Source organism: Xyrauchen texanus, chromosome 8 (genome assembly GCF_025860055.1).
Source record: "Xyrauchen texanus isolate HMW12.3.18 chromosome 8, RBS_HiC_50CHRs, whole genome shotgun sequence".
Taxonomy (NCBI): domain Eukaryota; kingdom Metazoa; phylum Chordata; class Actinopteri; order Cypriniformes; family Catostomidae; genus Xyrauchen; species Xyrauchen texanus.
Genome location: NC_068283.1, coordinates 17,544,241 through 18,669,660, shown reverse-complemented (window position 1 = coordinate 18,669,660; position 1,125,420 = coordinate 17,544,241). Strand labels below are relative to the sequence as shown.

At 39.0% G+C, this 1,125,420-nt stretch overlaps 19 protein-coding genes, 3 long non-coding RNA genes and 1 pseudogene across 33 annotated transcripts; 12 read left to right on the top strand and 11 right to left on the bottom strand.

Annotated features, from left to right (window-relative positions):
• Positions 1-26,907: 26,907 nt before the first annotated feature.
• Positions 26,908-30,899, bottom strand: actb2 (actin, beta 2). Its single transcript, XM_052131227.1, has 6 exons — positions 30,792-30,899; positions 29,103-29,232; positions 28,726-28,965; positions 27,996-28,434; positions 27,715-27,896; positions 26,908-27,614 (listed from the first exon to the last, which is right to left on the bottom strand). Exons 2-6 carry the CDS (start codon positions 29,223-29,225, stop codon positions 27,471-27,473), a joined length of 1,128 nt encoding a protein of 375 aa, XP_051987187.1. The 5' UTR covers positions 29,226-29,232; positions 30,792-30,899; the 3' UTR covers positions 26,908-27,470.
• A 27,287-nt stretch (positions 30,900-58,186) lies between these two features.
• On the top strand, positions 58,187-59,866 carry LOC127648019 (uncharacterized). Its single transcript, XR_007971125.1, has 3 exons — positions 58,187-58,603; positions 58,868-58,971; positions 59,310-59,866. It is a non-coding gene; the product is annotated as an uncharacterized LOC127648019 (long non-coding RNA).
• Positions 59,867-72,584: 12,718 nt separating this feature from the next.
• Positions 72,585-81,662, top strand: LOC127647636 (fascin-like). Its single transcript, XM_052132001.1, has 5 exons — positions 72,585-73,560; positions 77,112-77,268; positions 78,227-78,348; positions 78,475-78,642; positions 79,712-81,662. The coding sequence occupies exons 1-5, from the start codon at positions 72,738-72,740 to the stop codon at positions 79,915-79,917; spliced, it is 1,476 nt and encodes a 491-aa protein (XP_051987961.1). The 5' UTR covers positions 72,585-72,737; the 3' UTR covers positions 79,918-81,662.
• A 7,945-nt stretch (positions 81,663-89,607) lies between these two features.
• On the bottom strand, positions 89,608-122,723 carry rnf216 (ring finger protein 216). 2 transcript variants are annotated; one of them, XM_052133117.1, is made up of 17 exons: positions 122,219-122,723; positions 121,281-121,425; positions 120,986-121,116; positions 119,232-119,825; positions 117,278-117,354; positions 117,087-117,189; positions 116,537-116,698; positions 116,253-116,367; positions 115,229-115,365; positions 115,036-115,086; positions 112,370-112,507; positions 111,761-111,909; positions 110,948-111,026; positions 95,635-95,732; positions 94,174-94,396; positions 91,508-91,583; positions 89,608-90,155 (listed from the first exon to the last, which is right to left on the bottom strand). In XM_052133117.1, exons 2-17 carry the CDS (start codon positions 121,345-121,347, stop codon positions 89,866-89,868), a joined length of 2,490 nt encoding a protein of 829 aa, XP_051989077.1. In that variant the 5' UTR covers positions 121,348-121,425; positions 122,219-122,723; the 3' UTR covers positions 89,608-89,865. The 2 variants fall into 2 exon arrangements, with proteins under 2 accessions (XP_051989077.1, XP_051989076.1); XM_052133116.1 differs by having other exon boundaries at positions 119,232-119,831; positions 122,219-122,722.
• A 4,284-nt stretch (positions 122,724-127,007) lies between these two features.
• On the bottom strand, positions 127,008-128,355 carry LOC127648108 (urotensin-2 receptor-like). Its single transcript, XM_052132714.1, has 2 exons — positions 128,231-128,355; positions 127,008-128,152 (listed from the first exon to the last, which is right to left on the bottom strand). Exons 1-2 carry the CDS (start codon positions 128,241-128,243, stop codon positions 127,008-127,010), a joined length of 1,158 nt encoding a protein of 385 aa, XP_051988674.1. The 5' UTR covers positions 128,244-128,355.
• A 10,251-nt stretch (positions 128,356-138,606) lies between these two features.
• LOC127647718 (E3 ubiquitin-protein ligase SMURF1-like) lies at positions 138,607-217,155 on the bottom strand. 3 transcript variants are annotated; one of them, XM_052132148.1, is made up of 18 exons: positions 216,891-217,155; positions 174,095-174,133; positions 170,428-170,536; positions 169,749-169,882; positions 169,524-169,589; positions 169,280-169,355; positions 165,529-165,767; positions 157,698-157,782; positions 154,572-154,718; positions 153,812-154,013; positions 151,410-151,513; positions 151,026-151,140; positions 144,760-144,938; positions 144,055-144,192; positions 143,597-143,717; positions 142,421-142,622; positions 142,112-142,196; positions 138,607-141,205 (listed from the first exon to the last, which is right to left on the bottom strand). In XM_052132148.1, exons 1-18 carry the CDS (start codon positions 216,943-216,945, stop codon positions 141,106-141,108), a joined length of 2,196 nt encoding a protein of 731 aa, XP_051988108.1. In that variant the 5' UTR covers positions 216,946-217,155; the 3' UTR covers positions 138,607-141,105. The 3 variants fall into 3 exon arrangements, with proteins under 3 accessions (XP_051988108.1, XP_051988109.1, XP_051988110.1); XM_052132149.1 differs by having other exon boundaries at positions 142,112-142,187; XM_052132150.1 differs by lacking the exon at positions 154,572-154,718.
• A 9,728-nt stretch (positions 217,156-226,883) lies between these two features.
• On the top strand, positions 226,884-230,649 carry LOC127647691 (actin-related protein 2/3 complex subunit 1A). Its single transcript, XM_052132111.1, has 10 exons — positions 226,884-227,056; positions 227,711-227,800; positions 227,901-228,005; positions 228,132-228,354; positions 228,467-228,574; positions 228,672-228,884; positions 229,020-229,095; positions 229,709-229,902; positions 230,020-230,110; positions 230,247-230,649. The coding sequence occupies exons 2-10, from the start codon at positions 227,737-227,739 to the stop codon at positions 230,283-230,285; spliced, it is 1,113 nt and encodes a 370-aa protein (XP_051988071.1). The 5' UTR covers positions 226,884-227,056; positions 227,711-227,736; the 3' UTR covers positions 230,286-230,649.
• A 6,193-nt stretch (positions 230,650-236,842) lies between these two features.
• Positions 236,843-240,312, top strand: LOC127648107 (actin-related protein 2/3 complex subunit 1B-like; annotated as a pseudogene).
• A 1,968-nt stretch (positions 240,313-242,280) lies between these two features.
• On the bottom strand, positions 242,281-252,812 carry LOC127648017 (WD repeat domain phosphoinositide-interacting protein 2). The gene is made up of 12 exons (XM_052132576.1): positions 252,581-252,812; positions 251,482-251,564; positions 250,141-250,310; positions 249,951-250,047; positions 249,630-249,727; positions 249,437-249,529; positions 248,946-249,016; positions 248,718-248,825; positions 248,353-248,517; positions 248,116-248,223; positions 245,895-245,992; positions 242,281-245,788 (listed from the first exon to the last, which is right to left on the bottom strand). The coding sequence occupies exons 1-12, from the start codon at positions 252,652-252,654 to the stop codon at positions 245,676-245,678; spliced, it is 1,278 nt and encodes a 425-aa protein (XP_051988536.1). The 5' UTR covers positions 252,655-252,812; the 3' UTR covers positions 242,281-245,675.
• A 3,267-nt stretch (positions 252,813-256,079) lies between these two features.
• LOC127647690 (monocyte to macrophage differentiation factor 2-like) lies at positions 256,080-277,095 on the top strand. 2 transcript variants are annotated; one of them, XM_052132110.1, is made up of 8 exons: positions 256,080-256,427; positions 263,455-263,536; positions 272,556-272,598; positions 272,729-272,889; positions 276,036-276,110; positions 276,224-276,325; positions 276,617-276,686; positions 276,866-277,095. In XM_052132110.1, exons 2-8 carry the CDS (start codon positions 263,511-263,513, stop codon positions 277,067-277,069), a joined length of 681 nt encoding a protein of 226 aa, XP_051988070.1. In that variant the 5' UTR covers positions 256,080-256,427; positions 263,455-263,510; the 3' UTR covers positions 277,070-277,095. The 2 variants fall into 2 exon arrangements, with proteins under 2 accessions (XP_051988070.1, XP_051988068.1); XM_052132108.1 differs by lacking the exon at positions 272,556-272,598.
• Positions 277,096-277,152: 57 nt separating this feature from the next.
• On the bottom strand, positions 277,153-295,259 carry LOC127647689 (AP-5 complex subunit zeta-1-like). Of its 5 annotated transcripts, XM_052132103.1 has the most exons (18): positions 295,145-295,259; positions 294,856-294,993; positions 293,847-294,033; positions 293,628-293,772; positions 293,071-293,183; positions 292,795-292,963; positions 292,603-292,644; positions 284,179-284,319; positions 284,026-284,063; positions 283,318-283,480; positions 283,057-283,235; positions 281,812-281,954; positions 281,405-281,557; positions 281,139-281,250; positions 280,869-280,966; positions 280,527-280,659; positions 280,218-280,432; positions 277,153-279,630 (listed from the first exon to the last, which is right to left on the bottom strand). In XM_052132103.1, the coding sequence occupies exons 1-18, from the start codon at positions 295,183-295,185 to the stop codon at positions 279,360-279,362; spliced, it is 2,481 nt and encodes an 826-aa protein (XP_051988063.1). In that variant the 5' UTR covers positions 295,186-295,259; the 3' UTR covers positions 277,153-279,359. The 5 variants fall into 5 exon arrangements, with proteins under 5 accessions (XP_051988063.1, XP_051988064.1, XP_051988067.1 ...); XM_052132104.1 differs by lacking the exon at positions 292,603-292,644 and having other exon boundaries at positions 277,155-279,630; XM_052132107.1 differs by lacking the exon at positions 295,145-295,259 and having other exon boundaries at positions 277,156-279,630; positions 293,071-293,178; positions 293,847-293,939; positions 294,856-294,956.
• A 7,600-nt stretch (positions 295,260-302,859) lies between these two features.
• On the bottom strand, positions 302,860-328,696 carry LOC127647945 (forkhead box protein K1-like). The gene is made up of 9 exons (XM_052132475.1): positions 328,220-328,696; positions 324,177-324,374; positions 315,206-315,362; positions 314,525-314,671; positions 314,194-314,387; positions 308,615-308,781; positions 306,806-307,060; positions 306,424-306,612; positions 302,860-305,858 (listed from the first exon to the last, which is right to left on the bottom strand). Exons 1-9 carry the CDS (start codon positions 328,624-328,626, stop codon positions 305,659-305,661), a joined length of 1,914 nt encoding a protein of 637 aa, XP_051988435.1. The 5' UTR covers positions 328,627-328,696; the 3' UTR covers positions 302,860-305,658.
• Positions 328,697-331,942: 3,246 nt separating this feature from the next.
• Positions 331,943-342,240, bottom strand: LOC127647565 (cytochrome P450 3A27-like). The gene is made up of 13 exons (XM_052131888.1): positions 341,975-342,240; positions 340,479-340,572; positions 340,302-340,354; positions 338,868-338,967; positions 338,621-338,740; positions 338,341-338,426; positions 337,468-337,616; positions 337,250-337,374; positions 337,059-337,146; positions 336,778-336,938; positions 335,733-335,959; positions 334,303-334,465; positions 331,943-334,173 (listed from the first exon to the last, which is right to left on the bottom strand). The coding sequence occupies exons 1-13, from the start codon at positions 342,040-342,042 to the stop codon at positions 334,084-334,086; spliced, it is 1,524 nt and encodes a 507-aa protein (XP_051987848.1). The 5' UTR covers positions 342,043-342,240; the 3' UTR covers positions 331,943-334,083.
• A 3,796-nt stretch (positions 342,241-346,036) lies between these two features.
• LOC127647329 (protein sidekick-1-like) lies at positions 346,037-820,660 on the bottom strand. Of its 4 annotated transcripts, none has more exons than XM_052131502.1 (45): positions 819,494-820,660; positions 607,803-607,962; positions 603,261-603,367; positions 601,761-601,908; positions 546,111-546,244; positions 494,531-494,642; positions 492,763-492,953; positions 479,949-480,032; positions 476,788-476,982; positions 467,779-467,895; positions 466,424-466,591; positions 464,827-464,929; positions 463,422-463,595; positions 458,565-458,701; positions 451,413-451,560; positions 441,160-441,300; positions 439,854-440,035; positions 432,352-432,467; positions 427,923-428,118; positions 426,238-426,336; positions 421,319-421,510; positions 419,980-420,101; positions 416,569-416,678; positions 410,834-410,984; positions 409,303-409,540; positions 408,241-408,356; positions 406,770-406,959; positions 401,098-401,196; positions 380,258-380,452; positions 378,776-378,977; positions 376,092-376,195; positions 373,054-373,124; positions 372,266-372,398; positions 370,792-370,848; positions 370,210-370,311; positions 361,235-361,350; positions 360,348-360,534; positions 358,696-358,833; positions 356,850-357,011; positions 356,493-356,618; positions 354,101-354,265; positions 350,669-350,806; positions 350,041-350,161; positions 349,794-349,923; positions 346,037-348,568 (listed from the first exon to the last, which is right to left on the bottom strand). In XM_052131502.1, exons 1-45 carry the CDS (start codon positions 819,867-819,869, stop codon positions 348,296-348,298), a joined length of 6,726 nt encoding a protein of 2,241 aa, XP_051987462.1. In that variant the 5' UTR covers positions 819,870-820,660; the 3' UTR covers positions 346,037-348,295. The 4 variants fall into 4 exon arrangements, with proteins under 4 accessions (XP_051987462.1, XP_051987461.1, XP_051987463.1 ...); XM_052131501.1 differs by having other exon boundaries at positions 349,794-349,926; positions 819,494-820,659; XM_052131503.1 differs by having other exon boundaries at positions 349,794-349,926; positions 350,041-350,155; positions 819,494-820,659.
• On the top strand, positions 437,595-438,079 carry LOC127647332 (uncharacterized). The gene is made up of 3 exons (XR_007971046.1): positions 437,595-437,727; positions 437,858-437,934; positions 438,024-438,079. It is a non-coding gene; the product is annotated as an uncharacterized LOC127647332 (long non-coding RNA).
• Positions 812,375-814,923, top strand: LOC127647331 (uncharacterized). Its single transcript, XR_007971045.1, has 5 exons — positions 812,375-812,435; positions 812,695-813,352; positions 813,901-814,056; positions 814,147-814,229; positions 814,394-814,923. It is a non-coding gene; the product is annotated as an uncharacterized LOC127647331 (long non-coding RNA).
• A 24,566-nt stretch (positions 820,661-845,226) lies between the features above and the next one.
• Positions 845,227-887,139, top strand: LOC127647729 (caspase recruitment domain-containing protein 11-like). Its single transcript, XM_052132170.1, has 24 exons — positions 845,227-845,324; positions 856,675-856,891; positions 859,148-859,285; positions 859,879-860,204; positions 862,470-862,649; positions 862,752-862,898; positions 870,648-870,773; positions 870,866-871,060; positions 871,361-871,510; positions 871,607-871,658; positions 872,420-872,547; positions 872,641-872,744; positions 873,167-873,219; positions 873,319-873,454; positions 873,638-873,836; positions 873,920-874,046; positions 874,470-874,710; positions 875,424-875,508; positions 879,203-879,298; positions 879,404-879,515; positions 879,917-880,099; positions 882,338-882,462; positions 884,597-884,712; positions 884,883-887,139. The coding sequence occupies exons 2-24, from the start codon at positions 856,687-856,689 to the stop codon at positions 885,085-885,087; spliced, it is 3,429 nt and encodes a 1,142-aa protein (XP_051988130.1). The 5' UTR covers positions 845,227-845,324; positions 856,675-856,686; the 3' UTR covers positions 885,088-887,139.
• An 11,305-nt stretch (positions 887,140-898,444) lies between these two features.
• On the top strand, positions 898,445-947,939 carry LOC127648236 (guanine nucleotide-binding protein subunit alpha-12). The gene is made up of 4 exons (XM_052132817.1): positions 898,445-899,225; positions 914,516-914,731; positions 943,823-943,873; positions 944,632-947,939. The coding sequence occupies exons 1-4, from the start codon at positions 898,905-898,907 to the stop codon at positions 945,199-945,201; spliced, it is 1,158 nt and encodes a 385-aa protein (XP_051988777.1). The 5' UTR covers positions 898,445-898,904; the 3' UTR covers positions 945,202-947,939.
• A 4,181-nt stretch (positions 947,940-952,120) lies between these two features.
• LOC127648445 (eukaryotic translation initiation factor 3 subunit B) lies at positions 952,121-982,053 on the top strand. The gene is made up of 19 exons (XM_052133118.1): positions 952,121-952,339; positions 952,717-952,909; positions 955,018-955,137; positions 955,226-955,283; positions 959,178-959,306; positions 959,406-959,563; positions 960,129-960,260; positions 966,311-966,377; positions 966,468-966,514; positions 967,893-968,103; positions 968,197-968,269; positions 968,359-968,481; positions 968,575-968,653; positions 968,746-968,884; positions 977,080-977,205; positions 977,299-977,376; positions 977,480-977,588; positions 981,383-981,495; positions 981,582-982,053. The coding sequence occupies exons 1-18, from the start codon at positions 952,237-952,239 to the stop codon at positions 981,481-981,483; spliced, it is 2,046 nt and encodes a 681-aa protein (XP_051989078.1). The 5' UTR covers positions 952,121-952,236; the 3' UTR covers positions 981,484-981,495; positions 981,582-982,053.
• A 4,419-nt stretch (positions 982,054-986,472) lies between these two features.
• Positions 986,473-992,973, top strand: LOC127647696 (carbohydrate sulfotransferase 12-like). Its single transcript, XM_052132116.1, has 2 exons — positions 986,473-986,565; positions 988,734-992,973. The coding sequence occupies exon 2, from the start codon at positions 988,817-988,819 to the stop codon at positions 990,101-990,103; it is 1,287 nt and encodes a 428-aa protein (XP_051988076.1). The 5' UTR covers positions 986,473-986,565; positions 988,734-988,816; the 3' UTR covers positions 990,104-992,973.
• Positions 992,974-1,007,781: 14,808 nt separating this feature from the next.
• LOC127648106 (neuropeptide SIFamide receptor-like) lies at positions 1,007,782-1,009,071 on the bottom strand. Its single transcript, XM_052132713.1, has one exon. The coding sequence runs from the start codon at positions 1,009,069-1,009,071 to the stop codon at positions 1,007,782-1,007,784; it is 1,290 nt and encodes a 429-aa protein (XP_051988673.1).
• A 2,552-nt stretch (positions 1,009,072-1,011,623) lies between these two features.
• LOC127647261 (grifin-like) lies at positions 1,011,624-1,016,260 on the bottom strand. The gene is made up of 4 exons (XM_052131406.1): positions 1,016,178-1,016,260; positions 1,014,479-1,014,558; positions 1,012,137-1,012,299; positions 1,011,624-1,012,031 (listed from the first exon to the last, which is right to left on the bottom strand). The coding sequence occupies exons 1-4, from the start codon at positions 1,016,187-1,016,189 to the stop codon at positions 1,011,867-1,011,869; spliced, it is 420 nt and encodes a 139-aa protein (XP_051987366.1). The 5' UTR covers positions 1,016,190-1,016,260; the 3' UTR covers positions 1,011,624-1,011,866.
• An 83,834-nt stretch (positions 1,016,261-1,100,094) lies between these two features.
• LOC127648080 (beta-1,3-N-acetylglucosaminyltransferase lunatic fringe) lies at positions 1,100,095-1,110,919 on the top strand. Its single transcript, XM_052132679.1, has 8 exons — positions 1,100,095-1,100,645; positions 1,107,433-1,107,481; positions 1,107,761-1,107,863; positions 1,107,968-1,108,121; positions 1,108,601-1,108,686; positions 1,108,790-1,108,955; positions 1,109,117-1,109,202; positions 1,109,303-1,110,919. Exons 1-8 carry the CDS (start codon positions 1,100,217-1,100,219, stop codon positions 1,109,364-1,109,366), a joined length of 1,137 nt encoding a protein of 378 aa, XP_051988639.1. The 5' UTR covers positions 1,100,095-1,100,216; the 3' UTR covers positions 1,109,367-1,110,919.
• Positions 1,110,920-1,125,420: the final 14,501 nt, after the last annotated feature.

The following is a 1,125,420-nucleotide window of genomic DNA, read 5'->3' as shown; positions in this document are numbered from 1 at the left end:
TGAAGTTTCCCAAGCGCAGCGTGGCGTACATAATTCTTAAATGGAAGAAGTTTGGAACAACTAGGACTCTTCCTTGAGCTGGCTGCATGGCCAAACTGAGAAATCTAGGGGTTGGCAAGAGGGGTGACCCAATGGTCACTCTGGTTGAGTTCATCACTGCAACACTCCACCGATCTGGGATTTATGGCAGAGTGGCCAGGCGGAAGCCTCTCCTCTGTGCAAGACACATGAAAGCCCATTTTAGAATTTGCAAAAAAAGCTCTTAAAAGACTCTCATACTGTGAAAAACAAGATTCTCTGGTCTGATGAAACAAAGTCCAGGACTTGAACCCAATCAATCATCTCTAGAGAGACCTGAAAATGGGTGTCCACTGATGGTCCCCATCCAACCTGACAGAGCTTGAGAGAATCTGCAGAGAAGAATGGCAGAAAATCCCCAAATCCAGGTGTGCAATGCTTGATGCATCATACCCAAAAATACTTGAGGCTGTAATCGCTGCCGAAGGTGCTTCAGAAAAGTGTTGAGTTAAGGGTCTGAATACTTATGTGATATTTCAGTATTTCTTTTTAATAAATCTGCAGAGTTATGAAAAATCTGCTTTTTGCTTTGCCATTAGAGTGTAGATTGTTGTGGGGGAAAAAAATATTTAAAGCATTTTAGCATAAGGCTGCAAAATAACAAAATATGACGAAAAAAATGAAGGCACTACAAGTAATTATGTAATTTTTAAAGTATTGTAAATTAAGTAATTTTTCTCACCAAAACCTACCTTATGTCTTCAGAAGACCTGGAATATGATTCACGAGATACATGGATTACTTTTGATTCTTTTGGCTGCTTTTTCAAGCTTTAAAATGAGTCGCCATCAACAGTCATTGTATTGAAAATTGGGGCAGGGAAATTTTACACTGTAATTTCTGCAATTTTATGTTTTTTGTTTAACGAGTTTTAAAAAATTATCACAATAATGCAGTAATCTTTTTACTTCCTGAAACATCGTGACTGTCACTGACTTAAATCTGAACCCATTTCTAAAATGAAACCGCATGAGAGAGACCCAGCGTGTGCTCCATAGACTGAGAAGGACCTGGCATTTCAGAAAGCTACTGTAAGGTTTGCGTGCGGAGACTGAACGGCAGCCAGAGAAAATAATAGTTTTGAGATTTTAAACTTCAGCAAATTAAACTTAAGCATTCAATTTGTTTTATATCTGTATGCATTGTCTCTAATAATGCACTGGCAATGTACACTTCAGTTTCTCTTGCCAATAACATTTTATGTTTTGAATCTGCACATTTGATCCTATTATAAAAATACAAAAAGAAAGTGAAAAACTGCTTTTTTGTTTTTTTCAGATTTTGCCCAAATTGAAATTTCAACATGTCCACTGATTTTATGGCATGTGTAGGCCTGTTAAAATGTGTCTAATAAAGGGAAAGTTATCCCAAAAATGAAAATTCACTCATTTACTCACCCTGATGCCATTCCAGATGTGTATGACAGTCTTTCTTCAGCAGAAATGAAGATTTTTAGAAGAAGATAGATCTCTGTCAGGTCCTTATAATGCAAGTAAAAGGGTGCCAGCACTTTGATTGTCCAAAAGTCACATTTAGGCAGCATAAAAGTAATCCACATGACTCCAGTTGATCAGTGAATGTCTTCTGAAGCAAATCGATATGTTTATGTAAAATACAAGTCGATAATTAAAACGTTTGTAACTTTAAATCGGCGCTAACATCTTCATTTGTGTTCTGCTGAAGAAAGACAGTCATGCACATCTGGGATGGCATCAGGGTAAATTAATAATACGAGAATATTCTTTCCTTTAACTCTACCCACAAAGAAACCCACAAATAAATTAGTTCTTTGAATCTTTATGATGATTTGTTGTAATGCATCATGTACCATAATTTAATTAGTTTACAAATTTAGTAATAGATTCACATGCCTGTTGAAAATATATTCATTGAAATACATAGATAATGTTCTCCTTGAGTTCCAGGTTTAGAATGACATACGGCTGAGTAAATTATGAGTATTTTCATTTTTGGGTGCTTCACAACCTGCGGTACTGAATTGCATATATAACCCACATTGTACTTGTATCTGCGTTAATTCGGCTGGACAATTGAGTGGCTTTTATTACAACCTGATGAGCTTTTCAGCTCCTTTCATTTACGGTGTAAGTGCTTCTCACATGCTGTTTTTATTGAGGTGGGCTGTGCTTTGAGATGGCCGTGAGAGCCAAGCAAAAAGACTTATAGTGTATAATTCCATCCTCCATATGACCATCATCATACTCAAATCCACAATCATGGGCAAATTGGTTATCTTTCTGTCATATAACAGCAAGGTGCTTCTATGTGGATTCACCCTACAACATGCTCTGTACTCTGTGAGGAAGTTGCATATTGATGGTCCACATAGAGGAAAATTAATGTTGTCCTTTTAGAAAAAAAAATAAAAAAAATTGTGGTACGCTACAGAATGAATGTTATTTGTGTTATGGTTGTCCTTGAGCCATTTAGCCAGCAATGGAATGTTTATTCCCCTCCTTTAAAAAAATTCCATTTCTGAAAGGCTGTTTTCAGCATACGTGATGATTCATTGTACTCTATGTGCTATTCACAGGGGTGTAATAGACTGAAAAGGTCACCAGGGTGTTATGTTAGGGAAGACGTGGTTTCTGAATCTCCCTTGTGAGCAATCATATTCATCAGTATACCATTTCAGCGCTTCCTGGAACAATTTATAGCAGCTGTAGTTGCATTGAACTGAAGCGGAGTTTGTTTCATCAAGAACGCGATGAAACAATAGTTCGATGTTGAGCTCGCACTTTGTGAATTCTCCACTCACAGCCTGTGAAGTTTACATTCATCAAAATTTTGGTTTTGTAGCTTTAGTCCATGTCTGTTATAGCTTTGATGCCATCTGTATGCTGGTGTACTTTTTTTTTTCTCCCCAATTAGGAATGCCGAATTCCCAATACGCTCTAAGTCCTCGTGGTTAAGTAGGACGAATCTCATTTGCCTCAGATTCTGAGACCGTCAATCCTTGCATCTTATCACGTGGCTTGTTAAGTACATTGCCATGGAGACATAGCGCGTGTGGAGGCTTCACGCTATTCTCCATGGCATCCACGCACAACTCGCCATGCGCCCCACCGAGAGCGAACCACATTATGGCAACCACAAGCAGGTTACCCCATGTGACTCTACCCACCCTAACAACCAGGCCAATTTGGTTGCTTAGGAGACCTGGCTGGAGTCACTCAGCATGCACTGGATTATGCTAGAATACTATTAAACAAATGAACTTTTAGCAGAAACACACATTTAAAATGTTCTGTCTCTTTTCTAGACAAACAGGCCACAAATATTGATGACTCAATGCTCTGGCATATGCTTCATTTGAAAGCAAAGAACAAACGGGTGTGACGTCGTTTAGGACAGAAACTGGTCAAAATGAAGGTGTTTTTGATTTGAGTGAGTGTAATTTGTTTTGTTCACTCCGTTTACCTTTCTTAATTTAGTTTTTTTTCTGTTGTTCTTTGTTCATATCATTGTCATTCATTTATTTTAATGCCAAGGGGCTCAGGGATAGTGTGAAATGGAAAGCTTTATTTAATTTGTATTTTTTTCTTTCTCCTTCCTTCAGGTATGTCATTCACATAAAGATGATTACAAATGGTGGAAATCACAGTAGGGTAATGAAATATGGAGTCCACATGGCACTGAACTCTTGAATATTAGGCATTTTTAGAAACAAATTTGATGGGGATATATTAGGGTCAGACTTGGTGGACATTTGGAAAAAGACTCCCTAACAATTTTTACCTGAGTTTACCTGGGCCGACAAGAGTGGGTCAAGGCAATCTCTTATTGATTAATAGCTCGTATCAAAATGCATGTCCGGTTATGACCTATCTGATGGCATTCAATTTATTTCACAAAACAATCTTTATTAATGCCTCTTTCACAGCAGATTATGCTCCAGGCCATAGCAAAGCCTCTTTGTAGAAGCTTAACAGTTTACTTTTAGAATTACCAGAAGTTAAGGAAAAAAATTAATGAGTTAATCGCTAATTATTGGGAATCAGCCGCTATTCAAAATTCTTACTGTACTAATTGAGAGTTTCAATTTGAGATTGGAGTATATTTAAGAACAGTAGGGGGGAATTTGGCCAAAACAAGAAGCACTTTAAAAGATAGCCTCATCCTGAAATGATCTCAAACACGTAATTTTGATGTATGTCATTGGAGAAATCTGAAATTGCAGCTTTGCAGACGAAATGGAATGATATATACTTAATGAAGGCTAGCGGTGCATATGTAAGATCCAGGAAAAATGGCTGGAAGAACTCCATTCTTATTTTTTTAGGCTTGAAAAGCAGAATTTTGTCCTCAACAATTGAGCAGCTAAGGAAATAGCTCATTTTTGTGCCAAGTTTAAGAAACATCTTTATTGTTCCAATCGTTCAGAGCAGATGACAACTTATTTTCTTAATTCAGTTAATGTTAAAGTTATTTCTGATAGTGATAGAAATTTCTGTGCTGTTCTGTTACTCCTGAGGAAGTACAAAGCACAATCAAGAGTCTGAAAAACAATAAATCCCTAGGATGTGATGGGCTTGCTGATGAACTTACTCCAATTTTGACTAATGTTTTTAGAGAGCCTATTAATAAGAAAGCTCTGCCTCAACAATAACACATGGTATTATCACATTAATTCCCAAACCATGGAAAAATCTCACCAATTTGGTCAATTGCCATCCCATCATACTCGATAATGATAATAACATTTTGGCCATATTAAGTATGCTTGGATGGCATTATTGATTATACAAAATCTGAATTCATGCGGAGTCCGCACTTTACAACAATAGATTAGTTTTGGAATTACTTGATTATAGCGATTTGATTGAACATAACAGGTTTATTCTTTTCCTGGTTTTTATAAGGCTTTTGATTCTGTTCAACACAATTTCATTTTTAAATCACTGCAAAAATGTGGTTTTGGTGAATATATTTTTAAAAGGTAAGACCACTATTATGATTGTAGTCATTCAATTAAGTTGAAATATGGCACTTCCCCCAGAGTTTACTTGTAATGTTGAATAAGACAATATCCCTCTTTTTGTTTTTATTTGGGTTACAAATATTTGCTTCATAGATTTCAAAAAGTGGTCTCCGTAGTATCTCTATCTGACAGATACTCCTCAGTCATTACAGTGACGATACCTCTTTCTGTTTTGCAAGATGCTAACCAAGTTCCTTTATCACTAGAGTGTATCCAGCAATTTTCCAGGCCTATTTTTGATCCAATCAAAATGTGAATTCATGTCCCTCAAAGACTGTAATTTTTCTGAAATATCAGGTGGCATATTAAGTTTCATATTTGTCTTTCTGAATGTTAAAATACAAGAAAACTGATAGAATACTCCTTAACTTTGTATGGAAAAATAAAACTCAGTTTGTAAAAACATCTGTAATAATGAACAGCACTGAGGATGGGGGTTAAATGTATTGATTTCACCACTTTGAACAATACCTACTAAGTAAATTGGATAAATAACTTTATCAATAATCCCTCCTCTATTTGGAATCTAATCCCTAATGTTATTTTTTCCAAACTAGGAGGTTTGAGATTTTTATTAATATGACAAGTAAAATCTGGGAAATTATAATATACTGTAATGAAAATCCCTATCAAATTGTCCCTCTTTCATAAGCAAATGTTATTGCCTGGTCCCTCATTTTTAAACAGTTTTACGCCTCACACATTCCCCATTTGGAACAATAAGGACATATTGTATAAAAACAAATCTCTTTTCTTTGATAGCTGGTATTCTTCTTGTATCTCAACTTTTCCATCAAAATTGATCCATTTGTAAGTTCTTAAGCTTTTCAAAGGGGTTTGTCCTGCGACGCTCTCTTCAATAAGTGGATCTGTGCAAAACATTTGTAGTTAAACGATGCTTTTCTTCTCAATCAAAAATGAATACGAAAATCAGAGCTTTGTTTCAGGAGGAACTGGTTTCTTTTCCCTATTTGATTTCCTATATTGGAATGGCATTTGAAGGGAAATTCCCTGGAGGAAAGTATGGTCTACCTCCCAAATACCTTGTAACAAACAAAGTGAAAGAAAAAGCATTTAAGCTGATTCATAGAGTTTATCCAGAGAGTGCTCTCTTAAAAGACGTAAAAATGACATAAATACAAATACATCTTTTTGTTTAGAGAAGCCTGAAATGTACATGCATCTGTTTTGGAATTAGATCTATACTGTGACATTTTGGTGTGACATTCTGGATTTCATTCAGTGTTATGTAAATCCCAATTTTGTGTTTACTTATAAAAATGTCATCTTTGGTTTTCACGAATGTGAAAAAAAGAAATGATGCCTTTATCATAAACCTTATTTTTCTGTTAGCAAAATACCATATCAATAAAAGCTAATTCTTCAAAAGCAACCCACTCTTTTTGAGGTTCAATCATAAAATAAAAATGTATTTTGAGTCTATTGAACTTTCAATTGTTTTTTGAAAGCAACAAGAACTGTGTCTTTGTATGCGTACATGGGACTCAATTTGGAATGAAATATTTATATATGTGTTGTCACAATGGTATTTGTTATGAACATTTGATTAAAAAAGTAAAGTTGTTTTTGTAGTTCGTTTCGGTGGTTTATAACAGCTTGATTCGCCATCGCAAATTTTCTGTAAAAACTTCATAGCAGCTGCTAAACACCTTACTGCTATTGGTCCACGTCATCGGTAGATGTGACCTGGAGATCAGTCAACATGAACACACCGGTGTGCAGAGTTGCTAGCTGGTGGGAACTTGCCTACATCTGTACGATTGTTCGAATGTCATGTGATTTTTCATGTTTGTTTGTTTTGCTCACAGATACTGTTACATCATACATCAGTTTCTGTGAGGATATGTGCATCCCTACTAGGACATTTTTGTCATTCAACAATGATAAACCATGGTTCACAGGGAAACTCAGACAGCTTCGTCATGCCAAAGAGGAGGCTTACAGGGGTGGGGATAGAGTCTTGTATAATCAGGCCAGGAACACACTGAATAAGGAAATCAGAGTGGCTAAAAGAAGCTACTCTAAGAAGCTGAAAAGCAAGTTTTCAGCTAACGACCCTGCATCATTGTGGAGTGGCCTGAAACAACTTACTAATTACAGGACTCCTACCCCCAACCCTGTGGCGGACCAACGACTGGCTGACGACCTGAATGTGTTTTACTGCAGATTTGAAAGGGCCGATTTCACACCCCACATGCACTCGGACCTTCATTTCACACAACCATTAACACCTCCTGCAACCCCCGCTACACTACCTGCACTCAAGATCTGTGAGGACGATGTCTGCCGTGTCTTTCGAAAGCAAAGGACAAGGAAAGCTCCAGGACCAGATGGCATCTCACCAGCTTCCCTTCGTTCCTGTGCTAACCAACTGGCCCCCATCTTCACTCAGATCTTCAATAGATCACTGGAGCAGTGTGAAGTCCCATGCTGCTTCAAATGCTCAGTTATTATCCCCGTCCCTAAGAAACCTAAAATCACAGGTCTTAATGACTACAGACCTGTCGCCCTGACATCTGTGGTCATGAAGTCATTTGAGAGACTGGTGTTGGCCCACCTGAAGGACATCACTGGACCCTTTCTGGACCCCCTTCAATTTGCTTATCGAGCAAACAGGTCTGTGGATGATGCAGTCAACATGGGTTTGCATCATATCCTGCAACATCTGGACCGGGGACATACGTAAGGATCCTTTTTGTGTACTTCAGCTCGGCTTTCAACACAATCATACCAGATATACTCCGGAATAAGTTAAACCAACTCCCTGTTCCCACCTCTACCTGTCAGTGGATTACCAGCTTTCTGACGGACAGGCAGCAGCTTGTGAGGCAGGGAAAATTCACTTCCACCACCTGTACCATCAGCACTGGTGCCCCCCAGGGATGTGTGCTCTCCCCACTACTCTTCTCCCTGTTCACCAATGACTGCACCACCAAGGACCCCTCTGTCAGGCTCCTGAAGTTTGCAGACGACACCACTGTCATCGGCCTCATCCGAGATGATGATGATGAGTCTGCATATAGAAAGGAGGTTGAACGGCTGGCTTTCTGGTGCAGTCAAAACAACCTGGAGCTGAACACGCTCAAAACAGTGGAGATGATTGTGGACTTTAGGAGGAACACCCCAACATTGTCCCCCCTCACCATTCTGAACAGCACTGTGGCAGCAGTGGAGTCATTCAGGTTCCTGGGCACTACCATCTCACAGGACCTGAAGTGGGAGACACACATTGACTCCATTGTGAAAAAGGCTCAGCAGAGGTTGTACTTCCTTCACCAGCTGAGGAAGTTCAACCTGCCACAGGTGCTGCTGAAACAGTTCTACTCAGCAGTCATTGAGTCTGTCCTCTGCACTTAAATAGCTGTCTGGTTTGGTGCAGCTACGAAATCAGACATCAGAAGATTTCAAAGGACAGTTCGGTCTGCTGAGAGGATTATTGGTTGCCCCCTGCCCCCCCTTCAAGAACTGTACACTTCCAGAGTGAGGAAAAAGGCTGGTAAAATCACTCTGGACCCCACTCACCCTGCCCACTACCTTTTTGAACTGTTGCCTTCTGGCCGGCGCTTCAGAGCTCTGAACACCAGAACCATCAGACACAGGAACAATTTTTTCCCTCAGGCCATCCATCTAATGAACAATTAAATTGCCCCATTGAGCAATAATGATGTGCAATACACAGTTTAATTTTAATTTTAATTTATATTATCCAACATATCCACTTCTGCCATTACTTACATTGCTCTGTACATAATATACAGGTTTTTGTTCTTTAACAGATTGTATTAGATTTGCACTACGTGTGTGTATGTGGGTATGTATGAAGGTGAGTGTATGTACGTATATGTATAATTAATTATTTTGTGTTCTTTTTTGTTTTTAATTACCTATGTCTTGCTGCTGTTTTTGGTATTGTTTGTATTGTTGTTGACTGGAAGCTCCTGTCACCTAGACAAATTCCTTGTATGTGTAAGCATACATGGCAAAAAAGCTGATTCTGATTCTGATTTAATTAGTCTACAAAAGGAATCAAATCTACTCAAAAACTCTTAAGTGCCCAGTCACTCATTTGCCATCTGTACCCAAAGGGGCAATTAAAGTTACCAAGGGAGTCATGTGTGCTTTGTTGATAATCCATAAACGATTTCTTCGAGTGGAAATGAGGCCCCTCTCTTCCAAAAAAAAAAAAAAACTGTTTCACGTACACATTGATCCACCCTGGTGACACAGAGCTAAAGTGCTCTATTTGGAGAAAACTTTGTCATTTGTGGGCTGTTCTGACTGACTTTACTGTTTGAAACCATTTCAGCTACTTTTAAACTGTTCCACCATCTTAGTAAGAAAGAGACAAGCATTTTAAGTGCTTGTGAAATCAGAAAAAATGCTTTCGTTGTCTTGCCACAAATCATGTTGAATTGAAGCCACTTCCTTGGCATATTTCTTCTCCATCAAAAGGGCAACTTCTCAATTTCCATTAACAGTGCAGATGAGATTTGAAAATGCATCTCTTTGATTTCGCTTGTAGTGGCATAAAATTAGCATAATGCAATCTAATGGAAGTGCTTTTTAATTTTATTAGTGACAAAATGCATCTACATATTCAGCTACACATCATCGATTCTCCTATATTTATTTTAATGTACTTAATAAGAAAAAACAATGTTTGTGATTAACAGACATGACTGCAAAACAATTTTAATATCAAACATTTCTCCCTTAGCTTTGAGATTTGGGTTATATAAGACCGTTCAGCGGGTTTTGTGATCCTTCAGTTTCATGGCTCACTTTCATAAAGTCAAAGGGAAACAAATCCCTCCCTGTCTCCACTGAGAACACATTCACCTATGCAAAGACTGCAGAGTTTAACTAAAGAGGTGCTGCAAATCCATTCACGGATTCAGATTTGTTTGAACCCAGTGCTTTGTCATTTTGCAACTCTCTAGTCAACGCATCAGAATGCAGGCAGGTTTTGTGTCAACCACTTATATATGCCAAGGCATCACGTCAGAAAAGCTGTTGTTTAGAGACCTCTGCATGTCTTTGAGCCCACAATAATTTGCAACAAAGTGGAATCTGCTTCAAAACTTGCCTCATGCCTGTGACATTATTCAGCAACATTCATCATGTGTTTTTTTTTTTTTTTTGGTGTAAATAGTATTTAATCAAAACAATGTATTCTTTTGGATAACCATTCTTTTGGATAATGTCATTGTCCAGCAATGAAAACGTATTGGCCAACAAGATTTGAGCTTTTACTCATGTGTCCCATCTTAGCCACTGCTGCTACACCATCCCTCGCAGTGGTGCCAATTATGCACCAAAAGCTGTGTGGAAAAGCCTTTCACAATGACACGTCCTTGTGTTCATCTGAACTATTTTTAAACTGTTGGACTGTGTAGACATCTACTAGATTAACATATTTTATTTTCGCACAGTGTCATGCCGCTTTTTCTGCATTTTGAGCCATGAGTGCTGTTTTAAAATGCTGGGTTAAGGGACCGTTCACGCAAATGCATTTTTGCATCTGTCTGCACTACTTTTTAATTGTCTTCCTATATAACACATGCTAGATGGATGTCTTTGACTCTTTTGCCACATATCACTGTTTTCCAGCGTCTCGCACTCCGGCACCATATTTTTCAGATGATTTGTCAAGTTAAAAAGAAAAAAAGAAAAATGGGTCTCAAGGAACCTGCTTTCTGCTTTATTCGTGCCCATGTGTCTAGCTTTTTTAAGCGCAAGGACACAGGCGGTGTGAACAGCCCCTAAATAGTTTAGTGCTGCACTGCATATAGCTGTTTTTGAACTCAAGAATGCATTTTGTGTGAATGGCCCCTTACTCTAATGATTTTCCATTCTCTGCTTGTGCTTTTTGCACACAAGAGAATTCCATAGTGCTCTCACATGTGATTCAAAAAATTATTCCGAGGTGTATCCCCTCTGAGTTAGCATGGAATTTCATTAAAATAAATGAGAGAACGAAAGCTCTAGGGCAAACGAAACTCCAGCTCAATAATGTGCCCTGAGTAATCAGTGGCTCCCACTTTTGCAAAAATGACAACAGCCAAAAGAGATGCATTTGTTCACAGGGACCACATATTTATACTTCGTGGCAGGGCAAAAGAGTGAATTGTCATGGTGGGTATTTTTAAGAACAACGCTACAGCCTTGCAGCATTCAACCACTGCTGTCAAAGCTCATAAAAACCAATTAAATCCTCCAATAAACCCACCAAAGGCCAAAGTCTTTCCGTCCCTAGACTAACCATGATCCTCTGTCAGAGGGAGTCACAGTGCAAAGCACAGAATCATTATGCTAATAAGACAAAAAAAACAAAAAACAAAGCAGCCATGCAATATTCATACCCTCCATCATGATAAACTATTCAGGAGTCATTTAGCCAGAATGCTCATTTAACGGACTGAGGCGTGAAACAATTAATGTGTACAGTACAATGCAAGCGTACCCTGATGGAGAGTATGATGTCAACTCAATCTCTATCCAGGGATGCCATTTGAAGTTCTACGTTCTAATGGTCGAGTTCTCTCTTGCACTTTTTCCTCAGTAGCTAGGGTCCATTTTGTGTCTTCCATCACCAAGGTCACCATAAAATGGCATCCAAATGGATCAATGGGTGATTTTCACTGTTACCTATCACTGGTTAACATGGGTTGCATTGAACTGGAGATATGACTGAGTATTTGTTTTAGGACTGCATTAAACATTAAGATCCTCAAAGCAAGAATTTTACCATTTATGACCCATTAAAATGATTGCCATATAAAAACAAACATTTACTGGCAGGCTTGCTCCATCAGTATAAAAGACAAAGTGGAATTCAGAAGTGAATGCAGGGTGGAAAATGGCTTCATTTCACTGAAGCAGTGCTTTGACCCTCTGGGCTCTGTGTGTATGGGGAGGAGGGCTGTTATAACATTCACAGAGTGCTGTGCAGTGGACTCGCTTACTCGCTCTCAGCAGCACTGGTCTCAGTCCACAGCTTTTACCCTGCTTTATTACTCTGTGTGCTGACAGCAAGCAAGCTGATCAGCATTGCTCTGGGCCGTAAGGCCTTTGTCATGGCTTTGAGGCCCAGGACCTGGTCCTGTCACAGCCCATATTGCTCTACCTACCAGATTGCTTCCCTTCAACAGGAACAGGATTTATTGCAGTATGCAAGTGCAGAGGAATAGATGCATGTCTGACTGCCCTCACCACCAAACTGCTTCAGGGAGGGCCCTGTTCATATTGTAATCTCAAGGGAATAGCAATCACCGCCTTGGCATTAAGACCAAATGAGTACGTATGTGTGTGTGTGTATGCGCATGTGTTAGAAACTAACCAAGAAAATGTGTGCAGTGTAGCACAGCTCCTCACAGGAAAGCTATTTGCCTTGTTGTTCCAATATCCTGCTGTGTGGATACATTAGTGGCCAACTCCCCCATTCCCACTGTCACTGAATGTCTGAGCTCCCATTGCAAAGAGTGAGAGAGAGAGAGTGACCCACCCAAATCTCTGATAATATCATGTCAATTTGCCTGGTAATCTTCCATAACCGAAGCTATAAATGACCAGTTGTATTGTGTTTTCAAACATTAAAAGCTGTCTTTGAATGGCCTGTTTGAAATTGTATATGTTTTTTTTTGTAAAATTACAGAGTGAATTTGCATTATGGTAGCAAATCATAGTATCTGTGTGTTATTCAGCCCTCACAGGATTTAACTTATTGTCAGACTTCATAATGAAATCTGCAGTCAAGCGGTTCCAATTTGTGTAGCATTCTTTATCGGAGACAAGCATTTGTTTGTCTACATACTGAGATGCGTTTACTCTGATAGCACGACTTTTATGTCGGCTATCTAGTGGTGGCATATACTTTACAGCGATTTAAGCGGGAATGTAAATGTATAGCAAAATGCAGCTCATAAAATGAAATTGGTTTCCCAACTTGCTTTTCTGTTACATGGCAGGCTGTGGTCAAGTTTCTCATGGCCATGTCTGTACTCAAAGTTGCATATTGTATGATTAATGCTGCATGCAACTCACATCAATTATTTCACCACCTAGTTGCATATGCTTTGCTATTGATTGCACCAACAACATCATCAACAGCACAGGCAATAAACAGCATGCATGCCAAGGCTGACTTATGGAGGGGAAAATACAAGGTGAAAAGCCAAGCTTTTTCAGCTCAGCTCTTTCAGGGCGACCATGTGTGAGTTCAAGCCAGACAGCCTGAAATCAAAGTGAGGAAAGGGGGGTAATTGCTGTGGTTGGATCAAGAGCCATTATGTTCTCCAAAATGGGACCTTCAAATCCTGCAGAGCACTCTTCTCCAAGATTGCCAAAGTGAAAAAAACTCAAAGGAGGGAAGATGGGGAAAAACATACAGTAGGATCATCACCGGGAGGTTTTCTTTTCTCACAAATTTCCTAATACTTCCTATCAAGTCACCATTAACAAATTACTGCAGATCTGTTTGAAATTAGCAGTTGGGTCCCTGACTGTGAGGGTGATAGACGGAGGTGTTAATAAGTTGCTCTCATCTAGCTGTGGCAAGTGAGGAGGAGGGAGCTGAACAGTAATCAGTGATAGGCCACCTACACACCGGCAGCAGAGCGAATTCAGTGACCACAGGATCAGCAAGCGTGACACACACACACCTGGGAGGCCTGTCTTTTTGAAGAGGGACATTTAACAGTAATTCTGGGTCTGCCTTGCGGAGAATGGTTTGACATCGGCAAGGGAGAAGTCTACAAACGCCCCTTCAGTTTAGGAGGAAATCGGCTGGATTGTTACCTTGTGTCTCAGAGTCCACAACCCATGCAGTCAAGGGCTAGTTTCTCAAACATCTATTAAGGCTAGTCTCCGAATGAAGTGTTTTACACAGGGAATCACTTCAACTCCGTTCCAACTCAGTTGGAAATTATCTCCAACTCCATCCAGCCTAATGAACAATTCAGCATTTTGTCTGTTTTAAAAGAAAGAATGTAATGAAGCTCTGCTCAATTGCCAGCATACACTGGTGGCTGTCTTGAAAAATAACTTTCACAAATTAGTGTAGATGCCATTACTTTCTGCCTTAAAGCAATATCAGGGTTAATTTAGCAGCTATGAGGCTGTAGGTTCAAAGCAGTGATTTCCAGATGGTAAACCTTGCAAAATTCTTATTTGGTTAGGATTAAGAGAAGGATTGCTGATTCTTGTGAAACTTTTTGCTGTACGAGTGTTACCATTTGGACAACCATTCAGTCCTTACTATGAGCATAGATGTCAGGGGATCATTTTCCTGCTGCTCCAAAGTGATTAGTCACATGGCATTTATGGCTCAGGTGATTGTATTTACAAGTTGAGAGCCACCAAAAAGACGTAATTACAGTGAGAAACTCTGTATCTTTAAGCTCGACACTCTGAGTTGGGGGTTTGTCAATTAAAGAATCATGGCGGAAGCAAATTGGTTTTGTTCATAATTGTTTTACTTGTGGATTTTGACTGTAGGATTCTTGAGATAAGGGAAAAAACATGTCTTACACAAAAGTCCTCTATGAATTTCTTGTTTTTTTAACATCATAATAAAAATACTGGAAAAGTTCAATCTAAAAGAAAATGTGTATACTCAGGGCATTTACAACTTATATTTTTAAATCATTTCATTACACTTTTTTCAAATCCATGCTCTATACTTGTAACTTATACGTGTAACTTTACGTGTCCTCAGCATGAGGTCACAATTTTAAACTGCCAAACAAAGTGTTTAAAAATACAACAAATTCTCATATATATATATATATATATATATATAAATATCAAATGAAAGGTACCGATTTGTAAGCTATCAAACAATACATAAAGTTTAAATTATATTTTCCATTGAAAAATGAATATAAAAGTAGTGTCCTCAACATGAGTCAGATTTTTTTATAATCCTGAATAAATCAGACAAATTCATGGTTAGCTATAACTCTTGAGTACCGCTTTCGCACTTCCTGCTCATGTTGGATACAACAGTAGGACATGTGGTCTGGTAAGGATAAGATTGTTTTAGATTTTTAAGTGTCTGCGGTCACGGCTTCAACATTTCAACTCCGTCATTCCCATTATGATCATTTCTGTTAAGAATTGTGGAATAGTTTTGGCATTTTAGTTTAGGATATTGAAGCAGCTTCAGCTGAAGAAAAAAAAATGCCTTTAATGTATAACACATGGTAAAGATGGAAAAATATTATATTTTGTATACTTTGTATTTTTGGTAGCTGTTTTGTCTTGCACAAGGCAAGTCTTGCTCAGATTTTCAAAGTATACTCTTTAGCCCGCTGGTGCACTACAACAGCTTCACGATACTCTTTATTACAGTCCACAGCAGGCACGTGCGCCAATGATGCGCACAGACTGTCCGTGCAGATTGTGCTGATGAGTACATTTTTGCACACTGCGCACCGATAAGCCGATACGTAACACGGATAACCGAAGTATGCTTCCGGCTTGAGTGTTGTATACTTTTGTTGAGCATGCTCTAGCTAAGAAACTGTCATTAAGCTCTGTAACGGATAGCTCTTTTAAGGGATTATAGACCCACTTTTGTACAAACAACTCTCAGTGACACAGGTTTGTTTGTGTTTAGCATTAGCATACAGCATATCTACCATATTTAAGATTAGCACATAAAACTACATTATTCTCAATTAATAGCTCTAGACTCTGAATTGGGGTGACAAAATGATTCCATTTTTATTCCATCTGAAATCTTTTTTTCACCTTTTTCTCATTTCCATCATGTGTCATTAATTGTTTTGATTGTGTGACATTTTCTTTTTACAGCTGAAGACTGCTGTATTCTCAAATGGATCACTATCTACTAGTTATTAATCTGACAAAAGCATCACCAGCAAGACCAACTGAAAAAGTACTTGCAGTGCAGCTCCTTTGCCAGTAATAACAAAGAGCACATTTTTAATATGCAGACTGTGAGTGCATAAGCAGTTCGCACTCAGGAAATGGTGAGATGCTTTTGAATTTTAATCATATCAAGGCACATGCTTCATGTAAAAGTGAGCATGTGACGTGAATGGTCTGAAGTTCTGACATACCAAGGTTCTGAGTGCTCTCACTGCATGCTAACATGCCAACATGCCATGCATTCATCTGCTCAAAGAGGGGCATAGGAGACCATTGATCAATGTTGCCTGAAGGGGGTTTGAGTCTCCTGCATCTCCAGCAATGTTCCCTCTATGCTGTGTAGATGTATGTTCATGCTTTTTTGTTCCTGCACAGATGGGGGAAAAAACTCTTCTTCTTCTTTTTTTTTCTTTTTAATTATTTGTCCATCCACTCTGGAAGATATAGTATTTGATGTTTACTGTATAGTTGTGAGGAGTGGGATTTTGGACAAATGAGAGTTTATAGTGGTCTGAAATACCCTCCAGGACTCACAAAGAAAGAGAAACTATAAGAAATTGTCAATCATTATTTGTTGCGGCTGCCGGCTGGTTAGGACAAAAACGACTTGCATGGAAGAGATAGCTTTTATTATTAAGCATTTTCACCAGTACTGCCAAAGAAAAAGAAGTTATTTTAAACACACATTAACAGTAAATCTGTGCTTGCATTAAACAGCCTATTACAGGCTTTACATTAAAATTGTATTCAGCAAAACGTAAAACAAATATAAGGCACAAAATTATTCATGAAACTACAAAAATATCAAAACATTGTTTGACCAACAAATACTGTAATTGATCAATTATAATAATAAATAAATGTATGCCATTTAAAACATAACCTGCTACAAATGTGAAAACATACCCCAATTTGTATTTTTTTAAATACCTTTAAAAAAATCTTTAGAGTGAAATATAATGAAACGTAATGAAATAGTCATAATATAGTTGACCCTTGAATAGAATGTATGCCAGTGTGGTTTGATCATGTTCGCTTGTTTAGCTCTAACAAAAACATGAAATGTACTTTGGAGGTAGAATTCACAAAAATTATTCTAATTATAGAGGGTTTTGAACTAGGTGTTAAAAACCAACATTCAAAACCTCTGCTAGAGAAAATGCACATTTGTGCAATTGGACTTCTGAATCCAAATTTTGTTTCTGGGATATAGGCCTTGTGACCACTTCACCATGTGGTAACTAGCCCCGGTCTTCTCTATATGTTTCTGCTCAGGTGGCCAAACTTTTCGCCCTTTAGATATTGGAAGAAAAAAATAGGGGAACATTGGTCTCCAGTGCTGCAGGATTTGGTGGGTCTGGCTCAAAGATTCTGACAGGAGTCCCAAATGGAGTCCCCACTGAACATTTCAACCCCAGCAACCCCACTGAGCTCTCCCATCTCAGGGCCACCGCACCCCTAAAGAGAACAAACAATGAAGAAGGAGCTTGTCAGCACATAACCTGCCTGGGGGTTCTTCATCTCCTTGCATTAAAAGGTTATGTCTACTGTAAACACACCTGAAGCACAGCTTTATTCTCTAAACTGCGTGTTGAAAGCAGAGTTCACTCCCCGATGACTGACGCCAGGATGTTGAAAATAAACGCTATTCCTCTTTTTCTTGCAGCTGCCCTGTGGTGCCAGGCCTGCAGAGAGAGGTGGGTGGAACTGTCTCTCTGCTCCCTGCAGGCAGGTAGACAGCCACTGTGATGTTCAATCAGGCCTTGCTTGTGCAGCTCTGCACTTTCTAACATGAAAAGAATCTAATTCATCACAATCACTGTTGCATTTCAGTATTGTACAGAATTCACAGGCACTGCACAGAATGTATAACAGCTGTACCTGTGGTAAAATCCATCCAGCTACACTTGTAAAAAAGTGGTTAGCAACACTAAAAGCTAACTAAAACCATATTAATATAATGCAGTGGTCACCTACCCTTTAAAAATACAGAATATATTCACCTTAAAGGGTTAGCTCACCCAAAAATGAACATTCTCTCATCATTTACTCACCCTCATGTCTTTCTTTCTTCTGCTGAACACAAACAAAGATTTTAGAAAAATATTTCAGCTCTGTAGGTCCTCACAATGTCAGTGAATGGCTTCCAAAATGTTGAAGCTCAAAATCCACATAAGGGAAACATAAAAGTACTCCAGATTACTCTGGTGGTTAAATCCATGTCTTCTGAAGTGATATGATAGGTGTGAGTGAGAAACAGATCACTTTCACTTTCTCCTCCTGTTTTTGGTGATTTACATTCTTCATGTATATCACCCCTCTACTGGGCAGCGAGGCGAATTTATGACAAAAAAATGACTTAAAAATGTACCTGTTTATCACCCACATCTATCATATAGTGTCTGAAGTCATGGATTTAATCATTGGAGTCATATGGATTACTTTTATGCTGCCTTTATGAGGATTTTGGAGCTCAAATTTTGGCACCCATTCACTTGCATTGTATGGACCTACAGAGCTGAAATATTCTTCTAAAAATCTTCATTTTCTTCATCTCATGTGAACGGGCATTATTTTATACATATGTTAAAAAATTGCAATTCCTTTTGGAGTAAAATATTTGAATAGGGAAAAAATAGCTGAATACACCTTTAAGTGGAAAACATTTTCTCAAACTGATAATTTATTAAAAATAAATAAAATACCCTATTTGGACAAGTGGCCAATGTTGTTTTTTGCAGGGACATCTGTTCACCTTAAGCAAATAAACTATTTTAAAACTAACTACGTTTAAGCAAGGGTGGAAGGCAATACATGTTTAAATATATTACTATTAGATGCTATTAATTCTTTCCATTTTTGGTATGGGCAGTTTATTTTTGTTTTATTTTTATTTTTTCAAAAGATAGTAGCAAAAGCAATATAAAATAATATACACCATTGTTCAAGAAATATTTACAATTATTCATAAGAGCAGTGGTGGGCCGTGCATTTACAGTCTAGGCCTTCAGTGTGATTCATGCCATTAAGGAAACACAGTTTCACAATGAATAAGACACTGTATGCCTTTGGACATCATACATTATGTGGCAGTCAATTAATACCAACTGATATTTTAAAAACACGTCTATGCACGAAAGCCAGAACTTGAAACGACACTTATCAATCAAGGATTCTTACTGGATAAACATTTCGTTTTTCTCTATTTGTTTGTAGATTAATTAAGAGTGGAAATTGATTAAGAATACATAGGCAAAAAAGGTGACTGAGAATGAAATGATAAAAAATATTTATTTATTTGGCATGTTAGGCCAGCAGAGAAGGCTTCGCTGGCCCTGAGAATTCGCCACTGCATAAGAGTAATCACACTAAACAATTCTTCCAACAAGTAAAATAGTTCACTTGTTTTTATTGTTTGAATTCAATTGCTGTATGTGCATATCAGCTAGTTTACAAAGGCTTTAAATATTGCTCATCCAATATATTTCTTTTGCCAAATCTCCCTATCCTAACCCTTAAACCCTAAACCTAACCTATAGTGTCATAAAAAGCAAATGTTTTGTTTTGTTCTTGCGGGGAAATTTGGTTACCCTATGCAAAATATATATTTTTTTAATTTAAATATATATTTAAATATATAACGATTAGATACAATCTTTTTACTTTGCAAACCGTACAGCAATAAGGAGTAAAGCAGTAACATGTGAGGGAGATATTGTACAAGTCCTCATACAATAAATTAATGAAAAAAGTTGAAAGGTGATTTATTTTCATCATTTACACGCTTGGTTTCAGTATCATATTTTATCAGTAGCATCATGCTACATGGCTACTCATTGGAAAAAGGTGCTGTAACAAAACAGCTGTTGTCATGCTACAGAGGTACGTAACATTGCTACTTTTAGTTTAGTGACTCCCCAACAAAACAATAACTTTTCTATACATGGTGCAAACTCCACAATTCACAATACCATGTCCCTGGCTCAACCAGGTGAGTGGGTGGAGAGAGGTTCAGTGTTCCATCAGAGCTCATTAGATTTGTTCTTCATCCAATGTTCTTAGAGATTGATTGATGACCTTCATGTGTAAATCACAGCATCAGAGAGCAGCAGGCTAGCTGTGATTGTGCTGCAGCTCAGGGTCCATTAAGCGTGGTGTCCAGCTGCTCTTGTGGGGTTTACAGTGTGTGACCATCGGCGATTCGGATTACTTCCAATGTCTGGAACATTTCTGCAGCTTTTAGCAGCTTAACTCTGTGAGTCATGTAAACAGTGGCAAACTACGTCAGAGGCATACATTACATCTGCTCAAAAGCATATTTAAAGAGAAACATGTTTTATCTATTTAGCATTTAGTTGATCTCAACTGGAACACTATGCAACAGGTGTCGGCAGTTGAGAGCTAGGTTACGCGCTTGGATAAGTGATAAGACGCAGGATTTTTGTTTTCATTTTTATTTAGTTTAATTTCTATTTTACGTTCAATATGCTCCTGCAATTTAGATTCCATTAGTTTTCAAGTGGTGATTGTTAGTTTAGTTTTAGTTTCAGTATTTTAGAGCTGCAATACTCTGTTGACTGATATCATTTAAATCTGATTATGCTGCTAAAGTTTCTCATGGTCATCTAGGGTTTTCGCTTTCTAGTGGCATTTTCAAGATTTTTAGTTGCAGTTTTCGTTAACTATGTAAAAAAACTTTGCTGTGATGTTTCCCACCTCTTTAAAGACACCAGTATTTACCTGATAGCTTCTGTTCTGTCATTTTTTTCAGCAAATGTCAGGCAGCAAGGGAATGACAAAAAGGCTATGACCGCCAGCCAAAGACCGCCATTTTTTGTTGCCTGAGAATTCAGCCTTCCTATCTCTTAACTGAACTGTAAATGTCTTGGATGGTGCTGGGAGATTCCAACTCTGATACAAAACCTGAATGTCACCTCCAGCTGAGCTCATGCTGTATTGATTCAGAGTGACTTCTGCTGTGGCACTGATGGGTTTGGGGGCAGATGCTTAAATAATAAAACAGTGAGATACCATGGTACAGTGGTGTATCAGATGGTAATATCATGGTACTTTGATGTATATAATTGTACTGAATGATTACCATTTTCATATACCATACCATGGTATTTACATGACGATCTAAGACACTTAAAAGAACACATGATATTACTATAGCTTTTGTCCAAAACATTATGTTGCAAGTGTGACATGTCCAAAGAAATGTGTTGCCTGGACATATATCAGTTCAGAGCTGGAGCAAGGAGAAAAGCTCCCCTGACAACACATGCAAACAGAGCACAGAAGAGTTGCTGTTACTCACTTGTGTGTACATTATATTGCAGTCTCCATCACAAGTCTGTGCTGAAATGGAAACCGTTTTAGTCAATGGACTGTAAAGAGATGAGTCTGAGGATTAGTACATACAGACGATTTTCCTACAAGAATATTCAGGTGTCAGGCAACATAGCCTCTATGTAATCAAATCAAAGTTTCTCAATAAAGCAATAAGCCATGAAAACATGCATTGCTGTGACGTAATGAATAAGGGGGTTATAAGCACAATGTGAAGATGATGAGTACCAACGAGAGCTTAAATCCCCCTTAACTATGGTAAAATTGCTGTAAATCTCAACCTTCAGTGCCCTCACAAAAGTTCTGTCAAACTCGCCACTCATTATTTTCACACGCAAATGTGAAAATAATACAAATTAGCAAATGAGCTTGCTATTCCCTACATATGTTTGCCAGAAGTTTGCAGCTCTTCAACGGTAGTGGTGAACCTGCAGTAAACCTTTGACGACAATAAAGAGTTTGAAAATAACAAGTTTGCGGCAATTCTAGATTTTTTTGTAAGGGTGGTTTAATTTATTCATAAAATAGTAGCATAAGTAATAGAATATAATGTACACCAATGTTTAATAAATATTTTAAATGATTCATAAAAGTAATCACACTAAACAATTCTTCCACCAAATAAAATAGTTCACTTGTTTGTATGGTTTGAATTCTACTGCTTTGTGCTCACAGTGAGTTTACAAAAGCTTTAAATGTGGCTGGCGGCATTTTTACCAAATGATATGTCATGTTTCGTTACATATATCATGGAAGTTTCGAAGTGAAATGTCCACTAAGTGGCGCTTAAAGTGAGTAAAAATGTTTCCCAAAAATATTAGGTTTTTAATGTAAATGCTCAGTCGAGTTTTAAATCAACAAAAATCTCCCAAACCTAACCCTCAACACCTAAACCTAACCTATATTGTCATAAAAAGCAAATGTGACATGAAACTTGCAAAGCTTCAATGACACTTTTGACTCACGTGTCGACTCGCGTGAAAAAATGTAAGCGTAGTAACATGTTTCTGATTAAGGAGCTGTTTTCATTTTCTCTTGAATATAGTTAAATGGCATCAATTTATGGAACTGTACTTAGTAATAAACAATCAAATGCATTGCAACATATTTGTAAAGGAAGAAAAGTGTGGATTGATTGAAGAAAGTGAATAAAAAGTAAGAAAAACATTTGTTAAGTGGTATTATGGTGTGTGTTATACAAGTGAGAGCATGTAACAATTATCACAATACCTTGACTTTGTGTTGTGTCAGTGTAGAGCAACTTCCTGAAAATCACTCAGTGGGATGCAGTGCTTGTGCTGAGCTGTAATGAAACCGATGATGAATGTGACATCCAGTGAATAGGGACATTGTATAGAATCCCTCTGATGGCTCCGAAAGCCCCTAATCCACAAGCAAATTGAACTTGGATTTAAAATATCTATTTATTTGCATGATTTGATTTATTATACCAAGACTAGAAGATGAAATATGAGAAATTAGTTATTACAAACGTTTAGTGTTCCCCAAAGTATTATCCATCACCTCAGACAAAATCTTTCTAGATTTTCTCAACTGCAGCAAATTCCCGATGCTTTTAAAAATATATTTTCATTTATATTGGGGTTAGGTGACATGGCAGATTTGTTTCATTAAAAAAAATTTACAAAAAAAATTAAGAAAAGAAGTTTGGGGGGGTGCTGGGTAGCTCAGCGATTATTGACGCTGACTATCTGCCCTGGAGTTGCAAGTTCAAATCATGAGTGATTCCAGCTAGGTCTCCTAAGTAACCAAATTGTCCCGGTTGCTAGGGAGGATAGAGTCACATGGGGTAACCTCCTTGTGGTCACGGTTAATGGTTCTCGCTCTCAATGGGGCGCGTGGTAAGTTGTGTGTGGATTGCGGAGAATAGCATGAGCCTCCACATGCTGTGAGTCTCCGCAGTGTCGTGCACAATTAGCCACCCGGATTGAGGTGAGTAACCGCGCCACCATCAGGACCTACTAAATAATGGGAATTGGGCATTCCAAATTGGGAAAAATGGGGATAAAAATCAAGTTAAAAAAAAATCAATATCAAAAATAAAAATGTGTTCAAAGCAAACGAGAACATTTTCTTGCTCCTTTCTTTTTAATTTTGTTCCTGTGTCCTTTTAGAATAGCAATTCTTTTTGTGACATGCAGTAATTGAATCACCATATTTCATATGAACTGAAATATGTAGAGCAAAATGGAAACAAAGATTAATCAAAGAGGCTTCTCATAAGCACTTTAACATATTGCAGAAGTGTCTCTTAATGATAAGTTACCTGCCATTATTTCTGTCCCTTGGGCTCTGCAGGAAATGGGGCTCTGTACTAAAAGCAGAAGACGCTCTGTTAAAACTAAACTTTACAAGGACACTGTAACCAATAAATTATAATTGAACAGATGATGAAAAGATTTATTTCTTGAAGTTATTAAAAGGCTAGATCATCACAGATATTTAGCATCTGGCAAACCAGATGTCTTATAGTCATAAATGAGATCATTTTTACACTCCCATGATTCAAGAATCAGGGCTGACAGAAGGCTTGTCTTGGAGCTGACATGGCCTGTGAGCAGACTCAGAGCTTGTCCTCGTACATAGTCACCACAAAATTGCTCTGAGACCTCCAGTACTCATTTGACCATAACTCTAGATGTGCCTCTGTAACACAATGGATGTAAATGCACTAAAGTTTGTCCATCTGACAGATATGCCATCTCCAACAACACCCCAATCTCAGTGCCTTGTTTGTATACATTATAAAGTCAAACCCAAATTAAAACATTCCAGAAGGATTTTTTTTTTTTCATTAAGCAATCAATCATACATGTTAATGTTTGTGGGATAGGACTAAATGAGTCTCTTGAATAATTGTGCAATCAATGGAAAATAGCTCTGTGAATGCCAGTGTTTGTGTCGCAACGTGCACACTTATTAAAGGCTTGTTTCTGTGTAATGTTTTCATCATGAATGGAGGGAACAGTTGTGCATGTGCCCTGCATGTGCAAACCCCACCACAATAAAGAGACGCAGGCGTTTGCTAGGGCACAAGTCCCCGCGGGATGTGTGAATGTAAGCGGGAGGCTATGTTGATGGGAAGATTGACTTTGTCTGCTTGTGTTGGGGACTGGGATAGAATTCAGATTAAGTTGGTGGAATCAGATTCGCTCATATCATGCATTTTAGATTATTTGTGCTTGCAACATTTCAATTTCATGTGGCTTTATTTCACTGTGTATTGATATGTAAATGAAATAGGTAGCACTTTACAATAAGGTTTTATGTGTTAAAATTAGTAAATGCTTAAGATATCATGAACTAACATGGACAATATTTTAACAGCATTTATTAAACTTGGTTAATGTTAATTTATACATTTGCAATTGTTTGTTTGTTTATATTAGTTAATAATTTCTTATTACTTCTAATTAAAAAAAAGTGAAATCTTGAAATGAACATAATCCAAGATTAAGAAGTGCTGTAAAAGTGTTTTTCATTCTTAGTTAACTAAGGTAGAATGATAATGTAAAGGGTACAACCTTGTTGTATCGTGTATCAATTTCAAAGCAAGTTAACCTGATTTAACAGCTTTTGTGACCTAATGTTTATTACCACAAAGATAATTCTGACTCGTCCCTCGTTTATTAAAAAAATAAGTTGTAACAGTAAGGCACTTACTGTACAATGGAATTGAATGAAGTCAGTCTATAAATACTAAAATACACACCATTTCATAAGTATAGCTACAAGATTTCAATATGAAATGTTTTAACATAAGATAATTTACTAACCTCATCTGTGAAAAGTTATATGATATCCAATACTGAAAAAACAGGGTTACCTAGTAATCAGTTGTAATATTGGATATAACTTTACACAGATGAGGTTAGTAAATTATTTTATCACACTAAAATCACGTTAGCACTTGTAATGTTTACGTATTGTGGCTATACCTTTAAAACATGTGTATTTTAATGTTTATAGACTGGCCCCAATCACTTCCATTGTAAGTGTGATTATTTCTTAATTATGAACGAGCCGAATAATTTTTTTGTGGAAATCAACATTATGCCACAAATACTGTCGATTGTGCAGTACTTGCATTGAACCTTGAATATTCCTTTTACTCTAAATTGAACATGCAGTACTGTGAAAGTTAGAAATGTATGCCATTTGAAAATTTATTGATTTATTTTTTAAATGAACTAATATACAACTTGAACACAAAGCTTGCAACTACTACTAATAAAGTACAATACTTATGTGAATTTGTATTATCCTCTTCACACAGATGCACACAGCTCAGCAGGAAAAGCTCTTGATCATTTTTCATCAGCTGCTGTCAGACAAGGAGCAGCTTGCAGTAAATCATGCAACTAGGGCACACTTATATTTATCACATATCTACAACATCAGTAAGAAAAGCCCAAACACAACAGGATCCACCTAAAAACAAGCATTTATTAGTGTATATTGCAAGCACAAATTGGATAGATGCCACTTTCACTGAAAAAGACATCTTTTGATTCCTCCCAAGAGAAACACTGAATCTTTTTAGCTATTAAACAAAACTTGTCATATGTGATTCATTTGCTACGAAGTAATAAAGCTGGGTGAACATCCTCGAAGTGTGATTTCATGATTTGTGCCAGGGGTAATACTGTTGGTTTCAGTTTAGAAGTTTCCTCAAAGGAAATCAACAGAATTTAGTCGCCTGTGTGCGTGTAGCGCCATCTGCTGTCATGTTGTATGCAACACATTGACATGCAGCGCCAGTCCGTTCATGACCGAAGAGGCTTGATGTTCAGAATAATCAGCTTTACCAAGGTGCACCGATCTCATTTCACAAATTTAAATGAGCATGCACACCAAACCCTAAAAAGACTAACTTCAGACAAGTATAGTGCTAGTAATTTGCATGCTGTGCATCATCTAACTGTAGTAATCATTGTGGCAGTAGTGCATTAGTTCTCACATTCAAATGTTCTTAATGCTTTGGCACTAAATTACTTCATATGGTTTTTAAATAAGCCATGTCAGCCACACTGGCTAACATTTATGGCCTCTAATAATATACTTCAATCGGACCAAATGAACGCTTTATTCTTAACTTCTGTGACCTTAATTTTGAAAGTACAAAAATCAGGTTTGTTCTTACCATTAGAAAGGGCACAGGTTGAGAAGTTTCTTTATATACACAGCAATGAAAGTGAAAACTTTAGACACTGAAAATAGCAAATACTTAGTTCTGGTCACTTGTCAAACTTCAAAATGACAAGAAATATTTCCAAAGTTAAACTTGGTCCATGTATTGTCAGGGAGCTCTTAACCATGCTCAGCATGAAGTGGGCAAGTGAGCCAAACCTTGTCTAATATATTGTAGATGCCCAACTTAAGTTCTTATTTGAAAACTAAATGCATCTGGGAGGTGTTCTGTAATTGTAGGTGAAATAAGTCATCCACACACACACTTTGCCCTAAACTTTAGGAAACTGCAGTTAGTAAACCAAACAAAACCCTATATGCTAATTTTTGACACAGGAAATGACAAGAAATTAGGAGGTCTTAACACATGTGCACTTTATTGGAATTGAATTAGTCAGTGTACAGGTTGGCCCCACCAAATGTCTGGCACCGCCACGTTCCACACAGCTTTTACAATTGCCCAGGGGGAATGGAAACCTTTACATCTTGAATGGTAAAGCTTCATTTTTGGAAAAAACAAAAAACCAAGATTAAGGCTGAAAGTACAAAAACCCAGACATTGTTTTGTTACATAAATTTACATACAATACTACAATGTTAAGTATGCTCCCAATTACTGGGCAGCCTTCATAGAGGCAAATAAGTTTCGGAACAATGCATTTAACAAACATTTGGAATGACTAAAAGAAAAAAAAAAAAAAAAAGAAAATACATTGAGTCCTCAGATGCTTTGTAGAACTTCGGGGATGCTTATTTGACAAAAAAAACAAAACAAAAAAACATTGCAGTCACCTTCACCGTTCCAGTTTTTAGATCCTGAGTCAAGCGCCAAAAATAACAAAAGCCATGCCAATGTCGTCGTTTGAAGTTTTTCTCTGCGCGGTTGAGTCGGCATAAAGTGGTAACAGTCCGTTTAGAAGCATTTGCGGTGGACAATGGATGGTCCAGATTCATCGTACTCCTGCTTGCTAATCCACATCTGCTGGAAGGTGGACAGGGAGGCCAGGATAGAGCCTCCAATCCAGACAGAGTATTTACGCTCAGGTGGGGCAATGATCTGTTGAGACAAACAACATTAGTACAATGTAAAGTTGATTAACACTTGAATTATTCACTGGGGTGGGAGAGGTTTTGTTCTAAGTATGAACCATGCTCACCTTAATTTTCATTGTGCTAGGGGCAAGGGATGTGATCTCCTTCTGCATCCTGTCAGCAATGCCAGGGTACATGGTGGTACCACCAGACAATACGGTGTTGGCATACAGATCTTTACGGATGTCCACATCACACTTCATGATGGAGTTGAAGGTTGTCTCATGGATACCGCAAGATTCCATACCTGCGAGGAGGAAGAAAAATAGTTAGGCAAAGTTCTTCATCTGTCCTCTGATATGTGAGGAGTCTTGACTGTTAGGCAATGATTTTCAAGACTACTTACCCAGGAAGGATGGCTGGAACAGGGCCTCTGGGCACCTGAACCGCTCATTGCCAATGGTGATGACCTGTCCATCAGGCAGCTCATAGCTCTTCTCCAGGGAAGAGGAGGAAGCAGCAGTGCCCATCTCCTGCTCGAAGTCGAGGGCAACATAGCAGAGCTTCTCCTTGATGTCACGGACAATTTCCCTCTCAGCTGTGGTGGTGAAGCTGTAGCCTCTCTCGGTCAGGATCTTCATGAGGTAGTCAGTCAGGTCACGGCCAGCCAAGTCCAGACGGAGGATGGCATGGGGCAGGGCGTATCCCTCGTAGATGGGCACAGTGTGGGTGACACCATCACCAGAGTCCATCACGATACCAGTGGTACGACCAGAGGCATACAGGGACAGCACAGCCTGGATGGCAACATACATGGCGGGGGTGTTGAAGGTCTCGAACATGATCTGAGAAGAGAACGAACACATTATTTGGGAGTCAAATGGATAAAGCACACCATCCACACATCCATGCAGAGGTTAGTTGGAAAACCGGAGTAAAACACAAGTGCAGAAACAGCAAGATTTCAGAAGAAACTGCAAAACAGGCAGGCAAAGTATAGATAACCTGCTGCTTCCAGCAAAAGATGAGAAACTCAGGAACTCAGGACACAAAGCCTAGAGAAAGTAAATGAATAGAACTTGAAAATGAGGTAGAAGTAGCAGCACTGAAGACACTGCAGAGGCACTTCAACCAACCTGTGTCATCTTTTCCCTGTTGGCCTTGGGGTTCAGGGGGGCCTCTGTGAGCAGGACGGGGTGCTCCTCGGGTGCGACACGCAGCTCGTTGTAGAAGGTATGATGCCAGATCTTCTCCATGTCATCCCAGTTAGTGACAATACCGTGCTCGATGGGGTACTTCAAGGTTAGGATACCTCTTTTGCTCTGAGCCTCGTCACCAACATAACTGTCCTTCTGTCCCATACCAACCATCACACCCTATAATATTGAAAAAAAAAAAAATAAATAAAAAAAATACAAAATAAATAAATAATAAAAAAAAAAAAGTAAAAAAAAAAAATCTGGAAAACATCAAGTTATCACAGACAGTCAGAAAGTATTAAATCATCCCTCACCTGATGTCTGGGGCGACCAACAATTGATGGGAAGACAGCACGGGGAGCATCATCTCCAGCGAATCCAGCTTTGCACATTCCAGATCCGTTGTCAACAACCAGTGCGGCAATTTCATCATCCATGGCTGAACTGCAAGAGAAAACCAGGGGCGTTAAGGGGTTGTGATTTCACTGTTGCCATGGCGCAACGTTGCAGTGAACATGTGACCACGTGGAGTCAACTTCCTGTTTCGTGGTGCATTCTGCAATCCGGCCACTAGAGGGTGTTAGACAATGCGCGCCACATATGCGCCAGACAAAGGAAGTCCCTCTGCATTCTCTCATCATTACCATAAAAGGCAATGGTTTAAGCAGATTTGCTAACATATTAGTCATCCATTCCAAACAAATTCACTCCAAATAATCGGAAACCCCTCATTCTTTAGAGGACTAAAATCCCCGATGCTCAAAGTTTAGAAGACTATACCATTTAAAAAAAAAAAAAAGGGCACTGGCTCAATTTATTTAGGCAACACATAACACTACATGCTGTACACGCTGAATAAAATGTCTGCATTAAAAACACATCCAGTATATCACGGCTCGGGAACGTTTAAATCCATTTAATCCTCTACGTTATGATGTCCGTGACGTCAACGCGCTACAGTCCGCAGCGAGGAACTCTTGACTGCCGGTGGTGTGGCGTTCAGCCAGAGTTGCAGGGTTCAGTAAAAGGGAACAGATTGACATTTTACGCCGGGGCCACTCCCTGAATTCTACAAAAGTAGTTCTACATCCTCATCCATCTCCGCCTGCCGAATTTCGACAGGTCTTCGCCCAACATTACTGCGTCACAGATCTGCAGACGCTCGTCATTTCGTTTCAATGACTCCTAATGATTTTGACTTTCAACATTCGAAACTCATAACCTAATCTTTTAACGAGACATATCAGAAGGCACCTCTTTCGAGACCGTTACAGAAGCAACAATTACATCCAACTCGAATGCTTCAGCAATTGATCTGAAAAATGGACCACACCTCATCTAGTAAAGACAAATAGAAGTAAAAATAAAAAGGTACTTTATAGCGAATATTGAATCACCCAACTCATTTTCAGTCTTTGAATAGCTCCTGTACGCATAAGTGTTTGGATTCAAAAAGATCGCTTAAAATGTTCTAAAATCGAACGAGTTGGCCAGTCCCTCGTCATTCTGCCATCAAATGAATGAATTTGAAATTCAAATCTAGATGAACGTTGGTTAGCCTACTAGCTAAAATAGGTCACACCCTGCTGCAGCAGTGCCTGCACAAAGAACTTCCCATGCCGGCTATCAGTCAACTGTGCAACACGCTTCGACCAACTGACAGCCCTTAACTGTCGTTATACTTGCAGGGATTTCAAAGAAAGGTCTGAACCATTTTGACATTATTCCACACTGGCCCATTTGATCTCGTGCCACCAACTGACATTTCCACTAGATACTAAATTCACTATAATAAATCAGCCACATACGAACCGTAATATCAATCTTATGTTAAGGACAGTAGCTGTTTTGAAGCACATTTACCACAACATTGCAATAAAGAGCGGTCATTCTACCTCATCACTTTCTCCGTGCTTATTTATGCACACGGTTTAATTACACAATTTAATATTTACCAATTAAATAAAATAAACAAACAGCTTTAAAAGCTCAAATTAACTCACCTTAGGTTTGGGGGTGTTGTCGACTTAAGAGAATGGGTTACAATCAGATGATATTCCGCACTAGCTGCGTGTGGAGGAGCTCAAAGTGAGGCTGAAAAGCTGGGCGCACGTTTTTATACGACGGCAAATGCCCGTCTCGAGCCATAAAAGGTAAACTTTCGGAGCTCTGCGCTCTGATTGGTCCAGCGTCACACACCCGGCTGTCGCGTGCATATTGCTACACTTGCTGCTTGCAACTTGAGAGTAAAAGAAAGGGAAGAACGAGGCCTAGGCAGTTTTCATGAAAATGATACTTCAATAGTTTTACTGCTAATTGTTCCGTTATGGCGAGTTTTGTTGCGATAACTTCACTTAGGGTCTCTTTAATAGGTCAATGTTCGTTTTAGGTTACAAATTATCGGTGGACACTTCCTCGACGATGTGTTTACATTTTTACCACAGCAGTGGCTCTGTAGGTATTTTACCCTTTGTTGTATTCACAGATATACCAGAATACATCTGTGTGGGGAAACTACTGCTGAAACACCATCCTGGAATGCCATTTAATAATTTAATAATAAGGAAGCACACTTTTCTTTAAAGTGACACCCTATGTAGTGACAATAACCTAGTAAGATGACTGGTGTATCTTGCTATACAAATAATTATTCTTTAAGAGTCATACTAACAAACTGGTCTGAGCTCATTTCACAATATTGGCAAAGAAAGTTAAATGAAACTTGGACTGAATAGAGCTTGCATTCCTGTGAATGAGTTGTGGCCTATGCAAAATTCACAACGTTTAGTGGTAAAATTTACATTCATAGGTGTGTGCAAATTAGATAATGATTAGTAGGAAGGGAGTGAATGTACTCTTTTATCGCTGTGACCTAACCCTGGTTTTTAAGTAGACGTGATGTTGATTGTCAGCTCAAGCCTTGACTGTTTAAATGACTTCAGAGCTAACTGGCAGGCAATTCTGGTTTATCACTCTAAAATATTTTCTTACACATTACCGATGTGCAGTATCATCGATACAGACAATTTATATATTTTTTCATTTTTGGTGAGCTTTATAAAAAATAATAGGTCTTGAGAACATTGTTTCTTGGAGTTGGGGTGTGGTGAGGTGTGTTTTCAATAAACTTCATTCAATTTAAAAGTTTCCTACTGTTTTAAGAGATCAATAGAGTTTGGAAAAGAGATAAGGCTTTGCTTGAGTAGCAGTGATGTTGGCAAGCTACATGTGACTTCTTAATATGTAACTTATGAGTAATGCACTTGGCCCTCACTCAAGACATTTGTGAATGGCAGTTATAAACAATAAAAAACAGCTGACTATGCTAAAGTACCTTGCAGATACCAAGGACAGTGTGGTTTTGTGGCCTTAGTAATCAAAATGTTTTTGTTTTTTGTCTTCCATACATTTACAAAATATTTGAAATGTAAAAATTGCAGGCACTTTTTTAAAGCCAAAAAAAGCGTTTCTTCAGATTTTACGCTTAGATATAAAGTCTACTATATAAACATTTAGCTGAGTATTAAACTGAACGTTTGACTTTATCATGTATAAACAAATTCAGAATGACTGGAAATTTGTAGCAACAGCAATCAAACCAACGAGTGCTAGATGCTGAGAAAAGATAATTGTGGTTCACATAGGATTGACAGACCCTTGCACTGAAATATAAAAGCGCTAAGCCTTTTTCATCTATTAGATCTTCTGCAATAAGGTCCCTTCCACCCACCCCCAACGCATTTTAAAGAATGCCAAGCATCCACTACACTTATAAACACACATGTAGCTCTCAGATTAGTCAACAGTAAATATGCACTATACAGTTAATGTGATGTGAAATACATCTTGCAGTGTTGTCATTTTTTATTTAAGTTTGAATGAACATGCTTCTCATTGTATCTTTTGTTTTCTTGACACAGCAGATGTGCTTTTGTGGGTCCAGAGTTCCCCTGAGGACCACCACCCTTCCCTGATGGTGTTCAAGCCTGTCTTCCCTTGCTTCAGTGTCTCCCATTCAACTCTTAATAAGGTACTACTATCCTAATAATCCTCAGCTTTGCCCCATGACATAATAGGTATCAGAGCTCTAAAAATGATGTTGTGGCTTGTCACCATGATAAAAATGTCTTTGTCCTTGAGAGTGCCTGTTTGTTATCTCATTTCTGATTTAAAGCTTTCCACACTTTGCAAGATAGTGATATGAAAAGAATCTATGAAATTCATCTCAAAGCTCCACCTCCTAGGTGTGTTGTTTTTGCAAAAGCTATTGTAATAGAAGTTTGTTATCTCCCATGCAACTGCCCACAGTTCTACAAAACACTGAACTAGCCCATTCCTTTGTTCCTCAGCATTTGTGAGCATTGCACAGCAGCTCCCTCCCTAAAGCAGTTTTTTCCAAGCACCCTATCCCTGCATTGAAGCCAAGCAGAAGGCCACCATTTAACACCCCCCACCCCCGAAGGTCCGCCGATTGATCTTAGATTCACTTATACTTGCTTGCTTGAAGGTGAGTAAAGCCAGTTACTCATGCTAAAAAGAAAATTCTCTCCTCATTAACTCACCCTCATTCCATCCCAGATGTGACTTTCCTTTTTCTGCTGAACACAAACAAAGATTTTTAGAAGAATATTTCAGCTCTATAGATCTATATGTGTTAAAGGGTGCCAAAACTTTGAAGCTCCAAAATGCATGATAAATTCATGTCTTCTGATACCAGATGTGGGTGAGAAACAGATCAATATTTAAATCTATTTTACCATAAATTCTCCTCCCTGCCCAGTAGGTGGCGATATGCATGAAGAATGCAAATCACCAAAAACAAAAGAAGAAATATGTAAAAGTGGAGAGTGGTAGAAAAAAGGACTTATATATTGAACTGTTTTTCACCCACACCTATCATATAGCTCCAGAAGTCCAGCTTCAGATTTAACCACTGCAGTCTTATGGATTACTTTTATGCCGTGTTTATGTGTATTTTGGTGTGTCAACATTTTGGATTCACTTGCATTTGTAAGGACCTGAAATATTCTAAAAATCTTTGTTTGTGAAAAGAAAGAAAGTCATACACATCTGAGATGGCATGAAGGTGAGTACATGATGAGAGAAGTTTCATTTTTGGGTGAACTATACCTTTAAATTAAATCGCATTACAGTCCTAAACAAAACAAAGAAATGGTTTGTGCCTCCAAATATGCTGTTAATAAACTTGCAATAGGATATGATACTGGCCAAGAAAAAAACATGGTTCCTTGTTTGTGTTCCTCAGCTTAACTGTGGTTACTGTGTCCTCTCTAACCATTCCAAAGCTACACTTCCTCTTAACAGTGATAACTGGGAGGAGACCACATGTTCCATTTATATCTGTTGTATGGCTAACTGGTTGCTAGCACTTAGATAGGTAAAGCTGTTGAAGATTTGTCATGGTTTGGAATAAGACCATTCAATGCTACATGTGTTGTGGCATCTTTTTCTGGTACAAGACATGGATGATACATACTATTAAAGTGATTCTTACTACAGTGCTGGATAATCAATGGAGATCAGTGGTTTATTAGCATCCCAGTGGTTTATTAGACAGCTGCTAACACACTGACTCATTTGGCCTCAGTCCCTGTTACTGAGACATAAATAACTCATATTGTTAGAAGTTCTGTTATATGCTGCTCTACTGTTTGGGTAAATATCAGATTTGACTGGCATTATCAATGCATGCTTATCATAATTTGTCAAACTGGAATGTACCTTCAACATAAATGGCTACTTTGGTTCCAGTATTTTGTGGCCTGTAATTTTGCTGCTCTTCATGTTTTGGGATTTACCAGAGTTTAAGGATGTAAGATGTAGGAGTAGTCTAATGGGTTAGTTTCTAGCAATATCTTCTTTTCTACCAGGACTCTAGGCCTGCTAATCTACCCTCCACCATCTGCTCGCTAGAGGAGGGCTCAGCAGAGATTGGCCCTGGAATGAGTCAGACGTGCACATCCTCACTCCAGACTCAGTCAGCCTTTAAACCAGCATGGGAGAGATTACTGTGTCAAGCAGCATTTCTTGAGCAGACCACAGGAAGTTGAGTAATTCCAGCAGGAAAGAGAGCCTCCATCATTACATAATTTTATATATCAGAGTGCAATTTCAACATCCATGACCCTTGAGCAAAAATTTATTTTATGCAGTGATGAAGTATGATCAAGTTTGAAATGAGCCTTTAAGAATATTTGTTTCAGTTGCAAGTCATCTCAGACCCTGAATAGCTCATTTTCAAAACCCCTAATCAGTGTTATACTTCAGCCCATAAATCAGCCCATATATTGTGCTAACAATATGAATTGTACCTCACATTTTGTAGCTTGTTAAGAAGATGTGCTTGAAACCGTTAAGGATGGGCAAGGAGAGGCGGGAACCAGCTGAAGAGTAAATCTAAAGTTTTAATGTCAAACTTTATACTAATAAACTAATAAACAAACACAGACACACATTCAACATGGCCAAATGAGTCTCTCTCTCTCTCTCTCTTGAACTGGCACCTCTTGCTCCCCTCAGCTGATTCAGTGCAGTCCATGCACCATTCCGGCCCGGCCACACCCTCCTCGTCACAGTGCTATTCATTTTCGAATCAACCATGCCACATCTAGGGATGAAAATATAGACTTGGGCTGGGCTTTTTCACTTTTGGGTTTATTTGACCCAGAAAACTCTAGCAACCACAGAGAACATCCTTGTAACTGCATAGCAATGTTCTATCAATCACGAAGAACACCTTAGCAACCACAGAGCTCCACCCTGGCAACCACCTAGAACACCCCAGTAACAAGGCAGTGAGTTTTACATGGGCAAGCACTACTCACATTTTCTTCAGAAGATGTAAAACATATTGTAGTTTGTCAGACTTGCATCTTTAAAGCTTGCCCAGTTTGTTGAGGACTCCAAAGCCTTTATAACTGGCTGATTGGGTTTGATTGGGTCATAAACAGCAAGGAAAATACAACACATCTAACTATATTATCATGCATAGTGAATATAGCAAAATAAAATTGAAAACAATGATCAAACATTCCCATATCTTTTGTCTGTCACACAGATTCATTTTGGCAGATGCCAACATAAACAAATTGTGTGACATGGGCACATCATCAAAATTGTTTTTACTGTAATAGACTGATAATTCAGATTTAATTAGTTGTTTATGGTTTATGGAAATCAATTACCTATTGATGGAAATTGAGCCAGTGCAATTTGAATAATTTTGCATATTATTCTGTCTGTGCTGTTATATTATTATAAAATAAGAAAGGGGTACTGTATTGAGTCGCCACTTGATATCTAATGTAAAATATGGGCCCTGAAGCTAAACCAGATGTAAAGATTGGCAACATTTTATAATTTATTACCCTATTCTTTAGACCTTCTTTTCTTAGTTCCTTAGTTATATTGCCTCATGTAGAGGAAATGTCTGACATTTCTTAGTGGTGTCTGTGAGTCAATGTGAAGAAAAAACCTTAAACATGGCAAATCCAACATCTCTTGCAGTAATGACTAAGTTTTACAAAGGTCAGGCTCCAACATCTAGGCGGTGGGCCGGACCTTGAAATTATGAATTTAATACTTACCTCACAGCTGTGTAAGTCTTTTTTTGCTGAGGTCATGTAATAAAATCGTATAATTTCTACAGACATTGTTTCCAACTTTGTTGTTTGCACATTTGACGCAAAATGTCCTTACAAACTCTTACTTTTTTAAACCGGCAAATAAGCAGGAGTACTAATCATAACGTTAGAAAACCTCCCGTTTCCTTGACAACCAATGTAAATAATGAACACAGATGACCAGGAAGCTGCGTTCTTGAAATTACAATTTTGCTGTAAATCATAAAAAATGTAAATTTAGTTCTGTAGTTCAGTAATACTGAGGTAAAAATGAGGTGTTTTATCCATTTAGCCTCAAATGTAAAAAGCCCTGTAACCCCCCTTTCCCAGACAAGTTGGGCAAAGATTGTTCAATGTACAAATTTATCGGTGAACCTGCAAACCACAGAGAGTACAGTAGCTGAAAAAGCCGTATTGGCATTTAACTTAAATTTGGCAAGTGATGCATTCATGACATCCCCAAAATAAAAAGGTTGCTGCTCAGAAGTCATTCTGAATATACACATAACCAACATATATTTAGAAAGCCATCCCTTGAGAGTTTACATTTCAAGACTCAAAATTAACCAGACTTTTATTAATATTGAGATATATAAGCTCAAACATAGAAACAAAAACAACAAATATTAAGAATATATTTATAAAATGTATAAAATATTATGTGAATTTAGGATTGCAACTTATAACCACAACTAAAACATGGGGATTTTTAAAGACAATCATCCCGCACATCCTATTCAATATTCTATAATAAAATCAACTAATTGAATATTCGAAAATCGTGACTCATCCCTAATTAATATAGTATTTCAGTGCAAGTGGATGACATGACAAGTAGCAAAAGGCAGTGCAATATGTGTGTAAGTGGGGTCAAATTTTCATAGCAAATTTTAAAATAAAAAAATAAACCAATGTAGCAGCATCATAGTGTAAACTACCAGTGTATTTGTGCAAGAGTCAATCAGCTGCCCTTAGGTTATTGGAGGGTGGGGGTGGAAGGAAGAGGCTCTCTATGATTCCCCTATAGAAAGTTAAGAGGATGGATTTGTGGGAGATGAGCCTTCCTCAACTGTGGGAGGAAGTGCAGAGGTTTTTGGACTTTCTTGGCCAGGTTCTGTTGGTGGTGTCGATAGATCAAGATGGGTCATCTGTGATGTGGATACTAAGCAACTCCGTGATCTTGACCTGCTCCATTCATGGTGCTGTTGATGTGATGATTGTCAACGATCACCTCTGTAGTCATTTGGGTGTGGAGAGATATGATGTTGTCCTGTCCGTGTCTGTGTGTTAGATAAACAACTGAATTATATTCAGATAAATAAACACAGAAAGCACACATTACTAGATAATTTTAAATCACATTTTTCATCTTGACATTTGTATTAAGATGCTAACCATCTTAAACGAGCTTGAAAAGACTACTGCAGTTCTGACCACAAATAATTTTGTTAAATAGCTCAAAAACAGCCATCTTTAAATAAAATATTTTTCCACCATATGTGCATAAGCTACCATGCACAGAATTGTGTCATTGTATAAACTGTGACAATCAACCATAAATGGCTTATATAACTCCATGACTACCACTATAAAGTTGATTTGAAATAATTTCTTTGTTTTGCTTTGCACTCTTTTTAGCTGATAATTAGTCTAGCTTACTTGTAGCCTAGGTAGCTTGCTATAAACCAATCCAACCTTGACATACCTGTCAAATTATTTCCTACTGTCTTCCCGTTTAAATATTTACCCGTAATTATCCCGTATTTGAATAATCTTTGCTTAGTTCATTGTGTATGTACCAAATGATTTGGATTAGCCTAAGCAACATACCGTTAGACCTAGCTTTACTGCTCCACTACCAACATTCTTTCGTGGCTACTGTTCTCTTACGAGAGGTTCTCTCGTATTGCGTAAGCTAGCTTACGCTACGGGAAAGATTCATCTTTTCTGAGATATTGAAGCCAAAAAATTATCCTTAATTTTTGTATCCATTGTCAACGCAGTGCGGCAGCTGCAGACCTTGAGCGGGCTAGCTAGCGAGCTCATAGGTTGCTCTGCGGCAACTGCTGCAGCCTATAGACGAGCTTGGGCGAACTCGCATCCAATGAGAGGCGTCCGCGCGCTCACTGCAACAAAGCCTGCCAAAATGGGCGTGACTAGAGTGCATATAAGCGTAGTTCGTAGGCTGGAACCCTGATTTTCATCTCTTCAGCGAAGCTCTTCGCATCTCTGAACTGGAAGCCGCGTCGCCGTTCGAGGGGCATCAAGCAAGCGTGGACAGCGCTCGAAGAAGCCGGCCGTCTTCGCCACCTTCAGCCATCCTGCGAGCTACGCCATCCGGCGACGTATCCTTTTTAAAGCAAGCTAGTTCTTATGAACTTCACAAAAGAGTACGAGCGTCTTTTTAAAGATGCCTCGCTCCACTTGCGCCTCATGCCGCGCCCTTCTCAGCACCGGAGACCGCCACGTCATCTGCGCTCTCTGCCTGGGACTGGGGCATGCAGAGCTCACCCTCGCGGTCTAAGCTGGTGCTCCCGTCTAAGGCCTGCAGAACTACTTCCGCCTGTGTTGGCCGCGCCTATACCGCCGCCGGCCAAGCCGCATCTGCTCTGCATTCCATGGCCGTCTTACAGACAGAGGCTGTTTCAGATCTGACTAGCCGACTTGGGAGAAGCTGAACGCACTACGCGCCGCTCTCTCTGTCCGGTCTCTTCGGTTCCGCGGGGAGTGGCATTGTTGACCGCTTCTCGAAGCTCAAGCCATGAATCTCTTTCTGCCTCGTCGCGCTAGCTCCTCTGCAGGCCGCCCACGTGACCAGCCTCTTGCACGAGCCTCTTCACAGCACCCAGCTCAACAAGCCAGACTTCTCAGCGTCGACAGGGCGGCCGCCCTCGATCGCGCTCAGACAGCCGCCGCAGACCGCTGCCCCCCTGCGGGCCTCGGCCTAAGATTGTACTGAAACCTGAGCAACCGAAGTCCTCCTAGCGTTGTTGAGAAAACGACGGCTCAGTCCCGCCACGGCTCACCGTCAAAGCTTCGCCCCCTGTCAGTCCCCTTCTCTCAGGCTACTGCAGTGGTGGATTCAGCAGCCAACAAGCCGGTGATACTACCCGTTTGCCTGCACTCAAACGCCGTTTTCACGGCGACCCAAAGAAATCTTGTAAAGAGTAAACATGCCTTATGTGTAGAAAATGTGCCCACAATCCAGTGCTCACCCCTACACACAAGCATTACACATCCCGTGTCCCTATCAGAGCACACTCACATAAGCGGTTCACGACCCGCTCGAGTGTTAGAGTTAATAAGCGCGCCCACGAGCCAGTCGCGCGCCCCTCCTCTGCCCGCTCTGTCACACGGCCAGCTGTATGTAAGTCCCGTATGCCCCCTGTCAGTCCCCTTCTCTCAGGCTACTGCAGTGGTGGATTCAGCAGCCAACAAGCCGGTGATATTACCCGCTTGCCTGCACTCAAGCGCCGTTTCCACGGCGACCCAAAATAAAGCCTTATGTGTAGAAAATGTGCCCACAATTCAGTGTTCACCCCTACACACAAGCATTACACGTTCCGTGTCCCTATCAGAACACACTCACATAAAGCGGTTACGACCGGCTCGAGTGTTAGGGTTAATAAACGCACCCACGAATCCGTGCGCGCGCCCATTCTCTGGCCGCTCTGTCACACGACCAGCCTTATGTGTAGAAAATGTGCCCACAATCTAGTGTTCACCTCTACACACAAGCATTACACGTTCCGTGTCCCCATCAGAGCACACTCAAAAGTGGTTACGAACCACTCGAGTGTTAGAGTCAATAAATGCGCTCACGAATACGTGCGCGCACCCATTCTCTGCCCGCTCTGTCACACGGCCAACAAACACTTCTCTGTATGTAAGTCCCGTGCCCGTGGCTATGCTTGCGCATCACTTAACAGACGTGACTCTTTCCCCATTCACCTCAATCGGAAGTCACTCACAGAACAGCCTGTCCATGCTGTCTGCGAGCAGTCCAGCATAAGCACAGTAAGCGCGCTCACACATTCTGTTCAGCGCGCTGTGTGCGGCAATCAGAGCGATTTGGCCATTCACCCTCTAACATTACGCTTCAAAGCGTGGGAAGATATTCCAGGGATATCCGAATGGGTGTTAAGCACAATAAAACAGGGCTATTTGCTACAGTTCGTTCGCCGTCCTCCTTGCTTCAGAGCGCGGCTCGAAACTACTTTGAACACGGAAGCAGCGTGCATGCTTCGTTCAGAAATAGCAAACCTTCTGTGCAAAAGGGCCATAGAGAGAGTGCCGCCTCCCTGAGCTGAGTCGGGGTTTTACAGCCGTTATTTTCTTGTCCCCAAGAAAGACGGCGGCCTCAGACCAATATTAGATCTCAGGGTTTTGAACAAAGCGCTTGCAAAAGACTGTTCAAAATGCTTACAACCAGCAAACTCCTCGCGCATGTGCGCCAGGGGACTGGTTTATTTCTCTCGATCTGAAAAATGCATACTTTCAGATTCAGATAAATCCCGTCACAGGCCATTCTTGAGATTAGCCCGACGGCCAGGTTTATCAATACACCGTCCTTCCGTTCGGCCTGTCCTTAGCACCCGTACTTTCACGAAGTGCATGGACGCTGGCGCTCGCACCCCTGCGGAGTCAGGGTTTGCGAATTCTGAACTATTTGGACGATCGGCTGATTTTGGCACAATCACATACGGAGCTTCTGTCTCACAGGACAGTTCTCCTCAGTCATCTGAACAGTTTGGGCCTTGCAGTCGATTGGACCAAGAGCTCACTACAGCCCAGTCAGGCAATTTCCTTCCTTGGAATAGAACTAGACTCAGTGGCAATGACGGCTCGCTTATCTACACAGCGCGCGCGCCGTGTGGAGCGACTAGCCGCGTCATTTCAGATGAACAGCCTCACACCTCTGAAGAAATTTCAGAGAGTGCTAGGCTACATGGCCTCAGCCGCAGCAGTACTTCAGCTGGGTTTACTGCACATCGCCCGCTTCAGCATTGGCTAAACACCGCGCGTCTCGCCGGGCTTGGGCCACAGGCCGCCAGCCCATCAAGGTGACTCAGACCTGTATTTCAGCTCTGCAGCCCTGGACAGTGGCCGAATGGTATCAGCGGGGAGTGACAATGGGAGCTGTATCTCGCCGAAAAGTCATCTCGACAGACGCGTCCAACACGGGTTGGGGCGCGGTCTCGCGAGGGCTCTCCGGTTTTCGGCCTATGGTCAGTTCAGGAAAAGCTCCTTCACATAAATTGTCTGGAAATGATAGCGGTCGATGCGCGCTGCGTGCGCTTTCTCCCGGTCATTCAGGGTCACCACGTCCTGGTCCGTTCGGACAACAGATCTGTGGTATCCTACCTAAACCGTCAGGGCGGTGTCAGATCCAGGAACCTCTTCCATCTGACGAAACGCATACTGAGTTGGTCCCAGTGCCACCTGCGCTCGCTGAGGGCGACGCGCGTGCCAGGCCACCTGAGCGGCGGCCCGGACAGACTGTCCAGAGACAATATTCCCCCAGGGGAATGGTCCCTGCACGCTCAAACAGTCCAGGCGTTATGGCACCTATTCGGCAGAGCGGAGATAGACCTCTTTGTGTCCAAAGAGAACTCTCACTGCCCAATATTTTTCTCGAAGCGAGGACACGCTGGCCCAGGACTAGCCCAGGCGCCCGCTTACGCCTTCCCTCCTGTCTCGCTATTGCCACAGATAATGCAGAGGATCAGGGAAGCGCGTCACTCGGTGCTCCTCATAGCCCCACGTTGGGAGAATCAGACATGGTTACCGGAGCTTACGCAGCTGTCACTGACAGCGCCGTGGCCCATCCCAGTGAGAGCAGATTTCCTCTCTCAAGCTCGCGGCACAATCTGGCATCCCCACCCAGAGCTGGGGCTGCATGCGTGGGTGATCAGCGACTACCCGTCGCTCTGCCAGAAGGAGTAATAAACACCATCATACACGCTAGAGCCCCTTCCACGAGAAGACTCTATGCATCAAAATGGTCTGTGTTCTCAAAATGGTGCACCGACCGAGACCTGGACCCGCGGACATGTGGGGTGTCGTCGCTGCTCGTATTTCTACAAGAGCTGCTGGATAAGGGCAGATCCCCATCCACGCTCAAAGTGTATGTGGCGGCCGTTGCGGCATTCAGCTGAACCCCTGCACGGCCAGTCATGGGGTAAAAGCGAGCTGGTCATCCGGCTTCCTCAGGGGAGCTAGAAGGATGAACCCCCCGTGCCCCCATCGGTTCCTATCTGGGATCTTTCTATAGTTCTCGAAACTATGAAAGCCCCCCTTTCGAACCACTTCAATCCGTGGATTTGAAATACCTTTCACTCAAAACCGTTTTTCTGACTGCCCTGTCATCAGTCAAGCGTGTGGGAGACCTTCACGCGCTGTCTGTCAGCGCTGCGTGTCTTGAGTTTGGACCAAGTGACTCCAAGGTCATTTTAAAGCCTAGACACGGCTATGTTCCCAAGGTGATCGGTACTCCTTTCAGAGCACAGGTCATTTCCCTATCGGCGCTGCCAGCATCCGATAGCTGAACGCGACGCCAATCTCCTTTGCCCGGTCAGAGCACTGAGATTGTATACTGCGCGCTCCGCCGCTTTCAGGCGCTCTGAGCAGCTTTTCGTTTCGTTCGAGGGCGCACCAAAGGTCTCGCCGCCTCGAAACAGACACTATCTAGATGGATAGTGGACGCTATTGCTGCTGCATACGCGTCAAAAGACCTGCCATGCCCGTTGGGCATTAGGGCTCACTCCACTAGAGGCATGGCATCCTCGTGGGCATGGTCCAGCGGGATTTCCATTCACGACATATGTGTGGCAGCGGGATGGACTTCCCCCTCCACCTTTGTCAGATTTTACAATATGGAAGTGCCCGCTCTGCAGGCAAAACTACTAGCGGTTTAATACGCTACAGCTCCCCTAGTGAGCTGCACTGATGGGACACATTCCACACAGACGTCTGTCGTTCCCTTCCCACTATGTGCTTATGTATTACACAATCAATGACCCGCATTCTTGCCGGCCAAATATTATTTCCCCACTCATAAGGGCTCCCCCGGGTCCCCCCTTAATTCCCTGGGGCTCATACAGTGGATGCTTGGCGCGCACGGCGTTGACAATGGGTTCCGTGAGCGTAAGCTAGCTTACGCAATACGAGAGAACCTCTCGTAAGAGAAGCGTATCGGTTACCTAACGTAACCTCGGTTCTCTCTAGATGAGGGAACGAGTATTGCGTAGCCGGCCGTGCTTCAGCGCCACGCGGCGACTTTTCGCTTCAGTCAATGAAAACCAGGGTTCCAGCCTACGAACTACGCTTATATGCACTCTTGTCACGCCCATTTTGGCGGGCTTTGTTGCAGTGAGCGCGGGACGCCTCTCATTGGATCGCGAGTTCAGCCCAAGCTCGTCTATAGGCTGCAGCAGTTGCCGCAGAGCAACCTATGAGCTCGCTAGCTAGCCCGCTCAAGGTCTGCAGCTGCCGCACTGCGTTGACAATGGATACAAAAATGAAGGATAATTTTTTGGCTTCAATATCTCAGAAAAGATGAATCTTTCCCGTAGCGTAAGCTAGCTTACGCAATACTCGTTCCCTCATCTAGAGAGAACCGAGGTTACGTTAGGTAACCGATACGTTCTCATCAACGACAACGCATATATTCACGATGAAGTATAGCTTGCAGTCTTAAATACAACTTATATGAAAAGCAATAAGATATAGGGGGTGTATAATCATTGTAAAACAAATCTTACCTTGACGTTGTCTTGCAGAGACACACCGGTCTCTCCAGGTTGGGTTGTAGACTAATTTGGCTTCAGACTGACGCGAGTCACGCGATGCCGGTTTAACGAATAACGTAATTGGCCAAATCAGTTCAACAAGGTAACAACACAAGCGTTGATTGGATCTCACTCCGGCCAACGTTTGTGATCAGCTAGTGAAATTAAATCTATTTTTATACTTTAATGTGCAACAATTGCCGTTGGAAACAATCGGTAATCTTTTTGTGAATTATTCATACAGACAAATAAAAAAAATGAGCCAGACAGCTGCTGGGTAACTATCAAATCAAAAACTAAACGAGATAGACGGACTCGGCCCACCGCCTAATCAGTATTGGTATAGACCTATATTAAGATAATCTGTGCAAAATCTATACACCAAACTTTTACCCACCTTTAACATTATCAGCTGAGCATAAGCATAATAATAATTAGTAAAAAAAAATTACACCCTTTTTTCTTAACTCATTAACTGCGTTAATTTCAGCATATCATGATTTGATCCGATTAATTAAATATGTCCAATTAGGGGGCCTGTGTAGCTCAGTAAGTAAACATGCTGACTAACACACCTGGAGTCACAAGTTCGAATCCAGGGTGTGCTGAGTGACTCTAGTCAAAGCAATCAATTTTCCCAGTTGCTAGGGTGGGTAGAGTCACATTGGGGTAACATCCTCGTGGTCTATAATGTGGTTCTTGCTCTCGGTTGGGGCGCATGGTGAGTTGTGCGTGGATACCCCCCACCCCCCCTTAAAAGATAGAAATTCCACAGCATGAAAGCCATGGCCTCAAACCAAAGGCCATTGATAGTTGCCAAATAAGGGAATGGCCTATGCATGTCATACAGGAAGTGATTTTTTTAAGGGATGCCATTCCTTCTGCAAGTTTGCACAGGAAATCACATTTAAATATTCTGGTTTGGGAGAGATCTTTGCCAACTTAGGAATGTAAAGCAGTAGTATGGAACTACTGTTTCTCATCATGCCCAGCAATGCCCGCTTGTCTCTCACTGATGTGTAAAAAGACAACATTACAAAATACAAACAGGAAATTTTAATTACTTTGTAAACAAGCACCTCACCTGGGTGCCTTATTACTTAATCCAGTACTAGTTTTACAGTAAAGACCATTTTTATTGTCTAATTATATTTATTAGGACACTCCATTCCACCAAAATATCATTTTATTTCTTTATTCATTTATTTCTTACTGTATTTCCAAATCAGCAGTAATTAATGTAATCCTATATAGTAGCAAAATAAAACGTTATTTAAAAAAAGGCCCTTTTACCTGGCTTAACATTTTTGAGGGGTTGAGAGGTTGTCTGTGGTGTGCTCTGTTATTTGTAGAACAAATCTGTTGCCATTTCTTCATTCATGACAATAACTGCTGTCTGTGAGGTGAGAAGTAATACATAAGACAAGTCCTTTCTTGCAGAGCAGTTTGGGAGCTTTTTTGGCTCAGGTGTGGCACAGAGTTCTGAATCATGCCCAACGGAAAGGGTGACTTTTTAAAACTATTTTTATGGAGATTCAGCCCTGTGTAGCTGTGAAGCTACAAAAACAAGTGTTAGAGAAACCCTCAACAGCAATTTGAAGAATTTAGATGGAGAGAGATAAGATATAGCAAGCAATCCTGTTCTTTAAGACTGACATGTGCCACCATTCCTTTTTTTTTCCACGAAAGGATTCTTCATATTTATTTCCTCAAAGGCTTATGCTCTAGACCGTTTGTGCACTTTGGCTGTGTGAGGCCTCGCCCTCTGGTCGATTTAACAGCAACCACCATAAAAGGAAATCTGTAAGTGTGTCACATGGTAACAATGTCAAAAATTCAAGGCCCTTGTCACATGGGAGTTTCTCATGGAAATCAGATTGAAACTTTGAGGCCCAATGGATGAAGTAGTGCTTGCTCAGATATCCAGGGGAGTTTTAAGCAAATAAGACTTTACTTCTGTTTCACTGCAGTTTTAAACTCATATATCATAGCTCATATATAATCTTTCCTTTAACCTTTATAGATACTTGCATATTTGTGTGTCTTATATAAATCCAGAAATGTTCCTGCTATTTGTTTATAGTATTTCCTTTAGGTTACGTTTTGGATTGTAGAAGCAACAGTGTTCCTCATTCATTTCTTTAGTGAAAATGGTTTGCCTACAATCTGCCACACTAAAACTAAAAAGGAAGTGGTTTTAAAAAATGACAGCATGGTCATATCCATATATAGTCAGCCTTAGCAGAGCAATGATGACTGATGGTGTTTCAACTTCAGATAGCCGATTTTATCTCCATGTTTTGCTGTCATATTAACATCACAATTTTACACACTTACTTAACGCAATCCATCAAGTCCAGATATAATATCAAAAGTCTTTCAGTCCTTTCAGACCAGTCTCTAACTCACTTTCTCTCTCAATCCATCTACCTCTCTCTCATACACACACACACACACACACACACACACACACACACACATTCTTATATTTGCACCATCACTCCCATGCTCATCCCCTCCTTACTCTGTTTAAACAGCAAACGATTACTAGTAGAGCTGGTGGGCGGAGCATATTTTCATCTCTAGCTTCTCAGGCTCCATATATGGAGAGGACTAGCAGGTAGTGATCACCAAACTTAGTCATCAAAGCATGCCCATTCATCACAAACTTTGCTTGTGTTTTGCTGGATCTCTGAAGGCGTGAGACTCTTGCCTTGTAAGCTCTGTCAGCTCAGTCTCCTCTCTGTTTTGGCTTTTTCTATGCAAAATTTCATGACATAATATGATATTGGATTTTCTCAGCTGCCGTGGTCTTAGTTAAAGGAATATAGGGGTCACTTGTCACTTCCTTCAGCTGGATTTTCGAGAGGAAATTGTATTTTCTTGTAACAGAAGCCATGTAAATCTTCAGAGTTGACTTGTGGATGTGGCCAGAACTGCTTTTCCTCAAGGTTACGAGGCAACAAATTACTCTCAACAGATTGTTATATTGCATTGTTTATTGACTGAACAAGTGCGTGCCATAGACATGTCATGATTGAGGGGCACAAAAGATTTCCCCTGTCCCTCTGGTCAAGAAAACATTAGCGAGTGACCACATTTGTCAATAAAGATCCAGTTCGAGAAATGACTAATTATATTTATGTTTTTGCTAGTTTGGTGCCCAGTCCCATGATTGTTCCTTTGAGAGGAAAATTACACACTGTGCCCATAATTTTGACTCTTCAGTTTTTAGAGTGGGCATGGTTGAACCCAAATGTGTGGTAATCATCAACTTGATATTGTGGAATGAAACCGTGGTTTATGGGTGAATGGTTGGTTATGCCAAAATCTACTTTAACAATTTATTTTCTTTTTAAAGAGGCACGACAAGATGTTCCTTGGGCGACCACTAGAATTACCTGCTGCTTTTATGTAACTAAACCTTATTGGCTCATGGAACGTAGACCCTGATGACCCTATAATTAAGGGTGAAGCACTTGTATCAGTCAACAACCACTCAAATGTGCATTAACCATTTAAAGTCCATGAGAAAAATTGATTAGGATTCAGAAACATGTTGGAAATTATATTTGAATCAGATAATTCTTCCACTAAAGAAAAAAAACTAAAACCTTCACTCAAATCACATCTATCGGATTCCTGTCATTTGATTTGGTAAACAAAGAGTACTTCACCCTTCCTATTTTCTGAACAGGACAAAAAAAAACTAGCACAAAAGAAATGGCACATTCCTCAAACTGAAAACAACATCTAATTTTTGTATATCTAAGACCATGTTTAGGTGTCTAAAGACAGACAGAGGACTCCCATAGTTCATGATATTCATCTCTCTAGGCATACCAGACTCACGGAATGTAGGTGAGGAATAACATCCCTCCATCCCCATGTTACATAATGCAAGTTTTGCACTGCTGGAAACCCAGGCCTCAGTTAACCATTTAATGAGGCCTCAAAGGCTGGTGATATTAGAGGGATTTAAAACTCAAGAGTCATCATTCAAGTGAGGGCTTAGCATTTTGAACCAACTAATTTGTATCAGGTTATTCAGGATTTAATTATTCATATGTAACTTTGTTAGAGCTGCTGTTGAATCTTACATATCATGACCTACTTTTTGACTGTACTGCAACAAGACATTCAGTGAGTGAGTCCAGACTTCTCTGTTAAGCATGAGATTTGTCCTTCCTCTTCCCAGTGCATGAACAATTAAAATGGGGGGAGGCAAGCCTGCTTTTAGAGGCTCTGCACTTTTATAGGGCATTGAAATTGAGATAATTAGTATTCTGGCTGTCCCTTTGCCTGGCCTCCCTTTCATTAGCTCCACCTCTGCACTGGGAAGCCTCTCCTCCCTGATCACCTCTCTTTCAGCAGCATTTCATTCTCTCTCTCCCACCCTCCCTCCAATCAAACACAGCCAAGCCAACTGCTGCAGGCAGTGGAGGGTCAGTCAGGGGCCCTTAAGGGTAACTGTGACTGCAGCAGTAATCTTGCTAAGCTTTGAAAGAAGCATTCCTGTTCCAACATACCGAGTCTGAGGGTTTGCATTCATGCCTCTGCACCACTCCTGACTACACGTCCTGAACTGTCTATGTCTGCCTCTCTGGCTAATGCTCTGTTTTCTGACATGAGCGCTGGCATTACTCTGCCTCCTTCTGGTTCTGTGTCTGTAAAAGTATTTTTCTGTAATTGTTGCCATTTTGGAAGTAAAACTACATCCTGGAGTAGTGTGGATGGAGGTCATGAATGATTCAATTAAAGTTTTATTTGCAAGGTCACACAAGGGAGTCAAAGAGAAGAATGTTAGTCTACCCTGCTTGAACACCAACATAGACCAGCATGTATTTCCAAGCTAGTCTAGTCTGGTTTTGCAGATTAGTGCTGGACTAGCTAGTTGACCAGCAAAAGGTAGCTTGAAAACACCAGTTTAGACCAGCATGAATTTCAATGTTTGTCCAGCCTGTTTTTTTTTCTGGATAGTGTGGGTCTGGTGCTGGTCAAAAACTTATCTTGAAAACAGTATATTAGGGAGAGTCGTGTGGCACCATGCGAGGTTCTGACGTGTGAACGGCAAGCTCCATGCACTTTGCTAGTTTTAATACTTTTTATCTCATAAACCGGTGAGACTCGATACAATCTGATACTTAACTGTTCTTGGAAGACAATATGTCAAAGAATTCAAAATCCTCGAGCTCTGGAGACATTAAAAGACACTTACTTCCTCAAACTGAAGTCCCCGAGCAACAGGCTGCCAGCCCAGGAGTCGATTTGACCGGTGAGGTGAAGGAAATTCAGTGACAATTGATGAACGTGTTGACAATGCTGACGAAGGTCATTGCTGACTTGGAGGAGCTTGTTGTAATACGTAGATCAATCACTGCCATGGAGACAAAAATCACTGAGATGGTTACAAGAGTGGCGGATTTTGAGAAACGGATAGATTATCTGGAGTCATTGCAGAGGGAATTAGCTGCTAATACCCTAGCGACCAAGATGGACTTGGAGCGTGTTTAGGAAAAGTTGGAAGCTATGGAAAATCGTAACCGGCAGAATAACATCCGAATTGTTGGAATTCCTGAGTGAGCAGAGGGTCAATGTGAGCAATATGGTGGAAATTATGGACGGGCTCTTTCCGAGTCTGCTCGACATAACAGGCCATAAACTAGAAAACGAGTGAGTTCATAGAGTTCCGACTTGGCGATCCGCTGAGGGAGACAGGCCCGATCAATTCTGGCCAAATTTCTAAAATCATCCAATAAAGATCTTGTGTTAGGCAAGGTGAGGAGTAAAGAAAAGCTTTCTTGGACGAACCACAACATTTTCTTGTTCCCAGACTTTGCGAATTCGACAAGAGAGAAACTTTGAATGGGCTGGTTCCGCTAGCGGATGAAGTTTGTTTTGTGGAGGAACACACCCTTGACAGTTATGTGTATGAATCTACATGTTCTTTGTGTTTATCCCACCTATTGGGTGGAGTTTGTTTTATAGATTTTCTTTTGTTATGTAATTTTATCACACAAAGTTTTTATAGAAACACCGGACTTGAGCAATCCGATGGCAAAGTTTTTGCAGAGGATCTTGTAGGCGTACATGAACTGTTTGAGTTTAGAGGGATGGACGCCGGTTGGCACTGTTGTGCGTGGGGTTAATGCTTTGGTTCTGGGGGAAGTTCAAGGTTTAATTGTTGCACTAAAGTTGGAATGTGGTCTTTATAATTTTGTTTTTGACACACAATCTATTTTTTTCTAATATATGAAAATGTCAATTGTTAGTATAAGTGGAATATCTCTCCCCACATGGAATGTGAATGGGTTGGGGCATCCCATATAAAGTTGGAAGGTTATTTATTTTCTTAAACGTAAGAAATATGATATAGTGTTTTGTGGAGCGGAGGGGGGCGGGGCCGGGTCGGAATATCACGCGCCCGGTCCCCAATCGGCCTGATGAGGCACGCGAGGGATAAAGGCGGCCGGCGACGATGGTTCGAGAGAGAGAGAATTACGGGCATGTCCGTCGTGTGTGTGTTTGTTTAATATTTGTGTATTTTGAGTTCAGTTTTCATTAAACGATTATTTATGTTGACAAGCCGGTTCTCGCTTCCTCCTTGCCCATCTTGAACTGTGTTACATGTTTCTTCAAAAAGATGCATCAGGCTGGAGGCTGTAAAATTTGGGAAGATATGGGCTGGGCATGTTTTCTTTAGTGCTGACACCAGTAAGAGCAGGGGAGTCATTACATTGATAAGTAAACAGCTACCATTCAAATGTCTCAAATGGAGTAAAGATAAATTAGGGAGAGTCATTATTGTTTTAGCAGAAATTCAGGGGCAAAGGTTGATTTTGGCTAATAATTACGCACCTAACGCTGATGATCAGGGCTTTTTTATATATCTTGAAGGGATGTTGCAAGCTACTGGCACCCCTCATGATATAATATTTAGAGGAGTGTTTAATCTATTGATGGACTCAGTCCTTGATCATAGTGAAGCAAAAGTGTGTAAGCCAACTACAACAAAGTGATGCTTCACAGGATGTGTAAAATCTTTTTCTTACAGAGATTTGGAGACTTTTGAACCCATCGGGTAGGTACTATACATTCTTTTCATCAGTTCATAAGATTTATTCTAGAATAGACTGTTTATATATCTAAGTCCCTCATTTAATTTGTTGTTGATTGCTCAATTGGAAAAATCTTCGTTAACAAATGTTTAAGGCTGAAATCAATGTTTATATGAGACCAACTGGGCCTCAGTATCCTCTGTGGGTGTGGCTTGGGAGGCACTTTTTTAGGGGTCATACAGTATGCCTCATTTATCAAAAAATCCAAAGCACGAGAACTTGTGGAGTTGGAAGGGAATATTAAAAGTGCTGAGGCAGAGCTGAAGCACCGAATGTTGTCTGATGGGCTCAGAGAATTGACCTGATTGAAATACAGATATAATACATAGTTTTGACTATTCAGGCCAAGACAATCATACTTTGCATCGGGGGACAAAGCAAGGAAGCTTTTGGCTAGGTTGGTTAGAGACAGTTTTTTTCCACCATTCCCTCTGGTGGTGAAGTTTTTACCTCGGCCATTAATATTAATAATGCTTTTAAAGAATTCTATCTTGATATGTATAGTTCCACATCTTTGTCTACTGATGAAGATATTACAAATTTGTGGAACCATTAGAAACTACCTAAACTGACAACTGAGAAAAATAATTTTCTTGATTTTGAGACGACCTTGGAGGAGCTTGGTGAGGTAATTAAGGCCTTACCCACAGACAAGGCTCTGGGGCCAGGTGGTTTTGCCGCTGAATTTTTTAGATTTTATGCTACAAAACTGGCTCCACTTTTGTTAGATGTTTATACGGAATCATTAAAGAACGCAAAGCTTCTGCCAACCATGACAAGAGCCTGGATCAGTCTGATTCTTAAAAAGCACAAAGATCCAAGCGAGTGTAAGAGTAAAAATATTGTAAAAAATGTTGGCTAACTGATTAAGTAAAGTTATGACATCTCTTATACGTATAGTTCAGGTGGGGTTTATTTGGGGCCGTAGCTCTTCTGATAAAATTAGGCATTTCATCAATATCATGTGGTCAGGGGCAAATGATCAGTATCCGGTCGCTGCCATCTCACTTGACGCTGAAAAGATATTTGATATGGTAGAATGGCATTATCTTTTTAAGATTTTGGAAATATATGGGTTTGGGAATACTTTTATTGGGAATTAAGTATTTGAGCATTTTATTCTCAAGTCTGATTTAGTTAGTTAATTTTGACCCCTTATTAAAATGGTTTTCTAGCGTTGTTGGCAGATGGGCTTCATTACATTTATCTATGATATGGAAGGTTAATGTTGTTAAAATGAATTGTATTCCAAAATGCAACTACCTGCTACAATCCTTGTAGATGTCCCCCTCTCTTATTTCAAGCAATTTGATAGCTTGGGGGACCTACATTTGGAATGGTACACATCCTAGATTACATTTTAATAAATTACATAGGCTGATTGACAAAGGTGGGTTAGGCCTACCCATGATTTAGTTTTATTATTTTGCATTCGGTCTCCTAGACCTTTTGCTTGAACCTGAGAGAGCCCCTCCCTCCTAGAGATGCAAGGGTTCACCTCATGCAATTCAAGTTTTTACATAGATTCTACTGGACCCCCTCTAGATTTTATAGGCTTGGTCTTAAATAAACACCCACCTGCTGGTGATGCCAATTAGAAGATGGAGACACATCCCATGTTTTTTGGGGGGGTGTTAAGATCCAAGAATTTTTATTGAAGGTTCTGAGTTTTATATGTGACGTTTTGGGCACTCAAATTAAATTTTGCCTCAGACTCTGTATTTTGGGCGATGGGGCGGTCATAAATTTTGGGGATAAACACATGAAAAATTGGGTTCTGAACAGTATTATGATTAGCAGGCAGATTATTTGAAGGGGATGGTAGTCAGATGGAGCGCCCTCATTTACAGAGTGGTGTGCGGAGATTGGGAGGGTGGCAGCTTTTGTGGAGTGTCAAGCAGAAGGCTGGGTGTTTGGGATTTGTTTGATAGGAAATAGGGCAATTATTTTGTGTTTTTGGGGACTCTCGGGAGGGGCTGTAGAGAGAGAAGTTTAGTTTTAATGATATATGATTATTATCCAATCACCTTTTTATATTTTGATTATTATCCAATTATCTTTTTTTTTTTTCTGATATTCTTATTTGTGACCACAGGGGTGTTCCTTGGGGGTCAGGGTGAGGTTGGTGATTGGGGAGGGGTAATAGTGGGGGTTAAATGTTGATTCAATGTATACAGTATATGTTGTGTATTTTCTTTGTTATATGTCTATGAATCAATATAAAATATGTTTAATTGAAAACACCATCTTAGACCAACATGGATTTCCAAGCTAGTCTGTTTTTTGTTTTTTTTATGAATAGTGCTGATCTAGCTAGTGGACCAGCAAAACATAGCTTGAAAACACTACATTAGACCAGCATGGATTTCCATACTGGTCTAGCCTGGTTTTTGCTGATTATTGCTGGTGATTTATTTATTTGGTGATTATTTAGATCAGCTGATTATTTAGACCAGCAAATTTTAGCTTGAAAGCACAGTCCATCTTAGACTAGCATGCATTTTCATGCTAGTCCAGTCTGGTTTTTGCTGGTCTGGTGCTTGTCTAACAGGTGGACCTTGAAAACACCAGCTTAGACCAGCATTAATTTGCTTGCTGACCCAGCCTGGATTTTGCTGAGAGTAGTGCTGGTTAACTTGCTGGTTAACCTTATGAAGCCTGCTGGACAAGCCAGCACACAAGCAACCCATGCTGGGAACAGCTATGCTGGTCTTTTTGGCAGGGTTAACACAAATATAAAAATGACATTAAATGCCCTAATTGTAATAAATGTGTGATGTTATGTATCACTCTACCATTTGGTAGTGGGTTGGCTGTTAGAAACAAGTAATAGACTTTGATAGAGTAACACTGTGAATGGAATGGGAAGGGAAGCAAGGGGAATCCATAGCTGCCTGCTCCTGGCCTGTGACAGCTATGCCCTTAGAAGGTAATCCAATCTGGGAGAGATGGGAGTGGTGCCAAAGAGAGAGAGAGAGAGAGGTAGGAGCTCAGACCAGGTGTCAGGCCAGGTATTGACAGATTATCCTCCCTCTTAGAGCCAGTAGTCTCAGTCAATTATGTGCCACCTTCCCTTGCTTTATGACTGTTTCAATTGAGCTGGGAAAAGCCACAATCCCCACAATCTCGTTAGCTTTCCTACTCTGTTTACTACAGGTAAGCACTGTCCTTTCCCCACCTATGCCTTCAGCACATGCCACTTTGCCTAAATAAGGCCAGGTTTAAGGATGACAGTCGGCAATTGGCAACACTTTGATAATTAAAATAGTCTCTCTTTTTTTTGCTTTTATAGTTTTTCTATCTCTCCCTTCCTTCTTTCTCACTCTTTGTTCCAGCAAGATAGTGGAGCCATACCCTACTATTCCAAACATATAAGCTTCTAACTTGAAATCATATTTGCATAACTCTGCTGGAGTTGTGTGGATTACTTTTATCATTGCATTATGTGCTTTTTGGAGCTTCAAAATTTTGGCACCCATTCACTTGCATTGTGTGGACCTACAGAGCTGAAATATTCTTCTAAAAACATTTATGTTCAGCAGAAGAAAGTCATGCACATCTGGGATGGCATACAGGTGAGTAAATGATGAGAGAATAAAAAATTTTGGGTGAACTATCCATTTAAGAGCAGTTGTAAACGATATTGTATAGTGAGAATGTTTAAAAAAAAATAATGCCATATATATATATATTTATATATCAATTAACTTCATACAAAGTCCAGTAAACATAAAAAACTAAATAAATATTTTGCATAACCACCCAATGCCTTTAAAACTGCACCAATTCTCAGGTAATCTTGGGAACAGTTTTTCAAGGTGGTTGGCAGATAGGATGTTCACAGCATCTTGGAGAACTTTCCACAGTTCTTCTATCTATTTATGCTGTCTCAATTGTTTCTGTCTCTTCATGTAATTCCAGACTGACTCAATGTTGTTGAGATCCGGGCTCTGTGGGGTCTATACCATCTGTTGCAGGACTCCTTGTTCTCCTTCTATACTATTTGCAAAACAAATGTTTGGAAATCTAAAACTGATATTTCCTGACATGCAGAGTAAATAAAATTGACAAATGTTTTTGTGAAACACCTAATGTGCCTAAGACTTTTTACATAGTACTGTATGTGAATGTAAAATTCATATCTATGAAGGGAAATTATATCTTAGTTCCTGTAACTGTTAACCAATTCTTTTTGTTTTTCACCATTTTTAATAACCTTTTTCTTCTAGCTTATTCATTTTAAATGTTCCTGCAGTGCGATAAAATACACAAATAATCCTTGTGGTCTCTCAATTAATATGAGACCATTAAGCTTGCTTAATAATTATAAAAGAATTAGCAACGTGCATTTTAAAATAGTTTTGGATGGACTGTAGTATGTCACAATGCAGGAAGTCAACTTTCCAAAAGTATTTTTGGGTCAGACACCCATATTCAAATATCTCTTGCGTTTCCTTTAATCAATATCACGAGGAACACGGAGCTATCTGGTGAGATTTTTAAGGGGGAATTACTTAGGAAGCTAGCATGCTGATTTGCAACAGTCTAATTTTGTCACTTAGGGAGTCAAGTTGTATAACAACTTTGGGAGTCAGCATAGGGTTATTAATTAATACATTATTTAGTGTTAGTGCAAATGTAGATTTAGTACAAGGAAATATAACTGATACAATCCTAGCAATAACTTGTGCCCTAGTTCCACTGAGCATAAATGTGAATTGTTCAAAGCCGTGTTAACATGATACAATATGAACTTTCTTTTTCACTTTCAAGTTGTTTAGACTCCACACCCCATCTGGCTTAGTGAGCACATTTGCAGTAAACTCTGGCACTTTCAATGCTCCACAGATAGATGGCAGAATTCTGTTTTGGGAACATTTATCCCATGTTTCAGCCCAAATGGTTTGCTTTGTATGACCTGTATTTCAAAAACAGTCATTTTGGAGGAAAGAAAACTGGCTTTGCAAGTGGTGAGCTCTTGTTTGCTTAGCAACTGGGTATTACCCTTAGACAGTATATAATATATCTGATGAGATATGGTGAGAACTCAGATGGACAAGAGCCAGGTAGATGTGTGCCAGTATGGTGAGTGCCACAGGGAGCAGATTGCAGTTTGACTAATCAATGAGAGAATGTGTGTTTTTGGGGGCTGGACAGATGGGCAGTAGTAAGCCTGGATCTCACATCACAAAGACCTGGCTCAGCATGACATGAGAGGGTGGTGCTACAGTAAATTGATCAGATTTCTGAAAAAAAAAAACAGGGACATTTATAGTTCAGTGGTAAATATGTCACTGAAATTTCACATGCTGCTTATCTATGATTTAAAAAAGGGGTACAATTCAGACATTTTGTTTTAGTCCCTGATTTTGGCAATGGTGTAATGTGATGAATTATGGTATATCATACTCTGTCGAATATGTCTCAATGAAATTTCGATACAGAGGAAAAGTTCATTGTTTTTAATTGTGTTCAGTTTACTTGAGTTAATTCTTTTAAGCCTTTTTATAGGATTAATACCTCTGCAATTTATGTTAGACTAAAAAGTTAAGGGAGCTGTTTTCTTGAAGCCAAGAACTTTGTCTCAGTTTCACAGTAAACATATAATCAGTGCACAATAGCCTGTCTACCAGAAAGAAACAATGGAGCTGAACCCTACATACAGTACTGTGGTATCAGTTGTGTGTGTATCAGGCCATCTGTGCCAGATGTTAATGAAACATCACTCTGAACAGATGGTATGTGTCCAGATATGTAAAAGGGTTAACACCTAATAAAGGACTCTGACTGGCATCAATGTCAGTAATAATGTAATTTTCATTCATAGTTGTGAATTATTTTTTAAAAATGCTAAGAGAACAGCTTGAATGGTTTTAAACTAAAATGGTTGGATTCTCCTTTTGAGCTGATGTAATCTTGTTCTTAAATATTTTATTTTATTTCATTTCTAACAACTAGACCAATCAGTGTTGAGAAAGAGAGCAAACTGCTGGTTTCGGATGGTCTGTGTGAGTTCTAAAGAATCGGCCCTCCACATGAGAGCTGAGGCTCTTTGTTGGACCAAAGCATATCATTAGCATATAAAATACCTTATTTATCCAGAGGAGACAGAGAACTGTATGAGGACCGGGGGAGGGAAGCCAGAGGGAATCATCAGACAAGCACATGATAAGAAAAGTTTCAGTTTCAATACAAATAGTAGATATCATCCGAAGTCCTCTGCATGAAAACTAGACAATGTTAATGGCCTTGAGATTATAAAATGAACATGCAGTTACAATTGATACAATTGAAGTGTATATATAATTTTACACAATACAAAAAATATGTATATTTTTGAATATAACAAAGTATGAAACAGGTTATTTAAATTGTACAGCCAAAAAATATATTTTATTTGAACACTTCAGCCACACAAATGTCTCAATATCATTGCAATAGAAAACAAAATGATGCTAGACATTTATCTTCAATTGTCTCTGTCATTTTTGTATTGACTTTTAACCAACTGGTCTCAGGGTAATTTTAGTAGGTGTAGTTCATCACATTAACTATAGACATGCCCACTAATTTGACAATCAGAAACTGTCTTAATACGTTGTCTTAATTTTGAACAGTACATTTATTGTTATATAATTTAACAATTATGTTTATGAAATGTTTTGAAAACAGTGCTCATGCTATATTTCCTTGAAAGAAATGCCACATGGTTTGGCATTTTTTTATGTAATGCAAATGCAAAATAAATGTGTAAGTGTGGATTAGTGTCCACTTTTAATGCAGACATGTGGTCTACTAGTCTAGTAATTGCCAGTAGATGGCGCAGCAGAGCCCAGTCAGCCCCAAATGCACATAGGACTGTTGTGATTGCACCCAAATAGAAATCATGTCAGTGTGCTAACTGGCATTGTCAGATGTGATTGCACTGTAATTTAATGTGATTAATGGAGCTTAGCCTAATGTCTATTCATTATTTCCTATAAATGGTGACAAATTGTGCATCTACAAACTTTGTTTGTCTCACTGCCAGCCTGACCTTGAGCTCTGTCATCTCTGTCTCAGCAGCTTCAGGGACATGTATCCCTGCTCCTCAGATCTTGTTCCCCATCCACCCGACACACTCTGCACTTGAAGATCAATGGAGCCAAGGGCACATGTAAGGTGATCCAGGGCTGAGGAGAGCAGAGTTGGTTTTATTTGTTCTGTGGTACAGCTCTGTTTGATGTTGCCCTCTCCCGTTTCGTTCATCCGGAAAACCTGCTGTGTGAGTAAAAACTGGGGGAGTGGGTTTCACCTAATACACAGGGCTAATGAGAAACTGCCAGTCATGTTCAGAAATAGTGTTTTTTGCATTCAGAATAATAGGTCATAACATTCAATTTATTAGAAAAGGAACTTGTAGGCCAGTGGTCAAAAATGGGTTGTAGGTCTGCTTCGATGGTCACAATAGGGATAGCAAAAGAAATAGATTATCCATTTCTAAAACGGAGGGTGAAATGATTCCCATATCCTTTGTTGTTGACGTCAGTTGCCGTGCATCCAAACTACAGTATTTTGGTGTACATCCAAATTTGGCAGATGACAACATGGACAGGGTGATATCTGTGAAAACCATGATCAAAACTTCACAAGGTAAAAGATAACACAACCACAAATACATTAAATATGGGGTCCACTGAAGATAAACATGGTTTGTGCCAACCATAATATATTGTGTTTGATGAATTATTGGCCCTGTTGTTAACTGTCCTGAAATCACATTGATATGTTTGTGCACTTAATAGCTTTACATTTCTCATATTCAGTCAAATACAATATTCGGCCCAGTGTTTGGTCCATGTGTTTAGCTCACACTTATGCTCTTGTTTATGATTTACAAAATTATCAGTGAATGAAAATTCAGTCAATATTGACTCGCCCCTGTGTAGTTAAAAACCTGTAAGACTTTCTTTCTTTTTCTTAACACAAAGGGAGTGTGACGAGGAGGAGGGCATGGCCGGGCCGTGAGGCTGCACGGCCAGCACTGAATCAGCTGATCAGCGGGAGAGCGAGATAAAGGGAAGCCGGAGACGCCAGTTCCAGAGAGAGATGCACGCAGCCGCTGTGTTTGTTTGTTTTAAGTTAAGTTTGATATTAAAACTTTGTTTACAAAGCCGGGAGGGGGGAGGGCTGCGGTCATCTACTTGGGGACGGAGGGGTCGCTGCCAGCCGCCAATAGCCGGAAGAACCGTTGCTGTCTGTCAAAGAAGGGGAGGAGCAGTTCCGTCCACCAGGGAAGGAGCGAGCTGGTGTCCACCAGAGGGCAGAGGAGCGATTGAGGACCGGACGACAGCATGTCCGGAAGCCGGCGAGCAAGTTCTTCTCTCTCCTCTTTCTGTGTAATTGTTTGTTTTAAGTTAAGTTTGGCATTAAAACTTTATTTACTGTTCAGCCGGTTCCCGCCTCCTCCTTGCCCATCCTTGAACTATTACAGGGAGAAATTGTGAAAAATATTTGTGCTCAGTGATGTCATACAATGGCAGTTTATGGTGACCACTACTTCAAGCTTCAAAAAGTTGAAAAAGATTATTCATAAGTCTTATAAATTATTGTATGTGACTAATGCCTTGTTCTGAAGTAATACTATAAGGTTTGGTGGGAAACAAATCTAAATATTATGTACTATTTAGTAAGTATATATAAGTAAAAAATTGTGGTTACATTAATGCACTTACAATGTACATTAATGAAGCCAGTCCATAAACATAAAAAATACACTGTTTCAAAGGTATAGCCACACGATGTAAACATTTTACTTGTTAACATTATTTTTGTGTAATAAAATCTGGGATGTTCCAGCATTTACCAGGTTAAATGAAAAAACCCCATTGAAAAAAAGTTTTTAAAATAAACCACACTAAGTTTTGCTGTATTGATGCTTAAATGCTAAAAAACTAATATTCAAGATATATTATCTAAACAACAAGCTTTAATTTCTCATGCAATTTTGCTTCTCAAGTAAATATATCTAGCTTTTAGGATGTTTTGATATTTTTACTGGAAATCAATACAAAATATTGATTAAGATAATGATTTTTTGCAGTGTAACTCTAATCGACACCATTATAACTCCATATAAAATTATACCAATTTTAGCACTGAATCATTTTAACACGCATAATGTTTATGTCTTGGCTCTAATTTTGAAACTATGTGTATTGTAACATTAATGGTCGGGCCCCATAACTAGGCTGTACAGGATCTTAAAAGGGCTGTATTGATGTTTCAAATGTTTTTAGATATTTTTTCATTGAAGAAATATCTTTACAAGAACATTTGAGAAAAAAAACTCCAGAAAACATGAACTGTGGAAAATCAGATGTGATCTAGGAGCTTTATACAGCTCTATACCATGCATGCCACTAAAGAGAGGGTAAGTGTATCCCTCACTGCCTCACTTTTATTCTGTTAAATCAATGATGGCGCTACACTGAAGGTTTATTCACTTCCATTTTAAGTGCCTTACTATATTACTCTCTGGTTTTTATTTGTTATTTTTTTTTATAAATGAATAATAAATAAAAAAGGGATGAGTGAAAATATGTGTATTGCACCTGGAATATTCCTTTAAGGACATTTTAGTTCTTGATAAATTATTTTGATACTGTGTTGGTTCGCCATTTGATCTGGGACTGAAAGAAAAACCAATTGAGAAACACTGGTGTATGGCATATGAGGGGTGTTACCAGTCAATAACAGTAAAGTATAATTTTAAGCTTTAAATTGATAAATGCAGGTATTGTGAATAATGGGGTTTAACTCTCAGAGATACACATGAGCTTTATGTGACTCCTGAATAAAACCACATTTGAAGTCTTTTCACCAGGTTCAGAAACAGAAAACAGAGCATGCAAAATGAACATTAGTTTGGGGTGTCCGAGTGAATTGTAGTGCATTGTGCTTGTTTAGACATGACAGAGATATTGCTCAAATCCAGCCTTAGGCTTTCCTGTGTGCTCATAATAACTCAACAATGTGGGATCAGTTCTAATCTGAAAGAGCACATTCAAAAGCTTTCATGTGGGGTTTCTAATTGGTTCTGCAGGTGGGGGGTAACACATTTGTTTATTGTGCAGAAGTAAACAAAAATAACATTAAAATGAAACCTTGAAATCTATTGTTATGAGCCAATTGTGTATTTATTTTATTTGTTATATTTGCAAAGTTAATAAGTCACTGAACTAAACATATTTTGGAACATGGTTCCGAGTGAACATAGTCTTGGTCATATCTTCAACATTTTCTATTCATGGTTTGCGATTATGAGGGCATGTCACGCAACCTATTCATGTTGGAATCTGTGTAATTTGTAACAGATACATTTGTGCCAAAATATTATAGATTTTGATGAAATGCTAAATATGCAAAATTATATGGTTTGTTTAGCTTTTGATATTCGTTTAAAATAGATTTGACCCTCCTGTCCATGACCCTATCTGAACAGACATGAGAGCAGTTGAGAAATGCTGCTTTATCATGTCTACACTTAGAAATGTGTGGTGGGAAAAATAGTCTTACCATTGATTTCCTCTTCCCTTATCTATGGTAATCATTTCACTGCCAATGTTTCACTTAGTATGTTTATTTGGATACAGTAAGATCACCGTATATCTCACTCCATGGGTTCCACTTTATCTCACAAAAGGCATCACATTTATCTGTAGGAATGCAATGCTACTTAATTCCTTTATTAAGTCAGCATGATTATAATATGATATGTGAGTGTAGCAGCATCAATCCACATAATGGTAACAAAAATAAAAAAACAAAAAGCTAATTTCATTTGAGAAGATGGCAGAAAAGAAATCAATCAGTCTGGCAGTGTTTCAGTTCAATAATGCAGCAGTGTACAATGTTTTCTATCTGTCGTATCAGACAGTGTGTCAGAATCCTTTTATAGCTCTATTTGATCAGGTGATGCAGCGCTGTAATCCAATGCAACTTTTGTATGTCATGAAATTTCATTTACTGAGCTGGAGCAGGATCTGTAAAGGTGATTACTATGCCTGACAACACTGTCATAATGAAATACCTCTGCATGCTGAATCTGGACACTGTTTTCTGGGCTTTAACATACAGATGTGCTCATAAGCTTACACTCTTATAGGAGCCATAAGATGCTTTGCTTTATTTTTTAACCATAAGATCCTAAAATTACATTAATAAAAAGATACAAGTAGTTAAAGATTCTCTAGGAGGCAACATACGATATTAAGAACCATGGGGATGTAAACTTTGACCCTCAGTGATTCAGCGTAGCGCAATTACAACTTTACAGCAATTAAACAATGCCTTTTTTTTTAAATTTTTTTTATTAAAAATGGGTTTAAGAAACTACACGTAGCAGCAGCTGACACTCTGAACTGTATCACAACAAAAAGTCACACAATAGTCACTTGAAAGCTAAATGTGCTAAAAAAAAGACTGTCATTCAAGTGACTCAAAATGATCCCCAAAACAAAATATGCTTAAAATCTTGATTTTCATAATAGGTGGCCTACTGATAACATGTCCAAGCAGGAAAAACTAGATTTCCTTGGTCAGCCTCAGTGATTAAAAAAACAATAATGCAATTTTAAAGGAAAAATAGAAATATCTTGCAGAGGTATGTATGTGAGCAGAACGCCTCATGCATGTATACTAGTTCCTACAGTCAGTGGTGCACACTGCAGTCACCCCTCCTCTCATTCTCTCCATGCTTCTGCAGTATGTCTGCCCCCCTCCCTCACTGCTCTGTTTCAGGGCCTGACTGACCTATATCTGCCTTCTCTGAGTGTAATCTCCAGCACTCTCATGGTGCACTCTGCTGCCTGCTGTCTCAGAGCTGACGGGCTCAGATTCACTCATTCCACACTCTGAGCCTAGGAGCCCCTGCTGCAGATGTAGGGCAGCCCTGTCTGTTATTCAGCACTTCAGAGGACTGCGAGTGCACTACTGCAGTCTGGGTGGAGGGGTTAACCCACTGCTGCCGCAGTGATGGATTAACCAGGACACTCGCTCCCCGCCTCTCCCCTCAGAGAAGCCCACTTTTTTTCTTTCGGCTCTGCTGCTTTTGGCTCAGGCAGAGCAAACCGTTTTCCTGTCGGCATAACAATGGCGGGAGGGGAAGAGGAGGCAAGCACTCTAGCAGACTTTGGCCTCCACAAAAACAAGCCTTTGACCTCTCACCCAAGCCCCTGGAATGGGGTGGAGAGCATTTCCATTGCAAAAGATCCCCAATGATGTCAGGCATGGCCTTTTGTTGAGCAGAGGAGGCCATGATGAAAGAGCTGCAGTGGTGAGGCAGTACCGCAGGAGTGTCGTTCTTCAAACCAACACTGCAAATAATCATTTTCTTAATTAGGATTTTTGTCTTGTTTTCCAGTAAAATATCTAAACATCCTTTAAACAATATAAATATACTTGAGAAGCAAAACTGTGTAAGATAATAAGAGTTGTTTTCACAGAGAACGTCTTAAGGGCATTTTTCTCACCCCATTGAAAAAAAGTTTTTAAAATAAACCACACTAAGTTTTACTGTATTGATGCTTAAATGCTAAAAAACTAATATTCAAGATATATTATCTAAACAACAAGCTTTAATTTCTCATGCAATTTTGCTTCTCAAGTAAATATATCTAGCTTTTAGGATGTTTTGATATTTTTACTGGAAATCAATACAAAATATTGATTAAGATAATGATTTTTTGCAGTGTAACTCCAATCGACACCATTATAACTCCATTCAGAATATGTGGCTGTGTGGATTATTTTTGACTTTGTACATGTAATGAAATAAAGCTGATGCAGATAACGAAAACAGTAGATTTGGAAGGGGTGATACCTTGTACCATGAGTTGAGGATACCTTTTTGCTTATTTCTGCTCCTCTCAGCCCATCCCTGCACCCCTCTACTTCTTTCTGTGCCCAAAATGACATTAGTTCAAAGGTCTCTAGCATTTGGAACAGTCATCAGTGAAGGTTACGTAATGATACAGCACACCCAAGCTCACATCAGAGCTTTACCGCAACATTCAGATCTGCTCATTTTCACGAGAAAAGAAGAAGAAATTCATAATAATCTCTAACTTTTCAACAAGCAATTTAAAGGGTTGAAACATTTTACTACAGAAGTGTGTTCTCTACGTAGTCACAGCTGTCTTGAATACTTGATTATGATAGGTCATTCACAGCATTCTGTGGTCAAGTATTTTGTATAATGACCTCTGACCTTGTTTTCCCCACAGCAACCGATTTCCTACATAGCTGTTTTAGATTCACCTCTCTTGTATCATAATACAATTTGTTCAGAAGCTGCTAAAATAATATATAATCAGATGCTCAGTGTCTCAAAATAAACCCAAACAGGGTGATCCAGACACAGGTGCTATAATGATCGTCAACAGTACATTATCCCTTATATAATTCGGTCCCTTGAGAATGGATGGTATTCTAAGCATTGTTAGTTTAATTTCCTGCTGTAGGTTAGTACGTGCATAATTTCCTGTGATGTAAGTTTACCATATTATTTATCTATGTATACTACAAGGCCAACAAAGTCTGGCACTCTAGCAAACCTATTGCCCTTATTATAAACACTTAAAAAAAAACACTTAAAAAAAAAGTCCAACCAATTTTACAATTTTACAGGGCCAAATGATCATATATAGGTGAGAGGCAATTGCATTCAATGCCTGACCTACAAAAACTATCAATGTAGGTCAGTGAGTCAGTACAAATGTTCCACAGAGAAGAGGTTCCTATCTATTCAGATCTGTTGGAAACAGTGGGACTGTCAGTGTTCAGCCAGCTGAGAGGAGGAGACCAGGAGGAAAAATAGCATTATTATAAGAGCATTATTTGGGCTGGTGACTTTCTGATGTGTTTCTGTCTGATTTGCCTGTATGTATCACCTTACCAGTGTTAAGAGGAAGTGTGGCGGAATACACGCCCATGCAGGAAATATGCCTGAACATCCTCTTAGATTCTTCCACTGAGGGTTGGTGTCCAAAAATAAGGGCTTTTGAACCTGAATCTGATTTAGGGTTAGGAACAGGTTCATAAAATCAAATATGTAGCCATGCAATCTCCTAAAACAAGCATTTTCAGTTGGATGGGGTGTACCAAAGAGTTCATGTGCTTTCAATGCATTTCTGTTATTTTAGGATGCCACCAGTTAACAGAGTCTGGTGTGGAAGAACTTGACTGGCCTGCACAAAGCCCAGACCTGAACACCTCTGAACACCTTTGGGATGAATTGGAGCACTGATTGCGAGTCAGGCCCCATCGCCCAACAACAGCGCCTGACCTCACTGATGCTTGTGTTTGAATGGGAGCAATTGTCCACAGCAATGTGTCCAAAATCTAGAAGAAAGCCATCCCAGTAGAGTGGATGCTGTTGTAGCAGCAAAGAAAGGGTCAGTGTTGAAATGACATGTTCAACAAGCTAATATTGGTGTGATGTTTAGGTGTCGACATACTTTTTTAGTGTACATGTCTGGTGTGAGCTATGATTGATATGTTTTTAAGCTAATATGTTGTACTTATGATTGTATTATTTTCTTGGTGTTTTCTGGGATAACTACCTTACATTTATGACTTTTGGACAAGCATTTAATTACTTTTGATACATTGCAGCAAGTTTGCTTCACAGTAACAGGTGTCTTTCACAAAATCTCACAGGAAGGCATAGGCCTCTCATTAGTATGCACTGATAAGTTTGTAAAATGTACCAATTATGTACTTTATTGGTATTGTTTTTGAATGTTCTTCAGATTACCACATCCTTGTATGTGTATTTTTCCGATCTAATGCTAAGTCCTGGTATGAGAGGGGCTGCCTAAAACCTAGAACCTTAAATATAATGCTTACTATAGGAATTTTGTAATGTTAATTTGTAATTCTGAAGCGTATAAAGACTTGGGATTTCATTCTAAGAATGCTTTTGGCTCCTGAAATGCATGCAAAATATATTTTAAACCCAGGGCTCTAGACTAAAACAAAATGACTTAGGAGCCATTGGCTCCTTAACTGAAACATTAAGGACCCAAATGGCTGTTTTTTAGATGCCAAATCATATAATTGCTGTTCAGAAACAAGATAGAAAGAAGAAGAAAAGGAAGACAGCTGATAACCCATTAATCGAAGGTTTAATAAACAGTATATATAGTTGAGAAGATATGTACATTTGCATTCCCCTTTTGTCTCATAAATGTTCACACCCTTTTCATAATTTATACAATATAAGAGATAAAGTTTTTTTTTTTTTTATCTAGTTCAGAATCTACATAAGCATATATTTACATAAAGCATAGTATGTATAGTGTGTTGCCTTCTTGAGCATCAATGAATGTTTGCTCCTTGTGTAATAGTTGAGTCCCTCAATTGTCCTAAGTGTCTGAAGCTGGATCTCATATATATATGGTGCAGTGGTGCCAGACCTTTAATTATAAAGAAGCCCGAAATACGCTTGGGACTCTTATTTTGAGATGTCTGCACTCCCTGTTGTGATCTCACTGATGTATGTTTTGCTGAGAAAGTGACTCTGATTCAAACTGCTAACCATGTGTGAATCTGACAGCTGATTAATTTATGTTACTCTTTTTGTTACACATCCTATCAATATTTATACAGAACAAACATGACTGGACCAAAGAGGACCTGGCAACAGGTCAAGATCAAGACTCGGGAGTCATGGACTGAGCCAGGCCACTTTGCCTCGATATTGCTGAAGATGCAGTCAGCATCACAGATCATCTGAAGCAATAAGTGTTGAGGTCATTTAATGCACATAATAAATGTATGTAGTTGATAGTAGGTCTAATCATAACCCACTCTTACCTGAACATTGATACTATGAAAGGATTTTCTGTTAACAATATCACCTTCATGTGCACCAGAGGGGCGTTTTATCCTAATGTGTGTGCAGTCCAGCGCACCAATAACATTACGGAATCCTGTATCAAAAAAGGAAAGAAAAGTATTCCACCTGTTCTAAAGTTTATTTTGTGATGTGTAGCCTAATTCATGTTACCTGCAATGTTGTAGAATCCCTCCTTGATATAGACAATAGCCTATTAAAGACCTATCTGTCAAACTTAGAACAACAGCAGTCTTCAAAAACACAATTGAACAGTAACAATGCCCATATGGATAATTATTATTAATAATGGTAGGCTACCATCATAATGTTACAATAATAATAGTACTTGACTGAATGCCAATATGTATCTGAGGTATTTTAATGCAGGCTGATAAAAATTGCGCTGAACACATAGATGACAAAACGGAATAACTGACAAAACACATTGGTTTCTGATCGGCGAGACCACTGACTGAACAGATAAGGCACCAGGATTGACTAAGCCTGGCTGTTAGCCTGGTCTGGAGCAGGCTAGCTGCACAGAATAAATCGCCATGGTAATTTATGTGCTACTGCTTTCGTGAAACCGAGTCCCGGCTTAATTCAGCCAGGATATCTGGAAAATCCCGGCTTAATCCGCTATCTTGGTTTTGTGAAACAGCCCTCTGCTCTCCTGAGTTCAAACCCTCAGTTCTTTTCGGGTGATTCATGAAAAAGATCCGGTTCAAAAGAGTCATTTGGTCACGACTCTCTCACTCTGTGTTTGTTGTTGTGTGCGGTGCAGCGAGCTCGTCTTCACAACAGAACAGGTGAAAAGCGGCACGAGACACATTGGTTGTGCGTGCTCTAAAGATGTATTCAATAACTCACAAGATGATATTTGATGAAACCGCATATGAACACACAACCAACCTATCGCCTATTGTGGCGACTAAATTTAAAATTATTGTTGCAATCAATTATTTTTGGTCACATTTGTGACCATTTTAGTCACAGTCTGGAGCCTTGCAACCCTTTTTATATATTTTTTTTACTTCACTAAATTTTGATTATGAGATTTTGAAATACACAAATACTTTTTTTAAATGTATTTTTTTTTCTCCTTTTTTATCAAAACTTATTGCCTCTTAGTCTTACTTTTTCTGCTTTAGTGATTCCTTCCTCCCAATTCTCTAACTGCTGATGACTTTGCAATATTTTTTTACTGACAAAGCATCGTGGCATCAGCCACCAATTCTCTTCACCTGAATACTCCGTATTCCTCTTTCTCTCCTCTCTCTGAGACTGGTGTTCCTCAGGGACCAGTGCTTGAACCCCACCTCTTCTCGATCTGCACTACATAACTCAGACCTATCATTAAGGCACATGGTTTTAACCACTGCAACGCAGCTGATACGTAGCTCTACCTGTCGTTCCAGCCGGACGACCCCACCGTCTCAGAATGTATCTCTGCCTCCCTCTCTGAGATTTCGGCCGGGATGAAGGAACGACACCTTCAGCTCAACCTTGCCAAGACAAAACTCCTCATGATCCCAGCCAACCCGTCTGTTGACCAGAACTTCACTATTCATTTTGGTTCATCTATGCTAACGCCAACCAGGACTCCCGGAACCTGGGAGTGGTGATAGATGACCAGCTTAGATTTGCTGCCCACATCTCATCAACCACCAGGTTGCAGGTTTGCGCTAAACAAGATCAGAACATTCAGCCTTTATATGTGCTGCACAGCTCCTGGTCCAAGCTCTGGTCATTTCAAGACTGGTCTACTGTAATTCTCTATTGGTCGGCCTCCCAGCTAGCACGATTAAGCCACTGCAGATGGTCCAGAATGCAGCACCACATCTCACATAACCCAACTGTTGATTTCACTCCACTGACTGCCAGTACCAGCACCTGTAGCAAATTCAAGGCTTTGACTCTGGCCTTAAGGACACCCAATGGAACAGCACCCTCTCACTTTAATTAACTCCTCCAGGTCTATATCCCAACTCTCTCTCTGCGGTCAATAAATGAGCGGCACCTAGTGGTCCCTTTGCAAATAGGCACAAATTCTATTTTCCGGTCGTTCACTTTCTCTATTCTTCTGTGGATTGGAATGAGTTTCCAAACGCCACATGATCTTCTGATACCATTTCATCATTCAAGAACCAACTGAAAACACATCTGTTCCATGAGCACTTCAATCCACACTAAATGCACTTACTATTTACCAATTTAAAAAAAAATCCTTGTCTGTCTCTTTCTTCTATGCTAGCATCTTTACTACTCCAGCCACTGTGAGAACTTGGTAGTGTGATACTGAAGATATTGTTGACTTTTGAATGACAAATTGCTTGTGTTACTTCTTTGTAAGTCGCTTTGGATAAAAGCATCTGCTAAATGTAAATGATTGGCTGTTGCAGCAGGAACTGCAAAGTCTCTACACATGTTGCACTAATGTTTGCCAGTGTTGTGTTGAAAAAGTACATTTGGAGAACATGAGTTTTTTGATGCCCTTGTGCTGGATGGTAACCCAGTCACTAATGCTATTAGGGTGAATGCCAATGAGCACATGCACAGACAAAACTGGTCACATTTGTTGCACTGTAACAACTGTTTTACTTGCTCTGTCTGCTTGTGAACAATTATTTATTGTCCAGGAGGTAAATTTGTTGTTTAAATGAGAAATTACTCATTGTTAATACAAAGGAGCACTGTAATGCAATGACTCAGTCAGAATCTCTGCCGCTGATTGCTTCACTTAGAGGGTGAGGCTAAATGAGTCTGTGTAAGTCAGCAGCACTCACTGATTTGCTTGGATCCAAAGGTGTGTGTGTGTGTGTGTGTGTGTGTGTGTGTTGTGTGTGTCAAGGATGCAGCCGCTGGAGGAGCCTGCATCTGCTCAGACGGCTGCCAGGTCACATAATGACGCAGTGCTGCAGGCATTGATATTCTGGGCACTTAATCTCTTCATATTCTTCCTCAAAGAGAGAGAGAGAGAGAGCAATGAAAAATAGCGAGTGATACAAATTAACAGATTTCCATAGGGAGATCTGTTGTTTGGAGAGAAAGAGGGGTTTGAATGAGACCAAGTGTTTGGCCACACTAGGGTTTGTGTGCCGTTGCCATGTTGTGTGGCTTCAGGCATCTGCACAGTCAGTCTCACATCACCAGCCGCTGCCACATCACACCCACAAGACAATCTCAACACACAAAAGACTCTGTTTGGAAGAGTCAGAACATTACACACAGCAGGAACACAGTCATTTTCTTGAGCTGCTGTGCTTATATAATAGATGTATATGCTTATTCATGCTTAATCATTGTCTGGATATTTCCTCCGTACAAGTAAATTACATGACATGCATGCTTTATGATATGAACCTCCATTTAAAGAACAAGGTCAGCAGATAATTTGGCCAAGATGTTGTCAAATATCTGGCAAAGTTTTTGCAGATTCTCTATAAGAATGGCTGAAATGTCTTGTGTTTGCATTGCTCTGATCAGATTGTGCTGCCACTGCAGACCTTGTGATTTTATTTTAGAACAGCAGATTGGAGCGTCGTCTCCATGGCAATTGCTCTGGCTTCACACTGTTAAAAAGGTTGCTAACACTTGTGAAATGCAGATAGATTCCCACCCATTTAGAATCCAACACTCTAGATATAGCTTTAACCAAAATATTATTTGAAGGATTAAAGTGAAATTCAGTGTGGTAGACATAAAGTGATTTGCACTTAATCTCTTTAGGCTAACAGCTCTCTGCACAAATGTCACGACTGTCCAGCGTTATAAACGAGGACCTAAAAGGTAGATGGCTTTGCTAAATGGGAATTTCCTTTTACATTTGAATAAAAAAGACGACCATTTCAACTCATTCATTATCTCAGATAACCCAGGAGGCTAAATTGCAGTTGAATGAAATCTCTCACATACACATTCACTCTGTCTGTAAATCTAATATGCATCAGAATCCACTACTTTACATTTCAGCAATTACCTGTGGTATTTTATCACTGTTTAATCATCGGAATGGCTCCATCAAAATAAAACTCTATAAATAGATTAAGTAATTAACTATATATAAAAACTAAATAAATATACCAATGTGTTTGGGGGACTTTCCATTCAAACACCCTACATTTCTAATACCACAATTTAATCTGATATGGAAAACACTGGTGACTCATGGTCTGATCCAGTTACACTATATGCAAAGAAACTTTCTTATGCATTTGCCCCATTAAATAAACTCTAACTGTTATGGCTATTTTGACTTAATGTTCTAACAGTATTGTTCTTGAAATTACTTCCATGTGTCTGTAAAAAATAGTATTCATATTATTATTATAAAAAATAATTTTATTTTGGTTTCTTATCTCTCAAAAAGCATACAGCTAGTTGTACATACATGTGCATCCAAAAACATACATATACATACATACCTATAAATACACATATACATTTTAACTAATATATCTATACTTCAGCAACTCAACTCATATGCAAAAACTGTTCTTCTATAGTTACATTTTGTAATTAAATTCCTACCTTCCCTCATGTGACCCATACATATTCATTGTTATGAATAGGTTTTCTATGAAGACCAGTGGCAGAAGCCAAAAGTAACAAAAAACAAACAGAATAAATAAAAATAAAATGTATTAATCGGCTTGAGAAACATTGTTTTTCTTTAGCAACTTGAAGGGCATTGAGCCAGGAATCGATTGTATGTTGTTTGGCCATATTCTTGACACAGAAATCTCCATTGATAAAACGTGTAATAATTTACATATCCAGTGGTTTAATGAAAGCCACTTGTATACTTCCACGATTTACCTTACAGCTAACAATACATTTGCTGCAGGACAACCTGCAAGCCAGATTGACTGGACCTTCCTGAAGCCACTGACCAACATGTGCAAACTATGAATAGATCGTTGTGCAGAATAAACACTCAACATTTTGTTCCCCATCCTCTCAATGACCATTGAAGTGGGACTCGTCTTGAAGTTAAGCAAAAAACAGACTTACTACGGAGCGTGGCCATTATGTAAATGTTTGTTTCTTTCCTATAGCATGCACTGTGAAGTGATTTGCAATGGAAAAAATATGCATACAAAATCCTACTGTTGGTGTGATGATTTTTGTACTAGTATTCTGTGCTACAAAACACTGAAGTGCGCACGAGAGATCGACTTGTCTCAAATGCGCGAGGAAAGAGGATGCGCTTACCCAATCCATTTTTTCTGAAAAGTAATCACTGAAATATATGTATCTAGTTATCAATTCTGTGTTCCCAAATAATTTGGGGATTTTTGAGTGTGCTGAAGGGAGGCGGGACGGCTCGCGTGACATCACTCATCTGTATAAAACCCACAGCTGTGTCTGTGCACTCGCGCTGTGAGGCTACAGAGAGAGAGAAGCGCGCGCACGCTCCTTCAAACAAAGAGCCCCATCAACATCATCCCCAGAACACCAGCAGAACTCACTCCTCTCCATTTTCTACAAGGCCAAGGCGTCATCCCGAGCGAGCACCATGACTGCAAACGGAACCAGCGACATGCTCAAGATTCAATTCGGTTTGATCAACTGTGGGAACAAATACCTCACAGCTGAAACGTTTGGCTTCAAGATCAATGCATCAGCAACCAGTATGAAGAAAAAACAGATCTGGACCTTGGAGCAGAATGGTGATGACTCAAACATGTTCTACCTGAAGAGTCATCTAGGAAGGTACATCGCCGCTGACAAAGACGGGAACGTCACGGGTGAAAGCGAGACACCAACCGAGGATTGCCGGTTTGCAATCACTGCCCATGATGATGGGCGCTGGTCTCTGCAGTCTGAGCCGCACAAGCGGTACCTGGGTGGCACCGAAGACAGAATCACATGCTTCGCCCAGACCATCTCTATCGCAGAGAAATGGAGCGTGCATATCGCCATGCACCCCCAGGTGAACATCTTCAGCGTCACCAGGAAAAGATACGCGCACCTCAGCTCACAGCAGAACGAGATCGCCATTGACAGGGATGTCCCATGGGGCGTCGATTCTCTCATCACCTTGGTCTTCCAGGACCAGAGGTACCACCTACAGACCTCCGACAACCGCTTCCTGAAGAATGATGGAAGCCTCTCCCAAAAGCCTGACAAGACCACTGGATACACTCTGGAATTCAGGTCTGGGAAGGTCGCGTTCAGAGACTGCACCGGGAAGTACCTGGCTCCCTCTGGTCCCAGTGGAACCATGAAGTCCGGCAAGAGCTCCAAGGTGGGGAAGGATGAGCTTTTTGTTCTGGAGCAAAGCCACCCTCAAGTTGTGCTCACCGCTGGCAACGACAGGAATGTGTCCACCAGACAAGGTGAATGCTGTGATTTATTATTACTTTATGGTTGAGCTATGCAAATGCTATGCAAAAACAATAGCTTGTATTCTGATAAACATATATGGGCATCATCAGTTAGGGTTGGGTTCCTATAGGCCCTATATCCTGCGTAATTATCTAGTGCACATTCTAAATTATAGATATCCTCCTCTTTTCTCTGTCTTGCGGTCCTTGTGTGGATATGGGCAGAGCCCAGGGGTGGATCAGTGCAATGGAGGAAAAGGAAACATTTGGCTGATGCTTGTTTAGTTGGTTCTGCTTAAATCATACGCTTTACACTTGTCTAATTACAATCATTTCCATTTCTGATGTCTAATGACTCCCTGTGGGTTACAGTACACTGACACTTTTGTTACAATAAAGATCTGCTAGCTGAAAATGAAATCGGTCATCAAAATTGCAGACATCATGCCTATGTGTGCTGTTTTGTACAATCTTTATTTTGTAAATTCCATAACGGTTGTATTTTGGAGAGGCTTGTGTACTGTAATTAAGTTGAGAGAGAAAGCAATCATTACTGTAAACGCCCACAGGAATTGACCTGGACAGTCAGACTAAAATAATGGATCAAATTATGGAGCACTTCATGCTGAATTGGGCATGCATGGTATTTTGTTGCTTTTATCCTTCATGACTGCTGAAAATGAAATGAGATGGTCATCTATTTTTAACAACTCTTGATTAGACTACATACATTTTTTTAGAGATAAATGAGGTTATTAAGAGAAAATGTCTGGGATTTTGTTGGCAATTTGATTGTCCCAATTCCAACTCTGGTTTACCAGCATTGATAGAAGAGACAGATAGTGCCAGGATGCTGGGCCCATGCCAAGAGGCACGTGGTCTACAGGTCATGATGTAGGAGAAGATTGGCTCTTGTGTACTGCCTTTGTTTCTCACTGAGACTTTGGTTTTTTTATGTTTATGACTTGAAAGACTGCTATTTAGCTTTGTGGTAGAGCAAGGCTTCTTCATCTCTCTTTAAAGGGAAGGGTTCATGCTATTTGTTCACATGAATCTGAACCAAATCTTGTGTGTTTTATCTTACTGCACTGAGACCCTCAGCTGTGGCCTCCCTTTTGATATTTTGGATCAAATTCTCTTGCCCTAGATCAAACATTTGCTTTCCTTACAGTCCTGTAAGGAATAACGTTATCATGTTCTTCCTCGGAAAATTGCATGGTTTGTAAGGGGGCAGTGATTGCAGGTGTGTGCTGAGGGGTGAAAGAGAACAAAGACAGCGTGCTCTGGGCCCCAGCTCATCATGCAGCCCAGCTGCTGAGAGTCTTTAGGCAGCCTAGCTCACAGAACAATGGGGCCTTGCTATGCGCAAGTTTAGCCACTTTAGCAAACACAAAAAACACTGAATACACAAGGCAAATTTTCTGCTGGCATGGTCTCTCACTTAAATGACTCGGTCTTAAAGGATTAGGAGTTTCCCAGACTTGCTGGTCTGCTCTTCTTTCCGTTATGGCAGGGACATCAGATGTCTGTCATTCCATAAATGCCTCTATGATTTCCCAATCTCTTGTGCCATTTGTTGTATTTTTTAGAGCATTGTTTGTCCAGACAGAATGATAGCAGCTGCTGGACACTAGTGGGCTCTTGATGAGCTCTTTTGAGTGTTTGTCAAGCATTTACATTCCCTATAATTGTGAAAGAACTCCAAAGTGTCTGCCTATGCTAAATATTGCTGCCAAGGTTAAAGGCTTTTCACTGGGGAATAGCAGACCTCCTTCAACGCACCAGTTGTCAGTGCAGAAGAATCAACCATTCGCACTTAGACGTCAAGCGATGGGGGTTGGGGGGTGTCTGCTGGTGTCTTAAAAGATCCTCCCAAACCATTTAAATGCTGGGTGACACTACACACCTCCCTAGAATGATGGAATGGGTTTTTCCCCCATCTTGCCTAAGACTGATTTAGAGCTTGTCTCTGAGTGACTTAGTCATACTCCCATGCAGATCTTCCATTTGCAGCCATGTGTTTCTCATCTTGGCCATTTATTTTCCAAGCTCATTCAGGCTTGCATATTTCTGGGGAAACTCAATCTGCCTTCTAGAGGCCAAACCACTGCGTGCTAATACGCAATTTTCCTGTAGATGTATTAGGAGCTTGGAGAAACAGGAACATGAAAGCAGTCATGGTGAATTGCATATGTAAAATATAGGTGACGTCTGACCATGTAGATTGTTTTAAATAAACCCACAATGATTCTTTAAGATTCTTGATCTTACAAACTCTTAGTATGAAGATCTGAGTAGAGATTAAATAAACTGTAGAGGTGTTCAAAAGTCGGATATTTGAAAATTTGGGATTCAAAACGTGTAAATAAACTAAGTTGAAGGATTTTGTCAAATGTAAAACAAAGGAACATTGTGACGTAAAACGAATAAGAAAGATTTAAGATTCTGCAATCTTTATAAGTCACTAATCAAATAAGCAATTGTATGACATTGAATATTTTAACTATTTTATGTGAAGGTCAGATTTCCTTGATCCTCTTTAAATTATAACATTCACAAATTATGCTGAGGTAACATGGATCATCAGGTTTTGCACAAACTTGCACAGTCTATGTAAGCCTGAATGCATGCTGTCATCAAAACAAAAGGGTGACATGCCAAATATTAAGAAATTGGTATAGAAACATTTTCACAATTGGTCTCAGGCATTTGGACCCCAGTTTTATAGCTCTACGATGTCATCTCATTAAGTTCTTGTATGTTTGTCTTAATGCAACTATAATATCTCCTTCCAAAAAGCATACATCAAGTTACCATTTATTCTCAAAGGTTTTTTGTTGTTGTTGCTATAAATATGACTGATCTGATGACTGTGTTTCTAAATGCATACAATGGAGTTTAATTAGATTTCCTGCAGGACAGGACTGGTGGTCTGGTTTTTCACAGAGCAGCATGAATCCTAACTACTAACCTACAAACCGGATGCATTCACTATTGTTTTCCTGAAGCCTCCCACCAAGCATCCTGGTGCATATGACTGTCCAAAATTCCAAAGGAGATTAACTCTCTCTCTGTGTGTGTGTGTGTGGCTGGATTGGGTGGTTTATGAGGATATTTTTTTTAGGTTACAAACTGGTAATTACAAGGGTATTATGCTATAAATATGGTTTATGAGGACATTTCTAGTGTTTCCATAATTTAAATCGCTTAAAAAACAAAAAAGGCTATTTATGTAACGAAAATTTAAAATGTTTTGAGTTTTTTGTGAAGGTTAGGGGATAGAATCTATAGTACAGTTTAAAAATCATTGTCTATGGATAGCTGCACCAGGGTGTGTGTGTTGGGGGGGGGCACAGACATTGCTTTTTACACAACCAGTCTGAAAGGGTGACCACTGCTAATCTCAAAGATCACCATCCCTCAACAGCTGTTAAACACACTCTCTGCCTATTTAGTTTGGCTGATCCAGATCAAAGATACATTACAGGCTCATATTGATCAAAGGCAGGGATGTGGTGATTTTGATAATGGGGTTTACAGTATGATGCTCTTCTGTTTGTCAGGCATGGACCTCTCTGCCAACCAGGATGAAGAGGGCGACCAGGAGACTTTCCAGATGGAAATCAGTAAGGACACAAAGAAGTGTGCCTTCAGGACCTGCACTGGGAAATACTGGACTCTCACAGCTAATGGTGGCCTCCAGTGCACTGCATCTACTAAGTGAGCTTCAATCCCTGTGGTTTGATGTATGGCATTGCCATAATAAAAAGTTTTATGATTTTATTTTTAATTTTTTTTAAATCCCCTTTTCTCTCAATTTGGAATGCCCAGTTCCCACTAGTTTCTGGCACACAGTCCTGTAAAGAATAAGGTTGTCATGTTTTTTGGTCCTCGTGGTGGCACGGTTACTCACCTAAATCTGGGTGGGGGAGGACAAGTCTCAGTTGCCTTCACTTCTGAGGCCGTCAATCCGTGCATCTTATCACGTGGCTTGCTGTGCATGACTCTGCGGAGACTCACAGCCTGTGGGGGCTCATGTTACCCTCCAGGATCCATGCATAATTTACCACACACCCCATTGAAAGCGAGAACCACCAATGGCGACCGCAGGGAGGTTACCCCATGTGCCCTGCCTAAAAACCGTGCAAATTTGGTTACTTAGGAGACCTGGCTGGAGTCACTCAGCATGCAGTAATATGAGTTTTTAATATTCCTTAAATTAATATGATAGTTAATAGAATCTTTTCTGTATACTAATGGGCCTTAACGAACTTAACGAAGGAGGAAGTAAAAGCAGTTTTAAAAGTGAGAAACAACACTTCAGATAATCTACAACTTGTATTCTTTTTTTGTGTTCATCAGGAAGACTTTTAGACCTTTTATTAGTACATTTTTTATTTATTTTGTGCCCCACATCATTGGAATCAGAACACAAATAACAAATAATATAATTACAATTTAGAATCTTATTCCATTAAAAACATAGATAAGAACTCTGATAAGGTAAAAATCATCTGCTGCTCTATACTTTTTAGTTATTTTTGGTTCATAATATGTAAATCTTTGTTTTGTGAGGTGTTTTTCTGTCACTCTCCGAATAAGATTTTTATTATCTTGATTAATTGGAGTATTATTATGAGGATTTCATAACTTTAATAATGATAATCTCTTTACCCAGATCTGCTAACTGCTACTTTGACATTGAATGGCATGGGAAGAAGATTACTCTCCGCGCCACCAATGGGAAATATGTGGCCGCCAAAAAGAATGGACAGCTCGCTGCCACTATTGACTCGGCAGGTAGGGTGTTGTATTGGAGCACACTACTTGCTTTGTTTCAATTTCTTGTTTCGCAATTTTGAGACTGAAATTGTCTGATGGGTATTCTGTGTTTTATGTCTGAGGATTCCTGTATTTGTTTTGCAGGTGAGACTGAGGAGTTCCTGATGAAACTCATCAATAGGCCTCTCATTGTGCTGAGAGGAGAACATGGCTTCATTGGCTGCAGGAAGGTGACTGGCACCTTGGACTCCAACCGCTCCTCATATGATGTCTTTGGACTGGAGTTTCGAGATGGAGCATACAGCCTTCAAGGTTTGTTTGCACTAGACTCTGTAGTGCTATACTACTCAAGTCTTATTTCTGACCTTAACCTCATCAAAATCAAAATGAGCATTTTGTGGCTTTTAGGACATGTGTTTGCTTTGAGTCCATCTATATGCTAGTGTACTCCTATATGTTGACAAAATTCACTTTTAGATGATAAGCACATTTTACAGACTTCTGGGAAATATTTTTTGAGCAAAAATATTGACTAACCTTGCACTACAAATGTTTATCCAATCAGATGTTCTCTAGAACAAGAATGTCAGTCCCCTAAATACCACATACCTCTTTAGTCAAGTTTTATTTTTTACATATTTTTTGTGTATAATATTTGATACATCAGGCTTTTAAAGGCTATTTTCCTTCTTTCCCTTTGCCCATTACATGCCACATGAGTAAATCCTGGGCTTTTCAGAGACCAAAGGTTTTTGAGTTCAATTCAGCACATAAAATAAATATGAATCAATTTAAATAAATATAAATATTGTTGTCAAACTATTTGTTATATGGTTTTAATGCACCAAAAAGTATGTTCACATTTAAAAAGGTGAAATTGTAAAACATTCTCAGGAGGTAATGTCAGTATTTTTAAAGCTCTGTGTTTATTGTGGTGGACAGTAATGTAATGATGATTGGGAGATATATCTCAAAAGCCGGTTGAATCATATTTGATGCATTTCTATTTTTTTTTATCAAGCATAAATTGCTTTAAACTCAGCAAATATGCATTTTGAAATATCAGTATAATTATAAGCATTATTGTTACTTTTACTTTCAAAATCAGCAAAGATTTCACAGCAAAATACATGCGCATCACAATTCGATGGCGGACATGATATTACAAGGTCTTCTACTTCCAGAACAGAATGGAAACTTTAACCAGGAGGCAGTAGACATCTATTGCATTGCAAACACCACTTTTTTCAGCAAAATATTGATCATGTTGATGATGTAGAGGCTTTGGAAAATCATGCATCAAATATGATACACACAGTTTTATAGGTTTAATTAAGTTGTCCTTTCGAAACTTCCCTTGACCTCTTCGATCTCTTTTCAGACTCCACAGGGAAATACTGGATGGTGGGTAGTGAATCGAATGTGCTCAGCAGTAGCGACGCCCCTGTGGACTTCTTCCTCGAGTTCTGCGACTACAACAAAGTAGCCATCAAGTCGAGTGAAGGGAAGTATCTAAAGGGAGATCATGCAGGTGTTCTGAAGGCCAATACCGATGAGCTCGATGGCTCCACTATGTGGGAGTACTAAAAGCACTTAACCACTGTGGCTTTTTCTTTGCAGTTTCATTTTCCTTTCTGTTACACATTTTTAATTTTGAATATGAGTGAGCAAAAGGGCAAGTGGCAGAGAGGAACATTAAGGTGGAGGGTTTTACTTCTAGTCCCGTATATTCTCCATTCTGTCTATATAATTCCGCAGTCGAGTGCCATGACGTTACTGCAGTGTTGTGCAATTTTCATTGCTGATGACAAGTGGCCAAAACTGGGACTTAACTGGCATCCAATTTTGTGTTGTGTGGTTAAAAGCATGTCTCATTTCATCTCTAAATCTGTCAAAGTATTTCCCTGGCATTCAAATGAGTCCACTCTTTGGAAGAGTGAGTAGGCGATCGGTCATTTGCTTGACACCACACATAGAGCCACAGGATTGTTTTTAAAGTATGAGTTTGATGTACTGAAGTGTACTGCGATCACCCTCCCTTGTCTTTGCACAGTCCAGTATGAGCCTCACTCTTGTTAATATTAACACATAGCAAAATATGTAAAAGAAAACCTTGTGTGACTGTTTGCCAATGATGATGTAATGCCTCCCCCTGCTCTGTCATTTATTGCCAGTTATAAACGTCCTAATGAGCAGAGGACAATGGCAAAATTTTACAGGTAAATGTATGAATGTTGATATTTTTTGAGTTCTGAAGGAAGTTCTCGGACCACTGAAATGGTGACAAGAGCTTCACTTTTTTGTTGTTGTTGTTTTTGTTTTGTTTATTTGTATTTGAAGTATGGCAGTGCTCTGATGTGTAATCCAGTATGTACTGCTTCTATCTGTGCCATTAGACTTCATTTTAATGCTTATAAAAAGGGGAAAAGAGAACTGGATTGGTACAGCACTGTACAGTCCCTCATCTCAAAATTAGGGTTACAACACCTGGAATTGTAAAAGGGGAAAAAAAGAAATATAGATTTTAAAACGGAAATCGTTTTCTGCAACTGGAAGTGATGTCATCGTTACATTGTGTGTTGGTAAGGTGTGATGTTACCGAGATGAGGCATGTTGTTGCAGGTTCAACACGATATTTATAGTAAATGTAACCACTTTCCTCTTAATCCCAATAAATCCCAATGGAATAAGGGTATTTGTTGACAGGACTCATGTAATGGTCTTATCTGGAAAAGTTTTTTGTTTTAATAAGGCATAAACATGATCATAAACCGTATTCCATTCTACACATCTTAGTACATTAGCCTCTTGTAATATCTGAAAATGAATGAAAAACCAAAATTAAGGCATGTATAAAAATGCATTGTTTTTGTTTTTTGTCCAACAAGCAGCAGATAATAGATCATTTAACAGAACTGGACAGAAAGCCATAAGTTTGGCTCACCAAAATGTGAGTGCTCTATGTTTAGAGAATTACTGACTGCTTAAACCTGAGCTTAATCTTCAGCTGTGCATCAAATTAACAGTGTCACTTAGAACATATCTGTTCTTATGAATGGTGTATCCTGCAGTCTGAATATCATCTTGCTTAATGTACAAGTAATTGTATTCACACTCATGATAATGATCTCCATTACTAAGGGAATGACAATGACTGTGACTTAGAAGACCATTATAAGAAGAAGAAAAAGAAAAAAATGACATTCCACATCGATACTTTGTAAAACTTTACAAATTTCTTTTTTTTTATATATTGTTTTGATATGGTTATTTTTCCTCATGTACCATGGGTACAAATGAAATCAGAAAATAAATACAGTTTGTATATGAAACTCTGTCTGTGAATTTGTCATTCATTTCAAGAAACTATGTTCTAGAAATGCATAAGGTGATGGCATTGTCTTGCAGTATGACATAATTACAGTATGACAAACAAATTTAAATGGAATTTTTCTAATTGTATAATTATCTTTTATAAAAACCTCATTTTATTTGAGCAACGTGGAGTATTTGTTCTTGTGGTGAAAAAAGAAATAACCAGTCACAGTTCCTAAAATATACATTATCTCTTAACACTTCCTTGGCCTTGCTGAACTTTCAAACCCATTTATAACTATTTGAAAAATGGTTCAAAATGACCTGCAAGACCAAGGTATGGTTTAACATTAGGCTCTATAAACATTTATATTCTAAACTAAAATCGTATTGTTGAAAACAAAATGTATGGACATATGTGAATAATCAATAAAGGTTTTATTTATTTATATTTGTCAAAGTGGCACAGTGATTGACAAAATGTTTCTAGTAAAGAATTGAATATGGCTTAATCTAACTACTTGTCACAAAGATTCATCAGAATTCAATGAAGTGTGGCCGCAGCTCCCAAGAGTTTGTTCTGAAAGTCTACTCCGCTGCAACAGCACTCAAAATGAGAGTTGTGCTTTCCACAGAAATTACTTTTCTCCTGAGACCTCTCTCCAGTTTTTTTCTATTCTTCAGCCAGCAACCACTACATCAATGAGGCTTTTGTGCTGTGTTATTGCTGGGGCAGCAGTTTGCAAAAATGATTTCGATCCCATCCACAGAGTTGTCGAAACAACAAAAAGATCATTTATAAAAGTTCAAGCACTCTAGGGTCACTGAACTGTAGTGACAACACACAATGCAGGAACTTTAGTGACTGTAAAATTCAGCCAGAAATACGAATTGAAAGTGTGATCCATGCTGCAATTCTATACAAAGCTTAAAAACCCTTTTTATTTAAGAAGCATCCTCTTATTGCCTGCCAGAATAATTTGCTAAATCTAAGCGTTTTTCTGGTTCTCAAAGCCAGACAAAGATGCAAAGATGATGGTAATAATGGCCAATTTCTATAGTCTTAAACAGGATGTGAGAACAAAAAATAAAGCCTGTCTAGACCAGTGCAATCCATGTATCATTCGTTCATTTCACATTCAATTTGGAATTCAAAATCAGAAAAACAAAAATGATTGTATTTCATTATTCGTGTACAAAACCAATACGAAAAAAAAATAATGACTTGTTTTTGATCATTTTATCGTTTACTATAATAATCTCACCTGTTGTAAATCAGCCTATCTACTGGCAATTTACTACAACCTTTAGAATGTGTAATAAAATGTTGGTGCATTGAGTTATTTATTTTAAATAATCTAATACTGTATTCATATTGTTCGACTTACTGTAAAAAGCTCATTTGTAGTAGCTCAGTCTATTAACTGGTAACCTACTACAACATTTGAAATGTAAACGTGAACATTTCATGTTTTATGTTTAGCTTGCGCTTCAACTGAATGGGTGATTGGACACCGCCTGTGTTTAAGAGTGAAAGTTTCAGACAGTCCCTTAAGTACACTAAGCAATGAAAGCACATTGGAGCATTTTTAATAATATATATGTATGTATGTATGTGGGGGTGTGTGTGTGTGTGTGTGTGTATCTTGTCAATTGCTTCACGTGGCAATGACTGTCCTAACACTGAATCGCATGAAGATGAAACACTGTCTGCATTCAGTGAACATTTTAGTGTTTTGTGTAGACACTGTGTCTCACTATTTGATGAGAAAGATAGCTCAGCTGCAATACACGTGGAGGTTTGGAGAATACACTGTAAATAATGTAATAGTAACCGAGACGTATTTATCTGATCAATTAAACAGCAGAGAACATTTATTCTGTCTCACGGCATTGAGAAGATGACGGTGCAGGTTGACCAATCAGAAGAAAGGGACATTTCAGGTCCACCATAGGTGCGAATCAAATATTCAATGCTATTTGCAAATGATAAAATTAAACGAACCATATAATCTTGCTTATTTATAAGAATAAATAAACAAGCTTATTAACTTTTAAGAGAAAACTGTTTCCTTGTCTTTTGTTGTTGATGCCACAGGTCGTGCATCCAATAAAACGATATGGTATTACAGGACAAATTCTCACACAGAAGCTAGCCAAATTAGTTCGATGTCACGATGGACAAACTGCGTGAGATACCTCATCCAAATCTACACATGGTTAAAGAAAATACAATCTAAACTACATGAAATACGAGTTCATGATGGCTTGTGCCGACAAATGTTTTGTGAGGTAACTTGTTGGCTTCCGAGCACATTAAACCATCAAAATTGAAGAAACATTTAGACAACAAAAATGTCAATGTTTCTATCAAGCATTTGTCATGTTAATTGCGCACATTCTTTGGGCTATGCAGGTTAAGGCAATATTAATGAATTTCTGTTTCATTTAAGGATATTTTTGTTTGCTTTTGTATGATTCACATTTTGAATTTGTATTGGGTCCTCACTTGATGTCTAACATAAAATCTTGGCGCTCAAGCAAAACCAGGTGAGAACCACTGATCTAGATTACCTGAGGATTGTTTGTAATTACATGACAAATTAGGCCTGAATAGCAATATTTGAAGACAATGTCATGAACATTTTCATTCAGGCTCAAAGGGACTAAGAAAAGAGACTGAAAGGGTTTGATTATCTCCAGCCCGACTGCAGACCAATGTTTCCATGGCAACTAAGACCATGTGAATTGAAGGGAGATCTATTGTGGGGGAAGGTCTAGAACTGCAGCAGTGTTTCAGGTGGGCTGGCAGAATATTTTCATGTAGTCATCATTTCTATCAGCTTCAAGCAGCATTTGTGGTCAGGAGAGACAGTTGGAATGATTTCAGATTCAGTCTGGTTTGACCAGCAATTGAATATTTGAATAAATGTGCAGTACAGGAGCAGCAGGGCAGCATTTGCACACGTGTTCAAAATGTTCTGTTGGAAAAAGACCAATGTTTGCACAATCCTCAATGTGTGGACATTTTTCTAATTCAGTTGCTTTAAATGTTGCATGTATTTGCATTTTCTTACAAAGAAAGTAGGCTATTTGCTTTTTGTTAAATCTCTTGAGTACATGCTAGAGGGAAAGTACGGATGTGTTTGCATGTTAACTAACTACTGTTGGTTGAACTGACCAGCAGAATTCAAATGAAGATGATCGATGCATACAGAAAATGTTACACTGGAAGCTGGACACACAATGGTTTAACGCTGAATTCCAAAGACAATACAGTGAGCTGAACAGCTGAAAAAACATGAGGACTGTTTCTCAAAAGCCAGACAGTAGTGCACTGAATACACTAGGTATTGTATGTTAATATATGCAACAAAATACAGTAAGTTTAGATTCGAGGGCATTCAAAATGTGGCAATGTGTTTTTAAAAGAGCTAGTAGTAAACATAATAACTACTACTATTTTAAAATAGAATTAAAATAGATTTCTCCTCCATTGTAACAAATAATGTAGTCTTTAGGTTCATATACTGCAAGACTTAATGAGTTAATAAGACAGACAGCAGCTGCAGCTGTCACATGACCAGCACTGACCCAAGGAAAATGACTGAAAATGTTTGACCCTTGCTATGTTTGACCACTGCCTCAGGCATCATGGTGGGGGATGATGACACTCTCATGACTATGAATTGAGCCCGTCATGCTAGGGGTTGATTAAGACTTTAGCCAACGCAAGGAAAGGGAAGATTTATATACAGTGTGTGATCCATTCAGGCTGATGGGCGTTTTAAACTGACTGTAACATCTGCAAATAATGGCATTTTCTAGTATCTGATTTTGAAGTGAGGATGAGGAATTTTAATCCATCCTCAGGTAAAGCACATGGGACAAAGAACCTGAGACGTTTGCTTTCATTAGAGGTGAATGCTAAGGCAAGTATTAAACTTTGGTGGGTAACATGTTGTCAGCACCGTTTGTGCTACTGACATGAGAGATACATCAAATACATTTGCTTGCTGATGTGCAATGTACTGATTTGTAAGTGACTGGACGATTGGTTTTTCCCTGCCCTGACATATAAACTGGCATCAAAAATGGAGGACCATAGTGCCATATCTAGGGACCTAATATGTTTAATCTAGGGAATATTTACATTTCAAAAGCATTGATTTAGATACGTTTACACCTCTCATTCAAACTTGAATTGCATTTTCCTGACCACATACTTTGTAAAACAATGGGAAGTGTTGGACATATTACTATGAAATGTTCTCCATTACTTATTACAAATTTCAAAACTAAAATTGTAATCTGTAACCAATTTTAAGATTACATTTGTAGTCAATCTACTTATTGCATGTTTTGATCGATCTAATCATTCATTTTAAATGTATTAGGTACCAAATGTATTAACGGGGTGCAAATAAATACAGAGCTGTCTGTATTTGCACCCCGTTTCAAAAATAAACGTGAATGCACTTTGATCTTTTGCACCATGCAACTTCACTGCAACCCGTGCATCAGGATAGCACAAAAAGTTCCAGCGCCATGTTGAATTTTTGACAAATGAAAATGATTCAATGGAATGCATTGTATAAAGCTCCTAGATCACATTATTTTTGGAACTTAATTTAAAACGGAAACCAAATGCCCATTTGTGTATTGTGGGTTGTATTACTTTCAGTGCAGAGTATCAATTCCAGTACATGTACACATGGCTAGATCATTATTTACACATTGCTACATAATTAAAATATTTTATACTTTTTATGATGATTGTATAGCTTTATATTTGAGAACCTCAAACTAATTCTGAAGATGTGGAGTCTTTCACAATAGATATATTTTTTGTAAGGCAAAGGTTGCATTGCTCAGTTATATCCTCCTGTGTCTCTAGAAAGATATTTTTGCATGTAGTGCTACCGAGCTAGACCTATCGCACATATTTAAGGCTCGGGCTCCGACTGCTCTTTTAAAATGTAGGTGCATTATCAGTAAAATACATACTAGACTAGTTATTGCCGTTGGCTGATTGGTAATTCATGAATGAATGTTACATTTATGTGGTTCTTTTCTGACACTACACTCAAAGAGGGGACTCTCCTCAACCACCACTATTGTGCAGCATCCACCTAGATGATGCGATGGCAGCAATAGTGCGCCAATATGCTCATCACACCAGCTGTTGGTGGAGAGGAGAGAGTAGAATGATACAGCCAATTAATGGAGGGGGATTATTAGAAGGGCATGACCAGGGTTGCACCCCTACTCTTAGCAAGAAGTGTTTTTTAATGACCACAGAGAGTCAGGACCTGGCTGTAACGTCTCATCCAATGGATGGTGCTTTTTTTTCAGTCCAGTGTCCCAGTCACTATACTGGGGTGTAAGGTCCCACACGGACTTCAGTTTGAGCACCCCCTACTGGCCTCACTAACACCTCATCCAGCAGCAACCTTAATTTTCCTCAGGAGGTCTCCCATCTAGGTACTGACAAGGCACAACCCTGCTTCGCATCAGTGGGAAACCAGTTTAGAGCAACAGATTGATTTGGCCGCTACCAACGAGTAATCAAAAATGTAATCTTGCATTACATAAAGTAACTAAGCACATTTTAAAATGTAATGCAACCAAGTACTTGACATAAGTAATCTGATTACATAATACAGAGTACATGTAATACATTACTGCCCAAAACTGACAATGACTGAAATTGTTTTTAAACGAAAATAGATTTTTGTGGACACAGCCTTTGGGGAGACTCTTTTCACTTTGGCCAGTAAGTGACCCTCTAGCAACAACAGCAATGCCCCAGCAACAACCAACAAATCCAGAGCATTGTCATGATGAGTTTTGCACATAAATTTAAATATTTACTTCATTGTACCACTGCACTCACACAATTGTTTGCTGCTTCAATTTCAAGTGACCGCAACAGGATCTGTGATGAAGAACAGGCATGTAGGTCTTGGGTGTGGAAGTCCTCCACTCAGTATCCCCATCATTGTTTTGTCTGGAGCTTGAGGCTGAAGATTTAGGAGCACAGATCCAGTTTCAGAAACCACTTAAGCTGTGGGCGGAAAGTGAGCAAGCTGCCAGGGTCAGCCCTTCACACCTGTAGTCATACAGGCTGGAACAAATCCTCCATCTGCTTGGCCATTAAGGGGTTACAATGTCAAACTGAGTCACTGCCTGCACCGTAAGTGTCAGGTCTGGGTAAACCTGTGCTCAAAAATTCCACAGACAATCAGATTGAGCAAAGCAGATGGGAGAAGGAAGTAGAAGCCCAGATCATCCTGAAGTGATAGTCATTTTACGGTTGATTGAGAGATGGTCTCCCAATGGTTTATTGTACAGTGCCTTCACCATACCACAATCCTGTTTCATTACTCCTGAGAAAAAGGTTTATTTAATAGCCTTGCTGGCTCTGCAGAGGGCAAGTTATGTGGTTTCAGAGGCATGAGGGGACTAAATAAAGCCTGAGGCAGGAGGGCTGGTGCCAGTGGGGAGGAGAGCTGGACCACTGGGATGGAGGTGTGGATCCATTAGTGGGTAAGAGCAATGGCTCTTTGTTGAAGCTCTGGGCAAGAGGAGACATCTCTGCAGTACCTTAGACACAGCCAGAAACTTCACAAACAATGCAGTTAAGTGATACAACACAGGGCCTGTTACACCATAAACTTCCCACTCTGAAGGCATTATGGCTAAAGTGGTGAATCATAACAGTTAAGCCTTTTTAACTTAACATTGACTATGAATTGATCTTTTGGCATTTGTGTCTAAATTAAGCAGCTCCATTACAAGCATGGCTACAAAAGCACCAATTTCTGAATTCTTTTGTCCTACGTTCGATGACTGATTGATTGTCCCACATGGAATCTGCACCCACAGAACACTGCAAGAAGCTCCGCAGAATTGTAATGCTCTGCACGTGTCCCACCCATTCACTGGAAACATTTTATATTATATATATATATATATGGTTTTTTTTTTTTATATTCTTGCCAATAAAGATGAATATTTTTGATGCAATAATAATTATTATTATATGTTAACCAATTAATTTATCATGCAGGTAAATCCATTGGTGAATGTTCATGATGATTTTAAATGTTGATAATATTTTACAAGTCTCTGTAGTCTTCATAGCTACTGTATGTAGCAGTTGAAGTATAAGTTAACTAGCAACCTTAGCAAGCCAGCTTTACTAAGATTGTGAACCAAATAAGCTATTCGATACGTTTTAGTCAATATAATAGCTATTCTGGTTAAAATTTAATGGAAAATTATGCGAGTTACACAAAATGTTTTAAGCAGCTACCAAAATTATAGCTGGGTGCCAGGGATGTACTTATATTAACAGAAAACTTGTCCAATGTGCCACGTCCAATTTGCGACCCCTTTACTGATTGGTTCAAATACAGTTCACCTTTAAAGTGTAAACAAAACCCACACATTTGAACACCAAAAGCAACGGATTATAATACAATTTGTAAGTATTTCTCAACTGATCCAAATTTCAAAATGTCCACGAGTATGGGAGGTTTCCATTGAGGATGAAACAGAACAAACAAATGTCTAATTCATAATTCAATTTGAATAGTCCCTTTCCTGACTTGTACCTCTGCTCATGCTTTTCTCTAATCATTTCCCTTTGTGATGAAGATCAGATAAGACATGAAAGATTTTTACATCCCTGCAACCCACCAAACCTGATAATCCAGACGTTTGCATTTCCTGAAGAAAATGTATCAAATAACACTGAAATCTTGGTTTAAAATGGTCCAAATGTTTAGTTTGTATGCAGAATGTTGTGAACTCAGGCAAGTGCCAATTTCATTGAATACCTCATGGGGATATCATTGGAAATATCAGCCATGACCCCCAAAACATTTTTATTTCAAAAAGTAGCCTATAATTAAAAAAATTTGCAACACGAATCTTAAATGTTTAACAAGACTTTTGTTTTTATTCAACTGAAAACTAACATAATTTTGCATTAATCAATCAATCTGTACCTCATTCAAAACATACTTTCAACTGAAGGGGCAAGAGCAACAGGCACTCTGCTGCATTCTTAAGCACTCCAGAAAAACAGTTTGGATCCCATAACAGAATATGTTGAAAACAAAAAAAAAAAAAGGAGCAAAGGCTAGCAGTTTAAGACAAGAAGTCTGAAATTCTTTAAATAGTTCGAAGATGGCTCTCTGTACCGTGGAGTCCTCAGATAGGTCTGAAGAAGCGATGTGGTGGTCCATAATGCATTGGCATGTTGAAGTCAAAGTTCACGTTACGTGGGTTGTAGTTTATTGGGGGGAGGTTGTGCAATGGGGGCACATATGGGGCTGGAATGGGCTGAAGAAAAAGATGCTGTGGCCCGGGCAGCATGACCTGGGGGATGTGCAGTGGGGCGCGGACTGCCTGAGGAACTGCGTTAGGGGCCTGCGGTGCAACACGAGGACGCTTTGCAGGGATGGGCTCTGGAGGAGGACCCAATCTCTTCCCTGTGGTTTCTGAAACAGAGACCACAAAAACAATCAGAAAAAACTAAGGTTTAGCTGCCATACAAAAGCAAAACGAAGGAACACCATCAAAAATAAATATAAATAAATAATACATGAAATGTTTTTTATTGTAGAGCCAAATGTGTTGTACATACTTGGGTCAGACATTTACCAGGACTGGGGGCAAAAAACAAACACCAAAAGCAAGAAAAAGGCCCAGTATATAAAAAATGTGAGGCAAAATGGTCCTGTAATGAATTCCTTTGTGTTTTATCTGTTATCCAACATTTGATATTTTGTGTTCTTTATAAACCTTTATAAATGTGAAGAAAAAAAACATACCTAAATAAAGATAATTTCTTTTTTTTTTTTTTTTTACCCTGAATCAATTCCTGGGGGCAAATATCACCCATAAAAATAATGATAAAGGAATGCAAAAAAGCTAATCCCGTCAATCACATGCTAGATCATTATCTATTTTTTCTTATACCAGCAACATTGCCTACAATTAGATAACAACATTAGAACTTAAATATTGCTACTTTATTAAAAGTATATAAAAGGGATAGTTCACCCAAATATGAAAATTCTCTCATCATTTACTCACCCACGTGCCATCCCAGATGTGTATGACTTTCTTTATACCAGAACACAGTTGAAGAAAAATAGAAAAACAAACTGCTGCTGACCAGAAATGATGATTTATAGTTAAAAAAAAAAAGTACTTCAATATTGACCTTTTTTTGCACCTAAAGCGATAGTATCACTTTAAAAGACATTAATTTAACTGCTGGAGTCATATGGATGACGTTTATATTGTCTGTTCTTTTTGGAGCTTCATATGTCAGATCACCATCCACTTACATTTTAAGGACATACTGGGCTAAGATATCTTTTATATTTCTTCAACTGTGTTCTGGTGAAGAAAGAAATTCATACACACCTGGGATATCATGAGGGTGAGTAAATGATGAGAGAATTCTCAATTTTGGGTGAACTATCCCTTTAAACATTTTTTGGTAACCTTTCTCATTGAAAGGTCTCTCATCTCTTTTTTTAGCTGCTCATTGTTAAATATTCCATTGCCTGACATGTACATTTCTTAACTGAGAGGTTTGAATTCCATTTGTCTCGCTGTTAAATTGTGATTGTGTTATGTGCCTCTGTCTGATTCGTTTCCAAATGAACCTAGAAAATGTCCTTATCCTTATATCTACAAGATATATTACTATTATGTACTTGGTAAATACATTTTTAAAGTTAATTAACACAATTCTGATGAAATGTGTAATTACTGCATTTGCTCAGCAGTAAGGTTATCAACTAAAGCTAAACTTAGCTGAATTACAGTGAAAACTGACCTGACTGATTGCTCTTCTTATTTAACTCTGCTTCACCTTCCTTTTGAATCTCCTGAATGATTCGCTCATCATCTTGCTGCGATTGAAAGAGAAAGAGAGAGAGAGAGAGAGAGAGAGAGAGAGGGGGACAGAAAAGATCCAAAAGGGGAGAAAACAATAAAGTCTTTCAAAAATGGCATGACAATTAGGAACTCCAATTACTGTTCATTTGTGTGGAAATACCAGCAGACACTGCCAGCCACAATCTGATGCCAAACATCGGCGTCAGACCACAATCTGGGCAAAAAAATTGAACATCAGATGAACAAGGGGGAAATATACTTTGTCGGTCAAACACAAAACAGCTCAAGTTCACCAGTCAGCCTTCAAAACTCACTCTCCCAGAACTGGCATACAGTGCCAGGTGATTAGGCATGGCTCTGAATGGAGGGGTAATTGTAGCCCCCCGGCTGCCAGCAGGACAGCTCTCTGACTGCGCTCTTTACAAGAAAACAGGGATTTAAATGTCTTTATTTGATTATTGACTTGCGCATCCAACTCGTAGTTTTTTGACAGTTGTATGTGAGGAATGGGCCGAAATGTAATCTTAAACACTTATATATTTTTTTTTTATTTATCTTAAATGAATAATCCTTGTGATTGAGTGCTTAAACGTCCTGTGCTGCTTTTATGATTAGAAAAGGGAAAAATTTAGCAGTGTTGTAAATAATACATGAGTTGCAGAGCAAATTGTTCTTTACTCATTGTAAACTGAGTGCTAAACTGGGTGTTATCTTTTGTATAGCTTAAGGCTAATGCATGATCATTCACTCTGGTAGCTGCAGTATTCATGCAGAAGACCGCTCCAGATTCAGAACTTTTCACAGCTAATCCAAAAAGATCCATGAGACACTGAGAGCACCACTAAAGTACCAGTCATAACTCAAACTCTGTAAGAGTCCTGTATACAAAACAGACATAAAGCCGTAACAGACACCCTAAATGACTTGGGTGTTTATTCAAAGACTAAATGATACTTACAATGAACAAACCATAGATGTATCACATTACATGTTCACAAAATGAGGACCAAAGACAAGCAGCATGGAGTACCTCGGGTAACAGAAATGCTTGCCCTAGAGCAAATACCCTCTGGGTAGTAAACAGAGGCCATGAACAGGTATTACTCTAAACCAGGAGGACTAAACTGTAGCAAACTGAGAGCAGACACACAGAGCAGTGTTTACATGCATGTTTCAGGGCTGACCTTACACTGACGATGAGCATGAAAGAAGCCTCTCAACATAAGAGGCAAACATACTGTAACCATGTTAATACATTAGCTGTGTACACAAACGGTGCATTGTGGTCTTCGTTTCGGAGTCTAACGTGTTTTGAAAACACAAGTAATTCAATTCAGTGTCTTGATATCACTAGCTGCTTTTGATGCAATTGTAAAAAGTTATAACAAACAAAATTAATTGCAATCAATTCACAGAGCTCAACAGTAAGGAATATTTTTGGCTGGTCCAGTTGGCCAGTGGTTCTGATTTTTCCTTGCTCTGCCAGTGCTCTCTCTCCTCACCACAATTAAATTATAAATAAATTATGCATTTCATTTTTAGAAATGTATTTTTACATAAAATAAAAAGGTTTTCTATGAAATTTCTTTTCATATTTTACATAATGTATAAGATATTATAATTATATACTGTATAAAACATAAAATTAAATTATATTATTTACTACATCTTTAGTTTTAATTTGCATAATAATAGCAATAATAATTCTTATTAACAACAACAATACCAAATAAGTTTCACAATTTCAAAACACTCATCTACATTAGCCAGGCCCTTACCTTGGTGACATTTTCAAATCAGCAGAATTTCAAATGTTCAGTATATAACAGAAAACCAAATATTTACATTTACATGGCATAAAAACAAATGTTTAACATTAAGGAATGTAAGACATATGACTTACTAAGACCACATTAATTCAGGTAAATCTGAAAACAGTGTTTTCATTTTGAAAATGCTCTTCTTCCACACTGCCATTTTAAAACATTTTCAAAAGGTTGCTCGTCCACACTGAAACGTATGAAATCACTTAAATCCCCTTACTACACATGCGTAAAATCACCATTCCATGTATGGTCTGAAACGCAATTATCCTGGTGTTCCAACGCCAAACACCTATTCAGAGTAAACTTAATGTAACCTTTGAGGGAATGCAAGGTTAAAGGTGTACAAGGAAACATTTATCTTTAACAATGCTATCAATGTGGATACCAGGCACAGGCCGTCATTTTGATCGTTTTGAGTTGGACGGATCACATGACATCATTGTTTTCCAATGTCTCATGTCTTCAAAAACCTCAGTTTCACTAGACAAAAACGCTGTATCATTGGACAGAAACAAAAATGCATTAGTGTGGACGTAGCCTTAGTAAAAATGCAGCACTGGCCCGATGGAGCAAGTGACAATTCTGACAAAACCTCTCTCCCTGGGCCATCATTACTGTTGAGCCCTAATTCATAATTTTATAATAACAGCCGTTCAGCCCAAAACTGACTTTTCTGCAATGAAAATGTGTGGAAAATTTCCAGATCGGGCACCAGCCCTGGCATCAGCACCCTATTGGTGGAAAAGAGGCAACAAAGGGGGATGGTGTGAACATTTACCGTGGGGTCCGTCCACAGCGAGCACTTCTTGCAGTTTCGGCAGGGAGCTCCTGGCGAGCGGGCGTGCTGGCAGAAGTGGTTGTAGCCGTTGATTGGCTCCCGGCAGAGGTAGCACATGAAGGCGCCACAGCGACACGACATTCGGTTGCAGCCCTCAGACTTCACCAGACCAGTGGAACACTTGTGGCACTTCCTCACGCGGGCAGCTGTCATCTTCTCCTCACTGTCAGAACAAAAATAACATATGGGTTATGTAAACATATTATCTCTGTTCCAAAACCTACAGCTGCCTACCAAGACAGCATTTTAAGGTAGAGGCGCTGCCAATGCAAGGGCATCTTCTAAAAGACAGGCTGGCAGCAACATTTTATTATATTATATTATCCAAGATACTTTGTTTTAGCCAAATTTTAATAGCTGGGTACTGAGCGCAAGGCAATATGCAATATTGAACATTTTATTTTGCCTCATCATTTTAAATCACATTTTGTATTTTTCAAAATGTACAAAATTAATTGTCAAACAAATAATTGCGATTATGATGATTAATTGCCTGTTATAGGGCTATGAGAATTAATAGTCTGTTTTAGGTCTTTCACGAATATGACAATTAATTGTCATACAAACGGTCATTTGGGCTTCATCCACAAAGTCATTTATACAAATATAGCTTGGGTCATATTATAATAAAATAAGGGTATATGATTTCATGTTCAGGCTTCAAAAACAAATGAACGACAATCAAATATAATAGTGTACATTTTAAAAGAACTTTTAAATATTAAAATATTTATAAATAACTAAAAACAGAGCTATAAATGTTCATTTTGTCATCATTTACTTCTGTCTGTTCCACATATTGAAAGCATACTAGCATTGAAGCATTACAATAAGAGGTTATCTTGCTGTAAAACTGTAGAAAACTTTCAATGATAAAAAAAACAAAAACAAAAAAAAAAAAGTAGGCCTGTGACACCATGTTTAATTTAATCCCTTGGTTAGGGTCAGTATCCTGTCTCTATACATGCAGGCTAGAAAAAAAAGGTCAAGGGTAAACAGGATACACAGTCTTTGATGCTTGTGTTTGCCCCATCCAATGAAAGGAAGGAAACCAGTTTATCACATCCTGTCCAGACCAGAGACTGACCAAGACGATAGTCCATTTTCTCATTGAATAAATTTATATAGGCACCAGCGCTCCATCACAATTCCTCATGAATACCTCCTGTGCATAGAAACAGCTTTGGCTGATGTGTATTTGCAAACTTAATACACATGGGAATGGGTCAAATACAGTGTGCTAAAGAGTGCCATGAGAAGGGCTTGGGAAAAAGGCTTACTCGGCATCAAGGATACTAATGATCTCCCGTGAGTTTCACTGCACTACAGAATACCCACAATACTCCACGCATGAATTATTAACATGCTCTAAACTTGAAGAGTTTTCAGCAGAGCACTTACAAGGCCACCCGCATTCGGATCTCATCTCTCTCGAGCACCTGCTCACAGGTCTTTCCTGCGTGCTCCTTCCACACCACATGGCACTTCCTGCAACTCTCCTGAGGAAGAGGACACAAACAAGCAGCTGTGTTATTGATCACAGTTGAAATGAACAGTGAAAAAAACACCACCTGGACAAAAATGTATTCCTCCAATGGCAAATAAGGGTCACATTTCTGTTGCTCAGCGACCTCTGTTTGTGCATACGGAAACAGCTTATGTTCCCTGAATTTATTTGAGAGTTTCCTTTTTCCATATTACTTTTTACTGAAAAATCTGGAAGCACAGTAATGTGCAAAAGTCTAAGGTGCATGATATTTTTTACAAAAACATTGTATTAAAACTACTATTTTATATAATCAGTGGGAAATAGAATTGATTAGTTACAGAATATAGTAATAGAATATAGACAAGGAATCCTGCAACAGGTGCTATGGCCCCACAGAGCACAGATCTCAACATCGAGTCTGGGATTACATGAAGAGACAGAAGCAATTGAGACCTAGACAGTTCTCCTAAACAGATAGAACTGTGGCAAGTTCTCCAAGAAGGTTGGAACAGCTTATCTGCCAACAACCAAGAAAAACTATGTCCAGGTGTATCTAGGAGAATTAGTGCGGTTTTGAAGGTAAAGGTTGTCACACCAAATATTGATTTGAATTTGTATGACGTTAATTGATAAATGAAAACAATTTATGGCATTATGTTTTAAGACATCCTCACTATGCAACATTTTTCACAAGTGCTTAAAACATTTGCACAGTAGAATATACTTTGGCATTAACCCCTTTGGGATTAACTACACACAATTTCTACATTTTATTTAAAAAATCATCAAGGATGTCTGTGTACATTGCTGCATTCATTTTTCCCTTGATCCTGACTAGTCTCCCAGTACCTGCTGCTGAAAAACATCCCCACAGCATGATGCTGCCACCACCATGCTTCACTTTAGGGATGGTATTGGCCAGGTGATAAGCGGTGCCTGGTTTCCTCCAGACATGAGCTTGCCATTGAGGCCCAAGTGTTCAATCTTTGTTTCATCAGACCAGAGAATTTTGTTTCGCATGGACTGAGAGTCCTTCAGGTGCCTTTTGGCAAACTCCAGGCCTTTTACTGAGGAGTGGCTTCCGTCTGGCCACTCTACCATACAGGCCTGATTGGTGGAGTGCTGCAGAGATGGTTTTCTTCTGGAAGGTTCTCCTCTCTATACAGATAAACGCTGGAGCTCTGTCAGAGTAACCATCGGGTTCTTGGGTCACCTCCATAACTAAGGCCCTTCTCCCCCGATTGCTCAGTTTGGCTGGGCAGCTAGCTCTAGGAAGAGTCCTGGTGGTGCCAAAATGATTCCATTTACGGATGGAGGCCACTGTGCTCATTGGGACCTTCAATGCTGCAGATTTTTTCTGTACCCTTCCCCAGATCTGTGCCTCGATACAATCCTGTCTCGGAGGTCTACAGACAATTCCTTGGACTTCATGGCGTGGTTTGTGCTCTGACATGCACTGTTAACTGTGGGACCTTATATAGACAGGTGTGTGCCTTTCCAAATCATGTCCAATCTACTGAATTTTCCACAGGTGGACTCCAATCAAGTTGTAGATACATCTCAAGGATAAGTCGAAACTGGAGGCACTTGAGCTCAATGAGTGTCATGGCAAAGGCTGTGAATACTTATGTACATATGATTATTTTTTTATTTTTTTTATTTTAATAAATTTACAAAGATTTCAAACAAACTTCTTTCACGCTGTCATTATGGGGTATTGTTTGAGGAAAATAATGAATTTAATACATTTTGGAATAAGGTTGTAACATAACAAAATGTGGAAAAAAATGAAGCGCTGTGAATACTCTCTGGATGCACTGTAGATATGGTTCGGGTGGAGCCTGACCTCCTGAAAATTGCATGACTGTAAAACATTTTTGCTAAATGATATTATGTGGTTCATTACACAAATCTCAGTAGTTCCGAGGTGAAATGTCCACTGTGTGGCTTTGGGAGAAAATGTTAACTCTCCTTTAAACAGATGAGTTTTTTTTAGGAGTTTTAAATGAACAAAACCTTTCAACCCTAAACCTAACCGATAGTGTGACAAATCAAATGAGAAGAAAAATGCAATTTCTGAACCAGCCAAATTTTTGTGTGATGCTTCTATGACACTTTCTGGACTCGTACCCTGGCCTTTTGCATTGCTCTTTCAGTTGAAATAACATGTAATTGGTTTGCTCTTGAACAAGCTTGAATGTTGTTGGTTATGATATGCAAACGTTAAAAAGTATTGCCTTACAAGTCACACTATAGTAAAAGTGTTTGATGTCATAAGATAATTTTGTGAGGAACAGTTCGAAAAAAAAATCAGCTTTTATAAATTGATAATCTGTTGGTTTACTTGTGTGAAAGGGAACAAAAGTAAGTGCTGTCGATGCGCCTCTAGACTTTATTTCACAGATTTTCATCTGTCAGGACAATAATCTTAAATCAGATCCAGTTGAAGTCAGAAATTTACATACACCTTAGCCAAATACATTTAAACTCAGTTTTTCGCAATTCATAGAAAACATTCCCCGTCTTAGGTCAGTTAGGGTCACTACTTTATTTTAAGAATGTGAAATGTCAGAATAATAGAAGAGAGAATTATTTATTTCAGCTTTTATTTCTTTCATCACATTCCCAGTGGGTCAGAGGTTTACATACACTTTGTTATTATTTGGTAGCATTGCCTTTAAATTGATAAACTTGGGTAAAACGTTTTGGGTAGCCTTTCCTCAAGCTTTTTACAATAAGTTGCTGGAATGTTGGTTCATTCCTCCAGACAGAACTGGTGTATCGAGTCAGGTTTGTACGCCTCCTTGCTTGCACACTTATTTCAGTTCTGCCAACAAATCAGATTAAGGTCAGGCCTTTGTGATAGCCACTGCAATACCATTTTGCCACAATTTTGGAGGTATACCTGGGGTCATTGTCCATTTGGAAGACCCATTAGCGACCAAGCTTTAACATCCTGGCTGATTTCTTGAGATGTTGCTTAAATATATCCACATTATTTTCCTTCCTCATGATGCCATCTATTTTGTGAAGTGCACCAGTCCCTCCTGCAGCAAAGCACCCCCACAACATGATACTGCCATCCCCATGCTATACCCCTCACCCTTTTTCCGCCAAACAAAACAATGGTAATTATGGCCAAACAGTTAAATTCTTGTTTCATTAAACCAGAGGACATTTCTCCAAAAAGTAAGATCTTTGTCCCCATGTGCACTTGCAAACTGTAGTCTGGCTTTAAGGCAGTTTTGAAGTGGCTTCTTCCTCGCTGAACAGCCTCAGGTTGTCAATATAGGACTCGTTTTTACTGTGGATATAGATACTTGTCAACCCGTTTCCTCCAGCATCTTCAAATCAAATCCCTTCATTGTCACTCAACCAAATACACAAGTGTAATAGTGGGTGAAAGTCTAGGGTGCAGATCGGAGCAACATAGCAGTCATGACAGTGATGAGACATATACCAATTTACAATAAACATCAGATTTACACAGCAGAATTTACATATCTAATATACACATAATTACACACAACACAATATACAATGTACAGTATACAATACACATAATATAGAATACACACAATATAGAATACACAGTATACAATAAAAATATACAGAAGGTTGTATTGTGCTGTATTGACATTCAGGCTGTCAGTTGATAGTCAGTTGCCATTGTGTTGTTGACAGTCCAGTGCGAGATAATAAGATTAATAAAAAGTGCAGATACCTCGGTCGAGGTTCCAAGTGAGCTGAGCAGATACTAAATGTCACGTCACAATCCTGCAGATCAATGATTGGTCAGAGAGAATTGTCACTATCAGAGTCACTTTCGAATTGTAAAAGGAAATGGCTGTGCACAAAACCATGCTGTGGTCAATAAACAAGGTGCAGACATTCCACTCGTTAGCGACGAACGAAACAAAAGGAAAAAGTCTTTCAGGAAGTGTCTCAGCTGTTGGCCACACACAGCTACCACCGGACCTACCAACATGTGTAGAGAAAAGTAAAAAAAAACTTAAGTGACTATAGAGCCATCAAGGACCACAACAGCCGGAGTGGTTCAGAAACAGAAGAAAGTGGTTCGACCAAATAGACGCAATCTATGGCAATAGACTGGCGAGTAATGAGAGGAAGAGTGTATGGAGGATGGTACGTTTTGTGTTAACTATTATTCTTCTAATTATTCTTAAAGCTTCACTTTATTTAGTTAACCAGCAACTGGAAAGCTTGCTTCTAAAACAACCAGGCCAATTTATCTGTTACACTTGTGTAAAATCACCATGAAACAACTGCTTTATGCAGCACAAGGAGCTATTAGCTAACAGCTAGCGGTCATTTTATTGTTTATGGTCAGTAATGTTAGTGTCGTATTTAAGATGATGTCACTGCAGTAGAGGTGGCGCAACTATGACAATCAGCCAATAATCCCACCCATGTTGAGGCGGCACTAAACTGCAGTGGAAAAGCAAGCTCAGAAAAGTACAGTTGAATTAACAGAGTCTAGTCAAACCATAACGTGCAGTGGAAAAGGTGATGATAAATTATATGTGGTAAAAAACAAAATCTGTGGAGTGGTTACATTTTTTTTAACGACTTCAATGACTTGATTTAAACTTCTGACTTCAACTGTAGCTTAAAAAAGTAATAGCACATCATGTCCAAAGGAAAATGGGTAAAGTTAAAATTTTTGTCCCAACATTTAATACTTACGGTTTGGGGTAAAAACATTTTTTAAGTAATTCATACTCATTTTAAGCAAGCAAATAGCTTTGATTGACAAAGTAGCTACAGTAGACTGAGTGCACGCAGTCCCCAGCCCTTCCCTTTGGATGCGAGTCATCGTCTGTCTGGTTGCCTAGAAACAATTTTTCATCTGTTCCATTTTAGCAATGCATGCCCACAATGCTTCGCCTTTCAGCTGACTGGAAAGGACATCTGAGTGCGACATGCAGCTAAAACTGCTAAATTCAAAGCGTGAAGTTTGCTGTGCTAAGACTGTTTACATGGCACAGCCAAAATCATGCTCTGAATTTTACATATATAAATATATATAAATATATTCCAACAGATTTGAACATGTTAAACGCAACTTGATTCTATATAGTCTCAAACAGCTTCGCCCACATTCACTGGCTGCTTGTCATCACATTTACAGAATGAGGAGGGGATTTATTTTGAGTCAGCACACTGGCACATGGCCAAGCTCCTTGTATTATTAAGATAAACATTAGCCGTTATTTTCATGAAGAGATAAGTGGGCACAATGAAATGGCAGCTGAAGATCCAACCCCTTCCTCCACAGTCTTCAAACCAATCAGAGAAAGAGAGATGAACTGATGGAGAAGGAACACACATGGCCACTATACACAGAGAGAGCTCTCTAATGCCATAACTGAGTGTTGCCAGGTAACCGTCCCCATGGTAAATTCCATTAGCATAAATATTTAAAGCTAATGGTGAATATTAATGACAGTGACAGATGATAAATGACAACTTGGTGTGGCTTAAAAATCTTCAAAACAATTGCTCCTGGCCCCTGGGTGTCATCCTAAGCTGGATATTGCAAGACATACTAGCAAAATAACAATGTCTTTCAAAAGTGTATGCCAGGGAAATATACTTATGAAAACCAACATTCTGCTTCAGGCTCACATATTGTTCAAGTTGTACAATATTTATGAGCACAATTGTAAAGATTCTAGAAACTGTACCGTTTTAAAACTAAACTGGGCATTGGTGTAAAAACCAAAGCATACAATAGCCATGTGGCATCAAACATGTAGATGTGAACTTAAAGCACTACTGTAATAATGCATCGCCTCCTAGTGGAGAACAACAGCACAGCATGGGAGGGAGGACAAGCTAAGGAGCGTCAATTACACGCAAGACTCTATGGAAGCTGTTAGAAAAGCTATGGAAGTCATGTTAAGATTTTTTTTTTTTTTCATGGCTAAATTTGTAATTCTGACAAATCAATGCACCAGTACACCACCAGCACTTTATAGATTATATAGAGATCATTCAAAACACTACCAGCATATGTCTACATTTTCTTATGTAAAACAAAGATAAGCTTACTGTGAATGTAAAAAAATAAAAAAAATAAAACAAGATGAAGTGTCATTTAAAACTATAAATCTTTTCAGATAAGTAAACTTAACAACAACAACAACATTTTAAGTGTAGATGCCCATAAATGGTGTATCTGCATATCAACAAAGAGATAACAAGAAGTGAATGCAGCGCTCTCTAAAGGTGACTCTCACTCTGAGAAGTGTGAAAGCACAGTGGTACCTTCATTTATATATGCGACTAAAAATACAGCAGTGACATCACGCTGACATCACTTGAAACAGTGCTTCCTGGTTCAAAGCATACCTTGCAAGGCCAGGCTGACACTTCCTGATCAGCAGAAAGCATGCATGGAAACAGAGCAGGCAGACTCAGATACACACAGGTCTCCACTATTACGTAAAATCTCTTATCTCTGTTCTGGCAAACAGTGAAGATTCCTTCAAGAACAAACAAGTATTTGATTTATGAAGCTAAAAAAAAGAAAGAAATGTACAACCCTATGGACATTATTCCTTCATGCTTGAAAGGATATTTCAGCCAAAAATATGGCAAGCCTTTTTAACACTTAAAACACTGAAGTCACTGGATGCATAAGTTAGGCATATGTGGTATCATTTGAAAGCTTAGAATCTGAACTTTGCAGAGAACCAAATCAATTATCCTTTTATTCATTTACAAAAGATAACAAAATAAGGCCTGAAAACATTTGTGTTGCAAATTGACCCCACCTAGAGGTTAACTTGTAGAATTGTTTTTTTAATAAATATAAAAGTTCACATAACACTTAAATAGACAAGACATATATCAAATGAAAGCTCTCATTCTCAGGAAGCAGTCTATATTTTGTTGCTATAATACCACAGTTTGAAATATTTAAAAAATATCACCACGTGAAATTTTATTTTGATAAGGCATAAAATGCCTCTTTTCTTTGCTGACTACTGATCAGTAAGCCCCAAATAGCCCCAAACATTATAATAAATCTTACCTTGGGTTGTTAGCTTTAAAATGCATTGTTTGTTAACTTTCTTGGGTGAATAATCCAAAGTTGTGTCAAAAATGTTTCAGAACAAAATATGAAACAAATCATCAGCAAAATAGGTTCTCATCTACAGAAGATTAAATGTTCACAAACACATCATTGTAAAGCTAGGATTCTCTGCTTTCCAATGACACATAGATTGGGGTTATAGACAACTCAGCAAAGATATTTAACAAAACATTTGGGAAGTTCTCAGCACTTGATTTGTTGTCTATAGATGATGGTTAAAATGCATTAGAGCACCACCTACATTTCAGTCCAGTATAATGTGATGGAAGGTGATAGAGGAAAATGGAATAAAAGACTATTTGCTTGAAAATTGAGGACACAGAACTAAAATGGCATTCTTTAAAAAAAAAAAAAAAAAACGTATATCATAAAATTGTACACACAATTTTATTGATTAATTATAGGATTAACGTCTTAATTTAGGAGGTTATCTGTAAAATGAGACTTTTTTTATGAAATTAGTCCATGTGTGTGAACCGGGAGCTTTCAAATGAGTGAAAAATGTCAGGCGGAAGACAAATGATCCTGTGTAAGTGGTTAAGTTTTGTTTGTACTGTTTTGTTGTATTGTTTACTTTATCTGTTAATAGTAATGCAATTGAACTACATAGTTTTTGTGCACAACTCCAAATTAGAAGGATCCTTGAATAATTTACAGCTTATCAAGAAATTAATTTCATATGCAAGCAAAATGGACATAACGACTGCATCAGAAAGCTTTGGCGGCTGCCTTGCTGCTTAGGTTTGGAACAACTTGAGGATGAGTAAATAATGACAGAATTTTAATTTTTGGCTGAAATACCTTTTCAGCTGGCCCTTTCAACCAAAAAGAACAATTAGCGTGAGCAAAGAAATGCTTAAACTATAAAGAGTGAGGTAACGTTCTCGCAGGCAAAGACTTCAGTCTAGTGTGCCATAAATCACAGTAAGTGCTGCAAGGGGGGTGATACACCTAATGTGCAGAAGAAATGTGACTGCAGACGCCGTTACAGAAAACACTGTTGCACAAGAGCCACAGGAACCTTCAACCCACACAGGATGTGTATGTGGCGTTCGTCTGTACCCGAGAGGGCCTATTTGGTGTAATGAATATATAAAAAATAGCTGTCATCTAGCATAGTGAGCTCAGTAGTACCAAAACAAACTGGAAAAACAACTTCACAACACAAGGAAAACGGCTTCAACGGCAAGTCTTTATCTCAACAAAACAAGCCCATTGGTTAAAAATTGTGGTTTCACCACATATTCTTGTAACTTGAATCTGATACAACAAAACTAGCAACCCTGCATTTCCTGTTAATCACTGCATGTCATTTAAGGTGAAACCTAAATAACCGGAAACCACAGCTCCAGCCAGTCAGGCTAGTTTTATCAGGACTGAGTGTATTTGTGTAAACGTAGTCCACTCATCTTCAGGACTCAGTTTCACATTATACTGTATACCAGTTCATTGTGTACCTTGTTTTCAAAAAAGGCGCTTGTCACACGTTGATGAATTCTCATTTACGTTATTGTATGAATATAAAGTCAGGTTTCTAAAATCCAAATAAGTTTAATCGATACAGAATCATTTACACAGCATCATATAAACTTGCCATGATAAAATAAATCTCTAAGTGTAACTTTCATCTTTAACATTCACTCCATAGTAAAGATGACATGTGAGAATTGCACGTTACAGAGTGCCTGCACACAGACATGTAGGAGCCTGAATCTTTATTTCCCCCAGAAAAGCAGTTAATGTCAGAGGACAGTGAAGCAATAATTTGGGCAAGTGCAACGCAATAGCAGGCTTACAATGTGTTTAATACTACTACATTTTATTTGTGAAGTACCAAGTAGGGTTTAACAAAGTGCTTTATTATTTCAAGGCTTTTGAAAGCACAGAAACACTGCTTTTGACATAACCACATCATCTAGGTTGAGAAGCCACCGGCCTCTGGCATGAACTACTCAGTGTTCATAAACTTGTTAGAGAGTGGGAACTGTTGCAACATCTGTTGAGGCAGCTTTCTGCTTCTCTCCTGAAGCAGCATGTAAGAGTGTTCAGCAACAGCAGGCCTTATAAGGCAGAAGAACAGATTTAGAGAGCATCCGATTAGGGTGCTGCTTGTTTTGGAGGATCACAGTCCTGAATGAGCCTCAGGCAGAGAGCGATGCACCTACAGCATGTGCGAACACAAATAAAAACGTCTTTAGGCCAGGGTTTGATATCCCTAAGCTATAACACAAAAGGTGTTTTTTTTTTTTTTTCAGTATTCAAAGGTTTGGCTCATGCAGCTCATGATAAGTGGTTAGCGGGGAGTGCTGAGGCGGGGCTGATGCCTTTTGAACAAAAACAACTCCCTCTACACTCATCTATGGTGGATTATGCAGCATGTCAGAACAACGGTTTGATTGTTTCCATTCTATGGAATGCAACTTTTAGATGTGCTGGGCTATATGAAAGTTAAGAGTATAAAAACTATAATCATGAGGGTACTGAATATGTTGTTATACAAAACATGGGTGCAAACCATGCGCTATAGAAAACAGTGCAGCTGTTGCTGTATATCAACATGAAACAGAGAAACATGGGTACATGGAAAATAAACAATGTGAACATAAGCCAGTACGCAGAGCCAAGGAGTGGGGAAAGTTGGCCTGTGAAGGCCACTCTAATATTCAATAGCTGTTTAAAAAAAATAATAATAATAATAATATCTGGGTCAAACATGAACTGTACCAAAATTCAAATGTAAGGGATCGGGTTCTGGCCAATGAGGGTCCTGGACACTGTGAGGGGTGGAGCCAAAGAAGCAACGCAGGGGAAAAAAATTTGTCAGTTATAGAACTTTCATCTTCACCAAGGGAAAAGAGGGGAGGCATAGGGTAGAGCATGTCTTCCCTCCTCAAGACAGGAACTTAAGGGCACATAACACCACAGACATACAGGACATCAGATAGAGAGAGGACAGAAAATACTTGTGTGCTGAAACATGAGTATCAGTGTCATTAAAGGAGCACTGGGATTCCAGAGTTTCTAACTGACTGTTCTATCCATGAACAAATGAGGGTTAGAAAGCTGCAAACATCTTCACTGCTCAAACCATTAAAAATCCTCATTGTTTGCTGTAATCATGATACACTCCGAGACATGTCCATTCCGACATATCCAAACAATATGGCTTTTTCAATGACCATTCCTTAAAGTTTTCCATTTGGTCCTACCTAATCATAAATATTCGGTTACAATCTTAGATGTGAGGCTCAGTAATGTGGCTCGGTCAGTACATTTTCATGTGCAGTTAAAATCGGTAATTATCGTTGCGCGCATCATCTTTGTCTTTCAGGTCATGTGCGAAACACAGAGGTCCATTTGTGGTCCGATTGACGTGTATACATGCTGGACATAGCCAGCTGTGATTTCTTTTAAGTCACTTTTAAAAACGCACTTGTTCTCTTTGGCCTACAAATAAGGTGCATATACGTGTATATGTATGTGTATATGTGTACATATATGTGTGTGTATGTATGTGTATGTATATATATATATATATATATGTATGTGTGTGTATGTGTATGGGTGTTTCTATAGATATATTTATACTTATATATTTTTTTCTGTCTATTTTATATTTCTCTCCTTCGAGTATGATACTAGTATTAAACCCGTTACTGTTTTCTCTGTTTTTATTTTCTACTACTGATAGTCTCTGAGACTGCTTGGACGTCTCCCGTTTTAAGGTGTTCTTAACCTTGTTGTACTGTTTTATGATGTGCTACTACACATGGTGTTGGTGTCTTTTAATTCTGTAGTTCTGTAAAGCACTTTGGTCAGTCAGTGGCTGTTATAAAATGTGCTATATAAATAAAATTGAACTTGAACATAGCCAAAATACAAATAGCATTATCAAGGCATGTTATTCTGACATTGGGCTGGTATGATTTCAGTCCGAATAAAACGGTCATTTTTAGAAGTCATATTATTTTAGTCTGAAATCAAACTTTGTGGGTTTTTTTGGTCTATTTGTGAATCTGTTTAAGAACGTTATAGTGAAAATGACTGTAGAGTAATTAGTTTGACTAATTCTGACTAAACTAATTTGTCATTTTAGCTCAGTGGTTCTTTACTGGTGGGTCTCAACCCAAAAACAGGTTCCTAAAATCTGATCTGAAACTATACTAAAATACAAATAATAAAAGCAACTAACCATTTGAAAGCTAATAGGTAGGAGAACAAAATAACTATGCTTATCTTTAGAAACTGAGAAAAAAAACTTGCTATTCTTTTGTTGGTTATATCGCAGGCCATGCCTCCAATTATGTCCTATGGTATGTTGGCCCAAATTAATTTATCACTTGGTAGAAGCAAGTCAACATGCGCTTGTCTTATGAAAACATTGAATCAGACCATGTTAGTGTAACAGTAGCCATCTGGTACGTGCTGTGCAGTGTGTGTAAACCTCACTCCCTTGGCCTAAAGAGTCGCATTAGTGACTGAAGCTAGAGTCTGTAGCCTTTAGCCTCCTTGTTAGCGCCCGCCTCCCATGCCAGAGACCTCTGTTCAAATCATGCTCAGAGCGGGTGAGCAGGACCAGTGGTGCCGTAACCCAAATGGGAGTGAGGTTTAGGGGGGTGAGTGTAACAGTAGCCAGCTGGTATGTGCTGTGCATTGTGTGTAAACCTCACTCCACTGGCCTCAAGAGGCGCACTAGCAACTGATGCTATAAGCCTTAGACTTAAGCCTCCTTGTAAAAGTGCGCCTGCCTCCCATGCCCGGAGACCATGCTTCAAATCCTGCTCGGAGTGGGTAGGCAGGACCGGTTACATTAGGAAAAATGCAATGAGCCAGACCACATAAAACAGACGTTCACCAAGACTTCATTGTGCTGACAACAATGATGGGCTGCCACTTTGTCAAATGTGAAATCTGGGTCCTACTGAGAAACACTGATTAGCTGACACTCTTATCCAAAAGCAACCCACATTACATTATACACAGGGACAATCATCCAAGAGCAACCTGAAGTCTTTTAATCATAGGCACAGTGCTGACAGCTCCAGGAACAACCCTTTAAGCATTTGAACCTACAGCCTTTCAGTTACCAGTCCAGATGTATAACAACCCCATTTACTTGAGACTCTAGATCTCCTGTTGCTTCAAGTTCATGCATCTATCAAAGATCCATACATGATCCATAGATCAATTGCCAAATATATCTAGATTATCTACCCCACAAATTTGTTCCAGAGAGGATCAAATTTGTTAAAGTCCTCGTAATGCTGGCCAAGTTGAGCACTATGCTACACAAGAGCCCAGTTCTCCATCTTGATAGGAATGCCACGATGAGAGACAAAAAGTGGGTCACATTATGAAATCATACTACACGTCTGTTCTCAATTTCCCTGCATCCTGTACTGTGACTTAGCCAGTAGAAAGAGAAATAGGAGGGGAAAAAAAAATGGAGGCCCTGCCTGATGATGGCACTTAATCCATCATCAGTGCAGAGAGGAGGGCCGAAGATGTGGCCGTTTGAGCGGCTTCCCCCACCTTCCCTTTCCTGGCATGCTGTTATCTATCAGCAGCAGATGTGTAGCAGAGTAATACAATTCACTGGTATTATAGAGCAACAACGCCATCTAAAGGACAACTGGTATAAGACAGAAAATACACAGAAGTGCCAAGCACTGTACTAATAGAAATGCCTACCATAATCAACCCTTTCATGAAGATAAAGCAAGCAGATTTTCCTAGACTACTAATACTACTAATCACTCCATTCATTCTTCAGTTCAACATAAAAAGCTTCAAATTTAAAGAGCACTTCATAATGTTACTCATATCATAAGCAGTTGCCATTTAAGTGTTTAACATTGAATCACCCATCCTCTCTCAATATTAGGGTTGGGGTCAGTGTCCAAAAAATAGCCTATGCCGGTTCTTGAGTTTTTCTTTTGTTTTTGGCCAATTCACATTCTTTGTGCATATTGCCACCTACTGGGTTGTTGTGCAAATATGATTTATTTGTTTTTTTCTTTGATTTATTTCTCCCTTTTTGCCCAGTAGGTGGCTAAATGCACGAACAATGCGAATCAGTAAAAACTCACACCAATCTAATAAATTCTGAAGACATAGATTTAACCACTGGAGTCATATGGATTACTTTAATGCTGCCAAGTTGAGCTTCCAAGTTCTGGTCACCATTCACTTGTATTGTATGGACCTACAGAACTGAAATATTATTAAAAAAAAAAAGAGAATTTTCATTTTTGGGTGAACTAGCCCTTTAATTAATAATACATATTAGGTAATGAATACATGTAAACACACGACACATGACAAGGAGGCCTGTGGTATCACGACACAACTTTATAGCGCATTGCATGCCCAGTATTAGCTCCAGAATGCATGCTCACAGATGGCACAAAGACCGTTCACCGACCTATGATACATATTGCAGTGCACAAAAATGGTTTCAGTCTGGCTGGCATTACGCAGCTTCCCAGAGTTGAGGGTGCACAGGTTTTTAATCATTCTGCTGGTAAAAAAACATCTTGCCAACAAGCTATTAGGCTGCAACAGTAACGTGAACTACCGTAACAAAAACTTGAATGATAAGCCATTACTTGTGAATAACAAGCAAATTTCATTTCCTATTATTACTTTAAGATTCAACCTAACCTGGGAAATTTTAACTATATGACAGGAATTCAAAATATACTTGATAATGACAACATGTACATTTATCCTCCCTGAGCTTTAGTTTGAAAGAAACTCATGACCACAGCCCTTTTAAATGCATTTACTGTGATAAGTGATGGAGACAGAGACAAAGAGAGATAAATGGAAAGTGACAGAAAAATGTAAAGACTTGACAAACTGCAGGGAGCTCTAACATTTCTCTCAGGGCTGTTGAGAAAGTGGCTGTTAGTTCAATGTCCTTGACATGCTCTGCATGTCAGCTGAAATCCAGGCAGACAGCCCCCTCACTCCTGACACTGCCTGATACATTTCACACAGCATTACACACAACCACCCACCACTGATAAGACAAAAGCAAAGGGCATGACAAAACATTCCTCTTAAAATTCAGCCCATACAGCAGGGTACAAATGTCTGAGTCCACTTGTGATAATATGTCTATTTCCCTGGTTTCACAGATTTAAGCAAGCTTTATTCACAAATGAGAAAAGCTGAATTGAAACATTAACATGACTTTCAAAATGTCTTGGTATTGTTGTTACGCCCCTCTTTTGTTTTAATGACAGCATGGACTCCACAAGTTTATGCAAAACCTGATGATCCATGTTATCACAGTATGATTTGAGCTTTAGCTGTCTCAAAAGAAGCAAGTAAATCCTTTTGTACAAAGTAGTTAACATGGTCACTAACATGTTTTTTAATTAGTGACCTAAAAATTGTGTAGAATTGTACATATTTGCATTAATTTTACGTCATAACGTTTCTTTGTTTTACATTTTACAAACTCCTAAAACTGTTTATTTCCATATTTAAATTAGATTTTGTATCCCAGATTTTCAATGTAGACTTTTGAACTCCACTGTTCTTAGAGAGACTGAACTGATAATGTCTACTCAAGCCTGTTTTTCAAGACCTCACCTTTTGCAAACATGGCACAAGCTGTGGTTTGTGATCCACATAGCGAGGTTATAATCAAACTTTTCCCCTTTATCATTTACCAAACATCATGAGACAGTGATATACTGGAATACTGATTCATCAGGCTGTGGTGAACTCCTCAACCCCTGTTAAGCTCCGTTTAGAGTTCAGAGTGCTGCATATTTATAGCAGACATGATGAATGCCTTTCTCTATTCTTGCCATTACCCGACAAATTCCAGCTGACTAAACCCTGCCAATGCAAAAATACCATTAGTTTCACATCCCCAAACACTGCATATCACAAGGCCCTTGACTGCAAAACACTGATTCTGCTGACCCTTTCCCATGGCGCCACCAAGTGACTACTTGGTGACTCCGATAGAAGTGAACAGAGAGAAAACCAAGCCAGATCAGGATAGAATTTTTTATAAAAGGAACCACTGCAAAAAGAGATGTCATTGAATAATTACATGCATTCAAACAGGGAAACAGACCAACCTTTCTGCAGCGAGGGTTTGGGCAACTGAACAGAGAAATCTCTTTGTCCAAAAGTGCTGGGAAGTTACAAAATGGACACCTTGAAAAGAAAATGAAGAATTTTTTTTAATGAATTATGATGGTGAGGTCCACTTATGTTTTTATAGACTTTTTGCACCAAATACAGTCTCTGACCCTTAAAATTAAATAGGCTGTCAAGATTTTAAATGAATAAAGACTAAAATTGTGGTTTCTCACACAAAGATTTTGAATGGCTACATAAGACTTGAAATATAGAGCTAAAGTCTTGACTAATTATTACAAGACATTCTGGAATACTCCATTCTGATTGGTCAATGGTGCCATCTAGCAGTCTGATATTTATCGGTATCAACCGCACATCCTTGTATCAGACCACTCCTCCAGGTATTTCGAGCCATCTTTTCTACATTCTCGGATCACTGTACAATCTCTACAAGTAAGCTAATAAAATTATTTTTACTCTAATAAATGTTTCATGAGCATTTATTTATTTGGCCAGTAGTCTTGTAATAGGCTGTAAAAGTCAGATGTATATTTTCACAAAATAAACATCAACAGATCTCCGACGCAAACCGGAGGTGTGTTTCAGATGTTCAGCTATTTATTTCTTCTCACATAATTACACAGTCAATGCAAATCAATATTTTATGTCCATTTATTTATTCATCCATTATTTAACAGTTAAATATTTTTTTGTTCCATGAAAAAAAAAAAAGAATGTTTCGGAATGATATGAAGTGAATAAATTATGACAGAATGTTCATTTTTGGGTGAACCACTGCCTTAACTCACCTGACTAGTTCGTCAGCACAGGTGGCCGCTACAGCCTCCTCTGCCTGTCGCTCATAATACTTAAACAGAATGTTCTCAGGTAAAACTTTCTCCAGTTCACTTGTAGGGAAGGAACATGTGCAGTTGCCATCCATACAGCTCAACTCTGACTGCAAACAAACACAAATCCCAATTTTCACATATTCTTACTCAGAACCAGCATTTTATCACTTAAAACCTAACAAACTTCTTTTTGTGAAATGTTTTGCTTGAAAAGTTATCTTTCTTTGCCACTTGGCTTGACATTGTATTATTTAATGTATTCATATTCGTTCACTTTTAAGTGTGCATTTTTTTGGGGCCACTATTCGAGTAACAGAACCATCCAACAACAATTCATCTTAAAATGGAATGTTATTCATATCAGGAGGATAGAAATACAAGGAAGACAGGAGCGAAACTGGAATGCAGATAAAAAGCATGGGGCTGAAATGAAACCAAAATACAAGGGGCTTTCAAAATATGTGTTTCCACAAACATGCTGTTTGAAAAGAGTTGTGCACTGTAGATGCAGCTGTATCCTAACTATCAACGCTCTATTGCTACAATTATCCTCTAGGATTGGCTTACCCGTCCTGAACCAAACACTGCCTCCTGGGCATACTTCACCAGGCATTCCTTGCAGAAGAGATGGCCATCCGTACACTGGGTCATCTCCTCAAAGGCAAACTCCCCACAGCAGCATCCACACTCAATCAACTGCCCGTCCTTAGATCACATAGAAGACCAAAATCTCATTTTTATGTCATCTTTTAATGCTCTGAAATCACAATGTTTAGCTTCCAAATCAATAACGCATAATTATGCCCCTGAGACCGGTCAACCATTTCATTTTAAAAGCACATAGGTTAATACACCTGCTGTGTGTAACACACAAATCACTGCAATACACAGCTTTGAACGACTTAATGCTTTCAAAAAACAATGGCAATACAATAAAAGAGACCAATCAATATAGACAATTATTTACTAACGTAGTTACAATGTAAATTAATAAATTGATGCCAATAATTAATGTAAATAATTCACCCTTAAACGCATCCCTCAAGTCTTTAGTGACCGGGACCTCATTCCAGCCCCTGTACCTCATCCATTTTTTTTTGAGTTGTGCCCACACATCTTTAGTATTTCTCAACTTTTCTCTTATGAACAGTGACAAATTAGACTAAAATTGCAACAAAAAAAATACAGATACAGATATATATATATATATATATATATATACATACACACACACATACATACATACAGTACACTGCTGCTTGTATATTTCGCAAGCAGCAGTAGCATGCGGGATCTTTAATAAACTTTTCAAATAAAGTTAATTTACTTAAGTGTTTTTTCCTTCGCACTTGCTGATAATTATCAGATACGCTGCCTTTTGTTCTTCTTTTTTGTATAATTGCTTAAGTACCAAAAATGACCATAGGTTTGTAATAATTTCACTTTTTCTTTTTACGCTTCCATAAATAATATTTTTATCTAGTTAAGTTACTATCATAGGATATCTATATGTTTTTTTTTTTTTTAAGAAAATTTTGTACTAATATAGAAATAAAGTGACTGTGAATTTTTGGCAAAATGGTGATTAATTATTATTATTCCAAATGCATGTACAAATAGATATTATACATGCTTTTTCCAAGGTTGGGCAGAATACTTTAAGAAAGAGCACTTTAAGAATGTATTCTGGAATTAATACGATATGCTCTCTTAAACGTGTTCAGTATTGCAATCCGATACATCACAACATATTTATTTTTTTTGTGAATCAACTTATATTTTTTTTTTAGAAATATATAAAAAAAATGCCTGTATGTTACAATACCCGTCACACTGAATTAACCACACATGTCTATAAGCCACATGTTTAGAGTAGCAATTTACACTTTTTCTACTTCTAGTCCTTTTCCTATTTTAGTCCATTCATAGTATTATTGTCATTAATAACTGCTATTTCTTCATTCTATTAGTTTCTGATGTGGACGTGACTCGGCAAATGATTATAGAGATCTGTCAGTATTTCCTTTGCCTTTACACAGAAGCCGCAGCTGCATGAATGTATTTGCACAGCAACAATCACGGGAAACAATGTGTCAAGCATGCGAATGTTATATTTAAAAAACTTTGCCCTGGCTGTATTGATATTGGTGCACAGCTGACAGCATACTGAATGCAAAGACAATGGTGTGGCGATGCGGTTGCCAGATATTCAATCCAGGTATATGAATAAGATGTTGAATTTTCAATCTTAAGGAACAAACCTTATGGAGACGGTGGTTCATTTTTGGAGTATCCCAAAACTTTGTGATTTTTCACATCTGCCCTATTTTGTATTCATTATAAAAGTATTCTAAATTATTCTAACAAAAAGTTATTTTAGAAGTATCAAAGTATTTTCTGAATACAGGCGCTTGTTAACGTAAAGGGAGCGGAATACAGTTACTTCATTTTTGTATTCAGAATAGGTAATGCCGTTACATCCCAACCCTGGTTATTTCTTACTCAAGGTGGCACTGTTGTTTCAGTGATTGACTTGATTTACATTTGACATTGCTATGTGATGTTGAAGCAACGTGGAAGTAAACTATAGCAAGTGAAACACATGAACAGCATGATTTGGCTACCGTCATTCTGAAATTATGTAGGTTGTGCATCTATTTAGACTCAATAAGTGCTTGAGAAAATACATACGTGTAACCTATGTGTAGCTCAGAAGGTTTTTGTCCGTCAGTGGCGTGTCATGGAATTTTTCTCATTTTGATTTGTCCTAATTTGATGCATCATCTCTTTGATATATGAAAAATAAAACAAATCCGACTATATTCTATTATTTTCTAATTGTCTTGAAAATTTGACTACCTGGGCATTTTGTAGATCCATTTGTCATAGATATATGTGCCGGGACTCTAAAGAACCGAATGTCATGTTTGGTGAAATACCCATGCATTTAAGAGTTAAGTTTATAAGTTTTTAACTTAGTGTGCTATTTTATAGCTTCAAATTCATCTAATCCACTTGCCCAAAACTAATTAGTGGACAGGAACTAAATGTTGTGTAATAATGGCATAAAAGAGAGGCTCACTGAAGTAAAGAGCTGAAAACATAACTCTTCTGCTCAAAGCTGTGGTTGAGGCACATAGAACAGCAGCTAAGAGTACAGCCTATGATTTTTATCATAATGTTTGACATGTCATTACAGAAGCCTCTAAAGTATGCAAACACTTCACACCCACCTTTTGATACTGCTCCTCGTTCACTTGCAAAGCCAAAAGGAAATCTTCATGCTGAAAGTGGGTGGTAAGAACCACACAATTATTGAACAATTAACAGCCTGTTAGCTTGATTCATTCAACACAACGCTATTTCTTTAGGTTATTACTGGAGGAAAAGAAAAAGTCAACTAAAGAAATTAGCTTTGTAAAGTACCTCAGCCATTTCCTTGGCTTTCTGCTCAAAGAACTGAAGCTCTTTCATAAGAGATGGCTCCAGTGTAGTCTCATTACCTCGGCTCCATCTCCGATTCTTCTCCAAAAAGAACATCTTTCTCTCCAGTTTAAAGGAACCTGAGATGAATTAGACAAAAATTAGCAAAGTCAAAGTCTTTGCATTTTTGTCTGATTGTGTTTTGATGTACTTTAAAAGCTACAGCCCGTTCACACAGGATGCACTCTTGTATTTTACTGTGCTATTTTTCAAATGCTGGTCTAAATATCCAGTTGACATGTGCACTGTATTTTCTAGACACAATCAAGTTAAAGGAATAGTTCACAAAAATGAAAACTTTGTCATAGTTCAACATAGTTTCAACCCTGCAAGATTTTATTTATTTCATGTAACACAAAAGACGACATTTTGTAATGCTTTTTCCATGCAATAATAACAAATGGTGAATCAGGTTTCAGAAAAGGACTCAAAAGCACCATAAATGTATAATAAAAGTGGTCAATTCGCAATGTTCCCGATATCTTGATATATTATACATTACATATTCTGATATCATATGATAGCTTTGTATTTTGAACAGACTTAAATTTTAGTCATTATTCACTGACAATCTAACTCTCTAGAGAGCTGTTAATTACGGTGACTAGAGTCAATGTGAACTAAATATATGTCTGATTAAAAAAACAAAACTGGTTCGACCATTTCATAAAAAAAAAAAAAAAAGATCAGACTAAAAAAAAAAAAAAAGTTTTGTACACAAATCGGACATCCAAGTAGAGCTAAAGGAGAGGGTTTTCAGTGAATAATGATGTGAATTTCAGTCTGTTCCAAACACAATGCTATTACATGGCTTCAAAAGTCTTTTAAACAAGTCGTGTGATCTATTTTCATGATACTTTTGCATGCTTCTTTAATTTTTTGGTGAACTATTCCTTTAAAAACAGTTTTGAATGCAAGAGTGAGTCCTGTGTGAACGACCCCTAAGGTGAGGAATACATGTAGTCACCCTGCTCAAACTTGAAGTCTATGAAGGCGCGCTCATTGGGCTCTCTCCTTCTCCTCTTCTTCCCTGAGGGGTCAGTTGAGTTCTCTTGCCACTTCTTGAGGGCTTCGAATAAGGCCTTCAACAGACACCAGAGGTATTAATACCATACACCTGAATTCAACAACTTTTATCAATACTTTAACACGACCACTCAAACACATGATGACACTAATGAAGATGCATGCCGTTAAAACCCCTTGGCATTAAAGGCTCACAGAAGAACTGAAGTACATATGAAGGAGCACCTTTCGGGTGATTGCATAGTGTCCTTTGAGGCAATTCAGAGCCCATTTGATATCCTGACAGCTCAACATTTTGAAGTCACGCATCAGCATATCTGCAGCTTGGACTACAACCTCTGGGCCAACAGTCTTTAGTTTGAAATAATCAAAATAATTTTCACTTTCCTGCACAAACAAGAAAAAAAAAAAAAGTTTGAATTTAAAAAATAAACCAACATAAGCTTCTTAAATTAGGTTTGTCACATATTTTGTCAAATTACATTTTTGTGAAAACTGGATAAGGATTTATAAGAAATGTATAAAGATACTCTCACAAGGATTGTGATATTATGATAATCAAACAACCATGACAAGAAAACGAGAAAACACTCACTGCTCTTGACTGAATAACTTTAGTAGCTTTAAAAAGTATTAATGCATTTACTTTTAAACAACTTTTAAACCTGTTAAAAAAAATATATGATTTTTGCCATAATTGAGCAGAGCTATACATGGCTATCTGAAAGACATAATATCCATACTTTCCACATGATGAAAATAAGCATGTGCAAACCTGTGTCTCAGAGTCATTAGTCTCGAGGAGCACACTACTTTGGGTCAAAACGGAGTTGGCTTTCTTCGGATACTCAGGATGTTCCAACAACAAATTGCATATTCTGCAATAAAGAACACAAAAAATGTTTCACAACATTTCTTATGTGAAGATGGCATGTGACAAATGAGTAGAGAAAACCTTGGACTTACATATTTAAATCTTTCAGCTCGCCTTTCTCTATCAGCTCTGCTAAATATGCTTCCTGCACATCTGGGAAAAGGTCCATCTGGAAATATGAGCCAAAACAAACCCAACCCTGCCATTAATGGAAGGTAATATGAACAGTGTCAAGTAAATTCTATAGACTGTTGTGCGTGAAAATCAGAAATACTCAAACAAGCCCTTCTGGCACCAACAATCATCCATGCGATTATCTAATCAGCCAATCGTGTGGCAGCAGTGCAAACAATCATGCAGACACGGGTCAGGATCTTCAGTTCACGTTCACATTAACCATCAGAATGGGGAAAAATTGCAATCTCAATGATTTGGACCGTGGCATGATTGTTGGTGCCAGAGTTTGAGTATTTCTGTAACTGCTTATCTACTGGGATTTTCACACACAACAGTCTCTAGAATTTACTCAGAATGTTGCCAAAAACATCCAGTGAGCGGCAGTTCAGTTGAAGGAAATGCCTTCTTGATGAGAGAGGTCAACAGAGCATGGCTAGACTGGTCTGAAATGACAAAGTCTACGATACCTCAAATAACCGCTCTGTACAATTGTAGTGAGAATAGAATCTCAGAATGATATTCTGAGATGTGGGTTGGCACTGTTTTGGTGGCACAATGGGGACCTACACAATATTAGGCAGGTGGTTTTAATTGTTTAATGAAAGATTACTAGTTCTAAAGTGATGTTTTTGAACTAGCAACGAAGGCTTGTGCTGTATCAAAGTAAGATGCTGAATTCAATGGTGGAAGAAAGTAGCTCCACTAACAAAAGTGTTTTACCGATCACAAGTGTGATGAAAACCACAAAATGTCTTGACAAAACCCTGAACGATGTCTGAAGGTGTGGCATCAGTGGTATTAGCAGATTAACTTTCTCCGGCCTATTGAATTATTGAAAAATAATGCACACCCAAAGTGCGCTCTGTTGTGTATATTTCAATAATTCATATATATATATTTATTGATTTTTTTTCAGGCTGTCAATCGATTAATTTGATTTAAAACATTTTAATCGCATATACAAATATTTGCTGAGAAAGCCCCTCATATAACAATAATTCAATATATAATGATGAAATAATTATACATGGATATATTTAACAATTATATATATATTCAGATAATTAAAATGCATTACATTCTTTTGGCAGAAGAGTTAATCATTGATAAGACAATACAAAAAGCGGCTTTAGAATACAATGTATTGTTTACTACCATATTATTGATCATAAGTCAATCATTGGCACACAGTTCACAGCAATCCATTTCACAAGTGAATTTGTCAATCAGTTGGAGATTTATTATGAGGGCTTGTTTAAGAACCCGTCAATTTACATCAGCGTCAGACATGCTTGTGTAGCGTCTAGGGTGCGTTGCATCATAAACATAAAATGTTTAGGTCACTGTGTCAAGTGAAATATAGTTTAATACTTAGAACACATCTGTATAAACTGAACGTTGCTCATCCAGCTGAAGTTTCACTTAATGCCCTCTGGAGCAAACAGGTGATACTACAAGCTTGCATTTCTCAGGAATCTTCCTTATACAGGGGCATGCGTTTAATTGCGTTAATTTGTTAACACGTTATTTATTATAAAATTAATCGCACTGAGTTAACGCGTTAAATCGACAGCCCTTTATTTTATACAAACATGCATATATTGTTTTTTGTATATCATCAATATTTTTGGAAATGTTAATGGGACATTCATACTGAAAAACTAAATGTAGCAATTATAGGCTACACTTGTAAAATGTACATGAATTTCTATAAATTTTAACCCATTTAATTTTAATTTCAATTCAAATTTGAATAACAACTCTTCATCTTGTTTGCTACCTTAATTCAAATTCAGAAATTCAAATAGAATTGAATAGACAATCTCAATTAAATTCTGAATGGTGGACAACCCTTATCATCAGACTTACCACTCCCTTCACCAGGACATTCAGGGCAGTCTGATCAGGGGCCTGCTGTATTAAGGGCTCTCTGGGCACTGACGGACCAGGCCTCTCATTGTCAGCAGGTGCGAGGAATCGTGCAGGAGCGAGAGGAGCAGCCACTGGCTGCAGTTGCGGTTCATCTCTTCTGATTTCCACCAGCACACCCCCCTGTGGTGTCAGAGGCCTGTCTGTGCTCTTTTCAGTTCTCTGCCGGATGACCACTTCAATTGTGTGGCCCATGACTGATGGACCCGATTCAGTTGCAGGTGCAGTTGAAACAGAATTGGCCTGATTTTCTGAGTGAGCACTGAGTAAAGGGTCCTTTTGAGGGGGCAGTGAGTCCACAACAGGCAATGGAGGTCTGTGCAAGGCATTTTCTCTAGACGTTGAGGGTACAGCATTCTGGTCCGTGGTTAAGACACCTATGGCTTGGTTTCCTAATGTAGGATGTACAGCGGCTACGGGAGGTTGACGGGTGTGTGTGTTGGATGGATGTCTGTCAGATCCAGATGCCTGGCTTGGAAAGGACCTTGCACCCCACTTTGAAGCTGGTCTGATCAGTTCACGATAAGGAGAGGGCTGTGGCTTCAAGAGAACAGATTATCACTTTTCTTTTTATAAAATAGATTAACCAAGAATGAAGAATGTCTAATTTTCATTAACTTTCTTGAAATAGAATTTTAAGAGACAAATAACACCATAAATGAGATACCGTGACTCCAAAAAGTATCTGGACACTAATGCCTTTGCATTAGATAACATAAAAAAGTGGCATTTATTTTCAAGACAAATAGCATACTTTTTATTTTTTTATTTTTTTATCCCATTTTGGAATGGCCAAGGTCCTCGTGGTGGCACGGTTACTCACCTCAATCCGGGTGGTGGAGGACAAGTCTCAGTTGCCTCCACTTCTGAGACTGTCAATCCATGCATTTTATCATGTGGCTCGTTGCGCATGACACCACGGAGACTCACAGCACGTGGAGGCTCATGATACTCTCCGCAATCCACGCACAACTTACCACGCGCCCCAGAGTGAGAACCACTAATCATGACCACAAGGAGGTTACCCCATGTGACTCTACCCTCCCTAGCAACCGGGCCAATTTGATTGCTTAGGAGACCTGGCTGGATTCACTCAACAACTATATTAGAACTCAAAACTACAGGGGTGTCAAAAAGCATACTTTAAGCAAAAATAAACGTTTTAGATTTTAAATAATTATACTGTTAAAAATAGGATAAAAAAGTATTTGAACAAATTTCTGAGTGTTGTTAAACACTCAGAAATTAGCCTAAGGCTATAATCTGACATATTTACATTTGTGAAAATGTTCATTAATATGTATTGTCCCTTTTAAGAAATTAATTTAATTAATTAAGTTCAAACATTAGTGGAACATGTCCATAGTCAAAGCCATGAACCATGAAGCCATGTTGTTACCTCTGCTTGGACACCTGTGTGAATCGGAGGGGAAATTACTTCATACATCTTCTAAAAATCACTTTTATTGTTTAAAAACAGTTGGTTAAAAGTAATTGATAAAATGGCTAAGAAAAGTTAATTCTAAAAAAGGTCTGGCATCATTTATTTTTTCTACAGATGCCTCTTAGTTTCACATTTTGTATCTCAAACAATTCAATAAAAAAAAATAAAAAATTAAATAATAAATTAGTGTGGCTTACTGAGTCCACTGTATTCACAAAAGCTCATTATCAATTCAAGGTAAAACCTTCACCTCTAAGATGCTCACTTCCTCTTCATCATCCCTGACCACAACAGGGACATTTGGTATGAACCTGACCGGTTCATCATCAGAATCCGACGATGAGGATATGGTTATGTAAGCCCTCGTCCTAAATCTCTTAGCTGACAAAACCACATAAAACAAAACAAAAACCGGGTCAGACTCAGGATGTCCCTATTACAGTACGGTTTATAAAATAGGTAATAAGACCAGATAAATCAAAATATTGTTCACAAGTTCACAATGTAGGCTGGCACAAGTATGTGAATTTTTGGGCAGCAACAACCTCGATTGCGAAGGGGGTTGATGCTTGCCAGGTGGATGACATCATCATCACTGGACCCGTCAGCCATGATAAGACGCACAGACTCCCTGAGTCTTCCACCTTCGCTCTCTCTCCCACACACAAACACCCATGCACATGCAGGAACCTGAAATCAAACATACATTGAACCACATTCATCATTTCAGATGGTAGATTAATTATGGTTATAATGAAAATATACTTCCTAAATGCCATGCAAATTCTTCAATTTCCAAGGAACTACTGTGGTTTCCAAAAATGACTAAGAACTTTTAAGCAGCCAAGTCATATTAATGAGGTCACCGTCTTAATTATCATTCACACAACATATTAACATTTAATTTACAACCCAAGAAGAGTTGAAAATAGAGAGTGATCCGAGAGTTAAGAGTTCGTGTTTTATTATCTTGTCACTGAATGAAACTGAGCACTGAGTAAAAGTAAATACTCGGGTGTATTTTATGCTTTAGGTTTATGTGTTATGTTTCAAATGCGTGTGAGATGCCCAAACAAGCTGTCTATGTAGAGTGCTCACTGGGTTTTGAGTCACAGCCTCTAAATTTAAACGAAGATTGTCAGAATGTGAAACATTGTTGGTGTTATGCTCAATTAGTCCTTTCTTTTTAAAACTCTGACATCCTTGGCATATATTTCACATATTGTGGTCAATTCATACTGTGACAGAGAATTACAATATCAAGTAACACAAATCAAAGAAACAAACAAATCTGGACTCGCTAAAGTCCCCTAGCAAAGCTCAGCTAGCTGTTTGGCGTTTACCCTTTAAAGCGCCAGCTGACATGACTTAGACGAGCCAGATTTTCATACTAAGGCTGATATTTCATCCTTAATTAATGACGAGAAAAAGAGCCCTGTAAATGACTAAAGCAGACGGAGAATGTTTAATGGATTACACGTACCTCTCAGTCACAATGTCCAGCACATCGACAACGTTTAATTTGGCGGATATCGAAACAAACGGCCAAAACAAGCGAGTGTGACGTCAGACGCAGGTGCGTCAAGCTGTGGCGGAGCCGTGGGCGTGGATGTATGTTGGGAGTTGTAGTTCTTCTCCACAGACCTTGTTCACGCTAGCGCCATCTTTGAATATTAATGGGGATGACAATGAGGCTGTGAGGGATTAGTCTCTTCAACGGGCTTTACTGCTGTTTAAAGTGTTTTTGGATTGTTCCACTGACAAAACATTGATAAAATATCTGTCCAAGAACATTCAGTATACAAAGAACTCCAGACAACATGAATTGTGGGAAATAAGATGAGATCTAGGAGCTTTATACCGTTCGTGCCATTGAACAGATGGTAGTGTCTTCGCTCTCATTGGTAGTCGCTCGTCATTTTCATAAAGTTGAATTTTTATAAAGTTGTCTTGTCTTGTCGCTTCCCACGGCGAACTCTGTCGCCAACTGTCGCGACAGCTCGTGTCGCCGGAAGTCGCTGTGCTCTCAATGAAATGTAATGGGATGGTGTCGCTTGCGGTGTGAACGGTGCTTTAAGGTCTATTATTGGTTGGTCTTATGGTACATTCTGTATTGCCACTAGATGTCCCTGTTTTCTTTGGTAATTCAGAAGGGGTTAGAAAAACATTTGACTATCATGCAAGTTCATGATTTTGGCGCAAATAAATAGGTAGTTATTTTAGTTTGTTGACAAATTCTTATCATAAACATATAAAACTTTTGCTGACATTTCTTGTTACCCTACAAATAATGACCCACAAAGTCGTTTTTAATTAGTTTTAAAGAGAAATCCTGGATCGATGAATATGGACGAATGGTTGGATGGATGCATAGATAGATAGATAGATAGTCTAGACCCAGTAGTTGTCTCTCAGATTTGGAAATTACCTGTATCATAGCAGGAAAATGGTATTGAAATATCAATCATTGAAATCATGCCCCTGCAATTATGACTGCCAACCCACTAAAATTGGTAGATGGCAATTCTTTGCTGTCTCTATTACCTAACCTAAAAGTGTGGTGGTGGTGGTGGGCTAAAGCACTGAACTGGTAATCAGAAGGTTCCTGGTTTGATCCCCACAGCCACCAACATTGATTGTGTCCTTGAGCAAGGCACTTAACTCCAGGTTGCTGCGGGGGGATTGTGCCTCTATTAAGTGCACTGTAAGCCGCTTTGGATAAAAGCGTCTGCCAAATGCGTAAATGTAAAAGTGTTTTTGATCTTTGGTTTCCACCCGCCCCCCTGAGCCTTCCGCGGTTCCGCCCGATCCCCCAGAGACTCCTCCTTCAGCGGTTCCGTCTGCCTTACTAATGACTCCTCCTACAGTGGCTCCATCGCCTGACCCTGTCCTGTGGCCGCCTCCCAGGCCTCCTGACCCAGTCCCTGTCCTGTGGCTGCCTCCCAGGCCTCCTGACCCAGTCCCTGTCCTGTGGGAGCCTCCCAGGCCTCCTGACCCTCTCTCGCACCTGTGACCGCCTCCCAGGCCTCTTGACCCTCTCTCGGCCCTGCAGCCACCTCCCAGGTCACCTGTCCCTGTCCTACGGCCACCTCCCAGGTCTCCTGACCCATTCCCTGTCCTGCGGCCGCCTCCCAGGCTTCCTGACCCAGTCCCTGACCTACGGCCAGTCCCTGTCACTCTCTGTCTGTAACTATGTAATATGGCACTTTTCGTACAAACGTCTCCTTAAGATGATTCGCTTATGTTTTCCTCTTTTGTGAGTCGCTTTGGATAAATGCATCTGCCAAATGAATTTATGTAAATGTAAATGTACGGCCGCCTCCCAGGCTTCCTGAACCATTCCCCACCTTGAGGTCATCCCCTTGGTCTCCTGGCCATCCCCCGGATCTGCTCTGGTCTCCTTTCTCTCCTGGCTGTCCGCCTGATCTGCTCTGGTCTCCTGGCTGCCCGCCTGATCTGCTCTGGTCTGCTCCGGTCTCCTTGGTCTCCTGGCCGCCCGCCTGTTCTGCTCCGGTCTCCTTGGTCTCCTGACCACCCGCCTGATCTGCTCCCTGACCTTGCCTTGTTCTTCTGCTCCCCTTGTGCCCCTTGAACTGCCTGTTTGCCCCAGGTGCCCCCTTGAACTGCCTGTTTGCCCCTGGTGCCCCCCTGAACCACATGTTTTCCCCTACACTCCATGGACAATTTGCCTTTTTTATCTGTCACATAATCCCTGTTGTCTTTTGTTTTTGTGCTTTATTGTTGAAATTCTTGTTTAGTTCCTGTTAGTTTTTGTAGTCCTTTTGTAGTTTCATTTTATGATTGGTTTTCCCCTGATTGTTTCCACAGGTGTTCCTCATTCCCTTGTATATTTAAGCCCTTGTTTCCCAGTCAGTTCTCACGTGTTATGTTCTGTGCCTGGTTTCCTGCATTTTATTATACTCTATACCTTGTTTATCTTTTGTTTCATTAAAGCTGCACTTGGATTCTCATTCTTTGCCTGCCACTTCACAAATACAATGTAATTTGTTTCTGTCATGTATTTGTTCATTTAAACTTGTGTTCATCCTCAAACCCAAATAAGACCTAAAAATTTCCTCTTCATGTGAAATCAGTTTGAAAGCTATTGTAGGATTACAATATAACTCTTATGTTTTCACTAGATAATGCAAGCTCACACCACAAACAAACAAAGGTTTAAACAAAATAGCTGGGAGGCACTTCATAAATGTTGACGTATCCAGTTGTTTCTTGAAAAATCACAAGACATTACCAGCTTGTTATTCCAAATCATGCAATTATTTAAATGGTCCTGTTGTTGCTGAATCCAAACCTTATTCTGTCAACAGATAGGCCTGTAGTTCTTTAAATATTTTGGCACAGTACAACTACCAAATAATTAACACTCCATTTATGTGTCTACTGTTCTCTTGGTCAATCCTTTTTGACAGTAGCTTTGTTTGCACATTTGAAGGTAAGTCAAGAAGTCAAGAAGGATTGACCAAGAGAATAATAGATGCATATATGAAGTGTTAATTCTAGAAACAACTGGATACTTCACAAATTATGAAGTGCTTCCCAGCTATTTTGTTTAAACATTTGTTTGTTGGTGGTGTGAGCGTGCATTAGCTAGTGAAAATGCTTTAACGCCTCACAGCACATAAGCAAAGTTAACACATGCCATGAATCTAGTCTAATATCTCATTCACTGCAAGCTGTGGAAATGCTTAACCAAGAGGGTTTAAATGAGTTTCCACAAGGGGCTGAATGACAAAATGTGGGCCATCTTTCAGCAAATGAACAAATACTGTAAAAACAAACAAACTCTTTGGTGCAAGAAAAAAGCAAGTCATTTTCAGGACAATTCGTTTTTGTAGGTTTGTTTTTCAGTGTTGACACTGTGAAAAAAGTGCTAACCTGCAATGCTTAACTCAAGGATCTTTCTACTTGATCTAATACAGAAAAAAAGAGAAACAAAAACCCCATATATATATATATATATATATATATATATATATATATATATATATATATATATATATATACTTTTGTTGGTGTAACATATTTGAGGTTTATTTAGCCATCAAATTTTGACTTGAATAAAACCAGTTCATTTAGATGTTTTTTTTGGTTTCCTGAAAAAAGTTGCACTGTAAAAAGCAATACAGTTAAAGTAGCTATCTCTACATGATCTAACCATTAATTTATATTTATTTTAATGCAACCTAATTTATTCAGTTTAATTCAGTGATGTGAAATAATATTTTTAAAACCTGCTCATTTCGATGTTACCACATGCATCATATTCAAGTTAACATTTTTTTGCAAGAAGATTAAAAATAATAGGATAACAAAAGATAATAATGCAATTTTTTTTAAACTAAAACAAGTTTCTCGGTTGCATTTAGACCATTTATTAAAATAGACCACATCATACAATATACGGAGGTGATGAACTAACACAAAATCCAATATTCCAGGCATCTGTGCTTTAAAAGAACATGAGATATTTTCAATTGTGGTAACATTCTGGTATGCTGTCATTTGAGCAGTTCAAACAGATTGTCTGCACTCAATCCTAACTCCATTAAACAGCATGCAACTGACAAAATCACAAACTGCAATAGTCTTTAACTGCAATATAAAGCATTGAAGTACAAAATATTTTATGTGTAAACTAGACTACTGCACATTCAAATATAATACAAAAACCATTAAATGCACATGAACCCCTCTATTTATGATTGCACACATTTCATCATAATAATCTGGCGAAAAGAAAATGATTTTTTTTATAAACATTCTTTTCAACCCTGCATGTTTTTATGTTCCTTGTGTTCAGAACAACATCTACCTCACATTTTACTAATATCTAAATACTAGGTCAGCAATGTAAAACATGTCTCTTGATGCACAACGTGAATAGAGCAAAATGTTAACATTCATATAAATGCTATAATATTGTGCCATTTTTTAAAGCTATACGGAGATGGTCTTTTGATGATTAGTGGAAAATAAAAATGTTCTACAATTAATACAGTCCACGAATTTGCTCTTTTGATTAGTGACCTTGAAATAGTACAGGATCTCCCATATAGCTTGCTCGCTTTACATCAAATCATTTCTTTGCTTCAAAGTTTTACATTCTCAAAACAATCTATTTATTCTCCAGGTTTAAATTAAAAATGTAAATTCCTGTTTTTCAAATCGGACACATGCAGACTTTAACTTCTATGAATCAAAGACTTCTAATCAATTGTAACACTGCAAATGCTGCAATTTTAAAGTTTGCTTTAAGTATCCAGGGTGCCATTATGATGCGTATTAGTCAAAGTATTGCAAAACTGCTGACTCCCAGATGACACGGACCTTTGAGATGAATGTCTGAGCCTTTTCTTAAAGGTCATGCTGCTCCTTTGGCTGTCCCTCACATATTCCTGATAATTGCTTGTTAACAAAGTGTACAAGAAAGGGTTGATACAACTGTTACTGTATGCCAAACAAGTCACAACAAAGTTAATGTATACAACTGTACTGCTTGACAGCCCCCCATGCCCAAAATAATAGATACTTAATAACTGCCATAACCAAAAGGGTAAAAAGCATGCCCAATAGGTAAGAACAATACCAAATATCAGATACAGGACCTTTTGCTTAGGACACGTATTCATTTTTCTGGATGAGAACACAGAGGTTTGTGATACCCAGTAGGTCCTGGCTAACTTCAGATAGAGATAGCCAATGATGAAGCCAGGAGCCAAGATGCAAGTGTTGAACAGGACAGTCAGGTACACCTTGTACGCGGAGATCTGCAGAGTCGGGTGGCACATGCGTTTCTCTACGCCGTTGTGCACGTCTCTCTTCAGATCAATCATGATCATGGTCGGTAGAGACAGGATAAAAGAAATGAGCCAGACCATGCAAGTGACCGCGCGTCTGTAGCGCCTGGAGCGACCGAAGGTGTCCAGCGGATTCACCACAGCGAGGTATCTCTCCGTGCTCGTGATGGTCAGGATAAAGATGCTGGCGTGCATGGTGAGGAAATCCAGGCTGAACAGAACACGACACCCGATGTCGCCGAAGTACCAGTCCTTGACAAAATAGGTACAAAGCACAAACGGAATGGTGGAGAGGTACAGCAGATCCGCAAGTGCCAAGTTTACAATGTAAACATACATGGATCCAGTCACTCGGACGGAGATGTTAATGATGATCAGAGTGTAAAGGTTTCCGATCACACCAACCAAACACATGCAGGTCAAAAGTGTGCCGAGTATAGATGTTATCAGGATGTCAAAAGAGGACACGGGCGCATCTTTGGAAGGTCCTGTTATAGTTGGTGATGCGTTGGAAAAAACGTTTGAAGACATATTCACCTGAATGCGCAATCCAAGTGCAAAATTATCATCTGTCCCCATTTCAAAAAATGTGTTGTCCTCTGTAAAAGAATTGCATTTTAATATTAAAAGGAGCGTCAAAAAAGTAAGATAGGAAAAAAGTAGTTATCTCATGTTACCTGACATTGCCATGTTCCAAAAACCAAATGCGTATCCCAGAAAATCTTAATAGCTAATTAACGTGCAAATCCAGATAACGCACTCAAATGTGCATACAGTCCAACCGTGTGTAGCCCTAATTTGCAAATAATTACGGCCAGAATGTATTTCACTTTGTGCCGCGTTCTCATCATCTTCGCGTAATACTTCTCAGACTGCGAGTATTTCATGAAGTCAAGCTGGAGTAATATTGTCACAATGGTTCTGGTCAGGAGGGTGGGATCAATGGCAATCGGTTTGGTGTTGTGAGTAGCTACTGTACCACATTTAGGACAATGAAGTATTTCTAGAGCACAACGCAACCGTGTTTGGATGCGCACTGCGCACAATTACCTCATGCTTCAGGTCTTTCTTTCTTTGTTCAGAATTATCAACAACATAAGAGAAATATAGATCTGTGAAGACTATTCCCGATCCACAGCAAATCAATCCACGAGTAAAACAAAGAGTACAGTGATGACAGTGCACTCCGCAGCCTTTGATCAAGAGTCTTTATTGATAATATCATTTAAAAATGTTTTTTGCAGCTCAGATATTATAAGTTTTTCCAATGTATTTAGGATTATTCGTGACAGCTAAATCCTCTGTATTATGACCCATGATCATTATATGCAGGGTTGGGAGGGTTACTTTTGAAAGGTATTCACTACAGATTACAGAAGACATGCTGTAAAATGTAATTTGTAACGTATTCCGTTAGATTACACAAGGTCAGTAACATATTGTAAATAATTTGGATTACTTCTTCATCACTGGTAGATTTTTTTCATTTGTTCTGACTTACTCTTCAGTAACAAATACACATGTTACAAATACATTCTCTGAAAAACCTAAATATCTTATGCAGTGTTGCTTCTAAAATAATATCAATGAAATTGATCTTGTTTTAAGGATTTTTTATATATATTTTTACAGGAAAACAATACAAAAATGATTATCAAGAACAATATTTTTGCCCTAATATCAAAGATCTTACTAGAAGAAAAAATTATGATCCAACGTGAATTTTCTTGATAAAGAAATATGATCGTGTCTGGTATGTGCATGTAAATTGGCTAAAAATAGCATTTTAGCTTAGCGTAAAGCTGACAATTTACACAAGGTTTATTTCTATTTCTTCTGCTCCAAACTTACTTCAAACTTATTTCTCTGTCTGTTCATATGAATGTAACGCATCATAAGAAAGTGTTTCACTGCTGCTCAAATGCACTTTGGATCACATCATTTATATGTATAAATGTTTTCCATCTGAAAGAACTAAATATTAAATGAAACAAATGACAATGTAACTGTATTCTAATTACCAATTATTTAAATTGTAACAATAGTGGAATACAGTTACTTATATTTTGTATTTCAAATACGTAATCCTGTTACATGTGTTCAGTTACTCCCCAAACCTGTATATATGTGCATATAAGTATAAAAAAAATCAACATGTGATTTATTGTGATTTACCCATCAATATTTGGACTAAGGTCTCTTTTATGTCACAGGGATTGATTTTTTAATAAAACTAACAGATTTAAACTGTTTTCTTTTTGTAATATGAAGGTGACATTAAAACATCTCATCATGCATTCATCATACTTTTCATCCTCATTTTATGCATGGATTTGATTGTTTCAGCCTTGTCCAGAGTCCAGACCCAGACTTTCAATATACTGTATCAGTAAACTATGAGAGTCCATTATAAAAATAAAACTGATTACATGTTTATAATTATGACAATCTAAACAAAGAGTGATAAACTTAAACTGTTACTACTGTGTGAAAATTATTTCTATCAAATATTTAAAAATTACAACTGGCATCATTACAAAATTACAAGTTGTGGCATAATTTACAACACAGATAAAGTATATTTCAAAAGTTGGTGTACTTTATATGTTGATGAAATTGTCAGTGAAGAGCATGCTTGTGGGGAGAAACAACCTTTTAAATTGGAATTCATATATTGGATTTTCAAAGAAGTCTAAAATGCCTAACAAGAATTTGGGACATTATTTTGGAAAAGCCTCAAACATTCTAAATAAACCTCAAACAAAGAAAGCATTTTTATTGCTAATTTACATTTCTGCTTGTTTCTGGTGGATCAGATTTGTCTACATCCTAAATGTTGTTTCAATGTGAATGCTGTATTTTAATTCTATTGATTACACTGCAGTCTTTGGCATATTTGCCCTGTCTATAATTCACTTTATATGCCCTTCATTGTATTGGCAAATTGACAGCAACAGAGAGGGGACATTTTTCTCTTATCTGCAAATTAATCTGAACTAAAGTCTATTTTATCCACCTACTAATGTGATCTTAAAGAACAAAAATAAATTAAATATGTACCTAATCATAATTTAAACCTGAAATTAACTAAAAAAGTTTGAATTGGGATATTGTCTGCATAATCTCAGATTTCATTCACAGTGCACTGACACTATGCTAAAGCACACATATTGTGCACTAAACTTGAGAAAATCCTCTTTCCTGGTCTCATTTTCAGCTGTCAATGAAAAGAAAACCCTGACAAGCAGTTACCCATTCAAACATGGTTTAATAGGGTGGGATTTTCCATACCACCAAACAGTATCCTAGTGAGACATAAATCTCCTTTTCATAGGGCAAACAGAATTGGGGAGAAATGGACTACATGCATCATGTAAAATGTATTACTTAATCAGGTGGCATAAATCAAGTTGTAATTACAGACAGTAAATTTTCAAATGTGCATAATCTGATTAAAGTCACCTTTATATATTATATGATTACATATCGACTACTTTACCTAACATTCTTGACTCAGAGACTGACAGATTTTTAATGAAAGTGTGTAAAGGAGAAAAATTCAATTCTAAAAATGATGTTACTGATTACAATTTTAATTGTGCAATTTTTTTTTTCAGTACTAGATTACATTTTAGAAATACATTATTCAAAACTGATGACAAATACAATATGTAAATATATTTTTTTAATTACAGGATTTAAAAAAAATGCAGTTTGAAACAAAGTTAATTTTACTTCTATGAGCCATGTTATGTATAATAACAAATACAGTCAAGTCAAATCAAAAAAGTAGTTTTTATTGTCGTTCAACCATATACAGTTAGTACAGTACACAGTGAAATGAGACCATGGTGCTACACAAAAACAACATAGGACATACACACATGAGACTACACAGACTAAATAACATTCTACATAAATTGCACGTGCAAACGTCACAAAAAGTAAGGACAGTACAATATATTACTAAAAAGAACAGGACAATAGGCACAGTAAGAGACAGTGCAGCGCGACCAGTACACATTTGTAATAGAGTAGTGCAAAAAGATGACTATTTCTAAAGATGCCAAATGTAAACATAACATACTATGAAATGGTGTTCTATGGACATAGCATTTATTGAGGTAGCAGCCAGGTATAAAGTGACAATGACTTAAAGTGCAACTCTGGACATTTGCGAAAGATGGATGGTGTAAAGGGGGTGTGTGTGTGTGTGTGTGTGTGTGTGCGTGTGTCAGTCCAGTCTTTGATTATTGAGGAGTCTGGTGGCTTGGGGGAAGAATCTATTACACAGTCTGGCCGTGAGGGCCCGAATGCTTTGGTACCTCTTGCCAGACGGCAGGAGGATGAAGAGTTTGTGTGAGGGGTGTGTGGGGTCGTCCACAATTCTGGTTGGTTTGTGGATGCAGCGTTTTTTGTAAATATCTTTGATGGAGGGAAGAGAGACCCCAATGATCTTCTCAGCTGTCCTCACTATCCTCTGCAGGGCTTTGCGATCCGAAACGGTGCAAGTCCCAAACCAGGCAGTGATGCAGCTGCTCAGGATGCTCTGAATAGTCCCTCTATAGAATGTAGTGAGGATGGGGGGTGGGATATGTGCTTTCCTCAGCCTTTGAAGGAAGTATAGACACTGCTGGGCTTTCTTGGTAATAGAGCTGGTGTTGAGGGACCAGGTGAGGTTCTCCACCAGGTGAACACCAAGTTAGTTGGTGCTCTTGCCGATCTCCACAGAGGAGCCGTCGATGTTCAGTGGAGAGTGGTCACTCTGTGCTCTCCTAAAGTCAACAACCATCTCTTTTGTTTTGTCCACATTCACTACACCAGTCCGTTAGCCGCTGCACCTCCTCTCTGTATGCTGACTCGTCGTTCTTCCTGATGAGACGCACCACGGTCGAGTCATCGGCGAACTTGACTATGTGGTTCGAGCTGTGCATTACTGCACAGTCGTGAGTCAGCAGAGTGAACAGCAGTGGACTTAGCACACAGCCCTGGGGGCCCCCAGTGCTCAGTGTGGTGGTGGTGGAGATGCTGTTCCCAATCCGGACTGACTGAGGTCTCCCAGTCAGGAAGTCCAGGATCCAGTTGCAGAGGGAGGTGTCCAGGCCCAGTAGGTTCAGCGTTCCAATCAGGTGTTGATTGCTGAGCTGAAGTCTATGAACAGCATTCGAACGTATGAGTCCGTTTTATCTAGGTGGGTGAGGGCCAGATGGAGGGTTTTGGTGATGGTGTCATCTGTTGAACGGTTGAGACGATACGCAAACTGCAGTGGGTCTTGTGAGGGGGGCAGCTGGGTCTTAATGTGCCTCATCATGAGCCTCTCGAAGCACCTCATGATGATGGGTGTGAGTGCAACAGGACGGTAGTCATTGAGGCAGGACACTAAAGACTTCTTTGGCATGGGGACGATGGTGGTGGCCTTGAAGCACATCAGAACGATGGCGCTGCTCAGAGAGATGTTGAAGATCTAGCAGATGTAAGAACATCTGCTAGCTGGTCTGCACATCCTCTGAGCACTCTGCCAGGAATGTTGTCTGGTCCAGCAGCCTTCTGTGGGTTGACTCTAGAGTTTCTTCACATCAGCCATGGTAAGGTAGTTGGGAGGAGGGGTGGAATTTGTTCAGCACATCTGGAAGGGAGGCATCTTTGTCACAGGCAACTGATTCTCTGGGCGTGTGCATGCTTTGCTTCTCTGATGGCCCAGTTCAGTTTGGCCCACGCTGTTCTTAGGGCAACCTTGTCGCCTGCTCTGAAGGCGGAGTCTTGGGTCCTCAGCAGTGCACACACCTCCGCAGTCATCCACGGCTTCTGGTTGGAGCGTGTGGTGATGGTCTTGGAGAAGGTGACATCATCAATGCACTTGCTAATGTAGCTGGTCACTGATGCTGTGTATTCCTCCAAGTTGGTAGAGTCGCATATGTTGCAGCCTCCCTGAACATGTGCCAGTCAGTACACTCAAAACAGTCCTGACTATATAAATTCAAGCTTAATTATATATGTCAGTCCAAGTTTTTGAGATAATTGTATTTAAATTATGAACAAAAATATTTTAATTAATGTCTTGTCTGGTAGGTTTTTGGTATGAAGTTAAAAGTAGTTCATACACCATTTTTATAAAATGAATGATAAATAGATTTAAATAAATCAGTTCACAACCAAACTTTCTCTATAAAACTTTTGTCTATTTAAACCATGTGTGGCAGGGCGGAGGGCGGGCCGGGTCGTGATCATACACAACCGGTCCCGTATTAGGCTAATGAAGCCTCCGAGGTATAAAGGTCGACTGCAGGGTGTCGTGCGGGAGAGAGAGATCGTTTACGGACATGTCCGACGTGTGTGTGTGTGTGTGTGTGTGTGTGTGTGTGTGTGTGTGTGTGTGTGTGTGTGTGTGTGTGTGTGTGTGTGTTCTTTTAAGTTTACTATTAAACTATTATTTATATTGAAAAGCCGGTTCTCGCCTCCTCCTTTCCATTGATCTCTTTACACCATGTTAAAAGACTTTGTTAACTATCACATGGCGAAAAATGTCCTTGGATCTATCTGAAAGTAAAGTATGCATTGTTCATTTATAAATAATGAGAGATAATTATAAATAATTTGAGGGAATGGTCCATACAAAAAATAAGATCCAGAGGACATGTCAAGCTTGTCTTTTAAGTACTGTGGCTGTGTTTGATGTGCTTTTGCCGAAAGGAATCTGAGACTGAATGCCATGCACATACACCATGTGATGCCTTGAGTCAAAATGCTGCGTCACATTTGGGGGAAGCTGGAGTAAAATTACACCCCCAGTTAACAACTCTCAAACACTGCTAATTAGAACATTTTTCAGTTTCATTCCAGGCAGATGAGTGTAAAATGAGAATTAATTGTGATTAATGGGCCACCCAAAACTATTATAAACACTGAGGGAGATTTTATTTAAATGGGGTTTTCAATGGCCTATCGTGAAACGTTGATCATTTATGTAGCCATGGCAATAACACAAAGAATTCACAAGTCAGCCACTTAAATATGAAATATTATTATGTCAAATATCCCGGAGAAGATATAATGTGAGAGAAAGCAAGAAGGTCACAATCTTTGGAAAATGGTCACCATTTTTTCCTGGTTGTGATTATTTTTTCCATTTAACACGTTCATACTGATTAACAATGATGTGTCCAGCTGCTCCTCCTAACCATACCTTCTCCAGTCGGAAAAAAGAAAGAGGAAAGTGGAAAATTATGCAGTGGACCATCAGGTTATGAAGAAGAATTCTTAACATTAAAAAGTGAAAATGATTGGCTGCTATTAGAATCCACTGATATTTTCAATTCTGAAGAAGGTGATTTACATTTCCAAATAAAAAACAGGCTATCAGTGTTGTCACTAGGAACATCTGGTATTCTTTAATATAAGTTTTTCATTGGATGTTTTGATTGGTAAACTCGACAAGAGGACTCATTAAGTGTAGCTTCTCTCTCCCTCTCTCTGGGAGTATAAGGATCAAATGCTTTTTGGTTAATTGTGTCAATGACCCACTCCTGCTGTGCTCCACAAGTAAAAACTGTGAGCAATAAAATGTCTCTTAAAAATCAACCCTGGCTGGAAATAAGGTACTACATTTCTTCATTCTAGGTTTGACATTTTTAAAAACAAACAGAGTGGATGAAATAGAAGATGTACGCTTGTTACAAAATAATTTAAAATGTCCTCCTCGAACTGTCATTTAAATACCACTGGTGTTTATGAAATGCAGCTTGTTCTGCCTTTAACCCTCATGTTCTGGTTGTTTGGAATCTGAGAGATAGTTCAAAAACATATTTAACATTTACCACGTGGATACTTCACGGCTTTTCCTTATCATATGAGAACTGATTATGAACAAAATTTCAACTTGATTACACACTTCAGATGTCCCTCATGAAAAATATGAAAATAGGTCTACTTCTATTTGTTGTCTCAGAGACATAAACAAATGCGATGAAATTGAACATGCCATCACCAGTCTCTGTAAAAAGAGGTAACCTCCAATTGTAACCATGAGGAGCTATTTCTGCTTGAACTAATCCTTAAAATGAGTTTTGTTGGTTTAACCTTTTGTATTCAGGTTGATACAGTGTTGTTAACTCATATATCTGACTTGAATCAGACCGGTTCATTTAGATAATACCACATTGTGACAGGGTAAGGGATGGGCAAGGAGGAGGCAGGAACCGGCTAAAAAGTCAACGTAAAGTTTGATGACAACTTAAAACAAACATACACAAACACATTTGTTTGCCAATGTGTGAACGGCTTGTAACGCAACATAAAAAATGAGCCCTTCTCGGACTTCCTTGGTTGCCTATTAAAGCCTGTAGGCTGATTTTCATTCCATTTATTTATTCATTTGATTTTCATTTTCAAAATCCAAAGGATGTGACATGTATGCATGCTACCGAGAGCCTTGCCTCAGACAGTAATCTCTTCTCTTCCACTATTCAACAGCAACAACAAACTGCTAATGTTATCTTGAAGATGAAATCCAGCAAACATCCGGCATTCATGCTGTGAATGTCCCGCTTTTCCACATCCCAAAAGGTGCTCTATTGGCTTGAGATATGGTGACTGTGGAGGCCAATGGAGTACACTGAACTCATTGTCATGGTCCTGGAGCCAGTTTGAGAGGACGTGTGCTTTGTGGCATGATGTGTTATCCTGCTGGAAGTAGCGATTAGAAGATCAGTAGACCGTAGTCATTAATGGATGCACATGGTCAGCAACAACACTCAGGAAGTCTGTGGCATTTAAACAATGCTCAGTTGGTATTAAGGTGTCTAATGTTTTCCAAGAAAACATTCCCATTACACCACCACCTCCAGCCTGAACCGTTGACTCAAGGCAGAATGGATCCATGGATTACTTAATTTTATGCAAAATTCTGACCCTAACATCTCCATGTCTCAGCAGAAATCAAGATTTGTCAGACTAAGCGATGTTTTATCCAAACAACTACCATCCAGTTTTGGTGAGCCTGTGCCCACTGCAGCCTCAGTTTCCTGTTCTTAGCTGACAGTAGTGGTACCCAAAAGGGTCTTCTGCTGCTGTAGCACATCCGCCTTAATGTTCAACATGTTGTACGTTCAGAAATGCTTTTCTGCAAAGAACTGTTGTAACGCGTGGTTATATGAATTATTATCACCTTCCTGTCAGCTTGGACCAGTCTGGCCATTCTCCTCTGACCTCTGTCATTATCAAGCCATTTTTACCCTCAGAACTGTCACTCAATAGATGTTTCCATTCTGAGTAAACTCTTGATACTGTTATGTGTGAAAATCCCAGGAGATCAGCAGTTACAGAAATACTCAAACCAGCCCATCTGGCACCAATGATCACGCTACGGTCCAAATTTTATGATTTTATGCACTACACTGCTGCCACACAATCGGCTGATTGGATAATCACATGAATATGTAGATGTACAGGTGTACATAATAAAGTGGCCGTTGAGTGTATAATCAAATCAGTCATAATATTTAATAAACAAAGTTACACAGGGTGGAGGATGTGTAGAAATTTGGTGAATGACAATTCTGTGGGAATCTATGGAGATTCCGCTTGGGCCTGATAATCGTCCAATATTTTTAGAGCAAATTGATACTCTCATTTTACTCATAGTTTTAGACTGATTGGAACACAATAAACCACCATGAGATATTTAAAAAGCATATTCTTTTAGGCGGTTCTTATCAGTACTCAGCAATAAGAAATTTATATTCTGTTTCTCATTCAGCCACAAGATGCATCCATCCATCCATCGTCAACCGCTTATCCTGTGTACAGGGTCGCGGGGGGCTGGAGCCTATCCCAGCTAACATTGGGCGAAAGGCGGGGGACACCCTGGACAGGTCGCCAGTCCATCGCAGACCACAAGATGCAATGATGCACAAATATGTCCTGACAAAAATAAATAAATACAAAATAATAATAATAATTAAAAAAAAATCCAGTAAATCTTAACTCTTACAAATCTGACATAAATCTTAAAAATAGGCTAAAATATTTTATGGAGTGTAGGAAAGTATGATGCACAACCATCCAGCTTTGATCTTATCTTGCTTGTCAAAGCTCATTAGAGTTCCTAAAAAGTGAAACAGATGGACCTCTTGCCTTATTTTCTGTGAGCTTGTGAGGACAGACTTTACTCTTACAGGATAACGGCAGCACTGTCAGGGTGTCTCATCTGGTTTCTTTTCACTCTAGTCTAGATATCGCTATAAAAATGTTCTCAGCGAAACCTAAGAAGGGCAGAAAAGACCTCAGAGGATATTGCAATTATTTCTTTGGTTGGGTTATTCATGGCTTATGTCATGGTTTATGTCATCTACTCACTTACATTTTCCACACATATTTAATGGTGGAAAAGCCACAGCAAATTTTAGTCGAGAAAGATAATTTAATGATGCATTCTTAATTCCTAAACTTTTTACTACAATTTCCATATTAGGCAATCAAAAAATCATAACTAAAGGTAATTATTTATAGGCCTGTGTACATTTGCTGTTAACACTTTTAAATTTAGTTTAGTTAACAAGAACAATGAACAATACTTTTCAAGCAATTATTAATCTAAAAGTTTAATATTCTGTACTAATAATTGCTTTATTAAAGGTAGTTTTTTATTCAAATTAAAACATTAATGCATTATGAATTAGCATTTTCATATATTACATTAACCAAGATTAATACATGCAATAAAAACCTTTTTTTACAACTGTTAATTACAATATATTAATACAGTTTTCTAATGCAAATGGATCATCAACTAGATCCCAGATAAAAGGCTCAGCTTGTGCTCTCAGCACAGATGCCAAAGGACATTATGTCCTTAGCCATATTTTACACACACAACCCGTTCCTTTAGCATAAAGAAAATGGAAGTGCATATTTATGCTCATAATTGAGAGAAGTTGATTTGTAGCTCAGGAATTAAAAAATAAATAAATTCCTAATACAATTCATTGGCAAAAACTCTGATCTCATAAGTAACCCAAGAAAAAAAGAAAAAGGAGACAATTTGCAATTTAGTTTCTTTAATATAATCTTATTTACACTGAATTTTTCAGAAATGTTTAGTACATAGTAAGTTACATTACTCTTGCATCGAATAAACAATGACACTCAGGACCTAATAATTGTACAATGTGATGATACTGGTCACATTACTTGGAAAATATTTTTCTTAGAGAAATATGAAAACAACTGTAACTTCAGGCAAAGTTCATACTCATCTTCAAGCTCACTAGCCATTCCCACAATAACACAACATTTAAAGTCACCTCTTTTGTGTTTATACACGTTTAAAAATGGTTCGCCACTCTAGGCATTCAGGGTCTTTTTGGAAAACGAAGTCAAAAAGACAAACATTTCTGACCAATCTGATACAAGTGTGAAAAAGAGACGTTTTAAGACAGAACCAAGAATATAAATGTGATGGATTTATTGCATATATCACAAATATGAACATGACCACCAGGGCCCAGCCTACATCATTTGCTAACTCCATCCAGGTCAAAGGTCAGGTTTCCCAAACCCATAACCTCTTTAAGAATTAGCAGCAAGTTTAAATACTTTGATTCATACATAGAATAAAAGAGATTAGTGAACAGCTTTCACAAGAACTCTGCCTTCTCGGAAAACTGGGGAATAATGGAAATAGCAGCAATACTTAAAATGACATTACATGGTAATAAATAATTGGTTAAAAAAAAAAAAGTGGTTGAAGACACACTGAGGTTGGCTCATTCTTTACATTTACAAAGAATAATCTGATGCCATGCACACAAAGCACTACATAAAGTAATTTGAAATGCCTCCCCGTTCTTTCACTACAACATAACCTGAACCTAACCTGGAATAAACACCTCCCGTACTTCAGAGTCTGAACCCAGTCACAAAGGACAAGATGTTCCACTGCAGCTAAGCAGAGCCGAGAGGCATCAACACATCTCTATGGAGAAGCGAACACTACATGTCTGTCTGTAGAATAGAAATGAGGGGTGATTGTACATGTGCCAGTGAAAGTGCTAGATTATGGTACTTTAAGCATTGGTTTCAACAGTTTCAATTACAAAGATGTGTGAATAACAGTCTGGAGGTGAATTTCATAAGCACTCATGTCAAGACAAGTTAAAACAGTTAATGCTATGTCACCATCAAATAACGGCAATATTAATTTGGGGGAAAATTAAGGACATAGAGAGCTTTTTAAAAACATTTACAATCTTTAAAACAGTTTTCTTTGCATTTCTTCCACAACTAAGGTTATGAGTCTAGTTTAGGTCTGTTAGATCACAATGGAACAGAAAGTTGTTCAAGAGAATGACACAAAAGTTTAGTTGCTTTAAAATCTGCATATAAAAACAGATTCATTTTACATTACTTTTAAAAAGTAGGTTTTTTGTTGATAACGGAGGTACGCTCACTGGATAAAACAAAGTAAAAAAAAAATAAAGTGTGAAAAGATTTCATTGATGAAAATACTGGCTTAATTGGGATAATGATGACACGAGAACTTCCCAGGACTTTCGGTCCTTCTCTCCACAGCACAGCATTTTTGTGCTTCAGGTGAGAAACTTTAACTCACGGGCACTGTTACACTGACAGCTCCCAAAAGAGGTCTTACCATTAAGCTTTCATGTTCTTGATAGTAAAAAAATACATTTCATTAGTACATTTCAAGAAATCGAGTAAAAACTTCTACAATGAGAATGGTGAAGAGTACAAATAAAATGGATACCACTGAAATGCCACCCTATAGTAATGAAAAGGATGCAGGGAGATCAAGAAAATTATGAAAATAAGTGGAGAATTTGAGTACATACTGAGCATAACAATGAAGACCCCCTGTCTACCTGTTCCTTCAAGACACATTTGCTTTAGGTAAACTGGTTTTATCACAGGATGTGTATGTTAAAGGAGAAGTGGGAGTGGCCCAAAAAGGAAGATTTTGTCATAATTTACTCATCCTTGTGTCGTTCGAAACCCATACGACTTCTGTGGAACACAAAAGTAGATGGAATAGAATTGGGTTGGGTAAGTGATAACAGTTTTCATTTTTTGGGTGAACTATCCCTTTAAATTATTCCTCCTAGACTAAATCATGAGCTCTACTTCAAGTAGAAGCTCAGTGAGGCTCTGCTTACTGCAGCTAAGCAGCACAAACTTAACTAGACAGACTCTTAACTATCAACCCCACCGTTTCAGTGACAAAGACAATACAAACTGGACTGTTTTAAGAAACCAAAAAACAAACGAGGAGAAATGTTGATCAGAGTTCTCTGGAACTTTATGGTAATGCAAAAACAATTCCCGAATCACACCATGAGGGAATAGTCTTTCAAGAGTTCCAGCCCTTGGGTGGTTGCTCCCCTCTGTTGCAGTCCAGGGATTCAGACTGGCAGGTGATGCTAAAGTCTGTCAGGAGACACCAGTCTATCTGTCCTGGAGAAAGGAGGGAGAGAGAGGGTTGGACCGGGCTGTTGTTTGGTGAGTTTGCTGCCATTGCTGGCTGGCTAGACAGGGCACTCGCTCACTCCACTGCAAAGCCACAAGTCTCTTCCACTGCCGTCAGGAGCTTCTCATAGAGCTTCTCATATGACTCGTAAGGCGGGATGTCAATCCGGTTAAAGCTGGGGAAATATGAGGGAAATAGGGTTCTGTTTTTACATCAACAACCAAGGTATTATTTCTAAGGAAATGCTCTGGGTTAAATACACGTTCAGCAAAAACGACAGAATCTGTGGAATGCTGTGGATTACCACAGAAAATTATTAAATGTCTTTTAAAAACAAACAAAACTTATTTACAGTAATTAAAGAACAAAGAAAGTCTATGGGGCAAGATATTCAGGGGGTTTAAAAGCAGAAATGTTCAGAAGTGTTCATTTGAATTATTTTGTATAAAAATGTGTTCTTTGAGCAGTAAAGTTGTGAAAATCATCCTTTTGTCAGTGAAGCCATGCGGCTGAACTTCTGGTTTTGGTCTGCCAAAGTAATTCATGAGGGTTGATCCATGTAAACCGTTCCATTCCTGTATCCTTGCACACATCATGTGACAGTTACTATATTTAGTGGTATTTAGCTTTATAGTGTTAAATGATTGGATACAACTTAGCAACGACAAGGTTAGTAAGTGATTAAATGATCACACTAGTCTCATATTAACACAAGATGTTGATTGATATTGGATTTCTGCCGATTATTAGGGTGTTGGATGAAAGCAGATTACTGATTAATCGGACGACAGTTTTTAATGACTGTGTTAAAAAAGTATTTCCTTATGGTGACCGGGTGGCACAAACAAACATGGAGGCTAACAGGAGTCTATATAGGCAATAATTTTGAAACAGTACATATTATACTGTTTATTCCAGCGCAATCCTCCATTAAATTCCAATGTAAGAGCATTACTGTAACACATTTCTGTAACATTTCTTCAACATTGTTTTTAATGTAGTAATCAATGTATATTAAATCGACAACACAACTTCAACAATATCCTGGATTAGTTTTAAGTGTTCAGAAGCTACATCTTACCATGTGTGGGCTTTGGGCAGGTTCTCTGTGTTGGCATCAATTAAATGAATAGTGAAGAGTCTTGGTCCTGCAGAACCTGTAGAACCTTACAAAGATACATTCTAGTTATCACTGTTCTCCGAATAAACATGCTCAAATAAAACTGAGCCGGCATTATTTATGCTACACAAACTACTTTTTAAAAGTTGATAAGGGACTTTATAAATTGACTTAAAAAAAAAGACAGACAAGGATGTTTAACATTTCAACAAGTTCTATGTGTCATATTTCTAGTGTATTGAGAGTACACATGGCTTATCCATTAGCCACCTTGCAGTGCTTTGAAGCCTTGTAGTGGGACACGTGTGGAGCCTGTGACGAACTGTAGCAATCTGCCTCTCCTCTCCTCCTCAAATGATTCAACGGCCTGCCAGAACCACTTCACTATGTTACTGTCAGCCACACAGTGCTTCAGTCGTGTATTGGCCTTCCAGTCATTCAGATCGATTTTCCCCAAACCACCGATGATCAGCTACAATGCAAAGATGTACATAAACACATTTACAACCCACTCATTTTCTAAATTGTCTTTTGGGCTTTTTGCCATTTTCTATTTAAAGTGGATGACAAGAGATGTGGGGAAACTATGAAGAGAACAAGGGCAAACAGGATTGGGAAATAACTTGGGTCAAACCCTCGTCTACCATATGAACACCACAGCTCAATGAGTCAGTAGTATGTGTGCTACCTGCTAAGTCACGGCTCTGACAAACACACATTTACAATACAATATTACTCCAATCCGGATGAGTCCGGACACAAGTGCAAACTCACTGTAGTCTGGTTTCAATCCAAGTTACACGTTTCATTTATGCAGAAAAAATATCAGAATATCGCAAAAACATTTAGTGAATAAAGCAGTGTTTGCATCCCAGGTGTTCAAGACACAAAAATCATTAGTTGACGGTTCTTTTATGTAATAAATCACTTGCGGTTTAGAGAGCACAGACAAAATGCTCTGACAAACTTCATGTTTGCTAGCAATCGCCAGTAGATGTCTTATGTCTGGGGGAGACAGATCTGAGAGGTAATGGTAGCCAATCATTTTGATAACCAGCTTTGGCTCTGGAATTTCAAAATGAATAGAGCAACATTTTAGATGCTATGTGATAATATTGGTCCACTGGTTAGTTCAGTAATAAGCAAATTATTCAGTAACATACTTTGTTGAGGGCAAGTGACATGACTTTGATGCTCGTTTAGAAATTTATTAAATTCATGTGTTTTCATCATAGTTTATATGCAAGTCTTCTTACAAAATAAAAGAGATTTCAGAAATTGTTGTGTCCCAAAAATGTGCATAAAAATATGTGGATGTTGTTGCGTGGTTAAACATTCCAAACTGAAGTAAACAGGGTGGGAAATTATTATTATTCAAAAAAAAATTTCCAAAAATAAATCAAATTAAAATAATAATAAAAACCATTGATTAAATGACTGGAGTACCTCAAGTTCCTTGTTGTCAAAAGGCTTGAGCAGATGCTGTAGGATGAGCTCATTAAAGCCCTTCTGCAGGGCAAGGAACTGGGCCTCAATACCTCGCATGAATCTCCAGTTGACATACAGCCTGAAAGAGACCCAATCAATCATTAGAGAAGCTTAATGAAACCTGGAGAACGACCGCAGTCAACTGTGCTACGTCAGTTCTCCATTAACAGCCTCTGATCTGAACATTTCTATATGGCAATGACTGTCAGACAATAAAATGCCATTATAATTGACCTTCCACTGACATGTTTGACCAGTAGCTTCATACATCCAGGGTTCACTCAATCAAATTTAGTGGAAAAAACAGTGAGGTTTCAAAAACCCCTGCCAAGCTCCAGTATCCAGGATGACTGCTGCCCTCTGGTGGAAAACAAATTAGCTGTGCCTGGTTTGTCCACAATGTTTGCATCTCATACCTGACATATTCCTTCTTGTTCTCCTCTGTGACTGAGATGTTCTTGCCATTTGGTTTCAGCTCATGTTGAAGAAATTTGCCAAAAGCATTATGTTCTACGCAGAATGTATGATCCAGAACAGATGTGATGTCATTCTCTCTGCAAAGCACAGTTCAAATAAATTATTTTGTTGCTTAAATTTAACAGCCTGCTGATAAAACAGCACAGAAGAACTTATACTTTCCCAGTTAGTGTGCCGTACAGCAAACTGTGTGAATCCATTTCAAAACAACAGCATAAAATGGTCCAATTATATCAATTATATCCAATATATCCAATAATTATATCCAATCAGAAAAATACACAAGCAATATCCCTTGTTGTCTGTCAACTTAGGTGGCTTCTAATTCAGCATACAAACCAAATGGATACTCATAAGTGACTGATTTGAAATGTTCTACTTTGGCATCAACTCCAATAACGTTCAATCAGGCATGCCACACACACAGCGATTCTCAACTGAACTGCATGAGACATCTGACTATTGCTCATGGTTGATTCTAATAGAGTCTGACATCAACTGTTGTTAAGCTAACAACTCTATATTGTGATAAGCACAAAAATAAGCATTAGCTGCCTAGCTAGGCAGTTCACTTGCTCATGGAACAGAAACAGAATTCCTCTGAGAACACTTTATATGATACAGTGAATAATCTGTGGTCTCACAGGATCCAGACGAGGCTCTTATGCAGCTCTGGGTCCACAGTCTCAAGGTCACAAAGCTGGATGGGCTTCCCCAGGAGCTGCTTGTAGAAGGGCAGCGTGAAGCCGCCATTGATATAATGCCCGTGGAAAACAGCCAGACCCATAATCCGCCCAACAAAGTGGAAGTATGACAAGTGGTCCTGGAAAGAAAAGAAAAAAAAAAAAGTTTAACAATACTCTGCAGAAGCACAGAAAGCCTTGGACAAACCTTTAACACATATATGATGACAATGTGTAGTGAGGTAGAGGAAGCAGACCCCATGGCTCAACAATAAGGGTGGCCTGGTGCCAGAGCCCTAGTGTTTTGGGACCAGTGATGCATTGTCATCACATTTTACATTTATTGATAAATAATGTGTGTTTTTATACCCTGCAAACAAACATTTCATTTTGTGTTGCACATTCTGATGATTTTAATATCACAAAGGTAATGTTATTTAGCAGGGACAAAAAATGGTTCTAGAAACGAAAATAAATGAACTTTTTTGCAAAACGTAACAGAAAATCGGAACAAAGTGACTTTCAATTGTTCTGGAGTGAAAACATTATTTTTATATGCTGTTAACCAATTATAACCGGTTATTTTCATTTCAAATTTTTTTTTCATGAAACTAAAGGCCAAAAGGGTTTAATCACAGTAAGTTTTTCGAATTTCACCACTTTTTGCTGCCTGAAAAAATAAAACATGTGCTTTGCTCCTGAAGGAAACTGTTGCATTAGACATTTCTTTGCCTAATTACCTACTGTGGATGTCACATTCAGTGAATGAAGACCCCCCACCAACCAACCCCCAACCCCCTTGTCTCTCAAAAGTCATCCTGGTGCTCTAATACAAAATAACACCATACACCCATATAAACAGACATACAAACCAGAAATACATAAAAAAATACAAAATTCAACAAACAGAAAAAAAAGAGCAAGTTCCACAAATAAATTTAAATAAACTGTCTAACTGTCTAATATTGTCTCCCTCCACTGGCCCTCGCTAAGAGCCTTCCAAATGAGACAAATAATTGCCCCATTTCCTGCCATATATTTACCCAGCAATCTAGAAGTCATCTCCTCAAATACCGCCACTCTACCCAACTTGGTGTACTACTCACAAAAGGAGAGTGCATCAGTTAACTTCTATCCCATGAGGATTACCTGTCTGCCAATCATCACGCTGGTTAGGACCCAGCTTTTTATATATTCATCACCTATATTCAGAACCACCCCATCACCAAAAATACACAGTCTTGGGACAGAGTGAGATTTGAGGGTCCAGGACCTCACAGGTAAATCCTGGACTTTCTTGAATTTTGGCACAGAACCAGAAAGCATGGGCCATATCCCCCTCCACCAACTGGCAGGTGTATCCTTCAGACCAAGAGTAAAAAATCTAGAGGGAGTCCAGTAAAAGTGATGTAAAATATTAAATTGGATAAGATGGACCCCTGCATATCTAGACATTGTCTTAATGTTCTTAAAAATTCTTCCCCACTCCCCATCCTCAGCACCAAATTCAGATATTTTTCCATAACTTTTTCAGAGATGCTACGGTCCCTTCCCCAAGACTCTGAATCAACACGGAGTAGTACACTGTTGCTTCGTGACCCTTTCCAAAGGCAGTAATCACCACACGGAGGATGTCTGCATCTTTAGGGGGCTGTATACTACTCCCAAATGTAGCACAAAGGAGATGGCGCAACTGTAAATATCTGAAAAATTGAGACCTAGGAACCCCAAATTGTTGAACTATATTATCAAAGGATCTCAACAATCCACTCTCATATAGGTCACCTGTGCATTGACCTCCCTCACAATCCACTCACAAAGGGGACTTATAAATACATAATTTTGGGTTCAGACATATGCTCGAGGCAACATTTAAATAAATGTCCGAATTAAACACACTGGACACTTTTGTCCAAACTGAGTGCAAATGCGGGATAACGGGGTGCAACTTAACTTTTCTGATTTGTTTGATAGAAAGGCTTTGCAATGGCAAAATATGGGCAAGAACTTACTGTTCAATACAAAACCAGGGAGGGGCTCTCTCAGATGGAAGCGACCAATGAGCAAAATGTCTGAAACCGAATTCATAATAATAAAACAAAATCTTGGGTAGGCCTAACCCACCTTTGTCAATTGACCAATGCAATTTACTGAAATGTAGTCTGGGACTTTTACCATTCCAAATGACGGACTTAACTACATTATTAAATTGCTTGAAATAAGAGAGGGGTACATCTATAGGGAGAGACTGTAATAACATTAACCTTCCCAATAATGGATAAATGTAATTAAGCCCACCTGCCCACATTGCTCGAAAACCTTTTAAAGGGTCAAAATGAACTAACTAAATTACTTACATTTTCTGGGAATAAAATATCCAGATATTTAATACCGTTTGAGCCACTGGAAGGCACCCAGCTCAAAAGCCTTTACCGGGCAGTACGCTGTCAGTGCCAAAGCTTTGGATTTAGACCAATTAACTCTGTATCCTCTGTATTAATAATTCTGTGGAGGCAAGGCATAGATCTAGTAGGGTTGGAGACGAATAATAAAACCTGTAGAAAGCAAAAGCTTATGCGCCACACCTCCCGCCGCCACCCCTGGAATACCTATCCCTTTTTTTATCATTTTCTTTTTTTTTATCCCCTTTTCTCCCATTTTGGAATGCCCAGTTCCCACTATATCATAGGTCCTCGCAGTGCCACGGTTACTCACCTCAATCCGGGTGCTGGAGGACAAGTCTCAGTTGCCTCGGCTTCAGAGTCTGCGTCAATACTCGCTGAGCTACCCAGGACCCCTATCATCTTCCTTTCTTATCATGGCTGCTAATCGTTCCAGGGCAAGACAGAACAATAATGGGGAAAGAGGACAACCCTGCCGGATGCCCCTATCCAGAGTAAAATAATCTGAAATTAATCCATTCATTTGAACCACCGCTACTGTGTGTCTATAAAGTAACTTAATCCAACCAGTAAAAGAATTCCCGAACCCAAACATTTCCAAAATCTTAAAAAGATAATCCCATTCAACTATATTAAACGCCTTTTCGGCGTCAAGTGAGATGGCAGCGACCGGAGTCTGATCATTCGCCACTGAACACATGATATTGATGAAATGCCTACAGTTATCAGAAGAGCTACAGCCCTGAATAAACCCCACCTGATCTATATGCATAAGAGATGTCATAACTTAATCGGTTAGCCAAAATGTTTGACAATATATTAACGTCTAGCTGGATCAGGGAAATTGGATGACAACTCTTACACTCCCTTGGATCTTTGTCCTTTTTAAGAATCAGACTGATCCGCGCTGGTTGGCGGAAGCTTTCCATTCTTTAATGATTCCGTATAAACTTCTAGCAAAAGTGGAGCCAGTTCTGTAGTATAAGATCTAAAAAAACTCATCGGCAAAGCCATCTGGCCCGGAGCCTTGCCTGTTAATTCCCTTGCCAAGCTCCTTCAAGGTTAGCTCAGAATCAAGAGAATTTTTTTGCTCAGACGTCCGTTTAGGAAGTTATAATGTTTCCACAAAGTTTCTAATATCCTCATCAGTAGACCAAGATGTGGAACTATAGAGATCAAGATAGAATTCTTTAAAAGCATTATTAATAGGTAAATAATTCACCACCAGATTTCACTGAGGGAATGGCAGAAAAATACTCTCTTTTTTTTATATATATATCTAGCCAGAAGTTTTCCTGCCTTGTCCCACGACAATGACTGTATGCAAGTATAACTTGAAAGTATGACTATGAAAGTACGACTGTCTTCCCCTGAATAGCCAAAACTCCACCTTCCAAGACAAAACAGTATTATACCTGTATTTCAATCGGGTCAATTCTGAGGCCACCAGATGACATTCAGTGCTTCAGCTCTGCCTCGGCACTTTTAATATTCCCTTCCAACGCCACAAGTTCTCGTGCTTTGGATTTTTTGATGAATAAGGCATCCGGCCCCAAAGAACCGCCTTAAGTGCCTCCCAAGCCACGACCACAGAGGATACCGAGGACCAGTTGGTCTCTATATAAACATTGATTTCAGCTTTTAACATTTGTTGGAATTCAGGATTTTACAAATGGGATATATTAAAAGCACCAACTATATGATTTATTTTTCTCTGTATGTGGCAACACCTCTAAATTCACCAGAGCGGGATCTGAGATGAAAATGTTTCCAATTGAGAAATCAACAACAAATTAAATGAGGGACTTCAATATATAAAAAATCTATTCTAGAATAAATCTTATGGACTGATGAAAAAAATCTATAGTCCCCACCCGATGGGTTCAAAAGTCTCCAAATACCTGTAAGACCAAGATTTTTACACATCCTGTGAAGCATCAATGTTGCTCTAGGGGACTTGCACACTTTTGCTTCACTATGATCAAGGACTGAGTCCATCAAAAGATTAAAGTCTCCTTCCAATATTATATCATATCCAATCAAAATCTATAAAAAAGCCCAGATCATCAAGGTTAGGTGTGAAAATATTAGCCAAAATAAGACTTTGCCCATGAATTTCTGCTAAATCAATAATGATTCTTCCTAATTTATCTTTAATCTGTTTGAGATATTTGAATTGTAGAGGTTTACTTTATCAATGTAATGACTCCCCTGCTCTTATTCGAGCAAGCACTTAAGAAAACATATCCAACCCATATCTTCCCAAATTTTGCAGTTTCCTGTGGAGTAAGACGCGTTTTTTTGAAGAAACACTATATCATATTTCTTACGCTTAAGAAGAGAAATAACCTTCTTTTATGGGGTGCCTCAACCCAACTTGGGGTTAGCATGAGCATGTAAGTGTCTTTTAATGTCTCCAGAGCCTTAGTATTTTGAATTATTTTAAATATTGTCCTCCTAGAACAGTTATGGAACAGAGTGTAACGAATCTCACCGGTTTATGACATTAACAGTATTAAAACTAGCAACGTGTGCAGAGCTCGGCGTTCACACATCCAAACCTCGTATGGCGTAACGTTACTGCTCCAATGAAAACAGTATTAAAAGGTAAAAAAACATTTTCACTTGTTTCCAAGTATTCACTGAATTATTGTTAGATATGATGCATTAATACAGATTTTGATGCTGACGGGTTTGTAATTAAGCAGTTCTGTAATTAAAATTATACTTATAATTAACTGTATGGTTATGATTTCAATGCTGACAAATTCACCACACAGGAAAACCTTTTATTTCTTATTTTTGATTATTTTGGTGAGGCAAGTGGCTAAATTTGGGCTCGTTTTTCAAGACCTGGTTGCTTGTTTCTCTTGCGAGATCTGGCAACACTGTAGTGTGTATTTTAAACACCTTTTAAGCCCAAAGTATACATTGGTCGGAACATCTAGTTATCAGCAGAGCGCTAGAGCACTGAACGCATGTAGCCAGATTTTTCTAATTGTGTCTTTTTGAACGCGCAGAATGCGCATGCGCCTGGAATTATTTGCACAAATTAATAGATCCACAAGGTGGCAATACTCACATTTGAGCAGTTGCTGGCACAAAGAAATGCTAGAAGACGTAATCGCCAGTAAATAACAGGAGACGAAAGTAGATATTCACGTCAAGTGTGTGTGTGTGTGTGTGTGTGTGTGTGTGAGTGAGTGTGTGTGTAAGGAGGTCACGAGATCCCTGCATTTGTATAACTTGAAACTGAAGGAATACAAAGACATATTAATGAGTCTAAACTCCTGAAGAGAAATGAAAAACTTTCAGTTTTTAGTCCTTGTTATTTAGCTCACTAACATAAATTAGGTTTTGTTAAAATAGCAAGAATGGAATGTGATTGTCTTTGAAGCAAAAAAAAAAAATCAGTAAATGTTGCACTATATGCCATCGTTTTCTAACAAGTGTATGAATTCATTGCTTTCATGGAGTTGCATAATTTCCAGTTAATTATGCAAATAAACAAAAAATATATATTCAGTATATACCGTTTTTTCACATTAAATGGAATATATAAATATATTATTTTCTTACATATTTACATTGTGTATATATATATATATATATATATATAAATAAATAAATATATATATATTTTTTTTTTTATGGTAGGGCCAGAGAAAATATTGACAAAACAAGAACCAATTTAAATGACTGACCCAACAAAGACAACAGGAAAAACACCTGTTAAGCCCTAGAACCTTTTAATTTATTGTATTCTTTATGTAATGATTTATAGAGAGGGGTCTTGTTTAGGAATGGGGTTGCTGCATCACTTACAGGGTTGATAGATGAGTCCGGATTGATCTGTAGTGTGTAGATGTTATCTGTCGAGTACTGAAACAGGCCATAGTATGGATTCAGCATCTCGTGGCAAAGGAGATACAACCATTCTCTGAAAAAACGAAGACAGGAAATCAGAAGTCACATTTTTGATAAGATGCTAATTTCTGGGCCAAACTAGCTGCAGTTCAATCTTACGTCTTTATACAGCAGGGGAATTCTTGCAATATAGTGAACATGATGCACTGCATTCTGAAAAGTCTGTCTGAGATTCAGGTAAATTGTTGAAATTATAAAGCCATGTCTGGTCTAGACAAGGGAATAACTGGGCACAGGGGAAATTAATTAATGAGAACCTTTGGTAAGAAACAGACATGTTACCTAGCAACACCACCATAGTCCAGCCCCTCCTCTCCTCTGAACTTCACCATCAGACGTTTCTTCAGGTCTTTAGGTCTCATCTTCATGATCTGTCTATAAGACTCCTATAAAACAGATATGAAGCCATGCAGTGACACCAAATGTAAATATACAGAATACTACAGTATATTTGGTATCAGTGTAGTTAGTTAATAGATAAAGTCAACATGAAACCACATTTACAGCCCATTTAAATTTCATAGTTTCAAGTGATATTCTACATTGAAAACATGTAGGATGGGGCTTTTTATACATTAGAAACTGATTGGATAATGTTTTTCATTTCAAGGGCATTCATGGTTTTATTATTTCAGAATAAAACCATGAATGCAAGTTTGCAGTTGACTGTGGACGACTACGCCCATCTGAAACAATGCTAGCAGCAACTTGTGAGGTGGCTTAATGGCAAAGCTTCTTTTTTTAAATCTATCCTTATTTGCCTTTTAATTAAAGGGTTAATTCATCAAAAAATGAAAATTGATCATGATATCCCAGGCATGTATGACTTTTTTTGACGGAAGAGCAGCGCTGTTTACCACTGTACAGATGCTTTGTTGGTTTTGGTTTAGATCTGTATTTGTATCTGATTGTTTACTCACAATGGTGCATTTGTGTGCTTATCCTGGATGTCTCAACTGAAAGAAAAGCATGAGATTACGTCTGTAACATGCCAAGGTTAATACTCCACCACTTGAGCTCTGCCCTCTCATGAACGTATACTGCTGCTGACCGGAAGATGGTTTATAGCTTTAAAAAGTACTTAAATATTGATATTTTTCGCACAAAAGGGATCGTAACGCTTTAGAAGACATTAACTTAATCACTGGAGTCGTATGGATGATGTTTATGCTGAATGTCTGTGATTTTTGGAGCTTCAAAAGAGAAATCTCCATTCACTTGCATTTTAAAGACCTACTGAGCGGAGATATTTTTGTAGCTTTCTTCAAATTTGTTCTGTAGAAGAAAGTAATACACACCTGGGATATCATAACGGTGAGTAAATAATTTTCATTTTGGGGTGAACTATCCCTTTAACATCAACCAGCATTCAATTACTACGACTGCTGTTGGCAAGACTTTAGATGCATTGCCAGCAAGAGTAGCCTAAAACCATAGCTAAATAACTATTTGGCTATAGGTTAACTTTAAAGAATGGCCCGTGTGGACTATGTGAAGCCAGTATGTCAGTCATACTATAAGGGTTTTGTCAAAATCTCTAAAACGAGACCAAAATTTCAAACTCCTCCAAGAGCTTTGAAAGCTACAACCACCTAACTTGACTAAAGGGGGTTGCACACCGGACTGGTGGATGACATGGCGCATTCTAAAAGTAGAAACAACAGTTTTCAATGAAAGTAGGCACGCCCAGCTAAAATTCTATAGGTTGCTCAAATTCCAGCTGCGCCACAGAGAGCAAATCGTATATTTTCCATTAAATTTGACCCAAATCATTATCAAAGGACACAGATTATTTACTCTAGCATTGTTCATTCTCGAAGAAGGGGAAAAACTTGGTAACTCCGCATCGGCGTGCCCTGTGTTTGATACCTGTGCAGTGTCCTAGCCGTGATGCGGCGTAGCGCTTCTCGTCTGGTGTGCGACAACCTTTAGTGTGCGATTCTGATTCTAACCGATTAGATTTACATTTTTGGACAGTAGACTGATCAAAAATCAGAAAAGTCCAATACACTGACATTGACTGGCCAAACAGGACAATGGAATAATTGTTAATTCAAACTCTTATCTGTCAAAAAATGTTGATGTAAACAAACCCACAAAAGGCCTTTGATCTGCTCTACCACTATTTCTATTCACCTATCTATCTGACTATCTATGTGACAAAGTGTCAGACTATCTAGATAGCTAGCTGTTTGTCTCACTGTAATGTCTGTATAACCATGAAAATTCAAATTTTTTAAGCAAGTTTAAACTTTCAGACAAGACATTTTCAAGCCAAAATCAAAGTTTGTCTTGACAATCTTTACCTATCTGGTTACATTTTAATGATAGATTATGAACCTTTGGAAAAAAGTCGAAATCGTGCACAACAAGACCAGGAATGTGTATTAAGAGAGTAGGTCAGTTTTGAATTTGATGTTGAATTTAATGAATACAATAAACACACTTTCCTAAAATTATACAGTTACCGAATATTGCAGCACTACAAAAAATACTGATATTGGTCTTGCTCTGATGTAATGGTACAAGTACCAAAAGGAAGTTTCAGTAAGCAAACTTGCTGATCACCTAAAAAAAAAGTGGTATTGATCAATTCCTAGGCATCAAACAGCTCCCTGTCAAAAATTACAAAAAAACAAACACACTGCTTGAAGGGTATTTTTCAGCTTTATGACTGTAAGTACCTCAAAGATCTCCTCACGGGACACTTCTATACGGCAGTGTCCAGCCTGAGGCTGTTGCAAGGAGAGCTCATGGCGGAGAACCTTGAGCTTCTGGACCAGATCTCTCTCATAACGTATCGGTAACTCCCCATCACCTTCCTCCATACCAACCTCCATCTGCACGGGCAGAGCCTGACTCGACTCCTTCACCTGAGACTGTTGGCTGCTCACCACGAGTACACACAAACAACACACAATAAGTCATTATCAAATATCAAGTTTTATTAAAAGGGATTGTTCACCAAAAATTTAAATACTTTCATAATTTCTTTAACATGGTGTCATTCCTCTCATAATTTCTTCCGTGGAACACAAAAGGTCAGGCAAAATGTTAGCCTTAGTCACCATTCACTTTCATGGTGACTGAGGTCAACATTCTGCCTAACATCTTTTATGTTCCACAGAAGAAATAAAGAGGCACGGGGTTGGAACAACATGAGTGTGAGTAAACTATTCCTTTAAGCACTGGGCCATGAAATTTTCATTCATCATTTGGGTTACACCTCACTAGGGACAATTAAGGATTAAATGTTGAGAATTAAATTATTAAACCCATATGAGCAAGCAATTATCATTACTATCAACTTTAATTACACAAGGCTGATTTTTTTCATTGTGTGAATAATTAACATGATCTGATGAGGGATAATTTCCATGGGGGTGAGATGGGGTGAGTAATCAGATGTTATGAGCGAAGCCGCAGTGAAGCGTGGGGGTTTACCTCATGATGTGGTGTAACCTGGGGTCGGTGAATTGTGTGGTTCTATTATTGTGGTCGACAAAATAAATTCTTCCTGACACAGTGCTCCTGATCTCCCAGCCAGGTGGTAGAGGGCCCAGCTCCTCACAGCTCACGCTGTTCAGATCCCTGAAGGAGCAAGCGCACCCATCACCCTGCTGCTCAACACCATCACTGGTCACTAGGGGTGTAACGGTATGAGATTTTCACGGTATGATAACCGTCACAAAAAATACCTCGGTATTTATAGAATACGGTACTAAGGTGCATTGCTATTATTATTAGCAGTTTAATATTTAGTTCTAGCTAAATCGAGACTAAAAAAAAAAAAAAAGACATTCCCTACACTGCAATTTAATTGCATGCCATAATATCAAACATCATTTTTGAAAGCTTATTTTAAGATTTCTGAAATTAAATTTAGCAAATAAATAATAAATAATTTTTTTTTTAATAATTATTGCCAAATTCTGATAAACATTTAATTCAGTAAATTACATTTGTAATTTAGCTTGATCCTAAATAATACCAATTGAAAAATAAATAATTTATTAGTTTATTTTCCAGTACTAATTTTCTGCTACAGTATGACTTTCCAATTCCTTTATGCCTATTGTCACTTTTTTTAGTAGTTCTTTAGGCATACAGGAAACCTTCTTTAGTTGTTTTAAAGGGATAGTTCAACCAAAAATGTATATTAATATTCTCTGATATGTTTGACTTTCTTCTGCAGAACACAAAGATTTTTAGAAGAATATCTCAGCTCTGTTGGTTCATAAATTGACTGGTGACCAAACCTTGAATTTCCAAAAAGCACATAAGTTAAAATAAAAGTAATCTATACGACTGGTACATGGTTAAATCCAAATGGTCTAAAGCGTTACGATAGGTGTGGGTGAGAAACAAATCAAAATGTAAGACCTTTTTTCTTTAAATCTCCACCTTTGACTAGCTCAAAACAGCAGGTGGCGATATGCACAAAGAATGTGAATCGCCAAAAAACTAAATAAGAAATATAAAGTGGAGATTTTGTGTAAAAAAGGACTTAAATATTGATCTGTTTCTCATCCACACCTATCATAATGCTTTAGACTATTTGGATTTAACCACTGGAGTTGTATTGATTACTTAAATGCCAACTTTTAGATATTTTGATATTTAAATTTCTGGTCACCATTCACCTGCATTTTATGAACCAACAGAGCTGCGATATTCTTCTAAAAATCTTCATTTAAGTTCTGCAGAAGTAAGAAAGTCATACACATCTGGGATGGCATGAGGGTGAGTAAATGATGAGATCATTTTCATTTTTGGGTGAACAATCCTTTCAAAAACACTGTAGGCCTACTGCTGCACTTAAGCAAATCTGTTTGCTGTGTTAGTGAGAGTAACAGAAAGCACAAACATAACACTAGCCTACCAATAAATCTAACGAGTCATTGCAAATCATGTAAAACTGTACTGTATCTGGTGTTATGAAAAGGGGTCTATAATTTATCATCATATATACTTTATTTCCACTTAGATTCATTTCTGTAAATTCTGTGGGATGATGCCTTCAGCTTAGAAATGTTTTCTGCCTGAGCCGACAATTTTTTGCATCAAACCTTACAAACTGGGCAACTGAGAAAAACTGATTGTGCCTTGTGTGTCTTGTGCAGGGCATTGGCTTCTTTGTGGGACATACATATTGCTTTTGTGGAGGAAATAATGGTTCAGGTTCCTACATGTCGGTGTGCTGACACTCTGTAATGTGCCATTCACGCATATCGAATGTAAAATAAGGAAGATGCAATTTAGAGATTTATTTTAATACCACAAGTTTGTATAATGCTGAGTAAATGTATCTGATTCTGTATCAATTAAACTGATTTGGATTTTAGAAACCTGACTTTTCATGCAATAATGTGAATGAGAAGTCATATAAAAGGTATGTTTTAAAACCGAGGTATATCATGAAACCGTGAAACCGTTACATCCCTACTGGTCACAAATATAATGGTGCCCCAAAACGCTGCCTCTTTACCCTCTCCCTGGGTGGGAAATTAACGTTTTTTGCCCAGCAGCCACAGTGGCTGGTGAATGCTTAATTTTACCAACAACTAAACCATTTTAATTGAAATATATAAAATTATTCATTATACAGTGTCTCAAAAAGTATTTGGACACTTTTGAACACCTAAGGCACACTTACAATTGTTACATTGAATAGATACAAAAATATCAAAAGAAAGTGATATCTGCAAACAAATTATGCTAGAGCATTTCTCAAAAAATCTTTAGTGAACTTTTGACGTTAGTACCTCTAAAGTTTACACAGGTGTACTAGTAGAGTAACCACAGGTGTAGCATTACATGTTACACATGATCCACTAATGTCTGACAACAACAGTGTGTTACAGTGCTTTTTGTCTTTATTTGGAAAAAATATATATTGTTTTATCATTTCAAAGCTAAAAAAACTTTGAGAAGGCATATATGCATTTTAAGTGTGGCTTAAGTGCCCAAATACACATTGGGCCACTATATATGAAAATAAGCAATCAAGCAAAGCATAGCAGTCTTCTGAAATTATTTCATTTCATGATTTCATTTTGCCTTACATATAAGGCCAAATTCCAGTGAACTGTTCTGGGACCCGATAACTAACTCAAACAGAATATACAAAACAAACAGCCAATAAGATATGCCTTGCTAGTTTTATTCGGCCTGTTCTTTTAGGTAGGCTCAAATGCATGTGTTGAAAAACTAGCGTGTAATTGATTCCGAGCAACTTGTCTGAGGCCAATCAGAGAAGTTTTAGGTCAGGCAAAATTACCAGGTACTATGTGAAAAGCAGCCACACTTGGCTGGAGGCAGACTTTAATTTCCCACCCATCTCTCCTCATGAACAGACTTCTCAGTCTCACCTCTCACGCTCATGAGGTCATTATTGTGATGTAAAGAGAATTATTATCTTGAAATGTCAACAGTGAGATTGTTTATAATCAAGTTAGCTGATTGTAGAAATTAAAGAGCTATGATTAGGGTGGCATCACAATCGCAGTGAGGAGCAATCAAATAGGGCTGATCATTATTTCAGCAAAGGCGGGTGGTGACTGAACCTACCGGGGTATTCTGGGATCATGCCAGGTGCTCACGCCAGTCTGTGTGTGCAGAAAATAGACTTGGCCCTGTACGGTGGTCCTTTGCTCTGTATTAGAAAAAAAGAAGAGGGAGATGTCAAGATTGGGGTTGTCAGCATACCAAAATTTCAGTAAGATACCAATACCATTTATTAAATGAAAGGAATAGTTTATCCACTTAGTTCTGTTCCAAACCTGCATGACTTTTTTTTCCGTGGAACACAAAAGTTGTTCAGCATAAAGTTAAGAACCTATTGCCACAATTGAAATTCACTTTTATAGCATCTTTACTTCATACAATGAAAGTGAATGGTGACTGACACTGAACATTCTGCCTAGCATCTCCTTTCGTGTTCCATGGAACAAAGTTGCACTCCAATATGAAGTTTAATATAGCCAATCCACTTGTACAATGCAGGCTGCAGCAGCAGCAGCAGCACAGCTCTGCAGAAGCAGTAGAGCCGGAGTGAATAGACTCCTTTGAGAGATCAGACTGAGTCTCTCCAGTTCACTGCACTTTAGTAGCATCTACCCCTGAGCTCTAGGCTATATTAATCTCAATGGAAGAACTCTAGCAGTAACTGTGGGTAAGAGATCATGAGGCATGCACACTTAGGAGGTGTAAAACTACATCTTTTCAAAACCAACTAGTTTGCGTTTTGTCTAAAATAGGCCCTGTATAATGGTTGGTTTGGGGCCAGCATTTAGGTCACAAGTTTTATTGCCAAGCGCAGCCTTTCAATAGCATAACTGTCAGACATTCAACAAATAAAAAGGTTAAGTAAGGTAAAATGTAGCCAGTCATCATGGAAAAATAAACCCTGACAGTACTTCAGATCTTGTGTCACCCTGAAGGGCATTTTTGTGTTGTCATGGGGTGATTCTCACGAACCCTGTTCTGGTCATATTTAACCTAAAATCGATACAAAAAAACTTGACATTTTATTTTGCATAAAGACAATTAAGACTACATTTAGGACCGTTAAGAATTTGTTTCTTTTGCTGTTGTTGGAGTAAAATAGGACCAAGTTATTTTCTTGACTGGTTGTGAGAATCACCAAATAACTTGCCGATTATACTTGATCCCAACTACTCCAAGGCTTCTTACATAAATAGGCATGAAATATTGATTAGAGTGTAAATTATTTTAGTAAGCAAGATGACAAAAATATCCGACCACAGAATACCATGATTGACCAATCAGAATTACGTTTTTTTTTTTTTTTTTTTTTAGAGCAGTGCAATAAATATCTAGAACCTTTTGCTGCACAAAACAATCACAGTACTCACTAAAAACAGCAACCAATATATAATGCATAATGATGGGGAAATGGCTCACAACATGCAATTGAAAGTTCAATAGTAAGTCTGGAAGTGAATTACCAACAAAAGCTGTGCTTTAAAGGGGATTTAACTTTATGAAAAGGGCTAACTATTGGTTCTCTTACGAGAGGTTCTCTCGTATTGCGTAAGCTAGCTTACGCTACGGGAAAGATTCATCTTTTCTAAGATATTGAAGCCAAAAAATTATCCTTAATTTTTGTATCCATTATCAGCGCAGTCGCGGCAGCTGCAGACCTTGGCGGGCTATCTAGCGAGCTCATAGGTTGCTCTGCGGCAACTGCTGCAACCTATAGACGAGCTTGGGCGAACTTCGCATCCAATGAGAAGCGTCCGCGCGCTCACTGCATCAAAGCCCGCCAAAATGGGCGTGACTAGAGTGCATACAAGCGTAGTTCAGTAGGCTGGAACCCTGATTTTCATCTCTTCAGTTAAGCTCTTCGCATCACTGAACTGGAAGCCGCGTCGCCGTTCGAGGGGCATCAAGCAAGCGTGGACAGCGCTCGAAGAAGCCGGCCGTCTTCGCCACCTTCAGCCGTCCTGCGAGCTCGCCATCGGCGGCGTATCCTTTTAAAAGCAAGCTAGTTCTTAAGAACTTCACAAAAAGTACTGGCGTCTTTTTAAGATGCCTCGCTCCACTTGCGCCTCATGCGCGCTCCTCTCAGCACCGGAGACCGCCACATCATCTGCGCTCTCTGCCTGGGACTGGGGCATGCAGAGCTCGCCCTCGCCCGGCGGATCGCGATCTCTGCGAGGAGCTGCCGATGTCGACCCTGCGGGCTCGACTTCGAGCGCTCAGGACCGAAGCCGCCGCGCGCCTTCCGTTCAGCAGCGCAGTAAAAAGCGCCGCTCTCAAAGGCTGCGGAAACAATGGTAGAAGCGATTGCCTCGCCGGAGCCCATCCCTCGAGCATCGCCTTCACCCTCCCGCCCACCGGGGCCGCGCAGTTGCCGCCCGGCGGCTGCTCTGCTGCCATCTCGGACGAGAAGCGGAGGATAAGGGCTGTTCCATCATGGCTTCGGTCAGCGAGGAGTGGTCAGGCTCACGCGCCTCCTCCTCGGCCCAGGAATCCAGCAGGACCTGCGCCGGGTCGAAGGGAACTAACACGCCTCCTCACACAGGCCGTCGACCGCCTCGGGCTCGAGTGGTCACCGCCCTTGAGCAGGCACCCAACAGACTTGGCGGCCGCTTTCTACAGAGCCGCCGCCCGCTCAGCACCCGCTACCGGGCGCTCCCTTCCTGCGGAACTCCACGCCGAGCTTTCCAAATCATGGAGCAGCGCCTTTCCGGCCAGGGTCCGATCCACGTCTCCACCTCTCTTGCTCGGTGGGCGGCGCCACTGAAAGAGCTACGCTTCCATCCCTCCGGTCGAGGATCGCGGTAGCAGCACACCTTTGCCCGCCCTCCGCGAGATGGCGGTCTAAACCAGTGCTCCCGTCTAAGGCCTGCAGAACAACTTCCGCCTGTGTTGGCGGCGCCTATTCCGCCGCCGGCCAAGCTGCATCTGCTCTGCACTCTATGGCGTTCTACAGATCCTCCAAGTGGACCTTCTGTGGGAGTGGGATGAGGAAAGTAGGCATCCAGAGGCGGTTGCAGACATACGGAGTGCTCACGGACCTCGCCCTCCAGCTACCAAAGCTGCAGCCCAACCTATAGGGAAGTGCATGGCGGCTGACTGTGACCGAGACATCTGTGGTTAGCGCTAGCCGACATGGGAGAAGCAGAAGCTCTCGTTCCTCAACGCACCGCTCTCTCCATCCGGTCTCTTCGGCTCAGCGGTGAGTGGTATCATTGACCCGGTTTTCAGAGGTCCAAAAGCCACACAAGCCATGAATCTCTTTCTGCCTCGTCGCGCTAGCTCCTCTGCAGGCCGCTCACGTGATCAGCCTCCTGCACGAGCCTCTTCACAGCGCCCAGCTCAACAATCTCAGACTTCTCAGCGTCGACAGGGCGGCCGCCCTCGATCAGCTCAGACAGCCGCCGCAGACCGCCGCCCCAGCGGGCCTCGATTTCAGGTAGCGCTGAAACCAGAGCAACGAAGTCTTCCTAACTTTGTTGAACAAGCGGCGGCTCAGTCCGCCCGTGGCGGACCACCGTCAAAGCTTTGCCCCTGTCAGTCCCCTTCTCTCAGGCTACTACAGTGGTGAATTTAGCAGCCAACAAGCGGTGACACTGCCCGCTTACCTGCACTCAAAGCGCCGTTTTCACGGCGACCCAAATAAATCTTGTAAAGAGCAAACATGTCTTATGTGTAGAAAATGTGCCCACAATCCAGTGTTAGCCCCTACACACAATCATAACACATCCCGTGCCCCTATCAGAGCACGCTCTCATAAAGCGATTACTGAACGCTCGGCGTCAGAGTCAATGAAGAGCCCACAAATGCGTCGCGGCGCCCATTCTCTGGCGCTCTGTCACACGACCAGCCCTATGTGTACAAAATGTGCCCACAATCCAGTGTTCACTTCTGCACACAAGCACTGCATGTCTTGTGTCCCCACCAGAGTACGATCACATAAATCGGTTCACGAACAGCTCGGCGCTAGAGTCAATAAATCGCCCACGAATACGTCGCGGCGCCCATTCTCTGCCCGCTCTGTTACACGGCCAGCAAACATTCCTCTGTGTGTAAGTCCCGTGCCCATGACTATGCTTGCGCATCACGTAACAGATGTGACTCTTTCCCCGTTCATTCCAATCGGAAGTCACTCACAAAACAGCCTGTTCATGCTGTCTGCGAGCAATCATGCATGAACACACTAAGCAGCTCACACATTTTGTTCAGCTCTGTGTGCGGCAATCAGAGCGAATTGGCCATTCACCCTCTAGCGTTACGCTTCAAAGCGTGGGAAGCTATTCCAGGGATATCCAAGTGGGTGTTAAGCACAATACAACAGGGCTATTTGCTACAGTTCGATCGCCGCCCTCCTCGCTTCAGAGTGCGGCTCGAAACCACTGTGAACACGGAAGCTTAGCGTGCATGCTTCGTTCAGAAATAGCAAGCCTTCTGTGCAAAAGGGCCATAGAAAGTGCCACCCTCTCTGAGCTGAGTCGGGGCATTACAGCCGTTATTTTCTTGTTCCCAAGAAAGACGGCGGCCTCAGACCCATATTAGATCTCAGAGTTTTGAACAAGGTGCTTGCAAAAGACCGTTCAAAATGCTTACAATCAGGAAACTCCTCGCGCATGATGCGCCAGAGGACTGGTTTATTTCTCTCGATCTGAAAGATGCATACTTTCAGATTCAGATAAATCCCGTCACAGGCCATTCTTGAGATTCGCCTTCAACGGCCAGGTTTATCAATACACCGTCCTCCCGTTCGGCCTGTCCTTAGCACCCGTACTTTCACGAAGTGCATGGATCGCGGCGCTCGCACCCCTGTGGAATCAGGGTTTGCGAATTTTGAACTATTTGGACGACTGGCTGATTATGGCACAGTCACATATGGAGCTTCTGTCTCACAGAGCAGTTCTCCTCAGCCATCTGAACAGTTTGGGTCTTGCAGTCAATTGGACCAAGAGCTCACTACAGCCCAGTCAGACAATTTCCTTCCTTGGAATAGAACTAGACTCCGTGGCAATGGCGGCTGCGCTTATCTACACAGCGGCGCCGTGTTCAGCGACTAGCCGCATCATTTCAGATGAACAGCCTCACGCCTCTGAAGAAATTCCAGAGAGTGCTAGGTTACATGGCCTCAGCCGCAGCAGTACTTCAGCTGGGTTTACTGCACATCGCCCGCTTCAGCATTGGCTAAACACCAGCGGCGTCTCGCCGGGCTTGGGCCACAGGCCGCCAGCCCATCAAGGTGACTCAGACCTGTATATCAGCTCTGCAGCCCTGGACAGTGGCGAATGGTATCAGCGGGGAGTGACAATGGGAGCTGTATCTCGCCGAAAAGTCATCTCGACAGGCAGCGTCCAACACGGGTTGGGAGCGGTCTCGCGAGGGCTCTCCGGTTTTAGGCCTATGGTCAGTTCAGGAAAAGCTCCTTCACATAAATTGTCTGGAAATGATAGCGAGTTCTCCCGGTCATTCAGGGTCACCACGTCCTGGTCCGTTCGGACAACAGATCTGTGGTATCCTCCCTAAACTGTCAGGGCGGTGTCAGATCCAGGAACCTCTTCCATCTGGCCAAACGCATACTGAGTTGGTCCCAGTGCCACCTGCGCTCGCTGAGGCGGCGCTGCGTGCCAGGCCACCTGAGCGGCGGCCGGACAGACTGTCCAGAGACAATATTCCCCAGGGGAATGGTCCCTGCACGCTCAAACAGTCCAGGCGTTATGGCACCTATTCGGCAGAGCAGAGATAGACCTCTTTGCGTCCAAAGAGAACTCACTGCCCAATATTTTTCTCAGCGAGGGCAGCTGGCCCAGGACTGGCCCAGGCGCCCGCTTTACGCCTTCCCTCCCGTCTCGCTATTGCCACAGGTAATGCAGAGGATCAGGAAACGCGTCACTCGGTGCTCCTCATAGCCCGCGTTGGGAGAATCAGACATGGTTCCGGAGCTTACGCAGCTGTCACTGACAGCGCCGTGGCCCATCCCAGTGAGAGCAGATCTCCTCTCTCAAGCTCGCGGCACAATCTGGCATCCCCACCCAGAGGCTGGGCTGCATGCGTGGGTGATCAACGACTACCCGTCGCTCTGCCAGAAGGAGTAATAAACACCATCATACACGTTAGAGCCCCTTCCACGAGAAGACTCTATGCGTCAAAATGGTCTGTGTTCTCAAAATGGTGCACCGACAGAGACCTGGACCCGCGGACATGTGGGGTGTCGTCGCTGCTCGTATTCCTACAAGAGCTGCTGGATAAGGGCAGATCCCCATCCACACTCAAAGTGTATGTGGCGGCCGTTGCGGCGTTTGCTGAACCCCTGCGCGGTCAGTCATGGGGTAAAAACGAGCTGGTCATCCGCTTCCTCAGGGGAGCTAGAAGGATGAACCCCCCGTGCCCCCCATCGGTTCCTATCTGGGATCTATCTATAGTTCTCGAAACTATGAAAGCCCCCCTTTCGAACCACTTCAATCCGTGGATTTGAAATACCTTTCACTCAAAACCGTTTTTCTGACTGCCCTGTCATCAGTTAAACGTGTGGGAGACCTTCACTCGCTGTCTGTCAGCGCTGCTTGTCTTGAGTTCAGACCAAGTGACTCCAAGGTCATTTTAAAGCCTAGACACGGCTATGTTCCCAAGGTGATCGGTACTCCTTTCAGAGCACAGGTAATTTCCCTATCGGTGCTGCCAGCACCCGATAGCGAACGCAACGGCAATCTCCTTTGCCCAGTCAGAGCACTGAGATTGTATACTGCGCGCTCCGCCGCTTTCAGACGCTCTGAGCAGCTTTTTGTTTCGTTCGGAGGGCGCACCAAAGGTCTCGCCGCCTCGAAACAGACACTATCTAGATGGATAGTGGACGCTATTGCTGCTGCATACGCGTCAAAAGACCTGCCATGCCCGTTGGGCATTAGGGCTCACTCCACTAGAGGCATGGCATCCTCGTGGGCATGGTCCAGCGGGATTTCCATTCACGACATATGTGTGGCAGCGGGATGGACTTCCCCCTCCACCTTTGTCAGATTTTACAATATGGAAGTGCCCGCTCTGCAGGCAAAACTACTAGCGGTTTAATACGCTACAGCTCCCCTGGTGAGCTGCACTGATGGGTCACATTCCACACAGACCGGCACCGCCGCTCTGTCGTTCCCTTCCCACTATGTACTTATGTATTACACAATCAATGACCCGCATTCTTGCCGGCCAAATATTACTTCCCCACTCATAAGGGCTCCCCGGGTCCCCCTTAATTCCCTGGGGCTCATACAGTGGATGCTTGGCGCGCACGGCGTTGACAATGGGTTCCCGTAAGCGTAAGCTAGCTTACGCATATCTGAGAGAACCTCTCGTAAGAGAACGTATCGGTTACCTAACGTAACCTCGGTTCTCTCTAGATGAGGGAGCGAGTATTGCGTAGCCGGCGATGCTTCGCGCCACGGCGACTTTCACTTCAGTCAATGAAAACCAGGGTTCCAGCCTACGAACTACGCTTATATGCACTCTAGTCACGCCCATTTTGGCAGGCTTTGATGCAGTGGCGCGCGGCGCCTCTCATTGGATCGCGAGTTAGCCCAAGCTCGTCTATAGGCTGCAGCAGTTGCCGCAGAGCAACCTATGAGCTCGCTAGATAGCCCGCTCAAGGTCTGCAGCTGCCGCACTGCGTTGACAATGGATACAAAAATTAAGGATAATTTTTTGGCTTCAATATCTCAGAAAAGATGAATCTTTCCCGTAGCGTAAGCTAGCTTACGCAATACTCGTTCCCTCATCTAGAGAGAACCGAGGTTACGTTAGGTAACCGATACGTTTTCCAGCACACTCTCCATGAATTTGTCTCTCCAAAATCATCCTGTTTAAAAATAAAACAATAAATTACTAGTGGAACATTCTGACCCATCGCTATCATGCATCCACTTACCATAACCCTCAGGGAGGTCAGGGGACTGGTGTCCATGTGGTCGATTTTGGGGTGTGTGTGGATGCCCTCGGGAATCCTGATTTCTGTTTCTTTGTGCTTGAAGCCTCTGCTCCTGACTGGGTGACTCGAGTGCTCGGCAGTTGCCACCACCAGCCGCCCCTGTGGGATCTGTGTAGGGCATGGGCTCCTCCATGAAGCAGCTGAGAGGCCGCCCGGGCCCCGAGTCATCAAAGACGGGCCTGAAACACACAAACAGATCAGGTGATAAAACACACACACAGCTATAATATCTGCACACAGACACACAAACACTACTAAAGGCAACATGACATCAAAATGTACCTATTATCTAAATAAATGTCACATCTTATTGTACATAATTCATGAAAAAAAATCCTCCACATGCAGCAATGACAGCTTTGCAGATCCTTGACATTCTAGCTGACAGTTTGTCCAGATCCTCAGGTGACATTTCACCCCACACTTACTGTAGCACTTGCAGTAGATGTGGCTGTCTTATCGGGCACTTCTCACGCACCTTACAGTCTAGCTGATCCTACAAAAGCTCACTGGGCTTAAGCTCCATAACACTCTTTTCCAATTATCTGTTGTCCAATGTCTGTGTTTCTTTGCCCACACTAACCTTTTCTTTTTGTTTTTCTGTTTCAAAAATGTCTTTCTTTGCAATTCTTCCCATAAGGCCTGCACCCCTGAGTCTTCTCTACTGTTGAACATGAAACTGGTGTTGAGTGGGTAGAATTCAGTGAAGCTGTCAGCTGAGGACATGTGAGGTGTCTATTTCTCAAACTAGAGACTCTGATGTACTTATCCTCTTGTTTAATTGTACATTTGGTCTTCCACAACTCTTTCTGTCCTTGTTAGAGCCAGTTGTCCTTTGAATTTCAAGACTGTAGTAGTGTACACCTTTGAATTAAATCTTTTTTTGGCAATTTCAAGCATTGTATCCTTCATTGAAATTGACTGACCAGTTTCTAGAGATATTTATTTTTAGTCATTTTTGACCTAATATGGACTTTAAGACATGGCAGTCAGTCATTTTCTGTATTGCATACTGTGGATACACATACTGTGGATGGCATACAAAAACAAATTTATGTTAAGCTTCATTCAACGAACCAAATAGCTTTCAACTGTGTTTGATATAATGGTGATTTTCTAGTACCAAATTATCAATTTATCATGATTCTGGCCTGTTACTTATTCCTAAAATATCAAAACCCACAAAAGGAGGTAGATCCTTTTCATATTTGACTCCTAAACTATGGAATATTCTCCATAACACTGTTCGAGATGCAGACACTCGTTTAAGTCTAGACTAAAGACTCATCTATTTAGCCAGGCATGAACTGTGATGCACCTCACTAATCTCTGCCTGCATCACCTCGGTCTATTGATGGACTACACTCTTGAAATGGAATACATAGACTATCAATTAATTGCATCTATGTGAACTTCTGCAGTTATTCTAGGATGGACTACAAAGACATTAGTCATTAATCTTACAGTTCATAAAAAAAATCTTTGTTTAAACACTGATCCTTAGTTACACTTACTTAGTTTAATAATTTAAAACTATGAATTGCACTAGTAATATTAGCATTATATTCATGATGTTAGCCAGAGGGGAACTGGCCCCCACAGTGAGTCTGGTTCTCCCAAGGTTATTTTTCTCTAGTAACCAACATTGTGTGTTGTGAAAGGCGCTATACAAATAAACATTACTTGACTTGATACCTCAAGAAGTTGGTTGAGAAAATGTCAAGAGTTCATTTCTGCAAAATCTAAGCAAAGTGTGACTACTTTGAAGATGCTAAAATATAACGGTTTTAATTTATTTGAGATTTTCTTTAGTCACAACATAATTCCCATATTTCCATTTCTATTATTCCACAGTAGTGATGACTTTACTATTATTCTAAAATGTAAAAAAATAAATAAAGAATGAGTAAAGGACCCTAAACTTTTGAACGGTAAATTTTATGTATATACATACATGTACACTCACCTAAAGGATTATTAGGAACACCATACTAATACTGTGTTTGACCCCCTTTCGCCTTCAGAACTGCCTTAATTCTACGTGGCATTGATTCAACAAGGTGCTGAAAGCATTCTTTAGAAATGTTGGCCTATATTGATAGGATAGCATCTTGCAGTTGATGGAGATTTGTGGGATGCACATCCAGGGCACGAAGCTCCCGTTCCACCACATCCCAAAGATGCTCTATTGGGTTGAGATCTGGTGACTGTGGGGGCCATTTTAGTACAGTGAACTCATTGTCATGTTCAAGAAACCAATTTGAAAAGATTCGAGCTTTGTGACATGGTGCATTATCCTGCTGGAAGTAGCCATCAGAAGATGGGTACATGGTGGCCATAAAGGGATGGACATGGTCAGAAACAATGCTCAGGTAGGCTGTGGCATTTAAACGATGCCCAATTGGCACTAAGGGGCCTAAAGTGTGCCAAGAAAACATCCACCACACCATTACACCACCACCACCAGCCTGCACAGTGGTAACAAGGCATGATGGATCCATGTTCTCATTCTGTTTACGCCAAATTCTGACTCTACCATCTGAATGTCTCAACAGAAATCGAGACTCATCAGACCAGGCAACATTTTTCCAGTCTTCAACTGTCCAATTTTGGTGAGCTCTTGCAAATTGTAGCCTTTTTTTCCTATTTGTAGTGGAGATGAGTGGTACCCAGTAGGGTCTTCTGCTGTTGTAACCCATCCGCCTCAAGGTTGTGCGTGTTGTGGCTTCACAAATGCTTTGCTGCATACCTCGGTTTTAACGAGTGGTTATTTCAGGCAAAGTTGCTCTTCTATCAGCTTGAATCAGTCGGCCCATTCTCCTCTGACCTCTAGCATCAACAAGGCATTTTCGCCCACAGGACTGCCGCATACTGGATGTTTTTCCCTTTTCACACCATTCTTTGTAAACCCTAGAAATGGTTGTGCGTGAAAATCCCAGTAACTGAGCAGATTGTGAAATACTCAGACCGGCCCGTCTGGCACCAACAACCATGCCACGCTCAAAATGGCTTAAATCACCTTTCTTTCCCATTCTGACATTCAGTTTGGAGTTCAGGAGATTGTCTTGACCAGGACCACACCCCTAAATGCATTGAAGCAACTGCCATGTGACTGGTTGATTAGATAATTGCATTAATGATAAATTGAACAGGTGTTCCTAATAATCCTTTAGGTGAGTGTACATATACATATATACATACATACACACACACATTTATACACACACATACATACACATATATGCACACACACATATATATATAGTGTGTTCATAATATTGGTAAGAAATTGAATAACCTTAACATTTTATTTATTTATTTTTATATATATATATATATATATATAAAAACACACCCCTGAAACAACTTATTATTTTTTACATATATCAGTCGACTTCTCAAAATGATACAAAATATGGTACATAAAATCAAGTCCAGCTCTGCATTATTTACTACTGTTTCAATTATAAATATTTAATATCAAAGAAATGAAATGCGTTGAGAATGCATTTTCATCATTCATGTTACACAGAAGGGGCCAAAACTAGTATTGGTTTTTACAGTCAAAACAGAAACTAGATCTGACCATCTAAGACCATTAGGAAGCTGACAAATATTGATCCTTTCATGTGACCTGCATCCAGTCTGTGCCAGTACAAAACATGCATTCTACGTACAGAAGTTGACTCACCCTTCATTCTCTACCAGTCCTCTACAGTCCACCACTGGACCTCCACTGCCAATTCTGTCTCTAGTCTGCAGACTCACTACAGATAAAGAAAAGGGTGAAAGGAGGAACTTCACATTGCAAAATTATGTTGTTCAAAGCATCATCATCTACCAGAAAATACTTATTCATCAGTTTAACCAACTGAAAATAGGTTTTATATACGCAACAGTCTGTACATGCTCTACATTTACTGTTCAGTACACACCAACGATTTGTCCACGGACAGCATCACTGTCAGATGAGTTCAACTTGCATAAGTCTAAACGCTGGTCTGATGGTGAGAGCAGAGAGACATTACATAAGTATTATGTATGAGATGACCAAATCTATACAGAGTGCAAAGAAACACTATCAAGCATTTAATGAATATCATAACTCTGATATGGTACAATGAATAGATTAGGGATGGCTATAAAGAGACCCTACTCACAGCCTGTGTCTTTGAGTCTGCTAATGGCATTGGACAGGAGCCGCACACAGCCCAAGAAACCCGCACCTTGCTTTTTATGGATCTTCTTATGGTTCCAGACACTAATGGTGATGGAATCACTCTTCCCAATATACCTGCAGAGAATCTTTATTAAGCAAGTTCCATGCTGTGAAGTACTTTTTTAAATCAGTGTCAGAAATTAACTTTAGTAAGGGGCAATACTTTCCCCCTGGAATCGATTTCCAGGGGTATTTTTACTTGTCCCTATATAAGAGCATATTTTTCTAATATGTTACACACAGCATGTGGTCGGATTATGAAAAACACTTCAATTGAATCAGTTAAATGAAATGGCCATTACGGCATCAAGAATAGGATATTATTAAATATCTCAAATCTTAGATAACAGATTAAAAAAACAGAGAAACTCACTATGCAATACAAGGGAATTTTTTCCCAACATTTAAAGAGCTGAGACATTTGTCACTTTTTGTGACATTTTGTCCCGTGCCTTGGTTAATTTCTGACCCTGGTTTTAACGAATCAGCTTATGTTGCTTCCTTAAACAGTATAAAGATTAACCAAATGACCGAAACTGCACAACATTATGAATACCACAGAGAACATAAAAGGAAATTAGTCATCAGTAAATCCAAAAACATTGCAGGAATTTGCTCACAGGTCATAATGCTGGTTCCACTTGGGGTCCAATGTGCTTTTGACCGTGTCTGTAGAGTGGCATTGACCCGAGCCATCCACCACCACTTTGGCGAAAGGATCAGGCAACCCTACACCAGAAAGACATCGTCAAAGGAAGACAAATAAACAATAGAGAACTTAACTCAGGTGTCACTGCAAAAACACGATGGATAACGTCCTCACGTTGCCCTCTGAAAGACTGGGTACAATCTGGACAGCTAAGCAGCTTCCACAAAGACTTTAGACAGACTGAATATATTTGGCTTGATTTGTTTTGGATTTAGACTTGGCAATGCATTTTGCTCAATGTTATTGAAAGGACAGTCTCGTGCCCTGAGGACTGTTTATTTAGTGGCGAAAAGCCACCCAACTAAAACACGTGTCTGTGGGGGAAAAAAAACATTCTGTATCAGGAGTGACATACAGTATTGTATAGTTATAAAATATTTGATAGTTTGTTGCTGACAAAATTAATCAACATCAAAAATATTGCCATGATAATGTGCATTTTATTTGGCATTTAAGTTTTTAAAGAAGAAAATGACAATAGACTAGTTTCATGCCAAAGAGTGTAAACGGAGATGCAGTTTTGTCTGATTTAAACCTCAGTAGCACGAATGTTCATTATTGGAAAGTTCAATTAATTTCCTCAGAGTCACCCTGAGTTCTTTTAAACTGCCCAATTCAATGAACCAGATCAAAATTGTTCATGAAAGTCCACACAAGGCATTTTACAAGCTTTAAACTGTTTTAGCAAAACTTAGGTTAATATTGCTGTTTAGTACTCAGTATTGTTATATTGGTGCATATAGATGAAATTATTAAATATAATTATGAGAGAATATATCTTTATTCATTATGCTCATTTATTGAAAAAAAGTTTCCGGGATTTACATTTACATGGTTTAGTGGTGCTCCGTCACCATGACAATTGAGTTGAAATGCTGGAAACTTTAAACAGACAAGGTAAGCTATTTTATAACACTAGAATCTCTTTAACACATTATTCTTAAATATTGTGGCTATACTTTTGAAAAACAGAGTGTATTTAAAAGGAGTCATTCCATGAGGAATCACATTTTCCTTGATATTTTGACATGTAAGATTTTTTCCTTTAGAATAAGAGGGATGAGTCGAAATTATATAACTTGTGTCAAAACTGGAACACTCCTTGTAAGAATAAATATCTATGAATTAATGTGATGGTTTGGAGGGTAATATCTGCTCCAAGTGCTGTTCTCACATCATTGTCAAAAGTTTGAACAAAACATCCAAAACCTTTAGGTATATTTACAAACTGTTCTATCATCTTCAAACTTTTGTCCCATGATTGACAGACAGTCCAAAACTCTTTTGTTTTCAGCTCCACTCATTGTGAGAAGTTCAGCCATATCTGTTGCGAATGCGTTTTGGAAGTAGCTCTTGACCCCCTCCCATCTCCCGTCCCCCAAACCACTTAACCCTCCACATTTTTACATATTTTCACACCAATAAGTCTTTTTTCAGTATGAGGTGTGAATGAATGCTGAACTAGGGGGTTTGAACAGACTTGCTAACTCCTTTAGAGATCCAAGCATTGACATTGATGATGTATTCTCTGATGCATTTTCCTCCTTGAAAGCGTTTAAGAAACCACTTCTAATAAAAATACAGATTTTTAAGCATATTTTGTTTTGGGGTTTTTGTGTGTAGTAAGTTTTGACATTCACCAGCCAATTTCTCTTCCATCAAAACTATTGCTTTGATACAGCTCAGAGTGTCAGCAACTGTTATGTGTGGTTTCTTATCATCCCCAATACAAATAGGTATAATTTAAATTCCTTTAAACAAATGTTGCAATGCCGCTACACTCTGAGGGTTAAACAATTTAAATCAAGGTTTAATTGTTTAGCTAGGCTACATCACCCAGCCCTATTCTGTTTCTATGGGAATATGTTGTGGCTCATGAGTACTTATAATTTACTGTATAATTATCAGGGACAAATGGTTTTGTTTTGCCCGTCTTCGTCACACATTCTCATTCTCTTTTGTTATGTGAGAAGGATAAATGGCCATGGCACAGAAACAGGATCTATGAATGACGCACATCAGTCATTTGAATAATATGTGGGCCATGCACTGAGGAGGCCAGTAGGGCAAACAAGCCTGTCAGTCAGAGCAGCTGGGATAGAGATCCCAGACTCAGACTGATTCCAGAACAGTGTTAGTGTGCTCTCAGTGATGTGGGTGGAATCTGATTTGGAGCCTTGAATGAGGATGTGAATTCCCCCACTGATAAAGGCAGCCAGCAGTGGGTGGCTATAATGCATTCAAGGGGAGAGGCTCTAATGTTCCATAGCTACAGAATCATTAACGGTTTCATTCAATTTCAATGTCTGAAAAAGTTAAAAGTCTTTAAGGAATAGTTTACCCAAAAATTGTAATTCGGTAAAATTTTGCTCACCATCATTCCAACCCAACGGCTTTCTTTTTTCAGTGGAACACAAAAGACTTGGTGTGTAGAGCCGCTTTGTGTAAGGTTTGACACCAATGGTTCCTGCCTATGATGTTTGCGAATATAATGCGCTAAGTTTATATGTAAATAAGTAAATATGCAAAAGCGTGAATGAGATTTGAGAGCTTTGGTGGAATACTATATTCTCAGTGAATGACTTAAATTGCAGTCCCTTCCTAACAGAAAGCTATCTTATGGCCAGAGTTTCCGCTAGAAAAAAATGGTGCCGGTCAAAGTGACCGGCAGAGGTTTCGTTTTACGGACATTTTGATGATATGCCGGTCAAATATATCGCCTCTTAATTAGTCAAGTTGAGGAAAACTGGAGGCAGTCTATGTAACTTAAAAAATGACATAATCAGGCCGTATAGAATGCAACATATTATTATTAGCTTAACTTTCAAATAGACGAAAAAAAAACATGAACGTCCGATTGGCGTCAATCAACGCCAATTGTTTTTTACTGTGGTTTCACACACATTCACTTTTTGAAACATTGAGGCACGGATGTACCTAATACAAATAAATAAAACATCTCCAGTTAACTAGCAGATCATTCATTTAGTCCGTTATTAAATAAGAGATCTAGCGCTAAAATCTGTTGTTTTTGAAATCAAGCGGCTTCGTGTCCGCTGCTATCAGTTGCATGGACGACGGCTGCTGCGAGCTGCGCAATCTTCACTAGGGCAGCGTTTCAATCTATCGCCGTTGCGGAGACTCTCTATTAATTCGGTGAAATCACAAAATAAAATGCACACAAACGTGTCCCTGCTTGATATAGACTGTAACCATGCACTGATGAACATAGGCTATTCAGTTTTGATGATAGAGAAAAAAAACTGCATTATTAATTTTTTTACCGGCCAATGTCCGGTAATTACCGGACAACGGAAACCCTGCTTATGGCTTTCAGAAGACTTTGAGTACAGTCCATGTGACCTGTTGCTTTTGGAGCTTGACTATATGCATTTTTTGTATGGAAAAGATCATCATGAACATCCTTCAAATATCTCCTTTTTTGTTCCATGAAAGAAAGGGAAAGTTTGGAATAACATGAGGGTGAGTAAATAAGTTTACATTTTTGGACAAACATTTACTCTAAGGTGCACAAATAAAGGACAGAGACACTGAGGAAAAAAGCAATGTATACTTACGGAAGAAGTCTTTCTTTGCCAGATTCTTGGCACATAATACTGAAAGAAAAGAAGAAAAAAAATCCATCTTTATCATCACAAATCAGTTCTACATGTCAACACAAGTGCCATTCATTTTGGAATGTCTGACAATGGAAAACTAATTGAACACTTGCATTTGATGCTTTTGCAATCTGATGCATTTGAAATGAACACAAGGGTTGCTGCTGATGTGTGGGAAATGAAAGCAGAATTTATCTGCAGAGACAGGTCTAAAGAGAGGTCTGAGCCTCATTCCACTAACTGACTGAAATAATCAGGATCCCCTTTCCTCTAGTTCCCCTAAGAGGGGCCACTGGGGCCGTCCCAGCACAGCCTGTACAGAATAAATCAGACATGCTTCCTCTCGACGCTGTTAGCCAGCACCCCAAATCCACAGCTTTCCCCTGGATATTTAAGGCTTAAGCTGCCTGACTTAAAAGCTTTCTTTCTTGGCTAGCCTTCACCTAATGTGAAAATATCAAAGGTCATTCTGTGTTAGCCTGCAATGCGATTTTATGCTTTTCAATGAGATTTGGAATTCTTAAAAGAAGCAGCGTTTGTGAAGGTTGATGTCGGCTCATGTTTGGCACGCTGTGGCCTGAGACGGAGCAGGTGTGGTCAGCAATATCCAGCTTATCAAAAATTCTAGACAAGTACACAGCAGGCAAGGAGAAAGCAAACCGATGATCTGTAACGATTAAAACAAGAAACATGCAGATCAGTGCAAGGGATAGTTCGCCTACAAATGACAATGCTTTCATTTATTTACCCTTGTGTTCTTCATGGGACACAGGAGGAGATTTAAGGCAAAGTGTTAGCTTCAGTCACCATTCACTTTCACTATAGTGAATGGAAACTAACACTTTGTGTTCCACAGAAGGAAGAAAATCGTATGGGTTTGGAACAACACAAGAGTGAATAAATAATGACTGAATATACATTTTTGGTTGAACTATACCTTTAAAAGAAGCAGAGTGCTGTGACACAATGCAAAAGCCTTTAATGCAGTGCAGACACAGTACATCAGGAAACAGTACGGCATCATATATAGTACGGCTTGACAATGGCTGATTCTGAATTGTGTGGACTGATTCTACAAGCACAGGGGTTTTTCATTCTCCTCTCTCCTGTTAATTCATTCATGCTTGCCGTCAGAATAGGTGCAGTAAAAACGAGTGTCGTCCAGCACATGACAGTCTAGCAACCCTCCTATTTACAAGCATAATAAATCACAACTGATGATTACTATCTCTCCCTCTTAACAATTCCACAGTAAGACATCAGCAATAACAGTTTAACCTACAATAATAGCACCGCTTCATCACGCACCGGCTTAATAATTAGTGATCTTGCATAAAGCCAAACATGGTAAACAAATCATAGCCTCGATGATGAATGCTTTCTCAATGGAGCAGTTTTGGAGCTTTACAATAGATGTTTTTTTTTTTTCATGGTGCTTAGTGGTTGCCAGCATGTCACAATAATCTTTAACAGTGAAAACAGAAATATTCATAATAGTTTTCAATATAAATAAATGTTACCATTTAATTTTACAGTGTGAGGCATTGCCATAACTGCAGCAAGTAAACGCCAAACATTTTTAATTACTTTCTTACAAATATGTCTTTCTTTAAACGCTCTAAAAGAATAATTAATGGTACTGTAAAAGAAACTGAATTATTAAGAGGAATCAGAAACCAGAATCTCTTCCCATCCCTATTCTCAAGGCACTACATCCTGCTTATTAGATATTGGCATCAGCAATCATCACTAAAACATGGGCATAAATGTTTACTTTATCTATTCAAATGAATAATACTTTCAGTGAAGATAATGGAAACACAAAGTAAAAAAAGAGTGAAGTCCGCATGTGAGGCTTCAATGTCATGAATCATGTAACCAGAGCCAGTGCTAATTGGTTTACGCTGAGGTTTCATGCTGTCTCAGTGCTCGGTATGGTTTATGCCCTAATAATGAGCTGCAAGGATATGATCTTGAAAAGGTCAGAGCACTGGAAATGTAGCGCTCTGGACAGAAGATCCAAGCGGCATACCTCTGTTGCCACCCGCTCACAGATCCCTCAATCAAGCAGAGCACTGCCTCATTAGCCCTGAGATTCATCTTTGCATTCGAGGGAGATGGAGAGTGGGGTGGGTGGTGTGGTTCCATAGTCCGTTACTTCTAGAGCCTCAAGACTGTCCATTACCATGCATAAGAGCCACAGATCAAAGTCCACAGGTAGGACGATGCTGAGAAACATCCCTCAGCTACAGCAGTCACAAAGTAATCAAATAAAATGAAGACATTTCCAAGCTTTCCCACCCTAACTTCTCTTTAGGACCTTTCCACATATGTAGCCATGCAAACAAACTAGGAGGTGGAAACTTTGCTGTCAGACAGAAGTCAAGTAATTAATTCACAGACAGGTTATTTTAAATACAGGTGGATATTTTTTCTGTTTACGATTAGTGGAGTGTAGGGTTGCAGCGGTATACCGGTTTCACGGTATACCACAGTTTGAAAATTAATGGTTATCATACCATGTACATTTGCTTATCTATGGTATTGAGAAAAAAATGCAACCGGATGGAGAATCTCACATGCACTTGCGGATCTCCTTTCCTCCTTGTCTGCCTGTCAGACTCGTTATCTTGCGTCTCACACACACACACACCCACACACACAAATGAGAAAATGACAGAGAGAAGCGAGGCGGTCTGACATGAGTGTGTGTGTGTGTGTGTGTGTGAGTTAAAGTAGTGTTTCTCAACTGGTCTATTCGGACTGGGTCGCGGACAGCAGGGAAAGAGCAATGCCATGCTTCTCCCATTGAAGATATTTCCGCAGCCGCCCAAGTGATAGACTATTTAGGACTGCCGAGGCAGATTTAATGATAATCTAGCAAACAGCTAAAGCAGACATGGGCAATTTACAGCCCGCGGGCTGGATCAGGCCCTCCACATGGTTTAACGTGGCCCGCGGCTCATTTATCGTAAAAACGTTTTTATTTTTCATTGGATATTTCAGTTAACTTGTATTGGGACATAACACATCTCCACAAGCGTTTACCATGCTCACGGTTGCCAGATAAGAGATGCAACACCCCCAAATTGCGCAAATTGGAAAAATTCTGCCTAATGTTATACTTATTTCGTGCAATCTGGCAACCATGCACGCGAGTGCGCTATTTATATCTGGCTTTCCCCTTTGAACAAATTTAGTGATCTGTAGTGCAATATTCTGCTCAAGGAAAAGTGTTATAGGGCTACTCTGTGTCCATTCTTGAGGCTGCTTGTGATGTTTGGTGCTACTAATTTTGCAGGTAAACATTCTAAGTGATTCAATTAAATATAAAAGCAGATCTCGGCATCATTGACACACGAGCAAAAGCAAGCCAGAGACAAATATGTATTTATTATTTGTGCAATTTAGAAATGTTGAAGTCCCTTCACGCCTGTATGTTAATCTAACACTTGCAGTAATCATTTATCATAGTCATGCAGCCTGTGTTATTCAGTTGTGTGCTGAAATAAAAATAATATCACATGATGCATCTCCTTGTACTGAAAATCCATGAACAAAACTATGCAACATAAAAGGAAATGCAATCCAGGATACATTAAATACAGGTTAGGTTTAATCTATGGCAGGTCACCACTTGATGTTCTATGTAAAATCTGCATCCTGAAGCAAAACCAGTTGAGAAGCACTGAGTTAAAGGTACAGACAAGAGCAGTCTGGCCTCACTGTCGTGCACTTACAGTATGTTAACTGTTAATAATCATAGGACATTACTTCAAAAGCTCACACAGCTGATGTTATTTTTCATTTAGTAGTTAATTTAACATATAAACTAACATGTTTAGTTATATAACATGTTATAGTGACATGCTATTTTTTATCATGTTTATAAATCGATTTATTATTATAATTCTGTTAGCTTTCTTATTTTTTCTATTTATTCTATTTTCAAAATGGAGACTTTTTTTTTTACACATATTTCAATAAAATAAATGGTTTTAAGTTTCAATTACAATAAATTATTTGCTCAAAAATAAATAAATAAAATAACCCTTCGGTTTTCACTGATAATATTAATTGTGTTATACCGTATACGGTGATCATACCGTGAAAATCTCATACTGTTGCAATGTCAACTTCAACCAATGGACCTTAATCAGAGTAGACAAAATGTGTACATTTTACACAAATGTGCCATCAGACCTTAAGGGGCCGTTCAAAATGAACGTGCCCTTGCTCTAAACAATCTAGACGCAGTGGAATAAGTATAAATTGAAACTGCATCTACAAAACTCCTCCTGTATGAGACGCTCTCAAAATAGAGAGATGAGGCGCAACTCAATGTTTGCAAACACAACTGAAAAACATTGAAAAAGCACTCAGTATGAATGGCCCCACGTCAATAAAACTAACTGAACATTCAGTAAAAGTCTATCCCTCAAAACCTTGTTTTCATTTGTATCAAATTAAATATGACATCCACCTTGACTAAGAGAGGTTGATAAGACTTTCCCCTACATGTTGGATCTACTAGCTCAGTTAATGCAGCAATGTTTAAAAATCCTGAATGCTTGAAGGAAAAAAAAAGATGATAGATAACATGAAAATTACTAGCAGAAAAATATTTGAGTTGGCGTGCTGTTCTCAAACAGCTGGCAGGGATTCTCTAAATGAAGTTTAAGAGCAGTACAGACTGGAGTGAACATTTAAAAAATATTTGTCCTGTTGCTTTAACTTCTGTCTTATCTCAGTGGGTGACTGGCAGAACAAACACACACAACACTTCAGAGTTACTGCCACCCAGCTGCACAAACCGACAAACAACCCACCCCACCCCACCACACACGTAAACATAGTCTGTTCAGCTGGTGTTATTTGCACTGTGTTGTGTGTGGAGAACTGACCGGAGCTGTGCAAACACCACTGCCCATGCACTTTCATTAAGCCCTTAGATAGGAGGCCAAATAGTCTGGTATGGTGTTATCAGGCATGGGAGATCATCCATCGTCTTAACCATTTCATTACAGTGGTTTAGCAGTGAGACAAAAGTTCAAAAACCTTTGTTCCGCCAATTAGGAGTCCGAAATAGTCATGGTGGACTCTCTATTTTTACATCGTATTAAATTGCAAACTTTCACTTTTGCAAATAGCATATTCCAAAGTGTTACTGAATTTCTTCTGCACTGTAAAACATGTCAGTAATTTTAACAGTAAAATACTTTAAAAATGCTACAGAAATAAAATTAATTGATTAACAAATATTAACTGTAAAATATACAGTAAAATGTTTTAATACATTTTAAAAGAATGGAAAGAAAAGAAAGAAAAATGTACAAATTACATTATTTAAATGTAAAAAGTACGATTTTCCTGTATAATTAATGGTAAAAAGAACAAGAGTACATGTACTTTTTTACAGTAAATTATTGTTAAAATTACAGTAAAAAAAAACAGTAATCTGGCATTCCCACAATTCCCTGCATGACCCATTATATTTCATAATATTTTATGGGAATAGTCGTTTCATCATATTTTTAATATCAGTTACGTACACTGGGGTGTTCTGTGTTATATTTGATGTAATTTAGTTCATGTTTACTGCATTATTTAAATCTCACATGTGTTGCCATGATGGTGTTTAGTGTTTGTGTGAGTGATATTGAGCAATGTCTCTATATGTTTAATAGTCATTGCTCCTGGAAGAGCCACTTCTGATGAACTTCATGTCATCATGTGCCCTTCCTGTAGTTACTACGGTGATTAACAAATATCTTACAAAGTAAACAACAGATTTTTACAGTTTCAGAAGGCATGTTTATGATTTTCTTTTACTGTAGATTTAACAGATTTTTTTTTTTTTTTACAGTGCCAGCGTGTAAATTACAACCATTTTAGACCGTAAAATGTACAGGTTGTTCTGTAAAGTGGTTTACATTTAACTGTATTTTCTACATAATTATTCTGGCAACCACAGCAGCCAGATTTCTTTTACAGCTTTGCATCCGCAGAAGGAGAGTATGTTTGTATTTGGGCTGAGTATTGCCAACTACCTCACAATAGGATACACATATGCAATATGAAGGGTGTGAATCATTGGGTTAAAAGTGATTCATTGGTTCAGAAAGATTTGATTCGATACACAATAAAATTTGATTTGATTAACTATTCTGTTCCATGTTTGTTTTTTGAAGAATCCTATAAATGCATTTTTAAATACTCCCCTTAAAGTGTCTTAGGCAAGAAAAATACAAAATACTTAAGATAGTTTATTCCAGATGAGACAGAAGAGGCTCTGTTCTTGGTTTCCCAACCACTTATTCACCAACTTTAATATAAAGCACTGCATTTATAATGTGTTTATAAATGCTATGTTTGTGTGACTCATTTTCCAGAGTTACTGCATTATGTCAGCTCTTCATACAAAGTCTTAGCCTGCACTGTGGACCGCACTCGAAGCACCTCCTGAAAAGAACGTAAAGATTAAACCCTTCTGAAGTGCTCTGAATGAAGTGCTCTGAATGAAGTGCTCTGCAGAGGCTCGAGGCAAACTCACAAAAATATAAACAAGGATTTTAAAGTGACCGCAAAGCACTTGTTTCCTTTAATGTAACGATTGTGTAATTGCAAATGTTCTTGGTCACTATAAGGTTCATGCACACTGTGTTAATGTCAGTGGCAGAGAAGTCGCTTACTCAATTTCTGTCGAGATGATAGAAGAAACACATTTTCAAATGCTCACAAAATCTCAAAGGTCGTCCTTCATGCAAAGAAAGGACTCGTGGGTTTAATCAGAGACAATTTTTTATTGCATAATACAGTATACCATCATATTAGGGCTGAAACGATTAGACGATGTTATCGAAGACGTCGACAATTAAAAATGACGACAATTTTAATCCTCTCCGGGAACCAGCACCTTATCGTGGTGGAGAGGTTTGTGTGCCCTTATGATCCTGAGGGTTGTGTTGTCTGGAGCCATGTGCTCCTGGTAGGGTCTCCCAAGGCAAAGTGGTCTCAGGTGAGGGGCCAGACTAAGAATGGTTCAAAAATGACTCATGGAAAAAACGGCAAGAGGAGGAGTTACCCTGCCCGGAGGAAGCCCGGGGCCCCTGTCTGGAGCCAGGCCCAGATGGAGGGCTCGTCGGCGAGCGCCTGGTGGCCGGGTTTGTCACGGATCCCGGCCGGGCACAGCCCGAAGAAGCAACGTGGAACCCCCTCTACATCCCTTGGGCCCACCACCCATTGGAGGAACCGCGGGAGTCGGGTGCGCTGCCATATGGGCGGCAGTGAAGGCCGTGGGCCTCGGACGGACCAGACCCGGGCAGCAAAGGCTTGCTCTGGGGACGTGGAATGTCACCTCACTGGGGGAAGGAGCCGGAACTAGTGAGGGAGGTGGAGCGTTACCAGTTGGATCTGGTGGGGCTTACATCGACGCACAGTTTTGGCTCTGGATCCGTACTCCTGGATAGGGATGGACTCTATTCTTCTCTGGAGTTTCCCAGGGTGTGAGGCGACGGGCGGGTGTGGGGATACTCACGAGTCCCCGGCTGAGCGCCACTACGTTGGAGTTTACCCGGTGGATGAGAGGGTCGCCTCCCTACGCCTCACGGGTTGTGGGGAAAACTCTGACTGTTGTCTGTGCATATGCACCGAACAGCAGTTCAGAGTATTCGGCCTTCTTGGAGACCCTGAATGGAGTCCTGAATAGGGCCCCAGTAGGGGACTCCATAGTGATGCTCGGTGACTTCAACGCACACGTGGGAAATGACAGGGACACCTGGAAAGGCGTGATTGGGAGGAACGGCCTCCCTGATCTGAACTCAAGTGGATGTTTGTTATTAGATTTCTGTGCTAGTCATGGATTATCTATAACAAACACCATGTTCGAACATAAGGATGCTCATAAGTGTACGTGGTACCAGAGCACCCTAGGCCGAAGGTCGATGATCGATTTTGTAATCATGTCGTCGGATCTGAGGCCATATGTTTTGGACACTCGGGTAAAGAGAGGGGCAGAGCTGTCAACCGATCACCATCTGGTGGTGAGTTGGGTCAGGGGTGGGGAAAGACTCTGGACAGACCTGGGAAGCCCAAGCGAGTAGTGCTGGGTGAACTGGGAACGTTTGGAGGAGGTCCCTGTCCGTGAGATCTTCAACTCACACCTCCGGCGGAGTTTTTCAGGCATCCCTCGCGGAGGTTGGGGACATTGAACCGAGTGGGCAATGTTCAAAGCTTCCATTGCCGAAGCCGCGGTGGAGAGCTGCGGCCTCAAGGTTTTAGGTGCCGCAAGGGGTGGTAACCCTCGAACACCGTGGTGGACACTGGTGGTCAGGAAGCCGTCCGACTGAAGAAAGAGGCCTTCGGGATTTGTTGTCCCGGAGGTCTCCGGAGGCAGTTGCAAGGTACCGAAGGGCCCGAAGTGCTGCGGCCTCGGCCGTGAGGGAGGCAAAGCAGTGGGTGTGGGAAAAGTTCGAGAAGCCATGGAGAAGGACTTTCGGTCCGCACCAAAGTGCTTCTGGAAAACCGTCCGCCACCTTAGGAGGGGAAGCGGGAACCATTCAAGCTGTATACAGCAAAGATGGGACGCTGTTGACCTCAACCGAGGAGGTTATTGGGCGTGGAAGGAACACTTTGAAGAACTCCTAAATCCCAACACGCCCTCTATGGTAGAGGCAGAGCCGGAGGATGATGGGGATCAGATTCTATTTCCTGGGGAGGTCACTGAGGTAGTCAAACAACTCCGCGAGTGGCAAAGCCCGGGAATTGATGATATCCGACCAGAAATGCTGAAAGCTCTGGATGTGGAGGGGTGTCATGGATGACACGCCTCTTCAACATTAGCGTGGAAATCTGGGACAGTACCTAAGGAGTGGCAGAACGGGGTGGTGGTTCCCTCTTCAAAAGGGGGATCAGAGAGTGTGTGCCAACTACAGGGGTATCACACTTCTCAGCCTCCCTGGTAAAGTTTACTCCAAGGTGCTGGAGAGGAGGGTTCGGCCGATTGTCAAACCTCAGATTGAAGAGGAACAATGCGGTTTTAGGTCCTGGTTGTGGAACGACGGACCAGATCTTTACTCTGCAAGGATCCTGGAGGGGGCCTGGGAGTATGCCCATCCGGTCTACATGTGTTTTGTGGATCTGGAGAAGGCGTATGACCGGGTCCCCGGAGAGACTGTGGGAGGTGCTGCTGGAGTACGGGGTGGGGGTCCCTTCTTAGGGCTGATCCAATCCCTGTACGTCCAAAGCGAGGGCTGTGTCCGGGTCCTCGGCACAAAGTCGAGTTCATTCCATGTGGGGTTGGTCTCCGCCAAGGCTGCGCTTTGTCACCAATCCTGTTTGTGATATTCATGGACAGGATATCGAGGCGTAGTCGGGGTGGGGAAGGTGTCGCGATTCGGTGGGCTGGGGATCTCATCGCTGCTTTTTGCAGATGATGTTGTCTTCATGTCATCATCGGTCCGTGACCTTCAGCTCTCACTGGATCAGCTTGGCAGTCGAGTGTGAAGCAGCTGGGATGAGGATTAGCACCTCTAAATCTGAGGCCATGGTTCTCAGCAGGAAACCGATGGAGTGCGTACTCCAGGTAGGGAATGAGGTTTTGCCCCAAGTGAAGGAGTTCAAGTACCTCGGGGTCTTGTTCACGAGTGAGGGACAATGGAGCGGGAGGTTGGCCGGAGAATCGGGGCAGCAGGGGCGGTATTGCACTCGGCTCTATCGCACCGTTGTCACGAAAAGAGAGCTGAGCCGAAGGCAAAGCTCTCGATCTACCGATCAATTTTCGTTCCTACCCTCACCTATGGTCATGAAGGTTGGGTCATGACCGAAAGAACTAGGTCAGCGAGTACAAGCGGCCGAAATGGGCTTCCTCAGAAGGGTGGCGGGCTTCTCCCTTAGAGATAGGGTGAGGAGCTCAGTCATCCGTGAGGAGCTCGGAGTAGAGCCGCTGCTCCTTTGCGTTGAAAGGAGTCAGTTGAGGTGGTTTGGGCATCTGGTAAGGATGCCCCCTGGCCGCCTCCCTAGGGAGGTGTTTCAGGCACGTCCAGCTGGGAGGAGGCCTCGGGGAAGACCCAGGACTAGGTGGAGAGATTACATCTCCACACTGGCCTGGGAGGGGTCGCCCAGTCAGAGCTGGTTAATGTGGCTCGGGATAGGGAAGTTTGGGGCCCCCTGCTGGAGCAGCTGCCCCCGCGACCCGACTTCGGATAAGCGGTTGAAGATGGATGGATGGATGGATGGGATGGATGGACAATTTTAATTGTCGAATAGTCGTTTGATCTTATTTAACGTAACATGAGATCACATTAAACTCCAATGATGACATGCGAGTGCAGCACTGCAGTTCACGCAAGACTGAGGAGAGGAAGAAAACTCAGATCACAGATGCACTCTAAACTTTTCAAACAGCTTCAGGTGATGTAGATCACAAAGTATGAGGGAATTATAATGCAAAAATACCACTCTCATTGTAGTATGTGTGGAGCCAGAGCTTTTTAAAGGAAACACCTAGGCTTTACATCTTAAATGCAGTTATATTTAATGCATTATCTATAGCTTTATTAAAGTTCAAATAATTCAGAAGCAGATCATGTAAATAATTACAAACTCAGAAACTGGCATTTCTCTGTGCGGTCAGTGCCTCTTCTGACTTATGCAAAATCCTGATCTAAGGGGGAGAGATTGAAACTGCATCCGGCTGATGCACACTCATCTCTCGAGCGCACACAATGCATATCATGATGGCTCGCAACTTACTGAATCATAATATATGTCACTGTGCATTTCTTATCGTGAAGAAAATTGGCAATATGCAGCTTTATTAATATGAGAGACTTTGTTTTTTTGTGAGTTAAAGATGGATGGAAGTGAACAGAAAGGTGAGAGGGGAAGTCATCGCCCCATTATACATAATTTTGTTTTTCTTTGGCTTGTTTTCCAATATAAATATCAAAAAATCCTTTAAAACAACATACAATTTCTTTACCAGCTATACTGCAGAAGAAAAAATAGTTATCTGAGAATGTTGAATATACAAAAAATATATATATATAAAAAATATTAAAATCCTTTAAAAAAAGATGCATTCACCTGAGAAGCAGCATATAAGATATTTAGGCTTACTGTTAGAGAATAAATCTTGAATATACGTATATTTTGTCTCTACTGCACTCGCAGAATTATAAACAAGTGAAAAAATACACCTATATAGAAAATACATTTATTTTTAAGATACATTCTCTGAAAACAATACTTAACATCTTATATGTTGCTTCTCAAGTAAATGTATTGTGTTTTAAGGATTTTTAGATCATTTTAAATGGAACACAAGCCAAAAACACTTAATAACGATAGGATTTTTTGCAATTTCTTTCACTGAATTAAAGGGAAAAATACTTTTTTATTAAGTTTAATTCAGTGAATGTCATTTAGAGGTATTTCTAAAAGATGATTTTGTCCTCTTTATTGTTAGTAAGCACGTTTAATACAACCTTTTAAGTCAGGACACAAGCTGAATAATCGGTTAAGAGATACTGATTATTTGTTGCAATAATCATTAGATTAATACATTTTCAAAATAATCGTTAGTCGCAGGCCTATATAATATACTATAATATAATATGCTATTCAGGTTGGCTGGGTTAAAAAACAACAATATTATACATGTCAAATGGACCAAGACTAAAGTTGACCAAAAAAGAGAGACATATTTTAAGCATTTGGAAACATAACTTAAAATATTATTTACACTTAAATATCATGTCATCCATAAATTTGTAAAGCTTTAAAAGGAAATCGTACATCCCTAATTTATTAAACGATTCCAAATGTGAATGAAAGACTTTGTGTATGAAGAACTTGGCCATGTTCACACAGCAGCAGAATACTGTTTTCAGTGCTTAATACAGTTACATTCACACACAGTTCGGTTATTTACAAGAGCGACAAACGCATTCTATAACCTAATTGACACCAGCTAATTTTTTAGGTCTCACAACCGCATTTTCGACAAACCTGTGCTGTGTAAAAGGAACTGTACTAGACAACTAGTCTGTCACGTCATTTCACATGAGAGAGCCACACTGCACTACACGTGCATATCCTACGAAGATCTTGCTGCTGTCTTCCACTGGAGCTGCTCGTGGGCATGAGTCGCACGACATAAATGCTGAGTGCACCCAGTAAAAAAAAGCCTTTAATACCGCTGTGTGTTAATTATGATCTGATGGATGAAGTAGCACTTTGATTGGACTCGTTTATTTAATAATGCTGTGTCATTTGTGATAAGACATGCTGGTGTTATTGAAGTTACCATCTAGTCACTGTCACTTTTGTTACAGCTGTTAGAATATGGTTGTGGGGGGGTTTAATGAATTTCAAAAATCTGGGCAAAATTATTTATTGAGGAATTCTGAATGAAATGACTGTCTGTCATGTAAACACGGAAATACAAATTAAAAAAAACATTGAACTCAAGTGTCATCATGAAACAAATAAAACAAACACTGCGCTTTAACATCAGCAACATCCAATCAAATCACTCCTTGTGACTTTGAGCATGAAATTCGCACCTTGCCGCCTACGTAGTCTACGTAGCCTACTGCAGCTCTCTACGTTCTTTTACTGTCTATGGTTGCAATGAACAGCCAACAGGAGCTGGCTGCAGGACGGCAATGAGCAATTTTTAATATTCTATCACACTATAACTACTCGAGAGTCTGCTCTTGAGACTTTGTTCTAATTTTCGGGACAATTAGGGCAGGATTCGGGATTCGGGATACAGACAGTATTCAAACTGCTACAGTAAGTAAATACAGTTGTCATTCCCAAATGTAGCCTAAAGAGGCATGACAAATATAGGATAATTAATCGTCATAATTGTGAAAGATCTAAAACAGCCATATTAATCTCGCAATCATTTGTTTGATAATGAATCATCAGCCAAATGTCATGATCGTACAGCCCTAATCCTCAGTATTACACAGGAATGGGTCTCAGGTGAGTGGGTCTGCAGATGTTTGCAAGGCAAGTAGTTTGCTGATATATGAGGTTAAAGCTTGAGGGCACTGGAAGCTGACACACAGGGAATGGGCCAACAGTTACTTATCTCTGTACTTAATCAATATGAGCAGAGCATTTGATGAGGAAAGCCTTTGCAGGGATGGAGGATAAGGCAGGTGCATAGTGTGGGTAGCAGGAGTGATATCTCCCAGTCTGTGTAATGCAGGTATGATGTGACAAGATTCCAGTGACACAAAAAGTTTGTCCACCCAGATCATGAAAATGCTGCATGATGCAACAAAATCACAGCCAATCAAAACAATGCTTGGATGAGTTCTCCCTGTTTGCAGTGTGGGAATATTATAGTTATTTAAAAAGACCGATGAGGAATCCCCACAGGTCCCCTAATTTGTAAACCTTTTGAGAAAAAATGTTCATCAAGAGTTCATCAAGATCAGAGCAGCAGCACAGCTCCCTCCCTCTCAGCCTCTCGTTCACACACTCACGTTCGCGTGCCTCTGTGTCAGTGTGTGTGTGTGTGTGTGTGTGTGTGTGTGTGTGTGTGTACGTACATGCACGGGAGGGGACATGTCTTTTTCACTCTTTGTATGGTGAGATTCAATAACCATCGTAGCTCAACAAGATCACCCATGAGTGCAACAACAGCATGAAACGTGAACACCAGCGAAGCAGTAGTTACTTCATTTTAACGTTTTTAGAAACTTGCCAGTCAGACACTTGTGGATGCACAAGACAAACAGTGCATCAAAATTATCAAAATTAAATTTTTTACCTCAAATGGAAATCTGTATATTATGTGAAAACACGCAAAGAGCATTTTGTGAAGGTTATCGTTCTGTGAACATTTACCGTTACACCTCTAGTCAACAGAGACAAACTATTAATGCGACCACAAAGGGACTCAATTGAACTTTAATCTTCTAGTAAAGGTATTGTCTTCTAGTGTTATATCATCAAAATTCATCAAAATTCATTTAAAATTCAGTCTGACAGACTCATTCAATGAGTCATAAAATAGTTCTATTAATATGAATATAATTTAGCTTTTTTTTTTTTATTACACGTTTGTTCGTTTGATATTAGGATTACTTAACTGTTTTTTTTAACCTCTATTTGAGATAAATTTGCATCACATGAGCCAGTTGCTGTCTCTACATGAAACTGCACTTGTCATAAACACACCAAGACGCATCTACCCACTATCACGTTCAAATCATAATAATTGACATGTGATTTTGTTCCACATGTTTTCAGATTTTACATATGCCCATGTAATTCAGAAGACGTAAGTTGCAACAGATATTATTAGTTGATGGTTATATATCATTTGATTTGCTCATATTGCTTATAACGTCAACAAGCATTAGGACATCATTCTCGAAATACTAATTTAACCATGTATTATGCTGCAGTTCCTAAAAATCTTACCTGCCAAATGGTGAACTGTTTCCGCAAATTGCTTTACAATAGATTTGCGAGAATAGAGCAGCATATATTTAAGAGTGTGCGTCCCGTGTTATGCAAGTGCAAAGGAAATTCACGCTGATGCAACCAGTACATGGATATGCTCTTGCATGACATGTACTCGACATTTAACAGTATTAAAACACAATAGAGGTGAACTATTTCTATTAAGCATTTAATTTTCATTTATCTTAACATGCTCTGGCGCCCCCCAAGTTTGAAAACTGTAGAACTAGACTAATCAACATTTCTTGTTTAGTCTAGATAAGTCCAGGACAGTTTAAATGATTAACAGATTAAGTATTAGCCAGAGGCTGCAGATCATTGCCAATTTGACAAAGTCTTGGCTACTCCACTAATTTCCTGCCAGAGTCAGAGATGACACAAAGCACTCCTCCCATTCACAGCTTAGTTTTGAGTTACAGAAGCGTGAGGAATGAGGGATATGAGAAAGGCTGTCTTGCACACACTTTTGCTAAGCCCTGTCATGCTCAGGGCTGAGACACGAAGCCAGACCCCAGCACAAATGAAATATCAACAAGCTTTTCCGGCGTTATCCTCCACCCTTCCTCCTGGTTCTTTGTTTCTTTCTCCCACTCTCCATGGCCAAATCCTTGCTGAAGATTTTTTTTTAAAAACATCCCGATCCAAACATGTATAAATCGGTAGCAAGCCAGGAGGGTATATAGGAATGTTAAAAATCCCCATGTCCATGAATTGACAAGACACTTCCTAGAGCACAGATACAGTAGGTCAGCCAGTCATACTTCCACGTGGATACGCCTAACTCCCCTAGGAAGAGAAACATCGACAGGGAGAGGCAGACAGACTTCCCATCACTGAGTCACCGGGTGTGGAAATGAAGGGAAACCTGAGCCATACCTTGGGGGTGAGTGGTTTTAAACACCGTATGGAGGAATTGAGAATCTGTCTTTTTCAAAACCAGTTACATAAAAAAATAAAATAAAACAATTACCAGAACCAAACAATTTGTGAGTCTGTTTCATTCACAATTCTATAACGTGAATTCTTCTGCTGTAGTAGTCAGAAGACTATGCACTACTTATTCTGCAGCCCAATCCGTGTAGTCTGATTCCCATGCAAGTGACATTAGGGAGTCAAAAAAAAGATAGCGTGACCAGTGCAACCCAATTCTCGAACAAATAATTCCAATCATCCGGTTCTGGTGAATAAGTCAGAATATAATGTGAATGTGACCACATTTTTGTTTGCTCAGTATTTTTACTTAATATACTGTAGACTTGGTCCAATTATTGGATTGCATATAAGGCATCTCTAAAAAGTATGTGAAGTGTTTAAAAAGTATACAAACCTTTTTTTGCAAGAAATTAATTACATTTTATGGCTGGGTATTGATACATATTAAACCAATTAGATATTTTTCTTATTCACTAGCTCTCAATTTCACTTGATTCAGATTTCAATTCATATGGGTATATTTCAGATATAATGTCCATTTTATATATGAAAGAAATTCTCTTAGCTTGTGCTGTTAAACATACATGCAAAAAAGATATTTTTTATCATTAGTTAAAATTTCTCACATTTTAGCTATTTTGGCATTTTATGGAACTAAATAAAAGACAAAAAGATTAGAATTTTGTGAATTAGAATTTTAGACATGCAGCATTTAACAACATTTTTATTTTTAAACAGCATATATTTTATAACAGCATGTATTTTCTGAATTTATTTTAGAGGCAAAATTAGCTATAAATATTCAGATCATAAAATTACAGCTGAAGAAGAAATTCAATATTCTAAAACTCAAAACTTAAAAAAAGTGGCCAGAGGTCAAGCATCCAGGTTCGACAGGGAAAAGTAGAGGGTTGCGGAGAAGATGAATGGAGCATTTTGGCCAATCACAGGGCTACAATGGCAATTCCAGCATTTGCAGTGAAAATATAAAATGTAACACATATCAAGTACCCAAGACCAGTATGTATCAAACCATTTCAATGAATTATCATAGACACAGGTCTGCAGATAGAGTACAGACATAAGGAAATGTTCAGCCTAAACTAGTTTTCTTCCACTTTAGATAGGGACATGAACTTATGATAAGCGATACACACGTGACTAAAGTGGACATAAATAAAAATTTTGTGTATTAAAAAAAACACAATCCAGAAATAATCCCAGCCACATAAAGTAGAGGGGTTGTCACTCCTAAGAACATGTATTAATTATTTTATATTAACTGCTGTTTTCACATAAATTAGGAAAACCCTTTGATATGGGCATGACAGTTGTGAAAGCGGCACTTACTTGAGAGAGAAAACAAAACACTAAAACTTGTAACTTTGATCTCGGAGACATCTGTATGATATAAACATCAAGGCTGCATGATGGATTTAAATAAGATTAAAATAGTGATATGGTCTTGCACCAATACAATGCTGCTATGGGCTGCATTTTAAAAAATGTAGTCTGAATTGACCCTTTCAGAAAGTGCTGCTTGAGAGAATGGCACCTGTCGGGATTAAAAGTGGAACACGCAGAGTAGTGCAGCAATTCTAATCATATTTTAATTTAACATGCTATTAAAAAATTTTTTTTAATGGAGATTAAAAAAATGTGGATGGTAGGGATGTCCCCGAAGCCCAGTGTTGGGGAGTAGCTAACTTCAAGTAGCGACGCTACTAACTTTACGCTAAAACTTTTCAGTAGCTTGAAAGTAGCACACGGAGTAGCTTTTCCAGTAGCGAGCAACTTGTTCCAGCAAGTAGTGGTGTAGCGCAACCAACGCTACATCATGTTGGTCCGATTATAATTAATAGCCTGCTTTATTGCGTAGAAGCCAAACTTCTGCTGGCAAAATGTCTGACGATCTTACTGTGTATTTCTGGCTGCTGCTCAGAATCAGACAATGTCTGTCTTCTTTTGTATTGGAAGCTCAACTGGCATTCATGATATCATGATCATCATGATAATTCCTATCATGCATGACTATTTGATTTCTCAATTTCTTAGCATTTAATTAACTATTACTTTCATGTAAAACAAATACAATTATTGTCTGACTAGGAGGCGGCCGTGGCCTGGCTGTGATGTAGCACAGCTGACGCTGAATCAGCTGATCATTGGGAGAGCGAAATAAAGGGCAGCCGTAGATGTCGGTTCAAGAGAGAAAGACGCACGCGGCCATGCTGCATGTGTGTCAGTGTTCTTTTATGTTAAGTTCTTTTATATCATTAAACTTTAGGTTGACTGTTCAGCCAGTTACCCCCGCCTCCTTGCCTGTCATTGAACTGGTAAAAGAAATAACTTATTATGCCATGTATTATGCAACAATCTAGGGTGACCAAACATCCTCTTTTTTGGACCTGAACAAAGCAAACAAATATTTGTAGAGCAACCTCTGTATGTGACCTCTAAAGCTGGCACTTGTGTGTCAATGGCAGAAAAGTCAGAAAATACAATGAAAATGAACACAGGTGAGGGGAGAAACAAGCCCTGTGTCTCTCTATTCATATATTATCCATACTAAATATTATATGACAAGCAAAATGCATCAGCCCAAGGAGAGTTTGTCATAAAAATTAGATTTTTAGGGAAGCACACTACACCTGACCACAGCAGGACTGAAAAGTGTGAAGTATAGTATAAACATTTAACTGTTTTTTTATATATTTAATTAATACATTTATTAATTAATAAATGTTATTAGTGTACATTTTGTTATTAATATTATTGGTTTGACAGTAACATTGTAAAAATGATTACCTCATTAAGTAACTTCAATGTATCTAGCTACTTTTTGATAGTAACAGGTAGTGTAAAAAGCAACATTTAAAATAAACAAATCCAAAATTACAACAAATTTACAGTTGAAGTCATAAGTTTACATACGCTTAGGTTGAAGTCATTACAACTAATTTAACCACTCCACAGATTTCATATTAGCAAAGTATCATTTTGTCAAGTCGTTTAGGACATCTACATTGTGCATGACACAAGTAATGTTTCCAACAATTGTTTACAAACAGATTTTCACGTTTAACTGACTGCATCACAATTCCAGTGGGTCAGAAGTTTACATACACTAAGTTAACTGTGCCTTTAAGCAACTTAAAATTATGTCAAGCCTTCAGGCAAATAGCTTCTGATAGGCTACTTGGAGTTGTACCTGTGGATGTGTTTTAAGGCCTACCTTCAAACTCAGTGCCTATTTGCTTGACATCATGGGAAAATCAAAAGAAATCAGCCAAGAACTCATAAAAACATTTGTGGACCTCCAAATCTGGTTCAACCCTGGGAACAATTTCCAGATGCCTGAAGGTATCACGTTCATCTGTACAAACAATAGTACGTGAGTATAAACATCATGGGAACAACAGCAAAGAAACTTGTGAAGATGCTGGAGGAAACAGATAGACAAGTATCTATATCAACAGTAAAAACATGTCCTTTATTGACATAACCTGAAAGGCTGCTCAACAAGGAAGAAGCCACTGCTCCAAAACAGTCATAGTTTGCAAGTGCACATGAGGACATAGAGCTTACTTTTTGGATAAATGCCCTCTGGTCTAATGAAACAAAAATTCAACTGTTTGGCCATAATTACCATCATTATTTTAGGCTTGCAAGATGAAGAACCCCATCACAACTTTGAAGCATGGGGGTGGCAGCATCATGTTGTGGTGGTGTTTTGCTTCAGGATGGACTGGTGAGGAAGGAAAATGATGTGGATACATTGAAGCAACATCTCAAGACATCAGCCAGGAAGTTAAAGCTCTGTTACAAATGGGTCTTCCAAATGGACAATGACCCCAAGTATACCTCCAAAGTTGTGGCAAAATGGCTTAAGGACAACAGAGTCAAGGTACTGGAGTGGCCATCACAAACCCCTGACCTCAATCTGAAAAAGCATGTGCGAGTAAGGAGGCCAACAAACCTGAAGTTTGTATCTTTAAAGTTCGGTCTGGAGGAATGGGCCAATATTCCAGCAACTTATTGTGATAAGCTTGAGGAAAGGCTACCCAAAATGTTTGACCCAAGTTAAACAATTTAAGAGCAATGCTATCAAATACTAATAAAATTAATGTAAGTTCTGACCAACTGGGAATGTGATGAAAGAAATAAAAGCTGAAATAAATAATTCTCTCTACTATTATTCTGACATTTCACATTCAGTAGTGATCCTAACTGTCCTAAGACAGGGAAAGTTTTCTATGATTAAATGTCAGGAATTGTGAAAAACTGAGTTTAAATGTATTTGGCTAAGGTGTATGTAAACTACTGACTTCAACTGTACGAGTCTGTGAAGCCAATATTACTCAAGTGTAAACCTGAAAGAAAATGTGCAAGGTGTGATTATAAATCTAATGGCCGCGATCTATACTCTGCATATGGCGAGTCTACAGCTTGTCAAGAGTAACTTCTTGAAATGTCTATATTAATGTATTGCACAAGTCACACGTAACATTTCCCATGAATTCATTTATAAAACAAACCTGAGCGCAATGTTAAATTGCGCGATGATGATTTCACAGCAGAGTTTGTCTATCCCTCTTTTAAAGTTGAACGCATTTATTTCCACTTCAGCGTCTAAGGTAATTATCTAGTTAAGACTTTATTCCAAAAAAAGTAAAAATGCTTCCTGAAGATTTAAATGCTCTATAGAGCAGTGTTTCCCAACCTTTTTTCTGCCACAGCACACTTTTTACAACAAAAAAGAAATTATACGGTACAAAGGCTAACCATCGTCATTGTTTTTCCAGAACTTATTTCAAGAACTTATTTCAAGAACTTATTTCAAGAACTTATTTCAAGAACTTGTTCTCTGTCCATCTTAGTAGCCTGTTTACTTGTAATGTTTGAAATTCGGATATGCAAAAAAAAAAAAAACACATAGGTAGGCTATGCTGTGTGAGGTCACAGATGGCAAGAGCGCTAAACTGGTAATGAAAAAAAAAAATTGCTATTCACAATCACAAAAGTGACCGATTATGGTTTAAAAACAGTTTGGATCCCTGAAATTATCATTTTTTTTCTTCATGCATTTACTTATTTTGTGGAATTTGATCATTTTCCACAGCACACCTGACAATCTAGTGTGCTGTGGCACAGTGGTTGGGAAACACTGCCATACAGTGTATATCTATTAAAAATATTCCTGCTCATGTGATGTGAAGAAACTGAAACATGCTCATTCTCATCCAGCTTTTATTGGGGCAGTGACTGGATGAAGACTTCCTGAATCTGATGAGTGGTGCATTAATCACAGCAAAGAGACTGAAACATTATGGTGACAATGACCACAGATGTCTGCCTGTGTGGGCTCTTAACAGCTTGTCTGACACCATCAAAAGTGCTTCAAACAAGCATACAATAATGGGCTGTCTTGTCTGTTATAAGGAGCTAGATGGTTCCAAAATGCACAATTAACACAAAAAGAACCTGCAAGAATTGGCCTAAAACAAGATTGAAAAGAAACAGGCCATTTATGTCGGTCAGTTCAGAGAAGGTCCTTTGGTCAATTGGCATCCAACATTTCTACTTTTTATTCTATTTTTCTTTATATTATTATCTCTGTCTTGTTGTATTGTTTGTGCACTGGAAGCTTCTGTCACCAAGACAAATTCCTTGTATGTGCAAGCATACTTGGCAATAAAGCTCATTCTGATGGACATCTGTCTTGCACAGAGATGAGAGCAGAGAGGATTGCTCACACAGAAGAGAAAACCTAATATCACACTGGCCTACTTCTGTGTCCCATCAGTACGTGAGAAACATACTGAGGAGTACAGTCTCAAAAGTCTGATGGGTTGAAATAATCCCTGTGTTTAGTAGTATCCGTGTTCGGCAGTGTCCTGGGGAGGTGGCTGCGTGACCCCTAGGTGTTGTGCAGTAACCTAAATCCAAATGGGGTACGTGGGAGCTGACCAGGCTGCTGAGGGAGGCTGAAACCACCACATCATCCCATCTGGTGGCCCCACAGACTTACAGCACTGTACAACATGGCAATGTCTGTAGCTGACCACAATGCAGTCTCATTCACACTAACAAATGCCTACCACATCAAACATTTTAATCAGGGAAACCGAATGTAAACTGCATGACCTCACATTTTTAAAATATTTGTGGGAATGAAGTGAGTTTGTCTGGTAAGTAAAGAAAAAAGGAAGACAGGACAGGGTATTTCCGCTGTCAAAAATGGTCTTCGGTGGTGGCTGATGTACACGTTCATCACTATGCAGTTTTTGTGTGTGTGCATAATTGCAATTAATATTAGGGTATGTAGTTTCCTTTCATGTTTGTAATAAATATGATTTATTTTTGCTCATTGGAGCATCTAGAAACTTCTGAATTCAACAGTTTTTTGTAAAGGTGTTGTGGGAAATCAAACTTACTTGACACCTTATTTCTATAGGGCTAGTTCTACTACTCATGAGTAAACCACTTGAGATTTCCTTTTATCAGACTCTTAATGATTTGGGGAATAATTTTGATTCTTGGAATAGCTGAAGCCAAGCCATGCCAGTTTTTTTTCCTAATCTCAAACATCATTAGAACAAGAAGCATATTACAATGTTGCACATGACTTTCTTCAATTTGTAAAGGTCCAGACTTTTATTCTATATTGTAGCCTACAGTATTTGCCTTTGTGTTTACCATAGTTGGCTCCTTAGTGGTTAGTTAGGTTGTCCTTCTTAAAAAAAAAAAAAACAATTTGTTATGGAAAAAATAACAGCCTAAACACATTTAAATTGTAACCGTTGGAATTAAACCGCCACAGCTGTAATGAAACATTCTGTTACAGTTTACTGCGATAAAGGTAAGGGTGTTGATGTGTAGATGTGAAAAGTTTTGTAATTGATGTTGGTGTAGGTGTTTTCTCTTACCCTCATCAGTGCTGTAGCCATTTGAAATGGTTGAATTTCTCCATAGCGCTTTCTACATGAGAAAAAAATTCTCATGTACAAATCAAACGGGTTGCATATGTTTTGTTGTCTCCGCCACTATCTTGAAGGAAGGCCAGTTCAGTTGATCCGCTCTGCGCTATCCTGTTACCGGCGCTCGCATATCAAGCAATGGAAGCGAGAGATTCAAGATGGATCGAGCAACGCTTATTGGGTACCAGTCTTCAATCAGCCCGCGCACATCTGCACACCACATGAAGCATATTTAGCGCTTATAAAGTGCCAAAAGCAACATGAATATCACAAAATTGGTTTAGGCGACCTGAAATTTTTGCTTCAGCGGCCACTGTAAAACTTTCAATGCAGGAAAACCCCTGCAGAAAACATATTTCAGCAGCCTAAATCTGCTTTTGGGTTCGCATTTCTAGCAAAACTACCTGTAATCAAATATATACTGGGATTTTATACAGAACACTAAGTAACTGACAGCTGAATATATTAAAAAATATATATATAATTTGCTAGCTTTGTCTTGGGGCTGAATGCCAAACATTGAGCGGCGTACAAGTACAGCGTTTCCCAAAAGCATTGCAAACTTAAGTTGATAGTATAGACCATTGATGCCAATGATTTAAGGCTTACAATTATTTAGGAAAGCAGCCCTGGTCAGTACTAGTACTATTGTTATCATAAGACTGCCTGTTGTTACTCTGTGTGAATGTCGCCAATAAGTGAGAAAAGTCTCAAGTTCCATATGGACTCTAAATCCCAAAGGAGCACTTTCCAATTGAAAGTGAAATATTACAGTATTAAGCCCTATTCGGACAGCAATTGTTTCTCAAGGTGATGTCTGTAAAACAAAATTTTGATGGCTCATCTGTAATAAACATGTGTTCAGATGACAATTAAATTACGGGGGGAGACTTGTTGTCGATCACATGATTGCAGTTGCACTTGTTATATGGACAATTAATGAATCCACAAACTGTGTCCTCTGTATTTACGTTTAAATATGTTTGGAATTATGCTAAAACAAAAATAAAATGTTTAAAGCATGAGGGAACCATGCTGCAAAGCGCTGCAGACATTTATAGTGTATATTTTCACATAAAAACGAAGAAAAAAATTCTTGCTAAGAGCATAATATGCACGTTTCGTCACCCGCAACATTTCGGATTCAGATGGCAATAAAATCACTGACTACCCCCTGTAAATGCTGGAATTACCTCACGTCAACATGTAAAATATCTGCTATCCGAATAGGGCTTTATATGTATTTTAGGCATTAAGTGTTTTCACGGTGCCAGAATTTCAGTACTTAGTACCGATACCAGTGAAATTTCCCGGTTCTCTGTACCAATTACGATACCACAGCAAAATATGCAAATATGCTAATAATGTTCTATTGAACACACCAGTTTAGTTATTTTTAATAATTTAGTAATTATAGTTTAATAATTATTATTTTCCAGAACATTTTTTAAAAGTTTAATTTAATTTCATCATCTGAAATTGATCATTTTCTGATCAATACATTCTTAACTTTTAACAAGTGAAACCAAACAGCTTTTTTTTTTGCCAAAAACTGTCTTGCTTGTGATATATTGCTTAATTATTAATATTACTGTGAATATTAAATTTTATTGTACAGTTGTTATACATTTCTGTCACAATTTCGTAAATGACAGGCATCTAGATTTTATTTTGCATAGTGCTTTTATTATGATGTGCGTTTTTTGGCCGAAGCTTAACTTTTCCAGATAAACAGTTCATGTCACGGCTGAAATCTCATCTGTTTACAGTGCACTTTGAGTCTGACAAAAGAAATGTAGGAGTAAAGTTTTGGAGTGTTTGTATTTTAGATTACTGGTATTTGTGTATGTGGTGAGTTTGAATAGCTATGCTGTAAATCTTATCAAGGTGAACCACTTTGGTCAATTCTGTTGTTTTAAATGCTAAATAAAGTTGAGTTGAGCTTAAATAGCAAATGTTGTGACTTAATTATATAAATATGCAGTTTGCTTTATCATCTCCTGTAATGTGAATGATTCTCAATGTCTGTAGAGTTTCAGTGTATGATTGGTCTGCTCACACATTCATTTACAGTACGCAGCAAATCAAGAGTAAGATAGCAGCCTTTAGCGATTTAATAAATCACACTAGTACATGTTACGATTTTAATTTGATTCATTGTCCATTTCAGTGTAAAAGGAGAAACAGAGCATGTGTTTTCACTATTTTTAGCTAACCTTCACGTACTGCGTAACATTTGAGCGCTACTCACAAACAACATCTCAGGTATAGATGCTCAAAAGTTTTGTTCACTTATCATATGCGTTTAGAACGGCACCGGAGGTGCATTTTACCAGAATTTGAATAAGCTAATTAAACTACTGTGAACTTTGAAAACAGACACAATTACAGAACTTCCTGGAGACTTCAGAATGTCAAAATAAAAGGTTTAAAAGTTAAAGGTGCACAATTGAGATGTATTACTAAATATTACTACTATAATATATTATTCTTATCATTTTTTTACAAATTATAATAATATTTAAGATGAATGGGTTCCAAAATAATAACGGTGAATGAAAAGTTAACTGATGTCTTACACCTAAATTGAAAAAAGAGATCTGAATCCTTTAAAGTCCAGATAAAGCTGAAATCTACTGATGACTTATACTAAATCTACTTATTATCCAGTATACTAGTTAATAATAATGTGTTTCTTTATGAACTATACATTTATATTGAAATAATGTGTATTTAGAGGTTTGTGTTTCTTTACATATTAAATAGTACTCCAAATAGATCCACACAATAATGTAAAGATATTCTAAACTGATTATGCAAAAAAAAAAACAATACTGGTATCAGATCGGGATTGGCCAACACTGAGATTTCCGATATCGGAAGAGTAAAAGTAGTATCGGTGCATCCCTAATTGAGTTAAGACATCATGTGAAGTTAAAAACTTTAAAAATAAAAAACTTAAACTGAAAAACCCCTGTTCAATTTCTGATGCTCTCCATCAAGCCATTTATGAATGCATCATGTGTGAACACCGCATCAGGAATGTGTCTGATTAGTGTCTGGCTGGCATAAACAAGCCTATTTGTCAAGAGAGACAAGTCAGTTTTGACGATACGTAGTTTTGCACATCCCTTGTCTTGAAAGAAGCCTTTATTTTTTGTCACACATTATACATTTTGAACATATACTGTGAAATTCTTTTTCCGCATATCCCAGAGCGCAGGGTCAGCCATGATACGCTCGGCTCCCCAGGAGCAGATAACAGTGTCATCTTGGCGGTGCTGGGGCTTGAGCCCCCGACCTTCTGGTCAGTAACCCAGAGCCTTAACCGCTGCCCCTGCCCCTTATTTGTGGCTCACCACCTTGAATAGGGTGAGCCACAAATAAGCTCACTGCCCTTCGTTCTGAAACGTCATTGCTGTGGTTTATATTTAACCCAGTAATAAAGATCAAATAATAGAGGTTAACTGGTTCAGTCACAGTTGACGCTAAGCAACTTACTTACAAATTCTCAACTAATTAGCCAGCTATGCAAGTCTACAGTGTAGAACATTCAGTTCAAGGTATAGTGTGTCAGACAAACTACACTATATAAACAGTGAGTCTATTATAACATACTGTACAAGGTTAAACGGTGATTTCAAGTACATAATTCCCTTAACAACTGTGTGACAAATCCTTGAATCAAGAACAGTAGTGCACAAATTGTTTATTTTTTAGGCAAAAATAAAAATATTAGCTGTAAATCAATGTACATGCTGCAATGGCTTGAGTCACATATGCACTGAGAACAGAATTTCCATGAAAAAGCAACATAGGTTAAACTTGTGAAATATGTCTGGAAGAGAATGATAACATAGTTAAAACAAGTGAAATCTATCTGCAAGTGTATGGTAATGTAACAGTGGATAAAATGCATAAACCGATTTGTGTTAAACGTTACACATTATTCGTGTTAACGTGACTTCGGTGTGACAAAATTCACTTAAAGGTTTCCCCTCACAGGGAGGACTAATAGCACCTAAACTCTGAAAGTAAACAAACACACAAACTCAAGAACACTTCCTCTCTATAATGACAATCTGTGGTTTTCATAGCCTATGCTTTCCATAGAGGCATTTAAAATGCATTCAGAAAGTATTTTTTCAGATTTTGTTATGTTGCAGCCTTAAATGCTTTAAATATAGGGCTGCACAATTCTTCTGAAAACTAAATCGCAATTACAGTTAAGGCTTCCACGATTATGTAATTGTGAAAACACACTATTACAGCATTCAATTTAAATCTGCTCCTGTTGCATCAATGGTTTCGATTTACAACATGTTTTTGCAGCGGTTGAGTATTCTAACCAATCACTAACATGTCCGTTGAACAATGAAACTGCAATGGCCAATCAGAGCCGCTTGGATTAGTCCTCCATCCTATCTGTAATGACAAATGATCAAGTTTGAATGCCCAGATGCTTACTTTATGTTCTAGCTCTGTTGGTACGGCACAGAAAAATTAATACTGAAGAAACATCTTTTGACACTTGAAAAGAAGCTATAGAACAAGAGCGAAAAGCACTCTGTAATTATTTTGGATTCATTGCATATGGCACCGCTCGCTTTAAACTTAGATGTTAAATACACTGCAAATGAGCAACATGACAAAACTAAAACGATCACGTTCGAATCAAGGCACAGACGCGATGTAATTAATTTATTTATTATGCCGATTAGACAGCTTTGTTTTTAATGAGAGCATTCGTGAGAGTGCAGAACATTGTGTGGAGCGTCACTGCGCTCGCGTCTAAATGCAGGTCTCAAACAGTGTAAACCTGCAGTCATTGTAATGGGAGAGTTTGTTGCGTTGCTCGATTTGTGTACAATTTATTAAAAATTTTATAAGTTTTGTTTTGTCATGTTAATAAGTTGGCCAATGTGAATTTGATTTGTACAAAATAGCAATAAAATAATTCAGCTTAACTGTTCCAAGTGTGTTTTGGAGGTGTAGCCAACATAACGAATATGGCAAGAATAGCATATTTCAGGAATCTGCTCATCTGAATCATCTGCTCTAATAAGACCATTTGCCACGCAGCTGGTATTGGTACAGTAGATTGAACTTTTTCACGAATCGCACAAACTCCGATCACAAATTACTGTTTTTAATTTCCAAAGTGCAACCTCTGAGGCCAATAAAGATGATCTTACATGAACAAGATCACCATTGAAGATCTAACGGAATGAATGGTCCCCTGTCTAGGCACCTAATGGCTAACTGAACGCATTAACTAGGTCAATTTAAATCAGCTGTTAATAAGTTTAAATAATATGGCATATTCAATATTCACTGTATGTGGACTAATAATTTAAGCAGTAATATAGCAATAATTCAATTTATTCTATACCATAGATATCAATTTACAATAATTTAATTTGCCTTACCTTAAAGAACATTATTACAATATAAAATACAATACAATTTAATGCTTAAAAGAAACCATTGCACAGCTCATATCCACCAATGAAATCTGATACCAGAACCACACATTTGCTTGCCTTGTGACGTCACGGTAATAAAAAAATGTAATCGACATTAATAATCACAATTACAATATCAAGAGCAACAATCGACAATTATGATGTTTGCAATAATCGTGCAGCCCTATTTAAATATATATTTTTTCACATCAATCTACTCTCCATACCCCATACTGAAAGCAAAAAACAGATATTTGATAAAGTTGGAAATGTATTAAAAATAAAAATCTGAAATATCACATTGACAAGTATTCACACCCTTTGCTATGACACTTGAAATTTAGCTCAAGTGCGTCCCATTTCTCTAGATCATCTTTGAGATGTTTCTACACTTTGATTGGAGTCCACCTGTTGCAAATTCAGTTGATTGGACACGATTTGGAAAGGTACACACCTGTCTATATAAGGTCTCACAGCCGAAAATGCATATCAGAGCAAAAAACAAACAATGAGGTCAAAGGAACTGCCTGCAGCACTCAGAGACATGATTGTGTTGAGGCACAGATCTGGGGAAGATTACAAAAACAATTTCAGCTGCATTGAAGATTTTCAAGACCACAGAAAGAGCATTAAGAGCATAATTCTTAAATGGAATAAGTTTGGAACAACCAGGATTCTTCCTAGAGCTGGCCGCCCAGCCAAACTGAGAAATCGGGGGAGAAGGGCCTTGGTAAGAGGGGTGACCCAATGGTCACTCTGGTTGAGTTCCAGAGATCATGTGTGGAGATAGGAGAAACTTGCAGAAGGACAAACATCACTGCAACACTCCACCGATCTGGGATTTATGGCAGAGTGGCCAGGCGGAAGCCTCTCCTCTGTGCAAGACACATGAAAGCCCATTTAGAATTTGCAAAAAAGCACTTAAAAGACTTTCATACTGTGAAAAACAAGATTCTCTGGTCTGATGAAACAAAGACAGAACTGTCTGGCCTCAATTCCAAGCATCATATCTGGAGAAAACAAGGCACCGTCAATGCATGGTGGTGGTAGCATCATGCTATGGGGGTGTTTTTCCAGTGGCAGGGACTGGGGGACTGGTCAGGGTTGAAGGATAGCTGAACACAGCAAAATACAGAGATATCCTTAATGAAAACCTGGTCCAGAGCACTCAGAACCTCAGACAGGGCTGAAGGTTCACCTTCCAACAGGACAATGACCCTAAGCATACAGCGTAGAGAAAACACAAAAGTGCTTAGAGACAACTCTGTGAATGTCCTTGAGTGGCCTAGCCTGAGCCCGGACTTCTCAGGAGAGACCTGAAAATGGCTGTCCACTGATGGTCCCCATCCAACCTGACAGAGCTTGAGAGAATCTGCAGAGAAGAATGGCAGAAAATCCCCAAATCCAGGTGTGCAATGCTTGATGCATCATACCCAAAAATAGTCTGGCTGTAATCGCTGCCGAAGGTGCTTCAGAAAAGTACTGAGTTAAGGGTCTGAATACTTATGTCAATGTGATTTCAGTTATGAAAAATCTGTTTTTTGCTTTGTCATTATGGGGTATGGAATGTAGATTGATGTGGGAAAAAAATATTTAAAAAGCATTTTAGCTAGAGATGCCCTGATCGATCGGTCGGCGATCAAAATATTAGTCTTAAATCTGTGATCTGCCGATCATGCCTAGATTTAGGGCTGATTTGTTTTTGCAGCACACAGGCAATCACACATACACTGCTCCTCTAATGAATGAGTGCTTTCTCAGCCCTTGAAGCATGAAAGAATGGCCTATGGAGGGTGAGTTGTTAGCAATTCTAAGCATTCACGAATGTAAACTTTCAGACATGATGTAATTGAGATGAATATGCCGGTTTGTTTTAAAAATGTGTAAGAATTAAATGTGTATGAATATTAATTTGCCCATTTTCTAGAGTCCTCACGGTAATTATTCAGACTTGTTGCACAGTGAACAGGAAGAGGATGCTAAGGTTTAAAAACAAATTAAACAACAAATAAACATGGAAATACACGATGTGAGTTGTGACAATCAGACGTTGTGTTGAGTGATCGAAACTGAGCAATCATGAGCGTTTTTAGCTTTACTCTCTTTAACATGAGCACTCTGTGTTAATCAAAGACGTGCACTCTTCAGGTGCTCTCAATATCTCATCAGTCACTCATTCCAATTTAAATCAGATTAATGTTGGTCACAATAACTCTAATAATAAATATAACTGTTTAACCTTCAATAACGACACCGCGTCTTCGTGCATTTGCTTAATTAGTGATTTGTGTTACAGCAAAACTAAAAGGCAGTAAACAGACCATAGATATTAATGATTTCTCACTGGAGCAGTTTTAGAGCTTGTTATGAATATATTTTTCTTCTTTTTGAATGAATCTCTGCAGTGTGTGATGCTTTCATGGTTTTTACTGGTTGTCAGTATGTCACAAAAGCATTTTGATATTGACAACAGAACTAATAATAATGGTTTCATTATTGTTGAACTTGGGCCTGTTCATGTGTAACTGTTTAAGACACTTTTAAGTGGAATTGTGAAATTTTTTATTAGATTTATAGAATACATTTTTTGTTGTGACTTCAAGTCAAGCTGTTTACACCATTTGTAAGTGTATGTAAGCTTTCCATTCATCCATACAAAACAATTTTTGTACCTGAATATTAAAGTTAAAATAATCTTTTACACCATTCAAAGTAGAAGTTGATTTGATATGTGAGTTTTATAAAAAAAATGCTAGCTGCACTAAGTTAAATGTATTAAGCTGAAGACATCCTTTAGTTACTTTGTTTACTTAATTATTTTTTGTAAACAAACAAAAACAGTCTGCAGCTCTATTATCTAGGCAAATACAAGTATCGGATCGGGACTCTGTATCGGCAGATATTTAATATTTAAATATCGGATCGGGGGCCAAAAAAGCTGATCGGGACATTCCTAATTTTAGCATAAGGCTGCAATATAACTAAATATATTAAAAAATGAAGGGATCTGAATACTTTTTGAATGCACTGTATTTACACGGGACGGGTTATGGCATGCTCTGTTCAATAGTGTCAGTTTAAAGTACAGCACATGATAAAATTAAACAGTATCCCCCTACAAACCCCCAGATGGACTCCACATCAACATCACGCACAGGAATGTCTGAGAAGCCACATGCTCCACATACCTACACAGCCTTGAACATAAAACACTCACGTGCGAGTGTGCAGGAGGAGGGGGGAGAAAAAAAGATAAAGAGAAGAAAGAGGCAGAGGAAACAGGCAAGCAGGCTGCACGTGACAAAGTAAACAGCAGACTGGTGCAAGTGCTCCTTAATGAATAAGCAGGATTCAGCAGTACCACAGGCTCACAGAAGCAGGAGCAGAAAGCCTCTTTCTGCACTACTTGTCGTGCCGGATACCTGGCACATTAGCTGGCAATGCCATGTTATAGTTTTTTAACATAAAAGCATGAAAGCTTGAAATGGGCTGCTGCCTAGAAAAAATACAGGAAACAAATCAGAAAAAGGCATAGAAATACAAGAAAGTCATGCTTTTGGTCATTCAATTATGGTGAGCGCTGTGTACTCAGAGGTTGCATGTACAGGGGATATGGGATGTCACATATATCATTCAGTGTTTACTCTAAATTCAGATCTGCATGTTAACAGGTAAACATGGAAACACTAGGGCTGGACGATATATCATATATTCACAATTTCACGTTGATTAGGCTGGCTATACAAAATTAAGTAATATCTTTTTATTTGGCCACTATGTCTCCTGAAGATTGCTTCATTACACTAATTTCACGATCCTTCAGGGAGGGCTACACAATTAAGTGAATGGCCATCATTCGTTTGCATTGTGAGGACCCACAAAGCGGAGACGTTCTTCTAAAAATCTTTGTTTTGTGTTCAGCAGAATGAAATTCTGAGATGGCATGAGGGTGAGTAAACGATGAGAGAATTTTCATTTTTATATAAACTATACTTTTAAGCAGCAACTTGCTACTTGAGTCACTTGACGATCACCACTTTAACAGAAGCAGACAGGCTATCTCATGCACCCATCCTGGACCAGCAACCTCTAGTTGTAGTTATAGGGGTGTAACGATCACCATTGATGTGATGTCATCAATTGAACGCATAAAAATTGTTGTCTATTTTTAAGATGCACCTTTATTTTTGACATTTTCATGCCAGCCACGTCTGCACGCATTTCAGTCAGGAAACCTGCTTCTCATGTGGGACACAGATGTGCGCAGAGTGAAAGAGCCCTGAAGTTGCGATGTGCTCTATCTGTGCATGCCCGTCAACAGGGCTGTGAGCTCCTGTGACAGAATAGAGCAGCGCGGCTCACATGCGCGATTAAATCGGTCCTTCCTTCGATATCATGGCGCATTTTAATTCAGCATGAGAATTTTCTATTTAAAAGCACTATGGCGCAATTCAAACGTCTAAACAGCTGACAGGATGCAGGGCCCTATAAAATCAGTTTTATTTTTTCCCAAATTCCGTTTTATTTTTTCCCAAATTCCGTTTTTTCCGTTTTAATTTTTGAAAATTCCGTTTTTTCCGTTTAAATTTTTGCGAATTCAGTTTTTTTACCCTTTACTGTTATTTCAGTCGTAAAAAGAGTGTGCTTTTAATGTTAATGATTAAAATGTACACAAATAAAACAGGAATGACCTTAAATGGTGTTTAGGACGCTGCAGTTTAGGACTTAGGACTTAGTTTAGGAGATGTTTAGGACGCTGCAGTCTCTCGCATCAGTAGTCTCATCCACAACAACGGAGTACTTTTTCCCATGGATCTTTTTTAGCACAGAGGAGATATGTTGCTCGAACACTCGGGGTAGGTGAAGTTGGCGAAGACTGCTTACATTTTCAGGTAAGGCTCCTCCCTGTTTGCAGTGCTTCTTTAGAAACGGACGCAGTTTTGTCATCTTTTCCAAAGGGATGTCAGCCTCAGCACACATAGCGACAAAATCTTCAAACTCTTTTCTTGAGTCTGAAGACTTGAATGCAGCAGCAGTAATGCACGTCTGTAGGGACGTGGTGGCCTTGCTAGCGTTATTATTGTACTTCTCCTTGTTCTTCACATGGCGGAATCTGGTGCGTTTACACCAGATTCCGCGTTAATTTGCCAATTCCGCGATTCCGTCCGCGATTCCGTGATCGCGGAAATTATAGGTCCCTAAGGATGAAGGAAAGAAAAAAAACTGCCCTGCGCCATGTTCAATGACAAGACTTCACATCAACACCCTTACTAACTTTTATCACAGTAAACTGTAACAATTTTTCAATACAACTGTGGAAGTTGTAGCCAAGAAAAGCACTCGTCATGGGGATGTAAGTATTTTGGATTGAAAGACTAGCTTGACTGTTGTAGAGATGACAACTTGTCAATATAGTGTTTTGTGACTTTCTATATTTGAATTATTTATTTTTCAGTATTATATATTTCTTTTTATGTCCCAATGTGGATACTGGGTTTGCACTTTTCAGAGAGCTCAACATTTTCAAATTATATTTTGGCTGCATTTGTGAGAAAACAAATTTATTTGATTGTATAAAACTGGATTCAACCTCGTCTTTTACAGCATGTTGTGTCTCGTGAGAGATCCCTGAACATAAATGACCTTATTTGGCTGCAGTGGGTTCTGAGATTGCACTGTCACCATTGCTTTAGTTGAGCAATGATATGCCATATTTACATTGCATTTAATGACGTCAACTCTGATTTTGGTTTAACTTTTCCACAGAATTTTTTCACAACATTCTCCAATTTTAAAGCATGTGGATGTTGGATGTTTGTTAGATGTTGGTAATATTAGTTCCACTTTCACATGTTTCCATGGGAGTGTAATAAGGGCGACCACACACTCTTGCAAGGTAAACAAATGACAGAAGAATGGAGGAAGAGAAGTTTCTGTACTCTACAGGTGTTACTGTTAATACGGTTTGCTCAGCAATCATTTAATAAAGCTGCTTGAATTATTCCCCATCTTGTATTCAGCATTATTATGATGATACCTGTGCCTTGCGGAGACTGAGATGCTGCTACCGCAGATAATAAAAACCGCTTCACGCAGGACGCGCCAGTTTAGTGTAAATAAAGCGTTTAGCGCACATATGAACCGAATGGTACCGAACTCAGAGCACTTATTTTACTCTAAGCATGAGAGGGAGTTGTGGAGCGCAGAACCACTCTGAAAACATCAACAATGCTCTAACTTAATAAGTGTCGGAAAAACAAACATTTAGTGACAGCAAAAACACCTCATGAACATTTTCACATAGTAAAGGGGAGGTGCAGTCTCACACCATCAACTCTTGGTGAAAAATACTTTGTGTTCCCACACGTAATCACTTTTGATCAACTCTTCTCAGTAGCTTCAATTCAAACCAGAAGGTAAGAGACAAAACATGGAAGAGCGCAGTGCTAAAATAAGGTCAATAGACAACACAATTCTTGCTAATTGTTCCCAGATGACTGACAAAGAAGAAATAGTGAGAAATATTTGCATGTTCTACGAGACAAGCTCGCGCTGAGCACCTGAACACACAGTGAATCACACACCCACATCTGTGGCTTTTCTTTAGTCTGCTCTTCAAAATATGCTTAAGTTTGCTTCTTTAAATGCATGTCTTTGTGTCTAATGGCATTTACTGTCATTTGTCACTCCGAGATGTCTTACAAGTCACCTGCTACCACATTACCTGCCACTGCGCGTGAAACACCCGGCAGGTGCTGATTTCATACCCTGTATACGTGTTGTAGATCAAATGTCTTTGCTAAAAAACATGACGCACTATGCTAATTTCGGACCAAGATATTAACTGGTCAACTTGTCAAAATAATTACATGGTAAAAATCAGGACTATTCATAATGGTAATTACTCAACTAAAGGTGTTTTGAATGGATTCACAATAGCACACCTGGAGCCTAGTTAAAGAAATGTTAATTGTGAATACACCAAAACATCATAGTCTACAGGGGCTTTAGGGAACAGCTTTTCTAAATCACCAGGTAGCTTTACAAGTCTTGGTAGTAAACAACAGTCACACCAACACCATAAGTTCAACACAGCTGATTAGCAGTAAAAGGCAAACATGTTTTGAAGCCTCAATGCTTACACCCTTGCAGTTTGTGTGTTATAAAGTAATAGCAGAAGTAAATAGAGAACTTACAAAAGTAAAACAGAATACCAATCAATTAATGTTTTGCTAGCATGGCTTTGCATTCTCATATACAGTTGCGTCAAGTCTGCCTTACTCATTAACACAATAATAAGACCTAAACAACCCAACTAATCCACAATCCCTCAGGGCAAAATGCAGTTGAAAACAAGTGAAGTCAAGTGCTTTCATAGGGCATTATCAGTAAAGACCTTTCCAAGTAATAAGGAAACAAAAATGCATTTCACCCTGATTACTTTGTAACCATGATCTGTGTGCAATTACTGCGGAGCAAGCTCAAATTCATGCTTGCATGGAACACAAATAAAAAGCTTCATTCAACTCAGGTGTTGTTCTTTGAACAGAGGGTGTGTTACATTCAGACATGATCATCCCTTTGCCCTACTCCCTTCATAGACTTTACCAACCACTGTGAGAGCTTTGGAGGGCTACAAGGTGTGGGGCTCAAAAATAAGGGTCATTTGGAACATCACTTTTTATTGGAAATTCTGTTCTGATCTGATAATTCAAAGGAATTTTACCAGGATTTCTGAGTGAAATTTTTGTCATCTAACACTGCTGTACTTCAAGGTACTGAAAGATTTGCATACCATCAAGCATCAGAAAAAGACGTTCCTTGTGTCAGCAATGAGGAATTTTGAAAAAAAAAAATGATTCAATCTCCCACTGGTTTTTTTTTATTACAGTTTACATACACACCAATGACCCCATTTACAGTGCTAAATTCAGGTCTAAACGAGGTCTAAAATGTTTTGTGATCAGATTAGGGCTGGTCGATATGATGATATATATCATGGTAATGATATAAAGTGTCAATCGATAGAGATTTTGCTATATTGTTTATATCACGATATGTAAATATCTATGTGCACAGTGTGGGCATATCTATCTGTGGGCAGGGCTTCACATGAGACCGAGAAAATTGAAACATGGACAGGTTTAATCCAGCAGTAAACATTTTTCTGCAGCCACGTTTGGTGCTTCAAATGCGCTAAATATTCTTCTCATCTGACATGTGAATGTTTCACGTGAGTCTGGCGGACACTCTCTCTGGAGCTCCAAAGTGTGCACAAATACAGCAGAAGAACTCAGATCGGGATCACTCACGCAACTCAAATCAGTTTTGACCCAGGAAAACCTAAAATGGAGAAAGAAATCTCCACAGAACGGGACGACTCCCTAACAGGTCATGAAAATGAAGTGCTGTAGGTTAACAAAAGCTGACAGGGAGCAGAACAATTTAATCTGCAAACTGTTTTGCATGATGATAATCACTCATAATACAAGCAATCTGTTTTACCACCTCAAAATTAAGAATGTAAAAGAATATTATGAAAGCCAAAAGATGAACTTCGCATTCATTCGTCATTTATTTATTTATTATTTCACAAGAAGTGCCATTTACTTTCTTCAAGAAGTGTTTATTTTCATTGGATACTTTTTTAACTTACGTTTTATTTTATTTTTCACATTGCTTTGAGAAGTTTCTTGAGCAAAGTTTAGAATAATGATAATAATAATCAACAATTTAAACTGAAATGTGGCATAATGTTATATTTAGCATTTTTGAAAAGTAGATTTTTGAAAACAAGTTGATTTTTATTTACTTTGACATTGTTTGTCTTGTTTCAAATAAAGAGGATGTAGTTTACATTTCTAAAGTATTTAATTCACTGTGAGTTCCAAAAATAGGCGTTACAATAACGCATGTGACCGCATTGCCTTTGAGGTGTAAAAGCTAATCCATCCTGTATGTGTCCCGACGGCAGCGAAGCACCACCCCTCACCTGTCAAACAACAGCTCAGCTAAAACAAGAGTTTGTTGATTAAGAGCAGTTTAAAAGGAAATAACTGTCCGCTCCGAAATTTGTAAAAAGCGAATACACACACAAGCATTATAAATTCACAGATCTTCTTCAGTGTGTCTGATATCAACATGCAGGGACACTTATGAGAAGCCTGAGCATCTGCAGCTCAGGTTAACATAACTAATCCATTAAAATAACAGAAAATTCTGATCGAAATGTTGCATTTGTGCTTAGATTACATTTCAGCTGCATCTGGAAGAAATTACATGCCATTTTTTGCACTTTCTTTGTCTTTTCAGACTTTTTCATGCTTAAATGTCATGCAGTAACACGCTGACATAGTGATTGATGTTTGTAGTCATGAAACAGTGTCCCTCCCCTTCAAATCCGATCACAAGTGGTCACATTTAAGTGACCAGGTGTAAACAGCGATGTGTCTTACCTGACCACATGTGACTGGATCACCCGAGACGCATCTTAGGAGGCTTTCACACTTGGTTCGATTGCCTGTTCCGAACCAGAGTTCGATTGCTCCCCCCTCACCCCGATGGACTGTGTTCACATTATATATTTGTATCCGAACCGCGGTACGCTTGCGTCATCAAGCTGCAGCTGGTGCGTAATCGTGTTGCTTGATAACCGCGAAATGAAAAGGCGTCAAAATTCAATGAATAGACTTGCTCGGTTCACATTTGTTATTCTTTTTTTTAACCTTTGGTTTTGTTTTCAACATCAAGATACAGAAACACACTTGAGTCTGTCTGCCGCAAAAATACTGAAATCGTTCAAAAGACAGCGGGCTGTCCGCCGAAGACAATTTTTGCGAAGGCCAGCAGAAATCATCTCTCTGCTTGCAGTGCGTGTGCGTCAATCCCGCTTTTCGTCAAGGTAAGTGTATACACACGCACGCACGAAAGTAAAAACTTTCCGCTCATTTTGAAAGTAACGCGTGTGAGACTGACGACCACATTATACGTCATCAATAGTGGGTCACTTCCGCGGTTTGGTTCGATTGCGTTCATATCAGCAGCGAACCATACCGGAGTTCACATGATCCATACTCCAGACCACCTTTTTAAGCGGACTCGAGTACGGTTCGCGGGTGCGCACCCGAGTTCGGAAGACAGCGTTCACATCATCCAAACGAACCCAACTCTGACGTCATTCGAACCGGGGTGCGCACCAAAAGTGCTAGTGTGAAAGCCCCCTTAATAACAGGTGTAAAAAGGGTCAAAATGCTGATAACTACAAAAAAAGAAAAAAAAAGAATTAATCTTATTTTAAAAATCCAACAATGCAATAAACCATGTTTACATGAGACTTGAAATGATCAGATCATTTTCTGTTTTTGACATCAAAATGAAAACAGGCATGGGCACAACCTTTGAGCACATTGTATTTAAGGCGTTTACATGAACTAGCAAGTTGTCGGCTAATTAAGCATAATCAGTGTAAGAACTTGCATGTTAACACTCAATGACCTTTCACTGATACGGTTGCATAAAACATAGTGCCGTCATGGCCTCCCAAACCAAAAACATCATCAAAAATGAAGGTGTTGATTGTTAAAACTTAACGGATTGTATAAAGTCATAACACATCAAAACACAGCACAACTAACTACCAGGAATCTGTGTGTAAAACAAGATACAGGTTGACTAAATACAGCAGTCCCAATGGTGATGCATGTCAAAATATTATTACACTTTCTACCATCATTAACAAAATAGTACGTCATTAAGCTAATATGTTTAGATAAATAATAATTTCGCTATATACAAGATCATATGCTGTGGTTGTTACTTTAATTCAGAAAAGTGAAAAACACCTGCCTTTGTCTAGTTTAGTCAAATTCATTTGAAGACATACTTCAACACCCATTACAAAGTTAGGATACCATGACATCAGTTTGAAACTGAGCATCCATTATGTAAACTAAAAGTGAATACCAATGACAAACACTAGTAAAAAAAATTAGAAATACGATTTTTACCCAAATGCCGATCTACCAATACTGGAATACAGATAAAAATCTCCTTGGAAGCTCCGGTAACCCCAATCCTCTTGACTTAAACACTATGCGAGACTAAACAGCAAAGCGGCAATTGAAAAGATTCAACACTCAATTGTTTCACGAGACAGACATTCCATGTCCAATTAGAATTCCTTTCGTGGGCCCAGGGGGCAGAGCAGTACAGCTGGAAGTGCTGAATTTGTCTGTGGGCCTGAGAGCTTTCCACCTCTGTTTTGGACATCTCTTCCACAAACAAACTCTCAAGTGGCCATAGGTGATTTTGTGAGACACAAGCACATCTGTGCAAAATAAAGACTGAGATACCATCTCATTCAGACTTCTCTGGTGTGTGTGTGTGTGTGTGTGTGTGTGTGTGTGTGTGTGTGTGTGTGTGTGTGTGTGTGAGAGAGTTAAATGCATTTATAAGGTGTTTTCACACAAATACACTGTAAATTCCAACTCATCCATGACACATTTTAGTGTAGAGTCTACACAAATGGTCAGAAATATCAAAGCAACATAAACATTTTATGTTCACTTGACACAAAAACACATATGTTAGTTTGAAATCTTTTTTTTATTGTTAAGTAAACAAGTTTTCATTTTTGAATTAACTGTACTAAGTTTTATCAAGCACATATAGCCTAATGTGCTCAAGTTCAATTAACAACAAATACATTGTGCACTTAGGATATAATTTAAGTCTACCGAACACAGAAAATGCATTGTTTTTATGTAGTGATTTTGTTACTCAATAAAATGAATATTTCGCTCACTTCACTTAAAATTATACTGTTATATTGTGGGGCGGCTGTGGCTCAGGTGGTAGTGCAGGTTGTCTGTTCGATTCCCGGCCCACGTGACTCCACATGACGAAGTGTCCTTGGGCAAGACACTGAACCCAAAGTTGCTCCCAATGGCAGGCTAGCGCCTTGCATGGCAACTCTGCTGTCATTGGTGTGTGAATGGGTGAAAGAGATGAAGTGTAAAGTGCTTTGAATACCGCTAAGGTTAAAAAGGCACTATATAAGTGCAGGCCATTTACCATTTAAAATCTTTGAGTAGAAACAACACCTAAATTTGTGTCAAGTGTACTCAAAACTTTCATGTTACTGTGCCGTTTCCACAAACGGGCTGCAGGCAAATCAGATTTTTTCTCAAATCAGATCTTTTCAGGCAGACTGACCACACTATTAATTGCAAGTGATCAAATCAGATTTGCACATTTAGACATAACAAACCTATTTGAATGGGTTGCTTTGATAATGACGTATGCGTACCCACGTTACGATGCTTTCAAAACAGATGCGGGAACTTCGATGCACAAGAAAAACTCAGAGATGGAGGACACTGGTAAATATTGTGATATTCTGTGCTGCAGTCACCGATTTTTGACGTCATCATTATGTGTCGCGTTTAGAGTCACGGTTCGTTTTCTTGTTACGTCCCATTGTGTTAATACAATAATAGACCGGTGTGCAACACAGTGTCACTTAAACGATCTGCAATACAGAGCCGTGGCAGAGGCGTTTGAGCTCACCTTTAAAGTGCTCGCTTTTTCATTCTCCCTCTCTTGCTTCAACAGTTCCTTGTAACTTTTAACTGTCTTGTCTGATGACAAAAAGGTAAATATCAATAAAAATGATATTATATATTTTCTGCAAATATGCAAATATCTCGTTTAAACAGATGTAATGAACCAACCTCACACTACTTCAGCAGATCTCTCCTCAACAGTTCCTTTTAACTTTTCTAATGATAAGTCAAAAATCAATAACACTAATATCATATACCATCTGCAATATGCACATATCTTGTTCAAACAAATGTAATTCATGAACCTCACGAAAATCCAGAGTTTTCTTCCCGTCGAACGCTCATCTAATATCTTCCTCTGAAGCGTGTATTCTATCAGCCAGAATCAAAAACTTCAGGATCAGGACCAAAAGTTCCTCTCATTCAAAAATCATGATGGTTAGTCCATAGCGATCCAAGCAGGTGATCCAGGCAGTTTAAACTGTCAGGAGATGGAGCCACACAAGCGAGTGGGTGCAACTTCAAGGTTGTGTCCGAAACCAGGAAAATGCTGCCTCCAGAGGCTGTATATGGAGGTACGATGAAAATAAGATGCTTTTCAAACTGATCGGAGACCACTTTCCTTAAGAGTTCAATTCATTCAAACACAGCTGATTAGGCAGCAAGGTAGCAAGTCAGCTGCCTACGTTTTCTGATGCAGCCCAAGGTAAAAGTGCTTCACGTGTGCTATAAGTAAATGTCTTATTCACTATGCACTGCATGTACAATTGGTTTGATTCAGTATTTCTTGAATATGACTGTTAATGTGCATATGGTTGCTGGACTACTGTGTGTACTGTTATTTCCTTCTCCCTAATATATTTCTTTGTGTGCAAATAAATTATTAAAATTGGATGAATAAACAAATCTGAAGAAACTGCTAACATTTAAAATACAATATATATTTTTTGTTTTGTATGCAACTGAGTAAATATATTGTTAATAAGAGTTTATAATATTTTTTAGCAAGTTTATATTTGTTATTTACTATATTTCGGCATTGTATTGGCCACCCTGCACTCTGGATATCGCCATCGGTCGACTACTACATAGTAGGCAACATAAAAGTAATCCAGAAGACTCCAGTGGTTTAATCCATGTCTTCTGAAGTAATCCAGTCAGTTTTGGATGAGAACAGGCCAAACAATAACTCCTTTTTCACAGTACAGCTAGGCATTGTAGTCTCAAGACACAATCACGATTTCAAGCGCAAAGAGACTTCCTAGTGCTTGACACATGCACAGAGACACCAAACCGATTGGATTGCCTCAGACCACATGGATTAAACCACTGAAGACTCATGAATAACCTTTATGCTGCCCAAGTACCTATATGTCTTTTTTGGAGATTGCAAATTTGATCACTTTCCACTTGCATTGTATGTATGGACAAACAGGCATAATTTCTCCAACAAAACATTTACGTTTGTGTTCCACAGAAGAATAGGCAAGCAAGTTTGAGATGACATAAGAGTGTGTAAACGGTGAGAGGATTATCATGTGATACACAACAAATAATATTTATGCATTTAGAAATATTTTTACCATTCCACTAAAATGTTGTTGAGTTATTATAAATCATTGAAAACAAAGTAAATCATATCCTCCAATGCACTATGTCAGTGATGATATCATTGAGAGATCAGTATGCATCAATCATATCCTGCTCATTTCCAAGTAAGGAGAGATTTCATAAGAGTAGAGAAAGACAACGTTTCACCCAACAAAACCCATCACACAACACAGTGGATTGTGAAACAGTATATTAGCATACAAACCCCAACCACTCCAGTCCATTGTTAACTTCATATTCCAGTGACTATATACCCCAAACATTACTGAATAGCTTCACAATGAATCAGCCATACATGGCAGTCTTGACATTGAATATATAACGGAGACACAGCCATCCAGATGAGAGGAGTGGAGAAAAACAGCTGCCTCGGCTTCATCCGGTTAATTCTCAGCTGATTTATGACTAATCCAACACAACAATCCATGAATGCAGAGCTGCTTTCGGCGAATAGCATTCAAGTATGTGGAAAATAATGCCAATAAACCTACTTCAAAACACGTTGAGCGAAAGGCAGTTTTTTTGTGTGTTATTCGGGCTTAGTATGAAGAACAGGGCTGCTGCAACTCGCCTCGGCAGAAGCTAGCACGATACTCGCATTAGCTTACCAGTCACACTTTAGCCGATTTGAGTGTAATCAGAGGTGTGAAATTACAATAAACTGCATTATGTTTATTTTGGAGTGATAAAAGATGTTATTTGCTGGTCTTTTTACCTGTCAGTCGGATTTTGATGCTTGACCCGTTCCTTCGAGTCCCAGGATTCGACATCACTCCCACAAAATAACCGACGAACTTTCTGTCAGGATAAACCCAAGACGCTCGATTCAAGCGGATATAAAATTTTAAAAAAGCACGCTACGATAATATGTGGCTCGTGCATGTGTTTCCTGTCGATAAAACGGTATTATTTCCGTCTGACAAATCCCCTGTAGCTTCCAGACTTAACACAGCCTAACATTTTTTTGAGCTCAACGGCGTTCTGACATCACGTTAGTACAGCTGTGCGTGCACGTACTCGCAACGGAGCGTGCGCGCATCCGCCAGGCATGTGTGATATACTGTAAAAGGACATTAGTCATCAAGGTTTCACTCTGTAGAAAATTGTATGTGGGCTGTTGTTTCAAAGAAGTCATGTGGTATTTAGACTCATTATTTCATTTAACAAACGTAATGATTTATTTTCAATACATTAATCAGTTTAGCACATTAGACATGCAAATTACAGATATATCCATGCAACATGACCTGAACAAACAAAAAGAGAAATTTTGACAGCACTCTGTAATGTTTTATGTGAATAAATTGCCATTTGGCAGAGGTTGTTATTTTGGACTGTTATAAATAATTCATTGATGGATGCAGATGATTGACATTACATTTGCATTGATTCTGTTAGAATTAATTGTGGCTCTGGAATTGTGTGGCAGGAACAAAAAAGGTCTAAGCAAGGATTGGATTTGAGAACTTTAGCAACCGGAAACAATAGAGCCTTTAATAGTGTTGTGCAGAGAAAAGCCAATCCACATAAACAGCAGGTTAATGAGGGAGGCAGGCAACACATTTTCAAGCCATCACTACTTTAATACATAGGCATTGTGCTATTGGCATTATAATTACATTGATTTGATCTGAAGGGTCATTAAAATAGAAACAAATACATAATGAAATTAATTAAATAAATGTATTGCATGGGATTCAATCAGTTACAAATTTACCATGTTTAATAAATTTAAACATTTTGATTTATTATTGATTTGAAAAGGACATATGTAGTCATGGTATGTCAGGAGACATCAGAACACAGATATTATTCATAAGATATTGTTCAATATGAAAATTTGATTTGAAAACAGGCTAATTAAATCTGAAGCTTTGAGTAGAAAACCTTTGTGTTTACCTGCTTTGTGCATAAAACGGTTTCTCAATAATGATATTATAAAGTTACAAAAATAAATATGTCTTCGTCTTTGTGACAGATCTCTGCTCTCTTCATGAAGGAGGAAGTTAGGGGCGGGTAAATGTCCAACGTAAATTCTTTATTTTACACACTTTTCAGCATAACATCAAAAGGGTTGCTTTTCAGCACAATGTAAATGCACAGACATAAACACTGCTGAGTGTGTGTCCATTGAGAGTGAGAACTCCTAATCGCGACCACAAGGAGGTTACCCCATGTGACTCTATCCTCCCTAGCAACCGGGCCAATTTGGTTGCTTAGGAAACCTGGCTGGAGTCACTCAGCATGCCCTGGACTCGATCTTGTGACTCCAGAGGTGGTAGTCAGCGTCAATAATCACTGAGCTACCAGGCCCCTGGACTCCCCTTTTAACCCCCTCCAGCTCTCACTGCAACACAAAACAGTTGTTAGAGGTGATTGCCCACAGGTGTCAATTTTTACCACTCTTCCTCTCCTGGCCTTGCTCTCCACAGACATTGCTCGGCCATGCCCCATCACCACATACTCCCAAATCATATTCTTTAGGGTCTGATTAAATAATATGACCAACCCATCGGTTTGGGGGTAGTAAAAACTGGTCAGAATCGATTTATTCTCCAATAATTCATACAGTTCGCGTAGTGTACGTGACATAAACGCAGTGCCCGATCAGTGAAGATTTCTTTTGAAATCCCCACTTGGGAGATAATTCTGCTTCCAGACTACACGTTGCATAGTCCGCTCTAAATACCCGATGAAGTCCATACAAATAATTTTTCGAAGGGGTTCTCGATTAATGGGAGGGGGTGCAATGGCACTCTTGGGGTGGCCGGTGGATTCACCAGCTGACATTCATGGTGTGCTGCCCCCCATCAGATTATAATGAGTCGTCAGGATTCCAGATATGGCCTGTGGCACGTCAGCGAGCGGAAACATTGCCGATGTTGTTCTGGGCTGCAGCCGATGCATTGCAGGATGGCTTTCTTCAAGTCCTCGTGCACCAGGAGGTTGGACGAGGGAGTTCTTGGGCCACGAGCTGGGCTTCCCCGAACAACAGTGGCAGTGTGCGGGCCACCCACTGGGTAATCGGCCAGTTCCACACTCTAGCCTTCTGCTCAAAGAGCTCGATGACAGCCTACGGGTCATCCTGAGGTCCCCTTCTTCCCAACCGTGACATGAGGCACGGACATAGGTGGGTCCAGGGTCATGGCTTATAACCCCTCCTGGTGTACCAAGCTCCGTAGCACCTGCCGGTCCTCTTGCTTGAGCCTGTAGGAGCACCTGGAACTGCTGCTCCTGTTCCATATGCAGCTCAAGCAGAGAATGATGTTGGGCTTGGAGGATGCTGTCGCGGGTCTTGAATACTTCGGCCAGCGGTGAGGACTCCATGATGGTGTTTTATTCCTCCTAATTGCTGGGTTTCGGCACCACTGTGACAGATCTCTGCTCTCTTCATGAAGAAGGAAGTGAGGGTCACGTAAATGTCCAATTTAAATTCTTTATTTTACAGATATTTCAGCATAACATCAAAAGGTGTTAATAAAAATTAAATTAATTATTTTCCTCAAAATTCTACAAACAATACCCCATAATGACAACGTGAAAGAAGTTTGTTTGAAATCTTTGCAAATTTATTAAAAATAAAAAATGAAAAAATCACATCTAGCTTATATAAGTATTCACAGCCTTTGCCATGACACTCAAAATTTAGCTCAGATGCGCCCTGTTTCCACTGATCATTTTTCTACAACTTGATTGGAGTCCACCTGTGGTAAATTCAGTAGATTGGACATGATTTGGAAAGGCACACACCTGTCTATATAAGGTCCCACAGTTAACAGTGCATGTCAGAGCACAAACCAAGCCATGAAGTCCAAGGAATTGTCTGTAGACCTCCGAGACAGGATTGTATTGAGGCACAGATCTGGGGAAGGGTACAGAAACATTTTTGCAGCATTGAAGGTCCCAATGAGCACAGTGACCCCATCATCCATAAATGGAAGAAGTCTGGCACCACCAGGACTCTTCCTAGAGCTGGCCGACCGGCCAAACTGAGCAATCGGGGGAGAAGGGCCTTAGTCAGGGAGGTGACCAAGAACCCGATGGTCACTCTGACAGAGCTCCATCGTTTCTCTGTGGAGAGAGGAGAACCTTCCAGAAGAACAACCATCTCTGCAGCACTCCTCCAATCAGGCCTGTGTGGTAGAGTGGCCAGATGGAAACCACTCCTCAGTAAAAGGCACAAGACAGCCCACCTGGATTTTCCAAAAGGCACCTGAAGGATTCTCAGACCATGAGAAACAAAATTCTCTGGCCTGATTAAACAAAGAAGAACTAGGTTGCGAGTACAAGCGGCCGAAATGGGCTTCCTCAGAAGGGTGGCGGGCTTCTCCCTTAGAGATAAGAGAGAAGCCCGCCAGGTGTTTCAGGCACGTCCAGCTGGGAGGAGGCCTCGGGGAAGACCCAGTATTAGGTGGAGAGATTACATCTCCACACTGGCCTGGGAACGCCTCGGGGTCCCCCAGTCAGAGGTGGTTAATGTTTCGGGATAGAGAGGTTTGGGGCCCCCTGCTGGAGCAGCTGCCCCCGCGACCCGACTTCGGATAAGTGGTTGAAGATGGATGGATGGATGGATGAACTCTTTGGCCTGAATGGCAAGCGTCATGTCTGGAGGAAACCAGGCACCGCTCATCACCTGGCCAACACTGTACGGATGGTCAGTGAACTGGGAGACTAGTCAGGATTGAGGGAAAGATGAATGCAGCAATGTACAGAGACATCCTTGATGAAAACCTCCAGAGCACTCTGGAGCAGCGAGAGCCCAGACTTGAACCCGATTGAACATCTCTGGAGAGATCTGAAAATGGCATGTGCACCGACAATCCCCATCCAACCTGATGGAGCTTGAGAGGTCCTGCAAAGAAGAATGGGAGAAACTGCCCAAAAATAGGTGTGCCAAGCTTGTAGCATCATGCACAAAAAGACTTGAGGCTGTAATTGGTGCCAAATGTGCTTCAACAAAGTACTGAGCAAAGGCTGTGAATACTATTTTTTTTTTTTTTTTACATTTGCAAAGATTTCAAACAAACTTCTTTCACTTTGTCATTATGGGTTATTGTGTGAATACTTTCTAGATGCACTGTATGTGAATAATTTCTGTTATAGATTGTAGTGAAGTCATACGCACACAGATACTTTTATTTAATTTAACATATTGCATAAACGTTACTGATGCATTGATGTAAAAGGCAGTATTTTTATAGCAATGTGATGTGAACTACAAGAAAATTACATGTTATGTGATTCAGCATGGACTATGCACTAAGTGTTAAAGTTAATAAAGATTTCTAAATATTAAAAAAGGATTTTTGTAATAGACTCCCTCTCCTCATATCAGCATTTTATATTTTGTCTAGGACTTATATAAACAGGCCTTATTAATAATTTTAATGTTACAATATACATTGTAAACAACATAATTACTATTTCCAACTACTATTTTAACATTTACAATGTTATGCTCAATGAAGAAAGACGTCGATCATATGAAGCATACATAATAAACTGTTTAATAATGTGGTTAATAACAAGTGCACACCAAATAACAATATAGTATTATAGTAAACATTTTTTATTACTCAATATACTCTGTATTTCTTATAGGCAGGATTTAATCAGATTGTTGGGATGTTGATGTACAGTAGCTCACGTCTGCCATCTTTTGGTCATAAAATGGTCATTATATCTAGTTTTTGATTATAGTGATGGCACTGCATCAGACAGAGCCCCAGTAGAAAAATGAAAGATCCAAATAACTGACAGAATAAATGGATGAAATAGAAACGGAACTGAATGAATGGGAGTGAATGTATCAATTTAGAAATGTCAAATGAAAGCTGTCACATATTCACAAACATTTAAATAATTGCTGAAATACACCTGAAATATTCTTTAGAGGAAAAGGGCATCCTTGTGACTAAAATCAACTTTCTTTCTTACTTTAATTTCTGATAATGATGAATCTGTGATTTAAAATATTTACACTCCATAAGTGGTTGACTAAATTATTGATTTTATTTTCATCTCATCATTGAATAATTTGTAATACATGCAAACCTTGATGAAAGTAATCTGAATTTAACATTGTGTTTTATTTTTAGTGCTTCTTGAAGGATCAAATCAACTGTCTCAGAGGCGTTTAGCAATACTAAAATCACCAAGAATGACAGCTTTTCTCGATTTGTGAGGGATCCTCTGCTCTTCTTCTGCCAAGGATAAAATGTTCAAACCTTTTAAATGTGGTTTCACTGCAGCATCTTTGATAGACAGTTCGGAATCACATTTTGATTGTCATATTTATTCTAGGGAAATCTATTCAAATCCAACACCTAAGATGGCTAGGTCCCAACATCAGAGTTGTGAGTCTACTGATTGTAATAGTCAGACTATTTTATCAAATGACAATGTCATTTCTAGAATGTAATGAATGTGGTTCATTATTGGAGATCTACTGGTGAAGTCCAGTGTTGTCCCTCAAAAAGCTGCAGATTTTTCATTTTATTTTCAGTGAGTGAAGAAACTAGAACTGATTAAAATGTCTGTTAAAGTTTCCCATCTCATGAGGGTCATTCTGGGAATCTGCAAAAATGTATCACCTGGCCTTGTTGGAAATGAGTTTGTGACCAAAGGTCAGGACCAAATGCCATTTCTGAATGTTCAAGTATGGTTTGCTGCATAAATCAATAAATCAAATCATTAAATCACTGTACAAAAGATGTATATCAGCAGTATTAAATTGGTGTGCTGGACATTACTTGATTTGAAACACTTGAGGTAAAAACTCTAATTTCTTGGTTGCATTCATAAGAATTTGGCACTTTTTTAACAGATTTTCAATCACCATTTGCGTGTCTGTAAATAAAGAAGTATTCAAATGAGTCTTTATCGGCTTTGGACTAGACTTGCAAGCTTTTATTGAGCTTCTGGGAAAGGTTAGCAAACTCCAAGCAAAATGGCTACAAAACTGCTGAAAGATATTTGTTTACAATGTAGATTAGCATTATAATTTGTAATCTTTGTTTTACACAGTGAATATTTTCTCCATCCTTGAAAAACAGTATATGCAATTTCCAAGGCCAATGATGCCACCTTCAAAACTGCTTTGTATGGCAATCATCTTTGCAACATCCTCAAGCCAAATGGCAGAAGAAAGGTCCAGAGGCCCATTTTAAGTTGGTGCATTATGCTGAAACTCTGCTGCAGTCTGTTTTTGGGAAAAAAGATTTCCATGTTGTTGCTAGCTCCTCAGCCACAGAAGATTACGTGTTGATTATATCAAAACATCAAAATATGTGGAATACAATATAGCAGGATGTTTAAAAAACAAAACAAAGACCCACTGAATGTGACAGTGTTGGGGCTCTTCCAGGTGCTTTCTACATTACTATTCACCTATAAATATGAGAATTAACATAAAAACATGCTGTACTTTAAGATCACATATCCTATTATTTTGGCCCCACAATCACAGTAGGAGTCCACTTGAAGATGTTAAAGGTGATAAAATTTGAATCTTAATATGAAGGCCCCTCATGAGGAGACCCACTCAATTGAAAGTAAAACCGCTTTTAATACGCAACTGATATGACTTCTGATATGAGTCTTTATCAATATAATTTCAGAAGTACTACAAAATAATACATATTTATACTGAGCTTCAATATTGAGCTTCAATATTGGGGATGGTGGAGACTATATGCAAAGGTGAGTTCAAACCTTGATGAAGGATATGCTTCTATATGTCATTTGCTTCTATTCTCTTCTTAATCCTCAGACTTTTGTTTTTAGGTTAAACCTTTACTCCATGTGGCATGCCAACAGGATGAAATGAAGGCCAAGGAAGAGAAGCTGTGAGCTGCCTGTAGAGAAAACAACAGAAATGGTTGAGAAGATCAAAAATCTCTCTTTCCAAAGAAAAAAGTACTTGGCCTTGGCAGCTGCAAGTAAAGTGTGTGTCTAATGTGTTATTTTTTTTAAGGAAAATGAATTGTATTTTTACATTCTCAGGAACAGGATATGGATGCAGATGCTGAGAAACGCTGTTATCAGTTGGAACAGTTTAGGGGAGAAGATACTCAGTATATAACAGAGGGGTTAGTGGAGGAGAAGGGTACTGCCAATGCTTTAGTTGCCTTAAAGCAAAAGATAGAGACGACTCCAAGGAACCTGAGAAGAGACTTGGAAGGACTGTAGCCATTGGAAAGTCAGACATGGAAAAGCAAGAATGGAATTCACTAAAATATGGTATGGTAAATTCCCTACACATCTGTCATGTGTTATTGACACATTACAAATAAAAGTAGCATAATGATCTGAAATGATCCAGTTAATTGGCTCTGAAAACCCTGCTGTGGATCCATAAGGCCTGAACGTGCCATGTGCGCAATCTGAGAGGAGAACTTGGCCAAAGGGATGAAAGCATCCCCAAGTCCCAGAAGGAAAGATAGCTCTTGAGGGCCTTGAGCAGGTAAAGAAGGGACAGTCTACCAAAGTACTATCCATTAGTCAACTATCATTGCAGCTGTTATTCATTTCTAAAACATTCTCAGTCCCTAGAAAAGTCTGGATGATCTCCAGCCAGAGGAGGACAATATAACTATCTCATCAGACCAATAGCAAGCTCACAGATCAAGTGCATGAGGTGTTTTTTGGAGAAACAAACAAGACCATTCCCACTCCATTCAGTGGTATAAATGGCTGCTTAGGGCCCTTCAGCCACCAGGGGCCCCTGGCTTAGTAACCCAATAGTTTTCTCTTTTTCATTTCTGAGTGAAAAAAGTGAAAGAGTCTGTCTCTGATAACCTGCTTAACTTCAGACAAAAGGAGAACATGTTATCTCACTTATACCAGCTGTCTCTCAGTCGGTGGTCTGTAGAGCGGTCTGTGGCATAATTGCAAGGGGTCTGCCAAATATTATTTTTAAAAGTATAAATATTTTGACATATGTTTGTCATAGACATGTGCCCATTAAAAATGCTACAGAACTGACAGAAGATATTGTTTACCAAAAGAGGGGGTGCAAAACCAAAAGTTGGTGAGAGGTGGGGGGGTGTTTTGTGGTCCATTCTGCATAACGCGGCGGCTCATTTTAGCTTATGGTGGTCCGTTTCGCGGCCAACCCACCGGCCCGCTCGCCTTTTCCGATGGCAAATCCGCCCCTGATCGGCTCTAAAGTGCGTCGGTCAACCGGGAAAATGCCCGGTATGCCAGATTACCAGTCCAGCCCTAGGTCTAAGTGTTTTCATGGAGAATTTAAATTAGTTCAATAACTGGGGTTTCTGATATTCGTAAACGATAAGGTAATATTTAATTAAAAGTAATTATGCGACATTCAAAGTATCTTTACAAATTTGGAAATGTTTAAATATATCGTGTTGCTTAGTACGCTCAAAGATATTGTTGGTGAAGCAAATCGTGTGTGTGAAAAACACGTTGGTGTGAAGTGACGTCACTTCATTGACTTCAATGTAATCTGCAGCACTGACGCGAATTATGTGAAAGACCCTTAAAGCGTATTTATCACTCACATCTGCACATTAATCATTGCTCTTCACAATCACAAAAGTGACCGATTATGGTTTCAAACCGGTAAATTTCTCAGAAAGGTGAGTTTGGATCCCTGAATTTATTAATTTTTTTTCATGCATTTTTTATTTTGGTGAATCTGGCAACCTTTCACGGCACACTATACCGCGGCACAGTGGTTGGGAAACAGAACAATATTTAAGTCCCTTTTCACTCTAAATATCCACTTTCACTTTGACATCTGAAAGTGAAAGTGGAGATTTAGGGTAAAAAAATTACTTAAATATTGTTCTGTTTCCCAACCACACAAATCATATCGCTTCATGGATTTAACCACGGAAGTCATATGGATTACTTTTATGTTTCCTTTATGTATTTTTTGGAACTGCGAAGGTCTGATCACCATTCACTTGTATTGTATAGACCTAAAGAACTGAAATATTTTTCTAAATATCTGTTTGTGTTCAACAGAAGAAAGAAATTCATACACACCTGGGATGGCACGAGAATTACAATTTTTGTATGAACTATCCCTTTTATAACAAACAATAATTCATATAATTTGGTGTTTAGGAGAATTTGCTTAGAAGTAACAGGAATCAAATCTGAGTATAGTTTGTAACAGTTATTCCGCATGAGAGATCACCAGTGTTTTTTTTCTCAGGGACAAAATTCTAAAATTGCTCCCAACTCTCCTCCTGAATGAATTCGCAGAGTAGACAGGTCTACGCCCAGAGTTCTGCCGTGCGTACGCATGCGCTCTGAGCCCCGTGCCATTTCCTGGATACCTTGACAGGCCGAAACAACAAAGTCGTTTTCTAGCAAGTCAGTCCACTGTCGGCAATCTTTGGAACGCTATCGGGAGACTATTTCCAGGCATGCCAGTGCAGCTGCTAACTACTTGAATGGAGAAAGACCAAAATCTCAAAAACCATTGGTCAAGATTGCGATCAAAGAACAAATTTCAAATCATCAATAAACTCGAACAATAACGGAATCATAAATTTTATAGCTAATGCGCATGCGTGTTCAAGGTTTGATTGAAAGGTGATGTCTGTATCTAAAAGCTGATTGGCTCTTTTGACTGTAAGGCGGAACTTCCATTCTACGTAGGTTGACCGCTTGGCGTTTAGAGCTTCTTGGCTGAGCGTTCCAGTTTCTCCCATTTTAATAGAAGTGGCCCGTCTCGGCTAAATATTCTCTGACCGAAAGCAGGAAGCGAAAGAGCACGAGCGAGCAGCCGGAGTGGATTCGTGTCGACTGTCCAGAGTCCGCGAATTCAAGTCCGTCCAACAGGAGAAAACCCGAGAGCGAACATCATTTACCAACATTTCCACGAGAAGCGGAGAGTCAGTTCAGGTATTCGATGCCTCTGTCATGCCCTTTCCCGACAGCAGAGTGCGGAGTAAACCGGCATCTTGGACAAGGCCTTCCTGATTATGAAATGTAGAAAACCGCGAGCATGTATCTAACCCCGCTGGATAAAGGTGTTTGTGGTTTTTAAAAGGTGCTGCGGATCTTTATCATATTGCCTGTATTTTATTTTCGAGGTTTTGGAGGCGTTTTTGCTGAATCAGTGCTGTTTTTATGGGTTAGCTGTAGGCTAATGTAGCAGGCAGACAGCTCGCGCGCAGGAGCCCACGGCATCAGATATTGATCCACCGTTTCATCCACGCCCTGAAACCGGGAAACTGACAGCCATGATCTGGTTTTGCCTGTTGAACGAGCGATGTTGACTTCATTAAATGGTCACAGACGGAATATAGCTCTTCTAATGCCAGATCTAGTTGAGGGAATAGACTGATGCATGAGATTTAGCCTCGGATTTCCAGTTTGTTCGTGTTGATTTTATTTATTTTGAGTCATTTGTAAATGTATGAGAGAGCAGATGCTTAGTTCATCCGATCTTGTTATTATAAACATGTTTATGTGTGTCTTGCATTTACAAGAGTCTAGCGTACTGGTGTAGGAGCAACAGTGGCATTGCAATCACATGATTGTGTTTGTTTTCAGACAAAGGTGCAAATTACTTGAAGATTATGTCACTCCACCAGTTTCTGTTGGAACCCATCACATGCCATGCATGGAACCGGGACAGGACCCGTAAGAAGCCTTCTCATTGACATTTTGTCTTCGTTGTTGTCCATTTCAGTCTCAATGCACCTGTGCTATGTTCTTTCTCATTTCGTTTTTCCAATGACAGAAATTGCCATCAGTCCAAACAATCACGAAGTTCACATATACAAGAAAAGTGGAAACCAGTGGGTTAAAGCTCACGAATTAAAAGAACACAATGGACACATCACAGGTAAAATTCACAGCAAACTAAAGATTAACGTGATGCATTACTTTATAATTAGTTGAATGAGGCATAATACATTCTATGTGACACAAGAAATCGAATGAATCCCCTGATGTATTAACATCTCTGAAGGCATTGACTGGGCTCCTAAAAGTGATCGTATTGTGACTTGTGGAGCGGACCGAAATGCTTATGTTTGGAGTCAGAAGGATGGCGTGTGGAAACCCACCCTTGTAATACTCAGGATCAACCGTGCTGCCACATTTGTGAAATGGTCTCCACTGGAGAACAAGTTTGCAGTGGGGAGTGGAGCGCGGCTCATATCCGTTTGCTACTTTGAGTCTGAAAACGATTGGTAGGTCACTGGCTTTGTTCAGATTATGCTGGTAGATGACAGTTTTGATAGTATTTGACTATTTTAAAATGCGTCATGTGGACGTTTTTATTATTAATCTTGTGTTGTTTAGGTGGGTTAGTAAACACATCAAGAAGCCCATCCGTTCGACTGTCCTCAGTTTAGACTGGCATCCAAACAATGTGCTTTTGGCAGCTGGGTCATGTGACTTCAAATGCAGGTAAGACTTTGTAAATACTTATTTACAAATACACTTTATTACCTTTCTTGAATGTACTGCACTTCAACACAATCATAATTTTGTATCTGTTCCTTAGGGTATTTTCTGCATACATCAAGGAGGTGGATGAGAAACCAGCTCCAACCCCATGGGGGTCCAAGATGCCCTTCGGGCAGGTGATGGCAGAGTTCGGCGGGGCAGGAAGTGGGGGGTGGGTTCACAGTGTGTGTTTCTCAGCCAGTGGGAACCGACTGGCTTGGGTCAGCCATGACAGCACTGTAACCGTAGTGGATCCCACAAAAAGCTCAACGTGAGTATCAATCTCAGCTGGTTGACCTGTTTTCTATTTGCTTTGGGAAACTGTTTAAACACTTTGTCTTCTCCATTCTGTGAACCGTAAAATGCATTAATAACTAAACTTATAGCATTCCTCTATGTTTTGCAGGCAAAGTCATTTGAAGACAGAATTCCTTGCGCTTCTGAGTGTGACTTTTGTTTCTGAGAACAACATTGTGGCAGCAGTAAGAACTTTTAGCTTTTTGGGTTGTAACATTTTGGTTGTGAAAATGTTACCCTGATGACTTCCTTTCTTCTGCTGAACACACACAAAGATTTTTAGAAGAATATTTCAACTCTGTAGGTCCTCACAATGTGAGTGAATGGTGGCTAAAAATTTGAAGCTCCAAAATAGCACATGAAGGCCACAAAAAAGTCATCCTTAAGCTCGATTTAATTTTACTAGCACTTGATGCATGCGCAGAACGTTAGATGGTGCTGTAGGAGGTGTAATTAAGCATGAAATCACAAATGCCAAGGAGAATAATATAAAAAAAAAGGAGATGAATTTTGGTCCGTTTTTATCCATAACTGATCGCTTCAGAATACATGGATTAAACCACTGGAGTCGTTTGGATTACTTCATGCATCACCATTCACTTGCATTGTACGGACCTACAGAGCTGAAATATTCTTCTAAAAATATTAATTTGTGTTCAACAGTAGAAGGAAAGTCATGCACATCTTAAATGATATGAGGGTGAGTAAATTATGAGAGAATTAAAGTTTTTGGGTCACCTAATCCCTTTAAGAGGTGACTGCCTCCTTCCGGAACTAATATAAAGTATTTTCTATCAGGGTCACGACTGCTGCCCTATGCTGTTCAATTTTGATGATGGTGGAACCTTGACATTCATATCCAAGTTGGACATTCCAAAGCAGAGCATCCAGCGCAACATTTCTGCTATGGAGCGCTTCCGCAACATGGACAAGAGGGCCACCACTGAGGACCGCAATAGCACCCTAGAAACCCTGCATCAGAACAGCATCACGTGGGCATTATTTCCCAAATTCTTTGACAAAAACCTAATAGATTGTCTTGAATGTGTTTAAAAAAATAAAATAAAAAAAAAGTATATTTAAGTATGTACAATGTCATTTCCCTATAGCCAAGTGTCTATATATGAAGGAGACAAAAGAGATTGTCGCAAATTCTGCACTACAGGAATTGATGGAGCAATGACCATATGGGACTTCAAGGTTTATATTTGTTATTTTGAAATAATTGTAAACTTATAACTGTCCTACAATTTTTATGGCATTATTTTGCTTCCAGTTTGTCACTTTTTGTGGCAGTTAACCAGACCTCTGACCCCTCCCTTTTTTTCCCCCACAGACTTTAGAGTCTTCAATCCAAGGCCTACGGATCATGTAAAACTCACGCTGAACCAGCATGACACAGCACAAGCAATGTGGCTTGAAGACTAACAAGGAGATTTCCGATAACACTTCTGAAAGTTTTTAAATGAAAAAAAAAAAATAAGCACTGAGCTGTGGTGGGAACTGATGTTTGACACTCTTAAAACAGAAAAACACTAATGGGAAAAGGGTTTAGGATATTTTTCTTTTTTTTTTTCTTTTTCTTTTTAAGAAAAGACAAATCTATGCCAAAGCTGGCACCCCAGCAGTGTGTGACGGTTGATCAAGATGTTCTGGCTCTCCAGGGGAACCGGAGAGTTCAATTAAAAGGAGAATTTTATGTAAATGGTCTGCTAGAAATAAATTACGTATACTACTCACCATTGGGGAATGCAGTCTTAATCTGTTTGAATGAACGTCTGTGTGTCTGAGATTGAGTGATTGTCTTTTAAGCATGTTAACAGGAAAGGTTTGGCTTGCAAATTCTTTGACAGATGAATTAGTGCAACAATACAAACAGCTTTACAGTCAATTGTGGACTGTATAGCTGTATTTTAAAGGTGTTTTCCCCAGTAAATCGTGAACATTTTAAAAAGTAGCTTGTTCAAAGCATTTTGCTTATGTCAGGGACCGCTGACCCAGCTGTATAGATGAAGGGTTTTTAAAAAGAACATGCGTTAAACATGCCACAGATAAGAATGCGAAGGGGAGTTGAGTTGAAAACCCTCCTCACCAGTAGACAGCCGCCCACACAGACTTTTTTTTGAGAGCGAGAGAGAAAAACGACAAAGGAAATACTTAAGTTCTTTCAGAACAAATCTCAGTTTTTTTATGGTTTCCTGGGTAAGTAGAATAACATATGGTTTTGTTTAGCTGAATTTGGAAGATCTATATCCTTTTCTTTCTTTTTTTTTTTCCTTGGCTTTGGAGCAGGCTGTAGTCTTGGAATGCTTGTGTTGGTGCAACCCATAACATGCACATGCAGAATATCATCTAGAAAGTTTTTTCTGGATTTCTAAAGAGTTGAGGCTGAATGTAAAACAATTAATATGTATGAGACACCTTTTGCAGTATCACTGCTGCAAAGTCTCTCAGCTGAGAGGACTGTTTTGTGTTTTATGGAAAGAATGAGATGAGTGAGGTGTTTTCATGTGTTTTTCTTGTAAAGTGGTCAAAAGAACAACTGGCTTAGTCACGTTTCTGGCTCATCTGGTTTTAGTTTACTTCAAACAATAAGAAAGATTTGCTGTCTTAAAGACAAAACCATTGCTTATACATGAATGTTCTGTATATTATATTGGCCTTCATATAGTCAAAATTGTAAAAGAATATAATCAAGAAATCTATTAGGAAGTCCTAACACTTTTTGGTATGTCTGCGGAAGTGAATAAGTTGCATGCACTCATATTGCAGTAGTTTTAGGTAACATTTGCATTTAGTTTTGAATTTTTAAAAGTTGCAGAAGAAACACCCATGGCTTTTCAGTTTTCCGCTTGAACCTATCAGCTGCCATGCCTGGAACAAGGACCAAACTCTTAAGTTCTCATAGTTACAGTGTATCTTGGTCTTTGGGTTGGTTCCCAGTCAGTAAGGCTAAAGATATCCTTCAGCAACTGAACTGTCTATTGACGGGAGCATCATTTCTGACTATAGAAATAACAACAAACCTTTCTTATACAAAACAGTAATTGGACCATGAGTCCTCTTGAGTATTTACTGATTTTGCATTGAACATCAGTCTTAAGAAAATCAGAAATGATGGCATGGATTTATGCAATGACAGAATGAATTATGCAATAGCACATATCCAATATTCTGAAAATAGTTTCTCACAAAGATTGTGTTATGTCATGTCTTATCAGCCATTCACCTTGAATTGTAACTTATGCTATTGTTTTAAACTTTCTTTTATTATCATTTTTGAACTTCCATACAGTAAAGCACTAGAAAGTATTCACAGCGCTGAACTTTTTCCACATTTTGTTATATTACAGCCTTATTCCAAAATAGATTAAATTAATTTTCCTCAAAATTCTACAAACAATACCCCATAATGACAACGTGAAAGAAGTTTGTTTGAAATCTTTGCAAATTTATTAAAAATGGAAAAAAATAAATAAATAAATCAAGTCTGGGCTCTGGGTGGGCCACTCAAGGACATTCACAGAGTTGTCCCGTAGCCAATCCTTTGTTATCTTGGCTGTGTGCTTAGGGTCGTTGTGCTGTTGGAAGATAAACCTTTGCCCCAGTGAACTCTGGAGCAGGTTTTCATCAAGGATGTCTCTGTACATTGCTGCATTCATCTTTCCCTCGATCCTGATTAGTCTCCCAGTTCCTGCCACTGAAAAAAGTGGGCAGTCTTGTGCCTACAAGCCTGATTGGTGGAGTGCTGCAGAGATGGTTGTTCTTCTGGAAGGTTCTCCTCTCTCCACAGAGAAATGATGGAGCTCTGTCAGAGTGACCATCGGGTTCTTGGTCACCTCCCTGACTAAGGACCTTCTTCCCGATCGCTCAGTTTGGCCGGTCGGCCAGCTCTAGGAAGAGTCCTGGTGGTGCCAAACTTCCATTTATGGATGATGGGGTCACTGTGCTCATTGGGATCTTCAATTCTGCAGACATTTTTCTGTACCCTTCCCCAGATCTGTGCCTCAATACAATCCTGTCTCGGAGGTCTACAGACAATTCCTTGGACTTCATGGCTTGGTTTGTGCTCTGACATGCACTGTTAACTGTGGGACCTTATATAGACAGGTGTGTGCCTTTCCAAATCATGTCCAATCTACTGAATTTACCACTGGTGGACTCCAATCAAGTTGTAGATACATCTCAAGCATGATCAGTGGAAACAGGATGCACCTGAGCTGAATTTTGAGTGTCATGGCAAAGGCTGTGTTTACTTATATAGACTATATAGATTTTTTTTGTTTTTATTTTTAATAAATTTGCAAAGATTTCAAACAAACTTCTTTCACATTGTCATTATGGGATATTGTTTGTAGAATTTTGAGGAAAATAATTAATTTAATAAATTTTGGAATGAGGCTGTAACATCACAAAATGTGGAAAAAGTGAAGCGCTGTGAATACTTTGGATAAAAAGCGTCTGCCAAAATGCATAAATATTTTCCGGATGCGCTGTATTTCCCCTGAGTGCCAGTCAGGCTGCTGCTGAAAAGTGTGCAAAACTGCTTACAAAAAGCTAAACCAGTTTAGGAACAGAGGGCCCTTTGTTTTAAGTGTAATTAATCAAGAATTTCTAAACAGGTTGTCTTAAAAGCAGAAGAAAATAAAATGTCAAAGCTGTATCTTGACATTGCTGCTGCCCTGCTTTCCATGCTGAAGAGAGAAGCAGTAATGACTAATTCCCCCAGACTTCCTGTTTGACCATGGATGGTGCTTTGTTGTTGATGTGGTACTTCTTAAGCATACTGCAGAGCAACAGCAAGGAAACTAGACGGCTGAGAGTGACTTTCAAGTTTAACTGCTGCTATAAAACCATGAATGTTTTTTAGCTCACCTTTGAAAAAGTGTGGGAGCACATCTGAGGTAGCAGAAAATAAACGATAAGTCAGAATAAAGTCAGAATTGTATTATTAGGGGTTCATGCCTAAAGGGCTGGAAACCCTGTTTTTGTCAGGATTTTTAGGGGGAAGCTGCTCGAACCCTATTGCAATAAAAAAAAAAAGGTCACTTAGGTAGGCTATGCTGTGTGAGGTCACAGGTCAGGCAAGAGAGATAAATTGGTCATGAAAAACAACAAAATGCGGTGTGCCCAATCTAGGAAGAAAAACAAATACAGCGTGTTTTATCTACTATAAAACGCCCTGTAATAACAGGCCTTTCAATATTAATAGCCTGTGAATTGACACATTGGTAAACAGCCTGTAATTCAGCACTTCTCAGCTATGTTGGGTAACAAAATACCGTGCTGCTGTGTTCACTCCACAAATCTACATAAGGTTTGAGTTGGGCTCTCTGCATCATTATTCAAAACTGTTTGGATCTATATGGCCAAAATAAGTTCAAAAATGCAATAAAATGATCGCTAACAAGCATGACTATACTAACATCCCATGTATAACTGCCTTTACATGCTACTAGATTGTTTTCCGATCTATGACCCTGCTCGATTTAAACATGGACCTTATTTGCCTGCACATGACAAATATTGGTGCAATAAATATGAACTTTATATGATATGCAAATCTATTTCCTTTTTTTATTTGAGCACTTGGGATTTTCATCATGCACGACTATTTATCAAAACAGAAAATGTCAGATATGTTTTACTGTGCGGCTTGCTGAAAGGCGAGCACAGAAACTATGCACCCCTTTTTTCTACACATTTTTGTTTACTGTTTTTGCTTGAAAAAACTGTAACAGTAACTCTGTGCAGTACAGTGAGGTAATGATTTATGTCTATGTACAGCCTATAGGTGGGGCAGAGATCTTGCTCTTAACGCTCATTTTCTTTCTCTTTTTTTACGTTATTCAACTCCAACTCATGCTTCAAACACAAATGCGATGACACAATATTCGGTGATCTTGCATTTTTCCACCAAGGAGAACCTCTAAGAATAGAATGATTTTATTATTTTAAATAAGGACACTTAACCACGGAATGTTGATTTGTTGACGATCAAAATCGAAATAAAATATAGCTTTACAATTTTAAGTGTTATTAAACATTTTAAGTGTTATTGACATTTAGGCTTTTAACATTAACCCTGTTCTCATATGGACTAAATGAACCCAGCTCTCTATTCCTGCCTCTATCTGTCAGTGGATCACCAGCTTTCTGACAGACAGGCAGCAGCTAGTGAGAATGGAGAAATTCACTTCTAGCACGTGTCAATCAGCACTGGTGCCCCCGTGGATGTGTGATCTCCCCACTACTCTTCTTTCTGTACACAAATGACTGCACCACCAAGGACCCCTCTGTTAAGCTCCTGAAGTTCACAGATGATACTGCTGTCATCGGCCTCATCCAGGATGATGATGAGCCTACATACAGAAGGGAGGTTGAACAGCTGGCCGTTTGGTGCAGTTAAAACATCCTAGAGCTGAACAAGCTCAAAACAGTGGAGACGACAGTGGACTTTAGGAGGAACACCCCAACATTGACCCCACTTACCATTCTGAATAGCAATGTGGCCGCAGTGGAGTCATTCAGGTTCCTGGGCACTACCATCTCACAGGACCTGAAGTGGGAGACCCACATAGACTCAATTTTGAAAAAAGCCTATCAGAGGTTGTGCTACCTTCGCCAGTTGAGTAAGTTCAACCTGCCATAGGCGCTGCTGATACAGTTCTACGCAGCAGTCATTGAGTCTGTCCTTTGCACTTCTATAACTGTCTGGTTTGGTTCAGCTACCAAGTCAGACATCAGAAGATTTCAAAGTATAGTTCGGATTGCTGAGAGGATTACTGGCACTCCCCTACCCACCCTGCTAGAACTGTATACATCCAGAGTGACAGAAAGGGCTGGAAAAATCACACTTGACCCCATTTACCCAGCACACTTTTCAAACTGTTGCCCTCTGACAAACGCTACAGAGCACTTAACACCAGAACCGCCAGGCACAGGAACAGTTTTTTTTCCCTCAGACTATCCACCTCATGAACAGTTAAAACTACTCCCAAATACTTTCCTATTGTCAATACAACCATGTGCATTTGCACTGGAAGCTTCTGTCATCATGACAAATTAATTGTGTGTGTAAGCATACGTGGCAATAAAGCTCATTCTGATTCTGATTCTTATTTGAGCTTGACAGAAACGTCAATGACCAGCATGCGGTATCGGATTTGGATCAGGCTTGTCGGACCAATACCCAATCCGGGTAAAAACATCAGTATCGCACCCAATACTGATCCAGGTATCGGATCGGTACCTCCCCTGAAAATACCCTTTAAAAAAAAACTGTGCTTGATGGAAAACAAGTGCAAATTAGCTAAGGCAGGTGTAATGTGATCTTTCCTCATAGATCTTGTAAGCACTCTGACTGCAGCGTTTTGTACCAGTTGCAGCTTATCTATACAATTCTTTGGCAAGCCACTATAAAGTGCATTACAATAGTCCATGCAAAATAAAATAAAAGCATGAATTAATTTCTTAGCATTATCAAAGGGTCAAATTCCTCTGAATATTTCTCAGATGATATAAGCAGTAATAAAATGCATGTGAGATTTAAAACTCTGTTTACTATCTTGAATGACACCAAGGTTCCTCACTTCTGTCTTCTACTGTAGAGCAGGTGCAGTTTCAGTTCTCTCATTTTTTGTTCTCTTGTAGAAAAAAAACAACGTCCAAGTATCTTCAAGTAACGTTTACCACAAACCTTAATTTACTTATAAATACAAAACCCCATTGGAAAATCCAAAGCAAACCCACAGCTCTAAAAGGCTAATTCTCTTTCTGGGTTTTGGACTATAATCTGAACAGCTCTAGTGAGGTATCATTCATGTCTAAAACACAAATGCAATACTAATTGTGAAGCTTGCCTTAGAAAGCACCACTAATTAACCTTGAATAAACAAGAACTAACTGATAAAATATTTAGGCAGTTATCCCATGCATCAAGCCAAAGTATTTTGGTCATACGCTTGTCTTTGGTTGAATATTTTATACCTTGGCTTCTTGTCTCCTTCACAAATTGCACTTTGTCCTAATAACCATGAAGTCCACATCTAAAAGACAGGAAACAACTGGAACAAAAGTAATGGGCTGAAGGAGCACAAATGGCAGGTAACAGGAACAGTATGTTTAGAAGGTTCATCTGACCTACATAGTCAAAGAACATTAATATGAGCAACACCATCTCATCCAAGCCATTTCCTCATCAACCAGGCGTTGACTTGGCCTCAGAGAGCAATCACATTGTCACCTAGGGCACAGACCGTAACACCTACGTCTGGACCCAGAAAGGAGATGTATGGAAGCCCACCCTAGTCATTCTCAGGATCAATCGTGCTGCCCGCTGTGTGAAGTGGTCTTCCAAAGAAAACAAGTTTGCTGTGGGCAGTGGCTCACGTTTTATCTCAGTGTGCTATTTTTAGCAGAAAAATGAGTTTTAAGCCAGATAAATTAATACTGAATTTGAGGCTCTTCTGGCAGAGCAGAACTGATGTTGGATAATCTACTTAAAAGGCAGATGGGCACTCTCTTACTTTTAAATGACACAGATTAAAGCAGTGTTTTGAATAATAGGGCTTTATCTGTGCATGATAGAGATACTGTCTATGTTCATGAGGGACATGCACACATTAAATCATATGATGCAATGACACTACATTAGTGGTTCTCAACTGATGGGTCACATCCTAAAAATGGATCGCAGATCTGTTCTGAGAAATGAACATAGAAAAATGGTGCTATATGCAACTTATAAAATGCAATTACCTGCATAATCATGTGAAGTTAGGATAGCAAACTAAAAGGCTTATCAACTTTTAAATGGGAAGAAAAAATGCTTCTCATATCTTTGACTTTGAGGACATATTTATTTATTTTGGTGCCATGTTAGGTCACCACTTGATGTCCAGTGTAAAATCTGGGTCCTGAATCAAAACCAGTATACAAAGACTGACGGCACTACATGTTGTAATGATCCCACCATTATGTAATGACATTTTCTCTTCTGTTACTGGACAGAAAATGTTTAGTTATTTTAAATAATTTATTATTTTCTGATACAACGTTTTATTGTTAGCCCAATGTTAGCTGGGATAGGCTCCAGCCCCCCGCGACCCTGTACACAGGATAAGCGGTTGACGATGGATGGATGGATGGAACGTTTTATTGTGCGTGTTTCTAAGACGCTTAAGACTCAAAACTGTTTCGCATTCCCACTGGTGGGTGTGCAAGCACATTAAGAAGCCCATCCATTCCACTATTCTGTGCTTGAACTGGCACACCAATAATGTCCTGCTGGCAGCTGGATCATGTGACTTTAAATGCAGGTTAGATTTAATTTGAACCACATCTTTGTATATAGAATTTGCAAATTTGTGCATTCTATAAAGTTACTCATCTTCTATCCAGAATATCTGGTATCCAGGATATTTTCTGCTTACAAAAAGGAGGTAGAAGAGAAGCCTACTCTAACTGCATGGGGGCCATTTGGAGAGGTCATGTTTAAATTGACTGGAACTTCAGGCTGGGTACATGGGGTCTGTTTCTCGGACAGTGGGAATCAAGTTGCCTAGGCCAGCCATGACAGCACTGTAGCTGTGGCCAAGGGAGGAAAGAAGGCTGAATGAGTTTTCAAATGAGTTTTCAAATCACGTTTTAGTATTGTAAGGTGTTTTTGCACCTTCGGGCTGAACGGTTCTTGTTGTGGAACCATTCTGTACCTATCTGGGCTTGTTGACACAGTACAGAACAGTTATCTGTCCTGAGTACATTTATCGAACTTTGCTGAGTTTCAAGCTAGTGTTTATGTCGAAATCTGACTACCTGCCAGATTCTGACTATGTTACCTAATTGGACCTTGTCCCTAAAGTCCACCCATACACCCACCACTGACCTCATTGACCCCTGCCCTTGAAGCCCATCCCTATGCCTACCCCTAAACATAAGGATACTAGCGAGTCAAAATTCAGCACTACCATGGGAACAGTTTGTAATCGAACCATTTGAACAGTGATGAAGTGGAAATGCTACTGGAACTATTACTCTCCATGCTCAACCATTTGGGCAGATGGTGGAAAAGAGCTGTTAGAGTGTGCTAGGGTAGGAGGCAAATAATTTTTTATTTGTTTTTTCAACATCAAGATTTTAGGTGAAAACTATGAATTCATAAGTGTAATTGCATATAATAGGGGCATATAATATCTGGTCATTCCTTTCTTTAAATTTTTTAATAATTTAGAGCTTTTTTTTATTATTATTTTACAGTTTTAAGGTTGACAGCAGCTAAGCAATGATTATAATTTTTTTTACAATAGTCTAGCATTTCAGGTAACAATCTTCAGTGGCAAGTATCAGTGTATCATAAATAAAACGCTACATTTGTCACATTGTATGTACGCAGCAGTGGATTTCAGGCATTAATCAAACGCTCTCACCTAAAACCAGTGTTTACCAACCACTGTGCCACACCTGAAAGATTGTCAGGTGTGCCGTGGGAAATTATCAAATTATTTTGTGGAATTATCAAATTCCACAAAATATATAAATGCATGATAAAAAAATATATTTCATGGATCCAAACTGATTGTGAAGAGCAATGATTAATGTGCAGATGTGAGTGATAAATACACTTTAAGGGTCTTTCACATAATTCGCGTCAGTGCTGCAGATTACATTGAAGTCTATGAAGTGACGTCACTTCACACCAAAGTGTTTTTCACACACACGATTTGCTTCACCAACAATATCTTTGAGCGTACTAAGCAACACGATATATTTAAACATTTCCAAATTTGTAAAGATACTTTGAATATCTCATAATTACTTTTAATTAAATATTACCTTATCGTTTACGAATATCAGAAACCCCAGTTATTGAACTAATTTAATTCTCCATGAAAACACTTAGACCTAAACATAAACGAGTCATTTTATTACTTTCTGGTATCAAAGCAACATCAAGCAATTTTTCTCTCTTCCAAATACATATTTTCAGTGTTTATTGTGCACAACTCCTGCTTCTTTTTTTTTTTACAGCAAACTCGTAAATTCGCCCCTCTGTGAGGCTTTCTACAACTCTTGTCATGTGGAGGACAATGCGGTGCTTGACGCTGAGTTCAGCCTTAAGAACTAAATTAAAACTGCCACGAGAAGTCATCTGTCCGAGGCAAAGACACAAAATCTAATGACAACCGCCTCAGCATCAGCCTCCCTTGATTACGCAAAGTCGATGCGGACCAGGAGGAAGGTTTGAGTTGTCGAATGAGTTCTATGGAATGATATTCCGGACATTATTCAAAAGGAATTGCATGTCCGGAATATCATTCCATACTATGGAATGATATTCCGGACATTATTCAAAAGGAATTGCAAATACAATTCCAACTCAAATGGAATACTAATTCCCTTAGTATTTCCATTGATGCCTTACACGGAAACCTGTCAATCAGGGTCAAGGGTGGGATTATGGTATGGGGCGTGTTTGTCTTGGGAAGTGACATCACTCACAGTCTATCAGGATTAATAATTAGCACTGCACTTTATTCATCTATAATCTCACACTGGACTGTCAACATATTCTCCTCAATATACTACTTCATAGATATATATATATATATATCACTGATGTGCGGTCTGGGTAGGCAAACTAGGCACTGCCTACCCTGCCAAAATTCAAAAATAAAATGTTTATTAAATAATAAACTTGTATTTGTATTTTTACTTTTTATTCTTGTGATTTATATATGCAATATGTGTGTTATTCCAATTGTTTAGACGTTATGATGACAAATGTAGCAGTTACGCATAATCAACTAAAAACAAATGGTAGAATAAGCAGTGCTTTTACGGTCCATTCATTGCAGACGACAAGCGGAAAACCCATGTTACGCATGCGCACTTCGATCCTGTATTCTTTAACATGTACGGCAAAAAGCACAAATCTGCTGTGCCTTTTGACGTAAATATGTTATGCCCGTAATCATCTCCGTTACGTATCAGACATGGACCAATTAAAATCGAGATATTCCTGGACATTTGCGTAGCTAACGTCATTAAACCACAGCTAGCGTACATGCCTAATCCCCGCCAAATTCAAAATCAAAATGACAGCACCGGCCGTAATCACGGAATTAAGAAATTTTTCCAAGCTCGATTTTAATTCCAAATATGAGTTAATTGCAAGAGGGAGGTCTACGCCAGCCTTAGATGGACTAGTACAGCAAAAGGGCCCAAAAATTATCCGATAATTTCAAACTGATTGGTATGTAAGAAAAGATTGGCTATGTGGCTGTGCGCTTGTGTGTGTGTGTGTGCGTGAGAGAGAGAGAGAGAGAGAGAGAGAGAGAGAGAGTACACTATATACATCCTGATTTGTACATTTCTTGATATGCCGCGCTTGTGCATAACGTTCACTGTTATTACGTATTATTAGCTTAAACAATAAATCAGGTAATCTGGCTTTCATAACTCAGTGCCTAGCCTCTTTAAGACATCACCATGACGTCACTGATTTATATATATATATATATATATATATATATATATATATATATATATATATATATATATTTCATATACTCCTACTTATTGTATTGTATATTGTGTGTATTGTTTACAGTACATTGTATATAAATATTGTGTTGTGTAAGTATGTGTACGTTTGATTTGTAAATTGTGTTGTGTAAGTATGTGTACATTTGATTTGTAAATTGTGTTGTGTAAGTATGTGTACATTTGATTTGTAAATTGTTTTGTGTATGTGTACATTTGATTTGTAAATTGTGTTGTGTAAGTATGTTGTTTACTGTAATTGGTATATGTCTCGTCACTGTCATGACTGCTATGTTGCTCGGAACTGCACACAAGAATTTCACCTACTGTTGCACTTGTGTACATGGTAGTGTGACAATAAAGTGATTTGATTTGATTTGATTTGATTTGATAAACCGGCGTCTGTTCAGGGCATCACCTCTTGACCGTCGACTGTGAGTGACGTCACTTCCCAAGACAAACACGCTCCATAGCATAATCCCACCCTTGACCCTGATTGACAGGTTTCTGTGTAAGGCATCGAAATGGAAATACTAAGGGAATTAGTATTCCATTTGAGTATTAGAAAATCAGTTATTTTGAATTCTTATAATAAAGGTGGCTTAAATTTCATTGATTTTGATTCTCTTAACAATACCTTAAAAATGAATTGGCTTAAACGTTTCCTTCACAATCAATCTTCTATTTGGAGTATAATCCCAAGATATATTTTTCTCAATTAGGAGGTATACATTTTCTTTTAATGTGCAATTATTCAATTAGTAAACTTCCTGTCAAACTTTCCAATTATCATCAGCAGATGCTTATGGCTTGGAAACTTATTTACAAGCATAATTTCTCGCCACACAATTTTTTAATTTGGAACAACTGTAATATTCTTCATAAGAGGAAATCTTTATTTCTTGAAAACTGGTTCAATAATGGGGTGATATTAGTAAACCAGCTATTTGATAGTGAAGGTAATTTATTTAATTATTCTGATTTTGTTTCAGGATACCAATTCCCAGTATCTAGTTAAGAATTTAATATAGTTTTCAAGGCCATCTCTTTGGAAATCTGTATGCTGTTTAGAAACAATAATAGTGCTACAGTGACTTCTGTTTCTCCCCTAGCCCTGAATCTACTGTGGTTGGTTCTATTTGTTTTTCAATACATAAATCCAATTATAAAATTAGGTCATTATTTTTGGACCCTGTTACTTCAATTCCTTCCTCCATTTCTTATTGGAATAACCTTTTTGATGATATTAAATGGTCATATGTTTGGTCACTTCCTCAGAAATTCTTTCTAACTAATAAAGTTAAAGAAATATCCTATAAAATTATTCATAGATTTTATCCAGTTAAATACTTTTTTAAAGAAATGTAGAAATGATATTGATACTTCCTGCTCTTTTTGTGAAGCCTCCTCTGAAAGTGTTGATCATTTGTTTTGGGAATGTTTTTTTACTCGGTCTTTCTGGAACAATATTGGTGCTCTGATTGTCCAAAAGGTTTTATGTAACTTTTCTTTATCATATAGACACATTCTTTTTGGGTTTTATGTTAAAGACAAGAATCTAATTAATGCATGTTTTTGTATAAACCTTCTTTTATATATTGGAAAGTTTCATATCCATAAATGTAAATATATGAAAAGTAAACCCCACTTTAGCTTTTTCAAAGAAGAATTGAAGATGTATTTAAATACAATTTCAACTTCTGTTAACAAGAAAGCAATGAAAACATCCAGAATTAGTGCCATGTTTAATATTCTCTCTTAATGTTTTTTCTTTTGTGCCCTCTTCTTCTTTTTTTCTTTTCTTTCTTCTCTTACTCTCTTTTCTTTTTAGACTATTGTTGAATATATTTAAATTTCTTTCACATTTCCTCTCTTAATGTATTCTGAACCATAATTTCTCTTTTGTTTTGAAAGATTGTTTATATTTCTTGTATGTATGGTCTTGCTCTGTTTGTTAATATTGCAAGAAAAAAAAAAAAAGAAAAGAATTAGTATTCCATTTGAGTTTTGGCTGGCTACATACACGACACTGAGAAAGTGAAAAAGCAGACGTGGTAATTGAAATTGCTATTTAAATATGACAGGGCCAAAACTCGTAAGATATGGGAAACAAAGTTGCAAACGGACTTTGCTTTTCCATTTGAAATCTGGCAGTCACTGTGCGTTCGCTTAAACGAAAATGCAAACCGTAATGCGCGATTTGTAATTGCGTTTGGATTATGTCACATTTTATGCGTCCACAAATTGAAAACGCAATTGCAAATACAATTTGCAATTCCTTTTGAATAATGTCCGGAATATCATTCCATAGAGTTCTGTTGTTCATATTTTAATCGTATTTGTTTTTTGTAATATTGCGTTGTTCATATGTTCAGTTGTTTTAGCGGCCTCCTCTGTCAGGTTTTTTTTTTGCGTAGCCGAATTTCAAACATTAGGCCTACAAGTAAACACGCTACTAACAAAGACAGAAAACATGGACAAGTTCTTGAAAAGGAACAATACAGACAATGGTTAGCCTATGTAGGATAGTGGGGTGTCGTAGAAATTTGTAGTCGTAAAAAGTGTGCCATGTTAGTAGAAATGTTGGGAAACACTGGGGTAAACGGTCCTCTCTTCTTTTGTTTTCATACCCTATATTTTGATCAAAAACGATATAAGGATGCTGATAAGCATTTGGAAACGGGTTCTGGATGAACCAAGAGCTGTTTGTTGATCCATTTTATGAATTTATATGCTGGTCATAGACTGCTTTTCTGTTTTTAATTACTACAGATGCCTTGCCTTGAACCTCAATACTGCTGTTGAAACTAATAAATATGATGTACAGCATTCTGAATGTTTTTCTATGATAAATGTCAATGCTATGCAATCTTTTTAATATTTATGAGATCTGGGACACAACAATGGATATTGTCTACTGGATGAACTGAACAATTAGTACACCACACTAAATGTAATTAAAACAAATTAAAAATATATGCTGAAACTGACTTATATAGACGTTTAAACATTTTCAACAGAGGATTGATTTAATCTTTATATGGAACAATTTACATTTTTCTTTTTACAAAAATTATTAGAAAATATATTAAAGTGGCCTTGAGGCATTAGAGGTCATTGGATGATGAGAACACAACTAGCCGGATTTATTATGTTGACCTTTGTTGATATGCAACATCAAAAATGCTGAAGATAAATAAACCATGCATAAAAATAGTGCCTTAAAAGCTCCATCTAAGAATTTGGGCAGTATCTCATTATATTGCATTTTTCCACGCTGCGCTAATTTGGGCACACTGGCTAGCATTATGTATTGTTAATATTTGTCACATTCATAAGCCCTGGTCCATTAATTTCTCATAAGAACTCAGGAATCCTGGATATCACGCCATACTTTTGATCTGTTCTGATTAAACTGCCAGACTGTGTGACCTGGGCTGCAGCCATGTTTGTTTAACAGACTGTAGTCTACAAGGATGTCTGTGGGAACATTTGTAAGCTCATACCATCCTGCTTACAATATTTTCCTTTCCACTGTCACAAGACAGAGAACACAACCTTGCACTGAAAAATGTAACCTATGTCTTTTAGAAATATATATTATTGTTTTCCTTTTGCAAAAAGAGAAGCCTCTTAGTGTTAACTTTGTGTGACCTCACCTAAAATAATCCTGTTATTTCATGAGCAATCATCTGCCACACATGTTGACGATTCGTATGGGACTTCACAAAGCAGACATTGCACAGTTATGTGGTGATGTGGCAGGCAATGCAAGCCAGTTAGCTTTCAATCACATTGTAAAAAGACACAAATACCAAAGTTCAAGTGAAGAAATGGCCAGCAAACACATCAGAACCATCAACATGAAAGCTAAGTTTTTCTAGAATGTCTATTCTTGGCACATGTACATGCAAAGTTAAGAGACGTGACACCTGCAACTCAGATTTCATATTTTGGTCTGAATTAAGGACATATTTGGGCATTAAAAAAAAAAACGAAATTCACCAGATTCTATTAAGCCACAAGTGTGGGGGAAGGAAAAAAACTATATGCAACAACAGACAGAGTAAGGCTACAGCTAGGCTTGCTTTAAAATTATCTCTCTTTTAATCCCTGCTATATCATGTCACATATGTCCATAGCAGTACACCTGGAGGATAGCCCCCTCCGCAAAGTCACTCAGTCGACACCATCATCTGGTCAGGGCGTGACTATCAGAGGCTCAGTCTGTTTCCAGGATTAAGGGAGGCTGCTCATTCTCTTCGTCCAGGTGCAGTGTGTTCATGTCATCCTCCACTCCAGCACCCCCTACAGCCCCCTGATCCTCACTGTAACCTGAGCCAATGAAAACCAGAAGGCCTTGAGCAACATTTGAGAACTCTCTTTTTTAGATTCTTTTGCCCTCCACTTTCCTTATATTTAATAGAAACTGAAAACTTACCCTTGGCAACAGCAGCACTGTAGGTCTGTGCCACAAGTGGTCGGTCATGTGATGTCTGTTCAAGAATTTCATTTGCTGGCTCTGCACTTCCATCTAACCTAATGTAGGAGCATATTAATGTTATCAAAACAAGAATCATACATAGTGACAACAGACTAATGCTAGAAAATGTAACCAATTTCATATATTGATGACATCTATTTGACGTCCTCACGCAAAGCGACAAAAATAAGCGCCAATCAGAGCATCTCATGTTTCAGAGTTCCCACTTTTTTTAACCAATGAATTTCTGACTTTTCCAGGTTTTTTAGGATTACTGGATAAAGATTTTCAAAAATAATGTTGATTAGGACTGATTTGCAAATTAATCATTATGACCGATTTGTGGTCAAAAAAAATAAATAAAAAAAAGAACAATTCACTGACAAATTGTACATCATTATGGCTTGTCAGAAAGTTATGCTCTACACAAAAGCAATATCTACCCATCTATTATTCGATAACTAGAATACATACATTCACCTACCACTTTATTAGGTACACCTGCACACCTACTTAATCGTGATTATCTAATCAGTCAATCGTGAGGCAGCAGTGCACTGCATAAAATCATGCAGACACAGGTGAGGGGCTTCAGTTAATGTTCACATGAACCATCAAAATGGAGGAAAATGTGGTCTCAGTGATTAGGACTGTTCGCGCTGACAAAAAAGGCTACGGTAACTCAGATAACCCATCTGTACAATTGTAGTGAGCAGAATAGCATCTCAGAATACACAACACATCAAACCTCGAGGCGGATGTGCTACAACAGCAGAAGACCCCGTCAGGTTCCTCAGCTTTCTATTCTTGGCTGACAGCAGTGAAACCCGACATGGTCTTCTACTGTTGTAGCCCATCTGCTTCAAGGTTTGCAGTTACAGAAATACTCAAACCAGCCCACCTGGCACCAACAATCATGACACTGTTTTTATTTTAGACCATAATAACTTTTAAAATAAAGTAACACGTTGCTTTTGTACACCTCTACTGTTTCTGTATTGTGAGAAATCAGGAGTAAGTGCGCAAACTTCGGGGATGAGATATAGAGCAGACAAGTCACTTCTATTTAAATGTATAGGAGAAATTAGAACACCCAACCAAGAAGCTCTAGCACCCAACAGTCAATGGATGTAGAAAGGAAGTGCCGCCTTGCAGATAAACGCAACGTTCTACATGGTTTGTGTTCAATGAGAAAATGTCTTAAGTTTCTAAAAATATTCTACATTTTTGTTCTATAATAAATAAGTAGTTTGATTCATGAAACTAACCATTTTTATGACATTTTGCTAGCATTAAAAAGTATTCCATTCAAGTTGTATCAACATGTGCCTTTGAAGTTGTGGCATCTGTATGCACCGTGGATAAACTTAAAAAGTGTGCACTGAGATTACTTGTGAAAATATTTATTTATTTATTTATCAGACTTAATCCTTGAACATGTTAGGCTGGCATTCCCCATTGAATTTTATCCTGACTTTTGAAAAACATCTCAAGTTGACTCTGGCATTGTTGATGGGCACAGCACATGATGACATATCATATTTGCAGGTTCAAGTGTTGGACTTTGCTGCTTTAGGTAAGACAGTGGATATACTTCATTATTCATATTGGCTGACATGTTGATGATTCTTTATTATATATATGAGGTGAAGATATATTTTCTAATTATCTGAATGTTTTCTGTGTTGTTTTGACATGAGTGTTGTACAGTAGCTAGCATGACCTGTAATGTCTCTTGTATGCAATGCATTGCTAATTTTTATGGAATGCATAGCAGAAGAGAAAAGGTCTGTGAGAAAAAAGTTATGCAATAGTAATGGAAAAGTAATGTTACACTTTACTTTCCATGAAAAATTACTTTTTAGTTACTTTACTTGTTACTTTTAATTTAAGGAGTGACGCAATATTCTAACGAGTTACTTTGAAAATTAACGTTACCCAACACTGTTCACCACAGACTTTTCCATGGCTTTTTAAATATATTAAAGAGATTGCACTACAAACAGTATATTTCTTGCATATTAAATGTTTAAGAGCTGACCATAACTAGACATAACAAAATTATGTATCATTTAATTAGTATATATCTTTTTCCATGACCATGGGAAACTATCTTTAATGAAAAAGAGGCTCAGACTAATGGTATGATAGATTTTAACATGGCAACAGTGGATCTCACTTATGTTGTTTCATTAGTGTGCACTCTCCTCCTTCCTGTGGGTCCAGATTGTACAGATAAAGATAACCATCCGCTGCAGCCACCAGAAGGCGTGGGATCTTTTGGATTCTAGAAAATCAGAGCAATCACAAGCAAAATAATCAGATATACATCCACTCTGATAGCAACTCTAGGATACAGAAACCATATCTATTTTGAAAAAACCTGCAGTGGGATCATTTAGAATTGTTTGCTCACATGGCCAAAGCGCAGATGTTCTTGTGACCTGAAAAGGGCAATCTGACTGTAGCGAATGCCCTTCCTTGAGTGAACATCTCTGTCACATGTGCAGGCAGATATGTTGTGGAGGCCATCAATACTTTCCCAAAGTATCCCGTCCAAGTAGTGGGTTCCTCTTGAGGCCTATGATGGCAAAAGTGAGTTTGAAATCACGATAATATTCCAAAAAACGAAAATGAAACAAAGCTATGCTCCGAATAGTTAGGCTTGTTAGTGTAGCTTAAAGATCTGTTATCAGAAGAGGCCTTGTTCATGTTGAAACAAGACTTTAAATCATCAAGCTTTGAAAAACCACCCATTTTAGTGGGATTTGTTACACTAACTTCTCTCGCTGCGTCTCCAACTTAAAAATATGAACCGTCTCCGTGTTGCTTGAGGCAGATAGATAGAGTCCCTCCATACTGAATGCGAGAGAGCAGATGCTTACACATCTGTCAGAAAAAATAATGTAATGAGTATTGTTTACACGTTGTGTGCTTAAGGTACATTTATAACTCTGGCTATTTTAATCAAAACAACTAGACAGAATCTACAGTAATATAATTAACTACCTCTTTACTCCCCTCCTAAACTCAAACAGCTTTTGGCCCTCTGGAATGGAGAACACTCTGATTACGGTGCCCTAAAAAATAGTACCAAGAGAACAAGGTTTGAACAATTGTTGCAACACCCTAAATCAATTATTAATCCATGATTTAGCACCTTAAAATGTTTAAAATGTATTTTACATTTAAAAATGGGTACAGTCACATGGTGTAACCGCCTCGTAGTCGTGATTAGTGGTATCTCGCTCTCAATGGGGTGAGTGGTAAGTTGTGCATGGATCGCAGAAAATAGCATGAGCCTCCACATGCTGGGAGTCTCTGTGGTGTCATGCACAGTAAGCCATGTGATAAGATGTATGGATTGACAGTCTCAGATGCGGAGGCAACTGAGACTTGTCCTACGCCACCCGGATTGAGGCGAGTAACCGCCCCACCACGAGAACCTACTAAATAGTGGGAATTGGATATTCCAAATTGGGAGAAAAGTTTATGCTTACCTTCTCAGAGGCTGTGGCCAATTTAGTGCCGCTTGCATCAAATGCCAGTGCTGCTAGTGGGCTATCATGGGCAGGGATCATGTTTGCTGCCCTCTGAGGAGGAATATTACACACATACACATTAACTTTCTCACTTCAACACCATTCCTAAAAAACATAATTATGGCAAAAAGTAAAGCTAAACAGTACATACCAGGTTGACCGTGTCAAAAACTTGTACTTCCCCAATTGTTGCACTTCCCGGATAGGCCAAGTAGCAGTTATCATTACATATTGACAGGGAACACAGTCCTATAAACATTAAATAACATAATGATAAAAATAACTGTATGTATCTGTACGACCTGTTACCTACCATATAACTAATAACAACAGGATAATTATTTACGAGTTCCCACATCACTTCTAAACCTTTGCTTTCAGTTCCCCAAACATAAATAGACCACTACAACAGTTGAAAAAAGTACCTCTACCATCTGTTTCTACACAAAAAAAGTCTGGCAAGAAAACCAACCTGAAGGATTTGGAGGGGTCTCTCGAATGGTATGTAGTACTTTCATATCCCTAATGTTGTGGATATAGAGTGACTCCTCTAAACACACTATCAGTCTCTGCGAAAATAAAATAGTCGTGCAACATTCTTAGACAATAAACTAAACACAATGGAGTAACCATGAGTCACAGAACACACATAACTGACTCACCTGTCTGTTTAGTTTCACAGCCAGTATAGTGTTTGAGTAACTGTAGTTGCATATCTCAGTCCCTTTCTTGAAATGACAGACTTTCAGTTTCCTAGGTGCCTTAAGGCTGACAATAGCGACAAGGCTGCTGGAGAACAGTCTCTCCACAATGCACACATCTTCAGTGTCAGCTGAGCAGAAATGCAAGGGAATAAAATGTTTTTCATACTAGAATGATAAAGGTACCAACTAATGTCATGCAAGCATTTATAATGGATTTCAGTGGCATAGTAAATGGCATAACTAACAACTTCCACAACACTTTTAGACCTCTCTCACCAATTTTTTGTTTAATATCACACAATAAGGTATGAACGTAGTCAAGGCTAAAGGGCTTTCTTGGACACAATTTTCAGTGGAGTGCCTGCAACCACTTTAACTGTGACTATATTGACATAATATTATAGAATGCCCCCTTGAGTGCATTTTGCTTTTATTAAAGCTACTACCATACATCATTTTAATTAAAGGTGCACTTAGTAATTTTTTTTTTCTTTAAAAAGGTTGTACTCCTTAAGAAAATAATTGTAATTTTGAAACATATGTATAAAAATCAAGAGCACTCACATGAGACGAGGACTAGCCATATCAGTAACCTTATAAAGCTGTTTTTTTTTTTTGTTTTGTTTTTTTTAGATGGAGGGGGTCCCCTCACGGGGCAGCCATGTTTGGATCACATGACCAGCTGAATACTAATAACAATCTCAGTAACCACCCTGTTATTGAACATGTTCACTCATTCAATTATTCATGGCTGACTGTGAATAGTGAATTTCTACAATGGCATCAATAAATGAAAATAATGTAATTGAATGATGCTGCATCCATGCACCTAGGTGTCAGTGTAAGTCCAAAACTACATGCATAGCAATTTCTGGGAGCACTTAAGCAAATTAATTTAGTGCCATTCTTCCACTATAGCCCCACTCAAAATAAAAATACTGTCTTATACACAGTAGCAAAGTAAACAGGTGTTTTGTATCATACATGTTACTATATTGTGTACATTAGCACAACCAGAATGATGAATTGTCCATTAAGCATCAAAGACAAGAACTTCTTCCAAAAGGACCCTCAGTGCCCCCCAAATAAAAAACATGCCCCACACACTCTTTTCAAATCGCTCCTATGTCCCCGATTATCTCTGTGTTCCAGAGAGAGCAGAAGGACATTATCAACAACTTCCATGAACTGAAACCAGACCAAACAGTCCCACACTAGATTTTATGTACATATTTACATGTGGTTAAGTATAGGCTTCTTAAAAGATGGTTCAACATTAATACAAAAATAATTACTTACTACATTCATATATATGTTCCAATTTGTCGACAGATGACAAGGAGAAAAACTTGTACCCAGACTTGGTGCCAACAGCTAAGGATCTGGAAGGAAGAGGTAACAGTAATGTAAAGCTACTGTAAGTAATTAAACAAATCTGCTGCTCTGCGGGCTTCTAGCTTGCATGATGTCTGCAATGGGTTGTTAACATGACATGAACTGTGTGAAAAGGGATTTTGCAATACTGGTGGTGTAATGTGTCATGCTTGAACTTAAAAGGGTAGATGAGCACGAGACATTAAACTATTTAGACTAAACTATATAAACTGTTGAAATGTAGTAGCTGTTATTGTTTATAAAACACTGGCAGTGTGAAGTGAGGCAGCAGAAAAACAAGCAATGGAATCCAAACAACAAGCATAGGCTAACTCAACTTTATGTCGCTGCTTGCTTAAAAACAAAACAAAGATTTCAAAAAATTGTCTTAAACAGTCTTTTAAGACAGATCAAATAGAAAAAGTTCAAACAAAACTAAATTTAAAGTCATTGGTTACTTTGGAGTATGGCTGACAATTGAGGCACTTTGGTGTTGTCGAGCTACTTCAACAATTCGATTAACACACTGCTAACAGCCCCATTTAACGCCTGTTAAACAGACATCCAACCGAATTTTTAAATTCACTACAAAAAGTCACATTATTACACACTTCAAAAGAACAAGTAAATTAGCATGTGTGCTAGTGCTAAATGGCTCCTATGCTTGTTATTTCAAATGGTCAGAATTAGGACTGATTTGAATAAGACAATAACTATTTTAAAACAGCAAAATGAATTGTCTGAAAGGCGAATATCGAATACATTTTAGAATATAAACTGTGTGTGTGTGTGTGTGTATTAGCTGGTTAGCACGTTTTTATATCCCATCCACACTACAACGGCACAACGCGACAAATCTAAAGCGACGCAATTATAAACAGCGAAGCACACGGCTGCAGTGTATATTTAAAACAGATTCGTTTACTATAATGGAAGCGATCTGCTGCTATTGTGTGGCGCATTTGCAGTGCAGATGGGCTGTTAGGCCAGCAGCAATATGATTGTTCGTGTGGTGCTCTCTCACGTGTTATCCTGATTAAAGTTGGCGAAGAGCAGCTGGCTGCAGCCGGCCTCTCCGCTCTGACTGGCCAGGTTCATGGGCTCGACACCATTTACAGATCAAGTCGAACTGAAAAGAGGCTCAGACGTTAACTAAATCAGTGAGATCTAGGGTCGCCTCACGATACCATGAGTTCCACCCTTGTTCCAATGAGTGTTGTTGTTTTTCTCTTGCCACTGTTTCTTCCTACGCATGCGCAGTGGCTGCGGCACGCGCCAGCGTCGAATTAATTAAAGGGAAAGGAGCACTTTTGCCTACTTCAATGGAAATGAGTTTGCCCTGCATAACGTACAAGAAGAATAGACAGTACGAACTGAAAATGACCTTCGCTTATAGGCCTTTTCAGAGCAGTGCACAGCATCTTGTGGGACCAACACCATGAGGCAACAAATCACTTTCACATACTTTCTGCTTCACTGTACGTCTATGAATGGAATGACTTTCCCGACACAATCCATGCAGCAGACTCCCTTTGCACTCAATCATGACTAGCCTATTACTTTTCTGATAGGATTGAAACTTTGCATTGCAGCGCTTATTGTGTTACTGTCTCCTTAAGATGAATCGCTTTTGTAGTATCCTTCCTCATTTTGTAAGTCGCCTTGGAGAAAAGCGTCTGGCAAATGAATAAATGTAAATGTAACGAAAACGAGGCTGTGAGTATCCCTTTAATGCACACCCTAATGGAAAATCCAGCTGAAGCTGGTAGATGTGTTTTGGAACATGGTTGCTGGTTTCTAGCTGATCCAAGCTGGTCATGAGCTGGTCCAAGTTGGTTATGAGCTGGTCCAAGCAGGGATACCAGCTACCAGCTTGTCATTCCAACTCAAGGTGGTCAAGCTGGTTTTTGGTAGAGGTAGCTGGTCGACCAGCTAAGGACTAGCTTGGACCAGCTCACAACCAGCTTGGTCCAGCTCACGACCAGCTAAGGACCAGCTTGGACCAGCTCATGATCAACTTGGACCAGTAAAGGACCAGCTTAGACCAGCTCATGATCAACTTGGACCAGCTCATGACCAGCTTGGACCAGCTCATGATCAGCTTGGACCAGTAAAGAACCAGCTTGGACCAGCTACCATGTTCCAAAACACAGTTACCAGTTTAAGATGGATTGTTCTGCGGGGCATTTTAATCAAGTCACATCTACTTTTCACAACACGTGTTGTCTGGAGGTTTTTGTGTACTGAAAAGTTTTGGACCAGCTCACAACCAGCTTGGTCCAGCTCACGACCAGCTAAGGACCAGCTTGGACCAGCTCATGATCAACTTGGACCAGTAAAGGACCAGCTTAGACCAGCTCATGATCAACTTGGACCAGCTCATGACCAGCTTGGACCAGCTCATGATCAGCTTGGACCAGTAAAGAACCAGCTTGGACCAGCTACCATGTTCCAAAACACAGTTACCAGTTTAAGATGGATTGTTCTGCGGGGCATTTTAATCAAGTCACATCTACTTTTCACAACACGTGTTGTCTGGAGGTTTTTGTGTACTGAAAAGTTTTGGAATGATTTTATTTCAATATTTAATTAGTTGAACTATCTTCCCCAATTTAAACAAGAGTACAACCCACTGATTGTGCTTCGATCCCTCACTAATTTTCTTTCCCATCAAAATTAAAGTTGCACTTAGTAGATTTTTCTTTAAAAAAAAGTTTCTCTTAAAAAAATGTATTGCAATTTTGAAACCCACGAATGACAACTCATATGACACCAGTCAGTAATGTTATAAAAGTAATTTTATTGTAAGTGTCCTGCCACTGGGGCTGCCATGTTAGAATTACATGACCAGCCATCAGGCGATAGACCTTACTCACTGCAGCGATCTTTGATTTTTGACAGGAGTGACAATGAGGCAGTGAGAGAAAGACATGCAGTCTCATCAATGGGCTGAACTGCATTTTGGAGTGTCTTTGAATCATTCCATGGACAAAGCATTGAAAAATATTTTCCAAGAACATTCAATGGACAAAAAAATCCAGACAACATGAGTTATTGAAAATCAGATCTAGGAGCTTAATACAGCTTTATATCATCTGTGCCATTGAAGAGATGGTAGATCTATCCCTCACAGTCTCATTTTAATTCCCATTAAAAAATCAAAGATGGAGCAACACTGAATAATAGGTCTATTCTATACGTTTAATCTCAGTAACCACCCTGTTGTTGGATACTTTTACTCATGGATTGAATTAGTCAAATCATGGCTTACTGTGAATGGTGAATTTCTCCAATGGCATTGATAACTGAAAACTTTTGTGTTTGAATCAGTAGCGTATAGGCAGAAACTTTTGGGTGGGTGGGCCAAGAGGAATTATTGATTGCATGGGATTTGTAAACTTTTTATTTATTTTATGTTTTTTGTAAGTTTTTGATGTTTAGCTCATTTTGTTCAGGATTTAGGACATTTAGCTACTTAAGTTTGTCTACTTTAAGAATACTAAAAGATCAATCAACAATAGTTGTGTTTATGTGCATTAAGAGATAATCAGGTATATGTACTGAATACATATATAATCAGGTATATGTGTTGTGTACTGAAAAGTTTAGGAATGATTTTATCTAAATATTCTGACCATGACCAGGGGCGAATTTAATCATGGGTGACATGGGCAGCCACCTGAGGCGGCATCTTGCCGGGGCGGAACGAGGCGCCTATACGTCTACTGCACAATACGGGATGCCCGTCAACTGAATGTGCGTCTCATCAGCACATCTGATGTTTCATCTTAAACAGCTTTGTTAAAATGAAAGCGATTTAGTTTTTTTTTGTTTTTTAGCTGCTGTTGTCTTAAAAGCTTTAACGATGACATTATCCAGCCCAACTGCCTCTGACATTAGCGGTTCATGGTTCAAGGCCTCCAAGCTTTTGGCTTTTGGTGGAACATGGGCATTATGAAAATGATTGTGTGCGGGCCTGAATGCCCATGGGTAGCAGCAGCCCACCCGTGCCTAAGCCAGTGGTTTGAATGATGCTGCAACCACACTAGAGGTGCACACCTTAAAATACATGACTAATAGGACAGTATTTAGATAAAGTTGTTTAGCTCATGGGGGCAATGGTATTGAGGAAACACTTGTCATTTTCCCCAGTGCCCTGCTGGTACTGACTCCATATTCCACATGGGATGAGCGGAGGTTTCTGCTCGATTATAACGTTAATAAGCACCCATACAGAAATCTGAGATATGACCATGTAAAATATAATATAAAAATTATATATATATGTATATATATATATATATATATATATATATATATATATATATATATATATATATATATATATATATATAAACATATTTCCTATGGGAGTTTTACATATTGTAATTTATCCAATTTTCTCCTCTCCTTTGAAACCCTGAGACGCTGGTTTAAATGTAGTGAACTTGTTTAACCGGCAGAGGGCTTCATACACAGTGACTATACCATAACATTATTCTGCTGCCGTTCACTCACTCACTCACTATCAATGATTATGAAGCGCTTAAATATGCTGTGCCCTGGACTAAATGTTTGTGCGTTACTGTGGTTTTTATTTATTGAAACGGAAAATATTTCCAAAAATTCACTGTCTGCCACGGTCTCGCGACCGCCTTTCGTATTTCTGCTCATGTGCACTTATCGAGCACCGAAAGTTTTCTTCACGTGCGTTTAGAGGCATTACTGCTTCCTTCCTAACTTTCGGACACACTGAAACATCCGGAGTTGGCTATTTGTGTGTGGAGCAGTCGATATACCCTGGAGCAAGTTCCGAAGCGAACATGTACAACTATGTACAGTATGAATTTTAGGAGCACGAAGTTCGGCAGGTAAGTTACATCACATGCACAGTTTATGGTTTTCTTAATATTGTTGAGCAACTGAAAAAAGTTTGATTAACTTGTACAATTTTCAAGTAATGTACCTAATTTATGTTTGGTCTGTTTAGAGGACAGCATCATTGACAAAATAATGAATATGGGCTGTTAAATTACAGCGCGAACCGTATATAGCCTATGCATCGGAGTAAAATGTTGTTTAGTTGTTTCTGGGGAAAAATATCACGAGGTTTGGTCAACTTACGGTTTCACCGGTTTCATTTTATATCTGCACTGTTGGAACGCACTCACGCACGCAGAGAGAAGTTTGTTTCACTTTATAAGTATCTCATGGACTTCCATTGATTTCGTAGCAAGCTAATGCAATTTTCTATCCCCTAAACCTAACACTTGCCCGTTATTAGTCTTACATATTCAGTTGAGCAGGGGTGTGCAATTATTTTGGTACAGGGTCCACATCAGCCGTTAAGTAGAAGATGGAAGAGTGAAGAAAAAAAGTTCTACGTAGTTTTATCTTTTAATCCCAGAAGTAGTGTTGCACTCATGCACTCAATCAATGATGCACAATTTTCTGAAGTGTATACTGAATGATGGGACCATTTTATGAAGTTTTGCTGCTACTTTTCTATCATGCGTTAGTAAAACTGAATAAAGGCTGAATAAAATAATGAAGAGTCTTGTTTAATAGTCAAATAAAATATTCTGAAATGAAAACTAAAAGCTTATTTAATATTTCCCGCAAAGGGGATAAATATGTTTTATTCTGAAAACATTATCAACCCGTTTACCTGCTCATGGGTCATGATGTGGGTCTCGTCAATGGTTTGTCTGAATAAAACAGCCTGCGTGACACTGATTAACGATTGCTGCCAGAGTAACATTCACATACAGGTGTGAGGGACATTTTACAAATAACACAATGAACAGTACTTTTCTTCTCTCATTTGGTTTTGCTCGCATGTCCCCTCCGTGTGTGAATGATGTGAAGATCTTTGGGGATTTTAATAAAGTTCATCATTGAAAAGGTTTGCTCGCAGACTTTGCACTAAACAGCACACGCATCCTCACGATTGGACACATTAAGCAGAATATTGCACTATTGAGCGCTAAGGAGAGAGAAAGCGCGCACTCGCATACATGGTTGCCAGATTGCATAAATGAAGTATGACAGAAAGCAAGTACAGCTCGCTGCATCCTGCGGTGGACATCCAACCCGGCCACATCCAAGTGTGACGTCAGAAGCCACGCCCATCCAAGTGTGACGTGAGTGTTCAACAGAGTGAACACAGTAAGTTTAACAAAACAAAGAAATAGATAAATAAACGTAACAACATTGTCATCACTTCAGTGTAGGGCTATGCGATTTTTATGTTGACTAGTTAATTAAAGAAATCGAAAAGGAATCGGTCAATCATTCTGAAAAGGAAAAATCAAGATTTTATTTTAATAAGAATGTGTCCAATTTGGGCATGGGCGTGGTGGCAAACACATGAGGAGTCCAAACAAGACGTGGTGCTATTTAGAAATGCAGGTGAAAATGGAAAAAAATCTGTTACATTGTAGTTACATACAGACTGAATTTATGACATGATATGTATGGAATTGTGTTATACTGTTTACCAATAAATTGTCATTGCAAGCGATTTTCTTAGAATTGTAGTTTCAGATAACTGATGTTAAATATTGTCACGTGCTTTGTGGATAGGATATACAGATATTGTTAATGTGTAATAGTTATGTGTGATGACACGTTTTGTCAATGTCAGGTCACATATCTGGCAAATATTAAGCATGCTCATTATTTACCTTTTGAGATCTTTGCCCCCTGTGCAGGGGATGTTGACTTGATGGGGTGATATGCGTGTTTAAAATAAAGCATGTGACCATTTCACCTATATTGTTTTATGTAATATACATTCCTATTTTACAGATACACTTGTTACTTTTTGGTAATAGATAGACTTTTTTTTGTATAATGAAATATATAGATACAACCAAAGAACATTAGTTAAAATTGAATTGAAAAATACATTTAGTTGAGAGGGCTTACACCGCAGATGTTTAAATCTTTTTTTTTAGCTGTACTACAGTACCTAGATGCAGTGTTTCATCTAAGCTTGAAACAACTTGTTGGCGAGTCATATTCCCAACCAGTCATCTGATCACTTTCATTTAATCTTCAGAGTCTTCTCAGAATGGCAATGAATCGGGTGCCCTTTAATATTCTCTTATAAAGTATACAATGAAACGTATTGTGTGTATTTTGTTCCTTTAATCTGTTTGGATCCTCTTTTGGATCTTTCAGAGAGTGCATGTTTGCATTGACAGCCTTTTATTTTTGGGCAGGATGGTCTGTCCTCTATCATGTGTGATTAGCACAGTCAACAGTAAATCAGTCAATTAATTGTCCCTGCTCGTAGAAAGACTGAGAATATGAAAGGATTTTGGACATAATTCTATCAGATGATTATGTGCACATTTTCTCTTTCTTGTTATCTTGTAATAACAGCCTGAGTTATTTCAATGTAATGGCCTCTTAATTTGCTTTAATGCCTGTAAATAACTTCATCAGACTTAGAATGACGAAATGAAATAGATGACTGCTTGACTGAACCATTTTTGGGAAGACACTTAGCTCAAGGCCAACGCAGCGCTGTGTGTCACACAAATGTTCACTGTTGAGACACTCTGAAGTGTATACATGCAGATCAGTGAAAACTGTCACTGGTGAAGGGCCATTTGATGGGTCTCACAGTCCTCCATTCTCACAGCTATATTCTCACATAGGCAGATTAGCCTGGCACTCATTTACAGTGACATACTCCTCTGTTCCTGTACTCTTGCTAAGAGCGGAATCAATATATCACAATATATTTTCACATTTATTTTATGCCCCCCCCAAATTAGATTTCTTAACTTAAAATTACTATGTAATCTCAACATAAGTGCTTTGTGGAAAGGGGTCCTAATTGAATTGGGTAGACTTGTCAAAGTAATTTTTCTTTATGTTCTAACTAGTGACAGTGAATATTAGCAAGCTAAATATATGCTTGTAGGAAGCACTACAAAGTGTAGCTTAGTAACTGCTGTGGTGAGCACAGCAATTGCTGAACAAAGAGGGCAATCAATATAATGTGCCACATGTGCCTGTCCACATCATAAACTCAAGCTCCATTCTTCACCATAATGGTAACCCCCAATAATCGAACATAACAGAAACACTTCTAAATCTCAACAAACCAAGCATTAAACACTAACAAGTATCCCCCTTTATCTTCATTTTGCACAAAAACAAATACATTTTAACATTTACTTTCCCTATCGAGTCCCATGCTAAGCCAGCTGTGAACTAGAAATCTCCTGGCAAGTTTCAGATAACCAAACAAAAAAATATTCATGTTGTCCCAACACTGACTTGGGACTATGGATTAATGTTTTTATGTGAGAATATAGCTGTGAGGATGGAGGACTGTGAGGCTCATCGAATCAACAAAAGTTAAATCAAATTCATGGTTACATGCGCTTGTTTTGTTAAATTAACTTGAAGGGAGGAATCAGTAAACCTAAGGCTAGTTAAAGTTAATTGTTTTAAGTGTATTTCTATACCCACTTATAGACTCTTTAATATCTTTTTTTCTCCTAGACAGCAATGAGTCCAAATCAAGTTCAATAGAGACTTCTTGAAGTCTCCTGCTTCTCAGAATTTTCAACAGAGAAAAAATAAAACTGTAATTTTACTCGTTTCTTTTCTATCAGAAGAGATCTCAACAATGTCAAGTGGACTCAGATAAGCTTAGATAAGTCTGCAATCAAAAGTCAAAGATTTCAAATTCTCATAAAATTTTCTAGAGTCTAGTGGCTATGCTATTCATATTAATTTGATAGCTCTATATTTTAATGTAAGCCTATATAAAAAATAGTCTCTTCTGTTTCTAGAAGAGAAACATCTGTGACAAAGTTGTTTCTTAATATTGAGAACATTCATTCTGTATTGAATTATTACAGAGTGTAGAGGTGATTTTTTTAAATCATGCTGATTTAACATGGATAGTTAATCCATGAATTAAACTTGATTGTGCTCAATTCAGTTAATACATACTAACCAAAGACAGTAGACCTATTATACATTTTTGTTAGGTTTTGATAAATATATCTGCCTTTGATAAACAGTTCTGGCCCAGATAACGGCATCAAATGACAATTCTTTTTTCCCCCAATTTGGCATGGCCAATTCCCAATGCACTCTAAGTCCTCGTGGAGGCTTATCACGTGGCTTGTTGAGTGCATTACCGCGGAGACTTAGTTCATGTGGAGGCGCCATCCACCGCGGCACAACTCACTGAGTTCACCGAGAGCGAACCACATTATAGCGACCACGAGGAGGTTACTCAATGTTACTCTACCCTCCCTAGCAACTGGGCCAATTTGGTTGCTTAGGAGACCTGGCTGGAGTCACTCAGCATGCCTTGGGATTCAAACTAGCGACTCCAGGGGTGGTAGTCAACTTCTTTACTCACTGAGCTACACAGGCCCCCTCAAATGACAATTCTTTTTATAAACGTCAAGCAGAGACACACTGGGTGCTAAACCCCCGAGAAATGCCAAGCATTTATTTAATGAACTCATCCATGTTAATGAATAGAAAGCCCTGCAGTGCTCTGACAATAAATATTTTCTCTCAATATTTAAAAAAATAATGATGGTACTTAAACGGACATTTCTGCATGGACAAGCATCTCAGGTGCTTTCGGGTATTATAATTAAATTATGTGAATGAGTTCACACATCACACCTGGATATTACATTTTATTGTCTCATTGTATTATAATAATAATAAAACAAAAACATTTTCTTCTACCTACATCAAATATTTATATTAAACAATATGAAGAAAAAGAGAAAAGGAGAAATGTTACGAAAGCAAACAGAAAATACATGTCAATCCTTTATGTAACCCTGGTTTCAAAGGGGCCAATGCCAGAATTGTCTTTGATGAAAGACAAAACTAAAGACAAACAATCTGGTTGCAGCTAGAAATATAAAAGAGTTAGCAATATAATCAAGAGGCACAGTATGGGTGGCAGGGCTTGCTGTGGCTCATTTATTCTGATTAGCATTCTACCCCACTTCCCTGTGTCCTCATGCACATTAATTAAATCACACAGATAGAGTGTTTGGGGGGGAAATAGAAAATAAAATCCAAAGCCTCAGGTTGGCATTGAGACCATGACATCATCACTCAATACATCAGCGGCTCAATGTAAGTGGAATAAAAGACCTCATTCCGAACAGGATTAGCTTTGCTTAGAGTTAGTTACAAATGCTAGGAAACCATGAAATACAAGAAAATTAAACAAATGTGATCTGAATGCAATTTCTGTCCTTGAGGTGCCTCAAAATGAGGGTGTCCAAACTATTTTGTCTTGAACCTGAGTATTATGTGCTCTTGAACTTTAATGTATTTCCTCTAGTCTGAATGAAAAGGACTTTAACCTTTAAGATTGCATTGCTTCCTTTGCCATAAGTTCTGGCAATCCAATAAGGCGTTTGAGTGAAAAAAACTGATGGCAGTTGGATACATGGCCAAGCATAGGATACATTTTAAGAGTTTATTCACAGCCACATTGAGTGTCAGATATTTGCAATGGGAAATATATTTTAGCATTGCTGAATTGTGTTACTGAATGTAATACTAAATGTACTGCTATTTGCATTTTTCTGATTATAATCTGATTTTCTGGTTTCTACACTACTTTTAGTGTAGAAACCAGTGTAGAGTATTTTACATATTTTACATTCTTTACCATTGTAATTTAGAACAAATAGCTACAAGAGAAACTGTGTATGTGATGCCGTTTAGTTGACCATTAAAACACAATTTTGATACTAAAGCTAGGTGTGTAATTTTTTTCGATGTTAAATGTATTTCTCGTATCCCAGCTTAACATGCAGAGGCCACTATTAGTAAGCCATTTGTAGGTCGATTAGGTTGATTTCACCTACAAGTCTTAACAGTGTGTCTTTGTGGCACATTTAAAACTATATTCTGTGACCCATCCAGCCTGACACAGCAACATTCGCTTGAACAATAGCGTGAGTTTTGGGCGGGACTATCTGTTATTACAACCAATAGAAGATGGGAAGTTTTCTGAAAAACATTTGAAAACAGTGAGTGCATTTACATGGACGTTCTAACACCGATTTTGCTTAATAAGCTGGCAATGTGTGTGATAATTTAAATGCATTAAACAGCATTCCTTTTTTGGTGTAATGAATAAACCGATCGACACGGGTAGATTTTTGCCCATTACGGCAATTCCGTGTCACACATAAACAACTTAAACCGCCATTCTTACCGGCTTATCCAATGTGCACTCATGTTGTCCACACGCCTCTTCTTTTTTGACATCAAAAGTAGAGAACACCACAATGATTTAAAATGTCATCTAAACCCAGAATTCTTTCTTTGTCAGTTTTTTAAAATAAGCAGATTTTTGGGAGTAATCAGCGTATTGGTGTGCATGTAACCAGGCTGAGTGATTATTTGAGCATTTCCATTTGGTGAAGTTAGTGATGCAGAAATGACACACCTCAGCTTAGTTTACAGCTAGAATGTGAGATAATCATAGTATTGAAAGATCCTTACAAATATGCATCACTTATTCAAAGCACTTTTGAATAGTTTGACATCTTATATGTGGAATAAATCTTTTGCAAGCTCTCATCTTTTCTTGATGTGTTAATACATACAGTTTATATATGCTTAAAGAAGACTTTCCTTGAATGTCATTGGATACTAACATTTACTCATTTTGCAGACACTCAAGCAGAGCCATTTATAATATATTGAAGGAAGGCCTATACGTTTTATAAATATGTGTTCCTTAGAATTGAAACCAAGACCTTGTCGTTATGTGCCGCCATTCTCTGGGAATTTGTACAATCTTTTCAATGAATGCTTTGGATTTGATATCATGGTTGAGAAAGCACTACAAATTCATCAAACTTTCTTATTTAGGTTCATGAACAACCGGGTCCCATCTAGCAAGAGATACCAGCCAACTGAGTACGAACATGCAGCCAACTGTGCCACCCATGGAGTAAGACTCTTTTTCTTATCTCACACAAATTTATATATAATGATTTCTCATTAGGTTACACTGAAAAAAGTGGTGACCTCCAATTGTGACCTCAAGAACCTATTTGTACCTCATCTTACTTATAAAAATGACTTTTGTTGGTGTTACATCTCGGTTACTTTCATAACCTCTGATCCCTGATGGAGGGAACGAGACATTGTGTCGGTGTAGTGACATTAGGGGTTGCTCTTGGGAGCCCTAAAACACCTCAGATCTTTGCGAAAAGGCCAATGAAAACTGGCAAGTGGAATTTGCATTCTACTCCCCCGGACATACTGGTTTAAAAGGAGCTGGAATGGCCACTTTCATTCAGGTTTTGTGCTGAGGAGCCGAGACAAGTTCCCGGACATTTCAGCGGCTTGTACAGCATTGTGGCAAGAGGGACACAAAGTCTTGTTCCCTCCATCAGGGAATGGAGATTACGACAGATGTATCTAGTATGGGAGCAGGCCATTTCTCTTTCTGTTTTTCTCTCCACAGAGTATTAGATTGGGATGGGCCCTTTAAATGCTCATTATATGCACTGGGGTAGGCGTTCTATTCTTTTCCCATTCTTTCAGGGGCAAAAAGACACTGCGGAGACCACACCCTGCCCCAAAGGGGGGGTTGAAATGTGGCAAATACGTCACATGTGCTCAAGGCCGCATATGAAGGGGTGTGGCAGTAGGTCCTGCCCCGACGGGGAGGAGCTCTACAAACAGCGACCGGGGCAGAGAGGGCTCTGCCCAAGGGAGATGCGGGTCTACCTGGTAGGCCAATGTGATGGCGTCCATGATCCAGTGGGCAAGCCTCTGTTTGGAGACAGCGTTCCCTTTCCGCTGTGCACCAAATCAGACAAAGAGCTGTTCAGAGCGTCTATAGCTCTGCGTGCGATCCAAGTAGATGCGTAAAGTATGCACCGGACACAGCAACGATAAGTCTGGGTCTGCTTCCTCCCAGGGCAGCGCATGCAGGCTCACTACCTGATCCCTGAAAGGGGTCGTGGGAACCTTGCCATACCCACCTCGGGAAGTCTGAAGCTAGTGCTGCAACGGTCTCATATGCATTAACCTGAGTGGTCTGAGTGGCATGAGTGGCCGAGGAGGCTGACGTATGCCCCACGCGTCCAAACTCAGGAAATGCCACGTGGTGGCCGCGCTGAGGGAGCCCTCGAAGCACTTACCTTGCTCTGCGTACCTGGCGCAGGGCTGGTCAGTGACTGAGGAGGAGGGCCTGTTGGGCCGTCCTCGAAACTCGTCACCACCGGCTGGCCAGGGGTTTGGTTTGTGTGGTGCAGACAGACACGCGAAGGTGGGGGTTCGGCGGCTGTGGGCACTGGCGGTGTGACCCAAGGAGAGAGGAAATTGCTCTTTTTTTGAAAATGTGGGTACCGCAGCCCATCTGTGGTGTGGTGAACATAAAGGAAAAAGGGAACAAAAGATTCCCCTCCCGGCCCTTTTCTGACTTGAAAAATAAAACAGTTAATTTGTATGTTACTACATTGCCTAAAGCATATTTAATAGGCTACTTGACAATTTTTTTTAACATTTTTCAGAACATACAGCGTTCCATAACAGCTTTACCGAAAATTATATTCTAACAAAAAATGATGCTAGTAAAGTCATCATTGTGCGGTTCAAATGAATAACGATAATAAAAAGCATGCTTCAAAAATAATTGTCTTTAGGCCCCTAGTGAGCATGTCAAAGGCGACTGTTGCAAGGAACAGAAAAAACTTGGGAGAAACCAGGCTTTCCAGGGGGACCAGTTCCCCTCTGGGTAAACAGTATGATTACAACGCAAATATTAGTCATCTATGTCTAATACAAGTCTTGTTTTATGTACGTAAACTGAGTAGATTGTGGTGGGCAATGTTTAAAATGAAAGGATTTTGTAGGAACTCTAAGATTAATGATTAAGTCGGGTCTATGAATTGCATCCCAAATTGTTTGCAGACGTGCACGCAGATGCATTATCCTTTCATTTGGCAGATTAAGGCTTTTGTTTGTTGGTATTCATTTATTGTCTATGTATTCTGTATACAAGAAAGTTGATGCTGGCTGAGGTTAGTTAGGTGTGCCTTGTAGTCCGACTGGAAGCTTGTGGCAATTCATTCCCGGTGAAGTCCATCCTAAGCCTGAGATGCAGGCAGTGGACAGTGAAGTATCTCATGTCTTAAAGCAGCATAACTATGAGTTGATGGATAAATTAGGTGTATGCAATCGTGGACAATGGTTTCACATGTTTGAAATAAGTTCTTTACTTTCAATTACTTTGTAATCTCAACACAAGTGCTTTGTGTAATTGGGACCTAATTGAATTGGGTAAACCCAACAAAATTAGACTTGTCAAAGAAACTCAAATAAATCTAAATTTGTTTCCATATTTACTAACTATTGACAGTGAATGTTAGAAAGCTATATGTATGCTAGTATGAAGCACTACAAAGTATAGCTTAGTAACTGCTGTGGTGAGCACAGCAATTGCTGAACAAAGAGGGCAATCAATATAATGTGCCACATGTGCCTGTCCACATCATAAACTCAAGCTCCACTCTTCACCATAATGGTAACCCCCAATAATCGAACATAACAGAAACACTTCTAAATCTCAACAAACCAAGCATTAAACACTAACAAGTATCCCCCTTTATCTTCATTTTGCACAAAAACAAATACATTTTAACATTTACTTTCCCTATCGAGTCCCATGCTAAGCCAGCTGTGAACTAGAAATCTCCTGGCAACTTTCAGATAACCAAACAAAACAATACTCATGTTGTCCCAACACTGTATTTATAGACTCTTTAATATATTCTCCTAGACAGCAATGAGTCCAAATCAAGATCAATAGAGACTTCTTGAAGTGCTGTAATGAACTCCGACTGGAGATCGGGTTAGAATCCATTATGTAGAAGAATTTATAAAACAAATCCAAGTCAGAAAGCTCAAACATAGTCAGAATATCAGGCAGAGTTAGGCAACAGGCAAACAATCCAGTAAAGCCAACAAGACAGAAAGGGTAATCCAGAAACATGAAACCAATAAACAGGCAGAAGATTATAATATAAGGCAGAACGAGAATACACTTGATTAACACTTGGTAATGCAGATAAACTGGCAATACTTCGCAATAAGGGAGTGTGAATGCATGGCTTACATACAGACAATACAAACAGGAAGTGATATGGCAGGAACTGATGTGGCAGTCCGTATCCCTGCCAGTCCACCAAATATTGCATCTGGCCCCCCTCTCCTTCTTGAGTCTAGGATTTCTCTGACCAAGTATGCTGGGGCTCCATCAATCTCCAAAGGTGGTGGAGGTTCCATTTCCGTGGTTTCAGAGCCAGACGCAGGGTGGACCGGTTTTAACAATGACACATGGAAGGAAGGAGAGATGTGATAGTTAGCAGGAAACTCAAGCTTGAAAGTCACAGGGTTAATTTGTCTCAAGATACAAAATGGACCTACATACCTGGGGCTGAGCTTCCTGCGTGGTAGCCGCAGTCAAAGATTCCTTGAAGACAACCAAACTTTCTGGCCTGGTTGGTAGTTGGGGTGGGGACGTCTCCTCCGGTTGGGTTGAATTCGATGAGCCCGGACAGCAAGTTGGAGCCTGACATGAGCATTGTCCCATGCTCTCTCCTTTCTCCTCATCCAGTCGTCCACTGCTGGTAATTCTGAGGGTTCACCTGACCAAGGTAACATGGGTGGTTGCTAGCCCAGGACACATTGGAATGGAGTCCTGTGGAGGAATGAGTGAGGGAATTCTGGGCATACTTGGCCCATGGAAGAAAATCACTCTGATTCTGGAAGATTTGGGTCAGGATTTTGGAGAATAGGGGCTGTGGTGAACGGAAGATCTTATTTATGAAGGACTGGAATACAGCTGGTGAGTTGGCAAGGCCATATGGCATGATTTGGTATTCATAATGCCCCTTGTGGTGAGAAAGTCTGTTTTCCACTCATCTCCTCTCATTTGGATGAGATTGTATGCACTTCAGAGGTCTAATTTGGTGAAAATTTGAGCCTCACGCAATTGCTCAAGTGCAGAAGGAACTAATGGCAGTGGGTATCTATACTTGACCATCACTGAATTGAGGCCACGGTAGTCAATGCAGGGTCTAAGACCACAATCCTTTTTGTCTTAAAAAAATAAAATAAATAAATAAATAAATCCTGCTACAGCAGGGGACGTAGAAGGGCATATGAAGCCTTAAGATATTGCTTCTTCAACATTTTCCATAACCTGGGTCTCAGGAAGGAATAATGGGTATACCTTGCTTTTAAAAAGGAACTACATTGGGCAGGAGTTCGATGGCACAATGTCAAGGACAGTGAGGGGGAAGTTGGGTTGCCTTGGTTTTATTGAAGACTTCAGCATACTCCTCTGGAATCTTGGTCTGAACTTGAACATCGGGGCTTTCTATGCTGGTGGAGAGACATGGCAAAATGATTCCAGACCGAATACAGTTTTGTTGACAAAAACTTGACCACTTGAGTTGTTCACCTCGTGTCCAGGATATGTTGGGATTGTGCACAGCTAACCATGGGTGGCCTAAGATGATCTGGTTCTTAGGGGAGGAAATTACATATAATGAAATTGTTTCAGCATGGAATAGACCAGTTTGTATAGCCAGAGGTATTGTATGTTGTGAGATGACTATTCCAATGGGTTCATTGTTGACTGCTGTTATTTTGATGGATGGTGTGCATGGTAAGGTAGGTATACAGAGTTCTGTGACAAGTTCATGATTGATTAGATATATAGCTGCTCTGGAATCCACTAACGCTTAATTATAATTTCCATTAAAATCAATCGTTAGTGGTAGTTTGAAATTCTGCCTCCATGGAGAATTCCCCTCACTCACCTCATTCCTGGAGGTTTTATTGGGGCATGCAGCACATTGATAACCTGACTGTCCACAGTATAAACCTAGTCTTTCACACCAACATCGGTGGCGTTCTTCTGATGATAACCTGGCATATCCTATTTGCATGGATTCTGGTAGTTCTAGAGTTGAAATGACTGATTGAGGTGTTTGGTGGTGAAGAGGCAGGAGACATTTTTGCTTGGGGGTCATTTCGAATTAAATTATCTATCTTGACAGCCATGTTGATATATTGAGATAGGGTGGAGGTTTCATTTATGCATGCAAGTTCTGCTTGTAAATGGTGGTTAAGCCCCTCAATTTCAGAGCAATATCATTCCACCTGCTTTGAGCAGCTAGTGTACAGAATTGAACAGTGTATTCAGCAGCAGATTGTCTTCCGTGACGCAAGTATAACAGTTGGTCAGAAATATATTGTCCCCCCGCAGGATATTTAAACACTTCTTTAATCAGCTTTGAGAAATACTCAAACAAGATCTGTACCTGATCGTCCGTGTCCCAGACAGCTGATGCCCAATCCAGTGCTTTTCCTGTGAGTAAAGGCATCATAAATTAACACCTCGTCCTCTCCTCACGAAAGACCTCAGGTTGATTGGAGAAATAAATCTGACATTGGTGTAAAAACCCCTTGTATTTGTCTGCTGAACCATCAAATTTATCTGGTAGAGCAAATCTTACCGGTTCAGCTCTTGTAGGTGAAAGGGAGTGAATATATTGAGTCAGATGTTCATTAGCAGCATACAGACTGGTGAGCAGAGTTTGGAATTCATGCAAGACTCCGCTCTGGTAGTTAAAGGCTGCTTGAAGTTGTGACACTTCCGCTGGATTCTGATAAGGCGAAGTATTCTGTAATGAACTCAGACTGGAGACCAGGTTAGAATTCATTATGCAGAAGTTTATTAAACAAATCCAAATCAGAAAGCTCAAACATGGTCAGAATATCAGGCAGAGTTAGGCAACAGGCAAACAATCCAGTAAAGCCAACAAGACAGAAAGGGTAATCCAGAAACGTGAAACCAATAAACAGGCAGAAGATCATAACACAAAGCAGAACGAGAATACACTTGATAAATGCTTGGTAATTCAGATAATCTGGCAATACTTCATTTGTAAATTCATGGCTTATATACAATACAAACAGGAAGTGATATGGCAGGAATTGATATGACAGGAAACAGGAAGTGACAGTGTTCATAATTCAGGTGAGGGCTCTCTGTGGTGAAAAGGAGATCATTCAAACGTTACACCTGCTTCTCAGAATTTTCACCATGGAAAAAAAACTGTAATTTTACACATTTCTTTACTATCAGAAGAGATCTCAACAATGTCAAGTGGACTCAGATAAGCTTAGATAAGTCTGCAATCAAAAGTCAAAGATTTCAAATTCTCATAAAATTTTCTAGAGTCTAGTGGCTATGCTATTCATATTAATTTGATAGCTCTATATTTTAATGTAAGCCTATATAAAAAATAGTCTCTTCTGTTTCTAGAAGAGAAACATCTGTGACAAAGTTGTTTCTTAATATTGAGAACATTCATTCTGTATTGAATTATTACAGAGTGTAGAGGTGATTTTTTTTAAAATCATGCTGATTTAACATGGATAGTTAATCCATGAATTAAACTTGATTGTGCTCAATTCAGTTAATACATACTAACCAAAGACAGTAGACCTATTATACATTTTTGTTTGGTTTTGATAAATATATCTGCCTTTGATAAACAGTTCTGGCCCAGATAACGGCATCAAATGACAATTCTTTTTTCCCCCAATTTGGCATGGCCAATTCCCAATGCACTCTAAGTCCTCGTGGAGGCTTATCACGTGGCTTGTTGAGTGCATTACCGCGGAGACTTAGTGCATGTGGAGGCGCCATCCACCGCGGCACAACTCACTGAGTTCACCGAGAGCGAACCACATTATAGCGACCACGAGGAGGTTACTCAATGGTACTCTACCCTCCCTAGCAACTGGGCCAATTTGGTTGCTTAGGAGACCTGGCTGGAGTCACTCAGCATGCCTTGGGATTCAAACTAGCGACTCCAGGGGTGGTAGTCAACTTCTTTACTCACTGAGCTACACAGGCCCCCTCAAATGACAATTCTTTTTATAAACGTCAAGCAGAGACACACTGGGTGCTAAACCCCCGGGAAATGCCAAGCATTTATTTAATGAACTCATCCATGTTAATGAATAGAAAGCCCTGCAGTGCTCTGACAATAAATATTTTCTCTCAATATTTAAAAAAATAATGATGGTACTTAAACGGAAATTTCTGCATGGACAAGCATCTCAGGTGCTTTCGGGTATTATAATTAAATTATGTGAGTGAGTTCACACATCACACCTGGATATTAGTTTTTATTGTCTCATTGTATTATAATAATAATAAAACAGAAAAGAAAGGAGAAATGTTACGAAAGCAAACAGAAAATACATGTCAATCCTTTATGTAACCCTGGTTTCAAAGGGGCCAATGCCAGAATTGTCTTTGATGAAAGACAAAACTAAAGACAAACAATCTGGTTGCAGCTAGAAATATAAAAGAGTTAGCAATATAATCAAGAGGCACAGTATGGGTGGCAGGGCTTGCTGTGGCTCATTTATTCTGATTAGCATTCTACCCCACTTCCCTGTGTCCTCATGCACATTAATTATATCACACAGATAGAGTGTTTGGGGGGGAAATAGAAAATAAAATCCAAAGCCTCAGGTTGGCATTGAGACCATGACATCATCACTCAATACATCAGCGGCTCAATGTAAGTGGAATAAAAGACCTCATTCCGAACAGGATTAGCTTTGCTGAGAGTTAGTTACAAATGCTAGGAAACCATGAAATACAAGAAAATTAAACAAATGTGATCTGAATGCAATTTCTGTCCTTGAGGTGCCTCAAAATGAGGATGTCCGAACTATTTTGTCTTGAACTTTAATGTATTTCCTCTAGTCTGAATGAAAAGGACTTTAACCTTTAAGATTGCATTGCTTCCTTTGCCATAAGTTCTGGCAATCCAATAAGGCATTTGAGTGAAAAAAACTGATGGCAGTTGGATACATGGCCAAGCATAGGATACATTTTAAGAGTTTATTCACAGCCAGGTCGATTAGGTTGATTTCACCTACAAGTCTTAACAGTGTGTCTTTGTGGCACATTTAAACTATATTCTGTGACCCATCCAGCCTGACACAGCAACATTCGCTTGAACAATAGCGTGAGTTTTGGGCGGGACTGTCTGTTATTACAACCAATAGAAGATGGGAAGTTTTCTGAAAAACATTTGAAAACAGTGAGTGCATTTACATGGACGTTCTAACACCGATTATGCTTAATAAGCTGGCAATGTGTGTGATAATTTAAATGCATTAAACAGCATTCCTTTTTTGGTGTAATGAATAAACCGATCGACACGGGTAGATTTTTGCCCATTACGGCAATTCCGTGTCACACATAAACAACTTAAACCGCCATTCTTTTTATCATTAGACAAGACAGTTAAAAATTACAGGGAACCAGGGGCAAAAATTTCATAAAAATGTTGGGGGGACAATAAACATAACAATTCTCAAGAGCAATATTTGAAGGGGACACCAAGGGGTTTTTTGTTGTTGCCCCGTTTGCGTTTGTATTATTTTATTTCTTAAACAATTATTTTAAGAATATATCATTATATTATTTACAATACACATATTTTAATGATATTTTAGGGGGTGACATGTTTATGGACATGTTGGGTATGGCCTTGACATTGTGATTTTGTTTGGATAACATTTAAGAATTTATTTGGATAAAATAAGCAAGTGCAAGATGAGCCATCAATATTTCTGGTTTGTTTTCTCAGAAGAGAAAGACTGCATATTTTAAATGCGTATATCTGCTAAAAGTTGATTGTGTCAACCTTTAGAAGTACACTGTTTTAGATGGCCTCAAAACAAACAGACATGGACAAAGTTTCACAATTTCAAAACACCAATTTTTAATTTGGGGGACTTTAAGAAGATTTGATCAGACACACATGGTGACAGTTGGAAGCACGGTCAGTCAGAGTGCTTCTACAGGCTACATGTATTGGAATTTTCAATTTCGCATCTTTCTGATTCAATTTCAGTAATCCAATTTGCAAACTGGACATACATCAAGAAGGACTTGGGGTTGGCATATCTTTTCCAACAAATCTCAGTGGATCAACTTCAATCAATGTGATATATTTGGTTACAGACACTACATTAATTTTCCTCAGACATGCATGTGAAACACGATGATTTTTGTCTGTCTGTTCAGTTCTGGATCATTCCTAGCATCATGGGCAGTTCGGTGTTGTACTTTCTATCTGATGACCAGTGGGAGACCATCTCTGCATGGATGTATGGTACAGGTCTGTCTGGGCTCTTCATCATGTCCACCATGTTCCATACTGTGTCCTGGAAGAAAAGTCACCACAGGTCTGTAATCAGAGAGCTTAGAGTTTCTGTTTATAGGGCTGCAATCAAAATGTTCTGAATGAACTAATTAAACAAAGTTCTTGTGCACAGAATAGATTGGTTTAATTGCTAAGTTCTCAACATGCTAATGAAAGCAAAACATGGCATGAGGTTTGTTTGTTTACGACCTTATCCATCACGCATATCGTTCCAAACCTATATGACTTTCATTGGTTGAGCACAAAAGCTATGGAAGCCCAGGAATTCCATTTACAAAAGAATGAAGGAATACATTTTCAGTCTATTAATTTGAAAATAAAAATGTGAATAAATAAACCAATTTATAAATGGACAAACAAATTGACACATTTAAATTAATGTTTATTTAGTTAATGTTTTAAATGTACTTAATACATAAAATTAAATAGCAATAAAACAGCACATTAATAAGTCATTTTTATATGCACCTTTTAAGTTGTGTTTTAAGATTTTCTTCATCTACACCAATTGCTATTCTAAAACTTTTCTTTTTCCTTTACCATTTGTCAATCCATACCTGCTGAATCCCATTACGGCAATTCTGTGTCACACATAAACAACTTAAACCGCCATTCTTTTTATCGTTAGACAAGACAGTTAAAAATTACAGGGAACCAGGGGCAAAAATTTTATCAAAATGTTGGGGGGACAATAAACATAACAATTCTCAAGAGCAATATTTGAAGGGGACACCAAGGGGTTTTTTGTTGTTGCCCCGTTTGCATTTGTATTATTTTATTTCTTAAACAATTATTTTAAGAATATATCATTATATTATTTACAATACACATATTTTAATGATATTTTAGGGTGTGACAACTATGCTTTGATTAGCATAGTAATTGCTCAACAAGTACATCAATATACAGCAGAACAATCTAATATTGTACCTGTCCTCAACCTAATCTCAAACTCCATATTCACCATAGTGGTAAAGAAAGGAAATTCTAAATACTCATCAAGGTTCATTTATTTGAACTAATTTGTATGATTTATATTTCCCTACTCAAAACAATTAATTATTTTGAGCATTAGGGTTTACAGTGCAGTGAACGCTATGGATTATAGGACTTCCTCGGGATGCTTTGATTTTTAAATGATTCAGCATTTAACTTGTGTAATTATTGTCTGCACACCAGAGCAAAGGGGGAAAAACATTGGCTCATCGTTTATCAAGTGCTGAAACTTTACTGAAACAGGTGAAAAACAATCTGGAATCATGTGTAACAGTCACATTAAGTCCTCTTTGCAACCTGAAATTCATCAGAATGTCGATTTGTGATGCTAGCGCTGAAAAAGCTTGATGCATCTCAACAAATGGTGAAACAGAATGCAGGTGTCTTGATATGCGTTTATAAATATAAAAGTTATTTTTAACTTAACAGTGAGTTGTGGCACAACCATCAAAGACGTCCGTCACGTGCATGTTTCCACGGCCTCGATGTACGTGTGAACAACCCATAACTCGCCCTATAGCCTACTTGAAAAACCTGGCCCCAAAACCTGTAGGTTCTTCGGGTACCATCGAACTCAGATTGTGTTAAAGACCTCTAAACATGTGCAGAATAACCGAATAGTGATTTTGGTATTTGAATACAATGCACATCCCTTTTAATAATTCATGATTTTGGATCGGTTCATAATTAAAAAGTACATACTGGACAACTCTGGCAAGTGTCCTGTAGAGCATAAAAGTGAATGTAGTTACGTGACACATCATGGGGCCTCTATGGTGTACCGGCCCATGGGCCCCTCAGTTCTTAATCCGTCCTTGAGTATGTGGAGAGAATCAGGAGGAGCATGTGCAGTTTGGTTAACATGTTTCTGCCTAAGGGAATTCAGAAATGACTAAACACATGCTCATTATAAAGTGCCTTTAGATTTCCTCAATTAGCCATGTTGGATGTATTTCATTCTGAGTATTTAAAAAAAGAATGATTTATCCAACACAGTTGCAGTCATCTCAGAACTATAAGAAACAATGCCATCTGAAATGACATTTCTACCCAACAAGTTTACTACTTGAGCCTTGAATTTACAGAAAACAAATAGTCATATGTCATCTTCTGGCATACATGTCATCATTTTGATGACTCTTTCCAAACTCAATACAAACAGCATGGAAGACTTTCTTTGAGCAGTGATATTGTATACATTTCTCATATGTCTATGGTGCAATAATTATGCTATTATGTAAAATATCAGTTTATTTTATAGTGAGGCCTATAGCATGTGCATATTCGGTGCTAAGACGAACAGAATTACAACTGCTGGTTGTAAATGGAGGTTTAGTGAAAACTCTGAAAGAACTTTGGATTCCACCTGTCAGACTCTAAGGAAAGCACCTGAGCAGTCACACAAGACAGTTCTGACAAATCCACATCTACACTGCAGATGTATTCACATGGGATTGTCAGTTCATGCTAGTCATCAGATTCTCCTTTGGAGATTCAGTCATGACTCTGCCAATTCCAAATAACCCATAAGAAAAAAGAAAAAAACTCCACAGGACTCCAGTGTGGTCTGTATTCAGGGGTTGCAACATGCTACAGTTTTTTTTTTAAAACTTGCATTTACATGCATTTAGAAGTTGACTTTAATTATGAGATAAAGGAATAGTTTACCTAAAAATAATAATTCTCATGTCATTTACCCACTCTTGTGTCATTGCAAACTTTTATGACTTTCTTTAGTGGAACAAAAAAGGAGATGCTAGGTAGAACGATAGCCTCAGTCACTATTCACTTTTATTGTATTGGCAAAATATGCAGTGAAAGTGAATGGTGACTGAGGCTGTTAGTCCATTACATTCTTCCTTTCTTCTCCTGTTTATGTTTCATGGAAAAAAGTTAAATAGGTTTGGAACAACAGGGTGTGTAATTGATGTCAGAGTTTTCATTTTTGGATGATCTATCTCTTTAATAATGTCAAAAGTGCTCTAATACAATGTTGTAAAGTAGCCAGACAGGTACAAACAGTTTTTACAGCTGGAGGATACAGACTTCAAACAGTACAGATAAGAGAATAGAGAGTCATTTTTATTTAGGGAGGATAATATGTTGTTATGTTGTGCAAACTGGATCTTTTTCGGATTCAGTTCCGTGACCTTGGTTTGTGTCTTGAAACAGGAAGGTGGAGCAGCGATTTCACATGTGTGATAGGATGGTGATCTATTTCTTCATAGCTGCATCTTATGCACCCTGGTGAGTAAATAATGGATGTGCTGTCATTAACATAACATCAGCAATCTGCCTCAGGGATCTCACAGGGATGAGTGTGTGTTACTGAGCTATGATAAAAGTGTGTTTGGGTGCAGGCTGAACCTGAGGGAGCTTGGACCCTGGGCGATTCACATGCGCTGGTTGGTGTGGATAATGGCCTGTGCTGGCTCAGCCTATGTCTTCTTCTTTCATGAAAAGTAGGCTTCCACTTTGTTAGTGGATGATTAAATGTGGTTGATAGCTAAAATGTGATAGTTAATTCTGTAAAAAATATATATGTTTGTATAAATGCATCACAAGCAGTTATAAACTATTTAATTGAATATTATCTACCCAGCTCAGAATATCTTTGACGTAAACATGCAATCAAAAATTGGCAGCATTTACTTTCTTAATACTCATTCCTGGTCTTATTGTGCATGATTTATCAGTGTAAAATGGTTTGCAAACTTGCAAATATTGTTTCACGTTGCTCTGTTGTGTTTCAGGAACAAAATCCTAGACTTACTGTGCTACACTGCCATGGGAGCTGTGCCTGCAATTGTTCTTCTGTCAATGGTACAAGTGACTGACACTTACGCATGTGCACCTTATCTCCGTTTAAAATATAGTAACGTTAGGCATACCTTCTTTCCTTTTATTATAGTCAGATATATTGTTTTGTAATAGTAGTTTCATTTTGTACAATTTAGCTGTGGAAAGTGACTTGTTTTAACTGTATGTCCTTGTTATTTCAGCCTAACAGGGAGGGCATATTAGAGCTGTCAGTGGGCGGAGTCTTCTACTGCCTGGGAATTGTCTTCTTCAAGAGCGATGGCCTTGTCCCATTCGCTCATGCCATCTGGCACGTCTTTGTGGCAGTGGGAGCTGGCATACACTATTACGCCATCTGGAGGTACTTGTATGCACCGGGCACCAACCAAATCCTAATATCCAGGTGATGGATCTAGAAGACCTGATCTATAACAGACAAAGTATTTGTTCATGAGTTGCCTTTTCGTCCCTCTATATTAATCATAGATGGGTTTGTCCTAGTACTGTTTTTCTCAAATCTGTTTTTATATAGAATTATTTCATCCTAATCTTCAAGAAAAAAAAGTGTGTTAATAGCTCAGCACCTTCGGGCTAGTCTATTTTAACAGACAAATTTGTCAGTGTTTACAGACAAATCTTTAGATGACACTATCAAAATAAAATTCCATCTTTTAATAGAGATGCATATACCACCTTTACTTTTATTAACTTGATTTTCAGTTAGCGCTTATGATATAAGTTAATTTATTGACAGTTAATGGCATTGAGCAGAAATTATGTTGAAGTATTTCTACTACTGTGATTTTGTAGTAACCTAAAAAGTTACTTTCTAATTGTTGCACAATGTTTCCTTATCCCTCTGAGGTTGTAGGATTGTGGAAAGGCAGAGTAGATACTGTGATGATCCACATGTGATTAAAAATTCCACAAAGTTCAATTCAACTCCCACAGATCTACTATTTTTATAGAGAACCAGTCATGCTTTATATTTCACAACAGCTCTTGCTGACTTTTGAAACTATCTTGGATGTACAACCTTTTTGTAAATCCCAGTAAGAGTTTTTTTACTTTACAAAAAGTGAATTCTGATTAAATTCTTGTGCAGAGGAACAAAAGATCTTGCAACTATAACTTGTCATTTTCAATGTTACTTGAAACGACAAGTGCTGCTTATTCTGTGGCAGTTCTTGATGTGTTCACATTTGTTGCCAAGCTATGCTCAGTTCAATGAATGCCTTGTATCCAGCAACTGCAGTTGTGCTTTAGATGATATTTTATGTATATTTTAAGATTGTATACAACAAAAACAAATTGTATTTTAGCACTGACTATGAATGTAAAAATTAGATTGACTCGTTTTGTCATAATTCCACATTAATTTGACAAAAAGCACCTGAAAAATGTGTTAAAGGGATAGTTCACACAAAACTGTCACTTTATCCGTGTAGCACAAAAGGAGACATTTTCATATTTATGATGCACCATAAAAGTAGTTCATAGGACTTGTTTACTATGCACCTTTTTCTTATGTCCCGTGCTGCTTAGCGAGAAATATGGGTGCTACTTCCTTTGTCAAGTAAACACAGCTGTTGTTGCGGCATACGTCCACCTGTATTAGTTCAGCTTCAGATGTGTGTTTGTCATCTTGTATGTTCAAATCAGACCAACATGCTAGGGAAGAAGCAAGAAGTTCTCATCCTTGGGTATGTAATCGCTTTTTCAAGTTTTTCGATAGAATGGTAATTTCGTTTTAAATCCGCATGTAAATTTTAACTTTTGTTCGGCGGGTGAATAACAGGTAAGAGGTGGTGCTTCACCTCAGGACGACATTTTAAACATCAAATGTGATGTTTTGACTACCTCTGTATGTCACAAAACATTTTGCACATGTTTACAACTATATTTAGCGCTGACCATTTGTTGATCATCCGAAACGTGTCTTATTAGCAGCTGTAAACATGGTTTAAAATGACTGTAGCCAGAGCTAGGGAATGCTATAGACCGACTTCCTGCACAAGTCCCACCCTCATTCTTTCCCCAGTAAGACCCCAAGGAAAAAGGTGGGTATTCCAAGACTTGTGAGGCTATATGATAGCTTTATGTGAGGAACAGACAGAAATTCAGATCATTATTTACTGAAAATCTTCTCAACTATCACCGCACATGCATATATTAAAACTTGGTGCACAGTTTTGCCTCAGGTTTGACGTCAGTGAAGCCTACAACCCTTGGATCTTCCATATACCTGGAAGTTTGAAAGTGCACATGATATAATTCAGTTTTGGGTGAACTTTTCCTAATCTGTCTTCATTTTATACCTATTTTGTATTTTTGACTGATGAAGACTATCAAGATAACTGACTTTTAACTGAAATTTAAAAGTTTTTATTGTTTTGTTTCTAATCACAAGTGGCACACATACATTGTTGATTTAATTTACATAATTTACATTTGTCTATGACAATCATTTGAATAAATCAAGGAATAAATCATAAATCTGTCGTGTCTTGATCCCATGTTTGTCAGTGAACAATAGTTCACAGGGCAAGCCTGTGCTCGGCAGAACTGAAACTCATGATGAAGTGAGTGTTGTGCTTTCATATCTTGTTCTTTCACCCCCCACTTTTAATCTTATAGAAAGAGTCTTTCTCTCATTATTACACATAGTTATTTAGAAAACAGCTTCCTAGGCAGGCTTTATGTGGGCAGGAAGCTAGACTGTCTATGGAGGAGTCTGCTGACCGCCCTCATGCCCTGAGGAAGTGAGGCGTTGGTGTCTCTGTGCCAGCGGGGACTGTCACCTCCAGCTGAAGAGGCCAGGATAAACTGAGCCACATTTGGTAACCTGAGCAAGTTAATAAGTTCATGAGCTCGAGTGATGATCTCTTCAGTGTCCTCCTCACTGTAGCATGCCATTACAGGGCTACTGTGGGCAAACAACCGCACCTTAGACAGGAAGAGTGATGCTCTGAGAGAAATACAGAAACAAAAAGAGTGAGGATGTGAATTAAGGATATATAGAAATTTTGGTCTGTAACACAAGAGGATAATTTATGTTATGGCTGATAACTGATATGATGTCTTGCATTATTAATCTGTATTAAATGGCTCTCTGCGATACACTATTCTGATTGGTCAATGGCGCCATCTAGTGGTCTGATATATATAAGTAACAACCGCACATCCTTATATCAGACCACTCATCCAGGTATTGCGAGCCATCTTTCCTACTTTCGTAATTGTATTAGTAAGCTAATACAATTATTTCAACTCAAATCAATGTTTCATGTGCATTTATTTGGCCAGTAGTCTTGTAATAGGCTGGATAATGAGATGGTTATGTCCACAAAATAAACACCAACAGAACTCTGACGCAAACCAGAGGTGGATTTTAGCTGTTCTCACATAATTACACGATTTCAGTGCAAATCAATATTCTATGTCTGTTTATGTATTTATTTGGTCGGTAGCCATGTAATAAGCAGGAAAATGTACAGTCAGCCAGTTGTTTTTGCTAAATAATAGAGAGTTGGATTGCAAAGCAGGTTGCTGTACCTGGGGATGAGGTCCTGACTGCGTGTCGCCAGTTTAGCCAGGGTAGTCATGAGCACAGTGATAAGGCGAGGAGAGAAACTCGATGGGCAGGTAGACTGTCGCACCTGTGTGATCTCAAACAGCACCGCCTCCAAACTCTCGAAGAAAGAAGTGATTAGCTCCACAGTGCAGCGAGAGTCATACGATACCGACAGGTACTCCCCAATCACCCACACCTGAGCACACGCATCAAATACAGTCACAAATAATAAAAAAAAAAACTTATACTATTATAACTAACTATGATCATGGAGCACTTCTTATCCTCACCACATGTGTGTAGATGTCCTCTTTACTGTAAATGTTGGCAGGGGAGCCTACAAAGTCTAGTAGCTCTCTTGACTGATCCACAATCAGTGGAGGATGGAGTTTGCACAGTGCCTGCAGGTGAGTGCTAAACACTCTGTACCACAAAAATACATTTACATTGTGTAATGTCAAGGTGACTGTCCACCTAAACAACCTTTTTTGTTGTTGTTATGATGTATTATGATATATTAGTTAAGATGCTGCCCATATAGTCAATAGACAAAGAGGCAGCTCACAAGGTTCCAGAACAGAGCTGGTGTCTCACAAAAGGGGCCAAGATACACTAAAGAAGAGATGCCTTACTTTTGGACCTCAGCATTAAATGTCTTGATGTCGTAGAGCAGACTGCTTCTCTCCAGCAGCACCAGCAGCAGCTGGTTAATCAGTTTCTCATCAGCTATCTATAAAATAGCACACAATGAAGAAAAACTGGAACAAATTACTTTGTCATTTTCCATGTATTGCATTAAAAAAAAACGAAGCAAACATTCATTCTTTGCACTAACAGTATATGGTCTTTTAAAGGGTTAGACCTCTTATTTAGTTACTGTAGAGGCCATGCGTGACCGTTACCTTAGCAACAGCGTTGAAGTAGACGTGCAGAAGCACAGGGACGACCTGAGCACACCGAACAACACGAGGACTCTCTGCCATGTCAGCCAGAATCTCATGAAGCATTTTTAACCTGCGAGGCAATCACAATATGGGAATATTTAGTGTTTATTCCTAGTTATCACAATAGTCATATGTAATCATTTACAAGCGCAAATTCAGTTAAATCAGTTTGCCATTACATGCCTTTATGCTTTGTTGGGAAACATTTTAAATATATATTTCACCTGTCTATTGTGTCACCCGTACCAGCCTCAGGTCTGAGGATGTAGAGAAAGAGCCCCCTATATGACGGCTGGCGGAAAGCATCAAGACAAGCAGCCAGCTTCGCCCCCTGCTGGTCCCATGTGGTGCGGTCCATAGCCTGATAGCATGCTGATCTGAAATGGCATTACATTGCACTCTGATTCGCACCACAGTCAACTTTTATTACTTTTTATCCTATTTCAAGTTTACATTTACTAGCCTAATCATATTACCAAAAAAGATGAATGACAGTTTACAAAATGCAGTCACAGTAACAAAAATGTAAACCACAGTGACAGATTCAACGACACATATTACTCAAGTAGATTTCACGAAAACAGAAAACACAAGTTAAAATGCTAATATGTAACTAGGTTAATTGATGTACCTGTGCTGGAGGTCCAAGGCTGCAGCTAAGCAGGGCAGATCCAGGAGTGTGTGCAGTAGCTCAATAGCTGTACCAGGAGCTACCAGTGATGGGAGCAGCTCAACGAACTCAGTGATCAATCCTGGGCAGTTCCAAGCTAAGAACTAGGGGTAAAGTGCAGTGCCTACAGTTTAATATATTGCTCTTTCTATTCTATATATTGAGAAGAAAAATAAGTAGTGCTGTCAGTCAATTAAAATATTTAATTGTGGTTAATCACATGATGTTTCATAGTTAATCGCAGATTACAAAAGTGCTTAAATGTGGCTCTATATTTACTTCTTTTTCTGTCAAAATGCATTTAGTTCCTTCTTAGAAAAGAAAACAATATGTAAAATGTTTTATTAATATTTTCCAAACAAAGTATTCCACATATAAAGAAATGTTCTAAGTTTGCACCAATTCAAGTAAATAAATGTAAAGACGAAGTGGGAGGTTGACTCCTTGAAATACCTAGTCCCTGTAGTTTGCATGTTTATTGCAATGAGCATTAAATCTCTTAAACCCTCATCCTCCCCAATATTAGTAGTGGCGATCCACTTTTGCCCTACTTACATGATTCACCACTTTGAACTCCACATGAAAACACTGACAGAAAACATTGATTAGTTTTTAGCACTGGCACTGGCCATGTAATGATCCTTCAACTGCATGGGCATAGATTTAGGTAGGGATGATAGGGACATGTCCCAACCAACTTTCAGAAAATCGAAAGTGTCCCGACCAACAGTTGGGCAATTTTAACCCATATAAAATACTTCAACGTTATAATGTTTTTATTTGAATTTAAATTACTATTAAAAATTCTCAGTATCATGTGTAAGTTATTGCAAAACAACGTTTTGGACAATAACATGCGAAGTGGCGCATATACAGTAAGGGCGTTTTCACGTGGCATTGTTACTTTTCTCAGCACTGTTCAGGATGCACCAATCACAGTTGTTTGTAATTATTGTATAATGGCTTTTTTAATCATTCTCTGGAGATTACACAGGTGGATTTCCATTTGTATCTTAGGTACAATCATTAAAACTGATTGATTTAAACAAGCTTGCAATATGTCCCTACCAACTTTCAAACCAAACCTATAAACTACCATTGTATAGCAATAAACAAAAAGGACATCCAAATTCTTTCTTTTGTGTTCCGCAGAAGACATGGAACAATTTTGGTTAAACTATCCTTTAGCAGAGAATGAGAGATTACCTTTAGGAGGTTGGGGAAGCTCTGCCTGTAGTTGGCGACTCTGTCCTGCAGCACACTGGCATTGAGAAGACAGAACTGAATGAACTCAAAGGCGAGCATGGGCTCATTGAACTGCTCAGTAGGACAGTTGCTGAAGAGCTTGCGGAACACGGCCTCTGAGTCCACCGCGGCCGTCTCACCTGATAATAGAGTGCGCAGACACTTATTAATACAACTTAGGCCTGCTGTATGTGGCAGAGACTTTGGATGGGGATCACTCACTGTGGTTGAGGTAGAACTGAGCGATAGGCAGCAGAGCTCGAGCATGGGCTAGGTCTCCATTCAGTCTTCCGTACAGGGCTTTGATACATGGGAATGCACGGTACACATAGGAGGGGTCTTCACCACAGATGATGTCCATTATTGACACTGACTCAACAATGCACTGTACAACAGATAAACGATAATGTGCTCTAATTAACTTGCTGTACATATTTTTATCATGGAGACAACCAAACCCATATTTCATGAACAAATATGAAGATGATGTTAACTGGAAATAGTGTTTGTACAATACATATTTGTAAACATGAAAAAAATGTACCCCATTTATTTTTTAATGCAAGTTCGCTATGTAATCTTCATGATCTTCTTATATTATTTTAATAACTTTTAATACATTTAATAAGCTCAGCCTTCGAAACTACTTTTCAGCTGATGTCATGAATCCCTCTTTTCAACCCCTGCCTTCCAATTAACTGGCCCCATTCTGGTATGTAACACCCACTTTTTACAATCCAATAAATTCCTGATGAATGAAGCCCTGCTCTACTCTTTTATTATTTATTTTTTTACTTTATTTATTTTGGTCAAATATCCTGATTCACCCAGAGATGCATCCGATTACAAAAGTAAAATTGGTTGCAAAGAGAATTTTACATCGACTGTGAAAAATATTGCTCGTAAAAAAAAAAATTATATGGTGCTCACTGCTTTCTGTAGCTCTGTATCCGTCCTTTTTAGGGCCTCTGTATTAAAAAATTATGAGATGGAAATAAAAACGATTCAAAATATTTAGTAGCATAACATAATTTTGCAAATAATCATTCGGCAAAAGCTGATAAATTTGTGTGATGTACTCACTGCGGTCGCTCTGCTCAATGAGCCGCTGGCAGTACTCGAAAGCCTTCTCTCTAAGTCTCTCTTTGGGAGGAAGCAGTCTGCTGGAGGAGGATGTGGCCGACACCATAGACATCACTGAACTGTCCAACTCGGAGCGATCATCTGCATCAACAGCACAGCAAATTACAGCACAATACAGAATAACACCCAAAGCATGGCTCCGACAAGCACCTTATTCAGTGGCGTCTGAACTTCAGGGTTTGGCATTCAGGGTTGACTGGACACCCATAAGAGAGGGCATGTTCAGAATGGTATTCTATCATTCCATTTTTGAAGTACAATACCAGTCAAAAGTTTGGACACACTTGAATCACTTGATCACATTCTATCAATTTATGAATTACATTTTTAATCATGACACAAGCTTTTGTCACCGTTTCAAATTTTATACACACTTTAAACAAAATATTGGAAACAGGTTGGAATGTAAATATGAAAATAGAATTACACATATGACAATTATGTAATTATTCTATTATAAAAATAATAAGTTAAGTGCTACTACATCAAATCTACTATGCAAAAAAAACATTTCTTGGATAGATGTGGCATGGGCCTATTTGAAAAATATATTTGTTTTCTGAAGTTTAAATATTTCATAATGTATGATTATGCTGCTAAAAATTTATGTATTTAAACATTTATTACACTTACTACATTACTACATAATAGCCTCTTTTCCATCATCGGGCCGAATGGTTCTGAGCACAGTATGGAACAATTAAGTAGCATTTCCACTTGAGGATGGTTCGGCACAGCACGATTATAAACCGTTCTCTGCCCGGAATTCTCGGCACGGTTAGCTAACCTACTCCACTTTGCTGGTGGCATGGCTTTAGTATGTGATGACTCGTTTAGTGTATCTTCATGATTTTATTATAATGGTTTAACTAGGATTGTAGCCAACATTTATTTTCTACACGCCTTTTTCGTCAAGGAAGTTACTTTACTTGCTTATAAATCTCGTTTTCTCAAATACAATTTTCATAAAATTTTGTCAATAAATATCCTTTTTAGCTAGCCTTGGAACTTTGATCTTTCTGCATGTTTGTGTCCAGTGGTATACACAAGACATCATTATGGAAAACCTCTTGCCTTTGCATCATGGGTTGTCTCTTTTCTGTGTATTAGCGGAGTAAAACCAGAGAATAAAACAGTCGTAAAACTGGAATATGCAACCATCCTCCATATAGTGCACTCGCTCCAATGTTTACCTCTCACGTTGTCACCAACAAATGGATCTGTTAAGGAAAAGAGGCTTTTGTTGCATGTTTGTTTATATGCACTTGTACTATTTACATTCATATGCATAACAAGCACTAAAATTGTACTGTCTCTTTAAGAGAACCAGCAATTCTGAGAGCAAATGTTTAAGGTTAAATGTGCCCATAGTACATTAACGAGAGAAGTTGCACAGCGGTTTTCCCCTCATCCATGCAATGTATGATTCAAATTAATTTTTATTTTTTACTTTTTGATCACCAACTATCTGTAAATAACAGAAAGGCTATTAAAAGACACCCAGAAGAGAGGGCATGTTCGGAATGGCATACAATCCTACTATTTGTATAGTAGACTACCAGTCAAAAGTGTGGACACACTTGAATTGTGACGTTTAGCAGGAGGAGGCAGATGAGGAGTGAGGATCTAAATGCGGGTGTTTATTGATCAAAGTGAAAACAAATCAGACAGGAACAAAGGAAACGTCCACGAGGGGAAAATGAAACCAAAAACATGAAAACATCAAGGGTACACAAACTGGGTGAAACAAGGCAAGACTTCTACTTCCTAACATCCACAAACAACAATCGACAGAGGAATGGAGGGACAAACAGGGTTTAAATACACAGGGAAGTGATGATCAAACGACAAACAGGTGAGAACAATGATTGGGTGCCTGCAGTGATGAGGGCCAGGAATTGTGGGAAATGTAGTTCATGACAGGTGACAAGAGAAACACGGGGCAGACAACCAGGAATCGTAACATGAATGAATTGTTTCTCATGATCTTAAAAAACATTTTGATCTAAAGGCTAATGCTTAAATGCTTGAAATTACTTCAAAGAGAAATTTAAATTTGTAACTTCTTGACAAAACTAAAAATGTATTACTTTTTTTTAATACACATGTTGGACCACAAAAGCAGTCATGAAGGAAATAATCATACACCAATCAGCCACAACATTAAAACCACCTGCCTAATATTGTTTAAGTACCCCTCTTGCCACCAAAACAGCAGAACTGCCCCTCACTGAATATTTTTGTTTTGGCAAAGTAAATTCTAGAGACTGTTGTGTGTGAAAATCCAAGGAGATCATCTGTTACAGAAATACTCAAACCAACCCGTCTGGCACCAACAATCATCCATGCGATTATCTAATCAGCCAATCATATGCAGCAGTGCATAAAATCATGCAGATATGGGTCAGGAGCTTCAGATAATGTTCACATCAACAATCAGAATGGGGGAAAATTTGATCTTGGAACGTGGCAGCATGAGGAGGACCTACACTGTGTTTAAACATTTTTTTTTATATATTATTTTCTCCCCAATTTGGAATGCCCAATTCCCAATATGCTCTAGGTCCTCATGGTGGCATACTGGTTCGCCTCAATCCGGGTGGCGGAGAACAAATCTCAGCTGCCTCCGCTTCTGAGACTGGCGATCTGCGCATCTTATCACGTGGCTTGTTGAGCGCGTTACCGTGGAGACATAGCAGGCTCTACAGTGCGAGTATTTCACTCGCCTTTACCCCTTAAAATAGATATGTGCAAACTGAACAATTATTTACGAGCTCAGTGTGCGATTAAAGATTACAAACGTAAATCATGCTTAAACAGAAAATAAAACTAGTATCTATAAAATCTTAAGAGTCATCATTGTGTAGTTTAATTTAAAATATGATTGTAAATTGTGTATAAAAATAATTAAGTAAATAATTAAATAATAATTGTATTTATAACCCCAGTGAGCAAGCCGAAGGCAACTGTGGCAAGGAACACAAAACTCCAAAAGATGTTGGTTAATGGAGAAAAATAACCAGACTGTAACCCGGTCACACACACACAAGATGAGACAGTCACAATGTTGGTTGAAAACCGCTTTATTAAATAAAAAAGCAGTCCAGACAAACGTACAAACAAGGGGGCAAATCCAATGAAGAGTAGTCGTGGGAAGCGTGAGGTCAAAAGCCGGGGAATCAAGATAACAATAACAAGAGGGTCGAGGACGGGAAAACAGTTAACAACTAGGGACAAGTGGGAACGGAGACAGGGGAACAAGTTGGCAAGCTAAGAGGTAAAACAGTAGGGAGGTCAAAACTAGACGAGACTAGCAGGGCAACGATACGGGAACTAAATACATACAATAACCAACCCGAAAGTGAAACGAAAGGGTTGTGATATATATAGGGGAACAAACGAGCGGTGCAGGTGAAACGAATAACTAGGTGATGGGACGAGTGCAGGTGTACATAATAAAGGGGTGATTGAGAAGCGCATGAGTGCAGGTGGTCATAATGTTCAGGCTGCAGCGAGTGAGACGAGAGCATGAGTCAGAGGGGGAGAGAGTTTACGAGCGAGAGCTCGTAATAGCAGAACGAGCGCAGTGAGCTCGTGAGGGAGGAAACAGAGCGTACGAGCTCAAGGGGGCGGAGCGAGGAAGCGGAAGCGAGCATGCTCACGGAGTGTATGGGTGCGTGCTCGAGGAAGCGGAGATGGGGCAGAGGAGCGGGGTTCGTGACAGTACTCCCCTCTGAATAGGACGGCTCCTGACGGCCACGCTGGGTTGCGTAGCTCGAGGGGACAGAACGAGCGTGTGAGCTCGAGGGGACAGAACGAGCGTGTGAGCTCGAGGGGACAGAACGAGCGTGTGAGCTCGAGGGGACAGAAGGCACAAAAGGGGAATGAAACAGTCCATGGGGGTCAACGGGCAGTTCAAGGCAAGGTCAGGGGGAACATAGTGGACAGGCGGGTGGTCGGGAGGTCTAGGGGGCAGCCATAGGGCAGAGACTGGGTCAGGAGGTCTGGAAGGCGACTGGAGGACAGGGACTGGGTCCGGGGTCTGGAAGGTGACCACCGGACAGGAATAGGGTCCGGAGGCCAGGGAAGAGGCCACAGGACAGGTAGAGGAACGGTAACAAGGGGAGCAGGCAAGACCCAGTGAGGAAAGGTTTCAGGGGCGGAGCCGTGAAAGGCGGAGTCGTGGAGGACTTGGGAGACTGAGCCTTGGAAGGCGGAGCCGTGAGAGACTCGGCAGGCGGGGAATTGAGAGACAGAAGAGGCGGCGCCGAGGGAGGCTCGGGGGCTCCGGAGGCAGAGCCGAGGAAGGCTCAGGAGACGGAGCCGAGGGAGGTGGAGTCGCAGGAGGCCCCAGGGGCGAGGCCCTGGTGGGCTCTGGAGGTGGAGCCGAAGGAGGCTTTAGGGGCGTAAGGCCTGGAAGGCTCAGGAAGTGGAGCCCATGGTGGTGGCGCCGTAGGAGGCTCCAGAGGTGAAGCCCTGAAGGCTCTGGAGGCAGAGCCGAGGGAGGTGACGCCGTGGGAGGTGGCGCTGTAGAAGGCTCCAGGAGTGAAGCCCTGGTAGGCTCTGGAGGCAGAGCCGGGGAGGTGATGCCGTGGGAGGTGGCGCTGTAGAAGGCTCCAGGAGTGAAGCCCTGGTAGGCTCTGGAGGCAGAGCCGGGGAGGTGGCGCCGTAGGAGGCTCCAGAGGTGAAGCCCTGGAAGGCTCTGGAGGTGGAGCCAAGGGAGGCTTTAGAGGCGGAGCCAGCAGGAGGCTCCAGAGGCGAATCTCTAGAAGGCTCTGGAGTCTTAGGGAGCAGAGCCGTAGGAGGCTCGGGTGGTGGAGCCGTGGAAGGCTCGAGAGGCGGAGCCGTAGGAGGCTCGAGAGGTGAATCTCTAGAAGGCTCTGGAGTCTTAGGGAGCAGAGCTGTAGGAGGCTCGGGTGGTGGAGCCGTGGAAGGCTCAAGAGGCGGAGCCCTAGGAAGCTCTGGAGTCTTTGGGAGCAGAGCCATGAGAGGCTCGGGAGGTGGAGCCGTAGGAGGCTCTGGAGGGGAGCCGTAGGAGGCTCGGGAGGCAGAGCCATAGGAGCCTCTAGTGGCCGAGCCCTGGGAGGCTCGGGAGGTGGAGCCGTAGGAGGCTCTGGAGGGGGAGCCGTAGGAGGCTCGGGAGGCAGAGCCATAGGAGCCTCTAGTGGCCGAGCCCTGGGAGGCTCGAGAGGCTTGAGGGGGGAGCCTTGAAAGACTCGAGAGACGAAGCCCTGAGAGGCTTGAGAGGAGGAGGAGCCCTGAAAGACTCGAGAGGGGAGCCCTGAGAGGCTTGAGAGGGGGAGGAGCCCTGAGAGACTCGGAGGGGCGGAGCCCTGAGAGGCGGAGGAGCCCTGAGAGACTCGGAGAGGCGAGCCGTGAGAGGCTTGAGGGGTGGAGCCATGAAAGACTCGAGAGGGGACGCCCTGAGAGGCGGAGGAGCCCTGAGAGACTCGAGAGGCGAAGCCGTGGAGAGGCTTGAGGGGTGGAGCCATGAAAGACTCGAGGGATGGAGCCCTGAGAGACTCGGAGAGGCGAGCCGTGAGAGGCTTGAGGGATGGAGCCCTGAGAGACTCGAGAGGCGGAGCCGTGAGAGGCTTGAGGGGTGGAGCCATGAAAGACTCGAGGGATGGAGCCCTGAGAGACTCGAGAGGCGAGCCGTGAGAGGCTTGAGGGGTGGAGCCATGAAAGACTCGAGGGATGGAGCCTTGAGAGACTCGAGAGGCGAAGCCGTGAGAGGCTTGAGGGGTGGAGCCATGAAAGACTCGAGGGATGGAGCCTTGAGAGACTCGAGAGGCGAGCCGTGAGAGGCTTGAGGGGTGGAGCCATGAAAGACTCGAGGGATGGAGCCCTGAGAGACTCGGAGAGGCTGAGCCGTGAGAGGCTTGAGGGGTGGAGCCCTGAGGGACTTGAGGGGTAGAGCTCTGGGAGGCTCGTGGAGGAGGAGCCCTAGGAGGCTCGTGGAGGGGCCCTTGGAGACTCGTGGAGGCGGAGCCCGGGAGGGCTCAGAGGGGCGAGCAGAACCCGGCAGAGCCGTGGGAGACTCTGAGGGGGAGCAGAACCCGGCAGAGCCGTGGGAGACTCTGAGGGCGGAGCAGAACCCGCAGAGCCGTGGGAGACTCTGAGGGCGGAGCAGAACCCGGCAGAGCCGTGGGAGACTCTGAGGGCGGAGCAGAGGTCTGCAGAGCCGTGGGAGACTCTGAGGGCGGAGCAGAGGTCTGCAGAGCCGTGGGAGACTCTGAGGGCGGAGCAGAGGTCTGCAGAGCCGTGGGAGACTCTGAGGGCGGAGCAGAGGTCTGCAGAGCCGTGGGAGACTCTGAGGGCGGAGCAGAGGTCTTGAGCACCAGACGAGACTGGGGAGAAGGGGCCCTCTTCCTTCTCTTACGTCTTCGGCCAACAGGGACGTGGCCATGGGGACGGTCGAGGCTACAGGCGCTGGCTCAGGGGGTCGAGGCTACAGGCGCTGGCTCGCTGACCGTGGCAGACATGGGCGCTGGCTCACCGGCCGTGGCAGGCAGGGGCGCTGGCTCGCTGGTCGTGGGCGGGCATGGGCGCTGGCTCGCTGGTCGTGGCGGGCATGGGCGCCGCTCGCTGGTCGTGGGCGGGCATGGGCGCCGGCTCGCTGGTCGTGCCAGGCTTCGAGGCTGGGGCCGTGACAGGCCTCGGGACTGGGGCCGTGTCAGGCTTAGGGACTGGGGCCGTGACAGGCCTCGGACTGGGGCCGTGGTAGGCTTCGAGACGGGGTCTTGGTGTGGAGCGCTGGTTCAGTGTCTGCCTCCCCACAGTGAACGAGGAACCAGAGTACAGTAGGGCGAGGTCAATAAACTGAGCCAGGTTAAGGGGCAGCGACCACCAGGCATTAATGATGAGGTTGGCTCATTCAGACCACATTGAAAAATGGTCTTCAGAGCCACCTCATTAAAATTCACCTGGTACGCCAGGACACAAAAATCCATAATATAAGCCTCCACGGTTTGGCTCCCTGACGCAAACCCACGAAGTTGGGCCGCTGGGTCCATAATGCCGAGGGCGGGTTATGGGTTACACAACCGCTGCCTCGCAGAAAAACCCCTTGGTCAGCGTCCGAAGAGCCGTCAAACCTCTCAGGGGTTGAAGGCTCACGGCGCCAGAAATGCGCTGGAGGCATAAACGGGCTCAGGGGCAGACACAGGTGAAACAGTGTGACATAAATCAGACAACGCACATACCTGCTGCCCCTGGGCCGTGGAGCTTGGTCCTGCCTCCAAACTGTAGCTCCTTGCGCCGAATGTGACGTGCCTCTCCGCTCTAGTGAGCTGCGCTGAAACATCCGCGTGACGCATTGTGACTGTCTCACGGTGAGGTTGGTTATTCTGTAACCCGGTCACACACACACAAGATGAGACAGTCACAATGTTGGTTGAAAACCGCTTTATTAAATAAAAAAGCAGTCCAGACAAACGCATAAACAAGGGGGCAAATCCAATGAAGAGTAGTCGTGGGAAGCGTGAGGTCAAAAGCCGGGAATCAAGATAACAATAACAAGAGGGTCGAGGACGGAAAACAGTTAACAACTAGGGACAAGTGGGAACGGAGACAGGGGAACAAGTTGGCAAGCTAAGAGGTAAAACAGTAGGGAGGTCAAAACTAGACGAGACTAGCAGGGCAACGATACGGGAACTAAATACATACAATAACCAACCCGAGTGAAACGAAAGGGTTGTGATATATATAGGGGAACAAACGAGCGGTGCAGGTGAAACGAATAACTAGGTGATGGGACGAGTGCAGGTGTACATAATAAAGGGGTGATTGAGAAGCGCGTGAGTGCAGGTGGTCATAATGTTCAGGCTGCAGCGAGTGAGACGAGAGCATGAGTCAGAGGGGGAGAGAGTTTACGAGCGAGAGCTCAGTAATAGCAGAACGAGCGTGGAGCTCGTGAGGGAGGAAACAGAGCGTACGAGCTCAAGGGGGCGGAGCGAGGAAGCGGGAAGCGAGCATGCTCGCGGAGTGTATGGGTGCGTGCTCGAGGAAGCGGAGATGGGGCAGAGGAGCGGGGTTCGTGACACAGACTCACTGTGGGGCCAGTTCCCCTCTGGCTAATAATAATAATAATAAAGAATGAAAAGTAAACCAAACTTTTGACTTAACCTTCTTTACAGTATATTCTACACAGTGTGCAGTACGTGGAACACTATTATTTAATTCCGAACATAGCCATTGATTAAAAAAAACAATTTGATATACACAGCAGTCAATTTGGCCATGGATTAGGAGAGCTTGGTTATTCTGATTGGAGGAATGTTAGAATAGTTAATCATTCTGTAAAGTGAGAAAAGGCACACTGGATTTAGATTGATCTCATCAGACTTCTGACTTGCATCTTACCTTGGTGCTGTGATATAATGACCTGCGTTCTTTTTAGTGGAGCTAGCAAAAATGGAAATCCAATCTTGAGTTACTTGTCTGAACTACATGAAACAAAGCATATCTCTGATACAGGATATCTTCTAAAACAATTGAACCTCAACTAAATTTGGGACTAAAACTTTCTGCCCGCATCAATTCTGTTCAAACTACCTGATTCTGCATTTGTGGCCTCATCCCGGTCATAAGTGAGCAGCCAGCTCTTGATCATGGAGAAAGTGTACATATTCATCCACTGATCCTCAGTGTAGCTCTGTCCCACACATAGCACAGTGAAGAAATCCCCTGTTACCACCCCATCGACTTCTGTCAGAGGTGCTGGCTGATGAAGAGACAACATGTTGACAGTCCATCAGTTCATTAGTACCATAATATAATTCCTTTGAGCTTATTGGTTGACGATCAATTAAAAGTAACATCATTCTCTACCTGACGTGTTCTCTGTCCACTGAAAAATCCCCCAGAAGACATGGAGGCTCCCTGCTGCATACTTGCGTATCGCAACCAATCCACTAGTTTACGGCTGACCAGATTCACCTGATCTAGATATAGTGACCACATATTTATGTAATCATCTTTGTCTTCTCTAAATTATGTTAAAATCATGATTTCCCCCAGTGTCTATAAAATTAACTGGCATATGACCCATGCCACTGAGGCTCACTGTATTACTGCAATGTAATCAACAAACGTGCACTCTTCTTGCACCATCTGCACACTGCAGACTTCTTGCAGCATTAAGTAAAAGTTTCAGTTACTAATGCTATTGCACAAATGTGTAATTCACAGTCAGCCATGATTCTGAAACGACTTGTGTGTGTGTGTGTGTGTGTGTGTGTGTGTGTGTGTGTGTGTGTGTGTGTGTGTGTGTGTGTGTGTGTGTGTGTGTGTACACCACTTAAAACGCATTTTCAAAAGTACAATTAATTTATTTATGTGTAAGCTTTAAGGATAATAAAAATAAATAAGTGCACACTGAAGCTTACCCTCTGTGAGAATCTCTGGAAAAACACTAAACATTTTGGAGAGGATGGGAAGCACATGTTTGGAAATCTGCCCCTCGGACAGCCAAGACTCAAGACTTTTCAACAAATGGTGGCACAGGGGCATCACATCTTCTTTATTTCCAGCCTGCATAAAGTAAGATCATTACTTAAGAGCAACCTATAACATAAAACAGCATGGTGAAAAGTCTGTTGACTCACCTGAGTGAGCACAACGCTTGCCAGATGGCTGATGGCTCTGCTGTCCTGGTTGAGATCCGAGCAGAGACTGTGTACGCTAAGGGGGAGGCTCTCCTGCAGTATGGAGGAGGACAGAATCTGAAGCTGCTCTGGGCATGACGAAGAGCAAAGAACCATCTGCAGCTTCATCACCAGATCTGATGGAAGCCTGATGGAGTAGGGGATGTTAAAGGGATAATTCACCCAAAAATGAAAATTTTCTCCTCATTTACTCACCCTTATGATTTTAGACTAAGATTTTTAGAAGAATATTTAATCTCTGTAGGTCCTCACAATGCAAGTGAATGGTGATCAGAACTCAGAAAGTCAAAAAAGTACATAAAGGCACCATAAAAGTAATCCATATGACTCCAGAGGTTAAATCTATATTTTTAGAAGCGAGATGATTGGAGTGGGTGAGAAACAGATTAGTAAATTTTTACTATAAATTCTCTTGCCTATCCATCATACGCATGAATGTGGAAGTAAAAGTGGAGATTTATAGTACTGAAGACTTAAATGTTGATTTGTTTCTCATCCACAACTGTCTTATCAATTCAGAACACATGGATTTGACCACAGGTTTCGTATGGATTACTTTTATGCTGCCTTTATTTACTTTTTGGAGCTTCAAAGTTCTGGCCACTATTCACTTGCATTGAATGGACCTTCAGTGTTCTACAGAAGAAAGAAAGTCATTCACATCTGGGAAGACATGAGGGTGAGTAAATTATGGGAGAATTTTCATTTTTGGGTGAATTACTTTTAACATAATAGTGGCATCCTTATATACCAAACCCATATGACTTCCATGTAATAATACCAAAGCAGAAGTTTAGCCGAATGTCCGAGCAGTCAGCATTCAATTTCATTGTATGGAAAATGAAAGAGGCAAAGAAAGCGATACGGTTTGAAACGACATGCGGGGTAATTTCATTTAAATGTATCTTGTGTGCGGTGCACATGTATATTTCAGATGAATGTGACTTACTCTCTGGCATATTTAGTGGCAGATACAATCAGATGGAGTCTCTGGAGGGAGTCCACCGTCTCTCCACCCAGTTCTTTAGTGTGCAGCTGCTTAAAGATGCGCCCACAAAATTTCTGCAGCTCTTCTTCCTTTATTTCTCTGAAAGGTATGGATCTCAATAAATTAATAGCTGTGGCGAAGCGAGGAACTTACCTTCCCCACAGAAATGACAAGCCATGAAGTGAGCATTAAAGTTCTGTAGTCACCTAAGATAGCATATATTGACTTCAACGTAAATGTATAGTTTTACCTTGCCTGCTTTATTAAACTCTCCGTCGCGGCAGAATACATTTTGAGAACGATGTATTAAAATGTCAAATCATAATCAAAACATCTGCTCCGTCAGCTATTCCTGACTGCAAATCACATGACATTAATTGGTTCCGCCTCATGATAGGAGTCGACGACGAAATAGTGCAACACGCGGGCAGGACGAATAGTTGAAGTGCCGTTGAAACAGAATATGAGTTAGAATATCCATATCTATGTAAAATGACTGAAGATTGAATCAAAAGGGAATGGCTATAAACATGTATCACAAGCATTTTATGTTCATGTGTTCAGTCCACTGGTGAGGCAGCACACGTGATACTTGTTATTTTTCTCAGCGTTGGTCGACATGGACCAGTAACAGACGTTTGCGATTACTACTATTTAAAAAGAATTAAAAACAAAAACATTTTAGAGAGATTACTGGACAGATATCTATTTTTCACGTCAGGCAAATAACCTTGGAATTAATTAGTGTTGTCTTATACTCCCATTCATTGTATTTATAATCGTATATTTCAGTAATGAAAAGAAATAATCAAAATGGAGAGACGTCTCTACTTTTGTCTGTATTTGCTTTTATGTCTCAAAGGGCCAGGAGGAAAAACAAGGATATAAACTATAGTTTCAAAATCTAACTTTCTAAAGCACTATGTACACCATAGCAGCAAAGCTAGAAAAATGAAAAGTCATAAACACAACTTTGCCAAAAAAATATGCAAAAAATACAAATTAAATAATAAAACAAAAAAAAGTGATATAGAGAAGTGTTGAGCCAGTCATTAGTTTAACGGTAAACAGCTCTTTGAATTCTAAATGAGGTCAATTTACCTGAAGTAGGCCTATAGGTGCAAAAGCAAGCTCACAGAAATATCTGTTCTGACTAAATAAACTTAGGATGAGCGAGTTGCCGTGGACAAAAGATATCTTTCATTTATTCTTTAAATCCTTGTGTCATTCAATTCCAGTCATTTTCATATAGCTACTATAGCCTTTACCTGGAATTAAAAAAAATATATTTTTAGTCTATGTAGATTAAGTCAGAAGACCTTGTGAAGATGCTGGAGGAAACAGGTAGACAAGTATCTACACTTTTTGATCATATGGAAATAAATTGATAGTTTTATTCACCAAAGTGGCATTCAACTGATCACAGAGTATTGTCAGGACATTAATAAAGTGAAAAATTATAATTACAATTAGAATTTTGTTTAAACTTAAACTACTTCAAGTGGTGGTGGCGTAGTGGGCTAAAGCACATAACTGGTAATCAGAAGGTCGCTGGTTCGATCCCCACTGCCACCACCATTGTGTCCTTGAGCAAGGCATTTAACTCCAGGTTGCTCCGGGTGATTGTCCCTGTAATAAGTGCACTGTAAGTCGCTTTGGATAAAAGCATCTGCCAAATGCATAAATGTAAATGTAAATCAAAAATCCTCCACGTGCAGCAATGACAGCTTTGCATATTCTTGTCATTCTAGCTGTCAGTTTGTCCAGCTACTCAAGTGACATTTCACCCCACACTTCCTGTAGCACTTGCCATAGATGTGGCTGTCTTGTTGGGCACTTCTCACACACCTTACAGTCTGGCTGATCCCACAAAGGCTCAATGGGGTTAAGATCATGTATAGTTTAGAGACACCACAGCCCCATGTACCCCCTATTACACAGACACTGTTTGTAAATGAATGCCCAGTGAAGTTTGAGATTGACACTGGATGTAGTGTGACTGTCTTATCACAGATGGACTATGGAAGCTAAAAAGAACTTGGCTGAACTCAAACCAAGCTCTCTCAGTCTAAACACATATACAGGACATTCAGTGCATGTTCTAGGTTAAAGTCAAACACAAAGGGCTTATCAAAGAACTCACAGCAGTAGTGGTGGCAGGATCTGGGCCTAATTTATTAGGACGATCATGGCTTATAGACCTGGAACTCAGCTGGGAAAGAGTGGGTAAAATTAAAGACAGCTCAGAGTTGTTGCAAGATATTTTAAGGAAACATGAAACCGTTTTCAAAGAGGAACTTGGAACATTAAAAGGAGCCACTGCTAAGATTCATGTACCAAGTGATACAAAGCCTCATTTTTTTAAATCAAGGCCACTCCCAAAGAGATGGGCAGTGATGTTGGGTGCATATGAGTATGTAATTTCTAATAGAGCTGGCAAGGACAATGGAAATGCAGATGCCCTCAGTCGTCTTCCTGTTCCATAGATTCCAGAGACAGAATCGAAGGAGGATTATGTCTTGATGTTGGACAGTGTTGTACGTCCTTTGACGACATCAGAGCAAATCAAGCACCTGACAACTCGAGATCCTGTCCTCTCTAGAGTGCGTGAGTATGTGTTTAAAGTTTGGCCTGATCACAGTAATACAAATAAACAGAGACAACAAGAGCTCAGTGTTCAAGACTATGTGTGCTGTGGGGAGCTCGCATCATCATTCCAGAGCAAGGACGTTCGGGTTGCTGGAACAGCTACATCAGTCTCACCCAGGTATGTCAAGGATGAAAGGCCTGGCCAGGAGTTACCTGTGGTGGCCAAATTTAGATGCTGACATTGAGGCCCGAGTAAAAGTTTGTACTGTGTGTCAAGAACAGAGAAAAGCCCCAGTGGGTGCACCACCTCATCCGTGGGAGTTGCCACGACAGCCATGGAGAAGAGTGCATATGGACTATGCTGGTCCATTCCTGGGGAAGATGTTTTTAATCTTAGTTGATGCCCATTCTAAGTGGATTGAGGCATATCCAGTAAATTCAGCAACAACAGCGAATACTCTTGAGTGCCTCAGAAAGAGTTTCAGTACCCATGGCATTCCTGAAATGATGGTGTCTGATAATGCTCAGTGTTTTGTAAGTGAAGTGAGCAAAGAATTTATGTCTAGAAATGGCATAACGCATGTTACTTCTGCCCTATATCATCCATCATCTAATGGTCTTGCTGAGCGGGCAGTCCAAACTTTTAAGGACCTCATGAAAAAAGTTCTGGGAACACTATGGCGACCAAGTTGTATAGAGCATTGTTTAGTTATCGTATTACACCCCAGTCTACAATGGGATTGTCACCTGCAGAAATGATGATGGGGAGGAAATTGCGATGCACTCTAGACAAAATGCATCCTGACTTCACCAGCAAAATTGAATTGAAACAACAAGTTCAAAAAGAGCAACATGACCAACATGCAAAATCTCGCTATTTTGAAGTAGGAGATACGGTGTACACTAGGAACTTTGGGTATGGACCAAAATGGGTGCAGGGAGTAATTCAGGAAATCACAGGACCTGTATCCTATAAAGTAGCAGTAGGAAGTGCCCAAATAGTGCGACGTCATGTGGATCAATTATTCAGTCGACAACAAAAAGAGATACTGACTAAAGACTTTCAAGCGGCCCTGGGTGAACCTTATGATTCTGATGTTGTGTCAATGGATGCTGATATTAAAATGCCTGAATCACTCAGTACGTTGGCAACACTTGAATCTTCAGATAACTGGGAGCCTGAGAGTTCGAAATCTGGATGTCAAAGAAATCAATCACCCAGTGCTCAAAGAATGCCTGAATTGACTCAAACTGCAGATAGAAATGAGCCTGAGAGTGCATCCTTTGGATGTCTACGACGTTCAGTAAGAGCGAGGAAACCACCAGCATATCTTAAAGACTTTGTGACATAAGAAATAGTGTCATCAAGAAGAACATTAGAACCTATTGAATTATGAATGTTATGAATTGTGTGATGTAAAAAACAAAATCACTGTAAAATTGTCCTAGAAGTTTTTGTGTCTTGGGAAAGGATTGCCTCTGAGTTAAGTGGAGGGGAAATGTTGTATGTTAAGGGTGGTATTGGGTTTGTCCAGTATGGGGCGGTGGCGCACTGTGTTTGTGGGCTGTAGCACTGTTAAAAGCAGAGAAGAACGTGCAGTGTGTGTGTTTGTGTGTGTATTGCTGGCTACAGAGATGAGTCCTAATAAAAAGAGACCATCCCGAAGTTTTCGTTTTCTCAGAGTTTTTCCTTGGTATCTACGATGCAACAATCCATAACACTCTTTTCCAATTATCTGTTGTCCAATGTCTGTTTCTTTGCCCTCTCAAACCTTTTCTTTTTTTTTTTTTCTGTTTCAAAAGTGTCTTTCTTTGCAATTCTTCCCATAAGGTCTGCACCCCTGAGTCTTCTCTACTGTTGAACATGAAACTGGTGTTGAGTGGGTAGAATTCAGTGACGCTGTCAACATGTGAGGTGTCTATTTCTCAAAATAGAGACTCTGATGTACTTATCCTCTTGTTTAATTGTACCTCTTACACATCTGTTTCTGTCCTTGTTAGAGCCAGTTGTCCTTTGACTTTGGAAACTGTAGTATACACCTTTTTGTATAATTTTTTTTGGCAATTTCAAGCATTGTATAGCCTTTATACCTCAAAAAAATGATTGACTGATGAGTTTCTAGAGGAAGCGGTTTCTTTTTTTTGTTTTACCTAATATTGACCTTAAGACATGCCAGTCTATTGCATACTGTGGCAACTCAAAAACAAATACAAAGACAATGTGAAGATTCATTTAACTAACCAAATAGCTTTCAACTGTGTTTGATATAATGGGAAGTGATTTTCTAGTTCCAAATTAGCAATTTATAATTGTTGTTGTTTTAGCAGAAATTCAGGAGTAAAAGTTGATTTTGGCTAATATTTACACACTTAATGTTGATGATCAGGGCTTTTTTTTAATATATATATCTTGAAGGGATGTTACAAGCTGCTGGCACCCCTCATGATATATTATTGGGAGGATTCTTTAATCTTTTGATGGACTCCGTTCTTGATCATAGTGAAGTAAAAGCGTGCAAGCCACCTAGGCCAACGTAGACGCTTCACAGAATGTGTAAAAAATCTTGGTCCTACAGATATTTGGTGACTTTTGAACCCATCTGGTAGGGACTACACATTTTTTTCATCAGTCCATAAGATTTATTCTAATCTAGAATTGTGTGTGTGTGTGTGTGTGTGTGTGTGTGTGTCTGTATATATTACTCATCCCTAAGTCCAACATTTCATCTGCTGTTGATTGCTCAATTGGAAACATCTTAATCACAGATCACACCCTAGTGAGTTTAGAGGTGTTGCAACATATGGAGAAAAGAAATCATATAGTTGGTGCTTTAATGTATCCCTTTTGCAAAATCCTGAATTCCAACAAATGTTAAAGGCTGAAATCAATGTTTATATGGAGATCAACGGATCCTCAGTATCCTCTGTGGGTGGGGCTTGGGAGACACTTAAGGCAGTTTTTAGGGGTCATACAGTATGCCTCATTCATCAAAAAATCCAAAGCACGAGAACTCGTGGAGTTGGAAGGGAATATTAAAAGTGCCGAGACCGAACTGAAGCACTGAATGTCGTCTGATGGCCTCAGGGAAATGACCCAATTGAAATGCAGATATAATACTATTTTGTCATGGAAAGTGGAGTTTTGGTTATTCAGGGCATGACAGTCATACTTTGAGTTGGTGGACAAAGCAGGGAAGCTTTTGGCTAGCTATATAAAGCAGAGAGAGTCTTTTACAACCATTCCCTTAGCAAAATCTGCTGGTGGTGAAATTTTTACCTTTGCCATTGATATTAATAATACTTTAAAAGGATTCTATCTTGATCTCTATAATTCACGTCTTCGTCTATGATGAAGATATTAGAAACTTTGTGGAACTACTAGAAACTACCTAAAACTGACAACTGAGAATGACAACTGAGATGACCTTGGAAGAGCTAGGTGAGGTAATTAAGGCCCTGCTTGCAGGCAAGGCTCCGGTGCCATTTTTTTTAGATCTTATGCTACAGAATCGGCTCCACTTTTGTTAGAAATGTATACGGAATCATTAAAGAATGGAAAGCTTCCGCCAACCATGACACGACTGATTTTTAAAGACAAAGATCCAAGCGAGTGTAAGTTATCGTCCAATTTCCCTGATCCAGCTAGATGTTAAAATTTTGTCAAAAATCTTGGCTAACCAATTAAGTTATGGCATCTCTTATACATACAGATCAGGTGGGGTTTATTCAGGGCCGTAGCTCTTCTGATAACATTAGGCATTTCATCAATATCATGTGGTGAATGATCAGACTAATGGACTCATCACTGCCATGACATAAGTGCAGACTGTTTACTTTCATTTAGCCCCAGACTCTGTATCCTGGGTGATGGAACAACACTTAATAGTGGGGACAGATATTTAAAAAGTTGGGTGCTAGCCAGTGATGGTGCTGATGGTGCTGTTTTTACATCAGTAATGTCCTGAATATACTTGGCGATCAGTTGAATTCCACTTTGGTGAATTAAAGTACCATTTTCCTTCCAAAACAGCAAAATCTGTACATTATTACAAACTTTTGTCTGCCAGTGTATAACCACAGTAAAACAAGACTTACTTTGACATAACATGAAAGGCTGCTCAGCAAAGAAGTAGCCAATTCAAAACCACATAAAAAAGCCGGACTACAGATTGCAAGTGCACATGGTGTCAAAAATCTTATTTTGGAGAAATGTCCTCTGGTCTGATGAAACAAAAACTGAATGGTTTTGCCATAATGACCAAGTAATGTTTGGAGGAAAAACCATCCCAACTGTGAAGCATGAGGTTTGTAGCATCATGTTGTGGGGGTGCGTTGCTTCAGGATGGACTGGTACACTTCACAAAATGAGGAAGGAAAATTATGTGTATATATTGAAGCAACATCTCAAGACATCAGCCATGAAGTTAAAGCTCTGTCACAAATGGGTCTTCCAAATGGACAATGACCCCAAGTATACCTCCAAAGTTGTGGCAAAATGGCTTAAGGACAACAAAGTAAAGGTATCTGAGTGGCCATCACAAACACCTGACGTAAATCTGAAAAAGCATGTGCGAGTAAGGAGGCCTACAAACCTGAAGTTTGTATCTTTAAAGTTCGGTCTGGAGGAATGGGCCAATATTCCAGCAACTTATTGTGATAAGCTTGAGGAAAGGCTACCCAAAATGTTTGACCCAAGTTAAAAAATTTAAGAGCAATGCTATCAAATACTAATAAAATGAATGTAAGTTCTGACCAACTGGGAATGTGATGAAAGAAATAAAAGCTGAAATAAATAATTCTCTCTACTATTATTCTGACATTTCACATTCTTAAAATAAAAGTAGTGACACTAACTGACCTAAAACAGTGAAGGTTTTGTACAATAAAATGTCAGGAATTGTGACAAACGGAGTTAAAATGTGTTTGGCTAAGGTGTATGTAAACTTCTGACTTCAACTGTATATTTTATGCAAGGTTCATAAATGTAGTTGAAATAAAATGTAAAAAAAGGTGAAAACAAATACGGTAAAAGTTTAAAAATTAAATCCATACCAAGTGCTGAAAAGAGAATTCAGTTATCTCCATTACATTTGAAATTCCTTAAGTTTGTATTTAAACCTTTTTTAATATTTTGGTTTTAACATTTCAGGACAGGGCCGATTGAGCAGCACAGTTGATGTGCGCAGGGTTACGAACAGCTGAGGAAATACAACTGAGAAGCAAACTGTGAAATTAAATTAGAATCCACAAAAGCAAAGCAACTGAGATTTTATCATTTGAAAAAAAGCTTAATGAATGATAAAAGATAGATAATAGTGGTCAAGGAGCAAACATACTAAAGACAGAAGATGCCATTATCACAAATTCTTTAAAAGATTAGCAATGAAGTATATTTATTCTTTCCAAATACACAATGACATTAACTGCATTGACAGAAGAAAAGCCCTCATATGCATTGTGCAGTTTAATACACGTTAAAATATGCATTGTACGATCTTACAAAAACAAGGTGATACAATTTTGAAGAACAGTAGTGGGGGGTGTTTTGTCTACAGTGGATACAAATTATGTCCAGCGTAATAACTTGTTTCAAAAGTGGAAGGAAACTTACATCAGTTCAGTTTAAATTAGAAATGTTTAGTGTATAAAGGTTTGCAAATGCTAATATGCAACAAACACACACACGCACACAAAATCAGAATACCAATGTGACAAAAATACTCCTTGGTTATAAATGCATACAGACACAGTGAGATTGTTAAAAAAATAAAATAAAAAATATGAAGGCAGTGAGAGCCAATCCTGTAGGCTATGTATAGTATGTTGCTAAATGCAAGACTATGACAGACAAGAATATATATATTTTTTTTCTCCATACCATTGGATATTTCATAATGATCTAAAAGGGGTTGGAATCACTAAAGCCTTCTACTTAATGAGACAAAACATTGCATCAGTAAATGCATTTCTTTCCTTCGACAGGCCAGTCAAAAATCATTCGATTTTATGAAACAAAATAATAAACTTACAATGGAATAGTGGTTCTCTCAATTGTTTATTAAATACCACATAGGTATTAAGATGTGACACATCAAAAAGTCCCACAACATTGAGAAATATCTGAAAGGCCATTAATATATGTATCTGTATATAACTTCAGCCTTGATATAAATGTTTTAATTGATCATGCAACCACAGAAGATTGTAGCTTTTTCAAGTTTTTTTTTCTACAATGCTCTGTGTTAAAACCCGTTAATGCTGCACTCCAAAAGACTGGGATGTATTGCAGATCACTCTTGATTTGTGTGGAAAATCTGAAGTTTTGAATCAATAAAAACTTAAAAATGAGCACTGATGGAAAAACAACTGTTCAAATAATAAAGAGAAAGTAGTGAGATTTGATTTCCTGTCTACTTTTAACATATTGCTCCTGTCACAAGTCCACAGTGTATTATATATATTCTTCTAGATTCCTACATTCTAGGTACAGTTAAATAGCGGTGTATTGTTACACAGCAGAATGATGCGTACTGTTCTTTATTTACTCTGTGTTCAAACAAACCTGAAAATGAACTTTAAGTTTCAAAGTTGGATGATGTTGTCTAAGTAGTATATCACAATTATTACGGAGTCCTGAAAGAAGCAAAGCGCTAAGGCACTAATAATGAGGATATGTATTTGGTCTGTTGAAGTATCCTTTCTACTTCTACTACTAAGGAAACACTGTACAACTGTGTCGTACAACAACATTAGCGTACAAATAAGCTAGCGATAACATTTAGCTTACTTACAAAGTACTCTAAGGTACTTTTCAACATTTGTGGTGCATATTATTAGCAACATATAAAGCGGCTACTAAACTATCCCATTAGTGATTGTCTTGAAAACCCCTTTTTGATAATTCTAACTATATTTTCACTCTTCATAAAATTAGAAAGTCTCATTAAAGGCTGCAATTGTGTATATTACCAAAAAAAAAAAAAGCTTCTTACAAGAACAAATAATTGCGAGGTCGCGAATTATCTAAAAAAAAAAAATAATAAAAAAAAAATACTGAACATTAATTTAGTGGCTTCTATGAACATTAAAGGATCACAGCCTCTCCAACAATCTATATTTAACATTTACATTCCTGGGTCTTAGAAATGGAAAAGCATTTGGTTGACATTAATCCTGTCCCAACAGTTAGATACAACAGTATTTCAACTGTTTACTTGCTTTCATCCATTGATGCAATCTGGATCATATTACTACACAAGATATCTACGGAACGAAATTTCAGCCAAGTGCTAATGGGGATGGACAGATACAACTGAGCTACGTTAAATAGAATTAACTTAAAACTTAGTCATTACATTTTTTAAACACACAATTTTTTTTTTTTTAATACATATATTGTAGGTCACAATTGGGTGTCATAAACCATAACAAATAAACAAACAGTTCCTACATTCATTGAGTTAATTTAAATTTTGCACTAAATAGACAAATTTTGAATTTCTAGACATTTCTCTTTGTTATAAGCCAGCAAGGAGTCCTCCATACACACAATAATAATAATAATTGTACATTACAATATGGTATGATAATGAACTCCATCTATATCTATTTCATATCTACTTTGTAGGTTGCTTCATGTGCTTTTTAGTAGTAACAATCTTATTTCAAAATTTCTAACTCTTCCTGAACAGGGAGATAAATAAATCCTCACAAAGGCTGCACAGGCAACTGCAGTAACACTGTGACCTCTAATATATACTGCTTCAATTCGGAGAAAGACTCATGTTCTCAAACTGTTATAGCTGCATAGGTATTGGTCCCACCCCAACCCAAAAAAAAAAAACTCTCAACCTGTACCTTGTGAGGAACTACTTCATACCTTTGAGAGACACTCTTTCAAACATTCTTTACAAGATTAAAAACCCCTAAAACATTAAAACTGTGTGAGCATTGAATTTTAATGCTTCCAGATGTAGCTCAATGAATTCCCCCCCGCCATGAAACACGTTTAATCTCTTCATACAAAACAATCGATTCCGTTACCCATGTTCGGGTTTGTCGTTTTCAATACATTAAAGTTCTCGTTGAAAGAAAACAAGACACTTTCCCCTTGCTCGATAACGTTATTGAGGAACGTGCTTTAAAGATCCATCATCGACTCTTCCACTCACGCATTCATTCGCTGGCGTCTTGGTTCATTGCTACAATAACAGGTTGGGGGATTGGAGTGATGGCAACTTCCTCCATTTTTGGCCTTTTGGGCTCAGGCTCATCATTGCCGGACTCTTCGACCTCCATGCTGGGAGGCCTGTTGACTAGTACAGGAGGGGATGTTGAAGCCTGGGCAGCCAAGATCTGCAGAGGATTGGTAAGAGCTGAGGGAAAGAGGAAGAGGCCAAAGGTTACATTTGTTGATTAAAGACGGTTGATTTTTCTTGATGAAAATTATTAATATCATATGCAAATCTTTGTTTACTTTATGGGCGTGTTCACACTTACACCTTTTTAAAAGAGCCAAACTAAGACACTTTTATGTGGACCAAAAAGTAAAGTTTTTTGTCCACTTTAGTAGTAAATCAAAGCAATATTGATGACAATGATGGTGATTTTTATTGAATATTTCAGTTCAATTAGGGCTGTCAGAAGTTAAAGCAGTTAATCATGATGATTTTTTAAAGGGGTCATGAAATGGAGAATCAAATTACCTATAATCTTCTGAAAGCATCTGGCTATACAATACATCCTCATAGAATACCCTTGAATATTTCTGTCTTATATGTGTCCAGTTTAGGGGGCAAATGATAATATATATAATCATCAGTGTTCCCTTTTTGCCAATTTTTTGTTAAAGTTAGGAGAGCACAATAACTGACAAATCAAATCAGTCAACCTCTAGACCAACTTCAGAACAGTGAACAAACACACAGCAGGTACACATACCGTAAGCACTGGATGATACACTGGTGATGGGGAGAGCATGCTTGCCATTCTGCGCAATGGTCTGTACGGGAAGCTGGTGCATGGCAGTCTGCTGAACGACAGTGTAGCTCTGCTGCCCCCTATTGGCTGAGCTTATGTGACTTCCTACAGCCTGAATAACTCTACTGCCAACCACAGGCATCTCATCCACTGCACATACACACAAGAGAGACAGAGAGACTTGTTAGGGATAAAAAAAAAAAAAATGAAGCATCATCTATAGTGTTTAAATGTTATCATGCTAAAATATTTGACCACAGAATGCCACAAAGGACCAATCCGAATCAACTATTCCAGAGTGTATTAAGCAGATATATACAAGAAGAAATGGGTGCTTTTTTACTTCTTTGATCTCCAAAACCATCAACAGAGCTGGAGAAGGTGTTAGCCAGGATGTAGCCATTGGGGGAGCTGGTCGAGGTGGTCACTACACGGACCATGGTGACAGCTGGCGCCTGTTGCACCACATGAATGGCCTGACCAGAGGCCTGGGAGGAGCTGATGATGGATGCTGGCATGTAAGCAACAGGCTTGTGTATCGCAGCTGAGGGCTGAGGGGGCAAGGCCATGATTACAGGCTGGGCACTCACTGGAGAGCCTGTCAGACAGGAGCAATGCCAGAGAGTGAGAGAATATACACACACATATCACCAGATGAGGTTAAATGAGGCAAAAAGTTTTATTGTTATTCACAATATATGAAGTTGGAGACAATGTATTTGCTGGCAGGGGATGTTTCCATGGTTACATTTTTCTTTGCTTGCTCCTGCTTTGATTTAGAACACTTGATTATCAAATCAAAATAACAATATGCATGGAAGTGGGAGTAAAAATACTGATAAATATTGTCAGTGGTTTTAGATCCGAGTAGCCTAGTTTCCATCCACCTTTCGTGCTATTTTGTTATCGACAAAGTGAAAATGCAAAAAATAAAACTGCAAAATTTGCCGCCTTCTGTCCGTTTCCATTCTAATGGCCTTTTATCGATAAAAATGGTGTTTGTGCGTGATGAAGTCACTTTGTCACACAAGTTTTGGTTTATCACAAAATAAATCTGCCCTGAAGCCGTTTCCATTCAGAAATGTGGTTTATCTCTAATTCGCCTCCCAGATGTCCCTAATATCTTTTTCTCCAAAGTTTTGGTAAAATGGGGAGAGTATTGAGACAGTTCAATGAAATTAGACAATTTACTATCATTTTAATTTCACAAATAAAAGCAATCAGAAGAGGAGGAATTGCAATCAAAAGGCAGCAGTTGCCCTTCTGACAGGACTGTAATATTGGTCCTGATGTTGCGCATATCGCAGGTTGCCACCGACCGGTTCCGCCCCGAAAGTGGATCATCATGGCCCTGTTCAAGCTGGCAACCTACACCAAGTAGTGGCGGAAATTTCTGTCTCAGTATAAGGACCATCAATTGATGTGTATATGCTTTGTGCACAGCTAATAAAGAAAAAAAAAATATGCAGTGTAATATCAGGGTTTACATATGATACATTCCAGATACATTCTGAGAATGTCTTTCAGCCGACATTATTCGTCTACAGAACATATTTTAATATAGGTCTAAAAATATATTTTTTTTCGTTTGGTAATTAATTTTTTTAATTTAATGCTTTTTTTCGTTTGGAAATAAAAAAAAATTATTTAATGCTTTTTTCGTTGGTAATTTATATAACTTAATACAGGGGATTTTGCTGTGATTTTTTCAAAAGTAAACTAAACAACAATTTAATAGAACTGGACTGTAACTGTAAGCTGAAGCTTTTTTCCTAGTATTGTGTATTTATTCTTAATTTAAAACATCTTTATGCACAGAAATGCATACAGTCAACTCCATGACTGCAGTTTATTATTTTGAATGGTGTTTGGAAAAGGAACTTTAATAAATAATACTCTGATTAAATTAATTGCAAACAGTGGCCATTCATTTGTTCAATGTGCATGAAATATTTGTGTTGGCACTCCTGGAAGTGTCATTTTTGCAGATCGGCTCTATATGCAGTAAAGACCAATCCATAATCACATACAATAAATTGGATTTCAATACTGTCATCGTGATTAACACTGTCATGTGCCAATTGTATCTACAAAAAGTGTTTCCAAAAAATGTTTTCACGACATGTTGTGTACTGTCAGAACACACACTTACCTGGTGCACTCTGTGAGTATCTATACTCGGGCACAGAAGCAAGCTTGGAACCAAAGTCATGCTCATGAGACACTGGTGACCCTTCCCGGGACAAACACTCAGGGGTCTGCAGGCCACTTGAATGTGGAGACAGGAGGCCAGAGTGGGTGGGAGATGCTGGGGCACTCCTGAAACCAACATAATTATCAGTCAGTCAACTGCACCAAAAGCCCTGCCTGAACATCCTGTCACACACAAACCATACACACTGTGTATGCAACAAACATATGTAGAGATTATACTCCAAGCAGGGTCCAAAATTAACTTTTTGCCAAACCTGCTAAATTTTTCATCACTAAATATTAATTTTCCAGCCATTGTTTTGGTATATGGTGTTGTTTTCTGTTCCCTATCGATTCAGTTCACTCGACATTGCATTTCATCACTGGGGAAAATCTTTTCCACGACCTTGTTGAAGCCCTTGTAATTTTTCTTGTGATTGGCAATGATGTTTGAGCTCCACCCCTTTAGACACACATTTGCCCTACATAAGCAGGTGCTCAAAAATAACTTCTTCTGATTTTCTTCCTTGAAGACCGACATAGTCTTGTCTTGACAACAACAGATCATCTCACGTGATGATCTCCGGACCTATGTGAATGAGCATGGTGTTATCATATTTGGTGGGTCTGACAATGATAATGATGCCGTGACCCTTGCAGCATCGGACATGGGAGAATGGTCCATGGAGGATGCTGCAGCCCCTTCCCCCAGCGAGGGTGAGGAGCCCACACTGTCCACTGACAGAGAGCTTCTTCGAGTCCTCACACGGGGTCTTGAGTGGTCCTCTCCAGAGGAACTGGTAAAATCTCACCTAGATGGGTGATTCCTGCAGAACTGCACCATTCTTCCTGGAAGTCCACGACGAGCTCACAAAGACCTATCATGCGCCCCATTCGTCTCGCATCCAGATCAGAAGAGCTGCGGTTCTCACAAAAGTGGACCACGCTGAGGATGTGGGATATGCTAAACTTTCCCCTATTGAAGAGGTGGTTTCAGCTCATCTCTGTCCTTCTACAGCTATGGGATGGAAATACCGCACCGCACACCCCTCCAAGCCGTGCCAACTGATGTCCACACTGGCTGGAAGAACTTACACTGCGGGGGGCCAGGGTGGTTTGGCGCCACATAGCATGGCAGTGCTTCAAGTTTGTCATGCAATCTCCTCAAAGAAGTGGACGAGCAAAGCCCAAATCCTGATGTGGTTAAAGAGCTCCACACCACCACAGATCTGGTGCTGCGAGCTTCTAAATTTACTGCACAGGCCATCGGAAAGGTGATTGGTAACTTGGTGGTTTTGGACCAGCATGTCTGGTTAACGCTCATGAAAATGCGGAAAAATGCCGCCCTGCTGTTCTGTTTCCTCTGTGTTTTTTGTAAATAAAGGATGTATTAAAGAAAAGAAAAAAAGCGCTTGTTGTGATCACATGGGATGCTCTTCCTCTTCGCGTTTCTTACTTGAAGAGCTCTCACAGGTGTTTCAGACTTGGTGCAAAACACAGTCTCGAGACACACCATTGTTATGGGCAGAGGTTCACAATCTCCTCGCATACCGTTAGGTCTTTAACACATGAGACCTCTGCAGTGTTTGCTCAAACACCATCCTCTGATTGCATGCTCTACTTGATCCCTTGTGTGTTCCCTGTATGTTTGCTGGTTTATTGTTTGCTGTACCTTAACATTATTCTCCTGTTTAGTGTGAAGTTCCGTTCTGTTGGTTGCTTTGTCTCCAGTGGTGTTTGACCATCTGATCAACATTGCCTGGTGATTGCTTCCCACGTGTCGGGAAACTAGTTCTGGGCTCTACTTTGCACCACACCACTCTTCAATGGGTTGTTCCAGACCTCCACAGCAAACACACTGACGAACACACTATACTCACCCCAGTGGCTTCCTTATTGAGCTCGACCAAGCTGACGCTGTACCGATTTTGTGTAGACTGATTGTGTAGATTGTTGTAGCTGCAACGCTATCTTGGCTCTGGTGGATTCCGGTGCTGTGGGATATTTCATTGACACAAACTTAGCCCTAAAAAGGTGGCTTCACAGATTCCGACTGGATGAACCTATCACTGCACACACGCTTAGTGTAACGCCCCTCTCTGTCATCACCCACTCTTCCAAGCCTGTTACTATGGTTTCCAGGAATCACACTGAACAGCTACCATTCCTCCTCATATGATCTTCAGCTAACCCAGTTGTTCTTGGACAACCGTGGTTGGTAACACACAACCCTCACATTGATTGGGCAACCAAGTCTGTTTTGTCTTGGATCTCTTTCTTTTTTTCTCACTATCTTAACTTTGCTGTTTCCCGTGTCCAGGGTTGTGTTTCATTGCAGGATGAGCCGGCAGATGTTTAATGTGTTCCACTGGAGTATCACGACTTGAATTGCGTCCACGCACCTCTCCGCCTCGAGGACATTTGTATTTCACTCTCGGCCCCTGAGAGGGAGGCAATGAAAAGATTTATGAATGATTCCTTAGCAGCCAGCCTCATCCGTTCTTTCTGATCGCCTGCAGGGGCGGGGTTCTTCTTCATGGATAAGGATGGCACACTTAGACCCTGCATAGATGATCGAGGGCTGAATGACATCACCCTCTGCCGCTGATGTCCTCAGCTTTCGAACCCTGGGGGGCATCCATCTTTAAGAAGTTGGACGGAACACTTACCATCTGGTCTGTATAAGTAAGGGGAATGAGTGGAAGAAGGCATTTAACACCGATAGGGAGCACTTTGAATATTTTGTCATGCATTTCGTATTGGTCAACGTCCCCGCCATCTTCCAGGGGCTTGTGAATGACGTGGTTTGAAACATGGTCAATAATTATTTTTTTGTTTATCTCAATGATATTCTGCTCTTCTCCCAAAATATGCAAGGCCAAGTGCGGCACATCAGGCAGGTTCTTCAGCGAAGGTTAGAGAATCGACTGTTTGTCAAGGTGGACTGTGCATTTTTCATCCGCAGTCGGTTCCATTCCTGGGGTTCAGCATTTCATCCGAGGGAGTGCGTATGGACCCAGCAAAGGTTAAAGCCATCGCTGAGTGGCCAACCCCAGATTCACACAAGGCTTTGCAGAAGTTTCTGGGGTATGTTAACTTGAAGATTTATTAGGAACTATAGCCAAATTGCAGTGCCTCTAACGGATCTTACCTCCATGCGCATTGAGCTAAACTCAGATGAGTTTCCCTCTGCACCAATTTTAATTAACCCTGACCCAACGTTACAGTTTGTGGTGTAGGTGGATGCGTCAGAGGTCGTGTTGGAGCGGTTCTCTCTCAACGCTCTCCCTCGGATGGAAAGGTGCATCCTTTTCACACAGGCTAACTCTGGCCGAACGGAATTACGACTTCGGTAACCAGGATTTACTGGCTATCTGGTTGGCCTTTAGTGAGTGGCATCACTGGTTAGAAGGTGCAGGGATACCTTTTGTGGTTTGGACTGATCACATGAGCCTACAGTACATCCGTAGCGCTAAACATCTTAACTCTAGGCAGGCTTGCTGGTCGTTATATTTCACTCTCTCGAATCGTCCAGGTTTCAAAAATGTCAAGCCCAATTCCATTTCTCTATGTTTCGAGATTGAGACCTCCACCGCCCCAGTGGACACCATCCTTCCCGATTCTTGAGTGGTGTGCATGGTGTCCTGGGAGGTGGAGGCTAAAGTCCGCACCACGCTATGTAATGCTGCGTCGCCCAGCGGGTAAGCTGTTCGTTCCGCGATCAGTTTGTATGTATGTTCTTCAATGGGGTCACAGTCCAATGTCACTTGCCACCAAAGAGCTACTTGTACTCAAACGTATTTGGTGGTTATCTCTTGCACAAGACATTTGTCAGTTCATTGCTGCTTGTCCTATTTGTGTGAATAGTAAGACCTCCTGTAGTCCCCTGGCCGGGCTCCTCCAACCGCTGTCAGTCCCTTCAAGGCAAAACAGCCATTTTAACCTCCCCAAATTCCCCCCAGCGATGGAGACAGCGGTAGCGGTCATTAATCCCGTCTTCCGTACTCATGTCCTCCCTGTGAACGTGGTTTCTGACAGAGGCCCACAGTTTGTCACGTTTTTGGGCAGTTAGTTTGTCCTCTGGGTTTCATCCCCAAGAGACCGATACTCAGTTTTCATCTCCTCACGCCTTTTTACAGAGGTACGGACCCACCTGGAAAGCCACCAAAGAAGCCCTGTTATGGACTGGCATTGTGTTAAGAGGTCAGCAGACCGACACCGGTCTAAACCTCTGACTTACGTGTGTGGGCAGAGGGTTTGGCTGTCCTCCCAGGACATTCCACTCAGCCTTTCCTCACGCAATTTGGTCCCAAATTCATCGGACCAGGACATTCCACTCCGTCTCTCCTCATGCAAGTCTGGTCCCAAATTCATCGGACCATTTCCCATCACCAAGGTTATTAGTTTGGTGGCAGTCCATCACAAACTACCTCCTCACCTCAACCGCATTCACCCCGTCTTTCACGTATCCACAACTAAACCAGTGTTTCTTTCCAATTTGCACCCAGTGACTCCTGCCCATCCCCCGCATCTGGTTGAGGGCTCTCCGGCTTACACTGTCAGGAAACTTATTGACGTTAGGTGGAGGAGCAGAGGGTACCAGTATCTGGTGGACTGGGAGGGCTATGGACCTGAGGAGAGGTGTTAGGTTCCGGCGTGGGATATCCTGGATCACGCCCTCAATGATCGCTTTCACCAGCAGCAATGTAATGAGGAATAAGTTTTAATATTATTCACAAGATCTTGTGCTGATGGGGGACGTTTCCATATAGTCACATTTTTCTTTGCATGCCCTCGCTTCAATTAAAAACACTTGATTATCTATGGATTAATGTGGGGATAAATACTGATGAATATTGTCAATGATGAAAGATTTAGATACAGCAAATCCACCCATGATTGTTTATTTCACCTCTAGTGACCCCTGTTATACTGTAGAACTAATCAGTTCTAACTGTAAAGTCCCCCAGCACCGGCCACAGAGGGACACAGATAAATAAACATCAGCATAGAATTTTGCAGATAACTACTGTATAGTTCCAAAAAGCAACTATTGGTACAGATTATTCTGTAAAACTGATAAATCGGTCTACCTCTAATTTAAACCAAGCATTAAGTTGAAATTCTCAATATCGTAATGGGCCATAACTCCGTTTTACACACCTGCCAAATCCAATTTTTACCCAAATGTGGCAAGTGTTAATTTTGGACCCTGCCTCAAAGCCTAATGCAAGATCATTCAGAGCTTTCAAAACCAGAAAGCACATAGAAAGCTTAAGCTGCTTCAAACAATGACTCCTAAAGCAGAAATGACCCAAACGAAACTGATCAAATACAAAGAGGCGACAGACTTACTTTGTTCTGCCCATTGAAGAAACAGACAGAAGGGAAAGAGGGAAAACAGAAGAGGCTAAGCAGTCTTCTAAAAAGGCTAATAGTGAGATGTGAGACTGTGTGTGAGGTATAGCAGGATATAATGGTGTTATAAGAAGGACAGAGTGGTGCAGTGGTGTGCTTCATGTGTCTGAGAGCTCCCACCTGGAGGAGAGTGGGCCGAAGGGTGTGCGGAAGCAGGATACCCCTCTTTGCCGACGCTTTCGGAAGGCCTGCTCCACCAGCTTGGCCTCAGACGAGGGGTCTACACGCCAGAATGAACCCTTTCCTGGCTCTTCCTGTGAGCGTGGCACTTTAATAAAGTAGCGGTTCAGAGACAAATTGTGTCTGATGGAATTCTGGAAATATGATTCAGAAAAACCAAATTAGTTAATTACAATGCCAGATCTAACAATAAACACAGCTCACATTTTAATAAATACAAAGTACTGTCAGAAGATAAAGATAGTAGAGATGAATTGGCAGATAAACTGACCTGCCAGCCTTTGTCGGCTGTTCTGTAGTATGGATAATGCTTGGTGATGTGAGCGTAGATGCCGCTTAGTGTTAGCTGCCTGTCTGGTGCAGAAGAGATGGCCTGAACGATCAGCTGAGCATAAGAGTATGGAGGTTTGGATTCATCCTGAAGAAAGAGAATACAGTGAACTTTGGAAACAAACACAATGTATTAACAAGTGTTCAAATTATACGAGAGAACTGCATGTGGATTAGACTATGTGAGCTGTACGGAGTAGAGTTGTGTGATTTTGCCAGGAGCGAAGAGCATTTTAGTTTTAAGTGTGTTCTCTTGCACAAAGATTGCTCTGATATCAGTCCATCACAAGCGTAAGTTAACGGGATAATGTTAAGAATTTCAATGAAGCATAAACGTTTCTCAAATACAAATTTATTTGATCTTCATTCAGTGTATTCATCTTGTGCCTAGGCGTTATTAATAAAATATTACGTATTGAACATATTAAACTTTAACAAACTTTACAGTGGAGTGGAACACAGAGCATTGTTTCTTTCAGCAGGAAATGCAAAAAAGAAAACCCAGAGTGGAGCTGCAGCAGAGTGATTACAGAATGCTCCGAGTGGGAGGGTAAATTGCTGTCGCTCCATTCCACTCACATACTCTGATGTTAAACCAGCTAAGGATCATAAAGGCTCTCACCTTAGGACTGTCTCCTCCTGTGGCTTCAGTACGCTGTTCTGATACAGCCTTGGCTGCGAACTCAGCTGCCAGCTGAAGATCTGAGGTGATGTTGCGTCCATAGCGGAATCCTGAAGATCCTGCGCCACGAGGACTCGCTGGACAGGAATTGGGAACACTGTGTAGAGGAGATGGAGAGCACAGTGAAAAGATCTCACTTAATAAATAGTCCAAGGAGACTGTTCCAGAGTGTAAAGGCATAATCTGGGTTATTTTCAATTTAATGTCTACAGACCATAGTTCTGACACATTTACAAAGGAAGCCTAGAAGGCATGCGAAATAAGCAGATAAAATATGGTTATACTTTCAAAACTGTATGATTGTTTCATAACACTGAAATATTAAATGTGTCAGCATAAGACTGGTGTGATTTTTGAATTGCTTCCTAACATTGTCTGTGCAGTTATATCCAATCTTTCACATGTCATGACAAGCTACAAAGCTACACAATTTGTCTTGGTGTGTGCAGGGATATCGGGTGGGGACTTTTGAAAGGATGTTATGTAATTTTCTGTCAAGCACTGTTGACATAAAACAGAGTCAGAAACACACAACAAGTTCATCCATCTAGAAAAATTGCTCAACCTCAAAACTTTACACATCAAGTAAATTTTTTTTAACTGAATTCAAGTGCTTTAGAAAATATACTTGAGCAAAAATACAAAACCTCAGGCTTATTTGACAGCTAGGTTTCCACTGTAAATATATTAATGTACATACATTTCCCATTTCTTTTTACAAAATAAGAGACAAGTTTGTGAAGAGACATTTTTATGCAGAAATGATCTCAGATTGAGCTATAACACATAGTATTTTGTAACTTATTGTAGGGGGTCAGTGTCTCCCCTATATATGCATTCAGCAACGCTTGCCAAGTCTGTTCGGATAAGGTCGCTGACAGCAGGTAAAGAACAATGCCATGGTTCTCCTTCCATCTGCTGCATTTGACACAGCAATCAACCAGATTCTCCTGTCAACCCTCACAGCAAAAGGAATCACTGGAACAGTGCTTCGCTGGTTTGAGTCTTCTTACAGTTTGGTCCTTCAGGGTGTCTTGGAGGGGAGTGCTGTCTAAGTCTCACCAACTAGCTACTGGGATACGCCAGGGTTCAGTACTTGGGCCCTTCCTCTTCTCCATATGCATGTCATCACTGGGATCTGTCATTCAGGCACATATTTCTACCATTACAACACTGATCACACACTACTCTACCTCTCATTCCAGCGTGACAAACCTACCCAGCAGACACTTTGTCTTGGATGAAAGAACATTACCTCCAACTCAACCTTCCTAAAGCTGAGCTTCTTGTGATTTCAGTGAGCCAAGCAGTTCAGCACAATTTCACCATTCAACTTGACTCATCAACGATCACACGAGCCAAGACAGCCAGAAATCTTGGGGTTGTGTTTGACAATCAGTTAAACTTCACAGACCACATCGCAAGGTCTGCCCAATTGTGGAGATCTGCTCTGTACAACATAAGAAAAATTAGGCCCTTCTTATCTAAGCATGCCAAACAACTCATTGTCCAGGCTCTATATTAAATTAATAAATGTAAGTGAAAAAGAATGTAAAAAAATTCTGCTGCCACCCAAGCTAAATTTACTGCAGCCAAGACAAATTTAGCATTTGTTCAGCATTTTATACGCTCCAAATATACGTCTTATCTGCACCGCAATATTTTCGCATTGCAATGGAAGCTTGGTTTTTATGAGAGATATCACAGAACCACTCGAGTCACATAACCATAGGGTGCACAGGTTTCTCTCAACATCGCATTGCAAACCACAAAACTGATGTGACCCATTTTAATTGTATTGACAATTTTCTAGTTTAAAGTTCTATGGAGGAAGTCAAACATCTGAAAGAGTAGACAGTCCGACATGCTAAACAGCACAGAGGAAAACAACACCACAAACCAAAATAAAGGATTTCAAAATTACGCATTATATGATGCGTTTATTGACTAACATTAGAATATGCACATTAAATACATAGGACTGCATATTGACATAATGGTGCGTTTTATTTTTGTTACAAAAATGCTACCCAGGCAACATTAAAGGTGCAATATGTAAGATTGACAATAAGCGTCTGAAATGGGTATTGCAGTCCAAATTCAAAGTATTAGAAAGTTGTCTGCCCTGCCCCAGACTTGAAGCTCATGCAGGTTGCCAGAATGTTGACCTGTAAATTAGTCAACTCAGTATCCTTTTTAAAGGATTTCTGGGTTTTAAGCGGTTTCCATCTTCCAAAAGCATCTCCAATATATACACCTCTGGTCATGATGGTTTTTAGATGGATGATGAGGGTTTTTAGGTCAGATGGAATCGGTTATCTCCGATCCAGTTCACTTGCTGGTTTCCATGGCTGCAGCATGCAGTGTTGTTTGCCTGCAAACTTGTTTAAATCTGGCTACCCGGCAGTGTCTAAATATTATTGGTGAGTGGGCAGGATCACACAGGCCAAAACATAAACATAATTCCGGCCTGAAATGGAAACTTCAAAGTAGAATATACTGGCTGTAGCATCGTTATCAGAGAAGCCAGTAATTCAACTTGAATCCTAAATCTCTAATTACATATTATGGTTTAGTACAATATAAATATTACATTTAGCACCTATAAATACAGGTTACATTTTTTAATTTGTTGGGTCATAACTTGATGTCCAATGTAAAATCTGGGTCCGAAGCAAACCAGCTGAGAGCCACTGATGTATTGAACAGTAGTGTTGATGGTTGTGTGTGTTTTGTTAAATAGGTTTGTATAATCTATTTGTATTTATTTGTAATAAAAACAAGTTATTTTCTGCATTGAGGCATTTCATTATTTAACAATTATTATTACAGCTAGTGTCAAAAGCTCCCAGTAATTGAACACACACATGACAAGGCAAACATGAATATCCCATTTTTAAGTATTCTATGGTGTGGCAGAGCAGAACTGCGCACTGCCCCTTTAAGGATCCACAACCACCAATTAATATGGCTGCTCATCAGATTACCAGGTGTCAACAATTAAGGCAACTATAAAGGTAACAAGGAAGATGGCCGTTGAGGGAAAAAGAGAAACAAGTGAGATTTGAGACTGGTTTGAGGTGAAGTTGTGCAAGTTTGCTGCTTTGTATTGTGATGTGGATATGGAATGTGATTGGAGGCGAGAGGAAGAAACAACAAAGGGTCTAATTTGACAGTGCTCATCACCAGAGAGTGAGACCTGGATATCATAGCCGTTCATTGCACTTCTTGAGTAAAAGTGGGGTGGCATGAGTTTGTAGGATTTGCAACTGCTGAAGAGCTCCATGGTCAAGGTGTGACGGAAAATTAAAGGTCTAAATTGGAAGTGGCAGGCGATTCCTTGATTCTTCTGACCTACCTTTATTCCCTGTTGTTGAACTCTCACTCTGCATCCTGCAGTATTGCCCACAGTCATCATTCAACCCCCCCCCCACACACAAATAATTATTAATTAATAATTATTGTTGGGTGTTTTGTTCTGTTGGGATTGATGTATTTGATAATTGATTATTTCTGGTATTCTGTTTGTGAGTCTTGGATTCCTTGCCTTTTAATTACCGTTTTCTTTATGCTATTTGAAAAATATACTTGTGCTTTTAATGCATGAAATTGGTTGATTTTAAGAGCTATCTGGGACAAAGTATTAATTTTGACAGGCCCAAACCTGTCTGGCACCCGAATTTGATTTATAATTATTAATTTAAATTTAGTACAGGGGCCACCGTTATGGTTGTTGAAACTGTTCCTCCACCAACGCCTGTAAATACGGGTCCAGCTATGTGGGCTTGTGGACGTGCGCACAACAGCACTCCTCATTTCTGTATGAAAATGTTTGCACAAAGGTTTCACACACAAATACGTGCGTATGCACAGCTAGTAAATTACACCTATTGTCTTTGCTAATCAACAGCATGCCACAGATGCTCCACACAAGCATTAAAAATATTACAACCCTTGTTATGCACCTAATATGAAAAAAAAAACAAATCTTCAAGTCGGTGAAGATTCTGATAAACAAATGAAATGGGAAATTGGCCATTAGCTACAGGGTTTCTGAAATGTGCAGATAATAACTTTATTTAGGCAGAGGCTGAAAAGGATATCCTGAGAAATACTATTTTAAGGTTGTGTTTATAGTTAACAGTTCAGAAAGTCTCCCATAACGTAGACACACCACACCATTTCTTTACTCATGGTGTTATTTTTTTACCGTTGGCACTCTGACAGCAGGGCACAACAGAATGCTCAGATAAGGCTGTTGTGCTATAGTCTCAATTGTGTTGTGCAGGCAGAGACAAACAGGCCTCTCTGAATGGTGAAGGGAAGGCATTTGTATGCATGAGGGCACAGCGGGTGGGGTGGACTCGGTTGAAGTCCAGTCCTGAGCCAGCACTTTCACAACAGCTGGGCAACATTACAAAAACAACTTAAGGACAAGCAAAGGGACCAACAACTCTTACATATCGCTTCTTAACGACAACGTCAGTCCTCAAATGTATTGCCTTTTTTTTTTTTTATCAGAAACGATTCAAAAACAAGGTATAAACAAAGTCCTAAGGAATGTGTAAAGAATTTATATTGGAATTTAAATTCTGATAAATTGGAGACAATAACTTTTAAATAAAATGTTTTAAAATACTCTCTCCTGTCCTAGCTTATTTGCAGAAAAAACTAGTAAACTACTCATAGGTTTAATTTCACCAAAAATTGTAAACACTCGTTCAGTTTGTTTGAGCATCCCTATGCAGCAATACAGCTTTGGCCCAACCAATGGCATCTGTATGTCCACCAATGGTAAGATGGGGGGAGGGCATTCATCTCTGTATGCATTAAGAGTGCACGCTCATGGGCCGAGTGTTTCCGCGACAGAGTGTGCAGCAGCCAGGTGCAGTTTCAATCTCTGCCCCTTTGATCGGGACATTCACGCAACTCATAGAAGAGGCGATGACTGCACAGAGTGCAGATTCCAGTTTCTGAGTTTGTAGTTATTTACAGGATCTGCTTCCAAATTATTTGAACTTTAGTAAAGCACTTAATATAACTGCATTCAAGATGTAATCCAGGGGTGTTTCCCTTAAAGAGCTCCTGCTCTGCATATTCCACAACGCGAGTGCTTCTGTATTTACTTATTTGCTATTTTTGCATTATAACTATCTACATCACCTGAAGCTGTTTGAAAAATTAGAGTGCATCTGGTCTGTGAATTGTGTAATTCTTTCTCTCCTCAGTCAGGCGTGAACTGCAGTGTTGCTCTTGCATGTCATAATTACAGTTTAATGTGATCCCATGTTACGTTAAATGAGATCAAACGACTATTCAACAACAAATATTTTTGATGAAATTTTTTTTTTTTTTTGCTGATGTTGTCGATAACAGACTAATAATTAGTTATTATTAATAATTACTAATAAGTTATTGCCCCTATTTCGCCATTGAAAAGCCTTTCTATCAAACTAAGCAGAAGTTAAGTTACACCCCGTTATCTCACATTTGCACTCGGTATGGACAAAAGTGTCCAGAGTGTTTAATTCTGACATTTTTTTAAATGTTGCTTCGAGCATATATGGCTGAACTAAAATTATGTATTAATAAATCCCCTTTCTGCTGGATGGAGTGGATTGTGAGGGAGGTTAATATACTTGGTGACCTATTTGAGAGTGGTGTGCTTGAAAATATGGTTCAACATTTTGGGATTCCCAGGTCTCAATTCTTTAGGTATTTACAGCTGAACAGCTGCTCTGTACTGTTTTTGGGAGTAGTTTCCACCCCCCTAAAGCGGCAGATACATTGGGAGTGGTGATTACTGCTTTTGGAAAAGGTCATGAGGCATCCGTGTATTACTCCCTGCTAATTCAGAGTCTGGGGGACAGAGCTTTAACATCTCAAGAGATTATGGGAGAAAGATTGAAACTTGTTATTGGAGGGAGTGTGGGCTAGGATTCTAAAATATGTCAAGTCCGCATCTAGGGATGCAAGGCTGCACCTTATGCAATTTAAGATTTTACATAGATTCTATTGGACCCCCTCTAGATTGTATAGACTTGGTCTCAAAGACACACCCACCTGCTGGTGATGCTAATCAGAAAATGGGGACACAACCCAAGTTTTTTGGTGGTGTGTTAAGGTCCAAGAATTTTGGTTGAGGGTTCAGAGTTTTATGTGTAACGTATGGGGCACTGAAATTTCATTTTGCCACAGACTCTGTATTTTAGGTGATGGGGCGGTCATTAATATAGGTTTAAATATAGGAGTTCAGGGGGAGGGACATAATTTTATTCTGTGTTTGAATGTTGTTTAATCAATCCAGTTTCAAACTTAATCCATCCAAAACTTAATTAATAAATTCTTAACTTTTAAAAAGTGAAAAATATAACTTTTTAATATGTCACTGCATTTTTACTGTCTTGCTTGCATCTGAAATCTCATTGTTTACGCTGTCCTTTGAGTCAGACAAAAGAAATGTAGGACACAGCGCTTTGGAGTTTGGACAACACTGTTGTTTTAAATGCAATATAAATAAAGCTAAGCTGAGATTAAAGCGCAAATGCTGTTATTTTAATTAAATAAATCCATATTTTACATGTGCTGCGTGGTTCACAACGGCTAAGTGCTCTGCTCTGTCATCTCGTAAAGCGTGAATGATTCTCAATGTCTGTGGAGTTTATAGTGGATGAGTGGTCAGATTTATTTAAAGTAAGATTGCAGCCTTTAGCGGTTTAATAAGTCACGATTTTAATTTGATTAATTGTCCATTTCATTGTACAAGGAATACAAAATAAGCTTGTGAGCATTTAAAAAAATTAGAATCAGAATTAGCTTGATTGTCAAGTACGCTTACACATACAAGGAATTTGTCTTGGTGACAAATTCAGTCAAAAGCAGTCGTGTGTCAAGTCATATTGCAAGCTGGTACCGGATAGAGTAGGTGTTTGGTACTACCGGTACTGCAGAAACACTGGTATCATTTTATCTTTTTTATTTTTGTATCGATTTGGTACTGCAGTACCGGTAATATTGACAACACTAGTCTGAGTGTTCTAAATAACAGCGTCCTATGTGCATTTCCAGTTGAATTGTATCTGATTTCATTATTATAAATAAATCAAACAGTAACATCACATGAAACAGGTCAATGTGTACTGCCATGTTTTGGCCAACAAATGCAAATAACCAAATACATCTTTGGGAATGGACTCCTAACAATGCATTGATATGAAAAGCAATAGCAAGCGACCACTTCTAGCAGAAATCAAGCATAAACACTGAGGTTGGTGAACTTAGCTACAGCCAAAGGGATTCCAAACGGTCATGTGAAGTAATTATTTACAGAGAACTCTTTAACTGATTAATTATTAACCAATTTAACAAACAGAAATCTCTTTCGAATCAAAACAATATCATCCCAGTTTCTAGGTAAATCACAAGGAACGTTTAGCCTAGCTTCATCAAAATTATCATGAAGCATAAAGAAAGTGGAGCAGGAAAAACATGACACTGGATCACATATGTACAAAAGAAAGGCTGGTGTTGCTGGTTGTACAGTACATGGCAGTTGTTCAAGTTGCTCCATGTGTGTGGAATTCAAAGCTCCATGCACATCTGCTGTTTGTCAAGCAGGCAGAAAAGTTTGGGAAAAGTCCCTACTCAATCACTAGCGAGAAGAGTGAATCCTGGAACTCCTGATACAACTTCCGAAAGACCAGAGAAAAATATTACAGTAGAAACTACAGCTCAGCAGTGAACAACTAGTTCGACTGGCTGAAGAGCTGAATAGAAGGAAATATTCCCCACAGCAGGAGAAGAGTAATCAGGAAGGACAGAAAGCATGTGTATGTTTGTGTTGGGTGCAGGAGCAGTCCAAGGAATGGGATGGGGTGGGGGTGGGGGTGGTGTTTGGAGGCCTCAGAAAAAGGAAACTATCTGAGGCTCAAAACACCAAACCACAACACTTTCTGATCCACCAATCAGAGCGCTCGAAGCTCAGCACATGCCATATATGGTATGTGCACACAGCATGCTGGTGGTGCAGAAGAGTGAAGAGGCCACCAGAGGCAGGCTTTTCTCACCACTTGTGTATCAACATTGGATAAACAATTACATGTGAAAGCTTATATACACCTTAAAAAAAAGCATCTCTTTTGCATATAAATCCTGGTGCTTCAGTGTAAATGCATCCCTCAGGAGTATATTCAAATGTAACCTTTGTTTTGAAACTGACATATAATAATAGGAATATGCCAAAGTTATTGTTCCATTGTTTAGCACCATTATTGATGTGCAATTTTTAAAAAGCCTACGCTAAACTGTTTAGTATTTTCTCTTCTGCAATTCAACACAGTGGAAAGCACACATTGTATAGCTTTTCTTACAGAACAACACTGCAGATCTTTTTGCATTTTCCTCAAAACACAAAATTTCTGCTTTCCCATTGTTTTCATGAGGCTACAATGGAGCAAGACATCATGGAGAACTGGAATAGTTCTCTAAAACCAATAAATAAAGGAACAGTTCACCAAAAATTTCATTCTGTCATTATTTACCCACCCTCATGTTTAATATGATATAATAATAAACTATTATGTGCATTTTCCGTTTCGGTTCAAAAATTCTTACTTTTGTGTTCCACAGAAAAAATAACAGTATATGGATTTGCAACAAAACAAGTAAATTATGACAACTTAAATTTTTGGGTGAACTGTTCATTAATACATTTCTAAGCCAAAGTCCTGAATTTGCCTTTCAGTGACAAAAGGCAGACAAAGTTTACTTTCAATAGATCCAGAAGAGTACACAAATGCTTTGTTTTATGTGCTAGCTATAGACAACTATTCATTTCAGTGATTAAAGCAGTGATCCAACTGCTACAGCATCAGTTGTTCTCTGTGCTGCGGCTATTCAGATGAAGTCATACCTAATAGTTCCTGTGGGTGAAGGCAGGGGACTCATCATACTTCTGAAGTCATTTTCAGGAATGCTGATTTTCAGTGGAGAGATTTGTGAGTAAAAGGGTCTCACAGGGGAAACGGGAGCCTCTTCCTTCTGTGTCTGCTTGTGGTAGAGCGTTGTAAACTGAATCTTTATCACCGTACTGGGAAATCGAAAAGTGCACCTGTAAGGTGGGACAAAGATAAATAAAAAAATATATTTAATAAATATATTTTTAAAGTGCTATATTATACCTCAAATCTGCATCTTTATTTAAAGATCTGCATCTTTATTTACTTAAAATATAAAATATAGAATTTATATTTTAATTACATTATCAAAAGAATATTTTTGGAAAAATTAGAAAATCAGGAAGACTGACCAGCACTAAGAGCAAGGCAAAACGTGTCACAGCATTAGGGTAACGAACACACAATCATTCATATTTGACCAAATTAGAATATAACTGCTTAAAACAACCAAACCCAATGCATATGAAAGACAAACAATTGATTAAAAGATTGCAATACATTACAGTTTTGAATAGTACAATAATAATAAACAAAGGATTACAAAACTATCATTCCGTGAACCAGATATAATATCATATTGCCAGGTCCTTCCTTATTAAGTTGTTAAGGTTCTGTTTAGAAAATGCTAAATGTAAACTTCTGGAAAACGATCCCTCCCATCTACCCTTCTCCTGTGTTTTTGGATTGTCGGCATTGTAGTCAGAGAATGATGAACTGGTGCACTGCCTCCACTGGCCGTATTTACACAAGTGCTGCACCAGGAAGCCACTTTAATGCTACAACATACACAGTGCAGTTGTTTAGAATGGCTGGCTGGCTTGACATGCGTCCATTAATGGTTCAGTCTGTCCGTGTTTTCACAGCAGTCTGCAGGAATAGTAGCTCTGACCTCATGACAACAAGCTCCATAGATCTATTATTCTCCACACTGATAAGACAGATGGCCTACACTGAAACATATTAAAAGCAATTCTGAAAAGTACTGGAAAGCCAGACAGTGATTTTATTCAAATCTAGACACAAAGAGCTGAACATTAGCCGCAGCTACATTAGTAACTACATTACTGTTTAGCACAACTGTGTAGGGACCTCCAGTCTGATTTAGTTAACTAGTTGAACCACTTCTCAACCAGTGTTTACATTTGAGCCTAAAATCATCAACAGTATGAGAATTGCTTGCATACTGATTAACTCTACTGATTACAGATACTGGAACTGGTAGGCTTTATCAGAGACCTCTAATGAAGAAGGATCAACTACTTGCTGATTGGTTTTATATAGACCATTTCAAGGACTGTTCACTGGTGACGTTGTTGTTGTTCCATGAACATTTCCTACTTGTCAAAACAGAGACTATTTAGCAGAGATGGGCCACTTCTACTAAAATGAATGAGAGAAATTGGAATGCCCAACCAAGAAGCTCTAGTGCACAACAGTCAACCCGCCTTACAGGTAAAATAGACCTTTTTCCACAGACAGTGATGACAAATTCCACCTTATTTATCAGTGTAAATCTCACAATTCTATTTTATATTATAATTTTTTTAAAATGTTGAGTGTAAATTTATAACATTATTGTGTGTGTTATATTACCCTGGAATTAGTTTAAAAAAATTAATTACCACAGCTGCGAGGTGGTTTCGATTACAGCTGCTGAGACAGTGACAGTAAATTTGGCATCTTCTCACATTTTACTGTCTTAATCCACCACTCTCTATTTTTCTCCTCATCTGGAAAGTCATTCAAATGTAATAGTGGATATTTCTTTTGTTCTTGGAGCAAATGGGCAAGTGAAAATAAAATTTGCTGTGATCTCCCATTCAACACTGTCGAAGTTTACACTGCAAACGTTTACTTCCGTGTCGCAAAACTCGGAGTGTGAAAAATGTCTATAGCAATAACCTTTTAGATAGAGAAATCGCCTGCCAATCAACTCGAGAACACGCATGTGCATTAGCTATACAAGATGGTATAACTGTTTTTTTTTTGTGTAATCTGAGGTAAAACAAATACAATTTATTATACCAGTTGTGAAGGAACGACATGCCCTTCCCAAGGATCATCATTGCCACAGCTCGAATGATCCCAATTACGCCATTCACAGAGTGTCATTGGTGTGTACTGTCGCTCCAAGGAACGTTTCGCAGGTTTCCTTGACCGTGGTTTTCTGACTGGTGTCCACTGTACCATGGGTAATGTAGTTATTTACCATGAACTCTGCTATCAAACAAGATTTCTAAACAGTGATGTTGAAATGACGCAGACAGATGCTTCGACGGAAGTATACCATCAGTTAACAATCTGGTAGCTCACAGTAGGTCTGTTTTTAAAGGTTTATAAGTTATTATTGAAAATCAATTTGTCTATGGGATAAATTAATGTTTTTTTTTTTTTAATTCCGGAACAAGACTGTTGCGCTCTATTCCCCTTAAGTGCAGAGGCCCAGGGAAGACTGACCACTTGAATAAAGCTGCACAGTGTTGTCAGATTCTACTGCTTATTTGAAATATTGAGATTTCAGCCTTTCCCCATTCAAGTAGATAGGAGCTGCACTTTCATGCCACTTGTTTACATAGAAAAATAGCTGCCAAAACAGCCACAGAGTTGACTGACTTACCAAAAAAAAGACACTATGTTAAAAGGATTCGGAACTATGCTTGGACCGTTCTAATTCTTTTGCTTTTGTTTACATTCTTGAAATGGTCTATAGATTATTTATTACCAAGATAAATATCAATATTCATACTCCTACACTTTGAAACTAAGTAACAACACTGCCATATTGATCTAAACATTTTACATTTACATTTATGCATTTGGCAGACGCTTTTATCCAAAGCGACTTACAGTGCACTTATTACAGGGACAATCCCCCCGGAGCAATCTGGAGTTAAGTGCCTTGCTCAAGGACACAATGTTGGTGGCTGTGGGGATTGAACCAGCAACCTTCTGATTACCAGTTATGTGCTTTAGCCCACTACGTCAACACCACGCCATTTTACTACAAGATTATATGTAGATGAATTCGAATTTAAAAGTTTAATTAAAATTAAATTCTAACACAACTTCAAATAATTAGAACACCATATCAAATCATTGGAATCAAAATAAAAATATTTGAAATTAAATCATTCGAATTCCAAAGCTGATAACACTGAATTTTGAATGGCAAGATTTGTTGATGCTGCAAAACAACCAAAACAAGAGGACATGCACATGTTTATCCTCAAAGCAAAAAAAAAAACAACCACGCAGATGGTTGTTACTACTCAAAAGTGGTCGTTCAAGTTACTATAGTTCAGGTATATTTTCCCATCTGTCCTTTGTCTTCTGAAGATTATAACGCGGTTACTACTGATCTGTGTCATAAATACGGCCTGTATCTCAGATTTGCCCACAATTTAAGTGGTAGACCCAGTCGCTGCTGCGCGCGCGCACACACACCCTGCGGTCGAAGTGTGAAACGTGTAACTTTCCATGTTTGTATTTTAACTTCTCTTGAACGTCAAACTCTTTCCAGCAAACACTCAAGGGTCACTAATGTAATACTATCAAGGTGAACACGTTCCGGTGTCTAAAATAAATATTTAATCCGTTGACACATTCGAAGTTTAACTGGCTAATTTACTCCACACAACAACCCAGTATGACACTCACAATGCCACATTAATACTAAATAATATCAGGTTATCCTTAAATAAAGGCGGTTTGATGAGAATGCACACAAATTGGTCGCATGAAAAATAAATTTAAAGTTACATTTATGCACAAACAATCTTGTTTATGCAATTTTACATAAACTGCAATTATATTTTGTTCTTTTCAGAATTGAATTGTTTTGAGATTGCATTTGTATACACCATTCAGTCGGATTATGCAGGCGTTGCATTGAGCCTGTTAATTTAATCTCTTGTATGTTTAGTGCATTAGCTCACCATGCATGCCAACTGGTTTAAGGGGCTAATTTTAAGAAACAGATCTCATTTTAGTAACTTACTCCCTCGGTAAGAGAAGTGGAGGTGCGCCTCTCCTCTGAAAAACGCCATCGACAAACACGCCGTTCTTGCCGAGACAGCGCAGGTAGAAATGTGGCTCCTCGAAGGCGATCTGCAGATGTCTTCTGGATATGAAGCTGGAGTGTCCCATGTTGACGTCCACGGAACCGTGCGAAGAATTCCGCCCAACAGTCACCGACTTCTGGCGCATGACGAACTCGAAGTCCCTGCCTTCCAGCCGCGCGAGGGCCTGCGACGGAGGGGAGAGGGGCATGGAGGATGTGATCCTGGGCGAAGTCGAGGAGGAGAGAGTGTACACGGGTGGGATCGATATACCCACCGGGCTACAAGGAGCGGATCTGAGGGCCAACAGGGCTCTCGCTCCGGTATCATCCCCTAAATCAGCCATTTTGTTGAAAAAAACAAAGAGGGGATTGCAAGCGCAATGGCTTTGTGTTGGCAGGGTTCAATCTGTTGCTGTTGGTGGTGGTAGTCAAAACATGGAGAGGGCGCATGAGAAACACGTCATGGATTCACGGATCGGAGCAGCGCGAGTCATAATCATGCATTTACTCTTCACGGGCTTAGAATGAATTAGCGGGGGATAGTGAGATATTCATATTATTTGTCGAAAAAGTCCAGTTATTCGATTGCATTAGCCGTTTCTTATTTGTTTACAAGTTTCGGCTTGGTCAGAATCCAAACACCGAGCTAACTGGCAAATAAATGGTTAATATTATTGCAGTTTCTGGAACCGGACGACACGTGCGTTACATGTGGCAAGAAAAACAACACAATTTGATGTTTACCACGCGCGCGTCTGTTCGGATTGTAATTTAATACATGTGGGTTTTGATGTGTAATCCTTTTTCTTTCTATATGAAAAACATTTTGAAAGGTCAAAATAACGTGACGTGATTGGAGAAGTGACGTCACCGCGCATCGACCCAGTCTGCGCGCTGTCTGTTTATAAACAGAGAAAGAACAAGGCAAAATCAAAGCCCGGAAGCTGGAATTTCGTTGCTTTTAATTTGGACGTTCAAATGAATTTATTACAACTCTGTGCGGTTTTCATTGCCAACACAAGGTGTCTGTCTTCACTAATGTTTCGGCAGTCGTTCTCATTAGACACCAGATTTAAGGTTATAAATTAAGGCATCTTAACACAGCCGAGTTGAGCCTGCTCTGTGTAAAGAGACGATGCTGCATAAGCCAGACTAAATTAAGCCTGCTCTGACCTACCTCAAGCATTATAATATCAAAGACCGTTCTGATGCTGCTTTGGTTTTGTGCAAATGAAATTTAGCTTCAGGGCAGTATTAAAGATGCTCTCAGTCATTTTTTCTCCCATTAAAAATGCTTTACTCCTAAAGAAATTCATTGTAAATTTGAAACATATGTAATAAATGAGATGATTGACCACTCACATGAGATGAAGAGTTTAGTCATATCAGTAACTTTATAAAAGATGTTTTATTCTACATGGGGGAGGAGCACCCTCTGCTGCCATTTTAGAATCACATGACCAGCTGAATACTAATCACTTAATCTCAGTAACCATCTTGTTATTGGACACATTCACTCTTGGATTAAATTAATCATGGCTGATAGTGAATAGTGAATTTCTACACTGGCATATGTAACCGAAAACTATTGATTTTGAATAAATGCTGCATCCACACCACTAGATGTTACTGTAAGTCCAAGATGACATGAGGAAAAAGTTACTGAGTGCACCTTTAAACTTTGTTGTTCTCATGGTAGAGCAAATATTTCATAATTTCATTTCACATTCAAAAGCATAACTTCCTATTTTCATTTACATCATATTTCTAGTCATAATTTTATATTTAAAATGAAAACATTAATCGCATAAAATTATCTATACAATGAGAATTGCTGTGTAAAAATGGCTTTAGAACATTTCAAAATTTCTAACGTCGAACACCTTTGCTTGCCATTAAAACTATACTATATATATAATTAAAAAAATATATTTCTTTAATTAGTTTTTAATGTACACTCACCTAAAGGATTATTAGGAACACCATACTAATACTGTGTTTGACCCCCTTTCGCCTTCAGAACTGCCTTAATTCTACGTGGCATTGATTCAACAAGGTGCTGAAAGCATTCTTTAGAAATGTTGGCCTATATTGATAGGATAGCATCTTGCAGTTGATGGAGATTTGTGGGATGCACATCCAGGGCACGAAGCTCCCGTTCCACCACATCCCAAAGATGCTCTATTGGGTTGAGATCTGGTGACTGTGGGGGCCATTTTAGTACAGTGAACTCATTGTCATGTTCAAGAAACCAATTTGAAATGATTCAAGCTTTGTGACATGGTGCATTATCCTGCTGGAAGTAGCCATCAGAGGATGGGTACATGGTGGCCATAAAGGCATGGACATGATCAGAAACAATGCTCAGGTAGGCCGTGGCATTTAAACGATGCCCAATTGGCACTAAGGGGCCTAAAGTGTGCCAAGAAAACATCCCCCACACCATTACACCACCACCACCAGCCTGCACAGTGATAACAAGGCATGATGGATCCATGTTCTCATTCTGTTTACGCCAAATTCTGACTCTACCATCTGAATGTCTCAACAGAAATCGAGACTCATCAGATCAGGCAACATTTTTCCAGTCTTCAACTGTCCAATTTTGGTGAGCTCTTGCAAATTGTAGCCTCTTTTTCATATTTGTAATGGAGATGAGTGGTACCCGGTGGGGTCTTCTGCTGTTGTAGCCCATCCGCCTCAAGGTTGTGCGTGTCGTGGCTTCACAAATGCTTTGCTGCATACCTCGGTTGTAACGAGTGGTTATTTCAGTCAAAGTTGCTCTTCTATCAGCTTGAATCAGTCGGCCCATTCTCCTCTGAGCTCTAGCATCAACAAGGCATTTTCAGCCCACAGGACTGCCGCGATACTGGATGTTTTTCCTTTTCACACCATTCTTTGTAAACCCTAGAAATGGTTGTGCGTGAAAATCCCAGTAACTGAGCAGATTGTGAAATACTCAGACCGGCCCGTCTGGCACCAACAACCATGCCACGCTCAAAATTGCTTAAATCACCTTTCTTTCCCATTCTGACATTCAGTTTGGAGTTCAGGAGATTGTCTTGACCAGGACCACACCCCTAAATGCATTGAAGCAACTGCCATGTGATTGGTTGATTAGATAATTGCATTAATGAGAAATTGAACAGGTGTTCCTAATAATCCTTTAGGTGAGTGTATATTTCGATCATTCAAAAGGATAACATACATGGTGTCATTTAATATATTTTGGGATTCTTCCCCATTTTGATTAAAATCACATAATGGTTTTTCATAATATGATAGAAAAGGTGCATTACATTGTTGTGTAATGAAAAGAGAGTTTCTAGGTCAAAAAATCTGACTGTTGGGAGTTGAGTCAGCAGGAGGTGGGTTTAAAAAAATACTTGACCCTAAAAGAGGGACTAAACTATATTTAAATATAAAGTCATGTAAATTTAAATCCGAATGAAAAGTCACAGAACATTTCCAGTGTTCATTTGATCTGAAATGCAATTTTGTTTACACAGAAATGCCCCAATCCAAAATTACACACTCAGACTCTCAGATGCCACATTAATCTTACACTTTCAAAGACTGAGATCAGTCAATATAAGCATCGGAAAGAGGCTTTAATTTACAGCTGGTAAATTAAGTGATGAGGTCAGCAGAAAATATTAAATGATACAACATAATATGATGAACATAAGTATAATTTTCAATTAGCTAAAGTCAAAGACACAAAGATATGTGTAACTGCACAATTTAATAATGTGTTATAATTGGGATACGAACACTCTTGAGTGGAAACCTGAGTTTAGTAAAATTCTAATCAAAACATTTTGTAACACCATTAGTTAAACTAATCTTGATGACATTTTTTTTTAAAAAGTTTAGGACATGAGGAATAAAAATGTCCTAGATCTTTAAACATATAAGGTCAGTGTACTATAAAAACAAACTGAGTTTCAGAACACAAACTTTCTCCTCACTGCAGAAAGAAAATTTGTTGAAAACAAGCTGCCATAACGACTTGTTCTCAACATCCTCCAAATTGTGATATCACGGCATGGTTGCAATGGTAGAAAGGTGCCATCCGTTGTTCCTGGCAGGCTACTCTGCCTTACAAGCACCATATTGTTAGGATTAGGGTGGGAGCAGGGTTATGGTATCTACTGCCTGCCAGGAACAAACTGTGGCCCCTATGTGCACTGCAATGGGCCACTGTGGTAGATATTTGCATCTGACCACCTCCACAACAACATTGGCAGAGAGCCAATCAGAACAGCGGTTATATACTGTCAAGTCTTAAAGGAGAAACAGCACCAAAACTAAAGGGTCTGAGTGAGGAGGAAAATGATCATGTTTTACAAATATATGATTGTTTTCTGTGCAAAAAAAAACAACAACAAAAAAAAAACTAATATTATAAGTGAACCTCAAGGAACATATTAAAATAATATAAAAGGCATATCATGACTCATTTAAGTAAAAAAAAAAAAAAAGAAGAGTCATTTAAAACATATCTTAGAATTTTATTATATATTAAAGAGTGAAATGTTAGTCTTGTGGTGACATAATGAATTAAATGTACTCCCCAGTATGGCAAAATGGAGAGCTGTCCAAAAAGGATGGTTTTTCAGGGCAAGGGTGGGTGCATAATGCTGTTAGTGGGGAGATTTCAATCACTTCCTGTTTAGTCTTCATTGCTGAGTGAAATGCAAGACAGCTTTCTGGGTGCATTGAATAACAAAATGCTAATTTTCTCAGGAAATTTAGGCCTATACATGCATGGTAAGATAATTCAGATTATAGTTATAATCAAAAAACTAATTACATTTTTAGGGTATATAGAGATACCAACTAGCGTGTATTAAATCATACTATGGCTGCTAATAAATTTGGGATTTTAGGCAAAATCAAATAATTAATTATTGAACCATATGGTCTTGTCTACTGTTGCTAAACCAACAACACTTTACAATGTGTTCCCTCCTCTGTCTCCTTTTCCAGGATTATAGAAATCATGTCAGCCTGCCCCCAATAACATGAGAAAGGTTCTCTCTTACCACACTTTCAACTGGAACTTCTCCCTGACACTGCAATTGTAAAATAAGCTCCCAATTATAACAGGAAATGTTTAATACTTGGCCACAGTATTTTTGCGATCTACAAGTTGCACTTCTTCAAGAAGCACTTTGACACATCTTAGCACACACACACACGTTGGGTTTCCATGTTTTATGGGGACTTTCCATAGACAATGATTTTTATACTGTACAAACTTTATATTGTATCCCCTAACCCAACAAAAAACTTTCTGAATTTTTGCATTTTCAAAAAACATAATTTAGTATGAATTATAAGCAGTTTTCCACATGGGGACCAACAAATTGTCCCCACAACTTCAAAAATGTAACGTACGCACACACACGCACGCACACACAACACACACACACCTTTTAGTGTGACAGTTTACATCTGCAACTTGGGATCAATAAGCTGAAAACAGGATTTACAGATGATACACAAAATTCACATTCCACATACAACAATAAACGGGTTTTAATGAATGTATTAATTTCAAAAAGTAAATTGAACAGACAAATGGTCACACTACAAGTGACATAAATCATACCACTGAGCATTACAACAGCTCACCTAAATATGGTGTAAAATATAAACATAAAAATAAAGTATTATGCACGATCTAGTTAATTCTACACTACATAACTTTGAAGCCTTTGTGATTACAAATGATGTTTTCTATATGATTACATTGAAATCAAATTATATTGATCAAGGTTTTGTATTAGTTTTAATTATTCTTCTCTATCCCTGTGAGATCTTGGTATGAACTTCAGTGTTATGGGAACCTTTGGCTGAAAAATGGCATTCAACTCTAGAGGGATCTGAAACAAAAAGAGCAATGGATTTATCACTTTGTGTTTGATTAAGAGGCTATATTTTTTATGTTAGGCATATCACATATCACAAACATGCCTCAAAAAATATGAGATGAAAGATGACAAAGTACTAACCTGTGTCTCTTTACATGTTTCCACAGTGAAGTTCTGAAGCAGCTTCACAACAAGAAGTTTCATAATCATTAGGGCAAATCTCATTCCAATGCAGTTTCGTGGCCCGAGTCCAAAAGGCATAAAAGCATACTGGTTGACATCTGCCTTACTCTCGGGGCTGAACCTTAAGATAAATATTAGGAATGCATTCAATTTTGAAATTCATATGAGGATCCTCAATGTTATTAAGATTTAGATAAGTGGTACTCAAAGTTCCAAGAGGTCCGGTCTCTACATTTCCTTTCCAGCAAATGTCCGGATAATAATATGTAGCTTACACGGTGTCATATGGCTATGAAATTACACGTATAATATATAATTTTGAATCGTTTTTATAAATTGCCATGTTTGCAGCAATAGTACTTTGAAAAAATAAAAATACATTCTAAACAGTTCAAATAGTCTATTCAAAACTGGGCAGGGATGAGGACATTGGGGGCCCAGAGATTAGTGGGGTCTGGGGGATCTTCTACCAAAAGATTTAAATATTTCATCAAGACTTCATCAGTCAAGGGCACTTGGATATGAATATTAAAAGATAAGATCAACAGTTTGTTTTGAAGCTGAATGAAATCAGTCCACTTTTGTACATTCAGAATATATATGTATGGGACATAGGAGGCTTTTGGATGGATAAAAAACACTGTATGGTGGTCCTGGTGTGTCCCCTGTGAGAAAATGTAAAAATCTGAATGGACCATTTTTATATTTTCCTTAAAGTGAGAACCTATTTACAAACAAACCATTTACAAATCAACAGTGAAGCATTAAAATACTGTTTGCTTAATTTCAGTATAAATAGGCTTTCCTTGCCACCAATGCCATGATGACATCTGATTAATTTGAACAAAATTAGATCAACATTTATTATGTAAGGCTTGTAACATGCTGGTGGCACGTTAACTTGCCCGAACACATACCTGGCTTTGCTGAACCATCTGAATCACATATCAGACAGATGAAGTGTGTTTAAGTGAAAGATGCCAGTATCTGTAGCGTTGTCTCCACTACTGTCCTTAAAATAACAGCGCCTCCAACTACGTACATAAAATTAAGCTTTGTGGCGCCTCTATAGCAGGGAGAGAGGCAACATGCGAATAGCAGTAATAAAAGTAAGTTTTGTTTAGCTCTCTACACACTTTCTCTCTAGAATTCCCATTCTAGAGAGAAATATTTCTCTCTAGCGCTGAGCGCTTTATTCCCAATCTGCATGCGTATGCTAACACAATCACTTGTGTCAGATAACTAGCACAAAGATTTAGATCTCGGTCCGGATTGAACTGTCCTATGGTCCGGGTCCGGAGTACCCCTGATTTAGATAATCATGAAATGAAATGTGGCTCTGAAAGAAATTTTAGAAGCATCACTATCTGATAGATGAAACCCATCACCTCTCTGGCCTGAACTCATCCGGGGACTCCCAGAGCTGTGGGTCACGATTTAAAACATATGTGGGAATTCCAACCACAGTGTCCTTCGGTATGGTCACTCCATTGAGCTCCACAGTCTTTTTACAGGCCCTCTCTAAACGTGGAGCAGTGGGAAGGAGACGCATTGATTCGTTGATGGCCATTTCCAAGTAATCCATTTTCATTAAAGCATCATATGTAACAGGAGTCTGGGGAATCAAGCCCAATAAATATTGAATTAATTTATTGTTAAAATATTACAGGTGCAGTGTGCAATTTCTACACCACTAGCATCACCAATCACAGTTATGGTTGTTTTCAAACAGGTTTCCTGAACACTCTCTCCATCTTCCATTGGTTGGACAAACATGTAGTCCCGCCCCTAACTCAAACCATTGATTGCGGCAGTGTTGCTGTATCGCGCCAGTCAGGATGCTAAATTGATAATATTTGTATAGCGCCAGCAATACAAGGGGCTCAACCTACAAATAGTTCACTTCTCTTTGTGTCTGCATTTTAAACTGAGATAGGAGAAAGTATTTTAACACTGCATAGATGACACACATCACCTCAATGTGATAAAAACCTCAAGCATTTGTCAGGGTTCCCATAACTTTTGACAAATGAATGTTCTAGTCTTATGGGATTTACTAAATAAGGATTTTTAACAATCTTTTAAATTCAGGTTTCATGAATCATTCAGATTTGAACACTGCTTCAAACAATTCATTGAAACAACTGACTCAGAAACATGACTGAATTTTGAACAGGTTTTACTTACACAAGAGCAATATCAAGCCAATTAAATACTTTAGAGCAGAGCATAACTTGAAAATCTATCTACATCGCACTTTATATTTAGTGTTGACATTTTCATGATTTTCTAGGCCTGGAAAACAGATTTAAAATTCCCTGATATATATATATATATATATATATATATATATATTTTTTTTAATGAATGTGGTAACCCTGATTTGTTGACTTTAGACTTTCCCCTGAAAAACATACAAAAAAGTGTGCTCACATTAGAGGGAAAGTTTTCATCAATCTGTTCAACCAGCTTTTGCAGGCTGTCTGGATTAGTTGCAAGATTATAGAGGAGGAAAGTGAGAGTGGTGCTTGTAGTATCATAACCTCCGAGGATGAAAATGAAGGACTGGGAGAGGATCTCGTGGTCTGTAAGACCTAAAATGTTCAAATGAAAGCACATCTGACAACAAGTCACACATCTGAGGGCGATTATGGCCATGCACATTTGAGACGGGACATTCAGAAATGTATAAAAGGCTGTACTTTCTCTCTAACCTTTTACTGGCTGGTCACCTGTAGTGTTTTCAGCTTGACTGTCAGATATTTGACCCTGGATCATGAGCTGCAGGAAGTCTATCCGCCCCTAATTAAAAATATAAGACCCATATTAACATTTCTGCAACAATCTTTTTAAATAATCAACAATCTGTGACTAAAGCTGAAGAGTGAAACAGTGACAAACATACATTTGATTCTTTGCTGTGTTGGTCCTTTATCTTTCTCAAAACACTGTAAAAATAATTCAAAGATGACTCTGAAAAAAGACGTATACCAATTTTGCCCAAAAGCTTTGCTGTAAAGGGAAAGAGAGCTAAAAAAAGAAAAAAAGGAATTAGCATTTTTTTTTTCATGTAATCAAAACTGTTATAATTCTGATTATTACTATAACCTACAAATAACATACTAAATAGCAGTAAGAGAGGACTGAACAAATGAAACTGGAAAAACTTCTTGATATTAGTAACAAAAGGGTCCTCTGGATTGTTTATGGAGTCGATGTCAACGCTAAAGGAAGAGCTGGTGACAACATCCAAACTGTATGGTGCGACAGCGCTGGCAAAAAAAAAAAAAATAATTATTACATGTTCGATATGGTAATAATTGACATGATTATTACAGTAGATGTAACAACACTGTCATCTGCAAAGGTTATACACCTTTGACGTATCAGTTAATACAGAATAAACACATGAATATATATATTTTTTAGGAATTGTAAACAATGAATTGAATCAGAGTTTTGTGCATATGCGACTTGAATCTGAAAATCTGTTTGTTCCCTAATGTCTAAAGTATCTGAATTCACACATTTTTGTTCACGTGTGACTTTCACTATGTTGAATGTGTGAATGACCGTGTGGTTTATGTATGAATGGCATATGCATGAATAGCAGTTGATGAATGTATAGCATATGCATGAATGTGTAAATACAGTAATACCTCTGATGCACCTCATGAGTTCAGCACCATGGCAAGATGTCATGATGGACATGAACAGAGCCAAAATGTAAAGTTTCCACATTGACAGCTACTCTCTTACATGCACAGTATGTCTATTGGTGTTGTGCTGATGCTTAAGTTATTGCTATGGCAACCAATCAAAATGCACCAGATATCAACTACATTGTCTGAATAAACTGATCAGATTTCATCACTTGCAAAATGTGGACAGTCAGTCCAAAAGGTAAAAATAAAAAAACAATTAGGATATGTGCATAAAGGTTGTGTGTATACAAAATGTTTCTTCAACTACATTAAAAACAAATATCATACATACTCTTTTATTTTAATTGGTTGTTCCTGGTCTCTCTTTTTCATATTTTGAATAAAACGTTCTGCATGCGTCACAACTAAAGGAAATAGCTGAAATATTTTAAGAAATAACCGTTACATAAGTGTCATAAGGGCAAGAAGAATACAATACAGTGCATTAACATGCTGTCATTATTTACTCACCCTCATGTTGTTCCAAACCCATTTGACGTTCTTTCTTTTTGGAACAATACGAGGACGAGAAAATAATGACAGAATTTAACTACCCCTTTAAAGGTCTTTACCTCCTTAAGTCGGCCACTTGTAAAATATGGAGAGAGTGAACCACGAATTCTCTTCCATCTCTCATCTTTAACTATAGATACTCCATCAGCAAAGGGACCAGCCAGATCTGCATTTGTATCCTGTAGAAATTCCAAAATTATTATCTTTACTGGGCCTTAAAGCTTCCTTCAGCTTTCTCTGAATGACCATTATGTTACTTTCCTTGCACAAAAATGTTTTTGAGCTGGTGATTGGGAGTTGGCTTACCCTTCTGTTGGTGAATGTAGAATAACACTCTTTCACCATAATTACTTTGATCATTTCCAGGTCAGTGACCATTAGAATTGGGAGCCTTCCATCAAAGATCCTAAGGCATAGAAGCAATTTTGAATGGATTTGCAGTCATAATGATACACCATACCTACTCTCGCTGTGCCCCACTATTAAAGAAAAGTGAATGGAAGCGCACTGCTACATGTTCCATTATAAATAATTATATCAGATTACAAAAAGAGTAATAGCAATGTCATACAGGTGGAAATATGACCGAACAGTGTTGGTTTTCATTTTACAATAGGGATGTGTACTGGACTAGTTACTGATACTGTATTACTTTCGAGAGATAAAAACCATGGAAATATTTACTTACCATTATGTAAAAGTAATAATTTGGGATCAGTCCAAGTTTAGCTCAATCAACAGCATTTGTGGCATAATGTTGATTACCACAAAAAAACATTTTGTCTATTAAATTATAAACTATTAAAAAAATAAAATAAATAATAATAATACTAATAAATTATATATATATATATATATATATATATAAAAATCGAGATTACATTGAGAATTTTACAATGCATGTGAATGTGACCAATTTTTGGAGGTTTTAAAGGCAGAAATGTGAAGCTTATAATTTTATAAAAGCACTATCATTAATTATTCTGTTAAAACTCATATACTATTTGAGCTGTAAAGTTGTTAAAATCGTTGTTTTTATGGTCATTTTAGTATTTACGAGTGGATAAACTTTACAAAGAAATGGTCAGTAAGGGATTTGATCTCACTAAAATCATGTTAATGTGCATATTGTTTATGTCTTGTTGCTATACTTTTGTAACGGTGAATATTTTAATGATTGCTTCTATTGTAAGTGCCTCAATGTAACCCAGATTTTTGCTTTTTTGTTTTAAAGAAAAGGACTAACAAATCAAAATAAATTTTAGTGGTAATCAACATTTTGACACAAATGCTGTCAACTGAGCTTAACTTGGAATATTCCTTTAAGTAATGAGAAGATTGCTATTTTATGAATAACACATCTGCATTATTATTCATATTCACAGATTAAACTGAATGCACAAATTACTCATAATAATAACCCATACATTATGCAGTTTCCCTAGCATATCTATTTAAATAACCAGTTATAATAACATTACTGAATTTTATTACACGACTCTCTGGAATACTTCATTCTTATTGGTCAATTGCAGCATTCTGTGGCCAAATATGTTTGAACAATGAACCCTAAATGACATTTAATTCCACTGTACATGTTTATATATATCTGCAATGACAATAAACATGACTTCAACTACTAGAACACCTTCACCTGTATATTATATAATATTTGATTACATATTCATTACAGATATGATCTGATTCTGTTAAAAAAATGAATGCATGACTGGTACTCACCCCCATATTTTTCCATATTTCTTAGCACACTCCATATCGAAATTGCAAATACCCTGAAATACATTTGTACACATCCAATACATAAATGAGAGACTAAAAAGAGTCTTTTTGCTTCAGCATAAATTGGAAACTAATTTCTATTTGATTCTACTGCAGTTGCAAACGTGAATTACTTACTTTCCTGTATGAAAGAAATGTGCCAATGAAAGGCAAAGGCCTTGGTCCTGGAATACCCAGCTTGTTGAAAAATCCATGTGGCCAAACACCATAACTACAACCATAACCACAAAACATCACTAAATTAACATAAGATCCATTTGATATAGTTGGGTAGTAGTTGACATGTGATTTGCAATTTCAGTGTCCTACAGTGTAACATTACTTTCTCCATCTAAAACTATTTTTCATTTTTTTCTTATAATATTTTTATATAATAATTCCTTTATACGTTTTATACATTTTACTGACCTTATATCAACAGAGACAGAGGGAGTAGTTAAATGTTTTTAAATTAATTTGTCAAAACAGGACCATTTAAAATGAACTAGTGAAAACAAAAGGTGATTAAAAAAAAGAGTAAAAACCTAAGAAATAGTGACCAGTTACATGCCCTAAGACTTTCCCTACACTGTATTAAATGTCAGTAATTTTAACGGTAAAAGACTGTAAAAATGCTACAGAAAAAAATCTTTAATTGATTAACGAATATTAAGTGTAAAATATAAGTTTTTTTTTTTAATATATTTTAAGACAATACAATCGTTTTTACAATAAAATGTTGTTAAATAAAAAAATATAGATGTAAAAAATATGATTTTTCTGAAAAATTAATGGTAAAAATGTAAATTATTTAACAAGAGAGAACATGTACTTTTCAGAGTAAGTTATTGTTAAAATTACGGTGAAAAACCATAATCAGGCATTTCCACAATTCCCTGCATGACCCATCTTATTTAATTATATTTTATGGGAGTCGTTATGTTTCTTCTTATTTGTAATATCAGTTGCATACATTGGCGTGTTCTGTGTTATTTTTGATGTAGTTTAGTTCATGTTTCCTGCATTATTTGAATTTCACATGTGTTACCCTGATGATGTTTATTGGTCTTTGCTCCTGGAAGAGCCATTATTGATGAACTTCATGTCATCATGTGCTCTTCTATAATTTTATCAGTGATTAACAATACCTTACAAAATAAAAAGCAGATTTATAAAGCTTCAGAAGGTTAATATCAATAAGTTTATTATTTTTTTTTACTGTAATTTAATGTTTTTTTTTTTTTTTTTTTTTTTACAGTGCCAGTGTGGTCACGTAAATTACAACAGTTTTAAACTAACTTTTACAGGTTGTTCTGTAAAGTTGTTTACATTTTTACTGTATTGTTTACATAATTATTCTGGCAACCACAGCTGCCAGTTTTTTTTTTTTTTGTAAAAACAACAGGATCATTTTTTTTTTCAGTGTATACAGCTTATATATAGATTTTCATCTAAAATCTTGATAATCTTGATGTTGAATTAAAAATAAGGACATGTTATATGATAACGACCCAAATACATACATATACTGTATCTCGAAGTAATAAGACAATATAACACTTCAAACCATCATAAACAAATCATGAGATTCATAATACAGATATTAATATAGATCTTATGTTAATAACACTTACATAAATAAGAGAGTTATGATCAGTGCCACCAGGGTCCAGGTGACTGACAGAGACGTGAGATCAATCATTGTAAGTCCAGTCCTGATTTATATCAAACTCTGTTGTGTCGTGTATTCTTCAATGCAGATTCGGAGATCTTTGTTTTGCAGAAGTCCCACTACAGTTCGATGCTCCTCGCAGTGTTGCCAACTAATTTTCAGCGGACGTTGCTAAAGGCAGGTCGATAGGCCTTTTTCACGGAAGTTAGAACGCACATCCGGTTCAGCGTTTGTTGTGTAAAGCGACTTCCGGTCGAAACAACAATGGCTGAAGCAACATCGAGGTGTCACTGTAGCGTCCCTCATTGCACAAATAATAAGCAGCGACAACCATATTTGAGTTTTCATGCTTTTCCAAGCGACGACTGTCAGACAAAGAAGTGGATGCATGCTATTCGACGCGTAGAAGGCCCAGTGTTTAAGATCCTTAGAGGCAACACATTTGTTGATTTGTTGCTAAAAGTTGCTAAATGACGTCATTACGTAATCCCAACGCAAAACTACGCCATTATGTAATACGTAGATATTATTTGAAATACACACACACACAGCATTTGTAAAAGTTATTCAAACAACACTTTTTTATGATCAGATTTTTTAATACAACATTGATATTGAACAGTTAAACACTTTTGAACAATTACATTTTGTGTAGGCTATTTTCTTATTAACCAGTGAAACACATGAACTGAACAATTAAAGCACTGTGGTAGTTAATATGCTACCAAAATGATCAACAATTATACAAGATAATAACAAGGTGTATCAGTAAATGAACAATTAGGCTATATTGAACAATTGAAGCTAGCATCTTAACTTAAATGTGTTTGTCTATTGCTAGGCACCTCTTCCCAACTCTCTCCATAGAATGGTGTGCTGCTGGGCTGGTTAGCAGTGGTTTCCTCCATTACTTTTCTCATTCACAGTGCAGTCTACACTGTCACCATCAGCCTTGATTCCCCCAGTTCCGGAAAATCCATTCCTTGATGAATCATAGATTTACAAGCAAATCATTTTCATCTTCACTGTCCAATGAGCTGGTATCAGCAGAAAAGGATGGCATGGCTTTAAAGCTGTATGCTGCTGTGGTGCCAGACTGTTGCAGAACTTCATTAGGTAGTTTATGATGGTAACAAGTATCACCAGCCAGCTTCAGTCCGTACCGCACAAGGAGTATGGAGTTGAGAGTGTGCAGTGACAGTCTATTTTCTTAACTTTGACTTGACCACACTCATTTGGCTAAACAGCTGTTCAACCTCTGCATTTGAGTGTGGCAAGGAGAGGGCAGCCAGTGCAGCTTTGCACAGTTCTTCAAATGGTTTTAACCCTGAAGCGTCTGTGTAGTTATACACTTCGCTCCAAAACTCAGTGGAATTTTCAGTTGATTCCCACCTCAATAAATGGATATTTCTCCATTGGGAAACAATTTTGTCAATTGACTGTGGCTGGTATCCCAGTAGCTCAGCTACTTTAATAATTTCATTGGTGCCTTTATTGTGATTTAGTGTTTCCTTAACACTGAACAGGGCCATGTTTCGTAAGGTTTCGAGATTGTCTGGGAGCCTTCCTTGCAGCTCCTTGCTTAGAGCAACAACATAGTTGATGCATCGTTTCCGAATTACTTTTTCGTCCTCTGGCGCAAGGCTGAGTTGGGACATTGTGCTTTCGAAAAGGTACCCAAGATATGGAGCTGGACTGAGATGTCCATCAATGGCATCCTTCAGGACATTCATTTTTGCCATTGGGTTGACTACTCTGCTACAAATTGATGATATGAGGTGTACCAGATTGTCTAAAAGCTTGACAGGATCTGTATGTTCTCCCTCAAATGACTTCACTGCAACTTGAACTTCAGACAGAATTGATTTTAAGAATGTAAGGTAGACATAGTTGGTCTTGTCCATGTACATGGCATGGAGCACATCTGCCATATAGCAATGCTCACTGGCCTTGGTCAAAGTGGAGTTTCAGTTCTTTCCACTGGTCCAATATACGAGTTACCGCAGGCTCAATCGATAGCCAACGTGTGGCACACACTTTGGTGATCTGCAGGGGTTTCTGACCACAATTAGTGGTAGCATACACTGCTTTGTATGCCTCTCGCCGTTTTGGGGAAATAGAAAACCAGTTGTAGGTTTCCCTGATTAAGTATTCAACACATCTAGGGATGGTTTCTTTGGATGCTGCACTGACAGCCAATTGTACAGAATGGCACACACAGCGGATGAGTACCAAATTGGGCAAAGCACATTCTTCCTTTAAAATCTTGTGTACGCCATTGTGCACCCCAGTCATCACAGATGCATTATCAGTGCCAATACCCTGAAGATTCTCCTTTTTAAGGCTACACTTTTCAAGAAACTCAACTATTGCCTTTGCTATTGATCTGGCATCGTCCGCCTCCAATTCAACCAGCCCAAGAAATGTGGACACAATTGTTCTTTTTTTAGCACTAAAATACCGAATCACCACGCCCAGGTATTTTGAGACACTGACATCAGTGGACTCATCCAAAAGGAGACTGAACCTCTCATCCCCCACATCTGATGTTATCCTTTTCAGAAAATAAGGAGCCAATACTCCCTTAATCATTTCTGTGCACTTGGTGCGGTGCATTTGGAAGTTTGTTGCAAACAGATTCAGAACAGAATCTGAAAAGGCAGCTTTGCAAGCCATACCTAAATGGTCGCATGCTAGCAGTGAACAGTGTTCTGCAATGAACATTGCCATAGTAGCTTCTGCACTTTTGGAGTTATCCACTTTCTTAACTAGCTGCGGTAATGTAGACTGCTTTGCAGGGTTATATGGTTTTGATTTATTTATATGCTTTGCTGTAGCACAATGTTTTTTGATGTCATACATTTTTGCAAGCATATCTGATTTGCAATACGCACAATATGCTCGACAGTCATCCCCAACTACTGGCTTCAGCCACCCTTTAAATTCAGGTAAAGACTCCCACTCTTTTCTGTACTTCTGGCTGTACAGTTTTGATTGAGACATGCTGATAGATTAAATGAAATGCGTGCTACTGCTGCTGCACTCAGCCAACAATTTTTGCTGCTGCCTGCCTGCGCAGCCTCTGTGTCCTGGCTATATAGACCTTATGTAGCCCCGCCCCTGCGCACGTTGTCTTTTGTCTTCACATTTCCACAGCGATCTTAAAGGGTAACTAAACCCTAAAACAACTTTTTTTAGTTAATGATCTGTAAGACTGGGGCTTTATTAATGCTGTTCATTTATTCAAGTAATTTTGTTGACATACATTTTTTGACATTTGGGTATAAAGTGTTTTAAAGTGTATTAAAGTGTTCACACCTTGCCGTGTGTTGTTTGGATTAGAGTCACTTTCCAAAAGTTGCCAATTTTTTATTTTTAATTGCTAAATTTGTTGCTAGGTGCTTTTTGAAAAAAAAAGTTGCTAGGGTAGTCTGAAAAGTTGCTAAATCTAGCAACAAAATTGCTAAGTTGGCAACACTCCTGTAGGGTTTGTATTTATTGGGGCGTGATACGGAAGTGGGCGTGGTGGAGGACCAAATAAGCCATGGGTTGTAACAGTTATAACAGTTCTGACAATTGGCGTGAATTGACGGGTTAGATGTTTTCACTTATTTGCGTTCATTTATTTCACTAAACAGAACTGGACAGCAGATATGACGGATGCTTTCAGTTGTCTTTGTTAAAACAGATGAAAAAACGACTAAAGAGAGAAAATATAGAACAGATTTACCGTTCTAGAGTTTCAAATACAGAATTACAAAGATTTTACTCCCATTCGGAGACTGTAAAGTCCCGAGTTTATTACTTTCGACTTTTTCAAATACACTTCCTGTTGTTTTTGCGTCCTTTCAGTTTTAAAGAGTGTACAGTGCGCCTCCCATTGGACAGAAAGAGAAATTTAGAGAATACAGACTGACCCACATTTACCTTCAAAATGTGTTTTGAAATAAAAACATTTAGTTATATATTTTTTTTTGGAAAAGATGGAAAAAGATAAAAGAAATCTGTTTTAAACATATTGTGTTTCACACTTTTGCTTTTATTCATCGTCATTGCAATAAGACCATGAAATGTCCATGAACTCAGTCCATTTAACAGGGAAGAAATCATTTCAAGTGATGAATTGTTTCCATTGAACCTTAAACTGAGAAATACATCTATTAAAAGTGTTTGTTTGATGAAATGCTTTTCAAAAACTGTATAAAAAGTGATTTGTGATTCAACTGTCATAATTTGTCAGGTGCATGTTGAAAAAATAGCAACAAGACATCTTTGTAGTTTGAGGCAGTTAAGTCAACAACAACATTTATCTTAAAAATAAATTAAATTAACCCTTGAACTTGTTTACCTAAAATGAATGTTCATGAAATACACTTGTGCTAAAACACTTGGCAGAATTGAAACAAACATTTCCATAACAGTACATTTTTGTTTGATTACTGTATTTGTTGTGTTGGTATTTTCAAGAACTGCAAAAATTCATACTTGCAATGAAAGCACAACAGAACTACTATACGTCACTTTTTAATAATAAAAAAAGAAGATACAAATTAATTTGCAATTGCACTGTAAAACTGCATTTTTTACAAGCCTTTATAAAATATAATCCAAGAAGGAAACATAAGACTTTATGGCTCCAGAGTGCAGTATAGGCATATGTGCTAAGCATCCATACCGATCCCCTCACATACATACATACATACATAGATACATACATACATACATACATACATTCATTAAAGGAATAGTTCACCCCAAACTAAAAACAAAAAACTAATTCTCATAATTTACTCACTCATGCCATCCCAGATATGTATGACTTTCTTTCTTCTGCTGAACAAAATTTTTTTTTTTTAGAAGAGTATTTCAGCTCTGTAGAACTTCACAATGCAAGTGAATGGTGACCAGAACCATAAAGGTCCAAAAAGCACATAAAGGCAGTATAAAAGTACCGGTAATCCATCCAACTCCAGTGGATATAAGTGTGGCTGAGAAATAGTCTAATATTTAAGTCCTTTTTTACAATCAATCTCCACCTATGACTAGCCCCAACCAGTTGGTGGCAAAATGTGAAAGTCACTTTCACACCAGAATGTGAAGATGAAAGTGTAGTAGTTACAGTAAAAAAAGGACTTAAACATTGATCTGTTTCTCACCCACACCAATCTGAAGACATAGATTTTAACCACTGGAGTCATCTGGTTTACTTTTATGATGCCTTTATGTCCTTTTTACACCTTCTGAGTTCTGGTCACCATTCACTTGCATTGTAAGGAACAACATAGCTGAAATATTCTTCTAAAACTCTTCATTTGTGTTCAGCAGAAGAAAGTCATACACATCTGGGATGGCATGAGGGTGAGTAAATTATGAGAGAATTAACATTTGTGAACTATCCCTTTAAATAATATCAAGTGAGTGTTTGCAGTTCCTAAGCAAGGCCAATCAGATGGAAACAAAACAAGACAGAGAAATTAGAACTTCGATCTTGGTATATGTGAGAATGAGCAGTGGTACTTGAACACATCACAACACTGTTTAACACAGAAACAGGTATTCTTCCAACAGCCTCCGTGGGTTTCTTTGCTGGTGAGCCGGTACAGAATATACTGGAGACATCATGGTGACATCTGTGCACAGATATCCATGCTTCATTATCCAGGCTGCGTGAACGTGAATCAGATCCATTAGAGCAGATTTACAGTTCATGCCCCTACGATCTCAAGTGCAACACATATATATAGCAAAACTGATGGTGAAATGAGGGAATATTCAGACAAGAGTATACAGTACTTACAGCATGGTTTTCATTTAAGTTTTTTCTTAGTGTCTTTTCAATGTGGTAAAAGGGAATAGTGGCAGGAATGTTTCCCATTAATTCAGATGGAATATGTGGCTCTCTTAATAGCCGGAATGTCTCATCACAATAATAGGTTGAAGACAAATGATTTCAGTTATGTCCTGTCTTTAAAATCATCTGCACAGACATTTATCTTTCACAATCAAGGCTGCAAACAGGAGGGACACATACAATAACAGTAACTCTGATTATCAGCCGTGCCTTTATAAAAATTATGTTTTAAACCGTCCTCTTCTGCGCTCGCTTACTAATTATCACGTTCTCTAATCAGCATGAGAGTTCATTCAAAATTCAGCGGTCATTGTAGTGCTCATAGTGATAGTTCTGTGGATATCAGAGTATCCCTTCTATCTAGTGCCCTTTTCTGTAACCATGGTGCCCGAGCAAAGTGGGGTCCGGATCCTCGGCCCAGTCCATCGGGCGTCACACGAATGAGGAGAAGCCTGTAACGGGAGTCCGTGAGCCTGGGGTGGGCTGGCCGGTGGGGGTGTAGACCCCACCCATGCTGTGCTGCGTGACCACTGTCTGATAGTATGACTCTGTGTCCCCGCTTGCACACTCCTCGTAAGAACAGGCCAGAGTTTGCTTTAGCCCCTTCTGCTGCCGTTTCCATGAGTTGAAATAAGACGGGTCGCTCATGTAATGGTTCACAAATGAGTGTTTGATTGGCTCCTCCTCACACTCGCTGTCAGAGTCCTGACAATAGAGGTAATGACAAAGAGAACTCAGAGATCTCTCAGACCTATATTGTGATATATGGATTGGATAAGTGGCTGTGTAATAAGCGTGATAGCATACAGTTAGCCGGTCATTATCGCAAAATCTGATCGGGGTGATCAGGACTCCGACGCAAAGTGCCTGAAAGGCTATATTTTGTGATAATGACCATCTAACTGCACTTTATCATGTTTATTACATAGCTACTTACCCAATAAATAACAAATGCATATAAAAGAGCGATTTGAGTTGAATTATTTAAGTGAGAAGAGTATAGTCTTTTTCAGTGTTGTGTAAGCGACTTTAAATCTAAACTTCAGTCAAGCTACTCTTTTGAAAAAGGTAGTTGTCTATACTACCGGCTGCTAACAAAAAGTATCTACTTTTAGGCAGATCAATATTTGAGAACTTTTTACTATAACTTCTGTACCCTGCCCAGTAGCTGGTTATATGCGCGAATAATGTGAATCACCAAAACCAAAAGAAGAAGAATGTGAAATTGAAAGTAGATATTTATAGTTAAAAAGGACTTCAATATTGATCTGTTTCTCAGCCACACCTGAAATGCTTCAGAACACATGGATTTAAACACTGGAGTCGTATGGAGTACTTTTATGCTACCTTTATGCGCTTTTTGGAGCTTCAAAATTCTAGCCGCCATACACTTGCATTGTATGAACCTAGTATTAGTATGAGTAACCATTGTGTGAGCTGAGAAATTCTTCTAAAAATCTTTATTTGTGTTCAGCAGATGAAAGAAAGTCATACACATCTGGAATCACATGAGGGTGAGTAAATGATGGGAGAATTTCAATTTTGGGTGAACTATCCCTTTAAATAAAATTATACTGTGTAGTTTATATACATTATATGAACTATAAATATAGTTATGTTAATAATATCATCTGAAATACAGTTATACAATTTAAAGATCATTGCTACTGTGCCATAAACACTGTTCACATTCAGAAATGAGCTTTATCTTAATTAGGGTGACATCATTAAATTGAAACATATAAATGTATACTAAATTCAACATATAAACCTAGAAAACATACTACTTTATTTAAAGAATTTCAAAAACATAGTGATAAACCTGTAGAACATGACGTAGAAGGAGTCCATGAGAATGCAAGAACACAAAAGAACGCACATTGAGAACAGCCTATGTGGGAATATACAGTATGTGTGTTAAACAATCTACCTCAGACTCCGACATGTCTGCAGGCCTCTCGGTCAGCACTGTGCTCTCTGTGGAAACCACGCCATTGTAGTTGTTACAGATGTCTTCATCATCATAGCGCAGTCTAGCTGGATTGGGTCGGGGAGGTGACCTGCTTTGGAAAAGACAGGCGGTAACAAAAGTTTACCAAGGTTACCATAGTTTTGATAAAAATGTGAGTAACCCCTGAAGAAACGGAGTTATTAAATATCGTAAGCTGCATTTATACCTGGTACCATTCTTCCTCAGGAAGACACCCTTGACATGAACAGGCCTGCTGTTGAGCTCTAGAGATGTGAAGCCTCCATTGTCCAGTGTGACCGTTTCCTCCACCGTAGAGACAGCTTTACCTACAGCAGTTAGCATATCATTATCCCAAAAACATCTTCCCTGTTTCATCACTGTTTTAACTGGACAGCATATACCATAAGTGGGTGGACATGTTTTACTGCATGAATAAATGTAAGAGATAATGCAGTCAGTTGGTCATTACCACAAAATAAAGTTGAACAGGGGGACTTATCACCTTGAAAAGGTTTATTTTGCGATAATGATTGGATGTACTGTACATTATCCCACTTATAACACGACTACTTTGCCAAATCATTTTTGAGCTGAAATGATTTTTTTAGCTTGTTTTTAGAGACTGCAGAGAGACAGAACACAAGCATTGCGGAGTAGAAAACATCTGTTTTCCAGATGAGCGATCAGATTTACAGTGTTGCTATGGACAAAAGTCCTCAGAATCAGAATCAAGTATTCCAGAGAGCTGTGTAATAATTAGTTGTATGACATCATGTTGGTGTGAGGAAGGATGGAGGGACAGATTTTTGGGTTTAGTTTGGTTTAGCTCACACCTGTTCCACAGCTCTTGTACTTCCTGTTCTGGCCATGCAGAACAAGTCCAAAGACCACCAGCAGCAGCAGAATGAGGCCACACAACGCCAACACGATGAGAAACCACCACTCCTCATAAAACGCCGTGTCCAGTTGGGCTGTGTATGTCAGAAACAATGAAAAACAAAACATAAAGAGTGAACGAAAGTGAGATTAAAAAGAAAACTACATTCGACAACTACATTACATGCTTGCCCCTCTGCCACAATGATAGGGTGTTGTGGGTGATTGACAGGGCATTAACATACAGTTACTAAGATGTTCCAAGAGGTTTTTAGTGTGTTGCAATGTGGTTGCTAAGGTGTTTTGGATATTTACTTACTGGCATAAGTCAAAAGAGCCTAGCCCCAATATCTGTGGTACTGTATGTATCGTTTACTGTATGTATATGTAAAGATACTTGAGATCTATAATCTGGCGAATTAGCTATTTTAAAGAAGCTACAAGGGTGGACGAAAAAAAAAAGTTTGATAGCTAATAGCACACCTCTCCTCCACATGATTTGAGGTAGCATTCATGTCCATAGCACAAGCAACATGTTATATGAGTTTTATGCCAAAGTCTACATAGCAATTAACCCTTTCTGAACCCCCCAACCCTGTGCAGTAGCAATAGTAATGCTTACTTTAGCAGCACACCTAAAGAACATATTTTATTACTTTAGAAGCAGCAGTGACTGAACATATTTGGAGCAGCAGTGACAGTGAGCTTATTGGCATGCGTCCTATCTCCTCAACTCTAGTGCTCTAGAGCAAAGGAGAGTGTGTCCCAAATGTGCCAGAACTCTCTAGTCATATGGTCTGACAGCCTCTGTTGGACTGCTCTGACAGCAATATTGAGCTGCAGTGACATCAACTCAAAGACAGATTTGAGCACGCCTGTGGTATGAATATTTCAGTCCCATGACACACGAGATGTTGATAACCCACTCACTCTGCTTTTTATTTACAAACAGACCTCTAAGACTTTCAGCATGCTGCATTAATTAATGCAATATTAATTGAGGCAACATGGCAGATTTTCTTGAAAGTACTTGCCAATGGCCAAAGAAACAGACAGACAGAGACAGAGAAGAAACCTCTTGTCTTTGATGACTTTAGTCTGTTTTTTGAAAGCTTGCTTCATATAATAATCAGCACTGCACTTTATTAATCTTATATCTCACACTGGACTGTCAAATATATTCTCCTCAATAAAAATTCTGTATATATTTTTTTATATACTCTTTATTTTTATTGTATGTGTATTCTATATTGTGTGTATTGTTTACTGTACAATGTAAATAATTATTGAGTTGTGTAAGTATGTGTACATTTGATATGTAAATAGTGTTGTGTAAATATGTTGTTTACTATAATTGGTATATGTCTCGTCACTGTCATGACTGCTGTGTTGCTCGGAACTGCACAAGACTTTCACCTACTGTTAAACTTGTGTACATGGTAGTGACAAAGTGATTTGATTGATTTTTTTATAACTTTAGATGATGACATTGAAATCTTGCTTTTAAATGTTTTGCTTGGTGCTCTTCAAGGTTAAACCCAAAATAAAACACTACCCACACTGTAAACCCTAATGCTGTCATTGCACATCCTATTTTTTTTTAATCCATACACTCGGATTAAACGTGTTTTTAAGTGTTTAAGGATTTTAAGTGTTAATAATTCTAACTATTGAGTACAAAAATGAGGTAATGGGGAACGCCCACAATGCATTGTGTAAAATTGGCCTTGAATTAGTTAATTATGTTTCCTTGGTCAAAGGGAACATATGGCAGCATTTAAATAGTTGTTATTAAGTATTCATAGAGGTTTTGGCTCTTATGTAGTATTATCTATGTTGCTTTGTTGCAAATAGCTGTTTTGTGTGATGACATCATAAGGGTGATCGGTGTCCACTTTAGTCTATTTTGACCCTATAAAAACTATATCAGTTCATCTTGTGCATAAGCAACTGAAGTACATGCATATATGTATTTCTGGGGAGAAATATGTTTATTTAATGATTGACCTAGAATATTTTGGTGAGTGTGCAAAATGATGCGCTACTCTCAACGACCGTGCCTTGTCTTACCCAATTCATTAGAGTACTATTGTTAAAGGCAATTTTTGGTGCCAGCGCAAAGTGCACGTGGGAGGGAGTATTCGTGCAATCTATGCGTCCATACTGTGGGTGTATTGTATGTTAATGAAGTGCCGTAAAGCGCAATTTGCTATTTTCCTGATAAATAGGTCAATGCGCCAAGACGTTTCAGAACCAGGTCTGTTTTCAGCACAAAGTCTAAGTTCAGTTCCTATATTTACATCCTACTTTTATGTCCAAACTCTGATCATCATGAACGTAATTTGATGTTCCACTAAATTTCCAGAGTTGCAGTCGTTTTATGAAACAAAAATGTATGAGATTTGTAAACTTTGTTTATTTTTTAAATATTATTATTATTTTGTTTATAAAATAAAATATATAAAATACTTCAGGTATACCATTCAGAGATACACAGGTTTTTGACTATATTTGGTCAAAACATAAATCTCCAGTCAGTGCTTTAGGTTCCTTTTAAGGCATTGGCATAGATGGCCTCAACTTCATTGATAAAGTCTCCTTAAAGGGTAAAACACAAAAACCAGTTTTATTACCCTGGATAAGGATGCTGATTAGTGTTGTTCAGAGTCCAAGTGTGACAAATTTAAAATGTGGTTAAGGAAATCAGACAAAAACAAGGCAATCTCTGAAGGTAAACATGAATAAAACCAAATAAATCAGAAAAGAAAAATTACAAATGAGATCTCTTTTAAATCTCAATTGTTTCCCCTAGACAGCATTGTGATTAAATGGAGAACAAATTGAGAAGTCTCCTTCTAAAATGTTTTTTGCTGAGCAAAAGACTCAATCTCACATGTCTCCTCTAAAGTTTCAGATAATATCTCAACAATGTCTCAAACTGTGTTCAGATTCTCCAAGGAAGCGCCGTCTTCAATCAAAAGTCAAGATTTCAATATGAACTCAACCTTTTCTCAATCATATTCTCCCAAGACCAAACCATCAGTGTTATACTATCTATATTAACTTTACAACATTAAACTCTCATCGAACGTCAACAGTTGTATAGTTTGTTTCTATATTTAATATCCTAAGGTATTTGAAAAAACCTATAAGGAAGTTGACAAGAGCAACTTCCGAGCCATATTTGTTACCTCTGGGAGGACATGATGCATCAAGGTCATATTGTTTTCATGTTATCATGCTCATCTGACTCATATGGTTATCAAGTTCACGTCTGACTTAAAATAGAATCATGAGCAGTAACTGTTGCATTACTCTATCAAAATCTTTTCCAGAGTTTCAGCGATGACTCATCATAGAACAAAAGTTTTTAAAGAGAGTGCAATTACCTGACATGGCAGCAGAGGGCGCACTCGGCTCACCATAGCCGAACTCATTGACGGCCAGCACTCGGAACTGGTAGCTGATGCCCTGGCGGAGGCGGTCCAGACTCACTGAGTGAGAGGTGCTTGTGGGAGGCAGGTGTCGCACAAATGTATCCCACAATCCCTCGTCTGCAAACAGAAAGGTCTCTTTCAGTGAAAATGTCATTGTGGACTTGGGTGTATATTAATGTTTCCCATTACATTTTCTTGGCAGATGCTGATATCAAGAGGAGTGAGCAGCTCATTCCCTAACATCAGATGTTGAGTGCATTATAACAGTGATGGCATGGGACCAACAGTTGTTGCTCTTTTCTATGCAATTACAATGAATGGGAACAAGAGCTTTCAAGCTTCAAAAAGGAACCATAAATATATCATGCTCATTTCCATACAGTGCAAGTGAGTAATGACCATAAGTGTCAATGGAAAATAGCATCTTGGATATCTACTAAATATCTCCTTTTATGTTCCACAGAAGAAAGAATTTCATATGGGTTTGAAAATACATTAAAGTGATGAAAGAAAAATCTGAAAAAATAAACCAGCTATATTTATTTATAACGTGTGAAATAACACCACTGTTGAAAATTAACTGTGTGAAAAAATATTATCAAGACAATATATTTTGCAAAAGTAACAGGCTTTTATATTGTCTTTTTACTGAAGCCAATTCTTAATTTTATCTGGAGGAAAATGCAACATAATTACAAACTATTTAAAGTATGCGAGGAAGGAGATATAACCATTCAATATATATATATATTTTTCTAATAATATACAGTATGAAACCATATGCAGATTTGGTTTATTTCTTACTGGTGAGAGGCAGTCACACAAAGCTTTGGGAACAAATTTGTTTCGTACAATGCTATGAAACAGGATATGATGTCACACGGGAAGGCCTCTGGTGTTGTGACGAATCAGGCTTAGACACAGAGGTAAGATCCATCAGCACAGGTTTTAATGAAAAGAGTAGTTGAGCCAGGCAAGGGTAATAACCCGGTAAGCAGTCAAGAACACACTTCAAACTAATCCAAATCGTGAAGCAGCAAAGAATAATCCAAGGAAACAGTCAATGGTAATACACAGAGAAACCAAGCTGGTGATAAACGCTCAGAAATGACAACTGCAATTAGATTGGTAAGATTTTGAAAGATACACAGATACAAAAGGATTAGTGGGGTATAAATAGCAAGAGAGAGTAATCAACGTAATAACGAACATGTGTGGTGTGAGAGTCAATTTTCAGGTGAGGAGGACCTCTGGTGTAGGAGAGCAGAACTAGGTGCAGATGTGACAGGTGTAATTAAAAAAATGAATCACCAATAACAAACAATATTTAACTAAAAGTGTTGAAATATATTGTCTACTCACTTTCCTGCAACAATAAATATCACAGCTTTGAAATAAGTATCCTTTGAATTGAGCCAAGAGGTCAGCGTGTGACGTTTTAGTCTCCTATTGGTCACACATCCTCTTGTTGTACACATACATGGTTAAGAGTTCACCAAGCTTGAACGTTGATATGCAGCATATTAAGATTTGTTTCGCATGAGCTTATGTTTCCGCAGTGCTGCATACGGATGAATTTGAATGGGAGTGAATGGAGAGCAAAGTGTTATGTGACCGCCCCTTTAGTTGTCTAAAATAATCACTTTTAATCTCAGGATTTTAGAATGAAACAATAGTAATGTTACATGTTGCAATTGTTGTTAACTTTTGTTTTAAGTTTTGTATTAATTTATTAATAAATGTTTTTTTGATTAGTCTCACTTCTTCAATTTTCGCAGACCCCCTAGTGCACCCATGCGACACCAGTTTAAAAACCCTTCATTTTTGTCACTCCTGTTCAATTCTAAAATCTACTAAAGAAATATGAAAATAAATGCACTGATATTAACATATAATGTAGCATTTTTTATGCCCTTTTCTCCCAATTTGGAATACCCAATTCCCACTACTTAGTAGGTCCTCGTGGTGTTGTGGTTACTCACCTCAATCCGGGTGGCGGAGGACAAGTCTCAGTTGCCTCCGCTTCTGAGACCGTCAATCCACACATCTTATCAAGTGCCTCATTGTGCATGACAGCCTCCACATGTGGAGGCTCATGCTATTTTCTGCAATCCACACTATTTTCTGCATAACTTATCACACACCCCATTGAGAGCGAGAACCACTAATCGTGACCACGAGGAGGTTGCCCAATGAGACTCTAACCTCCCTAGCAACCGGGCCAATTAGATTGCTTAGGACACCTGGCTGGAGTCCCTCAGCATGCCTTGGATTCGAACCTGTGACTCCAGGGGTGGTAGTCAGAATCAATACTCGCTTCATGTCACTTCTTAATAAGATGTACCTGAGGGTCGTGCTTCAATGACATAGCCGGTCACATGTCCTCCTCCCGTTTCCCCTGGTGTCCAGTGGATGTTGAGCATGGAGCCTGTCTTTGTGATAGACATTTCTACAGGGGATCCAGGAGATCCTACACAGACAAGAAAACATGCATTAATGTGAAGAACAGGCCAGCAATCCGACTCTTGTGAGTGACGCTTTAAAGCTGAACCAAAATCTGTACACCACTGTGAGATATTGATCCACGCTGGTGTGTCTGGATCTCTGATGAGCAGTGTGTAATATGAGCTGTGCTCAACAACAGAGACCCTGAGGGTTCTGTTGATGTGTTTGTTGGCTTGTTTGTGGTTGTATAGCTCACCTTTGACAGGGCCGGCTGTGATGTTGGCCTCTGCCTCTGGCCCATAGGCAATAGTCTTAGCCTGCACGCGGAAGCAATAGGTCACGCCTTTGGTCAGGTCTCGTACTTTCAGCCAACGCTGCCAGCTTCCCCGGATATCCACCGTTACCACTTTGGTCACACCTGATTGGCATACACATACAAGTATGAGTTCAAATTGTTATGTACATAAGGACCCTCTTATGTGGATACACATACAATAACAAACATTAAAGGGTTCATTCACCTAAAAATGAAAATTCTGTCATCCTCTACTCACACTCATGTTGTTTCATCATGATTCTCAGTTAATAACGACTTATATCTGTTCCTCACTGTAATGATGTGTAGGTGAAAAGATGTGGTTCAGTGGGGCACAAGGGGCAAACAGGCAGTTCAAGGGGGCATCAGGGGCAAACAGGCAGTTCAAAGGGGTACCAGGGGCAATCAGGCAGTTCAAGGGGTCACAAGGGGAGCAGAGGAACAAGGCAAGGTCAGGGAGAACATATCAGATCAGGCAGGTGGCCAGGAGACCAGAGCAGATCAGGGGGGCGGCCAGGAGACCAAGGAAACCAGAGCAGATCAGACGGGTGGCTAGGAGACCAAGGGAACCAGAGCAGACCAGATGGGTAGCCAGGAGACCAAGGAGGACTCCGGGGGCGAAGCCATGGAAGGCGGAGCCATGGAGGACTCCGGGGGCGGAGCCGTGGAAGGCGGAGCCATGGAGGACTTCGGGGCCGAGGTTGATATATTGAGCCAGGCTGAGGGAACAGCGACCACTAGGCATAAAGGAAGAGGTTGGCTCATTTAGTCCCAAACAAAACATTTCTTTGAGGGCAACCTCATTGAAGTTCACCTGGCATGCCAGTGAACAAAAATCCACCACATAATCCTCCAGGGGTTGATTCCCCTGACGAAGATCCAAGAGCCGATCTGCTGGGTACATAATGGTAGGTCTAGTATTGATGTTAGCTTGTGTAGCATAAGTTTAGTTATGATGTTAGTTTGTGTAACAGAGCCCTAGTCTAGTCCTGTTCATAGTCCAGTTTCAAGCTCCTGTTTCAAGTTTTTGTCCAGTTTAGTCCACGTGTCTAGTTCTTGTTCACGGGTATAGTTTTTCTTATTATCATCGTTTTGTTAATAAATCTGCACTTGGGTCCAACACAACGTCTTCGCCATTGCCTTTGTCAGCAACACAGCGTTACACTCACACAAAGCAATCTTATTATTTTAGAAGACTTGGAATGTAGTGTAAGTCATATGGACTATTTTTATGATAATTGTATTATTTATATATATATATACATACATATATATATAAAATTATAATTGTTTTGCATCCTTCTTAAAGATTGAAACCTCTAGTCCACATTTATTTTAATTGCATGGAAAAGAGCGACCAGTACATTCTTAAAAATGACTCCTTTTTTGCTCCATGGAAGAACAAAAGTCATGTGGTTAAGAACAACAATGAGAGTGAGTGAATGACAAAATTTTCGTTTTTTAATCAACTCCTTTAAAACCCTATTTACCTACCTAAGCACATGTAATCTCAAAATTAACTACAGTAGTTATATATTATTGAACTCTATCAATGCTATAAATGCTACATTCAGCTCCAGGCTTTTTACAAAAATGACAAAGAGCCACGGAAACAATAACAGGAAAATGAGTTTTCACAAACAACTCAAAACATCATCAAACCACTACCAGCAACATTTAAAAGCCACCATTAGAACAATAATGCTAAAACAGACTCTGACACTCAATGAAAACCTTCAATGTTAAACATCACTCCGCTATAGACTGATAAAGGAATCCCTCGCACCTTGAATAGGGGCAGAGGGCTCATATAACACCCTGTAGCCCTCCACCACACCATTGGGTGACAGTGGGAAACCCCAGGACACATTCAGAGTGCTGCTGGTCACCTCTGAGAAACTGATGAAGCTGGGAGCACTGGGCGCTGTGAGAAAGAAAGGTAGAGAAAGAGAGAGAACAAGAATGAGTGTAAGAAATTCATTTCACAAAATAAAATACAAGGGTTAGCAGAGGCAGATACACTATATTAAACAATAAGCCATTCGAGGCTATTTATTACAGTATTTTACCACAGTTAATGTAAGTTTTCTTAAGCAAAACATGAATCGGAGTGCAAAAACCCTTTATCTGTGGTAAAATCACTGTAATGCATCGGCTTGTGTGGATTACTGCTTTTATAGAACAGCAGCAACAGTAAAATGATTAAAAAACTAACACTAAAACATTTTTCATCACTACGTTTTAAAAACATACTTATTTCTATAACAATGACTGTCATTTCTATTCAAATTCCTAAATTTTTAGAGATTCTAATTGATTTTCTTTATCAAATTAAATGAAAAGTGGTCAAAAAAAGTAACTTTGGCACCACTTTATATATAATATACAGTATATAATATTTACACCACATATTTACACCACTTAAATATTTAAGGCAGCAATTAAACCTAAATGTTCCACACACACACACACACGCGTGCACACGTACGCGCACACGCTAGTGCACACGCACACACACACGCACACGCACACACACATGCACACTATTCTGTGTGTATATATATATATATATGTATATATATATATTTCTGGGCCACTAGCACCACCGATTGGAATTGGTTGAAAACTTTGTTTTTTAAACAGTTTTCTGAATACACCTCGGTCTGCAGTTTGTCAAACAAAGAGATAGTCACGCCCCCAACTCACGCTATTGGTTGAGTAATGTTGTTGGGACCGGTCTAAGCAGGTTGCTCAAAAGGAGCAATTTTCAAAGTGGCACAGAAAGACAGTGCTTACGGTTTTTGCGAAAATTAACCTATAAATGGCTTACTAATAGTTTTCTCTGCATATTAAGCTGGGATAGGAGAAAGTATTTTAACAAAGAAAAAGTTACATCATCTTTAATAAACAGTTGTTACAGTTCCAATGCTAGCAGTCCACGATGCAAATCTGTCCTCTTATGCCAGTGCAGCTTGTTGCTTCAGGAAATGTCAATGAGAAAAAGAGAGGGCGAGTTTCCTCTGTATGTACAAATGAGGTCACATCAAGACCATTTGAATAATTTTCAAATTGTTTTTTTTGAGGTGGTTTCAGCAAGGTGGAGCCCGAGGACAAATCACCTCCCTCTTGTGCGTAATTTATTCTAACAACATTTATAGAGTGAATGATTTAATGCAAAAAACTTGAATTGCTAAAATGAATGATGCAACGGTGATATAACGCCACATGCTCGAAATATGATCAGGTGTCGACCTGGTTTTCATGCATAAAGAAGAGCGAGATATGGAAGTAGACGTGTTGCCCTTGGCATGGTGTCTGCGTTCAGATTTATGGTAGTGCCTTTTAAGGTGTAACATTTGTGCTCAGGTCAGAGGGTGGTGCTCTGCAGTTTTAAATGGGAATTTAATGGCAGTTACGATGATTTGTGCAGAAGCTCACCAGCCTGAAGAGTGCGCCCCTTCCTGGGCTCACTGTACGGGCCGTCTCCTGCTGCATTGAAGGCAGACAGCTTGACCAGATAGTATGTGTAGCTGGTCAGGTTCTTCAGTCTCATATTTGTTTCAGGCCGGAAGAGAATCTTAACTTTCTCAGTTTCATTCTGATTGTCCATCTCCCAGTAAAGAACCTGCAGCAGAAAAGACTAGAATTTGATATATGTGATCCACAGTTGAGTTTGAAAGTCAACATGAAGCGGCATTAGCAGCCCATTTGACTTTATAATGTGATTACATGTTTAATTATTACATGTAATGTATTTTGATGAAAGATAAAGTCAAACATTTGCACTGATGAATTGCACACCAGGAATTTGTATTAAGTAAATATGGCAAATGTTTATGTTGACTTTAACAAAATGCTTAAATTATTTAATAAGTAGATAAAATGTAGGCATTTCATTCCCTCCAGCAGAGAGCTTGTAGTTTGTTAACAGATCCTGTAGAACTGAAATATCCTTGTTGAAACCAACAGGGATCTTTAGATTAACACCAATCTGCCATTTTACCACTCCTGCTCCTGGACATTTTTATATCAACCTCATGTATTTTTTAGCAGACAGTCACTCAACCCTAACCTGTGATCATTAATTCATGACCCAAATGGGCAGACCTTTAAACATACTGTATAACACTATTATCTATTATTGCAAATCTGTGGGGACTGAAGAGAAAAAAGGAATGTGAAGCCACAGGAAACAGATTCTATCTATTTATCTATCTATATTCTATCTTCTACCTGAGAGAGTTTAAAAAGGAGAAAGAGAGAGCGAGGATGGTTATGAGCGTATAAAAGATACTGGACGAGGTGGGTGGGCTGGTGGGTGTCACCTTGTATCCCTGAATGATGCCATTTTGAGTCTCGGCGGGGGGTGGTTCCCACTGTACCTCCAGCTGTGTGGATGACAAGGTGTTGATCTGGATACTCTGAGGGGCCACGGAGGGGGCTGAGAGAAAGCAAAGGAGATACTGTAAATACATCACTCTCAATCCCTCCAGATAACCACACAGATACAAAAGACGTGTACTGTGTTCTGCATTTCAATACATGCTTTTTCACTGTCATGGTGCCAGTGCACAATCTGACAGTGTTCTGCATGTATCCACTGCAGAAAAAGCAGTTTTAGGTGTGAAAAATTGGCTCTGCACTGGCTACTTAAACTAGCTGATCTCGAAAACAGGAACTGCTAAAGTCAGAGGCCCGGAGAGGGATAATGTCAGCAGAAAAGAAAGTTTGAACAACGACAGCAATTCAATCTTCCAAGACTGAAAACAAAAGTAGTAATCATTTTCATTTGGAAAGTAGTTTGTGATTGCATAATTTGTTTCTTTGGATTTAAAAATTTGTTCTCAAAACTCATTGGACTCATTAACAAAGACTGCAATGAGGCTAGTTTATTTGTGTGCAGGTTGCGCAGGTACGTCATCATTCAGTTCTAAAGTCAGTGGAAATGCGGGTCACTTCGGAGAGAAGTTCACTGATCGCTCTGGCAAGAGAACCAGCACAGTTTTGGTGGAAAAGGGGTCTCTAACAAACAGTGACTCCAGCACAGCTGTCACTCTCTGTTGTGTCTGTGCTAAAAGTCATTCATTAGTGGGGGCGAGACAGCAATTGTTCATAATCACAACAACAGATACAGCTACCCCAGACAGCAACTATCAAAAAACAACACATTTTACAAGATCAAACCTGAAAACAGCGATAACTCCTGGAGCATGACAGCTTGTCTATTTCAAGGCTTGAAAGTTAAGTTTACATGTATGATTTATGAGCAGGAATGAATTATGGTGGTGGACAGAAGGGTTCAAGAGGGGTTGGCGCAAGGGGCTACACTGAATGAGCTGTAATAATAAAGCACAAAGAAGCTCTGCTGCAAGATACAGCTGTTTACTGTCTACACACCAACTACACATCAGTTTTAAACAGCTTGAAACAACCTAAACTGGTTTGCTGGTCTCCCAGCATGGTCAATTTGCAGATTTTAGAGGGCTTTTGGGCACTTGACAGCTGGCCAGGGTGGGAGACCATCTATCTTAGTCAAACTAAGACCAGCCAACCAGCTTTTGCAGATTTAACCCTTACAGACAGAGCGCAGCAGAATTGCAAAAAGTTTTTAAAGCAAATAAATCATATCTAATTTTCATTAAATATGGAAAAAACATATGGAAACGTGGATGTTTTTGGTGAGGAAAAAACCTTGCATAATAAATGTTACAGGCTTAGGTCACTGTTATTTAACACAATTGTTATAACAAATTAAGCAATTTTCTAAATAAGTATTTTACCTGTTATATCTATATTTTTTTCTTAATTACCAACATGTTCAATGATTGAAAAAATTCACCCCTCAAAAATGCAACGCTGGGCATTAATGGACAAACATTTTATATATTTTCGAGGGCTGTCCATTTAACATGTACATTCAGTGTGATTAATTGTATAAAAAACAATGTGTTTAAAAATTAACACAGTTAATCATGTCACCAGAACGTAATAAGGAATATTCCAATCATCGGAGCAATTCAAGCTTGAATTCCAACTTGATTTCAGCAGGGGGCAGTAAGTGAAACTCCAGCTGTATAGGCAACGTGCAGCTATACAGAGAACAAACCACACTCAAGCTTGCTTGACATCAGCAACAGCACAAGATGAGAATGTGTAATAGCGTTCAAGCACAGCTGGATGGGGCACAACTCCGATTGCAGCAGTCTCTAATGTGATTATCTAAGCTTCAAACTCATTTAACTTGATGCAGCAACCTAAAAGCGCTGTGTTTATGATGCAACGCAGCCAAAGTGAAATGCTCCAAAGGCTGATTGATGAATTCAATTGGAAGATTGATTGCTGTGCACTATAGGCCAATGAAAGGCTTATGTTCAAGAATATGGAAATAAACAACATACATTCTAAATTCTAAAGCCACTTTTTGTATTGTCTTGTCAATGATTTGCTCGTCTGCCACAATTATGCATTTCAATTATCTGAATTATTATTTTTATAATATATATTTACAATTATTCATACATAATTATTTATAATGATTAGAATGATACATTTTGAATTGTGTTTTTTGAAGGGCTTTCTCAGCAAATATTTGTGATTAATTCAATTAATTTGGCATATCAAGTATTTAATTCAATGAAAAATTTGAATGTACACAATAGAGCCTTTTCAGTAAATCATAGACAAACTATTTCAAATGATTTTCATTTGTTTTCTGTGCTGTTCCATTATAAAAAATTCATGATATATTAAACTACATTACATAGATATTTTTTAATATACTAGCACATACAGTATATAATCAATATCAATAGTCCTATTTTAACTATTGATGAATTTACTGTTGCTTGTAATAAATTATTTTTTTTGTATACTTTTTTGTTGAATTTTGTTGGGAATTCAGAAATTCCAAACCCAAAAATCACAAATTTTATGGCTTTCTAAAAACATTTAAAGAGTATCAATATCAATATATTTGTATGAAACACACAGGAGACTCTACTGACAATGAAGTACAATACAGTTTTATGTTAGTATGTTGCTAAGCTAACAGCACCATACTCTTATAAGCTTAAAAATACAAAAGCACAAATGAGCACACAAACATTGGGTAAAATAGTAAAATAAATTCTCTCACTTCATCGGCTATCTTGGATAATTTTTTTTCACTGAGATCTGTGAACAAAAGCCCTACATGCGATGTTGCCTTAGAATTTGGCCAAACCGAGGTGAAAGGCATAATGAGATTGCTACCTACCTTCTGACACAGCCTTTGCATCAGGAACAGACCTCTGATGCCTTAAAATGCTGTTTGAGTAGGCACCTCACAAGGGTTTAGAACAGAACTATAGTCTGCTGTTTGTGTACTTTGACTGTGGCGTGACCGTAGGTTTTTCCGTAGGAAAGCATTCTTCACTGCAACTATAGGCGAATCTACCTCTGAATCTACCTCCGAATCTACCTCCCTATATTCGCCTGTAGCTCTGATCCCTCTTTGAATGTCTTCAGAGGTAGCCAACGTGATGTTAATCAGTGGAAAATTCATTTGTTTTTAGACCCCCCACCCCCGGCTGCTGGGAGTTATCCCAGCGCCTGGGCCCCTCTATTGATGCTGTTAATAACCTGATGTTGATAAACCTGCCTGCACTGCCAGCTGCTTGTGTTCTTTATAACAGATTCATATTTACTGCTTCATTAAATCCCTTATGAGAGGCCAAAAATGCTGCAAAAGGGTGAATAAGGTAAAAAAAAAAAACACACCATGCCATGCCAAAACTATCACCATGACTCTTTGTATTAATTATGTGGTGCTACTAGTGCAATCCTGCTTAGAAATCCATAAATAAACCTGGCAATCATTAGCTCAAATGCAAAACTGTGCAACGAGCAAAGAGCATTAACAACATCCTGTCTGTGCAGTGTCAGCCTGTTACCACGGCTGCGGTGGAATTAAACAGCAAAAACGACAGTTTGCATTTGTAGCAATTTGTCTGTGTTCAATACATTTAAGCACATAGTTGAAATTCGGACGTAATCCATCTATTTGCTTGCAATAGGGGGATTGGTTGTCCAATAAAGGCAACCAATCTCGTATTGATCATACGAGATGCCCCACATGAATATAGATCTGTTTCGGCAGTGTAGGTGATAAACATCCTTTCTTTTGTAGTGTACCCAATAAAACAACAAAAGAAATATCAGTTTTCTGTGGAATAGTTGGAATGTCATATCCTGGCTTCCACTTTTGGCAGCTCATTAGACAGAGCATCAGCTCTTCTGCCAGGCAGCTGGATATTATTCAGTCAATAAATGTACAGAAAAAAAATAGCAGTTTTTGGCGAAAGGACAACTTGAGCTCAACTTGAAGAGCACTTCAGCAGTACAAGCTAACTTGCAGGAGCCTGATGTAAGGTGGGCGAGAATGGAGAGCCAAACCATCTTTTTACTCAGAACAACAAACTCATCTTTGAACACACTGCTTTTTTAGTCATCTCTTCATATCTGTAAGCACTTCAGATCCATAAGGTGCTCTTAGCGGGTGTTCACATTTGAGTCAGACCCATTTAAGTGGACAACAAAATGAACAGAGTGAAAAACAACAGTTCTTCACATTCATAATGTCCATGAATCTAAAAATGGATTCAGATGTCATATTGGTCCATTTTAGTTGTGACCAGGTCTAAGTTAATATAATATTAACTAGGAATGTCATAAAATATCGATACATCATTTATTGATCAGCATATTACTTTCCCGATATGTTTTTTTGAGGCATCCATAAATTAACATTAGTCGACTTGCAATTAGAAGCCTAATTTGTGTGCTTTCCAATACATTTTCTGTTGGCCTTCCGTTTAATGTAATCTGGCATAATACCTTTTGGAGACTACAAGTGGTGCTATAACATTTACTGCACTCAGTGGCAGATTTAGGCATAGGCGACATGGGCAGTCGCCCAGGGTGGCATCTTGCTGCACTGACTGCACTTAATTCTGAAGGACATGTCATTTTGGTGCAAGTGGGAGTCCAAAGTAGCGAATCTAGTCACCATACACAAAAGTTACGAAGATACGTTTCTGTACTTCTTCAAAACTACCAAAGCAATGTTGATGAGTTTGCAGGGTAGTGTACGAAATTGGTGTAACAGCACAAACTGGATGATTAGAAATGGCTTGAATAGGTTTAAGCTGTCAAACCACAAAAATACATACTTTGATAATGATTTGGGGAGAATTGAATGGAAAACGATACAAATTGTCCTCGTGGCACTGAAGAATTTCGATCAGCCTGCAGAGTTGTAGCTGGGCGCCACAGACAGACACCGAGCAGCAGAGGCAGTGTGTGTTCTTTCATAGAAAGAAAATATTTCTAATTTCAGAACACGCAATATCAGTAAAGTGTCCGGTGTGCAACCCCATTTAAATTACCCTGCCAGTCACACTATACCAAAGTTGTGTTGAGAAATATACTTGAGGAGACAGAGACTATTGTGCAATGATTAGCCTTATTTATATCTGCAAAATATATCAATAATCCTCAGGAAAATATTCAGATTATTGATGCATGAAAAAGGCATTAAAATGAGTGCTGTCAGTCAATTATAATACTTAATCTTGATTGATCGCATGATTTTTCATAGGTGATCGCGAAATTGGACTATATATTCAATATATGACAATATATGTATACTCTTTATATACCCTATAGCCTTAATTTCCTGTCAAAATTATTTTAGTGCCCTTCTTAGAAAAGAAAAGATATGTAACAATAATGTTTTATAAAATTTTTCCAAGCATTTTAAGTAACATTAAACACTTCCCAAAGTGGAAGTGAAAGGATGACTAAAGAACTAGCCTCAATAGGTTGTGTATTCCTTGCAATGCCCTTAAATCTCTTAAAACCTCATTCTCCACAATATGAATTGGTTGGCAGGCTGTGGCTTTCTTATTTTTTGGTCTTATTAGAATTGGTCTTATTAAATTAGACCAATCTAAGTCTAATTACATTCAATGAATTACGTCATTGCCAGTGTAGTATTATACATGCAGAAGAATTGAAACTAGATGATTTGAATCTAGGATTTACCCAATCTTAATCCTGGAATTCCACAACGTCATAAATGGAAAGACGTTGGTGCCACATCTGGCCAATAAAGCTAACAAAGAGACTTGTCTAGATCCCATATGACTTGAAAACTTCTCTACAAAGAGGCCCTAAGTTCAAAGGTCGAAGCAATAAAAGACAGAACACACAATCTTGGAGTTCCCGAGAAACTCGGAACACACAAGATTCTGCCCTCCGATATAAACCAGTTTGCTACACTTAGACTCATCAGATCACCACATCGTGATCATTGTTCAGCAAACAGCATCTTAAAAAGGACATTTCATCTTAATCCAGGAACATTCTACACAAAGTCACAGTACTTTACTGACTTAACCTTCTAAAATGTACAGAATGCATTTAAAGCTCAATTTATACAATACTTAGACTCGTTAGTTAATGTTGGAAATTGCTTTGAACTGTGGTAACTTGTATAAATGACAAATTAATTATTATAGCCTGATGTACCTCTTTAAAATGTGTGTAATATTTTATCCATGTTGTATAACCAAGAAATTAACCAGTATGATTTGTAACCAGGGATTTTCATGTTTTGTTAACTACACGTACAAATATTAATGTAAGAATGTCAAATTTGGTAAGCAAACGCTTGCTTAGTTACATGGAGGAAGCTGATGACATTGAATATCATGTCTCTTGTACCATTCTCAAGATATAAATGTTCATGATTAAATATGCACTATTTTTGGGGAGATTTGTAAGAATCTGAAACAAAGGACCATAAATCAACTGTCGGAAAAGATGGCCCAGTTGACCACGTGACTCTGAAAAGTCACTTCTGATGGGCACAGGACACCTTTGGGGATGCGGCCAATTTCAGTTCAAATGTTTCCAAACAGGAAGAACATTCTCTCTTCTCTTATGCATCTGTGCTTGTCTCTCCTGCTCTTCTGACTGCTCAGACTTCACTCTGACTCCACTCTGACTCTTCCCTGGTGGTCTTCTCTGGATTTTGTCGAAACCCGATCCATGCCATGTGTGGTCCAAGGATGCTCGGGGCTCGATGTCCCGAGAAAACTCGTCACTCTCTATGGTTCACACACCAATGAGAAGGCCTCACTTCAAAACCAACCTCATCATTCATACAGACAATAACTATACGGTCTTACAGAGGCCCAAATCATCGACGGAGCGAACTTTCGACCAAGAGCCAAGAACCAAGCAACACAAAGAACGCAAGGAAACACCACTACACGCAAGTACATCTCCAATATTGTGCTCAAAGTGCTGGTGTATTTGCTAAATACTTTGTGTAATCTGATAGAAAATCGATGTAGACTCAAAGAAGGGTAAATTATTCTTAAGGTATTGTCAACTCCATAAAGTTCATTTTCACTGTATTGATCATTTATTTCACATTCTGTCACTCTTTTCACCAACCTGTCTCATGTATATATGTGTTAGATTAGATTTATGTTTAGAATAGCAATAAAGTTTGTCTGTATTCAAAGATGAATGACTGTGGTATATTTTGATAAATAATCTCATCTCTGTTTCTAAAAGATTTCGCTTCAAAGCTGTACCTAAATATGTGTGATATTATTTTCAATAAATCATGAGAATAATATCACTCCAATAAGTGAATTAATCATAGTTCACTTATTAAAGCTAATTCCTTACAGTAGAAATTGCGAGAGGATACATTGTATTACGATTTTAATGGTGGAGAATTTATTCTGACAAATAATCTAGTTATTTGTCATTTATCTAATTTATAATGGTTGTCGAACGCGACTAATTCCATTATACATTTCATTACCTAATAATGTACAATAAGGACATTTTAATTTAGTTCATAGCTCACATATTTCAAGACCCTAAATTCCCTTCTAAATTCATCAGTACCAAATATCCTTACATATAATAGTGTGAGAATGAGGGCACTTTAAATTTCCCTTCTAAATGTTGCATACCAAATATCCAACACCAGTCTTAAAGGAACATTTTTGACAAATACCTTGCAAAACTAATCTATAAAGGATTTATACAACCAGTCCCAGGTATTATTTATTATTATTAATTATGATAATTTAAGGATATCCTGAGAATAGATCAGGGGTGATTTTAAGAGTCATGCCTGTTAATAATTATGGTTGTTAATTCCAAACACTGACTGTGTGAATGCAGCCATAATCCCAAATTCTTGCAAAACACTCTCAGAACCCTGAAAAGTGTGAGAAAGCCTTAAGCAGGCCTTTGTCTCTGTCACATTAGGCAGCTCTGCCCTCTCTGTCCTTATATTCCTTCTTCATGCCACTCCACTAAGGGAACACAATTCATATCTGTCACTTCTTTTTCCCTAAAGAACCTGAGACAGAGAGCACACTACCCTGAATCTCTAAAAGGAACATCCATGGACAGTGGTCAACACCACATCTGTCAGGTTGGAGGGGCAGGGAAGTTTTACTGGAAATTTGCTCTCTCATTAAACCGGTTCTCTGGTGGGATGATGCCAGCAAAGCACGCTGGTCTGGGTTTGACAAGAGTCTGCTATGAATAAGAAAAAACACAACCACTGAGTCATGTTCGAAGTCCAGATGCCTTACAACAATCTTAACATAAGAGATATTTTATTGTATGAAAACAAATCTACAACTGTTAAGAGGTGTTTGGTTTGATGTTTTGTCATATTACGGAAGCCCTGAACTGTTAGATGGAAAAACTAATCACAAGGATATTTTAGGTGTCTTAGTGACATCCTTTCTGTGAAAAGAGTATATTTTTCAGAGAAAGTAAATGGAGAGTTTTTTTGTAGGACATAGGATTAGGAAGGCACTTCCTAATTTTTTTTTATTATTATTTTTATCTTCCATAACATGACACACTATCATACCAAATACCATTTGTGAACAAATTATGCTAGACTTTTTATCAAAAGTAACACTTTTCTTTTTTTTGCAAGGTAATTTTAAGTGGATGAATAGATGTAAAGTGTATGATTTACCACATACTGTAAATGCTTCTTTTTGTGAATATTTGTGTTCTGTACAAATATACATAAAAATACATGGCATTTTTAAAGTGTCTAAATACTTTTTGGGGTCATTGTATTTAATGTTACAGCTGCTATGTGACCATATACTTATAAACACCACATTTATTTGTTTTAAATATTATTGCTGCATAATATCTGTGTCGCCTAATTAACACTCCATCAACAAACTCACAATGTGCTTACCAGCTTCCCCAACAAACACCTCCATTGGAGCACTCGCAGGACTTTCACCAATCACGTTGTAGGCAGTCATCACGATTTCATAGCGCCTGTATTTCTGCAGCTCTGATGAGAATCAAAATTCGCAAAAAGAAGTTCTATAAGGATAACTTAAAAGATGGAAATTGAAATTGAAATTTGAAACAGCAGAATTCATCTGTGAAAGAAACCAAAACATCACTCAGATAACCACCAACTGTTCCATACAGTGTAAATATGGAAATGTTTGGTTGTAATCTTGGAAAGCTATGCTATCACTCTTTCCAAGTGCTCTTTGAATAGTATTGATGAGAACATGGGAGAAGTGAGAGCAGATGTCTCGGGTCTCAGGCGGTGCGCAATAGGATTCACTTTGAGAATATCTCCAGGCCAGACTGTTCCTGGTTAGAGAAGATGGATTAGAGAAACAACCTTGTTCTCCGAAAAGGAAGAATATTTGGGATTACACACTTTGCCAAAGGGAGTTTGAACATTTGGGACTTCAAAGGCAGACTGACGTAAATGAGATAGATGGGTAAATGAAATAGATGGGTAAATGAAACTTACGTGTTAGTTCGAATTCTGTTAATGAAGGATTGCTGACAGTCTTCACAGTGCTTTTGGCTGTGGAGGAAGAAAAAAAAGAGCAAGGAACGATAAGGAATACATTCCTGGACAGGCAGAAAAGATAGCAACACACAAATCAAAGAGATATTTCATCAAGACAGTAAATCTTTAGTTTACAAAGTTGTTCATCACACACTTCCTAAACAGAATGATGAAATTCCACAATGCTCATCTCAGCTTTTACATGCACTCGCATCAATGCTCATGGACATGTTAAGCGTCAACTACCCATCTACACTTTTAAGTAACATACTGTAAATTGACTTGGCTTCAGTAGAAAACCCCAGAAAGTGACAAAGACCTTGTTAGGTTCTGGAGTACCAGCCTGAGCAAATAGAGCATAGCTTCAGTAATATTCTCTTGGCATTAGGGTGATTTCAGCAGGGAGCACAATTCGGCACTTAGCAGACCTCACATTTTAACATGTAAGACGAGAGAAGAGGGGAAGAGACTGAGAGCTATCGCACTCCTGCCCCAACAGGTGCAGAACATTAAATTAAATATGCTTCCGTGCTCGGCTGCTCCGGGCTTGTGTATTTAAATTCTGCCAACACTGCTGAGTCCAATTTGTCAAAGAAGATTTAGCAGCCAGATTCAGGCTGTGGAAAAAGAGGCTGGTGGCTTGCTCAGTGCCCAACACTTGAGCTCAAACTCATGATTCCACACCTCTCACAGACTGAACACATAATGAGTTCACCTCCGCTCAGCAATCCGACAGAAAATTATCCGTTAGATTCTCTAACAGTACGGAAGATGAGCAGTGGTGGCGTCCCAACGCCCAGATAATGTTTATACTTGACTGCACCAGTGTATTGACATGGATTTCATATTTTTTTTTTATAATTTCAAAACCATCAGTGATTGTGTCCCAGTTTCGTTTTTTTAAAGTCTGCTTCCTCTCCAAGAGCAGAGCTGTGAGATACACTATACATTTTTGAACAAAACAAGGTTACGACACTTCGTGATCAATGAATTTCCATTCGTTTTCCATGACCTTTCCAGTCTTTTGTGTTTGCCAGATTAGGATTTGGAAAAATAATACAAAATAATTTCTTGAACAGAATTTGCCAACCCTTGAAATGAAAGGGATAGTTCACTCAGAAATGACATTTCCCTCAACCTCAAAGTTGCTTCAAACCCGTAAGGCTTTCTTTCTTGGGAAACTGTTCACTTTCATTGTATGGAAAAAAGAGCAACGTCACCATTCTTCTAGGGAAGAAAGCAAGTCACAACTTGAGGGTGAGTAAATGACAGGATTTTCATTTTTTGGGTGAACAAACCCTTTAAAGAATTCTTTGTGTATTTTCAATAACTGCATGGGTTAAGAATGTATTCAAAGAAGCACTCAAGCTATAAATCATGGTTGTGTGCAGACGTTTCTGGTTCAAGAGGAAAACCTCCTCCTGCTAGCTACCTGTCAGCTCGGTGCGCAGCAAGGAGCTGTTGATGGCCTTCTTTGACTCCTGCGGAGCACTGTCATACTGCAGCTCGCGGTAGTACAGTCGATAGCCCACCAGAACCCCATTCACACTCTCCTCCTTGGGCGGCTGCAAAGGCACAGATTAAACTAAAGGTCACATTCTGCTCGCTGTTCTCACAGTCCTTATTCAAGCACACCCTGATAAAAAGCTGTTCCGGCTGTAACTGACAGACAGCATGGACTGAACTTCTGTCACGCGTCCATGCGCGATGGCCGCAGCGAAAAGTATAAGATAAATAATATATGAAGATTTAATTTCTGAGCCATTCAGTCAGTGGGTAATTAAAAAAGCTCAGAGCTGAGAGTAATAAACTTAAAAAAGACAGTAGTAAGAAGATCCGGGACTGTTAGGTCAGTGAATAAAGTTTTCAGCTACTAATTCATATCCCGTCATATTGCAGGATTGCTGTCGTGCATGGGTATTAATTATCACAGGCTCAGTAAGGCCCTTTGTAAAAGTACAGGCATCAATGCAGCATACCATTAATTTATGCAAACCTGCATAAGGAATACTAAGCAATGGATGGCAGGCTGCTCAGTGGAAAGCTGCCTATTGACAAAAATCAGATCGTTAAACAGAACAGGGCTGTAATTTAACTGGTGATAGCCTGCAACATGCAACCATTCTTCTCAGGCTAAAACTGGTTTGTTATCTAGCCATCAGATAAATGTAATGGGGGTCAGGAGTTCACTTGACCCAGAGAATGGCAGCATTAGTGTACCTGCCACTGCACCAGGACAGATGTTGTTGTGGAGGGTTTCACAGCTTGAATCACTGGTGCCTCATCTGGAACTGCAGTCAAACAGGAAATAACATTCACAAAATAAATAACAAGTTCACATGAAATGCAGATTCAGCCACAGACGGCACGCCTGCGGGACACCCATAGCCTGTTTACTGACTTTCTGATGCATGTTACTAGTGTTGGGAAGAATACTTCCAAAATGTAAACTGCACAATTTAATTTGTAAACATTTATGTAATTTTTTAGATTACACATTTTAGGTAATCTAATATGATTACTCTTTGATTACTTTAAGCAAGTTTTCATTACAATCTTAATTTTAAGTGTATTAAGTGGCAATTTACACAAATGAGTAAATATGAATTCCATAAAAAGTAACTGGGGTCTGATTACACACATTCAAATATGTAAAGTAATCTAATTAAAAGCACGTAATCCATTTTACATGTAGTGCATCACTAACCCACAATACATACACTATTGCACACAAAAATGGCTTGCTCTGACTGAAATCACCAGATTAAATCTGACTGAATGGTTTTACGCAATTTACGGGATTAAGTGCACACAGGGTTCCCTTTACAAAAAGCTTCACTACGATGCTGCGCTGCTAAGCGCTATGGGGAACAACTCTAGCTGTGAACAGAGCTGAAATAGTGTGTGTAACACGTCAATGAACATTGACCGGAATTTATAGCCTCGGCTGATGTAATCATTAGATGCACCTGCGGCCAGGCTATAAATGGATACGTCACCAGGTGTCATCAGAAACTCTTTTTTCAGAGCGATTCTGTTTCTGTGTGTTTCACAAACCCTGTCAAAACTTTCTTTCCTCTGTTAGGAGTTAGAATCAGTTAGGCAGTGTGCAGTGAACGTTGTTCTCTTTTCTCTTCTGTTTAGAAAATATTATATATATATATATTTCTAAAAAAAAAAGAAAGAAAAAAAAAGAGACAATGACCGAAAGCCGCAAACGGTGCGTGTTCCCCTCTTCTCGCTCTATAGCTGAAGACGACACACATCAGTTTTTGCTGTTTGTTTGGGGGTAAGAGCACGCTGCTCTCGCGTTGCAGCACGGCGGGTGTGAGCACTGCGATTTGCTTTAACAGGCAGAGTGCTTCGTGCTCGCCTCGCTTGCTTCCGGGAGTCAGCACTCACGAAAAATAAAAAAAAATAAAGATCGTTCGTGGGGCTCTTGCATGGATTTGGCTGAGGAGCAAGAGACGGGTTGATCCCTTTCTCTCGCTCTCTCCCCAAACCCAGCTGGTCCTTCACATGATCTCGAAGCGCGTTCCGATGCTTCTTCGGATCATGAGGAGGATCGTGATTCTCTTCCCGCCTCAGAGCGTTCCGTCCGCGATAAAAAAATCTACGGAGGAATTGCTCAATGTTGTTAATTAAGCGGTTGCCAGATTGGACTGGCCACGTGAAAAAGAGACACCAAACCTTCCAAATTAGGGGATAGATTTTATCTTCCAGTCTAAGAAAGGGAACGCCTCATGAGTCCCTTCCCTTCTTTGATAACCTCCATGAAGAGCTTTTTCGCTCATGGAGGAACCCCTAAAAAAAAAAAAATAAATAAATAAATATATATATATATATATATATATATATATATATATATATATATATATATATATATATTTTCTTCCCGTGTTCACATACCCTCGACGTCATTATATTCGACCATCGTGGGTGCTGAGGCACGGGGGTATTCAGTGTTGCGATAGGGTTCTCTTCGCACACATTCATCGAACTTTATGGGTTAGATGCTTTGCTACTCCGGGCTCTTATGCCCTTGAGTCGACATCTCAGCCCATGCCTAAACAAGTTTGTGATGCGGCAGGCTGGTCCTCTCCGCACACATTCATCAAAATTGAATGGTTTAGATGTTTATGCTACTCCGGGCTCTTATGCCCTTGAGTCGACATCTCAAGCTCATGTCTGAGAACTCTCGCGTTTTTGTGAGTACACTGCACAACTGTAGGGGTCCGGACAGCCCCAAGTGCGGCGGCGTGGGAATTGCGTTCCCCGTAGCGCTTTGCAGCGCAGCTTCGTAGTGAAGCTTTTTGTAAAGGGAACGTCTCGGGTTACATGTGTAACCCTTGTTCCCTGAAAAAAGCGGAACGAGATGCTGCGCTGCTTTGCCGCACTGGGACGTCCCAGGACTGCTCTTCAAAAAGAAGTATCTGACGACACCTGGTGACGTATCCATTTATAGCCTGGCCGCAGGTGCATCTAATGATTACATCAGCCGAGGCTATAAATTCCGGTCAATGTTCATTGACGTGTTTCACACACTATTTCAGCTCGGTTCACAGCTAGAGTTGTTCCCCGTAGCGCTTAGCAGCGCAGCATCTTGTTCCGTTTTTTTCAGGGAACAAGGGTTACACATGTAACCCGAGACGTTTTCCAAGTTAGCTTGGAAACAAAGTAGTCTTTACAAGGTACCAAGGTGATACACAATGAGGGTATTTGAGGTAGAAGTAACTTATTGCAAGTTAACTAGATATTTACCAGAAAAACTGTATATTCCACTTATTTTCTGAATCATGCTTGTGAAAAAAGCATTACTTATTACTTTTGGCAAGAAAGAAGTTCTGAAAACTAAAAGATAGAAAGAAAAAAAGTAAATTTTCATGCTTTTTCAGTTTGTGGAGATCACTGTGCCATTATTTGAACAAATTATCTCAAGGCTGGTTTATTAACTGTAGGTTAATCTATATCAGATAACCTTCTACTAAATGCATTTACAAACAAAACGCAACGTGGTTGGTCACATTAACATGAGACAGTCTCTTCCTGTATAAGTAGGAATTTTTTGGCCAGAATAAGCTGCAATGAGGATCAGCTCTTCTGCTGTTAGTCAAAAGTCTGGCCTATGAAATGCAAAGATAAACCCTGTTAGATTCCTTTCCTAGTTAAATCAGTTCCAAGAGTTCAATCTAGCTTTTATTTGAATCAATACTGCATCAACCAAAGCCAATGGGCACAACATGCTCATCTTTACTCACCATCTTGTAACGTTGTAATTGCATCAGTCTCTTGGCTGTACTTGCTGTCTCCAACGTCATTAGTTGCCATCATTCTCAGCTTGTATGAAGTGAAGGGTTTCAGCCTGAGGGATTGCATAGCTCATGAGCTCTCTCATATTGGACAAAGACCTTTCCCCATCACAAATGATGTGGCTCAGCAGTGCATGTATGAGCTAGTATCTATAAATGTCAGGGACACAATCCATTGAAGCCCAAGGGCACAGGCTGGCAATTACACAGTTTTATCTTAAAGCACTTGAGGCAGGGAGGTGAGGACAGAAATAAGATACAAAACTCTTCGTATCGGAGAGATCACATAAAGACATGAGTGCAGCATATGCCACTTCATAAAACCAGAAATATGGACTTGATTTGAACAAGTGCATGCTGCCTAGACTGCATGCTAGACTACTTCAATTACTATGTGTTGAAAATCACAGCAATCTGAAAATGGGTGTGAAGGGACTATAAAGAAAAATCTTCGCTTTAAAGGTGCACTCAATCATTTATTTCCCCATTAAAAAGTTTTAGCTCTTAAGAAATGAATAGTACTTTTAAAAAATATATGAATATATTAATACAATTATGAGATAAAGAATCCAGTCATATCAGTAGACCTTTCTTTTTGAATGGATGTTAATGATAAACTGATCATAAACTTCTTTTGTGAGGAAACTGGTCATCACTTAATAAACTGTCCACCTATCTGCTAATCTTCAACATGTTTTACACTCAGTCCTTTACACAACAGTCCTTTTGAAGCGAACTATGTGTGGAGTTTACTATGATAAAATAGCTGTTTTATAAGAGAAGTCACAAACAATTTAGCAAAAGATAGTTGTCAGTTTACGGTTCTTCCCATTCATTTGAACACCGTAAAAAAAGTCTGTAATTTTAATAGTAAAAGAATGTAAAAATGATAATCAAGAAAATTTTGATTAAAGGTTAGTTACCATCACATATACTGTAAAAAATAATAATATATTTAACAAGGCAATGCATAATTTTATATATAATTTTACGGTAAAATACTGTAAAAACGTTGTTGTTTAGTAGTTAATGGTAAAAAATATATATTATGTTAAACAAAAAAATAAATGAAATGAGAGAGGTTGTAAAAACAAGTCCAGCACAACATGACCTTTACTTTCTAATTTGTTGATTTCCCATTCAATTCACAACAGACTGCAAAAGCCAATTGAGCTTATTTACTAACTGAATGTGTAATTTATCAAGTCAAACGATTTCCAAAAGTAGAGCCATTCAACTATTTGATAGTGCCTGGTTAAAGGCAATATTTTTCCCATGGTGCCCCACTCCTAAAAGCCCCTAGCTGGTAAAGACACAAATCAGTCCTGTATATCCATTTAGCAACAATCTGGCCATTTAAAAAAAGCACTCAAAAGGCTGAGAGATTTTCAACTGAGAAAGGAGTGCCATCATAATCAAGATAAGATGGCCCTCTGAATGCATATAAAATACTCTTCAACTGCCCATATAATCATAGTTGCGGCTCCGACATAACTCATATGCAAAACGCTTGAGCACCAGAAGCCTATGGTTCTGATTGTTTCTCACTCTCTCAAATTGGATTGAGTATCATAAATTGCAGTAGAGGAAACATTCTACTACACATTTAATAACACTCCCTCCATATAGCCCTTATTGTACGGCCCTTATGAGCTCGGCAGGGGAAGCCAACATAGAGTGACGCACACATGCGGAAGCAGCAGAGATTGAATCAACTCCTTAAGCGTCACCCGAGGGTAGTCTGTGGGTAATGCCACAGGTGATGCCATTCAGAGTTGTTCAGGGGCATTAGAGGCACAGTCCCCACAAAAAAAAAAATCAAAAAATATTAATTAACATAACTAAAGTGATTGTATAAACTGTTCTATTACCAATTTACATACTAATGAGCATAACTCAGATACAAACTGTATAAACATGAAAAAAATAAATACATTTGCCAATGGGATAAGAAGTTGTTTTTCCTTTGAATTAAGTTTATTTTTCTTACCCAGTTGATATTGTTATTTTTCTTTTGTTTTAAGCATATACCTCACTACATTTGGTTAGTTTTCTCTGAAAACAAGACTTAACACCGTATGTCATTTTTCTTTTCAAGTAAACATATCTTCTTTTCAGGAACACAGAGTATGAAAACTATTTTGTGCCCGAGAAGGCTGAAAGCCTATAGGCTCCTGTCATTAGTAAACTGATCAATCAGAATGAAAATTCAAATAACGTGACTGAATCATTGGGTTCTGTCCAAAATCTGTCCAGAAAAGGCAAATGGAGGCAAACATTTTTTTTTTCTCTTTCCACATAAATAACCGATCATTATCAGATGATCGGTTATTTACAGGTAAGCTTTTAAGCGAAATAGCGCTCAGTATCACTTTAGTGCATCATCAGCCTGTTTGTGGTTAACGCAACAGGTGAAGAAAGGCATTCAAATTCATCCAAAATGTCGATGAAACTATTGGAAGATTGAAAGAAACATATTTTGGGTGAAAGCAAAACATTTGTCAATCAGTCTAATAATGAGAGTGGCCTTTATGCTGTAAATATTGATTAACGTATCAGCCTCCCTGCAAAATACCCTCCATTATGCTGTTTGCGAGACTTGTGGAGGGTTTGAGAAATGGAATAGAGCTCACCTGTCCACCTCCCAGGAGGTATAATTGTGGCTAATAGCAGAGGAATGGGTGAGCCAGTCTCCATTGGGCAGCTCTCGGGCTTGTAGAGTGAAGTATCTCACAGGAGAAGAGCCGTCCCCCCCGGGGACCCAGTTGAGTTGCAGTTTGCGGGACTGCACCTGGTCCTGGGGCACTTGCAGCTGCAGTGGAGGCTGCGGTCGCTCTGACAGGAAAGAGAGAGGTGAACCGTGAGTGCAGGGGTCAGGCTAGTCTTGCTGACTATTCTTAATCATGGGACAGGATGGTGCTGCTCATGTGTGCATCAGTCAGCAGATCTTGCCCTGGCCTCTCCAACCCCTCCCCACTCGCATGACACTCAACTGCATAAGCTTATCGATTTCAATGGGAGGAATCGATACAGAGAGGTATAATTGTTTATTTAAAGGTGGGCCACATCGATCGTCATTAAAGATTAAAATCATGCATGACGAATTTTTAAAAGGACCGATCAAATGGTTTCAGCAGGTCAAAGGTTGATATGTAATCACCCTCTGTCTTTAACCCACACCTTCTCACTTTCAAAACTGATTCATTTATCGCCCCAGAAGCATATAATTACATTTTACTGTCTTAAATCACAAAAGCCTCTCAGTTAAAGGTACAGGACAATATGAATCATTTATGAATGTGTGAGTTGATTCATTATGTCAACAAGTAATGGCATTAGCATGCCATTTTACTTCTGTAATATATATTTCTAATGAAAACAGAATATTCAACAAAAATAAAAAGTAGGATGGGACTTGTTTTATCTATCAAGAATTGATTGGTTGTGAAAAGAAGACATTTCATCCCAGAATGGAGTCAGAGACCCAATTTTGAAGAGGCTTTTTGAACAGGACATCAAGGCTGAAGGTGAGCGCATCCCGATGGTAGTGCTTTTTTAAATCTATCATTATTTGTTATTATTGCTATATTGTTATAAAGGTTATCCTTTATGAATATTTACATGATTTAAATTACTGTAACTATTGCTGATTGTAAAAAGCCTTTGTTATCTACAACAGTTCCTTAAAACAATGCTCAAACAGGGATTTTAACATTATTTTCCAGCCTAGGAGACGTCAGCTGAAAAGGAAAGTGGTCTAAGTGGTGGAGCAAGTTTTCACATTATGATGAAAGATTATCAAGACATAACATTTTTGGAATAATGAGCACTAATGAATCACACACATTAAGAGCAGAAACAAGTATTAAGAGAGTAAATAGAGTCAATTTTGATTTCATGTTGACTTCAACATCATTTACAGAAGTAGTGTTTTTAAACAATCTTTCTATAGGCCAATCATTGCTTTCTGATTTTAGGGGTACAGTTAGGATTTATGAGTGCTATGATTGGTTAATAGGAATGCTGATCAAAGAACATGTCCAACCTGTGTAAATCAGGTTGTGCATGAGACTATATACAGTAAGTGTGTGTATTTGCGCATATGTTTGAGTCACCTCTGATCTCAGTAGTTATGACCACAGCCCGCGCAGTTGAGCCCCAGCCCTGCTCCGTCTTGGCGGATATGCGAAAGATGTAGGCCGACTCCGGGGTCAGGTTGGAGGCGATGAACTGGCGGATATCAGGGCCCACCTCTACTGTGATGAACTGGTTGGGATCCCCGGAATCCAGACGGTAAGCTACCTGGTATCCTACAAAAAAGTAATTGGATCATTTGAGGTGATTTTTTTTATCCTTAGTCGTGCTTCTTTATATGCTGAGAACAGCATAAGCTGCTTCAGCCCACATCAAAAGTCAGCAAAACATTTCCACAGACTTGGAGATTTGTTTTCAGTCAGACAGTGTATTGAGAACTCAAAAAAAAAAACAAAAGAGGAGGGAGAAATCTCCTCACAAAGACAATTTGAAACCATTTTCACAAAATAAAGCTATTACAACTAATGACTTTCAAAAAGGCTTCGGTGCTCTGTAAAGTTTGTTCTAACACCATTGACCTTAAATGCGTTTGTGTCTGCAGCCATTTCTGCACTTTCCTGAGAATTGGACTTTTCTTTGTGTTTACCCTTTTATTTATTATGCATTGAATAAAACCGCGTTTGGATCCGCACCTCTTGTCCGTCTTGTCCTGTGTCAGCACTAGACGTAACACACACACACACACAGACACGTTGTGTTTCCATGTTTTATGGGGACTTTCCATAGACATAATGGTTTTTATACTGTACAAACTTTATATTCTATCCCCTAAACCTAACCCTACCCCTAAACCTAAACCTCACAGAAAACTTTCTGCATTTTTACATTTTCAAAAAACATAATTTAGTATGATTTATAAGCTGTTTTCCTCATGGGGACCGACAAAATGTCTCCACAAGGTCAACAATTTCGGGTTTTACTATCCTTATGGGGACATTTGGTACCCACAAAGTGATAAATACACGCTCACACACACACACACACACACACACACACACACACACACACACACACACACACACACACACACATATATTTGTGTGTTGTTGTGTATGTTGGTCCAAGTAGCTGCTTCCCGGGTTACTACTAAACACTTTAGTTAGCTTGGTCTTTTTAAATATCAAAAGCTGTCAATCATTTACATCATGTTTCAGTTATTGGACGTGATTTGCAAAGTCCCACCCCTTTGAGATCTCACCCAGTCCTCATATAGATAAGCTGGGCTTCCAAGCAGGAAAAAATTCTAGAACATTTCAAGGACTATTCGTCAGTTTAAAAAGTGACACCTTTGTCCCTTGAACATTTCCTATCAGTTGTCAAACTCATTCAAAACAACAGAGAGAGGCGCTTCATTCATAATGACTTTAACATGATTAACGTTACTAATGTTAATATGATTGTCATAAAATGGCATTATTAAAATGTGGACCATGTTGTTTGGAAGCTGGATGCTCCCTGGGTGCCTGTAACTAACAGAAATTAAAGTGTTTAGATCTCCGAAAAAGCAACCACAAATGGACGCATGAACTGCTGCAGAGGAGCGAGACAGCTGGATATGAGCAGTACTAACAACTGTAGCACACGTCTTATCTCTGGTAGGTTGAGAGGTAGACTACTCCCATTATAATGAATGAAGCTGCACAAATCCTATACCTGTATTTTGTCACTTAGCAGATGCTTTTATTCAAAACAACTTACAATTGAGGAACATAACAAGCTATTTGTCACACAAAAGTCAACAATATCTTCAGTATCGCACTGCCAAGTAGTCAGAGCAGCTGGAGTAGCAGAAAGAGACAAGAAAGTGTTTTTATAATTAAAAAATAAATAATTTCCTTGTCCGCAGGTCACACAGACAGCATCATTGCACAGACTCATTGATTATAATAGGAGTGATCTAATATTCCCAATCTCTCTGCTGAGGAAATAATTGTGAGCATCTAAACTATGATACATTTTCATCAGTTTTCTCGCGAAAATGCTCAGTATCAAAAACACGTCTGGATAAGTCGATTCAGATAAATAATTAATGTTCTTTGAGAAAATATGTTATCTCAGAGTGTTATTGAAAAGATCCGGTAATGATACCGGAAGTGCTCCCAGTCCAGTAGCGTTCTTATTCTTTTGTTATTGTTTACATCCTTGAAATGTTCTATAGTGACACTGTTGCACTCATAGTCTCCCAGTGAAGCATAGCGTCCATGTGGAACCTAAAATGACATGAAAATGACATGGAGTCTCTTGTTCAAAGAACATCTACATGCAGCATCAAAAGCAATGGTAAAGGTATCTTACATAAAACAGCCTAAATGGGACACTATGGGCTGTGCATCCACAGAACCCTTAACAAATTCATGTTCATTCACAAACAGCATTATAGTATATAATGTACTTCAATTTGTAGTACAAAAAACCCCATAACAAAACAACATATTTATGATCTTCGATTCCGTTAGCATTTCCTGAACATGCAATTTTCCCACCAATGAGAAACACAATGCTGAAATACTCTGACAGTTTTTCATGCAGCACAATCTAGCAGTGTTGTCCCTCTACTGAATATACTGCTTGAAACACACAGCCCTAACAGTGTAGTCTGATTTTTGAATTTTCAAACAAATTACTCTAATCAGCTGGTTCATTTGAATCTATGCAGTTTCTGAACAAATGACTCTTATGAGTCAGTTCTTTTCAGTTAATCAAAAACTTTCAGTCTGAACAGTGTAGCGAGTTCCTGAACAAATGACTCATAACTCTTAATGATCTTTTTTAAGTAAATCAAAAACACTTCATCAGTCGGAGTGGGAACTGAATTAATTTTCTGTTATAAATTTTGACATATTCAACTACAAATGAAATAAGAACAGTTAGACTGGTTGTTAATTAAAAAATGTGTATTTAAACACATATTGGAATTTGTTTGTGCCTTGCATATGCACAGTTAAAATCTTTCTAAAATATGTGACATTTAAGGCAGCTGAAGCCTCAAGTTCTCTCAGCTTACTGAACAAGTGTGGTTTGACAGAGAAGTGCTGTAGCGTCAGACAAAACAAGCTGGGTTTGCCGGGCAACCATCTGCCTGGCAAAACCATGTGTTGCAAACCTCAAGCAAAACAAATGATATAATTATCAGGAAACATGTTGAAAATGGAATGTGTGGGCAGAGCTTGGCCGTTGGAGAGATGGAATGTTATTCAACTGTCTATTTATCTTTTGGCATGTCTGCACTCCATGCTGGCTCTTGGCTGTGCAAAAATCAAATTAGGCCATCCCACATTATGATTCTACAGTACTCTGGGACTGTCATCTCACCCTAATGTCCACTTCAACAATGAGGGGCGATGGAAAATAACACACATTTATAACAAACACACATGATGTTTTTCCATCATGGTGGGGACCTTGTTATGCTGAGCTTGTATTTTTTTTCCCCAGACCCCTAACCATCACAGAAACCTTACTGCATTTTTACATTTTCCTTTAGAAATTTTTTAGAAAGTTTATTAAGCTGTTTTCCTCATGGGAACTGTTAAATGCTTCCAAAAATGTATGCAAAACTTCTTTGTTATGTGAAGCCATGGTTCCCTGATTGGGAACGAGATGCTGCATAGTCGTATTGGGACACGCCCTGAGTGTCACGTGGTCTGAAGCCCTTATACAATCATGGCAGTTTATTGGCTGATGCCCATTAAGCGACACCCCTAAAGAGCTACGTCACAGACTCCATAAAGTTGCTTGCTTCATGCCATCGAGCCAGATTTTCTTAAGAGGAAGGACTTAGAATAGCCAAAACCAAATTCAATACGTTCTTGACCTTAGAGCAAAACTCCACACTTTGTGGAAGGTAACACAGACCGTGGAGGGAGGCGGTGCCTGTAGCCTAGGCAACGGTAGTTCCGTAGAGGGTGGAGCTCAGGCCGGAGATGACTCCCAAACCCAATTCATTCAGCCCGGTCCGTTGTGGAGACCACCTCTCACTGTCGCAGCCCAATCATCTTCCTCAACACAAGAAAAATATAATTCAGGAAGAATTCGAGGCAATGCTTGAAATGGGCGTAATACAGGAATCGCACAGTGATTGGGTCAGCCCGGTAGTTCTGGTACTGAAGAGCAACGTCTCGGTCCGGTTCTGTGTTGACTACTGGAAAGTGAACACGGTGTCCAAATTTGACGCTTATCCAATGCCGCGAATTGAGGAGTTACTCGATCGGTTGGGCGTGGCTCAATTTGACTTGATTTTACTTTCCAATATCCTGAGAAAAAACTTCTTTTCACTGTTTGGAATACACCAATTCGTGACACTTAACTTTGATTTGTTCGCAGCCCCAGCCACGTTTCAGCACCTCATGGACAAGATCCTCAGACCACATACAGCATATGCCGCCGCATATCGAGACAATATTATAATTTATAGTAATGACTGGCAGCGGCAGGAGGGACTCAAGGCCAACCGGAAGAAATGTGCAATTGGGCAAGTGGAACTTGTGTATCTGGGGTTCCACTTGGGTCATGGGCAGGTTCGTCCACAGGTTAACAAAACCGCAGTGATCACAGCCTGCCCGATGCCCAAGACTATAAAGGTGGTAAGACAGTTTTTGGGGTTGGCTGGCTACTACCAGAGGTTTGTGCATAGTTATTCTGATGTTACCAGCCTGCTGACTGACCTTACAAAAAAGGGGGCCTACAATCCGGTCCAGTGGACAGAGTCGTGCCAACAGGCTTTCCTGAAGGTAAAGTCCGCACTTTGTGGGGGGCCACTTTTACATGCACCTGACTTCTCTCTCCCCTTTATTTTGCAGACTGATGCATCTGACAGGGGGCTGGGGCCAGTGCTCTCACAGGAGGTTAGAGGAACAGCCAGTGCTGTTTATAAGTCGCAAGCTCTCCTTCAGGGAGTCAAAGTATAGTACTATTGAGAAGGAGTGTCTGGCGATTAAGTGGGCTGTTCTTACCCTCCACTACTTCATGCTGGGGGGCTTAACCCTCTGTTCCGATCACGCTCCTCTGCAGGGGCTCCAATGTATTAATGACACTAACGCGTGGAGCACCCATTGGTATCTGGCTCTTCAGCCTTTTAAATTTGAGGTGTTCCACAGACCGGGGAATTTCTGAATGGCTGAATTTCTCTCCAGAACTGGGGGGGATTAGGCAAGCTGGATGTTGCTCAGCCTGAGTCGGCAGTGGGGGCATATGACATGGGGGGCGTGGTCATGTGTCGGTCTGCTGGAGAGGGTAAGTGGTAAGGCTTGTCACCTGGGTTGTGAGTACTCTAATACCTGTCTCTAATAAGAGTGATGACGGAGGGAGACCTGAAAATGCCTGCCAGAGCATCAGAGCAGGGAGAGAGCACCAGGTACGAGTTGAGAGAAGGACATAAACATAAAAAGTCCTGGTTTTGAGTTTGCTATAAGCCATACCTTGAACTGGAAAAAAAAGACTATCCTTACCTGTTCACTGTCTCCTGATTTCTCCATTGCCCACAAACATAGAACACCTACAGTGAGTTTCTAACGTTCGCTCCCCAACGCAAGGTGTGGGGGGATACTGAATTATATTCTGGCAGTCGGGTGTTCGAAGCATGAACAACGGCAAACTCAACCTGATACTGTCCGAAGGGCAAACAGGAATGTCATGGATAAGTTTGTATGGTCCGGTTTCATTCACCGAATGGGGGCTCACCCTTCGTTTCACTGCAAGTCCATCAGGCTCGCTTCTGATGTCCTGCAGCTGTTTAAAAGGGCTGGCCCAACATCCAAACACATACGCAGATGCGCCCATGATGGCAGGAATGAACGAGGACCCCAATCCTTCAGAGGGGGTGCAAAACTCGTTATGTGGCTCTCTGGTGTGATGTTGCGAAGATACTGAACGTGAACACACCGGAGCTACACTGGGCTTTTCTCTCTCTCAATGAGGAAGCATCTGCTGGAATGCGACAGTGTGATGTTTCACAATGCAGATTTTTCCACCATCGACTGGACTGCATCACTGAACAGTCTGGATTGTGACACAGGGTTTTCATTAGAAAGGCCTTTTCCTTGTCATGAATATCTGGCACAATATAAGCCACAGATGCTGTTCTGCCACCACAAGACCTGCCATATTCAGACCAACAGCAGGAGCAATATGTTTGGTAGCCTTTAGTGCCAATAAAAGTCAGAAACATGGCACAGTTCTTTGACAGTCTTGGCATACAGTCCAGATTCCTTGTCTAAATCTCTCATAAAATAGGCCTGGTAGGCCTGCAATACCACCAGTGTGTTCAAGGCCGAAACCGCCTAGCCCGAATCCTGGTAGACCTTGCTCAACAAGGACGATGTGACTTTGCACGGCTTCAAAGGAAAAGTAGGCCTCGATTTCCATGTGGTCACCGAAGAAGGAGCGAGATGGGCAGCCATTGTCACTTCCATCACTGGGATAGGAGTATATTCATGGTTGGAAGCTTGACACACATTAGAAAACTTAGAGGCCAATTGATTCGTAATCCTGGCTTAATAAGATTGATCCCAGGACTTCGACACATCACAATGGAGGTCCGGGGAAAAAGGGAACAGCCTACAAGGTGTAATTGCACGCTGGCTCGCTAAAAAAACAGTCGTCTTACATTGATTTATGATCCTCCGACGGTGCTTCATCCGGCCAATCCAGGTGCAATTTTTCCACTGCACCTGTAATAACCTCCAGCAATTACACATAAATGGCCTAATATCTGGACATCCAACCGCTAGGAGGCCACGCTTCAGCTTGGCCACTGAGGAGATCCTAGGAATCCAATGCTGCTACAGATATGGCGCCCTCATCCTCAACGCCGAAGGAACCCACAGTGCAGGCCTCAGGGTAGAATGCAAATGCTCACATGTAAACTCCACGGGAGAACATCTAGCCGAATCCAGGGAGAGTGACAGAGAGATGGTCAGCCTGCTGCTTAACTCCCATCTCCTCTGCATTCACGCCTGCCTCCCACGAGTCAAACGGCCACATGGCACTGACAGAGAGTCTACACCAGCACATGTCTTGGCCGAATTTCCAAAGGAGGTGAGCCTTTCATGGAGCGTTCTGATGTCCATTAAATCAAACTGTGGGCAATCCGAACCCTCCAATGCAGCCTCTGAGTGGTGAAAACCCATACAGGCAATACACATGTCATGTGAATCTTCACCGATGATGAACCACGTGCACGGAGGTAAGCACTTCCTAAATTCCATCCTGTGTTAACACTCAAAAGGGAGAATGGTAATGATCCTCACTTTGACAAGAGTCAACACAGGCCAGATGAAATTGTGCACTGAAGAACAGAAAATCTGACTCGAAGTGCAAATCGAGTGCCTTTATGGAGCCCATGACATAGCTCCATAGGAGCATCACTTAAGCGCTTCAGATATAATGGCTTCAGACCACGTGGCACTCAGGGTGTGTCCCAATGGGACTACGCAGCTCGAGTTCCTATGAAGGGGAACCTGACCCACACCTACCCACCCTATCTTCCCTGTTACTTTCAAGCCAGTGTCTATATTTATGGATGTACAGAGAATGCTGCGGGCAGAAAGCAGCCATTTTATTGGGCGCCTGTTCTGTTCTGGCAGGCTGTGACCCGTGCCACGTTTATTGGGGATTTGCTTTGGGAAAGGGTTTCCACTGTGAGGGCATAGGCCCAAATAATTGGCTCGTACAATCTCACAAACTGCTGCAGCTGTTTCTCATTTATTGGCCAGTGATTACCGATCCTGCAGCAGCCAGCAAAAACAATCTCACAAGGGCAGCGTCTCAAAGAAAGGGCAGGAAAACCCAGTGCCTGCCCCTAAATCAGAGCTCGTATTTGTATTTCTGATTGAGTGCTATTATCATTAAAACTAAAATGAAAACAAAATGAAAATGTTTTAACTAAACTAAAATAATAATAAATAAATAAAAAAACATTAGTGAAAAAGCTGAAACTATATACATTTTCATGGCTCTAAATCTGCAATAAAACAAATATGAACACAAATTAATTGCAGTTTTTGATACAAATTCTATTTTAAATTGTAAAACAATTTTAACACTTCTACACATCCAATACATACACAGAAAAAAACTACACAGAAACTATCAAACACAGCAAGCACATCCCTAAAGTACTCTATAGATAAAAACTTAATATACTGAAAAAAAAAAAAAAGGGAAAAGACTGAAAATGCAGCCCTTAAATAATAAAACTACAAAATAAATATACGAAAAAACAAAACCAAAAATATCAAAACACCACAAGCACATCTCTAAAATACTAAAACTACAAACTAAATATACTGGAAAACTAAACAGAAACTGGAAAACACTAAAATACGCAGCCTTAAAATACTAAAACTAAATATATTGAAAAATGAAACGAAAACTGGAAAATACTGAAAATGCAGCCCAACTAAAACTACAAACTAAACAGTAGATTTTCATGTAATTTATCTCTAGTCATAAATTGGACATGGCCCCTTTAATTACGAAATATTTTTTAAAGAATTTTAAAAACAGCTGTCAGAATAAAATCCCAAAATATATTTTTGTATTCTGTGTGGTTTATTCACAACTCCCCGGCTACATACATTTACTGAAAAACTAAATGGAAACTGGAAAACACTGAAAAAGCAGCCCTTAAATACTAAAACTACAAGATAAATATACTGAAAAATGAAACAGAAACTAGCAAACACTGCAAACGCATTTCCTCTGATCAAGATGCAGCAAATTAGAGGCATGGCTGGAAATCTCCTTCCTCTTCTTTTAAGTCTCTCTGTGACTTCAATCAACATAAACCAGCATCTCTTGATCTGCTGAAGTCTGACATGGAAACAGAGTGCAAAATAACAGCCTGTGTGCTGAGTGCTTGTCAGTGCTGTGGTGTTGTTGATGTAATTAACCAGGTTCCATTGGCAGGGACTGTGTCTGTCTTTATATCTACTTAGCTTATATTTACAACACACATCTGAGTGCCGGTTTGATTTAGCATGGCATTTTCTGTTCAGTTCCTCTTCCTCTGTCATGACCCTTCTGTTCCTCTGAAGGGGTGGCTGGAGTCAGATTTAAGCAATCTGATGTACTCTATCTGCTGAAATTCTGACATTAACGGTCAGGTTTGCTGACTCTTCAGCGGCTTTGAAAAACAGGATTACACTAAGGCTTTGTTGTAAACAAAACAAGTTTAAAAGGCTTCTAGTTAAACTAGAGGACCTCATGCTGTGCCACATTCCAGACTAAAATTATCTGTGCATTTGCTTTCAATTACATTTTTCCTACTGTACAAACACCTCAACAAATAAAATATTTTTTTCAGGAAGCTTAATGTCATAATTTACTCACCCTCGTGCTGTTACAAACCTGAATTACTTTCTTTGAATTGTAGAAAACAAAAGGAGAAATTTTGAAGATTGTTCTGGTCATTCTTTTCCATAAAACTACAACATGGGAACTGGAGCTTTCATCCTTCAAATTTAAGTCATTATTAATTTAAAATCCACATATCTGCTGCTACGATGAAGAGCCTGTGAGTCGGTCTCTGTCCCGGGATTTTAATTTGTTCAATAGACTTATTTATTAGCTTACTCAACTTCTCTATATTTATAGCAGTTTTATTGTGCAAATGTTTTATCCATCTTATATATTGTATTTATTGTTTGTCATTCATCTCTTGTTCTTATGTATTTATTCAAATATTTGTATTTAAAATTGGGGATGTGAGGGTCAATTTTATTTAAAATAATGGTATGTTCAAATTGGCAAAAGCGGGAAGATTTTGTATTTAAGCCAGCCACCACTAGGGGGAAAACAAATGGATGCCAAGTGTTTGTAGCACAGGGAGCACATTTTGCACCTCCAAAAATTTTCTCCTTCTGAGTATATGAAAAAAAGTCATATTGGTTTTTTTCCTCATTGTTGTTGTACCTCAACAACAATGAGGAAAAGTAAATTATGTTTCATGAAAAGGACTATAAAAAAAGGCAAACAAACCGGGCCGTGTTTGGGATTTTGGGTATTCTTCTCCAGTTTGATTTGACCAGGCAGCATGATTTGGCAAGTTTCATTCTGAGTTTCATTCACTTATTCTGAGCTTCATTCACTTGAGGTGTTAGTAAAACTAATCTCATTAAAGCGCAGGGATTTTCTCCTCTCGGGTTCTTTCACCCCATATGAGGAATTAGTCTCAGGTGCATGGTGACATGGCTGCATTCACAGAGCAGAGGGAGGACACAGGCTCTGCTCTGAGCTAGATACCGCCCGTCCAATGCATTTCACGCTCTCATGTAGGCCACAACAAGTACTGAGGAGAGTTTTTAATGTGAAGTGAAGTATATCAAAGCAGCTTTACACTGAAACCAGGCTACATGGGTCAGTTGAGATTGTTTTCTTTCTTTCAAGAATGGGAATCCGTATAAATATCTTTAGGGCAAATATGGTTTTAATGGCGTGTTTAGCATGTAGCACAGTATTTGTCATAGGACAGGCTGTGTACTTCTATGTAGTACTTGCTCAGAGATTTACCGTAACAAACAGTAGACAGGTAAAATTATGTTATAAGCGTAAAAAAAAAATATTATTTATTGCACCATTATTTATGAAACAGTTTTTTGTGTTAATTTTAATTACCCCGGTAAACGAAGACCAAATATATTTATCATAATAACAATCACAATCACCATACTTAATAATAATACAATCTGGGAGGGCAAAAAATATCATTAATAATAATTACACAAACTTCTCCCTCACATCCCCTTCTGTTACTCCAATCTGCCTATAATTTACAAAAGGCTTTTTATTATATCTATACCATCCTTAAAAAAAATACCTTCAAACTTTCTTCTTGAAATCATCCATATCATCTTCATATTAAGGAAAAAGTAATATTAATTCCCTTAATTGTGACCAGTGCTGTCAGTCCCAAAAATTGTATTGCTCTCAAGATGCTCTTTTATATTTAGGAGAATTAATTTAGTATGTACTATAACTATATTTTTGCAAACTGAATTGTTCCACGTTTTGGCAGTGGTGACATTTACTGAAGGCCATTTTGTCCACGGTTAAACACTTTTTATCAGTCTTGTTTTCTTGTGATCACGACTGAATTTTCTCATGATTTCAACATAAGAGTTGTTTTCTCGTGATCACGACTTAAGTGTAAATCACTGCAGAATCATTCCAGAGACGTCATAGTATTGCAATGTCAGAGGAGCACGAGCGCGTCACATATCTCATTAATCAAGGTCTGACGGCAGCTGAAATATCTTTGTGCCATTGAAGCACTGTATTGGAGCTTCAATCATTTTGGGAAAAACGCAATCTGTGTGTAGTGAATCAGGCAGACGAGGAGGTGCGGATCCAAATGCAGATAAACTTTATTTAAAAACCAACAGAATGGAAAAACATTCAATGGGGAAACAAACACAAAACTAGAAAAACACGGGCAGGGGAAACATACCAGGCTGACAACATAACAACATACAACCATACCAAACAACGACTGACAGAGACTGAACAAACAGACAGGGTTTAAATACAAGAATGTGGGACAAAGGGGCCAATGAACAACCAGAACACAAACTAGATGACAAGGTGATTAACAGAAGCAAATGACAAATTAACAAGGGCAGCTGAAAACAATGAACAGTGAACACGAGGGAAAACGTCTAGGTTACGTATGTAACCTCAGTTCCCCGATGGAGGGAACAAGACGTTGTGTCAGAGAACGACACTAGGGGTCTCTCTTGAGCGCCGATATTCACCTCTGTACTATGAAAAAAGGCCAATGAGAGTTGGCAGCCAGTATTTGCATGTCCCGCCCCCGGACATACGGGTATTTAAGCGGCGCAAATACGGGAGTTCATTCAGGATTTTTCTGAGGAGCCGGAAATGGTCCGGCCACAACAGGGGCTCGGCTCAGCGACGTGGCAAGGGGGACACAACGCCTCGTTCCCTCCATCGGGGAACTGAGGTTACATACGTAACCTAGACGTTCCCCTTTGTCGCTCTCTTACGTTGTGTCAGAGAACGACACTAGGGGTCCACTTAAAAGCGCCATGCGCTGAGCCGTGTACGTGATCCGCTGATACAGGAGCGAGCAGGTATTCCTACGTGCAGAACGACCAACTGTATCAGCCGCACGTACCCTTCCCCAATGCCCCATTTAAGCCATCAGGATTCCTTATCGTTACCCAGGAGGAGGGAACAAGGTGACGGCCGCCAACATGGGAACGGGCCAGCCTGGCTGGGCCTCTTTCTCTCTATGTTTCTCGCATAGAGCAACTACGGCCGGGGCCCTTACACGCATTGAGGGAAGGGGGTCTTAGCCCTTGGTAGGGCGGGGAAGACCCTGCGGAGGCCACACCTACCCGGAGGGGAGGCAAATTTGAGTGGCACATACATCGCATGGCCTATACCTAGGCCTTATGCTGGAACAGTAGTGCGGTGGTAGCACCAGCCTCAGAGAGGGGGAGCATACAGCACGGCACCTGAGGCAGCTGTGACTGCCTAAGGGAAACACGGCGTCAACTCACGTGAGGGGACAGAACCGTGGTTTTACACACAGGGGAGTCCGAGCAGGAGGCCTTACCTGTGGGGCCCCTATACCAGTACAGGGTAGCTAGCGGTACCCGCAGTGGTTTGGGTCGGCGAGTCCCTCTGCAGAACTGCGACCCGCAAGGGCTAGGGGAGGAGCCAACCAGTGTCCCAAGCCTGGGATCTCCTGGGAAGAAGGCGCACTGTTTCCCCTGGTTAGGGGAAGGGGCTGGGTGCAAGCGATCCACCCGGTCAGATCGTCGGCGTGTCACCGAGTTCTCACGGGCTCGGTACCTGAGAGAACACGGGACGAAACTGACTCAACTCGGAGATTGTAGAATCTCGCAAAAGTGTTAGGTGTTGCCCAGCCCGCAGCTCTACAAATGTCTGCTAGGGCAGTGCCCCTAGCCAGTGCCCATGAGGACGCTAACACTCCTGGTGGAGTGGGCTCGGACCCGCAAAGGGGGGCACGGCCTGGGTGTGATAAGCCAGGAAATGGCATCGACAACCCAGTGGGCGAGTCTCTGCTTGGAGACAGCATTCCCTTTCTGCTGTCCCCCAAAGCAGACGAAGAGCTGCTCAGAGCGTCTGGTGCTCTGTGTGCGGTCCAGGTAAATAAGTAAGGCACGTACCGGACACAGCAGTGAGAGGGCTGGGTCTGCCTCCTCCCGGGCAGCGCTTGCAGGTTCACCACCTGATCCCTGAAGGGTGTGGTAGGAACCTTGGGCACGTAGCCCGGTCGCGGTCTTAGGATCACGAAAGTGTCTGCCGGACCGAACTCCAGGCAGGCGTCGCTAACAGAGAACGCATGCAGGTCCCCGACCCTCTTGATGGAGGCGAGCGCGATCAGCAGGGCAGTCTTGAGAGAGGGCCCTGAGTCCAACTGAGTCAAGCGGCTCGAAGGGGGTCTCTGGAGTCCCCTCAGGATGACCGAGAGATCCCAGGAGGGAAATAGGTTAGGCCGGAGGGAATCATCCTCCGGGCACCTTTTAGGAACCTGACGATTAAGTCGTGCTTGCCAAGAGACTTGCCGTCTACCGTGTCATGGTGGGCCGCGATAGCAGCAACATACACCTTGAGGGTGGAGGGGGACAGCCTCCTCTCCAGCCTCTCCTGAAGAAACACGAGCACTGACCTAACTGCGCACTTCTGCGGGTCTTCGGCTCGGGAAGAACACCAGTTCGTGAACAGACGCCACTTCAGGGCGTAAAGATGCCTGGTCGAAGGGGCTCTGGCTTGGTTAATAGTGTCTATGACGGCTAAAGGTAGGCCGGCTAGACCCTCCGCGTCCCGCCCAGGGACCAGACGTGGAGTTTCCAGAGGTCTGGGCGCGGGTGCCAGAGCGTGCCCCGTCCCTGAGAAAGAAGGTCCTTCCTCAGGGAATTCGCCAGGAGGGGCTGTCATAAGGAGCGTGAGATCCGAAAACCACGTCCGGTTGGGCCAGTAGGGGGCCACCAGAGTGACTTGCTCCTTGTCCTCCCTGACCTTGCATAGCACCTGTGCAAGAAGGCTCACTGGGGAAAAGCGTACTTGCGCAGCCCCACGGGCCAGCTGTGAGCCAGAGCATCTGTCCCCAGGGGAGCCTCTGTGAGGGCATACCAGAGCAGACAGTGGGAGGTTTCCTGGGAGGCAAACAGGTCTACCTGGGCCTTGCCGAACCTGTCCCAAATCAGCTGGACCGATTGGGGTGGAGCCTCCACTCTCCGCCAGGCAAGGTTTGTCTTGACAGCGCATCCGCTATCACATTGAGGTTGCCGGGGATGTGAGTGGCGCGCAGCGACTCCAGTCGCTGCTGACTCCAAAGGAGGAGACGACGGGCGAGCTGTGACATGTGGGGGGAGCGTACTCCGCCTTGGCGGTTTATGTAAGCCACCACCGTGGTGCTGTCTGTCCTGACCAGGACATGTTTGCCACTGAATCATCGGAAGAAATTTCTTCAGGGCAAGACGAACGGCCAGCAGCTCTAGGCAGTTGATGTGCCAGCGCAGCGGCCTTGGTTCCACCGGCCTGCGGCTGCGCGCCCGTTGCACAAGGCGCTCCAACCCAATTTGGAGGCGTCGGTTGTAACCAGAACGCGACGGGACACCTGCTGCAAGGGTACCCCTGCCCGAAGAAAGCAGAGGTCTGTCCAGGGTTTGAAGGTTTGGAGGCAGGCAGTGGTAATTTCCACGCCGTGCGTGCCGTGGTGCCATGCTCGCCTCGGGACTCGAAGTCTGGAGCCAATGCTGAAGTGGTCTCATATGCATCAACCCCAGTGGCGCGACCGCCGCGGAGGATGCCATATGCCCCAGGAGCTGTTGGAAACGTTTCAACGGGACCACGGTGCCTGGCTTGAAGGAAGCGAGGCATTCCAGCACTGACTGAGCACGTTCGTTGGAGAGACGTGCTGTCATTGAGACTGAGTCTAACTCCAAACCGAGAAAAGAGATGCTCTGGACTGGGGTGAGCTTGCTCTTCTCCCAGTTGACCTGAAGCCCCAGCGGCGGAGGTGCTCGAGCACCTGGTCTCTGTGTGCGCATAGTAATTCCTGCGAGGGGCCAGAATGAGCCAATCGTCGAGGTAATTGAGTATGCGTATGCCCGCTCCTCGTGAGCGGGCAAGAGCCGCCTCTGCGACCTTCGTGAAGATCGCGAGGGACAGAGACAGGCCGAAGGGGAGGACCTTGTACTGATACGCCTGGCCGTCGAATCGCGAACCGTAGAAAGGGTCGGTGTCGAGGGCTGAATTGAGACGTGAAAGTACGCGTCCTTCAGGTCTACCGCTGCGAACCAATCTAGATGCCGAACGCCAGATAGAATTTGTTTCTGGGTGAGCATTTTGAACGGGAGTTTGGACAGGGTCCGATTGAAAACTCGCAGGTCCAAGAACGGTCGTATGCCACCGCCTTTCTTGGGTACAACGAGTAAGGGCTGTAGAAACCCTTCTTCGTTTCGGTTGGAGGGACAGGCTCTATCGCGTCCTTGATTAGAAGGGAGGCGATTTCCTCGCGCAGGGAGAGGGCATGTTCGCCGTGCACTGCGGAGGAACGAACGCCCAGGAAGGGGCGGAGACCTGGCAAACTGAATTGCGTAACCGAAGTCGAATGGTCCGGTGCAGCCAGCGTGACGAGCTGGGCAGAGAAAGCCATGCCTCTGCGCTCTGTGCTAGGGGCACCAAGGGGACAAGTATTTTGGACGTACCCGGCGGGCTTCGCGAGCGGTGCGGAACAGGTAACGCAGCGTCGGGAGGCTCTGTGGCGTCCCGAGGCTCTGGTGCTGAGAATAAGCTCAAAGCACTTACCTTGTTCCGCGCGACCCGGCAGGGGCGGGTTCGTGACAGAGGAGGAGGTCTGATGTCGGCGTCCTCTGGACTCGTCTGAACCGGCCGGCCGGGGAACAGTCGTGGGGCTGAGGGCGGAGCACTGCATCCTGGGCGCCGGGACTGTTGAGGCCTGAAAGCACAAGTGCCGTGAGAACGGCATTTGCGGGCCATGTGACCCAGAGGTAAAGGAAATAGCTCTTTTATTGAGAATTTGGGTACCGCAGCCCCGTCAGGGGTGCGGCAAATGAAAAAACACAAGATTCTCCTCCCGGCCCTCCACCGGGGACGGAGCGGTCTCACCATCTCCGGAGCTAACTTCTCGTCCTCTGGGTCCGCTGTCTCAGGGACGTTTGGGAGCCTTCCGGGTCCTCGACAGGGTCCGTGAGGCAGGGGCGTACGCTTCCTGCGTTTGCTCGACGCTGGGGCTGAGAGCTGGGCCCAGGTTGGGGCGGAGCAGAAGGTCTTCTGGCCGCAGGAGGACGCCCTCGGCGAGCAGATGGGGCCTGGGCCGTGGCGGCAGGCTTGCGGCGCGGCATGATGTGAGAAATGGCCTCCGTCTGCTTCTTCACCAGGGAGAACTGCTGGGCAAAGTCCTCCACGGTGTCGCCGAAGAGGCCGAACTGGGAGACAGGGGCGTTGAGGAAGCGAGTCTTGTCGGCTTCACGCATCTCAACCAAGTCCAGCCATTGCTGACGTTCCTGGACCACCAGAGTGGCCATCGCCTGCCCGAGTGCCTGCGCTGTGACCTTCGTCGCTCTCAGGGCGAGGTCGGTCGCTGAGCGCAGTTCCTGCAGCGTGTCGGGATCAGGGCCACCCCATGCATGTTGCGGAGTGCCTTGGCTTGGTGGACCTGCAGGAGAGCCATGGCATGCAGGGCGGAAGCGGCACGTCCGGTAGCGCTGTAGGCCTTCGTGGTGAGCGAGGATGTTGCTCTACAGGACCGGGAAGGGAGTACAGGGCGGTCCCGCCAGGTGGTAGTGCTTCCGGGCATAGATGGATCGCAACAGCTCTATCCACCTGGGGATCTCCGTGTACCCGTGGGCGCTCCGCCGTCGAGGGTGGCGAGGGCGGATGAGCAGGTGGCACAATGAGTGGAGAGGGTGCTCTCCACGAAGACGTCAGCTCATCATGCACCTCCGGAAGAAAGGTACTGGGAGGCGAGGCTGTGAGCGCGCCCATGCCCAAAACCAATCGCCTAGCCGTGATGGCTGCGGGGAGGATGGAGGGTTCCAATCCAGGCCCACGCTATTGGCTGCCCGGAAAGCATATCGGACATCTGCGCGTCGGCCTCCTGCTGGGCGTGCAAGCCCGAGGCGGCAGCCCAGAGGAGCCCTCAGCGTCAGAGCCCACGCCCTCCGATGTCGCGGCGAACTCATCTGCTTCCATCGCAAGAGGGTAGGCAGACTGGCTGTGAGGCAAGTCGCCGCCACCTCGAGCGGGGACGGGAGTCAATGAGCGTGCTGGGGTGCGGGTGGTCCGAGGGGGCGTACCCGGCGGAGCTGCACCCGCTGCCATCCCCAAATCACCTCCATCGCCAGCCGCATCTTCCTCAATCCCGTGGGAAGAAGGAGCGACGCGGGGGGCGGCTGGAGTGGCTTGCTTACGGTTGTAAGCAAGCCGTGACCGCAACGTTGTCATGGTCATGTTCTCGCAATGAGAACATGAACCATCCACAAATGCGGCCTCGGTGTGATCGCTGCCCAGACACACGAGACAACGCCTGTGGCTGTCGGAAGCGAAGAGTACTCTACCGCATCCAGAAACAAAACAGGGGCGGAAAGGCATCTTTAAAAAGACGCGTCCTGAAAAGGACGTTCAACGCCGCTGTGTTTTTGCTCTTTTAGAGGAAATTACTCTTTTAAATAAAATCACTCTTTTATGAATGAAAGACTCGTGAGAGATCTTTCTATCTGCAACTGTCGATGTGCTCAGGGGCAGGAAGTGCACAGCCGTGCAACCAGGAGAAAGCCACTGTTGTGCGCCGCAGAATCCAACAGCATGCAGCAGAGGATAGCAGGAACTCGGTGTGTAGTAACGCAGCAGACTGCAAACACGACCATCGGCTCGAAGAAATTTTCTGAATGAACTCCCGTATTTGCGCCGCTTAAATACCCGTATGTCCGGGGGCGGGACATGCAAATACTGGCTGCCAACTCTCATTGGCCTTTTTTCATAGTTTAGAGGTGAATATCGGCGCTCAAGAGAGACCCCTAGTGTCGTTCTCTGACACAACGTAAGAGAGCGACAGAAGGGGAACAAGACTATGGAGTTACAAGGGTGCCAAAAGTGAAAACTAAGGAGTACAAAAGTGACAAAAATGGTAAACAAAAGGGCAACGGTGGAACAAGACAGGGCATACATAACACTGTGACTGCTTCATTCTTCTGAAAATCACTCTTATTAATTTACTCTCAGACATTGTTTTAAGAGAGCACAGCAGCCTCTTAAATCATATATAAAGCCTTTGAGCCTTCACTTGGTTATTACATACTTATTTTAGCTTTTTAGCACTTTAGTTAAAAAAAAAGCCGAAAATAACATAATAGCGTTGATAATTCATTTTATTACTAGTTGTGCTTTTTTTGACCACCAGATAACAGTAAATTGAACCTTGTACAGAAGCTTTGAGTACGAATCTAGTTTCAACACGTTTGTCATGAAAGCCCTATTGCTTCTGAAAGCTTCATTTTCCCATCATTACTCCATGGATACCGGATTATGACTGAGAGATACAGGTCAGCAGACTTGCGAGTCACTAGTTAAAACTGAGATAAATCCATCTCCTTAACCTATAGAAGCCTACTGTTGCGATAAATATAGTCTTTGGATAAACAGTAGATGAAGATGCTGTCCCTGTGATGAAGAGCTGTAAGTGCCAAAAGGTGATTTCTCCCAGGAACTTTATGGAAATCATGAGAACTTAAATTAACCACAATTAAATTGTGATCACGAGAAAACAACTTTTTTCTGTCGAGATCTTCAGAAAATTATGTCGTGATCACGAGAAAACAAGACAGAAAAAAGTGATAAACAATGGACAAATGAGCTTCCATAGAATTTAACACTAGAGGTGTTAAAACAACTATGTGTTTTATTCACTTTCACACAAAACATGAGGTCAACGGCTGGTTATCACTTAATAAACCCTTATTTTTCGCTCTATTACTCACACACTGCTATGTCATGATATAGAAAAACTTTTAATATAATGCATCATTTGCAAACGGTACATTTTAACTAGTGCTGTCAGTGTTAAAGCGCTAACTCATGCGATTACTTTAAAATGTTTAACACGTTAATATATCTTCATTGCAATTAAGGCATGTGCCGATTTGACATTAGATTTTGCCATTTTATTCAGGTCTGTGTGAGTTGTAAACACTGTTAAGGGGGCGGGGCCTTTGCAATGTGTTTAGTGGGGATATTACACTCATATACACACTAAAAACAAACACACAACAGCAAGTCAATGCCAGTGATTAAGTGCTGGAGAAAGAACCTTTTATAAAACAAATGCTGAAGGGACCTTCATGCGTCTTTTTTAAGGCAGCATTTTACCACATAAGCATGTCAATTCTTACAAGCCTACTGTTCAGCTCAATGCTCCGCTCAAATTTCATATAATTTCAACTTTGTACAAGTTGTCGCTGAGCATCTGAAGTGTCAGCTACTGATCACCGGACAGTTTGGTGAATTATCTTTATATTGGAAGTGCCAGCACTAAAAGCAGAACAAGACGCTTTGTTTCATATGGAGTTCAATGCAGCACTGGATGCCCTGACACAAATCGTGCTTTCTAAATCTAAAGTGAAAAGACAGCCGACAACTGATTAATATTAAATGAAGGTTTAATGCACATTGCAGTGAATACTAGTTCTTTCAATCAGTCAACATACCAGTTAGACTTAGGGAAATGTTTAATGTTACTCCAATAGGAGTAATAATTCAATAGTGAATTTCTGTCTTTATACTGTTGAGTTTGGAAAATGTTAATAAAGCATTTTTGTTACATACTGTATTGTTTTGTTATATTGTGTTGTTCTTTCCAAAGAAGAAATAAATGCATTATCACAGGAAATACGTATACATAGTCAAATTGTCCTACTTTTAAAATCTGAGATTAATCACGATTATCTTTGCAAAATTATTTGATTAATTGCGATTACAAACTTGAATCTACTGACAGCCCTAATTTTAATGCTGGCCTTACAGACCCACCTACATAGACAAACTTATTATAATGTGATTAAGTTGCATGGTGGCTCACCTGACATTGTTGCACTTTAGAATCTGAGGACAGAGGTTCAAGTCAAGCCATGCACGTAAGCGTATACATGAGTCGAAATGTGTAATATAAACTACATGAAATTATATAGTTGCTTAAGAAAATGCTCTTTGTGTCACATTTGCTTTTACAACACTATCGGTTTAGTTTAGGTGTTGGTTCAGGGTATGGATATCTGTTTTGTTCATCTCTCATTTGCTTTTAGGACACTATTGGTTAGAATTAGGCTAAAGATTTTTAAGTCATGGAGGTACGTTTTACTCATTAAAACCTCCATCTATTATTCACCTTAACCATGTCTGATTTTAACACCATTTCACTCGCTTTTAGTGCCCCCCGCTAGATATTCACTGGGAACCTGCGGTGAAACGTGTAAAGAAGCACATAATTTCATTTTGCAAATATGTTGCCACGTCACGTAATATTAATGAGTTAAGGCTGGTCGTTTCTGCTAAAATGCTTTATTAAATACACAATAGAAACACATGAGACAATTAACATATCATAAGAGTATAGTACTATAAAACAAATGTAGATTGCATAGCACAGATAATTTGGTCTGGAAAGAATCTAATGAATAATGCTTGGTATGACTTTGGTATCTTGCCATATTTGAGCACAGTTTGAGATGCTGTCAAGATCTCATCTGAAAGACAACCTGAGAAGTAGGAGACCTAAGCAAATGTCTCCATTCACTTTCCATTTTATCTAGTTGGTGTATAGGCGAAAACCTTTAGATGTCATTTCTCTTACCCATTATGATGCCATTGGGGTCCACAGGGGGCTGCCAGACCACCCTCACTTCTCGGAGACGCACCTCTGGGAACACCAATCTTATGGGTGGTCCAGGAACTAGAGAGGAAAGGGAAGGGCCAAAGGTTAGCTAATTCAATCGTCACATGACTCTTATAGTAATTAAAACACTTAAAAACCTTTTGGAAACCTAAGCCGCCTTATTGAATTATAGCCAAACCAAAAACTGAAATCAAAGAGCGTTAAAACAGGTTATTTGGCTTTCAAAGAGACAATGAAATGGTATTTATGCCAGGATAAGGTCATTCTGAAAGATTCTGCTTTGAAAAGGACAACCAAAAAAAGTCTAACATTTATAAGAAGAAAAAACACACAAAAAACTGATGAGAGAAAAAAATAAGAGACATTTATGACAGCCCTTAAACTGTAAACATATTTTCAGTGAAAACATTTCAGTGGATAAGTATGTTGCTTTCAATCTGTAGTAGTGAGTGTTTGTGTTTCATCCATGTGCATGTGCACAAAAATATTTTCTTACCATGGTTTACCTAAAAAACATATGTTGTGAAATCTCAAAATAACTAGAATCAGAATTTTCTTATGACAATATTTCTGATCTTTGCTTATGCAAAATTCACACACAATACTAGGGATGTTAGGTGGGTGGTTGCCAGTGTGTTTTCTGAGTGGATTAGTGTGTTGCTATGTGGTTACTAGGGTGTTCAATGTGATTGCTGACTGGTCTAATTTAAAAGGGCAAACCCCTAAGTCTCTATGATGTTCTCATTCCTAGATATAGCATGGGTCCCTCAAGTCAATGGGATTTATGGGATTCTAAAGAAGCCCAATCACTTAAAAAAGTTTTAAGGGGCAGAATGTAGCAAGAACATGGTCCCATTGGACATGCTTAACATGCATTCTTGCAATACTGTTGTGGTAAAAAAGTTCAGTACTCAAAGGGGTGACAAAGTTACCTTTTAATGTCTGAGCCATTAAACCAATGTGTTTTAATTCCAGTAGCTTGCTATAAACATATCAATGTTCACTAACTTGATCAGAAAGATTCTCTTCAAACTGTTACTTTGCCATGACAGTAGTTGAGCTGAAAGAGTAAACTGACTGTACAAGATTTACCTAATTGTCTACTATAAGCCACTGTCTGCTAAAGCACCCCTAGTGGCAATGGCAAGAATGCAATGTGTACTTGCTTGACTGCAATGACGAACAAAATCAAACGTGCATAGCTAGTGCTTGCGTTCATATTGTGGGCCTACCACGTGTCCTAACCAGACATGGTGCGATAAAAAGAAAAGTGATAAAAGCACTCCATTTCTTAACCTCGCATGATTTTACTGAAATCCCAATGATCCAATATCTTGCTCCACATAATTGTATATTCAACATCCAATATGATCTGACTGGCTGTGAATGTATCGCTTCACACAGAATTTAAGTTTTCAATGCAGGCAGGCAAGTGTCTTGTCGCTGAAAACATACCATGTCGTGCCTGGCTAGGATACGGTTTAAGGGGGAAGCTAAGCACTGCAGTGGGGCGATCTGGAGGAGAGCAATCATGACTGCAGGATCTAATGACTGCTGCGCCCTACTCTGAAGGACACAGTGTGCCACCGGTGCTAAAAGAGGGCTCTGTTAAAGTAGCTGTTGATTAAAGGGGCTGTTTCCTTCCCCTGCTGGCTTGTCTTTTTTCTAAACACATACACTTTCCCCTGTTCTTCCAGGCATGGGTGACAGGCCAATACATCCACTAACAGGACACCTGTAGGCTGTCAGATAACACGGAGGGAATCCAATAACATGCTGGGATGGTGCTGAACCTGCGGTACAAAGAGGAAACGGTATGTTCTGCTCTAACATAAACACTTGTGCTGTCCTAATGCGTAGCAAATACAATCAAAGCCGTATGTTTCCTTATTTCTCTCTGGATTTCCCCTAGTCGATGTGGTCGGTTAGTCATACTCTGTTTAATTTCCTGGACATTAAGAAAATTATAAATCTAGCACATCTGACAGGGATTTGATTTGTATTGCTTTTTGCACCCGTAGTGTGTGGGACCATAGGGATATATGTCCAAATGAAGAAGCTCATTCAATAGTGCGTGCTTTTCCCAAGATGGCTCTTTTTCTTGCCAGTGTATAGCGTACATTCATCATTCTGCTATCAGCCCTGGTTGTGCAATGAAGCTTATATGGAGATTAGGTATGCGCCCGAGGCCAAATACCTTATTCAGAAAGACACAAATAATGACTTCAAAATCAATATCAAATTCATCCAAATAATAGAAAAAATATTCAGAAGACTGATCATCCAATGAGCACAGGCATAAAGTGATATTTTAAATAAACATATAGAACATTCCAAAGCAATGATGAGCCTGTGAAGCCAATATTACTACAGTGTAAACCTTATGAATGAAAATGCACATGGCAATTTTAAGTTCAGATACGATGGCTGCATTCTCGAGTCTTTTTGCAGTTTGCAGTCTCCGTTAATTGTGCAATTGTGTGCCTTAGAAATCTAAGCTTGTAAAGAGCATTAACTATATCATACACATTTTCCACTCCTTGAAATGTCTGTTTGAAATGTCTGATCACATTAACAACAAATGTTTCACACAATTCACACGTAAGGATTTATAAACCAACCTGAGTGCGATGTTTAATTCCTGACCAAAGAAGTTGATCAGATTTATATACACATTAAGGTTTTTTGCTTTTAATTTCTAGAAATGTATAGAGGCTTGATTTTGCAATTTATTCCACAGCATTTGACTAATTCTGCACATGTAATTTAACTAATTAATGATGTCCTCCACAAAAATATGTGAACACGAAATAAGCCTAGATTGTTTCGTAAAACTTTCCGCTTTCAGTTTGTAGGTTATATTAATTTATTCTCTTTTTTTATATTCGAATTTGTATTTTATATTCGCTACAAAATGTGTACTTGACATCTCGTACCTGAAAGGCATGCTAATCTAATTACACAGAAAAAATAAATGTCCACTTTGCTGTCAGCTTAGCCGATACAGCCCTGATTAAATCCAATTTGAATTTTTAGGTTTGTAGACAAAAGCCAGGGCAATTCTCTGAATCCATCTCAAACATTCCAGTTACAAACATGATCACAGATGGACTATAAGCATCAACAACCCCCACACATCCATATACTAGGATGCATTACAATTTTTTCTTAAAGAAATACGGCAACCCCGCCACCTTAACTCACCGGTGGTTTGTGCCATCTGCTGTTGCTAAAATTCAGATGCATCAAGAATTGATCTGGAATCGGATTGTGACTACCTGATTTAAAATAGAATCGAATTATGATGTGCACATAGATTCTCACCCCTACTGTATACAGGGGCCATGCTGTCCAGATTCTGGCTGAAATTGTAGTCCTTAATGAGGCCTGTTCTGGAGGGGAGTTTAAAAGGCAAACTCACAGATAATTGCTTCCAAGGTCAAGTGAGCAGACTGAGAGACATACTGCCCGGGATCTGTGCTTCCATCATAAAAGGGCGATGGAGAAATGGCCCGAGCTTTTAAAAGACTCTTAAAGCCACGTTTAAAAGAGTCCTGCTATCTCTTATTCAGAGAACCACTCAGAACTGATCGCAAGCACGTGGACTCCATTAATGTGACTCTGTGCGCGGATGGATTAAGGGCTGACCCCTGTATATTACATATTGGGCTTCTTTAAATGACTCAAACACGGTGAGGGAAGAGGCATCTGTGGGTCTGTTCCAAAACTTAGTGAGCTGCCTCGCTGTCTCATGCCTACATAGGCAGCTGTCTCCTATGTCAGCATCCTTACAGAAATGATGCCTCATAAGAGAGTGATTTGGAACGCTCTACATAGACAGCATGAAAATATATAGTCAATACTAGTCAAAATAAAGAATGAGTAGGCGTGTCCACATTTTTGACTGGCTGAGTATATGTAAAGAGGTGATGGCCATTGGTTTATAGTGAAGTAAGAATATTGAAAAAAATATATTGAATATATTATTAAAAAAATTCAAAAGTATATCTAGCCTGAATGAGTGAATTCAGTTCTGAACAAGAAATACATTGCAATTCCAGACTTAATTTTTGCCCTTTTTATTCAGACAAATCTCATCACACTCTGCGTAATATCAGTTGTTTCCTTGGTAAAGAAACCTTGAGGGAAAACTTATTTGTGCCATTTCTCAAGAACACATTTCTGCTCTAGTCTCTCCCTTATGGTCCTGGTGGCTATAAAGACCATCATATAGAGTGCATCAGTTTTCACTGTGAAATACTGTCTGACATTACTGTTATTTGTAATGGATGGTAAACTATCAAAACTCTCAGTTGGAAGCTTTTATTCTTCAAATTCACCCAGACTTCAAAGTCTATATACATTGCACTCCATAAAATATACATTTGGAGGCCATCCTCACTGAAACTGATGAGGCGGCGTAATTTTTGTTATTTACCATACAGCTTTCCATGCAATTTCTACCAAATCTAGCTCTAAAAAGGCTGTTTCAGAGTAGTATATTTAAGCTTTTATGGTGGTGGAAAGAAGTGAAAGAGAAGCCTCAGAATATACTGTAACCTGACAAGTACATGAGGCATTTCTCGAAATGTACATACAGCTTGTTGAAAGCTACAGCAGGCTTTCTTAAAAGCGCCAGCTCAGATTCTGAAAGTGCTAAAGACTGAATGTCACTTTTATCATCTTTTTATTCTATAAATTCCAAGGCTGCATCAATCTGCCCACTTCTTGTACTTAGAGCAAATGGCCATTGCTCATGACAGCTCATAAACTTACACTGCTTGGTCAAGGAGCCTGCACATAAAATGCCCAATAAATGAGTTACAGCATTAAATTCCCTATGTGGTCTTTAACTGCCCCAAATCTCAATTATGAAGCAAGTACTGTAGGAGAAATCAGCACATAAGAACAGAATGAGAGTTTTCAAAAGAATGCTCCAAACAGGGCTCAACAATAAGGATGGCTCGATGGCCAGTGTGAAAACATTGGGCTAGTTTAGGAAATGATCACTTGCCGTAACGGGCCAATGCTACATTGTCAATACATTGTACATTCGTTGATGATGTGCTTGTGTTTATACGCCTTCTAAGCTTTATATTTATGTGACGCATTTATAGGTGCATTTATTGATGTATGTTGTAAATTCTGATTTAAATATGCCACCAAGGTAATGTTACTGTGGTGGTGGGAGCGTGGTTAGCTTGTGAATGGAGAGCAAGATCAAGAGATGAGAACGGTAAGGATCATCACCTGGCTATGATGAGTGAGTCTTTGAATAAGTGACTCAACTGATTAATTAAAAAGCACTACCAAAGTTGACCACAAACAAAACAACTGAAGTGATTGAGAATGATTTGCTCACTTAAAAGATTAATTGCGCTTGATGCTTTGGCTTCTTTTGGAACTTTTATCACCGGAGAAGACGAAATGCATGAACTTGCCCATTTTGGTTTAAACCGTTAGTTATTCAACATTATTTACTTGTTTGTTGAACTGTGGCATAACAGCAATATTACACTGGCAATCGTGAAACAGCACTCGTACTCATGTGATATTGCTTAATTGTTGAGCGCTTCCAAGGTTAGTATGTCTCACTGTCATTGTTCAGTACTTGGAGAAGAGATGCCCACCATCATCTTTCGTCCTCTCCAGCACTGGGGGGCTGCTGAGTTGTCCGTCTCCGATTCGTGTGAAAGCCAAAACTTGGATCTCGTACTGGACGTATTTTCGCAGGCTCCTCAGTAAGACAGACTGTGTTAGATTTCCCTTTACAACATTCACTTGTGCCTCCAAATCCGAGTCCTTCTCTTTGTACAGAACCTGGACAAATAAGTTAGTTAATAGACTGCTGTGTGATTTTTGTCACTGTAACTGACATTACTCTTAAGATGTTATTAAATTGAAAACACAAAGATAGCAGTTATTGTCAGCTCTGTCATTAGGCTGAGTTGCATAAGGTTTGTACTTCTGGGTACATTTTTCAGCAGGCAGCTTTATTTTGATAAAGCCAGTCTTAATTACTGTTGACTTTGAACCAGAGCAGCTTCTCTGAACATATAGGTGCACAGCAACTCATCTGACAGCAAATATTTGGCCTCCTGCAAGGGTCAGACTTTCAATGATTGCATTTATGACCCAGCTCATTACTTAAAATGAAAATATAATATGCAACAAGAGAAAACATTGCTGCTTTATCAGTTTATATGAAAAACATATTATGATTGTATTATATAACATTGCGGCATGCAATTTTCCATGTATGAAATGTAACAGGACCATTATGATAAAGAATATTTCACCCAAAATAATTATCTCATCATTTACTCAGCCTCATGCCATCCCAGATGTGTATGACTTTCGTCCTTTTGCAGAAGACAATTGAAGATTGTTTAAAAAATATCTCAGCTCTGTAGATCCTCAATGCAAGTGAATGTGACCAAAACTTTGAAGCTTCAAAAAGGGAACATAAATATAATCCATAAGACTCCAGTGGTTAAATCTATATCTTCAGAAGTGATATGATAGTTGTGGGTGAGAAACAGATCAATATTATGTCCTTTTTTTGTTTTACTATAAATCTCCACTTTCGACCAGACTCCTTATATGCGTTCATGCCATATTTGTGCATATCGCCACCTACTGGGCTTTTAAGCAAATATGATTTATTCATTCTTTTTCTTTTCTTTATCCCTCTCCCTTTTTTCTGTGAATGTGAATCTCCAAAAAAACAGAAGAATTTGGTCCTCTCATGAACGTGCATAGGAGGGCTGGTGAAACTGGAGATTTATAGTAAAAAAGGACTTAGGAAATTATGCCAGAATTAAAATAAGCAGGTATTGTTTGATTTCTGAAGAGGAAAAGCAAGTCTTTCATGTCAATTCGTCGTACGGCACATGGTTTAAGGGGTCGATCATACATGTGGAAAAACCTTTATCCAGCTCTGAAACACTTATTATGTACAGCCAGGGGTTCATTCAGCACACATTGTTTCAGACTGCATCAGTTTTTGACCTCAGTTGAAGGTCATTTTCATCAGGTGAAAACACGAAGAACATAAAGACAAAACAGCAAACAAGAGAAGGAATTCTCATGAGTATCTACCTTGTATCCGAGGATGTTGCCATTCTGTTCGTGCTCGGAAACGGGCCCCCAAGTTATCAAGATGCGGCTGGAGCTCATGGCCTCTGCCGTCACGTTCTCCGGGGCCCCTGATGGCACTAAACAAATGCACAGAGACAAATTACAATACCTTATCACACACAGAAAAACGTGTTGAGTAAACTCAGGGCATGGATTAGTCATCTCACCAATGTCATGTGGGAGGAAGAAGAGCAGTGGACGACATAAAATCAAACAGCATTAGCAGGCAAAAAGCAAACAGGAGTACAAGCGTGATAAGACCTCTAAAACAGTGGTTCTCAACCTTTTTGACTCCAAGGCCCCCCATTGTTGGAAAAAAATATTCAAAGGCCCCCCATGAAGGCTATTAGATATATTACAAGATATATCTATTATAAAGATATTTCCTTAAAACTTGTGATTCCAAAAGTTATTAAGGGTTATTACATTTGTGGCATTTTCTGTGAGTTAAATTATAATAATTATATAAAAATTATAAACAATCATATTTGTAAAAATAATTTAAGAGATCTTGAGGTCCCCCTGGATGTGTGCAGAGGCCCCCTAGTGGGTCTCGACCCCCTGGTTGAGAACCACTTCTCTAAAAGACCCACAAACCTTTGGACAGACTCTTATTTGTTTTGGATGCTTTTAGCGAGCAACACTAAAGACAAGTAGAGACACAAGGCAGACAATCACCTTGTTTCTTATCTGCAGTGCAGACATGCATTGAGAGCAGCTCTTGAGTCAGGCAGAATGGAGGTATTGAGTTGGGAACAGTGAGGGGCCGTTATGGTGATCACATAATGGAAATAAAATTCAATTTGAGAACCCCCTGTTTACATTGGAGAATGTGATTATCCAGAGAATGTAGATTTCAAGATGCCTCCCCTGTGACACTGGCTAAAATGTTTCTATTTTTCACTGGGCTCTGCATGAGACCTTGCAAGCGAGTCAGAGGATTCATCAGCCCGCATTAGTATCTCACATAAGTACTCGCATAAGCTGAGTGTATTTGTACAATGTGCATCAGCGTGTCCTCACCTGACTCACGTGTGCGGCCCTTCACAGTCTCGCTCCAGGGTCCGGGGGCAATGGAATTAAAGGCCTGGATCTGCAACTGGTACTCGGTCCACTCCTCCAGACCCTCCAGGGTGATTTCTCTCTCCAGTCTGTCGTTTACCACTTGCGTGCTGACCTCGCCCCGCAGGTCCGCCCGCCACACTTTGACCCTGTAGCCCACGCTCTCCGGGTTTCCGTTGTACTCGTTCTCTAGCAGCGGCTGGCATAGAAATATCAGAAGGTGGATGCAGACAAACTTCATTATGGTTAAACGAAAACTACTATGAATAAAATTGTTTCGGGAACTGAAAAAAAAAATTAAAACAAATAGTGACCTAAACAAACTATAAATGTGCTCATATTGTACAATACAAACATTGGTAGTCATATTTTCAATCAATGATGGGTGGTCTAAATTTGTAATTAGTAATCTGCGTCCAATTATTCAATTCTCAATAGAAGACTCATTAGAATTTGGTAGTGAAAATGGGCTGTATGTAATGCAGTAAAAGAATGGACAGGCACTATTTAAATAAAATAATTTTTATTATTCAGTCCCACCAGGATTTCACAGCACTTTTCCTTTTTTTTTGTGGCCCAAAACTTTCCAATACAATCTGCGGCACTTTTTTGGGTTGTTTTGACTCTGACTCCTTGTTCCTACTGGTCTCTTAACTGGGTATAACTGCATTACCTTACACATGTAAAATATAATTGTAAACGAAAAAACAACAAAATAAGTATAAAATCTATTGAATATTTCAAAGCTATACTAACCCTAATTCAGACTCTAAAACGCAGTCTCAGCAGACTTTTGAGCATTGCAAATAGTCAGCCTCGCACCATGCTGCGGTGGGCAAGCAATTCAATTCACCTGCTTCTATAAATTCATAATTCATATTTAATAATGCTTCATCATTTACATGCTACAAATATCAACTAAGATAATTTGATTGGGTGCCAAAAGATAAGTGAGATGTCACAAACTGGCAAAATATCAGCTCTCATGTGCTTTTAATTTGACGGGTGAAGAGCTTCAATTTGAGAAACTCAATTTGGACACTGGCTCTTGGGTGTCAGCATACTTTATTACAGGTGAAAATCAATAGATGTCTAAAAACACCCTGCTTTCACAGTCCTAGACTGTATTCGTGTGTGATAAGGGATAAGGACATCCTTTCAGAACACCACGATGGAGAGTTGTGAATGCAATAGTTTTCTTGAACCTAATGTTTTGCTATTTGTTCACCCTAAACTCCTTGAAAAAAAATAAAGTATGAATCAAGAGCCTGAATAATTGAATTGAATAATTTTTTAGAGCAGATTTGCTTGCAATGCAATGACAAAGCATTCACGTCTAAGTTTGTGCACTTATGTAGTGTGTTATCCTTAAAGTACACTTAGCACAGAACTGTCCCCTGGAACAACCTGTGGTTAACAACAAATGGTGATACACTTTCTTTAAACTGGTCTTGAGCCTGCAGTCCAAATGTTTAACCACTAAGCCACTTACCACCCATCGTAGCCACAGGCTTGTCTCACTGGCAGTGCGTACTGTCACACTGCTGGGCGCCACATCTGGAGGAGCCTGTAAGGTTTGAATCACCCGGGATGGCATGCTCAAAGGACTCGGGCCTACAATATTCACCTGCCGCATTCTGAACCTGTAACAACCAAAGTCCAGGCACATGTACTGTAAAACAAACTGAACTCAATGGTGGCAATATTTTTTAATGGTGAATAAATGGCAGTAGAGTCTAGAAAGTACTCTCTACAGACACTGTGCTCTCTGCAGTCCACTTTCTAATTACACCAATTACCATGAAATCAAACTTTATCAGTGAGAACAACAAATGGAGTGGCTGCAGCATCATCCATATGATCTGACATAAATTGCGGGGTAGAGAAAAACATGGAGGCAAAATAGTTAATCATGAATGCTCACAAATGAGTAAAGCTGTCTAAGACTAACAGATGAGTCCAGAGAGTAAGACTATTAAGGCAAATAAATGAACAGAATGGAAATATATACAGCCTTGCTGTAAATAAGACAATATTTAGATTAAGTTATTTATAGGTGATTGGCATGACAATCTGTTTCAAGAGTGCCATTCATATGCAGTGCAGATATATTTGTATTGTTTATTAACAATATACTCAGCGGGGTTCTACCCTTTTTCTCCCAATTTGGAATGCCCAATTCCCAATGCACTTTTTAAGTCCTCGTGGTCGCATAGTGATTCACCTCAATCCAGTTGAGCTCTGCCCAAGGGAGATGCGGGTCTGTCTACAGGGAGACCGTACCGCGGAAAATACATCACCGGGAGTTACCGGAGTAATTGGCACCTGTAGAGCACCTATCCCAGTATAGGGCATATTAGTACCAATAGTGGGTCTGGCTGTGAACTCCTCCGCCAAACTTGCGAGCCACAGGGCTAGGGAGGAAGAACATCCACTTCGTGAACTAGACTGGGGGTAAAAGCACACGTTTTCACCTCAGGGGAGGGGAAAGGTGCTATACGCAAGTGATCCAGGGGCGTAATCAGCAAAAGGTGTGCAGAAGGAGAGAAAGCCGCTGGAATGCGCCATATATCCAACCGCATACGCGTCTTTCAGTGGTGAATAGAACAGCAGTAGTATTCAGCTCGCTGATACACAACCGCATTAAAAAATCTGAATGAGGGGGCATTCCTTCTCCTTTTATACCCATATGTCCGGGGGAGGGGCATGAAAATTCCACTCGCCAATTACCATTGGCCTTTTCTCAAAGATTGAGGTGTTTCAGGGGTCTCAAGAGCTACCCCTAGTGTCACTACATTGACAAAACGTTGAGTTAGAGACAGAAGGGGAACCTACATTTATTATTAAGTGTTGCTTATAAAACAAGTCAAATTGATTTTGTTTTAAGGATTTTTTTTATATTTTTACAGGAAAACCTATCAAAGATCTTACAAGAAAAAAAAAAATTATGATCAAACGTGAATTATCTTGATAATAAAATATGATCGTGTCTGGTAACATGCAGGTAAAATGGCTAGAAATAGCATTTTAGAAATTACAATAGGTATATTTCTATTTCTTCTGCTCCAAACTTACTTCAAACGTACTTCTCTGTCTGCTCGTATGAATGTAACACATGATAAGAAAGTGTTTCACCGCTGTTCAAATGCACTTTGGATTTCCCCACATGTGGTGTTGACGTCACTCAAATTACCATTCATCATCATTCTTCAACAAACTATGCAATCTGAGCAGCATTCATGTTGTAAATCTGTATATTATCTTATATATTAGAGTCTTGTAAACAAAATGAGCCCGTCTCTAAAGTCTATTTTTAAAAATGTGGCGTAGTTTTATTCATAATAGCCAAGCAGTGCAGTCTGATTTTGTGTCGTCTTGAAAGGCAGAGCCTTAATTTTACTCTGTACACCGGCAGCGATTTTACAGAGAAAAAGTTTGCAAGAACCTCATTTTTTGTTAGATCATCTTCAAATTTGAAACATAACTTCTTTAGACTTGTGGCTTTGAGAACATTGTATTTCTGGGTTGTCTTGGTACTTTTATTATTGTTTTTTTTAGATTATATAAACTTGATAAATAAAGCCCAAAATGTCTTTCAAAAGATACTACAACTGTGTGCATACTCCAAAGGGTTCAGAAAATACAACCATTTAAGTTCAGGTATGTCATTTTCATGGTTTGTGCTCAAAAAGGGGGTGCGTATCAACAGATTAAAGTACACTTACGTTATTGATATTTCTGGATGAGAGCGGCAGAACACGTGAGGCGATCTCTTTGCTGCACACACATACAGCTCGGGTGCGTGGGCGAGAGAGTTAAAAAAAGTACTTTGAAAGAGTGCGCGCTGCTGCTCTGAGCCAGAATAATCACACGTAAGGACATATACGTGTGAAAACTGATACTCGGAATGTATGATAGTAAAAACTGTAGAGAGCACACCAATATGAAGACAAAGCCAAATCCAGGACATTTTGAGGCCTTTGTTTTCAGGTTTGAAAAAGAGGATATGTCTGGGAAAAAATTATAGTCACCCTTTGTTACATTATTTGTTTGCTTGTTTGTTTGTCATTACATCACAAATGCCATGGACTCGGCTGGACTCAAGTTCTAAAGGCTGCATCTGAGTCCATGACAAGTCCAAGTCCATTAAAAACTCGAATACCCCAACTCTAGAAATGAGTTTTGTAGATAAATAGAAATTGTCTATGTATAAATTTGCTTTGGATATGCTTGAAAGAAAAGCAGGCAACCAGAGCCCAGCATACAGCACATGGGAACTTCTTCAATATAAAAGTATTTAACTTTATAAAGTATTTAAAGTTGTATACATTAACATTAGTTAATGCAATATTAGCTAACATAAACAAGAAATGAACAAGATTTTTTTATAAATCAAAATTAACCAAGATTAATCAATGCTGGTAAAATCATTTAATGTCAGCTAACGTTCACGTATAGAATGCCATTGTACATTGTTACCCTTCCATTTGTGTTATATCACAGTTCTGATGACTTATCTATTATTTAAAAATAGCAAAAATATTAATAATCAAGAATGAGAAGTATTGTATACAGAATTTACTGTATATTTCTAATTAATCTGTACACTTGCAGTATATTTGTTTCATATACTAGCATTTGTATTAAGCGCTCAAACATATTTATTCCAGCATTTTTTATTTGGCCTTTCGCCACGTTTATATAGAGGTGACCAAGGGGAGGGTGCCCCTTTCTCTGTGCCCCTTTATTTTTAAATATTTATTTATTGCTCTGTGCCCCTTTCATTTTTAAATAAAATTTTAATTTGTGGGAATCATTCCCACCTTTCACATCACTAGCTACGGCCCTGACTTCAGGTAAACAGATTTTTTATAGGGCTGTTGAGTAACGCGTTAATATCGCGCGATTAATTATACAAAAATAACGCGTTAAAATAATTAACGCATTTAATCGCAGTACCAACTGTATACTCCAGAGGGCAGTAAGTGAAATTTCAGCTGTGTGAGCAACACACAGTTTATACAGTGAAGAAAACAACACAGATATGCGTTACTAAGTGTTCAAATGCAAACTAAGGGATCTCAATATGTGTTTAAAGATTGAGTATTAAACTATATTTAACTTGACACAGTGACCTAAACATTTTATTTTTATGACGCAACACACCCAAGACGCAACACAAGCATGTCTGACGCAGGTCCTATGGTCCTGAAATTGGAAGCTTTGTCCCGCGTCCCGCATTTCAATTTTGTCTGTATAATTATTTATCTTTATTATTATTTTGGCATCTTTTTATTTCATCGTCCTTTTAATTACAAAATCACTATAAAAAAAAGTTAATAAGAAAACACTGAACATGATGCGCAGCGCAGCCTTTTTTTCTTGCCAGAGTGGGAAAACACTGGAAAAAAGTGCTCCCGTGAAGAAAAAGTGTCTTTGTTCGTATAATAAAGAATTGGAGAAAATATACACATCGTTAAAACCAGTTACAGGTGACCCTAAAAAAGGAGAGTGCAGGGTATGCCACCGAAGTTTCACGGACAGCTCTGCTGAAGCAGTTCAGTGCCCCAAACATGACAGCTCTGATATCAGCTTTGAGCATTCCTGTCACCAACGCATTCGTGGAGAGGGTGTTTTCACTGATGACCGCTGCGTGGACAGAGACAAGGAACTGAGCATCTGTGGACCTCATCAAAAGTGAACTCCTGGTGAAAGTGAACTACAGCTACACCTGCCAGGAGTTCTACAGTCATAATGAATGAGAAGGCCCTACTCGAAGCAGCCAGATCAGACAAAACAATTAAATTCAAGATTCACTAAACCCGGTAAGAACGCATTTAATCTTTCTAGTCTTTAATAATGAAATGTATGTGCTTATTTGGAAATGTGCTTTTTAACGATACATTATTATTTTCACTTCATTATATTTACATTGAGTAGGTCTGAGCTGTTAAAATTAGTTTGTATCAGATCTTATGCCAAACTGAGTGACGTTCACAGTGCCATCATTAACATTTAACATCACTGCAAAAATACATCTAATCTAAAATCAATATTTATTCACCAATAACTTACAATAATAGTAAGTTATCTCTCCCTCGTGTCCCTGCCCCTCACCTTTTTTGGGAATGTAACCACGCATAGTATTTTGGAGATTTTTTTTTTTTATATATTATTTAAATACTCTTTGTACCTCCAACAACTCCAAAGCATTGAAAACCATTGCACTATGTAATGAATATAATGTCTTGGCATTATTGTAAGATACATCTGTAGTATTGTGTACTATGTATACCCCTGGCTTGTTAAAAAAAAAAAAAAAAAAAAATCTGACGCAGATGTAAATTGACGGGTTCTCATAATAAATCTCCAACTGATTGACAAATTCACTTGTGAAATGGATTGCTGTGAACTGTATGCCAATGATTGACTTATGATCAATAATATGGTAATAAACAATACATTGTATTCTAAAGCCACTTTTATATTGTTTTATCAATGATTAACTCTTCTGCTACAAGAATGTAAAGCATTTTAATTATCTGAATATTTTTATAATATATATATATATATATATATATATATATATATATATATATATATATATATATATATATATATTCATCATTATATATTGAGTTATTGTTATATTAGGGGCTTTCTCAGCAAATATTTGTATATGCGATTAATCACGATTAATTAATCGGAACACCATGTAATTAATTTGATTAAAATTTTTAATCGATTGACAGCCCTAATTTTTTACAGACTCTGTCTCAGCACATCTGTAGCAATTCTCAGTTCAATTTTCATGCTTCAGCGTAAAACAGACATTACAAAGATGTCAAGATTAGTGTGAACAAGAAAATAAAAGGCAAAGAATTAACAGCTTCCTCAGGGAAGAAAAAAGCAGAAAATAACAAGATCAGAACCATAAATAAAGAACATAAAATGTTGCCGTGGTGCACTTGACTTGAAATGATGAACTGTATTTATTTGTTTATAGAGACAAATCAACTTGCTATACAGAAAGAATCCTAATCTGATTAAAGTGTATACAAGTCTGAAATAATGCATCTGTAGTTTTGAGTTATCCACATGTCATAATTAAATAATCCTCCTTTAAAGTGTGTATTTCTTATTTAGGTTAAGTCCTGCTGTTAATGCTGTTAAAATGGCAATAGTGGATCTCCAGCTAATGTGTGCTTGTAAAGAAACAACACTGACCTGTAATGAGTGAATGGTGTGAGGTTGGGCACCTCCAGCATCTGAGCTTCAGGGTCATTCTCTTTCTCGTACAAAACCTTCCATTCTTCCTCATCACCAATACTGCCCACCTGAAGATATACAGTCCTACTGTTAAAGTCTGTGGGACACTAGTCTAGGCCCATGATCATGAACCATCTCATACATATTGCACACAAAATGGCATGAGTGTTCTCAAAATGCTTTTATCTGACTGGCTGGCTATAAACAATTTCCGGGAGTTATGTTGTTCAGGATATAATTTGCTACCAGGATACAAAGTCATGTTTACAAGTTCTCAGGATGCAACGATGAGCATGTTTGTGTGGCTCATGACATCAAATCTATGAAAGATGTCCAAGAGTTTAATTTGAGACACAAGATCTCTGGGACCATGCATGCATTTTCAGCTTTGCTCTACAAGTTATATCTTATTTCAGATTGACATGCCCGTAAAAATAGTCAGTCAGACCATATCTTCCCTGTCTAATGGGGCTTTTCCACTGCATGGTACAGCTCGACTTGACTCTGCTCGCTTTTTGGGGGTTTTCCACTGTGGATAGTACCTGGTACGCTTTTTAGAACCACCTTGGTAGAGGTTCCAATCGAGCCGAGCCGATACTAAATGTGACATCGAAACCCTGCAGGTCACTGATTGGTCAGAGAGAATCTATAAGCTAGATGGCAGGTTAGCTTACCCTCATACGTCGTCAAGCTAACACGGTGATGGCCTCGTCTGTGCTTTGGTGTATGATTTCCCAAACTCTCCTGTTTTTTTTAGCAGTAATTTGTCTTGTTGCCGTAAGCCTCTTTCGAAACACAGTTTGTTGTCTTGCTGTGAAAAACAGCCACATGCCAAGAATCAAGAACACCATTCCTTCGATATCCTCCATTGCTCCTTTGTTGTGTGTTTGTGTCACGTTTAGGATGATGTCACAGCAGTAGAGGTGGGGCAACTATGATAATTAGCCTATAATCTCACCCACGTTGAGGCTGCACTAAACTGCAGTGGAAAAGCAAGCTCAGAAATGTAAAGCGAGCAGAGTCAAGTTGAACCGTAACGAGCAGCAATGTGGACCAGACTATATGCTGATAGTCAAAAGTCTGGCTATGCAAGAGTACTTGGACATTAATCTGCCATGCTACTGAAAAACATCCAAAAAGCCCCATTTCTGGAGCCTTTAGAGAGCGTTATCTCTCAGCATTTGTTGAGTCAGAGTCCAACCAGTGAAGCGAACGAAAGCAGGAGAAAAATCCACATACTGCACTTCATTACATCCAGTATGTCACAGACCAGAGGCTTTTCAAGAGTTTTGTAGGGGATGGTCCTTCAGTGGAAATGCAGGGTGAAAGCTTTTCAATTGAGTCCAGGACAGCGCCAGCCGCTGCCCCATTTCAAACACATTGTGCGAGCCAAGTCTAAACCAATCAAAGCTCACAGCACAAGATTTACTATGACCAGCAGAGTGTAATGTATGCGGTAAGCATTTATGCCAACGTGATAGATGTTCGACCTGTGGCACCTTATGCTGGTGACTGTTGAATTTCTTAGCGGGGTGTGTATGCAGGGGCCGCTCTCTCGCGCAGTGACTGATTTCTGCAGCGGCAGATAGCCAGGCCTCAATCAACTTAGGAATTCAAGTGTCACCACATGAAAGGCAGAAGCATCCTTAGCTAGTTCTGGGCCTGTGCTGTCGTAATAGAGTTGACGTTGGTTACAAATTAGGAGTCAGTCAGGTGGTTCAATCTGTCATCACATTTGCTAAAGTCGAAATGCATTCTCAATACATTTCTAAACCGTGGAGGGCAATCAGAAGGGGAGCTTTCCGTTATTTGCGTTAAAATGGAAGTGCTGAGTGGAAGTGAACTGAGAATGTGATAAGCATGCATATTGGCTTTTTTAAAGCTCTGCGATGACAGTTTTGTACAGTTTTGATGCCTTAAACATTACCAAAAAAGCACGGTGAGTCTTTTGCATACGAAACGATGAGCTGATGAACAGATCGGTCAAATCAAAGTGACATTATTGTGTTTTAAAAAAACAAGAATGACGACTATTCTCTCTTTGTCATAAAGCTGAAGAAACTATGTTCTCAAGTCACAATGCAAGAGTGTCTTGGTCTTTTTTATTTAGTTTTAGGTAGGGATGGGCATGAGTGCACTAAGATGTAATCACAACTGACCACTCATCGATCACGAAAACATTAATTGCATAACTTCTCAACTTTTTGAACGACAAAACATTTTATCTGATTGATTAGACTTGGCTTTCATTACGGTGTAGAAACAGCACCGTTTGAAGAGGATTAGGGGGCATACACACAATATCTTCTTTTGTTATTTTGTTTAGTAATGGCTAGATGAAACACAATGACATAAATGTCAGGTTGTTTCTCACCAAAACCTATCATCTGCCTCCAGGAGACTTGACGCATGAGTCGGATGGGCTACTTTTATTACACGTTTGGGTCTAATAAGATTTTAATAACTATCCTCTACAATTGTATTGAATAAACAGCCTGAAATATTCATTAAAACATTTAGTTTTATGTTATGCATTAGAAAACATTTTATACTGGGTTTTAATGCCTTACTGAAAAAATGTTAGTATATTTTGACAGAATTTTCATTTTTGGATGAATCATCCCTTATAAAGCATTGTTCCGGGTTCAGTACAATTTAAGCCCAATCGACAGCATTTGTGACAGTGTTGATAACGTTAAAAAAGCAAAAATCTGGGATAAGTGAGGCACTTATAATGGAAGTGAATGTTTCAAAAGAATAGACAAACTACATAAACAATATGCATGTAAACATTATATTTGTGTGATAAAATCACTTATAAACCTTTTCTGTGTAAAGTTATAGGCAAATTTACAACTTTGTTCCCAAGACGATGTAATCTTTATAAACCTTTAACCCTAAAATGACAGTAAAAATGACATTTTAAACAAATTTACAGCTCATATAATACACGAGTTTTAACAAGAATTAATGTAAGTAGCTTCACATTTCTGCCTTTATACCCTCCAGAATTTAGCCCCATTCACTTCCATTGTAAGTGCCTCACTGTATCCTCAATTTGTGCTTTTTTTTTAAAGAAAAAGCGGGATGAGACGATATAATTTTTTGTGGTAATCAAAATTATCCCACAAATACTGTCAACTGAGCTTAACTTGTACTGAACAAGGAACATTCCTTTAAAACTCAAATACTGACAAAGCCAACACCAATTATCATAGGCACTTTGCTTGAAAATGTTTATGTCTAAATAAAATGTTTGAATTTACTGGCGAACACTCATATCATAAGGGAGTACGGCATAGATAGATAGCTTTAGGCTACTGGTAGGCGGATTATGACACAATAGAGAAGAACTGAAAAGTGACTCACCTGACCCTCAACAATCCACTTGGAGATAGTAGTCTTCCCATCATCCCCTGCTCGGAACTTCAGAGTAGCAGATCGAGGACTGATCTTGGAAATTACCAGATTTGATGGAGGTCCAGGAAGTTCTACATTAAAAGGCAAATAAATACATCAAGACAGACACACAACAAACCAAAATAAGGCAAATGTTACTTCTAAACAACGTCTGCACATCACAACAATCAATGAACACGAAACATCAAGACACATGTCTGCCAATAACAGCCTACATTTATAAACCAAGCCTGGAATATTTTTTACTAATAATGTGCAGTTCTAAAATGCACTTATGAAAAAAGGAGATTTTCTGGTCTTTTGAAGTGTCGAGATAAAAAGTCTCATTTGGTTCGAAAAACCTTTGATCAAATTACACTGGAATTAAATCAAATAACAGACGATAGGCTTGCATCTGCTTGAAATCCCTACAGAGACATGTACATGTCTGTTTCCCTAATGTCTCACAATATGCAATTTATCAGCAGGCATTATGGTTTCAGCTTGGCATTCAGCCAGTTCAGCATTTGCCTTCTTTCACCGAGAGAAATTCTGCCTTTAAGCTAGTATAAATGAATATTTCTCCTTCAGAGCCACATTTGATTTATGGCGGCACACAGGCAACAACTTTCCAGTTTCTGAGCAGAAAAGGCCAGCTTAAAAGATCATCATTCATTTTTATAAGGCTTGTATACACATTTCATACTCAAGTAATACAGGCTTTACAATTTTTGTATGGAAGAGATTGTTCTCAACTGGTTTTGCTTCAGGACCCAGATTTAACCTTCAACATCAAGTGGCGACCCAACACAGTACTAACATTTGTCATTCAAATGTTTGCAAAATCATTGAAATTTATTAGATCAGTGCTTTCATGCTCTAATTTACTGTTCAAACCCATTGTTGTTGGCACAAACCACATTTATCCTCGTTGCAAGTATTTAATGTAATTTGGATTAGATGTTTCTTGTGGATGAGGACATGTCACACAACCAGTCCATGTTGGCATCTGCCTAATTTGGCTAGCTTCTACCATGTGACAGGTGAATTTGGGCCAAAATGCCATAGAGTTTGTTGGGATGTCTTTGTCAACAACAAAATATATGGGAAGTATTTTCTTCCCTTTTAGAAGTTTATTAGCCTTTTTATTTTGTTATCCTACCTATACACAATTATACGGTTAGTTGCATGCACTTATTTGCATTTAGCATTTTTTTTCCATAACCTTACAAGAATAGGCCTGCAACCCATTTTTGAGTCATAATCCCCCAATTGAGAACCATTAAGATAGAGGACCATTTGTATGCACCTGGTGGCACCCCAGAGGAGATGGTGGAAGAAGTTATTAATCCTACGCCTGCCTCCGTCATGGATGCTACTTCCAGCGTATACGTTGTGAGGGACGTGAGGCCAGTAACCTTGTAGTCAAGTGTGGTGTTGGTCAAGGTGCGCGCCACTCGTGACTGATTCTTCCCTTGCACCTCCCAGGACAGCAGGTAACCTGCAAAACACAAGTCCCATTAACTGAAAGAAGTCATTTGAGTTAAAAAACAATATATATATTTTCAATCAGGACCACTTCCGTCCAATGAACACTGACTTGAATAGTTTAATTAATCCTTTATTGGCTTCTGACGATTGAATAATCTTTGTGTTGGCAGGATGGTTCTGTACTGGGCAAACTCCCCACCCATCCATGCAGCCATGCTTTGGGTCTTTTCCAATTTTCATGAGAATGCTAACGCCGGGTTCACATATCCTCCGTGAGCAGGGCATGAGTGAGGCGTGATCGTCGCATTTTTGATTCGGTGCCCATGTTAATAATTACACCGTTCACATTGCAAGCATGAGTTGCAAGGTGAGGCATCCCAGAAGTGTCCCAGGCTTGCCATTAAGCGGATAGATTCTGCGTTGAGCTGCACTGCTCGTGCTGAGCTCAGCGGCTCTGGATGGATGCATTACAATACTAAAATAATCAGGAGATTATAGAAAAGACACAAAAGCAAATCAAAATGATTCAAACCGAACCTATAGTACACTACAATTTATATGTCTGCATCCAAGTAAACTCAATAAAAAAATAAATGTAAGAATTAATAAACTGCCGGACCTTTTGCCATTCTGTCTATATAGGTGTACAGTTTAGACAAAACATGAACCAATCACAACCAAGCGTGCTGATAAAGATGAAGTGCAAGTGACTGGTCGCTGTTGTCCCTGAAGCAGCAATAACCTCAGCTTTTTATTATGACCTTATTTTGAAGAACAAATTTGGTGTAGGACCCCACAGATAACTTTAATTTCTGCACAGAGACACTGCTGTTTCTCGTGGAAGAGACACAGCCAATGTGAATGTCCAACACGACCACGCCTTGCTCATGGCACACTCACAGAGGATGTGTGAACCCAGAGTAATTCAAAGTGTAATTTTCGTGCCAGCGCAAAACGCAAGTGGGTGGGAAACTGTGGGTGTATTGCATGTTAATGAAGTGGTGTAACGTGCAATTTGCTATTTTTCTGAGAAGTAAGTCATTGTGCTAAGACATATTCAAAAGCAGGTCTGTTTTCAGCACAAAGTCTAAATTCAGTTCCTGCATTTGCAGTTTGGAGATTCCACCAGCAGGTGCTAATAAAGTTCATGTCCAAACTCTGAAAATATAGTGGAGCAACAAATTATTTCCATGACGATAAGAGTTGTAGTCATTTGATAAGAAACAAACATGAGATTTGTGTTAAACTAAAACTATATATAGGTCTTGGTTTATTTTTCAATAGTCATTATTATTATGTTTGTATTTACAGTTGTATTTATGATATAATTCGTAGGCCTAAAGGTTGATTGAAGACTGAACTGTACTGGTAGATGTCCTGATTGCAAGCTTGACTCACGTGACCTGCCTGAACTAACGTTATTCTTGATTTTCTTACTCAGGATTTTTGTACAAAATTTCTACACATCCCTACAAAAGATATTTACAAAAAAAATTTCACCATAAAATTACAATTTGCTCCAAACATCTATGACTTTCTTTAATCCGTGGAACACAAAATTAGATGTTAGGCAGTATGTTAATCTCAGTCACAATTTAACTTCATTATATGGAGACTAACATACTGCCTTTCATCTCCATTAGTTAGAGTAAATAGTAACAGAATTTTCATTTTAGGGTGAACTATCTTTTTAATTCCAAGGGAAACATGTTTATTTCTTTAACCCCATTGGCAAAAAGTTTTGTGTTTTTTGGTCTTGTTTTAAGCATAAACCTGACAAAATTTAGTTTGATTTCTCCAAAAAACAAGACTAATATTTTATGTAATTTGGATTGTCAAGTAAATGTACCTCTTTTTAAGGATATTTAGATATTTCTGCTGGAAAAAACAGAGTGCTACACCCCTAATGGTTCAAAACTCATGGGAATGGGCCAATTTGAAGCATCTTGCTCCCGAGTCAAAGCTGGGATGACAACTCTCCTGTCCAGAACAACAGGAATATTTTCTGAGGTCTCGAACTTGAAATAAACAATCTGTCTTTAGCAAACAAGGTGGGCAAAATGTGTGAAACTGCTGTAGTGAGTTGTCTAGATCTTGGGCCCTGCCCCCTAACCCGCATCTAACTGAGACTAATAGCCAGCAGAGATTCAGTGTAATTTGCTGTTTATTGGGAGTATTTTCTCCTAGAGTCAGCACTGTTTCCAATCGCTGAATGTCCTTTTCCATTGAGGGGCTCATAAATCAAGCTTTGCACTGAGAGAGCTCGCTGGAGAACAGGCATTGCCAACTTTCAAAGAGCAACAATGCTGTGTACATTGATATAGACAGGAGCTATTTAGTCCAATGTATGTCTGATCTCATTCGTCTCTCTGTCCTCAATCTACATCCAGTGCTGTTCTGTAACTCAGTATGTTTAATCTATGTCCAGTATCAATCTAGTGTTGCCTCATTAGTCCTCATTTAATTATTTCTCTGCACTATATTTAGACTTCAAGAGTGTATCTCACAAAAACAGGTCCAGTTCACATTGCACCAAATAAGAAATCATATTTTGTATGTAGACAATGAAGCCTCTTTTTTTTTTAGGACCATTTAGATTTGTTGCAGTGTGATATAATGACAATTCATGACAATTAACCACATCCAACACCCCCCCCCCCAAATACGGTAAGTATATATACACTCACCTAAAGGATTATTAGGAACACCATACTAATACTGTGTTTGACCCCCTTTCGCCTTCAGAACTGCCTTAATTCTACGTGGCGTTGATTCAACAAGGTGCTGAAAGCATTCTTTAGACATGTTGGCCCATATTGATAGGATAGCATCTTGCAGTTGATGGAGATTTGTGGGATGCACATCCAGGGCCATAAAGGGATGGACATGGTCAGTAACAATGCTCAGGTAGGCTGTGGCATTTAAACGATGCCCAATTGGCACTAAGGGGCCTAAAGTGTGCCAAGAAAACATCCCCCACACCATTACACCACCACCACCAGCCTGCACAGTGGTAACAAGGCATGATAGATCCATGTTCTCATTCTGTTTACGCCAAATTCTGACTCTACCATCTGAATGTCTCAACAGAAATCGAGACTCATCAGACCAGGCAACATTTTTCCAGTCTTCAACTGTCCAATTTTGGTGAGCTCTTGCAAATTGTAGCCTCTTTTTCCTATTTGTAGTGGAGATGAGTGGTACCCGGTGGGGTCTTCTGCTGTTGTAGCCCATCCGCCTCAAGGTTGTGCGTGTTGTGGCTTCACAAATGCTTTGCTGCATACCTCGGTTGTAACGAGTGATTATTTCAGGCAAAGTTGCTCTTCTATCAGCTTGAATCAGTCGGCCCATTCTCCTCTGACCTCTAGCATCAACAAGGCATTTTCGCCCACAGGACTGCCGCATACTGGATGTTTTTCCCTTTTCACACCAGTCTTTGTAAACCCTAGAAATGGTTGTGCGTGAAAATCCCAGTAACTGAGCAGATTGTGAATTACTCAGACCGGCCCGTCTGGCACCAACAACCATGCCACGCTCAAAATTGCTTAAATCACCTTTCTTTCCCATTCTGACATTCAGTTTGGAGTTCAGGAGATTGTCTTGACCAGGACCACACCCCTAAATGAATTGAAGCAACTGCCATGTGATTGGTTGATTAGATAATTGCATTAATGAGAAATTGAACAGGTGTTCCTAATAATCCTTTAGGTGAGTGTTATATATATTTAACACTGCATCCTAACCAGGCGATACGTTTTCAGCAACGCAACTTGTCTGTCAACAATGAATGTGAAACTATTAAAAATTTGATAAGCAGTTATGTTGACTGGGATTTTGGACCAATAATATTTCACAGTGGGTGGAACCACCCAGCAAAAATCTTAAATCTTAAATGCTGGAATGACAAATGGTGCTTATGGGTCTATTGATTGCAGTTACTATTCTTTAATTTCACCTGTTTATGCTTTTTGTTCTTGGTGTTAATGATTTCACAATATGAAGTAATAGTATTCATGGAATGCTAAAACATTCACACCCACACACAGAGCCATGCAGAAAGATATCCTCACGCACGCACGCACACATTTACAACAGCATCCTTTTACAGCTGTGCAACAGGGAGTGAAAATTGTTTCTGCCATTTGGATGCAAACAACGATGCCATAATTGCCTTTGTGCAAAAACCCAATGAAGAGTTAAATAGAAGTTTATCCATGAATAAAGCTATATGAACTTCAAAGTGTTGCCAAATGAAAATGGAGCTCCTTTACGGGCTCACCTGCTTCGTCTAGTGCAACGTTCAGCTACATTTAAACAGAGGGGGGCAGATTAGATTTCGTTTAAGAGCAAAGACAAATCAAATCAACAATCAATCATTCTGACTGAAAAATTAGTCGGAGCAAACAAATTTGAAGTAGTATATTTGCTTGATTACTGTGAAGAGATATTGGCTTATATCTGAAAGTATGACATTTAAAATAAGTTTTTATAGTGGGATGGTAGTAGATAATGTCCAAGCAGGCATTTGACATGTTTCTGTGTGTGTAAAGCAATGGTGTGGCCTAGTGGTTACTGCAGGTGCTTGGACAAATTCAGCCATAGTGCTTATGTGTGCAATACAAATTTAAATCTGCAACATTTTCAGATCCTGTTCCCGTTTTGTCTCCCCATCATGTCCTGTCCTCAATAAACTATTTAATCAAAAGTGTCAAAAAGAATTAAGTTGCCAAAACTCACCTGTAATGATACCATTCTTATCCACAGGTTCCTCCCAGCTCACTCTCAGGGATGTGTCCAAGATCTCCGTAAAGCTCAGATGGCCAACAGGGCCTGGGACTAAACACAGACAAACATGTTTGTTGTTCTGTTTCAAAGTTGTGGTTCTCCCATTTACTTCTGTTGTTCCTAATTAAGGTACTTTTAGTGTAAGCTAATTAAGCTGATTATAGACCAACCCAAACATGTGAAATAAAACATCATTCAATCCCTTTATGAAGCTGTTTTGTTGTATTAAGAGGTAGGTCCCAACAAAGATGGCATTCTTTTTCGATGAACATTTCAAATTTCCGTCCTAATTTCTCATTGTAATGTCACAGAAGCATTAAGATGTTGATATAATTATATGCACTTGACCTGTGGAGCAGTATTTATGCTTAAGTCTGAACAGTACTTTAATTAATGTGACTTTTATAAGTAATATGGTATTTTATCATCCACAAACCACTTGATGTAAAGGCCAAAAGCTGGTGGCACTGTAGCTTACAACCAGCTTATTAAAATATTTTATGTCAAAGGAACAGCAAATTGCTGTGGTTCGTGTTTCTCAGTAATTAAAATAAACAACATTTTGTTCCAAACTATTCAGTAATACTTAATTATCTGAAAGCCTCTGTCTCACAAGGATACATTTTAATTGGTTTGCAATTAAGTACCAGTATATAAACATATTAACAACTAATGAAATAAGATAAAAAAAATTAGACATATAATGTTTCATTTTATATTTGAACACAATATTATAATATTGAATGTTGAAGAATGGCACTCTGTTTTAACAACACAATAATCAGCTACATTGAGGTGTATAATTATTGTTTACTGATCTGTGTGTTTTTTAAACTATATTTAACTGTCAACTTTGCTCTTTTTGATCAGTGATTGATATAAGAGTGAATAACGATTTAAATTTCGTATACAAAGTGACAAATTGCCATCAGAACACTTGCCATCAATACTTTTATGACAATTTTGGGTACTTTTTAAGCTTCAAAGTGAGTCAATATCAAATGCTATTGTATTGCGAATGGGACATCCTTAACAATATCTCCTTTTGTGTTCCGCAGAAGAGAGAATGTCGTACGAGTTAGAATGACACATGGTGAGTGTGGCAGGGCGGAGGGCGGGGCCGGGTCGTGATTATACACACCCGGTCCCTTATCAGGATAATCAAGCCTCCGAGAGGGAAAAAGGCAGACTGCGGAGGATTGTGCGGGAGAGAGAGATCGTTTACGGATGTGTCCGTTGTGTGTGTGTGTGTTTTGTCTGTTTAAGTTTATAATTAAAATATTATTTATATCGACAAGCCAGTTCTTGTCTCCTCCTTTCCATTAAATACGTGAGTAATTAACTACATTTTTTGGGGGAGAACAAAAAAATCTTAGATGTTAATCAGTTATCTTAGATGTATGTTCACGAACATAGATGTTAATCAGCTAATCAATCCCTTAACTGTGTGTATTTAACATGCAGTTTTGTTCACAGAGAGGAAAAGGTCCTTGTTCTATGCAAATGAGCTTAAATTAACCATTTAGGCTTTAAGATTATGAGCACAAATTTGATTAAGAAATGGGATTCAGAGAAAGATAAAAACAAACCTTGGGTTTGTACTGGTGAGCCAAGAAAGATAAAAGACTATTACTTACGGTCCTCGTGAGTTTGCACCAGTTTGGGGGCACTTCGAGGTCCATTCCCTGGTGTGGTGAAACACAGCACTGATGTCAGGTACCAGGTAAACTTCCTCAGGCCGCTGATGTAACCGACGTGACGTGTGCCGTGATAATCAGGGGTGATGGTCACGACTATGACACTCTCTGGAGAATGCTCTGGCCATGCCATTAGCTGTGGGACACACCAAATGCCACTCAAACACAAGAACTGACTCATGGACCAAGTTCTGACAGCATCTACATATTTTAAGTCGTGAAGTTCAAGTCTCAATATTCAGGTTGTTGAATACGGGTTGAGAAATTCAGGTGGCAAAATTCAAGGATGACAGCCGAGAATGCAAGGAAGAGCAAACGAGCGTCAATGTAATCCATCTTTCTCTTGCATGGAAAAACTTTCAGAAACATGGAAAAAGATACTTGTTAAACAGCCTGATTAAACATCTTTTCATTGCTCATTTCGATGCACAATTCAAACAGTAGGAAGAAGTCATTCAGTACATTCCATCTATGGTAAAAAGTCAAAATTGCCAAAAGTGGAGATTTGTTTTATTCATCGGACAGTGACGAAGTATATATATATATATATATATATATATATATATATACACACACACACACACTGGCAGCCAAAAGTTTGGAGTAATGTACAGATTTTGTTCTTATTGAAAGAAATTGGTACTTTTATTCACCAAAGTGGCATTCAGCTGATCACAATATATAGTCAGAACATTAATAACATGAAACATTACTATTACAATTTGATGTTTTTTTTTTTTAATTACTTCAAAGAGTTCTCATAAAAAAATCCTCCACGTGCAGCAATGACAGCTTTGCACTTGCTATAGATGTGGCTGTCTTGTCAAACACTTTTCACGCATCTTACAGTCTAGCTGATCCCACAAATGCTCAATGGGGTGAAGATCCATAAAACTCTTTTCAAATTATCTGTTGTTTCTTTGCCCTCTCAAAACATTTCTTTTTGTTTTTCTGTTTCAAAAGTGTCTTTTTCTTTGCAATTCTTCCCATAAGGCCTGCACCCCTGAGTCTTCTCTTTACTGTTGTACATGAAACTGGTGTTGAGCAGGTAGAATTCAATGAAGCTGTCAGCTGAGGACATGTGAGGCATCTATTTCTCAAACTAGAGACTCTGATGTACTTATCCTCTTGTTTAGTTGTACATCTTCCACATCTGTTTCTGTCCATGTTAGAGCTAGTTGTCCTTTGTCTTTCAAGACTGTAGTGTACACCTTTGTATGAAATCCTCTGTTTTTTGGGGGGCAATTTCAAGCATTGTATAGCCTTCATTCCTCAAAACAATGATTGACTGATGAGTTTCTAGAGAAAGCTGTTTTTTTTGTTGTTTTTTTGTTGTTGCCATTTTTAACCTAATATTGACCTTAAGACATGCCAGTCTATTGCATACTGTGGCAACTCACACAAAGACAATGTAAAGCTTCATTTAATGAACCAAATAGCTTTTAACTGTGTTTGATATAATGGAAAGTGATTTTCTATCAATTTAGCAAGATTACTCAAGGATAAGGTGTTGGAGTGATGGCTGCTGGAAATGGGGACTTTCTAGATTTAATCTAAAATTATTTTTTAAATAGTGATGGTGCTGTTTTTTACATCAGTAATGTTCTGACTATACTTTGTGATCAGCCGAATGCCACGTTGGTGAATTAAAGTACAAATTTCCTTCCGAAACAGTAAAATCTGTAAATTATTCCAAATGTTTGGCCACCAGTGTCTACAGTATATACAGCATATAGTCTACATTTTTACTAATGTGCAAAATGTCTTTTCTTTGCTCCTTGGCAATTCACATTGAAGGAATCTGCTGAAAACACAAGTACAATTATTCACATGCACACATACATGACCAGATAACTCGATCCCCAGCATGGTCACACAGTGAGGTCACATGAAACAGGTCAACATAACCGTTAATTATTTGTATTTTTTGGTATATGTATGAATGGAGTGTCTTGTAAATTAATATAATAATACATGATTAATAATAGCTACAGGAAATGACAAAAATACTTTATAGGCCTCTGTATTATTATTTTTGTGTGTGTGTGATTGTTAATACTTAAAATGTGAGGAAAAAAAAGACTGACATTTTAGGTTAAATGACTTGTGTAATGATCACTTTTCTATTTTGAACTTTCACGCATGCATTACATGCAAGACAAAGAAACTGATTTTAGTAAGGGGAACAATGCAAATGTATTATCATGAAGGTAACGTGGTCTGCTTGAAAATAAACAAAAAATAAATAATAAATAAGACACTGACAAATCATCAGTAGTCTACAAATGTAATACATATGAGACTATCCAGAATTTTGATAAAAATACTAAAGCAAGATGGCATGCTAACTCAAGCAATCCAGACTGGTAATATAAACAATTAGGTACAGAATGTGTGTTGTACATTTGAAGTTCACTATATTTTTATTCAGCACTAGTACAAATGTGCAGGAGAAAGTGAAATATAATTTTATCAAACAGCTAAGACATGCAACAAACAAAAGAGGTAAAATTGGTCTGTATTACTTCACTTATTTACAGTAACAACAAGAGGTAGCTATCTACCCGATTCATATTACCTTGGTTGTAATGATTAACCACACTCTGTTGTTCTCTGAAGGTGGAGAAATGTATTTATAATATATATTGTTATATATTGTTATACAAATGTTCAGCTATTTTTAATCTCAACCTTTTAACAGTATAGAAATATATATTATATTTTTTATATTATATTATATTATATTATATTATATTATATTATATTATATTAAATATATTAATAAATACTTATCGTCTACTAACATTTGATTTATTTATTTGTAGACATGCAGTTAAAAAGAGGTAGTTTGATTATTAATTTCCACTGGTAAATGTCCTTTGCCCAAATCCTTATGAAATAAGTTTCTTGATGAAACTTGCTGTTAGGTGAAGGATCCAATATACTAAGTTGATCTTTTCTTTAAAATACATTAATGAAACATTACTTTATTTCAAGAGAAATTTAGATAATTTAGCAATTATTTCCATTGGTAAATTATTCACAATTTTCTTTAATACTTATCTCAATACTGATTTTGTATATTAGATTTTCCAATTATCTTTAACTCATCTGTAGGCTGTTATTTCCCGAAATGTCCAAGGAAGTTCAAATAAAGGATAACAAGGAATTAAACTTTTAACATACTTTATATTCTGCTGTTCCTGTGAGGATCATAGATGCTGGAACTTTGTTTTATACGGGGACATGGGAAAAGGTAATAATTACCAGAGTTTCTCCCTGATTTTAATCCAGTGAGAATGCCAGTCATTTTTAACAGTCTGCAAGTTCACACACCATTAAAAATGATCCTGTAGATTATTTTACCTTCTATAAAACACATGGTAAAAATAACCCCCTGGTTATAATTCCATGCAACCTGATTTGCTGGTAAAAAACCACTGAATCTGCACTGTCCAACCTGTGAACCCTTTAACTTTCATCGTTTCTCAAGTTATTCAAGTGTCTGAAGTGGATGTTGATCAAGAGAAGACCCCAGAAATTGTTAAATGCGCTTCACTTCAAATGAGCTGCAGATAACGCTGGCTGTTACGTTTGGACCGATGCATGTTTTTCTCAAGCATTTTATGCCGTCGAGTGTATATTTAGCCGTGAAATATATATATATATATATATATATATATATATATATATATATATATATCAGTGACGAAAAATAGAAAAGTAGCTACACAAGCACGTTAAACTGTGATAGTGAAAAAATTATTTTATCATTATTTTATTTAAAAAATGAAACTGAATGAACGGAATATACACAGAATACTAAAGTATACCTTTTTGTGTTTTCACAATGTTACTGTCACAGTTGTTTAAAATTACCTTTGAGCTGTTGCCATTGCTTTGCAATTGTCCAAGAGAGAGATGGATTACACTGACGCTTGTTTGCTCTTCCTTGCATTCTCGGATATCATCCTCAAATTTTGCCACCTGAATTTCTCAACCCGTATTAAACAACCTGAATATTAAGACCTTATTTTTTAAGTGAATTCACACAAAATATTATAAAATATTACAAATTAACAGCAACATTTTTCAATAACATCAATTTACACTCATGATCATGAATTCTGAGGCTTTTTCAAATTCAAGTTCTGGTGAAATAAAAATAACGCCATAGTGTATGCTGTACAAAAACACTTGAAAGTCTCGCAATGTACTGTTAACCACAGACCTTACTTTACTCACAAACCATTGGAGATTCCTGAGGGAACACTATGACTTGAAAATTCTCTTCCGAGTTTTCAAACTAAAAACTGAACCGCTCAACCTCACCAGGATTCAAAAGAAACAAGAAGTGGAATGGGTTTACCTTGTAACCTTGATTTATGCCATTAATGAACTGCTGAGGTGGTGGATTCCAGGAAAATTCGATAATGGTTGAATTCACTGCCTTGGCCTCTACACCCTGCGGGGGCGCTGTAGGAACTAGAGGCAAGCACATACTGTATGTTAGACTTCTGTAACATCCTAACCCTTCCACAAGACTATTAGCAAAGGGTATATTCATACAGTAATGCCATGCTCCCTTCGGAGAGCTCACATCAAGACCTCCGTCCTTCGGAGTGAGTAGGGCATAGGAATGATCACTTTCGATTGGAGTTTGCCCATTAAATAAGCTTTATGTTTCATAATTCACATATATAGGCAATACAGGTGAAGAGCTGTGAACTTCTGGTAATTATTTGTGGCCAAGCTCAACTGCATGTGAAAATAATAAGTGGCATATTTGCGGCAAGTTTGCCAGAACTCTAGTTCCCCTTCTGTCACTCACTCAATGTTGTGTAGGAGTGGTGGTGGTGTAGTGGTCTAAACCACATAACTGGTAAACTGGTAATCAGAAGGTCGCTGGTTCGAGCCCCACAGCCACCACCATTGTGTCCTTGAGCAAGGCACTTAACTCCAGGTTGCTCTGGGGGGATTGTCCCTGTAATAAGTGCAGTGTAAGTCGCTTTGGATAAAAGCATCTGCCAAATGCATAAATGTAAATGTAAATGTGTCGATGAAGTGACACTGTGTTGTATCCTTTCAGTAGGGACACAAAGTCTCGTTCCCTCCATCAGGAACGGAGGTTACGACAGTAACTGAGACGTTCCCCTTTTGTCACTCACTCAACATTGTGTCGATGAAGTGACACTAGATGTCCCTATACAAAATGCCACGACTACTGAACTGTGTAACATGAACTAGTGGTGCAGACAAGCAGACCTCTGTGTGCCTCGTGGCCAGCACAAAATGCTGTCACGTAACCTCCCCAACGCTCTTGTAGACGTCAAATGGTCCCCTGCACCTCAGGGACAAGTCGTCTGTACAAAAAATAAGGACCGGCTGACCCAGCTGTGGCCTCTTCTCTTTTTTCTCCCCAAAAGGAAGTAATCGTTTGTGGTATCTCTTCCATGTAATCAGAATTTTTGTCCTTACCAGACGTGACAGCGACACAAACCAAGCAACAGTATATTTGACTTGGTTTCCATTTCTGCTATGTCACGCCGGGCAGCCCCATCCAATAATTAAATGTCATGGGTCTAAAATCTTTCTTATTACAGTATATTGAATCTGGCATTTCATAAGCCAGTTCAGAACAACATTATTTTGGCAGAGGGTGTCGCACCTACTTACTGTTCTGTTTAAGGTCTTGCTCTCTTCAGCCGGAGCTCTGTGACACATACACAAACTTGTTTTGAAGGGACTCTCCATAGATATCCATACAATTTATGGATTTTATACAGATCTAATGGCAATTTCTATCCCCTAACCCTACCCCAAAATCTAACCCTCACAGAAACCTTTTTGCATTTTTAAATAAAAGTATTTATAATAAGCCATTTCCCTCGTGGGGACCACTGGCTGGGCCCCACCAGGTAGGTGATCTCAGGATTTACTATCCTTGTGGGGACATTTGGTCCCCACAATGTAGTATAAACATGTACACACACACACGCATGCACAGACACACGCATATATTCAGAATGGTGGAGGAAGGGATGAGAGACATAACAACTTCCTCTGACTTTCTCAATGCTTCCCTGTCACATGGAGATTGGGGAAATAACTTTAGGAGTACTGCGTGAACATAAACAGAGTTAATATAGAAGTGATTCATTAAGTAACTCTGCCCTGTCTATGTGTGTGCTTTTGTATTTATCCTCTCTGGGATTGCCGAAAAAATTTCAAAACAGTCATATGTTCCATGATTTCTGATTGTATTGTCATTTGTCATCATTTTAGAGAATGAATTTCGCAGTGACATGTTGCGTCTAGTGTAGACACACAGATTGCTTGTCGCTGGAATGTTATCACATCTGGTTAGGACAGTACGATGGATTTATCAAGCCAACATAATTATTTGTAATGAAGTGGCTTGGTTTACAAACTTCATGGTGCATTTGAGACGTGCCAAGATATTCCTTCCAACATTTTTCTAGGGAGCAACAGTATAAAAGAGATGAAAGATATTTACATTCTATTAAATATCTATTATACTTATCAAAGACCAAATTGATACAAGAGGCAACCAAATAAAGGCTCAGCCTTATCTAAGCCAAAACACAACAAAATATCTCAACATAGATGTGAATTCTGATTGTTTGCCATACTTCTTGTTTGCTCTATGGACACTGTGTTCTGTGTTGGTCAGTGATATACATTTGAAAATCCTCATCACTTGTACAAAACAGAATTTTTTGTGGAAGTGGTTGTGTACAATCATTAAAAATAAAAAAAGAAATCCTGGCACAAAAATTAATACAGAAAGCATATTCATGAATGCCCGGTTTCTTTCTCTCTGGTGCTGATCTTTTCAGGTTGCCTGTCAAGCTTCGACTTATTTTGAATGAAAAGATATCTTTTAAAAGTCTGCCAATTATAGCTCTCTCTTAAAGTGCTGTAAACACATTCATTATGCAGCAGAGTCTCTGCTCTGCGGTTACCAGAGGCACTACTGCTTACCTCAAATCCTTCTTTAAGGTAAAATGTGTGCTGTTTGAAAAAGCACATGGCCCTTTTTTTTTTTATTATTTATAAAAAAAAAAAAAACTTTACAAAAATAATAACTGAAAGTAAAAATTATATTGTCTCTCTTTTAAAGAAACTTTGCCCAAAATGACAATGATGTCATCATTTACTCACCATCATTCTGTTTCAAACTGTTAAGAAACTCTGAGGGTTTACTTACAATTTTTTATCAGCTCTTTCCATACAAAGAAAGAGAACAGTGATTTTAAAAGCCAAACTCTAAAAGACAAGTTACTGTAAGCACCTTTCATAAAAGTATCATAAAAAGTATTCCATATGACTTGTCATTTACTGATAATCTTCCCCTTGCATTTCTTTTTAAAGCAATGCATCACACATGATAATGTGACAATAAGAAGTAATGACACTTGCTGTCAATGACATCAAACATTGTGATTTATTGAACACAAGGGTGGATGATATTTGCGAGTAATGGCAGAGGGAAAGATTATCAGTGAATAACGACAAAAACTTGAGTATGTTCCTCAAACAAAGCTATCATTTGACATCAGAGGATTTGGTATGTAGAGCACCAGTCATAAAAACTTTTAAAAAAAAAGACCTGTGATGTCATCAGGGTTCAGTGGGTTCAGTCAAGATGCACCAACATAATTCAACCTCCTGACAAACTCTGTATAATACATGCCAATTTAAAAATAAATAGGTAAAGTTTGTAAAGACAAATTATGATTTTGGCTTGACAAAGCTTTGTCTGAAAGTTTAAACTAGTTTTAAAAGTTTTAAGTTGGATGAATATGCAGACATTACTGTAAGACATACAGCAAACTAGCTAGCTATATGGTCAAACAGACAGTCAGTCACATAGTCAAATTTTCACCGCTCTTGCAGGAGTCAGTCCTGTATTTCATACACACATGGACAGGGGTGGACTGGCCATCGGGCATTTCGGGCATTTGCCCGGTGGGCCGACGTGCTTTGTGGGCTGGTAGCCTACATACTTACATTTTTTTTTTTTTTTGTCTGAACGGCCTATAAAACTCGCACATCGGGCATACCGATGGTGATTTTTCTTCTTTTGTGGGCCGATGTTTTTTGTTTTTTTTGCAACGGTATAAACTATTAAAGGTGGTGGATTGGCCAATTGGTCATGATCGACTCTGGGCTGGACCAATTACAGCCGAGGAGGTCAGATGCACCCTCCCCCTTCAACGGATCAGCAATCACATATCATTGCTGCTGAACAAAAATGGAGAACAAAAAACGTAAAGGAGGAGCCGAAAAAATTAGGGCAAAAAAGAAACTAGCCCTTCAGTTAGATGCTGCCAAATGTGCTAAAATATCACAGTTGTTTGGTGGTGGCTATAGTGGAGCTTCCACTTCAGTAAAATTAGCAAGTGATGGAGGCCAGCAGCAGGTTGAAGAGGGAAAGGGAGGCAGGAGGAGGAGAGACCCGAGGCGCCGCCGGTCCAAGTGGCAGAACTGAACTTGAGGTAAGTTGACACACTTTTTTTAATGACGATAACGCGACGATGACTAGCTAAAAATGGCTGGCTGGCTCTAAGGTGACTAAAACATGTTTTCGAGTTTTCGTTGACGAGACGAGGGACGAGGCGGAACAAAAATGATTATAACTAAGCAAGGGCGGAGTGGCAATCGGGAGAGTCGGGGCCGTGACTCGAGGCCAGGTCTGATAATAGTTATACATTGCAAGTCTTAGCAACACCATCCGGCAGCCTGGTGTGCGCTCGCTGCCCTCTGGTCAAACTGTGCAGCCTCTCTCAACCCGTAAATAAATGCATCCATCGATGAGCCGAAAGTTTTGTCTGACTTCTTAAATGGTCTAGTGGTAGATATTTTGGTAACACTTTATAATAACTGCACGCTATTAATCATTAAGTAAACCTCAGCACATGTCTCCTGAAATTTGACAGCAGGGCTACAGTAAATAACCTTCAGTCAGAACTGAAAAGTTTTGCTGGACAGTGGGAAAGGCTTAAGACATCACATGTAGATGACTACAGGACCAGAACAGCAAAGGATAGATCTGAAGAATGGGACGAAGAAAGTGAAATTGTGACCAAAAGCTGTGATTCTTGCAAAAATTGCCCACTGTGCTGCTATCAAATTCTCAGGCGGTTCAACATGCTGTCTGATGCCTACTGTCTCCTTGGGCTGGCATACAAGTACCTGCTGACCCTCTCTCTCACTCAGGTTGCCTGTGAAAGAACATTCTCTACACTCAAATTCATTAAAAGCAGACTCGAAGCAGCCTGTCTGGAAACAGGCTTGAGATGTTTATGCTGATGGCCACTGAAAAGGACATTCTCATGTCATTGGACTCCGACATGGTCATTGACAGGGTAGCTGAGAAGAGTGACCTGCTGAGAAAGCTGCTTTTGTAACCTGGTGGGGTGAAATAAAATTATCAAAACATTCCTAATTATGTTTCAGTTAAGATTAAATTCAACTTTATTGTTATTGCCTAAAAGTACAGTCAAATGAATAGGTTTTGTATCTATCTTCACTTCAAACAAGTCACGTGCTCAGAAAATGCTTAGAATGTGTTCATTTTAATAGGTTTTAATGCATAAGACAGTAGATAGAATAAATATTAGATAATATAAATATGAGAGTTTTCTTACAGCCTTAATCTGTCATTGTTTCGTTTCAGACTGTCAGTCAATTTTGGAAGCCTGAAGTGGGTTCATTTTAAGTAAGTACTATATAGAATATGATTCAACCATTTCTCTAGAGTAAACATACCAGTAGTGTCATCGTCTGAAAAAATCCATTAAGTGCAAGTCTTTCTCACCCTTCACTGTCTGTCCTTTCACTTCTTAAAGGTTTCCATATTCCATATGTTAAGATATGTTCAGTGTTGCTGCTGTGGAAGTGTTGTGGGTGACTTTTTATTGATGCAGTGAGTAAATAGTCTTTGGTGATACAATTCAATCACAATCTGTCCTTAATATATTGTTATATGTTGTTCCTCTCTGGCCTGTTTTTCAGGGTCTAATCATACTTTAAGAGGTTCTCTAGACCATGCAACTTTTTAAGTTCCTACGTAAGTACTACTGTATATGATTCAGCTATTTTTGTGGAATAAAGATACAAGTAGTGTGATCATATGAGCAAGTCCAACAAATGCCATTCTTTCTCACCCTTCTCTGTCCTTTTTACTTGTGTCCTGTTTTTCAGGGTCCCATCATAATTTCTTAAGAAGTAAGTACTGTATATGATGTCAGTATTTTCCAACATTTTCTAAATACTGTACCAGTACTGTGTAAAATGCCATCAAAAAGTCAATTAAGTGTTATTCTTTCTCACCTTTCTTTCTCTGTCTCCTTTCACTTTTTAAAGGCTGCCATGTTAAAAAAAAATATTTTGTGCTGCCATGCTGTTTGTTGATGTGGTAAATAAATATGAAAATACCACTAAATCTGTCTTTTATTAATTTTAATATTCATTAATGATCATGTCTCACCTCTAGTCTTCTCTGTCTTAATTTCAGGTTTCCACCATGTGTTGTAGATAGACAGTTCAGGAGGAGGTTAACTTAACCAAGCAGTCTTTTGTTTTCCGCTAATTACTGTTTAGAATACCAGAATAGGGAGGATGGTGTAGGTTTAAGTTTATTAGATTGATACATATATATACCAACAAGACAGTGTACATCGCTGTCAGAACAGCGTTTGTTTTCATTCAAAGGCTTTATGGCTTTGCCAATAATACCTGGTGGGCCGGTCTCTAGTCAAAATGCCCGGGCCGTTTTTTTGTCCCAGTCCAGCCCTGCACATGGAATAAAAATTTATGGGATCCACTCTTGCATTCAAATGCGATTGTCACTCCCGAAAATGTTTAGTGTGTACGTGGGTTTGTTACATTTGACTTATTGACAGTTGTTCTGTCAATAAGTACTTTTTTGTTGCCGTTACGTGGATTTTGGAGCTTAAAAATTTTGCCACCCACTCACTTGCATTGTATGGACCTACAGAGCTGAAATATTCTTCTAAAAATCTTTGTTTGGGTTCAGCAGATGAAAGAAAGTCATACACATCTGGGATGTTATGAGGGTGAGTAAATGATGAGATCATAAATGATGAGATCATTTTCATTTTTGGGTGAACTTTTCCTTTAAATTAACAAACATTCCATTGGCCTATTTGAAAATTCCGTCAATGTAAGTCTGTGAGATTTATTATATTTTTTATCATCTGCTGTGTGAAAAAGTCTGATCAATTAGAAAGACATAGCACATCATTCCAGAACAGTCGGAATGTGTGAGCCAAGTTTGGTGGATGTAGCTTAAAAGCTCTAGGAAGTGTTACAGTCAGAAATTTTGGTCTTCATTTAGGGATTTTGAAAAACCCTATACAAAGCTAGTAGAACAACAGTATGTTGGCTTTGTCAAGCCAACATAATGATTAGACAGACTCTCCAGCTCTTAATGCAGTCAATGCATTTCCTTTTCCCCAGATAATCATCCAAATGGCCAATCAAAACACTCCAAATATCTTTAGATGGATTTCACAGAGTCTTCTCATTGAGTTGTAATTAGTATCTGAAGAGCAAAGCAATCTGATGGATAATTGCCGTAATTATTTTAAAGAGGATTAGCGTGGAAGTTAGCCGGGTGAAGAGCACGGCCTGAAATAAATGTGCCGTCTACGTAAGGGCATGTAAACAAGTACTGCCTCAGCCGGACCAAACCAGCATGCTATCTGCCTCTGCTGATTCACTGATGAAAAGGAATAGATGAAAACATAGAGGCTGATAGAAGCAGCAACTGTTAGGCATTAAAAAGAGAGAGAGCGCGTGACAGAAGAAACAAGGTCTCACCTCCCTGCAGAGTGTACTCAGTGACTGGCTGGCTGAAGACACCCAGGCCTGCCCCGGTGTATGCCGCCACCTGAATCTCATACTGTGTCCAGATGATGAGCTCTGTGATGAGGCAGTAGTTGATCTCAGGGCTGGTGATGTTCTTATGCTGGAATTCTCCAGGGAGCCCGGCGAGACGATACCTGCATCAGTGGAACAGTGAACGTCAATGATTTTCTTCTTCCAGGCTACCGTTAGAAGCCATTCCAGAGGCTGTATAATTATCAGGAACACTGCAATGCTTTTCAGGACATGAATTGTGATAAATACACCACAAGATGGAAGAATGCTATGAACAACAGTGTAAATATTTCCAGTGTAAAGGTGGCCCAACACTGGTGATGAAAGTGATACTACATTGACATTACAAGTGTCAATTAACTAGTTGATTTGATGAATAAAGGTTTTAATAGCTTGTGCTTCAATGCTAAAAATCGTTTTGCAGAAAAGTATAAACTATGCCTACATAATATGAATTTCTTTACAAAACAATTTTTTTTTAATTAAAATAAATAAGAAATGGCCAGAATAAATAGTACTTTTTTACAATATATTTAAATAACATCATGCCATGCTTCATGAAGTTTTTTTTTAGAAAATGCCAAGAGTGTGCAGAGCAGTAATCTAAGCAAAAGTATGTTATTGCAAAATTGAAGAAGCTAAAAAATATGAAGTTTAAAATACAGTATAAGATAAGCCTTGATTTGTTAAATGTTTTGTTTTGGTACCTACAGAATTCCTATTCTTCCATTTGTCTAATTTCATAGAATATACTATTAATCCAAAATATGAATAGGTCTGTCCTGGTTTGAGAATAGGTTGTTTGACTGGTAGTGCACTTTGCCAAAGCCTTCACACTAATCGCTGGAGACAGGCTAGACACACTTTCATTCAGACATGCCAAACATTTAAATCAGATTATCTTATAAATGTGTATGGGCCACCAGCAGGGGAACAACTTTACCAAAAGAGACCTGAAAGCTACAAGGTCAACTACAATATCTAGTTGGAATGGCAAATATACTGTATGCTTGGTAAAAAATAAAAAAAAAGTAAACATGCTTGACTTCTTGGTCTGCCAAATGAATAAAAAGAGCATTGAAAAATATACAAGAAAACATAAAAACAACTGGAAAAAAAGAAGCTGAAATTATTATTATTATTATTATTATTTTTACATTCTGCTACAGAATCTAGGACAGATGGCACATTGTTGTTTAAAAAGAGGCATTTCCTCTTATTACATCAGGTATTGTGCTTGCTGTACCTGAGGACGTAACCTCTCAAGACACCATTGAGCTGAGGCTCCGGTGGAGGCTGCCACTGCACCATAATAGACTGATTGGTTCTGCCGCTGGCCACTATGTTTTTGGGTGGAGCACTGGGTGGTTCCTCTCGCAACATCAGCCTGCAAAAAAAGACTGTTGCTATCACCACAAACTTATCTGCTTTTTACAAACCAAAAGTTTTGTAAACCACATCGAATGGTTTGGCGTATATGACTGAAATCCATTTAAGAAAAAATAAAAATAAAAACAAACTAAAACATTAAATATATTTTTATAAACTAGACAGAAACCATATCTGTATGCAGTTTGAAATTAGAGTTAAAATATATATATATTTTAAATGTGTCTTAGTCTGAACAGTTTGATCGGATTCTCAGTAGTTATTTCGTCATTCAGGATGCAACACAAATAAAACCTAATACAAAGTGAGCAATTCAGTCTGAAGCTGTGTCTGATTTCACTCATTTTACTCACTCTATATGGCACTTAATTGCAGTAAATAGCAAATTAGTGGTTTTAGGCACTTAATGCATTTAAATGTCAAAATACAGTTTAAATACCTTAAAACGTTAAACATACAGTATTGTCTCAGTTGCTTTTGTCATCTTATGTGGCTCACAAGCTCAGCACTGCAGTTAGATGTCATAATTAGGGATGGGAATTGTAAGGAAGTTAATGATTCCGATTCCTTTTAATAATTCCGATTCCTTAATGGTTAACGACCCTTACCTTCTTACTTAGACTTTTTAAAGTCACAAATGTAATCCTATAATTGGTCCTACTGTAAATACGTATATATCAAATAAAAACTCTAAACAAACAAAAAATGTATTTCATTCGTTCCTTTTCTTTAAATGATTATGACACATTGTAATACACAGATCAGCCACAACATTAAAACCACCTGCCTAATATTGTGCAGGTCCCCCTTGTGCCGCCAGAACAGCGCCTAACCCACATCTCAGAATAATATTTAATATATATATATTATATAATAAGAATATATATAATATTCTTCTCAACACAATGGTACAGAGCGGTTATCTGAATTACCGTAGACTTTGACAGTTCGAACCAGTCTGGCCATTCTCTGGTGACCTCTCTCATCAACAAGGTGTTTCCGTCTGCAGAACTGCTGCTCTCTGGATGTTTTTTGTTTTTGGCACCATTTAGAGTAAATTCTAGAGCCTGTTGTGCATGAAAATCCCAGGAGATCAACAGTTTTAGAAGTTCTCAAACCAGCCCATCTGGCACCAACCATCACCAAAAATTGGTGACACGAGAGGGGCCTACACCAAATTAGGCAGATAGTTTTAATGTTGTGGCTGATCGGTTCATTGTTGACATGAAAAACCTGATTTGAGTGACAGGAGCCTTAAGTACTTAACAGTTCTTATTTCATTTTGAGCTGGACATGACAGAAGTCAGATTCATTAAAAAGAACTGGCTCATAAGACTCAATTGTTTGAGAATCGGACTACATTGGTCACAGTGTTTTACACTATAGATCAGAGAATCAGCGCTACTGCTGAATAGCACAGCATGAAACACTGTCAAAGTATTTTAATCTGGTGTCCCATATATATATATATAAAAATTATTAATTTTAGGAGGAAGTGAATTTTCTATGGCAACCAATGAAGACACACCGGTAACCGACTATGCTGTCGCCACTTACTACAAAAGGACATTGTGAACAGTCAGTCCTAAAGATTTGTTTGTGAACAAAACCAAAGTGATCTTATATAAGTGATTCAGCATTCCATCTTCTATCTTGCATCTCAGGTTAGTCAACTCGCTCCAGGGTGCAACAGTAATATTCCTTGTGAGCTGTGTAAGTGTAACCCTCTGGTCAGAAGTCCATTCCCCAGACCTGATACACTGTGTCACATCCACACACATCATCAAAAGCACTTTCTCTGCATTTTCTTGCAAGCAACCCAACCCTTTTTTATCCGTTGTGGCTGCTTACCTGGAAGCTGCATGTCTGTACAGGATTGCGTTTGTCAGGTTGAGCGCTTCACAGAAATTTCAAACATTTGAATATTTTTTTTATTTTTATTAAGACCATACAGTATAATAGTTTTCTGAAGGTCACAGAAGTGCTTTAAATGTCCGGTGGAAGATTTGCCCTGCTCAGTGGGTGGGATTGCCAGTTTACATATGGACACACATTGTAGATCTACAGTATATTACTTAGCAGTTTGCAATGATGCAATGAAAGGTCAGGACTTACCTTATCTACTTTTTCTAAGGGTATTTTTCTTCTAGCACGATAAATCATGGTTTATAGGTACAGTGTTACTATTTTAATTAAGGAGTATATAATTACGCTTTGTTGTTAATACCAGCGGGAAGCAACACATTGGTTTCTTTTGCATTACTTTTGCCTCAAAAGTACAGCAGCTTTTTTTTCCTCAGGGAAACAATTTTGGCCAAAAATGGAACATCCCGGCTAATACAACCCTTTTTTGACAACCCTCACAATGGGGGTCCTTTTTAACAGTGGTAAATATCTGTTACCTTTCCTTTGATGGAAATACTGTTACAAAGCAGCGCTATATTTGTAACACCCTGAGAGAAGGAGGGAGCATTTTCACATCTTTTGGCTCACATATTGTAGTTTATTAGAGGGTCTCAATTCTCATTTGTTGACTATAACTGTGAGATTTTAAAAATGCATATGCGCTGGGCAAACATCAAAGAACAAACACACCCCTACATATTTCACATCAAAATAATCAAACTCCGAAAACAAGATAAAACATATTGAAAGTCCTGTTGATGCCGGAGTTAAACACCTGCATTGCATATCAACAGCATTGTGTAGTACTATCCTTAATACAACCGTGCAAATTCAAAACTGTACAGGTTTCGTTTTTTTTTTTTTTTTTGGGACAGCAATCAGGTTTCTAGATGTTTCCTGTGTCAGTCAGGTTTGGCTCAATTATGCTCAGATTCAGAGAGTGAAAACGGCAGTAACTTCAAAATCAGTTTCAGCGATGACGTGTTATTGCGATTGACCTCTGTAGTACCCATTTTCAAACCAGTGGCTCTGATGTGCAAAATGGAGGCATGCACCACAAAATCTGATACCAAAAACCCTATTGGTCTCTTCTTACTAGACCTTACTACAACATGTATGTAATGAAATAATTTAAAGACTGTCTGTAATTTATTTATGCAAGTTTAAGCTATGAGATCATTGGCAATGTCAAATAACACATAATTGCCTGCCTGTGTGGGCTATTTGCTAGCACACATTAAATACAATTCTGTGACCACTGTTCAGTCCATTACGCCAAAGGAATGTACATTTTGTTAATTAACGAAGTTTAAAAATGAATCAGTGTTGAATGCTTAATAATGCTGATAGATTCATCCAGCCCTTTGCGTCTGATGCTAGTAGACAGTTAAATCTGCATTAAACTTTAATAGGATCATTGGGTCCTTTCAGATTTATTGTCAGTCTTCTTAAACCAGCTCTTACCACACTTGTTATTTCTTCCCAGAAGTCTATTTCATAATTAATGCCCTCTAGAACCAATATCATGGAGCTTTTCTCAGAAAGAGCTCTGTAAATCTGCCTAATCATGACCATAAGGAAAGGCTACTTGGTGGATCTTTGAAAATACATTTTATACAGTCATGCAGTATTTACACACTTGCAATGTTCTACCAGTCATTAAACATCTGCCTTTGAACATAAACCACACAAGGCAATTGTCTATGAATTGGAGTGCAGGGCCCATTAAAAATATTCAAAGGTATCCAGAAAAGATTTGGGGTGCAGCCCCTTACGTCAATTATCTGTACAATACATGAGGCCAATCAATTTTTAATAAGCTCAGTATCAACGAGACGGTTGAAGCCCATTATATATTATAGTTTTGAATTTTTTATTTGGTTTTTATTTCACTTTAATTTTCAAGTTATCCTTTCAATTCAGTTTTGCCTTCTTCAGTTTTCACTTGCTGAATGTTTTAGTTTAGTTTTAGTATCTTTTCAGTGTTTTCTAATTTCAGTTTAGTTAAACTTTTCATTATATTAATTTAGTTTCTATTTCAATATTTTAGGGCTGTCACCAATTTAACTGATATAATTTAAATATTGTAAACACTTACATTTCTCAGGGCTGTCTAGTGTTAACACTGTCTTTCATATTTACTTATATAGCTGGGTAAAGGTTTCAAATGTTATTCATATCATATGAATTCAAGAATAATTTTTATTTTATTTAAGTTATTTCAGGAGTCATGAAAATACATTTTTGTAAAGTTCCAGTTTTTTTCAATTATGTTATGTTTTTATTTCAGTTAAAAACATGTTTTCATATAGTTTTTGTTTTTAGTTTATGTCAACAATAATGGCACTGGGTTGGAGGGCACTGTACTTTTCTGTGATTGGACGGATAATTTGTGCCACTTTTGCCAAGCTCTTCTCAATCAGAGAACCTGTGGCAGATAAATAGTAGTTGGTGTGAGCAGTTGATGGCTCATTATGAAGAGTTGCACTGCTGGGTTTTTATGGGCTTGTAAATCATTTTACTATTACTTGTGCTTAATAAGCCCAAAATGGACAGATGTGACAGTAAGCAGGAGACAAGCATGCAGTAAAAGACTGATGGGGCCCTTCAACTATCGTGCTCTGTATTAACTCCTGTTTCTCAGGAAACAGACTTGCTCTAAAGAGAGATTTTAATGATAGCACATAATATGGGAATCCTAAAGGAATTTTCCAGAGTTTGATCTTGTGTTCTCAGAACTGCATATCAAATGTGGAATTGATTTTGCTTAGGCCAGTGTTCAATTTTCTTAAAAAAAAAGTAATACACTTTTAAAAAAGTGATTCAGAGCAAATGGAATTACTCGTGTGCTTACATTCCAACAACACACTGAAAAACAAACAAAAAAACAGCTTATTAAAAAAAAAAATTACAAAAACGCATTTACCTTACATTTGAAATCATCCGTTTAGTCCCTGCTTTTGATATTAAAACATTAACAGGCATTTACACAACACCTGCATGCTTTGGATAAGCTGGCGAGAACGCCGGTAAAGTTTATGTTAATTATGTTTAATGCCTTAACATGATCTCACACGTTATTGTCTAAAAATAATATTCAGTGTTGTATTGTGCATGTACTCACTGGCGAGGCACTACTGATTCCCAACATGTACGTCCTCTTGAGGTGCAGGCAAACAGCACTGTCATGATGCCATTTTCCTGCAGCTCATGAAGTGATTTGTCCATGTGACAAATAAATGTACATTTATGGCTCCGAAAAAAAAAGAAAAACAAACATGGTTGCAAAAATGAGCGCCATAAGCAAAGAAGGCAGATTCAGGGTTTTCTGCCAGCCAAGCAACTGCAATTGAGATGAATGGAAAAAGCTATAAAATCGCTCTCTCCAGGTGTTATAGATCTCTTTATGGGCAACCAGCAGTAGTAATATGACTAACAATACCGCCACATGGTGTCCCACATTGCTGTCAGTACAAACAGTCTGCTGTCAGTCTTTTGTCGATCCATAATTTGGATCCAAATATAGGATGTAACTCTATAGCACTCGCACATATATCGAGTACACATGCAAAAAAAAAAAATACTAAAATAAAATAAAAATAAGCAGTAATTGTTTAAATCTCCATGAGATGACTATAAATGAAGATATGACAACAACATTTCAGGCATGAAATGCTTTTAACTGGCTAAACTTGAATAGTCAAATCCAGAATATAATTTACCAAATAAAGCCATTAAATGTCTACCGTGAGCACGTCTAACACAGTGAAGCATTAATTGAGGTTGAGTTAAGAATCTACTGTGGGTCTTTAAATTGTAATGTCAGAATTAAAAATTTAGAATTTAATATCAGATTACAATTTACATGAGCCTGGGTGACATAAATATTTTTCAAAGACAAACTAACAAATATTGTATTCATGAAGTGGTCCGAAAGTCAAAAATCATTTCAACATTCACTTTGCATGGAAAGGCATAGACATGATGAGATTATTTCAGCAGAGCAGGTGTTCAGATAAGCCAGAAAGCATCAGTTGGAGAGAATAGATATGGAGTCTGGAGAGAGGTGATATTACCGCTCTACATATCTGACTGCCTCATGCTGATTGCATGGTTTCCTTTAAATCGCTTCGTCATTAACTACTCTTTGCATTTCTTTGAACGCTTTCATTATTCACACAAACGTAAATGGAACATCTTTTTCCGCTGCAAGGGCAAAGGCACAGATACCTCTTTCGTTTCATTGAGCTTGCCTGAAGATTCTTTTCCATTTTTTGTTGCTCTCTATCACCTGTTTAGCTTTCAGCAAACACACAGAGGAAAATGTTTAAGCAGCTATTTATATAATAGGTTTTAACTGAAAGTCGAGATAGGAAAGATGCTAGGGTGGAAGATTTTCCATTAAAACCAAATATGAAAATTCTCTCATCATTGACTCACCGTCATGATATCCCAGGTGTGTAAGTCTTTCTTTCTTCACCAGAAATAATTTGAAGAAAAATAGAAAAATATCTTAGACCAGTATGTCTTTAAAATACAAGTGGATGGTGATTAGACTTTTGAAGCTACAAAAAGAACAGACAGTCAGCATATACGTCATCCAAATGACTTCAGATAAAGAGTGCAAATCAAAATACAGATCAAAACCAAAGAAAACGAAGCATACAGCATTACTCCTTCTCACTTGTAAACAGGGCTGCTTTTCCGGCTGTGACGCACGCCCATGCCAGATCTGTCCATGTGCCCATGCCATGTTATGCGAATACGTCACATGTTCATTCTGTTGCTAAATGGAAGTAATGCGTTATAGTTAAAAAGTACTTAAATATTGATCTTTTTCACACCAGAAGTGATCTTGTCGCGTTATAATAGATTCATTTAACTGCTGGAGTCGTATAGATGACGTTTATGCTGACTGTCTGTGATTTTTGGAGCTTCTAAAGTCGATTCACCATTCACTTGCATTTTAAGGACCTACTGAGCGGAGATATTTTTCTTCAAATGTGTTCAACAGAAGAAAGTCTTCTTTAATTTTTCATTTCAGAGAATTTTCATTTTTGGGTGAACGAACAATTTAAATTTTGGTATTTTACTTGCAAAAAGCTTTCATATGGCTTCAGAAGACTTTTAATATAAAACACAAGTCATATGGACTACTCTTATGATGCTTTTATAGTGCTTTTTGGTTACTTTGGATCTTGACATCCCCACTTCCCTTTCCCTTTCATTAAATGGAAAAGTGGCCAGGATATTTTTCAAATATTTAAAGAAAGTTGTGCATTTATTTGGAATGAAATGAGGGTGCGTATATGGCAGAATTGTTATTTTTGGGTGAAATATTCCTTTAACCTTCTGGAGTCTGAGGCATTTTTTGGATCCTGGAGATGTTTTGACATGCCCTGACATTTGTGCTTATTTCAGTTACTTACACAATATTAATTGCAAGAGTCTCATTAAACTGTATTCAGCACAAATTGTGTTACAATAATACGTGAGCAATGTGTATGTATATGTTTGTATTTTTGAGAAAATCAAGTTTAAACTTGATTAGTAAAAAAATTTAAATAATTAAGGACACTGAGATAGGGCCATAAAACACATACTAAATATATTTTGACAAAACAAAAATATAAAAAAATATATTAAAAAGAAAAAACTGAAGTATTCAGACCCTTTGCTATGACACTTAAAATTTAGCTCAGATGAATCCCATTTCTCTGCATCATCTTTGAGATGTTTCTACACATTTATTAAGAGTCCATCTGTGGCAAATTCAATTGATTGGACATGATTTTCTATATAAGGTCTCACAGCTGAAAATGCATATCAGAGCAAAAACCAAGCCATGAGGTCAAAAGGAACTTCCTGCAGTGCTCAGAGACAGGATTGTGTCAAGGCACAGATCTGGGGAAGACTACAAAAAAATCAAGGTTCCCATGAGCACAGTGGCATACATAATTCTTAAATGGAAGTTTGGAAAAACCAGGAAATTGAGCTGGCTGCCAAGCCAAAATGAGCAATCGGAGGTAAGGGTCTTGGTAAGAGAGGTGACCAAGAACCCGATGGTCACTCGAGTTGAGCTCCAGTGATCACATGTGGAGATAGGAGAAACTTGTAGAAGCCTCTCCTCAGTGCAAGACCCGTGAAAGCCCACTTGGAGTTGGAAAAAAGCACCTAAAGGACTCTCAGACTGATGAAACAAAGATTGGAACTGTTTGGTCTCAATTCCAAGAATCATATCTGGAGAAAACCAGGCACCGCTCATCACCTGTGCAATGCCATCCCAACAGTGAAGCATGGTGTTGGTAACATCATGCTGTGGGGGTGTTTTTCAGTGGCAGGGAGTGGGGGACAGGTCAGGGTTGATGGAAAGCTGAAAGCAGCAAAATACAGAGATATCCTTAATGAAAACCTGGTCCAGAGCTGTTACGATCCCGTGTTATCTGCCCCGTGTTTTCTGTTTCACTCTCCACTGATCACGTTCCATGTCACGTTTTCCTTGTTGTCCGCCCCGTGTTTCACTGTCCTTGTATAAACTACATTTCCCACAATTCCCGACCTCCCTCTCTGCCTGCACTCATCATTGTTCTCACCTGTGTCTCTTTTAGTCTTCATTGTGTCTGTCTATTTAAACCCTGTTGTTTTCCCTTTCCTTTGTGGTTCGTTATCGTTCCATGTTTGCTGTTCATGCGCCTGATGTTAATTCGTGTTCGTCCGAGGTTTCCTTGCCCTTCGTGGATGTTTGTCAACTTGTGTTCACCCGTGTGTTATTTTGTGTTTGAGTTTATTTTTCCCATTGTGGACTTTTCTTTTGTCCCCGTGTTTGTTTATCTGTTTATGCTTGTTAATAAAAACCGCAGTTGGAACCGCACCTCCCGTCTGCCTTCTCCTGACTTCCCACTGCATAACAAGAGCACTCAGAACCTCAGACTGGGCCGAAGGTTCACCTTCCAACAGGACAATTACCCTAAGCACACAGCCAAGACAACGCAAGTGTGGCTTAGGGACAACTCTGTGAATGTTGTGACTGTTGCGAAGGCCTGAGCCTGGACTTGAACCCAATCGATCATCTCTGGGGAGACACTGATGGTCCCATCCAACCTGACAGAGCTTGAGAGGAACTGCAGAGAAGAATAGCAGAAAATCCCCAAATCCAGTTGTGCAATGCTTGTTGCATCATACCAAAAACGACTTGAGGCTGTAATCGCTGCCAAAGGTGCTTCAACTTAGTAGTGAGATAAGGGTCAATGTGATATTTGTGCTTTTTATATATGGAATATGGAATGTCGATTGATGTTAACTAAAAATGAATTTTAGCATAAGGCTGCAACATATCAATATGTGAACAAAATAAAGTTATCAGAATACTTTCTGAATGCACTGTGTGTGTGTGTGTGTGTGTGTGTGTGTGTGAGCGTGTATTTATCACTTTGTGGGGACCAAATGTCCCCATAAGGATAGTAAAACCCAAAATTTTTGACCTTGTGGGGACATTTTGTCGGTCCCCATGAGGAAAACAGCTTATAAATCATACTAAATTATGTTTTTTGAAAATGTAAAAATGCAGAAAGTTTTCTGTAAGGGTTAGGTTTAGGGGTAGTGTTAGGTTTAGGGGATAGAATATAAAGTTTGTACAGTATAAAAACCATTATGTCTATGGAAAGTCCCCATAAAACATGGAAACACAACATGTGTGTGTGTGTGTGTGTGTGTGTGTGTGTGTGTGTGTGTGTGTGTGTGTGTGAAAGTACATGAAAACTAGGTTGAATACTTATTAAATAAATATTATTCATTTTAAAAATTAGAAAAAAGAAATTGGGTGTTTTGCCAAGTGTAAAGCATATAAGAGTAGGTGGAGCCATTGGGATTGAGGTGTCTGCCACCTGCAGGCCTGTGAAAGCGAGCAGCTTGTGGGTCTGATTAGAGCCAGAGGTAAAAGCAGAGGCCTGCCACTCACAGCCTGAGAGAGAAACAGCTCAGTGTCCTGTGATTTCAGGCTCAGAAAGACGCACTGTGGGCAGCAGATCATTGATAGAACACAGATTTAAACAATGACAGTCCTGATTGGTGGCAACAGAGTGATGCTGGAATATAATGGGCTTGCTATTCATGAAGCATGACCGTAAAAATAATAAACTGAAGATTATAGCAGTACAATGAACTATACAACAACTTATGTTGCTGTTGACAAGCATGGCCTCATACCTGTTGGTTTCAGTGCTGTACTGTCCTTTGCCCACCTGGTTGACCGCACAGACCCTGAACTGGTATGAGCGGGCTGGAGTAAGTCTCTTCACCATGGCCCCTGTCACAGTGGGGTCCACATTAGGCAAGTACACTCTCCAAGGGGAATCTGGTACACAATAAACAAATCATACTTTCGTTTTACATTACCATTTTCCACTCTCTGTCTCTTAAGAATTAAAAAAGTGTTTCTTGATTTGTTAAAGAAGAATTCTATTTGTAATCTGTTATGAATGGGTAATCTCTTTTTATGTCATACAAGTAACAATTGTTATTACTACATGGTATATTTTATTAACTTTTAAAAATTGTCATGCTATGACCTCTTAAAGGGCTTAGTTCACTTGAAAATTCTGCCATCATTTACTCACCCTCATGTTGTTTGTTTTGTGGAACAGGCACAATTTTTTTTTACAGAATGCAGAGTGCTCATTTTCATAATTGGAACTGGGGCTGTTGTGCTCCAAAAATTTAATAAAAGCACTATATCATAATAGTACTTCATATTACATCACATATTCTACATTCAGTTGCATTAAATATAAATATGGTGCTTCAAGACTGAGACGTCATGACGTTAAAGTGCCATATTTGAATTGAATGTGACTACGAATATGATTTTAGAGGAGAAGATTTTCTGTGAATAAAGCTTTAAAATTCATTCTGTTCATCACATTAAGCTATCTTAAAGCTTCAGAAGACTTGGAATATAGGGCACAAGCACAATTAACTACTTTTATTTAGCTTTATGGCATTTCTGGATCATGACAGCCCAAGTCCCAATTATGAAAAAGAGCATTCTAGACATCCTGTAAATAACTGTGTTCTACATAAGAAAATAAAAGTCACAGGGGTTTGGAACAACATGAGGAAGAGTGAATGACAGATACATTTTGGGTGAACAATTTATTTAATTAATGTACTGTTAAGCATTCTATAATGTTAAAATATTTGTAAATGTTACTGATCTGAACTAAAGTTATTATAAAATACTACCAAACATTGTCTTGTGGTAGACACATGGTGACATACATATATTACAGGATTTGCATCCGTGCATAATCAAACATTATTACATGATACTTTAAGATCTTTTTACACAGATTAGTCATCCACTCATAATTGCATAACATGCTTGTGTCTGGACTCCACACAGAATAAAAGCTGGCTATTATCACTTAATGACACTTAATGACCAGCCCATGTGGCTTCAGACCCTTCAGAAAAATTATACAAGTCTGCTATACTGATCAGTACAAGCTTCAGATCAAAAGACATTAAAGGACTCTTATCATACATTCATTATTTATTTTTGGTTATTTAATTTTCCTCCTTAAGGTTCACTTATAATGTAAAGGCTTTTTTGTGTGCCAAAAGCAGAACTAATATAATTGTATATGATAATTTTCCACTCTCTTTCTGGCTCTTAGAATCAAACTGGCCTCGGGTCGCGTGACTCCCGAGGTTCGGACGTGTGAACGGCACTTTGCTAGTTTTAATACAAACAGTTCTAGGAGGACAATATGTCAAAAAAATTAAAAATGAATGGGCTCTAGAGACATTAAAAGACATCCCCATGTAGGAGAAATGAGGGAAATTCGACGAGAAGTGTTGAACATGTCGGCAATGCTGAAAAAGGTAATTGCTGTCTTGGAGAATCTTGCTGTAATACGTCGATGGATCACTGCCATGGAGACTAAATCCACTGAGGTGGTTACAAGTGTGGGGGATTTGAGAAACGGTTATCTGGAGTCATCGGTGAGGGAATTATCTGCTAATCCGATAGTGACTAAGGTGGATTTGGAGCATGTCTGGGAGAAACTAGAGGATAGAACGTAGCTGGCAGAATAACATCCGTATGGTTGGAATTCCTGAGAATGAAAAGGGTCAGGATATGGTGAATTTCCTGAATGGGCTCTTTCTGAGTCTGATCGACATATAGGCCATAAGCTGGAAATTGAGTGAGCTCAGAAGGGCTCGGCGACCCGCTGAAGGAGACAGGCCCCGATCAATTCTGGCCACATTTCTGAGATCATCCGATAAAGCTCTCGAGGAGTAAAGGAAGGCTTCTTGGAAGAACCACAGCATTTTCTTGTTCCCAGACTTTATGAATTTCATCAATGGAAGGTCGCTTTTCCACTGATGTTCCCAGCCAAATTGAGAATAGATGTTAAGGATGACCATAACACATTCACATGTCCCCAGATAGCAATGTCCTTCATAAAGTCATTGGAGTGACTACGATTTTTTGTGCTACTCACGTTGCAGTGGAGTGGACCGACTCACTGAAAATTCACTTAACTGTCCGAGGAAACGGAGCGCCTTTTTTGTTTCTTTTTGTGCTGCATAGCAGCTTGAGTATAAAGCAGAGAGAGTATTTTTCAACCATTCCCTCAGTGAAATATGCTGGTGGTGAAATATTTACCTCAACCACTGATATTAAAAATGCTTTTAAAGAATTCTATCTTGATCTCTTTAGTTCCACGTTTTCATCTACCGATGAAGATTTTGTGGAACCGTTAGAACTCCCTAAATTGTCGACTGAGCAAATTAATTCTCTTGATTCTGAGATAAACTTGGAGGAGCTTGGCGAGTTAATTAAGGCCTTGCCTACAGGCAAGGCTCCAGGGCCAGATGGTTTTGCTGCTGAATATTTTATATCTTATGCTACAGAACTGGCTCCACTTTTGTTAGAAGTTTATATGGAATCATTAAAGAATGCAAAGCTTCTTCCAACCATGACACAAGCCCAGATCAGTCTGATTCTTAAAAAGGACAAAGATCCAAATATTTATATTTATACATTTGGCAGACACTTTTATCCAAAGCGACTTACAGAGCCCTTATTGCAGGGACAATCCCCCTGGAGCAACCTGGAGTTAAGTGCCTTGCTCAAGGACACAATGGTGGTTGCTGTGGGGCTTGAACCAGGGTTCTTCTGATTACCAGTTATGTGCTTAGACCACTACACCACCACCACTCCATGTGGAAATATTGGCTGACCGATTAAGTAAAGTTATGACACCTCTTATACATATAGATCAGGTGGGGTTTATTCGGGTCCGCAGCTCTTCTGATAACATTAGGCGTTTCATCAATATAATGTGTTCAGTGGCGAATGATGAGACTCCGGTCGCTGCCATCTCACTTGGTGCTGAAAAGGTTTGATATGGTAGAAAGGGATTATCTTTATAAGATTTTGGAAATATATGGGTTCGGGAGTAGTTTTATTGGATGGATTAAGTTACTTTATTGTTGACAATTGTTCTGTCTTGCCTTGGAACCATTAGCAGCCACGATAAGAAAGGAGGATGATTTTCCAGGAGTGGTGGCGGGAGGTATGGCACATAAGCTTTTGCTTTACGCAGACGATATTTTATTATTCATCTCTGACACTACTAGATCTATGCCTTGCCTCCACAGAATTATTATTCCTTTTCTAAGTTCTCATGATACAGAGACAACTGGTCTAAATCCGAGGCTTTGTCTCTGACAGCGTACTGCCCCGTAACGGCTTTTCAGCTGGGCGACTTCCAGTACATAACCTCGGTTCCCTGAAACGAAGGGAATGAGTCATTGCGAACGCTGGCCAAACTACAAGAATCACAGTTCTTCTGAGGTGTGAGTAATGCGCTCCTTGTCCCTCAGTAAGTAAATTCTGAGGAATGGTGTTTGTGCACCTGCTTTTATAGCAGACAGCTTCGCACCTAAAATGGCGGGGCTCAAACACCACAGCCAATATTAGAATATTGCCGTTATTGTAGACAGGTTTCAACTAGGTTGTGTGGAAGGACACTCCCCATATGCGTTAGCATGCAATGTCGGAACTTCCGGTTAAGCATATACAATCATTATGTTATGTACTAACGCAGCTTTAAAAATGACAGAAACTTCAGAACAAATGATCACAGAATTATAGCGAGGCAATATTCCCCCATCTGTTAATGATTACGGGTTTCAGGATGATAGCCAAATATCACAAATATATAGGCATTTTAGATATTTTGTTGAGTCTTTATCCATCGATGGAAGAACCTGAGCAGACTAACCTTAAAATCTATGTAGCCTATTAGCACCTTCACAGCTGTAATGTTGGTAATGTTTTGAAAACTGTTGATAATTATGGATATTTTAAGGCATGAATTGAGTCTAGTCAGAAACTGATGAGTTTGTTGTACCGAGATAATGTACTTACTGCAGATACCGGAGAGGTCCAGACAGCAGGATGCTCGTGTATTACAGGACTCAGGCAATGATAATGTCATGCTGTCATTTTTTGGATAAAATACAAATATGTTGCGGGAGATGAATGTGTAGTAAGCTCAATCTTGCATTATAATTGTTAGTTTACATACATAATCTCTGTATCTAAAAGATATAACCTATATTAAATGTTTTAGTGTTGACTGAGCAATTGATCCTGTTGATAGGTTGAATTTATTGTTCTTATGTAGGAAATAACGATGTCTTAGCAGCCACACAATAAACTGTACTGTTCAAAAATAACAACATACATTATAAACATTGAACACAAGTGCAATGTTATCTGTAAAGCAACTATAAAACAGTATGTATTAAAAGCACTCTACAATTAAATTTAATTGATACTGAATTAATGTCCACAACCTTTTCCAAATCACCTCTTCCCCTTAAGGGAAGACAAGCATATTCTGCAAAGACACTCAAAAGAAAGTGAATTGCAGGCAGGAAAAATTCAGGAAAGAGGAAATCAGAATACTGATAATTTCAAATGGGATAAAACATCTCACTACTGTAACTGTACATGTTTTATCTAAAAATGATGGTCTTTCACTGTAGAATTGATCCATTTAGCATCACAGCATGAAAACAGTTGAAAATATTGTCAGTACTGGTACAGTACAGGTAAAATACCGTTCCTTTTAATTCTCAGTAATAATGCCATTTCAAAACATTTAAAGCATTCACAAAGGCCAACGCTGAATAGAAATGAACAAACTAAAAATTTCTAATGAACTTTCAGCACAAGTACACACACCTGTAAGCATAATAATGCTATAATTTATATGTAATTAATTGAGCTCCATCTCTGGATATCTATCGTAGCCGGACAGTAACGGTGGATAATATTAGTAATCCCAGCTGCTGATTTCTTGCCAATAAAGTGAAAAGAGTACACAAATAAATTATTCCAAGCTTTTTCAAACAGATGTTCCTAAGTCAATCCTTCTGTAGGCAGCCGATGGAAGAAGCAGCATCTGGGACTGGAGCGCTTTGCGAGTGGTTTCTGATCATAAAATTGCCGTTTTAGATAAAACTTTAGTTTCGCTTGATTATTAGAATAACCATTAACTGCACACATTGTCCAAGGAATTTTGAAGACAATTATTAAAAAGGAAGGATCTAACCGAATGTCACGCAAGCAAGCAGAGACCTGTTACACACAAAACGACAACCAATCGCACTTCCGCTAGCCTACCCGAAATTCTGCCCACCTAGTGAAATACAGTGGACTCGCTGAGAATATTGTGGTTACTTCCTTTGTTAGGATTTGCAGAGATGCAGGTGCTACACACAGCCAGAAACAGTAAAAAGTTTGACAGACTTTTATTTTTAGTTCTTCTGAAGTAAAAAAATATTTAAAAAAAGAAAATATCACAGAAAATTTCATTCTTGTTTTTGAAAGAGAAAATTTAAATGTAGAAATGTAAAACTATTATTTTTAACAATACTTTTTCATTGCATTGCTAGCTTTAAAATGGGAAACTGTCCCAGAGAAAATGAAACCTGGGTCTTTGAAGGCAAACATTTCAGTGTGAGAGTGAGCACGTTTTTCTCACTTGTGCTGATAGGTGTTCTAATGGGACTTCCAAGCCCTATTACAGCCAGCAGCACCAGTAATCTTCACCTCCACTCCAACACATTCCTCACTGTCCTCTTCCAGCATGGTAACATCAATCTACTTGGGTGGGTTTTTCCCAAGTTCTTTGTAGTGCAGCCTTTAACAACACAGTAAAGTGGCAACACTACTTAACTCAGATCATCTAATAGCATGCACTGTCGACACATAGAGCAGGTGTGTGCTTGCTCTGAACTAGCTAAACATTCTCCTCCATTACGGGTTTTGAATAAGTCATTGAGCTATGTAGACTCTACAGAACTCAGGAATCACTGACAAAGATGGTCTGCTGGGTGGGCTTCATTACATTTATCTATGATTGGGAAGGTTAATGTTATTAAAATGAATTGTATTCCAAAATGTAACTACCGGTTAAAATCTCTCCCTGTAGATGTACCCCTCTCTGATTTTGGAATTTTAAGCGTCCCAGATTACATTTCAGCAAGCTGCATAGGCCGTTTAATTCTGAAATGTATTTAAATGTTGCCTCAAGCATATGGATGAACCCTAAATTATGTGTAAGTCTCCATTCTGTTGGTCAGAGTGGATTGTGATGGGGTTTACTACACTCAGTGATCTGTATAAGAGTGAGGTTTTTGGGATTCCCAGATCGGAGTTCTATAGGTATTTACAGCTGTGCCACCTGCTCTGTATTGTTTTTGGGAGTAACACACACACACAAGGGGGGGAGGGTTATAGTGGGGGTTCAATGTTCAATGTGATTCATTATATATATGTTGTGGTTTTTCCTTTGTGTTAGGTCTATGAATCAATAACAATGTTAATAAAAAAATAAAAAAAGATGGCCTTTGAGAAATCTTTAGGCCATTTGATGGAACTGTCACTTGCCCATTTGGGGCAGTGTGTTGTCACCACATCTCACATTCGTTGATCTTGTGTATGTGTTTTTATGCCTTGCAAACTTAAAGCTGAATTATGTAATTTCTGCATGGCTAGCTTCACCAAACTTTCATAAATAAACATTGTTTTTTTTTACAGCTTTTTCGAACACTCCTACCGTCTGCTGTTTATTGTTCAAACAGATAGGCTGCATCCAAAAGCTGGAAAACTTTGCCTTCAGAGGCAGGAACTGTGCCTGTTTCATTGAAAACCCAGTAAGATTGGATATTGTGTCACTGGACATAGGGTTATAGCTGACCTAGACTAGAGACAAGGGTGGGTCAATGCAAAAAAAAAAAAATGTGTGTGTGTGTGAAAATCTGTTTGTATCTTACTGTTCTCTGACAGCTCGACAACATAATGCAGTAGAGGGCTGTTTCCATCAAAGGGTCTCATCCACGACAGATCCACGCTGCGGCTGTCGTTGGCGTTCAGACTTGCCTGAAGGTTACGAGGTGAATGTGGCAGCTCTCTGTGAGAAGAGAGGACAGCGAATACTCAAAAATCTTTTTGTGATGGAGTATTTTATGAACATATTAAAACACATTTAGTTTCTTTTTAAAATTGAGTTTTTGGGAGTGTTTTGTTCACAGTTTATTTTCATATTTATATATATATATATATATATATATATATATATATATATATATATATATATAATAAATGAAACCATCAGAGGAATAAACAATTGGGAATTTTTTGGCCCCTAAATGTATTTATTTTTATTTTGAAGTCATAATACTGCCACAAGTCTCTTTTAAATTCAGACTTTGCTTAATTTCAAAACTAACAAAAGGTAGAGAGAAATAATTTTCAGGTTTTCACATATTTTCAATCTTACTGCCGTGTCGTCTGTTCAAATAAATATTGCAATTTTTCAAATTTAGCTCCAATATCACAGCCAGTTGGAGACAGACGTTCATTTGTGTTTGTCTTGATTTTTGTCTTCACACATTCTTTTTTATTTTATTGATTACTTTATTAATAATTTCTGGGGAGGATGGAGCTCCTGCTGAGAGCAGGCAGCAGGCACCAATTGTTGCTCTTGAAAGTTTGTTTTGTTCTCTAAATTAAACCCATAGAGAGAATCAGCAAAGCTTCAGATTTCTGCACATGTTTGTGTTCGTTCTAACTAGAAAGGAAGACTTTGAAGTTTCTACAGGTGTATAAAAACTCCTTCATGTTACAATGTCTATGTACATTCTGGCCTTCAAACATACAGTAAAAATGAGCAACCATTTTTCAACAGTAAATAGTAGAGCTAGTTTCATGTCTCCCTTATTGGTCAACTGTCTATTTCTTCTCAAAAAATTACATAATTCCAACTTCTTTTATCTATTTAGGCTGAAAGAGGGTACTCTGGGACTTTTGGTAATGTGGGACACCTTAAGTCATCAACACATTGTTCATACTCTGTTACAGTTAAGTCCAATTCTAGCAGGTTGTCATGAGATAAAGTCTCATTTCTTGGTCTGCAATGTTGTGGTGACAATTACAGTAAATTACAGAATGTCAGATGTGTCAAAAGTGGAAAAATGGGTGAACCCCTTCAGGGTATACATATAAATAGCAAATTATGTGCATCTTTAAATGTCCAGTACATGCATATATACAGTATAAATTTAAGGAATAATTGATGACAGACCACTGAATTGTTGAAATATTATGCATTCCTTATATATATATATATAGTATATATTTATATACTGTATACCTTATCTAAATAAATCTTCTAAACTAAATAAAAAGACTTATGTATAATGCTGTTGTTTAGATTATTAAATATTCAGCTGAAATTGTTAGACTCTTCAGCTAAAGGCATTTAAACAGCATGTGATCCCTGCAGATGCATTGGTCTACACAGAGAAGTCATAGAGACAACGGCTGGGTGACTTCAGCAACTGGGCAACATCGTCCTGACAGCCTGCCTGATCCCACACAATCATCTGATGCCACTATAGCATCTCCACCAGTTTAATGAGGAGCCAGAAAACCCACAAACACATTATGAGTCTTACTTCCACACAACATTAGCCTCATGAAATCTGCATAAAAGACACACTCCCGCTGGTTCCTGCTGGCTCTGAGCAGTTTATTTCTGGGGAGCTTCCGAGGGGTTTTTATTTCCTCATCATACTGCGGTAAGGCATAAAAGCAAAGGCTTTATGTGTTAAAATGGTTAACGCAGCTAAGGTTCAAGTTTTTTGGGATGGGGGTGGGGGGGGTTAAGGATTCAGCTGGCAGACACGGATCACAAATGGAGTTTCAAATAGCTGGGGCAAGAGAAATCTACCCACTCAAGGACCGGTTAAAAGATCAAATGGTTTGGTCAGTGCAATTTTTCAGGACAGACAGTTAGAATAGCACTCTATCACATAAATATGCAACCAGCATTTGAAAGCCAGGGTTTAAAAGCATAAAAAAACATGGGATAAAATTGCTGTTTCCTCGAGAAATCCTTTTGATTAAATAAATGCCTTTGAAAGTTACAATTAGCAGGCCTTTGATTGTGGATACGCCATTGGAATCCAGATGGAAAGGTTAAGGCGAAAAAAGGTTACTGAAAGAAAGGTCAGTGTACATGCTCCTGCTGAGAGTAGTATTCTGCTCTGATAGTGTATGGAGATGCGGCAGTGGGTGAAGTAACAAAAACACGAGGAACATTATTGCAGAACAATAAACAAGATTTGTAAATTTTCTGAGGAAAAATTGAGCAGTTCTTGCCCATGCAAAACTATCTACCACAATGCTAGGGTGCTGTGGGTGGTTACCAAGGTATTTCTACAGTATAAAATTGCTAGGGTGTTCTGGGTGGTTGCTAGGTTGTTACTTGTTGGTTGCTAAGTGGTTGCCTTTTTGAAGTCTTTCTGATGTTTTGGTCTCTAGATGTGGCTTTGGTTCCTTAATGTAAATCTAATGGGATGATTTTACCCATTTTAATCTGCCAGTTGATAATCATAGGTCTGATATCTTAGATAAGTAATATCACATCTCTCCTCAATAGGCAGCATGATTTATTATGCATGTCATGGTAACAGCAAAAATGATATTCAGACACAGACATTACTTGCTACTCATTCAGAAATGTGTCGACAATTCATAAAATGTTGCATTCTCAGTGTTGCTGGGACAGATATTTGAATGTAACAGACATCTTAACTCTTGAGTACTAAATGTTTGTTACCACCACAGTAATGTCTTAACGCCTTGCCTTAGCAAGCACCACCAATAAATGTGTTGAAAATCTACAGTAGCCGAACACCCATGTGAATATTATATCTCAAAGTTTACAGTAACACTACAGCCCTGTATCCAAACTGCAATGAAGCATTTATGGAAGTACAATATTTCTGGGTGCTTTCCCCCTGCATGTTTACCCTTTCAAGGCTGGGGTTTTGAAAAGTTTGACCCCAAGTTTCCATAATATACAGTGGCCACAAAAAGTATTTTGACATTTAAGCCAAACTTAAAATGTATGAATGGCATTTGTATTAGATAATAAAATATCAAACCAAGTAGAATTTATTATAAAAAAGCATGGCACAAGCACACTTTTCAGGCAAAACCTTTTTGTCATGGTCCTGTCACTTTGTCAGTCTGGGTTTTAGTGTGACAGGACCGTGACATCATCGTCCTATGTCTGTCTTGTGTTTTGTTTTCTGTCTCAGTGTGAGCGCATGGTTTCATTTGTATTCCCTGCTGTGTGCTCCTCTGTTGGTCTCTTGTTTCATGTTCGGAGCATGGTGACAAGAATTTCACCTACTGTTGCACTTGTGTACATGGTAGTGTGACAATAAAGTGATTTGATTTGATTTGGTGTCTGGATGCTGACGTCTCTGTCTGGTTCGGTTGGTGTCGGGATCTGGACACTCATACTCCACGTTCTGTCTGTTATTGATGTGAGTGCATTGTGTGTAAGTCATCTTGGATGCATGCACTCATGTCAATCTCTTTGGTCTATCTTGTCTCATGTCCGGAGCATGGTGTCATGATCCTGACTTCCCTGTCTGGTTCGGTATCAGTCTGTGTTGGGATCCGGACACTCATGTTCCACGTTCTGTCTGTTATTGACATGAGTGCATTGTACTAATCACTGTCTCTCGTGAACACTTTGTCTAGTGTGAGAATGTGTGGCATCGCTTTGTTTAGTGTTGCTATGACTCTCTTGTCTTGTCTGTCATTTGGCATGAGCTTATGTTGCCTTATTGTCTTGGCGATATGCGCTCAAGCCATTTGGGTGTTTTGAGTCTTGTGAGTGCACGTGGCTTTGTTTTGTTTCTGTATTGCCGCGTGTCTCTCAGACTTGCGTCATACCCCACCTCCTTTTTTGCCTATTATTAGTTCATTGGTCACACCTGCCCTGTCTGTTAACCTCCCTATTTTAGTTTACTCGTGTGTGCTGTCCAGTGCCAGTTCGCCTCGTTGTTGGTCTCATACCAGTCAGTATGTTTCGTGTCTCATGACGGTCCTTTGTGACTCCTTCTGTTGGTTCCGGTCGGTCCTGGTTTTCTATTTGTCTGCCCCAGTCCAGCTCCAAGGGTTTTTCCCCTGTGGGGTTGTTTATGTTTGTTTCTTGTGTTTTTTGTATTAAATACATTATTGTAATTTTTCACTCTGTGTTTGGGTCCTGCCTGCGCTAAATATCTGACACCTTTTTAAAGATAGAAATCTGATGGAGTTTACATTTTAAAAACAACAGATATACTTAAAAAATAAAGGCAAACAAGTATTACGACACTTTCTGGTTGTCAAATGTTATTGGAACTTGTCCAAAGTCCATTTGTGATGAACTACACTTTTAGATACTCTGATAGGGTACCTGTGTGAACTTGAGGGGAACTAACTTCAAACATTTGCTAAAAATCACCTGAAGTCTAGTTATTTCAAATTCATTGCAAAAAAGTCTCAGGAGAAAAGATGCTCTGAGAAAAGATCTAGCATCATTTATTTGCAAATGTTTTGATCTATATATATATTTTAATAATAATGGAATGATATTCAGACACTTTTAAGTGTGTCTTAAGTGTTCAAATACTTCTTGGAGCGACTGTATTTCAATCCGCACTTAAGAACTCACCATTCAAAGCCGGCAATCCAAAATGACTCATTACGCATAACTGGAAGGTGACACGCATCCATCAATACAGTGGTGCATTAGTCAGCCTAATGCTTAGAAACGCTATGTCACTCACATGACCTCCAGACGGACGGACTTGGAATCATTGCCGGCCTGAGATATGACGTCACAAGTGTAGTCCCCGATGTCCCCGGACCAGGTTTGACTGATGTGCAAGGAGCCCTCCTGCAGGCTGATACGTCCCCCTCTGGTCTGGCTCACTAACTCCTCATCCTTTTTCCACACGTACCTGCCAAGTGAAGGAGATGGGAGAGAAGGAGAACTCTATCACAGTCAGGCCAACAGAGGGGGAGCGCGGGAAACAGTATCGCGCATTACACTGATTTCCAGTATATTAGTATGGAATTACCTATACAGCGTTACGCATTGCGCTTTGAATCAACATTAAAATCAAAACAGATGTGGATCATTGGGCTTTAGTGGAAGAAGCAGTGCTGCACAGTGTTATTATTGTTAAGAAATGCTGAAAACAAAAACTAAATCAAAATGTTTTTGTAAAAAAAAAGTAAAAAGTAAAAAAAAAAATACAAATGGAAAAAACAAATTTTTTTTTTACACTAAAATAAATTTTCATGTCTCCAATATGAACTAAAATTAAATAAAAATAACCATTAATTAATTTTATATTAGACTTGGGACTAATTAATTAAACTAAAAACTAATTACATTTGTTTTTGATGCATAGTAAGATGAAAAATAATAATTAATGATTAAATATTAGTACATCAATTATTATACCATTTTTAATCTTATAAAATAAAATCTTATAAAATTCAAAACATTCATAACCCGCCCTCATGAAGGTGCCACTGGATAGCAATAACACTAGAAGAACCTGAAAAATGAAACAGTGTTAAACATGTTTAACCCTATTACTGTCGTTCAGGTCATTTGTGGCCAGTATTAAGAACCATTCAAAATGGAAACATTTGCATGTTGGAAAATAAATAAACGACACTAAATATCCCCATTAATGAAAATCTGTTTTAGTGTTGTTCTAAAATGTATAATGATGTGTAAAAAATTGTATATTGATTAAATATTAATGGAGTAACATAATTATTTTAAGATAACATTTTTTTTTTTAAACTTGACAAACATTGGCCAAGGATGTCTTAATTTACATTTATTTAAACTTCTTATTTATTCTGCTTGTAGAAAATCAACAATATACATTTTAGAGTTACAATTGTGGCCAGGCCCTGAATCAGCCGATCAGCAAGAGAACGTGATAAGAGGCAGCCGGAGGCGCCGGTTCCAGAGAGAAAGATGCACACGGCCACGTTGCATGTGTGTCTGTGTTAATGTTTGTTTTAAGTAAACTTTCTGATTAAACTTTATGTTGACTGTTCAGCCGGTTCCCTCATCCTCCTTGCCCCCCACTTGAACTGTTACAAGTATATATATAATAACTCTAGAGTTGCCCACATGAGTGCAGTGGCTGTTTCATCATCACCCACCTCACCACTACACGTGGGTCATGGGTTGCGCCGCACTCCAGAATGGCTGTCGTCCCTTTGATGACTCGTCTGTCCATGGGAGGGCTGGAAATAGAAGTGCGACCTTGGAGCAAACAAAACAATAATCTTTCTGTGGGAGTTTAACATTTCCAAGACTCAAAGAGATATTATTTGGTTTTGTAGGAGGCATTAGGCAGAATGTTAGGAACAGACCGCCTTAGTCACTGCTCACCATTCACTTTTGTTGTATGGGAAAAAAAGATGCAATGAATATGAATGGTGACTGAGTCTTTTACATTCTGCTTAACATGACGACAGAATTGTAATTTTTGGATGAACTATTCATTAAATTATTTTATTTCTGCCTTTACCAAAATAATAATAATAATCATTCAATGATTATTTTGCATAAATAGTTGAACAATTAATGCAAGAAATACATTAAGTAACTTTATCCCTGAGGGGACACCATTTATCAATACTGTATATCTAATATTAAAGTATTAAAATATCTGTAAATAAAATATACATATATATATATATATATATATATATATATATATATATATATATATATATATATATATATATAAAAATGGTCTATCTATAATCTACATAATAAAATACTGCTTCAGAGACAAACACCACAGTATGCACCTTTTGAGTTTTCCCAGAATCAAATGGCTAAGCTTTGCTATATCAAAGCCTCCCGTGAACACGTCAACAGCTGAGTTTGTTTCCGTCCTGCTGAGACATTGCCAGGATTTTACATACACTGATCAGTGTGTAATAACAATTTTGGATGCTGCAGATATCCTCTTGCAAAGCTGTGCTCAGAAGCTGCTTTACATGTTTTATTCTCTTCTGGCAATGCTCTGTTGCTGAGCTCTGGTTGTTAAAGGGATAGTCCACCCAAAAAAATTAATGTTGTTGTTCCAAACCTGTATGACTTACATTCTACCCCAAGGAAACATTAGGCATAAAGTCGAGCTGTTCTTCTCCATACAATGAAAATGAATGGTAATAGATTGCCTTGCTTTTTAAAAATTACAAGAAAATTCCATGAAATGAATACCCAAAAATGACTATATAATTAGTCCATACAACTAGTGTGTTATATTTCAAGTCTACAAATCCTCTGTGCGATATGATTGGTTACGGGACATGCAGCAACCAATGCCGATTTTGCATTGACATTGCATTGCATTGCATTGGCATCATCATTGAAATTAAACTTGGCAAGCTGCGCCATATTTGAAACTACCCAAAAGAGATTTGAGAGCTGTGGTGGAGAGGAAGTTTATCATATAACAAATTTCAGTCTGTACCTAAACCAAAGCTATTAAATGACTTTAGATGACTTGGAATACAATGCACAAGTCAAAAGGACCACTGTTATGGTGTATCTATGGTGCTTGTTTTGCTGTTTTTGGAGTTTGACAGCCCCTGGTCACTTATGCTCCCATTGTATGGATAACTGCAGCATGAACTTTCCTTTGGTGTTTCACAGAAGAAAGACAGTCATTCAGGTTTGGAAAAACATGAACCTGTTTTTCCCTTAAAAGGTTTAATATGTGTGCGTGTGTGATTCTCTTACTCCATACGGTGAGGGAGGCGCTGGCGTTGATCGCTCCTTCTGAGTTAGCGGCGTAGCAGATGTATGCCCCCGTGTCCTGAAGTACCACCGGCTGAACGTGCAGACCGCCGGACTCCATGAGGGTAAAACGTGGAATCTGAACCGATCCACTTGCTAGAACCTGAGTGTCTATTGAGCATACATACGCAGACAAACACACACACACCACAATAGCTCACTTGTGCTTTCACATAAGGGATTAATAGAACATCACTATGCATAGTGCCGCAGCTCGGGATGATTTTATTACAAGCTTAAAGTTTTCCCAAAGGAACATCCGCCTGCAGAGCTCTCTGCCTTGATAGGGGGGCCACTATTATATATAAATGGCGCTTCATAATTGGGAAGGCTTTGGCAACGACTTCATGAATATAGCCAAAACAGTGACAGAATGTAATGGAAGATTTTTTGTTGCTCTTGCATGAAATTATCTTTTGTATTGCCAATCAGCAGCAACAAAGACATCTTAATGTTTTCATGTGAAGCACAAAACACACAACCTCATACATCAATTCAGGTCTCTGCCGCAGTAACCGAGGATGCCTCCGAGTTGAACTGGCTGTCATTTATAAAATATTACACCAGTAAACATAACAAAACAGCAGGGCCAAGAAGCACTCATGTTAGTAGTTATATTAAATCAGCACATTAACGCTCTGTTCCAAAATCTAGCAAGCTGCCTACAGAGACAGCATTTTAAGGCATAAATCCTGATGCAAAACCTATGGGAAGTTCTGCAATGCTTATCAGAGTGAGCAATGGTAACCAAGGGGTGGCGGAGCTTAGCGAAGGGTCATTTAAGATCCCTCCTAAAATACCTTGCTTTGGCCAAATTCTAGGGCAGCATCACATGTATCCTGAATGGAGAAGACAATCATAGAAAGCATTGCGATAAGCTCAGTGGGAAAACAAATTGGCGAAATGAGAGAAATGTTGATTATAGCAGAGTTCTTGTCTATATACCAATTCAGTCACTTTTGAGGGTCATGATGATTAGCATGGTGCCCTGGGGGCCGTTCAGACAAATCGTGTTTCTTTTGAACTTGACATTCCATTTAAACATAACGGCATTTCTGCATGAGATGCTGGAAGAAAAACCCTGGCAGAATGGTTAAAGACGTTCCTCTAGTGCATATTCACGTAGAAAGACAATCGAAAAACTGTGTAGATGGATGCAAAAGAGTCTTTGGTGTGAACGACCCCTTAGAAAGCAGCTGCCTCACTGATTGGTTTGAATTCAAGTAGCAATGCTAAAATTAAAACATCACACTGCACATAGGACAATACTATTATTACTATATACTATAATACTATACCTCTCGTCCAAGTGATGGTGGGTTTAGGTGCCCCAGATACTTGACAGGTGAATGTGGCCACTGCTCCATCTGTGACAGTTATGTTGACCGGTGCTGCGGTGAAGGATGGAGCTATACCTGCAGAACACACCATTGCAGTTTTAATCATGCCATGTTCACTCCATGGCCATGAGCCTCATGCCTAATGCAGTCCACCCACACGTCCCGACAAGAACACACACATGCACACACAAAGTATTATAAGAGACCAAACAACAGACAGGAAATTTAATTAAAGCACATTTCTGTCTACACACTTCCATCAGAAAACTTCTGATGCTTTTTATAGCCATCCGGGATAAGCCTGCAAATTTGTGTTTCAAATCCATAACAGTAAATATCTGGCATGAAGCAAATTATGCCGATCTGATTGGGTGCCCACAATGAAGGCATTGTGAAGTTAGTATGTCATTTTAAATGGTTAGAGATGTGCAAATGAATAGGTAGTTCCATTTGGAAAAGTATAGCATATTCCTAATTAAGAGTAAAATAGGGCTATTTGGATGCATTGTTGAATGTGCGCCATATCAAGTTGGAACAATCGAGATGAGAAAATAAAACCCATTACATTTCTGTTTCCAATGCCTTTACACCATTTTCTATGAGATAACTAGTTCCCTTTACAAAAAGCTTCACTATGATGCTGAGCTTTGCTAAGCACTTTTGGGAACAATCCTGCATTGTGACCAGCTGTGAATATGTGTGTAACACGTCAATGAGCATTGACCAGAATTTATAGCGACCTACTTTCGGGCGAAATGCTTTGCGCTTGCCTCGCTTACTTCCGGGAGTCAGCACCCACTCTTTCATCGTGGGGCTCTCGCATATATCTGGCTGAGGAGCGAGAGACGGGTCCATCCCTATCGCTCACTCTCTCCCCAGATCCAGCTGATCCGTCTCGTAAGCTGAACCACGCCTCGGCACCTTGTTTCACAAGGGGGGTGGGGGGTGCGCTGAACCTCTGTACATTTCACGCATAATAATAAAGCGACTGAGAAATTACTCGAGGTGGTTACTTGGGCTGTGGCCAGAATACAGCTAGACTGGCCACACGAACAAGAGACCCCCCAAACTATAAGACAGATTTCTGTCTGGTGGCCAAAAAAAATTAAATACAAAAAAAATACAATAATAAAAAAAAACAAAAAAAAGGCTCTTCCTTTCTTTGATGACCTCCATGATGAGCTTTCTCACTCATGGAGGAACCCATATACTTCCCGTATTCACGTACCCTTGACGTTTTTTTACTCGAAAAAAATCTGCCAATGGGTAAGCAAAATAAACTTAATTTAAAGAGAAAACAAGTTTATTTTGCTTACCCCATTGGCAGATTTTTTTTTTCTTGTTTTGAGTCTAAAGTTCACTAAATTTAGTCAGATTTATCTTAAAACAAGACTTAATATCTTATCCCATATTGCCTGACAAGTAAATAAATCATGTTTTAAGAAAGTTTAGATAATTTGAAAGGGAAAAAAGACAAAAATACTTGTCTAGAAAATCATTTTTTGCAGTGCAAAGGTAGTCTGCCATTGAAAATCAACATGCTCAATATGCTCCGCTTTTTTTACAGTGACCCTGTTCACAGCCTCTCTGGGGAGATAAAGGCCTGGTGAGTGATTACACACCACACTAACTCTCATCCTCTGCACTTGTCCTTGATCACTTTAGCATGAAACAGATCTATACAGGGATAATAATGCCAGCAGAAGAACTAACACAAATCTGATTGAACAGCTGGTCAATGAGCGAGCCTAGATATGCGTGATCAATATGCAAGACAAACCCACATTCCATGTGAGATTTTTCAAATCTAAAGACATATCTTGATACATGCCTGGCCTTTTTTCAGGTTTTGCTATCTTACCTTGTTGGATAACAAAGGTAAGGGTTGAGTGCACATCACTTTACTTCCTCAAAAGTTTTCGTTGGTATGAAAGAAAAGGTTTCTCTATTAGAGATGGCATATTATACACTTTTGTTGAAATAATAATAGTCAAGGTTTCTTGTACAACATGCAGTTTTTCATGGCCATTTTCACTTCTAGAAAAAGCTGGTTTTGCTTCTGTACCTTTAAGACTCATATATCTAAATTGCCTCTGTTTTGACTGGACAATGTCCATGTACTGGAGGGTTCACACTGACATTCATAAAAAATTATTTTATGCGAATTGATTGGTTGAGCCATTGTTGCTGTGTCGGGCTGGTCGAGACAAACAGAGCAATGCTTTGATAGCACATGAAAAACATCAGAATTAACACTTTTTGGGGAACTCAACCAAGTATAGCTTATTTTTTAGTTGCCTTAGCATATTAGAATAGGATAGGAGTATATTTAAACCTTAACAACATAGTTTGGCTTTGTCAGCCAGGACCTCATTCCACCCCTGTACTTCATCCATTTTTTGGAGTTGTGCTCACACCTCTTTAGTATTCCTCAATCTATCTCTTAAACATAGTGTAACACAAAAAATGCCAAAATTGCAATAAATAAATAAAATAAAATAAATCAATAATGGTTTAAGTACCAAAAGTGAATAAGGACATTAGAGACCCTAGGTCTGTCAGAGTGTGTATTTTTCTCACTCCCATAAATTACATTTGTAGGATTATTTCATTTCTATATAATTTTACTATAACAGGATGTCTATTTCTATATTTATTACAAGAGAGATGAGTATTTAATTCATTCATAAATACTAAATCTGTATCATGTTGATTTTCTGTGCAACAATGTATTCTCAACAATTGTGAATTATCAGTATTTTATATGCGTATACATGTACATATTATGCATACAATTTCTTACTCAAGGTGGCGTTGATGTTTCAATGATTGACTTGATTTATATTTGACATTGCTTTTTGATCAAGAAACAATATAAAATTAAACTGTAGCAAGTGCAACACATGAACAGCATGATTTGGCTACTGTCATTTGGATGTCCTACTGAAATGATCTAAGTTGTGCATCTATTTAGACTCAATAAGTGCTCGAGAAAATACATATGTGTAACCTATTGTGGCAGCGGGGGCGTGGTCAAGCGCCCGTCCGGGAGAGAGAAGCGGTAAGGGCGCTCACACCTGGGCCAAATTATGACTAACACCTGTCTCTAATTGCAGTAGAGTGAGGAGAGCGGTGAAAAAGCCAGCGGCCGCAGAGCAGAGGGAGTCGACCAGAACAAGCCAACCCACTGCGCTTATGTTATTGTGTGTTGATTTTGTTATAATTATTTGTGAGACAGACATTAAAAACCTTACCTTTTTCCCTGGAACCTTCGTTTCCTGTCCTCCTTCCCGTGAGGGTTCTACACTGGTGCTGAAACCCGGGACATTAAAAAAAAAAAAAAACCATAATAATGGAACAGAGTCGCCCCATAGAGTCCTCCCAGCTGGCTGAAGTCCTCCAGTCCCTCGCGACACTCCACCAGAGCCACCAACAATCCCTGCTTGAGCTCCGGCAAGACCAGGATCGTCGTTTTTTTGAAATCATGCGGGCCCAAGCAGAGGACCGGCTCGCCATCCGGAGCCTCCTCAGCCAGGAGGCCGCTCCAGCCGCAGCCGCGACCCCGGACACCCACGCCACATTGCCCCCACCCGCGTTACAGAAGATGGGGCCGGCGGACGACCCAGAGGCCTTCATCGACCTCTTCGAGAGGACGGCGGAGATTTGGGGGTGGCCCCAAGACCAGTGGGCAGCCCGATTAGTCCCTCTCCTGTCCGGGGAAGCACAACTCGCGGCCCAACAACTGCCGGCAACAAGCCTCCTGGCTTACAACGATCTGCGAAGAGCCATCCTGCAACGGGTTGGTCGGTCCCCAGAGGAAAGTCGCCAACTCTTCCGGGCCTTAAAACTGGAGAAATCCGACCGCCCGTTCGCGTTCGCCCAACGGCTCCGTGATGCGTGTCGGAGGTGGCTGCTTGCGCGGGACCGCGGCGTCGAGGAGCTCGTCGACCAGGTGGTACTGGAGCAGTTTGTCCAGCGTTTGCCCCGGAAGACGGCCGAGTGGGTCCAGTGCCACCGCCCGGCGTCGCTGGAGGAAGCCGTCCGGCTCGCGGAGGACCACATGGCGGCGATTCCGAGGGCGGATGAGCCCTCTCTGTCTGTCTCCCCTTTCCCTGTGTCTTCCCCTGTTTTTTTCCCTCCCCTCTTCCCTCTCGCTCTGCTCTCTCCCCAGGGTCCGTTCCTGCCCCCCGCAGGCGTGGAGCGTTCGCGCGCCCAGCTCCCCGGTCTTGGGAACGCCCACCAAGCCCTTCTCCATCCTTCAGCCGCTCTCCTCCTCAGGTGGGGGCGCCCGCCAGCACGGGTGCGGCCGCAGCGTCTGGGCCGGTCTGCTGGAGGTGCGGAGACCCGGACCACTTCCGGGATCAGTGCCCGCTGATGGAAATAGGGGCGGTGGTACGGGTCTCCGATGCTCCACAGGCTGCCCCCGATCGGGCTGGAGCGTACCGGATTCCGGTAAGAATCCAGGGGTACATACCAAGCTTTGTTGGATACCGGCTGTAACCAGACCACCATCCACCAACGCTTGGTTCAACCCGGGGCTTTGGGCTCAGCTAAACTGGTGAGGGTAAGGTGTGTACACGGGGATATTCACAAATATCCCGTGGTGACTCTGGCGATCAAATTCAGGGGAGAAAAACATAGTGTAGAGGCAGCGGTTAGTCCCCGCCTCACCCATCCGCTAATTTTGGGTACGGATTGGCCGAATTTTAGAAAGTTATTGGAGGGAGTTTGTGCGGATGGGTCCTGCGCGAGAGTGAAGGGGTGTGTGATGTGCGATGCTTTGGCGGGGGAGGCGGAGCCAGGGCCGTCCTCGACTGCTCCGAGTGACGTGGGAAGGGGCGAGGTGGACGCTCCTCCTCTCCGGGAATTCCCGGAGGGGGACTTCCCCTTGGAGCAGTCGCGGGATGATACCCTTAAGCACGCCTTTGACCAAGTGAGAGTAATCGATGGTCAACAACTCCGGCCGGGTGTCGCCGTCTCATATCCGTATTTTTCGCTTATTAAAGATCGCTTATACAGGGTGACGCAGGACGCCCAAACAAAGGAGGAAGTAACACAATTATTGATTCCACGGAGCCGTCGGGAAATGGTTTTCCAGGCGGCTCACTATAATCCTATGGCCGGTCACCTAGGGGAACGAAAAACACTTCTCCGTCTAATAGCCCGCTTCTATTGGCCGGGCATTGGCGGTGACGTCCGCAGGTGGTGTGCGGCGTGCCGCGAATGTCAGCTGGTAAACCCACCGGCCACCCCAAAAGCGCCTTTGCGCCCTCTACCATTAATCGAGGTCCCCTTCGAAAGAATTGGGATGGACCTCGTCGGGCCATTAGAACGGTCAGCACGCGGACATCGCTTCGTGTTAGTCCTAGTGGATTACGCGACGCGATATCCGGAAGCAGTGCCTCTGAGCAACATCTCCGCACGTAGTGTTGCAGGGGCACTCTTCAAGATAATCTCCCGGGTGGGGATTCCGAAAGAAATCCTCACCGATCAAGGCACAACTTTTATGTCACGGACACTTCGCGAACTTTACGAGCTCTTGGGCATTAAATCGATTCGCACTAGCGTTTACCATCCTCAGACAGATGGCCTAGTGGAACGGTTTAATAAAACGCTCAAAAACATGATTCGTAAATTCGTGCACGATGACGCTAGAAATTGGGATAAGTGGCTAGACCCCCTGTTATTTGCGGTACGAGAGGTCCCGCAAGCCTCCACCGGGTTCTCCCCGTTTGAGCTGCTGTACGGGCGACGCCCCCGCGGTGTCCTCGATGTCATCCGTGAAAATTGGGAGGAGGGACCTTCTAATGCCAAAAATGAAATTCAATACGTTCTTGATCTTCGAGCAAAGCTCCACACACTGGGGCGATTAACACAAGAGCATTTGCTCCAAGCTCAAGAACGCCAACGCCGGCTGTATGACAGGGGTGCTCAGCTACGGGAATTTGCACCGGGAGATAAAGTGCTTGTATTACTCCCAACATCGAGCTCAAAATTACTCGCCAAGTGGCAAGGACCGTTTGAGGTCACACGACGAGTAGGGGATCTCGATTATGAAGTCAAACGTACCGATAGAGGGGGCGCGCGTCAAATATATCACCTCAACCTCCTGAAATTGTGGAGGGAGGAGGCGGCCTCTGTGACGTTGGCCACGGTAGTTCCGGAGAGGGCGGAGCTCGGACCGGAGGTAAACAAAAACTACAATCTTAACACTCCGGTCACTTGTGGGGACCAGCTCTCACCGCGGCAGCTCACAGAGGTTTCCGAGTTACAAAAAGAGTTTGCGGACGTGTTTTCCCCTCTCCCGGGCCGTACGAACCTCATACAGCACCACATCGAGACCGAGCCGGGCGCGGTGGTGCGTTGCCGCCCCTATCGCTTACCCGAACATAAAAAGAAAGTCGTTCGGGAAGAATTAGATGCAATGCTCGATATGGGCGTAATAGAGGAATCCCACAGTGATTGGTCCAGCCCGGTTGTTCTTGTTCCCAAGAGTGATGGGTCGGTTCGGTTCTGTGTGGATTACAGGAAAGTCAACGCGGTGTCTAAATTTGACGCGTACCCAATGCCCCGTGTTGATGAACTGCTCGATCGGTTAGGTACTGCTCGATTTTACTCGACCCTGGATTTAACAAAGGGCTATTGGCAGATCCCCTTGACACCAATGTCCCGCGAGAAAACAGCCTTCACCACGCCGTTTGGATTACACCAATTTGTGACGCTTCCTTTCGGTTTGTTCGGGGCCCCAGCCACGTTCCAGCGACTCATGGATCGGATCCTCAGACCGCATACCGCGTACGCCGCTGCCTATTTGGATGACATTATCATCTATAGCAATGATTGGCAGCGGCACATGCATCATCTGAGGGCCGTCCTGAGATCGCTGCGACGGGCGGGGCTCACGGCAAACCCTAAGAAGTGTGCGGTTGGGCGTGTGGAGGTACGGTATCTGGGGTTCCACTTGGGTCATGGCCAGGTGCGTCCCCAAATTGAAAAGACTGCGGCGATTGCGACTTGCCCTAGACCTAAGACCAAAAAGGGGGTGAGACAGTTCCTGGGGCTGGCTGGCTATTACAGAAGATTTGTGCCTAATTATTCGGACGTCACCAGCCCGCTGACTGATCTCACTAAAAAGGGGGCTCCAGATCCGGTCCAATGGTCGGAGCAGTGTCAACAGGCGTTTACGCAGATTAAAGCTGCACTTTGTGGGGGGCCGCTTTTACATGCACCTGATTTTTCTCTCCCTTTTATTTTGCAGACGGACGCTTCAGACAGAGGGCTGGGGGCCGTACTCTCGCAGCTGGTGGAGGGGAGGAGCGCCCGGTGCTGTACATTAGTCGGAAGCTCTCCTTAAGGGAGACTAAGTACAGCACCGTGGAAAAGGAGTGTTTGGCCATCAAGTGGGCGGTCCTCACCCTCCGTTACTACCTGCTGGGGCGGGCCTTCACCCTCTGTTCGGATCATGCCCCACTCCAGTGGCTCCACCGCATGAAGGATACTAACGCCCGGATCACCCGTTGGTATCTCGCTCTCCAGCCTTTTAAATTCAAGGTGATCCACAGACCGGGGGTGCAGATGGCTGCCGCCGACTTCCTCTCCAGAAATGGGGGGAGTGGTAGGCAGGCCGGATGACGCCCGGCCTGAGTCGGGCGGTGGGGGTATGTGGCAGCGGGGGCGTGGTCAAGCGCCCGTCCGGGAGAGAGAAGCGGTAAGGGCGCTCACACCTGGGCCAAATTATGACTAACACCTGTCTCTAATTGCAGTAGAGTGAGGAGAGCGGTGAAAAAGCCAGCGGCCGCAGAGCAGAGGGAGTCGACCAGAACAAGCCAACCCACTGCGCTTATGTTATTGTGTGTTGATTTTGTTATAATTATTTGTGAGACAGACATTAAAAACCTTACCTTTTTCCCTGGAACCTTCGTTTCCTGTCCTCCTTCCCGTGAGGGTTCTACACCTATGTATAGCTTATGTGTAGCTCAGTATTTTTTTGACTGCCAGTTGCGTCTCATAGAATTTCAGTGTGAAAGTAATGAATACTGTTCAAGATTTGTCCTGATTTGTTGCATCATCTCTATGATATATGAAAAATAAACATATCAGAATATATTCTATTATTTTTTTTAATTGTCTTGAAAATATTTCGAAAATTGTATGCTATCTGGGCATTTTGTAGATCCACTTGTGGTAGATATTAAGTGCTGGGACTCTAAAGAGTGTTTAAGGGTTAATCATAACTTGATTTTTTTTTCAGCTCCCTAAAACATTCTGTATAAACATATTGAATCAGATGATACAAAGGTCACAACGTCTTAAAATTAAAATCATAATGGCAATCTACATGCAGTAAATGTAATCGGGGCTGTGGTAATTATCTATGTGATTAGAGAGCTCCTCTGAGGGGGTCTTAATGTTCTCCTACAGCACAGATCAGGGCAGGGACTGACAGCCCTTCAATGGGGAGCCTTTCCATCATTTATAGAAAGGAGTGAGAGTCATGTGACTGTAGATTATAAATAACACATCTGTCATGCCAGAAAACTGCTGGAATACAGCTGAGAGAAGGTGAACTCTCCAGATGGTCACATCTAATGCCCTTGATAATATCTCTGTGTGTCAGTACATATTCATCCATATGTTGATAACCTGTCTTTATTTCTTCCATGGAAAACAAAAGGAGAAATTCTGAAGAATGTGCAAAAGTGATCCATACAACTTGTGTGCCATATTTCAAGTATTCTGAAGCCATACAAAAGCTTTGGGTGAGAAACAGATTAAAAATGTAATTGCTATTCACTGAAAATCTTAACATTTGTCCTAGCACTCCTTGGTGTGTCCTTCAAGTTTCTACAGAAAAGCAAAGTCTCATGTGTTATTAATTTTTGGGTGAATTATTCCTTTAATGTGCTCTAGAAAGCATGCAATGAAGAATGCATGATGCCTCCTGCACTGCTTTGGATTCATACTCACTTGTGACATCCAGGTAAGTGTGGACCTGAGCCTCTCCGGCTGAGTTCCTCGCAAAACACTGAAAGATTCCAGCATCACTAGCCTGTAGCTTCCTGACCTGGAGGCCCATGCTGGAGATGACCTTGTAGCGTGGGTTGTTGAGTTTACTGAGGGGCACTGCATCCTTATACCACTCAAGCTTTGGCACTGGCACTCCTGCGAGTTAAACACAGATACAGGAAGGAAATGTACAACTATGTAGGAAATATTAAAGAATAACATAGTATGTCCATGTCTCCTACAGTACAGTGTGCGTATTGCTGGTCCAGTGTTTCCTAGAATTCTTTTTTAATGATCCAATCCAATACTGTAATTCATATTAATTAACGGGTAACTTGTGAGTTGACCAATTCATTAAAAGTATTTGGCACTTTTGGACACTTGAGTCAAACATTAAAATGCATGCCATATCATTATCAATATCATTCCATTTAATAACAAAACATCAAGACAAGTGACATCAGCAAACAAATTATACTAGACTTTAATATTATTTTAATCAGCTGTTATCAAGGGGATTTTTAGTGGAGATACAAAGTAGACTGATAATCAGAAAGGGTTCAAAAACTGATAGAACTGAAATAACAAACATCATCTCTTGCTGAAGTCAACTTAAATCTTTAGAGACAGATCTATAGAAGGAGAGGCTCTGGGTAGGCTGCTAACGCTAACCCTAAACCTAAATGGCTCTTGAACATGCGTTATTCAACCAATGCTGTCAAAACATTAAACATGAGTGACTAGTGGCGTGATAGGGTAGTATCATTCACAAACAAATTATTCCTACTATTATTACTACTGGTTTATATTGTTTTGAAAGCTCTTGTTCTTGCGTTAATCGTTAACAAAATCTATCTAGCAAATCAGTCTAATGGTGGCCATCTTTGAAACACTTCCTGGAAGCTATTACCAGTCATGACAGTGCAGCTCCTATTTAATTGAATGGGGACAGACCTAAATCCCCAAAACGGTTGGTCAAGATTATGATCTAAGAACATATTTCAAATCGGCAGTAAAATCTTACTACACTGGCATCATAAACTGTGCTTCTTTACCTCAAATTATGCTAAAAACGCAGTTTTCCTGGCTTGTATAACTAATGCGTGTTCTCAAGATGATTGAAAGGCAATGTCTATTTCTAAAAGGTGATTGGCTCTTTTGCCTGTAATGAGGTACTTCCTCTCTACATCCGTTGGGTGGTAGAGCTCCTTGGTTGGGAGTTCCAATTTTCCCCCTTCAGTTTAATAGAAGTGGCCCATCTCTGCTAAATAGTCTGTTGTAAATTCCACCAAAAATGTTAATTCTTTCATCTTTCACTCACCCTCATGTTGTTTCGAACCCTTATGACTTTATTTCTTCCATGGAACACAAAAGGAGATGTTACACCCTGTCTACATCAGACGTGAGCAGCGGGATGGGACCAAAGCAAATTGTGCCCATTATAATCAGTGATGCTCTCTACACTGGAAGTGTTCTTCACGTTGAGCTTTGTTGTGTCAACAGTAAACGGATATGCCATTCTATTTTGCACTGCATGTGCTTGGTGCTACTCCTCTGCCAACAAGACAAATAAATGGTTTAGAATATTCGCTTGATGCATTCTGTGTAGACAGCCTCGAACCGCTGCAATGCGACATCACTCGCTTACAGTGTAGACATGGTGTTAGGCAGAATGACAGTCTCAGTCAACATTCACTTTCATTGTATGCAAAACAGAGCATTGTCAACATTCTAGAAAATGTCTCATGTTTTATGCATAAAAGAAAGTCATAAAAGTTTGTAACAACATGAGGGTGAGTAAATGATGACAGAACTTTCATTTTTGGGTGAACTATTCCTTTAATCATTAAGTGGAATCGGAATCAGAATTATTAAACTTTTCATGATTTCTATTCCTAGCTCTCGGCATGTGTTGTTATCGGTCTTTTGATTTTATAGAGTTCAGATTTTTAATTCCGAGAGATATAACTTCTCTAAACAAAAGATTCCTTTCTGTCCCATTGTGACACAGTGAGAGTGGTTCAAGCAGCAACACATAAGAGAGGTAATGGATTGATTCCACTTTCCACTCTTGAGGATACAGTGGGGTGACTTGGTTGTTTTTATTTCTTTCAGCACATCTGATGCTGAGGGATAATTTTTACCCTCACTGAAATTGCAGCTGAGCTGAGCCTGAACCACAATGGACAAAGATCGTAAGTATGGCTATAACCGTTGGGCTGACTTTCCATTTCAGCACTATTAGAAAAGTAGAGTATATTTCTGGAAGAAAACCAATACCATGTCATCTGCCATTTTTCTACTATATAATGATAATGGTTTAAGCCCTCTTCCATCAACACCTCATATCTCATGGCTAATCGTAAAGCCTTTGCCACTCTTCCAAAAAGCCACCATTTGTCTTCCATGAAGGGGCACTGACACTCTCTAAAATGTACAGATATTATAAATCACCCCCCAAACAATTGACTGTCTCGCCACTCAGAGCAGGCCAGAGTCTTTTGGGTTAGTTAATAGACCTGCACAATGTACTCTGGAGTTCGTGTATGATATATGATAGTGGGCAGCAGTGCAATCATTGCAAACAAAGATGAAAAACTGATGTAAATTCAATCTGTCTGTCTGTTTATCTATCTGTCTGTCTATCTATCTGTCCGTGCATCTGTCTTTCTCTCTTTCTTTTCTATCTATCCATCAGTCCGTCTGTCAGTCTATCTACCTGTCTGTCTGTCTCTTTCTTTTATATCCATCCGTCCATCCATCTGTCTGTCTATCTATCTGCCCATCCATCTGTCCATCTATCTGTCCATCCGTCCGTCTGTCTATCTATCTGTCCATTCGTCCGTCTGTCTGTCCATCCGTCTATTTATCTGTCTGTCTCTTTCTTTTCTATCTATCTGTCCGTCCATCTGTCTGTCTATCTACTTGTCTATCTGTCTCTTTCTTTCTATCCATCCATCCGTCTGTCCGTCCATCCATCTGTCCGTCCATCTATCTATCTATCTATCTATCTATCTATCTATCTATCTATCTATCTATCTATCTATCTATCTATCTATCTATCTATCTATCTATCTATCTATCTATCTATCTGCCTGTATGTAGTCCCGCAGAACACTCACCTCGAGCTTGGCACTGGATATCCAGGCTTTTCTCCACCTCTCCCATCATCTTCCTTCTGGGTTCAGCAGTGAAATAGGGTGCCTCTGCAAAAGCAAATAAGTCTATTTGAGAACACACTGATGTATCTCAACCGAACACAAAAGAATGACTATTGAAATTCATAAACAGCTCAGAAATAATCAAATGATTCCATCAGTGGAATTCAAGAAACATATTGTTAGAAAATTGGATTTTCATTGAGCGCAGATGGGTATGGGACCAATTTATTCCCTTTTCTGTAGCAACCGAAAATTTACTGGAGCAAAAGTAATGAATTCATAGACATTGTCAGAATTGAAATGCTCAGGTTGTGTAGTTAACAGAGCCTTGTGTCTTCAGCATTTGTGATGGGAGTCAGACATGTGAAAGGGTTGCATTATGATTGAGAACACTGGTGGGCACATTTCATTCACTACACTAACCTAATGCACATCATCCTCAACTGTAATGTCTGGACTTCATGCTGAGTTACAGATAGCCTCTGAGGTTTTTCTTTCACACAATACTTATGATTCACATTATACACATACAGGTTATAAAACATCAATTTGAGCCAGTAACAATGGAAATCTGGTATTTATTATGTTCACATTATACTGTAAGAAAATTAGTATGAATGTGCTTTTGTTTTAAAGGGATTTTTCACCCCATTTTCTCACCCTTTGTTTGTTCCAAACCTATATAAGCTTCTTCAATTGGGGCTGTTGCTGCCCAGCTCCAAAAATGACATAAAACACCATAAAAGTAGCCTATACCACTCATGCACTATATTCACTGTCTTCTGAAGCTGTATGAAAACTTTGTGTGAGGAACAGATATAAATGAATGATGTTATTCACTAAACATCCCTCCCCCGTAGTTCTCAAATCTCATTCTCACTTTTGCATACTCAAATTGTTGTGTCAATGTGCATTGTGCCATGTTTGATCTCAATGATGCCAAACACAATTGGTTTGTGTATGTTTTGTAACCAAATATACATCTACTTTTGTGTTCAAGGAACAAAATGATGGTGAATAAATAATGACAAAATTGAAATTTTTGGGGTTAAATTGGTTACCTTTAATACTTTTACCAATTAAACTAAACCTTTAAACATTTAAAAAGTCATTAAAGGGATAGTTCACCCAAACATGAAAATCATTTAATCACCCTCATGCCATCCCAGATACGCATGACTTTCTTTTTTTTTTTTGATCCCAAACAAAGATGTTTAGAAGAATATTTCAGCTCTGTAGGTCAATACAATATAAGCGAATGGTGACTAGAACTTTGAAAGTCCAAAAAACACAAAGGCAGCATAAAAGTAACCCACGAGACACCAGTGGTTTACAGTAATGCATGTTTACAGACGCAATATGATAGCTGTAGGTGAGAAACAGATTAAAGTCCTTTTTACTATAAATTCTAACCAGAAGGTGGCGATATGCACCAAGAATGTGAATAATCAAAAACAAAAGAAGAAGAATGTAAAAGTGGAGATTTATACAGACACTGGAGTCATCCGGAGTACCTTTATGCTGGCTTTATGTGCTTTTTGAGTTCTGGTTACTGTCTGGACCTACAGAGTTTAAATATTCTTCTAAAAATCATTGCTCGTGTTCAGCAGAAGAAATAAAGTCATACACATCTGGGATAGCTTGAGAGCATAGGCGGATCTGAGGGTTGTCCCCCCCCTAAAATATCATTAAAATATGTGTATTGTAAATAATATAATGATATATTCTTAAAATAATTGTTTAAGAAGTAAAATAATACAAATGCAAACAGGGCAACAACAACAAAAAACCTTGGTGTCCCCTTCAAAAATTGCTCTAGAGAATTGTTATGTTTATTGTCCCCCCCAACATTTTGATGACATTTTCGCCAGTGGGGATTTCTTTAAGACTGCAAGGGAAGCTCAGCTTCCCCAATAATGTCAAAAAAATAATGGTCAAATATGTACTATTGTGTAAACAATTTATTGACTAAAAATGCGTTAGAACACGTTCATCTCGAAGACGAGTTCGTTCAGAATCAGCTACATTACATATAGCAGGTCGGCTGACTCGATTTACTTCTCATACATTCCCGTGAAGGCCAGTGCATTTCCTGTTGAAGCCGAAGGCCCATTGACTTCAATGTGGCTGCTCTGAACAGTTTTTTTCAGTGCTCCGAAAATAGACGGTCATTGGATAAATGCTGCGATTATGTCTCGCCCACGGACGCTCAGCGCCTCTGGGGGTGAATGAGGAGTGGGCTGGCCCGACTCCGGCTTCCGCGTGATGATTGGAGGATCTGTCGAAAGACTGCATCTCCTTTTGATTGACAGCTAATCTGTACTATAAGAAGTCACTGAAGCTATTTCACGCCAGTCCCATCATGGATTTCTCAAGTGTAGTCGAAAGACAAACTGCTGCAACCTATTTCTTTATATTTGTTTGGCTGAAATTGCTAGTCAATTTGCATAATACATTTCACACAATTATACACCACATTCCTTGTTTCAGTTTTACCAAGTTTAATATATTTTTGTTTTAGAGCCGCTCGCTTCGCTCGCTTCGCTCATTCATTCATTCATACAGTAGGCTAGGCTAGCGTCGTACGGGTGAAACTGCGCACGATGGCAGACGGTGCTAATATTGTCGACCTGGGGCAGGAGCTGTCATTTAAGGGACATGATGAGAGTAGTGAATCATCCAACAAGGGAAATTACAGGGAGTTCACAGAAACATTATCTAAATATGACTCTGTACTGTCCACACAATTAGAGTCCTCAACTGTGTTTTCTGGTATGTCCCATACTATTCAAAATGACTTGATCTCTGCTCTTGCAGCCACCATTTCTGATCAGATCAGAGATGAAATTCAGGATGCTCCCTTTTTTGGATGGCAGGTGGATGAAACAACTGATATATCCTGCCGTGCCCAACTCTCTGTCATTGTTCGCTATGTGGATAGTGCAGGTAAAATTCAGGAGCGCTTTATTGGATTTTTGATGTTTCTGGAGGGCTGAGATGCTCAGTCCGCTTTTGATGTTTTAAATGAGAACATGCAGGCCTACAATTTTAAGGATAAGCTTGTGGCACAGACCTATGATGGGGCTGCTGTCATGGCTTCAGCACTCAATGGTCTGCAGGCCAAAGTGAAAGCAATAGCCCCAAGTGCAATGTTTGTGCATTGCTATGCACACAGACTGAATCTGGTGCTGTCACAGGGGCTAAATGCTTGCCTGAGTGCAGAATTTTTTTGCATCACTCTCTGGGTTTGGCACATTTTTTTCAAAATCCACAAAGAGGACGTCTTTTCTGGAGTCTGCAGGCTGTTCACGGTTGCCCAGAAACGCCCTACTGATGGAATTTCACATCACGGATAGTGAGCACTGTGGCAAACAATTATGATGGCCTCCTGCAGACATTTGAAAACATCATTGCAGACACGACAATTGATGATGATACACTGGATTGTGCCAAAGGCTTTCTGAGGAAACTGGAGGATTTTGAGTTTGTGTTCATGTTGTACACATATGAACAAATCTTCACTGAGACTGATGTGGTCTTTGATGTTGTCCAGCAGAGGGCTGATGGATGTTTTTACTGCAAGAAAAGAATTGAATCTCTTCTTGCATTTGTCAAAGAGAAAAGGTCAGAGGGGCTTTCCAAGCTGTTTATGCCAAAACAGCAGATCTCACATCAGACCCACCGAGATGAGCCCATGAGAAAGCTCGCCTGACCCAATTGCAGGATCCCCAAGAGCACTACAGAAATCTCTACATGGCCATCCTTGATAACATCTTGGAGCAGATTCCTCAACGCTTTTCAAATTTGGAAAGTATGCTCTTCTTAGAATTAGTCAATCCAGGGAAATTTGATGACATGAGACAAGAATTTCCAGAGGAGGCCTTCCAAAGTGTCCTGAAAAGTTATGGCCATCACTTTGATTCAGGGAGACTGAGGTCTGAACTTCAAGTCCTGTATTCAGATCAGGACTTGCAGGGTAACAGGGGAAAGCTGTGTGATTACTTGGTGTTCCTCAAAGACATGGAGTTGGACAGTGCAATGCCTCAGCTTTACAAACTGTTCTCATTAGTGGCAACAATTGGAGCTACATCTGCAGGTGTAGAAAGGAGCTTCTCCTGTTTAAAGCGCCTCAAGTCCTACACCAGTAACACAATGGGCCAAGGTCGCTTAAGCAGCCTAGCTCTGCTGGCCATTGAGAAGACACTGGTCAAGTCACTGGAAAAGACGCCTAGTTGGTACGACAGAGTCACAGTGCATTTTCTCGAAAAGGAACGTAGGGCAGAATTTACTTTTAAATAAGTTTATAATGTAGGCCGAAAATGAGCTTCCCCTCTTTGAAAGACCAGCAGCCGCCACTGATTTTCGCCCCTGCTTGAGAGTAAGTAAATTATGTGACAATTTCATTTTTGGATGAACTATCCCTCTATAAAGCTGCTCACTGTGGACTTTCAGACATTTAAGTATAATTATATTACAGTATGATTATCTGTAAAGCTGCTTTAAACCGATGAGTATTGTGAAAAGTGCTATACAAATAAAAATCACTTGACTTATTTAGATGTTTTAAAAACAAAATTGAGGAGAGACTGCTAACATTCATAGATCTGCACCTCTTTATAATGTAAAGCTTAACAGAGACATTTGGAGCAGATTTATGCCTGAGAGACAGTATTGTGATTTGTACTTCCATGAGACAAAATTGCCAACCATCAAAAATCTGAAGTTAATCTCTGACACAAATAAGTAGATGAATAAATGCATATTTAGAGAGCTTGAATTCAGACCCAAAACACCCAAACAGCCAGTAAGCTATTGCCCAGTGAAATATATTCCTATCTCTTTACATATGTATTGGACTTCACATGGTGCTCGGAACACCTGTTAGCTCAGTTCTCAACTGGACACCAATGTGAAATGAAAAGAAGGCATAAATATTCAATATGCTGTTTAGCTCAATGGGATTCCATATATAAATGTACATACAAGCAGTCACTGACAAGCTGTACTTTGTGTACTCAGTACCCGTGAAATATCAGCAAAGACAGAGAGAGAAACTTCAGAATTCAATCTGACACTTACATTAATCACAAGAAAAAGTTACAGCTCAATTATTCAAAGATAATTGAGAATGTTGTTGTATGCTGATGTCTCTTGCTAGAAGACGAAGACAAATTTGGGCATGCATTGTGCATGGTTTATGTACTGTAGACATCCAAGTACAAGCTGTAATAAAGCCCAATGATTTTAGGCTTCACACTTCTAGTTAAATGACAATGTAAAATGTTTTGTCAGTTATATTCAGTGGCCCCAAAAGGTATTTCCATCCATCCATCCATCTTCAACCGCTTATCCAAAGTCAGGTCGCGGGGGCAGCAGCTTCAGCAGGGGGCCCCAAACTTCCCTATCCCGAGCCACATTAACCAGCTCTGACTGGGGGAACCCGAGGCATTCCCAGGCCAGTGTGGAGATGTAATCTCTCCACCTAGTCCTGGGTCTTCCCCGAGGCCTCCTCCCAGCTGGACGTGCCTGAAACACCTCCCTAGGGAGGCACCCAGGGGGCATCCTTACCAGATGCCCAAACCACCTCAACTGGATCCTTTCGACGCTAAGGAGCAGCAGCTCTACTCCGAGCTCCTCACGGATGACTGAGCTCCTCACCCTCTCTCTAAGGGAGAAGCCCGCCACCTTTCTGAGGAAGCCCATTTCGGCGGCTTGTACTCGCGACCTAGTTCTTTCGGTCACGACTCCTTCAATTGGGGCAATACCTCCTTTTTATCCTATTTATTATGCTTAGAAATTAAGGACACTTAAGGCACAATTAAAAATCTATTAATGTTTTGCATTAGATGTTCAAGCAGTGTATTTATTTTAAAGAAATATAGCCCAAACACTTTCAAGCACACCATTTCACAAAATAACTTTGTCCTTATACAGGTGTCTGAGCAGAGTAAGATCATTGCAAAAAATGGCACAGAAAAGTTAAAGTCAATGCTGAGAAAATGTCTAGCATCATTTGTTTGCAGATGCAAATTGGTTTGATATTTTAATATCTAATGCAATGAAATTGCATGATATATTATATATTGTATATATTTTATTTACTTAAGTGTCCAAATACTTAAGATCAAATACTACATTTAAATTAAACACAAAATTAACTAAACATTTTGTAATATTTTTAATATTTATAATTGTAAATAAAATAATAATTCAAAATAAAATGAATACAATACATTTATTAAGTATTTTTATTTATTTATTAGTTGTTGTAGTGTAAAAATAATTATGATAGAATCTACCTGACTACATTACTACTGGTTACACTAACAAAAGTAATTTGCAAGGGTCAGATAAGTTAGAAATTGTTCCTTATGATAGCAATGCCATAAAATTCACTTTTTGCAAGGAAATAAAATATTCTAATAATTTTACAGACATTGAAGTTTGTGGATGCAGCTTTTTAATTATAAGCAGGGTTGGGAGGGTTACTTTTGAAATGTATTTCACTACAGATTACAGAATACATGCAGTAAAATGGAATTTGTAACGTATTCCATTAGATTAATCAAGGTCAGTAACGTCTAGGTTACGTATGTAACTTCCATTCCCTGATGGAGGGAACGAGACGTTGTGTCAGAGAAGCGACACTAGGGGTCTCTCTTGAGCGCCGATATTCACCTCTGAACTATGAAAAAAGGCCAATGAGAGTTGGCAACCAGTATTTGCATGTCCCGGCCCCGGACATAGGGGTATTTAAGCGGCGCAAATACGGGAGTTCATTCAGGATTTTTCTGAGGAGCGGAAATGGTCCGGCCACAACAGTGGCTCGGCTCAGCGGCGTGGCAGGGGAGACTCAGCGTCTCGTTCCCTCCATCAGGGAGCGGAGGTTACATATGTAACCTAGACGTTCCCTTCTGTCGCTCTCTCCACGTTGTGTCAGAGAAGCGACACTAAGGGTCCACTTATAAAAGCGCCACGGCTGAGCCGTGTCACGTGAACTGCTGATACAGGAGCGAGCAGGTATTCTTACGTGCAGGATGACCAACTGTATCAGGCTGCACGTACCCTTCCCCAATGCCCCATTTAAGCCATCAGGATTCCTTATCGTTACCCTGGAGGGGGGAACAAGGTGCTGGCTGCCAACCTGGGAACGGGCCAAGTCTGGCCGGGCCTCTTTTCTCTCTATGTTTCTCGCATAGAGCAACTTAGGCCGGGGCCCTTACACGCATTGAGGGAAGGGGGTCTTAGCCCTTATTCAGGGCGGAGAAGACCCTCGTGGAGGCCACGCCTACCCGAGAGGGAGGAAAGTTTAAGTGGCAAAACCATCAGAGGCCTGACTTAGGGCCTATGTGGAAAAGTCGGTGCGGTGGTGGATCCAGCCTATAGAGGGGGAAACATACAGCACGGCAACTGAGGCAGCCGTGACTGCCTAAGGGAAGTACGGGAGTCCACTCGCCAGAGGGACAGAACCGATGGCGTTACACACAGGGGACTCCGAAGGAGGCCTTACCTGTGGAGCACCTATACCAGTGCAGGGTAGCTTGCGGTACCCACAGTGGCTTGGGTCAGCGAGTTCCTCCGCTGAACTGCGACCCACGAGGGCTAGGGAGGAATCAACCAGTGTCCCAAACCTTAGATCTCCTGGGAATGAAGGTGCACTGTTTTCCCTGGTTAGGGGGAAGGGTGCTAGATGCAAGCGATTCACCCGGTCAGATCGTGGGCGTGCCACCGAGTTCTACGGGCTCGGTACCTGAGAGAACACGGGACGATACTGACTCAACTCGGAGATTGTAGAATCTTGTGAAAGTGTTCGGTGTTGCCCAGCCCGCTGCTCTACAAATGTCTGCTAGGGCAGTGCCCCTAGCCAGTGCCCATGAGGACGCAACACTCCTGGTGGTGTGGGCTTGGACCCGCAAAGGGGGTGGCACGGCCTGGGTGTGATAAGCCAGGAAATGGCGTCGACAACCCAGTGGGCGAGTCTCTGCTTGGAGACAGCATTCCCTTTCTGCTGTCCCCCAAAGCAGACAAAGAGCTGCTCAGAGCGTCTAGTGCTCTGTGTTCGGTCCAGGTAGATACGTAAGGCACGTACTGGACACAGCAGTGAAAGGGCTGGATCTGCCTCCTCCGGGGCAGCTTGCAGGTTCACTACCTGATCCCTGAAGGGTGTGGTAGGAACCTTGGGCACATAGCCCGGTCAGCGGTCTTAGGATCACGAACGTGTCTGCCGGACCGAACTCCAGGCAAGCGTCGCTAACAGAGAACGCATGCAGGTCCCCGACCCTCTTGATGGAAGCGAGCGATCAGCAGGGCGGTCTTGAGAGAGGGCCCTGAGTCCAACTGAGTCAAGCTGCTCGAAGGGGGTCTCTGGAGTCCCGTAGGGACGACCGAGAGATCCCAGGAGGGGAACAGGTTAGGCTGGGAGGGAGTCATCCTCCGGGCACCTTTTAGGAACCTGACGATTAAGTCGTGCTTACCAAGAGACTTTCCGTCTACCGTGTTGTGGTGGGCCGCGATAGCGGCGACATACACCTTGAGGGTGGAGGGGGACAGCCTCCTCTCCAGCCTCTCCTGAAGAAACATGAGCACTGACCTAACTGCGCACTTCTGCGGGTCTTCGGCTCGGGAAGAACACCAGTCCACGAACAGACGCCACTTTAGGGCGTAAAGATGCCTGGTAGAGGGGGCTCTGGCTTGATGGTAGACGGCAGATGGTAGACCGGCTAGATCTTCCGCATCCCGTCCAGGGGCCAGACGTGGAGGTTCCAGAGGTCTGGGTGCGGGTGCCAGAGCGTGCCCTGTCCCTGAGAAAGAAGGTCCTTCCTCAGGGGAATTCGCCAGGGAGGGGCTGTAGTGAGGAGTGTGAGGTCCGAAAACCAAGTCCGGGTAGGCCAGTAGGGGGCTACCAGAGTGACTTGCTCCTCGTCCTCCCTGACCTTGCATAGCACCTGTGCAAGAAGGCTCACTGGGGGAAATGCGTACTTGCGCAGCCCCGTGGGCCAGCTGTGTGCCAATGCATTTGCCCCGAGGGGAGCCTCTGTCCGGGCATACCAGAGCGGGCAGTGGGAGGTTTCTTGGGAGGCAAACAGGTCTACCTGGGCCTTGCCGAACCGGTCCCAAATCAGCTGGACCGACTGGGGGTGGAGTCTCCACTCTCCGCCGGGCAAGCTTTGTCTTGACAGCACGTCCGCCATCACATTGAGGTTGCCGGGGATGTGAGTGGCGCGCAGTGACTCCAGTGGCGCGGCCGCCGCGGAGGATGCCATATGCCCCAGGAGCTGTTGGAAACGTTTTAGCGGGACCACGGCGCCTGGCTTGAAGGAAGCGAGGCATTTCAGCACTGACTGAGTACGCTCGTTGGAGAGACGTGCTGTCATTGAGACTGAGTCTAACTCCAGACCGAGAAAAGAGATGCTCTGGACCGGGGAGAGCTTGCTCTTTTCCCAGTTGACCTGAAGCCCCAAACGGCTGAGGTGCCTGAGCACCTGGTCTCTGTGTGCGCATAGTAACTCTCGAGAGTGAGCCAGTATGAGCCAGTCGTCGAGGTAATTGAGTATGCGTATGCCGGCTACTCGGTGCGGGGCAAGAGCTGCAGAAAAATGTACGCCCACGAAGGGGGGCGGAGACCTGGCAAACTGAATTGCGTAACCGAGTCGAATGGTCCGGTGCAGCCAGCGTGACAGCTTGGGCAGTGAAAGCCACGCCTCTAAACTCCGTGCTAGGGGCACCAAGGGGACGAGTTTTTGGACGCATCCGGCGGGCTTCGCAGCGGTGCGGAACAGGTGACGCGGCGTCGGGAGGCAACGTGGCGTCCCGAGGCTCTGTTGCTGAGAATAAACTCAAAGCACTTACCTTGCTCCGCGCATCCGGCAGGGGGCGGGTTCATGACTGAGGAGGAGGTCTGATGCTGGCGTCCTCTGGACTCGTCTGAACCGGCCGGCTGGGGAACAGTCGTGGGGCTGAAGGCGGGGACACCGCGTCCATGGAGCCGGGACTGTTGAGGCCTGAAAGCAGAGTGCCGTGAGAATGGCATTTGCGGGCCATATGCCCCAGAGACAAAGGAAATAGCTCTTTTATTGAGAATTTGGGTACCGCAGCCCTTGTTAGGGGGTGCGGCAAATGAAAAAACAAAGGATTCTCCTCCCGGCCCTCCACCGGGGGACGGAGCAGTCTTACCACCTCCGGAGCTAACTTCTTGGACTCTGGGTGCGTTGTCTCAGGAGCGCCTGGGAGCCTTCCAGGTCCTCGAGGGGGTCCGTGAGACAGGGGGTGTGCGCTTCCCGCAGTTTGCTCGACGCTGGGGCTGAGAGCTGGGCCCGGGTTGAGGCAGAGCAGGAGCTTGTCTTCTGGCCGCGGGAGGACGCCCTCGGCGAGCAGACGGGGCATGGGCCGTGGCGGCAGGTTTGCAGCGAGGCATGATGTGAGAGATGGCCTCCATCTGCTTCTTTACCGTGGAGAACTGCTGGGCAAAGTCCTCGACGGTGTCGCCGAAGAGGCCGAACTGGGAGACAGGGGCGTTGAGGAAGCGAGTCTTGTCGGCTTCACGCATCTCGACCATGTTCAGCCACAGTTGACGTTCCTGGACCACTAGCGTTGCCATCGCCTGCCCGAGCGCTTGCACTGTGACCTTCGTCAAGGTCGGTCGCTGAGCGCAGTTCCAGCGTGTCGGGATCAGGGCCACCCCCGTGCATGTTGCGAAGTGCCTTGGCTTGGTGGACCTGCAGGAGAGCCATGGCATGCAGGGCGAAAGCGGCGCGTCCAGTGGCGCTGTAGGCCTTCGCTGTCAGCGAGGAGGTTGCTCTACAGGTCCGGGAAGGGAGTACGGGGCGACCTCGCCAGGTGGTAGGGGTACCGGGGCATAGATGGATCGCAATCGCCCTATCCCCCGCGTACCCATGGCGCGCTCCGCCGTCGAGGGTGGCGAGGGCGGACGAGCCTGTGGCGGTGTGACGAGTGGAGAGGGGTGCTCTCCACGAAGACGTCAGCTCGTCATGCACTTCCGGGAAAAACGGAACGGGGCGAGGCTGTGAGCGCGCGCAGACCCCAGGAACCAGTCATCCAGCCGTGATGGCAGTGGGGAGGATGGAGGGTTCCAATCCAAGCCCACGCTGTTGGCTGCCCGGAAAGCATGTCGGACATCTGTGCGTCAGCCTCAGCCTGGGCGTGCAAGCCCAGGCGGCAGCCCAGGGAGTCCTCTGCATCAGATGCCGCGCCCTCCGATGTCGCGGCGAGCTCATCGGCTTCCATCGCAAGAGGGTCGGCTGACTGGCTGTGAGGCGAGCCGCCGCCGCTCGAGCACGGACGGGAATCAATGAGCATGCTGGGGCGCTGGTGGTCCGAGGGGCGTACCGGCGAGCTGCACCCGCAGCCATCCCCAAATCGCCTCCATCGCCAGCCGCATCGTCCTCAATCCCGTGGGAAGAAGGAGCAATACGGGGCGGCTGGAGTGGCTTGCTCACGGTTGTAAGCAAGCCGCGACCACTAACGTTGTCATGGTCATGTTCTCGCAGTGAGAACATGAACCATCCACAAACGCAGCCTCGGTGTGATCGCTACCCAGACACACGAGACAGCACCTGTGGCCGTAGGAAGCGGAGAGCACTCTACGCATCCAGAAACAACACAGGGGCGGAAGGGCATCTTTATAAAGACGCGTCCTTAAAAGGACGTTCAACGCCGCTGTGTTTTGCTCTTTTAGAGGAAATTACTCTTTTAAATAAAATCACTCTTTTAGGGAAAAAACTTGTGAGAGTTTTTAAATCTGCACTGTCGATGTGCCCAGGGGCAGGAATGCACAGCCGTGCAAACAGGAGAAAGCCGCTGTTGTGTGCCGTGGAATCCAACAGTTATGCAGCAGAGGGATGACAGGAACTCAATGTGTAGTATGCAGCAGTTGCAGACACGACCATCGGCTCCGAAGAAATTTTCTGAATGAACTCCCGTATTTACACCGCTTAAATACCCGTATGTCCGGGGGCCGGACATGCAAATACTGGTTGCCAACTCTCATTGGCCTTTTTTCATAGTTCAGAGGTGAATATCGGTGCTCAAGAGAGACCCCTAGTGTCGCTTCTCTGACACAACGTGGAGAGAGCGACAGAAGGGGAACGTATTCTAAATACTTTGGATTACTTCTTCAGCACTGGTAGATTTTTTTCACTTGTTTTGACTATAAAAACTCTGCCCAGTACAGTAAGACAAAATACGCATGTTAAAAACACATTCTCTATATCAATTATGTAAATTGTAACTGTAGTGGAATATATATTTTGTATTTTAAATACGTAATCACGTTACATGTATTCTGTTACTCCCCAACGCTGTGTATAGGCTACACCAAGCACGAGACGGTACTAAAGATGTGATAACACCAACATTTATCTCCATACAATCCGCTTTTTCAAAATACTCCATATAATGTGTGGTTTCTGTTATTAAGTAAATAAAATTACTTGAAAATTGGTCTAATGGCACTTTATTGCTGTATATTCAGGATGATACTAATGTGTAGCATTACCTGGTGATATTTCTTGTAGGACGCTGTGACCGATAGCTGTAATGCCTGAGGCTTTCCTAAAAGCTCTTAGCTCAGCTAATACAGTGTGTAATTTCAGGTTTATGCGCAGTAATGTAGTGCTATATCTATCAGAGAGCTTTGCCGTTCATCACTCCCCACTGAGTGTAACCATTAAGATAGTGTTTTTTTCTGGCGATTGACGCTTGTTAAAGCATTGTGTTGGAGAGAGAAATGGGGCTTTTATTGGACGTGGTGTCGTACCTGTGATGGAGAGGAAAGCTCTGGCCTCTGCCGGCTTCACGCTGCTATCCAACAGTGAGGCTTCGCACACGTACATGCCCACATCGACACTCGTGGGGTTGTTGATGGTCAAGCGGCGGCTGAAGGAGCCCACGCCGCTGGCCACTTCCACGCTGTTTCTGCGCCACACCAAACTGAGCTTCTCAACCGGACTATGGAAAATGAAAGTGCATGGATGCTGAACAACATGGCTGTATGCCACCAAACATTAAGAATTAAGTTCATTTAGAGATGTGCCCTAGCAATGAGCACAAAAGCTCTGAAACATTGACATGCAAGTTATATCTGGCTCGAGACATTATCCTTGTTCTTATTTCATCATTTTCTGTCGTATATTTATATAATCCCAGTCAAAGTTTGGACACACCTACTCATTCTTTATTATTACAATTTTTCCACATTTTAAAGTAATTCTTAATTTAAACAATAATCATTTTAAAATAAATAATTAAAAGAATGGTAATTATGTAGTGACCAAAAATGTTTGAAAAATCAAAACAATTTCCTTCTTATAAATAAATAAATAAAGATAGAAACATACAAATAGTTTTATGTTGGCAGAAGCTTTTTTAAATCAAAATGTTTAACATATCATGAAAAACTAATTCAGTCAAATAGCCCCTGCTGAATTTTTTTTAAAAACAAATTTAAGGTGGTTTGCTGGTCTTAGCTGGTTTAAGGTTCTTTGCTGGTCTCTCAGCCTGATCAAGCTGGTGTTTAGCTGGTCAACCTGCTGGTCTCCTGAACTAACAGCTAAAGCCTGGTTAATTTCTCTTTGGTGAACAAACGCAGCAGCTTCTTTGAACGATTCTGATATTTATACTTAAGCTCAACGTCATTTAAAAAATGATTTTGGTTAAGGTGATGTCACGGAGTTTAACGTACTTTTCCAGCCACAATTAAAGCCACTAATGCAGTGTCACTTTGATTTATTAAACTTGTCACGGCCCCTTCCACTTTTAAAAACTCAAATTTCTGTCTCTACATATTCTTCATGCCCTCACTGTCTTAGTAGAGTTTGTGTTGCAAATCATATAAAAAGGTATACTTCCACACAATCTCTGAGAGACGGGCTACAAAGTTATTCATTTTAATGACAGTAACCTAGGTAACAACTGCTCAGCTGGCATGCGAGATTGCAAATAAAAACATTAAGTCCAAACAACACCCACGATTCATTTTAACCAATCATCGGCGCTCTTAAACCAGCCGAGTTCTCCTAGATCAAGAATTTCAGAGATGTGCACGAACTGGAGAAATATCACCAAACGAACACATTGGCAGAGCATAAACATCACTGCATTTCGACAACATTTGTATGTGATCCGTGCGAAGCCTGTTCAGCCAGTAAGTAAAAATAAACCTTTAGAAATGCCGAAAACCATAAAAGCAGACAAGCCTAAACAGTCCTTGGCCAGGCTGGGAGACCAACTAATTACCATAGGCAGGTTTTTTGCTTGTAGGGGTGTAACTAACATTTTGACTGGTAGTACAAATAAAAAGTGGCCAAAAATAACACAGAGTCAGACAGAGTCAAAGAGAGAGAAATCAGCTTCATTCATTGGCAAAGAAAACTTCACCAATGCTGGTAGGTGAGGCCTTAGCTGCTATTATCTTAATAGCCTTAAAATTGATGACTGTGAACCTGTTTGAGGTAAATTAATAGCAAATGGTTGGTAGTCCAGTTGGAAGCAATGTGATACATGCCATGATTTATAGCCACACTCACCGTGCATTAGCTACACACTCCAGTGTGACCTCACTCACTCCGGAAACCACCGTGGTGTTCCGAGGTGGGATTACAATCACTGGAGCCAACGGGTCTGCTGGGGCATCTGAATCTAACCATGAGAAAATTGGACAGAAAAGAGAATTTTAGACATTTACATCTACTGTATAAAACAACAAAAGCTATCCATTTGTTTGTGTTTGAAATAATTAATTATTCTAGTAAAAATATAAATAAATAATATAATGAATTGAATAATATAATACATGAAAAATAAAACAAAAGTATAGTTTGCACACTCATTGACCAAAACATATGTACAGTATGAACCAATTGGATACAAGACTATACAACAAGAAAGCGTATACTGTAGTCATTGGAACTTGTCAACTGAATTATATAAAATGACAGATTTAGAAACGTATTAAAAGGGATTTACCCTAAATCAGCTAACATGTGTTATGATTTTACCACTCTGAAACATACAAAAAGCCACAGTTCAGCTCTTAATGTTTTATGCTTATCTGGCACAGAATCAATTGAATAATTAATATTTTGGCACTGGTCCTGTGGCATGCTCCTTACCCCCTCATTCGACTCTTATATGCAATCATTCTTACATGAGAATATGCTTTTTACATTTTTAACAAGTATTTCTCTCAGCTAATTGTAAAAAATAAAGGCTGCCTATTAAATCAGCTTCATTCTTTCAAAAGGAGAATAGAGAATATCTAAAATATTGAAATAAAATGATAATGAGGATTTAAATAACTGAGTTGAATGCTAGAATCAAGCCTTTGAAGTTGAATTTGATGAAATGCACGAAGGAGTTACAGTAACTCAACTGAACTACATTTCCTTTCTTAAAGTTTGCTCTCTTTAAACTCATCAGAAACTTCATGCAGTACCACATATAGTCCTTTTAGTCTTAAAAGAGATGGACCCTTCCATTTATTTTTTTATGTCAAGGATTATCACATATTCATGATAGGGGGACCACATATAATAATAAATTGACCCTAATTTGCATCCTGGGGGCTGCATTCCCTTTACATTTACATGCAGCTTAATTATCCATTAATAATCCTGATCCTTTGGACTTAAACTTCAGCTAATATTATGATACTGCAGTTTGAAGTATTCTTAAACAGAAAATACATATTTCTCCATGTCAAAACCATAAAGACCATGAGGACAATCTCAAATAATTTAGTAATCTTCAGTGATATTAGCATTGTACATCTTGTCCTCTGTGTTGTGACCCTTGTTTTAGTATGAGGCTTTCAACAACCCCTTTCCACAAAATGTAAGCTAAATCTATATTCTCACACATCACAACGTGAACTCTAATGTAAACTCTCAAACAGAGAGTAAAGAAGAATGCAGTAATAAAATGTGTTTCTTCTACTGAATCCTCCAGCGGCCTCTCCTGTCGGGAACAGCCGAGGCCAAAACAGATTGCATGGGACACAGGGGCCTCCCTCCCTCTGTATTTGCAGATGGGGCAACAGCAACACTTTGCAATACATTAAGATTTAATTGGAAGACTCATATTTGTTCTTGGAGCAGCGAGAGCGAAAATCCTGTGGTGTGATCATATGTGAGCCGTGAAGTGCGTTTCAGTGGATCTGATTGGCAGACAGCGAGTCTCTTGCCTCTAGATGCCTCGTTCTGCTTCAGTGCATACCCACTGAGCAAGCGACGTCTGTGGACATACAAAACAGGTTGATATCTCGTCCGTCCGTCCAGGCCATGATCTGAACGTCCATTGACAGCCAGAATTAGTCGATAAATGACGTGAATAAAGATGTCCAATCTGGCCACAATCTAAACGTCCACTGACAGCCAGAACTAGTTCAGAAAAGACGTTCATACTGACTATAATCTAAACGTCCATTGACATCCAGAATTAGTTGATGAATGACGTGAATAAAGATGTCCAATCTGGCCACAATCTATAGGTCCACTGACAGCCAGAACTAGTTCAGAACAGACGTTCATACTGGCTATAATCGGGACGTCCGCTGACATCCAGAATTAGTCGATGAATGACGTGAATAAAGATGTCCAAATTGGCCACAATCTAAACGTCCGTTAACATCCAGATTTAGTCAATAAATGACAGAAAATATGTTAAGGCCACAATCGAAACGTCATTTATTTATTAAATGCTTGTAGAAGAAAACTACAACAAGTTTGCAAGTACAACAAAAAAATATAACAACCATCGTCATTGTCATAACATTACAACCATAGCTACTCCAGAGTCCCTCAGTCCAGACTAATTTCCTAAAGTCTTTCAATCCAGATTAAGTGCCAAGTCCTTAAACAAAGCCACTGTTCTTATAGCTTTTAAGTTTAGACTCAAAATACATTTTCATTTCATCTATAAATCTTTAAAAAGAGGATTGCATTTAGAAAATTTACATTTGTGAACGTACAGAACAATCAGAACAGAATGAACAGAAAAATAAGGTTTATAAAATAAATATCACTTTTCTTTTCACATTCATGAAAACCAAAAATTAAATTTCTATATGTAAATTCAAAGTTAGGATTCACATAACATTTGATAAAATCACAAATGTCACACCAAAATGTCACTGTGAAAGAGCAGTTCCAAAATAAATGTAACGTATCTCAGGTTTCTATGAACAGAAAGAAGGGTAATGTAATTCTTAAGTCTTTTGAGAGAGCACTTATCTGGGTAAAACCTATGAATTAACTTAAAGGTAATTTCTGTAATTTTTTTGGTATTTATGAGGTAATGTCCAAGCTTTTTTCCACGGAATGTCACTTACAGAACCATTCCAATAAGAAATTAGGCTACGGCATAGAAACAGACTCCTCCCGAAACAAGACTAAATTATTGTTTTTTTGATGAAGAATGGCATTGTTTACCTACAAATGTCTTACCCACATCCACTGAGCAAAGAGATGAAAAAGAAAATCCTTTATAAAGCATGATAACTCCTTGTGGCACTGCATCAGCCACGATTGCAAACTCTTTTGGAGTAACAGGAATTCCATGCTTTACCAAGAACTCAGAATAATTAAAAATGGAACCATTTTGATTGAAAAGTTGAGTCCATTACATTTTTAAATTATAGCACTTCGCCAGCAAGTTTTTTTTTTTTTTGGGCAGTTTTTAAAGTTTGCTTGCTAACATAAACTGGCTGGCAGACACCTTGCAAATAACCTCACACTTATCACCTCTGAAAGGGTCACAACACCACAGGAGCGACATAGCGTGGAGTTGAAGTGTGTCCATGTATGCATCTTGGCTAAAGGGTTTTTGTATCCCCAGTATCACAATTATGTATTGCATTCAACCTTCTCTACATAATTTAATTATTTTGGTCACCTTGCTCTTTTAAACATTCCCTTTAGGCAGTTCAGTCAGCATGGGGAAAGCAGTGGCGGGATGACTTTACTGATTTTTTATGATCTCTGAGATGTATAGAGGATACAGGCAGGTTGGCACAAATAGACAGATCTAGATGACATAGTCCCTCAAACTCAAGGCAAGGAATAAACCAAATAACTGTCAATAAATAGATTTGGGCTATGTGAAACTGAAAACATGTGATTTATAGCCACATGATTTTTGGGAACTGGGAATATGGCTAGGGGACAAAGGCAGATGGTGACACTTCTTCCAGTCCATATGGACTATATTTATTCTAAAGTTTTATATAAAATTACATTTATATTCTAGAAAAAGTGATTCATTTATTGTCTTTTTTATTCGGTCATTGTCTTTGTTTGAGGGTGATGGGTAACTATTTCCACTTAGGCTATATTGGGCCTGTAGTGCTCTTTGAAGGCCAGGGGTTCCAAAAGAGACACCTTGACCCATTCAGCAACATGGGACCAAGCCCAAATATGTGTGAAATATGTTTAAAATCAATTTCACCCATAACAATTTTACTCCTCCAAATGTCAGCCTTTTAAATTTACATTTGTCCATTTTTTTTTTTTTTTTTGCCTATATTGTTTTGTTGTTATTTGTTTTTTTATTATGTGTATGCTGCTTAGTAAAAGTATATAAAAAAAACTGATATAAGCATACCGTAGATGTTTTTCGGATAATAGTGTTTTTTTTCTTTCGTTTGTTTCTTATTAAGTGTGGTGGAAAAGGCGGTTATTGGATACTCCTTCCGGTTTCAAGTAGATTGTGATATCCCTCCCCTGTGAAAAATAGTTCTACCTTTATAGTGATAATAAATAATAGGGACTGTGTGTCAAGTATATTATTTTGAACCAATTTTTATACTTTTATAACATGATACTGAGATTTTTTTATATTGATCAAACATGCTCGAAATAAAAATTTCTCCAGTTCTGTGGCGGACGGATATGTGACTACAATCCGCGCAGCATGCTCCGCAGTCCGCACCAAGGAAGGCTGTCTTCTTCACGTCGTGTCGCTGTCTCGTGTAGCACTTGACGTCCCCATCAAGGACTTTGTAAGTATGTTGTAATATTGGTAATACTAATAGTGAGTGATTCCCGAAATGTTATCATAAAGTTTTTTGCGTTAGTCCCAGTTGGTCCAGCTAAGTCATCATTCAAAGATTTGTTCCTCTAAATTGACGTGCTAGCTACTCAAGCTAGCTCAGTTGGCGCCAATCGGCCTCAAACGGCCTCAAACTGGACTTTCTATGGCAAGCCGTTTTAACATTTAATAATTGAAACCGACTAATGTCTATTTTCATGCTACTAGTAACGTTACTTATTTTTTAGATACTAGTATCTATTCCATTAATTACTAGTTATTCATTAGCTATTAGTGCTTATTCTTTAGCTATGACTAGTCAGAACGGCCACTGTAGAGTTCAATTAAAAATCTTGCTAGTAAAATAAATAATCTTGCTAGTAACATTTGGAGTCGGGGGTGGTGGCTGTAAATGAATATATTGTGGACCTTACAGCAGCCACATTTTGTTAATTGTTTACTGTTTTAACAAAATTTTATAGCACTTTTATTTATAACTTTACTGTTCTGGCGTTTAAGTTTTATTATATTATTGTGTTAATTTATACTTGACTGTTCTGGCTTTAAGTTTGGGTAAAATTTGTAATAAAAATATATTTTCAGATTTAAATAATTTATTTCTTGGAGTGATCAGTTTGTTTTACAGGAATATGTTAAGCAGTTTATTACAATTATATTGATAATATATAAAAATGCAAGACTAGTATATACACTACACATTTATTCAATTGAATATTCAATATTATCAATATTCTTTAAAATCTAATTTAGGTCTATGGTCTGTGTGTCTGCAGTTTCATGACATGACAACCATTAACAATGAGTATCTGGGTTTTTCACAGTGAGAACTAACTCACTGCCACTGTTTTAAAGTAAAAACATTTTAAAGTTGGATCCTTGCAAATATGCACAGATGGGATTTCCATGTCAGTATGGGTCTTTAACAGTCTTCTTTGACATTTCTACTACAGAAAACGTGTCTAATACAACTTTTATTCTGGCTGCCTTTAGATGTCTTAACAATTACGTCTGTAGCACGTCTTTAATTGATGTCTAAACAATGTCCAGAAAAGATGTATAAAAACCTTAATTCTGGCTCCTGTGAGGACGTCTTCTGGATGTCTAACAATTACGTCTGTAGCACGTCTTTAATTGACGTCTATACAATGTCCAGAAAAGACGTATAAAAGCTTTCATTCTGGCTCCTGTGAGGATGTCTTCTGGATGTCTAACAATTACGTCTGTAGCACGTCTTTAATTGACGTCTATACAATGTCCAGAAAAGATGTATAAAAACCTTAATTCTGGCTCCTGTGAGGACGTCTTCTGGATGGCTAACAATTACGTCTGTAGCACGTCTTTAATTGACGTCTATACAATGTCCAGAAAAGACGTATAAAAAACTTTCATTCTGGCTCCTGTGAGGATGTCTTCTGGATGTCTAACAATTACGTCATTTAGACGTGTTCTAGACGACTTTTTGCTCGCTGTGTAAGTTTCCTCACCTGTGGCCATGGGAGGCAATAATTTGACCACATTCATCAGGGATCCAATAAACCACACAACTCCCTCTTTTTACCACATGATCACTGGCATTATTGGACAATGTTTTATTTAGTTAAAAAAAAAATATCCAGAAAGCATGAACATTTTTCTTTGGGTTTTTCCTTTATCTATGTAAATTACATTGGATAATGAATATTAGGTTACATGATCTCCTCTTAGTATGCCTGTTATCTTGGCTGAGTCTTGTGTTCAAATAATTGAATTAAGAATGTTGCTGGCCTGCTGAATGTGTTCTTTGTATATCTAGCATGAGTTATCAAGTGAATTTAGCCTCCTTTGCCTTTCTACTAACATTTTTGCTCAGTGCTTTCAAGGATGTTCCACAATAGCACACTTAGGAAGAGTTTACCCTGAACGTGGAACGTGTGTTGTACAGAAATTTACAACAAACTGCCAGTCTCACCAGTCATTGTAACATTTAAGCAGCTTGTAAACCAAACATTTTGCCATGAACACCAAAATTCTGATGGTCGTAGTCCAAAGAGCAGGTTACAGCAATCAAATTTCCTTTCAAAGTCATAGATCACACAAAAGTGAAAAATCTGTCATTATTAATCACCCGTGTGTCCTTCTAAAGGCCCAAGTATACTTCGGTTGACCGCGTTCTGTATCGGATCATGCCCGGTGGACCGCGTTGCTTTCCTGAGTATTCTCCATTGACCATGAGTCACCTTTGTGACTGCTTTGTGATACTTTTTTAGTGGAGTCAAAGGCCGGCGCATGTGCCAGCGATGCACACAGATGATGATCCACGGGTCGAAGAAATCTGGGCAGCGTGCGGTCAGGACTGGCTTATGATGAAATTTACATCACGCATGTTGTATGCGGAGCGATCAGCATCGCAGACAAGCATACTCAGGCCTCAAGTTTCTTTCTTCTGCATAGCACAAAAGGAGATATTTTAAATAGTGCTGTCACCGTTAATGCATTGACGCATATAATTAATTAAAAATGTTTAACACGTACATTTTTTCTTAATTGCGATTAAGGCATGCACCGATTTGGCATTAGATTCTAACATTTTATTCAGCTCCGTGTGAGTTCTGAACACTGGTTAGAGGACGGAACCCTTGCGATGTGTCCAGCGGGGACATTACACTCGTATACACATTACACAACAGCAAAAAGGCTGTGTCTCGCTGTGTCTGCGTGGCATTTGTCGGCCACATACGTCATTGAGGCTGTCTCCTTTCAGAAAAGCGAATGGGACACTTCGAATACTTTCATGGGAATTCGGAGGATGCATGAGGTGTATCCTTCGTGCGCACTCACAACCCACAAGTCTTTGCTTCAACGGAAATGTTTAAAAAAAATATGCTCGTAAATATGATGTTCAAACGCAAGGAATGTTTATTACCATGTTCAAGTACCTCAGTAGATGGGTGCAGAGTAAATAACATATGTAATTATAGAAATATATAATCAAAATAAAGTATTAGACTAAAAGAACACCTGTAAAATATATTTTCTTACAAAGGCTGTCTTGTTTAAACGAGGCTTGTTTAAAGGAGGGCACTCAGTAAACTGCAGCCTTCAAAGGACGCGACCTCAAGAGGATGCATACTTCCAAACGAGACACAACCACACACACACACACGCAACAGTGAGTCCGTGCTGGAGAAAAAACCTCTTATAAAACAAACGCTGATGGGAGTTGTGACAAAAGTTAAGTCCTTTTGTGTCTTTTGTAAGTCAGCATTTTACCACATAAGCATATAAATTCTCACAAGCATGCAGCTTGTTCTCCCATGGAGGGTCTGTTGACGCTCTGCTCATATTTAGCATAATTTCAACTTTGTACCCATTGCCGTCGAGATTCTGAAGCATCAGCTAATGACTACCAGACAATCTGGATGAATTATATTTCCATCGGCAGTGCCAGCACTAAAAGCAGAACAAGACGCGCTTTTCATATGGAGTTCAACGTGGCACTTGCTGCCCTGAAACAAATCATGTGCTTTCCATATCCAAAGTGAAAAGACAGCATGATGATGATAATTATTAAAGAGGATGAAGGTTTAAGAGACTTAATGCACATTGCAATGAATAGTAGGCCTAGTTCTATCAATCAGTCAACATCCTACTAAGACTTTGGTAAATGTTTAATGTTACTTGAATTGCTGCTATTTTAGTGAATGTTTGTGTCTTTGTACCGTGGAGTTTGGAAAATGTTAATACTGTATTATGGTAACATATTCTTTTGTTCTGTTGTGTTGTTCTTCTCAAAGAAGGAAATAAATGCATATTGACAGGAAATAAGTATATATAGTAAAAAAAAAACATTTATCTGATATTAATCCAGATTAACTAAGAAAAATCATGAGATTAATCGAAATTAAAAAATGTAATCTACTGACAGCACTAATTTTAAATAATGCTGAAATGCTGATTTCCATAGAATAGCAGGAGATAGTATCTTAATTTAACCTTTATAAACAGCCTGCAAACGTGTTATAAAATAGCCCATGTGACTCGTCCGTCATATTCCATGTCTTCTGAAGACATACGATTATTTTGTATGATGAGCAGACAGAAATTAAAGTCATAATTCACTCTCACATGCAGTCAAATCATTGGTAAACTCTCTAAAACAATAACATTAAAACTATCATGATGTTTTGTCTCGAAACACTCAAGAATCAATGAGGTTTGATGTTATTGACATGTCACTAAATTATATTTACAGAGTTAATGAATTGATTTGATAATGAATAACAAAACTTCATTCTGTTCTTCACATAAAGTGAACATATGCCTTCAGAAGACTTGGAATAAATACTTATAAGTAAGTAATGACAGATATATATATATATATATATATATATATATATATATATATACACACACAATTATTGTTTCTTCCTGAAAACTCACCTTACCCAGTGGCTTATTTTACCTCGGTCTCTCCTATATAGAAGCCATAACCAGACATTCAGGATAGGGGACACCAAATGTCATAGTTGGAATAACTGAAGCCCCTAAACACTCTAGTACTTTTCATTCATTAGAAAAGAGCCATGCATAACGACCGGAATGATGGTTTTTATCTGTATGACAACTTACATTGTTATACATGTATTTTAGCTAACACACTGTTGTGCAATAAAAATAGTCTCCCTTGGTGGGTTTTTGCAGTTTGGTTTTCTGAAATATCTTACCATATGATCCACGGTACTTCTTGTTCACTGTCTGGCAGCAAAAGCAAAAAGAGAGGAGAAATACCAGCCAACACAATGAATAGTATCAACCAATCATAGTCCTAAATGGATAGATCATCCAAAATGAAAATCATCACCATTCAACCTCACGCTGTTCCAAACCCATTTGAGTTACTTTCCTCCATGAAATACAAAAGGAGATATTAGGCAGAATGTTAGTCTCAGTCTTCATTCACTTTTAAATGCATCTTTGAATGAAGTGAATGGTGACTAAGCTTGTCAGTTCCTAACATACTTCATTGCATCTCCTTATATATTCAACAGAAGAAAGAAAGTCATATGGGTTTGGAACAACATGAATGTAAGTAAATGAAAGAATTTGACATCTTTAACTGTAACCTTATCCATAAAATCAGATGGCACTGATTGGTTAAGAGGAATGTTTCAGGATCAGCATAGAAAGCTAAAGGAACTATCCAGAGATTAATAAAAGTTCAGATCAATCTACAGCATTTGTTAATTATTCAAATGTGAAAAAAAGACCATAACATATTAAAACATGATTTGAAAAATTACTTGCTGCACAAGGGCAATCTAAAGTATATGTCCTTCTATATTTGGGTGTTTTTCAGCAACATAACAACACTGAGACTCAAAGAGAGATAATGTACAAGTACATGACCTACAGTTAATTGCTGTAGAGATGTGGAGGAACAGGCCGGAGCAGCCTCTCAAGGCTGGAAAGAATTGGGGAGACAATAAATAGCAGCGGAGGGGTGAAGACGTCCTTGTTATCCTCCCCTAAATCTGTCGTAGTCTTAATTTACACAATGCCTAATGAATTCTTATGAACCGTGAAAAGGTGATCTGATAACACATCTATTTAAAAAAAAAAAAACAGCAAGCAGAACAGCTGGCAGATTGACTGGCAAAAAAGACACAAAAGCTATAAAATATTCATTGATTCAGGGTCTGGGGAGAACTTCAAGGCACATATAGGAGTTTCTACAGAAGGTACTGTCACACAAACAGAGCCAGATGAGTGAGACTTGAGGAAAAAAAATATTCGCATTTGTAGATAATGCCCAGGAGAGAAACATTTGCTTTGTTGTTGAACAAATGGTTTAGTATGGACAGCAGATACTCTGTGCAGATGTAAAAGGAGTCAACAGAGGCAAACAGAAGAGATCCACCTGCACGCTGAGGACAGGAACCCACGCGCCAATAAGATGCGTGATTTCCAGCAGTGCTCGGCCCTCTGAATCCTTGAGATCTGGGAGTCTGAGGGTCTTGAGGGTCTATTAAATGAACCAGTCCAGTACAGAGACATGGTTCCCACACTAATTGTCCAATACATTTCCATGAAATTGCCATGACATTTCCAGTGATTAATTTGTGATTACTGGATGGAGATTTTTAAAAATCTTTTAATAGAAATTGTTGGGTGGATGTTATACAATCAAAGCCAATCAGAAGTAACTGATGGTCAATATACACTTATGAGGAGCAGGATTTTGGATCAATGAGAGTTCACATTGGGCAGAGCTACCCAGTTTGATGTGGCAGGATTACAAATCAAGCAATTGAAAAAATCTCCAGTCGCTTAATGTGACAGTGTAATACCCACAAAAAAAACTGACTAATGTGATTGGGCCATTCCATGTCAACTCAACCAGAGGTCTCCAGTTCAGGTTTTGATTTTTTTTTCTTCTGGTAAAAGCAATACATAAATGATGATCAAAGCCAAAATATAAAATGTCATTGATCAAAATTTACTTGGTAATCCATTACTTAGTTAAGTGGGGACAACATTACAATTTTCGCCTATGATTTTGAAGCAAAACTAAAAAGTGGCAATGTCATTATTTTATTTTACACTGAAATTGGTAGGTCTGTAACTAAAATCAGTTGACTTCAGCACTCCTTGTTTCATTTTGACAATGGTCAAAGATTTAAATAAAAATACACCTGCTTTGTGTTGTTTTTCCAGAGTTGAGTGCTACAACTCAAAAATAATTAAATATATCTTTAAATCATTTTAGATTGTGGTTCAAAATTAACTTTCCTTTTTATGTCTTTATATTTAAGGCCCTAGTGTATACGTTTTAAATCGCAGTGATATGGGGCTCGGCGTGGCTCCATGCGTAAATTATAAAATTTACAATGGTTAAGAACCAAATGTGGGTCACATGGTATGAAGCTAGTTTTTCTTGTCCAACAAAACAAAGGTCTGAAGTACAAATAATGTTACTGTAATTTGGTTATTTGACATGGAATAACCCAATAATGCTGGCTTGCGAGTATGTTATACTCTCTACAAGCACCCAAAACGAGCAATAAGCAGCTAATTAAATATTTTTGGAGCAGAGCAAAACTAGAAAAGCTTATCTGTTATACAAATTTCCATGACTGTTTAATATTCTACTTATTTCCATGACTTTTCAAGCCCTGGAAATCCCAATTTTAAAATTCCCTGACATTGCTAGTTTCTCCTTGACTACAGGACCCCCTTTGTAGATCTCTTTCTATTAGCTGGAAAGATTTTTCTGAAGCGTATTCCATAATTTATGCTCTATGGAGGTATTTTTCTTTATGAATATTACAAATAATGGAAAACAAGACAGCATTTCAAATTCACACTGTTCCTATGACAGATGCATCCCACAAAAAGACACATTCACAAACAAGTGAATTGTGAGGTAAATGACAGTTTTTTGTCATTCTGACCTCATGCACATCTCACATTGAAAGCTGCATTTTAAGAGCTGTTTCCTGCCTGCTGTGTCTGGGTTAAGAGGAACTGCTCGCAGGTGTTAGCTTGTGAATAAAGACAGAGCTGAGGCTATATCAGTGCCTGTCAATGGGGAGGAAGGGGGGGGGGGGGGTCGATTCCTCATGGGCTTGTTCTGCTTGTGTTCTGTCACTTGTTTTACCAGGTAAGGGGGGAGGGGCTGATGGGGCCTCTGCGTTGGTTCGGGTTGTCCCTGTGGCCCTGGATGCAGAGGTTGGCTCACAGGTCCTATTTAGACTGACTCCTTATAAATGGATTTGAACAGGATTTATATCCCAATCTCCTCTGCTGACACATGAGAACTTGATCCATATTCTTTGTTAGTTTGTTTGCCTTCTCTCAACAGTCAGTTGCAATAGCCCTGCTGTGGCATTCTCTCTATCTTTCTCAAGTTTAACCCTTAGGGGACACACAGACAGGCTGGCAACACACTGCGAGAAACTGGATGCTGTCTGCAGTTCAGGTGTCATTAATAACAAGGGTTTCTGAATATTACTTTAAATATTCAGAGTAAATTGGACTAATAATGAATATGACATGACATAATGAAATATAGACTATGTTTAAAGGACATTTTCATCAAAAGGCTAAAATGATGTGTGACGGAACCACATGCCCCTCCTGTGGATCATCGTCGCCCGCCTCTTCAGAGGGCCATTCTTCAGCCAGCCTCACAACTGGAGTGGGTAGAGAGGAGGGGCGCAGTGACTTTTCCCTGTTTGGCGGTGCATGATGGGGTTCACCTGAACATAATGAAGAGCCACATCACTGCTGCCTTTAAAACCAGAGTCCGTCTCTCCTGGGGAGACTGGTCTCTACCTGCTGACGTCTTCCAGGAATGGAGCAGGGAGGGTCCTGTGTGATTTAGATCCATTGCTGGTCCCGCACTTCGGGCCCCCAGTGCAAATTAGATGTGACAGATGTGGATTTGGAGCACACGTTGCGGCTGATGGGCAGAATGCCGGGCCGCTTTTTCCCTTGAGCGCTGAGTCCCAGAGAAGCCGGTCCACTCAAGAAGAGCCACTGCCCCTTGTGACTTGGAACCCATGAGGGGAGCGCGTGTGGCCGCTGGACCCCACCCACTACCACATAGACCCATGCACCGCAAGAACGCCAGATTCCCTTTTGTTTTGGACACTTTCCCCTTTGGATAATTGATTCCCCTTTTTCTGTTGATGTTATTTTAAATAAATACCTCTCTAAGGCTTCTTGCTCACCCCCACAGCTGACAAAACATACAAACAAACAAAAAAGGTGAAATTGCTAGAGGCTGCTAGAGACAGAAATTACACACTTCAGTTTTAAGGTGCAGATATCTGCATACCCCCATTGCTGATTCCAAAAATGCCACATAGTCACCTTTGATTACACCACAAAATCATTCCAACCACTGGTGCCCATCACACCTGCAAGAACCCATAGAAATCCAGAGTTGACATTCTTAATAATGTGACAGATTTGCCAGACCTCTATTATGCCAAACCTTGGTTCCCTTTCAAAAAGCTACACTTATGATGCTGCGCTGATTAGCGCTTTGGGAACAACTTTAGATGTGACCAGCTGTGAATTTGTGTGCAACATGTCAATGAACATTGGCCTGGAATTTATAGCCTCTGCCGGTGACATCATTGGATGCACCTGTAGCAGGGCTATAAATAGATGCGTCACAGGTGCATCGTCAGATCTTTTGTCTTCAGATCACTCTGTGTGTGTGTGCTTCATGAGCCTGTCAGAAAGTTTTCTACTTTCCTCTGCTAGGAGTTAGATTTTGTTAGGCAGTGCACAGATACCTTTCTCTTCTTTCTCAAAAAAAAAAAAAAAAAAAAAAGAATAAAGAGGAAAAAAAAGAGGAGAAAATGACTGAAAGACAGAGAAAGCAGTGTGTGTTCCCTTGTCTACGCTCTACAGCTGAGAGGGACACACATCAGTTTTGCTTTGTATGTTTGGGGGAAGAGCATGCTGCTCTCGCATTGGGGCAGGGCGGGTGCGAGCATTGCGATCTGCTCTTGGGTAGGGTAGCTCCCCTCGGGACGGGGCGCGTGTATCATCCACTTTGACCCTCCCGGTATCCCCACGAAACCTCTCCATTCCCACCGCCTCTGGTGTTTCGGGAGTTAGAGGCTTCCAGCGAAATACTGGGTGTACCGCTGCTTCCTGCCTTAGTCCAGGACACAGAACACTCGACATCCCCTCAACAGGAAGTGTCAAAATTAATACCCATCTCAGAGAACCTGGTAGCGTGGAAACTTCTGCCAGGTATTTCTATGTGGGTCCTAAGAACAGTAGAAAATGGCTACAGAATTCAATTTGCTCGTTGCCCTCTGTGTTTCCACTACCGTGAAATCGGAGCAGGCATGTCTACTGTGGAAATTACTGCAAAATCTCTTGGTCAAAGGGGCCATAGAACATGTTTCCCTTCCAGAGAAAGAGTCAGGTTTTTACAGCAAATACTTCCTGGTTCCAAGAAGGGTGGGGGGTTGCGTCCGATCTTAGATCTTCGAGGCTTGAATCGCTCAGTCAGGGCGTTCAAGTTCACTGGGATGTCGCATGTCTGGGACAAAATACCTGACGATGCACCTGTGACGCATCTATTTATAGCCCTGCTACAGGTGCATCCAATGATGTCACCGGCAGAGGCTATACATTTCGGTCAATGTTCATTGACGTGTTGCACACATATTCACAGCTGGTCACACCTTAAGTTGTTCCCAAAGCGCTAACTCATTGCAGAATCTTGTTCCGCTTTTATCAGGGAACAAGGGTTATAGTCAAGTAACCCGAGACGATTTACCTGTTAGAACAGTAGAGGTTACACAGAACAAGAGTGAATGGCAGTTGGACACTGTGCAGGACTGGGATATATTTTCAGCTCACAAGCTCCAACTCACCGTGGTTTCCACTGTTCTAATGTGACGGCCCCATAAATCTAATAACTGGTGTGGAAATATGAGAGGCAGAGCTTCAAAATAATGCAAGACTGGATAATCTACTCTCAGAAACACCAGTGACAACATCTCACCTTGTAGCCTTTGTTGAGTCTAACAATTAGACAGAACATTTGATCGTGGTTTGGTGCAACACATAAAACCGCAGTTTGCTGGTTGCTAATCTACATTTTTTTAAATATTTTCTCAGAACATCTCGCTCATTAGAGCAACACACAGAGTTCTATGAAGATCACTTATTGAGGGTATTGATCTCTTAAAAATAGTTTTGCTTCTCAAATAAATTAATAATGTTTTGCGTTTAGATATTTTTACTGGAAAACAGTTAATGTAGAGGTTCCCTCTTTACTGGCTTTCAAACACAACATTTGGTTTCATGTGAATGCCATACAACATAGAATTCACAGTTTCTAACCACATTTATTGTTTATCATCTTCTGTCAGCTCAGACTTTTGCTGCTGTGTGGTTACTAATTGAATTCTGGTCCAATTTTTATTAAAAAAAAATGACAACAAAAAAAACAGGATTTGATTTAACCATTTTGTCCCCTCATCATTCTTGAGAACATCACAATAAAGATGTTGAAATGAGAAAAAGTTTGTTTCTCTTGGGGTCAAGTGAGACACTTTCATCTTACAAAAACCCACCCCGTTCACTACGCTATCAAAATAACTGTCAATCAACAGGTCTCCCCTGGGCATTCCATGTGAATTTGACAAAGCTGCAAATGTGCAATATGCCCCAGGTTCAGTATCACCTACACCAAACCATTTCATTAAATAAATCATAGGGATATCCTCACTTTGTGTAATTCTCTTTCAAGATAATGGATCCGATTTCAGAGCAGAACCCACTCACCTCACATTTGAGATACTAGCATGCTGGATGAGGTGTAAAAATCTTTAAGTATTGTTAAGGCTTTTGTCTGGCTTGCTTCAGACTGGGTAAAGTACTGCATTAGCACCATCCTGAGAACAATGGATGGAGTGCGGACAACTCATTAAAAATGGAGACCCTGAAATAGCTTTCCTCCATTCACAGAGCCACTTGGCATCTGCCTTCACTGATAGATACTGTTTAGAGTTCTCTCTGTGCGCGCATTGTATCGATTGACACTTTTCATTTCTTTGTGATGCACAGAGTTGAACAATAAAAGCAGCCATACACAATCTGGGGTGTTGGGTTCTTATTCTTTTAGTCCAAAAAGTACAGATGTACAGCATTTTTATTGCAATTATATTAATGCACTTTATATTTGGACATTAAGATTCCTAAAAAGTGTTTTATTAGACTAGTTTCACAATTGTTCCTTGTCTTGTGGCTCGTGAAGACTGTGTGGCAAAGATAATAGATAATAGTGTCTCTGATACTTTAGTTGCCAAAAAGTAGTACTGTAGTAGTACTAGTAATTCAGATTTTTGACCTTTAATCTTTGAATCTGTCTGTTCCAAAGAATTGATTCAAAACTGATTCAACGATCTTGAATTTTTTATGACATTTTTAATGACATTTTTTACAGTATTCTACTTCTACACGTTTTGAATCTAATTGGCTACAATGGCTATTGGGTTGAAATGATGGTCCATCTGATTAAAAACAATCATTTAAAGCCATTTCAGAACAACAGTAGATACTGAGATATATATCAAATATTGCCAGAAGGCTGACAAATATTCAGAGAAATTTTTCAAAGCCACTCATCCCATCCTTGTGATGCTGTGTTCAGAATGGTGAGAAAACAAAAACGACGATGGATCACCAAATGTCGGCTTCAACGTTGACACGTGGTGACCTTTTCAGTGCTCTGTGTCAATCAAGTTGAAAGACAGTCAGAGGGCTGGCACTAAACTTTAAAGAGGGTTGGCATTTCACCTGGAAGAAGCGCATGACCTGAGTGACTCAAGGCGGTACAACAGCCTGAGCGAGTGGGCACACATGACATGCCAGAAAACAATGATTTCTGTTGTGCCTTTCACATAATTCAGTTAATTAAAGCACTCGATTGGAGAGAGAGTGAACTCACCAGGTGTAAAAAAGCATCTAATTGGATGGTAAAATAATTCCCAGTCATTAAGCATGTTAATAAAAGCAGGTAAGGACACTTTTTTTTCCAATTAATGATGTAATTATGCCATTGCAGTGGGAGAACGTGTGGCAACACTGGGGTCAGGAGCATGAGTTTAAAGCCCTAAACAGATTAGTATCTCCTCTCTGCTTTGATCAAAGTCTAGTTAAAACAAAAGCACCCTTTTTTTTTTTTTTGCTGGATAAATGTTTTGAATATGGCAGCTGGCACTGTCAAATGAATGTGCACATGGCCATTTATCAAGAGAGGGGTATTTTAATTCAAAATGTGCTATGATGTCTATGAAATAATGAGGACACCAACTACGTTTGCTCAAATTAATTAGTGTACAGCCATAGGTTTGAAAAAAAAAGTGCAGGATTCAGGTTAGCAAAACAGTCTGAAGCGTTAAAAATAAATGCTTGTCCAGTATTCTTCGAGAGCATAGACTTCTCCAATGACTCAGACGGGCCAACAGTTTTTTCTTTTCTTTTCTCATTAATATCTCATTCCTCTTATGCATCACATACATCTGTGGCTCAATAAATAAATCAGATTTATTTCAAAGTGCAACAGCTAAAACACAGTAATGCTACTACATATACAGTGGGGTTCAAAAGTCTGAGACTTGTGAAAATGCCTATGTATTATTATCTTTTCTTATTGAATAAAAAATTAATAACAAATTATAATAGCAGAATAACAATTTGAGTGAAAAGTTCAATTGAAAACATGAATTTCAGTGTTTGGTATGTCCCCCAACTGGCATGGTCTCTATTAGTTTGTGCTAAAACTGTTGCATCCTTGTTATTCCAGCATGATTTCAGAATGTTCCAATGAGCGCATCCAATAACATGTACAGAATACAATGGTAACTATTACAAATCAGATTGATCAAACAAATAAAAAGTAAAAAAAAAAAAGATTACATTGTGTTTGCAACTTGTGTTTGCATGAGATATACTGTATATTTATTGGATTATTTGCTTTTGACATCATAACGTATACAGTCAGGTACACAACGCTTGCACACATTGGATAACCCACCATGAATGCTGAAACGCAAAATTAAGCATAATCGGTGAAAATTTGTGCTTGCAAATGCATATATTTTATCAGCTTTGGCTAAGAAATTCATTTTCCATCATAACTTTGTTTCGTTGTTTTAAATATTGGAACTTTGTTTATTTCAAATCAAATCAAAGTCACTCAACCATATACACAAGTGCAACAGTGGGTGAAAGTCTTGGGTGCAGTTCCAAGCAACATAGCAGTATGACAATTACAATAAACATCTGATTTACACATAACACAGTTTACACATCTACATTTACATGTATTCATTTGGGAGATGCTTTTATCCAAAGCGACTTACAAAAGAGGAAAACATAAGGGAATCATCTTAAAGTGGTACGAAAAGTGCCATACTACATTCTACTTCTACACAACTGTTACGAAACACAATATACACCTAATAATATATACAATACATTCTGGCATAGGTATATGATGCGCAACATACAGCCTCTCATATGCAAATGTCAACCCTACCTAAACGTGATGCTGGATGCATCATCCAACAGGGCTCTAGCGACTGTGATCATGGGTTCAGGATAATAACCTGTTGGAGGAAATGCTAACACCAACTCCGGCGTGCGGCAAGCTTGGGATCATGAATTGTCAAGCACCTGGCCACGACTGGAAGGAGTGCAGAAGGGTCTGTGCAGTATATGTCACCTCCCTGCCTCTACACCTAATAAGCCTCACATAACGATTGGCTATTGGGAGAACCTTAATCCCTTGGGAGTGGTGCCCCCTTGCGGTATCCTAGCCAGAAACTTCATGAACAGAACAACTTACAATGATTCGCGATAATGCTACGTTGTCCCCGGTAAGGGACACCAGTGCTTACAAAATTGCTTTACTACAGCGGTCTTCACAAAAATCTCTCGGCATTTATGCTTTAAACGTACAAACGTTATTAAAAGTTGGCCAACAGGATTTCCTGGCCAGAACTTTATATGAATATTCGGCTGACATTTGCTGTCTCTCCGAAATACGACTTCCGAACACTGGAAAATGTATTATTCCCTTGCATGGATCTACCGATGGTTTTGCCATGTATTATAGTTGGCCTACAGATGGCCAAGGATTACGAGGCGTTGGAATTGCCTTATCAAACAGAGCAAAGCACTTCTTGAATGGAAGCCCATAAGCGATCAAATTGCCATCGTTAGATTAGCGGCCAAGACATTTAACATTACTATTGTGGCAATCTACGCGTCAACTAATGCAGCAGCTGATGATATAGCCGAAAACTTTTATAGCCAGCTGGAAGAAGCGATAGAGGGGATTCCTCCAAATTATTACCTAGTTATTGCAGGGGATTTCAACGCCCAACTGGGTCTTCCAGTTTCAGACCGAAGAGATACTGGCAAAAACACGCTAGGCACCCTGTGCGCCAACGGAGATCGTCTACTCCATTTTGCAGCTACTTACGGTCTAGTAGTTGCTAACACCCTCTTCAACCACAAAGCGAGACATCTTCAAAAGTGGCTCAGTCCGGATGGGAAGCACCGGAATCAAATTGACCATATTCTAATCTGCAAAAAATGGAAATCATCTCTTGTCAACAGTCGGGCCTACTAGGGCATCCATGTTGTAACCGACCATGCTTTACTAATGGCCAAGATTAGATTATGGCTGGCGACAAGCAAAAGAGCCAAATATCACCAGGCGGTTTGATACTACCCAACTAATACTACCCAAAAATCGTGACACTTTTTCTCAAACGCTAAACAACAACAACGTACACCTACAAGAACCCGAGGATACTGTAGAGCAGGGGTGCCCAATACGCCGATCGAGATCTACCACTCGATCGCAAAGGCAATGTTGGTAGATCGCACAAAATGTAAATGTACTTTCATTACATTTTAATAAAAATAAATATAATGTCTTTCCTTCTTTTAGTTTCTGTCTGACTTGCACTTGACGAGTAAGTATTGACCAGGTGAGGTTTTGTTTATTCAGTTGTCATGGCAACTGAATAAACAAAACCACACCTGGTCAATATTTACTCGTCATCAGAATAAGGTAAATGCCCTGACTATTGTAATCTATTGTGCTGTAGGTGTTTTGGGTTTAGTTTTAAAACTGCATGATATCAACATTGAACATTATTATATATTTTTTTTATTAATTAGAAGATGAATTCCATGTAGGGATACATGCAGTAGTCCCAACAAGCATTTTCTTATTTTAAATGAAACTGTTTTTTTTTTTTGTTGGTAGATCTTATTGAGTTGGTCATTTAAAAGTAGATCATCACACAAAAAGTGTGGGTACCCCTGCTGTAGAGGGCAGGTGGAAACACCTCAAAATCACCCTGCTAATGCCGGCAATGTACCCGTGCAATCGAACAACATGATTCTGGACGAACCCCCTAGGATAGATGAAATCCTAATGGCAATTAAGGGGTTAAGGAACAACAAATTGCCCGGAACAGATGAACTACCACCCAAATTTTTCAAACTTAATGACCTGGTGGTCACAGACTATTTATAACAATTATTGCACAAGGTATGGCCAGAAGAACGTATACCCCAAGATTGGCAAACGGTGATCATAGTTCCTATTTTCAAAAAGGGTGATAAAAACAACTGCACCAATTATAAGGGTATCTCACTCCTTAACATTACCTACAAAATCATGGAGGAGATCATATTGCACCGTATTGGACCCTTTTGTGATTCCCACACAAGAGAAAACCAGGCTGGTTTTCGGCCAGGCCGTGGTTGCATAAATCAAATCTTTGCCATCAGGCAGATACTCGAGCAGAGGCACAAATTTCGCCAACCCACCATCGCGGCATTCCTAGATTTCATAGCAGCCTTTTGATAGGTGTCCATAGGGATGGCATATGGGAGTTCCTAAGGGCTATTGGAATCCCCTAAAAATTGGTTTGCTTATGTTCAATAATGTACGCTGATACTCAAAGCCTGGGTCGCGTCAATGGAGAAATGGTTAAAACTTTCAACATTGCAAGTGGAGTGAGACAGGGCTGAATCTTATCCCCATGCCTCTTGAATATTTGCATTGACGCCATACTCCGAAACGCACTTGACAATAAGCCAGAGGGTATCTCTCTGCACCCGTATCAAATGCCTTTAACCGACCTAACCTTTGCCGATGACGTAGCCCTATTAGTCGAAACAACAACTGATATGCAAACTATGATCGACAGAGTTCAAGCAGAAGCAGCGCAATTGGGTTTACATCTCAGCCCAGCAAAATCCAATTCATTGCGTATGACTCAGATCCCGACCACCACCAACAAATGCTATCAATCAGCCCCAATATAATATATGCTGTTGATTCCTTCACCTACCTGGGCAGCTTGATAACTGTAAAAGGCCAAGTTGCCTCTGAGGCCAACAGCCGAATACGTAAAGCCATGGCCACCTTTCAAGGCCTAAAATGCCTATGAAACTGCAAGGATATCAGAAACAAAACCAAAGGGTGGGTATACATGGCAACAGTACGTGCAACGTTGCTGTATGGTAGTGAATCGTGGAACACTAAGAAAGGGAACCTCCGCTGCCTGCGGTTTATCACGAAAGTTCACCCTATAGACAGAATCACCAATGAGGACATTTGGCTAAGATGCAGAATCCAACTACTGCTATCAGAACTAATTACCAAACATCGCTGGAAATGGCTCGGCCATATGCTAAGAATGCCCGAGGATAGGCTACCACAAAAAGCTTTCCTATGCACAAACGACCCTTGCTGGAAGCGGCCCCGAGGTGGTGTATTAACCACCACTAAACGCTATTTTCAAAAAGCAGCAGAACAATTTATTATGAAGCTGTTTAATCTTAGTCATAAAGCATATGCAAACACTTGGACCGGACACCTACAAACGCTTGCCAAAGATCGTCATCAATGGAAGGACATCACTCGTGAAGCGACGCATATCCACCTTGGATGAAGCCGTCGTTAAGCAAAGCATATACAATACAGTATACACAAAATAAGAAGACTGTATGCAATAAAAATGTATGTAATCAGTGGAAATAAATATGAAGTGTCGTGATGACATTCAGCTGTCGGTTGATAGTCAGTTGCCAGTGATTGCTTAAGGGAAGAAGCTGTCATGAAGTCAGCTGGTGCGGGTATTTTGAGGTTTAACAGAAAATAAAATCCTAAATTTTCAATATGGACATTTAGACAAGCTTTTCTTGGTCTTGAAACAACATTATTGTGAAACAAACAGTTCTATCCCCATCCATTAACTTACCATAAAATGTGGTCGATAAGAAAGTTGTTCCAGTTGTTCCAAAATATAAATAACATAATACAGCTCTAGACAAATAATATTGAACTTTATTAACCAGTGTTATTTTGTGCTAAAATAGGTCAAAGTGAACATTTTCCTGAATTTAATGCGACTTTCTACCAATTACATAAATTTAGCAAAAGCAGGTTTTGAAACCATTATTTTTCATTGTATAACCCATGTGCTTCCAGACACTTCAAGCAAATGAGAGCTCACTAAAACCAACCATCATTGATAAGGAGATCTATGCGCTCCAAAAATCTGCATGAATAAAATCAGCAAAATATCTTGAAATTGAACCCACAGCGCTGGAAGGGAAGAGCAGGGGATCTGTCGAGAGACTCGGGCTGCCTGATTTCAGTGCTGCAGGCAATCTCACAGGCTTAAATGTTACACTCCCTCAACAGCAATCTCCAGTGTCAGAGGTTCCTCTAGTTCTCACCTCACCAGGGAGATCATTACAGCCTTCCATCTCCCAGCAAAATGACATGGCTAGAGTCTTAGTCAACTGGGTTGGAAATTAAGTTGCACAAGAACTGTGGAGTGGTGAGGATATAACATAGATCCTCCCTGGCTCCTGACCTTTGGTTGTTCGCCTATGGGAATGTCTTATCTCTAGCCAGAGAAATCCAAACACTTTTCTTAAAATTTCAAAGCAGATCATTAATAGAACTAAATCAATGGAAGTCTACAGCAATGTACTGACTGCTGTTATCTATACTGTGTAAGACTGAGTACATTTATGTTTGTGTTTGTTGTGCAAGATCCTTGTAATCACAAAGACTGGGGCAAATGCAGTTTCGTACAAACAATGGTTCAATTAAAATTATACCAACCCTTACAACAAGTACTGTGGTGATACTATGGAACAGTGATGTATCAGATGGTAATATATTGATAGTGTTTGATTATCATATCCAAATGCAATGCATTATATTTACATGTTACTCCAAGCAAGGTACTACAGGGAATGCTAATGAATGTGGTTTCCCATGTTAACAAAAATGTTTAACAAAAAAACACACCAAATATTTTGATTAAAGGCTGGATTACACTACACAACTATATCAATTGGTCTCAGTCTTTAGCTGGAATGGTTTGAGAGCATTAATGTTGACAGATTTTATGAGTATTGTACACTAGCATATATGGTGTGACAGGACGGAGGGCGGGGTCAGGTCGTGATTCTACACACCCGGCCCCTTATCAAGCTAATCAAGCCTCAGAGAGGAATAAAGGCTGACTGCGGACAGTGGTGCGAGAGAGAGAGCATTTATGGATTTGATAGGGAGACCCCTACCAGCCGCTAAACGCGGCGGGGTTAAGAGAGGCCTGCCGACCGCGAGCGGGGAGGGGCTCCCGGCCAACCACCTGGAGTGGGAGAACTGCTGCCAGGGGCGGGGGAGACCCCTTCTGTTCCCCGAGAATGCGGCGGGGCGTTCCATCCGCCAGGGGCCAGAGGACTGCCTCCGATCCACCCGGGGAGGCATGGCTGTCATCCATTAGAGGGTAGAGAAGTGGCCGAGGACCAAGCTATGGCGTCTCTGGTGAGTAAGTGTTTTTTTCCTCTTTCTCTCCTCTCTCTCTCTCCCACTACGTACATTTATGCATTTGGCAGACGCTTTTATCCAAAGGGACATACAGTGCACTTATTACAGGGACAATCCCCCCGCAGCAACCTGGAGTTAAGTGCCTTGCTCAAGGACACAATGGTGGTGGCTGTGGGGATCGAACCTGTGACCTTCTGATTACCAGTTATGTGGTTTAGGCCACTACACCACCACCACTCCCTTTTCCCTCTCTTTTACATTTTTGTGTTTTTTTTTGTTAGGGGTACTACACTGTTACAGGAAGTACCCCCTATTTTAATAATTACTGTTTCCCTCCCCTGTCCCCTCCCAGATTCAGGAAGGTGGGGATGACATGCCGGCAGATGGGCATAAGGCACACCATTTCCCAGGGTAAGGGGGGGAGGGGTGTACGTCATGTAGGGGGCTCCCCAGCCTGAGAGAACGAGGGAGGAATGTGACAAGGCGGAGGGCAGGCCGGGTCATGATTCTACACACCCAGCCCTTTATCAGGGTAATCAAGGGATAAAAGCAGAGAGAGAGAGAGCGTGTTTACGGGCAGCTGTCCGTCATATGTGTGTGTGTTTGTGTCTTTTCGTTTAAGTTCTTTATTAAAAATATTATTTACATTATCAAGCTGGATCTTGCCTCCTCCTGTCCCTTAATCTCTTTACATATGGCTACAAAGGTAATAGGCATGGACTAAAAACCTAAATAACTTTTATTTATAAAATAAAAGTTAAATAACTCTCAGCAAGACATGAGAGATGGATGCAGATCAGAGCCTAAACCTTTCCTGAGCTGCTGTGAGTGGGAATATCTTCCTGGTTGGGGGAAAGAAAAGAAGGACATGAGCGCACTTTCTGCTTGAGAGGTTAATGATCCAGCAGTCAAGGAGCTCCTCCCCTGAGACACAGTGTGAGATCAGCACTTTGCTTCCAGTTGGGCTCTGGAAAAGTGCAGTGCGAGATTTAGCAATGAAGGCTACATGTAAAATTCACAGCGCAAACATACACAATGGCATTGCTAGACTTCCAGTCTAACTGCTGACTGCACAGCTGTTGTCCCTTTGGGGAGTTGTCAGAGGGAAAACATAGACAGTGGTTTTGGCCTTCAGTCATCCAGTGCATGAGATAGGGAAACCATTCATTTTTCGGCCCCTTTTAAGACTGCACAAAATAAAAGTGAGAGAAATAGTTTTTCAGATAGAGCAACTATGCAGGACCATTGTACTACCATTTTTTAAGTTTTATTATTTTATATATTTAATCTTTTTTTATTCAGTGTATTTTCATAAATGAAATTATTTAAATGTTTTTGTCAATACAAGTTTCAAAATAAGGTTTATATTGAAAAATACTAACAATAAATTATTGGGGGGGAGGGGGGTTCTTGATATGGGTATAATCAAACAACATGCCTTGCTTCTTGAGCATTCATTTTCAAATCCACTCTTCTTGGTAGGTATGTCTGAACATGGCTGGTGGTATTTGCTCCCATTTAGACACAAGAGCATCAGGGAGGTCACTGATGTTGAGGGATGGGGCCTGGCTTACAGATGGCATTCTAATAATCCCGAAAATGTTCAATAAGGTTCAGGTCTGGGATTTGGGTGTATTTTTTAAACCAGGCTTAAAAAATGATTTCTTTAGGAACTTTGCTTTGTTATCGGGGGCATTGCCATGCTGAAGGCAAACCCATTTATTTGAAAGTGGAGCTCACATACTTTTGGCCATGTAGTTGAATATCCAAGTAAAGTTCCTCTAAATAACTCCAAAACTGTTTTTAATTTCCTCAATTGCCTTCATTCCAAAGAGGAATGTGTTTTTCTCATTCTTAAGATTACAAATATATCATTCTTGGCATGAAGGCCATAACAGCATTGCTTATCGACCAAAACACCCTACAAGTCTTTTGAAAGTGTGAATTAACACCCTCATTCTGATTCAACAGATACCCACTTTAGATACCCTCTGCATAGATTTTTATGATTCCTTTGGCCTTGGTTTGCAATCCAATGGCACATGCCAATAGTACTTTGGTAAGTGCTTCTTTATAGTCACTGCATTAACATCCATTGCTCAGAAAGCATTGCAAAATGGATTTCAGCATTTCACTTCAGCGGTAATTCAAAAAGACAGAAAGTTCAATTTCCTTCGATCTTAAGTAATTTTGCATGGTAAATGTCTACTGTGAAAGTGGCTTTCTACCATCTTAATTTGACTAGAAAGTGGCCAAAGGGTTCAGGACGCAATGATGTAAATAAAGCCTATTGGCTATTCCAAAACAAGGGACATTGATGCATCTTGCCAAAAATTTCTGTTCCAGTAAGAAATAAATCATCACAGAACAGCAAAGTCAAGTTAGTCAAACAATTTTATGGGGTCGTTAAATGTCCACCACACTTATGTGTGTGGCTTACTTGGTATAATAATAATAATAATAGCAATAATAATAATAAAACAAATAATATGAGCACAATGAAGTAAGATTGTGTTCATCAGATATCGTCTCCTCTGTATGGCAAAGGCTGACTTTTTGCAAATGCTATTAAAAAGAGGCTAGAAGGCACTAAAAATGCTATTACTGGGAACCGACATTACTGACTTTTCCACAGAAAGAAAAGTTTGTTATCATTGCTTCCAGGCACATCTCTAAAACAAAAAATAAGCCATCTAAATGCCTCCTGACTTCAACGCAACAACATAAACACTCATATGTGGAGGGGAGGCATATCCGTATATATTCCACCCTGTTCCATTCTGATGTTGGAATTATGCTCTTTACATATGCAAACACTTCACTTCAATGCCTCTTCCATCTGTTTGCAATCCATGAAATAGACTATACACTATAGATATACAAATATGACTGCAGTGACATTTTGAGGCTCTGCAGTGCTACAGTGAAAGCTGGGAGAGACCCCTATTCGCAGTATGAATCATGCAAAAAGAGATGGTATTTTACATCACAATCATACCACGCTGCAGTATTATAAAGAAGGTATCTTAGGTGCATCGGCCCACCATGAATAAACTTATTTTTGAAACTTATTTACATGCTATGTTTGATGCAGAGGGAAAAAGCAAAACATGCAGACTTTCCTGTAAACTGAGTTTACCACTGCACTACCATGACACTGGAAGCAATACTTTAACAAACATGACTGACAAATGAATTTGAGTGACTTGATTAACTTAATGACCATAAAGCTGTGGTATTCTGAATACTAGTGGAAATTAATGCGTGTGTCAGATTTATAGTAGTAATCTAGTAATGTCATTCATTTATTCATTCATTTAATTAATTCTCTCATCTAATCATAATGCTTCAGTTTTGAATACTGTATCATTTGACACAATGTAATTCATTGCTTTAATGTGGTAATGTGTGAATACACCCTAAAGTAGGGTTAGAAAAAATAAAATAAATAAATATATATATATATATATATATATATATATATATATATATATATATATATATATATATATATATATATATATATATATCCTATTTAAAACCATTAGCATTGTTTTAACACATACTAATAATTTCCATAAAGTTTGACTCAGGGCTCTAAAAAAGCTTTTTAATCAGTCATCTAAATTGAAGTTGAAGTGTCTAATTTTTGCGCCACTAGCGTCACTAAATGCAAATTCTGGATTCCCAAACACTGCTGCAGTCTTCCATTGTTACATTACAACATCTTGGTAAACACATGATTGCAAGATTTGTAAAAAAAATCCTGATTTATTATATCTCTTCTGTTGACATCTGAAATTATGATTTGGCAACAGACCGCTGGCTAAGGGCTGTAAATAATAAAAAAAATGTTTTCCAAATATTATCTAATCAAAATTAGTTACTAAAAGAATCGTAAAAGGAATCAGAATCAGAAACTAGAATCAATAAATTCCCTAAGATTTCCATCTTAACCTTTCACCAATAAACTGACACCAGTTTGGATTCCCATCCTGCTGACCGGGGACAAGCTCTCCACCCGTTTACGGTTCGAGCAAGAATTTGGCTCTATCGATCTATCAAACCCGGCTTACATGAAAGAACATTGTTCTATCCATGAACAACAGGCTAAATTCATATTCACTCCAGGTTTTCTGGTAGAGAAACTAGTACACAGCTCTCATGCTGATATGCAAGGACAGGTGTGCCAGCTGAAGCGTTTGGAGTGTCTCACATTTAGAAGTAATATCTGCTTTGCTTATTTTCCCCAAAATACACCTGATATTTGCAAGGTTGGCATGCACACAATTGCTCAGTATCTAATCACTCATATTTGCAGGCGGTCTTTGGCAACGGCTCTGCAACTGTTGATTTAATCATGTTTACTCTTGCTACTGTTTGCAAGAAAATGCTGTGTCATTGAATTAGGATTTGATTATTTTTCTGTATTCTAACGACACATCATGGAGGAGGTATGGAGTCATATGCCAATGCACACCCTTTGGCCTTGGGTCAGAGTATGTGGCTGTTGATTCTCTGTTGAGTTCAGAGTCTCATTTAAAAACACAATAAAAATTGAGCAATGCATGTCTATGACTATGTCTTGCTGCTAAATATGTACTTTAGGCTTTACTCCTGGAGATGTAAAGTAATGATATAGAAATTGATATTCAACCTACTGGTTAATATTATGACTCCATGGTTGGGTCAAAAATGTGAAAAAAAAACCAAACTAGTTAATTAGATATAAACTGGTAAATATTAGGTATAAATTAATTAAAAAGCAAAGATGGGGACTTGGACTCAAGACGCATTTCAATGGACTTGAGTTCAGTCTCGACCTGAAATGACTTCAAAATTGACCCAACAAAAATGACTCTGAAATGACCTATATGGGAACCTACAGGCAGAATTATAATGGCAATCTCCCACATTTTACAATATATACTTATAGCTTTACAGTGTAGTATATTTTTGTAAAAAAATGGTTAAAGGAATTCGACTCTGCCTCAAACTTGTTACAAAAAACTCGAGACTTGACTCCGACTTCAAATGAAAGACTTGTGAACATTGTTGCAAAATACCATGTACAATGTTTTTTGGTTTGTAGTCAGTTGATACTGCAGGAATGTTTTGTGTTGTCTTTGTCTCTAGGTATTTTACGGGTTAAATGTAAAAAAAAAAAACATGTTTGTCACGATCCCTTGTTGTCTGTCCCGTGTTTTCTGTTTCACTGATCACGTTCCATGTCACGTTTTCCTTGTTGTCCGCCCCGTGTTTCACTTGTCTATTGTCATGCACTACATTTCCCATAGTTCCCTGCCTTCATCACTGCCCATGCACTTCATTGTTCTCACCTGTATGTCGTTTAGTCATTAGTGTGTCTGTGTATTTAAACCCTGTTTGTTTCTCCATTCCCCTGTCGGTCTTTGATGTATGTAGATGCCTGGTTCCTGTGGTTTCCGTCGTTGTTTTCCCGCCTGTTAACTCCTTGTGTGGCTTTCGTGTTTTTGTTTTACTTTTTCCCATTGTGGATGTTTCATTTGTTCGTGTTTTTCCGTATTGCCCTTGTATTTCAATAAAGTCCCGCTGCATTTAGATCCTCGCCCCTCGTCTGCTTTCCTGCTCACCTACAAGCATAACAGACAGACCGACCAAAAAATGGATCTAGCGGCGGTATTTACCGAACTGGCCCAGGCAGAGTTGACCATTCACGAGTACTCACATCTCTTCTCCACTGTCGCCATCTACACCGGGTTCGACGACGCTTCCCTGAAATCCATCTACTGGACCATCATGCCGGCGGAGGGAAGCGCCGGAACCTGGAGAGCACACGTGGAGGGAGTATGTGTAGAGAAACTCGCTGCCGAGGAACCACCCCTCTTGATTCCGGCTTTCGAGCCAGAGCCCACGCCTGCCACGGTCAGCGAGCCGGCACCAACACCTGCCACGGTCAACAAGCCAGCGCCAACGCCTGCCACGGTCAGCGAGCCTGAGCCCACGCCTGCCACGGTCAGCGAGCCTGAGCCCACGCCTGCCACGGTCAGCGAGCCTGAGCCCACGCCTGCCACGGTCAGCGAGCCTGAGCCCACGCCTGCCACGGTCAGCGAGCCTGAGCCCACGCCTGCCACGATCAACGAGCCAGAGCCCACGCCAGCCACGGTCAGCGAGCCAGCGTTGCCAGCCTCGTCCTCCCGGAAGAGGAGGAGAAAAGGAAAGGCCTCTGCCCTCCAGCTTCTGCCTCCCTCTGCTCTGCCTCCTGAGCCTCCCTCTGCTCTGCCTCCTGAGCCTCCCTCGGCTCTGCCTCCTGAGCCTCCCTCTGCTCTGCCTCCTGAGCCTCCCTCTGCTCTGCCTCCTGAGCCTCCTACGGCTCCGCCTCCAGTGCCTCCAGAGTCTTGTAGGGCTCCGCCTCTAGAGCATCCTACGGCGCCACCTCCCTCGGCTCCACCTCCAGAGCCCTCCAGGCCTCTGCCTCTAGAACCTCCTACGGCGCCACAACCTCCCTCGACTCTGCCTCCGAAGCCTTCCTCAGCTCCGCCTCCTGAGCCTCTCCCGGCTCTGTCAACCACGGCTCCGCCCCTGGATCCTCCCTCGGCCCTGCCTACAGAGCCTTCTATGGTTCTGCCAACCACAGCTCTGCCTCCTGAGCCTCCCTCTGCTCTGCCTCCTGAGCCTCCCTCTGCTCTGCCTCCTGAGCCTCCCTCTGCTCTGCCTCCTGAGCCTCCCTCTGCTCTGCCTCCTGAGCCTCCCTCTGCTCTGCCTCCTGAGCCTCCCTCTGCTCTGCCTCCTGAACCTCCCACGGCTCTGCCTCCAGAGCTCCCCACGGCTCCGCCTCCTGAGCCTCTCAAGCCTTCCCCAGCTCCGCCTTCCTCGGCTCCGCCTCCTGAGCCTTCCTCAGCTCCGCATTCAGAGCCTTCTTCGCCGTCGCCTCCTTCGGCTCCACCTCATGAACCTCCCTCGGCTCCGCCTCCAGAGCCTCCTTCATCTCCACTTCCTGAGCCTTCCTCTGCTCCGCCTCCAATGGCTCCCTCAGCTCCGCCTCCCGTGCCTCCCTCGGCTCCGCCTCCCGTGCCTCCCTCGGCTCCGCCTACGCCTTCCATGGCGCCGCCTCCCGAGCCTTCTACGGCTCTGCCCACAGTGTACCCCACAGCACTGCCTGCCTCTGCTCCGACCCCAGGGTCTCCTGCGGCCCTGCCTGCGCCTCCATCGGTGCCGCCACCCAAGTCTTCGACTGCTCCGCCTCAGAAGTCCTCCTTGGCTCCGCCAGCTCCCCCAGTGGCCACTCCTCCTCCCAGGCTCCCTAAACCTGTCCCTGCCCGGTCGACACCTCCCTGGCCTCCTAAACCTATCCCTACCCGGTGGACACCCCCCAGGCCACCTGACCCGTTCCCCATCTCATACCCCCATGGACTGCCTGTCGGCCCTCTCGGCCTCCCTGGTCTGCCTGTCCACCCCTTGTGCCCCCGTGGACTGCCTAATTACTCCTTGTGCCCCCAAGGACTGCCTAATGGCCCCTTGTGCCTCCTTGATCTGTCTCTGTGTCCCTTGTGCCTCCTTGGTCTGTCTCTGTGTCCCTTGTGCCTCCTTGGTCTGTCTCTGTGTCCCTTGTGCCCCCTTTGGTCTGTCTGTTTTCCCCTTTTCTAGCCCCTCTCTCCTTGAACATTTGTTTATTTTTGCTATTTTTTTGTTTCTTAGGACCATCTGGAATCCGGTCCTTTTGAGGGGGGGTTATGTCACGATCCCTTGTTGTCTGTCCCGTGTTTTCTGTTTCACTGATCAGGTTCCATGTCACGTTTTCCTTGTCCGCCCCATGTTTCACTTGTCTATTGTCATGCACTACATTTCCCATAGTTCCTTGCCTTCATCACTGCCCATGCACTTCATTGTTCTCACCTGTATGTCGTTTAGTCATTAGTGTGTCTGTTTATTTAAACCCTGTTTGTTTCTCCATTCCCCTGTCGGTCTTTGATGTATGTAGATGCCTGGTTCCTGTGTTTTCCGTCTTTGTTTTCCCCGCCTGTTAACTCCTTGTGTGCCTTTCGTGTTTTTGTTTTACTTTTTCCCATTGTGGATGTTTCATTTGTTCGTGTTTTTCCGTATTGCCCTTATATTTCAATAAAGTCCTGCTGCATTTAGATCCTCGCCCCTCGTCTGCTTTCCTGCTCACCTACAAGCATAACAATGTTAAACACTTTCTCATTTACCAGCTTAATATGTAGGGACTATAGGTAAGCCATTAACAGGTTGATTACCCCCAAAATGCACACACTTCTTGATGCTGTTCTGTGATGCTATCAAACATTGCACTGTTTGTATGATCATTCCAACCAACCTGACACAGCAACACTAGCTCAACAAATGGTGTGAGTCTGACTTCCATATTTGAATGACCGATGTATTTCTAAGCATAAACAAATGGAATTGCTGGTTTCCCAAACACTTACTCTGTCTTGTGTTTGGGTAAACAGCAATTCCATTTGATGAAGCTACTGGCGCACAGAAATCCACCCTTCACCTTCAAGCATCCTCGTCCCATGTCTGTCTTGTGTTTCATTGTATGTCTCATTGTACGTTTACTTTGTATTCCCTGCCGTGTGCTCTTCGGTCTGTCTTGTTTCATGTCTGGAGAATGGTGTCTGAATCCTGACTTCCTGTCTGGTTTCAGTCTGTGTTGGTGGTGTGGTGTGCCTCATGTCGAGTCGCATTGCACGCCCGGGCTGCATGCTGTATTGTGTTTCATGTCTGGTGCATGGTGTCTGGATCCTGCCTTCCCTGTCTGGTTCAGTTTTTTCAGTATTAGGGTCCGGTCACTCATGCTCCATGTTCTGTGTCTGTCTCTTGCGACCGTGGACGCACGTTGTGCTCACTTTGCGCAGCGCACCCAGGTCACAAACCGTCTTCACGTTGTACTGAATCGGTCACTTCGGTCTGAGATTTCTGTCTTGTTTTTGTCACCTGTTGCGTGCATCGCGTGGTGTTTGACTCGCTATGTACACTCAGGTTTCGTTTAGTGTGAGAATGCATGGCATTGCTTTGTTTGCAGTTGCTACGCATTCTCTCGTCTTGTTTGTTGGTTGGCATGGGCGTAAATTGCCTTACTGTCTTGGTGATGTGCGCTCATGCCATTCGAGTGTTTTGATGTCTTGTGAGAGCACATGGCTTTGTTTTGTTTCTGTATCGCCGCATGTCTCTCTGTCTTACATCATACCCTGCATCCTTGTTTGCCCATTATTAGTTTCTCACCTGCCCTGAATTTTTAACCTGTTGATTTCTCTCCCTATTTTAGTCCCCTTGTGTGTGCTCCAGTGCCAGTTCGTCTTGCGTGTCTTGTGTTTCCAGTTGGTCTTGCTTATATATAAAGACAATGTTTTCAGCCAAAATGTCTATATTTAGGATGCTGATAATTTTGTCCTCACTATGATTCTGCTTATTCCCATTTGGTCGGACATTAAGTACAGGCGATACCGCAATCAAAGAGGAAATCAAGGCTGGGTCCACCAGGGAATTTTTAATGAATTCTACTCTACTTTTGATTCATCATCCCCCATTATTTTAAGCAAACTATCAAAAAAGCAATGACATTCTGCTAATCTTGTGAAAAATAAAACAAAGAGGGGCTGGTGCTTGACATATAAGGATGTTGTGATTTGCCTCCCATTATCAAGTGTGTTATCATCTTTAAGACCACCGCCAAAGCTTTAAACATCTACTATCTCGAAACCTGACAGCATCTTATTATATCTCCATCAAGATTTGTTGCCAGCATCAAACCCTGGTGAGTCTCTCACACGTTAATGAGGAGAAACAGTGTGTCTCACAAGCAGACAGTCCATCAGAGCCTCAAATCACTCGCTGTCGCCTCCTATCAATCTCTCCGCAAATTACAGGTGACAAGTAATCAAATCTACGATATTACAAACTAAACACGATCTCCCAGGAGACCGATTTGTTTTAGATAAAGCCAATTAAACAAGGTGCTGAGTGTCATGGCTGAAACCCTTCGGAGCGTCTGAGCTAATTTGAAACTCCACAAGGAAATCAGGCGTTGGAGGTGGGGTGGGGGGAGGGGGTAGAAGGGAGAACATTCTGCTGGGGATAAAGGCGATAATAACAGCAAGTATAAAAAAATAAAAGCAGATAAATTGGGGAAGGAGACACTGCTTTAATCATATTTAGTCTCTTGGGTCAGCTTACGGCTCAGGAAAGCAGCTTTTGTTTGAATGTAATCTGCCAGTAGGAAGGGCATGATAAGAATTTATGGAGGTGTTCATTAAATCTTAATGACACTGTACTCTGAATATTCTGCATGCTTGATTTCTTTCCCATTCCCTCCCCTGATGGCCCAGCTGTATATATAGCTGAGGTTTCAGTCGTGTCCATATGCCTTGTGTTTCACCAAAAAGTGTTCTATCAAAAGCTGTGGCTCTTTCGAAGAATGAGAGCCACATGGGAATCGGACTTGCAAATAATAGCCGCAGGTGGAAGTGTTTATCACATAACACTGACTGAGCATGGCATAAATTTTTCCCTGCAGCAACTGTAGTCACTCGTTCAAAACAACGTATAAATGTTATTATATTCTGGCCGCCTTGAAGGATCACGTTTGAAAAGAGCTGGTCTTTTAGGCTTACAGGTGATCTGTTGCACCAAATGACATGCCTTGCAAGTTGAAAAAGAAAGAAAGAAGGAAAAGGTGCTATATTAGTGTAATTTTAGCATACTGCTGATGCATTTATGCATGAAACAGCATACTGTGGCAGGGTAAACAAGAGACAGATACAGTGGGTGTGGCGTCAAGCCTCGAAGAGGTGTTTATTGAAAATAAAAATAAACATGTTCAAAAATGGGGAAAATAGTGTCCAGGGTGAATGGTGTTCAAAACAACGGGGAATCTGGCATCCTCAATTTTCAGTGTACCCATGAGATATCTATGTTCAGATTCTATGTTTCCACTATGAATTCAATATCTCGTTGCCCTGTTGTAGTCAGAAAGCAACGCTGCATTTTGATTCTCAGAATGAAAACCACAGAAACTGAGAAAGAAAATATCACCAAATATAAACATATAACCACACTGAAACATCACACAATGGATGCATCCTCGCAGAAGAAAATGGTGGATTATTATTTCAGCTGAGAGAAATGAAACAGAACCGAACACATGGTTGCTTCTAAATGAGGCCATTAGTAACGGCAAATAATGACTGAGCTGGTTAGTCGAAACCTATTTCCTTTCAAATAAATCAAGCAGCTGTAAAAGCTAAAATGCTCCCTTTGCCATGAAAAACGACAGACAGGACACATTCAGATAAATGGTCTGTATCAGAGGAACCCCATTCACACATTTACTAGACAGTATGGCCCAATAAATTTAAACACTATTAAAGGGAAAAATCTCCACACGTGCCAGTTTTGACACGGCAAACCCTCGAGACAACCCTTTAGACTGAAGACGAGGCTGATTGAAATCATATCTGTAACAACAGACTCTCTTGATTGTCATCCATTAATCAAACTTGATCACATGCTCTGAGGTAGACTTTTAAACTAGACATACATTTCTAAAGCCAGGTGTGAGGGATAATGAAGGTGAGACAGCACAGCGCCTGAAGGGTGACTTCTACTACTAGAATCCATGTCACATCTGACAAAAGCTCTTCACTGTGGAAGACAATAATTCATTTATGATCATCCTCAGGGGTGTAAAGTAATGAATTACAAATACTCATGTTACTGTAATTAAGTAGTTTTCCCCAAGAATTGTACTACAAGTAGTTAAAAATGTTATACTTTTACTTTTACTTGAGTCAATTTTAAGTGCTGTAACTGTACTTTTACTGTGCTATTTTCCCACCATCTGTGTTCGCCCTGTACTGATTTTATTTTTATCTATCAACATGATTGGCTAGGGAGAGTCTCGTGACTCCTGTCAAATCAAATCACACATAAAAAACTTGAACGGCAGCTGCAGATCTGACACCACCTGTTATGGATATGGAGAATACCTCAAGCACAGTACACACCTGAACATAGCGGCCGCTCCTGCAAGGGCTTTTGGCAGTGAAGAAGGTCAATTGCATGATCGTGTCATATGAGTTTAACTTGCTTAAGCCAGATATAAGCATTCATCTTAAATTTCATATTTCTGCTTACTAGATTCTGTGTGTCTATTATGTAGCTATAAATCACTGAGATTATTGGGCTGCTGTGGGAGATTAAAGCAATGTTATCAATAGGGCTGGGCAATAAAACAATCTCAATGTTTACCTGAAATGTTTTTTTTCCTTGAGTAGTTTTCTGTATTTAGCCTATGTTTTACACCTAGAACAGGGGTGTTCATTACATCAATCACGAAAGCAAGAGCACCACTGGTTGGTTGATCTAGATTAAATATAAAAGATTGACTTTTTATTTCCTGACGTTTGTAGCTACGCACTCTTTGATTGACAGGCGGCTAATGTTTGAGCGCTATTGCGATCAAATACACTTTTTAATTTCGCAAATTCCCGTAAACGCAGTCGTTTATGTCTAAAGTGAATTTAAACAGTGGGACAAAAATTCGTATTGTATAAAAATGTTGGACTTGAAGTGTACATGTAACCGAATTGAGCACTGTCTAGTAGGCTATGTCATATAAAGGCTATTAATCAAACAACATTAACAATGAAACGAGAAAACCACTCACTACTTTTGGCTGAATAACTTGAGTAGCTTTAAAAGCATTAATGCAATAGAATAAAACATTTTTAATAAGAATATTTTTTCTAAATATTGTTCGTTTTTTAATAATACTGACCCCTGATGTAGAGAGTATGATAAATGGTATAATAATTTACCAGGAAAGCAGAGATGATAAAATAATTTATAATTATGCTTGGCCTTTGTAAATATAGAAAAGTATCAACATTTGTAGAGCAATACTTCAGCAGAACATTGCACCAGTCACAAACTTCAGAAAATTGTGCATCATGCATTAGAATGAGAACACAACTACTTCTTGTCTTAAAAGATACAAGAACTAAATCAATGTTGAACTCTGTTGTCCTGTTGTCTTTTGTTTTTGTGCTTTTATGTTGAAATTCTTGTTTAGTTCCTGTTAGTTTTTGTAGTCCTTTTGTAGTTTCATTTTATGATTGGTTTTCCCCTGATTGTTTCCACAGGTGTTCCTAATTCCCTTGTTTGTTTCCCCTGGTTAGTTTGTCAGTTCTCACATGTGTTGTCGTGTTCTGTGCCTGGTTTCCTGTGTTTTATTATATTCTGAGTTACCTTGTTTATCTTTTGTTTCATTAAAGCTGCACTTGGATCCTCATTATTTGCCTGCCCCGTCACACCCATGTGCTACTTAAAGAAATAATTCACTCAAAAATGAAAATTCTCTTATCATTTACTCACCCTCATGCCATCAGTCCACAGAACACAAATTAAGATTTTTAGAAGAATATTTCAGCTCTGTAGGCCCATTCAAATGTAAGTGAATGTGAGCCAAAATTTTGATGCTCCAAAAGCACATAAAAGCAGCATAAAGTAATACATACAGCTCCAATGGTTTAATCCATGACTTCAGAATTGATATGACAGGTGTGGGTGAGAAACAGATCAATATTTATGTCCATTTTAGCTAGAAATTATTCTCTCTGCCCAGTAGGGGGTGATATGCATGAAGAATGTGAATCACCAAAATCACAAGTGAAAGTTAAAGTGGAGATTGACTGAGCAGGGAGGATAATTAATATTAAAAAGAAATTAAATATTGATCTGTTCTGAATATCTCACCACATCTATCATATCACTTCTGAAGACATGGATTAAACCATTGGAGTCACATGGATTAGACTACTTTTATGCTGATTTATGTGATTTGTTGAGCTTCAATATTTTAGCACCGATTCACTTCAATTGTAAGGACCAAAAGAGCAGAGATATTCTTCTAATAATCTAAATTTGTGCTCTGAATACGAAAGAAAGTCGTCATCCAGGATAGCATGAGATTGAGTAAATGATGAGAGAATTTTCATTTTTGGGTGAATTATTCCTTTTTAAGAGTGATGTAGCCCCTGTACCAAACAACTTTTCCCATGCCTGCTCTACCTCCTCTATTGTGCAGAACATGATGTGCCAAGTAATCCTTCTTATTTAGCATTTTTTTGCATTCCTTGCATTGTTTGAACATATTTTATGCACAACAATAATGCTATGTTTGCTTTAAGGGAATTTAGACCCTTGGATTAGATTAGACCCTAAACTGATTTTAATGTAATTGTTTCATACATTACATTTTAAAATGTTGATCAGTGTATTGAAAATAACTTTTTAATCTTTTCATTTCTATTGTCATGTCTCACTTTTATTTTTGGAATCAGATTCATGTAGTGTTTATAATAGATAAGTGATGTATTTTAAAAGTTGGCATACAGTGTTCATTATAATGGGGCACAGGTTTTGCAACTCAGTACTAAATACTCATTACTCATGAGTACTTTTAAATTACCTACTCTTTTACTATTACTTGTGTAGTTTTTAGGGAAGTAACAGTACTTCTAATTGAGTATGATTTTTCATTACTCTTTCGACCCCTGATCATCCTTAAGCAATTGTAAGGGACTCTTCTGCAGCTGTCATCTGTTTCTTGTACCTTCCAAAGTGAGAGAAAATGTTTCTTTAATAGAATATGAATCAATGAAGTACAGGGTGTGCTCTCAGTTAATTGATTTTGAACTTGAAACCATTGCATTAAAATTAAGCAACATTATGTCAGCTAAATAACCTTCAGAACAAATAAACAAACAAGATAGAGTTCTGAAGAATATGTGAGTGTCACTTGCCCGGGCAAAAATAGACTGCATTCAAAATGGAATAAATCACCCTCCGAAGGGCACTTTGAAAGGAGAACAATCATGACAGTAATGCTGTAAGATTGCTTAAAACAGAATCTCCAATAAAAATGACTTAAAAGTTGAGTTCTGAAAGTCCCTTATTTTTGAGACCCACACCATTTAGCCCATCAAAGTTCTCACAATGGATGGAAAAGTCTGTGAGGGAATAGGGCATAGGGATGGTCACTTCTTAATGGAACTGAATGGGCGGGTTTACTCCTGTGCCTTCGGCCTACGGCTGGGTGATATGGCTAAAAATATTATCACAATATTCTTTTTCATAACGTTCGATATTGATATTTATAATGATTTACATTCACATTTGCCCATTGCACATTCTTTTTAATTTCCAAGTTGGCAGAAGAAGAATGTTTTTTAAAAAATCCTAAACAGTCAAAATAGTCTGTACAAAAACTTAATTAAGAGCCCAGAGACAGCCAGAGCAGTGGGGTCTGAGGAATCTCATACCAAAATATTATTTAAGGCTCACAACATGGCGATTAATAAAGCACAATTTAGAAGGAAAAAGCGTTATGGTCTTAAATTGCTCTGGAACCACGTTAACTTATGCGGCACCTCATGTCTACTCACATGCGGGAAAAAGAGGCAACATGTGCAGAGCAGGATAGGGCAGGGCATAAATGAAGCATGTTTGGTGCTAGAGAAAAATTTCAAGAATACAGTGGAGAAAGATCAGAGCTGGTGACATGAAGTCTTGTGGAATCAAGCCAGGGTCCGGACCTGATCGTCTAGAATTAGAACATATAGAAAAATACTCAAAAGATTAACATCGGTCTATTGTGATAAATATCAAGATTGTTATATCGCCCAGCCCTATTTCGGCCAATTGATAAGTTGAATACATTCACTAATCATTGTCTAATTAACCATATGTATTTATTCAGGTTATGTTATAATTATGAATGTTGCATGACATTTGTGTATTTGACCTGTGAGGGGGGACTGAGGGTCTGAACCAGTTCTCCTCTGGCTAAAAAGCATGAATGTACTGTAAAGCCAATATTAGTTATCTATATGTTATACAAGTCATGGTTTAAATGAGTAAACTGTGTAGATGTTTGTGGCCAGTGTTTAAACTAAAATATTTGTATCAACTATAAGATTAATGATAAAGTCTTGGAAGTCCATCCTTTATTATTTGGATGATGAAGGCTTTAGTTGGCAATTCATTTATTGTCTATGTATTCCATTTTAAGAGAGAGTGTAGTCCACATTATTACCAAGATGATGCAGGCAGAGGTCAGTGAGGGGCATCAGAGTCCAGCTGGTAGCTTGTGGTAGTTCATTTACGGTGAAATCCATCCTAAGTCCATCCCACTTCTGCCTAACATTTCTCTGTTGCATTTGGATGCATTGTTTTATTGTCATTTTTTTTCTGAATAATGCCTGTGCAGCCTGTATCCCAGTGAGGCTTGACTCAACCTTGAAAGAAAAATAGCCTATATTGTGTTCTGTCTTATGACGCCATTGCAGGAATTGTTTGGATTTTTGAAAATCATGTGATTGAGTCAGAGGGACTGGACTCCAGTGTATCTAAAAGGATACTCACTCACCTCTGAACTGTTTCAGTTGACCAACTTGACTGTACTTGTAAGAGTGGATGTCAATTAACTTGCATATGTCTATAATTACAGTTGTTTCAGTAATCTAAATTAGCTTGAAATTAGATCCTCAACATATTTTCTGATTCTGTCTTTTGCCTATGGAAATGTGGGGAAATTTGTCTTCAGTAGGCCTAAACTCTCACTTCATCTTCACGTCATCATTGTTCATATTGGTCTCTTTACTGAGTTTAGTTGCATTCTGCTACAGAACACACCCCTAGCCTCCATGAGTCAAGGTGCTGTGGGTGGTTGATAGGGCATTGCTCTGCAGTTGCTATGCTGTTTTGAGTGATTTTATCTATTTTCTTTTCTTGTTGTTGGTTGATAGGGCATTGCTAGGTGGTTGCTAAGGTGTTCTGAGTATTTTTTGCATGATTGGTGTTTTGGGTGGTTGCTAGGATGCCTCAGTAGTTGGTTGTTAAGATGTTTTGTGTTGTTGCTTACTAGCTCAGATATAAAAGTATCTATGATATTTTGGTTCCTGTATATAGCTTGGGGAACTCAATCAATGCAAATCTATGGGATTTGTTTGCCCACCAGGCAAACATTTTAAAACATATCACTGCTGTCATATGATTTAAGGTATCATTTATGATGGTACCACAAACAATATGGGACGAATTAAGTTTCCTAATTACGGTTCCCCTTCTGTTGCTCTCTCCACGTTGTGTCAGAGAAGCGACACTAGGGGTCTCTCTTGAGTGCTGATATTCACCTCTGAACTATGAAAAAGGCCAATGAGAGTTGGCAACCAGTATTTGCATGTCCCGCCCCCGGATACGGGTATTTAAGCAGCGCAAATACGGGAGTTCATTCAGAAAATTTCTTCGGAGCCGATGGTCGTGTCTGCAACTGCTGCGTATACACACCGAGTTCCTGCTATGGCCCTGATCCCGACACGCTGCAGGAACTGCGCTCAGCAACCGACCTTGCCCTGAGAGCGACGAAGGTCACAGCGCAAGCGCTTGGGCAGGCGATGGCCACGCTAGTGGTCCAGGAACGTCAACTGTGGCTGAACATGGTCGAGATGCGTGAAGCCGACAAGACTCGCTTCCTCAACGCCCCTGTCTCCCAATTCGGCCTCTTCGGCGACACCGTCGAGGAATTTGCCCAGCAGTTCTCCACGGTAAAGAAGCAGACGGAGGCCATCTCTCACATCATGCCTCGCCGCAAGCCTGCCGCCATGGCCCATGCCCCGTCTGCTCGCCGAGGGCGTCCTCCCGCAGCCAGAAGGCAAGCTCCTGCTCCGCCTCAACCCGGGCCCAGCTCTCAGCCCCAGCGTCAAGCAAACCGCGGGAAGCGCACGTCCCCTGTCTCACGGACCCCCTCGAGGACCCGGAAGGCTCCCAGGTGCTCCTGAGACAACGCACCCAGAGCCCAAGATGTTAGCTCCGGAGGTGGTAAGACCGCTCCGTCCCCCGGTGGAGGGCCGGGAGGAGAATCCTTTGTTTTTTCATTTGCCGCACCCCCTAACAAGGGCTGCGGTACCCAAATTCTCAATGAAAGAGCTATTTCCTTTGTCTCTGGGGCACATGGCCCGCTAATGCCGTTCTAACGACACTCTGCTTTCAGGCCTCAACAGTCCCGGCTCCATGGACGTGGTGTCCCCACCTTCAGCCCCACGACTGTTCCCCGGCCGGCCGGTTCAGACGAGTCCAGAGGACGCCAGCATCAGACCTCCTCCTCAGTCATGAACCCGCCCCCTGCCAGATGCGCGGAGCAAGGTAAGTGCTTTGAGTTTATTCTCAGCACCAGAGCCTCGGGACGCCACGTTGCCTCCCGACGCCGCGTCACCTGTTCTGCACCACTGCGAAGCCCCGCCAGGTACGTCCAAAAAACTCGTCCCCTTGGTGCCCCTAGCACGGAGTTTAGAGGCGTGGCTTTCACTGTCCAACCTGTCATGCTGGCTGCACCGGACCATTCGACTCGGTTACGCAATTCAGTTTGCCAGGTCTCCGCCCCCCTTCATGGGCATACATTTTTCCGCAGTACACGGCCAACATGCCCATTCCCTGCACGAAGAAATCTCCTCCCTTTTATTAAAGGACGCGATAGAGCCTGTCCCTCCAACCGAAGCGAAGAAGGGTTTCTACAGCCCTTACTTCATTGTACCCAAGAAAGGCGGCGGCTTACGACCGATCTTGGACCTGCGAATTTTCAATCAGACCTTGTCCAAACTCCCGTTCAAAATGCTCACCCAGAAACAAATTCTATCTGGCGTCCGGCATCTAGATTGGTTCGCAGCGGTAGACCTGAAGGATGCATACTTCCACGTCTCAATTCACCCTCGACATCGACCCTTCCTAATGTTCGCGTTCGACGGCCAGGCGTATCAGTACAAAGTCCTCCCCTTCGGCCTGTCTCTGTCCCCTCGCGTCTTCACGAAAGTCGCAGAGGCAGCTCTTGCCCCGCTCCGAGAAGCCGGCATACGCATACTCAATTACCTCGACGACTGGCTCATACTGGCCCACTCCCGAGAGTTACTATGCGCACACAGAGACCAGGTGCTCAGCCACCTCAGCCGTTTGGGGCTTCAGGTCAACTGGGAAAAGAGCAAGCTCTCCCCAGTCCAGAGCATCTTTTTTCTCGGTCTGGAGTTAGACTCAGTCTCAATGACAGCACGTCTCTCCAACGAGCGTGCTCAGTCAGTGCTGAAATGCCTCGCTTCTTTCAAGCCAGGTGGCGTGGTCCCGCTAAAACGTTTCCAACAGCTCCTGGGGCATATGGCATCCTCCGCGGCGGCCGCGCCACTGGGGTTGATGCATATGAGACCACTTCAGCACTGGTTCCGGACTCGAGTCCCGAGACGAGCATGGCACCGCGCCACGCACAACGTAAACGTTACCTCTGCCTGCCGCCAAACCTTCAAACCCTGGACAGACCTCTGCTTTCTAAGGGCAGGAGTACCCTTGCAGCAGGTGTCCCGACGCGTTCTGGTCACGACCGACGCCTCCAAATTGGGTTGGGGTGCCATGTGCAACGGGCGCGCAGCCGCAGGCCGGTGGAACCGAGGCCCGCTGCGCTGGCACATCAACTGCCTAGAGCTGCTGGCTGTTTTTCTGGCCCTGCAGAAATTTCTTCCATTAATTCGGAACAAACACGTCCTAGTCAGGACAGACAGCACCACGGTCGTAGCCTACATAAACCGCCAAAGCGGAGTATGCTCCCTCCACATGTCACAGCTCGCCCGTCGTCTCCTCCTTTGGAGTCAGCAGCGACTCAAGTCACTGCGCACCACTCACATCCCCGGCAACCTCAATGTGATAGCGGACACGCTGTCAAGAGAAAGCTTGCCTGGCGGAGAGTGGAGGCTCCACCCCCAGTCGGTCCAGCTGATTTGGGACCGGTTCGGCAAGGCTCAGGTAGACCTGTTTGCCTCCCAAGAAACCTCCCACTGCCCGATCTGGTATGCCCGGACAGAGGCTCCCCTCGGGGCAGACGCGTTGGCACACAGCTGGCCGGCGGGGCTGCGCAAGTATGCATTTCCCCCAGTGAGCCTTCTTGCACAGGTGCTATGCAAGTTCAGGGAGGACGAGGAGCAAGTCATTCTGGTAGCCCCTTACTGGCCCACCCGGACTTGGTTTTCGGACCTCACGCTCCTCACGACAGCCCCTCCCTGGCGAATTCCCCTGAGGAAGGACCTTCTTTCTCAGGGACGGGGCACGCTCTGGCACCCGCACCCAGACCTCTGGAACCTCCACGTCTGGCCCATGGACGGGATGCGGAAGATCTAGCCGGCCTACCACCGACCGTCATAGATACACTCAATCAAGCCAGAGCCCCCTCTACCAGGCATCTCTACGCTCTAAAGTGGCGTCTGTTCGCGGACTGGTGTTCTTCCCGAGCCGAAGACCCGCAGAAGTGTGCAGTTAGGTCAGTGCTCGTGTTTCTTCAGGAGAGGCTGGAGAGGAGGCTGTCCCCCTCCACCCTCAAGGTGTATGTCGCCACTATCACGGCCCACCACAACACGGTAGACGGAAAGTTTCTTGGTAAGCACGACTTAATCGTCAGGTTTCTAAAAGGTGCCCGGAGGATAACTCCCTCCCGGCCTAACCTGTTCCCCTCCTGGGATCTCTCGGTCGTCCTTACGGGACTCCAGAGACCCTCCTTCGAGCCGCTTGACTCAGTTGGACTCAGGGCCCTCTCTCTCAAGACCGCCCTGCTGATCGTGCTCGCTTCCATCAAGAGGGTCGGGGACCTGAATCGCTTGCACCTAGCGCCCTTCCCCCTAACCAGGATACCCTTTATATCCCTGTGAATGTCATTTTGTGTCTACTTGCTGAAAACACAGAGTGTTGAATGAGACCTTCATGGAAAATACCAAATTGAAGTCACATGATGATATACCCCTTCATCTGTGCTCGTCGCTATTGTTTCTCAAATATGAGGAGAAATTAGCACTTCAATGGGGAAATTAATTAACTGCTTAATTTCAAGAGCACCATAAAGGCTTTGCAACCTAACAAATCCCGGTTCTGAAACAACTATATACACACAGTCTGATATATATGCAGTAAGATAATGCTATTGTACTGTATCTGTATTCACATATTCAATGATAATCATCTGATGTGATAATCTGAAAGACGGAGCTGTTGAAAAACAGGGGAACCACTAGCTGAAGAGGGAACCAATAGCTTCCTTGCACTGAGGATTTTACTAAAGACTACTTAAATGCAATCCATTCATCCAGATATTAAAACGCCCCAGTTACATACATAACCTCGATTCCCTGAGACGAACGCATGTTTGCTAACAAATATGGGGAGTGTCCTTCCACACGACCTAGTTGAAACCTCTCTACAATAAAGCCAACATTGTAATATTGGCTATGGTGTTTGAGCCGCACCATTTTAGGCACAAAGCTGTCTGCTATAAAAGCAGGTGCAAACACCGTTCCTCAGAATTTTTTGACTGAGGAAAAACGAGCGCATCGCTCACACCTAAAAGAACTCTGAGTCTTGTAGTGTGGCCAGCGTTCGCAATGTATCATTCCCTTCATCTCAGGGAACCGAGGTTACGTATGTAACCGAGATGTTCCCTTACGACTCAGTACATTTGACATTGCATTTTCTAACACATGGGGAATAGAATTCCATACCGCCACACTACACGACATAACCTTCCAGAGAGGAAACATGATGCTGCAGTCCTGCGGGACAGTGACTGACATGATTATGTATGATTATTATAAGTGAGTGACCCTCACGTTGGGACAGAAAGGAAGCACTCAGAATGAATATATTAACTGTAGTCATACAGTATGAATTAACCCTTTCACTAACCCAGTTGGAAAGGGAATTGTTTTTATAATGAAAGTGCTTGTGACTTTATGGTAAATTACAATGGCCAGAATGAAGGTGGTTGTGTAAAATGATTACCCATTGACTTGTAAGCCAGGGCAATCACATCAATTATCCAGTGAGAAAATCATTGCTTGGAGACAGACATTCCTTTCGTGAGTCCTCCATAGCACACAAAGAGCTGATCAGATAGTCTAAACAGGTGGATGTGCTCAACATATGCGTGTAGAGTCTGCACAGGGCATAACAAATGCAAAGAAGAGGGTAGAAGGCTTGAAGGTGAACCACCTGCACTCTGAAGGGCGTGGTTACCTTAGGCACATAGCCTTTTCTAGGTTTGACATTGGCTTTTAAAAGACCGGGCCAAACTCCAGACATGAATAGTCAATTGATAGTGCATGTAAGTCACCGACCCGTTTTACTGATTGGAACACATACATTGATGGAATGAGTCCTGTGTCTAATCGTTCTTGAAGAAATATGAGAAATTCATGCATGTGTAACGCTACTGTAAGGATGACAGGAAGCAAGACTCCGAGACACGGTAAGCCTTTTAATTTGCCTTTCTAGTCACACAGTATTTACAATGTCTCTGTATTCGAACGCTGAGTTCGTTGTCGATCTCTCTTCCCCCTGCTCTGCGGCTGCTGGCTTTTTATCCGCTCTCCTCGCTCTACTGCAATTAGAGACAGGTGTTAGACATAATTTAGCCCAGGTGTGAGCGCCCTTACCGCTTTTCTCTCCCGGACGGGCGCTTGACCACGCCCCCGCTGCCACATCATGGTACAGTTTACTGGGTATTTTTCCATATGAAAGACACCAATCAGTGAACACATTCCATTTTAGCATGTAGAGGCACATCGTTGATGGTGCTCTGGCCTGAAAAATGGTGTTCTGGCACGTTTAGCATGCTCTGTTCAGGGACCACACATGCAGGTTCCACAGCCTGGGTTGGTGATGCCAGACTGTGCCTTGCGTCTGAGAGATGTGATCCTTCCTCAGTGGCTTTTCCCATAGCGAGCTGTATAACATCTCTATCATTTCCGGAAACTATGGCTGATTGGGTCATTTTGGCGCAACCAATAGAATCGTTTCCTTGTCCTCTCTGACTTTGCATATGACAGAGTGAATTAGGTGTGAACACGCATATTTGCATTTCATCAGCCATTTGTGGGCATTTGTGTCCCAACAGGGCTTGGAACTTCGAGTACCAGAGGGGATAGTTGGTGTTCTCCACTGAGGCAAATAGATAGATTTCCCAAATCCTAAGTACAGTTTGAGTCTCCACTCCACCAGTATCACCCCTTGGGGCGACAATAGGTCTGCACCATAATTTAGATGGCCTGGGACATGCCGCTCTCAGGGAAAGGAGATGACACTCTCTCCACAAGAGGAGGTGACGCGTCAGTCTCATCAATGCCGTTGAATGAATTCCACCTTGGTGGTTTATATACGACACAACTTTCATATTGTCTGAGCGAACCAGAATAAGACAGTTTGCTATTTCTGACTGAAAAGTCTTCAAGGCTAGGAATACACCCAATAGCTCTAGGTGGTTTATATGACACACCCTCCTCACACCAGTCCAGGTGTCGAAAGCTGGGTGTCCATCGTACATCACCTCCCAACCTGTTTTGGAAGCATCCGTAGTTACCACTTTCCAACTGAATATCTGCCCCAGTGTGACACCTCGCTGATAAAAGGCGATTTTTTTGGCTGGGGGAGAGCGTGCTCAAACATCTCTTTGTAATGTTTGGACATGAAAGTATGCTTCTTTCAGATCTATCAGGCTTGCATGGCCTCACCAGTGGCAGATGGGGGCACTGAGGCAGCGGGCATGATGCTTTTGGCCAGGCACTGGCTCGAAACAGAGTGGGAGCGAACCAGCTGTGATACACTACTCAGTTTCGGCATAAAGTGTCTCATAGCCTGCCCATGCCCAGAGAATCCATAGTCACTTCCAGGACAGCGGTGACACGCGGCGCATGTGGCAGGGCATCCAGGCCATCACCAACTACAGGACAACATCAGTTGCCTGTGACAAAGATGCCTCCCTTCCAGATGAACGACTTCTACGCTCGGTTTGAAGTGCAGAATGACGTGATGGCGAGGAAGTCCACCCCTCCTCCCAACGACCAGGTGCTCTGTCTTACCACGGCAGATGTGAGGAAAACTCTACATAGAGTCAACCCACGGAAGGCTGCTGGACCAGACAACATTCCTGGCAGAGTGCTCAGAGGATGTGCAGACCAGCTAGCAGATGTTCTTACCGACATCTTCAACATCTCTCTGAGCAGCGCCGTCGTTCCAACGTGCTTCAAGGCCACCACAATCATCCCCATGCCAAAGAAGTCTTCAGTGTCCTGCCTCAACGACTACCGTCCCGTCGCACTTACACCCATCATCATGAAGTGCTTCGAGAGGCTCGTCATGAGGCAGATTAAGACCCAGCTGCCCCCTCACTAGACCCACTGCAGTTTGCGTGATCGTTCAAACCGTTCAACGGACGATGCCATCACCACAACCCTCCATCTGGCCCTCACCCACCTAGACAATAAGGACTCATACTTTCGAATGCTGTTCATAGATTTCAGCTCAGCATTCAACACAATCATTCCCCAGCACCTGATTGGAAAGCTGAACCTGCTGGGCCTGGACACCTCCCTCTGCAACTGGATCCTGGACTTCCTGACTGGGAGACCTCAGTCAGTCCGGATAGGGAACAGCATCTCCACCACCACCACACTGAGCACTGGGGCCCCCCAGGGCTGTGTGCTCAGTCCACTGCTGTTCACTCTGCTGACTCACGACTGTGCAGCAATGCACAGCTCGAATCACATCATCAAGTTCGCCGATGACATGACCGTGGTGGGTCTCATCAGCAAGATCGACGAGTCAGCATACAGAGAGGAGGTGCAGCGGCTGACGAACTGGTGTAGAGCCAACAACCTGTCCCTGAATGTCGACAAAACAAAAGAGATGGTTGTTGACTTTAGGAGAGCACAAGGTGAACACACTCCGCTGAACATCGACGGCTCCTCTGTGGAGATCGTCATAAGCACCAAATTCCTTGGTGTTCACTTGGCGGAGGACCTCACCTGGTCCCTCAACACCAGCTCTATCACCAAGAAAGCCCAGCAGCGTCTCTACTTTCTTCGAAGGCTGAGGAAAGCACATCTCCCAACCCCCATCCTCACTACATTCTATAAAGGGACTATTGAGAGCATCCTGAGCAGCTGCATCACTGCCTGGTTTGGGACTTGCACCGTTTCGGACCGCAAAGCCCTGCAGAGGATAGTGAGGACAGCTGAGAAGATCATTGGGGTGTCTCTTCCCTCCATCAAAGACATTTACAAAAAACACTGTATCCGCAAAGCAACCAGCATTGTGGACGTCCCCACACACCCCTCACACAAACTCTTTACCCTCCTCCCGTCTGGCAAGAGGTACCGAAGCATTCGGGCCCTCACGGCCAGACTGTACGGCCAGCTTCTTCCCTCAAGCCATCAGACTCCTCAATACTCAGAGACTGGTTTGACACACACGTGTCCTGAGTTGCACTTTAATTACTGTCACTTTATAACTGTCTGCTACCTCAATAACTGCTATGTGCATAGAACACTATCTCATAGTATGTTATGTTTACATTTTTAGAAACTGTCATCTTTTTGCACTACTGAGTACTGGTCGGCGCTGCACTGTGTCTATTGTCCTGTTCATTGTCAGTAATGTGTTGTACTGTCCCATACTTTTTGCACATGTTTGCACATGCACTTTATATAGGTATATATAGGTAGTTTATATAGGTATTTTATTTCGTTGTGTTGTCTCATGTGGTCCTGTGTTGGTCCTTTGTTGTTTTTATGTAGCACCATGGTCCTGGAGGAACGTTGTCTCGTTTTGCTGTGTACTGTACTAACTGTATATGGTTGAAATGACAATAAAAACCACTTGACTTGACTTGACTTGTTGAGAAATCATCTGTGCAAAATCACAGTAACCACAAAATTAAACATGGTTACTATTAATAACAATTTGTACTTTTTTTTTTACTGTAGTAACACCATGGTTATTACATCAGAACTATATAGTTTCCACCAAAACACATGGTAACTACAATATTACTACAGTAAATCCATGGTTAATTTTATCCGGATCAAATCCTTCTCTCAACTCCCCGACCTTCACTGTGACCAAATCACTTCGAGGAATCTCTTTTATTTATTACTAAAAGTAGTATTATAGGAAATAATAAGAGTATTGACATGAGAAAAAGTATGTCAAGGGGTGGGATTCGAACCCGGATCTCCAGCGTAAAAATACATACACATACAATTGTTACACCCAGAGCTACTACAGCTGCACATGGGGATGCAGTTTTCGATAAATTCCTGTGTTTCCACCAGACTATTGGAGTGCAAATAGTCACTTAGATATCCAATCTCTTAATCCACTAAATGTCTAACCTGTTAACCAGTTAAATGTAGCTTCCCCATCGTGAAAAATTTAAATATGGCCGACCCAAAGATACAGATGTAGATTTATATAACGGCGCTCTTTGCTTGTCACTTGCTCAGAAAACAGTTTCTATATTTCTCAATATGTATCAAAATACAAATGCAAGCCAGTCAATGGAAATATGAAATAAATAAAGATAACTCTTCTTAACTTACATATACTGTATCTAATGGCATTTCTCCAGCTGTCTTTCAATTTTATTCTGTTTCGCTTTTAGGTAATATTACACTTGTACGATGATTATTTAAATTCCACCATACGAAGGCAAATGACCACATGAAAATACTTAATCAACGGTCTTTCTCCATCACTAGTTGACATATTATCAGTTAGGCATGTGTCTTATCTGCGTTAAAAACAGATAATTACATTTTTAATTCTAACTGAATTAATTATTCATACTATAATGATGAACATGAGTTTGTTGTACGCATGCTCAATGAGTGCTACACACATGCAGGTTAGTTAATGAGCGTCAGCTGTTCAGACCAGTGTCTGATATGAGCTCCATTTAAAATCATCAAAAAAATCAGATCTGGGCCACATTCAGCTGTGGTGTGAACATAGCCAATGGAATCGCTTAAGGGTGCAGTGGGAAATGGATTCATGGGAGGGCATGCACACATTAGTATTGTCTAAGCAGACAACACCAAGTAGTACCTGCCAAAGCAGTGACAACAAAAGAAACCCAAACATTTCCAGCTAGCTAGAAGTGTGTCACTAGAACTAACAGCTTATTTATCCTCTGTCATTCTGTGGATGTCCTTCCTCACTGATAAATGCATTGCATTACACACAGACCCCTCGGGGAATGGGTGTCCTCACATATCTGCATACCTCAGCCTCACAATGTAAAATAGAGGCTGCCCTTGAAGGTGAGTGCTTCTGAAATGAGAGCATTAAAGCTGAAGAGTGTCGTTTTTTCAGGTGTTAAAATGCTTTATCCTATCCCAGCTAATCTTACGAGTCAAATATAAGAAAGCCATTCATTGGTTGATTGCTTTCAAAAAGTTGGTTGGAGCTATCAAAACATTGCTCTGTTTGAGCATCCCAACCAGCCCACCACAGCTTAACTGGCTCAAGTTTGGGGTGGAACCATCTGTTTATGGACCATGGCAGATGTGGGAAATTTCTGGGAAACCTGTTCGTAAAATTTTGCAATACCTTTTGGTAACGCTAGTCAAGCAAATATTACATACTTCATCTTTAAAGTGTGGTGGCAAAAGTCGCAAAAGACAAACCAAGGGCTACAATTCCCCTGTATGGTCGATTGTTCTGTCTGGACAGTATCAGTTGTGCACAATGAGACATTACCTGCAGGTTAATAGAAATGATACAGAGAGATTCATCCCTCCTCTACTAACCTGCCACATTCAGGTAAATGGATGGACTTGTCTTGTTTTCTCCATTCTTCTCATTAACAGCTTGGACGTAGTACCTCCCAGCATCCACCGCTGCAATGGCAAGCACCACGAGCTGGTTCTCCATCGTAATGGCTCTGTGGAGAGTAACAAAGCAAATGAAATACAGCTTTGTTAAACCATAATCGACCATTAGTCTGGTACCCTAACACATTTCGCAAGTGGAATAGAGTGACAGCATTTTAATTAGTGCTTAACTGATGTGTATTGGGTTCCATTAAACTATCTTTGCTGAACTCATTGCACTCAGGGTTTGACTGGAGGGCATCTAGTGTGGAGGATTTTCATGAAGCCCTGAGTGTTTTCAATGTACCTGAACCCTCATTCTCATACAAGCTGAGAATCAATGAGCAGTAAGTGTCATTACAGACAGAAATACAACTGTGGGTGGGAATAAACCTACAGGCTAGTGTCTAAGTGAGAGGGAGCTGATTGTTAAAACCCAGACACAGTTAATGCTGTAGTGGTTAAATTAATAGTTCACCCAAAATGAAAATGCTGTCATCGTTTACTCCCCCCTCATATGGTTGCAAACCTGTTTGTCTATCTTCTGTGTAACACAAAAGTGGAATTTCTGAAGAAAATTCTGGCCAATCTTTTCCATAAAATGAAAGTGAAGACTGGGACTGTCAAGCTCCAAAAGGAAAACAAACAAACAAACAAAAAGTTTTAAATAATAGTCGTTATGGCCTGTGTGCTTGATTCCTTGTTACTGGTAAAAATCTTGACATCTGCCCTAGCTGGACTGGATTGGTCTTTTTTATTTTAGTTAACAGAAATGCTTTCGTTAAAGGGACATTTTACCCCAAAATGAAAATGATCTCATCTTTTACTCACCCTCAAACCATCCCAGATGTGTATGACTTTCTTTCTTCAGGTGAACACAAATTAAGATTTTTAGAAGAATATCTTCACACAAAGCAAGTGAATAGTGGCCAGAACTTTGAAAGTCCAAAAATCACATAAAGGCAGCATAAAAGTAATCCATAAGACTCCAGTGGTTAAATCCAAAAGCGATATGATAGTTATGGGTGTTTCCGAAAACAAAATAAGTGATAGTAAAATTGGAGATTTATAGTAAAAAATGACTTAAATATTGATCTGTTTCTCACCCACACTTATCATATCACTTCAGAATGGAGTCTTATGAATTTATTTTATGCTGCATTTATGTGCTTTCTGGACCATCAAAGTTCTGGCCACCATTCACTTGCATTGAATGGACCTACAGAGCTGAGATATTCTTAAAAAAATATTTATTTGTTCTGCTGAAAAAAGAAAATCATACACATCTGGGATGGCATGAGGGATCAATTTGGATTGCCCGATTCCCAATGCGCTCTAATTCCTCGTGGTTACGTAATGACTCGGAGGACGAATCTCAGCTGCCTCAGTGTCTGAGACCGTCAATCCACACATCTTATTAATTAGCTTGTTGAGCGCGTTACTGCGGAGATGTAGTGCATGTGGAGGCTTTACGCTATTCTCCGTGGCATCCACGCACAACTCACCATGTGCCCCACCAAGAGCGAGAACCACATTATAGCGACAACAAGGAGGTTATCCCATGAAACTCTACCTTCCCTAGCAACCAGGCCAATTTGGTTGCTTAGGAGACCTGGCTGGAGTCACTCAGCACACCCTGGATTCGAACTCGCGACTCCAGGAGAGGTAGTCACGCTGAGATACCCAGGCCCGGCCAGGATATTCTTAAAAAATTCACCTTTTGTTTTCCATAGCAGACAGAAAGTCATTCTGGTTTGAAAGGACATCAAGGTGAGTAAACTATGCCAGAATTAAATATTTGGGTGAACTTTACCTTAAAGCAGCATTTAGGATTATCTATTTCAAGCACTCATAGGCTGATGACAAAGTGTCTAGTATTGCTCTAATGATTAATCAGAACATGCCACACTCCATCCATCAAACTAAAGATTGCATGAAAGACACTCGGTGGCAGATGTGTATTATTATCAATTTATACTAGTGACAGTCTCCCTATGATTCTTGAAGACCAAATTACCATCTCAAACTGCCGATGTGAAACAGAGAACAAGGTGCTTTGATAATCCACTACTCCACGTAGGTTGAATGGAATTGTTTCCCCTTTATTTCAGCACATGAAAGCAACAACGGATTGCATATCTCCAGCCCCAACTCCTACTCCTCATGCATAGCGTCTCTCCACCCTCGTTTTTTGATTAATTGATGACATCCTCAATTACACATCACTGCTGTCTAAGAGATTTTCTGCTCAGGCGTGACCAGCCCACAGGAAGCCCTTGAGAGGCATAACACAACTTGGAGATGCTTTGAAACTTTTGATTCGTTTTTCAAATTGGTGGGACCTGTAGCATCTTCCTACATGAGTACAAGCGCCGCAGTCATTACCGATTTCCAAGACAGATCTCTACAAAAGATTCTCAAGTTGCTGAGACATTTTCAAATAAACAAATAAAGCTATAAGCGACAAATGATGATGTACCACTATATGGTAATTAAAATCATGTTAATGCACACACTTGAGTAGTTACTTATAGTACTTATTGCTTTCACAGCTTAAAACTAGTTTGTCGGTCTTAGCTGGTTTCCCATCCTGTTCAGGCTGGTTTGCTTTGCTGGTTTTTGAGGGGTTTTAGGCTTTTGAGACCAGCTAGACTTACTTATAGCAGCTAAGACCAGCAAACCATCTTAGGCTGGTTTAAGTTCTTGTTTTCTTGTTCTACATAAAATGGCAGTAAGAGTAATCTGATTAAAGGAACTAATGTTCAATAAACTGTTACATTTATTATAAAAAAAAATAAACAATTCTTCTGTGAAGAACTAAAGTTCACTATCCTAACCATATTAAAATCTATGAAATTGTTAAGAACTTGCTGTCGCAGTATTTGTTCACTACGCATACCATTTGGTTCACAGTTTTCATAGTGATTTTACAGTGTCTTTATAGGCAGCTCATCCAATCAGAATTTTGAGTCAGGACTATCTGTCCTGCATCTGTATATATGCGAAGCCATTATCTGTATTTGTTCTGTTACTATCACAAAATGATATGTGTCTGTATCTGTTTTTCAGACAGAACTGGGTGTGGGCTGGGAAGTGGGCCAAAACTAAATAAAACACCCATTTTAAATGTAACTTTTACATTTATAATTTCTATAAATAAAATATGCCTTGTATATGCCTATCCATAATAATAACCTAAAAATAATACAAATAACAATAACAATGAATACAAAAACATGAATAAATTATTATTATTATTTTATTATTATTATTATGCTATAATTATTCAATAAAATTCTTATTTAATAATTTTTTTTCTTACCAGATGAATCTGAATATGTAGGCTACATTAACTGTGGAATCTGTTGTTAACTGGGGTTTCTCTTCATATATCTGACATTAATATCTGCTGAAGCAGAATTTTCCTTTATATCTGTGCATGTTTAACAATGTTATTCTGGAGGCAGGAGATTTAAAGCAATTGTGAAATGTCAAGCCCACATTTAGCATTTTGAATATTAAATAAAAATGAAGAAATTTAAAGAAATTAGTGTAAAACAATATACCCTACAATAAGGTGAAAGTTTGATGAGTCTATCAGGAATTTTTAAGATACACTCGATGCTGATTTGTGTGCACATATTTTAACATAATGTTATTATTACATAATAAAGGACATAATTATTTAGCTAAAGTACATGTGCAGAATTAGATAGATGCAGTAGAATAAAGTGTGGATAAATGGCAATAAATTGCAATCGGTTATGTGGAATTAAAGGTGGTCTACATTAAAAGATGGATAGACAAGCTCCACTGTGAAATCATCACGGCAGGACAGGAATTTAACTTCGCACTCAGGCTGGTTTATAAATGAATACATGGGAATCATTACGTCTGACTCGTGCAATACATTAACATTGACATTTTAAGGAGTGGAAAATGTATATGATGTAGTATCTTAATTAATGTTACTCTTGACAAGCTGCAGATGCGCACAATAAATGGAGATCACAAACTAAGTCGAGGTCGCTGCCATCCGATTTGATATTACACCCACACCGTGAGCATTTTCATTCATGAGGTCTAATATTGACTTCACAATAGTCTAATACTGACTTCACAGACACATCGTTTGGTTGTAATTTTTGATATGTTTAATTAAAATGTCGCTTTATCCTGGCGTTTCATGGATAATCAGTCAAACTAATATTTTTTTCTATTATTCAGATGAATCCGTTATTTGCTTTGAAGTCATTCTTCATGCCTTTCCAAATATGGTATTCAGCTTCGGGGCATATACTAGTAGGAACAACAGGGTTGTCTGCAATTCAGAAGCAAACAATATCAACAAGTAATGAGACAGAGCTTCAGTTCTGTTTAGAGCTCCTTTTGCCATTCCATTATTAAATGGAGATTAACATAAAGAGATCCATCAAAAGTCTGCAGATGCTTGAGTGAGGTAGGTTGGTGCATGGGTGGTTCGGCGGCCACTGATGAGGATGCATTACATCGCTGTCTGCACCCTGACACCTGGCTGCAGATCCGAGCTGGTCCACATCTGGGAAATAAAGGCACCCTTCACAGATGTCAGCGGCAGCTTTGAAAGTTCAGAGCAGCCCACCTTGATGGACTTCTAATTATTAAATATGCATAGGCTGAAATGGCTTGGTAAGCATCAGAGCCTCCGCATTGATGTGTACATAAACAGCTCACCTTTATGATGATTTAAGTGCCTAATAGCGGAGCGTGTGATCACACAACACTGTGTAAATCTGCCGGTGGATGTTTGTGAAATGTGAAAGGCAGAGGATGAGAGTTTACCTGGTTTATGCTGTGAGCGGAATCGATGCGACCTGTGTATAAAGCGATTTTAAGATTAGTTTAGCTAGTTTGGATTCCATTACAATTGTATAGATGAATGGCCCCTGCTCACGCTTTGGTAAACAAAGCACAGTGGGAAAGATAATGTGACGGCTTGTTTCTGATCCCCCAGGACTCTTTGATATCAGCCGACAACTTATTAAAAATGCAGGTTTGGAGCCACGTGAAATGTTAATCCACTTAGGAAAGGTGCTGGGAAGCACAGGTAATCTAAATATTCAAAGAGGATGGCCATTTCTATTTGCTGAAAAGGCTGTGCACCCGCCAGGCGAAAGCACCAATACGAATCGTGCCAAATTTGTTTAAGCAGCCAGATATTTCCAATATGAGAGAAACAAATATAAAGATCTATTTACTGAGATATGCTTTGACAATAATGTCAAAACACTTATTTTATCTTCTCTCTTTTGAAAACAGAAGGAAAAAAAAGCTTTTTTTGGAAGAAAAATGAAACAATGGCATAATTGAAGATGAATTACTCTGGAGAGTTTTCTGAATATTGTTTACCTGCTGCTTCGGTGGGACGTGTCTGTATGCAGTTCATTACAGTCAGAGGAGCCATTCATGTTGTAAAGCCTAAGAAGCATGTGCACGTCAGTAGTGTCCAGAACCTAATTCTCTTGGGCACTGGACAGACCACTAGAGAGATAATACATTAATCAACATGGCAAGAACCTGTTTTCAGAAAGCCGATTTGTTTTCATTTACTGCCATAAATTACACCCTCAAAATAGGCTTCCCAGTCTGAGATGTATGACAAAGTAATTAAAATGTCAGCAACTCATATTGTGCTCCTAGTTCCTGGGAGCCCAGCTGTGTGCATCTGACTGTCGTTACATTTTGATTTATGATGCTCTCGGGCCTCTCCCACCCATATCTTAGGACAGAATAGCTTACCACATTGACGCCTTGGGAGCAGAAAGAGGAACAGGAGCCTTGCTGCCCTGAGGCAGAGTTTGCCTCAAAGTCATGCCGCAAAAGAACAGATCAAAGTCTATCTTTAAGTAAAAAATTTAGGTAAACTATTTGGTCAGGAAATATACTGTGGGTCTTCAATTTAAAAAAAAAGACAATAAAGACAGATTAAGTGTCTGTTTATCTCAGACTATAAAGAAGAGATGAGATGAGACAAGATGAGACCAGATGAGAAGAGGCCTGCAGTAAAAAACAAGACAGTATAAGTGTCTTTTTACATGAGACTATGAAGCAGTAAAAGAACTAAGGGGCGTATCTTTAGAGGGCATAAAGGTGTCCATAGAGAGTGATACTGTGTCTGCTTTTCCCATTAACCCTCAGGATCACACAAATAAATGCTAAAAGTTAAGGAAATCAGGTCATGGCAATTTTCTTGTTGGAGGCTCAGATGCCTAAGGTGGTCTGTGGGCATTGGTCTAGCCTTTTCCCCTGTCATGCTGTGTTGTGTGTGGCAAAACAAATGTCTCACAAACACATACATCACAAAGCATAGGCTCTCTGAAAGTTGCTGAACCAAAAGTCCAGACCTCCCTATGTGTTTAGCCCAAACTAAAATTGAGAGCATCCACAAATCTCTGTGTCCCTTTTACCTCGCCTCACACAGAACAGAACTGTTCCCCTCTTTTGAGTATGCATTCTGCAGCCTACTAATCCTCTTAGAAGGTGTTTAGTGTAAAATTATAGAAAGGATTCTTTTGAAAGCAAACATTTGGACTAAACTGCCAAAGTGGCATTGAACTGATCGCAATGTATAGTCAGGACATTAATAACGTGAAAAATTACAATTCGAAAAAAAATATATATATTTTCAGAACTTTTTTAATTACTTCAAAGAGTTCTCATAAAAAAATCCTCCATGTGCAGCAATGACAGCTTTGCAGATCCTTGTCATTCTAGCTGTCAGTTTGTCCAGATACTCAGGTGACATTTCACCCCACGCTTCCTGTTACACTTGCCATAGATGTGGCTGTCTTGTCGGGCACTTCTCGAGCACCTTACAGTCTAGCTGATCCCACAAAAGCTCACTGGGATTAAGATCCATAACACTCTTTTCAAATTATCTGTTGTCCAATGTCTGTGTTTCTTTGCCCACTCTAACCTTTTGTTTTTTTGTTTTTCTGTTTCAAAAGTGGCTTTTTCTTTGCAATTCTTCCCATAAGGCCTGCACCCCTGATTCATCTCTTTACTGTTGTACATGAAACTGGCTTTGAGCAGGTAGAATTCAATGAAGGACATGTGAGGCGTCTATTTCTCAAACTAGAGACTGATGTACTTATCTTCTTGTTTAGTTGAACATCTGGCCTTCCACATCTCTTTCTGTCCTTGTTAGAGACAGTTGTTATTTGTCTTTCAAGACTGTAGTGTACACCTTTGTATGAAATCTTCAGGTTTTTTTTTTTTGCCAATTTCAAGCATTGCATAGCCTTCATTCCTCAAAACAATTATCAATTTAGCATGATTACTCATAAGAAATACCACCATAAGGATAAGGTTTTGGAGTGATGGCTGCTGGAAATGGGGACTGTCTAGATTTTATCAGATATTTTTCAAACAGTGATGGTGCTGTTTTATACATCAGTAATGTCCTGACTATACTTTGTTATACAGATGAATGTCACTTTGATAATTAAAAGTCTGTACATTATTCCAAACTTTTGGCCACCAGTATATTTACAATCACCATATGCATATTGTTACCCATACACATTAACCTGATAAACATAATTAATTATTAAGACTTGTTTACAGATAATATCTTATATTATTTAAGTGTCTTCTCACACCATTGGGAAATTATATATAAATAAATATATATTTCAAATGCAACTTCATTGTCAATTAAACCCAAGTCTGCACCAAAACCTCTGCATGAAACCACATTTAGTGTAAGTCATTGGGAGGTACCTGTTCAAAGAGCCATGGGAAAGACTGTTTGAGATGCAAAAGTTGTTGCTAAACTCTTTTGGCTTAAATACACAAAGGCCTGCAAAATCTGTTAAGGCTCTTTAAACACTGTTTACACAAAAGTGTTTCATGGTAAGAAAATTGCCTTGTTTGCCCTATATGCATCTATGCACATCAATACTAGTTAATCCAGGTCCAATTTTCCAACTTGCAGAAGCAGAACTGTTCATTATGTCAAAGTAAAAGCTGCCATTCCCACGGCCAGTATAATAAACGAATGCTTAATTATGCATTAACATCTAACAAGTTTGTGATAGGGAAAAGCAGGTGCGTCCAAACATCTCCACGTTTGTTATGTTACGTTGTAAGATGTATTCAATGTGGTGTAACATTGTATCTGTTTTGGTTATGTATTTTGGGGTGGGAATGTCTAGTGTGGCATGTCTGTTTTTCCCCTGGCTTTTCTCTCTCTCTCTCTCTCTCTCTCTCTCTCTCTCTCTCTCTCTCTCTCATTCTTCCTCTCACTCTAATAACTACCAGGTGAGAGCACTAACGAGAAGCTCTCCTGATTGTTCTGGCTATGAGCTGCTGGAGGATTATTCATTCCCTGTCTCCTGTCTCTGATGTGTTGTTTTACTCTTTTGAGAATTTGTTGTATGCCACTTGAGATGGCATTTGAGTCTATTGAGTGAACTGTTGTTTAAAGGTATTGTCCTAAGTCAATTGTGCCTTGGACTGATTACTTCTGGAGAATTCTGTTTTCTCTTGTTTTTGGGTAGAAAGGGAGTATATTTTTATTTCCATTTCTTTTCTAAGAAAGTTAGTTCACTCCCCCTTTAGGAATTAGTGAACTTTTGTTTGTTATTTTGGCCTTTGCCCTCTCCTGAAGCCTTTTTGCCTACTTTCTCATTTAATGTAAAATAAATTCATTATTTTGCATTCTAAAAACAATTTGTGAGTGCTGGGATGGAAGAGGGGAACCAGCACCAGCACTGGTTTCTTTAAAATATTCATGTTCACATCAATATAGGCAATAAAATATATTATTATTGCCATCAAGTTGAGAGAATGGTGAAAACTTTAAATATTGAGGACTGTGGTAATGTTACAGGGTAATGCTCTCAACGAAACTCCAAACTCTTCAACTCGCCGTCTAAAAAAGTTCTGCTTAAAAGACTGTTTAACAAAGCGAATGAATGCATTGCATCCTTATATACAACTTTCTTGTCACTTCAAATGGGTTTTCTATGCGACTCCCAGTGCCAAACACAGCAGACCACATAACTCTCGGGTTTAAATTATCTCCAGAAAGCCAACTTTTAATGCATATTTTAAAGTATAGTCATTTTCAAGTATAGTCAGGACACCCCTCTCGCTTCGGTGGACGGCGCCACCGAGAAGGGCTACTCCTCCATCCCCCTGGTCGAGGATTCGGTAGCAGCACACCTTTGCCCGTCCTCCGCGAGATGGCGGTCTAAGCCAGTGCTCCCGTCTAAGGCCTGCAGAGCGACTTCCGCCTATGTTGGCCGCGCCTATTACGCCGCCGGCCAAGCCGCATCTGCTCTGCACTCCATGGCCGTCTTACAGATCCTCCAAGCGGACCTTCTTCAGGAGTGGGATGAGAAAGGCAGGCACCCAGAGGCTGTTACAGATCTAAGAAGCGCGACGGACCTTGCCCTTCGCGCCACCAAAGCTGCAGCCCAAGCTCTAGGGAAGTGCATGGCCTCGCTGACTGTGACCGAGAGACACCTGTGGCTAACGCTAGCCGACATGGGAGAAGCAGAGCACTCCACGTTCCTCAACGCACCGCTCTCTCCGACCGGTCTCTTCGGCTCCGCGGTGAGTGGCATTGTTGACCAGAAAGCCACCCAAGCCATGAACCTCTTCCTGCCGCGTCGCGCTAGCTCCTCTGCAGGCCGCCCATGTGACCAGCCTCCTGCACGAGCTTCTTCACAGCGCCCAGCTCAACAAAGTCAGACTTCTCAGCGTCGACAGGGCGGCCGCCCTCGATCGCGCTCAGATAGCCGCCGCAGACCGCCGCCCCCCCGCGGGCCTCGGTCTAAAGTTGCGCTGAAACCTGAGCAACCGAAGTCCTCCTAGCCTTGTTGAAAAAACGACGGCTCAGTCCGCCGCTGGCGGACCACCGTCAAAGCTTCAGCCCCTGTCAGTCCCCCTCTCTCAGGCTACTACAGTGGTGGATTCAGCAGCCAACAAGCCGGTGATACTGCCCGCTTGCCTGCACTCAAGCGCCGTTTTCACGGCGACCCAAAGAAATCTTGTAAAGAGCAAACATGCCTTATGTGTAGAAAATGTGCCCACAATCCAGTGTTCACCCCTACACACAAGCATTACACTTCCCGTGTTCCTATCAGAGCCCACTCACATAAAGCGGACACAGCCGGCTCGAGTGTTAGAGTCAATAAGCGCGCCCACGAATCCGTCGCAGCGCCCTTCTCTGGCAGCTCTGTCACACGACCAGCCTTATGTGTAGAAAATGTGCCCACAATCCAGTGTTCACCTCTACACACAAGCATTACACTTCCCGTGTCGATCAGAGCCCACTCACATAAAGCGGACACAGCCCGCTCGAGTGTTAGAGTCAATAAGCGTGCTCCGCGAATACGTCGCGGCGCCCATTCTCTGCCCGCTCTGTCACACGGCCAGCAAACACTTCTCTGTATGTAAGTCCCGTGCCCGTGACTATGCTCGCGCATCACTTAACAGATGTGACTCTTTCCCCATTCACCTCAATCGGAAGTCACTCACAGAACAGCCTGTCCCTGCTGTCTGCGAGCAGTCACGCATAAGCACAGTAAGCGCGCTCACACATTCTGTTCAGCGCGCTGTGTGCAGCAATCAGGGCGATTTGGCCATTCACCCTCTAGAGTTACGCTTCAAAGCGTGGGAAGCTATCCCAGGAATATCCAAATGAGTGTTAAGCACAATAAAACAGGGCTATTTGCTACAGTTCGATCGCCGCCCTCCCCGCTTCAGAGCGCGGCTCGAAACTATTGTGAACACGGAAGCAGCCTGCATGCTTCATTCAGAAATGGCAAACCTTCTGTGCAAAAGAGCCATAGAGAAAGTGCCGCCTTCGCTGAGCGAGTTGGGGTTTTACAGCCATTATTTTCTTGTTCCCAAGAAAGACGGCGGCCTCAGACCAATATTAGATCTCAAGGGTTTGAACAAGGTGCTTGCAAAAAGACCGTTCAAAATGCTTACAATCAGGAAACTCCTCGCGCATACGCGCCAGCGGGACTGGTTTATCTCTCTCGGTCTGAAAGATGCCTACTTTCAGATTCAGATAAATCCCCTTCACAGGCCATTCTTGAGATTCGCCTTCGACGGCCAGGTTTATCAATACACCGTCCTTCCATTCGGCCTGTCTTTAGCACCCCGTACTTTCACGAAGTGCATGGATGCGGCGCTCGCACCCCTGCGGAGTCAGGGCTTGCGAATTCTGAACTATTTGGGCGACTGGCTGATTATGGCACAGTCACATACGGAGCTTCTGTCTCACAGAACAGTTCTCCTCAGCCATCTGAACAGTTTGGGTCTTGCAGTCAATTGGACCAAGAGCTCACTAAAGCCCAGTCAGGCAATTTCCTTCCTTGGAATAGAACTAGACTCCGTGGCAATGGCGGCTCGCTTATCTACACAGCGCCGCGCCGTGTTCAGCGACTAGCCGCGTCCTTTCAGATGAACAGCCTCACGCCTCTGAAAAAATTTCACAGAGTGCTAGGTTACATGGCCTCAGCCGCAGCAGTACTTCAGCTGGGTTTACTGCGCATCGCCCCTTCAGCATTGGCTAAACACCCGCGCGTCTCGCTGGGCTTCTGCCACAGGCCGCCAGCCGATCAAGGTGACTCAGACCTGTATTTCAGCTCTGCAGCCCTGGACAGTGGCCGAATGGTATCAGCGGGGAGTGGCGATGGGAGCTGTATCTCGCCGAAAAGTCATCTCGACAGGCGGCGTCCAACACGGGTTGGGCGCGGTCTGCGAGAGCTCTCGGTTTTTGGCCTATGGTCAGTTCAGGAAAAGCTACTTCACATAAATTGTCTGGAAATGATAGCGGTGGAGTACGCGCTTATGCGCTTTCTCCCGGTCATTCAGGGTCACCACGTCCTGGTCCGTTCGGACAACAGATCTGTGGTATCCTACCTAAACCGTCTGGGCGGTGTCAGATCCAGGAACCTCTTCCATCTGACGAAACGCATACTGAGTTGGTCCCAGTGCCACCTGCGCTCGCTGAGGGCGACGCGCGTGCCAGGCCACCTGAGCGGCGGCCCAGACAGACTGTCCAGAGACAATATTCCTCCAGGGAATGGTCCTGCACGCTCAAACAGTCCAGAAGTTATGGCGCATATTCAGCAGAGCAGAGATAGACCTCTTTGCGTCAGAAGAGAACTCTCACTGCCCAATATTTTTCTCGAAAAGCAGGGCAGCTGGCCCAGGACTGGCCCAACCGCCTGCTTTACGCCTTCCCTCCCGTCTCGCTATTGCCACAGGTAATGCAGCGGATCAGGGAAACGCGTCACTCGGTGCTCCTCATAGCCTCGCGTTGAGAGAATCAGACATGGTTCCCGGAGCTTACGCAGCTGTCACTGACAGTATTGCGCCTCTTCCGCGTCTTTCAGACGCTCTGAGCAGCTTTTCGTTTCGTTCGGAGGGCGCACCAAAGGTCTCGCCGCCTCGAAACAGACACTGTCTACATGGATAGTGGACGCTATTGCTGCCGCATACGCGTCAAAAGACCTGCCATGCCCGTTGGGCATTAGGGCTCACTCCACTAGAGGCATGGCCTCATCGTGGGCATGGTCCAGCGGGATTTCCATTCACGACATATGTGTGGCAGCGGGCTGGGCTTCCCCCTCCACCTTTGTCAGATTTTACAATCTGGAAGTGCCCGCCCTGCAGGCAAAACTACTAGCGGTTTAATACGCTACAGCTCCCCTGGTGAGCTGCACTGATGGGACTCATTCCACACAGACCGGCACCGCCTCTCTGTCGTTCCCTTCCCACTATGTGCTTATGTATTACACACACACTGGCCCGCACTCTTGCCGGCCAAATATTATTTCCCCACTCACAAGGGCTCCCCGGGTCCCCCACCCCGGGGCTCATGCAGTGGATGCTTGGCACGCACGGCGTTGACAATGGGTTCCGTGAGCGTAAGCTAGCTTACGCATATCTGAGAGAACCTCTCGTAAGAGAACGAATCGGTTACCTAAAGTAACCTCGGTTCTCTCTAGATGAGGAACGATTATTGCGTAGCCGGCCGTGCTTCACGCCACGGCGACTTTCGCTTCATTCAATGAAAACCAGGGTTCCAGCCTCACGAACTACGCTTATATGCACTCTAGCCATGCCCATTTTGGCGGGCTTTGATGCAGTAGCGCGTGGACGCCTCTCATTGGACGCGAGTTCGCCCAAGTTCGATCTATAGGCTGCAGCAGTTGCCGCAGAGCAACCAATGAGCTCGCTAGCTAGCCCGCTCAAGGTCTGCAGTTGCTGCACTGCGTTGACAAATGATACAAAATTAAGGATAATTTTTTGGCTTCAATATCTCAGAAAAGATGAATCTTTCCCGTAGCGTAAGCTAGCTTATGCAATACTCGTTCCCTCATCTAGAGAGAACCGAGGTTACGTTAGGTAACCGATTCGTTACCTGGAGTGCGAAAAAGAAATAAACAAATACAGTTCGAGGAAACCCAAGTAAGGACACAACAGTTTAGGTTTACTGGAACTTTTAAGAGAACTTGGGGAATGGTAAATGTAAGAGTTGCACTGTTCCATTGACCTCTGTAAATACATTAAATTTAAACAAAAGCATTGCTCCTTTCCACACAAAGACAATCAATAGAGTGGCACCAGTATCTAGGATCTTACTGGCCCCTTGCCACCCCCACCCTTTCACAGCCTACAATAACGAACTTAAAATATATGAAAATTAGGGCCAACAATCAATTACAGTTTTTAATCAAATTAATTACATGATGTGCCGATTAATTAATAGCATCCCAATATTTTTGAGACAGGCCCCCAAATAAAGCTAATTTTGAATAAATAAAATCATCATACATTTTATATAGCCCTAATACATATTCTAATTTTATTTAATACATGTGTCACGTTCCCTTGTTGTCTGCCCCGTGTTTTCTGTTTCACTCAGCACGTCACACTCCATGTCACGTTCCTAGTAGGCCGGCCCGTGTTTTCACCAGTCCGTGTCTAAGAAAACTACACTTCCCATCTTTCCTTGCCCTCACCACCTGCCAGCACTCACTCATTGTTTTCACCTGCTTATCGTTTAGTTCCATCACCTCGTGTATTTAAACCCGCTTGTTTTCCCTTTCCTTTATCGTTCGTTGACGTGTCATGTTCTTTGCCAAAGTACCCTGTGATTGCTGTCTTCCACTTACCCTTCGTGGATGTTTTACCCAACCTGTGTTCTCCTGTGTGTCGTTTTGTAGTTGAGTTTAGTTTTCCCATCGTGGACTTTTCCTTTGTTCCTGTGTTTGTATTATTATTATTTGTTTGTTAATAAAACCGGGTTTTGGATCCGCATCCCCGCGTCTGCCTTCTCCTGCTTCCCACACACGCATAACAACATGACATAATTTGTGTCAACAGACATGTAAAGCATACGTATAGACAATACAAAAAGTATTGTTTGTTTTATTTCCATATCATTGAACATAATACTACGTTTAATCTACTTCACTTTTTTGTAACATTTAAACATACATGTTTGTATGTTTGGACAGACACTAAAAAGTCGATTATGGACATTTTAAAGCATCTATAACATAATTTTTTTTTTACGTATTTACAGCTTAAGAAATGTACAATATTGACAAATCCATTGCAAATATATTTGTAAACACTAATTGATTATAAATATATTTGTAAATTTTTACTGTTTTATAGATATTTTAGATCCCATAACCCTACCACAACCTCTAAACATAACCAAATATCAACAATATAAAAACATGTAACAAGTAGATGCATGTATAGTAGCAATAATTTTTGATACAATATTTTAATTTATACAGCCACAACAATATAACCACCTGCCTCATTTTGTGTGGGTCCCCCTCATGCCACCACAACTGTGCCAACCCACATCTCAGAATGCTATTCCTCTCACCACAACGGTACAGAGCGGTTATCTGAATTACCGAAGACTTCGTCAGTTCGAAACAGTCTGGCCATTCTCTGTTGACCCCTCTCATCAACAAGGCATTTCCTTCAACAGAACTGCCACTCACTGGATGGTTTTTGTTTTTGCCACCATTCTGATTCAATTCTAGAGACTGTTGTGTGTGAAAATACCAGGAAATCAGCAGTTTCAGAAATACTCAAACAAGCCCATCTGGCACCAACAATCATGCCACGGTCCAAATCACTGAAATATTTTTCCCCATTCTGATGGTTGATGTGAAGATTAACTGAAGCTCCTGACCCGTATCTGCGTGATTTTATGCACTACACTGCTGTCACACGATTGGCTGATTAGACAATCACATGGATGATTGTTGATGTCAGATGGGCTGGATTTAGTATTTCTCAGTTTCTAGAATTTACTCAGAATGGTGCCAAAAACAAAAAACATCCAGTGAGCAGCAGTTCTGTGAACTCCATAAATTATACTATCCTTAAAGGAATTACAAAAAAATAGTAGTGTTCATTTTGTTTGTTTAATCGACGTCAGCAAAGAACTGTAGAATCAGATAATTCCTCAGTTATCTTTAAAGAATAGTTCTCTTAAAAACTAAATTATGTCAGTATTTTCTCACCATCATGTCTTTGCAAATCTGTTTTAGTTTTTTCTTATGCAGAACACAAAAGAAAATGTGTTAATGAATATCGTGGTCCATATTTTCATATTTTCAATACAATGGCAATCAAAGCATATTCAAAGTATTCTGATAGCATATGATAGATTTTGAAGTGTAGGGGTAGCTTAGTGCCCTACACTTGTGCACCTTCACATGCAAACACTCCCTCCACCTCCAAAACAGAAACTCATCCATCGTTCTGCTCTAGAGCCTGTAGAAACCGCAAAGCACCATTACAGCTTCAATCACTAAGAGACAAACTCAATTCACACTGAGGGGAAAAAAAAACTAGTGGGCAGAGTTTACAAGTTCACAGAGAAAGTAGTTTTAAAAGTTTCTTTATAGCTGTATGGAAAGAAAATGGCCCTACCTGCCGATCATTCTGCAGTGATGTTTAAGGCAGAAGTGAGTATTACTGTCAATCAAACAAAACCAACCAAAAAAAAAAGGGCCAGTGAATTGGGAAAGTATTCATCTAATCTGCTGTTTCTGATGTGGAGTAAAGAACTCTCTCCTCAGCCACACTTTAGGTGCAGGCTGTGATCGGGACAGCCGTGGCTCCGGGTCCTGAGACTGCCAGCTTGCTCTGAGATGCAACAGCAGTACAAAAGCAGGGAGGCATCTTTGTTGTGTCAGAGTTCGTAGACAACACTGTGACTTAATAATGAGACGAGACATGCCTCATCAAAAATGTGAAGGCACAAGAAAAGACAGTATTGCACTATTCTCTTTGATGAACAAGGTTTTGGAGTGCTTGCTCCCTAGACTGTTGATGTCACTTTTGCTTTCTTTGGGTGCTATATGTGGTTTTTAGCAGCCTCAGCCATGTCAACCAGATCTTTTGCTGTTTTGCCTAAATGGATGTTCTAAGTTAAAATGACAATTTGAAAAAACTGTGTAGAAAGACCAATATTTAGTAAAAAGTAACAATCCCTTTTCATATTAGGGATTCATTGTCGCTTTTAAATCTCCTCAGACAGATAGTAACATTATTCAGCATTTGATTTAAAGAGCAATTTTGTAAAACTCATGCCTTTTATTGAGTTCTTGTATTTCCGAATATATTTGAATATTTTCATTTCATTTATTTACCAATATATTTGCAATATTCATTCCTGTTGTACAACAATTTGGCTTTTTTTTTTTCCTTTTTAGAATGTTTACTTTAATACTTGATACAAATATTAGACAAATAAAACACTTTTTTGTTTAGTTTGTTTCTTCATTCAATTGTTTCTTATGATCTATTGCTTGTAATTTGCATCTTTTTTCTTTAATTTATAACTGACTGATTTTTAACCACTAAGTTTAATAAGGACTGTTTATTAGTGAACTGCAAAATTGGTATAGAGAAGCATGAGATTCCAATTGTATTGGTATTTATTTACAGTATATGCTGTAACACAATATATGTTTTTAATCCTCATTTCCTAAGTCATCCAATGCACATTGTTTTCATTAAGGTAATTAATGAAGTTGCCAGGCAACCAGGTTGCTGGCAGGTCCCAGCCTGCTCAAGTCACCCAGCATGTGTGGGTTCGGATGGTGTGCGCCGTCTGATCTGGGGCTTCAAGTGTTATCTGACATTTCAAAGACTTTCCATACAATTCATTATGGATGACTTCCAAGGCCTGATTAAAATGATTTGCTCGATTATAATTTAACCTACTGCTTTTCCATCTGTGAGACTTGATAAGATTTTGGAACAGAATAATAAAAAAATAAACACAACCTGATTTCTGAAATGAGTGTGATCCAAAAGAGGGCACATTAAGAAAACATAACTGTGTCAATCTTGGTGTTTTCCCTTTTCCCCGTTATATTAAATTAGAAAATATTTTCTTTGTACCACCTGACTTTGCAGAAATAGAGCTTCCTAAAGTCATGGTCCTGTCACTCTGTCAGTCTGGGTTTTTGTCTGACAGGACTGTGGCATTATCGTCCCGTACCGGTCTTGTGTTTTATGTCTGTCTTTGTATGAGTGCGCAGTTTCAGTTGTACTGTATTCCCTGCCATGCGCTCTTCGGTCTGTCTTGTTTCATGTCGGGAGCACAGTGTCTGGATCCTGTGTTGGGATCCGGACACTCGTGCTCCATGTCTGTCTGTTATTGACGTGGGTGCATCACGCTTATGTCATTTTGGCAGCATGCATTGCATAAATAATTTGTCTGTCTCTCGCAAACACAGGTGTGCCTTGCATTACGTTGTGTGCCCCGGTCGCGAGCTGTCTTCATGTTGTGCTGAGGTTCAGTCACTTCGGTCTAAGCTGTGTATGTGGCCGAACTCTCGCACAGTTGTCCTGTCTTGTTTTTGTCGCCAGTTGCGTGCATCACGTGGCATTTGCTTCGTGATGTACGCTCAGGTCTCGTTTAGTGTGAGAATGCATGGCATTGCTTTGTTTGCAGTTGCTACAGATTCACATTGTTTGTCGGTTGGCATGGACGTATATTGCCTATTGGGTCATTTGTTGTCTTGTGATAGCACATAGCTTTGTTTTGTTTCTGTATCGCCACGTGTTTATTTGTCTTACATCATACCCATCTTCCTTGTTTGCCCATTATTAGCTTATTAGTCACAACTACCCTGACTTGTTAACCTGTTGATTTCTCTCCGTATTTTAGTCTCCTTGTGTTTGCTGTCCAGTGCCAGCTCGGCTTGTTTCCAGTCTTGTGTGGTAGTGTTTCCAGTCAGTCCTGTTTGCCCCACCTGGTTTCAGTTTCGGTCCAGTCGGTCCCATTTACCCCTGCCCTAGCCTGGTTTATCCTTTTACCCCTTCGGGGTAGTTTATGTTTACTTTCCCCCTCGAGCGAGTGTTATGTTGGATTTTCATGTATTATTTTTGTATTTAATAAACCTTTTTCACTCTGCATTTGGGTTCTGAACCTCTCAATACGTGACACATGGTAGATAATTAGGTTTGTGGTATTAAGAGTAATGATAGATAATACAAACGGTCTGCTCTTGGAGGGAAGAGAATTCATTTTCATGAATGTTAATGAACTTTTGAAATGCATTTCCAACACTTAAACACAGAAGTGCATTGGTAATCATAAATGTTATTCAACTTACATAACTGAACTGAAAGAGGTTTAGCTCTCTCAGAAAACTTCCCAGCATGTTTAAATTTTTTGTTTACAAAGCAAAAACAATTTTCACTGTACAGATACTTTGACAATACAGAAAAACTTAAGTTCAGAAGTTTTTAAAGCGGCATATTCTGTAAAAAATCATAGAATTGGAACCTGATACTGTTTACAGTAAAACAAATACAGTGAAGTTCAATGGCCTGAGAACTCAGTGACTCATAGCACAGTCACTCCACCAGGGTTTTTGTTACTGTTAGAATCTGTCTTGAAATCGATTTGAATATGTCCTTAGTTTTTGACTGTATTCCCCTTGTTTCAAAGAGTGGAATAATCCACTCATGATGAGAGAATAAGAACTTTTCACTTGCTCAAAGAACACATCTCTCCGAAGCCACACAGTCAAACGCCCTCTTTACTTTGAGTAATTACCATTCCTCTGCAATAATTATACCACCTCAACTCAACTACCCCTCAAAGACTTTCCTTAATGTCTTCGGTCCTAGTGGAGCAGGAGGAGGTGTGGCATTATTTGTGGACAATAATTTTAGATTTAGTGTTGTGGAGGATATGAGTCTCATTGTTGAAAATATATTATAATGTATAACAGAGATTGACAGAGAACATAGGAAGAATGTGATTTTGAGTTGTATTTATAGAAAACCAGGCTCATGTGTAGAAAAATTTAGTGAATATATGGAGGGAATGTATACTAAAAAAGCTAGTAAAACAATTATTGTATGTGGAGACTTCAACATAGATATGCTTAATCCAAATAACCACAAAATGACAGAATATTTTATTAATACAATCTATAGCTTAAATTTGTACCCTAAAATTACTAGACCTATGAGGATAACGACTCATAGCGCCACACTAATTGATAATATTCTAAAAAATGAAATCTTTAATGAAGCAATAAGTGGAATATTAATAAGTGACATCAGTGATCTTTTGCCCGTATTTACAGTGTTTGATAGTGATTGTAGGCCTAATCAAGAACCATTAAACAAATTCAAAAGATTAAGATCAGAAGAAACTTTGAATGTGTTTAAGAATGATTAATTTGTACAAAATTGGGACGGTGTTTATGATATGAGCAATGTGCACGAGGCCCATGATGAGTTTATGAGAATATTTAAAAAACTTTATGATAAAAATTGCCCATTGAAGAAAATAAGTACAAATTCAAAGAAAAAAGGATATCCCTGGATTACAAAGGGATTGAAAAAATGCAATCAAAAAGAAGAATTTGTTGTACAGGGAGTTTCTTAAACAAAGAACGAAAGAGGCGGAAAAAAAGTATAAGAAATATAAAAATAAATTGACTAATATTTTGAGAAAAAATAAGAACGATTATTACAACAAATTAATAGAACATAAGACATCTGATGTGAGGGAAATGTGGAAAATATTGAATAAAGTTATAAAAAAATCTTCGGGCCAGTTAAGTTATCCTAAATATTTTACTATGGGTGACAAAGACAATTATAATATGACAGAGGTGGCAAATACTTTCAATAACTTTTTTGTTAATATTGGGAAAGAGTTGGCAGAGAGTATTCCTGACCCCATAAATGATCAGTATGGTTATTGCTCTATTGATAGAAATGTAAATTCAATGTTCCTTTCTCCGGTAGAGGAAAGTGAGATAATTCAAATTGTTTTAAAATATAAGAATAAAACTTCAAATGATTGTAATAATGTTGATATGACGGTGGTGAGGAAATGTTATTGAGGCCATTTCAAAACCTCTTACCTATATTTACAACTTATCATTTCAATCTGGCATATTTCCTAATCAAATGAAAATAGCAAAGGTCATTCCATTCTATAAATCAGGAGACAAACATCAATTTACAAACTATAGACCGGTTTCTCTGCTGCCGCAATTATCAAAAATTTTAGAAAAACTTTTTATCATTCGTCTTGACAACTTTTTGGAAAAAAATAATATATTTAATGAAAGCCAGTATGGATTTAGAGCAAAAAGGGCAACATCATTTGCATTGTTAGAGTTTATAGAAGAAATATCAAGTTCTGTAGATAACAAAAGGCATACTGTTGGAATATTTATTGATTTACAAAAGGCGTTTGATACCATTAATCATTAAATTTTGTTAAGAAAATTAGAGCGATATGGGATAAGAGGAAAGGTATTAGACTGGATAAAAAGTTATTTGACTCAGCGAAAGCAGTTTGTGAAATTGGGAGATTTATTATTCTGAATGCCTGGAAATTTCTTGTGGAGTCCCACAGGGGGTGGTGTTAGGCCCGAAATTGTTTCTTATTTATATTAATGATTTATGTCAAGTGTCAGAAGTACTGAAATTAGTGTTGTATGCTGATGACACTAATATTTTTTGCTCTGGCATTGATCTTAAGTTGCTAGTACAGGAGACAAATAAGGAATTAGAGAAGATTAAATTATGGTTTGATACTAATAAATTATCATTAAGTTTAAATAAAACAAAAATAATGATGTTTGGCAGTGGTCAAAATAATTTGCAAATTGAAATAAAGTTGGATGGAGTGAACATTGAAAAGGTTGCTGAAATAAAATTTTTAGGAGTCATAATTGACAATAAAGGGAACTGGAAACCTCACATTAGTCATGTTAGGAGTAAGGTTTCTAGGAGTATAGCAATAATTGGGACAGCAAGGCAAGTTCTAAATCAGAAGTCGTTACGGACACTCTATTGCTCATTAGTTTTGCCATATCTTACTTATTGTGTAGAAATGTGGGGAAATAATTACATCACAACAGTTCAGCCAATTGTCATTTTACAGAAGAGAGCTTTAAGGATCATTCATGGGGCAGGTTATAGGGATCATACCAATACATATTTTAAGGATTCCAAATTACAAAAATTTAATGATTTGGTGGATTTACAGACTGTGCAGATTCTATATAGGGCAAAGGGTAATGATTTACCTCAAAATGTACAAAAGTTATTTATTCGGAGAGAAGGAGGACATGGGTTGAGAGGAAAATTAAATTTCATACATCCATTGGTACATAGTAGGAAGAAAAGTTTTTGTGTTTCCATACAAGGGGTGAAACTGTGGAACAATTTAAATGAGAAGCTTAAGGAATGTTCAAATATAAAACAATTTAGGAAACGATTTAAAGAAAAGATTTTTGAACGTTATAAAAATGAAGAAAAATGAGTTGGTTAAGTTAGAAATTTTTGTTGCAAGAATAGTGTATAAATGTATGATGAAATATGAGCTTGTGTTTTGAAATAAATAAATTAATTAAAATATATATATATATATATATATATATATATATATATATATATATATAAATAAATAAAAAATAAGAGGATAATACCAAAGAAAGTAAATTAATGTATTAAGAGCTGAAAGAGGGGTGGGAATCGATAAGTGTTAAACTTTAACCCACTCCTTTTCAAGCAGCGGTGAAGTTATATTGGTTTGAAGTTTTATTTGTTTGATCAACAGTGTAATTCATGATTATTGTTGTATGTGGTACATACTGTAAATTTATATTAATGTATGCTTGAAATAAATAATAATAATAATAATAATAATAATAATAATAATAATAATAATAATGTAGAGAAAGACAAAAGGCCATCTCTCTAAAGAGCCTCTTTGGCTACTTTAGTCCCTTTCTACCCAGCCCATTAGTCTCTATTAATATCAGACACTCCAGTAGGTTTTGTGTAAAGATGCAAAACCTCAAACTTGTCTGACTGTTTTCGGGTAACGAAAAGTGATAGCTTCAATTATGAAGCACATGTGGCCCTGCTGAGAAGACCAGCAGAGCTTGTAACTAGCGTATGTTGTGTAATGAATGCTGGTTCCCAGCACTGAATGCTGTTGTGCTGATATCATTTTAGACATTTTATCTAACTTACTGTAACTACTAGCAAAGCTTTGCAGCTAAGTATCTGGTATTTCTACTGATGAACTGGCCTATCTAGTTGCTATGCTGGCCCACCATATAGACCAGCATCAAACCAGCACAATTTTGAAGTAGTGATAGAAAAAATGTATTGGCAAGGCTGATTAATCGTCCAATATTTGACCATTTTGGGATTGTCAGCACATAACAATGCCTGCTTTACCGACTAACAGAATAGAGTGTGCATTTTCAGTTTTCAGTTTTTTTTAATCAATTTAGAAGAAAAAACTAATTAGTAAAGATTTTGTGAAATAAATCTTAATTTCATAATTATTATGCATAGGAAATATGCTATAATTGCATTTTATTAAATCAAATCACTTTGTCACTTCATCAAGTACACAAGTGTGAAGATAAGTGTAAAACATACGTGCATGGTCCACACTTTGCAGTTATATAAATGTAAAAGAAATAAAATACATTATGTACATAATAACAATATACAAATTATATACTTTAATAATGTTCTCTGTTCGAAATAAGAGTTAGAAAAATAAGAGTTGCAATGTGCAAGCACTTCAGTTCTGTGTTAATCAAGGCAATTTATATAAAAACTGTATATATTATACTGTATATGATACACAATATATTACACTTTCTTTGCACTTATTTTTGGTTAAAATCTTACAAAATTCATGGAAGGAATTTAAACATTGTAAACTGTGTTCAACAGAGCTGAGAATACTACCCTCTTATTGGTAGCTGAAAGCATAATCAATTTTGCCAGAATATTGCATAAACAAACATGTCAGAGGTGGAAGATGTGTAGAACTTTGTGACTGATGTCCACTCCAGTTCAACGGAAACCTGTGAAGTTCTGTGTGCATAGATTCCAACCTGCTTCCAAGATATTGTCATTAGCACTGGCCATATTGAAAAACCCAAATTGGTTGAATACTACTATGCTACTAAAACATACAAGCCTGGACCGGTAAATACATTTTAAGCTGTTCCTGTAAGCTGGGGTGAACTAGAATGGGTTTTGGACCATGCTGGGCTCAGGTCACTGACAAACTAGATTAGTCCAAGGTGGCAGTGCCATGCAAAATCTTTCTAACAATCTGGTGCTGGTCCCATTGAAACCCATTAAAACTGCAATAGAATAGGCTGCAGCATAAGTGGCCAAGCTCAACTGCTGATATGATAGAGAGAGCCCATTTCTGGACAGTATTGCCATAACAATGCAAACATGCAAAACAGCTGTGGAAAGGGAAAACAACTTTTTGTTTCTATTTAATGAAAGGCCAACTACACATTCACAAACCTAAAAAAAAAAAAAAAAAAAAAATGTTTTCAGTGTCCAGAATTTAAACAGAAGCTTAACAAATTAAAACCACATTTGTAACTGAGTAGGTATCCACAGCTTTTTCATTTACCACCACAAAAACAGTTTCTAACAACAAATGACCTTCTGTACACTTGGTATTATCTATAACATACAAAACCTGGTCTCACGGCCATTACAACCAGTAATTACAACTACACGGCCAGTAAAATATTTCCAAAAATGAAATGATGTTACATTACATGTTTCGCTGCAGTTTCATTTCCAGTGAAATGTCAAGCATGGGATGCCAAAAGTGAGTGAAATGGTGACATAATAAGACAAGGTTTTAAGGTAAATATTATATGGAGATTTTAATGAGTAAAACACACCTACTTAACCTGAAATTTTAACCTTAACCAATAGTAATGCAGCTCTCTACATTGCGAGTATATCACTCACAAATACGACTACATTTCATGCTCTATTTTTATCCACAGGCGAGTAAATATTCAGATTTTACTCGCCAGAGATTGAGTTGTATAGTAACAAAGGAGAACTTACAATCCTTGCAATCCTTTCAATGAATAGAGGCAAGCTGGCGATTAAGAAGCTGGATTCAGCCTCATCTTTTACAGCATGCTGTGCCTCATGAGCGAGCACTCTACAGGAAACTGACCGTGTTTGGCTGCAGTGAGTCCTGAGTTATCATGATCATGCTGTCACCGTCCCTTTAGTTTTGTCATGAAACATGGCATTGACATTGCATTTAACAACTTGATCTCTGACTTTAGTTAAACCTTTTCATTGTTAGGTTCAAACCTAGTGAATATTTTGTTAAAAATGTGTGTGTGTAAATAATGCGTTATAGTAAAAGTGTTTCGATACCATAACTTTAGTAGTGTTTGAGTAATAGAGTGTCAAATATGTGTTTATAAAGTCATAATCAGCCGTTGTTGTCATGATTTGTGTAAAAGTGAATAAAATTCACAGTTGTTGTAGCGCCTCTATTGTTGATTCCACCAGGAAGCTGCAAGGAAACGTCTCGGGTTACATGTGTAACCCTTGTTCCCTGAAAAAAGCGGAATGAGATGCTGCGCTGCTAAGCGCTACGGGGAACAACCCTAGTTGTGACCGAGCTGAATAATGTGTGCAACACGTCAATGAACATTGACCGGATTGACGTGTTGCACACATTATTCAGCTCGGTCACAACAAGGGTTGTTCCCCGTAGCGCTTAGCAGCGCAGCATCGTAGTGAAGCTTTTTGTAAAGGGAACTTAGAATTTGGCACCGAAACTCAAATGTAGTTCATGTAATGTTCATTTTATGAGACTAGGTTCAAAATGTCTGGCCATTATGCCACCCAAGACAATATCACTAACAAGATTGTATTGGTGAAACATTTACACTAAAATATTCCATTGGAATCACACAAATTCTTATTTTCTAGCAGCACTGTGTTGAATTGGATTTTATTTGATAGGGTATGTTTTCATGAACAAATAAGGCTGCGAAAACAAGTATACAGTATAGAGGGTGTTTAATATGAGTGAAATATCTCAAGCCCTGTACACAAAAGAAAATGTTTGTTTTTCGGTTTGTGACTGAATATGCACTATAGAAGGCAGTGTACCATGACAAGTGCGTCCACATTACCTTTCAAAGTTCATTCATGATTTTTAAGCCCGGTGGCTTAACATTAGAGTGACATGTAATGTATGGTTTAGATTTCATGCTTGTAATGATATTTCTGAGGCCATAATATTATTTAAATTTGCCAGTTTAGCCAACAGAAAATGATGAATGACTTTCACAAATGGACATGTAAAATTAAATGTACAGATGTCAAAAAAATTTAAATGACGTGGAATTGTAGAAGAGCAACAAAGTGTATTTGTGGCAAAATCTGACACGGCATGACATAGAAAAGAAGTTTACGTGAGGTTGGCTTTTCATGCGTGTCTGGTCGGAAATATTTTAACATGACAACAAAAATCAATTCCGTATGAGGTAAAGCTGTTGGGAATGGAATTTCAATTCTCCCCCACACACAGTTACCTATATGCAGCACTGGGTCTGATGAATTGTTGTAGTTGAGGCAATGTTTCTACGCAGCACAGGTCTGCCTGTCTAGAAACACAGACCAATTCATGAATGAACTTAAGGAAGAAAAAAAATGCTCCCTTATCAACTCAGTGTTTAAGCGCTGTTGAAATTGTACAAGAACGCCTCCCAAGCTTAGCAAGCAGTGTGTTATATCGCAGAGACACGAGCGTGCATGCAAAAATAGGAGAAAAACAAGCCAATCAGCTCTGCCTAATAACCACTGAGAGCTGTGGCAGTGTTGATTAATAGCATTAGTCAAGGCAAAAGCATGTAGTGTGTTAACTGTAAATTGGCCTTTAGAGGCAAGCAGGTCTTGGAGGAAACCATTTATTCATTTACAGATTAATTCATTTTACACGTGTTATTTTTCTGTGGAAACTCAAGACCGTCTGTAAGATTTGCTTAGTAAAATATAATGCAAAAGGGTACTGAGGACAGCAATATTTCGCATTAGCTGTGGAAATTTTAAAAGGTTCATTGCTGTCTTTAAACATGACAACAACAAAAATCCAGATAATCTATAGACACTTTTTAAACAGACATAATTGTGACGAGGAGGAGGCCTGGGCTGGGACTACGCATGCCCTGCCCCCAATCAGGCTAATCAGCAGAGGAGAGGGATAAGTGCAGCAAATGTGGCAGTTTGGGATAGAGAGAGCCACATGCAGCTGCTATGTGTGTGTTTATATTGTGTGTCTTTTTGGTTAAGTTCTGTATGGCAGTTCTGATCAAGTCAATATTACATATACAGTATATAGAGTAAGCTATCTATTTAAATTAAACCTTTCAATGGCTCTTACAAAAGCATCCACTAAAACACTTCAATGAAATGGAAGGGCAACAAAATTCATAGTTCCCTGTACTGATAATTATTCTAGAGTTTCCACAGATTCTGACCAAATGCTTCTCCAATTATTTGTAATTATTGAAATAAAGGCAATATTTAGCCAATAAAATATTTTAGAGCACAGAGTAGCTAGAAAATAAAACTATATTCATCAAAGAACAAGAAAACAACTTTTTTAAGATCTAAGTTATGTATTCCCATTACTTTTCTAGTTGTTTGCAATTATTAAAAAGAAAAAAGCACCAATTGAAATGTTGTACATTTTCAATGTAACATTTAAAATGTTATTGAAATAGATGAACTTTAAAAAAAGTCTTGGATTTTTTTTATTGAATTTTTGGCTAAAAATGACTCTATAGTCATTTTTAGCCAAAAATTCAATAAAAAAAATCCAAGACTTTTTAAAATGTTCATCTATTTCAATAACATTTTCAACACTTATTATATACTATATATTCATTATAGAAATTCCTATGACTTTTCCTTGACTTTTAAAATTGTTATTAATTGCCATGACCTTTCCAAGATTGGGAATAGCAATTTTAATCACCATGGGAAAACGTACAATTTATCCATAAAACTGGATTTCCCCCTTTGTAAATACCGCAAATATGATAACTGTGTGTGAACTGTTCCATAATCCTAGAAATATAATACAAATACAAGGTACTACTCCAGTTTATGGATGATTGGAAAGCTCATACCATAATGAGGAACATAAGAGGAAGAGACATGGACATTCGCCTGCTCTCTCTGCCACCAAAATTATTAAGAACTTCATGCCACGGTGAGCCAAGCTGTGTGCTGCAATAAGACCAGAGTTTGCTGCAGCTCAGATATTTGAAGCCTCAACAGTGACCAGACCCTATGCAAGCTTATGCGAAGAAACAAGAGGCTGTGTGTGAAGTTTTAAAAGAAAGATAAGGATTTCACTTTGCAATCTAGCTTTGGGCTCAAAGCCCAGAAAACAACATGCTTTGATTGCAAAGAAATATGCCAGACCTCAGGACTCTAATGTTATCAAACCCATCTGTCAATATCTGCCTGGGAGAATAAAAAATATAAAAAATAAAAAAAAATAAAAAGCTTGGACAAGAGTTCTATTGATTGGTTAAGAATGTGGATTAAGCAGATCATAGGGTCTGGATTATGAGCTCTATCCAGGGATCAGATGGCAGCAGGTTTTCAGTCATTGTTGCAGGAGAATGGATTGACGTAAGGGTAATGGTGACCTTTGCCCAGCCAAGTCACAGCCCTTTGCTCCATATCAGCATGGTCAACAGAGCAGCAGCCTAGCATCTGATGTGGAGCGAATTACACAGAGTTAGAATTGTGGTGTTAATGGAAAGTTTTGGAGTTCAGAGTTAATTTAACACAAGGTTGCGTCAAAACAATTGTATTTGTATCTTTAAATAGTTGATGTCAAAATGTAATGTTAAACCAATAGTGATGTTGATATGAAGCTAGTGTTAATTTATGAGCCCCTCCCCCCTTTTAACTGCACCGTATTAAGAAGCAAGGTTCAAGCTGTCTGTACTTCTAATCTCGCTTTGAGAGGCAAGTAAACATCAATTTAAAAATGTTAAGTCTGTGACGAGGAAGAGGGCATGGCCGGGCCGTGAGGGTGCACGGCCAGTGCCGAGTCACCTAATCAGGCCACCAGTTCGAGAGAGAGAGAGAGAGACACGCGGCTGCTGTTTATCTAACACATTGTCTAATGTGTTTTATGATATGTTTCAGTTATTTTATGTCATTAAAGTTATGTTGACTGTTCTGCTGGTTCCTGCCTCCTCCTTGCCCATCCTTACCCATTACACTGGTGCCGAAACAAGGGAAGGAGGAGGGATGCGCTGTCATGGAGTACCCGCCGCTGCCAGCCGACGGGAGTCAGAGAAACAGTTGACATCAGCCAGGGGTTGGAGGACACGCTGCCATCCGCCAGGGGATGGAGGAGTGGCTGACCAGGTGACGGCGTGTCTGGAGACCGGCAAGCGAGTTTCTCTCTCTCTCTCTCTGTCTCTCCCTTTCGCTCTTTCCCTCTCCCTTCTCCCTCCCCTCGTCTCTTCCATGGCTCCAGAGAGGAAGGGAAGACCTGCCAGCAGAAGGACAGCTGGATGGTCAACACCTCCCTTCCAGGAAAACACCCCTCCCTGGCCTGAATCGGGTGGTGGAGGAGTGTGATGAGGAGGAGGGCGTGTCCTGGGCCGTGAGGGTGCACGGCCAGTGCTGAGTCACCTAATCAGCAGGGAGGGGGATAAAGATGAGTCGTGGGCACCAGTTCGAGAGAGACACACGCGGTCACTGTCTGGGTGCGTCTGTGTGTTTTATGTAATGTTTCAGTTCTTTTATGTCATTAAAGTTATGTTGACTCTTCTGCCGGTTCCTGCCTCCTCCTTGCCCATCCTGAACCCGTAACAAATTCATTACTAGGTTTTAAGTTGAAATAGTATCGTTTTATTTTTATCTAAGAATTGAGTTACATAACTTTACATAATTTGTTTATTTGACAGCGTATAGATGTGGCAGGTGAGATGTGAGTTTGGACTTGTTGTACAAACAAACTCGACAAACTGACATTTCTGACAATAACTGAGTGCTTTGGAACATTCCAGCGGTACCTAAATTGATAATTTGTTTGTCATTTTGTTCCCTTTTCAAAAAGCTACAATTCTGATGCTGCGCTGGAAAGCATAGCTCATGTCTGAGACCTCTCACGCTCTTGTGAACACACTACACAACCGTAGGGGGTCCGGACAGCCACAGTGTGGCGGCGTGGGTATTCTCGTTCCCAGAGCGCTTTCCAGCGCAGCATCAGAAGTGTAGCACCTGTGACGCATATATTTATAGCCCTGCTGCAGGTGCATCCAATGATTACACCGGCAGAGGCTAAAAATACCGGTCAATGTTCACTGACGTGTTGCACACATATTCACAGCTGGTCACACATAAAGCTGTTCCCAGATTGCTTTCCAGCACAGCATTTAGTTCCGCTTTTTTCAGGGAACAAGGGTTATACTTAAGTAACCCGAGACGTTTTGTTTATTTAGTGCAAGAAAAATGGTATCTGCTTTATATTACCATACCATAATACTGTATAATTTCATTCTAGCAGATGGTTCGTACGTTCTTAAAAATCTGTTCTTAAAAAGTATTTCAAATCAACACCTAAAACTTATGATGTACCAACAATAGTTTGTAACTTTTTAAAGGTGGATTCTACCATCATATGTACTAATTATGCATTGGGAATCATGACTCAAGATCCATTTTTTAAGAATATAAGTCTTTATTCATTTATAGTGCAGTAATGCTGATGGAATACATTCGAATTTTAGCAAAAAAAAATTTTCAAAGATAATGTTTTATCTTTGATGTTGATTTAATACGTCGTCTTTTTGGGGATGAGGTTTTTCCAGGTTTTGCAAAATGAGTGTATAAATTAAAATATATGAATTGCAATTAACTTGATTTCAATGTATGGTTAATGTCTCATTTATACAGAAACACTACTATGACTCTCCGGGTAATACAGTCTTTGTTCATTAATGATCAAGACAGTTCATCGCAACACATTCTACTTATCTGGTGTCGTCTCAAAAAGCAGGCGAGAACTTGTCAACAACTTTAAGGTGAAATATACAGAGAGGCGCTTTTAACAATGATTCTCTCAACTGATGATACTGTGGTCAAATGAATAATGAGAGACAATAATGAAAGACAAAAGATGGTTCATAGAGTCTGAGTGAGTTAATTTTTAACAACCCAATTTTACTCAACAATTTTACACTGGTATGTACAATGCATGCCCAATTATTCTGATCTTATCATTATTTCCAATCACATTTTCCAACTCCAAACCATATAAACTTGAATGCTTATTGGAGTCAATCATTTTCAGGTGGTATGTATTTGTGTAATGAGGGAGGGTGTGGCGACAGTGACTGACACCTTCTATCAAGGTGTGTGTAATTATTAGGCAGCTTCATTACCTCAGGTAAAATGGGCCAAAAAAGAGATTTAACAGACACTGAAAAGTAAAATATTGTTAAATGCCTTTCAGATGGATGCAGCACTCTTGAAATAGCTAAACTATTGAGGCGTGACCATCGGACAATCAAAGTTTTGTTGCGAATTGTCAACTGGGGAGCAAAAAATAAATGGAGAAGAAAAGGCACAAATTAACTGCAAAAGACTTGAGAAGAATTAAACATGAAGCTACCAGGAACCATTATCCTTCAATGCTACCATATTCCAGAACAGCAACTTACCTGGAGTGTCCAGAAGTACAAGGTGTCAAGTGCTCAGAGACTGAATAGAGGCTGAAACACAACCACCATTGAATATATTCACAAGTTGAAGTGTCAAGATTGGGAAAAGAAATACATGAAGGTTTCAAAGGATTTATGGACGGATGAAATGAGAGTGACACTTGATGGATCAGATGGCTGGGCCCATGACAGGATCTCTAATGGACACAGGGCACCACTTCGAGTCAGGTGCCAGCAAGGTGGAGGAGGGGTACTGGTGTGCTGCTATAATTAAGGATGAGGTAGTTGGACCTTTTCGAGTTGAAGATGTACTGAAACTAAACTCTCAAACCTACTGCCAGTTTCTGGAAAGCACTTGCTTCAAGCAGTTGTACAGGAAGAAGCCTTCAGCATTCAAGAAGGCCATGATCTTTATGCAGGACAATGCATCCAAGTACTCCACTGCTTGGCTAGCCAGCAAGAGTCTCAAAGATGCCCAAATAATGACTTGGCCTCCTTTCTCACCTGACTTAAATCCTTGTAGGAACAACTTGTGGGCCCTTCTCAAATGTGAGATTTACAGTGAGGGAAGACAATACACCTCTTTGAACAGCATTTGGGAGGCTGTGGTTGCTGCTTCAGTGAAAGTTGATCGTGAATAGATCAAGAAACTGAGAGACTCCATGAATGGAAGGCTCATGGCAGTTATTGAAATGAAGGGTGGCTATTTTGGTCACTGAACATTTTTGAAAGGCCAAAAATTTTATTAAATTGTCATTTTGTGTTACTTATTTGTTGCATCTACTATAAACATTGAGAATAAACAATTGAGTTGGGAGAAATAATTTTTGTAATTTGTTAGTTGCCTAACAATAGTGCACACTTATATATTCCCCTGAGAAAAACAAACTCACTTTTTCTTTGTTAAACATTCAGTTTTGAGGTTCAATAACATTTTGGATTGACTGACAGCATTGTGTTTGTTCAACAATAAAAAGAATCCTGAAAAATTAAATTTTACTAATAATTGGGCACGCAGTGTAGTGTTAAATTTAAACTATGCAAAGAGTCAATGTGCCTATTGATGTGTTCTATTCGGAATGGACCCCATGAGGCACTTTCAAAGTGTTGAAATTAACTCTGATAGTGTTATTTTGAGTACAGAGATCCATGCAGCATTCAGGGAGCATTAACAGCATAGCCAAAATATTTTCTAAACATAAGGCTGATTCAAAAGCCTGATGCTGTGGTTGAACTGAATTAAAATACCTGTCAGTCTAGCTTTTCTGAAAAAAGACAGTGTATGTTGTGTGTTGGATGCTGGTCCCCAGAATAGGAAATTGTTTTTACGATTCATTTCTTCAACCTGGATTTCATAAAATTCTTCATAAATTGTTCCAAGCCATGAACCAAACCAGCCAGCTCCAAGGTGAAACACAACAGTGTTTTAATGTCTTCAATAAGGGAATAAACTATAATTCCATGAAGCATTGCGAAAGGAAGTAGTCAAATTAAAAAGGATGGAAATATATAAAACTGTTGGTTTTAAGTTGTTGATTATAGTTGTATTGAAACATTACATTTTAATTTATTTGCAAAATATTAAGAGATATAAATATATAAATACACTCACCTAAAGGATTATTAGGAACACCATACTAATACTGTGTTTGACCCCCTTTCGCCTTCAGAACTGCCTTAATTCTACGTGGCATTGATTCAACAAGGTGCTGAAAGCATTCTTTAGAAATGTTGGCCCATATTGATAGGATAGCATCTTGCAGTTGATGGAGATTTGTGGGACGCACATCCACGGCACAAAGCTCCCGTTCCACCACATCCCAAAGATGCTCTATTGGGTTTAGATCTGGTGACTGTGGGGGCCATTTTAGTACAGTGAACTCATTGTCATGTTCAAGAAACCAATTTGAAATGATTCGAGCTTTGTGACATGGTGCATTATCATGCTGGAAGTAGCCATCAGAGGATGGGCACATGGTGGCCATAAAGGGATGGACATGGTCAGAAACAATGCTCAGGTAGGCTGTGGCATTTAAACAATGCCCAATTGGCACTAAGGGGCCTAAAGTGTGCCAAGAAAACATCCCCCACACCATTACACCACCACCACCAGCCTGCACAGTGATAACAAGGCATGATGGATCCATGTTCTCATTCTGTTTACGCCAAATTCTGACTCTACCATCTGCATGTCTCAACAGAAATCGAGACTCATCAGACCAGGCAACATTTTTCCAGTCTTCAACTGTCCAATTTTGGTGAGCTCTTGCAAATTGTAGCCTCTTTTTCCTATTTGTAGTGGAGATGAGTGGTACCCGGTGGGGTCTTCTGCTGTTGTAGCCCATCCGCCTCAAGGTTGTGCATGTTGTGGCTTCACAAATAACGAGTAACGAGTGGTTATTTCAGGCAAAGTTGCTCTTCTATCAGCTTGAATCAGTCGGCCCATTCTCCTCTGACCTCTAGCAACAACAAGGCATTTTCGCCCACAGGACTGCCGCATACTGGATGTTTTTCCCTTTTCACACCATTCTTTGTAAACCCTAGAAATGGTTGTGCGTGAAAATCCCAGTAACTGAGCAGATTGTGAAATACTCAGACTGGCCCGTCTGGCACCAACAACCATGCCACGCTCAAAAATGCTTCTTTCCCATTCTGACATTCAGTTTGGAGTTCAGGAGATTGTCTTGACAGGACCACACCCCTAAATGCATTGAAGTAACTGCCATGTGATTGGTTGATTAGATAATTGCATTAATGAGAAATTGAACAGGTGTTCCTAATAATCCTTTAGGTGAGTGTAGTTTGAGAGTGCAGAGAGACCAATTCAACTGTGTCCAACCTATGAAGAAAATATAAAACAATAAAGACCAGAAATTGAAAACTGTCGAATCGTGGAACACTTCCGCATTCAGGAAAAAGGTGGCTAACAGCACCCACTTTTCTGGGAAGGCTTTCCACAAGATGTTACTACCTAATGTCCTATTAATTTAAGTTAGGAAACTCTACATGGCACAGGCCGATAGGTTCAGTTTAGGCCTAGGGTCTTCAACAGGGGGTAGATGACCCCTAGGAGGTCCGCAAATTACCACAAATTACCACCGGCACTCGTAATAATCTCTTGTATGTGAGTGAGAGACAGTACCGCTACTCTCTATACACATATTACTCAGTCTGCGTAGGGCACCAACTCCCTAGGGGGCACCAGAAACTTCAATGGCGGCCCTTACTTGCATGTTATGCATTATTCAAGGACCCGGTAGTAGTTGCAAAATACAAACGATCGCCTCGTGCTCGCACTTTATCCCCGTGCTCACACATACCTGGTGAGAGAGGAGTAAGTATTTTAGTCCATCCACATTCTGAAGTCCGTCGAACCTGCATGTCAAATCTTCCTCTTGCAGTAATCCTTCCTCATATTCATGCATCCATTTTATTTTGTTATGAACTAAATGGAACGCCAAACATCATTAAAGTTTGATTAAAATTAGCCCATTGCCCATGCCTAATATGAGCCGCTCATAACGCAAAGCATATCATGTTAAGCAGCGCTGCAGTAGAGGGTTGTACAAGTAAACGCGCCTGCTATGCTTTTTTTACTTGGTGTGCGAATATCAGCCTACAGTTTCTTGTATTATTATTCATTTATTTTTGCTTTCAGAATAGCCTATACTTACATAATATATACAGTATAGACCTATTGTATATGTAATATGTCTAAATATATAGTTACTACTGATATTATCAAGCTGCCATAGGCTACGCTGACGGTGACTTTCAAATCAACATAAAGGTGCATACAGTAATTTTGTCCACATTACAACGTTTTCCTCCTATAGAAATGAACTGTAATTTTGAAATGTATGTATAAAATTGATCACTAACATGAGATGAAGACTCCAGGTATATGCCTATCAGTAACCTTATAAAAGTTTTTTTTATTCTGCATGGACAGTCTGTCTTTCTGTTTACTCTGCAATCATTTTTATATTTATCTGTCTGTTTACCTTTTTTTGGAGGGGGTGTGTCACAGTGATTAAAAAAGAAAATTAAAAATAGCACTTCATGTCAAAAAGTTTGCAGACCTCTGCTATACTTAATTTAATGATTATTTTAATGGCTTTGCAATGTAAACATCATTAAATATGTACATATAATAATGTGGTACCATACAAGTTTTTATAGGGATAAAGTGCACCACTCAATTTTCAGACAATATGCAACGGGGGTCCCTGCTTCATCTCTCTACATACCAAGGGGTCCTTGGCCTGAAAATGGTTAAAGACCCCTGGTTTAGACAATTACACCCTTCTGTAAAAATTTATAAAACTGGCAATCACCACAGCATCTTCGACTCAAGTCCAGCAGTGCAGCCTTGCAAATCATTTACCCTCCTCCTTCCTAGTCTAGATCTGCTTTTTATGGGGATTTGGAACTCAAGAATGAGTTTTCCTAACTCAACTGGAATAGCAAAACTCATTAATTACCATGCACTTTTAAAAGATTAACCAGCAAGACATGACTGGCAGCAACAGAAAGATCATGCTAGTTAACCAGCTGTTGTCTTTTCGGCAGGAAAGATTGAGAGTTGGTTTCCAGGTTTCTAAATGAGCAAACTGTTTTCCTCATTTAGTTGATGAACTCATCAAAGAATTTAACCTTCACATATACTTTCCCTTCAGTCCTCAAGTATTTAGGTCATTGACATTAAAGTCTTGATAGGCATCTTACTTAGAAACCTATCAAGCTACTTGGACAGTTGTTATTTTCTTAAACTATCACATACCTTGCTATATATCTGACAACATGGAATAAACACTGACTGTTCAAGGAAAGCAATTACGTCAGGGTCATACCAATGTCCACGTCTGCACTCTCCACCTCAAATAACATTCATATAATTTTTTCCACAACTCTGGCTTCTTCTGGGAGACAGATACACCAGAAATATAACACCCGACAATCAGTCTTTAGAATGACAAACAGTAATTATAAGTAATTATCTGTGCCTTCAATTAAGTGAATAAAGTATAGAATTTAATCTAGTTGCTTAATTGGTTTAATTTACTCGAAGGGGTGCTGGCAATTCCTCTCAAGCACTTCTGACTGATCGGAAGAGGTGTGCTGATGAGGAACCTGCGCACTGATGTCGAAAAATAAGCCCATCAGCAGATGCCCAACTTCAGCTAATGCTGCGTTCCTTGTGGGATATTCCTACTTTATATCTCAGGCCACGTCCACACTAATCCATTTTCAATCCATTTAGTTTTTGTTTTGTTTTCAGTTTCATAACTTTATCCAAAGAATGGGTTGTTGATTTCCACAAGAGTTTGGATGTCTGACTTCAAATGGCATTTAATTGTATTTTTCCAAGTAGGAAGTTAGAAATCCAGACTTCCCAAATTGAATGGAATGCAGCTTTGCTCATATGTGTAGCAAACCTATCTTTGCCAAGACATGCCACCCATCAGCAATTATTGATCTGTGCCGTCAGGTATTTAATGATCTCTCAGGAGAGGAGAGAGGCAGCATTGGATGATGCGAGTGAAAGCTGGCTGTATTACACTTTCAGCACCACTGGGATGGGGAGGTGGATGAGGAGCTGCTTTAATGTGATCCCTGCAGCATCTGCTCCACAACTGTGATTAATTCTCAATTAAAGTGGGCAGCCCAAAGCCCTGATATGGAGAACAGGAAGGAGGAAGGCCTTCAGAGTCTCATTAGTAGATTTACATTGATCAGACACATCGGTTCGATAACAAAGAAGGAAGATGTCCTCAACTCTGTTTATCCCCTCACAGAAGAGGCAAGATAAATGCTCCGAACTAGGGTTGAGAATCAAAAAATGGTTCCTGTTCTGAACCAGTTTCATATTTTATAATATAAGTACTGGAACTGAACAGAAATAAATGACAAAGTCTGGGTGCAGCAAAATTGATAGTGCAAATTACTCATGATGATTCATGAATCAGTCTTGAATTCATAAATTATTGATTTGATTTGGTCTAATTAATCTAATTGAACCGGAGGTGCATCTTAAAAAGTTCTAGAAGAATAATTTAGGAAATGGAATCATTAGGTTGATTTCAAATCAGAACCAGAAGTCTTATGATTTCCATTTGTGCTCTGAAACCAATGTGGAAAATGACATTTGTTTGGGAAAGCAGGGATAAGAACAAATGGGCTGCAGTGCTGTTTAATGCAGATGAGTGAAAGTGTTTGGAAAGAATTTGGGATGATTAAAAAGGGTTTAGAATGTAACAGTAAGGTGAAATGTGTTGGGTACACGTTTCTACTGAATTACAACAAGCTTTTCTGTTTATGACTGTTGTTCCTTTGGTCTTGTTTGTTCGCCAAGGCCCTGACTTTTTCTTGGAGAGATAGATATCAACATTTGCTTCCCAGTTTGTTATTTGTCACAAAAAGATTCTTGGAAGTTGGTAAGACAGTAAATCTTGGTCTACGATGACAAGACACTGAATAATAAACATTAATAGTTGCAGTTGCAGTTGAGGGTTTTACCTCAGTTCTCTGTGATTTTGAGTTAAAACTGTATAATCGTACATGTTTTTTTTGGAAAAGATAACAAAGCTTTACCATGACAATTGAATATGATAAAGATTCAGAAACCATCAATCTACCGTCATAACACCACAGTGAGGGAAAGTGGTTTATAGAAAATTATTTCAGTAATTTCCCTTGGATTCAATTTTAAATAGAGCATACAATACCGTGATATTCACAAGTCTGAGCCCACTAGTGAAAATGGTTATTAGAAGACTCAAATCTTTATTTTTCATTCTAGTATTTCAAAAGTACCATATCAGAGTGCTCACCAAAAATTGCTATACCTCCACAAATTTCTTAACCCAAATTTCATTTAATTCCCCATATAGGAAAGTGCTCAGCAAACATGACCCAGTTTCACTCACTAGAGAGAGACTTGCCTTCAGCCGGCTTTATTTACAATCTTAAAATGTCCTAACGCACATATAATAAGGTGAGTGTTCCACTGACTTCCAAAAAGATATTCATCTAAATTGAAAAACAGACACAAAACAGTGCTTTGCTTTATTGGACAACCCCTTACTTTGTGAGACTTGGGCAATGTGAGCGATAATTAAATCTATCCTAAAAAAGCTTTTTAGCCTGCACCAACATAAAAACACCTTAATTATTGTAATCTTTGCACATTACCCACACCAAACATGTAATTAAAGGTTTGGAGCATGAACTATTTTTCTAAGCTATATACAGAAGTGAGAGCTTATCGGCCGAATGACACATCTAGAAAAGCTGCAGACAGAATTCCCTGACCACATTACCACTGAGATGAAAACTTCACTGCGGAAGTTCACTTTAAAGTAGCATGGAAGCTGATAATGTGTGTATTCTGCCAAGCTTGTCTTGGCTTGCCAATAAGCAATCAAAAAACTTGGTACTTGGTACTTAATTTTAAACAAAGTCATATGATGCAGTAAGTCAACAGTAGGTGGCAATGTGTTTTTCTTCTTCTTCTTTGCTGAAATTCAGTTTGCTTCAAAAGACTGAGTCTTTAGTTTAGTTTAGTTTTAGGATTTTGGAAGATTTAAAAGAAAGAAACGTGAACAGGAAATATATAAGATTCTGCACTATTTCAAGGTCAATCATCAAATAAGCAAATGTGTGATATTGACCATGATATCTCATTTGTATGAAAATCCAGATCAATTGCTTTCATTGAGGCACACAAGATGCTCTTTGGAACATTCTTAAATATTGAGAAAACATGGATCATCAGGTTCATCAGATGTCCATGCCAGCTTGTGCGCATTCTGTCATTAAAGCAAAAGGTGTGGATACTAAATACTAAGAAATACTGAAATGCTCAGATATGGATTCATACTGTTGAACCCTACTGTCAATAAATTCAGTATGTGGAGTAAAACATTTGCACTAGAACCAGGCAATGGCTCTGTTATTCCCTGTCAGTGGCACGCAATATGCAGCAAAAGAGCACCAACACTGAGCAACTATACAGGATTAAAAACAATTATGCCGCTCTAAGTGAAAGCAACACACTAGCTCTAATTGCATTACACAAGTAACATATTGCTTTGTTTTTAGTGCACGCTTAACTCAAATGAACCCTAGTGGAATAGTCACCTAACAGCTTATAAAGTAGATTAAAGTCCATGATTTATGAGCACATTAAGTCTAAATGCTTAACATTTAAATGAAAAGTAGTAAAACGTTTGTACTAGTACAATGTACGTTTGTTCAACGTGTTTATTTTAATCACATTCAGTATCAGGGCAACGAAGCAGCCACACAGACTAATGCACATATTCAACCTTTTGACACGTATCCAATTTTGTGTCGTGATTACATTCGCTTAAGACATAACTGACTATGTTTACATTAAAGATAAGCCCAGACTGTAGGCTGTCAGTCAGCACTCTAAAGTTAATAAGTTTATTAAAGTTATTAGATTTCTTTTTAGCAAGATTAATCTGAAAGTTACCAAATTATTTAAAACATAACAGGAATGCATTTAATTCTGCTAAAATAAGGACATGATGACTCCTCCATACATCCGTACATCTATTCAGAATATACAGTATATTGTCATTCAGCAAAAATCATACATTGTTAAATTGTTATCATCCTGTTATTCTCTTCTGGAAATACTAGAGATGTCCCGTCCTTTAAATTGAATTAAATGTGCCCACAAAACTAGGGCTGTGTTATAAATATCGATATGCCGATACACTGTCATATTGCTCTTGCCGATGCATGTATTGATGCAGCTGCATCTGTATTGATATTACGTAGCCCTTTGAAAGTTTAAGTTTAGCCTATAATATCTACCACGTGATGCAAGTAGGCTTTCAATTGCCTGAGCAGTAGATTACCATATTTAGTTTGGATGATACTCTTGTTCGCCAACTAAAATAAAATCTACAATATATGTGCATTTTGGCTTTTTGCCTAAACTCAGCATTTGGAAGTAAGACATGACCCACGCAACATCTAGACATAAAGACGGTAATACTGTTTATGCTTCATTTACTCTAAAACAGGGTGAAATTACTCAAATTACTATTTGAATAGTAGCAGGTAATTTAGCTCATCTTCCCACCGATCTTTATGTTTCAGACCTTTTGCACCCGTATTAAGCGCTGTCCACTCGTGATCGGATCTCCCGAGACGGATGTTAACAGCAGGTCTGAATAAGGCAAGAGTGACATTTGACAAGACATGTCATTGCTTAGACAAAAGATGCGTGCTTGAAGGAACATTTTTGATTATATTTTAAAGAACAGACGAATGAAAAGAGGCCTGTGCACGTCTGATGATGCTTACGAGAGCAGCGTGAGCGCTTATCACAGTTTTGATCTCAGGCCATTTTAGGAGATGCTCTGCATTTATATCATTTTAAAACCGGCAGTTCGCATTTCACTGCATATTGATTGTAATATAGTGTATAATGGCATAACATGCCTAATGAATAAATATTTTTTTCATCATTTCATTTTCATTGACATTTTTGCCTATGTATTTTCAACTCTTTCCACTTCTAAATCATCTACAAACGAACAGCAAAAAACTAAAAGTTTATCCAATCAGAATTTATTCCTCACTGCTTACAAGCAAAGTGTGACAACTGTTTCACAAATCACATGCCCGAAGCCGAGCTCCTTAGCCGAAACAGTGCGTATGTCTGAGCTCTACCACATCAGGCCTATAGAATTTCCATAGGATCCCTAAACAGTGCAAATGAATGGGCATCTAAAGTCAGATTGTCAGATTCATCAGCCAATCAAATTGATTTATTTGTTCTTTGTGGGTGTGGTCTTTAGGATATGTCACAGTCCAGGACTTCTTGCTGGCCTTGAGTGACACAATCCCGCTTTAAGTGATTTCATTTGAAAGCAAAGAGCGCGAGATGCTGACGAGTCGTCTGTCATCACTGCTGTTATTGCCGTTGAGTAAGAGATCCGTATTAATTTAAAAATCTGAGATGTTCTGCATGATCGTGTTATTGATTCATTAAACAGGAAAGGAGGACTGATTTTCACTTCAAGCTAATTAGTAAGTGCTTTTTGCATTGTTATAGCAACGTCAGGATTTTTTTAAGTGTAAATTAGGCTCTTTGAGCATTCAGTGTCGGATACAATTTTGAAAAATAACCATGTACCCTGACGAAACAAAAATTATTGCAAGCAACATGTAAATCGCAAATATTATTAGAGAGCTTTTTCTTGGTATTAGACCTCCTTGGATCTAGTTTTCATGTGTGGACATGTTTTTAAAATGTCAATTGGTATTATTAGTTCACTGCCACGTAATGTATGATTGTATTCATTGTGAAACTGTGTTTTCTTAATGGCGTGAATCGCACTGAAGGCCTAGACTTGAAATGCACGGGTGGCAGCTGTTGAAGTGGCTGGTAAAATTGGGTACCCTGCTCTTAACCGAGGTGTAAAAATGCCAATGATCGGCTGTGGAGGCATCATGGATATCACAAATGCAATTGTAGGCTAATGAGTCTTTTCACTTGATCATAGCCTATTAGCCTATTTGCACTGCCTATTATCTGTGACACTTCCTGTGTATTTATAAATGGTCTGAAATATGGGTTATTTTAGGTATTTTACATGTACTAATTACAATTTCTTGTTATGATTATTATTATACAACTCTTCATTTGACTAGAAGAACAGTGTGTTGAAGTGTTTGACTTTTGTTAAGAATCAAGTGGTTTAATCCTAGAGGCTTTGCCTTACCTGTTGCACACAATATTAGATTTTTTTAGCCAGAATACACTCAACCCTAGTAAGGGTACCACAAAATATTTTAGAAGCAAGGGCCAATAAAAGTAAGCTTTTAGATTAAGCTTGAGCTTTTTGTTTTTAAATAATTTAGCTTTTCTTATCTTTATGGACCTTTTGAATTTTAAATTATTGTTATACATTTTATTAAAAACAAGCTTTTCTGCATATCGCTGCCCCTTCAGCATATCTCAGCACCATTTTGCAGTTCACATTTGAAAGTGACCCAAATACGGTGTGAAAAAATCAGATCTGTTTGTGTTTTTGCTGTTTACATGCATGCAACAAGATCCGATCACTGGCACATTTCAGAGAAAAAAAATCCAAATTGATTGACAGTGTACAAGCGGCCATGAGGCTAAATAACAGACACCACAGGCAAGTGCACTATGCTATATGCTAGGACATAGCATTTGCTCACTGATACGAAGAAGGGAAACACTGATAAAATGGTTCAAAGATCAAGAGAGCACAACTGGCCTGTAGCCATCAAGAAGCATTGTGGAGGTGCAAAAGCCACGAGTCTTTTGATCTATCTAGCAGCTTTGGACTCCGCAGGGTACAGCTTCTTTTCCTGCTCCATTAGAACTATCGTGGTGTGACAGGTGGACAGAAACAACGACCATGTTTGTCAAAATCCGCTGTAGCATTTATTTTAATTCAATTAAAAATGTGATTGCCTGGAAGTCAGCCTCCAGCTAGCATACAGTTTGGGAAGCATGTTAAGACTTAAAAGCTATCCAACACAAAGCTTAGCAGGTATTTCCAAAGGTCTGGAGTGAAAAACTGCGTCTGGAAGAAAATAGAAGCAATTAAAAGTTTTTCTTACGCTTCATATCCAATTTGGCAAACTGGCTTATAGCTGCCATTTAAAATGTTAAAAGTTCACTGTGTTTATTTAATCGTCATTGACCTTTTATTTAATTAATTATCTTAAAATAAAATATTTTGCAATTGCATAAATTAGTTATTTATGAGTTGAACAGTAGGCTATGCATTATTGCATTATTCAATCTAATCTATTTGCATGACAAATGGCTCTCAGAATGATTTGCAATACTTAATAGTTAATGCAGACTCAGTTGCTATTGGGCCATTGGTTTCCAAAAATATCCCATTCTTCATAATTAAACATGCAAAGGTTTTGTTTCTATTCCGGGTTCTATACAAGTTAAGCTCAAACAGCAGCATTTGTGGCATAATGTTGATTACCAAAAAATTAAATTCATAGTACAGTGAGGCCCTTACAATGTAAGAAAATGTGCCAAATTTTCTGAGGGTTTAAAAGCAGAAATGTGAAGCTCATTATTGTAAAAAAGCACTTACATTAATTCTTCAATTAAACCCTGTGTATTATTTGAGCTGCAAATTTGTTTTAATCAACATTTTTATGGTCCTTCTAGGGTTTTATACCATTATGTTGTCATGGCAACGGAATTGTAAAATTGGATATAACTGTACAAAAAAAGGTTAGGTTAATAAGTGATTTTATCACACTGAAATTATGTACTTTTGAAACAGTATTTTAATGTTTTTGAATTGGTCCCATTTACTTCCATTGTAAGTGCCTCACTGTAACCCTATTATTTATTTATTTAAGTTTTTGTGTTAATCAAAATGATGCTACAAGTGCTGTCAATTGAGCTTATCTTAATATTGAACCTTTCTAATTATAAAATATATATATATATATATATATATATATATATATATATATATATAAACAGCTGGACTGAGCACTATGGGTCATAAAACTACTTTTTTAACTTCACATGCCATCTAAAAAATGCAAAGCTCAAGGTGGGATGCTCAAAAAACAATGCAAAATCCTTCTGAATGTGTATGGCTTTACTGGCGGTGTCTTAAACAGGATGAATTAAAAGATGCTAATTTTTGGTGTTTTAACATGCAAACCATCTAACAGCTAAAGCAGAGCATCCTGTCGGCACACTAAATACAGCAACACAGCTAAAAAAACAAACAATATATGAAAAAACCTAAAACTTGCTAAATGAGTAGTCATTTATTGGAAAATTAGTCACCCATCATGACCCATCCCTAGTCACTAACCTATATCTAGACATGCAACTACCATCATGACTAACTAAAGACATTAAATCATTAAAATGTGTTAAATATGTTAAAGAAAATTATAATGCTGTGAATGACAGTAATGGACTTCGCATTAAAAGGCTGAGAGGCCATCAAAATCATAATGCCTCCCACCGTATAAACTCTTAGTGATTTTATTGTTTGTAGTCAAAGCTAAATGGCCTTACAGTCTGGATGAATGGACAGTCTCTTTTCTCTGAGAGTGAATTGTGTTCTCAACAGGTAACTAATTGCGCTGATGGGATTTCAGCTAAAGAAAAGTCAGTGCTGCATAATAGGCTGACATTTTCAGCTCATCTTTAAGACTAAATTAATCTGCCTCATCACAATGAAATCTGCGCTGCTGCCGCCACTGTCTGCCACTCCACGTCACCATGTCTGCCGCTGTTATGGAGTGTTTCAATATGTCACACATTAAATCTTCCTTTTCAGAGCAGATTGCTTTCTGTCTACCCACACGCTTCTGTCGGCTGCCTTGACTGAGATGGGCGCGTGTGTCTTCAGACATGAAATGGGGGCTGAGCAGAAGTGCACCATATAAAAGGATTGAGTGACAGAGCTGGTCGCTCACTGAAAAGAAGAATGAGGGATAAACATGCTCAAGATAGATATCTTCCTTTTCATTTTTTCCACCAACAAACAGAACGTCTATTTCGTTCACACATCTAGCCAGTTCAGTCCAGTTTTTCCTCTGTTGAATGCGGTTACGGAACTATGCGTAATCTTCTGTGATTTCTGTAATGCTCTTTGAAAGGCAGTAGTTCCAGTACTGTCAAAGAGAGACTTTTCTGTTACAATACCAACCACTAGATTTTGCTATATGACACTTTCCATGTATAGGGTACAAAAATAACAGCTAAATATTAAGCTTTTGGAAGTTAGTTTGATAGTTAGCTAAGATGGTTAGTTATTAAGGGATAGTTCACCCAAATTGAAAATTCTGTCATCATTTACCCTCAAGGTTCACTTTGATTGAATATAAAAAAGATGCAATGAAACAAAATGGTGACTAAGGCCTTGCCATCCATTCTGCCGAACATTTCCCTTTGTGCTTCATGGAAGAAAGATTTAACAGCATAAGGGTCAATTATGACAGAATTTTTATTTCATTTTTGGGTCAATTATCCATTAATATTTTTTTTAAAAATGTAATATTACAATAACCTGAATATCAATACAAAAGTCAAGAAGGCCAAGACCTATGAGGTGGGTCAGGCCAAAGTCACTATGTTAGATTACATAATAAACTAAAACAAGTCTAACAACAAAACATGTGATTTGTGCCTATATTTATGCTCTACAAAAAGTAATAGAATGCCAAAGTGTACTGTAAAGTGGAAATTGCCTTATGAATGTATAGAAGATCATAGGGCTTTTCTGTTCATAATTCAGTCCAATCTATTATGATAATTTAATTTCTCTGCAGTAGTGGGCTGTGGTCAAATCACCACTCAATACTGCAACTTAGAAAAAGTGGTGGCATTTTTTGCCGTTCTTTTGTCTGTGTTCAGAAATCTTCAGTAGAACAGCCAGTGAAAAGGCAATTATCTATCATCTCATGATTCGACTCAATAAAGGTCCTGATTAATGTGTAATTGGAGTCAATGATCATTCTTTAGAAACATTTAATCACACTACAGGTCCAGCGGAGCTGCCAGTAAAACAGTGTAACCCAAACTGCTCTCAAATACACAAAACCCTTCCACCTGTGAGCAATCAAAAATGTACTTTATCTGTGTCTAACAAGCTTCCTGTCAGGCCGACAGTTCAACTTTGTAAAAGGGATGTGGACATGAGGCAAATAGGGTGCGAGAGATCAGAGAGGGCTATTTATTTTGATTACTTTTTTCTTATCTGAACTTGCATCTCTTTTTTTCTCTCATGTTTATTAAAAAGAAAGCAGCAGCATCTTTCTAGTGTGCTGGGCTTCTATGTAGTATTTGCAGAATGAGTGCTTTACAGTATGTATTCACTCAGTTCTGATTTTACCTTGTATGCTATGACAAAGCCCTCCTGTTCCTATGGCTGTATTTCATTGTTGGAAGTGAATGTAGAGACAAAAGTGTATGCGCAGACTCCTTTCATGGTTTACTGGCTCTCTGTGGCAACCTTCTGCCCCTGCAACTGCAGCACCACGTAATGCACTTTCACCAGACACCAAAAGTTCGGGAAATCTTTTACTCAAAAGCAACTATAAACTGGCCTCTGAGAACATTTCGATAGGTGGCTTGGTGTCTTAGACAAAGTGGAACACTTTTTTGCTAACCAACCTGCTGAAAAGTCCAGCTCAGACCATCATGAATTTTCATGCTGGTTGGTTTGGTGCAGGTCTAGCTGGTCCACTCAAAGTAAAGCATCACATTAATTTGGTAATGAACTGCGACATTTGCTCAAAAACACTTTTCCCTATTTCTATTCAACCAAAATGCGAACTCAGAACAAGCCAAGAACACAAGTATACGACTTGTTTTATTTGGAAGAATGCCTGCACAGATCTTACGTGGAAGTGTAATGATAATGATAAATACATTGGGTAATGATATATATACATTGGAAGACCAAGCTATAATATTCCCTCACTTCACACTTCACAGTTTTTTTGCCTTTTAGATTCTCTACGTTCTATAGATTCACGATGATATGAGGCAAGAACTTAAGCACTAGGTGTGTAAAGCACCAAAGTCCAATGCAAATGACTGAGAAACAAGTAAGTAAAAGATTGCAATATGTTAGATTTGAATTGTGATACACTGAACGTATAGTAGAGCAATATAATAAAAATTCATTATAATGCAACCCGGATGTCAACATAATAGTTTATCGCAAGGTTCCTCTCTATTCCAACCCCTAAGGTCAGCTAGCATGGTCTTTCTGTGAAGCTGGTTGAGCAAGGACGTGACCCCAGCACACCAGCATCCAAAATACAACATAAGTTGGTAACCAGCAATTATGGTCTTTAGAGCAGGGCAAAATCCTAACTGTCAAAAGACTAATATAGTTAACAGTGGAGGAGAGAGTGGATGAAGAGTAATGTGGGCAGAAGCCTTTGGGTAGAGCGGCCCACCCCACAAATGCCCCTGCTGACTGATGATGCCTCTCAATAATTAACTTCATAAAGGGGCCTGACCGGCCAGCAGGTGTATTAAAACCAGGCCACAAAAACTGTCTCTATTGAATTAACCAAGCCTACGTCATTTTTCATTTAATTGCTTCGAGCCAAACCACATTGATTTAAATTGGTGTCCAGTAAGCAGGAGTATTTGAGTGAAGTCCAGGAGGCTCGAAACCTCATGTGAGTTATAGGACAGATATTTCTCAGTCTCCTCAAGATTATATTTGTCTAACATGTCATTTACAACCTTTGGTGGTGATGACAAACTGTTGATAAAAGGAAATAAAAAATCTAGCTAACTTGATTTGAAGGGATAAAGCGACATAATAAGCGACATAATTCAACTATGCACACCTGATAACAAATTTTTGGAGGAATCAGATTCCTGGGGTTTTAAAATGAGGCTACCCATAACCATTGTTGTTTGGTGGTCCTTTTTATGTCCACTTAATTGCCATCTTTGTAACATTCCAAGGCAACTTTTTTTTTGTAGTCATAGCACAGATCTTATCTACTTGAATGGGGATCAAAATCTCAAAAATCTTTAGCTTAGCATTTTATTAAAATGTCGAATCACCAGTTGAATCTCTTTCAATTATTTAGCTCTAATCAGTCTAAAATATTGTATTTTTCATCTTATTCCAAATAAGCATTTGAGAAAAGTGACTCAAAATTGATTTCAATAAAGTTTGATGTTAGCATGTAGCTAAGCTAACAATGTGATACTGTAATAAACATAAATGCATAACATACACAAATATTGAACGAAATAATGATTTGTTTTATTAGATTGACCTTTGTTTCATGAACATTAAACATTAAAAAAAAAAAATTCAAAGAGCTTGTCATGATGCATTCTGGGATTGTCTTATCTGCAAAGGATACATCCGCTGCATTTGAATATCCATACCTCCCTACTATATACAGTAGTATGCCAAAAACAGTATTTCCAAATCCTACTTTTTTCATAAGTAAGCGATATATTCAATATTTCCAGCAAGTGTTTTACAAGAAAAGTGTTCTTCATAAAAAACAGTACATACTCTGACAGTACACGATTTTCAAACAGCATAAAGAAGCGTTCGCAGGGCACTTCGATGGGAAAACAAACATTACAGCCAAGCCGTAGGGCCATTCCAAACTGAATGGTCAATATGAATGACTTAAAAAGTGAATTACGAATGGCTGTTATTTTCAGCCCAAACACCTTTCAGCCCCCCTCTCACAGTGGAGGATAAAGTCTTAAAAGGGGGTAGGCATAGGGATGACTACTTCTGAATGGAACACCCATGCAATGGAGCTATAGAATTGGGTTAAAACAATGTTTCTTAGGAGACAGCATAAAATGTGCTGCCTAAAGTACCTTTTTAAACAGCCTTTGCATTGGGAGTGCATTTGTGAAGTCTTCCATGGTAAGCAATTCAATAGGTTTAGAAACAGAGCTTAAACCTCTCATTTTATGCATCTCGGTCTACAACATATTTGAGACCATTCAAATCCTGCAGTTTTTCATATATTATTCCTACAATTTATGTAAGTCCCATTTACACTCTTTAAGTCTCTAAGGAGCTGCATTTTTCCAGTTCATTTCGATCAGGCACGGAGGGCCCCAAAGCCCCTTCACAAAAAGACTACATGGTTTACATATGGTGGGCTAAAAACATGGTACATGTCAGCTATCACTGTCGTCTGACAGTCTATGTGTCTACATAGAGAAGCACAAACACCACAGCCCTGTTGAAAACTTCCTATATTGTCATGTTTCTTGCTGGTGGTACTCTGGACAGGATGATTCTAGTGTGGAAGCAGTTTCATGTGCGGAGCACGATGGAAGTTTGAATAGCTCGTAATGGGTAGAAACATCAAAGATTTCAAATAATGAATGATGAAAAATTCAGCAAGATAGAGGAGGATGCAAGGACAAAGCGATGAGAGGTAGACACAATATCGTATTTCCAACCTTCTTCTTTCATCTGCAGTGGCAACAGAGAGCACTTCTAGCCAATGGGGTAATTATCGCCATCATGAAAGTTTCATGCGGTCTAAAGGGGAAGCCAGGGTGGAACAATAAGAGTGACTTTCAAAGGCATGTGCTTTGCTGCCCTCCCTTGCGTTGGTATTCACCTCTAGACCTCTCTGCTTTAACAACTATCTGGTTCACAGAAAAGAAAAAATACCACAAAACCAGAGAAAAATGAAGGGAGATAAATAAGAAGAAGCCATAAGCACACAGCCGTGGATGAAAAATATCTTTGGACCATTTGGATTGCAGCACGTTTATCCCTCAGCAAGCAACAGTGATAGGAATCACACAGAGCACTGCTGCCCATCCACATGGCCGCTTATTTCATGCTACATTAACAGAACAAAGGGACACTTCTGAGACCAAGGCAAAACTGAAACTGCAAAACAGAGAAAGTTTCAGAAATAATAAGACTGCATCATTTTTTCCCCCCTTCCATGTTGATGTACTGCTAGGCAGGGTTGTTCTCATATCCTAAAACTAAAACCAAGATGAAAAATATTTGTTTTAAAAACATTTTTGTAAACAGAAATTCAATAATTAAAGTAAATGAAAAACTAAGCTAAAAAACAGTTTTATTTGAACCTAATTAAAATACAAATTAACATAAAAAAAATGTTTTGTAGTCATCAAGCATTCATCATATGACAGAGTAATATAAAAACACAGATGTCTTGTTTAAATTATATCTAAGTCTAAACTCTTCTGCTGGCTCCTCATCTCATTAACCATAACTACTCAAACTAAAAATAAAATAGAAATGTGTCATGAAAAAACAACCTTTTCTATCAAAACTAACTTTTTGTTATTTTTTGTTTGATAGTGTAACTATCAAAACTATTGCTGAAACTTACTAAAATTAATCTAACCTGAACAAAAAAATCTATTTTCTTTAATCTTCAGCTATATATTTTGTCAAACAGCATAGCTTGATAAATATATTGAATACTTCAGAGGAAAGAAATTCAGAATGCTGATAGCAAGAAATCTGCAGGGCAAAGGGAGCAAACACTTGAAATGAAAATGTATGCAGCCACACCAGAATAAATACGACCACCTCAAGCTCTATCACGGAGTGGTGCCTCTGCTGTCCACATTTCAATGAGATGCATTTTCTTACCAGCATTCTTAATGGCCAGCTTGAGATTGAATGACTAGATATGTTAGAGTGGCTAAAGCAACACTACAGCATGGAATTGTGGCCCAAATCCTTTTTATTAATCAATAATGTAGATAGTAAACAGGGCTCAACCAAAAGGATGGCCAGTGTGACTTAAAAAATAAATTTAGGCTGCATGTCCGACCATGTTAATATTGATTCAGGGCCGTAGATCCTACCACATGGATAAACTTTGAAAACTGCAAGGGCAGTTAATGTAATCACCATGCCTGTCCAGTGCTTATATAGTACAACCCAATTTACAAAAGTCCATCCTAGGTATTTTGCCCAGTAACGCATAGTGCCCGTTTAAATGGCTATGCTGATTGCATTGCTTCAGTCGTTGCCACTGAACAATTAAGGATGTTCCATCACATCCAATAGTGTGCTAATGGGCTTGGCTGGGTGTATGATTGCTCTATATTATTCCATCGTCCTATGGGCTGTTTGAGCCTCTGGGTTCGAGTCTAGATCTTTAGACTCCAGCTGGCACACATATAAGGTCAATGAAACAGGGCTGTCTGGGATGACTGCCAGGTTCTCATAGGTATAGATTTCCAGGCACACGCTAGTGCCCCTATACGTCCCTCTCGGCTGCATATATACACAGGGAACGTTGTCAGCAGTGGCATATTGATTTTATGTTTGCGGCCTGCTTTTCGTCATGATGCAATATTCTGTCAATGCACTGGCAGGAAAGCACCGGTTTAATTATTGAACTGGCTTTTAGCCAAGGCACCTTAACTACATCTGTAGGCTAGACCTGGGGTTGAAGCACACAGAGAAATCCACCCAACATGCATCCCAACCAAATGCATGTTTTTACCCAGCTTTAAAGGAATATTCTGTGTTCAATACAAAGTAAAGCTCAAATCAACAGAATTTTGTACATATTTATTTTGTACATGTTGATTCCGACAAAAAATAACTTAAACTCGTCTCTCCTTTTCTAAAAACAAAACAAAAACAAACAAACATAGATCAAGGTTACAGTGAGGAACTTACAATGAAAGTGAATGGGGTGAATTTTTGGAGGGTTTAAAAGGCTGTATAATTTTAAAAGTTTATAATTTATCAGATTGTTTTAGGGTTAAAGGCGTGTAGTCGCCATGCCAACAAAGTTGTAAAATTGGATATAACTTTACACAGAAAAGGTTAATAAGTGATTTCATCTCACTAAATTCATGTTAACCCTATTCTTCCCTCAATCTGGCAACGTACCTTAGGGGATACACACACTTTAAAATGTGCTAAATAACAGCATGAATAACATCTTACTTAATTTACTTCTTCCACATCTTACACAATTAATATTCACAGTTTTATAGTTTTTTTTGTTTTGTTTTTACTGAAGAAAAGTAAGATTAATATATAATTAATAATCACTGTCAGCACCATAGAAGAATCTATGACTTAACGATCACAGTAAAGAGACCCAACTACGATAAATAATAGCATGATTGGGTGAGAAAATCTCTCACTTTCTCATACCCGCATAAGAAACTAAAGAGTGTGTACAGTAGCTTGTTGTGCGCATTGCCTGTTTAAGGACTAACATGCATATTGTTTACGTCATGTGAGTATAATACTATATATTGAAATAGTGAGTATTTTAACCTTTATGGATTGGCCCCATTCACTTCCATTGTAAGTGCCTCACAGTTATACAGATATTTGCTTTTATTTTTTAAAGTTGAAATTAATATTTTTGATAATCATCATTGTGCCACAAATTAAGCATAACTTGTATTGAATCCGGAACATTCCTTTAAGCAAATCAACTATTCTTGGAGTAGTCGAATACTCAAAATGAAAAATGTGTCATGTTGTTCCAAACCCGAATTACTTTCTTACTTCCATGGAAAACAAAAGGAGGTATTATGTCAAGATTTTCACAAAAACCTCTTGTTTGCCGACAGAAGACTTGGAATATGAATCACATTGACTACTGATACTTTTGTGTCATTTTTATAGCTTAAATGGGAGTTATTTTCAATATCAACTAACATTGTATTGAATAGACAGACTTGGATATTCATTAAACAAATGTCATTTTATGTTCCGCATAATAAAAAAGTAAAACAGGTTTGGAAAGACATGAGGGTAAATTATGATTTTGAATCAAATATTCCTTTAAATAAAGATATATTCTATGATGATATATTATATATAAACTTTTTATCTTACACTTTTTTGCTTCTCAAGCAAATATATCTTGTTTAAAGGATGTTTAAATATGTTTACTAGAAAACAAGAAAAAATAACTAATTAAGAAAATGATTATCTGCCATGCACAGTTCTGCAGCAAACTTTTTTGTAGAGAAAAAAAGACAACAAACTGAGTGAATTTTGTTAAATATTCAGTTCAAAGCCCGAAACCGTGAGAGGAAACGATTGTACATAATTTCTAGTGCAAGTCTATTTCTACATTTACCTCAGTTAGCTTGCTTTTCAATTACACCTTCCGCCGATATCAAATGCAATTCTCAAATGGGCCCACAGCTGTATTTGCGGATTGAAAGGTGAGTCATTAGATGTGTCTCTGTGATGGGGCTTTCATTTGGGTCTCGTCGGGATGAAAGACACTTGACTGATAGCAGTGGATCAGATCAGGCTAGTCGATCTCAGCCTGGGTGAGCTGCTAATTAAAAGGCAGGGAGGAACTACCAAAGCAAGATTAAAGAGGGCCAAGAACAGGCATTAATTGCACTTCTGTTACAAGGCAGTGGGAGAAAAACACTTGTGCACTCTCCCTCAAACACACACACACACACACACACACACACACACACACACACACACACACAAAATCTACAGCAGAGCCATAACCACAATATAAATTGAGGGGCTGATGTGCTGCACATCAGCAAGCAGTTCAGGTTAAGAGTGTTAGCGTCATGCACTGTAAAAAATGTTTGTAATTTTAACGGTAAAAGAGTGTAAAAATGCTACAGAAAAAAACATGAATTGATTAACGAGTATTAACTAAAATATACAGTAAAAATAAAATATATTTTAAAAGACACTGCAATAGTTTTTACAATAAAATGTTGTTAAAATGTAAAAAAAACTGGTAAAAATTTAAATTGTTTAACAAGAGAGAACATGTACTTTTTAAGAGTAAATTATTGTTAAAATTACGGTGAAAAACCATAATCAGGCATTCCCACAATTCCCTGCATGACCCATCTTATTTAATTATATTTTATGGGAGTCGTTATGTTTCTTCTTATTTGTAATATCAGTTGCATACATTGGCGTGTTCTGTGTTATTTTTGATGTAGTTTAGTTCATGTTTCCTGCATTATTTGAATTTCACATGTGTTACCCTGATGATGTTTATTGGTCTTTGCTCCTGGAAGAGCCATTATTGATGAACTTCATGTCATCATGTGCTCTTCTATAATTTTATCAGTGATTAACAATACCTTATAAAATAAAAAGCTTCTTTATCTCAGTTTACCCTAAAAGCACAATTTTCCTGGCTTGTATAGCTAATGTGCATGCATGTTCTCGAGATGATTGGCAGGTGATGTCTGTATCTAAAAGTTGACTGATTCTTTAACCTATAAGGCGGGACTTCCTTCCTACATCCGTTGACTATTTGGTGCTAGAGCTTCTTGGTTGGGCATCCAATTTCTCCCATTAATTTTAATTGGAGTGGCCCGTCTCTGCTAAATAATCTCTGCTAGAACATGGTAAGACCTGTGACTTGTGTCAACAATTTCATTTTTAGATTGTGGCAAGGACAATGTAATATTTTTAATGCAAATATTACAGGCCTGTAGACAGGGGAGTTCGGGTAGTTGGAAGATTCATTCATATTGTCCTTTGTAAGAGACCGTCTGAAAACACCACTCACTACGCTAAAACTTAGGAAATGTCCACTCATTCATTCAGTTCACGTGCAAGTTATACATAAAAAAAAAACTGTAAAATACATTTACATTAAGAATCTTCTTATAACTTCCCAGATGACAGACAGACAGACATACTACAGGTGAGATTATTAAAATATGATGAATTATATAAGTAATCTCACCTGTAGTATGTCTGTCTGTCTGTCCTCTGGGAAGTTATTAGAACATTCTGAATGTGAAAATGTATTTTAAATATATATATATTGAAAAAAATATATATATATATATATATATATATATATATATATATATATATATATATATATATATATATATATATATATATCTTTTTTCATGTATAACTTGCACGTGAATGAATGAGTGGACATCTCCTATGTTTTAGTGTAGTGAGTGGAGTTTTAAGATGGTCCCTTACATCTGCGAAACCAAATGTCGAACATCAAACTTTACCACTCTACATCAGTGAGGCGAAAGAGCAGGAGAGATGGAAGAGAAAGCAGGCAGCAGCGTCATTGTTGCAGAATATTGAACATGTGTTCAAAAAGACTGCCGAACAGGGTACGGTTGTTATGCTTGGTAAGCAATTTGACAACATTGTAGTAAATACTTTCAGTGCACAAAAAAGCATGCTCGTTAAGATACCAGCAGACAAGCTAATCCAGCACAAATTAGTGCATAAAAACCAAAATGAAGTATTTGAACCTCATAATTAAATACAAAATGAGGGAGAAAACTGCAAAAAGGTCCACTTTTTGAAAAAAAGAACCTCCCTTCCACTAGGCTGGCTACGGGCCTGTATTAGGTTTTAAGATTTTCTAAATAGTTTCTTTTTGTTCTAAATAATTATTCTGAATTCTGTACAGCATCTCCTTCTTTTAAAAAGACTATTTTATATTGAGTATAACTTGTCAGGTCTGTGCTCAAAAAATGAGCCCCCAGTTAAAAGAGAAGTTCACCTAAAAATGGAAAATGTTCATTTACTCACTAATTACTCAGACTTAAATTGTTCAAAACCCATATGCTGTTACTTTTCTGGGAGAATAAAAATATGTATTTTAAGCAGCTCTATTCCATAGAATTACAGTTTATAGTGAGCAGGAGCTGTCAAGCTTCAAAAAGGATAAATAGGGTACAACGGGGCTAAAGGCACCCCTTAGGTATATTGTGCGTTTTTCTGGTCACAAAATGTATCAAGGTTAAAAAACATTAACTATTTTTATTGAAAAATCATGGAGCAACATCATTTTTGTGAAAAGAAATAATAACGGAAGGTTGTTTTGATTAAAATTCAGTTACCCTCCGGGTCACCCAGAACTTTCCTAATGAATGGACGTTGTGGGCAGCGTTTAAATATTAGAAAATAAATTAAGCTCTACTTACACTCTGTTGCTGGGAATGATCTTGTAGCCATCCCTGAACCATGTCACCTGTGGCCGCGGGAAGCAGCTGACTACTGGGGAATTAAGGATGGCCGCCCTGCCCTGTGTCACTGTCTTTCTTTGGTCGTTGTCAATAAAGTCACCCATATCTGAAAAGAGAGAGTTGGCGGTCTTATATACATGCTTAAAGTAGGGATGTGTAAGATTACATATTTCCTAGATTGACTAATTGGTGGGTTGCCTCAATATCTAATTGGTCTTAAAGTGTGCAATTTATTTAATATTAACATACTTTCTCGTATCCCATCTAATATACGTAGGTAGGTAGATTTCCTCAAATAGTGTGAACACTGTGGCTATGTAGCCGATCAGCACAACATAGCAACCATGGCTTAACCAATGGCTTGATTTTGGGGCACGATGATGGGAAAGCAATGGCAGAAAAGGGGGCAGAAAGTTCAGGAAATTTGTTTGAAAACAATCATTATTTTTTCATTCTGTTTAATGATCTGAAATTGCACAATCCAGACACCTATTCAATAAGGTTGATTTCTGGTTTTCCTTACTCCTGACAAAACGTCTTAAAAATACAACGATTGTGCAAAATGTGAACTCAAAAAACAGTGCTTGACCTGACACAATGGCCAAAAATGCTCAATTGACTATTAAAGGGGTTAGTGTTTGGCTGAATTCGATTAATCTCAGAAAGTTGAAAAATGCAATGGAATTCCCCATAAAGTTGGACTTCCAACTTGGAAAGTCATGCAAAGAACTTCAAATCCAATTTCTACAAGAAGCAGGTGCGGGACATCATGCAACCATGTCGGCACCCAGGTAGATGTACAAATTAATAATAAATTCACTTTTAAAAAAATTCTATCAATGAGTCAAAGTTTGTACATTACAAAAGGTGTGCAAAACATGGTAAATTATACTCTCTTTTGATTATTGTCAAAGTCCTTTTCAAGGCAAGTCAGTCCACTCGGTGGCCATCTTTGGAAATTTGTTGGGCAACTATTTTTCAATGTAAACAAGTGGCATGCAAGTCCATCTCCTATCTACTAGAAAGGGCAAAATATTGAAATCTCTACCCTTCATAGAGGTATTTATAACATATCAGGGTTTGGACAAAAACTGCAAAGGTGTTCAATCAACAACATTTATTCATGGCACACTGCAGCGCAAGATTGCATCACCATGCAGAACGAAGGAATGCCTACAGCATTGGCTTTGAATTTGGAGACATAATTCCAGCGATGCAGTTTTCAAATGGCTTTAAAGTGTTTAAAACAGCTCATTTCTGGGATCGAAATGCAAACAAAGCACATTGAGGATGGTAGAGAGAAAAAGAGATAGCAGGAACAAAAGAACAGTAGGGATCTAGTGAGGACATTGCTTGGAATTTATGTTTTCTTAATGCGAGCAGTGTTGTGGCATGGTTATGTAACATAAACATATGGATCAAACTCATCTCCACTCCAAAACCTCTATAAAAACTCACATGCCACTTGAATCTCTGACCGTCTCTGAAGCAGAGCACCCATCCTGTTTCTCACCACACACTGGTAAACACCCATATTGGAGCGCTGCAGAGAGGAGATGGTGTACCTATAAGAGACAGAGAAAGAGAGATAGGTAAAAATAAATAAGAATAGATTTCATTATGCTGTTTACATCATTCAAAACTTCTAAATCATGTAATTGAATCAATTTTACAACAAAAGCATACACAAAGGTTCCCTACTGCTATCAACTTCACACAGTTTTATTTTAGATTTTTAGACTAAAACTTGACTCACAGTCTTAAAAACGCTCAATAGAAACAGAGAAATGGAGAACAAATAAATATTATACTATTCCACATCATTCTAAATTCATTCTACATTGTTTGAATTCCCATTATTTATTTTTCATTTTCCACACAGCCAGATTCTAATGCTGTACGCCAACAAATTCACATAGTCTGGAGGTTTTAGACACAAATGTGTTCCCATTTAGAAGAGTTGAAATGGTGTAGGGTATCCAGGTCAGGTTTGGGGAATGTATGACTAATACTAATGATCGTAATCAATGATTAATCATACGGGTTGACCCAGATACAAAACATACAAAAACGCCCCAAAAAGGGCTTATATAGTCCAAGAGTCTGCCTTCAAATATATATAGATAATTAAACACAACAAATTATGATTAATTAGGAATATACATCATATGCAGGCAGGCTATATTAATTTTAATAACACCTCAATGGAATTGACCCGTAGGCTACCGCAACCAGTCAGTTCGTCCGCTGAACCACTTTATTTGGTACTTTTGATCAATTCTCCAGAGGGGTTATTCCTAGTTATAAGCTCACTCATCAAAAGCACGTTAACTTACTTTGATAATATCAGCTCATAGCTTAAAATCGCACATTAAAGAGGCTTTGTTTTATGACCAACAAACACAGGCAATTACACGTATAATTGATTTTAATACAAGGCACTATGATATATCACTACACTTGACAAACATACATGTAACATAGAATAAACATAAAATAAACAAAATAAATGCAGTAAGGGAAAGTAAAGAATTATTAGAGGTATGGCAAACTTATTACAACAATTAACCCTTTGAAGCCAGCAAGGAAATTACACACTGTGATGCATTTGAATTTCAATGGAAATACTTGCACAAATAGGCCTTTGCATGTGGCTAAGACTGCGTGTATGCCGTGTCCTTGGGGCGTCCGTGAGATGGAGGATTTCGGTTTGGTGTTCCCAGCGCGTGGAGTTGAAACTCACTTGAAGAGGAATTGAAGGGTTGTTCCGAGAAGTTCGAAGCGTCTTAGGAATACTTGTTGAATAGTTGGCGAGTGTTCCGGAGGGTTGCCGAAGATCGGGAGAAGAAATGAGAGATGTAAGATGGCTTGAAGAGGTCCGGGAGAAGAGGGTTGAAGTAAGCGAGGATGAAGAGCGCAGCAAAAGAGAGTTGAAAAGGAAGAGATCGAAAGGCCAGTGTTGATGCAAGTTATACCCTTCGAAAACGGGTCCCACCTCTCATTGGCTCGACCAATAAGAAGAGTGGAAGTTCCAGGCGGGAATTTGGTTTATTGCCCTTTGTTCTAAGAGTGTTCCTCTTAGAACTAGGAAATATTCTTGTAATACTAATATGATGTTTTTTATCGATATATCACGTACACAGTCATTTCAATCTTCAAAATACCAAGTTATGGAGACCAAATATGACACACATATGATTTCGGTTAACCATAGTATGCAAAGTCTGAAACATTAATCCATTAGAGTTTGCAAGAAAACATAGATCAAACAACATTTAGGAAAATCCTGAGATGGAACATTAGATACATGTTAATACATTTATCACAGGGATATATATATATATAGGATATATGGGATTAAAAAGGGTTCATTTCTCCTTCTCAGTAAGGATTGAGTGAGCGTCAGCCCTCTCTAACATTCCTTTGGAGGTCGTAAAATTCTCCTTTCTTTGGGCAGGAGAATGATTCCTTTGTCCCGTCAAGGCTCATTTGCATGTTTATGACCGGTTTTATGACGGTAAGAGATTTTGGGCTGAATGACTCAAAAGATGGTAAACATAGCCAAAATACCATTCTAAGGTGATCTTATATTTATTTTCGGCTAGGACAAATCGTAAGGTTTAATTTGATACCAAGAAAGATGTACTTGGTACACTTAGACGTGGATATACACTGTTAGGCTATTAAATATAAGATCACCTTATTAACTATAACAGGTTTTACTACACTACTAAACTAATTTCAACTAGTTTTGATCTATCATCAGACAAATAAACACACAGGGATTAAAACATATTTCATTAGACATACATTTCTAAGTTTAAAACTGAAAAACACACACACACACATTTTTACGTTCAAGATCTCACATGGTAAAGCATGCGGTGTGAGGCGAGTCATATGGGAAAGGGGGGGCTTAGCAGTCACGAGGATTTCCTGTCAATAGTTCCTTGTCTCTATGTCAATAGCGCATTGTGCTGTGGAGACTAGTCGGTGCTATTGCAGTAATTAGGGGAGTTTTAACAGTGGGTTCTTTATTGTTCGGGACCGGCTGAGTTAATGATTATCCTTCACTGATTCCTCCAGACGCTACAATGGTTTACCCTCGCAGCCACAACTAGCCATTTTTCGCCAGCCTGCACATTAGAATGAACCTACCACATCAAAATGGCACAGAGGAACCAGCTCTGCTCTGTAATGAAGAATATCAGATTTCAGCCAAAAGGCCACTTTGACAAAAAGCAAAGGTGGCGAATGCAGGGGTATTCAAATCTGTTGGCATTTCCAAATGTGCTGAACACATGACTAATGCACTGTTGCGCACTATTTAGCCAAATCTGTTTACGTCCCTGAAAATGCCGCCCAGTGGGATTGTGAATCTCAGAAGTGGCTTTCTCTTTCAGAGGAACTCAATAGCAATACCACAGGAGCTCGATGCATGCTGCTTAGGTGATGAAAGCTAATGGGAAAAGCAATACCAATTAGAGCACACCAATTCTATAACTGGACAACATACATTTTTTCCATGAAAACCTTTAACACAGGGAGGAGCAAAGATAAGAAGCAGATACTTTACCATGTATATGACTCAGAAATGGAGAATAAATCAAAACATCTAATGCAAAAATTGACTCTAACTGAGAATCAGGTGTCAGCAGGGCACTTGAGGTAAAATGAATGAGTGCATTATTCGCCTGTAAAGAGATAGGCAGGCAGAGCGGCAGACACTTCTATTAAGACAGCAGGAACCCGCAGGGCCAATTCTTCAGCAGCTTTAACAATCCTCATGTCTGAGAAAAGGCTGAGTGCTACAGAGGCTGTATGCTGATTAAAAAAGGTCAGTTTAAGAGGCTATCATTATTGAGAAATTAAACATTCTGCATGGAGAGAGCTCAACTAGAAAATTGTACCGTTGATTAAATGAACTGCAAAATAAACTAGAGGAGTTTCTCTAAGAAAACTTAATTGAAAATTATTTGAAACCATGGGACTTTAAAGTCATTTCATTTCTTGATTATAGTATGACAACTGCCTGTTGGAAACATTTGAAACATTTAACACTGCAAACAAAAACTAGATTTGCATTTTCTGAAAGAATTACCAGTAATTGCATGCCAACAAACAATAGTTCTAAAGTTTTTGGGGTAGTTGTGGAACGTAGTTACCTTGCAATTACTGTAGTTTTTTCCATAATATTTTAATAATTCTCTCTAATTTTTAAGTGTTTTCATAACTATTACTATTGCTTATCAAAAATCCACAACACCCTCCTGTAGCAACCACCTAGTAATGCCCTAGCAACTACCCAGAACATCCTTGTAACTGCTTAGCAACACACCCTGGCAATCACCCACAACACCCTGATATGGTTGTGGCGAGTTGTGCACAGGCAAGAAAAAAAAAGTGTGTTGAAGATTATTATGAGAAAGACTCCTGAAATGGATCTTTAATAAACTACATTAAGGATAAAATATTGTTTGGGTAACTGCCACCAGTGTCATAAATGTTCTTTTCTTTTAAATAAGACATATTCTCCCCCAGAGTTTTTTTTTAGGGCATGTTTCCTAGCAGTGAAATAAAGCAAATGCATCATCATTTTGTCAAATATTTCAATTTTATTAATTTTGTAAAAATTAATGATTAATTTAAATAAATATATTATTGATAATTTGATTATTTAATGATTTTGTGGATTGGTCTAGAATAGAATAAGGAAACTTTTGGGGCATTTTTCACCCCAAATTTTGGGTGTATTTTTTTTTTTTTTAACTTTCAGTAGCATTTTTTGTCCTAAGCTCCTGTTAATGTCTGACCCTAGTTCTTACTAAGAGCCAGTAAGTAAAGGCACTGTTTGTACATAGGAAAATTGAAATGCTGGAGGGTGTTGGATCGTGTCTCTAATATTAACTGTGAGCCTGTGCTTTATCCATCCTTTGTAACCTTGAGACAGTTCTGAGTTTTTCATCTCCAGAAAGCTTTAAGATGAAAGCTGGCTCTCACTTGTACTCAGGGGAGAAGGCTGTGATATCCATGTTGTTGAGCATCCATTTGAACTCCAGAGGCCAGCTCCCCTCCGCCAGGCAGGTCATGACCAGACGGTTCCCTTCTAGGTGGATCTCCGGAGGTCCCGGCTCAGTTTTGAAGTACGGGGCCACATCACCTGCAGACAGACATGAAAGGGTACAGTTATAAATTATGGCAGTTCCCTGTAATGCTATCCTGACCTAAGGCAGACACCTCAAAAATTAAGTCAATATTCAAGATCATCTCTTCACCGGTTCTTCAAATTACATCGACCAAGAGTGCTCTGTGGGAGATGGGGGCCTGTGGTCTACCCGTTTTGGATGAGCAGGGTTCCCACACTTTTCAACCAATGAATTTCCATTACTTTTTCCATGACCTTTCCAGTCATTTGTAATTACTGGGAAAGGACTTTTACACAGGGATGCAAAAAAAATTGCGACAGCATAATTTCATATAATCAAGTATTGAAGGCCAGTGCTTTATGCTTAAATAAATAGGAAACTATATTTAATATATTCAGACCAATAAGAGACAGACAGAGGTTAAGTAGTACATTAATGTTTTTATCTTTTCTTTTAAGAACTACAAAAAAACATAAGCAAAAATGTCAAACACTTGCTGGTTTTAGATGCTGAAATGTAAAGATTATTTTGCTCATACACAAAGGTAAATTAAAAATATTTGAGTTTTACACTGATGCACAGACTAAACAAGAAGAAAAAAAAAAGACTTTTGAAAACTTCCAAAGGTCTTTACTTGAGGAAACTGAATGCAGCACTTTTTAAGACCTACAGAAAATCTGTGATGGAAACATGTTAACACCAACAATCAGGCCAGTATGGGAACCAAAACGACAATGGAAAGAAATTTAAGGTGTAAGGAGAGATTCATCCCATATACTGAATAGTGTGCTTTTGTAATGTCAGCTACAATACCAGCATGTTTTTGAAAATGTAATTCAGTGGGAATGTTTGCCTTAACTGATTTCACCTCAAGTCAAGTGGTTTTTATTGTCGTTTCAACCATATACAGTTAGTACAGTACACAGCGAAACGAGACACCGTTCCTCCAGGACCATGGTGCTACATAAAAACAACATAAGACAAACACAGAACCACATGAGACAACACAACTAAACAAATTCCTATATAAAATACCTATATATACCTATATACCTATATAAAGTGCACGTGCAAACATGTGCAAAAAGTACGGGACAGTACAATACATTTCTAACAATGAACAGGACAATAGGCACAGTGAGAGACAGTGCAGTGCCGACCAGCACACAGAAGTGCAAAAAGATGACAGTTTCTACAAACGTAAACATAACATACTATGAGATAATGTTCTATGCACATAGCAGTTATTGAGGTAGCAGACAGTTATAAAGTGACAGTAATTAATGTGCAACTCAGGACACGTGTGTGTGTGTGTGTGTGTGTGTGTGTGTGTGTGTGTGTCAGTCCAGTCTCTGAGTATTGAGGAGTCTGATGGCTTGGGGGATGAAGCTGTTACACAGTCTGGCCGTGAGGGCCCGAATGCTTCGGTACCTCTTGCCAGATGGTAAGAGGGTAAAGAGTTTGTATGAGTGGTGTGAGGGGTGTGTGGGGTCGTCCACAATGCTGGTTGCTTTGCGGATACAGTGTTTTTTGTAAATGTCTGTAAAAGAGTGAACAGCAGTAGACTGAGCACACAGCCCTGGGGGGCCCCAGTGCTCAGTGTGGTGGTGGTGGAGATGCTGTTCCCGATCCGGAATGACTGAGGTCACCCAGTCAGGAAGTCCAGGATCCAGTTGCAGAGGGAGGTGTCCAGGCCCAGCAGGTTCAGCTTTCCAATCAGGTGCTGAGGAATTATTGTGTTGAATGCTGAGCTGAAATCTATGAACAGCATTCGAACATATGAGTCCTTTTTGTCTAGGTGGGTGAGGGCCAGATGGAGGGTTGTGGTGATGGCGTCGTCAGTTGAACGGTTTGGATGATACGCAAACTGCAGAGGGTCTAGTGAGGGGGGCAGCTGGGTCTTAATGTGCCTCTTGACAAGCCTCTTGAAGCACTTCATGATGATTGGTGTGAGTGCGACTCAGAGAGGAAGAACACGGCGCATGTGGCAGGGCATCCAGGCCATCACCAACTACAGGACAACATAATTTGCCTGTGACAAAGATGCCTCCCTTCCAGATGTGCTGAACGAATTCTACGCTCGATTTGAGGCACAGAACAACATGGTGGTGAGGAAGACCACCCCTCCTCCCAACGACCAGGTGCTCTGTATTACCACGGCTGATGTGAGGAAAACTCTACGTAGAGTCAACCCAAAGAAAGGCTGCTGGACCAGACAACATTCCTGGCAGGGTGTTCAGAGGATGTGCAGACCAGCTGGCAGATGTTCTTACCAACATCTTCAACATCTCTCTGAGCAGTGCAGTCGTTCCAATGTGCTTCAAGGCCACCACCATTGTCCCCATGCCAAAGAAGTCTTCAGTGTCCTGCCTCAACGACTACAGTCCCATCGAACTCACACTCATCATTATGAAGTGCTTCGAGAGTCTCCCCCTCACAAGACCCACTGCAGTTTGCGTATCATCCCAACCTTTCAACAGACGACGCAATCGCCACCACCCTCCATCTGGCCCTCACCCACCTAGATAAAAAGGATTCATATGTTCAAATGCTGTTCATAGACTTCAGCTCAGCATTCAACATGATCATTCCTCAGCACCTGATTGGAAAGCTGAACCTGCTGGGCCTGGACACCTCTCTCTGCAACTGGATCCTGGACTTACTGAATGGGAGACCTCAGTCAGTCTGGATCGGGAACAGCATCTCCACCACCACCACTACCACCACGCTGAGCACTGGGCCCCCCCCCCCCCCCAGAGCTGTGTGCTCAGTCCACTGTTCACTCTGCTGACTCACGACTCTGCAGCAATGTACAGCTCAAACCACATCATTAAGTTTGCCGATGACACGACCATGGTGGGTATCATCAGCAAGAACGATGAGTCAGCATACAGAGAGGAGGTACAGTGGCTAATGGACTGGTTTAGAGCTAACAACCTGTCTCTGAATGTGGACAAAACAAAAGAGATTGTTGTTGACTTTAGGAGAGCACAGAGTAACCGCTCTCCACTGAACATCGACGGCTCCTCTGTGGTTCACCTGGCGAGAACCTCACCTGGTCCCTCAAGACCAGCTCTATTACCAAGAAAGCCCAGCAGCGTCTCTACTTTCTTTGAAGGCTCAGGAAAGCACCTCTCCCACCCCCCCATCCTCACTACATTCTAAAGAGGGACTATTGAGAGCATCCTGAGCAGCTGCATCACTGCCTGGTTTGGGACTTGCACCGTTTCAGACCGCAAAGCCCTGCAGAGGATAGTGAGGACAGCTGAGAAGATCATCGGGGTCTCTCTTCCCATCAAAGACATTTACGAAAAACACTGTATCCGCAAAACAACCAGCATTGTGGACGACCCCACACACCACTCACACAAACTCTTTACCCTCCTGCCGTCTGGCAAGAGGTACCGAAGCATTCGGGCCCTCACAGCCAGACTGTGAAACAGCTTCTTCCCCCAAGCCATCAGACTCCACAACACTCAGAGACTGGACTGACACACACACACGTGTCCTGAGTTTCACTTTAATTACTGTCACTTCATAACTGTCTGCTACCTCAATAACTGCTATGTGCATAGAACACTATCTCATAGTATGTTATGTTTACGTTTATAGAAACTGTCATCTTTTTGCACTTCTGTGTACTGGTCTCTGTGTCTCTCACTGTCTCTCACTGTGCATATTGTCCTGTTCATTTTTAGTAATTTATTGTACTGTCAATAATTTTGCACACGTTTGCACGTACACTTTATATAGGTATGTTATTTAGTATGTGTAGTCTCATGTGGTTCTGTGTTTGTGCCTGTTTTATGTAGCACCATGGTCCTGGAGGAACGTTGTCTCGTTTCACTGTGTACTGACATTTAAAAAAAACACTGTATCCGCAAAACAACCAGCATTGTGGACGACCCCACACACCACTCACACAAACTCTTTACCCTCCTGCCGTCTGGCAAGAGGTACCATATATTGTATATTGTTGAAAGACAATAAAAACCACTTGACTTGACTTGTACATTTCAAATCCATATAACTTCCCTGTCATTTGACCTAGTGATGTCAGACCACCTGTAATGCATTCACACACATTCACACACATATGACACACATCTTACATGACTTGGATTTTGGTAATATGATTTAGTGTATTTTTTAAGAATGTATTAAATTTTTCAGTAACAACATGTTTTTACTTTGAATAACTCATTACTTACTTACCTATGTACTTATACATTAATATAAAGTCTAAACAGTTGAATTTGTACAGCTATGATTGCAGAGCACTCAAATGCCATAGGAAAGAGGGAAAGAAAATCATCTTGGTTACTTGGTTAGAAATGTCTTTCTCAACAACCTAGTTCTCTGTACAATTATGGCAATTCTAAAATTGCCAATGGTGTTTCAGCCATGTCCCTTTAGGCATGCAATTGGCCAATAAAAGTAGGTGCGAAACCACAATTTCCTCAGAATTTTTCGACTGAGGGACAAGGAGTGCAGCCTGGGCTCATCTGCTGAGTGTTGGTACAATTAGCTCTCTTAGACAGTGTGGACCTATGAAGAGAGAGAGGCCACACCTAGGTTATAAAACCTGGCAAATGGACTTTGCAAAGAACAACCTGCTGTTAAACATATGTCCTGCAAGGACACACTGTTTACCCATGCCCATAAAGAGGCCATGCTTCTAGTCACCAATGGGGCATCGCACACACTGTGACTCATAGGCGAGGGCGATCACATTGACAATCCAATGAGAGAGTCTTTGTTTGGAGACAGACATGCCTTTTGTGCATCCTCCAAAGCAAACAAAGAGCTGGTCTGACAGTCTGAACTGACGGGTAAGATCCACATAAATATGCATTGCCCGCACCGGGCATAACAACTGCAGCATCTGCTCCTCATCCAAATTAAATTTAAAGGTGAAAGAAAGCTTGTAGGTGGAAAACCTGGGCCCTGAAGGGCATGAATACAATTTTAGGCATGCATCCTTTTCTGAGTTTGAATGTGGCCTTCAAAAGGCCCAGCCCGAACTCCAGACATGAGCTTCCTACCAACAGTGCTTACTTATCACCCACATGTTTAACTTAGGCTAGAACCAGCAGGAGTGTGGTCCTTAGAGAGAACACACGTAGCTCAGATTCTAAAGGCTCGAACGGGGGTCTTGTGCGCTAGATTCAGGTCCCAGGTTGGAACTGTAGCAGAGTGACTAGGGTTTAGGTGCCTTGCTCTCTTGAGGGACTTTATAATTAGATCATGTTTGCCTATAGGAGTCAGTCTCCGGGCGTGGTATGCAGAGATAGTCTCTACATAGACCTTAAGCTTCGACAGGGTGAGACCTGAATCCATCCACTTTTGGAGGAACATAAGGATCTTAGTTAATGAGCAATTCACTGGGTCTTTGCCATGTGAAGATCACCAATTTTCAAACACTGATCAAGCTAATCCTGGCACGTTTGATGGGCTCCATTAAGAGCGTGCAGGTTCTAGAGCTGGGGAGGTCAGATTGTATCCTGTGCTTGAGAGAGGAGATCCTTCCTCAGCAGTATTTTCCAAGGGAGGCCGACCAGTAGCTCTACCATCTCCGGAAACCATGACTGATTGGGCAATTTCTGTGCAACCAGTAGAACCACTTCCCTGTCCTCTCGAATTTTGCAGATGACAGAATGGAGGAGGCGTACCGAAGAAAATTCATACTTTGTGAGCCGTGGTATCCACCCCTGGCAGGGCTTGGGAAATGGAGTAACATAGGGCACAGTGGGATGTCTCCCATGAGGCAAATCCTCAAGACTGTCTGAGAATAAATCATCCATTACCCAGGCATAGCTCCCTGGTGGGACATCAGATCCACACTGCAGTTCAGGCAGCCTGGGATGTTTGTGGCATGTAAGGAAAGGAAGAGGTGCTCACTCCAATGGAGGAGGCGACATGTCAGGCTCAACATTGGCAGCAATCGGATTCTGCCCTGAAGATTTACGTAAGCTACTACTGTTGTTATCCAATTGAACAACATGAAAGAAGCAGACTCTCTGACCCGAGTGAGCGCATAGTAGGGCGTGCGTCACGTCTTTGTGAGCTCCGCATGGACCTCTGGAATGACGCTACTGGCTGGACTGTAGGAACTATTCATCCAGGCGAGATCTTGACTGGAGGGAACCACTGTGAGCTGAGTTACTCGACCGCCCATGAGAGGATGCAAAGCAGCTCAGTTTCAGTGGTGTGTGTATAATCTTCACCCTCACCAGACGTCCTCCATCATCGGGCCTGACCACTCACCCATAGATGCTGCAATGGACATAGCATCATCCCCTTCATCAGATCTGACAAATTTAATAATACTATGTGCTCTGATGGAGGGCCGGAGATCCTCATGGGTGTACTGCAGGGGCGAGGATGCTGCATTGGGAGACCGAGGGGTTTACAGGGTTTATGCTGGAGCAAGATCCTCCTCGAAGCCTTTCAGCTCAACCTTGCGACGCAATGTTGAGCGACTGTAATCGAAAGGGAACAATTGATCCTCGTGTGAATGAGACCATTTTAAACGTAGTGAAACTTATTTACATTGGATTTTAAATTAATTAAAACCTGTATTTTTATCAGTTCCTCACTCAAATTTATATGCTGTATGTATTATTTAGCTTTAGTGACTTTTGTACAAGTTATAATGACAACTGAGTATTACTCTTTTGCTTCCTGTTTGGAGCATGACATCCACCAGCATCTGCTTTTATTGTATGGAAAACATCCGCTTGGATATTCAGCTAAATATCTTGCATGTAAGTAACTTCTGTGTAACATGGAACAAGAACAATATTAAGGGTTTCACATGAGCATACAATGGTATTAATGACAGAAGTATTAGTTGTGGGTAAACTGTCCTTTGAGTTAGTAATCCAGATGTCATTCCAGGTCATTTGGTGTAAGTCCTGTAGAGCAGGGTCTTGGCAACACCAAGAGCATGGGTTGAAATCCCACGTCAGGCATCATTCAAACAAGTTATGGTAACTTATTCAAATTGTTGATTGCTGCAAATTAAATAACAGCAAAGCAGGCTGAGATGTGGCCTAGTGGGTAGTACAAGTGCTTTGCCATGATTCATTAAGGTAGGCATGCTGGTAACATATGTTGAAGTCTGGCCTATTTTTTTTAAATATGTCAGAAATTTTAATTAATAAAAAATACAAATTTTAAACCAAAATCCAAATCATGTAAGATGTGATATAGGTGTTTGTGAAAATATTACAGGTGGTGTGACATCATTAGGTAACATGATGGGGAAGTTATATGGATTTGATTCAAAAATTCAAAAACAAATACACAAAATCATATTTCCAAAATCAAAGTCATTTAAGACGTGTGACAGAGGTGTGTGAATGCATTACAGGAGGTCTGACATCACTAGGTCACATGACCAAGAAGTTATATAGATTTTAAAATTTCACAAATTCAGAAAAATACACAAAATAATTTTCCAAAATCCAAGTCATGTAAGATGTGTTATATGTGTTTGTAAATATATCACAGGCGGTGTGATAGAGACGCCTATTCATGCTCATTCCTCAGTGTGCGCAAACAAACGGACGCAATCATTCAAAGGATATCACAACACATTTCTACAAAGGTGGGCACATCTTTCACAGAACCTCACAGAGCAAGAGAACCAAATACAACCAGCGTGAAACCTTTAAATCCCCCATCTACAGATTTTGCCACGCTTCACACAAGAAAGACTCTGAGATTTGATTTTAAAAAAGGACAACTTAGAGGCATGACACCAGGGTGCATTGAATCTTACTTCTATCACTGCCGTTGCCGTGTTTTCTCTAAAGCTCAGACAAGTCAATTGTGCCATGCAATGGCTCTATTATACAGCATATAAACTACCTGGAACATGTAAGTGAGAGAAAAACAATTGAGACGAAATGAGCTGAGAGATAAGGCCAGGGATTTTTAACCTTGCCCTTCTTTTAAAGTTACTCTTTAAGGGAGTTCACAGGCAAAACAGTCTCAGTCACCATTTACTTTCATTGTATGGAAAAAAAAAGATGCAATGAAAGTGAATGGTGACTAAGGCTGACATTCCGCCTAGAATCTCCTTTAGTGTTCAACAGAGAAAAAAAGAAAGTCAAAGAGATTTGGTACAACATGAGGGTGAGTATATGACATAAACATTTTGGGGTGAACTATCTTTATGTGGTTCATGAGACCTACACATGCTTGGAGTGGTCAATATGTATAAGACAAAACAAAGTGCTGTAAATTCACTTTTAAATTCAATTTATTAGCAGCCTTTGGTGGTTTAATAATGACCATATCCTGATTTCGATTGTATGTGATTGCCCTATACTGGACTGATATTAAGTAATTTGTAATGAATCTGTAAACAACGAATTCCAGATTTCAATTGATTCTTTTTGGACTTATTTATCCACATCCTGACCCATTTACCACATGTACAGGCTTCTGAATTGCAGTGTTTCTGTTAAATGGACGAGATGTCACAGGGTCACAGGCCTGCTGTATAGCACATGGTGGGGAATGAAGACAGATGCAGCAGAGCTGCTGCAAAGCATATCAATGAGGCCTTATAAAAAGAGATGAAAGGAGTCAAAGAGGGACAGAGTCCAAGGGCCAGTGAAAATCCAGGTGATGGCTGAAGCAGACACAGTGTCCTTGAGGTCACAGCAATGGAGAAATATCTGAGGGTGAGGGAAGATGGTCATGGTTTTATGGGTTTTTTATGGGTTTGGCATAGTCGTCTCTAGAATGAAGGACACAGAACAAGCATTGCACATGAAACCAGATGTCCTTGTTTTTTAAAATATATGTCAGTGTAGAGGAGCACTTGCTGCAAGCCATGTTCGATCTTGGAGCTTCATCTCAAGTCTCTAAATCACAGGTAACTGATTAGTGTGACTTCCATCCAGATCCGGACCCTAGATATGTAAATAATTTATCGTAAATGGATTAATCATAAATAACACAAATATGAACATATCTTATTTTCTTCACCGTGAGAAACTGAGCTTTTGATGTGGCATACCAGTTGATAGCAAGACAACCACGTAACTGTTTAAAACACACTGACTTGCGGTTCAAATGTTGCCTAATAGACTTGCCACTTATTTCTGACTGATTACTTGAAACAATTTTTAACTCAAATTAGTTAGAATTTTGTTGTGGTATTGAAATTGGTATTGAGAACTGTCAAATTGTTTTTATATGTGGGGAAAATGGACATTACACAGTACACCCAAATTATTTGCTTGTGAATCGTGATCAAATCAGGAAAACTGTATCGATATGCAGCCCTAGCCTTCCAACTCACATACCATACAGGTATAAAATATAAATGTTTAAAAGACAGCATTACTTTGCTCAATATTACAGAAGGTCTACATAAAGAAGGCAAATAAAAAGCTGGATTTTTGGCAAAGAAGTTGGTATAGAAGAACAGTAATTGCCATCATTTCCTCATAAAACATGACATTTCAATTCAATATTACATCTATAAAACTTTTCTTTGATGCGTGAGGGATTGCACCTTTAAGATCAATAATTTAGGGAAATTAGGGAAAATGCACTGATAATCGTGGATAAACAGTCTAAGTTTAATTTCCAACTGTGCTACAACTGAAATGTTCAGTCATTCTGACATTAAGCCTCCTCTTCCTTCGATTCCTTCTTTTTGGCTTGTCTCTTTCTCTCTCAGTTCTGCACCTAAAAGGGTAGCCATGCATGATGACAGCAGGTTGACATCTGCTCACCTTTAAGGCGTTTAAATCTACTAAATCTAAATAGTGTCCTAAGGGCTAGGCTTCCCCCTTTGGCAATCTCACTGAGTATTAAAAAACATTGAAACCTGCGGATGGCTCACTGTTTGCCATGTTGACAAGAAGAACACTGATTCTCATAGTCGACAGCACACACCCATAAGAGCATTGCTCTTTCACTGCTCAAGAACTTAATGGAGCTTTCAGTTACAATTTTTGTAAGCATTAAAATATCTCAGATGTTTCCCCTGAATAATGTCAAATATGAGTACATTGTTGGCAGACAGTAAAAGTATAGAGCTATAAAATTAATGTGCCTAGCATATGCTGGCGTCCAAATGTTTGGAATAATGTACAGATTTTGCTGTTTCAAGGAAATTAGTACTTTAATTCACCAAAGTGTCATTCCACTGATCACAAAGTCTAGTCAGGACATTACTGATGTAAAAAAACAGCACCATCACTATTTGAAAAATATCTGATAAAATCTAGACAGACCCCATTTCCAGCAGCCATCACTCCAAAACCTTATCCTTGAGTAATCATGCTAAATTGATAATCTGGTAATAGAAAATCACTTGTCATTATATCAAACACATTTGAAAGCTATTTGTTTTGTTAAATTAAACTTAACATTGTCTTTGTGTTTGTGTTTGAGTTGCCATATTATGCAATAGACTGGCATGTCTTAAGGTCAGTATTAGGGCAAAAATGGCAAAACATAAACATCTTTCTCTAGAAACTCATCAGTCAGTCATTGTTTTGAGGAATGAAGGCTATACAATGCTTGAAATGTAAAGAAAAATGAAGATTTCATAAAAAGGTGTCCACTACAGTCTTCAAAGACAAAGGACAACTGGCTCTAACAAGGTCAGAAAAAGTTGTGGAAGGCCAGATGTTCAACTAAACAAGAAGCATAAGTACATCAGAGTCTCTAGTTTGAGAAATAGACTCAGGGGTGAGAAAAAGACTCAGGGGTGCAGGCCTTATGGGAAGAATTGCAAAGAAATATTCCAAACCTTTGGCCACCAGTGTAGCTCGTATAATTTAGTCTCGGAACAATTTGATGAGAAATGTTTGTTAATATTGAGTTCATCTCTGAGTTTTGCTTGCGGACTTTGGTATCTTGGGAAATCTGAGCACAGTGTGAGATATTGTTGATATCTCCTCTGAAATACTAGAGGAGATGCATGGGAGATTACTGAGATATTTTTTTCAGTAGAAAAATCACAGAAGCATGAATTCAACCCAATTTTTTCTCCATTTAATTTCATTGCTGTCTTGGAGAAGCAAGTGAGACATTATAAAGATCTCATTAGTAATATTTCTTAATTCCTGCTGTGATTGAAAACTGCTCCAAGTCGAAAAAAGCATTTTGGTTCTTTCATTCTTCTTTATTCAACTGAAACATTAAAGTATGTGCCAGGCTTTACATGCATCTTATTTCACTCTTACAGCACTAACCTAAACCTGTAAAATGTTAGTAGCTTTACAGTTGGTTGTAAATATAAAAAAGCAATAAGATTGGCAAGGAAACGGTGCAACGAAATTTAACTGCCCTCACCAGGGGCACAAAGCACCTATTGTTAGAAAGTTTCCTGCCATTATGTCAATCCTTTTTTCGCTAGCAGCTACTGTATTGTGAGTATTATTCTTATCTGATGCTGGGAATTCTTATTCGATGAGGGGAAAATAATTTAGAATTTTAAGATTTGAGAGGGATATATCATGGAAAACAGGATTTTCTAATAAATAATGTGTAAGATGAACAATGAGTTTGATTTACAATGTAGGCATAAGCTAGCACTGTAGTTCTCCACTGGTGGGTTGCATAGGGATGAAGTGAGTAGGGCACAGGGATGTTCACTTTCAATTGGAATTCACCCATGTCAAAGCTCTCGTCCCAGTACAACCAGCCCATTTATGGAAACTAAGCAGCAAAAATGTATATTTTAAAACAATCATGTGTGAGGGTTGAAATAATACCAAATCTTCAGGAGTCGATACAAATCCCGGTGAAATTTTACGTTCCCTGTCAAAAAGCTACACTTTGATGATGCGCTGATTTAGCGCTTTGGGAACAACTTTAGGTGTGACGAGCTGTTAATACATGTGCAACACGTCAATTAAATTGACCAGAAATTATAGCCTCTGCTGGTAACATCATTGGATGTCAGATCTTTTGTCTTCAGATCATTCTATGTGTGTTGTGCAGTCAGAACTTTCTACTTTCCTCTGTTAGGAGTTAGAATTGTCAGGCAGTGCGCAGAAACCTTTCTCTTTCTCTTTTCTTTAAAAAAAAAAAGAAGAAATAGAATGACTGATAAACAAAACTTTTTTTGTGTGTGTTTGGGGGAAGAGCATGCTGCTCTTGAGTTGGGGCGGGGAGGGTGTGAGCATTGAGATCTGTTTACAGTCAAAATGCTTCGCACTCGTCTCGCTTATTTTCAAGAGCCAGCATGCATTCTTTCATCATGGGGCTCTCGCACAGATCTGGCTGAGGAGCGAGACAGGTCCGTCCCTATCGCTCGCTCTCTACCCAGATCCAGCTGGTCCATCTCGTAAGCCTGAAGCGTGCTTCGGCGCCTCTTCGGTTCACGAGGGGGACACTGAACCTCTGAACATTCCTTGGTGCGGGTGGACAACACAGCAGTAGTCTCTTATATAAACCATCAAGGAGGTCTAGTTCACGCCAGCTCAACAGACTGGCACGGCAGATTCTCCTTTGGGCCCAGGGCAAGCTCCTGTCAATCAGAGCAGTTTATATCCCTGGATGCCTGAATATGTGAGCAGATTTACTGTCCAGACAGAAAATACCAACGTGGGAGTGGAAACTCCACCTTGAGGTAGTGGAACAAACTCTCTTACTTCTCTCTAAGTCACCCAGCCCCCCTGGGTCTGGACACGATTGCACATACATGGTCCAGAATGTGCCTGTATGCGTTTCCTCTGGTTTCTCTGCTCCTGGGAGTCTTGGCCAGAGTTCGCCAGCAAGGGTCTTGCCTCTTACTGATAGCGCCGCGTTGCCAAACAGGGTATGGTTTTCGGAGATAATGTCTCTCCTCGACGGCTTGGGCGATTCCGGACAGGAGGGACCGTCTGTCCCAGGTGCAGGGGACAATATTTCATCCCTGGCCCGAGCTGTATAACCTTCATGTTTGGCCCCTGAAAGGTACCAACTGAGGGACACTGGGTTTTCACCTGAAGTTATCGAGACCAAGTGCTAAGGCTCACTCTACTAGAAGATGTTACACCAATATATGGTTCAATAAAAAGTGCAGTGCACATAATGCAGATCCAGTTAACTGCTAGATTGCTTCAGTTCTGGACTTTCTGGAGGAAAAATTGTCAGCAGGCACATGCCCCGCCACTCTCAGGGTTTACTTGGCTGCTCTATCGGCTTGACACACCTTGATTGACCGGGTGCCCTTGGGGAGACATCCTCTGCTCGCTCGCTTCGTTCGTGGAGCCATGCGACTGATGCCTACTGCTAGGACCAGGATCACTTCATGGGACTTAGCAATAGTCCTTGAGGGTCTGGTTGAGACCCCCTTCGAACATCTAGAGTCATCATCTTATAAACTTCTGACTCTCAAGATTGTTTTTCTTATGGCAATTACTTCTCTAAAGAATTGGGGATCTACAGGCTCTGTCTGTCTTGCCAGCCTGTTTATATTTTTCCCCAGGAATGACTAAAGCAATTTTGCACCCTCATCCTGACTACCTGCCTAAGGTTCCTTTCTCGACTGTACATCCAGTCACACTCAAAGTCGTTTACAAAGACTTCACAGACTTTGTCCAGTCCATGCCCTTTCAGTGCAGCATCAAAATTTAGCTTTTTGACAGGGAACGTCTTGGGTTACTTAACTGTAACCCCTGTTACCTGATAAAAGTGGAACGAGATGCTGTGTTTCATTGCCACACTGGGATGCCCCAGGACTGCTCATCAGACAAAATACCTGATGATGAACCTGTGACGTATCTATTTATCCAATGATGTCACCAGCAGAGGCTATAAATTCTGGTCAATTTCATTGACGTGTTGCACACATACTCACAGCTAGTCACACTTAGTTGTTCCCAAAGCGCTAAATCTGCGCAGCATCTCGTTCCGCTTTTATCAGGGAACAGGTGTTACAGTTAAGTAACCTGAGACGATTCTCATTACCAATAGTGATATATATAAAACTAAGATTTATTAAACACTCTACTGGATTTTAAATGTAATATCCTGTATTAATACAATCATTATAAATTAAAGCAGGAAACACTGTTTCATGTTTAAGTAATTATTCCAGACAAGTTAACAGTCAGTAATAAAATAAAGTAAAAAGAAACTAAAACAAAGTTTCAGAGATTCAAATGAAATACAGAGAGTTTGAAGTTCTTAACATATCTAACAATAGTATCATGCATTAAAGCAAACATTCTGAAATAGAAAAAGGGAAGATGACATGACACTAACTAAAAATAGATGAAAATGGTGTAAACTTTATTGCATGATTATTAGATATGTCACATTAATACAGCTTCAATGCTGTCAGCTTGTTTAGAACTAGAACTGTCCATCTTGTTGAAAAAGGCCAAGACACTTCTTGATTGTGTTAGCATAAGTGCCTTAGGTTTTCCCAATGAAACGCAGGGAGAAGAATTCACAATGACTGTACACTGCTCTTTGAGACGCATTCTGTTTTATATGCTGTGGTGGCAAAGGATGTCTTTGTGAATACCAACAAGTCCTCTGCAAATTCTCATTCAGATAGGATCAAATCAAGCAGACTAAAATTGTCACGGTATTTAATCCTATGTCTCTTCCTTGTCTCGTGCCTTGTTCTTAGTGTGTGTTGTGTGGGTGCGTGAATGTGTGGGCGTGTTGTTTGTACCATGATTAGCGCTCTGCCGCAATCACTCCTCTCACCAGCTGTTACTCATTCCCATTCCCTTTAAATTCTCACCACTCTCTCATCTCCTTGTCAGATCGTTGTTTGTGATGTCCGGTGTTGTTCGCTCTTCAGAGTTCCAGTCCAGTTCTCTCGTTGTCCCTGTTTCGTGTCCTGTTTGCTGTTACCCGGATTCGCCGTGTCTGTTCAACACTTCTCTTCACTCTTCTCACCACGATCATCTGACCATTGGAGACTCTGCGCCACTAGACCATCACCCCGGACTTTTCCCCTATCTTCTCAATTTGACTGTCAATAAACTAATTGTCAACTTGCAACTTGCTTCCTAGCTTCATTACGTCACAGAACGATCTGACCACTAGATGGAAGCAGCGAGTAACAATTCAGACAGCCTAGAAGAATTCGTGATGAACAGCAGACTTCGTATGGAGAACCAGGAGAAGAATCTCAATGACACGGCTCGCGCTGTCCAGGCTCTAGTGGCGCAGGTGTCCGGACTCACCCAGCAAATTCAACTTCTGCGAGCTCCCACTGCGCCACCCGCACCGCTGATTCCTCAACCACCACCAGCGCCCCCTCCCAGTCGGAGCCCCGCCTACCGGTTCCAGAGCTATATTCAGGTGAACCTAATTTTTGCCGAGCTTTTCTAACACGATGCTCAATGCATTTTTCTTTACAACCCAGAACATTCTGTGATGAAAGAACCAAGGTCGCTTTTGTCCTGACGCTACTTTCTGGGAGAGCGGCCCTTTGGGGAACGGCGGTGTGGGAGAATCAAGATGAATGCTGCACCTCTTTTCAAGCACTCTCCGCGGAGATGAAGCGAGTTTTCGACCGTGCTGTCTCCGGTAGAGAGGCAGCCAGAGTGCTGGCCGACTTGCGTCAGGGGAGAGATCTGTATCAGACTTTTCTATCGAGTTCCGGACGCTAGCGGCGGAGAGCCAATGGAACGAGGAGGCGCAGTGGGACATGTTCCTGCATGGGCTGGCTGATCGCGTCCAAAAGGAGATATACGCCATGGATCTCCCCACCAAGCTAAACGATTTGATCGCCTTGGCGCTTAGAGTGGACGCAAGGTTATCCAGAATGGAACAGCGAGTACAAACCAACCGCCCCTTGAGAGGATTAGGCGGTCAATGTTCTGGAGGCGGGGACGCGTTCAGCCCCGTCTGTGATCCCGAGCCCATGCAGGTGGGTCGAGCCCGGCTTTCCCGGGAGGAGAAGGAAAGGCGGAGATCCCAGGGACTGTGTTTGTACTGTGGTGGTGCTGGACATTTTGCCTACAACTGTCCTTTAAAAGGATCCGCCCGATAGCAAGTATGAGGCTACTATCGGGTGGGATCTCCGCCGAGAAGACCTCATCCACATCTACCCTCCTTCCGGTAAGTCTTCAATGGTCTAATCACCGTCACGACTGTCGAGCACTTCTGGATTCTGGGGCCGAAGGAAATTTCATGGACTACACTTTTGCACTCAACCACCAAGTCCCCCTCAAGTCTCTCACTCACCGGATCGCTGTTCACGCCCTCAATGGCCAGAAACTTCCCACCATTTCCCTAGCCACTGAAGACATCACTCTCGTCACGTCAGGCAATCACACCGAGACCATCTCCTTCTACATACTGGACACTCCTCTTGCCCCCATCGTCCTTGGTCATCCCTGGCTCACCCATCACAACCCTAAAGTGGACTGGCAGTCTAAGTCTGTGTCAGCGTGGAGCACTCAATGTCATAAGTCTTGTCTTGTTTCTGCCTGTTCGTCTGTTTTTGTCCCTGTTTTTCAGGAAGAGGCGGTGGATTTATCTAACGTGCCCGCGGAGTACCTGGACCTGAAGGAGGTGTTCAGTAAGTCTCGGGCGGCTTCTCTCCCTCCACATCGTCCCTATGACTGTGCCATAGAGTTATTGCCAGGTACATCTCCGCCTAAGGGCAAGTTATATTCACTCTCGATTCCAGAGAGGGAGGCTATGGAGAAATATATTTCTGATTCTCTAGCTAATGGATTCATCCGCCCTTCCTCTTCTCCAGCGGGGGCGGGATTCTTTTTTGTGGGGAAGAAGGATGGATCTCTGCGACCTTGCATTGATTACCGGGGCTGAACAACATCACGGTAAAGAATACTTATCCTCTACCGTTGATGTCTTCAGCTTTTGAGAGGTTGCAGGGAGCATCCATCTTCACGAAATTGGATTTACGTAATGCTTATCATTTGGTCCGCATCAGGGAGGGGGATGAATGGAAAACCGCTTTTAACACCCCCAGGGGGCACTTTGAATACTTGGTCATGCCGTTCGGCTTGTCCAACTCCCCAGCGGTCTTCCAGGCACTCGTCAATGACGTGCTGCGAGACATGGTTGATCAGTTCATATATGTTTACCTGGATGACATATTGATTTTTTCTTCTTCTCTCCAGGAACATGTGCAGCACGTCCGGCTAGTGCTTCAGAGATTGCTAGAGAATGGGCTTTTTGTCAAGGCGGAGAAATGCGCTTTTCATGCACAGTCTGTTCCTTTCTTAGGGTACATCGTGTCGGTTGAGGGAATGCGCATGGATCCTGAGAAGATCAAGGCTGTGGTAGATTGGCCAAGTCCAGAGTCTCGTAAGGCCCTACTGAGATTCCTGGGGTTCGCCAATTTCTACCGGCGTTTCATTCGCAATTTCAGTCAACTAGCCACACCTCTGACCGCCCTGACCTCCCCCAGAACAACGTTCAGGTGGTCAGACGCAGCTGAGGCTGCGTTTGCCAAACTGAAAGGTTGCTTTGTTTCAGCCCCCATCCTGATAACCCCTGATCCATCACGTCAGTTCGTGGTGGAGGTCGATGCATCAGAGGTGGGGGTAGGCGCAGTGCTATCCCAGCGTTCTCCTTCAGACGACAAGATACACCCTTGCGCGTTTTTTCTCATCGCTTGTCCTCGGCCGAACGTAATTATGACATTGGTAACAGAGAGTTGTTGGCAGTCAAGTTAGCTTTGGAGGAATGGCGCCACTGGTTGGAGGGTTCGGGGGTACCTTTTATCGTCTGGACCGATCACAAGAATTTGGAATATATTCGCACAGCTAAAAGATTAAACTCCAGGCAGGCTCGGTGGGCTCTTTTTTTCGGTCGTTTTGATTTTACTCTCTCGTACCGCCCGGGTTCCAAGAACATCAAACCCGATTCTTTATCACGTATTTTTGATCACTCCGAACGCCCGTCTACTCCCGAGTGCATTTTACCAGAGACTCTATTCATCTCTACACTCACATGGGAGATCGAATCGAAGGTCAAGACGGCCTTAGAAGGGGTAACGCCCCGGCTCGGTGCCCACCGAACCGTTTGTTTGTGCCGGAGGGGTTACGGTCCAGCGTTATTCAGTGGGGACATTGTTCTAATGTGGCTTGTCATCCAGGAGTTAATCGAACTAAGTTTTTAGTCAAGCAACGATTCTGGTGGCCTTTGATGGTTCGTGACGTTCACAGTTTTGTTTTGGCTTGCTCAGTCTGCGCCACTGGTAAGAGTTCCAATCGACCCCCAGACGGGTTACTTCAACCGCTGCCGGTGCCATCGAGACCCTGGTCCCATATCGCTCTAGATTTTATCACCGCCCTCCCACCCTCACAGGGACACACGGTAGTTTTAACCGTGGTGGACCGGTTCTCGAAGGCGGCCCACTTCATTCCCTTGCCCAAATTACCCTCTGCCAAGGAGACAGCGGTGATTGTCATTGACCACGTCTTTCGGCTACATGGCCTCCCGACAGATGTGGTCTCTGACAGAGGACCCCAATTTGTGTCCAAATTTTGGCGAGAATTTTGTAAATTACTGGGAGCGACTGTTAGTCTGTCCTCAGGGTTTCATCCCCAGAGCAATGGTCAATCTGAGCGAGCCAACCAGGATCTGGAGAGAACGTTACGATGTTTGGTATCCAAGAATCCTTCCTCATGGAGTCAGCAACTGTCTTTTGTTGAGTACGCCCACAACACGTTACCAGTATCATCCACGGGCCTATCTCCGTTTGAGTGTAGTGTAGGTTACCAGCCACCTATTTTTCCTAGTCTGGAATCCGAAGTCGCGGTCCCCTCCGCTCACGCCTTCGTCCAGAGGTGTCACCGCACTTGGACTAGGGCCCGGGAGACTCTACTCCAAGTGGGGTCACGCACCAAGGCCAAAGCTGATCGCCACCGGTCTAGGCCTCCCGTATACGTCGTTGGTCAAAAAGTGTGGCTTTCTACTAAGAACATTCCTCTACGTTCCGTATCTAATAAACTTGCACCTAAATTTATTGGCCCGTTCGCTGTCACCAAGATCGTTAGTCCGGTGGCAGTCCGCCTCAACCTTCCTCCAGCGTACAGGAGAATTCACCCCGTATTTCATGTATCCAAAATAAAACCCGTCTTTTATTCCCGCATTAACCCGCCGGTTCCGGTTCCCCCCGCCGCGACTCGTAGACGGGGAACCTACTTATTCGGTCAACCGTATTCTGGACTCAAGACGGAGGGGACGCGGATTTCAGTACCTGGTGGACTGGGAAGGTTACGGTCCGGAGGAGAGAGGTTGGGTACCGGCCAGAGACATTCTGGATCACTCCCTTATCGATGACTACAATCGGCAGGTAAGGGAGCCTGGGAACGCCAGGAGGCGTTCCTAGGGGAGGGGTACTGTCACGGTATTTAATCCTATGTCTCTTCCTTGTCTCGTGCCTTGTTCTTAGTGTGTGTTGTGTGGGTGCGTGAATGTGTGGGCGTGTTGTTTGTACCATGATTAGCGCTCTGCCGCAATCACTCCTCTCACCAGCTGTTACTCATTCCCATTCCCTTTAAATTCTCACCACTCTCTCATCTCCTTGTCAGATCGTTGTTTGTGATGTCCGGTGTTGTTCGCTCTTCAGAGTTCCAGTCCAGTTCTCTCGTTGTCCCTGTTTCGTGTCCTGTTTGCTGTTACCCGGATTCGCCGTGTCTGTTCAACACTTCTCTTCACTCTTCTCACCACGATCATCTGACCATTGGAGACTCTGCGCCACTAGACCATCACCCCGGACTTTTCCCCTATCTTCTCAATTTGACTGTCAATAAACTAATTGTCAACTTGCAACTTGCTTCCTAGCTTCATTACGTCACAAAAATATGAAGGTAAGGAAAAGAAACATGCCCAACTGCGCCAAATCAGCCCTTCACCTCCCACTGAGGAAATGAAAACAGCATCTCCTGCTTATCAATGCCATAACCATACGCCATCTATCTACAAACAGCCTTCTGTAGTATTCAAATAAATGCCATTAATTAGCATAATAATTCTAATTTTGATAATGGCAGAAAATCTCTCAGTTTTCATGAAAATTCTCATGACTGTCTTATACTGTATGTTTGATATCACTGGTTATACTAAAATAAGCAAATAATGAATATTGTGATGTGCATTTTATTTAGCTATTGATCGAGCCAAGATCGTGTCATTATAATTATATCAAGATCCTTCCTTTTTCTAGTGACTCAAGAGTATGAGCATTAAGACAAAGATGCTTTAATGTGTTTAATGGCTCTGTGTGGGTGCAAACTGTAGGGGTATTGTATGTTAATAAAGTGGCGCAAAGCACAGTTTGCTAATGTCCTGAGAAAATGGTCCAAGACATTTCAGTCCCACATCTATTTTCATCACAAAGTCTGGAGATTCCACCTGTAGGTGGTATTAAAGTTCATGTCCAAACTCTGAAAATATAGTGGAACATCAAACATTTTTATTTAAAGAAAACTTTATCAGATGTGTGTAAAACTTAAGCAGATTTGAGGTACTGGATTATTTTTTAAGTATTATCATAATATCTTTATATTTTCTATTTAATTTATTATCTTTTTTTTTTTCACCTGTTGTCGTAGAGTGATTTAAAGGGGTCATGACATGAGAAACCAAATTTGCCTTGATCTTTTGGTATATAAGAGGTCTTTGTATCATTAAAACGAACTGCAAGTTTAATATTTTAAGACGTCCTCCCCATTCTAAACGAATCATTTATTTAATCAAGCTCAAAATACAGCTCGTTCTGGATTCATGGTTAGAAGTGACGTGTCGGTTAGAAGTGACGTAACAGCGTTTGCATATGACCGCCTCCAGCACAAGATAACTACGCTTTAAGCGCAAGACTACGCTCATTTCGTATCGCCGTGCGCCTCACAAGTGTTCAGTCGATGGACAGCGAGCTCTGACAGAGACTACTTGTGCACAGGAAAATTACGATGCCACACAGATGTGCTGTTTCTGTGGTCAAACAAAACCTCTGAATAAGCTGCCGAAAGATCCAGACGTCAGGGAAAAATGGATGCAGTTTATTTTTTGCGGACGTTCCAGTCACGGCAGTGTTAACTTAAGCGTTTGTTCTGTACATTTTAAGGATGACTGTTTTGAGAACAAATCTCAATATGATGCTGGCTTTGCCAGAAAACTGTTGCTCAAAGATAAGTCCGTGCCGACTATTCTGGGAACAACGACGACGCAAACTGTAAGTAATCTATTTTTAAACAGTGTTTTTACTTAGTTTACTTGCATATTGTTCTGGCTGGGGGCGTCAATAATTGATACATAGGCACTGACGTTAGCCAATCATAACAGTGGGCATTAACACTGAAGTCTTAAATGGAAAACGCCCCAAAACAGACTGTTTGAATCAGAGGATGAGAAACAGGGTGGGAAAAGGTCATAAATCACTAGATTTTAAAAGTTTTTCTTAAAAAAAAATATATTAATACTATAATTGCACCTAAGGGAACATAATAATACAATAAAAAAAACCATGTCATGACCCCTTTAAAGTCAAAAAGGAGCCAGAAAAAGAAGTTGGAGAGGGTAAAATGTTTGGATTTTATGGGAGGTGCTTATATAGGATTTTTATTTTACCACTTTGTTATTTTGATTAAAAATGTGTTTCATTTGTAGCATAATTTAAATTTAGAAATATTTTTTGTTTATTTTTAATAAAAATACACAGCCTAACATGGAGGCCTGAAACAATCACTGTTAATACAATCCATGATTTGTGTGTCACTTGATCAATATAATTAATAATACTTACATTCTCTATAATGAAGCATCCATACAAATCCTGACCACTTTTTCCATGCATATAAAAGGAGCGCGTCACTCTCATATAAATACACCTGACAGCACAAAAGTAAGTAAGTCCATTTTTCTATTCTTATAATTCATTGCATACAGCCCATTTCTACTACCCATAACTTCATATGAATGTGATATAATTGTTTATATCACTGGTGCATGACAGGGAATGAACTAAATAATAGGACACAGATTGTGCAATAACTAGAGAAGGACCTTTAAATTAAATTGCACTTTACCCAGCCTATTAGCACTTTGCGCGTACAATTTCACCATACCCACTTGCGCCTAGACTTACAGTAGTGCATGCTTGCACAAAAATATCAAAACTTAATAGCCATGCCCACTGACTTTGCATGTATGATTTATCACATAGCGCTATCGATATTTTCAAAACCCTTTTAAATATCAACATATAATATATTTAGCAATATCGCCCAGCCCTACTCTTGCTAGTCCTCTAAAAACCACCAGGTGCAACCTCTTAAGGCATGCTGCATCTAGAAAAAGACCCTTCCCATCTGCTCCGGGTCCCAGTGCGGCTGAGGCAGATGCCTGTTAGATAGGTATTGCTTGGGCATCTCCCGTCTACTCCACCTCTCCCATTTTGCCAGGTGTGTTCAATGGAGCCTTCACTTTCCATTTGTCTGTGCATGAAACCAGAGTGGCAGTGCGAGGCTCATCAGCATGCTGCCTCTGCAGTGGACCGTACCACTGCAGGACGACTCCAGGAATGCATTAGCAGAGCCCAGGAAGGAAATTGAATTTGTTTGTATTATTATCAAAGATGAAATTTTCTGACAGGAGACAACTTGGCTTAAAGTGTAACAGGCCTGCTCCAGGACTGATGGGTAAAGTTTATGAAATCGGCCCTGGTTTACCCTGTTTTTTCATTAGATAGTTACTTTCCTAACTTTTTGTAAAATAGGAAATAATGCAAAACTGACAGAAGGATGTTTCAAAATTCACTGTGTAAGAGTGGCCAAGTGGATCTAAGCAAAAATGTTAAGTTGTTTTAAAATGAAAAATGCTTTGGTAAAAAGTAAGGATGTACATAGTAATTAGAGAAGGCGATAGAACAAGGTGTATTTTAAATGTTGCTCTATGTATCACCTACATACTCTATATTTATATTAATACTATAATTTCAAAACTATGAAATAAGACAAATGGAAGTATTAATTATATCCCAGCTTCTTCAAAGTAGCAACCCATTGCTTTCATTACAGCTCTGCACACTTTGGGACTTTTTTTTCTCCAACAAAATCCATGAATTATACACCTGGGATGCTACTGTATATAAACAAAATTTAAAGAAGTTTCTATGCATGCTGGGCACGTTTTAAATACATTTTTAGTTTTTGTTTTTGTTTTGTAAAGAAATTCATATATGAGCATGATTTAAATTTGTCTACAAAACTAATTTCAAATATGTAAGCAGAAGCCTTTATATCAAAATGTTTTTAACATTATGAGAAACAAATTCAGTGTCTCCAAACGTTCGACTTGTAATGTACATATGCGTCAGATGGACCGCAGCATCATGTTTTGCTGTTGTATATGTCTTGCACCACGTACGTTGCATTTTTAGGCCTGTTTGTCAAGTTAAAAATAATTCAACATTGTTATTAATCTATATTCTGCTCCATTCCATCAGTTGCGCAAACTGTCATTGAAAGCACGAATGTGGTGTTGTTGTTGCCCCGAGCAACAGTGTACATTGCTGTCCCGAATCAATCAGACCACAAGGAACCACCCAACATGCCCTTGTAACCAATTACAAAATGTAAAAAAAATTTGAATGACGAGACCAAGACATGTGACTAAGTTGCTTTTGTGATCGGTTCATTGCTGTTACTTCCGAGTACTCAAGTTCCTGATAAGAAGTAACAATGGCTAACATGCAGTAGCATACCACAGATACCTCATTTATCACAAAACCCCACCTCAATTACAATCTCTGTCAAATTATGAACCTGTTGCAATCATTTGTAACGTCAGATAAGGAGCTAACAGCCTTCTGATGCTGGTTTCTCCTGGTTTCTATGGGAAATGTTGGCCTGCCTTCTGACTCTTAACTCAATTACCTATAAAAGGGCTCCTGGGAGCACTAGCTTGCTTTTTATCTGTCAGTCTGTCTGGGGGAGTAAAGCCCACACACTGACAATCCGAGTGGGTAAATCTAGCTCATTACCATCCATTTGATGAGCTGAATGTAAATCAAAGCACTAGCCAGGGCTTTGAACCTGAGTGCATAGCATTTGACAACTTATGATACATCAACACATGAAGGGAACACGTGAAGTTAGTCAACATTCAACTGCATACTTGCAAAAACCGCAGCAAACTTGTTGATAATGTCATGTAATGTAAGACATCGACCAAAAAACAGGGTTAATCAAATCAAGCATAGGGATAGTTAAGGCAGGCCACAATAGGCTATCAGCACGAAGTGGGTAAAAATAATGTTTTTCTGATTAATCACTGTCTTCATTTGAATGATCTCGATATTGATTCTTAAATCCCAAGGTCAATCTTTCACTCAATGCGCAACCCTCTACTACAATGAAAGGAAATCACACTCCAAATTTTGCAATATGTGACTTAAGTGAATATATTTGGCAACTGGATGATATATGTTTACATTTCATAGTGAAGTTTAGTCATGAAGTGTTCAGCCGCTAGATCCTTTCATAGCGTGTTGAAAGTAAAAGCTTTTCTCTGTAATGTGTTCGAAGACAAGATCCATGTGACCCATTTTTCTTTTAATACTGTCTCTTTTAATACCCTTTCTGTTCTTTAAACATAGTTGTTGGTCATAAACAACTAAAAAAAATACAAATATTGAATTCTAGCCATGCATCGCACAGATGAGGTAAAGCAATTCGAGTCCTCTCTAGTTAACGTGCTCATTTCAAGGCGCTGTATACAAAAATGCATTTTTTTGTTAAAGAGACAGTACTGGTTTTAGCACATGTTCAACAAATCAATGTAAATAATTGTAAATAGTATAAATTATGCAATTTAACAATAAATATGTAACAAACATAATATATGAAATATAATATATTATTTATTGATTGAATACATATTAAGCCAGAGTGTCATTTTGTTGGTGCTTGCTATGTCTTTTCTGAATTTGTTCAGCTTTAATGTCATGCAGTAACACAGAGATAGTGATTAATGTATGTCGTCATGAAATTAGAGACCCTCCCCTTGAAATGCGAACACAAGAGGTCACAGAAGACGCATTTAAGTGACCAGGTGTAAACAGTGATGTGTCTGACCACATATGATCGAATCTCCCAAGATGCATCTTAATGTAATATGTATAAATGGGGTCTTAGTAGCCAACCAGAATATCTTTGTAAGCCAACCGCATAACAAAGTGCCAAAACATACCAAACACCCTAGAAACCACAAAAGCTATGGCATTTCTTGTCAATTATCTGTCAGGTTGTGGGTTTGAAACAACATACGAGTGAGTATATGATGACACCGTTTTCATTTTTGGAAAAGTGACATCTGTGTAAAGTTAACAACAATTGCTCCTTAAAAGACAAAGAAAGACTCTGAAACTTTTAATCTAAAAATCAAGTGTGCTGAAGTGCACTTTGCATGTCAAGTGAAGGTTAAGGTCTTTTCCTGACCTGATGCAGAGAGGGATCATTCCCTGCTTGACATTGTTTGACAGCGCAGACAGAGAGCAATCAACCCTGTCTACACCTCACTGTAGAGCCTTGCACTCAGAGAACAGCACAGATTGACAGAGAGAGATTCAACCTGACTAGAGATTAGGGCTGAAAAACTAATCAGTAAAATCGATTATTATCGATACTGGAAATCATCAGCAATGAATTTCACTATCGGTTAGTTGGATATATGCCGCGAGCACGGAGAAGCTCCTTCTGTGACGTCACTTTACAGCCTGGTGAAAAGTGTGTTGCATGATGAAACTCATTTGAAAAACAATGGAGACAAGTTGAAGTGGGAAAAAAAAAACATGACACAAATTGTTCAGCGCATGAGAGTACTTTGTTAACACTTAAAAAAATATCATAATAGCATACAGTTTCATATGGAGCAATTGCTGCATCAGGTGTGTTGAAAGATTGATTGTGCTGTTTGAGGCGCTTAAGAGTTTCTCTCCAGCACATGACTTTCATTTTACTGCTATTATCTGTTTTATAATGTATACATGTTATGAATTCAAAATCAGGCACGTATTTCGCAAAAACGCCATGGTTACTGTTGTAACCTCTGTTTCCTGATGGAGGGAACGAGACGTTGTGTCGAATGTAGTGACACAAGGGGTCTTTCTTGAAAGCCTCACGTACCTCTGAACTTGAGAAAATGTCAATGAGAAATTGGCAGACAGAATTTGCATGTCCCGCCCCCGGACATACGGGTATAAAGGGAAGAACATTATATATTCAACACAACGTCGAGTGAGTGACAGAAGGGGAACTGTTTATTTTTGCCACATGCAAATCTCCGTTAAACTTCACTGAGCAAGCGAGTGTGCGCATCCACGTCAATCAAACTGATCAAAATAGATAAAGTGTCGGGAGCGCAATCACTTTGATTAAACTCATGCAACAACATACCACGCGTTCCGTTTCAATGTAATCAATTGTGCAGCTTTCATTGATGTGACGCTGATGTCTTAGAGGTCAAAGTGTGTGGTTTAAAGTGTTTTAGGGTGTGTTCATACTTGCAGTTCGGTTCTCTTGGTCCGGACCAAAAAAGAAAATGATACATTTAGTCCTGGTTCGCTTAACGTTCACAATGGCATTTTTAACAACAACATCCGATTAATCATTTAATTTAAGAAATAATCGAAGATTAATTGATTATCAAAATAATAGTTATTTGCAGCCCTACTAGAGCTCAAACCTCAGTGTGAAGACGAAGCAACACTTTTCTAAGAGAAAAACGAAAACGTTTTACCAATCTAATTTAGTAAACTGGATGAGTTTCGTCAAACAAACTCCAGAATATATGAGATGCGAAACAGTTCCTCAACAAGCAATTATTAAAACAGAAAATATTCCATGGCTGTGCAAAATGTCAGAGACTACTAAAGAATTATGTTAATATTTGTGTGTATATACCTGCCCCCCCACCCCCCAAAAATGCTCAGAGGTTCACCTCTCACATATCAAGTCTCAAAATATAGGAGTCATTACTTCGGGGACAATCTGTGTTTCAATGCTATGGAGATAGAACGTCTTATAAAACTGCACATTCGGGAACCGCTAACAGAACTGAAAGTCACTAACCCCATATGGTTAATACTATGTAGATCCAGTTCTAAACAACAACTTGTTTTTGGTTCCCAAACCTAAACATAGCTTGGATAATTGAATCTTGGTAAAATTTAATGAGAATATTCAAGTTCATATTGAAATCTCTGACTTTAGATGGCAACTCTGAGCACAGCTTGAGATGTTTTTGAGATCTCTTCTAAAAAGGACACTTATTGAGGTTACTGGGGTATTTTTGGAGAAATTATGAGAACACTTTGCTTTAGGTGTTTTGTAGTAGATGAGTTAGATGCAAATGTAAAGATTTGTTTTACTAAAAAAAGTGCAATAAGCCATAGGCTGCAGTTCTACAGCAATTTCTTCACAAAATCATGAATATCAAAATAAAGGACAGCCAATTTCCATATTTTACTACTGATTGAAAAGCCGCTTGGCACAACAACAAAAAGAAAGTCTAATTTAGCTAATGTGAAATCCAAGAGGAAGCCTAGTTATGGCTAAAGTGGTTTGCAGCTCATATTGTTATTTCCACTTGGCCAGTGAGCGTAAGATTTAAACACATGTCAACACATCTGACTCGCTCTCAAGACATCAACAAACCCATAAAGGAAGCAGTTGGAAGTATTCAGAGGCTTGAAGAGGCTTCAAATGGAGGGTAATCGCTCACAACAACAGTTGTTCAAATGTGCGGTGCTCTGGCAATAATCAAAACAGCCATCTCCCTCGATGTCTATCATCCACATGAATAACTCAAAACCCATCAGTGTTTTAACATTCTGACATTAATAATGCAGCATACCCCCATCTCAAAGTGTGATCTCAAGGCTATAATCATGAGCCTACTCACAGATCCTCAATCCTCCAAAACACTGAGGTCTGCTTGGAAGCTGCAGCTTTCTCACATAACTCTTCAAAGCAACTAAACTGTCCAATCGCTTATAGAAATGGGCTAAACACTGAATACCAAAGAAACCACATACAACTTGTGAGACCAGGGCACCCTACCGCACTTCTCTGTGCCTTCAAAAAGTATGTCTACCATTTTATTTCCTCTTGGAATATTTGTAACACAAGATTTTTACAGACATGTGCATCTGATTTAATAGTACATTAAGGAGACCTGAGTGAACGAATAACACTTTTTAGAATATTTAATTACAATGATAAACCCACAAAACACAAATATCCACCTGTAAGGAAACGTAAATACACCCTCACACAGTTGTTGTGCCAACTTCAGCTGCTATGACTGTATTTAAATGCTGCCTTTCACATCACAGATACAGTTAGTCTGTTTTACAGAAATAATGGTACAGTTAGGACCTGACAAGCCATTCTTCTTTTTGAAATGTTGCTTTTTGTGAGGTTTTGTTTATCTTTTGTTCAGTTCCATTTTTGTTTTGAAGTTGATGATGACAGACTTAAGGGGATGACAGTCTTTAGTGCATCTGATCCATAGCATTAAACTATTATGGTAATGTTGACTTACCTGGGAACACATGAAAAAGGAACAATTAAGAAAGACATGATATGACATGAACAAAGAAACCAAACTTTAAAAAAGACATGACATAACGAAGAAAAAAATCTTTGTAATTTAACTTCAAAAAATTCAATTTTGCTTTGACATAATATTACCTTACAATTCAGAATGCACACTGTTCAACTTTTATAGTGTATGTCCACTGAACATTTAACTGTCTGCACAGCATCCAGTAAATTAGGCAAGCATTTGCTTCGTTCCATTTTGTTTTGTTTCGTTCTGTTCTGTTTGGTTTGGTTTTGTTTCGTTCTGTTCTTTTTGGTTTCATTCTGTTTTATTTTGTTCTTTTTTTCGTTCTTTTCTATTTTGTTTTACTTCGTTCATTTTTTTTATTTTGCTGTTCTATTTTGTTTTGTTCTGTTCTGTTTGTAATGATCTTTTTATTTGTATTTATGGGCTTGTATGGCTCTAATAAGAAAGTATATTAGAAAGAAGAAGGAAATTAAAAAACAAAAACACAAAACAACACAGGTTGGACTCAAGCCTTATCACCTACATGCGCATCCTGGCTTTAATTAGATCATGTGTGCTAAATGCATTATATCATAATGTACTTGTAAAATCTGTTGTGCTGAAACCTTAACTCTGGTAACAAAGGTTAATATTGAGCAGGGCTCCCTGTAATCAAGCCTAGCTATGTTCGGTCAATTGATTCTAATTATTCCTTTAATTGGCTGCATTTAACTAAGGTACAATTACTCTTGTGTATGGTGCCAGAAGGTTCTGGCAAACTTTAATTAAATAAACATGTTAAAGAAGCAATTAAGTATGTGTTCACCTTCAGTGTCATGTTTGCAATAATAGAGAAAATCGTGAATGAGTCGAATATTTTTATATACTGTTGGTGCTATATCCCACAGCTAAAATGGCAGGTTTCATGGGATTTTAAGTAGCAATATCAAAGTGGAAACCAAATATCATTGGCTTAACAGAAAAAGAGCATTTTAAGGTCAAAGCGGAGAGAACCCACTGGGAATAACAAAGTAATAATAATTTGCTGTCTGTGAAAAAAGTACATATCATGTGTCAAAAATGGTGGGCAGCCAGTCAAACCCTGTGTGGTGCTGAATAAAAAGTCACAGCAGTGCAGTCAAGGACTCGATGGCTGTAAATGGCCAATGATTACCTGAAAATGTGTTGAGCTCAATGTTTTATGCCCTGTGATCATCTGAACACTACATGGCCATTGGTTACATGGTGTATTGGGTGGATTCATTATCCAGGAATGCCACAAAACGGCCTCCATCACTTCTCAGGCTTGTCCTAGCCCATCTCATTCTTTCAAAGAATCATTAGTGGCCAGTAAAACTGAATTAAGCTCCTATCAATCACGTTCTTTGAGGACGCCTCTGCATTTGGATGCTTCATTAAAGCCATTACATTCGCTATCCCACGGAGTGCCACTCTGAGCGCAGACACTGAAGTTGAAGGTTATTTAGTTATGGATATTTGGCACCGGTCCAGAAGGCTTCTGTAAGCTGGAAATGTGTGGGAGGCGCACAACCGCATCTGACGAGAGGTTACCAAACTGGCATTCAAGCTGTTTCTACAGCCACATGTTATGTGGCAGCACATTGGCAGGGATTAAAGGTGCTCATCGTCGTCTTGTGTATGTTTCTTGAAGGTGAAGAGAAAAGCCACCATGGTGGAACAGGGAGCGGAGTTGCGTGATTTTGCCTGAAGAGAGACCCTAAAATGAAAAACATTGCCATTTATTCACTCACATGTTGTTCCAAACTCATATGACTCTTTCTTCCGTGAAACACAAAAAGGAGATCATCCTCAGTCACCATTCAGGTCACTGATATATTGTTTTCCATACAATGAAGGTGAATGGTGACTGACATGTACTTTTTGTATTCCACAGAAGAAAGTAAGTCAAAGAGGATTAGAAAAAAAACATGAGGGTGAAGAAATGACAGTCCTGCACCAGCCGCATACTGCCACTGAGATGAAAAGTAATGCTGTTAGATCACTCTCTCCAGGTATTATAGACTTCACTGTTACAGAACGCTTCAAGCCTGGAGGGGAAGTTCGCTTTCATACTCTTGTCCAGAACGTTTCCAACAATGACATTCACCATGGTGCAGTATCATGGCATAGCATTTAAAATGAAAGAACATATTTAATACATGACGAGCATCAAATATGTTCAGGAAGTGCAATGACGGACTTGTGGCACTTAGAGCGCAAGGTTTGACCTGTAATAGAGTAATGAGACATGGCTGCTATGCCCAGAAGACACATCCTTATGCAGTTTGGCTTCAGTTAATACCCTGCTGAGTAGATGGGTAATGGATGTTGTATAAAGTGCCCAAGGTAAAGTTGTCTCCTCTGACTGTGGAATGCACAGAGAAGATTCCGAGCAGAATTTTAAGCATAAGAGGGCTCTATCTTACTAAGTTGTCACCATACCCAAGGCACTGCGAAAAGCAGCTCTGAGATTTTTAGGCTCTCTCTAGGGGAAGAGATGTTTCAGTAGGCTCTTTTGGACTACTGACAGTAAAAACTGTGTATTGTGCTAGAATAAAAAAATAAGAAAGGGATGAGGTAAAAGGCGAGAAAAGTAACTGTTCTCACACCTCTGACACTAGGGAGCTCAGAGTGGTGACAGGGAATGCTGGCACGTAAGTGTTCTCAGAGTAAATGGGTGTGCTGCTGAAGGCAGGGCACAACAGCAAGAAGGTCACAATGGGGTTTGAGGCGAATTGGGTGGGAGTCTAGATGCTTGCGTGCAGAGTACAAATGTAACTTCTTTCTAGAGATTGACTGATATTTTTATGAAATCAGTTTTTTTTAAATGTGAAGTGTCCAATAATCAATTTGACTTATTGTTTGTATTAAAGGTGAAAAACCTGCTTTATGAAACTAATCAACAAATAATTAATTTAACCCATTTATTTGCAATGTACACTTATCTTTCTAAAGTTTCTATATGTGATATGGTAGAATAACATTTTGTATTTTTTGTAATTTAAGACTTTTCACAATTTGCCTTACACAATGTTAGTTCATCTATATCTAACGTTATCGGTAGCCTAAACCTGATATTAAAACACTGATTAGCACAATTAAGAGGACAAGTCTAAATATCAGTTGAAAATAAAGGTAAAATCACTTATTGGTTTATCTCGAGTTTGTTGCCATATCTGTTAATGGCGAGTAACTGAAACTTCAACAGCAATAAATATGTCTTAATAGTATTTTGCATTATTAGTATTACTTATTGACATTTTTATTGACATGTCATTTGAGAGGAGACAGATTGAGTGGCAAGATTTGGGACTCGGGTCATCTGCACACTACCATGCAAATTATCATAGTGCACCAATGTGCATTTATGTTTGCTGTTTTGTTCTTGCATATTTGTTACAAACAGCGTTGGACATTGTGTCTCTAGATGAGTCTGTGAAACCGAACCAGTCACAATAACTTCAAAAGATAAACCTTTAGCATCATAGATAAACTTCTGATGGTACATTTTCCATAGAAGTAATTATTAGAAGATGTGCAAGTTATGTTGTCAGCTACAGTATGATTATCATTCCAACAATTAGATTTAAACCATGTAATGCATTTCCTAATAAAATTATTGGCCACCTGGAAAGTAAATCAGTTTTATTTACTGGCCAAAGCCAATTTTTTATTACATTGGCACATTGTGGGAGTTAATTTTGGACCCAGTGATACTCTGGAGACCCGGAGCTGAATTAAACTGTGCAGAAAACATTAAAACAATGAAGGAGAGAACAAGAGCACCTGTCTTTAGATACAGTGACACATACATCCATTGCACTAAGCGTCCCTCTGAATACAGTTATGTAATATAAACTCAACCTGCAGAACAGAATAAATGACCTGTCCTGTACATTGTATGAGTGATGATGTTGTTTTCAGCCCACTGCATTAGCATAGCTCTGATGTCTTTTCCTCTTAAAAGAAGGGTAGCATTTTATAAAATGTATATAAATTACTTCTTAAATTGTCAGGATATAACAGAAAAAAGCACTAAGATACCAGATATTTATTCCACTTTCCAGGGTTTCCTCTGACTTATCAAATCCCTGCACCATAATTATGTTCTTGTAGCTAAAATGGAAAAGTGAGGCACTATGCCAAGATCACAGACCATTTCCCAGCAAACGCACATATTTATAAAATGAAGAGCATGAATGCATTGTCAGTCACTTAAGATAACAGCATCTACCTAAAGCATAAATGCAATGGAAATGATTCATTCAGATATGCATTTGGTAGACACATTTATCCAAAGCAAGTAACATGTCAAGATCTTTTTCTCAAGAAGTTTCATTTAATTTTATGTTAGTAAGTACAGAACCAAGCTGAAGAACTAGTTTTAATACCAGTCTGCCTCTCTTCATCTAAGTTGCTCATACCAGCCCTGGAATCTAAGGGAACCTCATATGTTACTGTGTTGTCAAGCTGCAGTTTAACAAGCATAAACACAGCGCCTCTGTAGATGGCGGTTTTCTAACAATTGCCAGACACTAATAAGTCTAAAACAAAAGTGTAATTTGTTCAAAAGTAACAATAAATGGATTAATATGTTGCCTTTGGTGTTTTTGTTCACAGCCAAAACATTGTAATTGTAAATGAGAAGTCAACCATCACAAGTTTGGGGCAGTAGGTGTGACTCCTATATTCCTCTACACACACAAAACAATAACTTTTCTCACTCTCAAAACTTAGTAGTGTGTGCACAGACTTATGTCTCTCTGGAGGACGTTAAGAAAATGATAAGCACACAGAACAAAAAGAGAAAAACATGCTGTCTATTAAAGCTGATTTATAATCCGTGAATAGTATAATGTGTGTGTTTCTGTGTTACTAATGGTAACACTTGTTAGATGTCATCTCTCTGCACAAGACGAGTTTGATGAGTCACAAACAAAAAAACAAATAAAACAAAACAAATCAGTACAATGAACAAAACATCCAGAGATACAGATATTCTGAAAATAACTGTTATTGTGAATCATTAATGGAGCGTGGCTTGATCTTTCCTCACTTAGTCTTTGAATTAGCTGTGTTGCCATGTTGTCCCATGATGCAGGAGTTCAACATTCCTTCTTCTATTGGCTGTTCAAAGAAGCTTGTTGCATAGCTGTTTTTTGTTGTTAGTTTTTTACAGAGTTGATCAATTCAGCTCTTTTAATTCATTATTTAGATCTGGCTTATAAAAAAACTGCATTCAAAAGGACTCAGAAATTCAGATTAGTCTTTCGAGTGGTGTGAAGAAAAGGTTGTCTGTCGTTCTCAGTCTGGGACATGGTGAGAGAGAGGTGTTGTTCTGACCTTATGCCCAGCACTGTCACTCATTGGAAACTTCCAGGAGTAGCTCACAGCCCACAAGGATATTATTTCAAAGTCAAGAAAAACTGCATACGAATGACAGAACCTATATGAAAGGATTGACATTGTTTTTTTTATTTTCCCCAATATTAATGGATAAAATACGAGGCTAAACAGCTGCTGCCTGAAAAGAGACAGTCGGCATCAGCAGTAAAAATGTAGTGGGAAAAGTGAAGTTACAATCATTAAAGAATTGAATATTTGTAATTCTGAGCACAGATGGCCCCAGGACACTTCCATACTAAAACCAAATATATATTGGTGGTCTACGCAAATGTCAGGAGAAATTATAAACATCCAACACAAGTTTTAAGGCTTGATGTGACACAGTTGGCATATAAATTTGTACGCATGAGGCAGGTGCTTTTATCCAGAGCAACATAGGGGACGTTCACACCAAAACGTGTTCTTATGCTAAAGAAAATGCAACACACGGAATATAACAGAACACAGGTGTCTCGAGATGCACTTAAAAGAGTTCATGTTGAAAGACTGAAGAGTTGAAAGAACGAGACTGGTTCAACCGCACAACGGTCAAAGATGTCCATCTAGTTTAACAAAAAACAATCAAATGAGAAACAACACACACACAAAAACAAATTCGGTGTGAATGGCCCCTTACAGTGCATTTAAGATATATATATATATATATATATATATATATATATATATATATATATATATATACATATGCATACATACATGCATATTATAATAATTTTTTTCTCAGTATGTCCCAATTTTTTTTCTAACTAGCCATAACCATAAACAGCATTGCGTGCCAAGACATTTTGATGGTTGCTTGGTTATGTATCCTGCTAAATACTCCCACCCAAGAAATCTCATCTTGCTCCACAGCTGTACCTTAAAGCATTTATGTTTAGATTGGCTGTGATTTTGTCATTTCACAGAGCGTTTTGTTCAGTGAAGATAGACAAAATTTCTTGTCATTAATAGTGTTTGGGATTAACTAAATAAAATTTGTTATGCCCAAAACTTGAAAAGTTAAAACTGAAAATTATCAGATAATTTACTCACCATCATGCCATCTCAAATGTGTCTATATGTCTTCTGCAGAACACAAATGAAATATTTAGAATATCATAGCTCTGTTGGTCGATAAAATGAATCAAGTGAATTGTGACCAGAATTTTGACGTTCCAAAAAGGACAAAAAGGTAGCATAAAATTAATCCAGATAAAAGGAGGGCTAAAGCAAAGGAAAAGAATAGATAAATCATATTTTCACAACAGAACAGTAAGTGGTGACATGCATGAAGGATGAGAATTGTCAAAAAAAAAAAATACTCTGTGAAAGTATATTCATAGTAAAAAAGGACATACATTTTGAACTGTGTCATATCGCTTCTGAAGACCACTGGATTTAACCACTGGAGTCATATTGATTTTCATATGAGCTTTTTAGGAGAATTCCTGTTCCGGTTGCTGCTGGCACGCTTCACAAGTCTGTGTTTGTAGCTTGCTAGCCTGCTTAGCATTGCTTATTCTTATACGTTCATAATTTTATCCTTTGCCATTTTACCGCATACTTTGTTTTTTTCCGCTTATCTAACTGCGTGTATTTTACCGCGCTGTCATGTTTCTCTCTTTTTCTTTTCTTTTTTCCCCCGCTTGTCGACATCTTTTGTCTTGACAGCATGCATTTTTTTCTCCTCTGTATTTTACACAGATTATTGGATCAATCTCAAACATCTGCTGATCAGGAACCACATAGAACCACATCAATCTCAAACCCTCGCTGTGCAAGAATGATCATATCTACAACAAACAATTACAGTAAGTCATGGCATAAGCTCATGTTATTTCTTCCTGCATTGCATGCCACATGTTTATTATTGCTTCTTCCATCAGCAATGAAGGATTTACATGTGATAAATGTAAGGCATTCGTCAGGCTGAAGGAGAAGGTTAATGAGTTAGAGACATGCATCCAAATACTAGTGGAGGTCAGTGAGAAAGAAAAGCCTGTAGATATAATTTCAGATGCGGGTAGAACAGCGAGCCATACACACACTTTTGTTCCAGCTGTAGAACCCCCACAGCAGGGTGTTTGGGTGACATCTTGGCTGCATACTCGCTCAGCAGAGATACCACTCTCCTGTTCCTGTTAGGGTTTCTAATCGATTCTTCCCACTCAGTGATGCACCCACTGAGAATCATGTTGAAAGAGCCCTTGTTATTGGTGATTCTATTGTAAGGAACATGAAAATAGAGACTCCAGCCACTATTGTTAAATGCATTTCAGGGGCTCGGGCATCTGACATCAGATCAAATTTACAAGTGCTGGCTAATGCTAAATGAAGATTGTCGATAATTGTTATTCATGGTGGCACTAATGATGTCCGGCTTCGCCAGTCAGAGATCACGAAAGATAATTTTAAAGAGGTGTATGAACTTGCAAAAACGATGTTAGACATTGTAATATTCTCTGGCCCCTCCCTGCTAGTCATGGTGACGAGGTTTATGGTAGATTAGCGTCACTGAATGGCTGAATGTCTGAGTGGTGTCTGGAGAATAGCATAGGATATATAGATAAATGGTATATAGGCCCCATCAGAGAACAGAGACTGCACTTTTCAGTTACAAATAACTTGCTCTTATCATCTGATCACAGCTGCATTTCTCTTCTAGTGATTTTAGAGCTTAGTGCTGCCTTCGACCCCCACAGATCCCGACATTCTCTTGAACAGGCTGGAGAATTATGTTGACATTAATGGACTTACATTAGCATGGTCCTATTTATCAGACTGCTACCACTTTGTATGTGTAAACGAGGAATTGTCAAATCACACAAAAGTTAAGTATGGAGTGCTACAGGGATCAGCTTAAGGGCTTCTGCTTTTCTCCTTATATATGCTTCCCCTGGGAGATATTATCAGGAATCGTGGAATATGTTTCCACTGTTATGCCGACGATACCCAACTTTATATATCTTCCCAACAAAATTTCAAAATCCTCCAAATTAGCAGAGTGTATCAATGAAATCAAAGATTGGATGGCCAGAAATGTCATTACACTCAATTCCAACAAAACAGAGGTACTAATTATTGGACCAGAAACCTCTAAAAATAAGCTGCTAAAATATCATTTGATTCTCGATGGATGTACTGTTATGCTGTCTTCTACAGCGAAGAACTTAGGTGTTATATTTAATACCAATGTCCTTTAAAAATGTTATTTCCACTGTTTGTAGAACAGAATTCTTTCACCTCAGAGATATAATTAAGTTACGACACATGCTCTCTGTTGCTGATGCTGAGAAACAAATTCATGAATTCATGACCTCAAGAAAAATGTTTTTTTTTTGCTATGCTATATTAAAATCTGTAACATTCTTGTTTGAGTGTTTATTTACTGTAGTTGAACAGTATTTAAAGTATATTTATCTGATGTTCAATGCATTCATTAATATTCATTGTTTTTGAGACAGAGAAATACTGTTCTCAATAAATTATAATTTATATAATCTTATAGTTGTGTATTTTAAGACATTGTCACATTTAGTGGCTTCAGTGCATTTAGCTATTTTTTGTTAGTAGCTTGTAGTGTAGCTAACAGTCTCATGAATTCATGAAATCACAAGTAGCTTATATTGAAAAAAACTTGACGTATTAGGGTGAAATGTTATGGTGACAGTAAATGACAGTTGACAGGCTTGTCTAAAATGAGAAATCAAAGTTTTGAGTGAAATTCAGAAAGCATGGAACTTATCCATGTATTGCATTGACACCAAACACAGAAACACAAATGGATTTGCAACATGCCTGTGAATTTTGACAATGGCCATGTTGTTTCTTGCTATAAAGTTGATTAGTTGATCAGTTCCTCACAGTGGCCTTATAAAGTTAAAAAGGTTGACCTATTACTTGCAACTGCTGGCAAACAAAGCAGGGTAACAGCCTAAGGGTGCCCGTGTTACGAGCAACAGAGTGTCTTGAGTTAATCCAGTATCGAATACTGCTGCAACTCATAAACTACACAGGCCACCAGTCTTTTCGAGCCAGGACAGTAAATCTGTGGCGAACAGCAGCGCACAGATTGTCCTCATGCTGGAGAAGAAGTGCTGCACCTGTCTCTGCACTAAGGAACAGCGCTAAAGTCAGCCTCTAAATCATTCAAGAGGATGTGGAGCGTTTCAATGTCTTAACTCTGCAGGACAGCATTAACCAAACCTTTACTGGCACGTCTGACAGGTGCGTCGAGTCTCCCCAATGACAGTTGCTCAGTTTTTAAATGTTGAATATTTTATGTGTACAATGCATAATCCAAATCGTGCCCACACATATAGATTTGACACAGGTATTTTGTAAATATGGAGAGGAGTATAGACTGCAGAGGAGAACAGCCTAATTACTGAGCACAGCCCCGTGCAGAGAAAAGAGATGAGCTAGCACGATGGGGGCTCACAGATACAGAGAAATGGAGAAGGTAGTCGTGTCATAATTGATCAACATTGTTTATCTTCGTGTTGTGCACTGTACACAGGGATTAAATAAAAAAAAAATCGGACTGAAAACTTTTTTTCAGGCTCAGTCATATTCCTTTAACTGACACTTTATTTAAATCCTCGAGACCAATAGCGTTTTAAGGGAAGATGTTTTAGAACATCTTTTCTATTGCCAGTTTTCAATCAATGAAATAAAACTACTTTCTGCAATGCTTGGCACACTTTTTAGTCATACAAATTCCCCCTGTCAACACTGGCACGAGGAGCTTCTTTCTTCCCAATACAAAATATATATATTTTTTTAAAAAGATTGTTTTTAGAAAATGTTTTACGTTTTTAAGAATATGTGATATCATTTGAAAGAAATCATATCAACTGATCTTTTAAGACACATCAGCATTTTTTATGACAAAACTTTAATAATTAGAACAAAAATTTTGAAAAAACGTGTATTTTCATATTAAACAAAATAATTATAATAGGTTTTAATGACTGCTGTCAAACATTTCAAACATTAGTCCAGTCTGCCAGAACCAAAGAATCAAAGCACAAAAAAAATCCTTAATAACCGTGTCAAACATGATCTTACCTGAACAATTTCAGAAGCTTGTGTCACCTCTGTGGCTACACTGTTGACTTGAAAAAAGATGTGCCACAAACATCACCACTACCACTAATCTAAATTCAATATAATAGCCAAACAAAAAATGTAAAAGTCAAAGAACAATTTAGAAGTATCCTATGGAATTAAATTATTGTTGTCACACATATGGCTCTATGAAAGAAATTCTGAACATCTGTCCACTTCAGTTTTTTGTCTGGTGGTTAAAGAAAATATTGGTCATTCAGTGTTTCAGTGAAAAAGAGTTACCAAAATGTAAACGTTTTCATCTTTTTAACAACATTAACTTACAATTGTCAAAGATGACTAAGCTGCTTGCTCACGTCTTATCTTGTGTAGCTCAGACTCTGTTGCTGCTGGAAGGCTGTAGGGTTCATTAATATTTATCACGTTGTCTGCGTTCACTCGAACTGATTTGCTGTATCAAAACGTGGACTGTGAGCGCTAGCCAATGGGATTGCTGCTTTTGAGTTAGTTCCGCCTACTTCTGAGGCAACCAGCTGGCAGAGGATTTCCCTGGGTCTTAATGGCTTCGGTTTAGGAGAAAGGCTGCACCTTTTTCCCTTGGACTAAAATTAAGCAAAATAAACGTATTAAAATTAGGGCTGTCAATTGATTAAAATTTTTTAGCAAATTAATTACATGGTGTCCCGATTAAATAATCGTGATTAATCGCATACACAAATATTTGCTGAGAAAGCCCCTAATATAACAATAACTCAATATATAATGATGAAATAATTATACATAGTTATCTTTAAACATTAAAAAATTATATATATATAAAATAAAAAAAATATTCAGATAATTAAAATGCTTTACATTCCTGTAGCAGAAGAGTTAATCATTGATAAGGCCTTACAAAAAGCGGCTTTAGAATACAATGTATTGTTTATTACCATATTATTGATCATAAGTCAATCATTGGCATACAGTTCACAGCAATCCATTTCACAAGTGAATTTGTCAATCAGTTGGAGATTTATTATGAGGGCTTGTTTAAGGACCCGTCAATGTACACCTACGTCAGACATTTATTTAAATATTTTAGAAACAAGCCAGGGGTATACATAGTACACAGTACTACAGATATATTTTACAATAATGCCAAGGCATTATATTCATTACATAGTAAAATAGTTTTCAATGCTTTGGAGTTGTTGGAGGTACAAAGAGTATTTAAATAATATTTTAAGTCTTTATAAAAAAGTGCAAATAGGGGCTCTATAGACATAAATGTACACTTATGTATAAAAAAAAACTTGGCAAGAAAAATAAACAGATTAATCAGAAAATATTAACTTAAGTTATCAAAACTGTGAAAACCAAATAAAACGTCTTTATAAAGCAAAGAAAAACTAGTTAAAATAGAGGTACATACAAACAAACAACATTTTCTCCAAAATACTCCAGCGTGGACACATTCCCAAAAAAGGTGAGGGGCAGATTCATCTACAGCATTGCAGAAGGAGCAAAGAGGATCTATTTCAGTGAGCATGTTTCTTAAATAAAGATTGACTGGATAAAAAGGGTGTAACAGTTTAAAGGACACCTCCTTAACCTTGTTGCTAATTAAATATGAGGTAAAGACAATACGACCTGCGTCACACATGCTTGTGTCGCGTCTCGGGTGTGTTGCGTCATAAATGTAAAATGTTTAGGTCACTGTGTCAAGTTAAATATAGTTCCCCGTCTGTCGCTCACTTCGCCATTGTGTCGAAGAAGCGACACTAGGGGTCTCTCTTGAGCGCCGAATATACCTCTGATCTATGAAAAAAGGCGAATGAGAAGTTGGCAGAAAGAATTTGCATGTCCCGCCCCAGGACATACAGGTATAAAGGCGGGGAAATGTGTCTGTTTCATTCAGAAATTTTCTTCGGAGCCGATGGTCGTGTATGCAGCGAGCTGCGAGTCACACACCTGTTCCTCTACCTCTAAGCGATACTGCTGTTGGATCTATGGCGCACTTCAGTGGCTTTCTCCTTCTCTGCACGGCAGTGCAGTTTGCCCCTGGGCGCTTTGACAGCGCAAAACTGAAAGAGTGTTTTGATAAAAGAGTGATTTTCTCTAAAAGAGCAATACACAGCGGCGCTGAACATCCTTTTCAGGACGCGTCTTTATAATGATGCCTTTCTGCCCCTGTGTAGTTCCTGGATGTGGTAGATTGATATAATAAGAGACAGGTAGCCAGTGTAGCCTACAAAGTATTGGAGTGATGTGAGAGGATTTCTTTGAGTAGGTGAGAACACTAACTGCTGAATTCTGAATGTACTGCAATTTGTTTATTTTTTTTTGTCAGGAGGCCAGAAAAGAGTGCATTACAATAGTCAAGTCTAGAATTAAGAGTTTCTGCATATTTGGTGCTAAGAATGGGGAGGAATCGCTAATGTTACGTAGATGATAGAAAGCAGTTTTGGTGAGTGAGGAGATGTGAGCATGGAAAGAGAGTGTGGGGTCAATGATAACGCCAAGATTACAAACAATAGCGGAGCGTCTGATCAGGACACCATTAATATCGACCGACTGATCAGGGAGAAGTGATAAAACACTTGGAGACCCAACTATCCTTACGTCAGTTTTATCAGTGTTGAGTTTTAGAAAGTTACTGATCATCCATGAGTTGATGTCTTTAATACATTCAGAGAAGGATCTTGTGGGGAATGGGGCAGTGTGCTTAGAGCTGATATAAAGCTGAGAGTCATCAGTATAGCAGTGAATGTTGAGACCATGATGGTGAATAATGTGACCTAGAGAAAACATATAGCTAATAAAGAGCAAAGGCCCAAGTACAGAACCCTGGGGACACCTTGAGGAACAGGAACAGAATTTGATTTATACTGACGAATATAAATGTAGTGTTGGCGGCCAGAGAGGTAAGAGATGAACCAGGTGATTAATCAGAGATTAATATATATATATATATATATATATATATATATATATATATATATATATATATATATATATATATATATATTCCAATGGGGGAAAGAAAAATAACTTAATTCAAGATATATTCTCTGAAAACAAGCCATAATATTTATTGTACACAATTAAACTTCTCAAGTAAATATATTTAGTTTTATCTTAAGGAAGTTCAGAGGAAGTAATTATTTTTACAGTAAAACAAGACAAAAATACTAATATACAGATTAAGAAAAATATTATTCGCTGTGAAGAAAAAGAACAGCTACAGAAGTGACTCACTGGAATTTCATTACCATGATAGATAAGCGCTGCTAACTTCACCTCTGCACTCAACATTGAGAAACCTGCCAGCAGCTAAGCTATTTCAGCTCTCAACTATCTGTAATTTTTCTTCTCACTGTAGGTGCTCGTCCAATCTTAAGCTTATGAAAACAATGTTAATGATAGTATTTAAAGCACTAAAATAACTGTGTGGAGCAAGCGAGAGACAGCAGAGTGTACATTTACACCATGCTAATTAATTAGCGCAGCTCTTTGCAATATGGCAGAAAAACTCACCTCCTAATTGTCCTTCGTGGATGTTGTAGGGCTAACTATCTATAAGTGAAATCATCACAATCCGAGACTGAGGCCATGACTAAATATTTTCAATTGTTCAGGCTTTTTTTTAAAAATCTGTTTCATTGTGTGGGCAAAGAACAGAGGGCAATTATTTCCCTGCTTATCATTAAAAGAAATTAGCAATATTTGTAACATAATTATTGACACAAAAGCTACAAACTCTTAAAGCATACAATGAATCAAGAGCTGGACAAGAAGCACAAGAGGAAGAAGAGTATTTATTCTAATGGCCTTTGAAAGTTTTACCAATAGTAAAGTAATCATGCTCTGCCCAGTGCTTTTCCATTAACACTTAGTGACAAAAAGCTCCTTAAACCCAGCTTTGTAAATTAAACCAAAATGAAGCACGATAATTAAAAAAAATAGGGATGTGTAACACAAGATACTTTCAAACTTGACTAGTCAGAGGATTGCTTAAGAAACTGGTCAGCTAATTGAAAGCCCTGTACGGTGCGCTCACACCAGAAGCGGCGAGAGCGTCAAAATTCGCTCTGGCTGCCCTGCCTTCAACGCTCGAAGACGCTCGTGGACGCTCTGACGTAGTTTAAATAGGCGGCAACGTTTGTTCAGAATGCTTTGTTTTGTGAACTATATTTAAAGGGGCCGCAATTTAAACATCCAGACACGTCGACCATTTACTTTTTGCCGACCTATCACAAGTAGCGTATATCCTCATGAACTCTTTAAAATGTGAAAAAAAGAAATCGATCGATGGCAGAAAGTAATTAAAATTATAGTTGTTTGTTATCAAAATAAAATACATTTGTAATAATAACTGTGGTCTTGGTTGTTTTATCCCTGTAAGCAAACAGGGACAGATCATTACTGGGAAACCCGCCACGGCAATAATTAGTTTCTCTTCGGAACTAATGTTTGGTGGGAACCAAAGTTTACACCGTTGTGTTCTCTAGACTTCGCTAGAGCGGAGCACTTCTATATTCCAATAGGTTACCGCCAAACCGCGTCACAGCTCGTTACCATAATGTTGACTGCACTTGAACTTTCATCTGACGCCCACACCGCTCAAGACGCGCCGCGCTGCTTCTCGCCGCCGAGAGATGCTGGCTGTCATTGAAAATTAATGACTTCCGGTCAATTTGACGCTCTCGCCGCCTCTGGTGTGAACGCACAGTTAGGCTAGCTTTGAGATCACCTGACCCTGGCTAGGTATGTTTTCATTGTTGGGGAGTAACTAACTAAAAGTAGTGATGCTACTAACTTAATTACATTTTTCAGAAGCGTGACATAAACTCGCTTTTGCTGTAACAAACTTCTTTTTCCAACAAACAGCGTAGTGTGACCAAATGCTACATCTCAATTTTAAATGTCGGGTATGATGCTTTTCTGACACGTGAATCATTCGTACCAATGAAGGTTGACTTTTCTTTAGCTAAAATCGGTCTCTGCTTTCTGAATTTGGAAACACTGCCCCAGGTGGCCAAAGCAGTAAGTGCTGGATGTATGGGCATGTGTGAGCTCCATTTTCTTGGTGAAATGTCCATGGAGGGGTGCCAAAAGTGAGTTGATTTCAGCTGTAAAGGCTCTTATACACTGAAGTGGAATGCTTATTTTTAGTGCTGCAACTAATGATTATTTTATAATCAATTAATATTCGATTATTTCTTTGATTAATTGATTAAGCAGATTAAAACAAAATGTTATTCCCTGTATTTTATTAAAATATGATAAAAAAACAAACAGAAATGATAAAGGGCTTAAAGATTCAATTTACAGTACTGAATTCATGACTCAAAGAACTTTGAACAAAGCCTGAATCAAGAAAAGTTAAGTTTTAATTTATTATTATTACTTTTACATATGCAAAATAGTTCCTTTACTTGTAAAACTTAACTAAAAGTAGGTCTACTTTTCATTGTATTGAGTGGGCCAAAAAAAATTAACCCAGCAGAGGGCAATGGTGACACCAAAATAGAAATCTTAATAATTCTGCCCAGCTGACAAATACATAATTATGTTAGAAGTATATGTACAATCACTGATTACAAGTAATTTAAATAAATATTGTGGGTTTTAAATTGTATTATCACTTATTTGTAATTCAATTTAAATCAATTATATGTAATTAGTTGTCTATGATTTCCATTATCGATAATTATCGATTTTATCATTTAGTTGTTGCAGCCCTACTTATTTTATAAACTATATCCCCAACCCAAACCTAAAACTAACCATCAATTGACTAAAAATGTAAATTTTAGAGGGATAAATGCAACCTCCGAATCATGCTCAACCCTGGTCTCCCACACTGCTGATGCTGATATAAATTAGATAGTACTCCAGTCTTTCAGTTGTATTTAGCATGAATTTACCTGTTTAAATAAATCATTTTTTAATAAATTGAGATTGTTCATTCAATATCCTCATTGTTTTTCTGCCAGGAAAAATTTGTCTCTGAATAAATAAAAAATTCATAATGAGAGTTATATCATTTAAAAGATATTGCCCTCTTAAATAGCTTCAATGTCGTTTTCTACTTCTCCTGTTAGTAGCCTGTAGTGTACTTTTTAAAAAGAGTATATTGACTGGAATTTAGCTACAGTACTTTTAATTAGGGATGCACCAATCTGATACCTGGATCCATATAAACTTTTTTTAAAAGATTGGCAGTGCGTGTGAGTCAGTGTGAGCAAGGTTGAGATTTTAAGGAAAGGTTTTGTTTTCGATATTCCTGACACATTCAGTGATAAATGGTAATAACTCTAAAACTGCTTAGCAAATCATTTCCAGAATAGTATTACTGTAAAACGTGGAAAGCTAATAATATTCCACAAGCTTGTTTTCATTATTTTCACTCAATATTATGAGCATTGGCCTGCAAAAGCCGTCGCAATGTTCCTCTTGGCGTAGTGGTATTTACATTTACATTTATGCATTTGGCAGACGCTTTTATCCAAAGCGACTTACAGTGCACTTATTACAGGGACAATCCCCCCGGAGCAACCTGGAGTTAAGTGCCTTGCTCAAGGGCACAATGGTGGTGGCCGTGGGGTTCGAACCAACAACCGTCTGATTAACAGCCCTGATTAACAGCCCTGTGCTTTAGCCACTACGCCACCACCACTCACATGGTATGTAAGAGACCGTGGATAAAGTTCAATTTTCATGTGTTTTTAATTTTTTTTTGTAATGGCTTGGTGTATGAACTGCATGTCCAATATAATATTTTGTAATAGCTTTTTTGTTGAAGGGCACAGAGGCATGAAACTAGCATCATTCAAAAGAAGAGGACAATGTGCAACTTTCACATTCATTTGTTTTACCACTAGCGGTTGAATAGGGAACTGTACAAAATGATCTTTCTTTTTGAAAATAGCTTTTTTGTTAAAGGAAACAGATGCACAAAACCAGCGTCATTCAATAGAGGGCAACTTTCACAATCTTTAATTTTACCCCTACTGATTGAATAGTGAACTGCATGTCCAAAATGAAATGTCTTTTTGTAATAACTTTTTTGCAGAAGGAGATAGAGGCACGAAACTAGCGCCATTCAATAGAGGAGGACCATGGGCAACTTTCACAGCCTTTCATTTTAACCCTACTGATTGAATTGGGAACTGCATGTCCAAAATGACCAAAACAAGGTTCATTTTGGACATGCAGTTCCCTATTTTAACCAGTAGGAGTGAAATAAAAGGTTGTGAAAGTTGCCCACTGTCCTCCTCTATTGAATGACGCTGGTTTCGTGCCTCTATGTTTTATGTTTCTATGTCCTATGTCTAAATTTCAACAGGGATTTCAAGCATTTTAGTAACCCCAAATCTAATATTACTTAGGCCACATATTTTCATCTGGCAGTAAAGGATGAACAGAATCTGTTCACCTAAGGAGGTAACCACAGCAACAATGGGCCACTTGAGTGAATTTCATTATCTATGACTTTATTATAGATTTAAATATAAATTATATATTTTTTGTCATGTTGTTTAAAAAAAGTCTTTAAAACTGTAGATGTTTGGCTAACTAGATGCTAGGGCACCAAAGACAATTTGGGTGTGCGATGAACCTGAAAAGATTACGCCGCAACAATTTTCTGTGGACTCCTCTGAATCTCATGCAGTAGTTTAATTTGCACACACATTATTTAAATTTCTTTATAATAGCTCTCTCAAAAAGTTATGAAAAATACATTCATATTACCAACCCTGCGGTCTTCATGGGTCATGTATTTTGCCTATCGTCAGTGCAAATAGGACACACAAAGGTTTTGATGCGTTTGTAATTAGGAAGCACTGCAACAATTCATCTGTCTGTGTAGGGGCTCTGCGGGCCCAGGGGGATCTCTTCATCTTTTACATCTTATTGAAATGAAGCTTCTGAGATTGCTGCACACTGTCACAGACAGTCAAGTGGCAACATTGATTTCCTGAGCCCACACACAAGATGATATTTGTGTTTGTTTTACATGCATTTGCTCTGGAATAACTCTCTTAAAGTAGAAGCATTTGTGTCCTTCAAGGCAATTAATCTGGTCTTTGTTCACACACAAATCCAATTTGGTTTTCAAATCCTATCTTTAGGACATCTTTAGTCTGCTCTGTCATTATGCATGTGATGAAATATAATCGTTCAGACAGTTTAGTCAAAATCTACATCAGTTCCTATAGTAATGACGTCAGTGTCAAGAGACTGCCTCACACAACAACTGAAAGTAGCCGCCATTGTGGAAAGGGAGTACAGAAAACTTTTGGAAATTTTGCCTCTGCTCATGTCCATCATGACATCACACCATGGTGATGAACTCACAAGGTGCATTTTACACATTCATGCATATAGCAATTTCAAAACCACTGTCGTGTTCACTCATTCACTGTCCAATACATAGTAAATGTTTCGCAGTTCATTATATAAGGGAAGGGTGAGCGAAAATATCCGGTGCACTATATTACTCACTTTGTGATGCTAAATTTCCATCACATTCCAAATTATTAAAAAGTGCTGCTAACTACTAAAACTACCAGTCTGACCGTTCAAACTGAGACACATTCCAAAATATCTGATTTTTATTTAATTTCAAACTACATATGGACATTGTTTGGTTGGGGTTTACTAACTTTGGATATGTTTTTGCTGTTCAAATGACAAACAAATAAATAGAGTCGTGTGTGCCCCCCAAAAAATCATAATTTTTGCTGTCTGTAGGAACCCTGTTGAATATTTCTGACATGCCATACATTGAATTACTGGTGTTATTTAGCATCTTTTCAAAATTGACCCAAAAACACATACGCATTAATTACCCTGGTGTGACGCATCCCTTATGCTGGGAAGCATGACCCTGTGGCTGCTGTGCTCCCAGCAGCCACAGGGTCATGCTTCCCAGCAGAGGGGACATTTCATGCTCGGCTAGGTCAGCACTGATTTGATTGGGTCCAGGGCAGCATGACTCATGGTGTGTTTGGTTGATTTGCATGTTGACCTGGTGTGGCTGTGGGCTCCTGTCTAAACTCTCACAGCATCTGTGCTGATGTATGGAACTGCAGGCGGCCCTGGGGCTATGACTTAATCTCTACATTTACATTTTCCAAAAATAGTGTTGCATAAAACCTCAAACTATGAGTTCTTAAAGTGGAGATGTTCCCATAATAATCTTAGCAATTCAGCCATTTCCTCTGGTCAGGGGTGTAGATTTTATTTAAACAAAGGGGTGACCATAAACATTGTCTTTTCTTTCTTTCTCTTTGTTTATTCAACTTTTATTTAAATATTGATATTTTTTGTGTTTCCTAACCTGTCCCTCCATGGTCTAGATTAAGGCTGTCAAATAAAAATGAAAATGTTTGTCAAATTTAAGATAAAATGATGCATTCAAATTCTCAAATTGTGCATACAAATTTTGGATGTGTGCCAGGCACTGACAATGAATTTGGACTGATCGCATGTGCTAATTAAAGGAATATTCTGGGTTCAATACAAGTTAAGCTCCATCGACAGCATTTGTGGAATAATGTTCATTACCACAAACATTTATTTCGATTCGTCCGTCCTTTTCTTTAAAAAAAAACCACACACACACACACACACACAAAAAAACAAGGTACAATGAGTCACTTACAATGGAAGTGAATGTGGGCAATTTTTGGAGGGTATAAAGACAGAAATGTGAAGCTTATAATTTTATAAATTCACTTAAATTAATTATTCTGTTAAAACTCATGTATTATTGCTGTAAAGTTGTTTGTTGACATCACATCAATATTATGCTATAAATGCTGTCGACTGAGCTTAACTTGTATTGAACCCGGAATTCTCATTTAAGGCTAGATGCAGCTCAGCATATACAGGTTAACAGAACGCAAGTGTCTTGAGACGTGTTTTTAAAGGTTGAAATTATTTTTAACTTGACAAAACATCTAAAAAACACAACACTCCTGCAAGAGACGCTGAATAAACAATGAAACATGGCTAAACAATCAAAGATACATGTTTACATTAAAAAAGAAATGGCAAACTGGATGGTTGCAAAAGCAATCGTGTGAATAGCCCCTTAGGTGGAGGTCTTTTGTCATGGCATCTTGCTCTTTTATCAGCGTTTCTCAGATCTAGTAATGGGTTATAAAACACTTTGTCAGGAAAGGAGTTTAATTTGGAAATGTGTTTGGAGATCCTCACATTCTGTTCCATTCTGTTGTGTTGGCCTGTGCAGAAAACCTGGCCTAGTCTGAGCCACTTTACCACCTACCATGCATACAACTGTAATGAATAAAAAACACTGTGGTATTGCTGTTAAAATAAGGCTTAGTATTGTGGCATCAGTGCAACACCGTGTTAGCATTGAACTGTCTATTGAAGAAGTCCCCCCACCCCCCTAAATATTAAAGGCGGGGGCCTTTAATATTTACTCAACATATGAGAATATGAACCGACTAAATATTTGTATTTATTTTATGCACTTTGGTTTAAAATGAAATGGTAGGAATGTTCTTAGCAATAATATAAGATGGTTCTGTATGGTTTGTTTGTATTCTTTGCATTCTTTGTTTTTTTGTATTCTTTGTTTTGTGGATTTAAGGAGCAACATCAATTTAAAAACCTATTGACATAAAAGTTTTGAAAATGTCCTTTGAATTTTGGTCATATTTCTCAGCCCTGCTGACAGCCCTAGTGACTCTGCATCTACAGTAGTTAATTACCCCAACCATAAACAGCAGTCAGGTAATGAGCTATATTACTCAATGGAAGAAAATATAATGAAGTTTGTTTAATTGATGATTGGTTTCTTTTACTGTATACTATAGCTGTTTCTGCCATTTAAGCCACTAAATATCTTGAATTATAGTGATTTAAATATAAACTCTCATGGCTTATTGCTTCAATATACTTCCCATTATTAATTAAAACATTCGTATTTTATGCCATACAGAAATAATTTATATAGGAATGCTATCACACCAGCTAAATTGTAAAGCTCGTCCTTGACTTCATTTAATATAATGAGGAGACGAAAGCCATTAAACAGGTACCGATCCTTCACGTCTGAGAGTCTGACACTAAATGCCACAAAAAGAGATCAACTAGGGCAATGATGTAAAATGAAAACAGTCCTCTATTAGCAGACTTAAATGGCCTTATTCCCTTGAGACGGCTGTGATTCTCTGCAAGCAGTCTTTAAAAGTAAGTAAAAAATGGGCTTCATATTGGTTGCGCAGAGCTGTCATCTTTCATGACAATTCTGGCCTGGCACTGATGGAGTTGCATGCAGAATGAGGTGGAGGAACAGGACAATGCTTTCACCTTGGAGAGGATGCAATCTGTAACAATTATTGAATTATTGTCAGTAATACAGGGTTTCAACACCACATGCATTTCAGCTTGACCAAAATCTCCTCACAAAGAGTAAGAGGGGATGGGCGCGTTGCCAAAACATTTGACACAAAGTAATCTGTAAAAATAAAAAAAAGAATAAAAAAACATTTGATTCTGATTCAGTGTTAGTTGTTTCACACAAAATGCAACACACACACACACACACACACACACACACACACGTTGGTCTACCTATCATTATGAGGACTTTCCATAGACACAATGATTTTTATACTGTACAAACTATAGATTCCTTCCCCTAACCATACCCCTAAACCTAACCCTCACAAAAAACGTTCTGCATTTTTTTAATTTTCAATAAAACGTCGTTTAATATGTCTTTTAAGCTATTTCAATTATGGGGACACTAGAAATGTCCTCGTAAACCACATTTATTGCATAATACCCTTGTAATTATTAGTTTGTAACCTAAACATTTTTCCTCATAAACCACATCAACATACCCACACACACACACACACACACACACAGACACACACCCACACACACATTAAAACACTTTGTATAATAATATTGTTATTATTATTAAATATTGAAATTCTAGTTCCAATGTAATTTATAGAGCTGTTGGGAAAAAAAACGTTTCAGCGATGCATCGCGATTCATACTCAAACGATTCTGAATCGATTATCAAAAGAATCAGAATCGATTCGGAGTTCAGTTTAAATCACGGTAGAGCAGTGACGTGCACCAAACACAGATGTAGAAACAAAGACGTGAGTTAAGTGCATACACTAAAGTCAAGTGCACAAACACGACTGTTTGCAGACCAGCTGTATCAAACACATGACCATTTGTGCCCGTATTAAATTACGATCTCGATATTCTTTCACTGACCCATGCACATAGCAGGAGAGTTTATTCATGATAAGAAGCCAACAAACAACATGAAAGATGAGCTTGCACCGATAATTGCACTGATTTCACACTCTTTTCTTTTAACAAATGAGTAACTGATTTTTCAGTTCAACTTTGTAAAAAAGAATCTTAAAAAATATAATTGTATTATAAATGGTAGATAGCAGTTTCTTCTGATTTCTGTTTTGTCATAAAAATGTTTTGCACATGAAGAAATTGTTAATATATTTGGGAGAAGTAAATAACAGTACACAAAGTAGTCCAGCAACCATGGATGACATGTCCACGTTAGCAATTGCATTTTCTCCAAAAATACTGAATCAAACCAATTGAACATACAGAGCATAGCGAATAAGACATTTACTTATAGCGCACATGAATCGCTTTAACCTTGAAGTTGCACCAGAGATCGGCAACATCTATTAAAATGAATGGGAGAAATTAGAATGCCCAACTGCTGCCAACGGTGAATGGATGTAGATAGGAAGTCCAGCCTTACAGGTAAAAGAGCCAATCACCTTTTAGATACAGACATTGCCTGTCAATCAACTCGAGAACGCACATGCTCATTAGTTATAAAAGCTGGGACACTTGCTTTTTTAGCGTAATCCGAGGTAAAGAAGCACCATTTCTGACACCTGTGTTGTGAGATTTTACTGCTGATTTGAAATATGTTCTTTGGTTGTAATCTTGACCCACTGTTTTGGAGATTTTGGTCTTTCTCCATTCAAGTAGATAGGAGATGCACTGGCAGATTAGATAATTAGATTAGAAGAAAACACTGGATTTTCATGAGGTTTGTGAATTGTATCTGTTTAAACACAATATCTGCATATTTTCAGATGGTATATAATAGAAGTTTTATTAATATTTGCCTTTTATCATAAGAAAAGTGACTCTTTGAATACGATGGTGAAGTTGTGCGAGTTTGGGTAATAACATTTGTATAAACGAGATATGTGCATATTTGCAGATGGCCTATATTAGATATTAGGTTGATTGATATTTGACTTTTATACTAATAGCAAGCAGGATGGCCGATATAATTGTCGATATACCTAAATAATACATTTTAACAACAGCAAACCAGATGTACACAAAATATTTCATACAATTTTTACTAAAGTTTACATAAACATTTTGAAAATGACACGGGGAAGTAAAATCTTCTGTTAATCGGCCAAGTGAGCACGGTTATCTGCCGATGCCTATAATGGCAAAATGGCCAGATATCAGCCAATATATAAACCAGGCCAATATATTGCTCTATCACTAATTTTAAAGATGGATAGCACAAGCACACTTTTCAAGAAAAACATTTTACAAATGTTTGTTAGGTTTAAAATGATAAAACAGTAGATTAAGTAAAATAAGATATTTGAATTTATGTGAATATTGATGTTTGAAAAACACTTTTCTGGTTCTCAAACTTAGTAGAACAAGACCATAGTTAATGTGATGAACTTCATACATTTCGAAATTCCTTTGGGACCAGATGGCGGTCGGATTGATATTTTGTTATCTAATGCAATTACATTCAGACGTTTTTAAGTAATTACTTTTGAGATCCACAGTGTGGTTTTATAGAAATGTTATGGTGCTACAGGAGTTAGAGTAATGCTTTTCTTCACTTTAGACAAGAATACTGGCATTTATAGTCTATATCTCTCATATAATGTTTCCCCACTGGAACACAGATTGCCTCAATATTGAATCAATAGCACCTGAGAGCCTGTTTGTTATGTGTGCCCTTAAAGCTGAACTACAGCATAAAACAGCCATTTCTGCAAGAAGTGGCACCTTGCCTTCAGTCCCTGCTTAGCTCAAACACAAATCTTCTTTGATTTGCACACCCATTCAGCCTCCCAAAATGACAGCTGTGGACTCTGAGAGTGAATATTCTGACTGTTCGGGTCTACCCACACTCCAGCGTTTTAAAAATGAGACAGGACGGCTGCTTAACCTTTCATTTCACAGCCATTACATTTCACCAGGTTTACTCGCAAACTCTGAGAGTGATATAAGGGAGGTTGGACAAGCACGCCAACCTCACTGACTAGGGATGTGTAACACTACATATTTCAGAATGGACTAGTCAATTTTGGGTTTGTCTGAACAACCTGATAAACATGATTAGACAGGTCTAACATGGTCTTTACAGCAGGGCTATCCCTATGCATGAGCATTTAGAATTTGCTTTCACATTCTTTGAATATGGTAATTTCCTCTCCATCCAACATGATCAAGTGCTTCCCAAACTGAGGCAGTGTATGGCAGTGGTGTGCAGCTCAGGGCTGGTGCGCTTGAGTGGCGGTGAAGAGAGGCACTCAAGGCTCATCACTAAAAGAACAAGATAAACACGACCGTGGTGAAAAACATACAAGCCTGTTGGGTCTTAATACGAGATCACAGTGAGGAAGCCTGAAGCCAAATGGCATTTTCAAAAGCACATCAAAGCCTTCTCCTAGGGACTGCTCTCGCAAATACCCCGAAGTCTTCAAACAATGCCGCAATAGCAACATCGGCAGTCCCTGATCGCAGGTTTAACATAATGCAGGCTCCATCTAGTAATTAGTATACAGTACATTCACTTTGTGCAAATGAATGGAGAAAAGGAAGACTGTCAAAGTGTTTGGAATTTTCGTTTGGAAAAAGACTGTTACAGTAAAAACGCGTTATTAATTAGTTAACAGTAAGTTACCTTAATGTACATAGAGAAAATTTCTTTAAATTAAACAGGACACATTTAGTGTAAATTTATAGTAAAATACTACAACAATAGTCTTTTTCCCACATACAGCTTTTACCGGAAAATTAATGTCTTTTTTTTTTTCATTTAGAAGTCATGTGTGCACAGGACCCATTGGGAAATTCTGGTAAATCAGCTCCGGCAATATCCCAGAATCAGAAGTTGTAACATTATCATAGCATTACCATAAGCATGAGTAAATAATTTACCAGTATATTCACCATAGAAATGTTCATGACTTTTTAAGAATTTATTAATTTCTTACAGGAACAGTAATGGATTCTATCACTTATGATAAAATAACTAGCCTCTTTCCGGAACAAGGTATAAAAGGACTGAAAGCAAGGCAATCTGCATAACAGCTTGATGGTTTAATAGTCATTTCCGGCAAATGGCATTACATTTTAAAACAAGTGAGAAGTCTGAATTACCATATTTTATAGTTAAAAATATATTTAACAAGACAAGACAAATGCTTTTAGAGAAAAGTATGAATTACCTTATTTTTCACAGTGAATTTTTTTTAAAGTATCTACGGTATATGACCTCTACATTGATTTTAATTAAATATACTGTAGGGTCCATGTATTAACCTGCATACAGAACTTTGTGCAACTAAATGGACAGTAGTAGGGTTAATTTTCCTGTCTTGTATCGTCTCGGTGTAGGAAATACGCACAATGCAAAACCCAAGTGACAAATCCTGAAGGAATCTGCACTAAACCTCTCATTACAGAGGACACAAAGATTGCAAACAGCTGTGCATGCTTGATTTTAAACACATATACAGGTGCACACACACATGCATACTAAGAAACACCTGTTTAGCACTATGTTATTTCAATGCTCTATGTGAATATTAAAATACCATCTATGATCTTGCCTACACAATTCCTCCATTGAAATAATGTTCGTCTTCACTTTAGAGAGAAGAATTCTTTGCTTTACCCCAAGAACACCCAAGGAATATTTTACCCAAAAATGACAATTCTGTTATCATTATCAAACCTGTATGACTTTCTATTATGCAAAATGATAGGGACCGACAGCCTTAGTCCCCATTTGCTTTCACTGTTTGGAGAAAAGATGCAATGAAAGTGAATGGTGACATTCTGCCTAACATCTCTTTTTTGGTTCCATGAAAGAAAGACAAATGGGTTTTTAACAATGATGACATAATTAAATTTTTAGGGTAAACCATTCCTTTAAAAAGTCCAAAAGTCAATATGATCAATGTAAATAAAATAGACCAAGGAAAATTCAATAGTTTTTAGTGGCCAAACATTTCTTGTTTCCTTGAAAGCAGCCATCCTGCTTTTGAAAATCTGCTCAAATGCTCACCCATTTCAGTAATGTTAGCCTTCACTTTGGAGATGAAAATCTCTGCTTTGACCTTTAGCTCCAGAACACTTTAAAAAGTCCACAGGTCAATATGGGGCCTGTGTATGTTCTTTTAATTAGGACTTGAAATGTTGTGCCACACACAATAAACAATTTCAATCACCCACAACAGAGAAGCCATTCAGAAGATTAGATTATGATTGGTTGGTCCCCAAGCTAGGGACCGATTCAGCCTGTCTAAGGATGGGTCTGAGATACACTTGCAATATGCTCAGGCTCACAACCTGCCATGACAAATGTGAAACAAGGCTATCCCCTTGCTGCAACGCATGATCCCTAGAGTAAATATGAGACAAACTATCCAAAGTCACTTGTTTTATCTGGTGAACGGATTCAAGGGCACTGGAGCCACACATACAGCAGATCTTCAGATCAAGTTGCTGCATGCTACACGGCGGCAGAACATGATTGAAAACAACTCTGTTCCACCCCAACAACTTTAGCAGCTCTGAAGATTCAAAGATAGGTGAAAACATTTGTACTCAGTGCTGGCAGACTTTCAGTTTTAGTTTTTATAAATAATCATATTCACTTAAAACAAGGTACCCACACTATTTGACAAATTAATTTACATGACTTTCCCCATCCCTTGTGATGACTGGATAAGGATTTTTCAATTAAATATTTTCTATAAATTTGAAACAAAATAAAAATAATAAATTAAACAAAATTCTAGCCAATATAATTATTTTACTGTAAGCTGAGCATGAGTAGAAAGATGTACCAGTATATTCACTGTAGAAATTGTCATTACTTTTTAAGAATATATTCATTTTGAAGGCTGGTGTTCACAATTTAAAAATGTCTCAATATTTCCAGGTTTTTCAGAAGTAACAGATAACAGAAGTAATATGGCATTCTTTGAATTATACTTTAAACTTATGTAGACATCTCCATCTATTAGCATGTTTGGCAATTCTAGTAATTCCTGTGTATTCAAGTTAAAACATATCTTAATGCTACAACATGCTTTGAAGAGAATTCCTAGTGGCAAAATATTTGTGTTAAAAAACAAAGAAGTCCTTTTTTGTGCAACAAAACCTATGGGACCTATGCAACATTTGGAAACAAAAGGACTCTAAGACGAGAAAGCAGTGTTAAAAAAATATTTTCAGGTCCCATGACCCAATATGAGTACCCAACCTCATTGATGCAAGTGAGTTTAAATAGGAGCATGTAGTCATTTTCCAACATCTAGTAAAAAGCAAACAGCTTGTATGAATTTCATTAAATGGACCACAGACAAAATCATTTTCTGTTAGAAATGAAGGGAAATATAAGCTTACTCAGAGAGTGAATCGGCCAGGTAAACTGCCAGGTATTAAGAAAGACCTAATATTCCTGGTGCCTGAGACCTGGCAAAATAACAGAATGAATATGCAGGACTTATTTCTCTGTAGACAGTCCAAATAAACTGTTATGAATATTTAGGAAAAGCAGTTTGCCACGATCAAGGACACCCTTCACCATAATCTTCCTTTGAAGGGAAGAGAAACTGAAATGGACTTAGTCATATCGTCAGTTAAAAAACGGATTATTTGATTGATTCGGCTGTGGACAACAATCCCGTATTTCATTCTATGAAAGAGGTGAGACATGACATAATTACTTTATAATTATCCCTTCATGTTGTCATGACAGCGGGATATTTAAACACGTTTCAGCCCAATTGAAAATTCACACTGTACTGTACATCTACTTGTAATAACTCCTACCTTTGTTGCTGTCGCATTCAGACAAGGTATTCTTGTATTGTGTAGCAGCTATCGAACATTGACGGAAATCATCTTCCACTGTCACTTTAATTCTTTATCATCTGTTAGGACAGTTATTATATAATGGGTGAAATAATGATGTAAACGACTTTCCTTTAGGTTGAGATCAGCTGTGAGCCTCTATCTGTACAGATAAAACAGTCGGCTACTGTCTCCTGGATACATGGTTTCCAAATGGAAGCAGAAAGGAGCGCTCACATTAATAATTATAAGTGTGCTTTATTAATGCAACTGCATTCTTGAAAATTACTGTTTGAATTCCCTTTCTGCCTTTTTGTGAAGTTATATGTTTGCAGTTCTTAGATTTAACAGTCTGTATTTAGACAGAATTTTGGTGCACTGTGGCAAACTGTTATTCATTTTGAAAAGGAAAAGTTATAAATGTTCTTCCAGAATGCTTAACTGTTTCCAAGGCACAGATTCAGATGACTTGAGGCACCAACACACTTTTCAAATTAGTTTAATTCAAATTAGTAGTCATCATTGCCATCAAAGAGGGATCAAGGCCTATGAAAATGTCTTTTTTTTTTTTTTTAAAGTTAAAAGTAAATTACTTGTTAACCATTATCTTTTTAAATTATGGTTGTCAATCTATCAAAAATGTTATTTATTTTATTATATGATATGCTGGTCAGTTAAACAAATCAATTGCATCTAACAGTATATATATATCAATATTTTCTGAGAAAAGTCCCCAAATTACAATAATTTACAGACAGGAGCAGTCTACAGTATGTTAATTATTAATAGTCATAGGACATTACTTTAAAGCTCACACAGCTGATTTTATTTTTCATTTAGTAGTTAATTTAACATGCTATGCTAACATGCTTTAGTTATAATACATGTTATAGTTACATGCTATTTTTTTATAATGTTTATAATTTGGTTTATTATTATAATTCTGCTAGCTTTCATATTTATTCTATATATATATATATATATATATATATATATATATATATATATATATATATATATATATTTATTTATTTATTACACATACCTCCATTAAAAACAAAATGGTATCAAGTTTCAATTATAATAGTTTATTCAACCAAAAAAACAAAAAAAATTCTGTTTTCACTCCTTTAAGGGACATTGTAACTGATAATAATAATAATTGTATAATACAGTCTACCGTGTTTTTTTCTGAGACGGTTATCATACCATGAAAATCTCTTACCATTGCAACCCTATGAGCAATCTCTCATTGCACCTACAAACCGCACTCTACTCTTCCTTTCTTCATTAAAAAGGAAATTCCTTCAGAGATTAACTCTCTAAGGCCCACTAGTATGGAGTTAGAATCATGCCAAAACCTCACACACACACACACACAAACGCGTTTTACTCACACCCAACGATTCACAAACAAACACAGTGTGGTTTGCAAATACAAAACATCACTCACAAACTAATGCATTTTGTTCTGCAAATAAAAAACGTACCTATCAAACAAATATAGTATGTTTTACATATACATAGAAACGTATTTCTTCAATGACAAAAATATCCTCCAAGTACAAACTAAAATCTTTCAAGTACAAAACAAAATTCTACAAGTATGAAAAACTGTCACGTGACTTTTGGCACTAATTTTCCGCCTTGCTGATCCACACACAAATGCCTTCAGATCCACACACATGCTAGTAAATTGTCATGTAATTCGCACTCCACAACATCAGGTGGCGCTGTTACCGATTTGCTTGGCGCCGCCACGGACATGGAAAGAGAAGAGAAGAAGAAACGTTAGCGTGGGTAGGATGTTTTGAACAGGATGAGTGGCCAACAGGTGAGTTTGCAGTCATTGCTGGTGAAAAATCAAATGTTAACTAACTAAACTCCAGGAATGTCTGTCGTGGGTAGGGTGAGACATATATACATATACATATTTATATGTGTGTAGCTTATGGTACCGCAGGAGCTAACCTAGCTTACACCGATTAGGCTAATTTTTCCATTTTGTTTCTAACTTAACTAAATTATACTATACTATGGTCACATATAATGTTACACTTGATACGTCTTGGTCTTAAGGCGGAATTTTGAAGTGAAGACCACCTCAGGCCACACACATTTGTTTAAGCACCATCTGAGGAGTCATGTTAAGTCACTGAAATAACAAAGTAACGGGAGGCTTTAATTGTGAAGAGTTTATAGGAGTTGAAATGTCATTAGCGCAAACTTTTTTTAGCGACGCTGCTCGCGCTAATTCACGTGAAAAGATGTGGAGATATTTGGTGCTAATGTGTTCATGGAACAGTTATAAATACTACAGGAGGTTAAAGTGTAAGCAGAAACAGCCACAGTGCGCTAAGTATGTGCGAAGATTTTAATTGAATTAAAGTATATTCAATCAGTTTTAAGAATAAACTTGAGGGAGGTTCAAGGGGGTCTTTTATATTTATATATATATATATATATACACAACTTTTTAATTCTGACTTTTTCTAGAAATAGGCTTTTTCCACAAATTTCTTTATAAATTTCACCAAAAATGCATCCCATTGACATTAATTTGAACATACATTGACAGAAAGTAATGTTATTCAGTCTCAGAATAAATATTGTGTATTTCTGTAGTTTGTTTCAAAATGTTATCAAATGTGGTCCGGGTCCTTGATGTAAAAATGTTTGAAAACCACTGCTCTACATAAACACTTTACATGTCTTTTCAGGGATTGTACCTACCACATTTGGACTGGGAGGACAGTGGTCTGCCTGATGAGCCACACCATGGTGTCACTGTTCCTGAGATGGGCGATGTACTGAGTGATGAGCAAATGGCAGCACTAAGGGCAGCCATAAATCCCCTGGGACACTCCCAATCACATGGCTCAGACATCTACCTACTTACTGTGCAGTATGTCCAGCACTTACTAGGCTTACAATAAAACGTACTCAGCAAAGGACCTGATTCGATGCAATTGTAGCACAAATACACTCTCACATTCTCTACATACATTTGGGTAACAAAAAGAACACTTATTTACAGAATAGTGCCCCTGCTAATAACTGGTTTGTAAGAGATGTTACAGTATAGGCCTATCATTTCTTTTCACACTAAAACCAAATAAATATTTCTGAATCAGTGAGGTTGTCTCATGTTTGATTTTTCTCTGTTTAATCAAATCAGACCAGCAGGAAGCATAGCTTTCCTCAAGCAGTGCTAGCAGCGGACTTTCAGCTCTCTTAATATCATAATGAATGTTCAAACCAAAGACATGTAGATTGTATTATTTTTATTGTAGTGTGAATACAATCTTAAAACATCTGGGGGGTTGGAACAACCAAAAAAATACAATAACTTTGTTTAACTGACAACAAACAACCCAGGAGACAATGCAACGTGGTCACATCGGGGAAAATGTTGAAATAAAAGGTTTTGAAGGTGTCAAAAAGACGACAAAAAAAGATTAAAGAGAACCAAACTGGCTGCATTCTGGAGTTTAGTTAGTTAACATTTGATTTTTCACCAGCAATGACTGCAAACTCACCTGTTGGCCACTCATCCTGTTCAAAACATCCTACCCACGCTAACGTTTCTTCTTCTCTTCTCGTTCCATGTCCGTGGCGGCGCCAAGCAAATCGGTAACAGCGCCACCTGATGTTGTGGAGTGCGAATTACATGACAATTTACTAGCATGTGTGTGGATCTGAAGGCATTTGTGTGTGGATCAGCAAGGCGGAAAATTAGTGCCAAAAGTCACGTGACAGTTTTTCGTACTTGTAGAATTTTTTTTTGTACTTGAAAGATTTTAGTTTGTACTTGGAGGATATTTTTGTCATTGAAGAAATACGTTTCTATGTATATGTAAAACATACTGTATTTGTTTGATAGGTAAGTTTTTTATTTGCAGAACAAAATGCATTAGTTTGTGAGTGATGTTTTGTATTTGCAAACCACACTGTGTTTGTTTGTGAATCGTTGGGTGTGAGTAAAACACGTTTTGTGTGTGTGTGTGTGTGAGGTTTTGGCATGAATCTAACTCCATACACTAGAGGCTGGGATGACAATAACACGCAAAAAAATAGAAAACATAGGAACAGTTCAGAAGGACTGTTACAACCAGGGACAAAAAACAAAATGTTTTTCATTTCGGTTCGTTCTGAGCAAAGTTCAAATTTTTTCATTCTGGTTCTGAATTTCTGCAACATCCTTTCCAAAAGGTTTAACCTTAAAGGTTAGGACAAAATAAAAGAATGGTTAATAAACTTATTTTAAAATGTCAGTACTCTGTGCTAATGGGCGGGGGAAATATCAATTGCAGTGTTGCCAGATCTTGCAAGAGAAACAAGCAACATGGTCTGGAACAACAAGCCTAAAATAAGCAACTTGCCTCACCAAATTAAGCTAAAATTAGCAATATATATTTTTTTAACAGTTAATTAACAGTTATATTTTTGTTTACAGATCTGCTTCTCAGTCAAATCCCAACAGCATCAAATCTGTATTAATGCATCATATCTAACAATAATACAGCGAAGGTAATTAGGCAAAGAAATGTCTGATGCAACAGGATCAAATCACATGTTTTATTGTTTTATTTACTGTGATTAAACCATTTGGCCTTTAGTTCCATGAAAAAATATCTGAACAAAATTAACCAATTATAACTGGTTACCATCATTTAAAACAATGTTTTTACTCTTCACAAGAATGAGTTGCTGTTGTTCTGAAAATTTTACTTGGTGCGGATATTATGCTGCCCACCATGGCCACTGAGATTTTTTTATTTGAGTGTAGCTTTTTTTAGGGGCCTGTACGGAGCCACACTTTCTGGTCCGAAACTATCTTTTCTGCCATAAAAATGCACAGAATGGTTCCATAATGGGCACTGGCTCCATGACTCTCTTGATGGAAAAGCAGCAATAGTGGACCATTATGAAGAGTACATCTTAGAATACATATCTGAGGCAGTTTTAGACACTTGTTTTTGTTCACAGTCCTTCTTAAAACAGAGATGCTGTTTCCTCGTACTCATCAAGGATTATGAGAAATATTTTAGCATCCGGAGCTCACCAATGTTCATTAGAGTCCCCTTTACTGCTGAACTGACTGATCCTGTTGTTTCACACTCACGTCAACACTCTCTCGCTCAACATGGAGGAAGGGTGGGTGCACATATTCAAATGTGCAGTCTGTTCCCCTGGCATGTATATCTGAAGCCCTGCCACACTCATATAGATGAACATATGTCTCTCAGCTGAGTCAAAGCTAATTGAATTACAAGATGTCTGCACAAACAGTGTTGAAAAACAGATTTAAATCATGAAAAAACTAGCTAAAACTAAAACTATTCAGTGTTGTTGTTCAGTAATTGTACTGTCAGATAGGACATGCTTATGGATTTTTTAAAAAGAATAAATCTCATCTTAGTCAAAGCCATGCCCATCTGGACACTTTGGCCTGTTCTTAATGTGCTTCTTAATAGCAGTTTGATAGGAATCTACTGCCCTAAAAAGCCAAAGCCCAGTAACTACGCCAACACTTAAATGGAGAAAAATGGCTTCAAAGTTTTTTACTTGTCCAGTCAAATGTGACTTGTAATTATGATTATAAAATAGTCTCACTCTGTTTTCTCTAAATCTGAGAGAAAGTTCAGCCAAACCTCTCTTTCACAGGACAGATAATTGTCTCGGAGACCTGATTTGGATCATAACATAACAATCCAAGTTTCCATTACCACATTTTCCCTCACTTGATTGTATTTGCCTTTCATTTATCTGAAGCTCCAACACACTTTCCCTTTGCTGACCGTTGATCAAACACAGCCCTGAGACCCAAAGTCAGGATGTGTGTTCAGATGTGGTTAAATCATGTGTCCCCTTACAGTACCGTTTGTGACACATCACACTCACGCTTCCTGCTCTTTGACCCTCCGAGCGCACTCATTGGTTCCTTACCACCGCCACTTCCTGTGGGGTCTTCTGTCTTCTCTCACAGTGATATAATAATAGCAGAACAGAGCTTGTTTGAGACCAGCAAACAGCACCAAACATCTGTCAGGAAATTCAGTTGCTGAGGTCAAAAGTATTCCCTATACTCTTCCAGGATGCTCTTATCATTGCTTTGCCTGTCCTTTGACCAGCATAAAAGAGCCTTCTGGGTATTCCAGTGAAGTTCTCTGTGATGTCTTTCCGTCTCTCTTTTTTCTGTTATTTGCCAATAGGGACCCTATGGCACAGGAGTGAAAGGCAGGGATGTGATGTAGTAATTAATGAGGCTGGAGAGAGGGGTCGTGCCATCTGCCTCTGTCTAACTCGGGTGCCATGGGGGCACCCTACAGGGAGAACAGTGGTAATACAGTATTCAATTAAGAGCATCAGTGTGCTCTGTCAGGAGCCCAGTAGGGGTCTGAAATAGCACAAACCAGACACTTACATGCCTCTGAATTGGACAGGAAATAATAGGGAGTAGAGATAAGCTGCGGATAAATTAATTGACCGTTGCAATATGTAACTGACCTGAGGCTCATTCTAATTTCACCTTGGACCGCTGCAAGAAAATCTAATATTCTTAAAGCCTAGATTGAAGGGTTTGGATTAATTTCACAATTTCCATTCCTATCTCTCATAGTATGCCCTTTCTTAGTCTCATGTATCCAGACTTATTCTGCTGAGACCTGCACACTTAGGTGAAACGAGTTTATTTGATTGACATGAACAGCAACCAACCACAATTTATTTTGTTTTTAAGTGATATTTAAAGTCTTATTTATCTAAATTCCCACAATAATAGCCTACCTATTATCCAAATATTAGCACAGCAATTTTAGTCCGAGACCTGCTATACAGAAAATATTCTGAAGAATTCTGTAAGTAATTATTATTCCACGGGAAACAGAAAAGGGTAATGTACAATTACAGTATATCTTGTGTTCTTTCTATTAAGTGCCTCATATATAACTCTTTCAGATTACTCTTTGAGTATCTTTTAAACATTGTAAGCCCCTAACCTGGCAAATATTGGCAAATCCATTTGTTGTGCTATAAAAGCATTAATTATATCAATACCGCTACCTTATAAACAACCATTTTCCAACCTGATATTATAGAAACATTTACTATGCCTACATTTTTGCAAAATTAGTTCCCTGTCTGTTGCTCACTTCGACGTTGTGTCAAAGAAGCGAGACTAGGGGTCTCTCTTGAGTGCCGAATATGCATCTGATCTATGCATTCCTGTTCCTCTGACGCTTGCCTGCTGTTGGATCTACGGTGCACATCAGTGGATTTCTCCTTCTCTGCACGGCAGTGCAGTTTGTCCCTGGGCACTTCAAGAGCGCAAAACGACGTTGTAGAAACGATTATCTACAACGTCGACAATTTTTTGTTGTCGAATAGTAATTTGTTATCATTTAACACAACATAAGATAATTTGAAAAGCTATGATGGCATGGGAGAGCAGCACTTCAGCTAGCACTTGTTTGAGAAGAGGAAGAAAGAACAGCCCACAGTCCAGACACACCTCAAACTTTCAAACAGCCTAAAGTGATGTAGATTGCAAAGTATGAGGGATTTATAATACAAAAATACAAAATAATTCAATACAGAAGCAGTGCCATCAAGACGTGAAATACAGCAAAGCCATACATTACATTCCACTTGAGCAAAGCTTACTTGTCAGAGCGTCTAAAAAGGAAACAACCCGGCGTTATATCTTTAATGCATCCTTTATTAAATTTCAAATAATAAGGAAGCGGGTTGTATAAATAAACACAAACTCTGAAACTGGCATTTCTCTGTGTGGTCAATGCTGCTTATGTGAGTCACGTGAAAAACAAATTTCTCCAGGCTGATACACTGTATCGCATGGAGACTCTCATCACTGCTAGATTATAACGTGATGTCTCATGACGTACTGTATCATAATATATGTGTCACTGTGTGTATCTTATTGTGAAGAAAATCGGCAATACGCAGCTCTATTAAGAAGAGAGAGTTAGTTTTTTTTGTGAGTTGAAGATGGATCAAAATCAAGTGATCTAAAAGGTGAGAGGGTGTAGTCTTAAGGCAGAAACATACTCTACAAAAGTATGATTTACACAGATGCAAGCACTTGACCACCACATAGCCAACGTTCATTCAGGCTGAACATGCTTAAAGTGTATTCTTGCGTTACTGTGGCGGGAACAAACCTCAGTACTCAAGGGGGCGTTGAGTTATCTTCAATTGACTGTGCCATTAAACTGGATGTGTTGTTATTCAGGTAAGTGGCTATAAATATACTGACTTCAACGTAAAGGTTATGCAAAAGAAAAAAAAGATTATCGGAGAATGTTGAATATAATATTTACATATTTTAAAATATATAAAAATCCTTAAACAATACATTAACCTGAGAAGAAACATATAAAACATTTAGACTTGATTTCAGGGAATGTATCTTGAATATAAGTATTTTTTGTCTTTATTGCACTAGCAGAAGTATGAAAAATACCCTTTATCTACAAAATTAATTTCTATTCAAGATACTAACTCTGAAAATAAGTCTAAATGTTGCTTTTAAAGTAAATGTATGTTTAGATCATTTTAAATGGAAAACAAGACAAAAACACTTGTAAACTATATGATTTGTTTCATGATATGATAAGTAATTTTTTTTATGAATTAATGCAAGTATTTTTTTCCTTATAAATTCAGTGAATGTCATTTAGAGGTATTTTTAAAAGATTATTTTTCCTCTTTATTGTCAGTAAGCACATTAAATACAACATTTTCAGCCAAGGCACAAGCTGAATAGTTGGTAAAGAGCTAACAATTAATCATTGAAAGAAATCGCACAAATTGTCAAATAATCGTTAGGTTATTTACTCACACTTATGCCATCCCATATGTGTATGATGTTCTTTCATCTGCTGAACTTGTCCCATACAATGCAAGTAAATGGGTGCTAAAATTTTGAAGCTTAAAAAAATCACGGAAGTCAGCATAAAAGTAACCCATAAGACTCCAGTGGTTAAAACAATATCTTCATGTGCTGAGTGACTCCAGCAGGTCTTCTAAGCAACCAAATTATCCTGGTTGCTAGAGAGGGTATAGTCACATTGGGTAACCTCCTTGTGGTCGCTATAATGTGGTTTGCTCTCAGTGGGGCACGTGGTGAGTTGTGCGTTGTTGCCTCGGTGTATGGCGTGAATCCTCCACTACCTTTCAACAATTCACATGATTGGCAACTGAGATTCGTCCTACGCTACCCAGATTGAGGAAAAGTCCACCATGAGGAAATAGAGTGCATTGGGAATTGGCATTCCAAATGGGGGAGAAAAAGGGGTGAAAAAAAAAAAACAATGTCTTCAGAAGCAATATGATGAGAAACAGAACAATCTTTCACATTCTTCTTCTTCTTGAATTTTTGATGATTCATGAGTTTTATTCATGAGTTTTCATGAGTTTTATAAAGGACAAGTAAACAAAAATAATTCATATTCTTCATGCATACTCCCCCTACGGGGTAGGGAGAAGAATTTCTAGCACAAAATGTGTTAAATATTTCTCACCCACTCCTATCAAATCACTTCTGAAGATATGGATTTAACTACTGGCGTCTTATGGATTACTTGTATGCTGCTTTTATGTGTTTTTGGAGTATAACAAATTTGACACCCATTCACTTGCATTGTATGGACCTACAGAGTTTACATTTTCTTCTAAAAATCTTAATTTGTGTTCAGCAGAAGAAAATATTGTAATTTTGGGGGTGAATTATTCCTTTAACCTTAAAAACCTCACCTGTTTATTATCTCACCTTTACTTTTTATGACACTATTGGTTAGGTTTAGGGTTAAGGTCTAGGGTAGGGAGGTAGATTTTGTGGATTTATAACTCAAGAGAGCATTTACCCAAAATGACTTGACACAATGTAATGCACTATTCAAGCTTTACATTTAATTAGTACGTGCGCTCCCAAGAAATCAAAGCCAACCAATCAGATTGGCACTGCCGTTTTTGAGTGCAGTATGTATCAGACATTTTATGTATAGTATGCATCAAACAATCAATCATTGAACAGACTTAGAATAGTCCTTTCTAAACCTAAGCTGTGATTATTTAATGCTTGTGTCTCTGTACATTCTGCTATTTATGAACACAAGTATGAATATTCAAATCTGGGGTGGCTTATGTGCAAACACGCTCAATCTGCTGAGCATTTCATCATGACACCAGCTGAAGGACATAATGCTCATTTGCTATTGTGAATCCACCGTTATTATCACCTTTGAGGAAATCACTATATTACAATCTGTCCCTCAACAAACCCCCTACCTTTCACACTCCGCTTCATATTACCATTTTCCCAGGGCTGATAACTCTTGATGAGGGCAGAGGTCTTCCACAGTTTATTCATCTGCTCATCTCACAGCTAGAGTACAAGTCACCATGTGTCAAAACCTTGTACACACATTCCTCTCCACATATTCCTCACCGCGGGTCCCAAAGAGAGTGCTGTTCCAGGTAGATGGGTCTGGATAGAGGCAAAGCAGCAGCTGTGTGTCTGGCGGGCTGCTGTTCCTTAATATCATCCACAGGGATGTGACAGCTCAGAGCATCCATCATGCAGGTGCCTTCCTGAGTCTGTCTGACACAGCGGAGCTCTCATTTTGGACAGGAGATTAAAATATCCCTCTGATCATATTCAAGCGGACACCTTTTGTGAGATGAGTCAAGAACTGCGACCCCTTCAAAGGTTTTTTGAAGTGTCCTTGCAACGTCGCCTTGTTAGAGGCAGGATGACAGGGCTGCTTTTAAGGAAATAAAAAAGGAGAATGTCTCTGTTTGACCACAACAATCTACTGAATTCTCTTCTATTTCAGGAATTGTCAGTCATAAGGTTGTCAGTATAATACATTCATTTAATATAATTAATTTAAAAAATGTACGTACCTCGGCAAACCACACTTACTGAGAACAGTCAATACAGAGTAAGGAGCTGTTCACACAGAACGTGTTCTTGCATTCAAAAACAGTAAGACAGAGTACAACTGAATTCACAGATCTTAAGACGTGTTTGTAAAAACATCCAAAGACATCTGTCTAATGAATGTGTTCAAAGACCAGCAATTAAAAGTAAGCAAAGACAGAACATTGTGTATGAACACCCCAAAGTCTACCTTAAACAGATTGACAAACGATATTGCAAAATGGATTGCTGTGGAGTATAGGACAGTGATAGACTTACTGTGTGTTCAATGTTATGTACATGAAACAAACATTATATTGATTTCTAAAAATACTTTTTGTAATGTCTATGTTTAACGGGGTCAATAAATGCAATTTTTTTAATAATTGTATTATCATCCCTGAGGCCCAATGATAATGTCGGTAGCTTTTTGCACCAAAACTGTCAAAGATTAGTACAGTTGTTCTCAACTGGTTTTGCTTCAGGACAGATTTTACATTGGAAATCAAGTTTCGACCTGCCATAGATTAAACATAACCTGTATTTAATGAATCCTGGGCCACATCTCCTTTTATGTTGCATAGTTTTATTTATGGCTTTCAAGTATAAGGACATGCATCAAGTGATATTATTTTTGTTGTTGACGTCAACAACAAAAGAAACAGGAATTTTTTTCTCCCCCCCTTTTAAATATTGAAGAGCATATTTACTTTTATGAGCCCATTATTATCCCGTTTGTTTCCTAATTTCAAACATAATTCAAACAGAACATACATATTACACAGGAGGAAAGGCTCCTCATTACCATCGTCAGGTCAGTGTAGCTAGTCTTAAATCATTGTAATAATAATAACAAATTATAGTATATTTTTCAAATGGAATCTTAAAGGAATGTTCCATGTTCAATAAAAGTTCAACTCAATCGTCAGCATTTGTTTCATAATTTGGATTACCACAAAAATGTATTTAGGCTCGTTTCTTATATATTTATAATGTACCGTCTATTTTATTAACAGCTACTGTCATCATCCACCAGATTTAGCTAACAGCTATTGATAAAGCTGACTAGCTAGCTAACGGCGACATAGGCTAGTGTATAAATGCAGGCAATTTATCATGCAAAGAAAAGTGATTACTTCAAACTACAGTTTCGCATATTCAGACGTATATCCACACTTTGTTTTACCCCTGTTCTAGCACTGGAGAGTCAAATATAATATAGTCTCAAAGTTTGTAGTAAAACAATCATAACTGTGTAATTTGAATTATGGTACCTCATCTGTCAGCATGATGTCGGTGAATCACGTTCAGTCTCTTTGTACGTTACGTCATTGTTTTGGTCGATGCTTGCTCGTGTCTCTATGAAGTATGTACGCAATCACGAGCAACAGGTAGCTGTCTGCAGTTCACTTAACGGCCACAGGTGACATTAATAACAAGGGTGCACCTTTAATGGGAATTAAGTAAAATAATTGTTGTACATAGCCTAAGTAAGGCTCTTCTAGCCACAATTTGATTATGGTTTTTAATATTATTACCCCATAATAGCCAGACTTATTAATATTAGGCCTATACCCCATGTGTGTGCCTTGGATTTTTGGTTTGGTGTATCCTACCAGCAACGCAATTCTCTAAGACCAGGTTGGATTAATGGGCAACACTTTTAATACACTTTTGGTGAAGGCCTATTACATTTACCTTTTTGATAAAAAAAAAAAAAAAAAAAGACGATAAATTACTCAAATGACCAATAAATTAATTACACTAGTGATTCATGCTTTGAGGGTGAAGGGGCTGTTTTCAGGTTCAGATGTAGGTCTAATGATTTAAAAAATGTTTTTTTTTTAAATAAACCAAGAAAAATGCAGCTGCATGTCAGCAAAGGTAAATCAGGAACAGGGCGCATTTGGTTACATTTTATTTAATAAATTCAATGGAATGGTGAGATGGTCTCGGATAGGCGGTAAGTGAAGAACTGCACGTGACTCACGCTAGGACAATAAACTTGACACTTGCCGAATAAAGACTGGAAACCAAAAGGTGTAACTATGAATGAAAAACAAAAAACAAAAGAGAGAATAAAATAAATAATAATACACGATCTATCTATACTGGCTGAGCTCCTTCCCTCAAAAACATTTATAAAATAAAAAAAAATAAAATAAAAAAATCCTGTGTCCTTTTTGTTTCCCCTGCAATTATTGGCTTGATTTAAGTATCATTAATAATAACAACAACAACAATAATGACCAGATAACAAGCTATTTTTGCACACATGAAAAATGTGTTTTTCTGTTTTTTTTTAATTGAAAAACAAGCAGATACAACATAAATTGTTGTGATTTAATAAAGAGAGATAACGGAAATGTGATCAATTGAAGACAAAAATTTGAAAATTATCCGAAGATACACAGACAAACGGAAGTCTATGGGGGCCAATTTGTGAATGTTAAAATACTCAATGTTTCAAAGTATAGACACAATACATAAAGGATATTCGTGTAAATGTGATTTTAGTATGATAAAATGGCTTACTTACCTTTTCTTAAGTGCCTCACTGTAACCTTGATTTTTTATTTTTTTAAAGAAACAAAAATATTTGTGGTAATCAACATTGTGCCACAAATAATGTCCATTGAGCTTAACTTGAACCTGGAACATTCCATTAATCAAATTTTCATCACAGCTTGGTACATCATCTCCCTATATGGATTAATACTTTAAGATGGATTAAGAATTTAAACTTGGATCATCACTGAAAACCTCAACCCAACAGGTTTACTTTCCACAAAAATAACAAATAATCTGGGTCAGAGATTGACTGATATGTCTTTTTGTTTGTTTGTTTGAACTCTCACTGGTACTAAATGCTTCCTTGAATTCAGAAGCCTTAGAAATGACCTATGATCTACTGGAATATATGAATGACAATGGGACTGTGTGTGTATATTAGGCATGTAATGATACACAAATTGCACGATACGATACGAGCACCTTAAATGTTTCACTCAAACTTATTTAAGGATTCGACAGAAATGTCTTTTAAATCTTAAAAGCAGACCTCTAAGTAACTTAAACAACAGCACTGCATTTCTTGAGAAAATAAGTTTGTCTGCACTCCAGTTATTTATATTTCTATAGCACTTTTCACAATACACATAGTTTCACAGCAGCTTCATAGAAAATCATGCATTGTTGTCTGAAAGCCCCCTGTGAACAAGCTGAAGTCACTTTAGCAAGGAAAAAACTCCTTTCAATGTTATTTAGTGGTGAAAAACAAACACAAAAAACTTGAGAGGAAACTGACCTCTGATTTTACGATGCATGTACATAATCCACATAACCACCTTTTGCCCTCTTCACCATTTCACGTTGCATGTAAACTTTACCACCGTTATTACTGGCTTATAACATGAGTGCAAGTGTTTTCTCAAAGCGATTTACATTCTGAAGTCAAAAGCAGAATATTTTAAGTCTCATTTAATCAAAGGTTTCTTATATTGTTGTTTTCTTCAATAAACTGTGTTTTAAGAGTTATGACATAACTTATGAACATCTTGCTGTGTATGTCACGTTCAGTGTTGGCTGGGAGAGGTGGCTGTTAAATTACTGCTGCTTTTCCTGCCTCACAAATCCACCGATTTACACAGTGATGTTGGCGTAAATAAAACAACATGTTTAATGTACTGTAGCACCAGGACATGACACCGTTGTTTGGCAAATTCGACAAGCTGTACCACTACAGTACAATCTACTTGCCATTTGCCATCGATCTTATCGCCTATGTACTGTGTGTTGCTCTGTTTTCCTGGGAGCGCTCAGTGTTGCCTCTACTGGGAGGAGACTGTTCTGCAAATCTCACTATAATGTATTTGTTTATGTTTTGTATGATACACACACGCACACACACACACACACACACACTTTTATTTACCAAAGTGGCATTCAACTGATCACAATGTATAGTCAGGACATTAATAACCTGATTAAAATTACAATTTGATTTTTTTTTTCAAAACTTCCTAAAACTACTTCTAAGATTTCTCATCAAAAAAATCCTCCACATGCAGCAATGACAGCTTTGCAGATCCTTGTCATTCTAGCTGTCAGTTTGTCCAAATTCTCAGGTGATATTTCACCCCACACTTCCTGTAGCACTTGTCACAGCCTTTACAGTCAAGCTGATCCCACAAAAGCTCAATGGGGTTAAGATCCATAACATTCTTTTCCAATTATCTGTTGTCCAATGTCTGTGTTTCTTTGCCCACTCTAAACATTTCTTTTTGTTTTTCTGTTTCAAAAGGGGCTTTTTCTTTGCAATTATTCCCATAAGGCCTGCACCCCTGATTCATCTCTTTACTGTTGTACATGAAACTGGTGTTGAGCGGGTAGAATTCAATGAAGCTGTCAGCTGAGGACATGTGAGGCATCTATTTCTCAATTTTGATTTGATTTAATGAACCAAATATCTTTCAACTGTGTTTGATATAATGGCAAGTTATTTTCTAGTACCAAATTAGCAATTTATCATGACTCTTCAAGGATAAGGTGTTGGAGTGATGGCTGCTAGAATTGGGGCCTGTCTAGATTTGATAAAAAATTACTTTTTTTTTTAAATAGTGATGGTGCCGTTTTCTTTTTACATCAATAATGTCCTGACTATACTTTGTGATCAGCTGAATGCCACTTTGGTGAATTAAAATACCAATTTCCTTCCGAAACAGCAAGTGTATGTCTGATGAAGTGTTTTTTGATGTATATCATTGTTTCCTTTATTGTAAAAACATTTCAAATGAGCCTGGACTGTTTTTAGATTTTGATGAGCGTCACAACGTCATTCTTGAAGAAGTATAAAAATCTTCATAACTTTTGTGTATTGTGACTAGATATACAACTTTGGACTGCAATCTGCACCGAATTGATATATCCTTCAGTATTAAGTACAGTAAATGTTATATCACTCTCTTGTGGTCTCCCACAGCCACACTACATTAAATGGAATGCCACCTGACAGTGAATTGGAAGCACACAAATTAGGCTTGTAATTTCTATATCGGCTAATGTTAATACATCAGTGCCTCAAAACATATTAAGATAATAACGTGCCAATCAATATTTGATGTAATTACATTTTTACCGTTGCATCAAAACAAACTCGTTATGTCATAAAGCTACTCTGGATGTTAATGCATGTTTTCAACACTCATAAGACTCAAAACTCCTATGATGTGTAATGTGGCATGTTTGTTATTTCAAAGTATTGTGATATTTTACCCAGCAACACTGTACTAATATTCTCATGCCAAGAATAAATCATTTGTTTGACTACCATTCATATCAAAGGTGTGAGAATTAGAAACATGCTGTAGCATCAAATCAACACATAAACAGTTATTTAAATTCTACAAAAATCAAAACTCACAACGAGCTATATACAGTAATTGCTCAAATCACCATATCACAGTTTTGAATAACTATACACTAGAGGTCTTCACGGGTCCACCCAAACCCGAGCACCTGGGACCCATACGGGTTCTGGTCCATATTTAAAACAGTCACCCGGGTCGGATCCCATTCTTGTACTTCAGGTCCTGGGTATGTTTAACATCTGCAGTGATGCGCTGACTTCTATTTAGAAGGTGGGATTTATTCTGCCATATCTGTGTTTGACAGATTACATAAACCGAAGTGCATTATTGGCATCAGCGTGATTTTTGAGATATTTTGGTTGGAGTTCGTCCACATTGTATATCTAAAATCTATGGTCAGATACATCTCAGAGAGCACAGATGACAGCAAATTAGTAAGGCTAATGTCAGCGGCCATGGTACTGAACAAGCAATCGTTATTATAGTTCAAAAGGGCAAACAGTGGAAGTTATCGTATTATGCAAGATATAAAAAACTGCAAAGTCGCATTTGTCATCTGCCACCATGACAGCATGTGGACTTTTGAAGCTGAAATAATGAGTGGATTATACATGCTCTATCTATCAGCAAGAGAGGAACAACATGGACGTTATACCAACTTTCTTTGCAAGGAGGATGGATTGTATCCATCACGGTTAGGTACAGGAGAGAAGGCTTCTAACGTTACATTAGGTAAGACACAACGTTTTATTTTCACAACTTGTATATTAACTTGTTAATAGCAATTAGCTGTGTGATCTGTGCCGATCGGGTTCAATGGGGTCTGTGTGTCCCGATTTCAAATAATAGACTTGTCCGAGTTGGTTCTGGGTAGTACATTTCCAAGTCTCTTCGGGTTCAAGCACAAATTTTTGGACCCGTGAAGACCTCTACTATACACTAAACTTAAAGACTTGCAATATTACCATATCTTGACCAAGATATCAACATAATATTGCATTGCCTGGTCCCTGCTGATTCCCATCACTAATATTTATTTGTGGGCAGGCTATGTAGTAACGTACACTGAAAATTACTTACCTGCAATTACCTCAAGAATCTATGATCTATGACCTGTTTTAACCAATTAAAATGACCTTTGTTGGTGTAACCTAATTTGTCAGGTAAATTCCGATAGATTAAACTAAATTTTTGATTGATATTAAACCAGTTTATTTAGATGTTACCACATCATTGAGCAGCTCTCAAGTCAGTGGAAACGCAGGTTGGTTCTGAAGGAACTTGATTTCCCAGCTGAGCACCAGGACCATTTCTGAGGTAAAGGGTTACAGTACACTGTATAAGAAACTGTGATAACCACAGACTGAGCCCTCTAACCCTCAATGCCACTATGCAACTCTTTGGTCTAACTGAGTGAATGACATAGAGAAGTGGAGGATCCAGTTGCCACAGCAACAATCCTTTTCTCAGTGTCAGGCGCAGGTACTAGATGTGAGGTCTCCAAGCCTTCAGTGCTCTCAAGTCCAGGTGAATGCTGACAAAAGTTGTGCGGCTGTTTCCCTGACATCAAAATTGCAGAAATGTGCCAGTGGTAGTAGTGCTGCAAGAGTTGTGAGAGACACCCCAGTGAAACAAACAGCAGACACTGCTCTTGACCCAGAAATAGACCTGTCGCTAACTGACTACTCAGATATGTCTAATTAGTGTTAGCCCATGAATATTTAATACCTTTTCTTCTTTTTCTTTTTTTTTTGTCAATTTGAGCTCAAAGATCTCTCAGGGAGAAAATGGGAAGGAAGCTGTTTTAATGGCACCCTTCAATAGAGGGACCGGTCTTTTTACTTTAAAAGAATGACTTGCTCACCAGGCAACTGTTAAATTATCTGGCCACATGTATGTCTTTTTTTTTCTTCTGCACGTATTTCAAAGAAAATGTGTGTTTTAATAAAAGAAAATGTGTGCCATCCAAATTAAGCAGCTATCACAAACTGACCTTCATAGTTCTGTTTTTAAATTAAACAAACACTATGCTTCCGAACCATTTACTCAAGTATGTACATAATATTGATGATTGTGGTCACCAAAAGTATCAGTCATTCAAAAACCTATTGATAGACTACAAATCTGAATATTTTGGGAGACGTGTTCCCCTCAAAGTCTAAGGTGGTTATAGCCCTGCATATCCTTTTTCTATTTGCCATTCATCACGTTGTGTTTGCACTGTCACATGCTGTCTGCGAAAACATGGTCCAGAAAAAGGTGAGAAGACGACAGATAAGATTTATCTTCTCTTTCAAAAACTAACCACAAACCAAATAGGATTTGAGTACACCATGCAGAGTCGGTTGATAATGTCAAGCAGCAACATCATCAACTGCCATTTGTAAGGCCTAATCCAATCAAAAATGTGCACAGCTCACTTCAATAACCATTACAAAAGTTATAGACTAGAGGTTGATCGATGTATCGGTTTTACCAATTAATCGTGGCAATAGTTGCTTTTTGGAACTATCTGTATATGCCAATAGTGTTATTATTATTATTATTCCTCTAGGTTCTGCAGTATAAAAGCAGCCTGTAGAAGAGAAATAAAAATGATCACTGATGTCTTGTGAGGATTTGCTGTATCTAAATATGTCATCACTGACAATATTCATGTATATTTGATCCTCGCTTCAATGCATATTTTGATTATATAATCAAGTGTTCTAAACTCAAGCAAGGGCATGAAAAGAAAAAATGTGACTACATGGAAATTTCATATCTTATCAACTTCATACATTGTGAAGAATAATAAAAATAATAAACCTTATCTCATTTAACCTCATCTGGTAAATATATAGGCTATAAAAAACAAGATCACACTGGAAGTTGCTTGCTTCCGTCCGAGCACGGGATTAGTGCGGCTCGCCTCGCGGCCAGCCGGTATTCTGCCTTCAGCCCACGGAATTGAATGACGACATCGCCCCTGCATCGGAGAGCGTCACAGCAGCGTCTGATGCTGATGACATGTCTGGGCAGCCACCTTCGGGTCTGCTCGCCCAGTCTGAGTCTGACACGCAGATGTCCGCTATGCTTTCCCGTGCCGCCGTGAGCACAAGGCTGGACTGGAAACCATATCAGGGAGGACGAGGAACAGGTCATCCTGGTGGCCCCTTAATGGCCCACCCGGGCCTGGTTCTCGGATCTTACGCTCCTTGCGACAGCACCTCCCTGGAATATTCCCCTGAGGAAGGACCTTTTTTTCGGGGACGGCGGGACCCTCTGGCACCCGCACCCGCACCCACACCTCTGGAACCTCCACGTCTGGCCCCTGGATGGGATGCGGAAGATCTAGTGGATCTACCACCTACAGTCGTAGACACGATAAACCAAGCCAGAGCTCCCTCCACCAGGCAACTTTACGCCCTAAAATGACGCTTGTTTGCGAATTGGTGTCCACACACAAAGCTTTAGATGTTCTGAGCAGCTCTTTTTCTGTTTCGGCGGATGGCGGAAAGGGAACGCCGTCTCCAAACAGAGGTTAGCTCACTGGGTCGTTGATGCTATTTCATTAGCTTATCAAACCCAGGCCGTGCCCACCCCCTTGCGGGTTCGAGCACACTCTACAAAAAGTGTGGCATCCTCGTGGGCACTGGCCCATGGCACCTCCTTAGCAGACATTTGCAGAGTAGCGGGCTGGGCAACACCCAATACCTTTGCCAGATTTTACAATCTCAGGTCTCGTCCCGTGTTTTGTCAGGTCTGAGCCAGTAGAACTCAGTAACGCGGCACAACCGGGCACAGAGCGCCCTGCCCCAAGTTGATCCAGTGCACCTTCTATCCCAGGTTAGCCACTAAGCGTGGCTCCCTGGATGTTCTCCTCCCTAGCCTTCTGGCCGGCGAATTCCTGCGGAGCAATTCGCGGCCAGACCCACTATGAGTCCCAGGTGCTCTGTACTCGGGTCGGGATCCATGGGCTTAGTTCCCTTCTCAGGCAAACTCCCCGTGATGTATTTTCCGCGGTATGGTCCCCCTGACAGCGGACCTGCATTTCCCTGTAGAGTCCCCCCTCATTAGGCTGGATCTACCAACACCCCCCACTACAGTATAAAACATTCTCTATTTATATGCTTTAAAAGTCTAATTCCCAGGTGGTATAGTCTTAAGTTTGAGATAAACACATTTGAATAAAACTGCTAAATAAAATACATCAAGCAAACATTAATATGTATATTATTCATCCAGTGAGTTAATTCAGATTACTGTCAATCTTGATGCATATGCACCATCTCTTTATTTCTTTCTGGCTTTGTTCAGCAATGCAAGGTCAGAACAGCAATGCAAGGTAAAAAATATTTTTGTTATAAACTTACATATTAATGCTCTCATCTATAAACAGTCATGACCAACATATATGTGATCAGTGTTTGAACTAGCAGGCAGTTTTTTCTTTGACCTTTCAATCAAACAAAAGAGTGTTATGCCCATATGCTTTGAATGCATTAACTGCCTTCACTATGTAATCAACTGCTATGTTGACATGCTAATTACTTGGTAAATGTCAATCAAAATCATAACAGACAAGTAGAAAGCCATAATGCTAACCTTACCAGTTAGTTATAATTTGTGTTTATTAAAACAGAGAGAAATCACAGCAGGAGAATATCATTCACAACTATCACACCGACAGTTTTTCTCCATTGAGTCTGGTGCTGGAGCGGCTGGGAAGGTTCCGCTGTCGTTATACTGTATGAGAGCGGCTTCTAGAGGTGAAATAACAACTATCACTTCACTGATGCCTTGTGGTGTTTGTTTTGACACGTGAGACTACACTCTGCATGGAGCGAAAGACATCAGATGCGGATTTAAAAGGTATGTATACAGTACACTACAGTATATCGTGTATATATATATATATATATATATATATATATATATATATATATATATATATATATATTGTCATATCATTATAAAGAAATTAATTTTATGACAAGATGCTGCATTAGTAGAGAACAGTAGTATGTTTGCCGACAATGCTGAGAGGACGCCAACATTAAAGCTACACTCAAGATGTTAGAAACAATGTGACAAAAATGAACGCAAGTCCTACCCATATGTTTAAATGTTACGATAGTTACCATATATTTGCATAATTTTATATCCAGCTGACATTTGTTAACCAGCTAATTTGCATATTTAAAACTAGTGATGTTAGAAAGCAAAATAATATCACCATGCAGCCGAGAGAAACATATAAATAAATCAGAATTACAATCTTAGTATAATAATAAAAAAAAGTATAATCACTGTAATACAAATACTTAAGATTGATCACATTCTTGCGCTAAAAAAGGCTAGACACAGCACAACAAATACAGTTTAACAGAAAGTCTCAATATGCTTTTAAAGTTAATTTTAATTAGACACATCATCTAAAAAACTGTGATCCTGCACGAGACACTGAATAAACAAACTTTAAAAAAAAATAATTAGTTCATATATATTCATATTTATTACATTTAAAAAAGTACAACACATTGTCATGGTACAGTCAGTATGGTTTATTTTTGTACTATTTTACTTTCAGTGCTATTTTGTCAGGGTTGTACGTGTTTTGTTCCATGTCATGTTTGTTCCTGTTTCCTTGTCATGTGGTCCCCTGGTCATGTGATTTCATGTTTCCCTCTATGTTCATGTGTCTTGTTTTCATTGGATTATTGTCTAGTTACCTTGTTATCAGTTCTGTCTTTTCATTGGTTATCATTGTCATGTTTCTCCCTTGTCCATGTATTTAAGCCTCATGTTTGCCATTGTCAGGTTTTGTTTGTGTAACTTGGTGTTATTGTTTATGCCAAGTTCATAGTCAAGTCAAATCAAATCAAATCAAGTTCATGTAATGTTTTTTTTGGATATCACATTTGTAAATAAAACAGCACTTGGGTTCATCACACATCATCGTCTCTTCGACTACGTTACATATTTTTTCATTCAGTATCAATTTTAAATCAGTTGATTAAATGTTATCGGCAGGTTCTGCCCAATGTAGTTATCGGTATCTGTAAAATCCACCAGCGGTCGACCTCCACTTGAAAGAGACACAAAAGACACAAAAACCCTGCTTTAATAGAATTTCTATATTCACTTAAAATTCCATTAGTTGGATATTAAAATGTGAATAAAATTTGAAGTGCTTAATACAGCACAAATCTGATAAAAAAAAAAAATAAAAAAAAAAGACATTTCATATATGTAACATATTTTTCCACATACATGCTCAATTTTTCTATGTTTGTATAAGGCCATATAGACCCTATCAAATTTCTTTATCAGACAATGTAATCATCGCAAAAGGATCCTCATTTGTGTTTTTAGTCTATTTTAATCTTAGAATATTTTTCAGGAGAATGGAAGCCTCAGTGACCATTCACTTTCATTCAATGTTAAAAAATTAAGCAATGAAAATGAATGGTGACAGATGAACATCTCCTTTTGCATTCCACGCAAGAAAGTCATGCGTGTTTGAAACAACATGACGGTGAGTAAATGATTTTCCTTCATGATAAGCACAGAAAATGGGAAAAAAGTCTGCAGATTATGTTTGGGCCTGTTTACAAGGCCTTCCATTTTGGAAACGGCTCTGGTCCCTTACGTCCTCTGCTCTCCAGTCGGATGCAGGTACAGTACAATTTACCAAAACCTCCTCATTATGCATGTCTGGCCGGGTAAGGATGCCACAAAATGAGACATGGGATTGATGATGGGCCCATGCTATAGAAAAAAAGGACGTTTTTTGTGCTTAGATGAAGAAATGTGTAAAAAAGAGTTTATAGCAGGAAGTTTGCATGTGACACATCATCGATTTCATGATGCAGTGTGCTGAATTACCGTGATGCCAGCTCGGTGGGCTTTACAAATGACATGGACTCAGGGGATACATATAACCCAAAGCAAAAACTACAGGGAGAACAGAATGAACTAGGCTGCAGAGGAAAGAATGGATCATTTTGTCATCTTGTTTCTCCGTATGCTAGAGCCATGCTTTGTAATGAAAGAGTTCATCATCGCTCGCACCTACACTGTCTCGGCTGGACTCACACTCTTTCTTAGTGCACTCAGGGGAGTGGCGAACAGAGAAAATAGTGAACTTAAGTTGTACTGAACTTGGGGTGATTCTGTGGAGCTGCTTCTAAGGGAACTATTCATATTGATGACTGGCTCAACAAGGAAAGCTTTTTCCTGGGGTTGCCAAAATACCAACATTTTTGTAGCCGATAACAATACCAGTAAAATTCCATTTACAATACATGATACCGCACCAATATTCACCAACAACTAATGTGAGATTGAACACATTTATTTAATTAAAAAAAGTTTTAAAGTTTTAAACTAAAAAAGGATCAATGATCTGACTTTTTTGGTCCAGATCTGTTAAGCTAATTTAAAAACACGTAAAAAATGCAATTCATAAAAAATAAAAAATACTTACTCTTCTATGATCAACAAGTTTTCCATTTCAGAGTTAAAAGTAATTTTGATATTTACTTTTCAAAAGGTTTTTTTTCTTGAGCTTAAAGTAAAAACTGAAAAAAAAGTGGTGTAACAGTTCAGAGAAAGTTAAAACAAATTATAACAATAATAGTTAAAATGTAAAATTCTTGGGCACAAGTAGTTTGGAATATTTTTTTAAATTATTTTTATTTTAAAAGCAATTAAAAACGTTTGTTTAATAGTCTGGTTTTGTAACCAACATGTAGATGGGCTATCTATCCTACGTCATCTGATAAGAAACCAATAAAACAGAGTAGAACGCTTTAGAACCTCGTGATCGTGTGAAGTTTTTAAAAATATAAAATATTTTGAAAAAACTTTTTATGAAATGGCTCAATTTGTTCAGGGAAAATGGAGTGACCCTAAGAAAACGTATTGATACTTGTGACTCTTTTTTTTTTTTTTTGTATGTTTTTTTGTTTTCTTTACTTTAAAACATTTTGAAAATTTTGGGAAATTAATAAGGAAGTTGTGTACACACAAGTGTATTTAAAGGAGGAAGAAAAGTTGTTTTAATACATTAATATGTTTTAAGTCTTTTTGTCTTGTTGCTGTTGTTGAAAATGCTTTAAATGTTTCAAGAAAATGTATGAAACCAACATGGACATAAATATTACTTTTACATTTTTAAAAGATTTTATTTATTTATTTTCCCACTTTGGACAAACTTATTTGTCAATGACCCAACAACAACGGAATGTAGCCTTCAATTATTTCTGAAGTAAACATTATTTCGTCACTATTTAAAAGTCAGTAATAAGGAACAGAGAAATAATTTAATTTAATAATAATTTATACAAATCCACTTTATATTCCCAGAAGACAAATCTCTGTTTATATTAATACACATTCAAGATGATCATTTTGAAACATAATCATATTACCTTGAGCCCTCTTCACAGAGCATACACATGTGAGTGTTCAAAAGCTGTCACCTGTAAAGGTTGGATTACAATACACGACTTGCAGTCAGCACGAGTCTGTGAGCGCTGGCACTTGTTGGCTCCAGTCTGCAGATTTTGGGCCAGTCAAAGTTGACAGATTTCACAGAAAAACATATAGCATATGATGGGTAGAGTCCAAATTCTATACTCAGACTGATTCCATCTAGTCGGAGGATATCAAACATGCTTGATATTTTAGAGTCGAGAATCCACAACTACAGAGGAAATCTCATGGGGTCTGATGTTCAACGGAAACCAATGGAAATCTAAAGTGCAGGGCCATGAACCACAAGAAATGGAGATGGAGAACAAGAATTCAAAGCGAAATTTAACTTTTCATGCCACTCAGATACAACTTGTGGTACAGCTGTGATCTTTTGCGACTCTGAACAATGTATAGCAGCAACAATAACAACAGCCAGTTCTCGTATTTATATTTGTATACATGTAATGCATCTACTACAGCAGGACGGCGTGTTTTTCCAAGTGAGTACAATCGGATCAAGTTGACAGTCGGGTAGTGTGTGATCCTTAGCCGTTTGGTGTGTGATGCCCACTTTTCCTCTGTAGCCATTTACTTAGTCGGTAAGTGTGATATACCCAGTATTTTTAGATCCGTTCAAATTTAAAAAGTCAGAAAACACGAGGGGCCTGGGTATCTCAGCGAGCATTGACACTGACAACCACGAGTCACGAGTTCGAATCCAGGGTGTGCTGAGTGACTCCATCAGGCCTCCTAAGCAACCAAATTGGCCCGGTTGCTAGGGAGGGTAGAGTCACATGGAGTAACCTCCTCATGGTCGCTATAATGTGTGTTTCTCGCTCTCGGTGGGGTGTGTGGTGAGTTGTTCGTGGATGCCGTGGAGAATAGTGTGGGCCTCCACATGTGCTACTTCTCCACAGTTATGCGCACAACAAGACTTGTGATAAGTTGCACAGACTGACGGTCTCAGATGCGGAGGCACTGATATTTGTCCTCCGCCACCCAGATTGAAGCGAGTCACTACGCCACAACGAGGACTTGGAGTGCATTGGGAATTGGGCATTCCAAATTGGGGAGAAAAGGTGAGAAAAAAAACAGGACGATTTGTATAGCACCACAGCGACACAGTGTTTACAGTTTTTAGGGAAATCAACCTATACATACTTACAGTTGTCTCTGCATTTTAGGCTGGGATAGGAGAAAGTAGTTTAATAGTATTTCATACTTTTTTCAAATTTTTTAAAAGGGTTCTTGCTACATCTCTGCTGATTAGCAAAGAGCGAATAACCAGCAATGCTGTGGTGGCTGTAGCAACAGAGTGCACAACCCCACACCTCCCCACAGTTACCTTTCTGCCTCTATCTGACAGCATGTGGCAGTGCTGGGAGGTCACGGATTAAGAAAACCCAAACAGAATTCAACGTGATGCTGGCAATAAACTGAGCTCTTTCCCTATAGGCCCAGATAACGGGCAGCTCATGAATATGCATGGTACCAGAGAAAATCCCTTGCAGAGCGAAAGGGGACTTATCTGGAAAGAGGGAGAAAAAGACAGATGGAGAAATACAGCATTTTTTGCAAAGCTTGTGCCTCTTGCACCATATCACAACAAACTGAAGGGTTCGAGGCCATTAGTATACTACTGGATGTCTGCAATAACTTTCACATAATGTTGTAGTGTGCCTTTAAAGGATAAAGTAAAAGTTAACCATTAGTCAAGAACCTAATATATGAGCCACATAGGTATATACATCATATGAAAGAGCGTACCCTGTTTGCCATAAACATAGACAACTGCCCACCACCTCCAGCACCTCATGAATAAATGCAAAGGTTTTAACTCTGCTGCTGCGGTATAACTTGGAGTGGCTCGGTGGTATTCCAGCTCAGGTAGATATCACTCAGGCCAATTTCCTCACATCAGTTCTAGCACTGCCTTATATCATGTTACTTTCTCATGACAGAAGAAAGCTGCTGAGATTTGACAGAAATAGGGAAGGCCAGGGCTAGTTGTCACATTTATATGCCAGTTAATATTTCTCAAGGTTTCTCAAAGTTTTTAAGTACTAAATTTAAGTACTAAATATTTTATTGAAAGTTAATTTCTGTATAAAAATACAGATTTTTTGTTTTTTAAATAATTATTTTGAACAAATCCAAGAAATGACATACACAAACTAAAATGGTTACAGTTCATTAAGCCTTTAGACTACAGGAGTAATTTAATTTAATTAACACATTTTATAAATTCATAAATAACATAAAAGAACTTGCTTCTGCCTTTCAGTTAAAGTCTGCCATCACTGTGCAGTTGATCCTTGCCTCCACGAATGCCAGTGTGGTTTTATTATTTTTGCAGGGTTCAGGGCTTTGAAGTATTGTAGGTGCTTAAGACTAACATAGATAAAACACACATATGTCTAAATGGACTGTTGTTTCAAAAATTACAGTTACAGAGATATAGCCCAGATTTAACTTTCCATGTGAAATCTAGCCCCAGACTCATTATAACATCTTTCCACCAGGCCACAGAGATAGTTAAGAGACTTTTTTCCAAGAGTGCTTTTGTTTCCCCTTCAAGGGTTTAATCTCTAGAGAAAGGCATAGAAGAAGCACAAGCAAGGTAAATCTATTTGATGGAATTGGTAATTGTGCGGTGCGCCTAGGAGTGCTGCTAAGAGCCGAAATGGATGGGCACCATCAGCTCCTCTCTGTCACGCTGTCAGTTGTCCAAAGCCCTGGGGACCCTGAGGGCATCCTGCAAACTCATTTCCATAGCTGTGCTCGGGCAGGTATGCCTGGAAGCAAGATTCAGGATGGGTGCCTAGTAAGGTAACCAGACACAACAGCGGAGCTTGGCCAGTGCTCCCAGGTGGAATTAAGCACGCCGGGCAGGTCTGCCCAAGGTAAGTGAAAAACCTGTTTGGAATCTGCATGAACAAGGTTGGCTATGGATTTGTAAATTACACTTGCTGATCAACCACACAGAGTAAATGTCATACAGCAGGCTGTTCTCCCATTCTCTTGCCTTCCAGAAATACAACAGCAAGCACAGGGTTTGCAAAATGATCTGCATGCCAACAGAAGATCGTAGAGCTGTGATATATATTGATTGAAGTATTGATCTGAGACAGTGTTGCTCATTTAAAACATGAGTGAATGTTTTTTACTGTCTTCAATTTATTTAACACCTGCAAGGGTCTCAGAAAAGCATGCCCAGATTACATTACAAAATAAAATCAAAAATATAATTTTTTTCATAAATAAAATGAAGCTTATTTTTAGGACAATTAGGATTTTTGCATTTGTAACAATTAAGCACATTTTTGCCCTAAATTCTCATCTCATTTCTGTAATAAAGTATTTTTTTAGGTAATGAGCATATATATTTTTAAATATTTGTTAAACATAACAATCCAAACCCACTTTTCAGATCAGTAGATTATACGTTTGCCACACAAAAGAGGAGCTCTTACATTGTCTACCATGGATTAGACAGATGTGATTAAGACAATTGTGTGTTAAGAACAGATTGCAGGTAATTCATAACTAAAGTGGTCTTACCTAAAGCAGGACATATCAGCAGACCAGGGAGGCATGAGGGAGGGGGAAGAAAAGAAAGTTACAGATTAGAGGTTATGCTCAACATTATAGAATATACTGTATGAAGACTTTCGTGGCCCAAAGCTAAAATTAATTTCACAGTAACATATGGAAACACTGTATGTCAGATTTATTCAGTGTGGAGATTCCTTGCATGTAGATAATGTATATCTAGCTGACTTAAATGAATCTCTTTCATAAAGCTCTGAAACCAAAGGCATGGTATACACACTTTATGGGTTGCTCCCTCTCTGTCTCACTGGCTGCTAACTGTACAAGTACAACACTATTCTCATTATGTAATCATCATGTAAATTTATTAACCAGATTATGCCAAAATTCTGATTTCCAGAAATGATTTCCAGCTGCTACATGCCTGTATTTTGTAGTCATGTACACGCCATACTCAGAATATCCACCATCACTGAACATTTACACAAATCTGTGAATGTCCAATTAAAGGTAATTCTGGGTTATATTGGAAAGAGACAGGACAAGAACGAGTTGATTAATTCACAGTCCAAAATTAAAAAATGCAGCATAATAAATGCCAAAAGTGTGCATCTGCACTTCTACAAGAAAAAAGCTTATTCGGATTATGCTGATTACAAAATAATTTTCCGATAGAATTTGAGCATTTAAGCCTTTCCCCTTATTCCTCTTAAACAAAATAAGGACCTTGATTGGAAAATGATGTTCATGCAAATGTGATGACGGATAGTTAAACTAAACCCTTGTGCACATCTGTGTGACCTCAGCTTAAAACAAGAACAACCTGCTTATGTTGAACAGCCACACCATGACAGCTAAACAAATCATTCTGTCCAGTTCTAATGAACTTAGTGTGAACTCTCTACTTAGCCAGACTTTCCCCCCTGAACACACACGCTGCGGTCCAAAGCCACAGGCACGCTGGGTCTCTCCTCAAACAGGAGGGGTGAGAGAGTTGCCTTCTATGTGCACAGCTGTCTGCCTGTATATTCCTCCCTAGTTGAACCACAGGAATGAAAAGCCTTTTCATTCCATTGAACACCAAGTCCTGTAAACTGGGGAACATTTTATGTGTGGGGCTGCTGTTCTGACAGCACTCAAAGGCTTATCCTGTTGCTGTTTAAAACATTGCTGTCAGGTCTATGATAAAGCTGGGAGCACTTTAAAGAGATGGTCAAAATATATTTTTTATGTATTGTAGCCCATAGTATTGGCTTATGTCTTTTTGTATTTAGTGCCATTTACACTATTGCTATTTTTCGTATTTAGGGTAAGGGATTTTAACAACCCCTAACACCAAGTATTAAAATCTAAATGTCAGTTTTGTGGCTTATAGTCTATGTCTATTAGCTTTGAAGCAATCTATATGCTGGTGCAGTGATTCCCACTTGGGATATGTGTAAGCAGGTGCCAGGGGTATGCGAGAAGAATTGAACTTTAACCAATAAAACGCTATGAATGACTTCAAATAAATATAATAGGGATTAAGGCTTGTTATAAATAAAGATTTCCCGATTAATCTCATTCTTCAATTTGAACAATTTCGATGTCTATTCATAAAATCTAAAGATCAATCTTTTAATATGAAGTGTTCAGCACTGAGGTACTTTTAGTACGTGTTGAGAGGAAAAGTTTGGTTTGACTTGTTCTGTTCATGTGTGTCCATAGATGAGATCCACATAATCCATTTGTCATTGAATAGTGTCTCTTTTAATATATTTTATGTTCTCTACAGTCAGTAATTGATCAAAACATCAAAAAATAAACATTTATTCTTATAAAAAATCCATGCGACTTCACTCTCATGAATATCTTGACTTCACTCTCCTTTATACATCAAAACTTGGATCTAATTTAGACTTTCCCCATTGGTAAACAAGACCTTGCTTGGTCATTTATGTGCTCGAAATTCGTCATGACGATATTTCCGAATCCTATTTCCGATAAGACCGCATAAGTCAAAACAAGACCCTGTTCCATTTGTGAAACATACATGAATGGTACCTCAAATTATGTGACATGAGGAGAGGTGTCTTTTACCTTTTCTAAGCAACCAGACATGTTATTTATGCTTGGCGGCTGATCAAATCAAATGAGCAAAAAAATCCTATAGATTTGATAGATTTACACTGAAGAAGGGACCCAAGCCATTTCTTACCACCATACATTGAAGATATGTTCTTTCGACCTAGGCCAGTAAACAACCACTTGGCCATAGCCTAGCAACCATTCAGTACACCTTAACAACTGCATAATCATCATCCATTCAAACACAAACAATGCCCTAGCATCATGGCAGCAAGTTTTGCATGTTCAAACACCACTCACCTTAGGCAAATAAAAACATTTAGTTTACTTTATTTCATGTGTGGGGGAAACACAAAACACTGTTTATTTACTCTTCCTCTCTTTTAGCACTCTGCACTCCTTGCCTACTAAGTTTTCCACCAAGGTAAATATAGATGTTTTGGCTAAACATGGCTAATGTTGAAACATGAGCAATTCTGAAAAGCAAAAGAGGCATGTTCAGTCGAGTATCTGTTTGGACTGACCCTCTGAGGAGACTTTCTCATAGATATTGAACAGCAAGCAATATGTGAATCTGTTGTTGATGTTGTATCAGTCTGGTCATATGTCAGAGGATCACTGGGTTCCCTATCAAAAAGCTACACTTTGATGCTCCGCTGATTTAGCACTTTGGGAACGTCTTTAGGAGTGACCAGCTGTGAATATGTGTGCAACACGTCAATGAAATTGACCAGAATTTATAGCCTCTGCCGGTGACATCATAGAATGCACCTGTAGCAGGGCTATAAATAGATGCGCCACAGGTGCATTGTCAGATCTCTTGTCTTCAGACCACTCTGTGTGTGTTGTGCTTCTCAAGCAGTCAGAACTTTCTTTTCCTCTGTTAGGAGTTAGAATTTGTTAGGCAGTGCGCAGAAAACCTTTTCTCCTTTCCAAGAATGAGTGTGAAGCAAAGCAAGCAGTGTGTGTTCCAGTGTTTACGCTCTATGGCTAAAACAGACACACACCAGTTTTGGTTTGTGTTTGGAGGAAGAGCATGCTGCTCTTGCGTTGGGGCAGAGCGGGTTCGATCATTGCAATCTGTTTACAGTCAAAATGCTTCACACTCATCTGGCTTACTTCCAAGAGCCAGCACCCACTCTTTCATCATGGGACTCTCGCATGGATCTGGCTGAGGAACGAGAGATGCATCCGTCCCTATCGCTTGTTCTCTCCCCAGATCCAGCTGGTTCTTCTCGTGAGCCTGAAGCATGCTTCGGCACCTCTTCGGTTCACGAGGGGGATGCTGAATCTCTTGAGTCTTGGCTAAAGCAATATTGCACCCTTATCCTGACTACCTAAGGTTCCTTTCTCGACCATACATCCGGTCACTCTCGAAGCCGTTTATAACGCTGGAGCAGGAAAGTCTTCACAGACTATTCAAGCTAAATTGATCTGATATCTGAATGTCTGAATGTATATCATTATTTACTGATATCTGAATTTATATAATTATTTACTTTAATTATTTAGCAGTTCCATGAACTTCCAGTGCAGCCTCCTGCTCTGCTCATGATGAAGAGGATCTTCACACATCCAGCAGTGCCATCAGTACCACACTTCCATCACATCAACACCTCATGAAGAGAAAGAGGCCACACCACTCCCTAGCGGCATCACCACAACAACAGAAGGCAGTCAGATCTCTTTAATAATATCAGATGACCTGTTCTATGGCTAAGTGTCAAGTGATGATGTGTGCTGTGAAATAATGAAAAATTTAGAAGGGCCCGCTTTTTTCTTTTTTTGTTGCCTAGGGCCCCCAGAGTCCCTAGGATCACCTCTGTTGCTAATGCTAATGCTATGTGCCAATTATTATAGTATTAGAAATTCTGTTAGAAAATGATAGAATTTATAGTGCAGTGATAAATGTGCCTGGGCAGTTGATGTGACATTATTGGAGATGTGTGGGATATTGGAAAGATAATCTGAGGGGACATCAGTGAGAGATTGCTTTCCTAGAGTGCTCTGAGAGTTTCTGTGTGATTGACGTGATGTAGGTGGTAGGTACTCTTCTTATCAGGTGGCCCCAGGGACGAGGTCAGAGGTGTGCCGCTAGTTCGAATAAGAGATGGTGTCATAACTACGCGCCCAGCTGTGAACTGCTGATGGATTGGGGGGATCTTCAGGGCGTCCTGTGTGTCAAAGTTTCAAAGAAGAAGGAGCTTGTTCATCTGTTGTTTGCCTACTAAGGCGTTTCGTCAACCCACAAAGAAACGCTCTGCTGTCTCTTTGCCAGAAGCTGTCCAGCTGTAGCGTTCTACAGGTTTGCAGCCTGATAATGCAGTTGATTTGGGTATTTTATGTTCCTGCCTGCTATCATCAACCAAAAAAATCTAATTTACAATTAAAGGGCACCTATTATGGAATTTTGAAAATTACCTTTCATGTAGTGTGTAACATAGATTTAAGTGAACAAAAACATCCTGCAAAGTTTTATATATGAAAGTTCACCGTAAAAAAAAGTTATTGTCTCTCAAAAGTAGGAGTCGACTCTGAGTCAATTTAATGAATCGTTTTTCCAATGAGTCATTTTCCTTTTCGTTGTGACGTCAAGACGAAAAATTACTCATTGCGCGCGCAGACACCAGGGAAAACTTGAAAACATCATGTCGACAACAAGACGCTGTGTTCTGAAGTGCATATCAAAAGCGACCTTTTTGTCACTGCCCAGGGACGAGCATGTGAAGAATCAGTGGCTAGAGTTTATATTTACAACTATACCACACAAGTATAGCCCGAACCTTGTGCTGTGTTCGCGTCATTTTAATGACGATTGCTTTATGAACATGAATGCTTTCAACTGTGGATTCAGCGAGCGGTTGATACTGAAGGAAGGTTCAGTACCAAGTTTATTTGGATCAGCTTCCTCCTCCGAATCACAACCTGTAAGTATTATTAATAATTGTTGCTTTTATGTGTTTTTTAGCATGCTTAATAAGTATTTGTGTGTGTTGTGTAAGTTACGCTCAGCGCAGCTTCTAGGTCTCCAATGTCAATTTGTTTGAAATATGTGAAATGTTTGTCGATGTTATTGGAGTTGTCATAAAGAATAGAGCAATAACTTGTATTAATGCAGTGCTTTACCAATATGTTTATGCGTTGGGCTAACGCAAACAATAACTGATTGGGTGTTTACCACCAAACTTTGAGCTATGATCGCTAACATAAATCAACTCAAATTCCTTCTCTGATTTAGATTTTTTTACTACAAAGCGGTGATGGGCGTTCCGTTTCCGACAATCTCTGCACAGAGTACACCAATCACAACTGACTGGGTCATCTGACCAATCACCGCAGATTAGCGTCACGCAAAGGAGGGGTTTGGAAAAATGAGTCGTTGAACGAATCATTTGGGAGTCGGTGAGCAAATCAGGTAAACATAAATGCATATTATATGACAACAAAAGTGTTTTTTGTCATTGCATGCATGTAAAACTGTTGTTGGGGACTCCCAAAACAATATTAGGAACATTTTAAATGCCATAATAGGTGCCCTTTAAATCAACTGTTTACCAAACAGGAAGCATTCATATTCTGCATTTCTGCAGCAATACACCTTAGTCTAAGAAGGTGGCATATTTGCTGTGAATGAAAACAAGATTGTAAGGGATGAAAATCCATTTTTTTCCAAAAAATGTCAAAAATACAAATTTGTTGCATTCCCATTTATTTCCAGTATGCAGTCTGAATGCTGTCCTCCTTGCTTCATGGGCACTAACTTCAGGAGATTTTTATAGATTTTTTAGGCAATCACTTGAGCCGTAACTACTAACATCAGGCAGGAAAAATTGTCCATTTCACACAGTTAAGGGCATTAAACAAATGTATGTTGCCTGCATTTTTATTTTATTTGACGTAAATGAAAAGTGATATTCAGGGGGCCAAGCAGCTTTGCTGCTGGAACACTTTTGTAATTATACTGTATTTTCTTCTTTTTCTTATTTTATTTTCTGCCCTAAAAGTGTCTGGGTGTCAGAGACTGTGAAATACGTGAAATCGTTCAGAAGATATTATCGATACAATTACATCGGTTTAATGCAATTTGAGTAATTGATCTATATCTACTCGACGCAAACGCCAATAGAAACCAAACACGGTACAAAAAGGCAACAGGATGTTAGAAGATGTCAGGAAATTTTCGTACAATTTCACTCCTAGGGGCGCTACATCTAAAAAACTGTCATTATAGGATCAAACACTTCAATAATATTTGTGTTTTCATTACATGTTTCTGATATTTATCCAATGCCCAACATCAAAGATTGTTTTTATATTTTAGGCTTTTAAAAGTAAACACAGAGAGCCCCATGTCTCCATTTTTGTTACAGTACACTTGCACTGCTAAGAACTGCGTTCTTCAACAACATCAGAACTGCTGTAGAGAAAACAGCAACGCAAGTCTTAGAAGAAAGCCTTTAAAAGAAAGCCTTAGAAGTCTTTGTGCATAGGAGATTCAGGGGCTTACCATCATTGTAATCTAATAATGCTGCCTGGTTTTTCAAAGAACGTCTATAGCGAGGAAAGCTGACATACACTTCTTATCATGAGCTTCATTTGTCCAGCCCAGAGGACCAGTATGATCATTCTCCTTCATTAATAAATACTTTTTTTCATTCAGCACTCAAAGCTTTCTGAGAGATATGGAGAAAAGAAATCAATTTTGTTTAAATGAGAGAGCAACTAAACTGTTATTGACTGAATGAAACCTACAGTATTACACAGCAAATGTAGGATGTTTAGTAACTAATAAATCGTTATCTCAGACTCTACGACCACATAAATAGACAAGTAAACTAAAATATTGCAAGAATGTGCATATTGATGCAATCTGTGGTAGAGACTGCAACAATGTCAATTTATGAGAGAGCACATTCGATTCATCACAGGGTGTTTTTTTGCTCGTTTTTCCTCTTACTCAGAGTTTGTTACAGGCATTTTCCCAAGAATTCATCTGACTGTTATTTAGACTACACAGAGAGTTAAAAAACTCCTCAGTTCTTCAAATGCAGTTCTTCAAATGCCTAAAATTATGAGCAGCTTCTCCAGTAACCACTAAACAGACAAAAGAGAGGCCTTCCATTTCATTTCAATCTAATAATAATTTGAGAAACGTTTCAACACTGCTTAATGTTTAAAAAGAGTGCACGCTTGCTAAAGGGTGACCTATAATTTAGTTGCCAGCAGTGTAATGTAAGAGCAGTGCACAGTATTTGCTAATGATACCAGGTTGTGTCTGAATTGAGCCGCTGCAGTAAGTGATATGGTTGATAACATCATGTTCTTAGCCGGAATCGTGAAACTGCAATAAGTGGAACACCAAGAATGAAATTACGAAATGATTGTGGGAGCATATCTCAGTTTTAAACAGATTTTACACACTGGGGATGAGATACAAAAAATAAGATTAGAAAGTCCCATCACCTTACTTGAAATAGTTCAAACAAAAATGAAAACTTGGTCACTATTTACTCACCCTCAAGTCATTTCAAACTTGTATTTAAACTTGTATGTCAAGGTTTATTTATATATAATATTTAAAAGCAACAAAATTTGACTCAAAGAGCTGCACATTTCTGAAAAAGACAATACAATCAAAGAAACAAATAAATAGAAAAACAGTATTAAAACATAATATAAATAAGAATGATAAAGAGTTATGATTTCTTAACTGAGCATAACAAAAATCAGTACAACCTCAGTTAGTCTCAGTAAGCTAGAGAATACAAATGGGCCTATGACTACTAGACTTGAACATTTGAAAAGAGGGAGAGGACCTAATATGAAGAGGACGACTAAACCATAGAAGTGACAGAAAAAGCTCGGTCTCCCTTAGATTTTCAGAGAGAGTTGGTCGCTTGACCTCAGCAACATGGGTGCAGAATATGGCTGAAGACAGTCATAAATATATTGAGGAGCAAGACCATGCAAGGCCTTAAAAACAAAGAGTAAAATCAATCTTAAACTGGACCGGTAACCAATGAAGGGACCCTCCCCCCCGGTAACCCCCCATTACACACACACGCACTGGAACCAATTATCTAACGTTAATGTTATTACCAGCAGCTCTGACAATGTAACTAATTTCAACATCTGAGGAGCAAGTTCAACACAGGTAACCATGCTTAATTTCCTCCAGGACAAGTAGATTTTTGAAGAGGCATGTGAAAGAGAATGCCCAACCGGACAAGCAGGCTGATAAAAATGTAATTAAAAAAATAACCGGCTATCTTTGTGATAGCCTAGCCCTGTGTCACTTATTAGAAAGTACATATTCTTATTCTGCTGTTGAAAATAATCCAGAGCATGTAATTTTATAATTTGCTAGCGATCTAGTAACAGCTGCACCCTGTTTGATTGACAGGCGGTGTATGTGTTTGTGCTGAACATGTGCGTATTCTGGAAATGCTTGCACTAATGCGCGCCTGAACGGTCAAATACATTTCAAAATTCAGCAAAAATGCCCATCTTGTGAGGTATTCATGTAAGCACAGAGAGTGATGTATAAAGTGAAAGAAAAAGGTGGAGAAAAAAGCAGATTTTTATTAAGATGTCAGACTCGTAAGTTAAAATGTAAGCTAATAGACCTGTTGCCATCTAGAGTGTCATTATAATAATCAAACAACCATAACAAGAAAATGAGAAAACACTCACTGCTCTTGACTGAATAGCTTTAGTAGCTTTAAAAAGTATTCATGTATTATAATCATACAGTGAAGACCAGTAGTAGTTTTTATGTTGTATTTCATTCTGAATGTTTACTTGAATAATTGAAACTGCTGTTAAAAACTTTTAAAGCTGTTAAAAAAAGCAAAGAATTTTCTTAATTTGTATTTTTTGTTCTATTATTTTTAATCTATTTCTACTCATTGTTTTTATTGTCATTTTATAACTGACTGTTTACTAATCTTGAATAATAAAGAACTTGGAACCATTCTTCCATACTTAACATAGTTAGTGTGGAGCGGAGGTGGGCGGTCGAATGTCGCCGGTCCCCATCGGCCTGATGAGGCGCGCGAAGGATAAAGGCCGCCGGTGGTGATGGTTTGAGAGAGAGAGAATTGTGGGCATGTCCGTCATGTGTGTGTTTGTGTCTTCTTTTAAGTTTATCATTAAACTGTTATTTATATCGTCAAGCCGGTTCTCACCTCCTCCTTTCCATTGATCCCTTTACACTAGTGCCGAAACCCGGGAAGGAGGAGGCGAGAACCGGCTTGACGATATAAATAATAGTTTAATGATAAACTTAAAAGAAGACACAAACACACACGGCCAAAATTCTCTCTCTCGAACCATCGCCACCGGCCGCCTTTATCCCTCGCGTGCCTCATCAGGCCGATTGGGGACCGGGCGTGCAATATTCCGAACCGGCCCCACCCCCCTCCGCTCCACACGTAGTTTTATTATTTTTATGGTTTTGAAGCTGGTTTTGAGAATTGTCAAATTTCACTACTGACTACAGAAAATGTTGCATTGTGATAACATGTAGTGTTTATTGTACATGGTAGATCTTGCTGCAATATCGTGATGAAAAATGTTGTGCTTTTATGGTCATTTTTTCCTTTATGGAGCTTGACTGCCAGCACTCAATATTCACTTTCATTATAGTGCAAAATGACATTAAAAAATCCTTCTGTATTAATTTAGATTTTGGGGTGAACTATTCTTTAAAAGGGTCTTTGTTGTATGACAAAAGTATGCTTACTAATTATTACTTAATTATTGTAGTTTTGGTTTATTTGGTATTCTATGGTTTTAAAACAACAAGCCCTTTAATCACAGTAATGCTCATTTACTTTCAAAAACATGAGATGGCACACAATACTGAACGATTTTATAAAACAAAATGTAAATAAAGAGAAAATTTTGCATTGAACTCTTTTAAGTTGATATAACTCAAGAAATCTTCTTAAAGTTACTTAGTATAATAAATAATTGCTTCAATGCTGGCAGATTTCAGTCATGTTAAATTAACATTTCAAGTTCTGTTAAGACGTACTTAAAAGAAGTGCTTCCTGTTGGGCAGAGACTGCAGGCCAGGGGCTTTCAACACAGTCACCGGGTCAGCAAGAGAAAATAACTTGCAAAACATGCACAAAACTTGTGTCTTCTAGCTGGGAATTAGAACAAAACAAACTTTTTCAACCTACAATGGAAAGATAAAGTCTGCAGAATAGCTGCACCCTGGGATTTACTTTTTGCTTGACTGTCGCTCCTGGAGTGATGAATTGCTCTGACAAGCATTTGCAAATCAAACTGTATATATTTCATAAATATGAAGTGTTACAATGGCTTACAACAGAATCAACAGAATTATAACACCAGGGAGCCGTAAAGAGATCCAGCAGGAGTGTAGACTGGAACAGCAAGATGTCACATGTAGGCTGAGTTTAGCTCTAATCCTCAGTGAATTACAGATAATTATATGTCTTTAAAGCAGCAACCTCAACGCAATTAGGGTTGCGATGATTGAAGCACTCATAATTGCTTTAGAAAACAGCAATCTTTTCGAGATGGGTAATTAAACCTGTTCCTGCAAGGCTGCTTAAGCAGCCTATAGATGTTGAGTGATCTCTACCAAAGTTGTCCATCACATGTCAGACAGCACACGTAGCCCGACAGCTTTGTCAGGAGGGAATTAGCGCACCCTTGTCTGCCTAACCACCTGTGCCAGAAGAGGTGGCAACGACAGGAATTTCTGATTTTCTTGACAACTTTCTCACAACTCTTTCAAGGGCCTCTGTGCTAATATTGAAGGTGGATTCAGTAAGGATAGCGTAGTTTACTTGTACATACTGTCTGTGTTATTAAACCAGCCGATTCACTAAAGACATTTGGCAAGTCACAAATGCACAATTCAAGATCTTACAGCATGGACCTAGCCTGTAGAGGATGCAGCAGACTACCATGATCTGGCATACTTTACTGGGAATCACTCTACTACTGCAGAGCTGACACCTGAACCGGCTCATCTACACTGCATGTCTGGATAAATATCTTATCCAACTCATTTGATCAGCATTTGATGAATTAAAGCTACCATAATTAATAGAAAATGTACACAACTATCTCTTATTAGTAAAATTATATTTAGGGCCTGCTTTCCAAGGGCGATTACAGTGCATATTTAATTGCCGTAGACAAATAGTGCTGATTTTTGTGAATAAGTCACAATCTATTATAAGCCCAGTGTGTTTTCTAGTGTGTTTTTGCTCAAAAGAATGAACATTTTTAAACGTTTAACCTTTGCAAGTGTTAATTGAAAAAGTTCTTTTTTTTGCAATAAAATATTGCTAGGGCTGCACAAATAATCTAATATTACAATCAAGATTACAATTTCAGAAGCCACAATTAACTAATTGTGTATCAATAATAGCAGCCCATGTAAGTCTGCTAATGTTGCATCACAATTTTCCATTTAAAGGGATAGTTCACCCAAAAATGAAAATTCTCCTATTATTCACTTACCCTGATACCATCCCAGCTGTGTATGACTGTCTTTCTTCAGTAGAACGCTAATACATTTAGAGTTCTGATGCTGTTTGAAATAGCTGAACTCTTGCATGACATTCTTTCTTTTGTTGTAAATAAGCGCCGCTTCAGAATTCTCGGGTGAACTCGCGACAGCTACGTCATGCATCAACTGCTGGCAGGAAGAGCTTTTTCAGATTTAATAACATTGTAAGTATCTATTTATTTTTTACACAAACATATCGATTTGCTTCAGAAGGCATTCATTAATTGACTGGAGTCAATCTGAGCTGCCTAAATGTGACACCCGTGTACTTGCATTATAAGGACCTGACAGAGGACTTATCGTCTTCTAAAAATCTTCATTTGAGTTCTGCTGAAGAAAGACATCTGGGATGGCATCATGTTAAGTGAATAATGAGAGAATTTTCATTTTTGGGTGAACTATTCCTTTTATGTGTGTTTGTGCAGTGGAACCTGAATCAAATTTCTCAGGATGGTCAACGTTGGGCTATTCAGATAAAGACACAGTCATAAAGCCTGACTAAGGCCTACAAACAGTCATTAATCTTACTGATAAAAACCGCACACGAAATCAAACAAAGGGAGTACAGAACAGACTACATATCCCAAGAAGCCTTGCTCATTTTACAACCATGTGTGAAATTCCAAAGGATCGAAATCTCAACTCCTATTGGAAGAGGCGCTCAACAGAATGCCCTTCAGCCATGATGTCATCGGGAGTAGAAATACCTTTGAAATCCTTCTGGGCATCTCTTCCAGAGACTTTGTTGTGCCGTGGATAGACGCAGCTCATCGCTGCCCTCAGGTGTAGCCTCGTTGCACAAGGAAGTAACATATGACTTGAAACTGTGGCCATATAATCTCCATCTCGCTGGACAAGTTGAGATTTAAAGGATCCGAAGGAGACCGCTGAGGAATCCGCATCTTAATCCGTTTGCCTGTAGAAGTGAAGAAAGAAGATTTCTCTTCACTCTTCTAACCAAGTCGACATTGCTGATTTCTCCGCCAGCCCGCCGACAATCAGCAGCCGTACCGCCCGACGACAGAGCGAGGAAACGGCCTCCCGTCATCACCCGAGCCTCGAGGAACCGAGTCAGAGTCAAACGACAGATGAACACACATTCTACCTGCATCCTCATGCGATCCAAGTAAGAGGTTTACGTCTGGGCAGAAATAGAATATTATAGCGTGTTATTCTTGTGTATCAAGGTTATTGCTTGTACAGTTTACAACCGCAGAGTCCGCTCATTGTTGCTAATAATACTCAAGGTATTAAATGTAACATACTGTTATCACAAATGAGATTTTGCTGTGTTGTAATCCAACCACGTTGGACTGTTGTGAATTTACGCCATCGTGGATGAGACCAGCACACTGAGTTTATCTGTTAAAGAATCAAAGACCGCGGGACGGGTTACAAGCCGTTCGCCGCATCTCTGAGTGATAAACTAACAGCTGCCTTCTCTCCCACGATCGCGAAACCGGATTCAGTGCCGCCAATTTACTCTCTCTCTCTGTCGTACTAACTGCACACACACATGCAAACCCTCACAAACATTTGGCTAGTAGATAACTTTGTGATAAAGCTCAGCTTTGTCCCCAAGTTATCGTGCAAGCGGAGACATGCGGTAATTTGGCAGACGCCATTAATTGGCTTCTCTCCACCCACATTTGCGGCCATATTCTCTGGCCGGAAATCTTGCGTGACATACTCTCCAAGAGTCACGTCTGCCATTTTGTGTGTCACTCCTTTCTCACACACACACACACACACACACACACACACACACACACACACACACACACACACACACACACACGTTATAGGCTTATTTTGGTTACCATATCTAATCATGTCACTGTTTAGTTTGTAGTTGTAAGTCAGAAGTTTATTGACTGCATTGAATTGAATATTAATTGATATTACTGCATCAATAAACTTTGTTATTATTTCAAAGAGAAGTGTTTTTGGTTTGTTTTGCAACCAAACCTGCTCCTAAACGTAGAGCCCTACATCAACAACCAGACATGCTATCCTCCATTTCTCAGTGTGAAGAACAGGCTGACAAAATGAAGAAGTCCCGCAAGAACAGATCAGATGTGCAAGCACGTGAGAGCATGTCATCAAAGGCCAGATGGAGCTTTAAAAAGAAAGTAACTTAAATGCTTGAAACAGTAACTTCAGTTTGTCTACAGTTTCACTAACAGCTTTACAGAACAATTTCAACAATTGAATGTCACCAATGTCGGCACTGAACTTGATGACGTAACTAAAAAAAACTTCTTTAAATTAATCTTAAGAGGTGAGCAGCAATTCACAGCTACAGGTGTGCTTCTATTCCTGCCTTTCTGTTGATAATGAGAGACAGATCAATAGCTCCTAGAGGGGTGAAGCCTGAGCGAGTGAATGAGCACAATCAGAACATTGTTGCGCCGTTTGCCTCGCTGGGAGTTCTACTATTCAGCCAAGAGGTTAAATGAGGTGTGGAGATGATTGCTGGCTACTGCTGTCTGCACTGTATCACTTTTACTCAAAATTCAATATATGGATGACTTTGAACACTTTTAGGAGGCAGACTGAGCTTTCCTGTTTTTAAGCACAAAGGAAATAGAAACACTTTATTCTATTTAAAGCAATTCTTGTTTCTTCTTGTCACTTACAACACACAAAGGTTGGGAAGTAAATTTGGGCATTGATCGGTGTAAAATACGATAGCATTTAAAGGTGAAATGTGTAGTTTCTGCACCACTAGTGTTTCCATAAATAATTGCAAAAACAAAAGCTGTTTTAAAACAGGTTTCTTGAATACCATTCTAGTCTCCATTGGTAGGACTAACTGTTAGTTCCACACCAAGCTCAATCCATTGTTTGAATCAAAACCCTAGCTGAAGTGCCTTACTGTACGCAACATCACAATCTTAAGTTAAAGAGATAGTCCCACTAGATCAACCTCTTGATAGCTTGAGAATCCCCCTTGCTGGGTATTTCCCAATACACTTTTGACTATCAGTCTTGATCTTTTACCATTAGACTATAATTTTCATCTGACAAATTCAACAGATGTTTCAAACAGAAATACATTTGTACTTCAGCAAGAGCTGTAGCTCATGTGGACCCCAAAAGACCTTTCAATATGCAAGCCTTTAAATGCTATTTCTGACCATTTGTGTCTTAAAAGGATAGTTCACCCAAAAATGAAAATTCTTTACTTACTCTCCCTCATGCCATCCCAGATGTGTATGACTTTCTTTCATCTGTTGTGCACAAATTAAGATTTTTAACTCTTTTGGTCCAAGCAAATAGGTGCCAACATTTTGAAGCTCCAAAATGCACATAAAAAAACCATATAAGTAATCCATAAGACTCCAGTGGTTAAACCTACTAAATCTTCTGAAGTGATATGATAGGGTGTGGGTAAGAAACAGATCAATATTTAAGTCCTTTTATATTATCACTCTCCACTTTTACTTTTATATTCTTCTTCTTTTGTTTTTGGTGATTTGCATTCTTCATGCATATTACCACCTACTGGGCAGGGAGGAGTTTCACATCTACAATTTTCATATTGTGACATGGATTTAACCACCGGAGTCGTATGGATTACTTTTATGCTGACTCTACATGCTTTTTGGAGCTTAAACATTTTGGCACCCATTCACTTGCATACTATGGACCTACAGAGATTAGATATTCTTCTAAAAATCATAATGTTTGTTCTACAGAAGAATGAAAGTCATACACATCTGGGATGGCATGAGGGCCAGTTAATGATGAGAGACTTTACATTTTGGGGTGAGCTATCACTTTTAACAACACTCAATACTATCTATAGCAACATCAACATCTGTTTAGCAGTTTAAAGAGAAATCCACGTCTGAATGCCTCCATTCCAGACTCTGACACTTTAGTTTACTTCACAGCCATGAGCATGACTTGCTACTTTCTGGTCACATACTAGTCAGAAGTTGATGGTATTGGGGGACGGACATTTTCATTCAAGAAAGTATTTGACTGGACAACATCAGTGAGTGCATGGTGAAACATCATTACTTTCGGTCCGATTCTGGAACGTTTATCTCTAAAAGTTTATTTTGTCAACATATAAGACATGGCAGTTCAGTGCGACAGTTTTGCTTGCAATTGTGATAATAAATGATGATATGCGACAATTTTTTTTTTAACCAATTTACCCAACCCATAATTATCAAGAGTTGAGAGCACAAAGTTTAGTGGTGTTGTCAGTAGAGGTCGACCGATATTGGTTTTTCAGGCCGATGCCGATCTTTTGAAATCCGGGTCGGCTGATTACTGCTGCCAATTTATTTTGGGCGATATTTGGCCGATATGTGCTTGTTTTTAACCTCTTATTTGAACCTTTTATTTGAAAGATAAAATGTAACACAAATAATTACTTAAGATAGACAAAATTTCTCAACAAATACATTTATTGAACACTTGACCAATCTGCACTTGTAGACTTAAATTAAAAATGTATAACAAATATATTAAATAAACAAAGCAGGTGTTACGAACTGCTCCGAGACACGAAGGTTGAGATCCAAATGCAGCTTTAATTAAGGGGCAATTCAGACACGTAATCCAATATTCAGAGCATCCAGCTTAACTAGGGATGGTATCGTTAAGGTTTTAATGGTATTACTACTCTTACCGATACTGCTTATCGATCCGGTACTTGAACGGTATTCTTAACGGTTAATTTTGTTATATATATATATATCCAGGGTGTTTCATTGCCTTTAGCCCGAGACAGCTGGGATAGATTCCAACACTACCTGCAACCCTACATAGGACAAGTGGCAATAGAAGATGGATGGATGAATAATGTCAAATGAGTTATTTGTTAACTATTTATGTGCATTGAATGGGGGCATTAGGCTTTTTGTTATGGATCAAATGTGCAATTAACTGTTGGTGGGTTTCAGTCAAAAGACATTTTACACCATGCAAGAACACCCGTTGTTTGCTTACTTGACCTCATATTGATGTTTGCTTTAAGGAACTTTTGCACCATTGGCGGAATTGATAAATGATATAGAGTCTAACCATGTGAGCAGTTAATATGTGCAGTTGAACGCATTCGATTAAACAACAATGTCATGGAGTGCCACCCTGGGGGTACAGTTTATAGTTCTGTACATCCTCGCTTTTGGTGCCTACTATGGACCTATCACTGGGGAAACAGCTACATCTTTGGCCACAAGGGGCAGCGTTTCACATTTGGATAAGCAGAGATTTCAGCTAAGAAAAATTCAAAAAAGTCAACCTACTGTTTCAGATTTCAATGTGAAATCAGTCTGGAATAAAAATAGTAGTAGTAGTAGTAGAAGTAAATAACAAAAATAGTGATATATAATTAAAAAAATAACAATAAAACAACCGGCTCTTCTATGTGCTAATACATTTGTGTTAACGATTTTATTAGTTCAGTAACACCATAGCTAACACCTAAAGAGTAAGCATTCTGCCCTTGTTTAAGAGTTTATAAAGTTAACTGACATAAAAAAAATATATATTTTAAACCCTTAAATCAAAATGCACCAGTATTGTACAGTAATTCTAGCATATTCTACAAAGCCAAATGGTATTTAGAGGAACAGGGTGATTCCCGCTAAAAAGAAATTCGTCCTGACAACGTGGATGTCCATAAGGTACTGGGAATGAAAATAACAAGAGATTTATGACCACAATAAAAAACTTCAAAAAGCATCAGTAAAATATCTGTCAGGAATCATTATTTCTTGGGGAACTGAGGGATTAGGACTGGTGCAGTAAATAATCCTAACTCTGTCTTCAAAGGTGAATGTGGCATGTAGACTTGCAACAATATTTTGCACTGTGAGTGTACCCAAAGAATGTGGGAACACGGTGCAAGCCGTGAGGAGTCGCAGATGTGCCAAGCTGCCCCCTGTTCTACCCACCAGCTCTTTCAGGAGGAAAAATACTCTCCCTTTGAAGACATTGATGAAAAGCAGATGAGAGTTAACCTCTAGCCACACTTGCCTGAGTCTTTTGATGTCTATCAAGGCATGTTTATTCAACTTGCATTCATGTTACAAAAAATCTAATTTTAAGGAACAGAGGGCAGATCTGCCTGGCATTGCAGGGAACAGATAAAAGCAGATATGAGGTGTTCAGAAGAAATGTCTTCCTGTGTTATCTTATTCCAGGACAAATTAGCTCCAGTCAGGGGTAGGCTGTACGGCATGGAGACATCATGCTCAGACAAGGCAATCCTGTTCACACTGCTTTGTTTCGCTATACATCTCAGGGACAATACACCCCAGCAATTGACATAAACAACAGGCTAGACATTATCTATCCCAGCTAAAACTGCTGCATCGGGGGAAAACGCATCTAAATACTAATGCTCCACTTGAAAGCATCTAATTGAGATTATCATTGGAACACCTTTCCAGAGCGATAGAGATGCTGTCATTTCATGCCCATGTGGTAAAGAGACTGAAGCACAATGCAGGCAAAAGTATTAAAGGAATAGTTCACCCAAAAATTAAGTGGTTATTTACTTACTTTACTGACATGTATGCTGGATTTATATATATAAATCCAGCATACATGTCAGTAAAGTAAGTAACACTTATATCTATATATATATATATATATATATATATATATATATATATATATATATATATATATATATATATGTGTGTATAAAAATTAAAACATTTCTCCTTTTGTTTTCCACAGAGTAAACAAAAACATACAAGTTTGGAAATAAATGAAGGTGAGTATATGATGACACATTTTTAAAGTAATATTTCACACAAAAATTCTATCATAATTTACTAAACAACGCATGATACTGTGATAATGATGATGATCAAGCTACTCTGATGCTGAATATGCAACTGATATCAAGATTTTAAATGAACAATGACTTAAAATTTGTGGTTGATTCTCACAAAACTGTATTGTATGCCTTTAGAAGACTTGGAATATGAAGTACAAGGACTATTTTTATGATACTTTTGGCTCCTTTTTTAATCTTTAAAGTGAGGCAATATCCACTGCAATCATTTAAAAAGATGGACACAGTTTTCATTCAAACATCTCCTTGTGTGTTCTGCAAGAATCAAAAGTCATATGGGTTTGGAACGACATGAGGGAGCATAAATATGAGAGAATTTACTCCTTAAAAAGAAGCATTAGATTGTATGTGAAGTCAGAGTTTTATCTGTAGCCTATGTGTTCCCTTTATCTAAAAGAGGTAGGGCAATCTCCAAGAGGAAAGTCAAGAATTATCCACAGACATTGGTATAAAGAAAATACGCCATCTGGGCCCAACTAAGGCAAACGAGATGTGCAAACTAGCATAACGCATGAGTGCTCTGTGCCACTGAGACTTCTTCAATATAACTCCAATAAAGAAGAGTGAAAGTGTCCAGTCTGACAGCTTGAGAAGCAACTTCTCTCATTTGCAGACAAATTTGCAAGTCTTCACCATGTCAGTCATGAGCTTTGAGACTTAAGAGTGAAAGGATTCTGTTACTGCATAGAGCTAAAACAAATACCATGCAACTAATTAAAATCACATCCAAAAGCACACTGATGCATTTAACAGTACGTTTAATGCTATGGAATGATTTTTTTGACATGGTGCTGCTTCAATATAATGGTGGCACTCCATGACATTGTTGTTTAATCGAATGCGTTCAACTGCACATATTAACTGCTCACATGGTTAGACTCTATATCATTTATCAATTCCGCCAATGGTGCAAAAGTTCCTTAAAGCAAACATCAATATGAGGTCAAGTAAGCAAACAACGGGTGTTCTTGCATGGTGTAAAATGTCTTTTGACTGAAACCCACCAACAGTTAATTGCACATTTGATCCATAACAAAAAGCCTAATGCCCCCATTCAATGCACATAAATAGTTAACAAATAACTCATTTGACATTATTCATCCATCCATCTTCTATTGCCACTTGTCCTATGTAGGGTTGCAGGTAGTGTTGGAATCTATCCCAGCTGTCTCGGGCTAAAGGCAATGAAACACCCTGGACAGGTGGCAAGCCCATCACAGGGCAAACACACATACACATTCACACTCTCACTCTCACTCTTACCTACTGTACATGCAATTTAGAGTTTCCAATTAATTTAAACTGCATGTTTTTTAGACTGTGGGGGAAGCTGGAGCACCTGGAGGAAATCCAAACCAACATAGAAAGAACATGCAAACTCCACACAGAAAGACTCACCAGTTTGAGCCAGGACTCAAACTGGTGATCTTCTTGCTGTGAGGCAACAGTGCTATCCACTGAGCCTTTTTATTAAACTAACAGGAGAACATATAGGTTACTAGTGTAACTCCCATTCCCTGATGGAGGGAACATGGAGAAGACATTGTGTCGATTGTAGTGATACAAGGGGCTTCTGAGGAGCCGAGAATAAGGTTCGGCCATTACAGCGGCTTGGTACAGTGTTGTGGCAAGGGGGACACAACATCTCATTCCCTCCATTAGGGAACGGGGGTTACTCTAGTAACCTAGACATTCCCCTTCTGTCACTCACTGAACGTTGTGTCGATTGTAGTGACACAAGGTGTCCCTATTCAATAGCGCCACCTACACTGAACCATGTTATATGTGTGAAAATGTGGCAAATATGTCACATGGGTTTTCAGGCCACATGTGGAAGTGGCACAGTAGTAGATCCTACCTAGCGTGGGAGGAGTTGCTACAAACACGGCGACACGGGTCCACCTGACAGGGGGACCATACCATGGAAAATACATCACAGGGGGTTACCGTGATAACCGTATGGTCTAACTCCATGCTCTCAACCGGGGAGAGCTTGCTCTTTTCCCAGTTCACCCTAGACAGCTTAGATCGAGAGTGAGCTAGAATGAGCCAGTCGTCGAGGTAGTTGACTATGTGGATTCCCACTTCCCGTAGCGGGACAAGGGCTGCCTCTGCAACCTTCGTGAAGACGCGAGGGGACAGGGACAGGCCAAAGGGGAGGAACTTGTTGAATTGGGCACAATAAAGTAAGGGCTGTAGAAACCCTTCTTCATCTCGGCTGCAGGGACTGGCTCTATCGCATCCTTGAGTAGCAGAGTACGTAAAGTGCTGGCATTTTCGCCGCACATCGAAGTGGAGCAAATACCGCTGAGACGAGGCAGGAGCCTGGCGAATTGAATCACGTAGCAGAGTCAGATATTCCTGGTCAACCTCGCACTCATGCCGGCCCGGGAAAGCATAGCAGACATCTGTGCGTCAGCCTCAGACTGGGTGAGCAGACCCGAAGTTGGCAACCCAAACGAGTCATCAGCACCAGACGCCGCTGTGAAGCTTTCCGTGAAGCTCTCCGACAACGAACTGGCCTTAATCCCATAGGAAGACGTGGCTTTCTCTCGGAAGTTAGAAAGCCGCTATCGCAACATTGCTATGGCTATGTTCTCGCAATGAGAACATAAACCATTCATAAATGCTGCCTCCGTGTGATCGTAGCCCAGACATGCGAGGCAGAGTTTATGACCGTCAGGAGCAGAGAGATAACAGCCGCATCAAGGAACTACACAGAGGCGGAAAGGAAATCTTTAAAAAGACGCGTCATGAAAAAGGAGGTTCAACGCCTGTTGTGTATTGCTCTTTTGTGAATGAAAATACTCTCTTTTAGAGGGGAAAACACTTCTCTTTTAGAGGTATACACTCTTTTACAGAAGCGCTGTCGATGCGCCCAGGGGCGTGGACTACACAGCGTGCAGAGAGGGAGAAAGCCGTTGGTAACGCATCATAGATCCAACAGCAATGCTCTGATAGAGGTGAGTGGAACAGTAGTGACTTGCTGCTTCACAACCACTTGGCTCCGAAGACAAAAATCTGACTGACAGACGCATGCACGCTTCCCTTTATACCCGCATGTCTAGGGGCGGGACATGCAAATTCTGCCTGCCAATTTCTCATTGGCCTTTTCTCAAGTTCAGAGGAGTGCGAGAACATAGCCATAGCAATGTTGCGATAGCGGCTTTCTAACTTCCGAGAGAAAGCCACGTCTTCCTATGGGATTAAGGCCAGTTCGTTGTCGGAGAGCTTCACGGAAAGCTTCACAGCGGCGTCTGGTGCTGATGACTCCTTTGGGTTGCCAACTTCGGGTCTGCTCACCCAGTCTGAGGCTGACTACCCAAATGTTTAAATGTCATGATTGTTACCATCTGTTACCATATATTTGCATTCGTATATATCCTGCTGGCATTTGTTTAAATTTGTTTTAAACTTTAAAGTTGCATATTTAAAGTTAGTGACATGAGAAATCAAATTAATATCTTCATGCAGCCAAAAGAAACATATAAACAAATCAGAAACACATCTTATTACAATAAAAGAAACATTATCCTCACTGTAATACGAAGACTTAAAATCGATCACATTCTTGCGCTAAAAAAGGCTAGACACAGCACAACAAATACAGTTTAACAGAAAGCACATGTCTCAATATGCTTTTAAAGTTAATTTTAATTAGACACATCATCTAAAAAACAGTGATTCTGCACAAGATGCTGCATAAACAAAACAAAGGGAAACAAAGGTGTTCATCTAGCATGCGTTTACATAGAAAAGCAAATTGATGGTTGCAAAAGCGTTCAGTGTGAACAGCCCATTACAGTTGGTGGAAGTCTTTGGCCATTGTGTCTTGCTCTCTTATAAGCGTTTCTCAGATTAAGCAATGAGTTGTTTAAATGTTTTGTCAGGAAAGATATTCAACTTTGAAATGTGTCTTGAGATTATTGCGTTCAGTTCCAGTTTGTTTGGCTTCATCTGAACAGCCCCTTGCCTGGGCTCATAGTCTGTTCAGCCGAATACCACAGCTATCTGTGAATATTGTTACTACATACAACAGTACTGAATAAAAAAAATATGCAGTATTTTGCTGTTATTATGAAGCTTTATTCTGGAGTAGTACTAATCAGTGCAAGTGTAACAATATATGAACTGTCTATTGAAGCGCTTCTCCCCCTCATTTTAAATTTGACTTAACATTTGAGAATATGGACCGACTAAAATGTTTTATTTCTTTATTTTATGCACATTAGTTGAAAATAAAATGCTCTTTTTTTAACAGCCAGGATAGGAATGTTCTACGCAATAATATAACGGTGCTGAATGATTTATGTATTTATTGTGCCCTCTTGTGGACTAAGGAAACTAATTCAATTTAAAAATCAGCTGACTTTAAAATTGTAATATTAGTTCATATATATTAATATTTATATATTTAAAAAAGTACAACACATTTTCATGGTTTAGTCAGTACTGTTTATTTTTGTAGTAAAGTTCAGCACTATATTACTTTGAGTGTTATTTTTTCATTCAGTATCAATTTTGGTTCTGCCCAACTTCCACCATCTGTCGACCTCTAATTTCTGGGCAGCCATTAATTTAGCAATGATTCAGATTCAAATGCCAGTATGTGTAGAAGTTTTATGTGCGAAGTTCTTATAGAAATTAGTTCAAAGCTGGTTTTAAATTGAAAAGCTACATTTGTGCTCAATAAAAATGAACCCTTGAAACTAAAAAAAAAAAAAAAAATCTCTTTTAGTATACTCAGATTTTGAGTGGAAGATGACAGTGGAAAAACAATCTGACCTTCATGTTTAATTAATGTTAATGTGATATATAATCTAAAACTGATTAATATTGATAATAACAAGATAACATTGACCTTGGTTCATTTGCCGTACATTAAATACATGTGCACATGCATTAAAAATAAATATGGGTTTTGCCCACTACATTGTTTTTTAGTGTGGCAAATTATTGGCTGCCAAGAGAACGAAACCATCCAAATTCAACAGACATTTAGAAACCAAACACCAGTGTTGGGCAAGCTACTCAAATAATTTAGCAATTTAAGCTACAAACTAATCAACAGAAAAATTAGTTAAGCTAAGCTAAAAGCTACACTTCAGAGAAAGTAGCAAGTTACACTACAAGCTACATACCAAAAGTAGCTTGCTAAATTTAAGCTACTTCATATTTTTACAACCGCAGATGCACGTAGCATACAGTCATAGACAAATCAACTAAAAGACTTATTCACATGATGCTTTTCAAAGCCTTGGTACAGTATATTACAGTTTAGTGAAATACTGTACACACAAGTATACAAGTTTTATTTTACATATTTATACTACTACCTCTACAAACACATGTGTTCAATATGAAAAATCACTATTTTTACATGTAATTTTTTTCAGATTTATACTACTACCTCTACAAACCCATACCCATTTAAACATAATTTAATTTGCACATCACTGTATAAAAAGTCTGCGAACATACAGTATACTATTCATCTATATCATATATTAATCTATACAATACAGAAATACACAGCTAGACATAGAATTACAGGATATATCATCAGTCCAAATGTATCGTGTGTGTGTGTGTGATGGTATCAGATTATAATACCATTGTACTTTTATATACAAATACCATACTTATGTATTTGCATGGTGCTTCAAAGTACCTCAAAGAAAACCATGTTACCATGGTAAATTTATATGCAATTACAATATTCATATGCTATTGTATTTACATTGTGCTTCAAGGTAATTAAAAAAATACCATGGTACTTCGCTATATGATTACCATATTCATATAGCCTCCCATTGTATTAACATATGTGTCCAGGTAATGGTACATGTCCAAAAAAATCGAATTTTTATTGTTTTCGTATAGGCTAATACAAGATTTGATAATCTTTCGTTTGGAAAATGTATTTACTTGCAGAAGTCATTTACAAACTTTAGAAAGACTTTCTTCATCACTGGCAAATGATAGGATGCATGTGCAGGTTTGGTTTCCATTGATTGTAGGTCCACTGCAACCAGCATTATCTTTATTTCCTGTGTTATCAAATATTCCATGAGCTTATTGGCAAGTGAAAGCATGCGCAAATGATTCAGCAGTGTGCGCACAAGCTTTCTGCGGCATTCTGATTGAATCACAAACTCGGATGAGCGATTAACTTGTGATAGGACATTTTTAGTTTTGATTCAAAACTGGCAATAGTAAGCACCAGGTCCAAGGCCTGATGTAGTGGTATAGCTTTTCTCAACGCTACGCCGCTACCTAGTCAACTACGCCACTACTGGAAAGCTACTTGATTTAAAAACTACGGAAGTGGTAGAAATGTAGTAGCTACTACCCATCACTGCCAAACAGTCAAACGATAAAGACAATATAAGACTATTAAGTTACTTTTCCTTTTCAGCTTATTTCAAGTTAATAATTTTGCATATTGTTGGACCTATGCAGCATACAAGATTTATAACAATCTTCTTAGTTTTCTACATTAGAAGCAAAACCAGCCGAGAACCACTGAACTAGACCATATAATATAGTATGCAATTTCTGGACCCAAAACTAAGACTGCATTCGACAACAATAACAAAGGTTTCACCAATAAACAATGCCCAAAAGAAGTAATTTGTATCTCCATCAGTCCTCAAGGCACACACAAATCATGAGACGAGCAATATTTACAGCATGACCAAGTCCTTGAGCATACACTGAGACATCAGACCTTGGTAAGCCATACGGGTATCAGGCAACTATTATTTCCCCCCTCTTGTTATTTTTCTTCATCTGTGGTAAGATTGACTGCTCTAAAAGAGAACTGCTACAAGAACTGCTGAGGCTCTCAGCGCCGAATATCATGGAATTGACAGTGCAAATTGAACAGAAAAACGTAATGGCATTTCCTCATGGGAGAACCCATACAGAAGAGCAACATCAGTTGATTTAACTTAGAGTGTTAATTAATACATTTTGATGCATGTCGAGCATGTCTAACAAATTGTGATGCTGATTTTCTTTTTGCATTAATGTTATTCTGAGCTATTTTCACCATTTGGACATAAATCAGCATATGTCATTCATAGCAAGTTCTTGGCACCCAAACACAAGATCATCACACAAAGGCACCAGAGTGTTTCTTCAACTACAGACACTTATGTCCCAGGGTTTGTTTTTTCTTAAAACCAACAGATTTCTGCTTTTTTCAAGGTCACATTAAAACTGTCTTGGGAAGCTTTTACCATGTCTTCATTTATTTGTGACTTTTCAAATGCCTGTAATATACAGATTTGTTTCTAAATACGACTATTAAATATGATTATTTGTACTGTAATGTAATGATTTGACAAGATTTGATTGTTTTAACCTTGTCTCAAACAGTAAGTTTACAAACTAAACAGTATCAGAACTCATCATTGTTTTTTATAATTTCAAAAATGTGTGAAATACAAACAAACCAATTCAATTATGGCTGTGCGATAAAACGGCAACAATTATTATCGTGATATCATTTTCCTCTATAGAATTATAACAAAAGTTCGATAAAAATTTGATATAATGTTTATGAGAAATTGTGAAATATTTTGGCTAATTACAATCTGACAAAAAACAGAGCAGTGTGCACTGAAACTGTGCCGAAGATATGTGCCATTAAAAGCAGGCAACACCACAAACCGGTTTCATCATTTAAAACAATATCACCTGTTAGAATACGTAGAAAGTAAAAAATGACAGTCCCAAACGAGTGTTGTTAGTGGACCATCTACAAGCACCAGGCCAGTACTCAGTGTGACTACCCAGCAGCAAACTATCGTATCATCATTTTCCAGCACCGTGACTTATGACAAAAAAAAAACGAAAAGACATCACAAATGCAGTTGGATATTGCATTGCAAAAAACATGCTTCCCATTAGCACTGTCTAAAATGAGGGATTCAAGAAGCTTATCAGACCCCAAATAGAAGCTACCTGGCTGGAAATATTTTTCACTGACTGCATTTCCCCGGCTGTATGCAGAGTGTAGGGAGATGGTAGAGCAGCAGCCTCAAACTGTGCCACTATTTGCCTCTACTTCTGATATGTGGTCTAGTCGCACATCTGAGCTTTATATTAGCCTCACTATTCACTTTATAGACGAAGACTGGAATCTTCAGAGCAAATGCCTCCAAACGGCTTACTTTCTTGGAGACCATACAGGTTATTGCCCCAGGAATGATTGAAGCACTCGCCTCCTGGGGGTTGAGTGAAGACCGATAAGTATGCATCACAACTGATAGCGGTTCAAACATGGTAAAATCCACTTCACTCAACAAATGGACACAGCTTTAGTATTTTGGACATCGACTACACTCGGCTATTGGTAAGTTTTATCCTGAGTTCTTGAGGGGAGGGGCATAAGCATCAAATGACAGAAAAAAGTAATTGCAGGTTAGATTACGCCAATTTGGACTCCTTATTTGTATCGTTATATCAAGGCAACTCCATTCTTTGCTACCATAACTTTACTGCCGTAAAGTCCCACACTGCATTGCCAAAGCTGTAGTAACAATAGTGATCATCAAAAAAAAGAAAAGAAGCGGAATTTGAAACTGAAATGCACATTTGAAACTGAAATGTATGCTGATTTAAATATTTAATATGATAGTTCATATGTCTGTTCAGATTCACACTGGAGTAATTCATTGTTCTATAAACATTTTTTTTTTTTTTTGGAGGAAAAAGGACATAAATATTTTGATGTAGAAAAAAGATTTTATCATTATAAATGTTTTGAATATTCTACACAGATTTGTGAAATGCTCTGCTGTTTGGCAAGTTTTACTACAAGAAGTAGTTTCAAACCACAATTAACCATCTGGTTTCTTCAACTTTCACTCAGCAGCAGAAATCTGCGTTTAAACTTTAAAGAAATAATGATTTGACATTTATTGTGATAATTATCAATATCGACTGATATGAATGTTTTTGGCCATATCGCCCAACCCTAATTTCAAAGTCTATTTAGTGATTATAAACTTAATTTCTTTTACACAAATACGATGGTCTTACAATTGTTGGGTCACTTCCACCAGGACATTGAGATATATTGAGATGACAAATAGACATGTGAGGTGTAAAGACACTATAGAAAAATCAAGGTAAATATCACTTCTGAGCAAAATATTTAGATTTTGCATCATTTCAAATTGAAACTTTGCTAAGCCCCGCCCCCCTCAGTTACTGCTGCTCCCTCTGACGAGCTTTGACGAACTTCCCATATGAATGCATGGGAGATTGCCCATATTTTTGGCAAAATATTCTAATCATCGGAATTTATAATATTCTTACGTGGGCTTCATCTTCATTCATCTTAAAACTACTCAAACACACATTCCTCCTGTGCTCCTGTATGTGTACATCAACTGTTGGACCTTGTTAGTAGACAAATCCAACTAATGAAAAAGTGTATTAAGGGAATTTATATTCTATAAGTCTGCAGGGCCAAAAGTGCTCATATTTGAAGAATGTATCCCAATGAATTCCAATAAAAATATCAGTAGTGCGGTTGCCTAAGACAGAAGCAGGCAAGTGAATGAAGGGAAGAGGGCTGCTTAGAATTCTGCTACCAGTAAACCAGGTGGGGCCGTGGAGTCATGCAGCTGGGGGAGACAGGGGATTTGCCAGCTCGACTTTCAGCTCTGTTGGGTCAGAAATTGAAATCCAGTGGTACAGATGGATCTGAAATTGGAAGTTACTTTACAGATGGAAAAGATGAAAACCCAGTTTGGAGAGTCCTGTAAGCTCTTGACAAGCGAAAGAATCAAATTAACCTCAGCAGTGGTTATTGTGGAATCAGTTTTACCTGCTCATTTAGTCCCACCTCAACCCCCCCTACCCCGCCAACCCCATGATGAGCTGAAGTCCTGTGTAATGAGAAATTAACCATAGTTCCTAGTTCTCCAAGACAGGGGCCTATAAAAGCAGACATATGGATGACAGTAACTAGACAAACTCTGATAGGCCATTACTATGAGCCAGAGTGATCAGGGATTATTTGGACTCTTATTACGGTTTTATGTGAATGGAATACGAAGCCATGTTTCTTATGACGATAACAACTGCTGTACTACTGATACTTATGGTGCATTGATCCTGATATGGAAGAAAGAAAAAAAAGGTATTTATGACTTTATATCTTGCAATTGCAACTTTATTATTCATAATTGTGCCTTTACTGTAAATCATGCAATTGTGACGATTTCTCATAATTGTAACTTTATATCTCACAATTGCAACTATATTTCTTGTAATTGGGACTTTACTGTATATCTTTCAGTTACTACTTTATTTCTCACAATTGCAACTTTATTTCTCATAATTGAGGCTTTATTTTACATACTTGTGACTTTATTTTTGTAATTGCAACTTTAGTACATACAAGTTTATTTGTCAATGTCAATTTATTTATAAAGCACGACAAAAAACAAAAGACTGTTGACCAATGTGCTGTACAATAGTCAAGTATAAAACACTGTATAAGGATAATGCCAACGAACACACAACAATAAATCATGTAAAATACTAAACATTAACGAAATTCTGTTGGATCAAATGCCACAGAAAAAAGATGAGTTTTTAGTTGTGATTTAAAAATGTATAAAGGGGCATTTCTTATGTACAAGGGTAAGCTGTTCCAGAGTTTTGGTGGTACTGCAAAAGCCCTGTCACTCTTTAGCTTTAACCTGGACCTGGGAACAATCATAATTTCTCTGTTCAGAGGACCTAAGAGACCTTGTGTGATTATGTAGCTGCAGTAGATTAGAAAGGTAAAATGGGGCTAAACCATTCAGTGATTTAAAAACAAATAATAAGAGCTTAAAATCGATTCTGTATGGAGAGAGACCAAGATGGGGGAAGAAATGATCTCGCTTGCGTGTGCCTGTCAGGAGACTTGCAGATGCATTTTGAACCATTTGCAGATGAGACAATGATGACCAACTGACTCCTCGCAAATATGAGTTCATTTTGAATTGAAACTATTTCTCATAATTGCGACCTCACGTCTTGCAGTTGCGACTTTACAGTATTTATCATAAATGCAAATCTTGTATTTCAGCTTTATTTCTCACGACTCTATTTTTTGGAATTGCAACTTTACATCTCACTGTATATCTCACATTTACAAGAAATACAGTTGCAATTGCAGAAACAACTGTCAGTAATTAAGTCAGAATTACCTTTTATATTTCCCTAATTTACCAGTACAGCGTCGGCGCTGCACTGTCTATTGTCCTGTTCATTGTCAGAAATTTGTTGTACTGTCCCGTACTTTTTACACATGTTTGCACGTGCACTTTATATAGGTATATATATAGGTATTTTATATAAGTATTTTATTTCGTTGTGTAGTCTCATGTGGTCCTGTGTTGGTCCTTTGTTGTTTTTATGTAGCATCATGGTCCTGGAGGAACGTTGTCTCGTTTCGCTGTGTACTGTACTAACTGTATATGGTTGAAACGACAATAAAAACCACTTGACTTGACTTGACTTGACTAATTTCTGGCAGGATCTGACTTCCATAGATACTAGCTGGTAAGAATGGCTAAAGAACCCGAACTTTGGTACCAAGTCAATTCTAAAATGTATCATATGAAAAGATTATAGTTTTTTTTGGAGAAAGAGTAATCAACTAAATTCTAACTGATGCATGCTATGTAAAGAACGCTTGTGCCTTGTGTTGATGCTGGTGTTTGTGTAAATGGACAAATGCACTTCTTGGTCAAAATGCCTGATGTGGTAATGCATTAATGTAAACACAGCTGATTATGTTTTAAGCAGGGACTAAAAATTATTCAAAGAATGAAAACGAAAACAAATGTAAACAAAAATGAGAACAAAGTGATTTTCAATTGTTCCGGAGTGAAAAGGTTTTTAAAATGATGGTAACCAGTTATAACTGATTAATTTCATTCAGATAATTTTTTCAAGAAACTAAAGGCTAAAGGGTTGATCACAGCAAATTTGTGGAACTATACCACTTCATGTTGACGAAAACATGTAAAGCATGTGCTCTGATCCTGATGAAACTGCTGCATCAAACATTTCTTTGCTTAATTGTCAATATTGGATGTCTTATTCTCTGAATGAAGACTTTAACAACAATGTATAATTACTACATATACTTGCACGGCTAATCCAGATACAATGAAAACATTATTAGAGGTAAAAAGTATTTCTCAGTTGTTTCCAAGTCTTCACTGAATTATTGTTAGATATGATGCATTAATACAGATTTGATGTTGGTGGGTTTTGACGGAGAAACAGATCTGTAAACAAAATTATACTTACTGTAACAGTTAATGAACTGCACTGTATGCTTATGATTTCTCAGATGATAAATCCACCACAAAGGGAAAAAAAAAAAAAATTCTGGGCTTGTTTTTCCAGACCAGGTGGCTTGTTTCTCTTGCGAGATCTGGCAACACTGCAATTGTATTTCACCCATCCATTAGTGCAAAGTACTGTCATTTTAAAAAGAACGTTATTTACCGTTCTTGTATTATGTTCTAACCGGTTACCTTTTGGAAAGAAGACTGCAAATCTTTTGAACCGGAACCAAAAATACAGTTTTACTCAGAACAAACCAAAATGCAAAACATTTAGTTTTTAGTCCTTGGTTTTAATTGAATGTAGACAGCCAGGACCAAAAATAGATATAATGTGTCAAAATATTAGATCTGAGGCCTTAACACATAAACTAACAGTTATTGTTTCAATTCAACTCCATTTGTTTCTTTGTTCTTTATCTTATTACTGACTGTTTACTAGTCTTAAAATGTATAAACAAGAAGCAAGGTTTAGAAGCATTGAGAAATACTCAAAGACTAAATGCAATTTATTTAATTTAATGTATTACTGTATGTAACTTTTAAATAAACAGACCCTGCTGTTGTATCAAAACTGGTATTGAGAACCATGACATTTCCAACACACTCTCATGGCGCAATTGTAAGAATTTGTACGATTTTTCTAAATTTTGCTAATTTGTATGATATCGTACAACTGCACTAGCATAAATCCGTACGAATTCACTATAGCCAATAATGTCGTTGGTCGCTGGACAACAATTATTTGCTTCTGGCACACACAACAGCTTCTTATCATGTTTATCTTGATTGGTTACTGATTACAGATTGGTTAGGTTTAGATAAGGGGTTTGTGTAAGGGCATAATATTAAGAAGCATGTCTTTAACGTCTCATGCGAGGAACTCACGCTTACTTCCGCATTAAACATCAGACGCATTTGCACGTGATGAAATCGTAAAAAATCATACGAAATAGCCAACTCGTAAAATATGTACAAATTTCATGAGATCGGGTTGGATATTTCACTAGCATTGAAATTTCAAATTCTTCCAGTAGCTTACCAAAGAAAAGAAAAAACTTCTTTCCAAAAGTTTTTCTTACCAAAACAAATAAATAAATAAAAACTTTGAAATGATATAGTAATGTGCGTACGTACACAATGCAAGGCCGAATGAGTTCACAGTTCAAATATCACATGTTCACTAAAAATATAAAAAATGAGAAGGTAACATGATGGTGCATTAGATCAAAATAACAGTTACATCTGTATGTAAAAGACAAAAATTAGCACCCATGAGTCACAGGGCTTGTATTTACGGCATTAGTGGATTATAATAACTCTTGCAATGGCTTAGCCCAATGCATCCTGTCTCTCACTGATAACTGCAAACCTGTGACTTGACTGCAGCATCCTAACAGCCTGCTAAGCCACATCATTATGTTTTCATGGTCTCCTAAATTATCAAAATGTAATTCCCTCTATTTCTATAAACTGTAAAAACCCACAAAGAACTACCACATCTGTGAGAGAAAATAGTGATGACACATTCACAATAGCACTTACTACTTTAAACTCAGTTCACAGTATGATTTGTCCTAGATAGATTAGTCCAATTGCAGAGTCCCACGAAACAAGAGTTAAATAGTGAACGTTAGAGTCAAAACAAAAGACAAATATGTAACATTCATAAACAAAGTCATTAATGTTCCATTCTGGAGTCATATAGCTGTTTCTCCTCATGGTGAAGTGAACCTCTCCAATTAAAGTCATCAAGGGAGTATGGGCACCTGCTGCGGCAACCACATTAAGATAATTTTAGTTAAAATGTTTGAAAACATGCAGGTTTATCAGGCTGACAAATGTCATTTCTGTCATCACTCATCTCAGCATGCGCTCTCTGTTTGGGAGAGCACTCTGCAGTCTGCAGTCTCGCTCAACTGTTCTGCCTTAACACAATTAGCATGGCTCAATGCTGTCATGACATATTCTGACAACTTTGCATAATGGCGTAGTACATGAAAGAGGTCCTGGATCTGTGATTTTGGTTTCTTTGCACGACTTCACCATGTTTCGGTTTGAGAGGTTTTAGGATTAGTTTGCCAAAAAAAGAATTCACTCAATTTATTCACCCTCATGTTGTTTCAACCCCTTAAGGCTTTTTCTCCTTGAAACACAAAGGGGAATTTTTTAACAATATTCTGTAATAAATGAAAATGGGGACTGGGCAGTCAAGTTTGTTGATGTCAGGCACAGTGTAGACGTTCTGTGGTCATCTGCATGTTTCTGTATGCGCTTGTTCAAATTGCCCTATAGGATGGTTATTTCTGTTTAAAGTCACACGTAACCGGTTTTAGCACAGTGTTTCATTGACAGGTAGAACTTTCCAGTTTCACCCCAGAACTAGGTTTCACCAGACTTGTGCTTCCAATTAGTTCTTTGTAATTGTCTGTTTTGGTGCTGTTCATTTATATAAGGTTTGTTTCATAGGCTATGTCTGCTTGGATGTATAAATGTTGCACTGTAGTTTGATGAAGGAAATGTGTTTTGTTTTGTTCATTGCTGTGCAATATGTACAGATGACAATAAACTAGACTTTGACATTGGAGCTACAAACTCCTGATTTACTAAGATAAAAAATACTGGAATTAGTTTGCTTGTGCAATCTATGAAATTACATGTGCATTTCATGCATTCTGTGGGTGATTTACTAAGAAACATTTAGTAAATAACTACATTTTTTTATTTTTAATGCATCCAACACAAATTTGTAGCCTTCCCCAGATCTGTGCCTAAACACAATCCTGTCTCTGAGTGCTGCAGGCAGTTCCTTTGACCTCATTGTTTGTTTTTTGCTCTGATATGCAATTTCAGCTGTGAGACCTTATATAGACAGGTGTGTACCTTTCCAAATCGTGTCCAATCAACTGAATTTGCAACCGGTGGACTCCAATCAAAGTGTAGAAACATCTCAAAGATGATCTAGAGAAATGGGATGCACCTAGGCTAAATTTCAAGTGTCATAGCAAAGGGTCTGAATACTTATGTCAATGTGATATTTCAGTTTTTTTCTTTTTAATACATTTGCAAAGTTATGACAAATATTTTTTTTGCTTTGTCATTATGGGTATGGAGTGTAGATTGATGTGATTTGTATTTATCCCATCATCCCTCACATGAGCGCAAGTCAGAGATGCGCGAAAGAGAACATTTGTAGTTAAATTGTACATAAGTATGGTTTTGTTTCTTAAAATAATCAATCGTTTGGGTTCAGAGGAATTTTATTTGTCAACTGGAGTTGTGTGGATTATTTTGATGCACCCTAAATATGCATTTAGGACCGTTAAAAAAAGGAGAACATTCACTTGCACTTTTTAAAGGAGGATGCCTGAAATACAATCCTAAAAGTCTTAAATTCTGTTTTGATGAAGAAAGAAACTCCGATACATCTTGGATGGCCTGAGGGTGAGTAAATTATCAGCAACTATTCCTTTAATGTGTGTCATCAGATGGTTTTCTATGTATTTTCAATTCTAAAAGTCTCTTTCTTGCCACAATGACAGCATGATGCTCAAAGCGAATCAAATTAATACCTGCCTTTCATTTGTATTAATTTGCTCTTGCAGTTTCCGTTTCTGAAATGACTTTCAGGCTTGATAAATCACTTTGCGGGTGCAATTTGATTAATTTGCATTGACACCACCCATTATATGCACATTTGGAGGTACATCTCTTAATTGCATATACGTTTTGGGGGAAAGCGCAAAAATTGTCAAAATGTGCTATTTTGTGCATCTGAAAGACACAATCCTCAGACTGTTACATTTTGAATGTGCTATCAAGCTTTCACATGTATTTATACACACAAACATTTAGTAAATCAGAGCCTTAATGTATAAGAAACCCCCCAGTTATAATGGTACACCTCTGAATGTAGATCTAGTTTTTTCAGAGGAATAAAAAACAAGTATAACAGATAAACATAGACCATGATGGAAATTTTGCAACTTTGAAACTCAGTCAGTCAGTGACAGATATTCTTTCTAGCACTACATCTGCTTTTGATAGTGACATCACATGATAAAGATCAATTGACACCATGCCACATTTATTATTATAATATTTACTTAACCAGGATAACCTCTCTGAGACAAAAAATCTCTTTTACATGAGTGTGCTGACCAAGATTTTAAGTCCAGTAAACTTTCAGAGCATTGAGGAGGGAAAGATTTTGACCGAATAATGACTTAAATTTCGCTTTGTTTCTCACTCAAAGCTCTCACGTTGATTTAATAGACTTGGGATATAACAGACACTTTTTGGGGGCTTTTTAGTCTTTTTTTGAGCTTGACAGCCCCACCCATTTACTTTTACTCTATGGAAGAGAGCAGCTCAGACATTGTGCTAAACTTCTCCTTTGGTTTTCCAAGAAAGAAAATCATCTGCGTTTGGAAGGACATGAATGTGATTAAATAACATCAGAATGTTAATTTTTGCATAAACAATTCCATAAAGAAAGAGGGAGCCCTTGGAGACAGAAGGCAAAAGTCCAACCTGTAGAAGCAGCTGGAGGCTTTAATCACAGAATGAAAGTCAAACTGTTCTTGATCAATTACAATGTACAATTTCAGCACAGTGAATGACCTTGAGTGTAACTCAATTATTAAGGTAATTAAAGACAGATTGTTCTGAGTTCAACAAGTCATCTTGTGAATATCTTTAATAACTGCTGGTTGGAGATATAACTCAATGGAAAGTGTGCACACCCCAAATTCAACTTAAGATTCAGGGCTTAATTTCATACCGTTTGAAACTGATTTGCACTGATTTGCTTACTAAAATCATTCAAATCGAATCAAATCCAACCAATGGTACAAAAATCCTTTTGTTATTAGTTTGTAATCTGGAAATCAAAGTCAGCACCTGACGATAACACTGAAACCAAATGCATCAAACAAAACCTGATTAGATCAGAAATGACTCCGGCTATTTGAACAAATTTCATGGAATGCTCTGCAAAGAATGCCTTTGTTTTCTTTGGAAAGAAAGTATGTTCATTGTTGCCTTATCAGGTGATGGTACCCCACAGTAACTGCTAGCCTCAGCAGGTCTGTGCATTCAGATAGGCAATAAACTCTCACAGTGCAATCCAGAGCCCAGCTTCATTTGATTCCAAATCTGATTTGAATCCACTGGCGTATGACTTGTTTGTGGGGAAGAATAAAGGCATTCTATCCATCAAAATCTCCATGGTGTCTTTCCTGAAACTGGGAAGCCATCCTACCGGACTATTAATCTAATTTGAAACGTATGGCACCATCCCAGACGCTTATGTGAATGCTTATTGATTTTCTGTACACCACACATCCATATTCTTTCCATGGACACTGAATATGCATGTGATCTAATACCTTTCAATATGTGTGTTTACCAAACTTTATATGTATGAGTGTGTGTGTGTAAGAGAGAGAGAGTGAGTGAATGAGTAAAGGTTGAGCAAATGGGTTCTACGTCAGTGTGAAAGAGAGAGATTTCCTTTCACTGGACAGAGCTGCATTAGTGCAGAGCTGCATTTAAAAGCACTCAACCATTTGTTTTGTTTTTTGTTTGTTTGTTTGTTTTTTGCAACAGAATACAACTAGACAAATAATGTTTGTAGACAAACTTTGAGGTTGGCTTGAAAGAGCCTGTTCTGAAATGTTTGCATGTTTTAGTACTTAACTAGGCATTGCTATCACGTGTAGCATGTTAGTAGCATATTGCTAGCATGTTTAGCACTTACCTAGGCATTGCTAACATGTTTTAGCATATTGCTTGCATGTTTTAGCATGTTACGAGCATGTGCTAATATGTTTTAGCACTTAGCTAGATGTTGCTAGCATGTTTTGGCATGTACCTAGCATGTTTCTAGCATGTTTAAGCACTTAGATACTTGGTTTCTAGGGTGAGCTCATTTGGTTACTAGGCAGTTACCAGAGTGACACTCAAAAGGCTTCTTGCTAGCCTGAGTCAAATGAGCAAACCCAGAAGTCTCTACAATGTTCTGGTTCAGAGATATGTGTTTTGCTACTTGGTTGCTAGGGTGAGTTAATTTGGTTGCTAGGCAGTTGCTAGGGTTATACTAACAAGGCTGCTTGCTATCCTGAATAAAAAAGCCAACAGTGAATTCAGTATGATATTCTGCAAAAAATATTATCACGATATTCTTTTTCATATAATTCAATATCGATATCTATCACGATATTCAATCATATTTTTTGAATTTCCAAAAAAAGAAGAGAAAACCAAAGCCTAAATAGCCTTAACAAAACTGCGTTGAGGCCCAGACACAGCCAATGCAGTGGTGTCTGAGGGATCTTCTATGAAAATATTACAATATTTTATAGAGATTATCAATTGAGTGCAGTTGGATATGAATGTTAAAAGATGATCTGTTCATCTTTTAGTGCATAACGGGGGCAATTGCAACTTCATTCTAACATGGAAGAAATCCGCACAAAGCCACTCCAAACGCTAGGGAACCGCTTGCCCCGCGCTGCTGTCAATTTTACAATCCACTTCGCGAGCTTGACGCTCGGCTTCCATAGGAAGGAATTGAAAGCACTCGCTCACATTCGCTCCCTACGGTATTCCTCTCAGCCATTTTGAATGAAAGTCAATGGAGCTGGTAGCTAGGGTGCTCTAAATGGTTGCTAAGGCATGGCTAAGTGGTTTCAAGGGTGAAACTTAAAGGCTGCTTCTTAGTCAGATTAAAAAAAAAGCTAAATATGAAGACTGTACGATGTTGTGGTGCAGAGATTTGGGCTTTGCTATATGGTTGCTAGGCAGTTGCCAGGGTGATACAAAAAAGGCTGCTTGCCTTAGTCATATGAGCAACAATGAAGTCTCTATGACATTATGATCTGGAGATACCCATCTAATCCATTTCAAATGGAAGTCAAAGGGGTTTGGTTGCTTGGGTGCTCTAAAGGGCGTGGTTAAGTAGTTTCCATGATGATGCTTGAAGAGTGATTGCTCACCCAAGTAAAACAAGCAATCTCTCTTGTTTGTAGGACATTCTGATCTGAAGATATCCCATTCAGCCATTTTTAATTGGGAGATTTGGAGTTATGACAAGACAATTTTTCCATAGTAATCTATGGGACTTTTCGGGACAATTTTTTTTTGCCCCTAAGGGGAGCACTGTACCCCCCACCCCTTAGAAAAGTCAAAGCACAGGTGTCCTCCATAGGTCAGTCGATTTGACACCTCATCTGTGGGTCTACGCCAAATGATGCAGGATGAGTTAGGTCCAAAGTTTTGTACAGAATAATAATAATAAGCATGCAAGATTATAATAGTGATGCTTTGCTTGGCAAGCACCACTAATATGTTTAATACGTTTAATAGTAGATCTGTAGGTTGGCTCTTTCAAGCCAACCTAAATATAGAACTGATGCTAGGTGCAGTAGTAAAAAGGGAAAGGCAGTGACAAAGGTGCAGAACAATTATGTTGTGCAATGGATCCAAAAATGAAGGGCTGCCATTTATTTGTTCTGTATAACCATTGAATAATGGGTTGTTTGGTATTGTATTAGTTTGTATTAAACTAACTGGATTTCAGCATCCAGACCTCAAAATCAAAATAGTAACAGTTTACATGGACTACAATACTGCACCTAATGGCCTTTTGGACCATTAGCACACACAAACAAATATCATTTTTGTTAAACAGCAAATAATAATAATAAAAAAGAACTATTACATTTCCACAACTTTCCAAAAGTGTACAAAATTTGAGTTCTTTCTGCATAAGAGAGCAATCAGAGAACATAAGTTAATTCATACTAGAAGCTGGAGCCACAGAAAACTTAATTCAGAAGAGTTCACAAACTTTGTTGCTCAACAAGAGTTTGTAGATAAGAGAACGTCTTTCAAATATCTAAAGTTATTCTGCATCTCTTCTCTTTCTTTGATTTGATAGTCGACATATATTCACTAGGGATAAAGCACATTGTCATTTCAATGACACACTTTTTCACAAAATCTTACAGAGTAAGCAAAAACATCTGTTCAGCACAGCTGACAGGAAGCTTCCTTTGTTACCTCTTCTTGTGGAACAGAAAATTAGAAGTTTATTAGAATGTTGATGCTGCTCTTTTCCTTACAATGAAAGACACTGGTGACAAGGGGTTATAAAGCTTAAAAAAATAATTAAAACACCTGACAAAAGCATGATAAAAGTAGTCCATATGACAGTGTTATATTCATTTATACAATTAGCATTGTGGAGGAAAAGACATTTACACTCACCTAAAGGATTATTAGGAACACCTGTTCAATTTCTCATTAATGCAATTATCTAATCAACCAATCACATGGCAGTTGCTTCAATGCATTTAGGGGTGTGGTCCTGGTCAAGACAATCTCCTGAACTCCAAACTGAATGTCAGAATGGGAAAGAAAGGTGATTTAAGCAATTGTGAGCGTGGCATGGTTGTTGGTGCCAGACGGGCCGGTCTGAGTAATTCACAATCTGCTCAGTTACTGGGATTTTCACGCACAACCATTTCTAGGGTTTACAAAGAATGGTGTGAAAAGGGAAAAACATCCAGTATGTGGCAGTCCTGTGGGCGAAAATGCCTTGTTGATGCTAGACGTCAGAGGAGAATGGGCCGACTGATTCAAGCTGATAGAAGAGCAACTTTGACTGAAATAAACACTCGTTACAACCGAGGTATGCAGCAAAGCATTTGTGAAGCCACGACACGCACAACCTTGAGGCGGATGGGCTACAACAGCAGAAGACCCCACCGGGTACCACTCATCTCCACTACAAATAGGAAAAAGAGGCTACAATTTGCAAGAGCTCACCAAAATTGGACAGTTGAAGACTGGAAAAATGTTGCCTGGTCTGATGAGTCTCGATTTCAGATGGTAGAGTCAGAATTTGGCGTAAACAGAATGAGAACATGGATCCATCATGCCTTGTTACCACTGTGCAGGCTGGTGGTGGTGGTGTAATGGTGTGGGGGATGTTTTCTTGGCACATTTTAGGCCCCTTAGTGCCAATTTGGCATCGGTTAAATGCCACGGCCTACCTGAGCATTGTTTCTGACCATGTCCATCCCTTTATGGCCACCATGTACCCATCCTCTGATGGCTTCTTCCAGCAGGATAATGCACCATGTCACAAAGCTCGAATCATTTCAAATTGGTTTCTTGAACATGACAATGAGTTCACTGTACTAAAATGGCCCCCACAGTCACCAGATCTCAACCCAATAGAGCATCTTTGGAATGTGGTGGAACGGGAGCTTCGTGCCCTGGATGTGCATCCCACAAATCTCCATCAACTGCAAGATGCTATCCTATCAATATGGGCCAACATTTCTAAAGAATGCTTTCAGCACCTTGTTGAATCAATGCCACGTAGAATTAAGGCAGTTCTGAAGGCGAAAGGGGGTCAAACACAGTATTAGTATGGTGTTCCTAATAATCCTTTAGGTGAGTGTATATTGAATTAAATATCCTATGCTAATTTTCTTATCTTGATCTTGAAAAAGCTATACAGTATTGGCTACTGTTAAGACACTTTCAGGGTACTTTTTTCTGTTGTTTTTTTTGCCCTTCATGGTGGTAGCAACCAACTTTCTCTGAAGAAGTTTCGATGTGGAGTGCTGTGGACATGCTCTTAAGACTCCCTGAACCAACCCAACAACTAACTAGTTGGCTTTGGAAAGCTTTCCAAAGCCAACTAGTAAAAAACTAGTTGGCTTTGGAAAGCAGAAAAGCAAGTCTCTCCTGCAGTGATAACTGGGTTTTCCACTGTACCTCCAGCAGGGTAAAGTGCTGAGCTGCCAGCAGGTGTCCAGACGGCCAAAGCATGCAGAACGTCAGGAAATGTCAGCAGGAGCAGATTGCAGGAGGAAGCTGCTGCCCATTGACCTTCTGCTGATGAGCTGCTGGAGAACTAACACACTGCAGAGAGCCCATACACACAAAAGCCTCTAAGCCCCAGAAAAATTAATGAATTATCAATTAATTAAATCATTTTTCTTTTTTTTAAACTGCAAACATTTAAAAAGTCCAGCTAGACTGTATTTTGTATTCTTCTAATAAACTTCAATTTAAAATGTACATTAAAAGCTATCAGAGATAAACAGACTGAATTGTTTAAATTATTATTATTATTATCATCAGGACTGCAGGATAACTTATAAGAGCATTCCTATAATAGTCTGTGGTTGCATTAAAAATGGTTGAAAAATGTTACTGTTTAGTCACAGTCTGGAGCCCTGGTTGTTATTTTTCAAACATACAATTCAACAGACTAATATCTAGTTAAAGACATATACAAAACATAGGCCTACATAATGGCATCACAATACCTAAATACATAGACAACTGACAGGACATCTACTTATTATTTGGCTAATTACTGTGTATTAATAACCAGACTGAAATTTAAGATGTTATTTTACTGAAAATCTTCCCTTTCACTTAGGCTATGTTCAGAGTGAAGGCAAATCAGATTTTTTCTCAAATCAGATCTTTTCAGGCAGACTGACCGCACTATTAATTGCAAGTGATCAAATTAGATTTGCGTATTCAGACATAACCAACCTATCTGAATGGGTTGCTTTGGTAATGACGTAGGCGTACCCACGTGACGATGCTTTCAAAACAGATGCGGGAAAAATGGAGGTGCATCATCTCGCTCTCCAAATAAGCACCCTGTCCAGTCGCGGAGCAGATGTGCTTTGAATCAAATTCGGAGAAATCAGATTTCATGTGTTTTTTGCTGTCCAGACTATCAAAACTCATCTGGATACAATCTGGATATGCAAAAAATCAGATTTTTAGTGGCAGTCTGAACATTTAAACGTGTGATGGATCACGAGGCTTGCCAAAATCAAAGATGTTCGACATTTAGTTTGGGGATGCTAACGAGATCTGCAAACTACAGCGGATGGAAAGATTAGGCTTTCAATGAATAACGCCTTTAATTTAGACTGTTTGTCACCCAAAGCAAACAAATGTCTTCAGCAGACTTGAAATATTGTGCAGTCAAGTGGACTACTTTAAGGTGCTTTTTTTTTTTATACTTTTTTGGAAATAGAAAATATGAATCACCATCCATTCACTGTGTGAAAAATAGCAGCTACATTCTGAAAAGATCTCCTTTTGTATTGAGAAGAAAGAAAATAATGTGCTTTAAATGATGACAGAATTTTCATGTTATACAGTGGGTACGGAAAGTATTCAGACCCCCTGAAATTTTTCACTCTTTGTTAAAAAGGACCATGTGATATTTCAGTTTTTCTTTTTTAATAAATGTGCAAAAATGTCAACAATTCTGTGTTTTTCTGTCAATATGGGGTGCTGTGTGTACAATAATGAGGAAAAAAAAAATTTACTTAAATGATTTTAGCAAATGGCTGCAATATAACAAAGAGTGAAAAATTTAAGGGGGTCTGAATACATTCCGTACCCACTGTATGTGAACCAGAGCCGCCGATAAGGGGTGACAACTTGACCTTTTGTCCCAAGCCTGGGCCTGAGGGGGGACCCGGCCGGACTGGAGGGAGGTTCGATAGTGTAGAGCACGGAGACATGGATTTAAATACGGAGACAGTGTACACGCAACAGTAGAAGCAAAAGCCGCCGGCAGCATTCGTTGATGGACCAACTGTCTCTCATATCAAGACTTCAAAGAAAACTTGGAGCTGAATGAATTGATTAGTTCAGCCATCTAGGATCATATTGTGTCCCAGCATACTCTGAGGTGGTGACATAAAATGTACAATAAAAGAAAAAACTGCACAGCTTGTGATTTTTCAGATGTATGGTACTGTACATGGCAGTAAAAAGGGCAGAGCGGATACCAGCCTATGAAGAAGATAAGTGGTGTGAAATCCAGATCAAAATGCCTTTAAAAATCCTTCCCTGTGAAAGAGCACTGAGCCTCTCGTTAGGGGAATATGGGTAAAGATGCAGATTAGGGTGATTACGACATGTGAACGCCTTCCTTGATTTGGGATTAATCACTTAGAAATGGAAATTACCTAAGCTATTTACATTGAAATTGCCTAATTAACATTTAATAAATCAAGCGTATTTTGTATTAGGGCCTTTTACGAAAGAAAACAAGACATGTCTTTATCATCAGTACACAGAAGTTATTGTTGTATAGCAAGACTTGAAATGGCAATGACTGTAACTTATACAAGTCCTGTTTGCTAGCTCTATCTGTCATATTTAATGACATCAGAATAATATTTGCATAAACTGCAATATTTCTTACAAAATGGAAAATCTGAGGTACCCCATGGGCAACACTCAATAGGAGCTTCCAAGTTAATACTCCATCTGTTGGCCATAAACAGAACAAATCCTGAGAACGGTTATATTTTGCATGCTAATATTGGTGCCTAATTCTGTTTTAACTTTTCTAATTAGCACAAGAACAATGTTAATAACACGTGTTGACAGTTTAACACTGTACTAACTTCTGTCAGAATACATGCTCTTACAACTCAACATAAATAGGCTTTTAATTCAAGCTAACCATCTCTTAACAGTTACTTAGGATCTGGTAAAAGAAAAAACCTACAGATGGTATAGTGTAAGTTGTAAGCCCTATCAAAGCCATAGTGGTTATTTGCATGTGTTTCAGATATTAGTTATTAAAAATAATAGGGCTGTAAAAAGGATTGCAATCTCATTTAATCTCTTTTATTTCTAGTGACCACCTTAATATAGTTGTTTAGAAAAATTATTCCAGAATATGAGTTCAAAGGAACAAATTTAAGGTTTGGTTGCTTGAGCTTTACCAATGTGGCAGTGGGAGTACCAAAGACAAAAAAGTTGAAAAACACTGGTATAGATAAGGCCCCAAAGAAAGTGATAAAAAATAGCCCCAATGCAGCAAGTCAGTGAGATAACAATAACATCACATTAGCCATTGTTCCGTTGTTGAATGGATAGTGCAAAATCTTGTCTGATGCAAATTAAGTCTGTCTAAAAGTTCAACTAACTGTGTTGTGCACTTGCATCTGTTTGGGGCCTTACAGCCCATAATTACTTTTAATGTAATGTTTTAAATCTTGACTATTAGTTTTGATCATTAGATTGCATTTTCATGAACTTTTATGACTGAATGCACCATCTGGCCGCACAACTCGAGTCTCCAATGTGCCAACTGTATAAAATAATCTTGTCGAAGATCAGTGTTGGGCAGTAGCATCACAACAATTGGGGGGTGGGGGGGCAGCTTAACCTCCTGAGACCCTGAGACTCGGAAGCTTCCAAAATACAACCTGCACATCCCTACATCAGGGTGCTTTGCATCTTACCTTGTTTGTACATTTGCTAAGAAGACAGTTGCAAAGGCATGCATAAACCTGTGTATAAAAAGCACCTATTCTAATTTTAGCATTAGACAGACGGAAGGAAACAACAGTTAGACAGAAACAACGGACAGCACATGAAGTCAACAACAACTACGACAACAAAGACAGATAAACATCTCTGTGTATCACCAAAAAGAACTATATGCAATCTGATGAATTCTAATAAAAGCTGTTGAAGTCTAACTTCCGTCTCCTACTCTTCTTCTCGAACACCTCAACCCTGGCTACCATGTTAAAATAAAAACATTTTCATCATTAATACTGAATCTATGTACCAGAGTCTGACCGATACAGGATTTTTGAGACGCAGCCGATTGTAATGCACTGACAAACTATAGCTGGCTAACATAGCAAACAGACGTGATAAACATGAGTGACATGGTTGTCAGGGACAGGGTTAACATTATATTAGTTATATTGAAAAGAGAAAATGATGAGGTCATTGTTAATTAACTTTCCAGTATATATTTTACAAACTAGTTAGCAAATTACCGTGAAGACACCGCTTAACTCCGCACTGTCTGCAGAACCACTGTCAGCTCAGCTTTGTAAACAATGGAGTCAGAGCGCACTCTACTGGACAAACTACGTTATGACACCTATTCTAAATCACCCCAAACATTGTTTTCTGCATTATATGTTCTGAAAAAAAAGTTTCCATATCTGTGCATATCGGAAAACATATATGCCGATACCAATATATCTGTGAAAAGCTAACATTGGCCAATAATACTGGCCGACCGATAAATCGTTCGGGCACTACTATGTACTGATTATCATTACTGCATGTATGCCAGCCATGTTGAGTGGTCCAAATATCATCTGCAGCCTGAAACTGAACATATGAATGAAAGTTAGAAGTGAATGTCCATGGCTGCTTAGTGGATGACTTAACCTGCAGTGTGTTGTCTGACTGCACTGCTCTTATAACAGTTTCAAAATACACCTTATTTTCATCCTAACTCCGAAAGCAACATGTTCCAGCTTTTGGATGCGCCTATTGATTCTCAATGTGATAATGCACAATGAATATATGATTTCAAATGTTAGTAAGAATAATTGTTCTCGAGGTTGTGTTTAACAGTGTACTATTTCACAATGAATCATAGAAATTTTCAAAATAGCATGTTGGATGAATCTAGAGATGTTACTCTTTTGATACAGGCAGGTTTCAATGTAAAACTTAGTGAGGTTTCTTACCAAATTATTTATAATATAGTTTTATTGGCATTTCTCCCAAAGACGAACTTTACTGAGATCGGCACCATGTTGTTTTGTCACGACACATGATGAAAGATTAACCCTTTAATGACAGCCAACAGAGTTAAACAGAGTGTCCTAAACTCATTTAAACTCAGTTTAAATTAAATTGATTCTACATAGCTTATAGTGAAGCCAAACCACAATGAGTATTCATGAAGAAGCAAGCCTTAGTTGGTTTGCTGGTCTTAGCTAGTTTAGGCTAGTCTCCCAGCCTGGTCAAGGTGGTACTCAGCTGTTTTAGCCAGGCAATCACCCAAAGCCCCTCTAAAACTTGGAGACCAGCTAAGACTATCAAAGTAGCTTAGTTTAGGTTTAAGTTTGTTTTTGGTTTTATTTCAGTAATGTACTCTTGTTTTTAAATCATGCAGCTTTTCAGCAGCAAAGCTATTTCATTAAGTACCAGTGTTGGGCTGACGACACTCGATGGGTTACATTACACCTGACAATATTTTAGCAATACATTATTTTGAGTCAGTTCTTTTCAAAGAATTGACAGAACGGGTTAGCTTTTAATTAAGAATTATTTTAGTTTATTACTAAAATAATGAATAATTTAGTATGTTTATTAAGCCGTTTTTCTCATGGGGACAGTTGGTTTTAGGTGACTTCTGGTGACCTTCAACCAAACATATTTGGAATCTCACAAATGCACTGTAACAACACGCTCAGCACACGTTAGCACACTAAACTGAACTCTGGGCACATCTCTTAGGCTGAGCATGATAGAGTTATGTGTATCAAGTACAGAACGGCATCATGGGCCTCATGCATGCTAATAGTATGTTTGATACAATACAGTTCCACACTGAAACCACTGAAAACACTGCATCATGAGCCGCAAAGGAGCTTTGAGGATGTGTAATGCACCACAGAGAACAGAGCTGAGTGCATGGTCATACCAGGTTTTGTCACGATTTAGATTTTATTTTGATTATTCGTTCAGCCTTTCAATGTAGGCAAAACATGATCCACTCATACAGTATACACACACAGAACAACTAGCAATACAATTTTTCCCATGTACTTCATCCGGAGACCTTCATCTTTAAAAAAATTTCATTTGTATTTGTTTTTAGATACAGCTATTAGATCAAATTAAAGCCTAAAGACTCATTTAAATTCTTCATATTAAAAATTGCAAGCTACACTAGCCATGTAGCTGTAAAGGGTAGATTTAATGTTAGCTTAGCTAATTTTTCTGTAGCGTAGTTGCTAGCTTAGCAAACACCATTTTTAGTAGTTTAGCCAACACTGTTAAAAATATGAGGCAGCTGTGCTTTCCAAAAAACACAATTATTCCAGCTTCCCACAGGTGCGAGGCTGATGCAGTATGTATTTATGGGTGTCAAGTGACATGAACCACACTTTTGAATGTGTCTGAAGCATTGCACGTTTCTTTCAGATTTTGATATCACACTGCCTCATTACATCAGCAGAAGGATGACAGACAATTATGTGTCAGAGAAATTATCCTCAAAGATATTATGTAGTTATGTACTGGAGGAGAAGGCCAGGCCGGGCAGGTTACATTTTTCTTGACTAGTATTGTGATGGTAAATCATCTCCGATACAGACTTTGCTTCCTACCAAATAGTGTGAGAGATTGCGTTGACTAATCAAAGATAAGGTCATCTAGCCAGTTATAACAGAGCAATGCATCAGCCATGCTCCAATACGAGCTTAAATACTCATGTCAGCACACATAAGCTCTCAGGTACCAAAAGAGTCTTGAGTCTGTTGTTGTGACTATCAATACTGAAGAAAAATGGGTATTGTTACCTTTTCCCATTTTATTTTTGACCTGTACTGGTAATTTTGACATTCCTTGTTATTTGTAGTGTTGTTCCGCAGAAATGTACTATGAAAGAAAAACAACGAAATATCACCTACTGTACGTACAAAACACACCACAGATCATTACTGGAAAAAGTAGGGTACAACGGGGCCCCCCGGGTTAAAAGGCACATTAGATTTTGTTTTCTCCCAAAACTCCAAATGGCAACAAAAACTACCCCAGCACTTTTGTAAAGATGTTTGTCACTGCAAATTGTGCAAAATGTTCCTATTCCATGAGATCATTGTGTGTAATGTCTAAAGAGGCAATTTGATCTAATATTTAATCATTTTTACATTTTGCAAATTTATGTAGCTAATGAAAATTCTTGAAATTATCAAATTTATTTTGAAATGCTTATTTATCATTTTCAGTTTTGTTCAAGGTGATTAAATAAAACATTTTTTCAATACTGTCCAATATGATATTTGGGGTAAAAAGTCGCCCTGTTGCAGGGGCTAAAGACCCCCACTAAACACATTGTTTTTCTTGAGTGTAGGAATACATATGAAATGAAAAATGTTCAAAGTGGGCTCATATTGACTGATCCAATCATAATAGATATTCATTGTTTATAGAATACTTGAGATGTAATGAAGTGCCACATGTGCTTGAAATTGTGAAAAAACAGGAAATTGTGAAATTGTCTGAAGCAGTTATTTTGTATATATATATATATATATATATATAAACAACCTTCTGTTGTTAATTCTTTTAACACCATTTATGTTACTTCATCAATATTCAATAAAAAGAAAAAAACAATTTTTCAGTCTTTATACATTTTGTGTTCAGAAAAAGTTGAAGGTGTTTTAGCCCTGTTATATGCAACCAGAGGACTGCGGCATCAAGCTAGAGGCAAAAACATCTTTCATACTGCTTAGCCTTCTCTATTGGGCTGACCAGTGTATACTTCACTGACCAGTGTATACTTCACTGACACTGGCACTGCCTACCCTGCCAAAATTCAAAAATAAAATGTTTATTAAATAATAAACTTGTATTTGTATTTTTACTTTTTATTCTTGTGATTTATATATGCAATATGTGTGTTATTCCAATTGTTTAGACGTTATGATGACAAATGTAGCAGTTACGCATAATCAACTAAAAACAAATGGTAGAATAAGCAGTGCTTTTACGGTCCATTCATTGCAGACGACACGCGGAAAACCCATGTTATGCATGCGACTTCGATCCTGTATTCTTTAACATGTACGGCAAAAAGCACAAATCTGCTGTGCCTTTTGACGTAAATATGTTATGCCCGTAATCATCTCCGTTACGTATCAGACATGGACCAATTAAAATCGAGATATTCCTGGACATTTAGCGTAGCTAACGTCATTACACCACAGCTAGCGTACATGCCTAATCCCGCCAAATTCAAAATCAAAATGACAGCACCAGCCGTAATCACGGAATTAAGAATTTTTTCCAAGCTCAATTTTAATTCCAAATATGAGTTAATTGCAAGAGGGAGGTCTACGCCAGCCTTAGATTGACTAGTACAGCAAAAGGGCACAAAAATTATCCGATCATTTCAAACTGATTGGTATGTAAGAAAAGATTGGCTATGTGGCTGTGCTAACAATCAGCGGCTGTACTGCTATCCCTGCCTGCTTTTTTCAACCAGTCAGACTGTTTGGACTTCAGCGGGATATTGTGATTTGAACAACCTGCCCGCAGCTTTAACCAAGCATGAAAAGTCGTCAGCTCACATCCAGTGTCAAATTACACTGAAAACCATGGGAAAATCTCGGATCGACCTTGCACTTGATGAGCAAAGGAAGCTGTATATAACCTACCACAATGAAAAGGTAAAGGATTGTTGTATTGTATCTTCTGTTATAAAGATGAAGATTGCACATAAAAAAATAAGCACATAATGTTGTAAAAAATAAACAACTTATGTTCTGTTATATTGTTCTGTGTTTTGACTACTGAATTTTGTATAATAATATCTAATGAAGATATATTAACAAAATCGTATATATTATATATAACACATATATAAAATACATACATTTTTTGATATGCGCGCTAGCTACTGTGCGTATGTGCGTGTGCACGTGTGTGTGTGTGTGTGTGTGTGTGTGTGTGTGTGTCTGTGATAGAGAGAGAGTACACGATATACATCCTGATTTTTAAAAAAAAAATTTTTTTTTATTATTGACAAATAATTCATCCTGATTTTTACATTTCTTGATATGCCGCGCTTGTGCGTAACGTTCACTGTTATTACGTATTATTAGCTTAAACAATAAATCAGGTAATCTGGCTTTCATAACTCTTTAAGACATCACCGCACGTCACTGGTATACTTAGAATAAGAGAATTATAGTACATTTTATTCACCAGAATAATAAAATGCAGAAATAAAGATGAACAAAGATCCAGCTCTGCGTTTCATTCGTCATATTTCAAATTTACAATATAACAAAACTATTGCAATAAACATTGCAAGTTGAAATACTTTGGCTACACTGAGGCTCTATTTATGAGTCTCATTCTCTCTGGTGAGAGCATCTGTGTTCACAGCAATATACAGCACTGACATTTAAAACAGGGAATGGGGAGCAGTGAAGGAAACTTTGTGAAGATCTGAAGAGTGGACATTAGCATTCACAGTGCAACAGAGGCATAAGCCAAGCATTATGAGACTTTCATGGCCCAGAAAATTTGTGCAGATTTGATACCTCAGATTAAAAAGCCAAAAGCCTCTTATACGAACTGTTGAATCTGACTGTGTACTGACTGGCATGTTAAAAGTTCTGACTTCAGATTAATTTGACCAGGCTGGAGGCTTCAAAATATACATCTCAACAGGACGGATATCCTAGGATATTGGAGTAAAATAGAATAAATTAAACAGCTTTGCTCTTCAAATTACATTACAGTATAGTAATTTAGAGGGTATTTAGCACATAGCAGATGTGTAATTCTTATTCTTTAACTTGTTAAAAATATTAGATTATATATGGTGTTAAATGTAATGCAATTAACACATTTCACTAATTTGACATTACTACTGTTTCATTCACTCTACGAATTTTTTAAATGACTGGTTTGTCACAGCCTTTGCGAGATCACAGGACTTTTAAAAATTTAAGTCATTTGAAAACATAAATAAATAATATTGTGTGGGGAGAGGGCATGGCCAAAGCACTGTTGGTCTGGGGAGAGAGACAGCGGTAAAGGTTTTCACCTGAGATAAATTGCTGCTAATTGTGATTTCCATGTTCACAGTGAGAGGCAGGGTGATAAAAGGCTGCCCCAAGCCCCAGAAAGAACCCAGCTGAAAAGCTGTGAGAGTGTGTTGGCTGCTGTCGGCAGTTTTGAATACTTTACCGGCACATATAAGGCGGACGTGTTTAATTTTTAAAATAAAAGTGGCATACCTGAGTTTGAATAGCTGTTTCCTGCTTCTTCATTTCGTTGAACAATTACACATTTTTAAAGGAATATTCTGTGTTCAATAAAAGTAAAGCGCAATTTCCAGCATTTGTGGCATAATATTGATTACGACAAAAACTGTTTGACTTGCCACACTTGTTTAAAAAAAAGCTAAATTCTGAGGTACAATGAGGCACCTACAATGGAAATGAATGGGGCTATTTTTTTACTGTTAAAATACTATTTCATAAGTATAGCCACAAGACATAAACGTTATGCGTGTTAACACGATTTAGTGTGATCATTTACTAAACTTGTGTAAAATTATAGCAGATTTTACAACTTCGTTACCATGACGATGTAATGTTAGCAAACTCTAAAACCCTACAATGACTGTAAAATTACAATATAAACAACTTTAATACTAACAGCAGCTCAAATAACACACAAGTTTTAAGAGAAAAAATTATGTAAGTGCTTTTATAAAATTATAAGATTCACATTTCTGCTTTTAAACTCTTCAAACATTGTCCACGTTCACTTCTATTGTAAGTGCCTCAATGTAACCTAAATTTTTCCTTTTTTTAAAGAGAAGGAAGGACGAGTCGGAATTAATTTCTGTGGTAATCAACAGTTACGCCACAAATGCTGTCGGTTGAGCTTAACTTGTATTGAAGCTGGAACATTCCTTTAACACAAGTATGTCTTTCTTCAGAAATTGATAATCATCTTAATTCAGCTTGATATACCGCCCATGAGCTAAACACACTTTTGATGGCACTGACATTACAGAGAAGGCTACTTTTATTAAAATCAAGTTAAAAGGTGAAACATTTAGGGATTGCATAGTCTCCTCTCCATTTGAAATTGTGAAAAGTGTCTGCCAGATTGTTTGAGATGAGCTAAAAAGGAATGTACCCAATGGATCATATACAATAAAATGGAATATGTGCATTAAGAAAGTAGGTAGGTTTGATTTCTTCAAAAACAAAATTATTTGACATACATTCATTATTACTCTAACTATTTTGACATTCTAAAATATTTCATATTTACTGCTCATGCTTTAACTACAGTTAGAGTGTGCAAAGATTTTTTCAGAAATGTTTGACAAATGGGAGCATATGAAGTTTTCCAAGTGTCTTTTGTACAATTAAAAAAAGTGCAGACTCTTTTAAAGCCCTTATGCATGCGGGTACTACAGTCATCCCTGGGGAAATCAAGGCTATTGTATCTGTCTCAGGCAGCAGAAGTCATCCATGTCTGACGCAGTGGGACTGAGAGTTAAAGCCTATCCATGGTTCAAACTACTTCATGTCAATCAGGAAAATTACTGATTTAATTATTAAATCACGAAAGAGTTCTTCAAAATCACTTCCCTTATAATGTAATACATATTTCAGAGCAAGCATCCAACTATGATAAATCTAAAGATTAGAATGGATAGAATACCATGTTAACTATGAGATCAAAAGAATTGGACTGACTTTTGTTTGGGTAAAAATACAGATTCAGTGATATTCATGATCTTCATTTGAATGATCACGCTAGAGTCTTAAAAATCCCAAGATCGATATTTTAATCATGTGCAACCCTCAGTGTGAGTAATTCGCTGGCATATGCAACAATGTTTGGCAATGCAACTAAAAAATGTGTGTGATTAGCCACTGGCTGGTATATTTGCAGTAAATTTGTATAGTGGTGAAGAAGTCAGCAATGAGATCCTTTCACTGTGTTGAGAGAAAGTTTAGTTAAAATTGTTTCATGTCATATGTGTCCAAAGACAAGATCCTCACAATCCATTTGTCACTGAATAATGTTTCTTTTAATATTTTTTCTGTTCTTTACACTCCGTTGTTGATTAAAACAACAAAAATAGAAACATTTAATTCCTTTCACACTGCATGAATTCAATAAATAACCTGTGCAACTTCCTTCTTTTTTAAAATGTGCTCTGCCAAAATAATTCTGTAAGATGCTCAATGAACTGCCGTTATTCTTAAAGAGATGGCATCTTTTTAGTACTTGCTCTACAGATCACTGGAAGTACTAGTATGGACAATTCCATGGCAATGTCAACCATACCATGAAAAACGTTCATTTCAAGCAAAGGAAAAAAGCACTGCTTGTCCACTTTTTAAAGGGTTAGTTCACCCAAAACTTTTAATTATCCCATAATTTACTCATTCTCAAGCCATCCTAGGTATATATGACTTTCTTCTTTCAGCCAAACATCAGAGTTATATTAAAACATATCCTGGCTTGTCCAAGCTTTATAATGGGAGTGAATGGTACCTTAGATTTTGAAGCCCAAAAAAGTGCATCCATCCATCACAAAAGTAATCCATACAGCTCCAGGGTGTTAATAAAGGCCTTCTGAAGCGAAGTGATGCATTTTGTAAAATAATATCCATATTTATAACTTTATAAACTATAATCATCACTGGCTTCCGGTAACGACTGTCCGCATGTTCACAAGAGAATCGAGTTCCGGCGTATGACGTAGTTGTCAATGTCAAAGTATGATGAACACACGGTCTCCTTTAATTTATTAATTTTTTTTACACCTTGTAATGTGTTACGGACATGACAGTTACGGATGCTTCATATCAAATCATATGGATATCAATGAGAGAATCAAACATCATTCTTTCACCACGATGATTATGATAGATAGCTGACCATTGCTTTGATCTGTGATGTGTTTCAAGCTTTCTGCATCTATAGCCAACATTTGAGAAGAAATAATTTTGACAAACATTGCGATTTAAATTGTAACATCATCTATTATTGCTCGCTGCTCAGCATGTGCCATATACACATGCTAGAGGGCGCCGTTCGCTCACGCAGTGCTGACTGAAGCAGTGAATGCTGACTATATTTTAGAATGCAGCCTTTTGCGGTTATGTAATTGTGCAAGGCCATGTGGTGATTTCATTGCATTTCGATTCATCATGCAGCCTTGATGAATATCATACTGATATCTCAGATGTCAAAGTCTGCAAGTTTCAAAGTGTTTTGGATGGTTTTCCCACAACATGTATTTGCTGCTTATATGTCACATCGATAACTCCATTTTGTCCCCCATTTATATGAAAACAATAAATAAAATTAAATATGATTTGTTCTTAGCAGTGCCAACCCTTCTACATTCTGTGAAGATAATTATTTTTTGACTGTGAATTAAAAAAATTACAGGATTTTTACATTGTGCAGTATCCCAAAAATATGTGCATTTACATCACGTCCTTAATACCAGTTCCCCTTCTGTTACTCACTCGACGTTGTGTCGAATGAAGTGACACAAGGGGTCTTCCTGGATGTACCTCTGAACCTGAGAAAAAGCCAATGTCAAGTTGGCAGACAGAATTTGCCAATCAGAATTTTTCTTCGGAGCCGAACGGTTGGGCAACAGCAAGCTGAGTTCACCACTGTTTCACTCACCTCTGTTGGCAAGAAGCACTGCTGTTGGATCAATCTGCTGCTGTAACCTCTGTTCCCCGAGGAAGGAACGAGACATTGTGTCCCTCCTGCCACAGCACTAGACCTACCATTGTAAACGGCCGTACCTTATTTTCAGCTCCACAGTTCAAAATCCTGACTGGCACTCGCTGCCCCACTTCCCTTTATACCCGTATGCAAATTCTGTCTGCCAACTTGACATTGGCCTTTTTTTCAGGTTCAGATGTACATCCAGGAAGACCCCTTGTGTCACTTCATACAACAGTAACCATGACGTTCATGTCCTGATCAAAAGTGGAAAACCTTGTCTAGACATAACATTTTCTGAAGCCTGGGCTCTATTTGCAGGGATTAATGAAAATACATACAAATGGTTTGATGTACTGTTGTAGTGGATGAGGCAGCGAAGGCAGACGAGGAGGTGCGGATCCAAACGCAGTTATCTTTATTGACTAAGTAGACAGGCAAAACACAAAGGAAAACCCACAATGGAGAAACAAAACATAAGCTAGAAAACTCAGGCAGGAGGACACATACCAGGCTAACAACATACAACGACAGACAAGGAGAGAACAAGAAGCAGGGCTTAAATACACAGGGAGTGATGACTAAATGGGACACAGGTGAGAACAATGAACAAAATGGCAGTGATGATGACAGGTGGATACTGGGAAGTGTAGTTCTTTTAACAACAGACTAGTGAGACAGTGGAGCTAAACAAGGGACAAAAGTGAACCTATGGAGTGCAAAAGTGACAAAAATGGTAAACAAAAAGGGCAACAGTGAAACAAGACAAGGTAAACATAACAACTGTCAATGAGCACTTCAGATTTGAAGTTAAATTTCATATTTTTACTGCAGATGTCATATCCGTAACACTGGAATTTCCCATATGTAAAAAGTCCATATTGTGCATGTAAACAATATATATATATATATATTTTTTTTGTTGTTGTAACAAAACATACACTCACCTAAAGGATTATTAGGAACACCTGTTCAATTTCTCATTAATGCAATTATCTAATCAACCAATCACATGGCAGTTGCTTCAATGCATTTAGGGGTGTGGTCCTGGTCAAGACAATCTCCTGAACTCCAAACTGAATGTCAGAATGGGAAAGAAAGGTGATTTAAGCCATTTTGAGCGTGGCATGGTTGTTGGTGCCAGACGGGCCGGTCTTGAGTATTTCACAATCTGCTCAGTTACTGGGATTTTCACGCACAACCATTACTAGGGTTTAAAAAGAATGGTGTGAAAAGGGAAAAACATCCAGTATGTGGCAGTCCTGTGGGCGAAAATGCCTTGTTGATGCTAGAGGTCAGAGGAGAATGGGCCGACTGATTCAAGCTGATAGAAGAGCAACTTTGCCTGAAATAAACACTCGTTACAACCGAGGTATGCAGCAAAGCATTTGTGAAGCCACAACACGCACAACCTTGAGGCGGATGGGCTACAACAGCAGAAGACCCCACCGTGTACCACTCATCTCCACTACAAATAGGAAAAAGAGGCTACAATTTGCAAGAGCTCACCAAAATTGGACAGTTGAAGACTGGAAAAATGTTGCCTGGTCTGATGAGTCTCGATTTCTGACTCGATGAGTCAGAATTTGGCGTAAACAGAATGAGAACATGGATCCATCATGCCTTGTTACCACTGTGCAGGCTGGTGGTGGTAGTGTAATGGTGTGGGGGATGTTTTCTTGGCACACTTTAGGCCCCTTAGTGCCAATTGGGCATCGGTTAAATGCCACGGCCTACCTGAGCATTGTTTCTGACCATGTCCATCCCTTTATGGCCACCATGTACCCATCCTCTGATGGCTACTTCCAGCAGGATAATGCACCATGTCACAAAGCTTGAATCATTTCAAATTGGTTTCTTGAACATGACAATGAGTTCACTGTACTAAAATGGCCCCCACAGTCACCAGATCTCAACCCAATAGAGCATCTTTGGGATGTGGTGGAACGGGAGCTTCGTGCCCTGGATGTGCATCCCAAAATTTCCATCAACTGCAAGATGCTATCCTATCAATATGGGCCAACATTTCTAAAGAATGCTTTCAGCACCTTGTTGAATCAATGCCACGTAGAATTAAGGCAGTTCTGAAGGCGAAAGGGGGTCATACACAGTATTAGTATGGTGTTCCTAATAATCCTTTAGGTGAGTGTATACTGCATGCAAACACACATCAGGGGAAGAACCGCTGGAAAGCGCCGTAGATCCAACAGCGTGTAGAGATGAATGGAGGCGGCAGAGGAATTCAGCTCTTTGACTTGCTAGCTCGGCTCCAGAGAAGATATCTGATGTGTGTTTGCAGCGTCACTCCTTATACACCCGTATGTCCGGGGGAGTGGCATGCAAATTCCACAAACCAATTTCCATTGGCCTTTTCTCAAGATCAGAGATATCTGGGCTCTGCAGGAGTGATCATCGACACAACGTCGATTGAGTGACAGAAAGGGAAAGATTATTATTTTTCCAACGGAAAATACATAGTTTGACTTGGTTTTAATCTACTTGTGTCAACAGTATATCATAATAAAAACAGAACTGCAGCCTTGAAATATTCATCCAATCTATTGATATATATAGAATCACTGATTTCACTGCTATTATGTACACAGCAGTAGGTTGTAGTTGTTGTTGCAGCATTCTTTAAGCACTTGCTATTAGACTCCCCCATCAGTTCAACCAATTTGAAAGTGCCATCAAACGCTCCAAACCTCCCTTATGTCAGTTCATAAAAGTGGGTAACAAAGCCTTCTTTAAATCACATACAGAACGTCATGGTGAAATTAATAATGGCATTCATGTTTCGGCAAATGCTGCTTTTACCCAGCTGGAAACTGTGAGATGCAGAAAACCTCCCCACCTCTTACAGCTAATGACAGTTTCCAACTGACATTATTTCAGCCCGCTGAGAGGAATTCTTTGGAACTGAACAGCACCAAGTCTTCAAGCGTTCTGACATTTCAAATTTGTAGATATTTGAGCCGTGTCAAAAAGAGCTGGAAGACTACTTAAAAGTCCTTACCTTCTAAACTTGGGGTCTGATGCCAAATATCAAGGTCACTGATTTCAATCGCCTTCTACAAGGAATCAGCTGTCAGTCTTAAATGAGAACTTTGCTCACAGAAGAAAACAATGGGGAAAAAAGTACAAGAATGCAAGGAAAGCCCAACCACTTAAAAAATACTTTTTTGTTAGGGCTGTGTAAAAGTACAGATCTCCAGATTAATCTTCATTTCACCGATCCAATATTGGTTCTTAAAATCCCAAGATCGATCTTTTACTATGCGGCAACCCTCTACAATGCGAGTAAATAACTTGCATATGTGGCCAAATTTAGTGATATATCAACTAAACCTATCTGTGATTAGCCACTGGCTAGTTAAATTTCAGAATTCACTCACCAGTGTCAGAGTAGTTTAATGGATAAGAAGCTCAACACTTCACTGTGTGTTAGGAGTAAAAATTTGGTCTGATTTGTTTCATGTAATGTGTCTGGTATATATATGTGTATATATATATATATATATATATATATATATATATATATATATATATATATATATATATATATATATATATATATATTTCAATCTGAATCTAATAAAAATCTGAATCAAATCGGAAAACCTGTATCAATTGTACCCAGTCCTATTCTTTGTTCTTGTGTGAACATAGACGAACATATTTGAACTTCTAATATGTTGACAGTAAGAGCAATGGATTATTATACTTCCAATATATGAAATAGAATAATTTTTCTTATTAAATAATGACAAGTACATCGGTGACCTTTAGAAGTCATTAAAAGTGGAATTTCCCACCTCATTTAATCTATCATTAGGCGAATGAAGTTTTCAAAACAAATGGGCTTAAGCTATACAACACTGGCATACACATCATTCTTTTTCTTCTAATCATTGTGTTGAAAGCATCATCAGGCCAACCAACTTCTCATAATAGTCAACCAGAATAATTTCCAACAGTTCAATAATGCATTATCCAGTCCCATTATGGACTCTTTTATGATAGCTACCTTCCCAGTGAAACTGTGCCATTGTTGCTCAGGCTTCTGTTTTTGTCTCTGTCCATTCCTGCCTCTTAGCAATCCATGTAACACTACACCTTTAGACACTGGCAGTTGAATGGTGACCCAGTCTCTGTCTGAATACCAATACTAGCACACATAAAAGAGCTATTGAGCATGTATCAGCACATCCCCCATCATTTAAAGCGCTTTGATCTGTGTGCTACATCACCACGCGTCTAATCTCCGATGTCACTGCTGTGTCACTACATCATTCAACGATCTGAGGAGTGTTTGGCATTCAAATTCAAAGAGCACAGGAAATAAGACACCATTGTCTGACAGGTGCTTGTGTGTGGGTCTGCACATGTGTGTGTACATTTATGAATGTTTGGTGAACATGCTTTTGGAGAAAAGGTTAGCACCTGCCACTGAGTTTTAAAGACCCCATGAAATCAAAATATGAGGTTTGTGGCTTTTAGTCCTTGTGTGTTAGCTTTGAGGACATATATTTGCTAGTGTACTTCTAAACAGATATAGGAATCAGCTGGCATATTGCTATTGAAAGCTGTGATATTATGTTTTACTCTAGTTTCTCATTCACATTCATTAGACTTTGGTGCTTTCTGCAACAAGTGCTGAAATGTCAGCTTTATTGTATCATAAAGCTATAGAATTTAAGCATAGACACATCTGTGTTAGTAAAAAACAATAAAAATAAAAATATGATGATGTTTGTTTATCATTACACATAAAACTTTCATTCTAACTCTATAAAGAATCCATAAGGGTATCATTACAAATGTTAAAGGCTTATAGAATTTAAAGTTATAGAAATAATTTAGTGTTTGTTGCATCATGATCACATAGGAAATGCGTGATATGTCTACCGAATGTTTTGGTATGCTGAAGTCAAAGCCACTCTGCTGAATTACTATCAAGATCAATATTCCATCAGACATATTTACACCAATTCAAATCTGTTTACCTTTCCCTCTGGTGCTACTGACAGTGGACTGCACAAGTAGACTCAGACACAGGTTATGGTCCCACCAAAAATAGAAAGCATTCACGTTCACATAATCAACAGTGGCCGTGATTCTGAGGTTGCATTTCTATCTAATATAACATTTCTACTCCTTTGGTGGTTAGGTTTAGGGTTGGGGATTGAGTTAGGGAGTTAATAAAATATGCATTCCTGTATTACATCATTTACAACTTTAAAAACTTGTTCTACGATTCGCTAGAAGTAATACAATATATAGATTTTCTTCCCCCACTTCTACTCTTTTTCCTTGATAAAATTAACTTTCAGCAGATTCATTTGTATTTCTCTTCCAGTAAAATGGAACAAAATAATTGATGGCACATCATAGATTTTTGTCCAGTCAAATGCTCTCTAGAATGAGAACTCATGGATGTGACATAACTAAAGATTATTATTATTATTATTATTATTTAAATAGAGGCGTGCTCTTGAATATGTCCAACCCAAACTTTCTATTTAAATAGGAAATATTTCAACACAAGAAATAAATCTGCACTCGTCAGTTGATTTCATGGGGTCATGTTGTGGGGGGCTTTGGTGGAAAGTGTCTGAGGTAATCTCTAGCACACAGACGAGTGGTCCTTCAGCAGACTGACTCAATTTTATCAGTCATGACCACACCATGTGCTAAAAGTTATTCTGTGAGGAATACCAGGACACATCAATTCCTCTCTGAAGCTCCAATCGGAACAGTCTGTCTCTCAGGTGTTTCTGATGTGATATGCAGTGAAGAACTGTGCACCAAAGCTCCATGAAATTTCATAGATGCAGCACTGATGGACGCAGATATTTTCTTTTGAGGTGCAATCATTAGAATTTAATAGGAACAGCTCTGTTGAAGCATTGCTTTTTGAACTGCATACCGTTGCATGGATCCCAGGTTCTCAGTGATTTCAGTGGTACCTGGCTCAGATCAGGCTTCTAAAAGAAACAGTGGGCTGTATTTCAGGCTAGGTGAGCCAATCATTAGAGGAGCCTGCCTCTCTATGGCTTCAGTGGTTTGCATTGGAGATGGGACGCTTTTGGGTAGTAGGTACACCACCACTAAATAGTTTGGACACACCTACTTATTATTTATTATTACTATTTTCCACATTGGAGAATAATAATGTAAATAATAATAAAGTCATCAAAACATTAAATGGACAAATGGATGTATGGAAATATTAACCTCAATATGTTAGCTTTTTTAAAGAAGCCACCCTTTGTCAAAGTTACAGCTCTGCACTCTCTTCTCTTAACCAGTTTCAGATGACACCTTGGATGCTTTTTAAACAGCAGCCACTTTTCCTTCACTATCTGGTCGATCTCATCCATTTAAAAAAAACATTTAGCTTTAAGAAATCCATAAGTAGACAATGTGTTTTTGACATCAAAACTAATTCCAAGCATTTAAACATAAGACTTAAAATGAAAAGGCTGTCACATTTACTTTTGCACAGTGAAATTCTGTGGGCGAAATACAGTCATCTCAATGCAATCTTTGTAATTGTTAATTTTGCGAAATGGACTTCCTGTGGCAAAGAATTTCCCCCTGTGCATTTCACTTAGAGTTCAAGTTTGGTGAATTTTGACAGGTGAATTTACCACGTAGACCAATAGAAAGTTGCTTAGCAGTGACATTTGTGTGGGCGGTGCTTTGTGAGAGAACAGTGAACCTTGGTACCAGTTTGTTTTTCATTAAACATAAATCCTTGCATTCTTGCTGTATAGAGTACAAGTTAAATACTTATAGAATTTAAAATTATAGAAATAATTGATATCTGGTCGGTATTGTCCATTTAAAAAAAATATTTTAAATAAAACTTTTAGCTTTACGAAATCCATAGGTTGAATGAATTGCGGCCAGTAAAAGCGCTGGGGTTTTTTTGCACGCTGGTTTAGCAACCCATTCACTAATGAATTTATGCAGATAAGGCAATGGCCCAAATGTACCCACAAAACCATTGCTGCGGTCCGATTCTGAGGGTGCCACAGACAACCGTATTTGACACACCCTGCCGGGACTGTACAGCATCACTTTGATCCAGACACCTGGATCATCTTTTAAATATGCAGAACGTGTGCTTGATAACAATGCGAAACTGGATATTTGCCAGGTTATAATGCTGTTTTTCAACATTTAATAATTATTCATCATTTAATAATTAATAAAATTAATTTTACTACTTTCATTTGGTGGTGGTAGCATGATCTTAACTGCACCAGGCAATTTTTTTTGAATGAAGAGCAATCTACAATGAGCCTAATTTACACAGAATGGAGGCGTGTTTGCATGGAAAGGAATGACAATTTCTGTGGTGCTAAAATAGACAAGATTTGAGCTGGAGTTCAAGTCAGGAGAACTTGGACGATTGAACTTTGAAAGGTGAATTTGTCGCAAAGACCAATAGGAAGTTGCTTGGTTTGACAGTGACCTCTTTGTGGATGGTGCTTTGTACACAACACTGAATATTCACAGTGGACAAGGATATCGTTTTAGTGGCAGGTTTCTTTTTGACTTCACTCTCACAAAGTATAAAGTGCAGCATTAAAAAGAGGCTGCTTGCTTGGCAATTCGTTTTTGCTGGCAGAAATTGCACAGGTGCAAAAAAAAATATTGTGAGCCTTTAATTGTATTTACAGAAAATACAAATTAATAGTAAATAGTAATAGGAAAGGAAATAGTTTAGCAGTTGCAGAAAAGGATATGAGAGCAATAAAGCTAGAAAGTAATAAAAATATTAGATTTGTGCTGAGCTACTTACAAAGACATTTTGTAATGATATCCAGAATCATTTACAACATCTGTGAAATGTCAAGGACTTGTTCTCCACCTAATTAAACTGTCAGCTGCCAGATTGTTGTATGCGATAAAGATAATACTAACCTAATCAACAGTTCATGTACGCTATAAAGGAAACTGATGGGCAAAATGTAACTTTAACATCTAAAACTAAGCAGTAGAGTACAACCTTGTACTTGGATGAGGAGATATGCCCACTTTATTACATTTTAAAGTACCAGATTTCAGAAATTAGACACTAAGTGCTGCAATTAGTAACCATTGGCCACAGTGGAACATTCTCTACATTAAATTTGTAAAAGGAGATATCTTCTTACAATCCCTGAGCATACAGAGCTAAGACTTTAAGATCACACCATATGAGCGAATCTCACATCATCTCCACATATGGAAGATTATTTATTGTACAAACTCCAAAAGAAGATGCCATTAACTTGCTTATTAAAATCTTTGGAATTTACCAAACCAGCGCTTCCAATACATATAGTAGGGTCCAAATGAAGAGTCCACAATGAAAATCTGGGATTCACAATTTAATTTAAACCTTGAAAATGTTAGGTTTTTGGATTTTGATATACATTTTTTTTATAATAATACATTAATTCAATCAAATAAATTTGCACAAATTGTTTAGGTCACTAATCAAACAAATATGGATATTCTGCTTAGTCTCAGTTCCAAAATCCTCAAACAGCCTTTCAATGTATAGTGCAAATGTTCCAATATTTAGTGTAAGTATAAAAGTTAATATAAGTAATAATTTATATAGCTAGCAATTTTGTCCACAACTAATTTGCAAATAAATTATATTATATGCATGGCGTTATATTGTCCATTGGCCACCCTGCAATCTAGAAATCTCTATCAGAATTATCCATTTAAAAACTATTATTGGATTACCACTAATCCCGTTATTAATGCAAAATTAAATACAATTTGTGTACAGTTTTCAATTAAACTTTTTGCACAAATTGCAAATACTGTTAAATAGAGCCATTTAATTAACTGGAAGTCACTTCACCATGTGAAGCCGACAATTAGTCACCTTTCCCCTTTCCCTGAGGTTATGTGCAACGTGTAGCAGGAACATTCAGCTGAGATGTTTTCATGTATGTGCAAATCATTTACATGTAAGTGATTGCCCTGCTCATGGAAGCATATCTAAAAGCCCAGCTATTAAATCCATGACACTGACTGAAACAGAGTCTAGCGATGACTCCAGATAGTCAGTACATGTTAATGAGAATTAAGATACAAGTGAGAGAGAACAATGGGGATCTTATCTTAATCCTGATCCTCTCTCGGGTAGATCACGGAGGGCCACGAATGGAGAAGAATTAAAAACAGATGCCCTGCTACACCGAGGTCCGGTGGTCCTAGCAAAAATACGCCATACATTCAAAGGAGAATTGGTGGCAGACTGCTCCGCATGAGAAACTCATTTGAAAAAACACACTGGTGCTTAATGTTTAATGTACTTTAAAGCATGATTGTGTAACTCAAGACCAGTTAAAGGCCTCAACCAGGACATATCCTAAAGATCACACCCACCAAGAACAAATATATCAATCTGATTGGCTGATGAATCTGACAATCTGACTTTAGTTGACCATTCATTTGCACTGTTGAGGGATTCTGTGGAAATTCTGAAGGCCTGAGGGATGGAGCTCAGATTCACACGCTGCTTCGGGCATGTGATTTGTGAAACAGTTGTCACACTTTGCTTGCAAGCATCAAGGAATAAATTCTGACTGGATAAAATTTTGTTTTTCTCTATATGTTTGTAGATTAATTAAGAATGTAACGTGATTAAAAATACATAAGCAAAAAGGTGATTGAGAATGAAATGATGAAAAATATGTATTTATTTGGCATGTTAGGCCAGCAGAGAAGGCTTTGCTGGCCCTGAGAATTCGCCACTGCACACCCGACTTATCTGAGCTGGTCCATTCAGAATGTATTAAATGCAGCTGGTTTATCAAAGGAACCATTCTCAGGAAAAAGAAGGACCGGTTTACTTGAAGGAAATGTTCACCCAAAAATGAAAATTCTGTCATCATTTACTCTCCAAAATGTTGTTACTAGGGATGCAACGGAATGATGGTGTGATGCCGAGTTCCGTCCGCCAGGGGCTGGAGAACTGCCTCCGATCCGCCCATGGAGGCGCAGCTGTCATTTGTTAGAGGGTGGAGGAGTGGCCGAGGACCAAGCTACGGTGTATTGGAGAACCAGCGAGTAAGTGTTTTTTTTTCTTTCTCTCTCTCTCTCGCTCTCCTTCTCTCTCTCTCTCTCTCTATCTCTCTCCCACTGCAGCACCGCATTGGTTTTCCCTCTTTTAAATTGTACTGTTTTTTTGTTGGGGGCTACTGCACTGTTACAGGGAGTACCCCCCTATTTTTCATTATCGTTGAAGGCGGGGATGACCTGCCGGCAGATGGGGCGTAAGGCACGCCCACAACCAGGGAAGGGGGTATATCTTGCCGGGGCTACCCAGCCTGAGAGAACAAGGGAGGAATGTGACAGGGCGGAGGGTGGGGCCGGGTCGTGATTTTACACTACTTTACGTTGTATACTGTATCTTTTAAAATCTCTGATATTTTCCATGTATGTACTTATAATAATGTACATACAATGATACACCCGTGGGCCTCGAGTGTTGCTCAGTGACGCTACTCGAACTTTAATCACAAAATCAGTGATTCGTGGTCATGGCAAAGACTCTCATGTGATTAAGAAAGTGTTCTAAAGAAATACAAATAAAGCGAAAAATGTCATACCATTACATTCCTAGTTGTTACAAACCCATATGACTGTCTTTTGTGGAACGTTGTGGAAATTTTGAAGACTGTGCTTCAGTGTGTTCTGTCAATGTGCGTCGATGTCGGCATTGGGATATCTGTCCGATATAGCTGATATCCGATTACATCGTCCTATCGCCCAGACCTAGTGAAGTAGAGATGTCCGATTTGTGATTGAGGCATTGTTTTGAGTCAGATCTTTTCTATTAATCAGTCTATCCTGTTCACAAAACCAATCAAAAAGATGTGTTCACAAGTCGGACTGAGCCAGTTCTTCTGACTAGAAGCTAAGTTATAAATGACTTTATGATACTTTCATGGTTCTTTTGTGAGCATTTCTAACCTCCTGAGACACCGCCAGACTGCTGTGTGCATTTTCCATTTCCCTTTGTGATGTGTAACTAGTAGCACCTAATAAACAAGCAAAAATAATAATAATAATAATAATAATAATAATAATACAATTCTAGAGCAAATAGTTTTCCTAAAAAATAGACGTCCACGTGTAAAGCCTCTGAAAGCAAAATTTTTGAGCTTTTAGATGAATACCTTTATTCTCATTGTGAAAATACATAGTAAATATAGGAATACATTTATTAACGTTAATGAACAGAACCATATTTTACAGTGATAACAAAATAAATTATAACAAAATGAATATAAAATGAAGCAAATGATCCACCGATGTGTTATAGTGATGTTTTTTCAATTTTGAAGGAATGTGGTCCTAATTTCTACATATTTGGACTTCATCTTTATTAGCTTTCTTAAGGATTTATTTTTTAATGCAGTTTATCAACGAAACTAGAGATGGTACTCTTTACAATCAAGCAGGTTTTAATAAAAACAACTTAGAGGCTTCTTACCAGAGACGCATTTGTTGGCGCTGCACTGTTGTGTCACGTGAAGCTGTGTTCCAGAAGTTTAGCCCTTAAATGACAGTGTAGAGTCAAGTGAATAGTATTCAGTCGGCTTTAATTCATTTAAATTATGCGTTGCGTATACCAAAGCCAAAATACAATGTCCAATGTTGGACAAGGTTAAGCTTAAATGCACCAGTTCATATTCTTTGTAATTTCATTTTTGTAAACTATAAAAGGAACTATTCCTTTAAGACAAAGAATGTCTGCTTTTATGTTGTTTTCTGTGGAATTATTACCACTGACCTCTTGGCACCCCAGACCAGAACGTATAGATAATTGTGTGCAATCCTGAACATTAGATGATTTTCTTGAGTCAGTGATATCGCAAAAGAAATTGAAAAAGAATTGTGTCTGCTATGCTCTTTGCCAACCAGACACATACAAATCTGGGGAGTAAGGGAGAGAGGGGTCTAATCAAAGAGCGATCAATGTATTCAACATCTGGATACAGTTGTATCATTATCTACATAACAGATATTCCACAATATCGTGTGATATCCTAAAATAATCTGTGTTGTAAAATATTTTACAAAATATTTACACTAATTCATGTTCATATTAACTTAAAAATGTGTTATTTCAATGTGGGTCTTTTATTTTGAAATATTATGTCACTGGCATCTCGTCTCAGTATTTACACACACACACACCAACACAAAGTGAAAGCACAGGACAGCGCCGTTGTAGCTACAGGTGCACAAATTTTGTCACTCTCCATTTGAGTCAGATGTAATTTTTGGGAGAAACAAGAATTTTGTTTAAGATTTTAAATGATGTAACTATTAAACTGTTCGAAATTCAAACAATAAATGTTGTATTTATACTCTTTAATGGTCTGTGTGACATTCAAACAGAGCAGGAAACAACGCTCTTTCTCTCCAACTTATAGCACAAAAAACATGAATGAACCTCTGAGGATATGTTAAAAGATACGGTACAATTACTGAAATGTGTCTTCTCTCATGTAATCGCCCAGTCTGTTAATGTTGAAATGACAATGAATAAAATGAATTGGGAATATCTCGAGCCCCAGCGCAGCACTCACGTGACCAGCGCATATGTACACTGAACATGCACGTGAAAACAGCGCGCCCACTCTATTCTCTGCTATCTGCGAGCCGTGAAAGGTTTTCATTCGTAAGGTTTTCAATCAACCTTACGACCCAAGGAGGGAAATGTTCAAACCAAAAAAAATTATACCCCCGGGTATTGTAGTTAAAGACATTTTAACACTTTTTAATGGCTTTATTTTTCACCAAATTGATTTCGTACCTTTTAATACTTTTTAATGACCCGCGGATAACTTGTAAGAGTTGCAGACAGACTGGTGATTATCAGACATTCCTTTTTCAAATTATTGTTTAGACCCTTTTAAATGGAAAGAGAAGAGAAAAGCATTGATCTTTCAAGATGCCTCTGTAAATAGAAAGCCACGACTTCATGGATTGATTGGTGCGCTGTCAGGCATCTGTTGATTCATGTACTATATGCCAGAATGCCTGAGCAACAGTGCACAGACATACCGGTTTAGAGGGGGTGGGAAACAGTGCCGATTTTCCAGGAAAAATACCTTCAATGAGGCAAAATGGCAAGAAATATAGAGGTCTGAAGAGGCTTATATTCTGAGGTACTTCTGACAAGCTGAACGTTGACAAACAGTGTAGGGAACGAAATGACATTTTTACTGCCATTTGGGTTTGCGCTTATTGGCACATTATGCTGGTGAGACACTTTGGCATAATAAGGCAGAAACGGAGGGCCATATTTTTAACTGACAGCAAAAATATTTGCATGTTCTCAAGATGTGCAGGGCAGGCTAGCACAAGAGTAGACTAAGAAAGTCTGAATAATCCTCAAATTATTCTTTAACCCCTCAACTATTGATATACAAAAGACAAAGAGTAAGCTTAATAGTCCGGATGGGACAGCAAAGTCAACTTGTGAGGCGGACCAGCTTTGTCATTTGTTTTTGCTTTAATATTAAAGACTACGTGTAGATAATGTTGACATTATGGTACATTTAATACATCGTAAAGACCGATTAATCATTCGATTTTCTGACTTTTTTAAATTATTGCATCGGCCGATACATTTTCCAGTTTGGGCAATTTTTTTTTTTCTTGAGGGCAGCAAATATGATAAAAGGTAAATATCAATAAAACTAATATCATATACCGTATGCAAATATCCGCACATCTTGTTTAAACAGATGTAATAAACCAACTTCGCAAAACTTGAGCTGATCCAGCATCCTGTTGAACGCTCATAAATCTTCCTCTGAAGCACGTATTCAAACAGTCACTCCTCAACAGTTCCCTGTAACTTTTCAAATGATAAAAAAAACGTATTATATACCATTTGCAAATATGCAGATATCTCATTTAAACAGATGTAATTCATGAACCTCACGAAAATCCAATGTGTTTTCCCGTCAAGCACTCATCTAATATCTTCCTCTGAAGCGCGTATTCTATCAGCCAGAATCAAAACATCAAGATCAGGATCAAAAGTTCCTCTCAATCACAAATCATGATGGTCACCCCTTAACAATCCAAGCAGGTGATCCAGGCCGTTTAAAATGTCAGGAGATTGCTGCTCCTGGTCGACTCGCACGAGCACGTGAGTGCAACTTCAAGGCTACATCCGAAACAAGGAAAATGTTGCCTCTAGAGGCTGTAAACGGAGATACGATGACTGTTCGGAGACCAGTTTCCATTCATTCAAAACAGTCATTAACTGATTAGGCAGCAAAGTAGCAAGTCAGCTGCCTATGTTTTCAGATGCAGCCCAAGGTCTTATTCACTATGCACTGTACAGTATGTACAATTGGTATGATTCAGTCAGACTCTTAATGATTTTGGAATCCAAACCAGTCCAGTTTGTTTCCTAATATCAAACATCAAGACAGGAAATATTCAGAATGTCAGTACTGTAGCCGTGTAAAATGGTTGAATTGCTCTATTGCGCTAAAATTCTCATGAATAATTCCAATGGGTCGCATAAGTTTTGACATCTGAGCCATGATATTGAGAGAAGCCCAGTTTAATGATACAGTCATGTGATCCGCTCTGCGCTATCCTGTCAAAGGAGCTCACATATCGAGGGAAGCCTGGTTGACGTGCGTCGCGTGACCTGCGTGCTTGCACATTTTGGGAACCACTGATCTAGAATAACACAAAATCCTTTAATCAAAGGACTGTTCGAAAGCTGCATGGCTCCAAAAATCTCTTCTTCTTTTTTTTTTTTAAGTTTGTTGATATGAAAGATTGTGATTCAAGCAACTATCTTCCCCCATTGTAACATCAATTATGAGATATGGTGTACACTCCAGTCTCTTGTTAATTAAACTCAGCTGCCAGTTGTGTAATATTGGGACTGCAGCGACAAGAGTTACCATGATCTGCTCATTACACTCTGTCTGAAACAAATAGGTTTTTGGTCAAGATAACCAAAGAACATCTTGTGTACTGATGACGTGTCCATGGAGAGCACAACTCAAGAGTTGTAACCTGAGATACTTGTAGGAGGTCAAAGTGTCCACCAACTGCAAATTCCCCATATATGGGTACAATGAAAACACTGAACATTAGTTTTAATATTAATAATGTTCTTTTGATTGCAGACAACACGACCAGACAACTTTAGCTAGTACATTTGAAAATAGCCAATGTTGTTGGAGCAGTGGCCTAGTAGTTATTGCTCATGCAGGTGATGACTTGTTTCATTTCATGATCTCTTCTCCCCATCATTTCCAGTTCTCTATATTCAATCTGATCATTCATTTAAGACATTTTTCACATTCAATAGAAGTTAAGCTCAATTAGCAGCATTTGGTGATTATGACAAAAAATTATATTGACTGTATATGTATATATTTAAATAATTTGAGCTGTAAAGTTGTTTAAATCGCCATTTTTAGGGTTTTCGGCGTTGCACTGATATGTCAACTAAATTGTAAATTCTGATATACCTTTACAAAGAAAAGGTTTGTTCTAAATTTTCTCACAATAAAATCATGGAAACACGCATATTGTTCATGACTTATAGCCTTACTTTTTAATTTACAGAGTAGCCCTACTCACTATCAGTGTAACTGCCAAACTGTAATTCAGATGTTTTGCTTTTTTAATACAAAGGAGGGACAAACGTAAATACATTTCTAACTTAACAATATACCACAAATGCTGTCAGTTTCATTTTATGTTAATGCATGATTTTCTGTAAAGCTGCTTTGAAACGATGTATGTTGCGCTATACAAATAAAAATGACATGACTTAATACGTTTCTGCAGCAATTTCTTATATTTCAGGCATCTAGCTTTTATTTTGAATCATGCTTTTATTTTGACATGTGTTTTTGAAAGAAGCTTTCTTCTTCCTCAGTTTAAACAGTTTGCTGCATAGCCCAGTGTGATTGTTTAAGCGCAAAAGCTGTGATTTAATAATGTAAATATATAGTCCACATGTAATATGTGCTTCACAGTGGATTAGCGCTCTGCTTTGTCATCTCATGCAATGCGAATGACTCTCGATGTCTGTGGAGTTTCCAGTGTATGAGCTTCACACAGTCATTTAAAGCATGCAGCCTTTCGCGGTTTAATAAACACAATAAGACATATCTCGATTTCAATTTAATTAATTGTCCATTTCAGTGTAAAAAGAATTATAAAAGAATTAGCAAAATGCTGTTTAAAATACTGTAGTTTTAGATTGATTATAGCATGTAACACCGTAGGACATGTCAACTTTGCAAATATGTTTTTAAGTCAGCTACCCATAAGCAAAATTATAAGTGGCATAATATAAAAATCTTCTAATAAGGAACAATTAAATCCCTTTGCAGAGGTTTCCAAAAACGTTTTATCGGTCATCTAACTTCATTAAGAAAAAAATGCTCTTAAAAGAATAAGATGTCATTCTTAAGTGAACACTACAGTTCAAACCTCATTGTCATCAAGAAGAAAAAGATCTTTCTCTGATGTGAGACACGTATCGATCAGAAGTGTGTGACAGTGCCAATGATTAATGACTTAGACCAATTATGAACATCTTCACAGCACCAACGTGAGCAATGGCACGTAAGGTGATCCTAACTTGTCCTAACCTGAAGCCATGCAAGACCATTATCTGCTTGTCCTGACTCTTATTTCCTGAATAATCATAATGAATTTATCTAATTCTAAAATAATTTGGCTAGTTTCCAGAGGGTCTTTGTTTTTCAAATTGGCTGACGCATATTGGCATCATTAGAGATAATCTACACGACAAACAACACATGTAATGAAGCGTATGACTGAACTCTCTCCACGCTGCTAAAAATGGACAACACACTGAAATGTTTGAATTCTAGGGCTGATCTCATGAACGCCCATCTAAAATCAGACTAGGGGTGGGTGAAATGACCAAAATCTTATATTACGATATGAGTAATTTTATATCAGGATAATGATATATATCACAATATAGTAACTGTCTTTGGAAAAATCAAGAAAATTGGCTTTTGAACTAAGTGGAGTTAATTAACAGGGGTTCAGGAGGAGCATGTTAATTTTAATCTCACAAATAATGGCCCGCAAATTGGAGTATATAAGCCGCTGCTTACCTGCTTCCTGAGAAAACTCTCCTGACATCCCTCCTCTATCCCATCTCCCTGTTCTCTTGATTCATCATTTATTTAAAGAAGTAAAGTCCAAGGGGGTAATCAGAACTCGAGTCGAGTCTCGAGCTCAGAGTCCTCCAGTATCTAGACAGCAAGTCAAACAAGTTTACCTCTTCTATATAAGATTACATTAACAGACAAACTACTGAAATACGTGTATTATAATGTTTGTTTTGGGGTAATTCTGTCAGTGAATTAAATACTTTTAAATATTTCCTCTTATGTAATTTTCTCTTTATTTGGAGCATAATTCAAAATTTCACATTATGCCACATTTCAGTCTGATATGTTGTTGACCAATATTATTATAAACTTTCCTCAAGAAACTCAAGATCTTCCCAGAGCAATTCAAAATAGAGAATAATACATAAGTAAAAAAGAAAGAAAATAATGCTAAAACCAAAATTATTGAAACTCTTTTGCAGAAAATAAATATCAAATAAATATTAACACTTCTTGCAAAAAAAAAAAAACATTATATATATATATATATATACATCCATACATTTTAGTGGAGCGCATCTTTTGGCTTTCATAATATTGATTTAAAACAAACGAGTGATTATCACCGTGCGACACAGTTTACTTATTTACATTACATATTTATATATTTTTCTGCTCCGTGTTGGGTTTTGTGAACCTACACCATAGATGTCTCACCTGTTTTAATAATAAGCTCTTTTGTTTGGGAGTCGTCCCATTCTGTGGAGATGTTTTTCTCAGGGTATTTCCTGGGTCAAAAATATCAGGAATCCAGCTGGATTTGCGCACACTTGCATGCTTCTGAGAAGCTCACAATACACAGATGCGCACGTCAGATGAGAAGCATATTAAGCACTTCTGATGCGCCGAACGTGAGATGAATGTAAATGAATTTGCTTGGACGGATGCCGAATTTTTTTAACCCTGTCCATGTTTCTTAAATTCTCTCAGTCTCATGTGGAGATCTACCCACTGATAGACAAGCCCATGCTGAGCACATGGATATTTGCATATAGCAATATACACAATATAGCAAAATCTCTATCGATTGACACTTTATATCTTCGCCACAATATATATTGTCATATCGCCAGGCCCTAAATCAGATCATACTTTATTTTGCAAAATACAAATCAGAGGTTTCCCTTACACTGTACAAGAAGACCACACAAATATATAATGTTGTAGTAAGAACACTGGCTTAATTAAAATATGTAACTTTGTCGATGAAGTGCACACTTAGCGTACTTAGTAAAATTATGTGAATTGGGATTCCGTGACTGTTTCCTTAATCAGTATTTTTGTATCGTTTTCCAGTAAAAATATCTAAACATCCTTACAAAAACATTTACTGAAACGTATAAGCAAAATTGCATAAGATATTTAGGCTAGTTTTCAGAGCATTTATAAATTAAGTTTATTTTTCTTATTCCATCAGCAAAAAGTTATTTTAATTGTTGTTTTAAGCATAAATGTACAAAATGTTGAAGATTTTAAACCAGGAAAACCAGACAAAAATAAGAAAATTGTCTTGAAGACAAAAAGTTTATTATTAACATAATCAGAATAAAATCAGCTGAAAAATACCGATGTATTACAAAAAAAAGCGAATATTTCAAATGAACAACAAACGGCGTTGTAAAACATGTTGAAGGTTTGGATGGAACGCAGCATCCATGGATAATTATGAACAAGCAATCACAAAGGGATTGACATTATTTTAATAGACTATCACAGCTGTTGAACATCTGCAGTCAGTCCACTGGGTATCTTCCTTCATAAATCGAAGACATGTAGGAACATCATTTGCTGCTGCACTCTCAACATTATAAAGTGCCTCACAATCATTCACGTTAACTGGTGGCATCCAGAACAAATGACATTTTTTAAATTGCTAATTTAAATGGGCACGAATCTGGAAAAAAAGCAGCCTAAATAAAAAAAACAATCTGAAAGGTCAGAGTCACCTTATTGCATGTTATTTTTTGTGTAGGGTAATCCGGTATCCATTAGTGCATTTTAATAAGTTTCTCTCTCAGTATCTGCACATTGTAATGATGGACCAACAAAAAAAGCCCGGTGTTGTAATCTTTGGTACCAATGAATGGATATGTATCTGCTTCGAGTAATGAGGAGCCAAGTGAAGAGTGAACACAAAGCCATGAGTGGAACTGCAAACAGCTGCGGCAGGCTGCTCACCAGGGTGCTCAAGGCTCTAGAGAACATTTGCCTGACATCTGATTGAGTATAGATGGATGGATGAATGAATGGATGAATGCAACAAGGAGAAAATGGATGGGGGAAATATTGTGTAGCTTAATGACCATGTCACCAGCCAAAGCAATGTTACACAACAGTGTAATGCTCCACAAGAATGCCATAAACACTAACATTTTGCTATATGTTTATTGGTCATATGTATACATGATTTGTAATATTGACAAGTTTTTATGGTGAGTTTACATTGATCTTTACAACAAGCTGTGAAAGGATCTTTGTGATAAACTAAGCTACTTCACCAGAATGCAACTCAATCATTGGGGTGTGAAATTTAAACATTTACTAGCCAGTGGCTTTTGATGAATAATTTTCAGTCACATATGCAAATGATTTACTTGCACTGAAGAGTACTAGCATGTACTATGCTAATAACTAACTGTGGGCACACCCTCTTTCATTTAGAATAATCCATATTCATCATTACAAGGAGGGCAAAAACAAATCTACAAACTCACTTCTTGTGAATCCAGCAGAAATTTTGTGTGATTTTTTTTCCGAACACTTGTATGCAATTATTAGTGAATTCCACCCAGTGTGAGATGACGCAAGCACAGATAGGCCTACATAAAGAATCCCTACAGCAGCTGCTGACCAGCACAAAACCTTTCCGATAAAATGCAGAATTGTTCAAAACATGTATAAATAAAAACAGCACAAACAATGAATTATTTTGACTGCCTTGCATTTCTGTTCATGCCTGCAGGCCCTTTCAGCAAGATGTTTGCAATCTGCACTGCATCCTCCCAGACAATATGACTATATCCGTGTTCTCGGCCTCATCTCTTTTAATTTCTTTCGAAGCCATGATATCACTTGCCGCACTGTGAATTCCTTACTCAGCATGTTTGGACTCATTCCTCTTGAATGATCAACAGAAAATTGAAAAGTGTAGAGGAAGTAATCTAGTGGCTGACAGGTAACTCTAGGGTCATAGTATATATATATTCACAAAGAGTGCAGCATCCAATAAAGCTTTATCACAGTGCTGTATACAAAGAAAAAAGAATAAAGAAAAAATTGTCAGCTTATGAGTTCACTATTGATAGACTGAAGGATTAAAAATCAGTACTATATACAATAATAAATATTGTATTGATTCGTTCTGAAATCAAGTATTACTAAGACATTAAAGGTGATACATATAAAAACCTTTTTTGTTAAAATCCTTAATCCTATTGTGCAGAGACAATTATATATATAATTTTAGAGAACGAAGCTCTTAAAAACACACAAGAGCATCCACAATAAGCAGTACAAATACAGTAGATGGACATAAAAGTATGCATGATGGTATGATGAGGATTATTTATCACTCATAGCCTTTTCTGATCAATGTAAATGGAGCTGCTTGATCGTTTGCAATTTAATGAGTTGATCAGCATTAGTTTCAGCAGTTTCTCTTCACAGCATTCAACCAAACTTACGTAAAGTTGAATGTTGTAAAACAGGATGAAGCGATGAGGAGCCATGGTTTCACTGCCATTATTGTAGTTTTTCATGAATGAGAATTGTAGTTCTGAATAGGGATGCACCAATCCGATACCTGGATCGGTATCGGCTCCAATACTGAAGCTTTTAGAAGGATCGGGTATCAGTCCGACGAGCCTAATCTAAATCCAATACTGTGTGTTAGTCATGTTCATTACTGTCAAGCTCAAAAAATGAAAAAATTAAAGAACCATAAAAACACAATTAAAGTAGTTCATATGACTCATGTATTTTATTCAAATTCACTTGAAGACGTGCGATAGCGCAGTGAATCACAAAAGGCTGTGTTTAATAATTAAATATATAAAATGCACACCCAGCTCCAGTGCGGAAGTGAATGGCGCTGCTACACATTTATTTTTACACACTATGCTAACTATTTTTAGCCTTCACAGCAGTGTGCAATACTACTCACGAACAACATCTCAGATCTAGATGCTCAGCAGTTCGGTTAACTTATAATATGCATTGAGATTTTTTAACCAGAATTTGAATAAGAAGCGAATTAATTATAATGTGAACTTGCCTAAAAACAGACACACTTTCAGGACTTCCTGGAGAGTTCAGAATGTCAAAATGAAAGCATAAGGGTTTAAAAGATAAAGGTGCACGATTTATATATATTACAATATATTACTATTATAATATATTATTATGTGTTTACAAATTAGTTGGATGAGTCCCAAACATAACTGTGTGAATGAAAAGTGGACTGATGTCTTACAACTAAATTGACCACAAAGGAGATCTGAATAATTTAAGTCCAGATACAAGTTGAAAAATTACTGCAAAAAAGCGGCTTCTTTTCTACTGATGATTTATACTGGAATTACTGTTAATTTTGCGGCTACATTATCCAGTATACTAGTTAATAATAAAGTGTTTCTTTATAAGCTATACAATATACATATTATATTGAAATAATGTGTAGTTAGAGGTTTGTTTCTTTACATATTAAAGAGTAGTACCAATTATTTCCACTCAATAATGTAAAGATATTCTAATATGATTATGCAAAAAAAAAAAAAAAAACACTGATATCGGATCGGGATCGGTATCGGCCGATACTGAGATTTCCGATATCGCAATCGGAAGAGAAAAAGTGGTATCGGTGCATCCCTAGTTCTGAAGCAACCGGCCAACTCCTCTTCTGTCGAGCAAAGGATTGTGAGCAATATTAGACAAAAAAGTGTTCGCGGATCGACACTTTGAAAATCTGCTGGATATAGTGGACCACCTGTGCAATTTTGGGACACTCATTTACACAAATGATTTGGGACACCCTAATTCTGTTTAGGGCAGACTGACCAGTCAGACACAGCAACATTGGCTCAACAAATGGTGTGAGATTGGGACGGGACTTTATGTTGGTTTGACCAATCAGAGATGGTGGGAGTATTCAGGTCATAATTTGTATTTAGTTTGGTGAATAAGATTTTATTGACAAACTGATTGCCTAATTAGTGGCAATGTAGAACTGTAAAAGACAGCTCTACATAAATAAATTAAGCAACTTTCTTAGAAGGCCTAAATACTTTTTTCTCCTTTTATAATGAGAAGGCAAGATGCGTGTAATAAACAAACTTCTAGATAAGTAGATTAATTACCCCATTCAGAATGGTTGCAGACTTCCACAAGGTGCACTTGAGCTGGCCAAAGGCAAGGTTGTAGACATCCCTGTCAATTAGTTTCTACTTTTAGACCAGGTGCCTTCAGGACAAACAAGTAATGTCACTGCAGTACGATCCCCAGAGTTGTAGTATGGCTGTGGGCTATGCACTGTCCTGTGGTTCTATGAAGTATCTGAGCCTCACAAGCATTTGATTTAATCACAGGGAACATTAAACATTGTGATTACAACTATGAACCCAAAGTCTTTAAAGTCATTTGTGTCTGCACTGGGAAATAGCAAGGGTATCCGCATAGATTTTTAGAGAATATTTTGGTACTTACAAATACTGCTTTATAAAAATGTACTTTGCAATAAATTACACCCAATATCAAGTGGGAATCCAGCCTTCCAAATGCCAAACATTAGGCCTATTTCTTAAAAATGCATGGGATACAGTGAAAGATGCATTGATATGCACTTGGCACAGCAACTGGGACTATGGTTGCCACAATGTACAGTGTTACCAGTTTTACTTGGTACAAGGGACAACACCGGTGTAAAAGTGGGAAACATTATGAATGGAACTTCCAATATCAATACAATAGCCTAACAAATAGAATAGCCTTAAATAAAGAATAGTAGCCTAATGAAGAGTTTGCAACCCATGATAAATGAACCTAAATAAACCTGATGTTGTTTACCAACGTATCAAATTACACAGGCAGCAAAGTGCATGCACTGACAGAAAACATTTAATTGCAAGTAGCGAATATAATGTGCATGGTGTGCATATAATGTGCATGGTAAGTTGTCTCCGATTCAGAATGACACAAGAAATGCTGTTAGAGGGCCTGAGTAGCTCAGTGAGAATTGATGCTAACTACCGCCCCCTGGAGTCGAATCCAGGGTGTGCTGAGTGATTCCAGCCATGTCTCCTAAGAAACCAAATTGGCACCATTGCTAGGAAGGGTAGAGTCACATGGGTTAACCTCCTCGTGGTCATGATTAGTGGTTCTCCATCTCAATGGAGTGTGTGGTAAGTTGTGCATGGATCGCGGAGAATAGCATGAGCCTCCACACGCTGTGAGTATCCACGGTGTCATGCACAACGAGCCACATGATAAGATGCACAGATTGACGTCTCAATGGCCTTCGCCACCCGGTTTGAGGTGAGTAAACACACCACCACGAGGACCTGGTAAGCAGTGGGAACTGGGCATGCCAAATTGGGGAGAAAAGGAGATAAAAGAAAGAAATGCTGTTAGGCACACAGACACGCAATTGAAGAAACACACTTTATTATATTTTTAGGAACAGATGACAGAAAAGCTGTCTATACGCATGTCTGACATACTGTTTATTCTGAGGCATGTAGTCTCGTGGAACACACGTATGTAAAATGTTCTCACTTTATATTTGTTTCAGTCTTCTGAAAAAAATGTGCAAGAATAGTATCGTCTATGAGAATGCTGCAAATGGCCTCAGACCATCTCAGCTCAGGAGGTGCTCTGAGTTCAGTTTGCTTTATTTCCACAGAGCAGTTCGTTGTGAGCGCAACTCTGCGTGGTCACTTTATATCCAGCATATACATCTGTGATTAAATCATAAAATAATACAAAAACACATTCACCTCAAACCATGATTTATATTTCAGTGTAGGGCTGGGCGATATGGCAAAATATTTTAACACAATATACTTTTTTATATTATTTGATATCGATATTTATCATGAAACACATACACATTTTCACATTGCACATTATTTTATTAATGTCCAAGTTGGCAGAAGAAAAGGAGAAAAAAGTCTATACAAAACTACATTGGGGGCCCAGAGACAGCCAAAGCAGTGGTGTCTGAGGTGCCTTCTACTAAAATATTACATTATTTTATAGAGTTTATTAATCGAGTGCAGTTGGATATGAATGACAGTATTTATATTTTTTACATTCAAATTATTTTCATATTTCTTTACATTCAGATACCGAAGAATGGGGACATAGAAGCCCTTGTGACTGGGGAATGATACTATGTTCAGGGGTATCTCCTGAGAGAACATTTTGAAAATGTAAAAGTCTGAATGGACCATTTTTATATTATCATTAAAGTGAGAGACTTTTATTGTCTTTCATACTTGTCAGAATTAATGACATCTGAATAATTTCACAAAATTAGAACAAAAATCTATTTGTTTATTAAATGGTAAAATGGTCTGCACTTATATAGCACCTTTTTAACCTTAGAGGTTACCAAAGCGCTTTACACTGGGTCCAATTCACCAATTCACACACACATTCACACACCAATGACGGCAGAGCTACCATGCAAGACGCTAGCCTGCCATTGGGAGCAACTTGGGGTTCAGTGTCTTGCCCAAGGACACTTCGACATGTGGAGTCATGTGGGCCGGGAATCGCCAATCCTGTGATTAGTGGTCAACCCGCTCTACCACCTGAGCCACAGCCGCCCCTAATTAAAGGCTTGCAACAATGCAACATGTTGTTGCATGTTGCAACAACATGCTGATTAATAAAACTAAATTTAGAAAGAAAACACTTTATGATCTAAAGACGCTCTGGAACCAGGACAACTTATGCGAGCCCTCTCAGCAAGATGTTTGCAATCTGCACTGCTTCCTACCAGACAATATGACCGTGTTCTCGACCCTTTTAATTTCTTTCGAAGCCATGATATCAGTTGCCATACTGTGAAATCCTTACTCAGCATTTTTGGATTAATTCCTGAATGAATGCCTATTAATAGCACCTCATGTCTAGTCACATTCAGAGCTGGGACATAAGCAATTTCTTACAGTCTGAAGCTGCATTTCCACTGACTCTGAAGTCTCTGAAAGCTACTCCCAACACTAGGGAACATCTTGCCCCGTGCTGCTGTCAATTCTACAATCCACCTTGTGTGTCATGTTTAGATGTGTTTTTGTTCATGTTTTGATTTCTTGTCTTTAATTTTGGCATTCGAGTTCCCGTTTCCCTTGTCATGTGATTTCATGTTTCCCTCCATGTTCATGTGTCTTATTTTCATTGGATTATTGTCTTATAAATTCTAATCTGTCATTGGTTTTAGGTTATAAGTCTTGTTATCTTGTTTAGTTCTGTTTGATCATTGGTTTATGTTTCCCCATGTCATGTATTTAAGCCCTCATGTTTACCACTGGCCTTTTTCTAGTATTGATGTGTGTTTGTGTAGCAACCAACCCCCCATGCCATAGACACTTCTCGAAAACCAGTAGGGGCGTAACCCTGGTGACCTGGCCAAATTCCCCCAATTGGCCCTTATCAATCATGGCCTCCTAATAATTCACATACATTAATTGGTTGTATCACTCTACTCTCTCCCCTCCACCAATAGCTGGTGTGTGGTGAGTGTACTGGTGCACTATGGCTGCCGTCGCATCATCCAGGTGGATGCTGCACACTAGTGATGGTTGAGAAATGTTTGTTCACTGTGTAAAGCGCTTTGAGTGTAGTGTCAGAAAAGCACTATATAAATGTAACGTTCATTCATTCAACATTCATTGAAAAGCCATATTTCTGTCATCTGTTCCTAACAACACACATTTTAATTGCACTCAGTTTAATTAGAATTTTTAGGTAAAATAAATAAAAAATACATTTACAATTTTGAAATCATGCTGCCTTGCATTATTGTATAGGCTATTACTTAACAAAAATTACCCCATAGTACCACTTAGTGTCCAACAAGAGGTAATACCAATGTTAACACTGCACCGGTGTGAAAATTATGATATTGTGGCAAGTCTACCTTGGACACATCATTTATGTCTATATTTTCTCTTAAAAGGGTAGCAGTATCTGTAACAGCTCAGGGCTGCCTACACTTTCAAAAGAAAGGAAAAATACCCAAAGCAAACATTTCTGTGCCCTTCTCTTATACCATTCCAACACTCAGTTGAGTGTATAAAGTTGCCCGCAGTGTTCACACGGGACTTCAATGACCTTTTCATTCTGGCTTTTGGGAAAGAGCAAGTGAAGAAAACAAATATAACACACATGATATAGTCCCATAGTGTGAAGTACAAATTCAGTGATGATCCAAGTGAAGTTTTTAATATATATATATATATATATATATATATATATATACAGGAATAATACAATTCCTGTGACTGTTGAGAAGGCACATTAAGAAACCTGTGATAAAATATGCACTGAAAAGTTTTTATTAAACATTTGTTAGCTCAACAACCATAATAAATAGCTTCTCCACTGAAATCTACATACAGTATTAATAAAATGTTTTGCTTTCCTTAAGTTTCATTAGTACAACCCAAAATATAAATTTTAAAGTGAACGTCTTTCACTTACAAATCCAAAACATTAAGATTTTAAGCACTACTAACTCAAATTATCAAGTACAGAACTGAGGTTGTGAGGAATATCCATAAGCCTTGCGCTCGAATAATTCAAGCTTTGTTTGTTTGGTCAAAAGGAACTTATGTGGGCATTTCATTAGTTGTTATTAAGAATTCATAGATATTTGAGTTATTTTTAGCATTATTGATGTTGTTTTACTGTGAATAGCTGTTCTGTGTAAAGTCACCATTAAGGTGATTAGTGTTCCATTAGTGGTCAACTTGGATCCTGTTCAATCCATGAAATCTTTCCTTTAGCATGTGAATATGCACAGCTTCATGTGCACTTCTTAGAGGAATCAAGTTTAATACCTGACCTCAGCTAATATTTTCATTAGACCCAAGTAAATTAAGCAGAAACAGAAATAGAAATTGTGTAAAATATTATTTGTGTAAAATAAATTTTTAAGTAAATAAAGCTGAATTAACAAAAATGTGTGTATATCTAAAAAAGGTGTTCTAGTTGTGCTGACATAAAATGACCATAAGTGGAATTTAGCATGACGCAAAAATCCTACATAAATATTTTAAGTAAATCCAACACATATTTTTTTCATTGTGGTTAGCCTCTGGTGTGCTTTCACACTGCACTTTTGGTGCACACCTGGGTTCGAATGACATCAAAAGTTTGTTTTGTTTGGATGATGCAAATGCTTTTTTTCTGAACTCCAGTTGAAAAGGTGGTCAGTGGTACGATTCATGTGAACTCCAGTATGGTTCTCTGATGATATGAACGCAATCGTACCAAATCGCGGAAGTGAACCGCTATTGATGATGTATAATTTGTGTCTTTGCAGGCTTCCAGTCGCAATACTAATGGTTTAATGCATTTCACATACCTTCTTGTGTGTAAATAATTCGCATCCTAAGAGCAGCTAAGAGCTAAAATTCTTTACATCTTTGCACATTTAAAGGGATAGTTCACCCAAAAATGAAAATTCTCTCTGTGGGGATGGGGGCGTGGTCATGTGTTTGTCTGAGAGGGAGAGGGAGAGCGGTAAGGCTCGTCACCAGGGCTGTCATTATCTCTAACACCTGTCTCTTTGTTAAAGTGATGGCAGAGGGAGACCTGAAAAGGCCACAAGACACATCAGTAAGGGGAGAGAGAGAGCAGAATCACGAATTCAAGTGCCAGTGTGTCAGTTGGCAAGCTGTCATGTTTTGTGCATTTTATTATCAGTTTATTTTTTGTTATTGTTTGTCTTCATTTTCTCAGGCTTTTGTATATGATTGGCAAACACTTATGAACATTCGGACAACTGTGGATTCATTGCACTTGCGCAACTTCAGAGACCAGAATTTCACGTATCCATAGTTACTCACTACAATACTGACTGATCTACGTTACCTTCGATGCTGTTACAAGCGAAAAAAGAAGCGTAGAAGGAGAGGTAAACGCGCTGGTCTGATGGTGAGGATAAAACAAAATTGAATATGCTTGCGGCCTGTGCTTATCCGGTGTTTCATCGGACCTGGCTCCTGTCTGTGTGCCCCCCTCTGCCTCCTTCAGATCTCTGGCAAATGTCAAGAAAATTACACAGGCGGAGAGATGGAGTAAATCACAGCTACCTCAAGGCGCTGGGAATGCTCGGATCTGTTGTCACTGACACTGCCGCCAGGTCCCACTTCAGTTAAGGCTGCACTTTTAAATGTGAGTTCTCACTCAAATAAGACTTTCCTAATTCATGACTTTTGTTTATTACACAAACTGGACTTTTCATTTTTAACCGAGACATGGCTGGACTCTGCCGGCTCCTGCCATCTGTCTGAACTGCTGCCTGAGGACTTTGATGTCTTCAATACCTCTAGAATGACTGGTCGAGCCGGAGGTTTAGCTACAATGTTTAAAAATGTTTTAAATGCCACTTACTTTCATGGGAAAATTATAGTAGCTTTGAGCTGCAAATGTTTATGATGGAACTGGTTAATCCTGTTATATGTGCTCTTATTTACTGTCCTCCTAAATATAACAAGGAGTTCTCAGATTTGTATCCTGCATTGTTCCCACAACTGATAACTTTTTGATTATTGATGATATTAAAAATAATGTCTGCTGCCTGTCTATGACTTTGGCAAAGGAGTTCTGTGAACTTGTTGATTTCATTAAATCTAATACAGTCAGTAAATGTTTCCACACACAGTCATGATCACACACTAGACCTTGTGTTGTCATTAGGCCTTTCTGTTAATAATGTGTCAACTGAGGGTATTTATTTATCTGATCACAAAGCTGTGCTTTTTAATGCTGTCTTTCCAAAAAGTCCCATGGCAGAGTGTTATTTTCGACCTGTTAGTGAGTCCACAGTCCATCTTTTTGCTGAAGCTTATGCTGCCTCCCCTCTCATTAATGTCATTCAAACTCCAACACCCTCTTTAAGTACAGGGGAGCTGTTTACTTTAACACTCTATGCCTCAAAATTATGGATGACATTTCTCCACCCAGGCCTAGAAGCTCCAGGTCTCAACCATGGCCTTGGATCAATGAAAACATCCGTGCCCTTAGACAGGTCTGCAGAAAAGTGGAGCGAAAATGTAAAAAGGACGAGATTCAGATCTCCCAAGAGATCTAGCTATTTTCTAGCTATTTTTGTAATTCAAAGAAATGCTCACAACCCTAGACTTTTATTTAGTAGTGTAAGAAAATTGCTACAACCATAAAGTACATCCTATATTGATGCAACTCCTGAAGTTTGTGAAGACTTCCTGAATTCTTTCTTACATAAAATTTAGTTTATTAAATCACCGATTGTATCTACACAAAACCTGGTATGGTATTGCTCTGCCTCCGCTATTTTTACTCAATTTGAGCCTATAACCCTGTCATCTCTAGACACTATAGTAGAGCATGTAAATCCTTCAACTTCCCCACCTGATCCTGTCGACCCATGTACGTTGATTGATATCATGGGACCTAGTGTGCAATCTATGATTAACAGCTCTTTATCGAATGGTATTGTTCCTATCTGTCTTAAGCAGGAAGTGGTTCAACCTTTTATTTAAAAATCTAATCTTGATCCCGCTATATTAAATAATTATCATCCTATTTCTAAATGATCATTTTTATCGAGGATTTTAGAGAAAAGCTTTCTTCATATTTAGTAGAGAATGACATTTTGACAGATTCCAGTCGAGATTTAGAGCTTATCACGGCACAGAGTCTGCTCTTTTGAAAGTTTTTAATTCTATTATATTAGCCGTCAACTCCGGTCTCTCTGCTATTTTAATTCTGTTAGACCTTAGCGCTGCTTTCGACACTATTGACCATGCTATCCTTCTAGATTGTTTGAAGTGTGAGGTTGGCATTCAGGGGAATGCGCTAAAATGGTTTTGCATTATTTAGCAGATAGAATATTTTGTTAAATTTGGAAATTCAGCATCATCTTCAGCTCCTTCAAAATATGGTCTTCCTCAAGGCTCTGTACTAGACCCCATGTTATTCACATTATATGTGCACCCTCTAGGATCTATCTGCCACCAACATGGAATTTCTTATAATTTGTATGCCGATGACACACAGCTTCCCACTAAAAATGTCAGACAGTCAATCCCTAATGTCGCTCATGAATTGTTTGAAGGATGTTAAATGTTGCTATCTAATAACTTTTTGGATAAATGACAATAAATCAGAAGTTGTTATTTTTGCCTCTCTAAATCTAAAGAGGCATTAGCCCATACACTTGCATCACTAGCAATTAGTTTATAGGACAATGTGACCAATGTTGGTGTAATACTAAATTCAGCTCTTACTTTAAATAAGCAGATACATTCTATAGTTAAAAGCAGCTACTATCATCTTAAGAGTTATTTCTCAAATAAAGCCTTTTCTTGGATTTAAAGATCTGGAGGTGATAATTCATGCTTTTATTTAATCCCGCCTCGACTACTGTAATTCCCTCTACACAGGAATTGGTCATGAGCAGTTATTCCATCTACAACTTGTGCAGAATGCAGCAGCCAGGTTACTGACTGGCACCAGGAAAAGGGAACATATTACTCCCATCTTGTCTTCCCTTCAGTGGTTGCCAGTTAACTACAGAGTTGACTTTAGAATAAAATTTTAGTCTTGAAAGCACTAGATGGCCAGTATCCACAGTACATAAATTACCTTCTTAGGCCCTATAATTCTTCTAGACTATTGAGATCTTGCAACCAAATGCTGTTAGCATTTCCAAGATCCAAACAGAAATCTAAAGATGATTGAGCCTTATGGAATGATCTCTCTATTCACATCTGGTCCTCCCCTTCAACTGAGATTTTTTAAATCAAAGTTTATCTTTTTGAATTAGCTTTTAATAATAAGTCATTGAAGACATTTTCATGTGTGTTGTAAAGGTGTTCTGTTGTTTTCTTCCTTATTATTGTTTGTTTCTCAAATATTGTGAAGCAATTTGGATAACCTACATGTTTAAAAAGTGCTATATAAATAAAGATGATTTGAGAGTATATATTTGACCACTAAGAGCCCTTTTGTTTATGTTTTTGTTTGACGCTGAAGAAGTAATACAAACATTCACATTGACTGTTCTGCTGCCTCCTGACTCCTCTATTTGCCCCGATGATACAAACATTGTTACAGTGGTGCTGAAATTGGGGAATTGGAGGATAACGTCATCATGGAAGCCTCACCACTGGACAAAGTGGACATCATCGACCTGGTGACATCTCCCAAATCCCTTGGGGGATGCCACCACCGCCCGGCATCGCTGGAAAAGGCCATCCAGCTGGCAGAAGACTACATGATGGCATTTCCAAGAGGCAGCGTTCCAGAGGCTCTTTCTTCTCTCTCTCCTACTTCTCAACCCCCCCGCAACCCTTCTATTTCTGTCTGGTTCCAGCTCCCTTCCCCTTATCTGTCTATCTCTAAAACTTCCCCTGTCTTCCTACAGTCTCCCCCTGCAGGTTGAGGAGACCGCCCCCATGGGCACGGTAGGGAAGCCTGGGCTGGTCTGTGTGAGCTTAGAGGAAGCCGGGCACTGCCAGGATCGATGTCCAGTGATGGAGGTGAGGATGCTGATCCAGATCCCTGATGCTCTGCATGCCACCCCCGATCGGGCAGGGATGTATCGGATTCCAGTTAGTTTAAAAGGGGATACATATCCAGCTTTGGTGGATTGGAGTTGTACCCAAATCTCTATCCACCAACGTTTGATGCAAGGTGAGTCATTGGGTATGAATAAACTGGTGAGGGTGCGGTGTGTGCACGGGGATATTCACATGTATCCGGTGGTTACATTAAGATACTATTCAGGGGGAAAGCATAGAGTAGAGGTCGTGGTCAATTCCCGCCTCACCCATCCACTGATTTTGGGAACAAATTGGCCTGATTTTAAGAATTTATTAAGGTATATATGTGTCAATGGTTTCTGTAAAATGCTGTCTAAGTGTGATGTGCAATGCTATGGCTGGAGAGGCGGTTCCAGGGCAGTTCACATCTGCTCTGCATCAACATGATGCAAGAGAGGGAATTCCTGAAGTGGATTTCCCTCTAGAGCAGTCAAGTGATGAGTCCCTCCAACATGTATTTGACCAAGTGAGAGTCATCGATGGTCAACAGCTCCAGCCAAACGTCACACCCACATACCCATATTTAAAAATTATTAAAGATCGGTTGTATCGGGTGATGCAGGACACTCAAAGAAAAGAAAATACAATTATTAGTACCGAAGAGCCGTTGGGAAACCCTCTTCATTATCCAGCCAATGGATAATGGTGAGCCGCCTTCATCATTATCCAATGGCTGGCCATTTAGGTCACGAAAATATTTAACCGAATAATGACCATTTTGTTTGGTCAGGCATTCACAAGGATGTTCGCAAGTGGTATGCAGCGTGCCGTGAATGTCAGTTGGTAAATCCACCAGCCACCCCAAAACCGCCACTGCGCCCTCTACAGCTAATCGAGGTCCCCTTCCAAAGAACTGGCGTGGAACTTATCAGGCCATTAGAACGGCCCGCACGTGGGCATCTCTTTATATTAGTTCTGGTGGACTATGCAACGCAATATCCGGAAGCTGTGCCATTGACCAACATCTCAGGACGTAGTATTGTGGAGGCACTCTTCAGAATTATCTCCCGAGTGGGGATTCCAAAAGAAATCCTCACTGATCAAGGCACTACATTTATGTCATGGACACCATGTGAATTGTGTGAACTGTACGAATTGTTAGATATTAAATCGATTTGCACCAGTGTTTACCACCCACAATTGGATGGGTTGGTGGAACGATTTAATAAAACCTTAAAAAATATGTTTGTACGTCCGTACATGAGGATGCAAGAAATTGAGATAAGTGGCTCGAACCCCTGTAATTTGCAGAACGAGTGGTCCCACAAGACTCCACAGGGTTTTCCCCTTTTGAGCTGCTGTATGGGCATTGGCCGCGCAGGCCTGCTCAACGCCATACAGGAAGCTTCGTAGGAGGGACTTTCAAACAATAAAAAATGAAATTCAGAACATTCTTGATCTTAGAGCAAACCTCTACACTTTGGGTCAACTAACACAGGAGAATTTGCTCCAAGCTCAGGAGCGTCAAAGCCAACTGTATGACAGAGGCACTCGACTACAGGAAAATTGCACAGGGAGATAAAGTGCTTGTATTACTGCCCACCTCTAGCTCTAAATTACTCGCCAAGTGGCAGCGGCCCTTTGAGGTCACACAGCGAGTTGGAGAACTCGATTATGAGGTTAAGCAAACGGATAGGGTTAGAGCACATCAAATTTACCTTCTCAACTTCCTAAAATCGTGGAGGAATGCGGTCCCTGTGCTCTTGGCAATGGTAGTCCCAGAGAGGGAGGAGTTTGGGAAATCTAATTAATTCACACCGGTCCTATGTAAAGACCACCTCTCACCGTCACATCTCACAGAGCCAAGTTGCGAGCGGAATTCGCAGATGTGTTCTCACCTATCCCAGGTCGCATGAACCTCATAGATGGTGGTTTGAAGCTGCCCCTATTGCCTTCCTAAACACAAAAAAATGGTTGTTCGGGAAGGTCCGGTTATTATTATACAGTTATTATTCTGTGACAATAACCCTTAAAGGAGTGAAAACAGATGGGTATTATTAAAAACATTTTGGGTTGAAAAAATGAATTAAACGAAATAAATAAGAAAGCCTTCAGAATTATAATAATAAACCGAATTATAAATGATAGAAAAATAACAAGCAACTATAACATGTTTTATAACAAAAGCATGTTTCCATGTTAGCATAGCATGTTAAATTAACTGCTAAATGAAAAATAACATCAGCTGTCTGAGCTTTAAAGTAATGTCCTATGATTATTAATAATTAACTTATACTGCTCCCCTCTGTACCTTTAACTCAGTGCTTCTCAACTGGTTTTGCTTCAGGACAGATTTTACATTGGAAATCAAGTGTCGACCGCCATAGATTAAACATAACCTGTATTTAATGTATCCTGGGTCACATTTTCTTTTATGTTGCATAGTTTGGTTCATGGTTTTCAAGTATAAGGACATGCATCAAGTAACATTATTTTTGCTGTTGACATCAACAACAAAAGCGACAGGAAGTTTTCTCTCCCCCCTCCTTTTAAGTATTGAAGAGCATATTTACTTTTATGAGCCCATTATTATCCCGTTTGTTTCCTAATTTCAAACATATTTCAAACAGAACATACATATTACACAGGAGGAAAGGCTCCTCATTACCATGGTCAGGTTAGTGTAGCTAGTCTTAAATCATTGTAATAATAATAACAAATTATAGTATTTTTGAAAAAATAAATACTAGCTGAAAACACATCTTGAAACTTTAACTACAACTGCCACTGTTGATATAAAAGGAGGTCTAATAGATTCTACCTTTAGATTATTTCATATGAAACTGTAACATTGTCAAAATATAAGTTACTTTTACTCATGTAAAATCGTGAAACAATTTTGTAAAGGTGATGATGTATAACGATCGTTTCCTCCTCAGTGCTGTTTGGCATGTCAGGGCTGTCTACTGTTTGAGAGGTTCAACTTGACTTCCTCCGTAACTCTTTAAACTAGAAACGTCTCACTAGAATTGAAATCGGTCACATCAGTTTTGAGGTCTGTGCTCCGCAATATCGAGGGAAGCCCGGTTGTTGCACGCGTGTCAGAGAAAAGAGCAGAGCATTGTCGCGAGCTGGTTTCATTTTACTCATGCGAATGTGCAGATGAGAAGCATTTAGCTGATTGCAAGATTATCATAAAATCTGCCTCGGCAGTCCTAAATAGTCTATCACTTGGTTCTCCCATTGAAGATATTTTGGCGGCCGTCCATGTAATTGTTCTTTCCCTGCTGTCTGCGACCCAGTACGAATAGACCTGCGACCCACCAGTTGAGAAACACTGCTTTAATTTGCGCACACACACTCACACACAGACCCCCTCGCCTCGCTTCACTGACATTTGCTCCACTGCATGTGTATGTGTGGCAGTCGAGGAGGAAAGGAGGAAAGGAGATGCGCACGCGCAGGTGAGATTATCCGTCCGGTTGCATTTTTTTTCTCAATATAATAGATACGCAAATGTACATGGTATGATAACCATACATTTTCAGACCGTGGTAAACCACTGCAACCCTAGTGTAGACAATCGTGAAGCGAACGTGGTGTCCAAATTTGACATGTACCCATGCCCCAGATTGAGAAATTTCTCAATCGGCTGGGAGCCGCTCAATTTTAATTGACACTGGACTTCACAAAGGGGTTATTGGCAGATCCCTTTAATGCAAATCTCCTGAGAAAACAGTTCCAGTTTCCACACAGTTTGGCCAATTTGTGACTCTTCCATTCGGTTTGTTCAGGGCCACTGTCACGTTTCAGCGTCTCATGGACTAAATTCTCAGACCACATACAGCATACGCTGCTACGTATTTAGATGATATTATTATTATTATTATTATTATATTAATGACTGGCAGCATCATATGCAACATCAGAGAACTGTCCTGAGGTCACTGCGACAGGCGGGGCTCATGGCCAACCTGAAGATGTGTGCAATTGGGCAGGTGGAAATTCAGTATCTGGGGTTCCACTTGGGTCCTGGGTAGGTGTGACCCCAGGTTAACAAAACTGCAGCGATCGCATACTGCTCAAGGTCCAAGACCATAAAGGAGGTAAGACCCAGAAGTTTCTGGGGCTGGCTGGCTACTAGGTCAAGGTCAATTTATTTATATAGCACATTTAAGAACACTAGTGTATACCAAAGTGCTGCACATATGCAAATGAAACAATAACAGGACACAGAGGAATAAAAGGACCAATAACAAATATAACACAAAACAAGAAATTACCCATAAAGTCTACAGGTGTAAAAGCCAAGGAATAAAGATACGTCTTCAGGCGTGATTTAAAAACAGGAAAAGAAGGGGCAGACCTAATGTCCTGCGATATACTGTTCCATATTCTAGGGCCAGCAATACAAAAAGCACGATCCCCTTTAAACTTTAGGCGAGAGCGAGGTATCTGCAGGAGAAATTTGTCCGAAGATCTGAGGGAAGTTACCAAAGCTACCGAAGTTTTGTGTCTAGTTAGTCTGACGTCACCAGCCCGCTGACTGATCTTACTAGAAAGAGGGCCCCTGATCCCATCCAGGCAGAGACATACCAAAAAAGTAAAGTCTGTGCTTTGTAGGGGGCTGCTTTTATATGCGCCTAATTTCTCTCTCCCCATTATTTTGAAGATGAATGCATCCGACAGGGGGCTGTGTGCGATGCTCTCACAGAAGGTAGGGGGGAGGAATGGCTGGTGCTGTTCATAAGTTGTAAGCTCTCCTTGAGGGAGACGAAGTACAGTACCATCAAAAAGGATGGTCTTGCCATCAAGTGGGCTGTTCACACCCTCTGCTACTACCTACCTACTGGGGTGGGCCTTCACCCTCTGCTCAGATCATGGTCCACTCCAATGACTCAACCTCATGAAAGATACCAATGCGTGGATCACCTATTGGTATCTGGCACTTCAGCTGTTTATGTATGAGGTGATCCACAGACCTGGGGTAAAGGGGTTGGGGGGGGGGGGGGTGTTGTTGGCAGACTGGATGTTGCGCTGGCCTGAGTAGGGCGGTGGGGGTATGTGGGGATGGGGGCGTGGTCATCTGTCTGAGAGGGAGAGGGAGAGCGGTAAAGCTTATCCCCTGGTCTGTAATTATCTCTAACATCTGTCTCTTGTTATAGTGATTGCGGAGGGAGACCTGAAAAGGCCGACGGACACATCAGTTAGGGCAGAGAGATGGCAGAGAAAGTTGGCTGTGTGTGTCCGCTACTGTTAATGTGCACTCTCATTGACCTTGTTTGTGTATATATTTGGCCACTAAGAGCCCTCTTGATTATGTTTTTGTTTGACGCTGAAGAAGAAATAAAAATACTCACATTGACTGACTGTTCTGCTGCCTCCTGAGTCCTCCATTTGCCCCGAAGATACAAACATTGTTACACATTCATTTTATTTCTGGGGGATATGTGGACACTAAGGGCAGCCCTACAATAAGAAAACTGATAAATACACAATAAATAAATAGGAGGTATATAATAACAGACGCTCCAATCTAGGGCACAACACTGTTAATGTGCATCCCGAGCACAGTGATGTGCTTCAATTTAACCACAGTGCTTAAAAATTGTGTAAATGCAAGATTACTGTGGGTGTGCAACATGAAGCATAGTTCAAGGAATCCAACAGTTTTTTGTTCTGCAGTTTAATAAAACAATCCATTATCCAACAAAATAAAGAATCGGCAACAGACTCAAGTCTATTTACCTGTATATAAACCTGTGGACTATGCAAAATAATGGGAACTAGGGTTGTGCCGATGGACGATATCATCGTCCATCGTGATGGCTGACCAACATCACGATGTAGAGCCACCATCGTGATGCCACGCCCCCTTTTGCGAGTCTTGCTAGTGTGACTCACTAATCCTAGTCTCTTCTATAGTTAACCTAAAAACTTTGCAGGGATTGCTCTGTAAATTAAATTGAGAATATAACTAATGCATATGCTATTTTAAATACTGTAGTATATGCCAGAGACGTGACGTGTTAGTCTTTGAAAATACCGTGTCAGGCAGGCTACACAAATATTGATTGTTAGCTTCTTGTCTTTTTTTTACATGTCTTACACTGTACATTTAGATTAAAATATTTTATGTTGTAGGCTACAAGAAAATAGCCTTTATTAATTAATTATTAGTAGGCCTAGTTGTAGTGTCTCAGAAAATCTTGCTCATTGTCACATAGCTCTTGTATACACTGAAGCGGCAGTGATAAACCCAGACCAGCGAACGTCAAATAACTTTTGTCTGGTTAATACTTTTAAAGAAAAATTTCCTTGGCCATAAATCCATAATGTCAAATCAAATGAAAGACACAAGGTGAATATGAATAACACACATTTATTAAAACATAGAAGAACAACAAATAAAACAAGACAACGTGTACAACACTCAGACCGAAACTCAGCATTAACATTTCACTTATAATTAGCAGCACAAATAACTTCAGCACAGGCTACAAAATAAATGATGTTATTGAAATATTGTAAAGTGGTGATATGAACTACACAAATGAACGTTTAAAAAATAATATGCAAAATCGAATAGCTCCGCAACGGATGGCGAAAAATGCGTAAAGAAGTCTAATATCTTTCACCATAGACCATGTTTAAATTTCGATGTTTCTGGCCAGAAATACCAACATATTCACTTAATCTGGTTTTAATAAGCTACGGATTGGAGTAACTACACTACCCGCTGTGCTGAAGACCCGCTCTGATGGAGTACTGGTAGCACATATGCACAGATATTTCCGTGCTAATCTTGCCATGAACGGAAACCTTTTGTCGTTCGTTTTCCACCAAGTCAGCGGGTCCTCTTCCCCATCAATGGCCATTTCCTGCAGGTACATGGTCATTTCTGCCTCGACCTTTTGCTCATCAGTGAGCGTGGCTGTGGCTGCTCTCTTCGCAAGAAGGCTGCCCAAAGACGACTTTTTTTCTTAGGCGCAATATATTAAAAAGCCCGGATGAGTAGGCTACTAATTAGTTGGGCTAGTAAAATAACGAAATTATAGTTTTTCAGTAGAAAAAAATATCTATGTAAAGAGATATATTAAAATAAAAAGTGCTTAAAAGTGCACAACTCTTCTTAAGTGGAAGAAATATTTTTCCCCTTACGTGCAACCTATTGGAAAGCGCGGATGAGTCAGTTGGGATAGTAAAATAACGAAATTATAGTTTTTAAGTGGAAAATAGTATTTATGTAAAGAGATTAAAATAAAAAGTGCACAACTCTTCTTAAGTGAAAGCTAAAAAAATGCTTCACGTGTCGGTGCAACCTACTGATAAAGCGCCGACGAGTCATTAGTTGGGTTAGTAAAATAACGAAATTATAATTTGTCATATAATTTTTGAAAATTATATGAAATTATATAACGCCCCGCCCCACCCCACCGACGATATCATCGTCCATCGCGATGTTTTACTGTCAACATCGTCAACTGCCAATTTAGGGGACATCGCCCAACCCTAATGGGAACATTTCTCATAGCAATGACTAAATGACAAAAATTTACATTTATTGTTGAATGCAATTAATTTGTACAGAAGCAATGTTTTAAATAATGAGGATGAAAAGACGCAACTTTTCAAAGTTTACTCACTGATATTAACAACACGCAATGCGTGCTGTCTTTTAATTCATCACTTAAAAATCACCACAGGCAAAAATATTGAAGGGGTGGGTTTACCTCCATCTCTTCAGCCTATTGATGAGTTGAACTGCCTCTTTTTTTGGTGGATATGAGTCTGGTAGATTGACTTGCTCTATTATATTTTGGAGTTTGTGTGTCAAGTTTCACTTGAAATGAAAGTTCATGTTCAGTCTGCGACACCTAATTAAGCACCACGCAGCCACAGTCCATAACCATAGCAACAGCTCCAGTACCCACACAGGCACAAGAGTTGTCACATTTAGGCTTACAAAATCTTATAATTAACTATTTTATATTAGATATTTATACATTATATATATATTATTTTTGCCACATCTAAATAAAGTATTTCACATCTTTTAACCATAGAATCTAAATTCCTGTGGTTAAATTAACTGTGACATTTTTAATCGCGGTTAATAGTGAAACCGTATAATTGCAGTTGAAGATCTTACTTGCATCTTGTTGTTTCCATCTAGCACTTATACGCGATATCCTAAGATTTGCCAGCTTGTTAGATGAGAAATCACATTCACATAATCTACAGTAGGGGTTTAGGGTTATGGTGTATGGTTAATAAAATACGCATTCCTGTTGACTGTACTACACCAGTGAACAACTCGCTTTAGGCTCCAATCTGTGGACATTTCACATGAAAATTGGAACTCACGTGTGCTCATACTTTTAACAACACTTCGAGCTTCAGACAGATTTCAGCAGCAGAACTTTTGACCTACTGTCGCCGAATTCACGGTGAGATCAGCCTGCATTAAAACAGAAAAGTGATGTGACTTTGGTTATTCGTTCATACAACTCCTTTTCAGAAGACAATTCGAGAGTCACAACTGTTAGCCAATACAGTTGTCAATGCCAAACACTGACTGTGTGAAGGCAGCCTTAGTGGTTTGGCCTCTAATGAGCTTCTGAGAGTGAGTGTTGATTGAGACAAATGTGACAAGAATGAGAAAAGCCCATCCCTATTTTTTACCCTCTGTTTGTGTCTCTCTTCAAGATACTCTCACCTTAGCATGTGGCTGCTAGCATGTGCTCTCAGACATACTATTTATAGATTATCAGATGTGTCACCTCTCACATTCTGCATGTTCTGTGCTTTTCATCACTCACTTCTCACCAGGCAAGATCACACCAACAGCCTCACCGACATCCATGGGTGAAAAGTGAAATGGAGACGCCAAAGCTAACAGACAGCTGCAACCTCTGCTCAAGAGCTGTTGAATTTATGACACGAGAGGTTAAGGAGAGATGGAAGTCATATCCTTGTCTGAATTTAATCTCGAATGAAAGCAATGTTGCTCTAGTAAAAACACGTGACTGGGGTCAGTGGCAACATCTGAGAAGAACAATTTACAAACATGCTATAAGACAATGAAGACATTTCTTGATTTAATCAAATTAAACAATAGTCCATTTAACGCTGCCTCCATTGAGCTGTAGATATTCATTTCAGTGAACACGTTGAGGAGCAAGGGAGAGACAATTTGCTTATTGTTCTCACTTTTATTCTTCTGCTGTTCTAGAAACCTGGCAAAGCCATGGCTGAGGAGCTGAAATACTCCTTATTATGAAATTAATTAAAAGGTTTAGATTTTGTTCATGATGCATTCTGTGCCCAATCACAACACCAAATTATCTTTGTTTCCATGTACAATTAAGACAGATGTATTCAAAAAACAGTTGGAGTGCTGCCATTTAACTACTGCTTATTATTCATTCTGAAAAGAGCTGGCAGAACTTTCAAAATCTTACACAGGTCTACTATTGTCACGTTCCCCTGTTGTCTGCCCCTGTGTTCTGTGTCTCACCAGTCTATTGTTTAGAACTACATTTCCCACAATCCACCTGCCGTCATCACTGCCATTTTGTGTCATTGTTCACACCTGTTTATCATTTGTAATCATCCTGTCCTTGTGTATTTATACCCTGGTTTTTTGTTCTGTCTTTGTCAATCGTTGTATTTTGTCAAGCCTGGAATGTTTCCCCTGCCCGAGTTTACTTGTTTATGTTTTGTTTCCCCATCGAGGGTTTTTCCTTTGTGTTTTGCCTGTTTACCTTTTTAATAAAAGTCTGCATTTAGATCCGCGTCTCCTCGCTGCCTCATTCGTTACAACTATCCACAGTCATCGCTTTCTCCCAATCTAAATGCTTGTCAGATTCCGAATCTAAGGCCACATCCACACAAATAATTTTTAGTTTGCACCATTTACACCTCTCACAACCACATACTTTGGAAAATGATAACCTTAGGAAACTGAAAACAGAAGTTTCAAGCTTATTCGTATTAGTGTGGAAGTGGATGTGGCCTACACCCATGAATAGAACTGGTTAAACATCTATAATTCTATGATAGAATGCAAAATGTAATGGACAGATTTAAATATACTCGCATTTATCCACCATTAATATGTAGAAAATTATATAATGGAATTAGCCAAGTTCGATCATACTTATAAGAAGGATAAATGACAAATGATCAGATTAGAAATCGGAATAAGAATTCCCCACCATTAAATATGTAATACAACTGGCTCATTGTATCCACTCACAATTTATATGTAAGGAATTAGCTTAATAAGGGAATTATGAAAGAATAGAGTGGTACGTCAGATCACTCGGCAACGCTGAGTTCATATGACACATCTGTTAACTCTTCAGAGTAATTCAATTCTCATGGCCATTGAAAATAATATCACAAATATGTTGAAATATTGTTTGAGCTCGGTGTGCAGATCTTTAAGATATAAATTGGAAAGATTACTTATCAAAATATACCACAGTCAAGTTTTCTTTGAATACAAATAAGACTTTATTTCTAATTTAAAACATATAACTAATTAACACAGACAAGCATGAAAAACAGATTGTTGAGTGAACTGTAACAGAGTAAATTTAACTTTATGGATCTGTAGACAATGCCTTGAGAACCATCGATACTTCATTTAGTATACTTCAGTTTGCCATCGGGTTACCCAAAGTATTTAAATAAAATACCAGCACTTTCTAGAAAAAGTCTCAGTGTCAGTAAAAAGTTCTGGTTGTTCCGTCTATGTTTTGGACCTTCGTTAATATCGTGGATGCGGGAGTTCCATGCTGGAATGATGAGGCAGGCTTTGAAGTGAGGCCTCCCACAAGGGTCACGTGTGTGTCATAGTAAAGAGAAGAGAACTCTTTTCAGAATTTTGTGTTCTGAGTTTTCCTGAATTCTACATTGTGCTGAAATAAAGAGAGGAAGAAGCAAAAGCACAGAGAAGGAACAAGCGAGAAGACAAAATATATGATCATCCTTGGCAGGGAGGTTTTGTTGAGTTGAGGTTGGCTGCACCTCAAAGGTGTCTTAAGCCAATCAGAAGTGTCTTTTCAGATCCTATGTGATCATCTCTCTGTCCCTCCTTCTTAAGGTGATTAATCATCCTCTGCGTGAAGACCTTTTAAAATTCCAGCTATAAAAATTCTGTGTTTTAATCATGACCTTTTATATCTCGGATACAACTGAATATATAAAAAAAAGAATTAACACGAACATTAACATTCCTGAAATGCAGAAAGAATCTCAACGGTAGTTAACATGATGTGCTTATCATGAATGGTTACCATTCTAGTAATATGACATAAATAAAACAAGATTAAAGATTATAATCATCAATTTGTCAGTTATAACAGGTATAACAGGTCATAACAACATTGTGGCAGGGCGGAGGACGGGGTCGGGTCGTGATTCTACACACCCGGCCCCTTAACAGGCTAATCCGCCCCGCCCTCTGCCCTGCCACAAACATGATTTTCAGAATTATCTAGCAAGACTAGGTATTGTGTAGAGATGCACCAATACCACTTTTTCTCTTCCGATCCGATTCCGATATCAGAAATCTCAGTATCAGCTGATACCAATCCTGATCCGATACCAGTGTTGTTTTTTTAGCATAATCAGTTTAGAATATCTTTACATTATTGTGTGGAACTAATTGGGAGTACTATTTAATATGTAAAGAAACACAAACCTCTAACTACACATTATTTCAATATAATATGTATAGGTTATTAAGAAACACTTTATAATTAACTAGTATACTGGATAATGTAGCAGCAAATTAACAGTAATTCCAGTATAAATCATCAGTAGAAAAGAAGCAGTTTTTATTTTTATTTTCTTATTTATTTTTGGCAAAAATTGTAAACTTGTATCTGGACTTTAAAGATCAGGTCACTATTTTGTTCAATTTAGTTGTAAGACATCAGTCCACTTTTCATTCACACAGTTATTTTTTGGAACCCATTCAACTTAAATATTATTATCATTTGTAACAAATAATAATACATTATAATAGTAATAATAATACATCTCAATCGTGCACCTTTAACTTTTAAACCTTTATGCTTTTATTTTTCAGGAAGTCCTGTATGTGTCTGTTAGTAGGCAAGCTCACAGTAGTTTAATTTGCTTCTTATTCAAATTCTGGTAAAAAATGTAGCTGAACGTGGAGCAAGGACTTGTTAAAAAAGGGTGTAAAAATTAACAGTTTTGTTATTTACAGTTGAAAAACAACGTCACAGCAGAATTCAAATGATGTGTGGTCACAGTTGTGCATATATATCGGCTATTTTTCAACAGCTTCAAATGAGGCTAATCAAATCAGAATCAGGACTAGGCCTATCTGATTCATAATGTTAAAGTATTTGGAGCCTTTGATTTGAACTGAAATGTTACATGATGTGAAGCTGTTTTTGCACTGATGCCAGACTTATCTTTCATTTGTTATGAAGATAAACTAATCAAATAAATTGAAGTGCCTATAATCTCTGAAGGCTCATTCACATTTACCTTTGCACTGCAAAATTCTGTGGAGGAAAATTTAGTTTATTGTGTTGTATTCAAGTTTGCCAATAATTGCAGTATATTGTGATATAAAATTTTGGTAATATCGCCCACCCCTACCTGTGAATGTAGACCACCAGCTCCAAGATTGTAAACTGATGCTTGACCCTCCCACACACATGTACTAACATCAGACACCAGTGAACCAAAGAGAACATGAAACATGCAAATTCAATCTCATCTCCCAAGATCCATTGCCCCTGACAACACAAACATCATTAAGGCTGCATAATGGGCAATTTCTTTTGTTTGAATCATCATTCCATGCAGGCATGTTAGTTGTGTCAGTAGAGAAGTACAGACTAAGAGGTTTCCACTTAAGACTAGCTCGAAGCTCTTATCACAAGCACAAGTTCTCCAACAATGCACCTGGGTGCTGTACAGACCAAACCACCTGACCTCAGATTATATTCAATTACTTTCCCAGCAACAATCAGTTTGTCTACTGGGTTTAATTGACCTTGTAATTTTTCACAAACGCAGCAGCAAACAGTTTACCATGATATAGGATAATGGGTGGCAAGAATATTTTGCAGCTGGACTGTAATGAACTGTGTATCAATATTTTTACCCACCCCTACATTACAGGGATTTCGTTTTTCTTACACACAATTACTGAGCTCCATGTGGATTAAATTCTTGGCTGAGAACTGCATAAACTAATTCAAATGCAAGAAGACTTTTTTTTTTTAAGGATTTTATAATGCAAATTTCACCTAAATTGCTCTATTGTCCACAACTGGTATCACAACTACCCTGCTTTTAAGAATGTATATCTATCAATAGTGTTGCCAAAAGTACAGGTATTTTGGTACCAAGTTGGTACTAAAATAAAAAAGATGTAACGATAACAGTGTTTCTGCAGTACTAGTAGTGAGCACTGATTTAATTCGGTACCCTCACAATGTCTGACAGACACAAAACTGCTTTCAAATGCTCACACGTTTACCTGAGAATGTGCTCTGTTACTCTTTTTACACTGAAATGGACAATTAATCAAATTAAAATCATGATATGTCCTAGTGTGATTATTAAACCGTGAAAGGATGCAATCTTAGTCTACATTCGAGCTGTGTGCTTTAAATGACTGTGTGAAGCTCATACACTGGAACTCCACAGACATTGAGAATCAATCATGTTGTATGAGATGACAGAGCAGAGCACTAAACTACTGTGAATGCATATGTGGCAGGGCAGAGGGCGGGCCGGGTGGTGATTCTAATCAAGCCTCCGAGAGGGATAAAGGCCAACTGCGGAGGATGGTGCAGGAGAGAGAGATTGTTTACGGGCATGTCCGTTATGTGTGTGTTTGTGTCTCATTAAACTATTATTTATATCGTCAAGCCGGTTCTCGCCTCCTCCTTTCCTTATTTTTATTTTTTTATAAAACAGATTCTAGAAGGTCCCTGTTTAAAACACTTAAGCAATATATGCTTAATTGAGAAACAATTTAAGGAAACATGCACAACATACTGTGGTATCAAAATTGGTATTGAAAATCATGAAATTTTACTGGTATCAGTATTGACTACTGAAATTTAGGTTTTGTGACAACACTATCCATCATATATAGTTTTTAGTTTTTTGTCAAGGTTTTGTCATTGCTGCTTGCATTGTGCAGATTATTGTGAAACAAACTTGTATTACACTGGGAAAGTGGTGCCTCAATGTGTCAAGAGTGGAAATGTTCTTAGTAAAAATGGTCCAGAGTGCAGATTTGCATTTGATTTGTTTAATAATGCATCTCAATAGGCACTTTATCTCTGTGGCTTTGTTTGATTTGTATAAAATGTATGTAATCTGCACAAACTCCAACCACTTATAGGGGTATGAGCACAAACAGCATAGAACATGCTGATTGCGTCTGAACAGCAATCATACCACTGCTGAACAACTATACACATCCATTCAACCATTGTCATCCCTGTGCATTTGTTGCAGAAATTATAACAATAAATGTAAACAGTTTACCATCTATACATGTGGTTAACATACAGTGATGTCTAGACCACACAATTATTTGGATGAATGTCACCCATTTGCACCCACTATTATTGAAGATCAATTAATGGGGCCACTGCAACAATGTGCATTAATCTATAGTACTATTTAAGGGACATAAATGTTAACATTTAAATTATGTTGACCCGACAGCCTCTGGCAATATCAGTGAGTACAATACCCAAGAACGGAGCCACAAGAACAAGCAATCACTAGCTATTTCTCCACATTACAAGAACAATTACATCTTCCACAGGCATGATTAACCTGATTATCATAGCCTGGCCAATAACTGTGTGTGTATAGTGGGAACTCTGAATTAGAAATTGTACATCAAGTGATGTCTCACAATCCTCCCACATAGCACACATACATCAGAGATAGAGACGCATGGAGACGATTATGACCACATTGTATACCTATATGTCCACCGAAGTAATACGCTCAATTAACACTAGGAGTGGAATACATTGTTAGGCCCTATATCGTTTTGTGGTTCAAGACCATAGTGACCATAGTGTCAAGACCATAATTTAAAAAAATAATAGAATTTTGTATATGTATAATTCCACATCCTGGGAAAATCTCACCTAGAGTAAGTCAGCATATATATTAGCAGGCTTCTAAAACCTTTACAATATGAAAATAATAATATCTTGTCCTAAAATGATTTAACACTGTACTAAAGACTGTACATGCTGTCTTTAAATGCCGAAAGTGAGCCATCAGGCTAGCAGTCTGCTGCAACCTTTAGATTAAGAAAATGCTTTTTTAATAACAGTGTTTATTATGTTAGAATATGCAAGTCAATTGAATGAACTCTTGGACACCGGCGTTTTAGCGCAGGCTGTGGAATTTTACAGTCCCTTACACACCATAACAGTACACTTTTAAAATTATGTTCCCCAACTCTGTAAATTATTAAATAGAACAAGTTGACAAAATGTTGACAATATCGAGACAAAATCAAATGTACTACATTGTGGCAAGGAGGAGGGTGGGGCCGGGCCATGATGACGCAAGCCCAACCCCTAATCAGGCTAATCAAGCCGACGAGACGGATAAAGGCAGCTGGAGACGGCAGTTCAAGAGAGAGAGAGAGAGAGAGAGAGAGAGAGAGAGAGAGAGAGAGAGAGAGAGAGAGAGAGAGTTTGTGTTGAATGTCTTTTGCTTTGAGTTGATCGTTAAATTATTATTTATATTGGGGATTAAGTTTTGAGTTCTGGAATTTACAGTATGTTTTTATAGTAGAATGACCTCTTATATGTCAAAATATCAAGAAACATTTTATTCCTCATGACATTACCCCTTTAATAAATCACAGGTCATGTAAAAGTCATGATGTGTACTCACTTATGCTTATTCACGGTACAACAGAAAAAAAGTGCATTTACCAACGTTTTTAATGTATTTGTTTTGAATTGTTTTGTTCTGTATTTTGTTTCCAAATTGAATGCATGATATATTGTAATAAAGAATGCCCAACTTTGATGTAGGAGCTTAACAGGTGCACTTGGAGGCTGCAAAAGATCACAATATATCTCAGTTTTGAATTGCAATACACTAAACATTGGAATAAAGAATGCAATATTACAGTATTGCAACCCACAGATAGACAATATTGCATCAGCAAGTCCCATTCCTAGTCTAAATTGGGCATAATACTTTAGTGGATGTGTGTTGTGGTCATTCTCAATGTTTTTATGCCTTTATAACTTATGCTTCTGGATTCATGTTTTGAAGTGATGCATCAGTATGAGATTGCTGGCCAAAATATCAGAGGAAAACAAATAAAGATAAATGTTTAATTTACCTTTTGTAGCTTCAGTAATATAATGTGATATGTGATGTATAATTTAAATGGCATGCATTTAACTGTATTTTAATGGTTATGATGATGCTTATTAACAAATTATATTGTACGTTTTCTAATCAGATACTGAATAGAGTACACAAAAGAAAAAAAAATTCAAGCAATGGAATTGCTTTGGGTTCAAAAGTTTTTTTGATGGTTTTGATGTGATATGGCTCAACTCTAACTGAAAACGAATGACTTTCAATTACTATGATGCTGGAGATTAACAAATCTGTTAAGAATCAGATTAACAAATGAGTTAACAAATCATTCTGTCTGGTCCGCTAGGTTTGGTCATATGTGATTCTGAGGTGTGCCAGGGTGGAACGCTGGCAGAGAGCTCATTTAAACATGCGTAAGTAAATATGCGCATACTCCCTCGCAGTCTAGATTTGGGAGCATGATGTCACAGGGTTCAGGTCAGATTGTTAGCAACCAGCACACTGGCAGCCAATCAGGCGTGTCCCCCAGTAGCCATCACAGCTGGCAAAGTCACATGCCCTCCTCACCCCCCACATCCTGCCATGCTCATTTCCATACCGCACCGCCACAACAGAGAACACGAGCAGCCGTTTAACTAAGGGTTCATTTCTACAGCTATCAGCACTCACCATCTGTCACTGCGCTCGTTCACACACACACACACACACACACCAGAGTTTCCGCTAGAAAAAAATGGTGCCGGTCACAGAGGTTTCGTTTTACGGACATTTTGATGATATGCCGGTCAAATATATCGCCTCTTAATTAGTCAAGTTGAGGAAAACTGGAGGCAGTCTATGTAACTTAAAAAATGACATAATCAGGCCGTATAGAATGCAACATATTATTATTAGCTTAACTTTCAAATAGACGAAAAAAAAACATGAACGTCCGATTGGCGTCAATCAACGCCAATTGTTTTTTACTGTGGTTTCACACACATTCACTTTTTGAAACATTGAGGCACGGATGTACCTAATACAAATAAATAAAACATCTCCAGTTAACTAGCAGATCGTTCATTTAGTCCGTTATTAAATAAGAGATCTAGCGCTAAAATCTGTTGTTTTTGAAATCAAGCTGAGCGCTCGTGTCCGCTGCTATCAGTTGCATGGACGACGCGCTGCGCGAGTTGCGCAATCTTCACTAGGACGCGCGTTTCAATCTATCGCCGTTGCGGAGACTCTCTATTAATTCCGGTGAAATCACAAAATAAAATGCACACAAACGTGTCCCTGCTTGATATAGACTGTAACCATGCACTGATGAACATAGGCTATTCAGTTTTGATGATAGAGAAAAAAACTGCACGAATGCGCGGATTAGAAGCACTGATCTATCTATAATGAGATGTTCCTGATTCACCATCGTCTGGCCTCTGAAAAAAGCTTTTAAAGCTAGTCTGCCTGGGCCTGGCCATATTTGAAACGTCTCACTCAATCGTTCGTTGTTTAGGTCTATATTGCAGCCGTTTTAGGCGTGCGCTTTATTTGAAATGCAGCATGCGATGTTGTTTCATAACTTTCAAACGATAGAGCCTGTTCCTTTATAACATAGCAAGAGATCAGTGTATTTTTGCTTTATACATTTTAGGCTTATTCTCAAATTCAGACTGTGTTAGGGGGACGGGATTATTAGGCAATTTCAATCGGACAATTTGACCGGAGAGATTTAATTTTGTCGGACATTGAATTTTTTTACCGGCCAATGTCCGGTAATTACCGGACAACGGAAACCCTGACACACCCACATAATGGAAGTAGAGGAATTTCATGGATCACATGCTTGGTAAAATGTTTGTTTCCTCTCAGAATTATTACACAAGATGGGGCATGTGGAAATCAAATATACAATCTCAGGGGCACAGACTGTTTAAGACTTTACTGACATTTTATTCAGCTTTCAGTGGAGAAATCTCAGTGCAAACCCAAGGATCTTTTCAAGTATACATTTGAATGTCTTAAAGAACAAACTGCTACAGTGGCCCTAAAAAGTGTTTTGACACTTTTTGACACTTGAGTTAGACTTACAAATGTCTGAACGTCATTACATTAAAAACAAAATATCAAACAAACTAGTTAGTTTCTCAGAACTAATTGGACATTTATTAACCAATTATGGCTCTCGAGAGAATTGGTAAATAAAAAATAAAAAACCTAAGTGCAGCTTTAATGGTAAACACAAGCTGTCCAGAAGAAAAAGGTGAAAATTGTGATTATTGAAAATAATACTAGGGCTGCCCCCTAATAGTCGACCAAACATTAGTCATAAGAAGTTTTGATTGTTCGGTTGGTCCCAGTATAAAAACAACAACACAGTAAACCAACAAAAATTATTACTGCTGGTTGGACACTAGGTGGTACTATGGGTTAAATTTAATTAAGCAGGGTTAGGGTTAAGCCTACACAAAAGCTATTTTATCTATTTTAACTAAAAATTCTAATGAAACTGGAAAAAAAATAAAGTGCAATTTAAATGTGTGTTGTTCAACTTTTTGAAAGATGGCATTACAACAGTTGTGAAGGGCAACATCTCTTTGGAAACTAACCTACTGTGCATTCTCGACTGGTGGTATTTCGTTGTCCAGGAAAACACATCATGTGTGTGAATACATTTGTTTGCTGCAGATTTGCACTCACAATAAACTGCTCTGAGGAAATAAAGTGAACTGAACTCAAAGCACTTCCTGAGCTGAGATGTCTGAGGTCATTTGCAGAACTCATAGATGATACTGTTCTTGCAACAACAAAAAAATTCAGAAGACAGAAACAAAGAGTGAGAACCTTTTACATACGTGTGTTCCACGAGGCTGCACGCCTCCGAACAAACACGTGTCATACATGTGCATAGACAGCTTTTCTGTCATCTGTTGTTAATAATATAATAAAGTGTTTCTTCAAGCGCATGACTGTGTGTCTACTGGTATTTTTAATATTAATTTGATAATAATACTAGCCTAATAATAATAGTAATAATGAAATACATTAATGGGAAAACAAGCCCTTCAAAGGCATCTCATATTGGCAATCACTCTGACCATCATCAATCCTTGAGATCATTGTCTATCCGCACAATCCAAATGTGCATTTCTCTTGATAAATAAAAAAACAATTTCAGACAGACTCCTTGCTGGATTTTCCGACACATTCAGCATCATTACCACTTTTGCCGGTGTCGCTGTGGCTTACTTCGTGCATGCACTGGTAAAATTTATATTTTAAAGGCTCATTATTATGGTTAAGTATTTCTCTGTGATGTAGAACAGTGTTAGCAATGTTACTGATAACATTCTTTCTCAGCCCTGGAACTCAAACCATATTCTGATGCCCCCTAATATATACATATTTAAGTAATTCAATTAATATCATGAATTTGCGACAACTAGTCGACTAATGGCTTAAACTAACTAGGAAAATCTTTGGTCGGGGGCAGCCCTCGGTAATACACTAAAGAGAATAGAGTTGCGCACATACAGTAAGTGTAGTGAGCAGTGCGTGTGTTTTTGCCTTTTTCTTCAAAGTAAATGGCACTTGGTTTGATATTTGTTATATATTGAAAACATATGAATACATTTTACATGTGAAATACTTTTGGGGCCACAGTATTGTATATGAGCCTTGATATTTTTATTTAAAAACTACAATAAGCCAGGTGAAGTAAAATAAAATAAAAGTACATTGGAAACGCGCATCAAGATTTGTTTATCCAAGGCCTGAATTTCACTAAAGAAGCATAAAAGCATAGTGGAGGTACTGTCTAAATTTGATATCCAATGCTTCTGAGAGATGGCCATCCCATGGCAGATGCATAATACTGACAGAGCGTGCCAAATTATGTAAAATGCCTTGCATAAGAAGGGACAACAAATGTACCAAATCTGCTGGCAGTCTCAGTCACCATTCACCTGTGTCTCATATTCAAAAAAAGGAAGACCATCGTGCATGTTTGGAATAGCATGATGGTAAATAAATGATGACAGAATTGTAATATTTGTGTGAACTAACCTTAAGTTGGAGTTGAAGAGCTCCAGTGGTTTCAGTTTCAAAACACATGGCGGCGGTGATGCATGTGTTTACATAGATCATCTGTGCAAATCGTAGGCAAATCATTCATGTTGGCATTCAAGGCATGCCTCATGTTTGCATAGAAGGAATGAAGAAATGTAAATGACCTCATCATTTTGCTGGATTCAGATGACAGATTGCCTATGGAGTCCAGGGGTTATATATTAAAGAGGGACGTAAAGATTACGGTGACAATGATCTAGCAGTGGGGGGAAATGCTGAGTGTGTCAAAATCTTTTTCAACTCCATAGAAAAGCATTTGGCAGGAGGTTGAGCCCAGTATTCACAGCCTTTCTTTGCAAATCAGAATTTGAAAGCTTGGGCGAATAGGCAGCTGCAATTTTATGATTCCAGTGATTGAAGTGGCTTTCAGCATCAATTCACTTTTGAATGTCACCGTGCCAATCTCTGCATGGTGGCAGTACGGCTCACTTCAACAGGTGTTTCCTGCCTTGGTGCAATTGAACCTTGCCCCTTTGCTCTTTTACCCCACAGAGAAACTTCCACTGATAACAATTGTGTTATTGTGAAACCAAAGCCTGGATCCCATGCTGCTCTTCACATGTGTCTAGTGTCAAAAAACATTTAATGTGACCTACTTATCAGCAATACTGCATAAAATGGGTTCTTTCAAGAGGGAAAACTGCTCCAATTCAGTATCAGAAAGAAAACATTGAAGCGTAAGAAAATATTTGCTCTTGTTAATATTCAACAAATGTTCTTCTGTTAAGTGAAGGTTTTTGATAAAATCTGTGAACATTAGAGCGAGAGAGTTAGCGAGAGCTTTTAAAGAACATGAGGGATTTGTTTTCTGTAATCAATAATTGTGTGGGAAAGCATACTGTATCAAGAAACATAAAAAACTTATAGGCCTAATTCATATCCCTGTTCTCTATTTTAGATGAAATACATTTGTATAAAAGCATGTTTCAATCTAACCAGGACGAAGGATCATCCCAGTCAATATTCCATCCAATTCTCAACAAGATTCTCAGCCATGTTTGCATTGGCCTATTTACATGTTGTTTTTTGTTTGTATTATTTTGCTAAATAGGGTTGATTTCACGGTACATGAACATTTGGAAGCAATGTCAATGTCAATTTCCTTTATAATTATGCTGCCCAAACTCATGCTATTGGTTGAACCAAAGTTATGATGTCCGTTTTTTGCTAGAACCAAAAAAATGTGTGTTGATAGCAACAATGTTTCCATTTATTGGGGAAAATCAACCTACACTATTAAGCTGGAATACCAGAAAGTAGTTTAACATGGAAAGAACCCTTAACAAATGTACAAAACAAGAGTGACAATTCAATTTGGTCCCCACCAGGGGTGAAAATTTCATCAAAATGTTGGGGGGGACAATAAACATAACAATTCTCAAGAGCAAAATATTTAAAACGTTTTTTTTTTGTTGTTGCCCCGTTTGCATTTGTATTATTTTAGTTCTTAAACAATTATTTTAAGAATATATCATTATATTATTTACAATACACATATTTTAATGATATTTTAGGGGGGGGGGGCAACCCTCAGATGGGGGGGGGGGTCCTGACCCCCCGCGATTTCCGCATATGTTCCCCACACAACAAGTCTAGGGCTGTTTAGGTTTTAAAGATCATTGCGAGCAAATTTTTAAACTGCTATGTTAGCAAACCCCCATTATCTAACAAAAACCAAAGCCATCTTGTGTATATAATACACAACAACAGCTGAACGTGTGCCAGCTGAACTGGCAGAATTAGCTTATTAGCTTACATATGGGAGTCATTATAATCAGGATAACTGTTATTGTTCAAATAATTTTATTGTTGCTGTACATTATCAGCCTGCCAGCCAACTATCACATCAGGTGAATGCACTCTTTAAAATGGTCTCTAATTTGAGTTAAAATGACTGAAAATCAAAAATCCCTTCTTGAATCTGATTTTAACTGACAGTCAGACATAGGCTGAGCTGGTGTTATCATTTAATAAATTATTCACCATCTACGTAACTGCTATCTCAAATGTATCAGATGAACCAGAGTTGTTCAAACACTGTCTAAAAGACTGCATGACTCTGTATTTTACAGGGATGTCAGAACTGACACAATTTATACTGGTGTAAATCAACAGGTATTGACAGATTTCTACACAGCAGTTTTGCCCAATGGGTCAAATTTAATTATTATTTCTTTCCAGATTCAAAGACATATGAATCTCTGAAACAAATGTCAGATATGATTTAGAGATCAGCCAATCAGTTTTTCTTACACCTATCAATTTTTGGAGAAGTTTGTCTCCATTCATCTCCTTTTGTTCATTCAACACGTTCGATGAAAGATTCAGAATCTTAAATATCTCTGTAAATGTCCTCAAATAAAAAAGAAACCATTTAAATAACCTTATGCTGCTATAAAGATATGAAATCAATAAAGGCTGGGTCCCTGTAACTTTGCAACTTAAGATTTCACAATAATCTTAACTGACATTCCTCATTATTTTCCAAAAGAGTAACACCTGTTTCCTAAACCAGCACGTACTGTATATCGCTCGTTATAAAGCTGAACTTAAGTGCTTTGTTACAGTTGCTGTCCAGTCTAAAGGTGCTGTTCACTTTGGCCAGTATACGTCCATGGGTTTGTCTTCTCAACATGAAGATAATGTGGAAATCCTAACAAACATGGAAGTTGTTTGTAACCTTGTCGAAGCGACAAAGTTTATTATCAGTTGGTTTCAGATGGATTGATGCACAAATTCATGAGATAAATAAAAGTAAAGCAATAAATTTTCACTGATGAGCCCAAACATTATGACTACTCACAGGTGAAGCTAATAACGTTGATCATCTCCTAACAAGGGCACGTCAAGGTCTTGGTAGATGGTAAGCGAACAATCAGTTCTCATAGTCAATGAGATGAATGCAGCAGAAATGGGCAGGAGTAAATACCTGAGCGACTTTGACAAGGGCCAAATTGTTATTGCCAGATGACTTGGACAGAACATCTCTGAAACAACAAGGCTTGTAGGGTGCTCCCAGTCAGCAGTGATGAGTACCTACCAACAGTGGTCCGAGGAGGGACAAACCACAAACCGGCCACAAGGTCTTGGCCACCCACGGCTCATTGATGTGCGAGGGCAAAAAAGGCTATCCTGTATGGTCCGATGATTCACTTTTTTTTTACACCATGTGGATGGCCGTGTATATGTGCGCCATTTACCTGGGGAAGTGATGGCTGCAAGATGCACAGTGGGAAGATGACAAGCCGATGGAGAGAGTGTGATGCCACTGGGCAATGTTCTGCTGGGAAACCCTGGGTCCGGCCATTCATGTGGACATCAATTTGACATGTGATTGTGATGGCTAGTAAAAAAACTACCAGCCCGACCAGGTAAGCCGGAATAAAAAATGCTTAATGGATAGTTCACCCAAACATTTACTCACCCTTATGTCATCCCACATGTGTAAGACTTCCTTTCATCTGCTGAGATTTTTGAATAATTTCTCAGCTCTTTTGGTCCATACAATGCAAGTGAATGGGTGGCAAAATTTTGAAGTTCAAAAAATATATATATATTAATTCAGTAAAACATTCAATGCCAAAAAATCCTATTGTTATCAAGTGTTTTTGTCTTGTTTTCCATTTAAAAATATACAGTCAGGCTTCCTAAGCTACCAATTGGCCCAGTTGCTAGGGTGGGAGAGACCCAAGACTCGAGCTGCAGTGCTGCTCTTGCGTGCCATAATTTGAGTTTAATGTGATCTTGTAAAGTTACGTTAAATGAGATCAAATGACTATTCGACAATGAACATTTTTGTCAATTTTTTTATTGTCTACGTTGTCGATAACATCAATTAATTGTTTCAGCCCTCTTCAGAAGTAATATGATAGGTGTGGGTGAGAAACAATTCAATATTTAAGTCTCAGTCAATCTCCACTTTAACTTTCACTTTCTTCTTATTGTGTTTTGGTGATTCACATTCTTCATGCGTATCACCTCCTAATGGGCAGGGAGAAGAATATCTAGCAAAAAAGGACTTCGCCTATCATATCACTTCTGAAGATATGGACTAAAACACTGGAGTTGTATGGACTACTTTCATGCTGCCTTTATGTGCTTTTTGGAGCATCAAACTTTTGGCACCCATTAACTTGCATTGTATGAGCTGAAATATCCTTTTAAATATCTAAATTTGTGTTCTACTGAAGAAAGAAAGTCAAACACATCTGGGATGGCATGAGGGTGAGTAACTGATGAGAGAATTTTCATTTTTGGGTGAACTATCCCTTTAAGCCCTGTTTTAGATTAATTTGGCTAAGTGCATGTTTAGTCTGCTGAATGTTTTCCCATGAGATGTTTGTGTAAATTAGTTCTAATCTGAAGTGTCAAATCCAGTCACATCAATTAATTCACTTCGCAATTAGCTGGAAACGCAATCAAAGTTTTGAGCAATACAATCAAGGAGGGAACGTAATGCCTAATTTTGCCTCACCTAACTCCAAGAAAAACAATTCACAGTTTCATTAACCTTCACGGAATCATTGTATGTAATTATTAACTTTCTTTATAGAAGGATGAGAAAAGGAATTTAAAATTATAATTTTGTTAAGCAGCACTGACAGAAATCCTCATTCCGGAGAGCTGTACTCATCATTTTAATTTAGAGGAAAGGAGGCAATTTTTCAACTCTGACGTGAATTACTATGTGGTATCCTTCACCTGGATGAGCTGGCAGCATTGCACAACTGTGGAATCAATGGCTTGTGTACAAATCAATAATCAAAATGATGGCATTCAAGAAATCATATGGAGCTGCACTGCCACAGTCTATGCCATTGCTTCTTTGTTTTCTGATTCAAACTTATTTTTTTTTAAAGCAGATTCTGATACAGGAGGATCCTGCGGAAAAAGAAACCTTTTGCACAGATTGCACAAATGTTGAGAAAGTGAAATATAATAGTTTACAGCCATAAATGAGTAGTGTGGATTTGTCTGCTGGCACAGCTAGCAGATGATTTAAAGCACATGAAGCTCGTGCTCGTAGAAGAAACTACATTTACCTACACAATGCTCTGGCACAAACATCATTAGCCCAGAGACCTTTCTAGAAGCACAACAGAGGATTGTGCAACTGCTACTACTTGACAAACTCCCTCTCTGCCTGGATGTTTGGTTTTAAGGGCACCGTAGTTTTCTGCCAGACCCAAGCAGCTAGAAAATCAACTGCAAAAATAAGTTTATGATTTGAGACAAACATAAACACCTGCAAAAGGCCAAGTGCAATTTTAGGGTATAATTAGGAAAAACTGAGTATGTTCATAAAAACGCATTTGTGCATGGAACGTTTGGTTACGTATGTAACCTCTGTTCCCCGAGGGAGGGAACGACACGTTGGGGTCTCTCTTGAGCGCCGATATCCACCTCTGATCTATGAAAAAAGGCCAATGAGAGTTGACAGCCGGTATTTGCATGTCCCGCCCCCAGACATACGGGTATTTAAGCGGCGCAAATAAGGGAGTTCATTCAGGATTTTTCTGAGGAGCCGGAAATGGTCCGGCCACAACAGTGGCTCGGTTCAGCGACATGGCGGAGGAAAGACACAACGTGTCGTTCCCTCCCTCGGGGAACGGAGGTTACATACATAACCAAACGTTCCCCTTCTGTCGCTCTCTCCACGTTGTGTCGGAGAAGCGACACTAGGGGACCCATTCCAATCTTGCCATGCGCTGACCCATGTACGTGAACCGCCGATACAGAGGCGGGCAGGAATTTCATCCAGTGCCGTGCATCGTCTGTACCTGGCTGCACGTACCCTTCTCCAATGCCCCATAAGAACATCGGAATCCTTCTAGTTACCCTGGAAGGGGAACAAGGCGATGTTTGCCAACATGGGAACGGGCCAGCCTGGCTGGGCCTCTTTTCTCTCTATGTTTCTCGCATAGAGCAATCACGGCCGGGGCCCTTACACGCATATAGGGAAGGGGGTCTTACCCAGACCCTGCGGAGACCACACCAGCCCTTTTTCTTGGGGAGGAAAAGTGGTAGACACGTCACACGGCCGTCTTAGGGCTCGTGTGGAAAGTATGGTGCGGTGGTAGATCCAGCCTCGAAAGGGGGGAGTTGCTACAGCACGGCGACCGGGGCAGCTGTAACTGCCTAAGGGAGACACGGGGGTCCGCTCGTAAGGGGACAGAACCGAGGAATTACACACAGGGGGAGTCCGAGCAGGAGGCCTTACCTGTGGAGCACCTATACCAGTACAGGGTAGCCATCAGGGTACCCGCAGTGGCTTGGGTCGGCGAGTTCCTCCGCTGAACTGCGGACCCGGAGGGCTGGGGAGGAATCGACCAGGGTCCCGACTCGGAGTGGGGCGCCCTGGGAAGAAGGCGCACTACTTTACCTTAACGTCAGGAAAAGGGCGCTGGGCGCAAGCGATCCACCCGGCTGGTCGGTCTACGTGTTACCGAGTTCTACGGGCTCGGACCTGACAAAACACGAGACGCAACCGACTCGACGCGGAGGTTGTAAAACCTTGCGAAGGTGTTGGGTGTTGCCCAACCCGCGGCTCTACAGATGTCTGCTAGGGAGGTGCCCTTGGCCAGTGCCCACGAGGACGCAACACCCCTTGTTGAGTGAGCTCGGACCCGCAAGGGTAGGGGCACGGCCTGGGTGTGATAAGCCAGTGTGATGGCGTCGACAACCCAGTGGGCGAGCCTCTGTTTGGAGACGGCATTCCCTTTCTGCCGTCCCCCAAAGCAGACAAAGAGCTGCCCAGAGCGTCTGGTGCTCTGTGTGCGGTCCAGGTAAATGCGCAGGGCGCGCACTGGACATAGCAACGAAAGGGCTGGGTCTGCCTCCTCCCGGGGCAGCGCTTGCAGGTTCACTACCTGATCTCGGAAGGGTGTGGTAGGAACCTTGGGCACATAGCCCGGTCGCGGTCTTAGGATCACAGACGTATCCGCCGGACCGAACTCCAGGCAAGTGTCGCTGACAGAGAACGCTTGCAGGTCCCCGACCCTCTTGATAGAGGCGAGCGCGATCAGCAGGGCCATCTTAAGAGAGAGGGCCCTGAGTCCAATTGATTCAAGCGGCTCGAAGGGAGGTCTCTGGAGTCCAAGACTACCGAGAGATCCCAGGAGGGAACTAGGCCTGGCCAGGAGGGATTCAACCTCCGGGCGCCTCTCAGGAACCTGAGCATCAAGTCGTGCTTACCCAAAGACTTGCTGTCTACAGGATCGTGGTGGGCGGCAATGGCGGCAACATACACCTTCAGGGTGGACGGGGACAGCCTCCTGTCCAGCCTCTCCTGTAGGAACAGGAGCACTGACTTGATCGCGCATCTCTGCGGGTCTTCAGTTCGGGAAGAACACCAATCTGCGAACAAGCACCACTTTAGGGCGTAAAGGTGCCTGGTAGAGGGGGCTCTGGCTTGGTTGATTGTATTCACAACGGTCACGGTAAGCCGGCTAGCTCTTCCGCATCCCGTCCAGGGACCAGACGTGGAGGTTCCAGAGGTCTGGGCGCGGGTGCCAGAGCGTTCCCCGTCCCTGAGAGAGGAGGTCCTTTCTCAGGGGAATTCGCCAGGGAGGAGCTGTCGCGAGAAGTCTGAGTTCCGAGAACCAAGTCCGAGTGGGCCAGTAGGGGGCCACTAACGTGACTTGCTCCTCGTCCTCCCTGACCTTGCACAGCACCGGTGCAAGAAGGCTCACTGGGGGAAATGCGTACTTGCGCAGCCCCGAGGGCCAGCTGTGTGCCAGCGCGTCTGTCCTGAGGGGAGCCTCTGTTAGGGCGTACCAGAGCGGGCAGTGGGAGGTTTCCTGGGAGGCAAACAGGTCTACCTGGGCCTTGCCAAACCTTTCCCAAATCAGCTGGACCGACTGGGGGTGAAGCCTCCACTCCCCACCGGGCAGGCGTTGTCGTAATAGCGTGTCCGCTACGACGTTGAGCTTGCCGGGGATGTGAGTGGCACGCAGCGTCTTGAGTCGCTGCTGGCTCCATAGGAAGAGACGGCGGGCGAGTTGTGACATGTGGCGGGAGCGTACGCCGCCTTGGCGATTTATGTACGCCACCACTGTGGTGCTGTCCGATCTCACGAGGACATGTTTGTCCCGAACTAATGGGAGGAACTTCCTGAGAGCAAGAAGGACGGTCAGCAACTCCAGGCAATTGATGTGCCAACGCAGCGGGGCCCCTTTCCAACGGCCCGCTTCTGCGTGCCCGCTGGACCGGGAGGCGTCGGTTGTGACCAGAACGCGTCGGGACACTTGCTGCAGGGGCACTCCTGCCCGTAAAAAGCAGAGGTCTGTCAGGCGGGGGTGATCCTTACCCGATGCGTGCCGTGGTGCCATGCTTGTCTCGGGACTCGAGTCTGGAGCCAGTGCTGGAGTGGTCTCATATGCATCAACCCCAGCGGCACGACCGCCGCGGAGGACGCCATATGTCCCAGGAGCCTCTGGAAAAGTTTTAGAGGGACCTCTGTGCCTGGCTTGAAGGAAGCGAGGCAGTCCAGCACCGACTGAGCACACTCGCTCGTGAGACGTGCTGTCATTGAGACTGAGTCTAACTCCAACCCGAGAAAAAGAGATGCTCTGAACCGGAGTGAGCTTGCTCTTTTCCCAGTTGACCTGAAGCCCCAAGCGGCTGGTCTCTGTGCGGATGCCGGCAACTCGTAGCGGGGCAAGGGCCGCCTCTGCGACCTTGGTGAAGACGCGAGGGGACAGAGACAGGCCGAAGGGGAAGACTTTGTACTGAAACGCCTGGCCGTCGAACGCGAACCATAAGAAGGGTCGGTGTCGTGGCAGAATTGAGACGTGGAAGTACGCGTCCTTCAGGTCTACCGCTGCGAACCAATCTAGATGCTGAACACCAGCCAGAATATTTCTCTGCGTGAGCATTTTGAACGGGAGTTTTAACAAGGCCCGATTGAAAACTCGCAGGTCCAGGATTGGTCGTAAGCCGCCGCCTTTCTTGGGTACAATGAAGTAAGGGCTGTAGAAACCCTTCCTCATTTCGGTTGGAGGGACGGGCTCTACCGCGCCCTTGGCTAAGAGGGTCGCGATTTCCGTGCGCAGGGAACTGGCATGCTCGCCGTGTACTGCGGAAAAGCGGACGCCCCTGAAGGGGGGCGGGAGCCGGGCAAACTGAATTGCGTAACCGAGTCGAATGGTCCGATGCAGCCAGTGTGATGCGTTGGGAAGCGAAAGCTTCACACCCAGCCCAGAACTACACGGGAGGAGCTGGTCAATGACCTGAAAAGAGCTGGGACCACCGTTTCCAAGGTTACTGTTGGTAAAACACTAAGACGTCATGGTTTGAAATCATGCATGGCACGGAAGGTTCCCCTGCTTAAACCAGCACATGTCAAGGCCCGTCTTAAGTTTGCCAATGACCATTTGGATGATCCAGAGGAGTCATGGGAGAAAGTCATGTGGTCAGATGAGACCAAAATAGAACTTTTTGGTCATAATTCCACTAACCGTGTTTGGAGGAAGAAGAATGATGAGTACCATCCCAAGAACACCATCCCTACTGTGAAGCATGGGGGTGGTAGCATCATGCTTTGGGGGTGTTTTTCTGCACATGGGACAGGGCTGACTGCACTGTATTAAGGAGAGGATGACCGGGGCCATGTATTGCGAGATTTTGGGGAACAACCTCCTTCCCTCAGTTAGAGCATTGAAGATGGGTCGAGGCTGGGTCTTCCAACATGACAATGACCCGAAGCACACAGCCAGGATAACCAAGGAGTGGCTCTGTAAGAAGCATATCAAGGTTCTGGCGTGGCCTAGCCAGTCTCCAGACCTAAACCCAATAGAGAATCTTTGGAGGGAGCTCAAACTCCGTGTTTCTCAGCGACAGCCCAGAAACCTGACTGATCTAGAGAAGATCTGTGTGGAGGAGTGGGCCAAAATCCCTCCTGCAGTGTGTGCAAACCTGGTGAAAAACTACAGGAAACGCTTGACCTCTGTAATTGCAAACAAACGCTACTGTACCAAATATTAACATTGATTTTCTCAGGTGTTCAAATACTTATTTGCAGCTGTATCATACAAATAAATAGTTAAAAAATCATACATTGTGATTTCTGGATTTTTTTTTTTAGATTATGTCTCTCACACTGGACAAGCACCTACGATGACAATTTCAGACCGCTCCATGATTTCCAGGTGGGAGAACTTGCAAAATAGCAGGGTGTTCAAATACTTATTTTCCTCACTGTATATATAAGTGGCAGCCACAATTTAGGAATAATGTACAGATTTTGCACTTATGGAAAGAAATTGGTACTTTTATTAACCAAAGTGGCATTCAACTCATCACAATATATAGTCAGAACATTAGTAACGTGAAAATGTACTAATACAATTTGAACAAAAATGTTCAGAACATCTTAAACTACTTCAAGTTCTCATAAAAAAATCTTCCACGTGCAGCAATGACAACTTTGAAGATCCTTGTCATTCTAGCTGTCAGTTTGTCAAAATACTCAGGTTACATTTCACCCCACAATTCCTGTAGCACTTGCCATAGATGTGGCTGTCTTGCCGGGCACTTCTCACACACCTTACAGTCTAGCTGATCCCACAAAAGCTCAATGGGGTTAAGATCCAAAACACTCTTTTCCAATTATCTGTTGTCCAATGTCTGTGTTTCTTTGCCCTCTCTAACCTTTTATTTTTTTTTTTCTGTTTCAAAAGTGGCTTTTTCTTTGCAATTCTTCCCATAAGGCCTGCACCCCTGAGTCTTCTCTTTACTGTTGTACATGAAAGTGGTGTTGAGCAGGTAGAATTCAATGAAGCTGTCATCTGAGGACATGTCAGGCATCTATTTCTCAAACTAGAGACTCTGATGTACTTCTCTTGTTTAGTTGTACATCTGGCCTTCCACATCTCTTTCTGTCCTTGTTAGAGCCAGTTGTCCTTTGTCTTTGAAGACTGTAGTGTACACCTTTGTATACACTACAAAGGTGTACACTACCTTTTTGCCAATTGCATGCAGTGTATAGCCTTCATTCCTCAAAACAATTAATGACTGACAAGTTTCTAGTTTGCTATTTTTTTATCTAATATTGATCTTAAGACATGCTGGTCTATTGCATACTCAAAAACAAAAAGCCAATGTAAAGCTTAATTTAATGAACCAAATAGCGTTCAACTGTGTTTGATAAAAAGGCAAGTGATTTCTAGTACCAAATGATCAATTTAGCATGATTTTTCAAGGATAAGGTGTTTGAGTGACTGCTGCTGGAAATGGGGCCTGTCTAGATTTGATCAAAAATGACTTTTTTCAAATAGTGATGGTGCTGTTTTTTTACATCAGTAATGCACTGAAAAAAGGGCAATGGGGAGATTGTTGAATTTGCAAATATGCAGTTCGTATTTCCTACATGATAAATTTGTATTTGTCATCTAAACATATTTGAGTCTTGCACCATTCATTTATTGTTGAAGGATGTTCAATCTTTTAGAATTAGTCATGTTGAAACGTAAGAAAGTAACGTTTTCTCTGGAAAACTCCGCCCCCTGGAAATATACATGTATGCTTTGCGAGGGAAAACCAACTGCACCACAGTCCGCTATTTGGCCTCTCGCTTCGAAAAGGTTATTGTGGGTCCAGAGTAGGTAATTTAAACTAAAATGCCAGTGAGAAACAGAGAGTAGCCCCTTTGAATGTGTACATTTTCATGGAGGTAATGTTTTTATGTACTGGTTATATCGAGCAACATGATGGAAAGTTAGTGCTAAAGCTTAGTTAGCTAACGATAACACTAGCTTTAGCCACCGTTGAATATTATGATGTGTATTCAAGTTTTTAGAATTTTGTGCAATCTCTCAGGCATATATTTTTTTGTGTATGTCGACTAACTAAGAGAGAGACTAATGTTAACTGGTGGCGCCAACAGTGTCTTAAACCAACTAATGCGGGGTGGGAGAGGGGAGGGGATGAAAAGTTAGCGTTGACTTGTCGAAACATGCCTGCTGCCACAAAACAAAGAAACTTCAATCAGGGGTAGGCTGGACTACTGTATAGCTTTGAATCTGAAAAAATAAATACTGATATTTATCTGTAGACTGTGTTTATAGTCAATTTTACTATTGAAAAGGCCAGTATATGGCTTGCTTTTTAATGTCTTTTCTTATATATTTTTATATGTAAAAGTAACATTTTATTTTTCCTCCTGTCAAGAAACACCTCGTTCCTCCAGACTGACTTCTGCTTTGCTTTGAATGCTGTTTGGTAGTAGCAGTATTATTCAGATCTTTTAATTGCATTATTTTATTTTTAACTTAATTTTAGGTGTTTCAGTGAACATTTTTATGTGCTCTCTCAGAGGGAAATTCAGGTATATAATTCAGGTAAATCACCTAACAAATCATCTTTCTCTAATGCTTCGCCAACCAGTTGGAAAAATAAATGTAAAATTAATAATACGTTTTATATCAATTTATTTTTAAAATTATGAAGAAAATATGCTGAATTCTCTGAAGCTTTACCTATCTCTTGAAAAAATGTAATTACATTAAAAGTTAGCTACTGCTTTATGCCATTCCTCTCTGGATGAATCCTCAGCCCTGTCTAGTGGTTGTGCTGACACTGACATACTCTCTTCAACAGAGTCAGAGACATCCAGCTCTAGGCAATTTTGGCCCAGCAACTCCCTTGCTCCTCAGTTTTGCTTTGATGCAGAGCTGAAACTTGAGCGAGGCAATGCAGCATACAAAGAGGAGGGTACATTGCTTACTCCAGATCCTAAACTGAAGTCGAACATTATTGAAAGCCTGGTTCAAGAAATTGTCCGATACAACGTTTATTTCACTGATAAAGAGTTTAACACAGATGGAAAGGCCCTCACCTCTAAACATCCTTGACTCACTGAGAAAGGCTCCCTGACAGGATATGCTGGTTGGAAAACTAGCTTAAAGAATACACTTGCAATTTACCACACTCACTTGAGAAAACTTGTACATCCTGAGGTGATTGTAAACTCTGTTAAGCACAAACCGGAGGGCAAATCAAGTGCTGCTTCTGCCATCAAAAGACCACGGCAGCCTGAAGTAAACTACCCCCCTCCCTCCCCCATCCCACCGGAGAATCTGATGAGAGCCTTGAGAGTGGCACTTCTTTCAGATGTGAAGAACAACAACAACAACAGGGAAGTGGTTATGATGAAAATGAAAAGACATTTGCTTATAGGAGATATGAAGTGGTTTGTGACATCCCCATGATCCAAGACTTCAGGGCAAGATGGCCAGCACTCTTTGACGTAAGCAAGGTATGTCATTAATTACACTTTTTGTAGGCCACTGTTTCCATGGAGGAATTTTGTAATTTAATATGTTAACAGTGTAGCTTTGGCAGCTTTGATGAAACTCTTAATTGTGAATTGTTTAACATTTTCTCGATTTGGATGTTTTTTTTATCACCATCTGGGGCTTGTCTAATAACCCAAGTTTAACTTGATCATTTGACTATTTTACCTTTTTGGAAATTACTGACATTTTTTTCACAGGAAGCTTATAAGCGTATAAGCTGGACCTGTTGACACAGGATTTTAATTCAGTTTAACATGAACTCTATGAGTGAGCAGTTTTCCACTGAAAACAAGCTAGTTGTAGCAGCAAAACAAAATGTGGGGCGAATAAATTATATTAAAACTAGGACAATCATAATATTATAAGAAAAGTTTTATGACAAAAACATTTTAGGTTTTTAAATTTAATTGACTAATTTAATGGTAATAGTTGTTAACCCTTTTTGAATGTGTGCCTTTCAGAATTGTGTTTCAACAGTATTTTTATATGCGATCAATCTTGTTTTCAGATAAATGCAGAATTTAAGCACATTACCACCATGCCCCTACAGTCCACATTTCTGTCGCAGATAGATGTGCTGTCTGACAAATTTCTAAAGCTATTTCAAAAGTGAGGAGGACAGATAAGAAGAAGACTGCAGACCATCATGGAACCCAAGGCTAAAGTAAGGCAGAATTTTGTTTTTGGTGTACACATTTGATTGGGGAAAAATGTATTCTAAAAATAACTTGCTCTGCTTGACACCCTTGGCCAGGATGATGATGTTGATATTGGATGAGAATGTATTATCAAGGGGCTCTATTATTGAGAGAATATGCGGCGAGTACAATTATAAAGGTTCAGTACTTTCAAACTTTATCTTTCTCATTCTCATTATATACAAGTTTACGTTTCTCATGATATCTACATTATTAAATTATTGAAATTACATTTGTTATAATATTCCCAGAGCAGTGCCCAGTGTTCGGTTGAATCTAATATTGTGAATGTGCATTCTCCAGGCTGCAGACAAAGCCTTCATCCCAGGATCCATTGAGGAGACCAGAGTATGGGAATCTACGTTCTCAAACACAAAGGTACCATGACAGACCAGAGGACATCGAGGTTGTCCTTGAGGGCCAGATGGTCTTACAAGATTTGGATAACTTTGCATTCGCTGCTGCGATGTTATTTGGACAGATGTTATTCTGAACTGATGTATACCTTTGAGGTACTGCAGAAAATGGTCATGGAGCTGGAAGGCAGCACACTTTCAAAGAAAGCACAAGTTCTCAGAAGCAGACTCTATGAGTGAGCTGTTTTCATGTTATGGCAGGGTATGACAAGGTAGTTTCACATGTTTGCCTCTTGGAATAAGGATCATTATTTATTTTTCGTTTCACACACCCACACACAGAAAACTTACTTATAGAGTGCATATGGAGTGAAACTTTTAATAGAGGGTAGGTTGGCCACTGTTTATTTTTTTATTTTTTTGGTGATGTGTATGGCATGTGTACGATTTTCACGATTATCTGCAAATGTACCTATAAAAACCTCCACAAACAGTATCACAACTTAAGTTTTATAGAGCATTCATTAGGACATGCAGTTAACATATATATTCCTAATTTAAACAGAGAACAAGTTGAAAGCGAGTAGGTAAAGTACTTGTATTTAAGTAGGTGCAATTTTCTAAATTGGCTCTCTGACACCAAAACGTACTGCACCTATTCAACAAAAAAGTATGTATACCCTTTCAATAAATTAAATATAAATAAAAAATAAATATATATATATATATAAAAACTATAAACCATGTGTTTAAAAAAAACGGTGTCCGGCTAGGAGAACCTTCTTCCTTTATTCAGTAATCTAATGATCAGCCGGATAATCACCGCACTTTTACGCTCACTGAAATCTTATTAAAGTTGGAAAACTATTTGAAGGCATCGTATTCACTATTTAATCATTTAAAGGGGGAGGCTGTTACTATGGTAATGAGTTCACAAGGTGATTGTCTACGTAATGCTGAGTTTTTACTACACGATTTTAAGCCCGATTTTCACTCGCTGACAGTTTTGTGGAGACCTAAGAGACCTGGAGACTAATTTTCAGTAATTTGTTTAAAATAGACAACATGGTTGTTTGTTCCGGTTTTTAGCTGTAGCTTCCAAATTTTATGGGTTATAGCCTTACTGCTTTTAAAAATGTACAGTATTAATGTTGAAGATAGGACTACATCAAGTAGAGGGATGTACAAAATGCCTTTATTTATTGACAAAAGTCAGCTTATAGTATGCTAAAGCTTTATAAGTATAGTGTGAGATTATTTATTTTATCAGGTTATTTTTGTTTATCGGAGCACCACTGAATATACTGCATATATTTTACATATTGGTTTAGCAGATATTAAATATACTAAACATTAAAGATACACACAGCATAAAAAAGCTTTCACTTAAACATAATTAATTAATGTTAAATTAACAGGAGGTAACTATAAATACTTGAAATGAATGAAAAGCATAAAACAACACATAAAAATTATGTTCGTTTAACAAACATAAATTAGGCAACTTGAACATAGATAAACAATGTTGAGTAAACACAACAGGAATATGTGCAACCGATGTACATATATTTTTATGTTAATCCAACATATATATATATACATATATATATATATATATATATATATATATATATATATATATATATACATATATTTATTTTTTATTTTTTTTCCCAGCATGTCCTGACTATATTTTGTGATCAGTTGAATGCCACTTTGGTGAACTAATCTTAAGGGGGAAGTGTGGAATTTCTCTTCCACTAGTGGCAACAAACAGATTTGCAAAAATACAGATTTTTCATGAAACATTTCTCCTAATGCAATTGGCCAGTAAAACAGTCCCAAACTCAACCCATTGGTTGAGCGAATGTTGCTATGTTGGGCTAATGCTGAAATTGCTTATTTATGGTCAGAATCACTTATTTATGGTTGTCTCTGCATATTAATATTAATTAAGACAACATATTTAATAGGTTTAGGATTTATGTATTTTTTATGCATCGATAATCTGAAAATGTTCCCAAAGTTTATTGATATACTGTATATCTGCATTTTTTTTTTCAGATATACAGTAAATAGGGATAATCATTGCACAATTTTGTATGCACATGCAAATTTCTCAACACAACTTTGGTAAAGTGTGAGTGGCAAGGTAACTTAAATGGGGTGACACAACGGATGCGTCTGGCGGATGACATGGCACATTCTGAAATTTTTGGCATGTATTGTGGAGCCCAGCTACTAGTTCAGAGGCTGCTCAAAATTCTGCAATCAACCTCACTTTGTTCCTTCTTGAAGAAGTACAAAAACCTTTGTAACTTTTCTGTGTATGTTGACTAGATTCACAACTTTGGACTGCAATCTGCACCGAATCGACTTGTCCTTCAGCAGGGCCGCCGATAAGGGGGGTCAACTGGACCTTTTGTCCTGGGCCCAAGCTTTGAGAGGGGCCCGGACTGGAAGGGGCCCCACGGAAAGGCTGTTCTATAATGTAGAGAGCATGTAAACACGTTCAGCAGGAGATGCGGATATAAACATGGAGACAGTGCGCAGCAGCAAAAACCATCAGGGTAGCGCACATTGATGGAATAACTGTACGCAATCCCCTATTTGTAACTGCAGCCCTGTCCTATATTATTAAGTACAGTAAATTTTATATCACCTCCTTGTGATCTCCCAAAGCTCCAGACTACAATAAATGGAAGGCCAACTCACAGTGAATAGGAAAGCACAACAATTAGGCTTCAATTTAAATGTCGGACAAATTTTTATATATCAATGCCTCAAAAATGTGTAGCAAAAATAACGTCTAATCAATGATCAATTTATCGATTTTATGAAATAGCTAATATTTATTATCGAAGAATTCCACACTTCTCCTTTATAATTCCAAGTTGAATTCTATATGCTTGCTCTGATAATGCTGTTGGCTCCTCAATTCAGATCAATAATATCTAACCCATTCCCAGATCAGTGCTGGGAGCTCTCCAAACATCAAAGACCTTGACACAGGACTTGGGAACTGGCTGAAACTGCATGCACCTCTTCAACTTTGCTGAAACTTTCAAATTTAAATAAAGTACATAAAGTTTGAAGCATGCAATAAAAAACTCTAACTGTGAGTTTCATTAACTACATGATGACTGTGTCTGCATTACCATTTCTCGGTTTGTATATGGTCTATGCATCTCTTACAGTGATAGTTCACCCAAATATATATATTTTGGTTAGATCAGTGGTTAAATCAATGTCTTCTGAATTTATCCATCTGGATTTTGGGAGAGAACAGACCAAAATGTAACACCTTCCTCAATGTACATCTAGACGATACTGATTTCAAGCTTGATTACACAACCAACATTAAACCACCAGAGCCTTATGGGTTTCTTTTATGCTGACTTTATCTCCTTTTTGGAACTTCAAAGACCTGGCCACCGTTCACTTGCATTGTATGGACCTACAGAGTGGAAAAAATTTTCTAAAAATCTTTGTTTGTGTTCTGTAGAAGAAAGAAAGTCATACACATCTGGGATGACATGAGGGTGAGTAAATGATGAGAGAATTTTTATTTTTGGGTGAACTATACCTCTAAGGGAGCCTTCAAAGCATTATTTCCTATGCTCAAGGTTAATCAGAAATCCCAGCTGTGGATAGTGTAGACTTTGCAGCATAGCTTTGACACCATTCATGATACGTACAAATTCAATTGCCATCAATTTCCTGACTCTTTCAACAGGGCATTAAGATATGAGGTATTTAGATTTAGATTTGAGAGGAATACCAATATGAGAGGAATACATACAACTGTATAGTTTGAATGAACACAGTTTATCTGCCCAATGACAGGGCTTTATCTCAATTGAGTCTTTATCTTAAGCAAGCTGTGTGGAAGGGACATAAAACTCCATACGCTAAACAGAACCTCACACTTGAGTATCTTCGAGATAGTGATATAGCAGAGTGAAAATGATATGAAGCGTTATCTTAAGTAGGCATGTTTTTGTGTTGATTTGACAAAGCACAGAATCTTAGTTACAAAAACCAAACACCATTTTATTTGTATCTGAATGCAGGTTTTAAGCTTTTTTATATTTATGCCTGAGAAGCTTTTTTGAAAAGAAAATCATTGCCACTAATTTTCCAGTGCCTTCAGGAAAGCAAATGGAACATTTCAAGTGACTAAACTACATATTGTGGGTGGAAAGAGCTTACAGAGGGATAAGGCTTTCTATTCACGAGCATCATAGTAGCTTTTGATTGCAGCGCAATGGTGCAAAATGACACTAATCTGAGTAATTATAAATGTCCCTTTTAATGAACCATACAGTTTTTAGTATGTCTAAACAAAATAATTTGACAGGGGGAAAAAATAGCCCATTAATAATAATCATGCATGGCTGACCATTTCTATTATATCCTACAATGTCTAAAATAACTAAATCCATAATAAAAAATAAAAAAAGGAGGTAAAATATGGAAAAGTAGATCTGTGAGAACATAATGTTTTGTGCTCACCTCCATCATCACATTAGAAGTAACTCTGCACAGGCACATTAAGAAACATGCTCATTACAAAAGCTCTTTTTAAACTACATCAGCACTTTTCTCAGCGTACCAACTGTTACACTTGTCCACAAGCGCCTCACCATACGTATGCATACATCATGATCCATCTATGAGAAAAATAATAGAGGGAACAGCGCCCAAATCCTGCATATACACCATCTGTGGCCATGCATGCAGTCTGACCTAATGACTCCACTTTTGTTCACATCTAGAGATCTCAGCTCATCTGTCTGTTGCATGGACAGGCACATATTTCCAATCGCCATTATCATTGAAATCAAGTCTGGAAGCCCCATGACAACAGTGCAGCGGTAAAAATCATGCAAATGCATTTTATGCACCATTCATAATCTTCAATATGGCAGCATTAGGTTAATTTATAGAATTCAAACCATGCATATAAGCTAATATACTTTTTATGCATGATCTGAATGGAGCTCATCATATTCTTAGAGCACATAAGGTGTGTTTTTACTCTTACCTTGTGCAACTGCTCTCAACACGTGCACGTGCATGAAGAAAAACGCCCACCAAATCCAAGCGCACAACGTAAACTTTCTCTTTCCATTCCAGCTGAAGTTTCCATCGGAGAAACTTGTTAAAATCTTTGAAGAAGTGGTCTTATTCTCAAACATGATGGCATTCTTGTCCACACACGTGAAAGCAGGAGTTAAGGAAGTGAGGGCTCGTGCTTCACAGGTTTTCCAGAGAGAACGAGAGGAGCTGTCGTCTCCTGAGTAAAACCTGTCCTCCTCCACGCGATCCACGCTCCTGTTCTGTCTGCCTTTTATGTGTGATATAGGCAGACCTGTGAATTTTCGCTCAATGGATTTGGGATCAGAACCCCTCGCGCCCATCACGGTGTCTCGAGCTGTGATATTACGCCGCTTCTGCGCTGTCCATGTATCGCGTGCGCTCCGTTCAGCAGGTTCCAACTTATTCACGTGCACTTATATCAAAACTGTTAGCTAGATGAAAACATACATTTCGTCCGGTGGTAAAGTCCCAGTGATATCTGTGAAAAAATATGTTAAATACCGTTCTTTGCGTGATGCCCGCGTAGTCGCGCAATCAGTGTAGACACGTCATAATTGGTTTATAAATGCGTTTAAAGCCTATCTGTAATAATATTTGCACATTATACGGATAACAACACTTTACAGAATCACGTTAGCCTTTCTTGCAAGGCAAAGTCGATATAAAGTTATGTAGTCTCAAAAATAGTATTTAGCTCACTTTAAAAGCGATGAGCACTCACTGCATCCCCAAAGTCTCGTGCAAATGCGTTAATATTCGCAGGATCCTCTCATAAGAGTTTGCAGATCCAGTCGCATGCAGCCCTGGTCCTCCGGTTTGCTGTTACTTCAACATGTTGAAGGGAATGAATCCAAACATGCAGTCAAAACCAACTATCAACCACTATTGTACAATAATACTCCAGACAGCTGCAGTACGTACAAGCAGCCACGTAAACAAACAAATTGTATGCGTACTTCAAGCAGTTCCTAATGAAACGAATCGCAGCGAACGCAATATTAATTTGAGTCTAGAAATAAATAAATTGCACTCATGTGTAGTGATCCCAGGTGTTCAGGATTTATTTTCAAATGCCCTGTAAGCTAATGCAACAAGCGGCTGTTCATTGTGAACGTCTGAGCAGAGCTCCGGCTGAAAGCGAGTGAAATGTAGTATACAGGTCCAGCGCACTTACAGCAACTTCCATTGAGAGCAGCATTCGCTGTCTTTCACTGACTCACCTCCGCCCCACTGAAGAATCATTGGCTGCTGCTGCTGCTGCTGCTGCTGCTGCTGGATCCTTCGGAGAGATTCTCTCTAGTTTTGCAGAAATTACATTATATTTGTTAATATATACATTTAAAAAATATATATAATATCAGACATTATTTGTATCTCTTATTTCACTTTTAGTAGTCTTTATTCATCTGGAGTCATATTTATATGCAGTACGCTAATTGAACAACATGTTATTAATGCAGTTTTGTAGATATGCTTGTAAATATGCGTTGCTATATTATTAGCCTACTATTATAATTAATTAATTATTCGAACTATATGATTATATATATATATATATATATATATATATATATATATATATATATATATATATATATATATATATATATATATATATATTTATTAGGGCTGTCAATCGATTAAAAATTTTAATCGAATTAATTACATGGTGTTCGATTAATTAATCGCGATTAATCACATATACAAAAATTTGCTGAGAAAGCCCCTAATATAACAATAACTCAATATATAATGATAAAATAATGATACATAGTTATCTTTAAATATAAAAACAATTATAATATATATATATATATATATATATATATATATATATATATATATATATATATATATATATATATATATAAAAAATATTCAGATAATTAAAATGCTTTACATTCTTGTGGCAGAAGAGTTAATCATTGATAAAACAATATAAAAGTGGCTTTAGAATACAATGTATTGTTTATTACCATATTATTGATCATAAGTCAATCATTGGCATACAGTTCACAGCAATCCATTTCACAAGTGAATTTGTCAATCAGTTGGAGATTTATTATGAGAACCTGTCAATTTACATCTGCGTCATATTTTTTTTTTTTTTTTTTTTTAACAAGCCAGGGGTATACATAGTACACAATACTACAGATGTATCTTACAATAATGCCAAGACATTATATTCATTACATAGTGCAATGGTTTTCAATGCTTTGGAGTTGTTGGAGGTACAAAGAGTATTTAAATAATATATATAAAAAAAAATCTCCAAAATACTATGCGTGGGCACATTCCCAAAAAAGGAGAGGGGCAGGGACACGAGGGAGAGATAACTTACTATTATTGTAAGTTATTGGTGAATAAATATTGATTTTAGATTAGATGTATTTTTGCAGTGATGTTAAATGTTAATGATGGCACTGTGAACGTCACTCAGTTTGGCATAAGGTCTGATACAAACTAATTTTAACAGCTCAGACCTACTCAGTGTAAATATAATGAAGTGAAAATAATAATGTATCGTTAAAAAGCACATTTCCAAATAAGCACATAAATTTCATTATTAAAGACTAGAAAGATTAAATGCGTTCTTACCGGGTTTAGTGAATCTTGAATTTAATTGTTTTGTCTGATCTGGCTGCTTCGAGTAGGGCCTTCTCATTCATTATGACTGTAGAACTCCTGGCAGGTGTAGCTGTAGTTCACTTTCACCAGGAGTTCACTTTTGATGAGGTCCACAGATGCTCAGTTCCTTGTCTCTGTCCACGCAGCGGTCATCAGTGAAAACACCCTCTCCACGAATGCGTTGGTGACAGGAATGCTCAAAGCTGATATCAGAGCTGTCATGTTTGGGGCACTGAACTGCTTCAGCAGAGCTGTCTGTGAAACTTCGGTGGCATACCCTGCACTCTCCTTTTTTAGGGTCACCTGTAACTGGTTTTAACGATGTGTATATTTTCTCCAATTCTTTATTATACGAACAAAGACACTTTTTTCTTCACGGGAGCACTTTTTTCCAGTGTTTTCCCGCTCTGGCAAGAAAAAAGTCTGCTCTGCGCATGTTCAGTGTTTTCTTATTAACTTTTTTTTATAGTGATTTTGTAATTAAATGGACGATGAAATAAAATGATGCCGAAATAATAATAAAGATAAAAATTATACAGACAAAATTGAAATGCGGGACGAGGGGCAAAGCTTCCAATTTCAGGACCATAGGACCTGCGTCAGACATGCTTGTGTTGCGTCTTGGGTGTGTTGCGTCATAAAAATAAAATGTTTAGGTCACTGTGTCAAGTTAAATATAGTTTAATACTCAATCTTTAAACACATATTGAGCTACACATAAGCTACACATGTATTTCCTCAGGCACTTTTTGAGTCTAAACAAACACAAAATTTACATCATTTCAGTAGTAGCCTACTGTACACCCAAATGATGACAATTGCCAAATCATTCTGTTCATGTATTGCACTTGCTATAGTTTACTTCCCTATTGCTTTTTCATCAAATAGCAATGTCACATGCAAATCAAGTCATTCACTGAAACAACAGCGCCACCTTGAGTAAGAAGTAGTACGTATAACATGTATGTGTTCACACATATAGGACTCTGATAATTCACAATTGTCACACTGAAAATCATCATGAGAGTAGTCATTTGTATAAGTATATTTCTAATTTGTTTTGTAATTAACAGAGAAATATACAGTATATCCTGTGATAGTAAAGTTACATAGATATTAAATAATCATAAACATATTATTTATGAACACTATTACATATCTCTGATCCTTATTGACCCTATACACTCTGATTAATTAGACAGTTATAAATTAATTTAAAGAAAGGTTGAGAAATACTAAATAGGTGTGGGCACAACTCCAAAAAATGGATAAGGTACAAGGGCTGGAATGAGGTCCTGGGTCACTAAAGAGCCGAGGTATGCAATAAAGTGTTACTATACTGTACCCGAATTAACCTGTATAAATCAGTTTGGACCCAACTAAGTCAGTTTTAAGGTTCAGTTAACATAAAACTTGCTCTCAGAGGTAACAACTGTGAGTTTCACTTTTTACAGTGTAATTTGGTATAAGCCACCACTGTCATAAATAAAAGGAAATTAAGCAAAATCATAGAACGATTCTGATTTTGATACTCTACACTGGAAAAAAATATGATAACTTAAAAAATGTGCCTCATGTGGTCACATGTAAATAAACCAGTTTGATTCAAGTAAAAAATATTGTTTTACACCAATAAATCTAATTTGAAGGGTTTGATCAGGGAGGGAAAGCTATTTAAGATAACAATTGTAGATTACTACCTATTTTGGGCATTTTGATTATAAAGGTTTTAATGTAAAGTGTTGCCTAAACTGACTATAGTTCATTAAGTTTTACCTCAGATAGTAGTTTACCTCATACCTCCCCATTCACAGACTATTGTGTTGTTATTGCGCCTTAGACTTCCATTCAAAATGGTTCAGAGGGATATCTTCAGAACAGAAAGTCATAGAGACTTGGGGATTGTCTCTTTTCAGTCAGGTTATTAAGCAGCCAGTTAATGGCTAGTTACTGGGTAGCCATGCCCTAACAACCATTTAGAGCACCCTAGCAACCAGCCCTATTTACTTTCTTTATTAATGGCTGAGAGTGATATCTTCTGATCAGAATGTCCTAGAGACATGAGAGTTGGCTTGTTTTACTTGGGTGAGCAATCCGCCTTCAATTACCATCAAACCCCATTGACTTCCATTCAAAATAACTTAGATGGGTATTTCAGGATCAGAATGTTGTAGAGGCTTCATTGTTGGCTTGTATGACTCAGGACAGCAAGTAGCCTGCTTAGTATCACCCTGGCAACTGCCTAGCAACCAGATGGGGTTACCCTAGCAACCAAGTAACAAAACTCATCTCTGCACCAGAACATCGTAGACACATCCAGATTGGCTCATTTGACTCAGGTTAGCAGGGAGCCTTTTAAGTATCACCCTAGTAGCTGCCTGGAAACCAGACTGGGCTACCCTAGCAACTGATTAGAAAAACACATATCTCTGCACAAAAACATCATAGAGACTTCCAGGTTGGTTCATTTGACTCAGGATATCATGGAACCTTTTTAGTATCACCTTGGTAACTGCCTAGCAACCAGATGGGGTTGCCCTAGCAACTGATTAGAAAACACATATATCAGTATATCGTAGAGACTTCTGGGTTAGGTAATTTACTCAGGCTAGTAAGGTACCTTTTGAATATCACCCTAGTAACTGCCTAGAAACCAAATGATCTAACCCTAGCAACCAAATAGAAAAGGACATCTTTCTTTCTATCTATCTATCTATCTGTTTATCTATAAACATTCAGACTAGGCTTTTTCAAGCCAATCTAAAGTTTGTCCACAAAATTTCAATCTAGTTTGCTCTGTTATCTGATCAAGTCATCTCACACACTTCCTGGTTGTTTATGTTAATTTACATGGTTCATGCTGTGTAAATATGTTTGAATCAGCTCGAATGTTCTGCATCGATAAATAACTTGTCTTTGCCTCAATGTGGGTAACAAGAAAAATGTGTTTTCAGAGAGTTTTCAAAGAATGAACTGTTTGAGTTCACAATGTGACACTTAAACTAGGCAGAATCAGGCAGTAGTGTAATATTTTTAATGGATAAAGCAGATTTTCTGCATCCCCATTGAAGTCCTGACAAGACTAACGGTCTAAACCTGTAAAATTATATTCAAATATATTCTCTTCAGTTATTCACTACTGAAGCGTTAAACTGTATGTAACACTGTTAAAAAGCCATTCATAAAACCTGAAACATAAGTCAAATGTGCAATACAGTTATGACATTATACTATTATGTATGATTTACCTCAGCGCTACTCTTAGAAAATGTAATATTTGTAAGAATAGATACCAAGCATACTGTTTTAGGAAAATAACAATGTTAAAGACATGTTCAAATTGTTTGGATTGTGGCATATCTCTTATTATGTGTAGGTGGCTGTTCTTTGTATTATTCTGTACTGTCAAGTATTCATTTAACTGTGCTATGCTTGTGCTTTATTAGTACTTGCTGAGGCAAGCAAGGAAAGTATCACCATTGCTATTGCTCATACTTAGTTAAGGATTTGATCAAGCCGCAAACCTAATATCTAGGGACCAAAACAGATATTAAGAGATATACAGCTATTTTGACTTGTACAAGTAAGCACCTAGCATATACTCAGAACAGCCTAGCAAGGCCCTAGCAACCACCCAGAACATGCTAGCAACCAAAGAGTAACCTGCTAAAAGCCAATTAGAACACCTGAGCTATACCCACAACAGCATTGAGGATTATTTTGAATGGGGAAGTACCTCTTATATTTTCTTCTGAAAATCTCAAGTCTAATTACAGAGTAAAATCATCAAAACCCTTTAGCATTAAGTTCAAACCTTTAGCTTACGGCTTTGTAATTAAGACTTTAAATACCACATATAATCCACCTGAAATGTCTCATTGTGTCTAGACGTTTCCTGGGGGTCTTTAATTGCTTGGGTCAGTGTAATAATTCATTCTGTGACTGATATTTACGTGCGAAAGAAAAAAAGCAAAAGAATTGTCTTGAAAGTTCCTTTGACATCACTGCAGGAAATAAATTCTGTTTAGTGAATACTGATTGTGTTCCATTAATGCAACACAAATATTCAGCACCAGCTCCTTCATTTCAAACAAGCTTTGCTTTCATCTCCAGTGTGTTAACAAATATGAGTAAGAGCATTTATGTCAATGCATCTTTGTAAATTAAGCTCTCAGTGTTTACCTGAGCTGTAACTGTCAAACTCAGAAATGCTGGGAGGATGTTTGATGAGGCTGTGTAGTCAGGGTTATTCATCAGCTTGCTGTGGTGATCCATGTGATTCATTTCCTTGAGAGATTTTTCATAATCAAAGAGGTCTGTGATGGATTTTAGACAGCAGGCATGAATTTGCGTGTTAGTTGCTGCACCCGACTGGAGATGTACTGTACGTTATTTTACGGTCATCTGTTTTGGCTTTTCTGTTAAGTGATGATGCATATGGCGAGCTGCTCAGCATAAATGCCTCTGCATCTGTTTATTTCTTAGCCCTGTCAGCATGGAAAACGACATTGAGACAAAACCGGTTTACTTCATACTTTTCAAATCCATGTGTTCAGACACAATATGATAAGTGTGGTGAGAAACAGATCAATATTGAAGACATTTTTTATCATGAATTCTCCTCCCTGCAATATGCATGACAAATGTGAATCACCAAAAACAGAAGAAGGAGAATGTAAAAGGTAAAGTGGAGATTGACTGAGCAGGAAGGAGAATTCATAGTAAAAAAGGACAAAAAGATTGATCTGTTTCTCTCCCATGACTATCATATCGTTTCTGAAGAAATGGCTTTAACCACCATCTGGATTACATTTATGTTGACCTTATGTGAAATTTTCCTTTAACTTTGAGGCCATCTACAAGTATACTGCTAAACATTGACAAAATTCACTTTTAGCAGATATGTGCATTTAAAATATACATCTCTTTCTGCTAGGAATATAGGACAAAAATATTTATGCTCATATTGCACTCACTTATTGTGTCTAATCAAATGCTCTTCAGAATAAGAATATCCCTCCTCATAATAACACTTGCCACTGATTTGCAACAGCAAGTAGCAAACCATGCTAATGGCTGTGACCCATCGATACGTCCCGCCTTAACTTCCTGTTTTCAATAGTAAATATGCACGCAGGACAACTGTGCTCATCATGTCAGTTAATGGGGACTTAAACAAGACACAGTGTCGTCGTGGTTACAGCTGTGACCTCTGTTCCCTGATGGAGGGAATGAGACATTTTGTCGATGTAGTTACACAATCTATGACTAGATTATTGTAATGCATTACTGGGAGGATGTCCAGCAAGATCAATAAATAAACTTCAATTGGTTCAAAATGCAGCAGCCAGAGTGCTGACGAGAACCAAGAAATATGATCATATTAGCCCCATTTTATCATCGTTACATTGGCTACCTGTTAAATTCCGTATTGATTTTAAAATTCTGTTAACTACGTACAAAGCTTTGAATGGTCTAGCTCCGCAGTACTTAAGTGATCTTCTACCACGCTATATTCCAACACGTTCATTAAGATCGCAAAATTCTGGCCTATTAATAGTTCCTAGAATATCAAAATCCACTAAAGGAGGAAGATCCTTTTCATATTTGTCTCCTAAACTATGGAATAGTCTCCCAAACACTGTTCGAGATGCAGAAACACCTCCCTCAGTTTAAGTCTAGACTAAAGACTCTGAAATTTAGCCAGGCATACACCTAATTTATCCTCCAACCCACAATTAGGCTGCTTTAGTTGGGTCTGCCGGAACCAGAAACCAGAAACATTGATCATGATTTATAACTCTGCAATAAATTAAATGGCATCTACGCTTACATCTTTTTATTTGTTTCCCTGTCTCAACCTCGGGACTCCTATCCTGAGGTCACCAGAACCGGCTGGATCCAGCACCATTCCTGCTTCATGTTGGACTCCACTGCTACATGTCGCAGAATGATGATGACTAAATGCAGCCGGTGCCAGCCAAACATCACTTCAGTCTATTATGATGGACTTCAGAGGATGAAATGATGCCAACTCCAACCTGCATCACCTCGGTCTATTTATGGACTACGATCTTGAAATGAAATGCTTAGACTAACTATTGCCAACAAAAGCCTTCAACAGCCAATTAACAAGGACAATTGCATCTATGTGAACTTCTGCAATTAATCAAGATGGACTTCAAAGACTTTGGTCATTAATCTTACAGTTCAAACACAATCAATGTTTAATCACTGACCCTTAACACTTAGTTTAATCATTTTAAACCATGATTTTACCTATACATAATTAATATTTACATTACATTCATAATGTTAGCCAGAGGGGAACTGGCCCCCACAGTGAGTCTGGTTTCTCCCAAGGTTATTTTTCTCCATTAATCTACATCTTATGGAGTTTTGTGTTCCTTGCCACAGTCACCTACAGCTTGCTCACTGGGGTTATTAATACAGTTATCATTTAATTCTTTTTAAACACTATTAAAAATTGTATTTTATCTAAATTACACAATGATGATTAATCGACTTTATAGACATTACAGTTTTATCGTCTGTTAATGCTGATATTCTGTAAAGCTGCTTTGAAACGATGTGTGTTGTGAAAGGCGCTATACAAATAAAATTGACTTTACTTGACTTGACAAGGGGTCGCCCTGGGGAGCCCCAAACACCTCTGATACATCGAACTTGCCTGCCTTAGGGCTGAGGAGGAAAGACATCCAGGGTTCACTGGTCTCGGGAACTCACATGGGGGAAAAGAACACGTCTTCCTCTCGGGGAGGGGAAAGGCACTATTTACATGCTGTACACCTGGCCAGCTGCCCGCAAACGTACCTGTTTGTACCTGCCAACACATGGGACGAAACTGGCTCAACTCGGAGTTTATAAAATCTCGCAAAGGTATTGGGTGTCACCCAGCCCACTGCTCTACAGATGTCTGCTAGAGAGGAGCCGTTCGCCAAAGCCCAGGAGGTTGCCACACTCCTAGTGGAGTGTGCTCGCACTCCCAGGTGGTACGGCACGCCCTGGGCCTGATATGCCAAGGTGATGGCATCCACGATCCAATGGGCCATCCACTGTTTGGAGACAGCCTTCCCCTTTTGCTGTCCCTCAAAACAGACAAAGAGCTGCTCGGAACGTCTAAAGCTCTCTGTGCGGTCCAAGTAGACACGCTTGCATGCTCACCACCTGGTCCCTATAAGGGGTAGTGGTAACCTTGGGCACCTAGCCCGGTCGGGGTCTCAAGACAATGTGAGAGTATACCGGACCAAATTTTAGGCACGTATCACTTACAAAGAATGCCTGCAGGTCCCCAACCCTCTTGAAGTGAGCGCAGTCAGGAGGGCCATCTTCAGGGAGAAGGCTGTTAGCTCGACTGACTCCAAAGGCTCAAACAGGGCTCTCCGCAGTCCCAACAGGACCCCAGAGAGATCCCACAAGGGCACGAGGCATAGGATGATTCAACCTTCTTGCGCCTCTACGGAACCTGATGATCAGGTCATCTTCCCTAAGGACTTACCGTGGACAGCGTCGTGGTGTGCTGCTATAGAGGCCACAGACACTTTCAAGGTGGAGGGGGACCACCACTCCCCAACCTCTTCTGCAGGAAGGAAAGCACCAACCAGACTGCGCATCTCTGGGGGTCTTCACCTCGGGAAGAACACCAACTGGTGAACAGACGCCACTTCAAGGATATAGCTTCCTCTTAGAGGGAGCCTTGGCCTGAGTGATAGTGTCTACCACTGCCGGTGGTAGTCCACATAGGTGTTCCACATCTCGTCCAGGGGTCAGATGTGGAGATTCCAGAAGTCTGGGTGTGGGTGCCAAATCATGTCCCGTCCCCGAGAAAGGAGGTCCTAACTCAGAGGAACTCACCAGTGAGGGGCTGTCGAGAGGAGCGTGAGCTCCAAGAACCATGTCTGGGTGGGCCAGTACGGTGCCACCAACACGACCCATTCTTTGTCCTTCCTGACCTTGCACAAATCTGTGCAAGCAGGCTCATTGGGGGAAACACATATGTGAGCCAGCGCATCTGTGCCGAGGGGGGCCTCAGTCAGAGAGTACAACAGCGGGCAGAAGGAGGACTACGGGGAAGCAAACAGGTCTACCTGAGCTTCGTCGAATCGACTCCAATTGACTCCAATTCACTCTCAAATCAATCTCGACTCCAGACCAATACATGCTTGCCCTAGATCAATGGTTGAAACCTCAAGGGCCAGCAATACTGCCAGCAACTCGAGGTAGTTGATATGCCAATGCAGTCGAGGTCCTGTCCAGGAACCTGAGGCTGCATGCCCATTGCAAATAGCGAAAGAAAACATCTGCGTTTGAAACAAGATGAGGAAAGTGTCATTTGTATTGCAAAAATAAATTTGTTGTGAGTACCATATTTGTTCACAAACAAAACATGTTGGAAAGAAGGGTCGCTAAACTGTTATGCCATTAATGTACCCATTTGAAATTCTGTTTGCTGATTGGTTGGTCTCTATAGAAGTCTTACTTTGTCATACAAGCCAAGTCGTGTAATATTTTTTGATTTCGCCATCTCATAAGAATTTTAATTAGTTGTAATGAGACTGTTTATTAAAAAACACTGCAGATGTACACAAGAATGCATGCTGTAAACGACCCTTTATTGAGGTCAGCACTCTGCCGCTCTGCCCAATCCCACGTTTCCTCGGGCCTATCATAGCCCATCCCTGCTGATCACACTCATGCTTATATCTCAATGAGCAGGGATTTTAAAAAAAACTGGCCTACCTCTCTTCACGACAGCCAATAAATCATGTTCCCCTCTTATCCAAGGCCCAGCCATGAGGGGGCACAATCAGATAAAAGGAGACATCAACCATGTAGTGCATGTGTGGCAATGGGGGTTTGTTGTCACCATGCTGGGGGCAGAGTTTTTGGATATCAGAGAAATTAGAAAATAATGACCCACCTTAAGAAGTCATGCTCCATCTGTGTGGTATCTCAACCCCTGTCAGATATAGATCAATTCTGAAAACTGAAAATCAGTGCAAATGTGTCTTTTGTCAGGATGATAAATGACACATTGTCATTTCAGTCAATAATCTAGTTTGATAAACTTTCATGATATGGCTCTGAGAGATCCCAATGAAAGATAATTCTTTTTGTATTCAAATTTCAATATAAACATCCATTTATAACATGCATCAACCATACTCCATGAGTAAAATGTTACATGATTTATGTTTGGTGTCTCAGAGACCTCCGCTTCATAAACATTAATAAATAATTTGTTCACATCCCAAGATTCTATGATTGGTGTAATCACTATGGAGATACACTGATGACAATTGTTTATTTGGATTTCTATTTTTCTACAAGTACAATGTGTTTTGGCTAGGGTCACATTTGTAAAAAAATAAAAATAAATTCCATGCCTACTTTGTGGCAAAACAGGAAAACGTACAAATTAAGCTCAAACGACAACATGTATGGCATATTATAGATTACCACAAAAATACTATTGACTTGTCCCTACTTTACTTTTTCTAAATAAAAACTGGCCTACATGTTGAGGCACTTATAATGGAAGTGAAAGGGGGCCAATTCTTAAAACCCTAAAACAACTGTAAAAATGACAATTTTAACAATTTTAAAGTTTAAATAATATATTAGTTTTAATAAAATTAATGTAAGTGCTTTTATAAAATGATATGCTTCACATTTCTGCCCTTAAATCCTCCAAAAATAGTCCATATTCACTTCCGTGGTATTCCTCATGTAAGTTGATGTAAGTAGAAGTTGATGTTTTTTTTATTTTTTTGTGATAATCAATATTATGCCACAAATGCTGTCGATTGAGTAATTATGCATACTGGATTTTAAAAGGTCAGATGAACTTAAAACATAAACTTAAAATAATGGGATGATGTAAAAAGTGATACATTTCACATTTACATATTGGGGTCTTTGGAAAATATATTTTTTCCAAACCTGTATGACTTTTTTCAATGGCACAAAAGGAGATGTTAGGCAGAATGACAGCCTTTTGGGATGAACCAGCCATAGCTAGACTTTATTCATCTATTTCTGCTACATACATACAAGTGACATTTTAGATTGATTCCTGAAGCGCCGCAGGGTTGAGAAGAAAAGTATAACTTTTTGAGTAAATTATGTGCTTGCACTGTCTTGAGCTACAAAGTTACTTGCATATTGTACATTTTCCTATTTTGTCACACAATCGTAATCGCAAGAATAATGTCCTATGAGAGCAATCTTAAAAGGAATGGAAAATTGGGGGCCTGGGTACCTCAGCGAGTATTGACGCTGACTACCACCCCTGGAGTCGTGAGATCCAGCCAGGTCTCCTAAGCAACCAAATTGGCCCGGTTGCTAGGGAGAGTAGAGTCACATGGGGTAACATCCTCGTGGTCGTGATTAGTGCTTCTCACTCTCAATGGAGCGTGTGGTACATTTTGCGTGGATGGCAGAGAGTAGCATGAGCCTCCGCGTGCTGGGAGTCTCCACGGTGTCATGCACAATGAGCCATGTGATAAGATGTGCGGCTTAACAGTCTCAGAAGCAGAGGCAACTGAGACCTCCACCACCCAGAATGAGGTGAGTAAACATGACACCACGAGGACCTATTAAGTAGTGGGAATTGAGCATTCCAAATTTGCGAGAAAGGGGATTAAAAAAAAAAAAAGGAACAGAACGGAAAATGACAATGCTTTGTTGTATCTGTTTTTGTTTTTTTTAAACAAACTGGGGAACACTAAACAAGTCTGCATTTGTCTGTTGCCTTGATAAACAGCCTCTATTACTCATTATGAGGCTTCACTGAATGTCTGCTTGCCAACACTCTGTAAGGCTCATAACAAGCCAAGCTGATGCAGAGAATCCCTCATCCTACAAGGGAGGAACACAATGCTGTGAGCTACAGCATGAATAGGTTGGTGGAACAAACTTCTCTATATAAGCACCAGCAAGCCTAGCTAACGCACACTGGTTATTGAATAATTACTTTATGCAAACGTGTGTGTCTGCTACTGACACATTATATGGATGACCCTAAAAAAACGACATGTTTATTACAGTCTGACAGGACATACATGGCACTACACATCCAGAGAAGTTTAAATGTGTGGGTGCTGTTTGGTGTGTAATCATCAAGTCATGGTATACAGCATGTACAGTATGTGTGGGAGTGAATACAGCCGACTGTCGTGAGATAAAATGCTATATTAATAAAGCCTCATGCTGATGGCTTGTCAGACACATAACAACTAATGAGTCCTTATGCATCTAAGCCACATTTTAACAACTAATGAGTCCTTATGCATCTAAGCCACATTTTAACAACTAATGAGTCCTTATGCATCTAAGCCACATATTACTGGTTGACATAATATTAATGCTAATTTCATCTTTCATATGAAAGAGATATTTTATGACTTTCTTTCTTCAATGGAGCACAAAAAAAGATGTTAGCCATTGTGGTTTCTTCAGTCACCATTCACTTTCATTATATGAAAAAATATATATATGTTTTTGTACTACACTGCAGAAAAAGTCATTCATACAACATGGGGGTGAGTAAATCATGACAGAATTTCTGTCAGAATTTGTGGGTGAATTATCCCTTGGATGTACAAAACAATTACTATTCCATTAATGAGATTAAATGCTTTACATTTATGCAAAAAGGGATAGTTTCACATATAGCCACATATGTTGAGTATGATTTTGTCATAAATCCTGGCACCTTTTATAAGATAGCAAACCTGGCATTGTGCCCTAACAAGCCATAACGGTGCATTGTTTAGTAAAACACAGCTCAACAGTGCCCCCTTTGGCACGGTAAATAAACTGCAGCCACATTCTCTATGGATGCATGTCTATGGAGATCATTGCTGTGATATTCATATATATCTACTCTACGCCCTTATTCACCTTGTCAAACGTGTTGAAACTAGTCTGGGCACCAGTATGAGTAGCATTAGGTAGACTTAGTCAGGTAGTATTAAAGCCATTCTTGGCTCAAAAATGAATACAACCTCTGATGTTTTCAGAGTAGAATTCATTTCTTTGTAGAATTATTAGTCCTCTTCTATGATACAGTTGTAGTCCATTAGTGTTTACTGATTGCACAGCATTTCTTTTTATCTGTTTTTCCCTTGTGAATGCGAGAGGAAGCAGTGTGCATTTAAATTCTACTATGGGATTCGTCAGAAGCTCTCAGGGACCTCTCTGAACTCATTTTCAGTTATGAATAACCGAACAAGCGTTGAATAAAATTCTTGTTGGTTTACTCGGCTGTGGAGACTTGTTATGCCTCACCGCCCTGATGGAGGTCACACAGGATGTTTCACTATGATAAAATTAATCCACCCATTCCAATCCACGCACAATCTCCTTGTATGATTAGAAATGAACTGCTGGTTCAACAAAGGCCATAAACCAATCAGAGGGGGCAACAGGCTGGCAGCTCACTTTTCAGGCTCTGTAGAAGTGTGTATGTATTAGATGAATGTGAATCTGAGTGACCTGAATGTTGCCGTGGGGACGCACAGAAGTCACCCTGATGGTTTCATTTAACTCGGATAAAATTTATCAGACGCACATTTGAGTTCGTTGTCCTTGGGATTAGGACTTATCAGGGAAGGCACTTGAAAATGTAATTAATTCAGCAAAGAACGCCCTCAAATAACATTTGACCTGAAACTGTAGTAGGAAATGTGAGTCCCTTGCTGTCACTGCAATGTGCTTGCCTGTATTGTGTTATTGCCTGTGTGTTCAGACCTTCAAACATGAAATGCATCAACAATGCATGTGAGAGTCTATCCTGTCTCTTCACACTACAGTAAATCTTAGATGGCAGTAGAAATGGAAATATGTTCTTCATGGTCACAGTTCAAATGTCGTCTGTACACAAATCATTTATTTATTTAATTTACAGGTTTGTGCAACAGGGGTTTGAAAGAAGAAGGCCACTTCTGTTCAGCAGCTAAAGAGATGTCATTTATGATTCATATCCGGAAAGCCATTCTGATACATAATTGATTAAAGAGATTAATTGACTTAAAACCGAAAAGTCTTCATTTACTTACCCGTATGACATTTGAAATCTCTCATGACTTTTTTTCTTCTTAATTCTATGCAATACAAAAGGAGGTATTTATCAGAATGTTCAAGCTGCTCTATTTCATACAATGAATAGTGACCATGGCTATCAAGCAAGATTTTAAAGGAAATCACATACTTCTGGGAAAACCCTGCGCTAGCCGCACTAATGCTAACTCTAGGTATTTTATAGCTCCTTGGTTCACAGAAACTTTATTTTTAGTGATAAACAGTGAAATGTCTTGTGTGAACATGCAAACCACTGTGAACAATCTCTTTTCACAGTACTCATGAAAACGTAACAGACATCAAGATTTTCAATGGAAAATCTTACTTACGTTTTGGGTTTTCTCACCAAACACAATTGTATGTCATCAAAAGACTTGAAATGAGATGCATAAGCTGTATGGACTACTTTTATGGTACTTTCTCACTCTTCACTCTTCAGAATAGAAACTTGTTAAATATATTTTATCTCAATGTGTTTGTATGATGTTTAAAAGGATAGTTCACCCAAAAATGAAAATTATCTCATAATTTACTCACCCCCATGATATTCCAGGTGTGTATGACTTTCTATCTTCTGCTGATCTATTTGAAGAAAAATAAAAAAATATCTTAGCTCAGTATGTCCTTAAAATGCAAGTGAATGGTGATTTCTCTTTTTAAGCTCTAAAAATCACAGATATTCCATATAAATGTAATCTGAAGGACTCCAGCTGTTAATTTAATGTCTCAATCGAAATGATCGCTTTTGGTGCGAAAAGATAAATATTAAAGTACTTTTAACTCTAAATGATGCTTCCTTTCTGCTGTGGTATGCGCGCGTGATGTAATCGCATTGACATTTGAAACACTGACGCACTTGCGTCACAGCTGTAAGAGCAGAGCTGTTTACAAGTGAGAAGGAGGACCACTGTACAGTAGCTTGGTTGGTTTTGGTTTAGATCTGTCTTTATCTGTTTCTTTACTCACAATAGTGCATTTGGGTGCTTATCCTGGATGTCTCAACCGAGTGAAGAACATGAGTTTACCTCTGTATCAACGTCGCACGAGTGACCGCTTGGACTCCACCCTCTCCTGAAGCTTTCCTGAAGTGTTAGATTAAAGTTAAAAAGAACTCAAATATCGATACTTTTCACACCAAAAGTGATCGTGTTGTTTTAGAAGACATTAACTTAACCGCTGGAGTTGTATCGAGGATGTTTATGGTGATTGTGATTTTTGGAGCTCAAAAATAGGAATCGTCATTCACTTACTGAGGACCTACTGAGCTAGTATGAACTGATATTTTTCACATTTTCCTCAAATGTGTTCTGGTGAAGAAAGAAAGCCATTCACACCTGGGATATCATAAGGGAGAGTAAATAATTAGAGAATTTTCATTTTTGGGTGAACTATACCTTTAAATAAAGGTTACTTTAGGATTGGGCGATATTCACTAAACAATCTTGTTTTATGTTCCACAGAATAAAGAAAGTAATTTGGAATGACATTAAGGTGAGTTAATTATGACCAAATTTTCATTTTTGGGTGAACTATTTCTTTACACTGGGATAAGAGAAAGTATTTAATTTGTTTTTTACAAACTTCACTTTTAACCTTTTGAATTGGCAAATAAGAACATTAACCCAGAGTTTACAAATGTACATTTTGAAATCTCAAATTCTGACAACCAGGATTAATTACTAACCCAGGATAAATTATGAATAAAATACTGAAGATATTGTGCAAAATAACCCAGGATCACATTAACCCAGAGTTTAAAATGACACCCATTTTTTGGCGGGACTGCATGCAAACTGAGGCATAACATGGTTAATGACCTGGTAATTTTAATCCTCCTCCTCATTCAAATAAAGGCATACTTGACCCAAAAATGAAAGTTCTCTCAGTGAGACTGCTGTCAAGATTTATAGTTCAAAAGGTATTACATATTGCACTGGATTACTTTTATGATGCCTTAATGTGATATTTGGACCTTCACATTCCTGGTCACCTTTCACCTGCATTGCAAGGACATTGTAAGAGAATCAGAACTCTATTCCAAATCAGCAACCATTCCGTTTTTTTAAAAGCCCATTAAAGTCAGCCACAAATTGTTGAATAAACAATGCATAAATATGCTTGATGATGGCTCATGCTTCTCCTGGCACGAGAAACAAAAGAAGGCACACACAAGCATATAATTAGATCATAACATGTTCACTTTATTTCAAATGACATATGTTTATATGGAAGGAAACAGGCTTAATTTCAGTCCAAATTGGGAAATTATGCACCGTTTGGCTGTTTAGTTGATTTCTCATGCCAAGAAAAATGTCCTTTGTGGGAGCTGTTGTCCGTGGTGATATTACAGTACACATTTCTACTTGGTTTGGTTGTGAACAATAAAAAAATGCACTGAGATGGAGGTATGATAGACCACCAGAGTAGTCCTTCTGATGCAGGGTGAAGATAGCTTTTAAAATGAGGGAAGATAAACACATGAACCCCTGCAGAGTTCAGCGTGTGTGTCTGATGGCTTTGTTACGGCACAGATATCTTTTCCTGAGGTGAAATTAAATGTTGAGTTGCAATGTCGTGCACATTTATTGCCAGAGTTTTATATCAGACTTGAAGCATACCCGGCCTTCTTCACTCACAATTGCTTATTTTTAACATGACACTTCATTCACAAATATTTGCTTGCTTCTACTAGAACATATTACAGCAAGGACAGGTTTAAAGTCAAAGTCAGTTTTTATTGATTTACTTTATTTCTTTGCTGAGATATGAAATGTACCATATAGCTTCCCAGGAAACCTTAAGGCAAACATTTAGTTTTTAGAAACACAGTTTTTAGAAGTTACAAAACATCAGTACAATCTTACAGACAATAAAAAGACATGAGGGACATTTCATATAGACTCAATATAAAATCAATAAACAAAGCAACCATAAAACAGCAGATAATACATTAATTAGTTAGTTAGTTTACATTAACTAACATTAACTAAAGCACATAACTGTTAATCAGAATGTTGCTGGTTCGATCCTCACAGCCACCACCATAGTGTGCTAGATCAAGACATTTAACTCCAGGTTGCTCCGGGGGGATTGTCCCTGTAATAAGTGCACTGAAAGCATCTGCCAAATGCATAAATGTAAATGTAAACATTAGATAGTCACAGTATCAGAGTGGCTGGAGTGAGGGAGATTATTGAGACGACTGGTGCATTAAATATAATGCAATGTATGTGCAATATATAAGGGTGTCCATATGACCCTTGTCTAATTGGGATATGTCAGTTTGTGAGAGAATATGCTTTGAAGAATATTCCCACTTCTCTTTTCCATACAATAAAAGTATATTAACCAGGGACTTTCAAACTCCAAAAGGCCTAAAAGCACCATTATGTTGTCCATAATATCCCATGACAGCTTTCTTTGAGGAACAGACTGAAATTTGCCATTATTAACTAAAAATATTCTTGTCTGCTGTAGCTCTCAAATCTCCTTCTCGCTTCTGCATATTCAGAATTGACGAGTCTCATCTGTGACGTTTTGGAGCTTGACAGCGTCCATCCCCGTTCAGTTTGACTGTATGGAGAGAAAAAAAAAAACAGCATGAACTTTCTGCCTCACATCTCCTTTTATGTTCCATTTAAGAAAGAAAGTCACACAGGTTTGGAACAACATTAGCATGAGAAAATGATGACAGAATTTTCATTTTTAAGTGTCCTTTCCCTTGAATAAAAGCAGGATGAAAACACTCATTAAGATGCATTAAGATGTCAACAAACTACCTCTTTGATGTCTTTGATTAGCATTTACCAATGGCCCATGAATCACGTTTCAATGCTTGCTCAACTTGCATTAATGTCCAATCTGAACTAAGAATTCTAAGCCTTTGTATAGCAATATTATTAACTTGGAGACTAAGGGGTTTCTCACCTCAACTTGTGAAAACAATATGACTTCTTCAGCTGTGTCTGAATGCAAATATCGCCTATTCATCCGCACACTCATTATTATAGCTTTGACTGTGTAAATAATAAACTTGAACCTCTGCTCTTGGAAAGTTTTTATGTAGTTGTACAATTATCTATTCCATCTCACTGAGTGGTAAAGTTCTTGACAATACCAATGTGATTTTGTTGCAGGTGTGGGAGTTTTTTGGCATCAGCTGTCTGCTCAATTTTCACTCAGCTGCTTCTGAATCGCTTCTGAGAGATGAAATTTCTTAACCCATGTCGTACGGTGTAGTGGTTCCACTTCATTCGCCAGCATCAGATTTATAAAAGCAGGCCCCCTTCCTACCCAAGGGACACACTTTGTTCCACTGGTCACATTTAATACACAATGACACCTCGTGGGTAAAATGCACAATATCAGTCGGTCTGATTATCTTGGTATACATCAGAGTCTTTAGAAACGTATGGTCTTTATACATGCCTTTGGTTTCACCCTTAAGTGATGTATTAATATTAATTTCACTGCTAATCAGCCATGCCTTTGATTTAAATACAAGTGGGCCGGCTCAAACAGATACAGCTGAACGGCTGAGTGAATGGCTTCAAAAGCTACAATGATGATTCATCTACCCTCTGTTCTTCACAGAACAACGTCCAGATTAGGTTTCATATCCCCTCATGACAGCGTTAGATAAATCAATTGTATTTAACTAATGTGATAATAGAGAATGGGTCGTCCTTACCCACACGCTGTGTGAGTAGATTATTGCAATGAATGGAACGAGGATGTGTCTGTCTTTTATGAGTCTCGGATGGTATTAAGAGTGAAGGACATGACCTTCTCATAGCTCTCTCAGTCTGGTCTAATGCACTAAATGCCGGTGGAAGTATAAGAGTGGCCACTTTGACTAAATTCGAATTGACCCTTAATCACAAATCGCTCTACTAATGAACTCTCTTTTGTGAACTTTGCACATTGATTGCACATAATTGCAGAGGCACTGTTTAATTCTTTATCTGAGCAGGCCTACATTTTTATGAATTTAACAGAGCTGTTCAAACATTGAGAAGTTTTAATCTGGCCTATAACTGAAGAGAGCAACTACAGTTGATGGAAGAAGTATTAATTGTGAAACCTTGGATTTACATGGGTTCTGCATAAATTGGTGATCATATTTGTTACCCAACAATAGGCAAGCACATTTTCTGCTTCTCCAAAAGCTAATTGGAGTCTGGAGTCAAAATCAATGAGACGAGATAGGAGGTTTTGGTCAGACATGATTGTTAGAAATTATTAGAAATCAATTTAGAGATCAATTTACACAGAACTTCATGGCAAATCTAAGAGTTCATATACTTTTCCTGTCGTAATGTTCAAACAGACTTAACCTAATTAAATTGTCTCCAGCCACAAAATAGGAAAAGCACATCAATAAAGATTTTAGATTTGATTGAGTCTGATTAAGATCAAATTTGATTTGATTCTGACTCATTTGTTTATATTTTAGCTACAATGTCCATTTTCCTGACATACATTTTTTTTTTTCAAGATTTTTGCTTGTTTTGTTCTTTCAAAACAAATGTACTGAATTATATTAGAGTCTTCATCCATCTTTCATAAGCACAGCTATTATGAATGGGGGATATTTCAGAAATAGCTGGAACAGAAATAGCCTTGAAACTGGTTTTGGACAAATGAAGACATAAATGTATATAACGTAACTTTTCTTGTTGTTGCAGGGTAAGAAGTTATGTTGCATTGCCAAAGCTTGGTCATCATCAAGTTACACCGTAGTTACATATTGGTCATGTAATATTATTTGCTAGGACAGGACTATCAAATGGCACAAGGCATATTGGAGCCCACGTCACCCAGATGAGTGGATGTATCAGAGCATGTGCACTCAGCACTAGATCATGGCTTCGACATCCTGTAATTGCACGTTTAAATCACACCCAGTTATTTTTCCTGCCTAGCTAAGGTCTTAAATTATACTAATGAAAAGCAAGTGTAATTCTAAAAGGACAAATTCAAAATACCTGCCTATGTCTCCAGGCTGAATTTTTGTTAAAATGTGTGTGTGTGTGTGCACGTGTGTGTGTGTGTGTGTGTGTGTGTGTGTGTGTGTGTGTGTGTGTGTGTGTGTGTGTGTGTGTGTACCCATACAGCCACTCATCTTCGTAAGAAGGCAAACACAATGCTTTCCACTGCCATCAATAACCAGACCATTTTCAGGCTCATTGTTGCTTTTGCTCAATGGTCGGGTGCGGAAATGGATTCATGGTCAAACCACAGTTATTAATGGAAGTGACCGAACAGTGCTGGGGGATGAAAATGAGAATGAGAGATTGAACATGAAAGTTGCTTCCAGAGACTTAATGAGACCTCCCCATTGATAAGCAGCTTTATTCAAGACTGCGATTAGAAACATTTACCTAAATGTGGCGCAGGGCTGAGGGACTGACCTAATGAGATATTGAGAGAGCACAGACACATGCAGGGTCTACATAAATTTCTTTTGCCCTTGTCTGTGGCAATCTAATCGTTAGATCAGATGAGACTTTAGCTTTGATTACATTAATATATTATGATTCATCACGAGTGCTTTATAATAAAAGAAAGCGATCATAAGTTGAGTCCAAGTCGTCCAGAATGAGATTTCAAACTGATCAGTGATGCAGCTGTTCCTACATCTTTACATCCTCATTGAGATTGATGTTCATTGATTTAACCACTTCTGAGTAAATTGATGGACTCATTTAGGACCAGGGGAAATTATGTCTCTCCGTAATGGAGAGTTTTGTTTTGTTTTTCTGTCCCCTTTTTCTCTCCAATTTGGAATTCCCAATTCCCAATGCAGTCTTAAGTCCTCGTGGTTGTGTAGTGACTTGCCTCAATCCGGGTGGCGGAGGACGAATCTCAGTTGCCTCCGAATCTGAAACTGTTAACTCGGGCGTCTAATCATGTGGCTTGTTGAGCACGTTACTGTGGAGACATTATAGCTAGCACGATGAGGTTACCCCTTGTGACTCTGCCCTCCCTAGCAACCGGGCCAATTCGGTTGCTTAGGAGACCTGGGTGGTGTCACTCAGCAAAACCTGGATTGGAACTCAAGACTCCAGTGGTGATAGTTAGTGTCAATACTCGCTGAGCTACCCAGGCCCCCCTTTTTCTTTTTTTTAACAAATTGTTATCTAAGCTACAACACGTCTGTTATCTTATGATCAAAACAAATATGATTACTGCTTAATCCCTTGAAAGCAAAGCTGTCATGTGTGTAAATGTGATCTCACCATTCTGATTTATCAAGGACAGCTTTATTGGCTTATCAAAAGTTTAAGAAGAAATTTGGGGTGGCTCTGGGGGCTCGGGTTCCTGCCTCTTTGTTGAGGTGCCTGTCCTATGTAGATCCGCTCACCCTTTGCTGAGGTGGCAAAGAGTTTGCACATCTACACACGCACACCCACCCGGAGAACGTAGTCAACATAGCTCTAATATAGTTTTATTTTTTTATTATGTTTACCAAATTAATGTACTTGTTGTCTGCTTCTATCATTCATAGGCACAGCTGTTTCAAATAAAAAAGTATCAGAAATGTGGACATTTTGGGCACGTTAGGAGAGAAATACAGGATAATTAAAAACATTTTTAAGTTTGTTGCCATGACAAAATATTGTATTGTAAGTTAATAAAGAATATAATATAATAGGGCCTACATAAATTAATACTTTTACCTTCTTTTTGTTTTTTTGTTTTTTTTACAGTAAAATGAGATGTCTTGTCCTGTTAAAGCTAATATTATTGATCTCTGTGCCGTACATTGTAAGCAAACCTACAATACTACAATTAACAGATTTTTACTGTAGCACTTACTGTTCAGCATGGGTTTTGCAGGAGCATTTTCACATAGCATTTTCACATTCTTTTTCTAATTAAAACTGCAATGATATTTCACAGTTTCACAATTGTCCTTTCTGTCTAGTACCCCTATTCATACAAGTCATTGCTAGTGTTGACTTGGTAGATTTCCAGAAGAGATGTTACCCTGTCCTCCTTTCTCACATCTGATTTCTGGCTTCTACACAGCTTGTCTTGAAGAGAATGCAACAATGCAAATATATACTCTACTTGTCATATAGGAGGAGGAATTGTAGGACAGTGACAGTATTTACCTGCTTCAAGAACAGGTTTTTCATACAGCCCTGTTTTGTTGTCATTATTGCACCCAAGCAGGAAATTCTCTTTCTCTCCCTCTCTCTTGCTTTTTCTTTATGTATCCATCCATCTCCTTTCCTTTGGAACATGTATTTTCAAGTCCATTTTTTGTAAACATTTCAATCGAAAAAACATATCTCTACTTTTTGTAAAAGCAGATAACTACTTCTGAGTTGCCGAATGCTAAGAATGCCACCCTGCAAAAGGTGCCATCTAAGACAAAATAATCCAGTCAACAACAGCAGAATGACAGTCAAGACAAATGGAGAAACTGTTTCACTCATACAACAAAGTTTTTTTAATTTATTTTGCCACTGGAGGGCACACTCTATGGTAAATTGGCTGACTTCTGTATAGGTTTACTTGTTGCTGTTAAGCATCAAAAGACTATGTCTGGATTAGGGTCTCTGATATATATAGTTTAGTCATGTTTGTTGTACATTAACCTAACACGTTTAAAGTCTAAAATAGGCAATAGGTTATTTTATGACTGCAACATCATCTGAAGTAGCAATTTTAGATTGGGATCAGACAGAGTTCATTTATTTGTTTTTTGCTAATTGTATGTTAAGTTTCTATAGTTCCATTGATTATAAGGCCTATGTAAAAGTCAAAATGCATGCACAACAGTTCAAATTAAACATCTGCTTGTCAGCATTGGTCTAGTCAAACATCACTCATTGAGATACATTTAGAGTTTAAACTGAGTTGAGTTTATTGTTCTTCTTCTCATTTCAATCCAGATTAAGACAAGAATAAAACATGCTCCCTCTGGAACCACTGTGTGACATTTGAGTAACTGTTTCCATAAACAAATATTTTGCAGGATATATTTGCATGTTCTGTGCCACCGAGCTCATGTTGGAACTATTTGTCAAAACCTGGAGTAAGGAACAGTTCCCCAAAGCCAAAAAATATATACAATTTTCACACCTTAGCTAGAATGTCCCTAGTTTAGAAATTGGTGGCAGCATGATCTACAATATTGTTATGGCACTACAAGTCTTGCATAATTTAGAACAGAACTGATCACTAAGTTGATCATAACAGATCTTTTCAAAGTTATTAAAGGATGAGACATGTCATTTTCCTCCCGTCATTCATTGTGTAAGGCTTTCAGAATTGCATTAATGACTGAGATAATAAAGTCATTTTTATTGTAAATAAAAAGCACGTCACATTAATGATCATGAAATGGTCAACATTTTAGTGTTAGTCATAAGCAAATAAGGTCATTCGTTCTGTATTTCATAATAGGAAAGCAGCCACCTGTGACTTTGCCTTTAGATGACTTCAGTCTTAGAACATATGAACACATTTTTTAAGTTATTACATTGTAATATGAAAACATTAATGGTAAGTGTTAACAGATCAAGACATTATTTTATATTGTATTTATGAAATCATTATAATATGTAATTATATTTATAATTAAAAATATATATTATTATATTGTATTTATATTCCATTTTAGTTACTATATCAGTATTACTCATATATAGTAAATATAACTTATTTTCTCTTTAACCATCTCTCTCTCTCTCTCATTTACAGAGCATATAATCTACAACTTTAAACCGTTATATTGTTTCTGCAGTTTTAGCTCGTAGGAAACTACATTATAAACAAGTAGTACTGTTGCTTGCTGTGTTGTTGGCATGGTGCTTTGTGTTTATATTATGCGAATTAGCGATGTACTCAAATAACTCCGCCCACTCTCCACGGCAGCTCTCTGATTGACAGCTACAATGCAGCTGCATGTGGAATTATTCAGCGAGTCTCGCGAGCTGTTGCGACATAGTTCAGCTGTTTTAAACTGAGGATTTCATACAACCTGAATGGATCCGTCAAATTAAACACCAGAAAGTGGTCTTTAACAGGTAAGCTACTTTAAAAGAAGACAGTGTAACTTTCCCTTACATTAACTAGCTATTAAAGAAAGTTGAACATTTCTGTGTAACTTCAGAGCCGAAAAAAGTTTATCGCAAACTTTCGACGCACCTCGCGCGTCTGACACACGTATCGAATTGAGTTGTGTCCGTTCTTATTGTATACAGTAGTTGTTCCTAGTCTACGGCGGCAAAGCTCTCTGGGGCGGCAAGACAGGTTATCTGATCCATCGCCCCTGCACAGAGCTCGAAAGATCACGATGGGAGAAAGGTGCTCATACAGGCTACTCAGCCTGAAAGTCTGTATATGGTTAGGATTATGGATGTTCATAATGTATTCTTACATTATGAACAAACATAAGATAACTATGATAAAAAATTAGGCCTATAGGTAAGCTACACCATGGCACAGGATCTTATTAGTGGTCTTGCAATAATGAGTATCAACCATGTCATTGCTGATTTTGCCTCAGTGAAAACTAGGAGGGGAGGGTTACATTTTAAATTAGGGATTAGGTGTAATAGCAGTAATAACAGTAATAGCAGTAATAGCAGCAATTAAAACAAATAAAAATAAAAAGCAAAAAAAGTAAGAGTAGCAGCAGTTTGTAAAAATTCTGCCATACAATTTATTTATTGACTCTATAAATTAATTTTGCAATTTAAGTTATGTAATGTATATACAGTATAATGTCAATGTTAATAGAATGTGCCATTTATATATATATATATATAAGGGGGTGCCACATCCGATCTCGCCTAGGGCACTAAGTAAGCAAGAACAGCCACTGAATGTATAGGCAGTTAACAAAAATGTATAGTGGTAGTATTATTGCACTTGGCTATCTAAATGTGTATTCTGTACTGTATGTCAGTGTAGAAATATAGCGTGTGACAAGAATTTAGTTGTTGAACAAATTTTTGCAAGTGCAAGTGATGTAAGACAGTTAAGAAGAGTTGTTTGAGCCTATTAGCAGAAAGGCAAATAGCATATTTTGTTTAACTTACGCATAAAATCCATACTTCCATTTAGTCTTATTTGTCATTTACCCTCCATTACATGTTTAATAGCCAAATAATAGGATGTAATGAGTTTGATCTTGCAGTCTCAACACTATAAACTCAATGTCTGATGCATGCCCTATAGTAAAACGAATGGTGAGTGAAACTAATGTTTTTGCTTGCACTGAACACATTGGAAAATCTTGCATTGACGGGATCATGTACATCTTATTGCACTATACCACATTAATCTGACATCATTAAACCACTGACAAACAGGAAATTCTGATTATAGTAAAAATGCATTAAGATAGCTCCTTAGTGAAATGCAAAGTTGAGATGCTGTGCATGGCAATGTATGTTTTATATTTATTTATTAAATGTCACAATTATAAATGTTTAAACGTAGACATCAAACTAAGTCCAATTTACTAATGATAGCAAAAATGTACTTTTTCAAGCAAAACATTTCACAAAAAGAAGTTTGTTAGGCAAATGTAAATAATAAAAGTAACAGAAATCTGTTAACAATTAAGACAAGGTTTCTGTGTGTCAAACTTACTGGAACATGTAAATGGTTGTCTGCTTTGGCACCTGTGTGAACTTGAGGGGAACTGATTTCATACATCATACATCCAACAAATGATCATTTGTGGGGGCAACTGTAGAGATGCATTGTACTATAAACCTCTCTTTAAATGCAAAAGCAAAAATGCTATAAATATCAGTTTATTGCTTTAGTGGAAAGTCATGTGATTTGGTGTGTTTTTGCAGTCTGTGTTGAGTTGATATTTGTATGTGTTGTTTAACACAAACATCTTCTTTTCATAATCACTGCTGGTTTTTCTTACCAAGGCTCTACTTACATTTAAATAGTGAATACAATTACAGCCATATCATTACTGTTGCCCTTTATTGAGGCAAACCTTACCTGCATCCCCTGCTTGTGAGTGTGCATGGTGTGAGGTTGTCACATGACCAGTGGGAGATGGGTTAGACAAGGATCCACTATGTCAGTTTATCAGATGGTCTGTTTCTGACCTCAGCTTTGCCTAGCAAATTAAATAGTGTCATGGCATGCTTGCTTACTTTCCTAATTGAAATTGTCTTGCATCCTCACATAATTTGCACTGCTGCATGAAAGCAATGCTTTAAATGTACCAATTACAAATCTATCTATCTATCTATCTGTCTATCTATCTATCTATCTATAGTACTGTATTAGGGCTGTCGATTTAAATAATTAATTCTGTGCAATTAATTATTTGAAAAAATAACGTGTTAAAAAAGTATGCGGTTTATCATGTCCCCAGACCGTAATAAGGAATTCAAGATTAATGTCCCACCTGTTTTCTCCAGTGGGCAGTAAGCGAAACTCCAGCTGTATAGGTGATGCGCAGCTTATACAGAGAACAAACCACACTTAGGCTTGCTTGACACCAACAACAGCACGAGATAAGAAGAACCCGTTCTTGCATTCAAACACAGCTTTATGGAGCACAAATCGGAAACACTTGAATCTCAAGATATGTTTTTCTTAGTTTGAAACTACGAAACCGTAAACTTGACACAGCAACCTAAAAATAGGATGTTTATGGTATGACGCAACCAATGAGACGCTCCAAAAGCATCCATCTGACGCATGTTTAAATTGACGTGCCATTAGAAAATCCCTTATTATAAATCTATCGCAGTCAAATTGATGAATTCAATTGCAAAATGGATTGCAGTGGACTGTAGGCCAATGATAGACTTATGTTCAATAATATGGAAATAAACAATATATTGCCTTCTAAAGCCAATCTTTAGATTGTCTTATCAATGCTTTACTCATCTGCCACAATAATGTAATTCATTTTAATAATCTGAATTATAATTATTTTATAATGTTTATATTTATTTATAATTATTTAAATATAACAATTTACAATTATTTAATCGTTTATATTTAATTAAATATTTATATCAACATTCACTTTCATTGTGTTGTAAAAAAGATGCAATGAAAGTGAATGGTGATTGAGGCTGTCAGTCCCTAACATTCTGCCGGAAGGGATAGTTCACCAAGAAATGAAAATTCTCTCATCATTTACTCACCCTCATGCCATCCCATTTGTATGACTTACTTTATTCTGTCAAATATAAACCAACATCTTTAGAAGAATATTTCATCTCTGTAGGTCTAAAAAATTAAAGTGAATGGTGACCAAAACTTTGAAGCTCCAAAAAGCTTATAAAGGCAACATAAATGCAATCCATACGACTCCAGTGGTTTAATCCATGTCTGCAGAGGTGATAAGTGAGAAACAGATCAATATTGAAGTCCTTTTTTACTATAAGTTTCCACTTTCAAACAGCCCTCCTAAGTGTACTTTTCTATTAAGAGTTTGTGGTATGGGGGGCATGGTCATGTTTTGTGCTTTCCGGTAACTCTATCTCCCACACTGACGCTCTGGCATGCCTTTTCAGGTAGCCCTCTGCCATCACTATAATTAGAGACAGGTGTTAAAGTACTCACAACCCAGGTGATGAGCCTTACCTCTCTCCTCTCTTGCAGATGACACATGACCCCCCAAGAAAGTTTTTTCTTTCTTTTTTTTGCCGATTCACAATCTCTGTGCATATCGCCATGTACTGGGCAGAGAGAATTTATAGCAAAAAAGGACTTAAATATTGATCTGTTTTTTACTGTGTATTTAACCAGAATTACTTTTATGCTGCTTTTATGTGCTTTTTGAGCTTCAAAGTTTTTGATGCTGTTGACCTGCATTGTATGAACCTACAGAGCTGAAATATTCTTCAAAAAATATTTGTTTATGTTCAGCAGAAGAAATAAAGTCATACACATCTGGGAAAGAATTAGGGTGAGTAAATGATGAGCGAATTTTCATTTTTGGGTGAACTGTCTCATAATATCTCCTTTTGTGTTCCATGGAAGAAAGCCATACTGGTTTTGATCAATATGAGTGTGAGTCAATTATGAACAAATTTTCAAATAAAAATAAACTATTTTAATTTATATACAGTATGAACAGAGAAATTGTCCTGGACCGTATGAGTGTAATAGATGTTCATCTCAAAATTCTATCTAACCTAGAAATGTTTTAGCAAAGATTTACATTCGTTTAGTCTTCACAAACACACATGAATAAGCAAGCCATGTCAAGCATGCTACACCTGACTGTGGAAAGCAGAAGAAAGGTTCATGCGCCATCCTTTTTACCAAAGTTGGAATTGTTTGTGTTTGCTGGAATTGGTGTCCGATTCCAAGCGATTGCATCACAGCTGGAATGTACTAACTCGATTTTCAACTCAAAACAATGGATACATTAGGGTTTATTTGAAAAAGAGCGACATATTTCAGTCATTGATCTTGAGCGATTATAATTTTTAGAATATCTAATTTTACATCTGGACAATGCATCGTCAAGTTTTCATAAATGTGGTTTGTAATCTAAGCCTGCTATTTGTGTCAGCCACCAAGAGTCAATCCCAAAATACACCAATACCATGTTTGATCAATGCCAAATTTCAGCAATATTCAGACAATATTGCAGTCAATATTTTACCAACGAAATGTCTAATGGGGATCTTCGACAAAGGTCTGTTTCATTATGGGTCAGCTAATTCATTTTGACCTTTTTGAAGTTTGTTAAAAGTGTTAAAATATTTCCTAATATAGTATTGTGCAGAGATAAATGTAAGTAATCTATGTTTATGTTGATTTCCCTGAAACGATAAAACACTGTACCTCTGTGGTGCTATCAAAATTGCTCTGTTTGTTTGAGATTGACATTGCAATATTGACTCAACCAATGGTGTCAGTTTGAGATGGAGTTACCTGTTTTCTGAACAACTGAAGAAAGGTCCATTTGGATTTCGTGTATCACAGTGGAACAAGGTGGTTTAGTTTGAAAAAGCAAATACCTTTTCGACAATAAAAAACTTTTCCATGCTCTCGCTCTACAATTACTATCTTTTAGCCTGGCATTGAAAAATAATAAAGGACAAGGAATTCATACACCGCATGTTTGTGTTTTTCCGCCATGTTTTTTTTTTCCCCGATTTTACAGAGCAACTAGTCTTTCTGAGATTGTTATTGGTCAATGTATGCCTACGTCAAACTGTGATGCTGTAAAAATTTAAAAGCCCTCAACTTTTGGTCGCATGACAAAGCGTCACTATTGCAAACCCTCCGTTTCCCTCTCCGTCCTTCCGACGCACCATCCCCATTGAAATCAGTGCATTGCAGCATTCTCTAATGCACCATATGCTCTAGTGTAGTGGTGCCCTTATGGACAATAATAGGCGCAAGATAAAAAGTGTGAAAACCCCATAGATTAAATATGGAGAACTCAAGCTATATCTAGGGACCATAAAATCACAGAGACTTGGGGCTGAGTAAGCAACAGCAGTTAAGCTCTTCAATCTAACAATCCTATAGCAACACCCTAGCATTGTGCAACACCCTAGCATTGTGGCGTTAACTTTTAACCACACCACTTGTTTTAGTTTGGTGTCGCTAGTGGTGCAGAAGTTATGAAGCACTATAGCGTTAAATATGCATATTTCTGATTTTGTATGAGCTTTAAAACAATTAGGTCCTAAAGTCGGTTAATAGTTTAAAACCGTCCAAATCTTTGCAGTTATGTAAAGATTCTGTCATAATGTTTAATCATCATATTCTGTTATCATTTACTACTGTTTCAAGCCCTGTATGACTTTCTTGAGTAGAACACAAAAGGAGATATTAGACAGAATGATAGGGACTGGGACAGCCTCAGTCACCATTCAGTTTCATTGTGATGCAATCATAGTAAATGGTGCCTAAAGGAACATCTTTTGTGTTCCACTGAAGAAAGTCTTACGGCTTTAAAACAACATGAAGGTGAGTAAATAATGACATATTTTTCATTTTTAGGTGAAGTATCCCTTTAAGCATGTAATGCCGTGTTTATGAATCTGGACTAGAATACAAATAGTCCATTTTTTGTTGCATCAGTACAAAAATATCTTGCAGAAAATTTTCCTGCTTACTAAAGGCTATTTTTAGTTTTCTAATCAGCACTTTCTTAATTTAGTTTACATTGTATTCTGGTGTTTAGAGTTTTATATCGCAATCAGGGAAAGAGGGTTGGTCAGGGCCTCATATCAGATCTGCTTCACCGTGTTTCACTTTTACACAAAACATCTTGGTGCAGTTCCACTGAACTGGTAGCTTGGAGGAGCAGGGCTGCAGCCCATTGGCTGATGAGGTACTTTTGGTTTGTGGTTTTTTCTAAAATCGGACGGAGCCAGGGGAGCACGTGGTAAGGGCTTCCGCTAGCTCAGGTTTACACTGCTCTCCAACATCACTGAAAAACACTATAGCAGGGTCCCACAGGGACAGACAAACCTGTAGATGTGATGCAGACTTTCGTCGCTTTTCTGCAAGAGAAAACGATAGAATTGATTTGGATGCTGCTCAGTGAACGTTTAACATGATTTTAAAATCGTGTCTTTGTGATATTTTGTGTATGCTGAAGAATAAATTTAGAATACAGTAGTTAAAGACACCTAAATAAAGTGGGATTGAAAAAGTAGCTCAGCACATTATATTTTAAATTCTTCTAATCAAATTACAGTTCCTGACTTGTAATTATGTTAATTACTTTTCATTTCTTTACTAAGGTACACACATTTCTAAAATAATATTATATATGTAGAATACATTTAAAACATGAATTATGTTAATATGTACACTGTAAAAAAATCCTGTTGTTTTTAAAAAAAAATCTGGCAGCTGTGGTTGCCAGAATAATTATGTAGAAAATACAGTTAAATGTAAACCACTTTAAAGAACAACCTGTACATTTTACAGTTTAAAATGGTTGTAATTTACACGCTGGCACTGTAAAACAATTAATAAAAAATTTGGTTAAATTTACAGTAAAACAAATTCATAAACATGCCTTCTGAAACTGTAAAAATCTGTTGTTTACTTTTGTAAGATATTTGTTAATCACCGTAGTAACTACAGGAAGGGCACATGATGACGTGAAGTTCATCAGAAGTGGCTCTTCCAGGAGCAATGACTATTAAACGTATAGAGACATTGCTCAATATCACTCACACAAACACTAAACACCATCATGGCAACACATGTGAGATTTAAATAATGCAGTAAACATGAACTAAATTACATCAAATATAACACAGAACACCCCAGTGTACGTAACTGATATTAAAAATATGATGAAACGACTATTCCCATAAAATATTATGAAATGTAATGGGTCACGCAGGGAATTGTGGGAATGCCCGATTACTGATTTGTACTGTAATTTTAACAATAATTTACTGTAAAAAAGTACATGTACTCTCTTGTTCTTTTTACCATTAATTATACAGGAAAATCTTATTTAAATAATTACATTTTTACATAATTTTATTGTAAAAACTACTGTATATTTTACAGTTAATATTTGTTAATCAATTAACATTTTATTTCTGTAGCATTTTTACAGTATTTTACTGTTAAAATTACTGACATTTTTTACAGTGTATACATCTGTTTGTGTTTTGTGACAGCTGAAGGGTGTGTGCCCCCTAACGAGTCAATGTACAAGGCAGAAATTTATTTTTTAAACTTTATTCATTTAGCAGACAAACAAAAGCTTTTCTGTGAAAAGTGTTTTAGAAAGTAGCTTAAAAGTAATTAGTTAGGTGAAAATGTATCAGTAATCAGTAAAGTTAGTAATTAAAGAGTAGTAATTAGTAGTTTGTAATTAATTACTTTTTTTTGTGGCTTACCCAGTGCTGTTGGGCTCACATGTCGATTTGCATGCTCTTCAGTACTCTTACTCCGGCCGTTTGCATTGCAAGCGCAGCGTCATTCAGTTGAGCTACTGCACAATTTGATTGCATCTGAACAAAATTGTTAATCTAGTTGGTTTGTAATGCAAACTTTAAAATGTATAGCCTTAAATGTAAAAGTCTTTAGATGTCATAAGATAGCATTGTGTGAGGAACAAGGTGAAAAGTATGTTTATAAACTGATAAACTGCTGTTTTACCAGTGATCTGTGTAAAAGTTAATAAAAGTTGTTGTAGCGCCTCTAGTGTTCATTTCACTAGTAAAGTGATGCAATACAGTATGTACAATGAGCCATGTAAAATTTTGCAAAAATGTAGGCATAGTAGAATGATTCAATGAGACCAGCATGGTTTCAAATGCCTTTCTTGTCTCTGCATGTTAAACTGGAAAAGAAATATCTCAATAAAGCAAAAAATGACGCACTTAACATTTACAATACTTTGCCAAACACACAGTCTACACATAGTGTAAATGTATTGCAAAACAAGTATCACTTCTGTTGTGCAACTTTAAATGTGCACAACAGAAACACAACTTCTCCCATCATTTCTTATTTTAAGAGGCAGAGTTAAACACCTGCTAATGAAATGAGGAAGTAGAGTGTGCAGTCTTACTCACTTACTTCAAAATAAATTATAGAGGAAATCTGGTGGAGGTATAAGGTGGGTGGGGGTGGATTGTGTGTTTGTGTATGTGAATATGAATATGAAACTCTGCGTGTGATGCTGAATTGTGACTCGGCTTAGTCACCTCCTGACTCGAACACAAAGCCAATTGTGATGAATGACAGAATAATGTAGTAACTCTGTTAGTCAGCCAGTGTGCTGAAATCTGAGGGGAGAAAACTTAAGTGTGTTTCCAGTAGTCATTCAAACAAGAGCGTTGTCAGCGTCGAGGCTCGTGTTGGCCGCAGGAGTGTGTGCCTACTCCCACAGCTTTCAAAGCTTTACTTTGACACTCTCTCCTACTCGTTTCTCTGATTTCCAAAGATGAGTAAGTGTTTTTGCTTTTTTAAACAACATGAGAGGGTGCTGATGCCTAATATTATTAAAGTGCAGCCCACACAAAGGTTATGACCCTGTGTGGGGTCATAACAAATCTATCATCAGGCTGGACAGCTTAATGTCTCCTGTCTTCCCACCTTTGAGCTTATTCTGGCCAAGAACCACCTACCTAGACAGGAAGAGACCGTCTGATATGTTTTGTGACTATAGGGTTGCCACTTTGGTCCTGTAAAATTCCTGGACACCCGGTCAATGACCAAAATAAGTACTTTTGACCTAATTATAAAACATATTGTTATGACTGTTTAGTCATTTGATATGGAAATGACCCACTAAACAGCATTTTTTTATTAATTCGAACAATAACATAAACTCTTTTGTGTGTGTAAGTTTCTGATATGTGATAACAAAAGCAAGATTTTTGACTGTTTTGGGCTTTCTGTTGTTTTTGATAAATCTGTTGATTGTAGAGCATGATCATCGTGTGAAAACGTTCCACTAGGGGCCCAAATAAACTAATCACTAACAGGTCCCAGGACCACCTTAATGCGGCCCTGCCAGTGATTAGTTCATCTTTAAAAGCACTCATTGTACCTACCCGCAACTTTGTACCTACTCGCAACTTTGTTTCCATGTAGTTTACTAAAACTTTTTACTCCTGGAATAAGCTGTTAGTCATAGAAGTTGAAGTTTGTGCAATATGCCTCAGACGGTCAGTGAATTGACTGTTGGCAATCTGTGGGTGTGCTGCTGTCTGAGGTTTAGACTAAATTAGCCCTGTCCAGAAACTGTCCTCCCATGTCACCCACCCTCTGATATCGGATCATATGACTCCTGTCTTGTTGGGATGGGGAAGTGATGCCATTGCGGCAAGTTTGCGCTCGCATACGCAGCTCTTCCTAAGCCTGCGGGCCAAAAGCGAAAGGGCAAATGTCATGAGCTTCATCGCATTCGCAGTAGTGCAGAGCGAGGGATGATAGAGATGCAGGAAAATGCAAAAGTTTGTGTGGGCATATCAGTAGAATGGTTTGATTTAATTTGCAAAGACACATGGAGCACTGGAAAACAATGCTGTTATTATACAGCCGAAGGGGTTCAATTGCACCTTCATCACACCTCATTACAAAATATATGCAAAGAAACCTGACGCACAGAGCCAAGCATTAACACATTACTGCACATAAAAATTTTCTTCCCACAGAAAATCAAGAAAAATATGAAACATCATGAGTATACTGCGAAATTATTTTTGTTTAGGCAGGATAGTTACCAAAATGACTCACAGGCCAGACAAAAACACAAAGACTTCGAAATGTTGGCATAGCGAGGCCGATGCTAGGGTACCGGAAGTTGATCATGGTACAACAGCACTCTTGCTTGTGTGATATTGCTTAATTTTATTCAGAAATATTAGTAAAATGACGGACTTTCCCCAGCATGACGCACTCCCCTCCCTTCCTGCAGGGGGGGCTGTTGCCCTTACGGCCGTGCCTGCCGTTAGTTCCCCCGCCTTTTGGAGCCCTGGGAGAGACGAGGGGAGGGAAAGGGGAGAGAGAGAGCAGAGAGTGAGAAAAACGTTCTCGTCGGCACGCTAATCCTCCGGCTCTCGGCGGCCGGCAGCAACCCCTCCGTCCCCAGGTAGATGGCCGTGGCTACTCCCCTGGCAGCGGCGATGACTTCGCGACAGCGCATCCCTACTCCCTCCCGGGTATCGGCACCAATGTAACCAAAAACCAGCTGAACAGTAAACATAAAGTTTTAATAAGAAACTCAACTTAAAACAAACGTAAACCTACACAGACACATATGCAACGCGGCCACATTTGTCGCTCTCTTTATCCCACTCCCAGCTGATTAGCCCGATTCAGGGCCGGCCATTGAGGACACATGGCTGGCCCTGAATCGGGCTAATCAGCTGGGAGTGGGATAAAGAGAGCCCACCCTCCTCCTCGTCACACTGACATAAACTGATAGAAAGGAAAATGTGCCTACCAGAGTTATGTGTGATTGCAAAATTAACAAAAGAAATAATGTACCCACATTTGGAGCTTGGCTGGTGTTAATTTGGCTGGTGTTAATTAGAGCCCACAGTTCAGCTATTCAGAAGTCTATCAGTGGTGTGCTCTGACAACTTCACAGCCACCTTCCGCAAGGTTTTAAAAAAACGATATGGTTTGTTACACTTTGTCTAAAATGAGGTTGTGATACCACAGAAGAAAAAAAATATTCTCGCGGTCAGGCACAAATGTGTCATGATGAAGTACAGAACCACTGCAGCAGCAGGTCATCCATGCTGCATGCATGAAATAAAGTGCTGCCTATAGTGGTGAAGCACTAACTTACGAATTAAAGCATATTTATGCCTAGACACTCTTTGTGTTGCATTTAAAAAAACAATTTAATCTTGATGTGCTGTCAATGCTGTGGGTGTGAGAGAAGTGATGAAATTTCGTCTCTAACACCATTCTCATCTCACAAAGGCCTCTGTAGGTATGGACAACGGAGGCTCAATGATGAACTTGATAGACTACGGAGAGACATTATGGGAGAACGCAGAGAAAAACAGGTACATCCTGTGTCGTTTCATCAACCCCAACAAACTGACTTCGTACCTGCGGCAATGCAAAGTCATCGATGAGCAGGACGAAGATGAAGTGCTGAACTCTCGCCTGTTGGAGTCAAAAGCCAACCGAGCAGGTACGATACTGTGTGTGTGTTGAGTGATTTTGTGTGTTTATTGGCTTAAGCATATTGCAGGGTTCCCACTGTCGTGGAAAACCTGGAAATATTAGGGAATTTTGAAATTGTGATTTCCAGGCCTGGAAAAGTCATGGAAATAAGCAAAGTCTTGGAAAAGTCATTGGAATTTAGTTGTGCTGGTGATATTTTTAGTGCTTGTGTAGAATATAATGTACTCACTAGCAAGCGTGATAATATACGTCTCTATGTTTAGAGTCTTATTAGAGACTTCTGTACACTGATAAGTGTAATCATTTAAATCAGTTCATTCCAAAGACTGGTACCTGACATACCATTGGAAAGGAATCGGCTATGCAATCTCTTATTTAGTAACCATGAACGACTGGAAAGTTCATGGAAAAGTCATGTAGATTCATTCGTCAAGAAGTGGGGGAACTCTGATATTCTATATTTGATGTTGTTATACGGATCTGTCCAAGGTTGTTTTTTTTTGTCATATTGCCAGGACATCAACATTCATACATGCCGGTGACAAAAATACTAAAAACGATGGAATATGAAAATGCTAATTCCAAGCCGAAAACATTTACATGCAAATCACACCATCAATCAGTTACTCGGTCAGCCATCTTTCACTGTATTTTTCCAGTGCTGTAATGTGATGATGAATGGACGCTTTTAATCCCGAGCTGCTGCTGTAGCTTTACTTTTTCCAACGACTCCTTCCTGAACCCCCGGATCATTTTTCAACTTCTCAATGGCCAACGGCGAAATGGATGACAAGGATTTCACCCAAGCAGCTTGCTAAAGTCTGCGCTGTTTGTTTGTCACAAAGCAGCAAATGAAAGAGCTTGTTTACCACGGCAGAGATTTTCACAGCCCCCTAATGACTCTCGATTCCATCTGGGACTGGCAGTCTGGTACATAATACAGAAGATCTTTCAAGTGTTTTTGTGCTATGAGTTTGTCTTATGAGTTAAAATACAATGCACTGCTTCAAAGACAGATCAGGAAATTCAGATTATAGTACATTAACACCACACACACACACACACACACACACACACACACACACACACACACACACACACACACACACACACACACAAACATTTTGTCAGATAACATGAAATATGTGCTTCATAAATGTGACTAATTAACTGGTTTTATTCTGTAAATTGTTTAATATGACTGAATCAACCTGACTGCTTTGTATGACACCAGTGAAAGGAATTTTTTGGAGTCAAAAGATTTTACATTGTAGAAATTGTGTCTTTAAGTAACCCAGAAGTGAAAATTGTCATCATTTACTCACCTTCTCAAGCCATTCAATGGCTTTCTTTCATTTGCAGAACATAAAAGGATAAATATTAAAGAATGTGGCAATCACTGATTTTCATATAATAGTACTTGAGAGTGACTCACTTTAAAGGGTAAAAAATGGTCATAACCTCATCAGTGCTATAAAAACTCATAGTTAGCGTTTTCCGTGAAACACAAATGGAGAATATACTGGTAGATTTTTTTCCATGCAGTTACAAAGAATGGGTACTGAACATTTTATCCTTCTGAAAGTTCACAAAATCACTGTAAAATATAATTTAAATAGTTCATATGACTTGTGTGCTATATTCAAAGTTGTCATATGATAGCTTTGGGAAAGAAACAGATTGAGATTTAAGTCATTATTCACTGATAATCTTTTCTTCTAGTGATCTGTTAACTGGATTGCTGAGAATTTAACTTGAGAATTGCATCAGTCTGGTTTGTGAATGATTCATTTATTCAGACCAGTTTTGAGAACTACATCAACTGATTCATTGGGAAGATTCAACTCAACAGAACATTTCATTAACAAATCGAGCCATGGAAAGCTTGAGTGGATGTGAAAACTTTTCAGTGAATAGTGACTTAAATTTTGGTCTGTTCCTCACACAAAGCTATCATATGCCTTCAGAAGGCTTGGAATATGGCACACATGTCATATGGACCACTTACTTTACTGACCATACTTTTCTGGTGCTTTTGCATCTTTTTTGAAGCTTGAAAGCTCAATCATTGTAATTGTGTGGAAAAGAGGGACCAGTACATTCTTTAAAATCTCCTTTTGTATAAATTCATACAGGTTTGGAACAAGATGCGAGTGAGTAAATAATGACAGAATTTAAATTTGAGTGTGAACCTTTCCTTTAAGGTAACAACTGCACTTTTTACAATGCAACAAAAGCAATGTTTAACTGTTTTTGCTTTTAGGTCGGCTACTAGATATCCTACACACAAAGGGAGAGCGGGGCTATGTGGTGTTTTTGGAGAGTCTGGAGTTGTACTACCCTGACCTCTACAAAATCGTTACTGGGAAGGAGCCTACTCGCAGATGCTCCACTATTGTTGGTGAGCTAATTAAAAATGGAAAAGGCAGACATATAAATGACTTGTAATCATCCCTTTAAAATATTTGTTACCGTCTTCCAGCTGCTTCCCCTGTTCACCCTTTCAGATTTATGCAATACCCTTACAAAAAGTTCTGTGGTACATGTAATGTTATTAGATGGTTATACAGTATCATGGTACTTTGAAATATATCGTGTAATTACACTACCAGTCAAAAATGTTGACAAACTTCACTGAATTTACGTTTATTTTGATCTCAAGGCTTGGGCTTACTGTAAATGCTTGAAATTAGTTTTGTAGACATATTAACATTTTAATTGTTCTTATTTTTAATTGGATGAGTTAGACTGGATTGTGAAAGCCAACATGTGCATGTTCTACTATTTATGTAAATATGCTCTAAATACCATATACTACTATGGTACAGTACATAGTACTCCAAAGTACTTTAGTATTAGTAACATAGTATTACTGTGCTAAATATCCCAAAAACGTGGTGAAACCATGGTACAGTGTCCTAAAACCATTGTATTACCATGGATCTTATTTGTGCAGTAGTGTTGGGTTGACAGTAATTCATCTTTTACCTACAGTGGAAGAGGGGCAGGAAGGGCTCATCCAGTTTTTAATGAATGAGGTCATGAAGCTGCAGCAGCAATCCAAGGCTAAAGATGTGCAGCGGGTTGACTTCATGACCAAATGCCGCACGCTAGAAGACGAGCACAAGAAGCTTCGGCTTGCAAACCAGGAGTTGCTTACATTCCAGGAGCGCTACAATAAGATGAAAGAAGAACGCAATAACTATAACGATGAACTCATTAAGGTGAAGGATGACAACTATCAGCTGGCCATGCGGTATGCCCAGCTCAGCGAGGAGAAGAACATGGCCGTTATGAGGAGCCGGGACCTGCAGCTAGAGGTCAGAGGCCATCCAAGGGTGGTGATTTTTTAATGAATAGAGCTGTTAAGTTAATTCGCCAAGTAGTAACCTGCAATTAATACCTCAAAGATCTTTTTCTGCTTGATGTAACCCATAAAAATTACTTAACCTAATTTGTCAGGTAAATTTAGTCAGATTAAATTAAATATGAATTTAATAAAACCAGTTAATTTTCTTAGTTAGTTAGTTACCACACAAAGCATATTTTTAGGTTACTTAAAGATTCGATGTTTTTATGGTGCCCAACTCCACCTTTAGATTTTTAGATTTTTAATGCTTACACCAGATATTATTCAAAATTACCTTAGTGCGTTCCAGGACTTTGAACCAGTGAACACGTGAAATTAAATATTGTTTTAAGTTTTAGAGACTTGACAAATCAAGCCTGGTCTCTCGTACATTACGTGACCGTGGCAACATTTTTGAAAAACAAAATTTCATGCCTTATTACACAATTGCCTGCAGGTTCCCAGTGAAATGTCCAGTGGGGGGCGCCAAAAGTCTGGGGAAATGGTGTAGTAATCAGACAAGGTTTTTAAGGTGAATATTAGATGGAGGTTTTAATGATTAAAACGTACCTCCCTAACCTAAAACTTTAACCTAAATATTATAAATAGTGATCTAAAATCAAATGAGATGTGAACAAACAGACATCCTTACCCTTAACCAACACCTAAACCTAACCAGTAGTGTCCTAAAACAAAACAAAGCAATCACGTCATCTCGTGTCGCTTCTATGACACTTTCGTCTCACATGTTAGCTTGAATGCTTGACTAGTCTCGAAACGTGTACTTCTGAGTCCAAAGTCTAACACTCGATGAGGTGAGCCACCATGAAAGCTATTCACATAGGTATAAATGTAAATGTTGGTGAGTCTGTAACACAAGCATTAAAATGTATTGTTTTTCAAATGATGCATTACAGTATAAGTGTTTCAATATCATAACAATGCAGTGTGTGAGTAATTGTGCAAAAATAAGTGTTTATATAAGACAGAATCAGACGTTGTGCTCGTGATTTGTGTGATAGTGAATAAAACGCACGTTTGTTGTAGCGCCTCTAGTGTTAATATCACCAAAAAACTGCAATGAAATGTAGAATTAAGCACGTAAAAGTCAGTATAGATACATTCATTCTGCAAGACGGTTGGACAAATAAGACAACTGTTGTCCTTAAGTTACTACATAAAAACATTTTTAAAGCACTTGGCAATTTCAAAATAGCATGAGAAAGACACATGTAATGTTGATTGTATAGTTCACTCTCATTATTTACTCACCCACATGATATCCCAGGTGTGTATGACTTTCTTTCTTCTATAGAACACTTTTCAAGAAAAATATCAAGCTCAGTAGGTCCTTAAAATAAAAAGAATGGAGATTTCCCTTTTGAAGCTCCAAAAACCACAGACAGTCAGCATAAACGTCATCCATACAACACCAAATGTTAAATTATTGTCTTCTAAAGCAACAGGATCACTTTTGGTGTGAAAAAGATCAATATTTCATTACTTTTTAACTATAATCCAATGATTCAGGTGAGGTTGAAGTCCAAGCGGTCTCTCAGAAGAGTGACGTATTCGAGTTGCAATGATATAACAGAGGTAATCTCATGTTCTTCACTCGGTTGAGACATCCAGGATGAGCACACAAATGCACCATTGCGAGTAAAGAAACAGATAAAGACAGATCTAAACCAAAACAACCAAGCTATTGTACAGTGTTCCTCCTCCAGCTGCTCTTCCAGCTGTGACGCAAGTGCGTCAGTTCTTGTGTGTTCAAATGTCAATGCGATTACATCACGCGCGCGTACCACAGCTGAAAGGAAGAATAATTTAGAGTTAAAAGTACTTAAATATTTATCTTTTCGCACCAAAAATGATGGTATCACTTTATAAGACATTACCTTAACCGCTGATGTAGTATGGATGACATATATGCTGACTGTCTGTGATTTTTGGACCTTCAAAAGAGAAATCCCCATTCACTTGCATTTTAAGGACCTACTGAGCACAGTTTTCTTCAAATGTGTTCTGGTGAAGAAAGAAAGTCATACACACCTGGGATATCATGAGGGTTGAGTAAATAATGAGAGAATTAAAATTTTTGGTGAACTCTCCCTTTAACCACAGACCCTATTTCAATAATAAATTGAGAACAACTCTTCTGAAAACCCACAGGGAACCCATGGTCTGAAAATGCTTGGGACACAAATGTTGCTTGTTATCTCAATATTTCCTTCAGATTGACCAGCTTAAGCACAAACTCAACAAGTTGGATGAGGAGTGTAAAATGGAGAGGAGGCAATCTCTGAAATTGAAGAATGACATTGAGAACCGACCCCGGAAGGAGCAGATATTTGAGCTGGAGCGCGAGAATGAAGTCTTGAAGATCAAAATCCAGGAGTTGCAGTCCATCATACAGGTGAAGATACTTTTTACATCACAGTATTTGGAAGACAGTGAAAAGAAAACATTTTCCGATGTTTTTCTTTTGTATTCTTTTTTTTATTTCTTTCATGCATAGCCGGGACCCCTGCCTGATTCAGACAAGGCCATCCTGGATATCCTGGAGCATGATCGACAGGAGGCTCTGGAGGATCGTCAGGAGCTTGTCAACAGACTCTATAACCTGCATGAGGAGGTCCGACAGGCTGAGGAGCTCAGGGACAAGGTCAGGAGGACCAGCCTTACTCCATTTATTACCATTTCCATTCATTTCAGATGAACACTCAAGCTCTGTCCTAAAACCTATTGAGCTGCCTTTCTGTACTGTCTTCCTGACAAATGACAGATTTTAAATTCTTCAGACACAAATAGTGCTCATCATATGTAGCAAATCGGAGTCTCAACTCACAAACAGTATTCTAATAAAGCGCAACACTGCATGCCCACTTTTTCAGCCATCTTGGTTCTGGAAATATTTTTCCCATTCATTTTTCATACTTGATTTCATAAAGTTCTCCATAAAGACTTCTAAGCAGTGACAGCTGGTGCTAGGAAAGCACTGACTATTGTTTGTAGTATCTGCAATGTTGCTACTGCTACTCAAGCAGTTACATTTTTAAACAGAAATAATTAACTAAGCTCAAAACTGTTTTTGCAACACATTTGCCAAAATATCCAATTCTAAAAGTTTAAATGAATTAGTCAGTTTGCAAATAATTGCATGTATATCTCTGAGCTGCCTATTGCGATATTGTCAATCATGTACATAACTGTTTCTGTTACGTATAAGACATGATTTCCGTGTAGTCTTGAAGCAATTGCCACCAAACCAACCAGCTCTGTGGGGAATCAGATCATTACAAACTTTGAATCGATGCTAAACAGTATTTCACAATCAAACAAAAAGACAAAGGTAAAAGACTGTTTAATTAATGTTATTCATTAAGGGAATGAACTACAATCCCACAAAGCATTGCCAATTAGTTAATTGAGTTACAAATGATGGAAAAATAATCAATATTTTTTAGGTTTATTGCAAAATGTTTACATATACGCAAATACAAATTAGTGCATTGTGTCACTGAGTTGGTCACTGCATAGCTCTTTAGGTGCACTTTGTCATGAAATATCTGATTGGTGGATATTTCTTTGTAGGATCATGGGTAGTGTAGTATTTCACCACAAATTCCACTATTAAAAATGTTTTAATTAAAGAAGTTGAAATAACACAAACTGATGGCTTCAAAAGAAGCATATTCCATCAATTATAGGGATAGTTCATACAAAAATAAAAATTCTCTCATCATTTACTCACCCTCATGCCAACCTAGATGTGAATGGATTTCTTTCTTCTGTTGAACACAAATGAAGATTTTTAGAAAAATATTTCAGCTCTGTAGGTCCATAAAATGCATGTAAATGGTGACCAGACCTTTGTAGCTCCAAAAATCACATAAAGGAAACATAGAAATCCATAAGACTCAAAAATAAGATTTTTGATGAAGAATATTTTAGCTCTGTAGGTCCATACAATGCAAGTGAATGGTGATCAGACTTTTGTCGCTCAAACAAATCAAATAAAGGAAACATCCATAAGACTCCAGTGGTTAAATCCATATCTTCAGAAGTGATATAATAGGTGTGAGTGACAAACAGATCAATATTAGGTCCTTTTATTTACTCTAAATCTCAACTTTCACTTTTACATCTGCAAGTCAGATAAAAAAGTGAAAGTGGAGATTTAGAGTGGAAAAGGACTTAACTATTGATCTGTTTCTCACCAATATCTTATTATCATGCAATGCTACCTTAATGTATGGCTAAAATTATGTGTCTTAGAAGGCAGAATAGTTATACTGCTTACTCTTTGGAACAGGCTTCATCAGAATCAGAATGAGCTTTATTGCCAAGTGTGCTCACGTACACAAGGTGATAGGAGAATCAATCAAGTGCACACAGAACATTACTGTGAGACACAGAATTTATAACAAGATTAGAGTATAAATAGACATACCAAAAAAAAAAAATAGGACATATAACATAGAATGGCATATGCACATGTATTTATGCAAGGTAGGTGTATGTACAGTTATTGAATTAAATAGGAGTGAATTTACATATGTACATGAGATATTTATTTACATTACTGCACTATGGGGAGTCCTGAAGGCAGTTTAATTGTTCATGTGATAAATGGCCTGAGGGTAAAAACTGTTCTTGTGCTTGGTTGTCCGTGCGTTGAGTGCTCTGTAGAGCCAGCCAGAGGGCAACAGTTCAGAAAGCGAGTGGGCAAGGTGTGTGGGATCCAGAGTGATTCTACCTGCACGTTTCCTCACTCTGGAGATGTACAGGTATTGGAGGGTGGGCAGGGGGGAACCAGTAATCCTCGGTAAATCTGTGGTAGTTTCTTTCTGTTTGAGTTGGTGGCTGAACCAAACCAGAGAGTTATAGATGTACACAGGACAGACTCTATTACGGCTAAGTAGAACTGTCAGCAGCTCCTGTGGTAGGTTGAACTTCCGAAGCTGGTGAAGGAAGTACAACCTCTGCTGAGCCTTCTTCATTGAAGTCTATGGAGTATATATGGGTGTCCCACTTCAGGTCCTGTGATAGAGCCCAGGAACCTTAATGACTTCACTACTGCCACAATTCTGTTCAGTATGGTGGTGGAGGTGGGGGGGTCTCCTGAAGTCCACTATCATCTCCACTATTTTCAGTGTGTTCAGCTCAAGGTTGTTGTGACCGCACCAGAAAGACAGCTGTTCAACCTCCTGTCTGTATGTAGACTCATCACCATCGTGGATAAGGCCAATGACCGTGGTGTTGTATGCAAACTTCAGGAGCTTGTCAGAGGGTCCTTTGCAGTGTAGTCATTCGTGTACAGTGAGAAAAGCAGTGGAGAGAGAATGCATTCCTTAGGAGCACCAGTGCTAATAGTGAGGGTCCCGGATGTGACGTTCCCCTGTCTCACTAGCTGCTGCCTATCTGTCAGAAAGCTGTTGATACACCGACAGATTGTGGTTGGCATAGAGAGCTGGGTCAGTTTGGTTGAGAGAAGATTAGGCATGATGGAATTGAAGGCTGAACTGAAGTCCACAAATAGGATCCTTGCATAAGTCCCAGGTATGTCAAGGTGTTGCAGGATATAATGCAGTACCATGTTGAAAGCATCATCCACAGACCTGTTTGCTCAGTCTAGCAGGGGACCAGTGATGTCCTTGAGGTAGGCCAAAACCAGTTTCTCAAATGACTTCATGACCACAGACATGAGAGCGACAGGTCTGTAGTGATTAAGTCCTGTGGTTGTGAGGTTTTTGGGGACCAGAATGATGGTGGAGCATTTGATGCAGCAGGGAAATTCACACTGCTCCAGTGATCTATTGAAGATTTGTGTAAAGATGGGGTTCAGTTGGTCAGCACAGAGTTTCAGACAGGCACCGTCTGGGCCTGAAGCTTTCCTAGTCTTTTTTCTTAATAGAAAATATCTTGCCTTCAAATGCCATCTAGGTTGGCAGCTCGCTTCAGTGTGAGCAGAACTGAGCTTCTAAGTATCATGGGATATTAAGTGTATTTAATATGATCTCTGCATGAGAGTTTTTAGTTGACACCTAGAAATAATGAAGTGTAGGCAAAGGGTTTTTCACTTGTCACACGTGAATGAGAAGTGACAGAGGCTGATGAGGACTTGCTGCTCTAAAATGCCCCTTCTGCAATGTGCTGCATCTCATCTGCATAGCATAGCAACGCATCTGAAGTGGCGTGTGAAAAGTGTCAGAATTCAGGGTGAGACAGGAAGAGGAGGGGGGGCCGCAAAGACTTCTTATCACAGTCAGACCTCTTTTCGAGCTTCTCTAATGTGCCACTTGAATAAAATGTGTATTTTAGAATGTTAAAAGACTAATTTAGGCCAAAAATATTTAAATTTAATTTTGTTTCATCTTGCTAGCTTCCAACATCTCTCTTTTGTCATCAGTGTTATAATTTTTAACAAAGACTAAAATAAAAACTAGATTTTTCTTAAAAATAAAATAGAACAATTTAAACTAAATTAATATACATTGTAATTTCTCTAAAATTAAATTAAACTTAAATTATTTTAGTTTAAATTATTTTTAAATATATTTTGATACACAGTATATGATCACATTTGAAACATTTACCTCTACAAATTTTTGCTGCATTAAAGGGGTCACATCATGTGAAACCAAATTTTCATAACTAAAAATATCTTCTCCGTTCAAAAAGAGCATTTATTGTTTTCACCCTGAAATCGCCCCCTTGTGAAGTAGAAAATAGTACACTTTTGCATAGTCCCCGCCTCCACTACATACATAATCGTCACGGCTGGTGAGTTGACAGAGTGAGAAGGTGGCTGGGAAACTGCCACACTGAAAGTGGTACTATTGTAAGTAGTTTGCTTTTGCCAGCAAAAAGAATAAAGTTAGGCCCCCGGACACTGTGTTACTGGTTGTGAAAAAACTCTGCATAGCCTTCTAAAGGAACCCAACATTAGGAATGAGTGAATAATTCAAATGAAGTTCCTGAACACATCAATTTGGGAATAAATATTTGGATTCATGAATGTATTCTTCTGAGATCCATGGATTCAGGTTTTGCAAAGAAACTTGTATTGAAAGATAGAGCAGTGCAAACAATATACACTTCAGACTTCAATTGGCTATAAATCTATTATGTGCTGTCGTAGACATGTAAATAATATTGCATGTGATTCTTCATGATTTGTGAGTTCGGTTGACATCATCCTCTGCTCTGCAGTCGGTCATTTAAATTTTACGACTCTTCGTTTTCTAATCCAAATAGCTTCAAAAGTTGAAAACCTAGAAGATTGAACTCACTCTCATCTTGACCAGTCTGATTTAGAAATTTATTCACAGTAGTTTGTTTTCCTGCTAACTCTTTTTAAGTCCATGAGTCGGGATGATGAAAATAAGTGCTCTTCACTTTTAATGGCTATTTCAAGTAAACGCAATCTGGGTTCATGCTAATTCTCTTGTATTAGATAGATCCTGATTTGTGAAACCTTTCACAATCACATTTGGTTGTTTGATTGCATCTTACTGCTCAACCCCCATTGCCTTGAGTAATAATTACAGCATAGGCTGTGTCAATGGATAAAGCCATCAGAGAAATCAGCTTATAATTATAAAAACTGAGCACATAGATGGGTCATAGTAATAGACCTTCTTGATTTGGGAATTTTTTTGTCATTTAACCATTTTTGAGTTCTGGATTGAACAGTTTTCCTGAAAAAATCAGTGTTATAGGCTTTGAGAGGTACATTTCTGGAAACACATGATTATTATAATGGAAAAACAAAAATTTTTCACAAAACTGGATTTATGAAAACCTTCACTGATTGATTTTAATAATTTGCATTGCTTCATGCATATTGGTATTGTGAAATATTAAGGATGCATGCCAAAAAAGTAATAATAGGCCTAAAACTCTAAAAACTGAGCACATAGATGAATCATAGACATTTTTGTCATTTAACCAATTTGAGTTCTGGAATCAACAGTTTTCCTGAAAAATCAGTGTTATCGCTTTATCCATTGACACTGCCTATATTATTATTATCAGAAGCAGATCCTGGCAAAGGCGATACAGTCAGGCAATGTATTCTTACATTATGAACAAACATAAGATAACTATGATAAACAGTAGGCCTATAGGTAAGCGACACAGGATCTTATTAGTGGGCTTGCAATAATTAGTATCAACCATGTCACTGCTAATTGCTGATTTTGCCTCAGTGAAAACTAGGTTTAAATTTTAAATTAGGGATTAGGTGTTATTGCATAGAGTAGCAGCAATTCATAAGAATTCTGCCATATATTTTATTTATTGACTCTATAATTTAATTGTGCAATTTAAGGTATGTACTGTATAATGTCATAATAGAATGTGCCATTTATGTATATATATATATATATATATATATATATATATATATATATATATATATATATATATATATATATATATGGCGTTAAGTGGGTTGCCACGTCCAATCTCAACTAGGGCACCAAGTAAGCCAGAAACGCCACTGGTTATTATTACTCAAGGCAATGGAGGTTGAGCAGTAAGACGCAATCAAACAACCAAATGTGATTGTGAAAGGTTTCACAAATCAGGATCTATCTAGTACAAGAGAATTTGCATGAACCCAGATTACTTGTTTACTTGAAATAGCCATTAAAAGTGAAGAGCACTTATTTTCACCATCCCGACTCATGGACTTAAAAAGAGTTGACAGGAAAAAAAAACAGCTGTGAAAAAATGCACAAATCAGACTGGTCAAGATGAGAGTGAGTTCAGTCTTCTAAGTGTTCAACATTTTAAGCTATTTGGATTTGAAAAAATTTCATTTACCGATTGCAGAGCAGAGGATGATGTCATCTGAATTAACAAATCATGAAGAATCACATGCAACATTATTTACATGTCTACGACAGCGCATAATAGATTTATAGCCAATTTAAGTCTGAATTTCAAACCGCAATCTTTACTGTGGTGAACAGTATTGGACACAACATTAATACCGGTGAGTAACAAGTGTAATTCTAATGTTTCATCAGCCTGTATTTGTTTGAGATGTAAGGAATTGTATAGTCAGATGTTTTTTAACACAAAATAAACTTTAAAAAAAAATACTCAAAAGTATTACTCCAAAGGGGATTGTGACTTTGTGACTTACCAAACAAATACATAATTCCTCATGAAATACTGATTTGAAGTGAAATTATTTAAATATAGCAGCAGAACGCGGAGTGTAACAGAAAACGATTGCGACGTTTATGGTAGGAAGTCTGCCTGCTTTCTCATCTGTCTCATATTAGCCATGATGTCCTACATTTTGGGCATCACCGGTCGATCGGCAAATCATTCGAGCATGATTCCCCAACCGGTGAACATCACATATTTCCTGACACCGGATGCGTATTGAAGCTGGAAGATTAAAGAGGGTAAACCCCAGGCCAACCGTTCCTTATAACACTCTCCCTACAGCGCGATACACATTTATTAACCCGTTACATTTGCAGCTTGTGTTTGATTTTTGAGTTTAAATAGCATTATCTTTTCACCAAATCTTGTATACCTGCTAAATATTGGAGAGAAACATTCTTGTAAAATACAGTTCCACACTTGTAATTGCCGTAGGACGTCTGCTTTTCAATTAAGTTAGCCAATCATAACAGTGGGCATGTCTTAAAGCTGTAGTACTGGTTAGATGGAGTGTTTGAGACAGGGCTAAACACAGGGTAGAAAAGGTCATGTAATACTACATTATGACTGTTTGTTTTTTGTGCCAATTTTTTACTTGCATTATAAGTGAACCTCAAGAAAGAAAAAAAAAATATGCATGATACGATCCCTTTAAACATATTTAAAAAATGTCTGTTAACACATTAACTATGGCAGCAAAAATGAAAAACTAAATGTGCTGATAAACTAAACTAATACATAGAGCAAAAACTAACAAAAATGAAAATTATAAACAATGAAATCAAAATAAAAACTAAATTCAAAATTGAAAACTATAATAACCCTGGATGTTATATCATTCACACAAACCAAACACTCTACAGACTTTGATACTTGCAGAATGCTTGTTAAAGCAAATTGGACATTTTTGATGTGCCATATGGAAGCTATGCAACAGCAAAATGGAGATTTATGCCATAGCAGAGCATTTTCTCAGTAATGATGGAGATTTGCCTCTGTGACATGCAGTCAGCAGGGTTTGAGCTACATGAAACTGCTAAGTGTGAAATGATGGTCTGACGGGGAAGTATTACTAATGTGCTGAAAGGAAGCATACAAAATGTAGCCTTTTAAACATTTCAACAGTTCAGAAGGTTGCCACTCATTGTTGATCTATACAATACTGAGTGATGCCACTTTACACTAGTCTACCTTACTCATTCAAAATTCTCAATAATCTCATTCACAGTACCTAGAAGAGAAGGAAGACCTTGAACTGAAGTGCTCCACTTTGGTGAAGGACTGTGAAATGTACAAGAACCGCATGAATACCATCATGGTTCAGCTGGAAGAGGTGGAACGTGAGCGAGACCAGGTTGAGTGCAAACATTCCTAGTGTTGTCAGATCAGTTCACTTCCTTTTAGTCAAAATGGCTACTGATTTAGTGCTCTTTCTGTATCCGACAGGCTTTCAAGTCAAGAGATGATGCCCAACATCTTGTGTCTCAGTGTTTGATTGATAAAGACAAGTACCGCAAGCAAATACGGGAGTTGGAGGAAAAGAGCGATGAACTTCAAATTGAGATTGTGCGCAAAGAAGCCAAGATTGTCAACGTGGAGTGCAAACTTAGACGTATATCTAAGGAAAATGGTTTGGATCAGGTGAGAATATTATTTGTCATGTTAAACAATTCAGGGGGGAAATTCACATGCATTCAAATTGTGTTTGCTGATAGCATCATTAATGTGCACACGCTGTCTGCGTTATGTAATGATACAAATCAGGTAAGGACAAAAACATGAAACCAAACATGTTTTGTTTGTTTGTTGATCTGTTGAACACAATTTGCACAGAGCAAAGAATAAGATGCAGGTTTTGGCTCTGAAAAATGTGCACAGCAGTGGCGCAGCTATTTAGTCAATTTGTTCTTCATTGTTATTTGTGGTCCCTCTCTATCTCAGAGTTTGCCACGAGACATTACTCCACAAATTATAGCTCAGCACTTTGGCCCGCCTGACCCAAATAATGGAGGACATTCTGAAGACTCTGGAGAAGACACTGTTGAGGATCAAGAGCAGAGGTTCAAACGTAGACATAACCTCAAGGCCAGGGTAAGCAGAATTATAAACAACAGCATCTCTTATTTTATTTATTTTTTTAGACAATTCTTTCTATATCTGAACTTTTTCACAATCCTTATTTAATAGGTTGCCAGACCAAAATCTCCAGCAAGTGGACTTAAAAGTCTGCAGTTACAAGGTAAAATGTGCTCTGACAGTGCTCTGTGCAAAACATATTTGCAACAAACTTGACGTTAATATGTGTTCAATTTGCAGCAATTTATGCGAAACATTTGCCACAAGCGGTTTACTTAAAAACAGTATTTTTGTGACACCAAGTAGAAAGCAAGCAATCAAGATCAAAATGTTAGCTGGTTAGGACTAAAACTCTTCCATTTTCATTTGATTGCTTTTATCACTTGTTGCCTTTTTGCATTATATATGGTTAGAACCAGTGGCGATTTCTTTAGAGACTACACAGGAAGCACAGCTTCACCAACATTTTCATAAAAGAATAGTACCAAAAAATCTATATAACTTGAATATCAGTCTTTGTTAATTAAAACAAACGTCCAATAATAGAAAAGGTGATGAAAAGTTATGCTCATCTGGGATGGTATGAGGGTGAGTAAATGATAAGTGATTTTTGGGTAAATTTGCTTAGACCTGCCCCAGCAACGTTACTCAACCAATGGCATGATTTGGGGGTGGGACTATCTCTTTGTTTGATACAGGGTTACGGCATACGGGGAGTGTATTCAGAAAACTGATAATACATCAGCTTTAAGAAATGCCACTGTTTGAGTAGCACTTTGAGCAGCTTTTGGCAGCAACATTGCAGATAACAAAAACAATAGTCTGTGCTTCCCCACATTTAATAAGCACCAGTCACCACTGGTTAGGACACAATTTAAGGGTCTCTTACCTTGGTTTTCTTTTATTTCATCTCTCATTTTTTAGCCTTGACATTCACCAATGGAGATCTCTCAGAACCTGCAGCCACTGAAGGCATAAGTCCAGCCAATGCCAACTTAATGAATTCTCCTATCACACCCACCCCTAATGTTGGAGATATCTACTGTAAAAATGTATGCTTCAGTTCATTTTCAGCTAATTGGTTTATCTCTCCAAGTAGCTTGAATTTGAAGACAAGCATTTTGTTTGTGCTTGTGTCTCTTTAGCTGCGCTACCGTAATGACAGCATCTTGTCCACTGCGCCCGAGCCTCCAGACCAGCATTCCATTGTCAGGAGGATAAAAGAGAACCCAAACTCGCAGTTCAAGTGGTAATCAAAAACACTGCTCTCTAGAACAGACACGCAGATCAAAGAGAAAGCGTAGATACTGTTAGGAATGGAACAAAATACCCTTACATTCATATACATTTATATATTCTAGATACATTCAATTCTTTATATCTTATGCTTACTTTTTTCAGTGAAACCATGGGTAAAACCATGGATAGCCAGTTACCATGTTTAGATCACTGTAACTAGTTTCTGGAAGAGTAGTAGCCTAACGGCATTTTAAAGCTATATACTAAAATGGGACAAAAATTAATTAGAGGTTATAATTAGATTACTGAAGATTATTTAGAAAGCATCAAACATTTCCAACAAGTACTATAGCAAATATATATATTTGCGTAATTGCTGTTGCCGTGCCACTATTGTTAAATACATTGTAATTTGTTGTATCCTTCTTTCAGTATTCCCTTTTCAGACACTGCAGATACTGACAGTGGAGACAATGCAGATATGGGTATGAAAGCTTATTAATCATTAAATTTGCCCACTCACCATCTGAATCATACAATTAAGTGACTCGACTTAATGAAAAATTTCTAATTCTTTGCTGTAGATGACCATGACGTAGACATTTCCTCCTACGGGCCTTCGTCCATTCACTCGTCTTCATCTTCCCACCAGTCTGAGACAATGGACTCCTATGATCTGGAGCAAGTCAATAACATCTTCAGGAAATTCTCTTTGGAAAGGTTTTTGACATTTTTTGTTTTACTTTGACAGTGCATTATTTAATTGGTATTCATTATCATAATTTTAGCTTTAAATTGATTCTCTTGATTGATGACATTGCATTTCAACCCCTTAGTACAGTATTGTACATCTATTTTATCACTCCTCTTTGATCAGTGAATGTGTCTGTTTTCTATCTCCAGACCATTCCGTCCTTCGTTTAATTCAGACCCTCCTCGCAGCTCGTTGCGGCCAGTGCAGAGCCTTTCTCTGTCAGGAGAAAATCTTTTATCAGACATCGCTCTGATTGGTGGAAATGATAGTGGCATCTTTGTTTTCTCGGTCCAGTCCGGTTCTAATGCAGAGCGAGCCGGAGTTAAAGTTGGACACCATCTCTTAATGGTGAGGCTGGATCCTTTATGTGTTCCACAATCAGAAATCCCAAGCTAGTGCAATCTTTACTCTTTGGTTTCATTTTCCCCTAGCTGGAGGGCAATGTCCGTGGAGAAGCCCAGAGCGTGGCTTTGGACACATGCACCAAGGAGGAAGCCCACTGGACACTGCAGAGATGTTCTGGACAGGTGCATCTCCACTACAAGTCCAACTATGATGGTGAGTCCAAACTTCTCTGGAAGGAGCGTGTTTCTTTTACGAGATCAAGGTGGATGGTGGAGGTTAGAGGGTCCAACACTTCAAAAAAGACTTGTGACACCCCAAGAGGAGCCGCATTACATATGCAGACTCCATATGCAAAGAAAAGACTGGGCTTTGGTCTTTTAGCCCACGGCTCTTTTTGAATCAGTGTGCTGCACCTCTGTTTGGTGCAAATGTCTAGTGGGAGTCCATTACACAGACCTTAGAGCATGTCATTCCATCAAAGATTTCACTCAGTTGGATTGCATCCGGCACCACTCTATGCTCCGGGCCACTTACACTAGCTCTTCAGACATGCCATTGATGTCTCAGCTGTGAAAAGGGCTGCTATTTACTGGGCCACATAAGGTCCATGTTTTGACCATGCTCTCTTGTTTCTAGGCTATAGACGGCTGCTGAAAGAAATTGAAGAGGGCACGGTGGTGTCGGGAGACTCCTTCTACATACGTCTCAATCTAAACATCTCCAGCCAGTCAGATAGTTGCTCATTGAATGTAAGATGTGATGAGGTTCTCCACGTGCTGGACACCATGCATCAGAGCAAGTGCGAATGGCTGTGTGCTCGTGTGGACGCTTTTACCGACAAGGACCTGGAGAGAGGCACTATACCGAGCTACTCCAGGTAAGGATGCTGAAAAAAGAAGGAAAAGCCATTAAACTACTCTGCAAAAGAAAAACGCAGTAACCACACATTTTGTCCAAATTGAGTAATGAGTGAAATCTGGTCCCTTAGACAAAGAAATCTCAAGCTTTTTGATGCCAAAGATCTCCATATATGATGACCCCCTTGTGAAAATATACAGGCAGCTATATATATTTTTTTGTATAATTAACCATTTATATTGTTTAAGAAAAATAGTATAAAATAAATTAAGTTTAACCTCATGATTTCTGAGCAGAATAAAACTGAAATAATGTGAAATTCTGTAAATGTTAACTTTTTATCTTTTAACTTATTTTACACTTTTCTTCCTCTTAAATAAAAAAATTAATAAAAACGTGTCTTAGATTGTGATCTGCTCAACGTTTCTCAGATTCAGAGAAATTAGATTGAGACTTTAAAATTTGGCTAGACAATCAGAAATCTTCAAACCCATTTTTTTCAGTTTCAGTGTTGGCATAGTTATAGTATGGTGGCAGTATAATGTCCCAGTTTCGAATAAAGAGCAAACCGGCAGAACTCTGCATCGACCAAACTTTGTCTGTCGTCTGTTACTTATTATCTTATTATTGTCTGTCAGTTTGTAGGTGAGTATGTATGTGTGTATATTTTTCTATGTGATAAGACTGTGTTAAGAAGCTGTTTAGTGAACTTGGCTGTCACCTCATCCCCAGAGCCCAGCAGCTCCTCTTGGTGAAAATTCAGAAGCTGATGTGTCGAGGAGGTCGAGAGGAAGCAGACACTCTGCGGGGGCTCCGGGTCAGTTCCTTCAGGATTGTTTGTGAAACTCACTCACTTTGGGCTTTTGCATATGCAGATTTGTTATATGTCTTACAAGACACACTTTGTCAGTTCTAGGGCTGGGTATTGATAGAGCTTTCCCGATTTGATTTGATTTCAATGCACAACTTCTCGATTCGGTTTGCTTCCGATTTCAATTAGATTAAATTCAGATTCTCTCTCAGCAATAGTGTGATCCTCCACATGCGCTAGGCCTCCGCGGTAACCTGCACAACAAACCACATGATAAGTCGCTCTGATTGACGGTCTCAGGCGAGGAGGCAACTGAGATTCGTCCTCTGCCACCCGGATTGAGGCGAGTCACTAAGCCACCATGAGGACATAGAGCGCATTGAGAATTGGACATTCAAAATTGGAGGGGAAAAAAAAATGTCTCTCTCAGCTGTTTTAATGCTGTAAATTATAGAAAATATAAAGTAGATTTTACCATTTTTATTTAATCATTAGTTTTTAATTATTTTGGTCACATTTTAGCTTTTTTTTAAAAAGGACAAATTCTATATATTACAATGTCTTGAAATTAAATGTTTTGTACAAATTTTCATTTACATACATAAGTATTTACATACACGCAAACATGGTACTGTCTCTTTAAGGATAGCGTCAGTTAAGTGAGTGTCTCGCAGAAGTGTTTTGGTTGAGCGTATATTAACTTATATATTGCGTATATTGCTTTCCCCATTCGTGCTGTGTGATTAGAATTACATTTTTACGATTTTAATTAACGAGTCCATATTCAACACTATTGTGGTATTTCCCCACTGAATCTACTAATAAGGTTTCTTGCACCAAAAACATTTAGTTTTACATGGCCATTTCCACCTTGTATGAACTGTAGAATTCAACAAGTTATTTTTTCTAAAGTATGTAACTATGTAAATGGTAAATATTTTGGCTGACTAACTTCTGCATACTGGCATAGTTCATACTGTCGTTTATCATGATAGGCCAAGTACTACTAAATACTAAATATCCGCTGATATATTTATTAATGAATCTCACTTTGATGAAGTGTGTGAGAGAACATGTCTAAGTCATATATCACCCAGACATATTCATTATAACCTTTGTGAAATTCACCTATAAACATGAGTAGCCAAATGGGTAGAGTTATTGTTAATTGTTGTGATCAATGTTCCCTCCAAGCAAACATGCGTGCAGATGGCAGACTCAGTTGTGTGGGAATCAGTTCCTGAATCAGAGCTAAATGCACGCTCAGTGTTTCAACTGGAGTCCATAAGAATTTTTTCCCTGTATGGAGCTGAAGCTTTGAGTGAAATCTTGTGAGAACTAGGTGGAAATACACATTACTGAGTCGTGAAACAACATACTGCATTTACTGTGAGGCGCGAGCGCTATTGATGAATGTGGATATGTGGCTGTGTCCCCGAACAATTAAATGTGCTTCATGGTCAATGTCCATCCTAAAAGTGATTAACATAAACAGTCGCTTATGTTTTGTCCATAGTTTTTATTTATTATCTTTACATTAATAATAATATTTATTATTTAACTTTTCAAATAAAGGAGTGTGTTTAATAGCATAATATCCATTTTTACTGTGGTGTTGAGTTTCAGATATCAAGAATTGTGAAACTTCACAGGTATTGGAACCAACAAAATATTAGTTTTTGTTTTATACATATACACTGGCGGCCAAATGTTTGGAATAATGTACATATTTTGCTCTTATGGAATGAAATTGTTACTTTTATTCACCAAAGTGGCATTCAACTCATCACAATGTATAGTCGGGACATTAATAACATGAAACATTACTATTACAATTAAAAAAAAAAATCTGAACTTCTTAAACTACTTCAAAATGTTCTCTTTAAAAAATCCTCCACGTGCAGCAATGACAGCTTTGCAGATCCTTGTCATTCTAGCTGTCAGTTTGTCCAGCCATAGATGTGTCTGTCTTGTTGGGCATTTCTCGAGCACTTTACAGTCTAGCTGATCCCACAAAAGCTCACTGGGGTTAAGATCCAAAACACTCTTTTCCAATTATCTGTTGTCCAATGTCTGTGTTTCTTTGCCCACTCTAACCTTTTCTTTTTGTTTTTCTGTTTCAAAAGTGGCTTTTTCTTTGCAATTCTTCCCATAAGGCCTGCACCCCTGAGTCTTCTCTACTGTTGTACCTGAAACTTTCCACATCTCTTTCTGTCCTTGTTAGAGCCAGTTGTCCTTTGTCTTTGAAGACTGTAGTGTACACCTTTGTATGAAATCTTCAATATTTGGCAATTTCAAGCATTGTATAGCCTTCATTGCTCAAAAACATTATTGACTGACAAGTTTCTAGAGTTCTTTCTTTTTGTAATATTTGACCTTATATTGACCTTAAGACATGCAGTCTATTGCAGACTGTGGCAACTCAAAAACAAACACAAAGACATTGTTAAGCTTCATTTAATGAACCAAATAGCTTTCAACTGTGTTTGATATAATAACAAGTGATTTTCTATCAAATTATCAATTTAGCATGATTACTCAAGGATAAGGTGTTGGAGTGATGGCTGCAAATTTCTAGATTTGATAAAAAATGACTTTTTTCAAATAGTGATGGTGCTGTTTGTTTGTCTTGACTATACTTTGTGATCAGCTGAATGCCACTTTGGTGAATTAAAGTAACAATTTCCTTCCGAAACAGCAAAATCTGTACATTACTCCAAACTTTTGGCTGCCAGTGTGTGTGTGTATATATATATATACTTGGCAATAAGTATTTATTGAGCTTTATTGCCAAGTATGCTTACACATATAAGGAATTTGTCTTGGTGACAGACACTTCCAGTGCACAAACAATAGAAGACAATAATAATAAGAAGATAATAATAAAAAACAAAATGGAATAAAAATAAAAAGTGAAAAGAAAGTATAAGTATATATGGAAATACACAATAAGACAAATATATATATATACAGGGTTGGGAGGGTAAATGTTTTTCACTTTTTTTGATTATAAAATTTCTGCCAGTACAGTAAGACAAAATACGCATGTTAAAAATACATTCTCTGAAAAACCTATATATCTTATGCAGTGTTGTTTCTAAAACAAGATTAATCTAACTGATTTGTTTTAAGGATTTTTAGATATTTTTACAGGAAAACTAAACTAAAATTATTATCAAGAATATGATTTTTAAATTGTAACTGTAGTGGAATATAGTTACATATATTTTGTATTTTAAACATGTAATCCCGTTACATGTATTTTGTTATTCCCCAATCCTGTATATATATATATATATATATATATATATATATATATATATATATATATGTGTGTGCGTGTACAAATACTGAATCTGTTATACAGATGCAAGGGAATGTATGGCAGAAGAGGTTGGGTATGTTAGACAATACAGTATATATATATATATATATATATATAATAAAATATTCCACTCAGGTGGATGAAGGTTCTGCCCAATAGAGAAATGGGATTTGCAAGAACAAATGTTAGTGGGAACATTGGTTGTGATATCATAAAAATGACAATTTCTAATAGACCCATTTTTGCAACTTTATTTTCTGAATTGGACTGAAGACTGAATGAAGCATTATACTAACATTTCAGAGTCTAAATAATAAAACTCCTGCTTTTCATATTCCCTGTCCAATGAATTCTTACTTCCATCTGTCCACTCAGAACACTCTACAACCTGAGGAACCCACACCATCTCCAGACCCCAAATCCAGCCCACGCCTGTCCAGAGCCAGTATCTTCATCTGTCAGATATTACAGGTAACAGGTCCTCCTGAGTTTGCTTTCCATGGCACAGTAGAGGTATAGCTGTAAACAGAAGAAGAGAAGTGTCTTGCTGAGATTAAAAGAGATCTCTGGTGTCAGTTTGTCAGCAGGACGGATAACAAGTACAAGAGGATGAACAGCAATGAGCGTGTCCGCATTGTCAATGGAGGGAATCCATCTAGACCAGGCTTTGAAACGTTGAGGCCTGAGGGTAAGAATGACCACCCTCTTTTTTTTTTACTCGTCTGTTTCAGGGAATCTTTGAGGTGGGTGTCGTACTTCATTAATCACAGGTCCTCCCGTGCCTCTCTTTATTATTTAGAGCAGTAAATACAGTATATTCTGGTCTGTCCTCACACAAAGTTATTGTATGACATGTAATAGAATCATATGGACCACTTTTATGGTCCTTTTTTGTCATTATGGACATAGCAGCCCCAGTCCAAATTCACTTTCATTAAATGAAAAAAAAAAAAAACAATGTGACCAGGATGTTCTTCATAAATTCACCTTTTGTGTTCTAACAACATGAGGGTGTTTAAGTAATGATATTTAAAATTTTGGGTGAACCTATTGTTAAGGCTAACCCATGAATTATCTCCATTCTTCCAGATTCGTCTGACCCAGAGAGTGACTTAAATAAGAGCTTGAACCTCATTCCATATAGTCTGGTGACTCCACACCAATGTCAGCGCAAAAGGCCTGTCCTCTTCACCCCCAACATCCTGGCCAAGACCATCGTCCAGAAGTTCCTCAATCTTGGAGGCGCTATGGAATTCAATATCTGCAAACCAGGTAAAACTTGGTTGTGAGGGTTTGTCCCATGATTTATAATGCACAGCGGTGATGATGTTCCAAAACCTAATAAGCTGCCTTGCAGTCTAGTGCCTAAATAGGCAGCATCCTAACTGAAATTGAACCTCAAAAGTGAATAATTTGGGAAATAAAAATGTATTACGATGCAATACTCTAATAAGCTGAAACAAAAAATAGCACTCTTAAATATTGGTTCAATTTAGATCAATTTAGACTGAACTATTGTTCAATTTTGTGAATTATGTTTGTTGTCGACATTCCTATCAACTCATCTGCCATCTTCAGAGCTTGTCACAATACATTCTGTATTTGACCCTTCACTAAGCCCCGCCTTAAAAGTGTTTCTGACCAATCCTGTCTTAGCAACTGTTGCCCCGCCTCCATTACTCTGATACACGTTTGCCTTTTTACAATGAGAGCCTAGGGAAGTAATGTGTATTTGAGTCATTTTGAGCGGGAATTTATCGAAATTATCTAAAAAAAAAATTAAAACTGTTGTTGCTGGTTCACGTGTAACAGTGACACGAGTTTCCCAGAGAGGATACACGCAGTATTTATTTCTTTAAAAAAAACTTTCAATAAATATTGAGAAGAGCATGCTATGGATTAAAGTGTATCATTCCTCATTCCCAAATGTGCATGTAAAACATCAGCAAAGACACCTACATTTCCTCCAAGGTAAATTAAAGCTAACAATTTAACATTAATTCATGAACGTATTGATTTAGGCCTTAGCAAAGGTGATAGTAATTAAACAGTTCACATCATCAAAATGTGTCACTTACACTAATGTTGTGAGGTTTGTAATTGCTATCAAGTGATACTTTTCTCTTTTTATGTGATTGATAATCATTTGCCTCAATTCTGATTCACAGTCTGCATAGTTTTCAATCAAATTACTGTGTATTTTAACAATTTCTTTTACATAAAACGTCAGATAAATATGCTTTACAATGCCACTATTCATTCCAGTTCACATAAGAATATTATCCATTCCGTTTATGAGAATATTTAGCCAAAAACTGCGCTGTTCACCGCAATCACCCATTCATTCCTATGGGGAGTTTTGCAGAGCTTGTCAGAGCGAGCGGCTTAGTGAAGGGTCAATTGTTTCCTCTGCAAAGGATTCATGAAATAATGCCCTAAAATATGGCCAAATTGAGGTATCTTATAAGTCAGCATATTACTGCCTTCCTTTTGGAATAGCCTTTGCGTTTGGTTTCTTGCCTTCAAATGATGCCTTAACGCAATGATCCTGGTTCAGTACAAGTTAAGCTCAATCGACACCATTTGTGGCATAGTATTGATTACCTCAAAAATGTATTTTGACTTGCCCCACCTTTTGTTTAAAGAAAGCAAAAATCTGGGTTACCGTGAGGCACTTACTATGGAAGTGAATGGGGATAATATTTTTAACTTTATAATACTCCACAAGACATAACCACTATGCATGTAAACATGATTTTAGTGTGAAAAAATCACTATGTAGTTATAGCAAATTTTACAACTTTGTTTCCATGGCGATGTTATGTCAATAAAACCTAAAACCCTAAAATGGTTGTAGAAATTACAATTTAATCAACTTTACAGCAAATAATACACAAGTTTTAACAGAAACACTTATATAAGTGCTTTTATAAAATTATAAGCTTTACATTTATGCCTTTAAACCCTCCAAACATTGTCCACATTCACTTCCATTGTAAGTACCTCACTGCAATCTCGATTTGTGCTTTTATTTTGAAGAAGAGGAGAAACGAGTCTAAGTGAATTTGTACTGTGAAAAAAATTAACAAATCCTGTCGATTGAGCTTAACATGTATTGAACCCAAAATATTCCTTTAAAATGCATTCCAGGTTTTTGGAACAGAGCCATACTGTTCACTGAACAGAAACCGCAAAAAGATTGTTGACTGTGGATCATATGTCCAATATTTTAATCTTGGTAAAAGGATCTTATGTTATTTTTATCTCTTTTCCATGAGTTCAGCCGTTATGTCACTGGCATAACGTTCCATAACGTTCCCACTCATTCTATATTTAGTACAATCTCATGAAATATATGTAAAATACCTCAAAAAGATTTAGATGAATACAGCTGTTACAAGTAGAACATTAACATAATTTTAATCAATTATTATTTAAAGGGAATGTCAGCATTGTTTTCCTTGAAACAACATTTTGCGCTGAAGCACTATTAATTCATCTTCCTTTCAGACATTCTGACAAAAGATGAATTCCTCATGAAACAGAAGATAGAGCCCATCATTTATTCCAAAGAAAAGCAGGGAGGCACATATGAATGCATCACCCCAGAAAATATCGAAGCAGTTGCCTCCAAGGTACAGTAATGAATGCTCTTTTCAGGACAATTTAAAAATAGCTGAATTATGTTTTCGCTTTTATGTGCTGTCATTTCTTCTGCTAACTCAAAGTTGTCAGATCTTTATATATTTGCTGCTTTGCCAAGCAAGTCTTACGACTCATTTCGAAGTGCTTTCTCTGGTGAGAGCTTAACCCTTTTCTAGAAGACTCATACCCCCTTTCCACCAATCTGGCACTGTTCCATGCATAACAAAACTATATTGTTCCAATTATAATCAATGAAGCTGTCTACACTGCAAATGCACAATGCAGCAAAGTAACATTCATTCAGTGTGCAGACATTAATTTTGTCATGCTACAGAGGCACTCCAGCCATTTTATTTTCCCCATCTGTTATTAAAAAAAGCTTTTGCTCACAAATATAATGTGGAATTGATAGCTGTAAATTGTATTTATACTTTTGATGGTAACATATGTTGATAAACTAGATTTTTTATTATAATTTTAATTTAAAAAATGTTTGTGGGTGGGTGGGTTGGTTATGTAATGTATTCAGCTGCATCAATGTTTGGCTCTGAAATCAGTGGAAATGGGAGCGAGTATTATGTGACACAACACCACTTAAGGAACAGTGACACAGGATCGACTGGGGACTATGGAAGACTATGAAAGTGCTAAAAAATGAAATATAGCAATCAATTACACATTTTTGGTTTGGAAAAATAAATATATAAATAATAAACCATTTTTAAATTGATGAATAAATACCCATATTTAAAAAAACATTTATTCAATTCATGTTTAAAACTGTAGTCAAATGTAACCGTAATATAATTGATTATTAAATGGTTTTAAATGGTTTTGAAATTGCATTTAAAAAGGCATTTGCTAAAATCTTTTCTTTATCCGTTTGCCAATTGAGATGCTATGCATTGGAAAGTTCACACATGGGAGCACCCAATTAACTTTCAACTGAAATTGAAGACACGCCCCTTAGATGCTCAATGATTTCCTGCCTGATAATTATATTTTGGGGGGCAGGGGGGGATTATAGACATTAACAAACATTTAATAATTGATTATAAGACATTTTTATTTTGGAATGAAGTGATAATTGATTCATTCATTATATTTTTTGGTGGGACTCCAAGTCCTCAAATGGTGACAGGTGTTCAGATCAATGAACTCCCATGCTCTCTGCTTGTGAATGGATCCTGTCCCACCTTTACACAGAAACTAGAAGTTGAACCATTTTAAGAACTGGCAGTCACAAGAAGAGCTCCATAAAACACTTCTTTTTTATTATTATTAAAAAGGGAACTAAACAGCAGCATGTAGGAGATTTCTGAAGCCTTCTGTAGATGCAGTCTGCTTGTTGGGGTTTTATCAGGTGGTTAGACAAGAGGCAGCATTTTTCACATACTAATCTGTCAGGAGATGAGTCAAACTTTCCACTGCAAATCTCATTCATTTGAGAGTTGTGGCAAAAACTGGACAAAGAAATGAGAACAGAAGCCTCACTAGATGTATTCTCAACAGTCACATTTTAAATTGTAACAAAATGTGCGCTTATCATTGTTCATAATGATCTTTAAATGTGTCACTTTTCATGTGAACTATAAGGTATTTAGTCAAATACACTCTAATTCTTCTCTTTGTTTATTACAGCACTGGAGTAAAAGTCCACTTTTTAAATATTTTTCTTAAAAACACTCTGCCATTAATTCAGACTGTACATACTCCATTCAAACTTTGTTTTGTAGATGATTTCAGCCTTAGTTTATAATGTAAAGTTGATAAGTTTTAGATTTTTTTTTAAACCTTATAGTTTTTAAGAAAAGTAAGATTAAAGGTTTAAAATCTCCAAATTATTTACACTGTTAGAATGTTGAGGATTCGAAATCTAATCAACAACGATTACGTCATTATTATATTTGCATAATGAATTGCGATTGGTCATTCTTAATTATATATTCATGCATCCGTTGAAACATGTTACAATCAACGTCTTTCACTTTATCTGCATTTGCGTTTTTTAACTTTTCGAACTATCATTTTATATCAAACTTTAACATTCTATTCTTTTGCTGTTTTGTAAGCACTGGTATTTCTTTCAGGAGAATGTTTATTTAGTCTTCATTTATTTCTTAGAATAAGCACTGTCTACTGGAAGCTGATCTGAGTTGTGTGAAAGACCTGTTAAGAAGAGAGATCTACCCCATCGTGATATTCATCAAAATCTGTGAAAGGAACATAAAAAAATTAAGGCAAGCAGTCTTCGGAGATCTTTTTACATCTAGCTTGCAAAGATTACACAAATCAGAAATGGCTTGTTTCTCTTATTTTATCTGTTTTGTACTAATTTCTAATTCCAATTAGATATTCATCACTCATCAAGGTCAACTAGTAATAGTTTATTATGTTTTCCTCTAAGCAGAAGACTGCCTCTGAAGGTGGACTCTGAGGATGAGTTTTTAAAGATGTGCCGCTCCAAAGAGAAGGAGCTGGAGACTCTGCCATGCTTGTATGCCAGCGTGGAGTCAGACTTTTGGGGTGGGGTGGAGGACCTCCTTAAAATCATCAAGGACAAGATTTTTGAGGAGCAAAAGAAGACGGTTTGGGTGGAGCAGGATCTACTTTAAATGACCTGCTTTAACCTTATCAGGAGAGCAGATAAGGATACGGCTCTCATGCGGCTTATGGCATGTCTGCACACCGAAACTCTTGTCTGTTTCCAGTTCGGGGGTGGAATGTATGCAGCACAGGCGCGTGAACAGGAAGTGACTCTGTTAAAGGCCGCAGACTGGTGTAGTGTGTTTCTCTCACTGTAAAAAAAAAAATGTGGACCGGGAATCCTCTGACAACACTGAGGTATTCATTAAAAGCATTGGAAATGTTCTCACCCCAAAGCTTCTTATTTATTATTCTCCTGTAGCCAAGCCGTTGTCAATAAAACATTATCCAGTCCACTCTCTGCCTGTAATACTCAACAGAGCGCTGCCCAATGCATTGTGCTTCAGTTGTGACCACAAATTAGATTTATATGTATAGCTGTACATTAAATCTGATGCCTTTATCAATGCAGTAACCACATTTGTTTTCTTTGAAGGCATATTTTTGTATTAATTTGTTACTTGTATATTTATTTTAATATGAGCCCTCCGTATGTCATTTTTGGTTGTTGTGGTAAGCTTTAATATGGATAACACAAGTGTGGCTCATCTCTTTGCCTGTTTTAGCTGCTACCTTTGTACTTGCCAAGCTTTTGAACATTGCATACTCTAGTTAAATGGCATTAACTTTGTTTGATCTACATTTTGGGCACAAGACTGTGACTGGCATCTTGTGAAGCTTTGATTTATGTTGGCATTATCTTGTAATGCTTTGGTGGTTTCTGTTTAAGCTGTCATTGATTGTTCTAAAAACTACCACCAGAAGTTCTTGATATGGTCTGCCATAAAGTGGGCACTCATTTCATCTAGATGTTATAATACAGATGGTCTTTATGTGTGAGAGCTATTTCTGATGCATAACAATGTTCGTATTATATTCTGTATATATCTGTTATATATCTGTTGTAGGCCTACTGCTTGGCATTCAGACCTGAGACAAATGGTTTATAGATGACTACATGGACATACATTTTTATTGCAGCATCAGGACTTTTGGTTAAAAGAAGGGAAGTATTGGAGATTCTCACAAAACTAGTCAAGAAAATATTCTGGTCCTATTTTACTCCAAAATCAACGTAAACAAATAAGACATTATATTTTACATATACAGTAGGAAATTAAGCCTATTTCAGGGTCATTAAGATGTATTACATTGTGATATTGTTTTCATTACAGTTAAAGACATTTTACCTCTAATTCTCATTACCGTAATGTGAAAAAAGATCAGTCATTATGATATACTTATTACTGCAATGTGAACAAATGAATTATTTAATTTAAATTGCCAATTATTTATATCATATAGTTGTACTTTTTCTTTTGAGTTTGGAGATTAAAATGACCAGGACAGGTTTAGTGAGAATCACCCGTATAAGGGAAAGTGCATATTTTAAGTGTGGTGTGCTTATTTACATAAATAGTTTACATAATGGTGTGACAATTGCATTTTTAAAAATTCTAATATTTCATGTTGAATTTTTGTTAAAGAGTTTTAGTTTTAGAGGTATCGCATGTGGCGCTGCAGGATACTGCCATTACTTTTTAACATGTCAATTATACTTCCTATCTTGCCTATCTGATTTAAACACACTGTATGCAGAGGTGACTATAATATATTTATTGTTTAGATTAATACTGTTCATAAAGAAACTTTCTATACCACAAAGCTCCATATTAGCACCAATTAAATGAAAATGTATAGCAATTTCTGTTGCAGAAGATGGCAAAGACAGGGTAGGACATTTCCTGAGGTATTATGTTTGTAAATGTGTTATTATTATTATTATTGTTCATTATCCAGGGGCATAGATGCTGTGGGAGGGTCATTAAATTGTAAATGTTATATTCAATATAGTAAAGAAACTTTACTGTTTGTGGTCCTTCTCTCAGCTGTAATGAGATATATACATGCCCCTTGATCCTACTTTCTTTTTTTTTTTTTACATTGTTTGGAAAAAGACACAAGAATGTACTTTATGCAGCTGACACAATGCATGGTGTGTTTTATATTAAATGGTTTTGAAAAGCAGAGTTTATGTTTTCTGTAATTTGATGTGTACATCCAGCTGAGAATGCATACAGCGATCAGGGTTAAAACTCACTAGATGCTTCGATTGCAGATCTTTTATGAGGCAAGCATGCTATGCTTCAGAAAGAATCTGACACATTTTTGTTGCTGAAATGAAAACTGAAAAACAGTTAAAGGGCTTGAAAAGAGGAGAAATCCTGGACACAGTGTGTCACGAGCGCAGCAGTGGAAATTTCTGTTGCTCCCTGGCAGCAGACATCTTGTTGCTTCATGTGGTGTTGGTGGTGGTTCTTCTCAGAGTAACGTCACTTGTACACAACAACTCTGACGGTAAACCAACTTTCCACTGTGATTGTAAATACCATTCAAGAAACTCTCAGGTCTGCCACTGTTTACTAAAACAAAGGGAAATAGGTTTCATTTAATGTAATGCCTCCTATAAGATTGTATACAACTCTGCTAAAATTTCTCAAGAATTTAGAGAGAAGGACTTCCACATTTTTAGTCATAAGCAAGTTGTTTTGCAGAACGAAATGCCCTGTTTCCTTTTTAATATGTCAGCTCATTGTTTACCGTGTTTAAGATTCCTTCATGAAAAGGGGAAGTAGAGATATGAAAATATTATTTACACATCAACGCAAACACATAATGTTGTGAATGTCTAGAGCAAACAATGCTGGTTTCTCCTTAGACCTGCTCAGTGGCTGTGCATTATACTGTTGCGACCCATGTGCTTTAGAGATAGCATTATGTAAAAATTAATTATTTGTATTTTTTACTATCACATATTCAAAACCACAATGTGAACAACCAGTTTAAACATAATGCAGCCACCAATCAAGCTTTTCAATGACGTGCTGCAATGTTCTACATGTTTTTTTCTTTTTTTTGTGCCTTTCTTATACAACTGATAGCTACAGGAAGTATTGCGCACATCACAAGAGTATCACTTTTATGTGACAGATGGCTTGCCAGTCTGTTAAATGCAGCGGTCCATGTATCCATCAGTCAAATGGAGTGCTGGAGCTGAAATGTCACAATAGACTCTCCATCTGAGTGTGTGTCTGTAACAGACATAAGAACTTTGCGCCAAGACCATCTGTAACTCCCATGCAACATGGTGATACTGAGCAGTAACACTCCCTATTTCACCCACAACTGCATAAGCATTCAGATCCCACTCATCCTTTGAGATCAACAAGGCATTTAGCCTCTGCTGTTTACCAAAACACAGATAAATATGTTTTCCACACCATTAAATATGTTAAATATAAATTTCAAATATGCAGAAAAAGGTCCTTTATTACAGTTGCTTATGAAAACACATTTTCAAGATCATTGCTCAGATTAGAAAAGAAAGAACTTTGCTCATCAGTTGCACAATTGGAAGGTGTTTAATGTGTTTTGTGGTGTCAGGACAATAAAAAGAGCTCATCCCAGTGAAGGGTCCATCAACAATGTGCTACTCTTTGCTCTCTTTTGTGTTAAACATTATTACTTTAGAATTTGATAATATTATCTGCTTAGTCAAATTCAATTACAGGCATTCTTTCTTTCATTCTTTGTAATCTCACCTGCGCATCTCCTTTCCTCCTCGACTGCCTGTCAGACTCGTCAGCTTGCACCACACATATACATGCAGCGGAGCAAATGTCAGTGAAGCGAGGCAAGGGGGTCTGACATAAGTGAGTGTGTGCGCGTGAGTTAAAGCAGTGTTTCTCAACTGGTGGGTCGCAGGTCTATTCGGACTGGGTCGCAGACAGCAGGGAAAGAACAATGCCATGGTTATCCCATTGAAGATATTTTGGCAGCCGTCCAAGTGATAGACTATTTAGGACTGCCGAGGCAGATTTAATGATAATCTCGCAATCAGCTAAAGGCTTCTCATCTGCACTTTCGCATGAGAGTAATGGAACCAGCTCGCGAATATGATATACTCTGCTCTCTGGGGCGTGCGTGCAACAACCAGGCTTCCCTCGATATTGTGTCGAGCAGACCTCATAACTCATGTGACCGATTTCAATTCTAGTGAGACGTTTCTAGTTTAAAGTGTTTCGGAGGAAGTCAAGTCGAACCTCTCAAACAGTAGACAGCCCTGACATGCCAAACAGCACTGAGGAGGAAAAGATTGTTATACATCATCACCTTTACAAAATTGTTTCACGATTTTACATGAGTAAAAGTAACTTATATTTTGACAATGTTACAGTTTCATATGAAATAATCTAACGGTAGAATCTATTAGACCTCCTTTTATATCAACAGTGGCAGTTGTAGTTAAAGTTTCAAGATGTGTTTTCAGCTAGTATTTATTTTTTTTTAAATACTATAATTTGTTATTATTATTACAATGATTTAAGACTAGCTACACTGACCTGACCATGGTAATGAGGAGCCTTTCCTCCTGTGTAATATGTATGGTCTGTTTGAATTTAGGAAACAAACGGGATAATAATGGGCTCATAAAAGTAAATATGCTCTTCAATATTTAAAAGGGGGGGGAGAAAAAACTTCCTGTTTCTTTTGTTGTTGACGTCAACAACAAAAATAATATCACTTGATGCATGTCCTTATACTTGAAAGCCATAAATAAAACTATGCAACATAAAAGGAGATGCGGCCCAGGATACATTAAATACAGGTTATGTTTAATCTATGGTGGTCGAAACTTGATTTCCAATGTAAAATCTGTCCTGAAGCAAAACCAGTTGAGAAGCACTGAGTTAAAGGTACAGAGGGGAGCAGTATAAGTTAATTATTAATAATCATAGGACATTACTTTAAAGCTTAGACAGCTGATGTTATTTTTCATTTAGTAGTTCATTTAACATGCTATGCTAACATGCTTTAGTTATAATACATGTTATAGTTACATGCTATTTTTATATCATGATTTTAATTCGGTTTATTATAACTCTGTTAGCTTTCTTATTATTCTATTTATTTTCAAAAGGGAGACATTTGTTTAAAAAAAAAAAAAGACATACTTTCATTTAAAAAAAATGGTTTAAAATTTTAATTCTAATAATGCTTTTGTTCAACCCAAAAAAAATAAAAAAAAAATTGGGTAATACCGTATACCGTGAAACCGTGATGACGGTTATCGTACCATAAATATCTCATACCATAGCAACCCTACTCAGAATCGTGTTCACCATTGTTTATGTGAGTGCCGTTAATTCCTGGTTTCCATGGGACCAGTATATCTCAGAAATGACTTGTACACAGCGCTATCGGTAGTGCCACGGGAAAAGGTGAAAACATTTGAATTGAAGAAAAAATGGTTGATGGGATATAGTGCTTGTCAGTAATTCGGGAGATGGAGAATGTCGTTTCTCAGTAATTCAGCAGAATGGGGTCAATTTCAGCACTTGGCGTCATGACACTAACCATAACCAACTTGATTGCGCTAGAGAAACACTCAAGCAACAACATTAATAACACTGGCACGCATGGAAGGCCTCCCCCAGCATGTCGATTTCCTGTGTGATCATGTTGTGAACACAAACAGACCTCCATTAATGTCACTTAAACTTGTTTGTGTAAGAGTAATTTTGCTGGAATCAAAAAGTCCCATGGATTTAATTATTTGCCGTTTTATTGATATAATTAGACATTTTAATAAGAATCAGTGTTTTCAGCCATGGTCCACAGAGACCAAATGCACACTGTGTTTAGTTTATTCTTATCACACTTAATTAGGCCTGACAAAGCTTTGAATTGCATACTGATGGTTTTTGAATGTTTCACTGATTCCCTGATCAAATATTCACCAAATGTTTGTGTCTGAAAACATTATCTATCGTTCCTATTTATCATGGCTTAAACAATGTAGTCAGAGTATCTTATTATTAAAAATAAATAAATAAATTGATCAATTATCACACATTATACATACATTTCTGCATATACATGGTGAAATTATTTATTTTTCACATATCCCAGCTAAGCTGGGGTCAGAGTGCAGGGTCAGCCATGATACGGCGCCCCTGGAGCAGATAGGTTCAAGGGCCTTGCTCAAGGGCCCAACAGTGGTGTCTTGGTGGTGTTGGGGCTTGAACCCCTGACCTTCTGGTCAGTAACCCAGAGCCTTAACCGCTTAACTGCCTAAGGGGCAGCCACCAGTTATTACAGTAACTATTATGTCTATTTCTATGCAGCACTGGTTGAATAGTAATACCCGTGCTCTTAGGCAGGAGTGCAGGAAGGCTGAGCGAAAGTGGCTTAAAGATAAACTACAAGTGTCCTATGAAATTTTGAGAGACTGTTTGACTAAATTTCAAAGAGCAGTTAAATTAGCCAGATCAAGCTATTTTTCTAATATCATTTCAAAGAACTGTCATAATGCTAAAGTTCTCTTTTCTACTATTACATCATTTCTTCATCCAGTTGCCCTTACTCCCATCTCCCCTTCGGTGGACACATGTGAGCATTTTTAACATTTTTTACTGTTAAAATTTCTGGTATACGCTCACAGATCTTACCTACTAGTAATGATCCTGTTACCTATCCTGTTCCGCAAAATCTATTGACCTGTTTTGTACCTGTGTCCCTGTCTCAACTCAAACATATAATTGCACATATGAAGCCTACTGGTTCTACTTGTGATGTTATTCCATCCACTTTGTTTAAAGAGGTGGTGGAATCAATTGGTCCAAGTGTGTTATCGATTATTAACAGTAGCCTGACCACTGGTATTGTTCCCAACTGCTTTAAGCATGCTGTTATTCAGCCTCTTCTTAATAAAGCAAACCTTGATTCATCTGATATGAACAGCTTTAGACCTATATCAAAATTGTCCTTTATGTCAAAAATATTAGAGAAGACGGTGCTTGCAAAATTAAATGATTTTTTAGCCATCAATAATTTGCTCGATCAATTTCAGTCAGGCTTCAGAGCTGGTCATAGCACAGAGTCAGCTCTGTTGAGAGTTTTAAATTATATTTTATTAGGTGTGGATTCTGGTAGTCCTGTTGGTCTTCTGCTGCTGGATCTTAGTGCCGCTTCGATCACGGTTGATCATGACATACTTATCAATCGCCTAAGAGACCAGGTTGGTATTCAGGGGTTAGCCTTGGATTGGGTCTCCTCATATCTCAAGGGTAGAACGATTTCAGTCTGTTTAGAGAACTGTTATTCATCAGTTGTTCCTTTAACATGTGGGGTTCCTCATGGCTCCATTTTGGGACCCGTTTTATTCTCCCTCTACATGCTTCCGTTAGGAAAAGATCTTTGAGAGGCATGGCATACACTATCATCTGTATGCTGATGACTCTCAAATTTACTTTCCTATTAAACATGGGAATCACCACTCTTTTGAGTCTCTGCATAAATGCATGGCCGATGTGAAGTGTTGGCTGGCAAACAACTTTCTTCAATTAAATGAGGATAAGTCAGAGTTTATTGTTTTTGGTCAAAGGGGATGTGACTTAAATTTAGAAAGAAATTTGTCACTGCTTCCAGGAAAAAACTTCCCTATGTAAAAAACCTGGGTGTTATATTCGACTCTGAGCTCAGGTTTGATCGACAAATAAATGCTGTGGTTAAAAATAGTTTTTTTCCATCTTAGAACTATGGCAAGGTTGAAGCCCATCCTTTCTTTTGATGATTTGGAGAAGGTTGTGCATGCCTTTGTGTCCTCTCGATTGGACTATTGTAATGCTTTGTATCTGGGTGTGAGTCAGGCCTCTCTCTCTCGCCTGCAGCTGGTCCAAAATTCAGCTGCTAGGCTTTTAACTGGAACCAGGAAAAGAGACCAGATCACCCCAGTTTTGATTTCACTACATTGGTTACCGATCCAATACAGAATCAAGTACAAAGTGTTGATGTATGTGTTTAAGGCTCTTCATGGTCTTGCACCTGAGTACATCTCTGCCTTAATAAGTTTGAATCAACCTTCAAGGTCTCTCCGCTCTAGTGATCAGCTGTGTCTGTCAGTTCCTCGATCTCACCTACAAACTAAAGGTGATAGAGCTTTAGCGGTGGCAGCCCCTAGACTTTGGAATGAGCTTCCATTGGTCATAAAATCATCTCCGTCTCTATTCTCTTTCCAGGGTGCCTTAAAAACGTATTTATTTTCCCTAGCTTTTAATTAATTGCATTATAATTTGTACTAGGTAGATTTTATCTTATTCTTGTTTTATAGGTTTTAAATGTTTTTTTGCATTCTTAAGCTGTATTAATGTGATTTTATTTATTTTTTATTACTCCATGTACAGCACTTTGGTACCCAGTGTGGTTTTTGAAAGTGCTTTATAAATAAAATTGAGTTGAGTTGAGTTGAGTTGAGTTCTGAATTTCTTATGCAAAATAAAATAGTCAGTGGTTTCTTTATGCTGGCAGACACAAAAATATGCAAAAGACTTACAGTAAGACAATAACTTTGACCACTACACCCCAAACCAGAGAAATACAATTTGCATTTAAGGCAGTTAGCAGAAGTTATTGTCTATAAAAACGAAGTGGAAAATTGTGGTAATAACTATGTATATTAAAATATCTCCAATTAGACAATTTTTTTTAACAGTCTGATCCAAAGTTACAGGCTCTTTCTTCGCCATCATGTGCATTGCTGCCACTGCTCGAAAGTATGGTTGGCAGCATGAATGATGATGATGGTTCTTTCAACTTTAGCTTGCATCAACACACTCTCCACAAGAATACTCTCAAGTTTTATCTATCCAATCAGAAGAATGGATATGTATATTTGTGTTTTGTTTTTTGATTTGGTGATCAAAATGTGTAGTCATGGCCATGTTGCTCTCTGAATGCCTCTTCAGCTGCGTCTCGTGTGCATGCTGATTTCATCTTTCCTCCAAAAACCCAGTCCAATTAAACTCCTGCTTGAAAATCAACTTGAAAGCTTTTCCATTAAATGTTTTCCTTGTGCACATCAACTCGACAAATAGGTTTAAGACCTCTGCATCAGGCCACAGTAATCAGTTTTTTTTCCTAAGCTATGAATGGCACTGAATAATCTACTTCGAGGAGGAGTGAAAAAAGGTGACTATTTATATGCTAATGTCGGAAGTCTATTTTTTATTTTTTTACATGTAGTCAGTAGCACGAAATTAGCCCGTTCTACTTTTACTTTCTGCACCTGTGGTTTTTAATAAGGAAATGTATTTGAAGTGCCCAGCCATTGTGCTGGGAATACATTTAAATATTAAAAGATTTTATGATGTTGTTGCCAGTATATGTATTATGATTTGGCATGTTATAAAGAGGTCTAAATGTAGCCATGAGCAAAAAGCCAGACTAATGATCACAAATGTCCTATTTAACAAGTTATGTTTCGATACATGTGCTTATTGTATGATTTCTTTACCTGTTGGTGGAGCCATACATTTATTCTTTTTTCATTTTTTATTCTTTGGTTTACACTACTACATCTAACTGACATATGTTCATTTTCATAATAGCAAGTGATGTATGTGCATGTGGAAAATGATTCAGATGTAAGCATAGGTTAACACTGCCCTCTGCTGAATGAACAGTTCTTTGAAATATTTTGATTATGCAAAAAAAGAGACTACATTACATGAATAAAGATATCCTAGCTCTGTCCCTCCTGTTTATTATTATTGATATTCATACAAAATAAATAAATAAAAATGAATAAAGTGTAGAAATTTAAACCTGTCAAGAAAATGCCCTGGTCATATTTAACCTCAAATCAATACAATTAAAATAAAAAATTATAAAATACATTAAAAAATGTATGACTTATATACACTACCGGTCCCAACATTTGAAACACTTGCCTGAAATATTTCTTATGATCTTGAAAATCTTTTGATCTGAAGGTGTATGCTTAAATGCTTGAAATTAGTTTTGTAGACAAAATATAATTGTGCCACCATATTAATTTATTTAATTATAAAACTAAAATGTTATTTAAAAAAAAAAGTTTTGAAATGGATGACTTGTACCAAATAATAAAAAAAGCAGCTTCAACATAGAGGGGAATTCCTTCAATACTGTTTAAAAAGCATCCCAGGGTGATACCTCAAGAAATTGGTTGAGAAAATGTCAAGAGTACATGTTTGCAAATCCTAGGCAAAGGGCAACTTTATATATATATAGAGAGAGAGAGAGAGAGAGAGAGAGAGAGAGAGAGAGAGAGAGAGAGAGAGAGAGAGAGAGAGAGAGAGAGAGAGAGAGAGAGAGAGAGAGAGAGAAGTCTATAGGCCATTAAGATGACACTTGAGCCCATTTTACCCCCCAATTCTCATCACTAGCACTTGTGGACGTTTCACTCGTACTTTTCCCATTGTCTTCAATGATGATTATAATTACGTAACAGTATATATTTATTATTTATATATACATATATATATATATATATATATATATATATATATATATATATATATATATATATATATATATATACAAGGAACCACCTTGTTGAGATCACATGTAAATCACATGTATATATATATATATATATATATATATATATATATATATTTACATGTGATTTACATGTGATCTCAACAAGGTGGTTTCACCAATGAGTTACTCCAGCAAAAATAATAGAAATAAGTACAAGCAGTTCTAAAAAAAACAGTTACACAGCAATTACAGGTGGTTCATTAATATTACTCAGTAATAACTTATGCATATGCCCAATAACTTTAACCCTATAAAATAAAGTGTGATCGTAGTATTCACTTCATTAGGTTTAAAACATTTTTAAGGTGCAATAATTACCTAGTGTACATTTAACTATGTGTGTTACGCATACGTTACAAAACATATTGTTTACATAATAATAGATATTTGTAAAACTTTATTCTAATATATATATATATATATATATACAGTGAGGAAAATAAGTATTTGAACACCCTGCTATTTTGCAAGTTCTCCCACTTGGAAATCATGGAGGGTCTGAAATTGTCATCGTAGGTGCATGTCCACTGTGAGAGACATAATCTAAAAAAAAAATCCAGAAATCACAATATATGATTTTTTAACTATTTATTTGTATGATACAGCTGCAAATAAGTATTTGAACATCTGTCTATCAGCTAGAATTCTGACCCTCAAAGACCTGTTAGTCTGCCTTTAAAATGTCCACCTCCACTCCATTTATTATCCTAAATTAGATGCACCTGTTTGAGGTCGTTAGCTGCATAAAGACACCTGTCCACCCCATACAATCAGTAAGAATCCAACTACTAACATGGCCAAGACCAAAGAGCTGTCCAAAGTCTCTAGAGACAAAATTGTACACCTCCACAAGGCTGGAAAGGGCTACGGGAAATTGCCAAGCAGCTTGGTGAAAAAAGGTCCACTGTTGGAGCAATCATTAGAAAATGGAAGAAGCTAAACATGACTGTCAATCTCCCTCGGACTGGGGCTCCATGCAAGATCTCACCTCGTGGGGTCTCAATGATCCTAAGAAAGGTGAGAAATCAGCCCAGAACTACATGGGAGGAGCTGGTCAATGACCTGAAAAGAGCTGGGACCACCGTTTCCAAGGTTACTGTTGGTAATACACTAAGACGTCATGGTTTGAAATCATGCATGGCACGGAAGGTTCCCCTACTTAAACCAGCACATGTCAAGGCCCGTCTTAAGTTTGCCAATGACCATTTGGATGATCCAGAGGAGTCATGGGAGAAAGTCATGTGGTCAGATGAGACCAAAATAGAACTTTTTGGTCATAATTCCACTAACCGTGTTTGGAGGAAGAAGAATGATGAGTACCATCCCAAGAACACCATCCCTACTGTGAAGCATGGGGGTGGTAGCATCATGCTTTGGGGCTGTTTTTCTGCACATGGGACAGGGCTGACTGCACTGTATTAAGGAGAGGATGACCGGGGCCATGTATTGCGAGATTTTGGGGAACAACCTCCTTCCCTCAGTTAGAGCATTGAAGATTGGTCGAGGCTGGGTCTTCCAACATGACAATGACCCGAAGCACACAGCCAGGATAACCAAGGAGTGGCTCTGTAAGAAGCATTTCAAGGTTCTGGCGTGGCCTAGCCAGTCTCCAGACCTAAACCCAATAGAGAATCTTTGGAGGGAGCTCAAACTCCGTGTTTCTCAGCGACAGCCCAGAAACCTGACTGATCTAGAGAAGATCTGTGTGGAGGAGTGGGCCAAAATCCCTCCTGCAGTGTGTGCAAACCTGGTGAAAAACTACAGGAAACGCTTTGACCTCTGTAATTGCAAACAAAGGCTACTGTACCAAATATTAACATTGATCTTCTCAGGTGTTCAAATACTTATTTGCAGCTGTATCATACAAATAAATAGTTAAAAAATCATACATTGTGATTTCTGGATTTTTTTTTTAGATTATGTCTCTCACAGTGGACATGCACCTACGATGACAATTTCAGACCCCTCCATGATTTCTAAGTGAAACTTGCAAAATAGCAGGGTGTTCAAATACTTATTTTCCTCACTGTATATATATATATATATATATATATATATGATATATATATATAATATATATATATAAATATGGGATAATATATATATATATATATATATATATATATATATATATATATATAATAAACGTTATATATATATAACATTGCTATGTGTGTGTGTATATATATATATATAAATGGGAATACATTTCCATATGGCAACTCTGTATCACAATGGGAAATGGTCCAAAAACATGTTTTATATAGAATGAAAATAGATTTTCATATTTTCAGAAGAAAACATTTTCTGAACAGACACCGCCATGAAATTAAGGTATTACGGGTGGGTACCGGGACATCACTATGTGATTGCTAGGGTATTCTGGCTGGTTGCTAGGGGTTGCTGATACAAATACCTCTCCCCCAAAGTCTCTATCATATCTCTAGTCGACATGGTTCTGGCCCCTTCTTCAGAGTAGGTCTAGTGGATTTTTTAACCTATTTTATTGTTCAATGTCCACCAGGTGAAAATCTACAAGTTGCACCATTTCAGTTTCTGTTCATGTAGCACAAACAAATACTTAGTTAAATACTTAGGGTTTGTTAAATAGTATGAGCAACAAGCATTACACTATGCACTGCATGCTAATGGAAGAAAATATATTCATAGGGAAAACACATGCATCTAATTACTTTGCACAAAGCAAGTCGTTTCAGCAAGTGAGATAACATTTTTCTCATTAGCTTTTGCCAGGTGTGAGATTTTAAAATGCACTGCCATTGCAAGAGAGACAGCAAAGGACCTCACTTGCCGCCTAACTGGCGCCCCTAGCGGCCGTGCAGCATAACAGCAGGAGGGGCGTCAGTGAGTCCATCAAAGAAACTTCCCAACACTGAGAAATCGTCACAAAGTCTCTCGCGCGCCTGCAGAATGAACTTTTGGGACGTTCATCGCCTTCAGTGTGTAAAGGAATACGTTTATTTGAGCTAAATAACATTTACTGACCAAATTTACCGCTTTATGTATTTCATGACCACGAACAACGGATTTGTTTAGTGGGCAGTTGCTTTTGAATACTTTTAACGGACAAAAGTGGCCGCCTTACCGAGGAAGGACCTCATCAGTGTGAACGGTTTTCCTTCAGAAATGTCTTTATAATGGTAGCAAATGCGGATCGTGGTTATGTTTGATCCATTTAGAGTTTGTTTTAACCGGTGAATGTTCGTAAATAGATGTTTGCCGGTGAAAACAGAGTCTGGTCTATGTATTCCCTGTACAAAACATAAACTGAAGTTCTCTGGCACTTGGATGAATACATCAGGTGGTAACTAACCCGTGTTGACGTTGGCTTAACCATAACATGGCTGGCGTGGTGCGCACCTTGAGCCGGTGTCTGCTGCCCGCTGAGGCCTCTCATGATGATAGGAGTAACGGGAAAGAACGAGCCCGCGAACGCGATGTCAACCAGGAGCGCGAGGCGAAGCGGCGCAGTCGCGAGATCGATGCTATGCTTGCGCGCGAGAGGCGCTCGGTGCGGCGCCTGGTGAAGATTCTGCTGCTGGGCGCCGGAGAGAGCGGAAAATCCACATTTCTCAAACAAATGAGGATCATCCATGGAAAAGAGTTCGACCAGAAAGCTCTGCTCGACTTTAGAGATACAATCTTTGAGAATATCATCAAGGTAACGGTCACATGGATGACAATCTGGTTGTTGTGTATTTGAGTTTGTTGTTGCCATTAGTGCCAGTTTTGTTTGGCAGACGTTTGTGTATTTTCTAATTTTAAATATTGTATATTCAATATCTTCAATATTGTTTTAATTTATAAATAACTGAATTCAAATTATGATGTAAATGTATAACTTATTACTAGATAAATAAATAGATAAAAACACCCATTGCTGTAGACATAAGCATTTTTAATATTGTAAATTAGATTTATATTGTAAGTATTCTATTTTAATACAATATTATCTAGGGGGCATGAGTAGCTCAGTGAGTACTGACACTGACTATCCCCCCTGGAGTCTTGAGTTGGAATTCAGGGCAAGCTGAGTGACTCCAGCCAGGTCTCTTAAGCAACCAAATTGGCCCTGTTGCTAGGGAGGGTAGAGTCACATGGGGTAACCTCCTCGTTTCACTATAATGTGTCTCTCGGTGGGGCGCGTGGTGAGTTGTAAATGGATGCTGCGGAGAATAGCATGAGCCTCCAGATGCACTAGGTCTCTGCAGTAATGCGCTCAACAAGCCACGTGATAAGATGCGCGGATTGACGGTCTCAGATGTTGAGCCAACTGAGATTCATCCTCCACCACTCGGATTGAGGCGAGTCAATATGCCACCAAGAGGACCCCAGAGCGCATTCAGAATCGGACATTCCAAATTGGGGAGAGAAAAAAAACAAATACAAGGTTCAATACAAGTTAAGCTCAGCATTTGTGGCATAATATTGATTAACACACAAATATATTTTGACTCGCCCCTCCTTTTCTTTAAAAGAAAGCTAAAATCTGGGTTGCTGAGAGGCACTCACAATGGAAGTGAATGGGGGCCAATCCGTAAACATTAAAATACTCACGGTTACAAAAGTATACCCACATGCCAATATAAACCATGTCACCACGTATATAGCCACGTAAACAATATGCGTGTTAACATGGTTTTGGTGTGATAAAATCACTTACTAACCTTTTCTGTGTAAAGTTATAGCCAATTTTATAAAATTATAAGCTTCACGTTTCTGCTTTTAAACCCTACAAAAATTGGCCACACTCACTTCCATTGTAAGTGCCTCACTGTAACTGATTTTTGGTTCTTTTCTAAGAAAAGGAGGGGCGAGTCGAATTAGTGGTATGTAATCAACATTATGCCACTAATGCGATTGAGCTTAACTTATTTTTAACCTGGAATATTCTTTTAATGTAATGATAATACTGTTTTGGTCCATTAAAGCTGCTTAAAAATGATTTGAGTCAGACTATGTTTGAGTCAGTACCAAGGCCAAATCTACAAAAGTTTCATGTTTTGACATGCACTTTTGTCACAATAAAAACATGTTCCACCCAAATTTGCATGAGAAACACAAATAAATATGTGTGTAAATATATTGTGCTAAAGGTCTTCTTTTTACCAAAGTTGCCAGTTTCCTGCTGCACTTTGTCACTCACTGTTTTACAGAAACAACAAACACAAATAAATGCTGCTTTTCCACTCAATGATTTTCCCAAAGTCTGTGCATCACATGTAAATGAATCATTGCAGACAGTCAAACATATAAATCCATAAAAGATACTACTCAACATGCACTTCCTATTTATTACATCAGACTAAGTCTATGTCCATCAGGCCGTTGACTTTTCTCGTATTTATCTGACTAATTATTTTTGCCCCAGAGTGTTGTGTTAGTCATGGTTACAGTTGATTTAGGTGTCTGCTCTGCCACAAAACTAAATCCGGGGGGATTATTCTTCGGTCAATTCTCTGTAAGCAAATCTGTTTAAGATGCCTGTGTTTAATAACAGTTGCTGACTCATAGTTTGTAGTTAATGGGAAAGGGGAGAAAATTCATCTCAGAATGCGTATGTGAAATAAGGTGGGAGGCCTGGAGCAGGTAGGAGTTCGAGTACATTTAGTCTTTGTAACTGTTTACAAACCAGACATCACAAATCTTTTGTTTAGCATTCAATCTTAAAATCTACAAGCTGTCATGTGGGTATGATGTAAATAGGCTGGCAAATGTTCTCTTGTAATAATCTAAGGATTGAGCTTGAACTGGCCTTGTAATTGAGTCACTTTGTTTTGTCTATGTTCATCCCTCTCTCTCTGCTATGAACAATCCTGTTGTACAGAGGCCCTACAGCTGTCTCTAACTTATCATGTTGATCGGCTCATGTGTTTTCTGAGCTGACGTGTCTTTGGGTGTCTCAGTGTGTCAAGATAGAGAAGATTTCTGTTAGTTTTACAGAATCATCTCTTGTTTATATTACAAAAAAATGCATGTTACCAAGTGAACTTAATTTAACTGAGTTGTTTCAATGAAAAAAAGTTTACTTGAATCCATTTGTCTTGGGACAACATTAATATTTTGTTTGGTTATCTGAATCTTGCCAGAAGATTTCTAGTTCCCAGCTGGCTTTGTTTTGTTTTTGTGCAAGATGAAGATAAAGGGGGATACTTAACCGCTTTACTGCTTTATGTATTTCATGACCACGAACAACGGATTTGTTTAGTGGGCAGTCATATACTTAATGCTTGGTTATGTTGAGATTTAGAAGTGTTTCTGTTATGTTCGATTATTGGGGGTTACCATTATGGTGAAGAATGGAGCTTGAGTTTATGATGTGGACAGGCACATGTGGCACATTATATTGATTGCCGTCTTTGTTCAGCAATTGCTGTGCTAACCACAGCATAGTTACTAAGTTACACTTTGTAGTGCTTCCTACTAGCATGTATTTAGCTTGCTAACAATCCCTGTCACTAGTTGGTATATAAAGAAAACAGAGATTTATTTGAGTTATTTTGACAAGTTTAATAAGCAAAAGTGCCATTTTATTTTTTTTATTTACATTTTGTTTTAGTTAAACAAGCTGTAGTTGTAGTTACATACACTGCAGAAAAGACCAGCTTACACAAGCATTAAGTTCCATGCTGGTCCAAGTTGCAGCTGGTTTGGTGCTGGTCTAGATGGTAGACCTGCATTGCCAATCTGTTCACTGGCGAAACTTTGCGGACCAAGCTGGTTGACCTGCACAGTCTTTCTGTTTGACCATGGAAGTCTTGCTGGCAAAACCAGGGCCACAAGTATACCAGAATTCCATGCAGAAAACAAAACACTATATTTACTGGTAACCAGCTTTGCTGGTCTTTTTAGCAGAGAAAAATTACTTTACTTAAGTCTAGTCTAGTTCTTTCCAGTCAAGTCTAGTTTGACAAGTTTATTAGTCTCGTCTTGCACTTGGGTTCGTGTTTACAGCTATATCACGTTCATGTTTAGGTTTTCGTTTTGTTTTACGTTTTGGATTCACCTTTGTATTCCATGTTTGAATTTATTGGAATAAACTGCACTTGGGTTCACAGCACTTCATTATCGTCTGCATCTGCTCCTGTGTCTGTTCCTGGCTGCCTTGTCTGCCCAGCAACATTACAGATATTAAACAGATAAACAGTTATTGGTGAAACTATCAAACATCACATAGAATTGCTATACCCAGGGAAATGTTCTTGTTTAAGCTTTGTCCGCAGGTCTCAGAGAAAGAGTCTGTCCTGCAGCCTATGTTGTACAGGGACACAACTGAAGCAGAACTAAAAGATTCATTTTGTTTTGGCTGAGGCAGATTGTGATCAGATTCTCTTCTAACCCCAAGAAGGACTTGAGGAGCAAAGCAGCAGAACTGAGCTTTCTTTGTGGAGATTGTTATCTCAGTTTATTTTCAGTAAGACCCCTTCACCAAAATTATACTGCAGTTTTCATCTCCTACATAAGTGTCAAAGGCAAATGTTGAGGTCAATGTTTTGGAACATCTGTGTATGCATGAGAAGTTCTCGCAGAGCTGTGATTTATCCTGACTTTTACTAGAAGAACAGTCTTAATGTAAGTGCTGGCACAGACTACATTGTCCACTCACTGCTCCTCCAGTCAAGTGAAAAGAGTAAATGACCGTGAAGAATGTGCTCAATGTGTTTCTGAATGGTTTACCATGGCTTCTTTACACCAATCAACACTTGCTCTCTTTACATCACTGTAGTTGTCAAAAACACCTCTGAGGGGCATGAAATGCCTTGTTTAGTTTGAGAGGAAGACACTTTGACTGTATTTACACTGCAATGCACAGATCTAATATTTTGAGGTACAGGGCTGTGAAAAAGTATTTGACCCCCTTCCTGATATGTTCTATTTTTGCGTATTTTTCATACTAAATTGTTTTAGATCTTCAAACGAGATATAACATAAAACAAAGGCCACCTGAGAAACACAAAAAATACAGTTTTCAAATGTATATATATTTTTTTTATTGAAGCAAAAAGCTGATTTGCTGAAGACTGGAATGAAAGTATCATCAAATCAACGTGCAACGCAATGAAATTGCTTCTCTTCTCTGGAAACGATACCAGATACAATAGTGAGATGGACAGTGAAGAGATTTAATTTAAGATAAGAGAAATCAATGAACTTACCTTCTGAAACTGGGACATAATTAAATTTTGTAGAGAATTGTCAGGACACCGGAACACACCTCTTAAAACCAGGACTATCCTGGGTAAACCGGAACGTCTGAAGACCCTACTGTAGTTTACTGCAAAACCATAATACTCCAAAACAACAGATTTTAGAGATGACGGTGGGTCTTCAATCTCTGGTTTATTTATGTCTGACCTATTTATATTTTGTTTAGTTCAGACTCAGTTGGGAAAATAGCAAGCTAGCTAGTATAAACTTCACATGCATTTATCTGATCCACAGTTTGTAGTGTACAGTGTGGCACTCTGTTCTGTTAAGTTTTGGTTCCGTGTGGTCCTGTGTTGCTCTGCAATCTTTTTTCATATTTGTTCTATGTGATATGTGTTGTTCGTTATATGTTATTTTAATACTGGTTTCACGCATGCTAAGATATGTAATCATTCGTGTGACTGCATGTGCCATACCGAAGGCCATGTATCTGTTCGGTTCGGCACAGATAAATGTACCATTGCAGCCCTAACATGAGCACATAATATAGATTTTTTAACTAAACAAGCATCTTCTTCTGAACAACTACTGAGCAATTCTCTAATTTGGCAACTAAGAACAGCCATTTGGCTCCTAAATATTACAGAAATCTGTAGGATTGTAGAAATCTATTACCAAAAATCTCAATCAGTCAGCACAAACTTCAACGATACAACTCCAGCGGTTAAATTAATGTCTTATAAAGGGATATGATCACTTTTGTTGCACAAAAAAAAAACAACATAAGCATTGTGAGTAAAGAAACATAAATACAGAAAACCAACAGAGCTTATACAGCATTCCTCCTCTCTTGTAAACAGCGCTGCTCTTCCGGCTGTGACTTGCGTGTCTCACGTGCCAACGTGATTATTTCACACATGCATATCACTGCTGACCAGAAGCAATGATTTAGAATTAAAGTATTAAGAATTTAAATAGTGATATTTTTCACACCAAAATTACTGTCTCTTTAGAAGAGTCATATGGATGACGTTTATGCTGACTATCAGTAATTATTGTAGCTTCAAAAGTCTGATTATATCCACTTGCATTTTAAGGGCCTAATGAGTTGAGATATTTTTCAATTTTTCTTTAAATGTGTCCTGTAAAGAAAGAAAGTCATACAACCTGGGATAAGATGAGGGTGAGTAAGTGATGAGAGAATTTTCATTTATGTGTGAACTATCCCTTTAAGTGGCGTGTCATCTATTCTTAGATGGACAGATGAAGACTGTAGCCTTTTAATCAAGCTGAAGCTTGATTAAAACTGTAAGCATACTGAGTGAAGAAATTAGTATGACTTCAATTAGAAACTAATCGAATTGTTAACTGTGTAAATGTAAACTTTCAAGGTCTATTTACACCATGTTTTACTTTTCAGAGTGAAAAACATGCAAGACAAGATTTTAGATTTTTATTTGGAGCCTAATTTTAATAGCTCAAATGCTGAACAACTTTTACAGGTTACCAAACTTTTTAACGAATGACAAAAAAATCTGCATCGGGCATGATATGAATAATTTTATTTTGTCTATCAGACTTGGATTGAACAGGCCATAAAGCAATTGCTCATTACTGGCAAACAATTTTTGTTGGGCAGTGGCCAATAAGAGGAAAGCATGTGAATATACATGTATTATACAGTCTAAAAGATGTGTGAATTGGATTGAGAACTGGTCTGGTGACCTTGTTTGTCAGCAGTGAAGTCAAGGTCAGATTGGAATAGCCCCAACAATGGTAGTCTCTATGGGCTCTCAGTATCGCACAGTCCACAGAGCCAGAGGAAATGCCTCTCTTTAGTGCACAGACAGCGAATGCTGCAAACAATGGCGATTCAGTTGTCCCATCAGACCGTTTGTCATCACCCAGTAGTTCAGCCCATCCCTTTGAAGGGTTTAGGATGATGACAGCAATGCTAATGTTTGTTTCACTGATACCAATGTGGAGCAACCACAGTCCAGACTTTTCCTCAGCTGACGAATAAACTAGGTCAAACAATCCAAATTCAAGCCTACGTGCTGATCACATTATTGGTTATTTTACTGATAGCATTATCTTCATTTAAGCCACTTTACAGTGGCAAAGGTCCAGTAGATAGTCCTCTTCCAGACCTTTCAAGCAATTCCTTTTTTAGTATTTAATGCACTGTTTACCCTCAAGGAGATGGTCTGGAAAAGCTGAAAAAAAAGTAATTTTTCAAAGTTTACAACATGAAACCAACCTTACTTAGTGTACATGATTCATCTGTGTTATTTCCATATTTCTGACTTTGTTATGTGGATAATGTCATAGCCTAACATGTTTCATGTTTGATTATCCAATCAATTTCTGATAATCAAGTCTCATCCTATATTATTTCCCACTGAATAGGGAGAATACAGGTTTAAAGGGATAGGAAGAAATTCATACATGTTTGGAATGACATGAGGGTAGTAAATGGCGACAGTATCTTCATTTTTGAGCGAATTATCCCTTTAAGGGACAAGTGTTGCAAATTAGCTATAGCTAAAAACATTATGATACATGCATCAGATTACTGTCAAAGTTTATCTATGTTATTTGTATCTGTCCCTATCTAAATAAACTTAAATAATAATAATTAAGTGTCCCATTTTACCTGTAATCACCCTATCCAGTTTTAGTCAGAAATACATCTTATTGCGGAGGATATGTATCGCAAATGCTGTGTCATGTTGTTTTAAAAGTCCAGATGAATGATTTGATTCACAACAGTCCTTTTTGTATGTGCAATTGCATGTTGAATAATTTATGTACAAGAATGTATTACTTCCTAGATCAGTAACTAACCATCAATTAATTTCTGTTAGATCTTAGGGGCTCTTAAGAGAGCTATCTTTGATGGGATTGATCTAAAGAGTGACCTGAGACTGACATGGTGTGTTAGGACAGCGATAAGATCTCACCTCTGTTTGGCCCCCTGCACCCTTCACTCATCACTCTGACCCTCAAAGAGCCAGTTTCCCTATTTCAAATCTCTCTTGATATCCATCCCCTTGTACAAGGGGATGCTGCTGGCAGCAAAGCATTTCCTCTGTTTACTACAGTACATCCTTGAGAAAAATGTGTGGTATTTAGTAACTGCCGAGAATGTGGATCTGTCATCCTAAAGTGAGTGTGTATGGGAGAGAAGAAAAGAGAAGGTTACCTACCAGTTCTACCACACCAACCAAGCTACACCCTGACACACAGAAAGCAAGGATTCAGACTGTGACTAAATGGTCACATTTCTCTCTCTCTGAGAATGCACTGCCGTTTTCTGTTTCATGTGAAAAAAATCAAACAGCAAATTGTCCAAAAGTGGAACGAAACAGTGCTAACTGCTTCCGGATTAATCTTTTCGCACGTACGATTGGACCAGTTTGATTACAGTAGCCTGAGCTCAGAGGTGTATGATCAAACCGGTGTGATCCTCATTTGCACTGCTGTTTACCAGCAGAGAGGGACTGAAATAGATGTCATAATGAATCAGCTGCTCTAATAATCTTTTCAAAATCACACTATCTATATTTTTATGTTACAAACATTCAAATAAACCACCAGCACCAAATAAAAGTATAAAAAGTCCTTACCGCCGGAGCTGACTGTTTTGATGCAGCATTGCGTCAATGTTTTCTGATGTCAAACAAAGAATATTCTGTATTAACTAGTCAGTCCACTTGAGCCTTCTCCCATTCTGTCTGTCACTTATTCTCACCACTTTCAGGGCTAGTTTTTTAGAACCTTCTAAACTTGACAAACTCTGAATGGACAGAGCAGCATGAGTGCAGAGAAGGTGCAGTTCCTTGCAAACCAGTCTCAACTGTGCAGTGCAAATAATCATACACAGCACCACGAGAACCATTTAGAAGTGTGGCAGTGATTGCTAGACCCATTTGAATTTGGCCCGACCTACTGAACATCATTGAGAAGGCAAACAGGAGAAAACAGACATAAAAAAGTATTTTAAATCCACACATCATCATCATCCTTACATAAATTTACCATGGATTTACAATAGTACCTCTAACTGTGTTAACTATGGTATTTTGGCAGAAATCTATTCATACTAAATATTATTACATTACTAGTTCTAATAAATATATTAGGGGAGTGAGGAAGTATAATATATTTTTGTTACAATTTATTTATTTTTTATATATTTTGCATTTATAGTTTCTAAATGTCTTCAGGCTACTGTTTTTATGAGAAAAATATCTTTGTTTTATAAAAATCTAACATAAACATCTAAAATAACTGCCTTTGTTTGCCTTCCATGAGATTCGTGTTATTTAATCATTAACAGTCTGGTAACAGGAATGAGTTCCAACTCATTCGCACTGTCAGAATATTTAAATTTAGCCTTTTAGAAAGTAGGTGTTAATTTTTACAGATGTTACTAATGTTAATGTCAGTAAATTTACTGCATCCCAACTCAAAATCTATTCTTCACTCTCAAATGCGAGTTTCAATGTGACAAAATATGCAATATTATTTATATTTGTACTTATTTGTGCAATACAATAATATCACTATTTTTTATTAGTTTTTGTCCTTTAATTTGTCATTTTATAATCCCCAGACCCTGCCTCCTACTGGTGCTACCAAATCAGATGCTGGTGGCACCATCTGTAGAAAGGTGCCACCATTCTCAAATGTTAGTATGGAGCTCTGAAAAAGGATACAGTCCATTCGCTTTCTGCTTGCAAGATGTTTGCGGGGGAGGATACAGGAAGTGGTCGTGTGACACTGGGAGCAAGCATATATCAATATGTATCAAGCCAGTCTTCCTGTGTGATAAATTTGAGAGTTCCTCTGTGACTGGAGTCTTGGGAGGCTCCTTCACAGGCAGCTTGTTTATGGCTGAGGAGTTGTTGCTGATTAAGCTGTGGTTGCTCAGTGGTAGGGAACCCGTGAGCGTCTGCCTGGACCGCTCCTCACATCTGCTTATGCTGCGAAATTACACTGGTGTAATTACTGCGCCTGACATACAGTGCCTGTCTAATGCTAGAAGAGGCCAACAGTTGGAATTCTCTGTTAACTGTGCAGTATATCATATTTGCTCTTTGTTCAGTGGAATTTGGGAAATTCCCCCTTTGTGCGGAACAACAAAGAGAATATCGCTTATTGTCTATTGTGATATTTAAATCTTCATACCCCCCAAAAAGTCTTTTGAGGCCTTTCTAATGTCTCACGAATAACAACAGCTCAAAAGTCGCTTTGGAAGATGCCATTCAAAACAAGAACCAAAGGTTTGTTTTTTAGGAAACATTAAGAACCTTCCTTGTGGTTTGGTGAGATTTCGGTGGTTTTCAGAGCTATTTTTGGGAATTTGCCAGAACTCAGGAAGAGATTGGAAGCCCTGTAACTGACCTCTTTTCTGTGATAAAGCGGCCTTGCCGCTCTCTCTCCTCTCACGCTGACTTTGTCAATGGATCGAGCCAAAGAGGACAAGAGGATATGTCTACGCTTCTCAGCTAGTGGCGGCCAGAAGTGGGTGAAAGGTCAGAGAAGTGTGGGTGGCTTTGGGATTTGGGGCTGCTTCTTGGAGACAAAAAAAGACAGAAAGAGAGCACACAGGAAAACGTGAATAAGAAAAACAGATAAAGAAGTGGGACAGAGCATGGCCCCTTGGAAAGTACCCTGAGTGGTGGTTGACGGTCCTTGACCACAGCCCACTATTAAGAGCATAAAACAGCATAAGCATGGAGGCCTGAAGCATGAACAACTGTTTACATTTGTGAGCTGTTTGATGAGTACAGGAATCTTGGGAGTTGGATGAGACAGCCAGACTTACAGGACTGAACCACATTAATTTCCTGTCACTGCCTTGCTGTTTTATTGGTTCTACAATGCATCGGTCTTGTGTTAATGCACAGATCCCTCACACATGAGGATGAACTATAGTCTTTGGAGCCATCAAGCCTATCCCACTGACTTGTCATGAAGGAATGGCATTAAAAATACTTTTCTGGGGAAAGATCCATTGAGGCACAACCCATGAAGCACCTGTCTGAGGGACTCTTTATCTGCTGACGAAAGCTGGCTTAGCACTCTAATTACTGTAGCATACGTTTGCCCAGGGCACATTTGACTGCTAGTGTAGATGATTCATATGTAGCTGTGTACAGCAGAGGAAGTGGACCAGGACCCCCTTCTGGGACTCTGTACATCAGGATGTTATTCCAGTGCAGCTCTTAAAAGAGGGTGAAATTGTTGCAAGGGTTGATTTGCCTTAGTTGATAGCTGCACTTATTATCAAGAGAAGTCAATGGCCCTATGTTACATTTACAAAATGTCTCAGGATATTTATGCTCTTCCATAGAGCCCAACCTCACTGGTTATTGCCAGAGGCTCAGTTCAGGGTTGTGTGTATTTGATGTTATGCTTGGAAGCGAGGAGGCTCATCACGGAAGTTTAGTTTCAGTGAGTTAACTGTCCTCCTCAGAGCTTTCTGGAGACTTTTCATGTTTGGCTCAGAGCAGATTGTTTTGGTTCTGGCATTAGCACACATCTTCCCTCCTGGATATACACTGAATTGTAAATGAGCGACAACAATTATTGCTTTCCCCAAAAGTACACTTCAAGAAAAAAGAGCAACGGCAGACATGTTTTAGCTAATATTGAGAGTAGGCTGTATTTTAAAGCACAATACACTACACTTTTTAGATCTATATGTATATGACCTCTTTTAGGTTTATTATTGGTATGACTTATTGACTGATCTCTTTGTACCGGTGTAGTTCACACCATTGTTCACCATTGTACTTAAAGGGATAGTTCACCCAAAAATAAATATTCTCTCATCATTTACTCACCCTCATGATTATTAGAATGATTATTCAACTATTTGACTATTATTGCAAAGATTAATCATTAGCACTTAAACGATTATTCAACTTGTGCCCCGACTTAAAAGGTTGAATTAAACGTGCTTACAACAATAAAGAGGACAAAATCATCTTTTAAAAATACCTCTAAAAGACATTCACTGAATTAACGGGAAAGAAAATACTTTTTTATTCATTTAAGAAATTCAATGCAAAAGATCCTATTGTTATCAAGTTTTTTCTCTTGTTTTCCATTTAAAATGGTCTAAAAACAAAATACATTTACTTGAGAAGCAACATATAATATATTTAGACTTGCTTTAAGAGAATGTATCTTAAAAATAAATGTATTTTGTATACGAGTGTTTTTTTTCATTTGGTTATAATTCTGCGAGTGCAGTAGAGACAAAATATACATATATTCAAGATTTAATCTCTAAAAGCAAGTTTAAATATCTTATATGCTGCTTCTCAAGTGAATGCATCATTTTTTAAAGGATTTTTAGATATTTTCAAATATTTGTATTTTTAATATTATATACAACATTCTCAGATAACATTTTATTCTTCTGCAGTATAGTTGCTAAAGAAAATGTCTGTTGTTTTAAAGGAGTTTTTGATATTTATATTGGAAAACAAGCCAAAGAAAAACAAATCTAAAAATTATTTTGTTGCAGTGTATAATGGGGCGAAGACTTCCCTGTCTCACCTTTCTATTCACTTCCATCCATCTTTTACTCACAAAAAAACAAACTCTCTCTTATTAATAAAACTGATATTATTGAATCATAATATACCAATATGCCAATTTTCTTCACGATAAGAAATGCACAGTGACGTATACTATGATTCAATAAGTCGCGAGCCATCATGTTATAATCTAGCTGCATTAAGCATGCACGCTTGAGGGATGAGCGTCCCCGTGACAGAGTGTGCATCAGCCGGGTGCAGTTTCAATCTCCCCCCCTTAGATCGAGACATTCGCAAAACTCATAGATGCGGCGCGGACCACACAACGAAATGCAGATTCAGAGTTTGTAATTATTTACAGGATCTGCTTCTGAATTATTTGAACTTTAATAAAGCTATAACGCATTAAATATAACTGCATTTAAGATGTAACGTCGGGGTGTTTCCTTTAAAGAGCTCCAGCTCTACTTATTCCACAACGAGAGTGCTTCTGAATTTACTTATTTTTTATTTTTTTGTATAATTCCCTCGTACTTTGTGATCTACTTCACCTTAAGCTTTTTGGAAAGTTTAGAGTGCATCTGGACTGTGATCTGTGTAATTCTTCCTCTCCTCAGTCTTGTGGGAACTGCAGGGCTAATGTGATCCCATGTTACGTTAAATGAGATCAAATGATTAGTCGACAACGAAAATTTTTGATCTGATGATCAGAACTTTTTTATAGATCTTGAGGGAAATTTAAAAGCAGCTGGGATCCTTTGTGAAATGGTTTGTGGTGGAGACTTCTTATTTATAAATATTTCAAGTCTTTTTTTGTTGTAATCTTGATGATAATGGCTATATATATATATATATATATATATATATATATATATATATATATATATATATCTAAGTCACTTATTCCATCTGCCACTGACTGTCCGGTTGAGAATATTTTAGTATCAGATCATGCTTTAGTGTGTTTAGAGATGTTGCTGCATATAGAGAAAAGATATAGATGGCACTTTAATACATACCTTCTACAGGACCCAGCATTTCAACAAATGTTAAAGACAGAAGTCAATGTTTATGTAGAAACCAATTGGTCCTCTGTTTCCTCTGTGGGCATGGCATGGGAGGTGCTTAAGGCAGTTCTTTGGGGTGGATTATACAATATGCCTCGTTCATTACACAGATCAAAGCATAAGCATTAATATAATTGGAAAAGAGTATTATAAGTGCTGAAACAGAGCTGAAGCTCTGAATGTGATCCAATGGTCTTAGAGAGTTGACTCAGCTAAAGTATAGGTACAATACTATTTTGTTCACAGAAGAAAGAGTTTTGGTTATTCAGGGAAAGGCAGACATACTTTGAGTTGGGGGACAAAGCAGGGAAACTCTTCCCAGATACATAAAGTAGAAAGGTCTAAATCGGAAGCTCTTGCTCTGACAGCATATTGGCACCTTTCAATGGCCCAAACAAGGCATTAGGTATTTAGGTATTTTATTTTTAGCAAATTTGAGAGATTTAGTTAGTTAATTGAGAACCATTAATGAAAAGGTTCTCGTGTGATGTGGATAGGTGGGCTTCACTAAAATTTTATGGCAGGGAAGGTCAATGTTATAAAAATGAATTTTGTCTCCAAATTCAATTATCTACTACAGTCTCTCCCTCTAGAAGTTCCTCTTATTATAACAATTCCATAGAATATCTAAGTCTTATATTTGAAATGGTAAACGACCTTGGTTGCATTTCAGTAAGTTACATAGACCAATTGACAAAGGAGGTTTAGGCCTCCCAAAATTGTTTCATTGCTATGCTTTTAGTCTCAGACACCTTGCCCATTGGTCTCTTCCACCTGAGAGATCCCCTCCCAGGTACTACATTGAACAAGCGGTCCTTGCCCCAATCTCACCATTGCACAATTGTCTTTCTATCAAACTGCCTAGAGAAGTAAAAATGCATCCCATTATTTCACACTTACATTCAATATGGGGGAAAAAATAAATTTTAAACTGTGTTTAGTAATGCAAGGATATGCCTTACTCAATTTAAGATTTTGCATCGTTTCTACTGGACTTCCTCTAGATTGTTTAGGCTTGGTTTAAAAGACACACCTACCTGCTGGCAATGTCAGTTGGAGGATAGAGACATAGCCCATGCTCTGTGATTTTGCGCTAAGATTCACGAATTCGGGATAAGAGTCCAGGATTTTATCTGTGAGGTTTTAGATACTCAAATTTAATTCTGCCTCAGACTATATATATTGGGTGATTATTAAAGTAGGTGACAAATATACTAAAAGCTGGGTCATAAATAGTATAATGATTGGCAGATAAATAATTATTGGAGGATGGAAGTCAATTGGTGCTCTCTCATTTCAAGAATGGTTCACCATATTGGGCTGGGTGGTGGCATTTGAAAAGATGTCAGATAAGTGGATTGGCAGATTGGATGCATATGGTTAGAAATGGGACAGGTATTTGTCCTTTCTGTAAGGCTCTCAGTGAGGACCACGTGGAGAGAGACAAAATTGTCATAGTAATCTGTTCTTTGTAGATTTCTTTCTTTTCTTTTCTCTTTGTTGATTTTTATATTTTTGAGTATCTCAAATATTTTTTGTTTGTTTGTTATATGTGTGCATTGTGTAATTTAGGCTTTGACCACAGGGCTGTTTGTTGAAGGACAGGTTGGGGAGGGGGAGGGGGAAATAACGGGGGTTAAAGTTGATTCTTATATTGTTTATTCTGTTTTTTATACAAGAAAAGCAAAAGCAAAAACAAAAAAATAAACATTTTATGAAGGCATGTTAAGCATGTTCAACTGGACCGAACAATGCCAATGCTTAGGCCAAGGTCTAGCTTCTGCGTACATGTACTTGTGTGAAGTATATTTAGCGCCTTAATAGGCATTGATATGTTAACATGTGGTCAGTAAATTATAAACTTTTATTTCAAAATAGCAAGCAAAATCCCGTTTTCCATGATATTAGCAATTTACCGTTAGAACTTTAGATGTTAGATGTAAATTGATTACTGATCTAAAAACGAACATCATAAATTTACAAGGGTAGACAGGTTTTAGCAGATTTAAAGTGTGCTGCAGGTGAACATGAAAACATGAATATAAAAGCCATTATTTTATTGCATTAAGAATTCATTCATCTTCATTATAACCTCAACAGGACCCACCCTGTTAACATTGTACACCACAGACAAGCAAACATGGAATCATATCTTTTCTTTCTCTTTGTCTTTCTCAAAGGGGATGCGGGTGCTGGTGGATGCCCGGGACAAGCTCGGCCTTCCCTGGCAAAATTCAGAGAACGAGAAGCATGGCATGTTTGTTATGTCCTTCGAAAACAAAGCAGGCATGCCTGTGGAACCCTGCACCTTTCAGCTGTACGTACCAGCCCTGCAGGCACTCTGGAATGATAGCGGAATCCAGGAAGCCTATGGGCGCCGCAGTGAGTTTCAGCTGGTAAGTGCAGTCACAACACATTTCCTGAAAACCTGTGCCATCTGGATAATGCACTTCATAGGATGTGCCACTCTGCTCTTTGTGTAGTTGGTCACGAGTGTCCTCATAAAACACTAATCATTTTTTACCCTGGATAAATGCATTTCTTATGGGAACAAGAGTGATTGTTCGTGATAACGCCTTGCAAGTTTCAGACCTACTACTTTTAATTAGCAGGACAGATTGTCAACCACTAGACAATACCATCTTAAATGCGCAACCGGGGAAGCCAGACTCACTCTAATGCGGTAATGCACTCCATCTTGTGTTCTTAATGTTACAGTAAAGAGCAGAATGGTGCAGTGAATAGCATACTATTTCAATGTCAGGGAGATGAAAATGGTTGGACCAACTATTAAAGCTATACACAGGGAGGCCTTAATTAAACCTGCTAAGTGCAGAAAAGCAGAGGAAGCTTGACTTATTTATGTGCATCTTGGCTCAGTTGGTTTGTTGCCACATGACTTTAATGAGTTCAGAAGCTGTGCACAGGAGTCTCTCAAATTTTAATCACTTTGACTGTGCACTAGAGCGATGCAATTCACATGTATATCTATCTTTGTAACAATACCTCTAAATCTTTATGAATTTTTAAGCTTTGCTATGAGTCCTAAAGAACTAGGTCAGTGGAGCAGGATGGAGGACAGGATAGACAGGGTGAATGGCGCACATTTCTCTGTGCATGAGATGATTCAAAGATTTTATTCGAAAATAAATCAGCTTCTCTATATCAATAATTTGTAGTGATAGACCATTTTGGACCATTCTGAGATATCGGTATCTAAACTGTGCCAATTAACAGAAGTGGTAGTTTTGCCAATCAGTTGCTGAAATCTACAATCAGCCTTATAAAGAGATTGGAAAATTTAGTTTTTAGTGAATTGAGTAAATAACGTGTAAAGTAAGTGTTCTTTATGTTATTTCAATAAGGTCTTTTATATCCAATACTCAGAACGTCATTTAGCACTTTTATGAACAGTACTTTAAGCTCAATTTTAAAGGAAAGGATATGTTTTGCATATGTCTTTAAATTAATAATAATACAAAAAAATAAAACATTCTAAATTTTAACTTTTTGATTCTGGCTTAGTATAAAGAATCATGAAATTAGCCGAAAAGTGAGTTCAATATCATGAACTGAACTGTTATGTCGTGAGATGAGTGAATCAATACACCCTTAGATATTCTTCAGATTGGTTTAGTTTATTTTTAGCCATAAACTAAGACCAAAATATCTGACTATTACTCCTCCTAGAGCTTTCAAGCTACATCCGTCAAACTCAGCAACCCTTCTCTTTTACTCAACTCAGGCTGTTCTGAGTCGGGTTGCTTTGTCTTTTCTAACCGATCATACTAACAGTTTTCCCATAGCGGATGACCCAAAATCCTAAAAATCCCATCTATCTTTCTGACAAGGCTTTGTCAAGCCAATGTCAAAGTTTGTCTCTATATCAGTATTATACTGGCCATCAGCCATTCTGCTAGATATCTGCTATGCCGCCAATGATTTGCTCATTTCATTTGTCCTTTTCTTTATAAAGAGAAATATCTTTAATCTAGTTTAATCAGTCTTCATAAAATCTGCTTCTCCACATAAAATTGGACAGATTGAAATGTCCCCAGCATCTCTTAACTTATTTTTATGAAGTCAGACCTTAACTGTGCTACTGACCTTTTGATGCTACTGATGCTGCCATTCAAAATTTCAAAGGCTGAGAAAAGATGGCTGTAATCTGCTTAATAATACAATTTCTGGCTTTCTGGCTTTGATTTGAGGACACAGATTGTGAAGTTCATCTGTGGACAGAGCTGAAAGACTCCCTGCTTTTGTATGTCCTTAGGGTTTGCATCACCAGCCCTCGCTCCATGCTGATCGCTTCTACAGTGTAATGAGACACAGACTGTATTGTTAAAAGACATGTTTATTAGAAAGGAAATATACAGTACTTGTCATCTGCTTTGGATAAAATGTAATTTCAGACTAGCAAAAAATGGTCAGACCACCACCTCCAAACACTTGGGCAAAGTGAAAGATGCTGCTTTGTTGTATATTAAACATTGATAAACCATCACATTAATGTCACAATCGTTTTTCGTGAAACTCAAATTGAAACATAGAACGTGACTTCTAACTTTACAAACTTTTGAATAATGTTAATTTAATACAGTTTGATCAAATTATGACCTGATGCAGAACAATTTTGCTTTAATATAATCAGAGGACATTTACTCAGAAGAAGGTTTCTGATGTATATGTGTGTGTGTGTGTTTTTAACATTGCATTGCATATTAGGGTAAAGGAATTTCACATGGCTCCTTCCAAAGTGATTTGAAAATCTCCCTGCAATTAGCTTTAAAAGCCATTATTTACATATTTTTGCATTAATGAGACATGCATGACATTTGTAGAGTTTGACCCAGCTGTTTTTCCTTTCGGTCAGTGACATGATTCCATTGACCCTCTAAGGGCCATTACGTCGAACTGGGCATCTGGGCCAAAGGGTTTGAGCCCCTTTCTTGCTCAGACTCTTTTGTTCTTTCTACTCTGTGAATGCCTACTTGTTTGTGACTCTATTCAGAAGACTGCAAGCGGGTGGACATTACAGTGCTCAGCCTGTCAAACTGAGTATCTCAGCATTAGCATTAGCCCTGTCCTTCACATCCTCTTTGTTTCTACCCCAAACAAAAGTGTGCCTGTGTAAAAGCTGGTCTCTTTGCCTAAAAGATATTCTCTTTCTACTAAAGTCTCAGAAACATGCGTTGTAATGGAATACTGTAAGTTCTACATGCTAATCTTAACAAAGGCAAAACGCAAAATTACACCAGTTGAGAAAAATTTAAAAATGGCTTTAAAGTAACTTTTTTTTGGGTTATGTAGTTACTGCAATGCAGTTTTCTTTTTTTATCCCCTTTTCTCCTAATTTGGAATGCCCAATTCCCACTACTTAGTAAGTCCTCATGGTGGGGCAGTTACTCACCTCAATCCGGGAGGCAGAGGACAAGTCTCAGTTGCCTCCACGTCTGAGACAATCAATCCACGCATCTTATCATGTGGCTTGTTGTGCATGACATCGCAGAGACTTACAGCACGGGAGGATCATGCTACTCTCCGCGATCCACACACAACTTGCCACACACCCCATTGAGAGCGAAAACCATAAATCGCAACCACGAAGAGTTTACCCCATGTGAATGTACCCTCCCAATTTGGTTGAATAGGAGACCTGGCTGGAGTCACTCAGCACACCCTGGATTCGATCTCACAACCCCAGAGGTGATTGTCAGCGTCAGTACTATCTGTGCTACCCAGGCCCCCCAATGCAGGTTTCTTTGTATCTGAGCATAGATGAGCCAAAATGCAGATCGTAGTCTTTACAGACCCAATTTCGGTCATATCTCAATTTTTACATACTTGGAAGTAATGAGACCAGAAAATCTCTCTAGATCCCTCAAACCATCTCTGTAACAGTATTGTCAGTGAACAGAAGTTGTATGTAGGAAGACAGCTCTGCTTCAGGCAGCTCTTTCTAAAGAAATTGGCCCAGATTCCCACTCAGCCTCCAGTGTCTCCATCATTCCTTAAGCTCCTGGGAGGATTGTGCTGGGGCGAAGGAGGTCCGTCAGCACTTACAACATTCTGTTAAATTCCATCACTGAATCCCTTCAGGGAAAATCATTGGCACTCACCATGAGAAACAAGCAACAGATTTTTGTCATTATGCAACCTTAAATCAATGTCAGAAATCTGGATGACTATTCAATATGATAGATGTTGAGGATACTCATAGAAAAGAACCTTAGTGTATGCATCATAATTAATCTTTCTTTATTTTTTTTATAGGGCTCACATCATGAGGAATCAATTTTCCTTGATCTACTGACGTAAAAGAGTTAATTATACGATGAAAACATACTGTAACTTTCAGAACAAAAAAAGACACGTACTGAAAATAAGCTACAAAATCAAGTACTTCTAGGAGCTACAATCTCATTATTTAGGTCTGTTAGTCCGACTTGGCAAAAACCGTACTGCTACGATTTCAGTTGGATTGAAGTATTTACATGATATTAAAATAAAAAAAGACAGATTTTTGTTTTAGTCTGATTTAATTATTTATGAGGCGCATTTAAAAAAAAAAACTGGATTAAATGTGTGTGAGACCATGACATTAATATATTGGAATATTAAAAAAAAATAAATCAATCCATTGTCAGTGTGGCTGCCAAAATCATAAGACTGGCCATTAGCAGTAATGGGGCTCTGGTTATATTGTGATTGGACACAAACGATGCATTGCTTGAAGGCTGTGGAGAGTTCATAGGAAGTCTGTAATGTTTCTTTGTTGAAGGCTGACACTGCTGCCCCTAGAAAAACCACACTGGTTCTATGCCACGAACAGATCTGTCTGTGCAGTTGTCATGTTCATTGTTGTCCTTTGTTCTTTTGTGTACTTTTATTTTGAAAATTCCTGTTCAGTTCCTAGTTTTGTCACATCCTGTTTTCCCTCCATGTTTTGTATCTGGGTTTTATTGGTTCATTGTTTGATTACCTTGATTCAGTTCTTGTTTGTCATTGGTTTTAGTTAATTATCTTGTTACCCTTGTCCTTGTGTATTTAAACCCTGTTTGTTCCTTCATTCCCTTGTCGGTCGTTGAATGTTGTTGTACGTGAATGTTGTGGTTGTTTCTCCTGCCTGTGGATGTTTTTCATGTTCATGTTGTTTTCCCCTCGTGGATATTTTTTGTTCCTGTTTGTTTGCCCTCACTTTGATTTATAATAAAGAACCTGCTTTTGGATCTGCACCTCCTCGTCTGCCTTCACTCCTACATTCGTTACAGAATGACCGACCACACTATGGATCCAGCGGTTCAGCAAGCGAACTACCAGCTGCTTTGCCTAAAGCAAGAGGACCGACCGATGGAGGACCACATCCGTGACTTCCTTGAGCTGGCAAACATCTCCGACTTCCCGGACTCGGCCTTGGTGGTTTTCTTCTGGGGTAACCTGAACCCCTCACTGAAGGAGCGGTTGCCACCGGCGACACGCGGCTGGACGCTCTGTGATTTTGTGGTGGAGACGCTGCTGGTATGCGGCTCGCCACTTACTGTGGATGTTGTGGATGAGGATCCTGCCTCCCCTCCCACGGCAGTGACTCTCCAGTCGTCCCTAGCTCTCCCTGTCACGCCAGCCCCTACGGTCAGTGTGCAAACCCCCACGCCTGTTGCCGTCATTGAGCCTGCACGGTCCACTTCGACTGCTCGGAGGAGGGTGAGAAGATGGGCTTCTGCCTCCCGGTTCGCGCCTGCCCCGGTCTGCGAGCCTGCACGGTCCACTTCGACTGCCCGGAGGAGGGTGAGAAGACGGGCTTCTGCCTCCCGGTTCGCGCCTGCCCCGGTCTGCGAGCCAGAGCCCACGCATGTCACGGTGAGCGAGCCAGAGCCCACGCATGTCACGGTGAGCGAGCCAGAGCCCACGCATGTCACGGTGAGCGAGCCAGAGCCCACGCATGTCACGGTGAGCGAGCCAGAGCCCACGCATGTCACGGTGAGCGAGCCAGAGCCCACGCATGTCACTGTGAGTGATCCTGAGTCAGCCACGGTCAGTGAACCCAAGCCAGCACATGCCTCGGTCACCCAGCCAGTACCTGTCGCCTCAGAAGTCAGTGAGCCAGTGCCGATAGCCTCAAACGTCAATGAGCCAGCGCCTGTAGCCTCGACCGTCCCTGAGCCAGCGCCTGTAGCCTCGACCGTCCCTGAGCCAGCGCCTGTAGCCTCGACCGTCCCTGAGCCAGCGCCTGTAGCCTCGACCGTCCCTGAGCCAGCGCCTGTAGCCTCGACCGTCCCTGAGCCAGCGCCTGTAGCCTCGACCGTCCCAGAGCCAACGCCTGTAGCCTCGACCGTCCCAGAGCCAATGCCTGTAGCCTCGACCGTCCCAGAGCCAGCCCCAGCAGCCATGACCGTCCAAGAGCCAGTGCCTCCCGAGCCTTCCAGGGCTCCTCCTCCCAAGTCTCTCGAGTCTTCCAGGACTCCTCCTCCCGAGCCTTCCAGGGCTCCGCCTCCCAAGTCTCTCGAGTCTTCCAGGGCTCCGCCACTCGAGCCTCCCAGGGCTCCCCCTCTCAAGTCTCTCGAGTCTTCTAAGGCTCCTCCTCCCGAGCTTTCCAGAGCTCCGCCTACCGAGTTTCCCGAGCTTTCCAGAGCTCCGCCTTCCGAGTTTCCCGAGCCTCCCAGGGCTCCGCCTCTCAAGTCTCTCGAGCCTCTCGAGCCTTCCAGGGCTCCGCCTCTCAAGCCTTCCAGGGCTCCTCCTCCCAAGCCTCCTAGGGCTCCGCCTCAAGTCTCCCGAGCTTTCCAGAGCTCCTCCTCTCGAGCCTTCCAGGGATCCGCCTCTCAAGTCTCTCGAGCCTTCCAGGGCTCCACCACTCAAGCCTCTCGAGCCTTCCAGGGCTCTGCCTCCCAAGTCTCTCGAGTCTTCTAGGGCTCCGTCTGTCAAGTCTCCCGAGCTTTCCAGAGCTCCTCCTCTCGAGCCTCCTGGGGCTCCGCCTCTCAAGTCTCTCGAGCCTTCCAGGGCTCCGCCACTCAAGCCTCTCGAGCCTTCCAGGGCTCCTCCTACGGCTCTCGAGTCTTCTAGGGCTCCGTCTCTCAAGTCTCCCGAGCTTTCCAGAGCTCCTCCTCTCGAGCCTTCCAGGGCTCTGCCACTCAAGCCTCTCGAGCCTTCCAGGGCTCCGCCACTCAAGCCTCTCGAGCCTTCCAGGGCTCTGCCTCCCAAGTCTCTCGAGTCTTCTAGGGCTCCGTCTCTCAAGTCTCCCGAGCTTTCCAGAGCTCCTCCTCTCGAGCCTCCTGGGGCTCCGCCTCTCAAGTCTCCCGAGCCTTCCAGGGCTCCGCCTCTCAAGTCTCTCAAGCCTTCCAGGGCTCCGCCACTCAAGCCTCTCGAGCCTTCCAGGGCTCCGCCTCCCAAGTCTCTCGAGTCTTCTAGGGCTCCGTCTCTCAAGTCTCTCGAGCTTTCCAGAGCTCCTCCTCTCGAGCCTCCTGGGGCTCCGCCTCTCAAGTCTCTCGGGCCTTCCAGGGCTCCGCCTCTCAAGTCTCTCGAGCCTTCCAGGGCTCCACCACTCAAGCCTCTCGAGCCTTCCAGGGCTCCGCCTCTCAAGCCTTCCAGGGCTCCTCCTCCCGAGCCTCCTAGGGCTCCGCCTCAAGTCTCTCGAGTCTTCCAGGGCTCCGTCTCTCAAGTCTCCCGAGCTTTCCAGAGCTCCTCCTCTCGAGCCTCCTGGGGCTCCGCCTCTCAAGTCTCTCGAGCCTTCCAGGGCTCGCACTCAAGCCTCTCGAGCCTCCAGGGCTCCACCACTCAAGCCTCTCGAGCCTTCCAGGGCTCTGCCTCCCAAGTCTCTCGAGTCTTCTAGGGCTCCGTCTCTCAAGTCTTCTGAGCTTTCCAGAGCTCCTCCTCTCGAGCCTCCTGGGGCTCCGCCTCTCAAGTCTCTCGAGCCTTCCAGGGCTCCACCACTCAAGCCTCTCGAGCCTTCCAGGGCTCCGCCACTCAAGCCTCTCGAGCCTTCCAGGGCTCTGCCTCCCAAGTCTCTCGAGTCTTCTAGGGCTCCGCCCCTCAAGCTTCTCGAGCCTACCAGGGCACCGCCCCTCAAGCCTCTCGAGCCTTCCAGGGCTCCGCCTCCTATGGCTCAGCCTCCTACTGCTCCGCCTCCCGAGCCTCCCACGGCTCTGCCTCCCGAGCCTCCTACGGCTCCGCCTCCTATGGCTCCGCCTCCTGCGGCTCCACCTCCCGAGCCTCCTGCGGCTCCGCCCCGAGCCTCCTGCGGCTCCGCCCCCCGAGCCTCCTGCGGCTCCGCCTCCCGAGCCTCCTGCGGCTCCGCCTCCCGAGCCTCCTGCGGCTCCGCCCCCCGAGCCTCCTACGGCTCCGCCCCCGAGCCTCTTACGGCTCCGCCTCCCACGGCTCTGCCTCTCCAGTCTCCTACGGCTCAACCTTCCTCGGCTCCACCTCCAAAGCCTTCCAGCTCACCGCCTGAAGAACCTCCTACGGCGCCACCTCCCTTGGCTCCGCCTCCTAAGCCCCCCACGGTCCTGCCTACGCCTCCTTCGACGCAGCCTCCCAAGTCTTCTACGGCTCTGCCTCCGAAGTCCTCCTTGGCTCCGCCTCATGCGGCTCCACCGGTCCCTATGTGGTGGTCACCACCCAGGTCCCCCAAACCTACCCACATCCCGTGGTCAACCCCCAGGCCTCCTGAACCTATCCTTGCCCTGTGGCCCGCTCCCAGGCCCCCGGAGCCCGTCCTTGCTCTGAGGCCAGCTTCCAGACCTCCTGAACCGGTCCTTGCCCCATGGCCATCTCCTAGGCCACCTAGATCGGCCTCTATCCTGTGGCCTCCTCCTAGGCCCCCTGAGCCGGCCCTTGCCTTATTGGCAGCCCCCGGGCCATCTAAACCTGTCCCTGTCCTGAGGCTGCCTCCCAGGCCTCCTAGACCTGTTCCCGTCCTGTGGCCTCCTCCCAGGCCTCCTGACCCTGTTCCCATCCTGTGGCCGCCTCCCAGGCCTCCTGACCCGGTCCCAGTACTGTGGCCTCCTCCCAGGCCTCCTGACCCGGCCCCTATCCTGTGGCCTCCTCCCAGGCCCCCTGACCCAGTTCCCGTCCTGTGGCCTCCTCCCAGGCCTCCTGACCCGGCCCCTGTCCTTTGGCCTCCTCCCGGGCCCCCTGACCCAGTCCCTGTCCTGTGGCCTCCTCCCAGGCCTCCTGAACCTGCCCCTGTCCGGTGGCCTCCTCCCAGGGCCCCTGACCCTGTTCCTGACCTGTGGCCTCTTCCCAGGCCCCCTGACCCTGTTCCTGTCCAGTGGCCTCCTCCCCGGTCCCCCAGACCTATCCTTGCCCGGTCGATACCTCCCTGGCCCCCTAACCCTGTCCATTTGTGCCCCCGTGGACTGTCTCATTTCCCCCTTGGACTTCCTGCCTGCCCTCTGTGAGCCCTTGGACTTCCTGTCTGCCCATTGCACCTCCGTGACCTGCCTGTCTTGCCCTCTGCGCCCCCCTGGACTTCCAGCCTGCCCATTGTGCCCCCCTGGTCTGTCTGTCTGCCCATGTGCCCACTTGGACTGTCTGTTTGCCCCTGGTGCCCTTATTTCGTTTTTGTGGGTTTTTGTCTTTTGTTTTTTGTTTCAGGATCGTCTGGAATCCGATCCTTTTGAGGGGGGATTCTGTCATTTTCATTGTTGTCCTTTGTTCTTTTGTGTACTTTTATTTTGAAAATTCCTGTTCAGTTCCTAGTTTTGTCACATCCTGTTTTCCCTCCATGTTTTGTATCTGGGGTTTATTGGTTCATTGTTTGATTACCTTGATTCAGTTCTTATTTGTCATTGGTTTTAGTTAATTATCTTGTTACCCTTGTCCTTGTGTATTTAAACCCTGTTTGTTCCTTCATTCCCTTGTCGGTCGTTGAATGTTGTTGTACGTGAATGTTGTGGTTGTTTCTCCTGCCTGTGGATGTTTTTCATGTTCATGTTGTTTTCCCCTCGTGGATATTTCTTTGTTCCTGTTTGTTTGCCCTCACTTTGATTTATAATAAAGAACCTGCTTTTGGATCCGCACCTCCTCGTCTGCCTTCACTCCTGCATTCGTTACAGCAATGCAGCTTCACCACAGTTGAGTCAGAGCTATCATAAATTCCTTTCTGACAAACACACCATGATATTGGAATACATTTTATTTTTTTATTTTAAAAAATTCCGGTTTACTGGTAGTTCACTTGAATTTTAATTGACTATCTGTTACACTATTGATTAATCCTTTAATTCTTTTAAAAAAGAAGTCCACCTTTTAACTATCTATTGTTCGGTATGGAGTGGAAAATATAAAAATATGTAATTACAATTTAACTATACTTTGAAGATGCACAGCAATGTATTCCTTAATGCTACAAGCAAAGTGTGACAACTGTTTCACAAATCACATGCCCGAAGCAAGCTCATTAGCAAAGCAGCGTGTGAATCTGAGCTCCACCCCATCAGGCCTTCAGAATTTCCACAGAATCCCTAAACAGTGCAAATGAATGGGCAACTAAAGTCAGATTGTCAGATTCATCAGCCAATCAGATTGATTTATTTGTTCTTGGTGGGTGTGGTGGGTGTGACACAATCAGGCTTTAAGTGATGTACGTAATTTGAAAGCGAAGAGTGCGAGATCGTCATCACTGCTGCTATCACCATTGAGAAAGAGATCCTTACGGATTTAAAAACACGAGATGTTCTGTATGATCGTGTGATTGTTTAATTTATTAAACAGGAAAGGAGGACTGATTTTCACTTCAAGTAAATTAGTAAGTGCTTTTTGCATTGTTATAGCAACATCAGGAGTTTTCTGATGTAAATTAGACTGCTTGAAAATTCAGTGTCAGATCAAGCTTTGAAAAGTAGTGCTGCGTTCCATTCAATTCGGAAAGTTCAATGGAATGCATCTTGAAGTCAGAATTACAACTTGTAGGCTTGTGCAGATTTCTAAACTCTGATTTCGCAGAGATGCAGGGGCATGATATCACACAAAGATATAGGGAGATACTGTATATGTGATAAACATTCACTTTATTAAGTAATATTGATAAATGAGTTTGTTTCTACATTACATGATTGTAAAGGGATCAATGAAAGGAGGAGGCGAGAACAGGCTTTTCAATATAAATAATATTTTAATGAGAATCTTAAAACAGAAGACAATATAAACACACACATGTCGGACATGTCCGTAAACGATCTCTCTCTCCCACACGATCCTCTGCAGTTGACCTTTATTCCTCACAGAGGCTTAATTAGCCTAATACAGGACCGGCTGTGTAGGATCACGACCTGGCCCCGCCCTCCGCCCTGCCACAATGATATTAAAGCTTGTTTAACAAATGCCTGCAGAAACAGGTGTATAAAACATTATAATCTCTTTTGATAATCGTACACCTGAAGCACAAATGCTAGCGCTGCAGCATTGTTTATCAGTTGGGTTGCTAGGAGACTTCTCTAATGAGAGTCAAACTCATTGTAGTTTCGAATATAGGAAAACGGAATGTATTTATGGTCGGAGATATCAAGTAAGATTTTTCCACTTATAACTTGAATGGAACGCTGCATAACCGTGTACCTAGACACAAGTAAATGTATTGCAAGCAACATTTCAATCGCAAATAGGATTCCCTATCTGTCGCTCGTGTCGACGTTGTGTCGAAGAAGCGGCACTAGGAGTCTCCCTTGAGAGCCTCACGCATCTCTGAACTTGAGAAAAGGCCAATGAGAAATTGGCAGACAGAATTTACATGTTCCTCCTCCGGACATACGGGTATAAAGGGAGGGAATCTTGCATCTGTCCATTCAGATTTTTTCTTCGGAGCCGAGCGATTGTTTGATCAGCAAGCTGCAGTCAATTACTGTTCCACTCATCTCTATAGAGCGTATGCTGTTTGATCTACGGCACATATCAGCGGTTTTGCAGAGAAGGAGAAAAATTAAGAATGAATTGAAAAATTAAGAATACATTGAAAATAAAACAGAAGAAGAAATACAAGAGGATAGATGTAAAAAGGACAAACAAATCTCAACTCTCGGTTAATAAAACCAATAAGACCTTTTGTATTGTAACATATTTTTTATTACAATTAAGTGCATAATACTGTATTACACAGTCCTGTCCAGAGACAAAGAATATACAGTGCATCCAGAAAGTATTCACGGCACTTCAATTTTCATGTTACAGCCTTATTCCAAAATGGATTCAATTCATTATTTTCCTCAAAATTCTACAACAAAATACCACATAATGACAAAGTGAAAGAAGTTTGTTTGAAATCTTTGCAAATGTATTAAAAATAAAAAAATAAAAAAATCACATGTACTGTACATACTGTAAGTATTCACAGCCTTTGCTCAATACTTTTTTGAAGCACTTTTGGCTCAAATTACAGCCTCAAGTCTTTTTGAGTATGAAGCTACAAGCTTGGCACACTTATTTTTGGGCAGTTTCTCCCATTCTTCTTTGCAGGACCTCTCAAGCTCCATCAGGTTGGATGGGGAGTGTCGGTGCACAGCCATTTTCAGATCTCAATGTTCAATCAGGTTCAAGTCTGGGCTCTCGCTGGGCCACTCAAGGACATTCACAGAGTTGTCCCGTAGCCAATCCTTTGTTATCTTGGCTGTGTGCTTAAGGTTGTTGTCCTGTTGGAAGATGAACCTTCCTCCCAGTCTGAGGTCCAGAGCTCTCTGGAGCAGGTTTTCACCAAGGATGTCTCTGTACATTGCTGCATTCATCTTTCCCTCGATCCTGACTAGTTTCCCAGTTCCTGCAGCTGAAAAACATCCCCACAGCATGATGCTGCCACCACCATGCTTCACTGTAGGGATGGTATTGGCCAGGTGATGAGGGGTGCCTGGTTTCCTGCAGACATGACGCTTGCCATTCAGGCCAAAGTGTTCAATCTTTGTTTCATAAGCCCAGAGAATTTTGTTTCTCATGGTCTGAGAGTCCTTCAGGTGCCTTTTGGCAAACTCCAGGCGGGCTGTCATGTGCTTTTTACTGAGGAGTGGCTTCCGTCTACTGTTTACAAGTGCAATGAAAGCTTCTCCAAGACATGCACATGCATAGAGTTTGGGGCCATGTTTCCCAACAACTATTGATGTTAGTGGTTAAGAGCATATTCTACATGCAGTTTTACAATCGTTTGTTAATTTTTATGTGCACCCAGGGTGTGAAATAGCACCTGCCAAATGCGACAAGGCTCAATCCAGTTCGCTAGCTCCTCGTCCAAATGCAGGTATTTCATGCGCAAGTAATTTTGCTCATCTTCCCACAACAGGAGGGTGACCTGTAAAACGTCTCACAGTGACACATGACAAGAAATGTTGTTAGTCACAAAGACACATGCTTGATGAAATAAAAGCCGTCATTGCTCGTGTCTGATTCGCTGTTTGTTCAGAGGCGTGCAGCGAGACCCTGTCTTGTGGAACTCAAATGAGTTATCACTCCTTTTTCTGTGTTTCATTCATCTGAAAGCTGTTTGCAAGAATACTGTTGTCTATGAAAATGCTGCAAATGATCTACGATCATCTCAGGAGGTGCTGTGAGTTTCACTTTATTTCCACGGAGCAGTTCGCTCTTACACATTGTGAACTCTGCAAGTTTAGTAACATTTGGCAGCATTTGTTTTTGGGAACACATTATTATGATTATTATTATTATTATCTTTATATATATAGTTGTCTTTAGTTCTTAATTTGTAGGCTATTAGTATTTTTTCACCTGTTGGCATTTACGGATGCTTGCGTGATGGCAAATGGGGCTGTTGAAGATGGTAAATGTTTGGATTTGGGGAGGTGGTTATATATAATATTTTTTGATAACTTTTTTTTAATAGCTTTTTTTCATTTCTTTCATTTCAATTTGAATTTAGAAATTTATTTTGTTTAAGTTTTTCGTGTTTCAATAAGTTAATAACATTTTTAAAGCAAAATCAATAAAGTAAAAATAAAAGTCAGTTTCACTGACCCTCGGCAGGGTGGTTGACAATATTATCAGATATCGGATTTTTTAAGCCGATTATAGTTAAAATATTTTTACATATTGCCTAGCCCAAAAGGGACGTGAACCTTTTCATGAACAATTGTAAAATGAAGTAATTTTATGGAGACCCGCACAAATATGTGTACTCAATTCCATATTGCAACATGTTACCTATTAATTGTTGCATATTAGTTTTTTGTTTTTATTAGTTTGTGCTATGGCTTTTACAAAAATTGCAACAACCAAACATTTTTTTTTTAATTGTCTCCTTAGTGAAAAAAGTTTCCTGACCCCTTCCCTATGGGGACACCATCATACCAGAAACTCCACCAGCTGCCCTTACTCTCATGTTATTCATTATTCAAGGACCCGGTAGCAGTTTCGGAACACAGTCGATCACTTCGCGCATGTACTTTCTCACCACACCTTCCCAAATGCTCCTAAATAACAGATTTTAGAGTCGGCGGTGGGTCTTCAACGTCTGGTTTATTTAAGTCCAACATATTTATATTTTGTTTAGTTCCATCACAGTTGGGAAAAATAGCGAGCTTGCTTGTATAAATTTTACATGCATTTATCTGATCCACAGTTTCTAGTGTCCTGTCTGGTGCTCTGTTCTGTTAAGTTTTGGTTCTGTGCAGTCCCGTGTTGCTCCACAGTCTTTTTTCATTTTATTTCAGCGTGGTTTGTGTAGTTTGTTATACGTTGTTTTAATTTTGGTTTCACACGTTCTAAGATATGTAATCATTCGTTTGACTGCGTGTACCATACCGAAGGACATGTACCGTTGCAGCCCTAAAATATATATTTGGTTTACATTTAATAGAAAATATTTCATGATCTGATGAATGGAGACAGTGCTTTCAAGTTTATCTGTCCCCTTATTTTGCAGCACCCAAAGAGAGCTTTTTCAGAGGACAAGAAATGTTTGTTAAATGTCAGTTTCTCAAGCAAAAGTCCAGTCATATTTCACTTCATTCCGTGAAAATCACAGCCAAGACAGGGATTCTCACTGGACCTTTGTTAGCAAAAGTATCAGCAAGGAGGAGTAATGATGCTTCTTTGTAAGACTGTCCAAGGCAGGGAGTGTCCTTCATTTGCACAGAGAACCTTCCCAAAGAGGAATATGGGGCTTATCCTCTGTGCACACTGCGGCACATATAACTAGAGTTCCATTCCATTGGCTGCCCAAATAGACCACCTTTAAATTTGCTTGGACATATCATTAGTGTGCTTGTTTTCTCAAGTACACAAAGAGCCAAAATTAAGATATTTTTTACGTTTCACCCTCCCTGGCTAGCAAGAAAGTTATTTCAATGCATGACCCAAGAAAGATACCCCCACTGCCCAAAAGTTGGGCGGCATTCAACATTCCACAGGGAGATTGATGTTGCTGGGAAGTGTCTTAAATTCCTCATGGCTGAGAATAAGATGGGTGCTGGTCAGTCCCCTGATAACCTATTTTCGTAAATATACAAGATATTTAACAAAAGTCTTGGTGTTTCTAGCATCTCACAGCAGATTAAGCAACCATGCTGTGTGTTGTTACCCAGAAACAACAATTTTAAAGAGGATCTTAAATAGTTTATGATGCCTCATGGAGTTCTCACCAGGCCTGTGCCTGATTCTCTCTATTTTTCAGTCTCCGCTCTGTAAATGTGGGTCCCATTTGAATTGTTTGATGGTCTTAGATGGGCAGTCCAAAATATATAAAGAAAATCCATACAGAGGAAGGGTGTATTTGTTTACTGAGCGGGCTAGGGGCGATGGCTTATACCAGAACATAAGCCATCCTCTGAAGAGCTTCAGATAAGCAGCCCAGCTCACATTCCAGAGCAGCTGCAGCGTAGATCTCCAGGATCAGGTCCACCTCCCCAATACCACAGCCAGCATAGACATCAGGAACACATAAACACAACAAGAAGCCAATGCATGTCCACTTCTGTCAAAAGCTTGTAGTTCTTGTTAGTGTTTAGTCAGTTTTCTAAAGGTTTATTAAAGGAGAAGTACACCCAAAAATGAAAATGCTAGCAAATTCTCACCCACGTGTTGTTCTTTGTTGTGACTTTCTTCCAAGGAAGTAAAAAAAAAACGCTCTTATAAAAAAGATGCTCTTCTATACAATGAAAATTATTTGAATTAGGGGCTGTCAAGCTCTGTAAGAATACAAGTGAATATTCCATACAACACAAATCCAAGTCGTTTGAAGCCATTTGAAAGCTTTGTGTGAGGTTCAGGCCAAAATGTTGCTTATAAAAAATAAATAAATTGCGGTTACAGTAAGGCACGTGAATGGGGCAAGTCCATAAACATTAAAATACACTACAATACACTTTGTTTCAAAACTATTACATGTTAACATGATCGAAGTGTTATAGGGATTTAGGGATGTCCCTATACCGGCGCAATCCAAAATAAAAATGTTGGTATCCGCTAACAGTGACTTACTGTTGTAACATGCTTGTTGACAGTTACGCTCTCTCCTATGTTAGAATCGCAGAGATTGTTATCTCAATAAATATAAGAATCTATGTGCGTGCTCAGTGCTCACGATGGTGTTTTCCGTGTATGAGCCAAGGAGCTCTAAATGGTACGAATAGTAGGATTCGGCACAACACTGGCTTTCTACATTCACAAGCGCTCACATTTGAAGCGCACAGCACATGCAAACTATATATTTATCTCATTAAATCACAGCCTTTGTGGTTTAATGATAACATTTCAATTTGTTCGCTGAGTGTTTACAGAATTACATTATTTCATCAGATGGTATCAGTTTTTGGTATAGGAGCATTTTGATGATGAGTACGGTATCATGTCCCCAGACCATAATAAAGAATATTCTTACCATTGCAGCAATTTAAGCTTGTTTTCTTCATGGGACAGTAAGTAAAACTCTAGTTGTAAAGGCAACGTGCAGTTTATATAACAAACCACACCAAATTTGTATCAATTGACAGCCCTAGTATTTAAAAATTTACGGACTAACCCTATTCACTTCCATTTTAAGTGCCTTACTTCAACTGTGATTTTAGCTTTTTTTATTATTAAAAGGAGGTACAAGTATTTTGATTAGTGGTGCTGTATGTACAAATTTTATTGTTGCAGATATTTTCCATTTTTGGATTGATACAGCTGTACCGCCAACTCCGTAGACTTATCACTTGTGTCAATTCACTGGCTTCTTCTGTGGCCGCGATTACTGCTCAGCATTTCTGGCTGCTGGAGCAGAGTATGCTTAGTCAATAGCAGCCTGGTTTTTACACACTCTGTAATTAAAACAAATTCACTCAAGAGTCACAAGAGTGTGCAAATAAAATGGAATAGAGGACTGCTGAGCTATGGGAGAACGCTTCTCGCTGAATCCCTGGCCACAACCAAAGTAGTGAAGGGAATTCAGTAAATAATGTCCTATTGTTTAGTAGCCTCCCAGTCAACTTGGAACACGCTCCACCCTTATTCACACAGCTGGGATATAGTAACTGTGCTGGGACATTCATAGCAGAGCTGTGTGTGAAACATATGAGAAGAGAATAAATGGAGGAAAACAAGACACAATGTCAACCATGGTTCAGAGAGAGTTCCGGTTAATTACGGCTGTTAATCGGTAGTGGCAAGATTGATGAATTCGTACTGACCAGATATTTTGTGGATTTTGGCTGAGATCTTTGCAGAGGCCATTTCCAGAAAGCATTTAATTCATTCTTCAGTTTTTTTATTTTATTTGCAGAGCAATGAAAAGACTAAAATGAGGCAGATGTAGTCATTAGATAAACAGTTTTGCTATTAAATGGCTTCACAACATTATTGCTGCTTTTAAACTTCAATTGTTCATTCACTGAATTTTAAAAATAGCTTTAAAGCAATTAGAATACTTGGTCCGGTTAGGACATCCTGAAGTGTGATGGAAATAGACATATATTTTTACTGTATTTGTATAGCTGTTATGTAATACTACATTTCCAAATAAACACTTACAGCATTTTTGATGGCAATCTTTGATGCTAATGGCTGTAGGCCTACCTCACTCTCTGGAGTCTGTTTGTGTTCGGGTCACAGATCACCTCAACATAAAAAAATGTTTTACCTAAATAAAATGAATCCTATTTTTGGGATTGACAGTATTTTCATCTAAGCACATTTTACCCTGTATTGACCATTACTGTAATGCAAAAAGAAAGAAAGAAAAAAATCTGTTATTGCTGTAATACTTTAATGATAATCCTCCTGTCTGAACACAGTGGTTTATTGTATTATTATAATGCAATCAGTATAAACTAAATTTAGTACTACAAATACTACCATTATTTATACTTTAAATATATAATATATATATATTTATATTTGTATTAAATTAATGAGAATTATATGTTTTCGTATTGCAGTAATGACAAGGGGGTGTGTGTTTCTTTAATTGTCATTAAAATAATGTCACTGTCACGTAGTGATCAGGAGAGAGGAGAAGGGAAGCGGTGGATCTATCAGCAGACTTTTAATGAAGATGTCGAAACACTGACAAATATCAAACAAAGGAAACATCACTAAATAACCAACTTGTACAACTAAGAACTGACAAGGATGGAAGGAAACTAAAGGATATTTATAAAAACTGAAGTTGATGAGGGAATGGATAACCGGTGAAGAAGTTGAGAAACAGATGGCAGTGCATAATAGGGAATGTAGTTCGGGGAGAACTGAAGACAGAGGACAAAAACCATATCAAAACAAGAGTCCTTGTAACAGAACAGTGAATAACTGACAAAATGGTGATTAACTGTGACAGTCACAATGTATTTTTAATGCAAAATATAATTTTATGTTTTATGCTTTTTATTTTTGGCATGACCTAAGACCTGGACATGTTCTTGACAGGTCTCGTGATATTCACCCTGTGAGACTTTTATATGAAATATTTAGGGGCCATCATCATCATCGTCCGTCTGAGAGGGAAGGAGTTGTCCAAAATGTTCTTGCTTGTGTTTATTTGATACCAGAATGGTATGGCATTTCACCATTCATTGTAATCTGGTCTAAGAATTCTATTTATGCATTTCAATTCTTGAATCAGTGTTTCAAAAATCGCATTTTATGCTGTAAAACAATTTTGTATTTTCATTTATTTGAATAGTAGACCATTTTAGCCACAGGAACTTACAAATGAGGAATACAACAACACAGGCAATTCTTTTTTGTCTTCAGAACATCAAACACATCAAACAGCAATAAATTCAATGTTCCCAGATTTCCAACTTGATCATCATCTATCACACAAAACAACACTCTCTGGGCTTTTTGTCATTGGTAATATTACTGTAGCCCCTCATTTCTCAGGGGGCATAATGGAAGTGACAGGGCAGAATGGCTCTTGACTCTGAGAGGTGTCACTAGTGCATTTAGCCATATTTCTCTGACTGCCCTGTCATCTGTCATTTGCTATCTGTAGACAGACTATCAGGAGCGATAAATGCACGCTCATTTTGGTCTGCTCCTCCAGTGTCCTATCTGTCTGTCTCCCCTATCTAGGCCATTATGGTACAACTTAGTCAAAGTACTCCACAGGTTGAGGTTTGATATGCTCATGACAAACACATCCATTGCCTTGACATTCCAAGGTTGGAGATTAAATGCCTAAATTGTCTATCCAGGTTATTTTATTCTTCTTTATTCTTGTTTTATTTTTCTAAAAACTTTGTGTTCTGCTGAAGAAAGAAAGTCATACACATCTGGGATGACATGAGGGTGATTAAATTATGAGAGAATTTTCATTTTTGGGTAAAATTGTATACACTACATGACTCAAGCTTATCTCCTTTGATGTTTTGAGTTGGTGACTGGTCTGCTACCAATGGTTGTGTAGTGAGCAATCTCCTGCAACTCGCCCAGAAAAGTTACAGATGCTACAACAGATTTAAACCTGTTTGAAAAGTGGCCGACAAGTCCTCAGGTATGCACATCTGATGAGCAAGACATCGACAGCAAGCAACCGCGAATGAAACAGAGAGAGCGCAAACAGACCGCAAGGCATTGGGAAGCAGGAGGCAATGTATGGAGACAATATGATGCATTATATATTTGCAAAAAAAATAAAGTATTGCAAAAGACAATGCTGTGTTTAATTGCAAAAAACAATGTATGTTGTAAACAAAACCCAAGATTCAAGATCCTTTTTTTTATCTGCAACAGACTTTTGGCATAATATTTTTTTCTAACACTTCTTTTTCTTTGAGTTTCACTTTGCGGAAAGTATTTTTTTTTTTTTGTGATGCTCCTTGTAATGTTTACGGTACCTCTTTCCCTTTGTACTTAATTTCTCTTTGCGATTCACTATGTGCCACTGTTTTGACATGGGGGGAGTTTAGAGTATGACAACATCATGTGGGGTGCAGCTTATTCGTGAGATCAAGGAGCATGTGCAGTTTACATGAACCATGATGCCTACTAACTTCAAAATAGGCGGACGTGATCAGCAGAAAAATGTCACTGTGATGTAAGGTTTGCCTAATTTTCTCACATTTCTAACCAAGAATAGTATCACTTAATGTTAAAAGCTAGAAAAAAAGCTAATTTTTAGTGTAAAAGTCCTGGTTACAGTTGTTGCTTTTTAGCTAACATCACTGGAATTGGGGGGTATGTTAGTAAGAAACATACTAAACAATGGTTTTAATTTGATGTACAAATGCTGAATGTTTTTTGTGAGGGTTAGGTTTAGCGGTAGGGTAAGGGGATGGAATCTATAGTTCGTACAGTATAAAAATCATTATGTTTATGGAGAATCATCATAAGGATAGCCACACCAAAGTGTGTGTTTTTCAACACGTGTGTGTTTGTGTGAGTGTATTTTATACAGTACGTACGAAATGTATGTTTCAAGATCATAATTATTTAATTAAAGATCCTGTAGGACTGGTTGGTTGAAGGAGACTTTGAACAAACTTCAGATTCCCTCGACTGCATCTTCATTAGAGCAAAGTGCACAGTTTAACACTGCTTTCATGTTCTCGAGAAAACTGCGAGGCTCAAGCATTAGGATTAGCAATAGATATTAAGTTATGAGCCCTTTCTGAAACAGATGGCAAGTTTCTTGTTTTGTAATGGAAAAAATACCCAAAGGGAGCACCATACTGGAAGAGGAAAAACTGACTTAACAGGCAGCCACATTATTGGATGTTTGTCTGTTGTCTCAAACGTCATACACCCACATTGTTTTTCTGGACTATTTTTTTTTTTTTTATCTCCAACTCTGTTTTTATTCCACCCATCAGTGGTTGGTTTCCAGGCCTGTTTAGGGTCAGTATCCCTGAGGGGGCCACCATTAGGTGGAGGGATAAGATAGTGAAACAGAGCAACTGATTGAGGCATGCCGCAAAAGGGAAAGAATAGGGAAATGACTATAAAACCAAAGAGTGTTGTAGGAGGAACACAACGGCCCCACTCTCAGTCTAAACTGTTTTACACATTCTCGCATTACAGAGGACTTGAATGATTGTGTCTGCCCTTGAGGTCACGGTCATGGTTGACTCAGTAAATGCTGACACTGTGTGAACGCTGGTTATCTTTCGGTTTAATGGGGCATGTCGAAAAGAGAATATCCGCATGTTATATTTTTTCTGGTCCCCAGCAGGGGAAGCTGGTGTGTTGGTGTTCCAACAAGAGCTTCTTGACAGAAGGCCCCGGCAAACAAAATCTAAGAACTAACGGGTCTGATGTAATTTAGAACAAAATCTGGTGTTTTTTGAGTTTGTTTCGGTAGTGTGTAACAGCTTACCAGCGCAAACTCTCAGGAAAACTTTGTACCGGCCACTAAACACCTTACTGCCATTTGTCACATCATTGGTAGGTGTGACCTGGAGCTTCAACTACTTTGAGTCAGATAGCTAATTCTGTTTATGTTCTTTAGTCCATTTTACAAATGTACCTACATCTGTATGATTGTTCGCGCAGAGACATTTTCCAAGACCATGTCTTGCTATTTATTTATTTTTTGTTTAATTAGTCTGCAAAATATATCAAATCTAGTTAAATACTCTTAAGTGCCCATTCACTCTGTTGTTTTATATGGTGCTCTTAAAAGCCATTCACACACACATCTGTTCAAAGTAAGATATGCTTATCATAATTATTTTGTCTGTGTCCTGTAGTATCAGTATCATCATAAATTACAATAACAGTTTAACTGTTAAACAGTTTATGCCCATGTATAGCATGTAAGCACATTAGCACCATGAATTTAGAATGTAAACATGACAAATTACACATTATCTATTGCATTTATATTACATTAAGTCTTCTTACTTTAAGGCTTCTTTTTCTTACCTTATGTGAATTCTACTCCTAGAATGAGGCATTAATAACACATTGTAATATTGCATATTTCTCAGAGTTTAACATGTAGTATTGTGCATCTTCATATTTAAATTCTGCTCTAAATTCTGCCTCTCCTAGCGGTGTGTCCGGTGTCTGAATGTTCGCAAATGGTAATGCTCAGCTGTTTCAAAATTATTTTAGGCTCTGAGCGAAGAACAAAGAAGAACTTCTTTGTGAGTATGCCTTAACTTGACCAGCAATAATACATTGGTCAACCTGTATCACCAGAAAACAAAACATGCTAGTTGACCAGCTATGCCTTGTAACATGGTTACCATGGTCATGGAAAAGCTGGAAATGCCAGTACATTTTAGAATTGTGTTTTACATGCCTAGGAAAGTCATGGAAATTGACAAAATCTTAAAAGGCATGGATATTTCTATAGTAAATATATGTTTTATAGTTTCCCTCTACGCTAAATAATTTAATCAGCTAGCTAGATATTGCTCTTGTTTAGAGTAAACTTGCTTTCAAGCCATTTTTTTTATTTTTGAGCGAAATATTCCCTTTGAGTCAGTTCTTTACATTGAATTGGTCGAAACGGTTCACAAATCGGTCTAAATGATTAATTGCTGAATCAGTCTAAATTAAATGTATTTTTTATAAATCTGTATCACGTTATTACAAATGACTGGAAAGGTCATGGAATTTCATTAGTCAAAAGGTGTGGTAACCGTGTGCTAGGTTTTGTGGGTGAACATCATAGCTATGTGGTCCAAGCTTTACCAGCATCAAACCAGCACTAAATTCAAGTTGGTCTAAGATGGTTTTCAGCAGTATGCTGTTTTTAGGTTGGCAGGGCATGTAAAAACCTTTAGCGTAGCAATGACATTTCTTGAACAGCTTATTGTTCTACAGAAGTCGGCATCTACTGCCATCAATGTGAAACATTCCAGAGACACTCGCACCGATATTTCAGCCGAAGAATCCCCCAGTCTATCCATGCGTTTGACATTTTGGTGATGTTTTTACTGAGTAAAAACTGAGTGTCTGAGTTTTTACTGAGTGTCACTGTGCTATATATATATATATAAAACAGACGGGGCTCTTGAGGTCAAGATTTCTCCATGAGTCGCATATAAATAGACAAGACAGGCTCGTCTACCAGAGCTTTTTTCAGTGACTTGAATTGTTTGTGAACAATTGAAATCAATTTTTTAGGAAATTTATGAAAAAAAATATGATTTCTGAGTTAACATCAATTATGTCTTGATATTTTGAAATGTGTGAATGTTTATGCTGTATATGTTTGCATATACACAGCTTTTCGTCTTTTGTTTCTAGGAACACAACTCATGTTATTGTTAACATACCTCTGGCATAATGTAAGTCTCCAAATTTTTTCAGAGCTCCCTGACACTCATCCATTTTCCTTCTACTGGTCTCCTCCAATTCAAAAATCATAATATGAGGCTATCCGCAAAGATGAAAGGCGAGGTGTACAGTTACAACTAGATCAACAGTGTGAGAGCGGCCTGAGGTTCTATGAAGTTCTTGAGGTGAAGGAGCTCCATGTGGGGGATTAATATGAGTTCTCTTCTCACTTCCAAACCAAACAATTAATCCCACTCCAAGGACTGGGAAATCAAGCTGTGTTTGTTTTGCATGAGGATTATTTACATAGTCTGTTATTTACGGAGGAGAGGCGGCCATTATCAGTGCAGAAGATGGCTGATTTTCTCTCTGAAATTCACCCAAACAGAATAAAAGGTTCTAAGATATTCCAATGCTTTTTGATGGGCTTAATATTTTTAATATAGCTTCATGGGAGAAACAGACTGAAATGTAAGTCTTTATTCACTGAAAATCGTTCTCTATACTGAAGCTCTTAAATCTTATTTGCATTTGCATTCTTGTTTGGAACCCTAAAACCTATTAATTTTGTTGTATTGAAAATATATTCATTTGTGTTTCATGGAAAAGGAAAGTTCTTTGTGTTTGGAAGAACATTAGGTTGAGTAAATGATGACAGAATTTTCCTTTTTTGGTAAGCCACTCCTTACCCAGCTGTACAATTTTTCTTTTAAAGATTGGGATTTATACAGTTGCATTTCACATGTACAGAGTGGCATGATTCATTTCCTTCAGAGAGTAAAATGAAAACATTTGGTGATATGTCTGTTCTCAGTCACCATGGAACCGTTATTCACCAACAAAGCACAGCTGCTGGATCTGGCAGTTTAACATCACTTAAATGGGATCTCCGTTCACTGCAGAGGAAGGTTTACTGTCAGATATAACAAAGTGTGTGGTGAAAAGGATACCGGATGGACTTGCAAAAGCTTTAGGAAATCATTTATCCCTTTAACTCGGTTTGGTCCATATAAGCTCTTTCTTAAGACAAAACCAATGCTGTTTGATCGAAACAGAGCATATGGAAAGATTTATCTCATGGCTATTTTTATGTTATGTGCCTCTCTATTTTTTTATTTTTTTTATTTTATATTTTGCCTCCAGACATTTCCCTCAAATCTGTGGCTGTGTTTCTTAGTCAATACGGTTTATGTTTGAGTCAGGGCCATGAGGCATGCCTTTAATTGGATCTCATTTCTGCAGATCTGCTGTTTATTTGGAGGAGACAGGGGCAAGCTATAGCGATAGTGATCTCCACTGGGAAGGGAGGGGTGAAGGCCTCTTTACATGGCCGTGCTCAATCATGCTTCCCTTTACTCACTGCACAAATACCCATGGGCACACTTCTCTAGATTGGACTTAAGTTGCTGGTTGTGGCATGCAAGACCTCAGCGTAGATCTTTCCCACACTCTCAGCAGGCCGTCATGAAGTGATACAGGGTAGCTTGAGGTAGGAGGGAAACTTTGCTTTACCGACCAATGACTTGCATCATGCACTTTCACGCAGAGTAAGAACCATTCAGAGAGCTCAGATAAGGGTCAGTTGACAGTCCTGTTGACTATGTGTGTAGGTTTATAGTTTTTTATCTCTGCCTGACTGGAAAATTATCAGACAGTACTGCAAAAACGGAAAAAGAAATTATACTTTGCATATAGAAAAAGAAGCCTATTAATAAAAGTATCATGTTTCTTTTTTAAAGATTATTTTCATAACATCATGAGATTCGCCTGCATGTGTAGGCAATATAAATTGTATACCGGTAATCTATTTTTAACATTTTGATCATACACATTTTTTTTTTTTTTTTTAAAGGGATTCAAAACGATATCATTTTGAATTTTTATTTGAAAATTAATTTACATTTAAACAAAATTTTCAAAAATAATTTTCTGTGTGATACAAACGAAGATATATTCCATACAATAAAAATGAATGGAGACTGGGGAGTCAATGCTAAAAACAAAACAATGCTGTAAAATTTTGACTGGTTTATCGTTTTAACCCATGATTCATGGAGGGCCAAATAACGCTCAGTGCTGTTAAGAAGGGTCCACACATAAGTTACTGTCATGTTCTGCGTTTATTTCGGCAAACATTTCCCTTACATTGTCTATACAGTTTAAAATTTAGTTTTGGTTGGCAACTTCATTAGCAAGACATCTGTTATTGTACCTAGCTCAGACTTAGTTGTGGTGTCAGACTGACCTCACAATGAATTCAGTAGGTTGAATTTAGGTTGAAACAGTAGGATTAATTTTCTTGAGATAAACTCCCTCCATCTGTGGTTTCTGAAATTCAAAGCACTGCCCCCAGTGGCCGAAGCAGGAAGGTTTTTTTGAATGTAAGGCTGTGTGTCCACAAAAGTGTTTTTTGCCAGCTGAAAATGCCAGGCACTCTTCTGAAAACGCCCAGCTGGGAGCGCTTTGGAGGCGCAGTGTTTTTTCAATTGAAATGATTTGGTTGCTATAATATGGAATGACCGTGGAATTAATGCTCTGGCCATTGCTCTGGATGAAGGGAAGGCTGAAGCATAATTTTTTTCATATTAATATTGTGGTAGTCCGGGAATGTCATCTGGTACAGATTTGAATACTCAGCGACCAGCAAACTTCTCCATTGTTGTTCAGTCATTGTACAAGTAGGATGTGACGGTTGGTGGGTGTGGTAGTTGTCCCACCCCTCCTCCACTGTGATTGGACGGCTGGGTAAAAAGTGACTGTGACTGCTGCGTCATGGAAAGTTGAACATTTTTCAACTCTCGGCGACCAGAAATAGATTGCGTGGAATAGAAGCTCAGCGCCTTGTAAAGCTGCTGGCTTTTTTAAATACACGGTGCTCCCATTGCAAACAATTGAAAAAAAATATGCTGGCCTCAGGAAAATGCTTTGGTGGACACACAGCCTAAGGGCACACTTGAGCTCCAGTTTCCGGGTGAAATACCCACAGAGCGGCACCGAAGATGAGTTGTTTTTAGCTGTAAAGGATGTAATACAGTATGAGGAATGCTTATTTAATTACCAAGTCAGATGGTGCTTATCAGTAACTCTGCATAACAGGGCCAATGTCCGGGTACTGGAACATTTGGAACATGACGTGCCGATAACCGTAACCCTAAAAATTAGATGAAGCTTTTGCTTAAATGAAATATCAACCCATTGATAATGCTAAAATGGATGCATGGATGCAAACTAATGTTCGAATAAAACACAGGGGACATTTATAAATGTATTTAGTAATTTAATGATTTATAGTTTTAAGTGTAGTTTTTTTTAGTTTCAGTATGTTTTAAATATTTATAATATTTAAACAAATATTTTTTATTTGGCCCTCCGTAATGATAAACTCATAATACTGTAGAAGATTTTATATGAAGGAATATTTTTATTGTGAGTGCATGTTTTAATGAGAGATTGATAAATCCCACAGTCAGATATCTGCGTGATTTCCTGCCTGTGTTGCATTAAAGCCTTGATGTTGGTGTGTGCGTGTGTGTGTGCGTGTGTGTGTGTGTGTGTGTGTGTGTGTGTGTGTGTGTGTGTGTGTGTGTGTGTGAAGGCTGGGGTGTTGGGCTGCAGTCTGTTATAAGGAGCAGGCGCTGTTCTACTAATCCCCTGTTTTCACACACAGCTGTTTCCTGTTGGGAACATGGGCCAGGCCAGGGGCCTTTGTGAGATACACACTCACACACAAACTAAAGGACACAATTTGCAGACAATGTTCACTGAAACGCCAAGGTCACAATGTCTGCTATTCAAAAGCCTGCGTGAAAACAACTTTGTCAGGAAATAATGCTATGCAATTTAGTTCATTCTGGGAGTCCATTTTAATAAGGCATAAGAATAAAAATTGTTTTGGGAAATGTCTCCAGATATTAGGCAACACATGTAGTTATCAGTAGATTGTGGCTTATGAAGGCACCAGACATAATTGATTCTTGGAAGAGTCCAGTGTGAACATAGTGTACTAACTCTGATCGCTCAGTGTTGCAGCCAGACATCTTATCAGTCAGCTATTTTTATGGATTGAGTTTTTCACTGACCTTTGGCCTGATTCTCCTGTAGCTGTATAGTAAATGATTGAGACAGAAAGCAGTACAACTCTCCTGCTGTAGTCGTTTGAGATATTGCCATTCATGTGCATGTTTGTTTGTAATATTTGTAGATTATACCATCCATTTATTATAGCCAATGGTCTATAAAGTAAATAGAACTTAATGCAATGTGGCCATGACTGTAAAATGCGATATGCACTTAAGCAAAAGTTGGTCCAGGCGAGCAATACTCAAGCGATTTGTCATCTCACTCCCCACAGCTTTTTATGAAGGAACCGGAGATTATTTGTGTTACGTGTAAAGCTAAAATTTTGAGGAAGCTGTTCTCGTTTGGAGTTCTGCTGACGGGTACTGTGTGGTTTGAGTGTCCTTCATAGTTCTCAGGCAAAGATAGGAACATCCTGTTACTTTAAAACTTTCCATTCCTGAAGTAGAACAGCCTATTTATTTTAATAAAAAATGCTAGGAGAGAATTTTGCAAATAAAGTACAATGTGAGAATGAGGACTATTTAGAGGCTTTTTCTATAAACTTTTATTGCGCTTCTTGAGTAAAGAACTACTTTTACTAGTCTACTAGTCTTTTAATAAAAAATAATATGTTTATTTTATAATAGTTGATGTCGACTGAAGTGGGTCAATTAAATTTTTTTGTTTAATATAATATGGTGGGTGTGGTTATAAAGTAATTCACAAAAACATATACTTGAATACACATTTACTATGAGCATATTTTCAGTATCTGAATCATAAAGTAATTTTGATATTTTGGGGGGTTAAAGTAAAAATGATGTGTAACCGTTGAGAGACAGTAGAATTAATAGAAATCATTAAAAGCTGAAATTATTGAGAAAATAAATGTTTGAATAATCTTTTATTATTATCTTAGTAAAACTTTACAATAAGGTTCCATTTGTTAACATTAGTAAACAACATAAGTTAACGTGAACTAACAATAAACAACACTTTTACAGCATTTAGTAATATTGGTTAATGTTAATTTCAGCATATATTAATACATTTTTAAAAATCAAAAGTTGTTAACATTGTTAACAAAATGTTAACATTAGTTAATGCACTATGAACTAACAATTAACAAAGATTAATAATACTGTAAAAATGTATTGATAATTGTTTGTTCATTATACCTAACGTGTTAAATAATGGCACCTTATTGTAAAATGTTACCAATATTGATATATATATATATATATATATATATATATATATATATATATATATATATATATATATATATATATATATATATATATAAACAATAAGCAGATATTTTGACATTTTTATAAAAAGGCACATTTTGTCCAGGCCAATTAAATGAAAACTTAATATTCATAAGTCAAATCAATTTTCCTTAAAAACATATGCACTTTTAAAAGCATGTACTCAAGGTGCAAGGAGAGAATTTTTATATATTTTTAACTTGATGGTTACACCAATTTACATTTTAAAGTCATTAGTTTTTATTTATTTTTTGAAGAAAATTATATGTTTGTATATACATCTTGAAAACACCATGAGCACAAAAATTGCATTTCTACAGATTACATGTTTTAAACTAGATTTTTTAACTATTTTAATTTGTATCACCTCAGACAATCATATTTGCCAATGACCCAAGTAATAAATGGATTGATATATTAAGTGCAAGTTTAAATTAAAATATTAGGAATTTGGAATAATCTGAAATGTTTTATTTTTTCAGTTCACTTCAAAAGTGTTTTTCTTTCTTTTATTAACAGAGTGAATCAGTGAAGTATTTCCTGGACAACTTGGATCGGATTGGCCAACTGGTGAGTCAGTATAACTCAGCACTATATTTAATAGTGGCAATTCTTCGTGGTATATGAACAATGTATGTGCAATGTTTTAATAATGTAACAAATAATGATCTGTTAAATAAATGAGCTTAAGTTATTATTATATAAAGAATTATAGATAATTAGTTAGAGATTTAGCATATATACTGTATATAGTTTTAGGCTATGTTTTCAGTTGAGGTGGTCAGGTTGAGGAGGCACTGAGAGCGAAAGTAAAATGGACTCTATAAGATTTTGGCCAAGGTTGCAAGAACACATATTTGGTGTCTCAGATGAGTGATTAAAAGAAAAAGACCTGGAAATGTTTTGTGTGAGCTTGGAAATCAAGGCCAATGACAAAACAGTTTCATGTTGTAGTTTGGGTGGGATGTGGGCCCTTCGGAATCTGCACCAAAGGACATTTTGTCCACCCTTTCTGTTAAAGTGGCCATTTTTATTAAGGATTGTGTATTTATGGCATCAGACTGACCAAAGGATTGCCATGGAATGCTTAAGAGACTGCTCAGGTTTTACTTATGACCATATATATTTTAAATATATTACAACGATGAAGGTTGCAAAAGGTGCTGAATATAGGTTTTAGGTTGCACACGTGTGTTTAAGTGTTGCCCTGTTTATACAAAAGGTTCAGATAAATTTGAAAGCGCTGTATGAAGAGCTAAAACCTGTTTGATTTGTGTCAGTGATTCTTATGGAAAAGAAATCTCAATTTTCAACCTGTTTTCCTACAGAATTATGTACCAAGCCGACAGGACATCCTTCTGGCCAGAAAGGCCACCAAGGGAATTGTGGAACATGATTTTGTCATCAAGAAGATCCCTTTCAAAATGGTAGATGTGGGCGGCCAGCGCTCTCAGAGACAGAAGTGGTTTCAGTGCTTTGATGGCATCACATCCATCCTCTTCATGGTGTCCTCCAGCGAATATAACCAGGTGCTAATGGAAGACCGCCGCACCAACCGACTGGTTGAATCCATGAACATCTTTGAGACCATAGTCAACAACAAGCTGTTTTCCAATGTCTCCATAATCCTCTTCCTCAACAAGATGGACCTTCTGGTGGAGAAAGTCCGCAAAGTCAGCATCTCCAAGCACTTTTCCGACTTTCGGGGAGACCCTCATCGACTGGAGGACGTGCAGGCCTATCTTGTGCAATGCTTTAACCGCAAACGTCGCAACCGCAGCAAGCCTCTTTTCCACCACTTTACCACTGCTATTGACACTGAGAACATTCGGTTTGTATTTCACGCAGTCAAAGACACGATTCTTCAGGAGAACCTTAAGGACATTATGTTGCAGTGAAGACCAAACGACTCTTTCTCTTGTTTTCAATGTTGTTTGAGATAATACCTTTTTCGCCGCATCGTCCTGTAACGTGACATGAAATGCCTACTGGACTTTATTTGAATCCTGCTTACCTTAACAAATGTGCAGGAGAGACTCATAGTGCAAAATGTGTTTTGCATCTTGTGTTACAATTTCACTAATGCTCCATTGTTTTCCATCATGCACTCTTTTGTTGAAAAAGTGAGTCATAGGAGTGCTGTGTCAGTTCCATTATTTCAAAGACATGGCATATAATCCTAAGGGAATGGCATAAATGAGTGATTTTGTTTTGTTGGGGACGTTTAGTGAACGCAATGAGTTTGGTAAAAAAAAAGATAATAAATGTGCCACTTTTTACAGCTCAATCTCATGAAAATAACGTGACTGTGGCAGCATTTTTGCAAAATAATATTGCATGGTTCATTACACATACACAGCAGTTCCGAGGTGAAATGTCCACTGAGTGGCTCTAAAAGCAAGTTAAATCCAAACAAGAGTTAAGGGCTGAGGTCAGAATGGACCTCCCCATACCATACATGTTTCTATGGCAGAAGTAGTATGGTAGTTTTTCTCAAGGATAAACTCAAACAATGCACAGTAAATTTACACTGGATTATCTTCCAGATCGCATCCGGAAAACCAAGAAGACATTTTCATGTTACTTCCTTTTTGTTAACAGTTACTTTTTGATATTGATTTTTCTTTTTTACATGTAAAATGTACCTTATTAGTAAGCAGGGTTTTTTGTACATAGAGTGAATAGTTGCTTCTGTACATTTTAACAGTCTCACCTCACCTGCTTTTGAACTATACATGTGTCTCTACGTTAAGCTACAAGCTTTGATATATATAGTAGGGTCAAATCACTGGTTTCGCCTAACACCACTAACTTCAGATGAATAAAGCATTAATGGTAGTAATTGAATGTCATTTTTGCATAGCATCTGTACTTTTTGTTGACGGTTCATACATTATACAGATTCTGACGACTATAACAAGCCTCTCAAACTTTGTAACACATCACTTTAAAATGGATATTATCGAGAAAAATAACATGGAACTTTATCCCTTGTATTATCAGCAGATATAAAGACAATAGTTTCTCCTTGGTTTCAGCCAGGAACATGTTTTGGTCTCTTGATCTTTTTGAATGGTTCGCTTTTGCTTTTAGCTGATGTGACTGCAAGAAATCCCAGTTTCAAATCCCAGATAAGGCCCCACTTTTTACACCCACATTGATGTATGAGGAGTGTTTCTTGTGGTAGGTGGCACGATTTGAGCCGTTTTACGGTTAAATGGTTTTATCATCATAGGTAGTTATTCAAGCGCTCCTCAGAAAATGAGTGGTTTCTGTTTCAGCACTAGTGTCGGCTTGTCAGAATTGTTTTAACCATTGTTTCATTTCAAAGGGTAGCTTGAGATACAGTATGTCCTCATATGTGTTATCAAATAGTTTTGGGTTTTCATGAGTGCATCTTTTCTTGCATTCTTTACTTTTTTTGTACTGTAACGGACAGCATTAGCCCTTCTTTTTTATTGTAATGATGGACTGTAAATTATTTCAAACCTTGATGTCCTCAAGAAGAAATCAGCGCATGACAATGTTGTTCAATGACCCAGAGCTGGCAGGGTTTTTGAGATTTCAGACACACCCTAAACTGTTGTCACTGAAAGCTGGAAGATCTCCGGTTCTCGTGGAGAGTAAGAAGTAGATTTAATTCTTTATTTCAAGCCTGTGTTGATGGGAGTGTTTCAAAGTTAAATAGTGGATAAACAGGCCCAATGCATATATATAAAAGGTATTAAAGGAATTTTTTGTCTTCAATACAAGTTGAGCTGAATTTACAGCATTTGTGGCATAATGTTGATTACCACAAAAAATAATTTTGACTCGTCCTTTGTTTATTTAAAATGAATTTCAGTTACAGTGACACAGTGGAAGTGAATGGGTCCAGTCCATAAACATCAAACATTTCAAAAGTGCACAAAATGTAAACATTATACATGTTAACATGGTTTTAGTGTGATAAAATCCCTTTCTAACCTTATCAGGGAAAAGTTATGTACAAAATTTCAACTTCACTTTCATGAAACGCTCGTAAACTATTTAACACAGTAATTCGGGTAAATCGATTTTATCACACTAAAATCATAAATACATGTGTAATGTTTACATTTTGTGGCAGTAATTTTGAAACAGTGTGTATTTTAACATCTATCTACTGGCACCATGTACTTCCATTGTAAGTGCCTCACTATAACCGTGATTTTTACTTTTGGTAAATAAACGAGAGACGAGTAAAAATCTTTTTTATGGTAATCAATATTATGTCATAAATGCTGTTGATTGAGTTAACTTTTATGAAAAACTGACTCTTCCTTTAAAGCTCACAATCAAGATAAGCATATGGAGTGTAATTAATTTGATATCAATTATATTTTGTGAATAATAATTTTAGAAACAATTTCCAATTAAATAATGTGATTTCAGTCTACTGATAGTGATTTAAATACTTTATAATTGCTGCTCTGCTGTTTTGTCACTCTTAGTATCTCATGACTGTCACTGTTAACAGGATGTCCACTTTAACACAGTTTTCAGTAATTTACTGTACTTCTTTAATTTTCATGTTGCTTCCCTAAAGTTTTACATTTCCAGTGATTGTAAAAAGTGTGAGATTTCAGATTAACTGCATTATGTGTGTTTTGTATATAAGAATTGTATAAATTCAATAAAATGTTAATGTTTCATTATATTTGGGGGTTGTTAAGTGTAATACTACATGTGTGTAACTCAACATGTTTACATATTTTAATGCAAGCTACTGTGAATTGTTGTATAGACCAAAATACCTTTTTGAAATTAATCCGAAGGTTATTATTTCAGATAGTTTATTGTTAAGTTCAAACATATTTTGATTAGTTTAAACCTTTTGGGTTTTAGTTCCTTATTTGTGAGATGGAGTAATGTTTAAATCTGCTGCTGTTTTTCCCAACTGAATCACTATCCCAACACTATGCATTTCCTGCACATGGCTTTGGGAGCAAGTTTAAACAGGAAAATAAACAGCGGTTGTGTAAGAGTTAAGTGGCAAAGGAAGTTTTACCCCCAACTGGGCCCTGTGTTCAGTAAGCATCATTTGAACTTGAGGCTTAGATGCATCTTTGTAGTCCGCTATTTTAGGGGTTATTGTCATATAATAGTTGCTTTGCTGACAATCTGTCATTTCCTGTGGGGGGTCTAATGTTTTCCCATGAACAAAGACGGTACGGTATTATGGTAAGACACATCTAAACAAATATTATAATGTAACCCCTGACAAATCCCATGTGCAAGAGAGGAGATCATGTCTAAACACAAAGCGTCTTTCTCTGGGCCAATCGTGGCTTATTTGTGTGAGCTAAAACTCATGACTTGTGTTATACTTATATTTCCTCTAGGCCTCCTTTCATTGTATTTCAACTCTGATATTTAGAAATTACAAGTCTATTGACCTGCTTATAATGTTTCAGTCTGCCCTTTATTTTGATCTTCCTGCTAGGCCTGTGTTATCATTACAAATATACAGTAACACAATATACATGCAACATTGTTTTTTTTTTTTTTTTTTTTTTTGTATTAAAGAATGAGGGAACATGAAAGATTTAACAATAGTTGGATAAGTGTGCCTTTGGGAATTTCACTTATAGTTATCTAATTTTGGCAGCCAAAACATTATTAGGACACTGATGCTCAATCGTGCAGATGGCAAGAGTTTGTTCATACAGAACAAATCATGTGACTGTGGAATGACTTGGAAATCTCACAAAGTGAATCAAAACCAAGGCCAATTTAAACCTTGCAACAAGAGCGTCCCCTATTGTTGGAAATCAAAATAAGTGATTTTTTTAAGCAACCCCACCTACCACAGTAAATCCTTATAAACTAAATCCCACACAGATTCCTAATAACATGAATTCAATAAAATTCAAGAGAAATATAAAGAGGACTGAAAACCCCAATGGCGCCTATATTCCTAGACTTTCACTGTTCAAGTTTTGGGGCTTTGTGGAAACATTTTGTTGTAGAAATAGCACCCTTTATCATAACAGAAAGAATTTAGTTTCTTTGCCAACGACTCTTTACTACTAATTAAACAAATTTCAATTTGGTTGTTTATCTGGCAGAACAAAATGGCCATTCTTGAGCAATATTGTGGCCGACTGTAAATATTGAGCTCAAAAGTTCAGCCTAATGGAAAAACATGATAATTTTAATCCAATCATATCTAAATCTGGGATTTTTTTTATTTTGTTAAATTGTGCAGTTACATATACAGATCTGTCCTGCTTTCACCTAAAAGTACTGGTAAAGCACACACACATTTATATGTTATCCTTTATTTTTTATTTTAGTCTTATGTGGTCAAGAATAACATGCACACAGAAATGGGAAGATATAGGGAAAATATATGTAACAGAAATAAATTCATCAGTATGAGTTTACAAATATGTTTGGTTGATATCATTAACAGAACATGTAGTGGATAAATTATCCACTTGCACTGGACCTCCACATTTTTAAACTCATTCAGCTTGTCCGGTATGACTTATAAAATCTTTAACAGTGAACAACCTTCATTGATGAAACTTAGATATTTATGCAAGTAAGCTTCATTTTTCAAACGTTTTAAAGCAGAAATGTTACAAACTTGTAGTAATGACCCTATTAATAACTTTATATATTTTAAAGTAGCACTTAATCAAGAATAAATGAATAGTACAATCATGAGCATTCACATGAGATGAAGACTCCAGTCATATCAGTAACCTTATAAAAGAGTTTTTATTCTACAGCCGTGGCCAAAAGTATTGGCAGTGACATAAATTTTGTGTTTTGCAAAGTTTGCTGCTTCAGTATATGTAGATTATTTTTTTCACATGTTTCTATGGTATACTGGAATACAATAAGCATTTCATAAGTTTTAAAGGATTTTATTGGCAAAAACATTCAATATATGCACAGAGTCAATATTTACAGTGTTGACCCTTATTCTTCATAAGCTCTGCAATTCACTCTGGTATGCTGGATATCAGCTTCTGGGCCAAATCCTGACTGATGGCAATCCATTCTTGCCTTATTAGTGCTCAGAGTTAAATCACAATTTGTGGGCTTCTGCTTGTCCACTCGAATTTTAAGGATTGACCACAGGTTCTCTATGGGATTAAGATTCGTGGAGTTGCCTGGCCACGGATCCAAAATTTCAATGTAATGATCTCCGAGCCACTTTATTATCACTCTCGCCTTGTGACATTGTGCTCCATCATGCTGGAAAATGCACGGATCACCAAATTGCTCCTGGATTGTAGGGAGAAGTTGCTCTTGCAGGAAGTTTTGATGGTCTCAGGATGCTTCACTGTTGGCATGACACAAGACTCATGGTAGCGTTCACCTTTTCTTCATCGGACTATTGATTTTCCAGATGTCCCATACAGTTGGAAAGGGACTTCATCAGAGAAAATAACTTTGCACCAGTCTAGTGCTGTCCAATCCTTGTACTTCCTGCATAATTTCAGTCTGTCATGAGGTTTTTCTTGGAGAGAAGTGGCTTCTTGCCACCCTTCTTGACACCAGGACATTGTCCAAAAGTCTTCGCATCACTGTGCGTGCAGATGCACTCACGCCAACCTGCTGCCAATATTGAGCAAGCTCTGCACTGGTGGTGACACAATCCGTAGCTGACTCCTCAGGAGGAGACGGTCCTGGCACTTGCTGGACATTCTGGGAAGTCCTGAAGCCTTCTTCACTGCAGTTGAACCTCTCTCCTTGAAGTTCTTGATGATCCGGTAAATGGTTCTTTCAGGTGCAATATTCGTTGCAGCAATTTCCTTGCATGTGAGGCCATTTTGATGCAATGCAACGATGGCTGCACGTCTTTCTTTAGAGGTAAACATTGCTAACAAGAACACGATGATTACGAGCAATTCTTCCCTCCTTTTATAGCAATCAGTCTGCTCTTATAATCCAATCAGAAAGATAGTGATTTCACCTGACTAGTACTCGTTCACACTTTCCCAGGTGCTGCTGATATGATTAGTCAAATGATGTTAGCTGGCCATTTTGTGCCAGGGCCAAAAAACAGTGAAATTTGGGTTTTTGTGATCAAGTTAATTATTTTGGCCAATGAAGCTTTTTGCAATTATTTAAAATGCATCTGATCACTCTGCACAATAATCTAGAAACAACGTGAATCCACACCACAACTGAAGCAGAAAAATTTGAAAAACACAAAATGTATGTCCCTGCCAATACAATACATGGAGAGGGTCTCCTTATGGGGGCTGCCATTTTATGATCACATGACCAGCCCGACATTTTCACTCATGGATTAAATTAATCATGGCCGACTATGAATAGTGAGTCTCTTCAAATGCATCTGTAAATTGTGTATGAATGATGCTGCATCCACGGCACTAAGTATCAGTGTAAGCCCACCATGATGCAAACAAAAATGTTACTGAGTGCACCTGAGTGTCTGATTTGTATAGCTCTTGGTGTTTGGGTCTGATTCATAGATTTGTTCTACGATATTTTGTGTTGTGATTATTGTTGTACATTTCTGCAACAAATATTGCACCACCAAAAAATTATATGCAGAGCTCATTCTGTCACATGAACAGGAAGTTGAGCGCGTTAAACCGAGGGAAAGATCAAGTTTGCCATTGAGGGGTGGATTTTGTCATTTTGGGGTACTACAAATCTGAGACATTTTAAACAACATTACTAAGATTAAAACGAAACATGACAGTAAAAATAAATCTTTCTCTCATATATACATTACACATTAATACCAACAGATGTGAAAGATCAATCAGAAGGACCCCACACACATGGTACGGTCCTTCTCTAGCTCGCAGTGCTTGGCGCCGGGTGTCTTGCACATGGCCGATAGAGTAAAATCTCTGAATCGCCGCAGTGACCATTTCCACCGCTTTTTCCACTAGCCCATATTGACAGCAGTCGATCTTTAAATGCGAGATACGGACAACATGGAGGCCGATATGGATTATGATGACGAGGAAGAGCCGTCGTTTAGTGATCCGGAGGATTTCGTTGATGACGTCAGTGATGAGGGTAAGAGAGGCCTGTGCTTTAGCTCGACTGCTAACGGTGTATCAGCCACACTAAACCCTAAAGATCAACATGTCAGCTCGGAGCCAACACTAACCCATTTCGGATAAGTTCAACTTTGTGTACTGGTTAATTTGGCTTTTTCAGAGTAAAGGTTTAACTTGCGGTAACAGGACAAAAGCATCGTAACATCTTTCGGAAAATGTACCCGCGTTTAGTGGAGCAATTGGTACTTTGAATCTTCAGCTTTTTTGATGCTCAATAAATGGCTCTTGAATCAGTATCTTTTCCCATGTACATTGTGCTGATGTAACATTTGAAGCATTTGTGGATGTGTCTGATGATATGGATCATTTATTGGATGATTTCTCCATTTGCAGAGCTACTGGGGGATGTTCTCCGGGATAAACCTCAGGAGACTGATGGCATCGACTCGGTCGTTGTGGTTGATAATGTCCCTCAAGTTGGACCAGAACGACTGGAGAAACTGAAGAACGTCATCCAGAAGATCTTCTCAAAGTTTGGCAAAATCACCAATGAATTTTACCCAGAGGCAGATGGAAAAACCAAGGGGTAAAAAATTTATAAAAAATTGGGGAAAGCTAGGGACAGCGCTGTAACTAGTGGGGTGAAAGGTGGTAACGATTCAAGGGCCCAAAGGTCCAGGGGCCGGTTGCACCAGCTATATGTAAGTTACAACTTAGCCTAGTTGTGGCGTAAATGGGCACTAATTCACAATTTACGATTTTCAAAATATTTGAGTGTTGCAGCTTTAAACCTAGGTAGAACATAACCCCACGTATAAACAAAATATTTACGGAATCCTCCAACCGGGAGTAACTGATGGAATAAAAAAGCAGACTCATTTAATGAGCTCGAGTTTTGCATGACAGGCATCAATCATTTTGACATATGTGATGTTGACATTTACACTCGCTTACATTTACGAGAGAGAAAACTTACTTTTAAACAGCTCTTCAACATGAAACCGATCAAACGGTGCAGTTTTCAGGGTGTTGCCCGGTGTGACTTTCAACACATTCAAAATATATATTAAAATTAATAAATGTCTATTTTTCAGCCTGTTGTATTATTATTTATTCATCACCCCTTGTTTATTTTAGATAAAGTTCCTATTTATTGTTATTTACACAGGGCAAAATATAGGCTACAATTTATCAAACCTACTTTTATTATGTATCGTATTTTAATGGGGATATAATTTATTACAGCTGACAGTTACGTCAGCAAACAAGGTTTGAACATCAACCGTAACAAGATCAAACTGAAATGCACAACTTTTTAACACACCTGTGTACAAACTTGAAGGCTATTTATTGGATAAATGCAGGTAAACGTCATATTATGCGATAATGCACTTTATGGAGAGCTTATGAGCTTCTAGTTAAGTCTTGCTTTAAGAACAGGCCTTAAGAATTAAGCACTGACTAAGGGTGTGTTCACACTTGTAGAAATATTCAGAATAGAAAATGATACATTTAGTCCTGGTTCGCTTAGCATTCACACTGGCATTTTTAACACCGAACCTAACGATACAAAACCAAAGGCATCAGGAAAATTCACAACCTGATTGGACAGCTTTTATGACGTATATGTTTTGACAGAACTTGCCAAACATCCAAAACAATGCTGGCTGCTGGGCGAAAGGCACTCGTTATAGTTATACATGTATTTATTGTGGTGTTTTTACCAGCTGAGAACAAACGAAGAGCAAATAAAATGTGTAAAGGAGTCAAAACAGCACCACGAATTCCTCTGTTGCATACACAAACAAAGATATGCTGCAAGGACAGCTGACAGCGGTTGCGATGCCTGTACCGAACTGTAATAGGCTAGCTCCTATGATGAGGAGAACCAGGTATGCTTGAGGTCTGTAGTTACTTACTGTTTTTGGTCCGTTTAGACGTCTTTGGTCCATGTTGCGTTCATATATCAATCAAACCTCACCAGAGTTTGTTTGGAAGCCGACCGAGACCCACTTTTTAGGCGGTCTCGGTCAGCTTGTTTGGTGCGCACCAAGGTTCAGGAGGCAGCGTTCACACTTGTTCAAATGAACCGCACTAACAGAGCAATCGCACCAGAGTTCGTTTTAATCGAACCAAACCTGCCAAGTGTGAACACACCGTTAGTTACGAACTAACTAGTAGTTATTAAGCCTTTAATATGAACTTTACGTCCCAACTTACGCGAGAACTTAAGCACAGCTGAAGCAACCCTACTAAATGTTTTCTCTATCTAATTCTGTATGTTTTAAAAGGAAAGGGCTCCAGAGCAATGTACAGTCAGAGGGCCCAGATTACCTTGCTACGGCCCTGACTAGGGATATACCAGTATATAAGTTTTGGCCAATAACAAACATTGTTTTGTTATTGTAATGTTTTGCCTGTTGTTTCAAGAACTGTTCACACTAGAGCTTCAGTTTAGAATTTTTGATGCTGCAAGCCAAATCAGGCATCAATATATTATAATGTACAGTAGAAATGACGAATAACAGTTAACAGAAAAGATCTTGTTGCCTAGCTTGGAAAAAAACGACTGTGGTTTGAATCGGCAAGAAAACGCCTTTTAGATTCTCTTTTTACTGACATGATCAACAATCAATTGTGTGTTGTAGTACTTGAATATGTTTTAGTAGTAATTAATTATCTTCGTCTACACAGGTACATTTTTCTGGAGTATTCTGCCCCAAGCCATGCTCATGAAGCAGTCAAGAACGCTGATGGCTACAAGCTGGACAAGCAGCATACTTTCCGTGTTAATCTGTTCACTGACTTTGACAAGTATGTTGTGCCAAACTATAATTTCATTTGTAACGATGGTGAAACATGGATGGTTTCATAACCTTAATATTTCTTGTCCTCTTCTTAGGTACATGTCAATCAGTGATGAGTGGGAATCTCCTGAGAAGCAGCCCTTTAAAGATTTTGTGAGTATTTAATTTTTTTTTCTCAAGAAACGTTCGGTATGGTGCATTGATTCTGCCTCATGATTTACAAAAGATAGTCATCAAGATGGTCACATTCCGTAATGTCAAGGCAGTGCTGCTGAAGTCTTAAAGGAGCTGTGTGTCTTTTTCGACATGTGTGATCAGTTTATGCGATCAGCCAAATTACTGATCGAGCCATAGGATGTGAATATCGGCCGATAACGATTGGTGGCTGATCGATCAGAACATTCCCTAGTTTTAGTCTACATTATATTTTGGTTAGTTTTGAGAAGTCGATACCTACATTGACCTGCTATATTCAAAATGTGTATGATATAATGTCTTCAGTAGTAGTATACTGTATTTTTTAGATTTTATGTTGAAATTGGGGATGTAAAAATGCATCAGTCTGACAGTGAAAATATGTATCAGTAGCCTAGTTTCTATCCACTTTTTGCACTATTTTGTTATCGACAAAGTGAAAATGCATAAAACAAATTTGTTTCCATAGTTTCTATGTGTGTGTGTGTGTGTGTGTGTGTGTGTGTGTGTGTGTGTGTGTGTGTGTGTGTGTGTGTGAAGATGTCATGCCTAAAAAAACTTTGCAAAAGTGTTGCACAAGTTTTGGTTTATCGCAAAAGAAATCTGCCCTTAAGCCGTTTCCATTCAGAAATGTGGTTTATCTCTAATTCACCTCCCAGATGTCCCAAATTTTTTTCCTCTTTAAGTTTTGGTAAAATAGGGAGAATATTGAGACAATTCATTGAAATTAAACAATTTACTGTCATTTTAATTTCACAAATAAAAGCAATCAGAAGAGGAGGAATTGCAATCAAAAGGCAGCAGTTGCCCTTCTGATAGGACTGTAATATTGGTCCTGATGTAGCGCATATCGCAGGTTGCCACCAACCGGTTCCGCCCCGAAAGCGAATCGTCATGGCCCTTTTCAAGCTGGCAACCTTCACCAAGTATGGGGGGAATCATTTGGTCTTAGGATAAGGACCATCAATCGATGTGTACATGCTGTGTGCACAGCTATTAAAGAAAACTTGATGCCGTGTAATATTAGGGTTTACATATGATACATTCAACAAGCTATTTTGAACAATCATCTCATCTAAAGCATTGCCATCACAACTACATTATGTCCCATATATTTGTCCAGCAACTTTTAATGACCAAATGAACTCGATTGTCATCTAAAATTAATTTTAATGTCATAATGCATTTTACATTTTCTGAAGAAGCTCAGCAAATGCGATCCGAGGTAAAGAGAGTCAGAGTTCAAATATTTAAACGTTTTAAAATGTACAAAAGCTCGTTTTCTGAAAGTGAACTCATTGGACAAATAGTTCTGATAGTTTATAGTCTTGAAAAAAGTGCAGAACATTCTGAGAATGTCATTCAGCTGACTTTTTTCGTCTTCAGAAAAGGGATGTCACGATGTGAATTTTTGATGGTACGATTATTGTCTGATAAAAAAAATAAATCACGATTTTTATGATTTTCTGTAGATTTACCTATTATACAACAATAAAAACCTCCACAAACAGTATCACAACTTAAGTTTTATAGAGCATTCATTAGGACATGCAGTTAACATATATATTCCTAATTTAAACAGAGAACAAGTTGAAAGCGAGTAGGTAAAGTACTTGTATTTAAGTAGGTGCAATTTTCTAAATCGGCCCTCTGACGCCAAAACGTACTGCACCTTTTCAACAAAAAAGTATGTATACCCTTTCAATAAATTAAATATATATAAAAGAAAAATAACCAAAATAATATATATATATATATATATATATATATATATATATATATATATATATATATATATATATATATATATATATATATATATATAAAAACTATAAACCATGTGTTTAAAATAAAACAGGTGTCCGGCTAGGAGAACCTTCTTCCTTCATTCTGTAATCTAATGATCAGCCGGATAATCCGAGATAAAGCAGATATATATGGAGTGGTGGTGGTGTAGTGGTCTAAACCACATAACTGGTAATTAGAAGGTCACTGGTTTGATCCCCACAGTCACCACTATTGTGTCCTTGAGCAAGGCACTTAACTCCAGGTTGCTCTGGGGGGATTGTCCCTGTAATAAGTGCACTGTAAGTCGCTTTGGATAAAAGCATCTGCCAAATGCATAAATGTTAATAATCACAGCACTTTTACGATCACTGAAATCGTATTCAAGTTGGAAAACTGTTTGAAGGCATCGTATTCACTATATAATGCTGAACCCTCTCCTCTTTTATACTTAAAATATACAAGTCTTCAGATTTCCACAGTTTCAATTCAGTGTTTGACTTTACTAAAAGGTAAGTAGAACACTACATATAATATTTGCTGTTTGTAAAATTATTACCTTCATCTGGGCATCAATCTCTGGATGGTGATCCCTCAGGTGCTGGAACATATTACATGTGTTCACCGCTTTTGATGGCACTTTTCGTCTGCACGTTTTGCATACTGGATACCCAACAACTCCTGTGTCATTTTTTAGATAGTCAAAATGCTCCCAAATAGCTGATTTTATTCACTACTTCGGCAGATACAACTCCAGGAGATTGCATTATTCGGCTATGTTTTCATTTAGAGATTTTCATATGCGCTGAAAGTTCACGTTGTGCACGCTCCCTGTCTTACCTAGACAATCACCTCGTGACCACTCGTACCAGTACCATAGTAACAGCCTCACAGACCAGTCAGACAGAGAGCAGAGCACACACGTGGCGCAAGTAGTTAAGACCCACACTGAAAGATTCATTTTCATTACATTTAAAAAAAAAATAGACAACATGTTTGTTTTTCCTGGTGTTTAAACATAGCTTCCAAATTCTTACGGTTTAATAACCGTGACCATTTTAATCATGGTTAATTGTGAAATCGTGACATCACTACTACAGAACAGGGTACGGCTAATTTAAGTTTGTGTAAAGAAAAGGCCTATATAGGCCTGACATATTTATTTTTTCGTTTGGTAATTTATTTAATTTAAGACTTTTTTGGGCTGTTTTGTTCCAAAGAATTGGGCTGTTGTGTTCCAAAAAAGTACACTGAGGCTTTTCTCCTAGTATTGTGTATTTATTTATTTTTTGTGTGTACTTTGTGCATAGAAATTCTAATTCCATGGGTAATTCCAAGACTGTCATCTATTATTTGAATTGGGTGGAAAAGGAACTTTAATAAATAAATGGATGGCAACTGCAATTAAATTAATCACAAAGAGTGACCATTTATTTGTTCTCCATGCACTTGTCGATGTGCATGATACGAGATATTTGTGTTGGCACTCCTGGAGTGTCATGTTTGAAGCATCGGATCTATATGGTGTTAAAATCAATCCATAATCACGTACAATAATTTGGCTTTCAAGGATCTATACTGTTGACATGATTAACACAGGCTAACGATTGTAGTAAAGTCTTGTCGTGTGACACTACATTTTGACATTTGAAGCATCGACATAGATTTATGTGGAAAAATATTATGTCGACTCTTGTGGAATTTTAGCGATAATTCCATCAACTTTATTTTGATGCGCTAAAACTTTTTCTGCAAAAAATCCTTGGATTGAAACATTGTTAATAACAGAATTCAATTTAACCAATTAGAATTCATTTAATAAAATCCAATGTTCATTTCTTATCCAATACACAATTTTTGAGACTGAGTTATTCATGTAAAAACCGAAGTATTGTTTTTGTCAATCTACAGTTGTGTATAATCAGCATAATTATGAATTGTACCAAAATTATAAAAATTTCCGATTTCATGACATATTACATAACTTAGTAAAGAATTGTAATCTAATGTCAAAAATGTACGTCTATTTCTTTTGTGATTAACTGACATTTGGTGTTTTTCTTTCAGGGAAATCTCCGTCACTGGTTGGAGGATCCTGACTGTCGTGATCAGTACAGTGTAATCTACGACTCTGGTGAAAGAACGGGCATATTTGCCAATGATGTCAAGGAGCCTATTGAAGTGGAGGAGAGAGCGGTGAATGTTCACCCACTCATCTTTTAAAATGATCACCATGCATACAGTAAATCCATGCATATTGGATTAAGTGTCTTTCTTTGTGCCTATTTGTTGTAGCGCTGGACTGAGACTTATGTGCGCTGGTCTCCGAAAGGCACCTATCTGGCCACATTCCATCAGAGAGGCATTGCTCTGTGGGGGGGTGAGAAGTTCAAGCAGATCCAGAGGTTCAGCCACCAAGGAGTTCAGCTTATTGATTTCTCTCCCTGTGAGAGGTATGTCATGTAAAGAAATGGGTCCATGTCAGAGTGCTCCAACATATTGGGCTGTCCTTTTCACGGGAGACCTGGGTTTGATTCCGGGCTGGGTCATATTCCCTTCCCTGTCCCCTCTCGCTCACCCCTTGATTTCCTGACTGTATTTATCAATAATAATAATAGTAACGTCAATAATCTAATTGTACATAAAAATAGAGCAAAATCAGTCTATATTAGTGATCAAGCAGTGTGGGTTTTGAATGGCTGAAATCTAGAGAGCTGGCTGACTGAAGGCTGATGTAATGCAGGTATATACTGTACATGATACAATAAAATTAGATATACATGAAATTGCTGATATTTCGTGCAATAGTGGTTTGTCAAGACTATTGGACAAATGTGGAACTGATCCTTGCAGCATGGTTGTTTGCCGATGCTCATTTCAGAATGTTTCAAATTGCATACAACTAGTTCACATAGACTAGGGAAACAGTGTAAATACTGTCTAATAGAAAAGGGACTGTCATATCATTATTTTACCTTTTTTCTATCTTGTTTAACTTTATGTAACTTCAATTTGCAGATATGTTGTCACATTCAGCCCTCTTATGGACACGAAAGATGACCCGCAGGCAATCATTATCTGGGATGTTCTCACAGGACATAAGAAAAGAGGCTTTCATTGTGAAAGTTCTGCTCACTGGCCAATTTTCAAGTAAGTGATCCGAGATTATATATTTTTTTTAAACAACTTTGTTTATAGGGCTGGGTATTGATTACGGATTTCCCAATTCAGTTCTATTCCGATTCATAAGCTCTTGATTTGATTCCTATTTCATCATGAATGACCCAAATTGTGAGAATATGTAGTTAAAGATGCTTTAGGTTTTATTATTTTCGGAAATGAACTGAATGTGTGAAGCTTGGTGAATTCTTGAAGTCAGATCTTTTACTGAGGTAGGAGCGAGCCAAAAATTTAATTAACCACAGTGAGGGTCACAAGCTGTAACTTACGACTGCTTCGCTTCCAGTTCGAGACAAGTTCTCAAAGAAACTTTGCTGAATTTACGACAGATTACCTATTTGCGAGCTGACAGAGAGGCTGCCTGTTAAGTTTAAGACATTAAAGAAATGTGTTCATGCACATTATACCTCTGTGCTGAATATTGTTTAAGATTTAACATGACTGTTTACCGGGAATAAAAATGGGACTCTTATTATGAAGTTCCCTTAAGTGCGGTTGTTGTTGTTAGTACTCGAATGAAGGGGTGTAACTTTTGGTGTTGTCGAATAAACGGATGATCGATTCTGAAGTGTATCTTTTTGTATAACATTGGTAGCAGAGGATGGTTAGCAACTACAGAGTACCACCAACATTTGATGAAGGAAAACCATATGAAAGTTGGAAGAATGAAGTCCCAATTTGGACCAGGGTTACGGAGCTCGAAAAAAAGAAACAGGCACTTGCTGTGGCTTTGGCGCTGTCGGGAAGAGCGAGAGAAACGGCGATGGAAATACCGGTAGATGATTTGAATAAGGACACTGGCATGGACACTTTACTTGTGAAACTCGATGATTTGTTTCTCAAAGAAGAAAAGGACCAAGTTTATGAGGCGTACTCGAGTTTTGACCGGATTATGAAAGATAGCGCTGTTTCCATGACAGACTATATAATTGATTTTGAACAGCGGTACTCGCGGATGCGTAAATATAAGATGGAGCTTCCCGATGCAGTGTTAGCATTCAAGCTGCTGGACACTGCGTGCTTAGAAGTGAAAGACCGACAGTTAGCTCTGACAGCATGTACAGATTTGAATTTTGCTTCAATGAAGTCAGCACTGAAGAGGATTTTCGGAGGAAAGTCTGCTTCTACAGTGGGGATTAATCAGGAAACAGCATATGTAACAGAACAAAGACGACAAAGGAGCAAGCCATGGTCGCAAAATGTTCAGCAAAAGACACCACTGCCTGGCACTAACCCTCTGGACAGGTATGGACGCAGATCAAAATGCGCTGTTTGTCAAAGCACGTTCCACTGGGCCAAAGACTGTCCACACAGAGGTGAGCAAGTCAAACTAACTGAAGATTGTAACACAGATGATATAGAGGAGTGCAACATTACTCTGTATACAAAAGAGTCGCCCACTGAAGCAGAAATATTTATGACAGAGTGTTTCGGCTCAGCAATAATAGACACTGCATGCACACGGACTGTGTGTGGACAGGAATGGATAAATAGCTACATCGCTGAACTAAGCCAAAACGAGATAAAAGACCTGAGGAAGACAGAAACACAAAGTCACAGACCTTGATGGAAAAGTGGTCTATTCCAACAGAAAGTTGAAAATTCCTGCAAAGATTGGACAAACTAAGTGTCATATTGAAACTGAAGTTGTGCCAGCGAAGATTCCATTACTCTTGAGCAAGGCATCCATGAAAAGAGCAGGGACAGTGCTGGATATGGAGAATGACAGTGCGGTGATGTTCAGTCAACCTGTAAAACTTGACTTTACAAGCTCTGGTCATTACTGTGTAAACATTATGGACAATGAAAAGAGAAACATTCAAGGTGATGACTGTGTCTTGGTAGCTGTTGAAGATGTCTCGCTAACGGAACAAAAGAATGAGGATGTACAAAGTCAGTGTGACGAGGAAATACTGACAATCTCAGAAAAAATTAGCTCCGCAGAAAAACACAAAATCCTGATGAAGCTTCACAGACAATTCGGTCATGCTTCTGCTGATAGACTGCAGAGACTTCTTACTAGCTCAGGCAATAAAGATGCAGACTGTAATGTTATTCTGGAAAAAATTGTGAGTGAATGTGAAACGTGTCAAAGATACAGTAAGACCAAACCAAAGCCTGCTGTTGGCCTACCACTGGCAACTCAGTACAATGAAACTGTTGCAGTAGATCTGCATGAACTTGAACCAGGTGTGTGGTATCTCCACATTATTGACCAGTTCACAAGGTTTAGTGCAGGCAGCATACTGACCACGAAAAGATCTTCTGAAATAGTGAAACACTTTGTCCATGTCTGGATAAGTGTACATGGTCCACCTCAGAAACTGTTTAGTGACAATGGGGGAGAATTTAACAATGATGAGGTTAGAGACATGGCAGAAAACTTCAACATAGAAATAAAGACAACAGCAGCATACAGCCTGTGGAGCAATGGACTTATAGAGCGACACAACCAAACACTTACAGAGATCATAATGAAAGTGAAGACAAGTAACTTGGCTGTGACTGGGACACTGCATTGGACTGGGCTCTTATGGCAAAGAACACCATGCAAAATGTCCATGGCTACAGTTCTCATCAGTTGGTGTTTGGACAGAATCCCAACCTGCCCTCTGTTTTAACCGACAAGCCCCCAGCTTTATAGGGCACCACGAAAAGTGAGTGGGTGGCAAAACACATTTCTGCTTTACATGCATCAAGAAAGGCGTTCACTGAAGAAGAATGCTCAGAAAGAATACGGAGAGCGCTGCGTAAACAACTGCGTAACACAGATGAAAAATATAAAATGGGTGACAAAGTGTACTACAAGAGAGTTGATTGTCCAAAGTGGAAAGGACCAGGAGTTGTCATTGGCCAGGGTGGTGCAGTGGTGTTTGTCAGACATGGAGGAACCTGCATTAGGGTACATTACCTCAGACTAAGAAAAGTAAACACAGACAGCGGAGATCAACATGTCGATAAGGATGATGCTGAAATTGACACAAACAATGTGCATAGACAGGAGATGACAGGAGATGCTGTCAACAACACAGAGGGAACAGAAGCTGTAAGTGAAATGCAGCAGAGTTCGGTGCAAATTGAGCACACAGGGGCATCCACTATGGAGCAGAATGTAGCAGCACAACACACAAGTGACGACATAGGGACACAAAGTGATACAGAGCAGGGAACTGACGTCCGTCTAAAAACAGGGCAAGTTCTAAAATACAGAGACAGAGACACTGGGGCTTTACACACAGCAAAAGTACTAGGGCGTGCAGGCAAAGCTACTGGCAAATATAAAAACTGGTACAACCTTCTGCTCATAGAACCCACTAATGTTGCAGGCAGTAAAGATTCAGTTGACATATCATGTTTAGAGTGTCTTCAAATAGAACCTGCTGTTACTGATGTTAGTGTCACAAATGTTAGTGAGGATGTATTGGTAACAAAAGATCTATCCTTTAACCAAGACAAACAAGATGAGATGAAGAGTTGGAGAGATAACAGTGTGTTTGAGGAAGTTCAGGATGAGGGACAAAAGTGCATCTCTACCAGATGGGTGTGCACTCTCAAGGAAACACTAACTGGACTAGTACCGAAAGCACGATTGGTGGCCAGAGGTTTTGAGGAGTTAAATGTGTTAGAGCTACAAAAGGATTCACCCACATGTGCTTCAGAGTCTCTTCGACTGCTGGTGGCAGTTATTTGTCAAAGACAGTGGACACTTCATTCCATGGATATAAAATCTGCATTTCTGCAGGGAATAGAACTTGCACGTGACATCTACATCAGGCCTCCCCTGAGGCTATCTGTGAGGGAGCATTATGGAAGCTCAAAAAGTGTGTATATGGTCTGGCAGATGCTTCATTGTACTGGTACAATAGAGTGAAAGACATAGTACTGAAAGCAGGAGGAAAAATGTCCAAGGTTGATCCAGCTATTTTTTATTGGCTAGATCAGGACTGCACTGTAACTGGGGTGCTTGCATGTCATGTGGATGACTTCATATGGGGGGGCACGCAAAGTTTATCCACAACTGTAATACCACACCTTCGATTTGTTTTCCAAGTTGGACGTGAGGAACATGATCACTTCTGTTATGTGGGAATAGATTTTGTGACTGTTGACAGAAAAGTACAAATACACCAGGAAAACTACATTCAACACATGCAGCCCATACATATGGATCCTTCACGAGCTGTGGAACAAGACTCATCTCTCTGTGAGGAGGAAAAGGATCAGCTCAGGTCAAAAATAGGCCAAATTCTCTGGGTGGCAAGGCAGAGCAGGCCAGATGTTATATTTGATGCTAGCAATTTGACATCAAACATAAAAAATGCAACTGTCCAGACAATCCATGAAGCAAATCGGATAGTGTGCAAACTTAAGTCCAAGAAGGTAATTCTAAACTTCCAACACTTGGGCAGAGACAGTGCTCTTAAGATAATTGTGTTCAGTGATGCTTCGTTTGGAAATCTTTCAGATGGAGGTACCCAAGGAGGGCACCTGATTCTTCTAATGGGAGAAAATGGAAAATTCTCACCCCTTTCATGGCAATCAAAGAGAGTCAAAAGGATTGTGCGGAGCACACTTGCTGGTGAAACATTGGCGATGTCTGATGGAATTGACAATTCTATCTTTCTGTCCACACTGTTCTCAGAACTAACTACTGGTGATGCTGAACATGCTCCACCAATAATCTGTGTCACAGACAATCATTCAGCTTGCTGATGCACTTAAGTCCACAAAGTCAGTCTCTGAGAAAAGACTCGCCTGGAGATAAGTAGTATCAAAGAACTTGTCCAAACACAGAGAGTTGAGCGAGTACTGTGGTACAACACAAAAGAACAACTTGCGGACTGCCTTACCAAGAAGGGGGCATCAGCTTGTCAGTTACTCAAAGCACTGAGTGAAGGACAATGGAAACTGAATTAAAACAGTCTGTCTTTGAGTTGTACTAGAGTGCTTGTTAAAATATACTTGGTCGTATTTTTGTTCAAGGAGGTTGTTGTTCAGTATGTCCTGTTAGTATGCTGAATTGAAAGATTATTGTTATTAAGTTTTTTTTTGAAGAGTGGGAGTTTAAGTTTAAGACATTAAAGAAATGTGTTCATGCACATTATACCTCTGTGCTGAATATTGTTTAAGATTTAACATGACTGTTTACCGGGAATAAAAATGGGACTCTTATTATGAAGTTCCCTTAAGTGCGGTTGTTGTTGTTAGTACTCGAACGAAGGGGTGTAACTTTTGGTGTTGTCGAATAAACGGATGATCAATTCTGAAGTGTATCTTTTTGTATAAAATGCCTGTGACAATGGCGAGATTGCGTGTGTGTGGGCAGTAGAACTGCAGCAGTCTGTGTAGGCGAGTAGGCAAAGCTCTGTGTGTAGCTGGCCTATCACAGAATGATGTGGACAGACACAGCTGGTAGTACTACCCAATGAGGATTTTTCTTCATCACGAGTACGGATATTGACACATTTCACTCGGATGATACTCAACATTATCCGTGCAGGCTACGTGTTTCAGCTGAGTACTCGCTCAACCCTGGTAGATACATTACAAAATGTATATTTTATTACTTTTTCAGAATTTGTCACATTTTGGCTTTTTAAAAATTAACAAATAAATTTTTTCTATCAATAAATAAGATATTATGTTTGTTACATATTTATTGTTAAATTGCATAATTTGTGCTATTTACAATTATTTTCATTTGATTTGTTGAACACGTCATAACTAAACTACTCTGTAACTGGTCAGTGAAATGTAAACATATATCAGCCAGTTGCCAAATATATTCCCTTTTTTCACGTAATGTGAAATTTTGTTGCAAATGCAAGTGATTTCCTTTCATTGTAGTAGAGGGTTGCGCATTGAGTGAAAGATCAACCTCGGGATTTAACAATCAAGATCATTAAAATGAAGATTACGATTCATTGGAAAAACAAAATTTGTATTCACCCCTATTTGTTTTTAACTAAATTGTTTAGTCATTAGACTCTAATCTTTATAAACTGTATTACTCTTTTCAGGTGGAGTCCAGATGGGAAATTCTTTGCTCGAATGACACTGGACACCCTGAGCATCTATGAGACACCAGTAAGTGTCTTAAAGAATTAAGAGTATGTTTCAGATGTACAGACAGCCTGGTCCAGTTGTTTAACTAAACTTTTTTTCCCCTTTTCATAGTCAATGGGTCTTTTGGAAAAGAAGAGTTTGAAGATAAATGGAATTAAGTGAGTATAACAAGAAAAATAAAAGCATAGATCTCTTCTATTAATATAATTTCTGCTGATTTTATATATCTATATCTATATATATCTATATATATATATATATATACACACACACACACACACACACACACACAGTTGAAGTCAAAAGTTTACATGCACTATGTTGAAATCATTAAAACTCGTTTTTTTTAACCACTCCACAGATTTCATATTAGCAAACTGAAGTTTTGGCAAGTCGTTTAGGCCGTCTGCTTTGTGTATGACACAAGTAATTTGTCTAACAATTGTTTACAGACAGATTGTTTCACTTTTAATTGACTATATCACAATTCCAGTGGGTCAGAAGTTTACATTCACTAAGTTAGCTGAGCCTTTAAGCAGCTTGGAAAATTCCAGAAAATTATGTCAAGACTTTAGACAATTAGCCAATTAGCTTCTGATAGGAGGTGTACTGAATTGGAGGTGTACCTGTGGATGTATTTTAAGGTCTACCTTCAAACTCAGTGCCTCTTTGCTTGACATCATGGGAAAATCAAAAGAAATTGTGAAAAAAAGAAGAAAAATAAATTGTGGACCTCCACAAGTCTGGTTCATCCTTAAGAGCAATTTCAAAATGGCTGAAGGTACCACGTTCATCTGTACAAACAATAGTAAGCAAGTATAAACACCATGGGACCATGCAGCCATCATACCGCTCAGGAAGGAGAAGCATTCAGTCTCTTAGAAATGAACGTAGTTTGGTGTAAAAAGTGCAAATCAATCCCAGAACAACAGCAAAGGTCCTTGTGAAGAATCTGGAGGAAACACGTAGACGAGTATCTATATCCACAGTAAAACGAGTCCTATATCGACATAATCTGAAAGGCTGCTCGACAAGGAAGAAGCAACTGCTCCAAAACTGCCATAATATCCCAGAATACAGTTTGCAAGTGCACATGGGGACAAAGATCTTACTTTTTGGAGAAATTTCCTCTGGTTTGATGAAACAAAAATGTAATGTTTTGAGGAAAAAGGTTGAGGCATGCAAGCTGAAGAAAATAGAAAATTTGTGGGCAGAACTGAAAAATGTTTGACCCAAGTTAAATAATTTAAAGGGAATGCTACCAAATACTTACAAATTTGATGTAAACGTATGACCCTGTGGGAATGTGATTTAAAGAAACAAAAGCTGAAATAAATAATTCTCTCTACTGTTGTTATGACATTTCACATTCTTAAAATAGTGATCATTACTGACCTAAGGCAGGGAATGTTTTCTACGATTAAATGACAGGAATTGTGAAAAACTGTGTTTAAATGTATTTGGATAAGGTGTATGTAAACTTCTGACTTCAACTGTATGTGTGTATAAAAATATATACTCCTTTTATGCCAACAGGGATTTCTCCTGGTCGCCTGGTGATAATATCATTGCATTCTGGGTTCCTGAGGATAAAGACATACCAGCAAGAGTAACTCTCATGCAGCTTCCATCCAGGAATGAGATCAGAGTCCGCAACCTGTTTAATGTTGTGGACTGCAAGCTTCACTGGCAGAAAAACGGAGACTATCTCTGTGTAAAGGTGGACAGAACACCCAAAGGAACGCAGGTACAAGTATTGTCTTTAAATTACACTTCCACGCTATTGAAACTTTCTGTTCATGGGCTAAAGTGAAACTCTGCTCTGAACTTTGTTGCTCAGGGTGTGGTTACCAACTTTGAGATCTTCCGGATGAGGGAGAAGCAGGTACCTGTGGATGTGGTGGAGATGAAAGGTAAAGAAAAAAGCATCTTGGAGATAATTTCTGTTTCTGGTTTTAGACAATCTGTTGCGTTTGTTCTGATTTCTCTGCTTATCTTACAGAGAGCATCATTGCCTTTGCTTGGGAACCAAATGGCAGCAAGTTTGCTGTGCTGCATGGTGAATCTCCCAGAATCAATGTATCGTTCTACCATGTGAAGAACAATGGCAAAATTGACTTAATAAGTAAGTGTTCTCATTGTAAAAACAAATACTCAAAGTATAAAAGAATAAAGTTCTTTGTATTGATCTAAAGATTATCCCAAAAATGTATTTCAGAAATGTTTGACAAGCAACAAGCAAACAGCATCTTCTGGAGTCCACAAGGGCAGTTTTTGGTCTTGGCTGGACTGAGAAGGTCTGTACTTGTTCCTAGAATAAAATAGTTTCATTGTGCTTGCTTTTAAAATTTGTTCAGCTATAATGATTTTTGTGTTTTTCCTCCTGTAGCATGAATGGAGCTCTTGCTTTTGTGGACACATCAGACTGCACCATGATGAACATCGCTGAGCATTACATGGCATCAGATGTGGAGTGGGATCCAACTGGACGATTTGTTGTGACATCTGTTTCCTGGTGGAGTCACAAGGTGATTTAATCCTCACATTTTCAATAATATGAAGTGTCTCTCAGAAACACTGAATAATTTGTTTTGCATTTCCTGAAGAAAATACGAGTCATTGCAAGCAGAAAGGCCTAGTGTTAAAGTTTTAGTTATATATACATACAATTCTGCATCAATACCACTTTGCCATTTTCGGTGACGCCCAGCTTAGCACTTTTTTATTTTTATTTTTTGTATGTATGAAAATAAACACATCATAAATTTGCATTTTAAATACAATTATAAGTGGTTAAATTGGTGAAAATCTGAAAACACCAATCACAAACCAGTATGCAAATATTATAATGACATCATTATGCTTTGGAATGTTTGCTATGCAAATGTGTCATGCAGATATTTCCAAATTTTTATCTTAATTTCTTGGTGTAAAGCTTATAAATCCAAAATGGGACACCAAAGACTCAAATTAGCCATATAACAGATTCACAATTTTTTTTTTTATTTAGTATTTTTATACGTGTGTGTGTATATGTATGTATGAATGTATGAATGTATGAATGAATGAATGAATGAAGAGTCTAGGGTTGGGGGATATATTGAATATTAACAATATAATTTTGCTAATGATGTGAAATTGACCAGTATGGTGAATATCGCGTAAAGATAACATAACAGAGTGTATCAGTAGACTAATTTCACAATCATTCAGGGCTGCACAATTAAATAATAATACAATAAATGTCTAAATCATCAGTATTGTATGTATAGTATCAGTCAAATGCTGACTATTTTAGTTAGGTTGTAAAACACGAAGCAATTTACACCTCCCGAGTCGAGAGATAAACAGCAGCAGCGGTGTTACACCGTATTCTGCTATACAAGTTCAGTGGAAGCTTTTAACGGTGGAAAACCAGACAAATGCAAAGACTGGAATTGTTTGGTTGAAGGGGGTACCAAACTGTGAATCCTGAACAGAACAGTTTGGTGAATACATGTTTACACATTAGCTTCCACTCAGCTGACAATGTATGGAAGTAGCTACGTAGTTAGCTATAAGCACGTTGCCACAGAGAGTAAAAGATGGACTTTATTTACTTTCCAGCATTGCATCTCACCAACTAACAACATAGTGTGAAATCAACACTCAGTAGACACTATCCACCACCGCACCATTGTCTTCTGAGCTGCAAAAAGGTGCTCTGATGTTTACCTTTCAATCTGCTATGTTACGGAATGCACTGACAAACTAAAGCTGGCTAACATAGCAAACAGATGTGATAAACATGAGTGACATTGTTGTCAGGGACAGGGTTAACGTTATATTAGTGATATTGAAAAGAGAATATTATTGTGTCATTGCTTATTAACTTTCCAGTATGTAATGCACAAACTAGTTAGCAAATTACCGTGAAGACACCGCTTAACTCCGCACTGCAAAACCACTGTCAGCTCAGCTCTGTAAACAATGTTGGAGTATGCTCTGCTGGAGAAACTACGCTTTGACACCAATTCAAGCATTGTTTTCTACATTATGTTCTGAAAAATATCTGCGCATATCGGAAAACATATACGCCGATACGATATATATAGGTGAAAGGCTCAAATCGGCTGACCGTTATCGGTCAGGCACGAATACTATAATACTGATTACTACAGTGTCTTTCATTCAAACAGATCTCATTCATGCACCTGTCTTCTCCATACAATAGTCCTACTGTATCCAGTGAAACACTAACACAAACTCTCATACTTTTGGGCTCCAAACTTTTTCCCATCTGTGCAACAAAAGTTTATTATAGGTCGCACTGGTGCGACTTCACTGTTTGTCAAATTTCCATTTTCTGTAAAGCAATATCAACTGGCAAATGCTTCAAAAGTGGAGCGAAACAGCATTGTGTGCTACCTGCATTAATGGACATAGTTGTGTGAAGACAGAGCAGGTGCGTTTACTCACGGACTGGTCTTCTGCTCTCAAATGCAATGCGCAGCGTAAATCTTAAACGGTACTTGTGCTCTGGCATCTTTCCAACTGTAAGCGTGCATATTTAACATGATATTTTTGCTTGTGTACTGAAAGCAATGATAGTCACTATACACAATACACAATCACTTTACTTATTATAAACACATGGCCCAAAGCGGCTGCTCTCGGGTGTTGTGATTTGGGCATTGAGTGGATTTGTTCAGCGTCTGTGGATACGTAGTGAGAAGTATGGCACAAGTTACAGAAACCATTTGAGTTTGGCACAGAATTCTCTTGTGAAATCCTCAATTAAACCCTCAGTGAATAGTCTAGTTTAAAATCATATTAAATGGCCCATATTAAATAAAGCATTGACAAATGAACAGGAGAAATCACTGACTTTCACATACAGCCGTGGCCAAAAGTATTGGCAGTGACATCAATTTTGTGTTTTGTAAAGTTTGCTGCTTCAAGTACATGTAGATTATTTTTTTCACATGTTTCTATGGTATACTGGAAAACAATAAGCATTTCATAAGTTTTAAAGGATTTTATTGGCAAAAACATTCAATATATGCAAAGAGTCAATATTTACAGTGTTGACCCTTATTCTTCATAACCTCTGCAATTCACTCTGGTATGCTGGATATCAGCTTCTGGGCCAAATCCTGACTGATGGCGATCCATTCTTGCCTTATTAGTGCTCGGATTTGATCACAATTTGTGGGCTTCTGCTTGTCCACTCGCCTTTTAAGGATTGACCACAGGTTCTCTATGGGATTAAGATCCTGGGACTTGCCTGGCCACGGATCCAAAATTTCAATGTAATGATCTCCGAGCCACTTTATTATCACTCTTGCCTTGTGACATTGTGCTCCATCATGCTGGAAAATGCACGGATCACCAAATTGCTCCTGGATTGTAGGGAGAAGTTGCTCTTGCAGGACGTTTTGATGGTCTCAGGATGCTTCACTGTTGGCACGACACAGGACTCATGGTAGCTTTCACCTTTTCTTCACCGGACTATTGATTTTCCAGATGTCCCATACAGTTGGAAAGGGACTTCATCAGAGAAAATAACTTTGCACCAGTCTAGTGCTGTCCAATCCTTGTACTTCCTGCATAATTTCAGTCTGTCATGAGGTTTTTCTTGGAGAGAAGTGGCTTCTTGCCACCCTTCTTGACACCAGGCCATTGTCCAAAAGTCTTCGCATCACTGTGCGTGCAGATGCACTCACGCCAACCTGCTGCCAATATTGAGCAAGCTCTGCACTGGTGGTGACACAATCCGTAGCTGACTCCTCAGGAGGAGACGGTCCTGGCACTTGCTGGAAACTCTGGGACGTCCTGAAGCCTTCTTCACTGCAGTTGAACCTCTCTCTTTGAAGTTCTTGATGATCCGGTAAATGGTTCTTTCAGGTGAAATATTCTTTGCAGCAATTTCCTTGAGCAATTCTTCCCTCCTTTTATAGCAATCAGTCTGCTCTTATAATCCAATCAGAAAGATAGTGATTTCACCTGACTAGTACTCGTACACACTTCCCCAGGTGCTGCTGATATGATTAGTCAAATGATGTTAGCTGGCTATTTTGTGCCAGGGCCAAGAAACAGTGAAATTTGGGTTTTTGTGATTAAAGTTAATTCGTTTGGCCAATGAAGCTTTTTGCAATTATTTAAAATGCATCTGATCACTCTGCACAGTAATCTAGAAACAACGTGAATCCACACCACAACTGAAGCAGAAAACTTTGCGAAACAAAATTTATGTCACTGCCAAAACTTTTTTCCACAGCTGTATAGAAATTAGCAGTATTGTCACACATCAGACAATAAAAAAGTGCCCTTTAAAAATGACCATGAATTTATTATGGTAACTCTTACTGTATTAATAATGGTATGTTAGATAAATATAGAATAAATATTATTATACTAATACTATGGCTCTATTAAATGTTTTATAGGCTGCATTAGGGTGAGAGAATAATTATTTTTTTCTCCAAAGTCAAGCAGCGATGAAGGGGGAGAGCAGGGATAAAACACGTGGATCTTTGCTAATTTATTCAGACATGTCAGTTATCGGTAAACGTGTCAATTATATTTATAACATCATCAGTTCTGATAAAATTCAACTGGAAATGCACATAGGATGATGATATTGAATGTTGGTCACATTCTGGAGCCCTAAAGTATGAAGAGTTTGTGTTAGTGTTTCACTGGATACAGTAGGCCTACTCTATGGAGAAGACAGGTGTATGCATGAGATCTGTTTGAATGAAAGACACTCTGGTAATCAGTATCCAGTATATTGGAAAGAAATATTGGCAAATACAAATACGCATTGTATTTGAAGCATTTCTGTTGTTTTGCCTCCTATCGCCTCTGTCCAATCGAAAATTAATATGGACTCTTGGTTACTGTAGAATGGTATTTTCCGAGACATGATTTGAAAAAAATCAATCACAGATGACATGAAAAAAATAGATGGAAATAATGTCAGAGGTATTGCAGTTTATATTAAATCTAAATTAAACCAACTGTATTCAGTCCATCAGTAAACCAAACTGTTTTGAACTCTCTAAAATATTTTTCCTAAATGGTTCAGACATCATTATGGTCTGACGTTACCACCCACCATCAGCTTCAAGTGAAGTGATTGCTTACTGACTTGCTTCACAGTTAGACTAAATTTGAGCTGGTTTTAATCTGTGACTTAAACTGGGATTGGTTATTGCTGTCTTCACATCCATTCAAGGATATTTCTGACTCTTTGTTTGGTGCAACTAATAAATTCACCAACCTTGTTAAATGAAAATGATATGGTCAAATTCACTTGATGTTATCTTAACAAATGCACCCCACAGATTCTCTGCAGTTTTTTGTAATGATAGTAGTGATAACTGCCATAGCTTGTGTGAGAAATGTTATGATTCTTAAGAGTATACCACATTTTATTTATAAACTTAATGTAAAAATTTTAATGAACAAGATTTTTTGCACGATGTTTTCAACAGTGACTTACATATTGTTTTGCCTATGGTTGATTGTTGATCTAGGGAATATTTTAAATCCACTTTCTTGACTATCTCTGATAAACTCACTCCTCTTAGAAGATTTAGGATAAGTGGCAGAGATAACCCTTAGTTTAATGAATCCATTTCATCTTCTATTAGACAGAGATGCTGCCTGGGTTAAAGCAAAGAAAACAAATAGTCATGTTGTTTGGACGCATTATAGAACATTAAGAAATAAGTGTACTAAATTGATAAATTCTAAATGTTACTACTATCTTACCTTGATAAATAAAAATTTGAATGGCCCTGCTAAATTCTGGAAATGGACAATCAATTTATGGTATATTAAAAAATGACTAACCTTCCAGATAATTTAAAAGGGAGTAAAATCAAGGGTAAAAATAATATTGTGGATATCTTCAATAGACATTTTATTTCAGCTAGTCCAACAACTGATTTTAGTGAGTTAAGGGAACATGATGTAAAAGGAAATGTTGAGCCGGTTGCATGTTGCCCTTCTCGTTTGTTCACTTTTACCCCTATTTCAGTTACTCAAGTTCAGAAAGTGTACTGAGGCTAGATTGTACAAAATCTGGTGGACCTGATAAAATAGAACATTTTTTATTTATTTATTGCAGAAACTATTGCTGCCATCTTTTACTTAAGTTAACCCTCTAATGTAATTCCATGTACTTGGATATCGGCTATGGTTCTCAAAGGGTGGAGACCCCTCAGACATGAATAACTATCGTCCCATTTCCAGACTGTCTGTTACGGCAAAAGTCTCTTGTAAGCGATCAATTAAAACAGTTTTTATCTGAACATAAAATTCTTAGTGAATTTCAGTCAGGATTTAGAGCAGACCATAGCATTTTAACAGAGGCTATGCTAGTTACTAATGATATTATTAAATCTTTATATGGGAAACAGCATTGTGCGGCTTTATTTGCTGATTTGTCTAAAGCGTTTGATTCTGTAGATCATTAATTGCTGTTACAGAGACTCGGATGTATAAGCCTTAGTGAAATGTCTCTGAATTGGTTTAAGAACTATCTAATCGAAAGAACTCAATGTGTCCAGTAGAGAATTATACCTCAGTACCACAAGCATTTACTAAGGTTGTACAGCTCCCATTTTGTTTTCTATTTTTATAAATGATTTAGGTCAAGGAATAAATAAATTTTTATGCTGATGACACAATTAGTTATACAGTTGCACCTTCATTGAATCAAGCCATAGAACTTCTGCCGGATTAATTTCATTCATTGCAGTTTAAACTGCTAAAATTATAATTGGTCTTAAATTCCAAAAAAAAACTGCATCCTTGTGAGAGTAAAGATCTGGTCCGTCGTTCCACGGCCAGAACGAAAACCGCATTGTTCTTCAGTCCGAGGTTCGACAATCGGCCGAACCCTCCTCTCCAGCACCTTGGAGTAAACTTTACCAGGGAGGCTGAGAAGTGTGATACCCCTGTAGTTGGCACACACTCTGATCCCCCTTTTTGAAGAGGGGAACCACCACCCCGTTCCGCCACTCCTTGGGTACTGTCCCAGATTTCCACGCAATGTTGAAGAGGCGTGTCATCCATGACACCCCCTCCACATTCAGAGCTTTCACCATTTCTGGTCGGATCTCATCAATCCCCGGGGCTTTGCCACTGCGGAATTGTTTGACTACCTCAGTGACCTCCCCCAGGGAAATAGAATCTAATCCCCCATTAGCCTCCGGCTCTACCTCTAGCATAGAGGGCGTGTTGGGATTTAGGAGTTCTTCAAAGTGTTCCTTCCACCGCCCAATAACCTCCTCGGTTGAGGTCAACAGTGTCCCATCTTTGCTGTATACAGCTTGGATGGTTCCCCGTTTACCCCTCCTAAGGTGGCGGACGGTTTTCCAGAAGCACTTTGGTGTGGAAAGTCCTTCTCCATGGCTTCTCCAAACTTTTCCCACACCCACTGCTTTGCCTCCCTCACGGCCGAGGCCCTAGCCCTTCAGGCCTGTCGGTACCTTGCAACTGCCTCCGGAGACCTCCGGGACAACAAATCCTGGAAGGCCTCTTTCTTCAGTCGGATGGCTTCCCTGACCACCAGTGTCCACCACAGTGGGTTTGAGGGTTTCCACCCCTTGCTGCACCTAAAACCTTGTGGCCGCAGCTCTCCACCGCGGCTTCGGCAATGGAAGCTTTGAACATTGCCCAATACGGTTCAATGTCCACAACCTCCGCAGGGATGCCTGAAAAGCTCCGCCGGAGGTGTGATTTGATGATCTCGCGGACAGGGACCTCCTCCAAACGTTCCCAGTTCACCCGCACTACTCGCTTGGGCTTTCCAGGTCTGTCCAGAGTCTTTACCCACCCCCTGACCCAACTCGCCACCAGATGGTGATCGGTTGACAGCTCTGCCCCTCTTTACCCGAGTGTCCAAATCATATGGCCTCACATCCGACGACACGATTACAAAATCGACCTTTAGCCTAGGGTGCTCTGGTACCAAGTACATGGTGTTTGTTAAAGATAATCCATGACTAGCACAGAAGTCTAATAACAAACATCCACTTGAGTTCAGATCGGGGAGGCCGTTCCTCCCAATCACGCCTTTCCAGGTGTCCCTGTCATTTCCCACGTGCGCATTTGAAGTCACCCAGCATCACTATGGGGTCTCCAACTGGGGCCCTATTCAGGACTAAATTCAGGGTCTCCAAGAAGGCAGAATACTCTGAACTGCTGTTCGGTGCATATGCACAGATAACAGAGTTTTCCCCTCCCACAACCCGTAGGCGTAGGGAGGCAACCCTCTCGTCCACCGGGGTAAACTCCAACATAGCGGCGCTCAGCCGGGGGTTCGTGAGAGGCTCCAGACAACACAGCCCTCAGGATCATAAGGGCACACAAACCTCTCCACCACGATATGGTGCTGGTTTTGATGACTTTGCTTACATTTTTCTGTTGTTTTTTGCAGCATATTTTAAATGTTTATTTATGTATATAATGTATATTTTATTTAATGTCTTTTAAAATATTGAATCTACTTGGCTAACACCTTTGAGGCATTTCAGAGCAAATACATAATTTTCGAGAGATTCTGTATATTGATTATCGTCAATAGGCTGAAAAATATCGAGGTGTAATTTAAGACATATCACCCAGCCCTAATAGAGTCTCTACATCAATCAGATATTTGTAGATGAGACTGGAGAAATTTCAGTACAGTGCAGCACTGTAATGTTAACCCACACTTTGGTCCATTCAGGTGGACAATGCCTTCTGGTTGTGGACATTCCAGGGTCGTCTACTGCAGAAAAACAACAAGGACCGTTTTTGCCAACTGCTGTGGAGGCCCCGCCCACCCTCTCTCCTGCCTCAAGAGGAAATAAAGGTGAGATGAGGTCAGATGTGGGGTAACAGTTATTACTCTGTCAGCTCACTTCAGACTGAGCTCTAATCGCACCTCATTTGTTTAAACCTACAGCTCATAAAGAAGGATCTGAAGAAGTACTCTAAGATCTTTGAGCAGAAGGATCGTCTCAGCCAGTCCAAGGCATCTAAGGTAATTGGATTAATCTGTTTTTATTTACTTGAATGGTTTGATTACATTATGGCTGTATCAGTGTTCTGTGGTCCGATTTAAATGAGTACCATGTGCTTAACAGGAACTGGTGGACAAGAGACACGCCATGTTGGAGGAGTATCACAAGTACCGTGAGAGAGCCATACAGATGTACCAGGATCAGAGATCTCTCCGCCTTGGACTCAGAGGAGGTAATTAATGCAGAGAGCACATCTCTTTTCAGCATTCAACTTTAACCATTAATCATCATTGCTTGTGCTGCTTTGACGGCACAGAGCCATTAATGTGTGGTTTTCTCTGCACTAGAGTTGCAGCGGTATACCACGTTTTGAAAATTGACGGTTATCATACCATGTACATTTGCTTATCTACGGTATTGAGAAAAAAATGCAACTGGACGGAGAACTCACATGCGTGTGCGCATCTCCTTTCCTCCTTGTCTGCCTGTCAGACTCATCAACTTGCATCTCTCACACACACACAAATGCAGCGGAGAAAATGTCAGAGCGAGGCGAGGGGGTCTGACATGTGTGTGTGAGTTAAAGCAGTGTTTCTCAACTGGTCTATTCGGACTGGGTCGCGGACAGCAGGGAAAGAGCAATGCCATGGTTCTCCCATTGAAGATATTTCGGCGGCTGCCCAAGTGATAGACTATTTAGGACTGCCGAGGCAGATTTAATGATAATCTCGCAAACAGCTAAAGCAGACATGGGCAATTTACGGCCCGCGGGCTCTATAAGGCTCTCCACATGGTATAATGTGGCTAGCGGCTTATTTATCGTAAAACCGTTTTTTTTTCCCCGTTTGGATAATTCAGTTAACTTGCGTTGGGACGTCACGCGCCTCCACAAGCGTTTACATGCTTAGGATTGCCAGATAAGAGACACAACACCCCCAGTTTGAGATGTATACTTGCGCAAATTGGAAATATTCCGCCTAATGTTATACTTATTTTGTGCAATCTGGCAACCATGCACGCGAGTGCGCTATTTCTGTCTCTCGCTTTCCCCTTTGAACAAATTTAGTGATCTGTAGTGCAATATTCTGCTCAAGGAAAAGTGTTATAGGGCTACTCTGTGTCCATTCTTGAGGCTTTTTGTGATGTTTGGTGCTACTAATTTTGCAGGTGAACCTTCTCAGTGATTAAATTAAATATAAAAGTAGATCTCAGCATCATTGACAAGCGAGCAAAAGCAAGCAAGAGACGAATATGTAAATGAATTTTTTATTTGTGCGATTTAGAAAGGTTGAAGTCCCTTCACGCCTGTATGTTAATCTAACTCTTGCAGTAATCATTTATCATAGTCATGCAGCCTGTGTTATTCAGTTGTGTGATGAAAGCCAAACCATTGAGGAGACCTGTACCATTACCCTTTTAGCATGTAAACTGGTAATGTTTTAGAACTCGCCCACTTTGCAAAAAACATTAAAGGTTCTATAAATTAAAAAAATATATATATATTATTAAAACAGACCCCTGATGTAGAGAGTGTTAAATTGAATAATAAATGAACAGGGAAGTAGAGATGGTAAAATAAATGTATAAGCTCAGCCTTTATTCGGTTTTTTAATGCCTGATAGAAAAGTATCTATCTTTGTTGAGTAATATAATACTTTAGGCAATTGCAGAATAGTCTCACTAGTCACAGAAAATTGAGTACACAACTATTTCTGTTTTTAAAAGATACAAAAACCAAATCAATGCAGAACATTGTATCCCTATGCAATACTTAAAGCCCAGTGTGGCCCCTTTACCAAAATAGTTGCCCACCCCTGAGCTAAAGGCTTTTCATCTGCACTTTTGCATGAGTGTAACTATTATTTAAGACTAGCTCACTGACCTAACCATGGTAATAAGGAGACTTTCCTTCTGTGTAATATTCGTATAAATATGTAATATTAGTTAACAAACGGGATAATAATGGGCTCATATAAGTAAATATGCTCTTCAATTTTTAAAAGGGGGTAGAGAAATCTTCCTGATGTCAAAAACAAAAATAATGTCACTTGATGCATGTCTTGTACTTGAAAACCATGAAACAATAAAAACTATACAACATAAAGGGAAATGCAACCCAGGGTACGCCACTTGATTTCCAATGTAAAATCTGTCCTGAAGCAAAACAAGTTGAGAAGCACTGAGTTAAAGGTACAGACAGGAGCCGTCTATAATCATAGGACATTACTTAAAAGCTATTTTTTTATCATAGCTTTCTTATTTTTTCTATTTATTTTATTTTCAAAAGGGAGACTTTTTTTTACACATACTTCAATAAAATAAATGGTTTTAAGTTTCAATTATAATAGTGTTTGCTCAAAATAAATAAATCAATAAAATACAGTTGCAACCCTTCTCTGCACTTCCCCTTTCTCTAGAATAGGCCTTTCGCAATTATTGCCCGATTTGATCTAATCACAGTCATTTGACATAGAATTTATGCCCTAAATGCAAAAAAAAAAAAAAAAACAGTTCCCACAGTCATAGAAAACCTAAATATACTTGGAAAATATCCTAAAAACTTCTGTCTAGCGCATATGTATGCGCTAGATAAACGTTGAAAAACTGTGCAGATGGATTGAAAAAGGTATTTTGGTGGAAAACCATAGTGATGACCATTTTGTGAGCAGCAACTCCTTTTGGGTCAGTGATGGGTCAACTGGCTTCCTTAGCGAATTGGTCTGAATTAAAATCTTAAACATATTTAAAAATCTGAATCCAGTATTCACAAAAACCTTGAGAGGTCATGGAATTTTATTGGTCAAAAATGGTGGGAACCCTGAAGCTTGAAATTTGGTGAGACTTTTTTTATCAGTTGGGTGTCTCACTTTCTGATGCAGTAGTGATTTTTATTTTGAATCAGTCATTTGATACTAAATAGTAATAATTGCGCAAAATTTTACCAAATGAACTGACTTATAGGTCCACAATAATTTTTGAATTTATTTTTTTAAAGGGATAGTTCACCCAAAAATGAAATTTCTCTCATCATCTACTCCTCATGCCGTCATAGTTGTGTATGACTTTCTTTCTTCTGCAGAACACAAACGTTTTTTACGAATCTGTAAGTCCATACAATGCAAGTGAATGGTGACCAGAACTTTGAAGCTCAAAAAAGCTGCATTTACCTCCAGTGGTTAAATACATGTTTTCTGAAGCAATACAATCTGTTTTGGGTGAAAACAGACCAAAATATAACACATATCTTTTCACTATAAATCTTGCCATTGAAGTCTCTAGGCACTATCAAGATTTCAAGCTCATGACGCATGTGCAGACTGCTGATTTCAGGATTTATAATGGAGGAGTTATATTTTGGTCTGTTTTCACCTAAAACTGATTAGTTTGCTTCAAGACATGAAGTAATCCACTAGAATCTTATGGGGTACTTTATTTGCTTTTTGGAGCTTACAATTCTGGTCATTTGCATTGAATGGACCTACAGAGTTGTGATATTCTTCTAAAATTCTTTGTGTTCTGCAAAATATGACATCATACAGATCTGGAATGGCATGAGGGTGAATAAATGATGAACTGTTCCTTAAAATATTTATATGTGCTGAAGAGCATGAAGATTAGTTGCTGCAGTCTAGAATTGGACAAACATTGTTTTTGCAGCACTGACATGGCAACATTTTGGTTCAACAAGTGAAAGTGAACTTCCAAATATCATGGGCACAGTGAAAAGAGAACTGATTCCACAAATGAAAAAAACACCACCTCTCCAAACTAGATCACCACAATCGCACATTCCTGATAAACATGTGACCGAATCAAATGGTGCATATTAACAGTGTAATGTTTCAGTATGGTTGATAAACCTTTCAAGAAATACTGGAAAATGTTATGACCTTTTAAGTATTATCGTGGCCATTGTTTATTCTGATTTCAGTTAATTATTAACACAAATGTAATGGTCATTACAGCCCTTCCCTTGAGGTTGAGAAGCAGTTGAAGTCATGACTCTTTTTTTCCTGATCACTGTAGGTGTGGACACTGATGAGCTGGACAGCAACGTCGATGACTGGGAGGAAGAGACCATTGAGTTTTTCATCAATGAAGAAATTATTCCCATCGGAGATCTGTAATTCCAACAGCAGGTTGTGTCCAGTGTTAAGAAATGACTTTTTTTTTAAATGCCTCTGCACAGTCATGATTACTTATGTTTTGGTATTCTTGTTTTCAGTATCCGTTTTTTAGTGGAGCTGTGTGGACTTGCATTGAAGGAAAAACTGAGGGATCCCCTATAAGAGAATTCCTTGTTATCATCAATCAAGTGCCTTTTAATACTGGTTCCAGCAGAAGGAGAATTTTGTGCCACTGCTTTTAAAACATCGATCTCTTTGGGATTACCTACCCTGCCACCATCGATCAGGCCTGCTCTTGGTGGATCTGACTGTAACGTGATCTTGGTTTTGCCTTTGGTAGATCTCCCTGATCAAAAGGGTGTTACCATGGCACGAAATGCCATAAACTGTTTTTACATCATCACACTGAAGGAAAACTTTTTGTTTCCCAAGATTTTCTGCATGGCAAACTTGTATTCTAGTGTGCGAAAATGGCACTACAGTGGGCTTTATCCTCCTCCATTCAGATTACCTGATATTAAATGCACAACAAGGAAATAAAGATTAACTGAAATCAAATCGTTGTTGTTTTTCTTTCTGAACGTAAAATCAAAAGTGCATGCATACGGGTCTGCGTCACTGAACTTCAGCTGTACACTTTGAAAACCGTAGGGATCTCATATATCTGTGTATTTTGGACAGGGAAAGACTAGGAATAATACACAGTTTTTGTACAGGTTAAACATGATCGGGGACATGATCAAAGTAAACAAGTTTTAAAATGTTCAGAATGGTGCCAGTTCATACATGGCATTTGGTCATTTCTGTCCTCAGTTAATAGTTTTGTATTTTGTAAAGGGGGTTCATTTTCATCTTTGACTTTGGCAATCACATCAATTACCCAGTGGGTCTCTTCATTTGGCACCTAATAGGTCAGCTGCATTATTGTTTCATTAATGCATATGCTTTTGAGCAAGGTGATGGTCAAAAATCCCTGGGTAATTAAAAGGCAAGCAGGTATTGTGTGAAATATACTGTCAGATACCACCAAGTATGGTATCTGATAGGGTGGATGAATGCATGAAGTTGTCTCTATGGAGTATGAAAGCATAATACTTCATTATATTTTAAAAATAGTTGACCGTAAAAATGAACAATTGTCAACGATGGAGGCGTTAAGTTTGTTTGGAACTGACTGCCTCAGTCACTGTTGATTCAAAATGAAAGAATAACTGAAACATTCTGCCTTTTTTGTGTTTAACGGAAGACTTTTGGGTGAACTATAGCTTAAATAAAGTTGACATTGGCAGAATTGTAATAAGAATTTAGTGGCATCTAGGAATTTAAAATTTAAGGGAGCTACAGTGCATCCGGGAAGTATTCACAGCGCTTAACTTTTTCCACATTTTGTTATGTTACAGCCTTATTCCAAAATGGATTAAATTAATTGATTTTCTAAAAATTCTTCAAACAATACCCCATAATGACAACGTGAAAGAAGTTTATCACATGTACATAAGTATTCACAGCCTTTGCCATGACACTCAAAATTGATCTCGGGTGCCTCCTGTTTCCACTGATCATCCTTGATGTATCTACAACTTTATTGGAGTCCACCAGTGGTAAATTCAGTAGATTGGACATGATTTGGAAAGGCACACACCTGTCTATATAAGGTCCCACAGTTAACAGTGCATGTCAGAGCACAAACCAAGCCATGAAGTCCAAGGAATTGTCTGTAGACCTCCGAGACAGGATTGTATTGAGGCACAGATCTGGGGAAGGGTACTGAAAAAAATTCTGCAGCACTGAAGGTCCCAATGAGCACAGTGGCCTCTATCATCCATAAATGGAAGTTTGGAACCACCAGGACTCTTCCAAGAGCTGACTGCCCAGCCATACTGAGCGATCGGGGGAGAACGGCCTTAGTCAGGGAGGTGACCAAGAACCCGATGGTTACTCTGACAGAGCTCCAGCGTTTCTCGGTGGAGAGAGGAGAACCTTCCTGAAGAACAACCATCTCTGCAGCACTCCACCAATCAGGCCTGTAGGCACATGACAGCCCACCTGGAGTTTGCCAAAAGGCACCTGAAGGACCAAGTGATCTGGTCTGATGAAACAAAGATTTAACTTTTTGGCCTGAATAGCAAGTGTCTGGAGGAAATCAGGCACCGCTCATCACCTGGCCAATACCATCCGTACAGTGAAGCATGGTGGTGGCAGCATCATGCTGTGGGGATGTTTTTCAGCAGCAGGAACTGGGAGTCAGGATCGAGGGAAAGATGAATGCAGCAAAGTACAGAGACATCCTTGATGAAAACCTGCTCCACAGCGCTCTGGACCAGCCAGAGCCCAGACTTGAACCCGATTGAACATCTCTGGAGGGATCTGAAAATGGCTGTGCACCGACGCGCTCCATCCAACCTGATGGAGCATGAGCGGTCCTGCAAAGAAGAATGGGAGAAACTGTCCAAAAATAGGTGTGCCAAACTTGTAGCTTCATACTCAAAAATAATTGAGGCTGTAATTGGTGCCAACTGTGCTTCAACAAAGTATTGAGCAAAGGCTGTGAATACTTCTGTACAATTTGCAAAGATTTCAGACAAACTTCGTTCACGTTGTCATTATGGGATATTGTTTGTAGAATTGAGGAAAATGAATTTAATCCATTTTGGAATAAGGCTGTAACATCACAAAATGTGGAAAAAGAGAAGTGCTGTGAATACTTTCTGGATGCACTGTAAATTTTAAGCATGATGAATTAAACTATTTTGAAACCAGTCCAGAACAACACATACATTCATTAAATACTGTAAACCCATAGAATATTTGATCTCTGTAAAACATGCTACCAAGGTTTTTTGCAGAAGCATCTGCAGCGGAGTTATTCCCGTTAAGCGTGTCAAGAAGTATGATGTATTTTATATGATGTATAAATACTTTATCTTTCCAGGTTGTGGTAATTACCATATTTTTTTGGTATTGAGGTAATGCGAATCAGAGTGTCAAATCTAGGGTTCGTACAAGGTGCTGAATACTTGAATTTAGCTTTTTCAAAAGTAAGTCCCGGAGAACCCATGAAAATGGCAATTAATATCAAGAGGTGTTAAGTTATTGAAAAATCTTAAAATACGTTGCTTAAATAATTTAATAAATGAAATGTATTTGTTTATTTTCGTTTAAAATCACGAGGACAGACCACTAGACCACTGCTGATGCAGGTGGCGCTGTAACGTGACAACAGTTACTTTTGGCAGCGCTGTTCGGAATGGGCCAATAACAATCAAGTGTTACTGGAGGATTTAAAAAAATAGATGTAAAACGTTTTGAATTATTTGAATGCAGATCAATGGAGGATTAATTTTTGTGAGCCAAGTTGTCCTTTATGAATAAAAATTTATGTCAACATGTCACAAAATATTTATCCTCAGCGTTTATAGGCAAAAACTGAACTAAATGGAAAGTGTCCATATTTTGTAAGTTGGAAAGTCAAACATTTTTGAGACTGACCCATTTGCAATTTCGGTCAGTTCCTGAAATCTGTTAGACTTTTCCAATTTTCTGTTGTCCAATGTCTGTGTTTCTTTGCCCACTCTAAACTTTTCTTTTTGTTTTTCTGTTTCAAAAGGGGCTTTTTCTTTGCAATTCTTCCCATAAGGCCTGCACCCCTGATTCATCTCTTTACTGTTGTACATGAAACTGGTGTTGAGTGGGTAGAATTCAATGAAGCTGTCATCTGAGGACATGTGAGGCATCTATTTCTCAAACTAGATACTCTGATGTACTTCTCTTGTTTAGTTGTACATCTTCCACATCTGTTTCTGTCCATGTTAGAGCCAGTTGTCCTTTGTCTTTCAAGACTGTACTGTACACCTTTTGTATGAAATCTTCAATATTTGGCAATTGTAAGCATTGTGTAGCCTTCATTGCTCAAAATAATTATTGACTGACCAGTTTCTAGAGTTCTTTCTTTTTGTAATATTTGACCTTATATTGACCTTAAGACATGCAGTCTATTGCATACTGTGGCAACTCAAAAACATACACAAAGACATTGTTAAGCTTAGTTTAATGAACCAAATAGTTTTCAACTGTGTTTGATATAATGGCAAGTCATTTTCTATCAAAATATCAATTTAGCATGATTACTCAAGGATAAGGTGTTGGAGTGATGGCTGCTGGAAATGGGGCCTGTATTTGATCTAAAATTACTTTTTTTAAATGGTGATGTTGCTGTTTTTTTTTACATCAGTAATGTCCTGACTATACATTGTGATCAGCTGAATGCCACTTTGGTGAATTAAAGTATCAATTTCCGAAACAGCAAAATCTGTAAATTATTCCAAACTTGTGGCTGCCAGTGTATAAGCAGATTAAAGGCCTTGTGTGTTTGTTTATGTTTATATTTTTTGACAGTTTAAAGCATTTTGTTGGCCCATTTCAACATTCTATCAATGCAAGTCTATGGGATTTTTGATTGCCTGGTTTGGAAAAAAACGTAAGTCTGATCAGTTAGAAAGTCAGAACAGTCTGAAGGTCTGTGATGAGTTTAGTGAATGTAGCTTGAAAGCTCTATAAGTTACTTTTGATAGATTTGGTCTTTGTTTAGTCAGGAGAATAATGTTAGTTGTGTCAAGCCAGCATAAAAACCTAGTGATCCTAAAATAGCCAGCATAGTGATCCTAAAATAGGCTTTATTTTGATATGCATAATTGAATTTCTTATTTTTATTTTGGAGTAAAATAGGACCAGAAAAGATTTGACAGGCGTTTAGGAAAGTAGCCTACTGTGGTAGTTTGTGTTGTGAAGAAAATTAAATTAAAGGAGCCTTTAGCCCCGTCGTACCATTATTTTGATCATATCTAGATACATGGTGACATAATGATCTATGATTAATGGTTTAGGTGGAATTGGTGAAGCGTGGCCTCAACGCAATAACATTTGCTGTAAATCTTCGAGCAGAGCCGTTGCTTTGAGCACGTAAGTAAATCTCGCGATATCTGCGAGGAGCGCTGAAGCGCCGCTGTGTCAACAACCCGCTCGAGCGAGCGCTCATCCCTCTTCAGCTGACTCCGACCGAGATATCTCGACTCTTGCGATGAGGTGAGACCGTTACTGGCATGTTTTAAACACGTTTCTCCTTCATTTGATCATATTCACGTATTTCAAGATCAATATTCTAGTAATTCTGCGCGCTTGAGACCAAACAGAGCCACTTGATCTCAGGCACGAGAAGCTACAACAAACGTGTCTTTATGACTTCCTATGGAAAAAGTGCTGTATGCATGCATGTCTTTGCACTTGCTCCAGATTTGGATCCATATATTTATCTTATTAGCGGGAACACGGTCGATTCAACAATATCCAGCCTGAACGAAATCAGATTTTAATCGGTGTATCAGTGGATTTAATGTGAGTTTTCGCGAATACGCTCGAATCTTTGCAGCTTCCTCCTCCCACAGGCAGAGATGGTGTCAAAGAGCTACATTGTGTCCAGCTGAATGTGAGGGCTCGCCTTTGCATTTCATCAGTTTGTAGGATATGAACATACGAGCATGGTGAATTGTACCTGTTCAGAGTAACGCTGTAGTTTGCTCTTTCAGACTAACAATTGGCCTGAATTTAAATATTAAATAAACAGAAAGCTAAACGTGCAAACGTATAGTCATCACGTAACTACTTGAGTCCGTTTTTGAATAATTTCTTCTTGATGTTACAAGGCATGAGCACGCATATTATTTTGCTTTTTTTTGTAGCAAACATAAGTGTGTTGTGCTGTGAGTGATGCAGTAAACCAATTCTTTTTTTTTACACCAAGTAATCTTAGTGTCGTAAATGACACTGTTTTGCATATAATTTACATGATATAGAAGCAAATAGACATGGCTGTTTCATGATACATTGTTGCAAAACGAGCTAATTTGTGTTATTTTTTAATATTAAAGTGCTAGCTCACCCAAAAATTCTCTAATTTTTACTCACCCTCATGCCATCCCAGATGTGTTTGACTTTCTTTCTTCTGCAGAACACAAAGATTTTTAGAAGAATATCTCAGCTCTGTAGGTCCATACAATGCAAATAAATAGTGATCAGAACTCAGAAGGTCAAAGAAGGACATAAAGGCAGCATAAAAGTAATCCAAACCACTCTACTGGTTAAATCCATGTCTTCAGATGTGATATAATAAGTGTGGGTGAGAAAATTATCAATATTTTTGTCCTTTTTAACTATAATTCTCCACCTTTGACCAGCACCAATCAGTTGGTGGCTGAATGTGAAAGGGTAGATTTACAGTATAAAATTGACTTATTTAGCTGTTTCTCACCCACACCTATCATATCACTTCAGAAAATGTGGATTTAACCACTGGAGTCTTATGGATTACTTTTATGCTGCCTTTAAGTCCTTTTAGTACCTTCTGAGTTCTGATCACCATTCATTTGCATTGTATGGGCCAAAAAATTATGAGATGTTCTTCTAATAATCTTCATTCGTGTTCGGCAGATGAAAGAAAGTCCTAAACATCTGGGATGGCATGAGGGTGAGCAAATGATGAGAGAATTTTCATTTTTGGGTGAACTATCCCTTTAAATTTGCATGCCTATTCTTTTTTTCTTTACAAATAAAGGTATGATCTACAAATACAATAATCATTGCAACTGAACTGTTAAATTGCTATTGCACCAATTATATAGCTTAAGTCTATAATTTTCTCACTCTTAGGTTTGTCTGTTATAACCACTATTTACAAAGTAGTTATTCTACTGTCGGTCCATTGTAAAGAAATTCACCAAGAGATCTTATTTTAGTAACTGTTGTGCTTTAACATGGCTGTTAAATGCATGATGCGTTAATCTATGATTTCAAACTTAAAAATGCTTTCTGTATTGCATAATTTGGAGACATTACTTGATAAATCTGGTGGAATAACTTGCAGAACATTTTTAAATAGTGGACTAACCACAATTAAATTTTCTTTGTCCTGAAGTCCATCTAGGTGTTTTGCTTATTGGAACTTGTTCCACTCGTTCAAAAAGTAGCACCTCTGTACTATCTAAATCTGGCTTACTCTCAACAGCATGTGACTTTAAAGGTTTGACTTGAAATCCGTTTCACAAGTTACGTAAGGTAAAAGCTTTGTGTGAACGTTGTATAGCTAAAGCGAACATGTTTCTTCTTTATTGCATAATAATGTTAGCCGCACTATTGCAAAATACAGTTTCGGCACAATCTTGACTTCCCTTTTCTGATTTGTTTTCCCTCTACTTTAGGATATGATGTATCCTGTCTGGTCTGTCGATTGTGACATGGAGTTGAGGTGAGAATAGCACTTTCTCAGTCAAAATCAACCAAAATGGCAAAGTCTAGGCTTTTCCGCATCTTTATGATTATGGGTGCGGTCTTCATGATCCTTCTCATAATCATATACTGGGATGATGTGGGGGCCTCAAATTTTTACCTGCACACAACCATCTCTGGGCCTCATCCATCCCGCCTCCCTCCACATGGCCGTTCTGACCCTCAAAAGATTAAGAAAGCAGAGGAGGACAAAGAGAGTTCGTTTTTGACAGACATAGATGCTTTTGTCAACCAATTTTTGGAAGGAACCGTAGACCCTACGGAACAGGTGAGAGGAGAACCGCCCCCCGGAGAGACTCGCAATCAGTCCTCTGAGAAATCGGAGGAAAAATTCGTACCACGACGAGAGTGGAAGATCCATCTCACGCCAATTGATCCGGAGAAAAAACAGCAACAGGAGAGTCGAAAGCAGCTGATACAAGATATGTGCAGCAACACAAGTCTCTTTGACTTCTTTGGAAAGAGCAGGACTTTCGATGACATACCCAATAAGGAATTGGATCACCTCATTGTGGATGACAGGCATGGGATTATTTACTGTTACGTTCCGAAGGTGGCCTGCACAAACTGGAAACGCATTATGATCGTGCTGAGCGAGAGCCTGTTATTAGATGGCGTGCCCTACCAAGACCCCCTAGATGTTCCTCAAGAGCTCATCCACAACAGTAGCCTGCACTTTACCTTCAACAAGTTCTGGAAGCGCTATGGAAAGTTCTCACGGCACCTCATGAAAATCAAGCTGAAGAAATACACCAAGTTCTTGTTTGTCAGAGATCCTTTTGTTAGACTTATCTCTGCCTATCGCAACAAATTTGAACAAGCGAATGAGGACTTTTACAAGAGATTCGCAATAATCATGCTAAAAAAATATAGCAATTACTCCGATCCACCAGCATCGGTGGTGGACGCTTTTGCAGCTGGGATTCGACCATCTTTCTCAAATTTTGTTCAGTATTTATTGGATCCCAGCACTGAGAAAGAGATGCCTTTTAACGAGCACTGGAGACAAATTTACCGCCTGTGCCATCCTTGCCAGATAAATTATGATTTCGTGGGGAAGCTGGAGACTTTGGATGAGGACGCTGAGCATTTGTTGCGGATTCTCCGGGTCGACAATGTCGTCGAGTTTCCTCATAGTCACCGAAACCGAACGGTTAGCAGTTGGGAGCAGGATTGGTTTGCCAACATACCATTGGAATTTAGAAAAGACCTGTACAGGCTCTATGAAGCTGACTTTAAACTTTTTGGGTATTCCAAACCAGACAGGCTGTTACATGAGTAATGCATTTATTACTGGGATGCTGAAAAGCTTTGACCGTACAAGAACAGGAAGAGGAAAATAGAAGATTCAGCCTCCTGGTTCTTTATGTCAGGATCTTTCAAATGATAGTATTGTCGGCATTGAAAGTGGTTTAAACTGGAGTGAACATACATCCCTTTGTATACAGCTGATTTGCTCAGTCCATTTACCAGTATTCCCCTAAGTGTGTTACTATTATTTGTAATGGTCTCATGGACGTATTTGGAGAGAGACTTGCATTTTGATTATTTTAATCAATGCAGACCTTCTTTTGAGATGCTTAAAAAAAAAAGGGGAAAAAAGACAGATCCATGAATTACACCTCATTAATAATATCCTAATTATGAGAAAGTATGTAGGAGAATGGTAATCCCATTTTATTGTTCAATTATATATATTTTTTGTTAACAAAGCACAACCAAGCTAAAATATCATGAGATCTAAAAATGTTTTATACATGTAGGAAGTGCACATAAAATATTTTTTAATATTTTTGTATCATTTCGCAATGAAATGTGAAAAATCAATGCACTTTTGTCCTAAAAGCTAGAAGTTGTCCCAACCCCCCCAAAGCATAAAAGTTTTTATGCTCTGTTACAACAGTTTCATTTCTTGAAAGGAATATTATTGGTTTAATATAAGTTTAGTTCAGTCAACAGCACAAAAAAATCTCAACTCGTCCCTCCTTTTCTTTAAAAAAAAAGCAAAAGTCGAGATTACTGGGAGGCACTTACAAAGGAAGTGAATGGGGCCAATTTTCGGAGGGTTTAAAAGGCAGAAATGTGAAACTTACATTTTTAGAGAAACACTTACATTAATTCTTCTGTTAAAACTAATATACTATTTGAGATTTAAAGTTGCTTAAATCGTTGTTTTTACAGTCGTTTTAAGGTTTACGGTGTTATGTTATGGTGACAAAGTTGTACAATCGGATATAATTACACAGAACAAGTAAGTTAGTGATTTATCACACCAAAAGCATGTTAATGCATAGTGTTTACTTCTTTTGTCTCTACTTACAAATCTGGGTTACAGCAAGGCACTTACAATAGAAGTGAATGGGGCCAAACCGTAAACATTCAAATATTATTTCAAAAGTATATCCACGAGATGTTAACAATTTGCATGTTCATAAGCTTCACATTTCTGCCATCAAACTTTAAAAATTGGCCCCATTCACTTCCATTGTAAGTGCCTCAGTGTAATCTCGATTTTAGCTTTTTTTATTTATTTTTAAGAAAAGGACAGACAAGTTGAAATACATTTTTGTAGTAATCCATATTTTACCATAAACACTGTTGATTGACCTTAACTTGTATTGAACCAGGAATATTCCATTAAGCCTTGTGTATTTTTAATGTTTCTATGGAAATGTGTGTTGTGTTTTAAACATGGAATGTATTAAATCCTTGTTTCTTTTAGTTCACAGTACTGCACAAAAATGTCAGTGTTCTGCAGTGAAGCACATCTTTACCACTGTATTTCTGTAACTGGCACAAAACGAAATTATAATGCTGATGAGCAGCAAGATGAGTAACTGACATCAAAAAGGTATTTCTTTATAAACAGAGAGAATATCACTGGCCTGTGCTTGTCAAGGGAACATTTCTATTCATCATTTTGATATTTTTGCTTCTATTAGTTTGTAGCAGGGACTGGATGATCCCTCTGATCTGCAGAATGCTAAAGATGTTAGCATGTGTGCCAAGCAGTCCGTTTCATAAATATGCATAATTTCAAAAGTACTGTAGCAAACACAATTCAACGTTTTGCTCGGGTAGGCTTAGATTTCAAAACAATGGCCTTGTTTGCAAATTATTTGAAATATAATTGCGGGCTCAAGGTATTTATTTCTGATTTAGTTAAATAATTATTTGGTGTAATGGCTAAAGAAAGTTAAAGCACAAATGTCAGTATTGTTTAAAGTTCCTCCTCTAGTCTAACTAAGTTTAACTTGGGCATGTGCAAAAGAGGAATTTAATTGTTACAAGTATTAATTGTTTTGCCAAGAAGGTATTTCTTTTACTTTCCATCTCGTTTTTGTGCCGCACTTTGCACATTTGATCACATGTATTGGACAGATGTTTAGGACAGAGATAAAGTGTTTTTGGATCTTGATTGTAGATGGAAATCTGTACTGTGCAGCACAAGTGTAGCATGATTGTTCTGAAAGTGATGGGCAAGAGGGAACAAGAAGCCCTCGGGGAATGCCATGATTCTGGTATCAACGCTCGGTTGGGCCCATTTGGTAGCAGTGCCTTTGGAGAAAAGTTTACAAAAAATATATCTTTGTAAGTGGGTCTCTGATTTGCAGTCAACAATCAAAACTCCTATTTTTAAAACATTTAGTAGTACACACAATATGTGCTGCATCATGGAAAATATGGCATTTTTAGCCACAATTCTGGCTTGGCTATTGAGATTTGTCAAAACAGTTCCAGTGTTTCTTATGTCGAAACCACAAGTTCTGTTACGGGGGGGAGAAAGTACAGTACATTGCCTGTGCCATTGATTTATGTTTGCAAAATGAGTACCTGTGTTTTAGATACATTTGGTGCCAGATTGTACAAAGAAAACTGTTATACTGTATAGTGATTGTCTTGATGCCAACATTTAAAAACATTTTTATCTTGATTTTGTGGTCATAGGATTTAGTTGCATGAAGTAATTTTCAGGAAAACATGCTGAAAGCAAAAGGGAAACATTTGTTACATTAAATCAGGTCTTAGCATAAAAAATGTGTTATTTTCTTTTTTTTTGTTGTTGCAATGTACATACCTCTTTTATTTATTATGGTATTATTTAATGCTTCCTTTTCAAAACAAAAAGTTTAATAAAGTTCAATGCATGGTGCAAACACTGTAATGCTGTTATCAGCATATATTTATTTATTTTGCATAAATGGTGTTTATTTATTAAAATAACCATAGTTATTCAGAGAAAGAGCTAGGCTGATTTTGGTACTGTGATCAGTAGAAAAAAAAAAACTTCTAGAAAATCTTTTACAGAGAACGGATTTCAGTATGAACATGTTCATTAGTATGTTGACATCTTAAAAACCACTAGATGGCACACAAGTATGCACGTTTATTGCATATACATACTGCAGTAGTTGTAGCAACAGCCTTGAATGTTTAGATGGAGGATTGTATGAGTGTGTATTCAACTATAAAAGGAAACAGCATTTGCTGTTAGGACATGTTTTGGTATTTTTGTGCTATTTTTCTGCCTTTTGTGTGTATTGTAGGTGTTGCTAATGTACTGAGGCAGATAGGAAGTTCTCTGTATGAATAAGGAAAGGTCAGTGTCTGGAACACTGTGGTCATCAGATGGCCACACAAGGTGCAGCAGTGTCTCAGACACTCACCACAGACTGAATTTGTTCCTTTGTGTCACCCTCGATAGTCACATGAAACACCCAGATTGACCACTCAGTCTCTACTGTACACATAATGATCAATATTTATAAAGTACGTGCACATCAACAAATTCAGCATTGGAAAGCATTTTAACAATCTGTCATACACTGTTTTTTTTTAATTGAATAGTTTTTTACTTAATCAATTCAATTGAATTATTCAGTTCTAATTTATTATATTAGTATAAATATTAATTTATTCTTTTTACATAAAATATCTCTGTGGTAAGGGAAAATTGTCTGCACTACAACGTAAAATAAACAAAATAATATTAATGGTTACTTTAAAGACAAAACTTCACAAGGTAAAAAAAAAACACAAGGTAAAAATAAATAAATAAAAAAAACACAAGGTAAAAAAATGAAATAAAAAAACACTAGGTAAAAATAAAAAACACACAAGGTAAAAATAATAATAAAAAAAGGTAAAAATACTAATAATAAAAACACACAAGGTAAAAAAAAAACACATGGTAAAAATAATTTAAAAAAAACACAATGTAAAAAAAACGACACTAGGTAACAAAAGTAAAAAACTACACAAGTTAAAAAGAAACTACACAAGGTTAAAAAGAAAAATAAATAAAAAAAAACAAGGTTAAAAAAAAAATAACAAGGTAAAAAATGAAATAAAAAAACACTAGGTAAAAAAAAAACACAATGTAAAAAGAAAATACACAAGGTAATATTTTTTTGCAGTAAAATATTAACTAAATAAATACAGTAAATACAAATAATAATACATTTCAGTATATGATTTTGAGGACTTATTTCAAATTTGGGACAGTTTCTGTTGGCCACTTCATGTCCAATGTAAAATCTGGGTCCTGAAGCAAAACCCATCTGTCTGTGCCATAGAGGGTAAGTGACATTATCAATGGTACTGCTGATGCTAGTGTTTTCTTGTACTGTAAACTGCAGGCTCTTTGGAAAATCCTGCTCAGGATTATGCAGGGATGTAATCCCACCTTTCTTGCTTTGTCTTCCAATAGAATTGTAGAGCCTTTATAAAAATGGCAAAATAATGTCTTTGCTACTGTCAGCATGGACCATTACTAAGTAGTCGAAATTCAATTTATGTGTTGTATACAATAGATACGACCTGGATAATTTCATTATAAAACTCTATGGGTAGGATGGATTTGTTGATCTTGATTATTGGCCATATAGTTATTTGGAATGAAAGAAAAATGTGTTAAGATCCACTGCCTGTACTGAGAAGATTACCACCTAATTAATAGCTGGTGATTCCTGTTAAAATAACGGGTGTATTTTACTGTCTAATCTATATTTGCCTATTAATTATGCCCACAGGGTTTGTTTTCTCAGAATGTGTGAAACACTGCTTTGGTCAGTGGGAACTAATTATTCACAATAAAAGCAATTTGAATAAAATATGAGCTAATTGCATGATTTGGGATTTTAGATTAAGTTAATCTCTGTCCAGGCTGATTGCTGAAAATATATTATGTGCACCATGATCCAGAGACCAAGTCCATTTAGCTGTTTCTTTGCACTCCAATATCAAACAGACAGCTCTGTTAAAGACTTCTATCACCTTCCTCTCAGGTTAAATAGAAAATGAGATGCCTTTTGAGATCTGGTCCTGTGTGCCAAAGTAATCTGATTTCCATTTTAATTCATTAAACATCAAAATGGTATATCAGTATTTTGGGCTTTATTTATTCAATCAGAACTGCCCGTTGATTTCCTGTCTTTCCCTTTTTTTAAGAATTCTTAAATGTAGATGTGCTCCTAGAGACAGTGGTGTCTGTTCCTGTCTCAGTGATGATTTTCAACAGAACTCTAATGAGAAATGCTAATGAAAATGGTCTGCCGATATAGGTCGAATAGACCAAGGTTATTTTTTGTCTTCATAATGAAATCAGTGATGTCAAATAAATGTCCTGCCCTATTATTGAATTGACACCGCTAAAAAGCTCTCAGCAAAGGTCAGTGTCACAAGAGGTTTAATTTTAGCTGGTGTTAGAGGAAGAGACAAGTTTAAAGATTTTGAGAAAGTATGTTGCTCAGTATTGTAGCTCAGGAGATTTAATCACCCTTTAAAATCAACATGAAACTGGGAGTTGATTGAATCGTGATTAGTGGGGATTCCATACCAGAATGGACCAATGTAGCTCTGAGGATGGGATCTGTTGAACAGGTGGTTGGAGAAGAGGAGTTGATAAATAGTAAAAACAAATTCAGAGGGAGAGCAAGTTGTTCTATTTTGAGAAAACATTACAAAGACATTTGGGCCTTATTCACTAATTATTGTGTGGATTTTGGATACTTATACTCACAGAAATTAATTACGCACATACATTTTTTCTTACTCTCATTCTAATGTTAATGAATCGGAATGCATGAAGGTCAAGAATGTCCTTTTTTTACTCTAAATTCTCCTCACCGCCCAGCTGGTGGCGATATGCATGAAGAATGCGAATCAGTTTGAAAGCATTTGAAGATTTGCTGCTACTGAGGTTGAGGTATGGGCAGGTTTAGAATTAAGGGTTAATGTGAGGGGTTAGGGGTAAGTTTAACAATGTAATTGCAGATGTAATTAAATGCTGGTACTTTAAAAGTAAGTACAATGCAACAACACGTATGAACATAATCAGTACATTGTATCAAATTCTGAAGGACATAGTAGTTAAAGACACCTAATATAAAGTGGGTCCAAGAGATATCTGCACTTTGATATAAAAGACGTGATATAAAATACTTGATTGTGTGTCTATATGTATGAAACTAAGATTTCCAGCAACATCTGTTGATGTTTCCAACTTTAAGCTGCCCTAGTTAGTGCTGTCAGTTGACCTTGGTTCACACGCTTAAGGCCTTTTTGGAAAGGCCAGCTGGCATCTCCCAGGAAAATGATTGCAGATGTATGCATGTAGCAGTCATACTCTTCTATCTTGATGGAAGTCTATCACAGCTGAGGCAATATGCATGCAAATAGATGGTTAATATGCAAGCCTTTCCATCAAAATATACCATCACACATCTGCTGGCACTAAAGTCAATTGTTCCAGCTCTCCTCAGAGGAGGTGACAGTGTTGCAAGTCAGTTGCTCTTATCATGCGGTCACCACAGCACAGAATTGGCTTGTAAACATGTTTTTGGAAAGAGGTCAGACTGGGTTATGGTCTACAATGCCATAGCATTCTCAAATACTGTTCTGTCCACAGAAAAGAATGTTAAAATCTTGAGCAGTGATTCTCAACTGGTTTTACTTCTGGACCCAGATTTTACATTGGACATCAAGTGGCAACCCAACACATTTTAAAATGTAACCTGTGTTTAATGTAGTCTGTGTAATATTTTCTTAAATGTATGGTTCAGACTCTAAATTTTTATTGGATGAGCCATGTTCAAAGCCATTTTATAGTAACTATTAACACAACTGTGTCATTCTATATTATTGTGGCAAGTTGCTACTTTGTTCGGCAATTATAAACAGCCTAGGTGAGGATAATGAACTATATTTCTTGGTAGAAGAACTGTTTATTAAACATTGATGTCTTTTGTCATATTACTATTTTATAAAAGCAATAAGCCCCATTACAGGAATTTTACAATTGTAAAATAATTTTACCTTGCATAGTTTTGTTCACGGTGATGAGGGCATTTCACGCAACCTGTCCGTGTTGGCATCTGCCTAATTTGGCTTGCTTCTAATATGTGACAGATGCATTTTCACCAAAATACTATATAGCTTGAATGGAAGTTCAGCCTTAAAGGTTAACAACAAACAATATGGGAAGGATGCATGACTATAAATATTTGAATGGGGATACAAAAAAGGGAGTGCTACCATGCCTTGATGTGGAGTCTTATTGCTCATTTATTGTATTTTTTTCTCTCGACTATGTCATATGGATTTGATCAGACCAAGCTAAATGCACTGGATTCTAAAAATATAATCTATCAGACATTCATGGATTTTGTTTTGTGCATCTCTTACATGTCATTTCCACCTAGGGAATAAATGTGTCATGATAAAAGAAATGCAAGCTAGCTTCTACAAGGTGACAGGTGAATTTGCAAAAAATTACAATATAGTTTGATTGGATGTCCACAACAGGAGTTGGGTTAGGGACACATTATGAGTCAGGTCACTAGACGTTTAAGCCATTCGGACAAGCAGACCCATACACACCTAGCTAGCATACATTCGGTGCACATTGCTCTTCAGAGCAGCAGCAGTACACAAGTCTTGGCGGTAGATCTGCTTGTTTGGAGGGTTGTGTTGTGCGTTCCCTACTTTGTCGGACAGTGGAATCATTAACAGTTGGTTGACTTTAGCTAAAATTGGTATGTGCTTACTAAAATGCAAAACAATACATCCAGTACACAAACTGGTAAGTGTTGTTGGGCGAAAATGTCCATGGAGGGGCTCCAAATGAGAGTTGCGAAGCGAGCTGTTTTTAGCTGGACAGGCTATAATATATTGAAGAGGAATGCAGATTTTATAAACTGCACCCCCTAAACCAAAGCCCAAACCTAATACTTACCATCAGTGGAGTAAAAATGTAATGTCAGAGAGAAAGATGCAATCTTCGAATCATGCTCGTCACTGATTATGTGACAGTTTTCTGCACGGGATCCGAACCCTAGTCTCCCACACTGTTGATGCAACATGCTTCCGGTTGCCCCACAGGGGAAGGTTAACATCTTAGAGCCACTGCAAATATGTCTGATGGGAGATGGCACTTGTCAGCGAGTTGGCATAATGTGGACGATCATAGGGTATCGGAAACTCTTATACAATAAACAACATGCCGACTTCCCATGTGATCATGTTGCAATTGTTGGGGGATTGTATTTATGTCTAATTGTTCAGCAGCATGTCATATATTCTTGATGCAGCTTGTCTTTTTCTAATTGTGCAGCAACAGCAGCAGCATGTCCACATGTTTTAAGCTGTATGTCTGTGTATGTTCTAGCTGGAGTGAGTCTATGTTCTTGCTCTGCAGAAGCAACGTAGCAGATCTAGTCCGCAAAGACCAATATCCTATCAATATGCCATACCCACATTAACAAGCTAAATCTTACAGAGAGTTGTCATGACAGAACTGAAGTTCTTCTAAATGGATTTTACGTAGAGTCCCTCTGTGGCACATGACATCCGTCTTGGAAACAGAACAAGGTTTAATTTATCTGTTTTCAAAGAGATCTTATCTAGAAATTTAGAGGCAGTAGCACTTAAACTGTTTCAGTAATTGATTTATCACATATGATTTGTGATTCTGGCTGGATATTCGGGTAATTTCTGTCTCCTTAGTGATGATGAAGTCATTTGTTACCTGGCCGCATCCTGATATAACGATAGCAAAGTTTTTACTTCATTCTATCCTGCTGCATCCATCCTTGATGGATTTATATTCTCTCTAGGCTTCTCTTTGATGTCTCGAGAGAATTTGTGGGCATGTGTTGAGTTTCCACAGCTAATTAATGAATGCAGAAGAGCTCTAGGGATCACATCTTTTGAGGATTTGTATTGACCGTATATCATCGGTGTCCTCTGATGTCTCTGATACATATGATGTATAGCAGATTATTATGTCTTAAAATGGCATACATGGAACACTGCATGGGTAGTATGTTACTTATTTAGAGCTAGGTTGCAACGTGGCATGGCATTGCATCTCTCCGTTAGATGGCCTTGAGATTTTTAGGGAGAAACAAGAGGTTAGACCATCAGGAGTGCACTCACCTGCACTTGTGTCCGTGGGATGTTCTCTCCTATCTGGACTCTACTGACAAGGATTTATCTTGGGAAATGAATGGTATTAAAGGGAATGTAAAAAATGGAACTGGTCATGCATATAAGCTTAGTCCTGGATGATATATGACAGTGACCATTGAGCCACTCTGTATTTAATCATGGACTCACCCTGATGGGGTTAATGGAAATGGAACTAGGGTTAAAAGTGAGTCATTCACTGTAAGTGACTTTTGCACTTTGAAGGAGCCTATCCCTGGAAAACAGTTGGCCTGAACTGTTACCAAGAACCCAGTCATGTTACAGTACATGTTACAGTCACTTTAAAGTTTAAAAAGCTCCCAAAAGGGTCATAAAAGTATTCTTGGTTCTTGTGTGATGACGTTTGGTCATGAGAAGTGAACAAACAAGTGACATTTGATGTCACTTATATATCAACATATTGGATTTATAATCTGGTTATATGTGTTTACAATGATTTGATTTAAATTTGAGAGTGAATAACAACTTACATTTTGGTCTGTCCATCATGCAAAATGATCATGTGCTGTTCCTTTAGAAATCAGATGCATGAGTCGTATGGGCTGCTTTTACGACACTTTTGGGTGATTTTTCAAAGTGTTAAAGTGAGTCACTCTCTACTGCTATTGTAATGAATCCAACACCAAAAAATCCTTTAAAATATATCACATTTTTGGTCAAGCTCCAAAAAGGACAAACAACTCAAAAGTATCATCAATGTAGTCCATATGACTTGTGAGCTAAAACCTCATCCTGCATTCGGTTACAACCATGTTCATGTGAAGTCAGAAAGGAGAGAGAACATATGAAAATCACCTAATAATTTTCCAAAAGATTTCCAAAAGATCACTAAAACACGCTACCTGCCAAGAACCCTTTTTTTTTCGAGAAGCATAATGATATTTTGGAAGGATGCTTCCGTATGCTTATACACTTATATAATTCACTTAAACAATTCATGCAGAAAATCACATGCACTAAATATTTGTCCTTTAGGACATGAATGATTATACATATTTATTTGAAGCCGATATATATATGAACAGTGGCAGATATGCCCCTGTTCTTATATATCAATGGTGCAGAGAATGAATATGTTTTGCCTGAATGAGTTTCATTTCAGCAGAGCCAAGATTTGGTAAATGGAATTAGTCGACTGCATAATTAAAAAGAGATAAACAAATGCAATGCAGGCCTGAGAGACTGGAGCATTTGCTGTGGAATTGGCCTTTCTTATATACTCTCTTCATCGGTGCTGGGTAGTAGCAGATTACATGTAATCTGGATTATGTAATAAATGTAAAAAAATCAAGTACATGTAATTGGATTAAATTACATTTTAAAATACTTGTAATCAGATACATAGTTACATATTAACAAGGCAACGGCAGTAAATAATTAATTTGCTGATCACCCTAATCATTCTCTTTTTTCAGTCTTTTATATTTTTCAATCTAAATCAGCACACCGCTGATATACGATCGGTAAATCTTCAAGTTTTTTAAGAAGGAAGTGGGGGTTGTGTGTATTGCACTTAGAACTGATATTCACTACTAGCCAGTCAGGTCTACCTCAGCATTTAACCACTGGATCTATAGATATAATTTAATATTTAAGAATGTGTGCAGACATATTGAACTTAATTGCTTCAAAGGATTTAGTGGATGCCATCTCAAAGGAACCTGCCCTCAGGGTACACGATTTTAAAAAAGTTATAAGGAGCTCTTTTTGTTAGTAATGTAAGCCCGTTTATCGGTCCAATGACGGTCTCCAATAATACGGGTGAAAGTCTCTGCGCGTTACTGTCTTTCTTGTTACGCAACACAACAATATTAAATGAAATACATTTTCTCTTATGTATTACCTCGTTTATTCATCTGACTCCATAAATGAAAAAGGTTTTTAATGATATCTGAGTATCATTAAAAGTGAGCGAATGTTTGATTATTCCTTTAACTCTTTAATTATACTTTACCCGTTTAGATTAAGAAACTATGTCGCTTTGAGGTCCTCGCGTGTTTTCTCTACACCGCGGGTCTCACGATCACAAGCGGCCAGTATAGGCCTATTTCACAAAATGGCGACCGCAACCAGAAGTAGGGTAACGATTCTTCCGGTCGCGCCGCCGCTCTCTATGATCCCCATTCATTCTTGGACATTCTTCGCAAAATGGACTGTGAACAGCGTGTTTTTTCTCAGTCATTCATGTACTTGCCAAAAGTACATATATCCGATGTTGTCCGTTTTGTTGACATTTTTCAGGGAGATGTGAAACGATCAAAATTGGACAAAGGTTACAAATTCTTTTTGAGCAATTTATTTTTGATTACCAAGGTATGTATTATTTACTGATAGGCGATTTACCTTTTGTTGGTTTTATGGATGAATTTCAAAGTGGTGTAATAAAAAAAAACGAGTTTTAACCATGTTTGTGTGTATTTGGACACTTCAGTCTCAAATATTATTGCAGGGACAGTGGTAATTAGGGCCAGATGTTATTGGTCGTTAAGAAAGCGTGAGGAACCACATCAACTTGAGGTAAATACATACTGGATTTAGCTGATGATGAATGGTATATTTTTTGATAACCAAGATAAATTCTACTTGTCTCAGTATTAATATTAACGTCAGCTGCTATAGTTAGAAAAAACAAAACAATGTTACATTCATTAAAATGGCATTGCACTTGATGACACTTACTCTACCAATCTTCACCCACAAAATCAATAAATAAATAGAAATGATGTCTGATTGTATGTGTGATATCTAGTGGCTTTAAAAAAAAAAATCATGTTATTTAGTTGTCCAGGAGAGTGCAGCAATCTTACACTAGATTATGGCTCATTTTCATGTCATCACCATGAATGAAACTAAGAATTGTACATCTTTACAGTAAATTTAATTTAACTTTGCTATTTTATCTAAACATGAAAATAATGAAATTAAGGCAAATAAATAATAAAAAACTAATTTTACACTAATGATATTACATTTTACACTCACCCGGGAGCGCTGGCTGTCGTAATCGTGCTCCTGCACCAGCAGCCGGCATCAGCACTTTCCACTTCTGCTTCCTCGAGTACACAACAGACACCTCTTTTTGCCGTCAGTGTCTGGCGTAATTTAACTTCTCCCCAGTTGTTCCAGGAAAACCGAGAAGGTACGGCCTGCGGTGTAAGATACTTACGACCGGACTCTCTAACACAGACTTCGTCCTCCGTGAAGTGCTTAGCACACAAAAAGTACTGCCTTTCCTCACTGTGAACGCCGGCCCTCCTCTCTTCAGTATAGCCCATATCCAACGCCTTTTCAACATTTCATCGCAAGGAAAGCTGTGAAATGATAAATAGGGTTGTTTCTTTTTCGAGTTAAAACATGAAGGTGCGCAACATGTCTGACTGCTTTTAGATTCCGCCATTGTTCTCCGACTGCTGCTGCTAGCGCGTTCACCGGAAAATAGTTTACCCTACTTCCGGTCTCGGCGGCCATTTTTGTGAAATAGGCTAATTGGATCATCAAACAGAGGTAATTGCTATATACCTGAGATCGGTCACGTTCACGTATACACAATCAAAGATACTTCAGTATAGCCCCATGGAATTGCATACACTTGAATGTAACTTAACTTTTTCTTCAGTAGAGGTCACGGCCACTATTACAGATGTAAGTTGACCAACATAACTTCTGTTATAATAGCTTTGGATTGGCCATGCGTGGTTTCCCACGTACACTTATCTGGAGAAACATCAAATTAAAACAGAGGTTAGACACCCGAATTTAGATTGGTCAAGCAGGATTTTGCTGTTCTAAACGGAAATTCCCTTTTTGTCTATGCAAACCAAGTACACTTGAATCGATGCCAATTATTAGTCGTCACTAATCTGACGCAGACTTGCGGTAACATACGAATCGTTCAATCTGTTTGGGAAAAGCAATTTCAGAGTGAGTCAGAATAAATAAAATGTTTACAATTTATTGACCAGGTAAATAGAACAATAATTCAAAATCCAATTCATCGAGTGAAATCATCAATCAAGTAGGCTATAATAACAGCAATTCAGAAATTGAGGAATTCATACACACATTTACCTGGCAACAAGAACTACACACAGCGACCGTGTGGGAAGTCTACCTACAGACTCCCAGAACCTTTCGTCCCTTCTCCTTATAAACCCAGATAATTCAATAAACCTACCAAATGGTGGTGTCTGTCATTATAATTAGATTTTGGTCCCCTGTTGAGGGGTTCACAACTGAGGGATCAGATTTTGTAATTGAATGGGTTCTTGCTTCCTGTAGATTTACATACAGGGGTAGTTTGTATGGGGGATCTGGGGAAGGGCACACCTTTAAGGGGCACACCACATTTCACATATTTTATAACTTCTTTTAACTTTTCATTATGGCTGGGAGAATGAGACCAGCTTACCAGGCGCACTGAGACACTTTAAATGATACCAAACATGTGTGTAAAAACAGTAAATATACCTAACATTGCATAGGTTTTTAGTGAGCTTCAAGTGAGGAGTGAGATGAAGAGTCTTTAGAAGGGAGGTGTTAGCTGCACAGTCTGTTGCTTCTCGGATGTTGCTATTACATATGCGAGAAAGGGTTCAGGTGTTAATTCTCATGAGAGCCTTTTGTTTTCTCGAGGAGAAGCCCAGACTCACTGGCACCCGCCTTACAGTAATAAAAAAAATGAATCAGTTTTCTTCCTCTTTGTACTTTTATGTTATAATCATTTTCTTACTGAAATGCACGTGACATAAATTAAAATAGAATCAGGCTAAAAGTAATCCAAAATTAATCCTTTTAAATTACTCCTAAATGTAATCTATGAGATTAAATTACTGATTGCAGTTTTTGTCATGTAATTTGTAATCAGTACCTGATTACAATTCTCAAGCAATCCACACTACTACAGTCACACAGCACAGATTATATGCTGATATCAATAGCATGGCACTCTTGATTTGATAAACAGTGGAATAGATTATGCAAGATGATAGTTTGAATGTATATTATTGTTCCTAATCTAAAGGCATATGAGTTAAAGATCCATGATCACTCTTAAAAGGAAGGTTCACCCATTGTCCATACAATGCCAGTCAAAGGGTTCCAGAACTTTCAAGCTCGAAAAAGGACATAAAGGCAGCATAAAAGTAAGCCATAAAAATCATGTATTTTAATTAATGTCTTCTGATTACTTGTTACTTTTATGCTGCCTTTCTGTCCTTTTTGGTGCCTGAAAGTTTTGGACCCCATTGACCCTATGGACAAAACACCTCATACATCCTTCAAACTATATTTGCTTTTGGTTCTGAGGAAGAAAGAAATTTACATGAGTTTGAGATGCCATAAGGGTGAGTAAATGATGAAAGAATCATTTTTCTGTGTATTATCCCTTTAAGGAGCAACAGAAAATACACACGAGAAACTATGAATTTTAAAAGTGTGAAAGTGTATAAAAAAAGCAAACATTTAATCCATTTCATTTTGAAAACATTTTATTGTGCATGTTCACCCTTTTTGTGGACTTGCAGAGTTCTTAGTTCATTACATACATTTTTTGTAACTGTTTAGTATTCTGTGAAAAGATCTCAAATTGTTTTTGCAATAAAACAAAGCACAACATTTTTCATATTTTAATAAATTTGGTATAAACAACAATGGCTTCACAAACACTGATTTACATGTCTTTTGAATATTCTTTAATGCAAATGTACTGTAAAATGTAACCATATACAGAATTTGTTGGTTTTGCATAAAAGGATGATATTATCAGATATTAATAGAGTCTGTTATTTTAATCAAGAAGTGCTCCTTGTTCTTCTATCTATTATGACCTGTCCCTGTGAAAGATGTGCCACTGAGCTCTGGCTGATAACAGCCCATAACTCTCCTGAACTGAATTACCATTCATCTTCAAAATCTGCTCTCTGCAGACGCTAATTCTTACGAGTCATACATTTCATTGTCATTGCATTTTTCCACTATCTGTATTTCATCATGCTCTGGATTCTTATAATATAATCTATCAGACCTTTCTGCATTCTGTATTAGTTCATCTCTTGCTTTTCCAATACCTTTTCCTCACAGTGAATATGTGTCATGATAAAAGAAATGAAATAGAGAAGGATGGTTTTGTATAATATTCTTTTTTTTCAGGGTGTGGATATATTCCCATCAAAAGGTCTAACCACTGAACGCACAAAAAAATGATTCACAATCAAGCATGGTACATTTAATTTAATAGTATCATTATGAATATAATCTTCTCAAGGCAATTAGGACCTATAGATTCTGCATGCCCTTCATTTCATTCATGCACAGAATTCCTTAATCTGATCCAGTGTTCCTGAATGCAGATGTTTATGTCTATATGTTTATAGACAGAGTATGGGAAATCAGTGTAATGCATTGTACAGTTCACATAGATTTGTTTTGTTTCTACCAGCATTTAAAACACACCTGTTCTGCTTTTGGTGGTGAGAAATCGAGCATTTATGTACAATCTGTGTCATTGATGTCTTTACAAAACTGTGAGCCTGATCTCATGAAAATTACGTGACTGTGGCGACATATTTGCAGAATTATATTGCGTGACTCCTTACACATATTGCGACAGTTTTGATATAAATGTCTACTGAGTGGCACTAAAAGGGAGCCACTATTACACTATTGGCTCATGTGTCAACTCGCATGCTCTTTAGTACCCATACCCCGACCCTTTGCATCACAAGTGCAACACAGTTTGCCCCCGACTTTCTACTCGTGATTTGTTAAAAAGGAAATAAAATATATTGTTGTTGTAGCACCTCTAGTGTTCATTTAACAAAGAAAACTGCAGCAAAATGTAAAACGAGCCACATAAAACTAATTTTGTGCATGTACAATATAACTGACGAGGCAATATAACTGTTTACAGATACAATCACTATGCTAATGTTGCATCTAAGCACTTTCTCTGCTGATTTTCTTAGAATGGCTAGTGGCTAGCACATAATTGCATGCTATTTTACAGCACTAAAGGCAAATAATCAACAATTAAAGGAATAGTTCTCACATTATTTACTCACCTTTGTGCCGTCTCAAACTCGTATGACATTCATTCTTCTGCAGAACACAAAGAAAGAGATTTTGATGAAGATACGAGTTGTTTTTGTTCAACACTTCGTAATACAGAAAGGACATAAAGGCAGCATAAAGGTAATTCCTATGACTCGATTGGTTTAGTCCATGTCTTCAGAACCAATGAGATCGGTTTGTGTAAAAAAACCTTTTTAACTTTAACCTCCTGAGACCCCTTCTTTACGGCTGTGTGTATTTTTAATTTCACAAAGTTGTGAAATTTTAAGTAATACCAAGCTATAGAAAGTCCTATTTTTTCATCAAATAGTTTGTGTCCAGGAGTGTTGGTTATTCATAGTATTGAGACGTTAGACATTACAGCTGATTTTCTATATTTCGTATTAAAAGTAATGGCCAGCATCATCAAACCATATTCGAATACAATTTTGCATTATAAAATTCGGAAATTATGTACTGATTTTCACTGTCCCATGTCTGCCAAATATGTTGAGTGGTCCAAACATCATCATGCAGCCTGAAAATGAATTTTTGGTCAGATTTTAGGAGTGAATGCACTTAGTTGCAAAGAAAAATATAGGACGCACTGTTGCTCCCTATTTAGTGAATGACTTCACCTCCAGTGTGCTCTCTGTCTGCACTGGTCTCAGAACAGTTCGAAATGCTCCTTATTTTCATCCTAACTTCATATAAAGCCTCTGAAAGCAAACTGTTTCAGTTTTTGGATGAATACATTTATTCTCAATATGAAAATGTACAGTAAATATATAGGAATGTATTTACTCAACTTTAGTTTTTTCAACTTTTGAGGGAATAAGGCCCCATTTTCCACATGTAACCCTTAAATGACAGTGTAGAGTCTTGTGAACAGTATTCAGTTGTTTTTAATTCATTTAAATTATGCTTTACATATAGTGAAGCCAAAATACAACGTCCACGCATGTGGACGTGGGGTCGCAAGAGAATAAATCTTGATATTATCAGTCTCCTTGGTGATCATGCTTTGAAATTCGATTAAACTTTCTCGTGCTTGAAACATGTGCAGAGTGCTGTACACACCGAGCTTCAAATCATGTTCGTCAAAGAGACTGCTTTGTCAAGATTTATAGTTAAAAAGGTGATCCGTTTCTCACCTAAAAACAATGGTATCGCTTCAAAAGACATGGATTAAACCACTCAAATCTTATGGATTACTTTTATGTTGCCATTTTGTATTTTTTTGGAGCTTGCATTGCATGGACAAAAACAACTTCTATCTACATGAAATATATTTGTGTTCCACAGAAGACAAAGTGATGTGAGTTTGAGACGGCATAAGTGAGTAAATAATGAGAGAATTCTATTTTTTGGGTGAACTCTTCATTTAAGTGCCTTGCATCTTTTTTAAGACAATGAGGGGACTGACTACAGGTTTGATAATTCAGGATTGCTCCGAGACACTATCCTCCCTGAGATGCTTTGGAGAGACACCATCTGGCTGTTGTTGGAACACCAATCAGAGAGGGTCTCCATTGACACCTGGCTCACGACAACTTGTCGCTGGACAGCTTGCTGCCGTTTGAGAGAGAGGAAATGAGACAATTTTCTAGAGCTGGAGGATCCATGGACCGAGAGCATCCTCTGATGATACTTTGACCTGACTGCTCTGGCAGAGCGGTACAGATCGCCTAAGAAACAATAGCAGATGGGATTGAGGCTGGAGTTAGTGAGGCCCAACCACTGGGCAAAAGGACGAGTCTGCAAAACCCAGTGAGATGGATGGACCTCCTGGTCAATCAGAATATCTGCCACATAGAGTGGGAGCCAGGAGACAGCGAAAAGAAGGACCAAAGTGACCACCACCTTGGCGATCTTCTTGCGCATCTTCAGGCGCGAGGCGTGCATGGCCTGGCTGTGAGGATCAAAGTCAGTGAAATGTTGAGAAGCCCACCAGAGCTTCCTGCCTGTTAGAAAGCTGATGATCAGGTTGAAAGTCACAGGTATACAGTAGAGAGCGACGAAGAGAAGAACATTGTAGGCCTGCTTGAGAGTCGCCTGAGGCCAGAGCTCTCTGCAAATTGGCACTACAATGTCAATCAAGTGGATCTCATCCACCTTGATCATGAAGAGTAAAGGTGCAGAAATCACAGAGGACACCACCCACACGCCCACAATGGTGATGTAGATCTTCTTCTGAGTGAAGTAGGAGAGGGAATTCAGTGGATTGTGAACACTGTAGTATCTGTTAACACTGATGACGGTCAGGCTGAGGACACTGGCTGAAACGGACACAGCCTGGATGAAGGGAACGGCTCGGCACAGGAGGTCTCCATACACCCATGCTGTGTAAATGGTGTGGCCTAGCGTGATGGGCATACAGATGCAAACCACCATCAGGTCACACACTGCCAAGTTGATGAGTAAACTCCGTGTGGCACTGATGCTCTGCATCTTATTACTCTTTTGGCAGGTAAGCATTCGAATGGCCATGAGATTTCCAATGAAGCCCACCACAAATGATAATGAATACATCACAGTGAGAGCGATAGTGGTAGGCTCCTTGATTGTCAACAGTAGCAGTCTCTCCAGTTCTCCACCCTGGTGGAGGAAAAAATCACTCTCGAAGTCCTCCACTTCACGGAGAGAGCCATTCAAGGACAGAAAGGCATTCGAGAGCTGAAGCTCTTTTTTCAGGAAGCTTGTCGTGAAATTCATATTCACTTTGCTCTCTTATAGGTTTGTGAAATGTATGTGAGGTTTCATAGGATGTAGTCTCAGTCAAAAGGCTATTTCAAGCATCCCAGAGGCAATCACTAAAGATCAAGGTATCTTCATCTTCAGACAAATAGAGTTCGGTAATGCAATCCATGATTTAGCCAGCTCCCCTCTAGAAAAATCAACATGTCACATTAGCATGTTAATTAATTTGATGATATAACATCTAAGCAACTGCATTAAAAACAGAAGAGAATTTCTAAACGTTCATGCTGGATTTAAATGGTAAGCCTTAAAATTGAAATAAACTATCTGCATAGAACAGTGCTGATCAAAGACAAAAATCACAAATCATATTTGTATTTCTCTTTGCAAACTTCACAATCAATTATTGACTTACTCAAACTCTCAGGATTAAAATATGATTTGCAACCACTTAAACGGAGTAAATTGATAACTGGCTTTAGGAAGTGTGTGTGTGTGTGTGTGTGTGTTACTGTTACATCGTAAATTCAGTAGTATTAGCGATTTCCCCCTCTTACATTTCACGCGTTTATGTCTATAACTTTTGTCACTTTCTCTTTTGATGCTTCTTTCGTTGATTAAATTAATAAATAGATAATTGTACATATACAAACTGCATTTAAGATCAACACCACTCTGTAGAGCGTCGTGAATAAAACGTAATTTAAGAAAGGTAAATACATACCTACGATGTAGCGAAGTGTTTGTGAAAGGGCAAGGTGCGCGCGCGGGAACTTGTTGTGTTTGCTTCTAAATCTCGAGCTCTTCTGAAGAACTGAGCGGCTGCGGCTCAGAGGAGAATCTCTCTACTGACAGAGGTGATGCGTGTCCGCTGATGTGATTGGAGCAGTTTTCTTATTCACCTCATCTCTCCGCATACTGAGGTGTTGATCACTGGATAATTAAAGAAGCGGATATAGCGGGGAAGGCGTGAAATGAACTGCAAAATGATGTGCGATGTCTGGATAAAATGTACAACCTTTAACTTGTTTTTGTTTTGTTAATTATATCATGTAATGCACTCATAAAAATATTTTAGCCTATTTTTAATATTTATGCATTATGATTTCATAACAACAATTCAACAAATGTATTTCTACATTTAATATTTAATATTTCTAGGTCTAATATTTAACAGAATTAAATTAATAAAACTTAAATTATCAAGTATTTATTTAATCTAATTTTATTAAATATTTCCCAAATAATTTCGATAGAATTCTGTTATAAAATTGAAATGCTTAAATCTTAAAATATGTTTTTGAAGATATGATGTGTTTTTATTTTTTTGTTGATTTATTTGATAAACATCAAATAGTGTGATGAATCCTAAATTTGGCCATTTTGAGATTAGGCACTGGATAGACTGTCTGTCTGTCTGTCTATCTATCTATCATCTGTCCACCCATCCCGTCCGTCCATCCATTCATGTAGATACTGTAGCTGTCTGTCTGATTGTGATGTCTTTATAACCATAAAAACTACTTTTATACATGAAAGTTTGTCTTGACAAATTTACCTATCTAGATATATGAGTAAATGTTGAGTAAATATGGCTGAAAATAAGTTTGAAAAATTTAGCAATTTTGTCTAGCAATTAAATGTTATTATATGAAATTTGATGTGCCATTTTCCATCCTGCTATCAACCGATATCGATATCAGCATCGGCCATTAAAAAAGACCCCAGGCTGCCAGTCGATCACTAGTTGTGATCAAACATATAAGCAATTTAACGATTCATTTTTAATTTTAGCTATGTTTAGCCTACCTGTGGCCTTCAGGTTACAGAGTTGCACTGTCAGCCTCATATGCACTCTCAATCATGTGCGTTGTCTGCCAAAAACTATAAATATGTAGAAAAAAATAATTTTACCACTTGTTACTACATTGATATTTAAAGTTTTGTTATAGTGAGCAAAACTTGCATGTTCTCAAGAGATTTATCCTAATTATTATTATTATTTATTTACTTTTTGAAAAACTGATTGAAGTAATATGAGTTTTATGTATCTGGAATACTTGATTCTGATTGGTCAATCACATGCTGCAGTCAAACATTTTTGTTAAATGACTGCTCAGCTGTACATTTCATTGCTATTACCAATCTCCTTTGGTAGTTTCATGCTGCATCTAACACTCAGCAGTCAATCTCAATCTCTGTTTTGTCACATGATAAAACATTTTCAACTCAAATCAGTATTTCATGTCCATTTATATATGAATGTGGCAAATAAGCCTCTGCTTCATGTCAGGATCCTGATCACCATGTGGGGTTTACTAAACATTATCCAATGCTTATGTATTACCAATGCAGTTCAGTGCTTTCCAGCCTCATGAGCTAACAGCAAACACAAACTGAATAGCCTACATTTTGGGTTCCTTGCAGCAGGGATATGTAATGTTGATGTTTTTTTAGCAATTTCTTTGAATAGTTTCTCAAAAGCATTTACAACCTATTATAAGTTATGACATATTTGATTAGGATGCTATTGTATCCACTTTCCATGTCACTTAGTATATTCTCACCAGATGAGTCTTCAGGAATCTTTTCAAACCTCCCATTTATTCATAGATTCATATGAATATAGAGTTCAGATAAGGCATATCAATACTGACAATCACACCTTTACAGGCAAATAATAATTAACTCAAGAGGATAATCATCTGTATTAAAAGGTGTGTAAATAATAATTCAAAACATACAATAATATAAAACAAAGGCTCACTTCAGATTAATCTTCTCATAGCTCTTTGCCTTACTACAAAGCCTCAGTAAAAATGTTTTTTGGTGATCTCCAAAGAGGAGATATTGAAGTCGTTCGTCACTTGTACTTTAGTGATGGTCTTCAGGTCTTCCACACGATGTTTGTACTGCATGATCTTGGTGTCGTCAAAGTAAACATGGAAGTTTTCATTGTCAGAGTAAATCTCAATCTGTTGAGACACAGGGAATCAATGCTTATTAAATCATCCGCAATCATTATCAAAATCCTGTTGCTTGTGATTCTTTGTCAATAAAGAGTCACAACACATTGTTACCTGGAAAGGCTCATCTACTCCAAAGGGGAAGTTGCTGCACCTCTCCTCCTGTCCCCAGCGGTTTGCCATGAAGGAGTTGCAGATGATATCAGACTCAGAGAAGCGGGGGTTGAAATGGAAGGCTATTCTGTCATCACGGTCACACAGGAAATTAATCTCAAACCTAAGGGACATAAGGGCACATTCACTATAATGAACAAGTCATGCTGGATAATACTGAGTGTGAGACAGCTGGTTGAAGGGTAATCATAACGATACGATGAGGCACTTGCCTTTGAGCATTTCATCATCACTCTTCTGAAAGTAAATTCTAACCAGAAATGCTCAGATTATATTTCCGTCTGTGTCTGTCTTTACATATGAATAATAATTGAACATTATCAGGATGAGTCCTGGGTAAAAATGTTCTGAATCAAATTACATTTTTAATTAATTGCCACATTACTATGTACTAATGTTTCTACAGCCCTACTTCACTGTGGAATTATTTACATTGGGGTTATTCTTTATAAACAACCTGATGAATGAGTCATTTCAAAGGATTTAAGTTATTTGTGTATTGCAGCAGATTCGAGGTGAACTTTCCACTGTGTGGCACTAAAAGCAAGTTTAGTGTTCCCCCAAACAGATTAGGTTTTTAATGTTAATGTTCTATCAAGTTTTAAATCAACAAAATCTACCTACCTAAACCTTAAACCTAAACTTAACAAATGGAGTCATAAAAAGCCAGTGTGAGATAAAAAAAAAACGATGAGGTTTTTAAGGTTAATGCTCTATCGAGTTCTAAATAACAAAAAAACGACGTCCCCGCCTTAAACCTTAAACCTGAACTGACCTAGCAGTCATAAAAAGCAAATGTGAGATGAATGACAGATGATGTTCTACAGATGAGAAAGTTAAGCTCAATCGACAGCATTTGTGGCATAATATTGATTACCATAAAAAATTATTCTGACTTTCCCCTCCTGGGGACATCTGGGTTACAATGAGGCACTTACAATAGAGGTGAAGGGGGGCCAATTTGTGAATGTTAAAATACTCAAAATACTCAATTTTAGCCACAAGACATAAACAATATGCATGTTAACATGATTTTGGTGTGATAAATACACTTACTAACTATTTCTGTGTAAAGTTATAGGCAATTTTACAATTCAGTTGCCATGACAATGTAATGTCAACAAACCCTAAAACTTTAAAATGACTATGACTGTAAAATGACTGTTTAAATGTATGACTTTACAGCTCAAATAATACATGATTTTAACAGTTTTAAAAGAATAATTCATGTCAGTGATTTTATAAAATTAGAAACTTCACATTAAACCCTCCAAAAATTGGCCTCATTCACTTCCACTGTAAGTGCCTAAATGCAACCTTCATTTTTGCTTTTTTGAAGAAAAGGAAGGACGAGTCGAAATTAATATTTGTGGTAATCAACGTGCCACAAATGATGTAGATTGAGCTTAACTTGTATTGAACCAAGAATATTCCTATAAGGTTAATGCTCTATTGAGTTTTAATGAACCAAAACCAACGTCCCCACCCTAAACTTTAAACCAAACCGATAGTGTCGTAAAAGCAATTATGAGATGAAAACACAATTGCTGAAGAAACCACATCATTTTGTCAACTTGTGTGCTCTACTGGACTCCAACCCCAGTCCACTTCTTGAGCTATCGCACAACTCGATCACTTATGCACGCCACAGATTTGAGTCCAATCAAACACTCTCTAGAATGCAACCGACAGGCAAGTAGCAAATCACAGTTGTTGTGTGATGGCTTCTTACTAAAGCCTAATGGCTATTTATGTACAATACGTCCTGCCCAAACTTACTGTTTCAATAGGAAATAAGTCAACACTGAACACAAAACTGTGCTAGTCAAACAATTTCATAGGGTCTTTAAATAAACTATAAATAACTGAGGTCTACTGGTACTGATATTCTCCCTCTCATTGAATAAAAATGATTGAATCGAGCAGGCAGAAAACAAAACGAAAAGATAATTCACAAACAATACTGTTCCATTAAAAAAACTGTAATCCAAGCAGATGACCTTATTACATTTCTTTGGCTACGCCTCTATCTTGCATGGCTCACTGGCTGCTCTCCTAGTCAAATCTGGAGTGATTACAGAGTCTAATTTCTTTTGTAGCTCTTCATGCGAGTACAAAAAAAAAGTCTTATCATAAGTTTCCCATTAGCGCTGCATTGAAAGCTTTCTTGAAACACCCATCCTTTTCCGTTTGCCTAATTGCATTTTGAGGTGGTGAGTGTACTTGTCTATAATTTTGAATTGAGGTTTATTACAAAATCATCTGCCCCAAGGAGGACTTACTTGTTAGGTTCTGCTGGAGTTTCTCCTTTTAGGATGATACTCCATCCTGGACACAGACCATCAGGACAGGAAGCCTCAAACTGAAGCATAAGAAACAACACAAACATCATCACTTTCACTAAACAATACAGAGCATTTAAAGTCCAGAAACCCCAGTGTTGAAGGGCTTAGCATTGTCCAATTATGCCAAGGGCTTCCATTCGGGAATCTCATCTCTGACTTGATCAGGAATTAATAGACTTCTGTTTTACGGCATGGTTATTGCCGATAAAAAAAGAAAGAAAGGAAGGAAGGAAGGAAAGAAAGAGAAAAAAATACAATTCCTAATCAACCAAATCTAATACTATACGTACACCATGCTGAATAAACAGCTTAATTTAGCCTAAGCTGGTTTAAGACGGTCTAGCCAGTCTCTGGTAACCAAAATCCACCTAAAACCATCAAAACTAACCAGTCTGATCAGGCTGGAAGACCAGCAAAGACCAACTAACCATCTTAAGCTAGTTTAAGGCGTTTTTTTATTATATAAGAAATAAAAAGTTATTTATACATTTTTAAACATTATCTGAAAAAATGTATCTGAAAGTATAGTCAAAACTGTACTGTCAAAAATATGATTTGCTCTTAGCATGTATTCTAAGGCCATGCTGTGTTCTATGAAAGCAGTTTTGAGAATAATTAAACTAAAGCATTATGAAGAAACAAGGCTAGCTGGCAGCAAAAATCAGCCAAATGCAGAGAATAATTAAACTCAGCAATGGGTGGAAGAACAAGAGAGAACATCGTCGCTTTGAACGGAGGCGAGACGTCGGTGGACTGTCACTTGTATCCGCAATATCAGTTCAGCTCCATTGGCCAGCACCTGTTTTATCAGTGACTTTGATGTGTTTCTGTGCTGTGCCACATGCTTTATTATCTAGATTATGAGGCACTTTCATAGAGCTTGGTGCCACAGACTGCCTGTGAGGAATGTTTAGGTAACCAGTACGATTGCAATACCTGTCACGCTTCCTGTACTCATCATACCATCCAATGACTGGCTCCAGTTCAGGCACTGAGATCTGGGCTTGATTTAATGCAGCTGCATTGCAACATACAGTATATGAGCATGCTTCAAGCAGCAACCAGAATATGCAACTGGTTCTGAACTGCAAGTACTTGCACATTTGGAGCTGCATATTAAATTGATAATTTAAAAACCCTCTCAAGGAAATCTGCAAGAAAACTGAGCTCATTTATGTTATTTTACAGGTAGTGATGGAATACCCTTTAGATCGAAACTGGGGCTGTTTTAATGTCCCCATTACTTTCAGTGCAGCCACATGGAAAATAATTAAAGCATCATTAGTTTAGCAAGAGGGAGAGAGATAGAGAGAGAGAGAGACTGATGAGCTATGCAGAAGAGTCAGATGCTGCCCTCCTATAAGAGAATTTGTGCATTTTAAAGCAAGTATTTGTCATCTAAAGCTGTGTCTGCAGTAATTATTTAAAAATCACAAACTTCTTTAATATGAAAAACATAAAAAAACACAAACTGCTTTAATCAGAAAAACATATGCACCTTATGCAAACTCTTTCCTTTTAGTGCTCAGGCATAAGCAGTGTATGAGCAAAAAAAGCACTGAAATAATTGGGTTTACACATCAGAATAAACTTGAGCCGATTCTGTTTGCAGTTTAGCAGAGGGTGTTTTCCTTACCCGTAATGTCATCTCGTCAGTGGCAGAGTGTATTGATCAGCTTCCCACTGGATGTGTTTTGGTGCAGAGAGATCATTTAAAGAGAGAAGGACACCACGTGAGGACGAGCTTAGCAGGATCAAAGCTGTTAGATGGGATTTTGTATGAGTTCATCCATAGACAACCCCCTTTATGTAGTGTAGAAATAAAATACAATAGAGATTTGTATTGCAGGGCCATATGGGATGCCAGTGAAACACACACACACACACACACACACACACACACACACACACACACACACACACACACACACACACACACACACACACACACAAATAACATTAGGTCAAAATTACGAGTATTTCAGGTACTTGCAATTTCATGAAGACTTTATCCTGGATTTCACATGTAATGGATATTTTTTTATAGCAATAATGCTGTGCCGTAAGACTTCGGTTAATGAGCCATTACTCTTTATGAAAGATCACTATTGAAATTAATCATGGAATATGTTTTTCAGGCAATGGTGTGTATACATTATCTGGGGGAAGATAATGCGATTTTGATGACTGTGTTTCAGCCATCCGCAACTCCTTTAGGAGAAAATGTCGACATCAGCGGTGAGTGAGAGGTGCCATGTGACGTTTTTGAGGGGTTTTTTCTGTAGCGGTGAGCAATTGGCTGCTGATCCTGGGGATTAAACTACTATCCATGTGGATTTCTGTTTTGACTTTATAGCCTATCATATCTGCCAGCCCTCAGGAATTTCCTGTCTGTGTTTAGACACAATGGCTTACTAAAGCTCAGGCCTGAGTGTAAGGCTCTGCTTACAGCAGCAAAATACTCTGCATTTCTATACCGCCCAGCCTGCTGAAAAGCTTGAACCAGCCAAAGGTGGTTTGCTGGTTTTTGCAGATTTAAGCTGGTCTAGCTGGTCTACCAGCCTGGCCAAGTTGGTCTTCAATCAGTCAATCTTGTCAGCAGGCTGGTTTCACACCCTGAAATAAAGGGCCCAAAACCTCTCTTAAAATCAGAAAACCAGACCAGCCTAACCAGACTGGGAGACTCTCTAAGACAAGAAAAACAGCTTTGGCTGGTTTAAGCTGTTTTTTCAGCAAGCTTCCTCAGCAGCCCATGTGCCCAAATCTTATCTAAAACAAGCAAACCAGACCAACCTAACCAGGACGGGACACCGTCTAACACCAGCAAACCAGCATAGGCTGGTTTAAGAATTTTCCAGCATGCTTGTCTCAACAAACCACATGCCCAAAACTTGTTTAAAATCAGAAAACAAGACCAAACTAACCAGACTGGCAGATCATCTAAGACCAGTAAACCATCTTAGGCTAGTTTAAGCTCTTTTTCAACACACTTGTCTCCACAAATCAAGTTCCCAAAACTTGTCTAAAACCAGCAAACCAGACCAACCTAAGTAGGCTGGAAAAACCATCTAATACCAACAAACCAGCTTTTTTATTAGGTTTGCCTCTTCACGTGTTCAAAATCCATCTAAAATCAGCAAACTAGACCAACCTAACCAAACTATGTGACCATCTAAGACCAGCAAACCATCTTCAGATGGTTTAAGCAGTTTTTTTCCCCCAGAAGATTTGCCTCAACAATTTAAGTGCTCAAAGCCAATCAAAAAGCAGCAAACTAGACCAGCCTAACCAAACTGGGCGACCATCTAAGACCAGCAAACCAGCTTAGGCTGGTTTAAGATGGGTTTTTCCCCTGCAGGATTGCCTCATCAAAACAAGTGCCCAAAGCTAGTCTAAAACCAACTCAACCAGGCTGGGAGACCATCGAAGACCAATTAACCACCGGCTGGTTAATTTTTTTTTTTAGCAGGCTTGCAACTAGTCTACACTGCAGAAAAGAAGAGAGGAGGCAGCAAAATAACTTGACATGCACAACACAGATCAGAGTCCTCAGAAATAAAGAACTAAATGTTCAAAGAAATGGAGCTCTTGAAACTGCCATTAGACTCTTTCAATTTGATAAACAGACGTTTTTGTGTGCTTATGTATGTTGTAAGTGATTTTTAAAACATATTTATTAATTTGCTATTTGTTTTTATGTATTGTCTCCTGCTTTAATTTAGTTTCCTTTAAACTGTGATGCAAAGATAAAATAAACTCACTAACTCAAACTAGTCTAAAACCAACAAACCAGACCAACCTTTCTAAACTGGGAGACCATCTAAGATTAGCAAACCAGCTTAGGCTTGGTTTTTTCTTGTTTTTTTCCCCAACAGGCTTGCCACAAACGTATTTAAAACCACCAAATCAGACCAACCCAACCATCCTGTGAGAACATCTAGATTACATCTAGATTATCCTTTTCAGGCTGGAGACCATACAAGACCAGCAAACCACTTTAGGCTGGTTTATGCGGTTTTTCCTTCAGCAGGTTGCCTCAACAACACTAAAAGCCTGGCAAAAAAAAAAGAAAAAAAAATCATAAAATATCAATGCGGCACTGCCTTATGTAAACTATCACTAAAACTATACATCATGCCAGTGTAAAGCATTGCAGCATATACTGATTATCAAAGGTAATGTAAAAAAAAATATTAAATCAAACAGCTCTTATGATGGAAGACTTCCCTATGGCTTTGGTACACACAATTTCCAAAATTACCATCCACTCTCTGCCAATGAGCATATATTTAATAGTTCAGTTCAGTGTGTGGGTGTGTGTGTGTGTGTGTGTGTGTGTGTGTGTGTGTGGTCCCTAATCCTCTCCAGTTCAGTTTCTCATCAGTTGGCCAGCCAGGCATTTACATGGCTGGCAGCAACACCCTAAATACCCCCCTGCACCCCTGAGATAGAAGGCAAGGACATAGCAGCAGCATTCTGATCACAGTGTGCTGTGATCTCTATGCATGCCAGGGGTTCCGTCCTGCTAGATTACATCTCATATGAGGCTGTGAGGTGCCTTTTGGGTACAAACAGCCTAGACACACACAGAACAATTGGCTTAGAACTGGGTGGGGGTCTTACCAGGGTTGTAATATCATGAACTATCAGCTAAAGCACACAAACGAACTAAAATGACACATTGAGTCTCTTCTAATGTTAGGGGTGTTAGAAGATATAAAACACTGTCTTGTGAAGTCAGCTTTTCGCCTTTTGGAACAACGAAGATGCAAGTATATGAGTCATTTTTAACATAGATAGTATTTACACACACACACACACACACACACACACACACACACACACACACACACACACACACACACACACACACACGTTGTGTTTCCATGTTTTATGGGGACTTTCCATAGACATAATGGTTTTTATACTGTACAAACTTTATATTTTATCCCCTAAACCTAACCCTACCCCTAAACCTAACCCTCACAGAAAACTTTCTGCATTTTTACATTTTCAAAAACATAATTTAGTATGATTTATAAGTTGTTTTCCTCATGGGGACCGACAAAATGTCCCCACAAGGTCAAAAATTTCGGGTTTTACTATCCTTATGGGGACATTTGGTCCCCACAAAGTGATAAATACACGCTCACACACACACACACACACACACACACACACACCCAGACAGATAGGCAGACAGATATAAACAGTATGTAGTCTGACCCCTGGTCTCTTTTGTTCATTTATATTATTTAAAATACATTCTATACAATACTATACAATAATACAGTACATGACCTCTCTGTGTGTCATCAACAGACTCAGAATCCCTTGTTTATCTTGGCATTAAATCCAAAGCTGCCAGTTCCCATACACTCTCTTATCTCAAAAATTACTTGGGACACCTACATCTGCATGGGGTGAAATTACATTCTCCATTCTATTACCATACATGCATTTTTATTGAGAATCTAAATCCTCTGATGTAAAAATCATTACAAATCATTACACAATCATTACACATATCTGTATGTCTACTGACTGCATAAATATTTAGAAGAGGCAGCCTTCATATGTTCAGATGTTTCTTGGCATAATTTTGTGCTTTGTTTACAATTCAACAGATTTGATCATTGTAGATTTGATCACTGTGCATAACCAAGCCTTTATAAAGCATTTATACAAACAGCCAGGAGAGGGCGACAAAGATTGTTTATTATGCATGCATGCCAACAGAAAACAGGCCTGTTGCTATTGGGTGTCGAGCCAAAATACAGTAGTTACCACATATAGACAAATACAGAGAGCGTGATGATAGCGCTTGGTGTTTCATTCCTCAGTCCGTCGATATTTGATAGAATCTCAAAGCAAGAATTCAGTGGAGTTCATTAGAGATTGTCAATACTGACCTTTCAATCATGATGTTCTCAGCTTTCCATTAACCTTTAAAGAAGTTATTGTTTTTCTGGACAGCCATTTACAGTCTAGTTTTCCACTTTAATAGGCTCTTATTTACGCAAAATGGCCTGTGTATACCTCAAAGCCTGTGAGAGAACTCCTGTGAATTATGTAATTGAGTTGCTAATAATTCCCCCTATGCTAAATACAATTGAGTTGCAGTATGATGTCCATCTGGTCTAATATTTCACGGTGTGCGGCTGTGCGCGCGCATATTTGCATCGCTTCTCGCACACCAATTGGTCGATTATAAGAGGCTTGCAGCAACTATTGTCCGCATTCCTGTCTGTCAATGTCGCCTCGAACCCCAATAGTATCCAGCTGCAGACCCGCAGCCACCAGTTTCAGAACCCCAGTTTCAGAACCCCAGCGCCAGAACCTGAAGTGAGGGGCGGAGCTTACGTTCGAAACCGAGTAGCGCCACCTAACGTTTTGGAGAGTACTTTGCTTTTATTACAAATGAAACATCATACTTTATATGTATGTTATAATGATTCTTTAAGGTACAGTACAATAAGCATTTTAAAAGATTGATCTTGTGTAATATAATTGTATATAGTTATCCGGTTCATTGTATTATGAGAGTTACTTCCTGATCATGATGGTGAAAAAAAATGCTTGAAACTTATGGGCATTTTATATAAAATATACTTTATTTCACAAGAACATGTGCAGCATGCATTTTTCTTTATGTAAAATAAAACATGTCAAAAAACTAAAAAAGAGAGAAAATTCAGCATAATTTTAAAAGAAACAATAAAAATATATACAACAAATGACCAATTCACCCCTAGGCCCATTTTATCATGACAATCATGTATAAATTAAACTTAAAATGTATCAAATGAGGAATTCACTCTCAGGCCCATTTTGTCCTTACATTCTTGCTAAAATAACTCAATAACTGAACACAAAATGAAATAGAAAGGGCTCTCTGGAAGCTTCTGACTGTTCCAGGAGATTGTTGCGGGCCTTTTCCTTGTCGTCTTCATTCATTTGAAATGTCTCTACAAGAGATGAAAGCACCACACAATAATCTCAACGTAAAAAAAACCCCTCAACTATAAGGTAACATTAACTCACAAACAATGCATATAACAGAGGAACGTGGAACAAACACTTTAACACCTTCACAAGATGTCTTCAAAACGTCACCGCAAGGCTCATTTACAACACGCAAAAATGTATCGAACCATCCGTAGAATCTTTTTTTTAATACAGTAAAGTATGACAACATATTCAAGCTTCATTAAGATGATAAAGTTATGCACAAATTAAATATTTAGCAGATAAACGCTGAACTTAATATATGCGATAATTTTTCACAACATGATGTCAAAAACGTTACACAACTCACCATGCTCACCGCCATGCTTGTCTCATTGTCAATAACTCCGCCCCTCACTTCAGGTTCTGGCGCTGGGGTTCTGAAACTGGGGTTCTGAAACTGGGGTTCTGAAACTGGTGGTGCTGCGGGTCTGCAGCGGGATATATCTCCCTCGAACGCGCGAAGCGCTGTTGTGTCCGACCGCCATCAAACAGTTGCTTGACAGCAGCAGCAAATGATAGCTGAGCGGAAACAATGCCCAAACGAAAGTACAAATTTACAGAAGATTTGCACCAAAAATTCCCATGCTTTCGTCCAGGTGGAGATCCGTGAGAAGCAGAATGTATGACATGTAAAGCTGGCACTTATGTGTCAGTTACTAATAAAGGTGCAAGTGATTTAGCACACATTAGCTCTGCCAAGCATAAAGGGTCAGCAAAAGGTGAAAGTTCATCAGGTAAATACTACTTTTTTTGATATCACATTGCTTCATTTTCCATGGCCATTCAAAAGTAATAGTAATATTAAATGAAGGTACACTCATGGCATCAAATATGTTATTTTAGTACATGTGACATTCAAAAGAATGTTGGAAATACCAAAATTAACAGACCACTGCAAGATTATCAATTTCTCTGGATTTAATATTTATAGGTATGTGTTTGAGTAAAATAAAAAATTAAAAAATGTCTCCCAAATTAAAATATTGATATTTAGAGCATTGATTTGGAGTAAATGGCAACTGATCAAAATAGCAAAAAAGATGCAGTGCTTTCATACCTTGACTAATGCAAAGAAAACAAGTTCATATTCATTAAATATATATATATATATATATATATATATATATATATATATATATATATATATATATATATATATATAGATGCCATCCCAGATGTTAATTACTTTCATTCTTCAGCAAAAGAAATTGATGGCATTTTAAACACGTGACGACATACCTCGATGAAAACATATCAATATGACCCAACCTGACATTCATAAAAATATTGCAATTTAATAAGTTTTTTAACAAGCTGTGTAAAACGAACATTCAAATCTTATAGAAAAAAACAACTTTCTTGCCCATAATAAGCGGCTTTCTGGTGTCCATGTAAACTTAGTCATTGTTACTGAGATAAAGCCCTTGTAACAACTTCCCTGTGTGACAACTACTGTACATCATCAAGTCATCTCAAGAGATGTCCATGTTCCATAATTAAAAGTAAAATGTTAAAATATGGACAAAGGGCCAAAAACGAATCTTTCTTCTTGCAGCACAAACAGGCCATACATTATCATTATATCTGTCACAGTTCAATTTTACCACATCATGAAACCCCCCATAAAGTGCTTCTTGCAGCTCGACATGCAGGCTACATAGGACACAAGACAATGCATGCGAGATTCCAGATATTTTTGCACAATGCTAGATGAGGGGGAGTTTCTCAAGGCTTATTCCATCAACCCCCGGTTTGTTGTTTACATCTCTGCCCCGTCTCAGGCTTTAAAACCCTCTCATTCCCAAGAGAGTCTCAAAGCCCAGACAAAAAAAAAAAAAATGTTCATGACATGCGGCTCCATTTTTAAAGCCTTACATTCTCCATTGCATCATTATGTTGAGTCTTTGTTTGCTCCGACCTCCATGCATAATAATGACAAGGGGCTTAAGTTTCTACCTCACGTACAAGGCACCCACCAATCTCAGCATCTCCATTTACATAATGATGCTGTGAGATGCAGTTCTCTGTGTCTCTTGTGAATACATGACATATGGTGCAGATGGGGCTTGGCTACGTCATGACAGGGAGGGCAGCTGATGAAGCTTTTTTCTCACAATGCCCCAGATAGAGGTCACTCAACAGGCTGCTTTGATGGACTCCGATTGTGACAGTCAAAGCATCAGGAATCATCCCACCTGTGTTGGAATGAGCGATATGAAGGATAAGATGTAATGACTTTTATTGTGTAAAGGGACAGATATTTACAGTCCTGTATTTGAGTTTATGAGAGCTTTTATGATACAGACAATAATCACAGCCACAATAATGAAATTATAACCAGTGTTAGGTAAATTACTCAAAGTAATCTACTAATATTAAATACTAAGTAATTCCTTTCTTAATATTGTAATCAACTTACTTTACAGATTAATTTTTAATTTACATTCTAAAACAGTTTTCACAACAATTAATTTTGTTCATGTTCATTGTTTCATGCAAGTCATTGACACGTTTCTCCCATACTCTGACACATTATGGGGCTCTTTATATTTATTGTAATAAATATATATATATATATATATATATATATATATATATATTATATATATTATTATTTTATTTTTTGTAAATATAAGTAATCCAAGTAATATACTTAAAAGTATTTACCTTTATTGAAAGTCAGTAACTGTAATCTGATAACAAGAAAATGTAAGGCTTTACTCTACTTTTTGTAACTAAAATCATATTACTGTAACTATTTACTTTGTAATCAGATTACACTCAACAGTGGTTATAACCACAATAATGTGAAACTTTGCATAACCAGAAGTCTTCTGTGAATTTACCTACCCAAATATAGCAACTTGAATATTGAGATGTGAATTTAACAACCTAATATCACCCAGTCAAATCTGAATTTTAAGAGGCACCTTTAAAAATGACATCACACTGCATGACATTTTAAATAACCAAAGGCAAAAATGTTATTAAAATAGTGAAAAACAAAAGAAATGGTGACCAAGTACCAAGATATAGGCCTGCACTTTCCCTTATGCATTTATGTGAATATAAACATGTCCACAGACATCATATGCTTGAACCACCTTTGTAAGCTTTTTAAGCTTATGTTTTCCCTGAAGTTTCTTATTTAAAACACAAATGCAGACTTGACTATAACTGAGGACATGCTATGAGTTTTGACAAAGAGCACAGATCCACCCGAGTATCCACTCACTCGCATATACATGTGCAACAGATGGACAGATTGTTCGATACAAAAGGGAAACCAAGTCCAGATGGCAGCCATATTAGCTCTACTAGCCCCAGCTGCTGTCTGGACATGACTATGCAAAAATCCTGGCAACAGCTCGCCTCTGCCGGTACCTTCAAAGGAAGGATCACAGGATCACATGTGCCCACAGAGCAAAAGGGTGAAATGTACTAACCGAGAGATCTGACTGGTTGAGAGGCCTCATGGTCCTCAGCTCTGTTTGTGCCTCACTAGGGGGCAAGCTGTGTGGCACTGGGGTTCCTTTGAAGATGACAGTAAACATGCCATCTTTTTCATTTCTGACTGTTTCTCTCCATTTTTTCCTCTTTTGGAAAGCCATGGAAATGTAATTATGGATTTTTTCTATTGCTGTTGGAGCTAATCGGAATGCAAAAATAATACTTGCTGAGGACTCCCATTTGCTGAAATAGTTTACCTCTGATGATGTTTGATGTTAGGAGAAGTTCATATTGACTTTTGTATGTTGTGAGTCATTGTGAGACTTTGTTGAGATCTCCTTTGAAATTCTAGAGGAGACAAACTATTAGAGATTAATGTGGTCATTTTTATCAGGAGACAAATCTGAGAAGCAGGACTCTTAAGTAAGAGTCTCCATTTGTTATCATTTAACTTCACTGCTGTCTAGGAGAAATTATTGAGACTTTAGAGTGATTTCAATTGTGATTTGTTTGTCTTATGGGCTAAGCCATCAGGATAGCCCAGTTAAAGAGTGGTATGCCCCTCAGCTACTGTTTGTTTAGAGACAGCCCCTGACCCTCAGCAGGTCACACACGCTTGACTCCTCGCAAATCACTGGGTAAAGGAGAGCAGGGCTTATGTGAGTTTGTTTGTCAGGGCACAGTGCATGTGGTATGCCTGCCCCTCTGAGATGATAGGCATCCCTGGGGAGACCCCCCCTGCTGAAATGCATTCCTTCAATGCCGGGCTGCAGAGACTGTGGTGAATCTTGTGACCACAGCTCTGATAAAACATGGGCTCTTTGATGGGGACTAAGCTCCCAGAAATGATATCCAAGCATAATCCAGAAACCCTTTACAAGTTCTGACCAGTAAAGAGCTGTCAGGACTTTGGATTTATTTGAGAAAAATGTCTGCTAGCTTCTTAGTCAAAGACTCTGAATCTGTTTACAATTCAAAACACATGCAAAAGCATTAACCATGAGACATGCTGTATCCATACAATCCTCTTGAAGCAGATCTAGACAAGTGGTACTGGGGTGGTGGAGGGCTTCAGAGAGAAAACTCTAGTATCGCATTGCAGTGAAACCAGCTTTCATGGAAATAATAGAATAATTAAATATTAGACAAAGTGAGAGTACCCAAGTTAATTGGCTAATAGATAACATGTCAAAAGAATCCATAATCTTAAGGCCATAGAGTATGCGAGCCAATAGGCTAGCAATGTACATACTTGAAAGACCTATTAGCATGCATCATGCAGAGTTTTATGACTGAAATATGTTTCAAACGAGGTCTCAGATTTGCAAAGATACCAAAATATGCCATCAAAAAACCCAAACAGTTCTCTTCTCTTAAATTCTTCTAAAAACAATTTTCTGTGCTATGCTAGCCACATAAAATGTATCCCTATGATGGTCTCTATTGCATTTTATTTTATTTATTTGAGTCAAAGCTGATATTTAAATGAAACATAACTGAACTTAATTAAATCTCCTTAGCTATGATAAAGCAACCTTTGCCCAAGATATATAGATATATATATATATACACAGGGTTGGGGAGTAACAGAATACAATACAGTAATGGGATTACGTATTTAAAATACAAAATATAAGTAACTGTATTCCACTACAGTTACATTCAAAACGTATTTTGATTACTAAAGAGATTTCTTTGCATTTTATTGTAATTTGTTTCATTTAATATTTAGTCCTTTCAGATGGAAAACATTAATACATATAAATGATGCGATCTAAAGTGCATTTGAACACTGTGAAACATTTTCTTATGATGCGTTACATTCATACGAGCAGACAGAGAATTATGTTTGAAGTTAGTTTGGAGCATAAGAAATAGAAATAAATCTTGTGTAAATTGTCAGCTTTACACTAAGATGAAATGCTATTTCTAGCCATTTTACATGCACATGTTACCAGACACGATCATATTTCTTTATCAAGAAAATTCGTGTTGGATTATAATTTCTTTTTTTCTAGTAAGACCTTTGATATTAGGGCAAACATATTATTCTTGATAATCATTTTTGTATCGTTTTCCTGTAAAAATCCTTAAAACAAGATCAGTTAGATTAATCTTGTTTTAGAAACAACACTGCATAAGATATTTAGGTTTTTCAGAGAATGTATTTTTAACATGTGTATTTTGTCTTACTGTACCGGCAGAGTTTTTATAGTCAGAACAAGTGAAAAAATCTATTTTAAGTATTTAGAATAGTCACTGACCTTGAGTAATCTAACAGAATACATTACAAATGACATTTTACAGCATGTATTCTGTCATCTGTAGTGGACTACATTTCAAAAGTAACCCTCCCAACCCTGTATACTGTATATATTTCTCCACTGGGCTGAAATAGTTTTTGACACATGAGGAACTCTGCTGGACTGCTCAAGAATAAAACTAAAACACATTATAAAACAGCAGGAGACATACAGATTGTAACATTTATCACAAATACACATTAATTTCCATGGCTTTATGAGGACCCATAAACATAGCCCTTGCTCCACTAACAGCATAACATTGCCTGTTCAGAGCCCTTGAAAAGAAATGAATGACTTTTTTCTTGAGAGTGTGACATAATTAATTTTATGATGAACTGGTTTATCAGAGAGATGTTTGATGTTTTGGGCAGATCATAGTATTGACAATACAAATCATAATAAAGTTGTAAGCCTTAACATTCGGTTGCTGTCCTTATCTATTTGGAGCAATGTCCTGGATTTGTTAGACATGTCAGACAATGGTCCTGTGGTTTTTCACAGTCAGGCTCTGTCAGGCTGTCTGCTCTAAAGTCAGCACAACAATGAACAATGGTACCATTGTGCAATACACTGATAAGCAAACTTTCACAGATAAAGCAGCACTTTAATTGATAAGTCTTCTGACAAGCCAAAAACACTACGTTTATATGGTAGTTTTGGTAGAAATGGCTAAACATTTGAAACATTTTTAATATGGTGTTTGCTGAGTGTCAGTAATAAACTAACCCGATTTAACCCGGTTAGTCAAAATAATCCTATTTGTAAATTCAAATGTGTTTTGTGATAATTTGCTATTAGGGAAACACTAGAAAATCCACTTACAACGCATTATGTTGCTCAATGTATCATTTCTGTATAAGGTAATACTTTTCAGTGATGATGTTATGACATTTCTGTTTCAAGGGAATAGTGAAAGGGGGAAACAGAGTCTCAGACTCAAACTATTATGGTATGCAATTGTTGACAGTGTCTGAGGCTCTAAATCTCAGCTAAACACTTTTATAGTCTGTTGAGACTTTACAGACCCATTCAGCAGGAAACATCCTGCCTTACTACTGAGCCAGTAATGTAGTCCCCATGATAGAGTAACAAAAGGAGAAAGGAAAAGACATCAGAGATTAGATGAGATATGAGTTGAGTTGAGTTGAGATGAGATGAGAAATGTAAACATGATATGAGAAAACTAAAACAAACAAACAAACAAACAAGAAAAGATGAAAAAGAATAGACAGAATATGATAAATAATAGATGAGAAGACAAGAGGACAAATAACTAAATGCAGCCGGTGCCAGCCAAACATCACTTCAGTCTATTATGATGGACATCAAAGGATGAACTGATGCAAACTCCAACAATAAGACATGGGAAAATTCATATGCCACTGCCTGAACCTTGGATTTAGGATAGACCCCACCAAACCTCACAGAAATTACCGGCCAGGTTGAACTGTGATGCACCTAACTGATCTCTGCCTGCATCATCTGTTGATGGACTACACTCTTGAAATGGAATACATAAACTATCAATTGCCAACAAAACTTCATCAGCAACTAACAAGGACAATTGCATCTATGTGAACTTCTGCAGTTATTCTAGGATGGACTTCAAAGACATTAGTCATTAATCTAAAAGTTCACAAAAAGACTTTGTTTAATCACTGACCCTTAACACTTACTTAGTTTAATAATTTTAAACCATGACTTGCACTATGCACAAGTAATATTAGCATTATATTCATGATGTTAGCCAGAGGGGAACTGGCTCCCACAATGAATCTGGTTTCTCCCAAGGTTGTTTTTCTCCATTAATCAACATCTTTTGGAGTTTTATGTTCCTTGCTACAGTCGCCTTCGGCTTGCTCACTGGGGTTATAAATACAATTATTATTTAATTACTTATTTTTAAACACAATTAACAATTTTATTTGATCAAACTACACCATGATGAATCTAAGACTTTATAGATATTACAGATTAATTTTCTGTTAATGCCTGATCTTTTGTAAAGCTGCTTTGAAACGATGTGTGTTGTGAAAGGCGCTATACAAATACAAATTATTTGACTTGAAATAACAGAATAACACAGATCAGAAGAGACGAGAATGGAACTGACAGAACAGAATAGATAAAATAATATTAGATGACAAGAGACAAGAATAGAATAGACAACAAGAAAACATAAGATGAGAGATCCGAATACAACACAATAGAAGAGCGATGTTGATAATAAAATAGAGAAGAAGAGAATAAAAGAGAAGAGACAAGAAGAGAAGAGACCAAATGAGTAGATAAGAGAACAAAATTACTGTAGATGAGAGGCATAGAAAAGAATAGATGAGAAGAGGAAAAATGAGAAGAGAAGAGAAAAAAGACAAAATGAGACAAGAAGTGAAAAGAAAAGAGACAAAAAGAGAGGAGAAAAGACAACATTAGAAGAGAAAAGAATGGATAAAATGTGGAGACAAAATGAGATGAAAAGAGATGAGTAAAAATGAGGAGAATACAAAAGAAGAGAAGAGACAAAATTATACGAGATGAGAAGAGAATTGACAAAATGAGAAGGGAAGAGTCTAAATGAGAAAGAAGAGAAAAGAACAGATAAAATGAGAGAAGGGTGGAGAGAAGTTAATAGGAGACAAAATGAGATGAGAAGATACAAACTGAGAAAAGAATAGATAAGAACAGATAAAATGAGGAGACAAAATGAGATGAAAATGGAAACGAAGAGACAAAATGATACGAGAAGAAAAGAGAAGAGGAGACAAAATGAGATGAGAAGTGACTAAATTAGATGAGAAGTGATAAAATGAGAAGAGACAAAATGAGAAGAGGAAGGAAAAGAATGGATAAAATTAGAGGAGACAAAATGAGAAGAAAAGAGAAGATACAAAATAAGAAGAGACAAAACGAGAAGACAATACAAAAGGAGAGACAAAATGAGACAAGAGAAGAGAATCAAACAAGACTTTTTAAACGTTAGGAAAGTTTGGAAATGCCTTTTGTGACAGAAAAATACTTGTGGCTGTTCCCAAAAGGTAAATCATTTTTTCAGGGTTCTGAACGGCACATCAACGTCCCCTCTGGTCTGTACCATCAGGCTTGGATTAGGCTGCTGCCTCAGGCTGGGGGAGACATGTCTCAAAGGAACATTTTAATGGGCTCACATCAGACAACGAAATTGGCAGCAAGCAAAACACAGTCCTTATGGTGCCCAGCAGGGATCCTTCAAGAAGAGGGGCCAGAGACTTGTGTCTTTCTATTTATTTGGATTACCTCAGACGCATACAAACTGTTTGCCAGCAGCACTGCTATATGAATTACTTTTACAGGTGGTGGAGCACTCGGAAGCAAACTGTAGGCACTGTGCATAAACATGGGCCCCACTGGCCTCCTGTTACTACACTGAGCAGTGTCAAGGAAATTAAAAATGTCAAGTTTTCATTACATAATATATATATTTTATAGTATTCATTTCAGATAGATGGTTTACTTTTTCACAATAAAAATACTTTCTCTATCACAACTTAATATGCAGAGACAGCTATAAGCAGGGCCGGTCAACCCATTAGGTGACATAGGCGACCGCCTAGGGTGGCATCGCTTTGGGGGCGCCAGTCTACTGAACCAATTATAGCATGTGTCCAATCTGTGTTGAACAAAATTCGCCCTGTGCGTTCCGAAACAGGTTGTGGCACCCCACAGATCATAGAGACCGTGTACCTTGCAAAAACAGTGAGAAAAGTATGGATAGTATGCCATTGTGAACTTGGCCATGGACTCACGAGCACGGGTGTGCCTAATGTGTGAAATAATCTCTGTTTTGAGGCGGTTCTTCTCAATTAATTTGTCCAACGTTCGGGCTGAAGCGCTTGAAGCGCTTTGTCATATAGTAAAACAGTAACGGATACTTTAGAAGTCAGAAGACAAATCAATGCTGAATGAAGTGGATATTACTCACAATTCATTGAAACAAAACCTGCAGCTGCATTCAGTCATCATGTGCAAGTGCAAGTGCAGTCTGTGACTATTGTGTACTGCGGGTAAAGACATTTGAAGAAGCAGAAGAAGCCTTTATTTTTATCACACATTATACATTTGCACATATACAGTGAAATTCTTTTTTTTGCATTTCCCAGCTAAGCACTTTCTTTCTTTCTTTCTTGTGAGCATCTTAGACCACTTGGTTTGATTTACGTGCGCTTTACATAAGTTTTACATTAAGTTTATTTCTATATATGGTGATACCCATATAAGATGCCTTCTTAAGAAGCCATAACATGCACTTGGGGGTGACTGGAGTGTCTCGCCACGGGTGCCAAATGGGGTAGGATCGGCACTGATTATAAGTAAGGCATTTTAGGTTGATTTTCCTGAACACTGAGCTTGTGTACATTGACACCAGAATGCAGATTATTGTGGAAAGCAGCTTAAGCCTCAAAAGTTGCATTCCCATTTACTTATTGGCTTTCTCTTTACCCATGTAAAAATGCGGCTTTACATGCGGCTCAGTCAGTTGGCAGCTTTCCCCTTTATTTCCAGACATTCCAGAGTCCTTGCTGTGTTTGCTTCTTAACATTCCATCGTGACCTGCAGCGTAATTGTTCTGCAATAGTGAGTTTTCCCTCTTCTACCAAACTCTGTTATTTCCTCAGTAAACTTGAGCCCATATTCAAGGACATTATAATATAGATTATGTGTGATTTTCACTATTGAAACTGTTCTCCCAGAAATGTTAAATTCTTTCTGCTGCATTGGCTTGTTGATATGACGTGGGCAGGGCTGGACAGGGAAGAGAAATCAGACCGGAAGTTCTGCATAACGCGGCGGCTCATTTGAGCACCGGCCCACTCGTTTCTCCCAATGGCCAGTCTGCCCCTGATCGGCTCCAAAGTGTGTCTGCCCACCGGGAAAATGCCCGGAATGCCAGATTACCAGTCCAGCCTTGGATGTGGGGCTCCATCCTACAGCGTTTTTATATTGTCTGTTCCTCCTGCACATATGCACTTATGCGTTTACATGGCCACATAAGCCCTATTCGTGTAAGGAAAATTGCACTTTCATTTACAAGAAATTTCTTAACGCCGCCTTCTGCAAAAACTCTTGAATAAACCCTTTTCTTAAAGGTGCACTCAGTAATTTCTTCTCAATTGAAAAAGTTTTACATCTAAAGAAACTAAATGTAATTTTGAAATATATATAAAATCATGACTATAGTCATATCAGTAATTCTACATGGGGGAGGAGCACCCTCATGGGGGCTGCAAATTTAGAATCACATGACCTGCTGAACACTACTACTACACTAAATCTCAGTAACTGTCATGTTATTGGACACTTTCACTCTTGGATTAAATTAATCATGACAGAGTGTGAATAGTGAATTTCTACACTGGCATATGTAACTGAAAATTATTGAGTTTGAATGATGCTGCATCCACACCACTAGGTATCAAGGTGTAGAAGTCCAAGATGACACGAGGAAAAAGTTACTGAGTGCACCTTTAAGCATGAGAAATCCCATCACATCTATGGTAAGTATTTTAATTTTTTTCAATCCAATTAAAGGGTAATATAACACTAAGCAAGTCAACTTAAAGGGATAGTTCCCCTAAAAATTACATTTCTCTCTTCATCTACTCACCCTCATGCCATCCAGATGTGTCTGACTTTGTATCTTCTGCAGAAAACTAATATTTGTAGATGAATATTTCAGCTCTGTATGTTCATACAATGCAAGTGAATGGTGACCAGCACTCAGAAGGTTCTAAAAAGGATAAAAGTGAGAAAAAAGATAAATATTTAAGTTCTCATTATGATAATTCTTCACCTTTTACCAGCCGTGACCTGCAGGTGGCTGAATGTGGAAGTGAAAGTGTAGATTTGACACAAGGAAAAAGTTACTCAGTGCACCTTTAAATGTAAACAGAATCACTGCGACTCTGTGTGTGCTATCAAATCATGGCTCAGTTTATTTGAGCATCATAACCAGCCCAACATAGGAACATTGACCAACAGCTTGAGTTTGAAGCAGGACAATATTTTTGTTCATCCGTGGAAACCTTATTTGAAAACAGTCATTATTTTAGGAATTCCATTTGGTGCTGCTAGAGGCACAGAAATGACATACTTCAACCTTTAAACAATTTAGAAAATGAAACCAACCCAGAAAATGATAATATTAACTGGATTCAATGAAACTTTATTCAAGCTTATTTGTTCAATTTCACTGTTGAATAATGCTGAGAGCAGTGAGTCAGAGCATGGTAATATACCACTTAAATTCTAAAGTAGATCTTGACATATGGGAGAATATTTAGAAGCACTCCTAGCCACAGTGTGTGGCACATTACACTGTGTTTGTGACATTTCACTCTTGTCAAGGCAGCCATAGTGTCGCCCGGCCCTCTATTTCCAGCACTTTGATAAGATAGGACTAGCTGGCCTGACAAGTTGACTTGTACTGCATCTGAAAACACTGCATGCCTGTCAGCTGTTTTCTGAAGCCACAGACAGATCTCACAATGAAATTGGAAACAGCAGGTCGAATTTTTTTAAGCTGAAATCGTCTGTGCTTACCAAAATCTAAAAACTACCCCCAGTTGCAAAAGCGGTAAGAGTTGTTGGGCATATGGTCAAGTGTGAGCACCATTTTCCAGGTGAAAAATTCACAGAGGGGTGCCATAATCGAGTTCTGAATGAGTTGTTTCAGCTGTACAAGCTGTAATACAATAAGGAGGAATGCATATTTTATCAACTGTACCCCCCAACCCAAACCCCAAACCTAAACTAACCATCAGTGGAGTAAAAATGTAATGTTAATGGGAAAAATGCAACCTCCAAATCATGCTTGTCACTGATTATGTGAACACTATTACTTCTAGTTTCAACTTGGGATCCGAGCCTGGGTCTTCCACACTGCTGAACAATTGGAGCAGATGCCAAAATGTCTGACAGGTGATGCCTCTTGTCTGTGAGTTAAATGTGGCCAGTCATAAGGTACAGGAACCCTCAGAAACAACAGACTTCCTGTATGACAATGTTGGAAGGCATACAAACAGTCCCATGCCTATAGAATCAGTCATCTGATCTTTTACATTTACTTTGTAAGGGATAATGTACTGTCAGCCAGTTGTTATCGCACAATAAACCCAGACAGGTTGATCAGGATCTTGTATCACCCTGAAGGGGATTATTTAGCAATAACAACTGACTGACTGTACATTATCCCACTTATTACACAGCTACTAACCAAATAAATAAATACATGGACATAAAATCTTGATTTGCGCTGAAATTATATAATTTGAGAAGAAAGAAATCTCAACCTCTTGTTTGTTTGTGTTTACGTTGTTCTGTTGGTGTTTACTTTGTAAAAATTACCGTCTGACTCCTCAGTATTCAGCCTATTACAAGACTACTTGCTAAATAAATAAATAAATGCACATGAAACATTGATTTGAGTTTAAATGATTTTATTAGCTTACTTGTACAGATTGCACAGTGATCCAAGAAGCAGGTGAGATGGCTCGCAGAACCTGGATGAGCGATCTCATTCGTCTTAATCCCCAGATGTGCGGTTGTTACAGAGCAATATCTGACTGCTGGATGTCGCCATTGATCAATCAGAATTTTAGTATTCCAGAGAGCCAAAAATTAAATGATATATTATATATGAATATAACAAGATAATTGTATTTTTCTTGAAAAAGACACAGTAATAACCATCTTGAATAATATGAGATTTTGGGAACACTTTACAATAAGGTTACATTAGTAAACAACATTAGTTAACATGAACTCACAATGAACAACACTTTTACAGCATTTATTAATCTTAGTTAATGTTAATTTCAACATATACTAATACATTTTTCAAATCAAAAGTTCTATTTGTTAACATTAGTTAAAATACTATGAACTAACATGAACTAACTATGAACTATCATTAACAAAGATTAATGAATGCTGTAAAAATGTATTGTTCATTGTTAATTCATGATATTTACACATTTGTAAAGTGTTACTAATTTTCTTTTTTATGTCATTAGAATGCACTAAGACACAAGACACCTCTAATGGCCTTTTGCTTTTGAAAAACAGTGGCAAAAACTACATGATGAAATGTAATGAATATTTAATGACATTTTAAACAACATTGAATTACTATTAAAAGTTTTACAAATTTAATATTATAGGGGCCTGGGTAGCTCAGCAAGTAAAGATGCTAACTATCAAACCTGGAGTTGCAAATTAGAATTCAGTGCATGCTGAGTGACAGTCAGGCTTTCTAAACAACCTATTGGCCCAGTTGCTAGGGTGGGTAGAGTCATGTTGGTCGCTATAATGTGGTTCTCGCTCTCAGTGGGGCGCGTGGTGAGTTGTGCATGGATGGCGTGGGAATAGTGTGAAGTCTCCACACGCGCTAGGTCTCAGTGGTAATGTGCTCAACAAGCCACGTGATAAGATGTGTGGATTGACTCTCTCAGAAGCGGAGGCAACTGAGATTTGTCCTCCGCCACCCGGATTGAGGCACTACACCACCACGAGGACCTAGAGCGCATTGGGAATTGGGCATTCCAAATTGGGGAGTATTTTTTTAAATAATCCAATTTTTCGCTAAGTTATAGAGTTAATTTGCGTATGTGTACTGTTTATGGCTGCCACCAAGCAATCTAGCAACATGAAACATTAAAACCCCCAATAAAAGTGTATTTTATTTCATGTCTGTTAGCTTTAGAGCCATCTATTTGCAAGTGAACTCCTACATTTCACTTTTCACAGATATCGGCATTTTATATTTACAGTCTTTCCGGGCACACAAACCAAAGATATTGATGACTCACACTACACTCCCTCATTTTGTCCATTTAAATGTATTAAAACTAATCCTTAATTATGTCCTGCCCAAACTTCTTGTTTTAATAGAAAATATGTCAACACAGACAAGAAAAGTGCTCTCTTCAATCAAATTCACAGGGACTTTAATGTAGCAATGGCTGTGAAGGGGGCTCATCCAATCAGAATGTAGAGTAAGAACTGTCAATTTTTTAATTAGTTATTTTACTACTTTTTAAAAAAACATTTGGAGCAGTATTCCCCCTCTGTCTCCTTTATGTAAATACCAGTTGAACTCTTACAATCTAGTCCATGATCAGCAACAAGCATCATGCTAGCTGCCCATTCCTGTGCATATGTGCTGTACCGGTTCAGCCCATGTTGAGCATTTTTGTTTATCAGACGAATGTAAATCACGATATTGGAGGTCTTCTGTGGTGCACAGCTGTGTTGAGGGTTAGAGTGGGGACATCTGCTAATATCATCAGCCTCTTGGACGTGCACAAGCACATCTACTGTGCCTGGGACAAATCAAACTGCTTGTCCGTTTCACTCTAACAAAACAGGACAGCAGAAATACCAAAAACAACCAGGCACCCCAATGCCCCCCATTAGACATGGTAGTAAGATTAATGAATGGAAAGAAGCCGAGAACACACTCAGGATATATGACGACATGGTTCAAATGGGAGATATGTTGATAATCAGCATTTCTAAGCATGTTAGTATGGGTGCACAGGTCACAGATCACGGTTTGAGGTGTCTGTTACTGACTCATATATCACATGTGGAAGCGTGAGTTGAGTTGCTTTATTAATTTTTCACAGATGCATCCCAAATTCTACTACCAGGTTTGTTTTGCCAAAATTTTGCACAAGAGACTTTCTATAGCAGTGAATAGGAGACCACAACACATTTGTTTTTTTACGCTTACCCATATTCTCCAACAGCAAAAGATAAAAAAATTAACTTTTACATTTCCACGACTTTCCACAAGAGGAAAAAATAGAGAGGGTGTATTGGGACAGTCATAAGAGTGAAAGATGCAAAATATACTGTCACTCCCTCAGCAGCTGTATTAGGAATCCCATCACAGCTGTGGTATGTAGTTTTTTCAATCCAGTTCCAGGGTAATAGCAACTCAAGTCAAATTCTATTTATAAAGCACGTTTAAAAACAACCAAGGTTGAGCAAAGTGCTGTACAATACATATACAGGGTCAATAAAACATAAATATAAAAGAGAACACAGCAAAAACAGGAATACCTCAAAGGTCAGAACATCCAACATTGATTCATGGTGAATTAAAAGCCAGTGAGAAGAAATATGTTTTAAGACTAGTTTAAAAAACAGAAAGAGATGGGGCAGTTCTGATGTATACAGGCAGGCTTTGGGCCATCTATAGCAAATGCTCGATCTCCTCTTTGCTTCAGTCTAGATCTGGGAACAGATAGAAGTCCCTGGTCACCAGATCTATGGGATCGAGGTGGAATGTGCAGGCACATTAAATCAGAGATATATATATTTGCACTTTGTTGTTCAATGTTTTATAGACAAACAGAAGAATTTAAAAATGTATTCTAAATCGGACCGGCAGCCAGTGTAGTGACATTAAGATAGGATTAATGTGATTATATTTACGCCTGCCCTTCAGAAATTTGGCTGCAGCATTTTGGACCATTTGTAGACAACAAATAGAAGCTAATTTACACCAAAATAGAGGGAGTTACAGTAATCCAAGTGTGACGTGATAAAAGCATGAATTACTGTTTGGAGGTTTTTCTATGAGAGCAAAGGTTTAATTTTAGAGAGAAGTCACAAGCGGAAGATCCCTGATATAACCACAGCATTCATTTGTTTATCAAACTTCAGGCTGCAATCAAACAAGAAGCCCAAGTTCTTTGCGCAGGATGTGGTAAAAGGAGCGAGACAGCCTAATATGAAATAGGACACATAAGTACTGTCATTTTATTCTCATTCAGATTTTTAAAATTTTGAGTTAGCCATAATTTTAGCTCCTTTAAACAGGCAAATAGCAGCTCTATGGTATATTTATAATTTCACTTCAGTGGTAAATAGATTTGTGAGTTGTCAGAATAACAGTGAAAGGAAACTCCATATTTGTTAAAAATGGATCCCACAGAAGCATGTATAGAGAAAATAGAACGGGGGCAAGAATCGAGCCATGTGGCACACCACACGAGAGATGTGCAGCAGAGGATGTAAACTGACCAAGACTTACGGACAATCTTCTATTTGTGTTAGACAGGACTGAAACCAATTAAGAATTGTGCCCTGAATACAAGTACAGTGCTTCAGCCAGGACATGAGAATATTGTGATAGACCATATCAAAAGCTTAAATGAGATCTAAGAGAACCAAAGCCACGGCATCCCCAGAGTCCATTGCTAATAGATATCATTAGAGACACTTACAAGGGCAGACTCAGCACTGTGGAGAGATTGAAGGCCAGACTGGAACATTTAATTAATGGAATTTGTGCTTAGAAATGACTGAAGTTGGGTAAGCACCACTTTCTCAGAAACTTTTGTAAAAAAAAAGGCCAATTAGAAATGGGTCTAAAATTGCCTAAGGTAGCGGGTTCAAGATTAGGTTTTTTGAGGTGTGCTGTCACAGTTTTAGGCAGATAGGGACAGTCCCAGTACTAAGACAAGTTTTTGATAATAGACACAAGTTTGAGATTAACTGTGTCTGCAATTTGTTTGAGAAAGTTTGGGGAAATATCATCTTGGGGGCAGAGTGAGGGCTTTACGTGTTCAATGATTTCTTTATTGGTCTGGAGAGATATGGGTTCAAACTCACTCCATGTTGCAATGTAAATTGGACATCTCAGACAAGTCATAATCAGAAGTTAAGATCTGGGATCTCATAACAGTAATCATATCATATCTTAAAACCAGTGGCGGCTGCTGGTCTTTCAAAGAGGGGAAGCTCATTTTCGGCCTACATTATAAACTTATTTTTCCCTATTTTTTGCACTAAATCAATCTTAGGTGTTGATCTGCCCTGCTGTTTAATTCAAATTTTTTCCTCGTAAGGAAGACTTTCAAATGGCTTCGCCAAAATCAGGTCGACAATATTAGCACCGTCTGCCATCGATGCGCAGTTTCACCCGTACTGACGCTAGCCTAGCCTACTGTATGAATGAATGAACGAACGAGCGAGCGGCTCTAAAACAAAAATATATTAAACTTGGTAAAACTGAAACAAGGAATGTGGTGTATAATTGTGTGAAATGTATTATGCAAATTGACTAGCAATTTCAGCCAAACAAATATAAAGAAATAGGTTGCAGCAGTTTGTCTTTCGACTACACTTGAGAAATCAGCGATGGGACTGAGCCTGAAATAGCTTCAGTGACTTCTTATAGTACAGATTAGCTGTCAATCAAAAGGAGATGCAGTCTTTCGACAGATCCTCCAATCATCACGCGGAAGCCCGAGTCGGGCCAGCCCACTCCTCATTCACCCCCAGAGACGCTGAGCGTCCGTGGGCGGGACATAATCGCAGCATTTATCCAATGACCGTCTATTTTCGAGCACTGAAAAAACTGTTCAGAGCAGCCACATTGAAGTCAATGGGCCTCGGCTTCAACAGGGAAATGCACTGACGCTACGGGAATGTATGAGAAGTAAATCGAGTCAGCCGACCTGCTATATGTAATGTAGCTGATTCTGAACGAACTCGTCTTCGAGATGAACGTGTTCAAAGTCAATAAATTGTTTACACAATAGTACATATTTGACCATTATTTTTTTGACATTATAGGGGAAGCTGAGCTTCCCTTGCAGTCTTAAAGAAATCCCCACTGCTTAAAACACATTATCAGAAGGTTAGGTCAATGGTGGAATAAAGCACTTTAGGTCTGTGACAATTTTCTTTTATTATTTCACAGAGATATTTTGACTTAGCAGCCTTAACTGCTTTTTAAAAAGCAGAGAGAGCGTCCCTTAGAATTTCATAAGACACCTGCAGTTTGTATTTTTTCCATTTGCGTTCTGCTCTTCTGCAGACCGGTTTAAGAGAACGAGTTGTGTCGTTGAGCCAAGGATCCGGTTTGGATTTACGTCTTTCAGCCTTTAGAGGAGCAGTTAAGTTTAAAGCATTCGAGCAGATAGTATTAAACAGGCTATGTTGATCTGCATCCAAGTCAGGTAAAGAAGTCTCCAGAGCTAGGGGTTTACAAGCCTCTTTGTATGCTGCAGAGAGGTCTTCACAGGAATGAGAGGAGAACAAATAGGTCCAACAAGCCATAGACGGTAGTCTATCATTTAGTTCAGGGAGAAACATGGTTATAAAACCAGTTTATGGTCCGAAAGGTTTGTATCGCAGACCTCAGTATCTGAGACAGGTATGGCATGTGATAAAACCAAGTCTAAAATATGTCCCTGTATGTGTGTGGGGGCTCTTCACCCACTGCACAAAATCAAAAATGTCCATAAGATTTAAGAACTACTTAGTTAAAGGATTGGAAGCACAGCAAATGTGTATATTACAATATCCTGGCATTAAAATACGATCATAATTTGTAACAGTACCTCCCACAAAGTCTGCAAATTCATACAGGCTTAATCAGGTCAGTTTGCATCAACTCAACTTCAAAGCTGCATTAGGTATCAGTGGGAAGAGAGCAGCGGTGAAGGGAATTTATAAAAATATAACACAAAGCAAGGGCCTAGGTTGCTCAGCGAGTACTGACACTGACTACCACCCCTGGAGTCGTGAGTCCGAATCCAGGGTGTGCTGAGTGACTCCAGCCAGTTCTCCAAAGAAACCAAATTGGCCCAGTTGCTAGGGTGGATAGAGTCACATGGGGTAACCTCCTCGTGGTCGCGATTAGTGGTTTTTGCTCTCAGTGGGGTGCATGGTAAGTTATGCATGGATTGCGGAGAGTAGCATGAGCCTCCACATGGTGGGAGTCTCTGTGGTGTCATGCACAGCGAGCCACCTGATAAGATGCATGGATTGACGGTCTCAGAAGCGGAGGCAACAGAGACTTGTCCTCCGCCACCCGGATTGAGGTGAGTAACTCAATGTGGGAATTGGGCATTTCAAATTGGGAGAAAAGGGGATATATATATATATATATATATATATATATATATATATATATATATATATATATATATATAAAACACAAAGCAAGTCAACTTATAGGGATAGTTCAACCAAGAATGAAAATTCTCTCATAATTTACTCACCCTCATCCATCCCAGATGTATATGACTTTCCATATGAGGTCCATACAATGCAAGTGGTTAAATCCATGTCTTTTTAGGACCTTCTGTGTTCTTCTCACCATTCACTTGCATTGTTTGGACCTACAGAGCTGAAATATTCTTCTAAATATCTTTGCTTGTGTTCTGCAGAAGAAAGAAAGTCATACACATCTGGGATGGCATGAGGGTAATTAAAAGATTAATTAAAATTTTTTGGGTGAACTATCCCATTAAGAAGATGATAAGCCTATTTATGTTGGTATCCTGCATGATTATATGGTTAGTTGCATTTTATTAACATTGTTTTACCCATGTCCGAAACCCAGAACAGAACAGACCTGCAATGCATTTTTCATTTGCAACCCACTAGATTACAACAGCTGTTGTGGACAGAATGTCTGCAATTCTTGGACGTTTATAAAACAACGTCTTAATTGACTGGGAACCAGAAATATGTGGAATGGCATGTTGAAAGTCAAAACAGGTAAGAGCACTTACAACTGTTATTTGAGATCTTCAAAGGGTACAAACAGTACGACACATCAAAAAAGAGTGTTTTGCCTGTTTTATAATAAGGTCACCATATGACCTACAGTACCCAAGTCCTAAAGGTCACATAGTGAATTTAATTGAAAGTTTTAAAAAGTTCTAAACATTTGGTGTATTGTAATAGGAAATAACAACTCACATGCTCCTCTAGACAGCAAGACTTAATTCAATATCCCTGACATTCTTCTTGTGTATATCATGTGTAGAGTGATGGTCCACACATGTGTAGAGGAATCATCTCAGATTTGACACCTTGGCCTCAAATCAAAAGGTGAACAGGACTAGAGGTCTGGCCACAATGTGTATAGAGCAGTCCACTTGCTTTAACCATCCCACCCCATAGCTTGGTTACTAAGAAAAAGCTTGTACAGGATGCTCTACAAATCATACTGAGTGATAACCAGAAAAATTTGGTCCATATACCAAGCCTAGAGATGATAACCACCACCATCATCTTTCATCTTAAGCATGACGAGGGCTCATCAACTTCAATTACCAGTTTTTTTTTATTTACTTCTTGAACCTGTTGAATCACCTCAGGCAGAAGGAGGTTTTGACAGAGACACACTGTGTCCCCCTGAATGTTTCCAGGTGCTCCATTGTCCTCACCCTGTTAACCTTTTGAATGTAAATTCTGGCACTGAAAGCTTCCTCCACACATACTTTTTGTTTGCAATCTGAAATGGTCTCTCACATGCTATAGAATGCTTTCCTTTTCCTTATCTGCAAATTGATTTTCAATCAGACCACTATTCCACCAATCAAAAGCTCTTTGAATGCATTTACATTTATGCATTTGTCAGACGCTTTTGTCCAAAGCGACTTACAGAGCACTTATTACAGGGACAATCCCCCTGGAGCAACCTGGAGTTAAGTGCCTTGCTCAAGGACACAATGGTGGTGGCTGTGGGGATCGAACGGACAACCTTCTGCTTAACAGTTTAGTGCTTTAGCCCACTATGCCACCTCCACCAGAATGCAGGCTGCCGGTTTTATTGTGTTTACAGTAAATTTACAATTAAAATAAGGAAATAAAGGTGTGGATGGGGAATGATGTGACTTCTTTTATCTTAATATCATGAAAGCATTCAGGGCTAGTGGAAAAAATAAATAAAAGTGCAGTGGGGTTCAAATTTTTTTACATTGTTTTGCATATTTCTTATATAATATATTTCTTTGAGGGCTGTCGATTTAACATGTCAATTCAGTGTGATTAATTATATAAAAAATTTATGCAATTAATAATGATCCCTGACCATAATATGGAATATTCCTATAATTAGAGCAGTTCAAGATTGAAGTACCACCTGTTTTCTACAGGTAGTGAGCGAAACTCCAGCTGTATAGGTAACGTGTAGCGTATAGATAGAACAAACCACATACTTACAGCACAAGATCAGAATAGCACAAGATGACAACAGCTTGATGAAGCACAAATCTGAACAGATAAAATTGTCCCTGAGAGCATTGTCTAGAAATGTTCCAAACTTGCCAGACATTTTAATACCAGAATGTAATCAAATATTGTTTCCCCAGGACTTTGTTTGCATTGGTAAAATCTGAAGCATTCTGCAATCAGAATTGGCTTGGGCTTGAAATTATCAGAAAGGGTCTGAGTAATTTCCTGGTATGATAAATTTATCACTTTTTCTGGCTCAACTAGTCTTTTCAAGAGGCTATAATCGACTGGTCCCAAAACACTCAGGAAAACCTTAGGTTTATGACTAAAACATTCTATGGCACACCACTATCCCACATAAGCTAACCATCGTCAATATTTTTCCTTTTCAAGAACTTGTCCATGTTTTCTGTCCTTGTTAGTAGCGTGTTTACTTGTAATGTTTGAAATTCGGTCACATACAATGTATGCGTTAGACTTTCTCATTGTCAGTCAATTTGATGGACAGAGTCATACAAATTCTGTCATTATTATTACCCATCATTTTAATTTTCATATTTTAAAGATAATTAAACATTAAATAGCTTTTATTTTCATTCACATTTTAATTTTTAATCATGAACTTATAGCATATAGCATATTATACATTTATTTATTTATGAAGAGACCAGATGAACAACAGAGACACCACACGAAGCAGATGAATGTCCCCCCCGCACTGACAGCGGAGGCCACTAAAACACGACATATGAACAACGCAGTATTTCAAAAAACAAATACGATTAAAATATGAACAAAACACATAAAAGAATTTACAGTTTTCTTGGTGAATTTAAATGAGTTCAATAACTTGGGTCTCTGAAATTTGTAAACGATAAGGTAGCATTTAATAAAATACATTTTGAGACATTCAATATCTCTTCACAAATTTGGACAGTTTTAAATATTTCTTGCTGCTTCGTACTCTCAAAGACATTATTGGTGAAGCAAAATCGTGTGTGTGAAAAACACTTTGGTGTGACGTGACGTCACTTCATAGACTTCAATGTATTCTGCAGCGCTGACGCGAATTATGTGAAAGACCCTTGACGCGTATAAGTCACTTTTGCACATTAATCATTGCTCTTTCATACATTTATTTATTTTGAAGTATTTTATAATTTTGCAAGGCACACCTGACAATCTTTCATGGCACACTAGTGTGTCGTGTCACAGTGGTTGGGAAACACTGCTCTAGATGTCGCCCTACTCCCACGAGCTCAGCATGTGACAGTCGTTGCCTCCGTGCACTTTTGTTTGACTCGCAAACAGTTCTCTTTCCTCTTCTATACTGCTGTTTTCTTCAGATTTTTCTTGCTCATTCTATGCACTGAGGATTCCAAAACCACCTTGTTGCCACTGTTAAGTTTTACGTCTCAGAGGAATAACACGGACAACCATTTCACCGCAGAGTCTTTACTGCTGCGTGCTTCAGAATTCGCTCTTACAGTTACACTCCGTCACTACTCGAACAAGTGCTTTTCATACAGAGAAACTATCATAATGCATGGTATATATTCGCATGCACGATACATTACAGACCACATAACGGTTCCATATCACTTTGCCAAATTATTTTGGTTATTTCAAAGAGCCCTACAGACTACCACAACAAAATAACAAAGTAAAACCAAGTCATTGGTTAAAGTAAATCGGTTAAGAACGTCAAATCAATGTCTAAAATATCCTACATACATTTATTCCAATTTAGGTTAACACACACACGCACGCACACACACACATACACACACACTATCTTTTTAATCCTATGCCAAAAAGCAGCACATCCTCCGTTGCTAGTTCTAACATGACGTTTTTGAATTAGCAACGAAGGCTTAAGCTGTATCAAAGCTAAATACATTTGATCAATACAACAGTGTCTATATTATCTGAAATAGTGTGAAAAAAACACATGCGTCCCCTCTCACACACACACTCCCACACTCGTGGACATACATTATACACATAGCGCACACACTTAAGGCCCAAACAGACTCGTGAGAGAAAAACAGAGTCATCATGTCAGTGCACCCCTGAATCTCAGCAGGGTGAAAAAAAAAATTATTAAGGATAACAACAGGAATATGGCGACATGCATCTTGTCGATTTTGAAGCCATTGTTTCTTCTGACGAGAGCTGCAACAAAAAAGGTAATCCCAGAAACGAGATATCATCACGACACAAACTTGTTACTCCAGTAACTCCTCTAGTAAAGTAGCAAGCCTCGCTATCCTCTGTTGCTAGTTCTAAAGTGATGTTTTTGAACAAGCAACGAAGGCTCAGACTGTATTAAAGCAGGATGTTGAATCTGTGGCGAAAGAAAGCATTTTAGGGACTAGAAACCAGAAAATGTCTTGAGATATAATTACCTGTTTGCTAACTTGAAATACAATCGGGGGTAATGTAAGGACAGAGACAACCAGTCTATGACTCCTAATTGTTTTACGCTCAAAAGCACTACAAAGAGAGTAAATGCAGAAACAGGTCAAACTTCAATGAGAGGCTTTATGTGGCGATATCACTAACAACATCCTTTGTCATCTGCTTTTCTGTAGCTGTTGCTGATCGTTTGTTATTGGACAGAGAGCATTTGTCTCTAAGAACAAAAATCATAACAGATAGACTAGGTTCAGGAAAGGGAGAGGCTATTAAAGACTAGGAATGCATGGATCCAGGATATCAACATACACACCTCTCGTTCAACTCTTTCATGTACAACTAGAAGGCTCCTTGATGACAGAATAAACGAGTGGTAATTTGTCATTAAGGAGAAACCGGAACACTGGTTGTACATATACACACTCTGAAAAGTATGTCCGAGATCATGTCTGAGGAGAGAGGGAGCAAAAACAAGGTTGGGAAAGAGAGAGTAATGGCAGATGGTGGGGCAGGGCCCCTGAGGCCAGGAGCAATGCTATACCCTGGGACCAGGACACCTAATAATGCCCTGTTGAGCTTCCCACCTGCGGCTCAATGGCAGACAATGTTATCTCATCTCCCTGAACTATTGTGTATCTCATTTGCTGTAATGATGGTGGAGAGCAACAATCTCCACACAACAATCCAGATCTCTCCCTGGAGAGAGGGACCCTGGGAACCACTCTGCAATCAATGCAGTTTCCCCATGAAATCCAAACATTAAAATCACCACCATTGCACAGAGATATGCCCAATATTCTTGAGGGGGAATGATCTATGATGATACATGCAACAAGCATGTTTTGAGTGTGAAGGTCAGATCCTGACCAATGCTTTGTGTTGATGTGGACTTAACAGTGCTCTTCAATACATCGCATGTGCATACTGAATCCATATGTTCTATAGTAATAGCCATTCATTCTCTCAACTTACTGTTCTTCAACACGACCACCAGTTTAAAAGCACTTTTTTTTTTCTTTTCCCATATGAAGCCTGCATGTACAGTACAATGAATATTTAAGCCATTCAATTAACACAGTGTAATCCATTATATATTTTTCATATGTGAGTGTAACCAACTTCAACAACATATTTTAGCCTAATTAAGATTTAAACATTTCAATTTCATAAAAAATTTAACAATTACATCAAATTCAATTAAATAGTCTTTACTAATAAATAAATAAATAAATACATATTTTAAATATGATTGATTAAATTTGTATTAAAAGTTACACAATTCATTTTAATGGAATTTTTCTATGACATTGAAATGCATAAATCTTAAATAGGCTAAAATATTTTGAAGTTGAAGTTGGTTAAAGAGTACACATTTGCTATTGCACAGTTAAAAATAATACTGCATTTTAAGACATGATATGAGACATGCAATTTAATTTTCATTGTGTGCTTTAATTCATTATACTCTTTGAAGGTATAACCATGAATAGGCATGCATTTTTAATTTCTAAGAAAAGTGGTTACATTTATTTGTGAGAACACACAGCTGATTATGAGGTGTATGTAGTATGAGACCTTGCAATTAATAATATTGGAGTTAATACATTACAGTATATTGCATTAAACTTTGTGTATAATTTTTTTCATAGCAACATTCCCTCAACCAATGGTGTGAGTTTGTAAACCTATTTGAAACAGTCATTATATTTACAATTTAAAGTGGTGACACTATTATAAATTCCATCACAGCAGCCTGTTTCCCCAGTATCCTACAGATGTCTTCACACAAGCCAGATCCAACAAGAGAGATATGACACAGAGACACACCATGCCTTAACACCCCCTCTTATCAACCCAAATACAGGCACTGTCCCAAATCTTAGCACTCTCCCCACTGACTCAAATCCTACATGGAATGTGATCGACCTTGCCTGGAATGCATGTGCTGAAAGAAGTGTCCCCAGGATATCAACATTCAAGTAAAATGTTTCACATAAGTAGCTAACATACGAAATATTTGTGACCCTTACTTTTATTGGGTTTACCTTTCTAGAATGATTTACAGTGTTCTTCTCATACAACACAACACCAACGATATGCTGGGAGAATTATTTTGTAACTTCTGAGCAACTTTTCCTGGTGGACCGACGCACTTTGGGGCTGATCAGCAGCGGACTGGCCATCGGGAGAACTGAGCGGGCGGTGGGTCGGTGCAACGTGCCGATTGGCGCGATAAGCAGAAAAGGACAGCGATTTGGGTTAATTATGCAATGTGTTTCGAACTAACACTACCACCAAGCTTACAAAGCCAATAAAAACTGGCCTCATGAAAACAAATGTCTTAGCATGCAAAAGGGAAGTTTCTGCAGAGATGAGCCTTTCCTGTAGCCCTCTGCCCTTTCCTTGCCTAACTTAAAAGCATCTTTCCGCCTGTCCATCATAGAAAGGTAAAAAAAATGAGCGATCACTTGAATCATCGCATACACTTTCAGATCTAATCAGTCAAATGCTCAACATGTGGTAATATTAATTTGTAAATTTGGCAGTGCAACATTGTATCTCATCTACACAGGGATGGACTGGGAAAAGAAATTGGCTTGGGATCATACATGGCAACTGGCCTAAAATCGCGGCACCGTTTTGTGGTCCATTCTGCGTAACGTGGCGGCTCATTTGAGCTTATCGCGACCCATTCGGCACGTTTCGCGGCCGACCCACCAGACCGCTCAGTTCTCCTGATGGCCAGTGCACCCCTGATTGGCCCCAAAGTGCGTCGGCCCACTGGGAAAATACCGGTATGCCAGATTACCAGTCCAGCCCTGCATCTACATTAACTGGATTTGCTGTAATGTTGGGTTCGAGTCTTTAAACAATCGAGTCCAAGTCGAGTCTGAGTCCAAAAGGGGCAGAGTCGGAATCAAGACCGAGTCCATAATTGGCCGAGTCCTAGTCGAGTCCAGATGAATCTGTTGAAGAATATGAATTAAAATTGTAACCGTAAACTCAACATCAATATTTTAAGCTTATTTTAACCTTCACAAATAAGAAGAACAATTTGTCAATATAAATGCAAAAAACAAATGATCATCCTGCTGAACAAACCTTAAAGTGGTTTCAGAATGAAAGCATATGCTTTAGGTGTATGAAGACAAAACTGTCCTTCAACACAGTTCTTATTGCGTTCTGTTGACATTTCAATTATTTGTTGCTTTTTCCCTCCACTCAAACATACACCAAAGAAAGTGAAAGCTGCATGTAACGCAGTTCAATGGAAAGGAGGAGGCAAGAACCGGCTTGGCGACATAAATAATATTTTAATGAGAAACTTAAACAAAAGACAAACACACACACGACGGACATGTCCGCCCTGCCACACTGCATTAGTCATTACAACCAGAGTTATTATTATTTCTCATTTTTATTTTGTTTTTATTTCTACTCCATTTTCAATTGGTACCATTAAAACATATTTATAAACTACTGTATTACATTTCACACTTTTCAGTCCTCTTGCTGCTGGTCCAGATGTAGCCTACTTCCCTAAAGTCAAGATCAAACTCACCTTGGTCTGATGATATATTATATTTATATATTGTATTGAGTATGGGTAATAGGTGTATAGAGACACTTGTGTTCTTTATTGTATTTTCTGACTTTTTTGTCATTGAAACGCAAGAGCCAGCTTTACAGGTAAAACAGAGTTTGCGCTACAAATATATGACGAACTGAGTTGAACAATTTCCATCATGGTCTATTTCATTCGTCATATTAGTTTAAATGTCCCTGATATGTAGTAAATTTTATTTTGTCTCGATATAGTCAAAATTTTCAGCTCAAAATGGCTTTGCGTAGTAAGCACGAGTCTGCTAAAATATTTGCTCTATTTAATAATTTTCACAGTTGGGGAACATACTTTTTAAAGTGCACTTACGTTATTGATATTTCTGGATGAGAGCGGCAGAGCACGTGAGGCGATCTCTTTGCTGCACACACATACAGCTCGGGTGCGCGGGTGAGAGAGTTAAAAAAAGTACTGTGAAAAAGTGCGCGCTGCTGCTCTGAGCCAGAATAATCACACGTAAGGACATATACATGTGAAAACTGATGCGCAGTATCAAATACACAGAATGTATGATAGTAAAAACTGTAGAGAGCAGATCAATATGAAGACAAAGTCTTCCAAGTCAGGTCTGAGTAAAAATGCATCCGAGTCTGTGACAAGTCCATGTCCAATAAAATTGGACTCTTGAATCAGACTCGAGTACCACGACTCTAATCTGCTGAACAGTAACATTTTTACTGCTTGCCGTGAACTCATTCGCATTCACTAATAGCTTTCTTTGATACTGGGAATGCATGGTGCCCCATCAAATGTGCTATCTGTTATCTGTTATCTGTGGTGGTGGCTAAAGCACAGGGCTGTTAATCAGAAGGTTGCTGGTTCGAACCCCACGGCCACCACCATTGTGCCCTTGAGCAAGGCACTTAACTCCAGGTTTCTCCGGGGGGGATTGTCCCAGTAATAATTGCACTGTAAGTCGCTTTGGATAAAAGCATCTGCCAAACGCATAAATGTAAATGTATAAATGTATGTTAACCAGGTGCTGATGTGTAACTAGTTCGGTTTGCTCTTAATTGTTTGGCCCAGTAAAGGCCTTTTCAGACCAAGAATGAATATACTCAGTGACCAAGACTTTGAATAAAACCAATGGATTACTCTGGACCTATTCACACTGGTGATGGAATTTGTTTTTTAGCAATAAGAATCTCAGAGGCTGCTTCTTAATTAAAGCTTCTTATTACCTAAAATATGTTTAATTTTCAGAGCTCAGATTTGTTTTACATTATTGAATGTATTAATAAAATTTGCATACAAGCAAGGGGCTGAACAAATGTTAAGACAACATTTGTGACCTACTCATTTTAGTAGACTTTGCATTTTAATTTTGTGCATTAAATTGTGCATGTTTTTCTGGGTCAAATTGACTCAAAATGATGCCACTGCAGAAACATTCATTGAATATTTAATGCACTGGCTACTGATACAGGCCTTGGAATTGTCTGTTCATTAAAATGCAGATTTCTTTATCGCAAAGTATCATGGCAACGGAAGAAATCTGGCTGGGAACCCTGTCTGAAGGTGGGGGGGACAACAGTCTGGCTCTCCTGCACTGTATGTGTCTGCTACGAGAAAGCTCCAGCATTGAGGTGAGATTGCTTGTACCTCTGTGCCAAGCCATGCTGTTGCAGACAGCAGTACATTTCTCTACTGCCCTCCACACTGTGTAGACCAAAAACAAACCCATGCCAAACTTGCTGGAGAGAGCAAACAAAACCTTGCTCTTTACTGATGTCAAAACAAACATTTCACTATGTTATCTTTGGATGATAATATCTACAAACACACTAACTCAAACAGTAGGATAAAATGGTTCCGATCTTCATGCAGATGCAGTATTTGAGGGCTGCTTACATATCAAACACAAACTCACACATCAAATATTGCATATCAAATGAATAAGCATTCTGTAGACAGAAAACCATACTGCACTGCAAAGACAAAGCACAGTAACTACACATTTTTTCACTGAATAAGGATAGTTTACCACAAATGAAAATTCTCTCACATTTACTCACTCATGACTTTCTTTCTTCTGATGAACACAAGCAAATGTTTTTTAGAATAATATCTCAGCACTGTAGGTCCATACAATACAAGTGAATGGTGATCAGACCTTTGCAGCTCCAAAAATCAATATAAGGAAACCATAAGACTCCAGTGGCTAAATCAATGTCTTCAGAAACTATATAATAGGTGTGGGTGACAAACAGATCAAAAGTTAAGTCAGTTTATTACTTTAAATCTCCACTTTCACCTTTACATCTGAAAGTCACATGTGGTGCCTGTTTAGTCTCACTTTCACTTCTGAAAGTGAAAATTAAAGTGGAGATTTAGAGTAAAAAAGGACTTAAATGTTGTTCTGTTTCTTACCCACACCTATTATATCACTTCTGAAGACATGGATTTAAACACTGGAGTCATTTGGATTGCTTTTATGTTTCCTTAAAGCAATTCTTGGAGCTACAAAGTTCTGATCACCATTCACTTGCATTGTATGGACCTACAGAGCAGATATACATTTAGAAAAATCTTTGTTTATGTTTCTTCTGCTGAAGAAAGAAAGTCATACATATCTGGGATGGCATGAGGGTGAGTAAATGGTCAGAGAATTTTCATTTCTGGGGGAACTATCCCATTAAACTATGATCTGTACTGTGACAGACGGGTTTGGGGGTTTTGGCTCAACTATGTTCAAATTCATAGAAAACGGACTAAGATTATTTTATAATCCACATTTGGCTGGGCAGTCAAAAATCAAATAAAAAATTCTCAGTTCCAATGTTGGCATTGTTACTGCATTTTGGCTTTGTATGACAGAATATTAAACCTGGATGGTTGTAGTGACAGTCCTAGTGAAAGCGTAGCCATTCACAGGAAGGGAGAGCAAAAAGCACAGGCGAGTGGCCCACAGAAGTGTAGCAAAACTGATGAGTTGGGGCAGGAAACTGGTCTCAGTCAGAGACTCTCTGCTCTTATCTGGCTCGATCCAGGAGTGCTTATATGCCCAGAGCGGTTTACAGGCAGAGAGGGGTCACACACATACCTTCAGTCAATGAGCCAGAGCAGTCCTTTGTTTGCACACTTTCCCAAAACCTGTCACAATGACAATTAGTAAAGATTTATATATTTATTTATTTATTTTCTGTGGAGGAGGGATTATCTCAGGACCCTTAAACAGTAACGATCTGAGACTAATCAGTAAATATAAAAAGAATAGGGACTTTCTCCTAATAAGCATTTATATTCATGCACAGACAGACTCTTTAATCCTTAGCAACTTCTAGTGCATTTTATGGAATACACTATATCAGTAAATGTGCTTCCTGGGAAACAATCCAATTAACTTGGTGTTCACTGCTGAAGTACCAGCTTAACATAACTGTTGAAGCCAATTTATATTAGTAGCCTGTTGGTTAAGGGAATACTCAGGGTTCAACACAGGTTAAGCTCATCAACATTTGAGACATAATGTTTATTTATTTATTTTTTTACAAAAATGTTACAATGAGGGGTTGCACTTTATTTTACTATATATGTACTTTCAGTATATTGAGAGTGTACTTACCCAAGAAAGTACTGAGCAATATAAGGTAACTAATGTAATTATGTAATTAATGTAATTGATATGGGTTAAGGTTAGGTTTGGGGTTAGGCTTAGTACCCACAGTTGTTGTAATTATATAGTACGCAAATGTAGAACAGTACCGTAAAATAAACAGGGGAGGTTCTAGACAATTTTGACAGAGGGGGCCAGGGTGAGGCTGTGTGTGCTTGTAGGGGGGGGAACTGTATTATACCTTAAATGTCCCTTGTACACATATAAAGCATAATTTGCTGTTTTTTTATTTTATTTTCTCCCCTTTTTCTCCCCAATTTGGAATGCCCAATTCCCAATGCGCTCTAAGTTCGCCTCATTCCGGGTGGTGGAGGACGAAGCTCAGTGGCCTCTGCGTTTGACCCATGCATCTTATCACGTTGCTTGTTGAGCAGATTGCCGCGGAAACATGTGGAGGTTTCACACCATCCACACACAACTCACCACGCGCCCCACCGAAAGCGAACCACATTATAGCGACCACAAGGAGGATACCCCATGTTACCCTCCCTAGCAACTGGGCCAATTTGGTTGCTTAGTAGACATGGCTGGAGTCACTCAGCATGACCTACATTTACATTTTACATTTATGCATTTGGCAGACCATGAACACCACGATTGCTCTTTCTAGCTATAAGCAGTATAAGCAGCCACTTCAGACTCCGCAAAGCAAGGTCTTTTTATTTATTTATTATTGTTATTATAATATAGTACAAACTGTGAGTAATACTCAATTTGTTAATTTGGCAGACGCTTTTATCCAAAGCGACTTACAGTGCACTTATTACAGGGACAATCCCCCCAGAGCAACCTGGAGTTAAGTGCCTTGCTCAAGGGCCCAACAGTGGCATCTTGGTGGTGCTGGATCTTGGTGGTGCTGGGGCTTGAACCCCCAACCTTCTGGTCAGTAACCCTGAGCCTCAACCACTGAGCCACCACTTCCCCATGGATTCCTGGATTCGAACTCACAAACTCAAAGATCTGAGGTGTTTGGGGCTCCCAAGATCGACCCCTAGTGTAACTACATTGACACAACGTCTTGTTCCCTCCATCAGGGAACGGATGTTACGACAATAACCAAGACGATTTAATAACAGAATTTAAGACAGAACATGCAAAGTAGTTGCCTGGAACAGTAGGACACCAGTGATATTTTAGCACAGCACAAGGACCATAAGTGAATATTTAATAAATATTGAATTTAAATTAAACTTTATCCCACTAAATATTACCATAGAGTCATAATTCATCTATTTATTATGATGTGGGGTCACTGATCCCTGTGGGATGGAAAATGAGAAAACCATTCTTAACATTCTACCACTCCAATTTAGGGGGGGTCACTGGGAATGTGAATCATTTTATTAAAGCACTTACATTAATACTTCTGTTACGGTTCGTGAACAGTTAAAAATGTTGTATTATCTAAGCTGTAAATTTGTAACATCATTATTTTTAGGGTTTTAGGGGTTATGGTGTTACACTGTCATGGCAACAAAGTTGCAAAATTGGATATAACTACACAGAAAAGGTTAGTAAAATCATGTTAACACACATATTGTTTAAGTCTTTTAGCTATACTTTTGAAACAGTGAGTATTTTAACATTTATGGATTTCTCATTCACTTCCATTGCAAGTTCCTCACTGTAACTCAAATTAATTAACATTATGCCAAATGCTGTTGACTGAGCATGACTTGTATTGAGCCTGGAATAATCCATAAAGTTGTCTTTTTTTAATTATTTTTTAAATCATGGACCACTTTTGATCATTTTAGGTCCTTTTTTAAGCTTTAAAGTGAGTCACTGTCAACTGCCATTGTATTCAACAGACGGACTGGAATGCTGAACTATTCCTGTGCCTACCAACACACTTTCAGTTCAATAATTTCATTCAAATCACTTCTAATTTACAGATGTATGTGAAGTTATGCACACTATATGCAGATCATTTATACAAGATACAGACCTCAAGTCCTCTTGTCGTTTGTCATCAGATCAGCATGATTAGATGACAAGAACAGAGGGACTATATTGAGGCATACAAACTGAAACACAAAAATCCACTGGATGTTCTACAACAGCACATCCTGCTCTGTGGATATCTCTGTCCAAGCAGTGCTCATGTGTTTGCTTAGTGGCTATTGAGTGGAAAAACTGACTTGTGGTGTGACCCAGAGATCCCACCAAAGCTATTGGCCTTGCTGCTGAGTTAGCCCCAACATAAACACAGTTCCCCTCAGCAGCCTTGTGTCAATTTCTGTCCATGTGCATTGATGCTAACACATTTCCTGCTGAGGGAACATTACATTCTTTTCATTGATTCTCATCCTTATGACAGAGCTTCAAACAAATGGGGCTGGTGGGAAGTGATAATTACAGGGCTGACTAGGGACATATATTGAGAATTGTGGAACAAAAGTCATAAATGTTGGGAGCTTTTAAGTTAGCAGACTATCTAAACACTTGCTTTGTTACCATGGGTGTTTCAGGGAAGTGTACAGGGAAGTTCTAACATATTATACCACCAAATGGGATTACTATTTGTTTATCTTAAAATGCCATGCTTTATTTCATTTTAAAAGACTGCTAAAAATGTTGGAGCACAAACAAGCCCTTGCAACTAAGGTCCAACTAAGGTCCCTTTCTAAGGCAATTTTCACTTTATTAATCAGTGCTTTCTAGCATTTTGGAGGGCTTTTTTTCTTTCATTTCCTGTCCAAAGAGGCAGCTTCATATCTGATGTGGCATCAACCCAATTTAAACAAACTGACAAGTTTTCCCTCAGTATCTGCCATGCGGCAGTCGATATGATCTTCAGCCTGGACTCTACAGTATAGCACTCGCCATATGGGCCCAACCCAGAGAAGTCAGAGTTCACAGTTTGTATGATTACAGGAACAATGGTAATGTTCTGTGTGAGAGATTGTGTGTACGGTTCTTTGGGGCCCTACGGGAGTCCCACCCATGGTGAAGGAAGAGGAAGACTCGAGGAGGGCAGTCAGACCCGCCCGGCCCTCACTCACAATACTCACTCTGTTTGTTAGCTCCTCTGTAAGAGACAGACTTTTTCGGATCAAAGCGCACACTAATAAACTTAAGCCATGTTCCCACACATAACATCAACTAGCCAAATAAGTCAGACAACAAGAGGGATGATGTGAATTAGTTCAGTGTTATTCTTAGTTATAGATGCCTTCCAGTAATATATTGGGGTTTATTTTTCTCTGATGGGTCACTAATGAAATATTTTGTGTTACTGTGTTTTGTAAATAAGACAAGTGCAGATTTTTAAGCTATAGATAATGGCCTTCAACATCCTCATTCCGGCCAAAAATCGTGACGCCCTGGCTAATATGGGACAGTTAGCAGCCCTATTGTTAAATTTGTATTAGCAGCCTATTGTACAAAACAGTGAGCATGTTTACATGAACACCACGATTGCTGTTTCTAGCTATAAGCAGTATAAGCAGCCACTTCAGACCCCCAAGTCACCAGGGGGCCCGCAAAGCAAGGTCTTTTTATTTATTTATTATTGTTATTATAATATAGTACAAACTGTGAGTAATACTCAAGCAGCTGTTATGGCTTAATTAATCTTTGTTAATAAGTTAGTGTAAAGCAATCAATGGAAAGGAGGAGGCGAGAACAGGCTTTACAATATAAATAATAGTTTAATAATAAACTGAAACAGAAGACACAAACACACACATGACGGACATGTCCGTAAACTATCTCTCTCTCCCGCACAATCCTCTGCAGTCGGCCGTTATCCCTCTCGGAGGCTTGATTAGCCTGATAAGGGACCGGGTGTGTATGATCATGACCCGGCACCGCCATTTGCCCTGCCACAGTTAGCAATAGCATGTTCTTTTGAATGCTCTGAGGACAGCAACATTCACCACATTGGCTACTTCATGGCCTTTTATACATTTACATTTATGCATTTGGCAGATGCTTTTATCCAAAGTGACTTACAGTTAAGTGCCTTGCTCAAGGACACAATGGTGGTGGCTGTGGGGATCGAACCGACAATCTTCTGCTTAACAGTTTAGTGCTTTAGCCCACTACACCACCACAACTCAAGCTATAGATAATGGCTTATACATTGCCCAACAGGATTTATTACTCAAGCAGATATCTTTGAGCCTCTGTTGAGGCAGGCCAAGAGACAGTATAGACATGATAAATAATTTTCATAACACAGCCCAGAAAAACTGGTGGGAATCTTCACAGCAGATGATGAAGCTCTTATGTGTAAGTAAACAACTACCCACACCAAACAGCATGGAAGATTTCCAAGTTCTCTGCAGTTCTGAAAGCTTCTGCCTTCACTGAATTTGACTAAAAGTTTTACTGTTGAGCTGTAGGAAGCATATGAAGAGTGTTTTTCTGAAATCAGAGATCCCTGGATGTCCTGCCTAAAAAGGGGGATGAGGGTGGAATCCAGGCAAAAGGCAGGGTGTTTTTGTGATCAGGGTTTTTTCTGAAAATGTTACATTCCTTGGGTCAGAGGTGCAGTGGCTGGCTAGGTTGATGTAAAAACACTGAGTTTCCTGTTGACACCCTAACCTGAGGCGGTAATGAATGGCTCTGCCCATGTGAAAAGGATGTTTTTCGTTTTAACCCACAGAGGAATATGACAAGATTTCAGAGGAGGAGGATTTTGCCCTAATAATCTGACTCTGATTGGGTAGGACAAAAGCCTCTTCCTAAAGCATGGGCCCTTGCCTTATGATATGACAAAAAGGACTGATCACCATATCCTGGCTTGACTCGTGGAGTGGCTTTATAAATGACTGAACTGTAATCTGTTCAATCTCTTGAAATCCATCATCATGTACCAGCGGTCAGAGGTGTAAAAAAGTGACGTGGAACAAAAATGCACAGTTTAGAGAGCCCTTTATTTCCAAAGGTGCAAAGTGTGGCTCTCCAGTGGTGTGCAAAAATATATACAGTGGCAAGATTTCAACCAAAAATTCCAAAATATCTGAATAAATTATTTATTAATATTATAAATAAATAAATAAATAAATCAAAATGTTTTACAATATATACAGTTGTACTTTGGCTATGCGAATAAACTTAAGTAAATAAACTTAATAAAAAGTTGTTTTTTTTTCCCATTAATTCAGTGAATTTCTTTTAGAGGTATTTTTAAAAGATGATTTTGTCCTCTTTATTGTTGTAAGCACATTTAATACAACCTTTTAAGTCGGGACACAAGCTGAATAATCAGTGATTAATGATTAATCGTTGCAAAAATCGCCAACTAGTTGAATAATCATTCTAATAATCATTAGATTAATCGATTATCAAAATAATAATTAGTTGTAGCCCTACTTCAAAATTTTGGTCACCATTCACTTGCATTTTATGCACCTGCAGAGATGAAATATTCATCTAAAAATCTTAATTTGTGCTCTATAGAAGAAAAAAAAGTCATACACTTCTTGGATGACATGAGTAAATTATGAGAGAATTTTCACTTTTTGGATGAACTATCCCTTTAAGATCTAAATTAAATGTATTAAAGCCCATTTTTACAATCAAACAAAATCTTTTTAGCATGCCAATTCACTCGGCGGCCATCTTTGTAATGCTCCCAGGTAGCTATTTTTCTAAGTAAACAAGTGGCATGCCGGTGCAGCTCCTATATACTTGAATGGGGAGAGACCGAAATCTCCAAAACAATTGGTCAAGATTAGGATCAAAGAACATATTTTAGATCAGCAGTAATATCTCACAACACTGTTATCATAAATTGATACCATTCGATACCATTTGATGTTCCCAGCTTGTATAGATAATGCAAATGTGCATTCTTGAGTTAATTGACAGGCAATGTCTGTATCTAAAAGATGATTGGCTCTTTTAACTTTTTACTAAATCCATTGACCACTGGACATGAACCGTCTCTGGTAAAAAGTCTCTGATCAAACCCATTTTACTCATTTAATCAGGCCATCATCCTCTTTTTTTCAAGATTTACTGAACGCTAAGTGCCCAACTGCAAAAACAAAATATCCTTTTAAACTGCACATTTACACGCTTGTATTTTTCCACTATCAATTTGGCTGATTTAGACGTGAAAACCAGCACATGGTAGCATGCTCCCCAATAAAGGCGGGTGAAGTTCATAAACGAGCCCTGAAGCGTGTCAGATAACAGACACATTGGCTACAGCTGCCACTTGCAGCATATAAAAAAGGCACTTCTGACCTCTGGCTAGATCACATTTTCAAGTACATCAGCGTTCATTGGCCAGCATTTAAAAAATGCCCCAGCTAGATTCTGTTTGAACTTTGGCTTATGTTGACGCTCTGAAACCCAACCGTTCAATTCAGTTTCATCCAATCACACTTTGAATTGAGGATGGAAACAACTTTAAAGATGAAAACTAGTCCACTAGTCTTGATACAGGTCTCTTTTGCTTTCTAATATAAAATATATTTTTTGTCTGTCTTTCCCAAGCAAATAGGAGCTGTATCAATAGAAAATAGTTGCCCAGGCATTCCCAAGATGGCTGTCGACTGGACTGACTACTTTGATAGAACACAATAAAAGACCAGAAAAATATCCCATGATCTTGTGTTAAAGGAGGGACCTGTGCCATATCAAGGGATGAGAAAATCATTGACACTCTTTTGACTTGGGCCAGTAGGTAGCCACCTAGATACTACATAGCAATGTGCTACAATCACCGATATGGGATTTTTAATGGCCGACACGATGCCGATATCCAGAGAGCAGGGTGGCTGAAAGGCAGATACAATGCCGATATATCACACAATTTAATATAGTAAATAACATAAAAATAAAATTGCAAAAAATATTATAAACTTACTTAGCTCTATATTTACACAATTTCACACAAAACTTTATAAAAAAGAATCTAAATAAATAATATTTTATTTTAAAATGGTAGATAGCAGTTTCTTCTGATTTCTGTTTAGTCATGACATTTTATTAATTTATTTGTCCATGAAGAAATTGTTAATAAATTAGGGGATGGAAATTAGTGGAAGGAAATAACAGTACACACAGTAGTCCTGCAACCATGGATGTCCACGTTAACAATTGCATTTTCTCCAAAAATACTGAATCAAACCAATTGTACATACACGAATAGTGAATAAGACATTTACTTTTAGCACACGTGAAGCACTTTTACTTTGAAGTTGCTCTCACACGCTTGTTTGGATCCAGTACGAGCAGAAATCTCCTGACAGTTTAAACAACATGGATTGCTACTTGGATTGTCACAGACTGACCGTCATGCTTTGTGAATCAGAGGAACTTTTGATCCTGATCCTAAAGTTTTTTTATTCTGGCTGATAGAATACCCGCTTCAGAGGAAGATATTAGATGAGCGCTCTACAGGAAGAAAACACTGGATTTTCTTGAGGTTCATGAATTACATTTGTTTAAAGAAGGTATCTGCATATTTGCAAATGGTATATAATAGAAGTTTTATTGATATTTGCCTTTTATCATTAGAAAAGAAAATTAAAAGTGTCAGGGAACTGATATGGAGAGGCTGATAAAATACATGCTTTAGAGGTAAATAAATGAGCACTCCACAGGATGCTGGGTCAGCTAAGTTTTGTGAGGTTTGTTTATTACATCTGTTTAAACGAGATATGTGCATATTTGCAGACAGTATTTGATATTAGTTTTATTGATATTTGCCTTTTTATCATTAGACAAGAGAGAGGAAGAATGAAACTAGTGAGCACATTAACAATACGAGCACAAACGCATGCTTTGGCGGCCGCACTAAAGGTCTCGCAGTTTCAAAGCAAAGAATATCGCGCTGGATAGTGGATGCTATAGCGCTGGCCAAGGTGGTCCATGGTGGGGTGCTCATAGTACAAACACAAGCACATATCTTATGTACTGAGTTTTTTATGTACTGATATGCATAAAAAATCCTTTAAGTCAGTCAGAGACGGACCTATAAGGGAGGAGATAATGCTCAGCATATACATACTCCAGTCCATTCTATAGTCAGGCTGATAGAATGTTGGAATGCAATGAGGGGACCTGTAGGTTATAAAACCTGATAAATGTCGAAGGTGAGGCCCAGCCTGCCGCCGCACAAATATCTTCAATGGGTATCCCACTCGACCATGCCCACGAGGAGGCCATGCTCCTCGTAGAGTGAGCTCTGACGCAGAGGGGCATTTGGCTTCATAAGCCAGCGCTATAGCATCCACTATCCAGTGCGATATTCTTTGCTTTGAAACTGCGAGACCTTTAGTGCGGCCGCCAAAGCATACGAATAATTGTTCCGTCTGTCTGAACAGGGCAGAACGTTCCAAATATACTCTGAGCGCCCTGACCGGGCAGAGTAAATTAGCGTCGCTTTCGTCTGCTGGGGACGATAGCGCTGCCAGAGATATCACCTGTACTCTGAAGGGTGTGGAGAGCACTTTAGGAATATACCCGTGCTTTGGCCTAAGGACAACTCTGCAGTCGTTAGGTCCAAATTCCATGCAAGCAGCTTGATGGCAGCGCGTGCAGGTCGCCCACTCTCTTGACTGAGGCGGCGCCAGCAAGAGCGCAGTTTTGAGCGAGAGCTGTTTAAGGTGCACGGTTCGGAGAGCTTCAAACGGGGCACTCTTGAGTGCGTCCAGGACCGTGGCCAGGTCCCAGATCGGCACCGAGGGGGACGAGGAGGGTTCATCCTCCTAAGCCTCTTAGGAAACGAATGATTAGGTCGTTTTTCCTAATGAACGTCCTTTATCAGGATTGTGTGACGCCGCTATGGCAGCCACATAGACTTTGAGCGTGGAGGGTGTGCGCCCGCCTCCAGCAGCTCTTGCAAAAAAGGCGAGTACACTTGGTATCTCGCACGATTTGGGGTTCAAGCTCTTGGTATCACACCAGTCACTGAACACTTTCCACTTTTGGGCATATAAGCGCCTCGTAGAGGGCGCTCGCGTCTCAGTGATGGTTCTCAAAACTCCACTGGGGAGGTTCTCGGGAACCCGTTGAGGGGCCATGCATGGAGGGCCCACAGATCGGGGCTGGGATGAAGAATCATCCCGTTGGCCTGCCTGAGGAGGTCTAGCCTCAACGGAATCGGCCATGGGGCAGATTGCATCATCTGCATCAGTTCTGGAAACCACGTCTGGTTTTTCCAGAGTGGGGCTACCAGGAGCACTGCACATTTCACTTCCCTGATCCGACTGATGACCTGAGGTAGCATCGCGATCGGGGGAAAAACATACAAGGGGCGGCTCGGCCAGACTTGGGCGAGTGCGTCCGTGCTCTTTGAGAAGAAAAGGGGGCAGTGCGCATTTTCCCTGGAGGTGAAGAGGTCGACCTCTGCCTCGCCAAAGGTTTGCCATAACCACTGAACCGTCAGGGGGTGGAGAGACCATTCTCCTGGGAGAACCTTGTCTCTGGACAGCATGTCCGCTCCCTGGTTCAGGGCGCCTGGCACATGCGCTGCTCTCAGCGAGCGCAGGTGGTGCTGTGACCATAAGATGAGCTCCCTGGCCATAGAGTGCAGACCTGAGTCCACCCTGGCGATTTATATACGAAACTACCGTCATGTTGTCCGTTCGGACCAGGACATGTTCGTTTTTCAGGTACGGAAGCAGGGCTCTGAGAGCCAAGGCGACCGCTTTCATTTCCAGACAGTTTATATGTAGGCGCTTTTGCGGGTTTGACCAAAAGCCGGAGACAGGCCTGCCCTCGTAAAGGGCCCCCCATCCTATTTTGGAGGCATCTGTCGTGATCATTTTTCTCCGCGTATTCACGCCCAGACTCACGCCGGTTTGATACCAGTTGACAGCTTTCCAGGGCGTCAGGGCTTTTATACAGCCGTGATTCGCTCTGATCAAAAAGTGGCCCGAGCGCCACGCGTGAGTGGGGACACGGCTCTTGAGCCAGTGCTGGAGAGGACGCATGTGCAACAATCCTAGCTGGAGTACAGCTGATGCCGAGGCCATGAGACTGAGCATTCTTTGAAATCGTTTGACGGGGGCACGCGTGCCCGTTCTGAATGATGTTGCAAGGCGTCGAATAGAGAGCGCGCGCTCTGATGAGAGGCGTGCTGTCATCTGCACTGAGTCTAGCACTATTCCCAGAAAAGAGATATTCTGGCTGGGGGACAGCACGCTCTTTGCAAAATTGATTTTCAGACCCAGGCATTCTAGATGGCTGATAATCCAAGATCTGTGCGTCGTTAGCTGACCCTCTGATTGTGCTATGATTAGCCAATCGTCGAGGTAATTCAGTATTCGCACTCCCCGCTGTCTCAGGGGGGAAAGTGCCGCGTCCATACATTTCGTGAATGTACGGGGGGCCAATGATAGGCCGAATGGTAGTACTGTGTACTGGTATGACTGTCCCTCGAAGCTGAATCTCAGAAAAGGCCTGTGATGAGGCACTATCGAATGTGAAAGTAAGCGTCTTTCAAATCCACTGATAGACACCAATCCCGGGCTGAACTTGCGCGAGGATATGTTTGGTTGTTAACATTCTGAACGAGCGAATCATTAAAGCTTTGTTCAGATGTCTGAGATCTGGGATGGGGCAGAGGCCACCGTCCTTTTCGAGACGAGAAAATAGCGGCTGTAAAACCCGCCTAGCTCATAGAGGGAGGAACAGTTTCTATAGCCCTTCTCTATCAATTTGAGCACCTCGGTGCGTAGAACATGTGACACATCTTTCCTCACTTTCGTCTCGACCACCGCTGAAAAGCGGGGTGGTCTGCTGAGCGAATTGAAGTGAGTAACCGTGTTTTATTATGTTCAAAACCCATTTCGGCATGTCGGGGATTTTTTCCCAGGCTTTTGCTCGCACAGATATGGGCTGAATGCTGGCTGGGGGCGTGTCGCAGTGACGTATGGGCCCCACCGGCAAATTGCCTTGTGCCAACACTGAGTTTACAGCTCTCAGAGGCGCAGGTGCGTGCTGAGCAGCCGTGTTGAGTGCCGAGTGCAGGGGTGCGTGTGAGAGTACAGGCACGCGCGCTATCTTTGAAATGCTTGCAGCATGAGTCGGAGAAATGCTTGAAACTGTATGGACAGAGTTTTCGGGTGGGGGTGCATACATCGTAATAGGCACGTGCGCCACATTCATAAAGCTTCCCGCTCTTAGCGGGAAGTCTCTTGGCTCGCGCATCACATCTGTGATGTTTGCGGCATGAGACAGAGAACTGTTTGAAACTGTATGGGCAGCGCTTATGGGTGGGGGTGCATATACTGTAGTAGGCACGCGCGCTACTTTCATAAAGTCTTCCGCCATGGCGGGGTTTTTTGCCTATGCATACAGTGTTTGTGTGTAGGGGTGCATGCATGGCAGCAGGCACGCGCGCTACTTTTATAGTATTTCCCGCTTTTACTGGGGAAGTGTTTATAACTGTGGGAACAGTGCTTGTGTGTAGTAGTGCATACATGACAATAGGCACACGATCTACATTTATGGAGTGTCCAGCTGAGCTGGGGAAGTATTCGGCACTTTTTGGACAGTATTTATATGTGGGAATGCGCACTTTAGTGTGGACACGTGACCCCTTAGTGACACAGGCAGAAAATGTGCTAACACTGAGCTTACAGCTCTCAGAGGCGCGAGCGCGCGCTGAGCAGCTGTGTTGAGTGCCGAGTGCAGGGGTGCGTGTGAAATCACAGGCACGCGCGCTATCTCCGTAATGCTCGCAGCATGAGCTGGAGAAATATTTGAAAACTATATAGACAGTGTTTACGGGTGGGGTGCATACATTGTAATAGGCGCGCGCGCCACTTTCATAAAGCCTCCCGCTCGTGGCGGGGTTTTTGGCCATGCATACAGTGTTTGTGTGTAGGGGTGCATGCATCACAGCAGGCATGCTCGCTACCTTTATAGTATTTCCCGCTTTTGCTGGGGAAGTGTGTATAACTGTGGGAACAGTGCTTGTGTGTAGTGGTGCATACATGACAATAGGCACACGATCTACATTTATGGGGTGTCCAGCTCGAGCTGGGGAAGTATTTGGCACTGTTTGGACAGTATTGATATGTGGGAATGCGCACTTTAGTGTGGACACGTGACCCCTTAGTGACACAGGCAGAAAATGTGATTTCTGTGTGTTGCCGTTAAAACGGCGTTTGATTGCAGGTGAGCGAGTTCTGTGACTGGCCCATTGACTGCTGTACAGACATTTCCAGCCACCTGTAAGGGGACTGGGTAATGTTTTAAACGTTTTGGAGACGGGAGGAGCCGCCCTGGCTCGCTGCTGCTGAGGCGGTCTCTGGCGGCTCTGTGACGAGCTGGAGCACTTGGGTAGGAAGTGACGCATAGCCTGCGAATCCTTCCGAGCTTCAGTGAAGCGTTCAGTGAACTCTCTTACCGTTTTAGACAGGATGCGGACGATCTCTGAGTCCATGCTGGTGCCCGTGCTCGTGTCCGCTAATGTCGACGGCGCGGGGTCGAAGGCCGAGCCCGGCCAGTCGTTGGATGCAGCGTCAATGGAAAGGCTGTCATCCTTTTCACCGTCGTCCCCTGACGCGCCGAACGAGACGAGACCCACCGCTCTGTAGGAGGGGTGCTGGTCCGCCTGCGTTGAAATGGACTGGCGGTGGGGAGTTCTCGGGTAGTGGTGAAGCACGCGGGGACTGGCCCGGCGTGACGTCACTGAAGTCCGACGTCACTGCTCTGGCGGCCTCCGTGAGCGGCGCTTTTTCTTGCGTGGCTCGAACAGAGGGGACGGCAGCACGGTGGTAGCAGGCTCATTCGCGGCAAAGGCGGCAAAGCGAGCGCGCAGCTCGGTGAGGCCCAGGGAGTCACATTCGGGGCATCCGCCTCGAGTGAGAGCAGCTTCTGCGTGGTCAGGTCCCAGGGAGCGAGTGCAAATGATGTGACGATCCCCGTCAGGAAGAGGGCCTCTGCACGAGGCGCAGGCTGAAGGCATTTGCAACAACGCCATTGAAAAAATACTCTTTTACTCAATCAAAAAGCGTCGCAGAGGCGAGCCCTTGCAGTAAAAGGATATAGCGATGCGTGCCGGATGGCGTAGCAGAAGGCTTTGAAGGCGGCTGAAGGCGCCGGCATCCTCTTAGCGGTCCTGCTGTAGCCTTTTCGACGGCGGGCGAAAGACTCCAACAATCCGGAGGATCCAGCGAAGAGAAGGTCTTTGCTGAAGGAGATTAAATCTAAAGAACTCTCATGACGGGGCACCTAATATATAGCCCTAAGCCACGCCCATCTTGGCGGGCTCTGAGCGCTGAGGCCTGAGCACACGCCCATTGGTCGCTGCTCAGAGTCGCCCGTCATTGGTTCGAAGCAAGTTGCTGCAGCACAGCCAATGACCGAGCTGCCTCGCTCATTGCTGTCTGCTGTGCAGCTGCAATGCGTTTTACATAAAGACTTCAATATTTCTCGAGAAACGGAGTTTTCCCATAGCGTAAGCTACTTACGCAATAGGAGAGACCTCTCGATAGGGAACTGCCAATTTCTTGGCATCAGCGAAATATCGGTCGACCACTACTCAGAACACTCTTGCAACCAGCCACAATACCCTTGCATAATGGCTGGAACTTCACTCAAGCAAGCATCACTAACCATACAAATCGAATTCCTTTTATTATACAGATAACCATTACTTAGTGAATAAAACTGAGCATTTTCCTTTTTTATGTTAAAGGCCATGGTTTATCCAGTGGAACAGTTCATGTGGTTCAGCAGAGAACAAAGAGAGAATTTATCTTTTGAACCTCTTAATCTACACAGAGCTCTCAGACCACCATGAAACCAGAGAAGCACTGACCCAATCTGTTACTTGACATATGACAATGAATCATAAACCAGTGCTTCATCATTCTCTGACCTGACTGACCCAACAACCCTTACGGTTTACAGTAAACAACAAAAGTAGTTACCACAAAAGGGCTCAGAATATTTTCAAAATGTTATCAGAACTAACATTGTTGTTGGTAGTCATGAATCAAACTGTTGGATCCCATTTGACAGCACCTCTATACATATGCTGGAGACTATCAATTCTAGTTTATTCAAAAGTTGATACTGCATGGACTTGTGTTGTTGAAAGTGATCCAGATGACCACATAACTAAAGTTGGATGGTTCATTCAAGGCTTAAGGATCTGACCTGGGCTTTTCACTCACTGGTTGAAGTTCAAGAATTGGCCCTGTTCTTTTCAGCCTCCTGATCAATGCTTTTCTGCACCTTCTGCACTCTTTGGCCCAAGGCTGTGGGGTTCAGCTAATGTCATGCATCAGCAAACTGACAAATGGTCACTCCTGACTGTCAAGAAAAGCGGTCACCTTCTGTGAGGCAGAAGAACTTGGACAAACTAAACAATAGCATTTGTTGAGCAAAGTCACACAAATAAAGAAATACAGTCTATTTTTATATTCCAGTTAATAATTTACTGCTTTCCTGAATCTTTCATGACCTTGTCCTGATGACTGTTTTTATTTTATTTTGTTGCAGAGTGAAAATCTTATACATTTTGCTATACCAGTTCCTTAGCAATAGTATTTATGGGGCTCTCTGCCAAGGACATAAAAATACATTATGAAAGCTCAATATAAAGAGAGGTCAGCATCAGCCTCACATTTAACTATCACCAACAAGTAAAATGATTTATCATATGGATTACATTTTTATGCCTTAAAGCACTGCTTCCCAATGCAGTCATATTACACCATGAGGTAAAGTCTTATGCAATGCATTTTTCACCTTCATATTTACAAGTTCTCCTTGACTTAATCTATTTTGTCCAACTTTAGTAATTAGTGAGTCTGAAAGCACTTGTACTCTTTGGATTTGTTCCAGGTGCTGCTATTCTGCAGCAATGTAATGTTTCTCCTGTATGTTTAACGTCTGGACTGCAATTCCACATCTCCAAGCACATTACTATTTTCAATTACAGGAATGAATAATAAACTAATTAAATTCATCCCTCACCCCATTTACTCCTCTGCACCGTTGTTCCAAGCATTATAATAAAACATTCTGAAGTTATCCAGACTCAACTCGCTCTCTCCTCTGATTTGTGTAAATGTATTTTGCACTTTGCATGTTAGACTGTAGTTTGATGATGTGGTTTAAAATTTCTGAAGGTCGCTTTGGGCATAATGAGCATTTTAAATTAGTTTTTTTTATGCTTTTGAATTATTACATATTTGGTTATGAGTTATGGAATATGTGTGCTCTTTTGTGAAATCTGTTTTAATCACATCACTATCAAAGCCTCTTTGATAAAGCTTTCTCTAAGCCTAAGCTGAAAATGTGCATAAGAAATCCTGAATGGAAATGTTTGATATGCGAATAAACTCTCACAATTCACATAAAATGTAATGTGCTAGGAGGAGGTGGATTTTCTAGAGTTTAGCAATAGTTAAAATGCACATTAAAGTGATGGAAACGGCTTATTCGCATGAACAATGACGTGTCATGACCATTTGTAAAGCGTGATGGCAATGCGCTTGTCGGATAGTATAGGTGTGCGAGAGCAAGGGTCCTCACAATCCACCAGAACTATTTTGAGTACGGGCGCTCCAGGTATATGTAGTCTGTCGGCAAATGGGAATAGCCATTTGAGCCCTCATTATGTGAACTATTGCACTTATTATGCGACGTCTCCTGGTAGCATTTAATAATCATAATGTACAATTGCTTTATTACAGCAAATACATCTCTCCTTGAAGTAAAGAGGTCGTTCAGCTGCTTCACGACAAAAAGGTTGGCTCCATTAAGTTCATTTACAGTTCATGGAAACGCACGATGTTTCGCATTTTCTTTAGTTGAATTTTCAGAAATGCAAACATTTTGATAGAAACCCAGCTATAGTTAGTCGTTCCTTTGATTGCCGTCTTTATAAATCTGGAGAAAAAAACAATTATAATTATGTTTGATGTTCATGTCACAACATCCACTAAGGTAATGCACTACATGGCCATTTATGTGGATATCCCCTTCTAATTAACATGTTTGACCCATTACTATTAAGAGCATAGAATCAATCATACAGCCATGCACATCTCCACAGGCAAACATTAATTAAGCATACTTTTTCAGCTCCAGCATGACATTGCCCTGTACACAAAGAAAGGACCATATAGAAATGGTTTAATGTGTCTAGTGTGGAAGAACTTGATTGGCCTTCTCAAAGCCTAGACCTGAACCCCTTTGATCAACTATGGGATGAATTGAAATGCTGACTATGAGCCAGACCCCATTAACATCACTGCCATATGCTCGTGTCTGATAGGAGTTAATCCCCACAGCCATGTTCCAACATCTAGTGGAAAACCCACTTAGAAGAGTCAAATCTGTAGTAGTAGCAAACTTAATGTTCAACAAGTACATATGGGTGTAGTGTTTGGTGTCCACATATTTTGGCCCATGTAGTGTACTTCCTACGAAATCCAAGGATGAACGGGTGTGACATCATTTAGAACAAAATCTAATGAAAAGAAGAAGGTGTTTTTGCGTTCGTTTCGGTGGTTCGTAACAGCTGGCGTGAACTGTTAGGAACAATTCTTATCGGCTGCTAAACACCTTCTTTCTGCCATTGGTTCATGTCATCAGTAGGTGTGACCTGGAGCTCCACCTACCTTGAGGCCGACAGCTAATTTTGTTTACATTGTTCAGTGAGTGAAATTCAGACAATATGAACACATCGATGTGCAGAATTGGTGCAAATGGACCTATATCTGTACGATTGTTCGCTCAGAGACATTTTCCCAGATCATGTCATGTGATATTTTTTTTTAAGTCTACTAAAGGAATCAAATCTTCTCAAATACTCTCAAGTGCCCATTCATTCATGTGCTATCTGCAGCAAAAGCCATTCACACATCTGTCTAAAGTCTATCATAATTTATTTATCTATGTTCTGCACATTAAGACTTTTATAAACTCATCTAGAGTTGGGGTACTCGAGTTTGGACTCGGTCACGAGTCTGAGTCACAAGTCCAATTTTAATGGACTTGTCATGGACTCAGATGTATTTTTACTCAGACTCAAGCCTTTGGGACTCAGAGTCCCAAACATTTGTGATGCAATGAAAAAAAATAAAAATAAATAGCAAAACAGAAATTAATAAACACATCTCTGTCTGCATGCATCTCTATTAACCCCTGAAGTCATAGACATAGCTTAAGTTGTTTCACTGTTTTTAAGCACACACACACATATACACTTGCACAGGCACACTCATTAGTCAACCAATATGCTTGAATGTCACTACAGCGACTACTATATAACATCAACTACCGAGGTGGCTGGCACGATAAAAACATAAAGACGGGTATGCATCAAATGTAATAGAAACTAAACAAGGCAGTTTTACATGACACGGGACCTGACAACTGGTCAAATTAGGTGTGCCGTTTGTGCAGCCAAAACAGTATTGTGGTTTCATTGTGGTTAAAAACTTAAAATCAAGAACTTAATTGAGTCAAGTCACCCACATCATGTCTCTCACAGTTTACTAAAAACAGTATATATAAAAAATAAAAATAGTATTAATATTGGATAAACCCATTTAAGCCCACCGGCAACTATAGATGCCGCAGTGTATAGTTGTCATTCTCCTTTTTTTAAGTATTTTTCTAGATGCTATCCATGTTTTATATATCAATGACTTGCAAGCAAACAACCAAATAAAGGATTTCAAGAAAAATAAAATGGTGTTCACTTCCTTCCTGTCACATAATGCTGTCAACATCCTACCCCTACTTCCAGGAAGCATGGCAAAGTCAAACCCTGCCAATAAAAGGTCATTTTTATGTTACTAATAAGTATTTTTTGTTGACATATATAAATCTACATAATCATGAAGGTCTCTAGAATCACCCAAACAAAACAAATCTTACAAGAGATCTATAGTGTCTTGTATACTTATTCAAAAGTCAAAGCGGCAACAATAGTTGCGGCAGGCAAATGCCTTGTAAGTACATATATCATGGGGAAATGTGGTAAACTGTGTTAATAGGTTAATAAATTAAGGTTATTGGTCTTGTTTAGTGCTTTTTAGACAAGTAAAAAGTTGTGCATTTACAATATTTTATGAAATCACCTACAGTATAAAGAGCTACAATGCACATATGGGAGGTGTTGACCTGCACAACCAATGTGTAAACCGTTACCGGATTGGCATCAGATCAAAGAAGTGGTGGTGGCCATGCTACAGCTGGGCCAAGTGCTATGGTCAATGCCTGGTGTTATTACAGGTACATGGAGGTCTAATGGGAAGTGGGAGGTGAGGCTGCGGGGAGGCAGGTTGGAAGGATGGGGTCTAAATGTTAGGTGGCATGACACAAAAACAAAACATTTATATATTAATTATTTCATTTATTCAAAACCCACCCATTGAAAATGAATTCATTCATTCATTCATTCATTCATTCATTCATTCATACCAGTCATGTAAAGAGGGAGACAGAGATCTCCTCTCCTTCCAAAGGCTTGTTGCCCAGAGTCTTCTCCAGCGCCATGGGATGAGACCAAAGGGCATGGAAGAAGGTCAGTGTTGGGCTCTGCAATATGTGAGGCTGCCAGATTTGACAACTTGAACCACTGGCCCCACAACACAGGAAGAATGTACACGAGGTGTTGAAAACGTGATGGACGCACTCCCTTTGCATGTGAGAAATGTGGTGGTGCTTTGCATGATGAGTGCTTCAAGGTCTTTCATGTGAACCACTAAAACTCTACCCAGGAGGGACAGGAACGGAGGGAGAAAGAGGGATAGAAAGGGATAGCGGGGAGGACACGTATGACATAACTTCCCATTCCGAATGTCTTTTGAAATAAATTGCCTGTATGCACTGATGTTATTTTTCCTTCAATCTATTTATTGTCATTTAACTTTTTGATACACAATGCCCTGTTGGGGCAACTTAATGTCTGCACTTTGTTCTGCACTATGTTTCACCACTTTAAGTAAATGGGTTTGTTGATGACTGTTTAAATCCCCATTTATTCAAGATAATTTGGACATTTTAATTATTTATTTTCAAATTCAAGAAGAGATTATAAGCTAGAGGCAGCTTTTTTGGGTTTGCAGTGAATGTTTTTACACTTTAAACTTAATAAATTAGTTTATGAATAAAGATTGATCTGTTGAAAGCAGTTATTTTGAGTAAGATGCCAAATATTCTCCTCCTATTCAAATTTGACATTGAAGGCGTGCATACAACATATTTGCCCACCAGCAACTATAGTTGCCGCACATTCAAATAGGATTTTTAAGAAGAAGAAAAAAACCCCAGGGAAAATAATTGCAGAACGTGTTCATATAGGACAGTATTAACATTAATATATGCATGGAACCATTCAGAAAAATTTGGGCACAAATGGGTTACGTCTTTTTAGGCATAATGTATCTACAAATATCGGCATCTGTAGTCTCTTGTGGTCCCACACAGTGGTGTCAGCTTGAACTGCCCCATAATAGCTGATGAAATAACTGTAACATTTTAAATAGTCGGGTAAAAGCATCATTGTTAAGACAGAGAGCAACTCTAAACCGATAAACAACACCTATTATTCATTATTGATTGACTATTTTCAAAGCATTGACGAGCTGCTTAAAATACATTCTTTTACAGCATTTGTCCACCATTCACATCATATTGTAAACCACCAGGTAACTTATGTCTTTTTTAGCCTACATCTCTGACACTTTTGAAGGACAACTCTGTGAAATTTATGACTCAAAATTATTTTTCTCCATGTTTTTGCAGTTAAAGAATAATTTTCTTGGGATTTTAAGATTTCAGACTGATTGCAGACCACAAGCAAATATTAATCATTTTAATCATCTTCTGCTGCAGCTGCTGTGAGACACACACGGATGCATCAGTGATTTAGATTTATGAGCAGCACGCAGAACTGTCCTGCATTGTGCAGTTTCCCACAAATTAACTACAAAAATTCATGTCTGTGTCGACATGGCCCTAATATTATCAGCGGGCTTTTCCAGTGTATTTGAAAGTAGCATTTGCAGTCAAATCATGAGACGAACTTCTCAGCAAGTGCTAATTACTTCTGTGTTGACTCATTTGTATGTACTACATTTTCCCAAATCAATTGGCAGATAGAGAAAAAAGATTCAGAGATAAATGTCAGTATAGACTATTATTTCTTTAGATAGGCATCATTGGAAATAAAACTAAATTAAATTGAATTGACAAATTGAAAATTAGTAGAAACAAAAACGAAAATAAAATTACAAACAATAATAACTCTGGTTGTAATGACTAACGCAGCTTTCACTTTCTTTGGTGTATGTTTGAGTGGAGGGAAAAAGCAACAAATAACTGAAATGTCAACAGAACGCAATAAGAATTGTGTTGAAGGACAGTTTTGTCTTCATACACCTAAAGCATATGCTTTCATACTGAAGCCACTCTAAGGTTTGTTCAGCAGGATCGTTATCATAAAATATACACTACCATTCAAACGTTTGGGGTCACTTGCCTGAAATGTTTCTCATGATCTTGAAAAAAAGCATCCACTAAGTGCCCGACATAAATGGGAACTCCTTCAATACTGTCTAAAAAGCATCCCAGGGTGAAACCTCAAGATGTTGGTTTAGAAAATGTCAAGAGTACATTTTTGCAAAATCTAGGCAGTGAGAAGATAGTTTTGATTTATTTTGGATTTTTTTTGTTAAAAATCCTATTAATGAGCTGTGATTTAATCCTTATCTTTTGTCTGCAGGTTGCTTTGAAAATGTTGCAATTCAGTGATTGAATTGTCTGTGGCCAGTAACTTCCACAGCCTCCTCTGTTAACCAGTGCCAGTGAGTTCACAGAGTGAGCACACTGTTGTAGGCCTCCAATGGAGCCTTGTCTCCTAACAGACAGCCCCGTCGTCTGCCACGAATGCCATCAGCCCACCAAGGCTCTTCAACCCGCCAAACACGTTAAACAGGGTTGGATTGTTTTGACTCATTGAGCATTACAATGATTGAATAACTATGCAAATAACTTTTAATAGGAATATTGGCACCAATACACATTACAACTTTTCAATACAATGTGTAAATACCATTGCATATGAATACGGTAAAATACAGTACCATGGTCTATATCAAAGTACCATGGTGTTACCATTACTGTACCATGGTACCACCACTGTACAATTTTTTTGTAAATTAAATGATTTTAGAAGCATTTTTGGCACTGGTTCTCTTAAATGTTCAGTAGCCAAGTACTTAAAACACTACACACTTATTCGATTTTCGTTTTGACAGCTTGTTGAGTTTTGCTTTGCCAGTTAGGTATGAAAGTATGTCGTGCTAAAAGAACCAATAGAATTTAGCTCCAAGAGCATTCATTGTCGCTGTCATGGCAACCAGTCACTATGGACACTGGCTGGTTTGTGTTGTGTGGTTTTGTGAAAGTCTTTCTCCATTGTATGATTGCCCCTTTATAGCGCCACACTTTCCCGTGGGGAATTCTCCATTCCACATCTGTTGCTCTCAACTCCACCCCACACACTCTCTGGGCCGGAGGAGGCGCCTCTGCCATGAAAGCCTGGTTACACACACCTGCTGAGATGGTCAGAGGTCATCCTCCAAGCATGCACATATTACTGGGTCTTTGCTTGACTGCAGCCCACTGTCATCCAATTATGACCCAGGGACCCACCCCAGTCCCACGGTTTTGGAGAGAACTTTCCACTGGGCACGACAAATTCCCCAACTAATAATTCAAAACAATGTTTGTGGCTGCTTAAGTGGGTTACTCATTTGTCCCAACATCAGAAACACTGCCAATCATGGATAGCAGCCCAGTCAACCACATTATGCAGCATCCAATTTGTGTTCCTTCTTCTAGTATATATAAGGTAAACACCAAAAAAATTAAAATAATGAATTAAAGTTGACCCAAAAATGAAAATCCTGTCCTCATTTACTCAAACTTGAGAGACTTTTAGTCAGTTCCTCACACAAACCGTCCAAATGGTTTCAGAAGACATGTAATACACCACACAAACAGTATAAATCACATTTATGATATTTCTATGGTGCTTATTTTTTACATCTTAGAGCTTGAAAGCCTCATTTTCCGGTTTATTTGTTATATGGGAAAATGTGGCCAAGATATTCTTCAAATATTCCCCTTTTGTGTTCCAGAGAAGAAAAAAGTAATATAAGTCTGGAACAATATTAAGGAGAGTAAATAATGGCAAGAGTTTAAATTGTGAGTGTACTATTCCTTTAAAAATATGTGAAATGAATGATGACCTTAAGAAGATTAAACTTTAAGCCGCTTTGATCTACGATATTGGCGGTCTATTTCATAATGATCCTTTAAGCTAAACTACAAAACATTCCTGATGTTAATGGTTAATCTTGTGCAACATGCATGCAATGCCCTAATGAAGAAGACAAAAATGCTTCACAGGCTCATCAAGGCATACACATGCAGGATATGTGTTGAGGAACCCAGGCTGCAGAAACAGAGGGTGCATCTGCTCTGTCGAAAGACTAACCCCTGTTGCTCATACTGACTTTCCTGTAGGAATCCCCCATGCAGCCCTTCTTCAATCTGTCTGAGCATTCCACTAGCACGGACAATAGCCGCTCTCACTGACTCTGGCAGATGGCTTGCCTCTGGCTCTCTAAGCCAAGCCTCTTTTGTTTACCCCTGGGCCTGATGCACACACTATCAGTCATTCTTTTCACTCTTTCTCTGTCACTCTGAGCACCATACCAAGAGATGAACCATAGATCTTATCCTGTTGGATGTTGTCAAACAAAAATCAGAGGCTCTTTGGAATTTGTAGGTGATGCTTCTCAGAGTGGTGGGAGAATGAAGAGTGACCATTCACAGCAATGCCAGAGAGCAATGGGGTGCTTTTCTCTTCATGCACTCAGAATGAGATGCTTGTCTATGGCTGGTGAGCTGCAAGCATGCCCTTAGGGATGAATAATACTGAGGTATTTTTAATTGGCCTTAACTGTGGTATGACAACATCATAGGGGAATCTACCCATTTTGAACTGTTACAACAACAGTCTACAGTCTATTGTAGAGCACTGTACTTTAATCAATAAAACTGTAGATAATATTGCTCTCTTCCAAAACCCAGTGAGCTGCCTATGTAGTTAGCAATATATGGAATCAAAGGCAAGCTCCCAACATGAAGGCTGTTCTAAAAGGTAGTAAGGATAATTATGCAACCTTCTAAGATACGATCATGTGTGTCCTTTGTGGAGAATGCAATTCCATAATGCATAGATAAATCCAAGTTGGTGGGCAAAGCAAGAGAAATGTAATTAGATATAAATATATTTCATTCAATTTTGAAAGGTTGTCTTAAAATGGAATATTGTATATTTATATTTGTGAGTTCTATGTTTTTTTGTGCTTGTTAGAGTATCATGCCGTTAGCTTAGCAACATGCTAACATCAAACTCAATAGAAATCGATTTTGAGTCGAATCTTCCTTGAGAAGCGCTTTTTGTGTAGTGATTGAATATCCTGCCAATCCAGAGCAATTCATATAAGTGACTTTTGAGGTTCCATCTCTTTTAGTATTCAGCCTTTGGGGCTGTTCAGACTAAATGCAATATTGCACTAAATAAAGCTAGAATGGAACAGAATGCAGGTGTCCCGAGACACGTTTTCTTTTAAAGGGATAGTTTACCCAAAAATGAAAATGCTATCATCATTTATTCACACTCATGTCATCCCAGAGTTGTAGGAATTTCTTTCGTATGCAGAACACAAATTAAGATTTTTAGAAGAATATTTCAGCTCTGTTGGTCCATACAATGCAAGTGAATAAGTACCAAAATTGTTATGCTCCAAAAAGTACTTAAAGGCAGCATAAAAGTAATCCATAAGACTCCAGTGTTTTAATCAATATCTTCAGAATTGATATGACAAGTGTAGGTGAGAAACAGGTCAATATTTAACTACTTTGTTGCTAGAAAGTCTTCTGCCTGCTCAGTAGGGGGGCGATATGGATGAAGAATGTGAATTATCAAAAACACAAGAAGAACAATGTGAAAGGGAAAGTTAAACTGGAGATTGACTGAGCAGGGAGGAGAATTTATAGCAATGAAGTACTTAAATATTGATCTATTTCTCACCCACACCTATCATCTAGCTTCTGAAGACATTGATTTAACCACTGAAAATGCTAACTTTTATATATATATATATATATATATATATATATATATATATATACATAGAAATACAATTGAAAAACAGCCCAGACTGATGCAAAAAAGTTGCACCTTAGGCCACGTCCACACTAATCCAGTTTCCTTTGAAAAGTTTTTCAGTTTCCCAGCATTGTTATTTTCCAAAGTGTGCGGCAATTAACTGTTTTTTAAAGCCCAGTTTTCTGTGGCGGAAAACACTGTTCTAATGTTAGAGCTGTAAACGTAATGAAATGAATGCGTCTTCAAATGAAAAATTATAAGTGTTTATTTGGCCTTAGAACACAGATGCCTTTGTAGGCTGTAAACCGTGATGCTAGCATTTGGGAAAAAAATTATTTATGTAAGATTATGTTGATAGTATTCCATTGCTTCAGCTTAGGGAATTGGAAAATCAGAGGTTTGAAGAGGCAGTAGAGTGAGGAGCTGTGAAGATGTGAGGTACTTGAGAATGGCGTCAATTCCCTTTCGTATTTAATTGCTGTATGATGATCCTGGTGCCAGTTTGCTGTAAAAGTTAGAGGGAAAAATTAGTCACTGTGGTTCTGTTGGGTACACCAACCACAGGCCTAAAATCCAGGAGTAAATTCTCTAGCCGTCTGCTTGGAAATTTGCATAAAGCTGGCCTTCAGAAATGTAAGAGAGTGTATTCAGAGTTTGTAGTGACAGGCTGCTCTTTCTTTAACACATCTGCTCTATGCATGTCCGTACAGCTCACGGACAGGTCTGTTGACAGCATATCCTTTCTTCGGATGTGAAAGAAACCTTCCCACCCTCTGATAGATAGCCTTCATTTAAATCAAAATAGCCCCCCTACCGCATGGAGAGAAAGGAGAACTACCACTCCAATGCACCCCTGTTTAAAGCCCTTAAATGCCATCCTCCCTGTAAAAAGAAAGAGTCCTCTTAAACAGCCTGATACTGAGCCTAATCACTTGCACAGCAAAAAGAAAAGGGCTTGTGTCCCAGCTCCAGGCTTTGTACACCCTCTTTAAGCAGAGATTCTCTTCATTAACATGTCTGCCTTGACACACTGTAAACAGCCACAGTAACGGGAAATAAAAAGTTAAATCCAGGTCATGTTATAAACAGCGTCATTCTTCCCTCAAACCACAATGCAGGAGTAAGGTTAACTATGAATTAATGTATGTATAGCTGTTAGCATTGTAGCACACAAAGAGAGAGTTTATTAAACATTACACAGAATAACAAGGCTTGGCAGGTCAGACTTAATTTGCTTTCACTAGGCTCATCATATAAATAGGAAGAATAATGTTAGGCAGCTGGAAAACAGAGACCATGTTTCTGGAAAAGCCAACTTTAATCACGGATACAGGTCCAAGACCATGGTCAATGTCTCAAAGTTGTTCTAACAGGAGAACAACCAAGGAAAAAACTAAATGTTTTTTTGGATGGACTCTAATTACGAAACTCTTGAAATAGTCTTTATCGAACATCTGATTTATGTCAAACTTCAACATGAATAAATGGGTTGCACATTTCCAGGTTTTACTTACTGTAAAAACTTGCTGTTTCTTTCAAAGTAAAAACATAAAAATATATTTTTAGTTGCACCCTCATAACCTTACATGGCGTGAGAGAAAGTGATGAGACTGCTAAAAACAGTATCTTATCTGTAATTCTGAATGGGTCATCATGAGTTTTTCAGGATGTTTTTCTCAAGAAGAACATTATTTTTTAGGTTGACGAACAGATATAAACATTGTTCTCAAGACAGAGCACTTCTAGACAGTTAGCTATTAGCTACTAGGCATTTCTAAATTGCTGACACATCCTACAAATCTGTCTTCATGTTCATAAAATGTGCCCATACATGTGTTAGTCTGGCTACATGAGCCTTGTTTTTCTTCCTGATTCAGCAATTAAGATAATAAATTGACATGTGAGGTCAGTAAGCAGTTAGCATGTATCAAACCAGAAATCTGAGCAAATCTGACTGGGCTCTGTCAAAATAACATGATTATACTAACCACTTTGACAGAATGAGGAAAACAGAGTAGCAAAATCAGTTTTTCAAATTCATTAGCATCAGCTAATGCCATACTAGTGTCATGCTCACTTGTCAAACAAAAATAATCAGTCTTAACATAAAGACAAACAATCCAAATGGAACGTTTTTTGCTTCAAGCTCTGCATTTTTCATTGTTAGAACAGAGTTTAAGTGTGGGAACGTTCCTGATTTGTTATAGTCCATATAGCATATCCCATATATTTAACACTTCCTACAAAATCGAAGAACAATTGGGTGTGACGTTTTTAAGAACAAAATCTTGACAAAACATAATGTGTTTTTGAGGGTTTTTTTTTATGCTTCATAACAGCTCACCAGCTGCTAAACATCTTACTGCCACTGGTCCACATCATTGTTAGGTGTGACCTGGAGATCCACCTACTTTGAGGCCGACATTTAATTCTCGGTTAGTCAGCATGAACACGCCAACTAACTTAGTTATTAGCAATTCGTCTACAAAAGTGGTGGGGCAGTGGTGGCTCAGTGGTTGAGGCTCAGGATTACTGACCAGAAGATCGGGGGCTCAAGCCCCAGCACCACCAAGATGCCACTGTTGGGCCCTTGAGCAAGGCACTTAACTCCAGGTTGCTCCGGGGGGATTGTCCCTGTAATAAGTGCACTGTAAGTCGCTTTGGATAAAAGCGTCTGCCAAATGCATAAATGTAAATGTAAAAGGAATACAATCTACTCAAATGCTCTTAAATGACTCTATTTGATATGCTGCTTGACTCATGTGCCATCAGCAGCCAAAAGCCATTCACATATTTGCCTAAAATTATCATCATTCTTGTCTCTATTCTGCCCATGAACTCTCTTTTATACACCCATATTTGCAGTAGTAACAGTGTCATCATTAATTACAATAACAGAGTGTAATTACGGTGCATATTATGGCATGTATAGCATGCTAGCACATTAGCTCCATGAATTCAGAATGTAAACAAAACAAATTACACATTTTCTACTGGATCATTATCATGGCCCCTAACTACATCCTCCAAATGCCTTAAGAGTTAATATGTATTGTTAATAACAATAATAATGTTTTTTTTATCATTTGTATTTATTTTATTTTATTTGTTTATTTTCTTCCTTCACCTGTACTTGTCTCAAGTGATTGAATTTTTGTTGAATTGTTTGATCTTATTGAACATTTATATAGAAATAAATCCACAGATTTAGCACTATTTTATGGACTTTTCAGACGGTCCCTTACTACACCCTCCACAGTATTAGCAAATTTTTGCACAATGTGTGGACTTTTTAGACGACCCCTTACCCACCATCAGCAAATTTTCCAACTTATGTAAATGTTAAATTTGCGATCTGGAACGATTTCACCATGAAGCCATCTGACTAATATGGGACAAATCGTGTACCGTTTTGATCTGACACAGGATGCATAATTTTATCTATAAATACACGATGATCCCATATTTTTCGGGACAGGTGGCAACCCTATATGATTCAGATGTTATTGTTTTTTTATAGACTAAATCAATAAAAAACAATTATTATAATAATAAGACAAAAACTCAAAAGTGTTTACTGATTTTGACTGAGTGAGGACATTATACAGGTAAAAATATTGGCCTCAACGTTGGTGGAGTACTTCACTCACTGACGACAATGCCAATTACAGTATGAAAGGTGTTTAACAGCTGGCACCATGTTTTGTAGAATGTTTACACTGGCAAGCGTTTTCAAACCACCACAACAACAACAAAAAAACAACAAAAAAAAAACGTCCCATCCATTCTTTCTTTGATTTTGCAAGAAAAATATTTGCATCTTTAAGATATTAAGTTCCTTTATAATTTTGCAATTGAAATTTAATATTGGATTTTAATAATAATCAAAGGATGAATCGAATTATTATTATTTATTTATTTTAACAAAATAGCAACATATATTTTTCTCAAATATGTATATATCTAAAACAAATAGTTCTGATCCTGGATCTGTTCTATTTTACGAATATGGTCATGGCCAAAGGGGCTGCAAGGGCAGCAGTTTGTCCTATCTAGCAATGCCCTTTAGCTGTGACTTATTACAGTTATGCAAGTAGACACTTTATTCAAAGCAAATTGCAGTGCATTTAAGCTATATATTATATCAGCACATGCATTCCTTGGGGAACCAAACACATAACACTGGAGTTGCTAGTACCATTCGCTATTAGTTGAGCTACAGTAACAGTGCAGGAATATTCACTTTTTGTATCATTGCCTCTCGTAACTTTGATTAAATGTAGCATAGTGTCCAAATCCTTGAACCATCCTCTGATCTGCTTTACTCATTAGGACACACAGTCTCTTCAGTGCCCATGCCATTTCCCCTGTACTGTCTCTCTGTTGGAACCCATTTCTTAATCAGAATAGACAGTTTTGGAGCAAAACAATAGGCCTCATTGTTGGTTCCTGAAAGGCGAGCATGTGCTTTGCTCATGCTGCCATTACTGCAGGACAACTTCTACACTGAGCCTTTGATTAAGGAGCCACATTTAGGCATGGATGACTTACTCAGAGGTGCCTGGGGGTTGTGGGAACGAGACGTGGAGCAAGCGTGGCCATGTTTAGGGCTGCTGCCGTCCTGGTTGAATAGAATCAGAGGTTATTAATACTGGGGCTGATACACTAGTCAGTTCCATGAGATCCGGGACATGAGGTTACCCTAGTTAGTCTGGAAGGGACAGGAGGTGTTTGAAGAGTTTCTTTGAGGTTAAGAGATCTTACATAAGCCCCATATCTCACTGTTTGATCAAGTGATCTTAAGAGCCTAAAGAGTGCATGGAATGTAGGTGTTTGGTAAGGCTAACAGGTTGTACTTGTGCTAGTCCTACACATAATTACAAAATTACATGTGTTTGGTATCATGCCAGTATTACCAAAATCTTTTAGAGGGACAGGGGTAATTCTTCGGGAATAATCAAGTGCTTTGAAGAATGTTTACATTGCCACGAGCACTCAGGGAAAACAATCAAAGTGACCGCAAAATGGAGCATTGGCAAATCAGATGATACAGTTAAGAATTGTGGATACTGGCCTATATTCTATTTAGATCTTTCTCTTCACAGGCTTGAATAAATCTTAATCCTAATGTGTTTTACTTAACAAAGTGACTATTTGCACTAGTTGTGAATAGAATCTGCCACGCAGCACAGCTATTTGCACTCCAATAGTGTGGTGGAAACAGAAATTGCCTAGTGTCACTGTAGTGACGTGGGGTGTAACAATGGTCTGGATGTGTTTTTTTTCCTGTGGATGATCCATGTTCCAATCCATCTTTTTCTCCATCCTGTTTCCTACCCCACTCTTAAAATGTCCTTATACTACCACTTAAAATAATATATACAAATGAATATAAATGTTGAGTGATTTGGGAGTTGAGAGAAAGGTTTGATCTGAGTGAATTTAATGATGGTTTTACTGTAGTAATATTGTAACAACCATGTTTTTTGGCAGAAGCCATGGCTTGAATGCAATTAACTACAGTACTACAGTAATATGGTGTTCATATAGCAACCACATTAAATTTTGTGGTTACTACTTTACTACAAAATACAATGTTGATACTAAGGTTAGTAAAATAAACTCAGCAATAAAAGAAACATACCTTTTTCTGGACACTGTATTTTAAAGATAATTTTGTAAAAATCCAAATAACTTTACAGATCTTTATTGTAAAGGGTTTAAACAATGTTTTCCATGCTTGTTCAATGAACCATAAACAATGAATGAACATGCACCTCTGGAACGGTCTTTAAGACACTAACAGTTTACAGATGGTAGGCAATTAAGTTCACAGTTATAAAAACTTAGGACACTAAAGAGACCTTTCTAATGACTCTGAAAATCACCAAAAGAAAGATGCCCACATTCACCAAGATGAAAATCATCTGAGTGAATGTACCTTAGGCATGCTGCATGGAGGCATGAGGACTGCAGATGTGGCATGTGCAATAAATTGCATTGTCTGTGTTGTGAGATGCCTAATGCCTCCTTCACACTAAATTACTTTCAAAGAGATCGGATTGTGGTACCGTTCATATTACACAACTGTCTGTCTTGTCATGGAAGTCTTAGGGTTTTCAAATTACATGAGGAATCGGCGACAGAGGTGAACACATTTCAAAACATTTCACTATTGACGAATCCCCGATGACTCTGACTGAACTCCAAACTATGTTTCTCTGCAAAGTGCACACGATAAGTGATACGAGAATTACACAAGATCACACGTGAGTAGGCGTTCTCATGCTTGTCCGGGTGGGGTTTTGAAGCGTGCAATACACTTTGTTTGTATGCTGATTTACAGCGAAATGTCAAAAAAGAAGAAGAAACAATGGAGGAGGGAATGGTTGGGGAGCAGTGGGCAGCAAGGATTGTCTGTTCTGCAGAGAGACTTGGAGGTAAATAAGAAATGTTGCAATGAATGCAGGTAACTGCCTGCTGGTGTTTATTTAAATTATTGAAAAAAATTACATGAATGCAAAGTTATTCAAGCTCTATGTAGTTTATTCACCATACGATAAGATGCATGGGTTCAAAACTTCCCATGCACCGTTTCTTGCTCTCTCATTGGCTGTAGGTCAAGGCTGCAGTTGTATTCAGTCAAAACACATTTCACATTGCACGATTTGGAATCGCAGACAGGTCCAGATATTTAACATGCTAGATATCTCGCTGATATTGAGAGGACGTTTCTTTTTTGCTGAGTTTAGTAAAAAAGTATGGTTAGTAATGTAGTAAAACCATGGCAAATTTTTGTAAGGAAAGGTTAGGGTTAGTTTTACAGGTAGGGATTGGTGTAAGGTGTCTGTGGTACTCTAAAAAACAGGGTTAGGTGTAGGCTTAGAGGTTTGTACTACCTCTGGGCCAACCTGATCACAGGGGAGGTCGGCATGTTGTTTCAGATACTTCCGCTACCATCGAATTGGCTATGTAATGCCGTGGGAGACCCGGGTTCAGAAACCGCATTGGTTAGGTTTAGGTTTGTGTTTTGGGTTGGGGGGAACAGTTTATAAAATATGCATTCCTCTACACTGTATCAGAGCCTGTACAACTGAAAATAATTCACTTCACATCTCGCTTTTGGCGCCCCTCTGTGGACATTATGCTCATATGCCCAAAGGCACTTACCACTTTGGCCAATGGGGTACTGTTACAAATTTCAGTTAGCACAGACCAATTTAAACTAAAGAAAAGTCAATCTACTGTTTCTGATTTCATTGTGAGATCAGTCTGTCTGGGCAGGTCGTGTTTAGAAGTAACCTCCGGATACCAAAAATGTCTTGAGAGCTGTGTATGACAGTATACGTATTTATTGTGTTTATTAGGAGTCCTACAGACACCCAACACCTACCCCTATCCTTAACCATACCAATAGATCTAACCCTAAACATAACCTAAGTAACAGCGAATGAGATTTTTACCAAACTTAGGCTTCCAGGGTGTAACCTTCTTGAAATAGCCCACTGTGGGCTTTCAGCTAACTATTTTCTAAGGACACAAGTTGTTCCTATCGAATTGAATGGGGAAACAACGTCGGTATCATAAATTGTGCTTCTTTAGCTCAGATCATTCTCATGCTAATGTGCATGCATGTTCTTGAGTAAACTGATGCCTCTAAAAAAAGATGATTGGCTCTTTAACTGTAAGGTGGGACTTCCATTCCTACAGCTGCCATATTCAGCATTATGATTTCTGTCATTCATTAGTATACCAATGATATGTCTTATTCTATACAGTCTAAGTATGAAACTGGTCCAGACTGGCTTATTCTTGTTAGTGCTGGTCCAACTGGTGGATCAGCATAGCCAGGCTGTTGATCAGTTAAATTTAGCTGGTGAATCTGGTGGACCACCGTGATCTTTCAGATGGTTGTTCAAAGTAATCATGTAGGTAAAGCTAGCTAAGCAGACTGGTGGGAACACCATCACACAAACAACCCATGCTGGTCAACCAGATTCACCAGTTGAGTAAGTGTTCTCAGCATCCAAAACACAACATTTGCTGGTGACAAATTATACGGGTGTTTTCAAAGTTGTATTCAAGATCTTGCAATCCCAACTCTGCCCATTTCCTCATCACATAAAATAGATGTGGCCAGCTTTACACCTCTGATGTCTTTCCTCAAATATTTGTGGTATACAGTGACTCACAGATGCATATTTAGTCAGCTGAAATAAAAAAACAACAACAGCACTATCTGTGCTCATCTGTCAAGCAGAAAACGATTAAAGAATCCATTTTGCCCAACTGAGCAATGACTCATCACAGTCTTAACGACCTGGCTCAAAGGAGCTTATCTGTCATATTACAACACTTTTTACAGCTCATTTGAGCCTCTCAGTTCCTTAATTTAAGAGCCCCATATGCTTATAGCAGTCACTTAAATCAGTCCAAATGTGGCAAGAGTTAACCTGCTCCACTGTGATTCCCTCATGGGAAATCAGGATCCCTGTAAGCTGTGGTAATGCAGTCTGTTCCCACACTCTCTGTATGAGCTTGGCAAATTCACATACACAGGAGCTGACCAACCACCACTGCGAGACCTCGTTACAGGTGGCTGTGTATGTTAACTAGGGGTGGAAATCAGTGACCTGGCAATTCAATGTTAAAACAATATCTGGGTTGCAATACGATAATATTGCAGTTCTTTGTTTAGTTTATTGCAATTCAAAACTGTGACATACTCTGATCTTTAACTTGATATTTTCTCATTTGTCTTGTCTGAACTGAACCTGATTTACTTAATCATAGAGCCACAGAAGCAGTGTAGAGCATATGCATGTCAGTCAGTACCTTAGCATGCAGTTATAAACTATAAAAAACGATATTTGGCCTTTTTAAAATGTTTTGTAAATGCTTTAGTCCTACTGAAATTGTACCAGTCCGGTTTTTGGGAAATCGGGCTAACAGATTTAGAAAATGCGATTGTAGCTCTTCTTTTCCAGCATGTACAGATGATAATTGCACCATAACTGGCCTTGATCTTATGTGCATGCTCCGAAAGACTTGACACATGACTTGAATTATTGGAACTTCCTCAGCTGATGTCTTTGATTCTGCATTGTGTCAAGTATACTCGGGGAGACTGATGAAGGCTATTGTTTGACAATGCAAAACCTCATTGAAGCTTGATTATAACAGCATGTGTAAACGTACTGAGTGTCTGTAAAAATTTTTATTAAAAATGATGGGGAAATATAATTCGCTCTCACACATTTGCTGTGGTGACCAATCTCTTTTTACCACACAAATATTAATGTGAAAAATGTAAGTACAAATTCTTGCTGTTATAACATGAATACAGTATAACCCAATACTACCCCCACCCCCCCAAGGAAAAACCTACCTAAATCTAATTAAGAATTCATAATAAAAAGTCAACATAATATGCTTCTAAGGAAAGAGTGAGAACATTAGGCAAGAGTCAGGGTAACTGTTCCTTCTATACTGTTCTAGAAATATGTGGGATGATATTGCTAAGTGGGCAAAAAAAAAGTTTAACTAAGGGGTCGGACTGTACCTACTCTGTCTCTGTTCTGTCTAAATGCCTTTTTGAGGGCCTTACTGAAGGCTGTCAGGTTTTATTGAATATTTTCAATACTAGGACAGAAACTGGTGTCCAACCACTAGAAGAGAGCAAGTCTGTGACCCAGGTAGGTGGATACATGGGCTGGCATGTTTACAGCTGACTCTGGGAATGAGGCAGTTTCCAGACCTAAACACCAAATAGAGCAGAAGATTGAATCAGCTGACCAGGGCAGCCCACCTTGAGAGAGCAGGAGGGGAAGGGTGTCTGTGCATGTGTTTGTGTATGTAATGAGAGGGGTGCAGCTGATAGCTTTTCCTTTTACTTATTTCATATGAGTAAAAAAACAGTCCATTACTGGTAAAAATGCATTTTAAGGAATGTATAAACAGGGGGGCCTGGGTAGCTCAGTGAGTAAAGACTGCCACCTTAGCCTGCCTTGTCATGAGTAAGACTCCAGGGCATGCTAAGTGACTCCAGCCAGGTCTCCTAAGCAACCAAATTGGCCCAGTTGTTATGGAGGGTAGAGTCACATGGGGTAACCTCCTCGTGGTCTCTATAATGTAGTTAATGTGGAGCCTCTACACACGCTAAGGGGCATTGAGCATTCCAAATTGGGAAGAAAAAGGTGAGAAAATAATAATAATAAAAAGAAATGAATAAACACATGAAACACATTAAAAGCTTATGTCTCATCTGTGTATGTCATATGTGCAGTATGAATCTTCCTGATAAGTCTGCATCAAGTTGAGTGAATGTCAAGCGAATTATAATCAGATGTTCGATAAATGTCAGTATGAAGCTATACAAAAGCCTTCAAAATATGAGTCCTGTGATGTAAGAACTATGAACATACATACAGACAGCATGAAGACATAAGCATCCATGTAAAGGCAGTTTGCAGTGGGTCTTTAGTGATTATCTCGGCCTGATCTCTTTGTGTTGTGTACCCACCATACGTCTCACATGGCTGTAAAGTCATTTAACAACCTCACAGCCACATCTGCTTCACACTAAAAGGAGGCAATTCCTTGGCCCCCCTGCCCCATGGAACACCACATAAAAGACATCCTATTCTTTTGCATCCTTACACAGGGTTAAACAAAAAGTTTTGTTTTAAATACTTTGCTCTGACAATCTTAATGCTATTTGAGGATCGCTTTACAAGACACAGACCAGAGGATAATTGCGCTGCGCTGAGACTGCTAGAACCATGTGTTGAGTTTCATTAATATTTTTTTCTTCAGTGAATTGAGCCCATAACAGTCAAAACTCACTAAATCAGACACCCAAATGCTGACAGAGACACCACTAGGGATGGACACTTGAGACCCAGGCTGCCAAGTGGGAAATAAGGCAGCCAAAACTGTGAAATCTAAAATGGATTATACAAGAAGTGTATTATTACAGATTGGGTAGATTCCTGACCTTGGATGCCCAACCCCATCTGTCATGCTTTCTCTTCCTGTGAGTACAGAAGACAGTGATGGAACAGCAGTAGGGTTGAAGGCATCACACACATGTTTGGGCCTCTCTTAATTAGTCAACCTGGCTTCAAAAGCCAGCGGTTACTGTACAAGAGACAGATTGACTCCATGGGGCCAGTGCCCGGTCCCAAGCCCTTGAGGGAAGGGAAGTTAGGGGGTCGTAAAGACAGGTTCACTGGGAAGCAGATCAGATATCAGGCTAGTGCAAGGCCCGGGACATTTAAGAGCTCTGGGGGACTCAGGCAGGTCATTGTGGTGACACTGAGGCGCCTGGGACAGATACCTGCCGAGAACCCCTACACAAGTATCAAAACTCCGGCCAAAGCATGGGAAAGAGTCAGGTCTGGTTAAACAGAATAAATGTGATGTATTGCAAAGTGGGATCTTACATTTTAATTAAAACAAAACATGATAATAAAAAAAAATGGGTTTCTGAGGTGACTTTGAAATAATATTTAAAAGACTAAAAGGAAGGCTAATTGTTCTCCTATAGTTTGTATCAGTATTTAATAGTTGCTAAAATAACAATGATTGTGTTAAGCAAATGCCTACTTTTTCTTATATGACATACTTTGTGGGGTGAATTTTTGACAGTTATCTTTATGTCATCTGGATGTGGTAGAATTCACCCTTTTTCATTATTAATCCTTAATTCTGAAGGCAAATGATCACTTTGTATGATAAACAGACGGAAATTAAAGTCGTTATTCACGCTCAAATCAAATCACATCACTGATAAACTCATGTAGACAGAGCCCAAATGTAATATGGCAACATGTCAATAACATTAAACCTCATTGGATCTTGTGACCAAACGACATGACAGAAGAAACTCTGACCCCGTTTACATGCACTCAAGAAAACGTATTCCAGGGTATTTGCAGAAAGCGGCATTCTGAAACATCATGTAACAAAAATGCCGATTTCTTTACGTTGTTTAAGGGATTAAGAGAAAGCAGTTCAACAAACATGGGTTTCTCCCAGAGAATGCATCTTACAATATCTGGTCATGTAAATGCATAAGCAATGTTCTAACAATATGCCATCGTACATTGGGGGAAAATCTCAGAGTTTTATGTAAGAGTGAAAACCCTCTGTAGCAGCTCAATTCCACTGCAGGTCATGATATAAAGTTAAGGAAACAAACACAGCAACAACTCTGGAATATCTGGAAATAAAGCAATAAATGTGGCATAAATAAAATAGTGAAGTCTTCCTCGGATCCCATGTTTGTTATTTGCACAAGAGTCGCAGAGATATTACGTTGTTGTGGAGAAAGCTGCTTACTGAACGAGTCACATGTATACGGGAGTAAAGAGAAAGCTCAGGTAAACGCATACATACATTTTCAGCCTTAAGCAGCTTTCTCTTAAAAATAATAATTAACAAATGGCTTTCTGGTGTCCATGTAAATGTGCTCATTGAGGTTTGATGTGTGCTCTGTTTACAGGAATTGATCAATGATTTGATTTGAGAGTAAATAACGACTTACGTTTTGTACTATTCATGATACAGAGTGATCATATGCCTTCATAAGACTTGAGATATGACACACGAGTCACATGGACTAATTTTCTGACACTTTTGGTTGCTTTTTAAGCTTTAAAGTCAGTCACTATGAGCAGCTATTGTACTGAAAGTAGTAAACAGAACATCCTATAAAATATCTCCTTTTGTGTTAAGAAAGAAAGTTGTACAGGTTTTGAAAGAAATGAGAGTAAATAAATGATGACAGAATTTTCAATTTTGGGTGAGCACTATCAAAACTATCAAACTATCAAACCATACGCTATCTAACTTTGAAAACATCCACTGCTTTATAAAGTCAGAAGAGACATAAAATTCTGGAAACTCAACAGTGAGCTCATCATTACACAGTCCTATCAGTAAGTGCTTTTTCCCATGTCTTACGCCTCTCCCTCAGAGGCTGTACTGTGATAACTATCACACACAAAGAGACTCTCAGCTTTTCTTAGCACACTCTATATCTCTCTCCAGCTCAGCACTTTGTGAGTTGTCCCCATGAGATTCACACAGCACCGTCATTCTACACCTTCACAGCCACTCTAGCTCTATTTCTTTTATATTTGCAGACAGTTTCACTCCTTAATGCTTTCATTCTTCCCCTTGTACCATATCAGCAGATTCCATCCCTTGTGAATACTCATATACTTCACATCACAGAGCCTGTATGAAATTCAACATCACTGAGACATAGTGAGGAGAGAGAGAGAGAGAGAGAGATAGAGAATTGTTGGGGGTGGGGGGAAATGCAAATAAATAGATCAAGAATTCATTTCGGAGTGTGTTGCAGTTAATAAAAGTCTACAGGGGTTTCGTATTTGAAGTTGAACCCACTTAACAGCACAGAGGCTTTTTACACTTTAGACAATGACTTTCGCACTTGAAGGTGTGACATGTTTTGCCTTCATCATCAACTTGAAATTGAGTTTTATGGTGTTTAACTGGTCTTGCACACTTCCATGCCACATGACGATGCACGGACACCTTCACATCCTAAATCCTGTGCTGAGCTTTTATGCCCAGCTGTAGTTTCACACCCTGTTAACAACACCCAGCAACATCATCAGTTGCTAAGCAAAATATGTTTTGCCAACAAGACTAACCAGCAGTAAAAGGCAGAAAAAAAACAAATGTAATATTATCACAGAACAACTTAAAAAATTACAATTCACCCAAATGTGCTGTGGAATTGCATTAGTATGTTAAAAAGTGAATGGTTATAAACCTACTGGTTGTTCTGGCAGCCACACCTATCATTACTCATTTTCAATGAGTATACTCAAATTTCTTACAAAGATAGGTCAGCATATGGCATATGCTTGTGTGTGCCCAAGCCTACACTACTGGATAATATACCCAAAAGGAAAATTCAGTCACAATTTATTCATCATGGGTTGTTCCAAACCTGTATTACTTTTTTCTCTCCCCATGGAACGCACAAGGAGATGTTGGGCAGAATGTTCAATCTCAGGCCATATCCACAGTAATCCATTTCCATTTGATAACTCACTTCAGTTTCCCAACGTCATCCGAAGTATGTGGTCATGGAGAGCGTTTCTGAAGCAGAGGTGTAAACATAGCAATATAATGCATTTTCAAGCAAAAACATATTAGTGTGAATACGGCCTTAGTACTTGCAATGAAAGTGAATGATGACTGAGACTGACATTCTATCAAACATCTCCAAAGAAGGCCACATCCACACTGGAATGGCATTTTCCTCCAGTTTCGAGAATGCCCTCCATTACTTACTTCTGAAAACTATGACATTAGGAAACTGAAAACAGAATTTTAAAACAAAAACAGATTAGTGTGGATTTGGCATTGTGTGGAAAGTCATTTGGGTTTGGACCAACATCAGGGTGAATAAGTGATGATAGAATGGTCCTTTTTGTATGAACTAACCCTTGAAGTCACAGATACTTCATATCACAATGCTTGTCTGAAACATAAGACATGAGCCAAAGAAAACCCACAAACAGAAAGCTCTACTGATCTCAACAGTCTTATTTGGTACTGTCCAAACAGACCATACACAGTGTTGTCCCAAATCTCCCTTGCTTATCCTCCCATGATCTACAGCCCCAATTAATGTACAGTGGATCTTCTCTTGTCTCAAAAGGCTGTAAAACAGTCACTCATTAGCAGGTTCTCAGGGTAGCAGGGCAGTGTCAAAGGGGAAATTATGGGAAGTGGGTGGAAGTAGGACAGGAATGGGGGGTTGAACGCAGAGGCCCTGAACAGTTATGCAAATGTGCTTGTCCAGATAGTAGGATAGTAAAGACACCAATTACTGCAGTAGGTCAGTCTCAGCCAGTCTCTAGACTACTAAATGGCATGCTGCTTTTTTGAACTAAGTCATAAAACTACCTTTAAAAAGGACCAATTACAACCAAAACCAATGAGACTGATGGTCCAGCTAGCAGAACAGTAAATATACCAATAACTGTAGTAGGTCAGTCTTAGTCATTCTAGGCTGCTAAGTGACATACTTCTCACTAAGATATAAAACTGAAATAATGAGACTGCTTTTTCTTCCAGGGATCTGATATTTCAGAAATTAGCTTGACAGAGCAACATGTGGTTCTTGTTAGGGAGAAAAGTAAACATTGAAACAAACAAATCAAGGATACATTGTTGGAGCTTGTTGCAGTTAATGAGAGTCTACAGGGGTTTTGTGTTTGAAGTTGTGAACCACTTAACAGCACTGAGGTCTTTTGCACTTTGGACAATGAATTTTACGCTTGGAGGTGTGACTCGTGTTGCCTTCATCATCAACTTGAAATGGAGTTTTATGATGTTTAACTTACACACTTCCATGCTACATGATGACGCATGGACACCTTCACATCCTAATCTCTGTGCTGAGATTTCACACCCAGCTGTAGATTCACACCATGTTAAACAACAATCCTCAGTTGCTAAGCAAAATATTTTTTCCCCATGAGACCAACCACATTAAAGCAACACACTCAAATACTCTATGATTCCCTTGAGCCCTATTCATCCAGCTTAACAATAGAATATCAACAGTGCGTTATCTCTCTGTTAATTACCATTGTAAGCACCAGGAGTTCAACATAATGGGATCTCTGATATTGTCCCTGAGGAGCTATCTCAGCATTCCCGAATGTCTTTGAACAGAAGAATATCTGAAACAGGATAGAGAAAAGGTCATTTACCTCAACAGTAGCCACCCCACCCAATCCCCTTAGCTGCAATTTCATATTGTCTTCAATGAAAACAAAATAAATTGCTCAATATCTCTCAATCCTTGTACCTCTGGGATACTTGGTTCTGTTTGGTCCATTATGCCATTTTGTGGTCAGATATGTTTGTATAATGACAGCTAAACTGTATTTTTGTCCATTGTCCCTTACAACCAATTTCAAACACTGTGCTAGTTTCTGTCTCTTGTAGCTCTAGTTCCCTCTACTTATAATATTTACTTCAAATAAAAAAAATGTTGTCCATTTATTTAATTATTTTGCTAGGAGTCATGTAATTAGTGGAATTATATACAGTCAGCTGGTAATTCTTACAAAATAAACTTCTTAATGATCTGTACATTAACCCTTGCATATTGAACAATGAGTTCAATGAAGCCAATTTCAAAAGAACACATTGTTACATCACAACAGCTGGCAGAGTTCTCAGAACATAAGGGTGGGGAAGGATAAAAACAACAAAACAAAACAAAAATGTAAACCCACTATTGTTTATGCCTGGTATGTGATGGGTACTTTCAGCAATGGGCCTGTTGGCATGCAGTGTGCTATTAGAATGAGAATAGAGGTCTGATGAGAGAGACCTACAGTAGTGCTTTAGAGCTTAATGGGCTCTGGGCAGCACAGACACATGTCTTAGTTTTCAATGGTTGGCTCATTGTCCCGCTCAGCAAGGTAGTGGCAGGCCACAAAGGGGAAGGGTATGGTTTGAAGAGAACTCTTTCAAAGAGGCTGAGTGATCCAGAGACTGATTCATCCACAAACAGCAGCGTCCTTGTCCCAGTTCCACTGTTCCAGCACTATACAAAGAGAGCCAAGCGGCTCTTTTCCCATAGTTACACCTCCCAATTCTTCCTCAAACTGAAATCAGCTACAAAATGTTACTGTTGACAGGACGGGAAGATAATTTGCTTTTGATTCTTGCATGTACTCCCACATATGGTTTTAATGCTGCTCTTGCGCTTATTTTTAACAAATGTTTAAACAGACATTAATCACTTCTTGTAGATGGTTAAACAGTGGACTATTAAAATGAATGACAATTTAGTTTGTTAATACTTATTTTTCTGAACTATTGTAGTTATTAATGGTCATGTCTGTGAGATCTTTACAGTGTAGCAGATCGAACAGTTATGGGTAAAACGTACATGTTATGTAATGCTACTACATAATGATTGGGACAGGGCCTTGTAGTACTGTGGTCAAGGACATAAAGAGCAAGCCAGGGTTGCAATCTGAACCCCCATAACCAAAAACAAAAACCAAAACAAAATGGCATTTGATCCCATTTTTCCAAATCCATTTGACATGGTGGAAACAAAGCACAAGTTACAGCAACTGCAGCTGACACTGTGATGCAAACACTGGCATGCAACATCTGCAATAAATGGCAGTCAAACAATCCTCAATTCTCAGAATAACATCATGAAGCCATGGCATGTGCATCATCTATGATGAATTTTTGGATTGGGCGAATCAAAGTTTCATCAGAGCCCTGAGACAACAAGCCATGTTTATTTGTTAAAGTTGCAGAAAAATTGTCAGGTCAACCAAGTGTATTTTCTTGTTCATGTGTATTCAGTTCAAGGCTAAACTGCACTGAAAGGGACATAGCGTATAAAAAAAGAGGCAGTGCCAGAAGCCAATAGCTCTGTTTATTCTCCCAGCATGGCTGTGCTAGCATTGATAGGATTACAGGTCACACCAGAAGTGAGAGCCAGGGGACCCCGCGGCCCCTCAGAAGTTGCATTATGTTTTCGACTTGGGACACAACTGTAGAGGATATGCTCTGCAGGATTTATGGATGAAAAAAACACTACAAAGACAAATAAATAGAGAATGTATTTCCCTCATCTGGCAACATACTTTACCCAGATGGGATTAATATAGTTGCATTGTATGATAATTCTCATGTCAATCTGAAGTCATCTGCTGTGCACTTACTGTTCACCATAGGATTTCCAGGGACACCGCTGTCTGGAATCCATTGTTTCATCCAAGAGCTTTGGAGAACAAAACAGTGACAGACAGAGAGAGACAGAGAGAGAGAGAGAGAGAGAGAGAGAGAGAGAGAGAGAGAGAGAGAGAGAGTGGAGGGTTTAAAGGGGTGAAAGCTCCAACATTTCACATCCCAGATTTAATAAAATATGTCAAACAACCATGACATCTCAAAAAGACACTTTTTTCCTTGAGTCAAATCCAGATTAATATAATACAGTTAAATGCTACATTATGTGCATCAGAAAATAAATAGGACACTGTAGATTCATATACAACCACTAACTGTCATTGCACAGGCCTTGTACCCATTGTACAAGGATACAGTGGGAGGCCATATAGCCACCATCCTCACATACAGCTGTTGTGCATTTAACCGTCTTCAAAGAACAAGTCAAATGGTTAGAGGGAATGAAAAAGACAGATGAAAAAAAAAATATGGAACGGATGAGGGAAAGGATGTGCCCTTATCGACACAGTGCCTTTATACCACTCAGAACATACCACTCTCATTACCGAAAATATCTATGATTAAATATGTGGTGCACTGAGAGTATTAATATCAAAGCAAGTTAGTTTACATCAAGAGAACTGATGAAATTGAATGGTAACATAAGACGACCTTGTCCCCAATACAGCTAACTTGCTTAAATTGCTTTGTTTACTCTATGCAAACATTCAAATCCCAAAACAAACAGTTGCGTCAACCTCGAGAGTTTTGGCAGGTGGAAAAAGGGAATATTCATTGGACCAAGAAACATTGGTCACATTTAGCTAGGCAGCCCATTCGAAGGATGCCCGCCACATGCACAGAGAATGCCATACCTCTTCTTTGTACTTCACACATTAAAGTGACTCTATAAATAGAGCAGTAATCAAATCCATTCCTCTGAGAATCTCCCTCATTCTGCCCCAGATGCCTCTGCGGGATAGTGGGGAATGGGGTTGCAGGGTTGTTGCATTTACTAGCAGGATTGCTGAGCATTCTTGTGGGAAGTGGGTTGCACTCTGATGGGGGATTTCATTTAATTTGGATTCAGTGGTAATGTCTTCAGAGAAGGGAAGTATCCGGGTTGTGGCATGGAGGGCAGACAGGGGGGAGTTTTTTTAAAGAATGAAAGAGAGGATGGAAGAAAAGAAGCTTTTTCCACCTTTTTTGTTATCCGTCAGAGGAGGAGGGGGAAGCAGGGCTGATTGGCATGAATCTGTGATACAAGCGGAACTTTCACATTGTGTGGTTTTTAGGCCTACTTTTTACTGCTCAGATTGTCTGACAAGGAGCCCTGCCAAAGAGTTCCTCCATTCCAGAGTAAAAAAGGGTGCTGATACAAAAGGAGTGGAGGCCAGGGGGAGGATGACCCCTCTGCCTGGTTTCTTATACTTGTTTTAACACATTTATTTTGTGGGCTGCATCAAAAGATTAACAAAAGATGCTGTCAGCTTGTTAGCAGTCCTGGATAGTTAGACCTCAATGTATAGCTGAAAAAACAATTACAGGCAGGGAGGAAGAACAAAAGCCAAACTTAAAAGTGTATGTGTGTTTGTGACATTTTCTGGTTATCAGACTTTGTGGAAGACGTCCATAGTTAATATAATGCACTACACATTTGGTTACTATGATCGGATTTCTGTGTGAACTTGAAGGAAAATGAATTCAAATATCCACAAAAAAATTACATTGAACAGTGACACCAGTTGCCTGCATGCAAAAAAAAAACTGCTCCAAAAAGTGGTGTTAATTCTCAGAAAAGCTCTACCATCATTTGTTTGCAGATGCCACTTTGTTTAACATTTTGTAACTAATGAAATGACATTCATACATACATTTTTAAGTGTGATTTAAGTGTCCAAAAGTGTCCAAATGCTTTTTGGGGCCACAGTATATACTTGTTAGTTGAACTCTAAACTAGTGTAGGGTCAGGTCCACCTTAGTTGAGACCGAGCCAAGTCTGAGTCTTTAAAAATTTTAACCAAGTTGAGTTTGAGTCCAAAAGGGGACTTAAGACCGAGCCATGTCGTCATTGTTTTTGTAGTTAATTTGCGGGAAACTGCACAATGCAGGGCAGTTCTGCGTGCTGCTAGTGAATCTTAAGCACTGATGCATCTGCAATCAGTCTGAAATCTTAAAATACCAAGAAAATTCTTCTTTAACTGCAAAAACATGGAGAGAAATTATTTTGAGTCAAAAATTTTCACAGAATTGTCCTTCAAAAGTGTCAGAGATGTAGGCTAAAAAAAAGACATAAGTTACCTGGTGGTTTACAATATGATGTGAATGGTGGACAAATGCTGTAAAAGAATGTATTTTAAGCAGCTCGTCAATGCTTTGAAAATAGTCAATCAATAATGAATAATAGGTGTTGTTTATCTGTTTAGAGTTGCTCTCTGTCTTAACAATGATGCCCCCCCCCCCCCAACTATTTAAAAAGTTATAGTTATTTCATCAGCTCTTATAGAGCAGTTCAAGCTGACAACACTGTGTGGACCACAAGAGACTACAGATGCCTTCATGTGCAGATACATTATGCCTAAAAAGACTTAATATCCAATATTAATACTATTTGTATGTATTTTTATTTCGATATGCTGTTTTTAGTAAACTGTGACATGATGTGGGTGACTTGACTCTTGATTTTAAGTTTTTAACCACAATGAAACCGCAAAACTATTTTGGCTGCACAAACGGCACACGTAATTTGACCAGTTGTCAGGTCCCGTGTCATGTAAAACTGCCTTGTTTAGTTTCTATTACATTGGATGCATACCCGTCTTTATGTTTTTGTCGTGCCAACCACATCGTTAGTCGATGTTATACGGTAGTCTCATTCAAGGATATTGGTTGACTAATGAGTGTGCCTGTGCACGTGTGTATGTGTGTGTGCGTATGTTTGCTTAAACACAGTGAAACATCTCTGGCTACATCTGTGACTTCAGGGGCTAATACAGCTGCATGCACACAGAGATGTTTTTTTTTTTTTCATTTCATCACAGATTTCATGGACTCAGCTGGACTCTGAGTCCCAAAGGCTTGAGTCTGAGTCAAGTCTGTGTAAAAATGCATTCGAGTCTTGGACGTTTGACTCTGACTCAAGTCTGAGTCCAAACTCAAGTACCCCAACTCTACACTAAAATAATATTTGTGTGCATGTAACATTTATTGTTCTTCTCAGATCAAAAGTGTAAAGCATCTCAGCTGTTGAGTCTGTCTTGGAAGTGATAGTTAAATAGTGCTTATGTTTTGCAAGTGAGCTGTTGGGTGTGCTATAAGTAGGATCTGAAGCATTAAGTCTGTCAGCAGCAGTTGCCAAGCTGTCAGCTGGAAGTCATGGCCAGGGTCGTGCTCCCAGCTCAATAGGCTCTTCAATGCAGAAGAGGCGCCATTTTAAACATAAACAGTGAACGTGCGGTTGTTTGAAGGCCTCGCAAGGTCAGTTACCATGGATTGATCGGAGTGGGCCATCAATGTGAGTGTGATTTTAATTTGTTGACATAGAGACGGGAAGAGAAATCAGCCCTGGATTTTACATGGAAACTGGCCTAATTTAAAACTGGGGGTCTGATATCGCAGCCCCATTTGGCGTATTGCGGCGCCATTTTTAAGGCCCTCTTCAGCCTGTCTCAACCCATTCGGCATAACGCGGTGGCCTGTTTCAGCTTATCATGGCCACATTTCACAGTTCTCCCTATGGCCAGTCCACCCTTGCATAGAGAAATGGCTGGTATTTGCTGTTATTTAGCATGTGTGTAGATTGTATTCCATGTTGATAGCAATGACATGGCCTTATTACTCAGGGATGAATCTTTTGAAAACATGTTCATGGTCCAGGTCAAATCATATCCAAAAATCAAAAGGAAAAAGCTAAACAAAACAATGTATATATACTGTACATCATTTTTGTTGTTGTTGTTGCATGAGGACAATGAAGGGCCAACAGAGTTTTTTGCATTCACTGTAAATTATTTGTGTAAATGTGTGGCCAAATTGAAACAGCAATCTACCATTATTCTTAAATACAATGTTGCTGTCAAATATGTTGCATTGTGGGAGACAGAGAGCATGCTCATTGTAAAGTGACAAGTTTCAGTAAATAGTCATTATTTGCAAAGTTTTGGGGGAAAATTAACATTATAAATCATAGTTACAGCTAGGTGAAAGCTATTGCTATTTTGAAACCCAAGAGTAATAAAGCTGTGGTGCAGTTCATTCTGCTGGCATATAACAAACTGTATTCCTGAGGTAAGTGGCTGGCAACCCTGCTGCCAGAACTTAACTGTATTTACTTTGAATGACAGCAGCTTCCAGATCTTGATAAATTCAGTAAAACAAACTGTATTTGAGCTTTACATTAAGTCTACTTAACATTTGCAGTAAATTGCTGATCCCTCTGCTGCAAGCATCTTACTGTAAATTTCACAGGAAATGTTTAGAGTGTTGTTATATCATTGTTTTATTTTTTTTATGTATTTATTTCTCAATATTGTAATGCATGGATGTTTTTACTTTTTACTCTGAGTTTGTATGCAATGCTGATTCTCATCACATTCACATTATTGTAATACATCTTCATTTTATTTAAACAATATACATTTTCTTAGTATTTCTTTGGATTTTGGGGTGAGATATGACCCCACCTATGTATTCTGTATTTATTCCCAGGAACATTTTGTCAATGCATGTAAACCTATAAAAATGCAACAGGCGAACTGTTGCATTTTTATAGGTTTACATGCATTGACAAAATGTTCCTGGGAATAAACAGTACACATGCAGTGTTTTCACAGAAATACAATCAACGTTGACACTTTAATTAAAATATAAAAGACACTTAAAATTAAAAAGATTGGCATGATTATGTTTCTATTTTCCAAAAATTTAAATAATGTCTGCAAATAAAAAATCATGTCAACCCATCTCCTAATAATGAAAAGTCTGCAAAACTTATGCAAAGGTATTTAAACTGTGATTATAGCCAATACAAACACAGTCTGTTAATAAAGCAAGTTCTTTTAAAACGTTAACACCTGCTTGTCCCCTTTTACCCTCCTCCTATTTGTCCCTCTCCTGCTGTCCTTTAACGCGTCCTCCCATTGACAGTCTCTCTGAGGTTCCCACAGTACAATAGCCATTTGCACCCCGCCCACTGGGCGTGTCTTACAACATGGGCAGTTTATAAAACCCCCTCCGAGACGCGATGATGCATGGCAGTTCATTAGAGAGGCAGTGGAGTCGGATGACACTAAATTTCGAGATTTAGTTTAGGCTATTGGAGGGAGGTTTAGATTGATGCAGTGCACATGGCTAAAGAGAATTTTATAAACATGTTGAAAACATACAACAAGAAAGCTGTGCTCTCCGTCGCGGGGGCGACCGTCACCTGTGTCGCGCTGATGGTAGTTTTGTCGCAGCATCAGCGGATTCAGATGGACGGCATGCAGAACGAGAGAGGCTTGCGCTCGCTCCAGAGTCTGGGGGAATCAGAGGCTGATGATGGCGCTCAGACCGGACAGAATGGAAAGAAAGGATTCTCGTCATATTTTTCCAAGCTGACCCGCAGCAGGAGGGATGCAGATAAACCCGCCGAGGCGTCCGGAGCGGCGACAGACGCGCCCGCAGAAGACATCAGCGCCGATGACATCTTCATCGCAGTGAAGACCACTAAGAAGTTTCACAGGTCCAGACTGGATCTGCTGCTGGACACATGGATATCCAGAAACATGCAGCAGGTACGTCAGTTTACATTGTTACTTTTTATTTATATATTTTTACAACAATGAAAGGAAAAGCTCGCACATGAATGCTCGAATTAGTTTTTTTAATATTAAGAAATCTATCAGGTTTATTGAACTTTTGGTCATAAAGTTTATATAAATGCATTTTAAAATGTTCAAAATCTTGAAAAAAATATATATCAGTGTTACATTATATATAGGCTTAAATGTAATGAATTACTAACATAGTAATAATACTAACAAAATGTATTCACATGTTCAAGAAGGTCCTTGAGACAACTGAATACATGTTCATTGTTATTACTCAGTACTTATGTAATTACATTGTAACATGAGCACTGGAAAGTAAAGTGACTAAAAAGTTATTTTATATCCGACTGGTACCTTAAGAAAGGCATTATAAATAATGTGCCCAGATTCATAGTCTCTCAGTGCTGCCTGTGGCAATGCATATGTTGCTGACAGAGCAAGGGGTGCCTGTAAGCCCCCTTTTCCCTTCTCCCTCCACTCCTGCCCTATTGTTCGGGATGTCCCCGTGAATGTGCCGAGGCTAAGGATGCATCACAGCAGCGGCTTCAGATCTGTCCCCTTCTTAGCGCTAACAAAGCGTCTTTCTGAAGGGGGAAAGAAAAGCTTCGCCAGCCCCTTGTCTCCCGCTCGCCATGGGAACGGCGGATCTGGAGTGGAGGCCGGGTCAAGCTACCCAAGCGGTGGGAAAAGGGAGTCTTCATTATGGAGATGCCGGGGGGCACAAAGGGACAGCATCTATAGGCAAGGAAAGCTTTTGAGTAGCATGCTGAGTGGCTCCCAGTATGAAAATACAGCTCTGAGAAACAGCTGGCACAAAAGAACTCTCAGCACCTCGACAGCACGGAGCAGTCAATGTGATTTTACCCACCACATAGAGTAAATTGTAAAAGGAGTAAGACATAAGTAAAGCTCCAATATAGAGCGGCACAAAACTGCTTATGAGCATGCTGAATGCAGAATGACATGCTACAATGTAACCATAGCACTTGGGAGTCTCAGGGTGATCTTCGCTGCAGGTTCTATAGTGCAGAACTGCAAGATAATGATTCGGGAACATGTATTGTTGATGCGCTTTGATGGCTGAAATTGCAGCGGTGCAGAAATTGACAAAACTTAAAGCCTTAAAGAGACTAAACTTCTTGCAGAATGTTTTACTGTGCTGACTATTATGCACTTTTAAGCACAACAAGCTATAATCATGCAAAAATGCTCTCCAAAAAGTTCCTTCTCTAAATTATTTGAAAATTGCACCTCCCATTAAAACCACCACCAATAAAAATATGAATGTTAGTATTCGATCCCACTAATCGACTAGTCAGTTGTTGTACGACTAGTCAATTAGTTGACCACTGTGGCACATCCCTACAAAGAATGTGGAATTGTAATTGATGCTGGAATTGGAAATGAGATTTTTTTTAAAATTTTTTTCAGAATGGGAATTCATATTCAGGGGACTTAACTGCTCAAAACACAGTAACTACGCATTCTGTCAAAATTATGACTGAAATTGGGTCAATTTTAGACTATGATATGTCCTATAACAAACAGGTTTTGGCTCAACTATACTCAGTTTCATATACATATCTAAACAGTGCATTACATTTTGTGGATATACAGACATGTGGCTGGGCAATCTAAAAACTATGGAACCCATTTTTCTCAGTCTCATTCTTGGGAAAGTTACTGCATTTTGCCTTTTTATGGCAGTTTAGTTTCTTCTCTCAGTTAGTTCAAATTTGTCCTTTACTCTCAGGTAAAACTGATATGGCCACACCAGGGCTTGTGAAATAAAGACTGTGCTACCTTTGAGTTTGCTCAGTACAGGAGATGATAGAAGTTAACCTACAGAGTAGAGAGTTAACATTAGGGATTAATAGTGGCAGCTGGTGGGGAGCAGTGTAGACATAAAAGACCAGTGCAGCCTAGAACACAAGGGGAATTCCTAGAGAATGGGTGGCAGGTGGCCAGGACTCAAAGAACAAAAGGTAAGCTATCATATACCATCTATATGAATCCTCATATTCACAACATATACCAACTGAGGTCAGCTTTCAAATTATTTCAGCATTCATCTGTGTGCAACACCTGAGTACGAGAAATCACAGTTATTGTCATCTCAACAACTGGGGATAATTCCAAGGACTCTGGTGTACCGTTTGGCCACTTGCCACAATGGCTGGCACCAAACAAGCATTTTTAGGGGCTAGGCATTGTTAAGTCCACAGAATGAGAACTTTCGACCTACGTCAAGTGAGATGATAGGAGGTGGTGTAGTGGGCTAAAGCACATAACTGTTAATCAGAATGTTGCTGGTTCGATCCTCACAGCCAACACCATTGTGTTCTTGATCAAGACACTCCAGGTTGCTCCGAGGGGATTGTCCACTGAAAGTCGCTTTGGATAAAAGCATCTGCAAAATGCATAAATGTAAATGTAATGTGTGACTTGCATTGTGAACATGTTCCTTAGGTTTAGTAGCTTGTGTCCTGTCTGATGAACTCCTCTTTCCTTCCCTCTCACCTACTTCAACTGCTGCCATGACGGTTGATTTATAGCTTGCTGTCTTGGGCTGTTTACATGTAAACAATGAGAGTAGATCCAATCGGCTCTTGCTGTTGACACTATGTCAGTCTGCTACTCTTCTCTCTGGGAAACTGTCTTGTCTTTGTTTAGAGTTAGTCAAGGTCAGCTAGAAGCTCCCCAACACTTTTTAATAGACTGGAATTATCAGTGTTTTTCCAAACAGAATGAAACCATAGAGCTCTAGCACTTTTGAAGTACTGCTATCTGTCTGTTAATTGGATTGGTCACCCAAAAATGAAAATGTTGTCATCATTTACTCACCATCTTGTTGTTCCAGTCCTGTTTGAGTTATTTCTTCTATGCCACATACACTTTCATTGCATATTTTTCCATACTGCTTATCATCTCATTTTGTGTTCCATGGAAGAAAGTAATACAGGTTTCAATTATATGAATGTAAGTAAATGATGACAGATTTTATATTTCTGAGCCAACTGTCCCATTAAATGTAGGCTTTGTAGTTTACTTGACTTGATGAGTCAGGTCTCTTGAATAGTGTTATTCTCTTCAGTCTGATCCCGTTTTGAATTGTTCATTCTGCAGCTTCTAGCTTCCGCTGTTTCTCCAAATTTCCTCTCTGGAACAATGCAGCTTCCCCGGCAAGAGAAATTCACAACAATGAGAGAACAGCCTGTGCCGTGGCTGTGGTATCCGGTGTCCAGTTTCAAAGACAGCTCCCAAATGCCATTCAGATCAACTGCTTCACTTGCTCAATGCAAAAGAAGTACCATGACAGACCTCGTTACTTCTATTTGAAACACTTTATCAGTCAGCTAATCAGTTTGTCACTGTGGGTTCTCTTTTTTCAAGTCCATGACTACAATTGTTAGGCATGTAGGACAATGTAAGCAAGATCTTTTGTGGCATGAATTTCTGGTGGTTTTGTCCATTAAACTGGCACAGGTACAATACACAGCACAGGTGGTGTTTAATAGAGGAAGTAACATCTCTCCCTTTAATTCCTGGGGAGTTGGAGACAGACAGGCAGGCTCCAGGCATTCTCTAGTGGAGAAGGAAGCCCTTCCAACATCTACCCGCTCATCAGAGCTCCACATTTAATCCAATGAAAACCCTCATCCTTTTTTGTGTGCAGAATGATGGAAAATGTATATTCTGAAGTCTTGACATTTGAGAAAAAAGACAAGCATGAATCACTGGGTCGTTTTGGCCCAAAACATCAAAGTATTTGAAACAAAGCATCCACCATGAGAGACCTTTCTTTAGTTAACCACTGCAGCTGTATGCAAATGTAGGCAAGCATATTTGGGATTTACCCAGTGGTGGCTTTACCCAGCATGAAAACATTCTTCATTGTCTCAATGGAAAGGAATAGTTGGAGAATGGTTGGGGTGAATGGCCACACACACACACACACACACACACACACGCGCGCGCACACACATTGTAATGCACTAATAAGCTATGAGGTTTCTATCCTCTGTCAATGCCCAGTCTGCCTTGGCAGTTGCTTGTGTGATTAGTCTGTTCTTTCAGCATAACTCTGTGCAAACAGCACCAGCCTCTGATCCTTTACCAGTCCAACCGCCAGTCTACCCTAAACAAACAGAGGCCTGCGCTAAACATCTGCTCAGAGTTTGCTCTGCAAACCAATCAAAAGTTATCTGGTAAATTTGAACGTTTAAAAAAATGCAACTTTGGACAGAGGAACGAGCCCACGCTTGTGTGAGCATGTAGGGATTTATACAAAATAACGCAACAACAAAACATAATACACTGTTGAGATAAAGATCACAAAACAAACACTTACATTTACAGTAATAAACTGGCAGCTGTGGTTGATGGAAATTTGCTAGGAAAAAAATACATTAACAACATTTCAGGCACAGTATGTCACTTTGTTCACAGTTCACTACCGTATATATCATTACATTATATAATGTTAATATACCAACCTACTGGTCTCATGAAAATATGTTACCATACCTACATTTGTGCTAAATTATTTTTAACGTGCATCAATTTCCTAGTAAAATAAATACTAGAGGTGCTACAACAACAATGACTTCTATTCACTTCCAAGTTCAAAACACTTTTACTATAGCGCATGACATGTAATGTGATACAGTTTAGCTTTTGGATTACAAAACAAGATTACAAGCTTGTTTGCGCTTGATCAAATTGCATGGTAGCTCAACTAATAGAGAGTTGCACTTGAAATGCAAAGGACCAGGATTCAAAAAGTGCCCTAGAAGCACCACAAAATGATGTGGTTGCTTCAAAGATTGTGGTTTTCATCTCACATTTGCTTTAGGTTTAAGTGTTAGGGTAGGGAGGGAATTTTGAATTTTGTTCATTTAAAACTCAATAGTGCATTAAAGTTGAAAGTAAGGATGGGCATTTTGGCCATTTTGTCTACTCGAGTATTGCGTATTGTTGTTTCTGTGATGATTCATGAAGCGCTCCATTAATCTCTGAAAGTTGTAATTTCCAGCTTTCAACTGGGGTAAGTGCAACGGAATGACACTTTATGTCGGACTTCTAACTTGGAAACTCATGCAGAAATCTTCAACTCCCATTTTGTCGAGATGCAGGTGTGTGTTACTTCACGCAAATATTTCGGCACCCAGGACAGGGAGGTTTACAGTCAGTGACAAACATTCACTTTTATTAAATAATATCCATTAACGAGTCAAAGTTCTTACATTAAATAATAATAAAACGTGTTTAGAAAACATTTAGCAGAGATAGGTGTTCAAAACACAGTTAATTACACTCTCTTTTGATTATCATAATGATAGCATTGCAGTGTCGGATATCAGCTTGGTTGCTATGAGACGTCACTGACAATGAGTGTACCCCTCAATATCACATCGTTACCAGTCTCAAAATTTAAAATAAGCTCACTCTTTGGCACGTTTGTGTTTAGTTGTGAAGTTATTGTCACTGAATTTTGAATTAAGTGAAAAGTCGTGACATCGTTTTCTGGATCGATCATTGCTGCAACGTCCGAGTACTCGAGTACTCATGCCCATTTCTAATTGAAAGCCTCACATATTTAGGAGAAAATTTTACTCGCATTTAGCACCACATAGTGTACATTTAACCTCAGAAATGCGGCGATACATGATACAGTTCAAAAATGTGCCACAGTCATGTAATTGTCATTTGAGATCAGGTGGATTTTAGCAATAGTTTACCATAAAAATACATTTTGTTTTCTTGTCAAACAAATACAAAATTCAGTCGTTAACTAAAAGATAAATCATTATTTGTTTGTGTTCTTTTCTTCATAAAAATTGCGTTTTTTTCTTATTATAGAAAAAAGGGAACAACCTAATGTTTTGTAGCATAGGCTTTGAAGGCCAAGAGGGCGTAGGCAACTTACTTTCACCTGTTCAGACACGTGGCTGTGATAAGGCAGCTGGTTGCAGGTGCTGTCTCACCTGAGGTGGAAAGTAAACAGGTTAACGGCAGTGCATGACAGGGGCAGGCCGCCTTTTCATCAGTCTGTCTGAGGCGTGTGGCATCTTTTTTCAAAGGCTCCTTTGAGCCTGGGCTGCCGCCCAGCACCTGCTCTGTCTTATTTATCACAATGAGCTCCCTAATCCCACCCCAATGCACTACCCCCTATTTAATGTTAACAAAACCCAACAGGGTCAGACGTCAGTGTGACTGCTGCATTGGTCTGAATGTATATTCAGCAATCTGAGTGTGTCTGGGAAGATGGGAGAGAATAGGAACTGATGTGTCTTTTCTTTCTTCGAAATGACCTTCCCATATCTTCCCAGAGTATTTTTTTCATGTCTGAAGTGGATAGAGGGATGACCAATGGAGAGACATGGGAGGTGGATGGGGCAATGTAATGGGGGGTGGAGTACTTGGGGTGGTGGGGGTAAGTGGGGTAGTCTGCTCCCCGCTTTGTTCTGGGTCTGGGATGCTTTGGGGTGTGGAGCAGTTGCCATGGAGCAATTGAACGAGAACAAGGAGCCTTTATTTTGGGGGGTACTTTTTTGGCTTGTTTAACTTGCTGAGTTTTCCATGGTGTACAACTCACACAGTGCTTAATAATCAGTCCACTCCAAGACACATGCTTCTAGTTTGGAACTTGCTAATTCCTGGTTTGTCTTTGCTCAAGTTATTAATTGATTAACTTATTTGACTTGACTTGAAAGAGATATCTGACCAGGCTTTGTCTTTGTTTTTGCAGACGTACATCTTCACGGATGGCGAAGACGAGGAACTGAAGAAGAAAATCGGTAAGTGCTACTTCTTGATGTGAGGTCACAAGGTCAGAAAGAAGCAGACATTGCTTCTTTAATATGTGCATAGTTTGGACTAAGTAAAAGCAGGCATTTAATCCTCTTAAAAATCTTGTGCTCAGCTAAAGGGGCACAGGGCTGTTGGAAGGCACGTGCAGAAGCACCTGCCCTCTCAGATAATAGACTTTAGTTAAGTGATAGGCATTTTACAAATGATAGATATAAGTGGAGTATTACATGGATACTCACATACCATACGTCCTCTTCTGTGCACAGGATATCATGCAATCAACACCAACTGCTCTGCTGCCCACAGCCGCCAGGCTCTCTCCTGCAAGATGGCTGTTGAGTACGACAAATTCATTGATTCTGGCAAAAAGTAAGTATTACAAGATAATTGTTACGCTACATTTTGGTAGTAGCCATGTTTTAGTGTCAAAGAAATCTATATTGTTTGTTCTAATTAAATATATTCTGGTTTAGGTGGTTCTGTCATGTCGATGATGATAACTACGTGAATGTGAGGACGCTGGTGAAGTTGCTATCCAACTACCCTCACACTCAGGACATGTACATTGGCAAACCAAGCCTGGACCGGCCTATTGAGGCAACAGAAAGACTTGGGGACAACAAGATGGTAACTGTTTCAAAATATCCTTATTAAGCTTATAATTTTATAAAAGTACATTCATTTTCTGTTAAAACTTTTGTATTATTTGAGTTGTAAAGTTGTTTAAATTCAAATTTTTAGTCATTTTAGGGTTTGTATACATTACATTGTCATGGTAACAAAGATGTAAAATTGTCTATAACTTTACACAGAAAAGGTTAGTAAGTGATTTTATCACTCTAAAATCGTGTTTACATGCATATCCTGTATGTCTTGTGGCTATCATTTTAAAACAATGAGTGCCTCACTGTAACCTCGATTTTACATATCAAATTTTTTAAAGAAATGAGGAACGAGTCCAAATTAATCAACGTTACGCCACAAGTGCTGTTGAATGAGCTTAACTTGTATTGAACCCAGAATATTTATTTAATTCTAGAATTGTTATTGGTTGTGATGGCAATATTATAGAACAGAAACTGATGATTTCTCTTTCTCCTTTGCAGAGACCTGTCAATTTCTGGTTTGCTACTGGAGGGGCAGGCTTCTGTGTCAGCCGTGGTCTGGCTTTGAAGATGAGCCCCTGGGCAAGGTGCAAAACCTTTAAACTATCCTAATGCATTTTCTAAGAACACATTTAATATTTCAAGGCATTAGCAGACCTTTTGTTGTCTTACATTTTCTCATTCTGACAGTGGTGGCCATTTCATGAACACAGCCGAGAAGATCCGTCTTCCCGATGACTGCACCATTGGCTACATCATTGAGTCAGTACTAGGGGTTCCCCTGACCCGAAGCAGCATGTTTCACTCTCATCTGGAGAACCTGCAACAGGTGTCCAAATCAGAAGTACACAAACAGGTGAGGCTTTTAAAGATTTAAAGGGATAGCTCACCCAAAATGGGCAATTCTTCATTTTCTCTCTCTCATGTTTTTCAAAACCCAAATAAAAAAATTTCTTTCGTGGAACACGAAATACTGTACAGTTGTATTAACACTGTGTTTCATGCCTTTTCGATCAGATTACATTGAGTTATGGAATGTTTGAGAACAAGAGGAACATCATTAACATGAAGGGGGCTTTCTCTGTTGAGGAGGACCCATCCAGGTAAAATAGTTAACATTTAAAACTCTAGATCTTGTTTAAATGTTGCTCTTGTCTAAATCTTGTGCTAATTTAACCTCTTGGTTTTCGCCTTCTCTCTCAGGTTTAAGTCAGTGCACTGTCTGTTGTACCCTGACACCCCGTGGTGCCCTCCTCAGGTTGCCTAGTAAGGCGACTGGCTCCTTTCTTGTATCCTCGTCCCTCACTGCCTCGGTATCTGAAAGGCATGTGGGACCAGTGTGGTATTGGGCCGTGTGGCTGCTGCATTTACTCTGCAGTGGCGTACGGCCTTCATGATTATACTGGGCTGCTGTGCTGCCCGCCTTTGAACATTTCCTTCCTGCCTGGTTCCTGAACGTCCTGTCCAATCCAGACACGACGTAGGGCCCGGCAGATGGAGGCTTTCAGTGTCAAGCTTTGCAGGCAATCAACTGTGCTTTATGTCATTACTATTGCTTGTATCCCATTTTCAATTCTCATAGAATGTATGTTTCTAGTATACCCAAGCCTTTTGCCAGCTTTATATGCTTAGGTTTCATTTCTAATTAGCAAATTAGCTTGCTCTTTATATTTTTATTCTCTCCAAATACCGGTCAGGTTGGTCCCTCAGGTTTAATGATTTGATTTTGATGGCCGATGTTTTAAAATACTCGGAGTTTATTCGTAAAATGGGTGCTTTATTATCTAGTTGTAATTTTAAAAGACTCCGGACAAAATTAACAATATGAAGGACTATTTTATTAACAGTGTATTTTCTTTGATGTCAATGTTAATATAATTATTGTTACTATTCCTTTGTATTTGTTTTATGACATTTTGTGCTGGCAATAGGCAATTTTCCAAATATGCTGTCAGGTTATCTTAATCTGTGGTGTATGAGGATGGAGCACTTTTTTCCCTAAGTCATCCTGACATTTTATAATGATGATAACTTTAAGCTTTGTGAAAATGCCCCAAATCTTAAGATGTTTATATTATTTAATGCCATTGCATTCAAACAATCGTGGCATATAGATTTTGGTGTGATTTTGTATTTTGTTTTGCCTTGCTCAGAGATGTACTAAAGTGTATGTTTCACAGCTTGGTTTGAATCTACTGTTTGTTGCTTATGTAAAGTGTCTCTCACTCCTCCAATTGGCAGCAGGGCTTTTGCCAACACAAAGTTATGTAAAAGAAACAGATGGCAGCTAAAGTTTAAGATGTGTTGATAGCATGGATCTGAGATCTCCGATCCATTTTGCACAATGATCTGGATAAGACCCAGAGATTTCCTCATTCCTTTAGAAGTATTGTACATCACTATGCCTGCTATACTGAACATGTTATCTGAGAGCTTTACCTGAGCAATGACAGTGATCTTAACAGAGTTACTTTCACTCTGTGGGAATGACCCATATTGGGTAAGCCTGTATATGTTAGTTTAAAGCGGTATTTATGTACTGTGCCATTTTAAAACAATTGTATTTGGACATAAATGTTTCGATATGAATGCATTTTGGGTCACTTATGGATCAGAAATAGATCTGATGAAATAATATTTTTTTTTTTGTTATGCTCTAAATTTTTCTAATGACTGTAATTTATATTCCAGTATCTGGATTTTATTGATTGTTCAAATGTTTTGCTCTCAGGGATCACAATCCTGATATTGTTACCATGGGCTGCCTTGGTAATTCACCATTTAGCTTTTTAATAAAGCAGCATATTCGCTCAGAAACTTTACCACATTGGTGTTGGTTTTCTTTCAGTTGGCACACTAAATATGACATTTTTAACCCTAGAATGCATATGCAAACTTACCCTCCTAAAATGCATCTGTGGGTTTTATTCTTCATAAAACTTTATTAATAATATATATATCTGAAGAGTTTCACACACATCAAAGATTAAGTAGGACTGTTGGGTGACAGTGTAGTAAAAAGACATTCCAATTTCCATGTTTCAAGTTTGTCTCAACAGCTACAGTAGCTATAGTACATTTGATGTTTGGAGTGGTAAGGCGTACTGAATAAAGAAACGTTTCAGGTTTAAAACACTAAGAAGTGGTCCTTGAGCAATTATCATTGTGCCCTTGCTGTGAACTAGACATTTAACCCAACTTTCCCTATAATAAAATGTCATGAATTCTGGATAAAAGCATTGGCTGAATGACAACTTGCTAAACTTTCAGATTACAAATAAGTATTAATGTGAACAGTATTTCACAAGTATTTTAATACCAAATGGAAAATGAAAACAGATGTGTAAAACTAGTGTTAAGCATTGAACAACATTGTAAACATACACTCACACTTTATTAGGTTTACCAGTACATCTACTTATTAATGCAATTATCTAATCAGCCAATCGTGTGGCAGCAGTGCAATGCATAAAATCATGCAGATACAGTTCAGGAGCTTCAGTTAATTTTCACATCAACTATCAGAATGGAGAAAAAATGTGATCTCAGTGATATGAAATGGTCTCTCAGTGGCCATAGTGTTCCTAATAAAGTGGTCGGTAAGTGTATATGAGTAACATATGAACATTTGTCAAAAAGTACACAGATGGGCAGTGTTTGTACCACATATGCATTCTAGGGTAGTTCACCCAAAAATTATGTCATCCTTTACTCACCCTCATGTTGTTTCAAACCAGTGTCAGAAATACCATTTTAGATTAAGGGGCAATATTTGCCCCCTGGAATTGATTTACAGGGGCTTTTTTTTGTTTTGTTTTTTACTTTAAGAGGGCTTTTTTCAAACTGTATCTCATCGGATCCCTTCAAATACTTAAAATGAATCGAGTCATTAACACAAATTCTAAAAACTGAGAATGTATTACTTCGTCTCTTACCCTAAGAATCATCATCAATTTATATGTTTTGCCATAATATGCATTATAAAATATCAAGAACTCTATGAGATGTTACAAATAAATAATAAATACAAAAAAAAATATATATATATATATATATAAATACATTTTGCCAACACATTTTGAATCATGATGGCAGTTTTGGTGACATTTCTGCCCGAGCCCCCACAAATTTCTATCTCCGTTCCAAACCCATATGACTTTCTTTCTTTTGCGGAACACAAAAGGGAATAAGATAGGGTGAGTAAATGATGACAATATTTTCATTTTGGGGGGGACTACCCCTTCAAACTTCTATGACAAACAGGGATAAGGAGAGAATGTGTTGGATAAGGCCACACTTACTGTAGCACAACACAGACGACTTGCATCAATCATTTGAGAATAAAATCATTTCCAGACCGCAGAGGTTTATGGTTCAGTGTCTCCTACTCTGTCAAAACTGCTGTGAACTGTTGCTGAAGCATGTAAGAAAAACAAATTCAGCCCCTTGTGGTTACAAACGCTAGCACTGACCCGTTGTGAGTTGCTTGCTGTATTAATGAAGCACACTTACAAAGATTAGTCTCACTCACATGTAATTTATTATTCTACAACAATGGCCATGGGAAAGCACATTTCCTCACTTCCAGACCTTTCAACACACTAAATATTAACAGCATCTGTGGTCTTGAATATTTACTGTTGATAATCGTATCTGCTTGGACACGGCAGCACGGACTGTCTGGTTTTATTGAGAAAAATATATAGGAAAAAATAAAACAAGAATAAAACATTCAGAATCAGAATCTGTATTGCATGCAGTGGAAATGATCTGAGCTCAGAAATCCAGTTTACAGTAGATAACTCTTTACAATAAGTTTGTGTGCATTACAATTAGCTGGGATTAGCATTATGATCTAACAATGATCAACATCAACTAAAATGTTGTATATAATGTTAATAAATGCTGTAAACATTATTCTTCATTGTTAGTTTATGATATCGAATGCCTTAACTATGTTAACATATACATTCTTATTGCAAAGTGTTACCCACAAAGTTATTCCTAATGCATAAAATGAACCAAAGAGTCCCTCAACAGAGATGTGAGGTCAAAAACAGAGATGATTTAACTGTTATTTTTAAGAAGTTTCTAGTTCTTCTATTCCTCAACACTAATAACAGGCTTACTGATGTCATATTTTGAGACGGCGACCACAATAATTAATTCCACGCTCCAACGACACTATGTCATATATTTTTAAATCATAATTTTTTCTCATTCCATTCAGATCAAAAAGATCTTATTACAAAAATAATCATGTTTTTATTAAGTCACATCTGTGCCTGTTTTAATGGTGTGAGAGTTTATATTCTTAAGCCATGACTGCAGCTTTTCCCATGAGTTTGAGGGCAGAGAGGGGATTTCTACATTCTTTATGGTAAGTCTGAGACATGGATCGCCCCAAAATCAACCACTGCGCTGAAAAGACTTCCTCAGTGAGTCCGAATCATATTACTTCCTCCCGCATTAAAGGTTTCACACAGTCCATATGTCATACGTGGCTGCAGATGTCAGAATCTATGTCTGCTTTAGACGAAGTATCAGACACATGTGTATCCTCTCCCAATGTACAAAGACAAACCAAGCCTATGATTATGGGTACTGATTTGAAGTGTACTTCTTTGGTAGGTCTCAAATACCATACCACGCTTGTCTTTCAGGCAGTCCAATACCTTTTTTTTTCTTTGCACGACTACCATCAGTAGCATTCAGCCTGTTCAGAGTGTTGAGCCAAGTTGATTTTAAATGATACTTCCAAAATAATTGTTGCCATTTTATTATTAGATTTCTATTCACCTGAAACTGATTATTCTCTCATCATCTACTCACCATAGCGTTGCTCCAAACTCATATGACTTTGTTCCTGTGTAACACAAAAGTAGCTATGTCAATAAAATGTAAATACAATGTATAGAGATTAATGGATTTCAAGTTTTCAATTTACAATTTCTCTTGGTTTGTTAAACAAAATGTGGAAGGTCAGTATTTGAACCTGGGTCATCTTGTAGGCATAACCCTCAGAGCCCAGCGTAGCAAAATTGCAACATTTGATTAAACAATACCTATTTTTTAAATTGTAATGGAAAAAAAAATAACAAAAACTAAGCATAAAATTAGCTGACACTCTGAACTGTATCCAAACCAACAGTTTTGGTAGGAAAAAAAACTGCATACTGAATATCACAGCCATATAACAGTCATAAAACAATCACCTCAAAGCAAAATGTGCTTTAAAATCAAGACCCCGAATGCCAAAACAAACATAATAAAAATATTTTCCATGTGCCACTACATCTCACGCAATGAGCGTGGTGCAAATGTAGTTATCAGCACAGTATGCACATACTGTCTGCGTGCAGCCCAGTTTTGTTTTTACACAGTCTGTGCATGCAAACTTTTGCAAAATTGTGCTAAAAGAGTAAGACAAATTGTAGTGCACATGCGTAGAACGTGCAGATAAAAAAAACTCACGTACAGAGGAGCATACTTTGAAAGCCTGCACGCTCGGCAGTGTGTGAGATGGAACAGCATGTGGAAAAACGAAGTATACGTTGCCTTTTAGTTGCTTTTCGCTTCAGTCATCTAGAGCAGGGGTTTTTAAACGTATTGATGTCAAGCACCCCCCATCCTAAAATATAAAGTCAGCTATATACTGTATTTATAGACCCAATATTACTGTTAGAAAAAAGCAAATGGGGTATTACAAATACAACACGTTAACAGAATTAAATAATTCACTTTTCTATTGTCATTGTACTAAAGCCAAAAACTATTAAACTACTTTCTGTAAAATATTATCTCCAAAAACATTTACAGTGTATCCTTTTTTCCCATCTTATATCCATGGCCCTACAAACCCCAATGAGCAAGTTAAAGGTGACAGCTAAAGGTTCAAGAAATATTGTTTTCCTCAAAAACCTACAGTATATTTTAATTATTTAGTAAATAACTGTGGATGGCAGTTGAACAACAATTAGGTGCGAGACTACTACATTTACATTTAAGGAGGATAGTCAGATGATTGAATTATGCAAAGCACTGTACTGTGACAGATGCCTGAAGCAGAAATAACTGCCGAAATATGATGATATTGGGATATCAGTTATCAGTCAAAAGCAACCCATGCATACACAAAACACCCCAAATATTACATCACTAGTGTAGCATATAAACAAACCTGTCTGTAACATAACTGAAACATCATCATTTATGAGATTACACTACTCACCTATGAGCTGAGAATCATACTGAGGATTACATATGTGTAAGCTACATGACATTTATCAACATGTACATGTACATAACATTTATCAACCTGTGGGGCTTACTAATGAGTCGGCTATCCACTTAGCTGGTTAGTATGACAAACATTACAGAGAACTAAGTTTTAGAAATGGAATCCATTTCCGTTCTCATCCTCGTGCCATGTTCTCATTTGTAATTAAGGCCTTGACGTCTGTTTTGGCGGCCTCTGCACCGATGCGTGAAATACAGTCAGACCACACAATGTCTGAGCTCTGTCTGAGACTGGAAAATGACTCTCAAGTTTTAAAACATCTTTAAGAAGACCACATCTATAACAGAGTCTTGGATTAAAACGTGATAGATCACTCTCTTTGACACTTGTTGACCTTGATGGGTTTTGCAGTGCCAGTTTCTCCCACAAAAACACAAGATTTTTGTCGAATGCAAAAACACATAGTGGTTTGTGAGACACATGGCAGCATGAGCATAACAACCGTTGTTCCTTGGAGACAAGATGTCTACATTTTATTATGAGTCAGAGGGTCTTGTGTTCTCATATCTTGTTTACTAAACCTTTTAAAATCAAAGCAGTAAACGGACTGTAGTTTATGTTTTCCTTTACGTTCAAACTGCATTCATATTGAACCTCAACTGACGTTGTCTGACTCTCAAAAGTTAAATGTTCTTTCAAAGGTAAGAAAACTGCATCCAAAGAACTAAAGTGCTCACAAACTCATTGTGAAAGTTTCTGTATGATAGTGATCAGATGATCTTCCTGCTGATTCTACAGAAATAGCTCTTTTCAGAGAATTGTTATGCAGAGACATTTCACTATAGTGTGACCATTTCTAAACTAGATTTCTACAATCTTTAAAGAAATGTCAGTGGTGCTTGCCTATTCAGAGCTGAGGTTACTCGTTCAGTTTGTCTATGGGGTTTTTCACCCATTTTATCATTTGTCAGGCAAAATCATATCAGATAGCTTATAAAAGTCATTATAATTAGCATGGGTTGGCTCATACAATACATATTTACTCCCATTGAGAAAAATTAGCAACTTTCCCTCCCATAGAGAAAAATAAACAAACCAACGAACAATGTTATTAGGATTTTTTCTAAGTTTAACTGCTCTACTCCTTACTCAAACTCTAAACCTAACCATGATTTTAATAGGAAAACGTTTGTGTGACACGGAACAAAGAAAACTTTGGAGTTTGGAACGAGATGAGGGAAGCACATTTCAAGTTGTATTCACTGAGTTGGATAGGAGGCTAGCTAAATTTGAATGCTTGTATTGTATTGATTTGGAATTCTGTTTGTTGATTAGTTGGTCTCTAAGGGAATAAAAGTCTTACTTTGTCGTACGAGCCAAGTCATACAATATTTTACGATTACACCATCTCGTACAAATTATTACATTGGTAATAGCACACCTCTCCTCAATAGGGCACACTATTTAAGGTGTTTGTATGCTCAGTGCCTCAAGTTATGCACCAAAGTTGAACGCTTAAGGTTGGGGATTTGTTCAAATCCAAATTACTGACAAATGAACCGCTGAACAATTGAATGTTTAATTCTCAGGAAACCCTGGAGACATCGCTCAGCAGGCAGTTACATTTCAACTTGATAACCCTCCATGAGAATCCCTGAAACAGACATTTTTGCTGTGTGAGGTAAAGCCTTGGCTGAGGTTATGTGATAGCCGGATTAGAAGATAGTCACTCAGTTACTTTGAGCACATGTTCATGGGGATTACAAATCCGGCCAGTGGCTGGGAGGCCTGGAGAACTGCCGAGGTGCTGGGAACGCTCACTCACTGGCTGTTAATTGGAGCCTTTCAAAAGAGTTCTTTTGAAACAGGATGCTAGTCACTGGATTCATGATAATCTCCTGCAGTATGCAGATGCTAATTTGACCTAAAAGCAATCTAGGGAGGTTAGTAATACAGCCTATTGATAAGTATTCAGATATTCATTCACTCAGAAAAGACACAAAATACCACAGATTCCACAACAAAAAAGTTTACAAGCATTGCTTGCTAAGGCAACCTTCACTATTAATATTACTCGCCAAAGCAGCCTTCATGTACTCTTAACTGGATATAAAAGCAACAACAGACCAAAATAAAAATCCCAATGATCTAAGGTTCAAGGTGGAGTTTCGCATATCTTGGTACTACAACATTAGAAATAAAGTGCAGAGGTAATCATGTTCTGCTGCTGATAGGGAGGACAAGCTTTATGTTGTTCTAAATTGTTCAATTCCTGGAATATGTCTGCATACATTCACATGTGAACTGCTGTCAAATTGAAATATATTTGAGGAATCACATATGATGTTAATGATTCTAACATTTTACTGTAAGTTCTGTGTCCACAACAGGATCCAACAACTAATGTTGGGATTTACCTGTCATAGAAACCTTAAAGAGAACATTAGATCTAGATCTGACCATTATAGTGTTGGTGGTGATACTTACTGAAAAATGCTTCCACACCTAATTATTGGCAAAGGTTGAACTAAATGAAAAGGAACATTGATAAAAATGAACATTAGTTTCAAGCTAAAGAAATGTGGATCAGCAACAGAAATCTGATAATGCTGGAATTCTTGTTGCATTTTCACTTCATATTTTTGCATATAAATAATATACTGTATAACAATACACAACTCTAAACAACAGGTTTAGACTCATTGAAATTGTATTTTAGTAAAAACATGTCAGTTGTCTACTGGCATGAAGTGTGTGGATGTGACTGGAAAATCTGTCTCTCCTGAGGCTGGGATGACTGTATGTATGAATCAGTCTTAAGGGAAAGTGATCTGTTGGTGATTCCCTTAAATGCAAAGCAGAATGCAAATATGCAGCAAATCTGTTAAATATACAAATTATCCTCAGGGATCAGACAGTCACCATCCTGATCTAATAGCTACATGTCTGTTCACATTTACTAGATTAAACAGCATTCTGAAAAAAATTATAAAAATAAATGAAATTGTCCCTTATTAAATTTAATGTTATCAAATTTATGTTTTATTCAATAAGAACACAATGTTTTTAAATGAACTCTCACAATTTTTAACAGACTCTTCAATTAGTTCAAGTTAAAAAGACATTTTTTTTTCTGCTATATCGTCCATAGGCTCTTGAACCAGGTTTATGTGGAGCATAATTTAATAAGGGTTGTATTTGTGTTTAAAGTTCTATTTAGTGTTACCCATGCTGTTTTGTGTATAATCATAGTGTTTTCTTTGAAGTTGCCATCATAGAGAAAAGTGTTTCTTCTAACCATAGTATACTTGAGGTCAATATAGGATATCAGAAACTATAGCTTCAATAGTATCTGAAAGAAGAAGTATAAGATTTTTAAAGTAACAAATTATCCTTTATGATTAGTTATAGCTGGACTATGCACTAACGATGAAGAAAACTGGTTTAACCTTAAAATATTGCATGAAGACTATTGGACGCATTTAATTAATCAGAATAAGCATTATTGTATTATGTTGGATTTACAAATATAATTCACTGATTCTTGAAACTTTGGCAAAAACATGTCCCACCAAGAAAAGTGCTAATTCTGTTGGAAATTAATAACATTTTCATGAATAAAAAGAATCAATGTTATAACCATGGGGTCCTTTACACATATGAATGGTTCTTTTATAGGTTTATTTTTATTTTTTATTAATTTATTGATTATATGCTGGCCCATTGCCTAAAAATCAGTTGTCCTTGGATAGGAGATAATCATTTCAACTTGATTAAAAAAACAAAAAGTTATAATTGAATTGAATAATGTTTTTACCACATGAAAGAGTACATTGTAATATGTATTAAAACCTACAAACAGTGAGTTTTGAACAATATTTACTATTATTTTGTGGTTGCTCAAAATGTGTCCCATATATTCGTCACCACCGTCAGATATTTATAAAAAGCAATACAATCAGGCAACTACAAGTCCAACTACCCAAGGGAGGACCCCATTTTTAAACCTTCAGCTCTACTGCATGCTTCAAGATCACTCAAGCTCCCGTAAGTTTGCTATTTTCTCTTAAATTTGTATATATTTTTGGACACTGCTACTGTTACAACCATAACATGTCAACACCGTCTCTTTTGTATAAAAAATATAAGATTAGATTATGACATAAATGTATACTTTTTAAGAAGAGGTCTGAAGTAGCTAGCAACAGAGGGGAAACAAGACGGCTAATGTGAACAACTCATGCATATCATGTGAAAGAGTAGGTTTTTGTCACCACCGTCAGACGTCACCACCATCAGGTTTTCTGTCTGACGGTGGTGACAAAAACCTCCAAATGGTCCTCAACGAAAATGCAAGTATAGTTCTGAGGTACAGTCATGCCATTTTGGTCAGAACCTGCCACAGCTCAACCTGCACACTGGCATGTACTATACAAAAGAACAGAAGACAGGCTTTTGCACAGTATCAGAATCCAAGCAACAAGATGCTTCTGCCATTTGGACTCACATGGAACCAGTCCTGACAGAAATTCGTTTAAAGTTTCCATGTGAGTCCAAATGGCAGAAGCATCTTGTTGCTTGGATTCTGATACTGTGCAAAAGTATCAGAAGTTTCCACGTTGATACTATTCACTTTTGGTCAGATGGCCCCAGCAAGCAATACAAGAACAAGAAGAACTTTTCTCTCCTCTGCAGTGTCCCTCCAACTCAAGGTTTCAAGAGAACAACCTGGAACTTCTTCCCCAACTCACATGGGAAGGGTGCCCCAGACGGCATTGGAGGAACTGTGAAAAGGACTGCAGACAGCCTTATACTGCGGGGGAAGGTCATTGTGAATGGGAATATCTTCCATGAGATGGTTGGCAGAAGCCTCTGCAGCACTAAGCTCTATATCATTACTGAAGCTGACATGCAACCACATGATGCACTCCTTTCTCAACCACTAAAACCTGTACCTGCAACAAGGAAACTCCATCAGGTCACACCGACACACCAAAACAACTCTGAGATCCATTGCAGGTCACTGTCTTGTTTCTGCAGTGAGCCACAGATGTGCGAGTGTTTCAGCCCAACAATATTCCAGTTGACTGCCAACACACCCAGGGTACAGGTTGAGGATGATGGTCCTATACCAATGCAAAAGAGGAAAGGTCCTTTGGCAATGTTGATGGAAGAAATGGAACGGGAGCAAAGTGAGCAAGAGCCAATGGAGCAAGAACCACTGACCAAGAGTGGTCCTGACGGGACTGTGACAGATCTATCTGCTGATGAAGTTCATGTCTGAGATTGGCTTGCGGTCATTTATGACCAGAACTAGTGGTTATCAAAGGCTGTCACTGTGGACGCTCATCATCAAGATGTGGAAGTGGAATTTTTCCACCCTCATGGGCCCAACACACGATTCTGTCCAAAAGGAGGTGGAAAGGATACATGTATGTGCTTCATACCATTTGACCATATTCTGGTCAAAGTTGTGGAACCGTCATCACCAGGTCGTGCAAGCAGGACGAGGGAGATATACAACCTATCTGCTGAAGTCATGGACTTCATAGAGGAGAAACATATACACCATATACATCCTGATAAAGCTAAATGAGTGGAGGAGTGATGTAAATCAGTCAGGGAATACTCACAGGAGTTCACATATGAATTATTATTATTTTTGTGCCAGATGTGTTTTGAGGTATTTACACAGAATGCTTTCTGTATTTTGAAACATTTCAGTTTATGGAAAAGAGGTGATTTCTTTTTTACTTATGATTATTATTAAGGGGTACTTTTATTAATGATAGCCTATTGCTAATTAAACCCATATGTTTCTTATTGAATGTTTGCCACAGTGTTCACAATTGTTGTTATCTGTTCTTCACATCCAATATACAGTTTACAGTCCAGTTTTCAGAAGAATACAATGTATTATTTTATGAGTAGGGGGCACTAGATGACAGTTTATGAGGATGTCAGTGATGCATTGTACATAATTCCTACTGGTAATGACTTTATTTTTTACTATGAAAATTTGATGATATGGGGAACTTTTCATAATGATATTGCTTAATTGTACCTTATATTCCTTAACAAATTTTTATCACAGTGCTCAGGATTGTTATTTTTTTGGACCAAATAGTTAAATAAAGTTGTTAAGCAAGAAGCCATTGACTTGAGTGGTATAAATTTTGGAATTGTATGTTGTAATGAGGCCACTGTCACCACCGTCAGATTTGTGTCACCACCGTCAGTTCTAAAGTCACCACCGTCAGAGGGAGTTTTATTTGTTTTAAATGAATATGCTTAAAATATGTTTTTACAGTGCTGTTGAGTTATTAAAGTAATATTCTCTTTTAATTCAAAAATATGTTTGTTAAATAAAAAAACATTACTTTTTCTCTTTAGCCTTAAAGTAAACGTTGAATGATGTTAGGTCTTTTAAAGGAGTAGACGTGAAACAGAATAAAAAATGAACAAAAGTTAATATTCAACATTTAACAGCATATATGTGTACTAAGAATGCCAGATAATTATTTAAAAACTCTAAATACATATTAGACCAAATAAATAAAAATAATTGGCTTTTTATTGTGTCTGACGGTGTTGACAAAAACAAAGTAATAACTGGAAAAACGCCTATTTTATGAAAAAAATACAAAATTAGGAGGTTGCACCGGTACATTGCTGAACAGCCAAGACTTTGGTCTATAATGATATACCTTCAGATTTTGTAATTTATCAAACTTTTTTTTTTCAAAATTAAAACCTGTTTTATCCAAATTCCCAAGAATCAGTGAATTGAGCTTTTATGATTAAAAAATTACGAGAACTTCCAACTAATAATGCATACCTTAAATGTAGATAGATAAATAAATAATGTGCAGCCACTTACCTTTAAAACATTAATTCTATATTTGCTGTAAAAACAAATCATAATTTTAATGACAAAATAATGTAAATATTTTATATCATAAGCTTGTTGATTTACTGAAAGTTAACTTATTATAATTGATTGAAAATTTAATTAGACTTCACAAGACAATACATGCAATTTTACAGCAAATTAAAGTCAACAATTTTTTTGTAAGAATTATTTCCTTATCATTTATGGTGACAACCTAAACTACAACAAGACAATATTGTTCAAATTATGTAACTTTTAAATTCACAATTGCAAGTGTTCTTTTTTTTTTTCTTCTCATAAATGTATTTGTTTTGTTTTCTTTTTTTTAATCTTTTTACAGATTTCTTGTCCATCAATATTCTAAAATGTTCTGTTGAGCACTTCATCTGCTGGATTGCTTAACCTCATGCAAATGTGGGTGACAGGACACATTAATTTATATTAACAGTGAACTGTTTTGTTTTAGAAAAATATCATAAGTAAAATAACAAAACTGCATCTCTCTACAAGGTTTCAGTTTTCATATTTAATATTTAAAGAACACAAATAGACAGAGCTTCCTTTTAAAGAAATGACAAATTTTATCTTTGAACGCAACTGTCTTGCCCTTTAGCACAGCACTGTTTTCATGTAGAGGCGGTCTTCCTGCTGTTATTTTTTGCTTGAGGAATTCTGGGGTATTGAGGGGCAGTGTGGTGCACTAATGTGGGCACCCTCCTTGTTAACTTCCCCTTGTCTCTGTGCTGTGGTGGAAAAGAGGACTGAGGTACTTTGAATGGTGGGGGCATTAGAGAAGAGCAGAAGGGGGGAGATTGTTAACTTATAGTCAAGAACTGAAGTGGAGGAATTGCTGGTTCTCCACACTGCTCTCCAATAAAGGGACAACGGGTTAGAGCCATTCCAAAGTGGCCTGCTACGCCCTGCTGGTGGAGAACTGTTAAAAAAAGCCACTGGGGTGTAAGGAATGGCTCTTAGCAACTTGCCCTGTCTCCATGACTCAAAATCTTGCCCATGAGTGTTCAGGCGCTTACACACTGAAGGAAAAAGCTCTGAAGGAGCACTTGACAAATAGGAGTGCATATGATGTGCTTTGAGGGTTTGGAAAGAGCTGAAAGCAATTTCTGAAAGCACAACTGGACCTGCCTCTCTGAAATTTTTATTGCTCAATGGATGCCTACATTAGTGTGCGTCAGAACACAATTAACAATTCAATGAAAGTTTGCTTTGTATTCTCTGTTTTACCACAAAGTTCTCTACAGCAGCGTTTTCGCTTCAATTTCAATCACAGAAACTGAAAGGATAGTATGTTTATAGCTAGAAACCTGTATAATCACACATCTGGTTTAATGATGCAGACATCTGGAGGTAACTATATCACCCCCTTGAATACTGAGATTTGTTAACGTAAAGTACGTGGACGAAGACGCTTCTAGCTATGCAAACTAAATTTTGTGCCTCTTTGTTTGAAAATGTGTCAGACCGCTATTCATAAGACAACATAAGTATGCATTGCATTCTCAACATCAGTGTCGGATTTAGGGCGGCATCGTGCGGGTGTAAATAACTTTGGTCAACAACTTTGGGGGCGTTCTCATTTTGAATCACCACTATGGTCAACAACTTTGGGGGCGTGTTGTAGCGGGTTTTGCCCAGGGCATCACGCAAGCTAGAACCACTACTGCTCAACATCACCACAAGGGCCACAATAGCTGACTTTTATGTGTACTGTCAGCTTCTACAGTGAGTTTTCACTTTCAAACCAACTACTGTTATGGCGGAGCAATAGCTTAAAGAGAATACTGCCTAGCACGCAAGGTAAAGTCAGTATATTTGTAGCAACATAATAACATCCAGTTTAATGACAGATTTTGAGGGTAACTCAATTTCCCTCTTAAATATTTAGGTTTGTTACCATCACAGTATCATGTTCCACCAGACTGCATGTTTGCAATGAGTTGGCCAAGAGCTCGAAACGGTGTACTTGTATTAAGAATGTTTCTGGCCTTACACAACAACATACGTTATGTATTTACAACTTGACTGTACACTTACAATGCGTTGCTGTCTGTGTACTTGTGTAGAGTAAATTTCTGCCCTAGTTCTTACTGAGTGGAGTGAGTATCCCTGTTTACTCAAAGGTAGATATCACAACTGTGGTGCCAACTGCTGAAAAAAGCCCCCAAATGTTTCATATGTGACACACGTCATTTTCAAGCAGATGCTTGCTAATAAAAACAGTCACCTACACCATCCACGATCAGATATAATATTGATTTCTGCCTAAATAAGAGGTTATTTTGAGATAGCAGTTTTTGAGATATTCCCTGATAGCAGAAAAGCACCGACCACAAAATGAGAGAAAGCCACACTAAATGATCTGGCATCAAGCCTGGTCTGATAAAAAAAGAGGTCACTAGAGCTTTCAATTCACTTAAGCATTTTTCTTATATGCAATGCATTCCTTTAGCCCAAAAATAGGGCCAAACTCAATTTCCAAGAACATTAGGCAGCACCGAATTTCATTAGCGATCCGTTTTACAAAATAAGCCTGTGCCATTTTCTATTAGAGGGGAAAGGAGTCTTGTAACAAATGCACACAGACTTTTCATTTGCGGATCTCTAGGCCAATTTGTTACTTTGATGTGCACCCACACATTTGAGTATTTGATTGTGTACTTCTCAAAAAAATAAATAAATAAAAAATAGACGCTTTACATTTCCATAGACAATGCATAGGAAAAGTAGGGTGTGCTCTGTGTTGAGATCTCTCCATTTGTGCTTGTGGGTGCGCTTTGTTTTCCCAGAAGCCCACCCTCTTCCCCTACACAAGAACACACACATACATAGGCTACAGAACACAGGCCTCAGTAAAGTGGCAGCTGACAGGAAAGGCAGTATGGTGGGTCTGCTGTCACAGATTGAGGTCACAAACACAACACATTCTCATTCTCTCATTCTCTGTCACGGTCCCCAGACAGCAGTGCATTTGCCAAATTAAACTTAGTCAAATTACAAAATAAAACACTAAATTGAATACAAAGTGCTTAACAAGCAACTATAATAATCTTATAACATTTTCTGTTCAAGAGTTTGACATTCATCAGATTGCATGTATTTAAGCACGACTGAAGGAACTTGTGAGTCCCAACTCATGACTATACATTTGCCCTCAAGGTTCTCAATGAACAA

Bases quoted from the DNA above. Each gene is read 5' to 3' on its own strand.
- LOC127647729 (XM_052132170.1), top strand. From the start codon at position 856,687: ATGGACAACGGAGGCTCAATGATGAACTTGATAGACTACGGAGAGACA. The intron at 873,837-873,919 runs GTGAGGCTGGAT...ATTTTCCCCTAG, and splicing joins TTGGACACCATCTCTTAATG to CTGGAGGGCAATGTCCGTGG. The intron at 879,299-879,403 runs GTAACAGGTCCT...CTCTGGTGTCAG, and splicing joins TCATCTGTCAGATATTACAG to TTTGTCAGCAGGACGGATAA.
- LOC127647696 (XM_052132116.1), top strand. From the start codon at position 988,817: ATGGCAAAGTCTAGGCTTTTCCGCATCTTTATGATTATGGGTGCGGTC.
- rnf216 (XM_052133116.1), bottom strand. From the start codon at position 121,347: ATGGCTGACGGGTCCAGTGATGATGATGTCATCCACCTGGCAAGCATC. The intron at 116,699-117,086 runs GTTTGCACATGC...TTGTTTGTGCAG, and splicing joins CTAATGACTCTGAGACACAG to GAAAGTGAAAATTATTTTGA. The intron at 91,584-94,173 runs GTAAATGTTCAC...TTTCAATCGCAG, and splicing joins CGCTGTGGACGGACCCCACG to CAAGATGATGAGCGAATCAT.
- LOC127648445 (XM_052133118.1), top strand. From the start codon at position 952,237: ATGCGAGATACGGACAACATGGAGGCCGATATGGATTATGATGACGAG. The intron at 959,307-959,405 runs GTGAATGTTCAC...TATTTGTTGTAG, and splicing joins TTGAAGTGGAGGAGAGAGCG to CGCTGGACTGAGACTTATGT. The intron at 977,206-977,298 runs GTGAGATGAGGT...TTAAACCTACAG, and splicing joins TGCCTCAAGAGGAAATAAAG to CTCATAAAGAAGGATCTGAA.
- LOC127647689 (XM_052132103.1), bottom strand. From the start codon at position 295,185: ATGTATTCTGCCGCGACGGAGAGTTTAATAAAGCAGGCAAG. The intron at 280,660-280,868 runs GTAAGGCATCTC...TTTGTGGTACAG, and splicing joins TTTAATGCTGAGGTCCAAAA to AGTGTTTAGCACTCACCTGC. The intron at 279,631-280,217 runs GTACAGCAACCT...TATTTCTCTCAG, and splicing joins AGTCAGGACCTCATCCCCAG to AGCATCACTCTTCCTGTCTA.
- LOC127648106 (XM_052132713.1), bottom strand. From the start codon at position 1,009,071: ATGAATTTCACGACAAGCTTCCTGAAAAAAGAGCTTCAGCTCTCGAAT.
- LOC127647945 (XM_052132475.1), bottom strand. From the start codon at position 328,626: ATGGCTGATTTAGGGGATGATACCGGAGCGAGAGCCCTGTTGGCCCTC. The intron at 308,782-314,193 runs GTGGGAGCTCTC...TGTTGGTTTCAG, and splicing joins TTCGGCCCACTCTCCTCCAG to GAGTGCCCCAGCATCTCCCA. The intron at 305,859-306,423 runs GTATGTGTACCT...TCTTTCCCTCAG, and splicing joins TGTATCATCCAGTGCTTACG to CTCTTACCAATCCTCTGCAG.
- LOC127648236 (XM_052132817.1), top strand. From the start codon at position 898,905: ATGGCTGGCGTGGTGCGCACCTTGAGCCGGTGTCTGCTGCCCGCTGAG. The intron at 914,732-943,822 runs GTAAGTGCAGTC...TTTTATTAACAG, and splicing joins GCCGCAGTGAGTTTCAGCTG to AGTGAATCAGTGAAGTATTT. The intron at 943,874-944,631 runs GTGAGTCAGTAT...GTTTTCCTACAG, and splicing joins TGGATCGGATTGGCCAACTG to AATTATGTACCAAGCCGACA.
- LOC127648017 (XM_052132576.1), bottom strand. From the start codon at position 252,654: ATGAACCTGGCCAGTCAGAGCGGAGAGGCCGGCTGCAGCCAGCTGCTC. The intron at 250,048-250,140 runs GTGAGTCAGTTA...TTATTTTCGCAG, and splicing joins CTGTGAAACTAAACAGACAG to AGACTGATAGTGTGTTTAGA. The intron at 249,530-249,629 runs GTATGTACTGTT...ATTCCTCCTCAG, and splicing joins TTTTTGACACGGTCAACCTG to AGGGCAGCAAACATGATCCC.
- LOC127647718 (XM_052132148.1), bottom strand. From the start codon at position 216,945: ATGTCGAATCCTGGGACTCGAAGGAACGGGTCAAGCATCAAAATCCGA. The intron at 157,783-165,528 runs GTAAGTGGATGC...TTTCTAATACAG, and splicing joins TGACCTCCCTGAGGGTTATG to AGCAAAGGACCACCGTACAG. The intron at 144,193-144,759 runs GTGAGACCACAG...TGTGCTTTGCAG, and splicing joins AAGAGCCTCGTCTGGATCCT to AGAGAATGACATCACATCTG.
- LOC127647565 (XM_052131888.1), bottom strand. From the start codon at position 342,042: ATGATTGATCTCACGTCTCTGTCAGTCACCTGGACCCTGGTGGCACTG. The intron at 337,375-337,467 runs GTATGTTATTTG...TTCTTTTTTTAG, and splicing joins TCCTCTCTTACTGCTATTTA to CTCTCTTTCCCTTTACAGCA. The intron at 334,466-335,732 runs GTGATGGGTTTC...ATTTATCTTAAG, and splicing joins GATGAGTTCAGGCCAGAGAG to GTTCAGCCCCGAGAGTAAGG.
- LOC127647329 (XM_052131501.1), bottom strand. From the start codon at position 819,869: ATGGGCGCGAGGGGTTCTGATCCCAAATCCATTGAGCGAAAATTCACA. The intron at 492,954-494,530 runs GTGAGTGTGGCT...CATTTTCCATAG, and splicing joins GAGTGTGTAGCTAATGCACG to TCCGGTTGAGAAGCTCAGTT. The intron at 467,896-476,787 runs GTGAGTATGAAT...TGTGTTCTGCAG, and splicing joins CACTTACCTGGATGTCACAA to GTATAGCTCCATCCTTCACC.
- actb2 (XM_052131227.1), bottom strand. From the start codon at position 29,225: ATGGATGATGAAATTGCCGCACTGGTTGTTGACAACGGATCTGGAATG. The intron at 28,966-29,102 runs GTGAGGGATGAT...TCAATATTATAG, and splicing joins TTGGTCGCCCCAGACATCAG to GGTGTGATGGTTGGTATGGG. The intron at 27,897-27,995 runs GTAAGTAGTCTT...TCCTCCTCGCAG, and splicing joins GTTCCAGCCATCCTTCCTGG to GTATGGAATCTTGCGGTATC.
- LOC127648080 (XM_052132679.1), top strand. From the start codon at position 1,100,217: ATGGCTAAAGAGAATTTTATAAACATGTTGAAAACATACAACAAGAAA. The intron at 1,107,864-1,107,967 runs GTAAGTATTACA...ATTCTGGTTTAG, and splicing joins TTCATTGATTCTGGCAAAAA to GTGGTTCTGTCATGTCGATG. The intron at 1,109,203-1,109,302 runs GTAAAATAGTTA...CTTCTCTCTCAG, and splicing joins GTTGAGGAGGACCCATCCAG to GTTTAAGTCAGTGCACTGTC.
- LOC127647690 (XM_052132108.1), top strand. From the start codon at position 256,390: ATGTACAGTATGAATTTTAGGAGCACGAAGTTCGGCAG. The intron at 256,428-263,454 runs GTAAGTTACATC...TTTCTTATTTAG, and splicing joins AGGAGCACGAAGTTCGGCAG to GTTCATGAACAACCGGGTCC. The intron at 263,537-272,728 runs GTAAGACTCTTT...CTGTCTGTTCAG, and splicing joins CCAACTGTGCCACCCATGGA to TTCTGGATCATTCCTAGCAT.
- LOC127647261 (XM_052131406.1), bottom strand. The intron at 1,012,300-1,014,478 runs GTAAGTCCTCCT...TATGTCCCTTAG, and splicing joins ACTCCAGCAGAACCTAACAA to GTTTGAGATTAATTTCCTGT. The intron at 1,012,032-1,012,136 runs GTAACAATGTGT...GTGTCTCAACAG, and splicing joins GAGTAGATGAGCCTTTCCAG to ATTGAGATTTACTCTGACAA.
- LOC127647691 (XM_052132111.1), top strand. From the start codon at position 227,737: ATGTCACTCCACCAGTTTCTGTTGGAACCCATCACATGCCATGCATGG. The intron at 227,801-227,900 runs GTAAGAAGCCTT...TTCCAATGACAG, and splicing joins ATGGAACCGGGACAGGACCC to AAATTGCCATCAGTCCAAAC. The intron at 228,006-228,131 runs GTAAAATTCACA...ACATCTCTGAAG, and splicing joins ACACAATGGACACATCACAG to GCATTGACTGGGCTCCTAAA.
- LOC127647636 (XM_052132001.1), top strand. From the start codon at position 72,738: ATGACTGCAAACGGAACCAGCGACATGCTCAAGATTCAATTCGGTTTG. The intron at 73,561-77,111 runs GTGAATGCTGTG...TCTGTTTGTCAG, and splicing joins GAATGTGTCCACCAGACAAG to GCATGGACCTCTCTGCCAAC. The intron at 77,269-78,226 runs GTGAGCTTCAAT...CTCTTTACCCAG, and splicing joins CAGTGCACTGCATCTACTAA to ATCTGCTAACTGCTACTTTG.